The 951,708-nt window shown below is 37.5% G+C and overlaps 1 protein-coding gene across 1 annotated transcript; it reads left to right on the top strand.

Moving 5' to 3' along the window:
- The first annotated feature begins 30,987 nt into the window (after positions 1 to 30,987).
- On the top strand, positions 30,988 to 934,927 carry Col4a1 (Collagen type IV alpha 1). Its single transcript, XM_090402880.1, has 39 exons — positions 30,988 to 31,259; positions 31,462 to 31,510; positions 79,563 to 79,673; positions 93,612 to 93,746; positions 131,297 to 131,341; positions 153,965 to 154,027; positions 175,511 to 175,633; positions 207,407 to 207,442; positions 216,341 to 216,403; positions 272,790 to 272,867; positions 306,621 to 306,737; positions 360,469 to 360,522; positions 380,766 to 380,828; positions 393,088 to 393,132; positions 418,685 to 418,804; positions 443,101 to 443,191; positions 464,174 to 464,467; positions 472,343 to 472,465; positions 485,614 to 485,792; positions 511,008 to 511,098; positions 559,507 to 559,622; positions 579,380 to 579,557; positions 596,971 to 597,162; positions 617,582 to 617,689; positions 628,881 to 628,994; positions 658,588 to 658,749; positions 677,539 to 677,709; positions 721,719 to 721,997; positions 730,708 to 730,883; positions 759,872 to 760,115; positions 782,348 to 782,455; positions 809,330 to 809,401; positions 818,071 to 818,193; positions 844,294 to 844,536; positions 862,884 to 863,018; positions 880,627 to 880,782; positions 903,820 to 904,128; positions 924,141 to 924,427; positions 933,201 to 934,927. Exons 1-39 carry the CDS (start codon positions 31,144 to 31,146, stop codon positions 933,480 to 933,482), a joined length of 5,451 nt encoding a protein of 1,816 aa, XP_090259006.1. The 5' UTR covers positions 30,988 to 31,143; the 3' UTR covers positions 933,483 to 934,927.
- The last annotated feature ends 16,781 nt before the right edge of the window (positions 934,928 to 951,708 follow it).

The following is a 951,708-nucleotide window of genomic DNA, read 5'->3' as shown; positions in this document are numbered from 1 at the left end:
TTCCTTCTTCTTCAAAAATCAGATGAAAAAGTTATGCACTGGACATCATTTTCACTAAAGAAACTGGAACTTCCTCGTTGACAACCTAAATGCAACTCCGAAAACAGCTCAAAGCAAATATGGTTTTCTTGCAGTGTTTCTCAAATTTAAGACGATTGCTCTAGTAAACAGAAGGTGCAGGAGCTTGGCACTTGACCAAACACGGACTACAGCGAAGTGTCGGTCGAATGTAGTCGCACGGGCAATACCTGTCTTGAGCCGGCCTGGTTTTCGATACTTACTTCTACATCCAGGTCGAGTTGATCTTGTTTTTCGCGTTGGACAAATATTAAGTTTCTATCTCCTCCTTTTTAGTTCTTATTTATTCCATTAAATGTGTTTCCTTTATAAGAAGGGGAGGAGAATATGAAAGTAAAATATAAAAAATAGTTTAGTAGAAAACACCGAACTATTTTCTACTGAACGTCTCAAGTTTCTCGGACCCTTCATTTTCCCCTAGATGGTTCGATTTCATGTAATATATTATTTATTATATAGTTGTTATGAATACTCATTTATTTCTTCTGTATTAAATATGAATTAAAAATTAATAACGTTTTCAGAAAATGGATTTTATTGTCATTATAAAGTTTGTATAAAATCACACATTTCTAAAATAAATTATTAAAGTGAATTATTATTCTATAATAAATGTTTATTAGCAAAAATAAATAGACGAAATCAAGAACGATTCGTATTGCATATCAGGAAGTTATTATATCTATTTAGATCTACCTACACTCTTGTAGGTAGATCTAAATAACAAAAGAACAGCCCAAGTTCGTGTATAATAGAATCCATGCAAATAATGTAGACGACATTCTAGGAAAATATGTATATAAAGGAGACGCCTGTAAGTACGTATCACTTTCCACGTGAATTAAAATGGCAAGCGAAGTATGGCATAGCCTAACGACTTCAAACATGATAACAAGAGTTGATGTGAACTGCTGGGTGGGATCTCGAATAGTGAAAACGAGTAAATTGAAAAGATGATTGTCAGTCAGTGGCGCACCCAGCGGGGGGGGGGAGCCCATCCCCAAAAATAAGAAAAAGGAAAAAAACACTAGAAATTTCCAAAAAACTTTTCCTAATTAAAATTTTTTTAAATTTATTTATGTTGTGTCGGGTCTTCTATGTCTATACTACTTATGAATTAGCGGTCACATAAGGTTGGAATACCCTATAGCCCTAGGGAATCACGGCCGCTGTGATCGCAAGGCGAAAGAAGTGGTGCTCGGGCGGACCGCTCGCTACTTCGTTTGCCCGAGCCTGGCCAGAGGAGATCACGGGTTTCATGTATTGGCGATCACTGCAGATGCTCAGTCATAGGTCGTATGCAATGCGTAGTGTCTATTCTCAAATCGTCTACTCAACTCGGCGCCCACCATGATTGAATCTTGAGTGCTCCCCCCCCCCCAATATTAAATCCTGCGCCACTGTTGTCAGTACAGTATGTTTTCATCGGATTGAAGAACCTAGATAAACTTGTGACAGCCCCAAAATTCAATAACTAGAAGTGCATAGTCCTAATTGTAAAGCATGGTAGTGTTTGACGGATATATTTTTCGTGCTATCGAACAGAAGATATTGTCTTGTCGAATCAGGTATGGATCTTCCATAGAACGATGCATTTCCTACTCATGGAGTTCTATGGAAGGCCCATACCTGTTTCGACAAGACAATATCTTCTGTTACACGGCACGACATTGCTGTGATGGAGTAACAACGTGCCTCTAATGGGCTAACTGCTTCAGGACACCAATTTAAACACGATTAAACACTCTTTAGATAAAGCCGAATAACGTGTGAGAGAAAAACACATCACAGTCTTCCACGAAGAATAGGACTTAAGTCCTATTCCATGAAGAATAATAATGGTTAAATAATCCAGGAACCCTGTTCTAGTGAGCAAATATGGCTGTGGCATCAAGCCATTCACGTCACCAATATTTAAAGCAGGATTCCTGAGTACAGCCGGTGCATTTAAGTCCTCTTGCAAAACTACAGCATCCGCTCTACTCCTCATAATTCTCTCCAAACTTTTCATCCTCTGCAAACAACTGCATATCACCATTCAGATCCCTCCCGATATCATGAACATACAAGTTGAACAGCAAATATCCCAAAACAGATGCTTGAGGCACACTACTACTACTCACATTCCTCTTTTGATATATATCGCTCCTCCATTGGCAACTCGTGATATCTATCAGATAGCCAATCTCTAATCCAGTGCTTTAATCTACTATTTAGCCCCATCTGATCGAATTTAATCATCAGCTTGTCAAGTGCCAATTTATCAAAGGCCTTTTCAAAATCTAAATATGCAACTGTGTATGCATAACCTTTATACAATATACATTTATCACCCTGTTATAATAAGTAAGCAAATTGCTAAAACACTATATTTCCTTTCCAAACCAATGCTGACCATTAAAGAATATTTTGTTGTTGTCAATCCAGTTTCGAACAATGGTCCTAACTAATCTTAGCACTTTAATCACAACTCCAGACACGCAGACTGGCCAATAATTCAAAGCCTTAGTTTTATCACCTCCTTCATGAAACGGAATAATTTCGTCCTCTTTTCACTTCTCTGGAACTTGACGCAATGCAAGATTCATGTTTAAAATATATATCATAGCTGTTGTTAGCTCCCCGGAACATTCCCTCAACATATCAACAAGCCCTACATCCTTATTAACATCAAGTTTATTCGATTCTTCATATATCTCCTGCTCACTTATTAACGGCTCATCCTCCTCTCTTCCCGCTGCATTCATGTTCTGCGCGATGTCACATTCACGAGAATGAAAGACCTTTGTGAACTGCTCATTAAACACCTTAACTATAATCCTCTGTAGTGGTTATCATTCTATTATTTTCAAATGCCATTCCTCCATGATTATTCTTTCTTCTACTGGCCACATATTGAAAAAAATTCCTTAGGATTTTTTTTTTACTCTCATTACTGTACTTTTGCTACCCTTATCAAGTGAGTCACCTTCCTCGTCTGCTTTTTGTATTGCTCATGCAACTGGTTTTTACAACTCACTTGTGCATCCATAATACCTTCTTTTTTTTTTTCAGATTGCATGCCTTACCTCTTCATTCATTGATTTCACATCTGCTCCATTTAACTTCTTGACCATTGGAATACATTCTACTATTGCTTCCACCAGATAGTTCGTGAGTGAAAATCAAGCAGCATTCATATCCTTCCCATCCAGTTCCTCAATCAATGTTATTGCTACAAGGTATTTCCTGAACTTGTCATAATCACCAGGCTTATAGTTCCAAATATATCCTTTTCTAACAAAGTCCTCATATGGATGGCCACCCTCGAAATGATCACCTTATGGTCACTCTCATCAACTGGTGGAAGATTTGACACCCCATTTAAAGTAAATAAAATAAAATAAAATAAAATAATAATAATAATAATAATAATAATAATAATAATAATAATAATAATAATAATCTAATGCCTTTTATTCCCGTATAAGGAGTAGACCAGGCCTTTAAACCTTATCTAGCTTTGGAGACTGAGTAGGCAGTTCAACCTGGGAGAATGAGAAAATCTCAGAAAGAATTTCCGATTCAGAGGTAAATCGGAAATTCTTTCCGAGATCCTGAAGACTGTTGGAGAAGCTGATACTGCAGTCTTATATATATATATAGAAAGTTTTTTACCTTGGTTATAATATACTGTACGTTAAAGATACCAAGCTATTTTAAATATAAACTTGGTTTCAATCCATTTCCCAAGTAAGCAAACAGACAAGTAAGTCAAGTTTGCGCCTGCAAGTAGTGCAAGTCTTAAGCAACTCGTGGTAAAGGTGGAATAAGCTCTGATCTCTATTCTTAGTATTTACCCTTAATGCAAAGCACATCTCCTTGAGGAGAAGTATGATGCTATGCATTAAAGGCAAGGGGCCACTACCCAGACCGGTTTCGACCTTTACGGTCTGGGTAGTGGCCCCTTGCCTTTAATGCATAGTATCATACTTCTCCTCAAGGAGATGTGCTTTGCATTAAGGGTAAATACTAAGAATAGAGATCAGAGCTTATTCCACCTTTACCACGAGTTGCCTAAGACTTGCACTACTTGCAGGCGCAAACTTGACTTACTTGTCTGTTTGCTTACTTGGGAAATGGATTAAAACCAGGTTTATATTTAAAATAGCTTGGTATCGTTAACGTAAAAAATATATATCCGGATCGAAAATATCCACCAGACCAACTGGAGATATATTTGAGCAATAGCAAGAATGGCAGAATCACTGAAATCGCTGACTACTCTCAGGAGGATTGCGTTTGGACGAATAGAGCTCAACATAATCTACATACGTTTTGGTTTCTCTACAGAAATGCTGTCCATGATCTTTTTAATGGAATAAAATTGTGCTTGGAAGAAAATTTTCACCAGGCGTTCTCATTAAATTATTTACACACACTGTATTATGAGTTTCCTCTCTCTCTCTCTCTCTCTGAAGATTGAGAAGCAAGCTGAAGTCTAGAATTGTGTTCAAGAACTAGAAACGCACTGAAATAGGAACAGAAATGAAGTGTAAGGCGATCACAACATATTCTCTCATACATCCTAGGGCAACATGTTCGAGCTAATTAGTAAATGTGTTACTAATTGCCCATAAACAATAAACAGCATTTGACTCATTTGAATTTTATTTATACGCAGAAAAACCTTTCATCAGCCACTCTAAACCTAGGTTACAATTCAAAAATAAACAATTTTCAACTTAAAAACCCATTCTAGGAAATCTCTTTTGGTTATCTTTGCGAATCCGAATGCCCGCACTTTCCTAAAAAGTTGCGATTCTTCACGGTCATGATAAAATCACAAGGACAGTCCTTAAAAGTGATAGGCGTAGATTTAAGGAATGACGCTTTCTCGTAGAGTAAACGTGGCTTACACCAAAGTTAATAGCAGAACAGGTTTATATTCAATCTCCACAAAAGGAAGAAGCACGGTGAATGTTACGTGCTTTATAAAGCAGTTATAAGATGCACTTCTTTGAACACAGTATACCGCTATTGCTATTATTCGACATCGATTTAATAAAAGCACCAATTATTTCTTGTAGAAATGTTCTTTCTCTGATCTCTTAAAAACTCCCTTCATTCTTGGAAAGAGCGAAAATGAACCTTGGAAGTTTTGCTAGTTAAGGGTTTTGTGTAGATAAGTAAGGTCAAAGTGCGACACACTTGTGACTTGTGGTATGCCACGCTGTTTCTTCCTACACATCGTAAAAATTGTGCACATTTTTTCGTACTTCATTTACGCATACGCACATTAAAATAACACCATTTATGTGCAATGATCGACAATTCACAGGCAATTATTATTTTTTATTATTTTTTATCTTATTTTTTCATTGAGACGGAAAATTTCTATATACAGCGACTGCGTGATATAATTGTTGTTAAAAGATTCAAGAAAAATTCGAAATCAGAATTCTAGAAGTATTTTTCATGTTCCATGTACATGGCTGTAATCCATTCCACGTGTGGAAAAATCTCTCTCTCTATCTCTTTCAGAGCGATGTTACTGCTAGGATGTAAAATAGGTTTAGATGCTGTTGTCCTGCCAGACGGGAATAGATCACTTTCATTTCAGGGTTGATGGAAGAGGTCAAGGATATTGCTCTCGCTGTGATGATGATGCACAGATGACAACTTTTTACCTTCTGCTTGAAAGTTTCAAGTAGATAGAGAACTATTTGCATCTCCCAATGAAACTGTTGCGCTGTCTTTTCTGGTGTGTCGGAAGTAAGAGCTGTATCTCTGTTTTCACTCTGACTACAGACTTTGTGGTTTCTTGACTGTCAATAGATGAGAGGAGGTTGAGATGTTCTTCTTCTTCTGGAAAAACTACAATTTTTCCACCAACGAATCATTTGTTAACAGGACAGATAGACTCCAGATAAACATGCTGAAGAGTTCCAATTACATCACATAAGAATTAATTCTCTGATAAATATTAAATTTGTGAAGTATGGTATGAGTGTGAAATACACTATGCCATATTGTCCATTGTATATTACATCAATAATGATGCCTCTACTCCTATTAAGTTACATTCTTGTATTGGGGTATTTGATGAAATGGAGAATTCCCAATGCTTGCAGTGATGACCGTTCGATTAATATTATCTACACCTTATGCGTATTAAAGAAGTTGAGTGCTGTCGTAGTATTGCTGAAATTCAAAGAGTCTATACGAAGAACTAGGTGTCTTACCATTAATTACGGAAGACTGCTTCAGATGCGTTTCTGGCATGGCCATCTAAAGAGCAGATTTGATACTACCTGTCTGTTCAACCTGGTTCTCATATTCTAAGGTTGCTAGGGAATTACGAAAGTTCCATGTAGGCGGATAGTTGTTTCCTAAGATTTTCACTCTGTGCAAATTAGAAAAAGAAGCAGCTTTTTTATGTTGGCGCTTCTTATCAGCATTACATCTTACGCAGTCTGATAATACACGATCAGCAGGCATCCGCACACCCACACCCGTCCCATCTCAAGACGACGCAGCAAGTTGGTTCAGCAATGCGGGGCCTGAATATTGTTGTCCCACCATAGAAACCCATGTCATGAGCTTCGGTTATGAATGTTTTTGTGCAGATTCGTGTTCTATTTGATGCCCGAAACTCTGCATGGGTTATCCAGGAATACGTTAGCAGAGCTAATCTCAGGTGGTATGGTCACTTAAACAGAATGGGCGAGGAAAGATTAGCAAAACAAGTGTTCTCTGCCAAGTTGGCAGGAAAACGACCCAGAGGAAGACCAAGATATAGGTGGATTGATACGGTACAAAGTGCCTTAGACGATAGAAATATAAGATCTGATAATGTTGAAGTCTTGACAGGTAACAGACTGATTTGGAGGAAAATTGTAGATAGGAAGTTAGTAATGATGTAATTTTTTCATGTAGTACTATCATATCCTGTACACCCCCTTGAGGGTACATGGCAGGAATTTGATGATGATGAACTCTGCATGCAACATAAAAACAGACGATGGCGGTTTTTACATATTATCCTTTAGCACCCTACGGTCACGTCCGGAGAGTGTGATGAGTCGTCCACTGTGGGTAGCTCTTGCAGCTAACTGTAACACTCCAATCTTTATTATCAAAAGTTAGTCAACACTGATGGAGCGCTTTTAACGGCTTTTTTTTATATTTTGATATTTTGGGATACTACAATTTTTAATATTTCGATAAAGTAAAAATCCGTATTCTTGTACTCGTAATGAATTAGCAACATTCAATCCGTAGTTCGTTAATCACCGAAACAGCCATATCCATGAAATATACCAAATAATTTATGCTCCGTTATTAAATAACACTTGGATCCAATGGTATCCAAATGTTGTTTAAACTTTCAAAGGACTTCGCATCCGTGTATTTATTGACGATACACTTCAAGTATATTCATTTGAACATGTTAACAAATTTGAATATAATAAAGAATTTAAATACCGTATATTTCATTTAAAAGCTATCATGTTTATGAATACATATCAAAATACTCGCGTGTACTTTAAATGCAAAGCATAAAGCAAAATTGTGATATTACCTCTGTAGCCTTAACGAGAGATGCTCGGCCTGCGCACTCGTAAAGCAGTTTAAGGCCCACCACTAGCACGCGGTTCAAACTAATGGTTTTCTTTGGCGGTAGGTAGAAATCTATGATATTAGCGATTTGCAAGTCGTGAGCTGTAAATAAACATCTATCAACAAAACAAAAAGATGTCGTTTGTAAGGTAGCAGAGCTGATATTGCAATTTTTTATCAACGCATTTGAAGCAAAAGCAGAATATATTAATGCAATCTGAAATAGATTATATTATTCTGTTATGTCAGCATCACGCTGTTGTCCTAAGGTGTACTTCTTGTTAATAGATAGTTTTCGTGTACATGCTTATAGCATCCCCGTAAGGGGTACTTAACAGTAATTCCTTTTCTTTTTTCTCCACAAACATCCCAACCCTTTTTATTTTTATTTATTTATTTTTTTTATTGCATAATTGTTACTTCCCATGTCGGGTAGTTCTGATGTGATTTTGTTGCAACAGGATTTGAGTAGGTTGTTGCTTTAGGCCGAAGAATTGGGGTGGTATTTCAATGTTTCTAAGTGTAACATTATTCGCTTTAGACAGAGAAGATGGAATGAGGTTTATCATACTGCAGGCTGGAGGAAGTTTACTTCATGATTTGTGTACACAAATCTGGTCACCTATATTGGTGATAAGGAAACATTGGAGTGAGTGCAGAGGCGATTAACTGAGACTTCTTAGGACTCTGGAATGCTGAGAAGGACAGATTGATGAAATGTGGCCTGCACAGCTTATTAGATAAGAAGAAGAGGAGGAGGGGTGATACGATTGAGGCATATACGTTTGCTAAAAGGACCTATATAAGATAGACACGAAGGAATTGTTGCACAGGGTAAAGATGACGGGAAAACGAGAAGGCATTACTGAAAAGTGTACAAAAATCACGCAAGTAAGGAGGTAAAAAAGATATTTTCTACTTGACGAGTGGTGAGTGAATGGAATACATTCTAGGAGTGTGTGGTGTGTTTCAACACAAATCACATTGTTGGAAAAATTGTGATCTGTGAGTGATCGAACTCTCGCGATGAGTCTTAGGACTCCAGAAGATTGGATGTAATGCTAATACTAATATTAATAAATAATTCCGGTATGTAATCTCTGAATAAAGAACCAATCTGATCATCATTCACGATATCACCACTTTTTCTTTGGTGTGTTATATAATAGTAAACTGTATTTACTCATTGTCTTTACTTTTATCTATTATATAACAACACCTCTAAATAAGAATATAATATGATTTGAATATTAAGTTTAATTAGATTAGACAGCATCTATTTAGTTATACCACAGCCTAATGGTATCTAATGAAATGAGGTTTCGAAACACCGTTCTGACTTGATTCCTTCTGAGTAGTAGTCACGGAACAGCCCCCAACCCTACGCATACACAAAAATAGCCCTCAGTGTGCATGAAATTTTGCCATCCTGTTTGGCTAAGTCCAAGACACAGCAGCATTTCATCCCACTGTTCGAAACATTAATATATGTTCATATTTATATTTACATTAACATTTATAAACCACTGCTAATAAATAGAAATCAAGAAGATTTAGAGTGAGAAGGTAAGTGCAAGATTAAATTAATGGGTTGCAATTGATACCCGAGAGAGAGAGAGAGAGAGAGAGAGAGAGAGAGAGAGGAAGATTAAAATTATTGCCGAGTCCAATGATATTCCAGAGCGTATATACGTACTCTCCGAACACTGTAGACATCAGAACACATCAGTCATCAATAAAAGCTTTATCGATGCGGTATGAAAATCATTCTCCTTATTTTACAGTAACAGTTCTAAACTTTACAGCTAAATTTTACAAAAATCATTGCTGAAGAAGTGGATGTCAGCATATTCCTCGTTTGAAAGAAAAAAAATAAAAATAAAAATAGCCACTCAGTTTTTTTTTTTTTTAATTCGTAAAAGCGCACAGTTAAACACGATTAACCCAAAATAACACCTAATGGCACTGTTTATAATTTACAAAAACTCAATTACGTAACTGGACTACAATAGGTGCACTATCAGCAGTGCTGCTTTTATTAACGAATTCTGAAATGACCTACTGTATTTCCGTACCATCCGGAATCGGTCCAAAAAGCTTAGCATATTTCTCTCAGGGTACCCTATTTAATTTGTAAACATGTTTTCCTTTTTTTGATCATGCATATAGTCTAATTGAAAGCTTATCGATTATTTTAATTTTGGGTTCAGTAGAACGACTATAATGAAAAGAAAAAAAAAGTAACTCAAAACAAAATCACGTCTACAGAACGACTGTTGCGATTCCCCCTCCCCATTTAATTAACTTCATATTCAATTAATTTCTTCATATTTTACTTGTATAATTCACCTACCAAATCTAAGCTGTTCTCATTTGCAATGTATCCTAATTTGTTGTAAATCATGTTGTATCACTTACTACTGTACCACTTCGGATACGAAATAAATAAATAATTCATTTACCAGGCATAATATACTGAAGCATATCCTTAATTATATCTGCCTTAAGTGAAAACAGACCGCGCGGTTAGCCTATGGCTTTGCGCTTCGCAACCATATGCCTGGGGAAGGAGTGTCCTAGGTTCGATTCCCGTCGACGACGTGAGGAGCTGAAGGATCTTCCTCAGCCATAGCCAAGTTAGCCGGTCTTGGGCGTGGGCAGCAGGGTTTTTTCCGCCAGTTTATCTGGGGTTTTTCATCCCGCAAGCAGGCAAACCGGCCCCGTGAACACACAGGTTACAGTCATAAATACTTACGGCAAGGAAGGCAACGGGAAACCACCTTGCTCATAATCATCTCTCCCTAGAATGGTAGCATATAGCTACCCTCCTGCGGCCGTATGGCAGATGGGAACCAGAATTGAAAACAAACAAAAATAATAAAAATCATTGATTTGAAGACGAGAAAGATTAATTCAATAAAAAGGACAATGATATATGAAGAGATAGAGAGAGAATTGTGAAGGCCATTGATTTGGCTATTTTATAACTCCTGGAGTCGAGAATATTATCAAGAAAATGCAAAGAAAAACTCTATTTAAGCTGTCTGCTACCAATATTAACCTACGGTTGTAAAACATGGTCAACAAGAATAGGGAGATAAGAGGAAACATCACATTTGAAAGAAAAGTACTAAGAAAAAAATTGGATCATCTTACAATCTATTGTATGAATGAAGACATGAGGAGAACTGGAATCTGTTTCAAAGATCCAACAGCCTATCGTTTATTAGTAAGAGAAATGAGTGGTTTGGTCACTTTCGGAGAGCAAATGACCATTTAAGTAAACAAGAATTTGCAAATAGAATTTTCAAGAAAAGATCCAGAGGAAAACCGCGATGAATGGATAGATGTCGTCATGAAAAACATAAGACATCCGGATGAACACTTTAAACCAGATGCAGCTCACGACACGGATGAGAGCTTATAAAGACTCAGTGCCGGATTAAACCCTGTGGAGACCCTAGGCAGTCGAAATCTCGGTTCCCCCCCCCCCATACGTTTTTAATTTTACCAAGTATTGCGGGGCACCCTAAACGGCATGGGGCATATAGGCCGGTGCCTACTCTGCCTATTTGGTAATCCTGCACTGTAAAGACTGCACACCAAGTCTTTTTCAATATACCATCTGCCACCACTTGGGATGGCAGCATTAGACCAAAATTGGCCATTAAGCTGTTGATGAAGAAGAAGAATTCGGTCAAAATTAATATTTTGACCGAATTCTTCACAAGTATCACATTACGAAGTCTTCTTTTCCGTAATATTTAGCATGACTTCATCCTTTCTTCATAGTAACGTCGCTATCCTTACAGTTTTGTTTTGTTTTGCCAGAAGTTGAGCTTCATCATCATAACGCTAATTACGGATACAGACCATATTGGTCTGTTTCGGTCTCATTATATCCATCTAATATCCTCTTCTTTCTTTCTTTTTTTTTTCTTTAATTTTATTTTTATTTTTAGGGCTACCCGGCCTTCTCTTTCCAATTGTTTGATATTTGGTTGATATTGGTTGCCAGAAGTTCATCTGGAAATGAATCTGTTGTTTACCACTAGCTACCATGCGGTATACTCTATAAGTCATCAACAAGAACAAGTTTGGGAATGACTTTTACTCTGCGGAAGTAAAAGTCATTTCCAAACTGTTGATGACAAAAGTAACCATCTCTGAACTTTCTGAATTAGTAAAAAAAAAAAGAAAAAAGTTATATGACGACATCATGTTGTGGTTTAATATTTCCTTTCTTTACGTTTTTTTCGAGAAAATTAAGTTTCGAATAAATATTACGATACATCTGCAGCAGAAAACTCTATATAATGCTTCGGATCACTTCCAAATGAATGTGTTCCAAAAATCGACTTTCTCTCAATCGACCAAAATACTTACGAACTTCGACATACTGTGCAATAGTATCACATTATTTAAAATAAACGAGCTTCGAAAGCGCATATATTCACTTTTTTTTAATGAAAGACGGGAATCTTGATAACTGCAGCAGTCCATGTAGACTATACAGACTTTTGTCTGAAGTCTATCGGCCATACCTAAAGCTAGTTGCACATTCCCCTCCCCCTTTGAAAAGAGGGGAAAGTCGCATCCACTTCCTGTATTTTTATTTAAAACGATACCTATAAACATTTTATGTGTTCTGCTGCTGCTGCAAAACTGAACAGCACGTCACCAGGCGTTTGCTTCAGTTCAGTTCAATACTCGACCTGGAGGACTAAGTACATATTTTCCCTTGTAAACAAAAGTAACGGATAATTTTTTTTATTATTATTTTATTTTATTGTACCAATAATTACATTTTAATTTAATCAATCATCACTTCAAAAGAATATGAATTTTCAAAAATATAAATTAATTAAAAATTTTAAAATATTCACATTTCAAACAGAGAAGAACGAAAATTAGCTTGCGTTTACCGGTTGAAAAACTAGAAATTGATTTTGCCACAATTTTGAAAAAATAAAGAAAAGAAAGCATATTTTTAGTTAAACTGAAGACCGAATTATTTTAATAACTACCTCAATGTTTGATGAAGGCAGCTATTAAAATCAACCAAAATTTGTTTTCTGGTTAACAAAGTTTACTAAGTTTGAATTTATGATCACTGAAAGCTTATAAAGACTACACAGCAAGTCTTTTCCGATGCACTATCTGTCAATGGTACAAGCTGGCAATAAAAGAACTACCGTAGAACTTGATATATCCGGACTTCATTCCACATCAATCATAAATGTTGCAAGTGGCGCAACATCTATCATAATAGTCACGTGACGCAATTGGTCCTTAGAGTCCAGGAAGTTTGCTAAGCATTTCGAAGTAAGTTATGCAAGTCTGCATTGTTTACAAGCAGTGCATATAATAGAAACAATATGCTGTGCAGCGAGATATTTATCAGAAGTAGAGAGAGAGAGAGAGAGAGAGAGAGAGAAGGGCACGTTTTGTAAATAGCTAACTATAACAATAATAATCTACAGTCGTAGATCTCTAGAACTTTAGAAAATCACAAATCCCCTTAATGAATACTTCAGTCCTAGAGAATTCTTACGTTAAAAATCAATATCATCAGGGAATTTTATCACTGACAATTATACTTTCTTATTTTTCTTGCTTTAAACTTCAACTTGTTAAGTCTAAAGTACTTCAGGGCAGGCAGACGTCAATTTTTTTAAATATTTTTTACTATCTTTTCATATTTGATTTCCAATTTCTTGCTAGTTTTCTATTATTTTCTTTGTCTGTTTTTCTTTGTCTAAACTATTCTGTCTGTCCATTCTATTAATACTCGTATGTTTGTTCCATTCTGATTTCTTGTTTATCCATTCGTTTATGGGTTGTATTTGAAATTCTTCGTAAATCTTTTCATTTTTTATTTTTACTCTATCAAATTTATTAACTATTTTTCTGAATGTTTTCATTTCACACGTTGTATTTATCTGATGTATTTTTGATATTTGTATTCTTGTTTCACATGCATACGTCAATGTTGATCACCCTACTAATCTATGTATTCTTACTTTTGTTTCTTTTGCTAGAGCTTTATTTTTCCGTTTAATGGAATTTAGACACCCTGGTGTTTTATTAGCTTCCAAGGATTGCTCTTTTACTCTATTCTGTTATAATTTCATCCAGTAAATTTCGTCACTTGCTGCAGTATTTTTCCATTTAGTTCTTATTTGCATCTGATTGGTTCTTTTCAAATTACCAAAAGAAATTGCAATTTATTTTGATATTTTCATGTTAAAACTGCTGAAATTTGAATAACTGTTTTGAAGATCGTCTTCATTCCCTTCAAGTAATATTACATCAGCTACGTATCGAATACAATTTAAATTTTCTTTTTTGATTTTTATTCAATTTATTTCTTGTTTCGCCCATAATTATGTTAAATAAACATGGATGTAAAGAATCGCCTTCTCTAGTTCCTTTCCTTATGGAAATTTTTTGTGTATTTGTGTTGTGGTATCTTATTACAGATTCATTTTTTTGTGTATATATCTTTGATTATATTTCTTGATGCTACTACTTTCAGCACATCCTGTAATGTGATGTCCAAAGCTTTCTCTTTGTCTGAAATACATAAACACCGATTTGTTGTATGCTGTTGCTTTTTCTATAATTTGTTTTATAACAAATATACTATGATTCCCTTCCTTACAAAATCCTTGTTGATCGTCACTATAATTTAGTCTTGATTCTAATTATTCTTTAATAATTTTTTATATATTTTAGGGTGGTGCACAATAAATTTAATCCTTGATAGTTTTTAGGTTCAGATTTTGTTCCATTTTTAAATATTGGATCTTTCTCTATACTTGTTTCTATACTTGTTTATTTATTCTAAATTCGTTATCTATACAAACCTGAAGTAATCTTATTCCATTTTAATTTCCAGTTGTTTCAGAGAATCTTTGCTATGCTCTTGGTATTACACTGTTTCCAATTCTTGCATTATCTCTCCTACCAGTATTCGGGCTATAGGCACTAATTGTATTTAGAATTTTATTCTGCAGTTTTATTTTAATTCTGAGTTGATACTTTCAGATAAAAATTCCCATTCTTTATTTCCTTTTAAAATCCTCGTGTATCTTTTACACATCCACGCACGATATGAAACCATTTAAAAAAAAAAATAATAAACGACTGCATCATTGACGAAGAAATTAGGAAAACCTCACGGCATCAAATAATGCAATCTAATAATCCGTAAGAACTGTATGACACTTTCGTTACATTGATACGTCGTATATACGAGAATACTACCCGGAAATTAAAGATCAGAACCAGCAAGGATTCACCTCCCTGGCTAAACGACGATGTACTACTTAAAATATACAACAAAAACTGTTTATGGCATCAGCTCAAAAGAAATCCATATAATCAGAGCTTAAAAGTCGAATATACGGAATAAAGAAACAAACTGCGATAAGAAATACGCCGAATTAAACGTAATTATTCCATCCAATCGTGTTCCGTCTCCTGTCTAGGAGGTTGACTACCATGAAGTGACTCATTGTTGACGAAGGATGTAAAGACATGTGGTGAGGACCCTATCTCTTCCACATAGTGTCGTAAGTATTCATGACTGTAATCCGTGTGTGTTCACGGGGCCGGTTTGCCTGTTCTGAGGAACGAAAAACCCGCGTTTCTGGGTGAAATAACTCTCTACCTCCGTATGAGACTGACTAACTCACCTTTAGTCCAAAGAGATCAGATAAAGGTTCCTCACATCATCGACGGGAATCGAAACCAGGGCTTTCCGACCAAAGGGCTTCGTCTATACTGACTGAGCTACGGAGGCTAAACGTAATTGTTACACCAATAAAATTAAATTAAATGAAGGAAAAATTAAAGGAACATGGACAATAATAAATGAAACGCTCAATAAAAAAAATCACCTCCTCCTGCCTCAATGACTGTTATCCAGAACTTTGCCAAACAAAGTTTAAGGGTAACTAGTCTACAAATTTAATGATACTTTCAAAGAACAAATTACAAACTTAAGGCAAACTATACCCTATCTTGATAAACCAAACACCAACATTTTCCATGCACAAAATAAGACTCTTTGGTTCCTCCCAGATAACACAAAAAGACTTGGATACGGTTATCTTGGATAAGGTTATATAAGCAGTAAGCATAAGAGGAAAACTCCAGAACTGGTTCCAAGACTTTCTGAAAAAACAGAACCAAAATTACAAAAATAGATCGTTCCTACAATAAAAAAATTGAGATTAATTGTGGCATTTCTCAAGGGGTAATTCTATCGCCATGCCTTTCAATATATTTGTAAACGATCTATCACATCTACCAGTACGCAGATGACACGCTACTCACATCCATACACAAAGATCCATCAACAGACTTAGAACATTTACAATCAGACTTCAACATAATCACTGATTGGCTCTTGCGTAATTCTACTGCAATAAACGGCAATAAATCTCAACTCATCATATTTAGAAATCCTCGGAATAGCTATAGATCTTTCACACATATCACTGAAATGTTATATCCCAAACTCTCCAAAGAAAACTAAAACAACCTGTCCTTTCCCTACATTCCAGGGAGTTACAAACATCAAATACTTAGATCTGCACTTTGATTACAATATGCGATGGAACACACACATTAATTATATTGCTACAGTTCTGTATCGCAATACTTAATTAATAAATTGAACTCATTACAAAACAGGATGACGGCAACAACAGCTCAGGAGCTCCAAAATAGTACTCTTTTCCATCCAGCAACACATACCACCAGTCGACTGCTAACTATAAAAAATCTTAGACATTGCACTATCAGGCTAAAATACTACTTTTCCAGAAAATATAGAAAATCAGTAACAATTCCATGTAAAATCAGACCTCAGCATATCATGTAGATGGTATGCAGGGCCGTTTCTACATTTTGCGGGGGCCCTGTGCGAAATGGAAAAGCGGGGCCTTTGAAAGTTAGTAACATTTATGGAAATTTTAAATGGAAGAATATCTTGTTAATTAATTAAATCAAATATGAAAAATATTTATGCACATAAATAAACAAGTATGCTCTTTAGCATCAATTTAAGTAAAGGGAAAAAATTAGTTAAAAAATAAATGTGTTTGTATGTACATGTTATATTATTTTATAATGTAAGTACACATTATCATATAATACGCCAGGACAATGATTTATTTAATAATATAAATAATAATATAAAAATATGAAAAAAATATCCATTTTTACTATAAAGAATGAAATATATGTATAACAACTTATAAAGTTTATTACATTTTATTTAACCTAATGCGCTTATCAATAAAATCATTTATAACGCTATCAAAATTCAAATTTTTTGCAATTTCATGCTCTATAGATATTATTGCCAGGGACGACAAACGTTCTTGAGACATAGAAGATCGCAAATAGATTTTTATTAATTTTAATTTGGAAAATAACCTTTCTGCTGATGCGACCGTAACTGGACTAGTCAGTAATATTTTAAATGTCTTAGTAATATTTGGATAAATATCCGACAAATTATTTGCAATTATGAATTTTAAAATATTAATGGGTGCATCTTCTGGAACAATATTTCTAAAAATAATTAATTCATTGTAAAATTCAGATTCATCAATATCTGTATTCAATTTTTGATACAGCTGTTTGCAGCAAATTTTAATTCATTTTCCGTCATTTTTCTTATTAATTTCATATCAGAAAGAAATCCAAATGATTTTTGGCGAATTTTATACAATTCAAATATTTTTTCGACAGATTGTAGAGCAGTATCTAAAATTACAAAAAATAAATTTATCCTAAAATTATCTTTCTTATCACGTATGTGTAATTCATCAGGCGTTTCATAATCAAAAAATACTTTTCTTCGACGTACTCGACTTTCTTTAAATTTAATTTCTATTTCTAATAGATTTGACAGTTCTTTAGCAATCTCAAAACAGCTATCAAATCCTGATAGCTGTTTTGAGATTGATTGCCCAGTATATCTGATTACCCAGTATATCGTGGGGTTTTTCATCCCACAAACAGGCAAAACTGAGCCATGAACATACAGGATACAGCCATAGGATATAGTATGGCAAGGAAGACAATGGGAAACCACCTTGCTCATAGTCACTTCCCTAGTATGGTAGCATTGCTGCCCCTACTATCCGTATGGATGAAAGGAAACTAATCATCAATCAATTGCAATTGTAAAATTATTATTATTATAAAATCCTGAGTAAAAAGAATCTAAGGCACTACGGTACAATTACTAAGCCACTATTTCAACAATGGTTACTAATAACAGAGAAACATATCGCATAACCAGGCTAAACACAACTCTCTACACGACCAGGTGTTATAACAATTTGTATGGAGCCACTGTGAGGGAGCATCTTATATTCACATTACTCAACACTTGCCATATAAGGTAAAACATATGAACAGTTAACAGAACATTAAAAGCCGAACTATGGATATTGTATCAGCACACTTAGAACTGCAACAACTACCTTAAATTTCACATAAAACATATTAACCACTGTAACAAACGCTAACAAAAATAAAAAAAAAGTTTAGTTAATCGTTAATCCCACTGGCTTCAGAAAAGCTAACTATAGCTTCAAAGTCAGTGGATTACTTCGCCTCAGTATCCTTTTATTGCGAATATTAGCATCTAATTCATTTTCATAAATATATGAAAATGTCCGTTCCTTACAACACATTATCTTATTATGCAAGTAATCTAATCTAAAATTATTATTATTATTATTACCCCAAGACCTCATGGAGTCAAAGACTCATCTGGGAGGTGCTTTATTATTGGAGCGAAGTGGAGGGAACTCCTATTCATTAGTATATCATTTTCATTCCTTTACGTAAGATATACAGATATGCTCAACTATACTTAATTATTCAAATGATGTTCTTAGTCTTTTATAAACCTTATACTAAATGAAACAAAAAATGAAGTATTTATTACGAGTACATAATTAAAGTAATACTAATATTATAATTACTAAATGTAATGTAATAATATCATTAGGTAAAATATGATTATTACTATACATAGTGGAATAATGTAATAAACTTACTATGTAATATATGAAATTACAATGTAATAAACTTACTATGTAATATATGAAATTACAATGTAATAAAACATTAATATTACTAAAAATTTTTGTAAATAATGAATTTACTTTGCACTGCTTTCCGTCTGGCGAATAGTACTGCAGAGCCTTTTTCTCGGTTGACTGAGGTGCACCATTTGCTGTACCAATTCTCTAGATCAGGCGTGGCCAACTTCATGCTATACGATGGCCAATATATGATGAGTGGTAGCGTCACGGGCAGCACACTTTTAGACAGAACTTAAATAAAAATAAATTCTGCATTTTTCAAGGCAATAGTTATATGTATTGAATTACTATATCTCTTAAATCATTTTACTACTGGAAGAACAATATAAAATAATTGATGAAGTTGTTAAATTTAATTTAATTACATATTTCTGTAACGTTTCTGTAACCAGAGCAGAGTAAGTGATTTTCAATGATGCGTTACCCTGGAGCGCATAGAAATCTACCACTCCCTACTACAACTCGCACAGAGAAGCAGTAGATTTTATAAATTGAGTAATCTTTTTAAAGCTATTTTGATTCCGTGTTGAGAATATAAATTCTTTCCGCCATCAGAAATAATGAATATAACTAGTATATCAATCAGAAAATCTGCGGTCGAAACCAATAGCTAAATTGATAATACATATAATTTAATATAGTTTTTATCCTGCCGCGGGCAGCACAAAATCACGTTACGGGCCACACACACACACCTCTGTTCTTTACCACAGAGGTGTGTGTGTGTGTGTGTGTGTGTGTGGCCATACTTTTGGCAGTGATGGCATTGCATCGTTTTGATTTGTATTTTAATGATTCAGTCTTTATAACCAAATCGCAGATAGCTTGGAAATCGTAGAACTGTTTCTGGTCTTTGCTGATTTCTACCAGAATTAGGGGGAATGGTGTTTTGTTAGCTTTGTGCATGCAGCTGACCTTAACTGGTCTGAATCCTTTGTTTCGGAGGTCTGATGTGACTTCTATTGATACTGTTTCGGTTACCTCTATGAGCGCTACTTTAGGATTCTTCTCGCTGTTGAGTGCAAATGTGTGGTATGGTAGGTTGCTGTTATCAAGTAATTTGGTTCGTTTCCTGTAATCGGTGGAAGTTTTTGGTTGGATGAGAATTCCTTCTTCTGTGTTGGTGGCTTTCGTAAATGTGATTTCTAATGTTCTGAGTCAAGTGACAACGGATGTCCATTGATTTTTATCTCTTAGGATGACTAGGAGTATTCTTTCTTTTGAATTTGTATCATTATCAGTCTCCATTTCCACTGCTTTGGGAGTGTTTCTGGTAATGGAGATTTTCCGCTTTTTTGTTTGTTTGGAATTCCTCCTGTGTGTGTGTGTCAGTTGTATCCGGTATATGGTAGGCATTGGTTTGGAATTTTGCCACATCCTTAGGGTTTAGTGACTGGTCTGAGCTCTGTTGTCTGTTGTTTAGTGCTATCAGGTTCTCATGGTTTGGGTCTTCCATGCTATTTTCTGCGGCGAATGTGGGAGAAATGTCTTATAGAGTTTTATTTTACCTGGCCTGGCAAATTCTTATTAAGTACTTTCCCTAATCCGATGAACTCCCGAGTTCATCAGATTAGAGTTCAGAAAGGTTTTCCTCACCTGTATTTGCCTCAGTAGCAGAATTCACCAATGTGAATATTCCATAAATCACAATAATCTATTTTGCCTTTTCTTTTTTAGCACTTCTAAAACAATTCACAATTCAATCAAGCAAAACCTATTCGCAGTTCCACTTCATCACTCTGACTTGCTTATTCATTCACAAAATTCACACTCAATTACAAAAGTAAATCATATCACAATTACAAAGCTTTTGACTAATGAAAATCACTCAGTCCTATCAAATGACTGATCGAAAACCCAAACAAAACCACAAAACCAATGCCATCTGATATTCCTCCTCAGATAAGCTCAGTGCAAGTCTTGAGGAACACAACAGAGACACTAACCTAACACAAAAAGAAGCAGACAAATTGATTAAAAACGAATGTACTCAGTAATTTGTATACTGAATTTTTGTAGATAAAAGACTGTAAAAATAATGTTTTAATATAATATATTTAAATACACTGTCTAATAACAAACTTTGATATTGAATTATTATTATTAGTAGTAGTAGTATTAATTATTATTAATCTGCTATATATCATATCATAATATCATATTAATCAGCTACCACACTCAAAGGTAAGATGTCCCAAGACGCAGACGATACAGTAATAATATCCATCCACAATAATACAAGCATAGCCCAAACAAATATGCAACATGACATAAATCTGATCATAGACTGGCTCACGAAAAACTCCATACACCTAAACTCAGAAAAGACAAAATTGATGATATGTAGAAATTCACTGACTCGAACAGTTGATAACAAATATATAATCATCCAACATCCACTCTCCAACATAAAGAACACACAGAACAGCGAAACCACTATAAATCTCTCAGATTAAAACAATACGATACCTTGGAGTTTACTTCGATGCAGATATGAACTGGAATAGCCACATAAACCATCTACACAACAAACTCCGAACAATAAGTGACAAACTCTACAGGTTAAAAGATATAGTTCCCATACGCCTAAAAACACTAATATACAAAGCACTATGCCAAAATATACTAAGATACGCTATGACAACGTATGCTTTCAGTGCACCCTACAAATTAAATAGATTAATGTCGCTACAGTACAAAATGATAAAACTGATCTTTTGGGAACAAAGAGAAAATAACGAATTTATATATACTGCAATGTCAGAACACAAAATACTGACAGCAAAACATTTATGTCACTATGCAGCTTTGCTAAAACATTATTTCGATGCCAACTACAGGACAGTCAGAAATACATATCGTATAACAAGACCTCAGACTACTAATTATATCACATATAAATACATAATCACTAAGGAAAGGCTACGCGAAACTTCTACATCCCAGACATGATAAACAAATTACACTTTTGAATACAGAAACCTTACAAACTACAATAGCCTGAAAAGAGCTCTAAGGACATACTAAACAAAATACCATATAAACTTAATGAAACACAATATATTCGTTCAGGCTTCCAGTTCAGCGACGCATCAATACATTCCAAGTTATTGTGTGTGTGTGTGTGTGTGTGTGTGTGTGTGTGTGTGTGTGTGTGTGTGTGTGTGTGTGTGTGTGTGTGTGTGTGTGTGTGTGTGTGTGTGTGTGTGTGTGTGTGTGTGTGTGTGTGTGTGTGTGTGTGTGTGTGTGTGTGTGTGTGTGTGTGTGTGTGCGCGCGTGCGTGCGTGTGTGTGCGCGTGCGTGCGTGCGTGCGTGTGTGTGCGCGTGCGTGCGTGCGTGCGTGCGTGCGTGTGCGCGAATTTCTCAATCATAGATTTCGTAGCTTCCCAACACAGCAAAAAAAAAAAAAACAATAAATAATATCCAACTGGTGTCATCCTCAGATAAGCTTACATATAAGCTTCGAGGATGAAAGCAGGGAAATTAGTTCTTATCCAAGATGTATCATATGTAACCAATGTGTGTGTGTGTATGTAAAATGCATGCAAATGCATGTAACGTACGTATCACATGTAAACCAATGTATGTTATGTAAGTATCATATGTAAACCAATGTATGTTATGTAAGTATCATATGTAAACAAGTGTAAGTAATGTATCATATGTAATCAAATGTATGTAATAACTGTAACAAAAGTATGCAATATAGAGTGATTATATCCATTGATATTGTATATATAGAGTGTAAAAATTGCAAAGAAACATCTGCAATAATCATTATTATGAATATTGTAATAATATACGTTGTAAACAGTTATTGTTATTATTATTATTTAAAAAGACTTTATGTACGAGAAAGTATTTGTTATGCATAATTGTGTTCTATAATGTATGTAATTTATCTGAGAAATAATAAAAATGTTAAAAAAAATTTTTAAAAAGTATGATTATTATTGTATCAAAAAATTATTATTATTATATTTTGTAAAATATCTGTAGTAAATACATAATATATAAATAATCAATACCTAATAATTTGAAGTACAGAAATTGTAAACAGCAGAATCTTACCTTAAGATTCATCATTGATATTCACAACTTTATCATAATAAATTATGCATTCTGTTCTTGTAAGAAGATATGTACACATGTATATGATATAAATAATAGGTACGAACAGTAGTACATTTTGTGTGAAAAAAATTGCTTGTACTAAACAGAAAATATAATCTGTTAATTGCATACAGTATATTGTACTGTATGCAATTAACAGATTGCATACAGTACACTCTGTATGATCACATTTTGTCAAACCGAGTTGTAGAAGTAGATTCCCTCTCTCGATGAGTCTTTGGACTCCTTGGAGGTGCCACGTAATATTTTTAACAACAACAACAACAATAATAATAATAATGAATTCTTTACCTAAAACACCATGTAAGAATAAAACATGATGTTAAAGAACTTCGTTGCAATATCTTTGACCATCATAGTGCCTTTTTCCAGACTTATAACTCCATGTGTCCATTAAGCATAATGCCCTCACCACACCATAACCCTAGCACTGTCATATAGCTACCTTTGAACATTCTCATGATGATAAGCAGCACCACTTTCACGCCACATCAAGTGACATCTAAAATCTCAGTGATAACATTATTACAGAATGTCAGAAAGTTTCTAAAACATGACCTTCCCTTGGTAAACCCATGTTATTCGTTGCAAAGTGAAGATTGTCTGTCAATTTCTGCCATTTCTGAATGCGAACCCTAACAAACTTTTCTAAAATCTTCACCACAACTCCTGAGATACTGATTGGTCGATTGTTGGATACATCAGTCTTTGCACCACCCTTATGCAATGGAATTATCATAATTATCATACATTCTTTCCATTCCTGTGGAATCTTCCCTCTTCTGAGACTCAAATTATATAGCCTGGTCAAAGGAATAACCAGTTCAGCTGAACACTCTTTTAGCGCCCGTGTTCATATCCCATTAGTTTCTATTACTGAATTCTTATTCAGTTTGTGCAACGCCTCTAATACCTAATACCTCAAAAAGGAAAATTAATCCTTTTCTCCGACCTCCGTCTGTTGCAGTACGACTCATAAACAGCCGGATAAAAGATAACCTCATAAAAGCCAGTAGGGAAAAAAAAAATCAGTTTTTATGGATAAGAGACGGCAAAATGTTCCTTAGAAAGACACAAGATGAATGCTAATCCAAATCCAGATAGCAAATGCCAAACTGCCAACAACAAAAACACTGAAGACAAACTAAACGAGGAGGTAAAATAATAATATTTAGCAAGCAAAAATTAGTAGTAAAAGAAATAAACTATAAATCAGAATATTTGGAAAAGATATGCATCGAAGTAAAAAATGCCAAACAATACAATTCTTGTTATTAAACGCTATCTGCAGGCCACCCAATTTAAGCACCATGAAATTTCTTCATGAATTAAACAGATTCCTTTTTACCGCAGAAGGTGCCTTAGAATATCTGATAATAATAGATGACATAAACATATAAATTATGAACATAAATAACAACAGAGCACAATATCTAGACCTCTTATCAACATATGATTTAACTCCATCTATACGGTCGTATACAAAAGAAGAGATATTCGAAAACCACATTACATCATCATGATTGACCACATAAACATACGGGTCCCTCGAAACAGCTATACTTCAGTCGTCATAACGTGCAAACTAGCAGACCATTATGTCACTGCACTACAGCTGCATACTAAGTCAGAAGCCTAAAATTGAATGAGACTACAAAACAGCATAAGAGCATAATAAACGAAACTATTGTAAATGACGAAATCGGAAAAGTAGACTGAATGCAGATAGCATCTTTAAATTATGTCGATACTGTGTACAGTAATCCGAAACTTACATTTACTAAAATAAATAGCAAAGCAAATTGGTTATGATTAGGGAAAAAAAGAATCTTTTTTAATTATTTTTTATAGGCAGCACCCCCACTTAAAACTTCACGGGCCGTAACTGCTAGACAGGATCCACGAATAACAGAAAGCATGATTACAGATATACAAAAAGGGGGAAAAATGCCCTTACGGAAACAACTTAACAAAATAATATTACAAGCTGAATATCAGAGAAAACAGACTAACAACATTGCTTAGAACCGCAAAAAGACTGTTATAGAAACAAACTAACAACAGCTCCAAGCGACATAAAGGAAACCTGGCAACTGATCAATGAAATGCTAGACAGTACACATAAAGCCACCATCTCTGAAACGATAAAACACAGTTTTGATTGCGAGCTCAAATATCTCAATCACTTGGCAAGCAACTTTATTCAGCACTTTGTGAACTCTGCCCAAAAACTGTAGGAAGCATTCTCCACTCACACAAAGAAATATTCTCCATTAGGTTTTTATTATTAGGGTGGATGTTCCAACAATTCATAGTGCAGATCCCTTAATTTTCCCAATGACAAAACACCTTTGTGAGCAGATGCACTGTCCTGTTGAAAGATGATTTTATTCTTCTACAAACCGGATCTTTTCTCACGAATTTTTTTCGTCTAGTTTGGTTAAAAGATCGGAATAATATTCCTCAGTTATTGTTCTACCCTTTTCAAGATAATTAATAAACAAAATGCCTTTAGCATCCCAAAACACCGATGCCGTGACCTTTCCTGCTGATGGAAAGGTCACGGCTTTGTGTTCTTTGGCGCGGAACAGCCTGCTTCTGTCCACTGTTTTGACTGATGTTTGGATTCTGGTGTATAATTCTGAATCAAAGTCTCATCCATAGCAATAACTCGACGCACAAAATCAGTTTTATTCTTGTTAAAATGCTCCAAGCACTGTTCAGTGATTTTCATGCGAGTGCGTTTTTGATCTACTGTGAACAAGCTCGGTACCCATCTTGCGCAAAGCTTTTCATTTGCAATTCTTCATGTAAAATATATCTTACACGTTCTTTTGAAATGCCTATAGTCTCAACAATTTCACGTTTGACTCGCCGGTGATCCAAAACCATATGCACTTGATCAATGATTTCTGGTGTTCTTACACTTTTTTGGACGTTCTTCACGTGGATCATCTTCAAGCTGCTATGGCCACGTTTAAACTCGGCAGCCCATTTTCTAATTGTCGAAAACGAAGGAGAAGAGTGCCCATAAACTTTTATGAACTTCAATTGAATTTCTTTTGGCCTTAAACCTTCTTTTACAAAGAATTTTATAACCGCACGATACTCAATTTTATCCATTTCAAGGGATTCAGACAACACTTTTGCTTCAGACAGCTGTATAAAACAAACTACTTGATAGAATGACTTGCATTATCACATGGATGCTTAAGACAGATGTACCAACTTTGAAAAAAAAAATCGTGCCGATAGTGTTGCCATCTATGGTCGAGGTCGAGAACTTTTCAGACCACTCGTAAAATACTAATTTATGATTTAAAACATTTTAAGATATGCAAGCATATCGTGTATGAATTCTGTGCAGAGTACAAACTTAACAGATTACAATCTTTGCAAAATAAAATGATAAAACTGATATTATAGGAATAAAGAGAACAGCTCACACTCACAAGGGCCGCAATGACAGAACACAAAATATTTAAGGTGAAACACTTATGCCACTACAGTCGTGCTAAAACACTACTTCAATCCAACCTATAGAATAACCAGAACAAAATTACAGATAACAAGACCATAGTCAACAAACTATATAACATATAAATATAAAATCACTAATGGCAAAGCCACCCGAAGTACATACCTGAATGACCAACAAAATTCCATTCGATAAGAAAAATCTAAGAACCTACAGAGGGCTGAAACGAGCGCTATATGGATGTGATATTGAGACGGAAAATTAAAGATAATTTACTAGAAAAAAAAAACGAATTCCTCTCAAATACTAATACAAAGACACAATTATGCCCTGTTCACTCCCCTTTCAAAAAAAGGTTAAAGCCTTCATATTCAATGGCTGACCGTGGGCGCGTTTACTGTAGGTCTACACGCTAACCTTAAAAAATGACCGTATGTATCTTTGTATACAGATGTATCTGTGCACATACATTTGCCTTGTGCTTTTACAGATATTTGTTTAAACTTTTTTGTTTATTTCTTTGTTCGTTTGGCGTTTCATCTCTTTTTCTCAAATCTTGTGCTGTGTTTATTTGAGAAAAATAATGGTTTCGTGGTTTTGTTTAAGTATCCATGGTGAGATAACTGTCGATTTAACTTATTATACGTATGTGCATTGATACACATATGGATACATAGACAAATTATGGATACATAAGCAGATATTGCTAGCATTTCATTGATCAGGTGCAAAATTTCCTTTATGTCGCTCGGAAGTGTTGTTAGTTTGTTTCTGTAATAGCTTCTTTTTGCGGTTCTAATTTGTGTTAATCATCATCACCATCATCATCCTTTCAGGGATTTAGGCCCAACGGCCTCTTCCAGTCTCATTCCATCTTTTCCTTTGTTGTCCCTGACTTCTATATCCTCCAAGTGGGTGGTATCGCAGTATTTTTTTTTTTATTTTTTTTGGAGGGGGGTGAGAGGGGGTAGGCGGACTGTCAAATCGATGTATTCAATTTACTTCTTTCGGTATTCATATACTGTCCTTTGTCCAATACTGAGTCTTTTTTAGTTCTTTACTTATTTCTGTGTTTCTTTCATGTCAGAGAGTATAGCCTACTGCCCATCACAAGAATTTAATTTATCCAGTTTCTATTACTTTTTCTTCTGCAGTTTTTATGGTCCATTATTCACTTTCGTACATTAGAGAAGGTCTTGCCAAAACTCTGTACTCTTATTCTTGCATGATTTTTAACTTGGTTAAGTTTGAAAATATTATTGATCATTCCTATTATCTTTAAAAAGTTTTTGAAATTTTTATATCAATGTCAGCTTTTTTTGTATTCGTATTCAGCACATCCAAGGTGTGCGAAGCAGTTAATTTGTTCCAATATTTTATTTTCAATCATGATTTTACTTCTGACTGGAGATGGTTCTTTAAAAGCCATGAATATTGTTTTGACTGTTGATATTTGTAATCTCAAGTGATCAACTACAAATTGATAAAAAAATAGAATCAAAGTTGATAAATTATTTTCGAAATAAATTGGAATAAACTTCGAAAAGAAGAGTATAAAATGACTGCATCAAGTTTGCACAAGTAAAGATATTAACAGATATTCAAAATTAAAGAAATGTGGTTTAGAAAATTATATTAAAGATTATGATAGAAAATTATTTAGTAAAATTTTCAATTTAATAAAGATATTATTATTGTTATTTCTTGACTTCTCCAAGGAGTCCAAACACATCGAGGGTGGGCACTTTATAACCCTCTGCCTGCACCACTTAATCCACTAACTACGCAAACCACCACTACCATCATCTACACAAAACACCATCTTCTGCTCATCACCACAACGGTTAGTATTTTTGCCTGTAAATTGCTTGTGGCTTGTGTTCTCATGGCAGATGTGTCTGTTTGTTGGATGGAAAACCCGGTGGATTAGGCCTTTTGCAATTGAAGAGCGCAACATACCATCTTCTTCCAATTGCGGTAGAGAGGTAATTAAATATTTTTAATAAAGCTAGAAAATAAGAATATTTATGATCATAAATAATTCCCTAATTCCTGAAGTTTATTATTCAGTATTGTAATTGTTGCAATTAATTATTATTATAATTTCAAACTTTAAGAAACAATGACTTTGAAGGCTTCTTCGCGATAATAAAATATGACACTTATTTAATAACCAAAACACAACAGGATAGCGTAAAAAAAGAAAAAAAAAAGAAAAAAGTGCATCACTAGCACTTATAGGCTAGTGTTTACAACGGTGACTCACTAGAAGTAAAAAAAAGTATATATTTTTACTTAATCATACTTTATTAATCATGCTCTTGCTTTTAATAAAATTTGATATTTAGAATCATTACAAACAAAAAAAAAAAATATGGCGTTCATTTCAAACTATATCAGTTTAAATCGAAACACATTCCAGAAAGAAAGAAGAAAAAATAAAAAGGTAGATAAAATGTTTCTAAACTATGCACATTTATGAATGGAAATAAATCGGAACAGTTACCTTGATTACCTGGATGGACCCATGTTTCACTCAGGATTTCTCCATGAGTGCAGGTCACAAAGATGCCTCCAACGATCTTGATCTTGAGCCTCTCTCTTCCATGTTATCCCCATAGATTTCACTAGTGGATCTTCCCATCTTGTAGGTGGTCTTCCTGCTTTTCTCTTTATCCTTGGTTTCAGTTGAGTATTCTATATGTCTTAAGAATAACAGACTCAAGAATAACATATTCTATATGTTATTCTTGAGTCTGGCTATGTGACCTGCCTATCTCATCTTGCTTTCATATACTGCAATTACCACATCTTTTATGCCTGATCTCTTTCTTAGTTCCGTGTTTCTAACATGTTCCATTCTGCTGATGTTACAAATCCTGCGTTCTATTGCACGCTGAGTTATTCTGAGAGTTTCTTCTTCTTTTCTTGTCGTGTTCCATGTTTCTGATCCATATGCGAGTGATGGTAGAATATCACTACTAAATAGTTTTGCCTTCGGAGAGATGTCAAGATTTGGATCAGTAAGGGTTTCTTTTAGTCTGTTGAATGATAGCCATGCAGCTTTCTTTCTTTTTGTTAGTTTTTCAGATAAATCATTATTAATTTTTATTGTTTGTCCTAAGTACTTGTATGAGTCAACTTGTTCTATAGAGATGTTATCTATACATAGGTGACTGTCACTTGTGTAGATGTTTTTGATCCATTTTGTTTTTTCTAGATTCATTTCTAAGCCTATCTTACTGCTGTTTGTGTATACTTTTTCACCCATTTCTTCTAGGTCTTTTGGGTTGTGGGATATCAGTACTAGATCATCGGCAAACATAAGAATTTGCAACTTTTCACCATCTATGCTTATTCTTCCGTTTAGGTCTATTTTTTTTTAGAATGTATTCTAAAGTGCTGGTAAATAGATTTGGGGGAGATTACATCGCCTTGGAGGACCCCTCTCTTTATATCTATATTTATAGGTTGATCAAACAGGGTTATTTGTGTGTTCTGATTTTTGTTAGTGTCTTTTATCATGTGGATGTAAGTAGATCCATATTTATTTCCAGTAAGGCACTGATGACTGCATGGTGTTCTATGGTATCAAATGCTTTTTTAAAATAAATAAAGAGGAAACATAGAGAGATTCGGTATTCTCTGCATTTTTCTGTTAGTTGTGAAATGACCTGGATATGATCTATTGTGGAGAAGCCTCTTCTGAATCCTGCCTGCTCTCTACTGGAGTTGTGTTCGAGAGTGTTTTGGATTCTGTTCAGTATTACTCTGTTCATGATCTTATATGTGAGAGAGTAGACAGATTGGACGATAGTTCTTTATGTCTTCCTTGTTCCCTTTTTTGAATAGAAGTATGGTTTTTGAGGTTTTCCATTCCTCTGGAATCTTTCTTTCTTTTGAGGTACCACGTGAATCTGGCAGCCAAGATAAAATGTTTCGAAACTATGCACATTTATGAATGGCAATAAATCGGAACTCTTACCAGGAAAAAGCAATTACGTAGGAGAATTGTATCTAAATGATAGAAAATTATAACTGGCAACAAATAAACTTGCACAAATCAAAAACAATTCTAGGTTGAAATGAGTCATCAAGAGAATTCTACTCAGAAACTCGTTTTTTATGATTTTGATCATTTCCATTCACTAATTATGCTAACTATTGTGCAAATGTTTCAGGCATAATGATAGGGGATAAAACTTACGTATAACTATTATATGGAATAGGAATGTGCTACGCCTCTATTCTCATATGGAAAAAACAAAAATTTAGATTCATATATTAGACAATCTCTGTACAGTGAAAATATTATGCAGAGCATAACTAATAGTATACAATGCATTTTTAATACCCCCCCCCCCTCTGTTTTCTGCTTCTTCTGTGGCTAAAAGGACAATATACCTCCAAAACGTTTTTTTTCTTTACCCATTAACGGTTTCCATTACTCTTGCTTGCGGCTTACGCGTCTTGAAAATCACGTGATGATAGCTCCGCCCATGGGCTTGATGCTCGTGAAAGTGCTTCAATGTGTTTCCTGACTCGTGGTAGGTTGCCGTAACGGCGGAGAGAGCAGATGAAAGAGGACAATCAATCCAATATCTAACATCACTGAAAATTTAGTTATAAATATTTATTTGTTCCGTTTGTGATAATAGAAGTTGAAACAGGTATAAGACTGCGGTATTTCTCAATGGTGTCGAAACACAAGTTATGAGGGACATTATGTGTCACACGGGCAGCACGTCTTCTAGCCCGCGCGTCCCAAGAAAAAGGAGTTCATCTTGGGACTACCAAGTTTTGATGTTAAATTCTTTTTTTCAACTTTGGTAAGTGTATCATATAGTTAAAATATTCACATAAAATATGTGTGTGTGTGTGTGTGTGTACAAATATTAATATATATATTACATGCTTATCTAGAAAGTTGCAATCTGAAATCATTCTAATTTAAATATAGCAGTGCATTAATATTTGGAATTAATAATGATTATGTTTTGGAAACTAACTGACACTTCATTTTTCTTGCAGTACCATATGCACTATTATTTTTCTAGTGGGTGTTACTACTGCCGATGCGGTAAGTTGTTACTTAGATACTAATAGTCGTCTGCTACATTATTATAGCCTCTCTCTAGAGGCTTCGTAACTCTCTAACTCACAGAAAACTTCCAAATTGCTTTTCAGTTCGGTATATTATATTTATTCGAGTTGGTTTAAATGAAGCTGCATTTTTAACTAAAATAAAAGGTAAAAATGAATCGCAGATCTCGCTTTAGAATAGTTACTTTGGGACACAGAGTATTAGATCATCGAGCAGTTATGACAGGTGTAGGTATGAGAGGCGCTCTCTAACCCCACAGAATTGAGAACGCTGCTAGGGGCATAGTGAAGCCATAGGGCAATGTTTATTACTTGCAAACTTGGAAATAATGTTAAAAAAAAAAAAAAAAAAAAAGAAAGAAAGAAAAGAAGAAGAATGCTTCACATATCTGCCAGTCACTTGCTGATAATCTACAATCGCTACGAGGAAGCGAGGTGTGAATGTGAATGATGTGTTTTACTTTTAACTAAAGTAATATCTCATGTTTAACAGCTGTATACGTATTATAATGCCCAATGGAATCTACATAAAGCATCTCAACAGGGAATAATAAAGTGATATTTTCATAGCACAATTTTAATATTAATTTGGTAACATATTATAACATTTAAAGAGTGGATTATCAGTCAGTAATAACATGGTTATTGTATAAAAGCAATAATAACAATAACCAGATTTCTATTAAACCATAGGAAATTATTTTAAAAGTCGGTTTCATTAACGTTAACAATTTTCACTAAGAGCATTTGAACACTATTACACGTATAAAATTAGTTAATATTTTATTGTTAATTTATAATTTGCAAGTTATTCAGTGAATATACTTTTTTTTTTTAAAGAATGGTGTCCGGAACTCGGCACCAATCTAAAAAAAAAAAAAAAAAAAGAAAAACGACTAGAAAAAACTAATCTTAGTTAATTTAACAGGACACTTCATTCATTTATATAAATATTTCATGCACATTTCAAAAAATAAAAAGTGCAAATATTTGCATACTATCATTTGTGTACGATTGTCAAGATAATTAAAATGTTTATCGTGATGCGATTAAACAAATCGCATATTCGTTTACGTGTTATGTTGTTACATGTTATAATGATTTATTAGTCTCTTGTTAAATTATATTGAAACTTTGATCGTATTGAAAATTACCGGATTAATTGAAATTAATTAAAGAACTTGAAAAACGACTTTTAATTTAGAAATGCTAAATAAAACCGCTACCTAAATCAATAATCACGACTTGAGCGCTCGCACGCAGTTTTCGAAAAAAAAAAAAAAAAAAAAAAAAGTGTGTGTGTAGGGAGGATCTGCTTTATTTTTTACCCTATTGCCTTGAAATAACTGTAGTGTTATTGATCTGTCATTCACATTGTTTTTCGTGTGTTAAAATATCTCTGAAGCAGTGGATAATTGAAAGAGCGAGATAAAAAATGAATTTTAGTGACTTTTTTAAATGACTAAAACACGTGAAATCTACGTATCTAGATATATTTTATAACACAAATCAAATGTGCATTAAATTTTATCAATGAAACTAAGTATATTATTATTATTAGGGGCAACTCCAAGGAGTCCTTAGACTTCTTGGAGTTGCCCCATATAAATGGTACAAATGCTGAATGGCCCTGAACATCAAGTCAAGAACTATTCAGCATTTGTACCATTTATATGAATTAGCTCTCCACCGAAGAAGTCTTAGAAATCCTTGTCTCTGTTTTGAAGAGACTAATATAATATAATAATAATACTTATTATTATCATAATTATCCTTTTATAATACCTGGAGTTAAAGACTTACAGAGAGAAATATTACCGTTTTAAATATGCTACACTGTATCTGGCCCAAATCTTCCAATTTATTGTATCCCTCCCTGACGAAGGTAATCGGATTTGTAACGCGGACGATTTTTTACTTCTATAAAGATAAGACGTTTTAATGAACAAGACGTAGCATGAGTTCCCATTTAAATTGCAAATTAAATATGAAATCCAGTATATGTGTGTGTGTGTGTGTGTGTGTGATATAGCCAAAAAAAAAAAAAGATAAAAACAATGGAATTAAAAATTATTATAACGAAATAGTATGTGTTATTAATAATATGGATATTTTTATCTTGCTTAGTTCTTTGTAATACAGTAAATTTATTTTATATATTTATTATTATTGTTATATAATATTCAGTCCGTTAAACTGCTAAAGGACTTCAATAGCTATTAGTAATTAACTGCTAATCTTCTAGTTCTGTCACAAAGGCGTTCGGGTTTCCCTGAAAAATACCAGTGCTGGAACTCCGAGACTGCGTTTCCCTCCTTCCCCTTGCTAAATGGAAATTCTTTCGTTAGGAAGGCCGATATTGGAGACCTACTGCCTAGCTTCCCGGTACACTGTTCCTCGTCTGGTCTTTTGCTTCTCGTGTGTCAGGTTTACATTCAGCCATTTTGAAGTTGCGGGTGAGCAACACCTTACTCAGCAGCAGTTCCATACGATCAAAAAAAAAAAAAAAAAAAAGTAATGTTCATGTTTTGAGAGAGTTAAGTTAATGGTCAGTACAAAATAGGTTTCGACTGTCCAACTTAACAGGTTACCCTTTTATGGCTTGCTTCTCGCCGGCCTACTTAACGTATGTCTGTGCTATTTTTCTGCTAACTGACTGCTCTTTTATTTATTTATTTATTTATTTTTGTGACGTGCATATTTAATAATTAATAACATAAGAGGAAAGGCATAGATGTATTTTCTCCAAATCTAAATGTACTCCAGATGAATAACAATGTAGACAGATATACCTAACAAACCAAAGTGAATGGAAATTTTGTATAGCACGTAAAAGAACGATAGTGAAAAGTTTCTGTTTTTATCCCTTTAAGCTGCATCCTACTGATTTATGCTGTAAGTCTGAAGTTTATTTTCAATTGGAGCCTGAAAATGTGATTTTAGATTGTTAAGCGAATCATTTTGCTTCTAAACAATATGCAACAGAGGCGAAACTTATTCAGTGACCTGGAATTTCCTAAGATGAATCGTCCCCCCCCTTTCTTCTCCCTCTCTCTTTTTGAAGTGAATAGGTTAGATTTCAAGTATGCTTGTGACTGTCATAATGCTGAAACTTGCCAAAAATTTACATATTTTACCATTAGCTCGAATTTAAGTTAAATGCTTTTGTCAGGGTTAATAATGTTGAAAAAGGAGAACTTGATCATTTAGTCCTTGAATTAAATTTGTATAACAGCATATTTTATTCACATCCGTTACTAAATAGCATCGCCTAATTAATATTCCTCATTTGTTCTCTTATATCTGCTAAGAAACATGACTATTATGACTGATTGAGAGGATAAAATCAGCATTCATTTCATTCATAAATTTCACATCGCCTTCGTTTTCAAGTAGACGCTATATAAGATCATAATTAAATAAAATAAGATTCTATACATAGAGTATTATTATCATCATTGCCCGACACCACCTTTGCATCGAAGGACTCATCGCGATAGAGCACTGCACAACACAATTTAATTCAGTATCTGCGCTATGCTAACCACCGCCTGCAAATAAAGTCCGCTACGTAATCCAACATCCACACACTACGCCATCTATCGCCCATTAATAGGTGTTTTTTACTGGCTAACTTTCTTGTATACGTATTTTAACGTTTTCAGGGAAAAAATTTCATATTCTAGCGAATATGAAAATTCCTATTTGTCTACTACTTGAGCTTATTTAAAATTAAAATTTAAGATCAAGTTAAGACATGTTTAATAGAATAAAGTTTATCAGTAATTTTTTAAAAGAAAATATTACCTAATACTTGGGAATTCCCCACAAAAAAAGTGTCACTTTTTCAGGGAAGTTTCATAAACGATTGTTATGGTTTCTAATAAAAATAGCAAATTTCTGTTAGAAACGTTTAGAAAAAATTGGAAATTTGGTAAAATTATCGCATCTTTAAGAGAAATATATACATATTGTGTCTTAAAGCTTCGTGTTTCCATCTGTTGAACATTTACTTCGGATTCCCTGTATATGACTACAAGAATCTATGCTTCTAAATGTGTTCAATACATCTAATTAATATAATAAACAGATCTCATTAATCAATATAATCGAAGAAGAAATGGAGTAAATGCGAAGCCAATGTTCAATCCAATATATTCAGTAGGAGATTCTTAAGAAAAATGTGATGTGGGAGGAATATCGTGCGCATGATGTCAGTTATGGAAAGGCGCAGAATCGAAGAGTTATAAGTATTGTACAGATATCTAAGTCTGAGTATGAAAGAAACTGGCTCCACTAGCTAAAGACAGCCCATAGGAATTCTATTGTTATGTTGCAAGTAAAAGAAAGAATAACTCTTGTCAATACGGATGGTATACTAGTTGCAGATGTAGAAGAGATTGTTGAACTAATGTGTGCCTATTTTACTACAAGCTATCAACTTGGTGTATGCAACATTGGAGCTCAATGATACCGCTACACTAGTGAAACTGAGGTGTATGAGGAGACGGTACTAGACCTGTTGCATAAGTTGAATATGAATTCTGCAATAGGGACTGATGGGATATCAGTACGGTTGCTAAAAGAGTGCTCAGCAGAGGTGGCTATGCCGCCTTTGACCAGACTATAATTTGAGTCTCAAAAGTGATAAGATTCCACAGGAGAGGAAAGGTATGATAATCCAATTGCATAAGAGTGGTACACCATTCCAGGTATCAGGATCCCTGGAATGGTGGTGACTGGTTTTGGAAAAGTTGGTAAGAGTTTTTTGGAAAAGTCAAAATAAGTTTACAGTTGATCTATACTTTGCAAAGAACAGTATGGGTTTAATGAGGGAAGGTCATGTTTGAGTAAATTTCTTGAATTTTATAATGTTGCAGTTAAGTTAGTCAAGGGAAATTGATACAACATGATTCTTATGGACTTTGCTAAGGCTTTTGATAGTATATAGTATGGAATATTATTGCTTAAGTTGGAGGATTATGAGATTGGATTATAAAATTAGTTTGGATAAGAGGATGGTTGACTGACCAATATCAAAAAGTGGTGTGGGTAGAGAGAGTCTACAAAATATAATGGCTATAAGGTGACCAGTAGTGTACTACAGAGATCAACCCTTGTGTGCATTGTTATTCACTTTTCATACTAACGACATTGGGAAGGATTTGACATTGACATATAGCTATTTGCTGATTATGCAACGACATGCTGGATAATGAGGAATGCAACTGGTATTCACTTGCAGAATGATTTGAATTGGTCAGAACCTGTGAGCATGTGAATGCCTGAGATATCCAATGGTGTATTGTATTGGTGGTATTATGCTAGAATAAACTGATCAATAGGGATCTTGGAGTTTCAGTAGATAGGAAGTTGACGTTCATAGACCATATACAAGGACTGCAAATACAACTCAGGGGATAATTGCAATGCTAAAATGAATACTGACATGCAAGGATAAGGAAGCCAATTTGCCTTTTTGATAACCTCATCTGGACTATTATGCACAGATCTGGTTTAGAGGAATATAGTGGAGAGAGCACAAAGGAGAATATAAAGATATATGGAATGTTGATTATGAGAACATATTGAGAATTTATGGAATGCAGATACTAGCAAACACGAGAGAGAGAGAGAGATGATACGATGACCTGATAGAAATCTATAAAGAGGGCATCCACGAGAATAAATAGTCATGAAAGTGGTAAGAGCCATATTTTTCTCATATAGAGCCTGCTGAGTGGAATGGCTTACCTCTGAAGGATGTGAATGCAGGTGGTGTGAATAAATTCAAGAATAGGTGACATGGGCCTCCATCGATGGGTCCCTGATTGTCTCAAGTAATGATAATAAAATGTTTGTAATGCCGTCCTCCTTTTCATGCTGTTCTGCTATTAAACCATTAGTGATATAAGAGAGAAAGAGATTGGACATGGGTTTCGTTTAAATTTAAAATGCAATACTTAAGTTGCTTCATCTTCTTTCTGTGTATTAGGCAATTGCTCATTATGGCCAAGTAACTTGTTCTCTTGCCACAATGATGAGATAGTTAATTCTATCAGTAATCTGCTGTGACTGTCACCGCATGGGTGCTTTTTTTTGCGCTTTTCTGAGGGACAAAATTTCCATTTTTATTTTATTTTACTTATTTATTTTTTCAGGAAAGGAAATCCTACCATTAGCCTGACCCAGGCTTCACCTTTAGTTGAAAAGTCCGTATAATTGTTCGCACTCTACACAGTATCAATAAATTGTCGAGAAGGTTAATTCTTATTTACACTACGCATAGCATAATTGATCGAAGCTCGTTGCGTTTGAAAAGATAATACTAATCAAATAAATAACACGCGTCCCTCGGATCCATTACATTGCTGTCATACTACCTTTAACGAACATCGAAAAGATATCGGTAAAAGTGGCGCCCATGTTGGCTTACTGTGGTTAGAAGGCACAGGTGAATAACTATTAATGCCGTTAATTTGGAAAGTTAACATTAACAAATGACATAAAAGCTACAATTTAGAACCCTGTAGGCGTAGTTTTAAAACGACTTGAATGAAAATATATACGTGTTGGTGTGTGTGTGTGGAGAGAGAAAGTGGAAGATGGGACATTATTTATGAATGCTCTGCGTTGATTTATATTATGCATTGAGCAGTGGTTTTCTTTGTTTAGAATTAATAGCACTGCTCGGTAGAAGACAAAATATGTGTGATTTCAGAGGCCTTTGAAAATCTACTTATCAAGAAAGAAATAGAAATGTTTAAAGATAAGAAAATGCCAAGCGAGCTAAACAGCTAAGTAATTTATGGATTCGTGGATATAACTCGAAATTTAAGAATAACGGAAAAGGGTCACTGATGATAAGACAGGCTAAAAACTTTATGGTTTTTATAGCGTCGAAACCACAGGGTAAAAACAGTAACTACTCTTCCAGTGATTGCTTAAGAAGAAACATTGTTGGCAACTGAACTGGTTGGGCGGAGATGAAAACAGGAAAAAAAAAATAATAAAGTACCACTCAGATATGAGTGGTACGAAAGTTAAGTTTAGCCCATAATACTGGAACATTTTTTTTCCTGCATAGCTTTAACTTCGTAAACTTCAGTATCATTAATGTAATGCTTGTAATGATGAATATTATGAGTCTAATAGGCATCTGTGTCTTGTAGTCACACATGTACACAAAAATACATTCATTTCCACCGAGTGGTGGTTTGATTCCAATTTTAGAGCCGAAAGTGAACATATATGGAGTCCCAATTCAACTTCTTCCTTAACTTTTTATTATTATGGATTCTTTGTTTAAGGTAACTTACGCATTATTTGTTCTTTCACCCAGTATTTTTGTGAGAAGACAGAACTGAAAACATATCTGGAATAGTTCAATGAATAACTTGAAATTAATAGCTTGAATAGCTGCAATGACTACTAGTGCTCAAATGAAATGATCTTCTGTCCCACTATTTATAATGGTTTCTCTTATAGTTTGCATACATGTCAGCTTCAAAAATCATAAAGCAAATCCTGAACAAAGTATAAAGAATAAATTGATATCTAATGAACCAGATAGGATTTTCTCTTGCTCTATTATTTATTGATTCGAATTTTCATTGGGTCGCCAACTTTGTGTTCTATTTAAATTCAGAAAGCTTGGCGCGAGTTTCATTCCATCTCATAATTTCTGCTATCTGGAAAAGTACTCGTTAGTCCGCTGATGAGATGTTAATTGACTTGCGTCACTGGTGTATAATAATGTTAAACAGTGCTCTGCAGAATCTTTATCTAAGACCATGACATCATAGAGAAAAGCAAGCGAAAGCTCTCTATAATTTAATTTTATTTGAACCAAAGAGGTTCGTATTCGAGTTCCTCTATACGGGTTGTATAGAAGACTCGAAGAAGGTGAGAACGTTATAACCCCTTCCCGCCCTTCTAATTATTAAATAATCCATTTATTACGATGTATAAATCCCATTCTCCGTTCACTCCGGGTAGAAAACGTAGAGAAAGAAGTCGACAGATTGAGTCGAGCATCAACTGCAGTTGAATTTCGGTATGATTCGTCTCATTGTTTCAGTTCGGAGTTCTTGTGGCGCTACTTGCTTTTCATCACTTCATTCTCAAAGTTATTTTTCTATATACGGTAGATACTCGATTACATAGTCATTAGCATCATATTCCTACTGAGTGCTTTCAAGTGATATACAGGATACTATGATAATCCTACATGATTAAGCATACATTATTATACATCTTATTTCCTACCGACAATTTTTCTCCAAATCAGTTTATCTGCCAGGACTTCAGCATTGTCATATCTTATATTTCTAAGGGACTTCTGCTTCAATCCACCGAGATGTTGCCCTTTCTCTGGGTCTTTTTATAGCATTAGACACCTGTTATGCTAACTTTTTTCCTTTCATTCTGTTTAAATGACCATACTACTTTAGATTATCTCTTCTTACACATTCTTCAGTGCTGTCAATGTCAGTTTCCTTACTAATATCTTCATATTTAATATTATTCATTTCCCTAATTGTTCACTTGTAGTTTTTCTTTAAACTCTCATGTCTGTGGTCTCTATATTTTTTTAACCTTGTTTTCAGATCCATAAGTTAAAATTACTTGTACAAAGCTTTTAAGACTTGTATTAGATTTATATAAGTGTGTAAGATCATTTACATAAATGAAAGAGCTGAGTTAAATACCTCAAGGCTCCGCCTTACAAGCTTCGCTTTACAATGATCCACTCATATGACGATTTCCAATTATGGCCTGACACTACCGTGAATCAAATATAACTGTTTAATAACTGATATTTTATTTTTATTGTTGTTAGGAGGTGTCACTTAATAATAATAATAGAACGAAAAATCTGCTTCCAGTGAAAAGTAGGAAGACTCGTAAACCACATTAGTCATTTTAATAAGACTAAAATGATTACATTCAGTGAAGAGGCATATTTTAGACCAATATGTCTGTTATAGAGAAAATAAAGGACAATCTACCATTCATCCTTTCTAATTTTTTTCTTTTGTGTAAGTGACGTAATTAATGCTTATTTATCAGTTCGCACATGTGTGTAGCTTTAAGATGTTATTAAAGCATTACATGCATCCAATAGTGAAAGGGGAAAAAAATGTAAAGGCCTGACTGAGGTACTCCGTATTTCCGATTTCGATATTAGGTTTAATGCCACTCTCTTTTATCGTGCGACCTCTATGGATTAGAAATTACTGCAGAGACAGCATGCACCCTTGCTTCACGTAAAACTATTTTCTTGTATCCCCTTCAGTTGTCATCGCTGAGTTACAGCAATAATGACCAATTTGCTGCAACCATATAAATGTAGCATTTTGAATATTTTTTTTTTCTCTTGGCACTTTGTCATATGCCTTTTTTCAGATCTAAAAACTTTAAATATACAAATCCTCGTTTTCATGATTTCTCAGTTGTTTGCCTTAAAGTGAAAATTTGATCTTGACAGCCTATTTGGCGTTAACCCGGATTGTTCTTTTACAAGTTTCTCTTTCAAACTTTTTCTTAGTTCATAATTGTTACCTGGAACACTCAGTTAGGAAAATCTTGCATTCATTTTCAATTCTCCTTTTTATAGGCTGGTTCATCCGAAATTCTACCCTCTGACCAGGCCTCCTGAGTTATGCAGTGAAGCCATGTAAAACATTTATACTTCCATATTTCTGTATTTCCATATTTGAGGTTTTTGGTGGCTTTTTCTACCTTCAGCATTTATCTTTAGTTGCATATCTCCGGAATACTTTGCACTGTTCTCACTTCTTTCACTCTCATTTGACAGTCTTTCACTGTAATTACTTCACATATTCCATTATATCTTCAGTTTTAATGTCAAATTTATCATCTCTTATTCTTGTGCAGTACCCTTTACTTCGTTTCCAAGCATTTACAATTGCCTCTAAAGCATTTACACGTAGCTACCCTCATGATGTATATTTTATGCATTCTTACAAAGTCTTCCTATGACTTTTGTTTCGTTGCTTTTACGAGTATATATATGACTTCAATTTCCTACGTTTTTCTCTGTATTCCTAGAGAGTACGTGCAGATTCACTCACCAGTGAAATAATTTTACTACTTGAATTCACCATGGAGTTCTATCCTTCCAGACAACTTCTAACCGAATCAACTAATGTTTTTTTTTTGCTGTCTTCCACTAAGCCTTCAACAATTTGTTCTTGTTATCAAAGTTTTATTTTTAATTTAATAATATTTGCTAAGTTTTAGTGTATATTTTAGTCTGCAGTTATCCTTTGAAAGCTGCTTGACTTTAATTAGTTAAAAAAAAGTTTTTGCACAAATTTTTTTTTTTTTTCAGTATGAAGTTCATTTTTATCCTGCTTAGTTATTGCTATCGAGTCAATGAGACTTTTCTCGTGACCTCTGTGCGTGTGTGTGTGTGTGTGTGTGTGTGTGTGTGTGTGTGTGTGTGTGTGTGTGTGTGTGTGTGTGTGTGTGCGCGCGCGTGCGCGTGCACGCACATTCTTATGTTGGAACATGCTGTTAGTCCATGATGACTAGTCCATGTCCTGAAGAATATGATACTTACTATTACTATTAATTTTCCTAAAAACATATCTATGTGGTTCGTGTTTAAAATTTCCTAACTTGCTATTTAGATTTCCAACGAGGACCAACTTTTCATTTTTTTGTCAGCTCCCTCTGATTTCAATGATCACACAGAGAGAGAGAGAGAGAGAGAGGACGTCAATACGTTCTGCGGGTGAAAAAATGGAGGAGGAGGAGAGAATTAAACGCGATGTAGTCATAACTACTGATTGACACAAGAATGAAATCAAGTCAAACAAACATTTACGAAATGGGATGACTGTAGCATTTGTTCCTAACAAATTTTCTATTATGAATTTGACAACTCTAGAGATTTCAGCCACCCTTTCCGAATGACTGCGATCGCTGCTTTGTATGATTAATTATTAGAAATAGAGTAAACCTTTCCAACAGGTAGCAAATGATTTTAACCCCTATTTTATGAAGTCCATCCTAGAAATAAAAAAAAAAGAAATCTCTCTATTCACAGAGCGTGAACGCTCTACTCACATCACAACTAAATGTGGTCGCCGACCATAACAGATTAGAAAAGATAACTATTAATGATACTGGTTGCCAACCACGACAGAACTGGAACTGTTCACTGTAACTGATCGCTGCTTTGTATGATTAATTATTAGAAACAGAGTAAACCTTTCCAACAGGTAGCAAATGATTTTAACCTCTATTTTTGAAGTCCATCGTAGAAATAAAAAAAAAAAAGAAATCTCTCTATTCACAGAGCGTGAACACTCTACTCGCATCACAACCAAATGTGGTTGCCGACCATAACAGATTAGAAAAGACAACTATTAATGATACTGGTTGCCAACCACGACAGAACTCATCATATTAATCTAAAAGCTCAGGTATGAATAGCATTGACCTAAGAGATATTAAACAATACGGATATACCTTTAAGTCCGACCATACTAAAATGAATAACATCTTTGAAACTGGACATATATTCAACATGTTAAAGATCACGCCCATATCGAAACCTGGAAAATGAAATGCAGTGTAGCTAGAGACCTATAGCTACACTGTCAATTATCAAACCAAATTACGGAGTAGTTTATTCTTATCAAACTCGTTACATATACAGAAAAGTTTCTTATCATTCCAAAAACGTAGTATGGTTTCTAGAAGAATAAGGGAACAATCTTGGAAGACTTTACAAACCCAATCCTGCCTTTGATTTAAAAAAAAAAAAAAAAAAAAAATGTTATGGTTCATTGATCTAAAGCATTTGACGCATTCATATACATGAAACTCTTCCCGAGAAATGGCATGTTGGTATATGTGAGGCTCTGCACACATAGTTTAGACACTACCGTCAAAACAGATAACGAAAACTGATCACCTGCAGTAGAGAGTTGTGAATAATCTGGGAAGAGGGAGCTGTTCTCTTTAGTATTCGCCGGCTTGGTTGGACGAGTGGTTTAACATATCGAAATCCGCCAAGGGCGTGGATGTTTGCGATTGTCCTACTAACCAATTACCATATGTACTGCTGTGACCTGTGTCCTTGCGCAGTATGACTTTGATGTCTTTACGCCATAATAATCAAATAATAAGTAGTAAATGGTTAATAATATTAACCATTTACTTCTCAGAGTCAAGTTCTTCCAATATTAGGCTGACCATATTTCCTTGAGATAAAAACGGGACATTGGGATGGCAAAAACGGGACGGGGGTTATGTAATATTCTGTATTCATGAAAAAGTAAGACGATAAAAAAGTTTTACTTTGCCCAATATTTATGGTGATAAAACGTTTGTAATTACTGCTTTTGATTTGGTACGTGCTGAAGAAAATTTTGGTTAATAAATTTTATTGATTATCAATATCGACAAGCTGTCATTTGCGCGAAAACTTTGGCCATGACCCACAGTATGATAAGCAACAAGAGCTTCACTTGCTGCAGTTTTATCACTTTCACTATCACCATCATGTCTCACCATAAACGAGCGGATGTTTTTAAGTGAAGCCAGAGTCTTTTCAGCATCCTTATGTTTTTGGCTACGTAGATGTTGGTTGATGTCGCTTATGCCTCCATGAGCAACGGAAAAATGGTCTTACAATGTTGGCTTACCACTTTTGCTCCATCACTACACAGCTTGTCCAGTTTAATAAATTTGAATTCTTTCTAGAGATCGTCATTAAAACTGCAGCTTTAAAAAATAAAACTTAAAACTTTATAAAAAATATGAAATTAAAACCACCGGCATTGAATAACAAAACCACCGGTTAGCATACAGACAAAACAAAAATTAACGCTACAGCAGAACAGACGACGCGCAAGTGTTGCCAGCATGTATTTTCTATTTTCTCTGAATAAATCACTGCAGATATCTATATTTAGTATCGAACAATGCGACTCCATGGTTATACAAATTACTGGTATCCATGATATACGATTATAGGTTATGAATAATAATTTATGATTGACCAATATTAAAGTATATTTATAGGTTTTATTAAAAACGGGACACAATTGGCATTTTTATTAAAACGACGGGACGGCCGGGAAATATGAAAAAAAAAAAAAAAAAAAAACGGTACTGTCCCGTTCAAAACGGTACGTATGGTCAGCCTATCCAATATGCAGATGACACAGCTATGGAATCCCATAATGATATCAGCATTACCCAAGAACACATGCAATACATCAATTTGGCGTACCATAAACTCCAACCATCTAAATTTTAATGAAACAAAATCAGTGATATTCAAAAATTTACTGAGCCAGCCAAATGACAATAAGTACAGTTCGGCATCCGCCCTCCATAGGAAGCACATACCTTGCTAAAACTGCCATCGTCACGTAGGTTGAAACAAGACATGAACTAGAACAGTCGCATGAACAAGCAAACTCCAGGTAATATCAAGCAAGCTATTAGACTAAAGTCTTAGCTTAAAATAAAGAGCCAATAGGCTTCAGTAGAGAGGTGATGCTAAAGTCTTAGCTCCTACTGCATGAAAGCACTAGTATACAAGGCATCGTGTAAACACAATAAGTTACGCCATAGCAATATATGTATTTTATACAGAATATAAATTAAATTGATTCATATCACTACAGTATAAAATAAACCTCTTTGCTCTCAAAATGATCTTTTGGGAGTAGAGAGGTGATGCTAACTTCATTCGCATCGCAATGACATAACATAAGGTATTAACAGCCAAAGCCTATTTCATTACATGATTTTGTTAAAACACCACTTTCATACAAATAACAGATTCTCCAGAACTACGTGTCGTATAACAAGACTTCACATACTTGGCAAATATTCTTAGCTGTACGCCTTTTTTAGAGTGACAGTTTCGATTATTGGTAAAATATTCCACTGGCACCTTTGTGACACCTGCGTCCTTAGCAAGTGCCTCAGTGAAATAGCATTCCTACGCTACTGCCTCAGAGAAATATCTCGCACATAAATACGAGCCTCCGTAACTCAATCGGTATTGACAATCCCCGGGAATATTACCTGGACATCAGATCAACAATCAGAATGTAATAGAAAACATTTGGTGGGCTTATGAGGATTTAGGCAGTTTTGGGAAATTGACAAAACCCTTCCTGGTATGGCATTTGAGGAATGACTCCTTTGCCATTCATATCTCCAAGTGTTTCTCATTGGGAAATTTTAAAGAATTAGACGTTATGTAAGACGGAGGAAGCGTTACAGTTTTGCGCTTCTTGTTTGTGCTTAGTTTGATCTCCATTTTTTCCCCTGCAAAGTCCCACTTTTCCTTTTTGTAAGATCGGGCCAAAGAGGAGACGTGTATCAGTCATAATCAAGAACTTGATTTTAATGAACTTCAATAGCAAAATCAAAATATTTTTGTTACTATTCCTCTTTACTTCTTAAGGAAACGAGAGTGTCTCTTCGATAGGGATCCCAGATACATTGGAAAAAAATACAGGACACTTATGACTGAGGGTGAAAGTTTATATGCGCATCCATCACATATGCCAATCTTACAAAATGATTCTAACCTTACCATGCACATACTTTCCAAGTATGTGCATGGTAAGGTTTACTATGCACACACTATACTAAGTATAAGTAAACAAATAGTAAATCCAATTGTTAGGCTGCATATTTTCATTAAGCCACTTTAAGTTGCCTTCAAGTGGTTTTTTGCTTACTATTATTGATACAAAATAGATTGTTAATACAGTAATGCTCTTCTCACCTGACAATATTCTTATTAATCAATCAGTCTTGCTCACTCTTGCAGTACTATTCTGAAGAATGAATTCTGAAGAAAGAAGCATTAGCAAAAAAACGGGACGATCCAAATATTTTATGGGACGTCTGGGATCCCTACTCTTCGAGGTTGCAGAAATGTCTGCCCAATGCTGGGCTTATGTGTAAATCTCATGTGATTCTGTACAGAACCTTAAAAGGTGTAAGGCTTATAGCAATATGCCATTTTGTTGAAGAGATGCAGCCATTTGAAATTATGCATTTAAGTACCAATCACCCTTATAGGAAGAGAAGTATCAAACATAAGGATGGAACTTGAAGCCTTGTTTGTGGTTTGTTATTTATTTATTTTTTTACTTCTCCTAGGTTCTCTCAAATTTTCACTGGAATTTCAGCAATGCTGGTTTAATGTTGCCTCCAGTGTGTTAATTTGCAACATTTTTTCAGCATCGAGTTTAGCTGAAATTTATTGTTCTGATATCAGTGATTGTGCGCGCATTTCTAATACCGATGCATAAAGTTCATGTCAGGTTTATATCAGTTTCTGTGTTCATCACAGCAGTTCTTTGTTCTAAATGCAAGGAAGATCATTTAATGGAATCTAAGATTTTTCTTACGAAATTATTGTTATTTCTATTTTAAAACCATTAAATTATATAACGTCGTATTAACATAAAATTTGCTAATAATTTCTCTTTAGCAAGACTCAGAAGGCTGAGATGATTTACAAATACCAATTAGGGCTAGGTCTCTTGAGACTAGGAGACATTACAGGCTCATAGCCATTCTCCGTTTTTCTGTGGTAGAGCTTTTCTGCTTCTAGTTGTATAACCTGTTTTGAAGTTTTATACTTAGCTTAATCTATAGCAAAGGTTTTTCTGTGCAAATTATCTGTACAGAGAACAGATCTCTGAGGAGCTTCCATTTGATAACATTGACTTCTAGATGAGAAAGTAAGAGTATCTGCCTTATCACTGAAATATTTATTACTTATTAATTTTTTTTTCTTTCATTTCACTTTTTCTTTTTTTTTATCAGAGATGTGTGACAAAACGTTCTGCCCAGGAAACACAACACTCACACTTTTTTAATGGTAAAATAAAATTAGGCGGTGTGTGTGTGTGTGTGTGTGTGTGTGTGTGTGTGTGTGTGTGTGTGTGTGTGTGTGTGTTTATTACAGCTCAGCTTAAAACGTACACTGCATTTTCATATACTCTGCTAGATGTGTTCAACCAAAGGTCAAAACTCGGAAGTAAGATACAACTAGCAGATAGTTGGTTGTAGATTCTTAGCAATTTTTTTTTTCATAATCTTATTTTCAACCAATAAAAGGTACAGAGAGAAACTGCTACTTCGCCTCCGCCAGAATGGGGCCGCAGAACGCAGAACTTTGCCCACACTTGTGCCTGCCACTGCATCTTATTACAATTTGAAGTTATCCATTCACAAAGCATCATTTGTTGAGAGTTAAGTGTAAGTGTTTTTATTATCTGCGGCCTCTGATAACGTTGCATGTTTTTAAGGTACCGACATATCTTTTTATACTTGATTTTTATCTTACAGAGCGTATTTCGACACCATTTAACTTTCTGAATTAATATATCTATTACTATGAAGAAATTGGGATTTTTCGTTGACCACCGAGCTACTTATTGAAATGGAGAGAGAGAGAGAGAGAGAGAGAGAGAGAGAGAGAGAATGAATGACAAGAGTAGTAGTAGTATGCAGGAATGCGTAAACTAAATATCGATAGCAATATTTGGGAAATGAAAGAGTTGGGATACCACCAAACAGATGCATAGGATACTGGCATTTACTCCTAAAATCATTAGGTTAAAACGGTCTTCAAAACTCACCGTTTTAAGTGTATTTTAAATTGTGCGAATGGCTCTGTTGAGTACTCTACACTTGTGGGCTTGCATTCCATAAGTATGCTTGTCTGAAACCTGAAGAGCATATTTTAATAAATAGATCATGGTAAATAAATGACTCAGATATTTTTAATGGCAGACTTGATCCTTAACCTTTTCACTATTCTTTCGTTTATATAAAAATAAATCAGCAGAGCAGTTTACAAAGAAGAGTCAGCAGTTAATTTTTTCTCTGTGTACGAGTACATACGCACGCACGCACGCACGCACGAGGGTGGTCTGAAAAGTTCTCGGCCTAACAATGAAAAAACGAATTTCTAATTTCAAAATTATTTTTATTTTTCAACATAATCTCCCTTAAGACTAGGACATTTATTCCAGCGATGCTCCAGCGCCATTATCCCGTTCCTCTAGTGGTTCTCAGTAAGGTCTACAAAATACCCCTCTACAACTGCAATCACTTCTTGATTCGAAGAAAAGCGCTGACCAGCGAGGAAGAGTTTTAGTTTTGGGAAGAGATAGAAGTCAAAGGGAGCAAATCTGGGGAATAGGGTGGATGTTCCAACAATTCATAGTGCAGATCCTTTAAAAATTTTCAAAGAACACCCAATTTAAAAATTGGGTGTTCTTTGTGGTGTTCTTTGTGGGCGAGTGCATTGTCCTGATGAAAGATGATTTTTTTCTTCTGCAAATCAGGTCTTTTCTCATGAATTTTTTTGTCTAGTCTGATAAAAAGATCAGAATAATATTCCCCAGTTATTGTTTTACCCTTTTCAAGATAATTAATAAACAAAATACCTTTAGCATCCCAAAACACTGATGCCATGACCTTTCCTGCTGATGGAACTGATTTTGTCTTCTTTGGCGCAGAACAACTGTCCACTGTTTTGATTGCTGTTTGGATTCTGGTGTGTAATGGTGAATCCAAGTCTCATCCATAGTAATAAATCGACGCACAAAATCAGTTTTATTCTTGTTAAAATGCTCCAAGCACTATTCAGAAATTTTCATGCGATTGCGTTTTTGATCTGCAGTGAGCAAGCGCAGCACCCATCTTGCTCAAAGCTTTTTCATTTGCAATTCTTCATGCAAAATATATCCTACACGTTCTTTTGACATGCCTATAGTCTTAGTAATTTCACGCACTTTGACTTGCCGGTCATCCAATACCATATCGTGCACTTGATCAACGATTTCTGGTGTTGTTACGTTTTTTGGATGTCCTTCATGTGCATCATCTTCAAGCTGGTACGACCACGTTTAAGCTCGGCAGTTCATTTCTTAATTGTCGAAAACGGAGGAGAAGAGTGCTCATAAACTTTTATGAACTTCGAATGAATTTCTTTTGGCGTTAAACCTTCTTTTACAAAGAATTTTATAACTGCACGATACTCAATTTTATTCATTTCAAGGGATATAGACAACACTTTTGCTTCAGACAGCTGTATAAAACAAACTACTTGATAGAATGACTTGCAATTTCACATGGATGCTTATGACAGTTGTGTCAACTTAGAAAAAAAAAATCGTGCCGATAGAGTTGCCATCTATGGTCGAGGCCGCGAACTTTTCAGACCGCCGTCGTATATATATATTTCCAGGAGGAAAAAAATTTGACAGGACTCATGAATATTCTTTTTTTTTTTCGGGGTTAAAAATACCTAATTCGGCACGCTTGCTTTTTTTTTTTTTTTTTTTGTAGTACTGCATTCCATGCAGGAACCAGTACGTTTGTTTGTTACATTTTCTCATAAAGCACTCTTACTATATTCAAATTAGGCATGTCTTTAAACTTCCTGATGATTAAACCAATTGTATTTATAGAGTTATCTATCTTTCTCTATATAACGAGCGCGAACTGCCCGCCAAAATACCAAGTATAAATTAAGAGCAAAGTCAAAGAAAGTTAAATAATTTTCGTTCTTCATTTCTTTACAATCCCTGGCAAAAAGTATCCGATCAACGACTGTAATGCTCATCATATGTATATTAGGATTTATTTTTCCTTAATACCTAAATTTTGTTCAAATTGAGCAGTTATGACAATAAATTTAAATACGGTTATAAAGGAAATAAATTTATTACAAAAATATTTTATAGTTACTTCCAGAAATTCGGTGAATGGAATATCAAACGCTGAAGAAAAATGTATGCGATCATTCTTTGATCGGAAAATATATATCAGATAATCGAACTCATTATTTTGTTATTCCTCCTTCAGCCAGAATGATGGCTTTCATTCTTCGTGGCATAGACTCGATAAGCTTTTGACAGTTAGTTGGCAGAATTTCACTCCAGCTTTCTCTGGCTCTCTTAAGTATTCTGCAAATGAGCAGGTTCTTCTTGTAGTAGCAAAAACTTTCCTTTCACTGTCTTGCTGTTCTGAGTCTTCTCTTTCAAGATTGTGTACCTCTCTCCATTCAGCACGTCATCTAGCATTGTTTTCCTTACTCTTCCTCTGGGTCTTTTTCCGTCTATTTTTCCTTCGATGGCATCTCTGATTCCATTTCCTCTCATAATATATATCCGATCTAGTTTCCCTTTCTTCTTTTTATCCTCTTTAACAGACTTCTTTTTTCTTCTACTCTTTTTAAGACCTTTTCATTAGTTATTTTATCTGTCCATTTGATTTTTTCCATCCTTCTCCAAATCCACATCTCAAAGCTTTCCAAAATCTTAATTTCTTCTTTCTTCAGTGTCCAAGTTTCAGCTACATAGAAGGGCAACATTCCACACAACATTTTATTAGTCTTTTCTTTAGGTTTCTGTCCATTTTAATTCTGAATAAAGGCATCTCTTCCCATCGCTATTCTTGCTTTTATGTCACTTTTACATCTTCCATCACTGCTAATCACACTTCCTAAATATTTAAATATCTTTACTTGATTCAATTTTTCCCAATTTATTCTGATATCCATATTTGCCTCTTTCCTTACTACTTTCATTACCTTTGTTTTTCTTATGTTAATTTTCATTCCATAACTGATACAGGACTCCGATAATCTGTTCAACAGATATTGCATTCATATTTCAGTATGTGATAATAATGTCTTATCATCTGCATATCGTATTGCAAATATTTGTTTACCTCCAATCTTTATTCCTTCTTCTGAATTCTCCAGTGCTTCCTGTAACATTGCTTCGGAATACATGTTAAATAAAATTGGTGACAGAGAACAGCCTTGTCTTACTCCTCGACCAATGATACCTGGTTCTGTTGTACCATATATGTCTCACCATGGCAGTTTGTCCCATATATAGTGAAATAATTAGCCTTCTGTCTTTCCAATCTTTTCCATTATTTCCACCATCTTATACCATTTTACAAAGTCAAAAGCTTTTTCAAAATCTCTATAACAGATATTAAATTTTTTATTCACTTCCAGACTTCTTTCACTTAGTATTCTTAAGTCTAATCGCATCTCTTGTTCCCCTATCCTATCTGAAACGAAACTGATCTCCAAGAAATTCTTCCTATTTTTGTTATATCCACCGGTTGAGCCTTCAATTTTACCACCATAATCCTACCATTCAGACATTTTATGCTAATAATGCTCTTTGCTGTTCTTTTATTAACAACAAGTGCAACTCCTTTTTCCTTTTTATCTCCACCTGAGTAAATTACTCTTACTTTGTCACTATAAAAATCACCTATTCCTTCCCATCTGACTTCATAGAACCCTATGATATCAATTTTTCCATTGTCCATTTCTTGTTTGAGATTTTCTGATTATCCACATCTGTTCATTATTCTCACATTCCATGTTGCAATTTTGATTCTCTGGCGATCTTTCATTTTCCATTTGTATATAGCTTGTTTAAAGTCATTTTTAGAGGTTTGATCGGGAGAATCATCAGCACTTGAAGCATCCAAATTTCTGCGACGACATTTTTGGGGTTTTTCGCTTTAAAATATTCCAAACATTTTCGATCGGATTAAGGTCCAGGCCATTCAAAGGCAAAGTCATAGTTTTAATTGGGTGTTTCCATTGTTTCGCAGATGGTTCTTGATTCGTCCGCTGTGGCGACAAGATGCATTATCATCTTGAAAAATGAAGTCCTTGGAATCCTTGAACCATTTTTCGATACTAGGAACTAAAAATGCTCTTAAATTTCTTCGTACACTTCGGAGTTGACTGTATGTCACACGATACTTAGTTTTCCAACACCTTGTGATGTCATGCACCCCGAAACGGTAAATGAGGGTGAAAATTCAGCCTTTGTATAATGCACTCATTGAAGAACTTTTCACCAACTTTTCTCCATACTATGGTACCGTTATTATCACCGGCCCCAATACAAATTCCAGATCCGTCACTAAAAATGACTTTTTTCCAGTCATCAAATCCCCAAGTTACATGATTTTTACCCCATTGGAAATGCTCCTTTTTGTGTTTGTCAAAAAAGATTTCGGTTTTGCTTTGCAAAAGTGAAATCCTTGATCAATCAACCGATTTCGTTCTGTGCAGTCACTTACCTTTACTCTGTAGTTCAACCATGTAGCATTAAGTTTTTTGGATGCTGAACACTGTATGGTTTTCGCAAGTTCAGCCAGTTTTCTGTCCTGTCTGAGTGAGGTGGCACGTGGACGTCCACTTCGAGGCATGTTTTTTGCAATATTAGTCGAACGATGTTTTTTCCAAATGTCACATGCAGTACTTTGAGCACATTTTAGTAATCCAGGTACTTGTTTTGAAACATTCCGTCTTTCAGATATTCAATCTTTTTTTTTTTTTTTTTTAAATCGCTGGAAGTTCTTTCACAGGAGCCATCCCTTAACACTAGAGAAAGAATTTAGATTTCACAACTACGATTCTGCTCATAAAATGCTTTACGCGTGCACAGACAATTGTAGATTTGCATATTGAGGAATGATAAGCATTTGTTTACCCAGCGATCGCTTACTTTTTTCAACCGCCAGGTCGATCGCTTACTTTTTTTCAACCGCCAGGTCGATCGCTTACTTTTTTTCAACCGTCAGGTCGATCGGATTCTTTTTTCAAACACAGGTAATTTATTTCTTTAAATTAACCTCTAAGTGAGCTATTTCATTTCTTGCATTCTAACACGTTCGTATGTTAAACTTTCCAAGAAATATACTGGATATATTGCAGTTATCGCAGTGATAAACAGCATTGATGGGATACTTTATGCAAGGGTTGTATTTATTTGTGAAAAATAGCAGTTCTGTAATACGGTGTTACGAACACACTCTTCTGACATGCGTAATAGATAAGAAATGGAATACGTTGTTTGTGTTCATGTTTTCGGTGGATCTACATTTCTGGCCTTTCCATATATTGAACGGAACGTTACATTATTTTTCAGTGTGCTTGCACTCTTTTAAAACCATTGCATGGCATATCATTTCTTTTTTTTAAAGGAATATTAGAATTCGTTTTTTTTTCAACGTTTTTTCCCCTCGGAAAGTTAACAGTTTTAGATAACATGTCATTTTTTACAGAAAAACATTATTTTCTAAAGGCGGCAATCAAGCATCTTTGAAATAGCACATCTAGAAATCAGGAAGTACTGTTTGATGTGCTCAATGGACTTCACGTCCTAGTGTAGACTATATATCGCTCATCAGTATAAATGGCATTGTTCTTCTCATTCGCCAGGCATTCGAGCCTAAATCTTTTCAATCGAAGATCATTTGACTTTTGATTGGAATGGATTCGAATTCCTTTCTAGAATGCGAAAACATGTATAAGAAATTTTCTGCTGGAAATCAGCTGATTTCTCACATAAGGGTTTATCTTCCTTTATAACTGAGATTTTTAAGTGTCTCCAAAAACAGACAAACTAGCTGGAGAATACATTTAAGTAACAGACAGAAATCCTGGCTTCACAGCCTTAATGACAGCTATGCTAAGAATTGGGAAGATGTATAGTCCTGAAGAGGACGTTTGCATGTTTCAAAAAGATGTTTGGTTTAGTTCCTGGCCTCCAGCACAAGTTTAAGCCCATAGGAATGGAGCTGCATGAACAGAGGAAATTAAAAGCATGTGGAAAGAGTACTGTGAGGAACTGTCAACAGGGAAGATGAGGAAAATTTGGAAAAGTCCATTTTCAAGGGAATCTCGATTTTGAAATACAAACGGTTAAAATAGCTGCTGAGGAACTTAATAGCAATAAGGTTCTAGCTGCAGATGGAATCCGGGCAGAGTTAATTAGGACCACCGGAATTAGGAAGAAAAAAGATTGATAAGAGTATTGTCTAGAGACCTGAAAGAAATCAGTATTCCTATTACTGCATAAGAAAGGAGATATAAAGGCCTGCAAAATCTATAAAACTATTAAGTTAATATTTCATGCAATGAAGGATTTACTAAATGTTATTTTACATAGGACTGAAACCAAAGCCGAGATTCAGATACCTGAAGGACAGTCAGGTTTCAGAAAAGGCAAGGGTACCCAGAGATCAGATCATTGAGAAGTATAGAGATTTTAGACTTCCTTTGGTAATATGCTTCATAAATAGACTACCCAAAATTCATGTTAAAAATTCAAAATTTTTAGAATTATCGGTTAGTTTCCTAGTTTTTGTTAGTTTTCATTGCTTACCAGTGTATCCCTGAAAATGCTGACAGATATTAGTCAGTGAAACATGTCGGATATTAAACAATTATTTACTTGACTAACATACCGAATTAAGTCTTTAATTTATTAAAACTACCCAAAAGTTTTTGATTGTGTTCAACATATGTGAGCTTGTGGGAGATAATGAAAATAATGAGATTTCCTCAGCACATTATCAGGTTGATAGCTAAGTTGTATAGGGAGCAAAAAGCTATGGTAAGAACAGGTATTCAATTAAATGATTGGCTTCTGGTAGGTAAGAGAGTTAGACAATGATGCCTGTTTTTCTCCTCACCTGTTCAATATATATGCTCTTGACATGTGTAAAGCACTGGATCAGCTGAAGAGAGGGATTAGGATAGATGGTTCAGCGATTTCCGATACAGTACTCCAACTCTGTTAATGACAGGGAAAAATTATGACGAATTCTTGATAGAGTTAACGAGATCAGTAAGTAAAGAGGACTAAAACTCAATCCTAGCAAGACAAAGATTATGGTTCTTGAAAGAAATATGGACAGGGAAGGTACTGAGAAACGAGTGTACCCTAATGGAGAAATAATTGAGGAAGTTAGCTTTATCAATGTGAATAATTCAGAAGACAGAAGAGGGTTAGGAATGACAAGAACAATAGTCAGGGTGGAAGGACAGACCTTTCACTGCATGAAAAAAACTGAGAATTCTAAATGTATCTGGATGCGGATGTGAAGCTTGCAACCTAAAGAAGTCCAACAGGAAAAAGTATAGCTGTTTTTTGAGAGGTGTTACATCTCAAAAAACAGCTATACTTTGAGGGGTTGATGAGGATTTCATACACTGACAATGAATGGGTTTTCTAGAAATGACTGGAGAACTTCAAAACTCCATAAGAGTATTGACAGGAGAAATTACGATTTCCCGAGAAAGTTGAAATACTTTGGATGTATAGAAGGAATGAAAGGAGGACTTCTCAAAACAAATAGAGGATAAAGTTTCAGAAAGGGGAATTGGTAGATCCTTGATGAGATGGATGGATAGTGAGACCAGTCTTCAGAGAATTGCACTTTCCAGAAAGCCTACAATATTGACCATCTGGAGAGAATTCAAGTGGCATATCGCTGATGTGAGGAGTGACCATATGACATCCACTGATGTCCAGTGAACTTATGAATATGTACACGGCCTGAAGTGCTTCGGCGATGATTCTAACTAAACTAAGCAGATTACAATCGCTTCGATAATCAGACAGTGTATTCGCTGTAAAGCCTATGAGCCTTACATCCCAGAGTGTGCAATGTTCACAAAAATATTTGAAGATAGATGAATTTCATCTCCTGTGATGCAATCATCAGTTTCTTATTGGAAGTCTAAAGTGCTTTCGCCTTAGGTATTTCTTAACCTAATCGAGTGTAGCCCAGTGGATGTGGCGTTTGCACACCACGGTGCTTGACCGCACGAAGGAAGACTTGTTGGTTTTGAATCTAGTCGGCGACTAGAAGAAATTTTTCTAACCCTTTTTTCGACCGGTTCCCGATTTAGTCGATCTCTGGTACGGTGCAGCGGGTTTTTTCTTCCGGAAACTCGGGTTTTTCGTCTCGTAAACTCAAGAAAATCGACCGTAGAACCCACATTATTTCAGACATTAAATATGAGTGTTATGGTCAGGGACACCACGATATGGCGGCACTTGTTGAGCCATCTGTCTTCACTGCATGTCGCTTAATTAATGGTAGCCTTGGGCCAGCTATCTCTGATCGGCTGCCAGTGGAGATTGAACTGCCCACTCCGTCTCCAAAAGTTAGATAGGGCTAAACACCGCCTACTCCCTATACGGGAATAATAAGGCGTTAGCTTATTATTATATATATATTTTTTTTTTTTGATCGAGACACTAATATGCTTTCATCGTTTTCAACCGTTCATGGGTGGGATTGTAATAAGCAAACATAGAATGGTAGACATGCAGCCAATTAGCATGACTTAGAGGAAAATCAAGGTTTTTCCTTTTGTAAAACAGGCAAACTGGCCAGATAATACACTCGACAAACAAACGCACTTCCGTCTTTTTCCGCAATGTGGTATTGGGCTTCTTGGAAATGCCATATAACAATAATTATTATTATTGCTGCTCTTTTCCTTCTATCTCTAGTCGGAGCCTTCGTACCTTAATGGGTTTCAACGATGCTCTTTGGTTGGAAAGACCTGGGTTCGAATCCCATTTAGGATGCGATGAACCTGTATTGTGGAGTGGAATCAACGCAAAGGTATCGTGTTAATCGATAGAGTAGGTCTCCAGCTATGAATCTTTTGACTCCATGCCTATATAAATAATAAATAAGAAATCTTTATCATAGCCTTTCAGCTGAAGGTGAGTTAGCCGGTTTCGTATGAAATGAAAGGGTTTCCTCCCGGAAGAAACTCGTTTTTTTTTTTATTATCTTGCAAAGAGACAAACCGGCCATTAGAACACACACACACACACACACACACACACACACACACACACACACACACACACACACACACACACACACACACACACACACACACACACACACACACACACACACACAAAGTTTACTTCTAGGTGCATATTTACCACACTCTTAGACAGGTTCCAAGTGTGTAACCCCTTAAACTCAATCTTATAGCATCCCTTTAATTGGGATAGTGAAATGGATGCTTTGTCAATAGGGGATAGTTACCCTAGTGCTCTCTGATCTAGTAATCATAATTTATGAAGTGTTAAACCCAGGAAAAAAAAAGAATGCGTTTTTATGCTTCATGCTATCAGATCTGTACTTTTTTCATGTCTTGCTGATATTTTTATAAACAGAGAAACTTGTGCTGTATTTATCGACTGTTTCACTGATTGTTTACCATTACTCCGATATTTGAACCATTTCTAGTACATGTGCTTTTTGAAGGTTGCAAAAGTTTGTAGGCTGATGCAGAGGTGGATTCCAGCCCACACAGTGCTATGTGAATATATTTATAATGAGATAAACAACGGTTAGAAGGTAGTTATAGGTCTCATTATTATTATTTTATTTTATTTTTATTCCGGAAACAGTGTCTGCTGAAGTGTAATATTACAAATCCATCTGGTCTTTTAACTGATTGTGAGATATACATCGTTTCCCCGTGTGCTATAAAAATAAACCATTTCTAATCGATATTTTAATTTACATACTTCAGACAGGTATAGTGTACAAATTGTTAAAAGTTAAGTCTCATTATGATTAAAAAACTTTACTATTTAATGACAAACGCAAATAAAAAGTGACTGATGTTTTTAATTACTTTCGGTGAGACTTTTGTAGTTTAACACGCATTACTATACTCGTATTTTTAACATCTTGTACCTTCTCAGATGAAAGTGGTTTCATCTGATAATAATAATAATTATTATTATAAAACCTCCATGGTGTCAAAGACTCATCGTTGGAGGGCCACTGTTATACACACAGTTTATCATACCCCGCCTTAAACATATGCACTGTCTCTGCGCTCACCACACTCTTGGGCAATGCATTCCAATCACTCACCACTCTCCATGGAAAACATCTGCTCCTCACTCCCTTGCTCGCACCCTCCTTATACAGCTTCCAGGGATGACCTCTTGTTCTCCTGCTATCTTCACCCATTCTGTGCAAAACCTCCCCGATATTAATCTGGTAATGACCTCTTAACAGCATACCTCCCCCCCCCCCCTCTATCCACCAAATTTTGCAAATTGCATTTTTTTAGCAGCTCCAGCAGAATAATATTCACTTTCTCAACGAACACGAAAATAAGTTTACTTATTTAGGTGTGAGGAAAGTTGTAGAATTGGTTGACATTTTTTTGTCAATACTCTACATTCCAGAGACCAGAAACCACCTTAGTCAATCGCCTCTGAACGTTTTCCAACGCATCTTCATCTTTTTGAAAATCATGTGACCAGATTTGTGCACAGTAATCCATATGTGGCCTGATCAATGCCTTATACAAAGGAACCATAACATGTTTACTTCTACAAGTCAATCTCCTCCGCATCATTCCCATTATCCGCTGTGTTGTCTTCACAATTTTAGTAACGTGTCCCCGCAATTTTAGGTCCTTGTCTATAATCACTCCCAGATCTTTCATCTCCTTTACCACTTCCAAGATATTTCCACCGATTGTGTACTTTACATCCCATCTCTGCTTCCCAAATTTCAAAACCTTACACGTTGAAACATTGAATTGATATCCCACTCATTTACTCATTCAGCCAGTGTATTCAAGTCCTCTTGCAAAGCGACATCATCCTCTCCACTCCTGATGGCTCTCCCCAACTTTACATCATTTGGAAACAACTGCATATCACCATCAGACCTCTCCAAATATCATTTACATACAAGTTTAAAAGCGATGGAGCCAAAACAGATCCTTGACGTATACCACTAGTAACTTTCCTCTTCTGGGATATCGCTCCTCCATAGACAACTCGCTGATACCTATCAGACAGCCAATCTCCAATCCTGCGAACTAATCTACTGTTCACCCCCTACCATTCCAATTTAATTACTAGCTTGTCATGTGGCAGTTATTTAGATTTTGCAACACATTTGCTTGTGTTGCAAAATATACCACTGTATATGCAATATACAGTGTATATGCAATTGTAAATATACCACTGTATATGCAACACCCTTATCCAACGCATTTGTCACTTTATTATAAAAAGTAAGCAGATTGCTAAAGCACGATCTTCCTTTAGTAAATCCATGCTGGCCGTCAAAGAGTATTTTTCTGTTGTCAACCCAATTCTAAATCTTAGTCCTAACTAACTTCTCTAATACCTTAACCACAACTCCAGACATACAGACTAGTCTGTAATTCGAAGCCTTACTCTTATCACCTCCCTTATGAATTGGAACAATTTTGCCCTCTTCCCACTCTTTTGGAATTTGACCCAGTGAAAGACATGTTGAAAAGATATGCAAAAGCTGAACAGTTCCTCCTCCTTCTTTCCCACTGCTTTCCAGTTCTGCATGATATCACATTCACAAGAATTACTATTACTATTATTACGGGCAACTCCAGGGAGTCATTAGACTCATCGAGGGAGGCCCCAAATCATATTCATCACAACTATTTGACATTCATACAGTATCTATCATACCTCGCCTTAAACTCATTCACTGTCACAGCATCCACCACAGACTCAGGGAGCGCATTCCACTCATTCACTACTCTAAAAGTAAAGAACCCAGCTCTAACACCTTTACTAACCACACTTTTGCCCAGTTTCCATGGATGTCCCCTAGTCCTCCCACAACCAGCCCTGTTCTCAAAAATATCTTCTGAATTAATTTTATAGAAACCCTTCAGTAATTTGAATGTCTCAATCATACGCCCCTTCTCCGCCTATCAACCAATTTTTGCAACCCACAAATCCTCAACCTGTTCTCATACGTTTCATTCCACAGACCTGCTATCATCTTGGTCACTCGACTCTGGATCCTCTCCACCTCCTCCCCATCAAGAAAAAACCTAGGTGACCAAATCTGAGCACAGTAGTCTAGATGGGGTCTTATCAAGGCTCGATACAGAGGAACAATAGCCTGCTTGTCTCTGCTTGTCAACGTATTCTTCAGCAACCAAGTGATTTGATGAGCTGTTTTGGACACTTTTGCAATGTGTCCCCTAAATTTCAATTCCTTATCTACCAACACTCCTAAATCTCGTGCCTCATCAATTACCTGGAGCACGGTTCCACCAATGCAGTAAACTGCCGTCAATCTTTTCACCCCAAAATGCATAACCTTACATTTTGCCACATTAAACTGACATCCATTCTCCTTAGCCCAGACCTCCAATCTATCCAAATCATCCTGCAAAATTTTGACGTCATCTGCATTCACTATTGCCCTACCCAACTTCGCATCATCCGCAAACAAATGAACTGTTCCTCTCAGATCATTTCCTATATCATTTATGAACAAATTAAACAGCAGTGGTCCAAGAACAGATCCTTGTGGCACACCACTAGTCACAGGCCGTCTTGTGGACTCTACTCCCGAGTAAACCACTCTCTGATATCTCTCCGTCAACCACCCTCCTATCCATCTCACCAACCCTATGTCCATTCCCATATGCTGCAATTTACTGATTAGAATTCTATGTGGAATCCTGTCAAAGGCCTTGGTAAGGTCCAGTAGAATCACCGTAAACCCATTACCCTTATCCAGTTCAGCCGTCACTGTGTTATAATACTTGAGCAAGTTACTGAGGCATGACCTACCCTTCACAAAACCATGCTGTCCCCGATACAGTATCCCATTTTCTTCTATCCAATCTTGTATTTTCCTCTTGACCATTTTCTCTAAGACCTTGACAATGATTCCTGATATGCTAATCGGTCGGTAATTTACAACAGCAGTCTTGGAACCACCTTTATGCAGTGGAACTATTTTCCCCTCTTTCCACCCGCTCGGGACTAACCCAGACCCGATACTCAAATTAAACAAAATGGTCAAGGGTACTGACAATTCTTTAGCTGCTTCTCGTACAACACGAGCTGGTATACCATCCAATCCCACAGATATATTGACATTGAGGTTATGCAATAGACTACTCACCTCCACTTCATTAACCACAATTCCCGTATAATCTACTGGTTTATTCGTTTCTGCAATGTCACCACCTGGATGATATACTTTTGCAAAGTGCTCACTCAGTAACTCAACTATCTCAACTGATTCAGTTACCTCCCTACCATCGGCATTCTTTAAAATCAATCTGCCATGTACATTTTTCCCTTTTACTTGCTACATATCTAAAAAACTGTTTAGGATTCTCTTTAGCCTGCATGGCCAATGTTCTTTCGTAATCCTTTTTTGCTTTTCTTACCACACTCGTCACCCTTCTGGCCTGCGCTTTATACCGTTCATGTGCCTGCCGGTCACCCTTCTCCTTAAATTCCCTCCATAGTTGTTTCTTTTTTTGCAACTCAAGCTTAATGGTGTTATTCATCCATTTAACCCCTACTTGATTGATTATTCGGACTCTAGGTATACAGTCAGCCATTGCTTCATGCAAGCACTTCTTAACTACTTCCCATGCACTATCAACTTCTAGTCCTTGCAGTTGTACATGCCATGGCACTGAACCGATCAAACTCCTAAGCTTGTCATACTTTCCATCCCGATAATTCCACATGTACCCTGTCTTAATTGAAAATTCTACACCTTTAGCCACCTCCCAAGTTAAGACCCTATGATCACTCTCACCGATTGGTGGCAATGTGGTCATATTTGTTACAGCCAAATCCTCAGATGTAATTACTAGGTCAAGCACTCTCTGACCATTAGTATTTTCCATTACATTCTGTCGCAGATAGTTATCCCTTAATAACCGCATAAAATCCAGTTCCTTCCTCCCGTGTGTCCTCTCCTCACTCCAATCAATGCGACCATAGTTGAAATCTCCCATAATAATCACCCTCCTTCCACCCATTTCTTCTATTTGCTTGTGCATACTGTCACCACCATCTTTTCCATCACCTGGTCTATAGCAGCACCCAATTGTATATTTAGTTCTGCTAGCCACAATCTCACACCAAATGGCCTCAAATGTGCTCTTTTCTCTATCCTGCAATTCAACCTCTATTCTCCTTGGCTGGAGCTCATCAGCTATCATCAACAATACTCCTCCCCCATTTTATTCTCTCTGTCATTCCTGAACACACTATACCCATCACATTCAATCCCACTAGTTATATCATCTACAGTCAGCCATGTTTCACTAATACCTATAACCTGTGGTCTGGAAGTGCCAACCATGGCCAAAAACTCTTCCTTCTTGTTCCTAATACTCCTAGTATTAGTGTACATGAATTTAAGACCCCCATTAGCCCCAACCCTACCTTGATGCCTTATATTAACTATCCCACTCAGATTTGTTGTCCTTATTTGCTCTGGCATATTATATTCATTCTTACATTCAACTGCCTCCATAAGGATTGTATCTCTACTCCCCCCCCCCTAACAAATCTAGTTTCCCTGAATTTGCACATCCACTACATTCAGCAACACTTTCTCAAGTCTTCTTACACTGTAACCATTCAAATGCAAGCCATCCATCTTATATAGATCCTTTCGCCCATCAAACTCACTCCACACATCCACAAATTCCACACCACTCGTCATACTTAACCCACGCATAAAGTCATTCGCAAGTATAGCCCTCCTTTTAAACATTTCACTGTCATACCGTGGCAAAAGACTAATCATTCTAACTCTCTCACTCTTTTCTTTTGCTACCTCAAACAATTCATTCAGGTCTTCTATCATTTCCATTTTATCTCCTTTCAAATCATTCGTACCTGCCACAACAATCATTTCTTTCACCCTTTCCTTTTGCTCTCTAATAGACGCAGTTACGTCCTTTATGGTCGCACCAGGTTGGTACGATTTTGTCAAATCCTCTACTATCACACCTCGTACTAACGAGTCTCCATACAGCACTCTATCCTTCATTTTGTTCATGTTCACATTCATACGTCTATTTTTCCTGTCATACCTTTTATTATTGGTTGGTTCATTCAGTCTACTTTTGTTCATGCACTCTAGCTGCTGTTTTGCTCTTTCTATCGCACTATTCAACAACGCGATCTCACTCAATGCATCTATCTCATCTTTTTTGTTCTCTGAGAAACCATTTATACTATCATTCACACTTTCTACGTTCTCACTCTCACAATTTTCATGTACAACCTTGCCGTTTCTTGTCATATCCCTATTTCCTTCATTCTGAAGGTTGACAAAAATATCACACTCACGATCCGAAATACACTTCAATTCCTCATTCTCCCTACATTTTCTACCCACATTCAATCCTTTATTATCATCTAACCACACTCCGACCGCACTCCGCAAAGCGTACATTTCACAGCTAGTACACTGACTCATTTCTTTTATGCTACCGTTCTTTGATAACGATGGCGAACCTTCATTACTGGTCGTCATTTTCCTTCGCACAGGTGCCATAATTATTTGCAATGTATTTTGTCAAATTATACGTTATAACACACCAAAAATAGACGCACTAAAATACGCAAGGCAAACAAAACAAAACTACACATTATTAAGTAATTTGTATCGATAACTGAAAATGATACTTATCTTATCTGGAGCTTGCACGAACACTACACATTACGAATTCATCTAGCGGCGACTTCCGACATAGATTATGTTATAAAACACTTTAGTACACTAACCACGCTAATAAAGCTCCAATAATATACCAAAATTACACACTTAAGTCCATTAAATTGAATCTAAAACCCCAATAAATCAACAAAAAACACAAATCTCTCAGGAGCTCTCCGATAGCACGTTCGTTCACCAGCTAGCCTCGACACCTTTTTTGAATGAAATACTTTTATAAATTGCTCACTAAATATCTCAACTATATCCTCCGCAGCGATTATCATTCCTCCGTTTTCATCAGTCAATCCCATCCTACCATAATCATTCTTTCTTGTACTGGCCAGATATCGAAAAAATTCCTTAGGAATTTTTTTGCCGCTTTAGCTAACTACTGCTCATACTGCATTTTTGCTATCCTTATCAAGCTATTTCCCTTCCACGCCTGTTCTTTGTACTTCTCATGCAACTGGTTGATATAAATACTCATTTTGTGTTTCTTCCATCTATTTACCCTCTTAACCTTTAGAATAGATGCTGATATTGCCTCCACTAAATAGTTCTTAAGTATGGCCCAAGCAGAATTGATATCCTTTCCATCCAGTTCCTCTTTCCAATTTATTATCGCAAGCTGTTTCCTGAGCCTGAGCGGAGCCTGTGTAGCTCAGTGGATGTGGCGTTTGCATACCACAGCGCTTGGACGCACGAAGGAAGACTTAGTTTCGAATCTAGTCGGCGACTAGAGGAAATTTTTCTAAGCCTTTTTTCGACCAGTTCCCAAGTTAGTCTATCTCTGGCACGGGCAAACTGGTTTTCCTCCCGGAAACTCGGGTTTTATGCCCGTAAACTCAAGAAAATCGACTGTAGAACCCACATTATTTCAGACATTAAATATATTGTGTTGGGGTTAGGGACCACGAGATGGTGGCACACTTGAGTCGTCTCTCTTCACTGTGTACCGCTTAATTAGTGATAGCCTTGGGCCATCTATCTCTGATTGGGTACCAGTGGAGATTGAACTGCCCACTCAGTCTCCAAAAGTCAGATAGGGCTAAATGGCCTCGCCTACTTCCCGTATACGGGAATAAAAAGGCGTTAGTTGATTTTTTTATTTTATTTCCTGAGCTTTTCGTAATTACCAGTCTTATAATTCCACATATATCCCTTTCTAACAGGCGTCTTCGAATGAGTGGTCACCCTGCAAGTGATCACCTCGTTGCCACTCTCACCAACTAGTGGAAGATTTGACATCTCATTTTTAATAACATCATCTGATGAGATGATCAATTCCAATATTCTTGATCCTCGTGTACCCACCGTTACCTGCTGCCTAAGGTAATTGTCTTTCAAAAACTTCAAAAATTCATTTTCCTTACCCCCAGATGCAGTCCCTTGCTTCCAGTCTATATTACCATAATTAAAGTCGCCCATAATGATCACTGCTTTCTTGCTAGCTGGACCGATTTACCTATACATTTCCTTCTCATTACCCTCTATAACAACACCCAACTAAATATTTCACCCTGTTTACTTCTATCTCTCTTACCATACTGCCTCAAAACCACTATTTGCACCTTGCAAATCCACCTTAGATGGGCATAACTCATCTGCTACCATTAACAGTACTCCTTCTCCCTTTTTTCCCTGTCTATCTTCACGAAAAATATCACATCCGCCCATCTCTATTCCTGTCGGGATGTCATCTAACTACGTCTCACTTATACCAACAATTTTGGGGCGAATAAACTCAAGCAAAGCAACAGTTTCGTTCCCCTTATTTCGAACACTTCTAGCATTAGTGAATAAACATAAGAAATCATTACTGCTTCTACAAGTCCTACGAACGTCACTCTTACGACGTCACTCTTCAATACCTTCCCCAGTCATTTCCTCTATATTACCACCAATTTTACAACTTTCCTCACACCTAAATAAGTAAACTTATTTTCGTGTTCGTTGAGAAAGTGAATATTATTCTGCTGGAGCTGATAATTTTCTCATGAAATGTTTGTATAAGAACACAGATACTTTTTTGAAGGATGGCGAAAAAGTTTACATTTTTTAATAATTACCAAAAAAGATAATATGGATAATAAATACTGACAGAAAGTGATTTCGATTGTTTTTGGAACACTTGGTTATTATTTATTTTTATTTTCTTTACAAGGCTAGAATTTAATAAGGTTGGATAGTAAGAAAAGATTCTATAGTTGCACAAACTAATTTGATGTTTTTTAATATCAGTGAACATTTAATAGCGAAGCATTATATATTAGTGTTTTGAATTAGGTAAGTAAAAAAAAAAAAATATATATATATATATATAATCGCATATACTTTGTTTTACAATTTTCGTATTGTCTTTAATAATATCAGGATAAGATATGATTATTATGTGGCACCTCCAGGGAGTCCAAAGATTCATTGAGGGAGAGTGTGCCAACAGCATCGAAAGACTAATATCCTTCCAACTACTAACTGGGATTAAACTTGCTTAACTTTTTGCTGAGCCATTAGTAGCAGAGGCTATACCAATCGACCAACCTTTGCTGGCTATATGCTACGTCATTATTCAAAATTTACTTATTTTCGAATTATCTTAAGTATGCACATTTTTAATGGACTTTTTTTTTTTTGTTGGGCCTGGTTGGCCGAGTGATTAGTGTGTCCGCTCTCCAGCCAAGAGGCCTTGGGTTCGAATCCACCATCATTGCCAAAACCATGTGAGGTACGGCAGTGACCATACTGCGTCTACGGACGTTAAATGATTTTATATGCCTGTGTAGCTCAGTGGATGTGACGTTAGACTCGAAACCAAGTTTTCCGTCGTGCTTGGCCGCACGAAGGAATACTTGGTTTCGAGTCTAGTCGGTGATTAGAGGATTTTTTTTCCTAAGCCTTTTTTTGACCGTTCCCGAGTTAGTCAATCTCTGCCACGGGCAAGCGGGTTTTTTCTCCCGGTAACTCTGATTTTTCGTCTCGTAAACGCGAGAAAATCGACCGTAGAACCTACATTATTTTTTCAGACATTAAATACGAGTGTTAGGGTTAGGGACCACGAGATGGCGACACCTATATAGCCGCCTCTCTTCACTGCGTGCCGCTTAATTAGTGATAGCCTTGCGCTAGCTATCTCTGATTGGGTTCCAGTGAAGATTGAACTGCCCACTCAGTCTCCAAAAGTTAGATAGGGCTAATAACGGCCTCGCCTACTCCCTGTATATACGGGAATAAAAAGGCGTTAGCTGATTTTTTTTTTTTTTGTCATAGAAAATTGAAATGGGAACCCTAAAATTACTGAACATGAGCTGGTTGTTTAGGTCAATGTTTCTCAACGTTTTATAGCCGCTGCACGCTTGAACAATTGATATTACTGATCGACCCACTGGGCTTTCCGCTCGTCCTTAAATACGGTGACCATACGTCCTTTATTTAAGAGGATAGTACTTTTTTTTCACTGCTCTGTCTTTTACATTTATTTATTTTTTCTAAACTTGCAATTTTGTTCTTAATATTTTGTGAATTGAAATAATAAATAATAAATTGAATATTTGCGCACAGCACACGGCCCATAGAAACATGATACTGTCATTTCACCGCCACTCGCTAGTGGCGCGGCATGTATATGGCTGCATCCTATATGCGCGTTTATTTGTACTTGACTGTGTAGAAGTTGTGATAGGAGTGAGTGAATGTAAACACGTATTCTTTTTAAAACATTTTAAAATGCTTATGTCTCCCTGGATCTAATGTCCCCCCCCCCAACGGGTATTTTCATTAGTGAACAATATATGTACTAGTGAAAAAACCCAATCGAAAATCGAAACATGCATTTATACCAAATGCAATTTTGACATGAACTGTATACGGTTTTTATTAATTTTTAAAACAACCTGATTTATTAAAAAAAGTTCATTCTTGTGAAAAGTATCAAAATTAAAAATTTTTAAAGTAATAATATGATTGTTTAAAATACTTATGTATATGCTTATATTTTATAATAAATCTTATAAAGCTTTTTAGTTTTAGTGCTGCTTTTTTTATTATGAAACAATTTCTGATTTGGCTTTTATTTTCTTCAAAAAAATATGGTCACTGTATTGATAAATCATATTTTACTACCAGAGGTGAGCATTCATAAGCATCACAAAATCGTGATTAGGTGGCATATTAATACACAACCTTAATATTTTCAGTGGAAAAACGAAGAGAAAAATTAGGATAAGAAAAAAAGTATATTGTGAATTACATCAAAATAATGAGACACTTGTAAATTATTTAATTGATTATTCAACGTCAAGCCTTCAAGTTTAAAAAAAAAAAGTACAAAATATATTAAGGTATTTACAGAGGTAAGCAAACCTAGCATACGGTGACTGACTTTATGTACCTCTATACGCTTGCATGTTGAAATATACATCGTGTGGCAAAATATTATGCATATGATTATAATGAACAACTTTTATAGTGAACATAACAAATATGATTATAGTGAACAAATTAATAAAATAATTTTATTAATTATTAAGATTTTTATTATATCGTATTCTAAACTCCATCTGAAAATTTCAGATAAAAATATTTCTTTGCTAATCGAATTCTCTAGTGACCAACCAGGAAATCTATGCAGCCCACTGTTGCATTGTAAGCTGTATCTGAAAATTTACAAACTAAAATCAAAATACTGTAAAATTTCTGACGACGTCATGATGCTCCTAAAACCGTTTTAAAGCGGGAAAGAAAAATCTAAGCTTCTGGGCAATGGAGAAGTCTCATTGTAATGACTAGGCTAAAAAAAGTTATAATTAGATGAGGTTTCAATTAAAGGATATTCATTTACATACCTGTGCATAATTTTGTAAGTATAGGTGGTAAAACTAAATATGATGGATGGAAGTAGTAATGAGAGATTTAAGACAGCTGGACGAACACTTTACAGTAGATGTATGATAGCGTATGACAGACACCAATACCAAAACCTAGTAATGGAAGCATTAGATCTAATTGGTCTATTAAACTGAAGAAGAAGAAAAATTGTAACAACTTGACACAAGACTTGATCACAGTTGAGATGGTATACAATTAAAAGTGATCAGCACAAGATACTGATAACTGAGTGCAGAGAATACATTCAGATAAATGAAAAATCTAAAACCAATGATGAAACAAATAAAAATAATAATAATAAAAAAAAACTAAAACATAGACTCACAATTTATTATTAAAATACTCTGGATTAGAGATAGTGGTTGGTAGTTTTTCCACTTGGTCATAATTGTTATTATTATGTGACACCTCCAGGGAGTCTAAAGACTCATCGAGGGAGAGTGTGCCAACAGCATCGAATGATTGAACCCCTTCCAACTACTAACCATGCTCAAACTTGCTTAACTTTTTGTCGTGAGGCATTAGTAGCAGAGGCTCCACCAACTGACCAACATTTGCTCAAGAAATTATATACTTGGTTTAATCCTTTATCCAAGTGTAAGCAAACAATGTTTGTGCCTGAAATATAATCAGGACTTGGGAAACTTGTATATAGAAGCTAATGACTTCACATCACTTGCCATAATGCAAAGCACATATCCTTACAGGTATGTATAATGCTATACTTTATGGGAAGGGTCACTACACTGACTGGTTTCCCTGTTTAAGTGCAGGGTTACCTCTCCAAAAACTCATGCAATCACTCAGATCACCCAAGAATAAGTGACCTGAGTGATCATTTAACTCAGCAGTGGCTCTGCTCAGTGACAGGCTCCTCCTACCACCAAGCAGAACCTCTCATATTCCAAGAAAAAGCATCAGCCAAGGAAGCCCTAATACAGACCATCCCCAATGGATCCAGATCCCTGGATGCTCAAAAGCTCCCTAAGGCAAAAACCTTAAGGGAGCAAAAACTCTTCTCCCCTGGAATCAAACCACCAACTGTTTTTGACCTTTATTAAAGATCTCATGAGTGGGAGCCAGATCCAGAGGTGATACTAAGATGGAAGTAATGCAAAAGTCATGTTTTCATATACAAGTTGCCAAAAGGTGTCACACCTTATTATTAAAATACTATCTGGATTAGAGATAGTGTTTGGAAGTTTTTCCACTTTGTTATACTATAAATTAAACATACCAAGCAATTATATGTTTGGTTTAATCCTTTATCCAAGTGTAAGCAAACAATGTTTGTGCCTGAAATATAATCAGGACAGGGCAACTCGTATATAGAAGCTAATGACTTCACATCACTTGCCTTAGTATCCCATAATGCAAAGCACATATCTTTATGGGTATGTATAATGCTATGCATTATAGGAAAGGGTCACTACCCAGACTAGTTTCAATGAGACCTCTTCCCATAATGCCTAGCATTATACATATCTGTAAGGATATGTGCTTTGCATTATGGGATACTAAGGCAAGTGATGTGAAGTCTTTGGCTTCTATATATGAGTTGCCCCAGTCCTGATTATATTTCAGGTGCAAACATTGTTTGCTTACACTTGGATAAAGGATTAAATTAAGTATATAATTTCTTGATATCTTTAATTTATAGACTCACGATAATCCAGGTTAACATGCTACCATGCCACAATGACGATAACATTGGATAACATTAAACTTATAAATAATATCGTGGCAATGTTATTTATGAGTTGTAACTGCCAGTCAGGTTGGAACACCTGTTATATTGGTTCTACAATTCATTCTGTTAAGTCTTGTTTTATTGAGCATTATCAAAATTGTAATATTTCCATACCTAAATATTTTCTTTCGACTACAAAGAAAAAATACAAGCAAAAACATACCCACAACAACAAAAATCCCACTACTGAAATATCCTTGCATGCTATACACACTAAACACTTCCCTGAAATCGAAAAGGTTACCACTTAATTTCCAAGAAAATGAATCCAAATTATTCTGTTCTGAATCACTAGCAATAAGAATCATCTAATGTACTACCATAAACAGAAAAAAAACCCTACTTAATGTTCCCCTCATGGCAATTAAACGAAATAAATTACTTTCCTGTATTCTCGCACCATCCCAGTTCTGCAGTACTCTCGAACTAACCAAACTCCTCCTCACATGTTTCACAAAAGAACCATGCAGCTAGCTCATGACATTTTAATGACCCCCCCCCCATCATGTTTGTTGCTGGATTACTATGTATATAAGTTTTTATTCCTTTTCTTTATTCTCAGTTCTTTTAAATTCAAAATTTGCGCAATTCTTATTTTTCAGTGTTTATTTATTTGTTTACTTTTTTATCATTGGTTTTACATTTTTCATTTATCAGAATGTATTTTCTGCACTCAGTTGTTGATATCTTGTGCACATCACTTTAATTGCATATGGTTTCAGTTCTGATCAAGTCTTGGGTCAAGTTTTTATCACCTTTATCTTCAAAATCATTTAAAATCATTTAATATCATTTAATTAAAATTTCTATAATTAAATGAAATTTAATTATAGAAATAAACAGAAAAACAGTCATCAAATAATAATAAAATATATATAGTGTGTGTGTGTATGTGTGTATATATATATATATATATATATATTCAGAGCATGCGGGCGCCACTACGAAGAGGGTGCTGCCGACGGGGAGACGCCCCCTTCGTACCTGCAGAACCACACATGCCTGGATCGTTACAGGGGCACTTAGATAGAAATTGCATGCAGGCGCCAAAGACCCTAGCTCCCCTTCTGTATGTATATATATATATATATATATATAATGTCAATAATAAAATATCAATGTTTTTTAGTCTAGTCATTACAAAAAGACTGCTGCATTGCCAAAAGTAGGTTAGCTTTTTCTATCCTAAGATAAAAACATTTATATGCTAACAAAATGGCCTGCTTTGCTGAGTGGTTAGTATATACGCTCTCCAGCCAAAAGGGTGTGGGTTCAAATCCTGCCCTGGGCATGGATTTTGTGATTGTCTGTGAAAATACTAGTGTTGGTGGGTGGAAGATGACATTTGTGTAGATAATGATGGTCGTTGCAGTTAATTGTAGTTGGTGGACTGAGGGTGGAGACAGAGAGCTGCAGAGCAGGTGCCCTCCCTCGATGAGTCTCTGGACTCCCTGGAGGTGTCACATAATAATAAATTCTATCACAACCCGCCAGGAAATCTATCTGGCCCATTAGTGGGCTGCAAACAATACTTCGAGGAACACTGGTTTAGATAACACCAATGGATTCATTCTGGGCTGGTTGATTAGTTATTTAGATTGCATCAAAGCAAACTGAAGTTATTCATACCCAAATTACAAATGTTCTCTGAGCATTTTTTAAAAATTTTGTTTATTTCTCAATATGGTCAATTTATAAGCTTTTTTAATGTTGTGGTAGTTTTTAATCTTGTATAGCTACCACTGTTGAAGTAGGTGAAGTGTTTATCAGTTTGGGAAGAAAAAAATTCATGAATTTTATAATTGACATTATTATACAAACACCTTCTGGAGTCAAGACTCAGTAAAAGAGATAATATTAAGATGCCTTTTAATAGAGATAATGTTTATCATAGAGATGTATGATAATGTATGTAATGTCTATCATACAGAGATGTTTAGACAGTTGAGCTTAGCAAGTGCAAGAAGAATGTTTGTTATGGGAGATTTTAACTACAGCAGTATAAGCTGGGAAGAGCAAAATGCATGTAGCAATAAGGGAATGGAATTTCTAGAATTCTTGAGGGACAAATGTCTTAGGCAACATGTAATAGAGGGAACAAGAGGTTCAAGAATTTTGGATTTGATCATAGCATCAGAAGAGTTGATAATAACTGAGTTGACATCTCTCCCACCAGTTGGAGAGAGTGACCATGTGGTTTTGACTTGGAAGATGAATAGACATGCAGGAGTATCAAAGAGACAGGAACGTATGTGGAATTATAAAGCAGGTGATTATAATAGTCTTAGATATCAACTTGGAGAAGTTTCATGGAGGAAGGAATTGGAAGGCCAGGATATCATTAGTGCTTGGGAAATTGTGAAGGAATATTTGTTAGCAGTAATAGTAAGCTGTATTCCACAAGTTAAAAAGAGGACACAATTTGGTGTAAAGTGGATGACAAACAATATTAAACAGGAACTGTATGAAAAAGAAGCTATGGAAGAGATATAAGGAGACAGGTGAAGAGCAGATGCATGGTGAATATAAGACACAGATCAGGAGAGTGACTAGTATAGCAAAGAAGGTAAAACTGGAATATGAGAAGAGATTGGCCCCAAGCCCCAAAGAAAATCCTAGGGAATTATTTAGCTATGTGGCCAGTAGAGGAAAAATGATTGTGGAAGAATCACATTATGGGATAAAAATGGGAATAGAGTGACTGATGTAGAGTGCATAGTGGAATTGTTCAATGAACATTTTATTGGAGTATTTCATCCTGGAGGAGTAAATTTTAATACTAGAGGGATAGGGCAGGTTTGAGGTTTAGAGGTGCAGGAGGAGAGAGTGTGTTTCAAATACTGAGTACCCTGGATGTGAGTAAACCTGTGGGACTGGATGGTATTTCACCACGAGTTTTGATAGAATGTGCTAAAGAACCGACAGCTCCTTTGACCTGGCTTTTCAATGAAGGTCTGGCTACGGGAAAGGTGCCCAGGGAATGGAAGGAAGGTAAGATAGTGCCATTGCATAAGGGCGGTAACAGACTTGAAGTGTCTGATTATAGGCCAGTTTGTGTGTCATCAGTAGTTGTTAAGAACTTGGAGAAATTAGTGAGGGACCGTATACATCATTGGGCATATGAGGGTAATGTTATCTGTCAGAGTCAAAATGGATTTGTTAAGGGGGGTGCTCTTGTTTTAGTAATATGCTAGCCTTTTATAATAAAGTGACAAGAGCAGTTGATGAGAGAAAGGCATATACTGCCTTTTTTTTTGTATTTAGCAAAGGCATTTAACAGGGTGCCACATGATAAGCTAATATTTGTTGCATCACATGGGTTTGGATGTCAGGTTGGTGAACTGGATTCAGGATTGGCTGTCCGATAGGTATCAGAGAGTTGTGTATGGTAGGGGCAGTATCAAGGAGGCAGAATGTTACAAGTGGAGTCCCACAGGGCTCAGTACTGGGACCTATATTGTTTAACCTTTATATCAATGACATTGTCAGTGGATTGCATGGAGATATTCAGTTGTTTGCAGAAGCTGGGAAAGATTATTAGTCATAGTGCAGATGTGATAGCCCTGCAAGAGGATTTGAATAAATGAGACAGATAGACAAATGAATAGGGATGTCGTTTTAATACAGCAAAATATAGGGTCTTGAGGTTTTGTGGCACTTTACACTCTATTGGAGGAGTTAAACTGGAAGAAGTAGGGAGACAAGAGATCTGTGGTTGATGATTGATTGACACCTGAAATTCAGGGGACATATTGCAAAGGTGATGAAGGTGACACAGAGTATTGCTGCAATACTGAGAAGGGCACTGATCTGCTGAGATAAAAGAGTTATCTTTCCATTGTAGAAACCCTGATCAGCCCACACTGACTATTGTTTCCAAATTTGGTTCCCCCCAGGATTTAAAGGTGATAAATTGACTGTGGAAAGGGTACAGAGGCAGATAACAAAGATGGTTTCAGGACTGTACAACATGAGTTAACTGTGGAAAGAGTACAGAGGCTGATAACAAAGATAGTTTCAAGACTGTACAATATTAATTATGAGGATTGGCTCAGGGAATGTGGACTGCTGAGTTTGGTGGATAGAAGAAGAAGAGGTGATATGATCAAGACTTTTAAACTGTTGAGAGGCAGTTACAGGGTAGACATTGGAGAGTTCTTTCACTTAATGGAACAGTGGGAAGGAGCGATGACAAGGGGCCATCCCTGGAAGTTATGAAAGGAGACTGTGCGCAAGATTGTGAGTAGTGGTTTCTTTGCATGGAGGGTGGTTGAACCTTGGAATGCATTGCCTGAGAGAGTGATTGGAGCAGGAACGGTCAATGGGTTCAAGGAGTGGTATGATAAACTTCGTGTTTCCTAAAAACGACCTCCCACGACGAGTCTTTTGACTCATTGGAGGCCTGGATAATAATAATAATAATATTATTATTATTTCATTCTTTCTCAATGTCTTCATTTTCTTGTGTTTTTTCTAAGTAGTTATTAATCCTCTGTTGGTATAAATTTCTTATACTTGAATCATTTAGTAGTCTAACTTTGTAATTAGATTTTGTTTCTCTAGTTTGTTTATTTTTTTGTATTTTTTTAACTAGTTTGGTGGGAACCTTAATTTTGCCTGCACTAAATAATGATCTGTGTTAATTTCTAGCCCTCTTCTGACTTTAACATTTAGGAAGAGGTTTGCTGCTTTTTCATAGCCGGCAAAGGTTGGTCGATTGGTAGAGCCTCTGCTACTAATAGCTCAGTTAATAAGTTTGAGTGTGTGTTAGTAGTTGGAAGGGCACCAATCGTTCGATGCTGTTGGCACACTCTCCCTCGATGAGTCTTTGGACTCTCTGGAGGTGTCAAATAATAATAATAAAGTAGTCTGTTATTGATTTTTGTCCTCTTGCAGACCATGTATATTTATGTATATTTTTGTTTGTAAAATGTATTGATTATTTTTAAATTATTATATATTATATAATCAATAAGTCGCTTTCCCCATTTTTGTTTACTGTTGTTTCTCCAAATTTTTGTAGTGTTATATAAATAATTACAGCCAGAGAGCTTCATTCCTATTCTGCCATTATGATCTCTGGCTATAATTATATTGGTCTGTTTTATTTAATTTTTCATATATTCCTTGTAACTCTTTGTAAAAGTAATCATATCCTCTTCTTTTCCTTCTTCAGGGACATACACTCCAACAACTGTTAAATTTTCTTTATTATTTTCGTCATTTAAAATTTTATCTAATTCTTCTTTATGTGCTATGCTTCTAATGTTCCACGTAGCATATTTCACCACGTTTTTCTTTTTCCAAAGTTTCTTAACCTTTTCCAGTTTGTGGTCTTTTCCCATGTTTTCTGTCTGGTTTGGATTTCGTTGACTTGAAAATAACGTGTTTCCCTACGTCAAGTGACCAGCATGACGATAGATATCCTAGTGGTGGGGCTGCCACCTTAAGACAACTAGGCTTACCTTTTTATTATTATTATTATTATTATTATTACATAGCACTTTCAGGGAGTCCAAAGACTCATTGAGGGAGGGCACCTACTCCACAACTCTCCGTCTCCAGCACTCAATCCACCAACTACAACAGAATTGGAATGCCAAGATATCATTAGTGCTTGGTAAATTGTGAAAGAATATTTGTTAGCAGCAATAGCAATATCAATCCACCAACTACAACAGAATTGGAATGCCAGGATATTACGTTCATCATCTACACCAATGCCATCTACCACTGACCACCACCACTAGTATTTTCACAGACAAATATCCATGCGCACTGCAGGATTCGAACCTGCAACCTTTTGGCTGGAGAGCAGATACGCTAACCACTCGGCCAACCAGGCTGGCATAGTAAATAGTGGAAACTACAGTTTGAGAGGAAAGAGTCACCCCTTTGCCTTCAAATTGCTCTAATCTAATAGGATTATAGTAGGATACTATATGAAAGCTGCATAGTCCTGGATTTTTAGGAAGTGCGCTGGCACATATGCCAAATATCAACTTTTAGAATAAATAACTTGGAGTGCCCTTTGAAAAGAACATTGCAGTTGTTGATCTGTAATATAGAGTTAGAAATTGTACTATGCCCTTTTCTCATCAGATGGGTAAGTGTAGATGTGACTTATGCTCTGAGGAAAAAATTTTATTCCCAAGTGCATCATCAAAACTGTCACATTCATATTTGAAATGTAATTATCTGCAGTTATTTCTACTAGTATAGACATTTTTGGTTGTATTGCCTTTAAGAGAAACGGGTTTGTCCATTTCACAGGACAAGCCCATTTCTTTAACAGTGGGAAGGAGCAATGACAAGAGGCCATCCCTGGAAGTTATGAAAGGAAGCTGTGAGCAAGAGATGAGGAGTGGTTTCTTTGTGTGGAGGGTGGTTGAACCATGGAATAAATTGCCTGATAGAGTGGTGAGAGCAAGAACGGTCAATGAGTTCAAGGAGTGGTATGATAGACTTTTGTGTTTCCTAGGAAGGACCTTCCATGATGAGTCTTGACTCCATGGAGGCCTGAATAATAATAATAATAATAATTCATTATGCATTATGAATCAACATTGCTAGCCTGGTTGGCTGAGTAGTGGTTAGCATATCTCCAGGTTCTAATCCTGCTATAGGCATAGATATTTTTGATTGTCTTTAGGTTGGAGATGGATGGAATGCCTGGTGTGTTCCCACAACTCTGCTTGTTGGAGGCCTGAAGTGGCTTGAAAAAGTTCCATGTTTGGTATCTAGAGCTGTGCTTCTGGATCAGGTAATAAATGAATAAAAATAAATAACAAATAAACAAAAATTAACAAAAAAGAGAAACATTTTTTAATCCACCCACAGTACTAATGTACTGTAGGTTTACACTAAAAAAAAAAAAGGCTTGAGAAATGATGTGCAGGAAAAACTTGTCTCCACTGAGTTTTGATCTCATCTCAGCCCATTTAAACCTCTTTGTGATAAACAATACTTCTCACAATACACAGATACACAGGCCAGTATCCAATCTAATATCATACTATATTCACATTAAGATTTTATAATATTTTAAGCATCTTCAGTTCATTTAAATCTGTTCTCACACTGGCCCCAGTTACAAGAGTCATGAATAATAATAATAATAATAATGTATCTCCATTTGAACAATGCACAATCTTGCATTGAAATCATCACTCATTAATTCATCTATTTCTTCTGCTTCTGTAACATTCTGGCCATCTGGATTCATTAAAGTTATCTTTTCCTAATCATTCTTCTTTCTGTTTACCACAAAGTAAAACAACTAATAAATCAGCTTGTTGAAAATAATTTTTTCCAGCTCTTGAACTACTCATTCAATTATTTTCCACCTTCTGATTTTCCCCCCCTGATGCTCGATATGTAGTCTGCTTCTTCTTCTCCTCCCCTTCTCCCAAACATCCTGATAATTTTTCATGCAATGCTTTGACATCCTTATGTTGCATTTTCTTATACTATGGTACTGCTCTGAGAGTCTTCTAAACAATGATGGCCAGTGAAAATTTTAAGTGGAGGTACTTGCATATACAAAATAAGAAAAATAATTCACTTTTTCTTAATAAGTAACCAATTTATTAATAAGTAAATTTACATATTAAAACTTACTTTATTAAAAATATTATTTCAAAATAATCTTTTTAATGTTTTTAATATATATCAAATTTAATATTAATAAAATTTTTAATAATATTTTTGTGCACAAGTATAGAATTTATCTGTACCGACACTGCTCAACGAGCAGTGTCGGATTCACTTGTTACATGCAGTGACAAGTGCAAACGAATATCAGCAAGTCTAGCCGTAACTGACTGAATGTGATAATTCCAACACTGCATTAGATCGCAGTGCATTTGTTTCATGTAACGATAATTTTTCATATAATGATAATTGAGAAAATATAATTCTTTTTCATATTTTCAACAGTGACACTCATCATAATTCAGCCTTGTATCTATAATAAATAAATAAATAATCATATGTTATTTTAACAGAATAAAATTATATTTACCAAAAAAATTTCACCCTCACCTTGAACATATACCAATAATAAAAGTTTTGTATTTCAGAAATATGCATGCAAGCATACAATTTATCTGTAGTACACTGATCAATGAGCAGTGTTGCATTCACTTGTTACGTGCAGTGACAAGTACAAATGCATATCGGCGAGTCTAGCCATAACTGACCGACCGTGTTAATTCCGACACTGCATTAGATCTCAGTGTATTTGTTTCATAATCTAAAGCATTAATCTAACAATTCCAGTTATTAACTATTCAGTCAATGTCGAAACATAAGCCATAACCTTTAACATGTAGTATTGTATTTATATAATGTTGTAATCATTGTTATTATTTATAAGCAAATAATAACAATAAACAAAATTTAGTTTTTTTCCATGGGGGTGCTGCAGCGTCAACAGTGCTTATGTACAAGTCACTACTGCTTCCAAAATTTGTCATGCTCACTGACTAATTCCATGTGTTCTTTTTTTTACCTGAAAATTTCACGTTTATCAACCTCTCAGGTCAAGGCTGTATGATCACTCTCACTAATTGGAGGCAAAATTGCTTCCTTGGCTATGTGCAAATCATCTGATGCTATCACCAATTCACTGTCATATCACAGATACTGGAAAGGCACTTTTTTCCCTTAACCCTATTCATTGCATCTTACTGCACTTTTACTCTTGACAGTTGCAATTTTATTGCTATCATTAGAAATGATCTTCCCCACTCCGGTCCTCTTCTATGTGTCCTACCTGAAAGTTGTCTTTACATTCTAATCTTGAAATCCAATCCTCCATTCTCCACTTCCCAAGTTTCACTGGTGCTTACAGCTTCTGATCAAGTTGAATTAACTATGACTTTTATTATATATGTGAAATTAAATTATTATTATTATATATTAATATCACAACCAATATGAAACTATACAGGCAATGAATGGTATGTTTAATTTGCAGCAGTATACAAGGACAGAGTACAACCGATCTTTGTCCACCGAAGATAACACAGTTATATGTAGTGGATGCACATCAACTGGATGTAAATGTATAGGGGAAAAAGGATCCAGGGTGAGTTAAGAATTCGCTTTTTTTAAGGACATTTCTTTAACACGTAATTTTTAAAAATAAAACAGTGATTGCTTGGTTTGTTCTTATATAAAATGTTAACAGAAGAGTTGAAATTCTTATGTATCAGAACTAGAAAATAACTATTGGAAGTTTTTTCACTTGGTTATACTATAAATTAAAGATACCAAGTGGAAAAACTTCCAACAGTTATTTTCTAGTTCTGATACAAAAGAATTTCAACTCTTCTGTTAACATTTTAGTTTAATTCTTTATCCAAGTGTAAGCAAACAAAGTTTGCACCAGAAGTATTTTCAGGACTTGGGCAACTTGTATATATATTCTTGTTCTGTTGTATAAGGCTTTGATTAGGCCACACATGGACTATTGTGCCCAGATTTGATCACCTGGTTTTCAGAAGGATGAAGAGATGTTGGAAAGGGTCCAAAGGCGACTGACTAAGGTAGTTTCTGACCTCTGGAATGTCGAGTATGAGGAAAGATTGAGGAGATGCAATCAGAGTCTGGTGGACAGGAGAAAGAGGGGAGATATGATACTTACCTACAAGTGGGTAAGGGGTTGTTATAGGATCAGTGCTGGAGAAGTTTTACAGAAAATTGTGGGAGATCGGGGGAGAACCGGAGGTCATCCCTGGAAACAGTATAAAGAAGGTGTGAGTAGGATAGTGAGAGGCAGGTTTTCTTTGTGCAGAGTTGTGATTGATTGGAATGCCTTGCCTGAGAGTGTGGTGTCTGCAGGGAGTTTGAATGTGTTCAAAGCATGGTATGATGAGCTGTGTGTGTGATAAAAGGATCTCCCAGATGAGACTTTGATTCCATGAGGTCTTGGATAATAATAATAATATAGAAGCTAATGACTTCACATCACTTACCTTTGTATCTCATAATGCAAAACACGTATCCTTACGAGACATGTATAATGCTACGCATTATGGGAAGGGTCACTACCCAGACCGGTTTCGACCTTTATTGAGGTCTCATCAGTGAGAGCCAGACCAAGAGGTGATACTATGGTTCAAGTAATGTAGAAGTCATATTTTCATATACGAGTAGCCAAAAGGTGTCACACCTTATTAAAATACTCTGGATTAGAGATAATTGTTGGAAGTTTTTCCACTTGGTTATGCTACAAATTAAACCAACTATCTCTAATCCAGAGTATTTTAATAATAAGGTGTGACTCATATATGAAAATATGACTTCTGCATTACTTCAATCTTAGTATCACCTCTTTGTCTAGCTCTCACTGATGAGACTTCAATAAAGGTTGAAACCAGTCTTGGTAGCATAATGCATAGCATTATGGAATTATAGCTTAATAAAGGAACTAAGGACATACTATGAATGAGAAAGATAATTATTTCAATATATATGTCCTGTAAGGATAATGTGCTTTGCATGATGGGATACTAAGGTAAGTGATGTGAAGTCATTAGCTTCTATATGCACGTTTCCCCAGTCTTGAAAATACTTCTGGTGCAAACTTTGCATACACTTGGATAAAGGATTAAACAAAGAATATAATTTCTTGGTATCTTCAGTTTACTAGTGAATAGCACTAAAAATGATGGCATGCTACTCATTTAATAAAATATAAAAATTTGTACAACTGTAAAATTTTGAATTCAATTTATCTCGTAAATCTGTAATAATAATAATTATTATTATTATTATCCTATGGCTATGGCAAATATTGTCTTTTGAGAACAAAGAGACTTACTGGCTTGATACGCACTGCAATCTCAGAACATAAAATACTAACAGCAAAACACTAATGCAGCTTTGATAAAATATTACTTTGATGAGAAATACAGGAGAGCTAGAAATACATGCCGTATTATGGCTTGGTTGGCTGAGTGGTTAGCGTATCTGGTCTCCAGCCAAAAGCCTGTGGGTTCAAATCCTGTCATGGGCATGGATGTTTGTAATTGTCTTTGAAAATACTAGTGGTCGGCGATAGATGCCGTTGGTGTGAATGCTGAAGGTAGTTGCGGTTGGTGGAGTGGTGGAGACGGAGAGTTGTAGAGTAGGTGCCCTCCCTCGATGAGTCTTTGGGCTCCCTGGAGGTGTTGCGTGGCAATAATAATAATATCAAGACCTCAGATAACTAATTATATACATATAATAATCACTACAGAAAGGCCACTCAAAGCTTCGACATTCCAGATGTGTAAAATAAACTATCTTTTGAATTAAGGAATCTTGCAAACTACAGTAGCCTAATAAAGGAACTAAGGACATACTATGAATGAGAAAGATAATTGTTTCAATAAAGAAATACCACAAGTAAACATATTTAAATAAATTATATTACTGGAATAAACTCACGTAAATTATTTTTTTAATATATAATTTTTGCCTAAGTATCAAAGGCAACTTCAGTACAAGAAAGTAAAAAGTTAATTGAACAATAACTGACAATTCCAGAAGGAATGCCACCTAAGTAGCTAATTTAAGATATAAAAATGTCATTAAATTTCTTAACTTATAAAAAAAATTATACAATTAAGTAAAATAAAGTTAGTACTTTTTAAATCAGTTAATCTTTTCTATCTCCCACAAAGGAGATAGACATAGACCATTGGATCTGTTAGGCTAGGAGAGTGAAGTAAAGTTTCACATGTTTCTTTATAAAGCTGTTCCATGAGGAACTAACTTTGGTGAAGGACTCCTGTCTTTTTTCCAATGAACCGTGTCTAGTGTTGACAGTCTGGACCATTGGTCGGCAACCTTTTTAATATGAAGGACGCAACACTGTGGGTGCCATGATGCTCATGGGCGCTGCATTGTCGACTCCTCCTGATTTAAATATTATTATTATTCAGGCCTCCATGGAGTCAAAAGACTCATCGTGGGAGGTCCTTTCTAAGAAACACAGGCCTATCAAGACTCACCGAGGGAGGTCCCTCCTAGGAAACACAAAGGCTATCATACGACTCCTTAAATGCATTGACCATTTTCGCTCTCACCACTTTATCAGCCAATGCATTCCATGGTTCAACCACCCTCCATGCAAAGAAACCACTCCTCACCCTCTTTCTCACAGTTTCCTTTCATAACAGGGATGTTCCATTGTCATCACTCCTTCCCACTGTTCAACCAAGCGAAAGAACTCCCCAGTGTCAACCGTGTAATCACCTCTCAACAGTTTAAAAATCTCAATCATAACGCCCCTCCTTCTTCTATCCACCAAATTTTGCAGTCCACACTTCCCTCAGCCGATCCTCATAACTAACATTGTACAGTCCCGACAACATTCTTTGTTATCCACCTTTGTACCCTTTCCACAGTTAATTTATCCCCTTCAAATCCTGTGGACCAGATCTGAGAACAATAGTCTAAGTGTGGTCTGATCAGAGTCTTATACAACGGAACGATAACCATTTTATCTCTGCAGGTCAGTGTCCTTCTCATTATTGCAGCAATCCTCCGCGTTACTTTCACTACCTTTGCAATATGTCCCCTAAATTTCAGGTTTCTATCCATCATCAACCCTAGATCTCTTGTCTCTCCTACTTCCTCCAGTTTAACTCCTCCCATAGAGTATACAGTGTCCCATCAATGTTTCCCAACTCAAGACCTTACATTTTGCTGCATTAAACTGACAACCCCTCTCCCCCATTCATTTGCCCATCTATCTAGCTTATTCAAATCCTCTTGCAGGGCTACCACATCTGCATTATTACTAATAACTCTTCCCAGCTTCACATCATCCACAAACAACTGAATATCCCCTTGCATTCCACGGACAATGTCATTGATATAAAGGTTAAACAGTATAGGTCCCAGTACTGAGCCCTGTGGGATCCCACCTGTAAACTTCTGCCTCTTTGATATTGCTCCACCATACACAACTCTCTGATACCTATTGGACAGCCAATCGTGAATCCAGTTGACTAATCTGACATCCAGACACGTGCTGCAACTTGAATATCAGCTTATCATGTGACACCCTGTCAAATTCCTTTGCTAAGTCTAGGAAAATTGCAGTATATACCTTTCCCTCATCTAATGCTCTTGTAACTTTATTATAAAAGGCTAGCATATTACTAAAACAAGAGCACCCCTTAACAAATCCATGTTAACTCTCACAGATAACATCACCCTCATCTGCCCAATGCTGTATAGGGTCCCACACTACTTTTTCCAAGATCTTACTAACTACTGATGACACATAAACTGGCCTGTAATTAGACACTTCCAGTCTGCTACCGCCCTTATGCAATGGCACTATCATACCTTCCTTCCATTCCATGGGCACCTTTCCTGCAGCCAGACTTTCATTGAAAAGCCGGGTCAAAGGGATTGTCGGTTCCTTAGCACATTATCTCAAAACTTGTGGTGAAATAACATCCAGTCCCACAGCTTTACTAACATCCAGAGTACTCAGTATGTGGAACACACTCTCCTCCTGCACCTCTAAACCTCGAACTTGCCTTATCCCTCTAGTATTCAAATTGACCTCCTCCAGGATTAAATACTCCAATAAAGTGTTCATTGAACAATTCCACAATGTTCTCTGCATAGATATGTGGGTATGGGATAAAAATGGAATTGACCCATTTTTATCCCACACCTCTCTTCCATAGGCATTTCTCCTCCTACTGGCCACATAGCTAAAAAAATTCCCTAGGATTTTCCTTGGATCTAAGGGCCAATCTTTTCTCATATTCCAGTTTTGCCTTCTTTACCATACTAGTCACTCTCCTGATCTGTGTCTTATATTCTTCATGCATCTTCTCTTCACCTGTCTCTTTATATCTCTCCCATAGCCTCTTTTTCGCATGCAGTTCCTGTTCAATATCGTTTGTCATCCACTTTACTCTAAATTGTGTCCTCTTCTTCACTCATAGAATACAGCTTACCATTGCTGCTAACAAATATTCCTTCACAATTTCCCAAGCACTAATGATATCTTGACCTTCCAATTCCTCCCTCCATGAAACTTCCCCAAGTTGACGTCTAAGACTATTATAATCACCTGCTTTGTAATTCCACATACGTTCCCATCTCTTTGATACTTTTGCATGTCTATTCATTTTCTATGTCAAAACCATATGGTCACTCTCTCCAACTGGTGGGAGAGATATCATCTCAGTCATTATCAACTCTTCTGATGCTCTAACCAAATCCAAAGCTCTTGAACCTCTTGTTCCCCATGTTACATGTTGCCTAAGATTTGTCCCTCAAGAATTCTAGAAATTCCATTCTCTTATTGCTACATGCATTTTCCTCTCCCCAGTTTATACTGCTGTAGTTAAAATCTCTCATAGAAATTGTTCTTCTTGCATTTGCCACGCTCAACTGTCTCAGCATCTCCTGGTTCCCCCCCCCTTCTGTCATCCTTGGTCTGTAGCAACATCCCATATTAAAAAGGTTGCCCACCTCCACCTCACCCCATGTGCTTTCAAAATCATTAGTGTCACAGCCTTCCAAAGCCTCCACTCTTAGAGGACATAGGTCGTCACTTATCATAAGCAATACTCCTCCACCACGCTTTCCCTTCCTATCCTGCCCAAAAAATGCTGCACCCAGCAACTTCTATTCCTGTTATTATATTCTCTTCTGTCAACCATGTCTTGGTGATCCCAATAATCTTTGGCCAGGCTGATGCTATGAGTGCCACCAATTCCTTTCCCTTATTCCAAATACTCCTGGCATTAGTATAAAGCATAAAAATGCCATTGTTTCTATACACAGCATTAACCCCTCTAGACTCCACTGGGCTCAGCGTTACCTAATGTCGTCCCCTTTTTCCCAAGTACCCATTTCCACAAGAGGCCACCCCTGCTACCATCCGCACTGGAACACACTGACTCGTTCAGAACAGCAATCTCTCTAGATGTCTACATCCTTCCTCATTCAAATACAAGCGGTCTCTCGCATACAATTCTTCTCTGCTCTCAAACACACTCCAAGCATCCACATATTCCAGTCCTCTCTTCTGACACATTCTCGCTATTATGCCATTCAATATCACTGCTCTTCTGCTTAGCTCGACATTATCATACCTAGGCAACACATACACTATCTTTCCTCTCTGTGTCTTCTTTCGTACAACCTCAAGCAAGAATCTCATATCTCTCGTTGCCCTATTTACACCGCCACGCAAGTCATTGGTTCCCACCATCACAATCATCTCGCCCACCCTTTCACCTCTCTTAACTGCCAGAGCCACACTTTCTATCATTCCTCCTGGCAAACACTCCTCACACATCCTATCTTGAACACCATGGATCATTTTGTCCCCATACATTACACCTCTTACCATCCTATTCCTCGATTGCTCACATGCATCCCTCACTCTCTCTCCTGTAACAGTTTCTCTCTGTGCGCCCCTACTTACCTGCCTTCCTGACACAACACTATGCCTAGTCCCTGTGCTCCCTTGCATTTCTCTCATTCCCTCTCTCCTGCTGTTTCCATTCTTTCCTCTTCTATCATTCCTATATCTGACACTCATTCCATCTCTTTCACTTATCCTATTCTCACCTCTTCTATCATTCATAGAACTCTCTCTCATTCCCTCTCTTCTACAGTTCCCATTCTCTCCTCTTCTATCTCCCATAACTCTCTCTCATTCCCTCTCTTATACTGTTCTTATTCTCTCTTCTTCTACCATTCCCATAACTCTCTCTCATTCTCTCTCCTCTACTATTGTTCCTATTCTCTCCTCTTCTCTTATTCCCATAACTCTCGCTCACTCCTCCTCTGATTCACCATGCATTCATCTCTTCCATTCACCTAATCTCATCTTTCACGCTTCTCATGTCATTCCCCAGACATTCCACCTGCTCTTTCAGCTCATCTATCTCTCTCTGTAAGTCAGCCACTCTTGTTTGCCATTCATCCTCCCAATTGAGACTATCTCCTAAAACTTCAGAATCATTCAACCTTTCCATACTCCTCCCTACTCTTATTATTTTATTCATACTTCTCTCGCCCTCTATCATACCCATCATCTCTCTACATGGAGAATCTCCCGTTTCTGACTCAACGAGGTCAGTTATGATCATTTCTTAATCACCAAGTTCCTCCCATTGCCTGCATTTTGCACATATACGTATTACCCCTTCTTTCTCCTGCCACATATACATTCTGCAAGTCCTGCATGCTACAAAATCCTGTATGATATCATGCAAAATGGAATCCTTAAATGGGGAGGGGGACTTGGCGATACGCCATTTGTAATTTTAACAACAAATGCTGCCATTATTCAAAATAGTGTCGCTAATTAGTGTCAAAAAATAGATGCTAAATAAGTATCAGGGAGTATAACTATAAGAAAAAGTACAAACAATTTCAAACAGAACATTTAAGTACACTAGATATAAATAAATAAAATGAAATAACTAAATAATGAAAACTTATCCTTCGTCTTGTCTTCCACCGTTATGCATTTGATTCCGATCCTGTCTTCTCAGTAACCAAAATACACAATATCGCCACAGCAACTAACTTCAAAAAACAACCACTGACGGCCACTTGTATACCAGAAAACAACTTAGCGCTACAAAAACGTAGAAAAACAGACTATTCACCAATTAATAAGCACTTTCTTCAGCACAGCTCAATCCCCCCCACCCCCGTGCTATGGCGACTCTAGTACCATAAATAATTAAACTTAAAATTACAATTGGCATGAATGGTTTTGAAATGTCTTTCTATATTACTTTTTTTAGAAATAGCCACACTATTATTGCATAATAAACAAATACATTTGCCATTATGATTGATAAAGCAAAGCTCTTGCATCTGATCTGACAGATACATGCTAATTGTTAACACGAATATTCTTTGATGGTTAAATGCCTGTGTCATGAGCCCTCCGTAATTTTCAAATTTTATATTGCGCCCTTCATATTAAAAAGGTTGCTGACCTCTGCAAGAGATGCTTTACATTTATGGAAAATACTAAGGAAAGAGGTCTGGAGCTTGCTGCACCTTTACTATGATAAATTTAGTTTAATCCTTTATCCAAGTGTGAGCAAACAAAGTTTGCACCTGAAAGTATCTTCAGGACTGGAGTAAGGTGGTACAACACCAGGGCAACTCCTTGCAAAGGTGGAGCAAGATACCAACACTTCTATCTCAGTATCTCCCATAATGCAAAACACATCTCCTTGCGGATATGTCTAATGTTATGCATTAAGGGGAGGGCCACTACCCAGACTAGTTTCGACCTTTATTGAGGTCTCTTCAGTGGGAGCCAGGCCCAAGTGGAGATACCAGTCAGAAGCATTAGCAAGGTCATCTCTACCTATAGGAGTTGCCAATTGGTGTGCCACCTTTTTAATAAATTACTCTGGATTTAGAGGAAGATGTTGAAAGTTTATTTTTCACTAGGTTAGAATATAATAAATTTAGTTTAATCCTTTATCCAAGTGTGAGCAAACAAAGTTTGCACCTGAAAGTATCTTCAGGACTGGGGAAAGGTGGTACAACACCAGGGCGACGCCTTGCAAAGGGTCCTTTGCAAGGCATCTCCCTGGTGTTGTACCACCTTACCCCAGTCCTGAAGATACTTTCAGGTGCAGACTTTGTTTGCACACACTTGGATAAAGGATTAAACTATTATTATATTCTAACCTAGTGAAAAATAAACTTTCAACACCTTTACTATGAGTTACCCATAAGGCATAACTTATGCTTGCATCTGCCAAAACTTTTAGTTTCTATATATTTGGCATGAAACTCTTATAGTTTCTATATTCGGCTATGAAATAATGTTGGATTCAATATTCACTTAATTTGTACCATCATGTATTATATTTGCAGTGTTTTTTCTTTGTTTTCTTACAATTTAGCATATACTAGTAATGAATGTATCTCTCAGATATACTGCGATCTATGCTGCAAAATTACTGCTGTGAGCTCCAAAGCAGTTTACAATAATTTGTCTGAGGGCACACTAAAAATTCACTGCAGGTGCCATGGCGCCTGCAGGCACTGCGTTGACGAGCTCTGGTCTGGACTTTCGGAGCATGCTATCAGCACTAGACAGAGTTCATTGGAAAAAGACAAGATATTGATAAGACAAAAGGTATTGAATTAAAGACTTGTGTTCTTCTAGTCAAATAAAAGCAGATCTTCCTGTATGTCCAAAATCAGATAACCCAGAAAAGCAAGGAATTGGGTAGACACCTGGATAATTGAGATGTGGAAGCTTCTTCTTAGGAGAAGCAAGAAAGGTGGAGATTTTTCTGATGGCCCTATCAGCAACATAAATATTCAATGGTTTTGAAACTTTTGCTATGCATTAACTAATACCTTGCACATAAGGGATAGGGATACAAGTTACCGTATTTGCTGGCGTATAGGACGCACCGACTTATAAGATGCACCCCCTTTTTTTGTACACATTTTTTAGGAAAAAAACTTTATCACTGAATATTATAATGAATTTACAGTATTTCAAATATAAAGTAATAAGGAGGTCTACTTTCAACAAATACCTAATCTAACTAGGAAAGAGTATCCACCTCTTAATCTTCTTCATCAACACTCAGAAATTCATCTCCAGAGCTAAATGAAGAGACACTTGAAACCTCTTCTAAATCAGAATCTGAGTCCTCATACAATAAATTGTCCTCATACCACCCAGTGCATTACTAATGCAACACTTCTTAAATGATTTAACCACTGTCTCAGTTTTCACAGCATCCCATGAAGCTTTGACCCACTTGCAAGGAAGCAAGAAAGAAATCGCATAACTCGGAACAGAGAAAATTTCCAGAAATGAAAATAATAAAAAACTGAGTATCGGCATATAAGATGCACCCTGTTTTTCAGACCTATTTTCAAAGAAAAAAAGTGCATCTTATATGGCTGCAAGTATGGTATTTCTTCTGTATTTGAAGATGTATAGATACCAAAACAATTTTGGTATTTATTCCTAATTATCACTTGTGTGTGTGTGTGCATGTGTGCATGCGTGTGTGCATGCACATGTGCCAGTACATGCACATTTGTGTGAATGAATTTCTTATCTTATGGCTGTGGTAAATATCAGATCTCTCACTACTTCCAACATATTGGTTAATTATTCCAATAAGCAATAACTAACCAGTGTATCATCCTCAGATAAGATTAATAAAATGCTTCGAGGATGCAAGATGAGACATTATACCTCAACTGGGATCAACACGAAGAAAAAAAAAATCCATTTATTAGAACTATAGCATTTAAATGCATTAAAGCACAATTTGTAAATATATATAAAATATTGTTCCTGTATATATATTGTAAAAATGTAATTTTATTCAACTGCAACTGTAAATTACTGATTGGTGTAAAGTGGATGACAAACAATATCAAACTGGAGCTGCAGGTGAAAAAGAGATTACGGAAAAGATATAAGGAGAGGGGCGGAGAGCAGATGCATGAAGAATATAAGACTGAGGTGAGGAGAGTGACTAGTATGATGAGGAACGCAAAATGGGAATATGAGAAGAGATTGGCATTAGGATGCAAAGAAAATCATATGGAATTTTTTAGCTATGTGGCCAGTAGGAGAAGAAATGATTGTGGAAGAATCATGAGATAAAAATTGGAATAGAGTGACTGATGCAGAGGACATAGCGGAGTTGTTCAATGAACACTTTATTGGAGTATTTCATCCTGGAGAAATAGGTTTTAATACTAGAGGGATAGGGCAAGTTTGAGGTTTAGAGGTGCAAGAGGAGAGTGTGTTCCAAATACTGAGTACTCTGGATGTCAGTAAAGCTGTGGGACTGAGTGGTATTTCACAATGTGTTTTGAGAGAATGTGCTAAAGAACTGCCAGCTCCGTTGACCTGGCTTTTCAATGAAAATCTTGCTGCAGTGAAACGTACCCAGGGAATGGAAGGAAGGTGAGATAGTGCCATTGCATAAGGGTGGTTGCAGACTGAAAGTGTCTAATTATAGTTTGTGTGTCATAGTAGTTGTTAAGGTCTTTTAGAAATTAGTCAGGGACCATATACAGCTTTGGGCAGATGAGGGTAATGTTATTTATGATCATCAATATGGATTTGTTAAGAGGCACTCTTGCTTTAGTAATATAATTGGCTTTTATAATAAAGTGACAAGAGCAGTTGATGAGGGAAAGGCATATACTGCTAATTTTTTTTTATTTTGCAAAGCATTTGATATGGTACCACATGATAAGCCGATTCTTAAGTTGCAGCAGATGGGTTTAGAAGTCGTGTTAGTCGACTGGATTCAGGATTGGCTATCTGATAGGTATCAGAGAGTTGTGTATGGTGGGGCAATATCAATGTGTGAAGCTAGGCAGGATTATTAGTAGTAGTGCAGCCCTGCAAGTGGATTTGAATAAACTGGACAGATGGGCAAAATGAATGGGGGTGTCAGTTTAATGCAGCAAAATGTAAAGTCTTGAAGTTTGGGATACCTCGATGAGAGGCTGCATACTCAATTGGAGGAGCTGTACTGTAGGAAGTAGGGGAGACAAGAGATATGGGGTTGATGATTAATAGAAATTCATGGAAATTAAGGGAGCATATTGCAAAGGTGGTGAAGGTAACCTAAAGGATTGCGGCAATACTGAGAAGGACACTGACCTGCAGAGATAAAAGAATTATCATTCCGTTGTATACGACTCTGATCAGACCCCACTTGGACTATTATTCTCAAATTTGGTCCCCAGGATTTGAAGGAGATAAATTAACTGTGGAAAGGGTATAGAGGTGGATAACAAATATTGTTTCAGGACTGCACAGTGCTAGTTATGAGGATCGGCTGAAGGAATGTGGACTGCAGAGTTTGGTGGATAGAAGAAAGAGAGGTGATATTATCGAGACATTTAAACTGTTGGGAGACAGTTGAACTGTGGAATGCAGTGCCTGATAGAGTGGTGAGAGCAAGAATGGTCAATGAGCTCATGGAGTGGATTTAATAGACTTTGTGTTTTCTATGAAGGTCCTCCCACGATTGGGTCTCTTGACTTCATGGAGGCCTGAATAGTAATAATAATAATAATAATAATCCATATGAGGCCTGATCAATCAAGGCCTTATACAATGGCACCATAGCCTTGCTTTTTCTACATGTCAGGGTCCACTTCATCATTGTCATTATCTGATGTGATGTCTTTACAATTTGTGAAATGCGATCCCTAAATTTCAGGTTCTTGTCCATCATTACTAATAGATCTCTCATCTGCTCTACTTTCTTTAAAGCTTCCTCACCAAGTGTATATTTTGCATTCCATCGTTGCTTATCAAATCTCAAAACCTTGCACTTTGCAACATTGAATAGACAGTTCCACTTACTGCCTATTCATGCATCTGTTCAATTTCTTCTGTAATGCTTAACATCTGCTTGACTCTGCATTGCTCTTCCCAGTTTTGCATCATCTGCAAACAGCTGCATATCAGTAGTTGAATCCATCCCAATATCATTAACATACAAGAATAGTCCCAAAACTGACCCCTGAGGTACACCTCTAGTGACCTTTCTCTTTTGGGATACTTCATAAGTACATAAGTTAGTGAAACGTTATCTCTCCTTAACAAACCCATGCTTGTAACTACAGAGAATACTGCTATTAACAACCCATTTCTGTATCCTGCTTCTCACCAATCTCTTTTGACCTAGTATCTTCACGACAACTCTAGATATACAGACCAACCTATAATTTGAAGGTACAGTCTTATCAGCACCTCTATGCATTGGAACAATTTTAATTTCCTTCCATTCTCTTGGAACCAGTGCTGTTGCAAGACCTTTATTAAACAGGCATGCCAATGCTACTGCCAATTCCCTGGAACATTCCCTTAAGATGCATGGTAATATGTCATCAAATCATGCCGCCTTATTTACATCAAATTTATTTATTTCCTCAAATAACTCTTGCTCATTTGCAAATAAGCCATTTTCTCTTATGTTCTCTAACACTTAATTTCCTCATAATTCCACCCTGATCAGGATTAAACATCCTTATAAATTGATCATGGAATACCTCAACAGTGTCTTCTGCAGCAGTTACCATTCTACCACTTTCATCCATTGACTTCATTATACCATGATCATTCTTCCTTCTTCTTCTTATCACATATCTAATAAAACTTTCTAGGGTTTTTCTTTACCTGATTTGCCAGTTTGTGCTCATACTCAACTTTTGTTTTCCTTACTAACTGAGTCACTCTCCTGACTTGTTCTTTATACTCTTCATGAAACTGGTTATTACGTATTCATCTTGTACCATCTCCAAAGTTCTTTCTTTTTCCAGATTTCATGCTTAAGCTCCACATTGATCCATTTTACACCTTATATAGCCTTTTGACCTTTGGAATACATTCATACATTGATGCTGTTATGTATTTCTTTGTCAATTCCCATGCAGCATTCATTTTCTTACCACTTAACTCCTCGTTCCATGTTATCGCTCCAAGCTATCTCCTTAGCTTGTCATAATTACCAGCCTTATAATTCCACACATACCCTTTCCTCACAAAAGTTTGCATATGACTAGCTACAACACAGGTAATTATTTCGTGATCACTTTCACCATCTGGAGGAAAGTGTGAAACCCCTCTCACAATTACATCCTCTAATGAAATGATCAGATATAACACTCTCAATCCTTCTTGCATGCCCTCCTTTACATGCTGCCTGAGATAGTTATCTCTCAAGAACTCGAGAAATTCATTTTCCTTGTTCATGGTACTTTTTTCCCCCTTAGCCTTTAGGCTTCTAGTAAGCATTGTAGTAGTTTACATTTTGCAGAGAAAAACATGTGCTATTTAAACACTTTCACAAACATTCATTGTTGTCACAGTGGGATTCAAACCCATAGCCTGTAGGTTGGAGAGCAGCATCTCTGTTCTCCAACCTACAAAATAGTACAAAAATATTAGTTAGAATGTTTTGAAATATATGTTATTTCATGAGTGCATGAAACAGTCATATTCTATTTCTAGGGTTCACCTGGTCCCTTAGGACCACAAGGGCTTCCAGGATTAAGGGGATTTCCTGGACCAGAAGGTTTGCCTGGAGAGAAAGGAGACAAGGGTGACAGTGGACAACCAGGTCCACGGGGACCAAAAGGCGATAGGGTATGTAAATAGAAATTTATCTTTAAGATGTTTATTGTGTCCCAAGTTTATTTTTAACTTTCCCACCACAGATTAATTTAATGAGTATAGACCAATAATGCTTTTTCATTATCTTACAGTACATTTAGAAAGATATCTTCCATGTTAATAAAAATATGCAAACCAGATTGACTATAGGCTTCTTTACACCTTATTTAACTATCATGATATTTAGACTTTTCTGCCATTTTCTTGTTCTAAGTCCTGCTGCATTGATCACATTACATCTTCTAGCTTTCCTTTTCTGGCTGGCTGGAGGTATATAAAATGAACAAAAGGAGAAATATAGTTTGGCATTGAGTAAAAAGGAGGATTAATGGATTTCCTAATGTTCGCTTGAGAGAGAGAGAGAGAGAGAGAGAGATTGGAAAAAGAGGACATGGATATTCAGACCCAAAAGAACCTAGTGTGATTGATTATGTAAAAATTTACAATTCCATTATTAAAACTGCTCAACTTTACAAATGATATAAATTATGAAAGTATAGACTAGAAAGAAGAAATAGCATCTGAAAGCAATAATAATGTATTCCTCTTGTTTCTGAGGGCTTGACATGACATAACATGACTCAAGATAACTTGATAATCTTAACATCTACACAGGGAATTCATGGATTGATTTTGATTTGTTGATAACTATCATCATCATCGTCTTCAAATTCCTGACATGTACCCCTAATGGGTGTATAGGATATGAAAAACTGATACCACCAATAACTTCCTGTCTACAATTTTCCTCCAAATCAATCTGTCAAGACTCCATCATCAGATCTATATTTCTGTCTTCTAAGGCACTTTTTATTATATCAATCCACCTATATCTTGGTCTTCCTCTGGGTCTTTTGATGATAACTGTTATTATTATCAAATTTATGTCTTTCATATTTATGTTAAAGTTATATCCTAAGGTATAACTGTGGGAATGTTATTCTGCTTTAAGTCGGAAATGTAATCATTAGCGCTGCTTTAGCCAAGCAAAATCAAATCTTCATTGAAGAAATGATGTAGAGTCTGTAGAATAGCTCAACTTAGTAATTTTTGGTTGATTTTCTTAGGATTAAAATGATATTATTGTCATCATTATTATACAGATTGTACAGGCATCTTCATGGAGTTTGAAGACATCACTCGAGCCCATACTAATTTTATTTAGAGAATACCTGTTGAGTTTTTAGGTTTATGTTCTAGTGCAAGATACTCGTTTTCAGTTTTCATGGAATGAATATAGCACAGAGAAACAATTAAACACGCATTTAATTGATCTTATATTTCATTTTAGTCACAGAGACATTATCAGGGATGCAGTCTCCAAATTGTAAAAGCACACACAACAATAACTCTCCAAACTATAATTGGAAAAAAATTAGTTAAAAGCCTAAAGTCCTATAAGGGGATACCCTCTATGGAAGCTGTTGGGTGGAGGTCCTAAGAATTAGTTTTTCAAATCTTGGGAAGTTTAACACAACTATATTTATTAAGATTAAGTTGGTTATTCAAATCTGCTGATTCTAAAAAAAGTCTTTCAAGTTTGTATTTGTTGCAGTGAAGGATGGTAGTTTTTTCTTTTCGAGTCTGCGCAAGGTGTCCAAGGCATGGTCCGATAAACCCGATGACTACAGTTATGGTGGCAGATGTATTGCTTGTGTTCTTCTCGCTGGATGTTAGCAGATCTCCCAGTTTGACCGTAATAATTCTATGAAATGCTATGAAAAATTTCTTCGACATTAATATGGTAGGAGCTCTTACTAACCTAAATCAAGGCAAGAGGGGAAAAACCAGAGGTCATCCCTGAAAGTTATGTAAGAGTGTGGCGAAGAGGAGAGCGAGGAGTAGATTTTTTACATGGAGAATTGTCAGTAAGTGCAATGCATTATCAGAATGTGTTGTTAATGCAAGGAATATTAAGGATTTTAAGATTCAGTATGATTAATATCTTTCAGTCGAATGAACCTCCCATGATGAGTCTATGGAGTCCATGGGGATGGATTGTAATAATAATAACAATAATAAGATAATTTGCAAAAACATGTAACCTTGTACACACCTGAAAGGAATGGGAGGAACTACCGACTTGTTAACCTTTTTTGGCATTGTAACCACCATTGGACAGAAAGTTTTGACTAAGAAAGGAGATTTCATCTGAAAGGGAGGTCTGGGCAGAACAGAGGTTGAAGGCTCTGTTTTGAAAGTTTATGTATGGATCTACCTGGGTGGGTGGGTTTTCTGTAAATGGAGAAAGAAAGAAAGGATTCCATTGGGAAGACACATGATTAGAGTATCTAAAAAAATGCAGGCTATTATTATTATTATTATTTTTCTATAGTGAACTGTATTCTGGTATGCTGGCTGTTGAGGTGGAGGAGGAAGGAGTTCTGTGTTTGAGCTATGTGTCCAAATAGAGGATAGGTCATCAGTATAGTTTATCTGGATGGAAGGTTTGAGAAAGGCAGTATGAAGGGCATATATTTCAAAATATTCCAATAGAAATTGGTCAGATGAGGAGAGACGGGATAGCCTGGCTGTAAACTCCATTCTCTTTATATATGATATCCTTTCAAGTGAAGTATCCAACATGAATGGAAAAATTGAAAACATCAATGGTATCAGGGGAAAAACATTTTTTTTTCAGCAAAGCTAAAGTGTCAGAAAGAGGGATATTGTTAAATAAAGAGCTGACATCAAAACTCACCATGATATCATTATTATTTAAAACTATTCAAATTAAGGGGATACTAAATCCCACATTGTTTTAAAACCAAATATGAAACTCAAAGATTGGAATCAGAGAGTTTCATGCCGAATATAGTAAACTATAAAAGTATCGGCGATTACTAGCGCGAGCTAATGCAAGTAGTCCTAGTATGTAGTACGATCTCGGGCAACTCGTTGCAAAGGTGGGGAAAGTTCTGATCGCTACTCTTGATATTTTCCATAATGTAAAAACACATTTCCTAGGAAAGGTATGCTGTTATTACATTATGGTGGGAGGTATTAATGTAATAACAGCATACATATTTTCTTCTGAGAATTTTTTTTTTAGATGAACATAATCCAGCAGTTTATAAGCAGTAAGCAACACATTCATTTTCTGTTTATAATGACTAGCATGGATAACCACAGTAGCATTACCCTTGTCAGTTCTAGTGATTATTATGTTTTTGTCTTGCATAATTTATAGAAAATATGGAGCTGGCTGCTATAGATATTTCTTTTAGCTAGCAATTCTGGCATGAGGATGTTAACTATGTCAATCTTGGCGTGCTATTGGCAATAGTAGGAGACCAGTTGCAGATGCTGCGTTTATATCGTGAAGTTCAAAGGTAGAACTTTTTGATGCACTACTGCACAGTTGTGGATGAGGCTAAGGACACTAACAGCTGTTTCTTCAAGTCTTTTTGACAAAAAAGTTCATGATGACTCGAAGAGGTTGACTGTGCAGCTGAGAAAAAGATCTGAGGATTGTTATATTTTTTGACACATTTATGTTTTATTTTTAGCAATTCTTTATGAACAGATTTATCTGAAATATATGAGAGAATGCTCCAGGATTGAAAATCGATGATAGTTCAGTTTGGAGGGAGCTAATGGTGGTGGTAATAGCAGATAAGTTAATATGGGTGGTAGAAATCTGTTCTGAAATCAATGCTCAGCCAGTGTATCTGTAGATACAAAGAGTCTTAGATGAGTGAAATTTTAAATTTAACAAAGGTGGGTGTAATTCCAGTGAACCTGCATCTCTTGAAAAAGGCTAGCTCACTAAGATAACAAAGTTTTCACTTATTGTATTGTTTAGCTCTGAGTATTATGCCTATAAATACTTCACTGTTAATAGAATTAACAGTTGAATATTGATTATGTGCTGGTTTAAATGAATCTCCTCACATCCCTCTCATCACACAGACTACAGTAATGCTATCACTATTACCTATATCTGAGAAACAGAAAAAATAGCTAGAACTCTAAAGAAATATAATCTTTGCACTGCTTTAAAACCTCATCTGAAGCTGGCTGTCCCTATCTGCTCTCCCAGACATCAACTTCATCCTCTCTTTCTCTTAGCAATCATCTTATTATGTTTAAAGAGGAAAATCTGCCAACATTTACATAGAAGAACATAAGAAATACATTTGCAACCATAACTGTGTTTAGTTGGGTTAAGCTGACTATGACTTTGATGCCTTGTACAGAATCAGATGGGGAAAAAACTACTCTGCTTCACCACAGCAAATAGAAACTTGAAACACTTTTCTTAGAATCAGCAGTAGATTTGAAAAACAAATCTAATTTTAAATATGCTTATACTAGCACTTAACAATATTAACAATACCAACTGATGAAAAAAATTGAATTAATTTATTGAAACTTACTAATATTTCACGGTTTTTCTAACATGCATCTTCAGAGCACAAAAACTAACTGTGGCAAGTGCAGGGCACTAAACTGAAGCATTGGAATTCCATGGAGGTCACAATACTTAGGAAGGCTCATCACTGGAGGCGAACACTGCTACACACAAAGCCCATCAAACTGTGCTTTAAATTCATTCAATATATATGCATTCATCACAATGTCAGGCAACACATTCCACTCACCAACCACTCTCCATGCAAAGAACTTGCTTCTTAATACAACTTCCAGGTATGACCTCTGGTTCTATTCCCTTCTCCCATTTGAAAAATTTCTTCAGCATTAATACGGTAACAACCCTTTACTAACCTAAATGTCTCAGTTATATCCTCTCTCTTTCTCCTATTCACAAGGCTTTGCAAATTTCATTCTCTCAATCTGCCTCATATCCCACATCCAAAAGGACAGTTATGACCTTAGTCTGTCATCTTTGAATCCTTTCCAATATATACAACCACTTCCATATCTTTACATGTTAGAGTACTTCTTATCATAGCAGCACTATGATGTGTAGTCTTTGCAACACTTGCAGTCACTCCTAAATTTCGAATCTCATCCACTTCTGCAGTACAGTACTGTTAATATAGTACATGGCATTATATTTCTGCAATCCAAAATGCAACACCTTGCATTTATTGGTATTTAAACTACAACCCCACTCCTTTGTCCAAGTAAAAAAGTCTATTCAAATCTTTCTGAAGGGAATTAACATCAGCAGTACTACTTATAATTCTTCCTATCTTTGCATCATCAGACAGCTGAAGACCGCCCCCCCCCATTTAGTCTACATGATATATCGTTTATAAACAAATTAAACAGCAGGAGCTAGAACAGAACCCTGGGGTCCACTGCTGGTTACCATCCTTTTATGAGACATTGCTCCATCATACACAGCCTGCTTATATCATTCAGAGAGCCAATCTCTGATCCATCTAACATGTATACTATCTATTTCCATCATCTTTAGCTTGTACACCTCTATCAAACGCTTTTGCCAAGTCCAAGAATATCACTGTATATGATATTACCTTATCTAACACACCCCATTTTAAAACAAATTAAATGGCTAAAACAGGATCAACCCTTTACAAACCCATACTGACAATCATAAAGAATTCTATGTCCCTCAAATCAGCTCTGTATTCTATTCTATTCCTAACCAATCTCTCCAAAACCTTGACCACAGTTATGCAGACTGCTCTATAATTGGAAACTTCTGTCCCAGAACCATGCTTGTGGTGTGGTACTATTTTGTCTTCTTTCCACTCCTTAGGAACCCTACCCACTGGAAGATTTTCATTAAATAACTGTTGTGCACATTCCTTAAGAATAATTGGTGATATGTCATCCAATCCCACAGACTTATTAACATCTAACCCAATCAACACCTGATACACCTATGATTCTTTCAATTCCAATTCTCCTAATACTTGTCTCCCTTCTAGATATATTACATATATGCTGTATCATTCACTCCAGTATGATATAAACTGATAAAGTGTTCCTTCTGGTTTAGAGAAAGTTGTTGGAAGTTTTTCCACTTGGTTATACTATAAATTTAAGATACCAAGTAATTATATACTTGGTTTAATCCTTTATCCAAGTGTAAGCAAACAAGTTTGCATCTGAACTATTTTCAGGACTGGGGCAACTCGTATAAAGAAGCTAATGATTTCACATCACTTGCCTTAGTATCCCATTATGCGAAGCACATCTCCTCGCGGGCATGTATAATGCTGTGCATTGATGAGACCTCAATAAAGGTCGAAACTGGTCTGGGTAGTGACCCTTCCCATAATGCATAGCATTATACATGTTCACAAATAGATGTGCTTTGCATTATGGGACACACATTAAGCCTCCATGAGCCAAGAGACTCATCATGGGAGGGCCTTCTTAGGAAACACAAAGTCTATCATTCCACTCCTTGAACTCATTGACCGTTCCTACTCTCACCACTCTATCAGGTAATGCATTCCACGGTTCAACTACCCTCCATGCAAAGAAACCACCCCTCACCCTCTTGCTCACAGCTTCCTTTTGTAACTTCCAGGGATGGTCCATTGTCATTGCTCCTTCCCACTGTTCCACCAAGCAAAAGACATCCCCAGTGTCCACCCTGTAACTTCCTCTCAACAGTTTAACAGTCTTGATCATATCACCTCTCCTATTCACCAAACTCTGCAGTCTACATTCCCTCAACTGATCCTCATAATTAACATTATACAGTCCTGAAACCATCTTTGTTATCTGCCTCGATACCCTTTCTACATTTATTTATCCCCTTAAAATCCTGAGGACTAAATTTGAGAACAATAGTCTAAGTGTGGTCTGATCAGGGGTTTATACAACGGAATGATAACTCTTTTATCTCTGCAGGTCAGCGTCCTTCTCAGTGTTGCAGCAATCATCTGGATTACCTTCACCACCTTTGCAATATGCTCCCTAAATTTCAGTTTTCTATCAATCATCACCCCCCCCAGATCTCTTGTCTCCCTCTACTTCCTCCAGTACAACTCCTGCTTTGAGTATTCAGCCTCCCACCAGTGTATCCCAAACTTCAAGACTTTACATTTTGCTGCATTAAACCGACCCCCCCCCCCATTCATTTATCCATCTGTCTAGTTTATTCAAATTCTCTTGCAGGGCTGCACTACTCAAACAACTGAATATCCCTTTGCAATCTATTGACAATGTCATTGATATAAAGGTTGAACAATACAGTTCCCAGTACTGAGTCCTGTGGAACCCCACTTGTAACCTTCCGCCTCCTTGATATTGCCCCACCATATGCAACTCTCTGATACCTATCAAACAGCCAATCCTGAATCCACTTGACTAACCTGACATCTAAACCCATGTGCTGCAACTTAAATATCACCTTATCATTTGGCACCATGTCAAATCCTTTACAAAATTAAAAAAAAATAGCAGTATATGCTTTTCCCTCATCAACTGCTCTTATCACATTATTATAAAAGCCAATCATATTACTAAAGCAAGAGTGCCCTTAAGAAATCCATGTTGATTCTCACAGATAACATTACCCTCATCTGCCCAACACTGTATATAGTTCCTCACTAATTTCTCCAAGACCTTAACAACTATTGATGACACATGTACTGGCCTAGACACTTCCAGTCTGCTATCGCCCTTATGCAATTCCACTATCTTACCTTCTTTCCATCTGCAGCCAGACTTTAATTGAAGAGCCAGGTCAACAGAGCTGTCAGTTCTTTAGCACATTATCTCAAAACCCATGGTGAAATACTATCCAGTCCCACAGCTTTATTGACATCCAGAGTACTCAGTATTTGGAACACACTCTCCTCTTGCACCTCTAACCTTAAATCTTCCTTATCCCTCTAGTATTAAAACCTTATTCTCTTGGATGAAATACTCCAAATAAGTGCGCTCACTGAACAACTCCACTATGTCCTCTGCATCAGTTACTCTATTCTCATTTTTATCAGTGTCATTCTTCCACAATCATTTCTCCTCCTACTGGTCACATAGCTAAAAAATCTCTAGGATTTTCTTTGGATCTTAGTGCTAATCTCTTCTCATATTCCAGTTTTGCCTTTCTCACCAAACTAGTCACTCTCTTGGCCTGAATCTTATATTTTTCATGCATCTGCTTTCCATCCCTCTCTTTATATCTCTTCCATAATCTCTTTTTCACCTGCAATTCCTGTTGATATTGTTTGTCATCCACTTTACATCAAATTGTGCCGCTTCTTCTCTCTTGAAATACAGATTACTATTGTTGCTAACAAATATTCCTTCACAATTTCCCAAGCACTAATGATATCCTGGTCTTCCAATTTTACCCTGCATTTAACTGAAAAGTATATAATTCTACTATATACTTTGCAACTGTTATTTTCTTCCATGACAATCCACCAGTGTCACCCTGCCATAATTATTCTTTCTCTTGCTTACCATATAGCAAAAAAATTCCCTTGAGTTAACCTTCATCTGACCAGCTAATCTCTTATACTGCACCTTTTCTTTCTTTACTATTCTCGTCACCTTCCTAGCCTGCACTTTATACTCTTCAGGGATCCGATCACCACCAACTGTCTTGTACCTCCTCCATAGTTTCTTTTCCAAAAAAGTCTGCTTAATTTCACTTTTCATCCATTTCACTCCTACTCCATTTACTCACGTAACCCTCAGTATGTAGTTATACATTGTTTTTATCAGGTATTGCCTTCTGAATTTCCATGCATTTTCAATATTATTATTACCCAAGATCCCATTGGAGTCAAAGACTCATCTAGGAGGTCCTTTTATCATACACATAGCTCATCATACTGTGCTTTGAACTCACTCAAATTCTCTGCAGACACCACACTCTCAGGCAAGGCATTCCAATCATTCACAACTCTGCATGAAAAAAAATCTGCTTCTCACTCCCCTACTCACACCTTCTTTATACAGTTTCCAGGGATGACCTCTGGTTTTCCCCAGATATCTTTTCTGCTCAGCTCATCTACTCAACATACTGATGTTAACTGACTACAGAGTTTCCTGTAATCACCTGCTTTATACTTCCGCATATATCCATATTTGGCAGTAACCTTTTCTTGTCCTTTTCAAACAAGTACCTCATGATCACTTTCGTCTACTGGTTGCAGCGTCAACAACTCATTACCAACTACATGTTGTGAAGTTATCACCAAATCCATAACATTAAAGCCTCTAGTTGCTTCAGTAACATGCTGCTTGAGATATTAATCTCTCAGAAATTCAACATACTCACTCTCCTTGTTCCCATACACTATCTCCTCCTTCCATTCTGTATTCCTGTAATTAAAGTCTGACATCAGGATCACTTTCTTTTTACATGCCCAACCAATTTGAATAAACATTTCACAATCAGTATTCGCTACATTCCTTGGCCTATAACAGCATCCTGTTAGATACACTAGCCTGTTACATCTTGTGAAGTTATCACCAAATCCATAACATTAAAGCCTCTAGTTGCAACTTAACACCACACAGATTGAAAATCTGTGTGTGCACTATCAACTTCTACAATTTTTTGTTGACACAATTGCTCTGCAATCATTAACGGCACTTCTCCTCCTCTTTTCACATTCCTATCCTTTCAGAAAATTATATCCTTCTATTTCTGTTCCCAACATCATATCCTCCTCCTCCTACAACCAAATTTCACTTATTCCAATTATCTTTGTGCATACTGACTCAATCAATGCAACAAACTCAGCTCTCTTATTTCAGAATATTCCTTAGATTTTTGTACAAACATGACAGTCTGTTATTGAGGCCACTCTACCAGCACTAGCATTCTTTATTATACCTGCTATACCACAACTCTCTCTTTGGCGAGACCACTCCTGCTTCCCTGATCCTGATGCTGATTTCCATTTCTACCTGTATCATCCTCACCTTTGTGGATTCCTTCACCTTTTGCTGCTGCAACCACAACTTCATGTCCATCTTCCTCCTGTCATACAATTCATTTAGTTGTGCTATCCTGCTTCACAAGTAGACTCTAATCATTTACTGCATTAATTTCTTGTCTCTGTGCCTTCTCAGAAAACAATATCTTTTCTAAATGCTTAACACCAAACTCATTCAAATACAATCTATAAACTTTAAACCATTCCAACTTTCCTTCAAATTTACTCCATAGATTTACAAACTGCAGTCCCTCTTTGCCTCACACAACTCAGACATCTTACTATTCATTATGTCTGGTCTCCTTCTCAGTTCACTATTGTCATATCTGGGCAACATCCTAACAATTCTTCCAACAACACTATTATCCTTTACCTGGCGCAACTACTTCAAGTCTCTATCGACACTGTTTACCCAACTAAGTCATTTGTGCCCATGACTACCACTGATTTTAATGCCTGCTTTTTCCTTTTTTGCAATGCATCAGTTATTTGTTTCATTGTCCCACCAAGAAAGCATATTTTGGACACTTTCTTAGTCAACCCACTTGTAATGATTGAGTCCCATTCAATGATATCTGACTGTCCTTCGACTCTTTCTTTGTAATACTAATTTCTTCCTCATTCTCATCAGCCAGTCTCTTCTTTAGATGTTTAATATCCTCTTCCAGATGTTTCATTTCACTTTTTATTTTCACTAACTCTTGCCTAATCTCTAGTACTATGTTTCTGAGACTTTCTCCCATTTCTAATTGCTCTAATCTATCAAGACACTTCACATACGTTAATGCATTCCTTATTTTCATTTACCCAAACAGTCCACAAATCTTTCACATTTTTCATTGCCTACATATAACAATTTTTGTAATGCATTCACTGAAAAAAATCCAAGGCAGGACTTGATCTATGTTGTACTGAAACTTTCCGTGCAGCTGACATGTGCTGGGCCATCATTTTCAAAAGCAATAAGAATAAAGAAGTTGAAAAACCCAATATAAATCACAAAAATTCCAACAACAATACTAATGAAGGATACTTGTATCCAGACTGAAAAAGATGCAGTACAAAAAAGAAAAAAGCCTCACTATATGCTAATTACAAAACACTTTTTTTAGTACAGCTCTAATCTACCACTAAGTTCACTTGAGACACTAGCACAAATTAAATGACAGTGTCTTCCAAAGAGATCCTTGTGGCATACCACTAGTAACTTTCCTCTTTTGAGTTGGTCCCCGCTCATACACAACTTGCTGACACTTATCTGACTGCCAGTAACTTATCTAACTCTCTAGTCTATCATCCAATCACATCTGCTTCCGTTTTTGTTACTAACTTGTGGTGTGGCAATTCTTCAAAAGCCTTTTCAAAATCAATGTATACCACTGTATATGCATTTAACTTGTCTAATACATTCATCAACTTGTTATAGTAGATAAAACATGACCTCCCTTTAACAAAGCAATGATGACAAGCACAAAGAATTCCGCTTTTGTTAACCAACTTTTGTATCCCATAGCTCAACAACCTCTTAAATATCTTAATTACCACTTCAGGTATATATATCTACCTATAATTTGTTCTTTGCCTTATCACCGCCTTTGTGAAGTGGAATAATTTTGCCTCCCTTCCACTCCTTTGGGACTTGCACTGCAGTAAGACTACTCTTAAACAGGTAAGGATAATGCTGTATCCTTGGAACATTCCTTTAAGACATGGTGATATGTAATCAAGTTCTGTTGTCTTATTGACATCTAGCTTACTTAACTCTTCATATACCACTTGCTTGCTCACCATTAAGTCTTCTCTCATTTTATTCTCTACACTTGAATTTCTGATTTCACATTAAGGATGAAACACTCTGATGAACTGCTCACTGAATACCTCAAGTTGGGCTTCTGTAGATGTTACCAATCTCCCATTTTCATCCATGAACATCATCTTACCATAATCATTCTTCTTTCTACTTGCTAAAGTTCTGCAAGTATGATCTTCATGCCACATTCAAACCATTCCTTCAGCTTGCTACCTTCATCTATTCTCCCCTTAGTCATCCTGAAGTGTGCAAAGTTCCTTGTGCCATCAGTTTAGTTTATTTTGGACAAACTGATAGATCAGTTAACATCCTCTTGTTTTGTTTGTGATCATCTGTATGGCAAGGCGGGACTGGCAGACCATGAACTGAATACTTGGTCACATTGGATTAAATGGAATAAAGACATTGCTATTACATAGAAAGTGCTATAGGTCTGAGAGACTATTTTTGGAATCAGCATCAGCTATGAAATACTAGTCCAACCTCAACAAATATGGTTGTATTAATTTGCCAAAGATCTGGGAGACAGTCATTCTGAGAGTAATTGGAATTTTCCGAATTAATTTTATAGTTATCCAGTCCAGAATGACTGCCTTGTTAGGTCATTACTTTTGTTTTAGTTATTTGAATTGCTTCCAATGCATTCTTTAGTTTAGTGCCTTGTGCCTGTCACAGTTATTATTTGTGCTATGGAGATGCTGGTTAGAAAACCAGCAAAATATTAGTAATGTCAATGAATTAGTAATTAGTAATTTCAATGAATTAAAATTTTTTATATGTTAGTATTGTTAATACTGTGAAGTGCTAATATGAATAATCAGCAACACCAAAGCCTTCCAACATGTAATAAATATGATTGTGTTAGACTTCAAAAAGATTTGGGAAACTTTAATTCTTATGACATCCACAGCACAAATAATTACACAATACCTGTTATATATCTCCTTGAATTCATTCACTGACAAAGTACTTACAACACACTGTGGCAATCTCTTTGACTCACTACTTCCACCTCTGGTTTATTTAATTTCCAGGGATGACATCTTGCTCCTTGTTTCTCCTATCTCAAGTCAAGCACTAAAAAATTTTCTCTGTATCAGTACCTCTGTGTTCATGCTTCAATATTTTTTCAATATGTTTCTGTTTGTGCAGAAACTTATTGGGTTGTGGGTTGCAGAAATTGGATCAACCAATTTCTGCAACCCACAAACAAATAGTCTATACTTTTAGGGAGCATTCAACAGACCACTCTCCATCTTGGTCAAAATCAAAACCTTGAAAAATAGAGTTTTAGACATATTAAAAACAAAAAGTCAAACAAAGATTAACAACAGCAGAAATGAAGTTTATGAGAAAAACTGCAAAGTATACCCTATTTGATCACAAAAGAAATGAAGAAATTATGAAAGAATTAAACCAAGAACCAGTAATAGAAAAAATTAAAAAAATATAAACATAAATGGATGGAACACGTTCAAAGAATGAACACAGAAAGATTACCAAAGCAAGCCTTCAAGTACAAGCCATTAGGAAAAAGAAAACCAGAACGTCCTTTTAAACGATTCAACGATGACTTCTAAGGCCGGAACAGGCCATGCTAGGCCTAAATCCTTGATACATGATGATAACATACTAAAAAAATTACAAAATCAAATGAAAATAAGAACTTTAAATCCTATTTAATCAGTTCCTCCAAGAGAGATACTCAAAAAAAAGTACTAAAGAAACTTTATACGCGTGGATAGGCTTATGTGTTCGTCAGACATGTTGTAATAGATTTCACGGTATGATATTATCACTCCTTTATTAGCATCCTTTATCACATCCAGGAGTCTATGTGCCCTGTTCTTGCCATGAGGCATACTACGGACAGACAGGAAGAACTGTGGACATCTGCCTCAGTGAACACAAAAAATATATCCGACACTTTTGCTATGGCAAGTCGGATCTGGCAGACCATGCTTTTGTTGTGTCGGAATAAAATGATGAGTCATCCTTTTTTCCCACCCAACACTAAGTTACCTCATAAGGAGAGTATAAGGACATGCTTATGCCTCCGGACAGAGAATGTGCCATTTAACAATCCAAGAACATGTAAATATCCAAATGTGTGAGCTCTGGACAATGTTAAAATAGCCCATGAGTTAAGTATAAATTAGTTGTAAGTGAATTAAAATATAAAATCATGTATAAATTGCCAAGTAAATGTGTATAAGCTAGAGCAAACTTTAAGCCATGTAAAAGCAGTTCGTAGCCACGGTGTCCAATTGGCAGCCGCCGTATGTGTGACGACACTACTGCGTGAGGGAGTTGTTTTGGAGTATAAAGGTTTCGGCGGGAATTTGAATCGCTCTCTTGTCTCCGGGTTTTGTCGGCACCTAGTCCTGTTGGAGAGCTGTGTAGAGCTTGCCGCCACGTGTAGCAAGAATCCCCCCTTGCTATGTGTGCTACGTGGGCCAAGGCTGCAACTACAATGTATTCAGATCCATAAGAAGAAAGAGCCACTGATGAAATCAACGTCAGTGTTCAAATCTGTGTATGAGTGTTTTTCGGTTCGTATGGAAACAAAGGAATAGCAAGACCGCCATCAGTGAAGGTACAGTAAGCCGACCAAAGTGTCCAATTCAAGACAAGAATGGTAAGCGGAAGATTCTCTTATGTTAAATGTTGAATTAAAGTAACCGAAGAGTAGGGAAACAGAAGTTAAGGAAGCATGCTATTTCTGTGTAGTGTTATAGGCTTATGTGTTCGTCAGACATGTTGTAATAGATTTCACGGTATGATATTATCACTCCTTTATTAGCATCCTTTATCACATCCAGGAGTCTATGTGCCCTGTTCTTGCCATGAGGCATACTACGGACAGACAGGAAGAACTGTGGACATCTGCCTCAGTGAACACAAAAAATATATCCGACACTTTTGCTATGGCAAGTCGGATCCATAAGAAGAAAGAGCCACTGATGAAATCAACGTCAGTGTTCAAATCTGTGTATGAGTGTTTTTCGGTTCGTATGGAAACAAAGGAATAGCAAGACCGCCATCAGTGAAGGTACAGTAAGCCGACCAAAGTGTCCAATTCAAGACAAGAACGGTAAGCGGAAGATTCTCTTATGTTAAATGTTGAGTTAAAGTAACCGAAGAGTAGGGAAACAGAAGTTAAGGAAGCATGCTATTTCTGTGTAGTGTTATAGGAACAGTCTGCGATTTGGACACTTTTGTCTACAGTTGAGAAGGAAGCATATTAGGCTCCAGCCGAACAGGAGGCCGAGGTCCAAACTGTTTGTGTGATTTAAGAACAGTAATGTTATATGGTCAGAATGTAACTAATTGTTAACGAAAATTTTGGAGGGGGGATTAAGTAAGATTAAGAAGTATTATCCTAGAGAAATTCATGTCAGAAGTATTGAGTTGTCTTGTGTATATATGAAATATTACATGTGTGATAATATTAGGTAACTTAGTTATAAGAGTCTGAGAATAGATGTACGTTTAAAGTGAGGAATTTATGTCAAGTAAGGGACTATAGTATAGAAGTATTGTTTGTGATTAATTAAGTAAAGGGAACCCAGACTCTTTTAAGATTAAGGATTTGATTAACATGTATACTTGTCTTTGTGCAATAATAAATGTGTTTCTTTAAATATAATCAAATGAGTTTGTCATCCTTTCTGTGGATTTGAGCTACCGTTTGGAAAATTTCGTACCGTGTATTTAAGGGGAACCATCAGTGATAGAAGAATTGGGACCACGACTGCTTACTTCTTGATCCCTACATTTTTTTTAAGTATTCTTGGATGACATATCAGAATTTAGTTGCCGGCTGGCGCAGTCTTTAATCAATATAAATTCGTCGGCAAACGCATATCTGATATTAAGTGATACAAAAATTTATGTTAACTGTAAGGCTAAAGTAAACACAGTTAGAGATATAACGATACGGCAGTCACATAGTCACCCAGACATCCAAGATATAACACTTTTTGGATACTTCTGCACACAGGATCAATTGGAAAGAAACAAAAGTAACGCGCAGAAGTTTCTACAAGTCGGAGAGGTTGTTCCTGGAATCAACAGAAGCCTTTAAACATACTCCAAACCTTAACAAGTATGGCTGTATAAATCTACCAAAGATTTTGGAGACAGTCATCCTAAGACCAAATTAATATATATTACTTTTATTTTTTAATTTTATTTTATATTTTTTTCAAACTTTCTAAGACTATCATTTGGACTACTATTTCAAAACTTTGAACTTTTTTTTTTTTTAAACCTAGATGGCACCATATTAGGACTTTAGTCTTGTGTTGCACGCTGCAATTACTTATACTAGCCCCACTGTTACACCAGATTGTGGTTGTCTTGCATTTGTAACAAACTTTGTGTTGTGTGCTCTGAAGATGCTGGATATAATACCAGCGAAATATTAGCTTTTAAGTTAATAAATAGTTATTTTCTTATCCATCTGTGTTCATATCATACCGTGAAATCTATTACAACATACTAAAGAAACTTTTATTTTTCTGATGAACCATCCCACGATAACCCAGAAATTAATTACAAAGGCACAGTATCCAGTCCATACGTTGACAGTGTATCAAGAAAATAGTAAACAAAATATTAAACACAGTCAACATCAGAACAGTCTTTCAACCAGTCAACAACTAATGAAGCTTTCTACACTCCCCTAAAGACTAAGTTCCATTTTATAAATATCTTGGTGTATACAAGATTCCGTGTTCTTGTGGAAAGATATGTGTATGGCAAACTAGGATAAGTTTCAAAATCTGCAACAAAGAACATATAGGTGATGTCGTTAGTCATATAGATAGTGAAACGCTGTATAGCCTAGAGATATCGCATATTGCTGGGAAGCGCATTATCTCAGCAAAATAAACTCTTCACTGAACAGCTTCTTCCCACAGTAGCCAATGCTCTATATCAGTGTTTCCCAAAGTGTGGTAAAAATCTTTAGAGTGGTATGAGGCACTTTTCTTTTTTTAATTTTTATATTATTATTATTTTCTTTACCTCCATGGAGTCACAAGACTTATTGTGAAAAGTCAACACTAAGTCTATTATACCACTCCTTAAGCGCATCTACTTTCACTACCCTCTCAGGCAATGCATTCCTTGCTCCTCCCACTCTCTGTACAAAAAATCTATTTCTTATCCTTTTACTCACCAATTATTTTGCAACTTCCAGGGATGGACCCTTGTCCTTGCTCCTTCCCTTTGTTTTACTATTTCAATCATTCCTGAATTTGTCTTCTATCCACCAAACTCTTCAGCCTGCATGCTCTCAGTCTGGCCTCATAATTTACACTGTACAGTTCTAATATCATCTGAGAAATCCAGATGTGGTCTGATCAAAACTTTATACAATGGGAGCACCACACATCTATCTCTCATGGTCAGTGTCCATCTCAACATTGCAGCAATTCTCTCGGATGTCTTCTAAACCTTTGCAATATGTTCTCAGAACTTCAAATCTCTATCCACAATCACATCAAGATCCCTTTCTTCCTCCACTCCTTCCAACATAACCTTTGTTCTATGGATCCCATCTATGGATCTCAAAATGTAAAGCCTTACATTCAGTTGGATTAAACTGGTATCTCCATTCATTTTCCTTTTCCAGCTTATTCAAATCTTCTTGAAAAACCAAAACATCAGCACTATTAATAATAATCAACCCAAGTTTCACATCATTTGCAAACAACTGAACATCTCCCTGTAGTCCTGTGACAACATCATCAACATAAAGACTGGACAGCAGTGGTCTCAGTACTGAACTCTGTGGAACTCCACTTCTAACTTTCTTACACCTTGATACATACTGCTTTCCCCATATACAACTCTCTGATATCTATCAGAGAGCCAGTCACCAATCCAATTTATTAACCTATCCAAATCCATATATTACAATTTAAAATTCAACATGTCATGTGGCATCCTGTTCAATGCCTTTGAAAAATCCTCCCCCCCCCCAAATGACAGCATATGCCTTAACCTTCATCTACTGCTGTTATTGCTCTATTGTAAAAGGTAACTAGATTACTAAAACAAAAGCACTGTTTAACACATCCATGATGGCCTGCATAAATAATATTGCCTTCATCTGCCCAATTTTGTTTATGAATTCTACCAATTTCACCAAAATCTTAGCAACTGCAGAAGAAATACAAACAGGACTGTATGTTGACACCTTAATTTTACTACTGCCTTTAATCAAATTACACTATCTTATCTTACTTTGATTCTACAGGAATCTGTCCTGTTGCAAGAATTCCATCAAAGAGCCAAATCAATGTCGTGATCAGTTCCACAGCATATTTCCTTAAAATACGTGGTGGAATTCAATCTAGTCCCCCTGCCTTACTGACATTTAGCATACTCAGTGTTTGGAACATTCTCTTCATTCACTATTAATGCTTCACAACGCATTATCCTTATAGGAATACAGTCTGCTGTACCAGGATGGAAGACTAAATATGTCAACCATATCATCTTCATTGGTTGTCTGAGTACCATCTTATCCATCAAGGTAATCTGTCCACTGTCATTTATCCCTCCTACTCATCATATAGCAAAAAAACTCCTTGCAATTTTTCTTGAATTACAGCACTGGTGTCCTCTCATATTAGAATGATTCTCTTTCCTTACAATATAAGTTACTTTCCTAGCTTTAGCTTTATATTCATCATGCAACTGTTCTCTACTTTTCTCTTTATGTCTTCCATAATCTGTTTTTCATCTGCAGTTCCTCTTATTTCTCTTGTCATTCATTTTATTCCAAATTGCTTTCCTCTTCTCTACTAGTATATAATCTGCCATTGCTGCCAACAATTTTTTTCTTAGGTGTCTTGTATGCACTACTGATCTCCTCTTCTTGAAATTTTTTAATGCATTGTACTGCAGCAAACTGGTTTGTAAGTCTGTGATAGCTGCCTTCCTTAAAATTCCACACGAATTCTTTCTGTCTTGATACTTATGCATCCTCCAAGTCAGGACTAAATGGTCACTTTCACAAATTGGAGATAAGTGTGACATCTCAGTCATAGTCAGATCCTCTAATGCTATGACCAAATCCAAAACTCTGGATTCTCACATGATAGCTAAGACAATTGTCATATATTATAAAAGCACCCTTTAACAAATCCATGCAGTCCTGCATAAATAATATTGCCCTCACTTGCTCAATTCTGTATACAAGTTCTTACCAATTTCTCCAAAATCTTAACAATTACAGAAGAATATATTTGATACCTCCATTCTATCACTACTCTTATGCAATGATACTATCTTACCCTCTCTCCACTCTCCAGAAACTTGTTCCATTGCAAAGCTTTTATTAAACAGCCATGTTAATGGCATGGTCAGTTCTACAACACATTCCCTTAAAACACATAGCAAAATTCTATCTACTCCCCTTGCCTTACTGACATTTAGCATACTCAGTATTTGGAATATATCCTCTTCATTCGAATCAATTCACCACTCCCTATCCCTCTAGAAATTAAGCCAGCTGCATCAGGATGGAACACTAATAAAGTGATTGTTAAATAGCTCAACTATGTGATCTGCATAGGTCACCCAATTCCATTCCCATCTTCATCCAGCAAGGTAATATAACTGCATAGTTTTTTATTCAGCTATTCACTTAAACATAGTGAATGAATTCCTTGGGATTCTTATTGGATTGAAGTACCAGTCTCCTCTGATATTCTAAGTTTTCTCTCCTTACAATACTACTGAATTTCCTAGTCTGAGCCCTATATTCCTCATGCAACTGCTTCCTCTTCTCACTTTTTTATGTCTTGCATAATCTCTTTTTCTTCTGTAATTCCTCTTTTCATCCATTTGACCCCAAGTTGCTTTGTTTTTTTCACTCGAGGTATGCAATGTGCTATGGCTGTCAACAGTTTTTTCTTAACTATTTCCCATGTACTAATACCCCCCCCCCCCCCTAACGTTACAGATGCCCAAACCACTTCAAAAGCCTTAGGAGAACCGTAGAATATTTGGACTAAAAATAAACTCCCAAAATAAACAAAGATATTAAAAAAATCAGATAGATGGGCACATCTGTATAAATTAAAGTGATCACCTTGACGAAGTAGAGGACTTTGTATATATACCTAGGATTGCACATCTCAGATTCCTTAAGACATTAAGACAAGAAAACAGAAAGCACTCCAGTTCCACAGAAGTCTTAATAAAGTATGGAAGTCAAGCCCCATCTCAAAGGAGACGAAGATTCGTCTTTGCAAGCGCACCAGCCAGTCTATCTTTTTGTTTGGCTCCCAGACCTGGAACATCTCAACAAAAGCAGCAATATTATAAATAGCTTTGGAACTACTTATCTAAGAAATATCCTGGATTATTCCTGGCAAGACCACATTCCCAACTCTGTTATATTAGATGAAACCTAGCAGTATCCTCTAGTCAGCACTGTTCAAAGAAACCAAATAAAATGGCTCGGTCACCAACTCAGACATCCACCCTCTGCACCTTTTGATGCTTCTGTCCTCTATGCCCCTTCAGATGGAAAAAGAAAAATAACCAGATCCCAAACTCAATACATCAGCTGGAAAAAAATCAGCAATATTCTCCCCAACTCTCTGCATCGGAGATCCATCAATTAGTATATGACAGAGAAGCCTGGTTTTCCTTCACGTCATAAAAAACTCCAAGTCCTTAAGTACACAGACTTCTTATTTGTTTTCATTGGTTTCCCTATTTATAATTGTAAAATTATAAATAAACAATTATGATGAAACCCCCCCCCCCACTTTCTTCAAATTCTTTCTTCTATTGTATTGATTGCTGCAAGCTGGTGTCTAAGTCTGTAATAATCACCTGCCTTATAATTCCACATAAGTTCCTTCTGTTTTTATACTTCCACATGCCTTTTTATCCTTTAAGTCAGGACTACATGGTCACTTCCACCAATGTAGAGGTGGTGGTGGTGGGGGGGGAGCAAGTATGACATCTCAGTCATGATCAGATATAAAGATTCCAAGAAATTATATTCTTGGTTTAATCCAAAGGTTTCAAAGGAATGGAATGAAATCAAAGGTTTCTTTGCGTGGAGGGTGGTTGAACCTTGGAATGCATTGCCTGAGAGACTGGTTAGAGAGGGAACAGTCAATGGGTTCAAGGAGTGGTATGATAAGCTTTGTGTTTCCTAAAAATGACCTCCCATGATGAGTCTTGATTCCATGGAGGCCTGGATAATAATAGTAATTATAATTTTTTTTTTAATAATATAATTTATAATTTATTGATTGCTAAAATATTTATACATACAATAAACATCTTGATGTTGACATTGCAACTTATAATTTTACAGAGTTCAGCACTAAGTGCTGCATTTTCTGCATTGGATTTCAATTAAAATTTTTAATAATACATTTTTGCCTTTATATTATGTATTTACAACACATGATCTTCTAATATTAACAATGAAGATTATACAGAATTTTTTGTATAATTTTTTTTTTTTCAAAGTTTGAAAAAGAGTGATTATACAAACAAATTTCTGCATTTGTTTATAAGGCTTACTTGTGGATGAGTGAAGCAAGTTAATCCCACCTACTTCGAAGCTTGGGTTAGCTTTTATGAAGAGAGTGGGATTTAGCCTTCACTATTTGTGTTGTTGCTTCTGTTTATGTATGGGATGTAGTCATTGGATGCTAGTGATTTGTGATGTGTATATTAGTGTTAATGGTATCTTAATTTTGTTGGTATATTTTCCAGAGTTCGTTTTTTAATTTCTGTAGTTATCTACGTGTTTTAACTTTCTTGGTAGGTTGTTGAGTTGCATGGGTATCTGATATGATCTCACAAAAGAACCATATGAGTTAAGATAAAAAGCCAAATGGCTAGTTTTCTGGCACTTTAATATAGAAAATAAGGGGATAAACATCCTTTGTTGTTTTATAGCCAGTAAGCGAAACTAAAGATCGATAACTACGATCTAAGTTTCATGCCGAAAAACTATCGGCGAAGGCAATTCGAAGTAAAGGTGGAGCAAGTTCCCTCACTATTCTTGATATTTTCTCATAATGTAAAACACAGCTCCTAGGAGATGTAATACTGTCATTACATTATGAGGAGAGGTCACTACCCAGACCGGTTTCAACCTTTTTTGAGGTCTCATGCCTTCGCCGATAGTTTTTCGGCATGAAACTTATAGATCGTAGTTATCGATCTTTAGTTTCGCTTACTGGCTATAAAACAACACATGATGTTTATCCCCTTATTTTCTATATTAAGGTGCCAGAAAACTAGCCCTTTGGCTTTTTATCTTAACTAAAATATAATTACACCTTTATGGTATTCGTATAGTGAAGGTATGTAAGTTCTTTTCACTAAGCTTTGATATCATCCAGGTCTACCTACTCACTGATGAGACCTCAAAAAAGGTTGAAACCGGTCTGGGTAGTGACCTCTCCTCATAATGTAATGACAGCATTACATCTCCTAGGAGCTGTGTTTTACATTATGAGAAAATATCAAGAATAGTGAGGGAGCTTGCTCCACCTTTACTTCGAATTGCCTTCGCCGATAGTTTTTCGGCATGAAACTTGTAGATCGTAGTTATCGATCTTTAGTTTCGCTTACTGGCTATAAAACAACAAAGGATGTTTATCCCCTTATTTTCAACCATATGAGTTGTTGAAGGGTGTGGGGATGTAGAGAGTTGTTGTAGGTCTTGTTATACGATATGTGTCTCTGTTGTTTCGATAGGTGATGTTGAAGTAATTCCTTGTTAATGTCATAGTGTTTCAGGTTTTTAATGCTCAGAATTCTGTATATCGCCATGTGCTTATCGGATATTGGTTGTTGCATGTAAGGTGTCCAGATCACTGTTGACACGATTTTCCTATGTAGTGTTTCTAATTTTGTTAGGTGGCTGTTTGATGTATTTGCGTAGATTGTTATTCCGTATCCGAGTAGGGATTCACAGATACCATGATATAGGAGTTTTTTTATGTTGGGTGGAATAACGTCTTTAACTTGGAAGAGTTTTGCTGCAATGATCTGGAGTTTGGTGTGTAGGTATTCTATATGTTTTAATAATAATAATAATAATAATCCTTTATCCAAATGTAGGGAAATAAATTTTGCACGTGAAGTAACTTCACTACTGGGCAACTCAGATATAGAGGCTAATTTTCACATTACTTGCCTTAGTATTCCATAATGCAAACACATATCCTTGGGGATATGTATAGTGCTTTGCATTATGGGAAGGATCACTACCCAGACTGGTTTCAGTACATAAGGGAAATCTCTAAAAACTCAGGCAATCCCTCAGCAGGTGTGAATGACCCAAAGAATAATTTTACTCAGCAGTGGCTCTGCCCAACTGCAGGCTCAACCCACCACCAAGCAGAGCCATAATCTCAGTGGTGGACCTACTCAGAGCTGCTCGTATGTCAGCACCAGTGGTGCACCCAGATGGGGGGGGCAAGGGCCAGGGTACCCCCCCAAAGAAAAGGGAAAAACACTAGAAAAATTTCCAAAAATCTTTTCCTAATTAAAATTCATTTTTTTAATTTATGTTGTGTCGTGTCTTCTATTTCTATACTACTTATGAATTAGCGATCATTGCAAATGCTCAGACATAGGTCTTTTGCAGTGTGCAGCTGTAGATCCAAAATCATCTACTCAACTCCCCCCCCCCCCCCAAGGTTAAATCCTGAGCGCTCGTTCCCCTCCAAGATTAAATCCTGAGTGCACCACTGGTCAGCACAGCTACCACATCAACATTAAACTGCATCAGTGGGAGCTATGTGGTTAAGAATGAGGAAGTAAGTGACATGAGTATGGCAAATGAGAGAATGGGTGTGCACGATGAATAGGGAAATAGGAAGGCTCAAGGTGTACAGGGATACACGGTGTGAGAAAGGTGGATGCTCCAAGAGGATGTGAGAGCATGTGTAGACAGGAAAGGAATGTGATAACCTAGGATCAAGAGGAAACAGTTGGAATTGAAGAGGGTTCTAAAATGAATAAGCAGAAAGGCCCCAGTCGAGCATGGAGAGATCACATTGAATGAATGGTATCAATGAAACTAGCTGTAGATCCAAGAATGAGCTGTTGTATTTATATACAGATGCTAGAAGTGTAAGAAACAAGGCAGATGAAATGGTCGCACTAATTGAGTCTGTTCACCCAAAAATTGTTGGAATAAGTGAGACATGGTTAGATGAGGATGACATCCTGACTGGAATAGAGATGGAAGGGTATGATATGTTTTGTGAGGATAGAAGGAGTAAAATGGGAGGGGAAGTGCTATTCATGATAGAGAAAGAGTTATGTCCATACAAAGTAGAGATGCAAGAAGGAAATAGTGTCAATCGTTTTGAGGCAGCATGGTGTGAGATAGAGGTGAATGGAATGAAATATTTGGTTGGATGTTCTTATAGACCAGAAAATGCAGATGGTAGTCACTATGAAATGAATAATCAAATTAGCCAAGCAAACAAGAAAAGAGTGATCATTATGGGTGATTTTAATTATGGCAATATAGACTGGAATGATGAGATAGCAACTAGAAATAAAGAAAATGAGTTTCTTGAGTTTTTGATGGATAACAACCTCAGACAGTATGTAACAGAGGGCACACGAGGATTGAGGGTCTTCGATTTGGTCATCTCATCAGAGGATGTAATTAAATGAGGCGTCAAATCGCCCACCAATTGGTAAGAGTGACCATGAGGTGATTACCTGGGTGGTTGCCAACAGTGTGAGGACAGCTGTAAGAAACGGGTATATGTGGAACTACAAGGGAGGTAATTATGACGAGCTCAGGAGACAGCTTGCAGGTGTAACATGGATTGAGAAGTTAGCTGGAAAAGAGATCAATGCAGCTTGGGGGATTTTCAAAAACAAACTAGTAGATGCAATGTCTAAATGTATTCCAAGGGTGAGAATGTTAAATAAGGTAGGTGTGAGATGGATGAATAAAGAGATTAAGCATACGATACAGAGAAAAAGGGCATTATGGAAGCAGCCTAAGAGAAGTGGAAATAACCAATTCCATGAGGACTACAAAGACCAGGCAAGGCAGGTGACTTGGTTGGTGAGGGGGGGGCTAAAGAGAGGTATGAACAGCAGTTAGCTAATGAAGCCAAAAAGAATCCTAAGGAGTTCTTTCGATATGTAGCCAGCAAAAGAAAGAATGATTATGGAAGGATGACATTGATATGAGAAAATGATATAAAGACAGCTGTTGCAGAAGGTGTGGTGGAGATACTTAATGAGCAGTTCATAAAGATCTTTCAATCTTGTGAATGTGACTTCATGGAGAGATTGAGAGCAGTTGATGATGGGGAGGAGAGACTGACTGTAATTGAGCAAGAGATGTATGGGGAGTTGAGCAAGCTAGATGTAAATAAGGTTGTTGGAGTTGATGATAATAATAATAATATTATTATTATTCAGGCCTACATGGAATCAAAAGACTCATCGTGGGAGGTCCTTCCTAAGAAAGACAAAGTCTATCAATACTCATCGAGGCGAGGTCTCCCCCTAAGAAACACAAAGTCTATCATACCACTTCTTAAACTCATTGACTGTTCTTGCTCTCACCACCCTATCAGGCAATGCATTCTATGGTTCAACCACCTTCCATGCAAAGAAATCACTCCTCACCCTCTTGCTCACAGTTTCCTTTCATAACTTCCAGAGATGGCCTCTTGTCATCACTCCTTCCTACTGTTCAACCAAACGGAAGAACTCCCCAGTGTCAACTCTGTAACCACCTCTGAACAGTTTAAAAGTCTCAATCATATCACCTCTGCTTCTTCTATCCACCAAACTCTGCAGTCCACATTCCCTCAGCTGATCCTCATAACTATCCTTGTACTGTCCTGAAACCATCTTTGTCATCCGTCTTTGTATCCTTTCCACAGTTAATTTATCCTCTTCAAATTATGGGGACCAAATCTGAGAACAGTAGTCCAAGTATGGTCTGATCAGGGTCTTATACAACGGAATGATAACTGTTTTAGGTCTGCAGGTCAGCGTTCTTCTCATTATTGCAGCAATCCTTTGTGTTACCTTCACCACCTTTGCAATATGTCCCCTAAATTTCAGGTTTCTATGAATCATCAACCCCCCCAGATCTCTTGTCTCCCCTACTTCCTCTAGTATAACTCCTCCCATAGAGTATGCAGTGTCCCATTGTTTCCTAAACCTCAAGACCTTACATTTTGCTGCATTAAACCGATACCCCATTCATTCATCCATCTGTCTAGTTTATTCAAATCCTTTTTCAAATCCTGCAATATTACTAATAATCCTTCCCAGCTTTGCATCATCTGCAAACAACTGAATATCCCCTTGCAATCCACTGACAATGTCATTGATATAAATGTTAAACAATATAGGTCCCAGTACTGGGCCCTGTGTGACTCCAATTGTAACCCTCTGCTTGATTGAAACTGCCCCACTATACACAACTCTCTGATACCTATTGGTATCAGAGGGTTGTGTATGGTGGGGCAGTTTCAATGAATTTCAACCTGAAATTGAAATCCAGTTGACCAATCTGACATCCAGACCCATGTGCTGCAACTTATGTATCAGCTTATCATGTGGCACCCTGTCAAATGCCTTCGCTTAGTCCAAGAAAATGGCAGTATATACCTTTCCCTCATCTAATGCTCTTGTAACTTTATCATAAAAGGCTAGCATATTGCTAAAATATGCTAGCCTTTTATGATAAAGCGCTCTTTCATGATAAAGCGCTCCTTCACAAATCCATGTTGAGTCTCATAGATAACATTACCCTCATCTGCCCAAGCTGTATACGATCCTTCACTACTTTCTCCAAGATCTTACTAAATACTGATGGCACAAACTGGCCTATAATTAGACACTTCCAGTCTGCTACCACCCTTATGCAATGGCACTAACTTACTTTCCTTCCATTGCATGAGCACCTTACCTGCAGCCAGACTTTCATTGAAAAGCCAGGTCAAAAGAGCTGTCAATTCTCTAGCACATTCTCTCTCTCTCTCAAAACTCGTGGTGACATACCATCCACAGCTTTACCGATATCCAGAGTACTCAGTATTTGAAACACACTCTCCTTCTATACCTCTAAACCTCGAACCTGCCCAATCCCTCCAGCATTAAAACTGACTCCTCCAGGATGAAATACTCCAATAAAGTGTTCATTGAACAATTCCACTATGTCCTCTGCATCAGTCACTCTATTCCCATTTTTATCCCACAATATCATTCTTCCACAATTATTTCTCCTCCTTCTGGCCACATATCTAAAAAATTCCCTAGGATTTTTTTGGATTTTAGGGCCAATCTCCTCTCATATTCCAGTTTCGTCTTCCTTACCATACTAGTCACTCCTTTTCTTAATGCATCTTCTCTTTACCTGTCTCTTTACCAAATCCTTATATCTCTTCCATAGCCTCTTTTTCGCATGCAATTCCTGTTTAATATTGTCGTCATCCACTTTACTCCAAATTGTGCCCTCTTGTTCACTCAACTTATGGTATACAACTTACCATTGCTGCTAACAAATATTCTTTCATAATTTCCCACACACTAATGATATCCCAGCCTTCCAATTTCTCCCTCCATGAAACTTTCCCAAGTTGACATCTTAGACTATTATAATCACCTGCCTTATAATTCCACATATGTTCACGTCTCTTTGATAATCCTGCAGGTCTATTCATTTTTCAAGTCAAATCCATATGGTCACTCTCTCCAACTGGTGGGAGAGATGTCATCTCAGTTATTATCAACTCTTCTGATGCTATAACCAAATCTAAAACTCTTGAACCTCTTGTTCCCTGTATTACATGCTGCCTAAGACATTTGTCCCTCAAGAATTCTTGAAATTCCATTCCCTTATTGCTTCCTCTCCCCAGTTTATACTACTGTAGTTAAAATCTCCCATAACAATCATTCTTCTTGCACTTGCCAAACTCAATTGTTTAAACATTTCCTGGTCCACATCCTCTGTGCTCCTGGGTCTGTAGCAACACCCAACTAAATATTCCATCTTTCCCACTTCTACATCACACTATATGCTTTCAAAATCATTAGTCTCACTGCATTCCATAGTTTCCACTTTTAGAGGACAGAGGTCATCACCTATAATAAGCAGTACTCCACTACCACGCTTTACCTTCTTATCCTGCCGAAAAATGCTGTACCCAGCGACTTGTATTCCTGTTATTATATCCTCTTCTGTCAACTACGTCTCTGTGATCCCAATAATCTTTGGCCAAGCTGATACTATCAGTTCCACCAATTCCTCTCCCTTATTCCAATTATCCTGCCATTGGTATAAAACAGAAAAATGCCATTGTTTCTATACCCAGCATTATCCTCTCTAGAATCCATTGGGCTCAGTATTACCTGATGTTGTCCCCCTTCCCCCAAGTATCCATTCCCACAAGAGGCCATCCCTGCTACCATCCTCCCTGGGACACACTGACTTGTTTAGAACAGCAATCTCTCCAGATGCCTACGTCCTTCCTCATTCAAAAAGTAAACTGTCTCTCGCATACAATTCCTCTCTGTCCTCAAACGCACTCCAAGCATCCACATCCACATTACAGAACCTTAATGTGAATACATCTGTGGGATTGGATGGTATACCGGCACGGGTCTTGCATGAAGCGGCTAATGAATTATCAGTGCCCTTGACCATGTTGTTTAATCTGAGTCTCAGGTCTGGCTTAGTCCCGAAGGCGTGGAAAGAGGGGAAAATAGTTTCACTGCATAAAGGAGGATCCAAGACTATGGTTGCAAATTACCGACCGATCAGCATATCAGGAGTCGTTGTCAAGGTCTTGGAGAAAGTAGTCAAGGGAAAAATACAGGAATGGATTGATGAAAATGAGATACTGTACAGAGGACAGCATGGCTTTGTGAAGGGTCGATCATGCGTCAGTAACTTGCTCATGTTTTATAACAAGGTGACGGCTGAACTGGATAAGGGAAATGGGTTTACAGTGATACTTCTGGACCTGGCAAAGGTGTTTGACAGGATACCACATGGAATTCTAATCCATAAACTACAACATGTGGGAATGGATATAGGGTTGGTGAGATGGATAGCTGGGTGGTTGATGGAGAGATATCAAAGAGTAGTTTATTCAGGAGTAGAGTCCAAAAAACGGCCTGTGACTAGTGGTGTGCCACAGGGTTCTGTTCTTGGACCACTGCTGTTTAATCTGTTCATTAACGATATAGGGAAGGGTCTAAGTGGGACAGTTCATTTGTTCGCTGATGATGATGCAAAGTTGGGTAGGGCGATAGTGAATGCAGAAGATGTCAAAGTCTTGCAAGATGACTTAGATAGATTGGAGTTCTGGACTAAGGAGAATGGATGTCAATTTAATGTGACAAAATGTAAGGTTATGCATTTCGGAGTGAAAAGATTAGCAGCAGTATACCACATTGGTGGAACTGTACTCCAAGAGATTGATGAGGCCAGGGACTTGGGAGTGTTGGTGGATAGGGAGATGAAGTTTAGGGGGCACATTGCGAAAGTAGCTAAATCAGCTCATCAACTCACTTGGTTGTTGAAAAATACCTTGACGAGCAGAGAAAAACAAGTTATTGTACCTCTGTACCGAGCCCTGATAAGACCTCATCTCGACTACTGTGCCCAGATTTGGTCACCTCGGTTCCTTCTTGATGGGGAGGAGGTTGAGAGGATCCAGAGGTGAGTGACTAAGATGATAGCAGGTCTATGGAATGAACCATATGAGAACAGGTTGAAGATTTGTGGGTTGCAGAAACTAGTTGATAGGCGGAAAAGGGGAGATATGATTGAGACATTCAAATTGCTAAAAGGATTCTATAGGATTAATTCAGAGGATATTTTTGAGATCAGGACTGGTGGTGGGAGAACTAGGGGACACCCATGGCAGCTGGGCAAGAGCGTGGTTAGGAGGGGTGTTAGAGCTGGGTTCTTTACTTTTAGAGTGGTAAATGAGTGGAATAAGCTGCCAGAGTCTGTTGTGGGTGCTATGACAGTGAGCAAGTTCAAGGCAAGGTATGATAGATACTGTGAGAATGTTGAACAGCTGTGTGAACATGATGTTTAGGGCCTCCCTCGATGAGTCTAAGGACTCCTGGAGTAGCCCGTGGTAATAATAATAATAATAATATTCCAGTCCTCTCTTGTCACACATTCTAGTTATTATGTCATTCAATATTTCCTCTCTTCTGCTCAGCTTGTCATTATCATACCTTGGCACCACCCACACTATCTTTCCTCTCTGTGTCTTCTTTCATACCACCTCAAGCAAGAATCTCATATCTCTCGCTGCCCTATTTACACTACCACTCAAGTCATTTGTTCCCACCATCACAATCATCTCATCCACCCTTTCATATTTCTTAACTGCCAAATCCACACTTTCTATCGTTCCTCCTTGCAAACACTCCTCACGCATCCTATCTTGAACACCACGGATCATTGAGTCCCCATACATTATACCTCTTACCATTTCCTACTGTTTCCATTCTCTCCTCTTCTAGCACTCCTATACCTTGCTCCTACTGTTTCCATTCTCTCCACTTCTATTACTCCCATACCTCTCTCATTCCCACTCTCCTAATGTTTCCATTCTCTCATCCAATTCCATTCTCTCCTCTTTTATCATTTCAAAATTTCTCTCCTCTCCTATCATTCCCAAAACTCTCTCTCTCTCTCTCTCTCTCTCTCCGCTACTCTGATTTGCCTTGCATTTATCTCTTCCATTCTCCTAATCTCATCTTTCATACTTATCCCAAGACATTTCCACCTCCTCTTTCAGCTCCTCTATCTCCCTCTGCAGGTCAGTCACTCTTAATCGAAAATCACTCTCCCAAACCAAACCATCTCCTAAACTTTCACAGTCATTCACGCCTTCTACACTATCAACTATTATTTTCTCATTCATATTTTTTTCTTCATTGTCTCCTATCTCACTACTTGTCTTCCTGTATTGATTTCCCATTACTGGAGTAACAAGGTCGGTTATTGAGATATCTACTGCATTTATTTCCTCCAACTGCCTGCACTTTATGCACCGATGCACTCCCCCCTTCTCACAAGCCAGATATCCAATTCCCGAGATGCATACATGCCGCTAGTACTGCATGCCACAAACTCCCTTATTATATTGCATATAATAGAGTTCTTAAATGGCGGAGGACTTGGCGACATGCGATTTGCGACTGCAGCTGAATCCACCATCATTCGTTACTGCCAAAGGACTACTAGCGTAATCGTTAATTATTCAAAATAGTGTCGCTAATTAGTGTCAAAAATAACGCTAAATAAGTATTAGGGAATATTAATAAATAAGAAAAGTACAAACAATTACAAGCAAAACATTAAGTACACTAAATAAAATGAAATAAAACTAAATACAGTAATGAAAACTTAGTTTCATCTTCTTGTCTTCTACCATTATGCATCCGACCCTGTCTTCTCGGTAACCAAAATACACAACACGACAACAACTAACTTCAAAAAACAACATGAAGGACACTCATATTCTAGAGAAAAAATTTAGCACTTGAAAACATAGAAAAATGGACTATTCACCGAATAAAAATGACTTTCTTCAGCACAGCTGAAATTCACCGCCCATATTGCCACGTATTCTGAAGGAATGTGCCAGGGAGTTGACACCGGCCTTGACATATTTTTTTAATACGAGTCTTGCACTGAGTCAAGTTCCTAAGGAGCCAAAGGAGGGCAAGATTGTGCCACTCCATAAAAGAGGTGATAGAACTCAAGCATCAAACTATAGGCCTATCTGTGTGTCAGGTGTTGTAGTTAAGTTGTTAGAGAAGCTTGTGAGAACTAGGATTCAGAATTAGGTTGACATCAATGGTATTAACTTTCATGGACAGCATGGATTTACTAAAGGGAGGTCATGTTTTAGTAATCTACTAAATTATTACAATAAGGTGACTGCTTCCATGGACAGAGGAGAAGAATACACAGTAATATATGACTTCGCATCTATTTATCTTTCCTGCTGATGTCCATCGCAATTCCGCCAGTCCTGGTATATCACACCGATATCTCTTCATTTCCTCGCAAAGTAATTCTAGTTTTCCTGCCATCCAAAATGTCTGTACATGCCATTTTCCTACTGATAATAGTTTTGTTAGTTTCAGTTTCTGTTTCCTTTCGGTATTCCACTTTTCGATCCAACCTCCGATCGCTTGATTGGTATTGCAGACCTTGTTGATCCAGGCGACGTCCGAGCTGACATGTTGTAGCTGTTGATCGCATAGGCATCAGATACGATCGTGTTTTTTCTATACAGTCAGAGCATCGACAATCATCTGACCGACCCTCCTTTATCCAGGCTTGGGACTGGCATGAGACCCCTAAGGATTCCATGGTGGCTTTTTGTTTTGCTCCCTGGAAAATCAGAATTAACTTATAGCAGATTATTCAGTGCCTTAAAGGGCTTAAGTTCATCATTAGATCCCGAAACATTAATGTTTAACTTCGAGAAAGCAACTATCAACGTATATCAATAATATTCTAACATATTTACATCAACAACTATAACAGGTTGTTTATTTCATATGGCACAAAATTTTTATCCCAAAATTGTTGCCATTCATTTGAAGTTACGCTATCAAACAGATGCTGAATTCAACATGAAAATTAAATGCTTCACGGCATTAGCATTTTTTCCAATGAGCGTTGTTACTGATAGATTTGTTGAATTGACAATCTGCAGCAAAAAGTTAATTATTTATGCAGCATCTCTTTTAATTTGCACAATTTTTAAATGATTTTTCATTATGTCATGTATCACTGACATTTATTTACCTTAATAAAGATTTGCCTTTATAATGATTATATAATACCCTTTATCATCCATTGATTATTTACAAAAATTAATGCAAAATATCTTACGACGAAAATGTTTTTTTAACGCAAAAATGTCTTGCTGCATAAATGTTTGCAATGAATTTTCCTGTGGTGAAAACGTTTACGCCGAATTTTCCAGTCACAGGTATTACACTGTTACTTAAAATTTTAGGAGTATGCAGGTACTGAAATTTTTAGAAATATTGCACTGTATGTTATATTATTGATACCATTTGGTACCCTCTGATAATTGGATCATATCCTTCATCAGAGTATATGAATAGTTATTGGTGCATATCACGAACCCATTCAAAATTTATATGGCAAAACAAATGAATCTGCTTTGTCACTTCAATGGAAGTAGCTGTCTCTTAACTACGCCCTGAAAAGAAAATCTTTTCTTAAACATTTTATGTGTGAACTAGTATTTTTTTTTATACATTTAGAAATTTAATTTACTCACATGACTGCCATATGATTATATGGTATGCATTTGAAAGATATTATGCAAGTTAATGGCATTAATGTTGACAAAAATGCCTGTAACTGAACAACATAATAACATTCCTCCTATCCTACAGTTGTTTAATGCAGAACAGAGGACCCCGATTTCTTAACTGTTTATGTGTGTGTGTGTGTGTGTGTGTGTGTGTTATTTATTATTTATTTATTTTTATTTTTTTTGAGATTTGAGACTTCTGTTGGTTATGCAGCTTTGTTTCCTGATTGCATTATTATTATTATTAGCACGGGCAACAGACTCATCGAGGGAGGCCCTAACATCATGTCAAGAACAACTATTCAACATTCACACAGTATCTATCATGCTTCTCCTTGAACTCATTTACAGTTATGGCACCCACAACAGACTCTGGCAGCTTATTCCACTCATTCACCACTCTCCACATAAAAAAACTTAGCTCTAACACTCTTACTAACCACACACTTGCCCAGCTTCCATGGATGGCCCCTAGTTCTCCCACCACCAGTCCTATTCTCAAAAATATCTTCTGAATTAATCTTATAAAACCCTTGAGTAATTTGAATGTCTCAATCATATCATTCCTTTTCCACCTGTCAACCAATTTCTGCAACCCACAAATCTTCAACCTGTTCTCATAAGGTTCATTCCATAGACCTGCTGTCATCTTGGTCACTCGTCTCTAGATCCTTTCTACCTCCTCCCCATCAAGAAGAAACCCTGGCACCCAGATCTGGGCACAGTAATCAAGATGGGGTTTTATCTAGGTTCAGTACAGAAGAACAATAATCTGTTTGTCTCTGTCGTCAAAGTATTTTTCAGCAACCAAGTGATTTGATGAGCTGATTTAGCTACTTCAACTCCCTACCCACCAACACTCCCAAATCCCTGGCCTCTTCAATCTCTTGGAATACAGCTTCACCAATGTGGTATACCACTGCTAATCTTTTCACCCCAAAATGCATAATCTTACATTTTGCTACATTAAATTGACATCTATTCTCCTTAGCCCAGCCCTCCAAACTATCCAAATCATCCTGCAAAATTTCAACATCCTGTGCATTCACTATTGCTCTACCTAACTTTGCATCATCAGCAAACAAATGAACAGTTCCTCTCAGATCCTTTCCTATGTCGTTAATGAACAAATTAAACAGTAGTGGTCCAAGAACAGAACCCTGCGGCACACCACTAGTCACAGGCCGTCTTTTGGACTCTACTCCTGAATAAGCCACTCTCTGATATCTCTCCATCTAACCGACCCTATATCCATCCCCATATGCTGCAGTTTACTGATTAGAATTCCATGCGGTATCCTGTCAAAGGCCTTAGCAAGGTCCAGCAGGATCACTGTAAACCCATTACCCTTATCCAGTTCAGCTGTCACTGTGTTATAAAACATGAGCAAGTTACTGAGGCATGATCTACCCTTCACTAAACCATGCTGTCCCCCATACAGTATCCCATTTTCATCTATCCATTCCTGTATTCTCCTCTTGACTATTTTCTCAAAGACCTTGACAACGATTCCTGATATGTTGATTGGTTAGTAATTTACAACAGCAGTATTGGAACCTCCTTTATGCAGTGGAACTATTTTCCCTTCTTTCCACCCCTCGGGACTAACCCAGACCCGAGACTCAAATTAAACAAAATGGTCAAGGGCACTGACAATTCTTTAGCCACTTCACGTACGACATGAGCTGGTATATCATCCAATCCCACAGATGTATTGACATTGAGGTTTTGTAATGGGCTATTCACCTCCACCTCATTCGCTACCATTCCCGTATAAGCTGTTGATTCCTTCATTACTGCAATGTCACCACCTGGATGATATACTCTTGCAAAGTGCTTGCTCAGTAATTCCACTCTATCAACTGATTCAGTTACCTCCCTACCATCGGCATTCTTTAGAATCATTCTGCCATATACATTTTTTCTTTTACTTGCAACATATTGAAAAAACTGTTTGGGATTCTCTTTAGCCTGCATGGCTAATTTTCTTTCGTAGTCCGCTTTTGCTTTTCTTACCACACTCGCTACCCTTCTGGCCTGCGCTTTATACTGTTCATGTGCCAGCAGGTTATCTTTCTCCTTAATTTCCCTCCACAGTTGTTTCTTTTTTTGCAGCTCAAGCTTAATGGTGTTATTCATCCATTTAACCCCTACTTGATTTACTATTCGAACTTTAGGTGTACAATCAGCCATTGCCTCCTGCAAACACTCCTTAACCACCTTCCATGCACTATCATCATCATCCAGCACTTGCAATTTTACATGCCATGGCACTGAACCAAGCAAACTCCTAAACTTGTCATACTTACCAACCTGGTAATTCCACACCTACTGCACTCTGGCAAAGCATTCCACTCGCCAACTATACATGTACAGAATTTGCTACTCACACCCTTCTTCACCACATCTTTACAGGGAAGGCCTTGTTCTTCCTCTCTTACTGTCCACTATTTTTATAATTTCTTCTGCATCAATGTAAAATTCCTTAACCAACTTGAAGGTCTCTATCATATCTCCTCTTTTTTTTTCTATCCCCAAAATTCTGCAATCTACATTCCCTTAACCACTCTGCATAACCAACTTGAGTCTCAAAACCACATTGGTCCTTCATCTTTGGATCCTTTCTAGTGTTTCCACATCACGACTACTACGCATCCAAATTTGAGCACAATAATCCATGTGTGGTCTGATGACTGCCTTATACTCAGTTACTACCATCTCCTTATCCCTACATGTCAATGTACTTTTTAGAATAATGGCAATATACGATGTGCAGTTTTCACAACACTTGCAATGTGTCTTTGAAACTTTAGTCCACTGTTTGCCATCATCCCAAAATCCCAAATTTACCTACTTCCTGAAGCGAGGCCTCACCAATACAGTACATAGCCTTATATCTCTGCATCTCAAAGTGAGTCATTTATTAATAAAATTATTAATAATAATATTAATGTTAAAACTACAATTGCACTCATCTGTCTAAGTTAAGTATTCAAATCTTCCTGTAGAGAATTAACATCAGTAATATTCCCAATAATTTTACCTAACTTTGCATTATCAGCAAGCCTTTAAAGATCCCAATCAATCCACATGAAATATCATTAACAAATAAGTTAAGCAGTGGGGGGGGGGCAGCAAAAACAGAATCCTGAGGCATGTCATCACCGATCACCTTCCTTTTCTGAGAAACTGCTCCATCATACATAAGTTGTTGGTATCGTTCAGAAAGCCAATCTTCAATCCATCTGTTATCCAATCCCATCTTCTGCAGCTTATACAGCTATTTATCATGTGGTAATCTATCATGTGGCAGTTAATTGATATATTCCCAAATGTCATCTCTTTATTCCAATCAATATTATCCTAATTAAAATCACCCATAACGATTACCCTTCTCACATTCACTATGCCAGTTTATTCCATCCATTTTCACCTTGTGCAAGGTAATACTCTGGCACTTGCTATCGGCATTCCTCTCACTCTTTTTGATTTTGCTTGTCTCACAAAAACATTGGACAACTTTGATTTCTATTCCCATAAGGTTAAATTTCCATCCATCCTTGTTTCCCCTTTTTGTGCAATCTCAATCCTTGCAATAGTTTTATCACTCTTATATTTGATGCTGCTGACATCTGTAAATGAATACAGCAATTTATTTTTAATTTTGTTACCAGTCCTACTCGTGCCTGTCAACTGTGATTTCTCAGATACATTCCACACATCAACTGACTAACCCTTTTCTACTTACATTGCTCTACTTTGTGAATTTTGTTAACTCACTTTCTCAACTCATTATTGTCATACCTGGGGAATACACATACTACTCTTCCTGTCATGCTGCTTTCTTTCACTTTGCTTAGAATATTCTCACATTCTCCTTCTGTCCATCTGTCCAACTACATTATTTGTTCCACAACCACCACTTACTCTCTTCCTTTACTTCTTATATCCAAAGCATCAACCACTTTGTTTCTCCTCCCTCCAAAAAAACAGACCTTGTGCACCCTCTCATTCACCACACCTACAATAATGAAATCCCCATACATCGATAATCTTGAGTCACTTGAATCACTTCTCTTTCTTTCATTCTTTTCATTTCATTCATCATCTTTGCTTTGTATAATAATGGATTCTTGATATATCTACATAGAATATTCATTAATACAAATATGGCAGCATATTGTAGTTATATAAATGATTTATGATAATTTATATTTTATGAATATTTTGTAGAAATATGATTTATGTTTCAGCATTACTTGAAAACATTAGTAATAATCCTATTAATATATTTTGTTTTTGTTTCTGTTTAATATATTTTGTTGAGAGTATGTATAAGAAATAACCAATGATGATATGAATATTTGCTGCAAGACTTTTTTTCTAAACTATCATATAGAACTGCTAGTTATAAATGATAAGAAATCATGTAACTAGGACTTTTTATTTTATTTTATTTATTTATTTATTTTACAGGGCAAGATGGGTATGCCTGGATTTCCTGGCATTAATGGCATTCCTGTGAGTTTTTTTTATTGTCATTTCCATTTTTAATAGAGAAATGCTATAGCATATGAATTTCTTTTGGTGAATTTAATTGTTGATAAAAACTGGTAATAATGTAGCACTATCATAGTATCCTGTACATCCTTGAGAGTATGTATAAGAAATTACCAATGATGATATGAATATTTGCTGCAAGACTTTTAAGATTAATTATGCATATGCTGATTATTTGAAATGCAACACACAAGCCATTTATTTGTTGTGGGCCCTGTTGTCTCTTGTTTATGGAGTAATATCAGTGGTGTTGCATGCCCATTTTGGCCAGGTGTACTGTCATGTGGGTTATGCAACCTGTGCTACAAAATTCATGCAAATTTGACTGTGTTATTGCATTTTTATTGATGAACGAAAGTTTTAAGAGTGCATAGCACATCAGTGTTCATCCTAATTGGTTCAATGCAATTAATTGCAGGGTAACTTTGAATACTTTAATTTATCAATTAATTGTAACCAAATCTGCATAGAGTGGAGGAACAATCTGTTGGTTTTAGGATTTATTAGAAAACAACAATGAAGGAGAAAGCTATGTGAACCATTATTTATAAGACATGTGAGAATGGGAAATGAAAGAAAAGAATAAGTGTGAATAGAAATACTTTCATTAATGGCAAACAAATTATTAACAATTAACATTTGTGATATGTGTGTCTTATAACTGCGCTTCCCAAACTGTAGGCAGTGGTCCCCTTGGGGACCATTAATTTTGTTGAGGGGGCCGTGAAATAATGAAAACAAATTTTAAATGTTTTAAGACTAAATAGATTTTTTTAATCTTAAAAGAAACATATTTAATTTTTATTATTTATTATTTCATTTTGGTTATTTTTTATAATTTAACGGAAAAAATCACACATTGGTGTTGGTTCATGAATTTTGCTTCCTGCATATTTCAGCCCTTAATGAATATTAGTAAATGTATGCTTATTCATATAAGTTTCATTTCAAAGGTATTGATAAGAAGCACAAAAAAAAAGCTTACAAATGCAAAATCTTGCTCATTTAAATGGCGAAGTTTTTCGTGCTTTAAATTAATGTTTCATTGCTAGTGTACACAGGTGCGGGTGATGGGGGCCATGAAATATTTTAATTTTTTTTAAACAGACCTTTGCATCCATAAGTTTGGGAGGTACTGTCCTATAATTTGCTGAGTAGAATGAATGGCATTTGATCCTATAAAGTCTAAACATGAATAAGTGAAAAATGAATTTAAATAATTACAAAAATTAAATAATTTAAAAAAAGTTCCGAGGAGAGGGAAAGAGATTTGTTTGCAAAGTATAAATAACTAATCAATAATAAACAGTCACTAATACATTCAGTAGTTCAGTTAAAAACTGTAGGGAGAGGCTAATTCAATGAACTAATAATGTTGATCGGGTGATTCATTTAGGCTTGGCAGGAATACATGTGGTTTGATGGAGCAACAAATCATCTCATAAAATTTGTTGTGCATGTTACGTATATTTCACTCCATTTTCCAAGAATTTTCTTTTGTTTGCTGAGACAGAGTACAAATTTTATGCAATAATAGGATACATAATATCTGATCATTATCCACACTTTTGGGAATCCTGCATTCATTAGTTTTTTTTAGTGTCAGCGGTTCTTATGTCTTATCAAACTCACATATGCTGGTATTTTGTTATAGATCAACAACTTCTATAGTACACAGAAGTGTATTCTTTTTTTTTTTTTTTTTTCATTTTTATTCAGGAATAGATAAATTTTTACTGTCTTCTTCCAAAGACAAATAAAAATATCCCTATACCATTAAAAAACTTTACAACCTCAACAAGTGCTATATTGCACAAGCAAGAAAAACATTAGCTTTGTTTATTACTAAATACAGTAAAACAGATATTTAACATCTGTGTATTATATTTTGGAACAGTTAGTGTAAGACAACTCCAAGGACCCCTTAATGGAAAACCATTCCGCTCCAGCAGGCTATGCTGCATGCATGTGAACAGTACAGATTTATTGTAGTCCTAAACTAACACCTAACTTGTCCTAACATCTGCTTTCAAATTTTCAGTTACAGTAATATGTGTAGCAGCTGTTTGTAATACAGCCATTTCAAGTTATATGTATATATATAACTTGAAATCAGCATGTATTGCATTTGAGATATTCGATATCATTCAGACACTTAACAAATGTTAATTTTAGAAATAAAACCACAGAAGTTCGACTAACATGCCATATAAACTTTGTGAAAGTGCAACTGCTCGGCGTGGAAATGGCATACATATGCTAAAAGCTAGTATCTCCCTGGAAATAAAGGAATGACAGACACCCAGGTGCGAACGTGACAACCTGTTAATATAATTTTAAATATGGAAAGTATAAAGGACAAATGAACAATATGCTTCATGTATGCCATTTTTTGTGACAAAAATTCATTGGCAAATACTGGAGTGAGACACATATAATTTGAATTTTGATGTAATTTTTAAATACAGCCATATATAATGCACATAGAAATCAGAAAAAAGTAATCACTTGGGATATTATTATTTTTCTGGACTGAATCAAAGAAAGGCTGAAATAACTCTTTTACTTACTTTATTTATACACAAGTTCCAATCTTCTGTTTTTCTTTAGGAATTGCGTTAGTACATCATAAAATGAAGGTTTTTCCTTCAGTTCCATCATCAATGTCTTTTCAATAGCGATTAAGCTTAGACCACACAGCCTTTCCTGTTTGTGTTCCTCTATAACACGTATGTACTCTCTTCATAGCCGAAAAAGAATGCTCGACTGTAGCAGTAGAGCTCGGAATTGACATGATAAGTAAGTTCTGTTAGTTAACTTATAAATTTCCTTGAATGCAACTTGAAATTGATTTTCTTGCATGAATTTTAATAGGTGATGCACTGGTTTTCTGGCAAATTCTTCAGAAGAAAATAGTACTTTCAGTTCATTTTTCAAGTGAATGTAGTCAAAAACTGGGCCACAGAAATCCTTTAAGTTTTTTAAAATACTATCAGGAAATGTCTTCGCATACTGACCATATCTTTCACTACAAAGGAGTTGAAAAAATTCAAGTTTCGAAAGTGAAGAGTATCTTTCTTCCATCTCCAGGCATATGCAGTCTACTATTTCCTGGTATAATCGAAGGCACATGATCTTTGCCGTCTCTTCCGGTCCTTTTCATCTCTTAGGTCTCGGCTCATCAACTGCATGCTTCTCTTTTGATACAGAAATCCAAATATCATCAAATCCTTGTTCCCTGTCATTCCTAATCTGCTTCATAGTGTCATGCACTTTTTTACAACAGTACTATATATCGTAGAATGAAGTTTGTAGTATATTATTCAAGACATCAGTATAGCCAAATAAAACAGAAAAAATTTCTAGCAACAAAATTGTTTGAAAATCTTGCAAGAAATGCAAAAAACCACGAGCTTTGATTACAGCATCCACATCCCATTCCCCAGTATTCTCCACTATGTGTTCAAAAAATTCAATGAGTTGATTTCTGTGAAGTTTTACTGTTAACAGGAAGTAAAGTTCCATCTGGTTGGTGTGACAGAGGGTAATTTTTTAGCAACAAAATTTTGCAAAGCATTTATTCTTTTCAATGATTTAGAAAAATGTGCTTCCAATGCACTGATAGTATGGAAAAACAATCTACATTCCTTGATATTCGAGAGGCTTCGCTTCAGAACTAAATCTAAAACGTGTGCACAGAAATGTGTAAATATTGCTAAAGGATATGCCTCAATAACTTTCCTCTGTAACCAATTAATATGGCCACTCATTACACAGGCACCATCATAAGTTTGCCCAACTAACTTGTCCTTGATATTAAATTCCTCAAGTATGTTTACAACATGTTTAAAAAGACCACTAGATGTTCTATCATCACTTACATCTGTAAATCGGATGAACCTTTCATGTATTTGCCCATTACGGACAAAACAGAAAACAGTTGATAGTTGTGATTTTGATATGACATGAGATGTTTCATCCAAAATAACGACCACAAATGTAGCGGTAGCAATTTCTTTTTTTGTAGCATCTTTAATCACATCAGATATAGCGCTAATAATATTATTTTGTACCATGGAAGAAGTTCCTTGAAATAGAGTTGAATCCTTTAAATGACTGTCTAAAAGAGGATCATATTCATGGAGTACATTTAAAAATTCTATATAATTTCTTCGATTAGCTGAATCTTTAGATTCATCATTATCTCTGAAAGGATGTCTTTGCTTAGCCAAATAGCATACAGTGTCAATTAATCTTTTTAAAATGTGTCGATTTTTCTTTACCTGTTCATTATGATGGGTAACTTCAGTCTTTCTTTGTTTGTTGATGAGAGTGTCAATTCTTTGTTTTCCAAACATCGTGAGATTTAAAAATGACTGAACATGTGATGATTGGGAGCGCTCATATTTTTGCACTGCTGCTGTTAAGTGGTTAAGGTCAGAATATCCATGCCAGACATGGATTTCAGAATTTCTGAAACTTATACAGTGGTACCTTGGATTGCAAGTAACTTGGTTTGCGAGTGTTTTGCAAGATGAGCAAAAATTTTTAATAAATTTTAACTTGATAAACAAGCGAGGTCTTGCAATATGAGTACTGTATTACCTATACGCTTTGTCTGCTGAATGTCACGTGATCACAAGCCGCTCGAGATTGTAGGTAATCGCCTCGCATGCTCGGTCTCAGTCGGCATACCTCATTCATATAGTCAACATTCGTGCTAGAGTTGTGACCATGTGTGTGTGTGTGTGTGTGCGTAAAGCATTTTTTTATTTTGTGTCCAAATGTAGTAACTGTTCTTTATTAACTGTACTATGACAATGGCCCCAACGAAGAAAAGGGTTGAAAAGGAAGGCGGTAAGAAGAAAGAGATGATTACGGTGGAAGTTAAGAAGGAAATCATCGGGAAGCATGAACAAGGTATGCAAGTGGCCGTCATCGCAAGATTTTATAAGAAGTCTACATCAATGATTTGCACAGTATTAAAGAAGAAAGAAGAAATAAGGGGCTAGATGTAGCAAAAGGAGTTACAAGAGTATCAAAGCAATGGCCACATATTCTGGAAGATGTAGAAAAGTTGCTTTTGGTGTGGATAAATGAGAAGCAACTAGCAGGTGATACTGTGACTGAGAACTTGATCTGTGAGAAGGCAAAGGCCTTGAACACCGACCTCATAAGTAAACTGCCAGGTACATCTACAGAAAACGAAGAAAGCTTCAAGGCGAGCAGGGGATGGTTTGATAACTTTAATTGGAGAAGTGGCATCCATAGTTCATATTTACATGAAAGAAAAAGAGTCAACAGATAGCAGTGATTCCGTTAGTGACAATGAAAGTCGTCCTACCCAATACAATTAATATGTACATATTAATGTACGTAATTGTTATGTACAGTAATTAATAAATTCAATTACTTTATGTATATTACATTTAAATAATAAAAATATAAAAAGGTATATATATTTTGTATTAATAATTTTTATATGAATATTTTTGAGTTTTGGAATGAATCATCTGAGTTTCCATTATTTCTTATGGGGAAATTCACTTTGATATACAAGTGCTTTGGATTACAAGCACGTTTCCGGAACGAATTATGCTCGCAAACCAAGGTACCACTGTACAACACAGCATTAAACTGATAATTTTACTTGGTTGCCTATTTCAGATAGTCTATTCAAAGTTCTTGTAAAATCACCACCTGCTTTAATCATAGTATTTTCCATCTTTGCATTATTTCAAACAACTGCTTATCCCCATTTATACCTCTTCAAATATTACTTTTTGTGATATTTGTAAATATTTCTGTGAGACGTTTTTGGTATTATGACCCCATTATGAGGTAAATAAAGAGTTTAATAAAAATAATCAATTAAAATTAATGGTATGGTAGCAGAGCTGTGTGAGGAGAAAGGAGTACAGTTTGTGGATATATGGCATGTGTTTGAGGTAAGAATGAAATTATACAGGTGTGATGGGTCGCATTTAAATGGCTTTGGAGTGAGTGTAACTGAAGAAAGTGTTGCTGGACGGAAACAGAGTGTGTACAAGAGATCAGAAGAAAGAGATGAAGGGAAAAATCAGGAGAGTTGCACTGAAGAGACAGAAATGCTTGGCAGTGGAAACAGTAGCAATGCGAGATATGTAGAGAGAATGGGAATGCAAGAGGAACAGGGAAATGGGGGAAGCTCGGATGGACATGGAGCCTTGCCATAGGGAGAGTGGATGTTGAAAGTGGCAGTGAATGTGTTTATGAAGATGGAGTATATTGCAATGTGAGTGGGGAAGTTGAGATGGAGCATATATATGTAGTAATTGGTGATAAAGGCAGGTGTGGTGGGAAATCACAACCAACACATAGCTTGAATAGGGCTGGCTATAGACCTAAAAATGAACTATGTTTGTTACAAATGCCAGAAGTATCAGAAATAAGAGGTATTAAACGGTTTCACTGATTAAGTTTCTTTGCTACAAAATCATTAAAATAAGTGAAACATGGTTGAATGAGGATGTTTCTATTCCAGTTATGATTAGAAATGATTATTATTGTTATTATTATTTTGGCCTCCAAGGAGTCAAAAGATTCATCGTCGGAAGTCCTTCCTAGGAAACACAGTCTATCAAGACTCATAGTGAAAGGTCCCTCCTAGGAAACACAAAGTCTATCAAGACTCATCGTGAGAGGTCCCTCTTAGGAAACACAAAGTCTATCAAGACTCATCGTGAGAGGTCCCTCTTAGGAAACACAAAGTCTATCAAGACTCATCGTGAGAGGTCCCTCCTAGGAAACACCAAGTCTATCATACCACTCCTTAAACTTATTGACCGTTCTCACTCAAACCACTCTATCAGGCAATGCATTCTACTGTTCAACCATCCTTAATGCACAGAACCACTCCTCACCCTCTTGCTCACAGTTTCCTTTCGTAACTTCCAGGAATGGCCCCTTGTCATTACTCCTTCCCGCTGTTCAACCAAGTGAAAGAACTCTCCAGTGTCAACCCTATAACCACCTCTCAACAGTTTAAAAGTCTCAATCATATCACCCCTCCTTCTTCTAACCACCAAACTCTGCAGTCCACATTCCCTCAGCCGATCCTCATAACTAACATTGTACAGTCCTGAAGCCATCTTTGTTATCTGCCTTTGTACCCTTTTCACAGTTAATTTATCCCCTTCAAATCCTGGGGATCAAATCTGAGAACAATAATCTAAGTGGGGTCTGATCAGGGTCTTATACAATGGAATGATAACTCTTTTATCTCTGCAGGTCAGCATCCTTTTCATTATTGCAGCAATCCTCTGTGTTACCTTCACCACCTTTGCAATATGTCCCCTGAATTTCAGGGGACATATTGCAAAGGTGCATTTATTATCAAAATGGAAGGATACAGTATTTTTTGCAAGTATAGAAAGGGCAAGAACGGAGGGGGAGTGCTGCTAATGATAGCAGGGGAATTTGGTCCACATACGGTAGACATGGAATGGCGAAATAGTGGCAATAGTTATGAGGCAGTGTGGTGTAAAGCAGAGGTTGAGAGGATGACATATTTATTTGGATGTTTTGCTATAGGCCTGGGAATGTGTATTGTGATGATGAAGAAATGTATAAACAACTTGGATTAGTGAACAAAGGAAGGGTAATTATTGTGGGTGATTTTAATTATGCCAGTAAAGAGTGGAATGAAGAGATATCATTTGGGAACAAGGAAAATGAATTTCTTGAGTTTTTGAGAGACAACTAGAAAGAGGGTGCTCGTGAGTCAAGCATGGCAGAAGTGCGCAGGAAGAGCTCCAGATTGAGATAAGCATTCTTGGAATAATTAAGTATATATGAATATTTATTTGAGTAACAGCTGCTCTAAAAGCTGTGTGCTACCAGTACTATTAGTGTGGGGATTTTCATTTGTCTAAACTTAATTACGAATTCGTTATTATTAGACCTTAGAGTTGTAACTGGCAGAGGAAATAACATGGCGGCGGCTTTGTCATTCCATGAATTTAATTTAGACTTCAGTCGTTTCGTTAAGTGTGAGGTGTGTTTTATGTATTCTTTCGATTACATAAATGATTTGTAGATGTTTAGGGCAGATGGAAGGATGGCGTGTGTGCGAAGTGTGATCTGAACAAGGAATTGATGAATGCTAATATGAAATTGATGACAGAAAGTGTTAGTAGCGGGAATGTCGGGGAAAAATGAGTGCACGTTTGAAAGAGAAGGATGGTGTGGCGAAAGAATATTTAAAAATCAGAAAAAAAGAAAACAAGTGATTTAAAAACCGTAACGAATGTTAAAAAGGACAAAAGTGAGGCGAGAGTGGCGGAAGGAAACAAAATTGAGAGAATGAATGAAACTGGAAATGGCATGATGCAGGAATCGAAAGTGGAAAAAATCGAAAGCATGAATGATAGCGAAAGTTAGACGCATGTTGGACCAAAAATATGGATGCACAGAAGGATAAATGCAAGTGAAAGTGAGAAGTGGGTGTCGAGAGTTAGAAAATTAGAACGAATGAATGATGGAGAGAATGTGACGCGAGAGGAGGAAGTTGATTGGACGAGGAAAGAGATGAAATGGATGTGGAATGAAATTAAGAAAATTCGGAAGAAACTAGAAAAGAAAAAAACTAAAACTAAAAAGAAACTATTAAAACTAATCACGATGGCACGAAAGAGTTAACGAAAGATCAGCGAGTGGCGTTATTTGGCAACTCCATTATTAAATTTGTGTGTAGAGGCTTAAGTGCTGTGAGGACATCATGTTGGAGGCTTATTGGATTTTTTACAACACTCAAAAAGGAATAAAACAGAATTTAATACTTCCTATATTTCGTCCTAGTCACTAGGACATCTACGGGATTACAGTAATAACTAATGTAACATGAACACAAATCCACCTAGATAGGACTTTAGTGTCACCCACGTGGTTGGGCTTAGTATTGTATGATATTTGTGTTCATGTTACATTACCCTGAACTTTGGTCGATTCTCTCTGGCATTTCGGAAACATCCGCACAGAAAGAATTTCAAAAAATAAAAAATAAACACGTCAAGAAATATAACAACCTGGTTAAAGACAAACCACAACCACAAATTCAACCACTCCAGACAGTAGTAAACCTCTCTTCCAAAAGGCTCAACGACGATGCCGTCAGTGCCCTTTGCCTCGGCTGTAATTTTGACATCGCTCCGAAGGAAGCGGCAATGCTTTATGTAATGGTTAACATCGAACGTGGGATCGGTCGCTTACTGTCGGAGATAGCCAACAACATCAGACTTGACGTAGCCAATATCCTCGCTCATTCTTCGCCTCCAATAAATAATTTATCATATGCCCAACGCATGGCTCTCCTGAAATTACGGAAAGAAAAAAGTATCATCATCACCAGAGCTGATAAGGATAATGCCACAGTCGTTCTTAATACCAGTGAATACAATCATAAAATGAATATTATCCTCCGCGATCGCGCTACCTACATCCCGCTAGAACACGACCCCACAAAAACACAAGTTGAGAAATTAAAAATCTTACTTAAAAAATATCTTCCTGGCCCCCTGACATCACGAAAAAACTTGAACCTTTCTGCTCCCATCCCCCCCGAATATACGGTTTACCAAAAATCCACAAACCCAATTCCCCACTCAGGCCTATAGTAGATGCCACCAATGCACCTTGCTACAGACTGTCTAAACAGCTGGCCAACTCTCTAACCCCCCCCCCTCACTGGAAGGTCCACTTCCTATATAAAAAACTCAACCCACTTTAAAGCCCTCATAAAAAATTTAACCTTGAATAATGCAGACAGATTGGTAAGCTTTGATATCTCCTCTTTGTTTACCAATATTCCCTTAACTGACACCTTATCTCTCTTAGAAAACGTTTTTCTGTCTGACATCTTAGATCTCTTGTCCTTTGCCATTAAGTCTGGGTATTTTTCTTGGAAGAACAAAATCTACAAGCAGATAGAGGGAACCTCCATGGGTTCCCCCCCCCCCTTGCCAATTTCTATATGGAAGATTTCGAAAAATGAGCCATAGACTCAGCCCCACTCAAACCTTCTATCTGGGTAAGATATGTAGATGATGTGTTGTCTATTTGGCCTCATGGCCCAGACACGTTAGATTCCTTCCTCAGTCATCTCAATAGCCTACATCCAAGAATCCAGTTTACTATGGAAAAGGAAAAGAACAATTGTTTACCCTTCCTAGACACCTTAGTCACGCGTCTGCCTAATGATACACTTGCCTTCACTGTATACAGAAAACCCCCCCCCCACACACAGGCAGATACATTCACAAACTCTCCCACCACCATCCCTCTCAACAATATGGCATTAATGAAACTCTTACCAAGAGAGCCCACAATCTTTGTTCCAGTGGAACCGCCCTCACTACTGAGCTTAACCACATACACAGCACTTTCCTCTCCAATGGCTACAGCGATCACAGCATCAAAAAAAATAATCAGTTCCTCCCCCATTCCCTATCCTTCTCATCAACAAGATTTTAAAAATGCCATCACCATACCCTACATCTGTGGCACATCCGAAAAAATAGCCAAGATTCTAAAAAAGTACAACCTATACACAGCATATAAGCCCCACCCGCAAACTTGCTACACTTATCCGTTCTACGAAAGATCAGCTCCTTCCTCTCTCTCTCTCTCTCTCTGCCTGGAGTTTACAAAGTTCCCTGTTCCTGTAAGATGGCATACTTTGGACAGACTGGCAGATCAGCTTCCATCCATCTGGAGGAACTCAAGTCTTATATCTGTAAACACAACTATGGTCATTCAGGCTTGGCTGACGATGTTTTGGACACCACCCACAGGATATCATGGAAGAAAATCACCATGCTCCACCGCAGCAAATTCAAGAAAGAGAGACTTTTTCTTAGAAGCAGCATCAGCAGATCTCAGAAACCAACCAAATCTTAATAAATACGGTTGCATTAAGCTTCCGAAGATTTGGGAAACGCTCATCACCAGAGGTCGCACCTTAGCACCTAGATAGGACTTTAGTGTCACCCACATGGTTGGGCTTAGTATTGTATGATATTTGTGTTCATGTTACATTAGTTATTTTTGTAATCCCCATAGATGTTTTAGTGACTACGACGAAATATAGGAAGTATTAAATTCTGTTTTAATCCTTTTTGAGTGTTGTAAAATATCCAGTAAGCCTCCAACATGAGATCCATTATTAAAGATGTGCTGGATGATAGGATGCAAAAGGTATGTTTTCCAGGCAGTAAAATGAGTAGAGTGATTGAGGCATTGGTTATGAGGAGGGAGCGAGCAAAGGAGTTGATGGATTTAATCGGCACAAATGATTTGACAGAGGACAAAGAGCAAGTCGGGATGGATATCAGGAGGCTGCTTAGAAGGATAAAAGAGAATAGTGTGACAGGAAGGGTAGTCAGTTTGTTGTCTAGGTATGACTGTGGTGAGATGAGGTGGAGAGCAAGAATTATGAATGATATGCTTGCTGAAATGTGTGAGGAGACGGGGGTACAGTTTGTAAATGTGTGGAATGCGTTTGAAGGAAGAAGTGAACTGTATGGGAGCGATGGACTGCATTTTTGAGTTGCTTGGAGAAACTGCTGCTGGAAGGTAGAGAAGTGAGTAGAGTGAGATAGAATGAATCAGATCAAGTTGGAAGTGATGTGGAAGAGCAGGAGAGATTGAAGAGGTGGTTATGAATGGGGAAGTGAGTGGTATGAGTATAGAAAATGAGAGATGGGTGTGCAAGAGGAGCAGGGAAACGGAGAGGCTCAGGTTGGACAGGGGTACAAAGCATGAGATAGGTGAATGCTCTGAGAGGAGGTGAGAGCATGTGTAGAATGGAAAGAAATGGGATGACCTGGGATCGAGAGGAAACAGTTGGAATTGAAAAAGTTTTAAAAAGAAAGGGAAATGGCCACAGTCGAGCATGGAGAGATCACATCGAGTGAGTGGTAACAGTGGAACTAGCTGCAGATCCAGAAATGAGCTGTTGTGTTTGTATACAAATGCTAGAAGTATAAGAAACAAGGCAGATGAAATGGTTGCATCAATTGCGTCTGTTCACCCAAAGATTGTCGGAATAAGTGAGACATGGTTGGAAGAGGATGACATGTTGACAGGAATAGAGATGGAAGGGTATGATGTATTTCGTGAGGATAGAAGGGTAAAAAGGGAGGGGAAGTGCTATTCATGATACAGAAAGAGTTAGGTCCATACAAAGTAGAGATGCAAGAGGGAAATAGTGTCAGTGGTTTTGAGGCAGTATGGTGTGAGATAGAGGTGAATGGAATGAAATACTTGGTTGGATGTTGTTATAGACCAGGTAATGTGGATGGTGGTGATAATGAAATGTATAATCAAATTAGACAAGCAAATAAGAAAAGGGTGATCATTATGGGTGATCTTAATTATGGCAATATAGATTGGAATGATGAGATGGCAATTGGAAGTAAAGAAAATGAGTTTCTTGAGTTTTTGAGGGATAACTACCTCAGACAGTATGTAACAGAGGGAAAGCGAGGATTGAGGGTCTTGGATTTAGTCATTTCATCAGAGGATATAATTATAAATGGGGTGTCAAATCATCCACCAATTGGTGAGAGTGATCATGAGGTGATTACCTGGGTGGTTGCCAGCAGTACAAGGATCTCTGTGAGAAAAGGGTATATGTGGAACTACAGTGGGGTAATTATGAAGAGATCAGGAGACAGCTTGCGGGTGTAGCATGGAATGAGGAGTAAGCTGGAAAAGAGATTGATGCAGCTTAGTGGATTTTCAAAAAATATCTAGTAGATGCAATGTCTAAGTGTTTTCCAAGGGTGAGAAGGTTAAATAAGGTAGGTGTGAGATGGATGAATAAAGAGATTAAGCATGCAATACAGAGAAAGAGGGCATTGTGGAGTTAGCATATGAGAAGTGGAAATAACCAATTCCATGAGGTCTACAAAGACCAGGCAGGGGTGGGCGACTTGGTTGGTGAGGGGTAGCTAAAGAGAGGTATGAACAGCAGTTATCTGATGTAGCCAAAAGGAATCCTAAGGAGTTCTTTCGATATGTAGCCAGCAAAAGAAAGAATGATTATGGAAGGATGACATCAATAGGAGAAAATGGTATAAAGACAGCTGATGCAGAATGTGTGGTGGAGATACTTAATGAGCAGTTCATAAAAATCTTTCAATCTTGTGAATGTGACTTCATAGAGAGATTGAGAGAGCAGTTGATGATGGGGAGGAGAGACTGACTGTAAGTGAGCAAGAGGTTTATGGAGAGTTGAGTAAACTAGATGTTAAGAAGGCTGTGGGACATGATAATATATCACCATGTATTCTGAAGGAATGTGCCAGAGAGTTGACACCTGCCTTGACATGTTTTTTTAATACGAGACTTGCACTCGGTCAAGTTCCTAAAGAGTGGAAGGAGGGCAAGATTGTGCCACTTCATAAAGGAGGTGATCGAACTCGAACATCAAACTATAGGCCTAACTGTGTGTCAGGTATTGTGGTTAAGTTGTTGGAGAAGCTTGTGAGAACTTGAATCCACTGTTGGATTGATAACAATGGTATTATCTTTGATGGACAGCATGGATTTCTTAAGGGAGGTCATGTTTTAGTAATCTACTTACTTATTACAATAAAGTGACTGCTTCCATGGACAGAGGAAAAGGATACAGAGTAATATACTTGGATTTTGCAAAGGCTTTTGATAGAGTAATTCATGATAGGTTGACAGTCAGACTAGAGCAGATGGGGTTGAATATTAGATTGGTGCATTAGATTGGAGACTGGCTATCTGATAGGTATCAACAAGTTGTGTATTTGGGAGCAATATTCAGGAAAAGGAAAGTCACTAGTGGAGTGCCTCAGGGGTCTGTTTTAGGTCCATTGCTGTTTAACTTCTATATTAATGATATAGGTGAAGATTTGGATGGAGATATTCAGTTGTTTGCAGATGATGCAAAGTTGGGACGAACCATGAAGAGTAGTGAAGATGTAGTGGCCTTACAAGAAGGCTCGAATAAATTGAGTGGGTTGGGCACGGGAATGGGGATGTGAGTTGAATGTTGCAAAATGTAAGGTTTTAAAATTTGGAAAACAAAGATGGGATGCAGAATTTATGCTTGGTGAGAATATATTGTTGGAGGTAGAGGAAATATGAGATGTGGGGGTGATAGTGGATAAGGATCTAAAATTTAGAGAACACATCGCCAAAATTGTGAACACAACACAAAGGCTTCTGGGAATGATGCTGAGGACACTGACGTGTAGAAGTAGGGATATTCTTGTTCCATTGTATAAGGCTTTGATTAGACCACACATGGACTATTGTGTCCGGATTTGGTCACCGGGTTTTCAGAAGGAAGAAGAGATGTTGGAAAGGGTCCAAAGGTGTCTGACTAAGGTAGTTTCTGACCTCTGGAATGTTGAGTATGAGGAAAGATTGAGAAGCTGTAATTTTCAGAGTCTGGTGGAGAGAAGGAAGAGGAGAGATATGATAGAGACGTACAAGTTGGTAAGGGGTTGTTATAAAATCAATGGTGGAGAAGTTCTACAGAGAATAGTGGGAGATCAGGGGAGAACCAGAGGTCATCCCTGGAAACTGTATAAAGAGGGTGTGAGTAGGGGAGTGAGAGGCAAGTTTTTTTCATGCTGAGTTGTGAATGATTGGAATGCCTTGCCTGAGAGTGTGGTGTCTGCAAGGAGTTTGAGTGTGTTTAAGACACGGTATGATGAGATGTGTATGTGATAAAAGGACCTCCCAGATGAGCCTTTGACTCCATGAGGTCTTGGGAAATAATAATAATAAAATAATAATAATATAGATGAAGAGATCAGGGAATAACGAAAGTAAATGTCTCGAGTTCATTAGGAACAGATGTTGGAATTTTTTTTCACTTGGTTAGACTATAATAAATTTAGTTTAACCCTTTATCCAAGTGTAAGCAAACAAAGTTTGCACCTGAAGTATCTTCAGGACTGAGGCAACTCATGGTTGGACCAAGCTTTCATCACTACTTGTCTTGGTATCTCCCATAATGACCTCAGTAAAGGTCGAAAACGGTCTGGGTAGTGGCCCTTCCCCTAATGCATAGCATTATACATGTCTGCAAGGAGATGTGCTTTGCATTATGGGAGATACTAAGACAAGGAGTGATGAGAGCTTGGTCCACCTTTATCACGAGTTGCCTTAGTCCTGAAGATACTTCAGGCACATACTTTGTTTGCTTACACTTGGATAAAGGATTAAACTAAATTTATTATATTCATTAGTAACAACCACCTTATGCCTTAGATCTGGTTATATCATTAGAGGATTTAATTGTGAATGGAGTGTCTAATCTTTCCTTTGTTGGTGAGAGTGACCATGAAGTGATCACCTGGCTAGTTGCTAATCATATGAGAACTTCTGTGTAGAATGTATATATGTGTAACTACAAGACTGGTGATTATGAAAAGCTTAGGTGACAACTAGAAGCTATAGCATAGAAAGAGGTATTGAGAAAATGCCAAGGAGATGTGCATTAAGTTGATGTAAGATGTGCATTAAGGAGATGTAAATTAAGTTTTTTAACACAAGTTAAAAAACTTAATTTTTTAACTTGTGTTTTTGTGGGGTCGTGTTCTAGCAGGGTGTAGGTCAAGCGATCTCGGAGGATAATTTCCATTTTTTGATTGTATTCCGTTTCATTAAGTATGACTGTGGTATTACCCTTATCCGCTCTGGTGATGACGATACTTTTCTCTTTCAGTAATTTCACGAGAACAGTGTGTTGGACAGATGATAAATTACTTTTTGGAGGCGAAGACTGGGCGAGGATGTTGGCGACGTCAAGCCTGATGTTATTTGCTATCTCCGGTGCTAAGCGACAGATCCGCATTCGATACATCAAGCACCGGCACTTCTTTCGGACCAACCATGAAATTGTGGCCGAGGCTTAAGGTACTGACGACATCGTCGTTGAGCCTTTTGGAAGATAGGTTAACTACTGTCTGGAGCGGTTGAATTTGCAGTTGCGGTTTGGCTTTCACCAGGTTGTTATATTTCTTGATATGTTTATTTTTTATTTTTTGAAATTCTTTCTGTGCAGAAGCTTCTAAGATTCCAGAGGTAATAGACCAAAGTTCAGGGTTAAGTACAGCAGAGAGCTCTGATTCTAAGGAGCCAATGGTGGCATTCGTCACGGAGAGGGTGGCACGAGTATAGCAGTGATTTGGTCTCACAGTAGTGCAAAGCTGGCGCAGTTATATTTGGGAAAAAAAGATTGGGAAACCCTTATCACCAGAGGTCCCACCCTACATTCCAGGCCACCTACAACCACCCTTAGAGGGTGCTCCAGCTAGTTAGGACTTTAGTGCCACCCATGTGATTGGGCTTAGTATTGTTTGTTATTTGTGTTTATGTAACATTAGTTTTTTGTAATCCCTGAAGATGTCTCAGTGACCGAGATGAAATGTAGGAAGTGTTAAATTCTGTATTAATCCTTTCTGAGTGTTGTAAAAAATCCATTAAGCCTCTAACATGATGTTCTCACAGCACTTAAGCCTCTACACACAGGGTAAAAATACTAAATAAGATAGGAATAAATGGATAAATAAGAGATTAAGTGTGAAATCTGAAGGTACTGTAGAGGCAACACAAGACGAATATAGTTAATAATCAGTTGAATGAAGAGTACAAAGAGCATGCCAGGAAAGTGACTCATTTGTTGAAAACAGAAAAGGTGCAGTATAAGCAGAAATTAGATAATTCAAGCCAAGAAAATCCTAGCAAGTACTTTCTATATGTGATGAGCAGAATAAAAAATGACCATGAGAGAATTAATGCTCGTTGATGATACTGGAAAATTGGTATCTGATACAAAGGATATTATTATTATTATTATTATTATTATTATTATTCAGGCCTCCATGGAGTCAAAAGACTCATCGTGGGAGGTCCTTCCTAAGAACATAAAGTCTGTCAAGACTCATCGAGGCGAGGTCTCCCCTAAGAAACACAAAGTCCATCATACCACTCCTTAAACTCATTGACCGTTCTTGCTCTCACCACCCCATCAGGCAATGCATTCTATGGTTCAACCACCTTCCATGCAAAGAAACCACTCCTCACCCTCTTGCTCACAGTTTCCTTTCATAACTTCCAGGGATGGCCTCTTGTCATAACTCCTTTCCCGCTGTTCAACCAAGTGAAAGAACTCCCCAGTGTCAACCCTGTAACCACCTCTCAACAGTTTAAAAGTCTCAATCATATCACCTCTCCTTCTTCTATCCACCAAACTCTGCACTCCACATTCCCTCAGTTGATCCTCATAACTATCCTTGTACAGTCCTGAAACCATCTTTGTCATCCGTCTTTGTATCCTTTCCACAGTTAATTTATCCCCTTCAAATCCTGGGGACCAAATCTGAGAACAATAGTCCAGTATATAGTTGAAGTATTCAGTGAGCATTTTATCACTGTATTTCATCTGAGGATGAAATACACTGATAGTGTTAAGGGTATAGTGGAGGACATACTGATTGAGCAGGAGATATATCAAGAATTAAGTAAACATAATGATAATAAGACAGTAGGATTTGACAATATATCGATGTTTGTCTTGAAATAATGCTTTAGGGAATTAATGGCACCTTTTGCATACCTGTTTCACATGTATCTTGAAACAAGGCAAGTCCCAAAGGAATAGAAGGTGGGAAAAATTGTTCCACTTGACAAGGTGGGGGATAACTCTGAGGTTTCAAATTATAAGCCAATCTGTGTGTTTATAATTATTGTTCAGGTGTTAGAGAAGTTGGTGAGAAATAGGATTCAGGAGTTGTTAATACCGGTATTCTTTATGATGATCAGCATGGGGTTTATTAGAGGTAGGTCATACTTTAGCATAATCTGCTTATCAGGATAACAAAAGTCCAGTATTAACAGAAATTAGCAAATCCAGCCAAGAAAAACCCTCATGAGTTTTTTTTTTTTTTTGATATGTAGCAAGTAGAATGAAGAATGATTATAGTAAGATGCTGTTAATGGATGAAAGTAGAGATTGGTGACTGCTGTGGAGGATATAGTTGAGGTGTGTTCAGTAAGAAGTTCATCAGAATGTTTCATCAGTGTGAAATCAGAAGCTCAAGTATAGAGAATGAAATGAGAGTAGACTTAATGATGAGCTAGCAAGAGGTATATGAGGAGTTAAATTAACTAGATGTCAATAAGGCAATAGCACTTTTTGACATATCACCACTTGTCTTAAGGGAACATTCCAAGGAGTTAGCATCAGGCTTAGCCTACCTGTTTATCAAGAGTTTCGCAACAGCACAAGTCCCAAAGGAAGGCAAAATTGTTCCACTTCATTAAAGTGGTAATAAGACTAAGGCAACAATTATAATCCACTCTATATATCTGGAGTTGTAGATAAGGTATAGGAGAGGTTGGTGAGCTATGGGATAGAAATGCGGGTCGATAACATGGGCTTGTTAAAGAGAGGTCATGTTTTACAACTTGCTTATGTACTATAACAAGGTGACGAATGTATTGGACACGAGGGATGTATATATAGTGGTATACTTGGATTTTGCAAAGGCTTTTGATAGATTGCTACACAAAGTTACTCATTAAATTGAAGCAGATTGGATTGGATGATTGACTATTGAGTTGGATAAGTGAGTGGCTGTCAGATATGTATCAGCAAGTTGTGTATGGGGGAGCACTAGTGTTTTGCTGCAAGGGTCAGTTTTGGAACCTTTATTAATTTGTATATTAATGATATTGGGACAGGTTTAACTGGTGATTTTCATTATCTGCAAACAGCTGTTTGCAGATAATGCAAAACTGGGAAGAGGGATGACAAATCAAGCAGATGTTTTGTTTCCTTATGGGAGGACTTGAAAAGATTGTATGAGTGGGCAACAGTATGGAACTGTCAATTCAATGTTTCCAAGTGTAAGGTTCTAAAGTTTGGCAGGCTACAACAGGATGTAAAGTATACACTCGGCAGGGAAATTTTGGAGGAAGTTGAAGAGATAAGAGACCTTGGAATTGGACATGGATCTGAAGTTCAGAGGTCATATTTCACAAGTTGTAAAGACATCACATTAAATTATGGCAACGATGTGGAGGACCTTAACTTGTAGAAATAAAGAAGTTTTGGTTCCATTTTATAAGGCCTTGTATGGATTATTGTGCACAGATTTGGTCCCCTGGTTTTCATGGTGATGAGGATATGTTGGAAAGGTTTCAAAGAAGACTGACTAAGGTTGTAACTTAGTCAGTCTAAGAGGACAGATTGAGGTTGTAACCTCAATCTCTCCTCATATCCCTGTGGAATATGAGGACAGATTGAGGGAACAATTTGCAAAGCCTCGTGAAGCGAGGAGATATGATTGAAATATATAAGTTGGTAGAGGGTTGTTACCAGGTTAATGTGGAAGAAATTTTTCATAGAATGGGGGGAAGGGGCAGAAAAAGGGAACATACTTGGAAACCGTATAAGGAGGATGTGAGCAAGGGCATAAGGAGTATGTTCTTTGCATGGAAGGTGGTTGGTCAGGGGATTGCTTTGCTTGACATTGTGGTGAATGTAGATACATTCAATGAGTTTAAAGCACCATTTGGTGAGTTTTGTGTGCAATATTGTTTTTCTCCCATAATGCGTAATTTGATTCCATCGAGGTTTGGTATTAATAATAATACTAATGACTGCCAGATGACAAGCTGGTAGCTAGTTGAAACAGTAATAAATTTAGTTTAATCCTTTATCCAAGTGTAAGCAAACAAAGTTTGCTCCTGAAGTATCTTCAGGACTGAGGCAACTCATGGTTGGACCAAGCTTTCATCACTACTTGTCTTAGTATCTCCCATAATGCAAAGCACATCTCCTTGTGGACATGTATAATGCTATGCATTAAAGGAAGGGCCACTACCCAGACCGGTTTCAACCTTTATTGAGGTCTCGTCAGTGGGAGCCAGACCCAGATGTGGTGATACTAAGGTGGAAGCAATGGAGAAATCATATTAACTATACAAGTTGCCAAAAGGTGTCTCACCTTATTATTAAATTACTCTGAATTTAGAGAAAGATGTTGGAATTTTTTTTCCACTTGGTTAGATAATAAATTTAGTTTAATCCTTTATCCAAGTGTAAGCAAACAAAGTTTGTGCTTGAAGTATCTTCAGGACAAAGAACTAGTGCAGGACTTCCAAACTTTTATTGGTCAAGACCCACTTTCGAAAATGGTACTTTTTCCTGACCCTTGCTTGTAATGAATATTTTAAAAGGAAGGGGGAGGTGGGGTTTGAATAAAAAATATCGCTTTACTACTTTTACATTTTTTATTGAATACACTTAATATATAAATTTATTAATCTAATACATAATGAAGTGTATGTGAAAAAGGGCTTGCTTTCTATTTTTGCTAATGACGTCTTTCACGTCCACATTGATATGTGTTATTTTCAGATGCAAGGTGTTTGATAATTGAAGTTTATTTTGAAATTTGTTTCTAATTCCTATCATTGCTGAAAATCCAACTTCACCTATGTACGAAGTAGTAAAAGGAAGCAGCACTCTTAAAGCTGCAGTAGAAAGAGATCCACCCAAAATCAGCTCACAACCCACACTTTGGGAATCTCTGGACTGGTGAGTTGGATAGCTGATTGATTGTTAGATAGGTATCACCAGGTTTTATATGGAGGAGTGATATCCCAAAAGAGTAAGGTGAACTAATGGAGTACACAGGGATCAGTTTAGGGACCATTATTGTTTAAAATACAAAGTTGGGAAGAACTGTGAGAAATAGAGCAAATGTTGGCCTTTCAGGAGGCTCTCAATAAAGTGCGTGAGTGGGCAAATCCGTGGAGCTTTAGTTTAATGTTACAAACCACGTAAAAAAAATCTACTCCTCTTTCCCTTCTTCACCACATCTCTATACAGCTTCCAGGTATGGCTTTTCATGCTTCCCCATCTTAGCATCCAATCTTTTTATAATTTCATCTATATTAATCTGATAGAATACCTTAACTAGCTCGAAGGTCTCTATCACATCTCTTATCCACCAGCCTCTGTAATCCACATTCTCTCAAAAGCTCTTTGTAACCAACACTCCAGAGTCCTGATATCGCTTTAGTTATTCATCTTTGGACCCTCTCTAGTGTTTTCACATTACAATGAAAACTAGGTGATCAAATCTGAACACAATAGTCCATATGTGGTCTGACCAATGCTTATACAGATGCACCATCACCACCTCCTTATCCCTACATGCCAATGTACTTTTTATCATAGCAGCAATACAATGTGCAATCTTTGCAACATATGCAATATGCCCTCAGAACTTCAGTCCACTGTCCACCATCACTCCAAGATCCCAAATCTCATCTACTCCCTGAAGTATAGCTCCACCAATACAATATGCGGCCTTATATCTCTGTAACTGAAGTGTAATACCTTGCATTTGTTAACATTAAAACTTTAACCCCACTCTTTTGTTCAAGCTAAAAGTCTATTCAAATCTTCCTGTAGAGAATTAACATCACTACTGATAATGCTGGCCTGGTTGATCATGTGGTTACCGTACCCGCTCTCCAGCCAAAAGGCTGCAGATTCGAATCCTACAATGGGCATGGATGTTTGTGATTGTCTGTGAAAATACTAGTGGTGGTGGTGGTGGTGGTTGGCAGTAGATGGCATTGGTGTAATTGTGGTTCATTGTAGTTGGTGGATTGAGTGGTGGAGACAGAGAGTTGTAGAGTAGGGGTCAATCCACATGAAATATCATTAACAAACAAGTTAAACACTAGTGGCCCAAGAACAGATCCTGAGACACACCACTGGTTACCTTCCCTTTCTGAGACACAGCTCCATCATGCACAATTTGCTGGTATTGTTCAGAGAGCCAATCTCCAATCCATATAACCAATATACTATCTATTCCTTATCCTCTGCAGCTTGTACACCAGCTTATCTGGGGATCTGTGGTAATTTATCAAATGCCTTTGCAAAGTCCAAGAATGTCACTCTATATGATTCTTCCTTAACCAACACATTCATCACCTTATCATAAAACATAAGCAGATTGCTAAAACAACCCCCCCCCCCCTTCACAAACCCTGCTGGCCATCATAGAGAATCTTATATTCATCAACCCCATCCTGTATTCCATTTCTAACATAGAGAATCTTATATTCATCAACCCAATCCTGTATTCCATTTCTAACCAATTTTTCCAACACTTTGATCACAGCTGCAGATATACAGACTGGTCTATAATTGGAAACTTCTGTTCTCAAACTATGCTTGTGGAGAAATATTATTTTGCTTTCTTTCCACACCTTAGGAACCTTACCCACTGCAAGACTCTCATTAAATAACCAGGACAAGGGCATCACTAACTCTTTTACATATTCTTTTAAAATATGTGGTGATATGTCATCCATCTCCACAGCCTTATTAATTTTGTCTTTATAATATCTATAATTATAAAATTTGTGTTTACTATGTTTACTACAAGCAAAATATGATGGAATAACAGTGTGTGTATGTGTGTCCATTTTTAAAAAAAAAAATTTTAATTTAATTTAATTTATTTTTTTTAGGGCTTACCAGGTCCTCCAGGTGCTAGAGGTCCCTCAGGATTAGATGGCTGTAATGGTACCGATGTATGTATTTCTATAAATGTCTGTTTCTGTAGCCATTTAATTCAAATATTGCATATACATGTCCAAGGCAGAGGATATTTTAATATTAAAATAAATATATATTGTAATTGTATTGTTATTGATGATAATGCCAAGTAATCTATTGGATCATCTTTCTGTTGGATTCCATCAGATGTTCGGTGATATCCTTTTTGCTGGGTTATAGTAGATATTTAATGATGTTTGAATGATGTGGAACTTGTGATTGTCTGCATTCATCCTACAGAGTCTGAATGGATAGGGGATACAGTATCTATGAATTTCACAGCACGTGTGATCAGATTAAGATCTGTTGATAAAAAGATTTGCAGATTAAACTACCATATGAAAAAAATAAAATTTATTGAAGTGAATAATTAAATAGTTACACCCAATTTCAGTTTCTATATTGAGGTTGTCTTCAGAAGCAGTAGCATGAACATGCTTATAGAACTGTAAGAATTCTTTTCACTAGCTTTACATTGAACCTGTTCTCTGAATAGGAATATTAAAAAAAAAAAAACTATAAAATAACCAGAAAAACTTTATATTTATTTGTCAAATTTATTTTATGTTAGTGACTTCAGTAATCAACTTATATTGAAATATGTTTTTCTTCTTTTAGTGTTTATTGTGCATTGCAATCAGGGAGCAATTGATTGTTATATTGTGAGTCTATATGTACTGTATATATATTCCTGAAGATAGTCTTAACACAAGGGCTGATTGTAATAAAGTAATTTCTTATTTTAAACTCTTAGACAGTATACTTTGTAATTTTTGTATACTTTGTTTTCCTTTTACAATGAATGCTATATACTGCTCACCATTTTGAGAATGAGTTCACATCTAGTGAATTTGCTGGCCATAATAATGGGTGATGTTCCCCTGTGTATTCCTTGAATCATTTCCTTACAGCAGGGTCCTGGTACTGTATTGTATTATTTATCTGGAATACCCCATTTCCAACTAGGAATGAGTGCAACAGGACAAATTGCTCATGGTCAGCTACAATTGCATGTATACTCAGATGGTCATATGTTTTTCAGTATGCAACAGAATTCCCATTGCTGACTAACAAAATATATTGTGTACCATGGTACTAATGCTTGGAACAGAGACAAGAAGTCCATAGATTTATGCTGTTCATGCCATAAACTATAACCATAGAGTTGAATGGTACAGCAGGAACCACAACTTTTTGGAGTACACCTTTTCTCATTTTTTTGGTATCCAACTAGTGTACTACTGACCCTCACATCAGCCATTTTTGATTATGACCCCTGAATTTAGAATGTTTTGTGGGGATTTGATTTTGATAATCTATATTTGTTTCAGAGAATGCCACATTGTCATCTGTCACCTGTGCTAAGCTTAAGGATGTTAGTGATGCTGTAAAGATGCAGAGAGTGAAGGTGAAAGAGATGTTTATTTTGGCTGGTACCAATGATTTAGCAGGTGAAAAGTGATGTATGCAAGAAGACATGAAAGAGTTGCTAGTGAATGAAAAAAAAGTGAGAAAGTGAAAGTTGTGAGTCTGTTGTCATAGTATGATAGAGGTGAGCTGAGATGGAGTGCTATGATCATGAATAGAATTGGTGTGCAGATTGCGCAGGAGGAATGGTGTGGAGTTTGCATATGGGTAAACTGAGTTTGATGGAATGAGGAAGGATTTATATAACACATGATGTTAAATGTAGTGTATGAGGTTCTTAACTATCATGGGCTAAGCAATACAGTGTATAAAGAGAAGTTGTGGGTTGAAGGGGTTATTATACTTTATGTATACTAATTCCAGAAATATTTGATGTGATGATATTTGATTTGATGAGTACTTGTATCCCTTGCTTTAATCCAGGGGATACAAGGAATGTAGATGACATGCAGTGGCAAATTGTCACGATGAGCACAGATTGAGTAATTATTATTATGAGAGATTTCAACTATGGAGACATCGATTGGGGGAATGGAATTTATGTAGCTGATAAGAAACAATTAACTGAGATAGCATTTAATGCAAGGGATATGAGAGTGCCAGATCTGATCATATCTAATATATAATTTATAATTTGATAGAATATGTTGCAAGTAAGTATGGCTCCATTACGAAGGAAAATGGCGACCAGTAATGATGGTTCGCCATCTTTATCAAAGAACGGTAGTATAAATGAGATGATTCAATGTACTAGCTGCGAAATGTACGCGTTGTGGAGTGCGGTCGGAGTGTGGTTAGATGATAATAAAGGGGTAAATGTGTGTAGAAAATGTAGGGAGAATGAGAAATTGAAGAGTATTTCGGATCGTGAATGTGATATTTTTGTCAAACTTCAGAATGAAGAAAATAGGGATTATTATTATTATTATTATTATTAAACAAGACCTCATGGAGTCAAAGACTCATCTAGGAGGTCCTTTTATCTCACACACATCTCATCATACCGGGTCTTAAACACATTCAAACTCCCTGCAGACACCACACTCTCAGGCAAGGCATTCCAATCATTCACAACTCTGCACCTCTCACTCCCCTACTCACACCCTCTTTATACAGTTTCCAGGGATGACCTCTGGTTCTCCCCTGATCTCCCACTATTCGCTGTAGAACTTCTCCACCATTGATCCTATAGCAACCCCTTACCAACTTGTAGGTCTCTATCATATCTCCCCTCTTCCTTCTCTCCACTAGTCTCTGCAAATTACATCTTTTCAATCTTTCCTCATACTCGACATTCCAGAGGTCAGAAACTACCTTAGTCAGTCGCCTTTGGACCCTTTCCAACATCTCTTCATCCTTCTGAAAACCAGGTGACCAAATCTGGGCACAATAGTCCATGTGTGGCCTAATCAAAGCCTTATACAATGGAACAAGAATCTCCCTACTTCTACATGTCAGTGTCCTCCTCATCATTCCCAGAAGTCTTTGTGTTGTCTTCACAATTTTGGCGATGTGACCCCTAAATTTTAGATCCTTATCCACTATCACTCCCAGATCTCTTATTTCCTCTACTTCCAACAATATATTTTCACCAAGCATAAATTCTGCATCCCATCTTTGTTTTCCAAATTTTAAAACCTTACATTTTGCAACATTGAACTCACATCCCCATTTGCTTGCCCAATCACTCAATTTATTCAAGTCTTCTTGCAAGGCCACAACATCTTCACTACTCTTTATGGTTCGTCCCAACTTTGCATCATCTGCAAACAACTGAATATCTCCATCCAAATCTTCGCCAATATCATTAATATACAAGTTAAATAGTAATGGCCCTAAAACAGATCCCTGAGGCACTCCACTAGTGACTTTCCTTTTCCTGGATATTGCACCCCCATACACAACTTGTTGATACCTATCAGATAGCCAGTCTCCAATCCAATGCACTAATCTAATATCCAACTCCATCTGCTCTAGTTTGACTGTCAACTTATCATGAGGCACTCTATCAAAAGCTTTTGCGAAATCCAAGTATATTACTGTGTATCCTTCTCCTCTGTCCAAGGAAGCAGTCACTTTATTGTAATAAGTAAGTAGATTACTAAAACACGACCTCCCTTTAGCAAATCCATGCTGTCCATCAAAGATTATACCATTGTTGTCAACCCAACTCTGGATCCTAGTTCTCACAAGCTTCTCCAACAACTTAACCACAACACCTGACACACAGATAGGCCTATAGTTTGATGCTTGAGTTCGATCACCTCCTTTATGAAGTGGCACAATCTTGCCCTCCTTCCACTCTTTAGGGACTTGACCAAGTGCAAGACTCGTATTAAAAAAATATGTCAAGGCAGGTGTCAACTCTCTGGCACATTCCTTCAGAATACGCGGTGATATATTATCAAGTCCCACAGCCTTATTTACATCTAGTTTACTCAACTCCCCAAACACCTCTTGCTCACTTACAGTCAGTCTCTCCTCCCCATCATCAACTGCTCTTAATCTCTCCATGAAGTCACATTCACAAGATTGAAAGATCTTTATGAACTGCTCATTAAGTATCTCCACCACACATTCTGCAACAGCTGTCTTTATACCATTTCCTCCAATCAATGTCATCCTTCCATAATCATTCTTTCTTTTGCTGGCTACATATCGAAAGAACTCCCTAGGATTCTTTTTAGCTTCATTAGCTAACTGCTGTTCATACCTCTCTTTAGCTACTCTCACCAACCAAGTCACTCTCCTTGCCTGGTCTTTGTAGAACTCATGAAATTGGTTACTTCCACTTCTCTTATGCTGCCTCCACAATGCCCTTTTTCTCTGTATTGCATGCTTAATCTCTTTATTCATCCATCTCACACCTAACTTATTTAACCTTCTCACCCGTGGTATACATTTAGACATTGCATCCACTAAATATTTTTTGAAAATCCCCCAAGCTGCATTGATCTCTTTTCCAGCTAACTCCTCATTCCATGCTACACCTGCAAGCTGTCTCCTGAGCTCTTCATAATCACCCCCCTTGTAGTTCCACATATACCCTTTTTTCACAGGGGTCCTTGCACTGCTGGCAACCACCCAAGTAATCACCTCATGGTCACTTTCGCCAATTGGTGGATGATTTGATACCTCATTGATAATTACATCCTCCGATGAGATGACCAAATCCAAGACCCTTAATCCTCTTGTGCCCTCTGTTACATACTGTCTGAGGTAGTTATCCCTCAAAAACTCAAGAAACTCATTTTCTTTACTTCCAGTTGCTATCTCTTCATTCCAATCTATATTGCCATAATTAAAATCACCCATAATGATCATCCTTTTCTTATTTGCTTGGCTTATTTGACTATACATTTCACTATCACCACCATCCACATTACCAGGTCTATAACAACATCCCACCAAGTATTTGAATCTATTCACCTCTATCTCACACCATACTGCCTCAAAACCACTGGCCCCATTTCCCCCTTGCATCTCTACCTTGTATGGACATAACTCTTTCTCTATCATCAATAGCACTCCCCCTCCCTTTTTACCCCTTCTATCCTCACGAAACACATCATACCTTTCCATCTCTATTCCTGTCAGGATGTCATCCTCATCTAACCATGTCTCACTTATTCCGACAATCTCTGGGTGCACAGACGCAATTAGTGCAACCATTTCATCCGCCTTGTTTCTTATACTTCTAGCATTGGTATACAAACACAACAACTCATTTCTGGATCTACAGCTAGTTCCACTGATACCACTCACTTGATGTGATCTCTCCATGCTGGACTGGGGCCATTTCCCTTTCTGCTTCTTCATTTTAGAACCCTTTGCAATTCCATCTGTTTCCTTTTGATCCCTGATCATCCCATTACTTTCCTGCCTACACATTCTCTCACCTCCTCTTGGAGCATCCACCTTTCTCACGCTGTGTATCCCTGTCCACCCTGAGCCTCCCCGTTTCCCTGTTCCTCTTGCACACCCATTCTCTCATTATCTATACTCATACCACTCACTTCCACATTCATTTCCACTCCTTCAATCTCTCCTGTCTTACTCTCCTGCTCTTCCACATCACTCCCCTCTCGATCTGATTCATTCTCTCTATTCACTTCTCTACCTTCCAGCAGCAGTCTCTCCAAGCGACTCACACCATAACCACTCAAATGCAGTCCATCGCTCCCATACAGCTCACTTCGTCCCTCAAACTCATTCCACACATTAACAAACTGTACTCCCATCTCCTCACACATTTCAGCCAGAATATCATTCATAATCCTTGCTCTCCGCCTCATTTCACCACAATCATACCTAGGCAACACACTGACCACCCTTCCTGTCACACTATTCTCCTTTATCTTTCCAAGCAGTCTCCTGACATTCATTCTGACATGCTCCTTGTTCTCTCTCAAATCATTCGTACCAATTAATACAATTAACTCTTTTGCTCGTTCCTGCCTCATATTCAATGCCTCAATCACTCTACTCATTTTACCGCCTGGAAAACATACCTTGTGCATTTTATCCTCTAGCACACCTTTAATAATGGAGTCACCATACAATGCCACTCGCTCATCTTTTGTTAACTCTTTCATGCCATCATGATTTATTTTAATAGTTTTGACCTGCATTCTCTTAATTTCATTCCGCATCCATTTCATTTCTTGCTTCATCCAATCCAATTCACCTTCTGAACCTCGCGACACATTCACTCTATCATTAAATCTTTCTAACTTTCTAACTCTCGACCCTCTCTTCTCACTTTCCCTCTCATTCATCCTTCTTTGTTTCCGTACTTTCGGTCCAACATACGTCCAACTTTCACTGTCATTCTTCTCACTTTCACTCTCACATATCTTTCTTTGTTTCCGTACTTTCGGACTAACATGCGTCCAACTTTCGCTATCATTCTTCTCACTTTTACTGTCATTCATCTTTCTTTGGTTCAGTACTTTCGTTCCAACATGCGTCCAACTTTCGCCATCAGTCATTCTTTTTTCGCAATCATTCATTCTTTCGATTTTTTTTACTTGCGATTTCTGCACCACGCCATTTCTACTTTCATTCGTTCTCTCAATTTCGTTTCTTTCCGCCTCACTTTCGTCCCTTTTAACATCCGTTACGGTTGTCAAATCGCTCTTTTTCTTTTTTCCTGATTTTTTAACATTTTTTCGCCTGTCTTTCCCGCCATCCTCTTTCAAACGTGCACTCACGACACAATCGGTACTAGCACTTTCTGTTATCAACTTCATATTCGCATTCATCAATTCCTCGTTCAGGTCACATTTCGCACACACCCTTCTTCCATCCGCACTAAACATCCACAAATCATTTATGTAATCGAAGGAATACATATAACAGACCTCACACTTAACGAACCTACTGAAATCCAAATTAAAATCATGGAATGACAATGCAGCCGCCATTTTTTTCTCTCTGCAGGTTACTAGGTCTAATATTAACGTTTTCGTATTTAGTTTAAGCAAGAAAAAAAACCCCACACTAATAATATCGGTAGCGTACAACGTTTACAGCCGCTCTTACTTAAACAATTACGCTTATATACTTAATTATTCCTAGTAAAACTTATCTGAATCAGGAGCTCTTCAAAGCACATTCGTAGCGCTTGACCCACTGGGATATGACAAGAAACGGCGAGGTTGTACCAGAGAATTGTGAGAGTGTGAATGATAGTATTAATGGTTTTACTGAGAATAAAAAAGATGAGATAGATGCAATGAGTGAGATTGCGTTGTTGAATGGTGCGATAGAAAGGGCAAAACAGCAGCTAGAGCGTATGAGCAAAAGTCGACTGAATGAACCAGCCAATAATAAAAAGTATGACAGGAAAAATAGACGTATGAGTGTGAACATGAACAAAATGAAGGATAGAGTGCTGTATGGAGACTCGTTAGTACGAGGTGTGATAGTAGAGGATTTGACAAAGTCGTACCAACCTGGTGCGACCATAAAGGATGTAACTGAGCCTATTAGAGAGCAAAAGGAAAGGGTGAAAGAAATGATTGTTGTGGCAGGTACGAATGATTTGAAAGAAGACAAAATGGAAATGATAGAAGACCTGAATGAATTGTTTGAGGTAGCAAAAGAAAAGAGTGAGAGAGTTAGAATGATTAGTCTTTTGCCACGGTATGACAGTGAAATGTTTAAAAGGAGGGCCATAATTGCGAATGACTTTATGCGTGGGTTATGTGTATGACGAGTGGCATGGAATTTGTGGATGTGTAGAGTGAGTTCAATGGGCGAAAGGATCTATATAAGATGGATGGCTTGCATTTGAATGGTTACGGTGTAAGAAGACTTGAGAAAGTGTTGCAGAATGTGGTGGATGTGCAAATTCAGGGAAACTAGATTTATTAAGGGGGGGGGGGAGTAGATATACAGTCCTTAGGGAGGCAGTTAAATGTAAGAATGAATATAATATGCCTGAGCAAATAAGGACAACAAATCAGAGTGGGATAGTTAATATAAGGCATCAAGGTAGGGTTGGGGCTAATGGGGGTCTTAAATTCATGTACACTAATGCTAGGAGTATTAGGAACAGGAAGGAAGAGTTTTTGGCCATGGTTGGCACTTCCAGAGCACAGGTTATTGGTATTAGTGAATCATGGCTGACTGTAGATGATATAGCTAGTGGGATTGAATGTGATGGGTATAGTGTGTTCAGGAATGACATGTAGAATAAAATGGGGGGAGGAGTATTGTTGATGATAGCTGATGAGCTGCAGCCAAGGAGAATAGAAGTTGAATTGCAGGATAGAGAAAAGAGCTCATTTGAGGCCATTTGGTGTGAGATTGTGGCTAGCAGAACTAAATATACAATTGGGTGCTGCTATAGACCAGGTGATGGAAAAGATGGTGGTGACAGTATGCACAAGCAAATAGAAGAAATGAGTGGAAGGAGGGTGATTATTATGGGAGATTTCAACTATGGTCACATTGATTGGAGTGAGGAGAGGACACACGGGAGAAAGGAATTGGATTTTATGCGGTTATTAAGGGATAACTATCTGCAACAGCATGTAATGGAAAATACTAGGGGTCAGAGAGTGCTTGACCTAGTAATTACATCTGAGGATTTGGCTGTAACAAATATGACCACATTGCCACCAATCGGTGAGAGTGATCATAGGGTCTTGACTTGGGAGGTGGCTAAAGGTGTAGAATTTTCAATTAAGACAGGGTACATGTGGAATTATCGGGCTGGAAAGTATGACAAGCTTAGGAGTTTGAGTGGTTCAGTGCCATGGCATGTACAACTGCAAGGACTAGAAGTCGATAGTGCATGGGAGGTAGTTAAGAAGTGTTTGCACGAAGCAATGGCTGACTGTATACCTAGAGTCCAAATAATAAATCAACTAGGGGTTAAATGGATGAATAACACCATTAAGCTTGAGCTGCAAAAAAAGAAACAACTATGGAGGGAATTTAAGGAGAAAGGTGATCGACAGGCACACGAACGGTATAAAGCGCAGGCCAGAAGGGTAACGAGTGTGGTAAGAAAAGCAAAAAAAGGATTACGAAAGAACATTGGCCATGTAGGCTAAAGAGAATCCTAAACAGTTTTTTAGATATGTAGCAAGTAAAAGGAAAAATGTACATGGCAGAATGATTTTAAAGAATGCCGATGGTAGGGAGGTAACTGAATCAGTTGATATAGTTGAGTTACTGAGTGAGCACTTTGCAAGAGTGTATCATCCAGGTGGTGACATTGCAGAAACAAATGTATCAGTAGATTATGCGGGAATTGTGGTGAATGAAGTGGAGGTGAGTAGTCTATTGCATAACCTCAATGTCAATACATCTGTGGGATTGGATGGTATACCAGCTCGTATTGTACGAGAAGCAGCTAAAGAATTGTCAGTACCCTTGACCATTTTGTTTAATTAGGGTCTCGGGTCTGGGTTAGTCCCGAGGGGGGGGTGGAAAGAGGGGAAAATAGTTCCACTGCATAAAAGTGGTTCCAAGACTGCTGTTGTAAATTACCGACCGATTAGCATATCAGCAATCATTGTCGAGGTCTTAGAGAAATTAGTCAAGAAAAGAATACAGGATTGGATAGATGAAAATGGGATATTGTATGGGGGACAACATGGTTTTGTGAAGGGTAGATCATGCCTCAGTACCTTGCTCACGTTTTATAACACAGTGACGGCTGAACTGGATAGGGGGCAATGGGTTTACAGTAATACTACTGGACTTTGTCAAGGCTTTTGATAGGATACCACATAGAACCCTAATCAGTAAACTGGAGCAGATGGAGATAGATATAGGGTTGGTGAGATGGATAGGAGGGTGGTTGAAGGAGAGATACCAGAGAGTGGTTTATTCAGGAGTGGAGTCTAAAAGACAGCTTGTGACTAGTGGTGTGCCACAGGGCTCTGTTCTTGGACCAATGCTTTTCAATTTATTTATCAATGATATAGGAAAGGATTTGAGAGGAAGTGTTCACTTGTTTGCTGATGATGCAAAGTTGGGTAGAGCAATTGTGAGTGCACAGGATGTCAAAATTTTACAGGATGATTTGGATAGTTTGGAGGACTGGGCTAGGAAAAATGGATGGCAATTTAATGTGCCAAAGTGTAAGGTTATGCACTTTGGGGTGAAAAGAATAGCAGCAGTATATCGCATTGGTGGAACCGTACTCCAGGAGATTGATGAGGCCAGCGATTTGGGAGTGTTTGTGGATAGGGAATTGAAGTTTAGGAGGCACATTGCAAAAGTGACTAAAACAGCTCACCAAATCACTTGGCTTCTGAAAAATACTTTAACATGCAGAAACAAACAAGTTGTTGTTCCTCTGTATCAAGCCTTGATAAGACCCCATCTGGACTACTGTGCCCAGTTATGGGCACCAGAGTTTCTTCGTGATGGGGAGGAAGTGGAGAGAATACAGAGACGAGTGACCAAGATGATAGTAGGTCTGTGGAATGAACCTTATGAGAATAGGTTGAAGATTTGTGGGTTGCAGAAATTGGTCGATAGCCGAAGGAGGGATGATATGATTGAGACATTCAAATTACTGAAGGGTTTCTATAAGATTGATCCAGAAGATATTTTTAAAAATATGACTGGTGGTAGGAGGACTAGGGGCCATGAATGGAAGCTGGGCAAGTGCGTGGTTGACAAGGGTGTTAGAGCTAGGTTTTTTACTTGGAGAGTAGTGAATGAGTGGAATAAGCTTCCAGAGTCTGTTGTGGGTGCTACGACTGTGAATGAGTTCAAGGCAAGGTATGATAGATACTTTGTCAATGTCGAATAGTTGTTCTTGACATGATGTTAGGGCCTCCCTCGATGAGTCTGTCGACTCCTTGGAGTTGCCCGGAACAACAACAATAATAATAATAATAATCACTACCTACATTGATATTGTTGGATAAGATGTGATGATCTCTTCATAACCAAAATCCATGCAATCAAATCTGTGATTTTATTGCTTAAGTAGACAGGCTATCTGAAGACATATTCAGATCCACAGTCTGTATGAATGTCTGTTTCACTTTGTTATCATGGTTGTCATTCAATGCTATGTTGTCAGTGTGTGTGTGTGTGTGTGTGTGTGTGTGTGTGTGTGTGTGTGTGTGTGTGTGTGTGTGTGTGTGTGTGTTATGTCACATCACTCACTGAAAAGTATCTTCCACTTAAAAGCATGAACAGACATTCATACATGTTGGAAATTTTTTCTGCTTGGTTATACTATAAGTTAAAGATGCCAAGAAATTATATTCTTAGTGGGAAGCCAAGTTAAAATGGTAAAAATCTCTCGATTTTTACTGTTTTAAATCTTCCAAGTCATATTAGTAAAGACAGTGCTTTCAAACAAACTATACTTGGTAAAATCACAAAAAGTGCATGACAAACACATCCAGAAATTAGCCTCAAAATTCCAGAACTCCGGGAGCTGCTTTCCCAGTCAAACTGAATGGAACAACATTAGTTGAAATTATCAATAATGAACTTGCTATAACAAATGAACAGATACAAGACCAAATGCAAGCAAATGAAACTGTTATACCAGGAGAAACCAGAGAAGAAACAGATAAGCAAGTAATACATCTAAAAGAACTTAATATGCAGACAAGATCATAAAAAAAGAAAGATGAATTAATAAAAAAAAATTGAGAATAAACAAAAAAAAATAAGACTTACTAAAAAAAGGAACTAAATCTAAAAGAAGAAGAAATGATAAAAAAAAAATTTAAAAATGGAGAAGGTTGTGGATCATCAAATGAAGACTCCTCAGGGCCAGAAGAGTTTACTGACTATGGGGAACCATCTCATGCTAATAAAGGGAAAGCGAGAGATATACAATTAAAGAAAAAATAATAAAATTTACTGATTCAAAGTTTTTTCAGTACAATTATCATCTGTACGTAAAGAACATAACTAGCTTCCAAATCAAGAATAGTAGGCATGAAATTGAAATAATGAAAAGCAAGTATAAAAAACTGAAAAAGAATTTACAAAAAGCAGACCTACACATATTGAAGACATCACCAGGTTCATCCAAAATCCAGAAGTTAAAGACTTACCAGTGGCACTTCACTAATCATATCATTTCCTTCCTGCATTGTCTCATTAAATATAGGATTCCACAGGAAAGTTAAACAAGAAGCTATATGGAAACTTATGCTACACCATAATATCATGTTTATTTTCTCCAAGAAACATACTTCCACAAACATAAAGATATAAGAACTTTAGCCAATTGATTTCCACTTCTTTCTTATTGGAGCTTCTTTGGAAGATTTTACAGGGCAGGAATAGAGGTTCTTATTTGTGTCCCCCCCTCCCCCCACCACCTTTGGGTCATTCTGTAATATCCAATGGGATGGATGCAGAAGGGAGAATCTTGATAATAGACTGGAAATACTGCAGATGTGTTATAAGGTTTATAAATGCTTATCTCCATCCATTGGGACAGTTAGACAAAAATGCTTCTAGGAATTATAGCCATATTTATATGGTGCCCATTATATCATAGCAGCTGGAGACAGGAATTGTATTGAAAACCCCACATTAAACAAATTAGGAGACACCCCAGAATTGGAAAAGTGGGATGTGCACATCCCACTTTTCCATATGTCTCGACATGCTTAACTAGTCAACATATGGAGGATTCACAACCCCAATGTCCAGGCTTACAAAATACATGAATCAAGATATCGGTACTCATCTTGATTGAATTTATATCTCTTCTTTCCCTTATAAATAGGCTAACTGAGATAAAACATTTTGACATCAACATGTCAGATCATAATCTAGTTTTCCTTAAATTCCACTGTATGGAACAAGTGGAGATCAGTTCTGGATCATAGAGGTTTCCACTAAATTTTCCATTAATTTTTACAACCAAATTACAGACCTTCTGTTCAAACTGAAATAACGTTACCTGGAACTGGGGTATGTAATTAAAATTCAAACAGGCAGTAAAACAGAATATGATTGAATGGGGAAAGGAGCAGGCTTTTCTCAAAAGAAAAAAAAAAGTTGAAAGAACTGTATAAAGAGAGAAGCTAGTTCATAGAAAACCAATGCAATGACATAGAATGCAGCAACATCAGTAGAAATATTAACATAAAGATAGAAGTGGAAAGGCAGAAACAAGTGGAAGAAAGGAATTTTAAAATAAGAATATGGCAGCACTTAGTAGATAGCCCCTTTCCAGCTGCATTCTTGAATAGACAATTCACTAAGTTCTGCAAAGAAAGGGCTATCACTCAAATTTGCACTGATTGTGAAGATTTGAGTGATAGGAGTCACAGTTGCTCAAGACAACTGTGACTCCTTTCAATAACATTATAAAAATCTGTGGGAAATTATAGCTCTTGGAACATTAATAGCTTTCCTTTTCATATCCAAGAAGGGCTTGACACACCCATTACAGCCTTTAAATTTGCACAGCCTATAAAGAATGCCAGACAGAAAAATCCCCAGGACCTGATGGTTTAGAACTTTGCTGTGAGGCCTGGGATTTTATTCTTCCCATTTTAGTTATACTGTTTAATTCTTTTCTCTCTATGGGACATACCAAGTGAATTTAAAGCAAGTCATGCCATCCTCATTCCAAAACTAATAGAGATCATACTTTAATTAGCAGCCGAGACCTATTTCTCTATCTAATACTGACTGCAAGATATTTTTCCACATTATCAATAACAGGTTCAAAGTAGGAATGAAATACATAATTAGAAGCACACAGGTGTATGGAGTTCCAGGCTGAGCAGTAGAATTTAATCTGTTTCTGCTACATGATCTACTCTGCCTAGTTAATATGAAAAAATAGCCAATGGCAGTGCTATTAGTAGACAGCATTTAATAATATCTGGTATCCCTTTCTGTTTCACATCCTCCAGCACATTGATGTGAATAAAAAAGCTGCTATCCATTATTAAAGGAGCCTATGTCAATTCAATTTCCAACCTCTTAGTTAATGGATTTCTATCAGATCCAGTCAAAATTCAAAAAAGGTTGGCCTCTTAGTGCATTACAATTTGATTGGTTCTTAAACCTTTCTTGCAGGAAGTCGACATTACATGTGCTGTGTGAGGAATAACAGTTCCTTCAGCTATGAAGGAAAATAAGATATTAGCCTATGACAATGATGTAATAGGCTCTTTGAGAAAATAATGATTCCATATACATCTTTTTTGATATTTTGGAAAAATTCTGCAAAATCAGTGGATTAACTGCTAATGCAGACAAAATAAATTTTTTTTGGAAAGTGGGATCTTGGAGGCATTCCTTTTGAACTAACTCCTAAGAGAGAGAACCCTTTTTTGGAATTCCCTTCTCCACTTACCCAATATTATCAGTTCAAAAACTGGTAATATTGGGTAAGTGGAGAAGGTAAACATTCAAACCTTAGAAGACTGGAAAATTGGGCAATTGGGAAAGTGGAAAATACCCACTTTCCTTTTCTTGGTACTTAAAACAATATATTTTCTGTTCAGTTGTATATAAATATATTACACACATTACAGAAGCTGAAGAAAAACTATTACATAGTAAACCTGTCCAAATTTTTTGGTTCAGCTGCTTTGGGCTTCCAGTCTTAAAATGCTGCTACTTAAGCAATACAGCTTCAAAAATACATAAAATGTTGCAGACCAAACACACACGTGTAGATCTTCTCCAGTACCACCTGGGTTTTCATCTTCCCCTATTTGGAGTAAATGATTATAAAGGTCCAAAAGCTGAGATTGTCCCTGAATACTACAGCATTCTGTGCTTAATGCTAAGATTGCTAGAACATTCTGGCATTGACATTCTTTCCATTAATAAAAGTTAAATTTGGTATAAAGAAATATTTAAACTCTTTCGCCATGAACTTCGGCAGTTGGGTACTGACAACAACACTTTGTTTCATAACTTACTGAAGTTTCAAGGAGGGATCTTGCTTGGAGAATTGCATAAGAATGCCATCAAATGGAGGTAACTTGAACATTGGAGATCCAATCTGTGACATCTGTTACTGATTAGAAGCTGTAAAACATGCATTCTACAGCTGTTCTCTTGCCTTGCATATTTGGAACAGATCATATAATGTGTTGGGCATTCCATTACTTACAACAGAATAGGTTCTTTTTTTGCAGTACCCACTACCCGTCAGCAATGGGAAGAGAATTTTGATTTTTATAATTAATGAATTAAAATACCATTTATGGAAGTTTAGAAAGAAACACAGATATGAAAACCAGCAATATGACATACATATGCTTGATAGTGTTATTATTTAGCCAGACCATTTTTGTATTTAGAAAGAAGTATTCTGGGTGATATCAAAATTTTGGCTAGGGGTGTAGACCACCTGCATTATGCAATATTCATTAGGGGAGATAAAATTATGTATATTTTTACTATAAGAGGTTTTTTTAAATGGTTCTTCCATCCTCTTAGTTAAATGTGGCTTTATGGTCAATTGCAGGTTTGACTGGAGAACAATCCCAGGCAGGGAAAGCCAACTCAGGGCAGTTAGCTCAGATAAGGCTAACCACCTGGGTATCAGTCATCTTTGTATGTTAGGTTTCAATTGGTCTTTTGGTTGTTCATCTGCATGAGACTGCTAAAAAAAAGAAAAAAAATGTGTTAGCCTTTGGGTATATGGTGATATAAAAGAGCTGAGGCCTTTTTTCCTCTATCTCTCATACTATTTGTCTGTCGTTTCTTTCTCCTAATACTATCAGGCTCTCTTGCACTCCTATACTAACTACTCCAGGCTTATGATGGATATCCTTTTACTTTTTCACCTCAATAAAGACTGAAACTGGTCTGGATAGTGGCCCTTCCCATAATGCACATCTGTAAAGATGTGTGGTTTGCATTATGAGATAATTGATGTGAAGTCATTAGCATTTATATACAAGTAGCCCAGTCACAAACATTGTTTGCTTACACTTGGATAAAGGATTAAACCAAGAATATAATTTCTTGGCATCTTTAATTTTTAGTTTGTTATTCTGTAGTTAGGACTCGAGTAGCATTGTTAACGGTTGTTGTTGTCCCCAAGGGTGCTCTTACTAAGCTATTACTTTAGATTCCTTCATTGTGGGTGATAGTGGTATTCCACTTACAGCATATGCGATGTTTATTTCCTGAAGAAAAAGCTCAAGGACTAGTGCAAAAAAGGGGACCAAGAGAGCATCCTTGTTTTAATTCCCTTTGGATGTTGATGAGTTTGACAACATTCTGTTTATTTGGTGGTATACATATTGTTTAACATTCTCCCTGAAGTACAGAAAGAATGCCTTCCCTGACCCCAGCTTTCCTGAATGATGCGAAATAAGAACAAATGATGGACACTGTCAAATACTCAGTTTAGATCGATGCAAAGCAATGCCATTTGGTAACATTTAATGTTTACTAGGTGGAATAGATCTCTTAAGAGAAACAGATTAAATTCTCTCAAGTGGCCTGAGATGCTATACACTTTTGTGCTCTGTACGACTTACCTCATCCCCAACTTGACCTGATTATTGAGCACACAGGCAAGGATCTTATAGCTGTGTTAGATAGGCTGATTGGCCTCCAGTTTTTTTTTTTTTTTTATATATATTATTATTATTAGGGAGGGATATCTGTTGACTTTAGGGATAAAGGAAGCATTGCACTCCACAAACTTACTTGCCAAATTTTCTTTGAATAGGATGTTTAATAGGGCAATGAGAATGGGGAGAATGAAATCCCATGCCTCATGGTAGAACTCTGTTTATAATCTCTCTGACCCAGGTGCCTTGTCAGTGCAGTGGAGTGTCAGTAGAGCACATTTTCATTGAACTGTTCAATGAAATGTTATATTAAATATGGTTTAATAGTGCAACAAGAATAGGGGGAATGACATCTCATGCCTCACGGTAGAACTCTGTTTATAATATGTCTGGTCCAGGTGCCTTGTCAGTGTAGCATTGCTTTTCTCCTCCTCTACCTACTGTATTTGCACATTGTTTGCATTTTTGTCTGTATGGAGGGGTTTGGGTCAATATAGATGGTATGGAGACTGCAGTTGACTCAGATGGTGTAAGTTTTGTCATCTTTACTTTTTCTAGAATTATTTGCATAAAGGTCTTAAGAGAAAAAGATTAAATTCTATCAAATGGCCCCAGATGTCATACACTTTTGTACTCTGGATGACTTACTTAAAATCTTGCTTACTCTGTGAAAGTGCATTGGGGACAGGTAATAATATGGTGTTCAGAACCATCTAATTTTCTCAGGGTTTCAGGAATTGGCTGGATATGTGCCTGATGTTGACACAGTTTAAACACTTGGCTAGGGGGCAGCTGCTTCCCAGATGGTCTGTTGAGCCACAGAACAGACATTGTCTCTGTACTCTGGGATAATTAACCACTACTCTCAAAGTCCTGATGTTAATGAAGTTTGGAAATGTGGTCTTCTTAACCATTGTAAAAATTATTTCCCTGGAGTACCAGTTCACATCTTCTATGGAGATATACTTTCTGATGTTACTTACATTTTTCCCACTCAACAAATGCTTGAATTAAGATCTCTTAACTGGCTTTCTTATATTCGATGAGGAACTTTAAATTTCATGCTGTCCATACCTGACTTCCTACTATAATAGGTGTTTTGAGGTTTCCCTGTACATAAAAACTTTCTAGTAGCTTGTTTCTCGATTCCATATATTTTGACTACAACTAGGTACTTTTCCCCGCCATGTGGTGTGAAGGATTGATTTTATCTGCTTCTATAGTCTCTTAACATTTTGGTGATTACTTTTGGCTCTTTGCATCTCAGCTCTATTCCTAAAGTTCTTGATTTTAGGGACAATCAGAACCATAGTTACACTCAATAATCATTCTGCATTTAAAAATAATAGCCTTAAAGCCAAGAAATCCTATAGTGCAAAACTATTACTTGCAAAAATAAAATAGTTATATGCAAATTGTAGCCTTTATGCATTCTGTAACCTAGATTAGCAAAAAAAACCCCTGCAAAATCAGAGCTAGAACAATAGTTTAAAAAAAATGGCAAATTGATATTAAAGCAGACAAGAATAGTGCAGTGCTATTTACAAGAAGATGAGTGTTGCTGGATGGCAAAGAGGTCATGTTTGGTACCCCATATTAGGGGTACAACTAGATAAAAGGCTTCACTTCATGTCTCATATCAAACAGGTCTGCTTAAAAGCAAATAGGTCAATAGGACAGCCATTAATTTTCATAGCTAGCTAATCACAGAACTTTGTCACATGCCCTCTTTTTTTCTCTGAGTGTCATCTTCTGTCAGAGGTCAGTGACCACCTTGGCAAATTTTGAGTGATCTTTAGCCATTCTGAATAGTCTTTCAGAGCTCATGTCAGTCCACTTCACTGTTTGATGTCTGCCAACCAAAATCTTCTTGTCCACTGTACAGCAGTACAGACCATACATAGCATTTAACCATGCATACTCGAAGCTCTAATTTTAAATTGCGGTTACGCATCAGGAGAAAATTTTTTCTTTTCATTTCAATTCTAACTTTTATTTCCATTTCTGGATTACATTCTTCATTTAACCAGTATCTGAGATATTTAAATTTTGTCTCTTTATGTTTATTTCCTGTTTAAAGAAAGTGCTGAATTAAGAATCGGTTTCTTGCTTATGCCATGAATTTAGTTTTGGTGATATTTATTCTTAATTCCATTTTTTTTCACTCTCTTCATTCACTAGTTTGAGAAGATTTTGAAGATCCTGAATACTGTCATCCCGGAAAGCTGTGTCATCAGCATATCAGATGTTATCGATGATTTTGCCATTTAAATTAATCCCTTCCTCTCTTCCTTTTAAGATTTTTTGTAATATGGCTTCTGAGTATACGTTAAAAAGGAGGGATGACAGCACACATCCTTGTCATTCCCCTCTTTTGATGTTAATGGAGTCTGTAATAATGTCATCAACTTGAACAGATGCCTTTTGGTTCCAATATAAGTTTTCGATGATCCTAATGTCTTTACCATCTAATCCAATTTTTAATAATTCAATCATTTCAGTGTGCGGGCTTTGTCAAATGCTTTCTCGAAGTTGATAAAGCAGATGAATACTTCCTTGTTTTGGTCACTACATTTTTGGAATAAGATATTTGAAAAAAGAAAAGAGGCTCTCTTGTTCCCAAACAAGAGAAGACATCTGTTGATTGGCATTGACAGAATCTGTACTGGTGGTCACTTAATATCTGAGTACCTTCAAGGTAGAGTAGGAGTTGAGAAAATTGATGGTTTTCTCCATCACTTTAGATAGGACTGAAGTGAGTGAGATAGGGGCGGTAGTTAGATCCTCCTTTTTAGGAATGGGTTGAATATAGGCCAATTTCCAGGCTTTGGGATATATACCAGTGGAGTATAAGAGTATGTACAGACGGCATAGGATAGGAGTCAGTTCTGCTGCACAGACCTTCAGGACAATTGGAGGAATGCCATCAGGGCCATGAGCCTTTTTTGTGTCTAATTTAGACAACAGGTTTATGATCTCTTTCTGGCAAAAGGATACAGGGGACATTGTATGTTGGGTAGTTTGAATGACTGGGGGCATTTTCCATTGTCAGTTATGTGTGCATTGGAGGCAAAGTGCGAAGCCAGGAGATTAGCTTTTCTGTTGGTGATGTTGCAATTGAGCCATCTGGGTATGATAGGGATAGGAATAGTGTAGGGCAAAAGTTACGACCATCTGCTTTGGCGAGAGACCAAAAGGCATGGTTGCTGTTTGGACAGGCTACAAGTTTCCTGCTTTTTGGCCATTCAAATTCTGTTTTGGAAGCATTGATAATTTTCTTCATCTGTTTTGGGCTTCAGTATAGGCATTGAAGGAGGATGGAGTTCTTGATAGTTGGGCCCCCTGCTGTTTAACTTTTTGTAAACGATATATCATGTGGACTGACTGGGGATCTTTCTGTTGTTTGCTGATGATGCAAAGTTGGGAAGAATTATCAGTAGCACTGTTGATGTTAATTCCCTTCAGGAAGATTTGAATAGACTTTTTACTCGGACAAAGGAGTGGGGTTGTAGTTTTAATATCAATAAGTGCAAGGTGTTGATTTAGGAGTGATGAAATATAAGGCTGTGTAATACATTGATGGTGCGGTACTGCAGAAAATGGATGAGATTAGAGATTTGGGAGTGATGGTTGACCATTGACTATTGTTTAGAGGGCATTTGCTAGTGTTGCAAAGGCTGCACATCATAGTGCTGCTATGATAAGAAGTACTTGAACATTTAGGGAAAAGGAAGTGGTTGTGCCAATGCATGAAGCACTGGACCATTAGACCACACTTGGACTATTATGCTCAAATCTTGTCACCTGGTTTTCAATGTGATGTGGAGACATTCAAGACATTCAATGCCGAATTATTGAATAATTCGGCAGTTGAAGTTATCTGTCTCTGTAGTACATGAGCCTATTCATGAATTACTTCATATACAGTTTTGTTTGCTCACACTTTAGTAAATGATAGAAACAAGAATATAATGTTATTTATAATAATTTATTTTCATCTCTTACTCTTTCTCACATACTGGCACTCATACTCTCTTCTTTTCCATCATGCTCGCATGCTCCATATTTTGTTTGCTGTGATGCTACCATAGCACAATCAGTAGAAGTCACAACTTTTGAAATGAGGAACCTTTTTAATGGAGTTTTAACTGAATGTGAGTTAGCTGGCTTTAGTGGAAGTTTTTCCCATATGAATACCACAAAATACATGTGCCAGCTGGGCAATATACAAATGATACATATAATGTGCTTTCTTTGTTGGCTTAGTTGCTTTGGTTATAATTTCAAGTAAAGCAGTGCCTCTCTAATGTAATTAGAAGAATATCTAAAGATATTACTTTTCATTTAGAAGCACCAGATTTCAAATTATGATGTGAAGAACCTTTACAGTGGTATTTCAACTGAAAATGAATTAGTTGGTCTTATATAGTAGTGACACAATATTTCTTATCAGCAGCTCATGCTTTTTGTCCATTAGCAGCCAACACAGCTATAAGAATTCATGCTTTTGAAACATATAACTTGAGTTGCCTCAGTGTGATTTTTAACCAAAAGAATTAAATTAAAAAAAAAAAATAGAAGAAAAACACAAGAATAGAGTATAAGTTAACCCAACAGGAATAGAGGTTTCCAAAGGTAAAGAATATCTTCATTGCATTCAGAAACCTCTATTCTTCTCTATTTTTCAATCTCTCTCTCTCTCTCTCTCTCTCACTTTCTGTTGATATCACATAGATATCAATAGAAATGTTGATATCACAATTTTTTATTCTTCTCACATATGGCATGTCTTCTTTTCATATGTATTGTCTGACAATTACAATTTACTGATACTGATACTAAGTATACTGTTAATAATATTATTCTTTTCTTCTGATTTTCAACCCATTCTTATTTGAAACTATTTTTAAGGGCTCATTGTTTTTGGAATTACTGTATATTTTTTAAATTGTTAATGATTTAATTAAATTTATTTTTTTTAGGGAGTTTCAGGTTGTAAACAATTTTATTTTATTTATTTTTTAGGGAGCTCCTGGTTTGCCAGGGTATCCGGGTAATGTTGGTCCCCCAGGGCTTCCAGGCATTTCAGGTTCCAAAGGGGAGAAAGGGGAACCTGCTATTGGCCCTCCAGGATTAAAAGGACAGAAGGTTTGTAATTTTAGTCTGTTCATTATAATCATATTTATTTCTTTTGTTCATTATAAAAAAATAGTGGAGTTGTTGAGTAATCATTTTGCAAAGGCGTATCATCCATGTGGAGATATTACAGTTGCTGATGTGGTAGTCTGCTGTCAGAATTGAAGTAGAAGAACAAGAGGTGTTCAACGTATTGAAAAATATCAATGTAAACACAGCAATGGGACTGGATTGCATGTTAGAAAATTTGCTATGTGAATGCGCAAGAGTGCATTTGTAAAATTGGCAGTGTTATTACTGATGAAATTATTCACTCTAAGTCTTAGCTCTGGCAAGATTCCAAGGAAGTGCAAATAGGGTAAGATAGCTCCATTATCTTGCCCTATTATAAAGGAGACTCAAAGAGAGAAGTAGCAGATTACAGACCAGTTCATATTTCAGGAGTGGTGGTTAAAGTATTGGAAACGTTGGTTAAAGTAAAATCCAATAATTAGTGGACAGGAATACAGCATGGTGGACAACATAGCTTTGTAAAAGCTAGGTCCCGCCTTAATAATTTACTAATGTTTTATACTAGATACACCATGATACTGCTGGACTTTGCAAAGTCCAGCAGTATCATGGTGTAGCCATTTTCATTATCTAATACAGTAGAATTAGATAATGAAAATGGCTACACCATGATTTTCAAAGGCATTTGATAGAATATTGCATGAAAAACTATTACAAAAGTTGGAGCAAATGGGAACTGATATTAAGCTGATAACATGGTTAGAGGAGGTTGCTGACAGACAGACTCCAGAGAGAGAGAGAGAGAGAGAGAGAGAGAATCATACATGGTGAAGTGGAATCTAAGAAAATGAGAATGACCAGCAGAGTACCTCAGGGTTCTGTGCTAAGGCCACTACTCTTTAATTTGTATATTAATGATAAAAAGGGAAAGATTTAAGAAGATATTCCATGGGTTGCTGATGATGCAAAACTGGGGAGTGTAATAATTGACAAAGATGGTGTAGGTATCCTGCAGGCTGATTTAACTAAATTGACTTTGTAGGTGAACAATAATGATTGTCAATATAATGTTGCAAAATGTATGCTTATGCACTTGGGATTGAAAAGGTTACATACTGTATCATATTGATCGTACTGGATTTCAGGAAATTGATGAGGTTAGAGACTTTGGGGTAATGGTGGACAGAGAGCTGAAGTTCAGATAGCATATTGTCAAAGTTAGCCAAAAGCTTAAACGATTACTCTGACGTTGAAAAACACACTATACAAGTAAAGATAGGGATGTTAATGTCCCTCTTTATAAGGCTATTATTATTATTATTGAGGCCTCCATGGAGTCAAAACACTCACCGTGGGAGGTTCTTCCTAAGAAACACAAAGTCTATCAAGACTCATCAAGGGGAGGTCCCTACTAAGAAACACAAAGTCTATCATACCACTCCTTAAACTCAATGACCATTCTCGTGATCACCACTCCATCAGGCAATGCATTCCATGGTTCAACCACCCTCCATGCAAAGAAACCACTTCTCACCCTCTTGCTCACAGATTCCTTTCATAACTTCCAGGGATGGCTTCTTGTCATCACTCCTTCCTGCTGTTCAACCAAGCAAAAGAACTCCCCAGTGTCAACCCCGTAACCACCTCTCAACAGTTTAAAAGTCTCAATCATATCACCTCTCCTTCTTCTATCCACCCAACTCTACAGTCCACATTCCCTCAGCCGATCCTCATAACTATCATTGTACAGTCCTTATTTATATAATTTATCCCCTTCAAATCCTGGGGACCAAATCTGAGAACAATAGTCTAAGTACGATATGATCAGGGTCTTATACAATGGAATGATAACTGTTTTATCTCTGCAGGTCAGCTTCCTTCTCATTATTGCAGCAATGCTCTGTGTTATGTTCACCATCTTTGCAATATGTCCCCTAAATTTCAGGTTTCTATGAATCATCACCCCCAGATCTCTTGTCTCCCCTACTTACTCCAGTATAACTCCTCCCATAGAGTATGCAGCGTCCCATCGATGTTTCCCAAACCTCAAGACCTTACATTTTGCTGCATTAAACCGACAACCCCTACCCCCATTCATTTATGTTCTATCTAGCTTATTCAAATCCTTTTGCAGTGCTGCTGCATCTGCACTATTACTAATAATCCTTCCCAGCTTCGCGTCATCCACAAACAACTGAATATCCCATTGCAATCCACTGACAATGTCATTGATATAATTGTTAAACAATATAGGTCCCAGTACTGGGCCCTGTGGGACCCCAATTGTAACCCTCTGCTTCCTTGAAACTGCCCCACTGTACACAACTCTCTGATACCCATCAGACAGCCAATCCTGAATCCAGTTGACCAATCTGACATCCAGACCCATGTGCTGCAACTTAAATATCAGCTTATCATGTGGTACCCTGTCAAATGCCTTTGCTAAGTCTAAGAAAATGGCAGTATATACCTTTCCCTCATCTAATGCTCTTGTAACTTTATCATAAAAGGCTAGCATATTGCTAAAACAAGAGTGCCCCTTCACAAATCCATGTTGATTCTCACAGATAACATTACCCTCATCTGCCCAATGCTGTATGTGGTCCTTCACTACTTTCTTCAAGATCTTACTAACTACTAATGACACACAAACTGGCCTATAATTAGACACTTCCAGTCTGCTACTGCCCTTATGCAATGGAACTATCTTACCTTCCTTCCATTCCATTGGCACCTTTCCTGCAGCCAGACTTTCATTGAAAAGCCATGACAAAGGCACTGTCAGTTTCCTAGCACATTCTCTCAAAACTTGTGGTGAAATACCATCCAGTCCTACAACTTTACTGACATACAGAGTACTCGGTATTTGAAACACTCTCTCCTCCTGTACCTCTAAACCTCGAACCTGCCCAATCCCTCTAGCATTAAAACTGACTCCTCCAGGATGAAATACTCCAATAAAGTGTTCATTGAACAATTCCACTATGTCCTCTGCATGAGTCACTCTGTTCCCATTTTTATCCACAATATCATTCTTCTACAGTCATTTCTCCTCCTACTGGCCATATATCTGAAAAATTCCCTAGAATTTTTTTGGATCTTAGGGCCAATCTCCTCTCATATTCCAGTTTCATCTTCCTTACCATACTTGTCACTCTTCTGACCTATGTCTTATACTCTTCATACATCTTCTCTTCACATATCTTCTTATATCTATTCCATAGCCTCTTTTTCACATGCAATTCCTATTTAATATTGTTTGTCATCCACTTTACACCAAATTGTGTCCTCTTGTTCGCTCGTGGTATACAACTTACCATTGCTGCTAACAAATATTCTTTCATAATTTCCCATGTACTAATGATATCCCAGCCTTCCAATTCCTCCCTCCATGAATTTTCCCCAAGTTGACGTCTTAGACTATTATAATCACCTGACTTATAATTCCACATACGTTCCCGTCTCTTTGATACTCCTGCATGTTTCTTCATTTTCCAAGTCAAAACCATATGGTCACTCTCTCCAACTGGTGGGAGAGATGTCATCTCAGTTATTATTTGTATTATTATTATTATATTATTATTAGTTGTTCCCTCTATTACATGTTGCCTAAGACATTTGTCCCTCAAGAATTCTTGAAATTCCATTCCATTATTGCTACGTGCATCTTCCTCTCCCCAGTTTGTATTACTGTAGTTAAAATCTCCCATAACAATCATTCTTCTTGCACTTGCCAAACTCAACTGTCTAACATTTCATGGTCCCCACCCTCTGTGCTCCTGGGTCTGTAGTAACACCCTACTAAATATCCTGTCTTGCCCACCTCTACCTCACCCCATATGCTTTCAAAATCATTAGTGCTACTGCCTTCCAAAGTCTCCATTCTTAGAGGACATAGGTCGTCACTTATCATAAGCAGTACTCCACCACCACGCTTTCCCTTCCTATCCTGCCGAAAAATGCTGTACCCAGCAACTTCTATTCCTGTCATTATATACTCTTCTGTCAACCACGTCTCAGTGATCCCAATAATTTTTGGCCAGGCTGATGCTATCTGCTCCACCAATTCCTCTCCTGTATTCCGGATCTTCTGGCATTAGTATAAAGCATATAAATGCCATTGTTTCTATACCCAGCATTATCCCCGCTCTAGACTCCACTGGGCTCAGTGTTAGCTGATGTCGTCCCCCCTTCTCCCAAGTACCCATTCCCACAAGAGGCCACCCCTGCTACCATCCCCCCTGGGATACACTGACTTGTTCAGAACAGCAATCTCTCCAGATGCCTACGACCTTCCTTCCTCATTCAAATGTAAGCAGACTCTCGCATACAATTCCTCTCTGTCCTCAAACGCACTCCAAGCATCCACATATTCCAGTCCTCTCTTGTCACACTTTCTAGCTATTATGTCATTCAATATAATTCAGTTGCATTTTGAATACTTTGTGCAGATTTGGTAACCTAGTTTCTTGGGTATCAGGAAGTGGTGAAGAGGATTCAGAGATGACTGATAAGCCTGTGGAATGTTCCCTATGAGGATTGATTGAAGGTATGTGGATTGGAAAGTTATTAAATGGGTTCTCTAAGATCGATACAAATGAAATGTTTGCAGTACATGATGAATAGAGAGAGAACTAGAGATCATTCCTGAAAGTTGTGTAAGAGTGTGCTTAAAAGGGTGTGCAGACTAGATTTTTTGTTTGGAGAGTAGTGAGTGAGTGGGATAGATTGCCAGAATTAGTTGTGAGTGCCCTGATAGTTAATGAGTTTAAGGAGAGGTATGATAGGTATTGTTAGTGTGAGTCTCCTGTGATGACCTCTGACTCCATGGAGATGTTATGTACCATCCAGTTGTTTTCAACTCCTGGTGATCTTGTGAAGAAAGGATCTCCATTCCACTCAGCTTCTTTCTTTCAGCAACTGTATGTTCAAGTGGGTAAGTATTTTTCATGTTGTCTGTTCAACTCTTTTGTGGTCTTCCTCTCCTTCTCATGTCCTCTATCTTTCCCCAACCTGCCTTTTCCAATGATTCATCTGCTTGCATAATATGTCCCAAGTACCATATTTTTCGATAGATAACGCACGTGTTATCTATACAAAAAAGTCTGAATTTGTTAAAAATGAACATGCGCGGTATACTTTTGAAAGGTATGAGAGGTAAATCAAATGTAATTACAAAACTAAGGTAGAAGTATTACTTATTTATTTATAGAGTAAATAAATAAATATTTATTGAACATTACACTATTCAAATCCAAAAAAAGTTTTCATCAGACTCAATATTAAAAGAATCAGTTGCATTAAAAATTTCGTTTGGTATTTCTTCAACTTTCTACAATCCACGTAACTTTATCTTTATATGACGTTCTTTTCATCTGCCCTGTTTTGTTATATTCATGGATGCCATTCATCATCCAGTCTTCCCACTTAACCTGCAAATTGTCTTTGAATGATTTATGTACTGCAAGATCATGGGGTTGGAGTTTTTTGTTAAACCTCCTGGAATGACGGCCAATTTGGAATACTTACTTACAATTGTTTTAACTTCTGCTGTCGTGTGTGCCCTTCACGAATCCAACACTAACAAAGATTTTGGGTTGAAAAATGCCATTTTTCTCTTTCACCACACATTCTCCAACCAAAATATCATAATCTCGGAATTTATCCAACCTTTATCATTAACAGTAACAATAATATCTTTGGAATCACAACCTTTTGGAACAGTCTTTCTTTTGAAAATCACCATCAGTGGCAGTTTGGAACCATCTGCAGTTATGCAGGGAACCACAGTAAAGTTAGACCTGTCATGCCCTGTTGTAGCAACTGAAACCTCTTTTGCTCCCTTCAGATTCACAGTCCTAGAACTAGGCATGTCAAAACTTATGGGAACCTCATCCATATTCCCAAAGTGACAAGCATTTCTACTTTCGCTTCTCAGTCACACGCCAAATTTTGTCGAACACTAGTGGAGGAGCACACACTTAAATTGTTTCTCTTCATAAATCCAAAAACCCAAGGTAGACCTTGAAATCCTTTATATTATCATTTTGTGCAATTCTTTTCAATTCCTGCAACACACGGTTAGTAAATATTCTCATACCTTTAGCTCTTTCACTAAGAACCCAATCAAACAGTTTTTTTTTTTCCTATGGTTGGCCACAAGCACCTTCTAAAACTCATTTCAGAACTGTTTCAGCCTTTCGCCATTCACAAACACTACTTTCTCCAACACTGAATAATATACCAGCTTCACGATTTTCTTTTTCCTTTGCTACTTTTAGCACTTCAAGTTTGAACTGTGCTGTGTAGGATTTTCTTCGAGAAGTACTTCTGTCTTCCATGGGTAATTCAGATCTAATAACAAAATATAAACAAATAATTATTTACTTTATGAAATATTTTAAAACAGGATGTACAGAATAATGTAATTTCCTAAAATACAAAAAATGTACACCTACCTTTCAATTGTTGATGCAACTAGTTACAAGAGAACGATTGGTAGCAATGCACGTGCTTTTAAAGAATTCCTCTGTCTGTACTTCCTAACTCTACCGCTAGTTGGCACATGCATGTTATCTATACATCAAAAGGAGTGATGAAAATGTTGGGGTGTGCGTTATACATTAGGTGCACGTTATCTATTGAAAAATATGTTACATCAAATTCTGTTTAGCGATCAATGTCTTCAAAGAGCATTCTGTCTTTATACGCTCTAAAATCTTTTTATTAGTCACTCTTGCAGTCCTTGGGATTCTTAAGTCTCCTCCATACCCATAATTCAAATGAATCAATTTGCTTTCTGTCTTTCTTCTTAATAATCCAGCTTTCAGATCCATGCATCACTATTGGAAATACCACTGCTTTGACAATTCTAACTTTTGTGATGTTACTCACACTTCTCTGTTTCATAATTTTTCTCAGGTTTAACATAGCTTTTTTTTTTTTTCCCCTATGACTCTCCTTCTTTGAATTTCATCTTCACATTTACCATCATTTCTTTTTCTGGACCCTAATAAATCATAACTTTCAACAATCTCTATTTTATCTCTCTCTATTATAAATTCATATAAGTTGCTAGAAGCCATCACTTTTTTTTGATGATGTTTAAATTAAGCCCAACTTGGATACTTTCCCTCTTAACTGACAGAATCAACCATTCCAGATCTTCCTTAATTTTTGCTATGAGGGGTTGCATCATCTGCATATCTTAAATTATTTTTCTGCTGTCAATCTTAATTCCTGATAGGTCTTTATGTCTAAGTTGACCATTCTCATAATATATTCACCATAAATATTAAAAAGATAGGGCAACAGTATACAACCCTTTTCCCACTTGAACACTGTCTTTTTCTCCAAAGACTGTTTTTGCTGAAACTTGTTGGTTGTCATACAGCTCTTATCAAGGTAATCAGTCCCTCTGGTATTCCCATTGATCTCATTACAATCCACAGTCAGTTGTGATCCACAGAATCAAAAGCGTTCTTATAATCAATAAAATAGATGAATATATCCTTCTGAAATTCTCTTATTCTTTCCATAATCCATCGCATGTTTGTTATCTGGTTTCCAGTTTCTCCACCTCTCCTAAATCCTGCCTGTTTTCTTATGGCATTTCCCTGTTCACATATTTCACATATTCATACTTTTTTTTTAGAATAACAGTTAACAATGGCAGTAAGAAGAAGGGCATCCAGATGCATGGCATAAAAGTCGAGCGTGTTGAGTGGTGTGGATTTTACCAGGTCTTGATCATCTAAATGCCCACATAAGTAAAGAGAACCTCTATTTTTCAGTCCTTTACCTTCAAATACCTCCATAAATCTAAACCTTACCAAATCCTGTACAAACAAAAGAATGAAAAGAAACGCTCAAAGAATAAGGCCTAAATACTATCAACCTTCTTTCATCCTCCAAACAAGTTATTTGTTATATTTGTTATACCATGGATTGTCAGACCCCGATGTGATTAATGGAGGCACTGGTGCTCTCCTTCTACTCTCAAAAGGTGAAAAATTTTCAATAAAAGTTGGATCTGGGAGAATTGCTTCCAATTTTACCAGTGAACTCCATGCAATAAATAAAGCACTCAAAGCTTATTTAAAATTATCATTATCTCAACAATCACAGGGGATTATAATTTACAGTGACTATGGAGGCAATAAAAAATGGCAATACCAAGCTTACACAAGACATCCATAAACTCTTAAACCAACTAAAGTGTTTGGGAAAAGGTTGCATTTTTACAATGGATTCCTGCTCATGTAGAGATTGATTACAATGAGGCAGTTGACAAATTAGCAAAACAGGCCAGAGAACTCAACCAAGAAACTGACATGATGACTCTTGCTGATGCTAATGCACTAGCAAAATCTAAACTAATTCCACTAAAATCAGGGATACACCACCAAATTCCCAAAATTAATGTTGACAGAAAGACCTGCACCACAATAGCAAGACTCCGAACAGGACATTTTAGAGGAACGAAGATCAATACAGATGATATGAGAACATACAGAAACTGCAATAACTGCCCTAATACTGAACTGACACTCACTCGCATTTTTACCTATCCAGCAATTAAAGCAGCCTTGCAAGCAATAGATCCTAATCCTGAACAACAGCTCTATACAAACAGAATCATAGACATAGCCAAAGCAGTTCAAGTTGCACATAAAAATATCTAAGACTCTTCAAAGAACAAGACAACATCCCCCCCAGAACAACAGTAGTTGGAATAAGTGAAACATCGTTGGATGACATCTTGACATGGAATAAAAATGGAGGGATATGATGTTTTTTGTGAAGATAGGAAAGGCAAGAAGGAAGGGGGCAGTGCTGCTGATGATAGCAGAGGAATATGTCTGTGCAAGGTTGAGATACAAGGAGAAAAAAGTGTCAGTGGTTCTGAAGCAGTATGGTGTGAAGTGGAGGTTGATAGAATAAGATATTCTATGAGAAAGATGTTGAAAGTTTAGTTTAGTCTAACCAAGTGGAAAATAAACTTTCAACATCTTTCTCTAAATCCAGAGTAATTTAATAAAAAGGTGGCACACTGTTTGGCAACTCCTATAGGTAAAGATGACCTCGCCACTGCTTCTGCCTGGTATCTCCACTTCTGGGGCTGGCTCCCACCGAAGAGACCTCAATAAAGTTCGAAACTAGTCTGGGTAGTGGCCCTTCCCTTAATGCATAATATTATACATATCTGCAAGGAGATGTGTTTTGCATTATGCGAGATACTGAGATAGGAGTGATGTTAGCTTGGTCCACCTTTGCTACGAGTTGCCCAGTGTTGTACTACCTTCCTCAGTCCTGAAGATATTTTCAGGCGCAAACTTTGTTTGCTCACACTTGGATAAAGGATTAAACTAAATTTATTAAATATGGGAGAGTCTTTGGTGATTAATGAAGTAATAAATAGTATGGGAGTGATTGGGAGTCAATAGAATGAAAGCACAAGAGGTCTAGAAGAAACAAGATGTTGTGAGAGTGAGGGAGTAAATAAAAGATTGCTGAGTAATAAAACTGGGAGAGTCATAATGAATACTGTAGAAAATGAGGCCATGAGAGTGACGCTTGTTTGGACTTGAATGAAGTTATGAGTGGTATAGTTTGCCCACCGATTTGAGGTCCCTCGACACTTCTGCGCATGTCAGAAAAAGGAGAATCCATTCCTATAATAGGGTAATCAGTCTGTCTTCTGGGATGTAATAATAAACAAACTGAGTTTGTTTATTATTACAGGTCGAAAAATTTAGCTTTTCTTTTACGAACATTGCTGTTTTTAAAGTGTAACTATTTTGCTTGTATAACAGTTGGAAAAATGTACGTAGAGTGTTAATACGTGCAAATACTGCGTTCTACATAAAACAATCTCACTTCGCTCCATGATAAGTTTCCTTTTATTCTGGAACTTTTTAAAACAAAATCCGATTTCATGAAGTATTTTCCTTAAAGTTTCTCTTTTCCAAGGAAAATTAATTTTTTCTTTAAGCACAAGAATCAATTTCGGAACAGTTGGCACTCTTTTCTCGACCACGTAAAATTTGTCAATAGCTCTTCTTATAACGTCTACATCAAAATCATTCAAACAGTTTTGATGGTTTTCTTTCTCTGGCGCTTTTTTTTTAGGAGATTTAAATTTTGGCTTACCTTTACCTTTTGATTCCCTACGAATTCTTTTAACAGTCGACCCCGATACGCCCGCAATTGCACTTGCACATTTTATGACTTGAGAAAGGGGAATAAGAAGATGGCCTTCTGACGATTCTTTTTCTCAGAATGTCAGCACATTATTCAATATTCTTTTGCAAGAGCTACCGAAACGTGTAACAATAGAACTTGTTGACTGTACTGGATCCATCATACAAATTAATAATAAAAAAATAATGCAAAAAGAGAACAACAAAAATCAAGCTAGTACTAGTACAGCGACAGACAAGAAAACACGTGATTTCGGCATGTTGGCGACCAATTCGTACATCCTTCATTTCTTTTTCCCCTTCAGCATGAATTGACTATTCTTGGCACCAAGCCAAGAAGGGATCTAGAAATGGTGGGCGAACTATAAAATATATGGTGATTCTATGATTAAGGGTATGGAGCGCAGTATGCCTTTCCCAGGCATATGGTTGTGAAGCAACCAGCCACTCGGCTAGCCGTGCTAACTAATTACATAGATACATAATAAAATTATATTTTGTGAAATTTATCTTGTATACTGCATTTACTTTTTATATATCGTTATCAATGCAATTCATTTCAAATTTTCTAGCAAATAACATTTTAAGCAAATTTTTTCAGTGATCAATAGTTCGAGTGATGAATTTTTTTTGTGATGAATTTTCCCTGCGATGATTTGACCCCACGATGAATTGTCTTGCCAATGAATTGTCCAGACATGGAATTTCATACAATAGAATCAGAGCAAGCACACTCTCAAGTCACCTCCTATTCTCAGTGAACACAAACGATGAAGGCCACCAACACGAAATAGATTGGAATGCAGCATCAAATGTTTATATTTGTCACAATGAAGTGGAACATCACATAGTTGAATCCAAAGAAATTATCTTAGACTCTTCTCACATCAACAGCAACCTCAGTTATTGTCTACCTGACCTGCCATTAGATACTGGCATACGCGTGAACACACACGCGTATGCCAGTATCTAATGCACGAAATGAACAGAACTATAGCACGGACTATAATGACAATTCAAATTTACCTTCAGCTTACAAGTCTGTTGTTATATTGGTACAGTGTTTTTATGGTTTTTTCATTTGCTTTAAGTGTTCCCACACCTGAAGAAGTCATTTTTGATGAAACATGATGTGTGCCTCATTAAATTAACTTGTCTGTTTTCTTGGTTTCAGTCAGCCAAAAAAAAACAGAATATATTCACACACACACACACACACACACACACACACACACACACACACACACACACACACACACACACACACACACACACACACACACTTATATAATGAAACATAATATTGTATTTTCTGGACAGTACAACGATGCAGTAAAAATGCTGAGTACATTAACTTTTTACAAATATAAATATATTTTTTTAACTAGCTAGATATTTATCCATAGCATTTACATATGTATGAGCACAAATGTGCATATAACATGAATACAGCAACACAACACACAATTCAATAATTTTTTTATTTTTGATAAAGTTTATTATCCTCTTTACATATACAGAATATTTACAGATATACAATTGAAGTATTACTATTACATTTTTGGTTCACTACAAATACTCAGTATGCAATGTTAAATAAATATCTTATTTAAATACATAAATAATAATACTTACAATGTATTTTACATTTTTTTCACATACATATTTACAATGATTTATTTAATGTGTTAAGAGAGAGATATTTTTCCTATTAACAATATTGGATGTGGAATAATTTTATATAAATATACATAAATATTTTTTCTACATTTTATAATTTAAGCACATAGCGCAATTGGAAGAACAACGGTATGTTGCACCCTTCGATTAAAAAAGGCCAAAGTTCGATTCTTGTCATGACGGGAGGAATCTTTTTAATAAAAGTTTTTTAAGCAGGGTTTTTTTCTCCCAGAAACTTGGGTTTTTCATCCCACATGCCGACAAAATGGCCCTTCAGAACACAAGCAATTTACAGACAAAAAAATACTGGTTGTGGTGGTCGTGGTGGGCAGTGGATGGCATTGATGTAGATCAGCGATTTTCAACCGGTGTGCCGCGGCACATTGGTGTGCCACGAGAGGTCTTCAGGTGTGCTGTGAGATTTGTGAAAACAAATTAATTGAAAGAAATAATGTCATAATTTGCACATTTATTCCCTTGAAACTCCCAACAAGGATAAGTAATTACTATTATTAATATCTTCTGTATGTAAATCAATCAAAATTATGCCTATTTTTTGCCAGATCATCAAAAAAATCAAAAGAATATATTTTTAGTGTGCTGCAGAATTTTAATAATTAGTCTAGGTGCGGCATATTATGAAAAAGGTTGAAAATCACTGATGTAGATGATTGGTAGTAGACGTTCTGTGTACTGGTGGAGATGGAGAGCTGTACAGTCGGTGTCCTCCAGCAATGAGTCTTCAGACTCCTTGGAGGTGTCACAAATAATAATAATAATAATAATTTACATTTATATTTCAATCTGCATTTCCTTTTAATTCACACATTATATTTACAGTTTCTTTTTTGATATCAGTAGGGCATGCTGAATAGATTCATTTCACTTTTTAATATTTTCTAATATTTTTTTTTTCAATTTTAGTTTGCAGTTTATTTTGATTTGCAGTTTGCATTATCAGTTTCTATTTTGTAACATGCAATAGGAATGTTGAAAGTTTATTTTTCACTTTGTTAGAATATAATAAATTTAGTTTAATCCTTTATCCAAGTGTGAGCAAACATTTTTTGCTCACACTTGGATAAAGGATTAAACTAAATTTATTATATGCAATAGGAATGCTGAATGTATTCATTTCACTTTTTCACAATGCTATTTTTAAATTGATAATAATATTTTTTTTTTCTTTATAGTAAAACAATACTTTATTACTTATCAAATAACAAACATAAATATACCATACAATTTAGGAAATAATGTTACAATTTCTCACAAGTGATTCAGTTCAGATTTTCCAATTCATATCATAATTTGCATGCTATTCATTTCGTAGAACAGTTCATGTAACAATTCATTATGAAGTTTCAAGTACCACATTAGTATTTTTTTCAGATTATTATAACTATCACAGTATTAGTTATTATTATTATAACCTCTATGGAGTCGACAGACTCATTGTGGGAGGTTCATTCAACTAACAACATATTTATCATATAGAATCTTAAAATCCTTAATACTCCTTGTATTAACAACACATTCTGGTAATGCATTCCGATCACTGACAATTCTCCATGTAAAAAATCTATTCCTCACACCCTTCTTCACCACACTTTTACATAACTTCCAGGAATGACCTCTGCTTCTTCCCCTCTCGCCTTCTACTCTTTTTATAATCCCCTCTAGATTAATCTGATAAAATCCTCTCACTAACTTAAACGTCTCTATTCTCTATCATATCATATCACCACTCTATCATATCACCACCATTCATTGTCTTAGTCACTCTTCTCTGGATCCTCTCCAATGTCTCCACATCACATTGAAAACCAGGTGACCAGATCTGAGCACAATAGTCCAAGTGTGGTCTGACCAGTGCCTTATACAATGGCACAAGCACTTCTTTATCCTTGCATGTTAGAGTACTTGTTATCATAGCAGCACTACGATGTGCAACCTTTGCAACACCGCAATATGCCCTCTAAACTTCAGTTTACTGTCAACCATCACTCCTAAATCTCTAATCTCATCCACTTCCTGCAGTACAACACCATCAATATAGTACACAGCCTTATATTTCTGCACTCCAAAATGCAACACCTTGCACTTATTGATTCATAGTTAAGAATTTATGGAGACACAACACACATGTTAAAATAATTACTTCACTTAATATTAGAAAAGTAACATTCGATGTTTCGACCTCTGTATTGAGGTCATCATCAGGAAAATATGTATGTATAAAATCCAAGATTTTATACATATGTAAGGAACAGATATGTGCCCTGCTTCTTGTAAATTCTTTTCCAGTTTTTTTTTTTTTTTCTTTTCAGTTGCTTGCCATTATTTCAATTTCCTGCCCGCTGTTCTAAATTTGGAAGCTAGTTATTTTATTTTGTTTTGTTTTCATGTAGATGGTATTCATACTGAGAGAACTTGGCATTGGTATATGTATTTTTAATTGTTATTCCTCTCTTACCATTTATCTGCATGAAATGGTTCCTCATACTCCATGAACACTTCTGAGTCTAGCAGTTCATGTGATGATCCACAGCCTTTTCCATCTTTATATTTTTATCAATTTGTTCTCGTTTTAGATTTTATTCCTTCTTTTTAGCCAATCTTTTAATTTCTTCTGTTTATCCCCAGTTTTTTTTTTTATTAATTCATTTTTTCTTTTTGATGAATTTGTCTGGATGCTGAGTTGTTTCAGATGTACTCTTTGATTTCCTGTTCCCTGATTTTTGTTTCTAGAGGTGTTGCTACCCAATTGTAGTATCAGCTGTGGCACAGTCATTGTCTCTGCACCACTGTATAGTTCAGTATAACTTGAGTTGTACTGATGCTGACAAAATTTGGTATAGATATCTTCAGCTGTGTTGTGAAGGTGCCATTACCAGAAAACTAGTTGGAATTTTTACTTGCGATACCTTTTAGTTGCTGATTGTACCCCTTTTACAGAGCGATATATTTTGCTGAAAATTTCTCAATATTTGCTGTTCTCACCTGGCTTCCTATCATTATAAGAATCATTGTGATATCGTGGAATGTAAAACACTTTATAATTTATTCATGGTTCCACATCTTTAACTACAACTAAATATTTCCTAAAGAGACAGCAGGGGATAATAGGATATTATTATTATTATGTGACACCTCCGGGGAGTCCAAAGACTCATCAAGGGAAGACACCTATTCTACAGCTCTCCACCAACTACACCAATAGCATCTACTGCCCACCACCAGCATTTTCACTGACAATCACAAACATTCATGTCTACAGTGGGATTAGAACCCACAGCCTTTCTGCTGGAGAGCAGAGACACTAACCACTCAGCCAACCAGGCCAGCATGTCCCTTAAGTTGCACTCCTTCATGCTTCTGTGCAATATAAGGAACATATTTTAATCTGTTGTGCAACTTGCACAGCAGCATGAAGAAATATATCTCATTGAACCCTACTGCCTCTTTTGAAATTTTAGTTGCTTTTCTTTTCTTCTTCACAACCTGGAATTTCAATTCTTTGAAATTCCAGGTTGCACCTGGAACTGAGTTGCACCTTGATGGTTCCTTATGAACACTTCTGAGTCTAGGAGTTTTCATTTGATGATCCACAACCTTCTCCATCTTTATATTTTTATCACTTTTCTCATTTTAGATTTTGTTCCTTCTTTTTAGCTTATCTTTTAATTTCTTCTGTTCATCCTCAGTTTTTTTATTAAGCCATGTTTCCTTTTTTAATGAATTTGTCTAGATGCTGAGCTCTTTCGGATATACTTTTCTATTTCCTTCATAACTTATTTTAACAGTATTAACAACACGAAACAAAGTAATTTATAAAAAAGATGTTTATTAACTAGTTTATATTTTACTGGAAGATGCTGGTTTGATTTCAGACCAGCATCTTCAGACCACAAAACAGCATGTTATGGTTTATATGTGACAATGAGTTAGTGAAACAATTCAAATTGTAATGGATCTAAAGTCCTAATTTGGCACCCTCTAATGTTGTAAAAAACAAAAAACAAAAAAAAAGTATTACAGCTATGTAGTTGATCTTAAGATAAGTTTCCCAAATTTTTGGCAATTTGAAGCAACCATACATGTTCAGGTTAGGAAAATTCTTCATAACCATGGCTGACTCTAAAAACATTCTTTATGAGAACTATACAAGTAGCCTAGTCATGAAGATACTTCAGGGACAAACTATGTTTTGCCTATACTTGGATAAAGGATTAAACCAAGAATATAATTTATTGGCATTTTTAATTTATGGACAGATTTTCTGTTTGCCATCACCAGATCCAATATTCTTAAACTCTGGATACTTTCAATCATAAGTTTCAGGTAATTACCTGTCAACAGCTGCATAATCTGGTTTGCTGAGTGGTTAGCGTATCCACTATCCAGCCAAAAGGCTGCAGGTTCTAATCCTACCGTGGGCATGGATGTTTGTGATTGTTTGTGAAAATACTAGTGGTGGTGGTGGTGGTGCTGGGAAGTAGATGGCATTGGTGTAGATGATGCAGTTTGCTGTAGTTGGTGGATTGAGTAAGTGACTTCCCTTGATGAGTCTTTGGACTCCTTGGAGGTGTTGTGTAATAGTAATAATGATAATAAATTCTATTTCTTTGCTCTCATCCTTTTCTCCTTCAAATATATATCTCCATAGTTGGTGTTTCTCCATAATGATTACTTGACCATTGCTCATTGATCCAACTTGGTAATAAGATGAAGATGCCATTCACATGTCAGTTTGCTTCCCTTGGCCTACAACAGCAACAGAACAAAATATATAGTTATATATTTTGTTCTACTCCTTTTATCTCACACTGAATGAGCTTCAAGTTTACTGCCTTTCTCGAATTTACCTTTCTTCTGAACTTCTAGTTTTGCAGGTTGCATTTCTTCTGCTTCCATTACTTCCTTACTTCCATTTCCTCATTCATACTTTCTTTCCCTCCCTTATCACTATTACATTTGCTTCCGCATTCTTTCTTTCACTCCCTCAGTTTCCCTAGCTTTTGTTTCTTTCGTTTATGCTACTTTCTGTCTTTTCAGTCTATTTTGCATTCATTGCCTTGTGATCTAATTATATATTACACTTCCTAAAAACCATACTTTCTCTCGTCTCCCATTCATTCTCTCTCTCTCTCTCTCTCTCTCTCCACAAACACATATGTTACACTCCACCATGCATACATGTTACACTCACAACATTGAATCATTTTGAAAAGTCTGTCATTAATGTTACCTGATTTTCACAGCACTCGGCAGTACTCACTTTCCACAGCTCTTTTTGTCGAAACTGGCCATACCATGGTAAGGTGGACTAGATCTTGGTCATTCTCTGGTTCTTTTGCATGGCATCAAACACCTTTTTGCTATCTTTCCTTTCCCATTCTGCTGAAATGACCACAGAACTTTAATATAAACCTTTCTGACTCATCTCTGAATGCTAACAGTGTAAAGTTCTTTTCTAATACCTTCATTTAATATGAAGTAATGTAATTCTCTGAATATGCATATCAGTGTTTTTTTTTTGTTATTATTTTTATTATTATACAGGTATCTTCATGGGGTTAGAAGACTTGATGGGATACCCACACTAACCTTTGCACCCAATAACTATAGTACCACTTACTTAAACTCATTCACTCTCAGAGCACGTTCAACTAATATTCTGGCAACCCATTTCACTCACTCACCACTCTCCAAGCAAATAAAACTAGTCTTAAAAAAAAACTAAAAAAAAAAAACTAACATTTGAACTTGCTGTAGTTTTAGACTCCCATAGATCGCCAGACTTCCAGTTTAATGTTGCACATTTAAATATTCTTTTTATGTTCCTTCTATAGATGTTCACTGCTCTTTTGGTCTGCCGATAATATTGCAGGAAAAAAGGAATATTTACATACCAGAAACTGAGAAAACAAGGCATTAGTCTTTAAAGAAATAGTCAAGGCCATTCAGTTTCAAGTGGGGATTTGTAGACTGTATTTTTTTAATTTTTTATTTTGACTATTTTTTTCCTGACTTCCCCAAGACACAGATAATAGGGTTCCCATTACTGTAATTATTATTATTATTATGGGCAACTCCAAGTAGTCCTTAGACTTGTCGAGAATGGCCCTAAAAATCATGTCAAGAGCTATCTGACATTTGTGCAGTATCTATCATACTTTGAACTCATTCATAGTCATGGCACCCAATACATACTCTGGCAATCTATTCCACTCATTCACCACTCTCCAAGCAAAATACCTAGTTCTAACACCCTTGCTAACTACACTCTTACTCAGTTTCCTTGGATGGCCCCTAGTTCTCCCACCAACACACCTGTTCTGAAAAATTTCCTTTGAATTAATCTTGTAAAAGCCCCTCAGTAATTTATATGTATCAATCATATCATCCCTTTCTGCCTATCAACCAGTTTCTGTAACCCACAAATCTTCAACCTGTTTTTGTAAGGTTCATTCCATAGACCTGCTACCTCTTACTCACTTGCTTCTGGATCCTCTCCATTTCCTCCTCATCACTAAGAAACCCTGGAACCCAGGTCTGTGTGCAGTAGTTAAGATGGGGTCTTATCATGGCTTGATAAAGAGGAGCAATAATCTGCTTGTCTCTATTTGTCGAAGTATTTTTCACTAAGTGATCTGATGAGCTACTTTAGTCACTTTTACTACGTGTCCCCCCACAAACTTTAACTCCCTATCCACTAACACTCCAAAGTTATGGCTTCATCAGTTTCCTGGAGTAAGTACAATTCCACCAATGTGGTATAACTGCTGATAATTTTTTCACCCCGACCTTACACTTTGCCTCATTAAACTGAGATCCATTTTCCTTTGCCCAGTCCTCCAATCTATAACTGAACAGATCCTCTTTGACACTTTCCTATATCATTAATGATATAGGAAAGTGTCAAAGAGGATCTGTTCAGTTTACAGTGATACTGCTGGACTTTGCAAAAGTCCAGCAGTATCACTGTAAACCCATTACCTTTATCCAACTCAGCTGTTACTGTATTACAAAACGTGAGCAAGTTACTGAGGCATGACCTACCCTTCACAAAATCATTCTGACCCCCCATACAGTATCCTCTCTCCATCTATCCATTCCTGGAATATTGCTCTTGACCAACTTCTCCAATACTTTTGCAACAACTCCTGATCGGTCCGTAATTTGCTATATAATCTTGGAGCCTCCTTTATGCAATGGAACTATTTTCCCCCTTCCACCCCCTCGCGACTAACCCAGAGCTGAGACTTACATTAAACAATATGGTTAAGGGCACTGACAATTCCCTTGCCACTTCATGTAAAATGAGCTGGTATACCTTCGAACCACCACATCTGTATTCACCTTAAGGTTCTGTAATATGCTATGCACCTCCATTTCATTTACCTTAGTTCCCATATAAGCCACTGCCTCTCTCTCTCATTCCTACAATATCACTAACTGGATGTATACCCTTGCAAAGTGTTCACTTAGTAATTGTACTGTTTAGACTGATTCAGTTATCTTCCTACCTCATATTGGAGGCTTAATGGATTGTATACAGCACTCAGAAAGGATTAAAACAGAATTTAATACTTCCTATAAATATTTTGTCTCAGTAAATGAGACATCTTCAGGGATTACAAAAAAAAAAAATTGTGTAACATAAAAACAAATAACACACAATACTAAGCCCAACCACGTGGGTGACACTAAAGTCCTATCTAGGTGGAGCGCCCTCTAAGGGCGGTTGTAGGTGGCCTGGAATATAAAATGGGACCTCTGGTGATAAGCGTTTCCCAAATCTTAGGATGCTTAATGCAACCATATTTGTCTCATTTACTGAGACGAAATATATAGGAAGTATTAAATTCTGTTTTAATCCTTTCTGAGTGCTGTATACAATCCATTAAGCCTCCAATATGATGTCCTCACAGCACTTAAGCCTCTACACACGGATACCTTCCTACCATTGGCATTCATTAACATCATTCTGCCATAAACATTTTTTCTTTTACTTGCAGCATATCGAAAGAACTGTTTGGGATTATCTGTAGCCTTTTTATTTGTTTTATTTTTTATTTGATTATCTGTTTCTTTTTTTTGCAGCTCCAACTTATTCATGATATTCATCCATTTCACTCCCACTGATTTACTCTCCTGATTCTAGGTATGCAATCTGCCATTACCTCCCTCAAACACTCCTTTACCACTTCCCATGCACTATCAACACCCAGCTTACAGTTTTACGTGCCATGGCACCGATCCATGCAATCTCCTAAACTTGTCATACTTACCAGCTCTGTAATTCCACATATATCCTGTATTAACTGAAAATTCCACACATTTGGCTACCTCCCAGGTCAAGACCTTATGAACACTCTCACCAATTTGGAGCAATGTTGTCATATTCGTTATAGACAAATTCTCAGATGCAATTACTTGATTGAGCCCTCTCAAACCCCAAGTATATTCCATCACATGCTGTCTCAGTAATTATCCCTTAGTAACTGCATAAATTCCATTTCCTTCCTCCCATGTGTCCTTTCCTCCTTCCAATCTATGTTCCTATAGTTGAAACCCCCCATAATAATTTCCTGTCTTCCACTCATTGAGTCTATTTGCCGATGTATATCGTCTCCATCATTTTTTCCCATCCTCTGGTCTAATGGCAACAATTCTAACAGAAGTGGCAGAATACTTAATCCTCCATCACCAAATCTTTGACCAACTCCATGTGACAATTATGACTGTTATTGATGATAGCCGATGAATTGCAACGAAAGAGAGTAGAAGTTCAACTGCAGGACAGTGAAAATAGTACATTTGAGGCTATTTGGTATATTTTGTTCTGTTGGCCTCTATATCATACCAAATAGCCTCAAATGTACTATTTTCACTGTCCTGCAGTTGAACTTCTACTCTCTTTGGTTGCAATTCATTGGCTATCATCAATAACAGTCATAATTGTCATATGGAGTTGGTCCAGGATTTGGTGATGGAGGATTAAGAATTCTGCCACTTCTATAGAATTGTTGCCATTAGATAAAAAGATGTGGCATATATGTGACATTGTCAGTGGATTGCAAGGGGATATTCAGTTGTTTGCAGATGATGCAAAGCTGGGAAGGATTATTAGTAATAGTGCAGATGCGGCAGCCCTGCAAGAGGATTTGAATAAGCTAGATATATGGGCAAATGAATGGGGGTTTCGGTTTAAGGTAGCAAAATGTAAGGTCTTGAGGTTTGGGAAACATTGATGGGACACTGCATACTTTATGGGAGGAGTTATACAGGAGGAAGTAGGGGAGACAAGAGATCTGGGGTTGATGATTGATAGAAACCTGAAATTTAGGGGACATATTGCAAAGGTGGTGAAGGTAACACAGAGCATTGCTGCAATAATGAGAAGGATGCTGACCTGCAGAGATAAAAACAGTTATCATTCCATTATATAAGACCCTGATCAGACCACACTTGGACTATTGTTCTCAGATTTGGTCCTCAGGATTTGAAGGGGATAAATTAACTGTGGAAAGGGTACAAAGGCAGATAACAAAGATGGTTTCAGGACTGTACAATGATAGTTATGAGGATCGGCTGAGGGAATGTGGACTGCGGAGGTGATATAATTGAGACTTTTAAACTGTTGAGAGGTGGTTACAGGCAGGGCCGGCGGAAGCAGGCATGCGGTGCAATGGGACGCTGCTACGAAGGGGGTGCCGCCACCGAGGCATGGTTCAAAAAAATTCTTAGAATGATCAATATTAAAATAAATAAGGTTGGATACACCGGATAAAAATTTTAAAAAAATTGTATATCGCTGCCTCTTTGATCAGCCGGCTGTTTATAATTTTGCAGCAAGAGCAGGCTAAACTTGCTTGCAGAATGGTGTGTCTACTTCAGTCTATCTAAAGTGAAACGGTGAATGGTTTTTATGCACAGAAACGATTTTTCATACAAAACATTTGTTCCTAGTTAGCCAGTCATATGGTACGCATCTCAGTAGGCTACTGACAGCAGCGCAGTGCAGACTGTGTAATAATCTCTTGTGGGTATAAAATAGAAATGGAATCAAAAATTAAAAAAAAAGTTATCCGATGCACAAAATCGTAAGCGTCATGCTGTGAAAGAAGCGGTTATTAAGAAACAAACTGGGGCTCTTAATAAATTTGTTAAAATATTCTGATGCAGATTGTAACCAACACGATACATCAGAAATCAGAGTTGAAGAACCGTGCATATCATCCAGTTTGCACGAAAGTATTACATTGTTAGTCTCTGTAAATTTAGAAGATCCAGGTGATTGGGGAAATATGGATGAAAAATTACGAATTGTTTTAATTGAAATGGGGCCTGTTTAAAACAAATATATAATATATCCCAGAGATACATATGGTCGTAAATTTGGCGACACGTATTATAATAGAAAAATGGAAAACAGGGAGCTCGTGCCAAGAACATGGCTCGTTTATTCCGAAACTTTAAATTCTGTTTTTTGCTTTTGCTGCAAACTTTTTGCACCTACTGAATCAAGTAGTCTTGTAGAAGGTTATAACGATTGGAGAAATGTAAGTACAACTTCTCATAGACATGAGACTAGTTTAGCTCACATGAAAAATTTCTTAAAATGGAAGGAACTTGATAAAAATTTAATAATCAAAACTACTATTGATTGCCAGTATCAAAGCATGTATGGAATGGAAAAGAAACATTGGATGTGTGTTTTAGAATGCTTGATTGAAATTATAAAATTCCTTGGTTGGTAGTCAAAATTTAGCTTTTCGTGGATCATCTGATAAATTATATGAAAGGTATAATGGCAATTTTTTAAAATTAGTTGAACTGTTTGCGAAGTTGGATCCCATTATGGAAAAATCATGTTGAAAGGGGCCCTACATCAAAATAATAGATTACACTATTTGAATAAACACAGACAAAATGAAATATTGGAAACTTTAAGTAATGCAATCAGGGATACAATTTTATTATCAATTCGAAAATCTAAACATTATTCCATAATTTTAGACTGTACACCTTAAAACAGAACAAATAACCATTATTATTCGCTTTGTTTCCTGTGACAATGTTATTGTCAAGATCAGGAAAAACGTTTTAGGTTTTGTGGATATGTCAGATTCCACAGGACGTGGTTTATGTGCAACAATAATGGAAAAATGGAACATCCCCATTGAAGACATGCGAGGTGTCAAGGGTATGACAATGCGGCAAATATGAAAGCGAAAAAATATGGGCTCCAAAATTTTCTTTTGAACAAAAATCCTCGAGCTTTTTACGTGCCACGTGCTGCTCATACTCTAAATTTAATCATTAACAGTGCGGCCAAAGTGAATGCAGATACAATTAGTTTCTTTGCAATTATTCAAGAAATATACAATTTCTATTCATTCTCGTACAAACATTGGGCAATCCTTTTAAAGTTCGTAAAAATTTTAACATTGAAACAGCCATCAAAAACGCAATGGAAAAGTAAAATTAATGCAGTCAGCCTTCTACGATATCGGTTAGGAGAAATTTACGATGCACTTTTTGAAATTTTAAATAATGAAAATTTTAATAAAGAAACTCAGCATGAAGCACAAACATTATGTGCTAAAATAAAAGACTACAAATTTATTTGCTCTCTTATAACTGGGCATGATTTACTTAACAGAATAAACCCTGTGAGTAAAATGCTTCGTGACAAAAATATGAATATTACACATGCTTTAGAATCTATTGAAAACTTAAAAATATTCTTACAAGAGTATCGATCAGATACAAATTTTAAAGAAATTCTAAAAACGGCAAAAGAATTGAGTGAAGAGGTGGATGGAGAACAAGAATCTAAAATTGGTACGGAAGTTCGATGACGAAAATAGACATGACAATTTGACTACGAGCATCGTGATGAAACGCCACAAGATAAACTTGCCAGATAAATTTAGAGTAAATGTGTTTTATACACTCCTAGACGTTGCAATGTGTTCATTAATACAACGTTTTGAACAACTAAAAACATATTATGATAATTTCGATTTCTTGTATAGATTACTACAAATTAATAACGAAGATTTACAAAAAAATTGTGACAATTTAGAGATTCTCTTGAAGGACGGCGACAATAAAGACGTAAATGCAATAGAATTATATGACAAGTTATGTGCTTTCCGGGATATTTTTCGGAAGGATAATTTAAATATTTAAAATTCTTTCAATATTCTTAATTTTATTGTGTTCAATAATTTATCTTTCCCTAACTTTTCAGTTGCTTTAAGAATACTATTAACCTTATGCTGTTAGTGTAGTGAGCGGTGAACGTTACTTTTCCAAGTTGAAATTGATTAAAACCTACTTAGGAACAAGTATGTCACAAAAAAGGCTTGTTAAGTTTGGCATTAATAGCTATTGAAAATGATATATGTGCGGAATTAGACGTTAAGACCATTATTTCTAATTTTGTGAATATTAAATCAAAAACCCAAAAATTTTAATTAAAAAATTTCAAGTATATTTATGTAATTTAATTTATTTTCTGTTATTCTGTAAAGATGTAATTTTTTTGAATACTTATATTAAATGTTCTAATTATTTCTGAATTCTTTTATTATTTTCTCATCTATCTTGAGTTTCTTTTATTTTCTTAAAAGATAGTTCCACTTATAAAAATTTTTAAAAAATTTTTACAATTACTAAGAATTTGCTAACTTGTAAAATTAAAGAATTTTTAAACTTTAGTTCAAATAAATTTTAACTTTAATTAAAATTCATTTTAATTTTGTTAGGGATTCAGGTCGGTGAGAAGGCTATAATCCCTGTATCATTGTATTCAACGATTAAAGTGAAGTGGCTTTGTCAAAATTTGTTTTAACTTTTAAGAATTTTTTGAATATTCGGGTTTTTAACGATTATCCTGCCCAGTCAACACCCACAGTTCGTTACATTTAGCGAACCAATGTGTGGCTGTTCTGTCAAAATTTATTTAAGAAATTTCAAATCATTTAAATTTTTATTATTGCAAAAGAGCCACACACTCCCGGATCGTTAAAGGGGCACTTAGATAGAAATTGCATGTGGGCACCAAAGACCCTAGCACCAGTTCTGGTTACAGGGTTGACACTGGGAGTTCTTTCACTTGGTTGAACAGTGGGAAGGAGTGATAACAAGAGGCCATCCCTGGAAGTTATGAAAGGAAACTGTGAGCAAGAGGGTGAGGAGTGGTTTCTTTGCATGGAGGGTGGTTGAACCATGGAATGCATTGCCTGATGGAGTGGTGAGAGCAAGAATGGTCAATGAGTTTAAGGAGTGGTATGATAGACTTTGTGTTTCTTAGGGGGGACCTCCCCTCGATGAGTCTTGATAAACTTTGTGTTTCTTAGGAATTATCTGTAGCCTTTGACTCCATGGAAGCCTGAATAATAATAATAATAATAATATATGGTCAAGTTCAGCTGTGAAGGTTGCCTCATTGGAACAGAGATTGATAGTCTTATTAGGTAAAGTTTTAATGCCATATTGCTGGAGGGGGGGGTTAGTTTATGAATATATCTGTTTATGTTAGTAGGTTTTCTCTTTCATGTATACTGAAAAATAAATATTATCATTGCACCATGTTGTCTTTTGATTGTAGGTTCAGTATTAAAAAGATAGATAGATGAAATTATTTGGCTGTTTTACCTTATCTATATATACTTATAAGGAAAACACTAACAAAAATGATGAAGTAAGAGTTGATATGAACTAATCAGGATTTACCGTACACCAAAGTAAAAAAAAAAAAAAAAAAAAACAGTTATATTTTTATACCACATTATTTACTTAAGAATATACAAAACCGTTCTGAGCATCCATCAAGATTCAGCCTCCTTAATGGTCTCTCTCTCTGGATCCCAAGAACAGGACACAAGAGGTGAAGAGCTGAATATCAGAATATCTAAAAAAGGAACAGGATTGTTAAGGATAACAGAATGAATAGACAAACTTTCATCCATGAAAAAAATAAATTTTTTTCAGGGATGAAACAGAAAGAAGTCTTCATTGTTGAACAGTAAAATATGCAGATGAGGAACTGTAATAACTAGTGAGGCATCTGTTGGACTTAAGCTTCGAACTATTACTAAAGAATAAACTTTTTTTTTTTTTTTCCAATTTTGATCATGCAGTGAATATTTATACTGAAATTTAAAAAAAATCATTTTTTTTTTAATTTGAATTTTGTTAAAGTGAGAAAGTGTGTGAGAGGGAATTAGAATTTCCCTTCTCTTAATGTCAATTTTCATAGTAATGATTTCTATGGTTACTTTATTATGAATTGAGTATATCAAAGATGATATAGAAAATGCTTCTGTCCTGACAACGAGATGTGATAACGATACCCATCTTGTGAGTGTGAAAATTCACGACATAACAATAGTCAATGTCTATAAACCTCCTTTAACATCATGGTCTATAGATGTGATACTTACTTATCAACATCCAACAGTATGGATTGGTGATTTTAATAGCCATCATGAAGAATGGAAGTACCGTAATAACAACGACTGTGGGACTACCCTCGTTCAAGGCAGAAATAAATAATATACACCTTGTATTTGGTGCCAAAGATAGAAACACCTTTACATCATCAGCATAGCAAACAGAGTCTAATCCAGACTTATGTTTTGTTTCAATAAACACAGAAGGGCAAACATTACCAGCAAAACGATATGTACTTTCTAACTTCCCGCACAGTCAACATCGACTGGTGCTACTGGAAATTGGTATGACACTACCTATAGCAAGATCCTTTCCACCAACGCGTTGGAATTTTAAAAAAGCAAATTGGAGAAATTTTGCGAATGAATTGGATAAACGTGTTTGGTGGATACCTGCTAGAGTTGCAGAGTACAAGAGATTTGTAGGAGCAATCATATCAACTGCGAAAAAATATATCCTTAGAGGTTACAGAAAAGATTATGTCCCTGGATGGAATGAAGAGAGTGAACATCTCTACAGAGAGTTCCTGAAAAGTGAAGATCCTGAAATAGCAGATGAATTACTGCATAGCCTGAACTCATCTCGAAAAACAAAATGGATTGATACGGTTGAAAACCTTGACTTCAAACGATCAAGTAGAAAAGCTTGGAATGTTCTCCAACAACCATCCGCAACTAATCTACCTAAAAGAAAAAGCACAATCATCTCCCCTGAGAAAATAGCTAATCAAATCGTTAATATGTCAAGAGCACCTAGGGACCGTGAACATACCAAGAAAGTTAAGAAAGAACTTAGAGCTTTAAAAATAAATGCCCCTGCTTTCTCACAATATGCCTCAATCTTCACTATAGATGAAGTAAAAGCCATCATAAAAGATATCAAAGCAGGCAAGGCCCCAGGCTTCGACGGTGTCCATCCTGAATTTCTGATTAATAGCGGGCCAAATACTATAAAATGGCTCTGTGAATTCTTTTCTGATATATTATTGACTGGCCGACTACCTAGCCAGTTTAAGAAGTCAAAAATAGTTGCTATTCTTAAACCTGGAAAACCACCCCAGGAGGCAAAAAGTTACAGACCTATTGCTTTATTGAGTTGCACCTATAAAATGTTAGAGCGCCTTCTGTACAACAGATTGTCCACACCAATTATGCAGCATGTCCTGATTGAGCAAGCTGGTTTTAGAGAAAAACGTGGTTGCTGTGATCAAGTGCTCACTTTAACATCATACATAGAAGCTGGATTTCAGAAGCAAGAAAAAACATCAGCTGTCTTCTTGGACCTAACAGCAGCCTATGATACAGTATGGCGTGAAGGTCTTATATACAAATTTCTTAGCATTGTCCCATGTAAACGGACTGCACACTTAATTTCCTCCATGCTCACTGAACGTTTCTTTCAAGTTATATTAGGAAATAAAATGTCCCGACAACGAAAACTTAATAATGGTCTTCCACAAGGGTCAGTATTGGCACCCTTACTTTATAACCTATACACATATGACTTTTATATCTCCCAGGCTTAATACATTTAGATCTCCCAGACTTAAGTGTATGACGATTGAGATCAAGACATCCACCACTACAATTAGCCCAACTACTACTGCATTCTAACTTTGACTTGAAGTAAAAGTGGCAAGAACAGTGGGAGAGCCATACAGATGACATCACAAAATTTTCTCTCAATGAATTACAAGAAAGTTTTGATGCTTGCTCACACCTCCCACGAAAATCCTGGACTCAGCTTAATAGAATACGAACTGGTCATGGTGTATGTGCGGACATGCTTTTTTAAATGGGGTAAACGACCATCCCTGCATTGTGATTGTGGAGCTCAGAGACAAACTGTGAACCATATTGTGACTCGGTGTTATCTCAGAGCATATTCAGGAGACAAATTGCACTTTTTAAGTGCTACACCCGAAGCTATGAACTATCTGACCAATATGGATGTAACCTTTTAATTTTATTGGTTTTTAAAATGACTTTTGACTTTTAATTTTATATGTTATTAAAGTGTATTGTACTGCATGTTTTGATATTCATGCCATACGAATAAATAAATATGAATTGAGTCTCTTTGCCAATGGACTTCAGCCTCTCCAGAATGTTAATTAATGACATACTGAAAATACTCTAAGCATTAGAGATATATTTGGCCAATGGTTTTCATAGTAATGATTTCTATGGTTACTTTATTATGAATTCTTTTAATTAATTTTGTATATTATTTATTATTATTATTAAAGCATATTTATTTTTCATTGGATGAGATTTTCGTGCAAAGTAGAAGGGAGGTATTTATTGTCCTAATTTGCTTGGTAATAAAAAAATATATACATTATTAAAACCAAAAAGAAGATTATAAAACACTGGTTAAGTGATACCTCTCATACTGCAGCTTATCCCACTTAGGTAGGGTTTCTGTTTTTAATGAGTCTTCTCCACATCCTCCTGTCTTGAGCTGTAACCACATCTAAGTTCTTCATCCTCAGGTCCTCCTCTACCAGCTTCCTCCATCTTTTCTTTGGCCACCCACTCTTCCTCCTCCCCTGCACATCATTCTGCATGACCTTTTTTCCCCTCCTCATCACATGACCAAACCATCTGAACCTTACCTCCTATATCTTCGCTTTTAAGTTCGTAACTTTCACTGTTCCCCTTACATAGTCATTTCTCAGACGATGCTTTCTGGTCACACCACACATCCACCTAAGCATTTTCATCTCTGCTACTTCCATCCTGCTGCTGTTATTTTTCCTCAGGGGCCAAAGTTTCCATAGCATACATTATAGCTGATCTTGCTGCTGTCCTGTAGATTTTGTCTTTTAGATTGATCGACACCCTCTTATTGCATAGCACTCCAGCCATCTCTCTCTCCAGTTCCTCCATCCAGCTTGTATCATGTATACCACTTCCTTCTCAGCCTCTCCTTCCTCTTTCGCTGTTGAACCTAAGTATCTAAAATCCCCAACTTCCCAATGATATTTCCTTCCAGCTCCAGATCTGTCTCTTGGCTGCCATTCGCTTTGCAACACATATACTCTGTTTTACTTCTGTTTAGCCTCATACATCTCTCTCCAGTACTTTCTTCCATCCTTCCAGTTTAGTTGCTGCTTCTTCTCTTGATTCTGCACACAGCACGATGTCATTCGCATACAATATTCTCCAAGGCATGTCTTCTCTCACCTCTTCTGTCGCCACCTCCATCACAATATTAAACAGGAACGGATTACAGGAGATGTACAGAAATGTGAATACAAGAGTATTCACATTTCTGTACATCTCCTGTACCAACCTGGCATATTTCTCTGGTACCTTCTTCTCCCTCAGACTTCTTGCCTTGGCACTCTATTGTACACTTTCTCCAGATCATTAAACACCAGATGTAGCTCCCGTTGTTTTTCTCAAAACTTTTCTATCATCAGCCATAACCCAAAAATAGCATCCGTTGTCGATCAACTAGGCATGAAGCCAAACTGCTCCTTTGCAATTTCCACCTCCTACCTCAGTCTTCCATCAAGAATCCTTAATTAATTTTGTATATTATCTATTATTATTATTAAAGCATATTTATTTTTTATATTTTTTTCTCTCTAATGCCCTCTCCTTAAAATGGTTCCTCACACTCTCTTTTAAGCAAAACAATTTAATTTTCTTCATCTGGGATTTTCATTGTGTGGGACATCAACTTAATTCCTCTGTAATTCTTATAGTCTTGTGCATTCCCTTTACCATATTTTCCTATTGGCAAACTTTTATGAACAGGTCCCACAGCAGGTCTATTCCATCTTCCCCCAGTGCCTTCTGTACCTCCAATGGGATTCTGTCAGGGCCCACTGATTTTCCATTCTTCATCCTCTTTATGACCTTCTTCACTTCCCCTCTACTGATGTTTTGCACCATCCCTTCATAAGGCTTCCCCACCTTCTCTGTGAGTCCTCACATTTTTCTCATTCGAAAGCTCTTCAAAGTATATTCTCCATCTGTTTCTTATATCCACATCCCTCCTTCATACTCTTCCTTCAGTCTTTGATCTGCCTCACATGTAAGATGTCCTTTGATGCCTTATTTCTACATTTTGCCAATCAATAAATTTTTCTCTGTCCTTACTTTGTTTCTAATTGATCATAAAGATCTTGATATACCATGGTCTTCGCCTGTGCAACAACTATCTTGGCTTCTCTCACTTTCTCTCTCTCTCTCTCTCTGTCCTTTTCCACACTTGACTCATCCCACTTCTGCTTTGCCTCCCTCTTAGCCTTCACTGCTTCTTGCACATTTTTATTCCATTACCAACCCTCCTCTGCTCTCTAATCTTTCCAGATGTTTTGCCAAGTATCTTGATTGCACAGCTCAGAATTGCTTTAGAATTATGTATCAACCAATCTTGTACACTCTCTAGTCCATCCAAAATCCTCTCTAACACTCTCTCCTTAAAAGGGTTCCTCATACTCACTTCTTTTAAGCGAAATCACTTAATCTTCTACATCCCATGGCTTCCAGAGGTTCTTATTGTTTACCTTATTTTAAAGTCTGTGTATGGTAGTCAATGTTGCTGTGCCAATCGATCTGTTAGGATTTCCTTACAATTTGTTACTTCCTTAAGATGTTTTCTTCTAGTCAAAATGTAGTCAATCTGTGAACTCTTGTCACCACTTCTAAATGTTATCAAATGTTCTTCCCTCTTGCAGAAAATTGAGTTCACAATTGCCAGATCAAATGCTACTGCAAAGTCCACAATCTTCTCTCCTGGTTCATCAATCTACTATGAGTCAAGAAAGTGTTAAAAGGCTCAGTATGATTAAGAATAATTATTTCAAAGATGAAAACATTGTTGATATTTGTGCATATACTACAGTGCATATAGTAATGTCATTCATGTTCGTTTTTTATCAGATTATGCACACATATGCATCCATTTCATCTTGAATTTTTATTTATTATTTATTTATTTATTTATTTATTTTCTTGTAAAATTTATTTATTCTATTAAATAACCAATACCACACTCTGTAAATGCCTTGTAATAAAAGTTAACTATGAAAGTTCAGTTACTGTGAAAAGAGAAAAATTGTTGGGTGTGAATTATTGTTTGTGTTGTTCATGCAAAATATTTTATGTCTTCTTCTTCTCTGGTGCATCAATCTGAAGACTGGTTAATTATAGCAGCAGGTCATAATATCCTGTCTTGTGACCTCCTTTCTTTCTCTTCATAACTCTTAGCAGCGGTTATCATCACTGTTATTCATATATGAAATTCTTGGTCTTCCCCATGGGCTCTTTTTCTTCTTCCATTATTTCTGTAATCAGTCCCCTATCCTCAGATGGTGTTGATATTTTATGTATAGCAAATAAATTGCTGATTGATTTTTATTGAAAAAAATCATTATATATATATATATGTTCATTTATAGGGAGAATCAGGAAGAGATGGACCACCTGGTGTGCCAGTAAGTTGTTCCTTTATGAATTTGCATGCACTAACCTTATTTCAATTATATAGCATAACATAACAGTATCAAGTTCCTGAATACAATACAATATATATATATATATATATACAGGGTGTTCGGGATAAATTTGACATATTTATAATTAATTATATTTTTCCGTAAGTTACATGTATTAACACACACTTCTCTTCATTTAAAAGTTTGGACCCTTCTTCATTCATATACAAGATGTCAGAAAGGATGGATAGCTGGAACCCACCTGAATCATGGAAGAGAATAACTTGTATCATGATGATTCGTGCCCGCCATCAAAATAAGGATATTACGACTGCTGCCCAATGCTCCCTGAATACAGTAAAAACAATCAGGCATGAACTAGAGACTTGCAATGGTGACTACGAGGATGTAGCAAGAAGAAAGATCCCTAGCAGACGATCTGATTGCGTTCGTACAGCAGAATTCCTCGCAAATCTGCAGGAACAGGTGTTGAAGAACCCTGGCATTGGAATTCGGGCTTTGTTCGTGGAGTTGCTAACTGTAGTCAAGCCCTGGATAACAAGGGTAGCCAATGGTAGGCCGTATGTATGGCAGCAGGATTCGACCCCTTGCCACACCTCTGGGAAAAGTCAAAAATGGTTGTCTGAAAATTTCTACGACTTCACCAGTCCAAATGTTTGGCCTCCAAACTCCCCAGACCTTAACCCCATGGATTATTTTGTATGGGGTGCAGTTGAAAAAGACACCAATCGCACTTCCAGTAATACAAAAGCCCAGTTAATGGATAAAATTAAAACAGTTTTTGCGGCCCTTCCCAGGGAGACTGTAGCATCAGCTTGTTCGAGGTTCCGAAGCAGAATTGAAGCTGTGATCGATGCTAATGGTGGTTATTTTGAGTAAATCTTGTTGATAGTATTGTAATTAACTCTGCCTGTAATGTTTTTTTGTCAATTCATTAAATTTAATAGATACAAAGAAGATTTTCTTTTTCCTTACGAAACTGTCAAATTTATCCCGAACACCCTATATATATATATATATATAGTTATTTTTATTTATATCACGTCACACACAAGTTTGCAGATTTTAGAAAACTGATGCCATGTGTGGGCTGGACGTTTTAGCCTTTGAATAATACTTTATGAAAAAGGGTCTTCCAGAGAACAGACCTGTATGGGTAAAAAGAAAAATGAGTTGAAATGTGTTTAGTCGGTTAGCAGTTGAACTGTAAATGGTTGTTGTGTAGCTGCTGTTCATTTTATTGTTAGTTAAACTAATAGGAGGAATGATAGATGCCACTATCAGTAGAAAAGAGACTGCAGAAATAGAATGTCTCTGAAACAGAGGATGGAGAGAGAGAGAGAGAGAGAGAGAGAGAGAGAGGGTGCTGAACTGCAAACATATTTAGCCAAACTACCCTCTTTTGGACAACATCAAGAGTTTTTAAAGAGGATTTTTGGATGAACACTTCAAATGTGAGAATTTTATTCAAAGATTGGGCATATCCAGTATTTGTACACAGGATTTGTATCTGGGCAGGTAAAAACCAATTGTTGAGCAAAAAAAAAGCTATCAGCTTTTTTTGGAGACTGAAATTGCTATAGAAATGATGATGCAGTTTGTACCAAAAAAAAAAAAAAAGCAAGAAGTAAGTGCTAGTCCAAGAAGAAAAAGCAAGAAGTAAGTGCTAGTCCAAGAAGAAAAAGCAAGAAGTAAGTGCTAGTCCAAGAAGAAAAAGCAAGAAGTAAGTGCTAGTCCAAGAAGAAAAAGCAAGAAGTAAGTGCTAGTCCAAGAAGAAAAAGCAAGAAATAAGTGCTAGTCCAAGAAGGAAAAAAGCAAGAAAAAGTTCTTGCTGAGTGTTATCATTGATATCGTTATCTTTTTTGTGGGAAAGAAAAAGAGATCAGAATTGTATTTTGGAAGTATTGAAGGTGACTAGATTTTCATCACCCCCATTGAAGGATGGCATAGAGATTAACGTTTAGAGCCCTGGTTGTTGAATTTATTGAAGCTTTGAATGTTGAAGCACTGCAAGATTTGGTACATAAGAGGAATGCTGTCATCAGCAAAACTATTGATCAGGTTTGAGGTTAATGAGAAAGGATCATTTATGTATATGAGGAAAAGTCATATGTATATGACTTAATTACGAAAGATGGAAGGCAGACCATAAGATGGCATTTTCAAGAGGCCTGCTGTGTCAGACTACTGAAACCTTGCTATGGAGAAGGTCATCAACAATCAACTCTTGAACCACTTAGAGTCGCACCTTGAAACTCGGGTTTTTCTTCCCCCAGAACAGGCAAACCAGCCCCATGAACACACATGGATTACAGTTAGGAATACTTAATACCCAGCCATAGGCTTGATTCATCAGCTATATGCCAGTCTCAAGCCCAGATAAAAGGGAACTCAATGCTGTTGTATCATCATGTGCTAAATCGAAAATCAAGAAGAACAACACAGGCTTCAAACCTTTCTGTGGTATGTATCCAGAGTTGGATTATGAGCAAATGAGAAAATCTGCTGTAGATCTTGTGATGTAGAATCTATCCTGGTACTGCTTAGCATTTCTTCTGTCAATGAAGAATTAATATAGTCAAAGGCTGGTTTGGATAAGATTAGGAATTTCTTGTTATAGCTTTATTCCTTTTTTGATGATATTTTGTTTGATGGCTTTTTAAATTAACTTAGATGTATTTGTTTGCTGTGGATATTTTAATGCAGATGTTCAAATGGAAACAGCTTTTTAAAAAACAGGCTTATTATTTTGATAACAAGCTATCCTATTTACCTGAAGTACACCCTACAGCATGGATATAGGTCCACATCCAACCCATCCTAAAGAAAGGTGATAAAAGTCAACCAACGAACTGCCGTCCACAATTCACTACAAAAGGCACACTATACACCGATTAAAAACACTTTTTTTTTGTAATTTTGTGATGTCACTAAAAAAAAAAGAGTACCCTGTAAAATGCCTTTTAAAAAATAAAATAAAATAAATATGGCAGTATATGCCTTTTTCTTGTCAACTGCTCTTTTTATCTTATTATAAAAGTCAGTTAGATTGAACTTTTGGAGGGATCTCCAAGGAGATCCCGCCAAAAGTTCCCCTTAACAAATCCATGCTGACATTTACAGATAACATTACTCACATCTATTCAATGCTATATATAATCCCTCACTAATTTCTGAAAAATCTTAATCACTATTGAAGAAATACAAATTACTTTCCAGTTTCACAACAAAGTTCTGCTATCATCTTATGCAATGGCACTCTCTTTCTCTCTATTTCACTCCTTGGGCACCTTTACCATAGCCAGACTTTTAATTGACAAGCAAAGTTGATGCCACTATATGTTCCTTAGCAAATTCTCTAAAAACATGTGGTGAGATCAAATCCAGTTCTATTTATCAGATCCATATTTATAATGCACTCTCCACTTGCACTTCCAAACCTGTAACAATCCCCATCCCTATAGTAATTAATTAAACCTCTTTTCCAGAATGAAATACCCCAATAAAGTGATCATTAAAGGACTCCACCACTATATCTTCTACATTTCTACATCAGCCACTCTACTTCCATTTCATATAACAAAATCATACTTTTACAATTATTTTTCCTCCTACTGGCCACATACTGAAAGAATTCTTTTGGATTTTCCTTGAATCTCAGGGATTATTATTATTCAATCTTCCATGGAGTCAAAAGACTCTTCACGGGAAGTTCTTCCTAAGAAGCACAAAGTCTATCAAGACTCATTGTGGGAGATCCCTCCAAGGAAACACAAAGTCTATCATAACGGTCAATGAGCTTGCTCCTTAAACTCATTGACCATTCTCGCTCTCACCACTCTATCAGGCAATGCATGGTTCAACACCCTCCGTGCAAAGAAACCACTCCTCACTCTTGCTCACAGTTTCCTTTTGTAACTTGCAGGGATGGCCCCTTGTCACCACTCCTTCCTGCTGTTCAACCAAGGGAAAGAACTCCCCAGTATCAACCCTGTAACCACCTCTCAACAGTTTAAAAATCTCAAAGTGCCTTCTTTACCATGCTAGTCACTTTTCTAGCATGAGCCTTATATTCCTCATGCAACTACTCTGCTCCCCTCTCCTTATACTTTTTCCATAATCTCCTTTTCATTTGTAGTTTCCCATTTGATATCATTAGTGTCATCCACTTTGCACCACATCTTATTCTCTATTTCACTAGAGGTAGGCACCTGTTGTTCACTTCACATCAGTTAGGTTGTTTTTGTCCTCTAGTCTCTTCTTTCATGCTCCTAAACTTGCTTTTCATATTTTCTACTTATTCTTTGCTTATTCTCTCTCTTGACATTCAAATACACAATCGTTACCATCCTTTAAATCTACTACATTCACTTTCACACGATACTTGTCTTCCTTGCTGATATCAATGTCACTAAGCTGTTGTAAGTTTTTTTTTCCCACTTGGTTAGACTATAAAAAATTTAGTTTAATCCTTTATCCAAGTGTAAGCAAACAAAGTTTGCGCCTGAAGTATCTTCAGGACTGAGGCAACTCATGGTAAAGGTGGACCAAGCTCTCATACTATTTGTCTTAGTATCTCCCATAATGCAAAGCACATCTCCTTGCGGACATGTATAATTATTATTATTATTATTATTACCCCAAGACCTTGGGGTAATAGTATTATTACCCCAAGAATTATTATTACCACTTTGGCTCCATGAGTCTTTGACTCATGGAGCCAAAGACTCATCTGGGAGGTCCTTTTATCACACACACATCTCATCATACCATGTCTTAAACACACTCAAACTCCTTGCAGACACCACACTCTCAGGCAAGGCATTCCAATCATTCATAACTCTGCATGAAAAAAACCTGCTTCTCATTCTCCTACTCACACCCTCTTTATACAGTTTCCAGGGATGACCTCGGGTTCTCCCCTGATCTTCCACTATTCTCTGTAGAACTTCACCATTGATTGATCCTCCAACAACCCCTTACCAATTTGTAGGTCTCTATCATATCTCCCTTCTTCCTCCTGTCTACCAGACCCTGCAAATTACATCTTCTCAATCTTTCCTCATACTCAACATTCCAGAGGTCAGAAACTACCTTTGGCAGTCGCCTTTGGACCCGTTCCGACATCTCTTCATCCTTCTGAAAACCTGGTATGGCCACTACCCAGACCGGTTTCGACCTTTATTGAGGTCTCATCAGTGGGAGCCAGACCTAGAGGTGGTGATATTAAGGTGGAAACAATGGAAAGGTCATATTTACCTATACGAGTCCTGAAGATACTTCAGGTGCAGACTTTGTTTGCTTACACTTGAATAAAGGATTAAACTAAATTTTTTATAGTCTAACCAAGTGGGAAAAAAAAACCTTCCAACATCTTTCACTAAATCCAGAGTAATTTCATAATAAGGTGAGAGACACCTTTTGGAAACTTGTATAGATAAATATGATCTCGCCATTGCTTTCACCTGAGTATCACTTCCTCTGGGTCTGGCTCCCACTGATGAGACCTCAATAAAGGTCGAAACTGGTCTGGGCAGTGGCTCTTCCCCTAATGCATAGCATTATACATGTCTGCAAGAAGATGTGCTTTGCATTATGGGAGATACTAAGACAAGTAGTGATGAAAGCTTGGTCCACCTTTACCACGAGTTGCCTCAGTCCTGAATATACTTAGGTGCAAACTTTGTTTGCTTACACTTGGATAAAGGATTAAGCTAAATTTTTTATAGTCTAACCAAGTGGGGAAAAAAAAAAGCCTTCCAACATCTTTCTCTAAATCCAGAGTAATTTAATAATAAGGTGAGACATCTTTTGGCAACTCGTAAAAGTAAATATGACCTCTCGATTGTTTTCACCTTAGTATCACCACCTCTAGGTCTGGCTCCCACTGACAAGACCTCGATAAAGGTCGAAACCAGTCTGGGTAGTGGCCCTTCCCCTAATGCATAGCATTATACATGTCTGCAAGAAGATGTGCTTTGCATTATGGGAGATACTAAGACAAGTAGTGATGAGAGCTTGGTCCACCTTCACCACGAGTTGCCTCAGTCCTGAAGATACTTCAGGTGCAAACTTTGTTTGCTTACACTTGGATAAAGGATTAAACTAAATTTTTTAATGTCACTAAGCTCTTTCTACCTTTTCTGTAGACATGTCTTCAATATAAAATGTAGTTTTTGAATTTCAGTGAGCTTCAAAGCTGTTAAAAGCTATCAAAAGCCCTAATAACAGCTTCTGTAGTACAGAAAGGGGGGTGTTGTCTCTCAGTCTCCTCAGTTATCCCCTGATATCAATCTTCATATTCTCCCTATGTGCAACCATATCATTCACTCTTGCTATCACTACTAATCCCCTTGCATGTGTACTTCTCATATCCAAAGTGTCAATCATCCACTTCAGTCTCACTCCTGAATAAACAAATTTTCTACTCTTATCCATTACAGTTTTAGTAATGGAATCTCCATGCGGCACCAGTTTTGAGTCATTCACCACCTCTTTTTCTCTACTGTCTTTCATGTTATTCTTTTGCACTCTTCTGTTCATGTCCACTGAATGTCTAATTTAATTTCCTATGCCTCTCATTCTTCAACTCTTGAATTCTGGCAATTGTATTTTCTTTTGTATTTGCAGTAACTCTTGCTGTTATTCTCTCAGTCATGCTTGCTTCCATTCTCATAATTCCATTCTCATGCTTGAAATTTCCCCTCACTCATGCTCTTATAGCCAAGTTAGCCAGTCTTGGGCATGGACAGCAGGTTTTTTTCCACTAGTTTATCTGGTGTTTTTCATCCCACAAGCAGGCAAACCTATCCGAGGACACACACGGATTACAGTCAGGAATACTGACCCAGCCATAGGTCTGATTCATCAGCCTATGCCATTTCCAGAGCCTGGATAAAATTTTTTTTTTTTTTGGGGGGGGGGGAACTAGATGGTACCATGAACTCCCGTTAAAAGGGAGAATGCTGTATCATCACATGGAATTTATTTATTTACTCATGCTCTCTTCTGTTCCTTTAGTTATGTCAACTTTTGTACCTTCAATCATATTATCTCCTGTTCTGCAATTTTCTTCACTTTTTGCTCTTTAGTCTTTTCCATAATCAGAAACATATTCTCTTGCTCACGCTTCTGGCTGATACCCTTCTTAATTATTGATACTCACTCCCTTCTGCCTTTTACCTAATATTCACTCCCCATTCTCATTTCTCATTTAACACTTCACAGTCCACCAAAAACTCACACTTCCTGCAGATCCACACTCTCTTGTTTCTCTTGTTCAGTTTCTTGACAAGCATATCTTTCATGGTTCCCATACATACATACAACACTCCTGGTAATGAACTATCTTTGAAAATTTTGATTTTCTTGCCATGTATCTGGTTTTTCTTATACTCACTGCCATTTATTACTATTATTACTATTTCCCTGATCTCCATAGAGTTACAAAACTCACCATGGGAGGTCAACACAAGGTCTGTTGTAACACACCTTAACTCATCCACTGTCTCAGGCAGTGCATTCCATGCTTTTACTACTCTCTGTGCAAAAGACTTGCTTCTTGCTCTTTTATTCACCACTCCCTTTTGCATCTTCCAGGGTCAGCCACTTGCCCTTTCCCCTTGTTCTACCACATGTGAAATCTCCTCAGTGTTAACATGATAATAATCCTTTGATAGCTTAAATGTCTGAATCATATCCCCCCCCGTCTTCTATCCACCAAACTCTGCAGTCTACATTCTGCCTACAAACAGGGATGGAAATCAAAAAAGTATAGGAATCTATACTTTTTGATTTCTATCCCTGTTAGAACATCCCTCTCAGTTAACCAAGTTTCACTAATACTAACAATCTTTGGAGAAACTGTGTCAATCAGTGCCATAAACTTGTTCCCTTTATTTCTAATGCTGCTAGCATTTGTATACAGAAAAAGCAATGCATCATGAGTACTCATATAGCCATTATTAATTCCCTCATATTTCACCTGACTGCATAATATAGTGCACACCCTCACAATTCTCAAACCACTATTCCCACATGAGGCCATCTCTGCTACATTCCATCTGTACATTTCTGGTTTCCCTCTCCTGATACACTCACTTGCCCAGAAAACAACACTCTCTCCAAATGCTTGCACCCTTCCATATTCAAATGTAATCTGCCTCTTGCATATAACTCTATTCTATACTCACACCTACTCCATGCATCCACATATTCCAGACCTCTTTTCCTACACATTCTCACAATCAGCTCATTTGTTGTTACTGCTTTTCTCCTCCACTCCACATTTACTGGGGGCAGCATGCTCATTATCTTTCCTTGGACACATTTCTGCTACACTATCTCTAACATCAACCTCAAATCTTGCACTATATGATTCACACAGTTTTTTGATAATAGTACAGAATGTAAAATTTATCTTGGCTTGAGCAGAGTGCTATTATCAAAAAATTACTACTCTGTACTATTATCAAAAAATTGTATGCATTTTGGTGAAAATTGGTACAATTGTCTTCTGATGATTATTTCTGATCCTGACAATTATACATTATATGTGTTTTAAATGGATAATACTAGCATTTCAAATTTTTGCATGGTTTGACTAGTATATCTTCCTTCATTTTGAAATTCTGCTAAACATTTCCATTGAATTTTGTGGAAAAGGGTCAGACATATTTTAGCATATTATACAACTATATATATGATTTTAACATTACATGATTTTAAATAATTTAAAAAATATACATTTTTTAAAGTGATAGATAATACTTCCAGTTTGAAATGTTTTTGTGGTTGATATGCTGTAGTTATAGGAATCATTAGAAATTTTATTATTAACTAGGATTTTTAATATGCTGTGACATAATTCCTTCATAGGGTTCACCAGGAATCGATGGACGACCAGGGCAGAAAGGAGATCCAGGATTTCCAGGTCCTCCAGTAAGTAATGTTAAAGCTGTTACAGAAATCTTATTATTATTATTACGTAACTCCTCCAATGAGTCCTTGGAACACTCTCCAGCTCCCACTGCTTAATTCACCAACTACACACAACACCACTTTCATTATTATCTACAAATAGCATTTACTGCCCACCACCACTAATATTTGTGTCTAAATTGTGTAGTTTTCACTTTAATTTATCAAATCCACTTTTCTAAATTGGTGTTCAGTAATTCTTAATGTTTGTTTCTTGTCAGCATGCTTCATTATGAAATATAGGCAAGGATATTTTGCACATGTTATAAATGTTATAAAAAACATTGCTGAGAGTAGAAACGGGGAGGGGGAATCGCTATTAGAGCATTGTTCTTGGAGTTATGTGTTTCTGCTACAAAAAAAACCAAAAAAAACTGCAGTTCTTAATCACAAAATCGGAACAATCTTCAGTAGCATGGACACTGAAATGAAATTAATGAAACTGCACAGAATCTCTCAAAATATAGTAATTTCCCTTGCTCCTGAAGATTGTTGAAGCTTTATTAATAAGAAATTTACAGCTGTGGGAATTATCACATTTGTAAGATTCTGCAGTTTCATTAATTTCATTTCAGTGATTATTAAATGAAGGTATTGTTTCTCATTAAGTGAGTGTCCAAATTTATGCAATGTTTCTCTCAGTGAGAGAGTGAGTGAGAGTCAGAGGAGAGACAGGAGTTAAGGGAGTTTAGAGATACTGGAAGACAGAATAAGTAGGAATGAAATGAGAGAGAGAGAGAGAGAGAGAGCGAGGGATGCAGGTGAGCAAGAAAGGAATGCCATAGTGAGAGTTGTGATATATGGAAATTCAGTGATTTGTGGGATACAAAATAGAATGCTAGAGGAGTATTTGCCTGGAAGAACAATGGAGAACAATGAATATGGCAATTATGCAAAGTGAAATAGTGTATGTATGAGATGATTATTTTGATGCTGAGTACAAATGACCTGAGAGGCAGTGTGAATTGGGTAGTGAGAGATTTGAGGTTTGTGATTGAGGTTGTATGGCAGAAGAGTGTGATAGGGAAAAATAGTAAGCATGCTACCTAGATATGATAATGTAGAGATCATAAGAAGAGCATCAATAATGAAGGGGATGACAGTGAGAATGAGTTGAAAGAGAGGCTTGAATTACATGGATAATTTGATTGTATTTGAGGATAGAAGAGAGTTATATGCAAGAGACGGACTACATTTGAATGAGGAAGGATCTAGGCATCTGGAGAAAATGTTTTCAAGCCGAGCATATTAGTACAGTGCAGGGAAACTAGAGTTTTCTGGGTGAAGAGAAGTATGGAGTAGGGGATAGATACTCAGGAGATGGGGAAACATATGGTGTTATGCAGAATCAAAGGAAGTCTAGAAGGAATAATAATAGGTATACAAATACTCACAATTCATTGATGTTTCTTTATACAAATGCCATCAGTATCTGGAATATTGGAGATGAATTATTGGCATTGATAGCCCAAGTCAGTCCAGAGATTAATGGGATCAGTGATTATACTGTCAAGAATAGGCATAAAGGGTATATGGTGCATTTTTCCAGGATAGCAAGGGCAAACATAGTGGTGAAGTTATGCTTATGATAAGTGATGAGTGTTTCCTTTCAGAGTAGAGGATTTGGAGGGAAAGAGCACAAATAATTTTGGGAGTATATGGTGTGAGGTGAGGATAGGCAGGACAGGACATTTAGTGATATGTTGCTATAAGCCAGGAAGTACAGAATGTGTGAAGCAAGAAATATTTAGGCAGTTGAGTTTGGCAAATGGAAAATAAGCAATTTTTATGGAGATTTTAACTACAGCAACATTAATTGGTTAGAGGAAAATCATGTAACATTAAGAGAATAGAATTTTTGGAATTTTTGAGGAACAAGTGCCTCAGACAACATGTAGTAGAAGAAACAAGAAGTTCAAGAGTTTTGGATTTATTCTTGGCATTAGAGGATGTCATTGTAACTTAACTGGTATCCTTGCAACCAGTTGGAGAGAGTGATCAAGTGTTCATGACTTTTGGATGAGTAGACATGTGGAAGAGTCAAGGAGAAAGGAATTTATGTAGAGTTATAATTATTGTATGGGCACCTCCATGGTGTCTGAAGACTCATGCGGGATACCAGACTATCCACACAATCTATCATACCTCTCCTTGAACCTATTAACAGACAAAATACTCACAATTGACTCTGGCAACCCATTCCACTCATTTACAAATCTCCAATCCAAAAATTAGTCCTTATGGTGGAAGAAAACTCACGTGGGAGACCAGACTATTCACACAATCTATCATACCTCTCCTTGAACCAAAATACTCACTCTGGCAACCCATTCCACTCATTCACAAATCTCCAATCCAAACATTAGTCCTCACACCCCTACTAACCACACCTTTATTCAATTTCCAGGGATAACCCCTTGTTCTAACTCCTTCAGCTAAGTGCTGTAACATTTCCCTGCATCAGTCCTATAAAACCCTTTAACACATTTGCTGCCAACTACGAGTATACTCGTAGTTGGTATATGAGCCTCACAAGCCAGCTACGAATATATTTGTATGACACTTCCTGCTGACAAAGTGAAATTGCTTGGCATACGGGAACAAACCATGCCCGAGTAGCATGGCAGTGAACTTTTTTTTGTTAAGCAACTAAAATGTTTCTTTCATGGCCCCTCTTTTTCTCCTATCAACCAACTTCTGCATTCCACACATCCTCAATCTATCCTCATAGGGAACATTCCACAGACTACTCACTAGCTTAGTCACTCAGTTCTAAATTCTCCATCTACCTCATCCACGAGAAACCAAGGAAGTCAGACTTGACCTCAGTAATCCAGATATGGATGTATCAAGGGCTTATAAAGAGGAATAACGAATAACAACTTCCTTATCTCTACTTGCTTATGTATTCTTCAATACGCCGGCCTAGTTGGCCGAGTGGTTACCCACTCCCCAACCAAGGTTGCAGGCTCAAATCCCAGCATGGGCACGTATGTTTGTGGTCGTCTTTAGGTGAAAGATAAATTTCATCGCCCCATTGTGAGACCACTTCCTTGCTTATTGGAGGCCTGAAGTGGCTTGAAAAAGTCCTATGTTTGGTCTCTAGAGTGGGGTTTCCAGAACATGTAAAATAAATTTTTTAAAAATTACAAAAAATATATAAGATTGACAGAAATTGAAAAACAAATTTACTATCCTTAGCCTGCCCATTGTATAAATGTACTATAGGTTTAGTAATAATCTTTCATGGGTGGTAACCACATAAAGTAATCTCATGGACTACTTTAGCAACATTTCCTCTAAACTTTAACTCTCTATGTACCAAAACTAAATTTCTGGCTTAACCTATTTCCTGGAGTACAGTTCTATCAATGTGGTACACAGCTTGTAATCTATTTATCTCAACATGCATAACTTTACATTTCTCCACATTAAACGGAGACCCATTATCTTTCCCATATTGACAGCCTATTTAAATCATCCTATAAGGCCTGCACATCACCTTGATTAATTATTACTCTACCTAATTTTGCATCTGAAACAACTGAATATTTCATTTCAGATTATTCCCTATATCATTTGTGTATAAAATAAACAGGAATGGTCATAGTACTGAACCTCGTGGCACACCACTTGTCACCTGTTTGCATCTCAATTCTGCACCTCTATATACCACCTTTTGATATCTTTTCAGCAGACATGCTGTTATCCACTTAACCAATGTCAAATCCATCCCCATTTGTTCTAATCTGCATAACAGAGGTCCGTGTGGTATTCTCAAATGCCTTTGCAAAATCTAGGAGAATCATCGTGTAACCATTTTCTTTATCCAACTCAGCTCTTATTCTATTTGAAAAAGTTAGTAAATTATTAAGACATCACCTGCCCATCACAAAGCCATGTTGTCTGTCATGCAGTATCATATAGAATTCTTGAGGGACAAATGTCTTAGGTAACATGTAACAGAGGGAACAAGAGGTTGAAGAGTTTCAGATTTGGTTATAGCATCAGAAGAGTTGATAATAACTGGGATGACATCTCTCCTACCAGTTGGAGAGAGTGACCATGTGGTTTTGACTTGGAAAATGAATAGACATGCAGGAGTATCAAAGAGACGGGAACGTATGTGGAATTATAAAGCAGGTGATTATAATAGTCTTAGACGTCAACCTGGAGAAATTTCATGGAGGGAGGAATTGGAAGACTGGGATATCATTAGTGGTTGGGAAATTGTGAAGGAATATTTGTTAGCAGCAATGGTAAGCTGTATTCCACGAGTGAAGAAGAGGACACAATTTGGAGTAAAGTGGATGACAAACAATATTAAACAGGAACTGCATGCGAAAAAGAGGCTATGGAAGAGATATAAGGAGACAGGTGAAGAGAAGATGCATGAAGAATATAAGATGCAGGTGAGGAGAGTGACTAGTATGGTAAGGAAGGCGAATCTAGAATATGAGAAAAGATTGGCCCTTAGATCCAAGGAAAATCCTAGGGACTTTTTTAGCTATGTGGCCAGTAGGAGGAGAAATGACATTTTGGGATAAAAATGGGAATAGAGCGACTGATACAGGGGACATAGTGGAATTGTTCAATGAACACTTTATTGGAGTATTTCATCCTGGAGAAGTCAATTTGAATACTAGAGGGATAGGGCAGGTTCGAGGTTTAGAGGTGGAGGAGGAGAGTGTGTTCCAAATACTGAATGCTCTGGATGTCAGTAAAGCTGTGGGACTGGATGGTATTTCACCGCGAGTTTTGAGAGAATGTGCTAGGGAACTGACAGTTCTTTGACCTGGCTTTTCAATGCAAGTCTGGCTGTGGGAAAGGTGCCCCACAGAATGGAAGGAAGGTAAGATAGTGCCATTGCATAAGGGCGGTAGCAGACTGGAAGTGTCTAATTATAGGCCAGTTTGTTTGTCATCAGTAGTTGGTAAGATCTTGGAGAAAGTAGTGAGGGACCGTATACAGCATTGGGCAGATGAGGGTAATGTTATCTGTGAGAGTCAACATGGATTTGTGAAGGGGCACTCTTGTTTTAGTAATATGCTAGCCTTTTATAATAAAGTTACAAGAGAAAAGGGAAAAGCATAAGCTGCCATTTCCTTAGACTTAGCAAAGGCATTTGACTTAAATTAAAGAGCTTAGTGAAAGGCATTACCAGTTCCCTTGGACATTCTTGCAAAACCTGAACTGATATCCCATCTAATCCCACAGCCGTATTTAAATTGAGATGCTGCAATATCCCACGAATCTCCAATTCATCCACCTCTGTTCCCACATTAGTGATTGTCAGATATGTTAAAGTAGTAACCTCACAAGGATGATATACCCTTGCAAATTGGTAACTCAACTATTTTATCTGCTTCTTCTGTCACCTTGTGACTATGGTCACTCATTAAGGTCAGTCTTCCATAGTCATTCTTCCTCTTACTCTGCACATAATGAAAGAACTCTTTGGGATTTCCTTTGGTCTACTCAGCTAGCTTCTTCTCTTAATCTGATTATCTTCCTTACCATGCTGGTCACCTTTCTTGCCTGAGTTCTACTTTTTATGAGCTTGCTGGTCGCTTTCTCTTTATGCACTGTCAACAACATTTTTTTCTTCTGCTGCTCATGCTTAATGATATTATTATCTTCCTATCTGTCTAATTCCTACCTGATTAATCCTCCTTATCTTAGGTATACAATTTAATATTGCTTCCTCTAGATGACCCTTAATTATTTCCCATGCACTGCTAACATCTTTACTCTGCAGTTTTTTATGCCATGGCACAGATTTAAGCTTCTTCCTAAGCTCGTCATAATCACCTGTCTTGTAATTCCACATATATACTTACTGACAGAATATTCCTCATGTTTTACAATCTCCCAAGTCAAGACTGCATGGTCATCTTGGTTATGGATAGCTCTTTTGATCCTATGACCAGGTCCAATACTCTTCCACTCCTAGTCCCTTCCATCACATACTGCCTCAAGTAATTATCTCTTAGTAGGTTTATAAATTCTATTTCCTTCCTGTCATGTGATCCTTTTTCCATCCAGTCTATATCTCCATAGATGAAGTTATTATGGGGGATAATAATAACTCGGTATGTACTCATTGTACTAATTTGACAATGCATGTTTTTCAAATCATCTATGGAACTCTCCCTGGCCTGTATGGAACAACCATCTGTATATTTTATCATATTGGCTTGAATAGCACACCAGACTGCTTCACATGAATAGCCACCTTTCCACCTATCTTCTCTTCCTTTTGGCTGCAATTCATCCGCTATCATCAGCAGTATCCCTTCTCTCATCCTATGTTCTCTACCTTACCTGAAAATACTAAATGCTTCACATTCTATACCTGTAACTACATCATCTGCTGTTAGCCAAGTCTCACTTATGCCTGTAACATTTGGTAAGGCTGCTCTAAGCAATGCTAAAAACTCCTTCCTCTTGTTTCTGATACTTCTCTCATTAGTATATATATATTAACTGCAGCATCCCTTTAGGCCCCACATCCAACTTTACTTCCTGAATTGACTATCCTATTCAGTATGTTTGCTTGAGAGATGAGATTCTGCACTTGGTCATTCCCAAATTGTTATAAGACAGGTGATTATAATAATCTTAGAAATCACCTTGAGCATTCCCATTATTGTAAGAATTAGAAGGGCAAGATGTCACTAGTGTATGGGAACTCATGTGGAAATATTTAGTTGCAGCAGTGGTGAGTTATAGACCTCTAATGAAATAGTGAACAGGATTTGGTTAAAGTGATGACACAAATGATATCAAATGAAAAAACTGCAGATAAAAAGGAGGTTATCGAAAAAGCATAAGGAGTAGGGAGCAAAGCAGTTGCATGAGCAATATAAAACTCAAACCAGCAAAGTGACTAGCATTGTAAAGAAGGCCCAACTTTAATAAGAGAAGAGATTAGCCCTGAGATCCTAGGAAAATCCAAAGTAATTCTTTCATTATGCAGCCAGTAGGAGAAGAAATGATTGTAGAAGAATGATGTTGTTATGTGAAAATAGCATTAGAGTGATTGGTGTAGAAGACATAGTGGAATTCTTTAATGATCACTTTATTGGGGTATTTCATTCTGGAAAGGATGTTTAATTAATGACTAGAGGGATGGGGATTGTGAAAGGTTTGGAAGTGTGCAAGTGGAGAGTTACGAATACCAAAGTTTTCTGTATTCCATTAAGATAACAAGACTGAATTTGATTTGACCACGTGTTTTTAGAGAATTTGCTGAAGAACTGATAGCTCTGTTCATTGAGAGTCTGGTTATGAAAAAGGCACCTAAGGATTAAAAGGAGAGAAAGATAGTGCCACTGCATAAGATGATAGCAGAATGGAGTTTTCAGAGTGTAGAGTAATTTGTATTTCTTCAATAGTCATATTAAGATTGTTGAGAAATTAGTGAGAGGTCATATACAGCATTGGGCAGATGAGGATAATATTATCTGTGAGGATCTGCATGGAGATTTGTTAAGTGACATCCTTTTTTTTTTTTGGTAATCTAATTTTGCCTTTTGCAATAAATTTAGAAGAGCAGTTTATTAAGGAAAGGCATATACTGCTCTTTTTGTGCTTTCTTTTCTAAAAAGAAATTTTTTAAAAAGATGTGCAGTCAGCAATCATATTCCTACCTTCATCAAGCTGAAAAAGAAGTTCACCTTGTTGAAGCACTTAATATTTATAACCATATGTAGAAACAGTTCTCAGAGAGGAGATACAGTCTTCTTGCAAAATCTTAGCACTTTCTCTGAACCAGGTTGTAAATTCAGAATCATAACTTGACAAAGAACCTTATAGATAAGTCTTTGATTCCATGGGGTCTTAGGATAATAATCATAAGAAGGAGAAGAATAACTTTTCATATATTTATTTATATTCAGATATTTGGATGTTCTTGAGAGGATTACTGACAACTCAGCTAAAATACCCTGGAAAGAAGAAAGTAAAACTTATAACAAATTTCTTGCATTGAAATATCCACCAGATTAAACAACTAGTGCAAAAATTTAAATTTCTCATGATTGAATAACTGAGATCAGCCAACCACAAGCGAGTGATAATGTAATCAACCAACTACAAATAAGAAATGACAGGCAGTAATCAACCATATATAAGTGCAAGCCAACTGCCTTCAATGAACAGTCATGTGATTAACCTTTTAAGCCATTACCCGAACAATGACAAACTCTTGATACATAGTAAAGGCCTAAGCTTTGCTGTGACACCTAGGAGAGTTAAGATATTATATACCATACTGAGAGAAATATAAGGTTTCTTTCAACTAACATAGCTGATAACAAATGATTAGAAAGTTCTAACATTTTAAATAACACCAAGATAGTAACTACCAATCTCATCAAAACTGAATTAATATTTGGTAAATCTTTACATGCATATCAGGATATTGTAAAATGTGGTCTCTGACAACCTATCAACTTGTGAAATATAACTCAGCTAAGTTGATTAAGAAGAAAACAATAGAATTAAATAAATCAATAACTTCTTTGTCCAGAGACACAATTAAGAAACTACTTCCTCATTATGCTCGCTCCCCAAGAATTTATAGTCCGTGTTAGATTCATAAGGAGAACATTCTACTTCATCTGATAGTTGAAGGCATTGACATCCCCAATTATCACTTAGCCAAGAAACTAGTGTCAACACTTATGGAGTTGGTAGGTCATTCCTCCTCCTATATGAAAAACACATAACACTTTGTAAATAAAATTAAAATAATCACACTTGATAAAAGTGATTTATGAGTTAATTTTGATGTATCTGCCCTTTTCACAAATGTCCCAGTCAGTGACATAATTCTTCTAGAGGACAAATTCTGCCCGATATCACAACACTCTTTGCCCATGTACTACGGTCTGGTTATTCTGTTTGGCAAAATGCTCTAGAAAAGAAGGTGCAGCCATGGCCATGCCATTATCTCCTCTCCTATTACTAACTTTTATATGGAAGGTTTTCAGCAACATGCTTTAGATTCCTTTACTTTAAAACCAAAGTCTGATTTAGGTATGTTGATAATGTTTTCATTAACTGGCTCCATGGCTGCCAGACTTTGCACTGTTTACCGTAAGTGTACACATACGAAAGTATATATTAAAGTTTATTTAATCTATATTTCTAGTATACGCTGTCAATTCCTAAATATTAGTTATCACTGGCCAGTATATACTCAAAAACTCTTACGAACTCCCAACACAAAAAAACTAGGTGCCATTAACACACTAAAAATATGACTTTAAAGATATGCTCCAATAAGCAAGCTCTTAAGCATGAATTAAAAATTATCAGCAACACTTTCCTAAAAACAATGTCTACAGCAAAAATACTATCAACAAAATTCTTCACAAGACTGCACCTAATAATAAAAATAAGCTAGATTATAATAAAAGTTCAACCATTCAAGGGATATCAGATAAAATAAACATAATACTACACAAATACAATCTTAATGGCACCTTTAAACCTCCTGCATAATTAAAGAATTTATTCTACTCTTCCAAGATCCCCTTCATCTTGTGGTATACTTTATTCAGTTTATCCACCTTGAAGTATACTTTATTCAGTGCACTTTCAACACCTGCCTTATATAGGTGAAACTGGATGCACAATTCCTATCTGGATAAGAGAACATAAATTACACATTAAATCTAATAGCTACAGTAAATCTGGCCTTTCTTATTATGTCTTGGATACTCTACATAGAATTGGGTACAAAGGTACCTGTTAATTTTATCACACCAAAACTTGGTATGAGTGCAAATTAAAGGAGCCCTGTGAAATTTTAATCAACCACCCTAATTTCAACAGAAGCTGTGATCTAAAAATCCCAGGAATATGAATGGCACATATTCTCCCCACATAACCATCTATTCTTTGAGTTCATTATAAATTGCAATTAGGACTCCAGGATCTTAGCCTTAATAAAAAAACTTGTGATATTAAATTATTGATTAGGCCACTACTGTTGCTGTATTAAAAGTATAGAAGATAATATAATAAGATAATAGTTGGGGTCCCACAGGGCTCACTACTGGGACCTGTATTGTTTAACCTTTATATCAATGATATTGTCAGTGGATGGATTGCAGGGGGATGTTCAGTTGTTTGCAGATAATGTGAAGCTGAGAAGTTATTTGCAGATGATGTGAAGGGTTATTAGTAAGTGCAGATGTGGCAGCATTGCAAGAGGATTTGAATAAACTAGATAGATGGGCAAATGAATGGGGGTATCAGCTTAATGCAGCAAAATGTAATGTCTTGAAGTTTGGGATACATCGATGGGAGGCTACATAATCGATTGGAGGAGCTGTACTGGAGTGAGTAGGGGAAAAAAGATATCTGGGGGATTATGATTGATAGAAACCTGAACTTCAGGGAACATATTGCAAAGGTGGTGAAGGTGACCCAAAGGATTGGTGTAATACTGAGAAGGACGCTGACCTGCAGAGATAAGAGTTATCGTTCCATTGTATAAGATCCTGATAAGACCACACTTAGACAATTTTTCTCAAATTTTGTCCCCAGGATTTGAAGGGGAAAAATTAACTGTGGAAAAGTACAGGGATAGATAACAAAGATGGTTTCAGAACTGTACAATGTTAGTTATGAGGATCAGCTGAGGGAGTGTGGACTGCAGAGTTTGGCAGATAGGAGGAGAGGTGATATGATTGATACTTTTAAACTGTTGAGAGGTAGTTACAAGGTTGATGCTGGGGAGTTCTTTTGCTTGGTAGCACAACGGGAAGAAGTGATGACAAGGAGCTATCCCTGGAAGTTGCGAAAGGAAATTGTGAGCAAGAGAGTGAGGAGTGGTTTCTTTGCACAGAGGGTGGTTGAACCGTGGAATGCATTACCTGATAGAGTGGTGAGAGCAAGAATAGTCAATGAATTCAAGGAGTGGTATGATAGATTTTGTGTTTCCTAGGAAGGGCTTCCCATGATGAATCTTTTGACTCCATGGAGGCCTGAATAATAATAATAATAATATGACTCTGTTCTCAGGCCATGTAAAAATAGGATATAGCTTTGATGTAGGTTTTTTTTTTTTTTTTTCCCCAGCAATCTCAGTATTGCAGCAACCCAGAGGATTGCTGCAATACTGAGAAGGACATGTTGTGTTTCCTTTGTATAAAGCAATCATCAGACCATATCTGGATTACTGTACTCATATTTAGTCACTGGGATTTGAATGGAATAAATTAACCTTTGAGAGTGTGTAAAGGTAGATAACAAAAATGATATTAAGACCATACAGTGTTATCTATGAGGATATACTGAGGTGAGGTGATATGATTGAGATGTTTAAATTGTTGAGGGGTGTTTACAGGATTGACACTGGGAAGTTCTTTTGTATGGTACATTAAGATGAAGGAGCAAGAACAAGGTACCATCCCTGTAAGTTACAAATGGAAGTGGCAATTAAGAGAATGAGGAGTGGCTTTTTTGCATAGAGGGAGGTTGGACTGTGGAATATATTTCGTGATAGGGCAGTGTGAGCATGAACAGTGATAGAATATGATAGATTTTGAGTTGTTTAAGATAGATCTCATACAATGAGTCTTATGACTCCATGGAGGGCCAGAATAATATTAATAAGAATAAGAATATATTGTTAAAGATCATGCTTTTGGGTGTCATTGAATGTAAATTATCTATAATTACCAATATCAATATGAGTAATAGATCAGATTGCAAATGAAATTGCACATAATTTCTCAAATGTGTATTATTTCTTGCTTTTTTGAGATTGTTCAAGTTTCTTGAACAATCAATTTAAATCAATCTATTGCATTTAAATAGATTTGGTATGAGTCAGCTGGTGTGCATGGTGGATTCTTATCGTTGTAAGAGAGAGTAATGAGTAAATGAACAAGAGATCACAGTATTGATGATGCAAAAGATTAGGAGAGTGGAACAGGTGAGACTAAAGTGCTTCTGAATGGAAAGAGGAATAACATGAGCGAAGAAGTTGAGGGTTCAAGAATGCAAGAGATGGGGAAAATTGGGGGAAGGGTGAGCAGAAGATAGACCATTAGAAGAATGGATGTTGCTGGTAATAGTAGTTGAATATATGGATGGGAATGGTAGAATAAGAATGAGTATAGTCTGGGGTGTACCATTCCCATTTATATTATTATTATTACATGGCACCTCCATGACACCTCCAGGGAATCAAAAGACTCATTGAGGGCGGGCTCTACAACTCTCTGCCTCCACCACTCAATCCACTAACTACAACGAACCACAACTACACCAGCACCATCTACCATGGAGAGTACCACCACTAGTATTTTCGCAGACAATCACAAGCATCCATGCCCACGGTGCGATTCAAACCCACAGCCTTTTGGCTGGAGAGTGGTTATGCTAACCACTCGGCCAACCAGGCTGGCTGAGTTGAATTTAGTTGAATGTTGCCATAGACCTGAGAATGTAAAGGGTCAAAGAGAGATGTATATGGAAAAATTGCTTGGCAGATTCATCATTATGAATGATATCTATCATGATAAGTAACAGGCTGGAATACAAAGATGGCATCATCTGAGTGACAACTATCTTAGATCTGTATGTAAAGGAGGACTCAAGAGTCTTAGATTTGATCTTATCAGAGGATGTGATTGTGTATGGTGTATGTGTGGTGGAATCTTCCTCCTGTTAGTGACCATGAAATGATAAGCTGGGTGGATAGCCTGTCATATGAAGACTTTTGGGAGGAAAAGATCTGTATGGAACTACAGAATTCAGAATAAGCAGATAGCATTCCAAAGGTCAAAAGGCTAAATAAGGTTGGTGTGAAATGGATGGAGGAAGTTAAGCATGAGTTCTGGAAGAAAAAGAAGGCATTGCCAAAGCAAAATGAGTAATAGTGTTAATTAGTTACATGAGTTCTGATGGGAATAGAAATGGAGTATAATATTTTTTGTCATTATAGGAAGGGCAAGAGGAGAGTACTGCTGATAATAGGGGAATTATGTATAAACAATGTTGAAATACAAGGGGAAAATAGTGGCAGTGGATTTCAAGCAGTGTGAGGTGATATGGAGGTTGATGGGATGAGTTATTGAGTGTTTTGTAGGCCAGGGATTGTTGAGAGTGGAGACAACAGAAAAAATGTGTAGGCAACTTGACTAAGTGAGCAAGAGAAGGGTGAATATCTGAGTGATTTTAATTATGGTAATATTGATTGGAATGAAGGCAGCATCAGAGAATAAGGAGAATGAATTTCTTTAGTTCTTAAGGGAGTAATATGTAACAGAGGGTTTATGAACATTGAGAGGCTTAGATCTGATTATATCTTCAGAAGATGTGCCTGTGAATGAAGTGTCTCATCTTCCCCTCGGTTGGTAAGAGTGACCATGAAGAGATCTCCTGGGTTGTCATTAATCATATGAGAACTTATGTGAAGAAGGAATATATGTAAATCCATAGCTGTTATTATAAAAAGTAATTATAAAAACCTTAGGAGAAAACTAGGAGTATAGCATTGAAAGAGGAGTTGAGTGGAATGTAGACAGATGCTGCTTGGGCACTGATCAAGACCTATTTAACAGCAGCAGCAATGTTTGGGTATTCCAATGGTGAAAAGGCTAAATAAAGTGGAAGTAAAATGTCTTAATGAAAGTATTAAGCATAAAATCAGGAAGAAGGACCTGTAAAGGAAACATGAGATGGATCATAATAATCAGTTGCATGAAGTGTACAAACAGCAAGCAAGTAAGGTAATTCAGTTGTAAATACAGCAAAAGTGGAATACGAACAGAAATTAGCTTGTACAGCTAAGAAAAAAACACTAGTTAGTTCTTTCAACATGTGACAAGTAGAAGAAAGAATGACTGTGAAAGAATAATGTTAGTTTAATATGGTGGTAGATTGGTAACTGATGCAGAGAAGGTATCATGTAGAGTATCCACTCAATTGCTCCCGAAGGATAACTTTTTTCGTATTTTAGTTGAAAATATTACGTTAATTTATTGTAGTTTTGGTTTTAAACAAGTGTGTGCGATTAAATATAGCTACTTAGTTTGTAAGTAAGCCATATATATTTTTGTTTAAATACAATATTCAGTATGGTGTCAATACATGGTAGTGGTGGCGAAGACAACATTGTTGTGTGAGAGAGTATTAAATATTTCAAAAGCGAGTGCCTGTTAGGTGATGACAACATTAGTAGAGTAGACAGTACCAACAGTAGGATAGTAAATGATGTTATTAATGTCGAACATGCAGCTGTGAAAATAGAGGAGAATGAAATGGACATTAATAAAGAAAGTGTGTGTGTGTGTGTGTGTGTGTGTGTGTGTGTGTGTGTGTGTGTGTGTGTGTGTGTGTGTGTGTGTGAATATTATCCTTTACAGGACAAAGCTTGAAATTAAAAAAATTGAAAGTGAAAAGAGATTAGCATGGCTGAAAAAAGAAGGAAGCAGGTGGTCCAAAGTAATAATAAAGACTGAGCGAACAAACAAGAAAACCAAGTTAAGGAGAAAATTATATATGGAGACTCAATGATCAAGGGAGTACTTAATGAAATTGTAACAAAATCATGTTTTCTTGGTGCAAAAATTCACAATATTAGTCATGCTATTAGGATGCAGAAAGGTAAGTCGAAGGAAATGATCGTCTTGATTGGCACAAATTATTTCAAAGGCGAGAAGTATTCTATGAAGAAGGATGTGAAGGAGTTGTTAGAAGAGGTAAGACTGAAGAGCGAGAAGGTGAAAATTGTAAATCTCTTACCACACTATGAACTAAGTAGTACGAGGGCCTTGCTGGCAAATAAGTCTATACATAAGTTGTGCAGAAGGAATGGTGTAGGATCTGTGGCCTTTGTTTGACAGAAAGAAGGATTTGTACTGTGCTGATGGACTGCATCTGAATGGTTTTAGATGTGTAGAGAGAGCTTTGTTCACTAAGCATGCTGAAGCAAAAATTCAAGAAAATTAGGCAATTAGGATGGAAGCAGGTGAACTTCAGTGATAAGGCACCCATGGGGCAAGTGAGTGTGAGAATGACCAAGTGCAGATAATGAATAGGGTAGTCAATTCAGAAAGTAAAGGTGGGTGGGGAGGGGGGCTAAAGAGATGCTGCAGTTTCTATATACTGGTGCCAGAAATATCAGGAACAAGAGGGAAGAGTTTTGGCATTGATTAGTGCAACCTGGCCAAAGGTTATAGGCATTAGTGAGACTTGACTAGCAGCAGATGATGTAGTTACAGGGATAGAATGTGAATGGGTTTAATATTTTTAGGGAAGATGGAGATGATAGGATGAGGGAAAAGGGTACTGCTGATAATAGAGGATGAATTGTAGCCAAAAAGAATGGGAGAAAAGGTGGGAGAGTGGATGTTCATTTGAAGCAGTTGGGTGTGAGATTAAGACCAGTAAGACAAAATATGGAGCTGGTTGTTGATATAGCTCATGAACTTCCACAGATGATCTGGAAGACATGCATCAGCAAATTAGTACAATGAGTACAGGATGAGTGATTATTATGGAGGAGTTCTAAGGGAAATGTAGACTATATCTATACCTATATATAGATATAGTCTATATCTCTATATAGACTATATAGAGATTATTATTATTATATCACATCTCCAGGGAGTCCAAAGACTCATCGAGGGAGGGCATCACCTCTATAACTGTTTGTCTGACTACTCCACCAATCTTCATCATCTAGCACCAACACCATCTACCATTACTAGTGCTTTCACAGACAATCACAAACATCCATACCCTCGGTGGGATTCGAACCCGCAGCCTTTTGGCTGGAGAGCGAATATGCTAACCACTCGGCCAATCAGGCTGGCTATAGAGATATGGTCTATAGACTATAGAGATATAGACTAGAAGGAAGAAAGATCACATGGCAGGAAAGAAATGGAATTTATACACCTACTAAGACAAATTACTTGAGGCAGCATGTGATGGAAGAGATTAGGGGTGGGAGAGTATTGGACCAGGTCGTAGGATCAGAAGAGCTATCCATAAACAAGGCGACCACATTGCCTCTGATTAGTGAAAGTGACCATGTGGTCTTGACTTGGGAGATTGTACAACATGAGGAATATTCTGTCAGGAAGGGGTATATGTGGAACTACAGTGCAAGTGATTATGACAAGCTTAGGAAGAAGCTTAAATCTGTGGCATGGCAAAAAATCATTGCAGGGCAAGGATGTTAGCATTGCATGGGAGATAGTTGAGGGTCATGTAGAGTAGTTCTTCCCAATAGAATTTCAAGGCTCCCTTTGGAAAAATTAAAATATTTCACGGCCCCTCCTCAAAAATAAATCGTAATATAGATGTATATTGTTATAATATTTATTGTATTTATATTCAATACAAAACATATACAACGAATATTGCAAAAATCAAATGCAAATATTACATTTATAGCATCTTACATTCACATTTGACATGGCACATTATCTCATATTTTTATATAGATAGATATATTGTTATTGTACATTTGCAGTACAAGCAAATGAAATGTAAAATGATTATTTATTAATAAAGAAAGAATTAAAAACATAAAAGAAGTTTAATAACAATTTAATGTGATGGATGTGTTCAGTACTGCTACACAAAAAGTCAGTATCAGGTGAAATATTTGAAACTGCAATTCTTAGATTTCTACTTTGAAATGAAACTTATATGAATATGCATATATTTACTAATATTCATTAAGCACCGAAATATGCAGGAAGCAAAATTTGTGAATCCACACCAATGTGTGATTTTTTTTCCATTAAAATATAAAAAATAGCAAAAAAGTAATAATAAATAATAAAAATTAAATACATTTCTTTTAAGATAAAAAAATCTACTTAGTCTTTAAACATTTTCAATTTGTTTTCATTATTTCACGGCCCCCAGTTTGGGAAGCGCTGATCTAGAGGAAACAGTATTAAATTGTTTACATAAGGTAAGGAGGGTTAATCAGGTAGGAGTTAGATGGATACACTTTATCATTAAGCACAAGCTGCAGAAGAAGAAAATGCTGTGGAGGGTATATAAAGAGAAAGGCAACCAGCATACTCACAACCAGTACAAAGCTCAATCAAGAAATGTGACCAGCATGGCAAGGAAGGCAAAATCAGATTATGAGAAGAATCTCGTTGAGATAAGCCAAAAGAAATCATACAGTTCTTTTATTATGTGGCAAGAAAGAGGAAGAATTACTGTGGAAGATTAACCTTAATATGTGATCATAGTCATGAAGTGACAGAAGCAGATAAAATAGTTGAGTTTCTGAAGGGTAAGGTTAGGTAATTCCCTATAGCAACATGGGATGGAAAGTGGAAAAAAAAAATTGTTTCACTTTACACCACTTTGTAAGGGTATATCATCCTAGTGAGGTTACTGCTGTAACCTTTGTGACAGACATTAATGTGGAAACAGAGGTGGATGGATTGCAGCTTCTTAGGGTATTGCAGAATCTCAATGTAAATACAGCTGTGGGATTAGATAGGATATCAGCTCAGGTTTTGTGAAAATGTGCAGGGGAAATGGTGATGCCTCTGACTAGGCCCTCTAATTTATGTCTCAACTCTGCTAGAGTTCCAAGGGAATATAAAGAAGGCAAAATTATTCTGTTGCATAAGGGAGGTTCTAAGACTGCATTAGCAATTATAGGCTGACCAGTATCTCAAGATACTGGAAAAATTGGTCAAAAAGAGAATTCAAAAATGGGTGGATAAAAGTATGATATTGTATGAGTGGCAACATGGCTTTGTGAAGGGTCGGTCATGTCTTAATAATTTACTATCTTTTACTAATAGAGTAACAACTGAGTTAGATAAAGAAAATGGTTACACAATGATTCTTTTAAATTTTGCAAAGGCATTTGACAGAATAACACATGGACCTCTGTTATGCAAATTAGAACAAATGGGGATGGACTTGACATTGGTTAAGTGGATAAGAGCGTGCTGTTGGACAGATATCAAAAGGCGGTATATAAAGGGGCAGAATCGAGATGAAAATAGGTGACTAGTGGTGTGCCGCAAGGTTCAGTGCTGGGATCATTGCTGTTTAATTTGTACATAAACAATATAGGAAATAACCTGAAAAGAAATATTCAGTTGTTTGCTGATGATGCAGAATTAGGTAGAGTAATAATTAATCAACTTAAAGTGGAGAGCTTGCAGGACGAGTTAAATACGTTATCAGTATGGGCAAAAGATAATGGTATCAGTTTAATGTGGAGGAATGTCAAGTTATGCATTTTGAGATAATTAGATTACAAGCTCTCTATCACATTGATGGTACTGTACTGCTGGAAATAGATGTATCTAGAGATTTAGTGGTGGTGGTAGACAGAGGTTAAAGTTTAGAGGGCTTATTGCTAAGGTTGCTAAATTAGCTCATAAGATTACTTGGCTAGTGAAGAACATGTTAACAAGTAGAAATAAGGAAGTTTTAATTCCTCTTTATAAGGCCTTAATACACCCACATCTGGATTACTGTGCTCAATTGAGGTCTTCTTTGTTTTTTGGGGATGAGGAAGTCGTGGAAAAGATTCAGAGAGGGGTGACCAAGATAGTGAGTGGTCTGTGGAATGTTCCCTATGAAAATAGATTGCAGAAAAAGAGAGGGATATGATAGAAAATTAAGTTGCTTAAAGGGATTTATAGGATTGATGCAGGGGAAATGTTTCAGCACTTGGCTGGAGGGGCCAGAACAAGGGATCATTCCTGAAAGTTGAATAAGGTGTGGTTAGTAGAGGTGTGAGGACCGGTTTTTTTGCTTGGAGAGTTGTGCATGAGTGAAATGGGTTGCTGTTTCAATTGTGAGTGCTTTGTCTGTTAATGGGTTCAAGAATTAGTGTGGAATGGTAGAGTGCATGCATAGTTTGGGTCTCCTGCAATGAGTCTTCAGACTTCATGGAAATAGATTGCAGAAAGGTGCCCATGCAGTAATAATAATATAATTGAAGTATTGAGTGAGCAATTTATTTGTTTTTTTTAACCTTGTGAAGGCAATATCATGAGATACTGGCATAGAGGGTATGGTGGAGTAGGGACTGATGGTATATGAGTAGTTAAGTAAACTGAATAAGACAGTAGGACTTGACAATATATCACTGGGTGTTTGGAAGGGATGCTGCTGGGAATTATCCTCATGAAGGGTATGGTTAGGTAAGTCCCTATAGCAACATGGGATGGAAAGTGAAAAAAAAAATTGTTTCACTTTACAAAAAAAAAAAAAAAAGAGAGAGAGAGAGAGAGAGAGAGAGATGTCTAAGACTGCAAAGTATAGGCCAATCTGTGTGTCAGCAGTTGTTGTTAAGCTGTTGGTGAGAAATTCAGAATTGGCTTGATAATAGCAGTAATCTTTATGATTGTCAGCATGGGTTTGATGGGGGAGGTCATGTTTTAGCAATCTACTTATGTACTACAACAAGGTAATGAATTCATTGACTAAGGGGGATTTATATATAGTGGTATACTTGGATTTTGCAAAGGCCTTTGATAGATTGCCACACAACAAGCTAGCAATTAAATTGAAACAGGTGAAGTTGAATAAGAGACTAGTGAGTTAGATAGGAAGCTGTGGGTTATGTATGGGAGATGTATTTCAAAATACAAAGGTCACTAGCTGAGTAGTGAGATACCTCTGTCTTTGAGGCATTATTAGTTCACTTATATGTTAATGATATTGGGACAGGCTAAACCGGAAATTTACAGACATTTCTTGAGGATGAAAATTAGAGCAGAACTATGAGGACCTGAATAGATTTTTGCAGGAGGATCTCAATAGACTATGCAAGTGAGCAAGTAAGTGGAGCTGTCAGTTTAATGTTGAAAGTATAATTGGTAGGCAAGTAGTACAGTTAATGGATAATTGTTGAAATAGGTGGAAGAGATGAAAAATCAAGAATGATGGTAGACAGATTCTTGATGTTTAGGGGTCACATTGCTAAAATTGTAAGAATGTCACAACAGATTATTGCATTGATGAAGAGGACCTTGACATGTTAAAGCAAAGAGGTTATGGTTCCCTTATATAAGGTCTTGATGAGGCTACAGATGGACCTCTGCACAAATTTGGTCGTCTCATTTTCAAGGGGGAGAAGGAGGATATATTAGAGAAGTTCCAGGGAAGATTCACTAAGTGGTTTCTGTTGTATGGAATGTGGAATATGAGCACAGATTGAGGAAGGTAACTTGCAGAGCCTTGTGAATAGAAGGAGAGGTGATATGATTGAGTTGTTGAGGGGTTGTTACCACATTAATGTGGAGGAGATGCCATCCTTGGTAACTATATATATGGAGGGTGTGAGCAAGGGAATGAGGAACAAGTTCTTGGCATAGTGGAATACATTGCCAGAAACTGTGGTAAATGCAGAAACTGAATGGGTGTATAAGGCATGGTTCAATGAATTTTTTGCATGAGAGTGTAGACTTGCAATGAGCCTTTTTGACTTAATGGTGGTCTGATGATGATAATAATATGCATAAATGTAAAATGAAGTTAAGTTACAGTTTCTTCTGGCTGTAGCTGTTTCTAAATATTATGTAAAATAGATTTTGAAATCAGATAATGAGTTTTGAAAATATATACTTTCTTCATTAACATAACTTTTGCAATTTACAATTATACAAGAAAAATGTAATAGCATTACAGTGTAATTTATCATAATCATTACAGAAGTAAAATAACATTTAATCTATATATCACCTCAGGGGTTCACTTTAGTGAGTACGGGCATGGCAAATCCGAGGTACCTGATGCTGGATCATGCCTTACTTCATGTAATATACATCTGTTATATTATCTGTAGACTGGTCCCTCCTCTTCCTCCCTTGCTTCTTTCTCCTTTCCCCGAATGCTATTAGAATATTTGAGAGGAAATCTTTCCTATTTTGCTGTGTCATTTCGTCTTGTGCTAACAGGACATTATCAAACATTGTAACATGATTAGGCCATCAACAAATGTTCATACTGCATCGTCCATCGTGTGGGTTACCAAGGGACGCATTCGAATTTTAGGCAGAGGGACCCGTTCGAAAAATATGTTACAGTCTCCCTTAGACACCACTCCTCAGCACTCTGTTAGAGGAAACTCCATCAATGGGCCCGCTACCCGTTTGGGGAGGAGTTTAGGGGCAGCGCAAAGAAATGGTTCTGCAAAAGGACAGAAATGGCAATGACAACGGCACCAGACTATGGCTATAGGCAACTGGAACATCTTCTCTCTGACAGGGAAGGAGTTGGAACTGGTCGAGGAAGCCAAGTGCTACTGGCTAGACTTAGTCGGGCTTCTTCGACCAAGAGGAGAGGCTCTGGAACTGTCGACCTGGATAAGGAGTGGAAGCTCTACTACTCTGGTGTGAGCCCGACAATGTCTGCTCAGTGGGTGTGGGGATACCCACAAGCCCCCAGCTGTCAGACTGTGTTGCTGAGTGGATCCCATTGGGGGGACAGGTATGTGTGTTAAGGCTTCAGATGAAAAACCATGATCATGATTTGGCTGTGGTGCAAGCCTATGCACCTAATCTGGAGTCAGAATACTCTGCCTTCCTAGAGGAAGTGGATGCTGCTTTTGACAGGATGGCAGACATGGAATCAGTCCTGCTAATGGGTGACTTCAATGCACATGTTGGAACAGATGACCAGACATGGAGGGGTGCCCCTGACCTTAACGCGAATGGGTTGAAATTATTGGATTTCTGCTGTACTAACAGCTTGTCCATAATGAATACCTTCTTCCAGCACCGAGAAGTCCATAAGTATACCTGGTACAGGGATACACTAGAACAAAGGTCTCTGATTGACTTCTTTATAGTCTCAGCAGACCTATTTTCCTCAGTGTTGGACGTTCGTGTGAGATGAGGGCAGAACTGTCAACTGACCACCACCTTGTTGTGTTCACTCTACGGCTTCAGAAACCAGATGCTACCATCAACACTGGTAGGCCCAAGCAGCTATACCACGTGAAATGGGAGGCATTGGAAAATGAGGCTGTGAGGAAGAATTTTGCAGATGACATTTCCTCCAGGTTCAAAGAGATTCCCAAGCATACTGCAGATGCTGAGGAGAAGTGGAAGCTGTTCAGAACAGCTGTCACTGCCTCTGCACTCTCATGCTGTGGCAGAAAGCAGCTTGGCGTGGCAACGGGCAGTGAGAAAGGGACACCTTGGTGGAACCAAGAAGTCCAAAAAACTGGCTGGGCAAAAAAGGAGTCCTATCTAACATGGCTTAGGGTCAGGTCGCTTGAGATGTTTGCGGTATGCTGAGGCACGAAAAACTGCTGCTGAGGCGGTAAAGACAGCAAAGCAGAAGGCTTGGGAATCCTTTGGAGAAAGATTAGCCTCATCCTATGCAAATACAAACAAAGTATTCTGGCAGACCATCCGCCCACCTTCGAGGGAGGAAATCGTGCACAGCAAGGGCAATTAAGGCCTCTGATGGTGCACTTTTAACAACCGAGAAGGATATCCTCCACAGATGGAGGGAATACTTTGAGAGCCTTCTTAACCTGGGTGGCCCAGCAGTTGTGGACATCCAAGAGGTGCAGATCAGGGCAATGACTAGTCACAGCAGAAGAGGTCCATTTAGCAATAAAATCGCTAAAATCAGTCAAGGCTGTTGGCGATGATGAAATTCGGCCCGAAATGCTAAAAGCCTTAAATTGAGACGGTGTTCTTTCGAGCACCAAAGCAATGGCATACAGGCATAATAATACCAGTCTTCAAGAAAGGAGACCAGAAGGATTGCAGTAACTATCATGGCATCTCTCTGCTCAGCCTGGCTGGGAAAGTGTATGCTAGGTGCTTGGAAAGACTGTGCAGGAGCATAGTTGAGTCAAAGTTCCAGGAAGAACAATGTGGCTTTCATCCTGGTAGAAGCACAACTGACCAAATCTTCACTTTAAGGCAAGTCTTTGAGAAATCTTGGGAATATGCCAATAATGTCTACACATGTTTTGTGGACTTGGAGAAGGCATATGACTGGGTTCCTCTTGATAAGCTTTAGCATGTAGTACAGGAGTATGGATTTGATGGCCAACTATTAGCTTCCATCAAGTCTCTGTATAATGCCCAGAGTTTTGTGTCAGGGTAAACAGCACAAAATCTGAACCTTTCACAATCTCCGTTGGCCTCTGCCCAGGGTGTGTTCTGTCACCCCTGCTTTTCATAATATTTATGGGCTGGTTTGATAGGCACAGCTGAGGCAGTGAGTGTGTCAGAATTGGACGTAGCATTGGACGTCTGCTTTTTGCAGATGACCTAGTTCTGCTTAGCTCTTCCACAGATGACCTCCGGCACACCCTGGATAGGTTTGTAGCTGTTTGTGCAGATGCAGGAATGAAGATCAGTGTGGCCAAAACTGAAACATTTGTGGCCTCAAGACTACAATCCCAGTGCACTCTACATGTAAGTGGAGTCCCAATGAGGCAGGTGGAAAAGTTTAAATACCTTGGGTCCATATTCACGAATGATGGAAAATGGGACGTAGAGCTAGATACTCGAATTGGCTTTTCAAGCTCAATATTGCAGGAGATTGGCCATTCGGTAGTATTGAAGCTGGAGCTAAGCCAGAAGGCAAAGCTGGCTGTCTTCAATACAGTCTATGTCCCCATCCTCACCAATGGTCATGAGAGTTAGGTAATGACCAAAAGAATGCAGACACGAATCCAAGCGGCTGAAATGAGGTTCCTTCGAGGGGTTGCAGGACTCGACAGAGTCAGAAGCTCTGCAATTTGGGAACCCTCAATACTCAACCACTGCTTTTCCGTGTTGAGAGATCACAGTTACGTTGGTAATGGCACCTGGTCAGAATGCCACAAGAGAGGCTTCCTCAGCAGGCCCTCTTTGCCAAGTCAGAGGGTGGGAGGCCATGTGGAAGGCCAAGGACTCACTGGATAGATTGTATCCAAAACCTTGGGTGGACACGTTTGGGAATCCCACCAGAACACCTGAGCTTGGCAGAGGATCATGACCATTGGAAGTTCCTCTTGCAGCTGTTGCCCCCACAACCGAATTAGGAAAGGTGGACCTTGAAGATGTATGTATGTATCTATCTATCTATATATCAGAAATACATATTTTATGTCAACAGAAGCTGCTATACATTGAGTAATGCTTTGCATAATTTTCTTTTTTACTAAATTAATATAACTGTGAATTATATAACACGTTCTGAATGATAGACCTTTTTAATGTGAATTTTATAGCTCTGTTATACTTTTTGGACCAACATTAGCTGGTGTATTGGTTCTTATTAGTCTGAATAAGAACGTGACTATGAATCTCAACATTTATGTCATTTTTATAATTAACTTCTGATCCCAGGTATATAAAGTTATCATTTTTAGGAACCAATTTTGATTTGGGAAGGATCATCACAAGTTTTTCTTGTTACTTTCTTTTAAGGTTACACGGTGATCAGCATTCATATTTACAAATTTAGGGACACAAAACACACGTGTTGAAATGATTATTTTACTTATTATTAATAAAATAACAATTGACATTTAAACTCCTGTATTGAGGTCATCATCGGAAAAATACATGTGTATATGAAAACAAGCTACATGCCCTTGCACTCTACAAAGGTAAATTGAATTTACTCTGTTAATTGATCTTTTACTCAGGCTTACCTCTAGTGGTAAAAAAAGGAAAAAAAACTACAATAAACCCTGATAAAGTCCTCCCATACTAAGAATTTCTTCTGGACTTGTACGGTTCAGGTTGCTATTGAATGTAAAAAAAAAAAAAAAAATTCACCAAGTCTTTTTGTATTGAGATTTTTCTTTGGCTTGTTCTGGTTTCTATAATGGTTGCAAATGGGTCCTCCACATTCTTAGAATGGTTAAACCATCATTTTTGTTCAGGTTAGGATTGTGTTTGAGCATTTCACATGCTTCTTTAAATTTCCTCTCGAAATTTAAAGAACTGATTGGAAAACTCCCTACACTGCACCAGGTTTTGGTGCAGTGTAGGGAGTTTTCCAATCAGTTCTATGGTATGTCTGGATTACATGGTCTGAAAGGCCGGTTTTCCAAAATGCAGGTATTTAATGTGTCATTTGTGTTTGTCCTTCCTAATTGGGATGGTTTACCCTGTTTTCCTTATATGGTAGGTTACATGTGCATTGTATTTTTTAAATCCCTGGGTGGGCTAGGTGTGGAAGAGGATCTTTGGAAGAACTAAGTAGATGTCTTAATTTTGTCAGTGATTTGAAGGTGGTTTTGATGTTATATTTGTGTAGTGTTCTGTCTATTTTTTTCGAAATGCTTCAAAAATAAGGTATGGCAATGGCATTCTTCAAATCTTTTTTGTTTTTAGTGGTGTCTCTGTGGAGGATCTTGTGAATAGTTTTTTTACATTATCCATTTTTTATAAATGTATGGTTGATGATCTCATATTCCTGGTTTAGAGCTTGCTCATTTGAACAAATAGTTGGAGCTCTGTGTTTAAGGGTGCTTATGACACCTAGTATTTGTGTTGGGTGGTGGCTATGTTCTCCCCAGGACCTTTTGAATGGGCAAACCACCCGGCTGGTTTTACTTGACTGCCTGGTTAATTAATGTTGTGAATTGACATGGCTAAATAATGAGCAAGAATGGAAAAATAATTTAAGACATTTTTTAATTAATAGTGATGAGAAATTGAAATATAATTTCTTGCATTGCAAGCCAATCTCGAGAGCTTCAGATATTCACTTTGATGCACACCAATCTGTACACAGAAGAAGAAGACAAAAATCGGGATCTCGAATACAATAGTATCGGTTGCAAAGATCTTTTACAAAAGAGACATAATTTTGATGTTTGAAAGAAATAAATCGTTAAAATTGAGTGAATTCGAATTGAAGGCAAAAATCGATGTTAAAAATCGACTTTTATTTTTCTTAATAATGGTTTTTGTCCAAAGATCGTGAGTCAAGTATTTAATATTTTATTTTGTAAAAGAAAATAGGCCTGTGCATCACATATAGTTATGATCCCGGGGAATTCTCAAAACTCTCAAGGACTATGACATCAGTCTCGAGTGATACCAATTCCTATTCCTAGTAATTAATACTTATAAATAGTAAAATTGTGACATAATGTACGTTATGTGTCTCGGGTATTACTGTCAGTGCACAATTCAGTGATTTGTTCTGATTAATTTAATAATAGTGATATTTTGTATTTATTAAATTACCCCCATAATAAGTAAAACGTCAGAAAACCACACTCTTAAGTTATTTTAAGAAAGATGAAACTGATAAGCATAGTAGCGATCCACCAGCATGTTCGCTACGCACTCCATCAGCCCTGCAGCTGTGAAAATATTTGTCATACTTCGCCTAGGGAAGTTTATTCTATCATCAAAAAACTCAACAACAAAAAGTGCCTATAAATGCCTATAACTTTTGGCAAGGCATTTATGCTATATACTAATGCCAAATAGTTTCTATATACTAATGCCAAAATCTCCTCCTTCTCATTCCTGATACTTTTGGCATTAGTATATAGAAACTCCAGCATCCCTTTAGGTCCCCAACCACCTTTACTTCCTGAATTAACTATCCTATTCAATATTTTGGCTCAAGAGACTAGATGCTGCATTTGTTGGTCACTTGCACACTCACCTCATCAATTCACACAATTCACCTATCTATTCACACAATCTATTCACACAATTCACCTACACCCACCATATTTGCTTAAGTTTACCTGAATTTTTGCTTCAGCATGCTCAGTGAAGAAAGGTCTCTAGACAACTAACACCAAAACCATTTAGATGCAATCTGTCAGCTTTATACAATTCCTTCTTTCCATTAAAGCGCCTCCACAGTTGGAAGAATGATGGATACTCTGCTCCCTTCAATTGGAAAAGGCCTAAGTTCGAGTTTCGTCATGACGGGAGGAATCTTTATATGGACTTTTTCAATCGAAGGTGAGTTAGCCAATCTCATACGGAGGTAGCAAGGTTTTTTCTTGTGGAAACTCAGGTTTTTCATCCCGCATACAGACAAATCGGCCCTTCAGAACACACACAATTTACAGACAAAAAATATTAGCTGTGGTGGTGGGCAGTAGATGGTGCTGATGTAGATGATGGTAGCAGAGGTTCGGTGTAGTGGTGGAGACGGAGAGTTGTACAATAGATGTCATCCTGCGATGAGTCTTCGGACTCCTTGGAGGTGTCACGAATAATAATTAAACAGGCGCCACAGATATTGATTTGTTTGCTATCAGTGTCCTTCTTCTCAATTCGCCTCTATCATAGCTGGAGACTTTCATTCTTTACCTTCTCACTCTTTATTGTTACTTTTACTTTTGCCTTCCCTGATGATCCCATACTGGAAAAATTATCTTGTCCTGAAATTTGGGGAAACAATAACTGCCCAGATTGAATAAACGATAATAAAATGACAAATGTTTTAAGTAGCAGAGAACTGGATTATGTAACATACTTTGTCTTTATTGGTCTGGAGCCCTAAGAATGTCACTGGAGCTGTTGGATAAATATAACATATATATCACTACTATGCAAGAAATGAGAATGAGGAGAAAATCATAAAAAGAAATCATATCATATTTTATAGCCCAAAAGAAAGGACACGTGTTTGGAATAGGGGCTTTATTGTAAACAAGAGAATAAAACATCTTATCATGGATTTCAAAGCAAAATCACCTAGAATGTGCATATTACAAATCAAAAGATGGTTGTTTAAACAGTTTTATCTGTGCACATGCTCCAACTGAAGAAAAGATTAATGCTGAAAATGATCTCTTTTATGATGATTTAGATAAAATCTATGAGGAATGCCAGAGAAGGGATATTAAAATTATTATAAGTGATCTGAATGCTAAGATAGGCAAAGAGGTTACATACAGGCCAACAGTGGGAAATATAACTTACATAAACAGTCTAATAATAATGGGAATAGATTGATCAACTTTCCTTCTTTAAGAAGCTTGGTTATTCACAGTACAATGTTTAATCACAAAAACATTCATAAAATGACCTGGAAGTCTCCTGATGGAAACACATACCAAATTGATCACATCTTAATACATGCAAGACACCAACTTGATGGATGTCAGGTCCAACAGAAAGGCAAATATTGACTCTGACCATTATCCAGTTATATTAAAGATTAGAAACAGAATCTCAAATGCAAGGAAGATGTATTGATGCCATGCCAGAAAGTTTAATAATACAAGACTGAAGGAATCACAAGTTAAAGCTAGATATAGTGAAAAAATTAATGAAAGCCTGTCTACTCTAACTAATAGTGAGAATTGCTAATGATGCCTGGGAAACTCTTAAGAATGTCATAGTGACACCTGCAGATATGGTATTAGGAAAAGTAGATAGAGTTGAATATAACCATTACTTCAATGTGGAATATGAATGTGTGACTCTAGCAAAAAAAAGGCATATAGATGAATGTAGCAAAGGAACCACAGCTCTAGAGGAATATCATATGGGCAGAAAAGAAGAAAAAAAAGGTTGCATAAGAATAGAAAGAAGAAACACTATGAAGATGAACTTAAAGAACTATAACATCTCCAAAGTATAAATGAAAGTAGGACCTATTATCAGAAGTTAAATAGAAGTCAGAAAGACTTCCAGCCTAGAACAGCATTATGTAGGGATAAGAAGGGCAAAATCCTGAGTGGGAATGAAATGATACTAGAAAGATGAGAAGAGCATTTTGATATATTTGATCAGCTGAATGACATAGATAAAATACAAGGGTGTGAAAAGTTGAAATGTTAAAATACAAGGGTGTGAAAAGTTGTGATAATCACCATGTAACTTACACAGTATTCTATATATTCCCCACGAAGTGTTATACACTGTTACCACGTTGCTGCATCATTTGCAGTCCTCTGAGGAAAAAATATTTCTCTTGTTGAACAAACCAGTCCTCAGCTGAAGAAACCTTCATCATCTGTGGTAAATTTTGTTTCTTTCAAGTGTTTCTTTAAATTTGAAAACAGGAAATATCAGATGGAGACCAGGTCTGATGAATAGGCTGGGTGAGGCAGATATTGAAAGCCTAAGTTGGGTATTGTTTGTTGCATTTCATAAGAAGTATGAGTAGGTGCAATGTCACAAAAGCAACATGCCTCTGCTCAGTTTCCCAAGATGTTTTTCCTTCAGTACCTCCTTCAATTCCTTCAGAGCGGTTGAACAAACTGCTGTTGTAACAGTTTTAATAGAGGTACTTGGTAAGGATTACACCATCCATATCCCAAAAGATAATGACAAGAACCTTTCCTGCTGACTTTTAGGTTCGGAACTTCTGTAGCATTGGAGAACCTTTGTGTCTCCACTCTACTGGCTGTTGTTTGGTCTCTGGATCACAGTGATGAAGCCATGCTTCATTGACAGACACAATACAAGCCAAAAAATTTGCACCTGATTTCTCAAAATGACCCAAAATCCTTTGAGATGACAGCACATGTTCTCTCTTTTGGTTGGCAATCAAACATTTGGAGACCCACTTCGATGAGAGCTTCTGTATGTCCAAATGTTGGTGGATAATGAACCCAACTCATTCCCTGGATATCACTAGAGTCTTTGCAATGTTTTGGACTGGTATTTGTCTATCATCAAGGATCATGGCATGCACTGCGTCGATGTTTTCAGGTGTGATCGCTATGGAGGGTCTTCCTGACTTGGTGGCATCTGTTGTCTCAGAATGCCCAGTTTTAAACTTGGCCATCCATCTGGCAACTGTTCAATATGCTGGGGAACAGTCCTCTAAAGTGTCACACAAAGATTGGTGAATCTCAGATGTGGACTTTTCTTGCAGCACAAAAAACTTGATGACAGCCCACATCTCTGGATCTTCAGATTTCTTCAAAATCTCTGACGTATCTTCTTTTATATCCTAAAAGAAAAATACCAAATTATTACAATTTTGATGAGACATAGGACTTAGAGGGTTTTAAGATATGTTCCTTCTTGTGGTATATCAGGTACTTTAATATTATTTTTGTTCTAGGCATTTATTTGAACCCTTCAGTCACCCCCCCCCATAGAATCAAATGGAAGATCTAGAAATAGCTGAACCAATACCAACAATTGCTGAAGTGGAAGCAGCTATTACAAAACTTAAGAAGAATATAACACCCCAAGAACAGATATAATACAAACATAATTAATAAAAAATGCAGGTACAAAACATTTCAGGCAGCTGTGTCAACTTATAGCTAAAATCTGGATTAATGAAACAATGATAAGAATAAGATTAAGGATCAGGGAAACAGGGAGGTCAGAATGAGGAGAGAGAAGTGCACTATAGCAGAGAGAGTAAAGAGTGATTGTATTGATGGGGGATTTCTCAAACAGTGGAGAATTGTTATGCTTATATATCAATGTATAGATTATCAGAAATAAAGGGGCTGAGTTTGTAGCATTGATTGAATTAGTATGCCCAAAGATAATTGGCATAAGTGAAACTTGGTTAACTGAGGATGATATAGTGTCAGGACTTGAAATGATAGGATATAGAATTTTCCAAAAGGATATGAAGATGAAGAGAGGAGGGGAAAGGGTATTGTTAATGATAGCAGAGGAATTGTGTCCTTCAAGAGTCAAAGTGGAAAATAGTAGTACATGTTAAAATTTTGAAGTTGTGTGATGTGAAGTTGAGATGAATAGAATAGTATATATCTAATAGGATGCTATTATAGCCCAGGGAATGTGGAGCATATTGATTGTGAAATGTTTATACAAATTAGTTCGGCAGGTAAAAGGAAAATGATTGTAATGGGAGATTGAAAAGAAGAAATAGTGTATAGTAACAAGGAGAGTGAATTTGTTGAGCTTCTGCAGTATAACAGTCGAAAGCAGCATGTGATAGAAGCATTACGAGGTTTATCGGTGTTAGATTTGGTGATATCCTCATAGGATGTGATTGAGAATGAGGTATCAACACTACCACCTGTTGGTGAAAGTGATTATAAGATATTGGTTTCATGGGTAGGCAAACAGGAAAAAGTTATCAATAAGGTTTATATATGGAACTATAGGGTTGGTCATAATCAGAAGCTCCGTAGTCAACTAGCATCAATATGTTGAATTGATGCATTGTGTAGAAATGATGTTGACAATGCATGGAAAAAGATAAGTCAATATTTAACACAAGCAATGCATAAATAACTGCTTACCAAGAGTTAAGAGAATAAATAGAGTAGAAGTGAGGTGGATGAAAGGTGAAATCAAGCAAGCAGTGTTATTACAAAAGAAGTTATGCAGGAAGTACAAAACAGTTCACAGTGAGAGGCATGAAGAATATAAAGTGCAGGCCAGAAAAGTGGCAAGCATGGTTATAAAAGAAAAAGCAGAATATGAGAGGAGATTGGCTGGTCAGGTCAAAGCTAATCCAAGGGAATTTTTCTGCTATATGGCAAGAAAGAGGAAAAATAATTATGGCAGGCTAGTTAATTATGGCAAAAATAATTATGGCCGGCTGATACTGGTAGATAGTTATGATAGCAGATAATTAACCATATCAAATGATATAGTGGAGTTATTTAATGAACATTCATTAGCATATATCATAATGGTGTGATTGATCCTGTGTAACATGTAGAAAGGAGGCAAGAATTAGAAGATTTCATATGCAGATGATATCAATATTATAGGAAGGACAAAAAAGCAAAAGAAACTTTTATTAGTTTAGGAAAATCACATTTGATCTCAAGAAAAAAAAATTACTATGTACAAAGTGCTTATAAATCCAGTATTAACTTATTCCTCTGAAAACAGGGTGTTATCAATGGCAGATGAAAGACTGTTAGGTCTATTTGAAAGAGAGTATTCTCGGACATATTTTTGGAGCAGCACAAGAGAATGGGATGTGGAGAAAAAGATATGATTATGAATTATAGAGATTATTTAATGAACCAGACATTATTAAGTACACTAAAATCAATAGATTGAGTTGAATAGGGCATATTATATGCATGAATAATAACCAAGTTAAGAATATATTCAATGCTAGCCCACAAGGAAAAATGAAAATTGGAAGACCTAAATTGAGATGGGAAGATGGAGTGATCCACGATATTAACACTTTGGGAGTTAAAAACTGGAGGAACTCAGCAATAAATAAGGAAGGCTGGCAGAAGTTTCTGAAAAAGGCTAGGGCCTACATAGGGCTGTCGAGGCAATGACGATGATGGTCTACTGATAAGTAGTGAGTGCATCATAGGTGAATGTATTCATAGAATGGTATGATAGATAGATATTTAGGTATAATGGCTAAAAGGGCCCATTCCTTTTATGAATCTTTAAAGGCCTCGGAGAGAACCCATAGCTTGGCTGGTATAGAAGCCCTATCGGTGGAAAGACCAAGGGTTTGAATCCTGTCTATGAAGCAAGGAACCTTTATCAGGCGTTTTCAATTAAATGATGAGCTAACTGGACTCATATGAAGGTGGTAGGTTTTTTTCTCCTGAAAACTCAGAATTTTTGTCCCTCAAAACATGCAAACCAGCTGCAGCGAACACAGATCTAGAGGCATAAATACTTAACCATAGAAGATGCAGCAGAGGAGTGATATGCCAGCTGTATTAATTTGTCAAGATCCTAATCAGGAAACACTAACCATCCCAAGGGGACAAATAGGCTGAAGAAACAGAACTTCTTGGAGGAGCTTGAATAATAATAATGTTGTGTGACTCCTGATTTATCTAATTCCACCATGTGCCTTAACATGCAAGTTTCCCACTCATGTACTTGGATCAAGCAATAGAATAAACGATGCTAATAAACCAAGAAAAAAAATATACCATATTTTTCCGTGTATAAGATGATACTGTTTTCTAAAATTTTTAGACCAAAAATTGGGGGTTGCCTTATTCACGAGGAGTAACCAGTTGAGAGACCTGTGGTTGCCGTGGTGAAACTGCCAGTACCTTGTCTCCGCAAACAGGCTTCCACCAATCACTAGCCTTTGTCAACTCTGTCGATTAACGGAATTAACCGCTGATTCTGAATAAACCAATCAGAACTCTGAAAGCATTCATATGTCTGCAACTCATTGGCAGGGTAAGTTAATGCATTAACAATATTTTGAGCACTAGCCCATAAAAATGTCTGAAAATAAAAAACAATTGTCATATTCTTCAAAATTCAAGTTAAAAGTCATTAATTATGCAAAAGAACATGGAAATAAAGCTTCAGAGAGACAGTTTGGACCTCCTCCCACTGAGTGTATGATTAGGCAGTGGAGGAAGAACAACTACTCAAGATTATTATTATTATTATTATTATTACGGGTATCTCCATGGAGTCAGTAGACTCATCGCGGGAGACCCAAACTAGCAAAACAATATCTGTCATATCTCTTCTTGAATTCATTTACAGATGAAGAGCTCACAACAAAGTCAGGCAATGAATTCCACTCATTCACCACCCTCCAGGCAAAAAACCTTGTTCTGACACCTTTGTTAACCACACTCTTCTTTAATTTCCAGAGATGACCTCTTGTTCTTCCATCACTATCACACAGCTGAAACATTTCCCCTGCATCAATCCTATAAAAACCTTTTAGTAATTTGAATGTTTCTATCATATCCCCTCTTCGTCGCCTATCAGCCAATCTCTGCAATCCACAAGCTCTCAATCTATCAATGTAGGGAGCATTTTTTATATCACTCACCAACTTGGTCACTCTTCTCTGAACCCTCTCCACAGCCTCCTCATCTCCTTGGAATCCAGGTGACCAGACCTGAGCACAGTAATCCAAATGTGGAAGTATCAATGCTTTATAAAGGGGAATAATAACCTCTTTATCTCTGGATGTCAGTGTGTTCCTCAACAACCAAGTAATCCTATGTGCAATCTTGGACACCTTAGCAATGTGTCCTCTGAACTTCATCTCCTTATCTACCAATACCCCTAAGTCCCTAGCCTCATCAATCTCTTGGAGTACCTTTCCATCTATGTAGTACACAGCTGGTAATCTTTTAATCCCAAAATGCAAGACTTTACACTTTTCCACATTGAACTGACATCCATTTTCTTTTGCCCATTTTACCAGCTTATTTAAATCCTCCTGCAAACTTTCAACATCAGCTTGATTTTTTATTGCACTACACAACTTTGCATCATCAGCAAACAACTGAATATCTCCCTTTAAGCCATTTCCTATATCATTTATATACAAATTAAACAACATTGGCCCAAGCACAGAGCCCTGAGGCACACCACTGGTCACCTGCCTCATTCTGGACTCGGCTCCTCCATACACCACCTTATGGTATCTCTCCCTGAGCCATTCTCCTATCCATATCACCAATTTAATATCCATTCCCATCTGCTCCAATTTGCGTAACAGTGTTCTATGGGGTATCCTGTCAAAAGCCTTAGCAAAATCCAGAAGTACCACTGTGTAGCCAGTTCCTTTGTCCAACTCTGATGTTATTCTATTATGGATAGTTAATAGATTGCTAAGGCAGGATCTACCTTTAACAAAACCATGTTGGCCTCTATAGAGTATCATATCCTGATCCACCCATTCTTGAATTTTGTCTTTAACCAACTTTTCCAATACTTTTACCACTACTCCTGAGATGGTGATTGGTCTGTAATTCAATACTGCAGTTTTAGAGCCACCCTTATGCAAAGGAACCACTTTGCCTAACTTCCACTCCCTAGGAACCATACCAGAGTTCAAACTTAAATTAAATATCCAGGTAAGAGGGGTTGACAATTCATTTGCACATTCACGCAACACCCGAGCTGATATTCCATCTAAGCCTACCGCAGTGTTTGCATTTAAGTTTCGCAATATATTTAATACCTCTGATTCTTTAGCTTCAATTCTCACATTAGGTATTGCTATAGGTATAGAGATATCCTCACTTGGGTGATAGACTTTTGAGAAGTGATCACTCAGTAACTCGACTATTACATCTGATTTTGTCACCTCAATACCATCAGCACCCACTAAGGTTATCCTTCCGAAGTCATTCTTCCTCTTACTTGCCACATAGCGGAAGAACTCTTTGGGATTACCCTTGATCTCTTTGGCTAAGGTCTTCTCATAATCTGATTTAGCTTTTCTTACTATGCTGGTAACCTTCCTAGCTTGAGCCTTGTACTGCTCATGGGTGTCCTGATTGCCCTTCTCCTTGTAAATTCTCCATAACATTTTCTTTTTTTGTAGTTCAAGCTTGATACTACTGCTCATCCATCTAATGCCTGCCTTGTTTGACCTCCTGACCATGGGGACACAATCTGATATTGCTTTCCTCAGATACCCACTGATTTTATCCCAAGCACTGCTAACATCTTTCCCTTGCAATATGTTCTGCCATGGGATGGCTGCAAGCTCACTCCGAAGCTTGTTATAATTGCCTAACCTGTAGTTTCGTACATACCCCTTCTTAATAGAAAAATCCACAGATTTTGCAACCTCCCAAGTCAATACCACATGATCGCTTTCACCAACTGGAGGTAACGAGGTCACCTTTCTTATGCACATAACCTCTGAACCAATAACCAGGTCCAACACTCTCACACCACGTGTCCCTTCAGTTACGTGCTGTTTCAAGTAATTATCTCGTAGCAGATGTATGAACTCCATTTCCTTTTTGCTACGTGATATTTCCTCCTTCCAATTGATATCACCATAATTAAAATCCCCCATAATAATCACTAAGCCTTCACTCATTGCACTAAGTTGCTGATGCATGAATTCAATATCTCCCCCTGTACTCCCTGGCCTATAGCAGCATCCAACTGTATATTTGGTTGCGTTGGTCACTATTTCGCACCAGACTGCCTCAAATGAACTCTCATTCACATGTCTATCATCATGATATACTACTTTCTTTGGCTGCAACACATCAGCTATCATCAACAGTACTCCTCCTCCTGTTCTATCTTCTCTATCCTCCCTGAAAATACTGTACCCATCACATTCAATTCCAGTGACCACATCTTCTGCTGACAGCCAAGTTTCACTAATGCCTACAACTTTTGGTGAGATTTCACTGACTAATGCCAAAAATTCTTCTCTCTTATTTCTAATGCTTCTAGCATTGGTATACAAAAATTGCAGATTCCCTCTAGATCTTGTACCGGCTTTAGAACTGATATATAAGTCACTAACTACCGTAGTCCTATGCCGATTTTTTCCCCCTCTCTTCTGCAATTTATTCTGCCTATAAGGATCAATAAATACACAATCAGTGCTAAAGTTTCTCTCTCTTACACTCAACCTTTTCAATATTAGTTTCCCTGCCCAATAACTTCAACCTGTTCAGAAAACAATAACTTCTTCAATCTCTTATGTCCTTCCATGTTAAGATGCAGTCCATCTCTAGCATACAACTGCCTTTTTCCTTCAAACACACTCCAAACATCAACAAACTCCAGACCTCTTTTTCTGCACATTCTTGCAATCATATCATTCATTATCATTGCTCGTCTACTTAACTCGTAATAAGTGGGCCTTAAGAGGAAAACCAGCAAAATGGCCAAACTTGTGCAGCAGAGGCTTAAGACTTGGATTGTGAAGAATATGACAATTGTTTTTTATCGCTTTGACACAACTGCCCTTTTCACTAATGTCCCGATCAATGTTACTATTATGCTCCCACACGACATCATGGCCCTCTTTCCCCACGTATTCCACTCCCGGATATTTCATGTGGCAAAACAATTTTTACATTCAAAAAGAAGGTACAGCCATGGGCTCATCACTTCCCTCCCAATAGCTAACTTTTATATAGAAGACTTTCAACAACGAGCTCTAGAGTCAGCATGCCTAAAGCCCAAAATTTGGCTCAGATGCGTTGATAATTTCACCATTTGACCCCAGGCAGCAAAGCACTAAATACGTTCCTTATACACCTGAACAAACAACACAAACATATCCAATTCACCATTGAAATTGAAAAAAAACAACTCTCTTCCTTTCCTGGACACACTCGTCACACGTCTTCCCTCAGGCTGTCTTTCCATCTCAGTCTACCGCAAACCTACACACACACAGACCAGTACATATACAAAAATTCTTACCACCACCCAGTGTTCTCCCCAGAAATTTTTACCAGCCGGGTGGAACGAAGCATTAGCCAGATGTACAAAAATTTTGAATGAGTTAAGAAAGACCCTTTTTCATAACAAATTAAAATAGTAATTTTATTAGAAATTACTTCAAACAAGGATATTTTATATAGTAATTATAGCAAACAAGACTAGGATTTTTCTCATTTTCTCATTAAGTAATGAAAAACCTTGTAATGCCCACAGCTTAAAATTCTATACATTAATTCTTCTCTTCTTCTTAGAAGCCCGGTTGTCAACAGCTTTTTCGTAATTAAAACCTGTTGGATCTAGTCCCTCCAGTGAAATCATAATCAGATTATTTAGAGTGTTTTGACTGATGCAATTCCTCATACAGGTTTTTATCCTTTTGAACAGAGAAACCCCTTTCACATTCAGCTGTGCTCACAGGTATGGCCAGTCCAACAGCAACTAGTTTTGCTAAATTTGAAAAGACTCTTTGAGCTCAGACGTTGTTGCTATTTTCAGCAGTATTTGTCTTGGATCTAGATTTTTGTATGACTGTCGATTAATTATTTTTGATACTGCCAATTCTAGTTTAGTACTTTCAAAGTTTAAAACTGCAGGACTTCCATTTCTAGAATAATAATCTAAAAGAATCTCAGAAGCCTCACTTTGATCATGACTTTCTGCATTGAAGTCTTGAAAAGCAGGAAATGATTGGCATATCTGGAAATCTTGCTTCTAAGTGTTTAACAACTGTGTCTATGTATTTATCATATATTGTAGTCGTAAACATAATAACATTAGAATCTGAATAATCAATGTGACGGTCTGACCATTCACCTGAAAGATGCTGATGAAGATTTTGAAAATGACTGCCAGGAGTGTCTTTCAATTCCATGATGGATAGTTTTCTGGCTTCTAAGACTGGCTCTATTTCAGTTAAGTCAACATCTTGCCTCTGCGATGATCTAGATAAGTTAGATAAATGCAGCAACACATCTGAAAGTATCATTAGTGAAGCTACGAAATTGTATGTTCTGATATGTTTACTTAAACCATCAATTGTTATATCATTTTGTTTGGTGGCCTCTCTTTCCAATTTTGGAAGAAGAAAAACAACTGCCTTAAGATATCATTAAACATGACTAAATAAAGCAGTTGCTTGGACATTTGCAACAGCCAGTTTACATAATGACAGTTGAAAATGAGTCCATTTGTTTTATCTTTGAGCAGTTTTACAACTCCCTTTTGCATTGCAATCATGACAGCTGTTCCATCAGATCCTAGGCCCACCAGATTACAAGTTTTTAAGAATAAGACTGTCAAGAGTTTCAATTACTTTGTTAGTTATAGTTTCAGTTTTGCCATCAATGATATTGCAAGTTGATACAAAACTAATCCTGACCTCTTTTCTAAGTTATTATTATTACCCAAGACCCCATGGAGGACTCATCTAGGAGGTCCTTTTATCAAACACACAGCTCATCATACCATGCTTATAACACACTCAAATTCTCTGCAGACACCACACTCTCAGGCAAGGCATTGCAATCATTCACGACTTTGCATGAAAAAAACCTGCTTTTCACTTCCCTACTCACACCCTCCTTATACAGCTTCCAGGGATGACCTCTGTTTCTCACCTGATTTCCAATTATTTCTTGTAGAACCTCTCCAGCATCCTATAACAATCCCTTAATAACTTGTAGGTCTCTATCATATCTCCCCTTCTCCTCCTGTCCACTAGACTCTGCTAATTACATCTTCTCAGTTTTCCCTCATACTCGACATTCCGGAGGTTAGAAACTACCTTAGTCAGTCGCCTCTGAACCCTCTCCAACATCTCTTCATCCTTCTGAAAACCCGGTGACCAAATATGGGCACAATAGTCCATGTGTGGCCTAATCAAAGCCTTATACAATGGAACAAGAATCTCCCAACTTCTACAAGTCAGTGTCCTCCGCATCATTCCCAGAAGCCTTTGTGTTGTGTTCACAATTATGGCTATGTGTCCCCTAAATTTCAGATCCTTATCCACTATCACCCCCAGATCTCTTATTTCCTCCACCTCCAACAATATATCCTCACCAAGCATAAATTCTGCATCCCATTTTTGTCTTCCAAATTTTAAAACCTTACATTTTGCAACATTGAACTCGCATCCCCATTTCCATGCCCAATCACTCAATTTATTCAAGTCTTCTTGCAAGGCCAAAACATCTTCACTACTCTTTATGGTTCATCCCAACTTTGCATCATCTGCAAACAACTGAATATCTCCATCCAAATCTTCACCTGTATCATTAATATACAAGTTAAATGGTAATGGCCCTAAAACAGACCCCTGAGGCACTCCACTAGTGACTTTCCTTTTTCTGGATATCCCCCCCCCCATACACAACTTGTTGATACATATCAGATAGTCAGTTTCCAATCCAATGCACTAATCTAATATCCAACCCCATCTGCTCTAGTTTGACTGTCAACTTATCATGAGGTAATCTATCAAAAGCCTTTGTGAAATCCAAGTATATTATTGTACATCCTTCTCCTTTGTCCAAGGAAGCAGTCACTTTATTGTAATAAGTAAGTAGATTACTAAAACATGACCTCCCTTTAGCAAATCCCTGCTGTCCATCAAAGAGAATACCATTGTTGTCAACTGAATTCTGTCAATCCTAGTTCTCACAAGCTTCTTCAAACACTTAACCACAATACCTGACACACACACAGATAGGCCTATAGTTTGATGCTTAAGTTCTATCACCTCCTTTATGAAGTGACACAATCTTGTTCTCCATCCACTCCTTAGGAACTTGACCCAGTGCAAGACTCGTGTTAAAAAAATATGTCAGGGCCGATGTCAATTCCCTGGTACATTCATTCAGAATACATGGTGATATTTTATCAATTCCCACAGCCTTATTAACATCTAGTTTACTCAACTCCCCATACACCTCTTGCTTACTTACAATCAGTCTCTCCTCCCCATCATCAACTGCTCAATCTCTCCATGAAGTCACGTTCACAAGATTGAAAGATCTTTATGAGCTTATCATTAAGTATCTCCACCACACCTTCCGCAACAGCTGTCTTAATACCATTTTCTCTGATCAATGTCATCCTTCCATAATCATTCTTTCTTTTACTGGCTACATATCAAAAGAATTTCATAGGATTCTTTTTGGCTTCATTATCTAACTGCTGCTCATAATTCACTTTTTCTAGCCGCCTTACCAACCAAGTTACCCTCCTTGCCTGGTCTTTGTAATTCTTATGGAATTGGTTATTTCCACTTCTGCTATTCTGCTTCCATAATGCCCTTTTTCTTTGTATCATCACATGCTGTTGTCAATCTGGTTATGGATCTCATTCCTCACTTACCTCTCTAACGCTTTATTCACAACTTTAGATACACAGATTAGCCTATAATTTGAAGATTGAATCTTGTGAATTGGTATAATCTTGCCTTCTTTCCATCCCTTCAGAACTCTTTCAAAAGTAAAACTCATATTAATGAAGTATTTCAAGGCAAATGTCAACTCCCTGGTATATTCCCTCAAGGCATGCAGTGATATATCATGAAGTCACGCACCCTTATTAACAAGTTTACTCAATTCCATACATACCTCTTGAACACTCACAATCAGTCTTTCCTCCTCCCTTTTTACTGTATTCAACTCTGCATGATGCCACATTCATATATTTCAACTACATTCTCTGAAAGTTGTTATCCTTTTACCATTTTCCCCAAGTATAATCTTTCCAAAATCATTACATCATCTACTAGTTAAATCTCAAAAGAATCCATTTTCTTTTTATTCATTCATTTATTTATTTTGCTTCAATAGCTGACTGCTACTCACACTGCACTTTTGGTACCTTTACCAACTGAGTCACCTTGCTTGCCTGTACTTTGTAGTCCTCACACAACTGATTATTACCATGCATTTTATGCTATCTCCTCCAGATTGAATGCTTAATCTCTTTATTCATCCATTTCACACCTACCTTATTTAATCTTCTGACAACTGAAATATATTTACACTAACCGCCATAAAATTGTAGACCATGCTTCAAAGCAGCTACCCTGTTATCCAGATAACCATCCCCATTTGTTCTAATCTGCATAACAGACTTCCATGTGGTATTTGGTCAAATGCTTTTGCAAAAATGAGCAGAATCATGCAGCCATTTTTCTTATCCAACTCAGCTGTCACTCCACTATAAAAAGTCAGTAAATTTACTTAGACATGATCGACCCTTCAGAAGGTCATGTCGCCCTTCAGAGTATATTCCTATCCACTCATTCCTGAATTCTTTTTTGACCAATTTTTCCAGTACTTTTACCACCATTCCTGAGACACTGATGGCTCTATAATTTGCTACTGCAGTCTTAGAACATCCATTATGCAAGGGAATTATTTTGCCCTCTTTCCACTCCCTTGGAACCGTACCAGAGCTGACACTTAGAGATCCCTAGTGAGAGGCATTGCCAGTTTCCTTGCACATTCATGCAAACCTAAGCTGATATCCCATCTAATCCCACAGCTGTATTTACATCGAGATTCAATATCCCAAGAACCACCAATTCATCCAACTCTGTTCCCACATAAGTCTCTGCCATGTGTGCTACAGCATTATCATCACTTGTAAGATATAAGGAAAGTCACTCCACAAGTAGGGAGATTCTTGTTCCATTGTATAAGGCCTTGATCAGGCTACACATGGACTATTGTGCCCAGATTTGGTCACTGGGTTTTCAGAAGGATGAAGAGATGTTGGAAAGGGTCCAAAGGCGACTGACTAAGGTAATTTCTGACCTCTGGAATGTTGAGTATGAAGAAAGATTGAGAAGATGTAATTTGCAGAGTCTGGTAGACAGGAGGAAGAAGGGAGATATGATAGAGACCTACAAATTGGTAAGGGGTTATTATAGGATCAATGGTGGAGAAATTTTACAGAGAATAGTAGGAGATCAGGGGAGAACCAGAGGTCATCCCTGGAAACTGTATAAAGTGAGTGTGAGTAGGGGAGTGAGCGGCAGGTTTTTTTCATGCAGAGTTGTGAATGATTGCAATGCCTTGTCTGAGAGTGGTGTCTGCAAGGAGTTTGAGTGGGTTTAAGACATGGTATGATGAGATGTGTGTGTGTGTGTGTGTGTGTGATAGAAGGACCTCCCAGATGAGTCTTTGACTACATGAGGTCTTTGGGTAATAATAATAATAATGACAGTAACAGAACTGATATGGAAGAGCTTGGACAAGAGTTAATGAAAATGAAGAGTAAGGTTAAACTTGTTGAGGAGAAAAATTATTGTAATAATAATAATATACCTTTACAAAGTGGTTGCTCAGTAACTCAACTATCAGCTTCCATCTCCTCATGACCATCAACATTCATTAAGGTTATTCTTCTGTAGTCATTCTTCCTCTTACTTGTTACATAAAAGAACTCTTTGAGATATTTCTTGGTTTGCTCAGCTAGTTTCTTCTCATAATCTGATTTTACCTTCCCTATAACACTGGTCACCCCTACTTGCTTGACCCCTGTACTGTTAATGAGCTTGCCGGTCACCTTTCACCTTATATACCTTCCACACCATTTTCTTTTTCTAAAGCTAATGTTTAATGATATTACTCATTGATCTAACTCCTACCTTATTAACCCTGCTTACCCTGAGTATAACAATTTAATAGAGCTTCCTCTAGATGCTCCTTAACTACCTCCCATGCACTACCATCCTTCCCTTGCAGGGTTTATGCCATGACAGAGCTTCCTCCTAAGCTAGTCATAATCACCTGCCTTGTAATTCCCCATATATCCCTTATTGATAGAATATTCCTTTTTTTTTTGTTATAATCCCTGATTGGAGGCAATGTGGCCACTTTAGTTATTATTATGCAGGCCTCCATGGAGTCAAAAGACACATCGTGGGAGGTCCTTCCTAAGAAACACACAGTCTATCAAGACTCATCGAGGGGAGGTCCCCCCCCCTAAGAAACACAAAGTCCATCATACCACTCCTTGAACTCATCAACTGTTCTTGCTCTCACCACTCCATCAGGCAATGCATTCCATGGTTCAACCACCCTCCATTCAAAGAAACCACTCCTCATCCTCTTGCTCACAATTTCCTTTCGTAACTTCCAGAGATGGCCTCTTGTCATCACTCCTTCCTGCTGTTCAACCAAGCAAAAGAACTCACCAGTGTCAACCCTATAACCACTTCTCAACAGTTTAAAAGTCTCAATCATATCACCTCTTCTTCTTCTATCCACCAAACTCTGCAGTCCACATTCCCTCAGCTGTTCCTCATAACTATCATTGTACAGTCCTGAAACCATCTTTGTTATCTGCCTTTGTACCCTTTCCACAGTTAATTTATCCCCTTCAAATCCTGGGGACCAAATCTGAGAACAATAGTCCAAGTGTGGTCTGATCAGGGTCTTATACAACGGAATGATAACTGTTTTATCTCTGCAGGTCAGTGTCCTTCTCATTATTGCAGCAATCCTCTGTGTTACCTTCACCACCTTTGCAATATGTCCCCTAAATTTCAGGTTTCTATCAATCCTCAACCCCAGATCTCTTGTCTCCCCTGCTTCCTCCAGTATAACTCCTCCCATAGAGTATACAGTGTCCCACCGATGCTTTCCAAACCTCAAGAACTTACATTTTGCTGCAATAAACTGATACCCCATTCATTTACCCATCTATCTAGCTTATTCAAATCCTCTTGCAGGGCTACCGCATCTACACTATTACTAATAATCCTTCCCAGCTTCGCATCATCTGCAAACAACTGAATATCCCCTTGCAATCCACTGACAATGTCATTGATATAAAGGTTGATATAAAGGTACTGGGACCTATATTAAAGAATATAGGTCCCAGTACTGAGCCCTGTGGGACCCCATTTATAACCCTCGGCTTTCTTGAAATTGCCCCACCATACACAACTCTCTGATACCTATCGGATAGCCAATCCTGAATACAGTTGACCAACATGACATCCAGACCCATGTGCTGCAACTTAAATATCAGCTTATCATGTGGCACCCTGTCAAATGCCTTTGCTAAGTCTAAGAAAATGGCAGTAGATATCTTTCCCTCATCTAATGCTCTTGTAACTTTATCATAAAAGGCTAACATATTGCTAAAACAATATGCTAGCCTTTTATGGATAGCTCTTTTGATTCTATGACCAGATCCAATATTCTTGTACTCCCAAGTCCACTCCATCACATGCTGCTTCAAGTAATTATCTCTCATTAGATGTATAAATTCCATTTCCTTCCTGCCATGCGATCTCTCTCGTCCTTCCAATCTATATCTCCATAGTTGAATCCCTTCCCCATAATAATCACTCAACCTGCACTCATTCTACTAATATGTTGATGCATGTCTTCCAGATCATCCCTAGAATACCCTAGCCTATAGTAGCAACCAACCAGTGGTATATTTTATCTTATTGGCCTTGATCCCACACTAGACTGATGCAAATGAACAGTCACTCTCCCACCTATCTTCTATTCTTTTTGGCAGCATCAGCTGTTGTCAGCAGAGCCCTTCCCCTCATCCTATCTTCTCTATCTTCCCTGAAAAGACTAAACCCTTCACATTTTATCCCGGTGGCTACATCATCTGCTGTTAGCAGAATTTATGCTTGGTGAGGATATATTGTTGGAAGTGGAGGAAATAAGAGATCTGGGGCTGATAGTGGATAAGGATCTGAAATTTAGGGGACACATGGCCAAAATTGTGAAGCTAACACAAATTATTCTGGGAATGATGCGGAGCACACTGACTTGTGGAAGTAAGGAGATTCTTGTTCGTTCCATTGTATAAGGCTTTGATTAGGCCACACATGGACTATTATTGTGCCCAAATTTGGTCACCTGGTTTTAAGATGGACAAAGAGTTGTTGGAAAGGGTCCAGAGGCTACTGATTAAGGTAGTTTCTAACCTCTGGAATGTCAAGTATGAGGAAAGATTGAGAAAATGTAATGCAGAGTCTGGTGAACAGGAAGAGTTGAGGTGTGATAGAGACAAGTTAGTAAGGGGTTGTTATAGGATCAGTGCTGGAGACTGTATAAAGAAAGTGTGAGTAGGGGAGTGAGAAGCAGGTTTTTTTCATGCAGAGTTGTGAATGATTTGGAATGCCTTGCGTGAGAGTGGTGTGTGCAGAGAATTTGAGTGTGTTTAAAGTACAGTATGACGAGCTGTGTGTATGATAAAAGGACCTCCCAGATGAGTCTTTGATGAGTCTTGGGTAATAATAATAATAACAACATAATATCTATAACATCTGCTTGAACCTGCATTGCATCACTCTCCCCAATTTTCCATCTTTTGCAAACAGATGCAGATCACTTAAATCAATCCAATATCATTAATATACAAATATACAACTTTCTGATATCTGTCTGACAACCAGTCACTGATCCAACTCAGAAGACTGCTATTCAATCTCATCTATTTCAGTTTATTTAACAACTTTTTTGTGGTAGTTTTTCAAATGCTTTTGCGAAATCCAAGTGCACCACTGTATATGCATCTCCTCTGTCCAAGGTATTTGTCACCTTGTTATAGTACATAAGTTCATAAAACATGACCTCCCTTTAAGAAACCCATGCTGATAACCACAAAGAATACTGTTGTTATCAACTCATTTTTGCATCCTACTTCTCACCAATCTCTCCAGTACCTATACCACAACTCCAGATATACAAATCGGCCAATAATTCGAATCTACAGCCTTATCACCACCTTTATGCAGTAGAATAATTTTACTTCCTTCACTTCCTTGGAACCTGTGCTGTTATAAGACATTAAACACACATGCCAATGCTACTCCCAATTCCCTGGAACATTTCCTTAAGATACATGGCAATATGTCATCAAATCCTATCACCTTATTGACATCAAATTTTTTTGTGTCCTCAAATGTCTCTTGCTCATTCACAATTAAGCCATCCTTTGCTATGTCCTCTACACTTAAGTTCCTTATGATTCCACCCTGAACAGGATGAAACTCTTCTAAATTGATCACTCAATATCTCCACAAATTCTTCTGCAGCAGTTACCATTCTACCATTTTCATTCATTAATATCATCTTACCATGGTCATTCTTCCTTCTACTTGCCATATATCTAAAAACCTCTCTAGGGTTTCTCTTTGCCTGATTTTCCAATTTCTCTTTGTACCACATTTCTGTGTTCCATACTAACTGGATCACTCTCCTGGCTTGTTCTTTATACTCTTCATGTACTGATTATTACCATTATTCATGCTGTACCATCTGCAAAGTATCTTCTTCTTCCAGATTTCATGCTTAAGTCCCTAATTCATCCATTTACACTTACCTTATTCAGCCTTTGTATCTTTGGAATACATCCATACATTTATGCCATTATGTATTTCTTTGTCAGTTCCCAAGCATCATTTACTTCTTTACTTCTCATTTCCTCATTCCATGCTATAGTTCCAAGTTGTCTCCTAAGCTTGTCATAATCATCAGCCTTGTACTTCCACATATATTCTTTCCTCACAGAAGTCTGCATATGTCTAGCCACAAACCAGGGGATCACTTCATGATCACTTTGACCAAGTGACAGAAAGTGCGAAACCCACTCATAATTACATCCTCTTCTGAAATAATCAGATTTAAAACTCAATCCTTGTGGGCCCTCCCTTAAATGCTGTCTGAGATAGTTATCTAAAAAACAAACAAACAAACTAATTTCCCTTAATCCTAAATGCTATTTCTTTATTCCAATCTATATTGCCATAATTAATATCACCCATATTAATTACCTTTCCTTTGTTCACTCATCCTTGTTGTTTATACATTTCTACATCACCACCCTTGACATTCTCTGGCCTAAAGCAACATTCAACTGAATATTTTTTTTTCTGTCAACCTCCATGTTACACCACACTGCCTCATAACTATTACCACTATTTCCCTCTTTCATTTCTACCTTATGTAGACGTAATTCCTCTGCTGTCATCAACAGCAATCCCTCCCTTCCTTCTTATCCTTTCTATCCTCGTGAAAAATATTATGTCCTTCCATTTTTATTCCCGTTACAATATCATCTCCGTTCAACCATGTTTTACTTATTCCAATGATTTTGGGGTGAATAAATTCAATCAGTGAAACCATTTCATCTCTCTTATTTCTGATACTTCTAGTATCAGATTTCTGGAATGTTTGTATTTGTAAACAAACACAATAGTTTATTTTTAGGTCTATAACCCATCTTATCCAAGCCACTTGTTGGTTGTCATTTCTCCACCACACCTGCCATTAACCAGTCACCTTTATCACCACTTACCACATATATCCCACCCACATCGCAATATACTTCATCTTCATGCACACATTCACTCTCCCTATGCCATGCCTCCATGTCACCCGGGCTTCCCCCATTTCCCTGTTCCTCTTGCATTACCATTTTCTCTTCATCTCTTGCACCACTACTTTTTTCACTGCCAAGCACTTCAATACCGCTCTCCTGATTTTTCACTTCATCATTTACTTCTGATCTCTTGCATGCATCACACATTTTACTTCCATCTAGCAACAATTTCTCCAGTTCTCTCACTCCAAAGCCTTGCAGATGCAACCCATCACATCTGTATAATTTCATTCTTCCCTCAAACACATGCTATACATATGCAACTGTACTTCCTTCTCCTCGCACAGATCTACTAGCTAATCATTTGTGATTTTGGATCTCTATCTCAACTCATCATTGCTCTCCGTCTCAACTCATTATATAAGGCATTGCATAAAAAGTTGTGTCTAGGTGAATATAGTAGTGTTTTTGAGCTATGATAAGAAAAGTACTTTTAAATTATTAGACATAAAAAGTTGTGTCAACCAAAGGCTTCAATTCGGCGACATATATAACTTGTTTAAGTTAAGGGATATATATCCCATATCGTTTCTTAGCCGAGTGAGTAGGTAGACCTAGTTAATATCTATCAAGTTTGCAGCGAACAGAACTTACCTTGATAGATATTAACTAGGTCTACCTACTCACTGATGAGACCTCAATAAAGGTTGAAACCGATCTGGGTATTGACCTTCTCTCATAATGTAGAACAGTAATACAGCTCCTAGGAGCTAAGTTCACATTATGGGTAAATATCAAGAATAGTGATCGGAGCTTGCTCCACCTTAGACATGAATTGCCTCAGCTTGCACTACCTTAAGGGTCAGTTGCTGCAGTATCCAGGTATTTGCTTATGCTTGGAATCGCCGAACTTTATATAGTTTCTACTATATTCAGCATGAAACTCTTTGAGTTTCTTATTCGGCTAAGAAATGATATGGGATATATATCCCTTAACTTAAACAAGTACTTTTAAATAATGTATAGTGTGGCTTTTTCATAAAATTATGCTTCATATTTTTGTATTGGAGACAAGTGTGCTTAGTGTTGTTATTGAAATTTTGTTTATTTATTTGTGTTGTGCTGCTTGTTTGTCTTGCTTCTGCTTTCTGAAAATGGCATCCATAAAGAGATGCATGTGTGAGGCATGGAAAGCTTCAGCACATAGAGTTCTACCCTGGATTTTTCCAAGTGGGTGCATTGTAAGGACTGCTTCATCTGTGCATCAAAAAATTGGAAAGATTTGTGGACTGTTTGAGTGACTGATTAAGAAGCATTAATGTGTGTGTGTAAAGTGTACTGATAGGTTAGAGTGTTTAGAAGCAGCTAGCATCAGGACCAAAGCTTAGGCAAGAGTTGGTGAAAATGAAAAAGTTAAATGACACATCTGGAAGATGAGATTACCGCCTTCTCATTAGCCAATGAGAATGAGGAGGAGTAAGTATCAAAGGATAGTCATATATCATTGTGTGGTGAATCGATCATTTGAGGTGTAATTAATAATAAAGCACAAAATATGTTATCCTGGTGGAACAGTGAAACAAATAACTGATGTTGCAGAAAAAGAATAGGCATCAAAATTAGTTGTAGTTGTGGGCACAAATGAGTTAGTTGGGGAAAAAATAAAGAATGTCAGTAGAGACTTGAGGAGGTTGTTGCAGCAAGTAAAGAATAATAGTGTTGTTGGAAAAGTTGTTAGCTTGTTGCTTAGATATGACTAGTGAATTAAGAACTAGAGCAGACATAATGAATATCAAGATGACTGGATTGTGTGAGACGGGGGGGGGGGGTCAGTTTGTGAATCTCTGAAGTGAATTTGAAGGAAAGTTGGAATGGTTTAAAGTTGGTGCGATGCATTTGAATGGGTTTGGTGTTGGGCACTTAAAAAAGGGCTCTTGTTTTCTGAGAAGGCACAAAATCAAGAAGTTAATAAAGCTAATGATTAAAGGATACTTTTGAAACAGGATAGCACAGCCAAAGGGGCTGTCCTGCAGGAAGATAATAGACCCATTGTGGGAGGCCCACTCAAGCAACAACATATCTGTCATAATAAACTTTGAAGATATTTACACTCCATGCATTACAATGCACTCTGGCAATGTTCCAATTAGCAACAGTTCTCTATGTAAAAGTTTTACTCCTGACCTTCTTCTTCACCACATCTTTCTACAACTTCCAGAGATGGCCTCTCATTCTTTCCATCTTAATGTCTACTCTTTTTATAATTTATTCTGTATTAATATGGTAGAATCCTTTGACTGACTTGAAGGTTTCTATCATATATACTCTTTTCCTCCTATCCACGAAACTCAGTAATCCACATTCCCCCAACCGCTCTCCATAACCAACACTCCAGAATCCTGATATCATGTTGGTCATTTGTCTTTGGACCTTCTCTAGTATTTCCACATCACAGTGAAAACTGGGCAGGGAAATCTGATCACAAATATTCCATGTGTGATTGGACCAATACTTTATATAGAGGCACCACCCCATTATCCCTACATGTCAGTGCACTTCTTATCATAGTAGCAATACTATGTGGAATATTCACAACACTTGCAATGTGCCCACAGAACTTCAGTCCACTGTCTACCATCACCCCAAGATTCTGAATCTTATATAATTCCTGAAGTACAGCTTCACCAATATGTAACCTTACATCTATGCATCCAAAAGCGTAACACCTTGGAAATATTAATATTAAAACTACAATCCCATCCATCCAAGGTAAAAGTCTGTTCAATTTTTCCTGTAGAGAATTAACATCGGCAATATTTCAGATTTCTACATAACTTTTTATCATCATCAAATGTTTGAAGATCCCCAGCCAATCCTCATGATATATCATTAACAAATAAGTTCAACAGTCTGGGCCCAAGAATAGAACTCTGAGGCATGCAAATCATCACATTCCTTTTCTGAGACACTGCTCCATCATACACAACTTGTGGATATCTTTCAATCTGTTATCCAATCCTATCTTCTGCACTGTTATCCAATCCCCATCTGCTTACACACCAATCTGTCATGTAGTAATTTATCAAATGCCTTTGCAAAGTCTGAGAAGATCACTTTATATAAATCTTCCTTATTCAACACATTCGTCACCTTATCATAAAATGTAAGCATATTGTTAAAACATGACATGCCCCTCACAAACTCATGCTGACCGCCATAGAGAATGTTATATCCATCAACCCAATCCTGTATTCTATTCCTAACCAATTTATCCAATACTTGGACCACAACTACAAATATGCAAACTGCTCTATAATTAAAAACATCTGTCCTAAAACCATGCGTGTGAAGAGATACTATTTTGTCTTCATTCCTCTCTTTAGGAACCTTCCCTCACTGCTAGACTTTAATTAAATAACCTGGTCAAGAGCATAGCTAACTCTTTTGCATACTCCTTAAAAATACATGGTGACATATTCATTAACACACAACCAAAACAAAACTCGACACATCTGTATGTCTCAATTGTATCACCCCTTTTCTGCCTCTCAACCAATTTCTGTAACCCACAAATCTTCAACCTGTTCTCATAAGGTTCATTCCATAGACATGCTATCTTCTTGGTCACTCGCCTCTGGATCCTCTTCATCTCTTTCTCATTGCCAAGAAACCCAGATGATCAGATCTGCATGTATAGTCAAGATGGGGTCTTATGGGCTGGCCTGGTTGGCCGAGTGGTTAGCATATCTGCTCTCCAACCAAAAAAGGCTGCGGGTTCGAATCCTGCCGTGGGCATGGATGTTTGTGATTATATGTGAAATTAGTAGTGATGGTGGTGGTGTGCAGTAGGCATTGATGTAGTTGCAGTTCATTGTAGTTGGTGTATTGAGACAGAGAGTTGGTGGTAGGGACAGAGAGCTGTAGAGTAAGCACCCTCCCTTGATGAGTCTTTGGGTTCCCTGGAGGTGTCACGTAATAATAATAATTGTCAGGTCGATAAAGAGGAATAATAACCTGCTTGTCTCTCCTTGTCAATGTATTCTTCAGTAACTAAGTAATCTGACAAGTTGCTTTAGCCACTTTTACAATATGCCCTCTAAACTTTAACTCGCACTCTCAAATCTCTGACCTCATCAATTTCGTTGAGTACAGTTCCATCAATGTGGTATACCACTGGTAATCTTTTCACCTCAAAATGCATAACATTACACTTGCCACATTAAACTGAATTCATTCTTCTTTGCCCAGACTGCAGTCTCTTCAAATCATCTTGCAAAATTTTAACATCTGTATTATTACTGTACCCGATTTTGTTTCCTATATCATTAATTTACAAATTAAATAGAAGCATCCCAAGAACAGAGCCCTGTGGCATGCCACTAATCACAGTTCACTAGTCCTTCTTGTGGACTTACTCTCTGATATCTCACTATCGACCCCTTTTATTGACTTCACCAACTTTATATCGATCTCCATATGCTGCAGTTTATTTATTGGTATTCCATGCAGTATCCTTCAGAGGTTTATGCAAAGTCCAGTAGTATCACTGTAAACATATTACCTTCATCCAACTCAGTTGTCACCGTATTATAAAACATGAGGTTACTGAGGCATGATCTACTCTTCACAAAACCATGTTGCCTAGCATACAGTATCCTTTTTTTTCTATCCATTCCTGTATTTTGTGCTTGATCAACTTCTCCAGTATATTGACTCCTGATATGCTGATCTGTCAGTAATTTACTACATCAGTCTTGGAGCCTCCTTTATGCAATGAACCTATTCTCTCCTCTTTCCATCCCTATGGAATTAACCCACAGCCAAGACTAAGATTACACAATGTAGTCAATGGCACTGACAGTTCCCTAGCATCTTCATGTAGAACTGGAGCGGGTATAACTGGTACCATCTAATCCCAAAGCTGTATTCATATCAAGATTTTGTAATATGCTATGCACCTAGATTTCATTTACCTCAGTTTCCATACAGGTCTTTGGCTCTCTCGCTACTGCAATATTTCTGCCTTGCAAAGTGTTCACTTAGTAGTTCTACTATTTCAACTAATTCAGACCTCCATACTGTCACCAGTTATTAAAATCATTTGACCATAAACAATCTTCCTTTTATTTGCAACATATCAAAAGAACTGTTGGGATTATCTTTGGCCTGCACTGGTCATTTCCTTTCATACTCTGCTTTTGCCTTTCTTTCCATACTTTCTGTACTCTGCCCTGTGCTTTGTACTGCTCATGTGCATGCTGTTTACCATTCTCCTTGAATTCCCTCCACAAAAAATTGGAATCACTATATAAAACCACCCTGTCATCTTTAGATACTTGCTTCTTCCTGTGAAACTCCTTCAACTCCTCATTTACATAATTTAATCTCTTCTTTAAACAATCATTTTTATCCTCAACAAGTTTAACCTCACTCTTCATTTTCATTAACTCTTGTCCAAGCTCTTCCATATCAGTTCTGTTACTGTCATCATTATTATTATTATTACCCCAAGACCTCATGGAGTCAAAGACTCATCTGGGAGGTCCTTTTATCACACACACACACATCTCATCATGCCATGTCTTAAACACACTCAAACTCCTTGCAGACACCACACTCTCAGGCAAGGCATTCCAATCATTCACAACTCTGCACGAAAAAACCTTCCTCTCACTCCTCTTTATACAGTTTTCAGGGATGACCTCTGGTTCTCCCCTGATCTCCTACTATTCTCTGTAAAACTTCTCCACCATTGATCCTATAATAACCCCTTACCAACTTGTAGGTCTCTATCATATCTCCCTTCTTCCTCCTGTCCACCAGACTCTGCAAATTACATCTTCTCAATCTTTCCTCATGCTCGACATTCCAGAGGCCAGAAACTACCTTAGGCAGTCACCTTCGGACCCTTTCGAACATCTCTTCATCCTTCTGAAAACCCAGTGACCAAATCTGGGCACAATAATCCATGTGTGGCCTAATCAAAGTCTTATACAATGGAACAAGAATCTTCCTACTTCTACACGTCAGTGTTCTCCGCATCATTCCCAGAAGTCTTTGTGTTGTCTTCACAATTTTGGCGATATGTCCCCTAAATTTTAGTTCCTTATCCACTATCACCCCCAGATCTCTTATTTCCTCTACCACCAACAATATATTCTCACCAAGCATAAATTCTGCATCCCATCTTTGTTTTCCAAATTTTAAAACCTTACATTTTGCAACATTGAACTCATATCCCCATTTCCGTGCCCAATCCCTCAATTTATTCAAGTCTTCTTGTAAGGCCACAACATCTTCACTACTCTGTATGGTTCGTCCCAACTTTGCATCATCTGCAAACAACTGAATATCTCCATCCAAATCTTCACCAATATCATTAATATACAAGCTAAAACTAATGGTCCTAAAACAGACCCTTGAGGCACTCCACTAGTGACTTTCCTTTTCCTGGATATCGCACCCCCCATACACAACTTGTTGATAACTATCAGATAGCCAGTCTCCAATCCATGTCATCATCAACACGTCCATCCATTTTTTGATTACCACTGTTGACACTGTTCTCATTTGTGGAATGTGCTAACCTTTCATCTCTTGCATACTGTAATACATTCCTTATTTTCATTTAACCTAACACTATATGTTCTTGAACATTTTTGGGCACATACATCTAATAAGTGTTATTTTGTATCCATTGCAAAAAAAAAAAGTTCAGGGAAAAACCCATTTTCCAAGTTGAAAACTTCCACCCTGCTGGAGTATGCTTCTTTATTGCTGTCATTTTTGTAACTTTAACTACAGCTTCTCCTATCATGTAAGTTAAAACAACAACATGAACACTTTTAAAATCACATTACCACAGTACAATGGCCGTATCCAGTTTGACTCTCACACACACAAATCTGCACAAGATAATTATATATGTTAAAAAATACCAAGCAATTTTAAACCTGGTTTTACTCCATTTCCCAAGTAAGCAAACAGACAAACAAGTCAAGTTTGCACCTGCAAGTGATGCAAGTCTAGCTGATCCTACAGGTAGTGCAAGACCAAGGCAACTCGTGGTAAAGGTGGCATAAGCTCTGATCACTAATCTTAATATTTATCCTTAATGCCAAAACACATCTCCAAGAAGGGGATGCATGATGTTTTGTATTAAATTAAAGGCAAGGGGCCACTACCCAGACCGGTTTCGACCTTTATTGAAGTCTCGTCAGTGGGAGCTGGGCTAGAAATATCAAGATTTAGTAATACAGAGCTTATAAGTATTTTACCAGAACAAGTTGCTATAAGGTGTTTTAACCTTATTAAATAAAAATCTCTGGAGGAGATATAAATGTAGAAGGTATTTTACCTTGGGTATAATAAATGTTAAATAATACCAAGCAATTTTAAACCTGGTTTTACTCCATTTCCCAAGTAAGGAAACAGACAAGTCAAGTTTGTGCCTGCAAGTGATGCAAGTCTAGCTGATCCTACAGGTAGTGCAAGACCAAGGCAACTCGTGGTAAAGATGTATTACTAAATCTTGATATTTCTAGCCTAGCTCCCACTGACGAGACTTCAATAAAGGTCGAAACCGGTCTGGGTAGTGGCCCCTTGCCTTTAATACAAAACATCATGCATCCCCTTCTTGGAGATGTTTTGGCATTAAGGGTAAATATTAAGATTAGTGATCAGAGCTTATGCCACCTTTACCACGAGTTGCCTTGGTCTTGCACTACCTGTAGGATCAGCTAGACTTGCATCACTTGCAGGCACAAACTTGACTTGTTTGTCTGTTTGCTTACTTGGGAAATGGAGTAAAACCAGGTTTAAAATTGCTTGGTATTTTTTAACATTTATTATACCCAAGGTAAAATACCTTCTACATATATACAGGGTGTTCGGGATAAATTTGACAGTTTCGTAAGGAAAAAGAAAATCTTCTTTGTATCTATTAAATTTAATGAATTGACAAAAAAACATTACAGGCAGAGTTAATTACAATACTATCAACAAGATTTACTCAAAATAACCACCATTAGCATCGATCACAGCTTCAATTCTGCTTCGGAACCTCGAACAAGCTGATGCTACAGTCTCCCTGGGAAGGGCCGCAAAAACTGTTTTAATTTTATCCATTAACTGGGCTTTTGTATTACTGGAAGTGCGATTGGTGTCTTTTTCAACTGCGCCCCATACAAAATAATCCATGGGGTTAAGGTCTGGGGAGTTTGGAGGCCAAACATTTGGACTGGTGAAGTCGTAGAAATTTTCAGACAACCATTTTTGACTTTTCCCAGAGGTGTGGCAAGGGGCCGAATCCTGCTGCCATACATACGGCCTACCATTGGCTACCCTTGTTATCCAGGGCTTGACTACAGTTAGCAACTCCACGAACAAAGCCCGAATTCCAATGCCAGGGTTCTTCAACACCTGTTCCTGCAGATTTGCGAGGAATTCTGCTGTACGAACGCAATCAGATCGTCTGCTAGGGATCTTTCTTCTTGCTACATCCTCGTAGTCACCATTGCAAGTCTCTAGTTCATGCCTGTTTGTTTTTACTGTATTCAGGGAGCATTGGGCAGCAGTCGTAATATCCTTATTTTGATGGCGGGCACGAATCATCATGATACAAGTTATTCTCTTTCATGATTCAGGTGGGTTCCAGCTATCCATCCTTTCTGACATCTTGTATATGAATGAAGAAGGGTCCAAACTTTTAAATGAAGAGAAGTGTGTGTTAATACATGTAACTTACGGAAAAATATAATTAATTATAAATATGTCAAATTTATCCCGAACACCCTGTATATTTATTTTTACATATATCTATTTTTTTTTTTTTTTTAAACTGCTAATTATGTGGCCTATGGTAATTTTATAATCAGTCTGTTTAAATCATGTGATAAGATTTCTGCCTACTTCTTTTACCTGATATTTTACTAATGTCATTTTAATTTCATTTTTAGGGGTATAAAGGTGATACTGGACCTCCAGGTGAGAAAGGAAACATGGGCATTGGCTTTCAAGGGGTAAAAGGAGACCAAGTTAGTATTTATCTTTTATTATTATTATAATTTGTTTTCTCTTTGTTTTCTGTTCTCTATTTGTCATATATTGAAAAATTTTCTTTGCATCAATTTTATACAACCCCTTTAATATTTTATAATTTTCTATCATATCCCCTCTTTTCTACCTATCAACTGAACATTGTAACTGACAAACCTTCAACCTATCCTCATATGGAGCATTCCACAAACCTCTCACCAGCTTAGTCACTCTTCTCTGAATTTTCTACCACCTCCTGGTTCCTAAGAAACTCAGGTGACCAAATCCTGTGCACAGTAGCCAAGATGTGGCTGAATCATAGCCATATAAAGAGGGATACTAACTACCTTATCTTTACTTGTTATTGTGTTTTTCAACACCCAAATAATTAACTGAGCTATTTTATTGACTTCTGCAATATGCCCTCTGAACTTCAACTCTCTGTCCACCATTATCCCAAGTCCCTATCCTCATCATTTTCCTGCAATCCAGTCCCATCAATATGATACACCGTATGCTACCTTTTCAATTCGAAGTGATGACTTTACATTTTGCAACATTAAATTGATAATCATTAGCCTTTACCCACAATGCCAATTTTTTAAATTATCCTGAACGATATCTACATCAGCTTTATCTAGTTTTGCATCATCAGCGAATAACTGCATATCCTCTCTTGAATCTTTCCCTATATCAGTGATCGTCGTCGTCGGGTAGCATCCTCTAGCAAGAGGGTTGCAGCAGATGAGCAGGTATTCTCCATTTCTCTCTGTCTGTCGCTTCCATCATTCTTAAACCAGCCCATTCCACGATGTCATTAAACCACTCTCTAGTTGGTCTTCCATGTCTTCTCTTCCCCTCAACTTTCCCTTGTAATATAGTTCTTGTCAGGTGTCCCAAATAACCTCTCGGAAGATGTCCTGGAAATCTGGTCTTTCTTTACATAATATTCTTTAGCAGTGTTCTTTCCATCCCAACTCATCTTAAAACTTCTGGATTTGATATTCTTTCTGCATAGCTAATCTTTTCCATCTTTCTATAACACCACATTTCCAATGCATTAATTCTTTCCATATCTCTCTTTCTTAGTGTCCATGACTCACTTCCATAACTTGCAATACTCCAAACTGTTGCTTTAACTATTCCAATTCTAACGCCTATTTTAGTGTTCTTGTTTATTAAAATTCTCTTCATTTCCATAAATGCCTTTTTAGCTTTGCCTATTCTATTTCTAATGTCCAACTCTGAAGTTCCTTTTTCTGAGATCCAGCTACCTAAATATTGAAATCTTTCCACTTCTTCTAAAATCTTTCCTCCACATCTGATTTTTACATTATCTCCTATTTTTCTACCCATTATCATTATCTTGGTCTTTTTTCTGTTAATTCTTAGTTCATACTCTTTACAAGAGTTTTCAATTCTTTGAATAATTTGTTGTAACCCATTTTCACTTTCTGCCATCACCACTACATCATCTGCATATCTTAAGTTATTAATGATTCTTCCGTTTCTTTTTATTCCTTCTTCTACATCCTTAAGTGCCTCTCTAAACATTTGTTCGCTATAAAAGTTAAACAATAATGGTGATAACTTGCATCCTTGTCTGACTCCTCTCTCCACCAGGAATTCTCCTGTTTCCTCTCCATTTACACATACTGACGCTATTTGTGACCAATATAATCTCTTTAAAATTTCCAAGTCATAAGAGTCAATATCAGTATTTTCTAGAATGTCAAAAAGCCTTTCATGTTTCACTGTATCAAATGCCTTTTGAAAATCTAGAAATCCCCAAAACAACTTTCCACCATGGTTTAGTGTTTTCTCCCCAATAATTCTTAGACAAGTTATAGCCTCTCTAGTTCCTCTGTTGGTTCTGAATCCAAATTGTTCCTCATTCATTTCTTTTTCTATTTTATTCCTAATTCTCTCTAAAATTATTTGCACCAGAATTTTTGCTGTGTGAGTTATAAGACTTATCATTCTAAAATTGTTACAGTCTAAAACTCTCGTCTTTTTTGGAATGGGGATAAAAATTGATCTTCTAAACTCCTGTGGTAATTCTTGTCCTTCATAAATTCCGTTAATAATTTGCCATAACATTTCCATACCTTTTTCACCTATATTCCTTATAAGTTCTATCTGTATACCATCTATTCCAGGCGATTTTCCTTCTTTCATCTTTTGAATTGCTAGATTCAATTCCTCCCTCATGATGCACAGTCTCTGCCCACTATGTTCTTTCCTTTGATTTTCTCATCTTTCCCTGTCTTCATATAGTTTACTTACATATTCTTCCCATCTTTGTAATATCTTCTCTTTTTCTATCAGAATTTCACCTCTTTCATTCTTGATTGCTACAGTCCTTAGCATCTTTCTCCTTCCTGTCATCATATTAATGTTTTTATAAACACCTTTTATGTCCTTTCTTTCAGCAAAGGCAGAAAGAAAGGACATAAAAGGTATCTTTACTTATTTCATCTAACCACTCTTCCTTTTTCCTTCTTATCTCTCTTTGTATCTTCCTACTCAAGTCTTTATACTGCTTTTTTTTTCTCCTCTGTTTTACTATTAACTAACTTTCTTCTTTGTGTTATTTTCCTCAAAATATTTTCCGTCATCCATGGTTTCTTTCTTTTCTCTCTTTCCTCTTCTTTTTTGACTAAATGCAATTCTGTAGCAGTAATTATTCTTTCCTTCAGAATCTTCCATTTTTCACTTGCATCATAATTTACTTGTATATTTCTCTCGTTCATTTCTTCCTCTACTTTCTTTGAGAATTCATTCACTGTACTTGGTATCTTCAGCTGCTCCATGTTCAATGATTTGTTCCATTTCCCTGTAGTTACCTTTTTTTAGATTAATCCTTATCTTAGTTGACAGCAATATGTGATCTGTATCACAGTCTGCTCCTGGATATGTTGTCACATCTTTTATAATGTTTCTATATCTTTTGTTTATCAAAATATAATCTATCTGATTTCTTCTACTATTTATTTCCTCCCATGGGGCTTTCCATGTGTACAGTCTTCTTGGATGTTTCTTAAACCAAGTGTTCATAATTGCTAAATCATGCTTTCTACAGACATCCAACAACATATCTCCTCTTTCATTTCTCACTCCCAATCCAAATATCCCGACAATATCTTCCTCCCTTCCTCTTCCGATTTTTGCATTCATATTGCATTGTATTATAATTATATCTTTTGTTTCTTTACATTTCAAGCCCTGTTTTATATCGCCATAAACTCTCTCTACCTTCTCATCCTCATAATCACAAGTAGGTAAATATATCTGGATAAGTAGAATATTTCTTGGTTTTGCTTTCAACTTTACTACTAAAACTCTGTCTGAGATTTGCCAGTAGCCTTCCACACATCCTGCCACTCGTTTATTCAATATTATTCCAACACCTGCTTGATGTTGCTCTTCCCCTCCTGAGTAAATTATTCTTATTCCATCCTCTGTTCTAAAATCTCCTTTTCCTTTCCATCTCACCTCAGCCATTCCCAGAACATCTATTTTCAATCTTAGCATCTCCATCTTTACAATCTCCAATCTTCCAGTTTGATGTAAGGTATTCACATTCCAAGATCCAATGCGAAAATTACTTTTAGCCCCTTTTCCACATGAATACTTTCCATCTTCCACTTCTCCACCTCCCGCAGGCATTAGTAAAGAAGATTCATATGACTGGCATGCAATCTGGTCCATATCCATACAGGAACAAGTGACCTCCCTGGTAGCCAATTGCGCAGTTCCGGACCCAGGGGACCCATCCTGAGCTGTGCATCGCTCGTCATTTTGATCTTTACTGTTCATCCAAACTATGGAAAAAGTAGAAGCATAGTGGTTTCCCATTGCCTTCTATGCATGAAAAGATGAAAAAAGTAGAAACATTGAAAGAATTACCCCTAGCCCTCGATTACTCTAATAGCATTGGGGGGAAGGAACAAGAAAGAAGAAAAGGATAGAAAGAAATAAGAGTAGGGACCATCCTATAGATAATATAACAGATGTATATTACATGAAATAAGGTATGGTCCAGCATCAGGTACCTCGGGTTTGCCACTCCCGTACTCGCTAAAGTGAGCCTTTGAGAGATATATCAGTGATATACAAATTAAAGAGTAGTGACCTTAATACTGAACCCTGAGGTACTTAACTAGTTTCCTCATTCTCCTAGATTCCAGTCCACCATATACTACTCTCTTGTGTCTGTCAGTTCCCCCCCCCCCCACCCACCCACCCAACCATGCTACCATCTTCATATCCATTCCCATTTGCTGCACCAACTTTTGGAATTGGAATAGTTTTCCAGTTGGTATTCTGTTAAGCACCTTTACAAAGTCCAGCAATTCTTTCTTTTAGAGAAACTTTTGCCATAGTTTGATAAAAAATTACAAACCATCTTCAGTGGAAAAAAAACAGTTAATACAAGTAATTTGTAATTTGATTAGCAAAACACTTGATTAGCAAAACAAGTGTTCTCTGCCAGGTTGGTAGGAAAACGACCCAGAGGAAGACCAAGATATAGGTGGATTGATACGGTACAAAGTGCCTTAGACGATAGAAATATGAGATCTGATAATGTTGGAGTCTTGACAAGTAACAGACTGATTTGGAGGAAAATTGTAGATAGGAAGTTAGTAATGGTGTAATTTTTTCATGTAGTACTGTCATATCCTGTACACCCCTTGAGGGTACATAGCAGGAATTTGATGATGATGATGATTATTATTAAGCAAATTACATCATTAAACAACCCACAGTAATTAATTTTAATGAAATGAAAGTACAGATATTTCATACTGAAAATAATAGTATATCATCAATCAAAGAAATGGGTTTACCAATTAAAAATTGTTGCTTCAAGCTAGAAATTAATATATTAATAAATAATATTATTAACACTATTTTTGATGGTTACATAAAATCAGAATCTCCTAAACTTTTGGAAGAGAGACAATTGTTCGATTTAGATTTTCCCAATGCAAAAAAGCTTCACAACTTACTTTGAAAAGGCATTCATATTTGAAGCTGTTTCTATGGAGAAGACAAGCTTTATCCCACCAGATACTGTGTTTAGTGTCAATACTATGATGTGCCAGTCCAAACTTTTGAGGTTTCATGTATTCAATATAATATTGAAGTTCGTTAATTCTTTTCTCTGCAGAATGGCCTCTCTGCCCAAAGTATGGCAGATTACATTCACAAAGTATCTAGTAAACACCAGCTAATGATATAGGTGACAGTTTGTCTTTTGTAGATGCCAACAGATGAGAAATTTTGTTGATAGGAAAAGATATGTGGGAATAAGGTGATACTTCTTCAAAATTCTACCAATCATATTATGACCTTTTTCTTGACTAGTAGTATTAATAAATTAAAGACTTAATTCTGTATGTTAGTCAAGTTAATATTAGTTTAATACCCAACGTTTCACTGACTGACATCTGTCAGAATTTTCAAAGGAATACACTGGTAAGCAATAGAAAGTAACAAAAACTAGGAAACTAACAGACAATTCTAAAAATTATATAAAATTATCACTGTGGGTAATTATTATTATTATTGTTGTTTCGGGCAACTCCAAGGAGTCGACAGACTCATCGAGGGAGGCCCTAACATCATGTCAAGAACAACTATTCAACATTGACACAATATCTATCATACCTTGCCATGAACTCATTCACGGTCGTAGCACTCACAACAGACTCTGGAAGCTTATTCCACTCATTCACTACTCTCCAAGTAAAAAACCTAGCTCTAACACCCTTGTCAACCACGCTCTTGCCCAGCTTCCATGCATGGCCCCTAGTCCTCCCACCACCAGTCATATTTTCAAAAATATCTTCTGGATCAATCTTATAGAAACCCTTCATTAATTTGAATGTCTCAATCATATCACCCCTCCTTCGCCTATTGTCCAAAATCTACAACCCACAAATCTTCAACCTATTCTCATAAGGTTCATTCTACAGACCTGCTATCATCTTGGTCACTCGTCTCTGGATCCTCTCCACTTCCTCCCCATCACAAAGAAACCCTGGTGCCCATAACTGGGCACAGTAGTCCAGATGGGGTCTTATCAAGGCTTGATACAGAGGAACAACAACTTCTTTGTTTCTGCATGTTAAAGTATTTTTCAGAAGCCAAGTGATTTGATGAGCTGATTTAGTCACTTTTGCAATGTGCCCCCTAAACTTCAATTCCCTATCCACCAACACTCCCAAATCCCTGGCCTCATCAATCTCCTGGAATACGGTTCCACCAATGCGATATACTGCTGCTATTCTTTTCACCCCAAAGTGCCTTACACTTTGGCACATTAAATTGACATCCATTTTTCCTAGCCCAGTCCTCCAAACTATCCAAATCATCCTGTAAAATTTTGACATCCTGTGCACTCACAATTGCTCTACCCAACTTTGCATCATCAGCAAACAAGTGAACACTTCCTCTCAAATCCTTTCCTATATCATTGATGAATAAATTGAAAAGCAGTGGTCCAAGAACAGAGCCCTGCGGCACACCACTAGTCACAAGCCGTCTTTTAGACTCCACTCCTGAATAAACCACTCTCTGGTATCTCTTCTTCAACCACCCTCCTATCCATCTCACCAACCCTATATCTATCCCCATCTGCTCCAGTTTACCGATTAGGGTTCCATGTGGTATCCTGTCAAAGGCCTTGGCAAGGTCCAGTAGTATCACTGTAAACCCATTACCCCTATCCAGTTCAGCCGTCACTGTGTTATATAACGTGAGCAAGTTGCTGAGGCATGATCTACCCTTCACAAAACCATGTTGTCCTCCATACGATATCCCATTTTCATCTATCCAATCCTGTATTCTTTTCTTGACTAATTTCTCTAAGACCTTGACAATGATTGCTGATATGCTAATCGGTCGGTAATTTACAACAGCAGTCTTGGAAGCACCTTTATACAGTGGAACTATTTTCCCCTCTTTCCACCCCCTCAGGACTAACCCAGACCCGAGACCCAAATTAAACAAAATGGTCAAGGGTACTGACAATTCTTTAGCTGCTTCTCGTACAATACGAGCTGGTATACCATCCAATCCCACAGATGTATTGACATTGAGGTTATGCAATAGACTACTCACCTCCACTTCATTCACCACAATTCCCGTATAATCTACTGGTACATTCGTTTCTGCAATGTCACCGCCTGGATGATATATTCTTGCAAAGTGCTCACTCAGTAACTCAACTATATCAACTGATTCAGTTACCTTCCTACCATCGGCATTCTTTAAAATAATTCTGCCATGTACATTTTTCCTTTTACTTGCTACATATCTAAAAAATTTTTTAGGATTCTCTTTAGCCTGCATGGCCAATGTTCTTTCGTAATCCTTTTTTGCTTTTCTTACCACACTCGTTACTCTTCTGGCCTGCGCTTTATACTGTTCATGTGCCTGCCGGTCACCTTGCTCCTTAAATTCCCTCCATAGTTGTTTCTTTTTTTGCAGCTCAAGCTTAATGGTGTTATTCATCCATTTAACTCCTAGTTGATTTATTATTCGGACTCTAGGTATACAGTCAGCCATTGCTTCTTGCAAACACTTCTTAACTACCTCCCGTGCACTATCGACTTCTAGTCCTTGCAGTTGTACATGCCATGGCACTGAACCAATCAAACTCCTAAGCTTGTCATACTTTCCAGCCCAATAATTCCACATGCACCCTGTCTTAATTGAAAATTCTACACCTTTAGCCACCTCCCATGTCAAGACCCTATGGTCACTCTCACCGATTGGTGGCAATGTGGTCATATTTGTTACAGCCAAATCCTCATATGTAATTACTAGGTCAAGCACTCTCTGACCCCTAGTATTTTACATTACATGCTGTCGCAGATAGTTATCCCTTAATAACTGCATAAAATCCAATTCCTTTCTCCCGTGTGTCCTCTCCTCACTCCAATCAATGCGACCATAGTTGAAATCTCCCATAATAATCACCCTCCTTCCACTCATTTCTTCTATTTGCTTGTGCATACTATCACCACCATCTTTTCCATCACCTGGTCTATAGCAGCACCCAATTGTATATTTAGTTTTGCTAGCCACAATCTCACACCAAATAGCCTGAAATGTGCTCTTTTCTCTATCCTGCAATTCAACTTCTATTCTCCTTGGCTGCAGCTCATCAGCTATCATCAACAATACTCCTCCCCCCATTTTATGCTCCCTGTCATTCCTGAACACACTATATCCATCACATTCAATCCCACTAACTATATCATCTACAGTCAGCCATGATTCACTAATACCAATAACCTGTGCTCTGGAAGTGCCAACCATGGCCCAAAACTCTTCCTTCTTGTTCCTAATACTCCTAGCATTAGTGTACATGAATTTAAGAGACCCCCATTAGCCCCAACCCTACCTTGATGCCTTATATTAACTATCCCACTCTGATTTGTTGTCCTTATTTGCTCGGGCATATTATATTCATTCTTACATTCAACTGCCTCCCTAAGGACTGTATATCTACTCCCCCCCCTCTTAATAAATCTAGTTTCCCTGAATTTGCACATCCACCACATTCTGCAACACTTTCTCAAGTCTTCTTGCATCGTAACCATTCAAATGCAAGACATCCATTTTATATAGATCCTTTCGTCCATCGAACTCACTCCACACATCCACAAATTCCACACCACTCGTCATACATAACCCACGCATAAAGTCATTTGCAATTATGGCTCCTTTTAAACATTTCACTGTCATACCGTGGCAAAAGACTAATCATTCTAACTCTCTCACTCTTTTCTTTTGCTACCTCAAACAATTCATTCAGGTCTTCTATCATTTCCATTTTGTCTTCTTTCAAATCATTCGTACCTGCCACAACAATCATTTCTTTCACCCTTTCCTTTTGCTCTCTAATAGACTCAGTTACATCCTTTATTGTCGCACCAGGTTGGTACGATTTTGTCAAATCCTCTACTATCACACCTCGTACTGACGAGTCTCCATACAGCACTCTATCCTTCATTTTGTTCATGTTCACACTCATACATCTATTTTTCCTGTCATACTTTTTATTATTGGCTGGTTCATTCAGTCGACTTTTGCTCATATGCTCTAGCTGCTGTTTTGCCCTTTGTATCGTACCATTTAACAACGCTATCTCACTCATTGCGTCTGTCTCATATTTTTTATTCTCAGTAAAACCATTAATACTATCATTCACACTTTCTACATTCACACTCTCACAATTCTCTGGTACAACCTCGCCGTTTCTTGTCATATCCCTATTTTCTTCGTTCTGAAGTTTGACAAAAATATCACACTCACAATCCGAAATACTCTTCAATTTCTCATTCTCCCTACATTTTCTACACACATTCACTCCTTTATTATCATCTAACTACACTCCGACCGCACTCCGCAAAGCGTACATTTCGCAGCTAGATACACCGAATTACATCGGACAGACATCTATAAGTTGATACAAGAAAGAAAGAACATATAGGCTATGTAATGAATAACAGACAGGATATATCAGGTCTTTCTTCACACTTCGCCTCTACCAACCATAATATTGAATGGGATATGAGTCATATGCCCTACATAGAAGACAACTACCATTCCAGAACATTTAAAGAAGCTGCTGCAGTCACCGTTCAAAAGGTAACCTAAATAAGAATCAAGGCCTAATCTTACCAGATATATGGAAAACTCTAATCAGATCATTTAACCAAAAAGACATGAACTTTCATGAAAATTACATTAAATATCTCAACAAATAAAACATTGCACTTGCGACGTGCATATTATATCATTGTATCACGCCCAGTGATAACTTTATATAATTTTTAGAATAGTCGGTTAGTTTCCTAGTTTTTGTTACTTTCTATTGCTTACCAGTGTATTCCTTTGAAAATGCTGATAGATGTGAGTCAGTGAAACGTTGGATATTAAACTAATATTTACTTGACTAACATACAGAATTAAGTCTTTAATTTATTAATTCTACCAATCAGTTCAGAGATTGGTAGAATTATAGGGGATATAAAGGATTGGAGCCCTGCAATCTGTTGAAGAATCCTGTGGTTTTGGAAACATAGGAGTCAATTATCTGCTGGATTTGATTAGGATTGTAACCATTAAATTCCATTAAAATTTTGATAGTGAGAAGTTCTTGTTGTAAGCTTGTGAGAGATAAGTACACATTATGTGCTCTATTGATTAAAGACTTGATAACACCAATTTTTGAGAGGTTTGAGTAGACTTTTGATTAACGTATCTGCCAGTAAAGTTAGGTTTTCAATAAACACCGGTTGATAAATTACCGGAGGCTTTTCGCGTAAGAAGGATGGCCTAGAATGGTAAACTACCAGCCTTTTCTTTTTTCATGGTGAATTCAATGCATGGATAAAGGCTATTGATCTGTTATAGAAAAGTGATAAGTTCCTTAAACATAAAGAGCCAGTAGGCTTCATTTCAGCGATATAAACATTATAATGTTTATTTTGCCGATATGAAGCCTATTGGCTCTTTATATTTAAGTAACTTAATGGTTGCACCTGTTTGACAACTTGTATAGCAGAGTATATAAGTTCTTTTTGCTATGCCCTTTGGTATCTATTTGGTCTAGCTACTCACTGATGAAGCCTCAAAAAAGGCTGAAACCGGTCTGGGTAGTGACCTCCCACCATAATGTAATAACAGCATACATTTCCTAGGAAATGTGTTTTTACATTATGGAAAATACCAAGATTAGCGATCAGAACTTTCCCCACCTTTGCAACAAGTTGCCTGAGATTGTACTACGTACTAGGACTACTTGCATTAGCTCACGCTAGTAACCGCCGATACTTTTATAGTTTACTATATTCGGCATGAAACTCTGATTCCAATCTTTGAGTTTCTTATTCGGTTTTAAAACAATGTGGGATTTAATATCCCCTTAATAATCATAAGTTCATTTTCAGAATGAGGCCAAACAGCAAAAATGTAATAAACAATGAAACCAGTGAGAGGGTTGGGGATGAATGGATGAGAACAAAGTATCTGTAAGATACTTTGTTCTCATCAGATGGTTCAAAAAAATAGTTTGCCAAAGGTGAAGACAGAGGGTTACTCATGGCAGTGCTTTCATCTTGTCTATAGATCTTGTTTTTCCAGCTGAAATATCCTGATTCTATAACAAATGCAAAAATCTTCACAATATCAGGAGGATAATGATCATATAGTAAATTAACAGTGCCAGATAATGGAATGTTGGTAAAGAGGGAAACAGTATCAAAGCTGACTAACAAATCTGGAAAAACAAGATTTATAGACAGGTTGAAGGCACTGCCATGGGTAGCCTTCTATAGCCCCATGAAAGGATTTCAATAACCCAGAACTATGGAAAACTGATAACAGTTATTATTATCATACTTACATGCATAACGGTAAAGTTATGCATGTAGGTATGATGAAATTTTCAGCTGCATATTATATTGGTTGGATTATATTATAAGAAATTGAGACAAGGGATCAGTGCATTATTATTATTAACATCTGACCTCCATGGAGTTGGAGACTCATCATGGGAGATACACACTATTGCATGCAATGCTCATACAACCATGCTTTAACTGATTCAAAGTGTCTACTTGTCATATAGCCATTGTACAAAATGTGCAATGGCTATATGAACAAACAATGAATTAACCAATATCTAGACAAAATAAAACAAAATGAAGAAATAGAAATAGAATGGCTTAATATAAAAACAATACTAAATGCAGCAGCAAATGAAAGCTTAGGAAAGACCAAAAAATTCAATAAAAGGAAAAAACTGAAGATCTGAGATGATACAATGAAAGAAATAATCAAAAAGAAAAAAGAAGCCTATCACAAATGGTTAAGCAGTAAAGGATTAGAAGATGAAATAGAATATAAAAGAATAAAAGCCATAGCTAAAAGAGAAGTCAGAAAAAGACATAGAGAATCATGGAACAAATTTGTTTCTAATTTAGAACATGATTTATATAAAATAAGACCCAATGTATATACAATTTTGAAACACTTCAATGCAGATACCAAAGAAAACATAAAATTAAACACTAAATTGAAATTAGAAGAATTTTTAAATTACTACACAGAATTGTGGACAGACAAATATTTTAAAAAAGACAACTGGCAAACAATTAATTAAAATGAAAAGGAAATAACTAAAGAAGAATTAGAAATCAGCCTGAAAGAAACAAGAAACGGAAAATCACCTGGAGAAGATAAACTAGGTTCAGAACTATATAAATATGCAGGAACTAGATTCAAAGAAAGACTCTTATTATTTTTAAATAAAATTTACTGAACTGGTATACCCCCAATAGAATGGAAAAAAGCCATTGTGATTCCTTTGTTTAAGAAAGGTAATAGAGATGACCCTAAAAACTATAGAGGTATCAGTATACTAAATTCCTGTTACAAAATATATAGCAGAATCCTAAATAAGAAAGTAATGAAATATTCCAAAAACTTTATTCTAGAAGTACAGAATGGATTTAGAAAAGGACGATCATGTATAGACCCAGCCTTTTGCCTAAAATTAATAATAGAGAAAAGAAGAGAATACAATTTAGAAACACATATTGCATTTATTGACTTTGAAAAAGCATTTGACAAAGTTACATAATATTTAACATATTAAAAGAAAGACAAATACCAAATAATATCCTAAAAGCTATCACAAGTATATATGAAAATAATCAAATACAAATAAGATTAAATCACGAGCTATCATATACGAGAGAGAGATAAACCAAGGGGTTCGACAAGGATGTCCCCTCTCAGCAACTCTTTTTAATATCTACTTAAATGAAATAATAATAAAATGGAATAAAAATTTACATCAAGGAATTAAACTTTCTCCTAAGTAAACTTAAACACTCTCCTCTTTGCCGAAGACCAAATAATCATTACAAATTCTGAAGATAAACTACACAAAGCTATTTTAGATCTAAATGAGATATCCAAAGATTATGGTATGATAATATCAACAGAAAAATCAAAAACTATGGCCTTTAAAGGACAATATCCAGCAAGAACTAAAATAGTAATAGATAACAAGATCTTAGAACAGGTGAATGAAAGAGATGAAAGAAGAAAATGAAAATATGAAAAAGATATAAACGTAAAAATCGCAAAATATTTAAAAACAACAGGTGTAATTAACTCTATATTTAAACCAAACCTAGTTGAAAAACAAACCAGACTAAAAGTATACAATACATTAGCCCTACCAGTCTTAATGTATGGAAGTGAAATCTGGACAAAACAAAAAGACAAACAAGGATTAAGAACAGCAGAAATGAAGTTTATGAGAAAAACTGCAAAGTATACCCTATTTGATCACAAAAGAAATGAAGAAATTATGAAAAAATTAAACCAAGAACCAGTAATAGAAAAAATTAAAAAATATAAACATAAATGGATGGAACACGTTCAAAGAATGAAACAGAAAGATTACCAAAACAAGCCTTAAAATACAAGCCATTAGGAAAAAAGAAAACCAGGACGTCCTCTTAAACGATTCAATGATGACTTCTAAGGCCGGTACAGGCCATGCTAGGCCTAAATCCTTGATATGCATGATGATGATGAAACTGTCTACGTTCACAACATGCTCATTCCACTCACCAATCACCTTCCATGCAAAGAACATGCTCCTCACTCCTCTGATCACACCCCCTTATACAGTTTCCAGCAATGGCCTCTTGTTCTGCCCTCCCCCCCCCCATTCTATGAACAATCTCTTCCATGTCATCAACCTTTATAACATCCCCTGACTAGCTTATATGTCTCAATCATATCTCACCCCCCCCCCCTCTTTTTCCTTTGTCGAGGCTTTGCAACTTGCATTCTCTCAATCAGTCCTCATATTCCACATTCAAAAGACCACTGACCACCTTTGTGAATCTTCTCTGGACCCTTTCCAACATATCCTCTTCACCATGAAAAAACCCGGCAACCAAATCTCTGCACAAATAATCCATATGAGGCCCGATCAAGGCCTTATATAATGTCATAATAACCTCTCTATTTCTGCATGTGAGGGTCCTCTGCATCATTGCCATTATACAATATGATGTCTTCAAAACTTGTTCAATGTGGCCCCTGAATTTCAGGTCCATGTTCACCATCATTCCTAGCTCTGTCATCTCTACTTCCTTTAAAATTTCCCCACCAAGTGTATACTTTGCATCCCATTGTTGCTTGCCAAATCTCAACACCTTACACTTTGCAACATTGAACTAACAGTTCCTCTTATCTGCCTATTCATGCAGTATATTCAAGTCCTCCTGTAAGGCCATAACATCTGCTTGACTCTGCAGATGTTATGTCTTCTTGTTCTTCCCAGTTTTGCATCATCTGCAAGCAGCTACATCACACATCACTAGTTAAACCCATCTGAAATATGTTCTAACTGATGGGAAAGGTTATTCATAACAATATTCATTTTTAATTATTTAGTTAATGTAATTAATATATTGATTAATTAATATAATTATTAACTAATTAATGTAATATTTAAAAAATTTTTTTTCAATTTAAAAATAAAATAATTTTGTACTGTTATGAATAACCTTTTCCTCACTTGAACATAATGTTGCTGGGAATATAACATCATGTGGTTCATTTTATTTCAAATAAATCTATTGTTTCCATTCTACCTTGTATCAACTATTTTTTTGCCACTGTAATTTTGAGACTGAAATATGGCCTTATAATAATATTACCTTTACCCAATGGTGTGTTGGTAAATTTTTAACAACCGGCTCGCTTTATGAAAAATTTGATTCTTCACAAAGTTTTATTGTATCTTCAGATGTCCTTGTTTCTGCTTCTTCAAATTTTGTCCTTTTAATGTTTAAGAAGTTTCGTTCTATTTCATTTTTTCAACTAATGGCTATCCGCTTTTTCGACCGCAAAACTCTAACCCTGATTAAAATTATTTTAATTATTAAAAAAAAAAGAGAAAAAACTGAAATAAAAACATATATTAAAGAAAATTTTCCTATATTACCTACAACTTACCTATTATCAAATGAAATCCTGAACAAAAAAAATGTAACACTAATTACCACTCATAGTCAATCAAATGACCAGAGACTGTAGCCGTCTCAACGAATTTTTGTATTTATCGATAGTGCAACAATGTTGCATTTCCAAGAACTTAATGTTGCAAGTTCTTGGAAATTCGCCGAAAATTAAGGCATTATTGTTTATTCAAATACCCAGTTCGGGAGTTTTGATATGTGTTTTAATGAATACAGACATTGTTTACTAAATAAAATCGTTTCCAAATTCCTGTTCATAAATTTTGTGTTTTGTGAATTCTCCTTTATGCATTTATTTTTGATAATAATATATGTAAGTGTTTATTATACAATTTCAAAATATTTACGAGAAAAAGTATATACCACCATTCATCATCTATCCTTTCATAAAGAATTTTAGTAACCGGCTCGCCCGTCTTAAAAACATTAACAACTGGCTCGCCTGTCTTAAAAACATTAACAACCGGCTCACTAAATTTGAAAAATTTTAACAACCTTCTCGCACGAGCTGGTGCAAGCCGGTCCCAACACACCACTGCCTTTACCTTGTGTTTACATGTAAATAATTCATAAAAGTCCATCAATATCATGGTGTAGCCATTTTGTTTATTCAATTCTACTGTAACACTATGGGAGGAGTTAAACTGGAGGAAGTAGGAGAGACAAGAGATCTGGGTTTGATGATTGATAGAAACCTGAAATTTAGGGGCATATTGCAAAGGTAGTGAGGATAACACATAGGATTGCTGCAATAATGAGAAGGACACTGACCTGCAGAGATAAGAGTTCTTTTATCTCTGCAGGTCAGTGTCCAGGATTTGAAGGGGATAAATTAACTGTGGAAAGGGTACAGAGGCAGATAACAAAGATGGTGTCGGGACTGTACAATGTTAGTTATGAGGATCAGCTGAGGGAGTGTGGACTGCAGAGTTTGGTAGATAGAAGAAGGAGAGGTGATATGATTGAGACTTTTAAACTGTTGACAGGTGGTTACAGGGTTGACACTGGGGAGTTCTTTCACTTGGTTGAACAGCGGGAAGGAGTCATAACAATGGTCCATCCCTGGAAGTTACAAAAGGAAACTGTGAGAAAAAGGAGTGGTTTCTTTGCATGGTGTGTGGTTGAACCATGGAATGCATTGCCTGATGGAGTGGTAAGAGCGAGAACGGTCAATGCATTTAAGCACTGGTATGATAGACTTTGTGTTTTCTAGGAGGGACCTCCCTCAATGAGTCTTGAGAGACTTGTTTCTTAGAAAGGACCTCCCACGATGAGTCTTTTGACTCCATGGAGGTCTGAATAATAATAATAATAATAATAATCATTTATTATAAAATGTGAATAAATTACTGAGGCAGGACCTACCTTTTACAAAGCCATGCTGCCCACCATAGAGTATTGCATCCATGTTCACCCAATGTTGGATTTTTATCTTTAACCAATTTTTCTAATACTTTAACAACCACTCCTGATATGTTAACTGGTCTGTAGGTTATGTCTTGTGTCTCTACTTATGTCTTGAAGTCACCTTTATGCAATGCAACTATCTTATCCCCTTTTCACTCTCCTGGAACCCTGCCAGAGCTGAAATATCAGGGGCAATTCCAATTCTGTTGCACCTTCACACAGAACACATGCCGATTTTCAAATGAACCATTTTCCCCAGACCTAAAATCCTCTTTAACTTCTAATTTGTTTGCTCTAATTCTTCCATTACTATCATCAATAATACCCCACCTGCTATCCTGTTCCCTCTGTCCTCCCTGAAAATACCATACCCTTTAAATTCTATCCCATTAACTATATTATATTTTGTCCACTAGGTCTCACTGTTGGCTATAATATTTGGCCAAGTATAGCTTACTAGTGCCAAAAACTCCTGTCCCTTATTCGGGATACTTCTTGCATTTGCATACATTTTGAAACATCCCTATTCCCCCCCCCACCCCACATACACACAATTACTCTTGTGTAATGTAACCAACCCATTTGAATTGGAAACATGTAAAATCATGTTCAGAATTGCATAATCCTTTCTGTACACACTCATCTATCCCAGGTATGGTCAGAGACATGCTTGATTGCATCCTCCCTAATATCTTTAGTTCCTTTGATTTTTCACTTCTAAACTCTCACTAAATAACACTTTCTCCAAACATACTAACTTCAAAACCATTTAAAAGCAATCTTTCATCATATATAAGTTATCCATTAAATTCACTCCATACATTGATAAACTGCATATCATTCCTCTTGCATATGGACTTAATTAGCAATCATGGCCTGTTTTCTTAACTCTGTCATGTGATCCCATTGCAATAGACTCACAAATTTTACTTGCATTTAGTTGCTGTAGATGTTGTGCAGATTCTTAGCCACTTCATTCATGCTTTCATTCCAAGCAGTGTCATTCACAACTTCTGCATTTACCAGACAACCTTTGCTATCCTTCCTTACGTTTAACATTCGTCCACTCATTTTCTCACTGTCTGCATGACTCACATTTCTTCTATTGGCACATGAAACATTTATAACAAACTCTCTCTCCATTCATACTTTCGTATTACAACCCATTCACTTTTGGTAATGCATACATATAACATACACTGCATATCATAGATCCCTCATGGTAGACTCAGCTACATTTTCCTTGCATCAGTGCCATGTAATAAAATGCTTTCTAAAACAATATCCTTTAAATTTCATGCATCCCCCACCCACCCACCCACACACACACACACACTCATATTTACAGTCTAAGTAAGATATAACTATATATAATTACTAAAATGACTAATATACACTAAAATAAAAGACATCTGCAGACACCTGCAACACACAGCTATATATGCACTCGTATGCAAAAAGTGTATATTTATATATGTATACAGGAAAACCTCACTTAGTGCGATTAATTAATCCATCAGTATACATACTAAGCGAAATTGCATTAAGTGAATACAATGAACAATAACAATAATTAAGATAACAATAACAATAATTAAGAGCTGTTTCGGTGGCACATGGAAGACCAATATCATATTAGGTGCCACCTAAACAGCTCTTATATGGCAAGGAACAATGCTACAAGATTTCTAAAGGTTTCTTGTGGTATCTAGTACCAAAATGTCACCAGCAAAATCCTTTAACTCTTGTGAGTGTCATGGTTGAGCTGCCACAGAGGAAATGTGCTGTTCTAACACAAACCACAGATGAATGGATTGATGTCTGGGGAATTTGGAGGCCAGAACAATACCCGGAAGTCTACATTATGTTCTGCAAACCATTCTTGCACAATCTAGGCATGGTGCATTAGCCTCCTGAAAGAAGGCACAACCAGAAGGGAATACCAGTGCCATGAATGGATGTACCCTGGTCTGTAATAATGTTTAGGTAGATAGTAAATGCCATTGTTTACTGCATATGAATGACTGGACCCTGGCTTTCCCAGCAGAATATTTCCCAATGTTCTGCTTCCCATGGTGCCAACACTTCCCCAGGTAAATGACACATATGGGTCTGGCCATCCACATCGTGCAACAGGAAACAAGTTTCATTGGACCAGATGACTTTATTCCACTCATGCAAAGTCCAGTTTTTTTGCTGTTTGTATGCTCATTTGAGGTGCTTTCAATGCTGAATCGAGGTTAACACAGGTACTCGGAGCGACCTGCAGCTATGCAGTCCCATTTTCAGCAGGGTTTGATATACTGTGCATCGTGATACATTATACTCGTCACCAGCATTCAAATTACTCGAGAGTTATGTCACAGTAACCCTTTTGTTGGCTTGTACCATCCAGGATAGACTTTGCTCACCTCGAGCATCGATGAGCTGTGGTCAATTGACGACTTACCAGTGGTTCATAGTTTTTGCCTCCTTGGACCACTTTTTGAAGGTACTCACCTTGGTTGACTATAGCAATCCCAAAAGCCTTGCCATTGCAGAAATGCTCTGATGTCTAACATCTCTGACCAATTCATCTGGCAACCATAATTTGGCCTTTGTCAAACTTGCTTAATTCTGTTGTCTTTCCCATCTGAATAACAAGAATAACACTCACTAACAGAGTTCAGTATCAAGTGTTATTTATATCATTTCACAATCTGCACATATTGACACTCAAAATACCAAAGGGCACCAGAGACTGTGAGCCTCATCAGATTGCTATTAGGCAAGATGTTTAGGAAGATAACAGAATGCTTTTAAAGACATGAGCAGAAATGAGAGACATTCCAGTTTTGAATTGAAAGAAATCCTAATGGGAAAGTAGTAGATAGTATGCTGATCAATGCGGAGATATTCTGTCACTATGACATGATTTATCCGTACCATTTGCTGTGAACAAAATAACAAATATTAAGCATTACCACATTAGAAAGTATATAGGCATGATGTTCTAGCAATGACGCATGATTTCTATAGAGAATTTTACCAATATGATTTTGACATTGCAGGCCAGTATGATTCAATGCTTCCTAATGTAGAGTGTGTCAGGATGATGTATGAGATCCTCTCAGAACTTGATCTTGGGCATTTTTTAATTAACCACTAGCAGATGTTAGATGAAATATTTGAAGTGTGTGATATTCCTGGATAAATTTCACACTATCTGTTCATCTATCAATAAATTAGACATCACTGTCAGAAGATGCTAATTGTGAATGAAATGAGCCTTTCTTCAGAGATTGCAGATAAAATTTTATTCCTGGTCAGCTTATTGATGAGCTGTTGAATGAAAAAAAAATTGCCTTTCTGTAAAATTGAAAATGAAGGAACTGAAGCAGTGAAATTGTTTTACTATTAGTATAGCCATAAGGTTTTATTTGACCTTAGTTTAGCATGAGGTTTAGATTACTACACATGACCCTTCTGCATTAGGACACCTATTCATGGGGAAGGAGACCTCCCAGTAATAGCATTCACACTTTTCATTCTTGCTCTTTCTCTTTGCTTTTCTTCCCTTATTTTTTTCTTCATTCTACTTCTCCTGAGTCTTTTTAAACTATCCTTTCTTCCAGACTACCATCACCCAGTGCCCTGCTGTCATATTTGCCATGCAGTGTGACCTATAGACATCTGGAAAAGGGGGAATCCTGGTAGTCTTGCACTACTTTGGCAACGGAAAGACAATACCAAACTAAGAGGAAAAAATATATTTGTTAAACACTAATATTTTGCTGCTTCTGCACCCACCATTATCAGAGCACAGTGATACCCATAATAGGCACATAGCACTAAACTAAGTAATTGTGGCAACCATTTTAAATTGTAACTTCCACTTAATATCCTTACGTGGCACCCTCTATGAGTCAGATAACTACAAAATTAATTTAGAGAAGTATGGCTATTATACCTTAAAATGATGGGCTACTGGATCTTTGGTAAATTAATGCACCTATACTTGTTGAGGTTGGGAGAGTGTTTCATAGATAATGCTGATTCGAAGAATAGCCTCTCTTACTGTTATCATTGTGCTCTGATGATGACGGGTAGAAAACCAGCGAAATATTAGTGTTTTAATAAATATATTTTTTTCCTCTTCGTGTTGTTTATTCCATTAAGCGTTATTATGAATACTGATATTATAGATTTATTGTTTCATAAAAGAAGTAAGAAACAAAAGATATGTAACATCTGTATAACTGTACCAGTATTTCTGATCATCCACGCATCAGGTAAGAAGCCAATAGTAAAAATGTCACCTTTTTTTTCTTTTTTTTTTTTTCCAGAAGGGTTCACAAAGACTAGCAGAATCTGCTAAAACAATCAAGGAACTATGCTCTGTTTTTGTGGAAACATCTAAATAGCAACACTCAGAAAAATTACTAAAGGCTATATCAGTGACTGAATTACCTGTTAGTCACATCTCATAAAACACTAAACTCTTCTAGAGGAGTGATAATAGAATGGGACCTCCTTGATGTTCCAAATGAGAAGATATGTTCAGAGCTAAAAGTTCAGGGAGTAACAGGTATGAGGCGTATTCTGATATGTAGTTATGGTCACTTGGTTCTAAACTAGGAACACTAGCCTTACTTCTGATACACTCAAGCCTTCAAAATCTGTAAAAGCAGGGTACCTCAACTGTCCTATCCTGATGTTTTAGTAAAAAGCATGATGATAAATCTTATTCTACAAAGAAAGGTTAATCCAGCCTAAACCTATAAATATCACATGTGGAAGGATGAAATCAAAATACAGATGATAAAAGCAGAGCAAAATATATCACATTAGGATGCAAAAGGTATCTAATCACCACCATACCTTTCCTGAAATCCTCCTATGCAGAGAGGTGACAGTTAAGGAAATATCAACTGCAACTCAAACTTGTCTATTCCACCGACTGATGATTTCACCATACCTGATCATGAGTACTTCTGTGGCGAGTACATCAGTCACATGACCTATAGTCTCAGTTATGAAACAATTCCAAAGATGATTCCATTGAGTGAGAACCCATTTTTAAAGAAAATCATGGAAATGGTATCACCATAAGATAAACTACTAGACACCTCCATTGAGAAATGGATAATTCTGTATCCACAGAAAATAACCAGAAATCACCAAATGATGCTGATACATCAGGATGATGTATTGCCATTTCAGGAGCAGATGGGGATGGATACTAAACTGGTGATATGGATAGCAGAATGGCTCAGGGAGAGATACCAGAAATCATGGAAAAGGTATCACCATAAGATAAACTACTAGACACCTCCATTCAAAAATGGATACTTCTATATCCACAGAATGTAACCTGAAATCACCAAATGATGCTGATACATCAGAATGATGTATTGCACATTTTTCCAGAGGTAGAGATGGACAATGGCCACCCATATTTCTTAAATCAATAGAAAAACATAAGACTGATAGAGGTTAATCTTGGAAATCGGACAAGTCTACAAAGTCAGAACACTAGGAAATTTGTTATAATACAGTCCTCATGGATTTTTCCAGAATATTGATATCAAGATTCTAGTGGGTGCTGATGGTACTGAGGTGACAAATTCAGATGTAATAGTAGAGTTACTGAGTGATTACTTTTCAAAAATCTATCACCCAAGTGAGGATATCTCTGTACCTGTAGTAATAACTAATGTGGGAAATGAAGTTGAGAAATCAGAGGTACTTAGTATATTGCAAAATTTAAATACAAACACTGCTGTAGGTTTAGATGGAATATCAGCTCAGGTGCTGTGTCAATGTGCAAAGGAATTGTCAATGCCTCTTACTTCGTATTTAATTTAAGTTTGAACTCTGGTATGGTCCTTAGGGAGTGGAAGGAAGGCAAAGTAGTTCCTTTGCATAAAGGTGGCTCTGAAACTGCGGTAGTAAATTACAGGCCAATCACCATCTCGGGAGTGGTGGTAAAAGTATTGGAAAAGTCGGTTAAAGACAAAATTCAAGAATGGGTTGATGAGGATATGATACTCTATAGGGGCCAACATGGTTTTGTTAAAGGTCGATCCTGCCTTAGCAATGTATTAACTTTTTATAATAGAATGACATCTAAGTTGCACAAAGGAAATGACTACACAGTAGTACTTCTGGATTTTGCTAAGCCTTTTGACAGGATACCCCATGGAATACTGTTGTACAAATTGGAGCAGATAGGGATGGATACTAAACTGGTGATATGGATAAGAAAATGGCTCAGGGTGAGATACCAGAAGGTGGTACATGGAGGAGCAGAGTCCAGGATGAGGCAGGTGACCAGTGGTGTGCCTCAGGGCTCTGTGCTTAGGCCATTGTTGTTTAATTTGTACATAAATGATATAGGAAATATCTTAAAGGGATTAAAGATATTCAGTTGTTTGCTGATGATGCAAAGTTGGGACGAACCATAAAGAGTAGTGAAAATATTGTGGCCTTGCAAGAAGACTTGAATACATTGAGTGATTGGGCAAGCAAATGGGGATGTGAGTTCGATGTTGCAAAATATAAGGTTTTAAAATTTGGAAAACAAAGATGGGATGCAGAATTTATGCTTGATAGTGGATAAGGATCTAAAATTTAGGGGACACATCGCCAAAATTATGAAGACAACGCAAAGACTTCTGGGAATGATGCAGAGGACACTGACGTGTAGAAGGGGAGATTCTTGTTCCATTGTATAATTATTATTATTATTATTCAGGCCTCCATGGAGTCAAAAGACTTATCGTGGGAGGTCCTTCCTACGAACATAAAGTCCATCAAGACTCATCGAGGGGAGGTCCCCCCTAAGAAACACAAAGTCTATCATACCACTCTTTAAACTCATTGACCGTTCTTGCTCCGACCACTCCATCAGGCAATGCATTCGACGGTTCAACTGCCCTCCACGCAAAGAAACCACTCCTTACCCTCTTGCTCAGAGTATCCTTTCGTAACTTCCAGGGGTGGCCCGTTGTCATGGCTCCTTCCCGCTGTTCAACCAAGCGAAAGAATTCCCCAGTTTCAACCCTGTAACCACCTCTTAACAGTTTAAGTCTCCATATCACCCCTCCTTCTTCTATCCACCAAACTCTACAGTCCACACTCCCTCAGCCGATCCTCATAACTAACATTGTAGAGTCCCTGACACCATCTTTGTTATCCGCCATCTTTGTACCCGTTCCACAGTTAATTTTACCCCTTCAAATCCTGGGGACCAGATCTGAGAACAATAGTCTAAGTGTGGTCTAATCAGAGTTATATACAATAGAAGAAGGATAACCATTTTATCTCTGCAGGTCAGTGTCCTTCTCATTATTGCAGCAATCCTCTGCATTACCTTACTACCTTTGCAATATGTCCTCTAAATTACAGGTTTCTATCAATCATCAAACCCAGACCTCTTGTCTCTCCTACTTCCTCCAGTTTAACTCCTCCCATAGATTATGCAGCGTCCCATCGATGTTTCCCAAACCACAAGACCTTACATTTTGCTGCATTAAACCGACAACCCCCCATTCATTTGCCCATCTATCTAGCTTATTTAAATCCTCTTGCAGGGCTACCATATCTGCACTATTACTAATAATCCTTCCCAGCTTCGCATCATCTGCAAACAACTGAATATCCCCCTTGCAATCCACTGGCAATGTGATATAAAGGTTAAACAATATACATCCTAGTACTGAGCCCTGTGGAACCCCATTTGTAACCCTCTGCCTCCTTGAAACTGCTCCACCATACACAACGCTCTGATACCTATCAGACAGCCAATCCTGAATCCCGTTGATCTGACATCCAGACCCATGTGCTGCAACTTAAATATCAGTTTATCATGTGGCACCCTGTCAAATGCCTTCGCTAAGTCTAAGAAAATTGCAGTATATGCCTTTCCCTCATCTAATGTTCTTGTAACTTTATTATAAAAGGCTAACATATTGCTAAAACAAGAGTGCCCCTTCACAAATCCATGTTGACTCTCACAGATAACATTACCCTCATCTGCCCAATGCTGTATACGGTCCCTCACTACTTTCTCCAAGATCTTAACAACTACTGATGATACACAGACTGGCCTATAATAAGACACTTCCAGTCTGTTACCACCCTTATGCAATGGCACTATCTTACTTTCCTTCCATTCCCTGGGCACCTTTGCCAAAGCCAGACTTTCATTGAAAGCCAGGTTAAAGGCACTGTCAGTTCCCTAGCACATTCTCTCAAAACTCATGGTGAAATACCATCCAGTCCCACAGCTTTACTGACATCCAGAGTACTCAGTATCTGAAACACACTCTCCTCCTGTATATCTAAACCTCGAACCAGCCCTATCCCTCTAGCATTAATACTGACTCCTCTAGGATGAAATACTCCAATAAAGTGTTCATTGGACAATTCCACTGTGTCCTCTGCATCAGTCACTCTATTCCCATTTTTAATCCCACAATATATCATTCTTTACAGTCATTTCTCCTCCTACTGGCCACATAGCTAAAAAATTCCCTAGGATTTTCTTTGGATCTTAAGGTCAATCTCCTCTCATATTCCAGTTTCGCTTTCCTTACCACACTAGTCACTCTTCTGGCCTGTGTCTTATATTCTTCATGCATCTTCTCTTCACCTGTCTCCTTATATCTCTTCCATAGCCTCTTTTTCGCATGCAATTCCTGTTTAATATTGTTTGTAATCCACTTTACTCCAAATTGTGTCCTCTTCTTCACTTGTGGTATATAACTTGCCATTGGTGCTAACAAATATTCTTTCACAATTTCCCACACACTAATGATATCCCGGCTTTCCAATTCCTCCCTCCATGAAATTTCCCGAAGTTGACATCTAAGACTATTATAATCACCTGCATTATAATTCCACATAAGTTCCTGTCTCTTTGATACTCCTGCATGTCTATTCATTTTCCAAGTCAAAACCATATGGTCACTCTCTCCAACTGGTGGGAGAGATGTCAACTCAGTTATTATCAACTCTTCTGATGCTATAACCAAATCCAAAACTCTTGAACCTCTTGTTCCCTCTGTTACATGTTGCCTAAGACATTTGTCCCTCAAGAATTCTAGAAATTCCATTCCCCTATTGCTACATGCATCTTTCTCTCTCCAATTTATACTACTGTAGTTAAAATCTCCCATAACAATCATTCTTCTTGCACTTGCCAAACTTGGCTGTCTAAACATCTCCTGGTCCCCATCCTCTGTGCTCCTGGATCTGTAGCAACACCCCACTAAATATTCTGTCTTGTCTACTTCTACCTCACACCATACGCTCTCAAAATCATTTGTCTCACTACCTTCCAAATTCTCCACTCTTAGAGGACATAGGTCATCACTTATCATAAGCAGTACCCCACCACCATGCTTTCCCCTTCTATCCTGATGAAAAATGCTATACCCAGCAACTTCTATTCCCGTTGTTATATTCCCTTCTGTCAACCACGTCTCAGTGATCGCAATAATTTTTGGCCAGGCTGATGCTATCTGCACCACCAATTCCTCTCCCTTATTCCGGATACTCCTGGCATTAGTATAAAGTATATAAATGCCATTGTTTCTATACCCAGCATTATCCCTTCTAGACTCCACTGGGCGCAGTGTTACCCCACATCGTCTCTCTTCTCCCAAGTATCCATTCCCACAAGAGGCCATCCTTGTTATCATTCTCTCTGGGACAAACTGACTCGTTCAGAACAGCAATGTCTCCAGATGCCTACGTCCTTCCTCATTCAAATGTAAACGGTCTCTCGCATACAATTCCTCTCTTTCCTCAAACGCACTCCAAGCATCCACATATACCAGTCCTCTCTTGTCACACATTCTCGCTATTATGCCATTCAATATCACTGCTCTTCTGCTCAGCTCATCATTATCATACCTAGGCAACATGCACACTATTTTCCCTCTCTCTGTGTTCTTCCATACAGTCTCAAGCAAAAATCTCATATCTCTCGCTGCCCAACTTACATTACCACTCAAGTCATTCGTTCCTACGATCACAATCATCTCATCCACCCTTTCACCTCTCTTAATTGCCATAGCCACCCTTTCTATTGTTCCTCCTGACAAACACTCCTCACGCATCCTATCTTGAACACCACAGATCATTGAGTCGCCATACAATATACCGCTTACCATTCCCTGTCTCCTACTGTTTCCATTCTCTCCTCTTCTAGCACACCCATACCTCTCACTCATACTCCCTAAATTCTCTCTCTGCTACTCTGATTCGCCTTGCATTTATCTCTTCCATTCTCCTAATCTTATCTTTCATACTTCTGCTCTCATTCACAAGACATTCCACCTCCTCTTTCAACTCATCTATCTTCCTCTGCAGGTCATTCACTCTTAATCTAAATTCACTCTCCCAAACAAAACCATCTCCTAAACTTTCACAGTCACTCACACCTTCCACACTATCAACTATTATTTTCTCATTCATATATATCTTTTTTTCATTCTCTCCTATCACACTACTTGTCTTCTTACATTCATTCCCCGTTCCTGGAGCAACAAAGTCGGATATCGATATTTCTAATGAACTTATTTCCTCCAACTGCCTGCATTTTGCGCAGATACGCTCTCCGCTCTCTTTCACAAGCCAAGCCTTTCACAAGCCTTTTATAAGGCTTTGATTAGGCCACACATGGACTATTGTGCCCAGATTTAGTCACCAGGTTTTCAGAACGATGAAGAGATGTTGGAAAGGGTCCAAAGGCAACTGATTAAGGTAGTTTCTGACCTATGGAATGTTGAGTATGAGGAAAGATTGAGAAGATGTAATTTGCAGAGTCTGGTGGAGAGAAGGAAGAGGGGGAGATATGATAGAGACCTACAAATTGGTAAGTGGTTGTTATAAGATCAATGGTGGAGAAGTTCTACAGAGAATAGTGGGAGGTCATCCCTGGAAACTGTATAAAGTGGGTGTAAGTATGGGAGTGAGAGGCAGATTTTTTTCATGCAGGGTTGTGAATGATTGGAATGCCTTGCCTGAGAGTGTAGTGTCTGCAAGTTTGAAGAAATTTGATTGTAGGCAATGCTTGAACATCTAATTATATTAAATGAAAAATAATTATATTAAATATAATTATTTTTAGTACCTGTTAACTGGAAAGAGATCTTTGATAATGTTCATTACTCCTACTGGTACATTCGATATCTACATTACTCTTCAAACCATCATAGGTCACATAAACATAGCATCATAAATATGTTGAGAAATTGATTTAGAAAATTTATCTCTGACGAGGAAGAAGTTCACACAGATCTGTCTGAAATAGCTACAACACTATCACAAAATGGTTATCCTTGAAACATCATCAACAAATTTCTATACAAAGATAACCAACAAGAAAGAACAGTCTCCCAGCAAGTTTCAACAGCAGTCATCCCCTTTATAGGTTCAATTTCCACAAAAATTGCGAGATTGTTAAAGACCCATAACATCAGGGTTGTATTTAAACCAACTAATAGCATCAGACAGGTTCTAAGATCACCTAAAGACAGTGTTCCATTTTATAAATATCCAGGTGTGTATAATATTCCATGCACGTGTGGTCTTTCCTACATTGGACAAACTTCGAGAAGCCTGGAAATAAGACAGAAAGAACATGTTGGCGATTTTAATCATAACAGAACGATCACCTCCGATTAGCACATCACTTTTCAACTTTGAACACCACACTATAGACTGGAATAACAGCTCTATGGCCTACATAGACAAAGATTACAGACATCGATTATTTAAAGAAGCAGCAGTTGTGCTATGTACAGACAGCAGCCTAAACAGAAATCAAGGGGCCATACTGAACGATACTTGGAAAAATCTAATTCCCTCAGTTCAACAGAACTACAGTACGCAAAAAAATCATATTACGCGTTTGCATGTAACACGTGTTCATGATGCTGAGTAGAAATGTCATGCGAACATGTTACCTTAGCTACCTAACAGGTACTAATGTTTTTTTGTATTCTTAAACCTTTTTTGCATTTACCATTTTTTTTGTACTGTGCAATCCTTGAGAAAGCTAGTCAGTTACTAGCGAAACCAGTAGGCAGTTTGTACGAACATACGTACGTATTAAATATATGGTCAATTTAACAATAAGTCTTATATTTTGTAGCCTCATATACTCCCGAATATTTTTATTATTGAAAGAACAACATGAGAAACAGCGGCTAAACTTTTCTACCAGTTAAATAGAGTAGTACAATGAAAAGTAAATTAAACTTATTCATTAAGGGGGGGGGGATAAAAAGTGATCTTTTACTCTCTCACCCCAGTTCAGCAGTACTGATGACATTCATTATGAAATGATAAAACATCTTTTGTCATCTTCCATGAATCTGCTTCTCTTAATATACAACTGAATAATTACAGGGGAAGAATTTCCAAGAAAGCACAACACTTTCTTATGATGTGGAAGACACTGACTTGTAGATGTAGATGTAAAGAAAGTTTTGTTCCATTGTATAAGGCTTTGATTAGGCCACACAGTGCACAGATTTGGTCACCTGGTTTTCAAAAGGATGAAGAGATGTTGGAAAGGGTCCAGAGATGACTTACTAAGGTAGTTTCTGATCTCTGGAATGTTGAATATGAGGAAAGGTTGAGAGCAGTTTACAGTCTAGTTGACAGGAGGAAGAGGGGGTGATATGATAGAGATCTACATGTTAGAAAAGGGTTGTTATAGGATCAATGTTGGAGAGGTTTTATAGTAAACAGCAGGAGATCAAGGAAAAACCAGAGAACATCCCTGGAAGCTGTATAAGGATGATGTGAGCAAGGGAGCGAGAAGCAAGTTTTTTGCATGCAGAGTTTGTGAATGATGGAATGCCTTGCCTGAGAGTGTGGTGTCTGCAGAGAATTTGAGTGTGTTTGAGGCATGGTATGATGAGTTGTGTGTATGACCAAAGGACTTCCTAGATGAGTCTTTGACTCCATGGGGTCTTGGGATAATAATAATTATTATTGATATGAATGAAGCTATCCATGTACTACAAGAAGAGCTTTCCACTGTGCTGAATGCTAACCTTTGGATGATCCTCTTAGACGTCTCAAATGCATCAGTTCCCAAGGAATTCATAAAAGTAAAAAAGTCGGCATGGCAAAAAGTTTGGAAAGCTAATAAAATTTTAGCAATGTCTCCAACACTCTCCCAAAGCAATATTGTTAACCTATTTGGCACCATCCTTCAAGCAAACACCATCAGTGCACTCAGTGGTGGCTAAAACTTTGCCATTGCATCTAGATATGTACTGACCAAAGATATCATGATCCAGATGAAGTGTAGATTCTACAACCTTAATGCCAGTGAGACTAACAATATTAGGCTTGATATAGCCAACATGCTATCACAGGTGAATTCTCCTGGAAGTTATCTGTCCAACAGAGAATATAAAGCACTTCTACATCTCAGAAATAACAAAAAATAATAATAATCCTGAAAGTGGACAAGGGCAATACTACTGTCATTTTTAACTATACAGATCATAATAAAAAAAAAATGACAACCCTTTTTTAAAGACAGATTTACCTACTGCCAACTAAATTATGACCCCACCTATGCCCAGGTCACAATCATCCATAGATTGCCAAAAAAAAAGAATGTCACTTCCTGGCCAGCAGATGTTGCCACCAGACTAAAATCGTACAATTCCAGATTCCTCCCCCCCCTCATATTTATGGACTTCTAAAAATCCATAAAGAGGATGTACCTCTGCATCCAGTTGTAGATGGTATAGACTCACCCACCTACAAACTAGCTAAACATTTAGCCAATGTGCTTTCCTGTACTACTGGTAATACCTTGTCACATATCAAAAATTCAGCCCCATTTTAAGTTCAGTATACAAACTTCATGCTCTGCAATACTGACTTAATAGTTTTGATGTCTCCTCCTTATTTTCTCCCAATATCTCAGCCCAGTTTCAGTTCACTGTGAACTTGTGCTTTGTTTGGCAAGGAAAATTCTACAAGCAAACAGAGTATACAGCCATGGGGTCCTCTCTTTCTCTCCTTTGCTAACTTCTTCATAGAGACATTTGAAAAGCATGTCCTAAATTCTTCCCTCCCCCCTTTAAACCTGCTATTTGGCTATGCTGTGAGAACAACATGTTCACAGTTTGGCTACATTCCTGTGGAACCTTCTCCACTTTCTTATCCCATTTTAACAGTCAACATCCAACGGTCCAATTCACAACAGAAATCAGAAATACTAACAATAATCTGCCCTTCTTAGAGACTCTAATTACAAAATGACTAAATCGATCTCTGACCTTCACCGTCTATAGAACCCCCCCCCCACACACACACAAGTAAATACTTCCATCAACAGTAACATCACCTGCCCCCTCCCCGCAATTTGGAACTATAAAAAGCTTAGTCCATCGGGCAAAATTAATTCGCTCAGATAACACACAGAACTTGTCCACCTTTTTGGCCATTGCCTACACCTACAACGTATATGATGTTGAAAAAAGAATTTCAACATCATATACCTGCACCTAAACCATTCTCTCCCTCTTCCAAACATAGGTTATGGCAAATCCATCACCATCCCTTATATTCATAGCATCTCAGAAAAGCTGGCTAAGATCTTAAAAAAGTACAATCTTGACCACTTATATAAACAGCATAGAAAGATAGCAATCCTTATCCCCCCCCAAAGGCCAGCTACAATTTCTGGATTTACCTGGAGTGTACCAGCTACCTTGCAGCTGCAACTATTTATACTATGGCCAGACAGGTAGGACAGCCAACATCTGTATATCAGAGCACCAGGATTACATCTGTTTCTACCATTATGGTTGCTTAGGATTTCAAGACATTGCACTGGATACCCAGCACAGGATCTTTTGGATAAAAGCCACCTTACCAACAAATGGATTTAACCAGTTAAAATACAGAGAGAGAGAGAGAGTAACATATGGACAATGGTATTCAAGCTACAACCTTTTTGGTATTCAAGATCATATTTCTGATGTCTTTGTGGTGGAAGGAAGTAGGAAGCATGTAATACTATGTTGCAGTTAAAAAAGGGGTGATTTGCATTTACCATATATGCAGGAGTTAGCTGAGAATGAAACCAGGAAGTCATTCTTATCTTTAGACGATATTACAGTGCAACCACCTGGGCAAGAGAGAGGTGGAAGTACATATTATTATTATTATTATTCAAGCCTCCCTGGAGTGTCAAAAGACTCATGGTGGGAGGGCCTTTCTAAGAAACAGAAGTCTATCAAGACTCATTGAGGGAGGTCCCTCCTAGGAAACACAGCCTATCACACCACTCCTTAAATGCATTGACCGTTCTCATTCTAGCAACTCCATCAGACAATGCATTCCATGGTTCAACCACCCTCCATGCAAAGAAACCACTCCTCACCCTCTTTCTCACAGTTTCCTTTCGTAACTTCAAGGAATGGCCCCTTGTCATTACTCCTTCCTGCTGTTCAACCAAGCGAAAGAACTCCCCAGTGTCAACTCTGTAAACACCTCTTAACAGTTTAAAAGTCTCAATCATATCACCTCTCTTCCTTCTATTCACCAAACTCTGCAGTCCGCACTCCTTCAGCCGATCCTCATAACTAACATTGTACAGTCCCGCCACCATCTTTGTTATCCACCTTCGTACCCTTTCCACAGTTAATTTATCCCCATCAAATCCTGGGGACCGGATCTGAGAACAATAGTCTAAGCATGGTCTCATCAGAGTTATATACAATGGAAGGATAACCATTTTATCTCTGCAGGTCAGTGTCCTTCTCATTATTGCAGCAATCCTCTGCATTACCTTACTACCTTTGCAGTATGTCCTCTAAATTACAGGTGTCTATCAATCATCAAACCCAGATCTCTTGTCTCTCCTACTTCCTCCAGTTTAACTCCTCCCATAGAGTATGCAGCATCCCATCGATGTTTCCCAAACCACAAGACCTTACATTTTGCTATGTTAAACCGACGACCCCCAAATCATTTGCCCATCTATCTAGCTTATTCAAATCCTCTTGCAGGGCTACCACATCTGTACTATTATTAATAAACCTTCCCATCATCTGCAAACAACCGAATATCCCAATGCAATCCACAGAGAATGTCATTGATATAAAGGTTAAAAAATATAGGTCCCAGTACTGAGCCCTGTGGAACCCCACTTGTAGCTTCTGCCTCTTTGATATTGCTCCACCATACACAACTCTCTGATACCTATCGGACACCCAATCCTGAGTCCAGTTGATCAATCTGACATCCAGACCCATGTGCTGCAACTTGAATATCAGCTTATCATGTGGCACCCTAATTAGAAGAAACACACGTATAAACCACAGTGAAAATTATTTAATTGTAAATATTTCATCCTAAGTATCTTAAGACATCATCAGTACAGTATTTAAACAAAATTAGGAATAACATACAGTTAGGGCGCATGATTACAATAGAATCTCAAAAACATGCATAACGTGCTAAAGTAGTACAAAAAAAAAAAAAAAAAAAAAGTTAATTATTTAACACAATTTTGTATGATAATTTCCCATACTTTAGGAATAGTAAGAACGTCGTTGCGGTTTAGGTTTGGTCTGTGTAGTAGGGTATAAGCCTTCTTTGTATAAGCGTTCATGTTTAAATAAAGATCTATGTAAAAGTTTAGCCTTTTCCCAATGGATCCTATGGTTTGGATTTTCAATTCCGTGTTGAGAGAGGCCAGATTTCTGCGGTTTAAGAAGAAGAATGTGGTCTTGATGTTCCGAGATGCGTTTCTGAACAGACCTACCTGTCTGTCCAAAGTAAGATAATTTGCATGAGCATGGAATCTCATAAACACCAGGTAACATCAAGGGTGAGAATTTGTCCTTAGGAGAAGGTAATAAGTTGTAAATTTGGTTGATAGGTTTGTAAGTAGTGGCAAAATTGTATAGTGGCAACCAAATTAGTGTACAATAATATTATAGGAGGCCAGATCAAGGTCTTATACAAGGGCATCATAAACTCTTTATTTCTGCATGTGTACTCTGCATTATTGCCATTATCCGATGTGATGTCTTCAGAACTTGTGCAATGTAGTCCCTTAATTTCAGGTCCTTGTCCACCACACTCCGTTCATGCTAAATGAATAAAGTAATGGATTCATGTTAAATTCTTGAAGGAGTGGGGAATTCTTGCTGCAAATTTTTCTAATCTTTTTAGGTATCACTAAATAAATTAATCATTTTTTATACTTTCCTTTTATTTTAGGGTGATAAAGGACTTCCAGGTTCAGCAGGACCACCTGGTGCCTGTGATGGATATTTCATGGAACCAAAAGGTGCTACTGTTGGTCCTCCAGGTAATCCTGGACCAAGAGGATTTAAAGTAAGATTATTTGATTTACACAGTTTAATTTAAACACTTTTATGAAAATTGATATGCACTTTAATTAACTGGACACAATTTAACATTTTGTAATTTAACTGTGGATACATGGATATTCAGAATGTCAAGTGTTCCTGATTAGGTCAAATAGCAGAAAAATGAATCAAAATAACCATCATTGCATTCTTCCTAATAGGTAAATTTGAAGGGACTTTTGACAGTCTTATGACAGTTCTACATGATTATATTGATATTATGATTTGTATATCAGCAGTTTTCCTTACATATGTTAGGTATATTAGTTCTGTTCATACTCCAATCAAGTTCTTTCCTAATATATCAATTGTTGATATGATTCTGTCATGGATGCCATATGATAACTTGCTCTACTTTTCTTCAGAACTCTCATATCTGCAGTCTTTGGTCTTTGATCAAGTGTTTTATTTCTAACCCAGCCCAACAGATCCATAAGTTAAAATAAGCATGAACACTGTCTTGTATTTTGCTACTTTATTTTTTTTTTATCTAATTTCTCTCTTATTCCATAAAAATTTATCCAACAAACTCGCCTATAGCAGCTTTGTTTATTCTGTTGTTTATTTCCATATTTAATTTGTTTTCTTTACTCACGGTAGCTAAAATGTATTGCTTGTTCAACTGGTTATAGTTCTATCTCATAGGACATTGCTGATTTTTATTTTTCTACCTACTTTTTTAATGTTTTGTCTTTTTTTTTTTTTGTTGTTGTTCTGCTGATTCTCATGCCAAATTTGTTACATATGTTATTCAGTTTAGTTAAAAATCCTGTTGATTTGTACTGGATTAATCATTATCAGAAATAATTAATTAAGGTAAACACTGATTCAAGTTTTATCATGAAAGGTTGGTTTATATAATGCACTTATGAAGTAGGTGATTTTTATCTGTTTTATTCCTTTTCTTGGGAAAAATTGTGTTTTATGGGACCTGTGTAGTCCTGGGGAAATGTCATTTGCAGTCATAGTGCTAGGCCGCCTAAAGAAAGAAAATTTTAAGTTCGATTGTAGTTGCTAATTAAAAGAATTTTTTCCAAGTCCTTCTTTGACTGGTTTCCAAGTTAGTCAATTACGATATTGGCAAGTGGATTTTTTCTCTGGAAATTTGGGTTTTTAATCCTACAACTCAAGAAAAGCGGCAGTAGAACCTACACTATTTCAGACAATAATATACTGGATTATGGTTAGCGATCATGAGATGGTGTCAGTTGTGTACTGTACTCTCTTAACTGGTGCTATTAAAAATCATTCATAGTTTGGGCTAACAATCGCTGATTGGCTAGGAGTAGAGATTGACTACCACTGTCTTTAAAAATTAGATGGGACTAAAACGGTCTCACCTACTCTGTTTGAAGAAAAGAGCATTAACATATTTATTTATTTATTTATTCTTATATTTTACTGGTGATTTTTTTTTATTGTATTTGGTGTATTTCATAATTAAATTGTCGAGTTATTACTATATTAACACCCTAGCTTCCATGATGTCTATAGACGTTTAACAAAATCTGGATACGATTCTTTAACACCTATTGAATAACATGGGTCAGAAGTGCAATTTGGTCTCACTATTTCATCCGCCATGGCCAGTAGAGAGGTTAAAGGTACTGTAAAATGGTACGAAAAATGCACATTGATATTATTATTATTATTCAGGCCTCGATGGAGTCTAAAGACTCATCATGAGAGGTCCTTTCATGAGAGGTCCTTACAACCCTGTAAACACCTCTTAACAGTTTAAAAGTCTCAATCATATCACCTCTCCTTCTTCTATCCACCAAACTCTACAGTCCACACTCCCTCAGCCGATCCTCATAACTAACATTGTAGAGTCCTGACACCATCTTTTATCTGCCTTTGTACCCTTTTCACAGTTAATTTTACCCCTTCAAATCCTGGGGACCAGATCGAGAACAATAGTCTAAGTGTGGTTTCATCAGAGTTATATACAATGGAAGGATAAGCATTTTATCTCTGCAGGTCAATGTCCTTCTCATTATTGCAGCAATCCTCTGCATTACCTTACTACCTTTGCAATATGTCCTCTAAATTACAGGTTTTTATCAATCATCAAACCCAGATCTCTTGTCTCTCCTACTTCCTCCAGTTTAACTCCTCCCATAGATTATGCAGCGTCCCATCGATGTTTCCCAAACTTCAAGACCTTACATTTTGCTATATTAAACCGATGACCCCCATTCATTTGCCCATCTATCTAGCTTATTCAAATCCTCATGCAGGGCTACCACATCTGCACTATTACTAATAACCCTTCCCAGCTTCGCACATCCGAATATCCCCTTGCAATCCACGGACAATGTCATTGATATAATGGTTAAACAATATAGGTCCTTGTACTGAGCCCTGTGGAACCCCACTTGTAACCTTCTGCCTCTTTGATATTGCTCAATCATACACAACTCTCTGATACCCATCGGACAGCCAATCCTGAATCCAGTTGACCAATCTGACATCCAGACCCATGTGCTGCAACTTAAATATCAGCTTATCATGTGGCACCCTGTAAAATGCCTTTGCTAAGTCTAGGAAAATGGCAGTATGTGCCTTTCCCTCAACTAATGCTCTTGTAACTTTATCAAAAAAGACTAGGATATTGATAAAACAAGAGTGCCCCTTCACAAATCCATGTTGACTCTCACTGATAACATTACCCTCATCTGCCCAATGCTATATATGATCCCTGACTACTTTCTCCAAGATCTTACTAACTACTGATGATACACAAACTGGCCTATAATTAGATACTCCCAGTCTGCTACTTCCCTTATGCAATGGCACTATGTTACCTTCCTTCCATTCCATATGCACCTTTCCTGCAGCCAGACTTTCATTGAAAAGCCAGGTCAAAGTAGCTGTCAGTTCCTTAGCACATTCTCTCAAAACTCATGGTGAAATACCATCCAGTCCCACAGCGTTACTGACATCCAGAGTACTCATTATTTGAAACACACTCTTCTCCTGCACCTCTAACCTCGAACCTGCCCTATCCATCTAGTATTCAAATTGACTCCTCCAGGATGAAATATTCCAATAAAGTGTTCATTGAACAATTCCACTATGTCCTCTGCATCAGTCACTCTATTCCCATTTTTATCCCACAATGTCAGTCTTCCACAGTCATTTCTCCTTCTACTGGCCACATAGCAAAAAAATTCCCTAGGATTTTCCTTGGATCTAAGGGCCAATCTTTTCTCATATTCCAGTTTTGCCTTCCTGACCATACTAGTCACGCTTCTGTCCTATGAATGGAGAAGCAAAAATAATAATAATAACAGAAATAAAATTGAAATTCTGATGTGAATAGTGAGCTCTAGAACAAGATGAAAATAAATTCCACTGAACAGAAACACGAGAGTCTTTAAGATGAATTAACTTTTGAAATCTCAAGATTAAAGCAAATTATTAGATAGACAATGTGGTAATTACAAAAAGTCAAGTAGCATTTAGCAAAGGAAAGGTAGGACAAGATGTTTAAGCAGAAAAATGGAGAGACATTTCTCTGAAGCAGGAATGATATCAGGTGAGCAAAGTAAATATAAAAATGACAGATGTCGTATGGTATGGTAATTCATTATTAAAACATGCTATCCATGTTACTATATCAAGTCTTCTGAGTACAAAAATATGACAAATATAATTGAAAAACAGAAAGGAAAAGGAAAAGAGATGGTAGTTATTGCAGGAGCAAACAGTTTAACTGGGATAAATACTGTATAAGAGAGGATATAAAAGGATTCCTGGAAGAAACAGATCTGAACAGTGAGAAAGCAAAATCATTAATATATTACCATGATGATGATGATAGTATTGAATTAAGAAGAATGCTATGATAGCAAATGATTCAATGCATAGGCTGTATAGAAAAAATAGGTATGAATGTTTGTATCTGTGGAGAATATTTAATAGATTCATATATCAAGGGTGACTTGCACTCCATTATATTTGATATCAGGAGTTTGAAGAATTGATTTATTAGTATGAGATCTAATATGGAGTGTCCAGATCCTGATTGGAGAAATGGTGAAAATCAGTGCACAAGAGCAACTAATTTAATCAACTTTATTAATGTTACTAATATATATAATTATAGAGATGGTTATGATGAAAGAATGATTTGTGTGTGCATCCAGTTTGGATTTATTAGGTATATGCAAACATGTGTGCATAAGTGAGTACATCTTCAAGTTGTCCAGCTTTTGGTTGTACAGAACAGAGTATACCCAAAAGGTTGGAGGTAACATTATGATTATTAACAGTTCTGCATGTAGTCAAAAGACTTATCATGGGAGGTATACACAGCTACCCCCCTCCTCATACAATTTCCAGGGGATGTCCTCCTTGTCCTACCCTCTTTTCCCATTCTATGAAAAATTTCTTCCACATTAAGCCAGTAACAACCACTTGCCAACTTAAATGTCTCAATCATATCCTTCAAGGATATGAATTCAAGGAAGTGCAATATCCTTCAAGGGAAGGATATTGCACTTCGTATCTACTGATATCAGGGGAGAACCAGAGGTCATTCTTGGAAGCTGTATAAGGAGGGTGTGAGAAGCAGGTTTTTTGCAGGCAGAGTTGTGAATGATCGGAATGCCTTGTCTGAGAGTGTGGTGTCTGCAGAGAATTTGAGTGCATTTAAGGTATGGTATGATGAGTTTTGTATGGCAAAAAGACCTCTTAAATGGGTATTTGACTCCATGTGGTCTCGAGATAATAATATCAGAAGCAGATAAGAGAAAGGAGCTTTTGGTATTTATCAGTTTGCATTGGTCAGAAAATTTTAATCATTAAGACTTCATTCAAGGTGGAAGATATAGTTATAGGGATGAAGTATAAAGAGTATTGTATTTTCAAGTGGAATAGTGAGAAAAGAAAGGAAGAAGGGTTTACTGATGATGGTAGAAGAACCTCTGTTATCATCAGTAAACTGATTGACGGAGGTTCATCAGTGTCATTAGAGTCAGTGCATTTGAGGCAGTCTAGTGTGAGGCCAAGATGACAAAATACATATAGTCATCTGTTGCCAAAGTCCTGGAACTCTCAATAACATATAGATGGCATGTATTGCAAATTAAATTGTTGATTATAAGACAAGTAATCATTATGGTGGTGGTGGGGCATCAATTGTGGAAATTTTAAGTTTGGAAGAAGAAAAGGTCACATGGATGTCAGAAAATAGAATTTCTTCAGCTACTGAGGTAATTATCAAATAATTATCAAAAGCAGCATGTGATTGTGGAAAGCTAGGAATTTGAGAATGCTGGCTTGTAAAATAACATCACATGCTGCTTTTGATTGGCATCTGAGATTGCCGGCTCGGTTGGCCAAGGGGTTAGCATATCCGCTCTCCAGCCAAAAGGTTGCGAGTTCGAATCCCACCATGGGCATGGATGTTTGTGATTGTCTGTGGAAAAACTAGTGGTGGTGGTTGGCAGTAGATGTCGTTGGTGGAGTTGAGGTCAGTTGGTGGATTGAGTGGTGGAGTTGAGGTCAGTTGGTGGATTGAGTGGTGGAGATAGAGTTGTAGAGCAAGTGCCCTCTCTTGATGAGTCTTTAGACTTCCTGGAGGTGTTAAATAATAATAATAATAATAATTGCTTAAGAAATGGAATTTACAGTTAAGAAGGAGCATATATGTAAATTGAAAGAAATTGATGAGATGGGAGAATTCTGGGTGATGGCAGACAAATAGTTAAGTTTCAGAGAATACATTCCAGGCTTGGGTAGAATAGCGCCAAGAAATACTTAGATGTTGAAAAAGAAATTGACACTCTAAAAGACAGAATAAGGAAGTTTTAATCCCTCTTTATAAAGCTTTGATATGATCACACACACAAACCTCTTTGAAATGTTTGATCTTTTGATTTCTTGGTGAAAAGGATCCATAGATCAGTGACCAGATGGTGACAGGTCTGTGAAAAGTTAGGAAATATGGTCATTAGGCAGAAAATATGGGATATTCTAGAAACATATAAATTGTGAGGGTTGGTGTTGATCATTTAATTCATCGGTTCCCAACTGGCGATACATGTACCGGGGTATGTGTTGGGCTGTTCAGTGATATACGAAAAATAATCAGTAATGGCAGAAAAACGGATATAAGATATCTTGCATCTTTCGAGGTACTGAACAAAAGTGTCAGAATTTAAAATCAGCTATTTTAAAAACAAGGGGTACAATTTGTAGCAATGGGTTTAAAAGGGGTACACAAGTGGAAAAAGGTTGGGAACCACTGATCTAAGTGATTGATCTAGGTGATAGACATATGATAGACACATATAATAACTTACTAAAGGAGTTTTATAGGATAGATGCAGAAGAAAATTTGAATATCACAAGAAAGGAAAGATGTCGTCAATGTCCCTGGAAGTTGTATAAAATTGTAATTACTAAAGATGTGCAGACGGAATTATTTGAGTGAAAAGTGGTGAATAGGTTGTCAAAGGTATTTGGAGTGGTTTGTTAGTAAATTACTTTAATGATAGGTATTATGTGAATAATGATTCATGGTGTCCCAAAAGTGATGATAATAGTAATAAAAAAGCACACTGTTCAGTGGTGATGTTGTATTATGTACTATTTGACCAGTTTGCTGCTTAGGAATTTCTTCTGATGGAATTAAAAACTGCTGATAAACTTCCAAGTGTAGTTTATTCTCAATCATTGTCCATACGTACTTCCATCTCTTTCTTGCCCAAGTAAATTCCATGACACAGAAGTAATTAGTAAAATTGAAACATAACATATAGTCAGTTCAGTGGCATTATATTTGATGTCTTTCGATGTTGTAACTTTTATATATTGATTAATGATAATTTCCCTCTTTCATGCTTCCAGATGTTTATGAGTATGTGATTGGATATTAGAGGTTAGTGCATTTATTAGTGTTAATATATCAGTATGTAGTTATGTTTACAACATATTCTATTACTATTGTGTGCGTGTGTGTGTGTGTTATACCAAAACTTGAAATGGTTTTTTATTACCACTTCAGATTTTAGCCAGACACTTCTATCATTTTTTCTAAACAGAAATCATATCAAATATCTCTGAAAAGTAGTTATTGTAACTTTTTTTTAAAATTAATTTTAGAATTTTTTAAAGATAAGTTGATATCAAATAGCAACAAATAATTAATCATGTTAATCTTTCTATTTAATGCAACCAAGAAACTGATCACTCTTGCTTTTTTTGTTTGCAAGCAACACCGAGCATAGTCTTCTCCATTCAAGCATCAACGCAAAGTGATGGATTTCAGTAACTGTTGTTCTACAGGAATTGAATCTAATGTCATTAGTTTTCCCTGAGAATTAAGAAGTCACTTTTTGAATGAATAGCAGTCTAAGTTTTCCATGCTCTTCTCGTCTTATGAAACCCCTTTAATTTCTTAAGTTTCTATCATGCCATCTCTTTTAAGCCTATCAACTAAACTTTTTAACCCACAAATCTTCAACCCATCCTCATAGGGAATATTCCACAGACCAGTCACCATCTTGGTCACTTGTCTCTGAATTTGCTCTACCACCTCGTGGTCATCAAGAAACTCAGGTGACCAAATCTGTGCACAGTAGTCAAATTGTGACGGAATCATAGCCTTATAACAAGGAATAATAACTTCTGTGTGTTTTTTCAATATTCAAGTAATCCTTTGAGCTACTTTACCAACTTTTATAATAAGCACTCTGAACTTCAACTCTCTGTCCACCGTTATCCCTATGTCCCTATCTCATCAATTTCTTGCAATCCATTACCACAATATGATACACTGTATGCAGCCTTTCCAACCTGACGTGCATAACCTTACATTTTGCAACATTAAATTGATAGTCATTATCCTTTGCCCACAATGCCAATTTATTTAAATCATCCTGCAGGATGTCCACATCACTGTTGTCAACTATTGCCCCTATCCAGTTTTGCATAATCAGCAAACTGAATAATTCCCCTCCCCCTTAAATCTTTCCCTACATCACTGATATACAAATTAAAGAGTAGTGATCCTAGTACAGAACCCTAAGGTACTCCACTAGTCACTTTTGTTCTCCTATATACCTCCCACTATATACAACTCTCTGGTTTCTCTGTCTGTCAGCCACTTTAATATCCATGCTACAAGATTCATATCCGTTTCCATTTGTTCCAATTTTTTGTAATAGTTTTCCATGTGGTATTCTGTCAAATGCCTTTGCAAAGTCCAGTAGTATCATGGTTTAGCCATTTCCTGTGTTGAATTCCACTGTCACTGTATTATAAAATGCATATAAATTGACCACGAATAATCTCTGACCACTTCCCTTGTATTATTGATATTCTTTCCTTGTAACTTCTGAAGAAATTTCATTGCTCCAAGATGCTTTCTAAGTCTGTCATAATTACCAGCTTTATAATTCAAAATAAATTCTTTCTTGAGAGAGAGAGAGAGAGAGAGAGAGAGAGAGAGTTCCACATTAAATTATGTATTTAGTTTAATCCTTTATCCAAGTGCAACTTGTCCTGAAGTATCTTCAGGACTGGGGCAACTCATGGTAAAAGTTGACAATCTTTCCATCACTTGCCTTAGTATCCCATAATGCAAAGCACAGCTCCTTGCAGACATGTATAATGCTATGCATTATGGGAAGGGTCACTACCCAGACTGATTTCAACCTTTGTTGAGGTCTCTTCAGTGGGAGACAGACCCAGAAGTGATACCTCTGGGTCTGGCTCCAAGGTTGAAGAGACCCAGAGGTATCAAGGTTGAAGCAATGCAGAAGTCATATTTACCTATACGAGTTGCCAAAAGTGTCACACCTTATTAATGAATTACTCTGGATTCGAGAACAATGTTGGAAGTTTTTTCACTTGGTTAAACTATAAATTATATATTTAGTTTTATTCTTTATCCAGGTGCAGGCAAACAAAGTTTGCACCTGAAGTATCTTCAGGACTGTGGCAACTCGTGGTAAAGGTGGACAAACTTCCCAACATCGTTCTCGAATCCAGTGAAGGAGGCATCCGACACCAATGAGCAGTGAACCCATGGTTGGTGGTGATGATGATATAAGCTGTATGAGAATGGGATGAATAATAAGTTAGTTGGATGTATTGGTGATTGGCTCTCTGAATGATATTGTGTGTGTGTGTGTGTGCGTGTGCGTGCGTGCACGCGCGTACATGCACACCTGTGCATGTGGAAAGTGGGGGAAGCAGTGTCTTAGAGATGGTCTTGCACTACCTGTAGGATCAGCTAGTCTTGCATCACTTGCAGGCGCAAACTTGTCATTTTTGTCTGTTTGCTTACTTGGGAAAAATGGAGTAAAACCAGGTTTAAAATTGCTTGGTATCTTTAACATAATTATACCCAAGGTAAAAATACTTTCTACATCTATATCTCCTCCTGAGATTTTTATTTAATAAGGTTAAAACACCTTATGGTAACTTGTTTTGGTAAAATACTTACAAGCTCTGTATTACTAAATCTTGGTATTTCTAGCCTAGCTCCCACTGATGAGACCTCAAAAAAGGTCGAAACCGGTCTGGGTAGTGGTCCCTTGCCTTTAATACAAAACATCATACATCCCCTTCTTGGAGATGTGTTTTGGCATTAAGGGTAAATATTAAGATTAGTGATCGGAGCTTGTTCCACCTCTACCACGAGTTGCCTTGGTCTTGCACTACCTGTAGGATCAGTTAGTCTTGCATCACTTACAGGCGCAAACTTGACATTTTTGTCTGTTTGCTTACTTGGGAAAAATGGAGTAAAACCAGGTTTAAAATTGCTTGGTATCTTTAACATAATTATACCCAAGGTAAAAATACTTTCTACAGTGTCTTAGAGAAGAAAATTGTTATACGGTTTCACCATGGAGTCTGGTGGCTCATCATGGGAGACTCAAACTAACTGTTATACATACAAAACCCATCATACTTCTCTTTAAACTTTGATTCACTATCAGAGAACTCACAACTGATTCTGGCAATTTGTACCACTCATTCACCACTCTCAATGCAAAAAAAAATCTGATCTACACAATTCTACTAACCACACTCTTACACCACTTCCACAGATGGTCCCTGCTTCTCTGACTACTTGTTAGAGAACTTTTCAGCCTGTATGTTACAGGCTTCACTTTTTTTTAGACTCTGTTGTTTAATTTATTTATTGAAGATTTTTCATATAGATTTACTAGGAATTTTCAGTTGTTTGCTGATAATGCAAAGTTGGGGAAACTTATATAAGATCTGGTGTTAACTCCTTTCAGGAAAGGATTGCTGTTATTGAAGTTGTTGCGTTTTGCTGGGCAGAGGTATAAGTAGAACTGTCAAAAGCAGATGAGATTTAAGATCTGGGGAGTGATAGTCAATAGTGATAACGCAATGCAGAACTATACAGTGCATTGCTTGCTGCCATGATAAGGAGCATTCTGACAAGTAAGGATAAGGAAGTGGATATGCCACTATATGAAGTATTATAGGGTATGCCACTATATATTAGTATTAGTTAGTCAGACCACACATGGACTGTACTTAAATTTGGTCATCCAGTTTTCATTCTGATGAATGAAAATTACAAACAGCATAAAGATTCTGTAATGCTGGTTATGAGGAAAGGTTGAGGGATTGTAAATTGTAGAGTTTAGTGATTATTATTATGATTACGTAACACCTCCAGGGAGCCCAAAGACTCGTCGAGGGAGGGGGGATCTACTCTACAACTCTCTATCTCCACTAATCCACCAACCACAAATACCTTCTACACCAATGCCATCTACCGCTGACCACCACCACCACTAGTATTTTCACAGACAATCACAAACATCCATGCCCTCGGCGGGATTTGAACCCACAGCCTTTTGGCTGGAGAGCAGATACACTTACCACTCAACCAACCAGGCCGGCATTAGATGGAAAAAAAGGACATGATGGGGGGGGACATCTAAATTAGTGAGGGATATTTGACTGGATTAATACAAAAATGAATATACATAGAGTGGAAAATGAGAGGGAAGAACATGAGTGACATTAGTGGAAGTCATGTAAGAGGGCGTGGTGAAAAGGAGAGTAAGGAGTCAATTTTTAGGAAATCTACTCTAAAGAGGACGGGGGGGGTAAGGAGATTTTACTTGGAAAATGGTGAATAAGTGGCATGCACTGCCTGAGTGTGTTGTGAATACCAGGAGTGTAACTGAAATTAAGGTTTAATATGATAGTTTTAATCTACTGATATATTTTACTGTCACTTGTTTACTTACACTCCTGAGTTTGTTTCAACTCATGTTGATTATGTATGATACCAAAGAAATATAATAGTTTTTCACAAGATTAGTGAACAAAATACCCTAAAACAAAATTTTATTTTAGGGTAATGGTTATTTAAGTGAGCTAAGCAGATAGCTAAAAAGTTGCTGCTGCTAAAAAGCAAACACAACATAGCATACCACAACCAAAAGGACACCCATTATGGGAAGAGTTATGATCAGTAGAGTAGATGTTGTAGCTTTGCAAGAGGACCTAAATAGACTGTCTGAATGGCCAAATGTGTGGGGGATGTCAGTTTAATGTTACAAAGTGTAAGGCTTTAAAATTTAGGAAGCAAAGAAGGGATGCAGAGTATAGGATTGGGAGGGATATTTTCAAGGAGGTGGAGGAGATGAAGGTTTTGGTGGATAGAGACTTGAAAGTTCTTGGACAATTAGCTAAAATTGTGTGGACGATACAGCAGATTATGGGAATGATACAGAGAACACTGACATATAGAAGTAAGGATGTTATTATTGCATTGTGGATTAGTGTGCACAGATTTGCTTGTCAGGTTTTCAAAAGGATGATGAGATTTTGGAGAGGATCCAGAGATGATTGACTAAGTTGGTTTCTACTCTCTAGAATGTGGAACATGAGGACTGATTGAGAGAATGCAAATTACAGAGCTTAATGGATAGAAGAAAGTGGGGAGACATGATAGAGATGTATAAATTGGTAAGGGGTAATTACCAGATTAATGCAGATGAGATTTTTCATAGAATATCTGGAGGCAGGGGGAGAATGAGAGTCCATCTCTGGAATCTATATAAGGTGTGTGTGAGCAATGGGGGGTGGTGAGGAGTACATTTTTTGCATGGAGTGGTGGGTGATTGGAATGCATTGTCTGAGTGTGTGGTGAGTGCAGGGACAATGAATGCATTTAAGTCAAGGTACGATGAGTTGTACATGTTGAGAGTGAGACCTCCCACGATGAGTCTCTCGACTCCATGGAGGTCTGCTTTTTTTTTTTTTTTTTTTTTGTATAATAATAATTTTTTATTGATTGCTAAAATATTCACACATACAATACACATCTTGAGTGACATTGCAACTTATAATTTTACAGAATTCAGCACTAAGTGCTGCATTTTCTACACTGTATTTCAAATAAAATTTTTAATAATACTTTTTTGTCTCTATATTATGTATTTACAACACATGTTTTTCTAATAGTAACAATAAAGATTATACAGAAATTTTGAATATAGAATATACAGAAATAATTTTACAGAATTCATCTCTAAGTGCTTTATTTTCTACATTGATTTCAACTAAAATCTTTAGTAGTATTTTTTTTTTGCATCTATATTATGTATTTACAACACATGTTCTTCTAATGTTGGCAATGAAGATTATTCAGAATTTTTTTTGTATAATAATTTTTTTTGTTTATATAATTTTTTAATTATAAGAATAATTTATTACATTATTTTTTCTGTTACATAAGAGTATTATATTAATAATATTATCGCATAATAATCAGTATCTTCAGTATCTTCTTTATTGTTGTATACTTTACTAACTGTTTTATTACATAATCTGCTTCTTTGGTTATAAAGATTACGTGTGGTTGAGTGAGGCGAGTTAATCCCACCTATTTCGAAGCTTGGGTTAGCTTTTGTGAAGAGAGTGGGATTTAGGCTTCACTATTTATGCTGTTCGTACTGTTTATGTATGGAATGTTGGCATCGGATGCTGGTGATTTGTGATGTGTATATTAGTGTTAATGGTATCTTAATTTTGTTGGTATATTTTCCAGAGTTCATGTTTTAATATTCTGTAGTTATCTACATGTTTTAACTTTCTTCGTAGGTTGTTGAGTTGCGTGGGTATCTGATGTGATCTCACAAATGAACTGTGTGAATTGTTGAAGGGTGTAGGGATGTAAAGAGTTGTTGTAGGTCATGTAATATGATAAGGTACTGACTAAGGTAGTTTCTGACCTCTGGAATGTCGAGTATGAGGAAAGATTGAAAAGATGTAATTTGCAGAGTCTAGTGGAGAGCTGGAAGAGGGGAGATATGATAGAGACCTACAAGTTGGTAAGGGGTTGTTATAAGATCAATGGTGGAGAAGTTCTACAGAGAATAGTGGGAGATCAGGGGAGAACCAGAGGTCATCCCTCGAAACTGTATAAAGAGGGTGTGAGTAGGGGAGTGAGAGGCAGGTTTTTTTCGTGCAGAGTTGTGAATAATTGGAATGCCTTGCCTGAGAGTGTGGTGTCTGCAAGGAGTTTGAATGTGTTTAAGACACGGTATGATGAGATTTGTGTGAGATAAAAGGACCTCCTAGATGAGTCTTTGACTCCATGAGGTCTTGTTTAATAATAATAATATGTGTCTCTGTTGTTTCGATAGGTGATGTTGAAGTAATTTCTTGTTAATGTCATGTAGTGTTTCAGGTTTTTTATGCTCAGAATTCTGTGTATCACCATGTGCTTATTGGATATTGGTTGTTGCTTGTAAGGTGTCCAGATCACTGTTGACACGATTTTCCTGTGTAATGTTTCTAATTTTCTTAGGTGGCTGTTTGATGTGTTTGCATAGACTGTTATTCCGTATCTGACTAGGGATTCGCAGATACCGTGATATTGGAGTTTTTTTATGTTGGATGGAATAATGTATTTAACTTGGAAGAGTTTTGCTGCAATGATCTGGAGTTTGTTGTGTAGGTATTCTATATGTTTTGTCCATATAAGTGGGAATCTATATAGTGACCGAGGTATTTTGCATGTGTTACAGATTTGATTTCGGAACATTGGCAGGTATTTTTGTTGATAATGCAGCGGTATGTGTGACAGTGTATTGATAGTGATGCAGGGTGTATGATTCTTGGGTTGTGTATTATCAACATCTGTGTTTTGGTGCCGTTGATTAGAATTGCATTTTGGTGTGGAAGTATGTTGTGATTTCATTTAGGTCTTGTTGTGCTTTGCAGAGAGCTGTGTTGATGTATGTAGGGATTGCTAGTAGTGCAGTGTCATCTATGTACTGAAATATTTGATTTCTTATGGATATGTTATGAACATCGTTAATGTATAGGTTGAATAGAGTGGGTGATAATATGGCACATTGAGGTACACCGTGTTTTATTTATATACCCTGACTGTGACATGTACCTATTTTTGTTACTTGTGTTCTGTTTGAGAGGTAGTTCTTGAACCATGCATGCAGTGTTCCTCTTATACCTATTGAGTATCCTTTGGTGAGTGGTATGTCATGTTCAGGTGTATCAAATGCTTTGGTTAGGTCCAGCAGTATAAGGACGGCATACTTGTTTTTGTCGAGAGCTTTGTTTAATGTGTCGGCGATGTCTTCTAATAAAGTGATGGTGCTTTGTGTTTTCTGAAAGCCGTATTGGTTTTGTGAGATGATGTTGTACTGTAAATAGTTCTGTAGTCTGGTGTGTGTTATTTTTTCTAGAATTTTTGAGATGATTGTTAGGGTAGCTATTGGTCTGTAGTTCTGAGTATCATGTCGTTTGCCGTGTTTGTATATTAGCATAATTACTGCAGTTTTTAGTTGTTGTGGAATAATGCCTGTGTCAAATATTATGTTCATGAGTTTCAAAAGTATTGGGTTTATTTGTTCAAAGTTTGTTATAAGGGCTGTGAGTCTTATTTTGTCTGTTCCTGGAGTGGTCTTTGGTTTTAGTTGTAGGAGTGCTTCTTTCAGTTCCTGTTTTGTTATGGATGGAAAATACATTGTTTGTTGTTGACTTTGTGCCAGTAGTTTTCTGTTGATCGTTGGTAGTTTGTCTTTTTTGAGTTGTGTGATATTGTTTGTGAAACCATAGTTGAATGATTCTGCTAGTTCTTCTTGGTTTGTGTCCTGACTGAAGCTTTTTGCAATAAAATCTTGTGCTGAAGTTTTCTTTTTTCGAGTTACTAATTCATTGAGTGTAGCAAATGTTTGCTTAATGTTGTCCTTATATTCCATGAATTTTTGGAAGTAGTAGCGTCTTTTTGCCCTACGAATTTTTGTTGTTAGTTTATTTCTTGTGTTTTTGTATAAGATTTGTAAATGTGTGTTACTGGGTGACTTTTTAAGTTTTTTCCATAGATTTTCTTTAACAGTAATAGTATTTAGTATGTCGTCATTTATCCATGGATTGTTGTCTGTTTGTCGCCTCGTTTGTGTAGGCTTTGCTGCTTTTTTGTATATTTCTGTGAACTTTAGTTGAAATTTCTCATATAATGTTACAGGATCATTTATTTTAAGTAGGGAATTCCAGTCTGTATTTTTTACATGGTTATCGACAATGCTCTTTAGTATGATAGAGTTTTGTTGACTTTTGTGGTGGTGGGAGGGGGGGGGGTAGGTAACATAATAAAACGAAGTTGAGACAAAGTAGTGATCCACAATTTTGACGTGTCCTGATGATGTATATGTATGGATGGGAACCCGTATGTTGATATGATCATTGCATGATTGTGTTAGTGAGTTATTGAGTATTTCTTCTCTTGTTGGGGAGTTAATGGTAGGATTTATGTTGTACTGACTTGGTATATCAAGATATGTGTTAGTGGTTGAAGAAACATGATCAAGAGTATTTATGTTAATGTCTCCTATTAGGAGGAGCATGTGTGTTGATAATAATAATAGTAATAATATTTTTAGTTTAATCCTTTATCCAGGTGTGAGCAAACAAAGTTTGCGCCTGAAAGTATCTTCAGGACTGGGGTAAGGTGGTACAACACCAGGGCAACTCGTTGCAAAGGTGGAGCAAGCTACCAATATTCCTGTCTCAGTATCTCCTATATAATGCAAAACACATCTCCTTGCGGATATGTCTAATGTTATGCATTAAGGGAAGGGCCACTACCCAGTCCTGAAGATACTTTCAGGCGCAAACTTTGTTTGCTCACACTTGGATAAAGGATTAAACTAAATTTATTATACTCTAACCAAGTGAAAAATAAACTTTCAACATCTTTCTCTAAATCCAGAGTAATTTATTAAAAAAGGGTGGCACACCATTTGGCAACTCGTATAGGTAGAGATGGCCTGCTAATGCTTCTGCCTGGTATCTCAACTTGGGCCTGGCTCCCACTGAAGAGACCTCAATAAAGGTCGAAACTAGTCTGGGTAGTGGCCCTTCCCTTAATGCATAACATTAGACATATCCACAAGGAGATGTGTTTTGCATTATACATTATATAGGAGATACTGAGCCAGGAGTGTTGGTAACTTGCTCCACCTTTGCAATGAGTTTTCCTGGTGTTGTACCACCTTACCCCAGTCCTGAAGATACTTTCAGGTGCAAACTTTGTTTGCTCACACTTGGATAAAGGATTAAACTAAATTTATTATACTCTAACCAAGTGAAAAATAAACTTTCAATAATAATAGTAATGATTATCATTACCTGGAGTATACAAAGAATACATATTATAAATTCCGTAGGAGATCTGCAGCTAAAAGGAGAAAAAAATACCAGAATTATATGAAGGTACATACACCACCAAATTTCACGGATGGAGGGCCTTGCATCCCCTTTAGTTCTGAGCAAAATTATGTAAGTGCACTTGAAATTCCCAAGACCACACAACTAGTTGACTTGGCTTATACATATGACATTGCACGTAGTGCAATATATGTCATATATGCTATATATGACAGCCCAGTGAAATAGTACCCTCTCTCAAAGTATCCAATTGCCATTTTGGGAGGGTACTATTGTCATCGTCATTGTGTAGTCCTTTAGTCCATGGGCTGGTTAGCTGTAGCACACTGTTCCCACGATTTGTTCCTCTCTTCAGAGATTCTCTTCATTTCTCCATAGCTTCTTGTTCCTGAATGAATCTTCACATAGTTGTTTGATGAATTTCATTCTTGGTCTTCCTTTCATTCTTTTATCTAGGATTTTCCCTTCTATTAAGGAGTATCCAGGTTTCCAACGCATATAATGCAACTGGCCAGACAAGGGTCTTTACTAGTTTTTCTTAGTTTTGATGCGAGTTTGTTTTGATGTATGTGGTATTTATATGGTATTAAAATGCTTTCTTTTTCTTTTCCTGTGTGATTCTTGATTTTACTTCTTTTGTGCAATGTGCATCTTCTGTGGTCATACGTATTGGAAGGAAGTTACTTGTTTAATAGGCTTATCTTCTATTCTGATGTTCACAGTATGGGGTTCCTTTCCTGTTATCATTGCTTTTGTTTTTGTGAAGTTTATTCTCATTCCATATTCGGATGTCTTGTTATTTATTCTTTTCAGCATTTTCTCCAGTCCATTAGAACGTCCTGCTATTATTACTTGGTCATCTGTAAATTTAATAACATTTACTCTTTTGCCATTTATTACAATTCCATATATTCTTTGTTTAAAGTTTCCCCTTATAATTTTGTCTGCAACAATGTTGAAAAGGATTGGGGAGAGTAGGCATTCTTGTCTTACACCTCTCTTGATTTTAGCTGGTTCTGACCAGCCCTCTTGCAGAGACACTAAACTGCAGTTTTACAGTGTTACTACTGTAACATTCTTTATAAGTACAGTAGTTGATCAACCTATATTCATATATATACTGTGCTGTATTGATAAACTTGTATAATTTCTACATGTACTGTATGCATTACATTGAATTATTTCATTTACATTTTTTAATTTAATACGTATTTAATTAATAATTAAATGAGGCATGTGTAGCTCAGTGGATGTGGCGTTTGCATACCACGGTGCTTGGCCGCATGAAGGAAGACTTGGTTTCGAGTCTAGTCGGCGACTAGAGGAAATTTTTCTAAGCCTTTTTTTGACCGGTTCCCGAGTTAGTCGATCTCTGGCACGGGCAAGCAGGTTTTTCCTCCCGGAAACTCGGGTTTTTCGTCCCATAAACTCAAGAAAATCGACCGTAGAACCCCCATTATTTCAGACATTAAATATATTGTGTTAGGGTTAGGGACCATGAGATGGTGGCACATTTGAGCCGTCTCTCTTCACTGTGTACCGCTTAATTAGTGATAGCCTTGGGCCATCTATCTTTGATTGGTACCAGTGGAGATTGAACTGCCCACTCAGTCTCCAAAAGTTAGATAGGGCTAAATGGCCTCGCCTACTCCCAGTATATGGGAATAAAAAGGCGTTAGCTGATTTTTTTTTAATTAATAATTCTGTTTCATTGATACTAATAAACTTATACTGATCATTTATACTAATGTTTTTCATTGATTCACTTATTTCATGTTAATTTAAATTTCAGTTTCTAAGGTCCATGATTTTTTACATGGGAGAGATATAATTAGTTGGCCAGAGTTGTGCTTATGAATTATTATTATGCAACCTCCATTGTCATGGCAAAATGGCTAATATCTGGCAGTGCTTTTGAACCACAGATGACAGAAAATCAGTGGTGTACCTGTAGTTATGGACCAGTATGAACAAAGTGCATTAGCAGACTCTGTGCTTGATACTCTACCTGCAGTTTTTATTATTATTATTATTATTATTATTATTATTATTATTATTATTCAGGTCTCCATGGAGTCAAAAGACTTGTCGTGGGATTTCCTTCCTAGGAAACACTAAGTCTATCAAGACTCATCGTGGGAGGTCCCTCTTAGGAAACACACTCTATCATACCACTCCTTGAACCCATTGACCATTCTCGCTCTCACCGCTCTATCAGGCAATGCATTCCATGGTTCAACTACCCTCCATGCAAAGACTTAGTTTTTGTGGAATGTTTGGTGGACTATTTTAAAATGACTGCAATTCAAAAGTGATAGATTATTCTGGGAATCTTCTTAAGCTTTGCAGAATACTCCTAAGCTAAATAAGTATGGTTGCAAAAAAACATCTAAACATTGAGAGACCTTAATTCTGCATTTAAATTAACAAAACACTGACTACCACAGACTGCGCCCAGAATACATAATTCAAAATAATGAAATGCTTACTTGACATTCATATTACCTTCTATGTAATATTTTCCCTTGGCAATACCTCAGTTACTGTTATACAAAAATTGGAATAAAATTATTTTTATTTATTTTTATTTTATTTTATTTTTTCAAAATTCTGTGCCCTGAATGAATAACCATTAAATATTTTTGATATCATCTTTGAAATTAATAAACAGTGCTGTATGATTGGAAGACTTAGGTTCAAATTCTGTCTAAGATGTGTAGAATCTTTATAAAAAAACCTTTATCAGTTAACCCTCCAACCGGCCAGGACATATATATGTCCAACTAAATCTGGATACGATTCAATACACCTGTTGAAAGAACATGGATAAGAAGTGCAATTTGGCTGTTCTCTCCTTTAGAAGGTGCAATAATCCTTCATGCTGTAGAGAAGACTTAAACAGATTATCTCGTGAAGCTGAGTCTCAGTTCTCTATAACAAGGAATGCATTTCCTTGTTTTATGCTGGGCAACTGGACTCTTAGTTATGTTAGAGAGACTAAAAATATAGAAATTATTTATTTTCTCTTTTTATTATGCAGTTTATAATTCCAGGACAAAATATAAATCCTTGCATACCTTCTTCACTTAAATATTGCATTACCTTGGGGAACCAATGTTTAATGATTTTGTGCTAATTTTGTCTAATCACTTACTCGACAGAACATTTTCTTTGTTTCTGAAGACATTAATTCACGATAATTATTTGAAATATTATTTAAAAAAAAAAAAACTGGCTGCCGACGTTCTAGATTGTGTTATCTTTGTTCAAAATCATATTTTGAAGAATAATTCACAGATTTCCTGAAGGAAATCTGTGAATCTTTTGCATATATTCTCTGATACAAAATATGTATATGTGCATGCATCAAATGTGAAATTTCATATTTTCACAATAGAAATGACTTTATTTTGACTTTGATAGTTTTACACCCCTACTTCCCGCTGCAACAGTACCACACATCCGAAAACTGTTATGAAACATAGATACAGTTTTTATTTAATTCGTTATTTCTCCATAGTAATTGTTCCACATAGCATTTAATTTTTTAACACAGAAACTAGGTTTTTTTTTATTATAAATTAGTAAATTATAAATCAGAAAATATACATATTATTTCCTGATTATTATAAATCAGGAAGTTATGTGATATTGGGTAATAGGGAAAATTAATATTTAAAAACACTGTCATCCTACAAATGCAATATCAGAATAATATGTTTCGAATGTCGGCTAATCAATCAGAAAGATGGAAAGATGTTGAAAGTTTATTTTTCACTTGGTTAGAATATAATAAATTTAGTTTAATCCTTTATCCAAGTGTGAGCAAACAAAGTTTGTGCCTGAAAAAATAAACTTTCAACATCTTTCTCTAAATCCAGAGTAATTTATTAAAAAGGTGGCACACCATTTGGCAACTCCTATAGGTAGAGATGACCTTGCTAATGCTTCTGGCTGGTATCTTCACTTGGGCCTGGCTCCCACTGAAGAGACCTCAATAAAGGTTGAAACTAGTCTGGGTAGTGGCCCTCCCCTTAATGCATAACATTAGACATATCCGCAAGGAGATGTGTTTTGCATTATGGGAAATACTGAGATAAGAGTGTTAGTAGCTTGCTCCACCTTTGCGAGGAGTCACCATGGTGTTGCACTACCTTACCCCAGTCCTGAAGATACTTTCAGGCACAAACTTTGTTTGTTCACACTTGGATAAAGGATTAAACTAAATTTATTAGAAAGATGGAAAAACGAAACAAGGAATTTCTGCCTGTAAAATATTCTGTTATTGCACGAGGCACTTTAATATGCTGCCTGCTGGGCATGTTCCTTTGATCTGGTTCCCAGTGGGGGGGGGGTTGGTAATCTCCGTTAGCTTACAGCTTATTACTGGGCAGAAAGGAATATTAGAATATGTATATCATCATCATCATCATGCATATCAAGGATTTAGGCCTAGCATGGCCTGTTCCGGCCTTAGAAGTCATCGTTGAATCGTTTAAGAGGACGTCCTGGTTTTCTTTTTCCTAATGGCTTGTATTTTAAGGCTTGTTTTGGTAATCTTTCTGTTTTCATTCTTTGAACATGTTCCATCCATTTATGTTTATATTTTTTAATTTTTTCTATTACTAGTTCTTGGTTTAATTTTTTCATAATTTCTTCATTTCTTTTGTGATCAAATAGGGTATACTTTGCAGTTTTTCTCATAAACTTCATTTCTGCTGTTCTTAATCTTTGTTTGTCTTTTTGTTTTATTGTCCAGATTTCGCTTCCATACATTAAGACTGGTAGAGCTAATGTATTGTATACTTTTAGTCTGGTTTGTTTTTGAACTAGGTTTGGTTTAAATATAGAGTTAATTACACCTGTTATTTTTAAATATTTTGCGATTTTGGATAATGGTTGGCAATGCTGTAGCTAATGAATTCTAACTGAGGCTCGGCTATTGCTGTTACCCTCCTGCCATGATCAGAGCTTTAATAGCTGAATAACACACTGTCCTCTACAGATAACAGGGAAGATGAAAACCATTCTTGCTTTGCCCCGTTAAGCCAGTCGTTATAAGGACTGTAAGGCTTAAATACTGCATCAGCCTGTAAAAGAAATGTCAGTTTTTCTATGTTAGGATGTTTGAATAACTGAAAATGAAAGAAGACATTCTTGCTTGAGGCAATTTAGTGTGGCATCTCAGAAATTTTCTCTGTTGTGTTTCTCAAAAGCAGTAAGAATAATCTAAGACTTTAGCTTTTCCTCCAGCTAACAGGATTATTGTGGAGCATTTCTAAGATGTATTTCAGAAATAGCAACCAGTAGTAGTAGTAATATTTAGAATTTTTTTTTTAAAAAAAAGAAAAAAAAATAACATAAAATAACAAAAAAATAACACAACTGAACTTTCTTTTATGTAGTTTGCATAAACAGTTTTACATATTGAAAATATAGCATAGTATTTCTAAATCTTAGAATAATTTCAGCAGAACCGCTGAACAGCTCATTTCAGATGCAAAGAAAGAGTACAGAATTAGAAGCTTAGAATATACAACAATATTATTGCTTTATTTCTTTTGTCAAAAAAGTAAACTGAAATAAGAGATTTTGAATACTGTCTGAAAGCTTTCAAACCAGTAGAAATTTAAAGTAGTTATATAACTGAGTTCCAGGAGAGGAGGGGGGCAGGGGAGTTGCAGTAAAATATCTTAAAAATGATCATAAAAGTTTGAATCATTCCATACAGGATGTCCTTCCTATTATATTTTCAGCATATCTACAGCAGTTAAGCACTGGATATTATAGTAATGTGCATCCTACAAAAAAAAAAAAAAAAAAAAAAAAAAAATCTGCTGCAATTTTAAGCAAAAGAAGATGGCGAAGAATTTCTGATAAAATACATTGGGAATAAATTTTTGATACTAAAAAAAGACACAATCGGAAACAGAGTAATGCAATAAATTCAGTTTATTCCTTTATCCAAGTGTGTGCAAACAAAGTTTGCGCCTGAAAGTATCTTCAGGACTGGAGTAAAGTGGTACAACACCGGGCAACTCCTTGCAAAGGTGGAGCAAGCTACCAACAATCCTATCTCAGTATCTCCCATAATGCAAAACACATCTCCTTGCGGATATGTATAATGTTATGCATTAAGGGAAGGGCCACTAGTTATTGAGGTCTCTTCAGTGGGAGCCAGGCCCAAGTGGAGATACCAAGGCAGAAGCATTAGCAAGGTCATCTCCTCCTATATGTGTCACCTTTTTTTATTAAATTACTCTGGATTTAGAGAAAGATATTGAAAGTTTATATTTTACTTGGTTAGAATATAATAAATTCATTTTAATCCTTTATCCAAGTGTGTGCAAACAAAGTTTGCGTCTATAAGTATCTTCAGGACTGGAGTAAAGTGGTACAACATCGGGCAACTCCTCGCAAAGGTGGAGCAAGCTACCAACACTCCTATCTCAGTATTTCCCATAATGCAAAACATACACTTGGATAACGGATTAAACTGAATTTATTATATTCTAACCAAGTGAAAAATAAACTTTCAACATCTTTCTCTAAATCCAGAGTAATTTATTAAAAAAGGGTGGCACACCATTTGGCAACTCCTATAGGTAGAGATGACCTGCTAATGCTTCTGCCTGGTATCTCAACTTGGGCCTGGCTCCCACTGAAGAGACCTCAATAAAGGTTGAAACTAGTCTGGGTAGTGGCCCTTCCCTTAATGCATAACGTTATACATATACATATACATATCTGCAAGGAGATGTGTTTTGCATTATGGGAGATACTGAGATAGGAGTGTTGGTAGCTTGCTCCACCTTCCCAAGGAGTTGCCCGGTGTTGTACCACTTTACTCCAGTCCTGAAGATACTTTCATGCGCAAACTTTGTTTGCACACACACACTTGGATAAAAGATTAAACTGAATTTATTATATTCTAACCAAGTGAAAAATAAACTTTCAAAACCGAGTAATGCAGTTTATAATCATTTGTTGTTCATAAAAAAATTCGTTCCTAAAATTGAAATGTGATGATCCATATAAAGGTATTTTGCAAAAAAAGAAAGCAAAATGTCATATTTATTTCACTGAATGTTATTTAAAAATATAAATATTTGACAAAATATTTTAAATGCAAACAAACATTTGAAAATTCACAAAAAAAATATTTTTTCTATAAAATGAAGGAAATTTACTATTAATGAAATATATTCGTTGCAAAGGCTGGTTTTTGTTCATTTCAGGATTGATTATTTATTTTGGCTGATGTGAAACTCGTTTTTATTTTTGGAAAGAGGCACAATAAATAAATTGTGCACAAAAAAAATGATGAAATATCCTAGTATGGTAAAGGAAATTCCAAGTAACACAGCACATGGAAAGGCAAGTGACACAAAAGTCCTCCACCATAGTTAATCTGCTAATGACTTTAAAATCGCCGTTAAGGGACTAATTAATGGCAGAGGAGGATAAATACTTGATAAAAGATAGAAAGCCGATGAAGTTTTGATCCATGAAAAATACTGTGGCGGTCTGTCTATTTCATCTACATTGGCCGATGGGAGGGTTAAAGATGAGTTAGGCAGTTTCTTATTATGTACTGTATACAGGCCCGGCAGAAGCAGGCATGTGGGTGCCGCTACGAAGGGGGAGCTGCCGCCAGGGAACGGTTCATAAGTTCATTTTTAAGAAACAAAATTTTTATCGTGAAAACATAAAATTCTCAGAATGATCAATATTAAAATAAATAAGGCCAGATACACCGAATAAAAATTTTAAAAAATTGTATATTGCTGCGTCTTTGATCAGCCAGCTGTTTACAATTTTGCAGCGAGAGCAGGCTAAATGCTTGCCTACAGAATGTTGTGTCTAGGGCAGTCTATCTAAAGTGAAACGGTGAATGGTTTTTATCTGCAGAAACGAATTTTCATACAAAACATTTGTTGCTAGTTAATCAGTCATATGATACGCATCTCAGTAGGCTACTGACAGTAGCACACTGCGGACTATTATTTCGTCTCTGTGTCATGTTGTGTAATAATTTCTTGTGGGTATAAAATAGAAATGGAATCAAAAATTAAAAAAAAGTTATCCGGTGCACAAAATCGAAAGCGTCACTGAGAAAGAAGCAGAATTTAAGATACAAACTGGGGCTCTTAATAAATTTGTTAAAATATTAAAGTATTCTGATGCAGATTGTAACCAACTCGATACATCAGAAATCAGAGTTTAAGAACCATGCAGATCATCCAGTTTACAACTATTGAACAAGATAATGAGATGCAGGATTTAAGTGAAAAACAGTTAGGAGAAGATTTGGTTATAGTTCACCATGAAACTAACACATTGTTAGTCTCTGTAAATTTAGAACATCCAGGTGAATGGGGAAATATTGATGAAAAATCATGAGTTGTTTTAATTGAAATGGGGCCTGTTCAAAATAAAAATATAATATATCCCAGAGATACATATGGTCGTAAATTTGGCGACACATATTATAATAGAAAAATAGAAAACGGAGCTCGTGCCAAGAACATGGCTCATTTATTCCGAAACTTTAAATTCTGTTTTTTTGCTTTTGTTGCAAACCTTTCGCACCTACCGAATCAAGTAGTCTTGTAGAAGGTTATAAGGATTGGAGAAATGTAAGTACAACTTTGCATAGACATGAGACCAGTTTAACTCACATGAAAAATTTCTTAAAATGGAAGGAAGTTGATAAAAATTTAAAAAACAAAACTACTATTGATTGCCAGACTCAATGGAAAAGAAACATTGGACGAGTGTTTTAGAATGCTTAATTGAAATTATAAAATTCCTCGGTAGCCAAAATTTAACTTTTCGCGGATCATCTGATAAATCATATAAAAGGAATAATGGCAATTTTTTAAAATTAGTCGAAATGGTTACAAAGTTTGATCCCGTTATGGAAAATCATGTTGAAAGGACCCTATTTGAGTAAAGACAGTCAAAATGAAATATTGGAAACTTTAAGTAACACAATCAGGGATACAATTTTATTATCAATTCGAAAATCTAAATATTATTCCATAATTTTTGACTGCACACCTGATGTAAGTAAAACAGAACAAAAGACCATTATTATTCGCTTTGTTTCCTGTGACAACAGAATTGTTAAGATCAGAAAAAACTTTAAGGTTTTGCAGATATATCAGATTCCACAGGACGTGGTTTATGTGCAACAATAATGGAACAACTAGAAAAATGGAACATTCCCATTGAAGACATGCGAAGTCAAGGGTATGACAATGGGACAAATATGAAATGGAAAAAATATGGGCTCCAAAATTTGCTTTTAAACGAAAATCCTTGAGCTTTTTACGTGCCATGTGCTGCTCATACTCTAAATTTAATCATTAACGATGCAGCCAAAGTGAATGTAGATACATTTAATTTCTTTGCAATTATTCAAGAAATATACAATTTCTTTTCATTCTCTTACAAACGATTGGGCAATCCTTTAAAAGGATTGCCCAACATTTGTAAGAGAATGAAATGTCCTTCATGCTGAGTTGGTAAAAAAATTAACATTGAAACAGCCATTAGAAACGTGATGGGAAAGTAATATTAATGCAATCTGCCCTCTACGATATCAGTTACGAGAATATTACGATGCACTTTTTGAAATTTTAAATAATGAAAATTTTAATAAAGAAACTCAGCATGAAGCACAAACATTATGTGCTAAAATAAAAGACTACAAATTTATTTGCTCTCTTATAACTGTGCATGATTTACTTAGCAGAATAAACCCTGTGAGTAAAATGCTTCATGACAAAAATATGAATATTACACTTGCTTTAGAATCTATCGAAAACTTAAAAATATTCTTACAAGAGTATCGATCAGATACAAATTTTAAAGAAATTCTAAAAACGGCAAAAGAATTGAGTGAAGAGGTGGATGGAGAACAAGAATTTAAAATTGGTACGGAAGTTCGATGACGAAAATAGACACGGCAATTTGACTACGAGCATCGTGATGAAACGCCACAAGATAAACTTGCCAGATAAATTTAGAGTAAATGTGTTTTATACACTCCTAGACGTTGCAATGTGTTCATTAATACAACGTTTTGAACAACTAAAAACATATTATGATAATTTCAATTTCTTGTATAGATTACTACAAATTAATAACGAAGATTTACGAAAAAATTGTGACAATTTAGAGATTCTCTTGAAGGACGGCGACAATAAAGACGTAAATGCAATAGAATTATATGACGAGTTATGTGCTTTCCGGGATATTTTTCGGAAGGATAATTTAAATATTCAAAACCCTTTCAATATTCTTAATTTTATTGTGTCTAATAATTTATCTTTCCCTAACTTTTCAATTGCTTTAAGAATACTATTAATCTTACCTGTTAGTGTAGCGAGCGGTGAATGTTCCTTTTCCAAGTTGAAATTGATTAAAACCTACTTAGGAACAAGTATGTCACAAAAAAGGCTTGTTAAGTTTGGCATTAATAGCTATTGAAAATGATATATGTGCGGAATTAGACGTTAAGACCATTATTTCTAATTTTGTGAATATTAAATCAAAAACCCAAAAATTTTAATTAAAAAATTTCAAGTATATTTATGTAATTTAATTTATTTTCTGTTATTCTGTAAAGATGTTATTTTTTGAATACTTATATTAAAAGTTGTAATTATTTCTGACTTCTTTTCTTATTTTCTCATTTATCTTGAGTTTCTTTTATTTTCCTAAAAGAGAGTTCCACTTATAAAAATTATTAAAATATTTTTACAAATTACTAAGAATTTAGTAACTTGTAAAATGCAAGAATTTTTTAAACTTTAGTTCAAATAAATTTTAACTTTAATTAAAATTCATTTTAATTTTGTTAGGGATTCGGGTCTGTGAGAAGGCTATAATCCCTGTATCATTATATTCGACGATTAAAGTGAAGTGGCTTTATCAAAATTTGATGAAGCCACTTGACTTTAATCTTTTTTTTTTAAGATTAAAGTGAATTGAGAATTTTTTGAATATTCGGGTTTTTAACGATTATCGTGCCTAGTCAACAACCTCGGTTCATTACATTTAGCGAACCAACGTGTGGCTGTTCTGTCAAAATTTATTTAAGAAATTTCAAATAATTTAAATTTGTATTATTGTAAAAGAACCACACATGCCTGGATCGTTTCAAGGGTGCTTAGATAGACATTGCATGCAGGCGACAAAGACCCTATTGCCGGCTCTGACTGTATACATAATATATGTAGTTGGGATAAAAAAACTCATTACAGGTAAAATTAAATTTGTGGATACAAGTAGATTTTGCAGGTTGGAGAGAATGTAAAATATGTATATATGGATTTGACCTTGTGCAGTGCAGCAGAAGAAAAAGGTGATAGAACTGCTGAGAAAACAGATGGCATGAATAAAGACTGAGTTGAGGAGGATGAATGAAGATATTAAGAGACTGGAGAGGTTGGGAAATACAAGATGAATGTGCATTGGTGTGAGAGAAGGGTGTCAGAGAGCAAGGGAGAAAAAGAGAGAGAGAGAGAGAGAAGTAGTCAAGAGAATGGGAGAGACAGGGGAAGAGAAGAAATTGAAGAAAGTCGAGAGAGAGGAAACAAGGGATAAAGAGATAACAGGAAGGATTAAAAGTGAGAGAAAAGAAAGAAAGAAAGAAAGAGTGGAAAAAGCAGGGAGAAAAGGGATGCCAAAAGGATGAATGAATCTATTTGGAGTGTCATATATGGAGATTCAGTGGTGGTTATCATAGACTGAGTGGTGGCTAGCAGTATAATGGATGAAAGAATTGAAGAAACAGAAGTCAGCAGTGAATGGAAGATACATAAGAAAGAAAAAAACGTTGACTGCAATAGCAGATTGTTTACTGTGAGTGAAAAAGATAAAGCAATTTGGAGTCAATCAGATAATAAGAGAAATAGAGGAACTGCAGATGAAAAAGAGATCATAAAAGACATAAAGAGAGAGGTGGAGTGCAATTGCATGAGAAATAGAAGGCCCAGGCTAGGAAAATGGCTTGTATCGTGCGGACAGAAAAATAAAAATATGGGAAGAGACTAATACTTCAAAGCAAGGAGTTCTTTTGCTATGTGGCAAGTTGGAAGAAAAATTATTGAGGATGGATGGAGATGGGGCTTGTATACCAATGTAGATGACATAGTTGAGTTACTTGATCACTTAATTAGAGTGTTCCATCTTAGTACAGCAGGCTTTATTATTATGTAACACCTCCAAGGAGTCCAAGGACTCATTGACAACTCCAAGGACAACTTTGTCTTCACGAATCAATCCACCAACTACATTGAACTGCATCATCTAATGCCCACCACTAATATTTTCACAGATAATCACAGACATCAATGCACATGGTGGGATTCGAATCTGCAGCCTTTTGTCCAGAGAGCTGATATGCTAACTACTCGAGCAACCAGGGCGGCCTCATTGAGGGAGGGCATCTACTCCACAACTCTGTCTCCACAGACTACAACGAACCACAACTACAATCATCATCTATACCAATGCCATCTACTGCCTACCACCACCACTAGTATCATATTGATTTCATGTAACTAAGTGTAAGGTTTTTTAAAATTTGAGGTCCACAGATGGGATGCTTCATACTTTCTTGGTGGAGTTAGGTTTGAAGAAGTGGAGGAAGCAAGGGATTTTTGAGTGATTTTAAGTAGAAATATGAAGTTCAGAGGACATCTTGAAAAGGTTGTGACAACATCTCAGAGAATTGCTGTAATGTTGAGAAGGACACTGCTCACAGGACATAAGTGTGACAATCCTGTTGTATACAGCTTTGACCAGACCAGACCAGATTTCTGAGCTCAAATCTGGTCACTGGGATTTGAAGGAGATTAAGTAGCCTTGGAAAAGATGCAGAGATGGATAACAAATATTATGTCAGGACTGTACAAAGCTGATTATGACGATAGAGTGAGAGCATGCAGGTTGCAGAGTTTGGTGAATAGAAGACAAAGGGGGGAATGTGAGACATTGAAACCATTGACAGATTATTATCATATTAACACTGAGTAGATTTTCCATATGTTAGAATGAAGCAAAGGAGAAAGGACAAGGGGTCATCCCTGGAAGTTGGAAAAGGAGCTGTTGAGTAAAAGCATAAGAAGTAAGTTTTTTAATGGAAGTGGTTGGAGTATGGAATGCATTACCTGAGAGGGTGGTGAAAGTGCAGACAATGGAAGAGTATAAGGAGTGGTATGACAGACTTTCTATTGACTAGTGTGGACCTTCCATGATAAGTCTTGATGGTGGTTAAGAAGAGTTTCACAATGTAATATTATAATTAATGTTAAAATTGACAGTAAGATTAACAAAAACAATTTACAGTTACAGTTTTATATTAAAAAGTTAAGCAGTTATTTTTACATTTGTCATTTACATTTTAATTTTACAATTCATTTTTATTTACAATTCACATTAACAATTACTTTTTTATTAACATGCAATAGATAGTGCCATATGTATTCATTTCACTTTTCACAATAATAATTGAAATAAAAAAAACTGACAGCAACAATGAATAGTGAGACTTTACAATTTTACAATTTTGTACTAACCATGTGCACAATTCGGTACATCACTTTACTTTCACTTATCATTACCTCTCAGAGAACGACATTATTATTATTATTATTATTTAGGCCACCAAGGAATCAAAAAACTCATCGTGGGAGGTCCTTCCTGGGAAACACAAGTCTATCAAGACTCATCATGGGATGTCCCTCCTAGGAAACACAAAGTCTATCATACCACTCTTTAAACTCATTGACTGTCCTCGCTCTCAAGACTCCATGCAAAGAAATCACTCCTCGTCCTCTTGCTCACAGTTTCCTTTCTTAACTTCCAGGGATGGCCCCTTGTCATCACTCATTCCCACTGTTCAACCAAGCGAAAGAACTCCCTAGTGTCAACCCTGTAACCACCTCTCTACAGTTTAAAAGTTTCAATCATATCACCTCTCCTCCTTCTATCCACCAAACTCTGCAGTCCACATTTCCTCAGCCGATCCTCATAACTAACATTGTACAGTCCCGAAACTGTCTTTGTTATCTGCCTCTGTATGCTTTCCACAGTTAATTTATCCCCTTCAAATCCTGCGGACCAAATCTGAGAATAATAGTCTGTGTGTGATCTGATCAGGGTCTTATACAACAGAATGATAACTGTTTTATCTCTGCAGGTCAGCGTCCTTCTCATTATTGCAGCAATCCTCTGTGTTACCCTCACCACCTTTGCAATATGTCCCTTGAATTTCAGTTTTCTATCAGTCATCAACCACAGATCTCTTGTCTCCCCCTACTTCCTCCAGTATATCTCATCCTATAGAGTATACAGCGTCCCATCGAAGTGTCCCAAACCTCAAGACCTTACATTTTGCTGCATTAAACCGAAATCCCCATTTATTTGCCCATCTGTCAAGCTTATTCAAATCATCTTGCAGGGCTACCACATCTGCACTATTACTAATAACGCTTACCAGCTTCACATCATCTGCAATCCACTGACAATGTCATTGATATGAAGGTCTTATAGTAGTCCCTGGAGTCCCACATGGTACAACATGTGGCACCCAGTCAAATGCCTTTGTAAATCCAAGAAAATGGCAGTATATGCCTTTTCCTCATCTACTGCTCTTGTAAAGGCTAGCATATTACTAAAACAAGAGTGCCCCCCTCACAAATCCATATTGACTCTCACAGATAACATTACCCTCATCTGGCCAATGTTGTATACGGTCCCTAACTAATTTCTCCAAGATCTTAACAACTACTGATGCCACACAAATGAGCCTATAATTAGACACTTGCAGTCTGCTACTGCCTTTATGCAATGGTACTATCTTACCTTCCTTCCATTCTCTGGGCACCTTTCCAGTAGCTGGACTTTCATTGAAAAGCCAGGTCAAAGTAGCTGTCAGTTCCTTAGCACATTCTCTCAAAACTCATGGTGAAATACCATCCAGTCCCACAGCGTTACTGACATCCAAAGTACTCATTATTTGGAACACATTCTCCTCCTGCACCTCTAAACTTTGAACCTTTCCTATCCCTCTAGTATTAAAATTTACTCCTTCAGGATGAAATACACCAATAAAGTGTTCATTGAACAATTCCACTATGTCCTCTGCATCGGTCACTCTGTTCACATTTTTATCCCACAATGTCATTCTTCCACAATCATTTCTGCTCGTACTGGCCACATAGCAAAACAATTCCCTAGAATTTTCTTTGGATCTTAGCCAGTCTCTTCTCATATTCCAGTTTCACCACTCTCCCCAATTTATACTGCTGTAGTTAAAATCTCCCATAACAATCATTCGTCTTGCACTTGCCAAGCTCAACTGTCATAAATATCTCCTGGACCCCAACCTCTGTGCTCCTTGGTTTGTAGCAACACCCCCACTCAATATCCTGTGTTGCCTATCTCGACCTCACACCATATGCTTTCAAAATCAATAGTGTCACTGCCTTCCAAAGCCTCCACTCTTAGAAGATATAAGTCATCACTTATTATAAGCAGTACTCCACCACCACGCTTTCCCTTTATATCCTGCCGAAAAATGCTATACCCTGCTACTTCTATTCCTGTTATTAAATCCTCTTCTGTCAACCACATCTCAGTGATCTCAATAATCTTTGTCCAGGCTGATGCTATCAGTGTCACCAATTCCTCTCCTTTATTCCGGATTCTCCTGGCATTAGTATAAAGCATAAAAATGCCACCATTTCTATACCCAGCATTATCCTCTCTAGACTCCACTGGGCTCAGTGCTACCTGATGTTGTCCACCTTCTTCCAAGTACCCTTTCCCACAAGAGGCCACCCCTGTTACCATCCACCCTGGCCATTCTAGTCTCCCTACATTGACACACTGACTCGTTCAGAACAGCAATCTCTCCAGATGCCTACGACCTTCCTCATTCAAAAGCAAGCAGTCTTTCGTATGCAATTCCTCTCTGTCCTCAAACGCTCTCCAAGCATCCACATATTCCAATTGTCTCTTCTGACACATTCTAGCTATTATGTTGTTCAATATTACCGCTCTTCTGTTCAGCTCGTCACAATCATACCCAGGCAACACGCACACTATCTTTCCTCTCTGCATCTTTTTTCATACTACCTCAAGCAAGAATCTCATATCTCTTACTGCCCAATTTACAATACCTCTCAAGTCATTTGTTCATACCATCACGATCATCTCATCCACCCTTTCACCCCTCTTAATTGCCATAGCCACACTTTCTATTATTCCTGCAGGCAAACACTCCTTACGCATTCTATCTTGCATACCACGGATCATTGTCACCATACATTACACCTCTTACCATTCCTTCTCTCCTACTGTTTCCATTCTCTCCTTTTCTATCATTCCCTCTCCTCCACTTATTCTATTCATCCTATTCTCTCTTCTATCATTCCCATAGCTCTCTCTCATTTCCTCTCTTCTGTTTCCATTCTCTCCTCTTCTGTTTCCATTCTCTCCTCTTCTATCATTCACATAACTCTCTCTCATTCCCTCTCTTCTACTGTTCCCATTCTCTCCTCTTGTATCATTCCCTTAGCTCTCTTCTACTGTTGCCATTCTTTCCTCTTCTATCATTCCCATACCTCTCTCTCATTCCCTCTCTTCTACTTTTCCCATTCTCTGCTCTTCTATCATTCACATAACTCTCTCTCATTCCCAAACCTCTCTCTCATTCCCTCTCTCCTGCTGTTTCTATTCTCTCCTCTTCTATCATTCCCAAAACTTTCTCTTACTCATACTCTGATTCGCCTTGCAAACATCTCTTCCATTCTCCTAATCTCATCTTTCATACTTCTCATCTTGTTCACAGATATTCCACCTTCTCTTTCAGCTCATCTATCCCTCTCTGCAAGTTAGTAACTCTTACTCACCATTCATTTACCCAATCAAAACCATGTCTGTAAACTTCATAGTCATTCAAGCCTTTCACACTCCAGACGTATATTGTCATATGACATATATTTTGTAATTTTTTATTTATTCATATGGGGGTTCCCCCAATTCCTCATCCATCCCTTAGGACTGGTTGAACCCTCCTAATGAGGGATTAAATATGTATTTATGACTGTAACTCTGTGTGTGTGTGTTAACGGGCTGGTTTGCCTGTTGTGAGGGACAAATAACCTGAGTGTTCAGGTGAAAAAACTGTCTACCCTACGTATAAGACTAGCTAACTCACCTTTAAATAAAGGAGACCAGATAAAGGTTCCTCACGTCACTGACGGGAATCAAACCCAGGTCGTTTCGACCAAAGGGCTTCGTCTAGAAGGACTGAGCTATGGAGGCTCTTATTTTATAATATTTAGGCAACAGTGCTATAATTTCTTACGTTACACTTTTCACTCTTAATATCTTTATAATTGCATAATGTGAATTCATGTAACAGAATAATAATGATCACAGTAATCATCTGCAAATATAATTCAGTTACACAAGGTAGTGGATATGATTACATGCTGCATTTTACATTTTATTATATATATATATATAAGTTTATAGATTGATTTACTCAGTTTGTGTAACATATTATTTAGTATTTAATGACTAGAACACCAAGAATTAAAAAATAAAAGCAGATTTTATTCGCATGACTAATTTTGTCTTTCACAGACTTCTTCAGGTGCAAAAACATAGTAATAACCAGAAAGATAACCGTCTACAGGAACTGGCTCTGAACAGTACAAAAAAAGCATTAGCAAATAACTGTTAAGGTTCAAGTCTTGATGAGTTTAAAAAAGAACTCTCTCTAACTGTATTATTAGGCATACGCATGTGTTTAAGATCTCAAGCATGCCAATATTGGATAGCAGAACAGTGACAATCTGACAAGGAGAATTTTATCTTTTTCAAGGAGAACATCGGAATGGAACGGGCGAGCAGAATTTACCACCGAGTGAAATTAGAACTCTTTGCTGAGAGAATTTTTTACAATAAGCATACCTTGGCCTTTCTATTTGCTAAAAAAAACTGCACTTTCAATAACATTGAACATTCGCTTGATAGTGTCACATGGAACCATATTAAAGAGGTGAGTGAATCTTTTGCTTCCAAGATTCAAAATGAAAACAATCTGAAATTAATTAGAAAACTTAATTTTCTCAAACAAAAACAAGAGAATTCTTTAATTTCCAAACCACACCATCCTCAAGACAAGGTTGTTATTAACAAATCTAGTCACAACCTCTCATCTGCTGAGAAGAACATTCTCTCCAGAGGCCTCAATTTCGTTTTGTTGGCAAGATCTATTCCAAAAGAATTATTACTTACCAAGATTGAGAAGGTGGGTTCTTTCCTTCCTACCCAAGATGTGAACTTACTTCGTATTGAATCAATTTTCACTATTAACAATGCTAAACCTCCTGTACACCTATTCAGAACGACATGCTATTAAACATCTTCAGAATAATAAAGACATTATTAATCTTCTGGCAGATAAAGGAAATGCTATGGTTGTTCTCAACACAGCAGATTATCAAAATAAGATACTAGATTTTTTACAAACTGACACTTATTCTATTCTAGAAAGAGATCTTACTAGAGAACTTCATAACCACATCAACAATCTCTTGAGAACTGCGGAATTGCCCCCCTCTGTTCTCTCCATTCACTGATGTACTGATGATTGATTCTCTGATGTACAAACTTTTTAAATATCTTGCCACTTCTCTAAAATGTTTCTCCAGCAAATCTTCATCCTTTATCAAAACTCAACAAAGTTTGTCTCCAGCCTTAAGGATATCAGCATCAAAAATCATGGCCAGTTTCGATATAATTTCCTTATTTACAATTGTTCCTACATAGGAAGTTCTTCCACCATTAAAAGACAAAGTATATAAGATCTTAGCCTTATTGACACACTGTGTTAATTCCAGATACTTCAAATTTGAGAACACAATCTACAAACAAAATCCGGAGCTAGCTATGGGAAACCCTTTATCTCCACTACTTGCTAACATCTACCTGGAAGATTTTGAAGAAAAGGCTATCTCATCCTTCCCTTTAAAACCAAAGATTTGGAAACGTTACATTGATGACATCTTTTTAATTTGGGAACATGGCCTTGAATTCCTCCATAACTTCCAAGACCACCTGAATAATATACATCCTAACATAAAGTTTACAGTGGAATTGGAAGTCAATGGTTCTCTGTCTTTTCTGGATGTCAAACTGGCTCATTCAGCAGGTAAATTCAAGATTTCTATTTACAGAAAACTTACCCGTACAGATAGGTATCTTCATGCTCACTCCCACCACTAACCTCCACAAAAATTCTGGTTTATTTCTACACTCAGACATCGGGCTCGCTCACTTCTTTCCGATGAACATGAACTTAACTATGAACTCAATCTCTTATAACTACATTTCAACTAAATGGCCACTGAATGAAGACTATCAACAAACTCCTGTTCAATCCTCTCCCTCACTGCAATGAAGATACTACAATTTTTAACGGGAACATTTCTATTCCTTACATCAGCTCTGTCACACCAAAATTGGCGAAGATTCTAAGAATATATAACATACGGACTTTCTTCACGACACTACCAAAACTACGTTCCCTTTTAAGTTGGCCGAAGACTAGACATAACAACCTCAAATATCCCCATCTACCAGATTTTCTGCAACTGTGGGAAACCATACTTTGGTCAGATGGAAAAATCACTCAAACTTTGCATTGAGGAACATCAAAGAGACATGAATTACAAGAGGACACGAGCCAGTGCTTTATCTAGCCATGCTTTGTTTTCCACAAATTCCAACGAAGAAGGGCTCACACATCTAGTTCTCTGGGAAAAGTCAAATAACATTCATTGTTGTTACAATGAAATAGAAAGGAATATAATAGAATCAAAAGAAATAATCCTTAACCCTGCACATATCAACAGTAACCTTAGTTACAACTTGTCAGATTGTCACTGTTCTACTATCCAGTATTGGCGTGCTTGAGATCTTAAACACATGTGTGCCTAATAATACAGTTAGATAGAGTTCTTTTTTTTTAAACTGATAAAGGCTTGAACCTTAACAGTTATTTGCTAATGCTTTTTTGTACTGTTCCGAGCCAGTTCCTCTACGGTTATCTTGCTGGTTATTTTTATGTTTTTGCACCTGAAGAAGTCTGTGAAAGATGAAACTAGTTTTGTGAATAAAATCTGCTTTTATTTTTTAATTCTTGGTGTTCTATTCATTAAATACTAAATAGCACACACATATATATATATATATATATATATTTCCCTTTTTTTATTTGACAAAGTGTTATCTTTATGATATGGCTATTTACATTTAGACATTCACATATTATATTTTTGGTTTAGTACAGAATGTCATATAATAACAATAATAATAATTATAAAATTAAAATTTTATAATTTTAATTTATGCTTTTTTGTATATATTTATATGTATATATGACTACAGTGTCACTTCACACTATTGTATTTTTTTATGCATTTTGTTGTCTTGTACGTGTTTTTTTTTGTATGTGGTAGCATATGCATGTATTCTTCTTAGCCAAACATTAAATAAATAATAATTATCATCCTTATTATTATCAGTTAAGGTATTGTAACTTTGAAGTTAATTGTAGTGATTGGCTAATGAGATGTATTTGATTAGGCTAGGGTTAGGTTTTATGAAGAGAGTGGGATTAGCATACACTCATTATGTTTGGTATTTTTTTTATGGGTGAAAAGCAGGCATTGCATTGGATGCTGGTGGTTTGTGAAGTGAAATAGGTGCGAGTTATATTAATCGTGTTTGTATAGCTTCCACAGTTTGTGTTTTAACGTTCTGTAATTTTCTGTGTTTAAATTTTGTGGTAGGTTGTTGAGTAGCATGGGTATGAGATGTGATCTCAGTGCATAACCGTTTGGGATGTAAAGAGTTGTGGTGGGTCATGTTATACAATATGTGTCTCTGTTGTTGCGATAGGTGTTGTTGAAGTAATTCCTCAGTAACATTAAGTAGTGTGTCAGATTTTTATACTCAGGATTTTGTGCATTGCCTGTAGTTTGATTATTGGCTGTTGTATGTGGGGCCTCCAAATCACTGTTGAAATAATTTTCTGATGTAATGTTTCTATTTTTGCTAGAAGGCTGTTTGATGTGTTAGCATAAATTGTTATGCCATACCTGAGTAGCGATTCACAGATACCGTGATATAGGAGTTTTCTTGTGTTATATAGAATCATGTCTTTTACCTGGGAAAGTTTTGCTCTAGTGATGTGGAGTTTAGTATGTAGGTATTCTATGTGGTTTGTCCATTTGTAGTGGCAATAAATGTAAAGACCAAGGTATTTTGCATGTGTTATGGGTGTGATTTAGATATATCGGCAGCTATATCTATGTTAATGCAGTGGTATGTGTGTCAGTGTAGGGTTAGTGGTGCGGGATGCCTAATTCTCGGATTATGTATTATTAACATTTGTGTCTTGGTGCCGTTGATTACAATTGGGTTTTGGTAGAAGTACGTTGTGATTTCATTTAGGTCTTGTTGTTGGAGAGAGCCGTGTTGATGTCTTTGTGGACTGCCAGTAGCACAGTGTCATCTGTGTGTTGATATATTTTACTTCATGTAGTAAAGTTGTGAATGTCGTTTATGTATATGTTGAACAGGGTAGGTGATAATATAGCACCTTGTGTTTCCGTGTGACTACGTGTTTTATCTGTATATCCTGGCTGTAATGTGCGCCTGAACCAAGTATGCAGTGTTCCTCTTATAGTTTGGTCAGCAGTATATCATGTTCAAGTGCATGAAAAGCTTTAGTTAAGTCAATAAGTATAAGGACAGCAAACTTGTTTTTATCGAGAGCTATGTTTATGGCATCGACAATGACTTCTAATAAGGTGATGGTGCTTTTTGTTTTTGAAAGTTGTATTGGTTTTGTGATATAATCTTGTACTTTTTTAATTAGTTCTGTTGTCTAGTGTGTGTGTGTTATTTTTTCAAGAATTTTGGAGAGGACTGGTAGGTTGGCTATTTTTCTGTAGTTCTGTGTATCGTTTCTTTTGTCCTGTTTGTAAATTTGCGTGATTATCGCAGTTTTCAGTTGTGGAATAATACCAGTGTTGAATATTATGTTCACAAGTCTCAGATTTTGTCTATTCCTGGAGTAGTCTTTGTTTTTAGCTGTAAGAGTGCTTCCTTCAGTTCCTGTTTTGTTACTGGTAAAAAATACATAATTTGCTATTGACTTTGTGCTGGTAATTTTTTGCTGATCATTGGTAGATTATCTTTTTTTGAGTTGTGTGATATTGTTTATGAAGGAGTAGTTGAATAGGTCTTCTAGTTCTTTTTGGTTCATATCCTGACCAAAGCTTTTTGTGATAAAATCTTGTTGTGAAGTTTTCTTTTTTCTAGTTAGTAAATCATTAAGAGCTCATGATTTTTTTTGTTTTCATTATATTCCATAAATTTTTGATAGTTGTAGTGCATTTTTGCCCTATGAATTTTTGTTATTAGTTGATTTCCTATGTTTTTATATAATCTTTGTAGTTGAGTGTTACTGGATGACATTTTTAGTCTTTTCCATAGATTTTCCTTTACACTAATACTATTTAGAAATTTAGAATGTTGCCATTTATCCATGGGTTATTGTCAGTTTGTCATCTCGTTTGTGTAGGCTTTGTTGCTTTTTTTTGTATATTTCTGTGAACATTAGTTGGAAGTTCTCATATAAAGTTCCAGGATCATTTATTTTTAGCATGCAATTCCAGTCTGTATTTTTTACAAGGTTGTCGACAGTGCTTTTTAATGCATTCAAGTTTTGTTGAGTTTTGTGGGGTTGGGAGGGGGGGGGGTTACATAATGAAACAAAGTAGTGGTCGGGAATTTTGATAGCCTAGTGACTGCGCTTTGCAACCATATGCCTGGGGAAGGAGTGTCTCAGGTTCGATTCCCGTCGAAGACGTGAGGAATTTGAGGATCTTCCTCAGGCATAGCCAAGTTAGCCAGTCTTGGGTGCGAGCAGTAAGGTTTTTTCCACCAGTTTATCTAGCGTTTTTCATCCCGCAAACAGGCAAACCGGCCCCATGAACATACGCCTCTACAGCCAAAAATATATCCCACCCAGCGGCAGACTAGGCGACAGATCGGTTGGGACTGGTACTAACAGGAAGTTGCATCTAAGTAATATGCGGACCCTGCATAGGAAGCTGGAATAGCGCATAGTGAAAGAAGAAGTGGTCGGTAATTTTGATGTTAATTACTGGTAATGTATATGTGTGGAAGGGAGTCCCTATGTTTATGTGGTCAATGCATGATTGTGTTAGTGAAATGTTGAATATTTCTTCTCTTATTGGGGAGTTTATGGTAGGGTTTATTTTGTACTGACTTAGTATATAAAGGTATGTGTCAGATGTTGATGAAGCATGGTCAAGAGTATTTATGTTAATGTCTCCTATTAGGATGAGCCTATGTGTTGTACGGGGTTCAATGCCACTTAGCCATGATTCTAATTCGTGTAGAAAGCTGAGTGGATTATTATCTGGACAGTCCGAATATTATGTTTATTGTGTATTTGATGCTATGCATTTTTGAAAATTATGGAGACAACTACCGTGCTTGAATAAAAACTTTAGTTTAATATAACTAAAATCTACATTCGACGTTTCGACCTTTATGTCAAGGTCATCTTCTGGAGCATACAACTATACACAGGAAACAAGCTATACTACAATCAAACTGGTTTGTTAAAGACACTGACCAACTGCTACAACAATTGTTGGCCTGACCTCTGGTGAAAAAAAAAAAAATAAATAAAAAAAAAAATAAAAAAAATAAAAAATAAAAAATAAATAAATAAAAATAAAAAAGTATACATCAATGCTAGAGTCCTATTATTAGTGTTGTCTACTATATACATATATTAACATCATTCCAGCCAGTTGGTATGGAATGGTTTCTAATACTAGCTAAGGATTGGCTAGTCCTGACTTATGCTGGATCTTTCATATTAGGTAGGCTGAATGTGTGCCATCCAGATCCTTGGATTTTCATGCCATCTTTGTTGTTGATATTTAAGTGGTTTATCAGGATTTCGCAGGATTCCTTAAATTTCCTTTCGTACCAGGTTTTTGTGCGGTGTAAGGAGCAGGTGCTTTTCCAGTTGATTTGGTGTAAGGTGTTGAGTGCGTGGTCTGAGAGGCCTGCTTCACCATAATGGTTATATCTAATGTGTTCTTTCTTGCGTATAGGGATTGTCCGTCCGATTTCACCAATGTACGGTAAGTTACAGATGCAGCAGATGCAATAGACTCCAGGATGTGCTAATGGGAGGAGAGGATCCTTAGAGGAGTTGAATATGGTTTTAAGTTTAGTGGGTGGTTTAAAGGTGGCATTGAGGATTCTGTTGATTTTTTCTGATAACCCTTTAATGTATGGGATGGCTATGGTTTTACTGTAATCTAGATTCGTTTTTGTTGTAGTTTTATAGAGTATTTTATTAACAGTATTTTTGTTATAGCCATTATTTATGAATGTGTCACTAATGATTTTTAGTTCTTGTTTCAGGGCTTGCTGGTCAGAGCAAATAGTTGTGGCTCTGTTTTTAAGGGTGTTAATGACTCCATATTTTTGTGATGGATGGTGGTAAGAATTAGCATGAATGTATTGGCCAGTGTGTGTCAGATTTCGGTAGGCCGTGAAGGATAGACTGCCTGAAGGAAGACGTGCGACTAGTGTGTCTAGAAACGGGAGCGAATTTTGGTTTTCGATTTCGATGGTAAATTGTATGCATTCGTGTTGTTTGTTTAGGTGGCTGAGGAATGTGTTTAGCGTTTGTCGCCTGTGTGGCCAGATCGCGAACACGTCATCAACGTATCTAAGCCAGACTGTCGGTCTTAGCGTGGCAGAATCAAGAGCCCTTTGCTCAAAGGTTTCCATGTAGAAGTTAGCGATTGGGAGAGATAGTGGTGAGCCCATGCTGTACCTTCTTTTTATAGGTAGAATATGTTTTGCCACATGAAGTAACCGGATTTTAGTGCATGGGCAAAGAGGGCCGTAATTTTGGGCGGAAATTGGTTCTGTAGTAGTAGGAGAATTGTGTCATTGATGGGGACATTAGTGAAAAGGGCAGAAACGTCGAAACTGACTAATAAGTCGTCTTTATCGAGTGTTATGTTTATAATTTGTTTATAAAGTGTTGTGTGTTTTTTATGTAGGAGAGGGAATGACCTACCAACTCCTTGAGTGTTGCCGCTAATTTCTTGGATAGGTGATAATTGGGATGTCTATTCCTTCCATGATTGGTCGAAGGGGCACATCTTGTTTGTGCATTTTCGGAACCCCATATATTCTGGGGGGGATGGTGTAGTGGGGTTTGAGTTTTTTAACCGTGTCTGGTGGCCAAGAAGTGACGGACTTGAGTAGTTTTTCTGTTTTATCCTTTATCCTTTTAGTTGGGTTATAATTTACCATTTTATATGTGTTGTTATCAGCTACTAGTTGATTCATTTGAAGTACGTATGTTGACCTGTCAAGGACAACAGTGGCATTGCCTTTATCCGCTTTCGTTATTATTATGTTTTGTTTGGCTTTTAATGATTTAATTGCTGCTAATTCTGTTTTTGTCAGGTTGTTCTGTATGGTTTTCTTAGTATTCAGGACATTACTGATTTCTAGTCGTATTTTTTCTGCTATATTGTTAGGTAGGGATCTGATGCCTCTTTCAATGTGGTAGATAAAATCCAATTTGTTTACCTTTTTAGGTGCTATTGCGTAGTTCAGTCCTTTATTCAGTAGCATAAGTTTGCCGTTTTTCAGGGTGTGGCTTGATAGGTTAATCACATGATTCTTGCATGTTGGTGGTTGGTCGCTCCTTGTCTCCCTGTTTGTTGTTCATTGTTGGTATTTATCAGGGAGGAAGTCCTCTGATTCGATGGATTCCTGTGATTGGCCGCCATATTTTGCCGTTGTTTCAAACTGTGCAATTTTTTCTTGAGTTTTTCTTTATTCTTTTCCAGGGTATGTTTGGCCGAATTGTCAGTAATTCTTTCAGGTGTTTGTAGAATATCTGGATTAACATAGTTCGATAGTTCGGATTGTAATTTAGAAACCGGATTTTGTGTTGTAGCTAGGTTTTGGTGGGCTGTTTGAATCTGTTCTCTATGCATTGCTTTTTCTGTGCGGTCATAGATACGGAGTGCCTTAGCGGACATATATTTCTTTTTTAGCCTGGTGCAGATCGGAATAAGGTTATTGTCTCTGCATCTTTTTAAAAAGGCCAGCCAATTGATCAAGAGAGAAATAAGAATCTTTAGCTTACCATAGCGATTGCAGCGCTTTTATTTTCCATGGATGATCTGAATCCTTTCTTTTAGGCTTACGTGGTGATCTGAATGCATTTTTGAAAATTATGGAGACAACTACCATGTTTGAATAAAAACTTTAGTTTAATATAACTAAAATAGTAAGTTACAGGTGCAGCGGATGCAACAGACTCCAGGCCCTCTTTGCCCACGTACTGAAGTCCGGTTACTTCGTGTGGCAAAACAAATTCTGCCTAGAAAAAGAAGGTACAGCCATGGGCTCACCACTATCTCCCCCCCCTCCCCCAATCGCTAACTTCTACATGGAAACCTTTGAGCAAAGGGCTCTTGATTCCGCCATGCTAAGACCGACAGTCTGGCTTAGATACATTGACGACGTATCTAAGCCAGATACGTGTTCGCGATCTGGCCACATGGGCGACAGACGCTAAACACATTCCTCAGCCACCTGAACAAACAACATGAGCGCATACGATTTACCATCGAAAACCAAAATTCGTTCCCGTTTCTAGACACACTAGTCACACGTCTTCCTTCAGGCAGTCTATCCTTCACGGTCTACCGAAAACTGACACACACTGGCCAATACATACATGCTAATTCTTGCCACCACCCATCACAAAAATATGGAGTCATTAACACCCTTAAAAACAGAGCCACAACTATTTGCTCTAACCAGCAAGCCCTGAAACAAGAACTAAAAATCATTAGTGACACATTCATAAATAATGACTATAACAAAAATACTGTTAATAAAATACTCTATAAAACTACAACAAAAATGAATCTAGATTACAGTAAAACCATAGCCATCCCATACATTAAAGGGTTATCAGAAAAAATCAACAGAATCCTACAGCATTATAACCTCAATGCCACCTTTAAACCACCCACAAAACTTAAAACCATATTCAACTCCTCTAAGGATCCTCTCCTCCCATTAGCACATCCTGGAGTCTATCGCATCCGCTGCATCTGTAACTTACCGTACATTGGTGAAATCGGACGGACAATCCCTATACGCAAGAAAGAACACATTAGATATAACCATTATGGTGAAGCAGGCCTCTCAGACCACGCACTCAACACCTTACACCAAATCAACTGGAAAAGCACCTGCTCCTTACACCGCACAAAAACCTGGTACGAAAGGAAATTTAAGGAATCCTGCGAAATCCTGATAAACCACCTAAATATCAACAACAAAGATGGCATGAAAATCCATCTGGATGGCACACATTCAGCCTACCTAATATGAAAGATCCAGCATAAGTCAGGACTCTAGCCAGTCCTTAGCTAGTATTAGAAACCATTCCATACCAACTGGCTGGAATGATGTTAATATATGTATATAGTAGACAGTACTAATAATAAGACTCTAGTGTTGATGTATAATTTTTTATTTTTATTTATTTTATTTTATTTTATTTTTTATTTTTTATTTTTTATTTTTTTTCACCATAGGTCAGGCCAACAATTGTTATAGCAGTTGGTCAGTGTCTTTAACAAACCAGTTTGATTGTAGTATAGCTTGTTTCCTGTGTATAGTTGTATGCTCCAGAAGATGTCCTTGACATAAAGGTCGAAACGTCGAATGTAGATTTTAGTTATATTAAACTAAAGTTTTTATTCAAACATGGTAGTTGTCTCCATAATTTTCAAAAATGCATTCGGATCACCGTGTAAGCCTAAAAGAAAGTATTTGATGCTATGTTTGTCGCTATTTGTGATTTCCAAAATTATTGTTTCCGCATGTTCGAAACGAGTTTGTTTTTAGGTCATACTGTATTTTTCTTTGATAAATACCATGATGCCACTTCCTCTTTTGTTTGGTCTACATAAGTTGTAGGTCTGGTAATTATTAATGTTGTATGCATAAGTTTCTGTGTTGTTTATGGCAACTTTGGTCAGTATTAGTAGATCTATATTTATCCAGGTGTAGTTGAGCAGTGTTATCATTGTAAGCCAGTGTTTCTTTATGCTTCTTATGTTTGTGCATACGATAGTGAAGTCAGTATTTGTGGAAATAGTGGAGATGATGATGATAATAATAATTACCAGATATAATATACTAGTCTCGCATCCTTAGTCACTTCAGCTGTAATTCAAAGCCTGAAGAACAACATGTGATATTAATGGCCATAATAATCACTACAAACATGAATATTTTTCAAAATTTATTGTGCATCTTTACTTTATTATTATTATTATACCCTCCATGGAGTTGACAGATTCATCGTGGGAGGTTCATTCAACTGACAACATATTTATCATATAAAATCTTAAAGTACTTAATACTCCTTGCATTAACAACACATTCTGGTAATGCATTCCATTCACTTACAATTCTCAATGTAAAAAATCTACTTATCATATCTTTTTTCACTGCACTTTTACATAACCTCCAGGAATGACCTCTAGTTCCTCCCCTCATACCCTCAACTCCTTTTATATGAAACTACAACCCCACTCTTCTGTTGAAGTAAAAAGTCCATTCACATCTTCCTGAAGGGATTCAGCATCAGCAGTGCTACTTATAATTCTTCTCAACTTTGCATCATCAGCAAATCTCATCAGTGACATAACATAGAATTCCTTTGAAATAATACCACATAATACCACGCACAATATATCATTTACAAACAAGTTAAACAGCAGGAGGCGTGCCCAAGGACAGAACCCTTGGGCACGCCACTGGTCACCCTTCTTTTTTGAAACATTCCTCCATCATACACAACCTGCTGATATTGTTCAGGAGCCAATCTCTGATTTATCTAACCAATATTCATATCCTCTGCAGCTTATACACCAACTTATCATTTGGTAATCTATTAAACGCTTTTGCAAACACAGTTTCTTGCACTTGTATGCTCTTCCCATTCACTTTTTCATTCTTTCTTTCTCCCTCCTATGTGTACCACATGCCAATCATTTCTTCAGTTTCTTAAGCTTATGTTTTGTCCTGTGGAGTCCACATATGTGTGTAATTTCTTTTTGTACTGGAATCTCATCATCCATTTACTTCAAACTCTCATTCTTATTTCATGCACTATCATTCACTGCTTCCACTACATTCTCCATAACACTTTGACAATCCTCCCTTATATCCTTACTATCAGTCACTTCATTGTTCCACTCCCAACGTGACTTCCATTTATTGTATTCACTCAAGAAACATATCCAACAAATATTCTCTCCATTCTTGTTCTCATACCATAAACCATTCACTTCGTTTTCTCTTACTCATCAGTGAGTAAGAGAAAACGAAGAAAACGAGAAAACATAACATAGAATGCCTTTGAAATAATACCAGATAATAATCATCATGGCTAAACAATACACTTAACAATATTTACTAAAATATTTACCAATATTTACTAAAAATAAAGAACTTATGTGAGCAACACATGTACAGCAACTGCTACTAAGGATGATGCTAATGCCAAATTTGTAGATTAACATCTACAATTTTGAGAGCATGCTCATTACCTCTTCCCTTCATATCCTTGTCTCAGACCTGATTTAATATCAGACAATCTTCCTGTATCTCCTACAATTCTATCTACTGACTTGCAACTCAAATAAAGACTAAGTATTACTTGATGTAATGTCTTAATTACATCTTAAAATGGTTGCGTTTTTAATAGATTTCCTCTTGACACCTTGTCATATGCTTTTTCCAGATCTACAAAACTTAAATACAGATACTTGTTATATTCCCATGATTTCTCAACTATTTGTCATCATCATTATTATCAGTTTCCTGATATCTCCTTCAAGGAGTTCAGGCTACCATTGATTGATTAAGTTTAAATTAGTATTAATATTTAGTATTAATTACTTATCAGCACGATATTGTCATAGGAACAGTCTTGCATCTAAGGCACTTGTGACCAAATCAATCCATCATTTTTCTTGGTCTTCCTGTAGGTCTCTTTCTTGTCATCACATCAAACACTTGTTTTTCTAATCTTTCCTTACTTATTCAATTTAAGTGGCCATAACACCTTAGTTAGATCTACTTACACATTCTTATACATTTATAATATTTAATATTCAACTTGATTGGAAAGTACATGTTGTTGTTGTTATTATTATTATTATTACCACCACCCCAAGACCTCATGGAGTCAAACACTCATCTGGAGGTCCTTTTAACACATACACACACACAGTTCATCATACCGTGTTTTAAACACATTCAAACTCTTTCCAGACACCACATTCTCAGACAAGGTATTCCAATCATTCACAACTCTGCATGAAAGAAACCTGCCTCTCACTCCCCTACTCACCCTCTTTATACAGTTTCCAGGAATGACCTCTGGTTCTCCCCTGATCTCCCACTATTCTCTGTAGAACTTCTCCGCATTGATCCCATAACAACCCCTTACCAACTTGTAGATCTCTATCATATCTCCCCTCTTCCTCCTGTCCACCAGACTCTGCTAATTACATCTTCTCAATCTTTCCTCATACTCGACATTCCAGAGATCAGAAACTACCTTAGTCTCCTTTGGACCCTTTCCAACATCTCTTCATCGTTATGAAAACCTGGTGACCAAATCTGGGCACAATAGTCCATGTGTGGCCTAATCAAAACTTTATACAATAGAACAAGAATCTCCCTACTTCTACACGTCAGTGTCCTCCGCATCATTCCCAGAAGCCTTTGTGTTGTCTTCACAATTTTGGTGATGTGTCCCCTGAATTTTAGATCTTTATCCACTATCACCCCCAGATCTCTTATTTCCTCTGCCTCCAACAGTATATTCTCACCAAGCATAAATTCTGCATCCCATCTTTGTTTTCCAAATTTTAAAACCTTACATTTTGCAACACTGAACTCGCATCCCCATTTCATGCACAATCACTCAATCTATTCAAGTCTTCCTGTAAGACCACAACATCTTCACTGCACTTCAACGTTCGTCCCAACTTCACATCATCTGCAAACAACTGAATATCTCCATCCGAATCTTCACCTGTATCATTAATATACAAGTTAAACAGAAATGGACCTAAAACAGACTCCTGAAGCACTCCACTAGTGAGTGACTTTCCTTTTCCTGGATATCGCTCCCCAATACACAACTTGTTGATACCTATCAGATAGCTAGTCTCCAATCCAATGCACCAATCTAATATCCAACCCCATCTGCTCTAGTTTGACTGTCAACCTATCATGAGATTCTGTATCAAAAGCCTTTCTGAAATAGAAGTATATTACTGTGTATCCTTTTCCTCTGTCCAAGGAAGCAGTCACCTTATTGTATTAAGTAAGCAGATTACTAAAACATGACCTCCCTTTAGCAAATCCATGCTGTCCATCAAAGATAATACCATTGTATTGACCCAACCCTGGATCCTAGTTCTCACAAGCTTCTCCAACAACTTAACCACAACACGTGACACACAGATAGGCCTATAGTTTGATGCTTAAGTTCTATCACCTCCTTTATGAAGTGACACAATCTTGCCCTCCTTCCACTCCTTAGGAACTTGACTGAGTGCAAGACTCATATTAAAAAAATATGTAAAGGCAGGTGTCAACTCCCTGGCACATTCTTTCAGAATATGTGGCGATATATTATCAAGTCCCACAGCCTTATTAACATCTAGTTTACTCAACTCCCCATACACTTCTTGCTCACGTACAGTCAGTCTCTCCTCCCCATCATCAACTTCTCTCAATCCCTCCATGAAGTCACATTCACAAGATTGAAAGATCTTTATGAACTGCTCATTAAGTATATCCACCATACCTTCTGCAACAGCTGTCTTTATACCATTTTCTCCAATTAATGTCATCCTTCCATAATCATTCTTTCTTTCTTTTGCTGGCTACATATCGAAAGAACTCCTTAGGATTCTTTTTGGCTTCATTAGCCAACTGCTGTTCATATCTCTCTTTAGCTACCCTCACCAACCAAGTCACCCACCTTGCCTGGTCTTTGTAGTCCTCATGGAATTGGTAATTTCCACTTCTCTTATGCTACCTCCATAATGCCCTTTTTCTCTGTATCGCAAGCTTAATCTCTTTATTCATTCATTTCACACCTACCTTATTTAACCTTCTCACCCTTGGAATACATTTAGAGATTGCATCTACTTGATAGTTTTTGAAAATCTCCCAAGCTGCATTGATATCTTTTCCTGCTAACTCCTCATTCCATGCTACATCTGCAAGCTGTCTCCTGAGCTCTTCATAATCACCCCTTCCCTTGTAGTTCCACATATTCCCTTTTCTTACAGAGGTCTTCACATTGCCGGCAACCAACAGGTAATCACCTCATGGTCACTCTCACCAATTGGTGGGTGATTTGACACTTCATTTATAATTACATCCTCTGATGAGATGACCAAACCCAAGACCACTCAATCCTTGTGTACCCTCTGTTACATACTGACTCTGAGGTAGTTATCCCTCAAAAACACAAGAAACTGATTTCTTTACTTCCAGTTGCTATCTCATCATTCCATTCTATATTGCCATAATTAAAATCACCCATAATGATCATTCTTTTCTTATTTCCTTGGCTAATTTGATTATACATTTCATAGTCACCGCCATCAACATTTCCTGGTCTATAAGAACATCCAACCAAATATTTCATTCCATTCACCTCTATCTCACACCATACTGCCTCAAAACCACTGGCATTATTTCCCTCTTGCAGCTCTACTTTGTATGGTCATATCTCTTTCTCTATCATCCCTCCCTTTTTACCCCTTCTATCATCATGAAACACATTATACCCTTCCATCTCTATTCCTGTCAGGATGCCATCCTCTTCTAACCATGTATCACTTATCCCAACAATTTTTGGGTGAACAGACCCAATTAGTGCAACTATTTCACCTGCCTTGTTTCTTACACTTCTAACATTTGTATATGAACACAACAGCTCATTCTTGGATTTAGAGCTAGTTCCACTGATACCACTCATTTGATGTGATCTCTCCATGCTCGACTGGGCCATTTCCCTTTCTGCTTATTCATTTTAAAACCCTCTTCATTTCCAACTGTTTCCTCTTGATCCCAGGTCATCCCATTCCTTTTCTCTCTACACATGCTGTCACATCCTCTTGGGGCATCCACATTTCTACTGTGTATCCTTGTCCACTCTGAGCCTTCCCGTTTTCCTGTCCATTTTGCACACCCATTCTCTCATTTTCCATGCTCATGCCCCTTCCTTCGTCATTCATAACCACCTCTTCAATCTCTCCTGTTGTATTTCCTGCTCTTCCACATCACTTCCTACTTGATCTGATTCATTCTCTGTACTCACTTCTCTTCCTTCCAGCAACAGTCTCTCCATTCGTCTCACGCCATAACCACTCAAATGCAGTCCATCAGTCTCATATAGTTCACTTCGTCCTTAAAACTTATTCCGCACATTAACAAATTGTACTTCCCTCTCCTTACACATTTCAACCAACATATCATTCATAATCCTTGCTCTCCACCTGTTAAACTGTCACCATGGTCATAGCTAGGCAACATGCTTACTACTCTTCCTGTCACACTATTCTCTTTTATCCATCTAAGCAGCCTCCTGATATCCATTCTGACATGCTCTTTGTCTTCTGTCAAGTCATTCATACTTATTAAAACCATCAACTTCTTTTCTCGCTCTCTTCTCATATCCAATGCCTCAATCACTCTACTTGTTTTATCACCTGGAAAACATACCTTGTGCATTATGCACTATGTTGTGCATAGTGCTTAATGGAGTTGCCATACAATGCCACTTGCTTGTCTTTCGTTAACTCTTTCGTACCTACTTGATTTGTTTTAATCGTTTTCACACAAATTTTCTTAATTTCACTCCACATCCATTTCATCTCTTGCCTTATGGAATAAGAGAGAGAAATTCGTCAAAACACTAAATTAACTATATACAAGACAGTGTTCAAACCAATTTTAACTTATGGATATGAGACTGGGTTAGAAGTAAAACACTTGACCAAAAACTGGAGACTGCAGATATGAGAGTCCTGAGAAAGATTAGGGGCATGAACAGTTGGCATCGATGGCACTATCATGTTAAAAACGAGGATATTAGAAAAGAACTTGATATAGTTAGCATCCAGGAATGTGTTAACTGAGCTAATCTCAGGTGGTATGGTCCCTTAAACGGAATGGTAGAGGAAAGATTAGCAAAACAAGTGTTTTCTGCCAGGTTGGTGTCAGGTGGTCATGAAAAAGACCCAGACGAAGACTAAGATATAGGTCGGTTAATACAGTAAAAATAGCCTTAGAAGACAGAAATATAAGATCTGTTAATGTTGACATCTTGACAGGTAACAGATTGATTTGGAGGAAAATTGTAGATAGGAAGTTAGTAATGATGTAAATTTTTCATGTAGTGCTATCTTATCCTGTACACCCTTCATGGTACACGTCAGGAATTTAATGATGACGATGATGATGAATGTTCATAGGAATTGGCATTTCTCTGACGGGATTGTTTAAGTTAAGTATCAGCTTCGTCCCAAGGAATAGGAGAAGAAAATAGTTCTATTGCATAAAGGAGGCTCCAAGACTATGGTTGCAAATCATAGATCAATAAGTATCTCTCAAATGGATAAAGGGATTGGAAAAGTTGATCAAAGAATTCAGAAATGAGTGGGTAAGAATATGATACTCTTCAGGGGACATCATGGCTTCATGAAGGATAGATAATGTTATTAATTAGTAACCTTTCATAATAGAGTGATAGCTGAGTTGGATAAAAGTAATACATTGATACTGTTGAATTTTACAAAAGAATTTGATAGAATATCACATGGATCTCTGTTACAAAAATTGGACCAATTGGGGTATGAATATGAAGCTCATGGCTTGGATGTGAGAATGGCTGATGAACACATACCAAAGAGCAGGACATGAAGTGCTACCCTAAAGTTCTGAGAATTTGAATAGCACTCATTAACTAATTGTGGTACTGCCTTCCACCATTATAAAGATTGAACAGTACCTTTTGTAAATCAGTATGCTAAGAGACTGCATTCATGGGTTACATATGTTTTTGTAACATCGTGTTTTAGTGATTTGGCAATTTTCTTCTCCAACTGAAATGGAAGATTTTAAAGAGTGAAGAACCTGCATCAAATTTTTGGTTCAACCTTAAAAAAAAACATAATTGCCAAAGAAACCCACGAATTGCTTCAGGAAGTGTTTGGTGTTCACCAAATTCACTGCTGCCAAACAAAAGCATGTCGAGTTTGCATCAATGTCATGTCAATGTTGACAATTTTTTTGACATTCAAGGCATTTTCCATAAGGAATGTCCCCCCCTCCCACACACACACACCATTCAAACTGTCAACAGCAAGTTGGACTGTGAGGGTTTGAAGCAGCTATTAGAGAGCATTGGCACAAATGCCCACAAGTGGAAGAATGATGACTGTGTTCTCCAACATCACTCATTGTTCGACATGGCTTCCAAAAAAAAGACAGTCATTCCCCATCCTCCCTATTTGCCTGATTGCCTATGCAAAATTTTCCTATTCCCCAAGGTGAAATCACAGCTGAAAGCTCAACATTATGACTGACTGAGGAGATTCAAGTAGAGTCACAGAAGGTGCTGAACACAGTCATACTTGAGGACTTCCAAGGATGCATGGAGTCAAGGAAAAACTGCTGAAATAGCTGTATACATAGCCAAGGGGATCAATTCTGAAAATTGATCATTAGCAAGAGTATTTAGGACCAGATTTTTCACTTCGATAGTTGTGAATGAGTGGATTCATGTCGAGTTTGCATCAAGGTTGCCAGAATGTTTGTGAGTGCTTTATCATTCAATATTTAGGGAGAAATATAGATAGTGTGGGTCTAACCAATGAATCTGACTGACTGACTGATTTTCCCTTTCACTTGTTTCCAACCATAGCTGACTTTGTAAGCATTGTCCACAAAGTAATCCTGGTGAGATTTTTACAGGGTAGTTCACTTTGCTTTCCCCAAACCCCCTAATTTTATCTGGGCTCGGGACTGGCATATGGCTGGGACGTATTTGTGACTGTAATCCATGTGTGCATGGGGCATGTTTGCCTGTTTTGGGGGATGAAAACCTGAGTTTCTGGGCGAAAAAACCCTGCCTCTGTATGAGACTGCCTAACTCAAGTTAGTCTCTTTCGACTAACCTTTTAGTTGAAAGAGACCAGATAAATGTTCCTCACATCACTAACGGGAATCAAATCCATGTCTTTCCAACCAAAGAGCTTCGTCTATACTGACTGAGCTACAGAGGCTCCATCCAATGAATCTCGGGAATCCATAATGGTTATAATGAATTAATAATAATAATAATTACAATTATTAACATTTGGTCTTCCAATGAAAACAGGTTCCCTGCTTCTGAGTTAGGCAATGGGCCATATTTCTTATGTGTGTATGCACATGTTATTAAACTTGAATAAAGAATTAGTAACATTTGCAGAAATAAAATTAGATGACATTTTTTTCATTTAATTTTGTTTCTTCTTATTTCTAATAGCTTATGCATTATATTTGAAATTTTATATTTTCTGAGGATGGGATGGTTGATGTTTATAGTTATTACTTTTTGTTTGCTTTAATCAATATATATATATGTGTGTGTGTGTGTGTGTGAATTATGCTAATTAATTTATCATTTATTACAATAATAGGGTGAACCAGGTGAACGTGGAGACAGGGGTTTTGATGGTTTACCTGGACTTGTGGTAAGTGTTTACACAGTAATTATAAATTACATTATTTTGCTAATTCAGATTATCTCATCAATAAACAGAAATTTGCATAGTCATGAAATTATAAATTTGATGATTCTATATTTCTTATATCTACAGAAATAAATCATATTGTTATATAAGTGATAACTTATGACATGATATTAACAGTTTTTAAATATCCAGCTGATTTCGAATAAACATAGTATTAAAACAAATTTTCAGTATTTTAAAATGCTATATTTATTTGAACTTCAAATTGATTTTTTAGGCAACTTAAAAGATGTATTGTGAGTCTGCTGTTATGGTATTATACAGTGAAGTTGAGAAGTATAGTGATTGCAAATGAATCAATGCATAAGAAGAAATGGTTTGCTGTTTGTAGACCCACACACAATGAATTTACAGAGAATACGACTTATACAACACCAGAAAGGGTCCATAGAAGAATGACCAAAGCGATATTGCCGGCCTGGTTGGCCGAGTGGTTAGCATATCCACTCTCCAGCCAAAAGGCTGTGGGTTCGAATCCTGCCGTGGGCATGGATGTTTGTGATTGTCTGTGAAAATACTAGTGGTGGTGGTCGGCAGTAAATGGCGTTGGTGTAGATGATGAAGGTAGTTGCGGTTCGTGGAGTGATGGAGACAGAGAGTTGTAGAGTAGGTGCCCTCCCTCAATGTGTCTTTGGACTCCCTGGAGGTGTTACATAATAATAATAATATCAGGACTGCGGAGTTGTTATGACGAGCATTCAAGGAAAGAATGTGGATTACAGAGGTTGTTGGATAGATGGAAAAGAGAAGATATGATAGAGGCCTTCAAGTTAGTTAAAGGATTCTATTAGATTAATGCAGAAGGAATTATAAAAAAAGAGTGTATGTTAAGATGGGAAGAACAAAAGACCATACCTGCAAGTTGTATACAGATGTGTTGAAGAAGGGTGTGAGGAGTAGATTTTTTACATGGAGAGTTGTTAGTGAGTGGAATGCATTGCTGGAGTGTATTATGAATGCAGGTAGTGTAAAGAATTCAAAGTTCATTATGATAGACATTTTGCTAGTTGAGTGCATCTCCCATAATGAGTCTATTGACTCCATGGAGGTTAGCAAAATAATAATAATGCTGATGGTAGCACTGACATGGAAACCAATTACTATTAGACTATGTATATGTGCAGGCATGCAATGCGAGCGAGTGTGAGAATGACAAAATGAAAAGTAGAATCTAGTCTTTCAAGTGATAAAATTGAATGGGGTAGTTTTTAATACAAGGTTTATGTAATGGTAGTTGTTGGGGAGGGCATAACAAGGTACTGTAGTTTATGCATACTAATTGCAGAAAGTATCAGGAATAAGAGGAAGGAGTTTTTGGCATTGGTTGGCCCATCCTTCCGAAAAGTTAGTCATTGGTGTGAACTATGTTTGACAGCAATTGATGCAGTTACAGGGATAGAATGTGTGCTGTAGCATTTTCAGGGAGGATAGAGGAATAGGCCTGGGGGGGGTGTGCCTGATGATAGTGGATGAATTGCAGCTAAAGAGAGTAGGAAGTCATCAGGAAGACAGATGTAGAAGGCAGTTCAGTTGAAGCAATTTGTTGTGAGATGGAGATAAACAGGACCAAATATATAATTGGTTGCTGCTGTAGGTCAGGTAGTGCGAGGCAGTGCAGTGACATGCATTGGCAAAATACCACAATGTATGTGCAGGTCACGAGAGACTTTATTTTTTACTTTACTTATTACTTTATCAAGTAATTATTATGAATGGAAATGGAATTTTGCCAACTACTAAGAGAATTCTAGAAAGAGCTTGTGGTGGAGGATAGTTGCAGTTTGAGACTGCTAGATCTCAAACTACAACTAGATCTCAGGTTATGGATAAATCAGAAGATTTATCCATAACCTGAGAGGTTGCCAAACATGTAGAATTTTCAGTAAAGAAGGAGTATATATAAAATACAAGGCACATGATTGTGACAAGCTTAAGAGGCATGAAGCAGAGTCAGGGAATACTATCTGCTAGGGAAAGATGCTAGCAATGCATTAGAGATGATTGAGGAGTGTCTCAAGGAAGCAATAACAGACTGTATAACTCAAGGTAAGGAGAGTAAATCGGGTGGTAGTTAAATGGATTAGTAGTATCGTTAAGCAGGAGCTGCTAGAAAAAAATATGGTGAAATATATATGAGAAAGGTGATCATTGGACTCATGAATAATAGGAGGCAAGAAAGGTGAGTATCATAGTAAGGCAAAGTCAGATTATGGGAAGAAACTACCTGAGCAGGCTAAAGGATTCCGAAGAATTTTTTCATTATGTGGATTGTAAAAGGGAGTTACTATTAGAGAGCAAAGCTATAAGCAGGTTGTAGATGAAAGGTGCATGTGTGTACATGATCAGTGGTTATGTAACTGTATTGGACAAGCATTTTGTTTATTGTTTCATATATTTAGCTTTGTTCTTTGTATCCATTATGGCAGCTACACATGGTCGTCTAGCCCACTGCAGAAGATTTAAAGATGGCATTATACATGTCATAATAGAGGATTTTGTAGCATACTATGCTTTTAGCATGTGCATTGTCCTGAAATTAAAATTATGGCGGCTTAGGAAAGAGAATGTGTATGGGTGCTTGAGTACTAACATACTAGTGTCTTGTTAAAGATACCAAGCTATTTTAAACCTGGTTTTAAAGGGGCCACTACCCGGTCTGGGTAGTGGCCCCTTGCCTTTAATACAAAGCATCATACATCCCCTCCAGGAGATGTACTTTGCATTTAGGGTAAATATTAAGATTAGTGAACAGAGCTTATTCTATTTTTACCATGAGTTGTCTTGGTCTTGCACTACGTGCAGGATCAGCTAGACTTGCAACACTTGCAGGCGCAAACTCGACTTGTTTGTCTCTTTGCTTACTTAGGAAATGGAATAAAACCAGGTTTAAAATAGCTTGGTATCTTTAACATTTATTACACCCAAGGTAAAACACTTTCTACATTTATATCTCCTCCTGAGATTTTTATTTAATAAAGTTAAAACACCTTATGGTAACTTGTTCTGGTAAAATACTTATAAGCTCTGTATTACTAAAATCTTGGTATTTCTAGCCTGGCTCCCACTGATGAGACCTCAATAAAGGTCAAAACCGGTCTGGGTAGTGGCCCCTTGCCTTTAATACAAAGCATCATATATCTCTTCCAGAAGGTGTGCTTTGCATTAAGGATAAATATTAAGATTAGTGAGCAGAGCTTATTCTATTTTAACCATGAGTTGCCTTGGTTTTGCACTACGTGCAGGATCAGCTAGACTTGCAACATTTGCAGGTGCAAACTTGACTTGTTTGTCTGTTTGCTTATTTGGGAAATAGAGTAAAACCAGGTTTAAAATAGCTTGCTATCTTTAACATTTATTATACCCAAGGTAAAATACTTTCTACATACTAGTGTCTTGTTTGAGGGCAAGAAGAAGAGGAAAGAGATGTAGATAAATTTAACTTTAGAGAGTGTGCTAGAGGAAAATAATCTGATATGAAAGAAGGAAAGCTCCTCTATTTCTTTCTCCACACATCCTACTTTCATGTGAAAGTAGGATATGTATGGAAAAAGTAATAGAGTTGTTGAGAAAAGAAATCGAAGTCATGAAGACTGAATTGAGGAGGGCATCTGGAGAGATTATAAGAGTTGAGAGGTTAACTGCAAGGAGAATAAGAGTAGGTATGAGGGAAAGACATGGCCATGAGAGAGAGCAAAGGAGAGAAGAAAGTGAGAGATTTGAAATGACAGGGTCTTATAATCTCTCCAGATGTTCTCCTCAATTTGATCTTCATACCTTCCATTTCCTTTCTCAACAACTCTATTACTTTCTCCACGTGGCTTGTGTATGTCTATGTATGTATATATATATATATATATATATATTAGGATAACCAAGTAATTTTATAAGCTTGGATTATATCCCCAAGTTAAAAAATTTATTACATGTGTGTGTGTGTGTGTGTGTGTGTGTGTGTGTGTGTGTGTGTGCAGTATATGTAGAAAGTTTTTTATCTTGGGTGTAATATATGTTAAAGATACCAAGAAATGTTATATACTTGGTTTTAATTCTTTTCCCAAGTAAACAAAACAAAATGAAAATATATTCACATCTGAGCTACTTGTATATAGAGTCTAATCACTTCATATCACTTGCCTTAGTATGTATCCCGTAATGCAAAGCACACCCCCTTTCAGGCATAATGCAGTGCATAATGGGAAGGGTTACTACCCAGGCTGGTTTCGACCTTTATTGAGGTCTCTTCAGTGGGAGCCAGACCCAGGAGAGATACCAAGGTTACTTATAACTTTTGTGGCTGGATGGACCCCAATCCCATGGTATAATCCCTTCATCTCTATGAAAAATGGCTTAAATTAATGAGAGTTTATCGAGCACCTGGCTCACCCATTTTAGGGCAGTGTGGGAGCGTCTGTACTGATGAGCAGGGCTGCTTGTGTTTCCATCTATCGTTTTCATCGTAGTTAGATGACTCTCGAATGAGTTGATTGGGATGAATAGCTGCTTTGGTGAAATATGTAATGGCAGTATCACGGAGAAACATGAGGATATCCGGAATGTCAGTGTCTCGGTGGAGGAGAGTATTGCTGACAAACCACGGAGCATTGAATATCATACGAAGACATTTGTTCTGGATGACCTGTAGCTTTTTGATGTTGCCAGATTAAGTCAGATAAAATCAGATTAAGAATTAGAAGGCAAAATACGAACTCTTTGGGACATCCCAAAATATTATTTCTAAATGTGGCAATTAATAGAAAGATTCATTACAGAAGGATAATTTTCATGAATAGTGTAGTTATCAGATCAGTATATTATTTATTAAGATTAATGGTAACTTTTTGTGTGTTAATATAATCTATATATTAATGAAGAAATAAAAAAGAGAAATGCTGAGTGAACAAACATGGTAAGGAAAACAAATATCCAGTCATGCAATGAAATTAGCTGAGGAGACTAAAGTATATCCCAAAGAGTTTTTTGTCTATGTGGCAATTAACAGAAAGATTCATTACAGAAGAACAGCCTTAATGAATATAAATATTTGGAAGGCAGATAACAGCAAAAGAAATAGTGGAATTACTGAGTTGATGCTGTGATTTATGTGACAGGGACAAAGTTTTTGTTTTAAACGATGTGTGGGTTAGACTGAGCTAGTTAGTTTCTAAGTAAACAGTATTGTTTTTGTTTAAATACGATATTATTGTCATGGCACCAATGCACAGATGAAGAATGGCAACAAAGACCACATTCTCAGGGGATTTGAATTTGTGGGATTTTATTGAATGTAGTGTTTGGGAAATGTTGACCAGGTGGCCAACTGGTTATGGCGATGGACTGCTAATCCATTGGGCTCTGCCATCGTGGTTTCGAATCCCATCCTCGTCGAAAACTTTTTCAGGAATGGAGATGGAAGGGTATGATGTGTTTTGTGAGGATAGAAGGGGTAAAAAGGGAGGGGGGAGTGCTATATGATAGAGAAAGAGTTATGTTCATACAAAGTAGAGATGCAAGAGGGAAATAGTACCAGTGGTTTTGAGGCATTATGGTGTGAAATAGAGGTGAATGGAATGAAATACTTGGTTGGATGTTTTTATAGACCAGGTAATGTGGATGGTAGTGATAATGAAAGGTATGATCAAATTAGAGCAGAGTGATCATTATGGGCAATTTTAATTATGGCAATATAGACTGGAATGATGAGATAGCAACTGGAGGTAAAGAAAATGAGTTTCTTGAGTGTTTGAGTGATAACTACCTCAGACAGTATGTAACAGAGGGCACATGATCATTGAGGGTCTTGGATTGGTCATCTTATTAGAGGATGTAATTATAAATGAGACGTCAAATCATCCACCAATTGGTGAGAGTAAGCATGAGGTGATTACCTGGGTGGTTGCCAACAGTGTGAGGACCTCTGTAAGAAAAGGGTATATGTAGAACTACAAGGGGGGGGGGGTGATTATGACTTGTTCAGGAGACAGTTGCAGGTGTAGCATGGAATAAGAAGTTAGCTGGAAAAGAGATCAATTCAGCTTGGGGGATTTTCAAAAACTATCTAGTAGATGCAATGTCTAAATGTACTCTAAGGATGAGAAGGTTAAATAAGGTAGGTGTGAAATGGATGAATAAAAAGATTAAGCATGCGATACAGAGAAAAAGGGCATTATGGAGGTAGCATAAGAGAAGTGGAAATAACCAATTCCATGAGGTGGGTGACTTGGTTGGTGAGAATAGCTAAAGTGAGGTATAAACAGCAGTTAGCTAATGAAGCCAAAAAGAATCCTAAGGAGTATTCTATGAGGGAGGATGTAAAGCAGTTATTAGAAGAGGCAAAACTGAAAAGCAAGAAGGTGAAGATTGTAAGTCTAATACCACTCTATGATAGAGGCAAACCGAGTAGGGCGTTGATAGCCAGTGAGTCTATATATAGATTCTGCAGAAGGAATGATGTAGGGTTTGTGGATCTGTGGTCTGTGTTTGACATAAAGAAGGAACTGCAATGCTGATAGACTGCATCTAAATGAGTAAACAAACACATGTAATAGCCACAGTAATAAGTTTTAATAAGTAAATATTTCATCCTAAGTATCTTAGGACATCGTCAGTACAGTTAATTCAAACAATACTGGGATTAGCATACAGTTAGGGCACAGGATTACAATGGAATTGCAATATGCATGCAGTAACGTCTTATAGAATTCAATTAAAATATATCTGGAGGGAAAAAAAGATTACATTAAAATAAGATAACATATATAAAAATTATTTTATACAATTTTGTATGACAATTTCCCATACTTTAGGAATAGCAAAAGCGTCATTACGGTTTAGATTTGGTCTATGAAGTAGTGTTTCAGCACTTTCTTTATATAAACGTTCATGTTTATATAAAGATCTATGTAGAAGTTTGGTCTTTTCCCAATGGATCCTATGATTTGGGTTTTCAACTCTGTGTTGTGTGATGCCAGATTTTTGCAGTTTGATAAGACGGATATGGTTTTTATGTTCCAAAATGCGTTTATGAACAGATTTACCTGTCTGTCCATAGTAAGACAATTTACAGGAGCATAGAACCTCATACACGCCGGGTAGCATCAGAGGTGAGAGTTTGTCTTTAGGAGAAGGTAACAAGTTACAGATCTGTTTGATTGGTTTGTAGGCAGTAGCAAGTTTGTATTTCTTCATAATTTTTGAAAGACGTTTGGAGATGTCTTGACATATGGTAAGGGAATCCTATGGACTTGTTCTGCCTAGGTTGATGTGTGAGGAAGTAACTGATGATTTTTTGAGTTGTTTTAAGATTGTATCCATTCAGTATGGCTGTATTTTTGATTATTTCCAATTCTTCGTTTAGAGATTCTTTAGAGGAGCAGAATCTGTGTGCTCTGGTTACTAATGATTTAATGATGCCATATTTTTGAGATGGATGATGAGCAGAAGAATTGTGAATGTAGCGAAATGAAAATGTCAGCTTGCAATAAACAGAAGTGGAGATGGAACCATCTTCTTTTTTTGGATGTGCAAATCCAGGAAGGAGATACCCTTTGGAGATTCTTTTTCTAGCATAAATTTGATGCAAGGATGAAGAAGGTTTATTTTATCTAGAAACAGGTGTAGTTCTTGTTCGGAATGACCCCACACAGCAAAGAAGTCATCAGCATATCGTAGCCAAATTTTTGGTTTGGGTTTAAACATGATTCCCCCCCGCCCCCTCCAAGGTATTCTAGAAACAGGTTTGCTAAGTTTGGTGATAAGGGAGATTCCATTTCTGTTCCTTCCTCTTGCTTGTAAATTTTTTCTTTCCAAGTGAAGTAACCAGGTGTAATAACAAATTTGAATAATTCAACAATATCAGATGGAAAATTTTCAGTTAACAAGGCTACCTTTTCCTTATGGGGAATATTAGTGAAGAGGGAGACATTGTCGAAGCTAATTAGCATGTCAGTTTCCAACAGTTGAATGTCTTTTATTTTTGCATGAAACTCTGGAATTTTTAATTGATGAGGCTGAGTGGACTATGTGAGGACAGAGAAGGTTAGATAAAAACTTTGATAACTAGTAAGTTGGGCTGCTAATAGAATCCATGACGGGTCTGAGTGGAACATTATTCTTGTGAAGCTTAGGTAAACCATATATTCTAGGAGGCCTGGCATGGTGAGTTTTTTTATTGTTTCTTCATCTAAGGAAGCGGTTTCCTCAAGTAACTTGTTTAGTTTCTTGAGCTGTTTTTTTGTAGGATCATAATCAAGTTTGGCATAAGTATTTCGATCTCAGAGTAGTAAATTCATTTTTTGGTCATATGAGTTGGTATCTAGTCTATCAAGCAAGCATATTCAATAGGGTAGTCAATTCAGAAAGTAAAGATTGCGGGGGGGGGGGGTATAAAGGGATGCTGCAGTTTCTATATACTAATGCCAGAAGTATCAGGAACAAGAGGGACCAATTTTTCGCTTTGGTTAGTACAACCTGGCCAAAAGTTGTAGGCATTAGTGAGACTTGGCTAACAGCAGATGATGTAGTTACAGGGATAGAATGTGAAGGTTTACTATTTTCAGGGAAGATAGGATGAGGGAGTGGTACCACTGATGATAGCAGATGAATCACAGCCAAATTGAATAGGAGATAGGCAGGAAGGTGACTGTTATTTGAAGCAATCTGGTGTGAGAGCCAGTAAGACAAAATAGACAGTTCGTTGTTGTAGCCCAGGGAGTTCCACACATGATATGGAAGACATGCATCGCCAAATTATTACAATGAGTACATGTTAAGAATTATTATGGGGGATTTTAACTATGGAGCTATAGACTGGAAAGAAAAAGGATCACATGGCATGAAGGAAATAGAATTTCTACACCTACTAAGAGCCTCTGACTAGGCTCTTTAATTTAAATGTCAGCTCTTGTAAAGTTCTAAGGAAGTGGAAAGAGGGCAAAATAATTCCCTTGCATAAGAGAGGTTCTAGACTGCAGTAACAAATTTAGATCAATCAGTTCTGTGATGGAGGAGATTAGGGGGTGGGAGATCAATCAGTTCTGTGATGGAGGAGATTAGGTGGTGGGAGAGTATTGGACCTGGTCATAGGATCAGAAGAGCTATCCATAACCAAGGTAACCACATTGCCTCTGATTGGTGAAAGTGACCATGCAGGCTTGATTTGGGAGATTGTATCACCTGAGAAATATCCTGTCAAGAAGGGGTATATGTGGAACTACAAAGCATGTGATCATGACAAGCGTAGGAAGAAGATTAAATCTGTGCCATGGCATAAAATACTGCAGGATAAGGATTTTAGTAGTGCATGGGATATAGTTAAGGATCATTTAGAGGAAGTCATATTGAATTGTATACCTAACGTAAAGAGGGTTAATTAGATAGGAGTTTGATGGATGAGTAATATCATTAAGCACGAGCTGTAGAAGAAGAAAATACTGTGGAGGATATATAAAGAGAAAGGTGACTAGCATGGTAAAGAAGGCAAAATCAGATTATGAGAAGAATCTAGTCAAGCAGGCCAAAGGAAATCCTAAAGAGGTCTTTCGTTATGTCATCAGTAAGAGGAAGAATGACTATGGATGATTAACATTAATGAGTGGTGATGGTTATGAGGAGACAGAAGCAGATAAAATAGTTGAGTTACAGAGTAACCACTGTGCAAAGGTATATATCATCCTTGTTAGGTTACTGTTTTAACATGTGACGGATGTGGGAACAGAAGTGGATGAATTGGAAATTCTGAGGATGCTGTAGAATCTCATTGTAAATACATCTGTGGAATTAGATGAGATATCAGCTATGGTTTTGGGAGAATGTGCAAGGAACATTAAAGATTTCTAATTAAAGAGCCTCTGACTAGGCTCTTTAATTTAAATGTCAGCTCTTGTAAAGTTCTAAGGAAGTGGAAAGAGGGCAAAATAATTCCCTTGCATAAGAGAGGTTCTGGACTGCAGTAACAAATTTAGATCAATCAGTTCTGGTGATAAAAGTATCAGAAAAATTGATCAAAAAGAGAATTCAAGAATGAGTACATAAAAACGTGATACTGTATGAGGGTCTACATGGCTTTGTGAAGGGTCGGTCATTGCTTAGTAATTTACTAACTTTTTATAATAAAGTAACAGCTGAGTTGGATAAAGGAAATGTCTACCCGTTGATTTTAAAAAGAATTTGACAGAATACCACATGGAACTCTCATACACAAATGAGAACAAATCGGGAATGGATATGACACTGGTTAAATCTATGAGGGTGGCTGCTGGACAGATATCAAAATGTGGTTTATGGAGGGGCAGAATCGAGATGAAAACAGGTGAGCAGTGTGCCACAAGATTCAGTGTTTGGACGATGTTTATTTTTTACATAAATGATATAGGAAATAACGTGAAGAGGAAATATTCAGTTGTTTGCTGATAATGTGAAATTAGGTAGAGTAATAATTAATTAAGGTAAAGTAGAGAGCTTGGAGGATGAGTTAAATACACTGTGAGTATGGGCAAATAATAATGGGTGTCAGTTTAATGTGGAGAAATGTTAAGTTATGCATTTTGGGATAAATAGATTACAAGCTGTATATCAGATTGATGGCACCGTACTCCAGGAAAAAGATGAGGCTAGAGACTTAGGGGTGATAGTAGATGGACAGTTAAAGTTTAGAGAACATGTTGCCCATAAGATTACTCGGCTATTGAAGAACACATTAACATTTAGAGATAAGGAAGTTGCTGGAATGAGGAGTTAGCTGGAAAAGAGATCAATGCAGCTTGGGGATTTTCAAAAACTATCTAGTAAATGCAATGTCTAAATGTATTCCAAGGGTGAGAAGGTTAAATAAGGTGGGTGTGAGATGGATGAATAAAGAGATTAAGCATGCAATAGAGAGAAAAAGGGCATTATGGAGGCAGCATAAGAGAAGTGGAAATAACCAATTCCATGAGGTTTACAAAGACCAAGCAAGGAGGGTGACTTGGTTGGTGAGGGGTAGCTAAAGAGAGGTATGAACAGCAGTTAGCTAATGAAACCAAAAGGAATCCGAAGGAGTTCTTTCGATATGTAGCCAGCAAAAGAAAGAACGATTATGGAAGGATGACATGGATTGGAGGAAATGGTATGAAGACGGCTGTCGCAGAATGTGTGGTGGAGATACTTAATGAGCAGTTCATAAAGGTCTTTCAATCTATCTTGTGAATGTGACTTCATGGAGAGATTGAGAGCAGTTGATGATGATGGGGAGGAGAGACTAACTGTAAGTGAGCAAGAGGTGTATGGGGAGTTGAGCAAACTAGATGTCAATAAGGCTGTGGGACTTGATAATATATCACCACATATTCTGAAGGAATGTGCCAGGGAGTTGACACCTGCCTTGATATATTTTTTTAATGCGAGTATTGCATTAAAAAATCTCGGTCAAGTTCTTAAGGAGTGGAAGGAGGGCAAGATTGTGCCACAATCTTGCCCTCCTTCAGGTGTTGTAGTTAAGTTGTTGGAGAAGCTTGTGAGAACTAGGATTCAAAATTGGGTTGACAACAATGGTATTATCTTTCATGGACAGCATGGATTTGCTAAAGGGAGATCATGTTTTAGTAATCTAATTACTTATTACAATAAAGTGGCTGCTTCCTTGGACAGAGGAGAAGAATACGCAGTAATATACTTGGATTTCGCAAGGTATCAACAAGTTGTGTATGGGAGAGCCATATCCAGGAAGTCACTAGTAGAAAGTCATTACTGTTTAACTTGTATATTAATGATATTGATGAAGATTTGGATGGAGATATTCAGTTGTTTGCATATGATGCAAAGTTGGGATGAACCATGAAGAGTAGAGAAGATGTTGAGGCCTTACAAGAAGACTTGAATAAATTGAGTGATTGGGCGTGGAAATGGGGGATGTTAGTTCAATGTTGGAAAATGTAAGGTTTTAAAATTTGGAAACCAAAGATGGGATGCAGAATTTATACTTGGTGAGGATATATTGTTGGAGGTGGAGGAAATAAAAGATCTGGGGGTAATAGTGGATAAGGATCTGAAATTTAGGGGACACATAGCCAAAATTGTGAAGACAACACAAAGACTTCTGGGAATGATGCGGAGGACACTGATGTGTAGAAGTATGGAGATTCTTGTTCCATTGTATAAGGCTTTGATTAGGCCACACCTGACTATTGTGCCCAGATTTGGTCACCTAGTTTTCAGAAGGATGAAGAAATGTTGGAAAGGGTCCAAAGGCGACTGACTAAGGTAGTTTCTGACCTCTGGAATGTCAAATATGAAGAAAGATTGAGAAGATGTAATTTGCAGAGTCTGGTGGACAGGAGGAAGAGGGGAGGTATGATAGAGACCTACAAGTTGGTAAGGAGTTGTTATAGGACCAATGATGGAGAAGTTCTACAGAAAATAGCGGGAGATTGGGGGAGAACCAGAGGTCATCCCTGGAAACTGTATAAAGAGGGTTTGAGTAAGGGAGTGAGAAGCAGGGTTTTTTCATGCAGAGTTGTAAATGATTGGAATGCCTTGCCTGAGAGTGTGGTGTCTGCAAGGAGTTGAGTGTGTTTAAGACATGGTATGATGAGCTGTGTATGTGTGATAAAAGGACCTCCCTGATGATTCTTTGCCTCCATGAGGTCTTGTGGTAGTAATAATAATAATCTTTATAAGGCCTTGATACCTCCACATATGGATTATTATTATTACCCCAGACCACATGGAATCAAACACTCATCTAGGAATGTCCTTTTATGATACACACAGCTCATCATGCTGCACCTTAAACACACTCAAATTCTTTGCAGACACCACACTGTCAGGTAAGGCATTCCAATCATTCATAACTCTGCATGCAAAAAACTTGCTTCTCACTCCTCTGCTCACACCCTCTTTATACTGCCTCCAGGGATGACCTCTGGTTCTTCCCTGATCTCCCACTGTTTTCTGTAGAACCTCTCCAACATTGATCCTATAACAACCCCTTACTAACTTGTAGGTCTCTGTCATATCTCCCTTATTCCTCCTCTCCACTAGACTCTGTACATTTCATCTTCTCAACACTGATCCTATAACAATGCATCTTTCCACATTCCAGGGGTCAGAAACTAGTCAGTTGCCTCTAGCTCTTTCCAACATATCTTCGTCCTATTGAAAACCAATTGACCATATCTGTGCACAGTAGTCCATGTGTGGCCTAATCAAAGCCTTATACAATGAATAAGAATCTCTCTACTTCTACGAGTCAGTGTTCTCCACATCATTCCCAGTCTTTGTATTTTCTTTACTGTTGTCTAGTCTGATCTTCTGGGTTTGATGCAAAAACAGGTGACTACTGTGGTGGTGTGCCACAAAGTTCAGTGCTTGAACCATTGCTGTTTAATTTGTACATAAATCATATAATAAATAACCTGAAAGGAATATTCACTTGTTTGCTGATGATGCAAAATTAGGTAGAGTAATAGTTAATTATGGTGATCTGGATGATTTAAATATTTCAGATATATAGATTACAAGCTGTGAATCCATGACCTAATTTTTTAACGGTATTAATAACACCAAATAATTTAATCAAAAGATGTTTTATTAACTGCTTATGTTTCATTAAATTTTAAATCTGCATCATCAGAGCACAACACACTTGTACACGTGACATTGAGCACGTAAAACAATAAAATTGCAGTGTACAAAAGATCTAAAGTCCTATTTATGGTGCCGTCTAATGTTGGAAAAAAAAAATCATTACAGCTATGTAGGAGTTGCTCTTAGGATGATAGTCTCCCAAATTTTTGCCAAATTAATGCAGCCATACTTGTTCGGGTTAGGAGAATTCTTCAAAGCCATTGCTGACTCAAAAAATAATCTTTCAGATCTGTAACAACTCCTAAATAGAACATTCGTTTTCTTCCATCTAATCTTGTGTGAAGGAGTGTCCAATGCGTGGTCTGCCAGTCCTGACTTGCCTTAGTAATATTTGAAATGTATTTTTTATGTTCTTCCATGCGGATGTTAACTGATTTTCCTGTTTCATTAGTACTTTGGCTGTCTTTTTTGATGTTCCTCTGACATAGGGAATAGAGATGCTCATGTTGTGTTCCTGTGTATTAGGGGAGGGAGAGTAATGGGGCTGTGTAGTATTATATCTATTTTGTAGGGATTGTAGCTGTTGTCTAAGAACGTATGGCCCAGATATTTGAGTTCTGTGGTCAGAGCTGTATCGTTAGAACAAATGGCTCTTGCTCTCTGTGTGAGTGTTTTTAAAATGCCATACTGTTGGACTGGATGATGATGTGATTGTTTATGTAGCTATCTTCCTGTGTGTGTGGGGGGGGCTTTCTGTAAACAGAAAAAGATAGTGATCCATCAGAAAGGCAGGTGACTAATGTGTCAAGAAATGGTAAACAGTTATTAGATTCTTTTTCTACTGTGAAGTGGATTTTGGGGTGTTGACTGTTTATGTAGATGACAAATGCATTCAAAGTGTCTTGTCCATGGGGACCAAATGGCAAACACATCATCTACATAGCGTAACCAAACTAGTGGTTTGTATGAAGCTGTGGTAAGAACTTTGTTTTTAAAGTGTTCCATGTAAAAGTTTGCTAGGTGAGGAGAGGGGGAACCAAAAGCAGTACCATTAATCTCTTTATAGATTTTTCCTCCCCATGTAAAGCAACCTGCATACATAGTAAATTTGAATCATTCAAAAATATCAGGGGGTAATTGAGACTTGATCAAATCCAGAGTGTCTATAAGTGGTACTTTGGTAAATAAAGAGGTGACATCAAAACTAACCATTATGTCTGAAGTTTTTAGGATACAATTTTAATTAGTATTTTGAAATGGACTGAATTTTTTACAAAAGTAGAGGAGTTGCCAGTAAGGGGAGCAAGCGACTTGGCTAACTGTTGGGCCAGTTTCGATAGCATAGATAGTCCTATGTATAAACTGGCAGTTAACCAAGCTTTGAAGAATTAACCCAACAGTTAACCAAGCTTGGAAGAATTCTCCTAACCTGAACAAGTATGGTTGCATTAATTTGCCAAAAATTTGTCCTGAGAGCAACTCCCACATATCTGTGATGATTTTTTTCCCTGAACATTAGAGAGTGCCATAAATAGGACTTTAGATCTTTTGTACACTGCAATTTTATTGTTTTACTTACTCACTGTTGCATGTACAAGTGTGTTGTGCTCTGATGATGCTGATTTGAAATTCAGCGAAATATAAGCAGTTAATAAAACATCTTTTAACGGTATTAACAACATCGTTTGGTGTTGTTAATACCATTAAAAAATTAAATCATGAATAACCGTCAACACTTAAGCTTATCTGTTAAGCTGTGAATCATATTGATGGCACTGCACTCCAGGAAATAGATGAAGCTAGAGATTACAGAATGTTAAAGTTTAGAGGACATATTGCTAAGGTAGCCTATAAGATTATTTAGCTATTGAAGAACACGTTAACAAGCAGAGAAAAGGAAATTATTATTCCTCTTTATAAGGCAGGCCTTGATATGCCTACATCTGGATTATTGTGTTCAAGTCTTGTCCTCTGAGTTTCTTGGGGAAGAGGAAGCGGTGAAGAAAATTCAGAGGTGAATGGCCTGTGGAGTGTTACCAAAGGAAATCAGTGCCTATGAGGATAGATTGAGGTTGTGTAAATTGCAAAAGTTGATTGATAGGATTAAAAGCGGGGATATGATAGAAACATTTAAGTTGCTTAAAGAGTTTTATAGGGTTGATGCAGGTTAAATGTTTCAGCACTTGATTGGAGAGATCAGAACAAGGGGGTCAATCCTAGAATGTTGAATAAAGGTGTGGTAGTAGGAGTGTGAGGACTTGAATTTTTGCTTGGAGAGTTGTGAATGAGTGTAATGGGTTGCCAGAGTCAGTTGTGAGTGCTTTTTCTGTTATTGTGTTCAAGGGGAGGTATGACAGACTCTCTGGATAGATTGGGTCTCTTGCGATGAGTTCCCTGACTTCATGGAGGTGCCCTTATAATAATAATAATAATAATAATAATAATAATAATAATAATAATAATAATAATAAAGTTTGAGAAAAGAGGTATATGAACTGCTTATGCTCAGGATAATTCAAAGTATTGATACAGATGTGACTATGGGTTTAGTTTGAATATCTACCTGTGTATTATAAGAGTTAGAATTAACAAAAGAATTAGCAGTGCTCCTCATTAGGATGTTGATCTATCAGCAATGACAAGGTCCATTTTGGACTCTACCAATGCTGAGAAATAAGTATCTTTTTCCTAGTAAATATAGGACTAGGTACTTCCATTACATAAAGATTGCTCTAAGACAGGGTTGTCAAATAAATGCTTTTTTTAAATCTCAGAAGTGGCAGTTAAGAGAAGAATTCAGCAGTTCTTCAATAATATTTGACAGCACACATTTCTTAAGGATGGGCCTTGCCCTAGTAATTTACTAACTTTCTTAATAAGGTGTTATTGAAATTGGATAACAGAAATAGATACACCATGATATTTCTATCCTTTGCAAAGACATTTCACGAGATACTGTTCAGAACCTTATTTATCAATTTGAGCATATGTGTGAATCTGAAGCTAATACTAATAAAAATCATTTCATTTTTAGCTAAAACTAAAAATCATTTCTGGTTCTATAAAGAACCAGAAATGATTTTTAGTTTTGAGATGCTATAGGGTGACGTAGAAGTGAAGAGAATGAAATGTTTTGTTAGGTGTTGCCAAGAAAGTATAAAGGAAATGTATAGAGAAATTAGCCTGGTAAAGAAGAAAGGAGGGGATCCTTACAGTTGATTTTAATTATGATAATACGGATTGGAATGAAGAGATGGCATCTAGGTGGCAAAAAGAATGAATTTCTGAAGTTTTTAAGAGTCAACTACCCAGTATGTAACAGAAGGCACACATGGGCCTTCTTTGATTTAACCATCTCAGTAGATGATGGCCAGCTATATGAGGACTTCTGTTAGTAAAGGATACATGTGTGCCTATAAGGCTGGTGATTATGAGAAGCTCAGGAAACAGCTATCATAAATATCATGGAATGATAAAGTGGATGGAAAGGAAATCAGTGCTGCTTGGGTCCTACTCAAGAACTATCTGGTGGGTGTCAGAATGTATTCCAAAGTTCCAGAAGATAAAGCAGGTGTGAAATGGATGACTGAAGTGGTAAGGCATGCAATCTGGAAGAAGAAAGTATTATAAAAGATGAGTGGTAAGAATAACTTGTATGAGGAATACATAGAACAGATGAGGAAGGTGACTTGCTTGGTTAGGGTTGCAGAAGTGCAGTATGAGCAGTAGTTAGTTAATGAGGCTAAAAAAATCTCAGGGAGTTTTTTCAATATGTGGACAGTAAAGAATGATTATAGAAGGATGACATTGTTTGTTGAAAATGGTAGAATGGTAACTACTGCAGAGGATATAGTTGAGATATTTAACAAGAAATTCATAAAGCTCTTTCATTCTCGTGAACATGACATCATGCAGAATTTGAATGCAGTGGGAAGGAAGGAGGTAAAGGAGACACTGATAGTGAGTGAACAGGAGGTTTATGAAGGATTGAGTAAACTTGATTTTAAATTATGCTGAAGGACTTGATAGCATATCACCATGTATTTTGAAGGAGTGTTTCCAGGGAATTAACAACAGCTTTGACATACCTTTTTTAACATGATTCTTGCATGAGGTTAAATTACAGAGGAGTAGAAAGAGAGCAAAATTGTTCCACTTAATAAGGGAGGTGATAAGACTAAAGCTTTGAATTATAGACCAATCTGTGTGTCTGGAGTTGTAGTTAAATGATAACACAAGTTAGTTATGACCAAGATTAAGAACTGGGTTGACAACAGTAGCATTCACTTTGATGGTCAGCATAGTTTTCCTAAACAAAGATTGTATTTTGATTCTGGTCTCTGGAATGTTGAGTATTAAGACAATTTGAGAAAATATTATTATCAGAAAGTTAAGGATTATTACACTTTCATGTGGAAGAGGTAACACAAAATGGAGTAAGACTGGGACAACAAGAGGTCATCTCTAGAATCTGTATAATGACAGTGAGTGAGGGAATGATCAACATATTTTTGCATGGAGAGTGATTGGAATGCATTGTCCAAGAGCATGGTGAGTGCAGAGATGATGTGAATGCATTTAAGGCAACGTATGATGAATTTGTGTGCATGTGTGTGTGTGTGTGTGTGACAAGTGGGACCTGCTATGGTGAATTTTTTAACTTCATGGAGGCCTGATGATGATGATAATAATAGATAAGAGAGCGACTGACAGACAGCTATTAGAGAGCAGTATATGATAGACTAGAGGTAAAGAAATGGCAGATCATCAGTAATACTCCACAGGTTCTGTTCTTGTGCACCTACTATTTATTTTGTATAATATATGGAATGATTTGAGGGAACAGTCAGCTATTTGCTGATGATGCAAAATTGGGGAGAGCATTTATTTATATAGGTATTGTAGAGATCCTGTAGGAGAATAATTTAATAGATTGACAGTATGGGAAAAGGATAATAGATGTTAGTTTAATGTGGCAAAGAGTGCAAAGTTAAGAACTTTGGGATGAAATCATTACAAGCCGTGTATTGCATTGGGAAGTGGACTGCATGAAATTGAAGCTATAGATATAGGAATGATGGTGGATAGAGAATCAAGGTTCATAGTGCATATTGCAAAAGTGATCCTTTGTGCAAAACAGCACAAAGGATCTCTTGGATGTTGAAAGGTATTTACTCTGTTGACATTGGAGAAATTTTTCACCCCAGAATGAAGGCAAGGAACAAGGATAAGACACCATTAATCCTAGAAGTTGCAAAAGGAAGTGTTAAGTAAGAGGGAAGGAAGGAAGTATTTTGTATAGAGATGGTAGGAGTACAGAATGCATTGCATGAGAAAGTGGTGAAAGTGCAAACAATGGATGAGTTAAGGAGTACTAGCGTGGACTTAGTGTTGTCTAAGGTGAATCCCACACAGTGAGTCTTATGACAACGATGGAAGTCTGAAATAATAATAACATGTACAGATTTGGCTGCTTTGGTGTTTTCAGGGTGTGAGAATCCAGAGGTAAGTGACAAGATGGTGACTGATATCTGTGAGATCAGTTGCCACTGGTAACCCAATAGTTTGTGGGTTACCAGTAGTGCACTCAAGATTTAATCTTTGGGGGGGGGGGGCAAGTTGAGTAGACGATTTGAGAATACACACTATGCATTGCATATGACCTATGACTGAGCATCTGCAATACATGATGCCCATGATCTCCACTGGTCCATCTCAGGCAAAACGAAATAGAGCCTGGTTCACCTAAGCACTACTTTGTTTGCCTTGTGCTCGCAGCAGCTGTGATTCCCGAGAGCTACAGGGTATTCCCACCTTACTTGACTGCTAATTCATAAGTAGCATAGAAATAGAAGACATAACACAACATAAATTAAAAAATTAATTTTAATTAGGAAAAGATTTTTGGAAAAGTGTTTTGTATTTTTTTTTCCCTTTTTCTTTGGGAGGTGCCAGGACGCCCTTGTCCCTACCTCCCCTCTGGGTGCACCACTGTGGGTTACAGAGTTGATTGATAGGTTGAAAAGAGGAGATGTGATAGAAACATATGTTACTAAAGGCACTTTATAGGATAGATGCAGAAGAAATTTCTAATATGTAACAAAAGGGAAGAAAAGAGAGGTTTATGATGATTTCAGGGCAAAAATGATGATCGGGGATATCATTTTTGCCCTGAAGGTGGTGAATGAGTGGAATTGCTTTCCAGAGGAAGTCATGACTGCTTTCTCAGTGAATAAGCAAAAGGAAGTAAGCATTTGTGAATAATTGTTAGTGTGGACTATCCATGTTGAATCTTCAAACTCTTGGGAATTACTTATATAATAATAAATTATAATTACTCTTAGCATTGAGATAGTATCAAGCATGCAAGGACAAATAAGTGAAATTCTTCTCAGCTTTAAGAATTATTATTACATCAGTAAGAAAGTAAGAAATAAAATTTTAATAATAAGAATGTATGTCATTAACAATAATACGAAGTTAGAAATAGTTGAAATATAAAAATATTTGATGAATATTTTACTCTAAACTATATATTATTAAAGGATATAAGAACTTATATTTGATAAGAAAGGTATATATTTAAAAATACACCTCTCTCCCCTCCTCTTCTCTCTTTCCAGGGTCCCCCAGGTGATCTTGGGATGAAAGGTGAAAAGGGACTACCTGGTCCTCCTGGCCCAAGGGTATGCTTTTATTGAGAGCCATTAATTTATCTTTAAAGAAATATTTTATTTTTAATTGCATGCTGTGGTTTATAAGTTTTTTCTTACTGTTATTTATGGTACCATAATAAAGCACTGATATTAAAAATGTATATGGCAAGGCATATTTAATTAACCTTGAACAACAGCTTAATACTATGATAGATACTTTCTCCTCCAAAATCAGAAAGTTGGAAACTAAGCTCTAGATACTTGACGATCAGCGCCTGATCGCAAGTGCACCCATACCAGCTAACGAACTTCGTGAACTAATCGCATCTACAGTACACGAGTCACTTGAGGACGATGGAAAATGGTGAATCCTTAATAGAAGACATTGGCAAACTAGCAGGAGAATGCAATTTTGATCCCAAAAATATCGTTAAATGCCATCATTTCAGACTCATAAACAAAAGAAAGGACAGAAAAAACTTTCCATGTCTCGTAAAAGTGATCTGTGACACACCAACAAACATATCCAAATTTATAACGCCGATAAACAACAAGCTAAAGGACATTTGCCCCCAGTCGCGCATATGTGCCTGACCTGATCTAACCTTTGCCCAGAGAGAACAAAGATGCCAACTCTGAAGACAACTAGAAGAAAAATGCCAAAATGGAGACAACAGTTGGATGATAGACTACAAACAAACCAAACTAGTGCAAAAACCAAGTGACGCCCACTAGTAGCCACCAAGGAGACCAGTATGCAGGCACTGCATAGGAAATGTGCAAGACCCTTGCAGTCAAATCCATGCCTCATAGAACCTTGCATATCCACTTCACCAACATCCGTGGCCTCAGTTCCTACCTTAATAGCATCCATTACCATCTGCAGTCTGCCAAATCCCCACCTACTATTTTTAACAGAAACTCAAATCTCACCTTCCTCCAGCACTATCCATCTCAACCTCTCTAACTATATGCTATTTAACTCCTTTCGACCTAAGGTCTGTGCATACATCCCCCTCTGACATACCCTGCCAGAGAACACCTAACCTAGAATCACCCAACTTCGACCTTCTTTGGCTAAAGCTATCCCTCCCCCACTCAGTCAAATTCATCTGCTGTCTCTATCCCTCTCCTAATACCACCAGTCATTCTGAGCTCTTTCATTTCCTCTCCCTAAAAGTTGATTTTCTCCAGTCCCACTCTCCTAACAGCAAAATCATCCTCCTGGGTGATTTTAATGTTCATAACACAATTGGTTATCATCTTCCAGTTGTACAGATCCTGCAGGCAGAGATGTTGAAACCATCACTAATGACCTTACACAAATTGTTAAAAAGCCGACCAGAATAGCCCGAACCCCTCCCCAAATATCCTAGATCTCTTCCTTACCAATGACCTCTCCAAATATGTAGTGAATGTAGTGAGCCCCCTGGGTAATTCTGACCACAACCTGGTGCTTATCTTTTCCCCCATGCAACAACACTTATACAATCACTCCCACACAAGAATAGTTTGGTATTATAACAGTGCCAAATGGGACAGCCTTCGAGACTACTATGATTCATTCCCATGGTTGGATTATTGTTTCCGGTCTTCCAGTCCAAACATATGCACCGAACGTATCATCAAAGTAATCTCCACTGGCATGAAAATATACATGCCCTACACTACTCTGAACTGCCATCCCCAAACTGAACCCTGGTTCTCCAAAAGATGTGCCAATGCGGTACAAACGAAAAATCAGGCATACCATAACTGGCTCAAATCAAGAATCCCATCATCTTTCAATGCCTATACTGAAGCTTGAAAAACAGATGCAAGAAAATTATCAATGCTTCTAAAACAGAATTTGAATGGGCAAAAAGCAGGAAGCTTGCAGCCTGTCCAAATGGCAGCCATGCCTTCTGTCTCTTGCCAAGGCAGTTGGTCGTAACTTTTGCCCTACACTACTCCTACCTCTATCATATCCAGATGGTTTAATTGCATCATCATCCACAGAAAAAGCTAACCTCCTGGCCTCACACTTTGTCTCCAATGCACACATAACTGACAATGGCAAATGCCGTCCAGTCATTCCAACTGCTCAACATGCAATGCCCCCTGTATCCTTTTGCCAAAAAGATATCATAAATCTGTTGTTTAAATTAGACACAAAAAAGTCTCCTGGCCCTGATGGCAATCCTGCAATTGTCCTGAAGGTCTGTGCAACAGAACTGACTCCTATCCTATGCTATCTGTACACACTCTCTTACTCCACTGGTATATATCCCAAAGCCTGGAAACTGGCCCACATTCAACCCATTCCTACAAAGGGTGATAAATCATTACTATCTAAAGTGATGGAGAAAACCATAAACTCTCAACTCCTACTCTACCTCGAAGGTACCCAACTATTAAGCAACCACCAGTATGGATTCCATCGAAACCGATCGACAGGAGATCTATTCTCATACATCACCCATTGTTGGACAAATGCCATGGAGAAATTCGGCGAATCTCAAGTAGTTGCACTTGATATCTCTAAAGCCCTTGAGTCTGGCACAAAGGCTTACTAAGCAAACTCCCATCATTTGGACTGTCTCAGGATTTCTGCAGATGGATTGCCAGCTTCCTGTCTGGAGGAACATTATGTGTGATGGTAGAGGGCTCCCTATCCTCTCACCATCCAACTAATGTTGGGTTCCCACAAGGTTCAGTTCTCTCACTGATCCTCTTTCTTCTATATATCAATGACCTACTTGAGTTGACCTCTAACCCAATGTAAAATTCGATGCAGTGTAAATTTCTCCATTTTTATTGAATCGACTTTTGCAGGGGTCACATCCAAAATTCACAACAGTAAACATGTAATTTTCTATGTAAATAATACTAAAAGTCAATGTATTAAAACCCAGAGAAAATCGCATGCTAAATTGTGTAAACAGAAGTTCAAGGGCAATGCTTTAGAAATTGGAAATATATTGATGTTAGTATTTAGTATAAAATGTAAAAGGAATCTGTCAGTCTGACACCACCTTCAAGGTCAGTGTTAAAAGGGGCAGCTTACATCTAACATAGCTATGCTGTTCGTTTAATAAGTTTACATGTACACTTCAGGGAGAGCTAGAAGTCCGCATTTAAGAGAGAAGGTCAAGAGTTTGCGTGGGAATGTTCGGGGTCTCAAACCTTCATCCAGGGTCCCACGAAAACCGAATCTAAGGCATCATAGAAAAATTATCAAGATCGACACCAGGAGAAGAAAAAGGAGGAAAAGAGGAGAGAGTATCGTCAGTCCACGACTTTTGTCCCATTTGGATGATGATGAGACGGACAGCCCCAGGAGCCGATTAATTACTGTGGGTGCAGCAGAGATGGACCTAATGCATTGCCAGTGGGACAACCTGCATGAGGCCTCAACCGTCAGACTTTCGTCCGAGTCTCAAAATGCCGGGAAATTGTGTTCCAATCCCTGCCAGCCATTCGTCGATGAAATATCGGTGTTCATGAAATCTCCAAGTGAAAACCTGATACTGAAAAGAAGCCAGGGAATCTGTAAGGGAAATGTGAACAAGTGCACTATAGAGAAAAAGAAGTCACATGAGTTTATTTTCAGTGTGATTTTGTCTATATTATGAGAGACTGTTTTAAAAGGACACATAAGTTTATAGAGTTACTATGTATAGTGTGGAAATAGTTTGCATAAAGAGAAGTTTATATAAAGTGAAACCTGGAATTTATAGTTAACAAGGCATGATAATTCCTAAATTGTAAATGGGCTGATAGTTTTCTCTTTAAGTTGTTTAATGATTTGTATTATGTTGCATGTGTGCGTAAATTTTCTAAAGGAAGTTTTCCTCTAAAGTGTTAAATTTAGAGTGGAGTAAGAAGTAGTAGTTTATTAATGTGTAAATTGTATAATTGGTTCAGTATAAAGAAACATGTTTGTTTTATTTACAAAGAGTGCCGCCTGATCTTTTACACAATGCACTGTTTCCAACTAAATGTGATCCTGTGAGCTGTGAGTTTACAAATAGCTACGAATTGAAGTTAAGTGTTAGCCACAACTGTAAAACATTATTAAGAAGGGCCTTAAGATAGAAAGAGAACTTTTCTGGAAGTATTGATATTTCTTATACAAGGAGACCGCTGGTGGTGCAGTCGTTATATCAAAAATAAATTTCTAGTGATCTCCAGTATAGGTAAAGAATACTTAAGGTAGAGCAAAGAGAATAAAGTTAATAGAGTACATGAAAGGATTAGATAAAGTTAAAAGGAGGCTAAGTATAAAGAGCCAAAAGGAGGATTAAATAAGGTTAATGAAGAATAGAGATATAGTAAGGTAAATTAAAGTAAAAAGTAAAAAGAGATAATGAAGAAAAGAGATAAAGTGAAAAGAAAAATTAAATATAGAAGTGAAGTAAAGTAAAGATAAAAAGGTAGCTAAATAATAAGTATTACAAAGTATATGATAGAACTTCAAAGGCACAACAGACAGAGTTTCAACGGCACAATAAATAAAAAGAGTAAACAATAAATATAAAGTTTACAATAAAAACAGTACAGCCAAAAAATATCAAAGTCACCAGTAGACTCCAAAGATATCAAAGTATTACAATATAGAGCTAAAGTGTATAATAATGCAAATAGAGACACATTTTACACTAATACACAGTTTTGCATACAACAGCACGTTACACTCCTCCCTCTCATTTGACAAACCCTACTCTACACAACTCACTTCGACCCACAGAAATCAACCACCACTTCCCTTAATTCTGATCTCCAAGCCATCCTACAATGAGGCTCAGATAATCTCTTCAACTTCAACACTAGTAAAACCCAGTTCTGTCTTATATCTCACAAAAAAGAACCATTTTCCCTCAACATTGTTTTTGATCACACTCAAATTCCCAGACAAGATGAGATTTCTCTTCTTGGATTTACCCTGACATCAAGACTCTCCTGGCATAAACACATCACAACCATTGCATCTTCAGCTTCCAATAAAACTAGGGTTTTCTCTTTCACTCAAGATGCTACTTCACCTCTAAACAGCTGTTAACATTATACAAATCACAAATCCACCCAGCTATTGAATACTGCTCTCACATTTGGAGTGGGGCTCCTAAAAGCTCCTTTAAAATGCTTGACCCAATACAGAGGAGAGCGATTAGACTGATAAATGACCCATCTCTCACCAACTCGCTCCCCTCACTTTCACATAGACGCTTGGTCTATGCGATTTGTATATTCTATAAATATTTCCATGGCAAACGTTCATCTGAAACAGCATCAATAATTCCCCCGCTCTGTACTAAGCCCATTGAAACACGTACAGCTGACACCCAACATCCTTTCACAGTACACCTTGAAACCCACAGAACAAGTTTCTTTTCCTTCTCCTTCATCCCTGCTACTGTGGTACTGTGGAATAGTCTTCTCCCTGACTCATTTCCCAAGGAATACAATATACAAGCCTTTAAATCAAATGTAAATAAGTGTCTCCTTTCCCAACCCCCTACCCACCTATGGTAGGGGGTTGGGAAAGGAGACCAGCCAACCTCTCATATATTGGCCCAACATAAAAAAAAAAAAAAAAATTATAATGGAGCTCCTGATATATAACAGAATAGTAGCCATGTTTTCAGAGAAATCAAAAATAGCCAGCGGACTGTTACACCACTGGCTTTTCATGTATTCCTGCAGGTTTATAATTTTTTCTACCCCTGTCTTTTTAAGTCCAAAATTTTTGAGTCATTTTTATTATATTCATGTATCTGTGTTTTCATTCTTACCATTTCATCTTATTCATTGGTTCCATATGTTTATGTTATTTCACATTTAATACTACTTTTCAGCACCATTATCAAATTACATATACTGAATGTAACATCATCATCTTCATTGCCAACAAAATCCAGGCATGTCAAAAATTTCATGATCTTTCTAAGATATAAAATATAATTTCATGACCACCTTGTTTTTGGCAATTTATACTAACTTGCATGAAACTTAGCCTACCATTTTGATATAAGGGTGTCCCAAAATTCACGCAAGATTTAAATTTAGTGCCATTTGTGCAGTAAAGTGTTGCCAACGAGAAAAAAAAGACAGCGTGACAGCTGACAGTTCAGGGTTATTAAAAATGGAGCGCTACACGAAAGAACAACGCATTTTCATTGTTGAGCAATATTTTAAAAATAATGAAGATTTGGCAGCTACAGTTCGTAATTTTCGTACAAAATATGGTCTGAATAGTGATTTAACTTCATCAACTGTGAAAAGATTAATTAAAAAATTCAAGGAAACTGGATCAGTTAGTGATTTTATACACTCTGGCCGTCCTTCAACAAGTCGCTCAACAGAAAACATCGAAGCAGTTCATTAGAGTGTTGCTGAGAGTCCAGGAACATCAATTTGGCACCGTGGTCTTGAATTGGGCATTTCGAGAAGCTCTCTACAGCGTATTCTCACGAAAGATTTGCATCTGTATGCTTACAAAGTTCAATTGACTCAAGAACTGAAGCCTACTGACCACACACACAGCGAAGAGAGTTCGTTGAATGGATTATGGAACAAAAACAAGTGGATGCTTATTTTTCAAACAAAGTCATCTTCAGCGATGAGGCTCATTTTCATCTTGATGGCTTCGTTAATCGACAAAATTGTCGCATTTGGGGTTCAAAAAATCCACGAGGGATTGTTGAGAAACAAATGCATCCACAACGTGTCACTGTTTGATGCGGATTTTGGGCTGGAGGCATCATCGGTCCATTCTTCTTCGAAAATGCGGCTGGTAAGGCAATAACAGTTAATGGTACTCACTATCGCGACATGATAATCCAGTTTTTTGTGCCTAAATTGCAAGATATGGATGTTGACGACATGTGGTTTCAGCAAGACAGTGCTACATGCCATACAGCTCGAGAAACAATTCAATTACTGCATGAGTCATTTCCTGGTCGTGTAATTTCCCGTTTTGGTGATCAGAATTGGCTGCCCAGATCATGTGACTTAACGGCGTTGGACTTTTTTCTTTGGCGTTTTTTGAAGTCTAAGGTTTATGCCAACAAGCCCACGACCATCCACGTCTTGAAGGAGGAAATTGAGCTAAATGGCTCATGGAAAATTTCGACAAAAGAGTGCGTATGTTCCAGCAAAGCCGTGGAGGCCATTTACCTGATATGCTATTCCATGCATAACCCTATACTGTATACTTTATGAATCAATAAGAAATTACAATTTTTAATTAAAAACCTGTGTTTTCTATCAAAATTACTTCTTGCGTGAATTTTGGGACACCCTGTATAAAGGGCACTCCATTCCAGTTAAATAAGCTATGCTATGTATATTTTTAATTTCTAATTTCAGAGTGACACAAAATCTTTTCATCATTTTATATCATGAATGACTAATTTTTATTTTTATTTAGTTTTTTCTGGTTTTCAATACTTTTATATGCTGTTAAGATTTCTTATCAATCAAAAAATTCTCTTTAAATAACATGAATAAATACCATATTACTAATTCCTTGAATATCTACCTTGAAGAATTCCTAATTATTGAAATTGAATACAAACTATTTTCCCAACACAATTGTAGAAGCAGCTTACACAATAATAGGAAAATCTTGCTGGATGTAGACATAGCAATAGCAGACAATGCAGATAATATTAATTTTCCTACCATGAGCAGCATCTGTGTCCGGAGTTCATCAGCGACAATTCATCACAGGAAAATTGATCACCGACAATTCATTGCGAGGACTATTCATCTCGAGGAAAATTCATTGCGGAGACTATTCATCGCTGGAAATTTAATCATGGGGAAAATTGCACGAAAATTCATTGTGGATATATGTGGAAAAAAAATTTCCCATATAAGAAATATGTTTAAAAAATATTTCTTTTAAAAAATAGTTTTTCAAAATTTTATTATTCCGATATTGCTTTTGTATGATGACACTGTTTTTTAAACATTAATTTCCCCAATATTACATAATTTAATGATTTATATTTATCAGGAAATAATATAAATGAGAAAATATACAAAATTTGCTCATTTGGAATAATCACAATTTCATTTCAGTATCAGAATATTAAAAGTTATCTGGTACGATTACTTTGGAAAAATAACAAATTCAAATAAAAAGCCGGTGCATGCATGTTACCTAGCAGTATTTGTGTGTGTGATAGTTTGGAAGTGAGTGGGTGAGCCATCAGAGACGAAATACACAATTTAAATTTTATTATGAAAATTTTGGAAATAAAATTTCATTTTGACATGCACCTATACATGTTTCTAATGATAAACTGTAGGGAAAGTATCGCTACTTCAAAATTGCTGCATAATATCAAAATTAGCAGAAGATATGTACATAACAGTTTACTTCATAATAGATGTTCATTTTAATATGTAATGAGCGATTCCAAATGAATCGCAATGAGCGCAAATTTTGTTTGCGCCTTTTGCAAAATTCTCCTAAAATAGGTGATGACCTTGCTAATGCTTCAGCCCGGTATCTCCACTTGGGCCTAGCTCCCATTAAAGAGACCTCAAAAAGGTCGAAACTAGTCTGGGTAGTGGCCCTTCCATTAATGCATAACAGTATACATATCCGCAAGGAGATGTGCTTTGCATTATGGGAGATATTGAGATAGGAGTGATATTAGTTTGCTCCACCTTTGCAACGAGTTGCCCCGTGTTGTACTCCCTGACCCCAGTCCTGAAGATACTTTCAGGCGCAAACTTTGTTTGCTCACACTTGGATAAAAGATTAAACTAAATTTATTATAATCTAACCAAGTGAAAAATAAACTTTCAACATCTTTCTCTAAATTCAGAGTAATCTAATAAAAAGGTGGCACACCGTTTGGCAACTCCTATAGGTGGAGATGACCTTGCTAATGCTTCTGCCTGGTATCTTCACTTGGGCCTGGCTCCCACTGAGGAGATCTCAGTAAAGGTCGAAACTAGTCTGGATAGTGGCTCTTCCCTTAATGCATAACATTATACATATCTGCAAGGAGATGTGTTTTGCATTATGGGAGATACTGAGATAGGAGTGATGTTAGCTTGCTCCACCTTTGCAAAGAGTTGCCGGTGTTGTACTACCTTACCCTATTCCTGAAGATATTTTCAGGTGCACACTTTGTTTGCTCACACTTGGATAAAAGATTAAATTAAACTTATTATAGTCTAACCAAGTGAAAAATAAACTTTCAATATTCTTCATGTAAATAATCTACTCTCACACTGTTCTTCACCACATCTTTATACAACTTCCAGGGATGGCTTCTCATTCTTCCCATCTTGACATTCACTGTTTTTATAATTTCTTCTGTACTAATCTGATAGAATCCCTTAACTAACTCGAAGGTCTCTATTATATCTCATCTTTTCCTCCTATCCACCATCCTCTGTAATTCACATTCTCTCAACTGCTCTTCATAGCCTACACTCCAGAGTTCTGATATAAATTTGTGTATTCATCTTTGGATCCTCTCTAGTGTTTTCACATTATAATGAAAACTAAGAGACCAAATCTGGGATCAATAGACCATATGTTTTATATAGAGGCAACAGCACCTGTATATCCCTGTATGTCAATGTACTTTTTATCATAGCAGAAATACAATGTGTACTCTTTGCAACTCATGCGATGTGTCCCAGGAACTTCAGTCCACTGACTACCATCACTATAAGATCCCAAATCTCATCCATTTCCTAAAGTGGATGAGATTTGGGATTTATTAATATTAAAACTGCAACCCCCATTTATTTGTCTAAGCTAAAAGTCTATTCAAATCTTCCTGTAGAGAATTAACATCAGCACTACTCCTTATAATATTACCTAACTTTGCATCATTGAAAACAGTTTTGAAGATCCCTGGCCAATCCACATGAAATATTATTAACAAATACTTTAAACAGTAGGGGGCTCAAGAACAGAACCCCGAGGCATGCTACTGATCACCTTCCTTTTCTAAGACAGCTCCATCATGCACAACTTGCTGGTATTGTTCAAAGAGGCAATCTCCAATCCATCTAACCAACATACTATCTAGTACTATCTTCTGCAAATTGTATACCAACTTATCATGTGGTAATCTATCAAATGCTTTTAGAGTCCAAGAATAATACTGTATATGATTCTTCCTTAACTAACACATCTGTTACCTTATCATAAAACAGAAGCAGATTGATAAAACAAGACCTGCCCTTCACAGATTCATGCTAACCATCATAGAGAATCTTATGTTCATCAAACCAATCCCGTATTCTGTTTCTAACAAATTTTTCCAACACTTTGTTCACAACTGCAAATATATAGACCTGTCTATAATTGGAAATGTCTCTTCTCAAACCATACTTTTGGAGAGGTATTATTTTGCCTTCTTTCCACTCCTTAGGAGCTTTCTCCTGTAAGACTTTCATTAAATAACCAGGACAAGGGCATGACTAACTCTTTTGCACATTCTTTAAAAATATGTGGTGATATATCATCCATTCCCACAGCTTATTAACATCTAACCACAGTAACACTTGATACAACTCTGATTCTTTCACCTTCAATTCTCCTAATTCTCATTTCCCTTCTGCATGGTGCACAGCATCATTCTTCCCATTATGATATACACTGATTGTTAAATAATTCCACTATATCATTTGCTATATTTACTCTGCTACTGTAACTATCCACCAGCATCAACCTGCCATAATTATTTTTTCTCTTGCTTGCCACAGAGCCAAAAATTTCCCTTTGATTAACTTTGATCTGACTATCTATTATCCTCTCATATATTCTACTTTTTTTCTGGCCTGTACTTGATATTCTTCATGCATCTGATCACTGTGAACTTTCTTGTACTTCCTTCATTACAACTTCTTTTATAACACTACTTGCTTGATTTCACCATTCTTCCATATCACTCCTACTTTATTTATTCACTTAACTCTTGATATGTGGTTATGCATTGCTTGAGTTAGATATTGCCTTGTCATTTCTCATGCACTGTCAACCCAAAGTATTGATGCTAATTGATTATGGAGCACATCATAGTTCCACATATATACTTTCTTAATAACTTTTTTCTTGCTTGACTGCCTTCCAAACCAATACCTCATGATCACTTTCACTAACAGATGGCGATGTTGATACCTCTTTCACAACCACATCCTGTGAAGATATCACCAAATCTAATACCGATAAAGTTCGAGTTGCTTCCGTCACGTGCTGCTTTAGATAGTTATCCTGCAGAAACTCAATAAATTCACTGTCCTTGTAACTATAGTTACAAGGACAGTGAATTATAGTTTAATTATAGGAATACACATTCCTATAGTTAAAATCTCCCATTAGGATCATCTTCCTTTATACTCCCCACATTCTCTGGCCTATAACAGCATTCTATTAGATATACTATCCTACTGATCTCAACTTCACAACAAACAGCTTGGCCGAATGGTTAGCGTATCTGCTCTCCAGCCAAAAGGCTGTGGGTTTGAATCCCACCATGGGCATGGATGTTTGTGATTGTCTGTGAAAATAGTAGTGGTAGTGGTTGGCGGTAGATGGCGTTGTGTAGTTGCGGCTCTTTGTAGTTGGTGGATTGAGTGGTGGAGACAGAGCTGTAGAGTAGGTGCCCTCCCTCGATGAGTCCTTGGACTCCCGGAGGTGTTAAGTAATAATAATAATAATAAATCTTCACATGTACTACTACTATTTTCCACTTCAGATCTTGAAGGACATAATTCCTCTGCCACCATTAACAATACTCCCTCTCATCTCTTCATGTTCCTTTCCTTGCAGAAAATTTTATATCCCACCATTTCAAGTCCTGACAATATATCATCATAGTGCACTTTCCTTTTCATCCTGACTATCTCTGTTTCACTGATCCTGACTCAGAGTCAGGATCAGAGTCACTGATCCTGACTCTGATTTTCATTTATATTCTTATCATCTCCACTGTTTCACACTGCATCACTTTACTCTGTTGTAATCACTTCTTCACCTTGTCATTTCTTTGTATCCATCCTGTTCCCATCCTCCCACAATCTGCTTCTCAACCTCTCTCTGACTCTGAATGTTACTGATTTTGTATGACTCCTGTGTACTCTTATTAAATAACAATCGCTCAAAATTGCCAACACCAAACCCATTCAAATGTATATGCAGTTCACAGCCAAATGTTTTTATGTAATTTATTAACACCTTTTTCAGTTCAATAGATTTATTATTATTATTATTTTTTTTTTTTTTTGATTTCTTTGTTTGTTTATTCTCTAATTGTGACTTTTACTTTAGGGAAAAGATGGCTATCCAGGCCCACCTGGTTCTTTAGGATTCAAGGTATTGCTTTTCATTGTTATTTTATATAGAATAATAATTAAATTTAATAATTTGAATAATTTAAAAGTCCTCTTTAGATATAAAGTCATTCCATTTTTGCTTGGACATAAATTTTGGAAAAGGTGAAAACGCTGTTTGCAACTGGAAGGTGTGATGCAGACTTTCAAATTACATAAAATTTGTATTGAGTATATGTTAAGATGAAAATATAAGTTGGCTTTTTGATTTCATGATTGTTTGCATGAGAAGCCCACAAATCTGTTATTAAATAGTTATCACCAAAAGAAAAAAAAATTATCAAATTCAATTGAATAACTTGTTCTGATTCCCAAGTTTGCTACTGATTTCAAAAATGGGATTGATTTTTTTCAGGTTGTGTAAGAATCTTTTATCAAGCAAAGAAAAAAAATAAAATAACATAAAATAAATAAGCTATTCAACATTAAAGTATTCCTGTTTAAGGTCTTGTGGAGCACCATCCAATGATCCAAATGCTGCAAAACTTTGCATGAATGCATTGTGCATCAAGCAGAAGTGATATCTGGGGGGGGGGTTCCAAACTATTCTATTTCAATCACAAATGTCTAACACCCTGATAATACAAAAATTGATACAGACATCATTGAAAAGCTAAGCAAATCTCCAACTGATACAACCATTATATTTGGTGACCTAAATGCAAACAGCCCAATGTGGGGCTCCCCCGATTTAGACCATAAAGGTCAACAATTGGAAGACCTCTTTACAGATTTGGAACTCACAACAATTAACAATGGACAGAGCACCTATCTCTCTAAAACTACAGTAACTTAATCTGCTATTGACATCACAGTTATTAATTATAGCATTGCATCACGTGCACAATGAAAAATTTTGGGAAATGCCATCAGTGACCACACACCCATAATAACAACACTAAATTTCAAGATTGATCAAGAACAGCAAATCCAAAGGACATGGAACTTCAGAAAAGCCGACTGGTCAAGGTTTATTCAAACCTTGGATAGCCTCTGTCAAGATGAACCTGTCTCTGGAAACCTCGACAGAAAATTACAAATCCTTACTTCACACATTAGTAAAGCTGCCAAAGCAACAATACCAAGAGGCAATCAGAAAAATATCTGGATACCATACTGGAAAGATCACACTATTGATTCAATGATTACAGAAAGAGACAATATCAACGAACAATTCAGAATTAATAAAACTGATGAATACAGAAAGAAATTAATGGACATAACACACAAAATAGAGCAGGAAATTTGGAAGTGCAAACAAGAGAAATGGGTGGAGCTTTGTAGTAATCTGGATCCAAGAAAAGACAGCCAACCCTGGAACATTATTAGAATCCTAGACAACAATATCAAAAAAGAGAACCAACAGAAAACAAACTTCATCATAAATGCTGGGAAACAAGCTAAGAAATTGCAAACACACTGGCAAAAACCTATTCAAACAACTCCAAACTTCAGGACAAGACCCCTCAATAAACTCATAAGTAAAATACTAAAACAAGCAAGAACATACCAAACTAATGACATCTTCTCCGAAGAATTTACACTAAGTGAACTAAATTCATCAATCGAGAAAACTACACCTAATAAATCTCCTGTTAATGATCTTATCTTTGGTCAAATGGTCAAACACCTTGGTTAAAATGCCAAAGAACAACTTCTGGACATTCTCAATACCTCTTGGCGAACAGGCGAACTTCCAAAAGAATGGAAAATGGAAAAAATCAGTTATTGTACCCATCCTGAAACCTGACAAAAATGCTGCAGAATATCAAAGCTATAGACCTATCGCATTAACCAGCATACTTTGTAAAATTACTGAAAGAATCATACACTCCAGGCAATTATGCACTGGCTGACAAAAAAATAAGAAAATCAACTACTACCAAACTGCCTATAGAATCTGTCATTCAACAACAGATCAATTATTCCACTTCTGCCAAACAATAATAGACTCATTTTAGGAAAAACCAACCAAAAAGCAACTGCCATATTCCTTGATATGACTGCTGCTTTTGATCGTGTTTGGATCAAAAAATTAATACAAACAGTACATGATATTGGAATTAGAGGAAATGCTTTAATCTGGATTGCTGATTTCATTAGAGGAAGAAAGATCAAAGTCAGAATCAATGCATCTATATCAAGAGAGTGGAGAACCTGGACTGGTGTTACCCAGTGCTCGGTACTCAGTCCCTTACTGTTCCTTCTCTATGTCAATAACTTTCATCCCTACCTTACAGAGGACACAAAAGTAACTTGCTATGCAGATGATATAGCCATCTGGCACACTAGTGCTAAAATCAAAGAATCAGAGGAGATTCTAAACAAATCCATGAGAGGATTAGAAAAATGGTCAGATGAACTTAAACTCAAAATCAATCCAGAAAAAACAAAACTAAGCACCTTTAGTACAGACAGGAAAAATAGACATTCCTACAATCCCCAAGTCATGATCAACAACAAGCTAATTGAAAAAGTCACAAATCCAAAATACCTTGATCTGGAATTACGTTTTGTACAACACATCTCTAACACTTCCAACAGAGCTCTAAAAAAATAAAATATACTGAAAAGGCTTTATGGAACAAATTGGGGTGCAAAGCCAAAAATCCTCAAAACTACTTACACTACACTAATAAGGCCAATAATGGAATATGCAGCATCTATCTGGTCACCTTCGGCCTCATCGGTAAAGAAAAAATTAGACAAAATACAAGCAAAAGCATCCAAGATTATCATTGGTGCAGTCTCGTCCACTAACAACATCAGAGCACAACAGGAATGTGGGCTTGACCTGCTGGAGGAAAGATGAAAATTTGCTACCATTAAATTCATAAATAATATCAGAAGCTACCAAAGCGATCATATCTCCCTAAAAACATATGAACATTGGAATCAAAAATGCAGACTTCACAGATCATCAACTTTACAATATGATGACACTATCAGGAAGGAAATAGGTCTTGATCAGCTAAATGCCCACATAAACAAAGAACCTCTATTTTCCAGTCCTTTACTTTCAAATACTTCCATAAATCTAAACCTTACCAAACTCTGTACAAAAAAAGAACCAAAAGAAATGCTCAAAGAAAAAGGCCTAAATACTATCAACCTTCTTTCATCCTCCAAACAGGTTATTTATTATACCGATGGATCATCAGACACCAATATGATTAATGGCACCGCTGGTGTTCTCCTACTAACAAAAGGTGAAAAACTTTCAATAAAAGTTGGATCTGGGAGAATTGCTTCCAACTTTACCAGCAAACTGTACGCAATAAATAAAGCACTTGAAGCCTACTTAAAACTATCATCATCTCAACAATCTGAAGGAATTATAATTTACAGTGACTCAAGATCAGCTATGGAGGCAATCAAAAATGGCAATACCAAGCTCACACAAGACATCCATAAACTCTTAAATCAACTAAGTGTTTAGGAAAAAGTTGCATTTTACAATGGATTCCTGCTCATATAGCCATTGATTACAATGAAGCTGCTGATAAATTAGCAAAAGAGGCCAGAGAACTCAACCAAGAAACTCACGTGATAACTCTTGCTGATGCCAATGCATTAGCAAAAGCTAAACTAATTCCACAAAATCAGTGATACAACATGAAATTCCCGAAATCAGTGCTGAGAGAAAGACCTCCACCACGATAGCAAGACTACGAACAGGACATTATAGAGGAATGAAGATTAATACAGATGATACGAGAACATATAGAAACTGCAACAACTGCCCCAATAATGAACCGAGTCCAGCAATTACAGCAGCATTGCAAGAAATAGATCCTAATCCTGAACAACAGCTCTTTACAAACAAATCATCGACATAGCCAAAGTACAAGGAGCACACGGAAACATCTAAGACTCTTCAAAGGACAAGACAACGATGAAGAAGAATAAGCAGGATAGGAAAGGAAAGTGTAGTGGTGGAGTACTGTTTATGATAAGTGATGAATTGTCCTCTAAGAGTAGAGGCTTTGGAAGGCAGTGACAATAATGGTTTTGAAAGCATATGGTGTGAGGTAGAGTGGGCAAGACAGGATATTTAGTGGGGTATTTCTACAAGCCAAGGAGCACAGAGGGTGAGGAGCAGGAGATATTTAGGCAGTTGAGCTTGGCAAGTGCAAGAAGAATGATTGTTATGGGAGATTTTAACTACAGCAGTATAAGCTGGGAAGAGCAAAATGCATGTAGTACTAAGGAAATGGAATTTCTAGAATTCTTGACAGACAAATGTCTTAGCCAACATATAATAGAGGGAACAAGAGGTTCAAGAGTTTTTGATTTGGTCATAGCATCAGAAGAGCTGATTATAACTGAGATGACATATCTTCCTCCAGTTGGAGAGAGTGACGATGTGGTTTTGACTTGGAAGATGAACAGACATGCATTGGTATCAAAAAGACAGGAACATATGTAGAATTATAAGGCAGGTGATTATAAAAGTCTTAGATATCAACTTGGAATGGTTCCATGGAGGGTGGAAATGGAAGACCGAGATATCATTAGTGCTTGGGAAATTGTGAACGAATATTTGTTAGCAGCAATAGTAAGCTGTATTCCACAAGTGAAGAAGAGGACACAATTTAGTGTAAAGTGGATGACAAAAAATATTAAACAGGAAATGCAGGTGAAAAAAAAAGTTATGGAAGAGATATAAGGAGAGGGGTTTAGAGCAGATGCATGAAGAATATGAGACTCAGGTGAGGAGAATGAGTACTATGGCAAGGAAGGCGAAACTGAAATATTAGAAGAGACTGGCTCTAAGATCGAGAGAAAATCATAGGGAATTTTTTAGATTTGTGGACACTATGAGGAATTGATTGTGGAACAATGCCATTGTGGGATGAAAATCGGAATAGAGTGATGCAAAGGACATAGTGGGTTGTTCAATAAACACTTTATTGGAGTATTTCATCTTGGAGAAGTAGGTTTTAATATTAGAGGGATAGGGTGGGTTCAAAGTTTAGAGGTGCAAGAGGAGTGTGTTCCAGACACTGAATACGCTGGATGTCAGTAAAGCTGTGGGACTGGATGGTATTTCACCATGGGTTTTGAGAGAATGTACTAAAGAACTGACAGCTCCATTGACCTGGCTTTGACTGAAAGTCTGGCTACAGGAAAGGTGGCCAAGAAATGGAAGGAAGGTATGACAGTGCCATTGCATAAGGTCAGTAGCAGACTGGAAGTGTCTAATTATAGGCTAGTTTGTGTTTCATCAGTAGTTGTTAAGACTTTGGAGAAGTTAGTGAGAGACCATATACAGTGTTGGGCAGATAAGGGTAATGTTATCTGTGAGCATCAACATGGATTTGTTAAGGGGTGCTCTTGCTTTAGTAATATGATTGCCTTTATAATAAAGTGACAAGAGGTTGATGAGGGAAGGACATATACTGCCATTCTTTTGGATTTTGCAAAGTCATTTGACAGGGTGCCACATGATTATCTGATATTTAAGTTGCAGCACATGGGTTTGGATGTCAGGTTGGTCAACTGGATTCAGGATTGACTGTCTGATAGATATCAGAGAGTTGTGTATCGTGGGGCAATATAAAGGAGGCAGAAGGTTATTACATGTGGGGTCCCACAGGGCTCATGTATTGTTCAACCTTTATATCAATGACGTTGTCAATGGATTGCAAGGAGATATTTGGTTATTTGCGGATAATGTGAAGTGGGAAGGGTTATCAGTAATAGAGCAGATGTGGTAGCCCTGCAAGAGGATTTGAATAAGTTAGACAGATGGGCAAATGAATGGGGGTTGTCGATTTAATGCAGCAAAATGTAAACTCATGAAGTATTGGATACAGTGATGGCATACTTGATTGGAGGAGCTGTACTGGAGGAATTAGGCGAGACAAGAGATCTGGAGGTGATAATCGATAGAAACCTGAAATTCAGGAAACACGTTGCAAAGGTGGTGAAGGTAACTGAGAGGATTGCTGCAATACTGAGAAGGACACTGACCTGCAGAGATAAAAGAGTTTCATTGTATACAACCCTGATCAGACCTCACTTGGAGTATTGTTCTGAAATTTGGTCTGCACGATTTGAAGGGGATAAATTCTATGTGGATGATAACATAGATGGTTTCAGGACTGTACAATATTAGTTATGAGGATTGGCTGAGGGATGTGTACTGCAGAGTTTGGCAGATAGAGGGAGGGGGAGGTGATAATTGAGACTTTTAAACTGTTGAGAGGTAGTTACAGGGTTGATGCTGGGTGGAAGAGCAGGAAAGAGTGATAACAAGGGAAGTGCTGTAGGTACCTACATCACTGGAAGTGCTGTAGGTACTTCCAGTGATGTACAACACCCGAGCTAATATAGAATATTAGCTCGGGTGTTGCGTGAATGTACAAAGGAATTGTCAACACCTCTTGGATATTTAACTTAAGTTTGTACTCTGATATGGTCCCTAGGGAGTGGAAGGTAGGCAAAGTGGTTCCTTGCATAAAGGTGGCTCTAAAACTGCGGTAGTTAATTACAGACCAATCACCATCTCAGGAGTAGTGGTAAAAGTATTGGAAAAGTTGGTTAAAGACAAAATTCAAAAATGGGTGGATCAGAATATGATACTCTATAGAGGCCAACATGGTTTTGTTAAAGGTAGATCCTGCATTAGCAATCTATTAACTTTTTATAATAGAATGACATCTGAGTTGGACAAAGGAACTGGCTACACAGTGGTACTTCTGGATTTTGCTAAGGCTTTTGACAGGATACCCAGTGGAACACTGTTACACAAATTGGAGCAGATGGGAATGCATACTAAATTGGTGATATGGATAGGAGAATGGCTCAGGGAGAGATACCAGAAGGTGGTGTATGGAGGAGCAGAGTCCAGGATGAGGCAGGTGACCAGTGGTGACCTGCCTCAGGGCTCTGTGTTTGGGCCATTGTTGTTTAATTTGTATATAAATGATATAGGAAATGGCTTAAAGGGAGATATGCTGATGATGCAAAGTTGGGTAGCGCAATAAAAAATCAAGCTGATGTTTAAAGTTTGCAGGATGATTTAAATAAACTTGTAGAATGGGCAAAAGGTAATGGATGTTAGGTCAATGTGGAAAAGTGTAAAGGTATGCATTTTGGGATTAAAAGATTATCAGCTGTGTACTACATTTATGGAACAGTACTGCAAGAGATTGATGAGGCTAAGGACTTAGGGGTGTTGGTAGATAGGGAGATGAAGTGCAGGGGACACATTACTAAGGTGTCCAAGATTGCACATAGGATTACTTGGTTGTTGAGGAACACACTGACATCCTGAGATAAAGAGGTTATTATTCCCCTTTATAAAGCATTGATATGTCCACATTTGGATTACTGTGCTCAGGTCTGGTCACCTGGATTCCTTGGAGATGAGGAGGCTGTGGAGAGGGTTCAGAGAAGAGTGACTAAATTGGTGAGTGATGTAAAAAATGCTCCCTACATTGATAGATTGAGAGCTTGTGGAATGCAGAGGGTGGTTGATAGGCAGAGAAGTGGGGATATGATAGAAACATTTAAATTACTGAAAGATTTTTATAGGATTGATGCAGGGGAAATGTTTCAGCTGTGTGATAGTGATGGAAGAACAAGAGGTCATCCCTGGAAATTAAAGAAGTGTTCGGTTAAGAAGGATGTGAGAACAAGGTTTTTTTGCCTGGAGGGTGGTGAATGAGTGGAATTCATTGCATGACTTAGTTGTGAGTTCTTCATCTGTAAATGAATTCAAGAAGAGATATGACAGATATTGTTTTGCTAGTTTGGGTCTCCCGCAATGAGTCTACTGACTCCATGGAGATACTTGTAATAATAATAATAATAAGTTACTAAAGGAAGCTGTGGAAAAGAGGGTGAGGTGTGGTTTCTTTGCATGGAGGGTGGTTGAACCGTGTAATGTATTGCCTGATAGAGTGGTGAGAGCAAGAACTGTCAATGAGTTCAAGCAGTGGTATGATAGACTTTGTATTTCCTAAGAAGGTCCTCCCACGATGAGTCTTTTGATTCAATGGAGGCCTTAATAATAATAATATATGACAGTGAAATTTGGGGAATAAATAAACAAGATAAAGAGAGAATAAAAGCAAGTGAAATGTAGTATTATTATCATTATTATTATCATTTGACCTCCATGGAGTCTGACTCATCATGGAAGGTACATATTATTGTATACAATGATCATCTAACCGAGCTTTAAACTGATCCATTGTGTCTACATTCCGAACACACTCAGCAATGCATTCCACTCACCAACCACTCTCCATGCAAAGAACATTCTCCTCACTACTCTGCTCACACCCTCTTTATATAGTTTTCTCGTGATGTCCTCTTGTTCTCTTCCCCCTCTCCCATTCCATGAAAAATCTCTTCCACTTTAATCTGATAACAACCTCTGACTTACTTATATGTTTCAATCAATCCTCCCCCCCTCCTATTCACGAGGCTTTTGAAACTTACATTCTCTCAATCTGTCCTTGTACTTCACATTCCTGAGACCACTCTGCCTTTGTGAATCCTTCTCTGATCCATTTCCATCATATCCTCATCACATAAAAATCCAGTGACCAAATCTGTGTACAACATTAAATTCCACTTACCTGCCCATTCATGCAATATTTTCAAGTACTCTTGTAAGGCCATAACATGGCCTTACAAGAGGACTCTGCATTGAGTCTCTGCATTGCTCTCCCCAGCTTTGCATTATCTGCAAATAGCTGCATATCACTAGTTTAACCCATCCCAATATCATTAACATACAATAATGGTTCCAAAACTGACCCCTGAGGTACACCACTAGTGACCTTCCTCTTTTGGGACACTGCATCCCCATATATAACTTTCTGATACCTATCTGAAGGCCAGCCACTAATCCAACTTGGAAGTCTGTTATCCATTCCCACCCTTTTCAATTTATTTAACAGCTACTCATGTGACAGTCTGTCTAAAGCTTTTGTATAATCTAAGTATATTACTGTATATGACCTTGTTATAATATATAAGTAAGTTAGTAAAATATGATCTCCCTTTAACAAACCCATGCTGATAACCACTGAGAATACTGCTGTTATCATCCCATTTCTGTATCCTACTTCTCACCAATCTCTCTAGTACCCTCACCACAACTCCAGATATAGAGATTGGCCTATAATTTGCAGCCACAGCCATCTTTATATGCAGTAGAACAATTTATTTCCTAAAATACTTCCTGCTGATCCCTGCACACACACCTTCCTTTTTTGGGATACTGCACTCCCATATACAACTTTCTGATATCTATCTGACAGCCAGTCACTGATCTAACTCAGAAGTCTGTTATCCAATCTCATCTGTTTCAGTTTATTTAACTGTTTCTCATGTGGTAATCTATCAAAAGCTTTTGCAAAATTTAAGTACACCACTGAATATGCATCATCCCTGTCCAAGGTATTTGTCACCTTGTTATATTGCATAAGTAAGTTAGTAAAACATGATCTCCCTTTAACAAACCCATACTGATAACCACAGAGAATACTGCTTTTATCAACCCATTTCTGCATCCTACCTCTCACTAATCTGTCCAGTACCTTCACCACAACTTCAAATATATAGATTGGTCTTATCTGCTATAAGTCTTATAACAGAACAATTTTACCTTCTGTCCATTTCCTTGTAACCCATGCTGCTATAAGACTTATTAAACAAGCATGCCAATTCCATAAAACATTCCCGTAACACGTGTGTTGATATGTCATTGCCTTATTGACATCAAGGATATTTCCTCAAATACCTTTTGCTTACTCACAATTAATCCATCCACTTGTATCTCCTCTACACTTAAGTTCCTCATGAATCCACCCTTATCCCACTGACGATCTTTGTGAATCTTCTCTGGACCCTTTCCAACATGTGGCATGCAGTACTTGCGGCATGTGTGCATCTCGGGAATTGGATATGTGGCTTGTGAAAGAGAGAGCGGAGAGCGTATGTGTGCAAAATGCAGGCAGTTGGAGGAAATAAGTGCATTAGAAATATCGATATCCAACCTTGTTGCCCCAGGAACGGGGAATGAATGTAGGAAGACAAGTAGTGTGATAGGAGAGAATGAAAAAAATATATATATGAATGAGAAAATAATAGTTGATAGTGTGGAAGGTGTGAGTGACTGTGAAAGTTTAGGAGATGGTTTTGTTTGGGAGAGTGAATTTAGATTAAGAGTGACTGACCTGCAGAGGGAGATAGATGAGCTGAAAGAGGAGGTGGAATGTCTTGTGAACGAGAGCAGAAGTATGAAAGATGAGATTAGGAGAATGGAAGAGATAAATGCAAGGCGATTCAGAGTAGGGGAGATACAGAATTTTTGGGAGTATGAGTGAGAGGTATGGGGGTGCTAGAAGAGGAGAGAATGGAAACAGTAGAAGAGAGGGAATGAGAGAGAGGTATGGGAATGCTAGCAGACAAGAGGAAGGAAACAGTAGGAAAGAACGGAATGAGAGAGAGATATGGAAGTGCTAGAAGAGGAGAGAATGGGAATGGTAGGAGAGATGGAATGAGAGAGAGAGGTATGGGAATGCTACAAGACGAAAGGATAGAAACAGTGGGAGAGACAGAATGAGAGAGGGATATGGAAGTGCTAGAAGTGGAGAAAATGGAAACAGTAGGAGAGAGGGAATGAGACAGATGTATGGGAATGGCAGAAGATGAGAGGATGGAAACAGTAGGAAAGATGGAATGAGAGAGGGATATGGAAGTGCTAGAAGAGGAGAGAATGGAAACAGTAGGAGAGAGAGGTATGGGAATACTAGAAGAGAGAATAGCAGTAGAGGAGAGGGAATGAGAGAGACCTACAGGAATGAAAGAAGAGGAGAGAATGGACAAAATAGGAGAGAGGGAATGGTAAGAGGTATAATGTATGGCGACTCAATGATCCCGTGGTGTTCAAGATAGGATGCGTGAGGAGTGTTTGCCAGGAGGAACAATAGAAAGGGTGGCTATGTCAATTAAGAGAGGTGAAAGGGTGGATGAGATGATTGTGATGGTAGGAACAAATGACTTGTGTGATAATGTAAGTTGGGCAGCGAGAGATATGAGATTTTTGCTTGAGGCTGTACGGAAGAAGACAGAGAGAGGAAAAATAGTGTGCGTGTTGCCTAGGTACGATAATGATGAGCTGAGCAGAAGAGCGGTGATATTAAATGGCATAATAGCGAGAATGTGTGACAAGAGAGGACTGGTATATGTGGATGCTTGGAGTACGTTTGAGGAAAGAGAGGAATTGTATGCGAGAGACCGCTTACATTTGAATGAGGAAGGACGTAGGAATCTGGAGAGATTGCTGTTCTGAACGAGTCAGTGTGTCCCAGGGAGGATGATAGCAGGGGTGGCTTCTTGTGAGAATGGATACATCGGAGAAGGGAGACGATGTCAGGTAACACTGTGACCAGTGGAGTCTAGAAGGGATAATGCTGGGTATGGAAACAATGGCATTTATATGCTTTATACTAATGCCAGGAGTATCCGGAATAAGGGAGAGGAATTGCTGATGCAGATTGCATCAGCCTGGACAAAGATTATTGAGATCACTGAGACGTGGTTGACAGAAGAGGATATAACAATAGGAATAGAAGCCGCTGGGTATAGCATTTTTCGTCAGGATAGGAGGGGAAAAGTGTGGTGGTGGGGCACTGCTTATGATAAGTGATGACCTATGTCCACTAAGAGTGGAGGCTTTGGAAAGAAGTGAGACAAATGATTTTGAGAGCGTATGGTGTAAGGTAGAGGTAGGCAAGACAGGATATTTAGTGTAGTGTTGCTAGAGACCCAGGAGCACAGAGGATAGGGACCAGGAGATGTTTAGACAGCTAAGTTTGGCAAGAGCAAGAAGAATGATTGTTATGGGAGATTTTAACTACAGTAGTATAAATTGGAGAGAGGAAGATGCATGTAGCAATAGGGGAATGGAATTTCTAGAATTCTTGAGGGGCAAATGTCTTAGGCAACATTTAACAGAGTGAACAAGAGGTTCAAGAGTTTTGGATTTGGTTATAGCATCAGAAGAGTTGAGAACTGCAGCCAAGGAGAATTGAAGTTGTATTGCAGGATAGTGAAAGGAGCTCATTTGAGGCTATTTGGTGTGAGACTGATACTGGCAGAATAAAATATACAGTTGGGTGCTGCTATAGACCAGGTGATGGAATAGATGGTGGAGATAGTATGCATAGGGAAATTGATGAAATGAGTGGAAGGAGGGTAATTATTATGGGGGATTTCAACTATGGTAACATTGATTGGAAGGAGGAGAGGACACATGTGAGGAAGGAAAAGGATTTTATTCAATTATTAAGGGATAACTATCTGAGACAGCATGTAATTGAAAATACTAGGGGTGTGAGAGTAATAGCATCTGAGAATTTGACTGTAATGAATATGACCATGTTGCCACCTATTGGTGAGAGTGATCATAAGGTCTTGACCTGGGAGGTGGCTAAAGGTGTGGAATTTTCGATTAAGACAGGGTATATGTGGAATTACTGTGCTGGCAAGTATGACAAGCTTAGGAGATTGCTTGGATCAGTGCCATGGCATGTACAATTGCAAGGGCTGGACGTCGATAGAGCATGGGAAGTTGTCAAGGAGCATCTACAGGAGGTTATGGCTGATTGTATACCTAGGGGTCCGAATAGTAAAACAAGTAGGGGTTAAATGGGTGAATAACACCATTAAGCTTGAGCTGCAAAAAAAGAAACAACTGTGGAGGGAATTTAAAGAAAGGGGTGACCTGCAGGCACACGAACGGTATAAAGTGCAGGCCAGAAAGGTAACGAGTGTTGTAAAAAAAAAGCAAAATGGGATTATGAAAGCTATGCAAGCAAAACAGAATCCCAAACAGTTCTTTCAATACACTGCAAGTAAGAAAAAAACTGTATACGGCAAAATGATTATAAGGAATGACAATGGTAAGGGGGTCACTGAATCAGTCGATATAGTGGGGTTACTGAGTGCGCACTTTGCAAAAGCATATCATCCAGGTGGTGACATTGAAAAAATGAAGGAACCATTAGTTTATACGGGAATAGTGATGAATGAAGAGGATGTGACTAGTCTGTTACAGAACCTTAATGTGAACACATCTGTGGGATTGGATGGTATACCGGCACGAGTCTTGCGTGAAGCGGCTAAGGAATTATCAGTGCCCTTGACCATGTTGTTTAATCTGAGTCTCAGGTCTGGTTTAGTCCTGAAGGTGTGGAAATAGGGGAAAATAGTTTCACTGCATAAAGGAGGATCCAAGACTACAGTTGCAAATTACTGACCGATCAGCATATCAGGAGTCGTTGTCAAGTTCCTGGAGAAAGTAATCAAGGGAAAAATACAGGAATGGATCGATGAAAATGAGATACTGTACAGGGGACAACATGGTTTTGTGAAGGGTAGATCATGCTTCAGTAACTTGCTCAAGTTTTATAACAAGGCGACGGCTGAACTGGATAAGGGAAATGGGTTTACAGTGATACTGCTGGACCTGGCAAAGGCATTTGACAGGATACCACATGGAATACTAATCCGTAAACTGCAACATATGGAAATGGATATAGGGTTGGTGAGATGGATAGGTGGTTGATGGAGAGATATCAAAGAGTAGTTTATTCAGGAGTAGAGTCCAAAAGACGGCCTGTGACTAGTGGTGTGCCGCAGGGTTCTGTTCTTGGTCCACTGCTGTTTAATCTGTTCATTAATGATATAGGGAAGGATCTAAGTGGAACAATTCATTTGTTCGCTGATGATGCAAAGTTGGGTAGGGCAATAGTGAATGCAGGAGATGTCAAAGTCTTGCAGGATGACTTGGATAGATTGGAGTTCTGGGCTAAGGAGAATGGATGTCAATTTAATGTGACAAAATGTAAGGTTATGTATTTTGGGGTGAAAAGATTAGCAGCAGTATACCACATTGGTGGAACTGTACTCCAAGAGATTGATGAGGCCAGGAACATGGGGGTGTTGGTGGATAGGGAGATGAAGTTTAGGGGGCACATTGCAAAAGTAGCTAAATCAGCTCATCAACTCACTTGGTTGTTGAAAAATACCTTGACGAGTAGCGACAAGCAAGTTATTGTACCTCTGTACCAAGCCTTGATAAGACCTCATCTCGACTACTGTGCCTAGATTTGGTCACCTCAGTTCTTTCTTGATGGGGAAGAGGTGGAGAGGATCCAGAGGCGAGTGACTAAGATACTAACAGGTCTATAGAATGAACCATATGAGAACAGGTTGAAGATTTGTGGGTTGCAAAAACTAGTTGATAGGCGGAAAAGGGGAGATATGATTGAGACATTCATATTGCTAAAGGGATTCTATAGGATTAATTCAGAGGATATTTTTGAGATCAGGACTGGTGGTGGAAGAACTAGGGGACACCTATGGAAGCTGGGCAAGAGTGTGGTTAGCAGTGGTGTTGGAGCTGGGTTCTTTACTTTTAGAGTGGTAAATGAGTGGAATAAGCTGCCAGAGTCTGTTGTGGGTGCTATGACGGTGAGCAAGTTCAAGGCAAGGTATGATAGATACTGTGAGAATGTAATCGCATAGTTGTGTGGACATGATGTTTAGGGCCTCCCTCGATGAGTCTAAGGACTCCTGGAGTCGCCCGAAATAATAATAATAATAATTACTGAGTTGACATCTCTCCCGCCAGTTGGAGAGAGTGACCATATGTTTTTAACTTGGAAAATGAATACACATGCAGGAGTATCAAAGAGACTGGAACTTATGTGGAATTATAATGCAGGTGATTATAATAGTCTTCGACGTCAATTTTGGGAAGTTTCATGGAGGGAGGAATTGGAAGGACGGGATATCATTAGTGTGTGGGAAATTGTGAAAGAATATTTGTTAGCAGCAATGGTAAGTTGTATACCACGAGTGAAGAAGAGGACACAATTTGGAGTCAAGTGGATGACAAACAATATTAAACAGGAATTGCATGCGAAAAAGAGGCTATGGAAGAGATATAAGAAGACAGGTGAAGAGAAGATGCATGAAGAATATAAGACACAGGCCATAAGAGTGACTAGTGTGGTAAGGAAAGCGAAACTGGAATGTGAGATGAGATTGGCCCTAAGATCCAAAGAAAATCTTAGGGAATTTTTTAGCTATGTGGCCAGTAGGAGGAGAAATGACTGTGGAATGATATTGTGGGATAAAAATCGGAATATAGTGACTGATGCAGAGGACATAGTGGAATTGTTCAATGAACACATTATTGGAGTATTTCATCCTAGAGATGTCAGTTTTAATGCTATAGGGATAGGGCTGGTTGGAGGTTTTGAGGTACAGGAGGACAGTGTGTTTCAGATACGCGTGCTCTGGATGTCAGTAAAGCTGTGTGACTGGATGGTATTTCACCACGAGTTTTGAGAGAATGTGCTAGGGAACTGACAGTGCCATCAACCTAGCTTTTCACTGAAAGTCTGGCTTCGGCAAAGGTGCTCAGGGAATGGAAGGAAGGTAAGATAGTATTGCATAAGGGCAGTAGCAGACTGGATGTGTGTAACTATAGGGCAGTTTGTGTGTCATTAGTAGTTGTTAAGATCTTGGAGAAAGTAGTGAGGGACTGTATACAGCATTGGGCAGATGAGGGTAATGTTATCTGTGAGAGTCAACATGGATTTGTGAAAGGGCGCTCTTGTTTTAGCAATATGCTAACCTTTTATAATAAAGTTACAAGAACATTAGATGAGGGAAAGGCATATACTGCAATTTTCTTAGACTGAGTGAAGGCATTTGACAGGGTGCCACATGATAAGCTGATATTTAAGTTGCAGCACATGGGTCTGGATGTCAGATTTTTAACTGGATTCAGGATTGGCTGTCTGATAGGTAACAGAGAGTTGTGTATGGTGGAGCAGTTTCAAGGAGGCAGAGGGTTACAAGCGGGGTCCCACAGGGCTCAATACTAGGACCTATATTGTTTAACCTTTATATATCAATGACATTGCCAGTGGATTGCAAGGGGATATTCAGTTGTTTGTGGATGATGTGAAGGTTCGAAGGGTTATTAGTAATAGTGCAGATGTGGTAGCCCTGCAAGAGGATTTGAATAAGCTAGATAGATGGGGAAAATGAATGGGGGGTGTCAGTTTAATGCAGCGAAATGTAAGGTCTTGAGGTTTGGGAAACATCGATGGGATGCTGCATACTCTATGGGAGCAGTTATACTGGAGGAAGTAGGGGAAACAAGATATCTGGGGTTGATGATCGATAGAAAACTGAAGTTTAGGGGACATATTGCAAAGGTGGTGAAGATAACACAGAAGATTGCTGCAATTATGAGAAGGACACTGACCTGCAGAGATAAGAGGGTTATCATTCCGTTGTATAAGACCCTGATCAGACCACACTTGGACTATTGTTCTTAGATTTGTTCCTCAGGATTTGAAGGGGATAAATTAACTGTGGAAAGGATACAAAGACGGATGACAAAGATGGTTTCAGGACTGTACAAGGATAGTTATATGGATCGGTTGAGGTAATGTGGACTGCAGAGTATGGTGGATAGAAGAAGGAGAGGTGATATGATTGAGACTTTTAAACTGTTGAGAGGTGGTTACAGGGTTGACACTTGGGGAGTTCTTTTGCTTGGTTGAACAGCGGGAAGGAGTGATGACAAGAGGCCATCCCTGGAAGTTATGAAAGGAAACTGTGAGCAAGATGGTGAGGAGTGGTTTCTTTGCATGGAGGGTGGTTGAGCCGTGGAATGCATTGCCTGATGGAGTGGTGAGAGCGAGAACGGCCAATGAGTTTAAGGAGTGGTATGATAGACTTTGTGTTTCTTAGGGGGGCCTCCCCCTCGATGAGTCTTTTGACTCCATGGAGGCCTGAATCATAATAATAATATATCCTCGTAACCATGAAAACCCGGTGACCAAATCTCTGCACAGTAATCCATATGAGACCTGATTGTGGCCCTTTATACAATGACTTCATAACTTCTGTTTCTACATGTCAGTGTTCTCTGCATCATTGCTCTTATACGAATGTGACGTCTTCACAACTTGTGCAATGTGGCCCCTGAATATCAGGTTCTTCTTGTCTACCATCACTTCTATATCTGTCATCTCCTGTACTAGTATAACTGCTTTGTTAACCATTTATGTTATCCCTACCTGTGGTGAGAAAAAAATTAATTAAACTGGCTAAAAGAAAATAAAAAATAATTATATATAATATAATAAAAAGGATAAGAAAATAATACATGAATGCTAGATTAAAAAGCAAACATTAAAATATTATTTCAATTGCATCTCTACATTCCTGTTATCCTGCAATTCGAAGAGTCTGGGATACCCATCTGCAACTCACCATTCGGAGGAACATGATGGGTGAACCCCAACAAAGAAAATTTAAAGATAACAGGATTGTAGAGGTCTATTTAATGTAATTCTACTTTTATTATTTTTTTTATCTAACATCCGTGTATTACTTTATTATACATTTTATTATATATACATTATTATTATTTTTTTTATTTTATTCAGTTATTTATTTTTTACTTTATTTACTTTTATATATTTATTTCTTCTCAAAATGGTTAGCAAAGCATTTATACTATAGCTCATGTATGTGTGTGTTGTTACATAGCATGTCTTGTTTCCACAGGGTGGGGGTGGTCGCTGAAAAGTTCTGATAAACATCTAGAAAATGGTTCTACCCCTGTTCCTTCATGGTGATTATTATTCTTCTTCTTCTTCTTATTTATGGCATCTCCATGGAGTCCAGAGACTCATTGCAAGTAACCCAAATCAAGCATCATACACACAAATTCTATCATACCTATCCTTGAATCCATTCACTGCCAGGGAACTTACAACTAATTCTGGCAATCTATTCCACTCACTCACTGCTCTCCACACAAAAAAATCTGGTCCACACATCTCTGCTAACTACACTCTTACATAACTTCCACGGATATCCCCTAGTTCTCTGACTGTTAGTCATATATTGAAAAATTTCACTTGCATGAATGCTAGATTAAAAACACTCATCTCTGAATCTTTTTGACCACCTCCTGCTCCCCAAGAAACCCAGGTGATCATATCTGTGCACAGATTATCACAACTTTTTTGGTGTTGAGGCTAGCAGAAGAAAAGACGTACTGTCAGAGAGCTCCTGAAAGATTTGTGATTTTTGTTTATTTATTAAGTGTTTTCTTAGATTTAATTGTGTATTTTAGTATATTATTGTAGTTTTATTAGTGTAGTTATTGTATTAAATTGTTTTATAACATAATTTCAGAAAAATTATTAGTTTTTACTACTCTTAAAAATGGCATCAAAAACTCGTCGTAACAAGGCAGTGACTAAAGCTAAAGTTGCTACTGAGGAGAGCATTTGTCCTGAACAAAAACACTGCTGCAGTAATGATGATAATTTATCTGAGGATACGCTGACATTAGAAATAGCTCGGCTAAAAGAAATTATTAGGAAATCCACCAGGGAATTGGAAAACGTGGAAAAACGTTTGTTTAAACTTCGACAGGATAAGAAAAAGGATGAGAACAAGAACAGGGAGGAAAATACTGAACTTGGTAATCAAAATATTAATAACAACAAGGTAAGTCAGTTAATATCTAAGAAAAAAGAGGTAATATGGTATGGTGACTCAATTTTAAAATTTGCGCTTGCCTAGGGAGTCACCACTTCTAGTTTCCCGGGAGCGAAAATTAAAAATATGACAAGCGTAATTGAAAACCAAAAAAGAAATGTAAAAGAAATGGTAGTGCTGGTAGGTACTAATAATTTAAGTGGTGACAAACATAGTATGAGAGAAGATATGAAAGGTTTGTTGGAAGAAGTGAGAAAGAAATGTGAGAAAGTAAGAATTGTAGGATTACTACCTAGATATGATAGTACTGAGTTAAGAAGGGGGGCGATGATAGCAAATGATTTCACGTGCAGGCTATGTAGAAGATATGGATGTGAGTTTTTAGATGTTTGGGGTGTGTTTGATGGCAGAAAAGATTTGTATAAGGATGGTGGCCTGCACTTGAATTCATTCGGCATCAGAAGCCTGGAGAAATTACTTCTTGGTATGAGACTTAATGCAGAGAGTCAGGGAAACTAGATCATCAAGGGAGGAATGGGAATGTGTGAAAGTTCAGCTATGGTATACAAGCGTGATAAAGATATAAATGCCTTTGAACATGGTTATGTATGTGGCATAGGAGTGGAAAAATATGCTTTGTGTTTGGACCTTTTAAGTAAGTCTGGGAAGGGAAAAGAGAAAATTCTAGAACAAGACCAAGAAAAAGAAATTCTAGAAAAAAGAAATTAGCCATGCAGACTAAAGGCAATCCAAAAGAATTTTATCATTATGCCGCAAGCAAACGAAAGAATGAATGTGAATGAATAACTTTATTGAACGAAGATGGTACACGAGTGTCAGAAGCTAACGAGATTGTTCAGTTAATGAGTGCTCACTTTGCTAAGATATATCAACCAGGTATGTAGTATGGTGCACAGTGTTACTGCTACGTTGGATGAAGAGTTAGAGGTTCATGAAAATGAGGTTGAAGAGATTTTGCATAACCTGGATAAGAATTTGTCAATAGGGACAGATGGAATATTTGCCCATTTGTTAAAGGAATGTTCAGCTGAATTGACTAGGCCTTTAACACATTTGTATAACTTGAGTCTCAGCTCAGGAATGGAAGGAATGTAATATAGTTCCATTGCACAAGGGTGGTGCAACTGATGTGTCTAACTACAGACCTATTAGTATTTCTGGTGTGGCAGTGAAAATTTTCAAGAAGTTAGTAAGAACTCGCATACAGAAATGGGTAGACAATCATTCTATACTCTGCAAGGAACAGCATAGATTTACTAAAGGAAGGTCATGTTTTAGCAATTTGCTCATATTTTATAACAATGTTACGGCCGAGTTGGATAAAGAAAATGGATACACTATGATAATGTTGGATTTTTCTAAGGCATTTGATAGGATATGATAGACTGTTGTGTAAACTGGAGAATGTGGGATAATCTCCAGTCATAATCTATTGACTTGGATCAGGGGATGGTTAACAGGCAGGATATCAAAAAGTGGTGGTGTACAGTGGGTGTGAATCTGTCAGATTTAAGGTACCTCAGGGTTCAGTGGTGTACCTCAGGGTTCAGTCCTTGGGCCATTATTATTCAATCTATACATTAATGACATCAAGCAGGGTCTATGCAATTGTTTGCTGATGATGAAAAGATAGGCAGGGCAATCAGAGATGCTACTGATATTCAGCAATTACAAAATGATTTGAATAGACTGGAAATCTGGGCAAACGAAAATGGCTGTCAGTTTAATGTTAGTAAGTGTAAAGTTATGCACTTTGACGTGATTAGAGATCCAGCAGCATATTATATTAGTGGAGTTATGCTACAAGAAACTGAAAAGGCAAGGGATCTTGGTATATTGGTGGATATGAATTTAAAGTTCAAAGGTTACATAGCAGAAGTTGCAAATACAACTCAGGATAATTTCTATGCTGAAGCAAACCTTGACATGTAAGGATAAGGAAGTAATTTTGCCCCTCTATAAGGCTTTGATAAGACCACACTTGGGTTACTGTGCGCAGATTTGGTCTCCCGGGTTCCAAGGGGATGAAGAAGCTGTGGAAAGGGTGCAAAGAAGAGTTACAAAGATTATATCCGAATTATGGGATTAGATTATGAGGACAGATTGTGAGTATGTGGATTACAGACTCTCGTTAACAGGAGAAAGAGGAGTGATATGATAGAGGTCTATAAACTTTTGAATGGGTGTTATAGCATTTCAAATGATGAAATTTTTCGTTATATGGAAGGCGGGGAAAGAACATGGGGGCATCCATGGAAGTTAAGGTTGTTCTCAGTCAAGAAAGGGTTAAGAGCTAGGTTTTTCTCCCAGAGAGCAGTGAGTGAGTGAGTGGAATAATTTGCCCTTACAGATAGTGAGTGCTTCTAGTGTAATTGTATTTAAGAGAAGGTATGATAGCTGGGTTGGGTAATTTACAGCCTTCCTCGATGAGTCCTTGACTCCCTGGAGGTCTCAGATAATAATAATAATAACTTTTCAGCACACCCTCGTATACCTGATACTGATCATCAGGTATACGAGGGTGTGCTGAAATGTCAAGTTTCCCATCTCATCTCATCTCATCTTCCTTATCCCTCTTCTACTTTGCGGTGACGGGGGTTAGTTAATCATCGGACCTCAAACCATTCACAGGATAAGGTGATAAGTCCTACGCCCTGGTGTATCGTATGTCCATAATGTTGGGTTCTCAAGGCTATTTATCCTGCTTTGTGGGATAAAACCCGCCAGGATAAACTGGAGTAAAAACACTAATATCCACGCCCAAGACCAGCTAACTTGGCTTTGGCTGAGGAAGATCATTCAGCTCCTCATGTCACCGATGGGAATCACATCTAGGACACTCCTTCCAACCAGGCATACGGTTGCAAAGTGCAACCGTATGCCTGGTTATTAGGTTCAGCCATTAGGCTAACCGTGTGGACAATGTCAAGTTTTAGTTTTCTTAATTGTAAGTAATTGCTCTAACAGGTCTGTTTGTGTCCCCATAAATTCTACACAACAAGTGAAATGAGATTCATGAGAAGAACCACAAAATATGCATTATTAGACAAAAAAAGAATGAAGATATTTTAAAAGAAATAAAAATAAATTATTATTATTATTATATGACACCTCCAAGAATTCATCATGGGAGGGCACTCTACTTTACTCTGCTACACGCATCTAACTATCCTCCCCTACTACTTAATTCTTTTGCTACACACAACTGCCATCAACTCCATCATCCATCACTAGCACCACTATTTTATGTCTGTAAATTACATATGTTCTGAAGAATTTGCCTGTACAAAGGATGAAAAACCTGAGTTTCTGGAAGAAAATTCTTGCTACCGCCATTTGAGATCAGTTTACTCGCCTTCAAATGAAAAAGCCCATATAATGATTTTTCTCATCATGAAGAGAATCAAACTTTGGCCTTTTCCAATTGAAAGTCATTCTTCCAACTGCGCTATGGGGGCTATATATAAATCAATAGAAGAAAAATTAAACAAATATAAACAAAACAGAATTCAACTTGTAAGCCAAATGACCTACACCTGATATCCTGAATAATTAATAAAATATAAACCAATTGGAAAGAGAAGGCTGGGTTGACCCCGAAAGAGGTCGTTACATTAAAAATGAGACCGGAACACATCATAAGGAGTATTATCCATATTTAGCACATCATGATGATGATGTTAATACATATATAGAACACACACACACACACACACACACACACACACACACACACACACACACACACACACACACACACACACACACACGATATAATTGATTTACACAGCTGAGAGACATATTTTTGAAACACATTAAATGACTGTAAACTGAGAGATAAAAAATAGAAACACTATTTTAATTTAAATAAACTGCACAACTAGTTTCATCTTCTTAGAAGACTTCTTCGGTGCTTGACATGAGGGATTTACCAACAAACATTGTGAGAGAAAATCTATACATTAAAGCACTAATGTATTAATATTTGAAGCAGTTCTGTGTCTCTTCATTGCTGAGTGTGTGCATGCATTCAAGGTCTCATGAACTCCAAAGTTGGATAGCAGCACAATGACAGTCTGAGAAATTATAGCTGAGGTTAGTATTGAGATAATACTGGATGGATGACGATTTCTTTAGATTCTACAATTCTTCTTTCCAGTTCATCATAGCATCAAAAGATAGTTCCAATTTGTCTGTATTACTGGATGAACGATAGAGTTTTCAAATTTAGCATCAGCAGAATTCAGGATGTGGTTCAACAGAGCATTTTCTCTGGTTCTGCCATATGTAACGTCTCTTTTATGTTCCTCTAGACATAATTCGATCTAGCCAAAATAAGGTATGTTGTAGTTGCACCAAATATAGTAAATGCCTGGATATTTCGGGTTGTTATGTGTTTGCTTGGACATACAGAGCAAGGAATGGAGCTTAAGTAGAAGAGTGAAAAAAAGACCCAATGTTATATTTTTTTGAGAATTTTAGCAAAACAGAACTGATATATGGTAAGGCTATGTAGCCTTTTTCACTAATTCTATCTTCAATATGGTGAGGAGGTGGAATAAATAGTAGCTTATTAACTGTTTGTATTGAATGCCCATTTTGCTGAAAGGTTGTAAGAAGAAATTAAAGTTCTTTGTTAAAATCCTCTTCTTCACAGAGGAGGGATTAAGCACATTTGCATAGTGTAGAAATAATGCCAAGTTTTTGAGGCAGATAGTGATCAGACTGTGCATGGAGATATCTATTGGTGTGAGTGGGTTTCCTATAAATAGATATTTTTAATTTCTAAGATACACGAGTGAGTTTGACATCTAGGAACAGATGAGAGCCATCAATCTCTAATTCTGCAGTAAATTGGATTTCTGGATGTTGACTGTTGAGATGGTCTTGGAAATTCTTTAAAGTCTCAGGTCCATGAGTCTTGCATTACCATGTGTTCCAGATAACTATTTAAGAATACTGTTGTTTGGGGATCATCAGTAGTGTTGATCACAATGGGAAAAACAAAGGATATTGTGGAGTTCGATAAAGGGCTTATTATGGGTGTCCTTCTGAGATTTTGAGAAATCAGCAAAGCTGAGTGGTTTCTCAGAAAGTGAGATATCCCAGGTAAACACCTGTGGAAATGCAACCTACATTGCTTGTCTAAGAGGTGTAACTGTGGGTTATTTATAAATACAGTCTGTCTCAAACAAGATCAGCTTTATCCGAGAAGGCTTGTATGGACAAACAAAACTTCCTGTGTGTGTGTGTGTGTGTGTGTGTGTGTGTGTGTGTGTGTGTGTGTGTGTGTGTGTGTGTGTGTGTGTGTGTGTGTGTCTGTGTGTGTGTAGCAATTGACTGAAGCATTCAGTATCCTACTGAACTGTGTGCAAGGAATTGAAGAGGACTTGTCAGCATTCACTGAAAGAGGTTCAACATGGTATTAAATAAAAGTTTCTAATTCAGTGGCAGGTATGGGTGCAGATATGTATAGGATTTAGTTTGTATGTGGAATTTTGAACCACCCTGTATAGTCTAATAGAGGAAATGTGTCAAAGGCAGTTGCCAAGAAGAGGTGTAAATGAATGAAAGAAGAAGAGAAATTTATTTGGTATGGTGAGAAAGGTTTACAATAAATGGTTTTTGACTAGTTGCTGCATGTGTTCTTATTGCTTAGAGGAATATGATTAAATAATTGATATTGCTCTCTTCTAGATTCTAGATAGCATGAAGCATTTTTAAGGAAGTTTATTGTGCACCACTCGAAATATTGATTAATATTCTGAAGGTTTCTTGAATATTTCAACGTTACAGTTTTTGGGAAAAATGATATGGGGAAGACCATTTCAAAGAAAAGTGGTAAATAGAATGAAAGAGAAGGATGAGTTGGTTCAGTAAGTTTGAAACAGAACCGTGTATAGATTTTGACTAGCAGTTTCTTGTCTTTTTACATGCTTACAGTCAAGTGGAGGAATGATGATTAGAATGAGTCCATATGTGAGTGAGGGATTATCTCTTATTGTATCCTCATCTGGATAACATTAGTCATTTTTAAGGAGATTTTTAAATATGATAATAGTATTTTTTACATCCGTGTGCATAAAAGGACATCCAGTTCTTTGGAAGCTGAAGAAACTATGGATACAACATGTTTGGGTCAGGAAGGACAAGCAGTGCAAGACAGTCCAGAAGAAAAATATAATATACACAAGAGAAGAATGTATCTTTGAAGTACAAAGGAAAGATTGCCCTCACTCTGCTGAAGAATGCCAGGAGATCAGAATTAAAGGCACTGTTTTTGGAAGATATTAATGCTTGTAATGATTATGTGCTAGACATATATTGGCAAAGAAGAGAAACAGAGTTTGCTGTCTCTAGCCAAACAGCCTATGAATAGGATTTATGATCAGCAAAGAAGGTCATTTAAGTATAGGAGGAAGGTTATAGATGAAAATATAGAGCACTGGTACTATGATACATAATAAACAGCCAGAGAGGAAGCTGCCAACTCATTTGCAAAGATGACCCAATTATTCTTTCATGCGTCTCTATCACCCACTCTCTTATCCACATCATTAGCCTCATATTTACTCATTCAGTTGTAGAAATATAAATTAATACAAGGAACTAAAATTTGATTATTTTGATCAAGTTGGTAATTTTGAAAATTATCTTCTTTAAAATGTGACTTTGTATCTTTATTTAAAACACAGCGAATACATTACAAAGTTTAAATTTGTGCAAACATCATTTTCAAATGATGGTATAAACGGCAAATTTTATAATGGGTGGGGATTTATATTATCTTGGATCCATTACACTTGGATGCTTTCAGAGCTGCAGTACTGTTTTGATAATAGTAGATGTTTCTGGTTTTAATATCTCAATGGCTCATCTCTGTTTACATTTCATTTTGATTATCATTATTATCATTATTATTATTTCTTTTTTTATTCATTTAGGGTGATAGAGGTGAAGATGGCCTTCCAGGTCTAGATGGTCTTCTAGGAATGAAAGGTGATCATGGTGAAGGTGGATTTCCTGGACCAAGAGGTTTGCCTGGACCGCCTGGACCCCCTGGAGTATGTTTAGTTGTATATTTTATTTGAGGATTAAAATATTAACATCTGTAATTTTTACATGAATTTTATTTTCTATTAATTACCACTTTTGATACCCATATCACAAAACCTGATAAATTTTGTAGGAATATGAGATTATTATTAATAGACAACTCCAGGAAGTCCAAAGACTCATCTGGAGGGCACCTGCTCCACAGCTCTGCTTCTGCCATTCAATCCACAAACTGACTGCAACTAAAAATCTCCAATCTTCACCACTCCACTAACCACAACCTTCATCGTCCACACCAGCGCAATCTACCACCACCGACCACCACCACTATTTTCACAGACGATCACAAACATCCATGCCCACAGTGGGATTCGAACCTGCAACCTTTTGGCTGGAGAGCGAATATGCTAACCACTCGGTCAACCAGGCTGTGAAGTGCATTTACTTTTATATATATAACGAATCTCTCATAAACATCTTACAAAACTGGAAAATATTAATCTAGTGTAATGATCTCTTCCTTACACTAGACTGTCCAGTACTAATCCATAATTGACCGGGAGGTGTAAGAAGTGTATCAAGGAACATGCAACATACAGAGAAATGATTTTAAAAGATATTTCACAGTGTTTGTGATCATTATTGGCAGTTCTATTTTGCTTTTTATTATTATTAATGCTAGGCCACCGTGGAGTTACTCATCATGGGACGTACACACTGTCACACAAAACTCATGAAACTGTGCCTTAAACTTCAGTCTGTCCATTTTATCACACTGTAAGGCAGTGGTATCCACTAATTTTTACACATGATCTGCTTCTCCAATAAATATCTATCTGTAACTGACTTTGTTTACTTAAAAAATAATTTGCTGTTTTATTTATTTTTACTTGAAATTTTTAACTGTGTACTTATGCATCCACCTAAGAAAGAATCAAAACACTGAGAGGGACTGCTAAGAAAATTAATAATTTGGATAACCCTTGAAATAAACACTTTTTTCAAAGTATTGGGATGTCTAGAATAGGTCCAAGTTATTTAATAACCTAGGTGACAACAATCCTTTTATGATAATATTGTTAATAATAAAAAGAAACACAAAAACTTATTATTATTATTATTATTATCATTCAGGCCTCCAAGGAGTCAAAAGACTCATCGAGGGAGGTCCTTCCTAAGACATAAAGTCTGTCAAGACTCATCGAGGGGAGGTCCCCCCCTGAGAAACACAAAGTTTATCATACCACTCTTTAAACTCACTGACCGTTCTCGCTCCCACCACTCCATCAGGCAATGCATTCCACGGCTCAACCACCCACCACACAAAGAAACCACTCCTTACCCTCTTGCTCACAGTTTCCTTTCGTAACTTCCAGGGATGGCCTCTTGTCATCACTCCTTCCCGCTGATCAACCAAGTGAAAGAACTCCCCAGTGTCAACCCTGTAACCACCTCTCAACAGTTTAAAAGTCTCAATCATATCACCTCTCCTTCTTCTATCCACCAAACTCTGCAGTCCACATTCTCTCAGCCGATCCTCATAACTATCCTTGTACAGTCCTGAAACCATCTTTGTCATCCGTCTTTGTATCCTTTCCACAGTTAATTTATCCCCTTCAAATCCTGGGGACCAAATCTGAGAACAATAGTCCAAGTGTGGTCTGATCAGAGACTTATATAATGGAATGATAACCCTCTTATCTCTGCAGGTCAGTGTCCTTCTCATAATAGCAGCAATCCTCTGTGTTACCTTCACCACCTTTGCAATATGTCCCCTAAACTTCAGGTTTCTATCAATCATCAACCCCAGATCTCTTGTCTCCCCTACTTCCTCCAGTATAACTCCTCCCATAGAGTATGCAGCATCCCATCGATGTTTCCCAAACCTCAAGACCTTACATTTTGCGGCATTAAACTGACACTCCCCCATTCATTTGCCCATCTATCTAGCTTATTTAAATCCTCTTGCAGGGCTACCACATCTGCACTATTACTAATAATCCTTCCCAGCTTCGCATCATCCGCAAACAACTGAATATCCCCCTGCAATCCACTTGCTATGTCATTGATATAAAGGTTAAACAATATAGGTCCTAGTACTGAGCTCTGTGGGACCCCACTTGTAACCCTCTGCCTCCTGGAAACTGCTCCACCATACACAACTCTCTGATACCTATCAGACAGCCAATCCTGAATCCAGTTGACCAATCTGACATCCAGACCCATGTGCTGCAACTTAAATATCAGCTTATCATGTGGCACCCTGTCAAATGCCTTCGCCAAGTCTAAGAAAATTGCAGTATATGCCTTTCCCTCATCTAATGTTCTTGTAACTTTATTATAAAAGGCTAGCATATTGCTAAAACAAGAGCGTCCTTTCACAAATCCATGTTGATTCTCACAGATAACTTTACCCTCATCTGCCCAATGCTGTACACAGTCCCTCACTACTTTCTCCAAGATCTTAACGACTACTGATGACACACAGACTGGCCTATATTTAGACACTTCTAGTCTGTTACCACCCTTATGCAATGGCACTATCTTACCTTCCTTCCATTCCCTGGGCACCTTTGCCAAAGCCAGACTTTCATTGAAAAGCCACGTTAAAGGTACTATCAATTCCCTAGCACATTCTCTCAAAACTCGTGGCGAAACACCATCCAGTCCCACAGCTTTACTGACATCCAGAGTACTCAGTATCTGAAACACACTCTCCTCCTGTACCTCTAGATCTCGTACCAGTCCTATCCCTCTAGCATTAAAACTGACTCCTCTAGGATGAAATACTCCAATAAAGTGTTCATTGAACAATTCCACTATGTCCTCTGCATCAGTCACTCTATTCCCATTTTTATCCCACAATATCATTCTTCCACAGTCATTTCTCCTCCTACTGGCCACATAGCTAAAAAATTCCCTAGGATTTTCTTTGGATCTTAGGGCCAATCTCCTCTCATATTCCAGTTTCGCTTTCCTTACCACACTAGTCACTCTTCTGGCCTGTGTCTTATATTCCTCATGCATCTCTTCACCTGTCTCCTTATATCTCTTCCATAGCCACTTTTTCGCATGCAATTCCTGTTTAATATTGTTTGTCATCCACTTTACTCCAAATTGCGTCCTCTTCTTCACTCGTGGTATACAACTTACCATTGCTGATAACAAATATTCTTTCACAATTTCCCACGCACTGGTGATATCCCGGCCTTCCAATTCCTCCCTCCATGAAACTTCCCGAAGTTGACGTCTAAGACTATTATAATCACCTGCCTTATAATTCCACATAAGTTCGACTCCGTCTCTTTGATACTCCTGCATGTCTATTCATTTTCCAAGTCAACACCATATGGTCACTCTCTCCAACTGGTGGGAGAGACGTCAACTGAGTTATTATCAACTCTTCTGATGCTATAACTAAATCCAAAATTTTTGAACCTCTTGTTCCCTCTGTTACATGTTGCCTAAGACATTTGTCCCTCAAGAATTCTAGAAATTCCATTCCCCTATTGTTACATGCATCTTCCTCTCTCCAATTTATACTACTGAAGTTGAAATCTCCCATAACAATCATTCTTCTTGCACTTGCCAAACTTAGCTGTCTAAACATCTCCTGGTCCCCATCCTCTGTGCTCCTGGGTCTATAGCAACACCCTACTAAATATCCTGTCTTGCCTACCTCTACCTCACACCATACGCTCTCAAAATCATTTGTCTCACTTCCTTCCAAATTCTCCACTCTTAGAGGACATAGGTCATCACTTATCATAAGCAGCACCCCACCACCACGCTTTCCCCTCCTATCCTGGCGAAAAATGCTATACCCAGCGACTTCTATACCTGTTTTTATATCCTCTTCTGTCAACCACGTCTCAGTGATCGCAATAATTTTTATAGTTTAAAAGTTGCATCACATGTTTGACACTGCTTTGAGTCTGCAGTATTTTTGTAATTTTGTGTGTAATTACTTAGAGAGCATTTTGTAAACACAAGTCCAACTGTTTGTTTGTCAATGTTTTTGCACATTTTCTTAAATTGGGTTACTGTTGCTTGGCAAATACATGGTTTCCATAAATTAAAGAACAAAATGAAAATCATGATAACTCAAAAACTGCGAGATGAATTTTTATGCAATTTGGTGAAAAGCAGTATGATAAGATATGTGAAAAAAATGACCACAAAAATTATACATAAATAGTTTAATCAGCAACAAATGGGTACATGAGGAAAATGGTCAAAAATAATAGGGCAAAATCAAATTGTCAAAGTGCCTTAATAAGGAATATGGTCATCCCTCTTTTATGTAGATTTTCTTCCACATTAATCTGATAACCACCTCTGACCAACTGATATGTTTCAATCACATCCCCTCTCCTCTTCCTCTTATTCAAGCGACTCTGCAAATTGCATTCTCTCAATCTGTTTTCATACCTTCACATTCGAAAGACCAATTACCATCTTTGTCAGTTTTCTCTGATCCCTTTCTAATATCCTCATTACCATAAAAACCATGACAAAATCACAATAATCCATGTAAGGCCTCATCAAGGCCTTATACAATTTTATCATAACCTCTTTATTTCTGCATGTCAAGGTTTCCTCATCATTGGCTCAATCTGATGTGATGACTTCCCAACTTGTAAAATGCTACCCCTGAGTCCTTGTTCACCACCCCAGATTTCTCATATCCTCATTTCTCATCGAGTGTATAGATTGCATCTAGCATTGTTGCCTACCAAATTTCAGAACCTTATACACTTTGCAATATTGAACTTATAGTTTCACTCATCTGCCCATTCATGCAATCTTTTCATGTTCTTGTGTAAGGCCACGGCATCTGCTTGACTCTCTGTCATTCATTGCAATTTTGCATTTCCAGTTAAACCCATCCCAGTATCATTAATAAATAAATTAAATGCCGGTGGCCTCAAAGACCCTTGTGACATGCCACTAGTGATTTTCCTCTTCTGGGATACCACTTCCAAATACACTTGCTGATACCTATCTGACTGCCAGTCACATATCCAACTCACTAATCTAGTTTCCAGTCTCATCTTCCAATTTAATTACCATCTTGTTGTGTGTTACCTTATCAAATTGTATTTAAGCTTAGGTGCTGGTTTACACTCATAATAAAATTTAACGGAATGAATACAACACAGAAAAATAATTAACCAGCAAAATTTTAATAATGCATGCAAGCACGCGCGCACACACACACACAAAGTGAAAGAAATTAGACTATTTTATGGGTACTGTTGGCTAGCTTTAACTGTTGGGTTGGGTTGGAGGTCTAAGAATTAAAGTTTCCAAATCTTTGGATCAACACAACCATATTTATTTAGATTAGGCTGTTTTTTTAAACATCTGCTACTGCTGCTGATTCTCAGTAAAGTCTTTCAAGTTTATACAAAGCATAGTTGTTTTTTCCATCTGACCCTGTGCAAGGTATCCAAGGCACAGTGTATTTCTTATGTTTCTTCCCAAGGTTAATGTTTTATCAATTTTTTGCCATGTTTTGTCAATTATTTTTACATTTCAAATTATTTCAAACAATTTGTACTATAACAAATTGAGGCATGCATTGGTCAAGGGAGATGCGTATATTGTGGCATACTTAGATTCTGCAAAAGTTTTCAGTAAACTTTTAATAAAATTTAATGGTCAGCTCGACCTGATTGACCATAGCTATGGTAGCAGATGTTGGCAGATTTCCCACTTGGACCATAATATGTTATGCTGCATGAAGAAGGAACAAGGTACTTCCATGGGTTCTCTCCTCCTCTGGCTAATTTCTACATGCAGCATTAGGAAAAACATGCTCTTGGTACTACCATTCTCAAACCTTCTCTTTGGTTAAGACTTATTGATGATGTGTTCCTTATTTGGCAATGTCTCAGACACATTAGATTCTTTCCTCCTCCACTTCAACAGCCAGCACCTCAGAATCACTTCACTATAGGAAAAGAAAATAACAATAACCTGTCTTTTTTAAATGCTCTTATTGCACATCTGTCCAATGGTATCCTTTCTTTCTCAATTTACAGAAAATCCAGCCATACAGGTATTCATATTTACGAATTTAGGGACACAAAACATGTGTTGAAATTATTATTTTACTTATTATTAATAAAATAACAATTGATTTTTTGACCCCTGTATTGAGGTCATCATCAGAAAAATACATGTGTATATGAATACAGGCTACATGCTCTTGCACTCTACAAAGGTAAATTGAATCTATGCTGTTAATTAATCTTTTTCTTAGCCTGACCTCTAGTGGTAAAAAAAAAACTACAATAAACCATGTTAAATCCTCCCATACTAAGATTTTCTTCTGGACTTGAACAGTTCAGGCTGCTATTGAATGTTAAAAAAAAACAAAAAAAACTTCAAGTTTTCTTGTATTGAGATTTTTCTTTGACTTGTTCTAGTTGCTATAATGGTTGCAAATGGATCCTCCACATTCTTGAAATGGTTAGACCATCATTTTTGTTCAGGTTAGGATTGTGTTTGAGCATTTCACATGCTTCTTTAAATTTCCTCTCGAACCAGCTTTTGGTGCAGTGTAGGGACTTGGTACCTTTCCAATCAATTCTGTGATATGTCTGGAGTGCATGGTCTGAAAGGCCAGTTTTTCCAAAATGGAGGTATTTAATGTGTCGTTTGTGTTCGTCCTTCCTAATTGGGATGGTTCACCCTGTTTCCCCTATGTATGGTAGGTTACATGTGCATTGTATTTTGTAAACCCCTGGGTGGGCTAGGTGTGGAAGAGGATCTTTGGAAGAACTGAGTAGGTGTCTTAATTTTGTTGGGGTTGAAGGTGGTGTTGATGTTCTATTTATGTAGTGTTCTGTCTATTTTTTGGGGAAAAAATAGAACACTACATAAATTGTATACATTTACTAGGATGACCTCTTGTTTTCTCCCTTCCTGCCATGTACTTAAAAAAAAGTCTTCAGTGTTAATCCTATAAAACACCATTAATAACTTGTATATCTTTTTTTTCATGTCCTCTCTTCACACAGCTAGTTTGTGAAGCCCACAGATTTTTAATCTATTCTCATAGGAAGCATTCCATAGACCTGCCACAGTTTTGCTTACTCACGATAATAACTTCCTTATCCCTACTTGCCAGTGTGTTTTTCAACAGCCACTTAATCTGATATGCTGTTTTTGCCACTTTATAATACATCCTCTAAACTTCAACTTCCTATCCACAATCATCCCTAAATCCTTACCCTCATCAACTTTCTGCTGTTCAGTTTCATCAGTAGTACACAGCTTGTGATCTCTTTCTTATTATTAGTGCATTAGTCTACACTTGGCCACATTAAAGTGTCAGACCTTTGCATCATTTAGCAAATAGCTGAAGAGTTCTCCTTAAATCATTTCCTATATCATTAATTACAAACTAAATAACAAAGGACTGTTTTGAACTCTGCTAGTCACCACTAGCCACCATTCTTCTCCCATGCTAAACTTCCCCATACATCACCAGATTCATATCCATCCCAATTTGCTTTAATTTGTGCAACAAAGATCCATATGGAATTATGGTACAAGGCACAGAGAAGAAAAGTGACTATATGGTGAGGAAGGCCAAAGTTAATTATGAGAGAAATCTAGCTGGTGGGTCCAACAGAAAGACCATAGAATTCTTTTGCTATATAATAAATCCTAATCGTAAATGAGATGGTGAATGAGCAGAAGTAAATGAAATAGCTGAATTACTAAGTAATCACTTTCAAAAGACATGTGACTGAGCAATAGTATTGGTGAGTAGCGATTTTCTTTGTTCAACTCAAAAAGTAAGCAAATTATTTAGGCAAGACCCATCCTTCACAAAACTGTGCTACTCCTGTAAATCATCATATTCCTGTCTCTCCATTGTAGTCCTGAATTCTTATGCTTCTCTGATGCCTTAGCCACCATCTTCTGAGATATTAATTAGTCTAGAATTTGCTATTTCTTCCTTTAAGCCTCCTTTATGCAGTGGAACTATTTTCCCCTCTTTATACTCCTCTCGTACCTTACCAAAACTGAGACTTTCAAATTAAACATCCTGGTCAGTAGAGTTACCAATTCTATTACATGGGCTGGTATTCAATCTATCCATGGCCATGTTCACATTAATGTTCAACAATATCATAAGTACATCCAATTTATCTGTCTCTATGCCTTTATCACTCACTTTCACATATGGCTCTGCAAAACCTCCACCTGAATACACTTGTAAAGTGATTACTGAGTAACTTAGCTATTTCATTTACTTCTGCAAATTTACCATCTCATTTACGATTAGCATTTGGTAGCATCAATCTTCCATAGTGATTTTTCCTTTTAATTGCTACATAGCAAAAGAATACTATGGTCTTTCTTTTGGCCCCATCAGCTAGACTTCTCTCATAATTAACTTTATCACTTTTTCCTTATATTCTCTCTGCAATTTTTTATTTATTTATTTATTTATTTATTTTTTAACTCATGCTTAATGATTCAGATAGGAGTCTGGGTATACACTAATACTGCTTTCTTCAAATGCCCCTAGACCATCTACTATTCCAAATTTTAATGCTATGCCATGTCAATGCTAAACTGACTCCTAATTTGTCACAATCACCTCATTTGTAATTCCACACCTGTTTTCTCCCCAGGATCTTTTGAATGGGCAAACTGCCTGGCTTGTTTTACTGACCACCCAGCTAATGTTGTGAATTGACATGGCTAAATAATGAGCAAGAATTGAAAAATAATTTTTATATGCCTGGCTAATGTTTCATTCCACCCGGCTGGTAAAAATTTCTGGAGAGAACACTGCACACATACCCTTTCTCTACAGAAAATTCTTCATGTCTGGCCATTTAAGAGCCAATGTGGCTTCCTTGGTTACTGCCCAAGTGTTTTTTTATGCTATTACCAGATCCAGCTCACTTGAACCTGGAGTTCTCTCCATTCCATGTTGTCTCAGGTAGTTACCTCCTAGTAGATGTTTTCCGTTTTCTTTTCTCCTTGCAATTACTTGACCTGCACTCACTGTGCCAATTTTCCACTGCTTGACATCTTCATTCCCTTATATCTCCAGCCTATAGCCACAACCATATAGTATGTTTCATCCTGCTGATCTCTGTCTCACACACAGCCTCAAATAAACTGCATCTTCATCCTTGTTCTTCTGATTCTTCTACTCGTTTTGGCTTCAATTCTTTTGTTATTGTTAGCAAAATTCCATACCCCTCCATTATGCTACCCCTCTCCTTGCTGAACACCATATCCCTTGCATTGTATCCTCGTAACTATATCATTTTCTGTCACCTATATCTTACTAATGCCAATAACGTTTGACCAAGTTAACTAAAGAATGCCAAAAACTCCTCTCTCTGATCCCAGATTCTTCTGGCAGTAGTCATAAATGTGATATTGTATGGTGGACATTATGACCTTCTAAAAGATAGGTCCTGTCTTAATAATTTATTCATATTTTATAATAGTGACAGCTGAGCTGGATAAGGTAAATGGCTACAGCATGATACTGGACTTTACAAAGGTATCTAACAGAATTTTAGTAATCTTCTTACTTATTACAATAAAGTGACTGCTTCCTTGGACAGAGGAGAAGGATACACAGTAATATACTTGGATTTTGCAAAGGCTTTTGATAGGTTACCTCATGTTAAGTTGATGGTCAAACTAGAGCAGTTGGAGTTGGATATTAGATTAGTGCATTGGATTGGAGACTGGCTATCTGATAGGTATCAACAAGTTGTGTATGGGGGTGCGATGGCCAGGAAAAGGAAAGGCACTAGTAGTGCCTTTCCTTTTCCTGGCTTAAACAGTAATGGCCCTAAAACAGACCCCTGACTCAGGGGTCTGTTTTATGGCCATTACTGTTTAACTTGTATATTAATGATATTGGTGAAGATTTGGATGGAGATATTCAGTTGTTTGCAGATGATGCAAAGTTGGGACGAACCATGAAGAGTAGTGAAAATTACATGAAGACGTGAATAAATTGAGTGATTGGGCATGGAAATGGGGATGTTAGTTCAATGTTGGAAAATGTAAGGTTTTAAAATTTGGAAAACAAAGATGGGATTCAGAATTCATGCTTGGTGAGAATATATTGTTGGAGGTAGAGGAAATAAGAGATCTGGAGGTGATAGTGGATAAGGATCTAAAATTTAGGGGACACATCGCCAAAATGCTTTGTGTTGTGAAGACAACACAAAGGCTTCTGAGAATGATGCGGAGGACACTGACGTGTAGAAGGGGGAGATTCTTGTTCCGTTGTATAAGACTTTGATTAGGCCACACACACACACACTATTATTATTATTATTATTATTATTCAGGCCTCTAAGGAGTCAAAAGACTCATCGAGGGAGGTCCTTTCTAAGACATAAAGTCTGTCAAGACTCATCGAGGGGAAGTCCCCCCCCGAGAAACACAAAGTTTATCATACCACTCCTTAAACCCACTGACCGTTCTCGCTCCCACCACTCCATCAGGCAATGCATTCCACGGCTCAACCACCCTCCACACAAAGAAACCACTCCTTACCCTCTTGCTCACAGTTTCCTCTCGTAACTTCCAGGGATGGCCTCTTGTCATCACTCCTTCCCGCTGATCAACCAAGCGAAAGAACTCCCCAGTGTCAACCCTGTAACCACCTCTCAACAGTTTAAAAGTCTCAATCATATCACCTCTCCTTCTTCTATCCACCAAACTCTGCAGTCCACATTCTCTCAGCCGATCCTCATAACTATCCTTGTACAGTCCTGAAACCATCTTTGTCATCCGTCTTTGTATCCTTTCCACAGTTAATTTATCCCCTTCAAATCCTGGGGACCAAATCTGAGAACAATAGTCCAAGTGTGGTCTGATCAGAGACTTATATAATGGAATGATAACCCTCTTATCTCTGCAGGTCAGTGTCCTTCTCATAATAGCAGCAATCCTCTGTGTTACCTTCACCACCTTTGCAATATGTCCCCTAAACTTCAGGTTTCTATCAATCATCAACCCCAGATCTCTTGTCTCCCCTACTTCCTCCAGTATAACTCCTCCTATAGAGTATGCAGCATCCCATCGATGTTTCCCAAACCTCAAAACCTTACATTTTGCGGCATTAAACTGACACTCCCCCATTCATTTGCCCATCTATCTAGCTTATTTAAATCCTCTTGCAGGGCTACCACATCTGCACTATTACTAATAATCCTTCCAAGCTTCGCATCATCCGCAAACAACTGAATATCCCCCTGCAATCCACTGGCTATGTCATTGATATATAGGTTAAACAATATAGGTCCTAGTACTGAGCCCTGTGGGACCCCACTTGTAACCTTCTGCCTCCTGGAAACTGCTCCACCATACACAACTCTCTGATACCTATCAGACAGCCAATCCTGAATCCAGTTGACCAATCTGACATCCAGACCCATGTGCTGCAACTTAAATATCAGCTTATCATGTGGCACCCTGTCAAATGCCTTCGCCAAGTCTAAGAAAATTGCAGTATATGCCTTTTCCTCATCTAATGCTCTTGTAACTTTATTATAAAAGGCTAGCATATTGCTAAAACAAGAGCGTCCTTTCACAAATCCATGTTGATTCTCACAGATAACATTACCCTCATCTGCCCAATGCTGTACACGGTCCCTCACTACTTTCTCCAAGATCTTAACAACTACTGATGACACACAGACTGGCCTATAATTAGACACTTCCAGTCTGTTACCACCCTTATGCAATGGCACTATCTTACCTTCCTTCCATTCCCTGGGCACCTTTGCCAAAGCCAGACTTTCATTGAAAAGCCACGTTAAAGGTATTGTCAATTCCCTACCACATTCTCTCAAAACTCGTGGCGAAATACCATCCAGTTCCACAGCTTTACTGACATCCAGAGTACTCAGTATCTGAAACACACTCTCCTCCTGTACCTCCAGACCTCGTACCAGTCCTATCCCTCTAGCATTAAAACTGACTCCTCTAGGATGAAATACTCCAATAAAGTGTTCATTGAACAATTCCACTATGTCCTCTGCATCAGTCACTCTATTCCCATTTTTATCCCACAATATCATTCTTCCACAGTCATTTCTCCTCCTACTGGCCACATAGCTAAAAAATTCCCTAGGATTTTCTTTGGATCTTAGGGCCAATCTCCTCTCATATTCCAGTTTCGCTTTCCTTACCACACTAGTCACTCTTCTGGCCTGTGTCTTATATTCCTCATGCATCTCTTCACCTGTCTCCTTATATCTCTTCCATAGCCTCTTTTTCGCATGCAATTCCTATTTAATATTGTTTGTCATCCACTTTACTCCAAATTGCGCCCTCTTCTTCACTCGTGGTATACAACTTACCATTGCTGATAACAAATATTCTTTCACAATTTCCCATGCACTGGTGATATCCCGGCCTTCCAATTCCTCCCTCCATGAAACTTCCCGAAGTTGACGTCTAAGACTATTATAATCACCTGCCTTATAATTCCACATAAGTTCCCGTCTCTTTGATACTCCTGCATGTCTATTCATTTTCCAAGTCAAAACCATATGGTCACTCTCTCCAACTGGTGGGAGAGACGTCAACTCAGTTATTATCAACTCTTCTGATGCTATAACCAAATCCAAAATTTTTGAACCTCTTGTTCCCTCTGTTACATGTTGCCTAAGACATTTGTCCCTCAAGAATTCTAGAAATTCCATTCCCCTATTGTTACATGCATCTTCCTCTCTCCAATTTATACTACTGAAGTTGAAATCTCCCATAACAATCATTCTTCTTGCACTTGCCAAACTTAGCTGTCTAAACATCTCCTGGTCCCCATCCTCTGTGCTCCTAGGTCTGTAGCAACACCCCACTAAATATCCTGTCTTGCCTACCTCTACCTCACACCATACGCTCTCAAAATCATTTGTCTCACTACCTTCCAAATTCTCCACTCTTAGAGGACATAGGTCATCACTTATCATAAGCAGCACCCCACCACCACGCTTTCCCCTCCTATCCTGGCGAAAAATGCTATACCTAGCGACTTCTATACCTGTTTTTATATCCTCTTCTGTCAACCACGTCTCAGTGATCGCAATAATTTTTGGCCAGGCTGATGCTATCTGCGCCACCAATTCCTCTCCCTTATTCCGGATACTCCTGGCATTAGTATACAGCATATAAATGCCATTGTTTCTATACCCAGCATTATCCCTTCTAGACTCCACTGGCCTCAGTCTTACCTGACATTGTCTCCCTTCTCCCAAGTATCCATTCCCACAAGAGGCCACCCCTGCTATCATCCTCCCTGGGACACACTGACTCGTTCAGAACAGCAATCTCTCCAGATGCCTACGTTGTGCCCAGATTTGGTCACTGGGTTTTCAGAAGGATGAAGAGATGTTGGAAAGGGTCTAAAGGCGACTGACTAAGGTAGTTTCTGACCTCTGGAATGTCGAGTATGAGGAAAGATTGAGAAGATGTAATTTGCAGAGTCTGGTGGACGGAGGAAGAGGGGAGATATGATAGAGACCTACAAGTTGGTAAGGGGTTATAGGATCAATGGTGGAGAAGTTCTACAGAGAATAGTGGTCATCCCTGGAAACTGTATAAAGCAGGTGTGAGTAGGGGAGTGAGAGGCAGGTTTTTTTTGTGCAGAGTTGTGAATGATTGGAATGCCTTACCTGAGAGTGTGGTGTCTGCAATGAGTTTGAGTGTGTTTAAGGCATGGTATGATGAGATGTGTGTGTGTGATTAAAGGACCTTCCAGATGAGTCTTTGACTTCATGAGGTCTTGGGGTAATAATAATAATAATGTTTTGTTGCTTCTGTCAGCCTTTGAATCTTGTGCTTTGTCCTGTGAAGGAGTATGTGCAAACACATTTCTTTTTTCAGGTCTTCTACATTCTCTTGAACTTCTGCAACCACACTTCCAGTATTATCACTGATGTTTACATTTTCTGGTCTTCTATTAATACTCTTTAGTCTATTATCACATAATTTGTAGTCTCAACATTCACTCTCAAAACATTTATTCCACCAGTCCATCCACCAGCCCCACCCTGAAACAGCATGCAAACAAGCAATAATAAAATTCAACTAAACGGTTGAAATTTTGTGTCAGTTGAGCTCTCCCGTGCGATTACTACTTCCGTAATCGCACGGGATTACAGAATGATAATGGGAGAAAGACCACCTGGACATGAACATGTTAAAACTAATGTTGTTATGGCAGTTTCAGATATTTTGGAATTTGGTTGAAGATAATCATCATTTCAACTCAACAATTGTTGGCCTTCCTTTCTTGTTGAGTCGTGCAATCTTTTGTTAATACCGCACCAATCATATTTTGCAACTGGATTTGAGAGCTTGGGAAATTATTTCGCGAGAAATAATTGCCAAGAGTTTTATTAAAAACAGACATCTCTAATGTCCTGATGAGAGAGTAAATGACGCTACTTGGGTAGATGATTTTGACAATATACACAAGGAAACTATTCTCGAGGCCGGAAATAGCAATAGCGAATAGGAGATTTTTGGTAAGTCATATTCATTTTCATTTTTTTTTTTAAAAACTTTAGTTTCTGAAAATCCCTGCAAATATCTCGCACCACGATTTTTTAACTTTAATTTTGGGAAAAAAAGTGCCAGTTATATTCGAGTAAATATGGTAAAATAAATTAGCAGTGTGGGAAAAGGTAAGGTTGTGCAATTTGTGATGAAAAGTTTGCATACTATATATTATATTTATGGTAATGAATTGCAAGAAATTGAGGAGGCTAAACATTTGGGAGTGATGATGGACTCAGAAGATATGTTGAAAAATTTTGCAGAATTGTTCAAATGGTTACTTGAATGTTGAAGAGCACATTGTCAAATGGAGACAGGAGGTTATTATTCTTCTTTATTAGGCTGTGATATGGCCACATCTTGACTAATGTGTACAGTTGTGGTCATGTGGGTTTCTTGGGGACAAGAAGGATGTGGAGGGGGATCCCAAGACAAGAGACAAAAATGGAAATGTGAATTCTCTCTATGAAGATAGTAGGAGTGTAGGTTATAAAGATTAGCTGACAGGCATAAAAAAGGGGATATGAAGGAATCCCCAAGTTTATAAAGTGTTTCTGTATGTCTGATGCAAAAGAAATGTTTCAATATATGACCAGTAGAAAGATAATGAAATCACCCTTAGAATTTATTATTATGATTATTATTCAGGCTCCATGGAGTCAAAAGACTCATCGTGGGAGGTCCTTCCTGAGAACATAAAGTCTGTCAAGATTCATCAATTTGTGTAAGGTTGTTATGTAAGAATTTAGTGTTTCATTTCATGAAACACTAAATACTTAGATCTTACAAATTTGATAAATAATGTTGTCAAGTACATCGTGCTTTTTGAGTCACATGCACCGTAACGTAAATCACATGGTTGTGATTGTGATGGCATGCATTTGCAGTTATATAGACAAAAGCATATAAGTACTCACTTGATGGTTGGTCAGGGGAAAAAGAGTCATAATTTGGAATGGAAAAGATACATTAGAACTTCTGGTATGATGATCAATAGAAAACTGAAATTCAGGAGGCATATTGCAAAGTTGGTGAAGTTAACCAAGATGATTGCTGCAATACTGAGAAGAATGCTGACCTACAGAGATAGAAGAGTTATTGTTCCATTGTATAAGACCCTAATCAGACCACACTTAGACTATTGTTCTCAAATTCGGTCCCCAGGATTTGAATGGGATATATTAATCTAATTTATGTATTTATTTACAACATTAGAAGGCACCTAATTAGATGCACTCTAATGTTGTAAAAACAAAGCATCTTAGGATATTAGTCTCCCATGTTTTTAGCATATTAATACAGCTATACTTCAGATTAGGAGAATGCTTCATACATCTGCTGACTCCAAAAATAATCTTTCTGGACCTGTATCAACTTTTATAGAGCACATTGGTTTCTTCCATCTAATCCTGTGTGAATGGGTGTCCAAAGTGTGGTCTTGCCAGTCCACACCTGCTATAATAATGCTAGCAAATGTAGTTCTTATGTTCTCTAAGGCAGATGTTAACAGATCTTCCTGTCTGTCCATGTCAGAGTCACAGGGAACTTCATACACTCCAGGATATGCCAGATGAGTTTATCCTTAGAAGAGTGAATCAGAGTTGTTAATTTAACATGTGGCCTGAAGCTCTTATTTTGTTAGTACTTTGGCTATCTGTTCTGAAGTACCTGGGAATAGGATAGTGGTTATGTTCTTGTGTGTTTGAGGAAGGAAAGTAGGAATTTACAGCCTTAGCTCTGTGAGTGTTTTTAGAATACCATACTATTGTGCTGGATAGTGATGTGATTGTGTATGTAGATATCACGTATGTGCGTGCGTGTGTGCACGCACGCATGCACGCACGCGCGCGCACACACACACACACACATTCCATATTAAATTCCAAGAAAGATGACATCTCAGTATAGTACTAGTTAATTTTGGTACTGTTAGCAGCAAATATAATGGTACATATAAAAGTTAGCATTTTTATATATATTGCCAGCAAGTTACGAATGTAAAATAACTATCAACATATGGGCTCCAGCAAGATATGTTAATTTTATATATGTTGTGTGATGATATTATGTAATTTTTAGATAGTGTTGCTGTGTTGTGATATTTGTGATTGCGATATGGTGTTTGATTAAATATTTTAGACAGTGTTATTTTAAATTCTTTGTTTCTTGTTTAGTGCTCTGGAACAAAGTGGTAGTAAGAGGCAGATAATTGCATTGGTCAGTGTGCAAGTCATATAAAGTCAATGGTGTGGATTTTTCAAGAGTGTTACAGTGCCATGACTGTAATATATATGCATGAGGAGAGATTGTGGATGATTATGTTAAGAAGTTGAATAAAAGAAATAAAAGAGCAGGAGACTAAATGAGAGATTGAAGTGGTGATTATGAATGCATAAGTGAGTAACATTAGTATAGAGAATGAGAGAACAAGTGTGCAAGACAGACAGACAAATAAATGGCAGGGATTCAGGGTGAACACGATAATACAGAGTGAGTAAGGTTGATGCTCAAAAGAGGAGGTGAATGTTTGAGTAGACAAGGGATAGGATGGCTTGAGATGCATGGAGAACAGGTTGGTTGTTTTGAAGAGGGTTCTGGAATGGGTAATAAGAGAGAGGAGTGGCTCAAGGAAAGCGTTAAGAAGTCACATTTAATAAGTGCTATAAGCAAAATTTATTATACATACAGAAATGAGCTGTGGTGTTTTGTATATGAATGCTAGAAACAACAGAAATGAAATTGTTGTATTCATTAAGTTCAAATATTGTTGGAATAAATGAATGTGGTTGGATGAGGACGACATCCTGACAGAAAAAACAGAAATTGAAGTGTATGATGTGTTTCATAAAGATAGCAAAAGGAAAAATGAAGGATTATTGCTGTCGATGATAAAAAAGAAGTTATGCTCATGCAAGATAAAGATGATAGTGAGGGGGTTAGTAGCAGTGGTTTTGAGGCAGTGTGGTGTGAGATAGATTTTAATAAAAAGAAAGACTTAGTAAGATGTTGCTATAGACCTGGCAATGTGAAGAGTGGTGATCATGAATTGTATAAACAAATTAGCCAAGCAATTAGGAAAAGGGTAATCATTATGGGTGATTTTAATTATGGCAATATAGACAAGGATGACAATTTGGCATCTGGAAATAAAGAAAGTGAATTTCTCAGGTTTTTGAGGAACAACTACCTCAGATAGTGTGTAATAGATGGCACTCAAGGATGGAGGGTCTTAGATTTCATCATCTCATCAGAGGATGTCATAAATGATTTGTCAAATCTACATCTGTTTCGTGAGAGTGATCATGAAGTGATTATCTGGGTAGTTGCCAGCTATCTGAGGATTTGTGTGATAAAAAGATATATATGGAACTACAGTGTTAGTAATTATGAAATTAATATATTGACTAAAGATAATGGTAAAAGGATAACTGCTGCAGAGGATATAGTTGAAATATTAAATGAGTGTTTAATAAAGGTATTTTATCCTTGTGAATATGACATCATTTAGAGTTTGAGAGCACTGGAACAGGAATAGGAGAGACTCATTGTGAGTAAAGAAGGGGTTAATGGGAATTGAGCAAACTTGATATTAATAAGGCTGTGCGACTCAATGAGATATCACCTCATGTTTTGAGGTAATATGCCAAGAAAGTTGATATTTGCCTTGGCCTATTTGTTTGATGTGAGTCTTACAATGGAGCAAGTTTCAAAAGGAGTGGAAGGAAGGCAAGGTTATACTGCTTCATAAGGGAGGTGACAGAATTTGAGTTTCAAATTATGGATCAATCTATGTGCCAAGTGTTGTGGTTAAAGTGTTGGAGAGGCTAGTGAGATCCATAATCCAGGTTGATAACAATGGTATTCTCTTTGATGGAAAGGAAGAATTTGCTAAACGGAGATTATTTTTTAGTAAGCTGCATACTTATTACAATACAGTGACAGGTGCATTGGACAAGAGAGATGGATACACAGTAGTATACTTAGATTTTATGCACAAAGGCTTTGATAGACTGCCACATGATAAGTTAATAGTTAAAGTAGAATGGATGAAGCTAGATATTAGATTAGTGCATTGGATTACAGATTTGCTGTCTCATATGTATCAATAAGTTGTATATGAGGGAGCAGTATCCCTCACAAAATATCTAGTTGGTATCCTTTCTTCTCCCAGTCTGTTTAAGTGACCATATCATCTTAGATTACCCTGTCAAGTTTTTTTCTAACATCTTCATTTTTAACATGATTGTATCATTCAGAATGTCATCTGTTCATTTCCTAATTTTTCAAAAACTGTCTCATTTGTTTTCTCTAGTCTTTGATCAACCTTTTTAATTCTAACTCCTTATAGATGCACAGGATAAAATGCTTGAAAATCATCTACTGCTAGTTTGTAATGTTTTTATTATTTCTCTTATTCATATAAATATATTATTTTGGCTGTCTATTGTTTACTTTGTAATGCATCTACATATAATGCCTCCATTGCTGAAGATCCAAAAATTCTTCTCATCATGATCATGAAGACAAACAAGGTAAGCGTTAGATGGATGAGTAGTAGAATCAAGCTTGATCTGCAAAAAAAGAAAATGTTATGGAGAATTTACTAGGAGAAAGGTGATCAGTACACCCATGAGCAGTACAAGGCTCAAGCTAGGAAGGTTACCAGCATAGTAAGAAAAGCTAAATCATATTATGAGAAGACCTTAGCCAAGGAGATCAAGGGTAATCCCAAAAGAGTTCTTCACTATGTGGCAAGTAAAAGGAAGAATGTCTTTGGAAGGATAACTTTAGTGGGTGCTGATGGTATTGAGGTGACAAATTCAGATGTAATAGTAGAGTTATTGAGTGATCCCTTTTCAAAAGTCTATCACCCAAGTGAGGATATCTCTGTACCTGTAGCAATAACTAATGTGAGAATTGAAGTTAAGAAATCGGAAGTACTTAGTATATTGCAAAATTTAAATACAAACACTGTCGTAGGTTTAGATGGAATATCAGCTCTGGTGTTGCGTGAATGTGCAAAGGAATTGTCAACGCCTCTTACTTGGTTATCTAATTTAAGTTTGAACTCTGGTATGGTCCTTAGGGAGTGGAAGGAAGGCAAAGTTGTTCCTTTGCATAAAGGTGGCTCTAAAACTGCGGTAGTAAATTACAGACCAATCACCATCTCTGGAGTGGAGGTAAAAGTAAAAGACTAAATTCTAGAATTGGTGGATCAGGATATGATACTCTATAGGGACCAACATGGTTTTGTTAAAAGTCGATCCTACCTTAGCAATTTATTTACTTTTTATAATAGAATGACATCTTAGTTGGACAAAGGAAATGGCTACACAGTGGTACTTCTGGATTTTGCTAAAGCTGTTGACAGGATACCCCATGGAATACTGGTGCTCAAATTGGAGCAGATGGGGGATGGATACTAAACTGGTGATATGGGTAGGAGAATGGCTCAAGGAGAGATACCACAAGATGGTGTATGGAGGAGCAGAGTCCAGGATGAGGCAGGTGACCAGTGGTGTGCCTCAGGGCTCTGTCCTTGGGCCATTGTTGTTTCATTTGTACATAAATGATATAAGAAATGGCTTAAAGGGAGATATTCAGTTGTGCAAAGTTGGGTAGTGCAATAAAAAATCAAGCTGATGTTGAGAGTTTGCAGGATGATTTAAATACACTGGTAAAAACGGACAAAAGGTTATGGATATCAGTTCAATGTGGAAAAGTGTAAAGTTAAGCATTTTGGGATTAAAAGATTACCAGCTGTGTACTACATCGATGGAACCATACTCCAAGAGATTGATGAGGCTAGAGACTTAGGGGTGTTGGTAGATAGGGAGATGAAGTTCAGGTGACACATTTCTAAGGTGTCCAAGATTGCACATAGGATTACTTGGTTATTGAGGAACACACTACGTTATAATTATAATAACCTCTTTATCTCTGGATGAGATAAAGAGGTTATTATTCCCCTTTATAAAGCATTGATACTTCCACATTTGGGTTACTGTGCTCAGGTCTGGTCACCCGGATTCCTTGGAGAGGAGGAAGTTGTGGAGAGAGTTCAGAGGAGGGTGACTAAGTTGGTGAATGATGTGAAAAATGCTCCCTACATTGATAGATTGAGAGCTTGTGGATTGCAGAGGTTGGTTGATAGGCAGAGAAGAGGTGATATGATAGAAACATTTAAATTACTAAAAGGTTCTTATAAGATTGATGCAGGGGAAATGTTTTAACTGTATGATAGTGATGGAAGAACAAGAGGTCATCCCTGGAAATTAAGGAAAAGTGTGGTTAACAAGGGTGTGAGAACAAAGTTTTTCGCCTGGTGAATGAGTGGAATGCATTTCCTATCTCAGTTGGGAGACAGGAAATGCATTCCACTATCAAAACAATATGATAGATTATTTTGATAGTTTGAGTCTTCTGTGATGAGTCTATTGGCTCCATGGAGATACCCATAATAATGATGATGATGATGATGATGAGAATCTTTATATGAACTTTTTTCAATCAAAGGCAAGTTAACCCAATCATGCTCCCCCTAATATTGAGGGATTAGGATTTTTTCTCCCAGAAACTTTGTAGATGGTGAATTCAGTAGCATAGATTGTGGGTTGTATAATATAGAGTTCCCTCCTTCAATAAATCCTTGGACTGTAATACTTGTTATGTAACGATAATATCAAATTTGTCATCTTCGTATGAGATTGTGCCTAAACTGCTGAAATGTTTTGCTTGTTCTACATTCTTCACTGCAATGCAGTTGATGTTTTTTATGTTCTTGTTTATTTTTATAATTTGTCTTTTTATTGCTTGTTTTCATAGCAAATTTGTTAAAGTAATTATTCAGCTTAGTTGAAGAATACTAAAGACACATACTGAATTTATTAAGGATTATTTGCATACAGTAAAGAACTGGGTCTCCCCCATAGCATCTTAGTCAAATCTACATTATAGAGACATTACTGCCTCTATAATAGAGTTAGAAGAATGATGAAACAATATGCACTTTAATTGGAAAAGACCTGAGTTCAATTCTTGTGATGATGATGATGGAAATCTTTATTTGGATATTTTCTGATGGTGAGTTAGCTGATTTCATGTGAATGAAGTAGAGTCCCCCCCCAGAAAATTGCTTTTTCCTCTCACATACAGACTCTACACATGGTTAACATATTATTATTATAATTCAGGCCTCCATGGAGTCAAAAGACTCATCGTGGGAGGTCCTTCCTAGGAAACAAAGTCTATAATACCACTCCTTGAACTAATTGATTGTTCTTGCTCTCTCACCACTGTATCAGGCAATGCATTCCATGGTTCAACCACTCTCCATGCAAAGAAAAGACTCCTTATCCTCTTGCTCACAGCTTCCTTTTTCAACTTCCACAGATGGACCTTTGTCCTCACTCCTTCCCCCTGTTCCGCCAAGCAAAAGAACTCCCCAGTGTCAACCCTGTAACTACCTCTCAACAGTTTAAAAGTCTTAATCATATCACCTCTCCTTCTTCTACCTACCAACTCTGCAGTCCACATTCCCTCAGCCCAAACTCATAACTAACATTGCACAGTCCAGAAACCATCTTTGCTATCTGCCTCTGTATCCTTTCAACAGTTAATTTATCTCCTTCAAATCCTGGGGATCAAATTTGAGAACAATATCTAAGTGTGGTCTGATCAGGGTCTTATACAATGGAACGATAACTCTTTTATCTCCAAGTGAGCATCTTTCTTAGTATTGCAGCAATCCTCTGGGTTACCTTCATTACCTTTGCAATATGTGCCCTGAATTTCAGTTTTCTATCGATCATCATCCCCAGATCTCTTGTCTCCCCTATTTTCTCCAGTACAGCTCCTCCAATCAAATATGCAGCCTCCCATCGATGTATCCCAAACTTCAAGACTTTACATTTTGCTGCATTAAGTCGATACCCCCATTAATTCACCCATCTGTCTAGTTTACAGTGCTCCACCATTGTGCTTTCACTTCCTATCCTGCTGAAAAATGCTGTACCCTGCTACTTCTATTCCTGTTATTATATCATCTTCCATCAACCATGTCTCAGAGATCCCAATAATCTTTGGCCAGGCTGATGCTATCAATGCCACCAATTCATCTTCTTTATTCCAGATATTCCTGGCATTAGTATAAAGCATAAAAATGTCACATCTTTATACCTATCATTATCCCCTCCAGACTCCACTGGACTCAGTGTTACTTGATATCGTCCCCTAAGCACCCATTCCCACAAGAGACCACCCTTGCTACCATCCACTTTGGGAATTCTAGCTTCCGTGCATTGACTCACCGACTCTTTCGGAAAACAGCAATCTCTCCAGTTCTTACGTCCTTCCTCATTCAAATGCAAGTGGTCTCTCGTATGCAGCTCCTTACTGTCCTCAAATGCTCTCCAAGAATCCACATATTCCAATCCTCTCTTCTGACACATTCTGGCTATTATGCTATTCATTATTACTGCTCTTCTGCTCAGTTCATCATTATCATACCCAGGTAACACACACACACACACACACACACACACACACACACACACACACACACACACACACACACACACACACACACACACACACACTATCTTTCCTCTCTGCGCTTTCTTTTGTACAGCCTCAAGCATGAATCTCAGATCTCTCGTCTCCCGATTTATGCTGCTTCTCAAGTAATTTGTGGCCACCATCACAATCATCTCATCCACACTTTCACCCAACTTAATTGCTATAGCCACACTTTCTATCATTCCTTCAGGCAAACACTCCTCTGGCATCCTATCTTGCACATTAAGTTTCCATACATCATACTTCTTACCATTCTGTTCTTTGATTGCTCACCTGCATCCCTCACTATCTCTCCTCTAACCCTTTCTCTCTGTGTTCCCCTACTTTCCCACTTCCTGGCATTACTCTATCCCTTGTTCCAGCACTCCCTCGCATTCTTCCCATTCCCTCTCTCCGACTGTTTCCATTTTCTCCTCTTCTATCATTCCTATAACTTTCTCTCATTTCCTCTCTTCTACTGTTTTTATACACTCCTGTTCTATCATTCCCATAACTCTCTGTCATTCCCTGTCTTCTACTGTTTCTATTCTCTCCTCTTCTATCATTCCCATAACTCTCTTACTCCTCCTCTGATTTGTCTGATCTCATCTTTCATACTTCTCATCTCATTCCCAAGACATTTCACCTTTTCTTTCAGCTCATCTCTCTCTCTCTCTCTCTGCAAGTTAGCTACTCTTGCTCTCCATTCTTCCTCCCAATCAAGACAATCTCTGAAAACTTCCACACTCCCAACTCTTATTTTTTAATTTATATTCCGCTCGTCATTCTCACCCTCTATCACACTACTGTCTCATATAAAAATACTATTATCGAACTGCAAATGATGATGGTTTATGTTGTTTATGAGTGAATGGTGAATTATATTGCATGTAGGTGCTCTCCTATGATGAATTTTTGGACTCCATGGTGGTGTCACATTACAGTAATAATAATAGTAATCTAAAAATCTTCATATTAAGCTTAATGCTGTTTTCCACGTAATGTGATCTACATAGATATCAATAACAATCAGTAATTTTGATGGGAATTTTCATATCAAAACTGATTGCTCTTTTTAACATCATCCTGTTATCATTTTTAACATTACCATTTTAATTAACTTGTCATTCATATTATAAAAATTAAGTAATGACTGAAATTTATGGTCTGTTTTAAGGGTTCTGAAGGCAGAGCAGGTCCCATAGGACCCCCAGGTCCAAAAGGTTTACCAGGATCCCCAGGTTATTCTGGAGCTGATGGACCTCCTGGTGGGTATTATTCATTTTTTTAAATATTTTATTTTATATCCTCTACTTTTAATACAGATGCATAAAAAAATATTGCAGAATGATTGTAAAATTTTGGATTATGTGGATATAGTCAGTATTCTTTAAGCTCATCATAGTATAATTTAAAAGTTAATGTAGATTTTCTTCTTCTTCTTCTGCATTAGGTCTTATATCAGTTGCAACAATGTTTATTGCAATCAGACTTTTCAGTATTTTTGCAATCTTTCAATTGATCTTATAAATTGTTTTCCTTTATTCTTTGAAGTGTTTTCATTATTGTAATGATTAACTTTTTGAGTTCTTGTTAAAAATTAACTTTTTGAGATACATAAGTTAAAACTGATCGTATTATACTTTTATATACATTATATATACTAGGGGGAGCTCTGCCCCCTGACACCTATGGTGCCCAACCCCCCGAATTCCGGACTTATAGTAGGCTGATTCTCCTTGAATTCTCATGACTCAAAAGGGGGTCCCCCCAGTGCCTCCGGCACCCAATGCCCCGAGTTGCAGACTGGTAAGCCAGTTCTCCTTGAATTCTGATGATTCGAATTTTGAAGACTCGAGAGGCCCCCCCCCCCCAGCACCTATGGCGCCCAACCCCCAAGTTCCAGACTGGTAGGCCAGTTCTCCTTGAATTCTGATGACTAGAATTTTGAAGACTCGACATTCAGGGTAGTCCCTGAGTTTCAAAACGTTTCAAATAACTTGACAAAAAATATGACACAAAAACATTACAAAAAAAGGCTTATCATTTTATATTATAGAGTAGATATACATATTATACTTTTATATTTATCCTAATTATAACATTTAAATTTTGTTTCTGTAGGTGTTATCTTTCTGGAATTTTGTTTTATTTCTATATTTTATATTTTTCTGTATTTCTGTAATGTTACATTTAAACTCAGAAATCTTTTGTTCCTTTAGTGACTACTCTTTTATTTCAGTTCTTTTATTCCTCCTAAGTTAATCTGAATTCCTACCTATTTAAAATTCATCATATGTTCTATTTTATTTCTATTTTTATTTATTTTTTTTTTATTTCCAAGTTTCCAACTGTTATTATTATTCAGGATTTCCATGTAGTCACAAGACTCATCACAGAAAGTATCTATGCAGTCCATCATACTATTTCATAAATATGTTATAATTTGTCTGTTTGCCACCCTGTTAGGCAATGCATTTCATTGTTCACCCCCATGAAAAAAAGCCACTGCTCATTCTCTTACTTGCAACCCCTTTTCATACCTTTCAGCGATGGCCTCTCGTTTTTGCTCTATATCTTGTTGAACTATTTGAAAAATCTCTCAGTGTCAGTCCTGTAAATACCTTTCAGCAATTTAAATGTCTAAATCATGTCACCCGACTCCATGTTCTATCTACCATGCTCTGAAATATGCATTCCTCAGTCTGTCCTCATAAATTTCTGCTAACTATCACTCCAAGATTTCTTACTTCCTCCACTTCCTCTAGTATAGTTCCACCAACAGAGTAAGCAACCTCTTGATGTATCCCAAATTTCAAGACCTTACATTTAGTTGCATTAAACTGAATTTATTTGCTAATTCAATTAATAATCCTATTTATTTGCCCACCTGTTCAGCCTGTTTTATAAAATGTGCATAAAAAAAAAAAACTGGCATGAAAACTGTTTTAATGATATAAATTTTTCGCCTTAATTTCAAAGGCATCTACAAGTAAGTGATAATGGACAATGGAATGCAATTAAAATAAAAACAACAGAAGCATTTTAAAATGTGGAATCATGGCATTACTATGCTATGATTGCATATAAGATTTATTTTCTTCATGGTAGTCAGCAACAGCAGCAGATCTAGCCTCTTGTCTGAAGTATGACAAGCCACAGGAGCCAGAGATTTTGACTCCTGGAAAGTTAAGTGGAGGAATCTTGCCTTCAAGTAAAGAAAGGAAGTTGGAATTTTCTTGATAGGACAAAAGAAAACTACAGTGTTGAGAGGCCTCAGAACTTTAACAATGCATTCCGATATTCCTTTACTGGTGGGAGGACATGACTGTATCTTCCAGTAGAGATTGCTGTGATATACTGAAAATTCATTATGTGAAGAGTGTTTGTGGTGAGGCAGGAGACAAGAGATGGTTCGAATATATCAAAAGTGTGATATTCTGTTGGACTATGAATTATTAGTTAATGTGAAATTGGCTGATGGAATGAAAGAGTGTACAATTGCAAGAGTAATAACTGTATGAATCACAGAACAGAAGAAATTGCAAGAGCAAATGATTGTATAAATCACAGAACACAAGTGAGTGGGACTTGTGAAAGAAAGTATAGTTGAAGAAATGAAAGTGAGTGAGTGACACTGTGGAAGTGAAGGAAAGTGGGAATGAGAAAATGGAAAAAATGAATGATAGACTGACAGACAGTGTAATAGCAAGGATGCAAGACTTGAGTTGATCAAAATGAGAAGTGAAATGAAAAATATGCATAACGAGATGAAATTATCTGTGTAAGAATGGATGAATGCAAAAAGGTTAAGATGAAGGAAGCAGAGAAAAAGAGGTGACAAATAACTCGAATAGCTGTGTATAGGGATTCCGTTATTAGAGGTGTGGTTCTTTAGATTCTATAAAGTTTGTTTTTTGGGATGGAGAATTTGTAGGATAATTGATGCATTACATAAGCAAATGTGCAAGCAAGATGTTGGTGGTGGTTGAAGGAACAAATGATTTGTTGGATGTGAGGATGGATATCAGAAGGTTGAGTGAAAGATAAGATTGTTGTTGAAAAGGTGGTCACTGTGTTGCATAGGTATGATAATGATGATTTGAGAGGGGGAGCAGGGATTGTGAATGGTATGTTGACAGAGCTGCATGAGGAGAAGTAAGTGTGTGGATGCATTTGAGGGAAGGATGGAAATGTGCAAAAGTGACAGGCTGCATTTAAATGGATTTGGTGTGAGTCTGTTACAGAGAGAGAGAGAGACTATTGCTACGACAAGGAACAATGAGTGATATCAGCAATAGAGCAGAGGAAGTAAGAAGTGGAACAAAAGATCAGGAGAGAACTGGTGAGACTGAAGTGATTGTAAATGAGAATAATAGAACTGTGTGGGATAATGATAGAACAAGAATGCAAGATGGACAGGGAAAGAAGGCAAGTCATTGTGGACTGGGAGACAAAATATAAGGAAGTTGATGTTGGAAGTAGTAGTGAATGTGTGTATGAGGATTGTCAGTATGGAAATTGGATAGCCTGGGCTGTATAGGATGCAGCTGTGTCAGAAGGGATAGATAGGGTAAGTGGTGATAAAGGCAGTTAGGAATGGCCAGGTGTGGGGAAATAATACCTTTCAATCATCATGGCCAGGACTGGTTATAGATCTAAAAGTGAATTGTTGTTTTTATTTAGAAATACTAAGAGTACTAGAAATAAGGTAGATGAAATGGTTTTGTTGTTTGAGTTTATTTGTTCAAAATGTGTTTGAAATAAGTGAAACATGGTTGGATAAGGATATCCTGATGAGAAAATAAACAGAACGGTATGATGTTTTTCATGATGATATAAATTACAAGAGGTGGGGGGTGCTGTTGAGGATAACAGGCAAATTATGTCTGCACAAAGTGGAGATGCAAGATGTGAATAGACGCAATGGTTTTGGGTCAGTATGGTGTTAGGAGAGGTTGACAGGAAGAGATATTTACTTCGATGCTGCTATAGGCCAGTGAATGCCGTGCCTGGTGATGAAGAAATCTATAAGCAACTTCATTTAGCGAACAAGGAAAGGATGGATAGATTATTATTTGTGATTTTAATTATGGCAGTATAGATTGGAATGCAGTGATGGGATTTGTAATTAAGGGAAATGAATTTCTTGAAAGATAACAATCGTAGGCAGTATGTAAAAGACGGCATGCAAGGATTGAGAGTTTTAGATCTGATCATTTCATCAGAGGACGTGATTGTGAGTGGGGTATTGCACTTTTCTCCAGTTGGTGAAAGTGATCATGAAGTGATTGCTTGGATTGTGGCTAGCCATATGCAGACCTCTGTGAGAAAAGGATATTATTATTATTATTATTCAGGCCTCCATGGAGTCAAAAGACTCATCGTGGGAGGTTCTTCCTAAGAACATAAAGTCTGTCAAGGCTCATCGAGAAGAGGTCCCCCCCCCCTAAGAAATATAAAGTCTTATCATACCACTCCTTAAACTCATTGACCATTCTCGCTCTCACCACTCCATCAGGCAATGCATTCCACGGTTCAACCACCCTCCATGCAAAGAAACCACTCCTCACCCTCTTGTTCACAGTTTCCTTTCATAACTTCCAGGGATGGCCTCTTGTCATCACTCCTTCCCACTGTTCAACCAAGCAAAAGAACTCCCCAAGTGTCAACCCTGTAACCACCTCTCAACAGTTTAAAAGTCTCAATCATATCACCTCTCCTTCTTCTATCCACCAAACTCTGCAGTCCACATTCCCTCAGCCGATCCTCATAACCAAAATTGTACAGTTCTGAAACCATCTTTGTCATCCGTCTTTGTACCCTTTCCACAGTTAATTTATCCCCTTCAAATCCTGGGGACCAAATCTGAGAACAATAGTCTAAGTGTAGTCTATCAGAGACTTATACAACGGAATGATAACCCTTTTATCTCTGCAGGTCAGTGTCCTTCTCATAATTGCAGCAATCCTCTGTGTCACCTTCACCACCTTTGCAATATGTCCCCTGAATTTCAGGTTTCTATCAATCGTCAACCACAGATCTCTTGTCTCCCCTACTTCCTCCAGTATAACTCCTCCCATAAAGTATGTAGCATCCCATCAATGTTTCCCAAACCTCATGACCTTACATTTTGCTGCATTAAACCGACACCCCATTCATTCATTTGCCCATATATCTAGCTTATTCAAATCCTCTTGCAGGGCTACCACATCTGCACTATTACTAATAATCTTTCGAACCTTCACATCATCCACAAACAACTGAATAGCCCCTTACAATCCACTGGCAATGTCATTGATATAAAGGTTAAACAATATAGGTCCTAGTACTGGTCCCTGTGGGACTCCACTTGTAACCCTCTGCCTCCTTGAAACTGCTTCACCATACACAACTCTCTGATACCTATCAGACAGCCAATCCTGAATCCAGTTGAAACTTAAATATCAGCTTATCATGTGGCATCCTGTCAAATGCCTTCGCTAAGTCTAAGAAAATTGTAGTATATGCCTTTCCCTCATCTAATGTTCTTGTAACTTTATTATAAAAGGCTAGCATATTACTAAAACAAGAGCGCCCTTTCACAAATCCATGTTGACTCTCACAGATAACATTACCATCATCTGCCCAATGCTGTATACGGTCCCTCACTACTTTTTCCAAGATCTTACTAACTACTGATGACACATAAACTGGCTTATAATTAGACACTTCCAGTCTGTTACCACCCTTATACAATAGCACTATCTTACCTTCCTTCCATTCCCTGGGCACCTTTCCCGCAGCCAGACTTTCATTGAAATGCCAGGTTAAAGGCACTGTCAGTTCCCTAGCACATTCTCTCAAAACTCGTGGTGAAATACCATCCAGTTCCAAAGATTTACTGAGTACTCAGTAAATGAAAATGACATCGAGAGTACTCGGTATCTTAAACACACTCTCCTCCTGTACCTCTAAACCCCGAACCTGCCCTATTCGTCTAGCATTAAAACTGACTCCTCTAGGATGAAATACTCCAATAAAGTGTTCATTGAACAATTCCACTATGTCCTCTGCATCCCACAATATGATTCTTCCACAGTCATTTCTCCTCTTACTGGCCACATATCTAAAAAATTCCGTAGGATTTTCTTTGGATCTTAGGGCCAATCTCCTCTCATATTCCAGTTTTGCTTTCCTTACCACACTAGTTACTCTTGTGGCCTGTGTCTTATATTCTTCATGCATCTTCTCTTCACCTGTCTTCTTATATCTCTTCCATAGCCTCTTTTTTGCATGCAATTCCTGTTTAATATTGTTTGTCATCCACTTTACTCCAAATTGTGTCCTCTTCTTCACTCATGGTATACATCTTACCATTGCTGCTAACAAATAGTCTTTCACAATTTCCCACGCACTAATGGTATCCCAGCCTTCCAATTCCTCCCTCCATGAAACTTCCCGAAGTTGGTGTCTAAGATTATTCTAATCACTTGCTTTATAATTCCGCATAAGTTCCCGTCTCTTTGATACTCCTGCATGTCTGTTCATTTTCCAAGTCAAATATATATATGGAATTAAAAAGGTTGGTGATTATTAAAAGCTCAGAAGACAGTTTGGAGCTATAGTATGGAATGATGTACTAAGTGGGAGATAAATTATGTGTGGGAATTGACCAAAAGATATATATAACAACATCGATGCGCAATTACTGAGGTCAAAAAAAACGAATAAAGTACGTTTCAAATGCATGTATAAATGGATTAATACCATTATGATTATTACTAGGAACACCTGCAAGTAGTCCAATGACTCATCAAGGGAGAGCACTCTACTCTACAACTCTCCATCTCCACAAACTACACAGAACCACTACTACCATCATTATATACACACATGAAATTTGGAAGAAGCACAGCAAAACTACAGTATGAGCAGATATTTTCAAATCATGCCAAAAAAAAAATACTTGAGAGTTTTTCAGATATGTGGCAAGCAGAAGGAAGAATGATTATGGTAAGATGATGTTAATGGATGAAAATGGTAGAATGGTATCTGCTGCAGAAGACATAGTTGAAGCATTCAATGAATAATTTATAGGGGTGTTTCATCCTCATCAGTGTGTAATCATGAGAATCTCAAGTGCAGAGGATGGCTTAATTGTGAGTGAGCAGGAAGTATTGAGGAAATAAGTTTGATGTTAATAAGGCATTAGGATTTGATGACATATAACCATGTGTCTTAAGGGATTGTTCCAGAGAATTGGCATTAAATTTCAACCTGTTAAGCAGGCATGTCTGTTTAAAAATGAGTCTTACAACAGCACAGCTTCCAAGAGTGTGAAAAGAAGGTTAAATTGTTCCACTGCATAAAGGGCTGTGGCTACAAATTATAGACTAATCTGTATATCTGAAGCTGTGTTTAAGCTTGAAGAGATTGGTGAGAACTAGGATGTATAAATGAGTTGATAACAGCAGTGTTTTCAGTGGTTATCAGCATGGTTTTGTTAAAGGGAGATCATGTTTTACCAACTTATTTATGTACTATATCAAGGTCCTTTCCTTTAGTAGTACACAGAGATCAGCATTCATTTCAGACAAATTATGGAGACTACAACATGTTAGAAATAATTACTTTAATTTCCTGACATTTTGACCTTCATATTAAGTCATCATCTGGAGTATATATGAGGCATGCTCAAAAAAAGACCGAACATTTTAAATAATACATCAGCTAGCACAGAGAGACAGCATTTTACAGCTACTGAGCACACCTAGTAGCATGTTTTGACAACAAACTGCCTATATAGGGCAAATTACAGGTGCAATGAATATGGTATACTCCAGGGTAGGCCAGCGGAGGAAGTGGATCCTTGGATGAGTTGAATAAGTTATTTAATTTTGTATGAGGTTTAAATGTGACATTAAGGTTGCATTTCTATAGTATTCTATTTATTTTATCTGATACCCCATTAATGTATGGAATGGCTACAGTTTTATTGTAATCTAGTTTATTTTTGTTTTTAAGTGATCTTTTGAAGAATTTTGTTTGTATTGTTTTGGCTGTAGCCATTTTTCAGGAAGATATTGCTGATAATTTTTATTAGATTATTTTTATTAGATGTTATTAGATCTTCCTGTCTGCAAATAGTTGGCTAAGTCACAGTCACAAAGGACTTCTGGGTTTTGTGAATGAAGCCTTCTGCTAGAAGTGGTAGGGTCATTGATGCCCTTTCCACACAGAGTTAGTAAGACAAAGGATTCAAATCCATAGCCTCTTGACTGGAGAGCAGATACACACTAACCACTGGACTCTACCAGGCTGGCACTATGTATAAAAGTAGCCAAATAAAAGTTATGAGAAGGCTTTGGTAAGAATATAAAAAAATAAATATCAGAAAAGCAGCAAAATGTTCTGGAAGATATCGAAAAAGCTTAGAAATGGAGGAAAGAGTACTACAAAAGGAATCAAAGATGATAAAGATGACATGAAAACTAAAGATAAGGATAGTTTAGATGTCTGGAATAAGTATTTTCAAAGGCTATTAAATGAAACAAGTGGAGAAGAACAGCAGTAGAAAATTTTCAAGAGGAATACAAACAGGAGTAATCATCAGTACTTGAGGTAGAAAAAATAAAGCTATCAAAAAATGTGGAAAGGCAGCTAGTAGTATGGTATTCAACCATAAATGCTTAAATATGGAGATATGAACGTTTTACTGGCACCATACTGCAGAATTCAGAATGTCAAATTCGAGATGATTGGAGTAGAGCTTTCATAATTCCCATCTACAAAAAAGGAAATAAAGCTGAATGCAAAAATTACAGAGGAATTTCTCTACTAAGTGTTCCAGGTAAGATTTATGCAAGCATACTTGAAAAGAGGTTGAGAAAAATTGTTGAAAGTAAACTTGGAGAAAAACAACTGGGTTCAGGCCAAATAAAGGTTGTCAAGATCAGATTTTCACTTTATGATAAGGATCTGCACTTCTAGTTTTGTAGTCTGGAAAAGCTTTTCAAAACACTATAATTATGAGGGATAAAGGGAGCATGATATAGAGTAGGCCTGCACAACATACAGGCCGCATGCGGCCCATAATGCTATTTATTTTGGCCCGTCTGCCTGATTGAATTATTTAATCATATGGGGGATATGAAATTAGTCGATTTTTTCCTAGCATTGAATTAAATTTTTACTAAGACTCTGCATGTTTACATTCATGCGATTAATGTCACAATCATGTTTCTTTCAACTCGACAATAAATTGCATTTGGAGTTATTCCCACTGTCATATTTAATAACAAATTATTACAATTGCTTCGAGGTTTTGTTAGCGCTAGTGTCGTTGCAGGGAAATTCAAAGTTACATCTCCATGATAATGACTTGATGTCTATGAACGAGAACGAATCGTATTACACCAAGTTGGCAGCGCCTTGACTGGCTTTGGCAGCGTAGTGGTTGGTTTTAGCTGAAGCAATATATTACACAACTGTTATCATAACCTGCATTATTGTGAGTTTTTCATCATTAGTTTTTTGTAATTAATATTGTCAATCTCAACACAATGAGCTTAAGTAAAAAGCGTAAAATAGATTCTGAACATCGAGCATTTAACCCTGGGTGGACAAACATATATTTTTTTACGTTGTTTAAGACAAAATAGTGTGCATTGTTTGTTCATCTATGTGTGGAAAACAGTGTGCATTGTTTATTCATCGATGTGTGGAAAATAGTGTGCATCTACGTGTGGAAAAAATGTTGGTGCTGTAACATTTATTGAATAGTATGCAGGTAAACCATTGTCAAAATTTCATTGCCTAATTCATCAGCAGGTGTGTTGTTCAAAGGTTTTGCAGTTTGATCATGTAATTAAAGTAGTATTTGCTCTGGTCAAGTATATTCGAGCTCGGGACTTGAAACACAGAATGTTTCAGGTGTTTCTAGAAGAAAATGATGCCGAGTACGGGGATCTACCATACCACACTGATGTATGTTGGTTGAGCCGCGGTAAAGTTTTGTCACACTTTGTCGCTCTAAAAAATGAACTAGTTGAATTTTTGGAATCTCAAGAAGATATGGAAAAATTCCCAGAAATAATGGATGAAGAATGGAATCAAGATTTATTTTTCTTTTATTACTTGAATGACCTTAACTTACTGCTTCAAGGAAAAAATAAATTTGTTTTTCAGTTAATGTCTCTTATAAAGGCATTCAAAATGAAATTAAGTTTGTTTGAAAATCAACTTGCTACGGGGGGATATGTTACATTTCTTAACTTGTCGACAGAATATTCCATCAGAATATCATTCAATGGTGGGTAGAAAATATAAGAAGCACATATCACTTCTAAGTGAGGAGTTTCAGAAAAGAATGCCATTGAGTAATGAAGACGAAGTCTGCATAAAAGTGATTATAATAAATTTAGTTTAATCCTTTATACAAGTGTGAACAAACGAAGTTTGCACCTGAAAGTATCTTCAGGACTGGAGTAAGGCGCAACACCAGGCAACTCGTTGCAAAAGGTGGAGCAAGCTAACATCACTCCTATCTCAGTATCTCCCATAATGCAAAACACATCTCCTTGCGGATATGTTTAATGTTATGCATTAAGGGAAGCGCCACTACCCAGATTAATTTCAACCTTTATTGAGGTAGAATGGGAGTTCATATCCATCATTGGCCTTTGGAGTATAAAGATTGCTGAGGGTCAGCAAGTAGTAATAGGGGAAGTTAAAGAAAGGTAGGATAGTAGGAGGTAAAAAGAGGCCTCAGTCAACCTGTTTAGCTGTATAATAACCCAGAGGTTGTGGCTAAAAGGTCTGTAAAACATAATCTCCTTACACCTGTTCTAAAAAGAAAAACTTAAAATTTACACTTCACTTTACCCGAAAAACATAACTTTAGATTACATTAATCCAGGTGTCTGGAGACGTCATCTCATAACCCCTAAAAATAAAGAAAAATGTTTGTTAAAATTTGGAACTTAGATTATTCTTAAACTATGCCTTACAACTGAAAAAAAAGAACTGAGATAGCGGGATCCATATTGAGGTGCACTTTATCCACCAGAGAACCGAGAGTTGGGGGAAGAATCCGGCCCAAGTGATGCAGCCTACAAGGAACTGCACCGCCTCGACGTAAGCCTTCGCAGCCCGGGTTCTCAGGTCTTCCCCCTCCTATGTGGACTAAGTGTGAATACACAGAAACAAAACCAAAAGAAAAAACTTAGAAAAAGGGGCTTTTTTTTTTAAGTCATATTTGCCCTCCAATTTTTAATCACTATCTCAAAGTCTTTTACCACGTTTTCCATCACTGTGAGTACATGTATCGACTCTTCATCATTTAGTTTCCATGTTCTCTTCAAGCTTTCATTCCATTTCGTTCGGTGGTAATGGAAGTTATCCCACTTCATCCATATACTAAGACTATCTAGCTTGCCTTTACATTGCAAACAAGCGTCTCCTTTTTCCTGTATAGCTCTGTGGACTTTGTTCCTTATCTCGGGTTTGTCCCTAAGATCGAGTAGGATTCGTCTTGTTATATTCGAATTTTCGTATGGGAGTTTTTCTCCTTCTACCGGTTTTGTAATGGGGTGAGAAGAGTCTGTGTTGGGATTGTCTGTTCCTTCCATAGGTTTTGGATCGTTTCCTTGCTCTGTGTCCTCTTCTGATGAGGTTTCTTCCTCATGTTCTGTGTTTCGCGTTATTATCTCATTTCCTTCCTCATGTTCCTCCGAGCTTGAGGCTTCTATTTGGCTTTCAATGTCTTGTTTATTTCGTTTCATTTCTCCTTCTTCTGGCGTGATGGGTCGTTTTGTTGAACTGGTATTGATTTCCATTTCCTCTGTTTCTGTGCTGTTATTGCTTTCCATTTCAATGGTGTGAGATTTCTTAGCGTTCCGTTTCTTTTTCTTCTTCTTAGTTTTTCCTCCTGCGTTGTTCCCGCTTATTGCCTGGTTTCCTAATGTAGTCGTCGCGTTAACTGGGGTTGTAGGGCTGGAAACTCTTCTGATTCAGTTATTTGGGGTTCGTTTACTGTTTGGCCGGTAGCTCGAGAGTCCTGTGTTGTGAGCTTAGGACCGTTTACCGGAATGGCTACTGCTGCAGGTGTTATGGCGCCTCCTGCTCTTTCTGCAAGGGTCCAGTTAGGACAAACGTCTATTTTATGGGATGTGTTCCCACATTTATGGCACGGTGACTCACATTGATTCAATGTGTGTTCTGTCGATAAGCAGTTGCGGCATGTGTTGTTTTTCGGGCAGTGAGCGCTAAGGTGGCCCAAAGCGGTGCACCAAAAACATTGTTTTGTTACGCCTGGATAATTGACTATTACTCTTGCTGAGCCTAAAAAAATCAAGTTGGGGACCTCTGTTTTCATCTCGATTGAAATGCTCACTTCCCCTGATTTCCACTCTGGGATATCCGCGTCTTGTCCGATTATTACGTTTCGGACAGTCCCCCCTTGGAGAAAATGGTTTTAATGATTTCCTCCCCTTTCTCTAGATATTCTAGAGGAAACCTGTCAATTTTTACGGATTTTAAAATACTCCCGACTAGGAAGGGTAGGTATTTTTTCCCTTCACATTGTACGCCTTTAAGGAGCATTTCTCTTGTCTCTATGTTGTTCGTTACTATTTGGAATCGCCCCCCCCCCCCGGTAAGGGGTAAGCCCGTAAATGCTTTCTGCTTTCGTGACGTTGAGAAGAGCTCTCTCACAAACGTCGCTTTCTCTATGCTTGGGTCAATTTCGATCCCGAGAGTTCGAACTCTTGGTAAGAATTTAGACATTATTTAAAGGCAAATACTTTTCCCACAGTAAAAGAAAGTTGAGTCCCCGAAAAGGGAAGACCTTAAGATAGGCTTGTACCGTTTGGCACGAGGCTGCAAGAAAAACCACCAAAAGAAAAACTATAAGGGTTCTTACCGAAGGATACTGCAATAGGAGCTCTCTCTTAGACATTATTTAAAGGCAAATACTTTTCCCATAGCAAAAGAAAGTTGAGTCCCCGAAAAGGGAAGACCTTAAGAGAGAACTGTACCGTTTGGCACGAGGCTGCAAGAAAAACCACCAAAAGAAAAACTATAAGGGTTCTTACCGAAGGATACTGCAATAGGAGCTCTCTCTCTCGGAATCTTGTAAATGGCAAATGGAATCCAAAGCAATGGCACCTTCGTTGTAACAGGACTGGAATAGGAGCTCTCTCTCGGGTTCTGGTAACTGGCAGGTCTCATCAGTGGGAGCTAGGCTAGAAATACCTTGAGGTCTCATCAGGGAGCCAGGCCCAAGTGGAGATACCAGGCAGAAGCATTAGCAAGGTCATCTCTACCTATAGGAGTTGCCAAACGGTGTGCCACCTTTTTATTAGATTACTCTGGATTTAGAGAAAGATGTTGGAAGTTTATTTTTCAAAATTTAGTTTAATCCTTTATCAAGTGTGAGCAAACAATGTTTGCACCTGAAAGTATCTTCAGGACTGGGGTAAGGTGGTACAACACTGGGCAACTCGTTGCAAAGGTGGAGCAAGCTAACATCATTCCTATCTCAGTATCTCCCATAATGCAAAACACATCTCCTTGCAGATACGTATAATGTTATGCATTAAGGAAAGGGCTACTACTGAGACTAGTTTCGACCTTTATTGAGGTCTCTTCAGTGGGAGCCAGACCCAAGTGGAGATACCAGGCAGAAGCATTAGCAAGGAGATAGGAGTGATGTTAGTTTGGTCCACCTTTGCAACGAGTTGCCTGGTGTTGTACCACCTTATCCCAGTCCTGGAGATACTTTCAGGTGCAAACTTTGTTTGTTCACACTTGGATAAAGAATTAAACCAAATTTATTATAGTCTAACCAAGTGAAAAATAAACCTTCAACATCTTTCTCTAAATCCAGAGTAATCTAATAAAAAGGTGGCATGCCGTTTGGTAACTCATATATGTGGAGATGACCTTGCTAATGCTTCTGCTTGGTATCTTCACTTGGGCCTGGCTCCCACTGAGGAGATCTCAATAAAGGTAGAAACTAGTCTGGGTAGTGGCCTTTCCTTTAATGCATAACATTATACATATCTGCAAGGAGATGTGTTTTGCATTATGGGAGATACTGAGATAGGAGTGATGTTAGCTTGCTCCACCTTTGCAAAGAGTTTCCCGGTGTTGTACCACCTTACCCCAGTCCTGAAGATACTTTCAGGCGAAACTTTGTTTGCGCCTGAAAGTATCTTCAGTATTTGTTTGCTCAATTTTTTATTATAGTCTAACCAAGTGAAAAATAAACTTTCAACTTCAATAAAAGTGATTGAGGATCCATGTTCTGTTGAAACAGGAAATCTACCTGTCGAACTCCAGATGGAAGTTATTGATCTCCAGTGTTCTGAAAACTATCGGGTGAAGCATAGGGAGAGTAGTTTACAAGAGTTTTATTCTATTCTGGATCAGGATAAACTTAATAAAAATTTGTTGGATACTGCCTACCAGGTATTTTGTATGTTTGGGAGCACATATACTTGTGAACAAACATTTTCGGTCATGAACTTGAACAAAACCAAACATCGTTCATCTTTAAGTGATATCAATTTAGAGGCCATATTAAGAATGGCCACTCCAAATATGACACCAAACTTTGATAAAATAGTGGCAACAAAGAAATGCATTGTGTCACATTGTAACATTTTGAATGTCACAATGTGACATTCAGTCATCACCTGATATTTCACTGAGAATAAGCATGATATTCTCAGTGAAATTATTAGTAAACTTTTTTATTGATTTAGTGGTTTTTATTGAGAAATTTTGCAGCTATAATTTCAATTATAATTTTAATTGTAACACTCTAAAAAAGATAAATATGCATATTAATTAGTATATACTGTAGATCTACTAACAAATTTTCTTAAGTTTAGCTGCAGTGGGCTAGTCTAAGATTCTAGGTCCGAAGTGATCTGGCCCTTGGTCAGGTGGTCCAAGTTGGGTTTGGCCCTCAAAGACAATCAAGTTGTGCAGGCCTGATATAGAGCAATACATAGTCTATATTAAGTTCTAAGTCAACAGTTAGAATTGAAGGAAATAGAGGAAGATAATTTGATGTAAAATCAGGTGTGAGACAAGAATACACATTACTTTCACTCTTATTCATCATCTCTATGGATTGCATTATGAAAAAAAGTGGCATTAAACCTGATAATAGAATCAGAGATATCAAACTTAACTTTTTTTACTTTATGCCGATGATGTTGTACTCTTAAACACATCTAGTGCAAGTCTGCTAGATTCTTTAGCTAAATTGCTTAAGAGCTGCAACAAATTTTGTATGAAACTTAGCAATAAAAAGACAAAAAAGACAAAAACTATGAAAGCAGGCAGGAATATGGAAAACTCTGCATTTCAGCTATTTAGACACAGATTTTAGTGTAGATGGCAAATTAAATTTGAAAATTATCAGCATCCTTCTCAGAAGAGAAGGATACTAAACTGCAGATATAAAAGAGTTATCATTCCATTGTAGAAGACCCTGATCAGACCACACTTAGACTATTGTTCTCAAATTTGGTACCCAGGATTTGAAGGGGAATAAATTAACTGTGGAAAGGGTACAGAGGCAGATAACAAAGATGGTTTCAGGACTATACAATGTTAGTTATGAGGATCGACTGAGGGAATGTGGCTGCAGAGTTTGGTGGATAGAAGAAAGAGAGGTGATATGATCGAGACCTTTTGTTACAGTGTTGACACTGGGGAGTTCTTTCACTTGGTGGAACAGTGGGAAGGAATGATAATGACAAGGGGCCATCCCTGGAAGTTACAAAAAGAAGCTGTGAGCAAGAGGGTGAGGAGTGGTTTGTTTGCGTGGAGAGTGGTTGAACTGTGGAATGCATTGCTTGATAGAGTGGTGAGAGCAAGAACAGTCAGTGATTTCAAGGAGTGGTATGATAGACTTTGTGTTTCCTAGGAAGGACCTCCCATGATGAGTCTCTTGACTCCATGCAGGCCTGAATAATAATAACTTTTAATTCATCTTTAACTGCTTGTTCACTGGAGCAGATCTTCAAAGCCCTGTTTTTTAGTGTGTTAATGACACCTAGTTTTTGTGGTTGGATGGCGATAGGAATTTATTGGTATATATTGGCCAATATGTATAGGCTTCCAGTAAACACTGAAGGTAAGACTGCCAGAAGGAAGATGTGTGACAATTGTATCTAGAACAGGAAGTGTGTTCTGACTTTTAATCTCAATTGTGAATTGTATGCATTTGTATTATTTGTTTAGGTTGCCTGAGGAAAGTATCTGATGTCTGGCAGACATGGAACCAGATGCTGAAAACTTCATTGACATATCTAAGCCAGATATTGACGATGTAAGCCAGACTTTCGGCTTTAAAATTAAGGAATCTAGAGCACGTTGCTCAAAAGCTTCCAAATAAAAGTTACCGATTGGAAAAATAATGGTGAGCCCATGTATGTGCCTTCTTTTTGTAGGTAGAAAGTGTTTAGCTACAAAAATAGCCAAAATGTAGTACATATGCATAGAACGCTGTGCTATTGGTCAGGAATTTGTCCTGTAAAAGAAGAATTGTGTCATTGATTGGGACATTTGTGAAAAGAGCAGAGATGTCAAAACTGACTAATAAATTATCTTTTTTCCAATGTGATTTTATTTACAAAGTGCTGTGTGTTTTTAATATAGAAGGGGGAATGACCTACAAACTCTTTGAGTGTTGACTCTAGTTTCTTGGCTGGATGATAACTAGAGCTGTCTATACCTTCAACTATTGGTTGGAGCATTCTGCTTGTGAATCTTGGGTGAAACATAAATGCTTGGAGATTGAGCGTAATGTGGAAGTAGTTTTTTAACTATATTCTCAGGCCAAGAAGTGACTGATTTAAGTAATTTTTCCATTTTCTTTTATATCCGATTAGTTGGGTAGTTAACAAGTTGATAGGTGATGTTGTCTGAGATTAATTGATTCATTTTTTCCAAGTATGCTGTTCAGTTTAAAATAACAGTAACACTACCTTTAATCAGCTCTAGTGATTCCAATGTCCTGATTTGATTTTAATGATTTCACAGCTGCCAGTTCAGATTTGGTTAGCTTGCTAGTTATTGTTTTCATATTATTTAAAATGTTCGAGGTTTCCAAGTGTATTTTATCAGTTATGGTGGTTGGGAGAAATCTTGAGCTTCTTTTAATATGGTATATAAAATCTAATATGTTAAAATAGTCCTGGGTGCCACAGCAAATTTAAGCCTTTACTAAGTAGCGAGAGTTCACCATTGTTCAGAGTGTGGTTAGAAAGGTTGATCACATGACAGTTCATTGAGGGTAGTTGGTGGCTCCTGTTATCACTTAATTCTGGTTGGTTGTTATAACTGGTTTGTGATTGGCTGTTTTCATTCAGTGCAGAGAAATTTAAATTTGTCCGTTGACTATCTGAATATTGTCAATCTTTAAGTCTATATATTTGGATATAAGTTTTGCTTCCTAAGGATATTCCAAATATCTGGAGTTAAACAACTTGAAAGTTCCAATTTTAAATTTTGAATCTGGTTTTGAGCAAATGCTAAGTTTTGGCACGTAGTTTGAATCTACTCTCTCAGCATTGCTTTCTCCATACGTTGATATATTCTTAGTGCCTTTGCTGAGGTGAATTTTCTTTTCAGTTTGTTGGGAATAAGGTTGCTGTCTCTACAACATTCTAAAAATGCCAGTCAATTAATCAAAACAGAAACATTTATCTTTAGCTTACCATAGTGATTGCATCACTTGTGTGTTGTTATATCTTTTGGCTTTCTCTAATTTTTATATTATCTTTATCTGTTGTTATTTTATGCTACTCATTATCAGTTATTTCGTTAGCCGACAAATTTATAGCTATTTTATGACTGCGCCAGCCGGCAACTGAATTCTGATATACTGTCCTAGATTACTTAGAAAGAAAATGCAGGGATCATGAAGTTTGCAGTCGTGGTCCCGTTTCTTTTGTCACTAATGGATTTCCCTCTAATACACGGTTCGTGATTTTCCAAGCGGTAATTCAATCCACAGAAACATGACAAACTCATTTTGGTTTACACATAAGAAATACATTTATTTTGACGCAAACATAGAAATACATATTAGTTAAACCTTCAATTCTAAAAGAGTGAGTTCCCTCCCTTTTCTTAAATTAACACATCTGAAAGGTTCTGTACTATAATTTCTTATACTGATAAATTCTTACATTTCTTTATATACCTATTCTCAGACTCTGTTAAATTATACTAAATTACCCATTACTATCACACATATAAAATACATATATATACAGGCCAATTCTATAATTGTTGCATAGATTTCATGAGATAACATTCCTTATTATATTCAGACTTTATCCCCCCCCCCAGAATTTTTTTAGTTAGCATTCAAATTAAACTTTAACATAATGACATTAATTTCTTTCTCTCGACACAAACAGTCTGAAGCCTCGGTTTCCTATTCGGCTCAAGCCTAAGATGCCTTTTATTCCTTAGACGTAGACAAAATGTCCAAATGCAGACAGTTCTTTAAACACGCATGGAAATTGGCTGTTTTCTCGATGTTCAGTCTCTCTTTACTCCACGGTTACTCTAACTTAATACAAAAGGTTTCTGCTTACTGTTCTTGCTTTATCTGGTGGATTTAGGACCTTCTTATCTGGATATTCGGATCTTCTCACCGTATTTTCTTTAATGGCGTCTCCGCTATTCCTGTGTTCTACTCGAAGAGGAGCACTCTTTCACTGACTTATACACTGCCGTAAATTCACCAGTGGCCCTTTCTTTTAGAACTCTAGTTGCATTATAGCTGCAGCTTTGATCTATGTGGCACGTATAGCAAGGGGAAATTCTTGCTACTCATGGTGGCAAGCTTTTCACAGCAACACAGCTCTCCGCTCAGGAAACCAGGAACCAACGAAAACCAGAAGAGAAGAGATCAATTCAAATCCCCACCAAAACCTATATACTACAAAACAGCGCCCTCACTCGGTGGTGTCGTCATGCATACGGCGGCAGCCGATTGGATACCGTGGCCACGAACTGTCTTTGACATAGCCTAAAACTTGTATTAGCTTATACACATCTTTTTAGCAATTATATATGATTTTCTATCTTAATTAATTTACAAACATTCTCTATTTGGTTTATGGGCTTCTTTAACATTACTTAAATTTTACAAAACTGAATATATATACATTTTCTAGGTCATTAATAGGCACATTTTCTATCTGGAGGCATAAGTATGTCCTTATCCATCCCTTCTGAGGTTACCTTATGTTGGGTCGGAAAAGGGATGACTCGTCACTTTTTTTTGACACAACAGTGTCAAATCTCCATGAATTATCAGAAGCCTTTCCTTTAGTGTTACATGGTGATCAGCATTCATTTCAGACAAATTATGGAGTATACACACAGTACACCAAAGAAAAGGTCCAGTCTCTTACTCACCTGCACCATGGAAGCAATTCCTATGAATATGCTTATTCGACTGTGGTCTGAGGTTAAAATCCGTTTTGATATCTGTAAATGATGCACACTAACAGGTAATCAACCTTGTGACATTGTACTTTGTCAATATATGATGCACACATACATAGATACATTTCTGCTTCAAAATGTCATAAAAACAAATTTCATTGAAAACCCAGGAGTTCTTTTTTGGACACACTGTATATATATATATGTATGCATATATTGATGGTAATTTTAAATTTACTTCCTTTAATTTTGTATCTTCCTTTAATTTTAAATTTACTTCCTTTTATTTTGTATATATGAAACAAATATGTTTTTTCATATTTTTGTGAAGCAATTCATTTGTTGCTACATTATTTTTGATCAGTTCTTTAGATTTGTTCCTTACTGTTTTGATTGGCCATTGTATACTCCTTGATGATTATATTATTACGAAAGTGGTCTGAAAAGTTCTTGTCCTAACAATTAAAAAAAGGAATTTATAATTTCAAAATTATTTTTTATTTTTCAAAGTTATCTCCCTTAAGACTAATACATTTATTCCAGCGATGCTCCAGCACCATTATCCCATCCCTGTAGTGGTTCTCAGTAAGATCTTCAAAATATCCCTCTACAGCTGCAATCACCTCTTGATTCGAAGAAAAATGCTGACCAGTGAGGAAGAGGTTTAGTTTTGGGAAGAGATAGAAGTCTGTGGGAGCCAAATCTGAAGAATAGGATGGATGTTCCCACAATTCATAGTGCAGATCCATTAATTTTCCCATTGCCAAAACACCTTTGTGGGCAGGTGCATTGTCCTGATGAAAGATGATTTTTATCTTCTGCAAACTGGATCTTTTCTCCGAATTTTTTCGTCTAATCTGGTTAAAAGATTGGAATAATATTCCCCGGTTATTGTTTTACCTTTTTCAAGATAATTAATAAATAAACAAAAGGCCTTTAGCATCCCAAAACATCGATGGCATGACCTTTCCTGCTGATGGAACCAACTTTGTTTTCTTTGGCACCGAACAACCAACTTCTGTCCACTGTTTTCACTTCTGTTTGAATTCTGGTGTGTAATGGTGAATCTAAGTCTCATCCATAGTAATAAATCAATGCACAAAATCAGTTTTATTCTTGTTAAAATGCTCCAAGCACTGTTCAGAGATTTTCATGCAAGTGTGTTTTTGATCTGCTGTGAGCAAGCGTGACACCCATCTTCCACAAAGCTTTTTCATTTGCAATTCTTCATGCAATATATATCCTACACATTCTTTTGAAATGCCTATAGTCTCAGCAATTTCACTCCCTTTAACTTCACGCCGGTCATCCAATACCATATCGTACAGTTAATCAATGATTTTTGGTGTTGTTACACTTTTTGGATGTCCTTCACGTGGGTCATCTTCAAGGCTGGGGTCAAAATTAATTGTCAAAAACAAAGGAGAAGAGGGCCCATAAACTTTTATGAACTTTGAATAAATTTCTTTTGGCGTTAAAGCTACTTTTACAAAGAATTTTATAATCACACTGTACTCGATTTTATCCATTTCAAGGGATGCAGACAACACTTTTTTGCTTCAGACAGCTGTATAAAACAAACTACTTGACGGAATGACTTGTAATTTCATATGGATGCTTATGACAGATGTACCAACTTAGAAAAAAAAATCTTGCCAATAATGTTACCATCTATGGTTGAGGCCAAGAACTCTTCAGACCACCCTCATACATGTACTATAAATGAAATATTTATAGTATTTTCATTTAAAAAATTATTAATTATTCTTTTTAAAATACAATAGGAGAAATAGGTCCAAGGGGACCCCCAGGATCAATTGGTGGTCCTGGAATTCCAGGTTTGCCAGGTAGAGAAGGTCCTCCAGGTCTAAAAGGAGATAAGGGTGAATCAGGACTACCTGGATTATCTGGGTTACAGGGGCCATCAGGTCTTCCTGGTGCACCAGGTCCAAAAGGAGAGCCTGGACCTAAAGGAAATCCTGGTATTTCTATCCAAGGTTCAAAAGGAATGGATGGTAGTCCTGGATTAGATGGCTTACCAGGTCAGAAAGGAGGGCCAGGACCAAAAGGAGAACGAGGTAGGTTTACTTATATATTTAAAAAAAATTATTTTTGATTTAAATTCTTAAATAACTAAACCAAATTATTATATTTACCGCTATTTTACCTGCTTCTGTTTAGGAGTGCCCCTGTTTAAATGTCATTGGCTTTTTTACTCATGGATTTTTAGGGCATTGTAGATGTATATTTACCAATAAATATATGTAGCATAAAGGAAGAGAAATTTACACATGCCCTTTTCTGGGTGTTGTGGCTTTTCTTCTTTCTGCGATGTCCAAACTACTGTGGGTGGGGGTGTAGGCAATGTGGGAGAATTAAAATAGAGATGGAAAAACCCTTTTTTTAATTAATATATATATATATATATATATATATATATTATATTATTAGGGATGGGCAGAGCATTTTTTATATTTATATAGGGTGGGAAAGGGTGAAAGGGGTTGAAAACAGCAACTGATTTTTAGAGGGGGGGAAAAGGGGGTTGATGGGGTGCGGTCTGCTTCAACCATGCTTGGTTGTCGTCTGACCACATGGAGGAAATGGATTTTCATTTAAAAAATTATTAATTATTCTTTTTAAAATATAATAGGAGAAATAGGTCCAAGGGGACCCCAGGATCAATTGATGGTCCTGGAATTCCAGGTTTGCCAGGTAGAGAAGCTCCTCCAGGTCAAAAAGGAGATAAGGGTGAATCAGGATTACCTGGATCCACTTCCTCCATATGTTCAGACAACGACCAAGTATAGTCGAAACGGACCACACCCCATCAACCCCCTCCCTTCTCTAAAAATCAGTTGCTGTTTTCAACCTCTTTCATCCTTTCCCACCCTATACAAATATAAAAAAATGCTCCACCCATCCCTAATAATATAATATATATGTGTATATATATTAATTAAAAAAAGGGTTTTTCCATCTCTATTTTAATTCTCCCACATTGCCTACCCCCCCACCCCCACCCACGCACACACAGTAGTTTGGACATCGCAGAAAGAAGAAAAGCCACAACACCCAGAAAAAGTTATGTGTAAATTTCTCTTCCTTTATGCTGCATATATTTATTGGTAAAATACATCTGCAATGCCCTAAAAATCCATGAGTAAAAAAGCCAATGACGTTTAAACAGGGGCACTCCTAAACAGAAGCAGGTAAAATAGCTGTAAATATAATAATTTGTTAAGAGGAGTAACATTATGGATATTATTTCTGGGAGTTTTCCCAGAAATAATATCCATAACTAAACCAAATAATTACTGCAAAAAGTAGTTTACTTTTCCAGTAAATTTAATTTAATTCTAAGAAATTAGCAAATAAAAATAAAGATTAAATCTTTGAAATTCTGAGTCGACATAAATAGGTTTATTGTGAATTTATAGTATATATATGTTATGATTAAAGTACAGGTGAATCCCATCTTAGAAATATAATGTGTGACTGGAATATGCTGGTTTATAAACTGGTTTATATTAGTGACCAAAGGAAGTGTAATTATTATCGTCGATTTTAATTATGGCAGTATAGATTGGAATGAAGAAATAGCATTTGGGAATAAGGAAAATGAATTTCTTCAGTTGTTGGGAGCTATCTATCTCAGGCAGCATATAAAGGAGGGCATGTAATGAATGTTCATTAGTTGAATTTCTTTATTTTTCATAAGACATTATTAAACAGCATTCCACTTTGTTAACAATATTTTATTTTTCAGAAATAACCACACAGAATGAGAATGTAAGAGGAATGGGGAAACGAGAAGCCAGGACAGGGAGAGTGGATGTTGAAAGTAGCAGTGAATGTGTGTATGAAGACAGAGTATATTATTGCGATGTGGTTGGGGCAGTTGAAATTGAGCGGATATATGTAGTAAGTGGTGTAAAAGTAATTGGTCAAGAGCAGGTGTGGTAGGGAAATCAACCATTCAGTGGCTTGGATAGGACTGATTTTAGACCTAAAAATGAACTGCTGTGTTTGTTTACAAATGCCGGAAGTATCAGAAATAAGGAGGGATAACGTGATTAAGTTATTCGCCCCAAAATCATTGGGGAATATTGTAACAGGAATAGAAATTAAAGGATGCAGTTTTTTTTGCAAGGATAGAAAGGATAAGAAGGAAGAAGTGCTGCTGATGATAGCAGGGAAATAAAGTCCACATAAGGTAGACATGAAAGAGAGAAATAGTGGCAATGGTTATGAGGCAGGTGTGATAGGGGGAAGCCAGGATGTATGATGATGTAACATGGAAGTTGAGAGGAAGACATATTTAGTTGGATGTTGCTATAGGCTAAGGAATGTGGAGGGTGGTGATGAAGTAATCTATAAACAACTTGGATTAGTGAACAAAGGAAGGGTAATTATTATTGCCAATTTTAATTATGGCAGTATACATCGGAATGAAGAAATATTATTTGGGAATAAGATTAATTTCTTGAATTGTTGAGATATAACTATCTCAGGCAGCAGATATAGAAGGGCATGCAAAGACCAAGCATTTTAGAACTGATCATATTGCCAAAGAATGTAATTGTGAATGGGGTTTCACACTTTCCTACAGTTGGTGAGAGTGATCATGAAGTGATCACCTAGGTTGTGACTAGCCATATGTGGACTTCTGTGAGTTAAGGATATATGTGGAATTATAAGGCTATTGATTATGACAAAATTATGAGACATCTTGGAGCTATAGCATGTAACGAGGAGTTGAGGAATAAGGAAATAAATGCTGCTTGGTAACTGACAAAGAAATACATAACAGCATCAATGTGTGAATGTATTCTGAAGGCCAAAGGGCTGAATGAAGGTTTGTGTAAAATGAATGAATGAGGGACTTAAGCATGAAATCTGGTAAAGGGAGGTGCTTTGGAGGCAGTACAAGAATAATAATGGAAATAATCAGTTTCATGAAGAGTGTAAAGAATAAGCCAGGTGAGTTATTCAGTTAGTAAGGAAAAGTGCAGTATGAGCAGAAATTGGCAAATCAGGCAAAGAAATACCCTGGAAAGTTTTTAGATATGTGATAAGTAGAAGGAAGAATGATCATGATAAGATGATGCTAACAGATGAAAATGGCAGAATGGTAACTGCTGCAGAAGGCATTGTTGAAGTATTCAGTGAAATTTATAAGGGTGTTTCAACCTGGTTGGGGTGGAATCATGAGGGACTTAAGCGCAGAGGACATAGCAGAGGATGGCTTAATTGTGAGCAAGCAGGAGATATTTAAGAAAATAAATAACCTTGATGTCAATAAGGCAATAGGATTTCATGATATATCAACATTGCTTCTTAAGGGAATATCAGAGGGAATTAGCAGTAGCATTGGCATGCTTGTTTGTTAAGAGTCTTATAACAGCACAAGTTTCAAGGGAATGGAAAGAAGGTAAAATTGTTCCACTGCATAGAGGTAGTGATAAGGCTGTGGCTTCAAATTATAGGCCAAACTGTATATCTGGAGTTGTGGTGAAGGTACTGGAGATTGGTGAGTAGGATACAGAGTTGGGTTGATAACAGCAGTATTCTTTGTGGCTATCAGCATAGATTGTTAAGGGGATATCATGTTTTACTAATTTATGTACTATAAGAAGTTGACAGATACCTTGGACAGGGGAGATTCATATACAGTAGTGTACTTGGATTTTAGAAAAGACTCCCACACAACAAACTATTAAATAAATTGAAACAGATAGGATGGGATAACAGACTTCTGAGTTGGGTTAGTGACTGGCTGTCAGATAGTTATTAGAAAGTGGTATATGGGGATGCAGTATCTTGAAAGAGAAAGGTCACTGGTGGTGTGCCACAGGGGTCAGTTTTGGAACTATTGTTTTTAGTTGTTCAATTTGTCTGTTAATGATATTTGTTTGGGTTTAATTAGTGATATGCAGATGTTGAAAAATTGGAGAGAGCATTGCAGAATCAAGCAGGAGGACTTGAATAGTTTGTATGAATGGGCAGGTAAAGGGAACTGTCAGTTCAGTGTTGCAAAGTGTAAGGGTTTTAAATTTTGTAAGCAATGATGATATGCAAAGTATACGCTTAGTGGGGAAACTTTAAAGGAGGTAGAGGAAATGAGAGATCTGGCAGTATTGGTCGACGAGGACCTGAAATTCAGGGTCCACATTGCACAAGTAGTGAAGATATTACATATGATAATGACAGTGACATGTAGAAATAAAGAGGTTTTGATGCATTATATAATGGCTTGATCAGGCCTCATATAGATTATTGTGAACAGATGTGGTCGCCGGGTTTTCATGCTTATGAGGATAGAAATGGTCCAGAGATGATTCACAAAGGTTGGCTGTGAACAGGTTGAGTGAATGTAAATTGCAAAGCCTCATTTATAAGAGGAATGGGTGGGTATGATTGATACATATAAACTAGTCATGGGTTATTATCAGGTTGATATGGAAGAGATTTTTCATAGAATGAGAGAGGGGTAGAACAAGATGCCATCACTTGAAATGGTATAAAGAGAGTGTAAGGAGGAGTGAGTAGTAGGTTCTTTGCATGGAGATTGTTTGGTGAGTCGAATGCATTGCCTGAGTGTGTTGTGAATGTAGACACATTTAATCATTTTAAGGCATGGTTGGATTAGCATTGTGTGTGTAATAGTGTGTGCCTCTGACCCTTATGAGTCTCTGACTCCATGAGGGTTGGATGTTAATAATTATAATAAAAATAAATAAACGAGCTTGCACTGAAACTACAAGCCCATTACTTTGTCAAAAGAAATGGGGTTGTAGAACAAGTCAGAATCTATTAGAATCTTCCTGAATTAACACATCAGTAGTGCTCCTTGTAATTCTGTCGAACTTTGCATCATCCACATGCAGCTGAAGATTCCTAGTCGGTCAACATTTTATATAATTTACAAACAAGTTAAATAGCATTTATGGGGGATCACTTGGATCAACACTCTTCTATAATGCCATCTGTTAGTGCATGCTTAGTCTCTGCATTCATCCATTTCGCATTTATCATTAACTACATGGTATGCTTTCTGGAAGATAAAAGGAGTAGTGTTTGAGGCATTGGATTTGAGGAGTAAGCAAGGAAAACAGTGGTGGTAGTAAGAAAAAATGATTTGAATGGGAACAAGGAGAATGTAAGGCTGGATATCAGGAGGTTATTGAGAAGTATAAAAGATAATAGTGTGATAGGAAATGTAGTCAATGAGTTGCCCAGGTATGACAGTAATGAGCTGAGGCAGAGAGTAAGAATTATGAATGATGTATTAGTGGAAATATGTGAAGAGAAAACTGTGCAGTATGTGAATGTGTAAAAAGAGTTTAAATGATGAATTGAACTGTATAAGAGTGATGGACTAGTTGTTATGGTATGAATCATTTGGATAGGCTGCTGTTGATAGATAGAAAGTAATGACTGCAAAGAATGGATATCAGCAGTTAAGAAATTATGTGGAAGAGCAGAAGAGTAAGTAAGTAAGAACGGATTCAAATTGTGATTATGAATGGATAAATGGGTAGTATGATTTTAGAGAATGAAAAATCAAGTGTCCAAGACAAACAGGGAAATAGGAGAGAGAGTGCTCAGGAATGGACAGGAGAACACAGTTCTGAAAAAAAAAAAAAAAGGTTGCCGCTCAAAGAGGAAGTGAATGTATGAGTAAAAATAAAGGAATGGGATGGCTTGGGATGCAGAGGGGAAACAGTTGGGTTTAAAGAGGTTTCTGAGATGAGTAATGGAGAGAGGAATTGCTCAAGGAAAGCACAGAGAAAACACATTTTAATAAATGGTAACAGCAGAACTTGTTATTGATCCAAAAGTGAACAGCTATGTTTGTATGTGAATGCTAGAAATGTCAGAAATGGAGGCACAAAATTGTTGCTTTTATTGGGTTTGTTCACAATAAAAATTGTTAGAAGAAGTGAGCTGTGTTTGGATGAGGATGACATCTTGACAGGAACAGAAATGGTAGCTTATGGTTCATGGGGACATGGTTCATGGTAAAAAAAAAAAAAAGATAGTTTGTGGTGTTAATACAAAGATAGAAAAGATTAAAAAAAGGAGTTGGAGTGCTGTTGATGATAGAAAAGGTGTTAAGCCCATGTGAGGTAGAGATGCAAGGGGAGGAAATAGTGGCAGTAGATTTTGAGGCAGATAGATAGAGGTGAACAGAATTAAATACCGTATTTTTCCATGTATAAGATGCCTCCAATGCATAAGACAAACCCTACTTTTTCAAACCCAACAATAAGAAATCAATATTTTAAACATAAAACAGAACGCATTTGATATTTTTTTAAATATTTGCTGCATTATATTTAGTATATTTAGTAATTAGGTAATATTTTTAAAATACATACTAAGAAATTATGCATTGCTCATGACAATCGTTTTTTATTTTCAGGCATTTTTATGGGCTAGTGCCCAAAATATTGTTAATGCATTAACTTACCCCACCAACGAGTTGCGGATGTATGAATGCTTTCAGAGTTCTGATTGGTTTATTCAGAATCAGCCGTTAATGACGTCAGTCGACATAGTTAACAAAGACTAGTGATTGGCGGAAGCCTGTTCGCGGAGACAAGGTACCGGCAGTTTCGCCACGGCAACCACAGGTCTCTCCCCCCCCTGTGTATAAGACAACCCCCAATTTTTGGTCTAAAAATTTTAGAAAAAAAAAGTATCGTCTTATACACAGGAAAATACGGTACTTAGTTGGATGTTGCTATAGATCTGGGAATGTGAAGAGTATCGACCATGAAATGTATAAGCAAATTAGCCAAGGGTTTAGGAAAAGGGTGATCATTATTGGGTATTTTTATTTATGGCAGTACAAATTGGGATGACAATTTGGCATCTGGAAGTAAAGAGAATGTTATTATACTTGACTTTGTGTCAAATCCTTCTCTCTCTCTCTCTCTCTCCAGTTGATGAGAACAACATAATGTAAATAACAGGGCAGTTGCCAGTTATCTGAGAAAAGGATATATGTGAAACTATAGGGTTGGTGATTATGAAAAGCTCAGATGACATGTAGCATGCAATGATGAGTTGAGTAAGGAGTTCAATGTTGCTTGGATGCTATTTGAGAACTGTGTGGCAGAAGCAGTGTCTAAATGTATTCCAAGAGTCAGAAGGTTATATAATGTAACGGTGAAATGGATGAATGCACAGATTAAGCATCCAATACAGATGGCATTATAGAAGCAACATAAGATGAGTGGTAATAATCAGTTCCATGAGAAGTACAGAGAACAGGCAAGTATTGTGATTTAATGCTTATGAGATTGGAGGGCATTGACAGAATCTTATCTCTATAAAAACATGGCCTTCCCAAAAACATGATTTTGCACTAGGAAGAAAGAACATAAAACACAGTCTCTTGTTGACTCCAAGGAAACATTTCTACTACCTGTTGCATAGTAATTAATCTAATAACAGTAAGTAAAACATACAGTATCAGATAAGTAAGGCTTATCATTATCAGATCACATACTAAGTTTTAATGGAATGGAGTTGCTCCCTTGAATAAAGATGAATAATTCAAAAAGAGTCTCACGAACATGGAACAAGAAGCATGGAAATATTCAAAGATATTGTTAACTATTTTTAATGAACTAGTTGTCTATTTTTTAACCATATACCATAAGTTCAGACCAGTTCACTGAAGATTTCCATTTTTAGTTCCATCTAGACTTTTTTTGGTTGAAAACTGTGATGCAGTAAATGATAAATAGACTGAATAGTTCTACCAAGCACATTATGATACAATAATACCAGAGTAAATGGTAAGCTATTATAATAGGTGATTACTTTTGTTGTCTCTATCATACTATCAAGGGAAAGTCACTAATAACTGAAATATACAATATGTGTAATTTTTTTTATCTTAAAAATGCATCTTCATCAAAGAGAAAATTTCATAACAGGTGCACCTGGAGACACTGTTGAGGGAATTCCTGGAATTCCTGGACCACCTGGATTAAAGGGGGAGCTTGGCTTTGAAGGAATACCTGGAAGACCTGGACTACCAGGCCTTCCTGGTGCAAAAGGTAAGTTTCTATTATTGTAATGTTTCTTAGATATGTACTAGATCAATTACTGCTAAAAAAAAAAAAACAGTGTTCAGCAGGTATTTCATTTTTAGGAATTATTTTCCTAAACAGTCTTTTAATATCCATAATATGCAACTAAATGATTTTATCATAATCATCAAATACCTGATATGTAACTTCAGAGAAGGGTGCACAGGATATTATGAGAGTACTATCTGAAAATTTTACATCATCACTGTCTTAATATCAACAATTTTCTTCCAAATTAATCTGTCATCTGTCAGGATTCCAGTATTGTCAGATATTATATTTTAGTCTTTCAAAAGCACTTTTGATTCTGTTACTCCATCTAGATCTTGGTCTTCTTTTAGGTGATTTTCTCTATCCTGGCAAAAAAAACATTTTGCAACATTGTGAGTTCAATGTTGCAAAATGTAAGGTTTTAAAATTTGGAAAACAAAGATGGGATGCAGAATTTATGCTTGGTAAGAATATATTGTTGGAAGTAGAGGAAATAAGCGATCTGGGAGTGATAGTGGATAAGGATCTAAAATTTAGGGGTCACATCGCCAAAATTGTGAAGACAACACAAAGACTTCTGGGAATGATGAGGAGGACACTGACGTGTAGAAGTAGGGAGATTCTTGTTCCATTGTATAAGGCTTTGATTAGGCCACACATGGACTATTGTGCCCAGATTTGGTCACCTGGTTTTCAGAAGGATGAAGAGATGTTGGAAAGGGTCCAAAGGCGACTGACTAAGGTAGTTTCTGACCTCTGGAATGTCGAGTATGAGGAAAGATTGAAAAGATGTAATTTGCAGAGACTAGTGGAGAGAAGGAAGAGGGGAGATATGATAGAGACCTACAAGTTGGTAAGGGGTTGCTATAGGATCAATGGTGGAGAAGTTCTACAGCGAATAGTGGGAGATCAGGGGAGAACCAGAGGTCATCCCTGGAAACTGTATAAAGAGGGTGTGAGTAGGGGAGTGAGAGGCAGGTTTTTTTCGTGCAGAGTTGTGAATGATTGGAATGCCTTGCCTGAGAGTGTGGTGTCTGCAAGGAGTTTGAATGTGTTTAAGACCCGGTATGATGAGATGTGTGTGAGATAAAAGGACCTCCTAGATGAGTCTTTGACTCCATTAGGTCTTGTTTAATAATAATAATAATAATAAAACACTTCTTTTGCTAACCTTTCCTCTCTCATTCTGTGTAAGTGACTACCACCTGAGATTAGCTTTGCATGCATGTTCCTGAATGCTAACAACATCAAGTTCTTTCCTAATACTCTCATGTTTAATATGACTGCCATTTTCGTCCCCTTTTTACTCTCTTCATCTTTTCTTTCTCAAAAGAAAAGATTGGGGAGGGTGCTAGTGGGTCAAGCGCTACGGACGTGTTTTGAAGAGCTCCTGATTCAGATAAGTTTTACTAGGAATAATTAAGTATATATGCATAATACTTTAAGTAAGAGCGGCTGTAAACGTTTTACGCTACCGATATTATTAGTGTGGTTTTTTTTTTTCTTGCTTAAACTAAATACGAAAACGTTAATATTAGACCTAGTAACCTGCAGAGAAAAAAAAAAAATGGCGGCGGCATTGTCATTCCATGATTTTAATTTGGATTTCAGTCGGTTCGTTAAGTGTGAGGTCTGTTATATGTATTCCTTCGATTACATAAATGATTTGTGGATGTTTAGTGCGGATGGAAGAAGGGTGTGTGCGAAATGTGACCTGAACGAGGAATTGATGAATACGAAGATGAAGTTAATGACAGAAAGTGCTAGTACCGATTGTGTCGCGAGTACACGTTTGAAAGAGAAGGATGGTGAGAAAGACAGGCGAAAAAATGTTAAAAAATCAGGAAAAAAGAAAAAGAGTGATTTGACAACCGTAACGGATGTTAAAAGGGATGAAAGTGAGGCGGAAAGAAACGAAATCGAGAGAACGAATGAAAGTAGAAATGGCGTGATGCAGAAATCGCAAGTAAAAAAAAATCGAAAGAATGAATGATAGCGAAAAAAGAATGACTGATGGCGAAAGTTGGACACATGTAGGAACGAAAGTACTGAACCAAAGAAAGATGAATGACAGTAAAAGTGAGAAGAATGATAGCGAAAGTTGGGTGCATGTTAGTCCGAAAGTACGGAAACAAAGAAAGATATGTGAGAGTGAAAGTGAGAAGAATGATAGTGAAAGTTGGATGTATGTTGGACCGAAAGTACGGAAACAAACAAGGATGAATGAGCGGGAAAGTTAGAAGAGGGGGTCGAGAGTTAGAAAGTTAGAAAGATTTAATGATAGAGAGAATGTGTCGCGAGGTTCGGAAGGTGAATTGGATTGGATGAAGCAAGAAATGAAATGGATGCGGAATGAAATTAAGAGAATTCAGGTCAAAACTATTAAAATAAATCATGATGGCATGAAAGAGTTAACAAAAGAAGAGCGAATGGCGTTGTATGGCGACTCCATTATTAAAGGTGTGCTAGAGGATAAAATGCACAAGGTATGTTTTCCAGGTGGTAAAATGAGTAGAGTGATTGAGGCATTGAATATGAGGCGGGAACGAGCAAAAGAGTTAATTGTATTAATTGGCACAAATGATTTGAGAGAGAACAAAGAGCATGTCAAAATGAATGTCAGGAGACTGCTTGGAAAGATAAAGGAGAATAGTGTGACAGGAAGGGTAGTCAGTGTGTTGCCTAGGTATGATTGTGGTGAAATGAGGTGGAGAGCAAGGATTATGAATGATATTCTGGCTGAAATGTGTGAGGAGATAGGAGTACAGTTTGTTAATGTGTGGAATGAGTTTGAGGGACGAAGTGAGCTGTATGGGAGCGATGGACTGCATTTCAGTGGTTATGGTGTGAGTCGCTTGGAGAGACTGCTGCTGGAAAGTGGAGAAGTGAATAGAGAGAATGAATCAGATCGAGAGGGGAGTGATGTGGAAGAGCAGGAGAGTAAGACAGGAGAGATTGAAGGAGTGGAAATGAATGGGGAAGTGAGTGGTATGAGTATATAAAATGAGAGAATGGGTGTGCAAGAGGAGCAGGGAAATGGGGAGGCTCAGGGTGGACAGGGATACACAGCGTGAGAAAGGTGAATGCTCCAAGAGGAGGTGAGAGCATGTGTAGGCAGGAAAGTAATGGGATGATCAGGTATCAAAAGGAAACAGATGGAATTGCAAAGGGTTCTAAAATGAAGAAGCAGAAAGGGAAATGGCCCCAGTCCAGCATGGAGAGATCACATCGAGTGAGTGGTATCAGTGGAACTAGCTGTAGATCCAGAAATGAGTTGTTGTGTTTGTATACCAATGCTAGAAGTATAAGAAACAAGGCAGATGAAATGGTTGCACTAATTGCGTCTGTGCACCCAGAGATTGTTGGAATAAGTGAGACATGGTTAGATGAGGATGACATCCTGACAGGAATAGAGATGGAAAGTTATGATGTATTTCGTGAGGATAGAAGGGGTAAAAAGGGAGGGGGAGTGCTATTGATGATAGAGAAAGAGTTATGTCCATACAAGGTAGAGATGCAAGAGGGAAATGGGGCCAGTGGTTTTGAGGCAGTATGGTGTGAGATAGAGGTGAATAGAATCAAATACTTGGTCGGATGTTGTTATAGACCTGGTAATGTGGATGGTGGTGATAGTGAAATGTATAGGCAAATAAGCCAAGCAAATAAGAAAAGGGTGATCATTATGGGTGATTTTAATTATCACAATATAGACTGGAATGAAGAGATAGCAACTGGAAGTAAAGAAAATGAGTTTCTTGAGTTTTTGAGGGATAACTTCCTCAGACAGTATGTAACAGAGGGCACAAGAGGATTAAGGGTCTTGGATTTGGTCATCTCATCGGAGGATGTAATTATCAATGAGGTATCAAATCATCCACCAATTGGTGAAAGTGACCATGAGGTGATTACTTGGGTGGTTGCCAGCAGTGCAAGGACCCCAGTGAAAAAAAGGGTATATGTGGAACTACAAGGGGGGTGATTATGAAGAGCTCAGGAGACAGCTTGCAGGTGTAGCATGGAATGAGGAGTTAGCTGGAAAAGAGATCAATGCAGCTTGGGGGATTTTCAAAAAATATTTAGTAGATGCAATGTCTAAATGTATACCATGGGTGAGAAGGTTAATTAAGGTAGGTGTGAGATGGAAGAATAAAGAGATTAAGCATGCAATACAGAGAAAAAGGGCATTTTGGAGGCAGCATAAGAGAAGTGGAAGTAACCAATTTCATGAGGTCTACAAAGACCAGGCAAGGAGGGTGACTTGGTTGGTGAGAGTAGCTAAAGAGAGGTATGAACAGCAGTTAGCTAATGAAGCTAAAAAGAATCCTAGGGAGTTCTTTCGATATGTAGCCAGCAAAAGAAAGAATGATTATGGAAGGATGACACTGATTGGAGGAAATGGTATAAAGACAGCTGTTGCAGAATGTGTGGTGGAGATACTTAATGAGCAGTTCATAAAGGTCTTTCAATCTTGTGAATGTGACTTCATGGAGAGATTGAGAGCAGTTGATGATTGGGAAGAGAGACTGACCGTAAGTGAGCAAGAGGTTTATGGGGGAGTTGAGCAATGTAGATGTAAATAAGGCTGTGGGACTTGATAATATATCACCATGTATTCCGAAGGAATGTGCCAGGGAGTTGATGCCGACCTTGACATATTTTTTTAATACAAGTCTTGTAATGGGTCAAGTTCCTAGTGTGGAACTTGACCCAATACAGGAAGGAAGGCAAGATTGTGCCACTACATAAAGGAAGTGATCGAACTCAAGCATCAAACTATATGCTTACTTGTGTGTCAGGTGTTGTAGTTAAGTTGTTGGAGAAGCTTATGAAAACTATGATCCAGAATTTGGTTGACGACAATGGTATTATCTCGGATGGACAGCATGGATTTGCTAATGGAAGTTCATGTCTTAGTAATCTACTTAATTATTACAATAAGGTGGCTACTTCCATGGACAGAGGAGAATGATACATAGTAATATACTTAGGTTTTGCAAAGTCCTTCGATAGATTACCACACGATAAGTTGATAATCAGACTAGAGCAGATGGAATTGGATATTAGATTGGGCATTGGATTGGAGACTGGCTATCTGGATAACTTATAGGTATCAATAAGTCTGGTATGGGGGAGCGATATCCAGGAAAAGCAAAAGTTACTAATGAAAGCAAAAGTTACTAATGATGTACCTCAGGGGTTTGTTTAACTTGTATATTAATGATATTAGTGAAGATTTAAATGGAGGTATTCAGTTGTTTGCCGATGATGCAAAGTTGGAACGAACCATGAAGAGTAGAGAAGATGTTGTGGCCTTATAAGAAAACTTGAATAAATCGAGTGATTAGGCACAGGAATGGGGATGCGAGTTCAATGTTGCAAAATGTATATTATTATTATTATTATATGACACCTCCAGGGAGTCCAAAGATTCATCGAGGGAGGTCATCTTCTCACCAACTCTGTCTACTCTACAGCTCATTCTGACCAGAACTACACCAATGCCATCTACTGCCCACCACCACCACTAGTATTTCCACAGACAATCACAAATGTTCATGCCCACAGCGGGATTCGAGCCTGCAACCTCTTGGCTGGAGAGCAGATACGCTAACCAGTCATCCACCCAGGCTGGCTGTAAGATTTTAAAAGTAAAATGTAAGGTTTTAATATTTTGAAAACAAAAATGGGATGTAGAATTTATGCTTGGTGAGGATATATTTTCGGAGGTGAAGGAAATAAGCCAAAATTGTGAAGACAACACAAAGGCTTCTGGGAATGCTGCGGAGGACACTGACCAAGAATGGCTCTCTTCATGTTGCCCATAGTCTTCTGACAAAAAGAAATCTGAAGAATCCTAAATAAACTGGACACAAACAACTCATCTAATCCTGAATGGTATCCCAGCTATTGTGCTAAAAATTGTGACCCAGAACTAATACCTATCCTGTATCGCCTCTTCATCCTATCCTATTCAACTGGCATCCACCCTACAACATGGAAACAGGTCCACATCCAACCCATTCCAAAGGAAGGTGATAAATGCCAACCAATGAACTACTGTCCGATTACTTTTACTTCTCTACTCTCTAAAGCTATGGACAAGGTCATTACCTACCATCTCTTGAACAACTTAAAGTCACACCAACTGATCAGTGACCAGCAGTATGAATTCCACCTAATGATCTACAACTGATCTTCTTGCTGTCACCATCTGCCTTTGGACTCAGGTCATAGAGAAATTTGGAAAAACTCACATGGTTGCCCTCGACATTTCAAAGGCATTCAGTCGCGTTAGGCACATGGGCCTACTTAACAAACTGACATCCTGTGGTCTGTATTCCTCACTCAGCAACTGGATCACCAACTTTCTCACTGATCGCTCACTGCATGTCATGGTGGACGGGTTATTCTCCTCAAATTTCTCCGCCAATGCAGGAGTACTCCAGGGTTCTGTTCTGTTCTTTCACCCACTCTCTTCCTTTTGTATATAAATGACATGCTTTCTTAGACTTCCAATCTTATCCATAGCTTTGTTGAAGACAGTACACTCCATTCCTCCTTTTCATTCAGCAAACTTTGTAGTGCTCAAATATTACAATCCGTAAGATCTACCATGACTAGCAAACTGAACTCATATCTCCTAGCTATATCTCAATGGGGCAGTGACAACCTTGTAAACTTCAATGCCATCAAAACAGTCCTGTCTGACCTCTCAGAAGAAAAAGCTTACATACCCCCCCCCCCCCCACACACACACTCACCTTCACCTTCAGTCATACTGTGATATCAAAGTACAATCTCTCTTCTTGGACTGACTTGCACCTCAGATCTTTACTAGCACAACTACATTTCAACTATAGCTTCTGCAGCTGCCAAAAAACTTGGTGTACTTTTTCCACAAGATACTGCTTCGCATCTTCACAGCTGCTAATTCTATACAAAGCCCCAGCAATGGAGTATTGCTCTCTCATGTTTAGGGTGGTTCACCAAAATAATCTCTAAGATTGCACAATTCTCTCCAGAAAAGGGTATTCTGGCTAATTAATGACCCTCCTCTCACATATCCACTTCAACCCCTCTCTCACAGACATTAAGTTTCTGCCTTGTGCCTCTTCTACAGTTACTTTCTTAGATAGTGCTGTGCTGAATTGGCCACTATTATTCCCCCATTCTCCTCCAAAATCATTAACACAAACACTCACCAAACCAACTTCACTGCCTCTTCTTTCATTCCATCTACTGCTGTCCTTTGGAAGAGTTTCCTCCACTCTTCCTTCCCCAAAGATTATAACTATCAGCTGTTCAAGCAAAATGTGAACAGATTCCTCTTTTCTTCTATTTCTCTTGCCTGTACACGGCACTGTGCAATGGGTCATGTGGCCTTTCATGTGTGGATATATATTAAAAAAAATAATAATAAATCATATATTTCGTCTCAGTCATTGAGACATCATCATGAAAACAATATTGAAATTGTAAAATCCTACACAAAATTGCACAAAACAATAAGTGGAAAAGATTAGACTGAAAGCTTAGTCCTGTGAGGGTTACCCTCTATGGATGTTGTTGGATGGGAGGCTGACAATTAATACATCTTAGTATTAATACCTTGGATCCCTTGCACAGGAAGCCAAGGATCTTTGGACCCTAGGATTAAAATGGTCCCTTGAATCCTAGGATACCTTGTACAGAATCAAATGGAAGAAAACTACTAAGCTTCACCACAATAAATACAAATTTGAAAGACTTTTTTAGGGAATCAGTAGCAGATTTAAAAAACCAACCTAATCTTAAAATATGGTTGTATTAAAATTCCCAAGATTTGGCAAAGTTTAATTCTTGGGCCTTCTCTCGAACTGCTTATACTAGCCAACCACACCCCATAGAGGGCACCACTGATAGGACTTGAGGCTTTCAGTGTAATCTTTTTCACTCATGAATTGGCAAGAGCAAGAAGAATGGTTGTTATGGGAGATTTTAACTTTTAAATTTTAAATTGGGGAGAGGAAGATGCATGTAGCAATAAGGGAATGGAATTTCTAGAATTCTTGAGGGACAAATGTCTTAGGCAACATGTAATACAGGGAACAAGAGGTTCAAGAGTTTTGATTTGGTAATAGCATCAGAAGATTTGATAATAACTGAGATCACATCTCTCTCACCAGTTGGAAAGAGTGACCATATGGTTTTGACTTGGAAGATGAATAGACATGCAGGAGTATCAAAGAGACGGGAACGTATATGGAATTATAAAGCAGGTGATTATAATAGTCTTAGACGTCAACTTGGGAAAGTTTCATGGAGGGAACTTTCTCAAGTTCCCTCCAAGAATTGGAAGGATGGGATATCATTAGTGCTTGGGAAATTGTGAAGCAATATTTGTTAGCAGCAATAGTAAATTATAGTCCATGAGTGAAGAAGAGTACATAATTTGGAGTAAAGTGGATGACAAACAATATTAAACAGGAACTGTATGCAAAAAACAGACTATGGAAGATATATAAGGAGACAGGTGAAGAGAAGATGCATGAAGAATATAAGACACAGGACAGAAGAGTGAGTAGTATGGTAAGGAAGGCGAAACTGAAATATGAGAAGAGATTGGCACTAAGATCCAAAGAAAATCCTAGGGAATTTTTTAGCTATATGGCCAGTAGGAGGAGAAATGACTGTGGAAGAATGACATTGTGGGATAAAAATGGGAATATTGTGACTGATGCAGAGGACATAGTGGAATTGTTCAATGAACACTTTATTGGTGTATTTCATCCTGGAGGAGTAAATTTTAATACTAGAGGGATAGGATAGGTTCAAGGTTTACAGGTGCAGGAGGAGAGTGTGTTCCAAATACTGAGTACTCTGGATGTCAGTAAAGCTTTGGGACTGGATGGTATTTCACCACGAGTTTTTAGAGAATGTGCTAAAGAACTGACAGCTCCTTTGACCTTTTCAATGAAAGTCTGGCTGTGGGAAAGGTGCCCAGGGAATGGAAGGAAGGTAAGATAGTGCCATTGCATAAGGGTGGTAGCAGACTGGATGTGTCTAATTATAGACCAGTTTGTGTGTCATTAGTAGTTGTTAAGATCTTGGAGAAAGTAGTGAGGGGACTGTATACAGCATTGGGCAGATGAAGGTAATGTTATCTGTGAGAGTCAACATGGATTTGTGAAGGGGCACTCTTGTTTTAATAATATGCTAGCCTTTTATTAAAACTGGATTTAGGATTGGCTGTCCGATAGGTATCAGAGAGTTCTGTATGGTGGGGCAGTTTCAAGTAGACAGAGGGTTACAAGTGGGGTCCCTCAGGGCTCAGTACTGGGACTTATATTGTTTAACCTTTATATCAATCACATTGTCAGTGGATTGCAAGGGTATATTCAGTTGTTTGCGGATGATGTGAAGCTGGGAAGGGTTATTAGTAATAGTGCAGATGTGGTAGCCTGCACGAGGATTTGAATAAGCTAGACTGATGGACTAATGAATGGGGGTGTCAGTTTAATGCAGCAAAATGTAAGGCCTTGAGGTTTGGGAAACATTGATGGGTTGCTGCATACTCTATTGGAGGAGTTATACTGGAAGAAGTAGGGGAGACAAGAGATCTGGGGTTGATGATTGATATAAACCTGAAATTTAGGGGACATATTGCAAAGGTGGTGAAGGTAACACAGAGGATTACTGTAATACTGAGAAGGACGCTGACTTGGAGATAAAAGGGTTATTGTTCCATTGTATAAGTCTCTGATCAGACCATACTTAGACTATTGTTCTCAGATTTGGTCCCCAGGATTTGAAGGGGATAAATTAACTGTGGAAAGGATACAAAGATGGATAACAAAGATGGTTTCAGGTTACAATGGTAGTTATCAGGATCGACTGAGGGAATGTAGACTGCAGAGTTTGGTGGGTAGAAGAAGGAGAGGTGATATAATTGAGACTTTGAAACTGTTGAGAGGTGGTTACAGGGTTGACACTGGGGAGTTCTTTCACTTTTTTTAACAGCAGGAAGGAGTGATGACAAGAGGCCATCCCTGGAAGTTACGAAAGGAAACTGTGAGCAAGAGGATGAGGAGTGGTTTCTTTGCATGGAGGGTGGTTGAACCATGGAATGCATTGCCTGATAGAGTGATGAGAGCGAGAACGGTCAATGAGTTTAAGGAGTGGTATGATAGACTTTATGTTTCTTAGGAAGGACCTCCCGTGATGAGTCTTTTGACTCCATAGAGGCCTGAATAATAATAATATTAATAATAATTTTGTTTGTGGTTTTACGATCTTAATATATGTTTCCTGACAATGTCTTTTATAGGATTGATTAAATGCATTTTTATTTATTTGTGCTGTTTTTATTCCATTAAACCTTATAATGAGTTCAAATCAAACATGTACATCTAAATAGTCGGTTGTACATGGTCCAGCTAATAAACAATGTTTATAAACTTTTGGTGCCATATTTATGAGTGTTGGTTGGATTATAATGTTAAACGGACAGCTTCCTATACCAAGAAATCATGCTCCTGTTAGTTGAAACTATTTTCAAGCAAAATTACTTTTTGAAAGTTAAAAATGTCTTGCAGTAGCAGTTCTTGAATTTTATTAGACAATCACTAGTCTCCATATCATTTTGACAAAAAATGTGAATATTTTAACAACTGCATAGGTTTCTGCATATCACATTCTTTATTCAGCAGTTTGTATACATGAAATTCTTTGACCAGTACAAATATATTTCAGGAACATGTATAATTTTGATAAATAAAATGATTCAAAAAAAAAAATTTCATTTATTGAATGAATGCAGGTACCAATTTCTTGGATTTAGTTCAGTGATATGGAGTTTCACATTCTTGAGTGGTAGACATGCACTATTTCATATATGTTAGTTTCATGTACTGAGAATTCCATTTCTGCATAGGTCACAGTCATCTTACACATTGTTATTTACTGAGAGCTGATGACCCACCTATGTGTGAAAAATGTAACCTGCACCTCACCATTTGTAATATTCTGATGCAGTGCTCACACTTCACACACAAAAGAAGTGTGGGCACTCTATCAATTTTTTTTTCAAAGTTAACATTGTGCATTTGATGCACAATGTTAACTTTTTACAAATAATTAATTTACGCTATATAAGCACATATGATTATGAATTCTGTTTTTGTGTAGAGACTGCACTGCTTAATTTATACATTTTTTAAAATTTGCTTTTTGTGCAGAACAAATTATTTACTAATTTATTGCTGTAGTACTATTTATTACCTTCTGCCATGCTGTCACCTTTTCTTTTGTGTAGTATTGCTGTCCTTGTGCCAGTAAACCATAAATCAATCAATCAATCAGTCATGAACTCCATAAGGTCATCAGTTAGGAAAGCAGAATACACTACAGATGGATATTCAATGTCAAATAGTAAAATAAGCTCATCTTCTCTACAGCTCCTGTTACCAACCAGATTACATTCATGTTAAGCAGAATACTCACATACCTCACTTTCTGAAATATCTTCATCATTAGATGAGGAACTACTTTATAAATACAAAACACAATTGCAGTCATCATCATAATTATAAGTTAAGAATTTGGATTTCAACACCTGTTTTTTTTTAATTATTATTATTATTATTATTATTTTCTTTTTTGTCAGTGACTTGGAAATCCTATCAGTGTAACATTTAAATATTCTGCATGTGTTTTGTTGGCAAGCATCAGATGCAGTCTCTTATGGAATATAGATAGATTCACCTTTAGTCAGATGAATAGATGGGTATTTATTCTCTATGTGTATTCTCTTCGATGACTTTCAATGAAGCTACTCCTTTTCACTATATATAGTAAAAAACATCCCTCCTCAACAGATACCATATTGCAGATGCAGGAAAAACTGACAATATATTTTTATTAATATACAGATATAATAATTTATATCTGTACTAAATAACAGTACAGAGGCTTTTACAATCTATGCAGTATATTAATTATTATTATTATTATTATTACGCGACACCTCCAGGGAGTCCAAAGACCCATCAAGGGAGGGCACATACTCTGCAACTCTCTGTCTCCACCACTCCATCCACCAACTACAACGAACCGCAACTACCATCATCATCTACATCAGCACCATCTACAGCTCACCACCACCATTATTTTCACAGACAATCACAAACATCCATGCCTGCAGCAGGATTCAAACCTGCAGCCTTTTTGGCTATAGAGTAGGTACACTAACTACTCAGCCAACCATGGCAATTTAGGAAAAATTAATATAATTAGAGGCGACAAGAATGAAAAGGATCCTACATAATGAAAAACACGTCTCCTCCTATGGACACTGTGCTGCATACACAACAGCAAAACAGTTTTATTTCAGCACCAAACACAGTATCTAACTAAATACATTTGTCCTGATATCATCTTTCTAATTTTCAGTTGCAGAAAAATAACTGCTAACAGTTGTTTATAACATGGTCATTGGGTCACACATGATCAACATGGTCACACACACACACACACATATATATTCATATTTATATATACTGACTATAACCGAGACTAGAATAACGATTAAATTTATTCAAAACGCAACATGTTTCATCGGATTGTCCGACTTCTTCAGGCGTGGGAACATAGAAAGCAAGTTAACACTATAAGAAACATCGTATCACTATAAAACGACTAGAAACTTCAACACGGACTGTAGCTACAGTTCAAAGCTAACTGATTTTATAATAGTCGTTTTATAGCGATACGATGTTTCTTATAGTGTTTACTTGCTTTCTATGTTCCCACGCCTGAAGAAGTCGGACAATCCGATGAAACATGTTGCGTTTTGAATAAATTTAATTGTTATTCTAGTCTCAGTTATAGTCAGTATATATAAATATGAACATATCCCAGTACTGAGTTAATACTACAAATTGCTATATATATATATGATTACCTGGCAGCATTGAAACATATGCAAAATACTGCCAGCATGACGATGTTAAAGAAAATTGTTGATACAAAGCTAGTAATAACCATACCTAACATATCATGACAGTACCTGTCAAGAATTTGAAAATGATGATGATGTTAATTGGCATATATGCTCATTTAATATTTTTCTATTTATCTACTTTAAGGTGAAATTGGAGGTAGTTGCATTGCATGTATACCAGGCACCAAAGGTGAGAAGGGAGAGCGTGGACTAGATGGACTACCTGGTTTACAAGGTCCGAGAGGTGAGCCTGGACCCTATGGATTACCAGGACAAAGAGGAGATGATGGGCTTCCTGGACTGGTAGGACCACCAGGGGATGAGGTATGTGTCAGTGTTTCCAGTACAGCATGTAGCATTTACGAGTATCATTACATTATTATAAACAAAGTGCAACTTAGTATTTAACAGTAAAACTCATATCTATTATTATTGTTGTTCTTATTTTATTACTGTTATTATTATTATCATCATGGAATTTGAATAGTCACATAAATCACCTACAAAACAAACTCTGGATAATTGCAAGCAAACTCCATAGATTAAATGAGATATTCACTTTATTAGGAACGCCTCCCCATTTTCCTAAATGGAGAGCTGTTCCTAATAAAGTAGCAACTCAGTGTAGATTAATACCATTATAGTATAAAAGGATAAAGCTGTTATTTTTTGGGGAAAGAGATGATACTGGCTTTATTCACACAGCAGTGACAGAACAGAAAATGCTAAAAACAAAACATCTATGTCACTATGCATCTATGCTAAAATATTAGATTGAAACCAACTGCATTAGATAGGAAGAACCTCAGACAACTAGCTATGTCACATACAAATATAATTAACAGTATGAAAAAGCCACTCAGAGCTTCTAAATTTCAGATATATTAAACAAATTGCATTTTAAAAACAAATCTTAATTACAGTTAAAAGAGGCCATATGGGCATACTTAGAATACAAAATACACACCCTACATACTTTACGGACTTAATGAGAAGCAGTATATTAGTTCAGGCTTCCCAGTTCAATAATACATCATAGCATTCCTAAGTATTGCATGTGTGAGTGTGTGACTGACTTCTCATCCTACTCCCAACGCATCAATAAATACTAACTAGCCAGTGTCATCCTCAGATAAGTTTAACATAAGGATCAGGGATGCAAAGTGATATATTAACCTAAACTGGGATCAGTATAAAGAAAAAAATTCATTTATAGCAACTGCATTATTTTAAATGCATAAAAAATAAACATTTTAGTTTATAAAATTTGTAAAAAAGTGGATATAACTAATATATGTGTATGTAGATATATCTGTGCAATATACATAGAACATATAAAAATTATAAATAAATTATTACTATTATTGTACAATTATTGTAAAATATCATTTAATTCAACTGTAACTGTAAAAATTAATTATTGTTATTATTATTAATTTATACGCATTTAGTTTTAGCAAAATAGATGCAGTGCTCAGCACTGAAACTTGTATCATAGTGTTATGTTCTTATCTTCTTTCTGTTCAAAAATAATTTCACTGTCAAAGAATTAATTTAAAAAAAAATTAGCACCTCCAGTGAGTAATAATGAAACATAATGAAAGAATGGAAGGACATAATGAAAGAATGCCATTTTAATCCCGAATAACATCATATAGCATATGTTTTCATTTTACATGCACGTGAAATTGTAGCAGCTATTTCAACTGTATTTCATTCTTTGATTTTCTAGATTGATATGTTTAGTTTCTGAATAATAATGAAAAGTTATTATTAAATGATAATGGTAGTAGTAGTATTTGAATATAATAAACATTATTAAATAATAATAATACACAATTATTATTTAATAAAAAAAAATAGTAAAGTATATAGTTGAGTAAAATCCAGGAAGCTTACTGGATTTGTGAAGGATGTTTGGATACAGTATTTCATCAAATATCAAAAGGTTATAAATTAAAACTGTTTGCAGTGAAATTAGTCTGAAAATTAAAATTATTATTAACGTCTAATCTCCATGGAGTCAGAGACTCATCGTGAGAGGTACACACACTCTTGCATACAGTGCTCATTCAACAGTGACATAAAATGATTCAGTGCATCTACATTCACAACGCACTCGGGAAATGCATTCTACTCACCAGTCACTCAACATGTAAAGAACCTGTTCCTCACTTCTCTATTCACACTGACCTTATATAATTTCCACTGATGGTCTCTTGTTCTACCTCCCCCCCCCCAACCCTCTCCCATTCTATGAAAATAATATTCAGTAGTGTACAAATTGAACAACAATTGTCCCAAAAGTGACTCCTATGGCACACTACTAGTGACCTTACTAGTAGGTCAGGATACTGCACCCAAAATAGGAAGGTTACTGATCCAGAATTGGATCAGTGACTGGCTGTCACTAATCGAATTCAGAAGTCTGTTATTCGATCCCGTCTGTTTCAATTAATTTAATAATTTGTCATGTGGCAATCTATCAAACTCTTTTGCAAAATCCAAGTACACCATGTATATGCATCTCTCCTGTCCATGGTATTTATCACCTTGTTATAGTACATAAGTGAGTTATTAAAACATGATCTCCCTTTAACAAACTCATGTTGATAACCACAGAGAATACTGCTGTTATCAGATCATTTCTGTATTCTACTTATCACCAATCTCAGTAGTACGTTCAAAACTCCAGATATACAGATTGACCCATAATTTGAAGCTTATAATCCATTTCCATTCTGTTTAAGTGACTATGCCACCTGAGATTAACTCTGATTATAAACTGCACAAACTCTGAATACTAACAATGTTGGGTTCTCTCCTGACATCAGTGTTTTTAATATGATGCTACCATTGATGCGATCTGTTTACTCTTAATCTTTCTCAGAACTCACATATCTGGTGATCTCCAATCTTTGATCGTCTTTCATTTCTAACATACCTCTCAGATACACATGTCAATTTCTGCCTTGTGTACAGCTTGTTTATTGTTTCGTCTAATTTATTTTCTATTCCATATAAATTTGTTCAGTTGACTTTCATCCATACCAGCTTTGCTAAATTCTGTTTATTTCCATATTTAATTTGTAATCTTCACTAAAAATTTTGGCTCAGTAGCTAAAATGTTTTACTTGTTCTATAGGCTTTTTATTCAGGATGCAATTGAGTTTTCAGTTTTTCTGCCTATTTAAGTTAGTCATGGAATCCTGCAGACTTCTGCTGGATTTATTTCAGAGAATAACACCTTTATAATATTTCATGTTCTTGTGGCCTTGCTTATATATGACAAACATCTGTAAGTTTGGAAATTAGACAAAAATGAGCATATCAGAGACATCAGTAACAATAGAGAAGACAGCTCAGTTCTGGTATTCCATTTCTCCCGCACTCACCACAATACTGAATAGGACAAAAACTCCATGCCTTACATATAAGGGTGGTCTGAAAAGTTCTTGGCCTAAGAATGAAAAAACAAATTTATAATTTCAAAATTATTTTTATTTTTTAACATAATCTCCCTTAAGACTAATTCATTTATTCCAGCGATGCTCCAGTGCCATTATTCCATCCCTATAGTGGTTCTCAGTAAGATCTGCAGAATACCCTTCTACAGCTGCAATCACCTTTTGATTTGAAGGAAAACACTGACTAGCGAGGAAGAGTTTTAGTTTTGGGAAGAGATAGAAGTAATAGGGGGCTAAATCTGGGGAATAGGGTGGATGTTCCAACAATTCATAGCACAGATCCCTTTATTTTCCCATTGCTAAAATACTGTTATGGGCAGGTGCATTGTTCTGATGAAAGATGATTTTTTTCTTCTGCAAACCGGGTCTTTTCTCATGAATTTTTTCATCTAGTCTGGTTAAAAGATTGGAATAATATTCCCTGGTTATTGTTTTACCCTTTTCAAGATAATTAATAAACAAAATGCATTTAGCATCCCAAAACACTGATGCCATGACCTTTCCTGCTGATGGAACCAACTTTGTCTTCTTTGGCGCTGAACAACCGGCTTCTGTCCACTGTTTTCACTGCTGTTTGTATTCTCGTGTGTAATAGTTAATCCAAGTCTCATCCATAGTGATAAATTGTTGCACAAAATCAGTTTTATTCTTTTTAAAATGCTCCAGGCACTGTATCAGATTGCTTGTTTGATCTGTGAGCAAGCGTGGCACCCATCTTAAGCAAAGCTTTTTCATTTGCAATTCTTTGTACAAAATATATCCTACACGTTCTTTTGAAATGCGTATAGTCTCAGCAATTTCATGCACTTTGACTCACCAGTCATCCGATACCATATCATGCACTTGATTAATGATTTCTGGTGTTGTTATACTTTTTTGGTCATCCTTCACGTGGATCATCTTCAGGGCTAGTATGGCCAAGTTTAAACTTGGCAGCCCATTTCTTAATTGTCGAAAATGAAGGAGAAGAGTACCCATAAACTTTTACGAACTTTGAATGAATTTCTTTTGGAGTCAAACCTTCTTTTTCAAAGAATTTCATAACTGCACAATACTCATTTTATCCATTTCATGGGATACAGACAACATTTTTGCTTCAGACAGCTGTATAAAACAAACTAGGTAATAGAATGACTTGCAATTTCACATGGATGCTTACAACAGATGTATCTACTTAGAAAAAAAAAATCTTGCCGATAGTTTTCCTATCTATCGGTCTAGGCCGAGAACGTTTCAGACGACCATCGTAGAAGACCACTTAGGCACCCGCAACATCAAAGAGGCTACGATGATTATCCACTCTCAAGGCACTCTCAACAGAAACCAAAGAATGATTTTATATGGTATTTTGTAAGTCATTTATTAGATCTTTCAACATATAAAATTTTAACTTTTCTGCCAACTATCATGCACACCTACTGAACAATGACTGGCCCATGCCAGCTTACATGCTCTGCATGTTTCTGTTTTTTATTTTTGTGGAATGGTTCCTACATATTCAGTTTTTAGTTATGTAATGTTCATGTTTACCACTTCTTCCATATTTGTTTGTTCTTCCTAACCTAGAAGAAGCCACTAGCATATGTGGTGAAACTAGTTGGTTTAATTAAATATTTATTATGACCTATTAAATCCAATGTTGTTTTTTGTTACATTCCTTTTTTGGTCAATAAAAGCAACATACTCATCAGAATAATGCCATATTTTTAAAGTAAATGGCTGAGATTAATGCCACTTTCCTTCATAAATTGTGATCCATATAGGAGATGAATGACAGTAGAGGTAATGTGTGCCATTGTCTCACACCTGATTTAGCATCAAACCATCTTCCTGTACCTCCTCCACTTCTAATTGCAGATTTACAACTTAAATAGAGACTATATAACATATTATTTACATCTATCCATAGAATTTGCCACCTTGCCATATGCCTTTTTCTTCCAGAAATACAAAACAAATACAGATCCTTGTTATTTTCATTGTTATTAATATAATGGAAATTATAATCATCCTAAGACCACATCATATAAATCATCATCCTAAGGAGTCAAAGACTCATCAGCTAGTTGTATTAAAGTGAGGATCTGATCCTAACAACCTTTTATTTAAGCATGTTCCCAGCCTTATTCTTCTCCAAGCTTCCCTTTTTAAATTTTTTAGCCTTTTCTCAAGTATACTTGCATGGAAATTCATTTGTAATTTTCACATTCAGTTTTATTTGTTTTATTTCTATTTTTTATAGATGGATACTATGCGAGCTCTACGCCTATCATTTGGAATTTGATCCTCTGACAGAGCATTCTGAATTATGCAGTGTAGCTGCTGTAAAATTTTTCTATCTCTGTATTTGACTATTTCCTATTGAATATCATTTACTTGTGATGACCTTCCTCATTTCAAGTTTTTTTAAATAGCTTTTTCTGTTTCAAGTATTGATATTTATTCCTGTTTGAATTTTCTGGATGGTTCCTACCACTGTGCTGTTATTGCTTGTTTTATTTAGCATTGTTATAAAGTAATTACTCCAGACATTTAGAAGCAAATATATATCCACCATAATCCCAAAAAAAAGTACCATAAACATCTGATTTGAAATTACTGATTGATTGTCATCACCTCACTCCTTTCCAAAATAATCAGAAGTCATCAATAGTCAATTTCTCCACTAATTAGAGTACCACCAATATGGATTCTGCTGACCTGGATCTCTTAGCCTACATCATCCATCATGAGATACATGCCAGGAAAGGTTTGGTAAAATGGGCTATCACAATTGACGTTTCCAGAACATTTGATTGTTTCTGATGTTGAGGCCTACTCAGAAAGTTGCATCCTTTGATCTACTTTTCTTCTACTTGATTAATTGATTAGCAAGTTTTCTCTCTGGGTGTGCACTGTATAGAAGGAAGAAAGATCACATGACAGGAAATAAATGGAATTTATACATCTACAGAAAGTGAAGGAGACTTGAAGTCCAAGAATATTGGACCTGGTCATAGGATCAAAAGAACTCTCCAAACTAAGTTGGCCACATTGCTTCCATTGGAGAAAGTGATCAATGCAGTCTTGACTTGAGAGATTGTGAAAAATCAGGAATATTCTCTCAAGAAGGGCTATATACTATAACTACAATGTAAGTGATTATTACAAGCTTAGGAGGAAGCTCGAAGCTGTGTCATAGCATAAAACCCTACAAGGAAAGGATGAATAGTGCATGGGAGATACTTAAGTGAGTATCTAGATCTAGAGGAAGCTATATTAAATTGTATACCTAAGATAAGGAGGGCTAATCAGGCAGGAGTTAGATGGATAAATAATATCAATATGCATGGGTTTTAGAAGAAGAAAATGCTGTGGAGGGTATATAAGAAGAAGGGTGACCAGTATGGTAAGGAAGGCAAAATCACGTCATGAGAAAAAACTAGCCAAGCAGACCAAAAGTAATCCCAAAGAGTTCTTTTGCTATATGACAAAGAAGAGGAAAAATAACTATAGAAGAATAAGATTAATGAGTGCTGATGGTCATGAGGTGACAAAAGTACATAAAATAGTTGCATTACTGAGTAACCACTTTACAAGGGTATATCATACAAATGAGGTTAATGTTTTGACATAAGCAATAAACACTTATGTGGAAACAGAGGTGGATAAATTGAAGGTTTTTAGGATATTGCAAAATCTCAATGTAAATACAGCTGTGGGAGTAGATAGAATATCAGCTTGTGTTTTGTGGGAATGTGCAAGGGAACTGGCAGTGCCTCTGACTAGGCCCTTTAATTTAAGTCTTAACTCATGTAGAATTCCAAGGGAGTGGAAAGAGGGCAAAATAATTCCCTTGTATAAGGGAAATTCTAAGATTGCAGTAGGAAAGTATAGACCAATTAGTATATCAGGAGTGATAATAAAAGTACTAGAAAATTGTCAAAATGAGAAATTAAGAATTGGTGGATAACAATATGATACTCAAGAATGGGTGGATAACAATATTATTATTATTATTATTAAACAAGACCTCATGGAGTCAAAGACTCATCTAGGAGATCCTTTTATCTCACACACACATCTCATCATACTGCGTCTTAAACACATTCAAACTCCTTGCAGACACCACACTCTCAGGCAAGGCATTCCAATCACTCACAACTCTGCACGAAAGAAACCTGCCTCTCACTCCCCTACTCACACCCTCTTTATACAATTTCCAGGGATGACCTCTGGTTCTCCCCTGATCTCCCACTATTCTCTGTAGAACTTCTCCACCATTGATCCTATAACAACCCCTTACCAACTTGAAGGTCTCTATCATATCTCCCCTCTTCCTTCTCTCTACTAGACTCTGCAAATTGCATCTTTTCAATCTTTCCTCATACTCGACATTCCAGAGGTCAGAAACTACCTTAGTCAGTCGCCTTTAGACCCTTTTCAACATCTCTTCATCCTTCTGAAAACCAGGTGACCAAATCTGGGCACAATAGTCCATGTGTGGCCTAATCAAAGCCTTATACAATGGAACAAGAATCTCCCTACTTCTACACGTCAGTGTCCTCCGCATCATTCCCAGAAGTCTTTGTGTTGTCTTCACAATTTTGGCGATGTGTCCCCTAAATTTTAGATCCTTATCCACTATCACCCCCAGATCTCTTATTTCCTCCACTTCCAACAATATATTCTCACCAAGCATAAATTCTGCATCCCATCTTTGTTTTCCAAATTTTAAAACCTTACATTTTGTAACATTGAACTCACATCCCCATTTGCTTGCCCAATCACTCAATTTATTCAAGTCTTCTTGCAAGGCCACAACATCTTCACTACTCTTTATGGTTCGTCCCACCTTTGCATCATCTGCAAACAACTGAATATCTCCATCCAAATCTTCGCCAATATCATTAATATACAAGTTAAATAGTAATGGCCCTAAAACAGATCCCTGAGGCACTCCACTAGTGACTTTCCTTTTCCTGGATATTGCACCCCCATACACAACTTGTTGATACCTATCAGATAGCCAGTCTCCAATCCAATGCACTAATCTAATATCCAACCCCATCTGCTCTAGTTTGGCTGTCAACTTATCATGAGGTACTCTCTCAAAAGCTTTTGCGAAATCCAAGTATATTACTGTTTATCCTTCTCCTATGTCCAAGGAAGCAGTCACTTTATTGTAATAAGTAAGTAGATTACTAAAACATGACCTCCCTTTAGCAAATCCATGCTGTCCATCAAAGATTATACCGTTGTTGTCAACTCAACTCTGGATCCTAGTTCTCACAAGCTTCTCCAACAACTTAACCACAACGCCTGACACACAGATAGGCCTATAGTTTGATGCTTGAGTTCGATCACCTCCTTTATGAAGTGGCACAATCTTGCCCTCCTTCCACTCTTTAAGGACTTGACCAAGTGCAAGACTCGTATTAAAAAAATATGTCAAGGCAAGTGTCAACTCTCTAGCACATTCCTTCGGAATACGCGGTGATATATTATCAAGTCTCACAGCCTTATTTACATCGAGTTTACTCAACTCCCCAAACACCTCTTGCTCACTTACAGTCAGTCTCTCCTCCCCATCATCAACTGCTCTTAATCTCTCCATGAAGTCACATTCACAAGATTGAAAGATCTTTATGAACTGCTCATTAAGTATCTCCACCACACATTCTGCAACAGCTGTCTTTATACCATTTCCTCCAATCAATGTCATCCTTCCATAATCATTCTTTCTTTTGCTGGCTACATATCGAAAGAACTCCCTAGGATTCTTTTTGGCTTCATTAGCTAACTGCTGTTCATACCTCTCTTTAGCTACTCTCACCAACCAAGTCACCCTCCTTGCCTGGTCTTTTTAGACCTCATGAAATTGGTTACTTCCACTTCTCTTATGCTGCCTATACAATGCCCTTTTCCTCTGTATTGCATGCTTAATCTCTTTATTCATCCATCTCACACCTACCTTATTTAACCTTCTCACCCATAGTATACATTTTGACATTGCATTTACTAAATATTTTTTGAAAATCCCCCAAGCTGCATTGATCTCTTTTCCAGCTAACTCCTCATTCCATGCTACACCTGCAAGCTGTCTCCTGAGCTCTTCATAATCACCCCCCCCCCCTCGTAGTTTCACATATACCCTTTTTTCACAGGGGTCCTTGCACTGCTGGCAACCACCCAAGTAATCACCTCATGGTCACTTTCACCATTTGGTGGATGATTTGATACCTCATTGATAATTACATCCTCCGATGAGATGACCAAATCCAAGACCCTTAATCCTCGTGTACCCTCTGTTACATACTGTCTGAGGTAGTTATCCCTCAAAAACTCAAGAAACTCATTTTCTTTACTTCCAGTTGCTATCTCTTCATTCCAGTCTATATTGCCATAATTAAAATCACCCATAATGATCACCCTTTTCTTATTTGCTTGGCTTATTTGACTATACATTTCACTATCACCGCCATCCACATTAAATGGTCTATAATAACATCCCACCAAGTATTTGATTCTATTCACCTCTATCTCACGCCATACTGCCTCAAAACCACTGGCACTATTTCCCTCTAGCATCTCTACCTTGTATGGACATTACTCTTTCTCTATCATCAATAGCACTCCCCCTCCCTTTTTACCCCTTCTATCCTCACGAAACACATCATAACTTTCCATCTCTATTCCTATCAGGATGTCGTCCTCATCTAACCATGTCTCACTTATTCTGCTAATCTTTTGGGTGCACAGACGCAATTAGTGCAACCATTTCATCCGCCTTGTTTCTTATACTTCAAGCATTGGTATACAAACACAACAACTCATTTCTGGATCTACAGCTAGTTCCACTGATACCACTCACTCGATGTGATCTCTCCATGCTGGACTGGGGCCATTTCCCTTTCTGCTTCTTCATTTTAGAACCCTTTGCAATTCCATCTGTTTCCTTTTGATCCCTGATCATCCCATTACTTTCCTGCCTATACATGCTCTCACCTCTTCTTGGAGCATCCACCTTTCTCATGCTGTGTACCCCTGTCCACTCTGAGCCTCCCCGTTTTCCTGCTCCTCTTGCACACCCATTCTCTCATTTTCTATACTCATAACCACTCACTTCCCCATTCATTTCCACTTCTTCAATCTCTCCTGTCTTACTCTCCTGCTCTTCCACATCACTCTCCTCTCGATCTGATTCATTCTCTCTATTCACTTCTCTACCTTCCAGCAGCAGTCTCTCCAAGCGACTCACACCATAACCACTCAAATGCAGTCCATCGCTCCCATACAGCTCACTTCATCCCTCAAACTCATTGCACACATTAACAAACTGTACTCCCATCTCCTCACACATTTCAGCCAGAATATCATTCATAATCCTTGCTCTACGCCTCATTTCACCACAATCATACCTAGGCAACACACTGACCACCCTTCCTGTCACACTATTCTCCTTTATCTTTCCAAGCAGTCTCCTGACATTCATTTTGACATGCTCTTTGTTCTCTCTCAAATCATTTGTACCAATTAATACAATTAACTCTTTTGCTCGTTCCCACCTCATATTCAATGCCTCAATCACTCTACTCATTTTACCACCTGGAAAACATTCCTTGTGCATTTTATCCTATAGCACACCTTTAATAATGGAGTCGCCATACAACGCCACTCGCTCATCTTTCGTTAACTGTTTCATGCCATCATGATTTATTTTAATAGTTTTGACCTGAATTCTCTTAATTTCATTACGCATCCATTTCATTTCTTGCTTCATCCAATCCAGTTCACCTTCCGAACCTCGTGACACATTCTCTCTATCATTAAATCTTTCTAACTTTCTAACTCTCGACCCCCCTCTTCTCACTTTCCCTCTCATTCATCCTTCTTTGTTTCCGTACTTTCGGTCCAACATATGTCCAACTTTCACTATCATTCTTCTCACTTTCACTCTCACATATCTTTCTTTGTTTCCGTACTTTCGAACTAACATGCGTCCAACTTTCGCTGTCATTCTTCTCACTTTTACTGTCATTCATCTTTCTTTGGTTCAGTACTTTCGTTCCAACATGCGTCCAACTTTCGCCATCATTCATTCTTTTTTCGCTATCATTCATTCTTTCGATTTTTTTCACTTGCGATTTCTGCATCATGCCATTTCTACTTTCATTCGTTCTCTCAATTTCGTTTCTTTCCGCCTCACTTTCGTCCCTTTTAACATCCGTTACGGTTGTCAAATCGCTCTTTTTCTTTTTTCCTGATTTTTTAACATTTTTTCGCCTGTCTTGCTCACCATCCTTCTCTTTCAAACATGTACTCACAACACAATCGGTACTAGCACTTTCTGTCATCAATTTCATATTCGCATTAATCAATTCCTTGTTCAGGTCACATTTCGCACACACCCTTCTTCTCCGCACTAAATACCCACAAATCATTTATGTAATCGAAGGAATAAATACAACAGACCTCACACTTAATGAAACGACTGAAATCTAAATTAAAATCATGGAATGACAATGCCGCCGCCATTTTTTTTTTTTCTCTGCAGGTTACTAGGTCTAATATTAACGATTTTGTATTTAGTTTAGGCAAGGAAAAAAACCCCACACTAATAATATCGGTAGCGTACAACGTTTACAGCCACTCTTACTTAAACAATTACGAATATATACTTAATTATTCCTAGTAAAACTTATCTAAATCAAGAGCTCTTCAAAACACGTCCGTAGCGCTTGACCCACTAGCGCATGGTTTGGATAACAAAACCATGCTGTTGTTTACTAACTTTTTATAATAAAGTGACAGATGTGTTGGATAAAAGAAATGGTTGCTGGATTTTGCAAAGTCATTTGACCAAATACATTATTATTACTATTACGTGACACCTCCAAAGAGTCCAAAGACTCATCGAGGGAGGGCACCCAATCTACAACTGTCTGTTACTACCACTCCATCCACCGACTACAACAAACCGCAACTACACCAATGCCATCTACAGCCCACCACTACTAGTATTTTCACAGGCAATCACAAACATCCATGCCCTCGGTGGGATTTGAACCCATAGCCTTTTGGCTGGGGAGCAGATACGCTAACCGCTTGGCCACCCAGGCCAGCACATGGAATTCTTGCGAATTAGAACAAATTGAGATGGATATGACACTGGTTATATGGATAAGAGGGTGGCTGCTGGACAGATATGAGAAAGTGGTATACAAAGTAGCAGAATCTAGGCAAAAGCTGGTGACTAGTGGTGTACTGTAAAGTTCAGTGCTAGGACTACTCCTACTGTTTAATTTATACATAAATGATGTAAGAAATAACCCGCAAGGAAATATTCAGTTATATTTTGATGATGTGAAGAGTGTGCAGGACGATTTAAATAGGCTGTCAGTATGGGCAAAAGATAATGAGTTTCAGTTTAATTTGGAGAAATGTAAAATTATGCATTATTGGATAAATAGATTACAAGCTGAGTACCACATTGATGAAACTGTACTGCAGGAAATAGATGAAGCTTGGTATTAAGGGGGGGGGGTGCAGACAGAGAGTTGAAATTTAGAGGACATATTGCTAAGGTTGCTATGGTAGTGCATAAAATTACTTGGCTATTGAAGAACACAGAAGTAGAGTTAAAGAAGTTGTTATTCCTCTGAATTATAAGTAATCCAGATGTGGACTTCATTTGTCCACATCTGGAATACTGTGATTGGGTCTGGACGTCTGCGTTTCTTGATGCAGGGTATTCAGAGGAAAGCAACCAAGATTATGAATGGCCTGTGGAACATTCCCTGTGAGGATAGACTGAGGGTGTGTGTACTGCAGAAGTTGGTTGATAGGTGAAAAAAGAGGGTATGTGATAGAAATGTTTAAGTTACTTAAATTGTTTTATAGGATTGATGCAAGTGAAATGTTTCATCACTTGGCTGGAACAAGAGATCATCTTTGGAAGTTGAGTAAAAGTATGGTTAGTAGTGATGTAAGGACTACATTTTTTGCTTGGAGAGTTGTGAATGAATGGAATGGGTTGTCACAGTTTGTTTTAAGGGCTTTGTCTGTTAATGAGTTAAAGGAGAGGTATGATAGATTGTGTGGATTATTTGGGTCTCCCTCCCATGATGAGCCTTTTGGACTCCATGGAGGTTACCATACAATAATAATAATAATGTCATCATGGATAGCTTCCTCTCTTTGAGCTTAGCCACTAAAGGGAGTTTCTCCGTGTTCTGTTCTATGTTTACCCTCTTTTTCCAGTACATAAATTACCTACTCAGTCACTACTAATCCTACATATCTTGGAGATACTTCATTCTTTGTACTCATTCAGCAAGCCATGCAGAGGTCGAACATCCCAAACTTTACGATCATTTGCAACCAGTGCCTGAAATGGCATCAGTACCATTCTTCAATGGAGCAGTAAGAATCTGGTCATATTAATAACCTGTTCAGTGCTACTAAAATGCCCCCTTGCCTTTTTTTCTCTAACGAATCTCAGTTCCCCCACCTTCTTCTTCTTGAGTATTCTGCAATTGAGCAGGTTCTTCTCTTAGTAGCAAAAATTTTCCTTCCACTCTCTTCTGTTCTGAGCCTTCTCTTTCAAGGTTGTGTACTTATCTCTATTCAGCATGTCATCTAGCATTGTTTTCCTTACTCTTCCTTTGGGTCTTTTTTTCCGTCTGTTTTTCCTTTGATGGCATCTCTGATGATTCCATTCCCTCTCAGAATATGTCTGATCCAGTTTCCCTTTCTTCTTTTTATCATCTTTAACAGACTGCTTTCTTCTTCTACTCTTTTTAAGACCTCTTCATTAGTTATTTTATCTGTCCATTTGATTTTTTCCAATCTTCTCCAAATCACATCTCAAAGCTTTCAGGTTCTTAATTTCTTCTTTCTTCAATGTCCAAGTTTCAGCTGCACAGAGGGCAACAGTCTACACATAACATTTTATTAGTCTTTTCTATAGGTTTCTGTCCATTTTAATTCTGAATAAATTCCATTTTCTATTAAAGGCATCTCTTCCCATCACTATTCTTGCTTTTATGTCACTTTTACATCTTCCATCACTGCTAATCACACTTCCTAGATATTTAAATGTCTTTACTTGATTCAGTTTTTCCCCATTTATTCTGATATCCATATTTGCCTCTTTCCTTGCTATTTTCATTACCTTTGTTTTTCTTATGTTAATTTTCATTCAGTTATTGATACAGGATTCCAGTAATCTGTTCAACAGATGTTGTAGTCCTGTTTCAGTATTTGATAATAATGCCTTATCATCTGCGTATCTTATTGCAAATATCTGACTACCTCCAATCTTTATTCTTTCTTCCGAATTCTCCAGTGCTTCTTTTAACATTGCTTCAGAACACATGGCAGTTTGTCCCATGTATAGTGAAATAATTAGCCTTCTATCTTTCCAATCTATACCAATCTTTTCCATTACTTCCACCGTCTTATACCATTTTACAAAGTCAAAAGCTTTTTCAAAATCTACATAACAGATTTTAACTTCTTTATTCACTTCCAGACTTCTTTGACTTACTATTCTTAACAGTCCAATCACATCTCTTGTTCCCCTACACTTCCAGACTTCTTTGACTTACTATTCTTAACAATCCAATCACATCTCTTGTTCCCCTACACTTCCTGAAACCAAACTGATCTTCTCCAAGAAATTCTTCCACCTTAGATGCAATTCTCTGTTAGAATTCTCATAAGTATTTTTGATGTATGGGAAATGAGGCTTATTGTTCTAAAATCCTTGCAGTTCACTGCGTTACTTTTCTTTGGTATAGGTATAAATATTAAGGTCATAAAATCTTTTGGTAATTCTCCTTTGTTATAAATTAAATTTATTATTTTGGTTATTTCTTCAGTTCCTTTCTTCTGAAGTTGTTTCAGGAATTCTGCAGGTATTTCATCTATTCCTTCTGCCTTTCCACATTTTAGTTCTTTAATGGCCATTTCTACTTGTGTCTTTGAAATCTCTGGGCAAGATCATCTTCATTTACTTTCTTTATATCTTCTAATGGCAACTCATTTTGGTCTATTTTCCTTGTCATATAGATCTTTAATGTATTCCTTCTATTTCATTAGGATTTTATCTCTTTCATTTATGATATCTCCATTCTTATTTGCTATTCCTCCAGCTCAAATTCCATTTCTCTTGTGATTTATGTTTCTGGCTTTTTCATACAAAAGATCATACCTTCCCATTCTCTCATAATTTTCCATTTCTTCACATTTTTTTAAGCCAATCTTCTCTACTTCTTTCTGCTTCCCTTCTCAATTTGTCATTCAGGGTTCTATAGTGTATTTTTCCTTCTGGGGGTGTTTTTATTTTTCCATTTTCTTCTTTCTTCCATTATAGAAATCATCTCATTAGTTATCCAAGGTTTTTTTTATTCTTTTAGCTCTTACATATCCAATTTCTTCTTCTGCAGTCTTCTTAATTTCTCTTTAGCTTGTTCCCATTTCTTTTCTGGATCTTCACTTTTGACAAAACTTGTTTCCTCTAATTCTTTCTCCAATCTATTTCCAAATTCCTTGGTATTTTTTAATTTCTCTAAGTTCCATATCTTCCTTACTTACATTAATAAACAAATCACCAGATAGGATCAGATCTCACTCTTTGTCAGACATTTACTTAAGAATAAAGATATCACATCAGTATCTTCCTCACCTTCAAAAAACAAAAACTAGGCATTATTTTTCACTGAAGGCACTTTCATCCATCCAAATACTAACTCTATACAAATCCAAAATTTACTCATCCTCAGAATACTGTTCACTTCTTTGGGGTGGTGCACCTAAATCCTCCTTAACAATTCTTGATATTTACTACAAGAAATCAAGTTGACTAATAGATGATTCCTATACCAATCTCATTGGCTTCAACCACTATCCCAAAGATACAATGTTTGATGTCTGTGTCCTTTGTGTAAAGGTACATCCACGGACACGTCTCCATTGAACTGACAACCATCTTTTATCTGCTTTCTGTTTAGCCTATAGAAAGAAATGAAGCAGCTATCCATCATCCATTTCATTCCAACTGCAAATACATCAACATGTACTTTCCTCTTCATTTATTCTATCTACCTTTGTTCTCTGGAACAGCTTTCTTCAGGAAGTGTTCCCTCAACAACTACTTCCAAATGTTAAAAAAAAAAAAAAAAAAAGTAAGAAAATCAACAATTTCTTGTTTCTCAATCTTTACCTGCACTCTACATGTCACTGATGTGCTATGAATTTTTCTACCACTCATGTATGGGATTGATAAATATGTGTATAATGGGTTCATGAACAACTGGGCAACAGCCAGCTAGTCAAATGTAAGCTGGTAAGTGTAAACTGGTGACAGGACATTTGGACAACAGCCAAGCATGGTATCCCTTCCAGTGCATCTGCTGTCATGTAATTTTATTTTATCTATTATTAATATTTTTTAGGTTTATCTGTGTATCACATTGATAGTAATAGATTACAGGAAATTCACGAAGCTAGAGACATACAGACAAATCGGCCATGAGAACACCACCTATTTACAGGCAGAAAATACTGGTGGTAGTGGTGGACAGTAGATGAGGTTGGTGTAGGTTTTAATGGAAGTGGCATTTGCTATAATTTGTGGATTAAGTGGTAGAAATGGAGAGTTGTATAGTAGGTGCCCTCCCTTGATGAGTCTCTGGACTCCTTGAAGGTGTCACATAATAATAACTTAGATTTGGGGATGATGGTGAACAGAAATTTGAAGTTGAAGAGTGGAGTGTATTTTTCTAGTTGGCAAAATCACTCAAGGAGTACTTGGATGTTGAAGGAGACATTGACAGGTAGAGATAAGGAGGTTACTGTCCCTCTTTAAAAGGCAAGGATTTTGCCTCATCTCACTGATCTCATCATTCTTTAATCACCTGCATCCTACTTTCTCTCTCTCTCTCTCTCTCTCTCTCCCCTCTGACATCTTCCTCTTTGTTCTCTCATTTACCTGCCTTTCTTTCATCTCTATATCTCTTACTGTTGTACTTTCTCAATTTCCTCTCTTTCCCTGGTTCTCCCATTCTCTCTTTCTTTATACTATTCCCATAACTTTACCTCAGTCCTACTGTTATTCACTTCACATTGATTAGCCATTTAAGTCTCCTAATCTTTGCTCTCTTCAACACATTTTCATACCTTCCACTTTTCTCTGTACTGCAGATTTTTTTTTCTCTCTCTCTCTCTCTTTAAGCATACTACCCTTGCTTGACATTCATCTACACAATCAGCACTGTCTTCCAAATCTGCTACTCTGCTAAATTTTCAGTCACACAAATACATCAACATGTACTTTCCTCTTCATTTATTCCATCTACCTTTGTTCTCTGGAACAGCTTTCTTCAGGAATTTCCTCAATTTCCTCTCTTTCCCTGGTTCTCCCATTCTCTCTTTCTTTATACTATTCCCATAACTTTACCTCAGTCCTACTGTTATTCACTTCACATTGATTAGCCATTTAAGTCTCCTAATCTTTGCTCTCTTCAACACATTTTCATACCTTCCACTTTTCTCTGTACTGCAGATTTTTTCTCTCTCTCATTCTCTCTTTCTCTCTCTCTCTCTCTCTCTCTCTCTCTCTTTAAGCATACTACCCTTGCTTGACATTCATCTACACAATCAGCACTGTCTTCCAAATCTGCTACTCTGCTAAATTTTCAGTCACACTACCCAGTGTTGTATCCATCTATACATCATGCTTGCTATTGGTGATTTTGTGCTAGCACTGACTTGTTTCTGAAACATCACTACCACTGCTAGTAAAATCAGAGATACTGATGTATTATTCTAAATGATGGAAATATAAATTTTATCTTTATATCACTGTTTACAAGTTCCACTTTTTTAATAAAAAGAAGAATGTTCCATTTCCATTCCACTCTCACCGAAAAATGAAGGCTTGATACATTTTATGTTCTTTATTATTTTTGTTCTCCTTTCACAGAGACTAGTTAAAGATTTATATGATTCTAATATCATAGAATTCAACTTGTGTTCTCTCTTGAATCTTTTTCTTTCTTTCTGTTCCTACTTTCACAGGCATTCTCCATAACCATGATAGACACTCTGCAACTGACTGGGAAAAGTGACCATGCAGTGTTTTTCTGGGAGGTTGCTAAATAGAATTTTCACTCAACTTCTGAAATTGTAGAACTACAAAACAGGTGATTTTGACAAACTTTTTTGTCAAAATCACCAAACTGTCAAAACATTTTGACAGTTTGGAGCTGTGCCATGGTAAAAGAAGCTACATGAAAATAATGACAGTAACAAAAGGGAAGTGGTCAGGGAAAATCCTAAAGGCTTTTTTTTTGCTCAGAGTGAATAAGAGGAAGAATGAATATGAAAAGATAACTTCAATCATTTCTGATAAATTGACATAAACAGAAGAAATAACTGAGTTGCTAAGAGATCACTTTGCAAGGGTGTGTCATCCAGGCAGAAATTTTGGACCTTCTGATGTGACAGAGATTGATGTGAGAATTGAAGTAGACAAACTAGAGGTCTCAGCATATTGAAAAATATGAGTGAATAAAGCAGTTGGTTAAACAGCATGTTGTGTGCTACTAGAATCTCCAAGAAAACTGACAGTTCCTCTGATAAAGTTGTTTAATCTAGGTCTCAACTCTGACAAGGTTCCACTTTTGTGGAACCTTGTCAGAGTTGAGACCTGAAGAGGTTAAGATAGTTCCATTACTTAAAGGGATTGAAGGAGCGCTAGTTAAAGTCTTTAAACAGTTGGTTAAATATAAAATACAGAAATAGGTGGATAGGCATATGATACTCTAAGATGGACATCATGGCTTTGTAAAAGGTAGGTCCTGCTTTAGTTATTTACTCACATTTTATAAATATTATTATTATTATTATTATTATTATTATTATTTGACACCTCCAGGAAGTCCAAGACTCATTGAGTGGAGTGCACGTACTCTACAACTCTCTGCCTTCACCATTAAATCCACCAACTACCCCAGTACCATCTACCACCAACCACCACCACTAGTTTTTCCACAGACTATAATAAACATCCATGCCCATTGCAGAATTTGAACCTGCAGCTTTTTGGCTGGAGAGCAGATATGCTAACCACTCGTATCTGATCTTTTGGCTGGCAGAGTGGTTAGCGAACAGCAGAATTAAATTAAATTAAATAAGGGAAATTGCTATACCATGATACTGTTGGACTTGCAATGGGATTTGACAATAATATAATAATAATGCTTGGAAAACTATTGCATAACTTGCAGAAAATGGATACAAAGTTGGTGGAACAGATGATCTCACAACAATAGAACCCAGAGAGAAATATATGGTGGATTGAAATCTGGCAAAATGAGGATGACTAGTGTAATGCAAAGGACTCTGAACTAAGGTTACTGCTTTGTATATTAAATATAAAAGGGAAATATTCACTTGTTTGCTGATGATGATGCAAAACTGGGAAGGACAGTAGGTGATAAAGGTAATGTACATATCCTGCATATCAGAAATTTAACAGTAACAATGATGTATATGTATAACATTATTTTTATATTTATGTATATATTTAAAAGATGCATGTATAACATATATATAAGTGATTGAAATAATATATGTTGTTATTGTTATTATTATTAACATCATGGGAGGTACACATTATTGCACACAATGCTCATCCAATTATGCTTTAAACTGATTCAATGTCTACATTCACAACACACTCAAGCAATGCATTCCACTCACCAACCAAGGGGAGGGGGTAGAACAAGAGTGGCCTCTTGTTCTACCCCCCCCCCCCTTCTCTCTCACTCTATGAAAATCTCTTCCATGTCAACCTGATAACAGCTGCATATCCTGACTAGCTTATATGTCTCAATCATATCCCTCCTCTTCTTTCTTTCCACAAGGCTCTGTAACTTACATTCTCTCAATCTGTCTTCGTACTTCAGATTCCAAAGACCACTGACCACCTTTGTGATCTACTCTGGACCCTTTCCAACATATCCTTGTCACCATGAGAACCTGGCAACCAAATCTGTGCACAATAATCCATATAAGGTTTGATCAAGGCCTTATACAATGATATCATAACCCCTCTATTTCTGCATTTCAGGGTCCTCTGCATCATTGACATTATCCGATGTGACGTCTTCACAACTTGTGCAATGAATTCAGGTGCTTGTCCACTATCTCTCCTAGATCTCTCATCTTCTCTATTTCCTTTAAAGTTTCTCCAGCAAGTGTATACTTTGCATCCCATCATTGCTTACCAAATCTTAAAATCTTACGCTTTGCAACATTGAACTGATATTTCCACTTACCTGGCCATTCAGGCAATCTATTCAAGTCCTCTTGTAAGACCACAACATCCACTTGATTTTGCTCTCCCCAGTTTTGCATCATCTGCAAACAGCTGTATATCACTAGTTAAATCCATCCCAATATCATTAACGTACAAAATGAACAACAACAATGGTCCCAAAACTGACCCATACAGTACACCACTAGTGACCTTTCTCTTTTGGGATACCGTATCCCCATATACAACTTTCTGATACCTATCTGACAGCCAGTCACTGATCGAACTCAGAAGTCTATTATCCAATCTCATCTGTTTCAATTTATTTAAGATCTTGTCATGTGGCAGTGTATCAAAAACTTTTGCAAAATCCAAGTACATTATAGTAAATGCATCTCTCCTGTCCAAGGTATTTGTCAACTTTTGATAATATACTGCTCAAAACAATTAGGGGATATATTGGTTTTCTTGTAAATTATAAAGTTATAAAAATAATTTACAAATGTAACCCATTTATTTTAAAATATTCTTACTATACAGCTGTAGAACAAACAGCTGCATACAAAATCATGTTAAGCTTGTCGAAATGTGTCTTAGCTGTATTAGCATGTGGAGGGTATAAAAGCATGGCTTATTGTGTTCACTTCCACAGTTCATAATTTTCATTTCAATTGTAAACTTGTGTCACCTACCACCCATTATTTTGTTAAAAATGGCAGAACAACGTGATATCCCGGAATCCATAGCTTTGGAGAGCTATTGGTCGATTAGAAGCTGGAGAAACGCAGCAAGTTGTTGCTCAAGCTTGTCATGTATCTCAAAGCTTAATTTCGTGACTTTGGGACCGCTTTCTGGAGGTGGGAAATGTTCAAAATTGTCTTCATGCCATAGATTTATGTGCTCGAAAACCAATGGTTTACATTCCACTTACTGCAAATCACAATAGAGTCTGAAGAATTTGGGCACAGGAACACTGCAAGTAGACAAATGAGGATTGGTCTCATGTACTTTTTAGTGATGAGTCCAAGTTCAGTCTGCAACCAGATAACCGATGTATCTTGATATGGCGTGAAAGTGGAACAAGAAATAATCCACAGTTTGTTTGTGAAAGACCCCCAACCTCAAGGTGGGAGTTTGATGCTATGGGCTGGAATAAGTACGAGGGCTGTTCAGTAAGCAATAAGACTAATTTTACTGTCGCAAAACCACTCATCACAATATTAATTTCTGTGGAATAAAGAAATGTTGCTGTCGTATTAAATATAACAAAAGAGGTTAATAGATGGTGTATATGGGCTGATGTGCCAGAGTGTCACGTGACTAAACGCAAGCTTGTTTCGCCGCGCCTACGAGTGGCGACCAGTCGTCGAAATGGAAGCATCCTTGGAACAGTGTTATGTGATTAAATTTTGTGTGCATTTGCAAAAATTGGCATTGGACACTTTTAACATGATACGCGAAGCTTTCCACGATGAAGCAATGTTGAGGGCAAGTGTTTTTCGCTGGCATAAAACTTTTAAGGAAGGAAGGCAAAATGTGGAAGATCTTGAACGTGAAGGAAGACCTTCAATATCCATCACAGAGACAGTGATCAACACAGCAGCGATTATCATCAAGGAGGATCGCAGAATTACAGTACGCCAGCTGCATGTTGTCCTGAATATTTCTCTGGGAAGTGTTCACTCGATCATGGCTGAACATTTGGGACTGAAACATGTTTGCGCCCGATGGATTCCCAAACTCTTGACACCGGAGAAAATGCAGCATCGAGTAGATGTGTGCACAGAATGGAAAGAAAGACTGGAACAAGAAGACAACAACTTCTTAAAACGCATCATTACAGCAGATGAAGCTTGGTTGTATTACTATGACCCTACAATGAAACAACAAAGCAGTGAATGGAAGCATCCGTCTTTGCCTACCCCCAAGAAAGCAAAAACTGTAAAATCGGCTGGTAAAGTTATGGCCATAATGTTTTTTGACTACAAAGGCATTGTTTACCAACACGCTGTAGAACCCGGGAATACTGTAAACAGCTCATACTATGCAGATGTTTTACGGACAATGGTACAGCACGTTAAAAGGAAGCGTCCATTGCTGAAGAATGGCTTCTTATTGCACCACGATAATGCAAGGCCACATATTGCTGGTTGTGTAGTGGACGTTTTGCAGAAGAACAACATAGATATCCTACCACACCCTCCATACAGTCCTGATCTTGCACCTTGCGATTTCTGCTTCTCAGCTCAAGAAACCACTAAGAGGCCACCATTTCGAAAGCAACAAAGCATGTGTAAAAGCCGCGGAGGCGGTTTTGAAAGAACTCTCAAAAAACAGACTTTCACATGTGTTTAAGAAGTGGATGCAACGTTGGGACAAATGCATTGTGTCTCATGACAATTACTTCAAAAAAGACCATGTAAATGATGACGATTAAAGGTAATCTGTTTTCTGTATAAATATAGTCTTATAACTTATTGAACAGCCTCTGTATATAAGGCCATACTGATCTCTATTTTATCAGAAACGGTTTCTTAACAGCCCAAAGGTATTGCGATGAGATTTTGGAACCTATAGTTTGTCCATATGCTGCTGCAATTAGCCAACAATTAATTTTTGTGGATGACAGTGCTCATCCATGCTGTGCAAATTTGGTACAAGAGTGGTTTGAGGAAGAAGGTATTGAACGAATGAACTGGCCTGCCTGTTCACCGGATTGTAATCCAATCGAACATGCTTGTGATGCTTTAGGTAGGTGCGTTTCTGCTCGACTGGTGCCACCATGATCGTTTCAAGAGCTCTTTTTTCCCTACTCCTCTATGAGAAATTACTCTCATAGAGGAGTAGGGAAATATCCCACAAGAACTTTTTGATCTTCTTATCTGGTCCATGCAACCAAAATGTACTGCTGTTTCTGCTGTAAATGGAGACCATACACCCTATTAAAAATTAACAAAAGCGTTTTTGGCTATTCTTGTTGTTATTCTTGTTAAAATTATTTCATGCTAAAATGTATAATTTGTTAAATTTGTAATAAATATCGATTATTTAAACAATATCTCATCAATTACACCCTATCCATAAGTAAGAAATAGTTATTCATGTATAAAGTACCCAATAGTTATAATTATGTGCAGAAATTTATAATTATCCAACAGAAACTAAAGTGTCCTCTAATTGTTTTGAGCAGTGTACATGATCTCCCCTTAACAAATCCATGCTGATAACCACAGAGAATACTGCTGTTATCAACCCATTTCTGTATCCTATCCTACTTCTCACCAATTTCTCCAGGACCTTCACCACAACTCCAGATATACAGACCAGTCTATAATTTGAAGCTATAGCCTTATTACCACCTTTATGCAGTGGAACAATTTTACCCTCCTTCCACTGCCTTGGAGTCTGCCCAGTTAGCCTAATGGCTATGCGCTTTGCAACCATATGCCTGGGGAAGGAGTGTCCTAGTTCAATTTCCGTCGATGACACAAGGAGCTTAAGGATCTTCCTCAGTCGTAGCCAAGTTAGTCGGTCTTCGGTGTGGACAGCAGGGTTTTTCCACCAGTTTATCTGGGGTTTTTCGTCCCGTAAGCAGGCAGACCTGTCTCGTGAAAACACACGGATTACAGTCAGGGATACGGACCCAACTAATAGGCATATGCACACTTTTGCATATGCCTATTAGGATTCGTCGGCTATGCCGGTTCCAGGCCCCCAGATAAAATTTGGGGGGACTTAGATGGTGCTGTCCCTCCCCGCAAAGGGGATTCACGGATGCTCATCATCACAGAGAAAGGAAGGACTGCCTTGGAAGCAGTTATATTGCAAGACTTTTATTAAACAGACATGCCACTGCTACTCTCAATTCCCTGGAACATTCTCTTAAGATGCGTGGTGATATGTTATCAAATCCTATTGCTTTATTGACATCAAGTTTATTTATTTCCTCGAATACCTCCTGCTCACTCATAATTAAACCATCCTCTCCTATATCCTGTACACTTAAGTTCCTCATTCCATCCTAATCAGGATAAAATGCCCTCAACAATGTCTTCTGCAGCAGTTACCATTCTACCACTGTCATCCATTAACATCATCTTACCATGGTCATTCTTCCTTCTACTTGCCACATATCTAAAAAAACTCTCCAGGGGTTTACTCTGCCTGATTTGCGAATTTCTGCTCATACTGTACTTTTGTTCTCCTTACTAACTGAATCACTCTCCTGACTTGTTTTTATAGTCTTAATTTAACTGATTATTACTAGTCTTTTAGTCTTCAGAATACATTCGCACATTAATGCTATTATGTAGTTCTTTGTTAGATGACATTCATGCTCAACTCTGCTCAGCTCCTCATTCCATGTTATAGCTTTAGGCTGTCTCCTAAGCTTGACATCATCACCAGTCTTATAATTCCACATATATCCTTTCCTCACAAAAGTGTGCATATGGCTAGCCACAACACAGGCAATCCCTTCATGATCACTTTCACATTATTAGAATTATTGTTACATTATTATTATTATTATGTGACACCTCCAGGGAGTCCAAAGACTCATCAAGGGAGAGTGTGCCAACAGCATCGAATGATTGAACTCCTTCCAACTACTAACCGGGCTCAAACTTGCTTAACTTTTTGCTGAGCCATTAGTAGCAGAAGCTCTACATGTTCTTATTCTTGTGTATATTATTTTATTTCACCACTTACAGTATTTTTAAAATAGATCACATTTTTAATCTTTATTATAAACCTTTTTTCCCTTAGGGAAGACCAGGAATTCCAGGAAAAGATGGACAGAAAGGTCTGAAAGGCGAACCAGCTGTTATTCCACCAGATGTAATTTTGGGACAGCCAGGTTGATAACTACTTGTAAAACAGTTTGTATATTCTAGTTGAATAACTCTTAACTTTATTATTATCATTATTATTATTATTACAAAGACATTTCCTTGGAGTTCAAAGACTCATTGCATGAGGTCCAAATCAATGCTTGATCAGTCTTCTTTCAATCAGTGCCAGGGTTCTGTGCTTTCTTCTACACTCTTCCTCCTATACATCATTAACCCCCCCCCCTCCTTCTCTCTATGACATCCAATCCTGTTCAATCCTGTTTGTTTTGAATTCAAGACAAAATTCAGGATTTTGTTTTGAATCCTGAATCATCTGAGTATCCTGTGGTGCTCACATGATTCAGGATTAAAGACCTCTATAACAATGTCTTGAATACTTTGACATTGTCAAGTGGAGTGGGATAGCCTGGTGAGTTTGAATACTACCAACATTAATCCCATCTCATTTCCCAGAAAGACATTCTTCAGTCTCCCACGTTTTTGATAATATTTTGCTTATCAGGATCACTTTTCTCTTCTTGAGTTGACTTCCACATCTAGCCTATTGTGACACAAACATCTCATACACCACACATCATAGCCTCTTCATCCTCCAAAAAAAGTTTGATATTCTTTTTTTTGTTCTGAACAATACTTTTTCTTCTTCAACTCCTGACACTTTATTAATTTCAAATCTACCTGAACTTAGAATATTATTCTTGCATTTGGGATGGTGAACCTAAGATCTTAAGAATGCTTAATTGTATTCAGAAGAGAGCTATTTGCTTAATTAATCACCTCTCACTGAATGACTCCCTCTATTTGTTAACTTCCATACGTAAGCATTTCTGGTCAAATATTTCAATTTCAGTTGGCCACTAGAGGGCTACATGGTGTGTAGTGTTTGTAGAGAGCTCCTGAACAGATAAGTATTATTTTAAGTAATAATTGGTAAATTTGCTTGAATCTTACATAGTATTATTTACTTTTCGTATCTTAGCGTGTCTGTGTGATTTTTGTGTGTTTCTGAGTTATTTCAATTAGTAATTTGATAGATACGATTATTAGTGTGCACATGGCACCAATAAGAAGGAATACAATGGTGTCCAGATTGCCATCTTTCTCCAAAAATTTTAATATAAAGGATTTTATTCAGTGTACCATTTGTGAAATGTAAGCTTTGAGGAGAGCGGTTTAGAGTCTGGTTAGACAATGATGGTGAAGTGAATGTGTGCAGAAAGTGTAAGGAATGTGAGGATTTAAAGTGTGTTTCAGGCTGTGAGAGTGATATCATTATTGAAAATGGGAATGTATAAAATAGTGATATGCAAGGTATGAATAGTGATATTTGCGAGGTAGTACCAGATAGCTGTGAGAGTGGCATTGAAAGTGAGAATGAAGGTAAAAATACAGAATGAATGAATGAATTAACGGATAATAAAAATGATGAGACAGATGCAATGAGTGAGATCACACGATTATGCAGAACGATACATAGGGCAAATCCACAGCTGGAGAATTGGCAAAAATGTTTACTGAGCGTACCAAATAAACGGCAAAAGTATGATAAGAAAAATAAGAGTATGATAGTGAGTGTGAACAAATTGAAAGAGCGAGTGTTGTACGGAGATTATTTAGTAAGAGGTGTGATAGATGAGAGTTTGACAAAATCGTACCAACCTGGTGCGAACGTTAAGGATGTAAGCGAGTCAATTAGAATGCAAAATAAGAGGGTGAAAGAATTGATAGTAGAAGCAGGAACGAATGATTTGAAAGGAGACAAAATGGCTATGAGAGAGGATTTGAAGGAATTACTTGAGGTAGCAAAAGAGAAGAGTGAGAGAGAGAGTTAGCATGGTAAGTCTCTTGTCGCGGTATGACAGTGAAGAGTATAGAAGGAGGGCCAAAATTGCTAATGACTTTATGTGCGGATTATGCAGAAGGAGTGGTGTGGAAGTTGTGGATGTGTGGAGTGAGTTTGATGGGCGAAAGGATTTATATAAGATGGATGGTTTACATTTGAATGAATTTGGTGTACGGAGACTTGAAAAGGTGTTGTTGAATGAAGTGGAAGTGGATGTGCAGAATCAGGAAAACTAGAGTTATTAAAGGGGGGAGGAAGTAGATATGCAGACTTTAGGGAGACAGTTGAGTGTATGAATGTGTGTAATATGCCCAAGTGAGTACGAAGCACAACAAATCAGAATGGGATAGTTAGTATAAGGCATAAAAATAGGGATGGGACAAATGGGCTTCTGCAATTCATGTATACTAATGCCAGAAGTATTAGGAACAGGAATGAAAAGTTTTTGGCCTTGGTTGGCACTTCCAGGCCACAAGTTATTGGCATTAGTGAAACATGGCTGACAGAAGATGATATAGCTAGTGGGATTGAATGTGACGGGGTATGATGTGTCCAGGAGTGATAGGGAGAATAAAATGGGGGGGGGGGGAGTGTTATTGATGATAGCTGATGAGCTGCAGCCAAGGAGAATAGAAGTGGAACATAGAGAAAAGAGCATATTTGAGGCTATTTGGTGTGAGTTGAGACTATCAGAACAAAATATACCGTTGGGTGCTGCTATAGACCAGGTGATGGAATAGATGGTGGAGATAGTATGCATAAGCAAATAGAAGAAATGAGTGGAAGGAGGGTAATTATTATGGGAGATTTCAACTATGGTAACATTGATTGGAAGGAGGAGAGGACACATGGGAGGAAAGAATTGGATTTTATGCGGTTATTAAGGGATAACTATCTGCGACAGCATGTAATGGAAAATAAGGGGTAAGAAAGTGCTTGACCTAGTAATTGCGCCTGAGAATTTGGCTGTAAGGAATATGACCACGTTGCCACCAACTGGTGAGAGCGATCATAGGGTCTTGACTTGGGAGGTGGCTAAAGGTGTGGAATTTTCAATTAAGACAGGGTACATGTGGAATTGTCGGGCTGGTAAGTATGACAAGCTTAGGAGTTTGATTGGTTCAGTACCATGGCATGTAAAACTGCAAGAACTGGATGTTGATAGTGCATGGGAGGTGGTTAAGAAGTGTTTGCAGGAGGCAATGGCTGACTGTATACCTAGAGTCCGAATAATAAATCAAGTAGGGGTTAAATGGATGAATAACACCATTAAGCTTGAGCTGTAAAAAAAGAAACAACTGTGGAGGAAATTTAAGGGAAAAGGTCACCGGCAGACACATGAACGGTATAAAGCACAGGCCAGAAGGGTAATGAGTGTGGTAAGAAAAGCAAAAGCGGATTATGAAAGAACATTAGCCATGCAAGCTAAAGAGAATCCCGAACAGTTTTTTCGATATGTTGCAAGTAAAAGAAAAAATGTATATGGCAGAATGATTTTAAAGAATGCCGATGGTAGGGAGGTAACCGAATCAGTTGATATAGTGGAATTACTGAGCGAGCACTTTGCAAGAGTATATCATCCAGGTGGTTACATTGCAGGAATGAATGAACCAATAGCTTATACGGGAATTGTGGTGAATGAAGTGAATAGTCTATTACAAAACCTCAATATCAATACATCTGTGGGATTAGATGGTATACCAGCTCGTGTCATACGTAAAGTGGCTAAAGAATTGTCAGTGCCCTTGACCATTTTGTTTAATTCGAGTCTCGGGTCTGGGTTAGTCCTGAGGGAGTGGAAAGAGGGGAAAATAGTTCCACTGCATAAAGGAGATTCCAAAGACTGCTGTTGTAAATTACCAACTGATCAGCATATCAGGAATCGTTGTCAAGGTCTTGGAGAAAATAGTCGAGGAGAATACAGGAATGGATAGATGAAAATGGGATACTGTATGGGGGACAGCATGGTTTAGTGAAGAGTAGATTATGCCTCAGTAACTTGCTTACATTTTATAACACAGTGACAGCTGAACTGGATAAGGGTAATGGGTTTACAGTGATTCTACTGGACCTTGCTAAGGCCTTTGACAGGATACCACATGGAATTCTAATCAGTAAACTGCAGTATATGGGGATGGATATAGGGTTGGTGAGATGGATAGGAGGTTGGTTGATGGAGAGAAATCAGAGAGTGGTTTATTCAGGACTAGAGTCCAAAAGACAAGCCTGTGACTAGTGGTGTGCTGCAGGTTTCTGTTCTTGGACCACTACTGTTCAATTTGCTCATTAACGATATAGGAAAGGATCTGAGAGGAAGTGTTCATTTGTTTGCTGATGATGCAAAGTTGGGTAAAGCAATAGTGAATGCACAGGATGTCAAAATTTTGCAGGATGATTTGGATAGTTTGGAGGACTGGGCTAAGGAGAATGGATGTCACTTTAATGTGGCAAAGTGGAAGGTTATGCATTTTGGGGTGAAAAGATTAGCAGCAGTATATCACATTAGTGGAACCATACTCCAGTAGATTGACGAGGCCAGGGATTTGGGTGGATAGGGAGTTGAAGTTTAAGGGGCACATCACAAAAGTGGCTAAATCAGCTCATCAAATCACTTGATTGCTGAAAAATACTTTAATGAGCGGAGACAAACAGGTTATTTTCCTCTGTATCAAGCCTTGATAAGACCCCATCTAGACTACTACTGTGCCCAGATCTGGGCGCCATGGTTTCTTCTTGATGGGGAGGAGGTTGAGAGGATCCAGAGACGAGTGACCAAGATGATATCAGGTCTATGGAATGAATCTTATGAGAACAGGTGAAGATTTGTGGGTTGCAGAAATTGGTTGTTAGGCAGAAAAGAGGTGATATGATTGAGACATTCAAATTACTGAAGGGTTTCTATAAGATTAATTCAGAAGATATTTTTGAGAATAGGACTGGTGGTGGGAGGACTAGGGGCCATGAATGGAAGCTGGGCAAGAGTGTGGTTAGCAAGGGTGTTAGAGCTAGGTTTTTTACTTAAAGAGTGGTGAATGAGTGGAATAAGCTGTTAGTCTGTTGTTGGTGTGACTGTGAATGAGTTCAAGGCGAGGTATGATAAATACTGTGTGAATGTCGAATAGTTGTTCTTGACACGATGTTAAGGCCTCCCTCGATGAGTCTATCGACTCCTTGAAGTTGCCCGTAATAATACTAATAAATATCATCTACTCAAGCTGTGTTTCCAATTTTAAGTTTTTGATGGCTTTTTCTACCTAAAGTATTGTTATATACTTGTCTTTCCATTCCTCTTGAGAAAATTTTAGTATGTTTCTCTCACTGCATAGTTCACTTAGTAGTCTTTCAAAGTAATTACTCCAGATAACCAGGATATCCTTATCTTCAGTCTTCATGTCACAGTACTCTTTCCTCCATTTCTAAACTTTTTCAACAGTCTCCAGAACATTTTGCTACCTTCCTGATATTTATTTTTCATATTCTTACCAATGTCTTCCCATGACTTTTCTTTAGCTACTTTACACATAGCTTAGCTCACTTACATTTTTTTCTGTATTCTTTTAGGATATCTGCTGACTTATTTGCCAGAAACTTTTGGTATGCTTTCTTATTTTCCAGAACTGCTTCTTTAACTTCTTGTGTCCACATGGCGTGTTTATTTTTCTATCCTTGCAGACAACTTCACCACATACCTCTCTATCTGAATCAATTAATTTCTTCTTGAGAGTTTGTTTGCCACTGAGACTGTGTGGTTTGGTTTTTGTTTTCAGTTTGTTTCATTTTATCTTCAATAATGTTTGTGTAGTCAAGTCTGCAATTTACCTGTAAAAGCTGCTCAACTTTAATTCTTTTTTAAAATATCCTTTCAATGTGATATCCATTTTTATCCTGCTTAGTACTAAGTAATGGTCACTTATGGTCACTTCCAATTTCAAATCCTCTGTACACTCTTGTATCCTGAACCAGCATGTTGGCATCACTATCAACAAAGATGTAGTCCATGAGTCTTTTCTTACTTCTTATTTCTTCTCTTCATGTGAATTTGTGCACATCTTTATGATGAAACTTGTCCGAGCAGAAGTTCAGTAAATACTTCCCATTATTATTAGATTTGCTCTTTTCTCCAAATTTTCCCAAAACGTTTCTGTGTGCCTGATAGTTTGATTTGTTGTTTTATGGCTCAATGACATCGCAGGTTATACTGTGCCAATATAAGTCACAGCAGTACATATGGTAATTGGTTAGTAGGACAATCACAACCATCCTTGCCCTTGGTGTGATTTGAACTTGCAGCCTTTTAGCTGGAGAGCAGTTACACCAACCACTTGACCAACCTACGAGGGTGGTCTGAAAAGTACTCCGCCTAACAATGAAAAACTGAATTATAAGTTTTCAACATAATCTCCCTTAAGACTAATGCATTTATTCCAGTGCCATTAGCCCATCCCTGTAGTGGTTCTCAGTAAGATCTGCAAAATACCCCTCTACAGCTGCAATCACCTCTGATTTGAAGAAAAATGCTGACCAGCGAGGAAGAGATAGAAGTCAGAGGGAGCCAAATCTGGGTCAATGGGGTGGATGTTCCAACAATTCATAGTGCAGATCTCTTAATTTTCCCATTGCCAACACACCTTTGTGGGCAAGTGCATTTGTCACGATGAAAGATGATTTTTTTTTCTTCAAACTGGGTCTTTTCACATTTTTCATCTAGTCTGGTTGAAAGATTGGTATAATATTCCTTGGTTATTGTTTTACCCTTTTCAAGATAATTAATAAACAAAATGCCTTCAACATCCCAAAACACCGATGCCATGACTTTCCTGCTGATGGAACCAAATTTGTCTTCTTTGGCGCTGAACAACCGGCTTCTGTCCACTGTTTTCACTGCTGTTTGGATTCGGGTGTATAATTCTGAATCAAAGTCTCATCCATAGCAATAACTCAACGCACAAAATCAGTTTTATTCTTGTTAAAATGCTCCAAGCACTGTTCAGATATTTCATGTGAGTGTGTTTTTGATCTGCTGTGAGCAGGCGCTGCACCCATCTTGCACAAAGCTTTTTCATTTGCAATTCTTCATGCAAAATGTATCCTACACATTCTGTTGAAATGCCTATAGTCTCAGCAATTTCACTCACTTTGACTCGTCGGTCATCCAATACATTAACGTGCACTTGATAAATGATTTCTGGTGTTGTTACACTTTTTGGATGCCCTTCACGTGGATCATCTTCAAAGTTGGTGCGACCATGTTTAAACTCAGCAGCCCATTTCTTGATTGTCGAAAATGAAGGAGAAGAGTGCCCATAGACTTTTATGAACTTCGAATGAATTTCTTTCGGTGTTAAACCTTCTTTTACGAAGAATTTTATAACTGTACGATACTGATTTTTATCCATTTCAAGAGATACAGACAACACTTTTGCTTCAGACAGCTGTATAAAACAAACTAGGTAATAGAATGACTTGCAATTTAAAATGGATGCTTATGACAGATGTGCCAACTTAGAAAAAAAAAAATCTTGTCGATAGTGTTTATGGTTGAGGCCAAAACTTTCTAGACCACCTTCGTATGCATGATGGGATTCATTTCCTACTCTGCTGATCAAATCCCCAACAAGGACCAATTTTTCCATTTTCTTTATGTCAGCTGCCTGTTCTAATAACTCAAAAAATTCCTGTACTTCTTCCTTAGAAGAATCTTCTGCGGGACCTAGGTACAAATAAATTTAATTGTCCGTCTCTCCATTTTGTAGATTGCCCATTTAAATCTACTTGAAACTGCCTTCCAATCAAGAAGTTTATCTTCATGTTTGGTATTGAATGATATCGCTATTCCTTCCATTACATGATCATGATTGTGTGAAAATAACATCCTATACTTCTTATTTATTAAAATCTCCCCTGCTTTTGTCTTTTTTGTCTCAGTAATAATGCCAATTATTTCCACATGGTCCTTTTCCAGTTCTTCTGCAAATTTGATTTTCTTTCCATTAATAATCCTTATATTGGTAGTTCCTATCTTCAGTTCTTCTTATGGATGCTTTATGTCAAGTTTATTCTTCTTCTAGATGCTAAGTTGGATCTTGTTCCAGTAGCTGACTTATCATTGTTCACCCTGGTTCCTGACAAAAACAGTGGGACCTTGTTTAACCAGTTGATGCTCCAGCTGGCATTTAATCTCATCATGTTGTACCATCATTTGTGGTTTAAGACAATTGAGAGTACGGTTTGGTCAGTTAAGTTCCACATTTCCAGCTGATCCTCATTTGTTGAGTACCCAGTAGATACCTACTAATGGGGTGCAAAAGTGATGATTGGGCATTAGGTCAGAAGCCCCAGTAAGTTCTCCACATTCCTGAAAGGCAATGGAGGTCTCCTCCCAGTTATTTGGCTTTGATCCTTAAGCAACCCCTTCCTTTCTTATATATCTGATAAATTTGCTTTTAATAAAAGCAAATTTATCAGATAAAAATATCTTGTAAAAATACAAGATGAACACATCTTGTATTTTTTTCACAGATCTATTTCTCAGTTGCAGAATTAGGGTGTTTTCCAGTTGTCATCAATCTTTCATTAGAAATACTTGACAAAACTGCTCCTTAGCCTCAGCCAAAACTTTCCCTTAGGGCCTCATTAATTTCTGACATTAGCCCTTATGTTGGTGGATGCAGATCTGTACTCTATAATCTGTATAATTAATAGAGCTGATAAGGGTAAGGCTCAGAAATTACACCACTTAAAAGCTCTGATTATGACCTGAGTAATTACCAGAAGAAAACATCAAAAAGGCTTATTAAAAATGTCACCTCTTGCCACTCTGAGTAATCTAAGCAATTCAGACATTTTTAGTCCCCCCCCCCCTCCAGATATATGGTTTACTCAGAATTCAGAAACTCAATAATCTTTTCCATTCTACAACTGCTACTGACTCTCCTCATTTAAAATAGCAAAATATTTAGCAACATTTTAATCCCCCCTCCCCAAAAAAGAATATACTTAATCTTATTCTAAAAACTCCATCCAATTAAAATCTTTAATCCAAATTTTATCGTGGTTAGTTTTAACATCTCTTCTTCTTTATTCATCAATATCTCTATTTCTGACACCTTAACTTTACTTAAATACCCCCCCCCATATAATTGATTTCTTCAATTTTGCCAAATGGTTACTCCACCTAGAAAAACATCTATAAACAGATGGGGATACAGCTGTGGTCAATCTCCTAGACAATTTCTATATGGAGCATTTGGTAAAACTTGCTTCTGCCATTCTCAATCCTTCTATCTGGCTAGGATACTTTGATAAGTTCTCCATTTGGTCAAATGGCTCAGACATATTAGATTCCTTCACCTTAATAGCCAACACTCCAGAATCCGGTTTGCTATAGAAAAAGAAAATAACAATAATCTGTCTCTTTTCTAGACACTGTAATCGCACATCTTCCCCAATGCCACCCTTTCTTTCCTTCGTAGTTTACAGAAAGCTACCCACATAGCTAGATACATACATACACAAACTCTCCCATCACCTCTCCCTCCCCCATTACCTTTGTCCAAACCTGGCTTCTCTTATGTTTGAACTCTCCTTTATTCACCATACCGTCCTGATTCACCATGCTCTACCTACAACACCTTTGTTGATTTTCAAGGAAAAAAGAGTAGATTTCGTATCCAGAAAAATGGTCTACCTCAGGGAAGTGTGCTCTCTTCCCTCCTCTTCAATATATATATATATATTATATATATATATACACACACACACACACTAATGACCAACCCATAAACCCACACTCAAGAACTTTCTTATATGCAGATGACTGGGCAATAGCTTATCAAGCAAAATCCTTTGATAACATTGAGAAGCAGCTCACACAAGAACTAGAAACCCTTACAGTTTACTATAAGGAAAACCAACTGAAACCAAATCCCAGTAAAACTCAAATGTGTCTTTCCATCTCACTAATAGGGAGGCAAGGAGAGAGTTGAATATAAAATGGAATGGCATGAAATTAGTCAATTATCGAAATCCAACTTACCTAAGTGTCACACTAGATAGGACCTTAAATTATAAGTGACACATAGAGAAGACAGCAGCTAAAATTCAAACACATAATAAATATACTGCACCGATTAACATCATCTCGGTGGGGTGCAAGTCCATAAGTACTGCACACCTCTGCACTGGCACTTTGCTTTTCAACAGCCAAGTATGCTAGCCCTGTTTGGGAAAGATCATATGTCAAAATGATTGACATGGTTCTTAATGAAACGTGTCAGTACATTATCAGCTGCCTTAAGCCTACAAAAATTGACCATCTATACTCACTGTCTGGTATTGCACCTCCTCATATCAGAACAACAACACAGAGTAGATATGAGTGGAAACAATAACTAAATGATGAATTCCTTTGTATGGACATGTTGCAGTAAATAGGAGGCTAAACTGAAGGAAAAGTTTTATTCACTCAGTGGAACTGTTGGTTGATTCCATAAAAGCCACAAGGTCAACAATGTGGCAGAGAACAATCTCCAGAGGCTCTGACTTAAATGAATCTCTTCCATCTAGCTTCCATCTAGACTGGCAAAGATGCTTCATTCTGGAATGGGCAGATCAAAGCAAAATATAGCCAAATGGGACTACACAGACAATGACAGCTGTTCATGTGGTGAAACACAAACCATGGATCATCTTCTGCAATGCTGCCTAATAGACATTAATAATATATCTACCCGAGAAGATTTAATGCAGTGTAATAAAACAGCTTTAAAGTATATTAATCACTGGATGAGTGAAATTTGACATTTTATGTTTTTGAATAATATTTTATGCAAGTGGCATTTTTGTCTCTTAATGTATGCTTTTAATTCATATTCTTTTAATGTCTGTTTCTTTAAATGTATGCTTTTAATCCCTTATATGTATGATCTTTCATTTTATGTAGTTTGCACATGAAATAAATAAATAAATAAACCTACAACACCAAAACAATTAACAAAATAGTTGTTTGCACATTGCCTTCCATCCCTCACAATATAATGATTATGATAATCCTGTTACTATTCCCTATATCTATTGCACCTCTGACAAAATAGCCAGAACTTTAAAGAAATATAATTTCTTCACTGCTTTAAATGTCACATGAAGATGGCTTCCCTTATTGGTTCTCCTAAGGATCACCTTTGTCCCCATCTCTGTTCCATGTGTACAAGGTTCTTCCTTGTTCTTGCAACTTGTCATATTATGGAAAACTGGGAGATATGTCAACACCCCAACTTGAAGAACATCAGAAACATATCTGCTACCACAACTATGATTAGTCAGATCTGGCTGATGATGCCTTGGACAGAATCAAATAGAGGAAAAACTATTATGCTTCATCACAGCAAATACAAACTCATAAGACTTTTTTTTCTTTTTTGGAATCAGTAGCAGATTTAAAAAACCAACCAAATCTAAATAAATATAGTTGTGTGAAAATTTCCAAGATTTTGGAAACAGTAATTCTTAGACATCCTGCCTCAACAGTAGCTTCTTGCATCCATGAAGGATGCCTCGCTCAGGACTTGAGTCTTCTAATCTGACATCATCCACTTTTTTGTTTGTGGGATTTTTTATGTATGTGTTATTAAAATGTTTATATTTATCTTTATATTGTATCTAAATGATACCTGTGGGGCAGACACAAAATATTGGAACTATTAAATCAGAGTTTAGTTATTTCATTATACTGTTCATCCCATTACAAACCTGAAAATATGCACACATGCACCCCTCATTCCATCTTTACTGGATAATACTGAACTGTTATTTCCATCTGTCCAAAGCACTATCATATTCAAACTCTCCTGTATCAACATCATATCAGGACTTCATAGCATTGCTCTCTTTCATCAGCAAAACAATTAATTTATATAAAGATGCCAAGAAATTATATTCTTGTTTAATCCTTTATGGTATTACACCTTTTCACTACTTGTATATGGGAAACATGGCTTTTGCATTACTTCAACCTTAGTACCCCATCTGGATCTGGTTCTCACAGATGAGATCTCGATAAAGGTTGAAACCAGTCTGAATAGTGGCCCTTCCCATAATGAAAAACACAACCAAAAGGATGTGTGCTTTGCATTATGGAATACTAAGGCAATTAATGTGAAGTCATTAGCCTGTATATGTAAGTAGCCTAGTTGTAAAGATACTTCATGCACAAACGTTGCTTGCTTACATTTGGATAAAGAATTAACAATAATATACAACAATAATAATAACAACAATACCTTAGCATCTTTAATTTAAATGAATAGTTCCTTTCAAATCAATGAGATAAAGATGGAGACATTAAAGTTGATGAGTCGATTTTACTGGATTAATATAGAAGGAATTATACATGGAGTGGATGGGAAGAGAGTGGTGAACAAAGACCATCTGTAGAAGTTATGTAAATGTATAGTGAAGAAAGTGTGAGGCATGAATTTCACAGAATATGTTGTGAATGCTGGGACAAATATTAAACCAAGTTCAATATGCCAGACATGTTGCTGGTTGAGTGAGACCTTCTGGATTCTGTTGTTCCATGAAGATAATAATTATAATAAACTTACAGTGAATCTTGGTTGTAATGAGCAATGAAATAACAAAATTTCTGCATATTACCATACAGTCATTCACTTTTGTAATCAGTGTACTACATAAATATAACATACATAACATACAAATTTCGATAACTATGCAAACATTCTTAAATGCTCCAATAGTTCTTGGAATTAACAAAAATTAAAGGAGTAACAGCTTTTATAACCACTTGCATTGGATTATGATCCATTATATAACCTAACTTGTCCTTGGGGACCACCCTCACTACCTACATCTCCAGTGTCTAGTCCATGGCCCTGCACCCTCACTTTACCCAAACACTGCCATGACTGTAAAATTCGTTCAAAATGGACCCTTCCACTGGAAACATGTCTTCTAAAAGAAAGTGTCTCTCGGTTCACAAAATAAGTAAAAATTATTCATGAGATAGAACATGGTGTGAAAAATGTTGAGGTGTGTAAAAAGTTTTCTTCGTTCTCTTCAACAGTATCAACATTGTGGAAGAATAAATATTTTTACATATCATTACTGGAAAACAATGTAACTGAAAGAAAAAAATTTAGAAAATTTGTTTACAAATGTCGAAGAAACATTGCTTTACTGGTTCACTACAAAAAGGAAAAATTTTCTAAACAATTTGGATGTAGTGAATTTCTATGTAACATATAAATTTTTCAAATACAAAAAAAAAAATTGACATGTTGGTTTTTAAATCGAATTAGTATTAAGTGTATGGTTTTAAAATTATGGACAAATAAATTGTGTTTAATATTAAGTGTGTTGTAGTTTATACAAATAATATCTGTGTATGTAATTATATTATTTGTTCTGTCTAATAATTCTCTATTTTTTTAATCTATTATATTTTTTAATTTATTTTTTATTGATTAATAATTTTATTTTATAATTCATTAATTATAAAATTTCCAAAAAAAAACCTGTTTGCACTGAAACCATAAAATTTTATGGTTTCTGTGCAAACAGTTTTTTTTTAGTGTTTAAGTGTTCTTACATTTATATCATTTTAACCCTGATGAAGCCAACAGCCACAGTTGGTGAAACTAGTTGGTATAACTTAGTTTAAAATAAATACATTTGACCAAAAAAAAAAAAAAAACCAAATAGTAGTCATTCTATCCTATAGTTCTCGTGGTCAAAAATAATCGTTTTATTATCACAAAGATGACTGATACCCAGGTGGTTAGTCCCATATGGGTTAACTGCCTTGAGTTGGCCTACTCTGCCTGGGATTGCTCACCAGTGATCCCTGCAATTGACTGTAAGACCACACTAATTAAGAGGATGAAACTATTTCGAAAACCTCTCATAGCAAGAACAGACTGAATTTTATCTCCTCCTGGTGAATATGGCATAATGTGGGTGTTCTACACCATCTAGTGATAAACTTGATATCTTCTAGAATGCTACTTTCTAAATACAAAAATCATCTGACTGAACAGTGGTATACAGTGGGTGTGAATCTGCCAGATTTTAAGGTAACCAGTGGTGTACCTCAGGGTTCAGTCCTTGGGCCATTATTATTCAATCTGTACATCAATGACATCATGCAGGGTCTATCATCAGATTTGCAGTTGTTTGCTGATGATGCGAAGATATGCAGGGCAATCAGGGATGCTACTGATGTTCAGCAATTACAAAATGATTTGAATAGACTGAAAATCTGGCAAATGAAAATGGCTGTCAGTTTAATGTTAGTAAGTGTAAAGTTATGCACTTTGGCATGATTAGAGTTCCAGTGGCATATTATATTAGCGGGGTTATGCTGCAAGAAACTGAACAGGTAAGGGATCTTGGTGTATTGGTGGATAAGAATTTAAAGTTCAAAGATCACATAGCAAAAGTTGCAAATACAACTCAGAGGATAATTGCTATGTTGAAGCGAACCTTGACATGTAAGGATAAGGAAGTAATTTTGCCTCTTTATAAGGGTTTGATAAGACCACACCTGGATTACTGTGTGCAGATTTGGTCTCCTAGGTTCCAAGGGGATAAAGAAGCTGTGGAAAGGGTGCAAAGAAGAGTTACAAAGATTATATCCAGATTATAAGATTTAGATTATGAGGATAGATTGCAAGTATGTGGATTGCAGACTCTGATTAAGGAGAAAGACGGGAGTAGAGGTCTATAAACTTTTGAAAGGCTGTTATAGCATTTCAAATGATGAAATTTTTCATTATTGTAGGCGGGGAGAGAACACAGGAGAATATACAGCCTCCCCTGATGAGTTCTTGATTCCCTGGAGGCTTCAGATAATAATAATAATAATAATAATAATAATAAAATTTCCACATTACAATATTATAAAGCATTTGAATGTCATATTGCTGGTTTTCAAATCCATGTTTCTTTCTAATCTTCCAAAAATGGTATTTTAATTCATTAATTATAAAAATCAAAATTCTCTTCCCATTGCTGACAGGTGGTGGGTATTGTAAAAAAATAACTTGTTCTGTTGTAAGCAGTGGAATGCCCAACACATTACATAATCTGTTCCAAATATGCAGGGTAAGATGGCAGCTGTAGAATGCATGTTCTACTGTTTCCAATTGGTTGGTTGGTTTATAGTTTATTTGGCACAAAAACTACAAAGGTCATACTGTGCCATACTAATTCCAATTGGTAACAGATGTCACAAATTGGATCTCCAATGTCAAAGTACCTCCATTTGATGGTATTGACTGGAAGGCAGCCATATGCAATTCTCCAAGCAAGATCCCTCCTGTTCCAAGATACCTTGGAACTTCAAGTTATGAAACAAAATATTGTTGTCCATACCTAACTGCGGAACTTCATGGCAAAAGAGACTAAAGATTTCTTTGTACCAAATTTTACTTTTTATAATTGGCCGCTAGAGGGCCAGACGGTTGGTCGTGTTTTCAGGGAGCTTCCGAAAGCTAAGTATAATTTTGAATGAAAATTAGAATATAGGTTAAAATCATAACGTAATATTGTCTAATTTTGGTAGCTTGTGGTGTCTGTGTGATTTTGGTGTAAATTCCATTATTTAATTTAGTATTTAACGATACGTTTCATAGATTTGAATATGGCGGCAATGCGACGTAAGATAATGGCGTCCAGAAATATGATGCCATTGTTCAAAAACAATAATGTGAGAGAATTTGTCCAATGTGATGTGTGTGGAATGTATGCATTCCCGAATGAGGCTGGAGTTTGGATTGAAAGTGATAGTGGTGGGAGAATGTGCAGAAAGTGTAAGCAAAGTGAGGAGTTGAATTATGTGTCAGGTTTGTGAGACAGCTATGGTTGAAGAAAGCCAGAATGTGAGTGAAAATAGTGGCTTGATAGGGAATTGCGATGTACAAGATGGCAATGAGAGCGGTGATCTAAGAAAGAGTGAGAGCAACTATACAGAGAGACAAAATGGTTTGAATGATAAAAAAAATGAGGAATTATTTGTAGGATGTGAGATCGCTAGGTTGCACGCAGTTATACAAAATGCGCAGCGACAATTAGAGCACCTGCAAAACTCTTTCCAGAGTGATTCAGCTAACGTAAATAACCAGCGTAAGAGTGGGCGAGTTTCTGAAATGAAGGAAAGAGTGTTGTATGGTGACTCGTTATTAAGAGGAGTGATAGATGGGAGTGTAACTAAATCGTACTTACCGGGTGCGAAATTTAAGGATGTAAATGAGAGTATTAGAGTGCAAAAACAGAGGGTGAAAGAATTAATAATTGTGGTGGGTACGAATGAATTGAAAGGTGATAAATTTTTTATGAGAGAGGACTTGAAAGTATTGTTAAAGGTAGCGAAAGAAAAGAGTGACAGAGTTAGAATGGTGAGTCTGTTGCTGCGGTATGACAGAGAGGAGTTTAGAAGGAGGGCCATAATCGCAATTGACATTATGCGCAGGTTATGCAGACGGTGTGGTGTGGAATTCGTGGACGTGTGGAATGAGTTTGATGGGCGAAAGGACTTATACAAGATTGATGGCCTGCATTTGAATGGACTTGGTGTGTGAAGATTGGAAAAAGTGTTGCTGAATGAAGTGAAAATGGATGTGCAGAACCAGGGAAACTAGAACTACCAAGGATGGGGGGGAGTGGATATGCAGACATCAGTGAGACAGTTGAGTGTAAAAATGTGTTTAATGTACCTGAGCCAGCACTAAGGACAAAAAATGGGAATGGGACATTTAGAATAACGCATCAAGTTAGGGGTGGGACAAAGGGATCACTGCATTTCATGTATACTAATGCCAGGAGTATTAGGAACAAGAAGGAAGAATTTTTGGCCTTGATTGGCTCCTCCTGGCCACAGGTTATTGGCATTAGTGAAACATGGCTGACGAAAGATGATATAGTTAGTGGGATAGAATGTGTAGATTATAGTGTGTTTAGGAGGGACAGAGAGAATAAAATGGGGGGAGGGGTGTTATTGATGATACTTATTGGTTATTGGTGTTATTGATGATGAACTGCAGCCAAGGAGAATTGAAGTTGTATTGCAGGATAGTGAAAGGAGCTCATTTGAGGCTATTTGGTGTGAGATTGAGACTGGCAGAATAAAATATACAGTTGGGTGCTGCTATAGACCAGGTGATGGAATAGATGGTGGAGATAGTATGCATAAACAAATTGATGAAATAAGTGGAAGGAGGGTAATTATTATGGGGGATTTTAATTATGGTAACATTGATTGGAAGGAGGAGAGGACACATGTGAGGAAGGAAATGGATTTTATTCAATTATTAAGGGATAACTATCTGAGACAGCATGTAATTGAAAATACTAGGGGTGTGAGAGTGCTTGAGCTGGTAATAGCATCTCACAATTTGACTGTAATGAATATGACCATGTTGCCACCTATTGGTGAGAATGATCATAAGGTCTTGACCTGGGAGGTCAATTTTTGATTAAGACAGGGTATATATGGAATTACCATGCTGACAAGTATGACAAGCTTAGGAGATTGCTTGGATCAGTGCCATGGCATGTACAACTGCAAGGGCTGGACGTCGATAGAGCATGGGAAGTGGTCAAGGAGCATTTACAGGAGGTTATGGCTGATTGTATACCTAGGGTCCAAATAGTAAAACAAGCTAGGGGTTAAATGGATGAATAACACCATTAAGCTTGAGCTGCAAAAAAAGAAACAACTGTGGAGGGAATTTAAAGAAAGGGGTGACCTGCAAGCACACAAACGGTATAAAGCGCAGGCCAGAAGGGTAACGAGTGTGGTAAAAACAGCAAAAGCCGATTATGAAAGGAAACTAGCTATGCAAGCAAAAGAGAATCCCAAACAGTTCTTTCAATATGCTGCAAGCAAGAAAAAAACTGTGCATGGCAAAATGATTTTAAGGAATGACGATGGTAAGGAGGTTACTGAGCGTATACTTTGCAAAAGTATATCATCCAGGTGGTGACATTGAAAAAATGAAGGAGCCATTAGTTTATACGGGAATTGTGATGAATGAAGTGGAGGTGAATAGTCTATTACAGAACCTTAATGTGAATACATCTGTGGGATTGGATGGTATACCGGCACGGGTCTTGCATGAAGCGGCTAAGGAATTATCAGTGCCCTTGACCATGTTGTTTAATCTGAGTCTCGGGTCTGGTTTAGTCCCAAAGGCGTGGAAAGAGGGGAAAATAGTTTCACTGCATAAAGGAGGATCCAAGACTATGGTTGCAAATTTAACGACCGATCAGCATATCAGGAATTGTTGTCAAGGTCTTGGAGAAAGTAGTCAAGAGAAAAATACAGGAATCGATTGATGAAAATGAGATACTGTACAGGGGACAGCATGGCTTTGTAAAGGGTAGATCATGCCTGAGTAACTTGCTCAAGTTTTATAACAATGTGACGGCTGAACTGGATAAGGGAAATGGGTTTACAGTGATACTGCTGGACCTGGAAATGGCGTTTGACAGGATACCACATGGAATTCTAATCCGTAAACTACAACATATGGGAATGGATATAGGGTTGGTGAGATGGATAGGTGGGTGGGTGATGGAGAGATATCAAAGAGTGGTTTATTCAGGAGTGGAGTCCAAAAGACGGCCTGTGACTAGTGGGGTGCCACAGGGTTCCGTTCTTGGACCACTGCTGTTTAATCTGTTCATTAACAATATAGGGAAGGATCTAAGTGGAACAGTTCATTTGTTCGCTGATGATGTAAAGTTGGGGAGGGCGATAGTGAATGCAGAAGATGTCAAAGTCTTGCAGGATCACTTAGATAGATTGGAGTTCTGGGGAATGGATGCCAATTTAATGTGGCATCCATTTAATGGATGCCAATTCAATTCTCCTGAGTGGCATCCATTCAGGAGAATGGATGCCAATTTAATGTGACAAAATGTAAGGTTATGCATTTTGGGGTGAAAAGATTAGCAGCAGTATACCACATTGGTGGAACTGTACTCCAAGAGATTGATGAGGCCAGGGACTTGGGAGTGTTGGTGGATAGGGAGATGAAGTTTAGGGGGCACATTGCAAAAGTAGCTAAATCAACTCACTTGGTTGTTGAAAAATACCTTGACGAGCAGAGACAAGCAAGTTATTGTACCTCTGTACTGAGCCTTGATAAGACCTCATCTTGACTACTGTACCCAGATTTGGTCACCTCGGTTCCTTCTTGATGGGGAGGAGGTGGAGAGGATCCAGAGGCGAGTGACTAAGATGATAGCAGGTCTATGGAATGAACCATATGAGAACAGGTTGAAGATTTGTGGGTTGCAGAAACTGGTTGATAGGCAGAAAAGGGGAGATATGATTGAGACATTCAAATTGCTAAAAGGATTCTATAAGATTAATTCAGAGGATATTTTTGAGATCAGGACTGGTGGTGGGAGAACTAGGGGACACCTATGGAAGCTGGGCAAGAGTGTGGTTAGCAGTGGTGTTGGAGCTGGGTTCTTTACTTTTAGAGTGGTAAATGAGTGGAATAAGCTGCCAGAGTCTGTTGTGGGTGCTATGACAGTGAGTGAGTTCAAGGCAAGGTATGATAGATACTGTGAGAATATCGTATAGTTGTGTGGACATGATGTTTAGGGCCTCCCTCGATGAGTCTAAGGACTTCCTGGAGTAGCCCGAAAATAATAATAATAATAAATAATAATAATAATAATAATAATAATAATAATGGAAAGAATGTCAATTCCAGAATGTTGTAGCAGTCTTAGAGTTAAGCACAGAGTGTTGTAGTATTCAGGAATAATCTCAGCTTTTGGGCCTGTATAATCATTAACTCCAAACATGGGATGAAAACTCAAGTAGTACCGGAGAAGGTCTACACATGTGTGATCAATCTGCAATATTTTATGGATTTTAGAAGCTGTATTACTTAAATAGCAGAATTTTAAGACTGGAAGTCCAAATCCTCCAAGCTTCTTTCATAGTTGAAGAAATTCTTTTTTAACTTCTTGGTATTGTCTGGACCATAAATATTGCAGAGGCTTACTACATAATTGCTTTTCTTCAGCTTCTGTGATGTCTGTGATGTTTATTATGTACAACTGAGCAGGAAAGATTATGGTTTGTTTTGAGTACTATGGCTTTAGAAGAAAAGGAACGTGCCCTGTTTTCCAGTCTTCTAACATTTCAAAGTTCTTGTATATAAGTTCTTGGACTGGTAATATTGGGTAAGTGGAGAATGGAATTCCAAGTAGAATGAGGGATTCTCTCTCTCTCTCTCTCTTAGGGGTTAATCCAAAAGGAATGTTTCCAAGATCCCACTTTCCATAAACTTTTAATTTTGTCTTATCTGCATTAATAATTAATCCACTGCTTTTACTGAATTATCCTTCAAAGTTCCCACTAAATCATCGGCATATAAAGGAAAATAATACCTTATTTTCCTTTATAGTTGAAAGAACTGTTATTCCTCTCACAGCATGTGTATTGTTGACTTCCTGTAAGAAAGGTTCAAGAACCAACACAAAGAACAGTGTACTGAGAGGGCAATCTTGCTCGACTCCTTTTCAAATTGCTGTAGAATTCAAATTCTACAGCAATTTGCTGGAGGATGTGGAATAGAAAGGGATGCTGGACATTATCAAATGCTTGAGTAAGGTCTACTGATAGCACTGCCATCGACTGCTTTTTCGTGTTAACTAAGCTGATTTGATCACGTAGCAGAAATAGATTCAATTCTACTGCTTGACCTGGTACTCCATACACCTGCATGCTTTTAATTATATATCTCATTTTCACTTTGAGCCTGTTATCAATAATGCAGAAAAATATCTTGTAGTCAGTATTAGATAGAGAAATAGGTTTCTAGCCACTGATTAGATTAAGGTGTGATCTCTATTAGGTTTTGGAATGAGGACAGTATGGCTTGCTACAAATTCTTTTGGTATGTGTCCTGATGAGAGAAAGGAATTAAATAGTGTAACTATTTTATGAAGAAGAATGGGAAGAATAAAATCCCAGGGCTCGCAATAAAGTTCTATTCCTAGACCATCAGGTCCTGGGGATTTTCTTGTCTGGCATTCTTTATAGGCTGTGGTAACTTCAGATGCTGTAATGGGTCTGTCAAGCCCATCTTGGATATGAACAGAAAAGCCATTAATGTTCCAAGAGTTATAATTTTCAATGATACTATTGTCTTCAAACAGATTTTTGTGGTGGTTTTGAAAGGAGTCAAGGATGTCTTGAGTGGTGGACATGTCTTCTCTATCAATACAGATTTGAGTGATAATCCTTTCTTTGCAAAATTTTGTGAATTATATATTGAAGAAGGGCTGAAGGGCTGTCCACTCAGTGCTGCTGTATTCTTATCTTAAAATTTCATTCTTCTACTTGTTTCTGTCTTTCCAGTTCTTTCTCTATGTTAATGTTTCTAATGATGTTGCTACATTCTATACCATTATGAACCAGCTTCTCTCTTTATACAGGTCTTTCAACTTTTTCCTTTTGAGGAAAGCCTGTTCCTTTCCCCATTCTATCATATTCTGCTTTACTGCTTCTTTGAATTTTAACCACATATCCCAATTCCAGGTAACTTTATTCCAATATGAACAGAGGGTCTGCAATTTGGTTGAAAGGATCAACAGATAATTTGGTGGAAGTCTACATGGCCCAGAACTGATCTCTACTTGTTCCATGCAGTGGAATTTAAGTAGGATTGGATTATGATCTGAAATGTTGATGTCAAGATGTTTTATCTGAAATATCCTATTTATAAGGGAAGAAGAGATATAAATTCGATCAATATGAGTACCAATACCGTGATTCATGTACATGTATGCCTGGAGATTAAGATTGCAAATCCACATGTATCTACTAGTTGAGCATTGTTGAGTCATGTTTTTAACTTTGAATATCTCACTTTTCCATTCCTGAGGTGACCTCCTATTTTGTCATGTAGTGGTTTTCCATACAATTCCACTCTCCAGCTGCTATAATGTAGTGGGCGTCATATAAATTCCTGGAAGAATTTTCATGTAACTGTATCATTGAATGGAACATAAACGTTTATAAGCCTTATTACCCATCCCACAGTATTTCCAAACTATTGTCACAATTTGCCCTTCTGCATCCCTTTAGATATTACAGAATGACCCAAGAAGGGGGGGGGGAGAATAAGAACTCCTACTCCTGCACTGTTAAGTCTTTCAAAGCTCCAATAAGAAAGAAAGAAGTGGATATCTATCTGTTAAACTTTTTATATATTTACATCTGCAGAAGCATATTTCTTGGAGAAACAAAAACCTGATATTTTGGCATAGCATAAGTTTCCATATGGTTTCTTGTTTAATATGCCTATGGAATCCTCGTACATTTAATGAGACAATGTAGAAAGAAGATGCTATGATTAATGAAGTGTCACTAGTAAGTCTTTAACTTCTAAATTTTGGATGAACCCAATGAAGTCTTCAATCTGTGAAGGAGGAATTGTGTAACCTGCTTCTTGTAAACTGTTTTCCACTTTTATACAGTTGCTTTCCATTATTTCAATTTCATGTCTATCATTCTTGATTTGGAAGCTGGTTATTTTGTTTTCATATAGGTGATAACTGTACTGAGGAAACTTTGAATCAGCATACTTTATTATAATTTCTTTAATTGTATCTCTTGCTTTCTATTTATTAGCATGAGTTCGTTCTGCATAATCCATAATCTCTTCTGAGCTTGAAGAGGTTTCATTTGATGAACCACAGCTTTCTCCATCTTTACATTTTTTATTACTCCTTTTTCTATTAGATTTAGTTCCTTTTTTAATTTTTTTTGTTTAACTTCAAATTTTTTTATTAATTTGTTGGAAAACCAGGTGATCAAATCTGTGCTCAGTAGTCCATATATGGCCTAATCAGAGCCTTATGCTTAGAACCAGAATATGCTTAGTTTTACAAGTCAGTGTCCTACACATCATTCTCAGAATTCATTATTATTATTATTCAGACCTCCATAGAGTCAAGAAACTCATTGTGGGAGGTCCTTCCTAGGAAACACAAAGTCTGTCATACCACTCATTAACTGTTCTTGCTCTCACCACTATCAGGCAATGCATTCCATGGTTCTACCACCTTCTACACAAAGAAACCACTCCTCGCCCTCTTGCTCACAGCTTCCTTTCATACTTTCCAGGGATGGCTCCTTATCATCACTCCTTCCCACTGCTTCGCCAAGTGAAAGAAATTCCCAGTGTCTACCTTGTAACTGCCTCTCAACAGTTTAAAAGTCTCGATCATATCACTTCTCCTTCTTCTATTGACCAAATTCTGCAGTCCACATTCCCATAGCTGATCCTCGTAATTAACATTGTACAATCCTGAGACCATCTTCTCCTTTGTACATTTTCCACAGTTAATTTACCCCTTTCAAATCTTGGGGTCCAAATTTGAGAACAATAGTCTTAAGTGTGGTCTGATCAGGGTCTTACACAATGGAATGAAAACTCTTCTGTCTCTGCAGGTCAGTGTCCTTCTCAGTAACACAGCAATCCTCTGGGATACCGTTACCACCTCTGCAATATGTCCCCTAAATTTCAGTTTTCTATCAATCATCACCCCCAGATCTCTTTTCTCTCCTACTTCCTCCAATAAAGCTCCTCCAATTGAGTATGTATCTTCCCATCGATGGATCCCAAACTTCAAGACTTTTTTGCTGCATTAAACTGATACCCCATTCATTTGCCCATCTGTCTAGTTTATTCAAGTCCTCTTGAAGGGCCTCTTAAGTCATTCATGACCACCATCACAATCATTTTATCCACCCTTTCACCCTGCTTAATTGTGTTGTCTCCACAGTTTTGGCAGTTGTCCTGTAAATTTTAGATCCTTATCCATCCCAAGATCTTTTATTTCCTCCACTTGCAAAAATGTATCCCACACAAAAAATAATATGCACATCTTTAGTGTCGAAATTTTGAAACCTTATACAGGGTGGCCATAAAATAACTTTCCCTCTTTGGAGGCAACTGCAGATAAAACCAATAAACGGAATGAGACCAAATTTTATATCGAAACATTTGAAGCCATGGGGAGATGATTTCCGCAAAAAAAAAAAAAAAAAAGTACCAAAAGTCGCCGATAGGGGAAATTTTGGTGCTGGCGGAAATGTCAGCTGTTTGCTTTATGCAGATGATGTTATACTTCTAAATAAATCCGCTACAAGTCTGCAAGATTCCCTGACTAAATTGAGTAACTGTTGTAATAGGTATGGTATGAAGGTCAACAATAACAAGTCAAAGAGAATAAAAATAGTCAGAGGTATTGAAAATATCAACTTTTGTGAATGGAGAGCCTATAGAACAAGTGAAACATTTCAGCTACTTAGGCACGATTTTTAGTTAAGATGGTAAATTAAATATGGAAATAGACAACAGAATCAACAAAGCCGGTATGGTAGGAAGTCAACTGAATAAATTTATATGGAATAAGAGAGAAATTAGTTAAAACACTAAATTAGCTGTATACAAGACAGTGTTCAAACCAATTTTAACTTATGGATCTGAGAACTGGGTCAGAAGTAAAACATTTTTGCAAAGACTAGAGACCACAGATATGAGAATCCTGAGAAAAATTAGGGGCATAAACAGATGACATCAATAGCAATATCATATTAAAAACAAGGATATTAGAAAAGAACTTGACATTGTCTGCATCCAGCAATGTGTCAGCAGAGCTAATCTCAGGTGGTATGGTCACTTAAACAGAATGGGCGAGGAAAGATTAGCAAAACAAGTGTTCTCTGCCAAAAAGACCCATAGGAAGACCAAGATACAGGTGGATTGATATAGTAAAAAGTGCCTTAGAAGATAGAAATATAAGATCTGATAATATTGGAGTCTTAACAGGTAACAGACACTGATTTGGTGGAAAACTGTAGACAGGAAGGTCGTAATGATGCAATTTTTCATGTAGTATGAATCCTTTCTTTTAAGCTTACATGGTGATCCGAATGCATTTTTGAAAATTATGGAGACAACTACCGTATATATATATATAAATAAATAAATAAAGTATGCATCAACGCTAGAGTCCTATTATTAGTGTTATCTGTAGAAATACATTGGGCGCAACAACAAGTAACTATCTATATACATATTTTAACATCGTGATTATACCTGTACATTCCAGCCAATTAGTATGGAATGGTTTCTAATACTAGTTGAAGATTGACTAGAGTCCTGACTTATGCTGGATCTTATATATTAGGTTGGCTGAATGTGTGCCATCCAGATCCTTGGAATTTTCATGCCATCTTTGTTGTTGATATTTGGATGGTTTATCAAGATTTCACAGGCTTTCTTGAATTTCCTTTCATACCAGGTGTTTATGTGGTGTAAAGAATGGGTGATTTTCCAGTTGATTTGGTGTAAGGTGTTGAGCGCATGGCCTGAGAGGCCTGCTTCACCATAATGGTTATATTTAATGTCAACTGGAAAAGCACCTGCTCTTTACACCACACAAAACCTGGTATGAAAGCAAATTCAAGGAAACCTGCGAAATCTTGATAAACCATCCAAATATCAACAACAAAGATGGCATGAAAATTCCAAGGATCTGGATGGCACACGTTCAGCCTACTTAATAAAGTGCACGTTTGAAAGGGTGAGAAAGAGAGGCGAAAAAATGTTAAAAAATCAGGAAAAAAGAAAAAGAGCGATTTGAAAACCGTAACGGATGTTAAAAGGGACGAAAGTGAGGGGAGAGTGGCGGAAAGAAATGAAATTGACAGAACGAATAAAAGTAGAAATAGCGTGATGCGGAAATAGCAAGTGAAAAAAATCGAAAGAATAAATGATAGCGAAAAAAGAATGAATGATGGCGAAAGTTGGACGCATGTTGGACTGAAAGTACTGAAACAAAGATAGATGATGAGAGTAAAATTGAGAAGAATGATAGCGAAAATTGGATGCATGTTAGTCCAAAAGTACGGAAACAAAGAAAGATAAATGAGAGTGAAAGTGAGAAGAATGATAGTGAAAGTTGGACATACGTCCAACTTTCTGAAATTTCTGAAAGTACGGAAACAAAGAAGTATCATTTCTGAAAGTACGGAAACAAAGAAGGATGGATGAGAGTGAAAGTGAGAAGAGGGGGGTCGAGAGTTAGAAAGTTAGAAAGATTTAATGATAGCGAGAATGTGTCGCGAGATTTGGAGAGTGAATTGGATTGGATGAGGCAAGAAATGAAATGGATGCAGAATGAAATTAAGAGAATTCAGGTCAAAACTATTAAAATAAATCATGATGGCATGAAAGAGTTAACGAAAGATGAGCGAGTGGCGTTGTATGGTGACTCCATTATTAAAGATGTGCTAGAGGATAAAATGCACAAGGTATGTTTTCCAGGTGGTAAAATGAGTAGAGTGATTCAGGCATTGGGTATGAGGCAGGAGCAAGCCAAAGAGTTAATTGTATTAATTGGTACAAATGATTTGAGACAGAACAAAGAGCATGTCAGAATGAATGTCAGGAGGCTGTTTCGAAAGATAAAAGAGAATAGTGTGACAGGAAGGGTAGTCAGTGTGTTGCCTAGGTATGATTCTGGTGAAATCAGTCAGACAGCACTGATTATGAATGATATTCTGGCTGAAATGTGTGAGGAGATAGGAGTACAGTTTGTTAATGTGTGGAATGAGTTTGAGGGACGAAGTGAGCTGTATTGGAGCGATGGACTGCATTTGAGTGGTTATGGTGCGAGTCGCTTGGAGAGACTGCTGCTGGAAGGTAGAGAAGTGCATAGAGAGAATGAATCAGATCAAGAGAGGAGTGATGTCGAAGAGCAGGAGAGATTGAAAAAGTGGAAATGAATGGGGAAGTGAGTGGTATGAGTATAGAAAATGAGAGAATGGGTGTGCAAGAGGAGCAGGGAAATGGGGAAGCTCAGGGTGGGCAGGTGTACACAGAATGAGAAAGGTGGATGCTCCAAGAGGAAGTGAGTGCATGTGTAGGCAGGAAAGAAATGGGATGACCAGGGATCAAGAGGAAACAGATGGATTTGCAAAGGTGTCTAAAATGAAGAATCAGAAAGGGAAATGGCCCCAGTCCAGCATGGAGAGATCACATCGAGTGAGTGGTATCAGTGGAACTAGCTGTAGATCCAGAATTCTACCAATGCTAGAAGTATAAGAAATAAGGCAGATGAAATGATTGCACTAATTGCGTCTGTGCACCCAAAAGATTGTCAGAATAAGTGAGACATGGTTAGATGAGGACGACATCCTGATAGGAATAGAGATGGAAAGGTATGATGTGTTTCGTGAGGATAGAAGGGGTAAAAAGGGAGGGGGAGTGCTATTGATGATAGAGAAAGAGTTATGTCCATACAAGGTAGAGATGCAAGAGGGAAATAGGGCCAGTGGTTTTGAGACAGTATGGTGTGAGATAGAGGTGAATAGAATCAAATGCTTGGTGGGATGTTATTATAGACCATTTAATGTGGATGGTGGTGATAGTGAAATGTATAGTCAAATAAGCCAAGCAAATAAGAAAAGGGTGATCATTATGGGTGATTTTAATTATGGCAATATAGACTGGAATGAAGAGATAGAAACTGGAAGTAAAGAAAATGAGTTTCTTGAGTTATTGAGATAACTACCTCAGACAGTATGTAACAGAGGGCACACGAGGATTAAGGTCTCGGATTTGGTCATCTCATCAGAGGATGTAATTATAAATGAGGTGTCAAATCATCTACCTATTGGTGAAACTGACCATGACGTGATTACCTGGGTGGTTGCCAGCAGTGTCAGGACATCTATGAGAAAAGGGTATATGTGGAACTACAAGGAGGGTGATTATTAAGAGCTCAGGAGACTACTTGCGGGTGTAGCATGGAATGAGGAGTTAGCTGGAAAAGACATCAATGCAGCTTGAGGGATTTTCAAAAACTGTTTAGTAGATGCAATGTCTAAATGTATTTCAAGGTTGAGAAGGTTAAATAAGGTGAAATGGATGTATAAAGAGATTAAGCATGCGATACAGAGAAAAAGGGCATTTTGGAGGTAGCATAAGAGAAGTGGAAATAACCAATTCCATGAGGTCTACAAAGGCCAAGCAAGGAGGGTGACTTCGTTGGTGAGGGTAGCTAAAGAGAGGTAGGAACAGCAGTTAGCTAATGAAGCCAAAAAGAATCCTAGGGAATTCTTTAAATATGTAGCCAGCAAAAGAAAGAATGATTATGGAAGGATGACATCGATTGGAGGAAATGGTGTAAAGACAGCTGTTGCAGAATGCGTGGTGGAGATACTTAATGAGCAGTTTATAAGATCTTTCAATCTTGTGAATGTGACTTCATGGAGAGATTGAGAGCAGTTGATGATGGGGAGGAGAGACTGACCGTAAGTGAGCAAGAGGTTTATGGGGGAGTTGAGCAATGTAGATGTAAATAAGGCTGTGGGACTTGATAATATATCACAGCGTATTATGAAGGAATGTGCCAGAGAGTTGACACCTGCCTTGACATATTTTTTTAATACGAGTCTTGCACTTGGTCAAGTTCCTAAAGAGTGGAAGGAGGGCAAGATTGTGCCACTTCATAAAGGAGGTGATCGAACTCAAGCATCAAACTATAGGCCTATCTCTGCGTCAGGTGTTGCGGTTAAGTTGTTGGAGAAGCTTGTGAGAACTAGAATTCAGAGTTAGGTTGACAACAATGGTATAATCTTTTGATGGACAGCATGGATTTGCTAAAGGGAGGTCATGTTTTAGTAATCTACTTACTTATTACAATAAATTGATGCTTTCTTGGACAGAGGAGAAGGATACACAGTAATATACTTGGATTTTGCAATGGCTTTTGATAGAGTACCTCATGACAAGTTGACATTCAAACTATAGCAGATGGGGTTGGATATTAGATTAGTGCATTGGATTGGAGACTGGCTATCTGATAGGTATCAACAAGTTGTGTATGTGGTGCGATATCCAGGAAAAGGAAAGTCACTAGTGGAGTGCCTCAGGGGTGTGTTTTATGGTCATTACTATTTAACTTATATATTAATGATATTGGCGAAGATTTAGATGGAGATATTCAGTTGTTTGCAGATGATGCAAAGTTGGTAAGAACCATAAAGAGTAGTGAAGATGTTGTGGCCTTGCAAGAAGACTTGAATAAATTGAGTGATTGGGCAAGCAAATGGGGGATGTGAGTTCGTTGTTGCAAAATGTAAGGTTTTAAAATTTGGAAAACAATGATGGGATGCAGAATTTGTACTTGGTGAGAATATATTGTTGGAAGTAGAGGAAATAAGAGATCTGGGTTGATAGTGAATAAGGATCTAAAATTTAATGGACACATCGCCAAAATTGTGAAGACAACACAAAGACTTCTGGGAATGATGCAGAGGACACTGACGTGTAGAAGTAGGGAAATTCTTGTTCCATTGTATAAGACTTTGATTAGGCCACACATGGACCATTGTGCCCAGATTTGATCACCGGGTTGTCAGAAGGATGAAGAGATGTTGGAAAGGGTCCAAAGGTGACTTACTAAGGTAGTTTCTGACTTCTGGAATGTTGAGTATGAGGAAAGATTGAGAAGATGTAATTTGCAGAGTCTGGTGGAGAGAAGAAAGAGTGGAGATATGATAGAGACCTACAAGTTGGTAAGGGGTTGTTATAAGATCAATGGTGGAGAAGTTCTACAGAGAATAGTGGGAGATTAGAGGAGAACGAGAGGTCATCCCTGGAAACTGTATAAGGAAGGTGTGAGTAGGGGAGTGAGAGGCAGGTTTTTTTCGTGCAGAGTTGTGAATGATTGGAATGCCTTACCTGAGAGTGTGGTGTCTGCAAGGAGTTTGAGTGTGTTTAAGACATGGTATGATGAGATGTGTGTGTGTGATAAAAGGACCTCCCAGATGAGTCTTTGACTCCATGAGGTCTTGGGAAATAATAATAATAATAGTATCCTTTCCACCCGACCCCTCATTCCATTCTACAGCTGCAAACTGTTCTCCCAAGATTTTCATAATTACGAGCCTTGTACTTCCATGTATACCTTTTCCTCACATTGTTGGTAACTCCAGGTAATCACTTCATGGACACTTTTGCCAACTGGAGGATCATTTGAAACTTCCTTTATAATAACAATTTCTGATGAGATGATTAAATCCAAGATCCTTATGTGCTCTTCGTTAGTTATCACTGAAAAGCTCAATAAACTCATTTTCTTTACTTCCAGTCACTATTTTGTCATCCCAAGCTATATTGCTGTAATTAAAATCACCCATAATGATTGCTGTTTTCCTGCTGCTTGGCCAAATTGCTTATGTATTTCCTTGTCACTACTCTCCGGGTCTCTAGCAACATCCAACGAATCTTCTTTTCTACGTCAGCAATTCACTTCCTTTTTTGCCTTTTCTACTTCACGAAAAACATCATACCCTGTAATTTCTATCCCTGTCAGAATGTCAGCTTCATCCAACCATGTCTCATTTATTTCAACAATTTTTGGGTGAATCAATGCAACCATTTCATTTCCCTTGTTTCTGATACTTCTAGCATTCATATTCAAATATATCAGCTGATAACAGCTTATTGTGTACTTTGTATCTTCATATCTGCTTGCAGATTCATGATAAAGCTGTATAAAGAAGATATGAAATAAGAAGACAACATCGTTTAGCATAGAACAGAATAGAAATTTATAATATGCTTTCAACATCTCTCTCTAATCCAGAGTATTTTAGTAATAAGGTGTGACACCTTTTGACTACTTGTATATGGAAATATGACTTCTGCATTACTTCAATCTTGGTATAACTTCTGGGTCTGGCTCCCACTGATGAGACCTCAATAAAGATTGAATCCTGTCTGGGTAATGGACCTTCCCATAATGCATTGCATTATGGGATACTAAGGCAACTGATATGAAGTCATTAGCCTCTGTATAGTAGCCCAGTCATGAAGTACTATGTTCTCCCCAGGAGCTTTTGAATGGGCAAACCCCCATAATGCATAGTATTATATATTTCCATAAAGATGTGTAGATTGCATTATAGGATACTAAGGCAACTGATATGAAGTCATTAGCCTCTGTATACATGTAGCCCAGTAATGAAATACTATGTTCTCCCCAGGACCTTTTGAATGGGCCATCAGTATAACCATCCGGCTGGTTATACTGATGGCCCTGCTAATTAATATTGCGAATTGACATGGCTAAATAATGAGCCAGAATGGAAAAATAATTTAAGACATTTTTTAATTAATAGTGATGAGAAATTGAACCGGAGAGACTTGATACTCGTGAGACCAGTTTAATTTCTTGCATTGCAAGCCAATCTCGAGAGCTTTGGATATTCAGTTTGATGCACATTAATCTGTATGCGGAAAAAGACAAAAATCGGGATCTTGAATAGTATCGGCTGCAAAGAAGATCTTTTACGAAAGATACATAATTTTGATGTTTGAAAGAAATAAATTGTGATAATTGAGCGAATTAGAATCGAAGGCAAAATCAATGTTAAAAATCTACATTTATTTTTCTTAATAATGGTTTTTGTTCAAAGATTGTGAGTCAAATATTTAACATTTTATTTTGTAAAAGAAAATATGCCTGTGTATCAAATATAGTTGTGATCTGGAGGAATTCTCGAAACTCTCGAGGACTATGACCTGTCTCGAGTGATACCAATTCCCATTCCTAGTAATTAATACTTATAAATAGTGAAATTGTGACATATCGCACGTTATGTGTCTTAAGTATTACTGTCAGTGCACAATTCAGTGATTTGTTCTGATTAATTTAATAACAATGATATTTTGTATTTATTAAATTACCCCATAATGAGTAAAAAGTCAAGTCAGAAAACCACACTCTTAAGTTATTTTAACCCTCCTACTGGCCAAGGTGGATGAAATAGCAAGACTACTCCAGACTTTTTCATGGATCAAAACTTCATCGGCATTCTAGCTTTTATCAAGTATTTACCCTCCTCCGCTGTTAATCCCTTAACGGCAATTTGAGAGCCATTAGCGGATTAACTGTGGTCTAGCGACGTTTGTGTCACTTGTCTTTACATGTACTCTGTTACTTCGAATTTTCTTCACTGTACTAGGATATTTGATCGTTTTTTTTTTTTTTTTGATGAACAATTTATTTCTTGTGTCTCTTTCCAAAAATAGAAGTTTCACATCTGCCAAAATAAATAATCAATCCTGAAATGACCATAGATCAGCCTTTGCAATGAATATACTTTAGTAATAGTTAATTTCCTCCTATTTACTGACAGTATAGATTCTTTTTCGCGAATTTGCAAATGTTTGTTTACGTTTAAAATATTTTGTCAAATATTTATATTTTTAAATAACATTTAGTGAAATAAATATGACATTTTGCTTTCTTTCTTTGCAAAATACCTTTATATGGATTGTCACATTTCAGGAACGATTTTTTTTTTTTTTTTTATGAACAACAAATGATTATAAACTGCATTACTCTGTTTCCGATATTGTATCTTTTTTTTTTAGTATCAAAAATTTATACCTAATGGTATTTTATCAGAGACGCTTCACCTTCTTCTTTTGCTGAAAATTGCAACAGAGGTTTTTTTTTTTTTTATTTTTTTGTAGGATGCACATTACTATAATATCCGGTGCCTAACCACTGTAGATATGTTGAAAATATAATAGGAAGGATATCCTGTATGGAATGATTAAAAATTTATGCTCATTTTTGGGATTTTTTACTGCAACCCCCCCCCCCCCTCCTGTCCTGGAACTGAGTTGCATAACTATTTTAAATTTCTACAGCTTTGAAAGCTTTCAGACAGTATTCAAAATCTCTTATTTCAGTTTACCATTTTGACAAAAGAAATAAAGCAATAATATTGTTGTATATCGAAGTTTCTAATTCTGTACTCTTTCTTTGAATCTGAAATCGGTGGTCTGCTGAAATTATTCTAAGATTTAGAAATACTATGCTGTATTTTCAACATGTAAAACCCACACAAAGAAATTTCAATTGTATTATTTCTGTTTTTTTTTTTTTTTTAAAATCTAAATATTACTACTTCTATTTCTGCTGATTGCTATTTCTGAAATACGTCTTAGAAATGCTGGACAATAATCCTCTTACCTAGAGGAAAAGCTAAAAGTCTTAGATTACTCTTTTGAGAAACAGAAAGTTTCCTAGAAGTCGCACTAAATTGCCTCAAGCAAGAATGTCTTGTTTCGTTTTCTGTTGTTCAGATATCCTAACACAGTGAAACTGACATTTCTTTTACAGGCTGATGAAATATTTATGCCAAAAATGATTTCTTTATTTATAGTGATCAGTTTCACTTTTATTATCGAAAAATTCTAAATTATTTGATAATTATCTTGAAAAAAATTACTTCTATTGCTGTTGCTACTCTTGCTTGCCATCTCACAAATGAATTGTATATTGGGTCTTTCTAATATTCCTTTCTGCCCAGTAACAAGTTGTAGACTAACGGATATTACCAACCCCCCCCACCACCACCACCACTACGAACCAGATCAAAAGAACATACCCAGAAGGCAGCACACTAAAGTACCTCGTGCAATAACTGAATATTTTACAGGCAGAAATTCCTTGTTCTCTTTTTCCATCTTTCTGATTGATTAGCAGACATTCGAAGCATATTCTGATATTGCATTTGTAGGATGACAGTGTTTTTAAATATTAATTTCCCCTATTAGCCAACGTCACATAACTTCCTGATTTATAATAATAGGGAAATAATATGTATATTTTCTTATTTATAATTTGCAAATTTATAATAATCAAAACTTAGTTTCTGTGTCGAAAAAATTAACCGTTATGTGGAACAATTATTATGGAAAAATGACGAATGAAATAAAAACTGTACCAACAGCTTTCGGGTGTCTGGTAATGTTGCAACAGGAGGGGGGGGGGGGCTGATGCTATCCAAGTCGAAATAAAGTTCATTTGTATTGTGAAAGGAAATGAAATTTCACATTTGATGCATTTAATATACATATTTTGAATGCTAAAAATAAGCAAATGTATCACTTACTTCAAAAATTGGAGAATAAAATATCTGAATTATGCAGTAAATATCTATAACTGTTAATTTCATTTTGTAATAACCAATTATACAGGGAAACCAAAGTACAAAGAACAGTAGATTACTATATAATATAAAGAAAAAATTTAGAATTTCATGTTATTCTCTATAAAGCAAAGCTGCTCCAGTGTGTCTTAAAGGAAATCTGTGAAGTATTATTCGATTTCGATGGTTTTGTACAAAAATAAAAATAATATAATCTGGAATGTCAGCAGCCGGTTTTCTTTTCTTTTTTTTAAAAGAATATTTCAAATAATTATCGTGAATTAATTTCTTTGAGAACAAAGAATAATGTTTTGTCTAGAAAGCAATTAGAAAAAAAAAGTGCAAAAAAATTAAAAATGAAATTGGTTCTCCAAGCTAAGGCAATATTTAAGTGAAGAAATTATGCAAGACCTTTATTTTGTCCAGAAATTAAAATTGTATTGTACAATAAAAAGAGAAAACAAAAATATAAATAATTTCTCTATTTTTAGTCTATCGTATATAACTAAAATCCAGTTGACCAGCATAGAACAAGTATGTGCGTTTCTTGTTATAGGCAACTGAGAGGTAGCTACGAATGTGAGATAATCCGATTAACTGTTCTCTTCAGCGTGAAGGTTTATCACACCTTCTAATGGACAGGATGGTCAAATTGCACTTCTTATCCTGGTTCTTTAAACAGGTGGGCTGAATCATATCCAGATTTAGTTGGACGTCTATAGATGTCCTAGCCGTTTGGAAGGTTAAGAAAGATGAAACCGGTAAGCATAGTAGCAAAGACACCAAACCAACAACACACTTGCCGATTTCTGCAGAGTCTCTTTCAAATGTAAAACATGCGTCTGAACACCACTTGTCAGATATTAACAGTGAGTGGTTCAAAAAATTCCTTTGGTTAGTGGTGACAGATAATGGAATGATGGGTTCCACATGTATGAAATATGGAAAGAGATGACCCACAAACAAGGAAGTATATCTTGGGTAAGTATGCCATGCACAAGACTTCGAAAAGAATGCTTGGTTGACCATGAACAAAGCAAGTTACACACTGATTCTTGTTCACATATAATTGAAAAACATATACTAGAAGAAATTGGAATAGGGTAAATTGAAAAATCAATTTCAATTTTGAATAACTTGCAGAGAGATGCTTTTCTGGGAGCTTTAAGATCTATGTATTGGTTAGTGAAAAATTAGTTACCACATACTACATTATTTGAAAAATTGCTTGAGCACTGCAAGGCTATGGGCTGTTCCTAGTTAGAACATCTTAATGTTGGTAAAAATGCACATTATACCTCAGAAAGAATAATGCAAGAGTTGATTAATATCTTAACATCAGAAATTAGATCTGCCATACTGAAAAATATACATTCTGCAGATTATTTCAGTGTTTTATGTGATGTAACTACAGACATCTTAGTTTTAAAACAGCTGATTGTGTACATTAAGTATGTTTGGAAACTTAGAAAAGAGGTCAGGGTTAGTTTTGTATCAACTTGCAATATCATTGATGGCAAAACTGAGACTATAACTAACAAAGTAATTGAAACCCATGACAGTCTAGGCTTAAAAACTTGTAATCTTGTGGGCCTAGGATCTGATGGAGCAGCTGTCATGATTGAAAAGCAAAAGGGAGTTGCAAAACTGCTCAAAGATAAAACAGATGGACTCATGGTCAACTGTCATTGTGTAATCCACCAACTGGCTGTTGCTAGTGCCCAAGAAGCTGCTGAAGTGCCTTATTTAGTTTTTAATGTTTAAATTCTTATGTTTAATGGTATCTTAAGACAATTGTTTTTCTTCTTCCAAAATTCCTCAGTCAGGATGGCTGGTTTAACCCAAATCCAAAATATACTGAACAGTCCTCAGATTAAACTTAAAATGACTAGTGACACTAGATGGCAGTCTCATGATTCTGCAATACAGTCTCTAAGAGAATGCATGGTGAGTGTTATAGCTGCATTGGAAAGAGAGGCCACCGAACGAAATGATATCACTGCTGAAGGTTTCAGTAAATATATCAGAACATACAATTTCATAGCTTCACTAATGATGCTTTCAAATGTGTTATCACATTTATCTTACTGGTCTAGATCATGGCAAAGGCAAGATGTTGACTTAACTGAAATAGAGCCAGTCTTAGAAGCCAGAAAACTATCCATCATGGAATTGAAAGACACTCCTGGCAGTCATTTTCAAAATCTTCATCAGCATCTTTCAGGTGAATGGTCAGACCTTCGCATTGATTATTCAGATTCTAATGTTATTATGTTTAAGACTACAATATATAATAAATACATAGGCACAGTTATTAAACACCTAGAAGCAAGATTTCCAGATATGCCAATCATTTCCTGCTTTTCAAGACTTTTCAGTGCAGAAAGTCATGATCAAAGTGAGGCTTCTGAGATTCTTTTTGATTATTATTCTAGAAATGGAAGTCCTGCAGTTTTAAACTCTGAAAGTACTAAACTAGAATGGGCAGTTGCATCAAAAATGATTAATGGACAGTCATACAAAAATCTAGATCTGCATTAAAAAGGATAAAAACCTGTATGAGGAATTGCACCAGTCAGAACACTCTAAATAATCTGATGCTAATTTCTCTGGAGGGACCAGATCCAACAGATTTTAATTACAAAAAAAAAAAGCTACTGACGACTGGGCTTCTGAGAAGAAGAGAAGAATTAATGTATAGAATTTTAAGCTGTGAGCATTACAAGGTTTTTCATTGCTTAATGAGAAAATAAGAAAAATCCTAGTCTTGTTTGTTATAATTACTATATAAAATATTATTCTTGTTTGAAGTAATTTCTAATAAAATTACTATTTTAATTTGTTATGAAAAAGGGTCTTTCTTAACTCATTCAAAATTTTTGTATTCCTGGCTAATGCTTTATTCCATCTGGCTGGTAAAAAATTTCTGGGGACAACACTGAAGAAACTTCACGTGTAAAGTTTGCATACACTTAGATAAAGAATTAAACCAAGAATGTAATTTCTTTGCATCTTTAATTTATAGTATAAGGAAATGAAAAAACTTTCAACAGGTTTCACTTTGCAAATAGTTTTAACCCACATTGCATTTACTAGGTTTAGAAATGATCACCTTTATTCTTGGTGCTTCTGGCATTATTGAACATGCATAATTGCAGTTCCTCAGGATGATGGCTATTCTAGTAAATCTTAAGAACTAGGTTCACATATGCAGCTCGAGTTGATTCCTGAACGAAATTCTCTATTCCACTGTCACTCATTATTTTTCTGGTCTGTCAAAACTATTCCCGCTATTCTATGTGGTTGTCCTTTCTATGTTTCACTTTGTCATTACAGTTACAATTTTGACCACTCTCCTATCCAAATTTTCACCTATCAAAACTCATGTGACCATGCTCACACTTCTATTTACCCTATTTCTTTCACCCTTTCCTTCATCAGTTTCTTCAAGCAAAACAGCAAAATCCATATAATATAATGTAATCCATCCTGCCATTTATTTTAATTATCAGAATCAACTCTCAGATAAATATACTGAACTATATTTGTCATACACATAATATATCTTAAACATTAAATAAGCATTCAGCTGTCCTTCTGAGATTCTTCTTGTCCTACCTTGATGACAGACTCATTATTATTATTATTAAACAAGACCTCATGGAGTCGGACTCATCTGGGAGGTCCTTTTATCACACACACACACATCTCATCATACCGTATCTTAAACACACTCAAACTCCTGCAGACACCACACTCTCAGGCAAGGCATTCCAATCATTCACAACTCTGCATGAAAAAAACCTGCCTCTCACTCCCCTACTCACACCCTCTTTATACAGTTTCCAGGGATTACCTATGGTTCTCCCCTGATCTCCCACTATTCTCTGTAAAACTTCTCCACCATTGATTTTATAACACCCCCCCTTACCAACTTGTAGGTCTCTATCATATCCCCCACCCTCTTCCTCCTGTCCACCAGACTCTGCAAATTACATCTTCTCAATCTTTTCTCATTCTCAACATTGCAGAGGTCAGAAACTACCTTAGTCAGTCGCCTTTGGACCCTTTCCAACATCTCTTCATATTTCTGAAAACCCAGTGACCAAATCTGGGCACAATAGTCCATGTGTGGCCTAATCAGATCCTTATACAATGGAACAAGAATCTCCCTACTTCTGCACGTCAGTGTCCTCCGCATCATTCCCAGAAGTCTTTGTGTTGTCCTCACAATTTTGGCGATGTGTCCCCTAAATTTTAGATCCTTATCCACTATCACCCCCAGATCTCTTATTTCCTCTACTTCTAACAATATATTCTCACCAAGCATAAATTCTGCATCCCATCTTTGTTTTCCAAATTTTAAAACCTTATATTTTGCAACATTGAACTCACATCCCCATTTGCTTGCCCAATGACTCAATTTATTCAAGTCTTCTTGCAAGGCCACAATATCTTCACTACTCTTTATGGTTCGTCCCAACTTTGCATCATCTGCAAACAACTAAATATCTCCATCCAAATCTTCACCAATATCATTAATATACAAGTTAAATAGTAATGGCCCTAAAACAGATCCCTGAGGCACTCCACTAGTGACTTTCCTTTTCCTGGATATTGCACCACATACACAACTTGTTGATACCTATCAGATAGCCATTCTCCAATCCAATGCACTAATCTAATATCCAACCCCATCTGCTCTAGTTTGGCTGTCAACTTATCATGAGGTACTCTATCAAAAGCTTTTGCGAAATCCAAGTATATTACTGTGTATCCTTCTCCTCTGTCCAAGAAAGCATCAATTTATTGTAATGAGTAAGTAGATTACTAAAACATGACCTCCCTTTAGCAAATCCATGCTGTCCATCAAAGATTATACCATTGTTGTCAACCCAACTCTGGATCCTAGTTCTCACAAGCTTCTCCAACAACTTAACCACAACACCTGACACACAGATTGGCCTATAGTTTGATGCTTGAGTTCGATCGCCTCCTTTATGAAGTGGCAAAATCTTGCTCTCCTTCCACTCTTTAGGAACTTGACCAAGTGCAAGACTTGTATTAAAAAAATATGTCAAGGCAGGTGTCAACTCTCTGGCACATTCCTTCAGAATACGCGGTGATATATTATCAAGTCCCACAGCCTTATTTATATCTAGTTTACTCAACTCCCCAAACACCTCTTACTCACTTACAGTCAGTCTCTCCTCCCCATCATTAACTGCTCTCAATCTCTCCATGAAGTCACTTTCACAAGATTGAAAGATCTTTATGAACTGCTCATTAAGTATCTCCACCACATATTCTGCATCAGCTGTCTTTATACCATTTCCTCCAATCAATGTCATCCTTCCATAATCATTCTTTCTTTTTCTGGCTACATATCGAAAGAACTCCCTAGGATTCTTTTTGGCTTCATTAGCTAACTGCTGTTCATACCTCTCTTTAGCTACTCTCACCAACCAAGTCACCCTCCTTGCCTGGTCTTTGTAGACCTCATGACATTGATTACTTCCACTTCTCTTATGCTGCCTCCACAATGCCCTTTTTCTCTGTATTGCATGTTTAATCTCTTTATACATCCATCTCACACCTACCTTATTTAACCTTCTCACCCGTGGTATACATTTAGACATTGCATCTACTAAATAATTTTTGAAAATCCCCCAAGCTGCATAGATCTCTTTTCCAGCTAACTCCCCATTCCATGCTACACCTGCAAGCTGTCTCCTGAGCTCTTCATAATCACCCCCCTTGTAGTTCCACATATACCCTTTTTTCACAGGGGTCCTTGCAATGCTGGCAACCACCCAAGTAATCACCTCATGGTCACTTTCACCAATTGGTGGATGATTTGACACCTCATTTATAATTACATCTTCCGATGAGATGACCAAATCCAATACCCTCAATCTTCGTGTGCCCTCTGTTACATACTGTCTGAGGTAGTTATCCCTCAAAAACTCAAAAAACTCATTTTCTTTACTTCCAGTTGCTATCTCTTCATTCCAGTCTATATTGCCATAATTAAAATCACCCATAATGATCACCCTTTTCTTATTTGCTTGGCTTATTTGACTATACATTTCACTATTGCCACCATCCACATTAAATGGTCTATAACAACATCCCACCAAGTATTTGATTTTATTCACCTCTATCTCACACCATACTGCCTCAAAACCACTGGCCCCATTTCACTCTTGCATCTCTAACTTGTATGGACATAACTCTTGCTCTATCATCAATAGCACTCCCCTCTCCCTTTTTACCCCTTCTATTCTCACAAAACACATCATACCTTTCCATCTCTATTCCTGTCTGGATGTTGTCCTCATCTAACCATGTCTCACTTATTCCGACAATCTTTGGGTGCACAGATGCAATTAGTGCAACCGTTTCATCTGCCTTATTTCTTATACTTCTAGCATTGGTATACAAACACAGCAGCTCATTTCTGGATCTACAGCTAGTTCCATTGATACCACCCACTTAATGTGATCTCTCCAAGCTGGACTGGGGCCATTTCCCTTTCTGCTTCTTCATTTTAGAACCCTTTGGAATTCCATCTGTTTCCTCCTGATCCCTGGTCATTCCATTTCTTTCCTGCCTACACATGCTCTCACCTCCTCTTGGAGCATCCACCTTTCTCATGCTGTGTACCCCTGTCCACCCTGAGCCTCCCCGTTTCCCTGCTCCTCTTGCACACCCATTCTCTCATTTTCTATACTCATACCACTCACTTCCCCATTCATTTCCACTTCTTCAATCTCTCCTGTCTTACTCTCCTGCTCTTCCACATCACTCCCCTCTCGATCTGATTCATTCTCTCTATTTACTTCTCTACCTTCCAGCAGCAGTCTCTCCAAGTGACTCACATCATAACCACTCAAATGCAGTCCATCACTCCCATACAGCTCACTTCGTCCCTCAAACTCATTCCACACATTAACAAACTGTACTCGCATCTTCTCACACATTTCAGCCAGAATATCATTCATAATCCTTGCTCTCCTCCTCATTTCACCACAATCATACCTAGGCAAAACACTGACTACCCTTCCTGTCACACTATTCTCTTTTATCTTTCCAAGCAGTCTCCTGACATTCATTTTGACATGCTCTTTCTTCTCTCTCAAATCATTTGTACCAATTAATGCAATTAACACTTTTGCTCGCTCCCGCCTCATATCCAATGCCTCAATCACTCTACTCATTTTACCGCCCGGAAAACATACCTTGTGTATTTTATCCTCTAGCACACCTTTAATAATGGTGTACATAATGCCATACAACGCCACTCTCTCATCTTTTGTTAACTCTTTCGTGCCATCATGATTAATTTTAATAGCTTTGACCTGAATTCTCTTAATTTCATTCTTCATCCATTTCATTTGTTGCCTCATCCAATCCAATTCACTTTCCAAATCTCGTGACACATTCTCTCTATCATTAAATCTTTCTGACTCGACCCCCCTCTTTCCACTTTCACTATTATTCTTCTTACTTTCACTCTCATTTATCTTTCTTTGTTTCCGTACTTTCGGACTAACATGCGTCCAACTTTCACTATCATTCTTCTCACTTTTACTGTCATTCATCTTTCTTTGTTGCAGCACTTTCGGTCCAACATGCGTCCATCTTTCGCCATCATTCATTCTTTTTTCGCTATCATTTATTCTTTCGATTTTTTTCACTTGTGATTTCTGCATCACGCCATTTCTGCTTTCATTCGTTCTCTCAATTTCGTTTCTTTCTGCCTCACTTTTGTCCCTTTTAACATCCATTACGGTTTTCAAATCGCTCTTTTTCTTTTTTCCTGATTTTTTAACATTTTTTCGCCTCTCTTTCTCACCATCCTTCTGTTTCAAACGTGCACTTGCGACACAATCGGTACTAACACTTTCTGTCATCAATTTCATATTTGCATTCATCAGTTCCTCGTTCAGGTCACACTTCACACACACACACACACCCTTCTTCCATCCACACTAAACATCCACAAATCATTTTTGTAATCGAAGGAATACATATAACAGACCTCACACTTAACTAAATGACTGAAATCTAAATTAAAATCATGGAATGACAATGCCGCCGCCATTTTTGTTTTCTCTCTGCTGGTTACTAGGTCTAATAATAACGATTTCGTAATTAGTTTTGGCAAGAAAAATCACCCACACTAATAATACCGGTAGTGTACAACGTTTACAGCTGCTCTTACTCAAATAATGACGCATATATACTTAATTATTCCTAGTAACACTTATCTTAATCTGGAGCTCTCCTCATGATCTTGATTCTTTCCCTCTTCTTTCTTGCCTCATTCAGGGACTCTTTGTCTTATCTTGTGCTATGTGAGAATCAGGATCCAGAATTGGATTGACAAGAATGGTATTATCTTTGATGGACAACACAGATTTGCGAAGGGGAGGTCATGTTTTAGTAATTTACTTACTTATTACAATAAGGTAACAGCAGCATTGGATGTGGGAGGTGGATACATGGTAGTATACTTAAACTTTGCAAAGACTTTTCATAGATTACTGCATGATAGGTTGATAATCAGAGTAGAGCAGATGGGGTTGAATATTATTAGATTAGTGCGTTGGATTGGAGATTAGCTGCCTGATAGATATCAACCAGTTGTGTATGGGGAAGCAATATCCCAGAAGAGGAAAATCACTAGTGGTATGACTCAGGAGTCTGCTTTAAGGCCATTGCTGTTTAACTTGTATGTTAATGATATTCAGCAATATTTGGATGGGATATTCAGTTGTTTGCAGATGATGCAGAGTTGGAACGAACTATTAGGAGTAGAGCAGATGTTGTGGCCCTTGAATAGATTGAGTGAATGGGCACAGGAGTGGGGATACCAGTTGAATGTTGTGAAATGTAAGGTTTCAAAATTTGGAAATTAGAAAAAAAAGATAGTATGTGGAATTTACTCTTGGTGCGATATGTTTATTGGAGGTGGGGAAAATAAGTGATCTTGGGATGAATGGTGGATAAGGATGTGAAATTTAGAGGACATATTGATGAAATTGTGAGGACAACACAACAAATTTTGGTAACGATGCAGAGGACGCTGACTTGTAGAAGTAAGGAAATTCTGGTGCCACAGTTTAAGGCTTTGATTAGGCCACTTATGGACTACTGTGCACAGATTTGGTTACCTGGATTTTAGAAGGATGAAGAGATGTTAGAGAAGATCCAGAGGTGATTGACCAGAATAGTTTCTGCTCTCTGGAATGTTGAATATCAAGAAAGATTGAGACAATGCAATTTGCAGAGTCTAGTGGATAGGAGGAAGAGGGATGATATGAGAGACATTGTATAAGTAAGGGATTGTTATAGGATTAACATTGAAAGGGTTTTTCATAAAATGGTAGGAGACGTGGAGAGAACAAGAGGTTATCCCTGGAAGCTGTATAAGGAGAGTGTGAGCAAGGGAGTGTGAAGTATGTTTTTTGCATGGAGAGTTGTGAATGATTGGAATTAATTAACTGAGAGCTTGTTGTCTGCAGAGAATTTGATTGTGTGTAAGGTGCATTAGTGATAAGCTGTGTGCATGACAAAAGGGACCTCCTAGATGAATCTGTGAATAAATGGGATCTAAGGATAATAATAATAATAATAGAGTATAATTATATTCTTTTAAATCATTCCTTCCAACCAATGCAGTCATATTTTCTACATGCTGTATCTGTGTGCCCATTTATTCCCTTGGTAACATCTCAAAATGTTCACCTATAAAACACACTTTTATTATTATTATTATTATTTAGGCCTCCAAAGAGTCAAAAGACTCATCGTGGGAGGTCCTTCCTAAGAAAAAACATAAAGTCTATCAAGACTCATCGTGGGAGGTCCCTCCTAGGAAACACAAAGTCTATCATACCACTTCTTAAATTCATTGACCGTTCTCTCTCTCACCACTCTATCAGGCAATGCATTCCACTTGCAATCTACTGACAATGTCATTGATATAAAGGTTAAACAATATTGGTCACAGTACTGAGCCCTGTGGGACCCCACTTATAACCCTCTGCCTCCTTGAAACTGCCCCACCATACACAACTCTCCGATACCTATCAGACAGCCAATCCTGTATCCATTGACCAACCTGACATCCAAACCCATGTGCTGCAACTTAAATACCAGTTTGTCATGTGGCACCCTGTCAAATGCCTTCACTAAATCCAAGAAAATGGCAGTATATGCCTTTCCCTTATCTACTGCTCTTGTAACTTTATTATAAAAGGCTAGTATATTACTAAAACATTAGCACCCATCACAAATCCATGTTGACTCTCACAGATAACATTACTCTCATCTGCCCAATCTTGTATATGGTCCCTAACTAATTTCTCTAAGATCTTAACAACTATCATATTTCCCTGAAAATAAGACCGGGTCTTATATTAATTTTTGCTCCAAAAGACTCATTTGGGTTTATTTTCAGAGGATGTCTTATTTTTTCATGTACAACAATCTACATTTATTCATGTATAACAATCTACATTTATTCATTTATTCATGTACAAAAATCTACATTTATTCAAATATGGTCATGTCATCTTCTGGAACATCATAACTCTTCAAACCCCGAATTCCGGCCTGAATTTCTTACAGCTCCATTTTCTGTAGAACCATTGGCCCCCCTCTCTCATGTCCAGCAATAGAGTTCTCCTTAAATGAGCACTTGTTGTCCATGTAGCCTGCTCATAGTGCATTGGTAACACAGCTGTCAGTGATTTTATCCCACGAATTCTTCACCCAAGTCATGACCTCTTGCAGGCTAGGCTTCACAAAGTTTCCTCGCTGATTTCTCTCCATTCTATTTTCAATGTAGTCATTGATTTCCATGTGCGAATGGTCCTTGAATGGCTTGTTTATTGCAATATCAAGAGTCTGGAGACAGGAATTATTTGATCTATTCTTCTCTCTGCAAGGAAGTTCTTCATGTCTTTAGCACGGTGAGTGCTGGCTGAATCCCAGACTAGCAGATATCTTTGGCCATCTCGTAAAACAAGTGGCAAGATTAAATGACCCACTTCCTTATAACTGTTTGTGTGCACCAGGCTTTTTCGGTTTCAAGAACATAAATGCCTGAAACACTTTCAATCTTATCTTTCTTGCCTTTAGTAATGATTAGAGGTGGGGCTTTCTTTCCATCCAGACGAATTGCCAAAATAACCTGGTTACTTTCATAACCAGTGGAAGGAATGTAGATTGATGAGGTACCCCTCTGATCAATTGTCGTTTGAGATCCTTGGCCCATAAACACTGCAGTTTTTATCCATAGCAATCATGTTGGAGAGCTAGTATTTAGAAAAGTCAATGCCATCAATAAAGGACTTGAATGCAAGTGCACATTTAATAACTTTAGTATCTTCCAGCTTGAACAGTGTTGTCAAACTTCTTAGAGATAGTTCATATCACTGAAGGAAGCCATCCAGCCAGTGTTGATGCTTTGAATTCTTCTGGGGATATTTCTAACTGTGGTGCCATTGCAAGGGCAAATGCTTGAATATCAGCCCTGCACACAACCAAAGCATTTGCTTCTCCTATCAGCAATCCATTCACAGCTGATGTCATCCACTTTACACCAAATTGTGTCCTCTTCTTCACTTGTGGAATACAGCTTACTATTGCTGCTAACAAATATTCCTTCACAATTTCTCAAGCACTAATGATATCCTGGCCTTCCACTTCCTCCCTCCATGAAACTTCCCCAAGTTGGTGTCTAAGACTATTATAATCACCTGCCTTATAATTCCACATACGTTCCCATCTCTTTGATACTCCTGCACGTCTATTCATCTTCCAAGTCAAAACCACATGGTCACTCTCTCTAACTGCTGGGAGAGATGTCATCTCAGTTATTATCAACTCTACTGATGCTATGACCAAATCCAAAGCTCTTGAACCTCTTGTTCCCCATGTTACATGTTGCCTAAGATTTGTCCCTCAAGAATTCTAGAAATTCCATTCCCTTATTGCTACATCATCTTCCTCTCCCCAATTTATACTGGTGTAGTTAAAATCTCCCATAACAATCATTCTTCTTGCACTTGCCAAGCTCAACTGTCTAAAGATCTCCTGGTCTCCACTCTCTGTGCTCCTTGGTTTGTAGCAACACCCCACTAAATATCCTGTCTTGCCTATCTCTACCTCACACCATATGCTTTCAAAATTATTTGTGTCACTGCCTTCCAAAGCCTCTACACTTAGAGGATGTAAGTTGTCTAAGTGTGGAGGCTTTGGAATGTAATGTACTTATCATAAGCAGAACTCCACCACCACGCTTTCCTTTTCCATCCTGTGGAAAAATGCCATATCCTGCTACTTCTATTCCTGTTATTATATCCTTTTCTGTCAACCATGTCTTAGTGATCCCAATAATCTTTGGGCAGGCTGATGCTATCAGTGTCACCAATTCCTCTCCTTTATTCCGGATACTCCTGGCATTAGTATAAAGCATACAAATGCCACTATTTCTATACCCAGCATTATCCCCTCTGGACTCCACTGGGCTCAGCGTTACCTGATGTTATCCCTCTTCTCCCAAGTACCCTTTCCTACAAGAGGCCACCCCTGCTACCATCCACCTTGGGCATTCTAATTTCCCTGCATATGAGGAAGGACGTAGGCATCTGGAGATGCCTACGTCCTTCCTCATTCAAATGCAAGCGGTCTCTCGCATACAATTTCTCTCTTTCCTCAAATGCCCTCCAAGAATCCACATATTCCAATCCACTCTTATGACACATTCTGGCTATTATTCTATTCAATATTTTTGCTGCTCTTCTGCTCAGCTCGTCACTATCATATCTAAGCAACAAGCGAACTATCTTTCCTCTCTGCATCTTCTTTCGTATTACCTCAAGCAAGAATCTCATATCTCTCACTGCCCAATTTACATTACCTCTCAAGTCATTTGTTCCTACCATCACAATCATCTCATCCACCATTTCACCCCTCTTAATTGCCATAGCCACACTTTCTATCATTCCTCTAGGCAAACACTCCTCATGCATCCTATCTTGCACTCCACGGATCATTGAGTCACCATATATTACACCTCTTACCATTCCCTCTCTCCTACTGTTTCCATTCTCTCCTCTTCTATCATTCCCATACCTCCCTCTCTTCCACTTATCCTATTCTCTCATCTTCTTTTATTCACATAACTCTCTCTCATTCCCTCTCTTCTACTGTTCCCATTCTCTCATCTTCTATCATTCCCACACCTCTCTCTCATTCCCTCTCTTCTACTGTTTCTATACTCGCCTCTTCTATCATTCCCAAACCTCTCTCACATTCCCTCTCTCCTACTGCTTCTATACTCTCCTCTTCTATCATTCCCATATCTCTCTCTAATTCTCTCTCTCCCTCTCCTACTGCATCTATATTCTCCTCTTCTATCATTTCCAAACCTCTCACTCATTCCCTCTCTCCTACTGCTTCTATTCTCTCCTCTTCTATCATTCCCAAAACTTTCTCTCACTTCTACTCTGATTCACCTGGCATACATCTCTTCCATACTCCTAATCTCATCTTTCATACATCTCATTTACAAGAGATTCCACCTCCTCTTTCAACTCATCTAACCCTTTCTGCAAGTTAGTCACTTCGTCATTCATTTACCCAATCAAAACCATCTCCTCATTCATGTGGAAGGTATGAATGACTTCACAGTCATTCATACCTTCCACACTACCGACTCTTATTTTCTCATTCATACTTCACTCGTCATTCTCTCCTATCACACTACTCGTCTCCCGACATTCATTTCCCATCCCTGAAGCAACTAGGTCAGTTATCGAAATATCTAATTCATTGATTTCCTCCCTTCATTTTGTGCATATACGCACTCCCCCTTCTCTCGCCCACCACATATCCAACTCCCAGGAAGCATACATGCTGCAAACACTGCATGCCACAAAGTCCTGTATTATGTTACATATAATAGAGTTCTTAAATGGTGGAGGACTTGGTGACATGCCATTTTTGATTGCAGCTGCATCCGCCATCATTCCTTACTGCCAAGTAAGTAACTACTAAACTAATCGCTAAAATTATATATGAACTTGTATCACAGATATACATATAAATAAACGCTAAATATAAACATATATAAATAATGCTATATTCAACTACACTAGATAGCAAAAACTTATCTTCTCTTCCAACACAAATGCTGCCGACTGTGACCTCACCTTCTCAGTAACCCATTGCTCCTTCTTTTTCTAGTATACACCTAAAGTATGAAGGAAGAAGTACTTGTTATCTTCTACAACAACTGATATTGCTACTGGATTCAAAAGTATCCTGTAGTCTTAATAATACTACTTTGGCTTCATGGAAGTCAGATAATAATAATAAATAATGATCATGCAGGTGTAGTAAGCATCTTTTTGATAATCTTTAGATGATATGAACAATAATTTCAAATTTTAACTGTGATATATTTTTATTTAATTGAAATAGGAGAGAAAGGAGAACCAGGGTTTCCTGGATTACCTGGTGTTCCTGGAAAAGATGGCTTACCTGGACATGCTGGAAGTTCTGGACCCCCTGGACCTTCAGGACAGAAGGGTGATAAAGTAAGTTTATACTTCTCAATAATAATAATACTCCCAGTACTCTAGAATAGACAACTTTTATTTAAACTTTCACAAAGATCTTTTTTCATTTTAAGTATTGCTAATTGGGGTGCTTAAGGGTCAAAGCTGTATAACTGAGAGGAGACCTCCACATAGCCTTTAAAGGAATGCGGAGAACCGACCAGGGCTTCTGACCTAATCCTCACCTTCTCGTGGTGCACCCTGTTGGGTATCTACTTGGATACTGAACGAACGAGGATGGACTGGCAATTTCGGACTTAGCTAACCAAATTGTATGCTTATTGGTTAAACCAAAATAAAAAAATGATGGTACAACATGACAAAATTTCATGCCAGGCTGGGGCATCGCCCGGTTAAACAAGGCCCCTGTTGTTTTCGCATGGAACCAGCACGAACAGCGAAAAGTCAGCTACTGGAACAAATCTGAAAACACACCCCAACTCAACATCACCAGAGTTAAAGATCGGTACTGTCAACATAAGAAGCCTGAATGGCAAAGAAATGGAGCTAGCTGAGGAATTAGATAAGTACCAGATCGACATAATAGGGGTGATTGAAACAAAAATGACAAAAACTGGTGAGATCTTTCTGAGCAATAAATGTAAACTGTTATATTCAGACAATGACAATCAAGGAAAAGAAGGAGTGGCCATAGTATTCAACACAAAATACCAGGCTAATCTTCTTGAATGGCAGGCAGTCTCAAGTAGAGTAATGTGGGCAGATATGAGAATTGGGAATTGGAAAATGAGACTTATTTATGCCTATGGTCCCACAGAAGGTTCTACTAAGGTAGAAGTGGAGGAATTTTTTGATGCTTTAGAAAAAGCAGCTGACACAATGAAAAAGGAAAAGTTGGTCCTTGTTGGGATCTTTGTTGAAAAGTTGGGATCTAAATAGCAGAGTAGGAAATGATTGTCAGACATACGAAAATATTTTGGGAAAATTTGGAGAAAAAGAGCCAAGCTAATAATAATGGCAAATACCTGTTGGATTTCTGCTCAGGACATGGACTGATTATTACTAACACCATGTTCCAACATAAAAATGTGCACAAATTCACATGGAGAGAAGAGGCAAGGAATAAGAAAAGTCTCATTGACTATGTTATTATTGATAGTGATGTTTTCTCCCTAGTGCAGGACAGCAGAGTGTACAGAGGATTTGAAATTGGAAGCAATCACCATTTAGTCTTGAGCAGGATAGAATTGAATTTCATATTGAAAAGAATAACATGTAAGAAAGTTTTAAAGCAAATAAAAGTTGAGCAGCTCTCAGATGTGAACTGTAGACTAAAATACACAAAGATTATTGAAGAAAAAATGAAAGAGTTTGAGAACAGGAATGTAACCTTGGAGATTCAGTGGAAGCCTTGAAGAAATCCCTGATTGATTCATCTAGAGAGACATGTGGTGAAGTTGTCTGCAAGGATAGAAAAATTAGAACTCCCTGGTGGACACAGGAAGTTAAAGAGGCAGTGAAGGAAAAAAAGAAAGCATATCAAAAGTTCCTGGCAAATAAGTCAGCTTGTGTTCTTAAAGAATACAGAGACAAATGCAAGAATGCTAAACACTGTGTAAAACTAGCTAAACAAAAAGTCATGGGAGGACTTTGACAAGAATATAGAAAATAAATATCAAGAAGGTGGCAAAATATTCTGGAGGTTGTTGAAGAAGCTTAGGAATGGAGGAAAGAGTGCTGTAAAAGGAGTTAGAGATGATAAAGGTGACCTGAAAATGGAAGAAAAAGATATCCTTGAAGTATGGAGTAATTACTTTGAAAAACTGCTAAATGAAACAAGCAGTGATGACAGCACAGTGATAAAAAACACTGACCAGGCATGCAGTCAGGAATACATAACCATACTTGAAGTAGAAAAAGCCATCAAAGGCTTGAAATGTGGAAAGGCAGCAGGAGTAGATGATATTCGACCAGAAATGCTGAAGTATGGTGGTATAAGAGTCTTACAGTGGCTGCACTGCATAGTTCAGAAAGCCTGGACAGAGGGACGAATTCCCGATGATTGGAGTAGAGCTCTCATAGTACCATTTATATAAAAAGGGAAATAAACTGAATGTGAAAATTACAGAGGTATTTCCCTACTGAGTGTTCCTGGCAAGATCTATGCAAGTATACTTGAGAAACGATTGAGAAGAATTGTGGAAGAAAAGCTGGATGAAGAACAAGCTGGATTCTGGCCAAATAGAGGCTGTCAGGACCAGATCTTCACTTTACGACAAATAGTGCAGAAATCATGGGAATATAACAAAGATCTCTATTTGAGTTTTGTTGATTTGGAAAGGGCTTATGACAAGGTGCCAAGAGAGAAGCTATTCAATACACTACATTATATGGTGTCAATGGGGCATTATATCAAGCAGTACTTAGTCTTTATTTGAGTTGTAAGTCAGCAGTTAGAATGGAAGGAAGTACAGGAAGATGGTTTAATGTTAAATCTGGTGTGAGACAAGGATGTACATTATCCCCTCTGTTATTCATTATCTATATGGATCACATTATGAAGGAAAGTAGTATTAAACATGATATCAAAATTGGAGATGTTAATGTCAGCTCTTTGCTTTATGCGGATGATGTTATACTTCTAAATAAATCCGCTACAAGTCGGCAAGATTCTCTGACTAAATTGAATAACTGTTGTAGTAGATATGGTATGAAGGTCAGCAATAAAAAGCCAAAGACAATGAAAATAGGCAGAATCATTGAAAATGTCAGCTGTGTTGTAAACGGGGAACCTGTGGAACAAGTAAAACATTTCAACTACTTAGGCACGATTTTTAGTGAAGATGGTAAATTAAATATAGAAATAGACAACAGAATCACCAAAGCTGGTATGGTGGGAAGTCAATTGAATAAATTCATATGGAATAAGAGAGAAATTAGTCACAACACTAAATTAGCTGTATATTTCAAACCAGTTTTAACTTATTGATCTGAGAGCTGGGTCAGAAGTAAAACACTTGACCAAAGACTAGAGACCGCAGACATGAGAGTCCTGAGAAAGATTAGAGGCGTGAACAGATGGCATCAGTGGCAATATCATTGTAAAAATGAGGATATTAGGAAAGAACTTGACATTGTTAACATCCAGGAATGCGTTAGCAGAGCTAATCTCAGGTGGTATGGTCACTTAAATAGAATGGGAGAGGAAAGATTTGCAAAACAAGTGTTCTCTGCCAGGTTGGCAGGAAAACGACCCAGAGGAAGACCAAGATATAGGTGGAATGATATGGTACAAAGTGCCTTAGACGATAGAAATATAAGATCTGATAATGTTGGAGTCTTGACAAGTAACAGACTGATTTGGAGGAAAATTGTAGATAGGAAGTTAGTAATGATATAATTGTTTCATGTGGTACTATCATATCCTGTACACCCCTTCAGGGTACATAGCAGGAATTTGATGATGATGATGTATTGCTAATTCTTGTTCAGAAATTGCGTTGTTTTTACATCATTAATTAAAATTTGACTCTCACTTTTTCCAAATTTTTAATGGCCAAACTCCTAGGGGTAATAGCAGGAGAGACTTGCTTTCTGGTGATATTCTACATTTGAATAAGAGTGGTAGTATGAAGCTAGGTAGCTGGTTGATAAGTAAAATGAATCATTAAGTCCAATTAAGAAAAGGACAATTAAATAGTGAATTAGTAAAATTTAAATTAGTGAAAAAGTAAAGTTAAATGCTTTTGCAAAATGATAGAAATTGATGAAGGTAAATAAGGATCAGGAGGAAGCAGTTAGGTAGTATTTATGATTTCAGTGGAATTGTTTCCCAAATGGGGGGAGAGGGAGAGAAATGAATGAGATGTGGTGATAGTTACTTTGAGGCTGTTTAATGTAAGGTTCAGGTGAGCAGGAAATGTAGGAGAGAGGGATTCTGAGCTTTTTAGGTTGATTAGATCGACTAATTTTATAATAGTGAGTGACTTGAAGTATGAAAGCATGTATTAAAAGCAAGCAACACATATGAGTTCAAAAGAATAATAATTTCTCATGATGACTTCTATTAACTTTGTTAATAGAAGTCATCATGATGTAACCATTTAAAAGTAATTGTGTGGGTTTGACATGGGAAGAAACTAGTCAGGTGCATCCTACATTAACAAAAAGAACAGATGGCAATACAAATGATATGAAGGTGGTGTAAAAAGAAGAATATACATTGGCTGCATGAAGAATATAAAAAGCAAAGAAGGAGAAGTTGGCACTTGAAAATGATTGGCTAAGGCCAAAAAGGTAAAGTCTTTAAAAAATTCACAATTCTATTGCTAGTAGAAGAAAGTGAATGTATTGAAAACACTTTAGATGCTGTGGATGTAACACCCTCTGAATTTATAGCAGAAAATATTTCTGCATACAAATTCCCATTTTAAGTTTCCCCTTTTTATAACTTCTAGGGATGAACTTGTATACTGTCTTGTCTTTTTGTTATATGGAAAATTTCTTATGAATCTACTTCATAAGATGCTTTAGTAACTTTATATCCTAGGTAACTCTATATCCTAATATCAAAGGTGGTGCTATCTTGATGCTGATTGGGAAGAGAGATTGTGGTGTTTTGTCTTAGAAGGTAGCATTTTTTAATTTTTATTTTGTTTATTTATTTATTTATTGTGAATAAATATTCCACAAAAAGTTGTAAACATATCACATTAGTACCATGAGTGGAGTAAGGAATTCTTCAAATTCTCTTCAAATTACATCTTCTCAAACTTTCCTCATACTCGACATTCCAGAGGTTAGAAACTACCTTAGTCAGTTGCCTCTGGACCCTTTCCAACATCTCTTCATCCTTCTGAAAACTAGGAGACCAAATCTGGGCACAATAGTCCATGTGTGGACTAATCAAAGCCTTATACAGTGGAACAAGAATCTCCCTACTTCTACACGTCAGTGTCCTCTGCATCATTCCGAGAAGCCTTTATGTTTTATCATTTTTTCTATGTGTCCCCTAAATTTCAGATCCTGATCCAATTTCACCCCCAGATCTCTTATTCAGTATATCTTCACCAAGCATAATTTCTTCACCCCATCTTTGTTTTCCAAATTTTAAAACCTTACATTTTGCAACATTGAACTGGCATCCCCATTCCCATGCCCAATCAATCAATTTATTCAAGTCTTCTTTTACGGCCACAACATCATCTCTGCTGTTCATGGTTCGTCCCAACTTTGCATCATCTGCAAACAACTGAATATCTCCAACCACATCTTCATCAATATCATTAATATACAAGTTATGGCTCTAAAACAGACCCCTGAGGCACACCACTAGTGACTTTTCTTTTCCTGGATATCGCTCTCGCATACACAACTTATTGATACCTATCAGATAGACAGTTTCCAATCCAATGCATTAATCTAATATCCAAACCCATCTTGCCTACTTTCCACTCCTTAGGAACTTGACCCACTGCAAGACTCCTATTAAAAAAATATGTCAAGGCTGGCGTGAACTCCCTGGCACATTCCTTCAGAATACATGGTGATATTTTATCAAGTCCCACAGCCTTATTAACATCTAGTTTGCTCAACTCCCCCTGCACCTCTTGCTCACTTACAGTTAGTCTCAATCTGGTAGAGATACTTAATGAGCAGTTCATAAAGGTCTTTCAATCTTGTGAATGTGAACTGTTCATTAAGTATCTGCACCACATCTTCCACAACAGCTGTTTTTATACCATTTTCTCCAATCACTGTCATCCTTCCATAATTATTCTTTCTTTTGCTGGCTGCATATCAAAAGAACTCCCTAGGATTCTTTTTGGTTTAATTAGCTTACTGCTGTTCATACCCCACTTTAGCTACCCTCACCAACCAAGTCACCTGCCTTGCCTGGTCTTTGTAATCCTCATGGAATTGGTTATTTCCACTTCTCTAATGGTGCCTCCATAATGCCCTTTTTCTCTCTATCGCATGCTTAATTCATCCATTCATCCATTTCACACCTACCTTATTTAATATTCTCACCCTTGGAATACATTTAGACATTGCATCTACTAGATAGTTTTTTAGTTTAATTTTATATTAGATTAATTTTAGTTTTTGAATATTTTACCATTTCACCAGATTCACCAAAAAATGAAAAGGAATGTCATCCATTGTCATACATTTTTATCATATTTATACAGGTAATCCACGGAGTTAAAGACTCAACATGAGAGATCAACACACGCACACAGAAACATTTACCTATGATACACACAATACTTATGATCTATCTCCTGAAACTTATTTGCTGTTTGGGTGTTCACAACGACCTTTGATATTGACAGAAAGATTGAGAACACAATTGGGAGCATACCTTGCAGATAAGCAAACCGGATTTACGAAAGATAGAAGCACAATTCAACAGATTTTGACAATGTAGTTAATAGCAGAGAAAGCCAGGAGAAAAATATATATATATATTCCTGCTTTGTTGATTTTCAAAAAAGCATTTGACAGTATTGACCAGAAAGTGACATTAGCAGTGCTAGAATCCTATGGAATTGATAGAAAACTAATAGCTATATTAAGAGATGTTTACAAGAATGTAGTTGCAACAGTTAAAATGGGTTATGATTTGGGAAAATGGTTTAGAACAAGCAGAGGTACTAGACAGGGAGACTAATATTACTAAGTATTTTCATCGCACATTTACAAAGTGCAATGGATAAAATGAAGGAAGATGCAAAAGGAATATCAGTACATGGGATGAGAATTAACAATCTGAGATTTGCAGATGACATTGTTATCATTGAAGAAGACAAAAAAGAACTACAAAAAATATTGAAACTGTTAAATGAGGAAGGAAAGAGATTTGGACTTGTTATGAACTTGGAAAAAACAAAGACAATGGTATTTGGTGAGAACATGAAACAAAAGATACAAGCAGATGGAATTGATATAGAAAATGTAGAATGATACTTATATTTGGGAAGTAAAATTACATATGATTTGGACTGTAAAAAAACAAATAAAGATCAGGATTGCAAAGGAAAGAACAAATCTAAAGGCCATGGATAACATGTGGAAAAGTAAAGTGATCAGCCTGCAAACAAAACTAAGAATGCTGGAAACATGCATCTTTAGCAGTGTACTGTATGGATCTGAAATGTGGGTAATAAATAAGGAATCAAGAAAAATAATTTTGGCATTTCAACGAACTTGTTACAGGAAGATTCTAAGAATAGGATGGGTACAGAAAATCACAAATGAAGAGCTCTATCGGAAGATACAACCAAAGGAGAATCTAATGCAGAAGATTATAAAATGGAAGCTGCAATTATTTGGACACATCTGCAGAATGAGTGTGGACTAGAAGATAAAGACATTCATGTTTGATATTATGGATGGTATAAATAGAAGAGGTAGAGAATGGATAGATGACATAAAGGACTGGTGTGGAATGTAAAAATGTATAGAAACTGCGAAACTGTGCACTGGACAAAGAAAGGTGGAAGAAGATAGTGAAGGAGGCATCAAACACCAATGGGCAGTGAGCCCATGGTTCATTATGTTGAATCACCTCTGGTGGCAATCCATTTCACTCATTCATCACTTTCCAAGTAAAGAATCTAGTCCATACACTCTTACTAACCACACTCTTAGACTACTTCCAAGTGTGACCCTTTGTTTTTCCCATGCTCGCCATGTATTCAAAAATTTCTTTTGTGTCAGTCTTATAGAATCCCTTCATTAATTTATAAGTTTCTATCATATCCTCTCTCCTCTGCCTGTTAGCTAAACTCTGCAACCCATACACTTTCAGTCTGCCCTCGCAGGGTACATTTCATACGCCTGTCATGAGCTTGGTAACTTGTCTCTGAATCTTATCCACCACCTCCCAATCCCCCTAGAAATGCAGGTGACCAAATCCGTGCACAGTAGCGAACATGCGGCTAAATCATAGCCTTATAAAGAGGGATAATATCCTCTCCATTTACCTGTCAGTGTGTTCTTCAACATCCAAGTGATTCTCTGAGCATCTTAACAGAGAAAAATTCAGCAGTGGGATGCTAAAGCTTTAGTAAGATACAAATGGTCATCGAATTCCTACAATGACAAATAAAAGAAAAAACATAAGGTAAGATAAATTAAGATTAAAAAAAATAATAATTAGAAAGATCAGTGGATGGGAGCAGGAGTGGAGAAATCATGTTAAAGGCTTAATGGAGTGAAACAGCACTGAGAAAGAATTAAAAATAATATTTAATTCTTCCAATATTTCACTTAGTCACTGAGACTTCATCAGGGAGTACAACATGAGACTTGTAACACACATAAACACAACAAAAAACTAATTTAAACACATTGACAAAAGACTAGAATCCTAAGTAAGTGGTGTGCCCTGTGTGGGCACCTGTTGGCAACCTAGGATGTAAACTGGGACCTCATGTATTAAGATGTCCATATATAAGTTTAATGCAACCATATTTCTTTAAATTAGGCTAATTTCTGAGAACAGCTGTAGATTCCAAAAATAGTCTTTCTCTTGTAAATTTACTTCTTTGTAGTACAGCTATCTTTTTCCAATTGATTCTAGCAGCCCTATCAAACGCACGCTCTGCAAGGCCTGATTGACTATAGTCATGACTGCAGAAGTGTTTTTTTGTCTGTGTGTGTGTTCTTCCATGTCGATGTTGGCTGATCTTCCTGTTTGTCCATTGTAGATGTCAGAGATGAGGGATGGCATGGGTAGGATTGGTTATAGACCAAGATATGAATTGATATACTTATTTACTAATACCAGAAGTATCAGAAATATGGGAAATGAAATTATTGCATATGTTGTGTTTCTTTGCTGAAAATAGGCAGAATAAGTGGGACAGATGGGCAAATCAATCGCATTGTCAGTTTAATGCAGCTAAATGTAAAGTCTTGAAGTTTGGGATACATCAGTTGGAGGCAGCATAACCTGTTGGAGGAACTGTACTGGAGTAAGTGTGGGAGTCAAGGATCTAGGGGGGGGGGTGATTGATAGAAACCTGAAATTCAGTGAACATATTGCAAAGGTGGCGAAGGTAACTCAGAGGATTACTGGAATACTCAGAAGGATGCTGACCTGCAGAGATAAGAGTTGTCATTCTGTTGTATAAAGCCCTGATCAGACAACACTTGGACTATTGTTCATAATTGAGAGAATGTGCTGGGGAAACTGACAGTGCCTTTCACCTGGCTTTTCAATGAAAGTCTGGCTTCGGCAAAGGTGCCCAGGGAATGGAAGAAAGGTAAGATAGTGCCATTGCATAAGGGTGGTAACAGACTGGAAGTGTCTAATTACAGACCAGTCTGTGTGTCATCACTAGTTGTTAAGATCTTAGAGAAAGTGGTGAGGGACCGTATACAGCATTGGGCAGATGAGGGTAATGTTATCTGTGAGAGTCAACATGGATTTGTGAAAGGGTACTCTTATTTTAGCAATATGCTAGCCTTTTATAATAAAGTTACAGGAACATTAGATGAGGGAAAGGCATATACTGCAATTTTCTTAGACTTAGCAAAGGCATTTGACAGGGTGCCACATGATAAGCTGATATTTAAGTTGCAACACATGGGTCTGGATGTCAGATTGGTCAACTGGATTCAGGATTGGCTGTCTGATAGGTATCTGAGAGTTGTGTATGGTGGAGCGGTTTCAAGGAGACAGAGGGTTACAAGTGGGGTCCCACAGGGCTCAGTACTAGGACCTATATTGTTTAACCCTTATATCAATGACATTGCAAGGGGATATTCAGTTGTTTGCAGATGATGCAAAGCTGGGAAGGATTATTAGTAATAGTGCAGATGTGGTAGCCCTGCAAGAGGATTTGAATAAGCTAGATAGATGGGCAAATGAATGGGGGGTGTCAGTTTAATGCAGCAAAATGTAAGGTCTTGAGGTTTGGGAAACATCGATGGGATGCACAGCAGAAAATATATTAATATCAGAGATTATTCCTGGAATCAGCCTCATCTCTAAAAAAACTCACCAAACCTCGACAAATTTGGATACATGAAAATGCCCCAAATATGGGAAACTTGCATTCTATGAACATCAGCCCAGCAGCAAAAACAACCCAATTTATCCTTTCTTTTAGTGTTACACAGCGATCAGCATTCATTTTAGAAATTATGGGCTTTACAACCATGTTATAAATAACTTTTAATATTCTGACGTTTTGATCTTCATATTAAGATCATCATCTGGAGCATATACAAATATACAGGACATGCTAAGTTACATTACATACAGTAAGCTAGAGAAACAATGAATCGATCACAAGTTATTCTACTGGCATGACCTCTAGTGAAAAAAAAAAATTATTTATAAACTACATCAAGTTAAATTCTATTTATAACATGAATAAACATTCTTTTTTTTTTTACAGAGAGTTTTCTTTCAGCAACAATGATATCCTATTTTTAGCATTACAATTGTTATTTTTGATTTAGAATCCTGGATTTTCTACAGTCCTGTTTATAGTTGCTCTTAGAGAGGGGGGGTTCTGTGGGTTGAATATATGCCTTCCATATGTTTGGGATTTTTAGACCATATTTATTGTTCAGATTGGGGTGGTTGGTAATAATTTCACAGGCTTCCTTAAATTTGCATTCATACCATGTTTTGGTGTGATGTAGACAACTACTGCTTTTCCAGTCAGCTCTATGTAGGGTGTTCAGGGCATGATCAGAAAGGCCAGCTTCACCATAATTATTTTATTAAATGTGTCGTTTATGTTCTTATGTTCTTTTTGTGTGATAGGAATTGTGCATCCTGTTTCTCCTATATATGGTATGTTACAGGTGCAATAAATACGGTATACTCCAGGGTGGGCCAGCGGAGGGAGTGGGTCTTTGGATGAGTTGAGTAAGCATTTTAATTTTGCAGGAGGTTTAAAGGTGGCTTTAAGGTTGTATTTTTGTAGTATTTTGTTTATTTTATCTGATGTCCCTTTAATGTAAGGAATGGTTATAGTTTTATTGTAGTCTGGTTTATATTTGTTTTTTTATTGAGGTCTTGTAGAGAATTTTGTTAATAGTGTTTTAGCTGTAACCATTTTTTAGAAAAGTATTGCTGATAACTTTAAATTCATCTGGCCATTGGAGCAGATCATCAAAGCCCTGTTTTTTAGAATATTAATGACACCTAGTTTTTGTGTTGGTTGGTGGTAGGAGTTTATGTGTATATATTGGCCAGTATGTGTAGGTTTCTGGTAAACAGTGAAGGAAAGATTTCCAGAAGGAAGACATGTGACAGTGTATCTAGACACGAAAGTACCTTCTGTTTTTCAATCTCAATTGTGAACTGTATGCGTTTGTGTTGTTTGTTTAGGTGGCTGAGGAATGTGTCTAGCGGCCATGGGACCAGACTTATCTAAGCCAGACTTTGGGTTTTAAAGGAGAGGAACCTAAAGGTTCCTCTAAAGACACCTTTAAAGGTTCCTCTAAAGGAACCTTTAGAGGAACTATAAAATACTGTAGTTCCCACTATGGCTTATAGTTGAAGGGATAGATAGCCTGAATTATCACTTAGCTAAAAAATTTGCAGCAACACTCAAGGAGTTGGTAGGTCATTCCCCTTCCAATATCAAAAACGCACAACACTTCATAAATATCACCAAAGACATTACATTAGAAAAAGATGATTTTTTAGTCAGTTTTGACGTATCTGCCCTCTTTATGAATGTCCCAATCAATGACACAGTCCTTCTCTTACAGAACAAATTTCCTCCACATATCACGGTGTTCTTTGCACATGTATTGCATTCTGGTTATTTTGTATAGCAAAATGCTTTCTACCTACAAAAAGAAGGCACAGCCATGGGCTCGCCATTATTCCCCCCCCCTCCTCCCATTGCTACTTTTATATGGAACATTTTGAGCAACTTGCATTAGGCTTTTAAAGGTTCCTCTCCTTTAAAACCCAAAGTACGGCTTAGATAAATTGACGATGTTTTCACGATCTGGTCGCATGGCCACCAGACACTAGACACATTCCTCAGCCACCTAAACAAACAACACAAATGCAAACAGTTCACAATTGAGATTGAAAAACAGAACACACTTCCGTTTCTAGATACACTTGTCACACGTCTTCCTTCTGGCAATCTTAACTTCACAGTTTACCAGAAACCGACACATACCGGCCAATATATACACATAAACTCTTACCACCACCAACACAAAAACTAGGTGTCGTTAACACTCTAAAAAACAGGGCTCTGAAGATCTGCTCCAGTGAAGTTATTAACGAGTCTTGCACTCAGTCAAGTCCCTAAGGAGTGGAAGGAGGGCAAGATTGTGCCACTTCATAAAGGAGGTGATCGAATTCAAGCATCAAACTATAGGCCTATCTGTGTCTGTGTGTGTGTGTGTTACGTGTTGTGGTTAAGTTGTTGGAGAAGCTTGTGAGAACTAGGATCCAGAGTTGGGTTGACAACAATGGTATTATCTTTGATGGACAGCATGGATTTGCTAAAGGGAGGTCATGTTTTAGTAATCTACTTACTTATTACAATAAAGTGACTGCTTCCTTGGACAGAGGAGAAGGATACACCATAATATACTTGGATTTTGCAAAGGCTTTTTGATAGATTACCTCATGATAGGTTGACAGTCGAACTAGAGCAGATGGGGGTTGGATATTAGATTAGTGCATTGGATTGGAGACTGGCTATATGATAGGTATCAACAAGTTGTGTATGGGGGAGCGATATCCAGGGAAAGGAAAGGCACTAGTGGAGTGCCTCAGGGGTCTGTTTTAGGTCCATTACTGTTTAACTTGTATATTAATGATATTGGTGAAGATTTGGATCGAGATATTCAGTTGTTTGCAGATGATGCAAAGTTGGGACAAACCATGAAGTGTAGTGAAGATGTTGTTGCCTTACAGGAAGACTTGAATAGATTGAGTGATTGGGCAAGCAAATGGAGATGGGAATTCAATATTGCAAAATGTAAGGTTTTAAAATTTGGAAAACAAAGATGGGATGCAGAATTTATACTTGGTGAGAATTTATTGTTGGAAGTAGAGGAAATAAGAGATCTGGGGGTGATAGTGGATAAGGATCTAAAATTTAGGGGACACATCGCCAAAATTGTGAAGACAACACAAAGGCCTCTGGGAATGATGCGGAGGATACTGACGTGTAGATGTAGGAAGATTCTTGTTCCGTTGTATAAGGCTTTGATTAGGCCATACATGGACTTTTGTGGGATATGGTCACCGGGTTTTCAGAAGGATGAAGAGATGTTGGAAACGATCCAAAGGAGACTGACTAAGGTAGTTTCTGATCTGTGGAATGTCGAGTATGAGGAAAGATTGAGAAGATATAATTTGCAGAGTCTGGTGGACAGGAGGAAGAGGGGAGATATGATAAAGACCTACAAGTTGGTAAGGGATCAATGCTGGAGAAGTTTTACAGAGAATAGTGGGAGATCAGGGGAGAACCAGAGGTCATCCCTGGAAACTGTATAAAGATTGTATGAGTAGGGGAGTGAGAGGCAGGTTTTTTTCGTGTAGAGTTGTGAATGATTGGAATGCCTTGTCTGAGAGTGTGGTGTCTGCAAAGAGTTTTAATGTGTTCAAGGCATGGTATGATGATCTGTGTGTGTGATAAAAGGACCTCCCAGAGGAGTCTTTGACTCCATGAGGTCTTGGGGTGGTAATAATAATAATAATAATCTTTTCTGCTCAGCTCATCTATCCAATATACTGATGCTAACTCACTATAGAGCTTCCAATAACCACCTGCTTTATACTTCCATATGTATCCATTTTTGGCAGTGACCTTTTCTTGTTTCATCAGTCCCCAAACAAGTACCTCATGATCGATCACTCTCATCAACTGGTGGCAGTATCAACACCACATTAATAACTACGTCTTGTGAAGTTATCACCAAATCCAAATCTCCTTTCCACTCCTCCCATTCGATATTCCTGTATGTGGTACATCTGTCATAAGCATCCATATGAAATTGCAAGTCAATCTATCAAGTATTTTTTTTTGTACAACTGTCTGAAGCGAAAGTGCTGGTTGTATCCCTTGAAATGGATGAAATTGAGTAACGTGCGGTTATAAAATTCTTTGTGAAAGAAGCTTTAACAGCAAAAGAAATTCATTCGAAGTTCATTGAAGTTTATGGGTACTCATCTCCTTCGTTTTTGCCAATTTAGAAATGGGCTGGCGAGTTTAATCACAGCTGTACCAGCTTTGAAGATGATCCATATGAAGGACATCCAAAGAGTGTAACAATACCAGAAATCATTGTTCAAGTGCATGATATGGTATTGGATGACCGGTGAGTCAAATTTCGTGAAATTGCTGAGACTATAGGCATTTCAAAAGAACGTGTGGGATACATTTTGCATGAAGAATTGCAAATGAAAAAGCTTTGTGCAGGGTTGGTGTTGCGCAGATCAAAAACGCACTCGCATGAAAATCTGTGAACATTGCTTGGAGCGTTTCAGCAAGAATAAAACTGATTTTGTGTGTTGATTTATTTTTATTATTATTATTGTTCCGGGCAACTCCAAGGAGTCGACAGACTCATCGAGGGAGGCCCTAACATCATGTCATTGACACAGTATCTATCATACCTTGCCTTGAACTTATTCACAGTCATAGCACCCACAACAGACTCTGGAAGCTTATTCCACTCATTCACCACTCTCCAAGTAAAAAACCTAGCTCTAACACCCTTGTCAACCACGCACTTGCCCAGCTTCCATTCATGGCCCCTAGTCCTTCCACCACCAGTCATATTTTCAAAAATATCTTCTGGATCAATCTTGTAGAAACCCTTCAGTAATTTGAATGTCTCAATCATATCACCACTTCTTCACCTATCGTCCAATCTCTGCAACCCACAAATCTTCAACCTATTCTCATAAGGTTCATTCCACAGACCTTCTATCATCTTGGTCACTCGTTTCTGGATCCTCTCCACTTCATCCCCATCACGAAGAAACCCTGGTGCCCATAACTGGGCACAGTAGTCCAGATGGGGTCTTATCAAGGCTCAATACAGAGGAACAACAACTTGTTTGTCTCTGCATGTTAAAGTATTTTTCAGAAGCCAAGTGATTTGATGAGCTGATTTAGTCACTTTTGCAATGTGCCCCCTAAACTTCAATTCCCTATCCACCAACACTCCCAAATTCCTGACCTCATCAATCTCCTGGAGTACGGTTCCACCAATGCGATATACTGCTGCTATTCTTTTCACCCCAAAGTGCATAACCTTACACTTTTGCCATATTAAATTGACATCCATTTTTCTTATCCCAGTCCTCCAAACTATCCAAATCATCCTGTAACATTTTGACATCCTGTGCACTCACGATTGCTCTACCCAACTTTGCATCATCAGCAAACAAGTGAACACTTCCTCTCAAATCCTTTCCTATATCATTGATGAACAAATTGAAAAGCAGTGGTCCAAGAACAGAGCCCTGCAGCACACCACTAGTCACAAGCAATCTTTTAGACTCCACTCCTGCATAAACCACTCTCTGGTATATCTCCTTCAACCACCCTCCTATCCATCTCACCAACCCTATATCTATCCCCATCTGCTCCAGTTTACTGATTAGGGTTCCATGTGGTATCCTGTCAAAGGCCTTGGCAAGGTCTTTGACAGGATATACTGTAACATTTTGACATCCTGTGCACTCACGATTGCTCTACCCAACTTTGCATCATCAGCAAACAAGTGAACACTTCCTCTCAAATCCTTTCCTATATCATTGATGAACAAATTGAAAAGCAGTGGTCCAAGAACAGAGCCCTGCAGCACACCACTAGTCACAAGCAATCTTTTAGACTCCACTCCTGCATAAACCACTCTCTGGTATATCTCCTTCAACCACCCTCCTATCCATCTCACCAACCCTATATCTATCCCCATCTGCTCCAGTTTACTGATTAGGGTTCCATGTGGTATCCTGTCAAAGGCCTTGGCAAGGTCCAGTAGTATTACTGTAAACCCATTACCCCCTAACCAGTTCAGCCGTCACTGTGTTATAAAACGTGAGCAAGGTACTGAGGCATGATCTACCCTTCACAAAACCATGTTGTCCCCCCCATACAATATCCCATTTTCATCTATCCAATCCTGTATTCTTTTCCTTGACTAATTTCTCTAAGACCTTGACAATGATTCCTGATATGCTAATCGGTCGGTAATTTACAACAGCAGTCTTGGAACCACCTTTATGCAGTGGAACTATTTTCTCCTCTTTCCACCACCTCGGGTCTAACCCAGACCCGAGACTCAAATTAAACAAAATGGTCAAGGGTACTGACAATTCTTAAGCTGCTCCACATACGACACGAGCTGGTATATCATCCAATCCCACAGATGTATTAACATTGAGGTTTTGCAATAGACTACTCACTTCCACTTCATTCACCACAATTCCCGTATAAGCTATTGGTTCATTCATTTCTGCAATGTCACCACCTGGATGATATACTTTTGCAAAGTGCTCACTCAGTAACTCAACTATATCAACTGATTCAGTTACCTCCCTACCATCGGCATTCTTTAAAAACATTCTGCCATCTACATTTTACCTTTTACTTGCTACATATCTTAAAAACTGTTTAGGATTCTCTTTAGCCTGCATGGCCAATGTTCTTTCGTAATCCTTTTTTGCTTTTCTTACCACACTCGTTACCCTTCTGGCCTGTGCTTTATACCGTTCATGTGCCTGCCGGTCACCTTTCTCCTTAAATTCCCTCCATAGTTGTTTCTTTTTTTGCAGCTCAACTTAATGGTGTTATTCATCCATTTAACCCCTAGTTGATTTATTATTCGGACTCTAGGTATACAGTCAGCCATTGCTTCATGCAAACACTTCTTAACTGCCTCCCATGCACTATCAACTTCTAGTCCTTGCAGTTGTACATGCCATGGCACTGAACCAATCAAATTCCTAAACTTGTCATACTTTCCAGCCCGATAATTCCACATGTACCCTGTCTTAATTGAAAATTCCACACCTTTAGCCACCTCCCAAGTCAAGACCCTATGATCACTCTTAGCAATTGGTGGCAATGTGGTCATATTTGTTACAGCCAAATCCTCAGATGTAATTACTAGGTCAAGCACTCTCTGACCCCTAGTATTTTCCATTACATACTGTCACAGATAGTTATCCCTTAATAACCACATAAAATCCAATTCCTTCCTCCCATGTGTCCTCTCGTCACTCCAATCAATGCGACCATAGTTGAAATCTCCCATAATAATTACCCTCCTTCCACTCATTTCTTCTATTTGCTTGTGCATACTGTCACCACCATCTTTTCCATCGCCTGGTCTATAGCAACACCCAATTGTATATTTAGTTCTGCTAGCCACAATCTCACACCAAATGGCCTCAAATGTGCTCATTTCTCTATCCTGCAATTCAACTTCTATTCCCCTTGGCTGTAGCTCATCAGCTATCATCAACAATACCCCCCCCCCACCATTTTATTCTCCCTGTCATTCCTGAACACACTATACCCATCACATTCAATCCCACTAGCCAGATCATCTACAGTCAGCCATGATTCACTAATACCAATAACCTGTGGTCTGGAAGTGCCAACCATGGCCAAAAACTCTTCCTTCTTGTTCCTAATACTCCTAGCATTAGTGTACATGAATTTAAGACCCCCATTCGTCCCAACCCTACCTTGATGCCTTATATTAACTATCCCACTCTGATTTGTTGTCCTTATTTGCTTGGGCATATTATATTCATTCTTACATTCAACTGCCTCCCTAAGGACTGTATATCTACTTCCCCCCCCTTAATAATTCTAGTTTCTCTGAATTTGCACATCCACTACATTCAGCAACACTTTCTCAAGTCTCCTTACACTGTAACCATTCAAATGCAAGCCATCCATCTTATATAGATCCTTTCGTCGATCAAACTCACTCCACAGATTCACAAATTCCACACCACTCGTCATACATAACCCATGCATAAAGTCATTCACAATTATGGCTCTCCTTTTAAACATTTCACTGTCATACCGTGGCAAAAGACTAATCATTCTCACTCTCTCACTCTTTTCTTTTGCTACCATTTTATCTCCTTTCAAATCATTCATACCTGCCACAACAATCATTTCTTTCACCCTTTCCTTTTGCTCTCTAATAGACTCAGTTACATCCTTTATGGTCGCACCAGGTTGGTACGATTTTGTCAAATCTTCTAACACCTCATACTAACAAGTCTCCATACATCACTCTATCCTTCATTTTGTTCATGTTCACACTCATATGCCTATTTTTCCTGTCATACTTTTTATTACTCCATACAGCACTCTATCCTTCATTTTGTTCATGTTCACACTCATACGCCTATTTTTCCTGTCATACTTTTTATTATTGGCTGGTTCATTCAGTCGACTTTTGCTCATATGATCTAGCCGCTGTTTTGCTTTTGTTATTACTGGGTGAGACTTGGATTCATCAGTACATAACAGAATCCAAACAGCAGTGAAAACAGTGGACAGAAGCCAGTTTTTCAGCGCTAAAGAAGATAAAGTCGGTTCCATCAGCAGGAAAGGTCATGGCATCAGTGTTTTGGGATGCTAAATGCATTTTGTTTATTAATTATCTTGAAAAGGGTAAAACAGTAACCGAGGAATATTATTCCAATCTTTTAACCAGACTAGACGAAATAATTTGTGTAGGTCCCGGTTTGCAGAAGGGTGAATCTTCTGCCAACCGGGTCACTTAAAGACCCGGTTTGCAGAAGAAAAAATCATCTTTCATCAGAACAATGCACCTGCCCACAAAGGTGTTTTGGCAATGGGAAAATTAAGGGATCTGCACTATGATTGTTGGAACATCCATCCTGTTCCTCAGATTTGGCCCCCTCTGACTTTTATCTCTTCCGAAATCTTAAACTCTTCCTCACTGGTCAGCGTTTTTCTTCGAATCAAGAGGTAATTACAGCTGTAGATGGTATTTTATTGATCTTATTGAGAACCATTAGGGATGGGATAATGGTGCTGGAGCATCTCTGGAATAAATGTATTAGTATTAAGGGAGATTATGTTAAAAAATAAAAAATAATTTTGAAAATATAAATTTGTTTTTTCATTATTAGGCTGAGAACTTTTCAGACCACCCACGTAATTAAAGTCGACCATCAGGATCACCTTCTTTTTACATGCCCAATTAATTTGCCTAAAGATTTCACAATAATTATTCTCTGCATTCTCTTGCCTATAACAGCATCCTACCAGATATACTAATGTGTTTATTTCAACCTCACACCACACAGATTCAAAATCTGTGTATGCATTATCAACTTCCACGCTTTGCCGGCACAATTCCATTGCAATCATTAACACAACTCCCCCAACTCTTTTCACATCTCTATCCTTCCGGAAAATTATATATCCTTCTAATTCTATTCTGACATCACATCCTCGTCAGACAACCAAGTTTCACTTATTCCATATTTTGGGCATGCCATCTCAATCAGTGCCTGAAACTAAGCTCTTTCAAATACTTCTTATATTTATGTATAAACATAACAATCACTGTGCGTTTTAGGCCATCCTACCAGCATCAACATTCAATATTGAACAATTGATAAAGTTTCAGATTCCCTTCATAAAATTGTAAGTTTCTTTGGTAAACTGTATTTACTCTTTGTTTATTTAGAGAGCAATCTCTAACTTAATACTATATTGTAATAATCGACTCATAATATATTATGCATTATGAAACGCTAGGGCATTTCTGGATTTCCTGGTGTACCTGGTCGAGCTGGTCCTATAGGGCCAATTGGTCCTCCAGGACCTAAAGGTGAGCCTGGTATTGGAAGACCTGGATTGCCTGGTTTGAGAGGAGATCCTGGTTCTCCTGGAGGGTATGGATCACCTGGTGCTAAAGGACAAAAGGGTGACCCTGGTAAGTAAAATTAGTTTTATGAATTGTTAATCTTTAATTAAACATGGAAAAGAACTTAAACTTGCCAAGAATTTATAATCTTATTTAGTACTTTATCCAAGGACAAGAATATAATTCCTTGGCAAGTTTAATTTTTATTATTATTATTATTATTATTATTCAGGCCTCCATGGAGTCAAACGACTCATCGTGGTAGGGCCTTCCTAAGAAACACAAAGTCTATCAGGACTCATCAAGGGGAGGTCCCCTTTTAGAAACACAAAGTCTATCATAACACTCCTTAGACTCATTAACTGTTCTCACTCTCACCACTTCATCAGGCAATGCATTCCATGGTCAGAGGATGAGTCTCAATAGATCGCAGTATGGTGGCTGCTCTTCTAAGCACGACACCCAGACCCGTACCTAGGTCGTCTGCAGACGATTTGGTGCCCGCTCGTCACACCTGAATGGTGCGGCGTAGGAAGCAGCTGCCGCATAGTCTCAACGGCTGCCTTGATGCTTCCGTTCTAGTGGCCTCATCGCCAGAGCGATCGCACCGTGACGGTACGAAAGCAACTCCGGCTAGCGCTGCCTTTTAACGCGCGAGGCACGAACGGTATCGGTGCAGTGGCTAGACGGGATTCTGACTTAGAGGCGTTCAGTCATAATCCCACGGATGGTAGCTTCGCACCACTGGTCACTCGACCAAGCACATGTACCAAGTGTCCGAACCTGCGGTTCCTCTCGTACTGAGCAGGATTACTATCGCAACGACTAGTCATCAGTAGGGTAAACCTCACCTGTAATCTTAATCATCAGGTTATGTTCTCCTCTAGGTTCATACCCCTGACTAGTACTCTCTTACAATACACAACTGACTCAATACTGATTTCCACTAGTGCTCATTCTAGTGTTCTCTTACAGTATACAGTTGCATCAACCTTGAGGTTCATCGTCCCTCATAATACTCTCTTTCATTTTACTATTTCATATCACTCGTACCCACTCTAGTGCTCTCTTATAGTATACAATTGCATCACCCTTGAGGGTCATCACCCCAACTCCACCTATTACAATATCAGTTCAGACACTCTAGCTTTAATGACCTAAAGGCCATATTACTTGCCACAATTAATAATTCTACAGACCTGTTTAGTTCATGCTCTCGCTCTCGTCAATACATGCACCAGCCGAGGCAAGACCACTAGAACTTTCTTTGAATAGCTCTGAATTTAAATCCTGCTTTTATGTTCCTTTTCTAAACTTAGCTTAAGAACTAACTTACATACTAACTTAAAACTAGTAACTCAATTCCCCCTATCCCTCACTAGGAACCTCTTTAGTCCCTTCTAGACTTTGTTATTTAGAGTTTTTCTCTAAACATTTCTAGAGCTTTCTTATTTAGAATATTGCATTATTATTTGTGTCGACTCAGAGAGTCCAACAAACCGCAGTCACATGAGAGGCCCAGTGCCAATGAGTCGGGATAAAAGACATATTCCCTACGTTATATGCTCATAGGGGAGCAGCGAGAGCCTTTAGGGCACTCTCACCTCTTCCCAACCACAGACAATGGTAGTCAGATAGCCAAAATTCCCTACGATAAAGCTCGTGTGCGTAGGTGCACGGGTGGGATGGCAATTCCCCACGTTAAGAGCAGCATTTTTCAGTAGTAACATCCCTACTGAGCATACTCCTTAGGCAGTCTCTGTCTAAGGCCTGCCAGACCTGCATATTATCACTAAGTGACTACATTAATTATCAAGTGTGCAAAAATGCACTCACCAGGCTTCCCCTGGTGATTTGAAGCAGCCATCAATGGACTCACACCAACGAATTATGCTACTGAAAAAGAAAATCAAAATGATGCCTTTACAGGACATCTGGAGGCCACTTCTCCACATCAAGTGTTGCTATAAGAGCAATCACCTTCGGGACCTCTCTGTGAGGCCAGCCGGACCCGGTGTGGCGTGAGCTGTCTCCGGGAATTAAATTCTGTGCATTATGCACTCTCCCATCTCAAAATAGATTTTGCCAGTAAATCTTCATTCAAAATATAATCCTGCTAGATAATTATAAATTTATCTTGACAATTGTGCTTTATGCACTCTCCAGTCTCACAATGTACAATTAAAATTGGCTAGTTATACTTCATTCAATTATTATCCTGATATTTATTCATCAAAATTTCTCACCATCAACAACTACATGTCCACCTCAATGAGAGTCATGTTTACCACCACCGATCACCCACGATCTTAATTGATATTCTTTCACTTAAACATTCATAGCACTTGGCAAAAATCACATTCCATAAACACATCTCAAAAACCATTTTGCAGTAGGCTTTGTTTTAATTAGACAGTCGGATTCCCCTGGTCCGTGCCAGTTCTGAGTCGGCTGTTAGTTGCCGGCCGAAACGGTCGCGCCAGACGGGCCATCCGGCGCGCCGCGCAGCTGAGGCATTCCACGAGAAGGCCCCGACGCTGGTCCGGGCTCAACCGTTCCATCACTGGACAGTTTCGCCCAGTCCCGGTGCAGTGCCATACCCGCTTCGGACCCCAGCCCGACCGGCCCAGTCCTCAGAGCCAATCCTTGTCCTGAGGTTACGGATCCGTCTTGCCGACTTCCCTTACCTACATTATTCTATCGACTAGAGGCTGTTCACCTTGGAAACCTGCTGCGGATATGGGTACGGTCCGGCACGAAAATCACACTCTCTCCCTCGGATTTTCAATATTTAATTGTTTGCCTCAGGGTGCAATCTAGTCTGGCGACAACTCTGGGTATAAATGATGCTGTGCAAAATCTAAAAGGGAGACAAGAATTAGGTAGATTAAAGGTGAAAGAATCAGAGGTGTATCAAGTGTTGCTAGGTTTAGATGTTAATAAGACTGTGGAAATGACATATCACCATGTATTTTTAAAGACTGTGCAAAAGATCAGCCATGCCCTTGTCCTGGTTATTTAATGAAAGTACTGCAGTGGAGAAGGTTCCTATGGAGTGGAAAGAAAGCAAAATAATACCTCTCTACAAGCATGGTTCAAGAACATAAGTTTCAGTTATAGACCTATCTGCAGTTAGGATCAAAGTGTCAGAAAAATTGGTTAGAAATAGAATATACAGGATTGGGTTCATGAACATAAGAGTCTCTATGATGGTCAGCATGGGTTTGTGAAAAGCAGGTCTTGTTTCAGCAATCTGCTTATGTTTTATGATAAGGTGACAAATGCATTGGATAAGGGAGAATCACATATGATGATATTCTTAACAGGTGATAGATTACCACATTACTCAGATCTGTTATCTCAGTCTCCTCTCTCCAAGTGATCATGCTAAGTGTATATTCTGCATCCCACCATTTCTTTCCAGCTTTAAAATCTTATATATTTTGTAATATTAAGCTGGTATTCCACACACACTGTCTATTCAAATCCTCCTGTAAAATCCACAATCTGTTCTATTCCTCCATATTTCACCCCAACATTTCATCATCTGTAAACTGCATATCCCCATTTAAATTTCTCCTAGTATCATTAACATATGAGACAAATTGCAATAGCTATAAAGCAAACTCTTGGGGCCTGTCACTGATGGTTTTCCTCTTCCAGGCTCCACCACTTCCCTTCTCTGACTGACCTACACCTCTGATCATTCCTGGAAAATTCTACATCCTATCTTTGTTTTCCAAATTTTAAAATCTTACATTTTGCACCATTGAACTGGTATCTCCACTCCTGTGACAACTCACTCAGTCTATTCAAATCTTCTTCTAAGACTACAACATCTGCCCTACTTCTCATAGTTCATCCCAACTTTCCATCATCTGCAAACAGCTAAATATCCCCATTCAAATCTTCTCCAATATGATTAATATACAGGTTCAACAGCAGTGGTCCTAAAACAGACCCCTAAGGAACATCACTAAGGACTTTCCTCTTCTGGGATATTGCTCCTCCATACACAACTTGCTGATACCTAACAGATAGCCAATCTCCATTCCAGTGCACTAGTCTACTATCTAACCCCATCCACTCTAGTTTGACTGCCAACTTATCATGTAGTAATCTATCAAAAGCCTTTGCAAAGTGTAAGAATACTACTGTGTATCCATCTCCCACATTCAATGCTGCTGTTACTTTATTGTAATAAGTAAGTACGAGGGCAGTCTGAAAAGTTCTCTGCCTTGACCATAGATGGCAACACTATGGTCGAGTTATCAACAAGATTTTTTTCTAAGTTGGTGCTGTCATAAGCATCCATGTGGAATTGCAAGTCATTCTATCAAGGTTTGTTTTATACAGCTGTCTGAAGCAAAAGTGTTGTCTGTATTCCTTGAAGTCGATAAAATTGAGTATTGTGTGGTTATAAAATTAGTGGAAAAGAAGATTTAATGCCAAAAGAAATTTATTGAAGTTCAAAAAAGTTTATGGGCACTCTTCTCTTTGGTTTTCGACAATTAAGAAATGGGCTGCCGAGTTTAAATGCAGCTGTACCAGCCTTGAAGATGATCCACATGAAGGACGTCCAAAATGTGTAAAAACAACAGAAATCATTGATCAACTGCACGATATGGTGTTGGATAAGTGGTGAGTGAAAGTGCATGAAATTGCTGAGACTTTAGGCATTTCAAACGAACGTGTACGATATATTTTGTGTGAAGAATTGCAAATGAAAAAGCTTTGCGCAAGATGGGTGCCACGCTTGCTCACAACAGATCAAAAACTCACTCGCATGAAAATCTCTGAACAGTGCTTGGAGCATTTTAACAAGAATAAAACTGATTTTGTGCATTGATTTCTTACTATGGATGAGACTTGGATTCACCATTACACACCAAAATCCCAACAGCAGTCAAAACAGTGGACAGCAGCCGGTTGTTCAGCGCCAAAGAAGACAAAGTCGGTTCCATCAGCAGGAAAGGTCATGGCATTGGTGTTTTGGGATGCTAAAGGCAGTTTGTTTATTAATTATCTTGAAAAGGGTAAAACAATAACCGGGGAATATTATTCTGATCTTTTAACCAGACTAGATGAAAAAATTCGTGAGAAAAGCAGTTTGCAGAAGAAAAAAATCATCTTTCATCAGAACAATGCACCTGCCCACAAAAATATTTTGTCAATGGGAAAATTAAGGGATCTGCCCTATGGAACATCCACCTTATTCCTCAGATTTGGCTTCCTCTGACTTCTATCTCTTCCTACTAAAGGGACAGGATAATTTTGCTGGAGTATCTCTGGAATAAATGTATTAGTCTTAAGGGAGATTATGTAGAAAAATAAAAATAATTTTGAAATTATGAATTTGTTTTTTTAATTGTTAGGCCAAGAACTTTTCAGGCCACCCTTGTTGATTGCTGAAACATGACCTACCTTTAGAAAATGTGTGCTGTTCTTCAAAGATAATACCACTGTTTTCAACCCATTTCTGGATCCTCACCAGTCTTTCCAACACTTTAGCCACCACAACAACAACTGACACACAGATTGGCCTATAAATTGATGCTTGAATTCCATCATATCCTTTATGAAGTAGCACAATCTTGCCTTCCTTCCACTCCTTTGGAACTTGACTAAAGGAGTGGAAGGCTCATATTAAACAAATATGTCAATTCAGATGTCAACTCCCTGACACATTCCTACATGATGATATATCATCAAGTTCTACAACCATATTAATATGAAGTTTGTTTAATTCCTCATATACTTCTTCCTCACTCACAGTCAGTATCTCTTTCTCCTCATTCATCCACCTCTCAAACTCTCCATGATGTTACATTCACAAGGATGAAAGTGTTTTATAAACTATTCATTGAGACATATAAGCTAGTCAGGGGTTGTTATCATTTGACATGAAAAACATTTTTAATTGAATGGGTTGGGGGGGGTAGAAAATAAGGCCATCCCTGGAAACTGTAAAGGAGGTTATGAGCAGAGGAGTGGTTGGTGAATGAAATGCATTGCCTGAGTGTGTTGTGAATGTAGAAACATTGAATTAGTTTAAAGCACAGTTGGATGAGCATCGTGTGCAATAGTGTGTACCTCCCATAATGAGTCTCTGACTCCATGGAGGTCAGATGTTAATAATAATAATAATATACTTCAGAAAGAAGGTTGAGATTTGAAATCTTGGAATGATGGCAGACTAGACTAAATTTCTGAGGGCAAATTGCAAGTGTTGCAAATAATCCATATTGTATTGCTGCTATGACCAAAAGTAACCTGTAACTTGTCACATTATTAATAAGAAAAAAAAGTCCAATTTAGTGAATCTGCAAAACCTCTATCACAATAAAACCTGTTCTAGATAATCACTCAAAAATGAATTAAAGAAGTTAAACACAGCCACTACCATTGATGATGCTAATGAAATTTTAACAAAATATCTCTTGAATTGTGCACTAGAAATAGGAGGTGTAAAAAGCAACAAGAGGAAAAACTAAAACACAACACTTTAGATCTGATGAAGAAAAGAAGAAATATGAAAAGAGATTTGAATGCAACCATAAAATAGAATACTTGGAAATTTATAAAATTATATGCAAAAGGATGAAAAATGAGATTAGATCATATAAAATCTAATAAAATATAAGATCACTAGGAAAATTAAAGAAAGAATAGAAAAAAAATAGCGATATGAAGATCCTAAGATGAACATTATGAGTTAGAACGAAGGAAATAGCTGTTGTAAGAGGAAAAAATGGTGAACTTATAAAAAAATTGAGAAGCAATAATCAAAAGAATTCAGGAATTTTATACCGAAATTTATGAAGACAAAGAATGAGACATCCAAGAATCAACTATGGATAACTCAAGTGAGGAAGAATATGATGCTGCTGATTTCTTACAAGTTGAAGTTGAAATGGCGGTGTAGGAAACGAAGAAGGGAAAATCACCAGGAACAGATTGAATTATGGTAGTCTTCTTAAAACTGGGAGGAGATCTTGTCATCAATCAGCTGACCAATCTCTTTAATAAATGCCTAAAACAGAGAAAAATTCCAAAAAATTGGAACAGTTCACTCCTAATAATAATTTTTAAAAGGAGCAGTGAGGAAAAAATTAAAAACTACAGACCTTTTAGCTTACTCCCCACCATATATAAAGTCTTTACAAAAAATATAAATAATAGAATGAAATCTAAACTTGAGGGAATGTATTCCTGTGCATAAGCTGGATTTACGAAGAATTACGTTACTCTGGACCATATTCACACGTTAAGACAACTTATTGAAAAATCAATTGAATACAACAAACTGTTATGTCTGGCCTATGTAGATTATGAAAAAGCATTTGATTCAGTTAAAACATCTGCAATACTAAAAGATCTTGAAACTCAGGGAACTGAGAAACCATATATTGAAACACTAAAACATATTTACAATAATGCAATTTATTTAATTACATTATATAAAAACAGTGAAAAGTTTTCAATACAAAAAGGCATTCAGCAAGGCAATACCATATCTCTCAAATTATTTACAGCTGCACTACAGGAAGTCTTTAGAAGCCTTGATTGGGAAACAAAAGGAATAAACATAAATGGAAAAAGGCTGCATCAGCTGAAATTTGCAGATTATCTTTATGATCTGGAAGAAAGACTAAATCAGCTAAATGTGAAGCCTCTAGAGTAATTAGATTAAAAATATATACGGCAAAAACAAAAATAATGATGGATAAATACATAAACCAAAGAACTGTCAAAGTTGAAAACCATGAAATAGAACAAGTTACCTCATATGTATATTTTGGCCAGCTGATATCTTTTGAAGGCCGAAGAAAAGAGACTGAATGAAGAATTCACCTTGGATGGATGGCTTATGAGAAAATTAGAAACCTATTTAGAAGTGACATCCCTATGAGTCTAAAAAAGAAAGCTTTCAACCAATACATACTTTCTGTCCTAACATATGGAGAAGAAACATGGACATTATTATTATTATTATTAAACAAGACCTCATGGAGTCAAAGATTCATCTGGGAGGTCCTTTTATCACACAGACATCTCATCATACTGTGTGTTAAACACACTCAAACTCCTTGCAGACACCACACTCTCAGGCAAGGCATTCCAATCATTCACAACTCTGCACGAGAAAAACCTGCCTCTCACTCCCCTACTCACACCCTCTTTATACAGTTTCCAGGGACGACCTTTGGTTCTCCCCTGATCTCCCACTATTCTCTGTAGAATTTCTCCACCATTGATCCTATAACAACCCCTTACCAACTTGTAGGTATCTATCATATCTCCCCTCTTCCTTCTCTCCACTAGACTCTTCAAATTACATCTTCTCAATCTTTCCTCATACTCAACATTCCAGAGGTCAGAAACTACCTTAGTCAGTCACCTTTGGACCCTTTCCAACATCTCTTCATCCTTCTGAAAACCAGGTGACCAAATCTGGGCACAATAGTCCATGTGTGCCTAATCAAAGCCTTATACAATGGAACAAGAATCTCCCTACTTCTACACGTCAGTGTCCTCTGCATCATTATCAGAAGTCTTTGTGTTGTCTTCACAATTTTGGCGATGTGTCCCCTAAATTTTAGATCCTTATCCACTATCACCCCCAGATCTCTTATTTCCTCTACTTCCAACAATATATTCTCACCAAGCATAAATTCTGCATCCCATCTTTGTTTTCCAAATTTTAAAACCTTACATTTTGCAACATTGAACTCACATCCCCATTTGCTTGCCCAATCACTCAATTTATTGAAGTCTTCTTGCAAGTCCACAACATCTTCACTACTCTTTATGGTTCGTCCCAACTTTGCCTCATCTGCAAACAACTGAATATCTCCATCCAAATCTTCGCCAATATCATTAATATACAAGTTAAATAGTAATGGCCCTAAAACAGACCCCTGAGGCACTCCACTAGTGACTTTCCTTTTCCTGGATATCGCACCCCATACGCAACTTGTTGATACCTATCAGATAGCCAGTCTCCCAATCCAATGCACTAACCTAATATCCAACCCCATCTGCTATAGTTTGACTGTCAACTTATCATGAGGTACTCTATCAAAAGCTTTTGCGAAATCCAAGTATATTACTGTATATCCTTCTCCTGTCCAAGGAAGCAGTCACTTTATTGTAATAAGTAAGTAGATTACTAAAACATGACCTCCCTTCAGCAAATCCATGCTGTCCATCAAAGATTATACCATTGTTGTCAACCCAACTCTGGATCCTAGTTCTCACAAGCTTCTCCAACGACTTAACCACAACACCTGACACAGAGATAGGTCTATAGTTTGATGCTTGAGTTCGATCACCTCCTTTATGAAGTGGCTCAATCTTGCCCTCCTTCCACTCTTTAGGAAATTGACCAAGTGCAAGACTCGTATTAAAAAAATATGTCAAGGCAGGTGTCAACTCTCTGGCACATTCCTTAAGATTTCATGGTGATATATTATCAAGTCCCACAGCCTTATTTATATCTAGTTTACTCAACTCTCCAAACACCTCTTGCTCACTTACAGTCAGTCTCTCCTTCCCATCATCAACTGCTCTCAATCACTCCATGAAGTCATATTCACAAGATTGAAAGATCTTTATGAACTGCTCATTAAGTATCTCCACCACACATTTTGCAACAGCTGTCTTTATACCATTTTCTCCAATCAATGTCATCCTTCCATAAGTATTCTTTCTTTTGCTGGCTACATATCGAAAGAAACTCCCTAGGATTCTTTTTGGCTTCATTAGCTAACTGTTCTTCATACCTCTCTTTACCTACTCTCACCAACCAAGTCACCCTCCTTGCCTGGTCTTTGTAGACCTCATGAAATTGGTTACTTCCACTTCTCTTATGCTTCCTCCACAATGATCTTTTTCTCTGTATAGCATGCTTAATCTCTTTATTCATCCATCTCACACCTACCTTATTTAACCTTCTAACCCGTGTTATACAATTAGACATTGCATCTACTAGATAGTTTTTGAAAATCACCCAAGCTACATTGATCTCTTTTCCAGCTAACTCCTCATTCCATGCTACACCTGCAAGCTGTCTCCTGAGCGCTTCATAATCACCCCCCTTGTAATTCCACATATACCCTTTTTTCACAGGGGTCCTTGCACTGCTGGCAGCCACCCAGGTAATCACCTCATGGTCACTTTCACATTGGTGGATCATTTGACACCTCATTTATAATTACATCCTCCGATGAGATGACCAAATCCAAGACCCTCAATCCTCGTGTGCCCTCTGTTATATACTGTCTGAGGTAGTTATCCCTCAAAAACTCAAGAAACTCATTTTCTTTACTTCCAGTTGCTATCTCTTCATTCCAGTCTATATTGCCATAATTAAAATCACCCATAATGATCACCCTTTTCTTATTTGCTTGGCTTATTTGACTATACATTTCACTATCACCACCATCCACGTTACCTCTATAACAACATCCTACCAAGTATTTGATTCTATTCACCTCTTTCTCACACCATACTACCTCAAAACCACTGGCCCCATTTCCCTCTTGCATCTCTACTTTGTATGGACATAACTCTTTCTCTATCAATAGCACTTCCTCTCCCTTTTTACCCCTTCTGTCCTCACGAAACACATCATACCTTTCCATCTCTATTCCTATCAGGATGTCATCCTCATCTAACCATGTCTCACTTATTCTGACAATCTTTTGGGTGCACAGATGCAATTAGTGCAATCATTTCATTTGCCTTGTTTCTTATACTTCTAGCATTGGTATACAAACACAACAGCTCATTTCTGGATCTACAGCTAGTTCCACTGATACCACTCACTCGATGTGATCTCTACATGCTGGACAGGGGCCATTTCCCTTTCTGCTTCTTCATTTCAGAACCCCTTGCAATTCCATCTGTTTCCTCCTGATCCCTGGTCATTCCATTTCTTTCCTGCCTACACATGCTCTCACCTCTTCTTGGAGCATCCACCTTTCTCATGCTGTGTACCCCTGTCCACCCTGAGTCTCCCTGTTTCCCTGCTCCTCTTGCATACCCATTCTCTCATTTTCTATACTCATACCACTCACTTCCCCATTCATTTCCACTTCTTCCATGTTGATATTGCATGGGAAGAGTGTTTGAGAGAGGTAATAGGAGATTGCATGCCTAGAGTCAGGAAAGTAAATTTAGTTGGAGTTAAAAGTACGAATATCATTATTAAGCTGGTGCTACAGAAACAAACAAAAAAAAGAGATGGGAATTCAACATGAAAGGTGACCAGCAAGCACATGAGCAGCACAGGTCAGAAAGATAACCATTGCAGCATGAAAGGCAAAAGCAGAGTATGAAAGGAAATTAACAGTGCAAACCAAAGATAATCGCAACAGTTCTTTCAATATGTTGCAAATAAAAGGAAGAATGATTTTAATGAATGCTGTGATGGTAGGGAGGTAAATGAATCAGTTGAAGTGGTAGAATTAATAAGTGAATATTTTGTAAAAGTAATTCATCGAGGTGAAGATATTACAGTAACAAGAGAGACAAAGGCTTATGTTGGAACTGAGGTAAATGAAATGGAGGTGCATAGCAAATTACAGAACATTTATGTGAACATGGCTATGGGATTAGATGGTATACCAGCTCTATCAGACAATATATATCAGCAATAATTTTAATTTTTTTCCCACCACTGTGTCTCATAGGAAAAAATATCCACAAATTATTGAAAAAAGTGACTTACTGCCCCAAAGAAATCATCAAAAAAATAAAACAGTTCTTTTTATTATCCTGTTCATGTTAAACCATCCCACATTTATGGATTACCAAAATTCCACAAATCTAATATCCCCCTATGCCCTATAGTCGATAGCATAGATAGTCCCACTTATAAACTTGCCCAACAGTTAGCCAAGTCTCTTCCTCCACCCCTCCCCACTAGCAATTCCTCTACTTTTGTAAAAAAAATTCAGTGCATTTGAAATCATTAGTTAAAAATCATATCCTTAAAAATTCAAGCCATAATGGTTAGTTTTGATGTCAACTCTTTATTTACCAATGTACCAATAATAGACACTCTTGATTTGATAAAGTCTAAATTTTCTCCTGATATCTTTGAATTATTCAAATTTACTACATATAGGTTACTTTGTGTGGTGAGGAAAAATCTACAAACAGATTAATGGTAGTATTATGGTATTTCTCTCCCTCTCTCTCTCCCTTTAGCAAACTTTATTATTTTTATTATCTGAGACTTCCAGGAAGTCAAGGGTGGCTATAAATCACCCAAACCAGCTGTCATAGCTTTCCTTAAATTCATTCACACTAGCTGTACTCACTACCCCTAAAGGCAAATTATTCCACTCACTCACTACTCTCTGAGAGAAAAACCTAGCTCTTACCCCTTTCTTGACTGTGAACAAACTTAACTTCCATAGATGCCCTCGTGTTCTCTCACCACCTTCCATATAACGAAAAACTTCATTAGATGATATCCTATAACACCCATTCAAAAGTTTATAGACCTCTATCATATCACCCCTCTTTCTCCTGTTAACCAGTCTGCAATCCAAATACTCACAATCTGCCATCATAATCTAATTCCCATAATCCAGATATGATCTTTGTAACTCTTCTTGTACCCTTTCCACAGCTTCTTTATACCTTTGGAACCCTGGAGACCAAATCTGTAGACCAAACCATAATAATCCTGGGGGTGGTCTTATCAAACCCTTATAAAGAGGCAAAATGACTTCCTTATCCTTACATGTCAAGGTTCGCATCAGCACCACAATTATCCTCTGAGTTGTATTTGCAACTTTTGCTATGTGAACTTTGAACTTCAAATTCCTATCCACTAATACACCAAGATCCCTTGCCACTGGAACTCTAATCACGCCAGAGTACATAACTTTACACTTGGTAACATTAAACTGATAGCCATTTTTGTTTGCCCAAATTTCCAGCCTATTCAAATCATTTTGTAAGTGCTGGATATCAGTAGCATCCCTGATTGCCCTGCCTATCTTTGCATCATCAGCAAACAGTTGCACACCTGATGTCATTAATGTATAGATTGAACAATAATAACCTAAGGACTGAACCCTGAGGTACACCACTGGTTACCGTTAAATCTGGCAGATTCACACCCACTGTATACCACTTTTTGATATCTGTTTGTCAACCATCCTTTGATCCAAGTTAAGAGTTTATATTCCAGTCGCACCCATAATATCCAGTTTATGCAACCGCCTTTCATCGGGGTATCCTATCAAATGCCTTAGAAAAATCCAACTTTATCATGGTGTATCCATTCCCTTTATCCAACTCAGCCCTAACATATAAATTAAAGATACCATAAAATTATATACTTGGTTTAATCCTTTATCCAAGTGTAAGCAAACAAGTTTGCACCTGAAATATTTTTAGGACTGGGGAAACTCATATAGAGAAGCTAATGCCTTCACATCACTTGTCTTAGTATTCCATAATGCAAAGCACACCTTAACATGTATAAGTATAACTAAGTGAAAAGCTTCCAACAACTTTCTCTAATCCAGAGTATTTTAATAATAAGGTGTGACACCTTTTGGCTACTTGTATATGAAAATATGACTTCATTACTTCAACCTTAGTATCACCTCTGACTCTGTCTCCCACTGATGAGACCTCAATAAAGGTTGAAACTGGTCTGGGTAGTGACCTTCCCATAATGCATAGCATAATACATGTCTGCAAGGAGATGATGTGCTTGCATTATGGGATAAGACAAGTGATGTGAACGCATTAGCTTCTTTATACAAGTTGCCCCAGTCCTGAAAATAGTTCAGACACAAACTTGTTTGCTTACTTTTGGATAAAGGAATATACCAGGTGTATAATTTCTTTGTATCTTTAATTTATATGTTAGGGCCGAGTTGGATAAAGGGAACGGATACACTATGATAAAGTTGGATTTTTCTAAGGCATTTGATAGGATACCACGATGAAAGGCGGTTGCATAAACTGAATAATATGGGTGCGACTGGAATATAAACTCTTGACTTGGATCAAGGGATGTGTCTGAACTATTTTCAGGACTGGGGCAACTTGTATAGAGAAGCTAATGCCTTCACATCACTTGTCTTATCCCATAATCCCAGTATCCCATAATGCAAGCACATCATCTCCTTGCAGACATGTATTATGCTATGCATTATGGGAAGGTCACCCCAGACTAGTTTCAACCTTTATTGAGGTCTCATCAGTAGGAGACAGAGTCAGAGGTGATACTAAGCCAGATTTAAGAGTATTAGTATTAAGTATTAGTATTTTGGCTACTTGTATATTTTTATATACAAGTAGCCAAAAGGTGTCACACCTTATTATTAAAGTACTCTGGATTAGAGAAAGTTGTTGGAAGCTTTTCACTTAGTTATACTGTAAATTAAAGATACCAAGAAATTATATATTTGGTTTAATCTTTTATCCAAGTGTAAGCAAACATGCTTGAACTGTTTTCAGGACTGGGGCAACTCACATAGAGAAGCTAATGCCTTGGGATCTTTAATTTATAGTATAAAAAAGTGGAAAAGCTTCCAACAACTTTCTCTAATCCAGAGTATTTTAATAATAATGTGTGACACCTTTTGGCTACTCATACATGAAAATATGACTTCTGCATTTCTGCAACCTTAGTATCATTTTCTTGGTCTGGCTCCCATTGATGAGACCTCAATCAAGGTCGAAACCGGCCTGGATAGTGACTGGTTTTGACCTTTATTCCCATAATTCATAGCATTATACATGTTAAGGTGTGCTTTGCATTATGGAATACTAAGACAAGTGATGTGAAGGTATTAGCTTCTCTATATGAGTTGCCCCAGTCCTAAAAATATTTCAGCTGCAAACTTGTTTGCTTACACTTGGATAAAGGATTAAACCAAGTATATAATTTTATGGTATCTTTAATTTATAGTATAACCAAGTGGAAAAGCTTCTGTTGACCCTAACATTATTAAAAAATATGAGCAAATTGCTGAAATATTAACATGATTAGTAAACTCATGCTGCTCCTTGCAGAGTATATAACATGTTTGTCTACCTAGTTCTGTATATGCTTTTTCTTACCATCTTCTCCAAAATCTTCACTACCAGAGATACTGATATGTTGGTAGTTAGACACATCAGTTTTTGCACCCCCCCCCCTTTGTACAGTGGAACTATTGTACATTCCTTCCATTCCTGTGGTATCATTCCTGAGCTGAGACTCAAGTTATACAAACATGTGAAAGGCCTAGCCAGTTCGACTGAACATTCCTTTAGTAAATGGACTGATATTCTATCTGTTCCTATAGAACAAATTTTTATCCAGGTTATGCAACAGCTCTTCAACCTCATTTTCATAATCCTCTAATTCTTCATCCATTGTAGAAGTAGCACTGTGCACCATATTACATACACCTGGATGATATATCTTAGCAAAGTGAGCACTCATTACCTGAATAATCTCATCAGCTTCCAATGCTTGGGTGCAATCTGCATTCAATAAAGTTATTTTTTCACATTCATTCTTTCTTTTGCTTTGCAGGATAACAATAAAATTCTTTTGGATTGCCTTTGGCTTGCATGGCCAATTTCTTTTCATACTCTGATTTAGCTTTCCCTACAATACTCGTTACTTTTCTGGCCTGAGCTTTATACATTTCATAACTCTTCTTACTCTTATTCTCACGATATTCTTTCCACATCTTCTTCTTGTAGATAACATCTTAAATAAAGATGCACATCCATTTCACTCCCAGCCTATTTATTCTTCGAACATGAGGGATACATTCAGATACCGCCCCTCATATGACTACTTTTTCAAAGATTCCCATGCATTGCTGACATTTTTCCCATTCAGTAACTGATACCATGGAACCAAAGATAGTACTTTCCTAAGTTGATCATAATTTCCAGTTTTTTTGTAGTTCAGCATGAAACCTGTTTTAATTTTCCCAAGAAAGCACAGCAGATTACGCTCACCAATTGGTGATAAATTAGCCATATTCTTAACAGAGACTTCTTCTGATGCTATGAGCAAATCCAACATTCTTTGATCTCGAGTTCCTTCTTTCACATGCTGCTTGAGAAAGTTGTCCCACAACGATTCAATAAATTCCTCTTCTTTCTTACCATGAGATTTCTCTTCTACCCAAACAATGCTTGGAAAATTAAAGTCACCCATAATGCTCACTCATTTGGTACCCATAAGACTAAATTGGCAATGCATTTCTTTCTCCCATGCAACTGAGCTACAGGCCTGTAGCAACACCCCACCACGTATTTCATTCTGTTATCATCCACACCAGATAGCCTCAAACTCACCACTACATGGGACACTTTTACCATCATTGTTTTATTGAGTTTCTACCCGAACTGGACATAAGTCATCTGATATCATTAGTAGTACTCCTCCTATCTTATCTCTTCTATCAAAACGTTTACCCCCCCTTTTCCAATTCTCTGGTCAATTTTCTAATACTTTCTTTTAATCGAGATATTTCTAATGTCAACTCTTCAGATATCTTCAAATCCTCAGATAAATTATCATCAACACTGCAACAGTACTTTTGTTCATCAGAGCAAATGCTCTCCTCAGTAGTAACAACTTGAGCTTTAGACACTGCCTTGTTGTGACACATTTTCACCACCATTCTTAGAGTAGTAAAAACTAATAATATTTCTGCAATTATGTTATAAAATACTGTAGTGCAATAATTACACTAAAAAACTACAATAATATACTAAAAATACACAATTAAATCTAAGAAAACACTGAAAAATTAGAAATTTGGAACACATTTTTTTACACATTATTCTATTCTGCTAGTTTGTCATTCTAAATGGAACTCACTAAACATCAGTGGATGCTTAGTTGAAATTTCTGTCTTGATTAAAGAATTTGACGTATTACTAATTTTGGTTGATTGGTAGAGCCTCTGTTACTAATGGCTCAGTTAAGTAAGTTTGAGCGCAGTTAGTAGTTGGAAGGGGACCGATCGTTCGATGCTGTTAGCACACTCTCCCTTGATGAGTCTTTTGACTCCCTGGAGGTGTCAAATAATAATAATAATTTCTGATTTCAGGATGTACATGTATGTGGGTGTTTCAGGGGTGGAGTGCGGTGGGGGGGGATAAAACATAGTTTGCTGAATGCCTTCTCTCCTTGGTATAAAGTTAACAACTAAATGTATTCCAATACATACAGTTCTAATACAAGTGATTGATTTTCTATAAGTCAACTTTGATTTATGAGTATGACAGTTTTATATTGTCTTTTCTAGATTATCAGAAAAGATTTTCTAGATTATTAGCTTAATGGAAATTTTTCTGCCTTAAATGTTATTATTTCAGATTTTGGAACTGTCTTATAATTTCAGAATTGTATGTATAGATAGGTTATGGAAGAATGCACAATTCTGTAGATCCATGCATATATTTCTTTTTTTATATATTCTTTCAATTTTAGGGAAGCTACCTCCACCAGAAAATCTCATTCTTCCACCTGGGCCACCTGGGCCAAGAGGACTTCCTGGACTTCCTGGAAATGATGGATTAGAAGGTATCCCAGGCATTCCAGGCAAAACAGGTTTTGATGGTTTGCCAGGACCAAAAGGAGATAAAGGAGAAGATGGCTTACCTGGACCTCCAGGACCAAGAGGTTAATATATGTTTGTGTTTACTCAAAATTTAAAATTTAAATCAGTTTAAATAAAGGGAAAAACAAATATTATTTTGAGCATAGTTTCTGTTAAAAATTATTTTTTTAAAATAAAGAACTATTTTGCAGTCATTCTTTCAATAACATAGCTTGAAATTAAGAAAATGCTATTTTTTTCAGTAAAACTTGAAAACGCCGTAGATCTCGGGTGTGCAAGATAGGGTATAAATGTATTAAATGTGCAGGATGCCAGAGGTATGTTTGCCTGGAGGAATTATAGAAAATGTGGCTATAGCAATAAAGTGGGGGTGAAAGGATGGAAGAAATGATTGTGATGGTGGGCATGAATGACTTGAGAGGCAATGTAAATCATTCACGAGAGATCTGAGATTCTTGCTTGAGGATGTGCAAAAGAAAACACAGAGAGGAAAGATTGTGTGTGTATTGCCCATGTATGATAGTGACGAGTTGAGCAGAAGAACAGTAATACTGAATAGCATAATAGCCAGAATGTGTCAGAAGAGAGGATTGGAATATGTGGATGCTTGGAGAGCATTCGAGGACACAGGGGAACTGTATGCGAGAGACCACTTACATTTGAATGAGGAAGGACAAGGGCATCTGGAGAGATTGCTGTTTTCTGAACGAGTCAGTGTGTCAATGCAGGGGAAACTAGAATTCCCAGGATAGATGGTATCAGAGGTGGCCTCTTGTGGGAATGAATGCTTGGAAGAAGGGGGATGACATCAAGTAACACTGGGTCCAGTGGTGTCGAGAGGGGACAGTGATAGGTATAGAAGCAGTGACATTTTTATGCTTTATACTAATGCCAGGGGTATCCGAAATAAAGGAGATGAATTGGTGGCGATGATGGCATCAGCCTGGCCAAAGATTATTGGGAACTCTGAGATGTGGTTGACGGAGGATGATATAATAACAGGAATTGAAGTGGCAGGGTACAGTATTTTTCGGTAGGAAAGGAATACATGCTGAGGGAGCACTGCGTATGATAAGTGATGACTTAACTTATGTGCTCTAAGAGTGGAGGCTTTGGAAGGCAGTGACACTAATGGTTTTGAAAGCATATGGTGTGAGGCAGAGGTGGGCAAGACAGGATATTTAGTGGGGTGTTTCTGCAAACCAAGGAGCAAAGAGGGTGAGGAGTAGGAGATGTTTAGGCAGTTGAGCTTGGTGAGTGCAAGAAGAATGATTGTTATGAGAGATTTTAACTACAGCAGTATAAGCTGGGAAGAGGAAAATGCATGTAGTAATAAGGGGATTGGATTTCTAGAATTCTTGAGGGAACAAATGTCTTAGGCAACATGTAATAGAGGGAACAAAAGGTTCAAGAGTTTGAATTTCATCATAGCATCAGAAGAGCTGATAATAAGTGAGATGATATCTCTCCCACCAGTTGGAGAGAGTGATCATGTGGTTTTGACTTGGAAGATGAATAGACATGCAGGTGTAGCCAAGAAAAGAGAACGTATGTGGAATTATAAGGCAGGTGATTCTTAGGTATCAGCTAGGGGCAGTTCCATGGAGGACAGAATTGGAAAGCTACACAAACAATATCAAACAGGAACTGCATATGAAAAAGAGGCTATGGAAGAGATATAAGGAGACAGATGAAAAGCAGATGCATGAAAATTATGACACAGGCCAGGAGAGTGACTAGTATGATAAGGAAAGCGAAACTGGAATATGAGAAGAGATTGGCCCTAAGATCCAAAATAAATCCTAGCGAATTTTTTAGCTATGTGGCCAATAGGAGGAGAAATGATTGTGGAAGAATGACGTTGTGGGATAAAAATGGGAATCGAGTGACTCATGCAGAGGACATAGTGGAGTTGTTCAATGAACATTTTATTGGAGTATTTCATCCTGGAGAAGAAGGTTTCAATACTATAGGGCAGGTTCAGGGGTTAGAGGTGCAGAAGGAGAGTGTGTTCCAAATACTGAGTACTCTGGATATTAGAAATTTATTTTGCACTTGGTCAGACTATAATAAATTTAGTTTAATCCTTTATCCAAGTGTAAGCAAACAAAGTTTGCACCTGAAAATATCTTCAGGACTGAGGTAAGGTGGTACATCCTTAGGCAACTCATAGCAAAATTGGACCATGCTCTCATCACTCCTTGTCTCAGTATCTCTCATAATGCAGAACACATCTCCTTGCAGACATGTATACTGCTATGCATTGAGGAAAGGGCCACTACCCAGACCAGTTTCCCTTTGTTTAAGTGCAGGGATACCTCTTCCAAAAACTCTTAAAATCCCCAGGATCGCCCAATAATGAGTGACTCGCAGGGTCAGAAACTCAGTTGGCTCTACACCATGGCAGGCTCCCCCACCACCAAGCAGCGCCTCTCATTTGCTCATCTGGAAGGGTAACAGCAACAACCATGCCTCAGTTAACTTCACAGGCTACAGCATTGCCATTCATTACCCCCCACTCAGGCCCTGGGTGACAGCAACAGCCAAGCCTCAGTTAAAACTTCACGGGCTACAGCATTGCCATTCATCACCCAAGCTTCCAATTGGTTTCGACCTTTATTGAGGTCTCATCAGTCGAAACCGGTCTGGGTAGTGACCCTTCCCTTAATGCATAGCAGCATACATTTTCACAAGGAGATGTGCTTTGCATTATGGGTACTGATACAAGGAGTGATGAGAGCTTGGTCCACCTTTGCTCGGAGTTGCCTGGTGTTGCACCACCTTACCTCAGTCCTGAAGATATTTTCAGGCACAAACTTTGTTCGCTTACACTTGGATAAAGGATTGAACTAAATTTATTATAGTCTAACCAAGTGCAAAATAAACTTCTAACATCTTTCTCTAAATCCAGAGTAATTTAATAATAAGGTGGTACCCCTGTTGGCAACTCGTATAGGTAAATATGGCCTCTCCATTGATTCTGCCTGAGTATCACCACTCTGGGTTTGCCTCCCACTGATGAGACCTCAATAAAGGTCGAAACTGGTCTGGGTAGTGGCCATTCCCTTAATGCATAGCAGTATACATGCCCGCAAGGAGATGTGCTTTGGATAAGAGATACTATAAAAAAAAAAAAAGACAGAAACAAAAAGGTTTATTTTTCTGCAACAAAATCTTGATATTATTGATATTCTGGTGAAACCCATGACAGTTTCCATTGTAAAAATTTTCCTATTTGCTGTATAGACTTGTCTGGTTTTCAGGCGGTTGAGGGCTTACCTTTGCCAAGTTTATATTTATCAGTTGTTTTTGGGAAGTATGCACTTTCAGCATCCATCTCTTCCTCTGGAAAGAAATACTCAATACATCTCAAATGTCAGGGTCAGTTGGCAAAAGTGATATTTTTGAGATACTTTTTTTTTTTTTTGACAAGTGGATATCGAATGGAACTATTTTTGGAAGCTTCTCTGGAATAAGACTGTAGGACATGCAATTCATGCACTTAGCAGGCAGAGAAGTACTCATGATCATCAAGTTCAGGTATGGTGAAAATTTCAGATAGGAAATAAACATACAAGTTTGAGTTGCTGATGACTTTTTCTTAATTGTTACTTTCTCAGCATATGAGGATCTCAGAGCAGGTGTAGTGGTGGCTAACTTTCTTTTTGTATCTTGATATGATATATTTTGTTCCGTTTTAATTTTTTTATTTATTTTTCATCTTTCCACCTCTCACTTGCATGAGATTAAGTGGGATGATCTCCCTGAAAGTCGACACATTTAGTTTTTTTTTTTTTGCAGAGCAAGATTTGTTATCATACACTTTTCTACCACACTGGGCATAGGTAAAGCTATGACAGGCAGTTTGGGTATGTCCATATTTTTGATGTTTAAAGCATCTTAGTGAATTTGAAATGTATGCTCTAAGAGGACAGTTGAGATACCCTTCTTTTACAGATGTTGGAAGCTTAGTTTTATCAAAAGGAAGGATGATGTTCCTGGTTGGAACCAGGTGACCATTCCTACATATCAGGATGTGTCTGATGTCTGTCATTCCCTGATCTTTAAGCTCTGAACATATCTCCTCATCAGGAACATCAAGGAGATCTCATTCTGATCCACTACAAGAATTCAGTGTTTTTTTTGAGGTATTACTGTGATTGGTATTCCACCTATTGATGTTGCTCCCAGTAGTTTCTCGGAATGTTGCTGACATGATATTTCCACAAGGATATCATCATAATTTCCTTAACAGTTTTGATATGGAAAATGTCATCCTTCTGTTAAGAAGGATGACATTTTCCATATTGGCTTTTCACCTATCGCATGGATGATCAAAAACACTAGTATATTTAAACTGGTATCATATATCTTTTGTTTCTTACTTCTATTACCAAACACTGTATTTACAATATCAGTACTTGATTGGGAGTTTGGTTTGAGGATGAAGAATTCATGTTCAAGGAGTTTTAGATTTGATGCCAGAGTTCCCCACCCATATAGAGCCATACATAGATGCCCACTGACTGGCAAGCAAGCTGGTATAGCATCTGGTAGCAGGGCTACACCAGATGCTATACCAGCACAACAGCAAACTTGGATCCCAACATCAGACCATGGTGCGAGAAAGTTACTGCAACACCATTGACCCTAGCAGGCAAGCCCACTATCTGACTGATCATGGCCAGGCCATCCAGGACTGCCTGTCTTGCCAAAGCAGAGGCCAAAATATCTCCTTTTCTGGATGTCCATGAGTTGCACTGCATGGCAAACATGATGGTAGGGCATTAGAATTCAGTGATGGTGGTTTGGAAGATAGGATAGTAAAAAAGACTGAGGAGAAGTAGAGCAAAGAATACAGAAAGAAAAGCAAGGAAAAACAGTTAGAATGAAAATAACCAGTACCTGGGAGTTCCCTTCCACCATGAACAGAAGCCCCACAGGGAGGGGGCAGTTTGTGGAATGATGAGTGTGAAGTAAGGTTGGAATATGCAATTTATAGTCCAGCAGATGTGTGTAATGATAGAGATAGAAAAATTGGTAGGGGTTCTTGTCAGAATAACATCAAAGCAGTTGTCATAAAATAGTCAGGAGAAGTTTTACAGAGAATAGTGGGCGATCAGGGGGAGAACCAGAGGTCATCCCTGGAAACTGTATAAAGAGGGTGTGAGTAGGGGAGTGAGAGGCAGGTTTTTTTCGTGCAGAGTTGTGAATGATTGGAATGCCTTCCCTGAGAATATGGTGTCCTCAAAGAGTTTGAATGTGTTTAAAACAGGGTATGATGAGCTGTGTGTGTGTGTGATAAAAGGACCTCCCAGATGAGTCTTTGACTCCATGAGGTCTTGGGGTAATAATAATAATATTATTATTGTTATTATTATTATTATACTGGCACTTCCTTTAAGTCTGAAGACTCATTGCAGGAGACTGAATCTATCCACACAATCTATCACACCTCTCCTTGAACCTATTAAGAGACAGTTCACTCACAACTGATTCTGGCAACTCATTTCACTCATTCACAATTCTCCAAGCAATTCTTCAGCTTCCAGGGAAGACCCCCTTGTTCTGATCCTTCTATCGAAGTGCTGAAACATTTCCCCTGCATCTTTATATAAAATCCTTTAAGTAACTTAAATGTTTCTATCATATCCCCTCTTTTTCTCCTATCAACCAACTTCTTCACTCCACACACCCTGAATCTATCCTGATGGGAAATTTCACAAAGTACTCACCATCTTGGTCAATTGCCTCTGAATACTCTCCACTGCTTCCTCATCCCCCAAGAAATCCAGGAGACTAAACTTGAGCTGAGTAACTCAGATGTGGCCGTATCAAGAGGAATAACGACTTCCTTATCTCTACATGTTTATGTGTTCTTCAATAGCCAAATGATCTTATGAGCAACCTTAGCAATATATCTTCTAAACTTTAACTCTGTGTCCACCGCCACCCCTAAATCTCTAGCTTAATCTATTTCCTGGAGAACAATGCCATCTATATGATACAGCTTGTAATATTTTATTCAAAAATGCATAACCTTACATTTCTCCACATTAAACTGACACCCATTATTTTTTGTCCATCCTGACAGCCTATTTAAACTACCTAATTTTGTATCATCATCAAACAACTTGACATTTCCTATATCACTTATGTAAAAATTAAACAGCAATGGTTCCAGCACTGAACCTTGTGACACACCATTAGTTACCTGTTTTCGTCTTGATTTTGCACCTCCATATACCACTTTTTGATATCTCTGCAGCAGCCATCATATTATCCCCCTTAAGAAGTGTCATTTGTCCTCATTTGTGTATGCGGTCTGCTAAATGCCTTTGCAAAATTATTGGGTAGCCATTTCCCTTATCCAATTCGGCTGTTACTCTATCATAAAAATTACTAAGGATAATAGATAAATTACTAAGGCATGACAGACCCTTCACAAAGCCATGTTGACCTCCATTCTCTTTCTGGTCAATCTTACCATAATGCCTGAGATTCTAATTGGGCTGTAATTTCCTACTGCTGTCTTAGAACCTCCATTATGCAAGGAAATTATTTTCCCCTCTTTCCACCCCCTTAGAACTCTACTAGAGCTGAGACTAATATTAAAGTTCAGGGAAACTGACAGTGAGATGCACTGTCAGTTTCCCTGAACATTCTCGCACAACCCTACCTGATATCTCATTTAATTCCACAGCTGTATGTACATTGAGATTCTGCAATATCCTAAGAAACTCCAATTCATCTATGTCTGTTCCCACATCAGTGTCTGTCACATATGTTAACCACGCTACCAGCCAAGACATCTATAGACATCAAGGTTATCATGTATGCAAAGTGCATATTAAAATTGTAATATTATGGATACAAAGTGTATGAGGATGCATATTTGATCCATAATGGCTGGTAAGGTGGTTAAAGCAGTAACCTTACTAGGATGATATACCCTTGCAAAATGGTCACGCAGTAACTCAACTATTTTTTTTACTTCTGTCTCATCGTGATCATCATCACTCTTTAAGGTTAGTCTTCCATAGTCATTCTTTTTCTTACTTGCCACATAATGAAAGGACTCTTTGGGATTTCCTTTGGCATGCTTGGCTAGATTCTTCTTGTAAGCTGATTTGGCCTTCCTTACCATGCTGGTCACCTTTCTTGCTTGAGCCTTCTATTGTTCATGAGTTTGCTGGTCACTTTTCTTCTTATATACTTCCATAATTTACTATTGCTTCCTCTAATTGACCCTTAACTATATCCCATGCACTACTAACATCCTTAACCTGCAGTGTTTTATGCCATGGCACAGATTTATGCTTCTTCCTAAAGTTTTCATAATCACCTGCCTTATAGTTCCACATATACCTCTTCTTGACAGAATATTCCTCATGTTGTACATTCTTCCAAGTGAAGAGTGCATGGTCATTTTCACCAATTGGAGGCAATGTGGTCACCTTGGTTATGTATAGCTTTTCTGATCCTATGACCAGGTCCAATACTCTCCCACTCCTAATCTCCTCCATCACATGCTGCCTTAAGTAATTATCTCTTAGTAGGTGTATAAATTCTATTTCCTTCCTGCCAGTCTATATCTTCATAGTTGAAGTCCCCCATAATAATCATTCGACCTGTATTCATTGTACTAATTTAGCGATGCATGTTTTTCAGATTATGTGTGTATTATGGAACTATCTTGCCTATAGCAACAACAAACTGTATATTTTGTGTTACCTGCCTTAATCTAACACAGGAATGCTTCAAATGAACAGCAACTCTCCTACCTATCTCCTATTCGTTTGGGCTACAATTCATCAAATATCATCAGTAGTACCACTCTCCCCATCCTCTTTTCTCTATCTTCCCTGAAAATACTAATCCCTTCACATGCTAGCCTTGTAACTATATCATCTGCTGTTAGCTAAGTCACACTGATGCCTATAACTTTTCGTGAGTTTGCACTAACCAATGTCAAAAACTCCTCCCTCTTTTTCCTGATACTTCTTGCATTAGTATATAGAAACTGAAGCATCCCTTTAGTCCCCCCCCACCTTTATTTCCTGAATTGACTACCCTATTCACTATTTTTACTTGAGAGACTAGATTCCTCACTTGGTCATTCTCACACTTACTAGCTTGATCGGTGCTTTCACACAAACTCACTTGCTTCCACACTAATTGCTTAAGTTTCCCTGAATTTGCACTTCAATGTGCTCAGTGAATGAATCTCTCTGTAGACACCTAACACCAAACTGTTTAGATGCAGTCCATTAGCATTATATAGGTTCTTCTTTCCTTCAAACACAGATCCCCAGATTCAAAAATCCTACATCATTCCTTCTGCACAGTCTACATTTAGATTGTGCAGAAGGAACTCTGCTCCTCAATTCGTCTCTATCATAGTGTGGTAAGATATTTACAATCTTCACCTTCTCAATCTAATATATAAAGAGTACAGGAAGTCATCTCTGGATATTGTTCAAGGAGGGATGTGAACAAAGAAGTGCAAAGGAATTCTTTTATTTTTTTTTTTCATGGACAATGGTGAATTTATGAATACATTGTTTGAGAGTGCTTTGTCTACAGAGGATGTTGAGTATATTTAAGGCACAATACAATGATCAGTGCCTATGATAGAGTGACCTTCCACTATGAGTCTTTGACTCCATGGTGATCTGAGGATAATAATAACAATAAATGGTTCAGTGACGTTTGATTTGTTTAGACAAAGTTTTGTTGCACTGTCCCTCAAACTATAAAACTTGACACAAATAGTACATAATGCTACATTAGAATCATATTTTAACCAAATATATTCTTTGAACAAACTGACTTCAAAATTTCTTATTTTGTGAATTAATATTACTTCTCTTCGATGAGAATCATTAAAAAAATAATTTAAATTCTCTGAATGGTTCAGGTGTTTGTCTTTTCTTTATACTGTCAGTTTATTTAAGTCATCTTGCAGGGTTTTGACATCTCCCTTGACAGACTTGTTTAATATTATTATTATTATGGGCGACTCCAAGGAGTCCTTAGCCTCATCGAGGGAGGCCCTAAACATCATGTCCATCACAACTATTCGACATTCACACAGTATCTATCATACTTTATCTTGAACTCATTCACTGTCATAGCAACCCTAATAGACTCTGGCAGCTTATTCCACTCATTCACCACTCTAAAAGTAAAAAAATCTAGCTTTAACACCCTTACTAACCATACTCTTGCCCAGCTTCCATGGATGTCCCCTAGTCCTCCCACCACCAGTCCTGTTCTCAAAAATATCTTCTGAATTAATCCTATAGAAACACTTCAGCAATTTGAATGTCTCAATCATATCTCCCCTTTTCCGCCTATCAACCAATTTTTGCAACCCACAATTCTTCAACCTGTTCTCATAAGGTTCATTCCATAGACCTGCTAACATCTTGATCACTTGTCTCTGGATCCTCTCCACCTCCTCCCCATCAAGAAAAAACCCTGGCGTCCATATCTGGGCACAGTAGTCTAGATGGGGTCTTATCAAGGCTTGATACAAAGGAACAATAACTTGCTTGTCTCTGCTCGTCAAAATATTCTTTAGCATCCAAGTGATTTGATGAGCTGATTTAGCCACTTTTGCAATGTTCCCCCTAAACTTCAACTCCCAAGTCCCTGGCATCAATCTCCTGGAGTACAGTTCCACCAATGTGATATACTGCTGCTAATCTTTTCACCCCAAAATGCATAACCTTACATTTTGCCACATTAAATCGACATCCATTTTCCTTAGCCCAGTCCTCCAAACTATCCAAATCATCTTGCAAAATTTTGACATCCTGTGCACTCACTATTGCTCTACCCAACTTTGCATCATCAGAAAACATATGAACACTTCCTCTCAGATCCTTTCCTATATCGTTAATGAACAAATTGAAAAGTAGTGGTCCAAGAACAGAACCCTGTGGCACACCACTAGTCACAAGCCGTCTTTTGGACTCTACTCCTGAGTAAACTACTCTCTGATATCTCTCCATCAACCACCCTCCTATCCATCTCACCAATCCTATAACCATTCCCATATGTTGTAGTTTATGGATTAGAATTCTATGTGGTATCCTGTCAAAGGCCTTAGCCAGGTCCAGCAGTATCACTGTAAATCCATTACCCTTATCCAGTTCAGCCGTCACTGTGTTATAAAACCTGAGCAAGTTACTGAGGCATAATCTACCCTTCGCAAAATGAGTTTTACATTTGGCCAGGTTTCAAAGGAGTGGAAGGCAAGATATCACTACTATATAGGGAGTTTATAAGACTCAAGTTTCAAATTATAGGCTAATTTGTATGTCTATGTCAAGTGGTGGTTAAAGTGTTGGAGAAGTCAGTGAGGATCAAGATCCAGAACTTAGTTGACAACAGTGGCATTAATGATGATGGCCAGTATGGAATTGCTAAAGCAAGGTCATGTTTTAGTAATTTGATTAATTATTACAATAAGGTAACTGGTGCATTGTAGACAGGAGTGCATATACAGTGGTATAAATTTTGCAAAGGATTTTGTTAGACTGCTGTATGATGAGCTGATGGTTAAACCGGAATGGATGTAATTGAATAATAGATTAGTCTGTTGAACTGGGGATTGGCTATCTGGTAGGTACCAAGCTGTGATATAGAGGAGTAACATCCCAGAAGAGGAAAGTCACTTGTGTTGTGCCCAAGGTTCTGAATTAAAACCATAGGTGTTTGACCTATGTATTAATGATATTGTGGTGGAATGGAGATATTTAGTTGTTTGCAAGTGATGCAAAGTTTGGAGGAACTGTGAGGATTAGTGCAGGAGTTGTGAATTTAGAAAAGGACTTCAATAGACTTAGTGAATGTGCATGGGATTGGGATTACTGGTGTAAAGCTTTAAATTTCAGAAAAACAAACATGGGATACAGAGTATACAATCAGAGTATACTTAGAGGCAACTGACTGAAGTGGTTTCTGGAATGTTGAATATGAAAAAAAAGGTTCAGACAATACAATTAGGAGTCTAGAAGACTGAAGGAGGTGGGGGGGCATGATGAGGGGGTATGGCTCCCACTGATGAGACCTCAAAAAAAAAAGTTTGAAACAGTCTGGGTAGTGGTCCTTTCCATTATGCATAGCATTATACAGGAGTTCGTAAGCATGTGTACCTTGCATTGTGGGATACTAAAGCAATTAATGTGAAATCATTAGTCTCTATATAAAAGTAGCCTCTCATGAAATTACTTCACTTGCAAACTTTGTTTGCTTATGCTTGGATAAAGGAAGAAACCAAGAATATAATTTCTTGGCATCTTTTCGAGGCTCGTTTGGAGATTCACATAATTCCCATACCCTTCACATTCTCCTGATCTCACATCACTCGATACCTTTGCTTGGGGTATGTTAAAGAAATGGGTATTCCACCATGACCTGCCTTCAAACCTTGATGAACTAAGGGATAAAATTATGCAATATGTTTAGCGGATGTCCCAATCCTTGTTCTCAGAGATGACAGAGGACCTTTGTATGCTCTATGAAACTTGTCTTGAAAGACAAGATTCCACTGATGGTTTTGGATCATCTTGTGCAAACATATATTTCTTTGTTAATAAGCTCTTTTACTCCATAATATATGTTGTTGTTGTTGTAGTTATTCACTACTGTTTTTTTTTTTGCACTATACCGTATCAACACAACATTTTTTCTTGAAACCATTAATAGACAAAGCACTCACAACTGACTTGGGCAATCTATTCCATTAATTCACCACTCTCCAAGTGAAATATCTACTCCTCATGCCCTTGACTAACCACATTCTTATGCAACTTCCTGGGATAACCTCTTGAGGAATGATAACTCCCTTATCTCTGTGTGTGTGAGTGTGTTCTTCAATAACTAAGTAATCCTGTGAGCTATCCTGGCTACTTTGAAATGTGCTCTCTAAACTTTAACTTTCTATCTACTACTACCCCAAATCCCTAGCTTCATCAGTTTTCTGGAGTACAGTTCCCTCAACATGATACACAGCTTGTAATCTTTGTGTCTCAAAGTGCATAACTTTACACTTTTTTGGAAATTGACAGCCATTATGTTTTGTCCAGACCATCAGCCTGTTTAAATTATCCTGCAAACTCTCATCACCTTGATTAACCATTACCATACCCAACTTTGCATCATCAGCAAACAACTGAATATCTCCCATAAATTATTTCCTATATCATTCATGTACAAAATAAACAGCTGTGGTCCCAGCACAGAGCACTGCAGCACACCATTAGTCATCAGCCTGCTCCTGGATTCTGCTCCACCATATACTACTTTTTGGTATCTGTCCATGAACCAGTGATAAAACTATATCACTAGTTTTATATCCTTCCTCATTTGTTGCAGTTGTGTAATAGAGTGCCATGTGGTATCCTATTAAACACCTTTACAAAATCCAGCAGTATCATTGTGTAGCCTTTCCCTTTATTCAACTTAGCTGTCACTCTATTATTAGAAGTTAAGGCATAACTGACCCTTGTATACGTAATTACGACATAACATGACATGACGTCATGTTATGTCATACTTTTACCACCACTCTTGGTTTGTCGATTGGTCTATAATTTGCTGCCTCAGAATCAGATCGTCCTTTTTACAGTGAATTCTTTACCCTCATTCTACTCTCTGATCCTGGTTACAGGATCAGAAAATCCTCTAACCAGATCCAACACTTCCAGTACCCTGAGTCCCCTACATCACATTCTGCTTCAAGTAATTATCTCTCGGTAAGTGTATAAATTTCATTTCCTTCCTGCCATGTGATCTTTGATCATTCTGGTCTATATCACCGAAGTTGAAGTCCCCCCCCCATAATAATTACTCTCTTGCACTCATTAATAATCTGCTGAAGCATTTCTTTCACATTATCCCTGACACCCCAGGCCTATGGCAGTAACCAATTTTATATTTTGTCCAATTGGCCTCAATCTCCCACTAGATTGACTCAAAAAGAACTGCCATCTGCCTGACTGACTCCTAATTTTGTTGGCTGCATTTCATCTGCTATCATCAGCAGTACTCCACTCCTGCCCAGTTTCCTCTATTCTCCCTGAAAATACTAAATCCATTACATTCTATCCATGTAACTATGTCATCTGCTGTTAGTCAAGTCTCACTAATACTTATAACTTTTGACAATGCCCAAAACTCTTTCCTCTTATTCATGATGTTTCTAGCATTAGTATATAAAAACTGCGGCATCTCCTAAGGCCCACAACCACCTTTTCATCCTGAAATGACTATCATATTCGACATTGTTGTCTCAGAGACTAGATTCCACATTTTTTCTTCATTTACACACTCATTTGCTTCATAGGTGACTTCACTCACTCACACACACACACACACACATACTTTGCCTGCATCTGCCCTAATGTCTTTAGTTTTCCTGACTTTGCGCTTCTACACTATCCATGAACAAAGCTCTATCTAGACTCTTAATTCCAATTCCATTTAAGTGCAGTCCATCAGCATTGTAAAATCATTCTGTTTATCAAACTGAGGCCATAGGTCTACAAACTCTACATTATTCCTTCTGCACAACTTGCATATTGATTCATAAGTTATCATCGACCTTTTGCTCTTTTTTTTCTGTTCTTAGTTAGTGAGCCAAGCGCTGTGGACGTGTCTAAGAAGAGCTCCTGATTGAGATAAGTTATTCTAGGGATAATTAAGTATATATCTAGTTGTGGTAGTGTTGGAGGTGGGCGGTAGATGGCGTTGATTCGTAGTAGAGGTAAGGTGTAGAGACAGTTGAAGATGTCCTCCCGCGATGAGTCTTCGGACTCCTTGGAGGTATCAGGAATAATAATAATAATAATAATATGCGTAATTATTTGAGTAAGAGCAGCTGTAAACGTTGTGCGCTACCGGTATTATTAGTGTGGGGGATTTTTCTTGCCTAAACTTAATTATGAAATCGCTATTATTAGACCTAGTAACCTGCAGGGAAAAAAAAAAAAACAGCGGTGGCATTGTCATTCCATGACTTTAATTTAGATTTCAGTTGTTTCGTTAAGTGTGAGGGCTGTTATATGTATTCTTTCGATTACATAAATGATTTCTGGATGTTTAGAGTGGATGGAAGAAGGGTGTGTGCGAAGTGTGACCTGAACGATGAACAGATGAATGCAAATATGAAATTGATGACAGAAAGTGTTAGTAGCGAGAATATCGCTGGGAAAATAAGTGCACGTTTGAAAGAGAAGGATGGTGAGAAAGAGAGGAGAAAAAATGTTAAAAAATCAGTAAAAAAGAAAAAGAGTGATTTGAAAACCATAACAGATGTTAAAAGGGACGAAAGTGAGGCGAGACTGGTGGAAGGAAATGAAATTGAGAGAACGAATGATACTAGAAATATTATGTGACACAGAAATCGAAAGTGAAAAACATTGAACGAATGAATGATAACGGAAAAAGAATGAATGATGGCAAAAGCTGGACGCATGTTGGACTGAAAGTATGGAAACAAAGAAAGATGAATGACAGTGAACGTGAGAAGAATGATAGTGAAAGTTAGATGCATGTTAGACCGAAAGTACGGAAACAAAGAAAGATGAATGAGATTGAAAGTAAGAAGAATGATAGCAAAAGTTGGACGAATGTTGGACGAAAAGTACGGAAACAAAGAAGGATGAATGAGAGTGAAAGTGAGAAGAGGTGGTCGAGAATTAGAAAGATGGAATGATAGAGAGAATGTGTCGCAAGATTTGGAAGTTGAATTGGAATGGATGAGGCAAGAAATGAAATGGATGTGGAATGAAATTAAGAGAATTCAGCTCAAAACTATTAAAATAAATCATGATGGCATGAAAGAGTTAACAAAAGATGAGCGAGTGGCTTTGTATGGCGACTCCATTATTAAAGGTGTGCTAGAGGATAGAATGCACAAGGTATGTTTTCCAGGGCGGTAAAATGAGTAGAGTGATTGAGGCATTGAATATGAGGCAGGAGCGAGCAAAGGAGTTGATGGTTTTAATTGGTACAAATGATTTGTGAGAGGACAAAGAGCGTGTTAGAATGGATATCAGGAGGCTGCTTGGAAGGATAAAAGAGAATAGTGTGACAGGAAGGGTAATCAGTGTGTTGCCTAGGTATGACTGTGATGAAATGAGGCAGAGAGCAAGGATTATGAATGATATGCTCGCTGAAATGTGTGAGGAGATAGGAGTACAGTTTGTTAATGTGTGGAATGAGTTTGAGGGACGAAGTGAGCTGTATGGGAGCGATGGACTGCATTTCAGTGGTTATGGTGTGAGTCGCTTGGAGAGACTGCTGCTGGAAAGTGGAGAAGTGAATAGAGAGAATGAATCAGAGCGAGAGGGGAGTGATGTGGAAGAGCAGGAAAGTAAGATAGGAGAGATTGAAGAGGTGGAAATGAATGGGGAAGTGAGTGGTATGAGTATAGAGAATGGGTGTGCAAGAGGAGCAGGAAAATGGGGAGGTTCAGGGGGGACAGAGGTACACAGCATGAGAAAGGTAGATGCTCCAAGTGGAGGTGAGAGCATGTGTAGGCAGGAAAGGAATGGGATGACTAGGGATCAAGAGGAAATATATGAAATTGAAAAGGGTTCTAAAATGAAGAAGCAGAAAGGGAAATGGCCCCAGTCTAGCATGGAGAGATCACATCAAGTGAGTGGTATCACTGGAACTAGCTGTAGATCCAGAAATGAGCTGTCGTGTTTTGTATCCCAATGCTAGAAGTATAAGAAACAAGGCAGATGAAATGGTTGCACTAATTACGTCTGTGCACCCAAAGATTGTCGGAATAAGGGAGATATGGTTGGAAGAGGATGACATCCTGACAGGAATAGAGATGGAAGGGTATGATGTGTTTCGTGAGGATAGAAGGGGTAAAAACGGAGAGGGAGTGCTATTGATAAAGAAAGAGTTATATCCATACAAAGTAGAGATGAAAGAGGGAAATAGTGCCAGTGGTTTTGAGGCAGTATGGTGTGAGATAGAGGTGAATAGAATCAAATACTTGGTGGGATGTTGTTATAGATCAGGTAATGTGGATGGTGGTGATAGTGAAATGTATAGTCAAATTAGCCAAGCAAATAAGAAAAGGGTGATCATTATAGGTGATTTTAATTATGGCAATATAGACTGAAATGATGAGATAGCAACTAGAAGTAAAGAAAATGAGTTTCTTGAGTTTTTGAGGGATAACTTCCTCAGACAGTATTTAAAGAGGGCACATGAGGATTAAGGGTCTTGGATTTCGTCATCTCATCAGAGGATGTAATTAGTGTCAAATCATCCACCAATTAGTGAGAGTGAATATGAGGTGATTACCTGGGTGGTTGCCAGCAGTGCGTGGATCCCTGTGAGAAAAGGGTATATGTGGAACTACAAAGGGGGTGATCATGAAGAACTCAGGAGACAGCTTGCGGGTGTAGCATGGAATGAGGAGTTAGCTGGAAAAGAGATGAATGCAGCTTGGGGGATTTTCAAAAACTATCTAGTAGATGCAATGTCTAAATGTATTCTAAGGGTGAGAAGGTTAAATAAGGTAGGTGTGAGATGCATAAATAACAAGATTAAGCATGCAATACAGAGAAAAAGGGCAGCATAAGAGAAGTGAAAATAACCAATTTCATGAGGTCTACAAATACCAGGCAAGGAGAGTGACTTGGTTGGTGGGAGTAGCTAAAGAGAGGAATGAACAGTTAGCTAATGAAGCCAAAAAGAATCGTAGGGAGTTCTTTCAATATGTAGCCATCAAAAGAAAGAATGATTATGGAAGGATGACATTGATTTAAGAAAATGGTATAAAGACATCTGTTGCAGAATGTGTGCTGGAGATACCTAATGAGCAGTTCATAAAGATCTTTCAATCTTGTGAATGTGACTTCATGGAGAGATTGAGAGCAGTTGATGATGGGGAGGAGAGACTGACTGTAAGTGAGCAAAAGGTGTCTGGGGAGTTGAGTAAACTAGATGTAAATAAGGCTGTGGGACTTGATAATATATTACCGCGTATTCTAAAGGAATGTGCCAGGGAGTTGACACCTGCCTTGACATATTTTTTTAATACGAGTTAACACTTGGTCAGGTTCCTAAAGAGTGGAAGGAGGGCAAGATTGTGCCACTTCATATAGGAGGTGATCGAACTCAAGTCAAACTATAGGCCTATCTGTGTGTCAGGTGTTGTGGTTAAGTTATTGGAGAAGCTTGTGAGAACTAGGATCCAGAGTTGGGTTGACAACAATGGTATTATCTTTGATGGACAGCATGGATTTACTAAAGGGAGGTCATGTTTCAGTAATCTACTTACTTATTACAATAAAGTGACTGCTTCCTTGGACAGAGGAGAAGGATACACCATAATATACTTGGATTTCGCAAAGGCTTTTGATAGAGTACCTCGTAATAAGTTGACACTCAAACTAGAGCAGATGGGGTTGGATATTAGGTTAGTGCTGGCTATCTGATAGGTATCAACAAGTTATGTATGGGGGTGCGATATCCAGGAAAGGGAAAGTCACTAGTGGAGTGCCTCAGGGGTCTGTTTTAGGACCATTACTGTTTAACTTGTGTATTAATGATATTGGCGACAATTTGGATGGAGATATTTAGTTGTTTGCAGATGATGCAAAGTTGGGACGAACCATAAAGAGAAGTGAAGATGTTGTGGCCTTACAGGAAGACTTGAATAGATTGAGTGATTTGACACGGAAATGGAGATGTGAATTCAATGTTGCAAAATGTAAGGTTTTAAAATTTGGAAAATAAAGATGGGATGCAGAATTTATGCTTGGTGAGAATATATTGTTGGAAGTGGAGGAAATAAGAGATCTGGGGGTGATAGTGGATAAGAATCTAAAATTTAGGGGACACATCGCCAAAGTTGTGAAGACAACACAAAGGTTTCTTAGAATGATGCAGAGGACACTGACGTGTAGAAGTAGGGAGATTCTTGTTCCGTTGTATAAGGCTTTGATTAGTCCACACATGGACTTTTGTGCCCAGATTTAGTCACCGGGTTTTCAGAAGGATGAAGAGATGTTGGAAATAGTCTAAAGGTGACTGACTAAGGTAGTTTCTGACCTCTGGAATGTCGAGTATGAGGAAAGATTGAGAAATGTAATTTACAGAATCTGGTGGAGAGGAGGAAGAGGGGAGATATGATAGAGACCTACAAGTTGGTAAGGGGGTTGTCATAGGATCAATGGTGGAGAAGCTCTACAGAGAATAGTGGGAGATCAAGGGAGAACCAGAGGTCATCCCTGGAAACTGTATAAAGAGGGTATAAGTATGGTAGTTAGAGGCAGGTTTTTTTCGTGCAGAGTTGTGAATGATTCGAATGCCTTACCTGAGAGTGTGGTGTCTGCGAATAGTTTGAGTGTGTTTAAGACATGGTATGATGAGATGTGTGTGTGTGTGAGATAAAAGGACCTTCCAGATGAGTGTTTGACTCCATGAGGTCTTGGGGTAATAATAATAATGTTTTGTTGCTTCTGTCAGCCTTTAAATCTTGTGCTTTGTCCTGTGAAGGAGTATATGCAAACACATTTCTTTTTTCAGGTCTTCTACATTCTCTTGAATTTCTGCAACCACACTTCCAGTATTATCACTGATGTTTACATTTTCTGGTCTTCTATTAATACTCTTTAGTCTATTATCACATAATTTGTAGTTTCAACATTCACTCGTGAAACATTTATTACACTCGCTCACCAGTTTCGCTCTCCTTCCACAAATCTTTCAACTTTCATGATGAATACATCTCACAAATTTTATACTGGACAGATTCACCAAATTTTGTTCACCTAATGAAGACATCTACTTGCCATTGTTCTGATTGTGCATAGATGCATTTCAGAACAGTATATAATTTATGGAAATGTATGCATTTAAATTTAAATAACTCTGTCTGTCTTGCACACTTATATAACATATGAATACAATAAATTCACTCAGTAAAAATAACAAGTAAAAATTAGAAAAATTTGAAAATATTATTTAGCTTTCCACAGCATTATGAATTCACGACGTTCACTAAATATCCTCCAACAGATTCATAGTGAAGAATTTTTGGAGACACAACCCACATATTAGAATAATTACTTTACTTTACATTAAGCAAGTAATAATTGACATTTCGACCTCTGTGTTTAGGTCATCATCATCAGTAACATATGTACAATATATATACAAGCTACTTTTCGCTGCACTATACAAAAGTAAAATGAATCTAAATGTTTGTTAATCATTTATCCTAGCCTGACCTCTGGTGAGTAAAAGAAATGGAACTACATTAAATAATTTTTACAGTCCTTTTGTATTGAGATTTCTTCTGCATGGTGTTGCTCTGGTTGCTATAAGGGGTGAAGATGGTCCTCCACATTTTTATAATAATTAATCCATTTTTTTTTCCAGATTTGGATGATGTTTTAGCATTCAAGAAGCTTCTTTGAATTTTCTTTCAAACCAGGTTTTGGTGCAGTGCAGTGTAGGGACTTAGTGCTGCCTTTCGAGTCAATTCTGCATGTTTGGAGCATGGTCCAATTGGTCTGTTTTACCATAGTGGAGATATTTAATGTGGCATTTGTGTTCATCTTTTCTTATTGGGAATGGTGTATCCTGCTCCTATGTAAGGTAGGTTACAGGTACATCAAATTTTGTAAACTCCTAGGTGGGCAAGGTATGGAAGAGAATCTTTGGGGGAGCTAAGTAAATTTCTCAATTTTGTCAGGGGTTTGAAGGTTGTCTTGATGTTGTATTTAAGTAGTGTTCTATCTATTTTTTTCTGAAATGTCCCTAATGTAGGGTATGTCTATGGCATTCTTGTAATCTTTTTTGCATTTAGTGGCATGTTTATGGAGAATCTTGTGAACTCTGTTTTTTTATTTTGCTAATGTTTGGTTAATGATTTCAAATTTTTGGTTCAGAGCTTGTTCATTGGTGCAAATTGCTAAGGCTCTGTGTTTGAGTGTGCTGATGACTTCTAGTTTTTGTGTCAGACAGTGATATGAATTTTTACATATATATTGTCCTGTATGTGTAGGTTTGTGGTAGACCATGAAGGAGAGGAAGCCTCAAGGAAGGTGTGTGACGAGTGTGTCGAAAAAAGGAAGAGAGTTGTTTTCGATTTCGATGGTGAATTGGATATGTTTATGTTGTTTTTTCAGGTGGCTTAGGAATGTATTTAATGTTTCACAGAGCCTAATAACCATATATAATAATATATTATTATTTATCTATGATAATATATCTAAATTAACCCGGGTTCATTTCATATTAAGTAGTCTTCTTAATTCTTACACTTGAAAAAAGTTGCATGTATTTACAAATGGATAAGAGTCTAGTGATAGAGTCCAAATCTTAAAATATATTTTTGAATAATTTTAAGTTATGAAATAATTTGTACCAGGTACATTATAATATTTTTTTTTCCAGAAGGTATTTCAGATTCATGAGTTATTTATTTTTCAGGACTGCCTGGTCCAAGAGGTGAGAAAGGTGACCTTGGTCCATTGGGTCCTCCAGGTGAGCCAGCTCCAAGAGGAGATCCAGGACTTCCAGGTTTACCTGGTCTTAAAGGTTAGTTGCAGAACTGTTTATGTGTAATTTCAGAGGAACTTGCAGCATAGTTAATTTTGTCATCAACATTTAAACTTAGCCTAGTTGCTCACTTAGGTAACATAGATGCTCTCAAATCACCAGATTGTAGATTTAAATTCCTGCCATGGACATGGCTGTTTGTAGTTGTCTTTGGTTGAGACATGAATTATATTGCCTGGTGTGAGATCACTGTCCCAATTATTGGAGTCTTGAAGTGGCTTAAAAAAGTTCCATGCTTGATCTCTATAGCCTCGTTTCTGACTAATTAAAATGAATAATATAATCAAAAATTATGCAAAATTCTTTAGCCTACCCATTGTACTGATGTTCTATAGATTTACAACCTATAGAACATCAGTACCAGAATGGAATTATGTGAATTAGCTTGAAATGAGGGCAAACGATAATGGCACTGTCAATTCATTGTTAGTAACTTTGGCATGATCAGATTTTGAACAGCATATTATATTTTCAGGGTTATGCCACAAGAATCCAATAGCACTGGACATCTTGGAGATATGGTGGATAGGAATTTGAAGTTAAAATTCCCATAACAAAAGTAGCAAATAGAATTCAGAAGGTAATAGTGATGTTGATACAAACATTTACACATTAGGATAAGGAAGGCAATTTGCCTCTTTACAAGGCCTTGATAAGACTTCACTTAGACTGTTGTGCACAGATTTGGTTTGCTGAGTTTCAAGAGGATAAAGAAACTGTGTCAAACGTGTGGACAGACTTATGTGTTCGTCGAACATGTTGTTTATTATTTTAACGGTATAATAGAACACAGAAACTAAGTAAATAATTAATTTATTGACTTGATGCTGATATTTCGCTGGTATTATAACCAGCATCTTCAGAGCACAAAAACACTGTTTGTCACAATATGCGAGACTAAAACAACATGGTGTACTTAACCAAAATTGTAGCAGCAATACAAAGACTAGAGTCCTGATTTTGGCGCCCTCTATCTGGAAAAAAAAAAAAAAAACCGCTATCATATATTACTAGAGTCCTAGAAAAGTGCTAGTTTTTTCTTAATATGACTGTCTCCCAGATCTTCGGCAAGTTAATACAGCCATATTTGTTGAGATTTGGAGTGTGTTTTAGGGCTTCTGTCGCCTCTAAGAACAATCTCTCTGATTTATATGGGTTTCTGTGTAGTACTTTTGTGTTTTTCCAGTTGATCCTGTGTGCAGGGGTATCCAGAGCATGGTCTGCTAGGCCCGACTTCCCATAATGATATTTCCGGACGTATCGTTTATGTTCGCTGATGCGGATATTCACAGTTCTTCCTGTTTGACCGTAGTAGGCTTGATTGCATGAGCAGGGTACTTGGTAGACTCCTGGATGTGATAAAGGAGGAATGCTGTCCTTGGGTGAGCGGATGAGGGTGGCTAATTTGCTATATGGTCTGAATGTAGTGCGTAGTTTATGTTTATTGAGAATTCTTGAGATCTTTTCAGATGTGCCTTTAATGTAAGGGATGGTGACTGTTTTGTTGTAGTTCTCTGTGGTGGATGGTGGGAGGGGTTTCTTGGGAGTGTTCAGTATTTTGTTTATTTTTTGTGGATTGTAGCCATTGGCCAAGAAGGTGTGGCGTAAGTGAGTCAGTTCAGCAGTCAGAGCCTTGTCATTTGAACAGATTGCTCTCGCTCTATGGGTTAGCGTTTTTAATATGCCATATTGTTGAGAAGGATGATGGTGTGATTGTTTGTGTAAGTATCTGCCTGTATGTGTGGGTTTTCTGAAAACTGAAAATGATAAGGAACCATCTGGGAGACGTGTGATGAGTGTATCCAGGAAGGGCAGACAGTTGTTGGCTTCCTGTTCCATAGTAAAGTGGATTTTTGGATGTTGGCTATTTAAATGTGCTAAGAATGTTTTCAATGTCTCAGGGCCATGTGGCCAAATAGCAAGCACATCATCAACATAGCGTAGCCAAAGTGTTGGTTTGAGAGTGGCTGTATTGATTGCTTGTTTTTCAAGGTGTTCTATGTAAAAGTTGGCTAGGGGGGGAGAAAGGGGGGAGCCCATGGCTGTCCCATCAATTTGTTTGTATATTTTCCCTTTCCATGTGAAATATCCTGCATGTATTGTGAATTTGAATAGTTCAAATATATCAGGGGGGAAGTGTGACTTCAGTAGATTGAGGGTTTCTATTAGTGGTACATTTGTGAATAGTGAAGTGATGTCAAAGCTTACTATTAAGTCTGAGCTTTTTAGGGTGAGGTGTTGTAAGATGCTTTTTAGGTGTGCTGAATTTTTGATAAAGGAGGGAGAATTGTTAGTGAGAGTGGCTAGTAGCTTCGCTAAATGTCTAGCCAGTTTGTATGTGGGACTATTTATACTGTCCACAATTGGGCGTAGGGGTGTGCCTGGTTTGTGAATTTTTGGTGATCCATAGATCCACTCATCACAAGTCTCCCAGATGGTTCCTTTTCATTTTCAGTTTTCAGAAAACCCACACATACAGGCAGATACTTACACAAACAATCACACCATCATCCTTCTCAACAATATGGCATATTAAAAACGCTAACCCATAGAGCGAGAGCAATCTGTTCAAATGACAAGGCTCTGGCTGCTGAACTGACTCACTTACGCCACACCTTCTTGGCCAACGGCTACAATCCACAAAAAATAAACAAAATACTGAACACTCCCAAGAAACCCCTCCCACCATCCACCACAGAGAACTACAACAAAACAGTCACCATCCCTTACATTAAAGGCACATCCGAAAAGATCTCAAGAATTCTCAATAAACATAAACTACGCACTACATTCAGACCATATAGCAAATTAGCCACCCTCATCCGCTCACCCAAGGACAGCATTCCTCCTTTATCACATCCAGGAGTCTACCAAGTACCCTGCTCATGCAATCAAGCCTACTACGGTCAAACAGGAAGAACTGTGAATATCCGCATCAGCGAACATAAACGATACGTCCGGAAATATCATTATGGGAAGTCGGGCCTAGCAGACCATGCTCTGGATACCCCTGCACACAGGATCAACTGGAAAAACACAAAAGTACTACACAGAAACCCATATAAATCAGAGAGATTGTTCTTAGAGGCGACAGAAGCCCTAAAACACACTCCAAATCTCAACAAATATGGCTGTATTAACTTGCCGAAGATCTGGGAGACAGTCATATTAAGAAAAACTAGCACTTTTCTAGGACTCTAGTAATATATGATAGCGGTTTTTTTTTTTTTTTTTTCAGATAGAGGGTGCCAAAATCAGGACTCTAGTCTTTGTATTGCTGCTACAATTTTGGTTAAGTACACCATGTTGTTTTAGTCTCGCGTATTGTGACAAACAGTGTTTTTGTGCTCTGAAGATGCTGGTTATAATACCAGCGAAATATCAGCATCAAGTCAATAAATTAATTATTTACTTAGTTTCTGTGTTCTATTATACCGTTAAAATAATAAACAACAAGCTGTGTCAAAGTTGCAAGGAAGAGTTATAGATTACATTGGGATTATGGAACATATTAATATATTATGAGGACAGATTCAGAGTACAGTGATGCCTCGGCTAACGAAGATAATTTGTTCCGGAATCACAATCATTAGCCGAAACGTGATTTCCCATAGGTTTCTATAGAAAATTGTTTAATTCGTTCGGATGCTGCCTACTATTTAAAGATAAGTTTTATAAAATAGTAAAAAGCACACTATAAAAGGGCAAAAACTCAACAAAGGCTGAGATGAACAGCTACCCAATTAGATGAAGGAGAATGGAAAGTAGAATGAAAAACTGATGATCTTTACACTATTATATACACTTTAATTAACTGAAAATATGTACACAATGTTTTACTATTCTTCTTCCAAATTTTCAAAGTTTATTCAAGGTAAGTCTTCTCTTCTTCAATAGCTGGCCTCTGTCTCTTTGCTAAAGGAGAAGTCAAAAATCTGTCCAAAGTTGATTGAACTTCTCTTTTTTTTTTCAGAATGTTTTTAAAGTGATTCAGACACTTGTCTTCAACCAAGGCACAAAGTCTGTTCATTTCAGCTTTGTTGGGATGCCACTTTGTAGCCAAAGACTGAAACTCTTCCTAGTAGTGCAGCATTTTTTTAATGTCACTTTTTGGCATTCTTCCCTTTTTATTGCTGTTCTCCTCCTCTGATGAGCACTCTTTATCTTCCTTGTCTCTTTCCTGATTCAGTTGCTTTTTCAACTCTTCAAGTTCTTCTGTTTTCAGATCTTTTAAGTGTTCTTCAACTAATTCTTCTACATCTTCTTCATTTACCTCCAAATGTAATGCTTTGCCCAAGGAGACTATCTTATCTACAGTGTCAACATTTTCAGCAGCAAGTTCCCCAACAGGATCTTCAGCATCTTGAACACCGGAAACAGCACTTCTTATCTTGCAGCAGTCTGGCCATAACGTTTTCCAGGCAGCATTAAGTGTCCTAAATGACACTTTGTCCCATGCCATGGCAGTGACTTCAATAGCATGAAGGATATGATAATGATCCTTCCAGAATTCACTCAGAGTCAGACTGGTAAATGAAGTTGCATCAAAACATCTTTGCAACCCATATGACCTGTTGGTCTGTGGGTTGCAAAATAGATGTAGCATTTGCAGGAAGAAATTTTATCTTGATAAAGTTAAATTCTGCCTCCAAATCTTCTTCCAAGCCAGTGGATTCTCTGGAGCATTGTCTAGAAGAAGCACAGCCTTTTCAGGCAAGTTTTCTTCTCTCAGGTACTTTACTTTTTCACCGTGGGCCCAAACACCTCCACGATCCACTCTCTGAATATGCTTCTTTTTACCCATGCCTTGGTGTTTGACTTCCAATAAACACTAAGCATAGGCTTGCAAACATTCTCCTTCTTGAAAATTCTTGGTGTCTCAGAGTGGCAGACCAACATTGGTTTAATTTTGAGATCACCATTTGCATTAGCACAAAATAAAAGAGTTATTCTATCTTTCATAGGTTTGTACCCTGGCATACACTTCTCTTCTTTTGTGATGAAAGTTCTTTTGGGCATTTGCTTCCAGAACAACCCAGTTTTGTCACAATTAAACACTTGTTCTGGCTTGTATCCATGAATAATGGTCCACTCCTGAAATTCTCTAACAAACTTCTCAGCTTCCTCTTTATTTGCACTGGCTCCTTCTCCATGTCTAATTACACTATGGATCCCTGACCTTCTCTTGAGCTTCTCAAACCATCCTCTGCTTCCTTTGAATTCTTCCTCTGCCTCTGCTGTACTGTATCCTGCCACATTTTCTTCAAATTTTCATAAATCATTCTAGCTTTGTTGCAGATCATCTCTTGAGTCATAGTGTCACCAGCCATTTGATGCTCATCATCAGAAGCTTTTCCATTTCTTCATTCACAGAACTTCTTTGGGATTGAGAGGCCAAGGTCTTTACACCATCTGCAACTGAAGCTGCCTTAATCTCCTCCTCCTCCTTCAAAATTGTAGCTATTGATGATGATGCTATGGCATGCTTGACTGCTAAATCCACAATTCTGACTTCTCTTTCATATGCTGAAATTATTTCTTTCTTTTGCTCAATTGTGAGCAACTTTCTGCTTCTCTTGGGTTTGTTGCTTACTTTTTTTGGACCCATTGTGAAGAAAATTTTTTTCTGAAAAATATAAAAGAAATATGACATATAGCATATTATTTATTTAATTAGATAAGAATAGAATTTACTAATTATAAATTAAATCCCCATAGTAGAATTTAGCCAAGTAAAGAATAAATGCTGTCACACTTACCTCTCACATTCACAGCCACACAGAGCGTGCACCATACAGAGACACTGGTATGAGGCATCTCACTTCTTGTTGTCTCGAATGTAAACAACCCAGTCAGGTTGGTGGGTCTCCCCTATGTGATGTGGTCAGCTCATTTCTTTGTCACACATACACATACAGATGGAAAAGATAAGCTCCTGGAATGGCCCGACCGTTCATGTTTGCTGCTTTATGTTAGCGCACGCATCCACTAAAACATTCGTTAGCCGAGTCTGAAAAACAGCGAAAAAAATCTTCATTAGCCGAAAAATTTGTTAGCAGGGTCACTCATTAGCCGAGGTATCACTGTATGTGGATTGCAGTCCATGGTAAAGATGAGAAAGAAGGACAATATGATGGAGGTCTGTAAACTTCTGAATTGGTATTATTATTATTATTATTATTATTATTACTTCCAGGGAGTCCAAGGGCTCCCTGGAAGTAATAACACCTCCAGGGAGTCCAAGGGCTCATCGAGGGAGGGCATTTACTCTACAATGCTCCATCTTCACCACTCCACCAACCACAACTACCTTCATCATCTACAATAACACCATCTACTGTAGACCACCACCACTAGTATTTTCACAGACAATTACAAACATCCGTGCCCAAAGTGGGATTTGAACCTGCAGCCTTTTGGCTAGAGAGCAGATATGCTAACCACTCGGCCAACCAGACCGGCGATTATAGGATATTATAGGATAACATCTGATGAAATTTTTCATTATATGGAAAGTAGGTAGAGAACATGGTGAAATCCATTGGAAGATACACAGACATTAAAATATTAATAAGGCACAGCATACATATATCTACTCTAAGCCAAAATTTTAAACGTTTTTTGTCTTACCAGCTTACCAGCCCAGAACTCAGGGGGTTGGGCACAATAGGCACCAGGGGGGGAGGCGGAGCCCCCTAGAATATATATAATCAAAGCAAACTATTAATTTTGTACTTTTATCTCACAGTATATTTGTATCGGCAAAAGGATCTAGTATTTTGAAACAGAATATTAAAGTTTACATTTATTTATTTAAATAAGAGCATTATAGAGCATCTTTATTGACACCAATTGATGAATATGCACATTCACACTCTGTTATGAAGTCACATTTGTCATTGAAATTATAAAGTAACTCTTGGCAAAAAATACTGTGAATTGTGAATCATTTCAACACAGAGTGGTGCGTGTCCATGTTTTGCTTCATAAGGAATTCACTTATGAGTACATCATCATCATTATTATTATTATTGAGGCCTCCATGGAGTCAAAACACTCATCGTGGGAGGGCCTTTCTTGAACCTTTCAAGGTTCAAGAAAGGCCCTCTTGAACTCATTGACTCTTCATGCTCTCACCACTATCAGGCAATGCATTCCACAGTTCAATGAGCCTCCATGCAAAGAAACCCCTCCTCACAATCTTGTTCACAGCTTCCTTTCGTAACTTCCAGGGTTGGGCACTTGTCATCGCTCCTTCCTGCTGTTCCACTAACCAAAAGAACTCAAGAGAGTAAACCCTGTAACTACCTCTCAACAGTCTAAAATTCTAGATCATATCACTTCTCCTTCTTATGTCTACCAAACACTGCAGTCCTCATTCCCTCAGCCGATCCTCATAACTAACACTGTGGAGTCTTGAAACCATCTTCATTATCTGACTCCTTCCTCCAGTGCAGCTTCTCTAATTGAGTATAGCCTCCAATCGATGCATCCTAAACTTCAAGACTTTACATTTTGCTGCATTAAACCCATTAATTGCCCATCTCTCATGTCATGTTCTTTACACATTCTCTCAAAATCCATGGTGAAATACCATCTAGTCCCACTGCTTTTCTGACATCCAGAGTACTCAGTATTTGGAACACACTCTCCTCTAAACCTTGAACCTGTCCTACCCCACTAGTATTAAAACCCTCTTCTCCAGGATGAAATACTCTGCTAAAGTGCTCATTGAACAACTCCACCATATCCTCTGCATCAGTCACTCTGTTCCCGTTTTTATTCCACAATGTCATTCTTCCACAATCTTTTCTCCTCCTACTGTTCACATAGCTAAAAAATCCTCTAGGATTTTTTTTTTGGATCTTAGTGCCAATCTCTTCTCATATTTCAGTTTTGCCTTCCTCGCTATACTAGTCACTCTCCTGGCCTGAGTCTTATATTCTTCATGCATCTGCTCTCCACCCCCTCTCCTTATATATCTCTTCCATGATCTCTTTTTCACCTGCACTTCCTGTTTGATATTGTTTGTCATTACACGAAATTGTGTCCTCTTCTTCACTCGTGGAATACAGCTGACTGTTGCTGCTAACAAATATTCCTTCACAATTTCCCAAGTACCAATGATATCCTGGCCTTCCAATTCTGCCCTGCACGGAACTTCCCCAAGTTGATATCTATAATCATACACCTTATAGTTCCACATATGTTCTCTTTTCTTTGATAATCCTGCAATCCTTTGATAATCCTGTGTCTATTCGTTCTCCATGTCAAAACTACATGGTCACTCTCTCTAACTGGGGGGGGGGGATGTCATCTCAGTTATTATCAGCTCTTGTGATGCTATGACCAAAACTCTTGAACCTCTTGTTCCCTCTATTACATGTTGCCTAAGACATTTGTCCCTCAAGAATTCTAGAAATTCCGTTCCCTTATTACTACATGCATTTTCCTCTTCCCAGCTTATACTGCTGTAGTTAAAATTTCCCATAACAATCATTCTTCTTGCACTTGCCAAGCTCAACTGCCTAATCATCTCCTGCTCTCCACTCTCTGTACTCCTTGGCTTATAGCAACACCCCCACTAAATATTATGTCTTGCCCACCACTATCTCACACCATATTCTTTCAAAACCATTAGTGTCACTGCCTTCCAAAGCTCTCACTCTTAGAGGACATAAGTCATCACTTATCATAAGCAGTACTCCACCACCACGTTTCCCCCTCCTATTCTGCCAAAAAATGCTGTACCCTGCTACTTCTATTCCTGTTATTATATCATCTTCCATCAACCACGTCTCAGTGATCCCAATAATCTTTGGCCAGGCTGGCGCTATCAGCACCACCAATTCATCTCCTCTATTCCGGATACTCTTGGCATTAGTAGAAAGCATAAAAATGTCATTGCTTCTATGCTTATCATTATCCCCTCTAGACCCCCACCAGACTCAGTGTTACCAGATGTTGTCCTCTTGCTCAATCACCGATTCCTACAAGAGGCCACCCCTGCGACAATCCACCCTGGGAACTCTAGTTTTCCTGCATTGATACACCAACTCATTCAGAAAACAGCATTCTCTTCAGATGTCTATGTTCTTCCTCATTCATATGCAAGCAGTCTCTTGCATATGAATGAGGAAGGACTTGCAAATGTCCTCCAATCATCCACATATTCCAATTCTCTCATCTGACAAATTCTGGCTATTGTGCTATTCATTATTACTGCTCTTCTGCTAAGCTCCTCATTATCATACTTGAGTAACACACACGCTATCTTTCCTCTCTATGTTTTCTTTTGTACAACCTCAAGCATGAATCTCAGATCTTTCACCACTCGATTTAAACTGCCTCTCAAGTCATTCGTGCCCACTATCACAATCATTTCATCCACCCTTTCACCCCCACTTAATTGCCATAGCCACACTTTCTGTCTTTCCTCCAGGCAAACACTCCTCTGGCATCCTTTAATGGTACAGTATTGTTGTGGAGGGATGAGAAAGTTTGCATATGTATCTATCTACATGGGTAAATTTTCTGTAAACTGAAAAAGAAAGCAAGAGTGCCATTGTATTTAGAAAAGACCGACTAGTGTTATTTTCCTTTTCTATAGGGAACTGGATTCTAGGATGCTGGCAGTTGACATGCCTGAGGAATGAGTCTAATGTGTCTGAGCCATTTAGCCAAATAGGAAGTACATCATCAGTGTATGTTAACTAGATAAAAGGTTTGAAAGCAAGGTACCAAGAGCATGATTTTCAAAATACTCCATATAAGTAAAGTTTAAGACAGAAAGTAGGAGGAAGGCATGGTCCAAGGAATGGTCACTGTGTGTTGTATATACACAGTGACCATTCCTGGGATCATGCCTTTAAATTAGGTTGGTTGGTTGGTGCTGATTCCAAAAAAAAGTCTTTCAATATTTAAATTGTTACAGTGAAGCGTAGTAGTTTTTTTTCAAATCAGCACCAACAAAACTAATCTAAATATGGTTATATTTAGATTAGTTTGGTTGGTGATAATCTTTTCCAAATCTTGGGAGGTTTACATCTCCCAAGATTTGGGAAGATTAATTCTTAGAACTCCCACCAAACAGTCATGGCTAGTTACAAACACCTACAAGGAGTGTCCTCCCTTACTGTGTGTGTGTTCGTGCACTTCCCCCACTGTATGTGGTAATTTGTATATTATATCTCAGAAAATGTCTATGATAGAAATGAAATATTGGAACTATAAACTTGTGTTTAATTATTTCTTTGTGCTGTTTCTCTCCATTAAACCTAATTATGAGTTTAAACCAGCACCTAAGCCTTAATAGAAGTAAACTTTCTTAGATATAACTAAATATTCCCCCCCTACCTCTCTAATTTTACACAATTAGCCTCATTCTCTCTGCTGAATTTGTTTATCCCCTCTCTTATTTTTTAAGGCTGCCCATCATAAATCACAAATAACTTCTAATTTTGCATCTTTCTTTCTTCCATCCTTCTATACACTCTATCTTCCTTATCAGTTCTTGATTAACTGCCACAGTATATTCTTTTTCTCTCACACAAGAAGCAAAAAAATATATAAATATTCATCAAATTCATATAAATGCAGCCTTATCTCTTCTCAACCACTATATCTTTCCTTCAAATTCACTCCATACCTCTTTAATTCATACCAAGTATATTTACACTGTGATATCATAAATGAAATTTCATTCTGGTAGTAAAATTAATTCTTTATATTCAGTTATAATCTGTGTGGTTAGCCTAGTGGCTGTGCTCTTTGCAACCATATGCCTGGGGAAGGAGTGTCTTAAGTTCAGTTCCCATCGGAGATGTGAGGAGCTGAAGGATCTTCCTCAGCCATGGCCAGGTTAGCCGGTCTTGGGGCGTGGACAGTAGGGTTTTTTCACCCACAAACAGGCAAACTGGACGTGTGAACACACAGGATATAGTACGGCAAGGAAGGCAATCGGAAACCACCTTGCTCATAGTCACTTCCCTAGTATGGTAATATAGCTGCCCCTACCATCCATATGGATGAAAGATAACCAATCACCTTCATCATTCAATTATAACAAATGAAATAAATGAAGACTTATTTAAAAGAATATTAAATAATTTTTGTTTTCTTTTAATTGCATTATGAAAGTTATTTATATTATTTATATTCTTTATTTAAGGTCAAAAAGGAGAAATGGGCCTTCCTGGAATAGGACGTCCAGGAGTTCCTGGCTTACCAGGTCCACTAGGACTGAAAGGGGAACCAGGATTTCCAGGAAATTCAGGATTATCAGGTAGTATTATCAAAAAACATCATTTTGAAAATAAATATATTGTTTCATGTTATAAATACCTTCATAACATTTATGAGGTATATTTTTCTTCCCTATGCATAATAATTTCTTTTGTCATAAGTTTTTTTTTCTTTTTGCACAGATTTCTTGCTGATGAAATAGAAAAACATAATTTTTCTATTTTGTTACAAGAATTCTATTACAAGAATAGTAAAAGACACGTTTTTCTATTCTTCTCATGTATTAAAAAGCTTCTTCTGCAACAGCCTTCTAAAACCCATTAACTATGTGCTTCTATCATATCTATGTGCTTCTATCATATCCCCCTCCTTCTCTTGTAGATGACTTATCGACCTTCAGTCTATTTTCAATGGGAACATTCTACAGACCTGTAGAATGTTCCCTATGAAGTAGGTAGATCCTCTTCACTATTTCCTTATTCCTAAGGAACCCAGGAAACTACATATGAAAATATCAAAGCATTGTAAACAGGAATTATTATTTTCCATTCTCTACTTGTCAGTGTGTTCTGCAACATCGAAGTGATCCTTTGAACTATTTTGTTTGCATTTGCAATATGCCCCCTGATCTTTAGCTTCCTATTCACCATTATCTCCAAATCTTTAGCCTATCAATTTGCCATTTTTTTCTCTTTCATGTCTGAAACTCCAACATGACAGTTAACTAACATGGAATTTAATTTACTTATTATTTTGTATTAATTAATATTAATTGTATAATTAATGTAGGTAAATAAATAACATTAAACACAAATTCCATCAAACCCATACCTTAAGCTCATTCACTGTATCTGCATTCACGTCATTGCATTCCACTCACCATGCAAAGAATCTGCTCCTTATGCTCCTGCTCACACCTTCCAGATATATTCTTCTTGTTCTAGTTTTCCCATTCTATGAAAAGATTTTTCCACATTAACCTGGTAACAACTCTTTATTAACTTGAATATATCAATCATATCCCCTCTCTTCCTCCTATTCACAAGACTTTGTAATTGCCTCAATGCATTCCCTCAATCTCTCTCATATTCCACATTTGAAACACCAGATAGTACCTTAGTCTTCTCTGGACCTGCTCCAATATATCCTCATTACCATAAAAATCCTCATCACCATGAAAACTAGGAGACTAAATCTGCATAGAGTAATCCATATGAGGCCTGATCAAGGCCTTATACTATGGAACCAGAAGCTCCTATTTCTAGAAGTTAAGGTCATCACATCAGTCATAATCTTATCTAATGTCTTCACAACTTCTGCAGTGTGATCTCTGATCTTCATATCCCTGCCCAGCATTACTTCAAGGTCTCTTATTTCTTCATCTTCCTCCAAAATTTCTCCAAAGTGGATACTTTGCATCCCATTGTTGCCTACCAAATTTTGGAACCTTACACTCTACAATATTGAATTGACAGTTTCATACTGTTGCCCACTCATACAATCTATTCAATTCCATCATCTCTCTCCACTGTTTTTCATCATCCAAAAACAGTTGTATATCAATAGTTAAACCCATCCCAATATTATATTATATATACATTTAAATTAAGGGGATATTAAATTAAATCCCACATTATTTCAAAGCTGAATAAGAAACTCAAAGATAGAAATCAAATCAAAGAGTTTCATACTGAATATATTTCATATATTCAGTATGAAACTAGGATTCACCGAAACTATAAACGTTTCGGTGAATCATAATGTAAATTATTATGGGAAATATTAAGGATAGCGATCAGAACTCTACCCACCTTTGCTACGAGTTGCCCTAGTATTGAACCATGTGTTTAGCTTACGCTAGGATTTGCCGAAACTTTTATACTTTGTTATTGCTATATATTCAGCATGAAACTCTTTGATTTGATTTCTATCTTTCAGTTTCTTATTCGGCTTTGAAATAATGTGGGATTTAATATCCCCTTAATTTAAATAATTTTACATCTCCGAAGTGAAATCCTTTGGCTCTTTATTTCAGTAAATTATATATACAAATTAAACAACTATAGTTCCAAAACAAACCCCTGTAGCACACCACTAGTGACCGTCCTCTTTCAAAATGAGATAAAATTTCAAAATAAAATTCACGAAGGTTTTTCTTGGCCTGATCTGATAATTTCTAGTGCCTTTCCAATATACACAACTTGCCAATACCTATCTGATAGCCATTTCCTATCCAACTAGTTTAAAAGACATAACTATTCTGGCTCCAGTTGGTGACAGTGATCATGCGGTACTCACTTGGGAAGTAACTAAGTTTATGAATATTCCAATTCTAATACATGCTGAACTATAAATCAGAAAATTATGAGCAGCTGAGGAGTATAATGAGTTCAGTGGAATGGGACTAGTTGCTGGATGGAAAGAATATCATCAATGCATGTGAAGCGTTTAAACAATACTTAAATGATGCATTATCAGAATGTGTCCTGGGAGTTTGAAGAATAAATAGAGTGGGAGTCAAATAGATATGTAATCTTATTAAGCAAGAGATTCGTAAGAAAAGGATGATGTGAAAGGAATACCATGTGCATGAGGATGGCGTCCGTTATGAACATTATAAGCAGCAGGCTAGAACAGTCACAACTGTTGTACGGAAAGCAAAGTTCAGTATGAAAAGAAACTGGTTCTGCATGCTAAAGACAACCCACAAGAATACTATCGATATGCTGAAAGTAAAAGAAAGAATGAATATGAAAGAATAACTCTTCTAAATGCAGATGGTGTGAGGGTTACAGATGCAGAAGAGGTTCTTCAGTTAATGAGTACCCATTTTGTTAAAAGCTATCAACCTGGTGTATGCAACATTGAGCTTCACTAGATGAAGAAACACAGGTGTATGAGGATGAGGTATTAGTGCTGTTGCACAAATTGAATAAGAATTCAGCAATAGGGACTGATAGGATATCAGCACGTGTGCTAAAAGAGTGTTCAGCTGAACTGACCATTCCTTTGACCAGGCTGTTTAATATAAGTCTCAGAACAGGGAAGATTCTGCAGGAATGGAAGGACTGTATGGTAATTCCATTGCACAAGATTGATGTAAAGACTGGTGTATCCAACTATAGACCAATTAGTATCTCAGGAGTGGTAGTGAAGATTTTGGAAAAATTGGTTACGGCTCGCATTCAGAAATGGGTTGACAATGAATCTCTACTTTGCACTGAACAAGATGGGTTTATTAAAGGAAGGTTGTGTTTTAGCAACTTGCTCACATTCTATAACAATGTTACCATTGAACTAGACATGGGGAATGGATACACCATGATACTTTTGGATTTTGCTAAGGCTTTTTACAGAATGCAACATGTTAGACTGTTGCATAAATTGGAGAAAATGGGTTTGGGTTATAGAATTAGCATGGATAAGAGGATGGCTGACTGACAGATATCAAAAAGTGGTATACGTTGGATGTGAGTCTGCAAGATTTAATATAACAAGTGGTGTACTACAAGGATCAGTGCTTGGTCCACTGTTATTCAATCTGTATATTAATGATATTGGGAAGGATTTGATAAGCAACATACAGCTATTTGTTGATGATGCAAAGATAGGTAAGGTAATTAGGAATGCTGCTGATAATCAGTACTTGCAGAATGATTTGAATAAGCTGGAATTGTGGTCAGGGGAAAATGGGTGTGAATTCAATGTCAGTAAATGTCAAGTCATTCACTTCGGCATGATTAGATATCCAATGTTGTATTATGTTGGTGTGATTAGGTTAGAAGACACTGATGAGTCTAGGGATCTTGGAGTGTTAATAGATAGGAAGTTGAAGTTCGGGGGCCATGTGGCAAAGATTGCAAATACAACTAAAAAGATAATTGCATTGCTGAAATGAACATTCACATGTAAAAATAAGGATGTTATTTTGCCTCTTTACAAGTCTTTGATAAGACCTCACTTGGACTATTGTGCACAGGTCTGGTCTCCTGGTTTCCATTATGATTCTGATATATTGGAGAGACTACAAAGGAGAGTGTTAAAAATGATATCAGGATTGTGGAATACTGATATGAAGACAGATTGAGAATTTGTAGACTGAAGACAATAGCAAACAGAAGAAAGAGGGGGGAGGGCAATATGATTGAGACTTACAAACTTCTGAAAGGGTCATACAGGATTTCAGTTGATGGAATTTTTCATCCTTGGTAGCTGAGAATGAAGGCCACTAAGAAGGGGGTGAGGACTAGATTTTTCTCTCAGAGGGTGGTGTGTGGTTGGAATGGATTGCCATTGGATGTTGTGAGTGCAAGCAGCATGAATGAATTCAAGAATAAGTATGATAGCTGGTGGTATGTGGCCTCCCTCGATGAGTCTCTAACTCCCTGGAGGTCACTCTTAATAATAATAATAATAAGCAAGTTTGTAAAACCTTTATCAAACTCATGTTGATATATACAAAGAATACAATACTACTGTAATCAACCCACTTTTGTATTTTATCTCTCATGAACCTCTCCAATACCTTCACTACAACTTGAGATATACATATTAGCCTATAATTTGATTACTAAATAACTTAAGGAATTCACAACGTATACTAGAATATTAATTAAATTAAACTTTAACATGTATTTTCAATATTTCGGCAACGTCACACTGCCATCTTCGTGGGAACTTAAGATAAAAACACAGTGCATGCAGGCACTACAAACAGCAGATGAGGAAAAAGCGAGGAAGCTACTGTTTTTCCTAAAGTCCTGATGGTGCCCCTTAGTGGGCTATATTAGATATTCTTGGCTGCTGGGCTGAAGTTCTCCTGATGTACGTCTCCCAAATTTGGGACAGTCTCACGTATCCAAATTTGTTGAGGTTTGGCATGTTTCTTAGGGCTAAAGCTGATTCCATGAATAGTCTTTCAAATTTGAACTTACCGTGGTGTATTATTGTGGCCTATAATTTGTTACCTTAGCCTTATCACCAGCTGTGTGCCTGGTTTTCCCTTTCAGTTGTATCCGACCATAAGCGACTTTGTAAGCATTGCTCACAAAGTATTCCTGGTGAGATTTTTACAGGATAGTTCACCATTGCTTTCCCAAATCCCCCCAATTTTATCTGGGCTAGGGACTGGCATATGGCTGGGACATATGACTGTAATCCATGTGTATTCATGGGGCCAGTTTGCCTGTTCTGGGAGACAAAAAGCTCAAGTTTCCAGGTGAAAAATAAGCATTTGAGCATAATCATAATGATAATCACCTATAACAGTCACCCTTCCCTTGTTCACTAACCGAAATTACTTATGTATTTCTTCACTATACTCCACATAACCTGGGCTATAACAACACGACATCCAACTAAATATCTCTTCCTGCTAACCTCCACCTCGCATCACACAGCCTCAGAAACATTGCCACTGTTTTATGTCTACCTTTTCTGGACATAATTTCCCTGCTATCATCACAGATCCCCCCCCCTCCTTTCCTGCTTGTCCTTTCTATGCTCAAGAAAAACGATGTACCCTTCCATTTTGTGATTCCCGTTAGGATATTATCTTCATTCTACAATGTTTCACTTATTCCATTGATTTTAGGGACAATTCAATCAGCGAAATCATTTCATCTCCCTTATTTCCAATACTCCTGGCATTTGTAAATAAACACAGCAATTCAATTTTAGGTCTATAATCAGTCCTACCTGAGCCACTTGTTGGTTGTGATTTCTTCACCACACCTGCCCTTGTCCAATCACCTTTTTCACTGTATATACCACATATATCTACTCATTCCCAACTACCCCACTCGCATCCTGGTCTATTCCATTCGCTGTTACTACTTTCAACTTCCACTCTCTTTCACATCTTTGCAGTTTTAGTTTTGCTGCCCTAAAGGACTTACTTGTCCAGAAAACAAGTTTCTCCAAATGTCTGTGCACCTCTATTTTCAAAAGTTATCCACCTTTTGTATACAGTTCTCTTCTCTCTTGAAATTTATTCCACACATCTACATATTCTAGACATCTCTTCCTACAGATTTTCACTGTCATCCCATTCATTATCACTGCTCTTCTCTAATCTGCATTATCCTTCCAGTGCAACACATTCACTATCTATCCTCTGACACATTTCTGCTGCACCATACCTAATATCATCAAATCTCATGCTACACAAATTCTACCTCTCAGGTCATTCGTGCCAAGCATTCACCTAAAGATTGAACAGTATAGGTTCCAGTACTGAATCCGGTGGAACTCCACTTGTAAAACTTCCTATCCCATGACACTGCTCTCCTATATACAACTCTCTGATATATATATATAAGAAAATGATTTACCAGTCCACTTCACTAACCTGATATCCAAACCCATTTGAGCAGTTTAAAAACCAACTTGTTATGTGGTAAAAAAAAAAAAATAACTAACATAAAAATAAATGACAGTGTTTACCCTCATCCAGTTCTTTTTACTCCGTTATAAAAGGCAACAAGATTATAAAATAGAATGCCCCTTAAGAAATCCACGCTGGCCTGTGTAAATAATACTACTTTCATCTACCCAATTCTGTACACAAGTTGTTAACAATTTCTCCAAAGTCTTAACAACTACAGAAGAATTTCAAATTGGCTTATAGTTTGAGACCTTTGATTCTATCATCCTTGGCATTTTACACACAATGACATTCCTCCTTCTGCTCTCCAGGAATTTGGCCCGTCATAAGACTTTCATTAAACTGCGCTTCCTCTATTTTCGTACATTCACCCAGACAAATATGTATACACTCTCCCGATGGAGTGGGTCACCATTGGAGAAGTAAACCTATTGGAAGTTAATAAACAGCAAACCCTGCACCAAGCAGGACATAACACAAAGAAGAAATAAAAGATAAAAAGCCTTTAAAACACGTGGCAAATTTCCATCTAGTCCATTCCCTAACTAGCAGATTGCATACTCAACATTCATAAATACGTCTCTCTTCATTCACATCTAATGGTTTACCCTCCTTAGCCATCTAGGAATAAAGTCTGCCTTATCAGCATGGAATATTGTAATAAAGGGATCATTAATTAGATCAATTTGGTCATCTCTCTTGATCACGCAAGTCCCATCTCTATTCGGAAGGATAGTTAGGCCACAATCATTTTTTCTTCCTAGTAGCAACATAACAAAAAATCTGCTTGGGATTTTGTTTGGATTGCAGTGCTAGTCTCTTGTCATATTCTAATTTTTCTTTCCTTAATATACTATTCATCATGCCACTTCTACACTTCTCTCTTGATATACTTTCTATAATCTCTTTTTTCTACAGTTACAACTTAATTTCTATACTCTTCATTTGACTATAAACTGCTTTATCTTCATCACTCAAGGTATATAATCTGTCATTTAAATCAACAACATTTCTTAAGTATCTCTGATACTCTACTTACCTCTCTTCCTTTAAATTCTTTCACCATTATATGGCTTCATGTTAGATTCTGTGTATATGATAATTGCCTTATAATTCCATACAAATTCCTTCGGCTTTCACACTTCCACATGCCCATTCATCCTCCAAGTTGGAATTGTATTATCACTGTCACCACCTGGTCAGCAGGTATGACATCTACATCACAAACAGATCCTCTAGTGCTATGACCCAAGTCCAAAACTCTTAATCCTAGTGTTCCCTCCACCAAATGCTACCTAAGATAGTATTCTCTCAAAAAGTCCAATAATTCAGTCCTTTAGTACTGTACGTTCTGCTTCCTCTGACCAGTTTATATTTCTCTAATTGAAGTCCCTGCAACATTCACTTCATTGGCACTTGCAAAAAGTATGCCTAAACATTTCCTGCTCATTGCTATCTATATTTTCAGGTCTGTAGCAACAGTACACTAAATAGCTTGTCATATAAACTTTTAGATCACATGATATATATACTATTATTATGGTTATTATTACTATTATTTCTGCACCCTACATGAAATTGGCAGACTCATTGTCGGAGGTTCAGTCAGCTGACAATATATTTATCATATCTTAAAATCCTTAATACTCCTTGTACTAACAGCTTTTTCTTCTTCTTAAGTATTCTGCAATTGAGCAGGTTCTTCTCTTAGTAGCAAAAACTTTTCTTCCACTCTCTTCTAGGGATTGTAATTAAGGGATCATTAATTAGATCAATTTGGTCATCTGTCTTGATCACGCAGGTCCCATCTCGATTCAGAAGGATAGTTAGTCCACAATCATTTTTCTTCCTAGTGGCCACATAACAAAAAATCTGCTTGGGATTTTGTTTGGATTGTGGTGCTAGTCTGTTGTCACATTGCTTTCTACTATTTTTATACTAATCCGATAAAATCCTCTCACTAACTTAAATGTCTCTATCATATCACCTGTTTTCCTCTTATCCACCAAACTCTGCAATCCATATTTCTTTAACCTCTCTCCATAGCAGCATTCCAAAGTCCTAATATTGTTTTACTCATCTCTGGAACCTCTCCAATGTTTCCACATCACACTGAATACCAGGATACCAAAATTGAGCACAATAGTCCAAGTGTGGTCTGACCAGTACTTTATACAGTGGCACAACCACTTATCCCTAGGTGTTATAGTACATCATTTCATCGCAGCACAAAGATGTGCATTTTTTGCAACACTTGCAATATACCCTCTAAACTTCAGTTTATTGTCAATCAACACTTCCAAATCTCCAATCTCATCCACTACCTGCAGTATGGCAATTTATATTTCTGTACCTGTACCTTTTTTTATAAATTCTTTATACTCATAATTGACAATTATGAGTTAAGTAGACGAGCGATGATAATGAATGATATGATTGCAAGAATGTGCAAAAAAGAGGTCTGGAATTTCTTGATGTCTGGAATCTGTTTGAAGGCAAAAGACAGCTGTATGCAAAAGATGGGTTGTATCTAAACATGGAAGGTCATAAGCGATTGTAGAAGTTACTATTTTCTGAACAAGTTGAAGTAATTGGGCAGGGAAACTAAAATTGAAAAGGTTGAGTGTAAGAGGGAGAAACTTATGCAGTGAATGTAAACTTGTTGATCCTTATTTGTGGAATAAATTGCAGAATAGAGTGGATAAAAAATTGGCATGGGACTACTGAAATTAGTGACATGTATATCAGTTCTAAAGCTGGTATGAGAACTAAAGGGAATCTGCAATTTTTGTATATTAATGCAAGAAGCATTCAAAATAAGAGGGAAGAATTTTTGGCATTAGTCAGTGCAATCTCACCAAAAGTTGTAGGCATTAGTGAAACTTGGCTGTCAGCAGATGTGATTACTGGAATTGAATGTGATGGGTACAGTATTTTCACAGATGATAGAGAAGATAGAATGGGGAGGAGAAGTACTGTTGATGATAGCTGATGAGTTGCAGCCTAAGAAAGTATTATATCAAGAGCACAGACATGTGAATGATAGTTCATTTGAGGCAGTCTGGTGTGAAATAGTGACCAAATATACAGTTGGTTGCTGCTACAGGCAGGGTGGTACAGAGGGTGATATTGAATTCATGCATCAGCAAATTAGTGCAATGAGTGCAGGGTTAGTGATTATTATGGGGGATTTTAATTATGCTGATATCAATTGGAAGGAGGAAATATCACATGGCAAAAAGGAAATGGAATTCATACACTTTCTAAGAGATAATTACTTGAAACAGCACATAACTGAAGGGACTCGTGGTGTGAGAGTGTTGGATCTGATCACTGGTTCAGAGGACATATGCATAAGTAAGGTGTCGTCATTACCTCCAACTGGTGAGAGCAGTCGTGTGGTATTGACTTGGGAGGTTGCAAAATTTGTGGATTTCTCTCTTAAGAAGGGGGGTATATATGGAACAACAGGTTAAGTAATTATAACAAACTTCGGAGTGAGCTTACAGCCATCCCATGGCAGAATATATTGCAGGGGAAAGATATTAGCAGTACATGGGATAAAATCAGCGGGTATCTGAAGAAAGCAATATCAGAATGTATTCCCATGGTCAGGAAGACAAACAAGGTAGGTGTTAGATGGGTGAGTAGTATCAGGCTTGATCTGCAAAAAAAGAAAATGTTATGGAGAATTTACTAGGAGAAAGGTGATCAGTACACCCATGAGCAGTACAAGGCTCAAGCTAGGAAGGTTGCGAGCATAGTAAGAAAAGCTAAAGCAGATTATGAGAAGACCTTAGCCAAGGAGATCAAGGGAATCCCAAAGAGTTCTGCTGTGTGGCAAGTAAAAGAATGACTTCGGAAGGATAACTTTAGTGGGTGCTGATGGTATTGAGGTGACAAATTCAGATGTAATACTCAAGTTACTGAGTGATCACTTTTCAAAAGTCTATCACCCAAGTGAGGATATCTCTGTACCTGTAGCAATAACTAATGTGAGAATTGAAGTTAAGAAATCAAAGGTACTTAGTATATTGCATAATTTAAATGCAAACACTGCTGTAGGTTTAGATGGAATATCAGCTCGAGTGTTGCATGAATATGCAAAGGAAATGTCAACTCCTCTTACTTGGTTATTTAACTTAAGCTTGCACTCTGGTATGGTCCATAGGGAGTGGAAGGAAGGCAAAGTACTTCCTTTGCATAAAGGTGGCTCTAAAACTGCAGTAGTTAATTACAGACCAGTCACCATTTCAGGAGTGGTGGTAAAAGTATTGGAAAAGTTGGTTAAAGACAAAATTCAAAAATGGTTGGATCAGGATATGATACTCTATAGGGGCCTACATGGTTTTGTTAAAGGTCGATCCTGCCTTAGCAATGTATTAACTTTTTATAATAGAATGACATCTGAGTTGGACAAAGGAAATGGCTACATGGTGGTACTTCTGGATTTTGCTAAGGCTTTTGACAGGATACCTCATGGAATACTGTTGTGCAAATTGGAGCAGATGGGGTTGAATACTAAACTAGTGATATGGATAAGAAAATGGCTCAGGGAGAGATACCAGAAGGTGGTGTTTGGAGGAGCAGAGTCCAGGATGAGGCAGGTGACCAGTGGTGTGCCTCAGGGCTCTGTGCTTGGGCCATTATTGTTTCATTTGTACATAAATGATATAGGAAGTGGCTTAAAGGGAGATATTCAGTTGTTTGCTGATAATGCAAAATTGGGTAGCGCAATAAAAAATTAAGCTGATGTTGAGAGTTTGCAGGATGATTTAGATAAGCTGGCTAAATGGGCGAAAGGTAATGGATGTCAGTTCAATGTGGAAAAGTGTAATCTTTGTACTACATTAATGGAACGGTACTCCAAGAGATTGATGAGGCTAGGTACTTGGAGGTGATGGTGGATAGAGAGATGAAGTTCAGGGGACACATTGCTAAGGTATCCAAGATTGCACATAGGATTACTTGGTTATTGAGGAACACACTAACATCCAGACATAAAGAGGTTATTATTCCCCTTTATAAAGCATTGCTACTTCCACATTTGGATTACTGTGCTCAGGTCTGGCACCTGGATTCCTCGGAGATGAGGAGGTTGTGAGGTGAGTGATGCAAAAATTGCTCCCTACATTGATAGATTGATAGCTTGTGGATTGCAGAGGTTGGTTGATAGGCTGAGAAGAAGGGATATGATAGAAACATTTCAATTACTAAATGGTTTTTATAAGATTGATGTAGGGGAAATATTTCAGCTGTGTGATAGTGATGGAAGAACAAGAGGTCATCCCTGGAAATTAAGGAAAAGTGTGGTTAACAAGGGTGTGAGAATGAGGTTTTTTGCCTGGAAGGTGGTGAATGAGTGGAATGCATTGCCTGACTCAGTTGTGAGTTCTTTGTCTGTAAATGAATTCAAGAAGAGATATGATAGATATTGTTTTGATAGTTTGAGTCTCCCACGATGAGTCTACTGACTCCATGGAGATACCAATAATAATAATAATAATAATAATAATATATCTGCACTTCAAAATACAACACCTAACATTATTGAAGAAATCAGGCAGTTGGAAAAGAACTTGAATTTAATGAACTGGATAATAAAGATGTGAAAAACTTGCTCAATTCCCATTCAGAACAATTAAAGGAGAATAATCTCCTTCAACTAGAAGAATAGCATGCATATGAAGATGAAGTAGATGAAGAGCGTGAACAAGAAGAGAATGTTACGACTAAGAAGCTAACTGCAAAAGAACTTGATCTAGTTTTCCATCACAATGAGCATGCTACGGAAATTTTGTTTGATGATGATGATCTTTTTATGGAATGAAGCTTTGAAGTCCACCAAAAAGCGATCTCTAGCTATCGCACATTATATGAGATGAAAAAGTCTAGTACTATTCAAACATCTTTACTTTATTTATTTATTTTTTTTTTTTGTAAAAAAAGAGCTCAATCAAATGTCTAGACATTAAAAAAAGATTTTAAAGCAATTGATTATTATTAATTACCTTTTGATGATTTTATCCTCTAATATAGCTTATACTGTACATTTTTTTTTAAAGATTTACGCTAACTGATGGATGAATTATAATTATTCTTATTCTTTATTGCATTTGCTTAATGCGAATTCACGTAGAGCGCATTAATCGATGGATTAATTAATCGCGTTAAGTGAGGTTTTTCCTATAATTAAAATTTAAATGCATTAATTTTATAAATAATGTGAGCAATTATGAATTATAATGAACACTGAAGATTGAATTTTAAATGTCAATTCGTTTTTTCCTGAAAAACTATAGTTTCTGAAAATTCCTGCATGTATCTTACACCACGATTTTTTAACTTTAAAATTGGGGAAAAAAGTGCGCTTTATATTTGAGTAAATATGGTACAAGTTCTTACCAATTTCTCCAAAATCTTAATGACTACAGAAGAAATAAAAACAGGCCTATAGTTTGATACCATCACCCTTATGCAATACTACTATTTTATCCTCCTTCCAATCTCCAGGAACCTATCCCTTTCAAGACTTTCATTAAACAGCCATATTAACAGTACAGTCAGTTCATAACACATGTTAGAATTTCACCTAAACCTCCTGTCTTATTGAAATTTAGTGTATTCAGTATACAGAATGCATTCTCTTCATTTACTTCTAATACTTCACCACTCATTATCCTTCTAGATATAAAGCCTGTATACTACCAGAATGAACTATCCCCACATGAGGCCATTCCTGCAATATTCCACTTGTAAAATTCTAGTTTCCTTGTCCTGACACACTCGCTTGCCCTGAAAACAGTGTACTCCATTCATCCACATGTTATTATTATTATCCTCCCACGAGGAGTCAAAAGACTCCTCGTGGGAGGTCGTTTTTAGGAAACACAAAGTTTATCATAGCACTCCTTGATCCCATTGACTGTTCCAGCTCCAAACACTCTCTCAGGCAATGCATTTCAAGGTTCAACCACCCTCCATGCAAAGAAACCACTCCTCTCCCTCTTGCTCACAGCCCCCTATTCCAGACCCGTTTTCTTGCGCATTCTCAGTATTATCTCATTCATTATCACTGCTCTACTCCTCCACTCCACATTATTATACAAGATCAATGTACTCGCTGTCTTTCCTCGGGCACACAAATTCTGCTGCACTATGTCTAAAATCAATATCAAATCTCTAGCTACATTTCACCCTATCTCTCAGGTCATACTTTCCAACCATTACTGTCATCTCCTCCACACTTTCACTCTTCTCCACTCTGATTGCTACACTGATTTCACCAGGTAAGCACTCCGGCACACTACTCCACATACTCCACAGCAGTATAATCTTAGAACAGTCGGTGTCCTCTAATTCTGAACGTGAGAAGGCACAATTCATCTCTTGTCATGAATAATACCCCACCACTGTATTTTCCTCTGATATTCTGCTGAAATATGCTATACCCTTTTTTCTATTCCTGTCAGAACATTTTCCTCAGTTAAACAAGTTTCAGTGATATTAACAATGTTTGGAGAGGCTGAGATGGTGCTCCACATTCATTCCCTTTATTCTAAATGTGCCAGTCATTTTTATACAAGAAAATCAATGCACAGTCCAGATCTACAAAATGTAAATACAGATACCAGTTATACTCTGTTGATTGCTTAACTGTTTGTGTTAATTTGATCCTTACAACCAATATTCAGCTTTGTTGTGATGTCTTTCTTCTCCGTTGTGTGTTCTGGCTGTTGACTGACTCCACTTTTGAACACAAAGAAAATTTATTTTTAACTGCGCCACTCTGTGTTCACATTTGTATGAACAATGTTGTGGAATCAATCATCAGCAAGTACAATGTTACATAATCTAATTCAGATCAAAACTCTCCTTAGACATTTATCCTTAAATTTATCTATATGAAAGAAAGTTTCTCTTATGTCAACTTAAATAGAATTTAGCTTTGATGTAGTTTCTAAATAATTAATTAATTTTACAATCTATATCTAGTTTTTTTTATATATTATATATATACATATAATTTTTTTTTTAATATTATATTTAACTTACACTAGAAGACCACACTAGATTATACTAGAGGTCATGCCAGTAGAATAACCATTGATCAAATCATTGTCTCTCTAGCATACTGTGTGAAATGTAACTCAGCTTGATGACCTTAATATGAAGGTCGAAACATTGGGAAATTAAAATAGTTATTTCTAACATGGTTATAAAGTCCATAATTTCTAAAATGAATGCTGGTCACCATGCAACACTAAAAGAAAGTATCCTCTGTGGATCTCCTTCTGTTAATATATAGCAGAATACTTATAGAGAAAAAGTGTCTGGATTCTTGGCATAAGTCGATTGTCTTGTGTCAGGAATGTGTTATTTCTCTGATGAGCTGTCTTTGTAAAATGATGGGGAAAATGGTTAATGCCAGACTTCTAGTGTTTAGAAATCATCAATCTTCTCTTCAATACTCAATGTGGCTTTTGTAAGCATTTTTAAACATTCGACCATTTGACCAATTTAGATATATGTATCACAGGTGCATTCCTGAAATGAAAACGTCTTGTTTCAGTGTCCTTTTGCATGGAAAATGCTTATGACACAGGCTCGACATATGGTGCTTTAATTTGTTAAAATATTTTTGTCTAGGCTGGTCTTTTAATTTCAAGAGGAAAGTGCCTTTTTTTATTCATGTTATTTTGAAAAAGGGTATTCCCGAAGGCTCTCTTTGAAGTGTGACACAGTTGTTAAAGTTAGATCAGTCACTGAGCAGCTTCCTCTCACTGCTGACAATGCTTTATATGTTCTTCTTCTTATTATTATTACTCGAGACCTCATGGAGTCAAAGACTCATCTAGGAGGTCCTTTTATCATACACACAACTCATCATACCATGCTTTAAACACACTCAAATTATTTTCAGATACCATATCTCAGGCAAGGCATTCTAATCATTCACAACAACTCTGCATGAAAAAAACCTGCTTCTCACTCCCCTACATACACCCTCTTTATACAGTTTCCAGGGATGACCTGTGATTTGCCTTTGATCTCCCAATGTTTTCTGTAGAACCTCTCCAATGTTGATCCTATAACAACACATTACTAACTTGTAGGTCTCTATCATATTTCCCCTCTTCCTCCTATCCACCAGACTCTGCAAATTGCATACTCTCAATCTTTCCTCATATTCGACATTCCAGAGGTTACAAACTAACTTAGTCAGTTTACAAACTTAGAGGTTACAAACTAGCTCCTCTGGACCCTTTCTAACATCTCTTCATCCTCAAACCAAATGACCAAATCTAGGCACAGTAGTCTATGTGTGGCCGAATCAAAGCCTAATACAATGGAACAAGTACTTCTACAAGCCAATGTCCTCTGCATCATTCCCAAAAGAAGCCTTTGTATTGTCTTCACAATTTTGGCAATGTGTCCCCTAAAGTTCAGATCCTTATCCACTATCACTCCCAGAACTCCTGTTTCCTCCACCTCCACAATATATCATCATCAAGCATAAATTCTGCATCCTATCTTTGTTTCCCAAATTTTAAAACCTTACATTTTACAACATTGAACTCACATCCCCATTTCTGTGCCCAATCACTCAATTTATTCAAGTCTTCTTGTAAGGCCACAACATCTTCACTACTCTTCATGGTTCGTCTTAACTTTACATCATATGCAAACAACTGAATGTCTCTATCATTATTCAAATCTTTGCCAATATTATTAATATATATCTTAAACAGTAATGGCCCTAAAACAGACCCCTGCTGCACACCACTACTGATTTTCCTTTTTCCTGGGAATCGCTGCCCCCCATACACAACTTGTTGATACCTATCAGATAGCCAATCTCCAATCCAATGCACCAATCTAATATCCATCAACCAACTTATCATGCGGTAATCTATCAAAAGCCTTTGCGAAATGGAAGTATATTACTGTGTATCGTTCTCCTCTGTCAAAGGAACCAGTCACCTTATTGTAATAATTAAGTTGATTACTAAAACATGACCTCCCTTTTAGCAAATCCATGCTGGCCATCAAAGATAATACCATTGTTGTCAACCCAATTCTTGATTCTAGTTCTCACAAGCTTCTCAAACAACTTAACCACAACACCTGACACACAGATAGGCCTATAGTTTGATGCTTGAGTTCGATCACCTCCCTTATGAAGTGGCACAGTCTTGCCCTCCTTCCACTCCTTAGGAACTTGATCCAGCTCAAGACTCGTATTAAAAAAACATGTTAAGGCAGGTGTCAACTCCCTGGCACATTCCTTCAGAATACATGGTGATATATTATCAAGTCACACAGCCCTATTAACATCTAGTTTACTCAACTCCCTTGCTCACTTACAGTCAGTATCCTCTCTCCATCATCAACTGCTCTCAATCTCTCCATGATGTCACATTCACAAGATTGAAAGACCTTTATGAACTGCTCATTTAATATCTCCACCACATCTTCCGCAGTTGCTGCCATTTTCTCCAATCAGTGTCATCCTTCCATAATCATTCTTCTGAAAGAACTCCTTAGGATTCTTTTTGGCTTCATTAGCTAACTGCTGTTCATACCTCACTTTTGCTACTATTACCAACCAAGTCAGCTGACTTGCCTGGTCTGTATAATCCTCATGGAATTGGTTATTACCACTTCTCTTATGCCCTCCATAATGCCTTTTTTCTCTGTATTGCATGCTTAATCTCTTTATTCATCCATTTCTCATCTACCTTATTTAACCTTCTGACCCTTGGAATACATTTAGACATTGCATCTACTAGATAGTTCTTGAAAATCCCTCAAGCTGCACTGATCCCTTTTCCAGCTAACTCCTCATTCCATGCTACACCCACAAGCTGTCTCCTGAGCTCTTCATAATCACCTCCCTTGTAGTTTCTCATATACCATTTTCTCACAGAGGTCCTCACACTGCTGGCAACCACCCAGATAATCACCTCATGGTCACTCTTACCAATTGGTGGATGATTTGACATCTCATTTATAATTACATCCTCTGATGAGATGACCAAATCCAAGACCCTTAATCCTTGTGTGCCCTCTGTTACATACTGTTTGAGGTAGTTATCCCTCAAAAACTCAAGAAACTCATTTTCTTTACTTCCATTTGCTATCTCATCCTTCCAGTCTATATTGCCATAATTAATATTGCCCATAATGATCACTCTTTTCTTATTTGGTTGGCTAATTGGTTTTTTCATTTCATAGTCACTACCATCCACATTCCCAGGTCTATAACAACATCCAACCATGTATTTCATTCTATTCACCTATACCTGATAGCATACTGCCTCAAAACAACTGGCACTATTTCCCTCTTGCATCTCTACTTTGTACAGACATAACTCTTTCTCTATCATCAATAGCACTCCCCCCCCCCCCTTTGTACCCCTTCTATCCTCATAAAACACATCATACCCTTCCATCTCTGTTCCTGTTAGGATGTCGTCCTCATCTAACCATGTCTCACTTGTGCCAACAATTTTTGGGTGAACAGACTCAATTAATGCAACCATTTTATCTGCCTTGTTTCTTACACTTCTAGCATTTTTATACAAACACAACAGCTCATTCCTGGATCTACATCTAGTTCCACTGATACCACTCATTCGATGTGATTTCTCCATGCTCATCTGGGCCATTTCCCATTTTCTCTTGATCCCAGGTCATCCTGTTCCTTTCCTGTCTACACATGCATTCACAATCCTCTTGGAGCATCCACTTTTCCCATACTGTGAACTCCTGTCCATCCTGAGCTTCCCCGTTTCCCTGTTCCTCTTGCACAACCATTCTCTAATTTTCAATACTCATCCCACTCACTTCCTCATTCATAACCACCTCTTCGATCGCTCCTGTCTTACCCTCTCGCTCTTCCTCATCACTTCCTACTTGATGGGATTCATTCTCTATACTCACTTCTCTACCTTCCAACAGCAGTCTCTCCAAGCGTTTACACCAAAACCACTCAAATGTAGTCCATCTTTTATATAGTTCACTTTTTCCTTCAAACTCATTCCACACATTAGCAAACTGTATTCCTTTCTCCTCACACATTTCAGCTAATATATCATTCATAATCCTTTCTCTCTCTCTCTGCCTCATTTCATCACTCTCATACCTAGGCAAAACTTGCAACTCTTCCTATCACACCATTCTCTTTTATCCGTCTAAGCAGCCTCCTTATATATGTTGACTTCATAATTTACTGTCACTCTTTTATCATGCTGATAATTGAAAAACAAATTCAGTGATCAATCGATTGTTTTTCTCAATTGTTTGTTAGTAGTGGATTCAGGTTTTCGGTATAAAAAAGTGTCTGTACACCCTTGTATGGCAAATGCACTCCTTTCCCAAATCCCGAGTTAAGAATGTCATCTTTGGTCAAAGATGAGGCCTAAGTTCTTGGGCCTCATCTTTGACTGAAAACTTACATTCCTTGCACACATGTGTCAACTAAGAGGATAATATACAAGAGTATATTGAATCTCCTTCACACTTTATCCTCTACTGAATGGGGTGTTGATAGTTTTTCATTGCTTCATCTTTATCATACAGTTAAAATTTCAAAGCTGGATTATGGGTCTCAAATTCATGGTTCTGCAAGGAGGGTAGCCTGTGGTTGGGTCCCATCCATCATCCAGAAATATGGATGGCTTCTGGTGATTTTGCACATCACCAACTGGAAGCATTTATGTTGAAACAATTACTAGTCAACCTCACAAATAATTCTCCCTCCTTTGTTAAAAATTCTGCTCACCTAAAACATATTTTAGAAAACCATATCTTAAAAATTCAGACATAATGATTAGTTTTGATATCACTTCACTTTTTACAAATGTACTGTTAATTGAAGCCCTTGATTTACTAAATTCACATTTTCTCCAATATATTTGCACTATTTAAATTTGCAGTACATGTAGGTTATTTTACATGGAAAGGTAAAATATACAAACAACTAGATGGGACAGCAATGAGCTTCCCCCTTTCCTCCCCTTTTAGCTAATTTCTGTTGGATTTCAACTGGATTGGATACTGGCTATCTGATAGGTATCAACAAGTTATGTATGGGGGAGCGATATCCAGGAAAAGGAAAGTCACTAGTGCAGTGCCTCAGGGGTCTGTTTTGGGGCCATTACTACTTAACTTGTATATTAACAATATAGGTGAAGATTTGGATGGAGACATTCAGTTGTTTGCAGATGATGCAAAGCTGGGACGAACCATGAAGAGTAGTGAAGATTTTGTGGTCCTACAAGAAAACTTGAATAAATTGAGTGATTGGTAATGGAGATGCAAGTTCAATATTGCAAAATGTAAGGTTTTAAAATTTGGAAAACAAAGATAGGATGCATAATTTATGCTTGGTGAGAATTTATTGTTGGAAGTAGAGGAAATAAGAGATCTGGGGGTGATAGTGGATAAGGATCTAAAATTTAGGGGACACATCGCCAAAATTGTGAAGACAACACAAAGGCCTCTGGGAATGATGCTGTGGACACTGATGTGTAGATGTAGGAAGATTCTTGTTCCATTGTATAAGGCTTTGATTAGGCCAACATGGACTTTTGTGAGATATGGTCACCGTGTTTTCAGAAGGATGAAGAGATGTTGCAAAGGGTCCAAAGGAGACTGACTAAGGTAGTTTCTGACCTCTGGAATGTTGAGTATGAGGAAAGATTGAGAAGATGTAATTTTCAGAGTCTGTTGGACAGGAGGAAGAGGGGAGATATAATAGAGACCTACAAGTTGGTAAGGGGTTGTTATAGGATCAATGCTGGAGAAGTTCTACAGAGAATAGTAGGAGATCAGGGGAGAACCAGAGGTCATCCCTGGAAACTTGAGAGGCAGGTTTTTTTTGTGCAGAGTTGTAAATGATTGGAATGCCTTGCCTGAGAGTGTGGTGTCTGCAAGGAGTTTGAATGTGTTCAAGGCACAGTATGATGAGCTGTGTGTGTAATAAAAGGACCTCCTAGATGAGTCTTTGACTTCATGAGGTCTTGGGGTAATAATAATAATAATAATAATAATAATTGAATACTTGGAAAAGCTAGCTATGAATACAGCCACTCTCAGAGCAGTGGTTTAGCTACACTATGTTGATGATGTGTTTGCTATTTGACAACATGGTCCAAACACATTGGATATATTTTTAGAGCATTTAAATAGCTAGCTAACATCCTAAAATCCACTTCACAATGGAAAAAGAAGCTAATGACTGTCTGCCCTTCCTATAAATAGAAATTCCTATAAACAGTGCTCTTACTGCTGAACTCTTACTGGTTAAGTAGATGGATACATTTAACCTATATTTGATCTATAATGCCAAGCATGAAAGCACTTTTCACTCATTCATATGGAACAGAACCTATACCCCAGATCTGTGTATAGTCTCTTAAGACTCTGAAAACCACCTTCTACCAACATCCAGAACCATCCTCAGCAGATTCCCTAACAGCCAGCACTCTCCTACACAAATAGAGACAGGCACATCAATTCCCATCATCACTGGCACAGCAATTGCTAGATGTAATCCTCACAGATCCAAGTGGAATGTATTTGAAAAGCAAATTGATCAAATCATTATAGCAACACCACTCACTCACTCCTAATAGCTACCCCAGATATGTTAAACTAATCAAAACTGCAGCCAAAGCCTATTCCTAAAGACTACAGAAAACAGTACATCCAGTGCTGGAGCAAGGAAACTGCAGAACTTTTAGTGAAATGTGAAGAAACTGAAAGAACCATCTGGTGCTAAGGATCTCGTAGCAGCACTCAACAAAAATAAAAAGGAAAGATGAATCTTAAGCATCCATGAACTTGACTTCTTCAAAACTAGCCAAAACGGCTGGTCACTTCAAAGAAAATTAGGTGGGGCAGAACTAACAGTATACAAACCACCAGCGATAACTCCAGACCAAATGGTTAATCATTCGATCTCGAGTTTTCTACTGAAAACCTCCAAGATACATCCCCACTATACCAGGAAAATAACCCTGCAATCTATCATCAGAAAAAACCTGAAGACAGCCCCGAGCTCCCCGAACTTGTTTGCCCAGGTTAAGGTGTAAGGCTTGCTGTATCTCTAAGAAAGATACAGGAAGCCTTAAAACTCATCAAGAATGGCAAAGCTGCAAGAGAGGATGGTCTATTCCCCGAGTTTCTCAAACATCTCAGCCAACGAGGTCAAACATCGCTGGCTGCCCTGTTCGCAAAAATTATAATAACTGGAGAATTACCAAAACTATGGCAGAAAGCCAAAATAATTGCTGTACCCAAACCAGGGAAAGATCCAAATAATGTCAAAAATTTATAGCTTATCTCCTTGCTTTGCTCCACCTTTAAGCTCTTTGAAAGAATTCTCCTTAAAAGAATTTCACCACTCATCGAAAGAGCACTCAAGATGGCTTCAAGCCGGGAAGAAGTTGCTGTGACCAGGTCCTGATCCAGAGAGATTGAAGCAGGCTTTCAGAAGAAACTTAAATCTGGAGTCACTTTCATCGACCTAACATCAGCTTATGATACAGTCTGGATCAGGGGCCTCCTCCTAAAACTAGGTAATATAATAAGTTGCAAAAAAACTTTCCATCTCTTCAAATCTATTCTCTCCAATAGAAAGATCTGGATCCATATTGATGGAAAAAAAAGCAGGCCCAGATTCCTCCACAGTGGTCTCCCACAAGGCTCTGTATTAGCCCCTTTACTCTTCAACATCTACATGTCCGACATGCCACATACCAGATCAAGCAAATTCATGTATGTTGTTGACCTAGCAATCCTTCACCAGTGTACTTCCTTTTGTCAACCTGGAAACAACCTTGAACACGGACCTAAACATCTTGGAAGAGTACTTCAAGCAATGGTACCTGTAGCCAAATCCAGTGAAAACTGTGTCCACCGCATTCCACCTAAACAATGCGGAGACAAATCGACACCTGAAAATCTTTTTTTGGCAAGATGGTAGAACATGAACCTCACCTCAGAAATTGCTTGGAATGAGCCTGGACAGAAGCCTAGCCTATAAAGGGCACATCAACAACCTGCCCAACAAAATGAAAACGAGAAATAATATCATTTCAAGGCTTGCTGGAACAACCTAGGGTTATGTGGCAGAAGTCCTAAGGTCATTTGCACCAGCTATTTCATTATCTGCAGCAGAATACTGTGCTCCCATCTGCTGGGAAAGAAGTGCACATACTAATATATATCATAGATACCCAGCTAAACTCTACCATGCGCACAGTTAGTGGGACACTGAGAAGCACCCCTCTGCTCTGGCTGCCTGTCCTATCCAACATTGCTCCACCAAATATACTGAGAAGACAAGCTTTGATTAAAGAATTTAATAAAGTAATGAGCAACCCCCTCCACCGGACTCTCAAAAATCCACCCAGTCTTCACCAAAATCAAGAAACCAATGTCTGACATGTGGAGAGAACACTAGTCCAACAGTCTCCCAACATATTCTGGGGAGCACGGGGTTGAAGATCCCCGTGCTCCCCAGCCTGGTTTGCTGGGGAGGAAGATTTGATCATCTGTCAACAGGATCAGAACTAACCAGGGCAGATGTGGCTACATACTACACAAATGGAAACTGTCAGACCACCCTTATTTTGACTGTTCACCCCCCCCCCCCATAGCCCAGACTATCACCCATATTGTGAACAACTGCCCAAGATGCCAATTTCACGGTAACCTCCAGGACATCCACAAGCTGATGGATGAGGCCCTGGATTGGCTTTCTAGATTAGACATTATAGCTGCATTGTATTCTTTTTTGCCATAAGAATAAATAAACTTGAGGGGATTTATGTAATTTCAATATCACTTTCTTTAATATTATTATTATTTTTTGGGGGGGGGAGGAATGGGGAATCCCATCCCATCCATGATAAGTTGTACACCTTTTGTACATTAATATTGTGGATGAACTAAGGTGTTTGATAATTCAGAAGCTTTGCTTGAGAGGTATGGAAGTTTTACGATCTTCAGTCTCCAGATTTGCTTTTTTTGCAGGATGATGTTGTTAATGGGAAATGAATTAATCTACCACTCAAAGACATTCCTAAACATTCAAACAAATATCCATGTCCATGGTGAGATTCAAACCCAACGTCCACTGGTTGGGAAGTAGAAACAATTTTCAGTCAGCCAACAAGTGCAGTAAACTGAATGATGTGAACTGTAGAATGATTATAATGGAAGTAACTCCATATATCTTCCCCCCCCCACACACACACATACCCTCCTGCACTTTTTATTTTTTCTCCTCCCAAATATTATAGTTTCTTTTTCTGTGAAATTCAGTCCATTCAGATTCAGTTTTTCTACAAAATTCATTACATTCAACTAAAAGTTAGGTTTCTCGAAAAAGATGTGAATATTTTAATCTATTGTTACAACTATATTTTAGATTTGTTCAAATAGATGTGAATGTTATTATTATTATTATCCAGGCCTACATGGAGTCAAAAGACTCATCGTGGGAAGTCGTTTTTAGGATAAAATTCTCGCAAAGAAACCACTCACCCTCTTGCACACACTCTCCTTTCGTAACTTCCAGGGATGGCCCGTCATCGCTCCTTCCCACCATTCCACCAAGTGAAAGAACTCTCCGATGTCTACCATGTAACTGCCTCTCAACAGTGCAAAATTCTCGATCATATCACCTCTCCTTCTTCTATCCACCAAACTCTGCAGTCCACATTCCCTCAGTCAATCCTCATAACTCATATTGTACGGTCCTGAAACCATCTTTGTTATCTGCCTCTGAACCCTTTCCACAGTCAATTTATCCCCCTTCAAATCCTGGCGACCAAATCTGAGAACAATAGTCTAAGTGTGGTCTGATCAGGATCTTATACAACGGAATGATAACTCTTTTATCTCTGCAGGTCAGCGTCCTTCTCATTATTGCAGATACTCTGAGATACCCTCACCACCTTTGCAATATGCTCCTTGAATTTCAATTTTCTATCAATCATCACCCGCAGATTTCTTGTCTCCCCTACCTCCTCCATTGCAGCTCCTCCAATCGAGTATGCATCCTTCCATTGATGGATCCCAAACCTCAAGACCTTACATTTTGCTGCATTAAACCGAAACCCCTCTCCCCCATTCATTTGCCCATCTGTCTAGTTTATTCAAATCCTCTTGCAGAGCTACCACATCTGCACTCTTACTGATAACCCTTCTCAGCTTCACATCATCTGCAAACAACTGAATGTCCCCTTGCAATCCATTGGCAATATTATTGATATAAAGGTTAAACAATACAGGTCCCAGTACTGAGCCCTGTGGAACCCCCACATGTAACCTTCTGCTTCCTTGATATTGCCCCACCATACACAACTCTCTGATACCTATCAGTCAGCCAATGCTAAATCCGTTTGACTAACCCTACATTTAAACCCCTGTGCTGCAACTTAAATATCAGCTTATCATGTGGCACCCTGTCAAATGCCTTTGCAAAATCCAAAAAAATTGTAGTATATGCCTTTCCCTCATCAACTGCTCTTGTCACTTTATTATAAAAGGCAATCATATTACTAAAGCAAGAGCGCCCCTTAACAAATCCATGTTGAATCTAACAGATAACATTACCCTCATCTGCCCAACGCTGGATATAGTCCCTCACTAACTTCTCCAAGACCTTAACAACTACTGATGACACACAAACAGGCCTATAATTAGACACTTCCAGTCTGCTACTGCTCTTATGCAGCGGTGCTGTTTTACCTTCCTTCCATTCCCTGGGTACCTTTTCCCTGCAGCCAAACTTTTATTGAAAAGCCAGGTCAATGGAGCTGTCAGTTCTTTAGCACATTCTCTCAAAACCCTTGGTGAAATACCATCCAGTCCAATAGTTTTACTGGTATCCAGAGTACTCAATATGTTGTGATCTGTTACATGTGTTTAAGAAAGGAATCCCTGTAATACTTCTTCATTTTGGTCTGATTTGATTGAATCTTTCAGAGGACCATAAGAAATATCAGAAACAACCATATTCCAGATTTGATCAACATTATTTGAATGGTTTTCGTTTGAATTCTGCACCATTAAAACCATGATTGTCTAACTGAGCAGAAATTTTCAGGGAGCAAAAACACAATGAGGAATAATTACATTCTAAACTTCATCAATATTGATGTAAATTATTACCTTCAGAAAGATACAGAAGAAAGTGCTCTATCCCACAGGATATGCAGCAATATAAAAAACAACTATATTCCAGCTTTGGTTGAACACGGTGATTTATAGAGATATTTTGTGTGGGAGATATAGAGGAAGAAGAAGAATGATGGTTTTCAGTATTTTTGTATTAACAGGACAGTAAATTCCAGTATTCAACAGGTATGGAGTTTTCTGTTGATCATCTCTGATTAAAATAGGCAGACTCATAATAATTAATTGAAAACTGAAGATACATGTCAAATTGTGTCCTTTTTAATAAGATTAGTCAGAGACATGCTACTGTATATGGTTTAAGAATCACTGCTGTAACATTTCATTTCCAGAGAATCAGATCTAAAAGTTAAGTAACTGACGTGTTATCATTTTATTTTATATTGTGTTTATATGTAATAATACATATTATGAATGTGTCAGAGATAGCTGGTGTCACTCATTACTGAGGAAGGTCTCTCTTCCCTGTTAGGGAAGGGGGGGGGGAGTTGGGTCTACTTCTCCTTTGATGACTCTTACTAGCTTGGGAGAGTGCATATTATACTTGCATATCAATGTCTATGAACAAATGAAGGACATCACAAACATTCATGCCCTTGATGGGATTCAAACCCATAGCCCTTTGGCTGTAGAGCAGATATGCTCAGAAATGTTATTAATCTCTTATTGATGGATATTATTATTAATATATTATGCATAAATATATAGTATATTTGTAAATTAAAGATACGAAGAAATTATATATAGTATATTTGTAAATTTAAGATACCAAGAAATTACGTACTTGGTTTAATCCTTTATCTAAGTGTAAGCAAACACAGTTTGCGCCTGAAGTATCTTCAGGACTGGGGCAACTCGTTGTAAAGGTGGTATGACTTCATATCACTTGCCTTAGTATTACTTCAGCTTATTTACTTAGTATTACTTCAACCTTGGTATCACCTCTGAGTCTGACTCCCACTGATGAGACCTCAATAAAGGTCGAAACTGGTCTGGGTAGTGACCCTTTCCCTAATGCACAGCATTATATACATGTCAGCAAGGAGATGTGCTTTGCATTATGGGTTACTAAGGCGAGTGATGTGAAGTCATACCACCTTTACCACGAGCTGCCCCCAGTCCTGAAGATACTTCAGGTGCAAACTTTGTTTGCTTACACTTGGATAAAGGTTTAAACTAAGTATATCATTTCTTGGTATCTTTGATTTATAGTATAACCAAGTGAAAAACTTTCAACAACTATAGTATATTTGTATCATATTATATACCTCTTCAGTACAATACAGTGCATGTGAGATACATTTGTTACATAGTGGGAAAAATTTGGGGAAGTAAAACATAATATGAGCATGTGTTTAGGAAATTTGTGTTGCCAGCGAAGGTTGGTCAATTGGTAGAGCCTCTGCTACTAATGGCTCACATAAAAAGTTAAGCAAGTTTGAGCACAGTTTGTAGTTGGAAGGGGGTTCAATCGTTCGATGCTGTTGGCACACTCTCCCTCGATGAGTCTGGACTCCCTGGAGGTGTCAAATAACAATAACAACAATAATAAGTGAGCGATAGAGGTGTCAGGAAAGTAAAAAGTGTGACAAAAAAAAGTGATGAATAACAAAAGGACAAAATGTTAGTGGTTGTGAGATTTCATAGTAAAATACAACTGGAAATGAGTGAAAGCAGAAAAGAAAATGTGGAACATGAGATTATGAGGTAATAATAAGAGGAATAGGGCACATATGGAATCCTACATATGACAAAACCTGAGACTGAATGATTTCAGAAATGTCTGGCTAGTATTAAAACTGAAAGAAGAAATAGGAGAAGAGAAGAGAAAGGAATGTAATACACTGTGTGAAAGGGAGGTAATGTTAGAGAGTTTTCTATGGTCATTCATGATAGGGTGAGTACCTAACAGTAGTATGACAAAATTATGTTACCCAGTTGAAAATATTAAGGACATCAGCAAGGCTGTAAGGATACAAAGGGGGAAACTGAAAGAGTTGATACTTTCAAATCATTCATACTGTCAAGGTTTGACAAGTGTGAATGATTTAAAAACTGAAAAGTAATGGCATATACAAGTTACTAGATGAAGAGAAAAAATAAGAGTGGGAGAATAAAGATTTTGAGTCTGCTGCCAATGTACGACAGAGCTGAGTTAAGAAAGAAAGCCCTGATTGCACATGAGTCAATGTGCAATCAGGGATGATTGCACATTGACTCATGTGCAATCAGACTGGATGGATGGACTTATAGACCTGTCAGGAAGGAGACAGGTGAGTATGTTTAGTTTCCCTTGAGGCGAGGGGATGTAAAGAATAACTAAACATATTGGAGTCAGTTTCTCAAGTAACAAATTTCAATGGGATAGTCAATACAAGTTATATCCTTGAGCTCCTAGTTGTGAGCTCAAAGATATACTGCACTTTATATACTAATGCCCCCCCCCCAAAAAAAAAAGTTTTTGGCATTGATTGGCGCAATATAGCCAAGGGTTATAGGCCGGGGGAGTCTCAGTAGATGGAGTATGATGTGGGTACACAAAGAGACTGTGAGAGGTATAGTATTTTCAGATAGGATAGGGATATTGCCAGTAATATCAAATGAAATTGACAAAAAAAATAAAAAGCAGTGTTAATGGGAGGACACAGATGGAGATCATATAAGAAGTGATTCGAAAGGAAATATTCAGTTTTTTACCAATGATACAAACTAGCAGAGTAACAGTTAATTGAGGAATGTAGAGAGTTTGCAGAATAATTTAAATAGACTGATAGTGTGGGAAAAGGATAATGAGTGTCATATTAATGTGGAAAAGTATAAGCTGTGTACTACATTGACCAAACTGAATGATAGGAAGTTTGGAGCTAGGGATTTGGGAGGGGTGATGGGATAAGGTTGAGAATCAGAGGGCATACTGTAAAAAGTGGCCACAGTTGCTTGAAGGATTATTTTGCGATTGAAGAGATAAGCAGAGATAATGAACTCTGTACAGATTTAGTCATCTGGGTTTCTTAGGATGGAGCAGATCCAGATGCAAGTGACCAGGATAGTGAGTGGTCTGTGGACTGCATCCTATGAGATTAAACTGAGGGTTTGTAGATGGCAAAAGAAAGACTCATACATAAATAAAATTATTTTAAAGGACTGATGCAGAGGAAATTTTTCAGTATGTCACATTTTTCACTAAATTACTAGAAGTTAGTGCTCATCTCCTCCCCCATGAAATAATGCTTACACAGCCACTCCCATACAAGAGGTGTTTAGCATTATAATACTGTCAAGTGGGATAGCTCCAAGACTACTATGCTTCATTCCCATGGCTGGACTATTGTTTTCTGTCTTCCAGTCCAAACATATCACCAAAGTAATCCTTACTGGCATGGAAACATACATTCCAACTGAGTGATGAAATAGACTTTGACAATATCATCGACGATTTTGTGAACAGAAAAGCAAGAAAAATAACATTTTAGAATGTTGGAATTAAAGTTTTACTTCAATTTTTAATTTATTTCCCCATATGTCGTTTTGACTTTTTTGTAATTTTTTTAAAAACCTATGTAGGAATTACCAACATTTCTGCCTGCCTAAAGTGACTGAAAAAAAGTTTCTTGTTTGGTCACTAGAGCAGGATTTCTGGACTATGTAAAAAATAAATAAAAATTCAAAATAATTATGAAATTAACCTTTCATGAGTAGGATCACATAAAAAGAATCAATCTACTTAGTTTGACCTCCTTTGTAAAAATAAATAAATAAATTTCACAGTTATTAGAATAATCTGTTTTAAATACAATACAAGTTGTCACTCTACTCTCTCCTCTCTGAACATGCTGAGAGGAGTGATGTTATTAATAGTAACAGTTAAATTAATCTGAGAACTAATTTTAAGTTTTGTATTTGTTTTACAATCTATAAATTTCAGCAAGAATAATTCACTGCATTACTTTATTCAAATGTAAATTTTGTAATGATTTTTGTAAGGTCATATGATTTATTCATTTTGGTATTCTCTAAATACACTTTTGTATAGGTGACAGAGGACTTCCAGGGCTTCCAGGCCCTAAAGGAGCACCGGGGCCAGAAGGATTACCAGGATTCCCTGGAGAAAAGGGAAATAAAGGGGAACCAGCAAGAGAAGGTTTACCAGGGCCAAGAGGTTTACCTGGTCCTCCAGGATTAGATGGCCCTAAAGGTATGTATACATTTTTTAAATTTTATAATTGTCTTACAGGTATTAAATGATATTATATGATAATAAGTCAATGAAAAATGTAGAATTCTTATACAGTTCTGGATGGAAATGCCGAGTTTATGCAATGCAATGTAATCCATAATTAATGATCCCTCTCTCACATACTCACTTCAATTCCTCTCTCTCACAGATGTTCAGTTCCTACCTTCTGCCTCTTCTACAGATACTTTCATCGACAGTGCTCTGCTGAATTGGCCACTATTTTTCCTCTACTCTCCTCCAAAATCATTAAAACAAAAGCCACTGCTAACCAACACCCTTTTACAGTCCAGCTTGAAACTCACCAAACCAACTTCACTGCCTCCTCTTACATTCCATCTACTTCTGTCCTTTGGAACAGTCTCCTACCCTGCCTTACCCACAGATTACAATCCTCACCTGGTCAAGCAAAATATGAACAGATTCCTCCTTTCATCTATTCCTATTCCTCTTGCACTAATGTTATTCCACATATGGCACTAATGTTATATAGGTCTTGTGGCCTTTCATGTGTGATATTTATATATATATATATATATATATATACTAGGGGGGGCTCTTTCCCCCCTGGCATGTATGGCACCCTCCCCCCCCCCCCGAGTTCCAGGCTGGTAAGACAAAAAACGTAACATAAAAACATTTCAAATTTCGGCTTACTTTTTTATATATATATATATATACTGTATTTTTCCGTGTATAAGATGATACTTTTTTCTAAAATTTTTAGACCAAAAATTTGGGGTTGTCTTATACACAGGGGGGGGGGGTAACTAGTTGAGAGACCCAAAACTGCCGATACCTTGTCTCTGCGAACAGGCTTCCACCAATCACTAGCCTTTGTTAACTCTGACGATTGACGTCATTAATGGCTGATTCTGAATAAACCATTCATAACTCTGAAAACATTCATACGTCTGCAACTCATTAGCAGGGTAAGTTAATGTATTAACAATATTTTGAGCACCAGCCCATAACAATGTCCAAAAATAAAACATGATTGTCATATTCTTCAAAATTCAAGTTAAAAGTCATCAATTACGTAAAAGAACATGGAAATATAGCTTCAGAGAGACAGTTTGGACCTCTTCCCACTGAGTGTATGATTAGACAGTGGAGATGTTTAAAATATTGATTTCTTAATTTTGGCTTTGAAAAAGTAGGGTTCATCTTATACATGGGGACATCTTATACATGAAAAAATATGGTATATATCACACATGAAAGAACCCTGGCTGGCACAATGCTAATAAGAGTCAATTCATGTTGAAGGGAGAGAAAGGAATAAAGCGATGTACGAATTCATCACCAACATCTGAAATCATGTACTTTTATGCATAACATTTTCCAACTGTTGTACAAGCAAAATAGTTACCACTTTAAAAAATAGAATTTTCATAAAAGAAAATCAAATTTTCCCACATATAATAATAAACACTCATCATTGATTACCCTATTATCGAAATGGATCTCTGGTCAGATAGCAAAACTAAAACTTCATTCTCATTACAACTTTTATGTATTTTATAGCTACTCACTTTCTTTAATGCAAATATAAAACCCAAGTTATCATTTGAATAAAAAACTTCCCCAGCTCTATATGAGACCAGTTAACTCATATTCATTTTTCATTATAAAGGTTCTTCACTTCCTAGACAGAACTCTACTCACTTTTCACTTCTTTGATGTTTAATCAAAGAAGTGAAAAATAAGTGAAAATAATTGCTGGAAATAGTTTGATAGCTTTGTTGTGTCGGAAAAAATGATGAGTCATCCCTTTTTTCCCACCCAACATTAAGTTACCTCAAAAGCCAGCATGCTTGTGCCTCCGGATGGGAAGTGTACTGTATAATGTCCTGAGAAAATGTAAATATCCAGATGTGTAAATTCCAAACTTTATTAAGATAGCCCATAAGTATTAAGATAACAATTGTGAATGAATTAAAGTAGAAAGTTATGTAATATTAACAAGTAAATATGTATAAGCTAAGTACAAGTTTTAAGACATGTGAAGACAGTTCGTAGTCACGGCGTCCAGTCGGCTGCCGCCATATGCGTGACGACACCGCCGAGTGAGGGAGCTGCTCCGGAGTATATAAGTTTCGGCGGGAGTTCGAATCGCTCTCTTATCTCTTTTCTCTTGTCTGTTACCTCGGATCGCTTTTGTCTTGTCTCCGAGTTTCGTCGGCACCAAGTTTCCCATAGGAGAGTTATGTAGAGCTTGCTGCCACGTGTAGCAAGGATCTCCCCTTGCTATGCATGTTACATCGGTCAAAGCTGCAACTACAATGTGTTCAAACGCATTTTGGAGAAAGAGCCGCTGATGAAATCCATGTCAGCATACAGATCTGTGCATGAGTGTTTTCGGTTCGTGTAGAACAAAGGAACAAAGCCCGCCATCAGAGGAGATACTGTGAACAGATCAGAATACATAGTCAAAAGCAAGAATGGTAAGCGAAGATTTTCTTATATTAATGTAGGATTAAAGTATCCGTGGAGTAAAAAAACAGAAGTTAAGAACACATGCTATTTACGTGTTGTACCACAAGAACAGTCTGAAATTTGGACACTTGTGTCTACTGTTAAGAAGAAAACATATTAGGCTCCAGCCGAACAGGTGGCCGAGCTCCAAACTGTTTAAATGATTTAAGAAAAGTAATGTCATATGATCAGAAAGTGATTAAGTGTTAATAGGTATTTTGGGGGAGAGAATTAAGTAGAAATAAGTACTGTTGTCCTAGAGAATTACATGTCAGATTTATTGAATTGTCTAGTGTTTATATGTAATGTTTCATATATGATATTATCAGGTAACTTAATTGTGAGAGTCTGAGGATAGATATATGTACAGAGGTGAGGAGTTTATGTCTAGTAAGAGATCATAGTGCAGAAGTTTAAATGTGTTTAATTAAGTAAGGGGAATCCAGACTCTTTTAAGGTTAAGAATTCAAATGACATGTATACTTGTCTTTGTAAAATAATAAATGTGTTTCTTTTTACATAATCAATTGAGTTTGTCATATCTTCTGCGGATTTGAATTACCGTTTGGAAAATTTCGTACCATGCATTTAAGGGGGAAACCAATAGTGATATGTGAATAGGGACCACGACTGCATATATCCTGATCCCTACAATTTTCCTTAAGTATTTTAGATAGTGTATCAGAATTTAGTTGCCGGCTGGCGCAGCCCTAAATCTATACAAATTTGTCTGCAACCGAAAGTCTGATAGCAAGAGATACAAAGTTTAATGTTAACTAGTAATGGGTAAAGTAAAAGAAATTAAAGATGAAACATAAAGAAATAAAAGGGGATATAACAGCTTCTTTGAAATTGCACAAAGTGCACCGATAACTACTGGGATGACTTTGGTGTGTTTAAGCCACAGCCGGCCAACTTCGATTGCTACATCTCAATATTTTCCAGTTCTTTGTTGTTAATGTTGGTACCACGGTATTGTGATATCAGTAATTCAAACCTGTCAATATTTTTCGATAATTGTGATGTCAGGGTCTATTGTGTTCTAAGTGCTGATCGGTTTGTATTCTAAAATCCCAGAGAATTTTTGCTGTTTCGTTTTCCAGTACTGTCTGTATTTTGTGCTTCCACCAGTTATCAGAAGTAGAAAAGCCATATTTTTTGCATACATCCCAAAGACTTATTTTGGCCACTTGATCATGGCGGTATTTATAATCAGTTTGAGCTGTCTTGCTGAAGGCACTGATTAGATGTTCTACAGTCTCATCTTTTTGATCAATCAAAAAGTCATCATCACATCAATAATAATAGCAAATGCAGATTATGTTCAAAATTTTTGCTTTGATTGCATTAGTTTGTAATGCCTGTTCTTGAGCTGATAGAATAAATCCTTCTGTTTCTTTTTTATTATATCCATATTGTAGCAATTGCCCCATCTTGTTCACATCAGTTTTGTCCTCAGTATCTTGAAGAAATTGGCCATGCAAGGATTTATTTTTCCAGCGCACATATCGGTTATTTTACTGTTCCTTTTTGTAATCAGATTTGTTTCCTGTTGCTTTTAGAAGGCCCTCTTTTGTAATTTGCTTCAAGCATTTGCTCAGAGCTATTGTCGATGTAACTTTTTAAACTAATTTCTTCTTCTTCTTCCACAATCTGCCTCACTTGCACCAGACTCCATCTACCCTCTCCTTCGTAGGTACAACTGGTCATCATCACTACGTGGATGTAATGCATGATGCATAGTCATTAATTTTCTAGTTTTGCAGTTCAGTTTGTACAGGTCATCTTTTTATTATTATTATTACGGGTATCTCCATGGAGTCAGTAGACTCATCGTGCAAGACCCAAACTATCAAAACATTATCTATCATATCTCTTCTTGAATTCATTTACAGATAAAGAACTCACAACTGAGTCAGGCAATGCAATCCACTCATTCACAACTTTCCAGGCAAAAAACCTTGTTCTCACACCCTTGTTAACCACACTTTTCCTTAATTTCCAGGGATGACCTCTTGTTCTTCCATCACTATCACACAACTGAAATATTTCCCCTGCATCAATCTTATAAAAACCTTTTAATAATTGAAATGTTTCTATCATATCCCCTCTTCTCTGCCAATCACCCAACCTCTGCAATCCACAAGCTCTCAATCTATCAATGTAGGGAGCATTTTTTACATTACTCACCAGCTTAGTTACTCTCCTCTGAACCCATTCCACAACCTCCTCATCTCCAAGGAATCCAGGTGCCAGACCTGAGCACAATAATCCAAATGCGGAAGTAGCAATAGTTTATAAAGGGGAATAATAACCTCTTTATGTCTGGATGTTAGTGTGTTCCTCAATAACCAAGTAATCCTATGTGCAATCTTGAACACCTTAACAATGTGTCCTCTGAACTTCATCTCCCTATCCACCAACACCCCTAAGTCCCTAGCCTCATCAATCTCTTGGAGTAACGTTCCATCAATGTAATACATAGCTGGTAATCTTTTGATCACAAAATGCATAACTTTATATACTTTTCCACATTGAACTGACATCCGTTACCTTTTGCCCATTTTGCCAGCTTATTTAAATCATCCTGCAAACTCTCAACATCAGCTTAATTTTTTATTGCACTAACCAACTTTGCATCATCAGCAAACAACTGAATATCTTCAATCCCTTTAAGCCATTTCCTATATCATTTATGTACAAATTAAACAACAGTGGTCCAAGCACAGAACCCTGAGGTACACCACTAGTCACCTGCCTCATCCTGGACTCTGCTCCTCCATACACCACCTTCTGGTATCTCTCCCTGAGCCATTTTCTTATCCATATCACCAGTTTAGTATCCATCCCCCATCTGCTCCAATTTGCGCAACAGTATTCTATGGGGTATCCTGTCAAAAGCCTTAGCAAAATCCAGAAGTACTACTGTGTAGCCATTTCCTTTGTCCAACTTAGATATCATTCTATTATAAAAAGTTAATACATTGCTAAGGCAGGATCGACCTTTAACAAAACCATGTAGGCCCCTATAGAGTATCATATCCTGATCCACCCATTCTTGAATTTTGTCTTTAACCAACTTTTCCAATACTTTTACCACCACTCCCGAGATGGTGATTGGTCTGTAATTAACTACCACAGTTTTAGAGCCACCTTTATGCAAAGGAAGTACTTTACCCTCCCTCCACTCCCTATGGGCAATACCAGAGTGCAAGTTTAAGTTAAATAACCAAGTAAGAGGAGTTGACAATTCCTTTGCATATTCACGCAACACCCGAACTGATATTCCATCTAAACCTACAGCAGTGTTTGAATTTAAATTATGCAATATACTAAGTACCTTTGATTTCTTAACTTCAATTCTCACATTAGTTATTGCTACAGGTACAGAGATATCCTCACTTGGATGATAGTCATTTGAAAAGTGATCACTCAGTATCTCTACTATTACATCTGAATTTGTCACCTCAATACCATCAGCACCCACTAAAGTTATCCTTCCGAAGTCATTCTTCCTTTTATTTGCCACATAGCAGAAGAACTCTTTGAGATTACTCTTGATCTCCTTGGCTAAGGTCTTCTCATAATCTGATTTAGCTTTTCTTACTATGCTGGTAACCTTCTTAGCTTGAGCCTTGTACTGCTCATGGGTGTACTGATTGCCTTTCTCCTTGTAAATTCTCCATAACATTTTCTTTTCTTGCAGATCAAGCTTGTACTACTCATCTATCGAATGCCTACTTTGTTTTTCTTCCTGACCATGGGGACACAATCTGATATTGCCTTCTTTTGTCCAATCTATTATACCAGCTGGTATAGCCCAAGAATTCATTGCTTTAGTTGTGTTTAATCCTAGTTTTGTTTTCAGAATATTTCTGACTCTTTTGGTATATTCTGCTGCTGCTGCTTGTTGTTTAACTTTCGAATGGAGAATATCACTGGTTTCTAATATTCCTAGATATTTATAGTGTTCGTTAGTTGAAATTGCTTTTATATATTTCTCTTGATCAAAGTTAAAATTGCTACTATCATTAATTTTTCCTTGTTTTATAGATAAAATTGTGCATTTATCTAAACCAAATTCCATTTTGATGTCCTGACTGAAAATACGAACTGTGTTCATAAAGAGTCTATTTGCTATGCTGATTTTCCATATAACTTTATGGAAAATCAGCATATATCAACACTATATTGTCTTTCCTAGTATTTCTATTTTTCTTTTTCATCTTATTTATTGGAATTTATAAGTTCTGACATGTAATATTTTATTAGATCATTATTTGTTTTATAAAATTTTACTTTATTATCATCAGTCCAGAGATTTTGAAAATAAGTTACCCATTTTTCTAAATCTATTGTTTGCATTTTTGAACCTTTTATTTTTTTGTTCATGTTTTTTATTGCTAATAAATTGGCTATATATATTCTTTTACAATTCTGTTACAAAATTGTTCATCTCTCCCTTTGTTTTTTTTCCTTACTTCTTGTTTTGCAATTGCACTGTTCCTATTGTCTTTGAATTTAGCCATTTCTTATGTCTTTGTTCCAATTTTGTAGTCTTCTTTTTCTATTCCAGTGCTACTTTTGTCAAGATTTGTTTCAGATTTTCCCATTCCTCTTTTGAGTCATTTGAATCAGGTGTGGTTTCTGTTTTAAAATCGGATCATTTTTGATACTGTTGTCTAGTGTAGGGATCGTGATGCATTGATCAGTAGTTGTTGATCAGATCAATAACTACTAAAATAAAGACCCAAAAGGTGTCAGTTTGGCTATGCAAAATTACATAAGTCAAGTTGATATTATTATTATTATTAAACAAGACCTCATGGAGTCAAAGACTCATCTAGGAGGTCCTTTTATCTCACACACATCTCATCATACCGGGTCTTAAACACATTCAAACTCCTTGCAGACACCACACTCTCAGGCAAGGCATTCCAATCATTCACAACTCTGCACGAAAAAAACCTGCCTCTCACTCCCCTACTCGCACCCTCTTTATACAGTTTCCAGGTATGACCTCTGGTTCTCCCCTGATCTCCCACTATTCTCTGTAGAACTTCTCCACCATTGATCCTATAACAACCCCTTACCAACTTGTAGGTCTCTATCATATCTCCCTTCTTTCTTCTCTCCACTAGACTCTGCAAATTACATCTTTTCAATCTTTCTTCATACTCGACATTCCAGAGGTCAGAAACTACCTTAGTCAGTCGCCTTTGGACCTTTTCCAACATCTCTTCATCCTTCTGAAAACCAAGTGACCAAATCTGGGCACAGTAGTCCATGTGTGGCCTAATCAAAGCCTTATACAATGGAACAAGAATCTCCCTACTTCTACACGTCAGTGTCCTCCTCATCATTCCCAGAAGTCTTTGTGTTGTCTTCACAATTTTGGCGATGTGTCCCCTAAATTTTAGATCCTTATCCACTATCACTCCCAGATCTCTTATTTCCTCTACTTCCAACAATATATTCTCACCAAGCATAAATTCTGCATCCCATCTTTGTTTTCCAAATTTTAAAACCTTGCATTTTGCAACATTGAACTCGCATCCCCATTTGCTTGCCCAATCACTCAATTGATTCAAGTCTTCTTGCAAGGCCACAACATCTTCACTACTCTTTATGGTTCGTCCCAACTTTGCATCATCTGCAAACAACTGAATATCTCCATCCAAATCTTCGCCAATATCATTAATATACAAGTTAAATAGTAATGGCCCTAAAACAGATCCCTGAGGCACTCCACTAGTGACTTTCCTTTTCCTGGATATTGCACCCCCATACACAACTTGTTGATACCTATCAGATAGCCAGTCTCCAATCCAATGCACTAATCTAATATCCAACCCCATCTGCTCTAGTTTGACTGTCAACTTATCATGAGGTACTCTATCAAAAGCTTTTGCGAAATCCAAGTATATTACTGTGTATCCTTCTCCTCTGTCCAAGGAAGCAGTCACTTTATTGTAATAAGTAAGTAGATTACTAAAACACGACCTCCCTTTAGCAAATCCATGCTGTCCATCAAAGATTATACCATTGTTGTCAACCCAACTCTGGATCCTAGTTCTCACAAGCTTCTCCAACAACTTAACCACAACACCTGACACACAGATAGGCCTATAGTTTGATGCTTGAGTTCGATCACCTCCTTTATGAAGTGGCACAATCTTGCCCTCCTTCCACTTTTTAGGGACTTGACCAAGTGCAAGACTCGTATTAAAAAAATATGTCAAGGCAGGTGTCAACTCTCTGGCACATTCCTTCAGAATACGCGATGATATATTATCAAGTCCCACAGCCTTATTTACATGTAGTTTACTCAACTCCCCAAACACCCCTTGCTCACTTACAGTCAGTCTCTCCTCCCCATCATCAACTGCTCTTAATCTCTCTATGAAGTCACATTCACAAGATTGAAAGATCTTTATGAACTGCTCATTAAGTATCTCCACCACACATTCTGCAACAGCTGTCTTTATACCATTTCCTCCAATCAATGTTCATCCTTCCATAATCATTCTTTCTTTTGCTGGCTACATATCGAAAGAACTCCCTAGGATTCTTTTTAGCTTCATTAGCTAACTGCTGTTCATACCTCTCTTTAGCTACTCTCACCAACCAAGTCACTCTCCTTGCCTGGTCTTTGTAGAACTCATGAAATTGGTTACTTCCACTTCTCTTATGCTGCCTCCACAATGCCCTTTTTCTCTGTATTGCATGCTTAATCTCTTTATTCATCCATCTCACACCTAACTTATTTAACCTTCTCACCCGTGGTATACATTTAGACATTGCATCCACTAAATATTTTTTGAAAATCCCCCAAGCGCATTGATCTCTTTTCCAGCTAACTCCTCATTCCATGCAACACCTGCAAGCTGTCTCCTGAGCTCTTCATAATCACCCCCCTTGTAGTTCCACATATACCCTTTTTTCACAGGGGTCCCTTCACTGCTGGCAACCACTCAAGTAATCACCTCATGGTCACTTTCACCAATTGGTGGATGATTTGATACCTCATTGATAATTACATCCTCCGATGAGATGACCAAATCCAAGACCCTTAATCCTCTTGTGCCCTCTGTTACATACTGTCTGAGGTAGTTATCCCTCAAAAACTCAAGAAACTCATTTTCTTTACTTCCAGTTGCTATCTCTTCATTCCAGTCTATATTGCCATAATTAAAATCACCCATAATGATCACCCTTTTCTTATTTGCTTGGCTTATTTGACTATACATTTCACTATCACCACCATCCACATTACCAGGTCTATAACAACATCCCACCAAGTATTTGATTCTATTCACCTCTATCTCACACCATACTGCCTCAAAACCACTGGCCCCATTTCCCTCTTGCATCTCTACCTTGTATGGACATAACTCTTTGTCTATCATCAATAGCACTCCCCCTCCCTTTTTACCCCTTCTATCCTCACGAAACACATCATACCTTTCCATCTCTATTCCTGTCAGGATGTCATCCTCATCTAACCATGTCTCACTTATTCCGACAATCTCTGGGTGCACAGACGCAATTAGTGCAACCATTTCATCCGCCTTGTTTCTTATACTATTAGCATTGGTATACAAACACAACAACTCATTTCTGGATCTACAGCTAGTTCCACTGATACCACTCACTCGATGTAATCTCTCCATGCTGGACTGCGGCCATTTCCCTTTCTGCTTCTTCATTTTAGAACCCTTTGCAATTCCATCTGTTTCCTTTTGATCCCTGATCATCCCATTACTTTCCTGCCTACACATTCTCTCACCTCCTCTTGGAGCATCCACCGTTCTCACGCTGTGTATCCCTGTCCACCCTGAGCCTTGCCGTTTCCCTGCTCCTCTTGCACACCCATTCTCTCATTTTCTATACTTATACCACTCACTTTTACATTTATTTCCACTCCTTCAATCTCTCCTGTCTTACTCTCCTGCTCTTCCACATCACTCCCCTCTCGATCTGATTCATTCTCTCTATTCACTTCTCTACCTTCCAGCAGCAGTCTCTCCAAGCGACTCACACCATAACCACTCAAATGCAGTCCATCACTCCCATACAGCTCACTTCGTCCCTCAAACTCATTCCACACATTAACAAACTGTACTCCCATCTCCTCACACATTTCAGCCAGAATATCAGTCATAATCCTTGCTCTCCGCCTCATTTCACCACAATCATACCTAGGCAACACACTGACCACCCTTCCTGTCACACTATTCTCCTTTATCTTTCCAAGCAGTCTCCTGACATTCATTTTGACATGCTCTTTGTTCTCTCTCAAATCATTCGTACCAATTAATACAATTAACTCTTTTGCTCGTTCCCGCCTCATATTCAATGCCTCAATCACTCTACTCATTTTACCGCCTGGAAAACATACCTTGTGCATTTTATCCTCTATCACACCTTTAATAATGGAGTCGCCATACAACGCCACTCGCTCATCTTTTGTTATCTCTTTCATGCCATCATGATTTATTTTAATAGTTTTGACCTGAATTCTCTTAATTTCATTCCGCATCCATTTCATTTCTTGCTTCATCCAATCCAATTCACCTTCTGAACCTCGTGACACATTCACTCTATCATTAAATCTTTCTAACTTTCTAACTCTCGACCCCCTCTTCTCACTTTCCCTCTCATTCATCCTTCTTTGTTTCCGTACTTTCGGTCCAACATACGTCCAACTTTCACTGTCATTCTTCTCACTTTCACTCTCACATATCTTTCTTTGTTTCCGTACTTTCGGACTAACATGCGTCCAACTTTCGCTATCATTCTTTTCACTTTTACTGTCATTCATCTTTCTTTGGTTTAGTACTTTCATTCCAACATGCGTCCAACTTTCGCCATCAGTCATTCTTTTTTCGCTATCATTCATTCTTTCGATTTTTTTTACTTGCGATTTCTGCACCACGGCATTTCTACTTTCATTCGTTCTCTCAATTTCGTTTCTTTCCGCCTCACTTTCGTCCCTTTTAACATCCGTTACGGTTGTCAAATCACTCTTTTTCTTTTTTCCTGATTTTTTAACATTTTTTCGCCTGTCTTTCCCGCCATCCTTCTCTTTCAAACGTGCACTCGCGACACAATCGGTACTAGTACTTTCTGTCATCAACTTCATATTCGCATTCATCAATTCCTTGTTCAGGTCACATTTCGCACACACCCTTCTTCCATCCGCACTAAACATCCACAAATCATTTATGTAGTCGAAGGAATACATATAACAGACCTCACACTTAACGAACCGACTGAAATCCAAATTAAAATCATGGAATGACAATGCCGTCGCCATTTTTTTTTTTTTTTTTTTCTCTGCAGGTTACTAGACCTAATATTAACGTTTTCATATTTAGTTTAAGCAAGAAAAAAAACCCCACACTAATAATATCAGTAGCGTACAACGTTTACAGCCGCTCTTACTTAAACAATTACGCATATATACTTAATTATTCCTAGTAAAACTTATCTGAATCAGGAGCTCTTCAAAACACGTTCGTAGCGCTTGACCCACTAGCGCCCCTTCAATATTAGATCCGGCATTATTTCAAAGCTGAATGTAGAAACTATGAAAGTTTCATGAGAGAGTTTGTGGGAATACATCCCCCCCCCCCACACACACACATTCACAAGTTGCGTGAGTGTGGACTACTTAAAAGACATAGATGCTGCCCAAGGGTCTATATATTTGCCTTTTATTAGTCCATTTTTTGCTAGGGTTTTACTAGCCTGAGAGCTGTTTCAAACTGGTCGGTTCACTTCAGAGACCAGGCAACTCTCATTATACTAAGGAACTTGAAATGTCATAGAAATGTATTTTTTGTAAGTGAACTCTTGGTCAGTGTGTGAAAGTAATTAATAAAATAAACAGCCAAAAAAGCTTCAGTTCGGCAGTGCAAAATTACATAAACAAAGTGGATATTAGATCTAGCATAAAGTCAATAACTGATTTCCATCCTCTGGGCTGACTAGATATGTCAGCCCAGAGGATGTTTATTTATTTATGTTCAAATACCAAATGCATTATTCTCATATTATTCTTATTATTATCTTAAGACCCCATGGAGTCACATACTCATCTAGGAGTTCTCTTTTGTCATACACACAGCTCATCATACCATGCCTTAAACATACTCAAAATTTCTGCAGACACCATGCTCTCAGGCAGTGCATTCCAATCATTCACAAGTCTCCATGCAAAAAAACCTGCTTCTCACTCCCTAGTTCAACCCCCCCCAATACACCTTTCATGGATGACCTCTTGTTATTCCCTGATCTCCCACCATTTTATAAAAGACCTCTTCAACGTTAATCCTATAACAATCTCTTACTAACTTGTATGTATATCATATCATCACCTCTTCCTTCTATCCACTAAACTGTAAATCTTTTCCGATATTGTTAACATACATGTTAAAAAGCAATTATCCTTAAACAGACCCATGAGGCCCACCACTAGTGACTTTCCTGTTCTGGGATATTGCTACTCCATACACAACTTGTTGATACCATACCTATCATACACCTAATCTCCAATCTAATGCGCTATTCTAATATTCAACCCCCCATTGCTCTAGTTTGACTATTAACTTATCATGTAATAATTTATCAAAAGCCTTTGCAAAGTCTAAATGTATAATTGTATATCCATCTCACCAGTCTTTCCAACACTTTATTCACAACACCTTACACACAGATTAGTCTATAATTTGATGATTAAATTCTGTCACCTCCTTTATGAAGTGGTAAAATCTTGTCTTCCAGTCCTTTTGAACTTGACCCAGTGTAAGACCCATATTAAACAAATATATTAAAACAGATATCAACTGCCTGGCACATTACTTCAAAATATTCAGTGACACATCATCAAGTACCACAACCTTATTAATATATAGTTTGCTGAATTCCATATTTCTCATCCTCTCTCACAGTCAGTCTCTCCTCTCCCTCATCAATTGCTCTCAAGCTATCGATGTTGTCACATTCATAAGGATGCATGACTTTTATGAACGGTTCATTGCATGTCTCAAATATATCCTCCAGTGCACCAGTTGCTCTTATACAATTTTCTCCAATGATGCCAACCTGTGATAACCTTTCTTATTTTTGCTGGCTACATATCGAAAAAAACTCCCTAGGATTTTTTTTTTTTTCTCATTAGCTAACTGCTGCTCATACTAAACTTTTGATATCCTTACCAACCGAGTAACCCTATTTATAATCAAGAGGCAACATAAAAAGAGTGATAATAATCAATTTGGAATTTGATTATTATCACTCTTTTTATGTTGCCTCTATAATGCCTTCTTTCTCTCTATTATATGCTTCATCTCTTCATTCATCCATTTCACACCTACCTTATTTAATCTCTGACCTTTAGAATACATTTAGGCATTGCTTCTACTAAGTAGTTCTTGAATATCACCCAAGCAACATTGATCTCCTTTTCTCCTAACTCCTCTTTCTATACTACAACTGCAAGCTTTCTCCTGATCCTCTCATAATCACCAGCATTGTAGTTCCACATGTATCCTTTCCTCACAGAAACACTCACATAGCAAGCAACCATCCAGATAATTAATTCATGGTCACTCTCACTAAATGGAGGGAGACTTGACTTATTTATAACAACATCCTCTGATGAGATGATTAAATCAAAGACCCACAATCCTCATGTGCCCTCTGTTACATACTGCCTGAAGTAGTTGTCCCTCAAAATCTCGAGAAACTCATTTACTTTACTTCCAGTTGCTATCTCATCATCTCAGTCTATATTGCTATAATTAAAATTATGCATAATTATCACCCTTTTCTTATTTCCTTGGCTAATTTGATTATACATTTAATAGTTGCTACCATCCATATTACCAGGTCTATAACAAAATTTGACTAAGTATTTCATTCTATTCATCTCTATCTCACATTATGCTACCTCAAACCAGTCTTTCCAACACTTGATCCACCTTTATGCATTATCACTATTTCCCTCTTGCATCTCTACCTTGTATGAACATTACTCTTTTTCTATCATCAGTAGCATTCCACCTCCCTTTTTTCCCCTTTCTATCTTCATGAAATACATCATACCCTCCCATTCTATTCCTGTCAGGATGTCATCTTCATGTAACTATGTCTAACTTATTTATTATTTTTTAGGCCTCCAAGGAGTCAAATGACTCATCGTGGAAAGTTCTTCCTAGGAAACACAAAGTTTATCATACCACTCCTTAAACTCATTGGCCATTCTCACTCTCACCACTCTATCAGGCAATGCATTCCACTGTTCAACCAACCTCCATGGAAAGAAACCACTCCTCACCCTCTTGCTCACAGTTTCCTTTCGTAACTTCCAGGGATGGCCCCTTGTCATCACTCCTTCCTGCTCTCTGTTCGACCAAGCGAAAGAACTCCCCAGCGTCAACCTTATAACCACCTCTCAACAGTTTAAAAGTCTCAATCATATCACCTCTCCTTCTTCTGTCCACCAAACTCTGCAGTCCACATTCCCTCAACCGAAGTACAGTTTCAGGACTGTATTAACATGTACAGTCCTGAAATTGTCTTTGTACCCTTTCCACAGTTAATTTATCCCCTTCAAATCCTGGGGACCAAATCTGAGAACAATAGTCTAAGTGTGGTCTGATCAGGGTCTTATACAACGGAAGGATAACTCTTTTATCTCTGCAGGTCAGCGTCCTTCTCATTATTGCAGCAATCCTCTGTGTTACCTTCACCACCTTTGTAATATGTCCCTTAAATTTCAGGTTTCTATCAATCATCAAACCCAGATCTCTTGTCTGCCCTACTTCCTCCAGTTTAACTCCTCCCATAGAGAATGCACCATCCCATCGATGTGTCCCAAACCTCAGGACCTTACATTTTGCTGCATTAAACTGAACCCCCATTCATTTGCCTATCTATCTAGCTTATTCAAATCCTCTTGCAGGGCTACCACATCTGCACTATTACTAATAACCCTTCCCTGCTTCACATTATCCGTAAACAACTGAATATCCTGAACCCCCATTCATTTGCCCATCTATCTAGCTTATTCAAATCCTCTTGCAGGGCTACCACATCTGCACTATTACTAATTACCCTTCCATGCTTCACATCATCCGTAAACAACTGAATATCCCCCTGCAATCCACTGACAATGTCATTGATATAAAGGTTAAACAATATAGGTCCCAGTACAGAGTGTTGTGGGATCCCACCTGTAATCCTCTGCCTCCTTGAAACTGTCCCACCATACACAACACTCTCTGATACCTATCAGGCAGCCAATCTTGAATCCAGTTAACCAACCTGACATCCAACCCCATCTGCTGCAACTTAAATATCAGCTTATCATGTGGCACCCTGTCAAATGCCTTCACTAAATCCAAGAAAATGGCAGTATATGCCTTTCCTTCATCTACTGCTCTTGTAACTTTATTATAAAAGGCTAGCATATTACTAAAACAAGAGCACCCTTCACAAATCCATGTTGACTCTCACAGATAATATTGCCATCATCTGCCCAATGTTGTATACGGTCCCTAACTAATTTCTCCAAGATCTTAACAACTACTGATGACACCCAATCTGGCCTATAATTAGATACTTCCAGTCTGCTACTGCCATTATGCAATGACACTATCTTACCTTCCTTCCATTCCCTGGGCACCTTTTCTGTAGCCAGACTTTCATTGAAAAGCCAGGTCAAAGGAGCTGTCAGTTCCTTAGCACATTCTCTCAAAACTCGTGGTGAAATACCATTCAGTCCCACAGCTTTACTGACATGCTCTCCTCCTGCACCTCTAGACCTCGAACCTGCCCTATCCCTCTAGTATTAAAATTTACTCCTCCAGGATGAAATACACCAATAAAGTGTTCATTAAACAATTCCACTATGTCCTCTGCATCAGTCACTCTACCATTTTTATCTCACATTTTAATTTCCATTTTTATCCCACAATGTTATTCTTCCACAATCATTTCTATTCCTACTGGCCACATAGCTAAAAAATTCCCTAGGATTTTCTTTGGATCTTAGGGGCAATCTCTTCTAATATTCCAGTTTTGCCTTCCTTACCATACTAGTCCATACTACCCCACCCTCTGTGCAATAAGCAATTAAAATCCGACAAGTTTCATAAGTCATAAGACTTGCATCATCAAGGGTACTGTTACATAAACGTTTTACACAACAAAAGCCTATTAATAATTAATTACACGTATTAGATGTTTTGATAACTTCAGAACTACATATGTAAACCCAGTGACTATGTGAAGATATGTAACTTCACAACTGTTTCATGTGTAACCCTGTGAAGATACGTAACTTCACAACTGTTACACAGTTGTGAAGTTATCAAAACATCTAATATGTGTAATTAATTGTTAATAGGCTTTTGTCGTGTCAAACTTTTATGTGCCAGTACCCCTGATGTAAGTCTTACATCATTAGAGGGGTCTTACGACTTCTGAAACTTGTCAGGTTTGAATTGCTTATTTTTATTAAACTCTTTATTTATATTATAGTTTGGTCTCAATAGTAAAAACTTCCCAGATTACTGTTAAACCACAGAAACTTATGTTTGCATTATTTATTTTCATCTTTTTTGCTAAAACTTTATTCATTTCACTCTGCATCCACCTCATCTCTTGTCTCATCTTCACCAACTCAGCTTTTAAATCATGTGTCGTTTTTTCGCTATTATTCAATCTTGCTATTTTATCACCAGTCACATACACTTGTTTGATGTCAACCCCACTTGCCATCTTACTATTAATTGCACTTTGTTTTTTAACATCATTATTGCCCACTTCATCATTAATTTCACTCTGTTTTTTTTAATGTCATATGAATTATCTCCCACTTTATTTTCAATCAAACTTTTTCTTTTGCTTTCATTTCCACCCACTTTCTGAACATTCCCACAATCTTTAACTGCCATGTCAGTTACAACGCCATATTTCCTACTCATATTTAAACTATTTAAACTCGTATTTAAGCAAGATATTACAAATTATAAGAGATAGTGAGTGAAAGATATGAGAGTATATGTTGGAGCAGAATCAAGAAAACAGGTGCCAGCATACTGTAGAGCTCTGGACTTTGACTGCTGTAGTTTGATTTGTTCATTAATGATATTGAGGATGATATGAAGGAGAATATGGAGTTGTTTACTGATCTTTCTAAACTAGAAAGGGTAACAGTAATTAAAGGTGATCGAAAGATCCTGATAACAAATAACTGTATTAAACTCTATAGCACAGTAAAAATAATTGGGATATATGCACCAGAGAGGAAAGAAAATAGTCTGGTATATGACTTTCTGCATTTCTTTATAAAAGTTGTTGTTACTGTCTTCTTCTTTCCCCTCTGGTTCATATGCCCTGATTATTGTTATATGATCTCTTAATGTTCTGAGATCTAATTTGTAGTAGTCTTTGACAGTCACAAATTACAGTATTGTTCTTCATAGATTTATGTATCATTATATTATTGTAATACCAGACTTTGCTCTTTTTTTTTTTTTTTTTTTTTTTTTTTACTATTCTATAGATTTTTATATAGTTAGGATCAGGATCTTTACATCACCTTTATTCACTGTTACCATTTCCACTTTAGCATGATCAGTAAACAACTCAGTATTCTCCATCATATCATCCTTGACGTCATTAATGTGCAAATCAAACTGCACAGTCCAAGTCCAGAGCTCTATAGTATGCTATTATGCTTAATTATTATGTCTTCATGCTGCATGACGTAATGCAGTACTGTCATTTTTTTTTTTTTTTTTTTGACAGCCTTACCCTTGAGTGGTTGTGAATCTAGAGCACATTAATTCTTTTAGTGGTTGACTTATCTGGATAGAAGAACCATCAACTAGATTGTACTCTTCATATCATTTCAGACCTATACTATTCTGAGGCTGTTAGTATCACACTGAGTGTTGAAAATCATCTGCCAAAACATCTTATACCACAATGACTCAAATCAACAACCTGTAGGTTCTAGAGCAAATATAATTATCCCCTCAACCAACCAGATTGCAAGAGAGTATATTTTGTATAAACCATAATAATATCAATGAAGTGTTCACCAAATTAGTTGGTTTATAATTAGAATTCAATAGAATTTTAGATATTATTTATTAGAAAAAAATAATGTCAAAAGTTTCAGTGAACTCAGATTTGGTGGTTGTTGACCTAAAAGACTTTTTTTAGACAAGCAAAATCTTTACTGCTTTATTTCAGGTGAAACTGCACCAAAAGGAGATGCAGGCTTACCAGGATTTCCTGGAATACCTGGAGAAAAGGGAGATTCAGGATTACCAGGACTCCCAGGGCCACCTGGCCTTGATGGACCTCTAGGACGTCCAGGTCCTCCAGGAAGAGATGGATTGGATGGATTACCAGGACGAAAAGGTAAAATATTGCTGACATTTGTTTGTTCTATTACTATTATATTAGAATTTATCTTTATTATTTTTCTGTTTCTGCCAGATTATTTTGTTGCATATTGCTTACTGGCGAAAGTGGAGATGTGGGTGCTAAACTTACATTGTGATGGGAGGAATTCCATAGTGTTTTCTTCTGAAAAGATTATTTAGATGATCCTTCGATCATATAAATAATATCAGTAGTGCAGTGATGTAGCTGGGGGGGGGGGGGGTGGAAGGGAGGTCCACCACGGGCAGCACTTTGAACTTTTGCAGTTAATTCTAAAATACAGTCTCCAGAACTCGGTTCCAAATATTGTAATACTACTGCGAATTTTCCTCACAATTGCTGTAAGTGTTGCTAGTTGTGAGAGGAGTTTTTCTAAATAAAATTTGATTAAGAATTACCTACATTACTATAAAATAGACTTCACCAATGTCATCGATTTTGTTAGAGAAAAGCAAGAAAAATAACATTTTAGAATGTCGAAATTAAAGTTTTACTTCAAAAATAAACATAGTGTTTTAATTTATTTTCCTATACATCATTTTGACTTTTTTTAATATTTTTGGTGTGTATTGAGGGGGGTGGCAAACTCATGGACCGCCCCGGCTGGCAACAGCTCTAGCTATGTCACTGCAATAGTGGAAATTTTTCTCCTATACAGCACAAGTTCTTCAGCACACGATCTTCTTATGTATAATGCTCATGAGTATATGTATTTACAGCAAACAATAAGCACAGGGATTAACTTCCAAAAGACTTATTATTATTATTCAGGTCTCCATGGAGTCAAAAGACTCATCATGGGAGGTCTTTTCTAAAAAACACAAGTCTTGAGGAAAGTCCCTCCTAGGAAATACAAAAGTCTATCATACCACTCCTTAAATGCATTGACCGTTCTCACTCTCACCCTTCTGATGGGGTGGTTTCAACCACTCCATCAGAAGGGTGATTGAACCACCCTCCATGCAAAGAAACCACTCCTCACCCTCTTGCTCACAGTTTCCTTTTGTAACTTACAGGGATGGCCCCTTGTCATGACCCCTTCTCGCTGTTCAACCAAACGAAAGAACTCCCCAGTGTCAAACCTGTAACCACCTCTCAACAGTTTCAAAGTCTCAATCATATCACCCTCCTTCTATTATCCACAAAACTCTGCAGTCCACACTCCCTCAGCTGATCCTCATAACTAACATTGTACAGTCCCGACAGCATCTTTGTTATCTGCCTTTGTACCCATTCCACAGTTAACCTATCCCCTTCAAATCCTGGGGACCTGATCTGAGAAACAGTAGTCTAAGTGTGGTCTGATCAACGTCTTATACAACGGAATGATAACCACTTTATCTCTGCAGGTCAGTGTCCTTCTCATTATTGCAAGTTACCTTCACTACCTTTGCAATATGTTCCGTAAATTTCAGGTTTCTATCAATCATCAAACACAGATCTCTTGTCTCTCCTACTTCCTCCAGTTAACTTCTCCTATAGAGTATGCAGCATCCCATCGATGTTTGTTTCCCAAACCTCAAGACCTTACATTTTGCTGCATTAAACTGCTACCCCCATTCATTTGTCCATCTATCTAGCTTATTCAAATCCTCTTGCAGGGCTACCACATCTGCACTATTACTAATAACCCTTCCCAGCTTCGCTTCATCTGCAAACAACTGAATATCCCCTTGCAATCCACAGACAACGTCATTGATATAAAGGTATAAACAATATAGGTCCCAGTACTGAACCCTGTGGAACCACACTTGTAACCTTCTGCTCTTTGATATTGCTCCACCATACACAACTCTCTGATACCTATCGGACAGCCAATCCTGAATCCAGTTGACCAGTCTAATATCCAGACCCATATGCTGCAACTTGAATATCAGCTTATCGTGTGGCACCCTGTCAAATGCCTTTGCTAAGTCTAGGAAAATGGCAGTATATGCCTTTCCCTCATCTAAAGCTCTTTAACTTTATCATAAAAGGCTAGCATATTGCTAAAACAAGAGCACGTCTTCACAAATCCATGTTGACTGTCACTGATAACATTAGCCTCATCTGCCCAATGCTGTATATGGTCTCTCACTACTTTCTCCAAGTTCTTACTAAGATTATGCCTATATTATTATTATTATTATTATTATTTAGGCCTCCAAAGAGTCAAAAGACTCATTGCGGGAGGACCTCGTTAGGAAACACAAAGTCTATCATACCACTCCTTAAACTCATTGACTGTTCTCAGCTCTCACTACTCTATCATGCAATGCATTCCATGGCTCAACCACCTTCTATGCAAAGAAACCACTCTTCACCCTCTTTCTCACAGTTTCCTTTCGTAACTTCCAGGAATGGCCCCTTGTCCTCACTCCTTCCTGCTATTCAACTAAGCGAAAGAACTCCCCAGTGTCAACCCTGTAACCATCTCTCAACAGTTTAAAAGTTTCGATCATATCACTTCTCCTTCTTCTATCCACCAAACTCTGCAGTCCACATTCCTTCAGCCGATCCTCATAACTAACATTGTACAGTACTGAAACTGTCTTTCTTATCTGCCTTTGTACCCTTTCCACAGTTAATTTATCTCCTTCAAATCCTGGGGACCAAATCTGAGAAAAACTGTCTAAGTGTGATCTGATCACTGTCTTATACATACATATACATACAATGGAAGGATAACTCTTTTATCTCTGCAGGTCAGCGTCCTTCTCATTATTGCAGTAATCTTCTGTGTTACCTTCACCATCTTTGCAGTGTACCCCTTGAATTTCAGATTTTTATCAATCATCAACCCCAGATCTCCTGTCTCCCCTACTTCCTCCAGTATAGCTCCTCCAATAGAGTATGCAGCATACCATCAATGTGTCCCAAACCTCAAGACCTTACATTTTGCTGCATTAAACCAAAACTCCCATTCATTTGCCTATCTGTCTAGCTTATTCAAATCCTCTTGCAGGGCTACCATATCTGCACTCTTACTAATAACCCTTCCCAGCTTCACATCATCTGCAAACAACTGAATATCTCTCTGCAATCCACTGACAATGTCATTGATATAAAGGTTAAACAATATAGGTCCCAGTACTGAGCTCTGTGGTACCCCACTTTTAACCCTCTGCCTCCTTGAAACTGCCTCACCATATACAACTCTCTGATCAAATAAAAAATAAGGTTCCAAAAGACAGCTAATTACAGGAATCATCCCTGGAAGCTATTTAAGAGTGTGGTTAAGAGGTGTGTGTGAGGAGTAGATTTTTACATGCAGAATTGTGAGTGCATGGAGCAAATTATTGGAATATGTTGTTAATGTAGGAAGTATTAATGATTTTGAGATTCAGTATGATATCAATCAATCTCCAAGACCCAATTTCATGCGAATGAAATTGGGTCTTGAAGAAGAGCGGGTGGGCGTATTATGTGTATATGCCCTGCAAGTTCGTTGTACAGCAGAGGAAAAAGATGAGTTCTGGAATGTGTTAGATGAAGAAATGAGGGAATTGGAAGAAAATGAGATGGTGATTGTCGGAGGAGTATTACAAGATGAGGACAAAATCAGAGGAAGATGGAAAGAATATTTCCGAAAACTACTAAATGAGGAGAATCCAAGAGAGAGAGAGGTGCGAGGATGGAGAGATAAATGAGAGACTGGTTCAAGACATAAGTAGAGAGGAAGTGGTTTTGGCTGAGAAACATGAAGAATGGAAAGGCTGTGGGAGCAGACCAGATACCTGGGGAAGTATGGAAAAGTTTGGGCAGTGAGGGCGTGGATATGTTATGGGATCTGATATGTAAAATAGCCCAACAGGAAAAGATACCAGAGGAATTGAGGAAAAGTATTCTCGTCCCAATCTACAAAGGAAGAGGAGATGTTCAAGACTGTGGCAACTATAGAGGAATCAAGCTAATGTCACACACATTAAAAATATGGGAAAGAGTAATTGAAGCAAGGTTATGGCAGGAAACAAAAATTGGTGAGGAGCAGTTTGGATTTATGCCAGGAAGAGAGACAATGGATGCAATATTTGCGCTAAGGCGATTGATGGAGAAATATAGAGAGATGCAAGTGGATCTGCACATGGTGTTTATAGATCTGGAAAAGGCATACGACAGAGTGGCCAGGCAGGAGGTATGGAGGTGTATGAGGAAGAAGGGGGTGTCGGAGAAGTACGTGAGGTTGGTGAAGGAGATGTATGATGGAACAGAAACTCAGGTCAGGTCTAGTGTCGGCATGACAGAAGGGTTCCCTATTGTCGTAGGGCTACACCAATGATCAGCTCTGAGCCCCTACCTCTTTGACCTGGTCATGGATGTACTAGTGGAGGATGTCAAGAAGGAGGCACCATGGAGCATGCTGTTTGCCAATGACATTGTTCTATGCGAATCATCCCAAGAGAAGCTTGAAAATACCCTGGAAGAGTGGAGAAAGGCATTGGAGGAGAGCAGCATGAGAATTAACCGGGTGAAGACTGAATATATGTCAACGGGGAGCGACGAGGATATCGTCATATGACTTCAGGGTGAAAGGCTAATTTCAGGAAAGAAATTCAAGTACCTTGGGTCGGTTGTCGAGAGGAATGGTGACCTGGATGAGGAAATACAGCACCGAATAACATGCGGTTGGATGAATTGGAGGAAGATGAACGGGATCCTGTGTGACAAGAGAATGAGTTGTAAGAGGAAAGGAAAGCTCTATAAGATGGTGGTGAGGCCGGCGATGCTCCATGGTGCGGAGACGTGGCCTATAACCAAGGCACAGGAGAGGAAGATGGAGGTAGCGGAGATGCGGATGTTGAGATGGATGAGTGGTGTGACAAAGAAGGACAGGATAAGGAATGACTACATCAGAGGGACAGTTAAGGTGGGACCAATTGGCAAGAAGATACAAGAAAGTAGGCTGAGGTGGTTTGGACATGTTGAGAGGAAGGGTGAGGAGTATGTTGGTAAACGAGTGGAGTATATGAAGTTGGAGGGAAGGAGGAAAAGAGGCAGGCCCAAGCTCAGGTGGAGGGATAAGATGACAGAGGATCTTAGGGAGAAAGGATGGAGTCCGAAGGATGCCCTGGACTGGAGAACTTGGAAGAGGAAGGTTAAAGATTGGTGCGCCGACCCCGTTTAACATGGGATAAGGCAGAGAGAAAGAAGAAGAAGAAGAATTGTCGGAGAAGACTTGAACGGACACATAGGAAGACAGAATAGAGACTGTGAAAGGGTGCATGGTGGTCACGGAGTGGGAATGATGAACCAGGAAGGAGAGAGGGTTGTGGACTTTGCAGTAGCGTTTGATCTGGCAATTGTGAACTCATTTTTCTACAAGAGGGAAGAACATTTGATAACATTTAGGAGTGGTAACAACAGCTCACAAATTGACTACATTTTGACTAGAAGAAAACATCTTAAGGTTGTGACAAATTGTAAAGTAATTCCAACAGATCAAGTAGCACAACAACACTGACTGCTGTGCGCAGACTTTAAAATAAGATCGAAGATAAGAACTTCTGGATGCTGTGGGATGCAATTAAGTGGTTTTGCTTAAAAGAGGAGAGTGTGAGGAATCATTTTAGGGAGAGGGTTAGAGAGGATTTCGGATGGACTGGAAAGTGTACAGGATTGGTGGAAACAATTCAAAAGTAATCCTGAGCTGTGCAATCGAGGTGCTTGGTGAGACATCTGGAAAGATTAGAGAGCAGAAGGAGGGATGGTGGTGGAATAATGATGTACAAGTGGCAGTGACAGCTAAGAGGAAGGCAAAGCAGAAGTGGGATGAGTCAAGAGTGGAAGAGGACAGAGAGGTGTACAAAGAGAGAAAGCAAGAAGCCAAGAGAGTTGTGGCACAGGCGAAGGCCATGGCATATCAAGATCTGTATGATCAATTAGAAACAAAGGAAGGACAGAGAAAAATTTACCAACTAGCAAAATGTAGAAATAATGCAGCAAAGGACATCTTACATTTGAGGCAGATCAAAGATGCTGAAGGAAGAGTATTATGGAGGGATGTGGACATAAGAAACAGATGGAAAATATACTTTGAGGGACCTTTGAATGAGGAAAATGCAAGGACTCTCAGAGGAGATGGGCAGCCTTCTGAGGGGATGGTGCAGAACATCAGTAGAGTGGAAGTGACGGAGGCCATGAAGAGGATGAGGAATGGAAAATCGGTGGGCCCCGACAGAATTCCAGTGGAGGCATGGAAGGCACTGGGGGAAGAGGGAATTGACCTGCTGTGAGACCTGTTCATGAAAGTTTGCCAACAGGAAAATATACCCGAGGAATGGAAGGAGAGTACTCTTGTCCCCATCTACAAGGGTAAAGGGGATGCATAAGACTGTAAAAATTACAGAGGAATAAAGTTGATGTCCCACACAACGAAGATCCTAGAAAGGGTTCTTGATGGTAGATTGAGGAAGGAAGTGGAGATTGCAAAGGAACAATTTGGCTTCATGCCTGGTAGATCAACAACAGATTCTATCTTTGGGTTACGGCAGATGATGATAAAATATCGAGAGAAACAAAGGGAGCTACATCTGGTATTTATTGATCTGGAGAAAGCATACGATAGAGTGCCAAGGCAAGAAGTCTGGAGGTGTCTGAGGGAGAAGAAGGTGCCAGAGAAATATGTCAGGTTGGTGCGGGAAATGTACAGAAATGTGAAGACAAGTGTTCGGACCTGTTTGGGACTGACAGAAAGTTTTCAAGTAACAGTTGGCTTGCATCAAGGGTCAGCATTAAGTCCGTTTCTGTTTAATATTGTGATGGAGGTGGCAACAGAGGAGGTGAGAGAAGATGCACCTTGGACAATGTTGTATGCAGATGACATCTTGTTGTGTGTAGATTCAAGAGAAGAAGCGGGAACTAAACTGGAAAGATGGAGAAAAATACTGGAAGAGAGAGGTATGAGACTGAGCAGAAGTAAGACAGAGTATATGTGTTGTGCAGTGGGTGGTGGCCAGGACACAGATCTGGAGCTGGAAGGAAATGTCATCAGGAAGGTGAGAGACTTTAGATACTTAGGTTCAATAGTGGAAGAAGATGGCGGATCTGAGAAGGAAGTGGGATACAGGATACAAGCGGGTTGGAGGAACTGGAGGGAGATGGCTGGAGCGTTATGCAATAAGAGGGTGTCGATCAATCTGAAAGGCAAAATTTATAGGACAGTAGTGAGGCCAGCTATGACATATGCTATAGAAACTGTGGCCCTGAGGAAAAATAATATCAGCAGGATGGAAGTAGCAGAGATGAGAATGCTTAGGTGGATGTGCGGTGTTACCAGAAAGGATCATCTGAGAAATGACTATGTCAGGGGAACAGTGAAAGTTACGAACTTAGGAGCGAAAATACAGGAGGCAAGGTTGAGATGGTTTGGTCATGTGATGAGGAGGGAGGACGAATATGTGGGAAGAAGGGTCATGCAGATGGATGTGCAAGGAAGGCGGAAGCGTGGGCGGCCAAAGAAGAGATGGAGGGAGCTGGTAGAAGAGGACTTGAAGATGAAGAACTTGGATGTGGTGACAGCCCAAGACAGGAAGGTGTGGAGGAGACTCATTACAAACAGTGACCCCACTTAAGTGGGAGAAGCTGCAGAAGGAGAAGAAGAAGTATGATATCAATCAATCAAAGTAAAATTGCTATTGAACACTTTGCAAGAGTGAATCTCGTTAACGTGATTTATTCGTTTACCATTTATTTACATTTATTTAGTTTTCCAAATTTTAGAAATTTGGAAAACTTTTATCAGATCATTAAACATCAAAGAAATGAACTTTCATAACAATTATGTAATGAGCCATAACGAATAAATCACGTTAACGAGACATGCACATTGTCACGCACAATACCAATTTTTTGTATGAATTAGAACCATCAGTTATAACCTAGTCTGTAACCTTCATTTTAGCTTACTAGTTTGTATTCCCTGAGGATGCCAATAGAAAAAGATTGGCAAAACATGTAGGAGGATAAAATAAAGCTACTTGACAAAGATTATAAAAAAAGTGTAATAGTCTTATGTCAGGAGGAGTTGTAAAGGTATTGAAGAAGTTGTTCAAGAGCAACTTCTTGGATAGATGGAAATGAGATACTATATGAGGGACAACATGCTTTTGTGAAAGGTTGGTTATGCCTCAATAAATTGCTAACGTTTTATAATATAGTAACAGCTGAGCTGGATAAAGATACTTTATCCAGCTCAGCTGTTACTATATTCTCATCTGGATAAAGGTACTTTTGCAGGATGCCATATGGAATTTTAATTAATAAATTGCAGCACATGAGGGATGGATATAATGTTGAAGTGGATAATAGAATGGTTGTTGGAAGTTTATTTTTCACTTGGTCAGACTATAATAAATTTAGTTTTAATCCTTTATCCAAGTGTGTGCAAACAAAGTTTGGGCCTGAAAGTATCTTCAGGACTCGGGTAAAGTGGTACAACACTGGGCAACTCCTTGCAATGGTGGAGCAAGCTAACATCGCTCCTATCTCAGTATCTCCCATAATGCAAAACACCTCTCCTTGCAGATATGTATAATGTTATCCTTGTGGATATACATATCCACAAGGAGATGTGTTTTGCATTATGGAAGATACTGAGATAGGAGTGATGTTAGCTTGGGATTAGCAAAGTTTAGGCCTGAAAGTATCTTCAGGACTGGGGTAAAGTGGTACAACACTGGGAAACTCCTTGCAAAGGTGGAGCAAGCTAACATCACTCCTATCTCAGTATCTCCCATAATGCAAAACACATCTCCTTGTGGATATGTATAATGTTATGCATTAATATCCTTGTGGATTTACATATCCACAAGGAGATGTGTTTTGCATTATGGGAGATATTGAGATAAGAGTGTTGGTAGCTTGCTCCACCTTTGCAAGGAGTTGCCCAGTGTTGTACCACTTTACCCCAGTCCTGAAGATACTTTCAGGCGCAAACTTTGTTTGCACACACACTTGGATAAAGGATTAATACAAAATTTATTATATTCTGACCAAGTGAAATATAAACTTTCAACATCTTTCTCTAAATCCAGAGTAATTTAATAAAAAGGTGGCACACCGTTTGGCAGCTCCTATAGGAGGAGATGACCTTGCTAATGCTTCTGCCTGGTATCTCCACTTGGGCCTGGCTCCCACTGAAGAGACCTCAATAAAGGTCGAAACTAGTCTGGGTTGTGGCCCTTCCCTTAATGCATAACATTATACATATCTGCAAGGAGATATGTTTTGCATTATGGGAGATACTGAGATAGGCGTGTTGGTATCTTGCTCCACCTTTGCAAGGAGTTGCCCGGTGTTGTACCACTTTACCCAAGTCCTGAAGATACTTTCAGGCGCAAACTTTGTTTGCACACACTTGGATAAAGGATTAAAACTAAATTTATTATAGAATGGTTGTTGGAGAGATATCATAGAGTAGTTTATTCAGGAGTAGAGTCTGGAAGAGGGCCTGTGACTAGTGGCATACCACAGGGTTCTGTTTTTGGATTGCTACTATTAATTTGTACATTAATGATATAGGAAAAGATCTTAGAGGAACTCTTCAGTTTTCTTTGTAGATGATAAAAAAATGTGTACAGTAATAGTTAATACAGATGATTTGAATAGAATTGGCAGTCTGGGAGAAGAATAATGGATATCAGCTTAATGTGTGCAAAGTGTAAAGCTATGAATTTTGGGGTGAAAACATTACCAGCTGTATACCACATTGGTGGACCTGTACTCTGGGAAATTGACAAACACAGAGATTTGGTGGTGTTGGTAAAGAGGGAGTTGAAGTTTAGAGGGCACGTAGTAAAAGACTAGAGCAGCTCCTAGGATTATTTGGTTACTGAAGAATACTTCAGTAACCAAGAACTCCAGCCTACTTGGCTGAGTAGTTAGCATATCCGTTCTCCAGCCAAAAGGCTGCAGGTTCAAATCCCACCGTTGGTTTAATGTCAGTTTAATGAATTTCCTACAATGAGTGTACCGACTCCATAGAGAGTGTTATAATAATAATGAAGAGAATTTGATGGGAAAAAATGAGATAGTCATGTTTATGTATATTCCAGATGTACTGCATTAAATGGTTTTGGAGTTAGATGTTTGGTGATAACATTGTTCAGTGAGAAGTTGGAAATGCAAAATCAGGGAACTAGAAGTATTAGGTAGGATGCAATCAAATATGGGTTCAACCATCCCTGAAAAAGAAATACGTGTATGCACAGAAACTATTATTCAATGCCAAATGCAGTTTCACAGGTTTCAATTCTGAATAGGTTGGTAATAACATTATGCAAAGGTAATAGTTGGTCTTAAAGCACTGTTGAAATGCATGTACATGAATGCCAGAAGTGTCAGATAAAAAGGAAAGGATTAGTTGTCATTTGTCAGCTCATCTTGGCCATATTTTATAGGTATTATTATTATTTTTTTTTATTAACATCTGACCTCCACGAGTAAGAAGCTCTTGCGGGAGGTGCACACTATTGCACATCAAATCTGCTTTAAACTGATTCAGTGTGTCTATACCTACAACACACTCGGGCAATGCATTCCACTCACCAACCACCATTCATGCAAAGAACCAACTCCTCACTTCTCTGCTCACACTCTCCTTATATAGTTACCAGGGATGGGTTCTTGTTCTTCCTCCCTCCCATTCTATGAATAATCATTTCCATGTTGACCCGATAACAATCCCTCTGATCTGGTTTTCCCTTTCAGTCATTTCCGATCGTCGATGACTTTGTAGGCATTGCCAACAAAGTATTCCTGGTCAGATTTTTTTTACAGGGTTGTTCTCCGTTGCTTTCCCCAAAACCCCCAATTTTATCTGGGCTCGGGACCAGCATATGGCTGGGATGTATTCATGACTGCAATCCTTGTGTGTTCACGGGGCCGGTTTGCTTGTTCTGGGGAACAAAAAACCTGAGTTTCCGGATGAAAAAAAAAACATATGAAACGACCCCATATGAGACCAGCTAACTCACCTTTTGTCAAAAAGAAACCAGATAAAGGTTCCTCACATCACTGATGGGAATCGAACCCAGGTCTTTCCAACCAAAGGGCTTTGTCTATACTGAATGAGCTATGGAGGCTCTTAACAACCCCTGACTATGTTATATCTCTCAGTCATATCTGCAACTTACATTCCCTCAATCTGTCCTCATAGTTCACATTCCAATGACCACTGACCACCTTTGTGAATTTTCTCTGGACCTTTTCCAGCATATGCTCATCACCATGAAAACATAGTGACCAAATCTGCACATAATAATCCATATGAGACCTGATGAAGGCCTTATACAATGGAATCATAACCTCACTATCTCTGCATGTCCTCTGCATCATTGCCATTATCTGATGTGATGTCTTCACAACTTGTGTAATGTGGCTCCTGAATTCCAGGTCCTTGTCCATCATCACTTCTAGATCTCTCATTTCTTCTACTGCCGTTTAAAGTTTCTCCACAAGTGTATGCTTTGCATCCCATTGTTGCTTACGAAATCTCAAAACCTTACACTTAATACGCTGAACTGATAGTTCCACTTACCTGCCCATTCATGCAATCAATTCAAGTCCTGTAAGACCATAACATCTGTGTGATTCTGCATTGCTCTCCCCAATTTTGCATCATCTGCAAACAGCCGCAAATCACTAGTTAAACTGATCTTAATATCATTGACATACTAATTGGACAACAATGGCCTGAAAACTGACCCGTTCAGCACATCACTAGTGACCTTTCTCTTTCAGGATACCGCACCCTCATATACAGCTTTCTGATACCTATCTGACAGCCATTCACTTGTCCAACTCAGAAGTCTGTTAACAAATCCCTTACGATTCAATTTATTTAACAGTTTGTCGTGTGGCAGTCTATCAAATGCTTTTGAAAAATCCAAGTACACCACTGTATATCCATCTCCTCTGTTCAAGGTATTTGTCACCTTGTTATAGTACATAAGTTAGTAAATCATGATCTCCCTTTAACAAACCCATGCTAATAACTACAGAGAATGCTGCTGTTATCAATCCGTTTCTGTATCTTACTTCTCACCAATCTCTCTAGTACCTTCACCACAACTCCAGATATATATTGATTGGCCTATAATTTGAAGCCACAGTCTTATCACCGCATTTATGCAGTGCAATAATTTTACCTCCCCCCCCCCGACTCCCTTGGAACCTGTGCTATTGTAAGATTCCTATTAAACAGGCATATCAATGCTACTGTCAATTCCCTGAAACATTCCCTTGAGATGCATGGTGTATGTCATCAAATTCTATCACCTTATTGACATCAAGGTTATTTATTTCCTCAAATACCTCCAGCTCACTCGCAATTAAACCATCCACTACAATGTTGAAAGTTTATTTTTCACTTGGTTAGAGTATAATAAATTTAGTTTAATCCTTTATCCAAGTGTGAGCAAACAAAGTTTGTGCCTGAAAGTATCTTCAGGACTGGGGTAAGGTGGTACAACACCAGGACACTCCTTGCAAAGGTGGAGCAAGCTACCAACACTCCTATCTCAGTATCTCCCCTAATGCAAAACACATCTCCTTGCGGATATGTCTAATGTTATGCACTAAGGGAAGGGCCACAACCCAGACTAGTTTCAACCTTTATTGAGGTAGAATGGGAGTTCATATCTCATCATCATTGGCCTCTTTAGAGTCAAAAAGTTGTGCTAAGAGCCAGCTTTGATAGTAAGAGAGGAGTAGAAAAGATAGAATTGATAGTAGTAGGTAGTTAAAAGAGGCCTCAGTCAATCTACTTGGCCACACTCAAGAGTCATCGCCAAGCAGATCTCTGACATTTCCTCCCTCCATCCGTTCTTTTCCTCTCGATGGCCAGTCATCTCTTCAGATGTCTGGCCGGCGAAAGGAATGAAAAACAAATGAAAGAGGACACTTAAAAAGAAGAACTGAGAAAGGACACAAGAAATTACATATCACTAATAGCAAAGACAAAACGAAAAAAAAACAACAACAACAACTGGGTGACGTGAAAGACCAATTTAAACTGAGGAGAGTGAGGGAAGAGCCTGGCCTGGGTGATGCAGCCCACAAGGAGCTGCACCGCTTCGGTGTAAGCCTTCGCAGCCCAGGTTCTTAGGATACCCCCTCCTGTGTGGACAAAATTTAAACGGAAACAAAACTTAAAGGAAAAGTTTTTTTTTTTTTTTTCCTGGCAGATCGATACTAGGAGTCGACTGACTTGTTAGGCGAGGTTTAAATCCTCCTGCTGTCTATTGTTGTGGGTTTTAATGATGAGATCTTCTAATTTATCTCCACGGACATGGTTTAGCATGTAGAGGCCTCTGTGCAGTGCTAGTCCCACGTTGTCCTCTGCATCGATAAAATCATTGATCTCTTCAGGAGTGATTTCATCTATATTATCGACAAACACATCGTTCCATTCTGCACTGACAACTCTTGGCCTGTTTTGTCCTGTGAGTATCAGTTGAATGTCTCCGAATATTTCTATTGCTGTTCGTAGTATCGTCTCCTCCTCGGGGAAGTCTTTTAAGAGATGCAATATAGGTGCATTGGCATTTGCGTGAGGGAACTTTGTGGGTTATGAAGTTGACTTTATTTTTCCAACTTCAGCTGGTTTTGGTTTTTTTATATTTACTTCTTCAGGGCTGGCTGACCTCTTTTGTGTGGTTTCTGCATTGTTGATTTCCATATCTACTGCCTCCGTGTCCTCATCTATTGTGACTGCAGTGATAGTTCCTTTTTTGTTGGTGCTGCTGGTTATTTTTGGTTGCTACATTTGTAGTGGCAGTTTGCTCGGTGGCTAGTTCTTTCTGCCTTTTATCGTTCCTGGTTGTAGGTTTCTCTATTGGTGTATTTGACAGTGTTTCAGACGTGGTGGCATGATTCTTTGTTGTTGTTTCCTCATGCGCGGCCTTCAGGGTAGGGAACTCATTCGGTTCTGCACCAATGACATTTCTGGCTGTTGCTTTCGTGTTGGGCATAATACTGCCTCCCAATTTTTCTGTCCGGACAGGTGTCCACCTTATGGCCATTAGTGATGCATTTTAGGCATGTTGACTGGCACTGTGCTACTGTATGGCCCGCTGTTAGGCAGTTCTTGCATTTTAACTTCGAGCACTGGGCCCTCAGTGTGAGCAAACAAAGTTTGCGCCTGAAAGTATCTTCAGGACTGGGGTAAGGTGGTACAACACCAGGACACTCCTTGCAAAGGTGGAGCAAGCTAACATCACTCCTATCTCAGTATCTCCCATAATGCAAAACACATCTCCTTGCAGATACGTATAATGTTATGCATTAAGGAAAGGGCTACTACTGAGACTAGTTTCGACCTTTATTGAGGTCTTTTCAGTGGGAGCCAGGCCCAAGTGGAGATACCAGGCAGAAGCATTAGCAGGTCATCTCTACCTATAGGAGTTGCCAAAAAATGGCGTGCCACCCTTTTTTAATAAATTACTCTGGATTTAGAGAAAGATGTTGAAAGTTTATTTTTAACTTGGTTAGAGTATAATAAATTTAGTTTAATCCTTTATCGAAGTGTGAGCGAACAAAGTAGGTAGAGATGACCTGCTAATGCTTCTGCCTGGTATCTCCGCTTGGGCCTGGCTCCCACTGAAGAGACCTCAATAAAGGTCGAAACTAGTCTGGGTAGTGACCCTTCCCTTAATGCATAACATTAGACATATCTGCAAGGAGATGTGTTTTGCATTATGGGAGATACTGAGATAGGAGTGTTGGTAGCTTGCTCCACCTTTGCATGGAGTGCCCTGGTGTTGTACCACCTTACCCCAGTCCTGAAGATACTTTCAGGCGCAGACTTTGTTTGCTCACACTTGGATAAAGGATTAAACTAAATTTATTATACATCCACTACAATGACTTTTATACTTAAGTTCCTCATGATTCCACTCTGATAAGGATGAAAAACCTTTATAAACTGATCCCTGTGATACCCCAGCAGTGTCTTCTGCAGCAGTTACCATTCTACCATGATCATTCTTTCTTCTACTTGCCATATATCTCAAAAACTGTCTAGGGTTTTTCTTTCCATGATTTGCCAATTTCTGTTCATACTGCACTTTTGTTTTCCTTATTAACTGAGTCGCTCTCCTGGCATGTTCTTTATATGCTTCATGAAACTGATTATTATCATTATTCATTCTGTACTGTCTCCAAAGTACCTTCTTCTTCTTCCAAATTTCATGCTTAAGCCCCTCATTCATCCATTTTACACATAGCTGATTCAGAATTTTGGCCTTCGGAATACATTCACACACTGATGCTGCTATGTATTTCTTTGTCTGTTCCCAAGCAGCATTTATTTCCTTACTGCTCAACTCTTCATTTAATGCTATAGCTCCAAGCTGTCTTCTAAGCTTGGAATAGCCACATGTCATAATCTGCCTTATAATTCCACATATATCCTTTTTTCACAAAAGTCTGCATATGACTAGCCACAAAACAGGTGATTACTTCATGATCTCTTTCACCAACTGGAGGAAAGTGTGAAACCCTTCTCACAATTACATCCTCTGATGAAATTATCAGATCTTGAACTCTCGACCCTCATGGACCCTTCTTTACGTGCTGCCTGAGATAGTTATCTTTCAAGAACTCGAGAAATTCTTTTTTGCTTATTCCCAAATGCTGTCTCTTCATTCCAATCTATACTGTCATAATTAAAATCACCCATAATAATCACCTTTCCTTTGTTCACTAATCCAAGTTGTTTATACATTTCTTCATCACTTCACATTTCCATGCCTATAGCAACATCCAACTAAATATGTCTTCCTGTCAACCTCTTCCTGTAAACAGTGTGTTACACCACACTGCCTCATAACCATTGCCACTATTGTCCCCTTTCAAGTCTGCCTCATGGACTTGATTCCCCTGCTATCATCAGTAGCATCAGCATCCCCCCCCCTACTTTCCTTTTTTATCCTTGTAAAAAATAATGTATCCTTCCATTTCTATTTCCATTACGATAATCTTCATTCAACCATGTTTTGCTTATTCGAATGATTTTGGGGCAAATAAACTCAATCACTGAAACCATTTTATCCCCCTTTACTTCTGGCATTTGTAAAAAAACACAGCAGTTCATTTTTAGGTCTATAGCCAATCCTATCCAAGCTATCTGTTAGCTGTGATTTCCCCACCACACCTGCCCTATCACCTTTATCATGACTTACCACATATATTTGCTCAGTCTCAACTTCTGCACCCACATCGCAATGTACTCCATCTTCATACACACATTCACTGCCACTTTCAACATTCACTCTCCTTATGTCCTGTCTCCCTGTCCATCCGAGCTCCCTCTGTTTCCTTCTTCTTATTGTATTCCTGTTCTCTCTTCATCTCTCACACTACTACACTTTCCACTGCCAAGCAGTTCTGTCTTTTCAGTATCGCTCTCCTGATTTTTCCCTTTATCTCTTTCTTCTGATCTCTGGCATGCATTACACACTGTACTTTCCTCCACCAACGCTTTCTTCAGTACACTCTCTCTCCAAAGCCATTTAAATGCAACCCATTATGCCTGTATAATTTCATGCATCCCTCAAACACATGCCATACATCCACAAACTGTACTTCCTTTTCCTCACACAGCTCTGCTAGCATACCATTCATGATTTTGGCTCTCCGTCACAACTCATTGTCATACCTCAGCAACACACTGACAATTTTTCCTACTACACTGTTATCTTTCACTCTTCTTAATAGTCTCTTGATATTTGTACTCACATCCTTCTTATGTCCACTTAGATCATTTGTTCCTATAACCCCAACTAACTCTCTTGCTCATTTCTACGTCATGTCCAATGCCTTAATTATCGTACTCATTCTCCCACCTGGATAGCAGACCTTATGGATTCTCTCAGTAACTAGTCCTCTAATGAAGATACTTCATTTGAGGCTGTCTGGTGTGAATTAGAGAGCACTAAAAGAAAACATATTAATGATTGATGATATAGACTTCCACAGGAAGACGTGGAAGTCATGCCTTATCATATAGAAACATAGAAGGAATTATAAAAAGATAGATGTTAAGATAGGAAGAACAAGAGGCCATTCCTGGAAGTTGTAAACAAATGTAGTGAAGAAGGGTGTAAGGAGATGATATTTTGCATGGAGAGTTGTTGGTGAGTGGAATGCATTGTCAAATTGCATTGTGAATGCAGGTAGTGTAAATAACTTCAAAGCTCATTATGATAGTCATGTTTCTGGTTGAGTGGGCCTCCCATAATGAGTCTGTTGACTCCATGGAGGTTACCAGAATAATAATAATAATAATATTAGCACAATGAGTCCATTCCAAACAATTATTAGGGGACATAGATATTCCGAGGAGGAAACAAAGCATGGCAAGATGAAAATAGAATTCATACAGTTGCTAAATGATAATTACCTGAAACAGCATGCCACAGAGAGGGATAGAGATTTGTGAGTACTGGATCTGTTAATAAAATCAGATGATGTATCCATAACTAAGGCAGACACTGTGTCTCTAATTATTGAGAGTGACCATGCAGTCTTGTTTCTGGCAGGTTACTAAACATGCAGAATTCTCTGTCAAGAAAGGGTTTATGTTGAACTATAAAGCTCGTAATTATCAGCCATCCATAGGAAGTGATCAGTAATTGTTTGAGAGATGCAGTATATCCGTGACCAAGAGGATAAACCAAGTGGGGGTTAAGTGAATGACTAGAGATATAATGCAAGAGCTACAAAAAAAAAATAATAAAACATTGTGAATGGCCTATAAAGGAAAAGATGATCAGCATACTAATGAGCAGTACAAAATGTAGACAAGAAGGGTGACTAGTATGGTAAGAATGGTTAAATCATATTATGAGAGAAAATTAGCTTAGCAGGTCAAAGTGAATCCAAAAGATTATTTTTATGTTGTAGCAAGTAAGAGGGGAAAATGATTATTGAAGAAAGACTTTAATCAGTGCTGATGGGAGGAAGGTGACAGAAGAAGAAGAAATAGTTGAGTTTGCTGATAAGATAGAGATTGATGTGAGAATTGAGGAAGTTGGTCAGAAAGTGCTCAGCATGTTGAAAAATATCAATGTGAATACACTAGTTGGACTGGATAACACATCAGCACGTGCATTACACAAATGGACAAGAGAACTAGTAGCACCTCTAAAAATGTTGTTAATCCAATTCTTAGCTCTGCAAGTTTCTGAGTGAGTGGAAAGAGTGTAAGATAGTTCCATTATATAAAGGTGTCTCCAAGGCACAAGTGGCAAATTACAGACCAGTCAATATTCTGGAGTGGTGGTTCAAGTATTGGATAAGCTGCTTAAAGTTGAATTCCTGCACTGTGCAAATAGGAATAGAATACTCTATGGCAACCAGCATGGTTTTCTAAAAAAAAAAGTAGGCTCTGCCTTAATAATTTACTCACACTTTATAATAAAGTGACAGTAGAAATAGATAAGGGAAATGGTGGCACCATTATGCTAGTCATTTTGCAAAGTCATTTGACAGAATGCTGCATGGAAAACTGTTACAAAAGTGGAGTATATGGGAATGGTTATGAAGCTGGTAGCATGGATAGGTAGGTGGCTGACAGATGCTGGAGGTTAAATATATGGTGGAGTAGAATCTAGGAGAATGAGAGTGCTTAGTGGAGTCCTTCAGGGCTCTGTACTAGAGCTTCCACTCATTAATAAATGATATCAGAAATTATATAAAAAGGAAGTATTTAGTTTTTTGCAGAAGGTGCAAAACTGAGAAGGGTAATAGTTGATAAAGGTGATGGAGATATCCTGCAGTATGATTTAAATAAATTGGCATTGCAGTTGAAGGGTAGTGACTGTCAGTTTAATGTTGCAAAGTATTGATAAGGCTAGGGACTTGGGAATAATGGTGGAATTCTTTCTTTTTGCTGGCTACTTAACAAAACTCCCCAGGATTTTTTTATTTTTATTTTTTATTTTTTTGCTTCATTAGCTAACTGCTGCTCATACCCTTGCCAACTGAGTCACTCTCCTTGCCTGTTCTTTGTATTCCTCATGAAATTGATTATTACCACTCCTCTTATGTTGTCTCCATAATCCTTCTTTCTCTCTATTATGTACTTAATCTCTTCATTCATCCATTTCACACCTACCTTATTTAACCTTCTGACCTTTGGAATACATTTAGATATTGCTTCTACTAAGTAGATCTTGAATATCACCCAAGCAGCATTGATCTCATGTCAACCCAACTCCTCCTTCTATGCTATAGCTGCAAGCTGTATCCTGAGCATCTTATAATCACCAGCCTTGTAGTTCCACATATACCCTTTCCTCACAGAAGTTCTTATACTGCTGACAACCACTCAAGTAATCGCTTCAGGGTCACTCTGACCAATTAAGGGTGAATTGACACCTCATTTATAATAAAATCCTCTAAATGAGATGATCAAATCCAAGACCCACAATCCTCATGTGCCCTCTGTGGTAGTTGTCCCTCAAAAACTTGAGAAACTCATTTTCTTTGCTTTCAGTTGCTATCTCATTATCCCAATCTATATTGCTGTAATTAAAATCATGGATAATGTTCAATCTTTTCCCATTTGCTTGGATAATTTGCTTATACATTTCCTGGTCACTACCTTCACATTACCAAGTCTATACCAATGTCCAATGTATTTCATTCTATTCACCTGTATCTCACATTATACTACCTCAAAACTATTACCACTATTTCCCTTTTGCACTCTGCCTTGTATGGACATTGCTCTATTTCTATCATCAATAGCACCACCTCCCTTTTTGCCTTTTCTATCTTCATGAAATACATCATACCATTCCATCTTTATTCCTGTCAGGATGTCATCCTCATGTAACCATGTTTCACTTATTGCAACAATTTTGGGGTGAATAATTCAGTCAATGCAACCATTTCCCTTGTTTCTAATACATCTAGCATTCGTATATATACAAACATAACAGCTCTTTCCTTGATCTGTAACAAGTTTCATTGATGCCACTTATTAGATGCGACCTCTCCATAATTCCTTGAGCCATTTATTTTTCTTTTTACTCATCCCAGATCCTTCTTCAAATTCAACTGTTTTCTAACATCCCAATTCATCCACTTCCCTTTTTGTTTACACATTCATTCACATCCTCTTGGAGCATCAATCTTTCTTGCACTGTGTTCCCCGGTTTCCCCATTTCATTGTTTGTCTTGTACACTTATTCTTTACACTCATGTTCCCACTTGTTCATTGAGAAGCACCACTTTAATCTCTCCTCTATTACTCTCTGCACTATCACATCATGTTTTATTTGCTTAGATTCATTCTCAGCATTCTTTACCTTCCTTTTCAGTAGCTGTCTCTCCAAATGATTTGCACCAAAACCATTCAAATGCAGTCCATCATTGTTGTACATTTCAATTCTTCCTTCAAACTCTCATTCCATATATTAACAAACTGCACTCCTTTCTCTTCACACATTTCTGCTAACATATCATTCATAATTCTTGGTCTCAGCCTCATCTCATCACTGTCATACTGGGCAACACCTAACTACCTTTCCTGCCACACTATTATCTTTTATCCTTCTCAGCTATATGAAAGTGTTATAAAAGTGTCTTGGATGAAGACAAGATAGGTTATATTTAGTATTCTATGATTTGAGATGCAAGAGGAATTTTGACTTATTTTTCTGTCATATGGAGATCTATTTTTTTATACTAGTCTTTCTGTGTGAATTCAAGAAGGAATAAAGGTTTCTGTAGTAAGAAAGAAACTTCAATTGCAAAAGTTTTGTCCAAATAGGATGATTACTGTTGACTTATGAAAATTGAAGGAAAACTGTGTACTTTTTTTTTTATGTCATTTGGAATTGTGATGTGAAGAATATATTGGCAATTGTGTAGTTAAATAGTTGGTTTAATTTTCTATGCATTTGTGTCTCTTTTGTAAATTAAATATTTTTATTTTGATTATAAGGTATCTGAAGACTCAATCTCTTAATGGATTTAATGGTTGTTAAAGTTATTAAGAGGTTGTTATATATGAGATCTTAGGCTATGAATCCATGTACATGTACGGGTGATGATTGATAGAAAACTGAAATTCAAGGAGCATATTGCAAATGTGGTGAAGGTAACCCAGAGGATTGCTGCAATACTGAGAAGGATGCTGACATGCAGAGATAAGAGTTATCATTCCTTTGTATAAGACCACACTTAGGCTATTGTTCTCAAAATTGGTCCCCAGGATTTGAAGGGGATAAATTAACTGTGGAAAGGGTACAGAGGCAGATAACAAAGATGGTTTCAGGACTGTACAATATCAGTTATGAAGATTGGCTGAAGGAATGTGGGCTGCAGAGGTTGGTGAATAGAAGGAGAAGTGATATGATCAAGACTTTTAAACTGTTGAGAGGCAGTTACAGAGTGGACATTGGGGAGTTCTTTTGTTTGGTGGAACAGCGGGAAGGAACGATGACAAGGGGGCCATCCCTGGAAGTTACGAAAGGAAGCTCTGAGCAAGAGGGTGAGGAGTGGTTTCTTTGCATGGAGGGTGGTTGAACCATGAAATGCATTACCTGAGAGAGTGGTGAGAGCAAGAACGGTCAATGAGTTCAAGGAGTGGTATGATAGACTTTGTGTTTCCTAAGAAAGACCTCCCACAATGAGTCTCTTGACTCCATGGAGGCCTGAATAATAATAATAAAAAATAAAATAAATAAATAAAGTTTGACTCATTACTTAGTTTAAGTGTTTTCGTTCCGTTTTAAATTGAGAGTTAAATCACTTGGAGTACGAGGGAATAAGTAAATATATATACCTCCCACACACTATATGCAGTATATTAGTAATCCAGGATCTCTAGACCTCAGTACCAAACATGGAAATTTTTCAACCCACATTAATACTAGATGGTTGTCTCACACAAGCAGACAACTTTTGCAGACATCCATGCAACAGGGGAATATAAACTCATAGACTCTCAGTTGGAGAAGGGGGGGGGGGAAGAAAGAGAGAGAAAGATTCTATTTACATTGGCACTTGGCCAACCAGACTGGCAAATGAATGTACCAAAAATAAACAACAAAAAAAGATCTTGTTAATTTCATAGTATTGTTATCATACTACATGTTTTAAATATATTTTTTTTTTTACATTAACACTTCTAAATAAGTAAGAAATGAAGATAAGATAAGATGTAACATATGATGCAGAATATTCAAGTTAACAAAAAATATAATTTTGTAATGTGCAATTGAATGTACAACTTTTGTTTTGTGCCACTTATCATCTGGATGTATACAATATTTTATTATTATTATTATTATTATTATTATTATTATTATTATTATATGGTATCTCCATGGAGTCTGGAGATTTGGGAGACCCATAATGGTACTGCAATCCAGTACCATCAATATGATGATACACTGTACACAACCTTTTCAACCCAAAGTGCATAACTTTACATTTTGCAATATTAAATTGACAATCATTATCCTTTGCCCACAATGCCAATTTAGTTAAATCATCCTGCAGGATCTACTACATCGCATTTATCAAGTACAGGTAATCCCAATATAACACGGCATTCCTGCAACATGATTTTGCTCTAACATGGTTCGAGAATTGGGACAATCCCCGTATAACACGGCATTCCTACAACACGTTCTTGCTCTGACAGTTCGAGAATTGGAGAAATCCCCGTACAACACAGGATGTAATGAGAACTTTTAAGAGCAAGCACCATCTCATTCGATATTTTTCATTCAAGTGTGTATGTCGTGTCAGATTTGTGTACAGAATTCTAATAAATTCTAATAAATTTTAGAATTTATTAGAATTTTAAATTCATTTTGTTTGTGAAGCATTAAGCATATTTTAAGACTTTCACTGTTTCTTCTTTGTACTATTTTTTGTATGTATTATTGAACCTTTTTTAAAGACGTGTTAAATATTTCTTTTTTGCGAATTAATTTGTAGCCCTGAACAATGTCTGCCAGAAATTAAAAAAAAAAGTACCTCTTAAAAGACATTTCATCTTGCTAGAATTAAAAATACAGATTTTGGATAGTCTTTAAAATGGGGAAAAAGTATCATATGTTGCAAAAACCTTGGATGAATAACAATCTGGACCATACAGAAAAATGAACAGAAAATTAGAGCTTCTGTTGCTGCAGGTTTCTATCTCACCAAATATGACAGCTCATCCCAGAGTACCAATACTTGAAAAAAAAAAGCTGTTAATATTTGGATTGATGACTTCTGAAGAAAGTAGATCCGACTGAACACCAATCTTACTAAACATAAAGCTTAAGTAAAGGGGGATAAAAATCCCTTATTGTTTTTCAGCCAGTATGCGAAACTAAGATCAAAAACTACAATCTAAACGTTTCATGCCGACGAACTGTCGGCGGATCCAAGTGTAAGTGACCACTTGGTAGTGCCACACCAAGGCAACTCGATGCAAAGGTGGAGCAAGATCCCTCACTATCCTTGATATTTTCTCATAATGTAAAGACACACAGCTTCTAGGAGTTGTAGAACTGCTTTACATTATGAGGAGAGGTCACTACCCAGACCAATTTCAATCTTTTTTTGAGGTCTTATCAGTGAGTAGCTAGACCTAGATAATATCAAAGTTTAAGTGAAAAGAACTTACATACCTTCACTATACGAATGCCAGAAAGGTGTGCCACTATATTATATTATAACTAAGATGAAAAGCCAAACGGCTATTTTTCCGGCGAGGTTGATAAGTCAAGGGGGATAAAAATCCCTTATTCTTTTTCAGCCAGTATGCGAAACTAAGATCAAAAACTACGATCTAAACGTTTCATGCCGACGAACCGTCGGCGGATCCAAGTGTAAGTGACCACTTGGTAGTGCCACACCAAGGCAACTCGATGCAAAGGTGGAGCAAGCTCCCTCACTATAAATAGCCGTTTGGCTTTTCATCTTAGTTATAATATGTTATAATATTATATAGTGGCACACCTTTCTGGCATTCGTATAGCGAAGGTATGTAAGTTCTTTTCACTTAAACTTGGATATTATCTAGGTCTAGCTACTCACTGATGAGACCTCAAAAAAAAAAAGGTTGAAACCGGTCTGGGTAGTGACCTCTCCTCATAATGTAAAGCAGTTCTACAACTCCTAGGAGCTGTGTGTCTTTACATTATGAGAAAATATCAAGGATAGTGAGGGAGTTTGCTCCACCTTTGCATTGAGTTGCCTTGGTGTGGCACTACCAAGTGGTCACTTATGCTTGGATCCACCGACAATTTGTTGGCATGAAACGTTTAGATCGTAGTTTTCGATCTTAGTTTCGCATACTGGCTGAAAAACAATAAGGGACTTTTATCCCCCTTTACTTATCAACCTCGTCGGAAAAATAGCCGTTTGGCTTTTCATCTTAGTTAAACATAAAGCTTTAAAAATTTACAACTACTTAAAAGAAAATGGAGAATCTGCTGTTAACCCCAACTTTTGGTAGCAACCTTTGGAAATTTAGGAAACTCTTTTCATTACAAAACATAAAAATACAAGGGGAAAGCGCATCAGCTGATAATGAAGCTGCTAAAAACTTATCCAAAGGAAGTGCAAAAAATTATTGAACAGGGTGGATATACAATACATCAGGTTTTTCATGCCGACTAGATGAGCCACTGGTGGAAAAAAATGCCCAGAGAACATTTAAAGCATCAAAAGACCGTGTAACATTACTATGTGCAGAAACTCTTTAGGTGATCACATGGTAAAATCCATGCTAGTTTATAAATCCCTCAATCCTCATGCAATGAAAAACCTAAATAAGAGTGCTTTACCAGTATATTGGATGGTAAATAAGAAAGCTTGGTAACTACTGATTTATTTAATGGAATAAATCAGTATCAGCAGATTCTCCAAGAAAATGGAGAATCTGCTGTTAACCCCAACTTTTGGTAGCAACCTTTGGAAATTTAGGAAACTCTTTTCATTACAAAACATAAAAATACAAGGGGAAAGCGCATCAGCTGATAATGAAGCTGCTAAAAACTTATCCAAAGGAAGTGCAAAAAATTATTGAACAGGGTGGATATACAATACATCAGGTTTTTCATGCCGACTAGATGAGCCACTGGTGGAAAAAAATGCCCAGAGAACATTTAAAGCATCAAAAGACCGTGTAACATTACTATGTGCAGAAACTCTTTAGGTGATCACATGGTAAAATCCATGCTAGTTTATAAATCCCTCAATCCTCATGCAATGAAAAACCTAAATAAGAGTGCTTTACCAGTATATTGGATGGTAAATAAGAAAGCTTGGTAACTACTGATTTATTTAAAAATGGTTTCTAAAATGTTTTGTACCAAGTGTAGAAAACTACTTAAAGCAGAAAAATCTAGATTTTAAAGTTCTTCTGATATTGGGTAATGCACCCAGCCATCTGAAAGATTTAAATCACTCAAATGTCAGAATAAATTTCTTACCACCATATACAAGTTCATTACTTCAACCCTTAGATCAACGAATTATAGCTACATTTAAAACTAATTACATCAGGAAATTGTTGCAATGGGTTTTCAATAAAGTCAACGATGAATCTATAAAGTCAATGAGGCATGGAAACTTTTTACAATTTTGAACTGTATTAATCTCATAACTTCATCCATCAAAGAAATAAAACTGACAATGTTAAATGCCTGTTGGAAAAATATATGGCCAGAGTCAGTTCAAAGCGAAAATCTAATTGAGCCAGCAGAGAACAGAATGGATGCAATAATAGAACTGGCTAAGTCTCTGGGGAGGGGTGGGGGGGAGGTTTGACATTATGAATGTCTAAGAAATTCAAGAATTACTGGTGGAAGAAGAGACTGATGAAACAAATTTGGTGGAAATCATATCTGAGATAAACCAAATTAATTCAGAGGATGATAGCACAGATGGAAATAATGAAGTTAAACATTTTACCCTAAAGAAAGCATAAAGACTTAGCCCAACAATTGGAGTTATATTTTCTAAATGAAGATCCTTCCACTGAAAGAAGCACAAAATTTAAGAGAGAACTTCACATGTGCTTAGCTCCATACAACGAAATTTATAAAGATATCTCAGCTAAAAGCAAACAATCGAAAATAACAGATTTTTTGCAAAAAGTAGAGCATAGAACTCGAGATGCTGCTGAAGAAAGCTCAGAAGATGAGTGTATTTTGCTGGAAAGAAAATGCCTTCATTGGTGCTTAGTAGTGATGACGAAGAAAACATTATGTAATTATGTAACATTATGTAAACATTACGTAATAATATTAATATGTAATACTTTTGATCAATTATTGTTTTAATAAACATACATTTCGCTTAGTTATAAAAAGAAAATAGTATAGTTTTTTTAACTTTTGGAAACTAACCCTGTTTTTTCTCGTGGAAAGGCTTAGATGTTGGTTATACATGCTTACTAAATAGCTTAAGGAAATTACAACGTACAATAGAATATACATTAAAATAAATTTGAATACCCTTCCAATATTTCGGCAATGTCACGTTGCCATTTTCACAGGAACTTAGAAACAAGACTTGTGCACACAAGCACAATACACAGTAAATGACGACGAAGCAGGAAGCTATTCTTTCTCCTAAAAGTCCTGATGGTGCCCCCTAGCAGCCAGTGCTGGTATTCTTGGCCGTTTGGGCTGAAGATCTTCTGATGTAAGTTTCCCAAATTTGGGGAAGTCTCATGCAACCAAATTTGTTGAGGTTTGGATTGTTTCTTAGGGCTGAGGCAGGGCCACCCCATGGAGTAGCATATTTTGCCACCCCCTTCTTCCTTATTTTTCGTATAGTGTATGTCAACTTTGCTGCCCTGTGCAAATGCACATCTTGCACCGTCAATAGAGCCAGCCCTGATGGCAGGTATCCAGAGCATGGTCTGCAGCGGCTATACTGGTGAAACCGGATGTAGTCCTTGTGTTTTTAAATTCTCATATTAGCTGTCCTGTCTGTTTGGCCAAAGTAGGACAGCTTACAGCTGCAAGGGACCTGGTATACACCAAGTAGGTCTAAGGGACGAGGTTGGTCTTTAGTGGAGCGGATAAGGGATGCCAATTTTCTAAATGGTATGTAACAAGGAGTCAAGTCATGTTTTTTTAGGATTTTTGTAATTTTTTCCGTGGTACCTCGGATATAGAGAATAGTGATGGATTTAAAGTACTCCTTGTTGTGAAGGTCGGTGGAGTGGGGTTGTGGTTTATTGATTTCAATATTTTTTGGATTTTTTTGGAGAGGTAGCCATTGGCTGAGAAAGTGTTGAGAATGTGGTTTAATTCTGTGGTTAGAGCATTGTCATTTGAACAGATAAGTTTAGCCCTGTTGTGTAGTGTCTTAATGACTCCATATTGTTGTGGGGGGGGGGGTTGTTGGTGGATGTATCTCTGCCTGTGTGGGTGAGTTTTCTATAAATTGAGAAAACCAAGGTTCCATCAGGCTGGTGGGTGACTAGCGTGTGTCTAAGAAGGGAAGGCAATTGTTTTTTCTTCTTCCAGGGCAAATTTGATTCTGGGGTGTTGGTTGTTTAAGTATGTTAGGAAGGAGAGGAGTGCATCAGAGCCATGTGGCCAAATAGCGAGCACATCATCAACATAGTGAAGCCATATGATTAGTTTTTGTGGGGCAGAGTTTAAGGCTTTCTCTTCAAAAGTCTCCATAAAAAAGTTGGCCAAGGGTAGGGATCGTGGTGAACCCATGGCTGTCCCCTCTATTTGTTTGTAGAATTTTCCTTGCCAAACAAAATAGCCTGAGTTCATTGTGAACTGAAATAGGGCTGTGATATTGGAAGAAAATTTAGCTTAGATTAGCTCTAAGGATTCTTTGAGTGGGACATTTGTGAATAAGGAAGAGACATCAAACTGACCATTAGCCGGCCTGGCTGGTGGAGTGGTTAGTATATCTGCTCTCCAGCCAAAAGGCTGTGGGTTCAAATCCCGCTGTGGGCATGGATGTTTGTGAGCATCTGTGGTGGTGGTGGTCGACGGTAGATGGCGTTGGTATGGTTGTGGTCAGTTGGTGTATTTAGTAGTGGAGACAGAGTTGTAGAGCAGGTGCCCTCCCTCGATGAGTCCTTGGACTCCCTGAAGGCGTCAAATAATAATAATAATAATAATAAAGTCAGTGTGTTGCAGTGTAAGGTTTTCTATGCTGGCTTTGAAGTGGGCCGAATTTTTTTATGTGTGAAGGTGTGTTGCCAGTATAGTGTGTGACAACTTTGGCCAAATGTTTAGCTAGTTTGTATGTGGGGGAATCAATGCCATCCACTATGGGGCATAATGGCACATTTTCTTTATATTTTTGGGAGTCCATATATATGGGGGGGGGGGGGTATGGAGTTAAATGGTTTTAATTTGTTAATGACTTCTACAGGCCAAGAAGTGACCTTCTTAAGGAGCCTGTGGAGTTTTCTAATTTGTGAGTTGGTGGGCTACTTGCCTCCCTATTGTACTCAATAGGGAGGTAAGTAGCCCGATCTAACAATAGAGCATTAAGCTTACCTGTGTAATCCGTTTGGTTAAGCAATACTGTGGTGTTCCCTTTATCTGCTTTGGTGATTATTATTTCCTTGTTTTTCTTTAATTCTTGCAGAGCCTTGAATTCCTTATTGGGCATGTTGGTTTTTGGTGGTTTTGCTTTAATCAGAACAAAGGCCACATCCAGTATAATATCCTTGGTGACGTGGTTTGGAAGGTGTTGTATCCCACGTTCAATTTGTATCATAATGTCTTCAGCAGGTATTCTTCTGGGTGCAGTGGCGAAGTTGTGGCCACGTGAGAGAACGTCGAGTGCTTCAGGTTTCATACTAATTGACGAAAGGTTGACTACCGTGTCGGTAGGAAGCTGTGGTTTGGAGGTTGAGTTCTTTTTTAAATTCTCAAATTTCTTGATGTGTCGTTCTCGTACTTTTTTAAATTCTTTATCTGCAGCAGTGCTACCCCCTCAAAAAAATCTAAAAAATATTGAAACCAATAAACCACAGCACCCCCTCCCCCCTCTTCACAACAAAGATTACTCTAAATCCATCACCATTCCCTATATCCGAGGAACCACAGAAAAAATTACAAAAATCCTAAAAAAAACATGACTTGACTTCTTGTTACATACGTTTAGAAAATTGGCATCCCTTATCCACTCCACTAAAGACCAACCTCGTCCCTTAGACCTACCTGGTGTATACCAGGTCCCTTGCAGCTGTAAACTGTCCTACTTTGGCCAAACAGGCAGGACAGCTAATATCAGAATTTCAGAACACAAGGAGTACATCTGGTTTCACCAATATAGCCGCTCTGGTCTTGCAGACCATGCTCTGGATACCCACCATAGAATACGGTGGAAGAAGGCCAGGATAATACACAAAGAAAGATAAATGATAGTGAAAGTGAGAAGAATGATAGTGAAAGTTGGACGTATGTTGGACCGAAAGTACGGAAACAAAGAAGGATGAATGAGAGGGAATGTGAGAAGAGGGGGTCGAGAGTTAGAAAGTTAGAAAGATTTAATGATAGAGAGAATGTGTCGCGAGGTTCGGAAAGTGAATTAGATTGGATGAGGCAAGAAATGAAATGGATGCGGAATGAAATTAAGAGAATTCAGGTCAAAACTATTAAAATAAATCATGATGGCATGAAAGAGTTAATGAAAGATGAGCGAGTGACGTTGTATGGCGACTCCATTATTAAAGGTGTGCTAGAGGATAAAATGCACAAGGTATGTTTTCCAGGCGGTAAAATAAGTAGAGTGATTGAGGCATTGGATATGAGGCGGGAGCGAGCAAAAGAGTTAATTGTATTAATTGGTACAAATGATTTGAGAGAGAACAAAGAGATTGTCAAAATGAATGTCAAGAGACTGCTTGGAAAGATAAAAGAGAATAGTGTGACAGGAAGGGTGGTCAGTGTGTTGCCTAGGTATAATTGTGGTGAAATGAGGCGGAGAGCAAGGATTTTGAATGGTATTCTGGCTGAAATGTGTGAGGAGACGGGAGTACAGTTTGTTAATGTGTGGAATGAGTTTGAGGGACGAAGTGAGCTGTATGGGAGCGATGGACTGCATTTGAGTGGTTATGGTGTGAGTCGCTTGGAGAGACTGCTGCTGGAAGGTAGAGAAGTGAATAGAGAAAATGAATCAGATCGAGAGGGGAGTGATGTGGAAGAGCAGGAGAGTAAGACAGGAGAGATTGAAGAAGTGGAAATCAATGGAGATGTGAGTGGTATGAGTATAGAAAATGAGAGAATGGGTGTGCAAGAGGAACAGGGAAACGGGGAGGCCCAGGGTGGACAGGGATACACAGCGTGAGAAAGGTGGATGCTCCAAGAGGAGGTGAGAGCATGTGTAGGCAGGAAAGTAATGGGATGACCAGGGATCAAGAGGAAACAGATGTTGTTGCAAAGGGTTCTAAAATGAAGAAGCAGAAAGAGAAATGGCCCCAGTCCAGCATGGAGAGAGCACATCGAGTGAATGGTATCAGTGGAACTAGCTGTAGATCCAGAAATGAGTTGTTGTGTTTGTATACCAATGCTAGAAGCATAAGAAACAAGGCGGATGAAATGGTTGCACTAATTGTGTCTGTGTACCCAGAGATTGTTGGAATAAGTGAGACATGGTTAGATGAGGACGACATCCTGACAGGAATAGAGATGGAAAGGTATGATGTGTTTCGTGAGGATAGAAGGGATAAAAAGGGAGGGGGAGTGCTATTGATGATAGAGAAAGAGTTATGTCCATACAAGGTAGAGATGCAAGAGGGAAATAGGGCCAGTGGTTTTGAGGCAGTATGGTGTGAGATAGAGGTGAATAGAATCAAATACTTGGTGGGATGTTGTTATAGACCTGGTAATGTGGATGGTGGTGATAGTGAAATGTATAGTCAAATAATCCAAGCAAATAAGAAAAGGGTGATCATTATGGGTGATTTTAATTTTGGCAATATAGACTGGAATGAAGAGATAGCGACTGGAAGTAAAGAAAATGAGTTTCTTGAGTTTTTGAGGGATAACTACCTCAGACAGTATGTAACAGAGGGCACACGAGGATTAAGGGTCTTGGATTTGGTCATCTCATCGGAGGATGTAATTATAAATGAGGTGTCAAATCATCCACCAATTGGTGAAAGTGACCATGAGGTGATTACCTGGGTGGTTGCCAGCAGTGCAAGGACCCCTGTGAAAAAAAGGTATATGTGGAACTACAAGGGGGGGTGATTATGAAGAGCTCAGGAGACAGCTTGCAGATGTAGCATGGAATGAGGAGTTAGCTGGAAAAGAGATCAATGCAGCTTGGTGGATTTTCAAAAAATATTTAGTAGATGCAATGTCTAAATGTATACCACGGGTGAGAAGGTTAAATAAGGTAGGTGTGAGATGGATGAATAAAGAGATTAAGCATGCAATACAGAAAAAAAAGGCATTGTGGAGACAGCATAAGAGAAGTGGAAGTAACCAATTTCATGAGGTCTACAAAGACCAGGCAAGGAGGGTGACTTGGTTGGTGAGAGTAGCTAAAGAGAGGTATGAACAGCAGTTAGCTAATGAAGCCAAAAAGAATCCTAGGGAGTTCTTTCGATATGTAGCCAGCAAAAGAAAGAATGATTATGGAAGGATGACATTGATTGGAGGAAATGGTATAAAGACAGCTGTTGCAGAATGTGTTGTGGAAATACTTAATGAGCAGTTCATAAAGATCTTTCAATCTTGTGAATGTGACTTCATGGAGAGATTAAGAGCAGTTGATGATGGGGAGGAGAGACTGACTGTAAGTGAGCAAGAGGTGTTTGGGGAGTTGAGTAAACTAGATGTAAATAAGGCTGTGGGACTTGATAATATATCACCACGTATTCTGAAGGAGTGTGCTAGAGAGTTGACACCTGCCTTGACATATTTTTTTAATACGAGTCTTGCACTTGGTCAAGTTCCTAAAAAGTGGAAGGAGGGCAAGATTGTGCCACTTCATAAAGGAGGTGATCGAACTCAAGCATCAAACTATAGGCCTATCTGTGTGTCAGGTGTTGTGGTTAAGTTGTTGGAGAAGCTTGTGAGAACTAGGATCCAGAGTTGGGTTGACAACAATGGTATAATCTTTGATGGACAGCATGGATTTGCTAAAGGGAGGTCGTGTTTTAGTAATCTACTTACTTATTACAATAAAGTGACTGCTTCCTTGGACAGAGGAGAAGGATACACAGTAATATACTTGGATTTCGCAAAAGCTTTTGATAGAGTACCTCATTATAAGTTGACAGTCAAATTAGAGCAGATGGGGTTGGATATTAGATTAGTGCATTGGATTGGAGACTGGCTATCTGATAGGTATCAACAAGTTGTGTATGGGGGTGCAATATCCAGGAAAAGGAAAGTCACTAGTGGAGTGCCTCAGGGGTCTGTTTTAGGGCCATTACTATTTAACTTATATATTAATGATATTGGTGAAGATTTGGATGGAGATATTCAGTTGTTTGCAGATGATGCAAAGTTGGGACGAACCATAAAGAGTAGTGAAGATGTTGTGGCCTTGCAAGAAGACTTGAATAAATTGAGTGATTGGGCAAGCAAATGGGGATGCGAGTTCAATGTTGCAAAATGTAAGGTTTTAAAATTTGGAAAACAAAGATGGGATGCAGAATTTATGCTTGGTGAGAATATATTGTTGGAAGTAGAGGAAATAAGAGATCTGGGGGTGATAGTGGATAAGGATCTAAAATTTAGGGGACACATCGCCAAAATTGTGAAGACAACACAAAGACTTCTGGGAATGATGCGGAGGACACTGACATGTAGAAGTAGGGAGATACTTGTTCCAATGTATAAGGCTTTGATTAGGCCACACTTGGACTATTGTGCCCAGATTTGGTCACCGGGTTTTCAGAAGGATGAAGAGATGTTGGAAAGGGTCCAAAGGCGAATGACTAAGGTAGCTTCTGACCTCTGGAATGTTGAGTATGAGGAAAGATTGAAAAGATGTAATTTGCAGAGTCTCGTGGAGAGGAGGAAGAGGGGAGATATGATAGAGACCTACAAGTTGGTAAGGGGTTGTTATAGGATCAATGGTGGAGAAGTTCTACAGAGAATAGTGGGAGATCAGGGGAGAACCAGAGGTCATACCTGGAAACTGTATAAGGAGGGTGTGAGTAAGGGAGTGAGAGGCAGGTTTTTTTCGTGCAGAGTTGTGAGTGATTGGAATGCCCTGCCTGAGAGCGTGGTGTCTGCAAGTAGTTTGAATGTGTTTAAGACACGGTATGATGAGATGTGTGTGTAAGATAAAAGGACCTCCTAGATGAGTCTTTGACTCCATGAGGTCTTGTTTTAATAATAATAATAATAATAATAATAATAGTAAATTCAAATACAAAAGGCTATTTATGGAATCAGCCTCAGCCCTAAGAAACAATCCAAACCTCAACAAATTTGGTTGCATAAGACTGCCCCAAATTTGGGAAAGCTACATCAGAAGACGTTCAGCCCAAACGGCCAAGAATACCAACACTGGCTGCTAGGGGGCACCATCAGGACTGTTAGGAGAAAGAATAGCTTCCTGCTTCGTCGTCATTTACTGTGTATTGTGCTTGTGTGCACAAGTCTTGTTTCTAAGTTCCTGTGAAAATGGCAATGTGACATTGCCGAAATATTGGAAGTGTATTGAAATTTATTTTAATGTATATTCTATTGTACATTGTAATTTCCTTAAGCTGTTTTGTAAACCCTGTTTTTTATACTAGTTCTTTGTTTTGTATAACACTAATTCGCATAACACGCCATTTTTTAGAAACCTAATGACCATGTTATACTGGGGTTACCTGTATTGTTCTTTCCAGTTTTGCATCTTCGGCAAACAACTGAAGATGCAAAAGAACTGAAGATGCATTCTCTATATCATTGATATACAAATTAAAGAGTAGTGAGTGGCCCTAGTACAGAAACCCGAGGTACTTCACTAGTTATGTTCTCCTAGATTCCACTCCACTATATACTGGTGTCTGCCTGTCAGCCATTCCGCTACCCATGTTACTAGCCTCATATTCATTCTCCAGTTTTTTTAATATGAGTCGAGCCTTCGCAAAGTCGAGCAGTATCACTGTGTAACTACTTCCTTTATCCAATTCTATTGTCACTTTATTTTGAAATGTGAATAAATTACTAAGATAGGATCTATCTTTTACAAAGCCATGCTGCCCACCATGCCCTGTCTAACCAATGTGGGATTTTACCTTTATCAAACTTTTCCAATACTTTAACAAAAACTGATGATATATTAATTGGTTTTTGTAGTTTGTCACTTCTGCTTGGAGCCACCATTATGCACTGGATCTATCTTTCCCTCTTTGCACTCCTCTGGAACCCTGCTAGAGCAGACTTAGATTGAGCAACTTCATCAGAAGTAATGCCAATTCTCTTTCACATTCATGCAGTACATGGGCTGTCATGCCATTCAGTCCCACTCCTGTGTTCACATTCATACTTTTCAATATGCTGAATGCTCCTCTTCATTTACCTCAATTTTGATATGAATGATTTAAATTTAGAAAATCAAATTAAAATCAAGTTGGAAATTAAAGAAACACAATCTGGTTTTCAGGAAAATAAAGGAATTAGAGAAGGACTCTTCAACATTACAAATATTATAGAAAGATATAATATAAGATATAAATGGCTATCTGATAGGTATCAACAAGTTGTGTATGGGAGTGCGATATCCAGGAAAAGGAAAGTCACTACTGGAGTGCCTCAGGGGTCTGTTTTAGGACCATTATTATTTAACTTGTATATTAATGATATTGGCAAAGATTTGGATGGAGATATTCAGTTCTTTGCAGATGATGCAAAGTTGGGACGAACCATAAAGAGTAGTGAAGATGTTGTGGCCTTGCAAGAAGACTTGAATAAATTGAGTGATTGGGCATGGAAATGGGGATGCGAGTTCAATGTTGCAAAATGTAAGGTTTTAAAATTTGGAAAACAAAGATGGGATGCAGAATTTATGCTTGGTGAGAATATATTGTTGGAGGTAGAGGAAATAAGAGATCTGGGGGTGATGGTGGATAAGGATCTAAAATTTAGGGGACACATAGCCTAAATTGTGAAGACAACACGAAGACTTCTGGGAATGATGCAGAGGACACTGATATGTAGAAGTAGGGAGATTCTTGTTCCATTGTATAAGGCTTTGATTAGGCCACACATGGACTATTGTGCCCAGATTTGGTCACTGGGTTTTCAGAAGGAAGAAGAGATGTTGGAAAGGGTCTAAAGGCGACTGACTAAGGTAGTTTCTGACCTCTGGAATGTCGAGTATGAGGAAAGATTGAGAAGATGTAATTTGCAGAATCTGCTGGAGAGGAGGAAGAGGGCAGATATGATAGAGACCTACAAGTTGGTAAGGGGGTTGTTATAGGATCAATGATGGAGAAGCTCTACAGAGAACAGTGGGAGATCAAGGAAGAACCAGAGGTCATCCCTGGAAACTGTATAAAGAGGGTGTAAGTATGGTACTTAGAGCCAGGTTTTTTTTCGTGCAGAGTTGTGAATGATTGGAATGCCCCTTGCCTGAGAGTGTGGTGGCTGCAAATAGTTTGAGTGTGTTTAAGACACAGTATGATGAGATGTGTGTGTGTGATAAAAGGACCTCCCAGATGAGTCTTTGACTTCATGAGGTCTTGGGAAATAATAATAATAATAATATATCTGGAGAAGCAGAAAGAAGTCTGCTTATGTTTTATTGACTACACAAAGGCCTTTGACAATATACAACATGAAAAACTAATTGAATGCATCAAAAAATTAGGAGTAGAATGGTAAAGATATAAGATTACTGATTACTGATAAATATATATTGGGAGCAAACTGCCTTGATAAAAATATCAGGAGAAACCTCGGAGGAATTTCCAGTAAAGAAGGGTGTCAGACAAGGCTGTGTTCTTTCTCTTATATTGTTTAACCTCTATACTGAAAATATCCTCCAGCAATTAGAAGAATTTAAAGGAGACAGAAATATAAACAAATTAAGATATATGCAGATGATACAATACTGCTAGCTGAAAATAAAAAAGATCTTGAAGATCTTTTTTATTTTCAGCTTGACCTACTTGAAGAGATGCTGAAACTAAGTGAAAAATATGGACTTAATTTCAACTTCAGAAAACACCAAAACCATGCTGGTAACAAGAGAAAAAGGGAAAATACATAAATATTAAGATCAGAGGAAATGCCTTAGATCAAGTAGAGAGTTATATATATTTGGGTCAACTAATTACAGAAACTGGAAAGTGTGATAAGGAAATATTAAGAAAAATAGAAATTGCTAGATCAACCTTCATTAGCATGAAAAACATTCTGACCTCAAGGGAAATGTACACAAAAACAAGAATTAGGCTGTCCAAATGCTATGTATAGTCAACACTGCTATATGGAGCAGAAACCTGGACAGTATCAAAATATTGTGGAAATAAACTAAAAGCCTTTGAGATGTGGATCCTCAGAGAAATTTTCAAGTCCCATAGACTGCCAAAAAAAATAATTTTGAAATATTATAGATGATTGGAGAAGATAGGACGCTGTTGAAAACCATTAAGAAAAGGAAAACCCCCTACCTTGGTCACATACTAAGGCATGAATCCCTACAAAAAAAACACTTCTAGTAGGAATGATACAAGGAAAAAGAAGAGGAAGACCTAGTACAGATTGGATGGGAAATATTAAGGACTGGACCTTTTTGTCCTATGAAGAATGTAAAAGAGAAGCGCAAAACCGGACATGGTGAAAGCTCATGGTAGTCAGCCTCCTGGAAGGAGATGACATCTGACAAGATTTCAGTTTTTCCTTTTACTTTCCTACTTCTCATCATCTGGATATTTTCAATGCAATATTTTTTTTACTTCACTTTATGTTAACTTTTAACATGTTAATTCACTTCAGTGAATCAGTTCTTCACAGGATGAAGCATGATTCGAGATACTGCAGAAATGTCCAGCAAGTGGCACAGCTGAGAAGGGAAATTAAGAAGATTTGCAAGGGATGAGAAAGGAATGCTTGATTAAGTGAGAAATTAAATGATTCCACAATGTTTGATAAGGATCTGATGAAATTGCTTTCCAGGTGTGAAGATTAATAATGATTGTGAGGCCATTAGGATGTAGAAAGCTAACCAGAAGGAGTTGACTGTTTTGGCAAGTACAAATGATTTTAAAGATTCATTTGGACTTATGTCTGAAGTAACTCAGGCTATGAGACCAATGTATTATGTCTGTTAATTGTTTGTGTTTTAATGGCTGGTTTTCCTGCTTTGCTGGATGAAAAATCTGAGTTTCCAGAGGGAAAAAACCTTGCCACCTCCTTATGAGACTGGCTTACTCATCTTCAGTGGAAAAGCAATATGACCTCTTAACTCTAAATCTCTGTCCACAATCACCCCAAGATCCCTTGTTTCATCCACTTTTTCCAGTATTATTCCACAAAATGAGTACAAAGCATCATATCTGCAGATCCCAAATTTTAAAACCTTATATTTAGTTGCATTAAACTGACATCCCCATATTTTAAATTTTAAAACCTTATATTTGGTTGCATTAAATTGACATCCCCATATTTTAAATTTTAAAACCTTATATTTAGTTGCATTAAACTTGACCACCCTTCCAGCTTATTCAAATCCTCTTGAAGAGCCAAAACATCAGCACTATTTACTGGTATTGTAAGGAGAGAAAAATTAGTAATTCAACTATGTCATCTGCCTTGGTCACCCAATTCCCATCTCCATCTAGCAAGGTAATTTATCCACAATCATTTTTTCTCCTACTCACCACATAGTGAAAAAAAAAAAAAAACTCCTTGGGATTTTCCTTGGATTGCAGCACCAGTCTCCTCTGATATTCTGATTTTTCTCTCCTATAGTACCAGGCACTTCTCCAGCCTGAGCCCTATATTCCTCATGCAACTGTTCTCCGCCTCTCTCTCTCTCTCTCTCTCTCACACTCTTTATATGTCTTATTATTATTTATTATTATTATTATTAAAACAAGACCTCATGGAGTCAAAGACTCATCTAGGAGGTCCTTTTATCTTACACACACATCTCATCATACCGTGTCTTAAACACATTCAAACTACTTGCAGACACCACGCTCTCAGGCAGGGCATTCCAATCACTCACAACTCTGCACGAAAAAAACCTGCCTCTCACTCCCTTACTCACACCCTCCTTATACAGTTTCCAGGGATGACCTCTGGTTCTCCCCTGATCTCCCACTATTCTCTGTAGAACTTCTCCACCATTGATCCTATAACAACCCCTTACCAACTTGTAGGTCTCTATCATATCTCCCCCTCTTCCTTCTCTCCACGAGACTCTGCAAATTACATCTTTTCAATCTTTCCTCATACTCAACATTCCAGAGGTCAGAAACTACCTTAGTCATTCGCCTTTGGACCCTTTCCAACATCTCTTCATCCTTCTGAAAACCCGGTGACCAAATCTGGGCACAATAGTCCAAGTGTGGCCTAATCATAGCCTTATACATTGGAACAAGTATCTCCCTATTTCTACATGTCAGTGTCCTCCGCATCATTCCCAGAAGTCTTTGTGTTGTCTTCACAATTTTGGCGATGTGTCCCCTAAATTTTAGATCCTTATCCACTATCACCCCTAGATCTCTTATTTCCTCTACTTCCAACAATATATTCTCACCAAGCATAAATTCTGCATCCCATCTTTGTTTTCCAAATTTTAAAGTCTTCCATAATCTATTTTTCTTCTACAGCTCTCCTTTTATTTCTCTATAACATTTGCCTCCAAGTCGCTTTATCTTCTTCACTCGAATACAATCTATTGATGTTAACAACTTTTTCTTAAGTATATCCCATACATTAATGACCCCTCTTCCTTCAATTCTTTCATTCATTGCACACTGTTGAAAGCTGGTTTTTAAGTCTAGGATAGTCGTCTGCCTTATAATTTAACATAAATTCTTTCTGTTTTGATACTTCCACATGCTTATTCATTCTCTGAAGTCAGGACTACATGGTCACTCTCACCAATGGGAGGAAAGTATGGCATCTCAGTCACAATCAAATCCAAAACTCTTAATCCTGTGTTTCCTCAACAACATGCTGCCTAAGACAGTTGCCACTCAAGAAATCCCAAAATTCAATTCCCTTATTGCTGCATGCTTGCTCGTTTGGCCAGTTTGTATCGCTATAGTTGAAGTCCCCTATAATGATTACTCACTTTGCATTTGCCGAAATAATTTGCCTAAACATTTCCTGCTTGTTATCAGCTATATTCCCTGAACTTTAGTAACCTCCCACTAAATATCTTGTTGTATAACATGTCTTACACCACAAAGCAATTTGTGTTATCAGCACTGTGATTCTCCACCCTGAGAGGATACATTACATCACGAGTACCACTCCACCACCACATTTATCCTTGTTAACCTGCTGAAGTATTCTATACCATTCGATTTCTATCCCTATTAGAACATCCACCTCAGTTAACCAAGTTTCACTGATACCATCAACCTTTGGGGTGGCTGAGTTAATCAATGCCAGAAGTTCATTCCCTTTATTTCTAATGCTCCTAGCATTTGTATACAGAAAAACCAGTGTCATATTCTCATAACCATTATTACTCCCCTTATAGTTCACCTGGTTGTGTAATACAGTTTACACCCTCTTATTTCTCAGGCCACTATCCCCACATGAGGCCATCCTACTACATTCCACCTGTGCAATTCTAGTTGCCCCAATACACTCACTCGCCCAGAAAACAACAGGTTTTCCAAATGCCTGCACTCCTCTGATGTAATTACATTCAGATGTAATCCATCTTTTGCATATAACTAATTTCTGTCCTCAGATGTACTCTATGTATCTCCATATTCCATACCTCTATTCCTACACATTCTCGCTATCATCTTATTTGTTATTTCTGCTCTTTTCTTCCACTCTACATTACCATACCAGGACACACTCACTATCTTTCTTCAGACACATTTCTGCTGCCCTGATCAACTTCCCATCTGACACTGCATGTTTCACACTACTTCTCGGATCATTGGTACCAGCCTTTACTATCATCTCATCCACATTTTAATCCCTTTTCTCTGCGACTGTCACACTCTTTATGAATTCCATTAGGCAAGCACTCTACTCTGCACTGCACACACACACACCCCAAATCATGAAATCTTCATACAGGAAGCTCTAGACAGATTTAGATTTATTCATCCTTCTCTCACTGGCATCCCTGATTCTTACAGCTTCCAATCTCTCTCTCTCTCTCTCTCTCTCCCCAATCTCCCTCCTTCCTCTCATCTTTCTACCCTTTTCTTCTTAATGGAGCAAGTTTTTTATATAAGTGTAATGAATTTTTTAATAACATTGCCTCACCACAGCATACCCACTGGTTTAGGCAAATTGTCTTACTAAGTAAGAGAAGGATAATAAATATAGGGGATTTTAATTATGGTATGAAGATATAGCATCACAGAATAAGGAAAACAAATTTCTCAAGTTCTTGAGTGACAGTTAGCTGTGGCAGTATATGAGGGAGGACACAGAGATTTAGAGCCTCAGATCTGGTTATATCACCAAGGAATGTGATTGTAAATTGGTGCCTAATCTTATTTCAGTTGTTGAGAGTGACCTTGAGATGATCACCTAGGTTTTAGCTGGTCATGTCTGAACTTCTGTGAGGAAAGGATATATTATGTGAAACTACTCACCAGTGATTATGAAAAAATTAGGAGAAAACTGGGATCTATATCATGGAAGGGGGAGTTAGATGAAAAGAAGACAGATGCTGCGAGGACACTGACTAAGAACTGTTTAACAGCAGAAATGTCTAAATATTTTGAAAGAGAAAGGCTAAATAAGGTAGAAGCAAAATGAAGAGATTAAGCATTCAATCTGGAAAAAAAAGACTTTATGGAGGAAGTGCAAGATAAGTATAATAGTCAGATGCATGATTAGTGTAAAGAGAAGGTCAGGAAGGTGGCTTGGTGGGTAAGGACAGCAAAAGTGCACTATGAGTAGAAATTGACCAATCACTAAAAATAAACCTGTAAATTTATTTACTAAAGTAAAGAGCCAAAAGGCTTCAGTTTGGCAATGCAAAAATTATAAAAATCAAGTGGATATTAAATCCAGCATTATTTCAAAGCCAAATACATAAGCTCTCTGGTCAAATTTCATACGAAACTTTTATAGTTTCTGTATTTGGCTTTGAGATAATGCTGGATTTAATATCCACTTGATTTTTATAAAACTATAAAGTTATTTTGATATGTAACAAGTATAAGAACCAAAGAATGACTATGGAAGGATATTATTATCAGATGATAATGGTACAGTAGTATCAGCTGCATAGTTCAGCAACAGTTCTTTATATCAATATCAGCAACAGTTCTTTCATCCACATCAATGCAACATGATCATGGGGAGCTTGAATGTAGAATGTGTGATGGAGAAGAAGAACCAACTGATAGTGAATGAGCAGGATCGATATGCATAATTAAGTAAGGTAGATGTTAATAAGGAAGTAGGACTTGGTAACATATTACCATGTTTTAAAGGAATGTTCCCCAGAGTTAATGGTGGCACCTGCGGTGTATGCATTTAACAAGAGACTTGCAACAGGGCACGTTCCAAGGAATGGAATGAAGGTAAATTTTGTGCCACTTCTGGTTTAGCAATTTCTTATGTCACATATGCATTTCTAATTGAAATGCATATACAGTAGTATACATGGATTTTTCACAGGCCTTTGATAGATTGCCAGATGAGAAGCTGACAACTTAACCAGAATTAATAGGGTTGAATAACAGATTGAGTTAGATAGGTGATTGACTGATATCTGATATGTAACAGAGGGTTGTGTATGGGAGATTTGTACCCAGAAAGAGGATGATTCACTAGTAGTGTGCTGCATGGTTTTGTTTTGAGGCCCTTTATTGTTTATCTTGTATGTTAATTATATTGGACAATGTCTGAACTTAGAATCAGCTCTTTGAAGGTGATGCCAAGTTGGAAAGAACTATGAGGAGTAGCGTATATTTTGTGGCTCCACAAGAGGTTCTAAATAAAATGTGTGAGTGGAGCTATCGGTTCAGTGTTGCAGAATATAAGATCTTGAAATTTTGTCGACCAGAATGGAATGTAGGGTGTACAACTAATGGAGAAGTTTTTGTCCTCAGAGTTTAAGGAATCACTGCTGAAACTATAATGATATTACAAGCAATTATGAGAATGATGAAGTAAACCCTAAACATGTAGAAGCAAGGTGGTTATGGTTTTCTTATATAACATCTTGTGACTGGTATGTACAGATGTGGTCACCTGTTTTCAGCAGGATGAAGATATCTTTAAAAGATTTATGAAGATTCCCTATAGCTGTGTCTCTGGAATGATATATATGAAGACAAATTTTGGGAATTTCATTTGCTGAGCCTTGTGTGTAGAAGGAGAGGGGTTATATTGAGATGTGTAATAGTGAAGATGTAGGGGAAATTTTTTAGAGTAGAGGTAGGAGAAGAGGCCATCCCTGATAAGAGGCCATCCCTGGAAGTTATGAAAGGAAACTGTGAGCAAGAGGGTGAGGAGTGGTTTCTTTGCATGGAGGGTGATGGAACCATGGAATACATTGCCTGATGGAGTGGTGAGAGCGAGAACGGTCAATGAGTTTAAGGAGTGGTAGAATAAATTTAGTTTAATCCTTTATCCAAGTGTGAGCAAACAAAGTTTGCGCCTGAAAGTATCTTCAGGACTGGGGTAAGGTGGTGCAACACCAGGGAAACTCCTTGCAAAGGTGAAGCAAGCTACCAACACTCCTATCTCAGTATCTCCCATAATGCAAAACACATCTCCTTGCAGATATGTCTAATGTTATGCATTAAGGGAAGGGCCACTACCCAGACTAGTTTCGACCTTTATTGAGGTCTCTTCAGTTGGGAGCCAGGCCCAAGTGGAGATACCAGCCAGAAGCATTAGCAAGGTCATCTCTACCTATAGGAGTTGCCAAATGGTGTGCCACCTTTTTAATAAATTACTCTGGATTTAGAGAAAGATGTTGAAAGTTTATTTTTCACTTGGTTAGAATATGATAAATTTAGTTTAATCCTTTATCCAAGTGTGAGCGTGTTGCACCACCTTACCCCAGTCCTGAAGATACTTTCAGGCGCAAACTTTGTTTGCTCACACTTGGATAAAGGATTAAACTAAATTTATTATATTCTAACCAAGTGAAAAATAAACTTTCAACATCTTTCTCTAAATCCAGAGTAATTTATTAAAAAGGTGGCACACCATTTGGCAACTCCTATAGGTAGAGATGACCTTGCTAATGCTTCTGGCTGGTATCTCCACTTGGGCCTGGCTCCCACTGAAGAGACCTCAATAAAGGTCAAAACCTTTATTGAGGTTTTGTAGTGTAGTGGCCCTTCCCTTAATGCATAGCATTAGACATATCTGCAAGGAGATGTGTTTTGCATTATGGGAGATACTGAGATAGGAGTGTTGGTAGCTTGCTCCACCTTTGCAAGGAGTCGCCCTGGTGTTGCACCACCTTACTCCAGTCCTGAAGATACTTTCAGACGCAAACTTTGTGTGCTCACACTTGGATAAAGGATTAAACTAAATTTATTATATTCTAACCAAGTGAAAAATAAACTTTTAAGGAGTGGTATGATAGACTTTGTAATAATAATAATAATTATTATATACAGAGCATGTGAGCAAGGTAGTGAGGAGCAGGTTCCTTGGATGAAGAATAGTTTTAGAGTAGAATGGATTGCTTGAGGCACCCAAGGTCATTTGACACACTAATCCATTGATGTGCTGGTTAAGTGAGGGTTCATTCATTTGAAGGTCGAATATTTTTTTGAGATCACTGCATTAGTATTCAGAAATATTCATGACATGTTGTAAAAATAAAAATTGTATAATGGTAAGGGACAATGTATATTCATGTTATAAGATTAATGCTATATAAAAACTAACACTATTATTGTTATTGTGTAGGTGATAAAGGCAATAGAGGAATAGCTGGATTTCCAGGTACTCCAGGTTCTCCAGGTATTGATGGTTTACAAGGTATAATTGGAGAGAAAGGTGACAGGGGTCTGGTAGGTATTGCAGGTGTTAGCGGATTTCCTGGTAGTCCAGGTCCAAAAGGAGAATCAGGTTTACCAGGATTGCCTGGACTCAAAGGTGAACCAGGAGAAGCAGCATCCAAAGGTGAAAAAGGAGAACCTGGTTTTCCAGGACCAAGAGGCCCAGCTGGACTACCAGGATCACCAGGTAATTGTTTTTTGTCTATGTATAATAAAATATTAATATATGGCATCTCCCTGGAGTCCAAGGACTCATCATGGATAGATGCTTGCTACATTTAGCTATCTCACGAGTGTATTTTTATCCATTAATTTTTGTGAGAAGAAACAGAAAAATCTCTTGGGTAGAAAAAATTGTTCTATTAGTATGGTATTGTTTATTTCTCAGATTACCATCAATAAATCATCTTATTAGACTTAGGTCCAGTCAAATCTTGTTCATATTTAATAGAATGAAAACACCAATGAAAGAATTAAACATAGGTATGTTCTAGTATTTCATCTCTGTCACAGGGGACATCATCTGGAAAAGACATGCATGCACAAAGTGAAAGATTAACATCTTTTACTTTATTCCCAAATCTCACATTATTCCACCATATTTATTAAGATTTGGTTGTTGTTGTTTTTAAAAAGTTGCCCTTGAATCCATTAAAAAAATTTCACTGTAGCAAATACAAATGCAACAGGCTATTTTGGAATTAGCAGTATTCCAGTCTAACATCTTCGACATATTTTTTGTGCGAGGTAACTCTTATTATAATTCTCATGCTGTATTCATGTATACATTCATCTCTGTCACAGAGCCTGCAACAGTGTTGAAATACTGGAACAATTAAAACTGGTCTGTGATTCTGTGAATAATACTAATATCCCCATTCATAGTGAAGAATTTATGGAGACAAAAATACACGTGTTGGAATAAGCCACCATAGCGCAATTAGAAAAATAGCAGGACATTGCACCCTTCAATTGGAAAAGACCTGTATTCGATTCTTGTCATGATGAGGGGAATCCTTATATGGGCTGTTTCAGTTGAAGGTGAGTTAGCTGATCTCATACGGTGGTAGCAGTAGTTTTTTTTTTTTTTTTAAGTTTTTTTTTTTTTCCACTAGAGGTCAGGCTACAGTAATAATTAACAAAGCATTTAGATTCGTCTTACTTTTGTGTCTGTCCTGTACATATTATGTTTTCCTGATGATGACCTCAATACGGAGATCGAAATGTTGAATATTATTTTCTTAATTATAAGTAAAATAATTTTTCCAACATGTGTGTTTTTGTGTCCATAAATTCTTCACTATGAATGCTGACCGCCGTGTTACCTTAAAAGAAAGAATAATATCCCTGTGGTAGCATTTGATGGATCAAGGTTAAATTGTGAGTAGTTGGTAAAATTGGTGATTTTATCTGTTTTATTGTGTTTTTTCCTTAGAAATTTAGTACTTTCTAATCCTTTCTTTTAGGGTTACACGGTGATCAGCATTCATTTTAAAAATTTTATGGAATTTACAACCATGTTAAAAAACTTTTTTATTATCCCAACATTTCGATCTTCACATCAAGATCATCATCTGGAGCTTACATAAGTATACAGAACAAGCTGAGTTACATCATTAACTGTAAGCTAGAGTAACAATGATTTGATCACATGTTATTCTACTGGCGTGACCTCTGCTGAATAAAATTAAAAAAAAAAAAATTAAAAAATAAAATAAAATAAATAAATACATAAAAAATTTTTTTTTAAAAATAAAACTTTTTTTTTTCTTTTTTTTTACATCAAGCTAAATTCTATTTTTACAATGACAGGAATAAACATTCTTTTAGATGGTTTTCTTTCAGAAACAATTGGTGTCCTATTTTTAGTATTACAATTCCTATTTTTGATTTACAATACTGGATTTTCTACAGTCCTGTTAATAGTTGTTCTTGGTGAGGAAGGTTGAATATATGCCTTCCATATGTTTGAGATTTTTAAACCATCATTGTTGTTCAGATTGGGGTGGTTGCTGATAATCTCGCAGGCTTCCTTGAATTTCCGTTCATACCATGTTCTAGTGTGATGTAGATAGCTGGTGGTTTTCCAGTCAATTCTGTGTAAGGTATTCAGGGCATGATCAGAAAGGCCAGCTTCACCATAATTATTATATTTAATGTGTCGTTTATGTTCTTTTTGTCTAATAGGAATAGTGCGTCCTGTTTCTCCTATATATAGTATGTTGGAAGTACAGTAAATCCAGTATACTCCAGGGTGAGCTAGTGGAGGGAGTGGGTCTTTGGATGAGTTGAGTAAGTTTTTTAATTTTGCAGGAGGTTTAAAGGTGGCTTCGAGGTTGCACTTTTGTAGTACTCTGTTTATTTTGTCTGATATTCCTTTAATGTAGGAAATGGTTATAGTTTTACTGTAGTCTGGTTTGTCTTTGTTTTTTATTGTGGTTTTGTAGAGAATTCTGTTTATAGTATTTTGGCTGTATCCGTTTTTTTGTAGGTTATTACTGATAATTTTAAACTCGTCTTTCAGTGTCTGTTCACTGAAACAAATCGTCTGAGCTCTGTTTTTTAGCGTGTTGATGACACCTAGTTTTTGTGTTGGGTGGTGGTAGGAGTTTATGTGTATATATTGTCCCTTATGTGTCGGTTTTCGGTAAATAGTGAAGGAAAGATTGCCCGAGGGAAGACGTGTGACAAGTGTATCTAGAAACGGAAGTGTGTTGTGTTTTTCAATTTCAATTGTGAACTGTATGCGTTTGTGTTGTTTGTTTAGGTGGCTAAGGAATGTGTCTAATGTCTGGCGGCCATGGGACCAGATCGCAAAAACATCGTCAACGTATCTAAGCCAGACTTTGGGTTTTAGAGGGGAGGAATCTAGGGCAAGTTGCTCAAAATGTTCCAAGTAAAAGTTAGCAATAGAGGGGGGGGGGATAATGGCGAGCCCATGGCTGTGCCTTCTTTTTGTAAGTAGAAGGCGTTTTGCCATACAAAATAACCCGACCATAATACATGTGCAAAAAGCACCGTGATATCTGGAGGGAATTTGTTTTGCAGGAGAAGGATTGTGTCATTGATTAGGGCATTGGTAAAGAGGACAGAGACATAAAACTGACTAATAAATCATCTTTTTCTAATGTAATGTCTCTGATGATGTTTATGAAATGTTGTGTGTTTTTGATATAGGAGGGGGAATGACCTACCAACTCCTTGAGTGTTGCCGCTAATAAGACAGGATAGGTGTTGCTACAGACCAAGGAGCACAGAGGGTGGGGATCAGGAGATGAGACAGTTGAGCGTGGCAAGTGAAGAAGAATGATTGTTATGGGAGATTTTATTTACAGCAGTATAAATTGGGGAGAGGAAGATGCATGTAGCAATAAGGGAATGGAATTTTTAGAATTCTTGAGGGACAAATGTCTTAGGCAACATCTAACAGAGGGAACAAGAGTTTCAAGAGTTTTGGATTTGGTTATAGCATCAGTTGGAGAGAGTGGCCATATGGTTTTCACTTGGAAAATGAATAGACATGCAGGAGTATCAAAGAGAAGGGAATGTATGTGGAATTATAAAGGAGGTGATTATAATAGTCTTAGACGTCAACTTGGGGAAGTTTCATGGAGGGAGGAATTGAAAGGCCGGGATATCATTATGCTTGGGAAATTGTGAAGGAATATTTGTTAGCACAATAGTAAGCTGTATTCCACGAGTGAAGAAGAAGATGACACAATTTGGAGTAAAATGGATGACAAACAATATTAAACAGGAACTGCATGCGAAAAAGAGGCTATGGAATAGATATAAGGAGACAGGTGAAGAGAAGATGCATGAAGAATATAAGACACAGGCCAGGAGAGTGACTAGTATGGTGAGGAAGGCAAAACTGGAATATGAGAAAAGATTAGTCCTTAGATCCAAGGAAAATCCTAGGGAATTTTTTAGCTATATGGCCAGTAGGAGGAGAAATGACTGTGGAAGAATAACATTGTGGGATAAAAATGGGAATAGAGTGACTGATGCAGAGGACATAGTGGAATTGTTCAATGAACACTTAATTGGAGTGTTTCTTCCTGGAGGAGTCGATTTGAATACCAGAGGGATAGGGCAGGTTTGAGGTTTAGAGGAGAGTGTATTCCACATACTGAATACTCTGGATGTTAGTAAAGCTGTGGGACTGGATGGTATTTCACCATGAGTTTGAGAGAATGTGCCAAGGAACTGACAGTGCCTTTGACCTTGCTTTTCAATGAAAGTCTGACTTTGGGAAAGGTGCCCATGGAATGGAAGAAAGGTAAGATAGTGCCATTGCCTAAGGGCAGTAGCAGGCTGGATGTGTCTCATTATAGGCCAGTTTGTGTGTCATCAGTAGTTAGTAAGATCTTGGAGAAAGTAGTGAGGGAACGTATACAGCATTACCCTCATCTGCCCAATGCTGTATACGCTGTATACCTGTGAGAGTAAACATGGAATTGTGAAGTGGCACTCTTGTTTTAGCAATATGCTAGCCTTTTATGATAAAGTTTCAAAAGCATTAGATGAGGGAAAGGCATATACTGCCATTTTCCTAGACTTAGCAAAGGCATTTGACAGGGTGCCATGATAAGCTGATATTCAAGTTGCAGCACATGGGTCTGGATGTCAGGTTGGTCAACTGGATTCAGGATTGGCTGTCCGATATGTATCAGAGAGTTGTGTATGGTGGAGCAATATCAAAGAGGCAGAAGGTTACAAGTGGGGTTCCTCAGGGCTCAGTACTGGGACCTATATTGTTTAACCTTTATATCAATGACATTGCCTGTGGATTGCAAGGGGATATTCAGTTGTTTGTGGATGATGGAAAGCTGGGAAGGGTTATTAGTAATGGTGCAGATGTGGTAGCCATGCAAGAGGATTTGAATAAGCTAGATAAATGGGAATATGATTAATGATGGCAGTTTAATGCAGCGAAATGTAAGGTCTTGAGGTTTGGGACACGTCAATGGGATGCTGCATACTCTATGGGAAAAGTTAAACTTAAGAAAGCAGGGGAGACAAAAGATCTGGGGGTTAATGATATATAGAAACCTGAAATTTAGGGACATATTGCAAAGATAGTGAAGATGACACAGAGGATTGCTGCAATAACGAGAAGGACACTGACCTGCAGAGATAAAGTGGTTATCATTCCGTTGTATAAGAGGTTGATCAGACCACACTTAGACTATTGTTCTCAGATCTGGTTCCCAGGATTTAAAGAGGATAAATTCCATCCCTGGAAGTTACGAAAGGAAACTGTGAGAAAGAGGGTGAGGAGTGGTTTCTTTGCATGAGGGTGTTTGAATCATGGAATGCATTGCCTGATGGAGCTGTGAGAGTGAGAACGGTCAATGAGTTTAAGGAGTGGGATGATAGACTTTGTGTTTCCTAAGAGGGACTTCCCTCAATGAGTCTTGATAGACTTGTGTTTCTTAGAAAGGACCTCCCACGATGAGTCTTTCGATTCCATGGAGGCTTGAATAATAATAACATGTGGTTTGAATGTGGTTATGAATTGTTAATATTTATAAAATAAATTAGGAATAATGTTCAACACCTAAGCTTGTCTATCAGAAAGAATAACTCTACTGAATTCAGTGGTATGTGGGGGTGTGACAAAGTTAATAGAAATTGTTCAACTAATGGGTAGCCATTTTGCTAAAAGCAAGCTATCAACCTGGTCTATGCAACATTCAGCTCACTGGTACCACTTCACTGGATGATGAAACTCAAGGGTATGAGGAGATACTAGAGCTCTTGCACAAAATGAATAAGAATTCTACAATAGTGATGTTCCATCAGTCACTATTTCAGAATTCAGCATGGATGCCAAAAGAGTGTTCAGCTCAAGTATCTATTTCTTTGACCAGGCTATATAATTTGAGTCTCAGAAAAGGGAAGATTTCACAGGAGTGGTAAAAATGTATGGTAATTCCATTGCACAAAGGTGGTGCAAAGACTGATGTATCCAATTACTGGCTTACCAGTATCTCAGGAATGGTGGTGAAGATTTTGGAAAAGTTGGTTCCTACATACCTGCACTCACTCCTTTCTCCAATTCAACCTGTACACAAACATATCCACAATGTTTTCCCATGTATACATATTGCACTCACAGCACTGTATACCATTCTCAAAAAATCCATGCCGTTCACTTTATTTGTATTTCATGTAACCTATGCAATGCAACAATCTTTCTTTCAAGCCTTTTTTTTTTTCCTTTCTCCAATTCAACATCTACACATACATATCCACAGTGTTTTCCCATGTATACATATTGTACTCACAGGACTGTACCATTCTCAAAAAATCCATGCCATTCACTTTATTTGTATTTTGTGTAACCTATGCAATGCAACAATCTTCCTTTCAAGCCTTTTTTTTTCCCAGATCACTAACAAGAAACAAAGAATTTAAAATAATCCCACCTAAAAATTTAACTGGAGATTGCATTCCAACCATTAATATCAGACAGCAACATTTAAACTTACACCATATCATCACACAATTAATTTAAAATTAACTTACCTTGTTGCTGCCCATACAGTTTCCATCATTATACACTTGCCACCTGGTGGCAAGTCACGTTTATGCAGTGGTATCTAGTGGTCATTTCTTCAGGAGCACTCTTAGTTTGTTCTCTTAATATCCATCTATAGTCTTACATATCAAGCTTACCTGATATTAATAAGGTGCACGTGATTTTTTATATATCCTGGTCATTTGATCATGTCTGGCATAGAGGCCTACTAACAGAACTGTTATGATATGGTCTGCCTTCTACTCTTTATGGTTTATCACTAGTTTTCTCTGTGATCATTCACTTCATATCATGGTGGATGGCTTGCTTGCTCACTTTCTTCATATAAGTGATTATCTCTCTCAGTCTCTCTCTCTCTCTCTTTCTCTGACCTCAGTGACAGATTTAAAGAATGTAATTACAAAGTCTTATGAATAGGAGGAGGGAGAAGATATGATTGAGTCATATAAGTTTGTCAGGGGTTGTTACCAGGTTGACATGGAAGAAATTTTTTATAGAATAGGAGAATAACTGATAATTATTTTGTTTTTCTGAGTAGGATTTAAAAAAAGGATGTTTTTATCATTATTATTATTATTCCTGACACCTCCAAGGAGTCCGAAGACTCATCGCGGGAGGACACCTATAACTGTCTCAACTGATACAACTGTCTCAACCACTACACCGAACCTCTACTACGAATCATCTCCATCAACGCCATCTACCACCCACCTCCACCACCACAACTGGTATTCTATGTCTGTAAATTGCGTGTGTTCTGAAGGGCCGATTTGTCTGTATGCAGTCTCGGGATGAAAAACCCGAGTTTCCGGGAGAAAAAACTCTGCTGCCTCCGTATGAGATCGGCTAACTCACCTTCGATTGAAATCATCCAGATAAAGACTCCTCCCGTCGTGACGAGAATCGAACTTAGGCCTATTCCATTTGAAGGGCGTAATGTAACGTCGTTCTTCCAATTGTGCTTTTTAGCTAATATTTTCTCTTTTTTATCATTAAAATATAATTTATAGTTGAGTTTAATTAACATTCATATTTCCTTGAAAAAGAAAAGGTTATGAACACTTTTTTTTTTTTACGTATTCTTTATTAAAGCACCATTTAGGTAAATTTTATATTGGGGGAATGAGGATAGAGACTTTTCTCAATTGCTCACCTTTCATGAAATTCACTTAATGAGATGTTTTTCTGATCCTCTTTAATTACAAATGATGCTTATACTGTAGACTTTTTTGAGGCTACATTCAGGAATTTCCTTGTCCAGGAAATTCCTGAACTTTCTGAATAAAAATTTTTCTGCCTAACTCAAAAGCCATTCGGCCTTGTCACCTTCAAAGTACTCTCTTCCACTTTGTATACACCACTGCCAGTGTTTCTTCCATCCTTTAAAGCATTTCTTGAATGCTTCTTTTGGGATACCTCGCAGTCTGCTAGCAATTTCTTTATCGAGTCAATTGACTCAAAATGTTGACCTTTCAATGTCAATTTCAATTTGGGGAATAAAAAAAAAAGTTTGCTAGTGGGGTGAGGTGACTAAGCAGGCTGTGGAATGACCATTGTTTCATGTTTTGCCAAAAATTCACAGATTAGTAATGATGTGTGTATGTGTGTGTAGGCATATTATCATGATGTAGCATCGATCAGTTTTTCCTTGAGCTGTTTTTCCAAATGCTTTTTTTAACATTTCAAATGTCTCTGTGAATGATTTTTCCAATCTGATACAAAACTTCTCACAAATTCATTGACGATGATAATTGATCATTATAAACACATACAAAAAATCATCATATACACCAAACGCATGCTGACAAAAATAGACAGAGTATGCGATAGCTAAGCAAAATATCACATTGTTGTTTTTGCTAGACTATTTCCCAATGTTGCCAATAGATTGCAGCATATGAAGTACGCAGCTAGTAGCACTTGTTGCCGTAATAATTCAAACATTTGGGAATTTCCAAGACAAACCTTGCATATTAGATAATCCAATTCCTGGCTCTGCACACCAAACATGGTGCTTTTTACCCACCACTTCAGCCTACGAATAAACAAGTAATAGTCTCGCAATGGTTGACATACAGTATATTGTCTGCCCCCTAAAAACATTCACAAACATCCATGATTTTTGTGGGTTTCAATCCCACAGTAGATTGGAGGGCAGTGATGCTATTCACATGCAAGCTAACTAACTTAAGTTAGTTTCTATTATTATAGAATCTCTTTTGTCGATTAGAAATTATGGCTTTATAAACAGAAGAATCTAGAGTTATTTATGATTATAAAGTAGATTTTAATTTTAGTGATCCTCTGATATTAAATTAGCATGTTAACAAATTTAATCTCTTTTGTTTAGGGTTAGATGGAATACCTGGTCAGAAGGGAGATCCAGGAGTTCCTGGACGTGGGTTGCCTGGGCCTTCAGGACCTCCTGGTGAACGAGGACCAGAAGGATTACCTGGAGCTCCTGGACTTGGTGGTCCTAAAGGTTCACCAGGTGTGCCTGGTTTTCCTGGAATGAAAGGAGAAAGAGTACGTATATCAGACAAGTTTCTGTTTTTGCAATTTTTAAAATGGATTATGAGGTTTTAAAAATGTTTTACATATTGCTACATATATGAAAAAAAAAAAAAAAATTAACAGCCTACCCACTGCAGGGTGAAGGCCTCTCCCATTGCAGAAGGTTTTGGGTCTACTACTCCCATGGACTCAGCCCATATTGGGAGAGTGTCACAAACATCCATGCCTATGCGGGATGCGAACCTACAGCCTCTTTGCTGGAGAGCGGATACGGTAACCACTCAGCCAACCAGGCCGGCACACACACACACACACACACACACACGCACACACATTTATATATATATATATTGTCCCCTCGAGCTGGTATTTTTTACTATCATAAAACATGCCAATTTCCAAGAATAGTATTCCAAATTTAAATAATTTAGACATGAACTATTATTATGATTATTGTTATCATATCAACCACCATGGAGTCAGCAGATTTATCGTGGAAGGTTCATTCAAATCTTTAACACTCCCAGAATTCTCAATACATCTGATAATGTATTCTGCTCATCCATAATTCCTCTTGTAAAAAATCTGCTCCTCACACATTTCTTCACCACACCACATGTTGTCTCTCATCTTTCATTCTTCTCTTCTTCTTTTTTTTTTTTTTTTATAATTCCTTCTGTATTAAATTAAACTTGCCAAAAAATTATATTCTTATTTTTTATTTTTTATTTTTTCTGGCGAAGTTGATAAGTTAATGGGATAAAATGGGACTAACAAGTGGTCACTTACGCTTGGATACGCCGACAGTTCGTCGGCATGAAACGTTACCGATCGTAGTTTTCGATCGTAGTTTCACTTACTGGCTGATAAACAATAAGGGATTTTTATCCCATTAAATTATATTCTTGTTTATACCTTTTTCTAAATGTTAGCAAATATAGTTTGTACATGAAATATCTTCACAACTATGTTGGAAGTTTTTTCACTTGGTTAGACTATAATAAATATAGTTTAATTTTATTCAAGTGTAAGAAAACAAAGTTTGTGCCTGAAGTATCTTCAGGACTGGGGAAACTCCTGGTACAAGTTGCCCCAGTCCTGAAGATACTTCAGGTGCAAACTTTGTTTGCTTACACTTGGATAAAGGATAAAACTAAATATATAATTTATTGTCTAACCAAGTGAAAAAACTTCCAACATCTTTCTCTATTCCAGAGTAATTTAACAATAAGGAAGTAATAAAGTAATTTAATAATAATTTAATAATTGAGGGCATTAGAGTCACCGTGGCAGGGAATTTGAGCTGTATACTGAAGAAAGTGCTTATTAATTGGTGAATAGTCCATTTTTTCTACTTTTTTGTAGTCTAAGTTGTTTTCTGGAATATGAGTGTCCGTCAGTGTTGTTTTTTGAAGTTAGTTGTTGTCGCGATATTGTGTATTTTGGTTACCGAGAAGACGGGGTCGGAATCGAATGCATAACAGTGGAAGGCAAGACAAAGGATAAGTTTTCATTATTTAGTTATTTCATTTTATTTATTTATATCTAGTGTACTTAAATGTTCTGTTTGAAATTGTTTGTACTTTTTTTTATAGTAATACTCCCTGATACTTATTTAGTTTATTTTTTGACACTATTTTAAATAATGGCTGCAGCAACAGTTAAATTACAAATGGCGTATTGCCAAGTCCTCCCCCCCCCCCATTTAAGGACTCCATTTTGCGCGATATCATACAGGATTTTGTAGCATGCGGAACTTGCAGAATGTATGCGTCCCAGCGATTGTATATGTGGCAGGAGAAAGAAGTTGGGAAATATATGCGCAAAGTGCAGGCAATGGGAGGAACTTGGTGATTTAGAAATGACCACCTCGTTGAGTCAGAGATGGGAGATTCTCCATGTAGAGAGAGATGACTGGTATGATAGAGGGCTAGAGAAGTATGAATAAAATAATGAGTAGATAGTATGGAAAGGTTGAATGATTCTGAAGTTTTAGGAGATAGTCTCAATTGGGAGGATGAATAGCAAACAAGAGTGACTGACTTACAGAGAGAGATAGATGAGTTGAAAGAGCAGGTGGAATGTCTGGGGAATGAGATGAGAAGTGTGAAAGATGAAATTAAGTGAATGGAAGAGACAAATGCAAAGCAAATCAGGGGAGGGGTGAGAGAGAGTTATGGGAATGAGAGAAGAGGAGAGAATAGGAACAATAGTAGAGGAGAGGGAATGAGAGAGAGTTATGGGATATAGAAGAGAAGAGAATGGGAACAGTAGAAGATAGGGAATGAGAGAGAGTTCTATGAATGATAGGGAATGAGAGAGAGTTCTATGAATGATAGGGAATGAGAGAGAGTTCTATGAATGATAGAAGAGGTGAGAATAGGATAAGTGAAAGAGAGGGAATGAGTCTCAGATATAGGAATGATAGAAGAGGAACGAATGGAAACAGCAGAAGAGAGGGAATGAGAGGAATGCAAGGGAGCACAGGGACTAGGGATAGAGTGATGTCAGAAAGGCAGGTAAGTAGGAGAGCACAGAGAGAAACTGTTACAAGAGAGAGAGAGTGAGAGATGCATGTGAGCAATCGAGGAATATGGTGGTAAGAGGTGTAATGTATGGGGAATCAATGATCCGTGGTGTTCAAGATAGGATGCGTGAGGAGTGTTTGCCAGGAGAAATAATAGAAAGTGTGGCTTTGGCAATTAAGAGAGGTGAAAGAGTGGATGAGATGATTGTGATGGTGGGAACCAATGACTTGAGTGGTGGTGTAAATAGGGCAATGAGAAATATGAGATTCTTGCATGAGATTGTACGAAAGAAGACACAGAGAGGAAAGATTGTGTGTGTTGCCTAGGTATGATAATGTCGAGCTGAGCAGAAGAGCAGTGATATTGAATGGCATAATAGCGAGAATGTGTCAAAAGAGACGATTCGAATATGTGGATGCTTGGAGTGCATTTGAGAGCAGAGAGGAATTGCATGCGAAAGACCACTTGAATTTGAATGAGGAAGGATGTAGGCATCTGGAGAGATTGTTGTCCTGAATGAGTCAGTGTGGCACAGTGTGGACGGTAGCAGGGGTGGCCTCTTATGGCAATGGGTACTTCGGAGAAGGAGGAAGACATCAGGTAACGCTGAGTCCAGTGGAGTCTAGAGGGGATAATGCTAGGTATACAAACCATAGCATTTTTATGCTTTATACCAATGCCAGGAGTATTCGGAATAAGGGACAAAAATTATTGGCCCTTATTCCGAAAGGAAAGCGTCGTGGTGGAGTACTGCTTATGATAAACGATGACCTATGTCCTCTAAGAGTGGAGACTTTGAAAGGCTGTGACACTAATGATTTTGAAAGCATATGGTGTGAGGTGGAGGTGGGCAAGACAGGATATTTCGTGGGGTGTTGCTACAGACCAAGGAACACAGAGTGTGGGGACCAGTAGTTGTTGAGACAGTTGAGCGGCAAGTGCGAGAAGACTTTGGAAGGCTGTGACACTAATGATTTGGAAGGCTGTGACACCATCCAAGAACTGCACAGAAATATTCCCCCAATCACAAAACGAGACCCTCCACTTGGACCACAATCAAAACAGACATTATGGTTCCCAACCATAAAAGAAGCAGAACGTCTCTCTGCAATACATCAAATCAAACCAAACAAAGGCCCAGGCATTGATGGTATCAGACCTAAAGATATAAAGCAAGCAACTAGTTTAAGTCCTATCCTACAAAAAGTAATAAATAAAATATTTAAAACAGGACAGATACCAAGTATGCTAAAGACCACCATAATCACACCCATATACAAACATAGAAAAAGAAATTTAATCAACAATTACAGACCCATAGCAACATTACCAATTATCAATCAAATTATGGAGCAGATCATACTGAAGAAACTCACAGCATACACTGAGATCTTTCATATTATCCCCAAAACACAATATGGTTTTCAGAAAAATAAAGGAACAACATCTCTCTTAGAAGACTTTACAGATGTAATTAATACCGCCTTAGACAAAAACATAATTGCCATGGTAGTCTTTATTGATCTAACTAAAGCATTTGATACACTTACACATCAAACCTTGTTAGAAAAGCTGAGGCATATTGGAATAGACGGGCCTTTTCACAGGTGGTTTACAAACTACCTTCAAAATAGAAAGCATATCACACGTATCGGGTCAAACTGAAGCAGAGAGCTACCAGTAACCTGTGGAGTACCACAGGGAGCTGTACTCTCCCCAACTCTATTCAACATTTACACGCACGATATTAATCAGCTACCACTCAAAGGTAAGATTATTCCAATACGCAGACGATACAGCAATAATATCCATCCATAATGACGCAAGCATAGCCCAAACAAATATGCAACATGACATAAATTTGATCGTAGACTGGCTCACGAAAAACTCCATACAACTAAACTCAGAAAAGACAAAATTAATGATATTCAGAAATCCACTGACTCGACCAGTTGGTAACAAATATATAACCATCCAACATCCACTTTCCAACATAAAAAACACACAGAACAGCAAAACCACTACAATCACTCAGGTTGAAACTATACGATACCTTGGAATTTACTTCGATGCAGATATGAATTGGAATAGCCACATAAACCATCCACACAACAAACTCCAAACAATAAGTGGCAAACTCTACAGGTTAAAAGACATAGTTCCCATACGCCTAAAAACACTAATATACAAAGCACTAGGCAAAATATACTAAGATACGCTATAACAATGTATGCTCTCTGTGCACCCTACAAATTAAATAGATTAGTGTCGCTACAATACAAAATGATAAAACTGACCTTTTGGGAACAAAGAGAAAATAACAACCTTATATACATTGCAATGTCAGAACACAAAATACTGACAGCAAAACATTTATGTCACTATGCAGCTTTGCTAAAACATTATTTCGATGCCAACTACAGGACAGTCAGAAATACATACCGTATAACAAGACCTCAGACTACTAATTATATCACATATAAATACAATAATCACTACGGAAAGGCAACGCGAAACGTCTACATCCCAGACATGATAAACAAATTACCTTTTAAATACAGAAACTTTACAAACTACAATAGCCTGAAAAGAGCTCTAAGGACATACTATGAACAAGAAACATGCACCCAAAATACCATACAAACTTAATGAAACACAATATATTTGTTCAGGCTTCCAGTTCAGCGACGCATCAATACATTCCAAGTTATTGTGTGCGTGCGTGCACAATTTCTCAATCATAGATTTCGTAGCTTCCCAACACAGCAAAAAAAAAAAAAACAATAAATAATAACCAACGGGTGTCATCCTCAGATAAGCTTACATATAAGCTTCGAGGATGAAAGCAGAGAAATTAGTTCTCATCCAAGATGTATCATATGTAACCAAGTGCATGTAATGTATGTATCACATGTAAACCAAAGTATGTAATGTATGTATTATATGTAAACAAATGTATGTAACGTAAATCTTCTTCTTCTTCTTCTGCAGCTTCTCCCACTTAAGTGGGGTCACTGTTTGTTATGAGTCTCCTCCACACCTTCCTGTCTTGGGCTGTCACCACATCCAAGTTCTTCATCTTCAAGTCCTCTTCTACCAGCTCCTTCCATCTCTTCTTTGGCCGCCCACGCTTCCGCCTTCCTTGCACATCCATCTGCATGACCCTTCTTCCCACATATTCGTCCTCCCTCCTCATCACATGACCAAACCATCTCAACCTTGCCTCCTGTATTTTCGCTCCTAAGTTCGTAACTTTCACTGTTCCCCTGACATAGTCATTTCTCAGATGATCCTTTCTGGTAACACCGCACATCCACCTAAGCATTCTCATCTCTGCTACTTCCATCCTGCTAATGTTATTTTTCCTCAGGGCCACAGTTTCTATAGCATATGTCATAGCTGGCCTCACTACTGTCCTATAAATTTTGCCTTTCAGATTGATCGGCACCCTCTTATCGCATAACACTCCAGCCATCTCCCTCCAGTTCCTCCAACCTGCTTGTATCCTGCATCCCACTTCCTTCTCACTGCCTCCATCTTCTTCCACTGTCGAACCTAAGTATCTAAAGTCTCTCTCCTTCCTGATGACATTTCCTTCCAGCTCCAGGTCTGTCTCCTGGCCACCGCCCACTGCGCAACACATATACTCTGTCTTACTTCTGCTCAGTCTCATACCTCTCTCTTCCAGTACTTTTCTCCATCTTTCCAGTTTAGTTTCCGCTTCTTCTCTTGAATCTACACACAGCAAGATGTCATCTGCATACAACATTGTCCAAGGTGCATCTTCTCTCACCTCCTCTGTTACCACCTCCATCACAATATTAAACAGAAACAGACTTAATGCTGACCCTTGATGCAAACCAACTGTTACTTAAAAACTTTCTGTCTGTCCCAAACAGGTTCGAACACTTGTCTTCACATATCTGTACATTTCCTGCACCAACCTGACATATTTCTCCGGCACCTTCTTCTCCCTCAGACACCTCCAGACTTCTTGCCTTGGCACTCTATCGTATGCTTTCTCCAGATCAATAAATACCAGATGTAGCTCCCTTTGTTTCTCTCGATATTTTTCCATCATCTGTCGTAACCCAAAGATAGCATCTGTTGTTGATCTACCAGGCATGAAGCCAAATTGTTCCTTTGCAATCTCCACCTCCTCCCTCAATCTACCATCAAGAACCCTTTCTAGGATCTTCATTGTGTGGGACATCAACTTTATTCCTCTGTAATTTTTACAGTCTTGTGCATCCCCTTTACCCTTGTAGATGGGAACAAGAGTACTCTCTTGTTCCCATCATCAATTTCCTCTTCCCCCAGTGCCTTCCATGCCTCCGCTGGAATTCTGTCGGGGCCCACCGCTTTTCCATTCCTCATCCTCTATGTAATGTATGTAATGTAAATATCATATGTAAACAAATGTAAGTAATGTATCATATGTAAACAAATGTAAGTAATGTATCATATGTAATCAAATGTATGTAATAACTGTAACAAAAGTATGCAATATAGTGATTATATCCATTGATATTGTATATATAGAGTGTAAAATTGCAAAGAAACATCTGTTATAATCATCATTATGAATATTATAATAACATATGTTGTAAACAGTTATTGTTATTATTGTTATTTTTAAAAAAAAACTTTATGTACGAGAAAGTATTTGTTATGCATAATTGTCTTCATATAATGTATGTAATTTATCTGAGAAATAGTAATAAAAAAATAAATAAATAAAAAAATTAAAAAAATTATTCAGGCCTCCATGGAGTCAAAAGACTCATCACAGGAGGTCCTTCCTAGGAAACACAAAGTCCATCAAGACTCATCGTGGGAGGTCCCTCTTAGGAAACACTCCTAAATCTATCATACCACTCCTTAAACTCATTGACCATTCTTGCTCTCACCACTCTGTCAGGCAATGCATTCCATGGTTCAATTACCCCCCCCATGCAAAGAAACCACTCCTTATCCTTTTGCTCACACTTTCCTTTCGTAACTTCCAGGGATGGCCCCTTGTCTCACTCCTTCATGCTGTTCAACCAAGCAAAAGAACTCCCCAGTGTCAACCCCGTAACCACCTCTCAACAGCTTAAAAGTCTCAATCATATCACCTCTCCTTCTTCTATCCACCAAACTCTGCAGTCCACATTCCCTCAGCCGATCCTCATTACTAACATTGTACAGTCCTGAAACCATCTTTGTTATCTGCTTTTGTACCATTTCCACTGTTAATTTATCTCCTTCAAATCCTGGGGACCAAATCTGTGAAGAATAGTATAAGTGTGGTCTGATCAGAGTCTTATACAACGGAATGATAACTCTTTTATTTCTGCTGGTCAGTGTCCTTTTCATTATTGCAGCAATCTTCTGTGTTACCTTCACCACCTTTGCAATATGTCCCCTAAATTTCAGGTTTCTATCAATCATCAACCCCGAGATCTCTTGTCTCCCCTACTTCCTTCAGTATAGCTCCTCCAATAGAGTATGCAACGTCCCATCGATATGTCCCAAACCTCAAGACCTTACATTTTGCTGCATTAAACCCAAACCCCCATTCATTTGCCCATCTGTCTAGCTTATTCAAATCCTCTTGCAGGGCTACCATCTGCAGTATTACTAATAACCCTTCCCAGATTCACATCATCCACAAACAACTGGCTATCCTGTTGCAATCCACTGACAATGTCATTGATATAAAGGTTAAACAATATAGGTCCCAGTACTGAGCCCTGTGGGACCCCACTTGTAACCCGCTACCTTCTTGAAACTACCCCACCATACACAACTCTCCGATACCTATCAGACAGCCAATCCTGAATCCAGTTGACCAACCTGACATCCAGACCCATGTGCTGCAACTTAAATATCAGCTTATCATGTTGCACCCTGTCAAATGTCTTTGCTAAATCCAAAAAAATGGCAGTATATGCCTTTCCCTCATCTACTGCTCTTGTAACTTTATTATAAAAGGCTAGTATATTACTCTAACAAGAGCACCCTTCACAAATCCATATTGACTCTCACAGATAATATTACCCTCATCTGCTCAATACTGTATATGGGCCATCACTAAGAGTTGTTGGAAAAGGCAAGAGTGAAAGGTGAGAAAGTGAAAATTGTCATTATTTTTCCTCGCTATGATAAAAATATTTGATTATAATGAATTAAGAAGAAGAGCTATGATGGCAAATGATTCGATGCTTAGGCTATGTAGAAGCAATGGATGCGAGTTTTTGGATGTGTAGAGTGAGTTTGTGAGAAGATTGGATTTGTATAAAAGGGACGGCCTACACCTGAATGTGTTTGGTATCAGGTGCCTAGAAAAACTAATAACTGGTATGAGACTTAACACAGAGAGTCAGGGAAACTAAATTATAAAGGGAGGAATGGTGTGAATGTGAGTTTAAGAACGACAATGTTATATAACTGTGTTAATGATGGAAATAGGGTTTGTGATGGAAATGTTGACGAGGAGGGAACGATTTCAGGTTTGTGTTCATCTAGTTGAGACACATCATATGTGTCTCAACTAGATGAAAGATGTCTATACGTGAAAGGCATTAGAGAATAATAGAGATCTGCAAGTTGTCCAACTGTGTCAGCAGACTGCAGACAAGACAGTACAAAAGAACAAATAGGTAGATTATTATGTCTGTACACAAATGCTAGGAGTATCAGAAACAAAGGAATAGAGTTTGTTGCCTTAGTCAATATGTTGTGACCTCATATCAACAAGTTGTGTAGGGGGGTGCAATATCCAGGAAAAGGAAAGTCACTAGTGGAGTGCCTCAGGGGTCTGTTTTAGGGCCATTACTATTTAACTTATATATTAATGATATTGGTGAAGATTTGGATGGAGATATTGAGTTGTTTGCAGATGATGCAAAGTTGGGACGAACCATAAAGAGTAGTGAAGATGTTGTGGCCTTGCAAGAAGACTTGAATAAATTGAATGATTGGGCAAGCAAATGGGGATGTGAGTTCAATGTTGCAAAATGTAAGGTTTTAAAATTTGGAAAACAAAGATGGGATGCAGAATTTATGCTTGGTGAGAATATATTGTTGGAAGTAGAGGAAATAAGAGATCTGGGGGTGATAATGGATAAGGATCTAAAATTTAGGGGACACATCGCCAAAATTGTGAAGACAATACAAAGACTTCTGGGAATGATGCGGAGGACACTGACATGTAGAAGTAGGGAGATACTTGTTCCAATGTATAAGGCTTTGATTAGGCCACACTTGGACTATTGTGCCCAGATTTGGTCACTGGGTTTTCAGAAGGATGAAGAGATGTTGGAAAGGGTCCAAAGGCGAATGACTAAGGTAGTTTCTGACCTCTGGAATGTTGAGTATGAGGAAAGATTGAAAAGATGTAATTTGCAGAGTCTCGTGGAGAGAAGGAAGAGGGGAGATATGATAGAGACCTACAAGTTGGTAAGGGGTTGTTATAGGATCAATGGTGGAGAAGTTCTACAGAGAATAGTGGGAGATCAGGGGAGAACCAGAGGTCATCCCTGGAAACTGTATAAGGAGGGTGTGAGTAAGGGAGTGAGAGGCAGGTTTTTTTCGTGCAGAGTTGTGAGTGATTGGAATGCCCTGCCTGAGAGCGTGGTGTCTGCAAGTAGTTTGAATGTGTTTAAGACACGGTATGATGAGATGTGTGTGTAAGATAAAAGGACCTCCTAGATGAGTCTTTGACTCCATGAGGTCTTGTTTTAATAATAATAATAATATTGTAGGTATTAGTGAGACCTGTCCATCAGAATCAGACCTACTAACTGGTATTGAGTGTCAGAGGTGCAGTATTTTTAGAAAAGATAGAGAGGATAGGAGAGGAGGAGGCATGCTGCTAATGATATCAGATGAATTGAATCCAGTTAGAGGAGTTGAGACCTATGATTGAAGTACTAATGCTAACAATATTTCATGTGACAGTGAATTTGAAGCCATCTGGTATGAGGTGGAATCTAACAAGACTAATTACATAGTGGGGTGTTGTTACAGACCTGGTGGATCGGTTGTTAGTGATGAAGAAATGCATCACCAAATAGAAAAGATGAGCATGAAAGAGTAATCATAATGGGAGACTTTAATTATCCAAATATCGATTGGGTAGCAGTAGAATCTCATAAGAAGAATGCAAATGAAATTGACAACTTCTTCAAGCAACATCTGACAGAAGGAACTCGAGGGCAAAGAGTATTAGATTTGATTATAGTGTCAGAGGGCATTTCAGGTAAAGATGTAACTATTCTGCCTCCAGTTGATGACAGTGATCATGTGGTACTCACTTCAGAAGTGACTAAATGTATGAATGTTCCATAGAGAAAAGGTTGATGCTGAACTAAAAAGCAGGAAATTTTGACCAACTGAAGAGTATACTGAGTTCAGTGGAATGGGATTAGTTGCTGAATGGGAAAAATATCGACATTGCATGGGAAGCATTTAAACAATACTTAAATGATGCAATATCAGAATGTGTCCCTAGAGTTCAAAGAATAAATATAGTAGGAGCCAAATGGATATAATCTTAAGCAAGAGATTCGTAAGAAAAGGACGATATGGAAGGAATACCGTGTGCATAAGGATGATGTCAGTTATGAACATTATAAGCAGCAGGCTAGAATAGTCACAACTGTTGTGCAGAAAGCAAAGTCTGATTATGAAAAAAAAAAAACTAGCTCTGCGTGCTAAAGACAACCGACAAGAATTCTATTGATATGATACAAGTAAAAGAAAGAATGAATATGAAAGAATAACTCTTCTAAATCCTGTTGGCGTGAGGGTTACAGATGCAGAAAAGGTTGTTCAGTTGATGAGTACCCATTTTGTTAAAAGCTATCCAACCTGGTGTATGCAACATTCAGCTCACTGTTACCTCTTCACTAGATAAAGAAATGCAGGTGCATAAGGACAAGGTATTGGAGCTGTCATAAATTGAATAAGAATTCAGCAACAGGGATTGATGGGATATCAGCACGTGTGCTTAAAGAGTATTCAGCTGAACTGGCCACCATTCCTTTGACCAGGATGTTTAGTAGGAGTCTCAGAACAGGGAAGATTCCACAGGAATGGAAGGAATGTATGGTAATTCCATTGCACAAGGGTGGTGCAAAGACCAATGTATCCAACTATCGACCAGTTGGTATCTCAGGAGTGGTGGTGAAGATTTTGGAAAAATTGGTTAGGATTCGCATTCAGAAATGGGTTGACAATGAATCTCTACTTTGCAATGAACAAGATGGGTTTATTAAAGGAAGGTCATGTTTTAGCAACTTGCTTACATTCTATAACAATGTTACCATAGAACTAGACAAGGAGAATGGATACACCATGATATTTTTGGATTTTGCTAAGACTTTTGACAGAATGCAACATGTTAGACTGTTGCATAAATTGGAGAAAATGGGTTTGGGTTATAGAATATTAGCATGGATAAGAGGATGGCTGACTGACAGTCTGCAAGATTTAATGTAACAAGTGGTGTATTACGATGATATTGGGAAGGATTTGACAAGCAACATACAGCTATTTGCTGATGATGCAAAAGGTAGATAGGGTAATCAGGAATGCTGCTGATATGCAGTACTTGCAGAATGATTTGAATAGACTGGAATTGTGGTCATGGGAAAATGGGTGTGAATTCAATGTCAGTAAATGTCAAGTCATTCATTTTGGCATGATTAGATATCCAATATCGTATTATATTGGTGGGATTAGGCTAGAAGAAACTGATGAGGCTAGGGATCTTAAAGTGTTAATAGATAGGAAGTTGAAGTTCAGGGCCATGTAGCAAAGATTGCAAATACAATTCAAAAGATAATTGCAATGCTGAAACGAATGTTCGCATGTAAAGATAAGAATGTAATTTTTCCTCTTTACAAGATCTTACTTGGACTGTTGTGCACAGGTCTGGTCTCCTGGTTTCCGTTGTGATTTTGATATATTGGAGAGAGTGCAAAGGAGAGTGTTAAAAATAATATCAGGATTGTGGAATACTGATTATGAAGACAGATTGAGAATTTGTAGACTGCAGACACTAGCAAACAGGAGAAAAGGGGGGAGATATGATTGAGACTTACAAACTTCTGAAGTGGTCATAGAGGATTTCAGTTGATGAAATTTTTCAATTTATATAGGGGGAAAGGGTGAGAGGGCATCCTTGGAAGCTGAGAAGGGCCATTAAGAAGGGATTGAGGACTAGATTTTTCTATCAGAGTGTAGTGCCTGATTACAACAGATTGCCATTTAATGTTGAGTGCAAGCAGTGTGAATTGACTTGATAGCTGATGTATAGTATGTGGCCTCCCTCGATGAGATCTGTGACTCCCTGGAGGTCTCTCTTAATAATAATAATATTATCAATAGAATTCTTTGGGGGTTGTCTTTAGCTTGCAAAGCAGTTTCTTTTCGTACTCAGACTTAGCTTTCCATACAAAAGCTATTACTCTCCTTGCCTGCTGCTTATAATTTTCATAACGGATATCATCCTTATGCACAAGGTATTCTTTCCACATTATTCTTTGGATTCTCTGGACACATTCTGTTATTGCATCATTTAAGTATTTTTGAAATGCTTCCCATGCACTGTTGATATTTTTCCTATCCAGCAACCAATACCATTGCGCTGAATCCAGTATTCTCCTCGGTTGGTCATAATTTCCTCCTTGGTAGTTGAGCATGTAACCTTTTCTGAATGGAACATTAGTCATTTCCCAAGTGAGTACCACATGATCAATGTCACCGACTGGAGGCAGAATAGTTACATCTTTAACTGAAACACCCTCTGACACTATAATCAAATCTAATACACTTTGATCTCATGTTCCTTCTGTCATGTGCTGCTTGAGGAAGTTGTCTCTCAACATCTCAATAAATTCATTTTCATTCTTCTTATGAGATTTTACTGGTACACAATAAATGTGTGGATAATTAAAGTCCCCTGTTATGATTCCTTTTTGTGCCCCTTGGCTTTATTTGATGATGCATTTATTACCACTAGCAACTGTAACAGCACCCTATTATTTATTTGATCTTGATAGATTCCACCTCATACTAGATATTTTCAAACTTACCACCACATGAAAAATTGTTACATTCATAGGTTTCAAGACTAACTGAATTCAAGTCATCTGCTATCATCAGCGAAATTCCCCTCCTCTCCTCTCTGGTCTATCCTTCCTAAAGGCACTTTACCCTTTACCCTCAATACCAGTAGATTATAAAACAAATATTTAGAAAAATGGGTACATAATCTGAACCTAAAAACTGTCAAGCAATAAAATTATCATGCACCACCCTTAAAATATGTCTAATATTTTAATATGAATAATATTGGTAATATTGTGTCCTTTTTCTGGAAGTTTTGTCTCAAGAAAGCCTTCATTTAGATAAGTTTTTTGGAATAATTAATTGTAAATAAGTGTATGTTTATGAGTAAGAGCTGATGTAAAAGTTGAGTGCTTGCAGTGTTTCTAGCGTGTGGGCTTGCTTGTTTCAGTTTGTTTACAAAATCATTAAACTTAGAGTGAAGTATACTTACCAGCGAAGGAAAAATGGCTTTGTCTTTACAGGAGTTTAATTTTGATTTTAATCATTTCGTGAAGTGTGAGGTGTGCTGTATGTATTTGTTCGATTATTTAGATAATTTATGGTGGATGGAAAGAGGTTGTGAGTGCGTCATTTGAATGAGGACTTGATGAGTGGTAACATACTGAGAGCTGAAAGTGTTAGTAGCAAGAATGCCATGAGAAGGATGAGTGCTCGTTTGAGCAGAGAGGGAAGTGTAAAAGAGCAGATAAAAATAGGTAAGGAAAGCTTTGAATAAGCCATCTGATGAACAACAGTTGATGGGAAGAATGAAGAGAGTGACATGAATGTAGAGGAAGTTGAAAAACAGAATGGAATTAAAGGTAAGGTGGCCAGTAGCACTGACAGCAAAGAAGCTTGTATGGCTGGCACTAAAACCGAGAGACTGAATGAGAGCACAAATGGGGTGCAAGATGTGAAGTTGGTTAAGATGAGGCAAGAGATGAATATGGAGTGAAATTACGATAATTCGAGATATGTATGAAAGAAAGAAAATGATGAAAATGAATAATATTATTATGAAAGAGGTAACAAAAGACTTGCAAGTGGTGGGTATGGGGATTCAATTATTAGGTGTGTGATAAAGAAGAAAATGCACAATTAAGGTTGGATATGAGGAGTAAGTGAGAAAATGAGTTGGTAGTGGTAAGGAGCACAAATGACTTGGTATGGAACAAGGAGCACATAAGACTGGATATCAGAAGGTTGTTGAGAAGGATAAAAGATAATAGTGTGATAGAAAAGGTAGTCAGTGTGTTGCCCAGTTATTACAGTGATGAAATGAGGTGGGGGGCAAAGATTGTGAATGATGTGTTAGGAGAAAGAAGTGCAGTTTGTTAATGTGTGGAATGAGAGTTTGAAGGAAGAATTGAAAGAGTGATGGACTGCATATGAATGGTTTTGATGTGAGTCATTTGGACAGAACTGTTGCTGGAAAGTAAAGAAATTAGTGCAGAGAATGAATCTGATCAAGTAAGAAGGAATGTGAAAGAGCAGGAGAGTAAGAAAGGAGAGATTGAAATGGTGGCTATGAATGAAGAAGTGGGTAGCATGAGTGTAGAGAATAAGAGAGCAAGTGTGCAAGACAAAGAGGGAAATGATGAGACTCAGGGTGGACAGAGGAACACATGATGAGAAATATTGATGCTCCAAGAAGATGTGAATGCATGTGGAGACAAACAGGGAAGTGGATGATCTGAGATTGAGAGAAAAGAGTTGGATTTGAAGAAGGTTCTAAGATGAATAAGGAATAAAATAAATGGCCCAATGCAAGCATGGAGAAGTCACATCTAATAAGTGGTATCAGAGAAACTTGTTATAGGTCCAGGAATAAGCTTCTATGTTTGTATACAATTTATAGAAGTATAAGAAACACGCCAAATGAAATAGTTGAATTACTTGAGTCTGTTCATCCAAATATTGTTGGAATAAGTGAGATTGTTGGATGAGGATGATATCCTGACAGGAATAGAGATGGAAGGGTATGATGTGTTTTGTGAGGAAAGAAAGGGTAAAAAGGGAGGGGGGAATGTACTATTGATGAAAGAGAAAGAGTTATGTCCATACAAAGTACAGATGCAAGAGGGAAATAGTACCAGTGGTTTAGGGGCAGTAAGGTGTGAGATAGAGGTGAATAAAATGAAATGCTTAGTCAGACATTGCTGTAAACCTGGTAATAAGGAGGGTAGTGACAATGAAATGTATAATCAAATTAGCCAAACAAATAAGAAAAAGTGATCATTATGGGTGATTTTAATTATGGCAATGTAGATCAAGGTATTGAGATAGCAATCAAAAGTAGAGAAAATTATTTTCTTGAGTTTTTGAGGGACACCTACTTGAAGCAGTATGCAACAGAGGGCACACAAGAATTGAGATGTTGAACTTGATCATCTCATCAGAGCATGTTATTATAAATGAGGTGTCATATCACCCTCCAGTTGGTGAGAGTGACCACATAGTGATCACCTGGTGGGTAGCCAGCAGTGTGAGGACTTCTGTGAGGAAAGGGTATATGTGGAACTACAAGGGCGGTGATTATGAGCAGCTCAGGAGACAGCATGCAGGTGTAGGATGGAATGAGGATTTGGCTGGAAAGAAGACCAATGCTGCTTAGGTGATATTCAAGAACTATTTAGTAGAAGCAGTGACTAAATGTATTCCAAGTGCCAGAAGGTTAAATAACATAGGTGTGAAATGGATCAATGAAGAGATTAAGCATGCAATACATGGAAAAAGGCATTATGGAGGGAAGATAAGATGAGTGTAGTAATCAGTTCCATGAGGATTACAAAGAGCAGGCAAGAAGGTGGTTGGTAAGGTTAGCAATACTTCAGTATGAGCAGCAGTTAGCTAACGAAGGCAAAAGGAATCCTAGGGAGGGCTTTCAATATGTAGCCGGCAAAAAAAAAAATATAATGATTATAGAAGGATGATATTGATTGGATAAAATGCAATAAGAACAACTGCTGTGAAGGAGGATATAGTTGAGATATTTAATCAGCAGATCATAAAGGTATTTCATTCTTGTGATTGTCAATTTTAGGTCTATCTGTGTATCCGTTGTTCTGGTTAAAGTGTTGGGAAGGCTAATGAGAACCAGGATCCAGAATTAAGTTCAAAACAGTGCTATTATCTTTGATGATGGTATGGATTTGTTAAAGGGAGATATTTAATGAGCAGTACATAAAGGTATTTCATTCTTGTGAATGTGACATCATGGAGAGTTTGAGAGAAGCGTATGATGAAGAGGAGAGGCTGATTGTGAGTAAGAGATATATGGGGAAATGAGCAAACTTGATGTTAATAAGGCTGTGGGACTTGATAATATATCACCATGTATTTTGAAGGAAGGTGCCAGGGAAGTGACATCTGTCTTGACATATTTTTTTAATATGAGTCTTGCACTGGATTGAAGTGGAAGGAGGGCAAGATTGTGCTCCTCCATAAAGGAGGTGATTGAACTCAAGCATCAAAGTATAGGCCTGTCTGTGTGTTAGTTTTTTTTGTTTTTTTTAAAGTGTTGGAGAGGTTGGTGAAAACCAGGATCCAGAATTGGGTTGACAACAGTGGTATGTATTGTGTTTGATAGACAGCATGGATTTGCTAAAGGGAAGTCATGTTTTAGTAATATATTATTACAATAAGTTGACGGCTTCATTGGACAAAGTAGATGGATACAGAGTAGTATACTTAGATTTTGCCATGTCTTTTGATAGATTGCCACATGATATGTTGATTGTCAAACTAGAGCAGATGGGGCTGGACATTAAACTGTTACATTGCATTGGAGATTGGCTGTCTGATAAGTATCAACAAGTTGTGTATGGTGGAACAATATCCTAGAAGAGGAAAGTCACTAGTGGTCTGCTTCCAGGGTCTGTTTTAGAGCCATTGCTGTTTAACTTGTATGTTAATGACATTGTCAAAGATTTGGATTAGGATATTTAGTTGTTGGCAGATGATGAACTATTAGGAGTAGAGCAATGTTCTCTCCTTACAAGGTGACTTGAATAGATTGAGTGGATTGGCACAGGAGTGGGGATGGCAGTTCAGTGTTGCAGAATATGAGGTTTTAAAATTTGGGAAAAAAAAAAAAAAAAACGGGATGCGAAATTTACCTTCTTGGTAGGGATATATTGTTGGAGGTAGAGGAAATAATATATCTTGAGATGATTCTGGATAAGATTCTAAAATTTAGAGGACACTGCCAAAATTGTGTAGACAATGCAGCGAATTCTGAGAATGATGTAGACAAGACTGACTTGTAAAGAAATTCTTGTTCCATTGTATAAAGTCTTGATTAGGCCACATATGAATTAATGTGCACAGATTTGGTCACCTGTTTTTCAAAATGATGAAGAGATGAGAGAAATGTTGGAAGGGTACAGAGGTGACTGACTAAGATAGTTTCTGATCTCTGGAATGTTGAATATGAAGAAAGGTTGAGAAGATGCAATTTACAGAGTGTATTGGATAGGAAGAAGAGGAGTGACATTATACCGATGTACAAGTTGGAAGAGGGGTGTTATAGGATCAATGTCAAATCGGTTTTTCATACAATGGTGCGAGATTAGGGGAAAAGAGGAGGTCATCCCTGGCAGTTGTATAAGGATGGTGTGAACAAAGGGAATGAGAAGCAGTTTTATGTGTTATATGTTTTATCTTAACATATAAAAGTTCATTACATAAAAGGCACAGCCTGCTTTCTAAGTCTTTCCTTTTTTTAAAATAAAGCAAAAGTAACTTGTCATAATCAAGCCAGGGACAATTATCATCCTGCTGCAACAAGTATGACAAGGTTGCATGTTCTCCATGTGTGAAATGTGAACGAACTTGTTTAGGACACTGATATAGACAAGTTTTTAATATAATTTTCTATAAATAATTTATAACTTTTTTTTTGCCCATATTTACAATGGGAAACAGTGTTGACGATCTACTGAATGTCTCATTTTCTGCCAGAGCTTTTGCAGATATTATGATTATAATTGAAGAACGTAAGCCTCTTCTTACTCTTCCAAATTTACTATTATATTTCCACCTTTGATTAATTCAAACATAACAACCATTTATTTATTTATGCTTATGGCTACATGAAAACTGGTAAGTGAAAAGTACAATCACAATTTCCAGAAACAAACGATGAAAATCTTAACATATAAAAGTTCATTACATAAAAGGCACAACCTGCTTTCTAAGGTCTTTCCTTTTTTTTAAAAAGTAAAGCAAAAGTAACTTGTCATAATCAAGCCAGGGACAATTATCATCCTGCTGCAACAAGTATGACAAGGCTGCATGTTCTCACAACACTTCACAACATAAAAGTAGCTATATCCGAGGTTTAAGTAGAGAGGCCCATTTCACACTGTATCATCATCTTCTAACATGAGGAGGAGTTCTGCTGATGCTATAACGAGGACTACGAGAGTGACTACAAAAATAACGTCTTCGTGGTGAGATGGGACCATGATCTGTTTCCTCCATAACCACCGCCGCCACCACCATACCAACTATGGTCATCAACCAAGGTCCAGGCTGGAAAGCCAATTCAAGGCTTCATCTGTCACCTTTGGATGTCCTGTAGGCCACCACCGTGAAATTGATGCCTTGGGCAGTCGTACATAATATGAGTAATCGTCTGAGCCACAGGAGAATAATCACAATAAGGGTGATCTGACAGCCCCCATTTATGTAGACGGTAGCTACATCTGCCTAACTAGTTCTGATCGTGTTTATTGATGACCAAATCTTCCTAGGAAGATCAAAACCAGGTTGCAGAGCACACTGATCTTCTACCAGGAAGCCGTTTGTTGGGAGATTGTTGGACCAGTATTCTCTCCATATGTCAGATATTAATGGCAGTGCAGCTGAAGAGAGTTTGTCCATGGACCAGAGAGGCTTTCTAGATTTGAGGCAAAGACTAGATGGCTTTATGAGACTCTGGTGTAGAGTCAGGAGTGGGTTTTTCATTGCTTTATTAAATTCCTTAATCGAGGCTTGTTTTCTCCACATGTGTGGTGGAGCAATGTTAGATAGAACAGTCAGCCAGGAGAGAGAGGAGTGCTTCTCACTGTCCCACTAATTGTGGGCATGGTAGAGTTTAGCTGGGTGTCTATAATGTTAGTGTGTGGGTGCTTCTTTCCCAGACGGGCACAATATTCTGCTGCAGAGAATGCAAGGGCTAGTGCAGACGACCTTAGGACTTGCACCACAACCCCAGGTTGTTCCAGCAAGCTTTGAAATGATATTATTTCTGGTTTTAATTTTATTGGAGAGGTTGATGATGTGCCTTTTATAGGTTAGGCTTCTGTCCAGGCTCACTGCAAGGTATCTTGGGTGAGGCTCTTGTTCTACCATTTTTCCACAGAAAGAAAGGTTGAGTTGTCGATTTGCCTCTGCATTGTACAGGTGAAATACTGAGGACACTGTTTTCGTTGGATTTGGCTTAAAGTACCACTGCTTGAAGTACTCTTCCAGGGTGTTCAGGTGTGTATTCAAGATTGATTCTAGGTTGGTAAAGGAGGTGGATTGATGTAAGATCACTAGGTCATCGGCATACATATACTTGCTTAATCTGGTATGAGGTAAATCATACACATAGATGTTAAAAAGTATAGAGGATAACACAGAGCCTTGAGGAAGACTATTGTGAAGGAATCTGGGCCTGCTATTTTTTCCACCAATATGGACCCAGATCTTCCTGTTGGAGAGAATAGATTCAAAATGTTGTAAAGTTTTTTTACACTTTATAATATTTCCTAGAGTTAGGAGGAGGCCCCTGATCCAGACAGTGTCATAAGCAGATGTTAGGTCGATGAAAGTGACTCCAGATTTAAGTTTCTTCTGGAGGCCTGCTTCAATTTGAGTTGTTAGGGCAGGACCTGGTGAGAGCAACTTCTTCCTGGCCTGAAGCTAGCTTGTTCAGTCGGGAGTGCTCTTTCGATGAGTGGTGAAATTCTTTTAAGGAGAATTCTTTCAAAGAGCTTAAGGTGGCGCAAAGCAAGGAGATAGATCGTAGGTTTTTCACATCATTTGGATCTTTCCCTGGTTTGGGCACGGCAATTATTTTGGCTTCTCGCCACAGCTTTGGTAATTTACCAGTCATGATGATTTTTGAGAAAAGGGCAGCCAGCCATGTTTGGCCATGTTGACCAAGATGTCTTAGGAAGTCAGAGAGTATACCATCCACTCCTGCATCTTTGCCATTCTTAGTAAGCTTTAAGGCTATTTGTACCTCTTCCCGAGATACTGGGTGTACGAGTTCAGGAAGCTCGGGTTCCGTCTTCAGGATTTGTCGTACAGCAATTTTCCTGGCAGAGTTGGGATGAATCTTGGAGGTTTTCAATAAATGGCTAGCCATTTGATCAGGAGTTATCTCTGTTGTTTTGTGTGTCGTTGGCTCTGCTCCACCTAATTTTCTCAGAAGTGACCAGCTTCTCCGACTAGATGTGATGAAATCAAGTTCATTGATGGTTGAGATCCATCTTTATTTTCTCTTTTTATCCAGGGTCGATATGAGCTTACTTAGCAATAGTTGGATCTTCAGTTTCCTCATATTTGGCTAGGAGTTCCTCACTTTCTCTACTCTAACATGGGATAAATTGTTTTCTGTAGCTTCTAGGGATAGAGGCTTTTGTAGTTTAACAAATCGAGGATAGCAATTAGAAGTGAGTGGAATTGCTCTAATGGTTTGCTCAATTTGCTTCTGAAATGCAGTCCGGTTGGACATGTGGAGATTCCATCTAACGATTGGTGTTCCGCTGGTGACTGGGATTGATGTTCCTATCTCTATTAATGTAGGATGATGATGTTGACTATTACGGAATCTGTTAAGGATGGTTCTGGTTGATGGAAGAGGGTGGTCTTCGGAGTCTTGAGTGGCTATGCACAGATCTGAGGTGTAGGTTCTGTTCCGTCTGACTGAGTAAAGAGTGCCATCCTGTTTGGCATCATAATTCAAATACAAGTTATATGTATCCATCCAGTTAGCTAGATTATTACCATCCCGGTTGTTAGAGGAATAGCCCCACATAGTGTGATGGGAATTGAAGTCACCAACATAGATAGCAGGAGAAGATCACCAACATAGATATGAGGAGAAGATCGATCCATCTGATCAGGCCAGGATTGCGATGGAGATTTGTAGACATTGTAGGTGGTGATATTTTGAACTTTAATACCTATGGAGTATTCTGTATCAGGAACACTTTGGGTTATATCCTTGAGACCAGGCTGGATATAGGTTGCTAGGCCATGCTTGAGGTGGCAGTTATAAGACATGAGAATGATTCCTGGGATCTTTAGTCTATTGAGGGCTGTGTCAGGCACATGGGTTTCCTGGAAAGTCAAGACGTCAATTGCTTTATCTTTGGCTATTTTTCCGATGACTTCGTCTTTAGATTTAGATATCCCTTCTAAATATATCTTGAGGTAGTATTGATTAGGGGACTGTAACATATTTTCCAAAGCTTGCCCTCCACCTAAACAAGCAACGCGATCCTGGTTATTCTGGGTGACGATCAAGTCGGCATGGAACTTTTTATGTTTTGTATTCATCATAATTGTAAGTAGTCCAGGTGGCTTGGAAACCTTTGGACGCTTTGTTTGAAACATTAGCTTCATGTTGCCTGTGATTCATCTCTGAGGCTTCTTTTGTCTGAAGCACCAACAATGTACCACAAGGCAACACTATTGGTGTGGGGGGGGGCACGGGAAGGCTGTCTCAACCCCCCCCCAAACAAGTAATGAAGTTTATATACTTAGAAATAACTGTGAACAGTGAAAATGTGACACAGGATAAAGTAAAATAATAATCCCTGGAGGCTAATAAAATATCAGGATGTTTGAATTCAGTTACAGGTAGTACATTACTGATTTTTTGGCACTGTTGGTTTGAGAGCCTTGCCAGATTAGCCATTTTCTAGACCAGCAGATGTCATGTAACAACAATTTGTCAGAACACCTCAGACTGATTTGTATGATGGTGTGGTTTCAAGTGTTACATGTAAATTAAATGTGAAGTAAATGATTTAATGAAATACATTAGTATAAATGATAAGGTACTAGGGATATGAACCTGTATATACTCTTGCCATTGCAACCATCACTGCTGGTTAGAAGGAATTCTGTTTGAATCCCATCTAAGATATGAAGAACCTTTATTAGGACTATTCAACTGAAACTGAGTTAGCTGGTCTCATACTTAGGTGGATAGGGTTTTCCTCCCAGAAACTCTGGTTTTTTATCACACAATACAGACAAAATGTCATAAGAATGCATGCAATTAACAGACATAATACGTTGGCCTCATAGCCTGAGTTTTTTTGGCCATAAATCCCAATGAACAAACTACCATCACCTCTGCGATGTGGACCTTGCATAGAAGTCCTAACTAGGGTTAAATGTAACAAAATAAGCTAAGAATCACTCAGAATCAAGATGTTCTAATTGCAGATATAAATGCTTAAGGAAATGTGCTGAATGCAACCCCTTTGGTGGCATGAATTTCAGGTATGCCCTTGGAATTTTGTCTAGAATAAAGGAAGTGCTGAATCATCCATTGCTGGAAATCAGTGGTGTACCTGTATATGGAAAAATAAAGATCTAACAAAAGAAAAAAGTAAAAATATATAAATCAGTAGCACAACCAATATAGACGTATGTGTGATAAAAGAATAGAAACATCAAAAATACAACAGAGAAATACAACATGCAAAATGAAAACATTGAGAGAAATAGTTAATAAAACAAAATTTGATAGAGTAAAAAATTAAAAGATTTATGAAGAATTACAATGACAATTACAACCCATAAGTACATAGATAAAAAAAAAGATTGCAATGGAATCAACATATTAATAGGATGAATCCAAAAAGAATAGTCAAACTTGCAAGAGACTGGAAACCAAATATGAAAAGACTAGTTTGTAGACCAAAATTGTAATGGACAAATTGCCTGCATTGAAGTATTGTAGATACAACAAGCCAAAGCTTAAATCAAGAAGGAGAAGAAGAAAAAGGAGAAATTCCACTAAAGGACTGAAGATTGTATTACCACTGCAAACACAAATAGATATGAACATCTTTAGTTATTAGATGAATTTCATTATCCACTGTAGTACTACCTCCCTGTTTACTAAAGATACGATGCAGCTTAAAAAACATCCATTTTGAATTTCTAGAGCAGGTTTTCCAATTATTTAATCTTTTAGCTCACTCTTTAATTATTATTATTATTATTATTCAGGCCTCCATGGAGTCAAAAGACTCATTGTGGGAGGTCCTTCCTAAGAAACACAAAGTCTATCATACCACCTTGAACTCATTGACCATTCTCGCTATCACCACTCCATCAGGCAATACATTCCATGGTTCAACCACCCTCAATGCAAAGAAACCACTCCTCATCCTCTTGCTCACAGTTTCCTTTCGTAACTTCCAGGGATGGCCTCTTGTCATCACTGCGTCCTGCTGTTCAACCAAGCGAAAGAACTAACCAGTGTCAACCCTGTAACCACTTCTCAACAGTTTAAAAGTCTCAATCATATCACCTCTTCTTCTTCTATCCACCAAACTTTGCAGTCCACATTCCCTCAGCCGATCCTCATAACTATCACTGTGCAGTCCTGAAACCATCTTTGTTATCCTGAAACCTGTACCCTTTCCACAGTTAATTTATCCCCTTCAAATCCTGGGGACCAAATCTGAGAACAATAGTCCAAGTGTTGTCTGATCAGGTTCTTATACGGAATGATAACTGTTTTATCTCTTCAGGTCAGTGTCCTTCTCATTATTGCAGCAATCCTCTGTGTTACCTTCAACACCTTTGCAATATGTCCCCTAAATTTCAGGTTTCTATCAATCATCAATCCCAGATCTCTTGTCTCCCCTACTTCCTCCACTATAACTCCTCCCATAGAGTATGCAGTGTCCCATCGATGTTTCCCAAACCTCAAGACCTTACATTTTACTGCATTAAACCAAAATCCGCATTCATTTCCCCATCTATCTAGCTTATTCAAATCCTCTTGCAGGGCTCTCGCATCTGCACTATTACTAATAATCCTTCCCAGCTTCGCATCATCTGAAAACAACTGAACATCCCCCTGCAATTCACTGACAATGTCATTGATATAAAGGTTAAACAATATAGGTCCCAGCACTGAGCCCTGTGGGACCCCACTTGTAACCCTCTGCTTCCTTGAAACTGCCCCACCATACACAACTCTCTGATACCTATCGGACAGTCAGTCCTGAATCCAGTTGACCAATCTGACATCTAGACCCATGTGCTGCAACTTAAATATCAGCTTATCATGTGGCATCCTGTCAAATGCCTTCGCTAAGTCTAAGAAAATGGCAGTATATGCCTTTCCCTCATCTCTTGTAACTTTATCATAAAAGGCTAACTTATTGCTAAAACAAGAGCACCCCTTCACAAACCCATGTTGACTCTCACAGATGACATTACCCTCATCTGCCCAATGCTGTATACGGTCCTTCACTACATTCTCCAAGATCTTACTAACTACTGATGACACACAAACTGGTCTATAATTAGACACTTCCAGTCTGCTACTCCCACCCCCCTTATGCAATGGCACTATCTTCCTTCCATTCCATGGGCACCTCTCCAGTAGCCAGACTTTCATTGAAAAGCCAAGTCAAATGCACTGTCAGTTCCCTAGCACATTCTCTCAAAACTCATGGTGAAATACCATCCAGTCCCACAGCTTTACTAACATCCAGAGTACTCAGTATTTGGAACACACTCTCCTCCTATACCTTTAAACCTCGAACCTGCAATATCCCTCTATCATTAAAACTGACTCCTCCAGGATGAAATACTCCAATAAAGTGGTCATTGAACAATTCTACTATGTCCTCTGCATCAGTCACTCTTTTCCCACTTTTTATCCCACAATATCATTCTTCCACAGTCATTTCTCCTCCTACTGGCCATATCTAAAAAATTCCCTAGGATTTTCTTTGGATCTTAGGGCTAATCTCCTCTAATATTCCAGTTTTGTCTTCCTTACCATACTAGTCACTCTTCTGGCCTGTGTCTTATACTCTTCATGCATCTTCTCTTCACCTGTCTCCTTATATCTCTTCCACATCCTCTTTTTTTGCATGCAATTCCTTTTTAATATTGTTCGTCATCCACTTTACCCCAAATTGTGTCCTCTTGTTCACTCGTGGTATACAACTTACCATTGCTGCTAACAAATATTCTTTCATAATTTCCCACGTACTAATGATATCCCGGCCTTCCAATTCCTCCCTCCATGAAACTTCCCCAAGTTGATGCCTAAGACTATGGAACACAGATTTACAGCATTTTATTGATGGAATTCACTTTAAAAAAAATGCTTGTTTTGAGAGACCTTCATGTCTGTTGATTCTATGAAGATTTGTAAATAGGATCACTGAGACGTGGTTGACAGAAGGGGATATAATAACAGGAATAAAAGTCGCTGGGTATAGAATTTTTCATCAGGATAGGAGGGGAAAGCATGGTGGTGGGTTACTGCTTATGATAAGTGATGACCTATGTCCTCTAAGAGTGAAGGCTGTGGAAGTAAGTGAGACAAATGATTTTGAGAGCATATGGTGTGAGGTAGAGGTAGGCAAGACAGGATATTTAGTGGGGTGTTGCTACAGACCCAGGAGCACGGAGGATGGGAACAGGAGATGTTTAGACAGCTAAGTTTGGCAAGTGCAAGAAGAATGATTGTTATGGGAGATTTTAACTACAGTAGTATAAATTGGAGAGAGGAAGATGAATGTAGCAATAGTGGAATGGAATTTCTAGAATTCTTGAGAGACAAATGTCTTAGGCAACATGTAACAGAGGGAACAAGAGGTTCAAGAGTTTTAGATTTGGTTATAGCATCAGAAGAGTTGATAATAACTGAGATGACATCTCTCCCACCAGTTGGAGAGAGTGACCATATGGTTTTGACTTGGAAAATGAATAGACATGCAGGAGTATCAAAGAGACAGGAACTTATGTGGAATTATTATGTAGGTGATTATAATAGTCTTAGACATCAACTTTGGGAAGTTTCATGGAGGGAGGAATTGGAAGGCCGGGATATCGTTAGTGCATGGGAAATTGTGAAAGAATATTTGTTAGCAGCAATGGTAAGTTGTATACCATGAGTGAAGAAGAGGACACAATTTGGAGTAAAGTGGATGACAAACAATATTAAACAGGAGCTACATGCAAAAAAGAGGCTATTGTATGAGATATAAGGAGACAGGTGAAGAGAGGATGCATGAAGAATATAAGACATAGGCCAGAAGGGTGACTAGTGTGGTAAGGAAAGCTATACTGGAATATGAGAGGAGATTGGCCCTAAGATCCAAAGAAAATCCTAGGGAATTTTTTAGCTATATGGCCAGTAGGAGGAGAAATGACTGTGGAAGAATGATATTGTGGGATAAAAATGGGACTAGAGTGACTGATGCAGAGGACATAGAGGAATTGTTCAATGACCACTTTATTGGAGTATTTCATCTTGGAGGAGTCAGTTTTAATGCTAGAGGGATAGGGCAGGTTCAAGGTTTAGAGGTACAGGAGGAGAGTGTGTTTCAGATACTAAGAACTCTGGATGTCAATAAAGCTTTGGTACTGGATGGTATTTCACCATGAGTTTTGAGAGAATGTGCTAGGGAACTGACAGTGCATTTGACTTGGCTTTTCAATGAAAGTATGGCTTTGGCAAAGGTGCCTAGGGAATGGAAGGAAGGTAAGATAGTGCCATTGCATAAGGGTGGTAACAGCCTGGAAGTGTCTAATTATAGACCAGTCTGTGTGTCATCAGTAGTTGTTAAGATCTTGGAGAAAGTATTGAGGGACCGTATACAGCCCTGGGCAGATGAGGGTAATGTTATCTCTGAGAGTCAACATGGATTTGTGAAAGGGTGCTCTTGTTTTAGCAATATGCTAGCCTTTTATAATAAAGTTACAAGAACATTAGATGAGGGAAAGGCATATACTACAATTTTCTTAGACTTAGCAAAGGCATTTGACAGGGTGCCACATGATAAGCTGATATTTAAGTTGCAACACATGGGTCTGGATGTCAGATTGGTCAACTGGATTCAGGATTGGCTGTCTGATAGGTATCAGAGAGTTGTGTATGGTGGAGCAGTTTCAAGGAGATAGAAGGTTACAAGTGGGGTCCCACAGGGCTCAGTACTAGGACCTATATTGTTTAACCTTTATATCAATGACATTGCCAGTGGATTGCAAGGGGATATTCAGTTGTGTGCGGATGATGCGAAGCTGTGAAGGATTATTAGTAATAGTGCAGATGTGGTAGCCCTGCAAGAGGATTTGAATAGGCTAGATAGATGGGCAAATGAATGGGGATGTCAGTTTAATGCAGCAAAATGTAAGGTCTTGAGGTTTGGGAAACATCAATGGGATGCTGCATACTTTTGGAGGAGTTATACTGGAGGAAGTTAAGGAGACAAGAGATCTGGGGTTGATGATTGATAGAAACCTGAAGTTTAGGGGACATATTTCAAAGGTGGTGAAGGTAACACAGAGGATTGCTGCAATTATGAGAAGGACACTGACCTGAAGAGATAAGAGGGTTATCATTCCATTGTATAAGTCTCTGATCAGACCACATGGGATTATTGTGCTCAGATTTGGTCCCCAGGATTTGAAGGGGATAAATTAACTGTGGAAAAGATACAAAGATGGATGACAAAGATGGTCTCAGGACTGTACAAGGATAGTTATGAGAATCAGCTGAGGGAATGTGAACTGCAGAGTTTGGCGGATAGAAGAAGGAGAGGTGATATGATTGAGACTTAAACTGTTGAGAGGTGGTTACAGGGTTGACACTGGGGAGTTCTTTCACTTGGTTGAACAGCGGGAAGGAGTGATGACAAGAGGACATCCCTGGAAGTTATGAAAGGAAACTGTGAGCAAGAGGGTGAGGAGTGGTTTCTTTGCATGGAGGGTGGTTGAGCCGTAGAATGCATTGCCTGATAGAGTGGTGAGGGCGAGAATGGTCAATGAGTTCAAGGTGGTATGATAGACTTTGTGTTTCTTAGGGGGAACCTCCCACGATGAGTCTTTTGACTCCATGGAGGCCTGAATAATAATAATAATAATAATAATGTTTTAATTTCATTATTGAATGCACTAAATTAGTTAAAGCTTTTATTTGGATGGATTTCCTTTACACAAACTTTGTTTACTTCTTAGTGAATAGCTTGAAAATAAGAAAATTTCCTATGTAAATATAAAATTAACATAATGTTTCCAGTTTGCTTTTCAAGAACTCTATTAATCTCTCTGTGCAAATAAGTTGTCTTTTTTTTTTTCAAGTACCTTAAAATTTCATTACAGGGTGAGTCAGGTGTACCTGGAGCACCAGGAGGTAGAGGATTTGATGGCCCATCAGGTACCCCTGGAGAAAGAGGTGCAGAAGGTCCTCCTGGATTTCCAGGATTGAATGGAGAAAAAGGTGATCGTGGGCTTCCCGGACTTCCTGGACCGAAGGGTGAAAGTGGACTGACTGGATCTCCAGGATTGCCTGGGTTGGATGGTCTCAAAGGATTAAAAGGAGAAGTTGGTTATCCAGGTTTACCAGGTATATCTTTTATACTTAGCTATTCGTTTAAATGTTTAAAAATGTTTGTTTAAATTTGTGCGTGTTGTAGTATACATAAATATGTATGTTATGTATATTATTTTGGTGGGAGGTAGAACAGAAGTACAGTAGATGGAACAAAAAAAAATGGATAATGAGAAACTAAATTAGTTGAGTTGCAGTTCGACATTGAATCAATGCTGACTAGCTGTTATTTTTGTTTACAGTTTAAGGGAAAGTGGAGAGATAGTGCTAATCAGATCAATCAGACACCACCCATGAAAATTCGTATAGGGAGTCATAAGGTAGAATGTAATGCCTGTAAAAAAAATGACTACAGGTAGCTGGTGAGAGAGGGATCCTTAGTTAACAAGCAGCTCTCTACTGCAGGGCATCAAATGATTTTAGGGGAGCTTGATTCACCATCTCAAATGTGAGAAGAATATTCTAAATTTGAACATATCTCAGGATTTATAAAGTTTTAGAGAGGGAAGTGGAGACCATGAATGTGATGTGCTTATGCCAGGAAAGGCTAATAAAGTAAGTCAGCAAGAAAAGAGAGATGTGATCTAATCTTGTATGAACAACTGGGTAAGAAGGCTGGACTGTATTTTTGTAGCATTTAAGTTAACAACATTGTTCTCGCCACACAGAAAAATGAGGAGATCAAATGAAAAAAGAAGACATATGTTATGATGGTATAACCTAATTAGATGGCATGTCATCTGAGCATCAACTGGTTATATTATTATTATCATTTGACCTCCATGGAGTCAGAGACTTATCATGGGAGATGTATACTGTTGCCAATGGTGCAACAACCAACTGTGCCTTAAACTGATTCAATGCGTCTACATTCACAACACACTCGGTCAATGCATTCCACTCACCATCCACTCTTTATGCAAAGAATCTGATCATCACTCCTCCGTACACACCATCCTTATACAGTTTCCAGCAATGGCCTCTTGTTCTACCCTTCCCTCTCTCCCATTCTTTGAAAAATCTCTTCCATGTTAACCTGACAACAACCCCTGACTAGCTCATATGTCTCAATTATAACCCCCCCCGACTCTTACTCCTATTCACAAGGCTTTGCAACTTACATTTTCTCAATCTGTCCTCATAGTCCACATTCCAAACACCACTGACCATCTTTGTGAATCATCTTTGGATCCTTTCCAACATATCCTTGTCACCATGAAAACCCAGTGACCAAATCTGTGCACAATAATCTAGGAGGCCTGATTATGGTCTTATACAATAGCATCAGAACCACTTCTGTTTCAGCATATCAAGATCCTGCACTAGACTGGATGTCAGAGTGATTAGCATATCTGCTCCCCAGCCAAGAGGCTGTGGGTTCGAGTCCCACCATGGGCATGGATGTTTGTGATTGTCTTACTTACTCTGTGTGGAAAGGACATCTGTGAACCTACCACTTCTTCTAGCAGAAGGCATCACTCCCAAAATATGGGGAGATATGGGAGCGACCATACAGCATCTACAGATGTGAAATGTGAATTTTTTTTTTTTTAAATTCCTCTGCATCATTGCCATTATCTGATGTGACATCTTCACAAGTTGTGCAGTGTGTCCCCTGAATTTCAGGTTCTCGTCCACCATCAGTCCTAGATCTCTGATCTCCTCTACTTCCTTTAAAGTTTCCCCACCAAGTGTATACTTTGCATCCAATTGTTGCTTACTAAATCTCAAAACCTTACACTTTGCAACATTGCACTGACAGTTCCACTTACCTGCCAATTCATGCAATCTATTCAAGTCCTCCTATAAAGCCATAACATCCACTTGACTCCACTTAACATCCACTTGACTCCACTTAACATCCACTTGCATTGCTCTCCCCAGTTTTGCATCATCTGGAAACAGCTGCATATCACTAGTTAAATCCATCCCAATATCATTAACATACAAATTGAACAATGGTCCCAAAACTGATCCCTGCAGTACACCACTAGTGACCTTCTTCTTTCAGGATACTATACACCCCATATATCACTTACTGATATCTATCTGACAGTCAGTCACTGATCCAATTCAGATGTCTGTTATCCAATACCATCTGTTTCAATTTATTTAAGAGTTTATTGTGTGGCAGTCTATCAAAGGCTTTTGCAAAATCAGAGTACACTACTGTATATGCATCTTCCCTGTCCTTCCTTTGTTCACTAATCCAAGTTGTTTATACATTTCTTCATCACAAACTTCCACATTTCCTGGCCTATAGCAACATCTAGCTAAATATGTTTTCCTGTCAACCTCCACGTTACGTCACACTGCCCCATAATCATCGCCACTATTTCTCTTTTTCATATCTACGTAATGTGGACATAATTCCCCTGCTATCATCATCAGAACTCCCTGCCCCCCCCCCCCTCTGGTCCTTTCTATCCTTGCGAAAAATACCGTATCCTTCTATTTCTATTCCCATTGGAATATCATCATCATTCAACCATTTTTCACTTATTCCAATGATTTTGGAGCGAATAAACTTAATCAGTGAAACCATTTTATTTCCCTTATTTCTGATACTTCTGGCATTTGTAAACAAACACAGTAATTCATTTTTGGTCTATAGCCAGTCCTATCCATGCCACTTGTTGGTTGTGATTTCTACACCACATCTGCCCAATCACCTTTATCACCACTTATCACATATATCTGCTCAGTATCAACTTTCCCACCCATATCACAATATACTCCATCTTCATATACACATTCACTGCACTTTTGACATCCACTCTCCCTATGCTAGGTTTCCCTGTCCACCTGGGCTCACCTCTTTTTCCCGGTTCATCTTTCATTCAAGTTCTCATGCTATTACGGTTTTCATTGCCAAGCACTTCTGACTCTTCAATACTACACTCCTGACTTTTCACTTCATCTCTTGCTTCTATCCTCTTGCATTCATCACACACACACACACTGTACTTCCATCCAGCAATACTTTCTCCAGTGCACACTCCAAAGCCATTCAAATGCAAACATCATAGCAGTATAATTTCATTCCTCCCTCAAATACATACCGTACATCTACAAATTGAATTCCCTTCTCTTCACACAGCTCCACTAGCATACCATTTATGATTTTGGCTCTTTGCTATTGTCATCATCATTGTCATACCTCTAACAACACACTGACTGCCTTTCCCACTACATTGTTATCTTTCACTCTTCTCAATAACCTCCTGATATTCGCCCTCACACTTTCATTAGTTTCCACTAAACATCTAACATCACTCTACATATTCTCCCAAAGGCCAAAAGGCTGAATAAGGTTGGTGTAAAATGGATGAATGTGGAGCTTAAGCATGAAATCTGGAAAAAGAAAGTGCTTTGGAGGAAGTTCAAGATGACTAATGGTAATAAGTCACATGAAGAATATAAAGAACAAGCCAGGAGAGTGACTCAGTAAGGAAAATAAAAGTGTAGTATGAGCAGAAATTGGCAAATCAGGCTAAGAAAAACCCTAGAGAGTTTTTTTAGATATGTGGCAAGTAGAAGGAAGAATAAACATGGAAAGATGAAGTTAAGGGATAAAAGTGGTAGAATGGTACCTGCTGCAGAAGACATTGTTGAGGTATTCAGTGATCTATAAGGGTATTTCATCCTGATCAGGAGTGGAATCATGAGTAACTTAAGAGGACTTAGGAGAAGATAGCTTAATTGTGAGTGAGCAGGAGGTATTTGAAGAAATAAATAACCTTGATGTTAATAAGGCGATACGATTTGATGACATATCACCACACATCTTAAGGGAATGTTCCAGGGAACTGGCAGTAGCATTGGCCTGCCTGTTTAATAAGAGTTTTGCAACAGCACAGGTTCCAAGGGAGTGGAAGGAGGGTAAAATTATTCCACTGTATAAAGGCAGTGATAATGCTGTAGCTTCAAATTATAGGCTGGTCTGTATATCTGGAGTTGTGGTGAAGGTCCTGGAGAGATTGGTGAGAAGTAGGATACAGAAATGGGTTGATAACAGCAGTATTCTCTGTGGTTATCAGCATGGGTTTGTTAAGAGGAGATCATGTTTCACTAACTTATGTACTATAACAAGGTGACAAATACCTTGTATAGTACACATATGCAGTGGTGTACTTGGATTTTGCAAAGGCTTTTGATAGACTGCCACATGACAAGCTCTTAAATAAATTGAAACAGATGGGATTGGATAACAGACTTCTGTGTTGGATCAATGACAGGATGTTGGATAGGCATCAGAAAGTTGTATATGAGGGTACAGTATCTCGAAAGAGAAAAGTCACCATTGGTGTGCCGCAGGGATCAGTTTTGGGGGCCATTGTTGTTCAATTTGTATGTTAATGATATTGGGTTGGGTTTAACTAGTGATATCCAGCTATTTACAGATGATGCAACGCTGGGGAGAGCAATACACAGTCAGGCTGATGTTAATGCCTTACAAGAGGACTTGAATAGATTGCATGAAATGGCAGGTAAGTGGAACTGTCAGTTCAATGTTGCCAAGTGTAAGGTTTTGAGATTTGGTAAGCAATGATGGGATGCAAAGTGTACATTTGGTGAGGAAACTTTAACAAAAGTAGAAGAGATGAGAGATCTGGGAGTGATGGTGAACAAGGTCCTGAAATTCAGGGGCCATATTGCACAAGTTGTGAAGACATCACATCGAATAATGACAATGTTGCAGAAAACCCTGACATGCAGAAATAGAGGTTATGATTCAATTGTATAAGGTTTTGGGATTTGAGTTGATCAGGCCTCATATGGATTATTGTGCACAGATTTGGTCGCTGTGTTTTCATGGTGATGAGGATATGTTGGAAAGGGTACAGAGAAGATTCACAGAGGTAGTCAGTGGTCTTTGGAATGTGGAGTACAAGGACAGATTGAGAGAATGTAAGTTACAGAACCTTGTGAATAGGAGGAAGAGGTGGGGATATGATTGAGACATATAAGCTGGTCAGGGGTTGTTATCGGGTAGATATCATAGGAATTTTTCATAGAATGGAAGAGGGGAGTTGAACAAGAGGCCATTGCTGGAAAGTGTATAACGAGGGTGTGAGCAAAGGAGTGAGAAGCAGGTTCTTTCCATGGAGGGTGGTTGATGAGTGGAATGCATTGCCTGAGTGTGTTGTGGATGTGAACACATTGAATCAGTTTAAGATGCGGTTGGATGAGCATTGTATGGAATAGTGAGTACCTCCCACGATGAGTCTCTGACTCCATGGAGGTCAAATGTTAATAATAATATTTGTCATCTATATTATTATTACATCCTTCATAGAGTCGGCAGGCTCATCGTGGGAAGTTCATTCAACTGACATATTTATTTAATAGAATCGTAAAATCCTTAACACTGCTTGCATTAACAACACATTCCATTCACTGACAATTCTCCATGTAAAAAATCTACTCCTCACACCCCCTCTTCATCACAATCTTACATAACTTCCAGGAATGACCTCCGGTTCTTCTCCTCTCACCTTCTACTCTTTTCATAATCTCATCTGGATTAATCCGATAAAATCCTCTCACTGACTTAAATATCTCTAGTATATCACCTCTCTTCCTCCTATCCATCAAACTCTGCAATCCAAATTTCTTCAACCTCTCCATAGCCAGTATTCCAAAGTCCCGATATTGTATTAGTCACTTGCCTCTGGACCCTCTTGAATATCTCTACAACAGCACATTTCTACCCTTCTGGAAAATTATTATTATTATTACGTGACACCTCTGGGGAGTCCAAAGACTCATCGAGGGAGGGCACCTATGCTACAGCTCCATCTTCACCACTTAATCCACCAACTACATTAATTGGCTTGATATTCCATAATGCAAAGCATGCATCCTTTCGGGTGTGCATAATGGCTAATCAGATGTGGCCTGGTTGGCCGAGTGGTTAACATATCCGCTCTCCAGCTGAAAGGCTGTGGGTTCTAATCCCACTGTGGGCATGGATGTTTGTGATTTTCTGTGAAAATAGTGCTGGTGGTTGTCAGTAGATGGCACTGGTGTAGATGAAGTGTTGTGGTGATTGGAATGATGAAGACGGAGAGTTGTAGAGCAGGTGCCCTCCCTCAATGAATCTTTGGACTCCCTGGAGGTGTTATATAATAATAATAAAATAATGCTATGCATTATGGGAAGGGCCATTTAGTGAAGATGGCAAATTTAATATGGAAATGGACAACAGAATAAGCAAAGCTAATACGGTGAGCAGCCAGTTGAATAAATGTATGTGAAATATGAGCGAAAAATTATCCAAAACACTAAACTTGCAGTATACAAGACATTGTTCAAACCAGTTTTAAGTTAGGGATCTGAGAGTTTGATTATGAAGGGAGAGGAGTGGTTAATAAAACAGATGTTTCATGATAATATGACAGACCCAGAGGATGGCCATGATTTATGTGGATTGATTAATTCAGAAGTGCAACAAAGACCAAAATATTAGATATGACACTGTTGGAGTGCTGATAAGTAATGGACTACTTCGGAGGAAAATTGTTGCTAGGAGATTAATAAAAATGTATACATAATCATGTAGCCCTGTCATAGTATCCTGTACAATCCTTGAGCATACATATCAAAATATGATGATCTGCTTATGACTATCTAATGCATATTCTAATTTTGACTGAATGCATGTTGTTTCGAAGTTACTGATGATGTTGTTCTACCTCTAGGTACCATATATAAATATGACATTTCTTGAAATTGAAGAGGACTGTGTTTTTTCTTCACTCTTTCAGAGAAATATAGAATCCTCTATATTGAATTGAAAATCTTCTCTAATTGTTCATTTAACTTTATATTGTCATTTAACATTAGAACTGTTTTTTTATTTTTATTTTTTTTTAGAACTGTGGTTCTTTTTTCTTTACTGTTATCCTCCCAATAAATACTGTTTTTGCATAGATATGTAAGTGTTGAGGGCAGTTTGAATGTTTTAGTTGATTAGTGCATCAACATCTGTTAACCATAAGAGACTACTTATACAGATTTGTCTATTGAATCATCAAGAGTTATTCCACACACATTTCCTTTAAGTGAAAATGTAGTAATAAATGTAGATATGGTGATATGACTGAGTTTCCCTGAAGGACTCCACTGAAAATAGGAAAGCTTTTAGTAATTATCAAATGGATTTTTGATATTGCCAATTCATTTCGATTTTTTTTGCTCAGGTTATTACAGATATTAATATAGGTACTATCTAACAATAAGGAGTCAGAAATCGATCCCTGAGACTTTTGTTAGCTATTAACGCTAGTTACTTGTGCACCTTAGCAATGACCTAAAACAAATCCATGCTGATAATATAAAGGTCGTGGGTGTCACCTTGTTATCAATGGGATGGTGATCTGTTGGACATGGTCCAGAGATGGTTCTTAAGTACAAGGAGAGACTGAAGGAATACAGCTTGCAGAGCCTTCTAAATAGAAGAAAGAGAAGGGTTATGATTGAGACATATCAGTTGGCTAGGGATTGTTACCAGATTAATGTGGAAGATTTTTTGTAGAGTAGAGAGAGAGAGAGACAAGGACAGAACAAGAAGCCATCCCTGCAAGCTTGCTCGCTACATGTTAGGGTGAATAGCTTTCTTTTCAGATTTAGTAACAAATGCTGTTGTGCTCCATGGGTTTCATTTTTGCTTACCTTCTTCAACCTGTGTAAATATCGTATATTTTCTACAAATTACCTTCTCTTACTAACCTCAAATCTATCTGTAGTTCTGTAAGAAAAATTTTCTCCTCTTGCTCATTTCCCAGATACTGCAGTGTTCATTCAAAACTTCAACATTTTTCATAGCCAGTTTCTTAAATACATATCACGTTGCTTTTCAATGGTGGTGGTGTGGGGAGTGGAAAAACTTAACCTTGTCAACTTCAGTGCTACAAAAACATAATCCTGTCTTCTTTTTCTCAAGAATGATTTTACTTCACTTCTTTTCTTTAATAATCTTTGGTCTCCAGTCAGTGTCAGAATTTTCCTTTTGTGATTAGGTCACAACTTGGACTTGCCTTGCACAAGTACATCACTTCCATGATCTCTTAAGTCTTAAAAAGACTCGGTGCCTTTTCTTCATTCAAGTCACTACTGATACAGTTCCAACAATCTATAATTATTATTACTAAGAGAGATCTTCAGGAAGTTAGGGACTCATCGGGGAAAGCCACATGACTACACGCATCAGCTATCATACTTGTTCTTGAATTCATCCACATTGCTTGCACACACAACATCCTATGGCAATCCATTCCAATCACACACCACCCTATGAGAGAAAAATCTAAATCTCACTCCCTTCTTAGCAGCATTCATTCTTAGCTTCCAAAGATTCCCTCTTTGGAAGCTAAGAATGAATCAGAAGAATGACTCAGAAGTTTGTCTCAATCATATTACCCCCTCTTTCTCCTGTTTGCTAGTGGTCTGCAGTCTACAAATTCTCAATATGCCTTCATAATCAGTATTCCATAATCCTGATTATGAAGACTCCTTTGCACTCTCTCTTTCTCTCTCTCTCTCTCCACTGTATCAGAATCACAATGAAAACCAAGAGACCAGACCTACACACAATAGTCCATGTGAAGTCTTATCAAGGCCTTGTAAAGAAGCAAAATGACATCCTTATCTTTACATGTCAAGGTTCGCTTCAGCATTGCAATAATCTTTCGAATTGTATTTGTAATCTTTGTATTTGCTACATAGCCCCTGAACTTCAACTTCCTATCTACTAACACATTGAGACCCCAGCCTGATCAGTCTCTTCTAGAATAATCCCAATATAATATGACATTGGATATCTAATCATGCCAAAGTGCATGACTTTACATTGAACTGACATCCATTTTTCCATGCTCACAATTCCAGCCTATTCAAATCATTCTGCAAGTACTACATGGCAGCTGCATTCCTGATTACCCTAACTATCGTTAGATCATCAGCAAATAGCTGTATGTCGCCTGTCAAATCCTTCCCAATATCATTAATGTACAGAGTGAATAACAGTGGGCCAAGGACTAATCCTTGTGGTTACCTTAAATCTTGCAGACTCACATCCCCCATATACCACTTTTTGATATCTTTCACTCAACCATCCTCTTAACTACATTAATATTTTATAATCCAATCCAATACGCTCAGATTTACGCAACAGTTTTAAAAATTGCAAACTACAGAGATTGGTGGACAGAAGATAAATGGGGGGGGGGGGGGTATGATTGAGACATTTAAGCTCTTAAAAGGTTATTATTAGATTGATACTGAGGAGATTTTTCATATGGTAGAGTAAGGAGAAGGAACAAGGACAAGATGCCATCCATGGAAGTTACAAAAGGATAATGAGTAATTGGATAAGAATTAAGTTTTTTTGTATGGAAAGAGGTAGAAGCATGGTATGCATTGACTGCAAAGGTGGTAAAATTGCAAATGGTGGATGAGTTTAAGGAGTGGTATGATGGATTTTGTTTTGTCTAGCATACCCTCCTATGATGAGTTTTATGACCACATGGAGATCATGAAAATAATATTAGTAGTATGCTTGCCATGTATATGCAAGGCAGAAGGACAAGATGTTTGTTAGGTCCCGCCTCATGGGTATGTATGCAGCAATGCAGATTTTCCAGTGCCTGGTGTGAACATGTTAACACTATTCTAGAGACTATAGCCATTCCCTTATCAGCAAGATTCTTTATTATATCCCATATACTTGCTACTAAGTTCTAAGATAACTCCGACAAATACCTTCTGACATTTTATTATTACTTCCTGTACCCATATCCATTCTTCTTATGGGCAACTTAAACACACAATAGTTTGTGCTGTAATGCAATTACATGGTTATGTTGAGCATATGTTTAATGAAAATGACATCTTTCTTCTAAATAGTGGAACTATTCAGGTTCCACTATTGTATTGCTGAAGGAGTGACAAATGAAATTCTGAAAACATCATCATCTCAAAAGAAGATCAGCACAGAGCATGGGGTTTATTTTTTGTAGGTACCTTATCACATAAAACCTCACAGTGTTTAAATGTGCTTAGGCCAGGTAAAATACATGTCACAGTCTAAAGCAACCTTGAACCAGTTTAAATCATCCATTGCTCAAAACACCAATGCAGAAGTGACATGGAATAAAATGTAGAAAATGACAAATGTATTTAATTCATTTCACTTTTATATCATAAATATATATTTATGACATGACATTTATGGCATGTATGATTGTTAGAATAACCTCCATGGAATGAATAGACTCATCGTGGGAGACCCACTTGAGCAGCAACATGTCTAACATATTGAACATTGAAATTATTTATTCTCCCTGCATTCACAATGTGCACTCTTACAATGCATTTTGCTCACGAACAACGTTCCAAGTAAAAAATCTACTCCTCACACATCCTTCTTCACCTGGAAGTTGTGTAATCTTTATACAACTCCCAGAACTGGACTCTCATTGTTCCCATCATATCGTCCTTTCTCTTTTATAATTCCTTCTGTATTAATCTGGTAAAATCCCTTAACAAACTTGAAGTTCTCTATCATATATCCTCTTTTCCTCTTATTCACCAAACTCTGCAATCAATATTCCCTTATCCACTCTTTGTAACCAACACTCCAGAGCCCTAGTATCACTTTGGTCATTCATCTTTAGACCTCTCTTGTATTTCCAAATCACATTGAAAACTAGGCAATGAAATCTGAGCACACAATAATCCCTGCATGGGCTGACCAGTGCCTTATATAGAGGCACCACCTCCTTATCCTTACATGTCAATCTTTGCAAAACTTGCAGTGTGCCCTTCCAACTTTAGTTCACTGTCAACCATTGCCCCAAGATTCTGAAGCTCCTCCACTTCCTGAAACACAGTTCCACCAATATAGTAAAGCCTTATATCTCTCTGCATCTCAGTGTGTAACATCTTGCATTTTTTAAATACGTATATATTTGTGTGACATTTTCATGTGAACCATCATCCTCCTCCTCATACTCACACTATCAACATAAGAAATATCAATGGTAAAGAAATGAAACTAGCAGAAGAATTGGATAAGTACTGGAGGACGAGGTTATAGTCAGACATGCTATGAGGTAGCAGCAAACAAAAGATAAGTATTTCATTATAATTTATCTCTTATAGTCTGTAGGTAGTTTGCACTTGGAGAATTTGTACTTAAATGTAATATTTTAGTATAGTTTGTTAGTATTATAATAAAATAATTTTAGTTTAATCCTTTATCCAAGTGTGAGCAAACAAAGTTTGCACCTGAAAGTATCTTCAGGACTGGGATAAGGTGATACAACACCAGGGAAACTCCTTGCAAAGGTGGAGCAAGCTAACATCACTCCTATCTCCGTATCTCCCATAATGCAAAACACATCTCCTTGCAGTTGCAGATATGTCTAATGTTATGCATTAAGGGAAGGGCCACTACCCAGACTAGTTTCGACCTTTATTGAGGTCTCTTCAGTTGGGAGCCAGGCCCAAGTGGAGATACCAGCCAGAAGCATTAGCAAGGTCATCTCCACCTATAGGAGTTGCCAAATGGAGTGCCACCTTTTTAATAAATTACTCTGGATTTAGAGAAAGATGTTGAAAGTTTATTTTTCACTTAGTTAGAATATAATAAATTTAGTTTAATCTTTTATCCAAGTGTGAGCAAACAAAGTTTGCACCTGAAAGTATCTTCAGGACTGGGGTAAGGTGGTGCAACACGCTCACACTTGGATAAAGGTCTTTATCTGCCCCATCCCTCTAGTATTAAAAACTACTTCTCCAGGATGAAATACCCTGATAACCTGTTCACTGAACAGCTCCACCATGTCCTCTGCATCAGTCACTCTTTTCCCATCTTTGTCTAACAATGTCCTTCTTCCACGATTATTCCTCCTCCTACTGACCACATAACAAAAGAATTCCTTAGGATTTTTCTTGGATCTCATAGCCAATCTCTTCTCATATTCAAGTTTTGCCTTCCTTATCATACTAATCAGCATCCTGGCTTGAATTTTATATTCATCATGCATCTGCACTCCACCCCTCTCCTTATATATCTTCATAACCTTTTTTTTTTACCTGCAGTTCCCATATGATATTGTTTATCATCCATTCTCACCAAATTGTGTGTTCTCTTTTTCACTCATGGTATGTAACTAGCCATTTCTTCTAATAAATATTCCTTCACCAGTTCCCAAACAGTGATGATATCTTGCCTTTCCAATTCCTCCATCCATGGAACTGCCCCAAGCTGATTTCTAAGAATATTATAATCAGCTGCCTTATCAATGCCACATACATTTCTTTCTCTTTGATACTCCTGCATGTCTAGTCATCTTCTAAGTTAAAACTACATGGTCACTCTCTCCAATTAGGGCAGAGATTTCATCTCAGTTATAATCAGACTCCCATAATAATCATATTTTTGTACTTGCCAAGCTCAACTTCCTCAACATCTCCTGCTTTTCACCCTATATTCTCACTGGCTTATAGCAATGCCCCACTAAATATCCTGTCCTGCCTACTTCCACCTAGCACCATATGCTCTCAAAACTAGTAGCGACATTGCAATTCAAATCCTTCACTCTGAGAGGACACAACTCGTCACTTATCATAAGCAATTCTCCACCCATATTTGCACTTCCTATCCTGGCAAAAAATGCTATATGCTGCTACTTCTATTCCTGTCAACCATGTTTTCAGTGATCCCAATAATCATTGGATTGGCTGATGCTATGAGCTCCACCAATTCATCTCCTTCATTCTGGATACTTCTGGCATTTGTATAAAGAATCATCAAGGAACTGTCACTACCTGTATCCTTATCATTATTTCCTCCAAACTCCACTGGATTTCTCATTATTCGATGTATTCCGCCTTCTCTCAAGTGACTATTCCTATAGTTACTTGAGAGAAATTTGAAGAGAGAAAGGAACAAACAGTTCCTATCTCTCTTCAAATGCCCTCCATGCATCCATGTAATCGACCTCTCTTTTCACACATTCTGCCTATCATACTATTCATTACTGATGATCTTCTCTGCAACTCTGCATTATCATACCTGGGTCATGCACTCACTATCTTCCCTCTATCTTCTATGCAACCTCAAGCACAAACCTCAGATCTCTCACTGCTCGATTCACACTGCTTCTCAAGTCATTTATGCCCTCCATCAGAATCATCTCATCCACTCTTTTATCTCACTTAATTGCCACAGTCACACTATCATTTCTCCAGGCAGACAATCTAGCATTCTGTCTTGCACACCACAGATCACTGTGTCTCCACACATCACACCTCTTACCACTCTGTTTGTTCCTCACCTGCATCCCTAACTCTCTCTCTCTCTCTCTCTCTCTCTCCCCTGAGATTTTCCCCTCTTGTTCTCCTACCTATTTGTCATCCTGTCATCTTTCCAGCTCTGGTTCCTGCATTGCTTCGCCTTTCTCTCATTGCCTCTTTCATTGGTTCTCCTATTCTCTCCTTTTCTATCATTCCCATAACTCTCTCTCTCTCATGCCTACTCTGATTCACTTCACATTCCTTGCTTTCAGTTTTCTAATCTCTTCTTTCATTCTTCTCAACTCATTCCTGATACATTCCACTTTTTCTTTCAACGCATCTATCTCTTTCTGCAAGCTACCTTTTTTTGCTTGGCATTCATCCTTCCGATCGACACCATCTTTCAAATCTATTTCACACCCTACTTTTATATTCTCATTCATATACCACTCATTTTCCTCACCCTCAATCATGTTATTTGTCTGTCTCTCTGGGTTGATATTCACCCATTTCTGACTTAATGCAGCTGAGTTTCCTTATGCTAATTTCTAAATAAAAATGATCTCCCCATTTTCTACATTTTACACAGGCATGCACTCTCTTGTCTCTCACCTGCCACATTTCTAACTGCCAAGATGTATACATACCGCAAGCACTGCATACTACAAAATCCCATTGTATGGTGTGTAAAATGTATTCCTTAAATGGCAGAGGACTTGGTGATAGCTGTTGAAAGTTTATTTTTCACTTGGTTAAAGTATAATAAAATTAGTTTAATCCTTTATCCAAGTGTGAGCAAACAAAGTTTGCACCTGAAAGTATCTTCAGGACTGGGGTAAGGTGGTACAACAGCAGGGCAACTCGTTGCAAAGGTGGAGCAAGATACCAACACTCCTATCTCAGTATCTCCTATAATGCAAAACACATCTCCTTGCGGTTGCAGATATGTCTAATTTTATTATATTGGTGATAGCTATTCGCAAAGTGATAAGGAAGTGATAAGTATGATAAGGAAGGCGAAACTTGAATATGAGAAGAGACTGGCTATGAGATCCAAGAAAAATCCTAAGGAATTCTTTTGTTATGTGGTCAGTAGGAGGAGGAATAATCGTGGAAGAAGGACATTGTTAGACAAAGATGGGAAAAGAGTGACTGACGCAGAGGACATGGTGGAGCTATTCAGTGAACAAGTTATCAGGGTATTTCATCCTGGAGAAGTAATTTTTAATACTAGAGGGATGGGGCAGATTTAAAAGTGCAGAAAGAGAGTGTGTTTCAAATACTGATTACTCTGGATGTCAATAAAGCAATTGCATTGACCTGGCCTTTTAGTGAGAGTCTGACCATAGGAAAGATTGTTAGGAGGGTAAAAGAGTGCCATTGTATAAGGGTGGCAGTAGAATGGAAGTGTCAAACTAAAGATCAGTTTGTATTTCATCAGTAGTTGTTAAAATTTTGGAGAAATTAGTGAGCGATCATTTACAGCATTGGGCAGAAGAGGGTAATGTTATCTGTAAGAGTAGGCATGGACTTGTTAAGGGGTGCTCTTGTTTAAGCAATTTAATTGCCTTTTATAATAAAGTGACAAGAGTAGTTTATGAGGGAAAGGCATGTTCTGCCATTTTCTTGGATTTTACAAAAGGATTTGAGTGCCACACATTATCTGATATTTTATTTAGAGCAGATGATTTTGTATATTAAATTAGTGAATTTAGGGTATTGGCTGTCTCATAGGTATCAGAGGGTTGTGTATGAGAGAGTGATATTAAGGAAGCAGAAGGTTATGAGTCGGATCCCAAAGGGCTCAGTACTTGGACCTGTATTGTTTAACCTTTATATCAATGACATCGTCAATGGATTGCAGAGAGATATTCTATTGTTTGTAGATGATGTGAAGCTGGGAAGGATTATTAGTAATCGTGCAGATGTGGTAGCCCATTCAATAGGATTTGCATAAAACGGACAGATAGAAAATGAATGTGTGGGTGTATATAAGGAAGGCAAAACTTGAATATCAGAAGAGATTGGCTCTGAGATCCAAGAAAAATCCTAAGGAATCCTTTAATTCAGTTTAATTCAGCTAAATGTAAAGTCTTGAAGTTTGGGATACATTGATGACAGGCTCCATACTCGGTTGGAGGAACTCTACTGGATTGATTGAAACCTGAAATTCAGGAAACATATTGCAAATGTGGTGAAGGTAATCTAGAGGATTACTGCAATACTGAGAAGGATGTTGACCAACAGAGATAAAAGAGTTGTCATTCCATTGTATAAAGCCCTGATCAGACCACATCTGGAGTATTGTGCTCAAATTTGGTCCCCAGTATTTTGAAGGGAAGAAATTAACCTTAGAAAGAATGCAGAGGTGGATAACAGGATAATATTAGCACTGTACAATGTTAGCTATGAGGATAGACTGAAGGAATGTGGATTGCAGAGCTTGGTATATAGAAGGAGAGGTGATATGATTGAGACTTTTAAATTGATGAGAGGTAGTTACAGGATTGAAACTAGGGAGGTCTTTTGTTTGGTGGAACAAGGGGAAGGAATAATGGATTATTCCTGTCAGATGGTCTTCAGCAAGAGTGTAGGGAGTGGTTTCTTTGCATGGAACCACTTCTTTGTTGAACCATGGAATGCATTTTGCAATAGATTGGTGAGATCATGAATCAATAATAATAATAATAATATCAATGTAGTAGAAAAAAATTGGTCAAGTCTTTTTAAGCAACAAATGCAAGATATCATATTCAGGCAACAACAAGCAAGGAAAAAGAGTAGCTACAGTATTCAACACTAAATAAGAGCTTAATCTTCTCGAATGGCAAGCAGCCTGAGTTGGAATCAAAATTGGGAACAGGACAATGAGACATTGTGCCTATGGTCCCACGGAAGGTTCCACTTAGGGAAGAAGTGGATAATGCAGTTAACACAACAAAAAAGGAAAAGTTGATCCTTCTTGTAGATCTAAACAGTAGAGTAGGAAATCATTACTAGACATATAGAATTGTTTGGGAAAATTTGGTGAAAAGAGCAAAGCTGATAACAATAATAATAAGTATCTGCTGGGTTTCAGTTCAGGACATTATTATTATTATTACTTTATTCACATAATTGATTCAAAGTCAAAACAAAAAACAACAACAAAAAAAAAAACATTCAGACAATAATTTGACTCATGATGCAGAGCAATTCAGATTCTACCCAAGAATCCAAGAATAGTCTGTCAGGTGGCATCATAAAATATGGTGTGTTCCAAGTAATGGCATTTTTTGTAGATATGTGTTCACTTCCCTGATATTTAATTCATCTAAATAGTTGGATAGCTTCTTTGAAATTGCTCTAAACCGATAACTGTTGGGGTGACTTTCGTGTGTTTAATCCACATCCTGCAAAATTTGATTACCAGATCTCGATATTTAGTAATTTTTTCTAATTCTTTATTGTTAATGTTGTTATCACTGGGTAAAGTGATGTCAATAATCCAAACCTGTCGAGATATTATTATTATTATCCTAAGACCCCATGGAGTCAAAGACTCACCTAGGAGGTCACTTTGTCAAACACAGCTTATTATACCTTAAACACATTCAAATTCTCTGCACACACCACATTCTCATTTTATGAAAAACCTCTTCAACATTGATCCATAACAACCCCTTACCAACTCATACATCTCTATCATATCATCCCTCCTCTTCCTCCTATCCACAATGTAAATTACACCTTCTCAACCTTTCCTCATATTCAACGTACCAGAGACCAGAAACCACCTTAGTCAATCGCCTCTGGATCCTTTCCAACACTTCCTCGTACTTTTGAAAACCAAATATGTGCAAAGTAGACAATATGTGGCCTAATCAAGGCCTTATACAATGGAACAAGAATTTCTTTATGTCTACAAGTCAGTGTCTTCTGCATCATTACCAGAATTCGTTGCATTGTCTTCACAATTTTGGCAGTGTGTCCTCCAAATTTTAAATCCATATCTAGCATCACCCAAAATCTCTTATTTCTTCCACTTTCAATAATATAACTCCACCAGGAGTAAATTCTACATCCCATCCATCTTTGTTTTGCAAATTTTAAAACCTTACATTTTGCAACATCGAATTTGCATCCCTATTCTCGTGCTTATTCACTCAATCTATTCAAGTCTTTTTGTAAGGCCACAACATCTTTTCTGCTCCTCATAGTTTATCCCAACTTTGCCTCATCTGCAAACAATGGAACATCCCCATCCAAATCTTCGCAATATCATTTACATGTTAAACAGCAGTGGCCCTAAAATAGACCCCTAAGGCATAAGACTAGTGACCTTTCTCTTCAGGTATATTGCTTCCTCATACACAGCTTTTTGATACTTATCAGATAGATAATCTCCAATCCAATGCACTAGTTTGATATCTCATCCTATCCTCTCTAGTTTTTATTATTATTCAGGCCTCCATGGAGTCAAAAGACTCATCGTGGGAGGTCCTTCCTAAGAAACACAAAGTCTATCAAGACTCATCGTGGGAGGTCCTTCCTAAGAAACACAAAGTCTATCAAGACTCATCGAGGGGAGGTCCCCCACCTAAGAAACACAAAATCTATCATACCATTCCTTGAACTCATTGACAGTTCTCACTCTTACCACTCCATCAGGCAGTGCACGATGGAGTGTTGAAAATCCATGCCTCAACCACCCTCCATGCAAAGACACAAACTGGCCTATAATTAGACACTTCCAGTCTGCTTCCACCCTTATGCAATGGGCACTATCTTACCTTCCTTCCATTCCATGGGTAACTTTCTTGCAGCCAGACTTTCATTGAAAAGCCAGGTCAATCAGTTCCTTAGCACATTCTCTCAAAACTCTTGGTGAAATACCATCCAGTCCCACAGCTTTACTAACATCCAGAGTACTCAGTATGTGGAACACACTTTCCTCCTGCACCTCTAAACCTTGAACTTGCCCTATCCCTTCTAGTATTCAAATTGACTCCTCCAGGATGAAATACTCCAATTAAGTGTTCATTGAACAATTCCACTATGTCCTCTGCATCAGTCACTCTATTCCCATTTTTATCCCACAATATCATTCTTCCACAGTCATTTCTCCTTCTACTGGGCCACATAGCTAAAAAATTTCCTAGGATTTTCCTTGGATCTAAGGGCCAATCTTTTCTCATATTCCAGTTTCACCTTCCTTACCATACTAGTCACTCTTCTGGCCTGGGTCTTATATTCTTCATGCATCTTCTCTTCACCTGTCTCCTTATATCTCTTCCATAGCCTCTTTTTCACATGTATCTACTGTTTAATATCGTTTGCATCCACTTTACTCCAAATTGTGTCCTCTTCTTCACTCGTGGAATGCAGCTAACCATTCCTGCTAACAAATATTCCTTCACAATTTCCCAAGCACTAATGATATCCCGGCCTTCCAATTCCTCCCTCCACAAAACTTCCCCAAGTTGATGTCTAAGAGTATTATAATCACCAGCTTTATGATTCCACATACGTTCCTGTCTCTTTGATACTCCTGCATGTCTATTCATTTTCCAAGTCAAAACCATATGGTCACTCTCTCCAACTGGTGGGAGAGATGTCATCTCATTTATTATCAACTAATCTGATGGTATAACCAAATTCATGTTGCCTAAGACATTTGTCCCTCAAGAATTCTAGAAATTCCATTCTCTTATTGCTACATGCATCTTCCTTTCCCCAATCTATACTGCTGTAGTTAAAATCTCCCATAACAATCATTTTTCTTGCACTTGCCACACTCAACTGTCTCAACATCTCCTGGTCCCCACCCTCTGTGCTCCTTGATCTGTAGCAACACCCCAATAAATATCCTGTCTTGCTCACCTCCACCTCACACCATATGCTTTCAAAATCATTAGTGTCACAGCCTTCCAAAGCCTCCACTCTTAGAGGACATAGGTCATCACTTATCATAAGCAGTACTCCACCACCACCACGCTTTCCCTTCCTATCCTGCCGAAAAATGCTGTACCCAGCAACTTCTATTCCTGTTATTATATCTTCTTCTGTCAACCATGTCTCTGTGATCCCCAATAATCTTTGGCCAGGCTGATGCTATCAGTGCCTCCCTTATTCCGCATACTCCTGGCATTGGTATAAAGCATAAAAATGCTATTGTTTCTATACCCAGCATTATCCCCTCTAAACTCCACTGGGCTCAGCGTTACCTGATGACTGACTGACTCGTTCATAACAGCAATCACTCCAGATGCCTACGTCCTTCCTCATTCAAATGCAGGTGGTCTCTCGCATCCAATTCCTCTCTGCTCTCAAACGCACTCCACGCATCTACATATTTGAATCCTCTCTTCTGACATATTCTCGCTATTATGCCATTCAATATCACTGCTCTTCTGCTCAGCTCGACATTATCATACCTAGGCAACACACACACTATCTTTCCTCTGTGTGTCTTCTTTCATACAGCCTCAAGCAAGAATCTCATATCTCTCGCTGCCCTATTTACACCACCACAATCATCTCATCCACCCTTTCACCTCTCTTAATTGCCATAGCCATAGCCACAACTTGTCAAATAAAGTTTTAAAGCAAACGAAAGTTGAGCAGTTTTCAGAGGTGAACTGTAGACTCAAATATATAATCATCATTCAAGAAAAGATGAAAGAGTTTGAAAACAAGAGCCAATCCTTGGAAATTCAGTAGTAAATACTGAAGAAAACATTGATTGATTGATTCAGCCAGAGAGGCATGTGGTGAAGTTATTCACAAAGAGAAAAATTAGAACTCCATGGTGGACTCGAAAAGTTAAAGAGGCAGTCAAGAAAAAGTAAAAAGCATATAGGAAGTTCCAAGTAAATGAGTTTGTTATCTTAGAGAATACAGAGAAAAATATTAGAAAGTAAATGACAAGAGGGTGAGAAGTAGTTGCTTTGCATGGAGGGTGGTTGAACCATGGAATGCATTGCCTAATGGAGTGGTGAAAACGAGAACGGTCAATGAGTTTAAGGAGTGGTATGATAGACTTTGTGTTTCTTAGGGGGGACCCTCCCCTCGATGAGTCTTGATAGACTTTGTGTTTCTTAGGAAGGACCTCTCATGATGAGTCTTTTGACTCCATGGAGGTCTGGATAATAATAATAATAAAGTACTGTAAAAACTAAGTAAATGAAAGTCATGGGAGACTTTGGTAAGAAAATAGAAAATGAATATCCGAAAGTGGTAAAATATTATGGATGCTATTAAAAAAAAAGAGCTTAGAAATGTAGGAAAGAGTGCTGTAAAAGCAATCAAGTATTATAGAGCAGACATGAAGACTGAAATTAAAGATATTCTAGATGTCTGGAGTAATTACTTTAAAAGATTGCTAGATGAAACAAGCAGTAACTGCATGATGGTAGAAAACACTCAACAGGAATACAGTCAAGAATACATACTCAATACTTGAGTATGTATTGAGTATGTATTCTTGAAGTAGAAGAAACAATCAAAAGCCTGAAATATGGAAAAGCAGCTGGAGTAGATGATATTGTACATAAAGGCATTTGATATTATACCTCAAATATGAAGGTATAAAAGTTATATAGTGGCTGCACTTTATAATTAAGAACAGCTGGATAAATACCTGGTTGAATTCTGGTTGATTGGAGTAGAGCTCTTATAGTACCATCTGTAAAATTGGAAATAAAATTGTATGTGAGAATTATTGAGGAATTTCCCTGATGAGTGTTCCTGGTAAAATTTCTGCAAGTATACTTGATAAACAGCTATGAAAAGTTGTGGAAGGGAACATGGAGAAGAACATATTTGACTCAGGTCAAATAGAGGTTGTCAGGATCAAACTTTCCCTTTAAGATAAACAGAGAAAAAGTCATGATTATAACAAAGATCCATATTTAAATTTTGTTGTTGTGGAAAAGCCCTATGACAAGGTGTCAAGAGAAAAGCTTTTCAAAATGCAGTAATATGGTGAAAATTGGACATTATATCATGCAATACTTAATATATATTTGAGATTTAAGTCAGCAGTCAGAATTGAAGGAGATACAGAAAGATGGTTTGATATTAAATCAGGTGGAAGACAGGAGCTAACATTATCTCCACTGTTATTCATCATCTATATGGATCACATTATGAAGGAAAATGGTATTAAACTTGATATTAAAATTTTTTTCCTTTTAAGGTTATCAACATTCATATTTATTAATTTAGGGACACAAAAACACGTGTTGAAAAGATTATTTTATTAATTATTAATAAAATAACACTTGAACGTTTCGACCCCTGTATCGAGTTCATCATCAGAAGGATACATGTGTATAAGGAACCAAGCTACATGCTCTAGCCCTGTATACCGGTAAACTAAATCTACGTAGTTAATTAATCCTTTTTCTTAGCCTGATCTCTAGCGATAAAAATAAATAAATAAATAAAAAATACAACTACAATAAACATGAGGACTTTAGCAGTTTATTGTCCCCTCCCTCAATGAGTCCTTGGACTCTCTGGAGGTGTCAAATAATAATAACAACTTTTTATTAAATTACTCTGGATTTAGAGAAATTCAGAGTATTTAATAAAAAGTTGGCACACCTTTTGGCAACTCCTATAGGTAAAGATGACCTCGCCATTGCTTCTGCCTGGTATCTCCACTTCTGGGCCTGGCTCCCACTGAAGAGACCTCAATAAAGTCTAAACTAGTCTGGGTAGTGACATTTCCCTTAATGCATAACATTATACATATCCACAAGGAGATGTATTTTGCATTATGGGAGTTACTGAGGTAGGAGGGATGTTAGCTTGGTCCACCTTTGCTACGAGTTGCCTGGTGTTGTACTACCTTACCCCAGTCCTGAAGATATTTTCAGGCGCAAACTTTGTTTGCTCACACTTGGATAAAGGATTAAACTAAATTTATTATATATATGTTTGTTATTTCTTTTCAGGAGAAAGGGCAGAGAAAGGAGAGAGAGGAGAGCCAGGACTTCCAGGTTTACCTGGACTTGCAGGTGAAAAAGGAACAAGGGGTTTTGATGGAATTCCAGGCATTCCAGGTAGAGATTTTACTTTTATTTTTTTCCTTTTTCATTTTTATACTTAGGTTCTGTATTAGCGATGCCTAATATTAGTTTACTGCTAAATAAGTATGATCATTTCATCAGTCTTTATAATATTTTTATATTTTTATTTTGCTAACATGCAAGGTATAAGAAAAAAGAAAAATTACTGCATGGTCTTCTCCACCAAAAGAGACCACCCTATGTGGTAGGGACACAAAGCAAAATGTGTTACAATTGCAGTGCTCCTCTTTGGATGAATAGAATTTAATAAAATTTGGCATTTATTGGTCACTAGAAAATTTATACTGAACATATTCTAGTAATATATTGATGAGCATCAACTTTGGTTTCAATCAGATTTCTTCTAGCAAAATGATCTGAAATTATAATAATAATTTTTCACTGGCTGGATGAAATTTAATGAAATCTGGTATGTAGAATTTCCATTAAAGTTGCTTCAGTTTTCATTTCAGATGGACCAACAAAAATGCAACTCTAAACAGGTTACTTTCAAGACTCACTGATGAATAATTTTTTTTAAATTTTAATTGAACTACATTATAGACCAAATTTCTTTAAATTCCCTCCAGTGAAACAGAAAAGAATTATTATAGTTTCGAATCATTTTGCCAGTAAAAGGGAAATTATGTGCCCATACTATGTGACATAGTCCGGGCGCGCTCCGAGACAAAACAGAGATGTGGCCAGTCACCATGGAAGAGACAGGAACCTCGCCACGTAACCTTCCATAGTAAGCCATGAATCAGAGAACCATGTCAGATTTAATCAATAGAGACAGGGTTGGACCCTCTGCAACTTTTGTCTCTTGGAAACATTACACAGAAGAAGAGAAAGAAACTGGGGAATGTAAGACAGATACTATGAAAATAGCATATGAAGTTATCTTAAACCCTCTGGGAGGGTATCTCCTGATCCTTCACATGTGAAAACCAAGAATCTACTCTTAATTCTTGCAACTTGGAATATAAGGACTTTATATGAAGCTGAGAAGTTAGATAACTTTAGACAAAAACCTGAAGCAATGAAAATTGACATTCAGAATGGAGTAGCATTTGTACTAAAAAATAAGATTGTCCAATACTTACTTTGATTTCGGCCCATAAGTGACACAGTAATTGCATTAAAAACTGCAGCTGAACCTTTTAATATTTTTATCGTCCAAATGTATGCACCAACTTCTGATTACCCAGATGAAGATGTGGAACCTTTCTATGAAAGCATTCAAAATGCACTTAACAACACAAAATCAGATGACATAATTATAATTATGGGAGATCTAAACGCTAAAGTAGGTTCAGAAAAGATCTCTTCCTGCATGGGAAACCAAGACTTGGGACATAGAAATCCAAAAAGAGAAAGATTAATACAGTTCTGTGAAGAAAATGATCTGGTAATAACAAATACTTTATTTAACCAACTTCCTAGAAGACTTTACATATGGAAAATTCCGGAAAAAGTTATAGGAACCGGATTGACTATATAATGATTAAAAAAAGATTCCGAAATAACATCTTACAAGACAAAACATACCCAGGGTCTGATATTGGATCAGACCACAACCCTGTGGTCATTAAAGCAGAAATAAAATTAAAGAAAACAATGAAACCTGTAAACATAGAAAAGTATGATCTCGGTGCCTTAAAAATCAAGAAATACAAGATAAATAACTGGCACAATACACTGTATTGATGTTCCTGATTCCACCAAGTATCCTTACTCTAAAGATCAGACTGAGGATATATGACAGAAAATTAATGGGCATAATAAATTTCGAGGGCGCTCGTGAGGCAAGCATGGCAGATGTGTGTAAGAAGAGCTCCGGATTGCGATAAGTTTTTCTTGAAATAATTGATTGTATATGAGTATTTGTTTGAGTAAGAGCTGCTATAAAAGTTGTGAGCTACTAGTGTTATTAGTGTGTGGGATATTTCACTGAAACGTAATTATAAACTCATTATTATTAGACCTTAGAGTAGTAACTGGCACAGGAAACATGACGGCAGCTTTGTCATTCCATGACTTTAACTTAGACTTCAGTTGTTTTGTTAAATATGAGGTGTGCTATATGTATTCTTTCGATTACATAAATGATTTGTGGATGTTTAGGGCAGATGGAACGAGGGTGTGTGCAAAGTGTGACCTGAACGAGGATTTGATGAATGCCAATATGAAATTGATGACAGAAAGTGTTAGTAGCAACAATGTCATAGAGAAAATGAGTGCACGTTCGAAAGAGAAGGATGGTGTGAAAAAGAGGCGAAAAAATGTTAAAAAATCAAAAAAAAAAAAGAAAACGAGTGATTTGAAAACTGAAACGGATGTTAAAAAGGATGAAAGTGAGGTGAGAGTGGCGGAAGGAAACGTAATTAAGAGTACAAATGAAACCAGAAATAGCATGACACAAGATTCGAAAGTAGAAAAAAATGAAAGAATGAATAATAGCGAAAGATGGACAATAATGTATGGGCAGGAAGTACGGAAACTCAAAAGAATGAATGAGAGTGAAAGTGAGAAGAAGGGGTTGAGAGTTAGAAAATTAGAAAGATTGAATGATAGAGAGAATGTGACATGAGATTCGGAAGTTGAATTGGATTGGATGAGGCAAGACACGAAATGGATGCGGAATGAAATTAAGAAAATTAGGGTAAAAACAATTAAAACAAATCATATGGCATGAAAGACTTAACGAAATACAAGTGAGTAGCGTTGTATGATGACTCCATTATTAAAGGTATACTGGATGATAGGATGCACAAGGTATGTTTTCCAAGAGGTAAAATGAGTAGAGTGATTGAGGCATTGAGGAGGGAGCAAGCAAAGGAGTTGATGGTTTTAATAGGTACGAATGATTTGACAGAGGACAAAGAGCAGCAGAATGGATATCAGGAGGCTGCTTACAAGGATAAAAGAGAATAGTGTGACAGGAAGGGTAGTAAGCATGTTGCCTCGGTATGACTGGTGAGAATAGGCAGAGAGCAAGGATTATCAATGATATGTTGGCTGAAATGTGTGAGGAGAAGGGAGTACAGTTTGTTAATGTGTGGAATGAGTTTGAAGGACGAAGTGAACTGTATGGGAGCAATTGACTGCATTTGAGTGGTTATGGTGTGAGTCGCTTGGAGAGACTGCTGCTGGAAGGTACAGTGAGTAGAGAGAATGAGTCAAATCAAGTGGGAAGTGATGTGGAAGAGCAGGAGAGTAAGACAGGAGAGATTGAAGAGGTGGTTATGAATGGGGGAGTGAATGGCATGAGTATAGAAAATGAGAGAATGGGTGTGCAAGAGGAAGGGAAATGGGGAGGCTCAGGGTGGACAGTGATACACAACGTGAGAAAGATGGATGCTTCAAGAAGATGTGAGAACATGTGTAGACAGGAAATGAATGGGATGACCAGGGATCAAGAGGAAACAGTTGAAATTGAAAAGGGTTCTAAAATGAATAAGCAGAAAGGGAAATAGCCCCAGTCACGCATGGAGAAATCACATCGAATGAGTGGTATCAGTGGAACTAGTTGAAGACTCAGAAATGAGCTGTTGTGTTTGTATACAAATGCTAAAAGTATAAGAAACAAAGCAGATGAAATGGTTGCACTAATTGCGTCTATTAACCCAAAGATTGTTGGAATAAGTGAGACATGGTTGGAAGAGGACAACATTTTGATAAGAATAGAGATGGAAGGGTATAATATGTTTCGTGAGGATAGAAGGGGTAAAAAGGGAGAGGGAGTGTTATAGATGATAGAGAAAGAGATGTCCATACAAAGTAGAGATGCAAGAAGGAAATAGTGCCAGTGGTTTTGAGGCAGTGTGGTGTGAGGTAGAGGTGAATGGAATCAAATACTAGGTTGGATGTTGTTATAGACCATTTAATGTGGATGGTGGTGATAATTAAATGTATTATCAAATTAGAAAAGCTAATAAGAAAAGGGTGATCATTATGGGTGATTTTAATTATGGCAATATAGACTGGAATGATGAAATCACAACTGGAACTAAAGAAAAAGAGTTTCTTGAGTTTTTGCGGAATAACTACCTCAGACAGTATGTAACAGAGGGCATGCGATGATTGAGGGTCTTAGATTTGGTCATCTCATCAGAGGATGTACTTATAAATGAGGTGTCAAATCATCCACCAATTGGTGAGAATGACTATGAGGTCACTCTCATATCTCATATCAGATTACCTGGGTGGTTTCCAGCAGTGTGAGGACCTCTGTGAGAAAAGGGTATATGTGAAACTACAAGGGGGGAGGGGGTGATTATGAATAGCTCAGGAGACAGCTTGTGGATGTAGCATGGAATGAGGAGTTAGTTGGAAAAGAGATCAATTCCGCTGGGGAAATTTTCAAAAACTTTCTAGTAGATGCAATGTCTACGTGCATTCCAAGGGTGAGAAGGTTAATTAAGGTAGGTGTGAGATGGACGAATAAAGAGATTAAGCATGCTATACAGAGAAAAAGGGCATTATGGAGGCAGCATAAGAGAAGTAGAAATAACCAATTCCATGAGGTTTACAAAGACCAGGCAAGGAGGGTGACTTGGTTGGTGAGGGTAGTTAAAGAGAGGTATGAACAGCAGTAGCTAATGAAGCCAAAAAGAATCCTAAGGAGTTCTTTCAATATATAGCCAGCAAAAGAAAGAATGATTATGGAAGGATGACATGGATTGGAGAAAATGGTATAAAGACAGCTGTTGTGGAATGTGTGGGTTAGATAATTAATGAGCATTCATAAAGGTCTTTCAATCTTGTGAATGTGACTTCATGGAGAGATTGAGAGCAGTTGATGATGGGGAGGAGAGACTGACTGTAAGTGAGCAACAGGTTTATGGGCAGTGGACAAACTAGATGTTAATAAGGCTGTGTGGGACATGATAATATATCACCAAGTATTCTGAAAGAATATGCCAGGGAGTTGACACTTGCTTTGACATATTTTTTTTAATACTAGTTTTGCACTCAGTCAAGTTCCCAAGGAGTGGAAGGAGGGCAAGATTGTGCCACTTCATAAAGGAGGTGATTGAACTCAAGCATCAAACTATAGGCCTATCTCTGTGTCAGGTGTTGTGGTTAAATTGTTGGAGAAGTTTGTGAGAACTAGGATCCAGAATTGGGTTGACAACAACGGTATTATATTTGATGGACAGCATGGATTTGCTAAAGGGAGATCATGTTTTAGTAATCTACTTACTTATTACAATAAAGTGACTGCATCCTTGGACAGAGGAGAAGGATACACAGTAATATACTTGGATTTCACAATGGATTTTGATAGATTACCTCATGATAAGTTGATAGTTAAACTAGAGCAGATGGCGTTGGATATTAGATTGGTGCATTTTATTGGAGACTGGCTATCTGATAGGTATCAGCAAGTTGTTAATGGGGGAGCGATATCCAGGAAAATGAATGGAGTGCCTTTGGGGTCTGTTTTGAGGTTCATTGTATAAGGCTCTGGGGTCCATTACTGTTTAACTTGTATATTATTGATATTGGTGAAGATTTAGATGGAGATATTCAGTTGTTTGCGGATGATGCGAAGTTGGGACGGACCATGAGGAATAGAGAAGATGTTGTGGCCTTACAAGAAGACTTGAATAAATTAAGTGATTGGGCACAGAATTGGGGATGAAAGTTCAATGTTGCAAAATTTGTTTTAAAATTTAAAATTTGGAAAACAAAGATGGAATGCAGAGTTTATGCTTGGTGAGGATATATTGTTGCAGGTAGAGGAAATAAGAGATCTTGGGGTGATAGTTGATAAGGATATGACATTTAGGGGACACATAGCAAAAATTGTGAAGGCAACACAAAAGCTTCTGGGAATGATGCGGAGGACACTGACTTGTAGAAATAGGGAGATTCTTGTTCCATTGTATAAGGCTTTGATTAGGCCACACATGGACTATTGTGCCCAGAGATGTTGGAAAGGGTCCAAAGGCAACTGATTAAGGTAGTTTCTAACCTCTGGAATGTCGAGTATGAAGAAAGATTGAGAAGATGTAATTTGCAGAGTATTATTATTATTATTACTACGGGCGACTCCAGGAATTCCTTAGACTAATCAAGGGAGGTCCTAAACATCATGTCCACACAACTATACGACATTCTCACAGTATCTATCATACCTTGCCTTGAACTCACTCACCGTCATAGCACCCACAACAGACTGTGGCAGCTTATTCCACTGATTCACCACTCTAAAAGTAAAGTACCCAGCTTTAACACCCTTGCTAACCACACACTTGCCCAGCTTCCATAGGTGTCCTCTAGTTCTCCCACCACCAGTCCTGATCTCAAAAATATCCTCTGAATTAATCCTATAAAAACCCTTTAGCAATTTAAATGTCTCAATCATATCTCCCCTTTTCTACCTATCAACTAATTTCTGCAACCTACAAATCTTCAACCTGTTCTCATAAAGTTCATTCCATAGACTTGGTCACTCGCCTCTGGATCCTCTCCACCTCCTCCCCATCAAGAAGAAACCTAGGTGACCAAATCTGGGCACAGTAGTCGAGATGTGTTCACATTAAGGTTCTGTAATAGACTATTCACCTCCACTTCATTCATCACAATTCCCGTATAAACTAATGGTTCCTTCATTTTTTCAATGTCACCACCTGGATAATATACTCTTGCAAAGTGCTCGTTCCATAATTCCACTATATCAACTGATTCAGTGACCTCCTTACCATCGTCATTCCTTAAAATCAATTTGCCGTGTACAGTTTTTTTTTTGTTTGCAGCATATTGAAACGAACTCTTTAGCTTGCATAAAGAACTCTTTAGCTTGCATAGGTAGTTTCCTTTCATAATCCGCATTTGCTTTTTATACCACACTCGTTACCCTTCTGGCCTGCGCTTTATACCGTTCGTGTGCCTGCTGGTCACTTTTTTCTTTAAATTCCCTCCACAGTTGTTGCTTTATTTGCAGCTCAAGCTTAATGGTGTTATTCTTCCATTTAACCCCTACTTGTTTTACTATTCGGACCCTAGGTATACAATCAGCCATAACCTCCTGTAAATGTTCCTTGACCACTTCCCATGCTCTATCGACATCCAGCCCTTGCAGTTTTACATGCTATCGCACTGATCCAAGCAATCTCCTAAGCTTGTCATACTTGCTAGCATGGTAATTCCATATATACTCTGTCTTCCACACGAAAATTACACACCTTTAGCCACCTTCCAGGTGATCTGTGATCTTCCTTTAGCCACCTTATGATCACTCTCACCAATAGGTGGCAACATGGTTATATTCATTACAGTCAAATTCTCAGATACTATTACCAGGTCAAACACTCTCACACCCCTAGTATTTTCAATTACATGCTCAGATAATTATCCCTTAATAATTGAATAAAATCCATTTCCTTCCTCACATGTGTCCTCTCATCCTTCCAATCAATGTTACCATAGTTGAAATCCCCCATAATAATTACTCTCCTTCCACTCATTTCATCCATTTGTTTATGCATACTATCTCCACCATCTATTCCATCGCCTGGTCTATAGCAGCACCGAACTTTATATTTTGTTCTGCCAGTCTCAATCTCACACCAAATAGCCTCAAATGAGCTCTTTCACTATCCTGCGATACAACTTCAATTCTCCTTGGCTGCAGTTCATCAGCTATCATCAATAACACTCCTCCCTCCATTTTATTCTCTCTGTCCTTCCTAAACACACTATAACCTACACATTCTGTCCCACTAACTATATAATCTTCCGTTAGCTATGTTTCACTAATGCCAATAACTTGTGGCCAGGAAGAGCCAATCATGGCCAAAAATTCTTCCTTCTTGTTCCTAATACTTCTGGCATTAGTATACATGAAATGCAGAGGTCCCTTCATCCCACCTCTATCTTGATGCATTATTCTAACTATCCCATTCCGATTTCTTGTCCTTAGTACTGGCTCAGGTACATTATATACATTCTTACACTCAACTGTCTCACTGATGTCCGCATATCCACTTCCCCCCTCCTTGGTAGTTCTAGTTTCCCTGGTTCTGCACATTCATTTTCACTTCATTCAGCAACACTTTTTCCAGTCTCTGCACACCAAATCCATTCAAATGCAAGCCATCCATCTTGTATAAATACTTTTGCCCATCAAACTCATTCCACACGTTCACGAATTCCACACCACACTGTCTGCATAACCTGCGCATAATGTCATTTGCAATTATGGCCCTCCTTCTAAACTTCTCTCTATCGTACTGCGGCAACAGACTCACCATCCTAACTCTGTCACTCTTTTCTTTCGCTACCTTTAACAGTATTTTCAAGTCCTCTCTCAAAAAGAGTGTGGTGGAAGGGGGGATCAATTGTTATAGGATCAGTGCTGGAGAAGTTCTACAGAAAATAGTGGGAGAACCGGAGGTCATCCCTGGAAACTGTATAAAGAGGGTGTGAGTAGGGCAGTGAGAAGCAGGTTTTTCATGCAGAGTTGTAAATGATTGGAATGCCTTGCCTGACAGTGTGGTGTCTGGAAGTAGTTTGAGTGTGTTTAAGACACAGTATGATGAGCTGTGTGTGTGATAAAAGGACCTCCCAGATGAGTCTTTGACTCCATTAGGTCTTGGGGTAATAATAATAAAGGCACCAAGACAAACAATTTACAAATTTGAGAAGATAATGAATAAATCCTGAATGAATGACAAGATACTGAAAATTATGAAGGGAGAATGAAACAAACACAAAAATCGTCCTGAGTACAAGAACTTACACAAGTAGATCAGGAAAGATTGTGCCACTTCATAAAGGAGGTGATCGAACTCAAGCATCAAACTATAGGCCTATCTGTGTGTCAGGTGTTGTGATTAAGTTGTTGGAGAAGCTTCTGAGAACTAGGATCCAGAGTTGGGTTAACAACAATGGTATAATCTTTGCTGGACAGCATGGATTTGCTAAAAGGAGGTCGTGTTTTAGTAATCTACTTACTTATTACAATAAAGTGACTGCTTCCTTGGACAGAGGAGAAGGATACACAGTAATATACTTGGATTTCGCAAAAGCTTTTGATAGAGTACCTCATGATAAGTTGACAGTCAAACTAGAGCAGATGGGGTTGGATATTAGATTAGTGCATTGGATTGGAGACTGGCTATCTGATAGGTATCAACAAGTTGTGTATGGGGGTGCAATATCCAGGAAAAGGAAAGTCACTAGTGGAGTGCCTCAGGGATCTGTTTTAGGGCCATTACTATTTAACTTGTATATTAATGATATTGGCGAAGATTTGGATGGAGATATTCAGTTGTTTGCAGATGATGCAAAGTTGGGACGAACCATAAAGAGTAGTGAAGATGTTGTGGCCTTGCAAGAAGACTTGAATCAATTGAGTGATTGGGCAAGCAAATGGGGATGTGAGTTCAATGTTGCAAAATGTAAGGTTTTAAAATTTGGTAAACAAAGATGGGATGCAGAATTTATGCTTGGTGAGAATATATTGTTGGAAGTAGAGGAAATAAGAGATCTGTGGGTGATAGTGATGTCCCCTAAATTTTAGATAAGGATCTAAAATTTAGGGGACACATCGCCAAAATTTTGAAGACAACACAAAGACTTCTGAGAATGATGCGGAGGACACTGACGTGTAGAAGTAGGGAGATTCTTGTTCCATTGTATAAGGCTTTGATTAGGCCACACATGGACTATTGTGCCCAGATTTGGTCACCTGGTTTTCAGAAGGATGAAGAGATGTTGGAAAGGGTCCAAAGGCGATTGACTAAGGTAGTTTCTGACCTCTGGAATGTCGAGTATGAGGAAAGATTGAAAAGATGTAATTTGCAGAGTCTAGTGAAGAGAAGGAAGAGGGGAGATATGATAGAGACCTACAAGTTGGTAAGGGGTTGTTATAGGGTCAATGGTGGGGAAGTTCTACAGAGAATAGTGGGAGATAAGGGGAGAACCAGAGGTCATCCCTGGAAACTGTATAAAGAGGGTGTGAGTAGGGAAGTGAGAGGCAGGTTTTTTTCATGCAGAGTTGTGAGTGATTGGAATGCCTTGCCTGAGAGTGTGGTGTCTGCAAGGAGTTTGAATGTGTTTAAGACGTGGTATGATGAGATGTGTGCAAGATAAAAGGATCTCCTAGATGAGTCTTTGACTCCATGAGGTCTTGTTTAATAATAATAATATAAGAAAGTAGGATTGCAAAAGAACTATGGCACAAGAATAAATGCAAGAAAATTGAACTTTTGGACAAAAATTACAAAACCAGAGAACTTCATGAAAAAAGTTAGGAAGCTAAGTAGCAAATCTTGGAAAAGAGTAGGCTCTCATTGCATTGAAAATGCTAGTGGAAACATCCTAATGGAGAAAGACAAAATAACAGATAGATGGGTAGAGTATTTAAAGGAACTCTATAATCATGATAGAATAGATATGCCATTACAAGAAAATTTGGAGTGGCCTAATATTCTTACCTGGGAAGTAACAAATGCCATTAGGAAACCAAAACCAGGAAAAGCTTCAGGAATTGATGGAATTATGGCAGAATATCTCAAGGCTTTAAATGATAAAACAATAAGATCACTGACTGACATATGTAATAAAATATAAGAAACTGGACACCTACCAAAATTATTATTATTATTACTATTACATAACACCTCTAGAGAGTCCAAAGACTCATCGAGGGTGGGCACCCACTCTACAACTCTCTGTCTCCACCAATCCACAAACTGCAACTGCATTAATTATATACACTAATGCCATCTACTGCTAAACACCACCACTAGTATTTTCCCAAACATCCATGCCCATGGTGGGATTCAAATCCCTAGCTTTTTGGCTGGAAACTGGATATGCTAACCACTTGGACAACCAGGCCGGCAAAAGATTTTAAGCATCAACATTCCTACGAGTACCTAAAAAAATCTAAGAATCGAATGTGAAGAGTACAGAACAATCAGTTTGATTAGTCAGTTAGCAAAAGCTATGTTATATATCATTCTAGAAAGAAATAAACATAAAATCAAATTGGAAATTAATGAAACACAATCTGATTTTTCCTTTATTTTAGGCTTGCACAGTGACCTAGTACATTTTTGAAAATTATGGCGACAAAAGGGTTTCTTCCCTTTTCACAAATGTCCCCATTAATGACACAATTCTCTTACTACAGAACAAATTTCCACCCAACATTACGGCCCTCTTTGCCCACGTACTACAGTCCGGTTACTTTGTGTGGCAAAACAAATATTACCTACAAGAAGGTACAGCCATGGGCTCCCCACTATCCCCCCCCCCCCCAATCTCTAACTTTTACATGGAAACTTTTGAGCAATGGGCTCTGGATTTCGCCACTCTAAAACCTGCAATTTGGCTTAGATACGTTGACAATGTGTTCGCTATCTGGCCGCATGGGCGACAAATGCTAAACACATTCCTTGGTCACCTGAACAAACAACATGAATGCATACAATTTACCATCGAAATTGAAAATCAGAACTCACTCCCATTCCCGGACACATCTATTCACGCGTCTCCCCTCAGGCAGTCTATCCTTCACGGTCTACCGAAAACCAACACACACACGGGTCAATACATACATGCTAATTCATACCACTACCCATCACAAAAATATGGAGTCATTAACACCTTTAAAAACAGGACGATAACAATTTGCTTGTTATGGCCCTGTTTGTAACTTGTATATTAATGATATTGGTGAAGATTTGAATGGAAATATTCAGTTGTTTGCAGATGATGCAAAGTTGGGAAAAACTATAAAGAGTAGAGAAGATGTTGTGGCCCTACAAGAAGACTTGAATAAATTAAGTGATTAGGCACGGAAATGGGGATGTGTGTGTTCAATGTTGCAAAATGTAAGGTTTTAAAATTTGAAGACAAAGATAGGATATGAGATGCAGAATTTATGCTTGGTGAGAAATTGTTGAAAGTAGAGGAAATAAGAGATCTTGGTGTGATAGCGGATAAGGATCTAAAATTTAGGGGACACATTGCTAAAATTGTGAAGAGAACACAAAGACTTCTGGGAATGATGCAAATGACACTGACTTGTAAAAGTAGGGAGATTCTTGTTCCATTGTATAAGGCTTTGATTAGGCCACACATGGACTACTGTGCTAAGATTTAGTCACTTAGTTTTCAAAAGGATGAAGAGATGTTGGACAGGGTGCAGAGGCGACTGGCTAAGGTAGTTTCTGACCTCTGGAATATTGAATATGAGGAAAGATTGAGAAATGTAATTTGCAGAGTCTGGTGGACAGGAGGAAGAGGGGAGATATGATAGAGACCTACACCTTAATAAGGGGTTGTTATAGAATCAAGGTTGGACAGGTTCTACAGAAAGCAGTGGGAGATCAGGGGAGAACCAGAGGCCATCCCTGGAAACTGTATAAAAAGGATGTGAGCAGGGGAGTGAGAATCAGGTTTTTTTGCATGCATAACTGTGAATGATTGGAATGCATTGCCTGAGAGTGTGATGTCTGCAGAGAAGTTGAGTAAGCACGGTATGATGATCTGTGTATATGATAAAGGGTTCTCTTAGATGAGTCTTCGACATCATGGGGTCTTAGGTGATAATAATAAACAAACAACTGCTTCATTACCTGGAGACTAACCAGTTACAAGTGAGATACAACTCACCCATCAAACTATCACCATATTTCACTGACTTGAATACTCACAAAAATAATGGAAATTTTCATAGACAATTGCTTCGTTAGCTGGAGACTCACCAGTTACTTGATAATCAGCAATATGGATTCTGCCATTCACATTCCACAACAGATCATCTAGCCAACCCCTTACCCACTTCTGGATGCAGACCATGAAAACGTTTTTAGAAACTCAATTGACCATGTTAATATTTCCAAGACATTTTATCAAGTCTAAAATTGTGGCTTTCTTACCAAGCTACCATCTTATGGTATTCCTCCTTCCCTTTGTGAATGGATTGTCAGCATTCTCACTGGTCATTTAATGTGAGTGACGGTGGATGGATTTCATCAGAATTTTGAATCGATGCTGGTGTATCCCAGGGTTTTGTGCTTTCATCTACCTCTTCCAACTATATATCAGCAATCTCTCTCTCTCTCTCTCTCTATTCAATCCTCACAGCTTTGCTGATGACAGTTCTTTTCACTCCTCTTTTCATTTTTAACATTGTATTGCTCATGTAATTCATGCTTCAAGTTTATCTTTAATCTGTGTCTTAAACACTGATCTCCTTGTCATTCTCAAGTGGGGTGAGGATAACCTGCTGTTTTAATGCTACCAAAATGCAGTAATGTCTCATTTTCAGGAAGAAATAACATTGATTGTTCTCCCTCGCTTTTGACAATATTCTAGCAAAGTTGTCTTCCTTTTGCAAGTGGGATTCTAACTCTGACTGAAAAGTGTATTTCATTTATTCATATAAATGAAATACACTTTTATATAAATTCATATTCATATAATTCATATAAATTCACAAATTCATATAAATGCATATAACTATTCTAGTCCAAATGCAGATTTAACTATTAAACTTTAAAAAACTTGCATTTCAAATGACATTTTAAAGGAGAAAAACACCCATCTAGAGATAATAATTACCAACTAAATTTATTTAGCTAATGTTAGTTCAGTTTCACGGTATTGATTACAACACAGAGTGATAAGAAAATAATTAATATGTATTAACTATTAACTGATATTTCGCTGGTATTATATCCAGCATCTTCAAAGCACAAGAACAGTTTGTCACCGTACACAAAACAACAACAATTTGGTACAACAGTGGTACAACAATTTATACAGATATACTTGTTGAGGTTTGGAGTATGTTTTAAAGCTGCTGTTGATTCCAAAAACAATCTCGCTGATTTATATTGACCTGTGTAGCACAGAAGTCAATATAAATCATTATAAATCATCAGTCAATATAAAACAGAAATGTATTATAATCAATACCGTGAAAATAAACTGACATGTACTGCCAACACATAAGCCTTTCCATGCATTATTTAGCTAATAAATTACAATGCCAATTACTGTGGTCGCCAATGCATCATTATGGACACAAAGAATATAAGTAAGCACGTGCATGCAGGCACACTACTAGAAAAGCAAACAGAGACTGAGTAAGAAAGATAAGATTCTGCAGTTCAAACTGGTAGCCTCTATGGTTGATGTGGAAATCTTGAGATCTTATGAAGAGAGATGAAGACTACTTTTATTTCCTATTATCTTAGTATCTGTCATATTTTATCTGCTTTTTCTTGGATATAAACTGCTCCTCTGTAGTTAGTCTTGTTTCTCAGATGTTAGAAGTTTTTTCCTCAGGGGACTGTTGAAGGATGTTTCTTTTATCTGTTTTGTGATAGGGTTATAATGAGATGAACAAGTTCTTAGTTTTCCTCTTCTCAATGTTACTTGAGATGCTATATGCCTTATCTCATAGGGTTAAATTGCCTCCTATTTTTTGTACCACTCTTGAGAGATCCACACGTCAGGACACATTAATAGTGCCAGGAAAATAAAATTAAACACAAATCTGGTCTAGCCTTTCATACAGTAAATGAAGATCATCAAATATTAAAGCAGCAAACAGAAATGCCTTATACAGACTAAAACATGTGTTAAGGCTTAAGTACTGGGAAAAACTCACATTAGAAATTTGATGGAGTGAAACACCACTAAGAAAGTATTAAAAATAATATTTAATTCTTCCAATATTTCATGTCAGTTACAGAGATGTTGTCAGGAAAATGGCATTTACACCCTGTGAAATATCACCCTCACCATTTATCAACATTCCCTTAAATGACACCTTATTACTTTTAAAAAAAAAAAAAAAAAAAGTTTTTCCTTCTGATAAAAATCGATCGCTTTTCCTTTGCTCTCCATTCAGGATATTTCTCTTGAAAGAATAAAATTTATAAATAGATAAAGGATACCACTGTGAGTTTTTCCCTCTCATTTGAGAGCTTGTTTTGAAAAACAAGTTCTCAACTAAGCCCCTCTCAAATCTATTTTATATGGTTAAGATATGTGGATAATATGTTTTCTATTTGGCCTAATGGCTCAGACACATTACTCTTTCCTCTGTTCTCAATAATCTTCACTCGAGAATCCAATTTACAATGGAAAAGGAAACTAATAATAGAGTTTATTTATTTTGTATGGGGTTAATCCCTTTTCATTCCTCTTCCCTTAGGATAGGTTAAGCCCTCCTAATGAAGAATTAAGTATGTATTTTATGACTGTATATCTATGTGTGTTCATGGGGCTAGTTTGTCTGTTCTAAGGACAAAAAACCATAGATTTGGGGTGAAAAATTCCTCTACCTCCTTATGAGACTGCCTAACTCACCTAATGATAACCTTTCCTTTTCAGTATATGGGAAACCCACTCATATAGGCAGATTCATTCACAAACTTTCCCAATATTACCCCCTCCCATCTCTCTCTCTCTCTCTCTCTCTCTCAACAATATGGTACCATTAAAACACTAACCATAGAGAGAAATGGAAAGAACATATTTAGGATGGAAATATATTGGCTATCAAAATAGGTGGATCGATATAGACCAAATGAAGAGAGAGAGAGAGAGAGAGAGAGGAAGACCAGCTGCAAGATGGAAAGACCAATGAAGCTGGAATAGGCAAATGCTTAATGCTTGAAAACAGAACAAGAAGAGGAAAACATTAACCAATAGTGCCTGTAATCTTTATTTCAGCGAGGCCTCTCTTGCAACAGAGCTTATATCTAATGGCTGTATTTCCCAGAGTATCAAAAAAATAATCAATCTTTTTAGACTCCATGACCTTCTCTTCAGAAAGATTGTAGTGATGCTCTCACCATCCTGTATGTCCAAAGCACATCAGAAAAAAAAAAAAAAAAAAAACATAATCTAAAAGAAATACAGTCTTTGCACAACTTTTTAGACCCATTTAAAACTAGCTGCCATAAATTAAAGATGCCAAGAAATTTTATTCTTGGTTTAATCCTTTATCCAAGTGTAAACAAACAAAGTTTGTGTTTAAAGTAACTTCATGGGCTACCTGGACAAATTGTAAATAGAGGGTAATGACTTCACAACACTTGCCTTAGTATTCCATAATGCAAAGCACATATCCTTATTGACATGTATAATGCTATGCATTATGGGAAGGGCCACCAGCCAGACCGGTTTCGACCTTTATTGAGTTCTCATCAGGGGGAGCCAGATCCAGAAGTGATACAAAGGTGGAAGTAAATGCAAAAGTCATATTTCCATATAGAAATTGCCAAAAGGTGTTCTCAACTTTTTACTAAAATACTCTGGATTAGAGATAGACGAAAGTTTTTCCACTTGGTTATACCATAAATCAAAGATGCCAATAAATTATATTCTCGGTTTAATCCTTTATCTAAGTGTAAGCAAACAAAGTTTGCATGAGAAATAGCATTATTATTATACAGGCACCTCCATGGAGTCTGAAAACTCATTGCAGAAGACCCAATATATCCACACAATCTGTCATACCTCTCCTTGAAACTATTAACATACAAAGCAAATAAAGCACTCACAACTGACTCGGGCAGCCTATTTCACTCATTCACCACTCTCCAAGCAAAAACTCTAGTCCTCACACCCCTACTAACCACACCTTTATTCAAATTCCAGAGAAGACTCTTTGTTCTAGTCCCTCTAGCCAAGTTCTGAAACATTTTCCCTGCATCTACCCTATAAACCCTTTAAGCAAGTTAAATGTTTCTATCATATCCCCTCTTTTTCTCCTATAAACCAACTTCTGCAATCCACACAACCTCAATCTGTCCTCATAGGGAACATTCCTTAGGCCACTCACCATCTTGGTCACTAAAGCAAGTGGTGTGAAGTCATTTCTCTCTATGTATGTGTTGCCCAGTCGTGAAGTTACTTCATGTGCAAACTTTCTTTGCTCATTGTCCCTGAAAGTTGGTTGGCTGACTATGGACAGACAGGAAGATCAATCACCATAAACAATAGATCTGCAATCATGACTATGATCAGTTAGATTTGAGATCCCAGTTTATCCTAGGCTGCTAACAAGTGTAGATCAGGGTAATGACATTTGCATATTTATCTGTGAAATATCACCCTCACTGTTCACCAGCATTCAGTATATAGGAAAGCTTCCAAAATGTTACATATCTCAACCCAGTGTAACAAAAACCAGTCTGTTACAATTTTCTTACATGAAACCGAGTTCTCATAGAGGACACCCCACCTAGTTAGGTCCGCTAATCTTTCATCCACGTGTTTCACTATTACCCCAACACCTCATGGAATCAAAGACTCATCTCGGAGGTCCTCTTATCACACCCACAGCTCATCATACCATGCCTTGAACACATTCAAACTCCTTGCAGACACCACACTCTCAGGCAAAACATTCCAATCATTCACAACTCTGCACAAAAAAAACCTGCCTTTCACTCCCCTACTCACACCCTCTTTATACAGTTTCCAGGGATGACCTATGGTTCTCCACTGATCTCCCACTATTTTCTTGTAGAACCTATGCAGCATTCATCCTATGACAACCCCTTACTAACTTGTAGGTCTCTATCATATCTCCCCCTCTTCCTCCTGTCCACCAGACTCTGCAAGTTGCATCTTCTCAATCTTACCTCATACTCGACATTCCAGAGGTCAGAAACTACCTTAGTCAATCGCCTTTGGACCCTTTCCAACATCTCTTCATCCTTCTGAAAACCTGGTGACCAAATCTGGGCACAATAGTCATGTGTGGCCTAATCAAAACCTTATACAGTGGAACAGGAATCTCCCTACTTCTACACATGTGTCCTCCACATCATTCCCAGAAGCCATTGTGTTGTCTTCACAATTTTGGCTATGTGTCCCCTAAATTATCAGATCCTTATCCACTATCACCCCTAAATCTCTTATTTCTTCCACCTTCAACAATATATCCTCACCAAGCATAAATTCTGCATCCCATCTTTGTTTTCCAAATTTTAAAACCTTACATTTTGCAACATTGAACTCGCATCTCCATTTCCATGCCCAATCACTCAATATATTCAAGTCTTCTTGTAAGGCCACAACATCTTCACTACTCTTCATGGTTTGTCCCAACTTTGCATCATCTGCAAACAACTGAATATCTCTATCCAAATCTTCACCTATATCGTTAATATACAAGTTAAACAGTAATGACCCCAAAACAGACCCCTGTTGTGACCTCTTTCTTCTCTGTTGTGTGTTCTGGCTGTTGACTGACTCCACTTTTGAACACAAAGAAAATTTATTTTTAACTGCACCACTCTGCATTCACATTTGTATGAACAATACTGTGGAATCAATCATCAGCAACCACAATGTTATATAATCTAATTCAGATCAAAACTCTCCTTAGACATTTATCCTTAAATATATATAGCAGTCGTGATTCTCTAGTTTTATATTACTTTCTCATTAAATAGGGTTCCCGCTCTTAGATTCGAACTATTAAATGAGTGGCGCAATGAAATGAAATCAGGCAAGCACAAGATTCAAAACAAATGGAAACATTTAATACATTAACACATGAAATTACATTAATCCAAGAAGTTCTAAACATAAATAATATGATCATGAAATAAACAAGTTCTAATTGAGATAATAATAACTTCATTGTAGAGTACACTGAGCACGATTAGATTTTTAATATATAGATTTCTACACTTCTTATTGTTAAAAGCTTCTAAACACAAATAATTTTTTTAGACAAGCTTAACTATTCAATGTGCTTCAAATGTTGACTCTGTTTAGCTGTTCAGGATATATAAAGCACACATCACTAAATACACACACCAAGGAATTTCTAAAGTCCTACCAATCTATTACTGTAATTCTTAGTAAATCAGTCACTAACTTATATCGCGTTCTCTTGGAACAAGCTTCACGAAATCATATGTTCAGAATTGAACTGTTATTATGGCAATACTCATCCCTTTTAGTATATTCACAAAAACATAGAAAGGATTTCCTTACTAGAACAATTGGAATACTTTGCCTATTATCACTGGTTCTCGAAAACACTTCTTTGCTTCTTAATAGCTTTCTCTCTCAGCTCACATTAGTAGAAAGAACCTTGGTTTTTAGTAGCAGTTTGGTTGGCTCAGGAACACATGCCTCCTTGCTCTAAATTGGCTATCCTTCAGGTTTCCTTGGTGATCCTTGTCATGCCTCTTGTCCTTCACTTTTACTGGATGAGGAAATAGAATTCCAGATATGAACAAGAGCCCAAGAAAAGGTAAGTCAAGCGACAGAGAGCTCCCTTGTCTCTTCCACTTGGATCCACCAGTTGCTGCTTCGTTCTCCTTTCTATATCAACAGCGCATGTTTCTTCTCTCCCATTTTCATGCCAAAATCCATCTCGTGGTTTCTCCATTAACACAGCATAGTAACTAGTGCCAAAATGTACACTGGCGCATAACTTCTCAATTTCTCACAGCACTTAATTTCTGTTATACTGGCTAAGTCCTTGGCAATGGTTTACACAAACGGATTAAGTTCCGAGTTTCCATGCACAGTTTATATAGGATATATATACACTCTATAAAGAATTAGCACAAGATAAATAACTCACAATTATTAGAATATATAATTATTTTATAATTATGGAATATACAACAGTAAGTAATAATTTGATATTTATCTGATGAGCAAATTTGGCTCAGGGAATGGCAGATGATGTTAAATCTTGAATGAAACACTATTATATCATATTTCTCTTCATTCAGAATTTAACACCCCTGAGGCACTCCGCTAGTGACTTTCCTTTTCCTGGATATCACTCCCCTATACATAACTTGTTCATACCTATCAGATAGCCAGTCTCCAATCCAATGCACTAATCTAATATCCAACCCCATCTGCTTTAGTTTGACTATCAATTTATCATGAGGTACTGTATCAAATGCCTTTGTGAAATCCAAGTATATTACTGTGTATCCTTCTCCTCTGTCCAAGGAAGCAGTCACTTTATTGTATTAAGTAAGTAGATTAAACTTCATATTTGGTCTAATGTGTTAAAACTAAGAACTTTTATTGTTAAAAGACAATAAAATTTAATGATTACAAATACAAAGAGCCAACAAGTTTCACTAGCCACTGTCTAGTGAAACTTGTTGGCTTTACTTTTCATTTACTTTACTTTACATTTTCAAGGCTTTACTGGTGTGAAAACAAATGCATCAAGTTACATGAAAACGTACACTTTAGTAACTGCTAGGCTGTTACATTTGATAATTTGTGTTTGATGGCGTGCATGCATTTGAATGCTTCAGTCAGAATCCAGTACATAACCACGTGTTGTGTTGTTTTTCGCATATTGAAGTTCTGTTGAGCTGAGAGAATCGATGACATGTTTCCATATGTCTTTAAGAATAGCACCTTGATTTCTATTTAAATTATTGCCTGTGCATGGCACCACTGATGCTTCTGAAAGTTCTGTGTCTGTAGTCATTCTCGATTTGCGAAAAACTTCACAACATGTGGTCATGTAGGTGGACCTGTGGATTTTTCTATTAAGAAGGGGTATGTACGGAACTACAGGTTAGGCAATTATAACAAGCTTCGGAGTGAGCTTGCAGCCATCCCATGGCAGAACATATTGCAAGGAAAAGATGTTAGCAGTGCTTGGGATAAAATCAGCGGGTATCTGAGGAAAGCAATATCAGATTGTGTCCCCATGGTCAGGAGGTCAAACAAGGCAGGCATTAGATGGATGAGCAGTAGTATCAAGCTTGAACTGCAAAAAAAGAAAATGTTATGGAGAATTTACAAGGAGAAAGGCGATCAGGACACCCATGAGCAGTACAAGGCTCAAGCTAGGAAGGTTACCAGCATAGTAAGAAAAGCTAAATCAGATTATGAGAAGACCTTAGCCAAAGAGATCAAGGGTAATCCCAAAGAGTTCTTCCGCTATGTGGCAAGTAAGAGGAAGAATGACTTCGGAAGGATAACCTTAGTGGGTGCTGATGGTATTGAGGTGACAAAATCAGATGTAATAGTCGAGTTACTGAGTGATCACTTTTCAAAAGTCTATCACCCAAGTGAGGATATCTCTATACCTATAGCAATACCTAATGTGAGAATTGAAGCTAAAGAATCAGAGGTATTAAATATATTGCAAAACTTAAATGCAAACACTGCGGTAGGCTTAGATGGAATATCAGCTTGGGTGTTGCGTGAATGTGCAAATGAATTGTCAACCCCTCTTACCTGGATATTTAATTTAAGTTTGAACTCTGGTATGGTCCCTAGGGAGTGGAAGTTAGGCAAAGTGGTTTCTTTGCATAAGGGTGGCTCTAAAACTGCGGTATTGAATTACAGACCAATCACCATCTCAGGAGTAGTGGTAAAAGTATTGGAAAAGTTGGTTAAAGACAAAATTCAAGAATGGGTGGATCAGGATATGATACTCTATAGAGGCCAACATGGTTTTGTTAAAGGTAGATCCTGCCTTAGCAATCTATTAACTATTCATAATAGAATAACATCTGAGTTGGACAAAGGAACTGGCTACACAGTGGTACTTCTGGATTTTGCTAAGGCTTTTGACAGGATACCCCATAGAACACTGTTACGCAAATTGGAGCAGATGGGAATGGATAATAAATTGGTGATATGGATAGGAGAACGGCTCAGGGAGAGATACCATAAGGTGGTGTATGGAAGAGCCGAGTCCAGAATGAGGCAGGTGACCAGTGGTGTGCCTCAAGGCTCTGTGCTTGGGCCAATGTTGTTTAATTTGTATATAAATGATATAGGAAACGGCTTAAAGGGAGATATTCAGTTGTTTGCTGATGATGCAAAGTTGTGTAGTGCAATAAAAAATCAAGCTGATGTTGAAAGTTTGCAGGAGGATTTAAATAAGCTGGTAAAATGGGCAAAAGAAAATGGATGTCAGTTCAATGTGGAAAAGTGTAAAGTCATGCATTTTGGGATTAAAAGATTACCAGCTGTGTACTACATCGATGGAAAGGTACTCCAAGAGATTGATGAGGCTAGGGACTTAGGGGTATTGGTAGATAGGGAGATGAAGTTCAGAGGACACATTGCTAAGGTGTCCAAGATTGCACATAGGATTACTTGGTTGTTGAGGAACACACTGACATCCAGAGATAAAGAGGTTATTATTCCCCTTTATAAAGCATTGATACTTCCACATTTGCATTACTGTGCTCAGGTCTGGTCACCTGGATTCCTTGGAGATGAGGAGGCTGTGGAGAGGGTTCAGAGAAGAGTGACCAAGTTGGTGAGTGATATAAAAAATGCTCCCTACATTGATAGATTGAGAGCTTGTGGATTGCAGAGATTGGTTGATAGGTGAAGAAGAGGGGATATGATAGAAACATTCAAATTACTAAAAGGTTTTTATAGGATTGATGCAGGGGAAATGTTTCAGCTGTGTGATAGTGATGGAAGAACAAGAGGTCATCTCTGGAAATTAAAGAAGAGTGTGGTTAACAAAGGTGTCAGAACAAGGTTTTTTGCCTGGATGGTGGTGAATGAGTGGAATTCATTGCCTGACTTAGTTGTGAGCTCTTCGTCTGTAAATGAATTCAAGAAGTGATATGACAGATATTGTTTTGCTAGTTTGGGTCTCCCGCGATGAGTCTACTGACTCCATGGAGATACCCGTAATAATAATAATAATAATAATGTACTGGATTCTGACTAAAGCATTCGAATGCATGCATGCATGCATGCCATCAAACATGAATTATCAAATGTAACTGCCTAGCAGTTACTAAAGTGTATGTTTTCATGTAACTTGATGCATTTGTTTTCACACCAGTACAGCCTTGAAAATGCTAGACAGTGGTTAGTGAAACTTGTTGGCTCTGTGTATTTGTAATCATTAAATCTTATGGTCTTTTAACAATAAAAGTTCTTAGTTTTAAGTTAGTAGATTACTAAAACATGACCTCCCTTTAGCAAATCCATGCTGGCCATCAAAGATAATACCATTGTTGTCAACCCAACTATGGATCCTAGTTCTCACAAACAACTTAACCACAACACCTGCCACACAGATAGGCCTATAGTTTGATGCTTGAGATTGCTCGCCTTCTTTATGAAGTGGCACAATCTTGTCCTTCTTCCACTCCTTAGGGACTTGACTGAGTGCAAGACACATATTAAAAAAATATGTCAAGGTAGGTGTCAACTCCCTGGCACATTCCTTCAGAATATGCGGTGATATATTATCAAGTTCCACAGCCTTATTAACATCTAGTTTACTCAACTCTCCATACACCTTTTGCTCACTTACAGTCAGTCTCTCCTCCCCATCATCAACTGCTCTCAATCTCTCCATGAAGTCACATTCCAAGATTGAAAGACCTTTATGAATTGCTCATTAAGTATCTTCACCACACCTTCTGCAACAGCTGTCTTTTTACCATTTTCTCCAATCAGTGTCATCCTTCCATAATCGTTCTTCTTTTGCTAGCTACATATCGAAAGAACTCCTTAGGATTCTTATTGGCTTCATTAGCTAACTGCTGTTCATACCTCTCTTTAGCTACCCTCACCAACCAAGTCACCCTCCTTGCGTGGTCTTTGTAGACCTCATGGAATAGGTTATTTCCACTTCTCTTATGCTGCCTCCACAATACCCTCTTTCTCTGTATCGCATGTTTAATCTTTTTATTCATCCATCTCACACCTACCTTATTTAACCTTCTCACTCTTGGAATACACTTAGACATTACATCTGCTAGATAGTTTTTGAAAATCCCCCAAGCTGCATTGATCTTTTTTCCAGCTAACTCCTCATTCCACGTTACACCCACAAGCTGTCTCCTGAGCTCTTCATAATCACCCCCTTGTAATTCCACATATACCCTTTTCTCACAGGGGTCCTCACACTGCTGGCAACCACCCATGTAATCACCTCATGGTCACTCTCACCAATTGGTGGATTTGCCACCTCATTTATAATTACATCCTCTGATGAGATGACCAAATCAAAGACCACCAATCCTCACATGCCCTCTGTTACATACTGTCTGAGGTAGTTATTCCTCAAAAACTCAAGAAACTAATTTTCTTTACTTCCAGTTTCTATCTCATCATTCCAGTCTATATTGCCATAAATAAAATCGACCATTATGATCACCCTTTTCTTATTTGCTTGACTAATTTGATTATATAGTTCTTTATCGCCACTATCCACATTACCTGGTCTATAACAACATTCAATGAAGTATTTGATTCCATTCACCTCTATCTCACACCATACTGCCTCAAAAGAACTGGCACTATTTCCCTTTTGCATCTCTACTTTGTATGGACATAACTCTTTCTCTATCATCAACAGCACTCCTCCTCCCTTTTTACCTCTTCTATCCTCACGAAACACATCATACTCTTCCATCTCTAATCCTGACAGCTTGTCGTCCTCTTCCAACCAAGTCTCACTTATTCCAACAATCTCTGGGTGAACTGACGCAATTAATGCAACCATTTCATCTGCCTTGTTTCTTATACTTCTAGCATCTGTATATAAACACAACAGCTCATTTCTGGATCTACAGTTAATTCCACTGATACCACTCACTCGATGTGATCTCTCTATCTTCGACTGGGGCAATTTCCCTTTCTGCTTATTCATTTTGAAACCCCTTTTCAATTTTAACTGTTTCCTCTTGATCCCAGGTCATCTCATTTCTTTCCTGTCTACACATGCTCTCACCTCCTCTCAGAGCATCCACCTTTCTCACGCTGTGTACCCCTATCCACCCTGAGTCTCCCTGTTTCCCTGCTGCTCTTGCACACCCATTCTCTCATTTTCTATACTCATACCACCCACTTTCTCATTCATAACCACCTCTTCCATCTCTCCTGTCTTCTGCTCTTCCACATCTCTCCTGTCTTCTGCTCTTCCACATCACTTCCTGCTTGATTTGATTCATTCTCTCTCTCACTATACTCACTTGTCTATCTTCCAGCAGCAATCTCTCCAAGCAACTCGCACCATAACCACTCAATTGCAGTCCATCGCTCCCATACAGTTCACTTCTTCCTTCAAACTCATTCCACATTAACAAACAGTACTCCTATCTCCTCACACATTTCAGCCAGCATATCATTCATAATCCTTGCTCTCCGCCTTATCTCACCACAGTCACACCTAGGCAACACGTTTGCTACCCTTCCTGTCACACTATTGTCTTTTATCCTTCTAAGCAGCCTCCTGACATCCATTCTGACTTGCTCTTTGTCCTCTGCCAAATCATTTGTGCCGATTAAAACCATCAACTCCTTTGCTCGCTCCCTTCTCATATCGAATGCCTCAATCACTCTACTCATTTTACCACCTGGAAAACATACCTTGTGCATCCTATCATCCAGCACACCTTTAATAATGGAGTCGCCATATAAAGCCACTCACTCATCTTTTGTTAATTCTTTCATGCCATCAAGATTAATTTTAATAGTTTTAACCCGAATTTTTTTAATTTCATTCCGTATTCATTTCATCTCTTTCCTCATCCAATCCAATTCAACTTCCGAATCTCGCGTCACATTCTCTCTATCATTCATTCTTTCTAATTTTCTAACTCTCGACACTCTCTTCTCACTTTCACTCTCATCGATCCTTCTGTGCTTCCGTACTTTCGGTCCAACATGCGTCCGACTTTCGCTATCATTCAGTCTTTAGAATTTTTCTACTTTCAAGTCCTGCATCATGCCAATTTCCAATTTCATTTCCTTCCTCCACTCTCGCCTCACTTTTGTCCTTATTAATATCCGTTATGGTTTTTAAATCACTCGTTTTCTTTTTTACTAATTTTTTAACATTCTTTCGCCTCTCTTTCACACCATCCTTCTCTTTCGAACTTGCGCTCATTTTCCCCACAACATTCTCGCTACGAACACTTTCTGTCATCAATTTCATATTTGCATTCATCAATTCTTTATTCAGGTCACACTTCGCACACACCCTCCTTCCATCCGCCCTAAACATCCACAAATCATTTATGTAATCGAAAGAATACATATAATACACCTCACACTTAACGAAACGACTGAAATCTAAGTTAAAGTCATGGAATGACAAAGCCACCACCATGTTTAATCTGCCGGTTAACACTCTAAAGTCTAATAATAACAACGAATTCATAATTAAGTTTAAGCAAAACGAAATCCCCCACACTAATAATAATGGTAGTGCACAACTTTTACAGCAGCTCTTACTCAAACAAACACTCATATATACTTAATTATTCCAGGAATACCTATCTCAATCTGGTGCTCTTCTTACACACGTGCATCACGCTTGACTCACGAGCGCCCTCCTCCAAATATATACTCACTCAAGTAGTGTGTGTGTGTGTGTGTGTGTGTGTGTGTGTGTGTGTGTGTGTGTGTACAAGTCTGATATTGTACTTCCTGACAATGTCTCATCTCATCTTCCTTTTCCTCTTTTACCTTGCAGTGTCGAGGGTTTATTAATCATCAGACCTCAAACCGTTCACAGGATAAGGTGGTCAGCCCTACGACAGTGTCTCAGTAACTAAAATGAAATAGTGGAAGAATTAAATATTTAATCTTTTTATAGTGCTGTTTCACTTCATTAAACTTCTAATATTAGACTAAAACAATTTTCTTAGAATATAAAACTAAAAATTAACTAAAAATTAAAAAAGTCAACACTATTTTGATAGTGTTGGTAGTGTTGCTTGGAAATTCATGGTCTTTTATAGTCTTTTACACTGGAAAATATATGAACACTGCCATAATTTATTACTGCCATGAGAAAATGCTATATTCAAACATAAACAAATAAGTTGTTTCATTAATAATAAATAAATCTAAGCTATCTGAATTTGATTACCGAAATAGGTTCAAAAGGAGAACGAGGACTGCCTGGCTTAGAAGGAATTCCAGGACCTGAAGGACCACGAGGACCAATAGGTGAGTGAAAGTTATATTTCTTCTAATGTTATCATTGGAATAAATATACCATATGTATAAGACGCACCCAAGACATTTAATATAATTTTCTGGAAAAAACCTAAACTTTAAACCATTTCAAAATTGTAATTTTTTCGATGTTGAATCACATATTTATGAAAAGAAATAATTTTGTCTTCATATTCTTTTGGCATTTTTTGACTGATTTTTTTTTATATGCATACAATGTCCACTGCGTTTCATGAAACGGTAATGCCATGACGCACCACCTTTAAAATCTTCACTGTTATGCTCACAGGCTACTTTGACTGCATGTGTACGAATCATTTTTGTTGAAATGGCAATGCCATTTTGCCGATTTTCTTGCACCCATTTCAAAACTTTGGTCTCTAGTTCTGGCCACTTCGCAATTTTTCCATGTTCCGTGCGCTTTTCATTATGCAAATTGTACAAAATCTCCTTCCGACCACGCCAAGTTCTAATCATTTTTTCTGTAGGCAGAGGTCCAAAATGTCTTTCAGCTTCCCTATTCCCGTGTTCTTCCGCATATTTTACAACCTGCAATTTGTAACTTGAAGAATATGAATGTCGCCTGTTTTTTCCTATCACTAAAATCTACGGGGAAATATCAAACTGAATACAAAATATCTCATCACGTCAACTCAATACTGATAAACATCGGTAACTAATTACTCGGACAAGATATTATGAAACTTGAATAGGAACTCCCCGTTCTTAACCAATGACGCGCTAGAAGTCACATGAAGGTCACCACACATCAATTTGATTGCACCATTAACCGCCTACAAAGATCTTGGAACATAAAAGGGAGTGCATATGACTTTGAAAAGAGGAAACAATCTTTACCTTCTTTATATAAGACGCACCCCATTTTTAAGATGAATTTTTAAGGTAAAAAAGTGCGTCTTATACACTGGAAAATATGGTAAATCTTTAGCATCAAAATAACAAGACACAGGCAGGTATATTTCTAATAATTTTTTCTGTTATTATTATTATTGTTGTTGTCAGTAGTGTAGCTAGAGCTTTTGCTGCTCAGAGCAGTCCATGAGTTTGCCACCCCTCTCAATACACACCAAAAATACTAAAAAGTCAAAACAACGTATAGGGAAATAAATTAAAACACTATGTTCATTTTTGATGTTAAACTTTAATTCCAACATTCTAAAATGTTATTTTTCTTGCTTTTCTGTTAGCAAAATCTTCGATGATATTGGTGAAGTCTATTTCATAGTAATGTAGGTAATTCTTAATCTATTTTATTTAGAAAAACTCCTCTCACAACTAGCAATACTTACAGCAATTGTGAGGAAAATTCACAGTAGTATTAAAATAATTGGAAATGAGTTCTCGAGACCATATTTTAGAATTAACTGCAAAAATTCAAAAAGGTTCAAAGTGTCCTCCGGGGTGGACTGCCCCCCACCGCTCCTCCCTAGCTACTACACCTCTGGTTGTTGTTGTTGCACCTTCCATGGATTTAGCATACCTATCATGGTGGGTTCATTCAACTAATAACATGCTTATCATACCAAATCTTAAAATTCTCAACACTCCTTGCATTAACAACACATTCGAGTAATGCGTTCCATTCACTGACAATTCTCTATCTAAAAAATCTACTCCTTGTGCCCCCTCTTCACCACTCTCCTACATAACTTCCAGGGATGACCTCTGGTTATTTCCCCCTCTTGCCTTCTACTCTTTTCATAATCTCAAATGGATTAACCCGATAACACCTCTCACTAACTTAAATGTCTCGATCATATCATCTCTATAATCCGCTCTAGATTAATCTGATAAAATCCTCTCACTGACGTAAATGTCTCTATCATATCACCTCTCTTCCTCTTATCCACAAAACTATGCAATCCACATTTTTTCAAATTTTCTTGGGCCACGGCAAAGAGCTCCACGGGCCACATGTGGCCTGCAGGCCATGTGTTGAAAACCCCTGCCTTACAGAACTTGAATAGCGTGTATGAATGGGCAGGTAAGTGGAACTGAAACTGTCAGTTCAATGTTGCAAAGTGTAAGGTTTTGAAATTTACTAAGCAATGATGGGCTGCAAAGTTGCCCCACGTTGGGGCAACTTCGCGACATCTAAAGCAACTGTTGCTTTAGATGTTAAAGATACCAAGTTATTTTAAACCTGGTTTTACTCCATTTCCCAAGTAAGCAAACAGACAAACAAGTCAAGTTTGCGCCTGCACGTATTGCGAGTCTAGCTGACCCTCAAAGTAGTGCAAGAATTGAAAAAGTGCATTAAGGGTAAATATTAAGATTAGTGACCAGAGCTTATTCTACTTTTACCATGAGTTGCCTTGGTCTTGTACTACTCTGAGGGTCAGCTAGACTCGCAATACGTGGAGGTGCAAACTTGACTTGTTTGTCTGTTTGCTTACTTGGGAAATGGAGTAAAACCAGGTTTGAAATAGCTTGGTATCTTTAACATTTATTATACCCAAGGTAAAATACTTTCTATTGCTTTAGATTTTGCAATATAATCTAAAGCATCTAAAAGCAATAGTTGCTTTAGATGAGATCACAGATGTGAAGGATACAGCACAACTGGCTATCTTTGCCCGTGACTTTGATCAATAATTCATTGTGACAGAAGAACTGTTAACTATGAAGTGAACGACAAAAGGCATTCTTGAAAGGCATTCCTGATATTCTTGAAGCTGCCAAGGAAAACGATTCCAGCATTTCAACCTCAGTTTAACCATCTTAGTGGCCCTCGAGGGTATGGTAACTGTGGTAAACTTTGGGAGCCACAACTTGCAAAAAAAGACCTAACTCATTTTCAGCTTCTCGCCGAGTCCAACAGCTGTTCATCTCTTGATGAATAAACTACAAAATTAGCTGTGTTGCAAAGTGAGTTTGAAGAGAGAGAGATTTAGTGATTTCCGTAACCAATAATCTTCTTTAGATTTATTTTCAATGGCATTCAGTGTCAATTGTGCCGAAATTCCAGGCTCCATTTGTACTGAGCCTGGAATTTCGGCACAATTGACAAACAACTCTTCTTTGAGAGAAAAATTATTCATGTGCCCTTGCATACATTTTACAAAGACTACATTTCTGAGGAAGCATTCCCTTATCTTCACCGGCATGCTTTGAAGATGTGCATTTTGTTAAGAAGCACATACTTATGTTAGCAGTTCTCCAGAATACAGCATGTGAAGTCCAAGACAAGAACTCAATCTGGAAAGCATCTTACAATTCTAAATACCGCAGTATAGCTTAGTGGCCCATGGGCTTCATTGAAATTTTTAATGCAGCCCGCACTGTCTGAAAGGTCGAAGACCCCTGCTGTAAGGCCATAACATCTGCTTGACTTTGTATTGCTCTCTCTCCAATTTTGCAGCTTTAACTGGTGATATGCAGCTGCATATCACCAGTTGAATTCATCCCAATATCCTTGATATACATATTGAACAACAGCGGCCACAATAGAGACTTCTGCAGCACACCATTAATGATGTTCCTCTTTTGGAATGCTGAATCACCATATACAACTTACTGATGCCTATCTGACAGCCATTGACCAATCCAACGCATTAGTCTGTTTTCCAGTACCATCTGTTTTATTTATTTAACAGCTTGTTGTGTGACAGTCTTTATTCATCACCCCCTGTCCAGTACATTCATCACATTGTTATAGTACATAAGTAAGTTGTTAAACATGATTCCTCTAACAAACCCATTTCTCAAAGCTGACAGTCTGTGGGAATACTGCAGTTATCAAACTATTTCTGCATCCTAATTCTCACTAATTTCTCCAATATCTTAAACACAACTCCACATAAACAGATTGGCATATATGTAGCCACCTTATCCTCACCTTTATGCAGTGAACAGTTTTACCTTCTTCCCACTCTTTTGGAACCTGTACTGTTGTAAGACTTAATAAACAGGTATGCCAATGCTACTACTAAGTCCAATTAACTTTCCCTTAGGACGTGTGGTGATATGTTATCAAATCCTATTGCCTTATTGACAACAAGTGTATTTATTTCCTCATATACTGCTGTTCACTCACAATTATACCATCCTGTTCCTATGTCTTCTACAGTTGAGTTTCCCATGATTTCACTCTGATGAGAATGGAACACCCATTATAAATTGTTTACTGAATACCTCAATGATGTTTTCTGTATCAGTTACAATTTTCATCGATTGACATCATTTTACCATAATCATTTCATCCTTCTCCTTGCTACATATCTAAAAATTCTCTCTCTCTCTCTAGGGTTTTTCTTGGTCTAGTTTTGCAGTTCTTTCCAACTGACTCACCTTCCTGGCCTGTTCTTTATACCCCTCATTCAATTAATTGTTACCATTATTCCTTTTATGCTGCCTTCCACAATAACCTCTTCTAAATTTCATGCATAATCCTTTTATTCATCCATTTGACACCTAATTTATTTAGTCTTTTGCCCTTCAGAATACATTCACACATCGATGTTGTTTAATATCAAATTAGCCAAGCAATTAAGAAAAGAGTGATCATTATGGGCGATTTTAATTATGAAAATATAGACTGAAATAATGAGATAGCAACTAGAAGTAAAGAAAATGAGTTTCTTGAGTTTTTGAGGGATAACTACCTCAGACAGTATGTAACAGAGGGCACACAAGGATTCAGGATCTTGGATTTGGTCATCTCACCACTAATTGGTGAGAGTAACAAGGAGGTAATTACCTGGGTGGTTGCTAGCAGTGTGAAGACCTCTGTAAGAAAAGGGTATATGTTGAACTACAAGAGGGGGGGGGATAATTATGAAGAGCTCAGGAGACAGCTTTCAGCTGTAGCATGGAATGAGGAGTTAGCTGGAAAAGAGATCAATGCAGCTTGGGAGATTTTCAAAAACTATCTAGCAGAAGCACTGTCTATGTGTATTCCAAGGGTGAGAAGGTTAAATAAGGTAGGTGTGTGATGGATGAATAAAGAGATTAAGCGTGCGATACAGAGAAAGAGGGTATTGTGGAGGCAGCATAAGAGAAGTGGAAATAACCTATTCCATGAGGTCTACAAAGACCAGGCAAGGAGGGTGACTTGGTTGGTGAGGGTAGTTAAAGAGAGGTATGAACAGCAGTTAGCTAATGAAGCCAAAAAGAATCCTAAGGAGTTCTTTCGATATGTAGCCAGCAAAAGAAAGAAAGAATGATTATGGAAGGAGACATTGATTGGAGAAAATGGTATAAAGACAGCTGTTGCAGAAGGTATGGTGGATATACTTAATGAGCAGTTCATAAAGATCTTTCAATCTTGTGAATGTGACTTCATGGAGGGATTGAGAGAAGTTGATGATGGGGAGGAGAGACTGACTGTAGGTGAGCAAGAAGTGTATGGGGAGTTGAGTAAACTAGATGTTAATAAGGCTGTGGGACTTGATAATATATCGCCACATTTTCTGGATGCTATCTTTGTTGTATTCCTCTTTATGGGGCCATGTGCACAATAATTGTATCTATCAATTTACTACTTAAAATACTCGGAGAACACCCAAAAATCACCCAGACACACTAAAATGCAAAAAGTAAACAGTCCTATGTAAATACTATGCAGCTTCACCAATTATTACTCAAAATGACACTTATCTGTTCAGGAGCTCTCCACAAACACTACACACCATGTAGCCTTCTCAATAAAGATATAAATCTTTATTGCACTCGATCATTCTTTCTCCCAATATCCACAGTGTTGTAATTGCTTCCCTGGTTCCCCTGTTTCACCTGAAACCAAACTGTGCCTCATTTAATTCTCTTTCTTCTATATATTATGTTGATTAGGACTTTTGCAATGTGACTAATCAAGCTGATAGTTCCTTGCTTATTGCAATCTATCATTCCTGTCGTCTTGGGAATAGGAATAAAAATAGATCTTATGAAGTCTTTAGGTATTCTATCCTCCTCCAGACTTCTGTTAGAGATAATGGATAGAAGTTTTATTCCTTCCTTTCCCAATGCCTTCAGCAACTCTCCTTGAATATCAACCACTCCCAGAACTTTCCTATCCTTTATTCTTTTAATGGCTGCTTCAGTTTCCCATTCCTTAATTTCTGGGGTATCATCATTTTCTATCTGATCACATTCCAGATTATCTTCATCTCCATAAAGTCCTGTTACATACTTCTTCCACTTTATCACTTATTCATTTTTTTCCAACAAAATCTTTCCTCTTTCATCCTTCATGAAAAGCAGCTCTTTTTGTCCTTCTCTTCTTCCCTGAAATCAAGTTCAAGCCTTCATAGACCTTTCCCATATCCTTTGCTGTATCATTTTCCTCTATTTCCTTTTTATTCATTTTCATTTCATTTTTCTCTATTTCCTATTACCTTTTTAGCCAGAATTTTTACTTGTTTATTGATCTCTTTATATCTGACTTGGGCTTCTTTTTGTTCTTATTCTTCCATTTTCTTCTTTCGTCCATTTTTCCTATCACTTCCTCTCTGCCTCATCCAGAAGACGTTTAGCACATTCCTTGATTTTTTCTCTTAAATCAGTCCAGATTACTTCTAGAGGTCTATCAGTATCAATATTGCTGATCTTATTTTCTACTTCAGCGTGATATTTCTCTCTGATATCTTTTCTTTTTAGTCCTTCAATTCTTATTTTTCTAGTTGCAATTTCTTTATTTATTTGTTTTAATCAAATTTTTACTTTAATTGTGATCAGGTTGTGGTCACTATTGCAGTCTGCTCCAGGATAAGTTTTTGCATTTTTTATTACATTTCTATATCTTGAGTTAATTAGAATATAATCAATCTGATTTCTCATTTCTTCACCTCTCTGTCCAGGTGCTCTCCAAGTATACAGTCTTCTCTTGTGTTGTTGAAACCAGGTGTTAGTCACTATCAATTTGTGTCTTCTAGTGGGGTTGAGGTTTTAATATTAATAAATGCAAGGTATTACACTTTGGGGTAGTACAGAGATATAAGTCTGCATACTGTATTGGTGGAGCTGTACTTCAGGAAATGGATGAGATGCAGGATCTTGGGATAATGGTAGACAGTGGACTAAAGTTCCGAGGACATATTGCAAGGACTACACATCATATTACTGCTATGATAAAAAAGTACATGAACATGTAAAAATAAGGAGATGGTAGTGCTTCTCTATAAGGCATTGGTCTGACCCTACATGTACTATTGCACTCAGATTTGGTTACCTGGTTTTCATTTTGATGTGGAAAGACTAGAGAGGGTCTAAAGATGAATGACCAAAGTGATATCAGGATTCTGAAGTGTCGGTTATGAAAATCTTTTGAGGGAATGTCGATTACAGAGTTTGGTGGATAGGAGGTAAAGACGTATGATAAGGATCTTCAAGTTAGTTAAGGAATTCTACAAGATTAATATAGAAGGAATTATAAATGGAGAGGATGTTAACATAGGAAAAGCACAAGGTCAGTCCTGGAAGTTGTGCTGTATAAAGATGTTGTGAAGAAAGGTGTGAGGATTCTCTGATTTTCTAAGCAGAGAATTGTTAATGAGTGAAATACATTGCAAGAGTGGATTGTGAATGCTGGGAGTGTAAATAACTTCAAAGTTCACGATGTTAGACATATTGCTGGTTGAGTGGGACTGCTATAATGAGTATTGATTCCATAGTGGTTACTGAAATAATCATCATCATCTACTGTATGTATCATTGTCAAAATTCTGTGACCTATTCACCTTCATTTCCACAAAGGTCCACTTTCTGTAATCCAAGTATCCAAATAGTGAAGTCATCTTCCTTGGTGAACTTAATATCAACAACTCCAACTAGCTTCCCTTTTATCCAGCTTGGTCAGAGGCATATACCTCCACCTCTGAAGGTTTGTGGAAGCTTTTGCTGTAAGTAGTGATCTAACCCAAGTTATACATTTTCCTATGTGAATGCCTGATAATCTTCTCATTCCCCAAAATCCTTGATCTTTGTTTTCATACCAGTTTTTCTTCTAGATATGCCATAGATCACTCCTAATTCAATAGGTTTTTTTTTTAAAAAAAATTCTGCTAATGAAGGGCTTGTTTTTTTAGAATCATCAGCATATTAAAAAAAAAAAAAACTTAATATGAATAAACACTGTATTTTCTGTCCATATAGTATTTTTGGCATTCTGCCATTGTCCATTTGATGTAGGTGTCCCAACCATTTTTGTTTATATTTACTTATATAATAATTAATTGGTTTTATAGTTAGGGGTTGTAAAATTTATTCATTTGCTATATGGTCTCATTTGGTATATCCAGCTATTTTTCTAAGAAATTTAATTTCTTCAGTTTGAATCTGTTTTTAATTAATTGATTAATTATTATTTTTTTGTCGTCCATATAATAACGTTGGTTTAGACATGATGCTATATAGTCTGATTTTGGTGTGTTTTTGTATCCGGGATGGCTAAAATATATTATTTATTATGCGTTTACTTTAACATTCACTTAAAACATAATTATATCTTATCCAGTATTGCTAATTTATTAATACCAAATTTACTTAAAGCAGGATCAGTTTATCTACTTATATCCAGCATTCTTTTCTCTCAGGCATTATGCTCATTGTCATTTTTACTAGATTTTGATTGCAATCCCTGAGATTTAATTGTACGAGTTCACTAATTTATGGAAATAATATTTTTATTTCTGTATTTAAAGGTGATACAGGACCTTCAGGTTTTCCTGGAGCTCCAGGAAAACCAGGATTTGGAGAAAAGGGTGAGCCAGGTGTTCCAGGACGTCCAGGAAGTGATGGATTATCAGGTCTTCCAGGCAGTAAAGGTAAAGAAAATATTTTTTCGTCCTGCTCATACAACTAGGATGAGTAATGGGAATGGCAAAATGTTGCTATTTTCATTTATTAATTGTTTTTCATCTTTGAAGTGACATATACACGTAAATTGCCTACAAAAGTAAAATAAGCCTGATAAGCAAAACAGAGTCACTCTATAGAGTGACTCTGTTTTACTTATCATGCTTATTATCATAAGTAAAGATTAGCCAAGCAGGCTAAAGAAAAAAAGACCTAAACTACATAGTTTCTATTTCATCACCCATGGTTAGCACACCCACTTGTATTGGTTGGCTTCTGATAAACTGTGAATTCATTTATGATAATATCCAAGAAAAGTAAGTTGTTTTATTTTTTGAGTGTTACCATAATGAGAAATGACTATAATTATCCTTAGATCTCTCTATCATAAATGTCCATTTTTTTTTGTCATTTTTTAACATCTTTTTATCTCATCATCGTATCTTACCACTGGTCTACCTGGTTTCCAATTAATGAGTTCTTGTTGGTTATTCCCTTTGTCTATCTATTATCAGACATTCTCATCACATGCCCTGCCTATCACCATTTATTGCCTCTTATTACAAGTGCAATGTCCATTACCTTTGTTTGATCATTCTTTTTATTTAATTAAGTTATTCCAAAAATGGCTTTTTCATGTTTTCAGGTGTTGTTTTCAGTTTCTGTTTTTGAGTCAGGCTCCAGGTTTCACTACCGTAGGTCACTGTTGGATTAGATAATTTATCGAACTTTCTTTTTAAGTTCGATAAATTATCTTTAAATGTATCTATAATGGTTAAAATCTTTCTCCCTGTTGTTAGTCTAGCTGAAATTTCAATCTCTCTTTGATTTATTTCTGTTCTTTTCATATGATAAGAAGTACTCTAACATGCAAGGATAAGGAAGTGGTGTGCCACTGTATAAGGCACTGGTCAAACCACACTTCGACTGTTGTACTCATCTCTGGACCCTCTCCAATGTCTCCACATCATGTTGAAAACCAGATGACCAGATCTGAGTACAACAGTCGAAGTGTGGTTTGACCAGTGCCTTATACAGTGGCACACCACTTCCTTATCCTTGCATGTTAGAGTACTTCTTATCATAGCAGCACTATGATGTGCAACCTTTGCAATACTAGCAACATGTCCTCTAAACTTCAGTCTACCGTCAACCATCAGTTCCAAATCTCTAATCTAATCCACTTCCTGCAGGTATGGCACCATTGATATAGTACACAGCCTTATATTTCTGCACTCCAAAATGCAACACCTTGCACTTATTGTTTTTAAAACTACTACCCCACTCTTTTGTCCAAGTAAAAAGCCTATTCAAATCTTCCTGAAGGGAATTAACATCAGCAGTGTTACTTATAATTCTTTTCCACTTTGCATCATCAGCAAACAACTGATGATCCCCAGTCAGTCCACATGATATATCATTTACAAACAAGTTTAGCAGCAGGAGCCCAAGAGCAGAATTCTGGGGAATGTCACTGGTTGCTGCACTCCACTGCTCCATCATACACAACCTGCTGGTATTGTACAGAGAGTGAATCACCAATTCATCTAACCAATATACTATCTATTCTCATCCCCTGCAGCTTATACACCAATTTCAAGACCAAATCTCTCTTCTCGAACTTACTCATACTCCAAACCTTTCCTGGCATATCACTATGATAATCATATCACTTCTATAGCAATCAACAGCTTTCAAAAAATGTGGCATCCTTTTTCCAGTCAAGACGGTACTTCTCTGTTGAACAATTATTTACTCTATATAAATCCCAAAACTAACTGACACTGGAATACTGCTGTCGTGTATGGGGTAGTGCACCTAAGACCTCCCTAAAAATTCTTTTTTTTTTTGCTCTTCAGTTTTAAAAGGTCAGTCTGATTAATAAATAACACTTCTCTTACAAATTCTTCTCAACCACTTTTCCATAGAAGATTAGTTTCTGCATTATGTCCCTTCTACAAATATTTCCATGACCATTGTTCAATAGAACTAACATCCATTGTGCTTCCTATTTCTGCCAGATTTATAGGAACTCATGCTACAGCTTCTCAACATCCTTTTATATTCAAATTGCACATATTGCTGTCAGTCATCTTGCATTCCTTCCAACTCAATTCTATGCTCTCTATTCTCACTCATGAAGCATTTCCAAATGCCTAAAATGACTAAAACAGTTCAAGAAAAATATCAACAGAATACTCTATTCCTGAGCCTTCCCTCACATGGCATCTATTTGCTATAGGCTATTCTACCTTTTGTGTATCATATTTAAAAAAAAAAAAAAAGAAAGAAAGAAAGAAAGAAACATATCATTTGGTAATCTATCAAATGCTTTTGTAAAATCCAAGAATTTCACTGTATATCATTCTCCCTTAACTAACGCACTTGTTACTTTATCATAAAATGCAAGTAAACTGCTTAAACAAAACCTATCCTTTACAAATCTATGATCATGATCATAAAGAATCCTATGTCCATCAACCCAATCTTGTATTCTATTCCTAACCAATCTGTCCAACACCTTGATTGAATACAACTGCAGTTTATACAAACTTGTCTATAATTGGAATCGTCTGATGATGAACTTCTGAAATTATTACGACCACTTAATCAAATATCAGCATTTATTTTATTTCGGACATCTAATAACATATTCCTACACTTTCAGCTCATGACAGTATGATTTAATTGATTTTGTGTTTTGCATTCTGGCGACACCTATTATTATTATTATCCCAGGACTCATTTATGAGGTCCTTTTGGCATACATATGGTGCTTTAAACAGGTGCCCATCATATGGTGCTTTAAACACACTCAAATACTCTGCAGGCACCACCCTCTCAGGCAAGGCATTCCAATCAGTCACAACCTGCATGCAATAAACCTGCTTCTCACTCCCATACTCACACCCTCCTTATACATTATGACCTCTTATTCTCCCCCGATCTCCCACACTTTTCTATAAAACCTCTCCAACATTGATCCTATAACAACCCCTTTCTAACTTGTAGGTCTTTATCATATCGCCCCTCTTCCTCCTGTCCACTGGACTCCGTAAATTGCATCTTCTCAACCTTTCCTCATATTCAACATTCCAGAAATCAGAAACTACCTTAGTCAATCACCTCTGGACCCTTTCCAACATCTCTTCATCCTTTTGAAAACCAGGTGACCAAATTGGTGCACATTAGTTCATGTGTGGCCTAATCAGAGACTTATACAATGGAACAAGAATCTCCATACTTCTACACATCAGTGTCATCCGCATCATTCCCAGAAGTCTTTGTGTTGTTCTCACAATTTTGGCAATGTGTCCCCTAAATTTCAGATCCTTTTCCAATATTACCCCAAGATCTCTTATTTCCTCCACCTCCAACAATATATCCCCACCAAATGTAAATTCTACATCCCATCTTTGTTTCCCAAATTTTAAAACCTTACATTTTGTAACATTGAACTTGCATCCCCATTCCCATGCTTATTCACTGAATCTATTCGAGTCTTCTTGTAAGGCCACATCTTCTCTACTCTTCATAATTCATCCGAACTTTGCATCATCTGTAAACATCAATGGCCCTAAAACAGACCTCTGAGGCACACACACCAGTAGTGACTTTCCTTTTCCAGGATATTGCTCCCCCCATACACAACTTGCTGATACCTATCAGGTAGCCAGTCTCCAATCCAATGCACTGATTTAATATCCAGCCCCCATCTACTCTAGTTTGACTATCAATTTATCATGTGGTAATTGATCAAAAGCCTTTGCAAAATCTAAGTATACTACTGTGTATCCTTCTTCTCTGTCCATTCAATCTGGTAACCTTATTGTAATAAGTAGATTATTAAAATATGAATTCGCTTTAGCAGTTCCATGATGTACATCAAAGATAATACCATTGTTGTGAACCAATTCTGGATTCTAGTTCTCACCAACTTCTCTAGCAACACCACAACACCTGATGCACAGATTTGATGCTTTAGTTCTATCACTTTCCTTATGAAGATTCACAATCTTGCCCTGCTTCCACTGCTTTGAAACTTGAACCAGTGCAAGACTCATTAACATCAAAAAATATGTTAAAGCAGATCCCACAGCCTTATTAACATCACGTTTGCTCAATTCGCCATATACCTCTTGCTCACTTACAGTCAGTCTCTCCTTCCTGTCATCAACTGCTCTGAAACTCTCCATGATGTCACATTCACAAGAATGAAAGACCATTATGAACTGCTCATTGAGTATCTTCATTATATCTTCTACAGCAATTGTTCTTAAACCATTTTCTCTAATCAGTGTCACCCTTCTATAATCATTCTTTTTTTCTTTTTTTTTTTTTACTGGCTACATATTTGAAAGAACACCCTAGGATTCGTTTTGGCTTCATTACCTAATTGCTGCTCATCGGAGGCATAGTGAGGCTATGGCCAATGTGGCCCCGGCTATAGGTGCTAAAATTGAGATTTTTATATTCAAATTTTCTGGTCATAGGCGCCAAAATTGCTATAGGCGCCAACAGCGCAATTTTCTTTCCTGACCATAGGCATCAAAATTCCTCACGACGTCTCTGCTGCTCATACTACCCTTACTAACCAACTTACTAACCTTATGCTGCTTCCATATTGCCTTTTTCCATGTATAGCATGCTTAATCTCTTCATCCATTTCATGCCTACCTTATTTAACCTACTGACCCTTGTAATTCATTTAGGCGCTTCTACCAGATAGTTCCTGAATATTCCCCAAGCTGCATTGATTTCTTTTTCAGCTAACTCCTCATCCCATGCTACATCCACAAGCTGTTTCTTGAGCTATTCATAATCACCAGCCTTGTAGTTCCACATATACCCTTTTCTCACAGAGGTCCTTACACTGCTGGCCACCACCCAGGTAATTACTTCATGGTCAGTCTCACCAACTGGAGGGTGATTTAACACCTCAATTATAATTACATCCTATGATGAGATGATGAAATTCAAGATCTCAATCCTTGTGTGCCCTCTTTTACATACTGTCTGATGTAGTTATCCCTCAAAAACTCAAGAAACTCATTTTCTTTACTTCCAGTTGCTATCTCATCATCCCAGTCTATATTGCCATAATTAAAATCATCCATAATTATCACCCTTTTCTTATTTGTTTTGCCAATTTGATTATACATTTCATAGGTGTTACCATCCACATTACCAGGTCTATAACAACAACTGACTAAGTATTTCATTTTATTCACCTCTATCTCACACCATTACCTTTGATTACCTTGATGAACTCTTGTTTCACTCAGGATTTCTCCATGAGTGTAGCTCACAAAGATGCCTCCAACGATCTCGATCTTCAGCCTCTCTCTTCCATGTTATACCCATAGATTTCATTAGTGGATCTTCCCATCTTGTAGTTGGTCTTCCTGCTTTTCTCTTTATTCTTGGTTGCCAGTTGAGTATTCTATATGTCCATCTGTTATCCCTGAGTCTGGCAATGTGACCTGCCCATCTCATTTTGCTTTCATATACTGCAGTTACCACATCTTTTATGCTTGATCTCTTTCTTAGTTCCGTATTTCTAACATGTTCCATTTTGCTGATTTTACAAATCTTGCATTCTATCATGCTGAGTTATTCTGAGAATTTCTTCTTCTTTTCTTTTCTTGTTGTGTTCCATGTTTCTGATCCATATATGAGTGATGGAAGAATGTCACTAATAAATAGTTTTGCCTTTGCAGAGATGTCAAGATTTGGATCAGTAAGGGTTTCTTTTAGTCTGTTGAATGATAGCCATGCAGCTTTCTTTCTTTTTGTTAGTTTTTCAGATAAATCATTATTCATTTTTATTGTTTGTCCTAAGTAATTGTAGGAGTCAACCCATTCTATAGGGATGCCATCAATACATAGGTGACTGTCACTTGTGTAGATGTTTTTGATCCATTTTGTTTTTTCTAGATTCATTTCTAAGCCTATCTTACTGCTGTTTGTGTATACTTTTTCACCCATTTCTTCTAGGTCTTTTGGGTTGTGGGATAACAGTAATAGATCATCGGCAAACATAAGAATTTGTAGTTTTTCACCATCTATCCTTATTCCTCTGTTTAGGTCTATTTTTTTCAGAAGGTATTCTAAACTGCTGGTAAATAGATTTGGGGAGATTACATCACCTTGACGGATCCCTCTCTTTATACCTGTATTTATAGGTTGATCAAATAGAGTTATTTGTGTGGTCTGATTTTTGTTAATTCTTTTATCATGTGGATGTAAGTAGGTTCCACATTTATTTCCAGTAAGGCACTGATGACTGCATTGTGGAAATGGATGGTATTTCACCACGTATTTTGAGAGAATGTGCTAGGGAACTAACAATGCCTTTGACCTGGCATTTCAATGAAAGTCTGGCTGCAGGAAAGGTGCCCATGGAATGGAAGGAAGGTAAGATAGTGCCATTGCATAAGGGCAGTAGCAGACTGGAAGTGTCTAATTATAGGCCAGTTTGTGTGTCATCAGTAGTTAGTAAGATCTTGGAGAAAGTAGTGAAGGACCGTATACAGCACTGGGCAGATGAGGGTAATGTTATCTGTGAGAGTCAACATGGATTTGTGAAGGGGCGCTCTTGTTGTAGCAATATGCTAGTCTTTTATGATAAAGTTACAAGAGCATTAGATGAGGGAAAGGCATATACTGCCATTTTCTTAGACTTAGCGAAGGCATTTGACAGGGTGCCACACGTTAAGCTGATATTTAGTTTGCAGCACATGGGTCTGGATGTCAGATTGGTCAACTGGATTCAGGATTGGCTGTCCGATAGGTATTAGAGAGTTGTGTATGGTGGGGCAGTTTCAAGGAAGCAGAGGGTTACAAGTGGGGTCCCACAGGGCTCAGTACTGGGACCTATATTGTTTAACCTTTATATCAATGACATTGTCAGTGGATTGCAAGGGGATATTCAGTTGTTTGCAGATGATGCGAAACTGGGAAAGATTATTAGTAATGGTGCAGATGCGGCAGCCCTGCAAGAGGATTTGAATAAGCTAGATTGATGGGCAAATGAATGGGGATTCAGTTTAATGCAGCAAAATGTAAGGTCTTGAGGTTTGGGAAACATCGATGGGACACTGCATACTCAATGGGAGGAGTTATACTGGAGAAAGTAGGGGAGACAAAGATCTGGGGTTGATGATTGATAGAAACCTGAAATTGAGGGGATATCTTGCAAAGGTGGTGAAGGTAACACAGAGGATTGCTGCAATAATGAGAAGGACGCTGACCTGCAGAGATAAAACAGTTATCATTCCGTTGTAAAAGACCCTGATCGGACACACTTGGACTATTGTTCTCAGATTTGGTCCCCAGGATTTGAAAAGGATAAATTAACTGTGAAAAGGGTACAAAGGTGGATAACAAAGATGGTTTCAGGACTGTACAATGATAGTTATGAGGATCGGCTGAGGGAATGTGGACTGCAAAGTTTGGTGGATAGAAGAAGGAGAGGTGATATGATTGAGAATTTTAAACTGTTAAGAGGTGGTTACAGGGTTGGCACTGGGGAGTTCTTTCGCTTGGTTGTATAGCGGGAAGGAGTGATGACAAGAGGCCATCCCTGGAAGTTACAAAAGGATACTGTGAGCAAGAGGGTGAGGAGTGGTTTCTTTACATGGAGGATGGTTGAACCATGGAATGCATTGCCTGATAGAGTGGTGAGAGCGAGAACGGTCAATGAGTTCAAGGAGTGGTATGATAGACTTTGTGTTTCTTGGGGGGGGGGGACCTCCCCTCGATGAGTCTTGATAGACTTTGTGTTTCTTAGGAAGGACCTCCCATGATGAGTCTTTTAACTCCTTGGAAGAATGAATAATAATAATAATAATAAAGAGGAAACATAGAGGGATTCGGTATTCTCTGCATTTTTCTGTTAGTTGTGAAATTACCTGGATATGATCTATTGTGGAGAAGTCTCTTCTGAATCCTGCCTGCTCTCTACTGGAGTTGTCTTCAAGAGTGTTTTGGATTCTGTTCAGTATTACTCTGTTCATGATTTTATATATGTGCGAGAGTAGACAGATTGGACGATAGTTTTTTATGTCCTCCTTATTCCCTTTTTTGAATAGAAGTATGGTCTTCCATTCCTCTGGAATCTTTCTTTCTTTGAAGTACCACATGAATCTGGCAGCCAACGCTTTGAAAATAATTGTTCCACCTTGTTGGATTTCTTCAGCCTTAACATGATCAAGTCGTGAGGTTTTGCCTTTATTCATTTTCTTAAGGGCATGTTCTATTTCTTCTGGAAGTACATCTGGTATATTACTTGGTTTTGGAATAATAGATTCTGAACCTTGCATAGAAATCATTATAAAAATTCTGGACAATTCTTTTTTTTGTATTAGTTTTTTTTTTTTTTGATCCTGGAAAGCAGATGGAATTGTCTGTTTAAAATTTAAGTGTTTCTCTATTTTTTTCAGGCTGGTTTTTGCCTGCACTGCTTCTCTTAGTTTTTGTATCCTGAAAGCTTTGTAGTCTTCTGGAATTCTTTACCTTAGTAACTTACGAATAATTTTGCATTCTAGAAAATTTTCTTCAGATTTCTTCAGTTCTTTTCTCTTTTTCAGTAGTTCCATAGTTTGAGGTCAGAGTCATTCTCCTTTCTTTTGTTTCACAGGAATTTCTGATTTTTTATTGTACTCGTTGAATTTATTAATAAAATCAATATAGTCATCATTTATGTAATAGTTCTTAATAGTCCATTCAGTCACTTCTATATACTTCCTGAACTTGTGGTAGTCTATTTGTTTGGGTTGTCTTTTGTGGTTTGATGTTGACCTGATATGTTGTTCTTTTTTGTGGTCTATTCTTATAATGGCTCTGAGGAGGCTGTGGTCAGAATCTATGTTAAAGTGTGTTTTGCCTATTGTACCATACTGCCTCTAAACCACTTGTACTATTTCCCTCTTGCATCTCTACTTTGTATGGACATAACTCTTTCTCTATCATCAATAGCACCCCTCCCTCCATTTTTTTTTTTTTTTACACTTTCTATCCTCACAAAACACATCATACCCTTCCTTCTCTATTCCTGTCAGGATGATATCTTCATCCAACCATGTCTCAATTATTCCAACAATTTTTGGGTGAGCAGACTCAATGAATGCAACCATTTAATTTGCCTTGTTTTTTACACTTCTAGCATTTGTATACAACAAAGAAAGAAACCTCATGGGCTTATCTGGGATACCTAGGTTACTTTGTGTGTTCTATTTTGTATGGACAATTGTACCATACAAAATATGTCAAATTATGATTATCATATAGCTCCACCAATAGTTTACCATTTACATTTTTCTCTCCCAAGCTGTGCTTATCCATTCTATTCTCCAGCCTTTCATTATTTGTATTAACTTTAGTCATCCATAAGGAGCCAACTGTCTTTATCATGTGTTCATCATAAAAGTCTCGTTGAGTAAATCTGAAAACTTATTTTTCTTCAAAAGATGAATTCTCAGAGCATAGCAGTGGACAACTGTTAGCTTTAATACCTCTCCTTCAACTCATTCCTTGTCAGGGAACTCACAACTACCTCTCACTATTCAATCCATTCATTCACTACTCTTCAAGCAAAAATCTACTATGACACTTCCTTTACAAACCACACTATCACACATCTTCCAGGGATTACCCATTCTTCTCTCCATATTCATTGTGTATTGAAAAATAAATTTGATTCTTGTCAATCTTATAGAACTCTTTTAGTGATTTATAAGTTTTCATCATATCTCTTCTCTCCTGCCTGTCAGTTAATCTATGCAACCCACACACTCTTAATCTATCCTCATAAGGAGCATTCCACAGACCTCTCACCTTCTTAGTCATTACTACCTCCTGATTCCCAAGACACCCAGGTGACAAATACACGCACATTAGTCAAAGTGTAGCTGCCTTATCCTTATTGGAGATACTAATTTAGTCTGTAATTCATTGCATTAATCTTAGCGACACCCTTGTATAATGGAATTTATCTTACTTTCTTTCCACCCTTTTGGAAGGAGAGAGAGCAAGACAGTTCCATGTGTTAAAACTGAAGTTGAACAGCCAAGTCAGAAGCATTGTTAAATCATTTGCACATTTCTTCAGCACCTGTGGTAATATTTATTCAGTTGAACTGCCATATTTGAGTCAAGCTCGTGTAACTCATCCACCTCTAATCTTTCATCCAATCCCATGTCCTGGCTTCTAGAAATCTAATAGGTCTGCCCATATATATATCTTATTAAAGTGAATACTTAACAAATCAGCAATTTCTTTATCCTGTCACCCACATTTACAAAGATAATTTTTCTTTTTGCTTGCTTCCAACAACTATCTCTAATCCAGAGTATTTTAATAATAAGGTGCGACACCTTCTGGCAACTTGTATAAGAAAATATGATTTCTGCATTACTTCAACCTTAGTATCACCTCTGGGTCTGGTTCCCACTGATGAGACCTCAATTAAGGTCAAAACCGGTCTGGGTGGTGACCTTCCCATAATGCATAGCATTATACATACCCATAAGGATATGTGCTTTGAATTATGGGATACTAAGGCAAGTGATGTGAAGTCATTAGCTTCTATATATGAGTTGCCCTGTCCTGATTATATTTCAGGTGCAAACTTTATTTGCTTACACTTGGATAAAGGATTAAACCAAGTATATATATAATTTCTTGGTATCTTTAATTTATATCTTTGCTATATGCCTCCTAAATTTTAATTTCCTATCCACTGACGCTCCCAAGCCTCGGGCTTCATCAACTTCCTGGAGTACAGTTCCACCAATGTGGTATACAGCTGGTAATCTTTTCTTCCCAAAATGCATAACCTAACACTTTGCCACATTAAACTGACATCTTCTCATTTTCCTGGTCTATCAATCTATCCAAATCATCTTGCAATATTTTGATATCATCTGTATTAACTATTGCTCTACCCAACTTTGCATCATCAGCAAATAACTGAACAGCTCCTCTCAGATCCTTTCTTATATCATTAATGAACAAATTAAACAGTAGCAGTCCAAGAAGAGAACCCTGTGGCACACCACTAGTCACAGGCCTTCTTTTGGACCCTACTCCTGAATAAACTACTCTGATATCTCTCCATCAACTACACTATATCCATCCCATGTGCTGGAGTTTACTGATTAAAATTCCATGTAGTATCCTGTCAAAGGCTTTTGCAAAATCTAGCAGTATTACTGTAAACCCATTACCTTTATCCAACTCAGCTGTCACTGTATTATAAAATGTGAGCAAGTACTGAGGCATGACCTACCCATCACAAAATCATGTTGCCTTCCATACAGTATCTCATTTCCATCTATCCATTCCTGTATTTTGCTCTTGACCAACTTCTCCAATACTTTGATAACAACTCCTGATATGCTGATTTGTCAGTTCCTCTCAGATCCTTTCTTATATCGTTAATGAACAAATTAAAAAGTAGCAGTCCAAGAAGAGAACCCTGTGGCACACCACTATTCACAGGCCTTCTTTTGGAACCCACTCCTGAATAAAGTACTCTGATATCTCTCCATCAACTACCCTATATCCATCCCATGTGCTGGAGTTTACTGATTAAAATTCCATGTTTTGCAAAAGCCTTTGACAATAAAACCTGTCAAAGGCTTTTGCAAAATCTAGCAGTATTACTGTAAACCCATTACCTTTATCCAACTCAACTGTCACTGTATTATAAAATGTGAGCAAGTTACTGAGGCATGACCTACCCATCACAAAATCATGTTGCCTTCCATACAGTATCTCATTTCCATCTATCCATTCCTGTATTTTGCTCTTGACCAACTTCTCCAATACTTCGACAACAACTCCTGATATGCTGATTTGTCAGTAATTTGCTACATCAGTCTTGGAGCCTTCTTTTTGCATTGGAACTATTTTCCTCTCTTTCCACCCTCTTGGACTAACGCAGTGCTGAGACTTAGATTAAACAATATGGTCAAGGGTACTGACAATTCCCTTGCCGCTTCACATAAAACTCGAGCTGGTATACCACCCAATCCCACAGCTGTATTCACATTAAGTTTCTGTAATATGCTATGAACCTCCATTTCATTTACCTTGGTTCCCATATAAGCCTTTGCCTCTCATTCCTGTGATGTTACCACCTGGATGATATACTCTTGTGGAGTGTTCACTTAGTAATGCTACTATTTTGACTGCTTCAGTTACCGCCCTTGGCATTCATTAAAATTATTTTACCATAAACATTCTTTCTTTTGCTTGCAGTATATTGAAGGCACTGTTTGGGATTATCTTTAGCCTGCATTACTAATTTCCTTTCATACTCTGCTTTTGCTCTTACCACATTTAGTTACCATTATGGCCTGTGCTTTATACTGTTCATGAAAAAACCTGCTTCTCACTCCCCTACTCACACTCTCTTTATGCAGTTTCCAAGGATGACCTCTGGTTCTTCCTGATCTCCCATTGTTTTCTGTAGAACCTCTCCAACATTGATCCTATAACAATCCCTTACTAACTTGTAGGTCTCTATCATATCTCCCCCTCTTCCTCCTGTCCACCAGACTCTGCAAATTGCATCTTCTCAATCTTTCCTCATACTCAACATTCCAGAGGTTAGAAACTAACTTAGTCAGTTGCCTCTAGACCCTTTCCAACATCTCATCATCCTTCTAGCACAACAGTCTGTGTGTGGCCTAATCAAAGCCTTATACAATGGAACAAAATCTCCCTACTTCTACAAGTCAGTGTCCTCCACATCATTCCCAGAATTCTTTGTGTGTCCTCACAATTTTGGCAATATGTCCCCTAAATTTCAGATCCTTATCCACTATCACCACAAGATCTCTTATTTCCTCTGCCTCCAGCAATATATCTCCACCAAGCATAAATTCTACATCCTATCTTTGTTTCCCAAATTTTAAAACCTTATATTTTGCAACATTTAATTTGTATCCCCATTCCCATGCCCATTCACTCAATCTATTCAAGTCTTCTTGTAATGCTACATCTTCTCTATTCATAGCTTGTCCCAACTTTGCATCATCTGCAAACCACTAAATATCCCCATCCAAATCTTTGCTGATATCATTAGCATACAGGTTAAACAGTAATGGACCTAAAACAGACCCCTGAGGCACACCACTAGTGACTATCCTTTTCCTGGATATCGGTCCCCCATACACAGCTTGTTGATACCTATCAGATAGCCAGTCTTCAATCCAGTGCACTAATCTAATATCCAACTTCATCTCCTCTAGTTTGACTATCAACTTATCATGCGGTAATCTATCAAAAGCCTTTGCGAAATCTAAGTATATTACTGTGTATCCTTCTCTTCTGTTCAAGGAAGTAGTCACCTTATTGCAATGAGTAAGTAGATTACTAAAACATGATCTCCCTTTAGCAAATCCATGCTGTCCAGCAAATATAATACCATTGTTGTCAACCCAATTCTGGATCCTAGTTCTCACAAGCTTCTCCATCAACTTAACCACAACACCTGACACACAGATAGGACTATAGTTTGATGCTCGAGTTTTATCACCTCCCTTATGAAGTGGCACAATCTTGCCCTCCTTCCACCCCTTAGGAACTTGACCCAGTGCAAGACTCATATTAAAAAAATATGTCAAGACAGATGTCATTTCCCTGGCACATTCCTTTAGAATACCTGGTGATATATTATCAAGTCCCACAGCCTTCTTCAAGTCCCACTTCATATCTATCTCCATATGATCTGATTTGCGTAACACATGTTGCATGCGGTGTCTTTTGAAATGCCTTTACAAAATCTCATCTCATCTCATCTTCTTTATACCCTCTTTTACCTTGTGGTGTCGAGGGTCCATTGATCATCGGACCTCAATCCGTTTACAGGATAAGGTGGTCAGCCCTATGCCCCGGTATATCCTATGGCCTGTAGTGTTAAGTTCTCAAGACCAGTTTGCCTGCTTTGCAGGATAAAAAACCCCAGAATAAACTGGGGAAAAAACCCTGCTGTCCACGCCCAAGACTGGCTAACTTGACCATGGCTTAGGAAGATCCTTCAGCTCCTCACGTCACCGACGGAATCGAACCTAGGACACTCCTTCCCCAGGCATATGGTTGCGAAGCGCATAGCCACTAGGCTAACCGCGCAGACCTTTACAAAATCTAGCATTATTATATTCGTATTTAACATCTAACCGCCATGGAGTCAAGGGACCCCGCTGCAGAAGGTTGTATGTTCTCATTCAAAGAAATTTCCAAACTATGTCTTAAACCCATTTACAATTTATGCACTCACCACACATTTAGGCAATGCATTCCACTCATTCATCTGGAGTATACATATACAAAGACAAGCTATATTACATTTAATGATTTGATCAACCATGCAAAGGTCCTGCTTTTCACTCCCATGATCACACTCTTCTTATACAGATTCCAGTTGTTCATCCTTGTCCTCTTCCAATCTATGAAAAATCCCACCCACATTAATCTGGTAACAACCAGATTAATGTGGGTACGATTTTTCTCAGTCATATCCCCTCTTATTCTTCTCTTCACGAGACTCTGTAAAGTTCCATTCCCTCAATCTCTCCTTATCCAATATTTCATAGACCTGACACTTAGTGAACATTCTTTGGACCTTCTCCAATTTATTCTCATCCCCTTGAAAACCAGGTAACCAGATCTGTTCATAGTAGTCCATATGCAGCTTGATCAAAGCTTTATGCAAGGAAACCATAACCTCTTTGCATCTCTGCATGTCAGTGTTCTCATTATTGCAATAATCTGTTGAGATGTTCTTACAATTTTAGCAATGTGACACCTAAACTTGTGTTCTCATTATTGCCATAATCTGTTGAGATGTTCTTACAATTTTAGCAATGTGACACCTAAACTTCAAGTCTCTGTTCACCATCACTCTCAGATCTCCTCCATCTTCTATAAAATTTCTCTATTAATTGTGTACTCTTACCTACCAAAATGCAAGGTCTTGCCCTTGCATTTTGCAACATTAAATTTATAGCTACACTGATGTTTCCACTCACAAAGCTTATTGAGATCCTCTGCAAGGCCAAAATATCTGCTCTACTCCTCGTAGTTCTACCCAAATTTTCATCATCAGCAAACAGCTGCACATCTCCAGATAAGCCAGCTCCAATGTCATTAACGTCCAAATTACAAGATCCCTGTGTCACTCCACTAGTGACCTTTCTCTTTTGTGATACCACTCTCTCATACATAACCTGCTGATATCTGACAGCCCTTCAGCTATCCAACTCACTAGTCTGTGATCTAATTCCATCTGTTTCAATTTAACTACCAGCTTGTCATGTAGTAGTCTATCAAGGCCTTTGAAAAATCCAAGTATATCACTGTATATGCATCTCCTTTATCCAGTGAATTTCTCTCCTTGCTGTAAGCAGATTGCTAAAGCATGACCTCCCCTTAACAAACCCATGCTGACCATCATAAAGAATACTGCTATGTATTAGCAGCCCATTTCTGAATCCTTGCCTTCACCAACTTCTATAAGACCTTAACAACAACTCCAGATATATAAATTGGCCTATAATTTGCAACTTAAGTCTTATCCCACCTGAGATTAGCTCTGCTAACGCATTCCTGGATGCTGACAATGTCAAGTTCTTTCCTAATATCCTCGTTTTTAATATGATATTGCCATTGATGCCATCGTTCATTCCTCTAATCTTTCTCAGGACTCTCATATCTGCAGTCTTTGGTCAAGTGTTTTACTTCTGACCCAGCTCTCAGATCCATAAGTTAAAACTGGTTTGAACACTGTCTTGTATATAGATAATTTAGTGTTCCGAATAATTTCTCTCTTATTCCATATGAATTTACTCAATTGACTTCCCACCATACCAGCTTTGCTGATTCTGTTGTCTATTTCTATATTTAATTTACCATCTTCACTAAAAATCATGCCTAAGTAGCTGAAATGTTTTACTTGTTCCACAGGTTCTTCATTCACAAAACAGTTGACATTTTCAATGATTCTGCCTATTTTCATTGTCTTTGTCTTTTTATTGCTGACCTTCATACCATATCTATTGCAAAAGCTATTCAATTTAGTCAGAGAATCTTGCAGACTTGTAGCAGATTTATTTAGAAGTATAACATCATCCGCATAAAGCAAAGAGCTGACATTAACATCTCCAATTTTGATATCATGTTTAATACCACTTTCCTTCATAATGTGATCCATATAGATAATGAATAACAGAGGGGATAATGTACATCCTTGTCTGACACCAGATTTAACATTAAACCATCTTGCTGTACTTCCTTCAATTCTAACTGCTGACTTACAACTCAAATAAAGACTAAGTATTGCTTGATATAATGCCCCATTGACACCATATAACTGCAGCGTATTGAATAGCTTCTCTCTTGGCACCTTATCATATGCCTTTTCCAAATCGACAAAACTTAAATACAGATCTTTATTATATTCCCATGCTTTCTCGACTATTTGTCGTAAAGTGAAGATCTGATCCTGACAGACTCTGTTTGGCCTGAATCCAGCTTGTTCTTCACCAAGCTTTTCTTCCACAATTCTTCTCAACCGTTTCTCAAGTATACTTGCATAGATCTTGCCAGGAACACTCAGTAGGAAAATAAAATACCTCTGTAATTCTCACATTCAGTTTTATTTCCCTTTTTATATATGGGTACTATGAGAGGTCTACTCCAATCATCGGGAATTCGTCCCTCTGTCCAGGCTTTCTGAACTATGCAGTGCAGCCACAGTAAACTCTTATACCACCATACTTCAGCATTTCTGGTCGAATATCATCTACTCCTGCTGCCTTTCCACATTTCAAGCCTTTGATGGCTTTTTCTACTTCAAATATGGATATGTATTCATGCCTGCATGCTTGGTCAGTGTTTTTTACCACTGTGCTGTCATCACTGCTTGTTTCATTTAGCAGTTTTTCAAAGTAATTACTCCATACTTCAAGGATATCTTTTTCTCCAGTTTTCATGTCACCTTTATCATCTCTAACTCCTTTTACAGTACTCTTTCCTCCATTCCTAAGCTTCTTCAACAACCTCCAGAATATTTTGCCACCTTCTTGATGGTCACCTAAACAGAATGGGCGAGGAAAGATTAGCAAAACAAATGTTCTCTGCCAGGTTGGCAGCAAAACGACCCAGAGGAAGACCAAGATATAGGTGGATTGATATGGTACAAAGTGCCTTAGACGATAGAAATATAAGATCTGATAATGTTGGAGTCTTGACAAGTAACAGACTGATTTGGAGGAAAATTGTAGATAGGAAGTTTTTTCATGTAGTACTATCATAGCCTGTACACCCCTTGTGGGTACATAGCAGGAATTTGATGATAATGATGAAGTCTTATCCCAACCTTTTATAAAGTGGAAAAATTTTTCCCATCTTCCATTCCTTTGGCTCTTTCCATGTTGCAAGACTCATGTTAAATGTGTGTACCAAAGGTGCTTTTAATTTCCTACAGCATTCCTTCAAGACATGTGGCAATATATTGTGAAATTCTACTGCCTTATTAACATCGAGTTTACTTAATTCCTGATATACCTACTGCTCATTTACCATCAGCCCCTCCTACCATACCTTCTACACTCCAGCTTCTCATGATGTTGCCTTTATGAGGATGAACTACATGATAAACTTCTCAGTGAATACTTCAACTATATTCTCTGCATTAGTTACCAATGTGTTATTGTCATCAACTAACATTATCCTCCCAAAGTCATTCTTTCTCCTACTTGCCATATAGTGAAAGAACTCACTAGGATTCTTCTTTGCTTGATTGGCTAATTTCTTCTCATTCTGTATTTTTGCTATCTTTATGCCAAGTCACCTTCCTGGCTTGTTTTTTGTACTCTTTGTGTAAATGATTATTACCAACATTCATCTTGTGTTTCTTACACAGTGGCTTATTCTTTCAGATTTTATGCTTAATCTCTTCATTCATCCATTTTACTCCTACCTTATTTATCCTTTTCATTTTTGGAATATACTCAGACATGGTCGCTGTTAAATAGCTCTTGATCAATGGCCAAAAATGCATCTTTCTCCTTTCCACTCAGTTCTACTTCTTATACTCTAGTTCCAGTTGTCTCCTAGCTTTTTATAGTCACCAATCTCATAGTTTCATATATCCTTTCCTCACAGAAGTTTTCATATGACTGGCTACAACTCAGGTGATCACTTCATAGTCACTTTCACCAAATGGGAGAAGATTAGACACTCAGTTCACAATCACATCCGCTGATGATATAACTAGATCTAATACTCTCAACTGCCATGTGTCCTTCATTACCTAAGGCCTCTTGTTGTCCCTTAATAACCAAAGAAATTCATTCTCTTCATTCTCTGATGCTACCTCTTCATTCCAGTCAGTATTACAATAATTACAATCACCCTTGGTTGGTTATAGCAAAACCTCACTAAATATCACATTCTGTTAACCTCCATTTTGCATCATGCTGCTTCAAAACCACTGCCACTTTTCTCCCTTTTATCTCCACCTTGTTTGAGCATAATTCCCCCAATACCATTAACAACACTTCCCTTCTCTTCTTGCTCTTCTATCATCATAAAAAACATCATATCCTTCCATTTTCATCATCATCATCATCATCAATTTCCTGATATATACCCTCAAGGGGTGTATAGGATATGATAGTACTACATGAAAAATTACATCGTTACTAACTTCCTATCTACAATTTTCCTCCAAATCAGTATGTTACCTGTCAAGACTGTAACATTATCAGATCTTATATTTCTATCTTCAAAGGCACTTTTTAATGTATCAATCAACCTATATCTTAGTCTTCCTCTGGGTCTTTTTCCTGCCAACCTAGCAGAGAACACTTGTTTTGCTAACCTTTCCTCGTCCATTCTGTGTTTAAGTGACCTGTGATTTGCTCTGCTAATGCATTCCTGGATGCTGACAATGTCAATTTCTTTCCTAATATATTCATTTTTAATATGATATTGTTCTTGATGCCATCTGTTCATGCCCCTAATCTTTCTCAGGACTCTCATATCTGGGGTCTCTAGTTTTTGGTCAAGTGTTTTACTTCTGACCCAGCTCACAGATCCATAAGTTAAAATTGACTTGAATACTGTTTTGTATACAGCTAATTTAGTGTTTTGGCTAATTTCTCTCTTATTCCATATAAATTTATTCAGTTGCCTTCCCACCATACCAGCTTTCTTGATTCTGTTGTCTATTTCCATATTTAATTTACCATCTTCACTAAAAATTGTGCCTAAGTAGCTGAAATGTTTTACTTGTGCTATAGGTTCTCCATTCACAATGCAGTTGATATTTTCAATGTTTCTGCCTATTTTCATTGTCTTATTATTATCATTATTATTATTTTTATTATTTTTATTATTATTACCCCCAAGATCTCATGGAGTCAAAGACTCATCTGGGAGGTCCTTTTATCACACACACATCTCATTATACCATGTCTTAAATACACTCAAACTCCTTGCAGACACCACACTCTCAAGCAAGGCATTCCAATCATTTGCAGCTCTCCACGAAAAACCTGCCTCTTACTCCCCAACTCACACCTTCTTTATACAGTTTCCAGGGATTACCTCTGGTCTCCCACTATTCTCTGTAGAACCTCTCCACCATTGATCCTATAACAACCCCTTACCAACTTGTAGGTCTCTATCATATCTCCCCTCTTCCTCCTGTCCACCAGACTCTGCAAATTATATCTTCTCAATGTTTCCTCATATTCGACATTCCAGAGGTCAGAAACTCCTTAATAGAAACTACTCCCTTGGACCCATTCCAACATTCTTCTGAAAACCAGGTGACCAAATCTGGGCACAATAATCCATGTATGGCCTAATCAAAGCCTTGTACAAAGGAACAAGAATCTCCCTACTTCTACACGTCAGTGTCCTCTGCATCATTCCAGAAGCCTTTGTGTTGTCTTCACAATTTTTGGCTATGTGTCCCCTAAATTTCAGATCCTTATCCACTATTACCACAAGATCTCTTATTTCTTCCACCTCCAACAATATATCCTCACCAAGCATAAATTCTGCATCCCATCTTTGTTTTCCAAATTTTAAAACCTTACATTTTGCAACATTGAACTCACATCCCCATTTCCGTGCCCAATCACTCAATTTATTCAAGTCTTCTTGCAAGGCCACAACATCTTCACTACTCTTCATGGTTCATCTCAACTTTGCATCATCTGCAAACAACTGAATATCTCCATCCAAATCTTCACCTATATCATTAATATACAAGGTAAACAGTAATGGCCCTAAAACAGACCCCTGAAACACTCTACTAGTGACTTTCCTTTTCCTGGATATCACACCCCCATACACAACTTGTTGATACCTATCAGATAGCCAGTCTCCAATCCAATGCACTAATCTAATATCCAACCCCATCTGCTCTAGTTTGACTGTCAACTTATCATGAGGTACTCTATCAAAAGCCTTTGCAAAATCCAAGTGTATTACTGTGTATCCTTCTCCTCTGTCCAAGGAAGCAGTCACTTTATTGAAATAAGTATAGATTACTAAAACATGACCTCCCTTTAGCAAATCCATGCTGTCCATCAAAGATAATACCATTGTTGTCAACCCAACTCTGGATCCTAGTTCTCACAAGGTTCTCCAACAACTTAACCACAACACTTGACACAGAGATAGGCCTATAGTTTGATGCTTGAGTTCGATCACCTCCTTTATGAAGTGGCACAATCTTACCCTCCTTCCACTCCTTAGGAACTTGACCAAGTGCAAGACTCGTATTAAAAAAAATATGTCAAGGGCAGGTGTCAACTCCCTGGCGCATTCCTTCAGAATACGCAGTGATATATTATCAAGTCCCACAGCCTTATTTATATCTAGTTTACTCAACTCCCCAAACACCTCTTGCTCACTTACAGTCAGTCCCTTGTCCCCATCATCAACTACTCTCAATCTCTCCATGAAGTCACATTCACAAGATTGAAAGATCTTTATGAACTGCTCATTAAGTATCTCCAACACACATTCTGCAACAGCTGTCTTTATACCATTTTCTCCAATCAATGCCATCCTTCGATAATCATTCTTTCTTTTGCTGGCTACATATCGAAAGGACTCCCTAGGATTCTTTTTGGCTTCATTAGCTAACTGCTGTTCATACCTCTCTGTAGCTACCCTCACCATCCAAGTCATCCTCCTTGCCTGTCTTTGTAGACCTCATGAAATTGGTTATTTCCCTTCTCTTATGCTGCCTCCACAATGCCCTTTTTCTCTGTATATTGCATGCTTAATCTCTTTATTCATCCATCTCACACCTACCTTATTTACCCTTCTCACCCTTGGAATACATTTAGACATTGCATCTACTAGATAGTTTTTGAAAATCCCCCAAGCTACGTTGATCTCTTTTCCAGCTAACTCCTCATTCCATGCTACACCCGCAAGATGTCTCCTGAGCTCTTCATAATCACACCCCTTGTAGTTCCACATATACCCTTTTCTTGTCTTTGTCTTGTTATTGCTGACCTTCATACCATATCTATTACACCAGTTATTGAATTTAGTCAGGGAATCTTGCAGGTTTGTAGTGAGTTTATTTAGAAGTATACCATCTTTGCATAAAGCAAAGAGCTGAGATTAACATTTCCAATTTTGATATCAGGTTTAATACCACTTTCCTCTGTTATTCATTATCTACATAGATAATGAATAACAGAGGGGATAATGTGCATCCTTGTCTGACACCAGATTTAACATTAAACCACCTTCTTGTACATTACATCCTTCAGTTCTAACTGCTGACTTACAACTCAAATAAAAATTAAGTATTGCTTGATACAGTGTCCCATTGACACCATATAGCTGTACCGTTTCAAATAGCTTCTCTCATGGCACCTTGTCATATGCCTTTTCCAGATCTACAAAACTTAAATCCAGATCTTTGTTTTTATTATTATTATTATTCAGGCCTCCATGGAGTCAAAAGACTCATCGCAGAATGTTCTTCCTAAGAAACACAAAGTCTATCGAGACTCATCGTGGGAGGTCCCCCCTAGCAAACACAAAGTCTATCATACCACTCCTTAAACTCATTAACTGTTCTCACTCTCACCACTCTATCAGGCAATGCATTCCATGGTTCAACCACCCTCCCTGCAAAGAAACCACTCCTCATTCTCACAGTTTCCTTTCGTAACTTCCAGGGATGGCCCTTTATCATCACTCCTTCCCACTGTTCAACCATGCGAAAGAACTCCCCAGTGTCAACCCTGTAACCACTTCTCAACAGTTTAAAAGTCTCATTTTTATTCCCAGTTATATTCCCATGATTTCTTAACTATCTGTCGTAAAATGAAAATCTGATCCTGACAGCCTCTATTTGGCCTGAATCCGGCTTGTTCTTTACCAAGCTTCCCTTCTCAACCATTTCTCAAGTATACTTGCATGTATATGTTACTAGGAATACTCAGTATAGAATTACCTCTGTAATTTTCACATTCATTTTTTTTCCCCCTTTTATATATGGGTACTATGAGAACTCTACTCCAATCATCTGGAATTCGTCTCTCTGTCCAGGTCTTCTGAACTATGCAGTGCAGCCACTGAAAGACTTTTATACCTCCATACTTGAGCATTTCTGGTCGATTATCATCTACTGATGCCTTTTCACATTGCAGGTTTTTGATGGCTTTTTCTACTTGAAGTATGGATACATATTCTTGACTGCTTGCCTGTTGAATGTTTTTTACCACTGTGCTATCACTGCTTGTTTCATTTAGCAATTTTTCGAAGTAGTTACTCCATACTTCAAGGATATCTATTTTTCCAGTTTTCATTCCACCTTTATCATATCTAATTCCTTTTACAGTATTCTTTCCTCTATTTCTGAGCTTCTTCAACAACCTCCAGAATATCCTGCCACCTTCTTGATATTTATTTTCTATGTTCTTACCAAAGTCCTCCCATGAATTTTGTTTAGCTAGTTTTACACAGCGTTTAGGTTTCTTAAATTTTCTCTGTATTCTCTACGAGCACAAGCTGACTTATTTGCCAGGAACTTTTGATATGCTTTCCTCTTTTCTTCCATTTTCATTCCCATCAAATATCATTCTCATCCAACTGTTTCACTTATTCCAATTATTTTTTGTCATATAAATTCAATCAATGCAACTGTTTAATCTTCCTTATTTCTGATACTACTGGCTTTCATAAATAAGCACACCAATTCATTTCTTGGTCTGTAACCAGTCCTATTCATGCTCTCCCTCATCTGTAACTTCTCCATACTTGCTATGTCTTTTCATCCTTATCCTCTGTCTTCACACTGGTCTAACCTACTATTCTCTCTGCTCATTTATATCATCTGTGGCCTCTGTTGATACTTGTTCGCATCAACGATTACACTTCCTTCCAGCAGCCACATTTCCAGATGGCTCACGCCAAAACCATTCAGATGAAATCCATCACTCTTATACAGTTCCATTCATCCCTCAAACTCATCCCATTAACTTTTGCCACAAACCTTCACAAACTCTACTCCTGTCTCTTCCCACATTCCTACTAACATTCCATTCAAGATCTTTGATATCCACAGCACTCGTCATGGTTACATCCAGGATACAAACTACTCTTCCTACCACACTTTTGTCTTTCATTCCCCTCAATAACATACCGTGACATATAGGAACATAAGACATGATAATTAATAAATAACATAAAACGGATTTACCTTACATATATATTTAATTAGTATAAAATTTTTCACCCTAGTATCAAGGGTATCTTCAGTATGACTTTCAAATTAAACATATTAATTTTCCTCAATAATCTTCTGATATCCATCCTAACATTCTCTCTATGCCCAATGAAATCATTTGCTCCAACCACAACCAACAACTCCCTCTTACTTTACTTCTCATTCTCATATTCAATGCCTCAATTATCCTGTTCATCCTCCCTCTTGGAAAACAGACCTTGTGCACCCTTTAATCCACAACACCTTTTATAATCGAATCTCTATTTAGTGCTACTCTCGAGTCGTTTGCTACTTCTTTTTCTGCACTATTTTAAATTTTATTCTTTTGCACTCTTTTATTCATATCTACCCTATGTCTTATTTCATTTTGCATACACCTCATCTCATTTCATTCTTCAATTCTTACATGTTACAATTGTACCCACTATTGCCCCATTAGTTAGGCTCACTTGCTTTTCCTTATTTATGCTGGATTTTCCTTTTTCAATTATTTCCATATTTGTAGTCACATTTCCCACACTCATATTCTCACTCTCACTCTTATGGCTATCATTCTCAGTCTTACACCCATCACTGCTTTTCACCTTCTGTCTGGTATTCTTCATTTCCAATTCCAAACTTTCATTCAGATCACCACAGTCCATTAATACAGGGTGTCCCAAAAGCTGCCATACATAGGGAAAATGGGAAATTGTAGCTAAATGTACTTTTATTTACAAAAAATTCATTACAAAATATTTACAAAATATTCTCTACGTGTTGGCCACCTCTTTCTACACACACACACACACACACACACAAAGTCTGCTCTCCCACTCATGTTGTGTCCTCTTGTTCACTCATGGTATACAATAATGAAAGAACATAAAATATGCTAACAAATATGAAAGAATATTTGTTAGCATAATTTCCCACACACTAATGATATCCCGGCTTTCCAATTCCTCCCTCCATGAAACTTCCACAAGTTGACGTCTTAGACTATTATAATCACCTGCCTTATAATTCCACATACGTTCTCTTCTCTTTGATACTCCTGCATGTCTATTCATTTTCCAAGTCAAAACCATATGGTCACTCTCTCCAACTGGTGGGAGAGATGTCATCTCAGTTATTATCAACTCTTCTGATGCTATAACCAAATCCAAAACTCTTGAACCTCTTGTTCCCTCTATTACATGTTGCCTAAGACATTTGTCCCTCAAGAATTCTAGAAATTCCATTCCCTTATTGCTACATCCATCTTCCTCTCCCCATTTGATACTACTATAGTTAAAATCTCCCATAATAATCATTCTTCTTGCACTTGCCAAACTCAACTGTCTAAACATTTCCTGGTCCCCACCCTCTGTGCTCATGGGTCTGTAGCAACATCCCACTAAATATCCTGTCTTGCCCACCTCTACCTCACACCATATGCTTTCAAAATCATTAGTGTCACTGCCTTCCAAAGTCTCCACTCTTAGAGGACATACGTCATCACTTATCATAAGCAGTAATCCACCACCACACTCATTCCATCTCTCCTACTGTTTCCATTCTCTCCTCTTCCAGCACTCCCATGCCTCTCTCTCATTCCATCTCTCGTACTGTTTCCATTCTCTCCTCTTCTAACATTTCCATACCCCTCTCTCATTCTCTCTCTTCTACTGTTTCCATTCTCTTCTCTTCTCTTCTAGCACTCCCATACCTCTCTCTCCTTCTGTTTCCATTCTCTCCTCTTCTAGTACTCCCATACCTCTCTCTCATTCCCTCTCTCCTACTGTTTCCATTCTTTCCATTTCCACATCCAATTTCATTCTCTCCTCTTTTATCATTCCCAAATGTCTCTCCTCTCCTATCATTCCCAAAACTCTCTCTAAGCAACAATTATCATTTTCTTAAATAGCCATAAACCAGATTATTTTAATTATCTTAGTTTATTAAGTATAGTACCTGTATGCTATAAGTTTACATTTTTGTGAGTAGGGTTCTCATTTAAAAAAATTAATTTCATATGATTTGAAAAATAGTAAAATATGGCTATATCATATGTGCAGACAAATATGTATACAGAAGTAATCCATATGCCAAAAATAGTGAGATTTTCCCATTACATCCTAAAAATAATTAATATTATTGCATCAATTTAAAAAGTAAAATCAGTCTTTTTATTAAATAGCAGTTTTCATAATATATTAAGAAAGCAGATTTTTACTGAAATTTTTTTCTGCCAAGAATTGCAGAAAATGTGCTACAGAATTAACGTTCAGCAACTAGGTAATAATTTCTTTATTCCTTTGTGTAGGTGAAGCAGGATTTTCAGGTTCACCTGGATTTCCCGGTGCCCCAGGTGAACCTGGACTTCCAGGGCTCCCTGGTCTTAAAGGGGAACCAGGTTTTCCTGGGACTCCAGGGGTAGCAGGAAGGGATGGACTTCCAGGAACAAAAGGAGAAAGTGGATTACCAGGCACATCAGGTGCAAAGGGAGAAAGGGGGCTTCCAGGTTTACCAAGTCCCCCTGGACCAAGAGGATTGCCTGGTTCCCCAGGTAAGTCATAAGAAATTACTTTTCTTTCTTTGCAGTTTGAGTATTTATTTAGCATTGTTAAATACTTTAAAAAATTGCATCATATATTTCTGAAAATTTTGCCAAATAGCTAACATTTGAAAATATGTATACAACATTAGAAAATAATCCAGAGTATGACGCCTCAGCAGACTCAGAAGGCAGCTTGGACTAATATTATAACATGAGGTAGTAGGAGGAAGATTAATAATGCTTAGGTGCTTGTTCAAGACAGTTTGAAAATGTACAAGCAGTGCTGGCTTGAGGGTATGTGGTGCCCCTGGGCCAGTTTTATCAATGCATTGTAAGACAAGACAGGCATCATAAAATTCTTCATTGTTAAAAGCAGTTTATAGTTATTGCCAAAAAAGTGTGTATAGAGCATTTTTGGGGGCACTGCTTATACCACCAATGCTTCGACTATTACTTTTATTTCGACAATACTATTACTTTTTTTACGATGTTGGTGCCCCAAAGCCATTGTGCCCCTAGGCCTGGTGTCTCTTGTGCCTAAACCTAGAGCTGGCCCTGTGCCCAAGCCAGATGGTATGCCTAGCACTATGAAGATAAATAATTTAGAGTAAATGTGAGATAGCTGAGTAACAGAATTAGGCAAGAACTACAGATGAAGTTCAACAGATGCACAAAGAAGAGCAAAGTCAAGAAAGATTATATGTGATGAGGAAAAAGGAGAAGCTAGAAAGACAATTGAAGAAAAACTTGGTTTCTTTGTAGATGTCCGGTGGCATAAATTGTGTGTACAAATGACACTTTTTATGAGATAATAATGGGGATGGGGGAGTAGCAGAAGATACTGGATCATACTTCTTAATCAACCACCTATTTGTCTCTTAGAATTGGCAGATTACTCTGATTAGGGATCATGGCAAATTAATGCAGCTGACACATTACTTCTCTGCTCTATCCCCCTAAGAGCAAGTATTTATAACTGGAGATCTATGTGTTCATCTAGCCAGTTGAGGGAAGAAAAAATCCTTCACCTCTGTATGAGACTGGCTAACTTACTAATTTGGTTGGAATTTGATTTTCCAACCAAAGGGCTTGTCTATACCAACTGAGCTACAGAGGCTCTGGATCATACTTTTTATGGCATTTTATGAATGCAGAGGGAAATGAGAAACTGGAAGTCATAATATGTATAATATATTCCACTAGGAAGTGGAAACAGGGCAAAATAATTAAATTGCACAAGAGAAGCTTTAAGACATGTAGCAAATTATAGGCCAATCATTATTTCAGGAGAGATGGTCAAGGTATTGGAGAAGGTTGGTGAAGTTCGTGCAGAAATCAGGACTTCGTGGGCAGGAATATGATACTCTGTAGTTGTAGTGGGTAGTATGGTCTTGTGAAGGATAGATCTTGCTTTATTAATTTGCTCCCTTTTCATAATAATAAAGTGAAAATCAAGTTTGATAAAGTATACTTTCAGCTATGCAGTAATACTGTTCTGTTTTACCAAGTCATTTGACAGTATACTACATGGAACTCTGTTGATTGGAGCAAATGGGATTGGATATGAAGCTGGTGATTTGGATAACAGTGTGACTGAGGGTTAAACATGAAAAAAATAATATATGGGAGAATTGAATCCAGGAAAATGTGGGTAAGTAGATTGTGTACCACAGTCAGAGGATGAATCTCAATAGATTGCAGTATGCTGACTGCTCTTCTAAGCACGACACCCAAACCAATACCTAGGTCTTCTGCAGATGATTTGGTGCTAGCATGTCACACTTGAATGGTGCAGCATAGGAAGCAGTGGCCGCATAGTCTCAAAGTCTCATAGTCACCAGCCTTGATGCTTCTGTTCTAGTGGCCTCATCACCAGAGCGATCATGCCATAGCAATATGAAAGCAACTCTGGCTAGCACTGCCTTTCAACACGCAAAGCATGAACGGTATCATTACTGTGGCTAGATGGGATTCTGAATTAGAGGCATTTAGTCATAATCCCACATCAAGGGCCTAAAGGTGTGCAGCTCAAGATTTATGTGAAGATTGACATGGCTATGCACTATCCAACCTTTGACTTCCCTTAATAGAAGCAGCCAAAGTTGAACGATGGAGTTTGGCACCTCACTAACGCCAGGTCAGGGCAAATCATGGATTCAACAAGTTGAACTTGCACCTTTACAGTATCTCTTTAACTTGCCAAGCACATGATTAATGGACATTCTCATCTTAACCTAACTTAAATACTATCTTAAATCTATCTTATTTCTAATTGCTATATCCCTACCTACTCCTATTTGAGAATGCCACTTTATAGTAGATATAATTCTCACATTTATTTATTTGTGGCAGGTTCATGCTATTGAACCACCAGATCACCATTGCTAGAGAGTGAGATAAGAAGGTGCCAAACAATTGCTATGCTGGGGCAGGGTGTTAGAGTTGAATGGAGTACACCATGTCCTCAAAATCTAATGATGGTCGCTATATGGCACATTCCCTCTGATAGCTTGGTGTGTAGGGTGACAAGTGCCCACATTTCTGAGAGTAGAGTGTTATGGATGGAGTACACCATGTCCTCGAAATCTAATGATGGTCGCTATATAGCACATTTCCCTCTGATAGCTTGGTGTGTAGGGTGACAAGTGCCCACATTTCTAAGAGTAGCACTCGGCATTCTCTCTACAGAATCGTCAAAGAAGCATGCCGGACCTGGCTTTCCTCACAGGATTTTGTTAAGTGCAATTTAATGCATCTTATATAACCAGGCTCCCTCTCATCAGTTACTTGCTATAGAGAGCTTAAGGTAAATTGGCTAGTTTATATGACCAGTAGAATCAGGGCTCTACCTGCCATGTCAAATGATCGTCCACCTCAATGAGAGCCGTGTTTACTCCAGCCACTTACCCCCCCCCCACGACCTTGATTGACATTATTTCATTTAAACATTCAAACCACTGGCTAGGAACCACATTGGCGGCAATGCCTCTCAACGGACCATCAAATTGCTTTGTTTTAATTAGATAGTTGCATTTGCCTGTCCGTGCCAGTTCTGAGTCAGCTGTTAATTGTCGACCAAAACGGTCACACCAGATGGGCCATCCATCACACCGTGCAGCTGAGGCATTCCATGAGAAGGCCTCAACATTGGGCTATAGATTATGCAATGAATAAATTTAACATCTTTGAGCTACAAAGAATAGTCAATAGATGAAATAGTAGGAACATAATAGCAAAAAAACATAAGTCATTAATGGGATTTTAAAATAATACACTGAAGCATTTTTTTTTTTTTTTTCAATACATGGCAGAAAGAGAGTTCGTGCTGTTTAGTTTTGAGAAGGATTGAATTAAATATCATATTGAAAAGAAAATAAAGTTTCAAAAGGAATCAAAATCAAGCAGTGTCAGAGGTGAACTGTAGACTCAAATATACAAATGTTATTCAAGAAATAATGAAAGAGTTAGAAAGCAAGAACCAAATCTTGTAGACTCATTGCCACTCTTTGAAGAAAACTTTGATTCATCCAGAGAAATATGTGGTGAAGTTGTCTGCAAGGATAGAAAAATCACACAAAAAAAAAACTCCATGGTGCACTTAGGAGGTGAGAGGAAATCAAGAAGAAAAAGAAACAAAGTGAAAAAGAAGAAAGCATTGAAAGTTTCTAGCTAGTATATCAGCATATACGTGGAGAGAGTATAGAGAAAAATGTAAGAAAGCAAAACGGTGCGTACAAATGGCTAAACAAAAATCATAGAAAGATTTTGATAAGAATTTTATGCTTCAACTCTCTATTCATCCATTTTTCACCACCTGACCTATGGAATTATTATTATTAATATTATTAACATCTGACCTCCATGGAGTCAGAGACATTGTAAGAGGTACACGCTCTCACACACAAAAAGCTCATCCAATCATGCCTTAAACTGATCCAATGAGTTCACATTCACAACACACTCAGGCAATTCATTCCACTCACCAAACACTATCCATAAATTAACTGTGGAAAGGATACAAAGACGGATGACAAAGATGGTTTCAGGACTGTACAAGGATAGTTATGAGGATCGGCTGAGAGAATGTGGACTGCAGAGTTTGGTGGATAGAAGAAGGAGAGGTGATATGATTGAGACTTTTAAACTGTTGAGAGGTGGTTACAGGGTTGACATTGGGGAGTTCTTTCGCTTGGTTGATCAGCGGGAAGGAGTGATGACAAGAGGCCATCCCTGGAAGTTACGAAAGGAAACTGTGAGCAAGAGGGTAAGGAGTGGTTTCTTTGTGTGGAGGGTGGTTGAGCCGTGGAATGCATTGCCTGATGGAGTGGTGGGAGCGAGAACGGTCAGTGAGTTTAAAGAGTGGTATGATAGACTTTGTGTTTCTCAGGGGGGGGGACCTCCACTCGATGAGTCTTGACAGACTTTATGTCTTAGGAAGGACCTCCCTCAATGAGTCTTTTGACTCCTTGGAGGCCTGAATAATAATAATAATAATAATAATAATCTAAAGAACATGCTCCTCACTCCTGTATGTTTGTTTAACCTGTATTGTTTAACCTTTATATCAATGACATTGTCAATGGATTGCAAGGGGATGTTTAGTTGTTTGCAGATTATGTGAAGCTGGGAAGGGTTATTAGTAATAGTACAGATGTGGCGATCCTGCAAGAGGATTTGAATAAACTAGACAGATGGGCATTGAGTCCATGTGGTTAGCCAAGTGGTTACACAATCCACAACCACATGCCTGGGAAAGGAGTGTCTTGCAATCGATTCTCGTCGCTGACATGAGGAGCTCAGGATCTTTCTCAGACATAGCCAAGTCTACCAGTCTTGGGTGTGGACTACAGGGTTTTTCTCCCCAGTTTATCTTGGGTTTTTCCTCCTGCAAAGCAGGCAAACTAGTCTTAAGAACACAACGTTTCACAGACAATTACACATGGTTGAGTGTTGGGGTAATGACCCCACCTCGTAGTGAATTATGAAACCCAAAAATGGGAGGCCCTACATGGGGCTGTAGTGCCAAAGAAGAAGAAGAAGAAGACAGGTGGGCAAATGAATGTCGGGTGTCAGTTTAATGCAGTCTTGGAGTTTGAGATACATCGATGGGAGGCTGCATACTCGATTGGAGGATCTGTACTGGAGGAAGTGTGGGGGGCGAACAAGAGATCTGGGGGTGATGATCGATAGAAAACTGAAATTCAGAGGACATATTGCAAAAGTGGTGAAGATAACCCTGAGGATTGCTGCAATACTGAGAAAGACGCTGACCTGCAGAGATAGAAGAGTTGTCATTCCATTGTATAAGACCCTGATCAACCACACTTCGACTATTGTTCTCAAATTTGGTCCCCAGGATTTGAAGGGGATAAATTAACTGTGGAGAGGTTGCAGAGGCAGATAACAAAGATGGTTTCAGGGCTGTACAATGTACAGTGTTAATTACAATATTACAACTGTACAATGCTAATTATGAGGATCAGCTGAGGGAATGTGGACTTGCAGAGCTTGGTGGATAGAATAAGGAGAGGCAATATGATTGAGACTTTTAAACTGTTGAGAGACAGTTACAGGGTGGACAGTGGGGAGTTCTTTGACTTGGTGGAGCAGCGGGAAGGAACGATGAAAAGGGGGCCATCCCTGGAAAATACGAAAGGAAGCTGTGAGCAAGAGGGTGAGGAGTGGTTTCTTTATGTGGAGCGTGGTGGAACCATGGAATGCATTGCGTGATAGAGTGGTGAGAGCAAGAATGGTCAATGAATTCAAGGAGTGGTATTATAGACTTTGTGTTTCCTAAGAAGGATTTCCCGCAGTGAGTCTCCTGACTCCATGGAGGCCTGTTGTTATAATACATAAGTTAGTAAAACATGTTCTCCCTTTAACAAACTCATACCGACACCACAGAGAATACTGCTGTTATCAACCCATTTCTGTATCTTGGTTCTCAGCAATTGCTCTAGTATCTTCACCACCAAAGACTGGCCTATAATTTATTAAACAGGCATGTGAATTCTACTGCTAATTGCATGGAACATTCTCTTAGGATGTGTGGTTATATGTCATCTAATCCTATCGTTTGTTGACATCAAGTTTATTTATTTCCTCATATACCTCCTGCTCACTCACTATTAAGTCGCCCTCTCCTATGTCTTCTACACTTGAGGTTCTCCTGATTTCACTGTGATGAGGATCAAACACCCTTAAAATTGATCACGGTGTATATGAACAATGTCTTCTGTAGCAGTTACCATTCTACCATTTTCAATTCTTTACCATAATCATTCTTCTTTCTATTTGCTACATATCTAAAAAACTAGGGTTTTGCTTTGCATGATATGCTAATTTCTGCTCATATTGCACTTTTATTGTCCTTACTAACTCAGTTACATAAAGAGTATAGAGAGCAAGCTAGAGAGTGACTTATTATTACCATTATTCATCTTGTACTGCTTCTAAAGTGGTTTCTCCTTTTTTCAGATTTCATGCTTAATATCCTCATTCAGCCATTTTACTTCTATCTTATTCAGCCTTCTGACCTTCAGAATACATTCACACATTGATGCTGTTATGTATTTCTTTGTCAGTTCCCAAGCAGCATTTATTTCCTTACCACTCTATTCCTCATTCCAAGCTATAGCTTCTAGGTGTCTCCTAAGCTTGTCATAATCACCAGCCTTGTACTTCCACATATATCCTTTCTTCACAGGAGTCTTCATATGGCTAGCCTCCACAAACCCATGTGAACAATTCGTGATCACTCTCACCAACTGGAAGGAGGTGTAAAACCCCTCTTACAATTACAACCTCTGATGAAATGATTAGATTCCTTGCATGCTCTCCTTTACATACATCAAGCCTATATACTTCTTGAGATAGTTCTCTCTCAAGAACTCGAGAATTTCACTTTCTTTAATCCCAAATGCTATTTCTTCATTCCACTCTATACCATTATAATTCAAATCACCCATAATACTCATCCTTCGTTTGTTCACTAACCCAAGTTGTTTATACATTTTAACATCACCTCCTTCTACCTTTCCTGGTCTATATCAACATCCAAATAAATATCTCTTCCTGTCAACTTCTTTCTCACACAACACTGCCCATAACCATTACCACTATTTCCCTCTTTCATATTACCTTATGTAGACATAATTTCCCTACTATCATCAGCACTCCTCCATTCTTGTTGTTTCTGTCCTTGCAAAAAACACTTTACTCTTCCATTTTTATTCCCATTAGGATATCATCTTCATTCAAAGATGTTTCACTTATATTCCAAAAACTTAATAAGGGAAATAATTCCATCTCCCTTATTTCTGATACTCCCTGTCATTTGTAAATAAACATAGGAGTTCACTTTTAGGTCTATAACTCTTGCCCAAGTTGATTGTGATTTCCCCACACCTGCCCTTGCACAATCATCTTTATTATCACAAAAGAGAAATCTTAGATTTTTAGAAGCTAGGGATGCAATGGTTTTGATGTGTTTATGTCAGGAGAGACATGATGAAATTTCTCTTCTTAGAATCACCACATCAAGCCTATATAACATCAATTCATTTTTATAAGAAATAAGACTGAAGTGGGTTTTACTAACATTGAAATTGACAAGGTTATCTCTGAACCCCTTGGAGGATGACTAAGAGACCAGAATTGTAGGAAGTGGTGGTTGATGTTCTGATTGAGGTGATTTGTATAGAGTAAGGTTTATCAAATGAAAGGGAGGAGTGCAATGTGCTCTCATCTTCAAAACTGTATATTGGGTTGGAAATTAACTCAAGTAGGTCATTGATATATATATAGAAGGAAATGAGTTGGTGAGAGAACAGAACTTTGTGTAACCCCAGCATTAGTTGAATGGTAAGAGGATAAGGAACTATCCACCATCACACATAGTCTCTGCGACACCTGTCTTGATAATGGGTTGAACATAGGTTAATTTCCAGGCTGTGGGATAGATACCAGTGGAGTAAAAAAGTATATATATAGGCGACATAGGATTGGAGTCAGTTCTGGTGAACAAACCTTCAAGGCAATTGGAGGAATGCCATCAGGGCCAGAATTTTTTTTTTTTTTTTGTCTAATTTGGACAATATACCAGTCAGTTACACATGCATTGTTGGAGGCAAAGTGTGAAACCAGGAGATTGGCTTTTTCTGTGGGTGATTACGCAATAGAGCCATCTGGGTGGGATAGTGTTGGGCACGAGTGATGGGGTGGGAATAGTGTTGGGCACAAATTACACCCAATTGCTTTGGCAAGAGACTGAAAGGCTCATCTGCTGTTTGGACAGGCTGCAAATTTCTTGCTTTTTGCTCTTTCAATCTCTGTTTTGGAAGTATTGATAATTTTCTTGCACTTATTTCACACTTTAATATAAGCACTAAGAGTTCTTGATGTAAACCAGTTGTGGTATGCTTGATTTTTTTATTTTTACAGCCTTGGCATAGCTTTTGGAGAATCAGGATTTAGTTAGGGGACAGCATTTCAGATAGTGTAGAGAATGTATGTTTCCATGCCAGTGAGGATTACTTCGGTGATATGTTCAGTGCATATGTTCAGATTGTAAGGCCAGAAACAATAGTCCAACCATGAAAATGAGGCACAGAAGTCAAGGGGGAGGCTGTCCCACTTGGCATTCTTAAAATGCCAAACTCTTGTATGGTTGTATGAGATTGACTGTGTAGACGTTGCATGGAGAAGGAGGAGACAAGCTCTAGATTGTGGTCAGAATTACTTAGGGTCTACTACATTCGATGTGTATTTGGAAGGATCACTGGTGAGGAAGAGATCTAGGTTGTTTGGGGAGTGGTTAGGGTTATCTGATATTCTGGTTGGCATGTGAATAATTTGTGTAAGGTCGTTGGTGATGGCAAATGTTTCAGCATCTCTAACAGCATATCATCCTCAGTCAACCAAGTTTCATTTATACCAATTATCTTTAGGAATTCTGACTTAATCAATGCGATAAGCACAGCTCTCTTATTTTGAATACTACTTACATTTGTATATAAACTTAACAGTCCCTATATCTTTGAGATCATTCTACTAGCACCAACATTTTGTATTCTAGCTGCTGTATACTTCTCTCTCTCTCCCTTTGTTCTGACCACTCCCATTTCCCTGATCCTGACTATGATTGCCATTTATACCTGTCTCATCCTCATCTTTATAAATTCCATCACCTTGTGCTACTATAACTTCATCTTCAACATCGTATCTATCTTCCTCTTATCATACAACCAGTTTAGCTGTGCTATCCTGCTTCACTAGTACCCTTAAATCGTTATCTGCATTAAGCTCTTAATTCTTTGCCTTCTCAGTAAACAATAGCCTTTCTAAAGGCCCAACACCAAAACCATTCAAATGCTATCCTTCAAATTCACTCCACAAATTCACAAACTGAACCCCCCCCCCTTTTGCTCCACAATTCAGCCATCTTGCTGTTCATTATCTCTGCTTTCCTACTCAATTCCTACTCATATCGGGCAACACACTAACAACTTTTCCAAGTTGTTAGTTCCTTCTCTGCAAAGGATCAGTTATTTGTTTAATTGTTCCACCAGAAATGCATTTTATGTGTACTTTATTAGTCATAACACCTCTAATGATAGAGTCCCCACATAATGATATAAGATTAACCTTTGACTCTTTCTTCATAACACTAACTTCTTCCTCCTCATTTAAATGAGCCATGAGCCAGTCTCTTCTATAGGTGTTTAATCTCATCTTTCAGATATTTCATTTCACTTTTCATGTTCACTAACTCTTGAATAAACTCTTCTACTATGGTCCCAACTCTAGCTCCAATTTCTAATCACTTTAACCTATCAATACACTTTTGACATACATCAATGCTTTCCTACTTTTCATTTGCTCTAACTCTAGAAATCTTTCAAATTTCTCAGTGCCTACATGAAACAATTTTTGCAACACATCTACTGGGAAAAATCCAGGGCAGATATGCACTTCTTTACAGATGCCATTTTCAGAAGCAACAGCAGGAACAAACAGAAGGAACAAGTAGCAAAAATATAATAAACAAACAAAACAAACACTACTGAAGGACACTTGTATCCAGCATGAAAAAATATAGCAAAATTTATGATAAAAAGCCACATTATACACTGTGGCTTTGCACAGCTCAAATATACCTCTGCATTCACTTGCAACATTAGCAACCAAGTATAAGCAAACAAAGTTTGCATATGAAGTATATTTGACAACTGTCTCTTCTCCAGATTATTTTAATCCTATAGTGATTATTATTATTATTATTGCACCCCTCCATGGAGTCAGCTCACTCATCATGAGAGGTTCATTCAACTGAGAACATATTTTTCACACCAAATCTTAAAATCCTTAACACTCCTTGATTCAATTCTCTATGTAAAAAATCTACTCCTCATCCCCTCTTCACCACACTCTTACATAATTTCCAGGGATGACCCCTGCTTCTTCCCCTCTCACCTTCTACTCTTTTTATAATCCTCCCTGGATTAATATGATAAAATTTAATGTTGTTGTTCCTCTGTATCGAGCCTTGATAAGACCCCATCTGGACTACTGTGCCCAGTTATGGGCACCAGGGTTTCTTCGTGATGGGGAGGAAGTGGAGAGGATCCAGAGACGAGTGACCAAGATGATAGCAGGTCTGTGGAATGAACCTTATGAGAATAGGTTAAAGATTTGTGGGTTGCAGAAATTGGTCGATAGGCGAAGGAGGGGTGATATGATTGAGACATTCAAATTACTGAAAAGTTTCTATAAGATTGATCCAGAAGATATTTTGAAAATATGACTGGTGGTGGGAGGACTAGGGGCAATGAATGGAAGCTGGGCAAGAGCGTGGTTGACAAGGGTGTTAGAGCTAGGTTTTTTATTTGGAGAGTAGTGAATGAGTGGAATAAGCTTCCAGAGTCTGTTGTGGGTGCTACAACCATGAATGAGTTCAAGGCAAGGTATGATAGATACTGTGTGAATGTCGAATTGTTGTTCTTGACATGATGTTGGGGCCTCCCTCGATGAGTCTGTCGACTCCTTGGAGTTGCCCGGAACAATAATAATAATAATAATAAAATTCTCTCACTAACTTAAATGTCTCTCTTATATAGTCCAACCACATAAGTGAGAGCTGTCATTAGCAGACTGCCAAGAAGAGTCAATTCATGTTGAAGGGGTGAAAGAAAAAAGGCAACGTATGAAATGGTCAACAACACATAAAGAGAAGTTAATTTTCCAACATGTAATAATAAACACTCATCCCATAATATGATTGATTACCCTATCATCAGAATGGATTCTCCTTCTTTTAACATGCGCAGAAGTGCCGAAGGGTCTCGTATCTGTGGACATACCATATCACCTCTTTTCCTTCTATTCACCAAACTCTGCAATCCACATTTCTTCAACCTCTCTCCAAAAGTCCTGATATTGTCTTAGTCACTCACCTCTGGACCCTCTCCAATGTCTCCACATCACATTGAAAACCAGGTGACCAGATCTGAGCACAATAGTCCAAGTGTGGTCTGACCAGTGCTTTATACAGTGGCACAACCACTTCCATATCCTTACATGTTAGAGTGCTTCTTATCATAACAGCACTACAATGTGCAGCCTTTGCACCACTTGCAATATACCCTCTAAACTTCAGTCTACTTTCAGCCATCACTCCCAAATCTCAAATCTCATCCACTTCCTGCAGTACACGCCATTAGTATAGTACACAGTGTTATATTTCTGCACTCCAACATGCAACACCTTTCACAGATTAATATTAAAACTATAATCCCACTCTTTTGTCCAAGTCAAAAGTCTATTAAAATCTTCCTGAAGAGAATTAACATGAGCAGTGCTACTTATAATTCTTCCCAATTTTGCATCATCATCATCATCAGCAAACAACTGAAGATTCCCAGTCAGTCCACATGATATATAATTTACAAGTTGAACAGTAGATGCCCAAGAACAGAACTCTGGGGAATGCAACTGGTTACCCTTCTTTTTTACTGCTACATCATTTAACTACTTGTGTAATGAAAAGATATGATTTAACCTCAGTGTCTTCCACAGTCTACTTCTTACTGATCTCAATGAATTTTGAAATTGGTCTGAATAGTGATCTTTCCCATAATGCATATGCATAGCAATATGCATATCTGAAAGGAAGTATACTTTGCATTATGCAATGCTGAGGCAATTGATCCCAACAGCCTTTGTATTCAAATATCTCAGTTGTGAAGATACTTCAAGAACAAAGTTTGTATGCTTCCTTTTTGATTAAAACAAGAATATAACTTGTTGTCTAATACAGCTTACTTTGTTACCAAGTGGAAAAACCTTTTACAACTTTCCTTTCACAAATCTTACTTCTGATTGCCTTGTCTTCTATTATCTGACAATCACTTCTCGTTCCATTATCTCCTTTAATGACACATCCTAATCCATCAAGATAATGTACTTCCTGCAGACCTAAACTTTCTCACTGCTTTTGATGATTCTCTCCATCCCCATGCATACTCATCTACTCCACTTACAACAACAACAACAGGCCATCTTTGAAAAACTATACCATTCACTACATTTGAGTTTGTGCAGCCTGATATAACAAGCTTGTTTTTACTGCCATTTTGGTCTCTTTCACTGTTAATGCACAGATAATGTCAACAGCACATGAAACTCAACAGTACAAAATCAGTCCTAACTATCACAAATAAATACAATTTCACCAATATGCATACAACATCACCAAATATTATACAAAATTAAACATATCTTTACTTGTGCTGCTCAGTGACAGTTTCCCTCTAATGCACTTTGCAGTGGATATCTATACTGACTTGTTACTAATTGTAAAATATTATTATCAGTTTTATTATTACTATTATTATTCAGGCCTCCATGGAGTCAAAAGACTCATCGTAGGAGGTCCTTCTTAGGAAACACAAAGTCTATCATACCACTCCTTGAACTCATTGACCGTTCTTGCTCTAACCACTCTCTCAGGCAATGCATTCCACGGTTCAACCACTCCTCGCTCTCTTGCTCACAGCTTCGTTTTGTAACTTCCAGAGATGGCCCTTGTCATCGGTCCTTCCCCCTGTTCCACCAAGAGAAAGAACTCCCCTAATGTCTACTCTGTAACTGCCACTCAACAGTTTAAAAGTCTTAATCATATCACCTCTCCTTCTTCTATCTACCAAACACTGCAATTCACATTCCCTCAGTCGATCCTCATAACTGACATTGTACAGTCCTGAAACCATCTTTGTTATCTACCTCTGCACCCTTTCTACAGTTAATTTATCCCCTTCAAATCCTGAAGACCAAATTGGAGAACAATAGTCTAAGTGTGGTCTGATCAGGGTCTTATACAACAGAATGATAACTGTTTTATCTCTGCAGGGCAGAGATGAAAGGTCAGCATCCTTTTCAGTATTGCAGCAATCCTCTGGGTTACCTTCATCACCTTTGCAATATGCTCCCAGAATTTCAGTTTTCTATTAATCATCACACCCCCCCTCAGATCTCTGTCTACCTTACCTCCTCTAGTACAGCTCCTCCAATCGAGTGTGCAGCCTTCCATCGATGTATCCCAAGACTTCAAGACTTTACATTTTGCTGCATTAAACCGATACCCACATTCATTTGCCCATCTATCTAGTTTATTCAAATCCTCTTGCAGGACTGCCACATCTGCACTATTACTGATAACCCTTCCCAGCTTCACATTATCTGCAAACAACTGAATATCCCTTGCAATCCATTGACAGTGTCATTGATATACAGGTTGAACAATACAGGACCCAGTACTGAGCCCTGTGGAATCCCACTTGTAACCTTCTGCTTCCTTGATTTTGCCCCACCATACACAACTCTCTGATACCTATCAGACAGCCAATCCTGAATCCAGTTGACCAATCTGACATCCAGACCTATGTCTGCAACTTAAATATCAGCTTATCATGTGGCACCCTGTCAAATGTCTTTACAAAATCAAAACAAAATGGCAGTATATGCCTTTCCCTCATCAACTGCATCAACATATTACTAAAGCAAGAGTGTCCCTTAACAAATTCATCTTGATTTTCACAGATAACATTACCCTCATCTATCCAACACTGTATATATTCCTTCTCTAATTTCTCCATGACCTTAACAACTACTGATGACACAGAAACTGGCCTATAATTAGGCACTTCCAGTGTGCTAGAATCCTTGTGCAGCGGCACTATCTTACCTTCTTTCCATTCCTTGGGTAACTTTCCCACAGCCAGACTTTTATTGAAGAGCCAGGTCAACAGAGCTGTCAGTTCTTTAGCACATTCTCTCAAAACCCATGATGAAATACCATCTAGTCTCACAGCTTTACTGGTATCCAGAGTACTCAGTATTTGGAACACTCTCATCTTGCACTTCTAAAACCTGAACCTGCCCTATCGCTCTAGTATTGAAACCTTTTTCTCCAGGATGAAATACTCCAATAAAGTGTTCATTGAACAAATCCACTATGTCCTCTGCATCAATTACTCGATTTCCATTTTTATCCCGCAATGTCATTCTTCCACAATCTGGACACATAGCTCAAAAATTCCCTAGAATTTTCTTTGAATCTTAGTGCCAATCTCTTCTCATATTTCAGTTTTGCCTTCCATACTAGTAACTCTCCTGGCCTGAGTCTTATATTCTTCATGCATCTGCTCTACACCCCCTCTCCATATATCTCTTCCATAATCTCTTTTTCACCTGCAGTTCCTGTTTGATATTGTTTGTCATCCACTTTACACCAAATTGTGTTTGCTTCTTCACTCATGGAATACAGCTTACTATTTCTGCTAACAAATATTCCTTCACAATTTTCAATGCACTAATGACATCCTGGCCTTCCAATTCTGCCCTCCATGGAACTGCCCCTAGTTGATACCTAATACTATTATAATCACCTGCCTTATAATTCCACATACGTTTCCTTTTCTTTGATACACCTGCATGTCTATTCATCTTCCAAGTCAAAACCACATGGTCACTCTCTCCAACTGGTGGGAGAGAAGTCGTCTCACTTATTAACAGCTCTTCTGACACTATGACCAAATCCAAAACTCTCAAACCTCTTGTTCCCTCTGTTACATGTTGCCTAAGACATTTGTCCCTCAAGAATTCTAGAAATTCCATCCCCTTATTACTGCATGCATTTTTTTCTCCCCAGCTCTCTTTTATTTAAAATCTCCCATAACAATCATTCTTTTTGCAGTTGCCAATCTCAACTTCCTAAAAATCTCCTGCTTCCCACCCTCTGTGCTCCTTGGCTTGTAGCAACATTCCACTAAATATCCTGTCTTGTCCACTGCTACCTCACACCATATGCTTTCAAAATCATTAGTGTCACTGCCTTCCAAAACCTCCGCTCTAAGAGGACATAAGTCATCACTTATCATAAACAGTACTCCACCACCACGTTTCTATTTCCTATCCTGCCGAAAAATGCTTTACCCTGCTACTTCAATTCCTATTATTATTGTTGTTGTTATTATTATTATTACACGACACCTCCAGGGAGTCCAAAGATTCATTGAGGGAGAGTGTACCAACAGCATCAAATGATTGTCCCCTTCCAACTACTAACTGTGCGCTCAAACTTACTTGACTTATTTCATGAGCCATTAGTAGCAGAGGCTCTACCAATCGACTAACCTTTGCTGGCAAAGGTTGGACAACCACATCTCAGAGATCCCAATAATCTTTGGCCAGGCTGATGCGATCAGCGCCACCAATTCATCTTCTTTATTTCGGATACTCCTGGCATTAGTATAAAGCATAAAAATGTCACTGCTTCTATATCTATCATTATCCCCTCTCAACCCCACTGGACTTGGTGTTACCTGATGTCGTCCCCCGTTCCTCCAAGCACCTATTCCCACAAGAAGGCTAACCCGGCTACCATCCACCCTGGGAATTCTAGTTTCCCTGCATTGACATACTGGCTCGTTCCGAAAAGAGCAATCTCTCCAGATGCCTTCATCCTTCCTCATTCAAATGCAAGTGGTCTCTCACATACAGTTCTATTCTGTCCTCAAATGCCTTCCAACTATCCACATATTCCAATCCTCTCTTCTGACACATTCTGACTATTATGCTATTCAGTATTGCTGCTCTTCTGCTCTAAGAGGACATGAGTCACTATCATACCTTGGCAACACACACACTATCTTTCCTCTCTGCATTTTCTTTTGGACAACTTCAAGTAATAATCTCAGATCTCTCGCTGCCCGATTTACATTGCCTCCCATGTCAATCGTGCCCACCATCACAATCATTTCATCCATCCTTTCATCCCTCTTAATTGCCTTAGCCACACTTTCTATCATCCCTCCAGGATGCCAGAGGAGTCCTATCTTGCAGACTGCGGATCATTGATTCTTCATACATCACACCTCTTACCACTCTGTTCCTTGATTGTTCATCTGCATCCCTCACTCTGTCTCCTCTAAAGGTTTCTCTCTCTGTGTTCCCTTACTTACCTGCTGTCCTGGCATCACTCTATCCCTGGTTCCAGCACTCCCTCGCATTCTTCTCATTTCCTCCATAACTCTCTCTCACTCCCTCCCTCTCTTCTACTGTTTCTGCTCTCAGCTATCATTGCCATACTTCTCTCTCACTCCTCTTCTGCTGTTTCTATTCTCTCCTCTTCTTTCATTCCCATACCACTCTCTCATTCTCGCTCATCTACTGTTTCTATTCTCTCCTCTTCTATCATTCCCAAAACTCTCTCTCACTCCTACTCTGATTCGCCTTGCATCCATCTCTTTCATTCTCCTAATTTCATCTTTCATACTTTTCATCTCATTCACAAGAAATTCCACTTCCTCTTTCAGCTCATCTATCCCTCTCTGCAAGTTAGTTACTCTTACTCGCCGTTCATTCTCCCAATCAAAACCATCTCTGAAAATTTCACAGTCATTCAAGCCTTCCACACTCCTGACTCTTATTTTCTCATTCATATGTGAATGAGAAAATAAGAGTCATAGAAGTAGAGGAAATAAGAGATCTGGGGGTGATAGTGGATAAGGATCTAAAATTTAGGGGACACTTCGCCAAAATTGTGAAGACAACACAAAGACTTCTGGGAATAATGCGGAGGACACTGAGGTGTAGAAGTAGGGAGATTCTTGTTCCATTATATAAGGCTCTGATTAGGCCACACATGAACTATTTGTGCCCAGATTTGGTCACTGGGTTTTCAGAAGGATGAAGAGATGTTGGAAAGGGTCCAAAGGAGACTGACTAAGGTAGTTTTTGACCTCTGGAATATTGAGTATGGGGAAAGATTGAGAAGATGTAATTTGCAGAGTCTGGTGGAGAGAAGGAAGAGGGGAGATATGATAGAGACCTACAAGTTGGTAAGGGGATGTTATAAGATCAATGGTGGAGAAGTTCTACAGAGAATAGTGGGAGATCAGGGGAGAACCAGAGGTCATCCCTGGAAACTGTATAATAATGAGCGTGTGAGCAGGGGAGTGAGAGGCAGGTTTTTTCGTGCAGAATTGTGAATGATTGGAATGCCTTGCCTGAGAGTGTAGTGTCTGCAAGGAGTTTGAGTGTGTTTAAGATGCAGTATGATGAGATGTGTGTGTGATAAATGTGTGTGTGTGGAATGCCTTGCCTGAGAGTGTAGTGTCTGCAAGGAGTTTGAGTGTGTTTAAGACACGGTATGATGAGATGTGCGTGTGATAAAAGGACCTCCCAGATGAGTCTTTGACTCCATGAGGTCTTGTTTAATAATAATAATAAATAATAATAATAATATTTCGTTTGTAATACTCTCCTATCACACTACTCGTCTCCCGACATTCATTTCCTATCCCTGATGCAACTAGGTCGGTTATGGAAATATCTAATTCACTGAGTTCGTTGCATTGCCTACATTTTGTGCACATATGCACTCTTCCCTTCTCTGACCCACCACATATCCAACTCCAGGGATGCATACATGCCGCAAGCACTGCATGCCACAAAGTTCTTTATTATGTTCTTTATTATATTAGCGTTCTTAAATGGCGGAGGACTTGGTGACACACCATTTGTGATTGATGCTGCGGCTGCCATCATTCCTTATTGCCAAGGAGCCACTAAACTAAACTCTAAATATATATAAACACTATATAAACACTTTTATTTTTATTTAACTTCCAGGGAATTAAATCCCTGGTGACTCCAATGATGAATCACAAATTAAGACCAATATATTATAAATAAGATGGATTATTTGTTTTACTCTGTGAATAAATTATTACTCTGTGAATTATTATAAATTATTACTCTGTGAATAAATATTAATTGTTTTAATAAAATTTTAGGAAGAGATGGCTTTCCAGGTGTTCCTGGTTTTAAAGGTGAAAGAGGAGAAGTAGGACCTCCAGGCCAACCTGGATTTCCAGGCGTAAAAGGAGAACAAGGTTTTCCTGGGCTTCCAGGAATTCAAGGACCAGATGGTATGTGCCTAGCTGATGATGTAATTAAACTATATATTTTAACATAGGCTTTGTTAGTAAATATTTGCCCACAGGTGACATGAATACACTGTGTATTCTGTAACCTCTTTTGTGTGAGATTAATATATATATATATATATATATATACTGTGTGTGTGTGAGTGCCACTAGTGTCATGATATGAAGTAGCTGTGTATTTGAATGGTGTTATGAAAGTGTTTTTCCCCTAAATTATATTGTGTAGAATTGTATAATAGTACTTTTGCGTGATAGCCAAATTGGATATAGTCATTGTACTGTGGTTTTAAAAGTGTTCATTTCGGTTGTTATCTTGATTAACATGGAAGTTCTACTTAATGTTATAAAAATAGCATCAGTGGCAGCAAAGAAGTGTATGCCGGCAGCATGGAAGGTCTCGACTTTGAGTTTTTCCCTCAACTTTTCACAGTGGATAATCGTTTCACATACACAAAACAATTGCGACAATTGTTTTGTGTATGCATCCAAACACATTAAAGATATATGTACTATTAGATTGAACAATATAAAGGAACATATTATAGTATGTGAGGAGTGCGATGAAAGGCTAGTATGTTCCATAAATGTGAACGATGTCACCAGGATTAATCAGAAAATGGATGGAAGTGCTTGCAATGGTAATAACATAAGTGACGTTGAAGAGCTTAGGCAAGATTTAATGAAAATAAGGAGTTTATGGGTTTAGAGGATGAAATTGAATGTTGAAAGAAGAGCATAACTAATGTAAATGACAAGGAAGTTAATAAGAAACATATCTAAGGGTTGCTTTATATGGTGACTCAATCATTAAAGGTGTGGTAAAAAAGAAAGTGCATGAGAGGAACATGTTTTCCAAGTGGTACAATAAAATGAATATCAGATGCTTTGCATAGAAGGAAGGAACAGATGGTAGAATTAGTGGTAGTGGTGGGCACAAACGACTTTAATAGTGAGAGAAAAAATGTGGAAAGGGATTTGAAGAAGTTGTTGCAGGAAGTGAAGGATAATAGTGTCACTGGGAAAGTTGTTAGTTTATTGCCCAGATATGACAGTAGTGAGCTGAGAAGGAAAGCAATGATACTGAATAACAAGATGGCTGAATTGTGTCAGGCAGAGAGTATTCAATTTGTGAATGTATGGAATGAATTCGAAGGGAAGTTTGAATGATTCAAAGCTGATGGAATGAATTTGAATTTGTTTTGTGTTGGTCATTTGGAGCGATTGTTGTTTGCTAAGAGTGTGCAGGATTCATATGAAATTAGTACCACAGAGTCAAAGAGAAGTTGAGAAGAAGATTGTGGAAGGATGGGAAGAGGATGGTGAGGAAGTGATTATAGCAGAGCAAGGTGATGCAGTGTGAAATGGTGGAGATTATATGAATATAAATGAAAATCAGAGTCAAGATCAGGAAAATGGGGATCGTCAGGACAAAGAGAGAAGTGCACTATAACAGAGAGAGTAAAAAATGATTGTGTTGATGGGATGGCCTCAAAGAGTGGAGAATTGTTATTCATCTTTACTAATGTACAGAGTATCAGAAATAAAAGGCACTAAGTTTGTAGCATTGATTGAAACAGTATGCCCAAAGATAATTGCCATAAGTGAAACTTGGTTGACTGAGGATGATATAGTGTCAGGATTTGAAATGGTGGCATATAGATGTTGAAAGTTTTTCTGGCGGTCAGCCAAATATTTCTTTGTCTCTCAGAAACAATGCTCCATCCACGTATATTAAATTTTCTAACCTCTAAGCAGCATCAGATGTCGCACTAGCTAAAAATTGTAATTTTATAATATTGGATTTAATAAATCAAATAATATCTACATTGGTTTATGTTTCTGTCTTAGCCATCAGCCGGTCCGTGAAATATTTCTTCTATTTTCTCCGGTCTGCAGGTCTAAAAAAATGGTTGAAGAACACTGGGTTAGACTATTAATTATATCTTTAGTTTAATCCTTTATCCAAGTGTAAGCAAACAAAGTTTGCACCTGAATTATCTTCGGGAATGGTGCAACTCGTGGCAAAGGTGGACTAAGTTCTCATCACTTTCCTTAGCATCCCATTATGCGAAGCATATCTCCTTGGGGATATGTATAATGCTGTGCATTATGGGAAGGATCACTACCCAGACTGGTTTCGACCCTTATTGAGGTCTCTTCAGTGGGAGCCAGACCCAGAGGTGATTAAACCTCATATTAAACTCATATGGAAATATGAGGTAAATTACTCTGGATTAGAGAAAGATGTTGGAAGTTTTTTCCCACTTGGTAAGACTATAAATTATATATTTAGTTTAATCCTTTATCCAAGTGTAAGTAAACAAAGTTTGCACCTGAAGTTTCTTCAGGACTGGGACAACTCTTGGCAAAGGTGGACTAAGTTCTCATCACTTTTCTTAGTATCCCATAATGCAAAGCACATCTACCTACAGACATGTATAATGTCTGCAAGATGTGCTTTGCATGATAATGCGGACATCATACATTTCCACAAGGAGATGCTTTGCATTATGGGATACCATTTGATTTATGGGATAGCAAGGAAAGTGATGAGAACTTAGTCCACCTTTGCCACAAGTTGCCTCAGTCCTGAAGATACTTCAGGTGCTAACTTTGTTTGCTTACACTTGGATAAAGGATCGAACTAAATATATAATTCAGAGTAATTTAAGAATAAGGTGTGACACCTTTTGGAAATATGAGTTTTGCATTACTTCAACCTTGGTATCGCCTCTGGGTCTGGCTCCCACTGACGAGACCTCAATAAAGGTCGAAACCAGTTGGAAGCTTAGGTGGTGGATAGCAATGTTGTAGCCAGTGACGTTTACTGAGACATGGCTGTTGCTGCTGCCCAGGTGTGTGTGGGGGGGGGGGGTAATGAATGGCAATGCTGTAGCCTGTGAAGCTAACTGAGGCATGGCTGTTGCTGTTGCCCCCTCAGATGAAATATGAGATGCTCTGCTCGGTGGTCAGGTGAGCCTGCCACAGGTTAGAGCCAATGCTGGGAGTTCTTCTCAGTGATAGGGTAAGCCTGTTACTGGGGGGAACAACACTGAGTTTTGACCCTCCAGGTCGCTCATTATTGGGTGATCTGGGAGATCCCATAAGTTCTTGGAGTGGTAACCCTGCACTTAAACAGGGAAACCGGTCTGGGTAGTGACCCTTCCCGTAATGCATAGCATTATACAAGTCCTCTAGGAGATGTGCTTTGCATTATGGGATACTAAAGAAAGTGATGAGAACTTAGTCCACCTTTGCCACGAGTTGTCCCAGTCCTGAAGATACTTCAGGTGCAAACTTTGTTTGCTTATACTTAGATAAAAGATTAAACTAAATGTATAATTTATAGTCTAACCAAATGAAAAAAAAAATTTCCATCTTTCTCTAATCCAGAGTAATTTAATAATAAGGTGTGACACCTTTTGGCATCTGGCACATGGAAGTATGAGTTCTGCATTGCTTCAACCTTGGTATCACCTTTGGGTCTGGCTCCCACTGAAGAGACCTCAATAAAGGTCGAAACCAGTTGGAAGTTTGGGTGATGAATGGCAGTGCTGTAGCCCATGAAGTTTTAACTGAGGCTCAGCTGTTGCTGTCACCCAGGTCCTGGGGGGGGGTAATGAATGGCAATGCTGTAGCCCATGAAATCACATGAGGCATGGCTGTTGCTGTTAACCCCCCCCCCCCAGATGTAATATCAGTGGCTCTGCTCGGTGGTGGGGTGAGCCTGCCTCAGGGTAGAGCCAACACTGAGAGTTCTTCTCAGTTGCAGGGTGAGCCTATTACTGTGGGGACCCACGCCGAGTTTGATCCTGCGGGTCGCTCATTGTTTTGTGATCCGGGGGGATTTCACGTGTTTTTGGAGAGGTAACCCTACATTTAAACAGGGAAAACTGGTCTAGGTAGTGATCCTTCCCATAATGCATAGCATTATACATGTCTGCAAGGAAATGTGTTTTGCATTATGGGATACTAAGGAAAGTGATGAGAATTTAGTCCACCTTTGCCATGAGTTGTCCCAGTCCTGAAGATACTTCAGGTACAAACTTTGTTTGCTTACACTTGGATAAAGGATTAAACTAAATATATAATTTATAGTCTAACCAAGTGGGGGGGGGAAAAAAACTTCCAACATTTTTCTCTAATCCAGAGTAATTTAATAATAAGGTGTGACACCTTTTGGCAACTGGCATATGGAAATATGAGTTCTACATTGCTTCAAACTTGGTATCACCTCTGGGTCTGGCTCCCACTGAAGTGGCCTCAATAAGGGTCGAAATCAGTCTGGGTGGTGACCCTTCTCATAATGCATAGCTTTATACATGTCCCAAGGAGATGTGCTTTGCATTATGGGATACTAAGGAAAGTGATGAGAACTTAGTCCACCTTTGCCATGAGTTTTCCCAGTCCTAAAGACTTCATTAGCAAACTTTGTTTGCTTACACTTGGATAAAGGATTAAACTAAATATATAATTTATGGTGGCATATAGAATTTTCTGAAAGGAAAGGAAGATGAAGAATGAAGGAGAGTATTTTTAATGGTAGCAGAGGAATTGTGTCCTTCAAGAATCAAAGTGGAAATAGTAGTATGTGTGAAGATTTTTGATGCTGTTTGGTGTGAAGATCAGTAAAATAGTATATCTAATAGGATGCTATTATTATTACCCCATGACCCCATGGAGTCAAAGACTCATCTAGGAGGTCCATTCACACACACACACACACACACACACAGCTCATAATACCACACCTTAAACACACTCAAATTATCTGCAGACACGACTCTCTTGGGCAAGGCATTCCAATCATTCACAATTCTGCGTACAAAAAAAAACCTGCTTCTCACTCCCCTGAATAAATATTTATTAATTTATTTGCTGATATTTTATCAGTTTATCAGAGTATTTCATCCTACTGAATGCAACATCATGAGAACAATTGAAATTTTGTGCAGAGTGTAGAGGATATGGTGAGAAGGGACTCAAAGTGAATGTGAGGAATTAAGTAGACTTCATGTTAACAAAGTAGTAGGACTTGAAAATGTATCTCACCTGTCTTGAAGGAATACTATGGGGAATTAACACCATGTTAGCACACTAATTTCACCTGAGTCTTGCAATTGGGCAAGTCCAAAAAAAGTAGAAAGAAAGTAAAAACACTTTGCAGAGGGTGAGAATAAGACTGGGCTACAAGTTACAGCCCAATATGGGTACCTGTGTGTGAGAGAGTTTAGAGTGGTGTTTAAGATGTTGGTGAAGCTAGTGATGTGTAAGATTCAGAACTGAGTTCATAATGGCAGTATTCTTTATGATTGCTTGGATTTGTTAAGGGAAATCATGTTTTAGCACACTGCTTATGTAAGGTGACAAATTTACTGGATATGTATCCAGTAATATACTTGAATTTTTCAAATGCCTTCCTTTGATAGATTGCCACACACACATTTACAGTTAAATTGGAGGGATGTGACAGGATCAGACAGATATCTGGATTATGTATGGGTGGAGTAGCATCCCAAAAGAAGAAGTTCATTAACAGGGTACTACAGCAGTCTGTTTTAGGGATCATTATTATTATCTAACTTGTATGTTAATGATATTGGATAGGCATAACTGGAGATATGTAACTGTTTGCAAATGATTCAAAGTTGGGAAGAACTATGAGGAGCAGAGCAGATATTGTGACCTTGGGATGACTCATAGACTATGCGAGCAGGCAAATGACTGGAATGACCAGTTTATGTTGCAAAGTGTAAGGTTTTGAAATGTGGTAGCAAAGAATGGGATGCAGAATATAAAATAAATGAGAAAATTTTGAAGGCAGTGAAAAAATTAAAGATCTGATCTGGAAGTGATGGTGAACAGAGACTTAAAGCTTAGAAGTCACACTAATAAAACTGTGAGAACTTCACAATATGCACTGCTCAGAAAGTAGTCAATGGACAGTCTCACAGGCAAGGTGCATTGTACCAGGTAACAAGTAACGTGTTTGTACTGGTATAAATTGGAAGAATATGATGCTCTGAAGTCAGTGCAACTGTGTCCGGTTGAAATGACTGCAAGAAGGGAACTGATGGAGTTTGAAAGAAGCATTATGATTGGATGCCATGTTGCAGGCCTATTTGTTCAGCAAATTGTTGACAAACTGGGCAATCCCAAGTCAAAAATCAGTGATACCATGCTGAGATGGAAGTGCAGGGAGTCAACTGTAACTGCTACGGCAGTGGATGGCCCACCACACTTACACACCATGACTGTAGGGTGCTACAAAGGATAATATGCAAAAACCTCTATTCATTAGCCAACACGTTGAATGTGGAGTTATGGATATTGACTGTAACATGAATCTGCACAAAAATATTCAGAACCGAGACTCAGAACATGTATTTCTGTGGTAGGACTGCAAGATGCAAGCCCCAAATTAACTTGCAGCATCTTCAGTGGTGCAAAGAGCACGTACAGTGGGATGTGGAAGCTTGAAAAGCTGTGTTATGAAGCTACAAATCACGCTATACCCTCTACCAAGCAGATGGACAGGTGTGGGTGTGGCAGATGCCAAGTGGACGTCTCTTAACAAAGTGCATAACCCAATTATGAAATTCGGAGCTGGTGGTATGGTCCTGTATTTCCTGGTTAAGCTTGGTTTGTGGTGCCACAAACACTGAACTCCAAGAGCTATCTGAACAATACAATGCCTCCTACTCTATGGAACTGACCATTTCTCTTTCAGTAAGACAATGCACTGTGTTTATGGACATGATCTTTGCCACACCTGACTGGCGCCTCCACAGATTCCTGATCTCAACCCTACTGAACAACTGTGGTATGAATTAGAGTGTTGAGCGAGGTCGGTGGACATTTACCGTGCAACAGTCCAGGACCTCATGACGTGCCTACAGGAAGAATGGTCCAAAATTCCCATTGATCGCTATCATATGCTTGGAAGTGTGCCCCATAGAATTGCTGCAGTCATTGCAGCAAAAGGAGGTCATACATCTTATTATGGTGGGCGGCATGGCTGTTTGTTCCTCACACTGTAGTATCTGTTGACTTCTTTTCAAGCAGTGCATTATGGCAATGATAGGGAGGGCATAGACATATAGAAGCAATCCTCAAAGGCCTTGAAGCTGAGATCCTACTTTATAAGTGAATGAGAATTCCTTAGAAAGGATTCAGTAAACATTTGCCAAGTCAGTATCAGGTCTATGGAACGTGGATATGAAGACAGATTGAAGGAATCGACTTACAGAGCTTTGTGAATAGAAGGAGAGAGGATATGATTGAGACATATAAGTTGGTGAGAGATTGCTAACCAAATTAATGTAGATAGGATTTTTCATAGAGTGGAGGAAGACAAGGATAGAACAAGTGACCTTCACTGGAAGCTGTTTAAGGAGAGTGTGAGAGCAGGTTCTTTGTATAGAGCAGGGATCGGCAATCTTTTCAGACTCACGGGCCACATTCAACTTTTATTTTTAAAAATCAGGCAGCAAGCGTTTATTTAAGAGAAAATAGTGAGTGAAAAAAAAATACTTAAGTTATCAATTTTTATTATGTCAATCTTAAAAAACACAGAAATATTTAAAGTACAAGATATGAAACAAGCATGAAAATGAAACACAGTGAAAAATTATTATCACGTAAAAACAAAGTAATATAGTGTACCCATCACAATATGTACATATGTCTCCTTGCTTAAGGTGACTTTTGTGATTATTTTCCCGTAGCCAGATTATCTAGATCCACTTTTATAACCTGAGGTGCAAATTTGAATCGAAACATGCAAATGTTCATCAGTCAGTCGAGAAGAAATTTTATTTTTTCTGAAACTCATGGCAGAAAACGCTTATTCGCAAATGTAGGTGCTTCTAAATGCGACTATCATCTTTGCGAAACTGATTAATCCTTCAAATTTTTTTTTTTTTTGGTAAGAATCGATCAATGCCGACATTAAAAGCATTCAAACATAATCGCATTTCGATGCTATTTTTTATGAAAATCCACAAATCTTGTTGAAAATTCCGTTTGTAAATCCTCAATAATACCAGGAAAAGTTTCCTTTTGTTGGTATTTCCAAGTTGCACGGGAGATATCACGAAGTATAGGTATAAAATTATTTTTAATTTATTATTCATATTATAAAATGTATTATTTAAATAATTCAATAATACGGGACATATGCCATGTAAGTATGGTGACCCTTTTATGGGCAGCCAAAAATGCACATTTGGGCCGCATTCAGGCCATCGGTTGCCTACCCCTTGGATAGAGAGTGGTTGATGAGTGGAATGCATTACCTGAAAATGTGGTGAGTATGGAAAAGTATAATTGCGTAGGGAGTCTTTTGACTCATTGTAGGTCTGCTTTTTTTTCTCCCAGTGTAGTTGAATACACATGCAATTTACAGACAAAAAATACTAGTGGTGGTGGTGATGGTCAGTAGATGATGGTAATGGTCGTTTGCTGTATTTGGTGGATTAAGTGGAGACAGAGAGTTGTAGAGTAGATACCCTCCTTCAGTGAGTCTTTGGACTCTTTGAAGGCTTCATGTAATAATAATAAAATAATTCATCAGTTGAATGAACCTCCCACAATGAGTCTACTGACTACATGGAGGGTGCAATAAGAATAATAATCAATGTGTGAATACATTCAGAAGGCAAAAGGCAGAATAAAATAGGCATGAAATGGATAACTGAGAGGATTAAGCATAAAATTGAGAAGATGAAGTCATTTTGGAGACAGCATGAGATCAATAATAGTAATAATCAGTTACACGAAGAGCATAAATAGCAGACAAGGAGAGTGATTCAGCTGGTAAAATCAGCAAAATTGCAGAAATTAGCAAATGAAGCCAAGAAAAACCCTTGGGAGAATTTTTGATATGTGACAAGTATAAAGAAGAATGATTATGGTAAGATGATTTTAACTGGATGAAAGTAGGAAGTTTGGTGACTGCTGCAGAGGACATAATCGAACTATTCAGTGAGCAGTTCATTAGGGTGTTTGATACTCAGTGTGAAATCAGAAGTTCAAGTATAGAAAATGAAATGAGAAAAGAATTTCTGGTGAGCAAGCAAGAGGTATATGAGGGATTACATAAACTAGATAACAATAAGGTAACAAGACTTAATGACATATCACCACATGTCTTCAGGGAGTTAGCAGCAGCCTTGGCATATCTGTTTAATAACAGTCTTGCAATGGCACAATCCCAAAGGAGTGGAAGGAAGATAAAATTGTTTCACTTAACAAAGTTGGTGATAAGGCTAATGCTGCAAATTACAGTCTAATGTGCATATCTGGAGTTTTAGTTCAGATATTGGAGAGAGAGAGATAGGATATATAAGCGGGTTGATAACAATAGTATTCTTTTTGCTTATCAGCAGGATTTGTTAAAGCAAGGTCATGTTTTACAAACTTGCTTATGAACTATAACAAGATGACTAATGTAACAGACTAGGGAGATGCATATACAATAGTATATTTAGATTTTTCAAAGGCTTTTAATAAATTGTCACAACACAAGCTGGTAACTAAACTGGAGCAGATGGCATTAGATGAAGATTAGCAAGTTGGATAGGTAACTGGCTCTCAGATACATATCAGCAAGTTGCACATGGGGGGGGGGGGTTGCAGTATTCCAGAAGATGAAAGTCACTAGGGGTGTGCCAGAGGGGTCTGTTTTTGAACCACTGTTATTTAATTTGTATATTAATGATATTGAGATGGGTTTAACTGGTGATATACAACTGTTTGTGGATGATGCAGAACTGAGGAGAGTGATCAAGAGGAATCAAATAGATGTTGTTGCCTTACAGGAAGTGGACAACAGTAGGGTCTCTAAATTCAGTGTTGCAAAGCGTAAGGTTATGAAATTTGATAGGCAACAATCAGATGCAAAGTACACACTTCATGAGGAAATTTTGGAAGACATTGAGGAGATAAGATACCTTGAAAATTTTAGATATGTGGCCAGTAGGAGGAGAAATGGCTGTGGAAGAATGATGTTGTGGGATAAAAATGGGAATAGAGTGACTGATGCAGAGGACATAGTGGAATTGTTCAATGAACACTTTATTGGAGTATTTCATCGTGGAGGAATCAGTTTTAATGCCAGAGGGATTGGGCAGGTTCGAGGTTTAGAGGTTCAGGAGGAGAGCGTGTTTCAAATACTGAGTACTCTGGATGTCAATAAAGCTTTGGGACTGGATGGTATTTCACCACGAGTTTTGAGAGAATGTGCTAGGGAACTGATAGTGCCTTTAATCTGGCTTTTCAATGAAAGTCTGGCTGCAGAAAAGGTGCCCATGGAATGGAAGGAAGGTAAGATAGTGCCATTGCATAAGGGCGGTAGCAGACTGGAAGTGTCTAATTATAGGCCAGTTTGTGTGTCATCAGTAGCTAGTAAGATCTTGGAGAAAGTAGTGAAAGTAGTAATTCTGAAGGATTATTTTTTTTTACCACAAATTCTGTAATTCATTGTTGAAATCCTGTTTTGACTAGATCTTTGTATAATTCTTTATATTGCACCATACATGACTTCAGTTCGTGTTTAAACTGTTCAGCTCATTCAGTATTTGGATCATGTGTAAGAAAACGACTTTGCAATTTTACTAGCCATTTGAAGCCCTTCTTTAATTATTCCTGCAGTGAGTAGAATCTCTTCATCATCTAGTTTATCAAGAACTGCTTCTATTATTTCGTCATCACTACAGCCTTGTCAACCATTGATTCTTAAATATCTGCAGACGAAAAATCCTTCTCTGCCAACTGCATGTGCTAATCTGATGATATTGGGATATTCAATTCTATGCAAAGGTACAGAGTTTCATTTTTAACACATTCTGGCCAAAAAGTTTTCTAGCATGCATATAAAGTTGATGGTTTCATTTCTGATAACACCAACTTAGCAAGTTTGATGCAATCCAAAATAGAAAATTTCTTCCTCATATCAATAACTGTCAGTAAATTATCCTTTTCTAGTTTATCCAAAACGTATTGGAATGTTCTTCTTATGTAGTAAGTTTTGAAGGTAGTGATCACACTCGGGTCTAGTGGTTGCATTAAGGATGTTGTATTAGGTGGCAGAAAACAAAATTCCACATTCAGGTGTTTTAAAGCAGGATGGATAGGCACATTGTCTATAATCAATAAAACTTTAAAGCCCAGATTTTTTTCCATCAAATAGTGTTTAACTTCTGGAATAAAACATTATTGGAACCATTCATTAAAAATTTATTTTGTAACCCAATCTTTTTTTATTTGTCTTCCAGTGCACTGGTAATTATTATTATTATTATCCCAAGACCTCATGGAGTCAAAGACTCATCTGGGAGGTCCTTTTATCATACACATCTCATCATACTGTGTCTTAAACGCACACACCACACTCTCAGGCAAGGCATTCCAATCATTCACAACTCTGCACGAAAAAAACCTACCTCTCACACCCTCTTCATACAGTTTCCAGGGATGACCTCTGGTTCTCCCCTGATCTCCCACTATTCTCTGTAGAACTTCTCCACCATTGACCCTATAACAACCCCTTACCAACTTGTAGGTCTCTATCATATCTCCCCTATTCCTCCTGTCTACCAGACTCTGCAAATTACATCTTCTCAATCTTTCCTCATACTCGACATTCCAGAGGTCAGAAACTACCTTAGTCAGTTGCCTTTGGACCCTTTCCAACATCTCTTCATCCTTCTGAAAACCCGGTGACCAAATCTGGGCACAATAGTCCATGTGTGGCTTAATACAACGGAACAAGAATCTCCCTACTTCTACACGTCAGTCTCCTTCTGCATCATTCTCAGAAGCCTTTGTGTTGTCTTCACAATTTTGGCGATGTGTCCACTAAATTTTAGATTCTTATCCACTATCACACCCAGATCTCATATTTCCTCTACCTCCAACAATATATTCTCACCAAGCATAAATTCTGTATCCCATCTTTGTTTTCCAAATTTCAAAACCTTACATTTTGCAACATTGAACTCACATCCCCATTTCTGTGCCCAATTACTCAATTTATTCAAGTCTTCTTGTAAGGCCACAACATCTTCACTACTCTTTATGGTTCATCCCAACTTTGTATCATCTGCAAACAACTGAATATCTCCATCCAAATCTTCGCCAATATCATTAATATACAAGTTAAACAGTAATGGCCCTAAAACAGACCCCTGAGGCCTCCACTAGTGACTTTCCTTTTCCTAGATATCGCACCCCTATACACAACTTGTTGATACCTATCAGATAGCCAGTTTTCAATCCAATGCACTATTCTAATATCCAACCCCATCTGCTCTAGTTTGACTGTCAACTTATCATGAGGTACTCTATCAAAAGCCTTTGCAAAACGCAAGTATATAATGTGTTAAAAATTCATATCACCATCCAACACAAAAACTAGGGGTCATCAGCACCCTCCTAGCAATATACTCCAATGAGCAAACACTGATAAAGGAATATGAAATTATTGCCAAACGTTTATAAAAAAAAAGTGACTACAGCAAAAAGTTTTCACAAGATACTCAACAATAATACTATTTAAAACCAAAAAAAAAAAAAAAAAGTACAAGAATGCCATGCCATACCATACCATACCATACTAAACATTAGGGGAATATCAGAAAAAAGTAGATAGAACACTATAATTACAACATTAAGACAACCTTTAAATCTGCAGCAAAATTAAAAAGTATACTCAGCTCATCCAAAGATCTCCTTTCCTAACTTGCCCACCCAGGGGTTTATAAAATTCAGTGCACCTGCAACCCACCCTACACCCTCTGTCCAAAAAGAAACAAAATTTTTCGAAATAGAAGAAACTAATGGTGCCACCTGTTGTATCTTTTTGTTGTCAAAAGTGGCAACTTTCATTAGTGTTGTGTCAACTGTTTATGACATTTGTTTCATTAGAAACCGAGTTATAGTGCCAAGAGTAACAGCGTGTTTTGATGAACAATCAGAAAATGAGTTTCAAACAGAGAGCTGCGATTGACTTTTGTGTTAAACTTGGTAAAAGTTTTACCAAAATGCATTAAATGCTTCAAAAAGCATACGGTGATGAATGCTTATCCCATACTCAAATTTACGAGTGGTTTAAGCGATTTCAAAGTGGTCATGAGACACTTGAGGACGACGAAAAGCCGGGCCATCCAAAAACTGGACTGGGTGAAGTTAACAACCAAAAAGTGTGTGATTTCATCAAAGAAAACCCGAAATCGTCTGTGAGATTGATTGAAGATGAATTGGGATTTCAAAATCAACTTGCACAACATTTTGACCGAGAATTTGGGCCTTTGTAAATTAAATTCGTGATTCATTCCCCACAAGTTGACCGATGACCAAAATATTTATCGAATTGAACACTTCAAGGACCTCATTAAAACTGCTGGTAAGGACTCAAACTTCCTTGAAACGATTGTTACTGGTGACAAAACATGATGTTTTGATTATGAGCCCGAAACAAAGTGCTGAGTGGAGACCACCAGAAGAGGAGGGGGGGGGGGGGCATCCGAAAAAAAGTCGCTTGAAGAAGTCAAAAGTAAAGACAATGCTCGTTTGTTTCTACGATTCCAAGGGCATTATCCACAAAGAATTCATTCCGCCTGGCCAAACTTGACTGTTGGCCAATGGTGAGTTTTATCTTGAAGTTTTGAAGTGATTGATAATGGGAATTCGTCTCGTATGGCATGAATATCATGATGCAGGCAGCTGGTCACTTTTGCACGATAATGCACCGTCTCATCGTTCGAACATTGTGAGACAGTTTTTGAGCAAAAACTAAGTTTGTGTGTTGGGTTACTCACTGTATTCACCTGATTTAGCACCCTGTGACTTCTTTCTCTTCCCCCGACTTCATTTGTCAATGAAAGGAAAGCGATACGACACCATTGAAAATGTTCAAGCAGCAGTAACTACGACCCTCAAGAGTATCCCAAAAACCGATATAAAAAACTCATTTAATGAATTAATTGACCATGCCAAACACTGTATCAAAGCTGAGGGAGAGTATATTGATTGAAATAAATTATTTGAATAATTATAATTGGCCTATGTTTTATTTTCTATCAAAAGTTCAGTTTCTTTTTGGACAGAGGGTGTACATAGGGGAAACAGGATGTACTATCCCAATAAGAAAAGACAAACACCACATTAAATTCTTCCACTATGGTAAAACAGGCCTGTCAGACCATGCACTTGAAATGTACCACAGAATGAACTGGAAAGGCACAAAGTCCCTACGCATCAAAACCTGGTTTGAAAGAAAATTCAAGGAAGCTTATGAAATGCTAAAACAGCATCCAAATCTCAATAAGAATGATGGATTAGTAATTCCAAGAAGCTGGAGGACCCATCTGCAATCTATATAGCATCCAGAACATGGCAAAACCCCAATGTAAGAAAACCTTAATATAAGAGGAATGTAGAGATGTGTTTAATGTAGTTCCACTATAAAACTTTATTATTATTTATTTTTTATATATTTATATATACAGTGGCACCTTGGTTAACAACGGCCTCGGATAACGATGTACTTGGTTAACGAGGAGTGGCTGTAAGAAAAAAAATCTCTTGGTTAACGACACAGGCTTTGGTTAACGACTCTCGATTATGTGAACCTCTATCCGATCTAAAAAACCGGAATTTTCTGATTGCACTCAGCCACGCACGGGAAGACATTGTCGAATAGAGAACAGCATGCAGCATAGCTGTGAAGCTCAGATATGTTTGACCCATCATAGCCAGCTGTTTACATTTTCCGTTTATTGTTTCTTTTCTTGTAGTGTACTGTGCTTTATTTTAAAATTTGTGGTTATAAATGCGTTTTATGATGAAAAAGAGTATTTAAGCCTTTATTTTTTATGTGTTGGTTCATATAGACAATAAATCGGTGGGTGCATGTCACTGCTCATTCACCATCAAAAGGCAAAATCAAATCTCATCTGTATCATAATCGTTGTATCTATAAGCTGCTAATCATTGTATGATACAGTAAGTGCTGTATCTAATATCGTCACTTTACAAGCAAAATTCACTAAGTCAAAAATTGCAGGTTTCGAATTTAACTGTTAATTTTTATTTCAAAAAGTTTTTTTTTGGAACATTTACTTTTATTTTCAGGTGACGATATGTTCTTTGTATCCCATCTTAGTGTTGTACAATTTGTAATAATACTGTATTTTGCGTATCTTTTTTTTTTATAGAGCGAATTTTTTTATTGTGTGACAAAATGGGTCAGCAAATGCAAGTGGAGACCACAAGGTAAAACCAATGTTAATCTACCACTCAGAGAATCCCCGAGCATTCAAAGAGTTCAATGTCTCTAAATCCAATCTTGGTGTTTTGTGGAAGTCTAACAGCTAAGCCTGGGTCACAAGAATAGAATTTAGAGACTGGATTCGCGAAGTGTTTGGACCAACTGTCAAAGCCTATCTTGAGCAAAACAATCTGCCTCTAAAAGGCCATTTTAACCTTCGATAACGCACCTGGCCATCCAATGAGCATATAAGAAGAGCTACCAGACGAATTAGATTTTATCAAGGTGATTTTTTTTCCTCCCAAGACTACATCTCTGATTCAACCTATGGATCAGCTGATAATTGCAAATTTTAAAAAACTTTACACAAGGGCACTTTTTACCAGGTGCTTTGAAATGTGTGAGGCTACCAACATAACCCTAAGAAAATTTTGGAAGGAAGAATTCAACATTGTCATAGCAATTAGGCTAATTGTAAAGGCTTGGCAAGAAGTAACAATGAAATGTCTCAAAGCATCATGGAGGAAACTGTGTCCTTCCTATGGTAATGAAGAAACTTCAGATGAAGGACACAAATTGGTAAAGGATATTGTGGCAACTGCTCATGATCTTAACTTGGAAGTAGAGGAAGAAGATGTTGAAGAATTATTGGTGATGCATGACCGAAAACTGACTACTGATGAGCTAAAAGAACTTTTCAAGCAGCAATGTGAAGAAAAGGAAATTTCATCTGAAGATGAGGATGGAGAGAAAGAACAAATTACGACTGCTGAAATCAAAAATGTTTTGGCAAAGTGGGAGGAAGTTCAAAATGTTGCTACGAAATGGAATCTGAACAAATCAGAGGTTATCTGAACTGCAGATCTATTTAATGAAAAGTCCATGCAGTTTTTCAGAAACATTTTAAAAAAGAGGCAGAAGCAAACAACCCTAGACATGTTTTTTACAGGTCCAGGTCCATTTGTCAAAAAACTCCGAAGTGAGCTCAATTGTCCTTCTGGTGAAGATCAATAATTAAAAACTGTTTTCATGAACAATTCATTTTATTAATGTGAATTTTTTTTGTAGCAAATACATATATTGTATAATAAATAAATGATATTTACCATATTTTTATGACATTTTAAATGAGTTTTATCTGCATTTTTAATATGTACTATGGTTGTGGGGAGTAGCCAGAACAAATTAATCGATTTTCAATTAAATCTTATGGGGAATCGCACCTTGGATAACGACGGTTTTGTTTAACGATGGTAATCCTGGAACGGATTACCATCGTTAACCAAGGCACCACTGTATTTTAATTAATTTTACATTTGTGTTTAATTTTTTATCTATTATTATTGTTTTCTTTTTTTTTTTTTTTCCCACCAAAGTTCAGGCTAGGGTAAACGATTAACAAAGCGTTTAGATTTTCTTACTTTTATGTGGTGCCATGTAGCTTATGTCCTGTGCATATGTATGTTTTCCTGATAATGACCTCAATACAGAGATTGAAACATCGAGTGTTATTTTCATAATTATAAGTAAATTATTTCTCCAACATGTGTGTTTTTTTCCATAAATGCTTCACGATGGAAGCGTTAATGTTTAATGCAGCTATTGGGATTTTCATGGTTACCTTCCTCTGTGACATCATGCACACGTGAAACAGAGGTGTGAAGTCATCTGCAAACAACCTGTTTACTGGTAAGAGTATTGTGCATAGATTCACAGCACCACATTGCAGTCTCTTGAGACTTATCCTTGAAACTTTGCATATGAAGTATCTTCATGGCTAACTACTTACATAATGAGAACACATGACTCCACTGTACATTACCCTAGGTGTCATTTAATGCACATATAAACAAATATACACAACTTGGATGTGCATCACTCTGTCACCAGTTCCAACCTTTACTGAGGTCTCATCACCACTGGTAGTCATGACAATACTTCATTGCATAAACTTTTATTTGTTTACACTCCCAAATTGCATTTTTGTGATTTATAAAATGCTGTAACATGTTTTACTTATTTTGTTCTTTATGCTGCTTTAATTTGTATTCTCTAACTGCAATGAACATAAGATACTTTTTTTATCATCTGCACAGATGAAAAAAAAAAAAAAATGGTATGGTGGTGTTCCTGCAAACAAAGTGTTATAGCTGATAGTGCCATTTGAGAGGTACACTGTATACTCTTGTAACTCAATACAAATATATTAACACAAATTGAATTTTTAATTATTAAAAGAAATAGAAAATCATTATTTTATACGAATAGTCTTGGAACATAAATAAAAAAAATAACTTCTTCACTTGCTCTTGGCTATAGGACCAAAAGGTGACACAGGAATGAAAGGAGAAAAAGGCACAGTACCACCATTAAGCCTTTTAAGAGGACCAAAAGGTGAGCCCGGTGTTAATGGATTTATTGGAGAAAAAGGTCTTCCTGGACCAAAAGGTTTTCCAGGTCCACCAGGATTTCCAGGTAATTATACTAATATTTCTATAAAAAGATATCTTATTTTTTGATCATTGTATTCATAGATGTTCAAAGATAATTTCACTTCTAGGTTCTCTTTTATGTGTAATTTGTAAGGCTTAATAAACTTGCACTAGAAGTTTAGCAGTAGAATAACGTAGCACATTAGTAGAATAAAGAGTGAAATATGAATGAAAACATAAGAGTGGCGAATGTGGAAGACTTGAATGATTATGAAGTTTTTGCAGATGGTCTTGATTGGGAGGATGAATGGTGAGTAAGCGTGACTAACTTGCAGAGAGAGAGAGAGAGAGAGATGAGTTGAAAGAAGAGTTGGAATGTCTGGGGAATGAGATGTGAAGTATCAAAGATGAGAGTAGGCCAATGGAAGAGATGAATACAAGGTGAATCAGAGGAAGAGTGAGAGAGAGTAATGGGAATGATAGAATAGGAGAGAATAGAAACAGTAGAAAAGAGGGAATGAGAGAGAGGTATGGGAATGATAGAAGAGGAGAGAATAGAAACAGCAGAAGAGAGGGAAATGAGAGAGAGAGGTATGGGAATGATAGAAGAGTAAAGAATAGGGGCAGTGGAAGAGTAGGAATGAGAGACAGTTATGGGAATGATAGAAGAGGAGAGAATGGAAACAGTCAGAGAGAGGAAGTGCTGGAACCAGGGATAGAGTGATGCCAGGACAGCAGGTAAGTAGGGGAAACCCTGAGAGAAAGGGTTAGAGGAGAGTTAGTGAGGGATGTAGGTGAGCAATCAAGGAACAGAGCGGTAAGAAGTGTGATGTATGGAGATCCGATGATCAGTGGTGTGCACAATAGGATGCCAGAGGAGTGTTTGCCTGGAGGAATGATAGAAAGTGTGGCTATGGCAATTAAGCAGGGTGAAAGGGTGGATGAAATGATTGTGATGGTGGGCACGAAGGACTAGAGAGGCAGCATAAATCGAGTGGCGATAGATCTGAGATTCATGCTTGAGGTTGTACAAAAGAAAACACAGAGAGGAAAGATAGTGTGTGTTACCCAGGTATGATAATGAAGAGTGGTAATAATGAATAGCATAACAGCCAGAATGTGTCAGAAGAGAGGATTGGAATATGTGGATGCTTGGAGGGAATTTCAGAACAGATAGGAACTGTATGCGAGAGACCGCTTACATTTGAATGAGGAAGGATGTAGCCATCTGGAGAGATTGCCGTTTTCTGAATGAGTCATGTGTCAATGCAGGTAAACTAGAGTTCCCAGGGTGGATGGTAGCAGGGGTGGCCTCTTGTGGTAACGGGTGCTTGGGGGAAGTGGGACGACATCAGGTAACACTGAGTCCAGTGGGGTCTGGAGGGGATAATGATAAGTATAGAAGCAGTGACATTTTTATGCTTTATATGGCATAAAGGAGATGAATTGGTGGCACTGATAGCATCAGCCAGGCCAAAGATTATTGAGGAATAGAAGCAGCAGGGTACACCATTTTTTGGCAGGATAGGAGGGGAAAATGTGGTGGTAGAGTACTGCTTATGATAAGTGATGACTTATGTCCTCTAAGAGTGGAGGCTTTGGAGGGAAGTGACACTAATGGTTTTGAAAGCATATTGTGTGAAGTAAAGGTGGGGAAAACAAGATATTTACTGGGGTGTTGCTACAAGCCAAGGAATACAGAGGGTGGGAAGAAGATGTTTAGGCAGTTGAGCTTGGCAAGTGCAAGAAGAATGATTGTTATGGGAGATTTTAACTACAGCAGTATAAGCTGGGAAGAGGAAAATGCATATGGTAATAAGGGAATGAAATTTCTAGAATTCTTAAGGGACAAATGTCTTAGGCAACATATAATAGAGGGAACAAGAGGTTCAACAGTTTTGGATCTGGTCATAGCATCAGAAGAGCTGATAATAACTGAGATAGCATCCCCCCCCCGTTGCCACAGTTGGAGAGAGTGACCATGTGGTTTGGACATAGAGGATATGAATAGACATGCAGGAGTATCAAAGAAAAGGGAATGTATGTGGAATTATAAGGCAGGTGTTGATAACCACCTTACTTGTCATTATGGGTCAAATACGCATCTTCATATGCTTCATATCCATCATATATTTCAATGTAATATCAATGGTATTACAATTTTAATATGCACTTCGCATCCATGATAACATTGATGTCTATAGATGTCTTGGCCGGTAGCATGGATTATAGTCTTAGATCTTGGGGAAGTTCGATGGAGGTCAGAACTGGAAGGCCAGAATATCATTAGTGCTATGGAAATGGTGAAGGAATATTTGTTAGCAGCAATAGTAAGCTGTATTCCACGAGTGAAGAAGTGGACACAATTTGGTGTAAAGTGGATACACAAACAATATCAAATAGAAACTGCAATTGAAAAAGAGATTATGGAAGCGATATTAGGAGAGGGATGTATAGCAGATGCATGAAGAATATAAGACTCAGGCCAGGAGAGTGACTAGTATGGAAGGCAAAACGGGAATATGAGAAGAGATTGGCACTAGGATAAAGAAAATCCTAGGGAATATTTTAGCTATGTGGTCAGTAGAGGAGAAATGATTGCGGAAATATGACATTGCTGGATAAAAATGGGAATAGAGTAACTGATGCAGAGGGCATAGTGGAGTTGTTCAATGAACACTTTAGTGGAGTATTTCATCCTTGAGAAGATGGTTTTAATACTAGAGGGATAGGGCAGGTTCAGAGTTTAGAGGTGCAATAGGAGAGTGTGTTTCAAATACTGAGTACTCTGGATATCAGTAAAGCTGTGAGATTGGATGGTATTTTACTATGGGTTTTGAGAGAATGTGCTAAAGAACTAAAGAACAGCTCCATTGACCCTGGAGCAATATAATAAAAGTCTGGCTGTAGGAAAGGTACCCAAGGAATGGAAGGAAGGTAAGACAGTGCCGCTGCACAAGGGCTGTAGCAGACTGGAAGTGTCTAATTATAGGCCAGTTTGTGTGTTATCAGTAGTTATTAAGGTCTTGGAAAAATTAGTGAGGGACTATATACAGCACTGGGCAGATGAGGGTAATGTTATCTATGAGAATTAACATGGATTTGTTAGGCATGCTTTTTCTTAAGTAATATGATTGCCTTTTATAATAAAGTGACAAGACTAGTTGATGAGGGGAAAGGCATATACTGCCATATTTTTGGATTTTGCAAAGGTATTTGACAGGATGCCGCACGATAAGCTGATATTTAAATTACAGCACATGGATTTTGATTACGGGTTTATCAACTGGATTTAGGATTGGCTTTCTGATAGGTATCAGAGAGTTGTGTATGGTGGCGGCAATATCAAGGAAGCAGAAGGTTACAAGTGGGGTTCCAAAGGGCTCAGTACTAGGATCTGTATTGTTTAACCTTTATATCAATGATACTGTCAATGGATTGCAGGTGGATATTTAATTGTTTGCAGATTATGTTAAGCTGGAAGGGTTATTAGTAATAGTGCAGATGCAGCAGCCCTGTAAGAGGATTTGAATAAACTAGACAGATGGGGGGGAAAGAATGGGGTGTCGGTTTAATGCAGCAAAATGTGAAGTCTTGAAGTTTGCTATACATCAATGAGAGGCTTATACTCGATTGGAGAAGCTGAAGTGAAGGAAGTAGGGGAGGTAAGAGATCTGGGGGGTGATGATCAATAGAAAACTGAAATTCAGGGGGCATATTGGAAAGGTGGTGAAGGTCACCCAGAGGATTGCTGCAATACTGAGAAGGATGCTGACCTGTAGAGATAGAAGAGTTATTATTCCAATGTATAAGATCCTGATCAAATCACACTTAGATTATTGTTCTCAAATTTGGTCCCCAGGATTTGAAGGGGATAAATTAACTGTGGAGAGAGTGCAGTAGATAACAAAGATGATTTCAGGACTGTACAATGTTAATTATGAGGATTGGCTGAGGGAGTCCAGACTGCAGAGGTTGGTGGATAGAAATAGGAGATGTGATATGATCAAGACTTTCAAACTGTTGAGAGGCAGTTACAGGGTGGACACTGGGGAGTTCTTTCACTTGGTGGAGCAGTGGGAAAGAGCGATGACAAGGGGCCATCCCTGGAAAGTACGAAAGGAAGCTGTAAGCAAGAGGATGGTGGAACCGTGGAATGCATTGCCTGATAGAGTGGTGAGAGCAGGAATGGTCAATGAGTGGTATGATAGACTTTGTGTTTCCTAGGAAGGCCCTCTCGCGATGAGTCTCTTGAATCCATGGAGGTCTGAATAATAATAATAATAAAATAACAATAAGTTATACATAAAAATTAACTGAAGCTTTGAAAAGAAGAAATAAACCAGTATCAAGAATAAATAACAGTTGTTATCACCAACTTATTATTTTCTTGACCTCCACAGAGTCACAACATTGATCGTAAGAGGTCAACAATAATCAGTACAAAATCGTCCGCGAGGTTAGCCTAGTGGCTTTGCGCTTCACAACCATATGCTTGAGGAAGGAGTGTCCTAGGTTCGATTCCCGTCAATGACTTGAGGAGCTTAAGGATCTTCCTCGGCCATAGCCAAGCTAGACAGTCTTGGGCATGGAAAGCAGGGTTTTTTCTGCCAGTTTATCTGGTGTTTTTCATCCCGCAAGCAGGCAAACCGGTCTGAGGACACACGGATTACAGTCACTAATACTGACCCAGCCATAGGTCTGATTCATCAGCCTATGCCAGTTCTGGAGCCCGGATAAAATTTGGGAGGACTAGATGGTACCGTGAATTCCCGTAAAAAGGGGGAACACAGTATCATCACATGGAATTTATTTATTTATTTAGTACAAAATCTATCATACCACTTCTTAAATTCATCCACAGTATCCAGTTTCACCACCCTCTCAGGTAGTGCATTCCATGCTCGTACCCCACTCCATGCAAAAAAAAAAAACCATCTTACTCTTTTACTCACTACTTTCTTTGGAGTTCCACGGATGGCCCCTTGCCTTTGTTTTACCATATGAAAAATCTCCTCAATATTAATATGATAACACTTCAATAGTTTAAATGTCTCGATCATACCCCCCCCCTCATCCTTGTCTTCTATCAGTCAAACTATGCAGTCTGCATGCACTCAGTCTGTCTTCATAATCAACATTGTACACTCCTGATATCCTTTCTGTAATCCATCTCTGCTCCTCTCACTACTTCCTTTTGTAACTTCAAGGTTACTACATCCCTTTCAAATCCTAGGGGCCAGATCTGAGCACAGAAATCCAGATGTGGTCTGATCAAAGTTTTATACAATGGGAATACCATCCTTCCTTTCATCTCTTATAGTCAGTGTCCTCCTCAATATTGCAACAATTCTCTGAGATTTCTTTAGAGCCTTTGCAATATGTCCTCTGATTTCAAATTTCCATCTAAATCATCCAATATTCTATGAGTTCTTACCTATTTCTCCCAAATCTTATCAACTACAGAAGAAATACAACATGCCTATAGTTTGATACCATCTCCATTTTACTATCACTTTTATGCAATGGCACTATCTTACCCTCCTTCCACTCTCCAGGAACCATTCCTACTGCAAGACTTTCGTTAAACAGCCAAGTTAATTACACAGCCAGTTCCACAGCACATTCCCTTAAAACGTAAAATTCCATCAGTATTCCAAATACTTAGTGTACTCAGTATTTGGAATACATTCTCCTCATTCACTTCTAACATTTCACTAATCCTTATTCTAGAAATAAAGCATGCTGAACCAGGATGGAACACTAATAAAATGATGGTTAAATAGTTCAACTGTCATCTGCATTGGTCACCTGAGTCCCAAATCCTATATATTAGCAAAGTAATCCATCCACAGTCATTTTTCCTGCTACTCTGCACAGCGAAAAATCTCTTGGGCATTCTTCATTAATTGCAGTGCTAAGCCATTAGTGTTGTTTTCACTGAGATTCTCTACCCTGATAGGGCACAGTTCATCTCTTATCATGAGTAACGCTCTACCACTACCATGTTTACCTTCTCTATCCAGCCAAAATTTTGCTATACCTTTCGATTTCTATCCCTGTTAGAACATCCTGCTGAGTTACTGAAGTTTCACTAATACCAACAATCTTTGGAGAGACTGAGTCACTCAATGCCACATATTCATTCCCTTTATTCCTAATGTTATACTATAGAATTTGTATGCAGAAAATTCAGTGCATTGCCAGCATTCTTATAGCCGAGATTACTCCCCTCATACTCTACCTGTGTTTGCAATACAGTGTATACCCTCTCATTTCTTAAGCCAGTATCCCCACATAAGGCGATCCTTGCTATGCATCACCCTTGTAATTCTAGTTTCCCAGTCCTGATACACTCACTTGCTCAAAAAGCAACAATCTCACCAAATGCCTGTATTCTGCATTCAGATGTAATCCACCTCTCGCATACAGCTCTCTTCTGTCGTCAGTTGCACTGTATGAATCCACATATTCCAGTTCCTACACATTCTTGCTATAATCCCATTCATTATAACTGCTCTTCTCCTCCACTCTGCATTATCATACTGGGGGCAACACACTCACTCTTTCCTCGTACACATTTCTGCTCTGCTATCCGTAATATTAACTTCAAGCCTTGTACTACATGGCTCACACTACCTCTCAGGTCATTGTACCAACCATTACTGTCATCTCCTCTACATTTTCATCCCTCTTCCCTGCCATTGCAACACTCTCTATCATTCCACCCAGCAAGCACTCCTCTGACTCTCTACTCTGCACACTCAAATCATTGAATCTCCATACATGATACTTCAAGCAGATTTATTCATCCTTCTCTCACTGGCATCCTTGACTCTTTCTGCTTCCAATCTCTCTCTCTCTCTTCCCCCCCCCCATCTCTCCTAGTTTCCCTCTCTTTCCCTGTTGCTCCCTTTCTCACACCTGCTCTCATTCTTCTCACACTAGCCAACTTCTCCATCCTTGTAACCTCTTCATTCACTTTCCTGAACTCAGTCTTTATTCTTTCCATCTCCTTTCTCAGCAGTTTGATTTCTCTCTTTCTCCACACATCCTACTTTCAATTGACAATCACACACACAATCATGGCCATCAGACAAACCATCTTCCTCTGCCACACTGCCCAGAGTCAAATCCATATGTACATCTTTTACCTTCTCTTCGCCCTCCACTACTAGTACACCAAATGATTTGATGAGTAAAAAAAAATTAGGTTGATAGGGATTTGAGAAAGTTGTTTCAAGAGATGAAGAATAATAGCAAAGTTGAGAAAGTGGCTTGTTTTACAGATATGCAATAGCAGGCTGAGAAGGAGAACAGAGCAATGAATGGCTGAACTGTATGAGACAAAAAGGTGTGCAATTTATGAATATATGGAGTTAAAGTTTAAAGTAGCTGGGCTGCATTTGATTGGGCTTGATGTTGGATATTTGCAACAACTGTTGTTTAATGAAAAATCAAGTCAATTGAGATAGGATAAAGTTTTTGGGGGGGAGGAAGGAGTTTGAGAACTGTGAGAAGCAGGTTGTGGAAGGTTATTTAAAAGGTACATAAAAACATGATTATACAAGCAGTTTAAGCAGAGGAATGATAGTGGCATTCATGTGAAGGAGTAGATGAGTAAGAGTCTTCAAATTTTTGCTGATGATGCAAAGTTAGGTAGAATTATCAGGAGCATTGCATGTTAATTCTCTAAAGGAAGATTAGGATACACTTTTAGCTTGGACATATGAGAGATTGTAGTTTTAAATGAATAAATGCAAGGTGCTACCTTTTGGGGTGCAGAGATATGTACTGTGTACTGTATTGGTGGAGCTGTGCTATGAGAAGTAGATGAGATTCAGGATCTTGTGATTATGGTAGATGGTGAACTAAAGTTCCAAGGACATGTTGCAGGTGTTACAAAGACTACGTCGTATGCTGCTATGATAAGTATAATGAAATTTACTAATTTCATTGTGATATGGAAACACTAGAGAAGATCCAAAGATGAATGACCAAAGTGATATTGGGATTCTGGAGTGTTGGTTATGCAGAGTGGTTGAGGTAATGTAAATTACAGAGTTTGGTAGATAGGAGGAAAAGAGGAGATACGATAGAGACTTTCAAGTTGGTTAAGGGATTTTATCAGATTAATAACAAAGCGAATAATAAACAAAATGAACAGTAAGATGGGAAGAATGAGAGGCAATCTCTGGGAGATGTGTAATGATGTGGCGATGAAGGGTGCAAGAAGTAGATTTTTTACAGACAGAGCAGTTGGTAAGTGAGTTGAATGCATTGCCATAGCACATTGTGAATGCAAGTAGTGTAAATGATGTCAAGGTTCAATATGATAAACATGTTGCTGGTTGAGTGGATCCCTCATGATTAGTCTACTGACTCCATGGAGGTTACTGTGATAATAATAATATACAAAGCAAGCAGCAAGATGGAAATTGTCTTTGGATATTAAACAAAACTAATGAGCTTGCCACATGGTTCATGGATTTGTATTAAGAAGAGTTTGATTGGTTCAAGTTGGTTGGTTGATCAGAACTAAATTTAGTCTTATTTTGTAAATACTGTATTTACTTGAATATATTCAGAGTTTATTTTTCACTAGGTTAGACTATAATAAATTTAGTTTAATCCTTTATCCCAGTGAGAGCAAACAAAGTTTGCACCTGAAAATATCTTCAGGACTGAATATAGTGTTGTCCTATCTTACCTGGGTAAGTAGTACAACACCAGGCAACTCGTAGCAACGGTGGAGCAAGCTACCAACACTCCTATCCCAGTATCTCCCATAATGCAAAACACATCTCCTTGCAGATATGTATACTGTTATGCATTAAGGGATTGGCCACTACCCAGACTAGTTTTGACCTTTATTGAGGTCTCTTCAGTGGGGGCCAGGCCTAGAGTTGGAGATACCAGGCAGAAGCAGTAGCAAGGTCATCTTTACCTATAGGAGTTGCCAAAAGGTTTGCCACCTTTTTTTATTAAATTACTCTGGATTTAGAGAAAGATGTTGAGAGTTTATTTTTCACTAGGTTAGACTATAATAAATTTAGTTTAATCCTTTATCCCAATGAGAGCAAACAAAGTTTGCACCTGAAAATATCTTCAGGACTGATTATAGTGTTGTCCTATCTTACCTGGGTAAGTAGTACAACACCAGGCAACTCGTAGCAAAGGTAGGACAACATAGGTAGGAAAATATCTTCAGGACTGAATATAGTGTTGTCCTATCTTACCTGGGTAAGTAGTACAACACCAGGCAACTCGTAGCAAAGGTAGGACAACACTATATTCAGTCCTGAAGATATTTTCAGGTGCAAACTTTGTTTGTTCTCACTGGGATAAAGGATTAAACTAAATTTATTATAGTCTAACCTAGTGAAAAATAAACTCTCAACATCTTTCTCTAAATCCAGAGTAATTTAATAAAAAAAGGTGGCAAACCTTTTGGCAACTCCTATAGGTAAAGATGACCTTGCTATCTCGAACTCTGGGCCTGGCTCCCACTGAAGAGACCTCAATAAAGGTCAAAACTAGTTTGGGTAGTGGCCAATCCCTTAATGCCTAACAGTATACATATCTGCAAGGAGATGTGTTTTGCATTATGGGAGATACTGGGATAGGCGTATTGGTAGCTTGCTCCACCTTTACTACGAGTTGCCTGGTGTTGTACTACTTACCCAGGTAAGATAGGACAACACTATATTCAGTCCTGAAGATATTTTCAGGTGCAAACTTTGTTTGCTCTCACTGGGATAAAGGATTAAACTAAATTTATTACTTGAATATAATTTGCCCTCGCATATATCTTGCACCTCTGATTTTACTTCACAAAAAAAGAAATTAAAAGTTTCGTGTGTACCTCTGACACGAAAAAAAGGTTAAAACTATAAGAAATAGATAGTGAATGTTGTTATGACAGAAATGGTAAAAAAACTTTCATATGACATATGTGACAGTTATTCCTGGCGGTCTTACACCTTGTCTGCAGCCCTTGGATGTATCGTCAACAAACTATTCAAGGACTACATACAAAGATTCTACACAGAGTGCATGGCAGCCGGTGGCTACCACCTGACTCCAACAGGGAAGATTAAGAGAACATCATTAGAATTGTTGTGCAACTGGATTTTGAGAGCTTGGGACATGATTTTGCCAGAAATAACTGCCAAGAGTTTTTAAAAACCGGCATCTTAGATGCCCTGGATGGGAACAAAGAACCCCTCTACATGTTTGGGTAGATTGACAATGCACACGAGGAAACCACTCTCGAGACCGGGAGTAGCAATAGCAAACAGTAGATTCCTGGTAAATCATACCCATTTTCAGTTTTTTTTTAAATCATGGTGATCTTATGATTCCAAAATGATAAAAGGACAGGCAATAATGAACAGTTTGTTTTAATTACAGAAGCATTGTAGCTAAAGATTCAAATATGTCACATGATGAAAGTGAGAGTAGCCAATCGTGTAAATAACATTGATAATTAAAATTTAAATGCATTAATTTTATAAATGATGTGAACAATTTATTTATTCATTCGTATGGGGATTTCCCCTTTCTTTCCTGTCCATTAGGACAGGTTGAGCCCATTTAATGAGGGAATAAGTGTAGGTATTTTATGACTGTATATTCGTGTGTGTATGGGGCCAGTTTGCCTGTTTTTTGAGATGAAACATTCAAGTTTTAGGGTGAAAAACCCCTCCACCTCCATATGAGACTTGTTAACTCATTTTTAGCTGAAAGAACCCAGATAAAGGTTCCTCACTTGACTCCAATAGGGAAGATTAAGAGAACATCATTACAACTGTTATGCAACTGATTTTGAGAGCTTGGGACATGATTTTGCTAGAAATAACTGCCAAGAGTTTTTAAAAACTGGCATCTTAGATGCCCTGGATGGGAACGAAGAAACCCTCTACATATTTGGGTAGTTGACAATGCATACGAAGAAACTACTCTCGAGACCGGGAGTAGCAATAGCGAACAGTAGATTCCTGGTAAGTCAAACCCATTTTCAGTTTTTTTTATATCATGGTGATCTTATGATTCCAAAATGATAAAAGGACAAGCATTACGTAATGAACAGTTTGTTTTAATTACAGAAGCATTGTAGCTAAAGATTCAAGTATATCACGTGATGAAAGTGAAAGTAGCCAATTGTGTAAATAACATTGATAATTAAAATTTAAATGCATTAATTTTATAAATGATGCGAGCAATTTATTTATTCATTCGTACGGGGATTTTCCCCTTTCTTTCCTGTCTATTAGGACAGGTTGAGCCCACTTAATGAGGGAATAAGTATAGGTATTTTATGACTGTATATTCATGTGTGTATGGGGCCAGTTTGCCTGTTTTATGAGATGAAAATTCAAGTTTTGGGGTGAAAAACCCCTCTACCTCCATATGAACCTTGTTAACTCACCTTTAGTTGAAAGAAACCAGATAAAGGTTCCTCATGTCATGGATGGGAATCAAACCCAGGTCTTTCCAACCAAAGGCTTCATCATGTGAGCAGTTAAAATTATAATGAATGCTAAGGATTTAATTATAAACGCTATAAATTATTTAATTATAATTTATTGTTTTCCTGAAAAAATTAAGTTTTCAAAAATCCCCACATATATCTCGCACCACAATTTTTTAACTTTAATTATGAGGGAAAATGTGCCAGTTTATTTGAGTAAATACAGTATAAAGGGACAGCTCCATTAATAAATAAGCTGGCTATTTTCAGCTTACTATGTATATATGTATAGTGCTCCCACTGATGAGACCTCAATAAAGGTCGAAACCGGTCTGGGTAGTGGCCCCTTGCCTTTAATGCAAAACATCATATATCTCCTCCAGGAGATGTGCTTTGCATTAAGGGTAAATATTAAGGTTAGTGATCAGAGCTTATTCTACTTTTACCAAGAGTTGCCTTGGTCTTGCACTACTTTGAGGGTCAGCTAGACTTCCAATACATGCAGGCACAAACTTGACTTGTTTGTCTGTTTGCTAACTTGGGAAATGGAGTAAAACCAGGTTTAAAATAGCTTGGTATTTTTAACAAAAAATATATATAGTGTATATATATATTTTAATAAAAAGATTTAATGACTAAAACCAAGAATAACAGTAAGGCTTTATTGAAATAAAAACGTAACTAGTTTCGGCTTTTGACAGCCTTCTTCAGGTGTCTTCTAAGAATAGGAAACAGTAATAAAAACACTGAAGTTTAAAACTAAGAAGCACAGGAAAAATTGCAGTACATGATTGACATGAAAAAACATTGTATTTACATTTAAGTTGTTCTTACAAACGTGGCATTGTTTGTTGAGTATTAGTTAATCATATTAATTAAACACTGTAAAACTCCCATTTACATAGGTCTGGGGATAAGAAAATGTAAAAAAAAAAAAAAATTTTTAAATAAAACAGAACTTTCAGAGAAAGTTTCTCACATGCCCTCCTGTTCACCTTCTACTCTTTCTATAATCCTTTTATATTAATCTGGTTTTTGGGCCCTGCTGTTTATCTTATTTGTTAACCAAACTGTATATGGCCAACTATTATGCTGCTGATTCAAAGTTGGAAAGAGTATAAGAAAACGTAATGATAGGCTTTAGTGTTAATGGTTATTCATATTACACCTTGATGATGCCAACAACAGAAAAACAAAATAAATAATTTATTGAGTTACTAATATTATGCTGAATTTCAAATTTTTCAAATTCCATCATTTTCAAAGCACAGATTATAATGATAGGAAAACACACAGCATTCACTTAGATTGTGGTAGAAACAGTTCAAATTGTAACTGTAAAGGAATTAAATTAATGTCCTATTGAAGGCACTCTAGTAGCTCAATAAAAAAATATAGTTAATTCACTTAAGTCAAGCTAAATGTGGTCTTTGAATGACCACATTTAGCTTTCTGTCAAGTCTCCCAGATCATTAACCTCTCTTTAAAAACATAGAAACTACATTTGTTTCATTTGTGTGGCAATTCAAGATTGGAAGACCATGCTGTGGATACTTCTTCACACAAGAATAAATGGAAGAACAAAACTGTGCTACATAGACTATTTAGACTTATGTACTGGTTTAAACTCATTATTAGGTTTGAGGTTTCATGGAATAAATACATCACATATAAATAATTAAACACAAGTGTAATTGATTATATATTTTGTGTGTCACTGAAACGTCAGAGAAACAATATTAAAATTGCAAAAACATACACAAAAAATGCACAAAACAATAAGTGGAAAAATTAGACTGAAAGCGTGAAGTCCTATCAGAGCTGCCCTATATGGGTGCTGTTGGGAAGGAGGCCTAAGAATTAAAGTTTGCCAAATCTTGAAAAGTTTAACATAGCCATATTTATTGAGATTTGATTGGATTTTTAAATCCAATCAAATCTCACTGGAAACTGGAATATGAGAATTTATTACTAAATAAATCTTTAGATTTATTTATTAATAAATTGGTTACTGATTAGGAAAAAAAGAATTTTTTTAAAATTATTTTGTATAGGCAGCACCCCCACTTAAAACTTCACGGGCCGCCACTGGTGCAAAATATCCAAGACATGGTCAGCTAGACATGATTGACCACACTTATGGTGGGAGATGTTTCTCTGATGGGGGAATTTTATATCTATAGAAAAAGAAAATACTAACAGCCTGCCTTTTCAAGATACTTTAATCACATGTATTTCCAATGGCTCTCTCTTTCTCGGTTTACAGAAATCCCACCCACACAAGTAAATATTATTATTATTATTATTATTATTATTCTTATTACGAGCTACTCCAGGGAGTCCTTAGACTCATCGAGGGAGGCCCTAAACATCATGTTCACACAACTGTTCAACATTCTCACAGTACCTATCATACCTTGCCTTGAACTCGCTCACTGTCATAGCACCCACAACAGACTCTGGCAGCTTATTCCACTCATTTACCACTCTAAAAGTAAAGAACCCAGCTCTAACACCCCTGCTAACCATGCTCTTGCCCAGCTTCCATGGGTGTCCCCTAGTTCTCCCACCACCAGTCCTGATCTCAAAAATATCCTCTGAATTAATCCTATAGAATCCTTTTAGCAATTTGAATGTCTCAATCATATCTCCCCTTTTCCGCCTATCAACCAGTTTCTGCAACCCACAAATCTTCAACCTGTTCTCATATGGTTCATTCCATAGACCTGCTATCATCTTAGTCACTCGCCTCTGGATCCTCTCCACCTCCTCCCCATCAAGAAGGAACCGAAGTGACCAAATCTGGGCACAGTAGTCGAGATGAGGTCTTATCAGGGCTCGGTACAGAGGTACAATAACTTGTTTTTCTCTGCTCGTCAAGGTATTTTTCAACAACCAAGTGAGTTGATGAGCTGATTTAGCTACTTTCGCAATGTGCACCCTAAACTTCATCTCCCTATCCACCAACACTCCCAAGTCCCTGGCCTCATCAATCTCTTGGAGTACAGTTCCACCAATGTGGTATACTGCTGCTAATCTTTTCGCTCCGAAATGCATAACCTTACATTTTGTGACATTAAATTGACATCCATTCTCCTTAGTCCAGAACTCCAATCTATCTAAGTCACCTTGCAAGACTTTGACATCTTCTGCATTCATTATCGCCCTACCTAACTTTGCATCATCAGCGAACAAATGAACTGTCCCACTTAGACCCTTCCCTATATCATTAATGAACAGATTAAACAGCAGTGGTCCAAGAACAGAACCCTGTGGCACACCACTAGTCACAGGCCGTCTTTTGGACTCTACTCCTGAATAAACTACTCTTTGATATCTCTCCATCAACCACCCAGCTATCCATCTCACCAACCCTATATCCATTCCCATATGTTGTAGTTTACGGATTAGAATTCCATGTGATATCCTGTCAAACGCCTTTGCCAGGTCCTGCAGTATCACTGTAAACCCATTTCCCTTATCCAGTTCAGCCGTCACCTTGTTATAAAACTTGAGCAAGTTACTGAGGCATGATCTACCCTTCACAAAGCCATGCTGTCCTCTGTACAGTATCTCATTTTCATCAATCCATTCCTGTATTTTTCCCTTGACTACTTTCTCCAAGACCTTGACAACGACTCCTGATATGCTGATCGGTCAGTAATTTGCAACCATAGTCTTGGATCCTCCTTTATGCAGTGAAACTATTTTCCCCTCTTTCCACGCCTTCGGGACCAAGCCAGACCCGAGACTCAGATTAAACAACATGGTCAAGGGCACTGATAATTCCTTAGTCGCTTCATGCAAGACCCGTGCCGGTATACCATCCAGTCCCACAGATGTATTCACATTAAGGTTCTGTAATAGACTATTCACCTCCACTTCATTCATCACAATTCCCGTATAAACTAATGGTTCCTTCATTTTTTCAACGTCACCACCTGGATGATATACTTTTGCAAAGTGCTCGCTCAGTAACTCCACTATATCGACTGGTTCAGTGAACTCTTTACTATCGTCATTCCTTAAAATCATTTTGCCATGTACCGTTTTTTTCTTGCTTACAGCATATTGAAAGAACTGTTTGGGATTCTCTTTTGCTTGCATAGCTAGTTTCCTTTCATAATCGGCTTTTGCTGTTTTTACCAGACTCGTTACCCTTCTAGCCTGCACTTTATACCGTTCGTGTGCTTGCAGGTCACCCCTTTCTTTAAATTCCCTCCACAGTTGTTTCTTTTTTTGCAGCTCAAGCTTAATGGTGTTATTCATCCATTTAACCCCTAGCTTGTTTTACTATTTGGACCCTAGGTATACAATCAGCCATAACCTCCTGTAAATGCTCCTTGACCACTTCCCATGCTCTATCGACGTCCAGCCCTTGCAGTTGTACATGCCATGGCACTGATCCAAGCAATCTCCTAAGCTTGTCATACTTGCCAGCACGGTAATTCCACATATACCCTGTCTTAATCACAAATTACACACCTTTAGCCACCTCCCAGGTCAAGACCTTATGATCACTCTCACCAATAGGTGGCAACATGGTCATATTCATTACAGTCAAATTCTGAGATGCAATTACCAGGTCAAGCACTCTCACACCCTAGTATTTTCAATTACATGCTGTTTCAGATAGTTATCCCTTAATAATTGAATAAAATCCATTTCCTTCCTCACATGTGTCCTCTCCTCCTTCCAATCAATGTTACCATAGTTGAAATCCCCCATAATAATTACCCTCCTTCGACTCATTTCATCAATTTGTTTATGCATACCATCTCCACCATCTATTCCATCACCTGGTCTATAGCAGCACCCAACTGTATATTTTATTCTGCCAGTGTCAATCTCACACCAAATAGCCTCAAATGAGCTCCTTTCACTATCCTGCAATACTTCAATTCTCCTTGGCTGCAGTTCATCAGCTATCATCAATAACACCCCTCCCCCAATTTTATTCTCTCTGTCCCTCCTAAACACACTATAACCTACACATTCTATCCCACTAACTATATCATCTTCCGTCAGCCATGTTTCACTAATGCCAATAACCTGTGGCCAGGAAGAGCCAATCAAGCCAAAAATTCTTCCTTCTTGTTCCTAATACTCCTGGCATTAGTATACATGAATTGCAGTGATCCCTTTGTACCACCCTATCTTGATGCGTTATTCTAAATGTCCCATTCCCATTTTTTGTCTTTAGTGCTGGCTCAGGCACATTATATACATTTTTACACTTAACTGTCTCACTGATGTCTGGATATCCACTCCCCCCCCCCTCCTTGGTAGTTCTAGTTTCCCTGGTTCTGCACATCCATTTTCACTTCATTCAGCAACACTTTTTCTAGTCTCCGCACACCAAGTCCATTCAAATGCAGGCCATCCATCTTGTATAAGTCCTTTCGCCCATCAAAGTCATTCCACACATCCACGAATACCACACCACACCGTCCGCATAACCTGCGCATAATGTCATTTGCGATTATGGCCCTCCTTCTAAACTCCTCTCTGTCATACCGCGGTAACAGACTCACCATTCTAACTCTGTCACTCTTTTCTTTCGCTACCTTTAACAATACTTTCAAGTCCTCTCTCATAAAAAATTTATCACCTTTCAATTCATTCGTACCCGCCACAATTATTAATTCTTTCACCCTCTGTTTTTGCACTCTAATACTCTCACTTACGTCCTTAAATTTCGCACCCGGTAAGTACGATTTAGTTACACTCCCGTCTATTACTCTTCTTAATAACGAGTCACCATACAACACTCTTTCCTTCATTTCGGAAACTCTCCCACGCTGTTTATTTACGTTAGCCAAGACTTTACGTTAATTTTACTTTACGTAAAGCCAAGAATTTACGTTAGCCAAGTTATACACAGACTTTCCCATTCTGTCTTCCCCTCCAATCTCTGTTCTGCCTAGGCTTCCCTTAGAGCTGAACTCTCCTTTATTCACCAGACATTTTTGTCCAATGGTTACAATGTCAAAAAGATCAACAATTGAGGGTGACCAACCTCATCTGAAGTTGGTCACCCTCATCCATTCTCCCAAGGATCTTCCAGGTGTTGACAAAGTTCCTTGTTCTTGCAGCTTATCATATTATGGTCATTCATGCTGAAAGTGTATCTTATTCTGAAGAGACTCAACATATACTCACCCATTATGGTGAAGAAGGCAAAACTGGAATATGAGAAGAGATTGGCACTAAGATGCAAAGAAAATCCCTGGGAATTTTTTAGCTATGTGGCCAGTAGGAAGAGACATGATTGTAGAAGAATGACATTATGGTATAAAAATGGGAATAGAGTGAGACTGATGCAGAGAACATAGTGGAGTTGTTCAATGAACACTTTATTAGAGTTTCATCCTGGAGAAGTAAGTTTTAATTCTAGAGGGATAGGGAAGGTTCGAGGTTTAGAGGCGCAACAGGAGAGTGTGTTCCAAATACTGATATTAGTAAAGCTGTGGGGCTGGATAGTATTTCACCATGGGTTTTGAGAGAATGTGCTAAAGAATTGACAGCACTGTTGACCTGGCTTTTAATAAAAGTCTGGCTATGGGAAAGGTACCAAAGGAATGAAAACAAGGTAAGATAGGAGAGAATGACTACTATTTGGGTTTTTTTTTAAATAGTTCTATTGCGTAAGGGTAGTAGCAGACTGGAAGTATCTAATTATAGGCCAATTTGTGTTTCATCAGTAGTTGTTAAGATCTTGAAAAAATTAGTGAAGGACCATATACAGCACTGGGTAGATGAGGGTAATGTTATCTGTGAAAGTTAACATGGATTTGTTAAGGGGCACTCTTTCTTAAGTAATATGATTACGGATTACCTTTTATAATAAAGTGACAAGAGCAGTTGATGAGAGAAAGGCATACACTGCCATTTTTATTGGATTTTGCAAAGGCATTTGACAGGGTGCTACATGATAAGCTGATATTTAAGTCTAAATAGAACTCTACATAGAGTTCTATGTATGGGTTTAGATGTCGGGTTAGTCAACTGGGTTCAGGATTGGCTGTCTGATAGGTATCAGAGAGTTGTGTATTGTGGGGAAATATCAAGGAGGCAGAAGGTTACAAGTGGGGTCCCACAGGGCTCAGTACTAGGACCTGTATTGTTTAACCTTTATATCAATGACATTGTCAGTAGATTGCAGGGGATATTCAGTTGTTTGCAGATGATGTGAAGATGGGAAGGGTTATTAGTAATAGTGCAGATGTGGCAGCCCTGCAAGGGAATTTGGATAAACTAAACAGATGTAAATGAATGGGGGTATCAGTTTAATGCAGCAAAATGTAAAATCTTGAAGTTGGGATACATCGATGGGAGGCTGCACACTCGATTGGAGGAGCTGTACTGGAGAAGGTAGGGAAGACAGAAATCTGGGGTGATGATTGATAGAAAACTGAAATTCAGGGAACATGGTGGTGACCCAGAGGATTGCTGCAATACTGAGAAGGATGCTAACCTGCAGAGATAAGAGTTATTGTTCGATTGTATAAGACCTTGATCAGACTATACTTGGGCTATTGTTCTCAACGTTGGTCTCTAGGATTTGAAAAATTAACTGTGGAAAGGGTACAGAGGCAGATAACAAAGATGGTTTCAGGACTGTACAATGTTAGTTATGAGGATCAGCTGAGGGAATGTGGACTGCAGAGTTTGGTAGGTAGAAGAAGAAGAGGTGATATGATTGATACTTTTAAACTGTTGAGAGGTAGTTACAGGGTTGACACTGGGGAGTTCTTTCGCTTGGTGGGGAAAGAGTGATGACAAGGGGGCCATAAGGAAGCTGTGAGCCAGAGGGTGAGGATTGGTTTCTTTGCATGGGGGGGGGGGGGTTGAACCATGGAATGGAATGCATTGCCTGATAGAGTGAGAGCAAGAACAGTCAGTGAGTTCAAGGAGTGGTATAATAGACTTTGTGTTTCCTAGGAGGGACCTCCCAGAATGAATCTTTTGACTGCATGAAGGCCTGAATAATAATAATTATAACTCTTCGTTATACCCAACTCCTTATAACTCTTGAGAGGAAGAAAATAAATAATTTTTTGAGTTATTAAATTTTGCTGGGTTAAGTCAGTGAGTAAATTAAAACTGTTGCAAAACACAAAGCCCTCAGTTAGATTGTTGTAGAAATAATTCAAATCATGAAAAGGAATGAATGTTTTGTGAAGGTGCCAAAGTGAATTCAGAGATGTGAAGCTAAATGTGGTCTTAGAATAACTCTCTTCTAGATCTTAGGCAAATTAATATAATTAATATTAAGATAGCCATATTTATTGAGATAAAGGGAGTGGTTCGTAGCAGATGCTGATTCTAAAAATATTCTCACAGATCTATAGTGATTTCTATGTAGCATGCATTCATTATTAGGTTTCATGTAATGAATACAGCACATATAATTAATTAAACACAAGTTTAATTGAGCCTATATTTCGTCTTAGTCACTAACACATCATCAGGGAAAATTCTGATTATAAAAATAGTCTCTCAGACTATGTAGAGTTCTATGTAGCACACACTCATTATGAAGTTGTATGGAATGAATCTTCTTCTTCACCCATAGTCTATGTAGACTTTTGGGGGCACTATAAAGATGACATTTCTAACGTGCTCTCTCTCTCTCTCTAAGTGTTTCTGTCTTGGATCTCCTTATGAAAGTGTCGAATGAAGAATTAGTCTCTTTTCTAACATTATCTATTCAGGTGATTCTAGGTCACCTTGTTTTTTTGTTTTTTTTTAAAGTAAAGTACTTGATCTAACCATATGGCTTAGCCACCAGAGTTGTTTCCTACATATTTTAGTGATGATATTTTCTTGTGTTCTGGCAATGGAGCAGATTTTCCTTCTAACCATTTTTTATGTGTGCAGTGTATGGTATCTTCAAAAGTTTTCTATAGCACTTCATCTCAAAGACTAATAGTCTTTTCTCATCTTACATGGAAGAAATGTATTTATTCCACGTTAGACCAATTAAACACATGTTTAAATAATTAAATAGTTTAATTGATTCTATATTTTGTCTCAGTCACTGAGACACTGTCAGGGAAACAATATTAAAGTTGTCAAAACACACAAAACGATAAGTGGAAAAATTAGACTGAAAGCCTGACGTACTGTGAGAAGTGCCATGGATGTGGAAATTCTTAGGCCTAAGAATTAAAGTTTGCCAAATCTTGAGAAGTTTAACACAATCATATTTATTGTGAGATTTGGTTGGGTTTTTAAATATGCTGCTGAATTCTGAAAAAAAATAAAATAAAATAAAAAATAAAATAAAAATCAAGTTTGTATATTGTTATGGTGAAGCATAGTAGTTTTTTTTTTTTTTTTACATTTGGTTGTGTGCAAGATATCCAAGGCATGGTTAGCTAGACTTGACTAACCATACTTATGGTGGCAAATGTATTTCTTATGTTCTTCTAGGTGAATGTTAACAGATTTCCCAGGTTGACCATAATATGAAAATTTTAAGAACAAGGACTTAGTAAACACCTGGAATAGAGGGAGGTGATAGAGGATCCTTGGGAGAGTAGATGAGAGCATCCAACTTCAGATCAGGTTTGAATGCAGTGCAGAGATTGTACTGTTTTAGAGTAAGGGCTATTCTTTCAGAGGTGTTCCCCAATATAAGGAACAATGATGGCATTACTATAGTCTGCATGTTTACAGGGATATGAGGAGATGGGAGGAACAATTCATTTATCTTTTTAATACTGTAACCATTGGACAAGAAGGTCTGGAAAATAAAGGAGAGTTCAGCTGTAAAGGAAGCCTGGGTAGAACAGAGATTGGAGGCTCTGTTGACAGGAGTTTTGATATTGCTGAGAGAGTGATGGCAAAGTGTTTGTGTATCTACCTGTGTGAGTAGGTTTTCTGTAAACTGAAAAAGGAAGGGTGCCATAGGAAATACATGTAATTAGTATCTAGAAAAGGCATGTTATTATTATTTTATTTTTCTATAGATACACAAACTTTCCCTTCATTATCCCTCCAAGAGACACATCTGCCACCAAAAGTATGGTCACTCAGGTCTAGCAGATCATGTTTGATACCTGCAGAGAATTAACAGAACATTCCCAAACCAGGTGGTGATTCCTGGGATATTTACCTCCTGTTGTTTAAAGTGCTGTTTTAACATTAAAACTCCACTGCTGCTCTTTCATGGACTGCATGGTCCAGTGCTCTGATATCATGCAAAAATTCTTTAGATGTCCCATAAATGAGTGATTAAGGCAATATTCAATCTTTTCTTCTGAGAGAGAGAGAGAGAGAGAGAATGCATACAACATTTGGTAGACAAGGGTAATATTATCTGGTGAGGGTCAGACATGGATTTTTTAAGGGACATTTTTGTTTCAGTAATCTGATTGATTGCCTTTAAAATAAAGTAACAAGAGTTGATAAGGGAAAGGCATATAGTACCTTCCCCCTCCCAAAAAAAAAAAAAAGGCATTTGATAAGGATTTCACATGGTAAGCTGATATTTAAGTTGCAGCATATGGATTCAGATATTAACATTAGTGAATTAAACTGAATTGGATAAAAGATTGGCTGTCTGATAGATATCAGATAGTTCTGTACAAGGGAGCAGTACCAAGATAGGAGGAGGTCACAAATGGATTTCTACAGTGTGATGATATTCATTTGCTTGCAGATGATGTAAAGCTGGGAAGGGTTATTAGTGATAGTGCCAATGTTGTGGCCCTTCAAGAGGATTTGAATAAGCTTGACAGGCACGAGAATGAGTGGGGTGATGGAGATATCAGTTTAATGCAACAAAATGTAAGATATTGAAATTTGACATCCATCAATAGAAAGTTGCATACTCTATTGGTGGAACTATACTAGAGGAAGCAAGAGATCTTATGGCAATGATCAATTGCCATAGAGAGGGTGGTGAATAAGTTTAAGGAAGAGTATCACAGACTTTGTGTTGTGTAAGATGGGCCTCCCATGAGTCTTATGATGCCTTGGAAATCCTGAATAAGTAATAATAATACTCCATTTCAGAGGTGGTTATTGCCATGCATTATGGGAAGGGTTTCAACCATTATTGTGATGAAAAGTGAAAGTTGTGTTCATCATAAGCATAGAGTAATGTAGGGTTGCAAGAGAACCTGGTATTAGAGAAAAAAACATAAATAGTAAGAGAGATACTAGTCTTGTGCAATAGAATTTCATGAGATTTAATGCTTTCAATATTGTAAAATTTAATTTATTTCTCTTGAATTTCCTTTGATCTGATCAATCACCTCTCATATTGCATTCTTCCTTTTCTTACCATGCTTATCATTTTTGTAGCCTGTATTTTATACTCTTCATGCTTCTGATCATTATCTACTATATGATATATCCTCCGTAACAGCTTCTTTTCCAAATCTCTTGTTAATTTTTCATAATTCTTGGTATGCTGCCATTGTACATCTTGTGTCCCCAGACAAATCCTACACAATATCTACTTCTTTTCACCAATAATTAATAAAGTTTTGTCTTAGCAGTATAGGAAATCACTCGATTTATAGAAAAAAGCAATTTTCTTTCTGTAACAAGTAGAATTTTTCTAATATAAACTTTAATAATTTCCTTTTACAGGCATTAAAGGAGAACAGGGAAGGAGGGGACCAGCAGGCCTTCCGGGTCTTCCAGGACCTCCTGGAAATAAAGGTGATAGAGGACTATCTGGACTTACTGGTTCTCCAGGCATACCAGGAACTAGAGGACCTCCAGGACCAACTGGGCCACCTGGACTTCCAGGTGGAGACTACTTAACAGGAATATTGTTAGTGAGACATAGTCAGTCTTCTACGTTACCAATATGTCCACTAGGTATGACTAGATTGTGGGAAGGATACAGTCTATTATATATTGAAGGGAATGAAAAATCACATAATCAAGACCTGGGTAAGTTTTAATAATAATTAAAAATTAGGTATATTTCTTTTTGTATTTTTTCATATTTTCAATTAAACTAATGCTGTTCTTCAGTTCCACATGCTATTTGTAGTGAATATTTTCAAACCACTGGAAATCAGGATTTTGAATAAGAGGAAATTCACTTCAATGGAATAGTCCTTTTAGTCAATATTGGAGTGTTTTCCAAAGATGTGCAAAATCTAAAAATTTCATTACCAAAAAAAATCATGTAGAGCAGTGATGAACAACCGTTGTTCTTCAGTGGGTCACAATTGAAAACCTAATATTCCATATGGGCCGCAACAAACATAATATTAATTTTTCATTTTCGACATAGATTTACAAGGAAAAGTTTTTTTAATTTAATTTACTTTTTATTGTAATACTTTCAATATATAGACAGGTATACGTACATAATTTTTTTTAATCAAAAGAAATTAAATAGCTGCTGAAATTTAATTAATGAGATATTTGGCTTGTTTCTCATCAACAAGCTTTTCAGTATTGGAAAGCATGTTTGAAATTGCTACTCTAATGCAATATTTTAGTCGTTCGTCATCATGGTGATTTCGACAATCATTTTTTACAATTTTCATTTTCAGAAAAAGTTGTTCACACAGATAAGTACTACCAAATAAACTCATTATTTTCCTAGAATGGGTAGCCAGCAATGGAAATCTATCAGTTGGAAAGTGACTCTTATAAACGTCAATAAGACTAACAGTTTGAAACTTATTTCTTAGTTCAGTGTTGCTTTGCAAATCAATTATTTCCATTTGAAATTCTTCAGGAACCCTTTCAACACCTATGTTAAAGGGTGATGAGAAAATATCAAAATTAGTTTAATTTTCGCATAAGTTTTTGAACTGTGAACTGAATTCGTTTTGTAGTCTCTGTATTTCTTCTGCATATTGTTTCATTTCAGATGGATTTTCTTTTCTGAAAATTTAAAAATGAGCCATATTATTAGATTCCAGTTGCTGATTCCAAACTTTAGTTTATTTTCAAAGGCTTTTATTTTATTGAATATTTCATTAATAAGTTTGTTCTGGCCTTAAAGATTTACATTTAATTCATTCAAATGTTGAGTAAAGTCAACACAAAATGCAAAGTCGCACATCCAGTCCTTATCATTAAATTCTGGAAACGGGTAGTCATTCATCTCCAAGAATAACTGAATTTTGCTCTTCAAACTGTACACATGCTTAAGCATTGTGCTGTAACTTAACCATCAAACCTCAGTGTTAAAAAGGATATCGCCATATTCACTTTCCATATCTCTCAAAAATTCCTTAAATTCACAACGATTCAGTCCTCAAGATCTAATGAAATTTACAGTTTTAATGATCAGTGGAACTACATTGAACATTTTCAAAACTTTTGCACTCCAATTTTCTTGGTGCAAAATGCAGTAAGAAATAATTATTTTGCATCTTGTTAATCATTTTATGTCTCTAGATAATAATCCTGATAGACCAAACATTCATACTAGACATGGCTCAAGCTCTGTTGTTATACCAACAATCTTTTCTACTGGGATATTTAATTGATTAAGAACAATTTTCAGTTCCCTGTATATATATCTTTGCCGGTAGTAGTTACTTTCAGTAGAACTAAAGATGCAAATTCTTCGGTGATGTTAAAATTAGAATCTGTTCCTCTCAAAAGGATAGCAAGTTGTGCCATATCACTAATATCACAACTTTCAACCAAAGCCAAAGAAATTCATTCTAACTTAGAAATATGTCCCTGCAAAATTTCCTCAATAATTTGCAAAAGATTGTCAGTCCTTCTTGCGATTGTAAATTGTGACAAGCTGGTTTTCGAAATTATATCTTTTTTATCAGGCAAAGCGACATCTGCTACCACTAGCATTCTTTTACTATTTCTCCATCAGAGAATGATTTGGCAAAAAGAATGAATTCTTTTTGCCAAAATTTGACTAACAGTGTAGCTTGCATGCATGAACTGCAGCATCTGTGGTTAATGAAGCAGCTCTAAATACATTTTGCTGTTGTTTAAGATTTTTTTTGCAGTTGATTCACTGTCTTTATGCAACTGTCCTTGCAAATTGTCAAATTTTAAAGAATGTTTAGTTTTATGCCTCTTCATGTCATATTTTTTCACAACATATCAAAAACAAAAACAGCATTGTCTTTTATGCAAGTAAAAAAATGTTCACATGTCCATCTTTCATTAGACTGACGAATTTCGTCCTCAACTTAGCATCTTCTAGATTTTGAACTCATTGATTAAACACAGGGTTCTGTTTGTAAAAAAATTTTTTTTAAATTTGTAAAGAATTTTTATGTAAATTAGTAAATAAGTTTATTCAAGAATAATGCAATTACTTTCAGATATTGTTAAAGTACGGCTGCTCGTGCGTGACTGAATATGCAAAAGGTGAATGGCACAATTGTGGGAACTATTGTTGTGGGCAAATATTTTTTTTCATGTGACCTCTTCATGTGTGCTTCATATTGATAACACATTGTATTGTACCTTTTGCTAAAATTTTTATATTTCAGCTAAATGAAATGCTACGTTTCGGCAGGCCACAGGTTAGTAGTTGGAGGGCCGCATGTGGCCCGCTCATCACTGATATAGAGGGTTGCATATTAACGACTTGGTAATTTTAATGGAGTAGAAAGATTAACATTTTTTTTTTAAATTTAGTTCTGAAAGGTCAGGAGAATGAGGGAATAAATATGTATATTGATAACACATTGTATTGTACCTTTTGCTAAAATTTTAATATTTCAGCTAAATGAAATGCTACGTTTTGGCAGGCCACAGGTTAGTAGTTGGAGAGCTGCATATGGCCTGCTCATCACTGATGTAGAGGGTTGCATATTAACGACTTGGTAATTTTAATGGAGTAGAGAGATTGACAATTTTATTTTAAATTTAGTTCTGAAAGGTCAGGAGAATGAGGGAATAAATATGTACATATTGGAGACCTCAGAACAAAGCATGAACTTGAATGATTTCAGAAAGAAATGTTTAGCGAGTTGGAAGTTTTTCCAATTGGTTAGAGTATAAATTATATATTTAGTTTAATCCTTTATCCTAGTGTAAGCAAACAAAGTTTGCTCCTATAGTATCTTCAGGACTGGGGCAATTCGTGGCAAAGTTGGACTAAGTTCTCATCACTTTCCTTAGTATCCCATAATGCAAAGCACATCTCCTTGCAGACATGTATAATGCTAAGCATTATGGGAAGGGTCACTACCCAGACTGGTTTCGACCTTTATTGAGGTCTCTTCAGTGAGAGCCAGACCCAGAGGTGATACCAACATTGAAGCAATGCAGAACTCATATTTCCATATGCCAGTTGCCAAAAGGTGTCACTCATTATTATTAAATTACTCTGCATAAGAGAAAGAACTTAGTTCAACTTTGCCACAAGTTGCCCCAGTCCTGAAGATACTTCGGGTGCAAACTTTGTTTGCTTACACTTAGATAAAGGATTAAACTAAATATATAATATGACATTTGGCAAGTGCAGGGGCGCACCAGTAGTGTCCGGCGCCTGTGTGCAAAACTTTGGTTGGCGCCACTATACCCAGTAGCACGCTAGTAGTGTCCGGTGCCTGTGTGCAAAACTTTAGTTGGTGCCCCTATCCCTCCCCCCTCCAATAAAAAAAAAAATCACTTTTAAAAAACGTTTTTTTTAAGTATTTCCTCCTCTTTGGCACCTGTGCACATATGGCCATTGCACATATGGCCGGTGCACCCCTGGACAAGTGGTAGAAATATTAGGTTAATTTGTGATAGGTGTTGGAAATTTTCCACTTGGTTATACTATAAATTAAAGATGCCAAGAAATCAAGTGGAAAACTTCCAACAACTATCTCTAATACAGAGTATTTTAAAATAAGGTGTGACATCTTTCGACTACTCTTATATGGAAATATGACTTCTGCATTACTTCAACCTTGCTATTGCTTTTGGGTCTTGCTCCCACTGATGAAACCACAATAAAGGTTGAAACCAGTCTGGGTAGTAACATTTCCCATTATGCATGTCCGTAAGGATATGTGCTATGCATTATGGGATACTAAGGCAAGTGATGTGAAGTCATTAGCTTCTGTATACAAGTTGCCCAGTCCCAAAAATACTTCAGGCACAAACTTTGTTTGGTTACACTTGGATAAAGGATTAAACCAAGAACATAATTTTTTGACAACTTTAATTTATAATTTGTGATAGTTTCTTGTTTTTTCCAAGTGTGTAATAGAGTGTACTGTGTGTAACTATTTTAAAAAAAGTGTTGTGTACTGGATATTGTTTAAATGACATCAGTGTATTATAGAACAATGGCAGTATAAAAATCTTTGCTAGTGTAATTGAATATGAGAGACTTTATTCGATGTGGCATGAGTGAGGAATATTATTATTATTATTACCTCATGGAGTCAAAGACTCATCTTTGAGATCCTTTTATCACACACACACAACTCATCATACCATGCCTTGAACATCATTCAAACTCCTTGCAGACACCACACTCTCAGGCAAGGCATTCCAATCATTTACAACTCTGCATGAGAAAAACCTGCCTCTCACTCCCCAACCCACACCTTCTTTATACAGTTTCCAGGGATGACCTTTGGTTCTCCCCCCCCCCCCGATCTCCCACTATTTTCTGTAGAACTTCTCCAGCATTGATCCTATAACAACCCCCTTACCAACTTATAGGTCTATATCATATCTCCTCTCTTCCTCCTGTCCACCAGACTCTGCAAATTGCATCTTCTCAATCTTTCCTCATACTCAACATTCCAGAGGTCAGAAACTACCTTAGTAGAAACTACTCCTTTGGACCCATTCCAACATCTCTTCATCCTTCTGAAAACCAGGTGACCAAATCTGGGCACAATAATCCATGTGTGGCCTAATCAAAGCCTTGTACAAAGGAACAAGACTCTCCCTACTTTACATGTCAGTGTCCTCCACATCCTTCCCAGAAGCCTTTGTGTTGTCTTCACAATTTTGGCTATGTGTCCCCTAAATTTCAGATCCTTATACACTATCACCCCCCAGATCTCTTATTTCTTCCACCTCCAACAATATATCCTCACCAAGCATAAATTCTGCATCCCATCTTTGTTTTCCAAATTTTAAAACCTTACATTTTGCAATATTGAACTCGCATCCCCATTTCCGTGCCCAATCACTCAATTTATTCAAGTCTTCTTGCAAGGCCACAACATCTTCACTACTCTTCATGGTTCGTCCCAACTTTGCATCATCTGCAAACAACTGAATATCTCCATCCAAATCTTCACCTATATCATTAATATACAAGGTAAACAGTAATGGCCCCCCATACACAACTTGTTGATACCTATCAGATAGCCAGTCTCCAATCCAATGCACTAATCTAATATCCAAACCCATCTGCTCTAGTTTGATTATCAATTTATCATGAGGTGCTCTATCAAAAGCCTTTGCGAAATCTAAGTATATTACTGTGTATCCTTCTCCTCTGTCCAAGGAAGCAGTCACTTTATTGTAATAAGTAGATTACGAAAATGTAACCTCCCTTTAGCAAATCCATGCTGCCCATCAAAGATAATACCATTGTTGTCAACCCAATCCTAGTTCTCACAAGCTTCTCCAACAACTTAACCACAACACCTGACACACAGATAGGCCTGTAATTTGATGCTTGAGTTCAATCACCTCCTTTATGAAGTGGCACAATCTTGCCCTCCTTAGGAATTCAACTGAGTGCAAGACTAGTATTAAAAAAATATGTCAAGGCAGGTGTCAACTCCCTGGCGTATTCCTTCAGAATATGTGGTGATATATTATCAAGTCCCACAGCCTTATTAACATCTAGTTTACCCAACTCCATATACACCTCTTGCTCACTTAGTCAGTCTCTCCTCCCCATCATCTACTGCTCTCCATGTAGTCACATTCACAAGATTGAAAGACCTTTATGAACTGCTCATTAAGTATCTCCACCACACATTCTGCAACAGCTGCCTTTATACCATTTTCTCCTATCAGTGTCATCCTTCCATAATCATTCTTTCTTTTGCTGGCTACATATCGAAAGAATTCCTTAGGATTCTTTTTGGCTTCGTTAGCTAACTACTGTTCATACCTCTCTTTAGCTACCCTCACCAACCAAGTCATCCTCCTTGCCTGGTCTTTGTAGATCTCACGGAATTGGTTATTTCCACTTCTCTTATGCTGCCTCCACAATGCCCTCTTTCTCTGTATCACATGCTTAATCTCTTTATTCATCCATCTCACACCTATCTTATTTAGCCTTCTCACCTTAGATATTGCATCTACTAGATAGTTTTTGAAAATCTCCCAAGCTGTATTGATCTCTTTTCCAGTATTCCATGTTACACCCACAAGCTGTCTCCTGAGCTCTTCATAATCCCCCCCTCCCCTTGTAGTTCCACATATACCCTTTTCGCACAGAGGTCCTCACACTGCTGGCAACCACCCAGGTAATCACCTCATGGTCACTCTCACCAATTGGTGGATGATTTGACACCTCATTTATAATTATATCCTCTGATGTGATTATCAAATCCAAGACCCTAAATCCTCACATGCCCTCTGTTACACACTGTCTGAGGTAGTTATCCCTCAAAAACTCAATAAACTCATTGTCTTTACTTCCAGTTGCTATCTCATCATTCCAGTCCATATTGCCGTAATTAAAATCGCCCATAATGATCATTCTTTTCTTATTTGCTTGCTATAAAAAGATTTGTAGAATGAAAGCAAGACTAGTAAAAAAAACATACCAGAGTGTTCAAGTGTGAAAAAAGCATGACAGCAATATGGAAAATGTCAACAAAAAGCAGAAAATGTGAGTATTAGCAAAATTATGGATGAAAGTGCACTGATAGAAGGGACAAAATAAGAAGGGCATCACACAATTGCGAAAAGTATGCTTATGTGAAGTTCTTCTCAGAACAAATATGAGCTCAAATGATTGCAAAACATCTGGCAAGTGATAGAGCTGGAATCAGAAAGAAAGAAGAGGGGGTGAGGGGAAAAAAAGCAAAATATGATAAAATTAGGACAGGAAGAAGAGAGTTTTGTATGGAGATTCTATGACTTTACTGCATTATCACAAATGCAAAGAAGTAAAGTGAAAGAGTTGATTGATTTGGCACAAATGATTTGATAAGTAAAAAGATGAGAGAAGATATGAAAGTTATGCAAAGAAGCAAAAAAGAAGAACAAAAGAGTGAAGATTGTGAGTCATTTGCCATAGTATGGTATAGGTGAGTCGAGAAAGAGGGCCAAGATTACAAATGAATCGATGCATAGGTTGGGTCAGTGAATTGAGTGCAGTTTGTAGACATATGGAATGAATCTGATGAATAGAAGGATTTATATAAGACTGATGGATTGGAATTAGGTGTGTGCGTGAAGTAAGTGTTGTACAATGAGATCTTGAAGGTGAAAATAACTGATAACTGGTGAAAATAACTGGTATAATAACTGAGTTGACGTCTCTCCCACCAGTTGGAGAGAGTGACCATATGGTGTTGACTTGGAAAATGAATAGACATGCAGGAGTATCAAAGAGACGGGAACTTATGTGGAATTATAAGGCAGGTGATTATAATAGTCTTAGACGTCAACTTCGGGAAGTTTCATGGAGGGAGGAATTGGAAGGCCAGGATATCACCAGTGTGTGGGAAATTGTGAAAGAATATTTGTTATCAGCAATGGTAAGTTGTATACCACGAGTCAAGAAGAGGACGCAGTTTGGAGTAAAGTGGATGATAAACAATATTAAACAGGAATTGCATGCGAAAAAGAGGCTATGGAAGAGATATAAGGAGACAGGTGAAGAGATGCATGAGGAATATAAGACACAGGCCAGAAGAGTGACTAGTGTGGTAAGGAAAGCGAAACTGGAATATGAGAGGAGATTGGCCATAAGATCCAAAGAAAATCCTAGGGAATTTTTTAGCCATGTGGCCAGTAGGAGGAGAAATGACTGTGGAAGAATGATATTGTGGGATAAAAATGGGAATAGAGTGACTGATGCAGAGGACATAGTGGAATTGTTCAATGAACACTTTATTGGAGTATTTCATCCTAGAGGAGTCAGTTTTAATGCTAGAGGGATAGGACTGGTACGAGGTGTGGAGGTACAGGAGGAGAGTGTGTTTCAGATACTGAGTACTCTGGATGTCAGTAAAACTGTGGGACTGGATGGTATTTCGCCACGAGTTTTGAGAGAATGTGCTAGGGAATTGACAGTACCTTTAACGTGGCTTTTCAATGAAAGTCTGGCTTTGGCAAAGGTGCCCAGGGAATGGAAGGAAGGTAAGATAGTACCATTGCATAAGGGTGGTAACAGACCGGAAGTGTCTAATTATAGGCCAGTCTGTGTGTCATCAGTAGTTGTTAAGATCTTGGAGAAAGTAGTGAGGGACCGTGTACAGCATTGGGCAGATGAGAGTAATGTTATCTGTGAGAATCAACATGGATTTGTGAAAGGATGCTCTTGTTTTAGCAATATGCTAGCCTTTTATAATAAAGTTACAAGAACATTAGATGAGGGAAAGGCATATACTGCAATTTTCTTAGACTTGGTGAAGGCATTTGACAGGGTGCCACATGATAAGCTGATATTTAAGTTGCAGCACATGGGTCTGGATGTCAGATTGGTCAACTGGATTCAGGATTGGCTGTCTGATAGGTATCAGAGAGTTGTGTATGGTGGAGCAGTTTCCAGGAGGCAGAGGGTTACAAGTGGGGTCCCACAGGGCTCAGTACTAGGACCTATATTGTTTAACCTTTATATCAATGACATAGCCAGTGTATTGCAGGGGGATATTCAGTTGTTTGCGGATGATGCGAAGCTGGGAAGGATTATTAGTAATAGTGCAGATGTGGTAGCCCTGCAAGAGGATTTAAATAAGCTAGATAGATGGGCAAATGAATGGGGGTGTCAGTTTAATGCAGCAAAATGTAAGGTCTCGAGGTTTGGGAAACATCGATGGGATGCTGCATACTCTATGGGAGGAGTTATACTGGAGGAAGTAGGGGAGACAAGAGATCTGGGGTTGATGATTGATAGAAACCTGAAGTTTAGGGGACATATTGCAAAGGTGGTGAAGGTAACACAGAGGATTGCTGCTATTATGAGAAGGACACTGACCTGCAGAGATAAGAGGGTTATCATTCCGTTGTATAAGTCTCTGATCAGACCACACTTGGACTATTGTTCTCAGATTTGGTCCCTAGGATTTGAAGGGGATAAATTAACTGTGGAAAGGATACAAAGACGGATGACAAAGATGGTTTCAGGACTGTACAAGGATAGTTATGAGGATCGGCTGAGAGAATGTGGACTGCAGAGTTCGGTGGATAGAAGAAGGAGAGGTGATATGATTGAGACTTTTAAACTGTTGAGAGGTGGTTACAGGGTTGACACTGGGGAGTTCTTTCGCTTGGTTGATCAGCGGGAAGGAGTGATGACAAGAGGCCATCCCTGGAAGTTACAAAAGGAAACTGTGAGCAAGAGGGTAAGGAGTGGTTTCTTTGTGTGGAGGGTGGTTGAGCCGTGGAATGCATTGCCTGATGGAGTGGTGGGAGCGAGAACGGTCAGTGAGTTTAAAGAGTGGTATGATAAACTTTGTGTTTCTCAGGGGGGGACCTCCCCTCAATGAGTCTTGACAGACTTTATGTCTTAGGAAGGACCTCCCTCGAGAGTCTTTTGACTCCTTGGAGGCCTGAATAATAATAATAATATTAAAATCAGGGGAACTAGAGAAATGCCTTCAGTGAAAATAGAAAACTCAGTCTTAGATGTGAAAAGCAATTATTTATTATATATTTATGCCAAGAAAGACTGCAGTTTAGAATTATTTAAAGGAGAGAAATTTCATCTTGTTCACAGAGTCAATCAAAAGTAAACGGGAAGATTTTTTTTTTTTCAAAAGAAATAACACCTCATTGAGTTTTAAGTATTGAAATTACCAAGGTTTTCAGCATGCCATTGAAAAGTGATTTAGAGATCACAATCAGAGTTAGGTAGTGTAGACTATGGGGAAAGGAGACCTACTGTGACATTGTTTACCCTTGCAGGTATGCCCACTAGATGACTGATGCTGGCTAGACCATCCAAGACCACTTGTCTTTCCCAAGCAGAGGGAAGCAGTGTGTGTGTGTATATGCACACTCCTCAGATTCCCCTCTCTGAATGTTGAGTACAACACACTCAAAATAATGGCAAATAACAGATACCTGCAGTTGTATTTCTTGAGAATAGCAGCCAGAGTACAAAAGATTTGGGAGAAGCAGAGCCAAGAATACGAAAAGAAAATAACACTATCACAGTGGGGGTCCCTCCTCCACAAACAGGAAGTTTGTATTGGTGGTGGTGTTCTAGATTTGTCATGAAAAAAGAAAATTGTAAAGTGAAAGAGTAAAAAAGAAAATTCAGTTTTTGATCTAAAAGGTATATATTTTTAATATATTCATACCATGAAACTAGAGGTTAGGATACTGGGAAAGTCATTGATATAACAAAAAAAAAAAAAAAAAAAGAGTAGAGTAAAGCACAGAGCCTCGTGGAACCCCAGATTAGTTGCAAAGTTTGAGGATAAAAGATCCATCCATGTAATGTGATATGAGAGAGAAATCTAGAAGCAAAATTTCCCACAGCCAATGTGCATGTCTGTCCCCTTGATTCTCAGTGAAAACTCCACATCACATGACATCTCAAATAATATAAAGTACATAATTAGCATACTGAATAATATTTACATAACAAAAACGTATTTCTAACAAACATATTAAAGGCATTTATGTGAGATTTTTTACAAAACCTCCATGGAGTCAAACAACTCATCACAGGAGGTCCTCCATCATTCACACAGATGCAGTTCATCATACTGTGATTTGAATGCATTCAGTGTCTCCACACCCACCACACTTTCAGGCAACGTATTTCAATCTCCCACCACCTCTTCATGCTTTTGCAAACCAAATGATCATATCTGTGCACAGTAACCCACCTGCAATCTATTTGAACCTTATGCAAGGGAATCATAAAATCCTTACTCCTACATGTCAGTGTTTTTCACATCATTGCCATAGTGCATTGTACTGTCCTCATAATTTCAGGTTCCTATCCACCAACACCCCAGATCCCTCATCTCTTCCACATCCTCTAAGATATTCCCACCAATCTTATATCCTGCATCCTACCGTGTTTCTCGAACTTTAAAACATTACACTATGCTACATTCAACTAGAAGTCCTATTCATTTTCTCATTCACAAAGTCTGTTCAAGTCCCCTTTACAAGGCTACATCTGTTCTACTCCTCATAGTTCTTCCCAACTTTGCTTTATCTCCCAACAATTGCATATCACTATTTAAATGTTTTTTTTAATATCATTTACATATAGATTAAACAGATATGACTTCAAAACAGACCTTTAGGTCACACCACTAGTGACTCCTCTTCTGGGATACCGTGCCCCCATACACCAAACTTTCTGATACCTATCAGACAGCCAGTCTCCAATACAGCCCTACCTGTTCCAATTTACTTACCAACTTATTATGTGGCAATCTCTCAACAGCTTTAGCATAACCTAAATATACCACTGTGTATAGCTCCCCTTTGTCCAAAGCATCTGTCACCTTGTTATAATAAGTAAGCAGATTGCTAAAACACAATATAACCTAAATATACCACTGTGTATGGCTCCCCTTTGTCCAAAGCATCTGTCACCTTGTTATAATAAGTAAGCAGATTGCTAAAACACAATCCTCTTTATTAAATCCATGCTGTCCATCAAAGAGATCGTTGTTGCCAACCTAATTCTGAATCTTGGTCCTCATTAGCCTCATAAACATCTTTATCACTACTCCAGACAAATAGATTGGCCTGTAATTTGAAGCTTTAGTCTTATTATTCCCTTCATGAAGTTGAACAATTTTGCCCTCTTCTACTCCTTTGAAACTCATGTAAAAGAGGTAACTTTAAGATGAGTTGAAGTGCTGTAAAGCAGTGAATACCATATTGTTCACCTCTTGTTTCAATTGTACAGGGTGATGATTAGATCAAAACTTGATTATGGGTCCCAAGTCTGTGCTTCTGCCAGAGAGAGAGAGAGAGAGTGTGTACCCTCATTGGCTGAACCATTTACCATCGAGCCATAAGAATCACAACTGGAGCATTTCGAACTTCACCTATTCCTAGAAGTCAAATAAACCACCTTTTCCTCTTCGATGCCAACAGCTGTCTCTATTACATGTTACAAAAATAAAATTCCTGCCAGACCATTCCATGTGGCCAACTATTTTCTCTTCATGGTGGGAGAACATGTACAACACCCATCAGATTGCTATATGACTCTTTGATTCGCAAGTAAAAGCTTTCTTTTAAACCATAGGTATTGGGGTGAACAACACAGCATGGATGCTACTAAATACACTTTGACTGTGGCATTCATACACCTACCATGTAGTCTATCAGCAGCTCTTTCAAGTTCATATAATCGATTCTAATTTTGTCCTTTTTTTTTATTTTTTTATTTTACTGTGGTGGTTCAAAGTCAGAGATCCTAGTAGAATCTTCTGCTATCTTTCAGACGGTATAATATCTGCCCAGATCCCACTAGAATGCAACAACTTTACTGCTGAGTTGTATATGATAGAGATTGCATTAAAATACATAAGATTGCATTGCTACCAGAAGTTCATAATATATTTAGTCTCATGAAGTACTCTACAGGAAATAAGATGTGTAAGAGCTGGAAATACATCCAGGGGTTCTCTTAAATCCAATATTTTCTCTATCAGTTGTGGAACTACACTTGGATGTATGCATCTGTTGGATTTCAAGCCACACTGGGAGTAAGGGAAATGAGGTTGCAGATACTGCAACTAGGTCAGCTCATTTCTTCCACCATCTGGCTGTTCCATACACTGATTACAGGCAGATCATAAGATAGAGACTTTCATGCCAGTGGCAGTCATCATGGAATTGCCTACCCTCCACACACTCAGTAGTTTCGGACATTGCAGAAAGAAGAAAAGCCACAACACCCAGAAAAAGGTATGTGTAAATTTCTCTTCCTTATGCTACATATACAATGCCCTAAGAATCCGTGAGTAAATAGCCAATGACATTTAAACAGGGGCACTCCTAAACTGAAGCAGGCAAAATAGCCATAATTATAATAATAATGGAATAGAGAGATCAATAAAAAGGTATTAAATCATGGCAGTCTAGTCTACTCAGGAACCATAAAGTAGAAGTTGGTCTTGCTCAGCTCTGCATAGGTCATAGTCATCTTACACATCATCCTAGTGAGGAGTAATGATATGCGTATGTGTGAATTATGTGACAATGGACTTACCATCATTTGTATTTTAATTGCCTGCCTTCATTTTGCCAATGAGTGCAGTCATTTTTTTTAGTTTCTTTCATAATCTGTCTGACTCCTATATACTTAGGCAGATTTTATCAGATTCACCAAGTGCCACCTCAGTTTTTAAATTTTTACCGAGTATGAATATTTACCATCTCGTATAAATTATGTACATGTTAGTTTTATTAGTATAATTTATTGTATATATATATATATATATTTTTTTTTTTAAATGATTTTTTTTCTGAATGTTTTATAAGTTTTTCTATTTTTTCACATCTGTTTCATACACATCTTTTACATTTATTTTGTCTAAACTAATTTTTATATCTGTTTACGTTCTTTTATGTATTTATTCTTTTATGTACCTAAGACATGTTTCATTTATTTTTATATTATTATTATTATTATTATTATTATTAAACAAGACCTCATGGAGTCAAAGACTCATCTAGGAGGTCCTTTTATCTTACACACACATCTCATCATACCGTGTCTTAAACACATTCAAACTACTTGCAGACACCACACTCTCAGGCAAGGCATTCCAATCATTCACAACTCTGCACGAAAAAAACCTGCCTCTCACTCCCCTACTCACACCCTCTTTATACAGTTTCCAGGGATGACCTCTGGTTCTCCCCTGATCTCCCACTATTCGCTGTAGAACTTCTCCACCATTGATCCTATAGCAACCCCTTACCAACTTGTAGGTCTCTATCATATCTCCCCTCTTCCTTCTCTCCACTAGTCTCTCCAAATTACATCTTTTCAATCTTTCCTCATACTCGACATTCCAGAGGTCAGAAACTACCTTTGTCAGTCGCCTTTGGACCCTTTCCAACATCTCTTCATCCTTCTGAAAACCAGGTGACCAAATCTGGGCACAATAGTCCATGTGTGGCCTAATCAAAGCCTTATACAATGGAACAAGAATCTCCCTACTTCTACACGTCAGTGTCCTCCTCATCATTCCCAGAAGTCTTTGTGTTGTCTTCACAATTTTGGCGATGTGACCCCTAAATTTTAGATCCTTATCCACAATCACTCCCAGATCTCTTATTTCCTCTACTTCCAACAATATATTTTGACCAAGCATAAATTCTGCATCCCATCTTTGTTTTCCAAATTTTAAAACCTTACATTTTGCAACATTGAACTCACATCCCCATTTGCTTGCCCAATCACTCAATTTATTCAAGTCTTCTTGCAAGGCCACAACATCTTCACTACTCTTTATGGTTCGTCCCAACTTTGCATCATCTGCAAACAACTGAATATCTCCATCCAAATCTTCGCCAATATCATTAATATACAAGTTAAATAGTAATGGCCCTAAAACAGATCCCTGAGGCACTCCACTAGTGACTTTCCTTTTCCTGGATATTGCACCCCCATACACAACTTGTTGATACCTATCAGATAGCCAGTCTCCAATCCAATGCACTAATCTAATATCCAACCCCATCTGCTCTAGTTTGACTGTCAACTTATCATGAGGTACTCTATCAAAAGCTTTTGCGAAATCCAAGTATATTACTGTGTATCCTTCTCCTCTGTCCAAGGAAGCAGTCACTTTATTGTAATAAGTAAGTAGATTACTAAAACACGACCTCCCTTTAGCAAATCCATGCTGTCCATCAAAGATTATACCATTGTTGTCAACCCAATTCTGGATCCTAGTTCTCACAAGCTTCTCCAACAACTTAACCACAACACCTGACACACAGATAGGCCTATAGTTTGATGCTTGAGTTCGATCACCTCCTTTATGAAGTGGCACAATCTTGCCCTCCTTCCACTCTTTAGGGACTTGACCAAGTGCAAGACTCGTATTAAAAAAATATGTCAAGGCAGGTGTCAACTCTCTGGCACATTCCTTCAGAATACGCGGTGATATATTATCAAGTCCCACAGCCTTATTTACATCTAGAGGACACATTGCTAAGGTGTCCAAGATTGCACATAGGATTACTTGGTTGTTGAGGAACACACTGACATCCAGAGATAAAGAGGTTATTATTCCCCTTTATAAAGCATTGATACTTCCACATTTGGATTACTGTGCTCAGGTCTGGTCACCTGGATTCCTTGGAGATGAGGAGGCTGTGGAGAGGGTTCAGAGAAGAGTGACCAAGTTGGTGAGTGATATAAAAAATGCTCCCTACATTGATAGATTGAGAGCTTGTGGATTGCAGAGATTGGTTGATAGGCGAAGAAGAGGGGATATGATAGAAACATTCAAATTACTAAAAGGTTTTTATAGGATTGATGCAGGGGAAATGTTTCAGCTGTGTGATAGTGATGGAAGAACAAGAGGTCATCTCTGGAAATTAAAGAAGAGTGTGGTTAACAAAGGTGTCAGAACAAGGTTTTTTGCCTGGAGGGTGGTGAATGAGTGGAATTCATTGCCTGACTTTGTTGTGAGCTCTTCATCTGTAAATGAATTCAAGAAGAGATATGACAGATATTGTTTTGCTAGCTTGGGTCTCCCGCGATGAGTCTACTGACTCCATGGAGATACCCGTAATAATAATAATAATAATCTAGTTTACTCAACTCCCCAAACACCTCTTGCTCACTTACAGTCAGTCTCTCCTCCCCATCATCAACTGCTCTTAATCTCTCCATGAAGTCACATTCACAAGATTGAAAGATCTTTATGAACTGCTCATTAAGTATCTCCACCACACATTCTGCAACAGCTGTCTTTATACCATTTCCTCCAATCAATGTCATCCTTCCATAATCATTCTTTCTTTTGCTGGCTACATATCGAAAGAACTCCCTAGGATTCTTTTTAGCTTCATTAGCTAACTGCTGTTCATACCTCTCTTTAGCTACTCTCACCAACCAAGTCACTCTCCTTGCCTGGTCTTTGTAGAACTCATGAAATTGGTTACTTCCACTTCTCTTATGCTGCCTCCACAATGCCCTTTTTCTCTGTATTGCATGCTTAATCTCTTTATTCATCCATCTCACACCTAACTTATTTAACCTTCTCACCCGTGGTATACATTTAGACACTGCAGATTATTAGTTCTATATATGCCAGCTATCTAGTCCATTGTGTACTGGCAGAGTATAACCATAGCTGTCCTTACACCGTTAAACCAAAAACAAATAAACAAACCTGCATAAAGACTACAGACAGTTATGAGATCAGTGCTAATTAATCAGTGGCAGGAAGCACTGAAAAATAAATTGCATGAGATTAATCCTGAAATTAAGCACTGGCAATCTAGTCAATGGAAACAGGAGGGAGAAAGTTGTGCTAGCTAGGCTATGCATAGGTCACAGTTATCTTACATATTCTTATCCACTGAGGGCTGATGATTCACCTCAATGTAAGCAATGCAATACTCTCCTTGCAATTTGCCATGTTCTAGTGGAGTACCCTCTTCACCCAAGAAAGGAATGATATTTTTACTAATCCAGCTGAGCCATATATATTTAAGCAGATCTTAACAAACTTGGACAAAATGCTTGAAGTTTTTATCTTTTTATGAAGAATTAATTTATGCAAACACATTTGACCATACAATCGATCTATATGTAGATATGACACTGCATGATTTTTTTAAAATTTGTTTTTTTGTACATGTTATTTACTAATTCATCCAATTTTTGTTATTTATTGTTTCCTTATGTGCTGCTGTAACCTTTGGCACAGCATAACCTTTGCTGTCCTTGTGCAAATATAACACAAACCAAACAATCCCTTGTCATCTTATGTGTCTCATTCATACCCCCCCCCTCCTTCTCCTATTCACATGGGTCTGCATATCATGCACCCTGAACTGTCCTCATATTCCACAGATCCCTATGAAACCAGGTGATCAAATCTACATATAATACTTCTAAATCACTTAAGGAATTGAACAACGTAGATCCGAATATAAATTAAATTACACTTTAATAAATATTTCCGATATTTCAGCAACATCACGTTGTCATTTTCAAAAGGAACTTACAAAAAAAGGCACATGCACACAGGCACTACAACACAGTAACTGAGAATGAAGAGATGAAACTATTGTTCTCCTAGAAGTCCTGATGGTGCCCTCTAGTGGGCTAAGTAGGTGTTCTTGGCTGTTGGGCTGAAGGTCTGCTGATGTATGCCTCCCAAATTTGGGAGTCATATACAACCGAATTTGTTGAGGTTTGGAGAGTTTCTTAGGGCTGAGGCTGATTCCATAAATAGTCTTTCGAATTTGTATCAGGATTAAGGAAGATTTCCCTGGATTCCATTTTCCTTTCAAACTCATCACTGCAGCGAAAAATGTTTTCGAATTTATCCCAGCAAACTGAGTGACTTTGTAGATCATGAGGATTGTTTGAGAAAAGAACATGACTGGATAGCAAAGATGCATGTGATCTTTTATAGGAGATGTCGCTCTTATTAAGGAGGGAAATCCTCCTTAATTCTGAACATTTGAACAGCAATTTAAGTTACAACATCCCTGATAGCCATGCTGCAGTTGTTCAGTACTGGCGTTCACGAGAACTTACAAGCACACACGCAACAGACAATGGCACGTTGGATAGAACAACTTAAAAAATACAAAGTTTTTTGTGTCAATTATATATTGTATTTTTGCGTGTAATTCTCAATTTTTTGTAACTTCAATTTTTATTATTGTGTTCTATCTTTAGTGAATACCTGATGAAGGCTGTAAAAGGCTGAACCTAGTTGTATCATTTTCATTAAAACTTAATATTTTATCTCGGTTTAAAGTCATTAAATATCTATTTTTAAAATGTACCATAACAACCGAGTAGAAGCTCAGGAATACACATATATTATTATTATTATGGGGTCAAGAAACTTCTGCAATGAGTCACTTGACTTGATGGCAATTTGTTAATAATAATAATTTTTTTCTAATTAACCATTAAAATAGTTTGATTAAAATCAAAACAATGATTAGATAAATTTGGGTATTGATCTTAAGTGCTAAAATTCATTAAATTTCAATCAAATACGTTTAACCATTTCAAAGCAATGAGATGTTTAACAGATCTGATTTTTCAGGTTCTATGCATTTGGCAATATCACCTGATAAATTATTAATATTTTTAAAACATTTTATTATGTCTCAGATAAATTACATACATACATACAATAATTTTTTTAATTAAAATTATGATTACATATTGTGATTACATTTGATTACACATGATACATATATCTGATTATTACATATGATACATACATTGATTACATTTTTTAGTTCAATCTTTTTTTTATTATTAGATCTATGATTACGTATTTACAACGCATATGCTTTACATATGATTATATATTTATAATATATATAGTTTTTTTTTTTTTTTTTGTAACAATGAAATACAGATTTTCCTTTTTTTTCTGTATATGTATTAATAATAGTTACTGTACTTAGTAATTTATAGTTGCGGTTGAATAACATTGCATTTTTACAGTATTTATACAATAACAATGAGTTATATATATTTACAATTTTTGATTTAATGTATTTAAGTGCTGTAACTACAGTGCTTAAATACATTAAATGTAATATATGATTTTAACCATATATTACACTTAAATGTAATATATGTTTTCTTTTTTTGTTGATCTTGATTGAGATGTAATTTCTCAGCTTTCATCCTCGAAGCTTTTTATTAAGCTCATTGGCATGACACTGGTTAGTTATTGTTTATTGGTTTGATTGCTATGTTGGAATTACGCCGATGTCTGATATCTACTACAGCCATAGGCTGAGAAATTCATTCACACACAAGGACAAACACACGATAATTTGGAATGTCTTGATGCATCACTGAACTGGAAAGCCTGAACTAATATATTGTGTTTCATTAAGTTTGTAAGGTGTGTGTTTCTTGTTCATAGTATGTCCTTAGGACTCTTTTCAGGCTATTGTAGTTTGTAAGGTTCCTGTGTTCAAAAGGTAGTTTATTTAGGATGTCTGGATGAAGAAGCTTCGTGTGACCTTTCTGTAGTGATTATTATATTTATGTGATATAATTAGTTGTCTGAGATCTTGTTATACGGTACGTATTTCTGGCTGTCCTGTAGTTGGCATTGAAATAATGTTTTAGCATAGCTGCAGAGTGACATAAGTGTTTTGCTGTTAGTATTTTGTGTTCTGACAGTGTATATAAAGCCGGTATTGCCTCTGTTCCCAAAAGATCAGTTTTATCATTTTGTACTGTAATGACGTTAATCTATTTAGTTTGTAGGAAGCACAGAAAGCATACATTGTTATAGCATAGCATATCTTAGTATATTTTGGCTTAGTACTTTATATATTAGTGTTTTTAGGCATGTGGGAACTGTCTTTTTAACCTGTAGAGTTTGTCAGTTATTGTTCAGAGTTTGTTTTGTATATGGTGTGGTTTTACTGATCTGTGTGTTTTTTTATGTTGGAGAGTGGATACTGGATGGTTCTATATATATGGTATCAACTGGTTGAGTCAGTGGATTTCTGAATATAATTAATTTCGTCTTATCTTAATAGAATGAATAGCAGTAATAGTAGAGGTAGTCTTATTCATAAAATAAGATTCATAAAAATATTTTTAAAAAATTGTGTATTGCAAAAAAAAAAAAATGTTATTTTTCCAGGATTTGCTGGATCTTGTCTACGACGTTTCAGTACAATGCCATTCCTCTTCTGTGATTTCAATAGTGTGTGCAATTATGCAAGCCGAAATGATAAATCATATTGGTTATCTACAAATGCCCCTATTCCTATGATGGCTGTAGGTGAAGAAGCTATTAGGCAATATATAAGTCGCTGTGTGGTCTGTGAAGCTCCTGCTAATGCTATTGCCATTCATAGTCAATCTTTAAGCATTCCAGATTGTCCTCGAGGATGGAATGTCTTATGGATAGGATACAGTTTTGCAATGGTAAGTTTCTTGAAAATGGTCTCCTAAGAGACACTTTTAGACTAGTTTCTACAATGCGGTTATAAACTATATCACTTTTTTCACAGAACATTCACCATAAATAAATGACATACTACAGCATGTTTCTGATCATATTCTCCAGTTTTAAGTGTATTTGTTTATCAAAATTCATTCACCACTTCAGGAGAAAAGCACTTCCTAGTGGTAACTTCAAGAAATTACTACTGATTAAGATGCCGTACTCAACAGAGTAGTCTATTTGTAGTGAAAAGCTGTTTGCTTGGATGGTTACAAAGCTCTGTTCAACCTCCCTACAAATGTCGGGAGGTTGAACAAATGAAGTCGGTTCCATCAGCAGGAAAAGTCATGGCAGTGGCGCACCCAGAAGGGATGGGGGGTTTCTGGCCCCTTCACAACATGCGAACTAAAATATGAATTTGAAGTATTATTTTAATTCTACCATACACGAATATGAAATGCAAGCCTATGAGTTTTTATAATCCTTCACTTTCAGGAGAACACTTATTTGGACTCTAACATATGTTTGTATGTGTCTCAAGCCAGTGTAATCGAAAGCAAAAGAGATGATCACTAATTCATAAGTAGTATAGAATAGAAGACACGACACAACATAAATAAAAAAATGAATTTTAATTAGGAAAAGATTTTTGGAAAATTTTTTAGGTTTTTTTTTTTTTTCCCCTTTTTCTTTGAAGGGGCCAGAAACCCCCCATCCCTTCTGGGTGCGCCACTGCCATGACTTTTCCTGCTGATGGAACCGACTTTGTCTTCTTTGGTGCTGACCGGCTTCTGTCCACTGTTTGGATTCTGGTGTGTAATGGTGAATCCAAGTCTCATCCATAGTAATAAATCAACACATAAAATCAGTTTTATGCTTGTTAAAATGCTTCAAGCACTGTTCAGAGATTTTCATGCGAGTGTGTTTTTGATCTGCTGTGAGCAACCATGGCACCCATCTTGCGCAAACTTTTTCATATGCAATTCTTCATGCAAAATATATCCTACACGTTCTTTTGAAATGCCTATAGTCTCAGCAATTTCACGCACTTGGACTCGCCAGTCATCCAATACCATATCGTGCACTTGATCAATGATTTCTGGTGTTGTTACACTTTTTGGACATCCTTCACATGGATCATCTTCAAGGCTGGTATGGCCACGTTTAAACTCGGCAGCCCATTTCTTAATTGATGAAAACGAAGGAAAAGAGTGCTTATAAACTTTTATGAACTCCGAATGAATTTCTTTTGGCATTAAACCTTCTTTTACAAAGAATATTATAAACACATGATACTCAATTTTATACATTTCAAGGGATGCAGACAACACTTTTGCTTCAGACAGCTGTATAAAAACTACTTAATAGAATGACTTGCAATTTCACATGGATGCTTATGACAGATGTACCAACTTAGAAAAATAATCTCTTGCCGATAGTGTTGCCATCTATGGTCAAGGCCAATAACTTTTCAGACCACCCTCGTAGCTTACATATCAAACCATTTGCTATCATAGCTGTCCTTCTTCAGTGCTATCACATATATCAGTAATATATGTGTTCTTTCACTCTTCTTTCTATATATATCCAGCAACTCTTTCATATTCTCATATTGTATTTATCATTAAGTAAATCATTTGTTCCTACAAGCATTATCATCTCTTTTCTTTTCTGTTTCTTGATTGTATTCATCACATCTTTAATTTCTACTCCTTGGATATTCTCAGGTGAAGTTTATTAACAACAACAAAAAAAAGTTTGGCATTTTTCTTTTCTTTTCTTTTCTTTTTTTTTGTCGACCGATGCAATATTTGTATGGTAAATGATTTCAAATATTTGAATTGCTGATCAATAACCACAGGGATTTTAATAACAATATTAAAAAAAAATTATATTACAGTAAGAAAGTTTTTTTCTCATTAACATGAATATTACATGTTAAAGAGACACTCATAAAAATCTATTGTATATATTTATGTTTAGTTTTATGTCTGTCTACATACTGTATAAGGATGCTTCTGTCTCAGAGGCAGCAAGCATGCATGCATTCATCAGATCTGACATTCATGTATATGAAGGAATGTCCAAAGCATTATCTACCAGTCTCGACACATAGCAATAATGATGGTAGCAGATGTAATCTTTGTATTATCTGTGGTGGATGTTAGCATATCTTTAGTAGGCCAGGTTGCTGTCTGAAGGGTGTAACAAAGAATAGTTTGTTGTTTGCTGAGCGAATGAGTGTTCATAGTTTGAATTAGCTTGAACATGGTGTGTTAAAGTTATACATATTTAATACTTTAGCTATCTTTTCAGATATATACAGGATATAGGGAAGAGGAAGAGTAATGCTTTCATGTAGTTCTGTGGCAAGAGCTATATCCTTAAGACAATAGCTTTGGCTCTATGAATTAGTATTTTGAAGATCCCATATTGTTGGGCTGGATGATGTGATTGTTAATGCAAGTGGAAACCATACTTCTCTCCAGCATGTCCAGGTTAATACTACTTGGAAAGTTGCCTTCCCATGGGACTTCTTATTACAATATGTTCCATTTATTTACCACACGTTCTGAGTTAAATCAGATTGGCCTCGATAATCTGATAATGCAAGTGTCTGAGCCCACACTTCTTATGGATGACTTCAATGAACACAGTACTTTGTGGGGGTAGTACCAACATGAATAGAAAGACATATCATTGGGCAAAAGCTTGACAATATCGACCTTTTTCTTCTTAATAATGGATGAAATACTTTATTCCATGTTATTCATATTCTGCAAGAGATCTTACTATCTGCTTCACGATCACTGTTCTGCTGTTTATGTGGGATGTCTAAGAGAACATATGTGGAAATCAATGTTCCCTGGGAGTTGTGCACATGTACATGCCTAGTGACTGCGCATACAAAATTTTGCTTTCTAATTTACAATCAATTTTTTAATGTACTATAAAAACAAATTATGTGATAAATCATACTTGTCACTTATTTTATTTAGTCATTTCTCCAGTGTCTCCACTCCGATATTACTCCAACCCATTCCAAGTTAATATGCTCTAATTAGTTACCTTTTAGCCTGCACTGTATGATTGAATTGACGCTGGCATCAGCAAGTTGAAGAGGCATATTTGTTTAGTGTATCTACTGTCTAGACAGTACGGTCACTTGAACTTATGCAAACAGTGATGCATTTTTATCCCTATGTAGATTCATTTAGTTCTCACTATTTTAAAGGTTATAGCTAAACAAAAAAAAGGACAACATTAATATCAAAAAATATTACATTAGAGGGTTCAGTATGTTATACTCTTGAATTGTCACTGTTGAAATTAAAGAGGAAAAGAACTGCAAATTTGCTTAAATTTTAGTGGCTCTACAAATGTATTGAAACAGCAATGCCAGTGTCAAAGAACAACATGAACAGCCTACTGCACACATAAGTCTGAGACTGGAAACTTGCACACAAAATGTTTTTCATGTGCACATGGGCCAGTAAAAATTCGAGGGAATACTGATGGAAGCAATCATTTCCCTGTGATTTGCACTATATTTAATGCTGAAGTAGTCAGCCAAAAACCTATCAAAGAAGCAATAATGTATTGTTCACAGCAAAAACTGCAATTCCATAAAATCATCACCTTGATTTTTACACTGCCCATAGCCATGGCGGAACCCAGAATGTTAAGCATCCAAAAAAGATCAAGACAGAGCATCAGGTATATTTTATAGATAATCTTATACATTGGTTATACATAGCTTTTAATTTCAGGAAATGACAATGTACACTAGAATATTAATTATAAAAAATTTAATACTTTCCTATATTTCGGCTATGTTACAATGTTACATTGCCATCATCAGGGATCACAAAAAACGATGACGTGTGCACACAGGCACTAATACTGAGCAAATGAGGCTGAATAAAGGCATAAGAAGTCAGGCCTAGAGTCCTAAACAATGCTCCCTAGTGGGCTAAATTGGGTTGTCTTGACTTGGGCTGATATTCATAAAATGTATGAATCCCAGATTTGGGGTAGTCTCATGCACCCAAATTTGTTGAGGTTTGGAAAGTTTTTTTTTAAAGCTCATGCAGATTTGATGAAGAGTCTTCCATACTTGTATTTGCTGCAGTGTAATAGTGGCCTTCTTCCAGTATATCCTGTGGATATGCTGGAAGGCCATACTATAGTAGTATCAAGGTGTCCAAAGCAGTGTTAGAATAGTGGTAGAAAATATGCAAGAGGAATAAAAACAGGAGTACATATCAATACTCGACTAAAACTCATCAAAAACCTGAAATATATCAAGGCATTTAGAATAGATGATATCTGACCAGAAATACTTAGATATGGAGGTATAAAAGTTTTGCAGTAGTTACACTGCATAATTCAGAAGTACAAATTCTGAATGTTGAAGTAGAGATCCCACACTTACCATCTTTAACAAAGGGAATAAAGCTGAATTTTTCAGCTGAGAGTTCCAGGTAAGATTTATGCAAGCATACTTAAGAAGAGGTTGAAAAATCTTGTGAAAGAGAAACATGGAGAAGAATAAGCTGAGATCAAGACAAACAGAAGTTGAGGTTGATACAAGATCAGATTTTCAATTTATGATAAATAGTGAAGAAAACATAGGATCTGTACTTAAGTTTTGTAGATTTGGAAAAGGCATATGGCAAAGTGCCGAGAGAAAAGTTTTTTAAATGGTACAGATACATGGCAAATAGTATGTTATACAAAAGAATATATAGTTTATATTTAAGTTTTATGTCTGCAGTTAGAATTGAAGGATTACAGAAAGATGGTTTCATGTAAAATCCTTTATGCAAATGATGAAGACTCCTAAATAAATCCAGTGCAAATCCCAGAATTCTCTGATTAAATTGAATAATAGCTGTAACAAATTTGGGAAGAAAATCAGCAATATTATTATTATTAAAACCTAAATGGAGTCAAAAGACTCATCACAGGAGGTCTCACTGCTACACAATTTGTCATACCGCACCTTAAATATGCTCACTGTCTCCCCGCTCACACTCTTGGGCAATGCATTCCAATCACTCACCGCTCTCCATGCAAAATACCTGCTTCTCACCCCCTTGCTCACACTCTTCTTATACAGCTTCCAGGGATGACCGTTCTCTCTCTATCTTCACCCATTCTATGCAGAACCTTCCTGACATTAATCTAGTAATAATCTCTTAATAGCTTATATGTCTTGATCTCCTTTTATCCACCAGTATCTGCAAATTGCATTTTCTCATTCTGTCTTCTTCATACTCAACATTCCAGAGACCAGAAACCACCAAAGTCAATTGTCTTTTCCTTTCTGGATCTTCCTCTTTTTGAAAACAGGTGACCAAATCTGTGCACAGTAATCCATGTGGCCTGATCAGAGCCTTATAAAAGGGAACCATAACATCCTTAATTCTAGAAGTCAGCGCCTTCTGCATCATTCCAATTATCCATTGTGCTGTCCTCACAATTTTATTTTAGTAATAAGCCCCAGAAATTTTATGTCCACAATCACTCCAAGATCTCTCATCTCCTCTACCACTTCCAAGATATTGCCATCAACTGCTTCCCAAATTTCAAAATCTTACTGACATCCCCACTCATTTACCTATTCAGCCAGTGTATTCAAGTCCTCTTGCAAAGCCATAGCATCCGATCTGCTCCTGATAGCTCTTCCCAATTTTGCATCATGTGATATGCAGTTATTTGCATCTGGAAACAACTGCATATCACCATTCCAACTTCTCCCAATATCATTTACATACAAATTAGACAGCAGTGAACCTAAAACAAACCCCTGAGGTAAGGTACACTGCTAGTAACTTTCCTTTTCTGGTATATTGCTCCTCCATAGATAACATGCTGGGGGTGCCTATCAAACAACCAATCTCCAGTCCAGTGAACTGAACTAATGTACTGTTTAGCTCCATCTGTTCTCATTTAATTGCCAGCTTTTCATGTGGCAATTTATCAAAATCTAAATTTGATAAATTTAGGTTTTGCAAAATATAAATACGAGGAGTTATCAAAAAGAAACCTGACTAGGCTAATAAAATCTTTACAACTTACCCAATTTAAATTTGGACTCTGCCCCCCCATACCTTCAAAGTAGTCCCCTTCTGAGTCCATGCAGCAAACCCACTGCTTATGCCATGCTCCAAAATGCTTCCTGGAAGTCTTTTTGTTGAAGTGCATTAAGCACTGCTTGTGATTTGTCTTGGATCTCCTTAACAGTGTCAAACTGCTGCACCTTTAATTTCATTTTTGGAATGAAATTAAAGGTGCAGCAAAAAGAAGTCACAAGGGGCTAAATCTGGTGAATAGGGAGGATGTGGGACAACTACCAAAAACTCTAGCATTGTTAAGGTGCTGTGGGAGAGAGAGCATTGTTGTGGTGGATGAGCCAGCTGCAGCTTTGTCACAGTTCCTGTCTTTTGCAATAAACGTCTTCTCTCAACTGCCTTAAAACATTGCAGTAGAATTCTGCCATTGACCATCTATCTGGATGGGACAAATTCTCGGTGCACAATCCCCTTAATGTTGAAAAAGATGATCAATATGCTCTTTGTCACACTCCTCACTTGCTTTGCCTTCTTTGGTCTTGGAGAATGTGGACTCTTTCACTGTGATGATTGTTGTTTTGTCTCCAATTGTAGCCATAAAACCCAAGTCTTGTTCCCTGCAATGACCCTTGAAATGAAGGTTGGGTCATCAAGGCCTTTTGATGAAGATCTTGACAAACATCTACGTGGTGCTCCTTCTGGTCAGAAGTCGAGACAAGAAACAAACTTGGCAGTGACATGATGCATGTTCAAATCTCTCATGATGATCGCTTGAGCTGCACCATATGAAATTTCAACTCTGTCAGCAACTTCCTGGATGGGGATATGTTGATCTACACAGATGATCTGTTGATTTTTTTCGACATTTTCTTAGTGGAGGGTCCCAGCTTCTCATTGTCCCCCAAGGTGGTTTTTCCCTTCTTAAAATGAGAGTCCCACTCAAATCACTGAGTTTTCCTAATGGCTTCATTTTCATATGCCTTATGAAGTAATTCAAGGGTTTCTGTGGCAGATTTCCCCAGTTGTACATAAAATTGTACATTTGCTCTTTGTTCTAATTTCTCTTTTATGTGAAATCGCAGAATGTCTATGCCACTGACACCGTGAGACTGTAACTACATCTGTTGCCAAGTATCCGGCACAGTCCAGTTTCTTTTTGATAATACCTCGTATACCACTGTGTATGCATCACCCTTATCCAATGCATTTGTCACTTTATTATAATAAGTAAACAGATTGCTAAACATGATCTTCCTTTATCAAACCCATGCTGACCACCAGAGAGTATTTTTCTGTTAACCCAATTCTGAATCTTGGTCCTAAACTAACCTCTCTAACACTCTAATCACAACTCCAGACACAGAGACTGGCCTATAATTCAAAGCCCTTATCATCTCCCTAATGACCTGGAACAATTTTACTCTCTTTCTGCTGTTTTGGAACTTGATCCAAAGACTCATGTTAAAAAGACATGTAAAGGCTGTTGTTAACTCCCCAGAACATTCCTTCAAAACAGGTGGTGAAATAGCATTAAGTCCTACAGCGTTATTTACATGAAGTTTATTCTATTCCTCATATACCTCCTGCATTCAAGTTCTGCATGGATGTCACATTTACAAGAATGAAATACCTTTATAAACTGCTCATTAAATACCTCAACTATATCCTCTGCAGTGGGTATCATTCCTCCATTCTCACCAATCAATGCCATCCTTCCATAATCATTCTTTCTTCTACTGGCCACATATTGAAAAAATTTGCTAAACCAAAACTATGAAAACAGGCATAGAAAATGTGAACTGCATTCCCAGTGGAGAATCTATAGGAAAAAAGTAAAATATTTCAGCTGTTGAGGTATAGATTTTAGTCACAATAGCAAATTAAATTTGGAAATCGACAACAGAATAAGCCAAGCTGGTATGGTGGGGAGCCAGGTGAATAGATTTATATGGAATAAGAGAGAGAGAACGAGAGATTGGTCAAAACACTAAACTAGCAGCATACAAGACATTGTTCGAACCAAAGATTGGAAACCACAGATATGAGAGTTTGAGAAAAATTAGCAGCCTGAACAAATAGCATCAATAGCAGAATTATTAAAAATGAAGATATTAAGAGGGAACTTGACACTGTTAGCATTCAAGAATGTATGAGCAGGGCCAATCTAAGGTATCATCACTTAAACAGAATGGGAGGGGAAAGGTTATCAAAACAGGTGTTTGATATCAAAATGGCAGAAAAAAAGAACCAGAGGATGACCAAGATCTCGGTGGATTGATTCAGTCAAATAGTGCCCTAGAAGACCGAAATGTTAGAAATGACAATATTTAAGCTGAAAGCAATTCAGTGATTTAGAGAATTGTTGATAGGAGACTAGTAATTAGTAACACTTTACAATTAATAATGTAGTTCTGTCATATCCTGTACACCCACTGAAGGTACATCTCAGGAAATTGATGACAATACATATATCAATACATATTTTATAACTATGCAATATGCATATTACATATATACACATTTTATGACTGTTGATTGCAATAAGAATATAATTATAATGATGCAGATGATGGTTAGTTGACTAGAAAAATAATTTTTAAATCAAAATTAAAACTGCAATATTTTTATTAATAAAAAAAAATAAAAAAAAATACTGGCAATTTATTTACTTTTACAGCACACTGCAGCTGGTGCTGAGGGTGGTGGACAATCACTTTCCAGTCCTGGAAGTTGTTTAGAAGACTTCAGAGCCACTCCATTCATTGAGTGTAATGGTGCTCGTGGCACTTGCCACTATTTTGCCAACAAATTTAGTTTCTGGCTTACAACTATTGAACCTGAGTCACAGTTTATTAGACCAAACAGCCAAACATTAAAAGCTGGTGAACTGAGGTCACGTATCAGTAGATGTACTGTGTGTATTAAAGATACAAACTATGGATTAAATCGTGTGCAGTAAAGATGCGAAGTATGGATTAAATAATTAAGCTTCTGAACAATTCAAAAACTATACAGATTTTTTTTTTTTTTTTCAGAGTTAACATTACAGTAATAATGGAATCCTTCTACTGTTTTTGTAATGTTACTTTGCAATTTTCTGTGGCTGTGTAAGATTAAAGAGTATATGTTGGAAAATTGTCGCGTTTACTAAGGAAAATCTGTGTGTATATGAAATTTAGTGGTGCTACATTTTATTTTAGGTAAGGACATGTAGTGCCTTCTCTTGTCTGCTTTTTATGTCATGAGCACTGTAAGTATAATGTATAGCATAGTTGCACATAGGGCACTGTGAACAAAGCTGAATTTTATTTTTTTTCACTTTTTAATATTTTATATAGTTTATTATGAATTTCAAAGATTTAATACAAAACATTCTAAACCATTCTGAACTTTGATTGTTAATGACATTCTAGTCCTGAAAAAAGTGAGATAAAAACTTTTGAATATTTCATCATGAAATGTTCTTGCAAATGAAATTTTGTTTTTAATCGAAGCAAAATATTACTAAGTAATCATTATCTGAAAAACTGCATTATCAAATAATGCAGTTCAGCTAGTTGCAGCATACTAACTTATACGTTAGTACCCACAAGAATGAATATAGTGCTCCTGTATAAAAATAAGCAGATGAGGAGGCAAACACTGTATATTCAAACTTTACTTTTTCTCAGATATTTTGTTCCTGGATTTCCAAGGCAGCTACATATCCAAGTATCTAAAGGTTTTTTTTTTTTTTTTTTTTTTTTTTTTTTTTTTTTTTTTTTTTTTAAATATTCCTTATAGTTCCTTAACATCACATGTATTTTGGAAAAGATTTCTTTCTCTAATATGTATATGTGTGTACTTAAATAATTTTTTTTTTAGATAAACATGTACATAAATACTCTGTTCGGTTTCTAGCTCAAATATGTCTGTTGATAACTGTTATTTCCTCTCAGATTGATAATTCATTTTAAATTATTAATAAATATTGCATGATAGAATTAAACACTGCCAGAAAATAAATATTTAACATATTTTTCTATTGTTTTAAATATTTAAAATGTTTGAAGTTCTATCTTGAACTGGAAAAACAAATTTAATGTATTAAATTTGAAACTATATGCATTCATGTACAGCAGTTATTACACCTTGCCTTGGTGCCTAATGCAAAAAGAAGTATCTCACTCTTCATTCACCATGGCCACTGCCTTATGTGTCCAGAAGTTTGTTCATCATAATTACATCACTGCCATTCTTACAGCCTAGTCGCTTTTTTTTACACAACTTGTGCCTGTAAATTAATCTGTGAATTTTTGCTTACGTTGTTAATGATCATTTATTAATTAGCTAGAATAAAAATTTTAAATTCCTGTTTTCCCTGTATTGTTTACCGTTGGAAAATAAAAGGCTGTTTTTATGGGATTTTCTTAGTACTAGAGTACCTCATGAAATCCAGACAAAGTGATCATTTTCAAATGTTTACCACACTATTTTACTACAAAAAATAAGAGTATGATCAAACCAATTCAGCTATAATGTCTATGGAAAAAAAGTCACACGATCATCATTTCACCAAATGTATCCTCGCTCTAAGGACATGCAAAATATTGCGATAATATTACTCTCAGCTTACATAGAGTCACAAACTAAGTGTGAAAGGCTTAATGTCAGACTACATCTCTGATAACTAGCCTTGGACACAGATACATTTGCCACCATTCCATACGTATTTCACTCATTTACTGCTGTTGTTGTCGAGTCCATTGAAAAGCTTCTAAATATGACCGTGAGCCTGTAGAACCTTTGGCAATCTGAACTTTGATGGTGTAGAGCTTTTCTCTAGGGTTATTGTTGATTTTCTGTAGAGCAGCAGCAATTACTGGACAAAAATAGATATGGGCAGGTATTAGTTCAACTCCTGGACAGTTCTTGCATATTTCATAGCTTCTTAGTACCATACAGCTGAATTTTCATGTCTTTAAAATGTTCCATCCTTAATCTGGTGATGATTGTGGTTATTTCTCTATTTTCATTAATTTTGCTGATTTCATGCATCTTCTTGATAGTTTGTTTTAAGTTTGTCTTGATAATCTTATTTCTGCGACAGAATTAGCATGTTAGTGGGTGTAATTTTTGAGATGTCTTGCTTCTTTGGCTAGTTTGTCTGCCCTCTCATTGCCTTCGATATTTACATGGGCTGGTATCCATTGCAGTGTGCACTTCTTATTTTTCAAATTTAAAGTTGTTAAATGTTCATGAATTTCCTGTGCTAGTTTTGTTTTTCCATTTTGTAATGCTTCAAGTGCAGATTTTGAGTTACTGTAATGTAATGTTTATTTGGATTAGAGAGATAGAACTGTAGAGTTGCTTGCATGGCTGTTAATTCACAAGTGAAGTTTGAAGCTATTTTGCTAGCTGTAGATTTAATTTGCATTTCCTCACCTCCAGGTAGAATTAATAAAACTCCTGCTCCTCCTTGATTTAGTGCTTCATCAGATGATCCATCAGTGTAAGCGATGACATGGTTTACATTCCTTAAGTGATGTATAGTGTCAAGTTCTTTTCTTTTATTTTCATGCTGCGAATCCTTTTTTGAACAAGGTTTAGGGAGATTTAAGTTAATCATTGTGTTTTTTGGTGGTATAGTGGGAAAGAGTGGCTCTTTGCTTACTTCAATAGACAAGTGCTCTAAGTTGATCTGTTCTCTAATTTCATGATCATATTGTAAAGTAGATGATCTCTTTAGATTTTCCTGTCCAAGCATCAAAAGTCCTGAGAGATGTGATCCTGTTGTTGGCTCCTGATTCTGTTAGTGAATTTAACTGTGGAAAGTTTTCTTCTGTCTTCTAGTATGTGAAGTCCACACTCTTGTTGAGCTTTTAAACTATCTGCTCTTAATTGTACTCTGTCAAGTTTTTCTTGTGAGCTAGTAGAAGCTGGAGCCCAGATGGATGAGGCATATTCCATAGTGGGTCACATGAATGCTGTATATGTAGTTTTCAGTGGCTTCGGTTTTGCATCCCACTTTGTTCTGCAAAGCCTTTTTATAATATTAAGCTTTTTGAGAGCTTTATTAGATATATTTGTAATATGAGTTGTAAATCTCAGTTCAGTATCTAGAGCAGTGGTTCCCAAACTTATTTGGTTTACCACCCCCTTTTCCAAAAAAAAAAAGAATATGTATTCAGTACCCCCCCCCTCTCCCCGGAAACTACTTTCTAAGACCTAACCAGCTCTACCTGATACATATAAAAGAAAATTGTATGAAAATTGGATCAGCAGTTCTCAAGTTTTAAGCAAACAAACGGATAATTACAGAAATAAATTTGTGTTTTATTATGCATCTAGTAAAGATTTTTGAAATTTGGAAATAAGACACCTTGGAACTGAAATTTTAAAGCTATTTATAGAAATCAACAAAAGAAACATAAATTGCACATAAACATAGGACAAGTTGGAACTGAAAATTTAATAACATTATAAAAATTAAGAAAACAAACATAAATTGGACATATGTAAAAATCGCACATAAAATAGTAATAACAATCAGTAATATTAAAAGCAATATCCTAATGAAAATAATGAGCCTGGTGTGCTACTACCAATTTATTGACATTTGGCTCTATATTTGTCAGCAGCATTCTTAAATCACTGCGATCAGTTATTTGCAGTCGGTTTCTTTTTTTAGTTAAAAGATTTGTGACCACACTGAACCCACATTCCACTAAATATGATGATGGATATGTGATTAAAAACTTTACTATAGCCCACAATCCAGGAGAAAGCATGGGCATCTGCTTTTGCAACCTGAACTGTTAGTACCCATTTTTGAATTTAATTTCAATTCCTCACTTGTTGTTACTTCTATCAGTTCTTCTTATAATTGTTAAGATGCTTCTGTGCTTGTACTTGAAAACAGGTCCAAAACCCCATTGGGTATTTTCATTTCAAGAATATCTTTAAATTGTTGGTTGAAATCATAATGAAGACAATAACTGAGCACGTCTTCACATTTTCCACCGTTGATAAATTTGGAAACTGGCTGAATTCTCCTCGTCTTAATTTCATTTGTACATGACAAGTTTTGACACAAACACAGAAATAACAGCTTTTGTTTTTATTAAATTCAGCTCATCTCCTTGGAGCTGTAGATTTGTTTCATTAAATTTGTTAAACAGGTCAGTCAAATAAGCTATGCCACTTTTGAAATTAATCAAGTTTGCTCGTAAAGAATCATCTCTGTTTTCTAAAAACTGTAGCGCTGGGTCAAGGAGTTTATAAAATCGATTCAAACAGGCACCTCCCTTTGACAAACTTCTGTATGGAGCAGCAAGTGATTGAATTCTTCGTTTTCGATACAAAGTTGTCCAAACAATGTCATTCAATGAATGACCTTTGATTTTGTTGGCTTCTGTAATAATATAATGTAATGCCCTGTGTAGGTGATCACTCAGGTATTTGGCAACTAAATGTTGATGATGAATCACACAGTGTACAGTGAATATGTTTGGCACCGCCTCTTTGAAATATGCAATAAAACTATGATAGTGCCCTACCATTGCTAGCGTACCATCAGTAGCAACTGACAAGATATTATTCAGAGGGATTTTTTCTTCTTTAAAAAACTCTTCCAATGCATGAAATATCGATTCTCCTTAGTGTCAGTTAGCAAATTTTTAGCAAATAATAATTCTTGGCAAATTTTTTCTCCTTTTATGTATCATACATACGCTAAAAGTAAGGCTTCATTTCCTGGTAAAGTAGACTCATCAAGTTGTGTAGACAGCTGGGTTGTTTTAAAATACTCACATAATGAATCTTCAATATCCTGGGCCATTTCATCAATTCTTCGTTCACTGTATTATTGCTCAAAGGAATTTTCTTGCTAATACCAGAGGCTAGCTTGTGCAGTACAGTGCATGTGACCTTACTAACAGCTGGTAGGATTAGTTCTTCACTAACATTATGCAGTTTTCCTGATTTAACAAACAGTAACGAAATGTTGTAAGAGGTACACAACCCATCACCTAGTTTGGATGCTGCTGTAAACATACCTGCCAATGTTGGTTGTTTCAAACATTTTTCTTTAAGTGCTTGAAAATACAATAAATCCTTATCTTTTTTTTTTTTTTTTATCAGCATGAACTTTTGTCAAATGTTCTACTCTTGAAGGCTTCAATAGATTCATTTCAAAAAACTTTTTGGCAAATCAGGCATATTGGTAATGTTTCGTTTGTAGGCGAGTGAATAAAGCTGTATTTCAAATATTCAATATTATATTTTCTGCATTTCTTCTTGGATTCAACCATGATATTATTCTTTTATTTTTATTAAATTCAGTCCTGAAGAAAACGTTCTCACTTCTCTTGTTCAATCTCTCAATAAACATATCTATTGTATTCATCCACAGATACACATTACACTACTGACAACAAACCATCTTAGAAAATCCACATTGCTCACCATGCACAATTTTAGCACAGATACATATTACACTCCTGACAACAAACCATTTTAGAAAATCCACATTGCCCACCACACTCAATTTTTGCACCATGCATCTGGTTGTTCTAATTCTTACTATCATTATTACTAAATTCTACAATCAGTGCTTCCTGTATTAGTTTACACAACATAGTAGTGATTCCTAAGTGACTCTACAAACAATTAGAATAACTGCTATGGGAAACTCTCCTGCATTAGCCAATTTCGACTTGGAATACCTTGAAACCTCTTTATTCTCCTCCCTTTTGGGTATGCTATATGGATAATGTTTTTGCCATGTGATGTGGTCTGAATCTGGAGCATCGCCACCTACCTTCCTAACTAAGATTAATGGCTGCACCCATATATCAACTTCCTGATGGAAAACGAAAGAGATAGAAAATGAGTCTTTTTTGGTATCCTCCTTTCTCACACCCCCATCTGTAGTACGTATAACTTCTATTCATCATAAGACCACTTTCACATGCCATTACATACAAGATTCAGGCCATTATCAAAGCCTTAGTGACATGCTGTTATCATTTTAATTTAATTACTTTATTTAATTTATAATTTTATTTTTTAACTACCTGTTGTGTGGTAGCACTGTAGCATGTGACTCAGAGCTATAAAAAGAAATAACATTACATTGTTCATGCTCCACCCTGTGAATGTGCTTGTGCACTGATGATGGCCTGTTAAAGGCTGAAATATTCACACTAATAAAATTATTACTAATTCTTGTGAATGCATGTTTCTGTTACTTGTCGCATAATTGTTATTATGTCACAAGTACCATTAAAACTCACGACACCAGTGATCTGTGAATTAGCTTTATCCCTTTGTACTAATACTTCTTGCATACATATAGAAACATCTCTGTGCCTCTGGTCCTACATTCTTGTGGGATGTTTCTCCTAATAAGGCCATCTCTGCAACCTAATCATACCACCATCCTTTGCCTCACACTTAGCCTGATCTCTTACTATCACAGCCCACCATCTAATGTTTATTTTTCCTATTGGACATATTTTCTACAAACTGCCATTTTGACATTACCTCTAACTTAGTTACCACCCATCTCTCTCTCTCTTCTAACTTAAAACATCTCATTCACAAACTCATGACTTCACTTCTTATATATCTAACCTATCATTACATTTATATTTATCCCTCCTCTTCAGCTCCCAATTACCATATCCATCAACATACCTGCAGATCTCTATGCCATCCAGAAACACACTCAAATCCCATCTCATTCACACTTCCCCACAGATCATCTGATTCAACCAAGTTATTTCCTTTGTCCTTTAACACTTCTTCTCTCCACAGTTTCAGGCACTTTTCTTGTTTTCCTTCCTCATAAACACACCTTTCTTACTTGCTTTGTTTGCAGGAGTGGTTCTGAACTTTTTTTTTTTTTTTTTGCCTGGCACCCACTGTTCAATTTTACACTAAGTTAATGACTCAATAAGATAATTATAATATATTATTAGGCAAACGTAAATTACCATCAACATATTTGAACTGATAGTTAATTAAAATTAATGACTTTGATACAAATTAATTTTTACTCAAAAAAAAAAGATGTAAACTTACTGTATTTAACCCAGCATTAGTAAGGTGGCAGTGTCACAATTATTTCTTTCTATATGTTTGGGGTCTGTGACACCCCACCTTACTAACGGCAAGTTAATAAGGCAATCATTAATGGCTATCGTGATGAGATCCTGCTAATTTTTCAACATCAGGTTCAGTGTTCAACAAACGAAGTCTCAAGTCTCCTCTTTCACTTATTTGCAATCTATTTAGCTGCTTAGCTAACAATTGCAACACGACACTGAATCCTTTCTCGACCAAGTATGAAGAAGGAAAAGCAATAAGCAATAATTTTATTTCTTGCCAAAGCTGAGGATACTTGTATTGCATGCTTGGCCAGAATTTTTCATACCCATGCTGTTGAAATTGTACTCGAGCTTCAAAATAATTTTTTAAGTCAATAAATTCTTCACACAATTTGGATAAACAGAAGTGGCATCAGAAAGAAATGGATTTATGACCCAATCAGGTATTTTAAACTCATCCAAGATTTGAATCTGATCGTCAAGTCTACACTGGGAACAATAACAATAACAAAATCTATATCTAATATTAAATCATTATCTATTATTTGTAGACTTGAGAACTGCAAAAAATCCCGTGTTGCAACGTTCTGCTTGTAGAATGTTTGCTGATAAAACCATTTATAATTTCCTTTGCTTTAATAAGATTCATGTTGCTTCCCTGCAATTTGATGTTAACCTCATTTAATTTGATGAAAATATCAGCCTTCTCCTTTTTTAGAACATTACACATGTTGTCATCATGTGAATTAAGAAATTCCAAAACAGTATTGTAGAGATCATTAAAGCGTGGCAGACAGTTTCCATTTGAGAGCCATCTAACTTCAAAAGATGCTCAAATTCTTCTTCATTTTCATAGCAAAGTTCCCAAAAAATACAAGTATTCAATGACTGGACTTTTATTTTATTCACTTCTTTAATAACATCATCCAAAGTCTTATGTAGTAGTCTACCACTAAGATGTTTTGCAGCTTATTTATTTGTTTGTATGGCATAAATAAAACATGCAGTACAATACACTGTCATTTTAAAAACATATAAATTAAGTCATTTTAAAAACCAATAAAATTAAAGGGTTTTATCCATATTAGTCAGATAGTTCATAGCTTCAGGAGTAGCACTTAAAAAGTTGGATTTGTCTCCCAAATATGCTCAAGATAACATTGGGTCACAATATGGTCCATAGTTTGTGGGGACAGTCGTATACCCCATTTAAAAAGCATGCCTGCACATTCACCATGACTAATTCGTATTCTATTAAGCTGAGTCCAGGATTTTTGTGGAAGGTTTCAGCAAGCATCAAAACTTTCTTGTAATTTGTTAAGAAAAAAGTTTGTAATATCATCTGTCTGGCTCTCCCACTGTTCTTGCCACGTTTGCTTTAGGTCGAAGTTAGACTGTAGTAGTTGTTGGGCTAAGTGTAGTGGTGGATCTCTCTTTCTCAATTGTTGTACACTTAAGTCTGGGAGATCTAAGTGTATTGGTAGGGCTATGTTCTCCAGGATTTTCTTATACTCCTGTAAGAGAGTTTTAGTTCTGTGCAGACTTGATGGAACAATACTGCTAAGAGCTAGAAGCCAGTGTGTGAGCATTGATTTAATTGTGTCATAAATTAGTCTCATTATTATTTAGTTGGTTATCAACTTTAGCCACTGGTGAGCAATATTTGACAACAGAGAAAACTCGTCCAAGAACTGTAATCCATAGATTATCGGCTGTTGCTCCCCATGTCGTGCTATTAGTTTTGTATTATGTTGTTATGGGTTCTTAACTTAGCAGAAAAGTTTGTTAGATGTTGCTTATAAGAGAGCGTGTGGTCCAGGGTTATGCCCAAGTACTTTGGAAACTTATTGTGTCATAGCAAGCATCCTTCAAAGCAGATATGCAAAGTGACATCTGCCATGTGATTATTAAGGTGAAAGCTTGATACTTCTGTTTTGTCTGGAGCCTCCATGTTTTGTAATATTAACCTATTGTTTTCAGATCTTTTGTAAGTACCTCTTCAGCCTGACTAATGTTTTTGTGTTGAATGGCAATTACAGTGTCCTCAGCATAACAGAACTTGCGTGAGATGGTGGCGGGCAAGTTGTATGTGTATATGTTATAAAGTAGGGACACCAATACTGATCCTTGTGGAAGACCATTATTCATTTTTTGTTGTCAGGACATTTTATTTACCTAATATAACTTGAAAGAAACGTTCCATGAGTATGGAGAAAATTAAGTGGGTAGTCCTAAGTGCTGTCTATGAACAATGCACTGAATTGTAAAGATATTTGGAATTGCCTATTTTAAATGTGTTATAAATCCACATGGAGCCTCCATAGCTCAGTCGATATAGACGAAGCCCTTTGGTTGGAAAGACCTGGGTTCGATTCCCTTTAGCGACATGAAGAACCTTATCTGGTCTCTTTCGATGAAAGGTGAGTTAGTTGGTCTCATACAGAGGTAGGAGGGTTTTTTGTCCCCCAGAAGGCCCTGTGAACATACACGGATTACAGTCATGATTATTGCTCTTAGGGGATGCAGCAGAGGAGTGATGAACCGTCTGCATTAATTCGCCATAAGCCTTTCATTGGGAGAGGAGGGGGGGGGGGGTATGTACTCCATCCGTTGCACCAGCAATATTTGTGAGAGGAATGTTTTTATCTTTAAAGAAGTCTTCAACAACCTTAAAAATTGTAAAACCTTTTGGTCTATTTTCAGTTCAGCAAATAGAAACTCTTCAATAATTTCTTCATTAGTATTAATTTATATACATGTAGGTCATTAACAAAACTTGGTTGTCACATAAAGTTGCAAAATTCTATGGTTTTTAAATCACCACAAAGTTTTTTTTTTCACTGTCCTTTGCCATTTTGTCAATTTTTATTGATACTGAACTATTGCTGAGAGGAATTGACATCATATTACTTTTACCTGGGCCAATCATTGTATCTGAAACTTCATTTATAGCCAGTAAGAAGAGAGTTTTGCCAATAGCACTGCTAATTGCCAATAGATTTGGCAATTAACTTTGAAAGTTTGTAAGACACAAGACAAGTTCTTTCTCTTGTTGGTTACTTTGTTTTGCAAAGTAACCAACAAAGTAACACTAACCAGTTCTTTAAGTCCAGGACGATTTTTAAATTTAGTCATTAATTCGTGAAAGTACTCCACATCCTTTTTTGCTTTATTTGGATGCTTCATTCTTGAAGGCTTTGTTCGAGAAAGATTTTTTCTCAAACACTTTTTTCCATATTTTAAATATTCACTTGAATATTGACGGCACTTTTTTTCACTCATTTTAATGGGCTACAGTGCTACACAATATCAACGAAGTGCATCACACGATTACCACAGGCTAGATGTAAACTGCAAACCAGAGTTGCCAAGTAGGCGTTAGTAAAAGTAGCACATAAAGCCTATAAAAGTAGTGGATTCTGCAAAAATAGCCCAAATTAATTATTTTCAATGTAGAAAATTCAGACCAAACCCAATTACTTAACTTTCAAAGTAAAAATTCTAAAAAATAAGTGGCGAATAAATTTGAACAGTATTGCCAGGCATACAATATAAATAGGGATGCCAGATTAAATATGGAATTCTTTGCTTTTATTATATTAATAGTATTATAATGCTTATTGCCCCTCAGTATTCACAACATCCCCAGGGAGCTCTACCGCCCAAGTTAAGAACCACTGGTTTACACTAACATAATACTCAGTGTATTGTAACCATCACAGTTCAAATTTAATTACTGGCTTTCTATCAACAGTTTTCTTCCAAATTGTCTATATTTAGGTCTTAACATACTCTTACGTTTGTGTTTTCATACATACTTTTTTCTTTTCACATTAGTACTCACCTGCATATGCCTGAATTTTTCCTTCACACCTATTGTACTATTCTTTTATGTTTATATGACCATACTATCTTAAATTAGCTTTCGTTATACATTCTTAGATATTAATAACACCAAGCTCTTTCCTGATATGTCCATCCATCCATTCATCAATGGTTTTAACAGGCACTTAAGCACTCATGGCCTTCCAAGTATCCTTGGACCTCCCAACCATACGAGGATAAGGCAGTTATCCCTATGCCTCTAAGTATTCTTGTCTGTAAATTGCATGTGTTCACGGGGCTGGTTTGTCTGCTTTGAGAGACAAAAAACCTGAGTTTCCAGGAGAAAAAAACCCTCTGCCTCCATATGAGACCAGCTAACTCATCTTTTGTTGAAAGATACCAGATAAAGGTTCCTCACATCACTGACAGGAATAAAACCCAAGTCTTTCCACCCAAAGGGCTCTGCCTATACTGACTGAGCTACAGAGGCTCTTCCTGATATGTCATCTGTCCTAATTTTCCTCAGGTCTCTCATCTTACTGATCAACAGTTTTCAATATGACTGCTTCATTTCTAACTCAACTCTGAGATTCATTTGTTAAACCTGGACTGAATGCTGTTGTTTTTTTTTATTCTAATAGTAAATTGTGAAATACAAGACTGTTGCAAAAATGTGGTTTATTACAATTGTACAACTTAATTGTTATCCCCCTTCAACATACTCCCATCCTTTATCTATACACTGTTGCATATGAATTTTCCATTATTGGAAGCAGTGCTGCAAGTCATCAGGTGTGATGTGCTTCAATAGCGCTGCCGTTTTCTCCTTTACCTCATCCACTGACTGAAAATGGGTGCCCTTCAACAGATTTCAATGTTGGTAAAAGTCACACGGAGCTAAGTCCAGTGAGTAAAGTGGATGGTCCAACACTGGGATCTTCCTATCAGCCAGATACTGCTTTATAGACAGTGCGCTGTGGGCTGGAGCATTGTCCTGATGGAGAATCCAAGCGTTTTTTTTTCCACAGATCAGGTCTCTTCTTCTTCCTCGCTTGTTCTCTCAGCTTGGCCAAAACCTCAAAGTAATAATATTGTTAACTGTCTGACCCTCTGGTACCCATTCAACCATTACCATGCCACTGATGTATAAAAAAAAAACAATCAGCATTGCCTTCAGTTTTGACTTGCTCATTCTCGCTTTTTTCATTCTCAGTGACGGAGTTTTCCAGTGCATCGATTGTCTCTTTGTTTATGGATTGTACTAGAAAATCCAAACGCAAGTGATCAAACTAAAATGCTCCCAAATTTCTGCCCTAAAGGATCCTACCTGAGGCCAAGCCTAAAAATAATATCATTTAATATTGAAGGTTTCTCTAGTGTCAAGCAAGATCTCATTGCAAATATTTGCAGAGATAATGACTGCGATGTGCTCCGCCTGCAAGAAACTCACAGAGAAGAAGGTGCTGCAAGACCTTACATCCATGGCATGAAACTCGTCAAAGAAATACCCCACGATAAATATGGCAGTGCAATATTTACAAAAGAGAACTTGATCCCATCGTTTATTGACTCAACGAACAACAGAAACATTGAGATTATTACGATCACATTTAAAAATATCTCAATCACCTAGGTCTATAAACCACCAGAAGAAGCTTTCTCCTTCCCTGACATCCTCTTCAATAATCATGCATACATGACTAATGTTGTATTAGGCGACTTTAACAGCCATAGTGTTAACTGGGGTTACACAAAGTCCAACAAAGATGGAGAACTTGTTGAAAAATGGGCTGAAAACCTTTCTCTAAACCTGATACATAATCCAAAATTCCCTGCATCTTTCAACGGTGGCAGATGGAAGCGAGGCTATAACCCTGACCTCATATTTGTTAGCTCAAAAATATCCAATATGTGTTAAAAAGGTTTTAAATCCGATTCCACATACTCAGCATAGACCTATAATGCTTCAATTCAATCCAGCAATTATGCCTAACACCATCCCTTACAGACGACAATTTAATTTTCAAAAAGCTAATTGGAAGGGTTTCATGGAAGATCTTGACCGGCCCACAGACGATCCCTCCAAATCCTCAAGAGTATCCAGAATTCATAAAAATACTGAGGAAAATCTCCACCAAACACATCCCCCGAGGATGCCGCACAAACTACATTCCAGGCCTTTCCAGTGACATACAAGCCCAATATGCTGATTACTTACAACTTTACAACACCAACCCCTTCTCAGAAGAGACTATTGTTACGTCTCTGTATTTTCATTTCCTTATTAGAGTATGTATTTAAGTATGATCCAAATTGATCCAGTCTTCTCTATATCCTTCTACCTTAATTTTATATCTTTCTCCTTAATATATAAGGAGAAAGATATAAAATAACTATAACCCAGTTTGGCTCCTAGGGATATTTCCTCTTTAGAAACTGGCAAATTTATATTTTAACTGCACCAGCCAAGTTTCCTATAACAAGAATATAATTCAGGCTCAGGGAAATATTCCTAGGTTTTAGGCATATACGTTAATCTAGAATTCACATGTGATTACATAGATCTCGGTACCTTGCAGTCGTGTCCTAAGATCTAATCTCAATTATATAATTATCTAAACTCCTTCCCGCTATTTGGTTCTATTTTCAGAAGTGGTAGTTTGACACCTTGAATTCAGGCAAGACAAGTAACAAAACATGTTTATTAATGCTAGAAGACAGGTACATTAAATCTTGTATTAAGTTATCAAAACTTCTGAATTGCTAAGTGAATGTCTTATGCTAAGCTATGCAAACTGTTCAAATACTAATCTAACCTTCTTACATAAACTGGCATGCAAAATCATGTAATACAAATGGATAATTAAACAATGTCACACTCAAGTCAAGTTCCTTCATTCACATTTACTTTAAATAGATATTTCACTACTTCAATCATATACAAGTTAGAGATTTATCCTATACAATTCTTTGTCTAATAGAATTGGCTGTATTAATTACTCTATCCTGTCAAAGTTCTCTAAAATGTCCTCAGTCTTGCTTTATCAAGACACAAATTCTACCTTCAAACAATCTCAAGATATAAAACAAAAGGATCTTTTCTTTACCAAGTCCCTCAAGGTCTATTAGCTGCCACGTGTTGCTCGGGTCTTCTTCGTGGCTGGTTCTGGGTCAGGTCTCGTGACTGAGTTGTTCCGTTCTCTGCTACTGGACACAAAATCAGGAAATGGCTGGAACTATGAGCCTTCTCCTCGGGTGGATCATTCAGCATTTGGTACCATTCTGCATGAGCTGTTGATTCTCGTAAGGGTCTCAGCAGAATGCCTCTCAGTGCAAGTCACAAATACGGCCTGTTGTCCGTCGACATAGCACCCTCGGCTTGTCCTATCTCCGATCACTCGTCGAGAGTCCTCGATCTCCAAAATCTCGGAAGAAACAGAAAAAAGTCTAGAGCTTGGCGTGTATTGCCTTAAATATTCTTTCTCAGCGCCCTCTTTTTCTGTATTGTTTTTTCGCACGATCCATAAGTTACATTGCCCTTAGGTTGATCCCTTGCTTTCCCCTCTTGCTATTAGATGTTGTTTTCGAGGAAAGGCACTTACGTCAGCCTTCCCTGTAAGCTGCAGCCTTCGCGTTATGACAGGCACTTGCAGCTTAGATGTGACCGTTGATCCCATTAGTCATTTCTTACCTGGCGACTTACGATTTTTTGATAGCTCAATAATACATAAATTAAGCCATTATTCCTTTACATGAAATGCTAATCTGACATAATTCCTGATTTTTAGCTTTCCGTTTGACAATAAATAATTCCAATACATAACACATACTGTTATACACTTTCACATACAACAACTTAGGTGTTTTTCACCTTCTGCTGGTAAGCAGGTATTATGCAAATTTCTATGTTATTTTGTAAAGCTTACATGTTAAATTCTGAATGAATAACTTAAGAAGTTCTCCATTCAATATCTAACACTATCCAAGCAGGAGAAAAATTATGCTCCAAGATGGCAGAGGAAAGGCGTTCCTCATGGAAAAGAGAAATAGAAGCCCTTGATATGACACATAGCAGCAGAAAGGCATGGAACTTTATCAACAGAATTAGGAAGGATTTCACTAAGCCATATGAGCATCCGCAGGTAACAGCTAATCAAATTGCTCACCAGCTGCTGCTGAATGGAAAATTCACTAAAAAACACACAAAAAAATAAGATACTTAGAACCCCAAGTGAGGAACAAAATATGATTAACTCAGATTTCACCATCACTGAACTCAGCGCTGCCATAAACCTATTAAAATCTAGAAAATCTGCAGGCCTTGATGTCTGTAATGAACAGATTAAACATTTTGGAAACAGGACTAAAGAGTGGTTATTAAATCTGTATACATCACTTGTCTCAGAACCCTAAGGATACCAACTATCTGGAGGCATGCCAAAGTGGTGGCCTTTCTGAAACCAGGGAAAACTCCAACTGAAGCAAAAAATTACAAACCTATATCACTACTCAGCAACTTCTTTAAACTCTATGAACGATTAATTTTGAATAGGCTACAACCCCCTAATCGAATCCCATTTTATTGCTGAGCAGGCTGAGTTTAGACCAGGCAAATCCTGCACATCACAAATTCTCAACCTCACTCAATATATATAGAAAATGGTTATGAGCAAAAACTAGCCACAGGAGTAGTCTTTGTAGACCTAACTGCAGCATATGATACCATAAACCATCTCACACTCAGAAATAAAATATACAGAATAACTAGAGACTATCGCCTTGTCCTCCTGATCCAATCAGTCTTGGAAAACACTCTTTTATGTGGACCTTGGGGGTAGGAAGAGTGGCTGGCACCACCAAAAAAATGGCCTCCCCCAGGGAAATGTGTTATCACTATTACTTTTCAACATCTACGTCAATGATCTCCCCATCTTTCCAGGAACTAGAAATTTTATCTATGCTGATGACCTTGCCATAGCTACTCAGTCAAAATATTTCAAGTCCACTGAAACTACTCTATCACTTGCTTTAAATAGTCTAACCACATACTATACCAGCAATCAACCAAACCCCCTTGAAAACCCAGACTGGCTTTTTCCACCTTAACAATAAGGAAGCTACAGATTTCTTGAGAAGGCTCTAATATAGAACATTCCTGGAACCCAATCTACCTCAGTGTGACTCTCGATCGCACCCTCTCATATAAAACTAACATAGCAAAAACAAAAGCAAAAGTGAGTGCAAGAAACAACATACTAAGAAAGATTACCTCCACCAAATGGGGTGAAGACCCCTAGCACAGTGAGATCTTCTGCCTTGGCCCTTTGCTATTCTTCTGCTGAATATGCCTGACCAGTACGGTCCAGATTCTGCCATGCCGAAAAACTTGATCCAGCATTGAATGAAAGCTGCCACTTAATTACAGGATGCCTGAAACCAACACCACTAAAAGACCTGTATACCTTGGCTGGTATTGCACCCCCTTCAATTCGAAGATCTGCATTCTCAGCTGATGAAAGAAGCAGACAAATGAATGACAAACGCCACCCACTGTTTGGCCAGACCGCAGTACCCCAAAGACTAAGATCCTGACATAGCTTCCCGACAACTGTTGAACCACCTAAAAAAAAAAAAAAACCTCCCGGAGACAAGACTTCAACAATGGCTTGCACTATATCCTGAAAATAATACTGGTATTCCAACAGCCGAACATCTTCCACATGGTGCCCAGTTGGACTGGAATACTTGGAAAAGCCTCAACAGACTCTGGACGACAGGATGCTGCAAACAAAACCTCATCAAATGGGGCTACCTCACTGGCCCAGACAATTGTAAGTGTGGGAAACCCAGTCCATGGAACACCTTCTTTCTTGTCCCTTTCTTCCATCGCCTTGTGCAAAAGAGGACCTTATATCCTGCACAGAAATAGCAGTTGATTGTGCAAGATACTGGAGGAACATCTGACCATGTTTATTGTATATAAGTTATATATAATTTCCTTTCTTTCATATTTAATTATTATTCCCTGTATAATTCACCTACCAAATCTAAGCTGATCTTATTGTAATGTATCCTAATTTGTTGTAAATCATGTTGTACCACTTACTTCCTACTGTACTACTTGTTTTTGGATACGAAATAAATAACTAGAAAATCCACGTCTCATCACATGTGATGATCTTCTCCTGCAAGTCCGGCTCTGCTGTCAGCCGTTCAATGATGTCAGTGCAAATTTGGAGAAAACAGCAGTGTAGCAGATAACACCTGATAATTGTAATAATAAACCACATTTTTGCAACCAGTCTCGTTATTTAATAGCCACACCTCGTATATCAAAGGTATGATTGAAACAAAAGTTTAATTAGTATTACCACGTTTTATTGTTGCAAGAACTGCACCAGCTGACAGTAAGCTGACATTTATAACAAAATGATATGAAGTAATAAGCTACTGAAACATTTTAAACTAAAGCCTCATAATGCTGTTTTTAGTTTGATATTGCAAATTTACTACTAACCACTCTTTGCAATGATTGGCTAATAATCAAATTTTGAATGGAAAGACCAAATATTCACTATTCACAATGAATCTGTGTTCTCAATCTTGTTTTCCAGTTTGTCACTCACAGTCATCCTTTGTCATCACTCACAGTTTTCCTTTGTCACTCACAGTCATGGAAAACTTTCCAGTTTTCCATGACTGTGACAAAGATCCCAACTTTCTCTATCTTGAGCCGGTCTCCTCCATTTCTCTCGTCTCTCAGGTTTTCTTTTTATGTCTGGGATACTAGTCTGTTATTCTTGAAGTCCATCTATTGTCTTTGATGCATGCTAGATGTCCTGTCTACCTTCTTTTGTTGTTACAGACAGCTTCTACCACATCTTTAAATTCATATTTTTCCTTATTTCAATTATATTTCTTATATAAATCTTTCTTGCTTATATTACAGAAGCTTCTATTGCCTTTTGGGTTGTAAATAAGCTTTATTCTTCTTTGTTCTTCCAAGCCTATCTACCATAGTTCATTGCTGGTAGAATAATACTGTTGAAAAGGTTTGATTTTATTTTAGTAACTATTTTTTGGTTTGTGGTAGTGTCTTTATTTAGTTAAAATATTCTTTTTTTGGCCTTTTTTTGCATCTATTTCTTTCCTCTGATGTATCATTGTCCATTTTGATTGCTTGTCGTAAATAAATGTAGCTCTCCACTCTATGACTTTATTTTGCAATTTGGTGGTCATGACAATATTTCATTTTTTCATCCACTCCTT

The sequence above is a fragment of the Typopeltis vanoorti genome, chromosome 13 (genome assembly GCF_054136105.1).
Source record: "Typopeltis vanoorti isolate ZY-2024b chromosome 13, IOZ_Tvanoo_1.0, whole genome shotgun sequence".
NCBI lineage: Eukaryota > Metazoa > Arthropoda > Arachnida > Uropygi > Thelyphonidae > Typopeltis > Typopeltis vanoorti.
Note: the sequence above shows the minus strand (reverse complement) of the source record. Positions and strands in the feature narration are given on the sequence as shown.

Coding starts and splice junctions, on each gene's coding strand:
- Col4a1 (XM_090402880.1), top strand. CDS start 31,144: ATGAGGGACATTATGTGTCACACGGGCAGCACGTCTTCTAGCCCGCGC. Junction 579,558..596,970: donor AGGACAAAAGGGTGACCCTG/GTAAGTAAAATT, acceptor TTTCAATTTTAG/GGAAGCTACCTCCACCAGAA. Junction 721,998..730,707: donor TGGACTACCAGGATCACCAG/GTAATTGTTTTT, acceptor TCTTTTGTTTAG/GGTTAGATGGAATACCTGGT.